This window comes from Microtus oregoni, unplaced genomic scaffold (assembly GCF_018167655.1).
Source record: "Microtus oregoni isolate MIOR12 unplaced genomic scaffold, Mior012 000017F_ref0000208, whole genome shotgun sequence".
In the NCBI taxonomy this organism is placed as follows: Eukaryota; Metazoa; Chordata; class Mammalia; order Rodentia; family Cricetidae; genus Microtus; species Microtus oregoni.
Genome location: NW_024543076.1, coordinates 23,444,400 through 24,597,832, shown reverse-complemented (window position 1 = coordinate 24,597,832; position 1,153,433 = coordinate 23,444,400). Strand labels below are relative to the sequence as shown.

Below are 1,153,433 nucleotides of genomic sequence, written 5' to 3'. Positions count from 1 at the left end.
GGGTTGTGGGATTACAGGTGTACACCACAACCTCTGTCTTAAATTTACAACTTAATGTAGACAAAATTTTTAAACTGCAAAGAAGACGATTTGGAACACTGACTACATGAGAAACTGCATCCTAGGTATTTTAATGAAGTCTGTGGTGATTAGTTTCATGAATCAACTGGGTTTTTCCACATCACCCTTCGTGTGTGTGTGTGTGTGTGTGTGTGTGTGTATACATATATGCATATATAGCAGTAATCTAGACATTGCTGTGAAGATATTTCACAGATGGGTTGACATCTACTGTCAGTCAGCCTGAGACAAGGATGCTCTTGTCACTGTTGTTGGCAACCCTCATATTATCAGCTGACACTTTCTAAACAAAGCCAACTTTTTCCCCATAAAGAAAACTTTATGTCTGAAGACTGTGCCATTCACTTTTCAACAAGTTTAGAGTCCTGCCCTGTAGACCTCAAATTTACCAGCTACAAGTGAACATTTTATTAAAAATATAAATGTTGTAAGAACAAAGATTCCTATATTACCTTGTAAAGGAATAAGAACTTTAAAATGAATATTGATAAATCAAATAGCTTTACTAATTTCTAGGAACAATCATTAAAAAACAGAGACTATAGACTTCCAAATTAACAAAGTAAGAAATGAATAATTTTATAGTTCTCAATTAAAAATAATTCCAGCACTAAGAAGGGGAAGTGGACACCAAGACCCACCTCTAACCAAGAAAATACCTACTCAAAAGAAAAAAATAAGCTTTCTCCACTGGAGTGTCACTGGGTATAACAGCCACACTCCAGAGCAGGTCGTATGCCCTATAGCAGTTGGCCAACACAGAACAGACTCCCCGGAGTTTTGTGTGCTTTTTCTTTTGTTTTATTTTGGTATTTTTTAAAAATATCATTTACTTGTTTGTTTTGATTGGGGAAGTTTGGGGTTTTGTTGTGTTTTTGAAAGAAAGAGAGAACATGAAGTTAAGAGGATAAAGAGATGGGGAAGATCTGGGGGAGGAGAAAGAAAATGATCAAACTATATCATACAAAAATTTTAATTAAAAGAATGGAACCAAAAAAGTAGAGAAAGCAGAACAAATAAATGAACTAAGCTTCTAGATCAGTAAGTTAGAGAAAGAGAAAATTAAATCTTATCTGAAGAATTAATCATGTCATGACCATAAATTATAATGCGAAAGCAAATGTACAATTGAGAAGAACCAAAAAAAATGGGTAAATTTGTAAATGATTTAAGAGACAGATGGGGGTGGGAAGAATACTAATTAGCTTTCAATTTCTTTGATAATGACTATGTCTAAAAGGAACTTGGGAGGGGAAAAGTTGGCTTGGATACTCCAACTCACTTCTTTTGAGGAACTCCAAGGCAGGAAATGAAACAGAAGTAACAGAGGAGTGCTGCTCACTGGCTTGTTCCTCTTGCTTTGCTCAGACTGCTTTAGTATACAACTCAGGACCACCAGCCCAAGGTGGCACTGCCTCCCGTAGGATGGACCCTCCTACATTGATCATTAATCAAGAAAATGCCCCCCACAGACTCACCTACAGGCCAATTTTCTAGAAACATTTTTCTTAATTAAGATTTCCTCTTCCTAGATACATTTAGTTATGTGTGATGTTGTGCAGGACGAAGCAACAGTGTCAGGGAAAGAGAAGAAAAATAAAGTGTATAAGGAGCAATAGATATAGAAATGGCTACTGATATGTCAGCAAATTAGAATCAGATGAATTTTAGAAATTATCAGAAAAAATAACTTAGAAAACTGACAAAGGATGATACAGATTCAAAACACCCTCATAAATAAACTGCAAGTTTAGATGGCTTCACCAGTAACCATTCTAAATAGATAATATGAAAACAATTCAATTCTTACAAGAAATCTTACTGAAATAAAAAAGTGCAATTTCTTGGAAAATGTTATACAATCAAAATGACCTTAGTCTAAAACTCAGCAAGGGGAAAAATAGGGTTCCAATTCATTCACAAGGGGAGACACAGTCAGATAAAATATTAGCAGATAAAGTCCTGTGATGCATAAAAAATGACACAATACAACCAACTTTGACTTGCCCTAGAAATTCAAAATTGTATTAGCATTAGAGAATCAATCAAAGTACTTTAACATATTTACTGAACATTATGATCCTCCACATAAAGGCAGAGAGGCACCTGATAAAAACCAGCCTCGTGTCAAGACAGATGTGAACGGACAACTGGAAAAATTCAAGTATATCTAATGATAAAACATTAAAATAGCTTTCTCAGCTGAGGACTTAGTGAGATCTGTGGTTCATGGAATCCATAGTCGCAAATCATACAGGTGCATAATTTTAAATTTTAAAAGGCTTGAGGCAGCAACCTCCAGAGGAGCAACTACAAGGTAGTGACCATTGAGGAAGCAGGCCTGAGTCACCTCTGATGGAGTGGGCAGAGGCAGTGACCTCCACAGGAACAGGAGCAGGCACAAAAGACCTCCAGCATTGCAGAGCAACATGTGGGAGTGTCAAACAACCTCCTGGAACACCTACAGACCTCAGGGTGACTGGAACGATGGCCCTAACTGCACCACAAGGAGCAACCTTCTGAGTTGTGGATCCACTGGCTCCTAGAAGATTGGTCACCAAAGACACAGCCCCAACTACACCAACGAGAGGAAAAATAGGTAGGCAAGATAAGAACGCACTCAACATCAAAAAGAGCAACATAACACCAACAAAAGCTAATGGCTCTACAACAACAAGATCTTAACACCCAAATATAGATGAAGCAGAAGAAAATTACCTAAAAAATAACTTTAGGAGAATGTTTGAGGCCCTTAAAGAGGAAGTGAAAAATTCCCTCAAAGAAATGAAGGAAAAGACAAACAAAAAGCTGGAAGAAATCAACAAATCCCATAAAGAAAACCAAGAAAAAGCAATCAAACAGATGAAAGAAATGACTCAAGACTTGAAAACCAAAATTGAGTCAATAAAGAAAACACAAACCAAGAAAATTCTGGAAACAGGAAACATGAGAAAATTATCAGGAACCACAAATGCAAGCATAAACAGCAGAACAACTTTCCTGAGGATATTGGCAAAACTTGTCTTCTGGCCTCAGTAAGCACACATATACTATCACACACTCATGAATAGGCACACAGATACATATATGTGCACACAAACACACATCAAAAGGCAAAAGGAATAGAAAGGAAGAAACCAAACTAACTGTTCAAATTATGTATATACAAATACATATATATATATGACATATATATATATGTCAAAAATGTTACTAGTTATTGTGATTAGCTAAGAAATGACTAGTTTTCTGTCTTTAACTCTGCCGTGTCTCTATGCACAATGTGCGGTGATCATTTGTCAAGTTGTAACTTTATATTTGTATACTCTCTTGTTAATGCCTTTGCATTACATGACCCAGAAGTATTCCTGATGGAACTCGCCAAGTTAGAGAGGGAAAGTGAAGAGAACACTTGGAGCTGGAAGGGGCAGCAGCACACTCAGCAAACCCCAATATGGCTAATTGATCCTTTGTCATAACTCCCTCTATGCTCACAATTTTGACTTAATTCTATTCCTTTATCTTAAAAAAACTCTCTTTTTTTCATTTTACATACCAATCCAAGTTCTCACCCCCTCCCCTCCTTCCACTCCCTCCACCTTCCCCCACATCCTACCCCACATCCACTCCTCAGAGAGGGTAAGTTTCCCTTGCGGAGTCAACAAAATCTAGCACATCACTTTGAGGCAGGACCAAGGCCCTCTCCTATATCTAGGCTAAACAAGCTATCCATCCAAAGATAATGGGTTCCAGAAAGCCAGTACAGGCAGTACAGATAAATTCACTGCCAGTGGCCCCACAGTCTGCCGGAGCCATACAACTGTCACCCACATTCAGAGGGACTAGTTCGGTTCTATGCTGGTTCCTTCCCTGTCCATCTGGAGTTGGTGAGCTCCCATTCGCTCAGGTAAACTATTTCAGTAGATGACTGCTTCATGGTCTTGACCTCTTTGCTCATATTCTCACTCATCCCATACACTGACTGGACTTTGGGATCTCAGCTCAGTACTCCACTGCAGGCCTCTGCATCTGCTTCCATCAATTGCTGGATGAAGGTTCTATGATGACATTTAAGATTGTCATCAATCTGACTAGAGGACAAGGCCAATTCAGGCACCCTCTTCACTATTGCTTAGGGTCTTAGCTAAGGTCATCCTCATGGATCCCTGGGAATTTCTCTAGTGCCACATTTATTGCTAGCCCCATAATAGCTCTTGTTGGCAGTTCTATTTAAGGCAATCTTGTCACTTAAAATGGACAAGCAGAAGTATAAAAGGAATCATTTTTTTCCTGTTGATGCACACTTCTCCCCCAGATGTTTCTCTTTAAAACAGAGATTGGGTTAGCATTTCTAAGCTCCTAGCTTTTCATCAAAGACATCTCTATATCTTACTTTATCCTGGATGCACTGATACACAAACCTTTCCCCCAAAGAAGGCTTTCTGAGAAGGAAAGAGTGATTTGTTAAACCATTGTTGTAAGTCAATTGTCAATAAAATGAAAAGGGTTTCCTAAAGGCAAGTTTAACAATCACTTATTATCGACTGTCAATAGACAAAAATAAGTTGGATAAAAATTTATGGGCACAAACAAGCATGACTTAATTTACTTTTTGTTAGCTGTACTGAACATTGTTAAAACCCCATCGGAAACTCAAGAGAGCCATTAGCAGAGGGTGGCAGCCTCAGCATTGCGCTGTCATTGGGCCTAAAAGCAGAACAGAAAAGCAATGTCAGACCTCATGGAGGGACATAGTTTAGAACTCTGGCAAAACTCCCGTGCTCCCTGGGTACCTGCTTCCTCTCACAAAACCCATGTGGCTTCAGTGCTGCAACACTTCTCCTCCAAAAAAAAAAAAAATAGTCCTCGCTACTGCACAGCTGTAATAGCCTATATTATATGTTCATTAGACATTAAAATCACAAATGCTGATGTGCTTTGCCTTACCTGCTAAGGCACAAGAAAGCATAAATGACTCTGTCAAATAACAAAGGGGTTTTGTTAAATATCCTCAAACGAATCTGTTATTATTCTGCCCATCAGGAGGGGGGAAATCGGAAAACACAAATTCATATCATTTTCTGTTAACCAACTAAAAATAGAGGGTAAAATGCATTTCCACCAGGAAAAAAATGAGTAAGTAGTTGAAAACCATCACACTATATAAAGGTCTAGCTTTTGGAAAGTATAACCCTGCCATTAAATTATTTCCACAAATCCATTCACACAGACATGTGCTGATTCTAAGAGCAGGAGGAAAGATCATTTTTTTCTCCAAATTTGGTATCTGGCTTTCTAAAAAAAGACAAAGGCACATTTTATCATCCTGGAAAAGTAGCTTCAGTAAAGCAGATAAAGTGTCTAATAAGGCCTAATTATCTCATGTTGTGATTCTCTTTAAATCACTTTTAACCTCAGGAAGAATTTTAATTATCTTGCATAATAAAGTCTCTCCTTATTTCACCCCCTGTAGGAGAAAAACATATTAAACCTTATTTTTGTCAAAAGATAAGAGCAATATTAACTTAAATTGATGTCATTATGAAATATTTGATATTAGGATTACAAATCTCAACCTCAGTTAATTATCCGAGTGGTCACAAAGAGGCCCAGTTCACCACCAATCCTAGCTATCAACATGCATGTGAGCCACCAGGGACACCAGGGGAGCAGCAATGTGTTCTTCTATTCCAATAGAGTCTTGTGATTCCAAGGTTAAATTATTGAAGCAGTTTGAGAGGTACTTTTTAATGTGATTTTCAAAAAGTTTTCTCCTCATTATAAACTCTTTAATAAACACTTCAAAGTTCCTGTGAGCTTCTCCATTGGGAAAAATATTAATTCATGGCTCTTCTTCCTAAACACGCACTTGGATGTCTCACTGGGATGGAAGAACTCAGGAACGAAGTGTTATGTAAGTGTCTGCACAGGAAAAGAGCAAACTTTCCTTCGTCTTTTGAACCTTTGTCCTATAAATGTGACCCTCTCCCTTTGCGCTGGTGCATAGGCTCTATCTTGCAGCACTATTCTGGCACAGAGTGCAGGGTCTTGACTCAACCAAGGCCTCTGAGTCAAGTTTCTAATCTGAACTTCTCGCGCTGAGGATCTATGTACAATCACCAACACTGTGAATGTCACCCAGGTGTCATGCATTCTGCAACACATGTACCTCATTTAGTCTCCACTGTCATTCAGTGAATTAGCTAAACTGTGCAGATGTTCCATACGCTTGAATCTGCCCCCACTTAGAGACAACACTAAACTACCAGCCCTTTGGAAAACTTTTTATTCTGAAAGAGAGGAAGGTATTGCTCTCACGTCTTATGCAAGAATATCATTTCAGTATGTATGACGCCTTAGAAAACTGCACTGCTCATGTACTTAAGATTTTACATAATTGTCCTTGATCCTTAACTAAAAGCTGGGAGCAAACTTTGAAATGGACCGCTGGCCTGTATTTTACTTTGATGCTATAGTTATCATGTGTTATAGGGTTATATTCAGAATTCGATTGTATCATGTTTTACTTCACAGAGTACAAATTCTCTGTGACTTTCTGTAATGGAAACTTCCACTTGATGCTGGTAAAATTCTATCAGTATTGCACAGGACACAGGTCAACTTCCTCCCTATAGAAGTTCAGACAGTTTTGTATTCTGGCCCCTTGCAAAGTCACTAGATTTGTCAACCTGTAGCCTAGAGCTCTGGAAAGAAAATAGTAGAGGACATCTGAACATGATTTTCTGAGGAAGAAAGAATAAAATAAGACTGAATAAATGGTTAGTGTGTCTCATTTATCTGAGGCACGTATGGATAAGCATACAAACCAAATGGGATAGTTAAAATTGGAAGACTTCACCATGAAGACCTTTAGGACATATCTTGAAATGATTTATTTTTATTAATATGATGCTTTACATCTTTTAAACTTACTAACCTGCTTAGTTTGTCTATTTAAGAAGTATCTATGATGTTACTAAAGAAAATGGATGACTTTATTTAATGAATGAGTATCTTCTAGAACAAATAAACAACTTTAATGTGAGTTAACATTTATACAGCATTCATTATAAACCGGGCACTATTCTAGGCATTTTACACATGATGACACATTTAATAAAGCAGGATTCTGTATTCCTACTGAGAAATAATGCTCTGTACACTGTGTAAATTATGCTGTGATTGGTTTAATAAGGAAGCTGACTGGCCAGTACCTGGACAGAAAAAGGTTAAGCAGGAAACCAGACTAAGGATGCTGGGATTAAGAAGGTCAGAGTCAGAGAAGTTGCCAGTGAAATAAAAAGAGAAAACAGGAGATACGAGATGAAAGAGAGGGAATGTCATGTGGCAGGATGTAGGCTAATATAAATGGATTCATTAAGTTCTAGGAGCTAGTTAGTAATAATCCTGAGCTACTAACTAAGTATTTATAAGTTCAGTCAAAGATACCAGGGCATACAGCAGGAAATACTCTAGAGAACAATGTCCACATACCCAAAATATTGCTTATGGATGTTTGTTATCATTTAAGGGGAGGGTTGGTTACAAGTTGTTATTGGTAATGGTCAGGAAAAAAAGTGAAACAAGGAAGATTAGATTCAGAATCTTGTTGTGAAAATAAAAGGGGAATATAGAAATGACAAAAAAGATGTAGATTATTGAATTTACTTTAATCCAAAAGAACAACTATTAATCTCAAAATATTTTTATATTGGTATGGATTTTGGTTTATTGATACAAATTTAAAGTTATTATACTATATGTTTCTATTCCTCTTTGGAATGTTATGCTTATGCAACTCATTTAAAATGTAATGTGTAATTAATAAATACAGATTAATAGTTATCTATAATAGTCAAACTTATAGTCATGTTAAGTATGTTCTCAAAGTCATACACAGATATATTTAAATAAGCAGATAGATCATTAGATGATAGACAGACAAATAGATAGATGATAGAGGTGCATATAGATAGGTAGATAGATAGATAGATGATAGATAGATAGATAGATAGATGTTTTTTAAATACTTCAAAAACCTCCAGAATATGGCATTTGATATATTTAATAACATAAGACTTCATGACAATAAAACATGTCTATTCCTGACAACACTCATTTACTTCAAAAGAAGATGATGGGCATCAAAGAACTTTCAAATGGAGTTTGCTTTCTTTATTGCAAAACCTAGCCATTTGGGCAAAGAAACTGTCATTTTCTCAATTGCTAACAGATTACTGTCCAAACTGAGTCAGCAGGATGCTAAAATATGCAACTGCCAAACTTTGCCAAGACAAGGTAGGACAAGTCTTTCAAATGTCCCTGAATCTCAAAAATATCTGCCAGATATACCAGAACTGAAGGCCAAAGTTGGATGCCTCAATATTACAGAAGAACCTAGGATGACTGTCCAGGCAATCAGATGTTCCTGTCATTAGAAAACATTTTGCACTTCTGGGGTCTTTGATGGAGTTAAAGACTAAATAATTAGATTTAAATTTTTTCTTAGTTATGATAAAAAGGAAAATTAGATATGAAACTTTAGACTCTCAAACATAAGATAGATAATAAAACATTTTCTCTGATTTTATCAGATAAAAATGGACTAAATAATGTGACTGTAATTCTTACTTGATAACTGTTGTGTTGCACATAATTTTATTGTGTTAAAACTAAAATCTTCCTTTTTTATTTAGACAAAAGTAGGAAATGCTGTGGAATAATTCTTCTATACACTGTGTAAATTATGTTGTGATTGGTTTAATAAAAAAAAAAAAAGTTGACTCACCAATACCTGGACATGATAAGGTTATGTGACAGGAAAATCAGACTAAGAATACTGGGAAGAAGGTCAGAGTCAGGAGAGTTGCCAGTAAGACACAAAGAGAAAACAAGAGGTGCAAGATGAAACAGAGGTAACACCATGTGGCAGAATATACACTAATATAAATACATTAGTTTAAGTTCTAAGAGCTAGTTAGTAATAAGCTTAAACTATTGGCTGAGCATTTGTAATTCATATTGTTTCTATGTTGATTATTTGGGAACTGGCAGGTGGGAAAGAAAAGTTTACCTGCAATGTCCATTTATTACTCATATGTAAATAACACTGTTTTAAACTGTTATTTTCCTTTTCTTAGAGAAGCTTAAAGCATTGCCTAGTTATTTTTTCCTTTTGTTAATCTAATGAAGAATTTTTTTTCATTCTCAGTCAACATGAAGGTTAAGCTCAGCTGGTGTGATGTACAAAACTTCCTATGTCCAGACTGTAGGACTTTCCTCTGAGAGATTGTGGTTTAATAGGTTTAAAATGAGGCCTGAGAATTTATGGTATCCCCAGGGAAACAGATGCTGTGGACATAAATATAACAAATGAATTCAGCTTGTAAAATGCGCTGAAATCCTATTTTTAAAAATAACTTGGATAACCTGGACATGTGGAGTTTGTGGAGGATGGAAGAAAATAAGTTTCAGGAATAGTTACAGTTCTGGTTTTGATAGATAACATGGGGAAAATGTCACTAGAAAATCATGTAACACAGGCCTCAACTGAACTTGTTGTATTAAGTTTGAACAGCAATACAGAAATAGGAGATAGTCTGTTTTATTATTGGACCTGGTGGAATTTTTGTGCCTTTTCTTAATAGAAAATTTTAGTGCTTTTAGGGTTGCTTTATTGTTATAGACAGCTTAATATTAAAGAAATAAGACAAAGTAATCTAACCCATAGCCAATAAATGTCCATAAGGATGAATGGAGAGAAAATCAAGAGATATGGGGATCTCTGAATGAAAATGGGAGAAGCATTTTGCCCATATACTCTTCCTAGCCTGTGTGGAACAGACACAAGCAGGATCATCATACCACCCCTCAGCTCTGCACCAAGATTTGACTGTGTAATTTGAGAACAGTATAGAACATGACATTATGATGGATGCTCTGTTTCTCTTCTGCCCCAGGTAATATTGCCTAGGATCCCTTCGGTACCAAAGTCAATTCCATAGCCTCTGCAGAACATGATTGTATCTGGGACCTTTTAAGATTCAATTGTGAGATCTGTTTGTAGGACATTTTTCTAAAATGAATTATTACATGTTCTGGTCTCTGCTTCTGAGTATCACAATCCTTGTAGACTGGCTATTTTAGAAGTTCGATGTTCATCATAAACGAGCAACCTCATAATGTATTTCATTCAGGGAAAGAGAATGTTATAGTTTTACTAAAAGCTAGTCTTCCCTATTCCTCTAAAGTTGGGTTGACTAAGGGGTGCTGAACAGATTCCCTCTTCTCTCCATTCCTTCCACCTGAAATGACCAAGGAGCTCTGACTGTATCACCAGAATCACATGACTTCAGGCACCATGGGGGCTCTTTAAGGGAAAGGAATCGCCCATTTTTCCTGAATCCTGACACTACTCAACATTTCTGTGTGAAAAGCAATAGTAGAGAGAAGACCTTTGATGGCATGGAGTCATCAGACCAGTATAGAAATCCAGTCCCTAGTAAATGACTTATTCAGGAAATGTTTATTACCAATCACTGTATATCATCTCAGTACCGGACTCTGGAGTTACACAGAAGAAAGAAGACATAGAGATTGTCCCTCATATTCTTCATATTCCAGAAGCACCCTAAACAAGGATACAGATTATTAGGATAACAAAGGAATTCATGAGGTGTGCTTAAGAGACCTGATGTGAGCACAGGGTCAAAGCAAGAATCCCTAAAAAATTGATGCTTAAGCCAAATGTGGAAAGATTTGTTTGATTTTATTTTAGGCTTACAAGACAAAAAGTCCTTAGATGAAAATGCTAAGTTATAGCATATATGGTTTCCTGAAGGAATAATTAGAAGGTGTCTGAAAAGACAATAAAAAAAGGCCTAAATGGCCAGCAAGGGTCAGGGATTCTTGTCAGTCCATGAGGGGCAAGAGTTGCTATGGTAACAAGTAAATGCAAAAAATTCTCCCAAGTCGAGGGGCTTTGTGTAAACTAATCAAAGAACCCATCTCGCCATTCACCTTCTTAAACACAAAGCATCTTATATAGGGCTCAGCAGAAGATAGTACTCAAAAAATGTAGGTCAGATAATGAGCAAATTAATCAAAACGTAAGCATGTGCAGAAAATCCATTTTTCACACGTTAGAGTGTGTGCTTTGGTTCATTTGCTGCAGTGTTGTGGGATCATGTAAGTGTCTGAGTTACTTGAATTTGAAAAGGCAGCCTAAACTAATCACTGTATTCTGAACCACCGTGCTCTCAAATTAATTCTCATGGCAGTACATGCTTGCTTATCTAGTCTTTCTGGTTTTCTGTCCAACGAAAATTAGGAATGTTATCAAAAGACATATGCAAGCATCAATACCATGCCAAGTATCTGCAATTTTTATTTGCTGTAGACAGGAGAGATAATTGTCTCAGTAAAAAACAGAAAACAGTATGTCTAAAGTTCATGTTATCTTTTTGCTTCCTTCCCCACCTCTGAGGACATTCAAAAACAACTTCAGAATTAAAGATAAATAAAGAAGTGACATTAGCACTTGAAGCTTTCTCATTCATTCAAATTGTGTTTTTATTTGTCCATTTATATATTCTAAGCTGTTGCCAACAATAAGGCACTGTTCTGAATGCAAGAGATGCAAGGGTGAAGCAATATGTGTTTACTGTCACAATGATTAGAAAGAACTTTTAGACTGCAATGTACTGGTGTTTCAGGAAGAGAAATGAGGCTTGAAGAAAATAGAAACAGCCCAAAAGAAAGAATCAGTTATACCTGTGGTAGGTAGAACTGTTGGGAAAGAGTTTTCTAGAAGGAAAGACTAAGAGAAAATCTAACACCTTTCAGAGACTTCAGAGTGTTCACTATGCAAGCAAGGGAAGCAGCAGCCCAGACAGAGGAAAGAGACCAGACCAAAAAATAAAAATAAAATAAAACAAAAACAAAAAAAACCAAATTCATAATGCTTTTAAGTGGCATGCAATGCTCAAAACACATTACATAGTTGAGTACAGCAGAGCCCAAGGTTCAAAGTAGAGCAGAAGCAAGTCCAGTCATGGACATCCTGGACTAATGAAAAGCCAGCAGCTGAGAATTCTTATGCAGGGGAATGCAAATGCTGAGAATTTCATTTTAAAAAGCTACTTGGTGTCACTTTAAAGAATGGATTGAGTGGACATTAACATTAAAGGCAAGCACTTAAGAAAAAAAGTGTTCTGGAGTCAGAACCAGTAGGGTCAAGGTGGTTTTCTGAAAAGCTACTTACAATATTAAAGGACAGTTCTCAGATTTTTATCTTGCTACCAGCACACTAATGTTAACTTCGAGGTGTAGCACAGACCTCAACTATCCTCCAAAAGTCCATGTGTTAAAAGCTTGGTCTCCATCTAAAGAAGAAACCTGGAAGTGATAGAACCTTCAGAATGAGGCTTGCTTAGTAGGCAGACATCAGATAAGTGATACTGTACTCATAAAAAAGACTACAGGACCCAGCCCTTTCCAACCTCTTTCCCTCCTGGCTTTCATGAAGTGAGTAGTTTCCTCAGCCACACGCACCTGCCATGATGTTTTGTCACCACAACATGGAACCAATCCATCAAGGACCAATGACTCTTAAATTGGGAGTCAAAAATAAACTTTTCCATCTGAAAAGTGGATCGCTGTAATAGAAAGCTGACTTGTGTCCTGTGTATAAACTTACAAAGCTAATTTGGTAGATGGCACTTAATTTAGTATCCATAGTGTCCTGAGATTTAACACCATAGATAGATATCAAGACCAACAGCACCAGATGTCCTCAGTTTGACTTACTTTTCTCTCTCCTGCCTGCTCCCCACCTCATCATGTGAGTAATGATGGGCTTTATTCGATACTAGTGCTAGATTATTATTTTTAGGACCCAGGCAATAATTCTTTATAATTAACTTCATTAGTTCACTTTATAGTCTGTGCATTCATATGTTTACATATTTCACATTTTACCAGTTTAAAATGATTGATTAAAAAAAAAAACTGCCAAGAAGGAAGAGCTGTTTGTGTAAAGCCCACTGAATTAGGGACCATGCAGAAGACAATAGCCATTAAACTTGTCACTTGAATTCATCTTCTTCTTCACTTTCAGTCACGAAAGGAGATGCTTCTGCTTTTTCCAAATGACAGACCTATGTTTGAAGCCAGAACTGCCACTCTGTAGTTGTGTCTCATCTTTGGCAGCCATTTCACCTCTGACGGTTTCACTCCAGCAAGAATCATAAAAGAACCTATCTGACAAAGGCTTTGGAAATCGTAAATGAGAGAACGAGCTAGGCTATATTTGCCTTATAGCAAATAGAGTCATGTGCTACATTATTTCGGTAATGGCATACCACAAACAGAATGGTGATCCACCTAGTAAGCAAGGAAAGTCATCATAAGAAAGTAAGCACTGAGAGTAGAAGCCTTCTATAATAGAACAGGGACAAATGTGAACATTTAGACAACAACATGAGTGTAATTTCATGAAGGAAACAATTTAACAAGTTTCAAGTAACAGACATTGGAGGCCTGGTGGAATAGAACCATAATCCCAATTACTTGGGGGGCTGGAGCAAGGAGATCACAAACTCAAAATCTATCTGAGTGCAAGGCCAGTGTGAGTAACTTAGTGATGCCCTGTGTTTTAGAGTTTCTTTTTCATTTATTGTTTGTTTGTTTATGATACTTGTGATGGAACCCAAAGCCTTCTCCATTCAAGGCAATTGCTCTATCATTGAACTATTTCCTCAATGCCCATATGACTCCATTTCAGGGTAATTTTAAAAAGATGAATTTGTTGCTAAGTAGCAAAGCATTTGCCTAGCATAACCAATGCCCTGGGTTCAATTCACAGTACCACACAAAACAGACAGACAGACAGACAGACTGATGTGGATGGCTATCTCTGGCCTGTCATTTCTAGAACTTTAAGGACAAAGTACCATAAACTCAGTGCCATCACGACTGGGAATTATCACCACAGCTTTTACAGCTCTGGAGACTGAAATCTGATGTCAAGGTCATGCTGTGGGGACAATCAAGTTTTGTGCCTCTCCCAGGGCTTTGATAGCATGCTGGTAACTTACGATGTTCCTTTGATTATACATACGTCCCTCTACTGTTTACTTCCATTTTCACGTGACATTCTCCCTCTGTGCATATCTCTGTCAAAATATTTTTTTTTTAAATCCTATCCCTACTGTAGGAAGTTAAGGCCTACCAGCCCCAAAGGAGACAACCTGGAGTCTTCTTGGCACTATCAGAGGACCTGATTGTGCCTACCCAATGAGAGGGACAACCAAGCAATGTTTCCTGAGAGCCCAACAACAGGCATTGCCAGAGGTCCTGACAGTGCCTAGCCAATGATCCAGGACAAAACCCTCAAAGGTTCTGGTAGTTTGGAGGTCAGCATTAGATGCCTTCCTCGACCACTCTCTACCTAGCTTTTAGAAACTTGCCAAATCTCAGGCTCATCATATCAGCTAGGCTAATTGGACAGCAACCCCAGGATCCTCCTTGTCACCTCAATCCCAGCCCAGCACTGGAGTTACAGGCAAACACAGCTGCAGCAGGCATTTGTATGGGTTATAGGGTTCAAATTCAGGTCCTCAAGCTTGTATAGCAAACACGTGCACCACCGAGCTATCTCCTATGCCTTCAAAGGTCATTGAGTTTCACAACTTTATATCTCTATACCCCATTCTATTTTTTATTTGTTTGAATTTTTATTAATTAAATGTATTTTTGACAGTTTCATACACTTTTATAATGCATTCTAACTACTCTCTTCATATATCCTCATTAATCTCCCTTTTTCCATAATCACACCTCTTCTCCCCCACCAGTCCTTTTCTTGACTTTGTGACTTTTGGGTTGATTTTGTGACCCATTACTTAGGATATGTATGTGAACATTGCACGAGACTACACATTGGATCCTTGTAGCATCACTATCAAGCACATAACTGAAGACAAGACTATCCCTCTCCCAGCTCTGTCAATAGTCAGCAATTAAGTAGTCTCATTCCATTCCCTTCCTAGTTCCTTTATTTATTGCAGGCGCAAGGCACCATGCTGTGCATATAGAGGTCAGAGGACAACTTGGAAAAGGTGACTCTTCCTTTTAACTATGTGGGTCTAGGGTTTTACACTCAAAATAAATCTTTTTGGCAAGTACTTTCACCCACTGAGCAATCTAATGACCCATGTCTCATTCTGTTCTTAATCCACTCAAATAACTCCTCAGTAGTTTTCCAAAAGTTAGCCATGGCTTCCTATAGGCAAGTACGAGGTTTCTTTTAGTCCTTGTTTATGTGGTCCCACAGAAGCTTTTGGTAGCATCAAACATGTTTGTCTTATTGAAATCCTCTTTTCCTCTTGGGACATAGCACCACCATGACTTCACATTTAGCTTTGTACAAATGTTTACACTTCTTTTGCAAATTAATCACCTTCCATCAGTCAATTGAAGATGGTCGCTTAAAAGAAATCCCACAATAGATCAGAATTGAAAATATGGTTATTTATTTAGGGGTACACTCACAAATCAGAATCCACTGCTGGAATGGAGATCAAAAACCAAAATCTGCAACCAGAACAGAGAGGCAGGAAAAGAGGCCAGACACATGCTCTGCATCAGCATATATAGTATAAGAGGCCACGCCCCAGTAGGCGGATTACCACTAGCTGTAAGACTTCCTAACAGCAGTCAATAAACCAGGAAATACCTGTCTGGGGGGAAATGTGGTGAATAAGAACCAACTGTCAAAGTGTCAGTTGCCAAGAGACTGAAAAAAGGAGGAGATAACAAATGGAGGGTTTCTCAAAGTGTAATGAAAACTGTTGTAGTCACTTTTCTATTACTATGAAGGAGACACCCTGACCAAGGCAATCAGATGTTTGTTCTGTTCTGTTCTTTTTTTATGATCAGTTTCTTGAGTGCTTTGTATATTTTGGAGATCTGACATCTGTCTGATGTGGGGTTAGTGAAGATCTTTTCCCATTCTGTAGGCTGTCGTTTTGTCTTATTGACTATGTCTTTTGCTTACAGAAACTTTTCAGTTTCAGGAGGTCCCATTTATTATTTATTGTTTCTCTCGGTGTCTGTGCTGCTGGGGTTATATTTAGGAAGTGGTATCCTGTGCCAATGTGTTCAAGTGTACTTCCCACTTTCTCTTCTATAAGGCTCAGTGTAGTTGGCCTTATGTTGAGGTTTTGATTCATTTGGACCTGTTTTGTGCATAGTGATAGATATGGGTCTATTTTCATTCTTCTATATATGAATATCCAATTATGCCAGCACCATTTGTTAAATATGGTTTCTTTTTACCATTTGAATTTTTTTTTTTGCTTCTTTGTCAAAAATCAGGTATTTAAAGGTGTGTGGATTAATATCCAGTTTTTCAGTTCAGTTCCATTGGTCTTCCTGTCTGTTTTTATGCCAATACCAGACTGTTTTCAGTATTGTAGCTCTGTAGTAGAGTCTGAAGTCAGGGATTGTGATGATGCCTCCAGAAGTTATTTTATTGTACAGGATTGTTTTGGCTAGCCTGGGATTTTTGCTTTTCCATTGAAGTTGAGTACCATTCTTTCAAGGTCTGTGAAGAATTTTGCTGGGATTTTGATGGGCATTGCATTGAATCTGTAGATTGCTTTTGGTAAGATTGCCATTTTTATTATGTTAATTCTACCTACCTAAAAGCATGGGAGATCTTTCCACTTTCTGGTGTCTTCTTCAATTTCTTTCTTCAAAGATTTAAAGTTCTTGTCATACAAGTCTTCCATTTGTTTGGTTAGAGTTACTCCAAGATATCTTATGCTATTTGTGGCTATTGTGAATGGGATGTTTGTTTACATTTTCAGAGTTAGTCTATGACTATCATGGCGGCAAGCATATGAGCAAGCCAGGCATACACTGGAGCAGTAGTTGATCTGATCACAAGAATGATCCTAAACCAATTGCTCATTTAGTTCCCCCTCTGAACCTTCTTGAACTTCCATTGTCCACATTGCACTCAACACTACTGGCTTTAGTGGTTCTACTTGGATTTAAGCCCCATTTACAGTATTCAGTTGCTTTTCTAGTTCAAAGTTCTTGTGTCATTCACATTCCTCCAAACAATAGCATGGTCAGTCTGGCAACAATAATATTTTAGTTCCTGGTACCACTTTAGTTATGTTTCTATTGCTATAAAGAGACACCATGACTAAGGTAATTTACTTAAAAAAATATTTAATTGGAGGCTTGTTTAGTTTTTAAGAAGGTGAGTCCATGATTATCATAGTGGGGAGCAAGGCAGCAGGCCGTAATGACTCTGGAGCAATAGCAGAGAGCTTATTTCTGATCCACAGGCTGGAGGCAGAAAGAGAAACTGGGTCTGGCATTGTGGATTTTTGAATGTAGAAACCTACCCCCAATGGCACACCTTCTCCAGCGAGGCCACACCTCCTAATCCTTCCTAAACAGTCCACCAAATAGAAACCGAACACTCCAATATACAAGCCAATAGGGTCATTTCATTCAAACCACCATAGAAATGAAATGGCAGAGCCTTTCTTGGGTAGTAGCAAGTCTTTTTTACTGAGGCTATTCACAAGCAAAACTAAGCATAAGCATAAGAATGAACCTGGGCTTGTCCAGAAACTACCAACATGGAAAAAGCATTCTGGTTCAGTGATGGTTCCAAACACTCAATGGAGTAACTTATTTTATGTGTTTCATCCTATAACACACACACAGAGATACATATATATTATCTGTATTATATGTATTATATATTATATGTATCTGTGTGTATATATGTATACATGTATATATGTATACATGCATGCATGTATATGTATCTATATAAATGTGTGCATGTGTTATAGGGTTACCTTGCAAGCAAGAATATGGTTCTCACCATGATATCTTATCAAAGGAAGCTAGATTCCTACACTGTTGATGGCTTCTATAACATCTTAGACACAAATAACTTGAAAAGTACTATCTCCAGCTCAGAACTCTCCTACATTTCTAGACCTTTAAGTAGTACAGCCCACTTGTGTCTTATTAGTAATATTAAGCTATCTTCATCCTCACGTTTCTAAAATCAAATGCATGCCCCTTCATGTCATCACCACCATTATTTAGTACAATAGTCCTGCATTCCCTACAGCACTGAACTGAAACATCCTGCAAACTTACCCACAGTACCATATGCCAAGACTGTGTCTTTAACTCCATGTTGTTTTCCGCTTATACTGGGACTAAAAGAACATATAGAGTACTGAGGGACTATATTTCACTATTCATGGTGAAAGTTGAGATCTTTGTTCCCACTTAGGAAATTGCAGCCTGATTGGAGCAGCATTTAATATAATTAAGTTGCATGCAACACTGTCTATAGTTGCTGATTTCTACGTGTACTCTGTTAAGTATATTGAAATGCTCATTAACTGTCATAAGTATTCTATGAGGTAATCTTCCCATTTATATTTTACAGATGAGGAAACTGTATCTGGAGAAGCTAATAACTCCCCCTCACAAGCACCTAACTAGCAAATCATGAAGTCTTGCTTCGTATTGAGTCAGAATCTCAGCCTTCAGTCACAAAATTGTGATGATCATCATTTGTAAGAGAAATCATTGGAGAAAGCAGAAAAGTGTATTTCTCTTTGATTTGAAGGAACCAAAGAAACTGTGGGTAGATAGAGAAATGAAGAAATAATGCTTTTTGAGCAACAAAGATTGAAATGACCCTGACATATGATGGGGACAGCAGAAATCATTCCAGGAGAGCAGAGTCTCCAGTGGGGACTATTATATAAAGGTGAAGGTACAAACTAGGGTCATGAAATGGGATTTCTTGAATGTCAGTCTGAGAAGTTAAAACTTGAAACTCTGGCCATGTGAAGTCAAGAGCAAAAACAATTTGAAAAGTGTAGAGTAAGATGGTGTTTTTATTTCCACTGTCCTTTTTGATGACATGAAGCACTCCAGTAGCTATTGTGTGTCCAGAAGTACATTAAGGCTTTAACTGTAAGAACAAAAACTTCTCCTACCTTAGTTATAGCCTGTAACTTGTGAATGAGCACAGAGATGTTATTCTAGAGGGTATGATATATGAATATATTCACGATATCAAGAAAAATATCTAGAGCATTGACTCTGCTATACAAATTATTTATGAAGTATGTTTTAACACCAGTCCTGTCTTGTTTGTATAGGAATGTAACTTTCTCTGCAAAAAAGAAAAAAATCCATACCTGAAAAGACAGCATGGATGGACACCATGGTAACATTACTCATAATTACTTATGATAACTCCTCACATTTGGCTTCCAAAATGATTTAGTCTTGACCTCATGGGATGTGTGGGCTCATTCCAATACTATGAATGCCTAAAACTAACCCTAAAGATTCCAAGGAGCTGAGGGTAAGTGAAACAAAACATATTTACTTTCGTGATGTTTCTAGAGTGTGGGGTAAGAGAGAGATACAAACTGAATTTGGGTATTTGTTGTTGTTTTGTTTTGGTCTTAGCTTTTGTTGTTATTGCTGTTGTTTTTCACTGCTGTGAAAAATGTTTGACAAAAACAATAGAGGGAAGATTTATTTCAGCCCATGCTTTCAGAGAGTGTCAATCATGCTAAGCAGCTCAGTCCATGCTGCTGGAGTGCCTATGGGCAGCTATTCTCACATGGCCAGGAAGCAGAAAATACTCATGGAAGCAGAAAATACTCATGGAAGCAGGGGTAGGCTTAACCTTCAGAGGCTTGCCCCCACCACCCACCTACTACTTCTCCCAACTCTTAAAGACTACATAGCCTTCAAAATAATACCATAAACTGTGGACCAAGTACTCAAAACATGAGCCTGTGGGGACGTTCCAGATTTAAACCATTGCACTAACTTAAGAACCACATATATAAACTCATAGTGGTGACGATGTCAAGCACAAATTCAGAGGAATTCCCTTCCATGTTGCAGGTAGATTAAATTAAAAGTCTGTTTTGTTTTTGTATGCCATCGGCCTTGAAATGAAACTCTGGAATCCTTGTGAACAAGATCTGTGTATTTGCAGCCTCAGGCAAGCTGCTTAATTTGTCCGCCTTTCAGTTTCCCCATATGTAAAAATGGGGGTGACAATACATGTGGAATGAGGATAAGTGAGATAACTTATGTGGAACACTTAGCATTGTCTCCAAAAATATTAAATATTAAAATGTGTTGGTTATTGTTAATCTTACAGCAGTGCCTCGTAGGAATCTGCATCTTTCATGCTAGAGGATACAGCATCTGATTAGTCAAATAGTTCTTAACGACAACAATGTCAACAATGTTTTGTGCTAGCAATAAATGTTTACTAAACATCTCTTGGAGGCAAATCATTGGATAATGCTCTGGAGGTAAGGGAAAAAATGTGGTTTGCAATTTAGTGAGGGAAATAGAAAGATGACTTTGGATCACTGTGATTATGGGTATACTTACAAGGATGTGAGGTGAGCATTCTGAACCTGGCTGTGTAGAAGTTGCCCAAGGTCTAGAGCAAGAGGGAAGGCTGGATGAAGGCAGAAGAGTGATCCAAGGAACATGGCAACCCCACATCTGCCCCTCAGCAACATTGTTCTGTGTACTCCAGACTAGAAAAAAAAAAAAAGGAAACAGACACTGATGTGAGAGACCTGTTCAGGACACTCTGACAGTGATCATTCTGGTTGGGGTTATCTTCAAAATACAGCAATCTCAGATATATAAGCAGTCCTGAGTCCAAAGTCTTTAAGATTTCTAGCTGTCATAGCTACTTCAAAGTCTCAGTATGGGTTGGAAAGAAAGGTAAGCTGCTGATAACACTTTCTGCTCTTCCTAAGAACTAGAAGTCAGTTCCCAGTGCCCCTGTTGAGTGGCTGTTGTGGGGGTTCCTTCAGCCAATAGCCTTTAAGATACCAGCCCACTTGGACGTGGTCTCATACACTGTAAATGCAGCCATAAAGCTTGCTCAAGCAAACTCTGTCTTCTTCCAGCTGCTGGCTTTGGTTCCTGTTTCCTGTTCATGCAAAGGATGATCTGTGAGTCCCCTAAATAAATAACCCTTTATTACACTCAATTCTGAGCTAGGGTGGGATTTTTTTTAGCGTCCATGTTCAGGTGGCTGAGGATCTGAGGCTGCAGTTACAACAGCACCAAAGCAACTCATAGCCTTTCTCACTTCTGCACTGGCCTATAGTCAGAAGTACAAAACCACGTGGAGATAAATATACATTTTAATGTTAATATAAAAACTTACATCTTTACAAAAGCCTGCACACAGGTCAGCTTATAACGGGCAAAAGGAAAAAAGCACCTGAGATGCTCCTGAGCCTATGAGTAGAGAGGAAGTAATGAATATGAGCAATAGGAGATAATGGAGGTGCAGAAATCACAAACTACAATGTTCCATAGAGGAAGAAGTCTGTGAGAAAGGGAAATTCACTATGGGCTTGCAGCTATGGGTTACTCTGAAAAAGTGGAGACAGGAAAAGAGCAGTCGTCACCAGAGTTATGGTAAGCTGGCTGAACAGATGCAACAAAAGGGATTTATTAAAGCCCTTGAAATTGCTCTTCATGATACTGCAAGAATGGACACATGTCATTCTACATTTGTCAAAACTCAGAAGGCGTGCAATACCAAATGAGAAGCTTAATGTGAATGGTGGCCTTTGGGTAATGGTGCTGGGTGGACAGCAGCGACGGATTATAATAAATGTTACACACTGGGGTGGAGTGTGGGTAGTGGGGGAGACTGGAGAAACGAGGGTATAAGTGAGTGCTCTCTGCCAAATTGATTCGTAAACCTAAACCTGCTCAAATAAATACAGTCATTTAATTTCAAAAAATAAAGTCTTATCGACTGGAAACTGAAGACGGGCATTGGGGAAAAGAAGGCTTTTCCTTATTTATCTTGTGGATTTCGCATCGCAGCACGATTACCTATTTGTGAAACAACCATTTTTAAGTGTTTAAAGGTAAATTCAGAATCAAAGGTGTTTGTCTGAAGCTTGCAAGGAATTGAACAATACTCACTGTGTGTGAAGAGAATGACCAGGAATGGAAAGACAATTTTTAATCAGGATGTCACTTTATCTCCCCGCGAGCAGAAGCAGCTGCGCCAGGGATACACTGTGCACCACATACCCTGTGCTACCTGGCGCCAAACCTCACAACCATTTGAGGAATCCTTCATCTGACAGGGAGGATATTCCTCTTTACTGTCTGTTGCTTCACAAAGCATTAAGGGTAGCAGTTCCATAGGCTGTTCTAATCCCCTACAAAGGGAAGATCAGCACACACATCATGATAAACTACAAAAGCATTGGACTGGCTCGATAGTCTGGACACCCTTACAGCCAAAACATTATAAATGACCTTTCGCTGGCTTCTGCATGGCGTCCCATCCGTATCTTTCGAGCGGGTGAAAGGCTTAAAGGGAATGTCACAAAACTCACAGCATGCAGGAGCGCAGCACAGGAGCACCCTTGCAGCAGCCGACAGTCTGAGATCCCAGACAAAGACTCGAGTAGTAGAATATGAAAGGTCAGAAACGTAAAGGAAGGCTAATGCTTATTCAGATCAATGTGTGTGATAGTGCTCTAACTATCGTTCAAGCAGTAACTCATTTAGCACACACACACACACACACACACAAACACACTCTTAAAAGAAAAATTGAGTTCTTGTTCCCATTTCGTAGATGAGAAAATGAATGCACAAGGAGGTTAGCTGCCTCAAGAGACTCATTCAGAAATCGGTTGAATCCATGAGCTACTCTGAATAAGCTACATCCACTTACGATAATGCATTTGCCTGCTCTACCTCAGTGCACTAAGATTTAAGAATAAAGTCACGTGCATTTGCAGGATTGGGCGAGCTGCTTTCAGAAAAGGCCCATGATTTCCAATCTTCCTGGGAAACAGAAGAGGGGTGTAATTCAATTTCGAAGTCCCTTTCTCACTGGCACCCGGCCTGCAGGGCAGTGTGAGCATGAAAAGCTTTCCGACTCCTAGACTCCATGGCTCAGGTCCCCATTGCACAAGGAAGCATACTGTTATCGTCATCTGTGACTGAGGGTTCCCAGGCCCAACTGTCCAAAGTCAAGGAGATTGTAGGATGCTCCCCAGAAGAGTGATTTTCCAAGCGGCTTCCCTGCCGTCAGCATCAGCATTGCTTAAGAACTTGATGGAAGTGTTTTCTGGCTCTCTCTCAGACTCGCTGCTCATAGTGCAGGCTCATGGCGGAGCCCACTATGTGTGTCTGGACAAAAACGTATGCCAGGCGACTCTGACGTAGGCCAGAATTTACGAACTCCTGCCCTGTAAGGACTCCATATTCAATCTGCCATCCCTCTTGATGCTAATATGTGACTTTCCATGAAGCTTCTGAGCTCTACGTCCGTGACACATGCACCTGCGATAGTGACTTGTGAATGGGTCAGGGAGACCTGGACCTGTGACTTCTGTTTTCTTTTCTATTTTGAAAGAAATGAAGAATGCTTTCTTCCTCTTTTCCCTCCTTCATCTTCCTCCTCCCCTTTCTTTTTATCATACCAGAGGCAAACAAAATTATTGTGGCAAATTCTGTCAAGTTTGGAAAGATGTTTCCTACTCAGACCCCAAGCTGTGGAGCAGCCATGTCTGGCACGGTGAGATGCCAGATGAATCAAATAAAAAAATAATAATAATGCCTGCCTAAACTGTCTTCAGACTCTGGCCTGGACCGCTTCCAGAATCCAGCACAGTAACCTCACGGGAACTCCACAACCTTCCCTTCGACTCAGTTCTGTACGAAGAGTGTGCTAAACAGCCATGCAAATGGTTGCTTGCATGTTCAGGTCCTCCAGTGTGCAATGCAAGATGTTGCAGGATGCAGTTTGCCGGCAAGGTTATGGTTTCTGAAGCAGATTCTAAAGAGGATTGTGTTCTTCACATCCCCTCTTGTGGCAATCTTGGGTAATGCATGCAGAAAGGTCCTCAAACCCCCTTTTTCTTCTCCATATTAAAGTTTCTTTTAGGAAATTAAATATCTAAGAATTCAATATTTGGAAAACTTATTTGTCCATAAATTATGTGTGCCTTGGGCCTAGGAGACTATTGAGCTGTACTTTTATAAAGATTGGGAGATACAAACCAGCTAATGCTGTTCTTGCAGGAAATAACAAATAAAATATTTGCCTTTTGTTCGAGGTAAACAATGAAGGGGAGTATTATGTTACAAATATACAGAAGACATCAAACTGCTCCTTCTTAAGTTGGGTTCACATGAACGAAACAAAGTATAAAAAGAGTTTATGTCAATTGTACGATTATAGAGCAATAAAAAGCAAAGTGCTCTGTGTGTGTGTGTGTGTGTGTGTGTGTGTGTGTGTGTGTGTGTTGACACGATGCATGTTTAGTGGCGCTTGCTCAGCCATCACAAATTACTTGCTACTGCTGATAGATTCTGAAAGTCAACGTTCTCCACTGGATCCTACACTGACCTGGGAAGCTGTCAGGAAACTCACTGGCTAGCCAGTGAGACTCCCCTCCCCTGAACCTTTGTTCTTCACCTGAAATGCTTTCCTTCTTCCCCATTAACCTTAGAGCCTGAACTACCCCCCCCCACCCCCGCCTTGTGTGTGAGGCCAGCAGGGCTGTTCTCCTACAGCTTCTCTTCTTCTCTTTAGTGACTACCTAAGGTTTTTCCATGCCTCATAGAAACAAGATCTAATCCGCTGTGCACTCTTGATAATCACTTCTACAAATAGATATTAATGAAAGTTTGATAATGGGAAGATTGCATGAATTATGCAGTTTTTCTAATTTTATAGAAATAAAAATGGATCAAATGAAGCTAGGCAAAAGTTTTCCAGCACAAGAAAATGCAGAGATAGGTGAGGGCGTAAGCAGCATGTGGGAATCTGGAGCAGCACGCCTTGGCTTTGACACCACTGGAGATTTGAGTTGGTCATTCCTTGCCGTGGGTTGTTTAGTGAGCTTGTGGTACCCTGAAGCAGCTATGTCTAAGTTGTGGCACTCCCAAGCACTGCAACCAGAAAGTGGAAAATTGGTAAAGGGCTTCAGACAGCAAAATCACCCCAGATGAGAGCCATGGATGGCGGACAGGGTTTCCTAGCGTAATCGTTAAACATATCAGTGGACGAACTACAAAGAAAGACAAGTTAAACATCAAATTCCAGAGCACCATGTATGAGGAAGAGCAGAGAGGATGAGTTTGTGGGTTGGCAATATCAAAGCACAAATCACATGATGTGACCCTGTGCCTCACCAATTTATACACGATTACTGCAGATGTTAAAAAGCACCAATACCAACATAATAGTGGGGGAAATAAATAGCCGTTTGATAACATTATTATTACTAGTATGTATGTTGTGTGCCAGTCAGTATTTTAAATCATTTATGAACAACATCAGTAGACGTGGAGTCTTTCCCTCACCTCCAGAAATTTCCAGAAATAAATAGCATGTCTTTGGGATTGTATCAAAGATTCCTTTGCGGCAGGTGACATGTCAGATGGGCAAAGCTCTGGCCTTGGTGCTCCCTGGGGACATTGTCTTGGGCTTTGTCCACATGGAAAAGCAGCTCAGCTTGCTTAACTGACACCAGGCAGCAAAGCAGGTAAATCCATTGAAATGCAGAAATGCCCAGAATCCCTCTTCAGTCTTTTTTTCCAACCAGAAAAATATAAATTCTCCTTTTTCATGTGTGGAATAAAATGTTCCACTTGCCTCAAAAGCAGCCTATTGGATAATTTGTAGGATATAGGTGACAGCAATGGACACTGAATCTGAAATATGCTCCTTCTCAAAATAGCGGGCGTTGTGTGTTAACTTCTCTTGATTTCTTCCATGGAAGTCTTAAAGAATTGTGTGGCAACACCTCTATTGTTCTGACTGCCTTCTGAAGCTTAATTAAGTTATTTACTTATGTCTTTTATAGATGGCTAAAATTTAAAAGATGCATTAAAACCAATTTAAAACACATGTATATTAGCAGTTATTATATTTTCATTTTAGCCATTGGAGTATACTTCCTCAGACCAGAGACATTGTTCTGAGGGCACACTGCTCTTGCAGAGGACCAAGTACCTTTGTTTGCCAGCTCTCAGTCATGTGAAACTCCAGCTTCTGAAGATCTGATTCCCTCTTCTGGTCTCCTTGGGCACCTGCACTCATGTGCACACACACACACACACACACACACACACACACACACCCTAATTGAAATTAAAACAAAATATTTTTAAATTGTATTATGTTTCCTGGAAGCTGGAGAAATTACTCAGCATCTAAGAGTACTTGCTGCTCTAACACCTACACTGAGAAATTCATTGCCACCTATAACTCTAATTCTTGATATCCAAAGACCTCTTCTGCCTCCCCAAGTATGGATGTTATGTGTATATTATGGTCTCAAAAATATTTTTAAAAACTCATGCAGGCACAAACATATACAATAAATAGATGGATGATAGATAGATGATTGACAGAAGATAGATAGATAGATGATAGATAGATAGATAGATAGATAGATAGATAGATAGATGATAGATAGATGATAGATAGATAGATAGATAGATAGATAGATAGATAATAGATAGATAGATAGATAATATATTACTTCTCACTTTCCAAAATATTCTAAGCTGCTCACATTTCTATTTTATCCTAACTTTTAAGAATTCTGGTTCTTAAAAGTAATCGCAGAGCAGGACTGAAATATCTGACTCTAAAATCTCTGTCCAGTCTTCCTGCCTACTGTCACTAATATATTTTAAGTGAAGCCATAAAAAATAATCAATGCTTGACATTTTTGACCTACAAAACATGAGTTCATGTGATTCAAACTAGAACTTGACACTCGTGGGGAACCAGTGTTGGAGCCAAGACCCTGGGACATCAGAGTCCACCTCAGCTGGGCATCTATGCAGCAACGAAATCTGATATTCTGTGAACACTGACTGATAATTTTATTCACTAATTAATCATTTCTCCTTGCCATATTCACTGCTTGGTATTTCATTTCAACTTTCAGTATCTGAAGATTTTGTTAACATAACCAAACAGTTTAGAATTATGAATAAAATGAGCAATTTGGTTCATTCCACCAACTCATGTGCTGTATGCAACATATTGGGTAAGGCACTCAACAAATACACAATCGTATCATATAGACCTTGGTTCAAATCATCCATAGCCATACTATATTAAAAATTTAAGCTCTACAATACTAAAGACGATGGTTCAGAAAGCCGAAACATGACTGAACTTGGAGTCATTTAAGAAATATATTACAGGGGGCTGGAGAGATGGCTCAGAGGTTAAGAGCACTGGCTGCTCTTCCAGAGGTCCTGAGTTCAATTCCCAGCAACCACATGGTGGCTCACAACCATCTGTACTGAGATCTGGTGCCCTCCTCTGGCGTGAGGGCATACATGGAGGCAGAATGTTGTATACATAATAAATAAAAAAAAATCACATTAAAAAAATACTGTGTGCCCAACCAGGATTTTGGAGGGTTCTAGGAGAGCTATAATGGGAAGCATTAGGGCTTTGGTGACAGTGAAGACCTTGCAGGCCTGTGAAGACAAGGGACACTTGCATATACACTCAGATGATAATTCAAACCAACACATTCATTCCTCCAACAAAAAAGATTTGGAGCGAACTTCCTGCCAGGCCTTCGCTGGCAGCTAGGGCAAAATTAAGCAGATTGACTTAGATATTGACCAATGAACTACACAGGTTAGACTCATGGCAGATTTTGTTGGAAGAATCACGGTTTGGAGAGTTCACTGAGGGCTGGAATAACTAGAGAAGTCTTCTTGTATAAGCATGGAACTTAACTTTATTCTTCCTCAAATGGTATAAAATACCACTAAGTTATTCAGTTCCCCAACACAGCAATCACCTATGAGAGAATATAGCATCCTTCCTTTCTCATTTGCTACAGAAGACATCCAAAGGAAAAATAACTACACTTTTCAATGTATGCTTTCATATGCATATCAACCTTGGCAGTGTTTGAAGATTGGTATTTCTAGTTCATTCACTGAAGAAAAGTAAAAGCAACATCAAATTTGAAAACACTCCTTACAAAGATTCTGTAAAACTACGTTAAAAAGTGAAAGCCTTGAATGATAGCTAAAACCGAGGTGTTTTCCGTTTCCGTTCAAAACTTGCATTTTCAGTCTTAGACTTTTCAATTCCAGGCAAGGGGGGGGGTGGGCACCGAGAAACCATTCTCCATTACGGTGCAAAAGGAGGGAGCAGGTAGGCCTACTTCCAGAGTATGAGTGCTGACCGTCACCTTTAAAATGATTAAGTAAGCAACCCAAAGAAAAATATACTGAGGGTAAATTGCTAAACCAATCGAGATGAAAGACCTGGTTAGGTCAAACTGTCACCCTCCCTGCTCCATTTTCTTTAATAATGGTCCATTGTGTTAGCAAGAAGCCCAGCCACCCGCCCCTCATGAAGAGCTTCCTACAATATAATTTACATGGTATTAGGGATTATCTTTTTATCTGCAAACTAAACAAGATGAAATTATGTCAGCCCAAGTCTCTACAGACAAGGTATGTCAAAAAGATAAATTACATAATTTATATTTGCATTCCTTTGCATTTTTAATATTGTTATATTCTTTGCATTTCTAATTATATTTGCATTTTAAATATTGAATTCATTTTTTAATTTCAGTGGTAAAATGACATGATATAATTAGGAATAGATGGACATGGGACATGTTCAGAGCCTTTGCTTTGCCTCCGCCACAATCAAAGACTTCTTTCCTTCCCATGATACCCAAGTACCCAGAAGAGCAGCATAATAAAGCTAAGCTTTGCTGGTTATTAATTTGGTATATCTCAGTGTTGTTTGAAATAATTCTTCTGCTCTCCCCTGTAAGCAAATTATACACCTCTACCCGTGTGATGCTTTCTTGGAGGCGGAATAGGTACTTCTGCTCCACCATTATGCCTCATTATGCTGACAGATAGAGAGGCTGTCCTCGGTCAGCATAGGCCCTTGCCACGAGAACAGCATGCCCCGGACAGGGACTGTCTCTGCAGCCGGGATCTAGAAATGAGGTAGGGCTGCAGATGGCCCACACACAGCACAAAGCAGATATTTAGCCAACTCACTGACAGCTTTGTTACCTTATGTGAGAAATAAAGAAATGTTTATACGGTAGATCAAGAAAATTATGAACTAGGAAAAGAGCAAGTTTACTGATATCAGGAATTAGTATACTATATGATCATCATATATAAGGTGGTCTAAATGAAATACTATCATTTTGTGTCAGCTACATTAGATTTACCAATACAGTTCTCTAGCGAGTGTGTGTGTGTGTGTGTGTGTGTGTGTGTGTGTGTGTGTGTGATAGAAGTAGTAGTTTATTCATTGTTAGAATCCTGCTATGGTTTGAGCACCCTCTGAATGCCAATGAGTTAAAGGCCTGGTATTCATGGCTGTGCTCTTGGGAAACATTTTTAATGTAAAGTCACCCATGGGATGTCCTTACATCACTGTGGTGTACCCTTGAGTGGCATCATCATAACTCATAAAATTTTTACAAGTGATCAATTAATTCAGCAAAGTAGTAGAATGCAAAGACAATGCAGAAAAGTCAGTTTCATTTCTATTTACTCACAGAGGAAATTAGGAAAGCAGTTCCGTTTACAGTACCTTCAAATAGAGTAAAGCACTTATTAAACCATGTAGTTGAAAGACTTGTACAATAAAAAATAACATACTATTGCCAAAAGAAGTCTGAGGTCTAAATAAAGGGAAACGCGGGCTTCCTGGATTGGAAAACTTAATATTGTTAACAGTGTTAGTCGTTCCCAAAAATTATCTACCAATTTAGTTTGGTTCATTATCAGAACCTAATTTTACAAACAACAAAACCTACCATGCGAATTCTCAAGAGATACTGAATTGCCATAAACAATCTTGAAAAAGGATAAGCAGTGTTGGTGGAGTTATACTTCTTATTTTAAACTGTATTCCAAAACTAAGTAATCAAAACAGTGAGGTATCAAACTTACATATGTATGTATGTAAGAGGGGGCTGCAGAGATGGCTCTGCAGGTAAAGGCACTTGTGGCTAAGTTTGATACCAGAACTTGGAATAAAGAAGAGTATAATCTACTCGAAAGTCATCCTTTGACCTCCACACATGGGCCATGGCATGTAGAATTGATTAATCTATGAATTGATTAATTAATCTAAACTAAAAGGCCCTCCCAAATATACTCAATCAGTTTCTAAAGAAATGCCAAAACTTGAAAACTGGAAAGATACTCGGTGGTTAAGGGTTCTGACTGCTCTTGCAGAGGATTTGCTTTCTATTCCCAGCACCCATATGGTATCTTATGACAGACTGTAATGCATGTTTCAGTGAACCAATACCCTCTTCTGACCCCTATGAAATGCGTACATACATACAGGCCAAACATTCATGTACGTAGAATAATTAAGTCTAAAAATATTTTTTAAGAGTGCAAGAATATTACTCAATGGACAAAGATCATTTTTCTAGAAAATGTTTTAAGTGTGTGTGTGTGTGTGTGTGTGTGTGTGTGTGTGTACAAATGAATGAAGTTGGACTCAACTAGCCCCATATACAAGAAGCAGCTCATAGAAAGTAAAAATATAAATAGGAGCTTAAAGCTCTAACAACTCTTGAAAGTAAGCATGCCGTAAAAGTCTCAAAACATTTTAAAATAATTTCTCAGATTTGATGCCAAAGGTGCAGAAACTGAAAGGATAACTGGAGACCCAGGATTCTAGGATAGTTTTTTAGCTTTTATTTATGCTTTAAGAACTTCATAAACAAGTACTGACTGCATTTGCACCATTCTTTCCCTGCCTCCCCTTGCCCCAGCTCTTCCTATGTGTTCCCACCCCTTCTCAAATTAGATCTGTAGATCAAAAAACATCATGAGAGTAAAGTGGCAGGTCACATGATGAGATTAAATATTTACAAATCATATATCTGATAGATTATTAATAGCCAAAAATATAAAGGACTCTTAAAAATAATAACAAAGAAACAACCCAAATTTAAAACAGATGAAGGAATTGAGTAGACATTTTTTTTTCTTTTTGGGTTTTTCAAGACAGGGCTTCGCAATGAAACAGTCCTTGCTGTCCTGGAACTCACTTTGTAGACCAGGCTGGCCTCAAACTTAAAAAAGATCCACCTGCCTCTGCCTCCCAAATGCTGAGATCAAGAGTGTGCGCCACCATCGCCCAACCTGAGTAGACATTTTTCAAACAAGTAAGTAACTAATTAGGACATGAAAAGATGCTCAAAAACATTAATCTTCAGAGAAATATACAACAAAATAAGAAGATTCCAGGTCATGCCAATTAGAATGATTGCTAAAAACAATAAAAAGTCAAAAAAAGGTAAGTATTTCACATTGTTGGGGATCTGAAATAATTGAGACCCTTGGGCCCTGAAGACAAGAATATAAACCAGTGTAACCCCAAAAGAAATAATATAACTATCCTGAAAATAAAATATCTTATAACTAAAACAATTAGTGGTCTAGCAATTCCAGTTTGGAATGTGTACCCAAAAGAATCAAGAGAAAGGACTTTAAGAGATATGAGTAAGAGTGTTCAGAGCAGCGTTACAACAGCCAAAGTACAAACACTGCCCTTTTGTTCACTAATCATAATTGGGTAAACCAAGTGAAGCACTTGCCTTGAAACAAAAATTCTGACATAGACTATACATCTATGAGACCTGATGATTGTATACTAATGAGCAAAATGCATCAGTCATGAAGAAATGTGACTCTATGTTCTATTTCAATCAGTGAGTTACTTATAATAGCAAAATCACAGAGACAGGAGGCCAATTGGGGGTTCTCAGAGTCTGGGGAGGAAATGGGAATAGGAAGTAATCCTTCAGTAGATGTATTGCTCACTTCACAAGATGAAATGTTTTCTAGGGAGCATATTGGTGAATGTGTTCATTGAGAGGATATTTAGTGCCATTTAGTGGACTAAATACTGAAAATGATTAAGATTGTAAATTACAGTAAAAGCCAAAACTTGTAAAAATAATAATGATAATAACCTGTTTCATTGAGAAGCAAGTCTTGTTATTAGACACTGACTGTGATGAGAAACCCCAGGACATGTTGAGCTGTTGGACCTCAACAAGGGAAATCTTACCGTTCATGATTCAATATTTCTTTCCAACCAAAACACCAATTGACAAGGAAGGCAAAGAGGCACAATGATTTTAAAGGCTTTAAAAGCCAAAGCCTTATTCCTACAAAGTTCTAAGTACACATTCAATCTTAAATAAGACAAGAAGTAAATAGAATAATAAAATGAAATAATACGGCCATTTTCAAAATAGAAATCTAAGGTGGTTAGCACATCTCACATTCCCATTGTTAACTCAGACATTATTATTGAGAGGCATGTGGTTTACAGTTGATTTGAACTTAGAAAAGTATTTTCTGAAAGGCATTTTTTTCTTCATTATATTAGACTTCTGTGTGCGTGTGTGTGTGTGTGTGTGTGTGTGTGTGTGTGTGTGTGTTTTGTTTTGTTTTTTCAAGACAGGGTTTCTCTGTAGCTTTGGAGCCTGTCCCTTCTTTTATACCCAAAGGACAGGATATCTTTTAAACTAATTTTAGAATATTTCCAATATTTTTATTAGATCTTTGAGAGTGCCATATAATTTGTTTGATCATATTCAACCCTTCCCCCAAATCTTCCCAGATCCACCCCACTTCCCTGCCACTCAATAGTGTCTTTTATACACACATACATACATAATACATACATACATATGCATATACATACATACATACATACTCCTTCAAGAACAATTCCTGTTGCCCAAATATTCTAGGATATATGTTCTTCCTCCAGGCAGTGGCAGGCTTACCAGGGGCCACGCTCTGAAAGAAAACTGTCTGTCCCTTGCCCTGGAGCTAACAATTGCCAACTCCGTAACCTAGGGTAGGATTATATGCTTAATTCTACTATCCATGCTCGATCTCAGTCTGGCTTGGGCTTGGCCAGGTTTTGTACATGTTGTCACAACCTCTCTAAGTTCATGTGTGCAGCTGCCTACTGTGCCCAGAAGATAATGTTTCCTTGTAGTCTAACACTCTTTCTGCCTTACGCACTTCCCTTTTCTACAATGATCCCTGAGCATTGGGGGAATGAGAAGCTATGTATGTCCTCTTTAGGGCTGATCATTCTGAAGTCTCTTATTCCCAGCACCTTGACTAGTTGTGGGTCATTGTGTTAATCACCAGCTACTGCAAACAGAAGCTTTTTAGATAGGGCTGAGAAATTTGTTAATTTATGGGTATAATTGTAAATCATGAAGAGACAGGTCATAGGCCCTAGAGGAAGATCTACTAACAATTCTTTTAACATTTAAATATAAAATTTTGTATTACTTTTCCAAACTTATCATTTTCCAAAGATTTCCAAAATTAGTGTGCAATATGACCCTTGAAAACTAATTAGTTTGAGAGTCTGTAATATGGTGGAGCAAGTATGATCATGTTCTTTGCCTAAAGACCTCAGTTCAATAGTTGGAACCCAACTCCGCAAAATTGTCCCCTGACATCTATATGCACACACATACACACTATACACACACACTACACACACAGTGATAGAATTAAATTTAAAAGAGAAAACATGAGATCAGGCACATTCAGGATGATATGGTCTAGACAAAATAGAACATAATGTTATAAAGGGATAAAGGGAAAATTAAAATAGGAAGACTAAATGGAATTGGGATCTAGGGGAAAAATAGGCCATAAAACAATACTCACAATTACTTCTTATCCTGCCAATTAACGTGATGGTAATAAGTAGTTTTCATTGGGGCTAGTTTTTTGTTTGTTTGGTTGGTTGGTTGGTTGGTTGGTTGGTTGGTTGGTTGGTTGCTCTTAGTTTTGGGTTCTTGATTTGTTTTGTTTTGTTTTGCTTTGTTTTTCAAGACAGAGTTTCTTTGGAGCCTGTCCTGGAACTAGCTTTTGTAGACCAGACTGGCCTCGAACTCAGAGAGTATTCCTCATTGTCTGCTATGTTCAGCGAGTCCGGTTTTATCCCATGCTTTTTCAGACCCAGGCCAGCTGGCCTTGGTGAGTTCCCAATAGAACATCCCCATTGTCTCAGTGTGTGAGTGCATCCCTCGCGGTCCTGAGTTCCTTGCTCATGCTCTCTCTCCTTCTGCTCCTGATTTGGACCTTGAGATTTCAGTCCGGTGCTCCAATATGGGTCTCTGTCTCTGTCTCCTTTCATTGCCTGATGAAGGTTAATATTCAGGAGGATACCTATATGTTTTTCATTTAATATAAAATTAAAATGATCATGATTCCCAAAGTGTCCTCTCATCCCCATATGTGTCACAAGCACACACACAAACAAATAAAAGCATAAAAATTTAAATAAAAGATGTAAGCTCATGGGGTCTGCATTGTCATTTAGTGAGAGCCTACAGTGGGAAAAACACAATGCAGCATATACAAACAAAGGAAAATATTTCCCTTGTGAATGCTCATATTGAGTAAAGAAAATCAATTTTTACACAAATTCTTCAAAATCCCACCAGTTATTCTATTTATAATAAACAATTTTACTTTTTTAAAAGGAGGCATTTCCAATTGGAATGGTAGAGAGGGGAGCTTTAAGGAAAGATACTTAAGTTAGGTATTAGACAGCAGCCACTCATCCACATGTACATGGTAAGAAAGGATGTGCAGTAAGAAGGTACATATGTTGACATGTTAGGAGACATGGGGTTAAACCACAGAATGAACTAATGAGTAGATGAATGAATGAATGAATGAGTAGAAAAGCCAGATTCTGGGCATACTTAGCTCATTTGAGGAAACTGAATGCAAACCTGGCCTTTGTCCCATAATTGAGGGAGATTAATATGCTCTACTGAACACAATGGTCTGACACCAGGAATAAATGCAGTGTGCAAACAGAGATGGAGATGATTAGTGCCAGAACAAAGAATTAAAAAGGTGAGAGATAGATGAAAACATCCACAAGGTCAGGTTGCTAACATTTGGTAGCTGGCTAGATATACATGTTCAGCAGAGAGAAGGCAGAGTGACTTTTCATCATTAAAAGACAGTTGACCTCTGGCCAAGAGAAATATCCCTTTCCTGTGACTCATTCTCTACCAGAAGCCTCTGATTTCCTGGAATTATTGATAAAATTTCAAAGTTTCTCAATGATGAATGCTTAGACCACAATTTTAGTAGTATCTTGATGATAGATTTTTGGGACACAAACTTCCTCCTCCAGCCCTTGAAATGCTTCAGACTCAGTTAGCTCACATTTGAGCAACCGGTCCTATTTCTAGAACCTATGAACAATTGCCAACAGTTCTGCCAAGTGACAGTGAATGGATCCCTATGAAATAGAAGTGTGTGTGTGTGTGTGTGTGTGTGTGTGTGTGCAAAAGAAAAGATCTGCCATGTCACAATATTGATTAAAAGTCTCCAACACAGGAGTAGAGGGATTGCCACCTCATTTACTTAGTTAAAAGCTCTAACCCCAGCACTGAAGGAGCTGAGACAGGAAAAGTACATACGCAGGGAAAGCCTTCGAACCTAGTGACTTCCAGACTAACCCAGCAAGGCCCTGTCTCAAAATACAAATACAATGAACAAAAATTATCAAAAGGTCTCTACATCCCAGCACTCGGGAGGCAGAGGCAGGCGGATCTCTGTGAGTTTGAGACCAGCCTGGTCTACAGAGCTAGTTCCAGGACAGGCTCCAAAGCCACAGAGAAACCCTGTCTCGAAAAACCAAAAAAAAAAAAAAAAAAAAAAAAAAGTCTCTACAGGTGAACATAACAGGCAGTTACTCATTATCCTTCAACCCAAACCTGCTTCCTTTCCTACTCCACTTGTCTAAGTCTTAGTTCCATACCTCCTTTTTAAAAGTCCATTTCCAAACAAAGCCCAGCAGAAAAGCGCTACATAGACATCCAACAGCAAACCTTCCTCTTCAGTCATTCTCCTTAGTCCTCTGGTCTGTTAGTGAGGTCTGTAATGAACACCTGCATGGAATCTCTGAGCTAGCACTACACAGCTTGCTTGGTCTCCATTCTCAGCCTTCTCACACCCACGCACTATGTTACAACTCTAGTTATTCCTCTATTATAAAAATTCAAAGAATATTATTTTACTTGAATCTTGTCACTGGGATCTACTTTTAAAATTATGTCCTAACTCTTTAGTCTCTTGTGACAGTACTCACTACATTGTATTACAACAGGCTGTTCCTTTCTGTGGGTCCTCCCACATACTAGAAACTCCTAAATGGTTTTAGGATGAAACAACAGGTTGAATAATTTTATATTACTCAACCCTTCAAGAACATTATCAATGGTTTTTTTTTTTGTCTATTTTACAGAGAAAAACATATGACTCGGGGTATGTTATCTGATTAAATACAATGACAGACGCAGGATTGAAGTATCTAACTCCAAAGCATTGTAGCTGAACATTTATTCATATTGTTTTATTTTCTGTTCATTGTTTTCTATTTTTTTTTGTTTGTTTGTTTTGTTTTGTTTGTCGAGACAAGGTTTCTCTGTAGCTTTGCAGCCTGTCCTGGAACTAGCTCTTGTAGACCAGGCTGGCCTCGAACTCACAGAGATCTGCCTGCCTCTGCCTCCCGAGTGCTGGGATTAAAGGTGTGCGCCACCACCGCCTGACTTGTTCTCTAATTTTACTAGCACTTTGTGAATCTGATTCAGGGCTCTACTGGAGAGTGTGCATATTTGGAAAAATCACTGAATAACGAGTTTCTGAAATACAAGTCATATTCACTTCCAAGATCTGGCACCTAGTACAATGCCTTTTATACAAACACACTCTCAGTTTGTTCTGAAAAATGATGTTTTGAATTAAATAAAATGTCACAATGGTGAAGTGATTTTCAAGTACCATTTAAACACTAGTACTTATGAGACATGCAAAAGATAAAGAAAAATATTGGTTAAATTCATTTATCATTTTTAGTTCATGAATTTTAACTACTAAAAGGTCTCCCTCTAAATCTGATTTAAGTAATAGCTTAATAATTTTTGAACAATTTTTTCTATTTAGATTATTAATAGGATTTTACCTTGCTTTGTAAATCCACTCATGGTTGGCTAATGTCTTTATTGAGTCTTTCATCATGAAATCTCTATAGAAAATTTTCCTTGGAGTCGTTACTTCTACCACTAATGGAAACTTCCAGAGCAGGTGAAATTGTAAAATCTAAGGCAAATGACCTCAAAAAAGCTTCCAATTTCTACTCAGATGACCTTAGTTCTACACTTACCAGCTCTGACAGAGTGAGCTTAGAGCAGCACATTTTTAAGGCAAAATTTAAATGAGTAAGAGAAGAAGAAACTGAATCATCTTAGGAATGCTTACATGTGTTGGAAGAGGCTAGCCTTGCGAGATGACTTAGTATCCAATGATGACTGGGTATGACTTATGAGATATTTGTAGAACATCCAGGTAGACCCACCTCCTCTATGCTCTTTGTGTATATATTGCTCCTTCTGGTCCACCCTTTTCCATATCCTGATAGAAAGGCCACCTTTATTCATGACTTAGCATACAGAAACAGTAGGTTTTTCTAAAATCAGACCTTGATCCCACCAGAGCAGTCACTATTCTTTGCAAGAAGTAGGGGAAAATCACAGTCTTCTATAAGAAGGGGGTATGGGATCATAGCAATCTCAGTTCTCTTCTAGAATGGGGGAGCCAGTGGAGGAGAATGCCTCTGGCTCCATAAGAGAACTCTGTACTTTTCAAAATAAATTCTTCTTCATGTTGAGACTAATAAAAGTAGAAAAATTGATATTTTCAAGCTAAAACATCCATAAAAATGCAATTGGGGTTTCTAAATATGACGGGATAATGAGGAAAAGCATTACAGGATATTATACAGTTTAATATAGGTAATATATGATATATGAAAGAACCATATAGTTGCTATAGAAGTTCATGAGTGTGTTGCTGTGTGAATGTCTTGCCCCTGAAAACTTTACAGCAGAGGCTTGTTCTTGATTGGACAAAGATGTAGTTTAGAAGAATTCTGGTTCCTAGAACTTAGATGAGATAACTTGTAAGGCTCTTTCATGTTGGGGGATATTCAGTCACACTGTGAACCCTGAGTTTTCGTTTACATTAATTTAATAAAATTAAGCTTGGATCATGAGGCTGTGTTAACAACTAATTGACAGAAACACCAGATGGGAACAGGGAGATAGACTAGGTAGACACAGGTAGTAGTAGGGTGGGGCTTTGAGTGGCGTGGCTTTTTGTGGTTTGGCAAAGTCAAAGCAGGGGTCTTCCACAGATGCCAGCAAGGAGAGAGGGTTTGCTAAGTGCCATTCGGCCTCTTTGAACTGCAGACTGTAGAATGAATTCTAATAGATCTTAATAATAAAAGCCCAGACTCAGATATAGAGGGAAAGGCTGAGAGATCAGATAAAAGGAGACAAACCACAGCCACCTTACCTACTCAACTCACCAGTGGAAAAGAGATTGAGTTCCTGTCTCCTCCCACATTATCACTTCCTCTCTCTGTCCAGCCATATCACTTCCTGTCTGCGGTACAGACCTCCAGACTTCTAGAGTTAGCTAGTGGCTTGCTCCAGCCTCTGATCTTCAGACAAGCTTTATTTGTACCAACAAGATATCACCATAGCAGGTTTCCACCCAACCTTTGAATCTTGAGTTTTATTCATAATTAGAATGATAGAGCTTAAGTTAAGGCTACCTTTAGCAGCAGTGACAGGACTGGAGCCTGCAGGAGTAGAAGTCTTGCCAGGCTGCAGCCTGAGCAGCCAGGCCACTCCTAGAGAAGCAGGCCAGTTAACTGTGGAGTTGCAATTGCCGACTGAGATAGCAGGAGATTAAGGCACAGCCATTGTGCTAAGTTAAAATAACACTCTCCAACTACGATTTCCAGGAAGTCGTTTGAGGATCCATTTTCAATCTCTTGGTCCCTTGGCACATACTTGACGTGAAATTAGGACCAACCATCAACTACTGCAGCATCTCTGCTTCCAGCCCTAATAGTTAAGCCCCAAGATTATTTTAAAATCTACTGCTTGGCATAATGGATATAGTCACTATAAATGTCAAGATGAGGGTAAGAACCAGAAAGGGGATGCTGATCTGATGTGAACAGTCTTGCAGGGGGCAGTGCTGGTAGGCGAATGAATGGGAGGGAAAGACAAAGGATAGCTGGGATAGCTATGACCCACCAGATCCGAGACAGTACATGGAGCATTACCGGCAAGCATACCAGTGGCTGGCACGTAGCAGAAGCTTAGGAAAGCCACTGGCTGAATGGATGGACAGACAGACAAAGGCTGAGTAAATGAACAAATGCTGGCGAGAGGAAGCAGGTGTGAAATTTACGAAAGAAACTATACAAGATACCTAAAGACAGAAACTAGAATTAACTGTCAGAGTTAACACAATCCCTAAGAAGAATCCACCTCTCTAAAAGTCTGGATTGTGTACTTAGGGTCTAATTTGTGATTTCGAGGTTCCTTGTGTTCACTTGGTTTCAAAAGATCCCTACTGTCTTTCTAGATGTCCAAAATAAACTATGCATCCCTTCAGCGCTACAAACACAGTTCTTCACCGTAGCTCGCAGCAACAGACTACAGAGAAACTGCTATTTCGCTGCCCTTCAACTGGAAGCAAATTCTAAGTGGGCAAGTAATCTCTGAACTAAACAAGTGGTTTGAAAACAATTCTGTTGGGTGGAGATAAGTTAAGGTGCTTAAAATGCCCATTAAAGTCAGTGAAGAGATTGAGTCATGCTGGCAACAATAGAGAAGTCAGACACTTTGGACTGTGAAATCTCTTGAGTTACATAAGTGACCTAAGAGTGCTGGGAAGAGAAGTCTCCAAGTGCCTTGTTCAGATGCCCATCTCCAGCTCAGGTGCTATGAAGATTAGTTGTTTCTCTCCAGCATTCGTTTCTCTCCTTACATCGGAAGGTCAGCCTCAGGGACTTAACTTCTTCCATCTTACTCCCCATATACCCTTGTCTTTCACCTGTCCTATTCCCTCTTACCTAGTACTGATGCTCGGAAGTCTTTTTGCTATGTGCTTCAAGCACTGAAGGCCAATTAGAGTGGGAAAAATCATTCTTCTAACCCCGGACAGGAGCATTCTAATTATGTGTTCCTGGCACTAATTTCCCATATGTTAACTCAGCTCCCTGCTCATTTTCTCCTTGACTTTTTTCCTTCAGATATTCCCTTTAAATTGTCTTAGGCCAAACAAGGAAAGATATCTTCATCTTTGATACCAGCAGGAGACAGACTGCGCCATTAGAGTGTTTGCTGCATAACAGTGAGCAAGGACAGTTTGTTTCAAGAACTGAAAGCTTCAAAAACTTCCAGCGTAGCTGTATAGCTCTCTCTACCTCAGACCTGGATGGATCTGGACTCAAACTATTTGCCTGATATCACACCTGCTTTTCCTCTTCCCATTTCACATGTACTGATGTATCTATTCCTTCATAGACAACTTTGTTCTCAGTTGAGGAACATTTTCACATGTGAACCTTTGGACTATTGCCACATGCTTTATAATAAGGTAGAAGTTCATTGCTGCTAATCACATTAACTCAGAAATCACAATGATTTCACGACACTATATTTATTTCTAGGTGAAGTCCGCCTGGGCAGATGGAACTCCAGAAGCGTCAGTGTCCATTCAGGAACACAGGCTCCTTCCATGCTGCTTCTCTGTACATGCTTTGATGTCCTCTGTATTATCATGACAACCAGTAATAACGGCAGCACATGGAGGAAGAGGCCACCCAAAGATCACATGTGGTGGTTCCATAGGCTGACCTAAGTAGTATTGTCCTTGCTTCTGCCCAGAAACCAATTCCCACACCCCAGTTTGATGGTCTCGGGTATTCCAGTGAACAGGACAGAGAATAACACTGCTCAAGAACAACAAAATGTGAAATAAAACTAGACAATCTTTGACATTCATAACACTGAAGAATAACACTGACTCGGATAATACCTAACATCCCCGGAATGCATTCTTTGTACCAACCATTGCGACAAGAACTTTAACCTTGTTGGTTCATTAATCACTAATCCTCTCAACAAAGGAACCGTGAGAGATGAGCCTCGCCATCGACTGCCCATAGATGAACAGTATGAAACTGAGGGGATAAAAATCAGAAAATGACTAAGACTGGAGCCCAGCTAGTGTTTCTGGTGCAATATGCTTCAGTATATTCAAGACTTTTGGTGTCCTCGGCCCCTGACCTCTGGACCTCCAGTATGCAGTTCCAGCTTCAGCCCCAGGACAATGATGTCCATTGCTTCCTCGGCCATTTCTTCCTGGCTGATCTTTCCAATGTAGCTCAATGAATTAATCATTTCTTCACATGAAAATGGATTTTCAGAGCTAGCAGCAGTGTTCATAGCTGATGGAAAACTCTATTGTTTTCTTCTAGTTAATAAGGCAGGTATAATACAGACATAGATGTAACCTATTAATTAATTTTGGTGGAAAGAATGCACAATCATACCACAAGGACACTTGCTCAACTATGTCCATAGCTGCTTTATTTGTAATAGCCAGAACTGGAAACAACCTAGATGCCCGTCAACTGAAGAATGGATAAAGAAAATGTACCACATTTTTATATTCACACAACGGAGCATTACTCAGCTATTTTAAAAAATGACATCATGATATCATGAAATTTGCAGGCAAATGAATGCAAGTAGAAAAAAAAATATCCTGACTGGGGCAACCCAGACCCAGAAAGGCAAGCATGATATGTACTATGTACTTACTCATAAGTAGGTATTAGTTGTAAAGTAAAGGATAACGAGGCAACAATCCACAGCCCCGGAGAGGCTAGATGATAAGGAGGGCCCAAAGAGGGATGCATGGATATCCTTGGGAAGGGGAAAAGGGGGAGATCTCCTGGGTCAACTGGGAGTGAGGCATGGGGAGGGTTGCCAATGGGAATATGAGGGAGCAGGTTGGGTAGGTTGTGGGGCAGACAGAGGGGAGAGTAATGCAAGAGAAGTCTTGATGGAGGTGTGCATTTCAGGGTCAGAGAGAAACCTGGTGCCAGGGAAACTCCCAGGAATCCAGAAGGATGACCCCAACAAAGACTCCTCACAATAATGAAGAGGGTGCCCGAACTGGCCGTCTCCTATTATCAGATTGGTGACAACCAATCCAATAAAAACAATCCTAATTTTCATCATAGAGCCTTCATCTAGTAACTGAAGGAAACAGATGCAGAGATCCACAGCCAAGCACCGGGCGAGCTCCAGGAGAGCTGCTGAAGAGAGAGAGAAAAGATTGTACGACCCAGGTGGGTCAAAGTCATCACAAGGGAACTCACAGAAACATCTAACCTGGGCTCACAGGAACTCACAGACTCGGGACCAAGAGCTAGGAAGTCTACATGGGACCGAAGTACACTCTCTGCATCTTGGTGACAGATGTGTAGCTCGGTTTATTTGTGAGACTCCTAGCAATGGGAACAGGGCCTGTCCCTGATACTTGAGTTGGCTTTTAGGAACTTATTCCTCATACTGGATTGCCTCTCAACTTGATATAGCATGCTTTGTTGATACTTATGGGAGGCCTGCTCCTTTCTGAACAGAAACAGATGAGGAGGGTATGGGGGTGCAGAGGGGAGGTAGTTGAGGGAATGGGAGGAGAGGGAAAACTACAACCTAAATGTATCATAAATGAAAAAATTAATTAATAATAAAAAATAATTTTGGTAGGAAAAATAGCTTTTGAGCTGTTAGGCAACCACAGAAATCATTCTCCATTGAACTCATACAGTCTCCTTCTTCTGGCTTTTCAGCAGAGACTACAAAGACCAGGCTTCCAGATAAATCCATATCGTCTATATCTATATCATTTATTCCTATCAATGTATATCTGCATCATCTATACCTATCTATCTTTTTTCCTTCCTCTCTCTTTTGCCACAGACAAAACCAAAACTTCCCACGAAGAGCTGGAATAATTTTTTTTTTTTTCATTCTCCGAATGCCCTAAACTTACACATCTGGATTATATCACCATACACATGAGAAATAATAAAGAAGGTAATAGGATGATATTAACTCTAACTGCTGTGACCTGGGTTTCCTGGAATGATTCTTAAGTGTTGCAGTGGGATGGAACTGAAGTTGAATAAAAAAACATTAAAGACAAAAGGGGAGGGGAGTGATTGGTTGCAGCTTTTGAACTAATTCCCAGTTTCCCATCGTCCTCCAGATAAAGACAGTGCAGCCCGAGGCCATGTGATTTCAAGCCAGCTAAGTGAGCCTGAAGCATCCTTTGCAGAGGACTGAAATTCTCAGCAGGCTCCAGAGAGCCCTTTAATGGATTCAAGTTTTAGACTCAAATGCAAAGGTGAACTCACAGAGGCTTCTCTCAACCTGAAGCTGTTAAACAGGCGAGAACAAAAGCTCACCCAGCGCCTCTTTCAAGCGGCTCTCAGCTGCAGGAAGGCTTTTTCCCTACACAGACAGGCTTTTGGAGCAGTAGACAAGGCTCTTCTGTTTAAATGCAGACAGGATTTGGGCAGGCCCCGTGTTGTGAGAAAACACAAATCTCATACAGGACATTTCTGGTGGTTTTCTTTGCACCATTAAAGAGGAAGTTGTCTGGCTTGTTGGATCAGAATTGTAGATGGATGTGTTTCGTATGAAAGCATCATAACTGTTTTAAGAGGACAACGCCATGGTAATGAGAGCAGCTGGGGTACAATTTGCTGAACAGAGCAAACTGTGAGGAAAGCAAACCTCGGGAATCTAGTTCTTCCCTGTACATCAGCCTTTGTGCACAGAAACCTCTATAGCTAGGATATCTCTAATTAATGTCTTGAGTTCACACTGCTCTAAAATTAAAGAGGTTTTGAGACCGCATGACAACACAACTGGAAAATTCCACAGCTGAGTTCACGTGAAGGGCTGCAGCCAAAACTCAGGTATACAATAAATTTACATTTAAAAAACATATAGTACAATAGAATATAGTATATTTGTGTATTAGTTGCATAAAAATGGCTTCTGGTCATGTGTATAAGGTTACATAAAGGATATAAATAAAATTTTTAATTTGGACTTTAGTCTCATCCACATGTTATCTCATTAAATATGGAAATTTTTCAAAACATGAAAAACATTAGAAATTAGAAGCACTTGTGCTCCAAAAACTTCTGATAATGCTCACTCACCCTGAATCCCAAAAAAGACTGAGGTTTTCATAAGAGAACTTAAAAGGTAAAATACTCAAATTCAAACGAACATCTAACTGAGGTGGGTTCTGTTCTTTGCACACCAAAGGAAGGGGGTCTTCTCAAAACACCTTCGAGACAGAGGAGGTACAAATAAAGAGTCAGAATCAGCTCTGCCCATCACTATCTGAATGGGTAAGTCCCTTTGCCTCGTGGTCTTGATTTGTGAAATGTTAGCTATAATATTAATTACCACTTCATGAATCTATTTTGGAAAAAACTGTGTATGTGCGGTCTGTATATGCCACTCCCTAACCAATGGAATTAGCAGCTAAGATTTGAAGGAAAATAGAAAACAGCACTGGCTGAGCTGACATGAGACTCAGTCTAGCATCCTGAAGACTAAAGAAATGTCCTCGGAATACCAGATACCACATACTGATTAAGATCTGTCTTGCAAAGGATAACCAACCTATAGTCCACAACTCCAGCGAAGCTATGTAACAAGGAGACCGCTAAGGGAAACATATATAGATACCCCTGGGAAGGGGAAATAGACAAGATCTCTTGAGAAAATTGGGAGCATGGGAATGAGGGGAGAAGTGAACGTGGTAGGGGAGGATGAGGAGAAAAAGGGAGGAGAACATGAAAGAATGGGATGGTCGAGATGGGAGAAGGACAGAGAGTAAGTGCAAGGAAAGAGATATCTAGATTGAGGGAGCCATTATAGGGATAGCAAGAAACCTGGCTCTAGGGAAATCCCCAGGAATCCACAAGGATGACCCCAGCTAAGATCCTAGACAATAATGGAGAGGATACCTGATCTGGCCTTGTTCTATAGTCAGATTGATGACTACCTTAATTGTTATCATAGAAATTTCATCAAGCAACTGATGGAAGAAGATGCATAGATCCATAGAAAAGCACTGGTCTGAGCTCCCAACGTTCAGTTGAAGGGAGGGAAGAGCGGTAATATAAGCAAATGGTTCAAGACCATGATGGGAATTCCCACTGAAACAGCTTACCTTACTCCTAATGGGAACTCACTGACTTCCAGACTGACAGCCGGGGAAACAGCATAGGACCAAACTAGTCACTCTGAATGTAGAAGATAGTTGTAAGGCTGGAGCAGACTGTGGGGGCCACTTGCAGTGGGAACAGGATTTATCCCTACTGCTTGAACTGGCTTTTTGGAGCCCATTCTCTTTGGAGGGATACCTTGCTCAGCCTAGATATAGTGGGGAGAGCCTTGGTCCAGACTCAAAGCAATGTGCTAGACTTTGTTGACTCCCTATGGAAAGCCTTACCCTCTCTGAGGAGTGGATTGGGGATGGGGTAGGAAGGTGGAAGGAGCAGAAGGAGAGGAGGGAGTGGGAACTGGGATTGGTATCTAAAATGAGAAAAGATAGCTTTTTTAAATAATAAATTAATTAAAAAAAAAAAGACTTCTGCTTTGCCAAACTGAAAGCAAACTCCTGGCATCAATGGCTTGCTTAGCTCTATATTTCTAATGCTTAGAATATACTAGAAATAATAAATGAATAGGAAATGCCCAGATATCTGAGTGAATGATGAAATCACCATCTCATACATCTTCCACCAAATTTAACTCAGTGTGCTCAGCCTCCCCCTCCGCCAGTTTACACTGCAGAATGGAAGGCGTGGAATCTCCATCTGTTGTGGTTAAAAGTGAAGCAAATCTGGGAAAAATAAATGACCAGCATATGTCTCGTATTCTGGGTCTCCTTCACAAATACTCTAGACTTCAAAAATTAGATAAAATAAAAATAACTGCCCATTTGGAGAAAGTCTATTGTCTGATGAATCTATAATGCACTTGTTAGCTAACACTTTTAGGTAAATAATGAAGAGACCACTGCTGATTAGTTAGTCCCTGTGTATCTAGCTTTCTCTCCAGCCTCCCAAGCCCCCAGGCATGCTAAGGTTGCTCTTCCCATTGTGTCCTAGAGCACAGTGAGCTGCTGAGCAGAGCTAAACTGTAAACAGGCTCCCTTTGTCAGGGCTCCTCTTCTGCACTCCAAAGCCAAGAGAGATTCCCTGCAAACACAGAGAGCTGCAATGCAGTATTTGCCTCTGCAACTTTGAAGCCATATTAAAGACTATGGATATTTAGGGTAGACTTGTTGTTTTCAGTGCTCAAAGGCAATTAAATAGCAGAACTCTCAAGGGAGGCAGCTCAGGAGCACCTTTAAAACTGGCCAATCCTAACGGTATTTTACTGAACTAAATTATTTTAGGTTCTCCTGAAAACTACGTAGCTCATCCCCAGGGAAAAAAAATCAGCTGATAATAACTGGAGTCCTACGGTACCATTATGACAAGGGAAGCTAGAGTTATTTATCAACAACAGTGTGCCTGAATCTTTCAAAACCCAGGAAGAAAATTGATATAGCATCAGTATGACATGCAGAGTCAAACTATGGAAAATTCCAAGCTACTCTCCCTCCCAGAGGTCATTTGCCTTTGATCCCATTGATACTAAACATGGGAATTCTGATTTTTCACTGGGGACTGGGGCTTTGCTCAGAGTTACCCATGGGTCCCCTCCTGCTTCTGAGCACTGTGTCTTCCACAGTCTGCACTGCTGCCTTCCACATCAGTTTCTTCTTTCTCTGTCTTGCCTGCACTCTCCTTTATATGCTGCTAAAAACTCCCTAATCTCAAAATTGTAAAAGTATGTCTGTGTCACTTAGTAGAATACACCTCAGCTCCCAACGCCAAAGTTCTGTTTTCAGATATCAGAGGACAATGGAGATGAAGGAGAAGCTCTGCAGCATCAGAGCTCAGTGTCATACGGGATTATGGAAATGCTAAAGGAAGAAAACGCAGTGTTCTTTATCCACTTACTTTCATTTAGGAGATCTTTATGGTCTGCTGTAGAGATGGAGCTTGATCCTGCACTTTGCGAAGGTAGATATCCAAGAATCCATTAACCCTTCTAACCCCTCCGTGAGATAAGCAGCCAAAAGTATAAACCCGGCCTTATAAGTGTGGAAAGGAATGCAAACAGGCTAAGAAACATAACAAACACTGCTTAGCAAATTAATGTAGGAAACATGGTGTGTGTGTGTGTGTGTGTGTGTGTGTGTGTGTGTGTGCGTGTGCTACACTGAGTCATTGTTTTATTTTTCTATTATTTTCTTTGTGTCCTCCATTGTTTTTTTTTGTTTTGTTTCTCTTTCTTGAACTCTTGAAATGATTTGAGCAAGATACAGTAGTCTATTTTTATTTACACAGATGTTTCTTGCTTTCGTCTGTTGCATGGCCTATATGGGGTGCAAATACAGAATTTTTGTAAGAACTTTGACTTACCATCAGCCTGCAATCTTAAAAAGAGCAAGAACAGTTTCAAATATGTTTTTCAGGGATAGTCAGCCTTGTATTTCTTGCTTTCTTTTTAAATATATTTCCCTCTCCTGTCAACTCACCTCCCTGTCACTAAGTCGGGTCTATGAAACTGTCACATGGTTAGTTCACATCATCTTGCACAGGGTTAAAATGTTAAAGTTTTAATTAATCTGCACCTTTCCTTGGAACAGCTAGACTCTGTCCTTCCTGAATGCTAGATAGTGACTTCTCTTTCTATGCTAGTATCTGTGCAAGTGTTAGGGTTCTGAGGGGAAGGGTATCCTACCGACCTGGAAATCATGCAATACCTGAAGCTGGGGTGCAGTGGGGGGGGGTGGTCTCCCTTCAGAATGAAGCAATCCTGCTCCTCTCTAAGAGAAAACTGGTACAGTTGAGCTCTTCTCTGTCCCCCTAAGGAAACGTCCTGGCACAGGAATCCATTTCTTCTGCTCTGCTCAGTTTCAGCCCAAGATGTTACTTTGGCTTCACTCTACTAAAGGGGAAAACTCCTGCAGAAATGTAGCAATCTCCTCAGGCTCCAGTGAAAAGAAACTTTTTCTGTTTTATTCCCAAGGGAGGTTCCCAGCAGATGTAACTATTTCTTTTGGTTTTTTGTTTTGTTTTTTGTTGTTGTTGTTTGTTTGTTTGTTTGTTTGTTTTTTCTGCTTAGATCTCTTAAAGGAAAGCCTCAGCAAAGGTTCTACTCCATGATGGCAAAAGAAGATCTTCACCCAAACCTCTTTTAGGAAAGAGATTTATTTGAGAAAGAATCGAGGAAAACGTCTGCCTCTGCCAGGGTGGGAAAGGTTCGCCCACAACTGAACAAGCAGAGGGGCTTATATAGGGCTTCTTCGGGGTAGAATTTTCCTGGGGAGAAGACTTTCTGCTCAGGGATTGGTTAGTTTTCCCACTCAGAGATTGGTTGGTTTAGTTGGTCAAGGGCAGAGTTAGCTCTGGTTTCAGGGCCAAGCTGTGTTTCTTTCACTGCCCCCCCCCCCCTTTTCAGCCTTTTTGGCTCTGTTTTCAGGGCTAAGGCATATTTCTTTCACTGGCTCTGTTTTTAGGGTCAAACTGCATTTCTTTGGCTCTGGTTTTAGAATCAGGGAATAGTTTTGTTTTGTTTTATTTTGTGTTGTTGTTGTTCTAGCATCAGGGCTAAAATGTTTCTTTCACAGGTCAAGTTTCAGAGTCAGGGTGTGTTTCTTTCACTGACTCTGGTTTCCGGGTCAGGGTGTGTTTCTTTCACTGACTCTGGTTTCCGGGTCAGGGTGTGTTTCTTTCACTGACTCTGGTTTCCCGGTCAGGGTGGCTTTCTTTCACTAGCTCCGTTTCAGGGCCATGATGGGTTTCTAGATTCAGGATGGGGCTCTAGATTCAGGGCCATAATGGCTTTCATGGACTGACCCTTTCTCCCTATAATCTGAAGACGATTTTCACAGAAAAATTTCCCAAAGCCCTTCCTAAGTGAAATTTCTGCTCTCTTTTTTGGTCAAATTGTGCTTCCATGGAGCACTTCAAATGACCTTCTCAAGTGCCATACTTGAGCTGATTCACAGGTTCTGTAAGAGCAGCCACATGCAGATGTGAGAGACCATACAGCTCTTTGGCCCAGTCATCCCATGAATTTAGCAACTGGTTAAACTAACTGGACTCTAATAACATTGGCAAGTCTATAGAGTGTGTTATGTGCAAGATAATGACTCTGAAACAGCCATCTTGACTTCTTCCTGTCCTTTAATTCTTTTAGCCTATGATTAGAAGGCAAAAGACTTTACATTTTACCCTTTGAGGTGAATGAATCATCAGTAGAGAGGCTGCAGCATAACCTGCGGTTCCCATAGGTCCTCTGTGGGAATCCTAACATATGCCCTGCTGCCACAGAGTGAAGAGAAACCAAGAATTTACAATGCCATGCATTTGAGTTCCTCAGCAGGTACCTTTAGGCTGGTATCTCCAACCTCCCATCACCTCTTCGGAGTTCTGATGCTCTGCTCTGCAATTCAGCAGTCTGTGGCTGAAAGATATGTGGCAGCTAGGGGCACTGCTTGTTGTGCAAAATAACTATCCAGTGAAGCCAGGTTTCTGGTCCCAGCCGTTCTCTCTTCCACAGAGTCTATGCTTGTGGCCCAGGAAGTCAGAACTACATCAACTGCAAGCTCCCACATCCCATCCATATCCGGTTTCATCTTCCTTGTGTATTTGTCCTGAGGAGTTACTTTAGACTTGCTGTTTCTACTGCAGGTTTAATACATCCTGATTCGTTTCTGTGCTCTTAGCATTGAGAGATTGCTTTTCTCTCTTTCTTTTGTATATCTAGTACATGTTTTGTGTATACAAGTACATATATGTGTACAGGTGAGAATATGTGTTCAGGTGGAGGCTCAAGGCTTACACCAGGTGCTGTTCTTAAGAAGCCATTCACTTTTTTTTTTTTTTGAGGAAATGACTCTAATACCCGAGGCCCACCCACTGGTAGGCTGCCTAGCCAGTGGAACTCAAACATCTTCCTATCTCCACTTCCGTAACACTGGGATTTTAAGCACATGTCACTACGCCGGGCTTTCTGCCCAGGTGATGGAGATCAAGCACATGTCTTCACAGTTGCACCTCAGTCACTTTCCCAGCTGAGCTATTGTCCCAGCTCCAGTTTTGATTTTTTTTTTTATTTTTTATTGAAAAAAAAATTTCCGTCTCCTCTCAGCCTCCCATTTCCCTCCCCCTCCTCCCACCCTTCTGCCCCTCCCCCTACTCCTCTCCCCCTCCTTCTCCAGTCTGAAGAGCAGTCAGGGTTCCCTGCCCTGTGGAAAGTCCAAGGTCCTCCCCCCTCCATCTAGGTCTAGGAAGGTGAGCTTCCACACTGGTTAGGCTCCCACAAAGCCAGAACATGAAGTAGGATCAAAACCCCGTGCCACTGTCCTTGGCTTCTCATCAGCCCTCATTGTCCGCCATGTTCAGAGAGTCCGGTTTTATCCCATGCAACAGAGCTGGAGAAATGGAGTCCACATGGTTCTCTCCTGAGCTCCAGACTCTGGACAGGAAACTGCAGTATTTGATGTTTGCTCTGATGTGTTTCAGTTTTTCTTTCATCCAATCAATTTTTTATGGACCCACACCTCCATTTTAGGACGGAAATGTTTATTCTGTGCCACTGTATGTTGGAAGCACATAATTTGTTTGGTTTGCATTATACGGGGGCTCAGAGTTAAGGATTGTCTGTATCACAGCAGTAACACTTTCAAGTTGTGTTTTTGTTTGTTTGTTTTATTTAATGTGTATATTTTGCCTGCATGTATGTTTATGTACCCCCTACATGCCTGGTGTCATGAAGGCTAGAAGAGGGCATCCAATTCATGGGAATTAGAGTTACAGATGGTTATGACCTGCCATGTTGATGCTAAGAACTTGATCCAATTCTTCTTCAAAAGCAACAAGTACTCTTAATCACTGAGCCACCCCTTTAACCCCAGCACTAACACTTTTAAACAATGTTGGAACTGTTAAAAGAGTATGGAGACTTCTGAACTTGTACTGAGTTCATTTTTGTATTATGAGATGGCCATGAGCCAAAGAGGACAAGAGGAAGAAGACAGTGTTTTACGGTGATTTGTTTGAGTGTCAGGTTGACAAAGGATAGAGCTGTAGCTAATTATAACTGTCAGGTTGATGGGCTCTAAAATCACCCAGGAGCTATATCACTGGGAATACCTTAAAAGATGATCATGATTAGGTAAATTGAAGTAGAAGACTCAAGTATAGCAGATATCAACAGCCTAGCTGGGGAAAGTGGTTCTGAAGGGGCAGCACCATGGGGTTGGGGGAAGTTTCTGAATGGGCTGCACCATTCTGGGGTGGGGGATGTTCTGGGTGGGCTGCACCATCCTGTGGGCAGGAGGTGGGGGTAAACTTAGACTTAGTAAAAAGGAAAAAAGCTGAAAGACATCAGTTCTAACAAAATCTAAGTTCTGACTGCAGATGCATGTGACTACCTCAGGATGCTGCCGGCATGACTCGCCCACAGTAGAATAAACCAAAATGAACCCTTCTTTTGGCAATTATTTGTAATAGCCCTCTCACACTTAACCAAGTATACCTCCACAACATGGTGAAATCAAGATTCAGAGAATCAAAAACACTGCTCAAGTGAGACCCAAGCCAAGCATTAAAAGCACAGAAAAAAAAAGTGTATTATAATACATTTGTATTCTTTAAAAATCATGTAACAAATTTATAAAATATATATGAGAATATAGTTATAAAAATACATGCAAAAATATGCAGGCTGGGCTTGGTGGTACATACTTGCAATAGCTGCTCTTTGAGGTATTGCAAGTCCGATGCTAACATGAAACACACCGTGAGTTCAAGACTGCTCTTGGGAGAAACATGTGAGAACCTACCTCAACATCTTAAAAATACAGAAACATAGCTAACACTAATTCTGTGATCTGAAGGAATAAATAACTCCTTAGATATAACAATTGAAACAAATATTTAATTAACTTAAAAAGTATTTGGATGGTTCTTTATAGGAGAAAATACTTTCATCTGTCTGTGAAAATGTTTTTGCTTCCCTTTGAGAGAAATAATGGTTGGTATTATAAGCTGTATGAGAAGAAAAACATGTTTCTATGGCATATTAAATATATTAAAATATGTCCCTTCATCGAAGTTCTTTAAATTGCTCCAAATCTCATTATTTCTGCTAACTTACTAAACAGAGAAAAGAAATTGCCATTTAAACAACATGTCTGCTAACACAACCACTTACTGCATAAACACAAGTGTCTATTCATTCAGTCAAATTTATCTGAGTGAATTAAACCCTATTTAGGACCGTTAATTAAAGTTTTCATTCCTTATCTCTGTTATAGCACGTGAGGAATCTTGTTTGAGACAAAACACTAGTTCAGGTGAGGAGATCTGAGGTGAGAGCGTCCTCATTTCCGGTAAGAAAAAGAAGGCCAGAGCATCCTTAATTCAGGTAATACTTCAATAGCATTGTCGTTTTTTTTTTTTTGAAGGATGCACATTAATTGAATTTTACATTTTATTCTCTGCTCACATTTATACCTTTATGTTTTTATAATAAGACCATAGACTGTGAATTAATCTATGTAAATGAAATAGTATTTCACAGAAATGAACATCCTCACAAATCCCAGAACTCCTCACAGAGATGAAAAGACTATGTTTAATAAAACAGTATTGAATTACACATCACCCGTAATTGTCCTGCTTCCCTCTGCCACTGAGAATGGTAATAAGGAAGGTCTCCTCAGACCAGTGTCCACTGTCTTTCAACATCTGGGCGGGTGTGTTGAACAGCCCTATCGATTCTCATTAAGATGACTAAATCTTGATTTAGAAAAGAGAGAGAAAAAGGTTTTAAAAATACAGCATGCTCTAATCAAATAAGAAGATAATTCAGATGTCTTTATTTTGTCCATGAAAATTACTGCCAGTTGAGACACATAAAAGCAAATTTAATCAAGTTGATATAATCTAATACGTAGGAACTGACTTGAGCTGCATAATATTAAAAGGAAGTTTTCTGTGACCCAGGCATCCAACATATAATGAATATTGTATCAACAGAATCTACACACATTACTGAAGTTCTTAATGAATGTTTCTAATTATTCTGAATTCCTTCAGCGTAGTTGTCTATATTAAGCAAATGAAACAAATAATTGTAAATTAGCACAGCAGCGACTACGTACTGGCTAGTTTTGTCAGTTCAACCCAACCAAGAGTCACCTGGGAAAAGGAATCTGAAACAGAAGAATTGCCTCCATCAGACTAGTCTGGGAGATAGACTGTCCATTGAACATTTTCATAGTTGCGCATTGGTGTAGGAGGACTTGGGCCCTGCAGACAATACATTCCCTAGCAGGTGTTTCTAGGGTACATAAAACAGCCAGCTGAGCATGAGCCTGGGAAAGAGTCAGAAAGCAAACCAGGAAGTGGCCTGTCCCTCAGGATTTCTGCTCCAAGTTCCTGCCTTTGAGCCACTGCCCAACCTCCCTCAGTGGTGGACTGTTACCTGACCATGTAACAAGTCCTTTCCTCTCCCAAGTTGTTTCGGGTCAGTGTTTTACATAACAACAGAAAGAAAGCTAGGAAAGACTACTTTTTAAGAGCCAGAGATTTGGGGATCATGCTATTGTAGAGCTCAAAATAGAGGAACCTGGGGGTACTTGGCAGCGGGGTGACACATAGCTCACCAACTGGAGGAGCCTGTTTCAATTTAAGCTAATTGTTTGTTTGATTGACTAGTTGATTGGTTGCCTATTAAATATGTGGATTTAGTGAGAACAAGGAAGAATTTGAGGGTCAGTTCTCATTTTGATCATGGCATAAATTAAGAGAATAAGAGGGAAAAAATGATGCTAGCTTGATGATACCCACCTAAGTGATGTGATGATTCCCGGGTTGGCTAATCAAGTAATCTCCTAAAGAGAGAACTTGAAAGAAGACTGAAGACCACTTGAATCTATTCATCAAGCTGATGACAGAAGCACTGCCTAGACACCGTGTGTGCCCTGACGATGAATATGAAATCATGTTGGGTACTTTTGTCAATACTATTTAACCTATTTCTAATCAACATGTAAGCAGCAAACTTATGTTCAGAGCCTTCTCCGGGGAGAGAGAGAGACTAGAAAAAATTTTACTTTTGAAGGATAAACAAAAAAAAATCACTCCTAGACGTATCATAATCAAACTTCTAGAAGCCAAAGGCAAATAAAAAGAATGTTTAGCAGCAGTGAAACGGCAACAGCAGTATAGAAAACCAAGGTCAGATTTAAAAAAAAAAGTAAGTAAATCTAGAATTAACAATGATATGGAAACATTAAAAGGAATATATCTCAAAGTAAAACTTTCAAGACCCAGATGGATTTATTTTTCAATTCAACCAGACCTATATAAAAAAGGACTAATTTCTGTTCTTCTCAAATTGTAGTATAAACTCAGAGAGGGAAGGGTGCTACAAAAGTCTACCTACAAATTCAGCATTAACCTCATATCAAAAACACATAAAAGCACAACAGAACAGAAAGTTACAGTCTCCCTGATGAAGATGAATACTAAAACATTCTCAATGCTCAATATATATTTGTATGAAATGTTTCTCTGTAAATAATACCATCTACAATGAATATACACAGTTTAAAATTAAATAGCAAATTAAGAAGCAAGTTACATGACAAGGGAAATTTCACTTTGGACCCTACTATATATTGATTTAATATAAATATATAGAAATAGATCAAATATAGATTCATTATTTGAAAATCAAAAATCATCACAGCTGTCTTGAGTAAAGCTGAATTTGAAAGGTCTATATCACATTGGAAGGAGGAAACATGGGAGGGCTAAGAAGGAGGACAGGGAATGGGGTAGTTATATAATTATATTTCAATTAAAATATATTTTTAAAAAAAGTTTATACCTATTAAAATTTTTAAGTCAAAAAATAATAAAACTTTTTCAAAAAAAGTTCTAAGCTGCAAAGTTTTATTGATAAACTCTATGTGGCATTAACAGGAAGATGAATCTGGGAGGTAGCTCAATGCTAGAGCACTTGGCTCATATGCTTGGGGCCTTAGGTCCCATGCCCAGTAAGTGTCAAACAATAAAGCAAAAACAAATAAAACTGTTAGAGGAGAAACACAATCGTGAGCACAAAAAAAAAACTGTCTAGGACACACTTCAAAGCTCTTCTTATAGGTTGCAGTTAACTCCTGATATGGGACTTCCCTCTGTGTGCTGTGATTACCATCAATGAAGAAAGAAACTGCTATGGATCTTTAGCTCGGCAGAACTTAGCTAGGTGGGGAAAACTAAACTGAATGCTGGGAGAAAGAAGGGCGGAGAGAGAAGCCATGAAGCCACTGCTGGATACAAACTTGCTGAAATTTTGCTGGTAGGCCATGACCTCATCGTGATGCGCAGATTAATAGAGATGGGTTAAATTAATATGTAAGAGTTAGCAAATAAGAAGCTAGAGCTAATGGGCCAAGCAGTGATTTAAATAATATAGTTTCTGTGTGATTATTTTGGGTCTGAGCTGCCCAGCAGCCAGAAACAAGCAAACCTTACAACAAACTCCAGCACGTTCATCAGATTGGACTCTAGCAAGGAAGCAAAGCCGTAGACCAATATTCCTCATGAACACAGATGAGTAATTTTTCTAGTTAGGTTGTAGCTGCTGTGATAAAACAAGGACAAAACCAATTTGAGGAAGAATAGGCTTACTTGTCTTGCAGGTTGCAATATGTCATGGGGAAGTCAAGGCAAGAACTTGGAGTCAGGAACTCATGCAGAGGCCATGGATGAGTGCTACATACTGCTTGCTTCCCATGGCTGGCTCAGCCTGCTTTCTTATACAGCCCATGCCCATATGCCCAGGGATGATACCCACAGTGATATGGGCCCTCTTACACCAATTAACAATTAAGAAAATGCTGCACAGATATGCCCACTTTCTGGCCAGTCTCACCAAGTTAGTTTGTGTCAAGTTGACAGAAACTTACCAGCATAGCAATTTTCCAGTTTTACAAGTGAAGCAATACATAGAAGGAATTATACATTGCTTTATACCAGACATTTTACAGAACTATAAAACTGAATTAACATTTAAAACACAATCAATAAGGTGCAGATATAGCTTGGAGATTAAAAGTACTTGCTGCTCTTCTAGATAAATTCAGTTCCTAATCCCCATATCCAGCACCTGCACTCATGGACACGTATTTCAAAATAATAAAGCAAATCTTCAAAATGGAATGAAAATGGATTCATCAACAACAGAGAGGAAAAGCATACAGTGATCCCAATACAGAGACAGAACACTTGACAGTATAAATCTGACCACCTGAACCTCATAGAATAGAAAGTGGGAAGAAGCCTTCAATAAATGGGCACAGTAGATCACTTCCTAAATATAACACCAATAGCACAGACACTGATAGCAACAATAAATAAATGGGTCCTCTAAAACTGAGAAGCTTCTGTAAAGAAAAGGACACAGTCAATAAGACCAAAAGGCAGCCTACTGAATGGGAAAAGATCTTAACCAATCCCACATCAAACAGAGGACCAATCTACAGAATATATAAAGAACTCAAGAAATTAGACATCAAAATACCAAATAATCCAATTTTAAAAATGGGGTACAGATCTAAACAGAGAATTCTTAACAGAAAAATTTCAAATGGCCAAAAGACACTTAAGGAAATTTTCAGCATCCTTAGCCATCAGGGAAATACAAATCAAAATGACTGATATACCATCTACACTAGTCAGAATGGCTAAGATCAAAAACACCAATAATAGCTTATGCTGGAGAGGATGCAGAGTAAAGGGAACACTCATCCATTGCTGGTGGGAATGCAAACTTGTACAACCACTCTGGAAATTAGTATGGCAATTTCTCAGAAAATTGGAAATCTATCTTCCTCAGAACCTAGCAATACCACTCGGGCATATACCCATAGGATGCTAAATCATACTACAAGGACATTTGTTCAACTATGTGCATAGCAGCATTATTTGTAATAGCCAGAACCTGGAAACAACCTAGATGCCCCTCAACCAAAGAATGGATAAAGAAAATGTGACACATTTACACAATGGAGTACTACTCAGTGGTTAAAAAAAAAATAACATCTTGAAATTTCCATTCAAATTAATGGAACTAAAAAAAAAAAACCATCCTGAGTGAGGTAACCCAGACCCAGAAAGATGAGCATGGTATGGACTCACTAGTAAGTGGATACTAGCTATACAGCAAAGGATAAGGAGCCTATATAACCCATGACACCAGAGAAGCTAACTAACAAGGAGAACCCTAAGAGAAACATATATAAATCCTCCTTGGAAGGGTAAATAAACAAAATCTCCTGATAAAATTGAAAGCATGGGGGTGTGGGGAAAGGGAGTGTGGAAGCATAGAAGGAGGGGAGAAGGAGATGGGGAGGAGAACTTGAGGGAATTGTATAGTAGAGATGGGGGAAGAACAGAGACAGAGAGCAAGGAAAGAAATGTCTTGATTAAGGGAGCCATTATGGGGCTAGCAAGAAACCTGGCACTAGAGAAATTTCCTAGAATCCACAAGATGACCCCAGCTAAGATCCTAAACAATAGTGGAGAGAGTGCTGGAATTGGCCTGGCCCTGTAGTCAGACTGATGAATATGTTAAATATCACCACAGAACCTACATCCAGAAACTGATGGAAGCAGAGGCAAAGAACCACAGTGGAGCACTGGGCTGAGATCCCAAAGTCCAGTTGAAGAGTGGGAGGAGTGAGAATATGAGAAAAGAGGCCAAGACCATGATGGGGACACCCACTGAAACAGTCTACCTGAGTTAGTGGAAGCTCACCAACTCCAGCCAGACAGGGAAGGAACCAGCATAGGACCAAACTAGGCCCCCTGAATGTGGGTGACAGTTGTATGGCTGGGACAGACTGTGGGGCCACTGTCAGTCAGGGATTGATCCCTACTGTTTGTACTGGCTTTTTGAAACCCATTATATTTGGAGAAATACCTTGCTCAGCTTAGATATAGTAGAGAGGGCCTTGAACTTTCCCCAAAGCAATGTGCCTTACCCTCTCTGAGTAGAGGATGGGCATGGGTTGGGAGGAAAGGGTAAAGGGAATGGGAGGAGGGGAGGAAGTAGGAACTGGGATTGGTATGTAAAATGAAAAAAAAAAGATTGTGTTTTATTTTTACTTAAAAAAATCAGCACACCCTGAAATCTCAGTTTCTCACTCACATCCCTTTGGGCATGGAGAGACATTCAATGTTTTGTGATATTCCTTGGTACTTCCATTAGTTCCATCTTGTGGTTCTACGTTCCTCACAGTTCATGGAGTTCTTATCTAGTCAGAAAGTGGGACAAGTGAGAAGATATGAATGGGTAGATTTCATCGATCAGATAAAGACTTGGGGCACTTCAGTTCTTCTCACATTCTATTAGGCAGAGCTCAATTCTATAGCACAGATAAAATGGCCTGGGAGTATAATAAATGTACCCTTCCAGAGACTGGAACATTCTATGTCTTTCCCCATCTACCCCAGATTCCATAAATTCAGTGAATTCTACCAGCACATAGGGAAATTAATATGGTTTATAATTGGGCAGAGACAAATGGTGTGTAACTCATTGACTACAATTCAGTTTCCTGGCCACATTAAATCAATCACCAGAAGCCTAAAAGTTCATATTTAGTTGAGACCCCTTGGAAGGAGATTATGTTTCTAAAAACATGCCCCTCATCACTCACAGACATCCCTTTGGCTGCCTCTATGTGGTTTGCTTTAAAGAGAGCTTTTAGCAATCGATGTTTTGAATGAGAAATTTAATGACTCATAAAGTAAAATGGTGACGATCTAAAGTAATACAGCTAACCCAAAAGCAAGTGTTGAGACTAAACTTCAGATTTCATAATAATCCATATCTACTTAACTCACTTTGATTAAATACATTCAATGTGGTTAGCTCTGCACTCAACATTTTAAAGACAGGCCTGATAGCTTCACTGAAGGAGCTTGGAATTTATTCTAAAGAAATAATACTTTTTAAAGCATATAAAACGCATACATTTAAGTAGTCTTTAGAGTAAGCAGCAGAGGTGCAACCTCTGTCCAAGTGCTTCACGACAAGAGAGATTTGTGTGAAGTGAGGCCAAGGGCACACTTCCTTCACTGACTTTAAACTCAGTGAGATACAGAGAAGGAGGGGAACTTACTAAAATGACACTGGGGCTGAGAAAAAACATGAGTGGAAACTTTTTTGGAAGACAGTAAGGAGGATGGGTGGCTCAGGAGAACTGGTATTGGCAATGGTGGCCATGTGAGAAAGTATTTGGAACTCCATCCTAAGTGATTCTGAAATCAGAAGCAGTTAGCTGCAGTGGGGACTTCAGTCAACCACAGCATGCCTATCCGAGGGTTTAACAAATATTTTTCAGGTGACAACGTGACAGTGTACTGAGCACCTTGAGCAGAGAGAATGCCTTTGAAGAAACTGAACATCAAGACACCAAGGGATTAGATTTAGTGGTACAAGAGAGCCCTTCAGAAGAGAGAATACAGGAGAGAATGACCCCCAACCACAAAATACGGCATTTATAAAACAATACATGAGAATGTCAGTGATATTATGGAAGTAATGCCCAAGCAAGTAATATAGGTCAATGTCCCAATGTGGTGGCCTGCTTGTCCACGCATCCCTGTCCTGTTTATATTTTCATTGCAAGAGAAATTATATAACCACCTAAATAAGACCCAGTGCTTTTCTTGAAAAACAATAATTTTTTTGGCAAGGACATTAAGTAAAGCCACAAGCCTATTAAGAAATGCAAGATTATGCGCATTATCTCTTACAGGCAGGCAGTGATGTTGGTAACACATTGCAGAGATATCTTCTTGAAGGAAACAGATGTTCTCAGTTGACAATAGAAATGCAAACAACAGCTTCAGAATTTTTTTCGTCATTTGGTCTATCCATCTATTTATATGTTGCCTTTGCTAAGAAAATAAATAAAATAGACAAGCTCACAGAAAGAAAATAAAGCCAGATAAGAAAAAGTAAAAATAGATGATGGAATCATGACAAAGAAAAATAAAGTAGAAAAATAATGTAGCGCAATGAGTAATATCATTGGGGCATTTGAAAAATATATGCACATACATATTACTAAACACAAAAATATGATGGCAATGCCCTAGGAATTACGTGGACATGAATGTTTCTAAAAGCAGTTTGCATAATACAGTACATTAATTGAATTATTTATTCAGAGAAGGAAAGACCATTTCTTGAGACCCCTCCCAAGTACTTTCTCTTGAAGATTTTCTACAAAATAAAAATTAAATAGTAAAATATCATTAATACTGTGTATTTCCCAGTCCTCTTTCTACTACTAGAAAACCCAACTTGGTTCTACTAACTTGAGTACTAAAAATGTGCAATCTAAAAATGAAAATGTAACAATTGAGTTATTACAGTATAGTTCCAGGCATCACCAGGCATAACAACCATGCATAGGCCATGTAGTTAGGACTCTGTCCCTCTCCCTCTGCTCTGCTTTCTGTTGTGTGCAAGGAGACTCTCCCACTTAGAAGCTTCAATGGCCACTCCAATAAGAATAGAACTAAGCCATAGCTTCCAAGACTGTAAATATTACTCTTTCTGCCTACATCACTTTCATCACTTGCACACTCCCAAGCCATCATTGTGGTCAGAGAAGGGTTATGTGTGCCCTAGAGTAGGGTACAGTCACTAGACCCAACCACACAAGCTTCGTAGTCAGGCGTGGAAATTTTTAAAGATTTTAAAGAAATCTTGGCCATAGAAAACCATGCTCATGTTCTCTACACATGCTATAAACTTTTTTAAGATGGCTTCTTGTACTTTCCCTTTAGAAGAGTAAAGGTTTTTTTGTATACAAATTTGCTGTAATTCTAGTGAGATCAATGTGGAGGTCAGACAGCTATGCAGCTATTGACGTAACTTAGTAGGGCTCTGTATGGCCAGTTTCTGATACAGATCAATATTCATTTAAGAACTTTAAATTAAAAGACTACTTAGAAAGATATGGGGGAGTAAAGATATGTATTAGACTTATTGAGGCCCCTAGGTTCTAGTGACATTAAGGAGTCCTCAAAGTCGCAGAGCAAAAAGTGTGAGTTTGGAAGTGAAGCTATGGAGGAGGGAACTCTACAGGCAGGAAGTATGAAAAATAACTATCCTGGAACCTTCTGGAACCGTCTTTCCATTCTTTTGTCTTGTCTACTATGGTTTTGATGCTGGTTCTTTCTTATTATGAGCCCCAGGTTGACACTACTTTTAAGAGACAGAGCCTGGTATGAGGGAACTTAGATCTCTGAGTATGCCTTAAAAGAGCCAGTGGGACCCCCCTTTTTTTTAACCTTTCTTTCTCTCCCTCTTTTTCACCCTTATCCCACCTCCCATCCTCATTTTTACTCCCTGGCCATGAGGTAACCATTTTGTTTTCTTTTTTTTCCTACACAAACTTGACGTGATGGGCCTTCTGGTAGCCCAGTGCTCCAAAGCCAATTAATCATGTATTGGCACCTACATCACTATAAACAAAAGATCAACTTCTCCCTTTGTGAGTTGATTAATATGAGTTTGAGTGCTGGGTTCACATATGTGCAGGGTTGCATACATATATGTGTGCAAGGAGGCCTGAGGTCAGCCTCTAGTGTCATTCCTTAAAGGCTCTCCATTTTGTTTCTGAGATAAGGGTCTCACTAAACCTGGAACAAAAACAATTTGGCTAGACTTGCTGGCCACTGAGTTGCAAGGATCCATCTGTGTCTGTCTTTCCATTACTGGATTACAGGGATACCTCATGATGAACAGCTTTTTAGCTTTTTAGGGATCAGACTCAGGTCACCATGATGACATAGCAAACACTTTCCCAATTGAGCTATCTCCTCATTTGCTAATGCAGGTATTTCCAGTACTGATGAACAGCTGACTATCATGGTGCCAGCAGAGCTGGCAAAGTGTAAACTGGTGATGGAGTCTATAGTAATAAGTTTTGTGCATCATAGAGAAGAGAAATGTAAAAAATGTTTCTAAGAGAAGAAAAAGGGGGGGTGGAAACCATCATATCAGAATTTTAGACACACGCACCCACACACAACACACCTCCTTTCTGACTGTCCTCTAGTAACCCAAGAGCAGACACCAACTGCAAGAATACAGCAAATTCTCCTTCTTGACTTTTACTCCTGAAGAAACAACCTTGAGAGTATAAGAACTGAGTGGTCATAGAGCATCTTCCCCCAGCAAAATCTCCACTGGTTCTGCCACTGGAGTCCACATTCTGCCCAAGTTCCTGCCATTCATTCCATCGGTTCCTGATCTATTTCTCCTGCAGTATGCACTCTATAGGTATTCATAAAAGAAATCTTGTTTTCAAGTTCTAACCATGGTGGTTTTCTGGCCACAATAACAAACTCTTGCTGAAATATTTGAATAGATGATATTAACTCAACCATTAAAGGGAACAGAGTGGCTCAGCATCCCTCAATGCATCTTTCTAGATTCTAATTCTTTCCAGTAAGCCTTTGACACCAGTGCTTCCATGAGATTGAACACAGACATTATGTTTCTCATTAATGCTCTGTCCTGTGCTCTTTGACACTCAATACTGTCACATCAGGTCAAAGTTGATGAGCTTAATAATCACAAGTTCCCAAACATAAAAGCACTATTTTCAAAATGAGATCATGCAAAGGAAGACCATAGCCAAAGACAGAAATACTCTCACAGAACAATTCGGGTTTAGATCAAACCAAGGAGAAATAAAAGCCAAGGCTACACTGGCTGAATTTTGAAATTATTCAAAAACTTACATTCAGCCTTTCCATTCACTTGGAAATGATTTATAAGTAATCACTTCAGCTTGTCCTGTTGGGGTTTTGCTTATTTGCCAGCAGTGGGCTGGCCTAGGTTGGCAATCTGCTTCCATCCACCTACATCAATTGCTTCCTCATCCAGTAGCCATGGGGTACAGCACTGAGATGAAGGCAGGGAACTGAGTGAAGAATGAGCAGTCCCTGGCTTCTGAGAGATAGCAGCCTAACACATTCTAAAGCCAGCCAATGGGCTTCTTGCAATAGAAGCAGAGGAGGAGGATTAAGTATGGGTGAGAAGACACAAGAAACTTCACAGGACTATGTGAAATTGGTTTTAAGCCCCGCACTTAAACCCAGGGTCATTCTAACATGAGACAACTGAGTAAGACAGTTTCAGACAGACAGACATCCTCTCAGGACTATATCCACTCACACCTTGGCATCTGTACCTTCCCTCCCTACAAACTTGAACTGCAGTGCTGATTTTTGAACTAAATAAGATGCTCAAATGTCCAAATGAGAATTCACATGGGCAATCTTGTTGAATCTTCTAGAGTTGGGCATTACTTAACTCAACCCTTATATAAAACTTGCTCTAATCAACCCATTTACTACCCTCTTAGTTTATTCTGGGAAGCATAGTCTGTGTTCTCTGTTAACAACCACAGTACCAAGTTTCCAAACAACACAACCAGAGTGTTGAAGACAGACATTAACCAAAAAAATTGCCCTTTGATACATCCCATAAGGAAAACCAACAGACATGTCTAAGGCAAGCTTTGTATGGTGGTAGCTTGAATAGGACCAGACTGTTCATGGATACTATTCAGTGCCTAGATGCCATCAAGGAGGGACATTCTCCAGGAGATATCCATCACCTCTAAATGGGAATGATACCTCATCTGAAGACCCAACACTTCTCTTCTTTCCTCCTGTCCTAGTCCTCCATCCTAGGATGTTCTTTTGGTAAGATGACCACAGTCATTGTCACAATATTAACTCTTCCAACCCACAAGAATGGGATGTGTTCCATCTTCTAGTGTCTTCCTCAATTTCTTTCTCCAGTATCTAAGTTTTTCATTGTGGAGGTTTCCATTTCCTTAGTTATGTTTACTACTAGCTTGTGTGTGTATGTGTTGTGAATAAGATTGTTTCTTAATTTTTTGTGCCCAGAAACACACATGTCGTGTGTTCTATCTTACACATGAATCCTAATCTCAAATCTTTGGTGTGAGCATCTAATGTTATCTCAGGGATTCTACTGTTGTGATAAAACACTATAACTAAAAACAACTTGGAGAGAAAATTTCAGTCCTGCGTGAAGAAAATTCAAGGCAGGCATTCAAGGTAGGAAACTTGAAGCAGAAGCCGTGGAGGAATGTTGCTTATTGGCCTATTCTTTGTGGTTTGCTCAACCTATTTTATTATAGTTCCCAGTATGAAGAGCCCAAGACTGGGCCTTCTCATATCAATCATCAATCAAGAAAATGTACCAAAAGATTGCTCGCAGACCTGACTTGTGAAAATATTTTCTCAACTGAGGCTTCCTCTTCCAGAATGTGATGTGGGATTCCCCTCTGTATGCTGTGATTACCATTAATGAGTAAATAGAACTGGCTTGGCCTGATAGGGTAGAATAGAGGTAGGCAGAGAAACCTAAGCTGAATGCTGGGAGAAAGAAGGGCAGAATCAGAGAGAAGCCATGTAGCCCCTCCAGAGACAGATGCTGGAACTTTAGCCGGTAAGCCACAGCCATGCGGCCATACACAGATTAATAAAAATGGGTTAAATTAATATGTAAAAGTTAACCATTAAGAAGCTAGAGTAAATGGGCCAACCAGTGATTTAATTAATACAGTTTTGTGTGATTATTTTGGGGCTAAAGGAACCAATAAGCGGCTCTCCCTTCCTACAAGAATCTCTCTAGCCTGTGTCAAGTTGACATAAAAAACAACCAGCACAAATAACAACAGTCAAAAACCAGCTTTATTAAATGACACTGCTGTGGATTCTAGAACAGACAGATAGCAACGGATGCTTTCTTATCCCAGAAATACGATGAAACCACATAAAGATAGAAAGCCCATGTGGTGGGGGGAGCAATTCTTTAACAATCCCAGAATATTAATCCTAAGAGTTAGAATTTAATATTAGTCACAGAAAAACAAATTATTTTTTACCTAGGTTTATGAACTATTACATTATTATGAGACATTATTGTGATATATATGTGCGTTATTTTTCTTTTATTCTCCCTAGTGTCTACTAAGTGTGAACTATAAAAATTAAACAGGATTTACAATAACCCCCGCTCCTTATAAATCTCTAATAGGCTAAATTAATACATTGAGTTCCATGTGTAGCTCCCAGGTTCCCAGCAGTCACACAAAAAAGAAAGACAATAGAGCACTATGAAACAATCTACAATGAGCAACAAGTTTAAATTTTATTTTGACGGGGGAGAAAAAGTACTTCCTTTTTGTTGGATCTCACCCAAGCACAGTTACGTAGCACTAAAGGATTTAACAGCAATGTGTGCCCATAATTGTCTTCCACCTTAGAACTTTTTGAGTGTGCCAAATTAAACAATTGTTGTCATTAAACAATCATTCTCACTTCCTTCTTCCAAGTCCCTGTCAATTGCTTTTATAATCCTTGTTCTTAATGATTAGGGTCTTCTAGATACCTTATATAAGGGAAATCACACATCTGTTCTCTGTCCTGTTATTAAACTTAGCATAATGTTTTTAAAGTATATTCATCTTGGGAAATATATATGTATATCTTGTATGTATATGTAGTGAGATATAGGTGGCATACTGCAAGATAGAAATAAATATATCCAAACCTGTTTCCTTTTAACAATGAATAATAATCTACTCTCTATACATACCATATCTTGTTTTCTCATGCATATATTAATGGTAACATAGATTCTTTCAACCCCTTGGCTATTAGGAATAAATTTGATATGTATTCCTACATATTGGAGTCCTTACTTTTCATTATTTTGAGGCTTATAAACATAACAGAAGGCAGAATCATTCTGTGTGGTGTCATGGTTTGAAAGGGAAAGCCCCCATAGGTTCATATATTTGAATGTTTGGTCCCAGTTGGTGGAATTGTTTGGGAAGGAGCAAGAGCTGTGGCCTTACTAGAGTGGGCGTGATCTTTTTGGAGGAGCTGTGTCACTTGTGACAGGTTTTGGGGTCTCAAAAGTCCACACCAGTGACAGTCTCACCCTCTGTCTGCTGCCTGTGGATAAGATGTAAAAGCTTCAGTTTCTGCTCTGGTGTCATGCTGGTCTACCTGCCTGTTACCATGTTCCTTGCCATGACATTCATGGACTAACCACCCAAAACTGTAAGCAAGCCCCCAATTAAATGCTTCCTTTTAAATAGGTTACCTTGGTCATGCCATCTCTTCGTAGCAGTAGTAACTAAGAAACATGGTAATTCAATTTTCATTTTAAAGGAATAGTCACACTATCATGCAACTATTACATTGTCTATTTTCACTAGAAACCTACAAGGGTTCCAGTTTCTACATGTAACTACCAACATATTTCCATTTTAAAAGATAGTCTGAGGTATCTCTGGTATCTTTGGGTGGAACGACATTCTGTGTTCCCTGCTGCCTTTACGGGAGGTCCAGCATGAGACTCCCCGTATCTATCATTCTCTTACCATCTCTGTATGCAGTTTTTCTAGCCTGCCCTCCAATTCCCAAATAACCGATGCAGAGGCTTAATGTGAATTATAACTGCTCAGCCAATTGCTTGTGTTTGTTCCTAGCTAATTCTTACATTTAAATTATCTCGTATTTCATATCTATGCTTTGCTGCATGCCCATCTTTCTTCTCTCTGTATCTGCTGTGACTCCTCTCTTCACCCTTCTTCCCAGCATTCTCAGTTTCGATCTTCCTTCTAACCCATCCTGTCTAACTATTGGATAGTCAGTGTCTTTATTAAACAAGAAGCAACATATATTTTCACAGTATAAAAGAGTATTCCACACATCTCCCCGCTTTCACCATTATGACAAAACAGACCAGGGAAGTCCAGAGAACAGTGGAGTTCATCTTCAGGAAATCTCAGAGTTATATTTCCTGCATACTGAGTATTTTCTCTCTGTCTCTAGCTCAATCTCTAACAGGCCATTCAGGATGGGTACATCACTCCCCTCCCACACTCTAGAAGTGTTTCTCAATCTTCCTAATATTGTGACCCTTTAATACTATTATTCATGTTGTGGTGACTCCCAACCATAGAAGTTTTTTTTTCTTTGCTACTTCATAACTATAACTTTTATGAATTGTGACAAAAAGATATAATATTTCTGATGGTGTTAGGTCACCCCTGTGAAAGGGCTGTTCAGCCACAAAGGGATCACAACCTACAGGTTGAGAACCACTGCTCTGGAAGAACCTTAAAAGTGAAAACATCAAGTACATGAGTAGGATGCAGAAGTGATGCTCAGTACAAAGGACCCAACCAAGAACCCACCATGACCTCCAACCTGATAGAAAACTTTAAGCAAGCTACTTCATCTTTCTGGGACTTTGTTTTTCAGATTTGTATCAGATGAAGTGTTTCATTGAAAAATTTGGAAGTCTCTAGTTTCACCTATGTAAATAGGTACATGTTAATGTCTGCTATGGGACAATGGCCTGTACCCTGTCAATTATATTTTATATAAACAATGATTGACCAGTAGCCAGGCAGGAAGTATAGGCGTGGTGACCAGGCAGGAAGTAGAGGCAGGGTAGTGAGAATTCTGGGAAGAGGGAAGCTCTTTCTGCAGTCCTGATCGAGACACAGAGCAAGCAAGATGTGACTGCCTCGCCAAAAAAGGTACCAAGCCACGTGGCTAACATAGACAAGAATAATGGGCTAATATAAGTTATAAGAGCTCATAAGAGGCCTGAGCTAATGGGCAAATCAGTTTACAGTTAATTTAGATCTCTCTGTTAATTTAGATTTCTTGGGACTAAATGGCTGGGGGACCTGGTGGGACAGAAAACTCAGTCAACAAACGTTCATTAATAATAAACTATGTACTCCATTTCTAAAGTCTGTGCTATCTGATATGAGAAACCTGTCACAATAAAATTTGGTGCCCATGTAGATACAAAAGAGTGTACCAGAAAACACAGGAACAGACCCATGAACACCAGCTAACTGCTGAACATCAATTGAGCCTCTGGGCACATGCAGGATATGTGCTTTGTGTATTATTGTTCTTCAGATTATCACTTAATCCCTGTAACATGGTAACTGATATAAAAGGCTAATTCATTGAGAACATAATGATGTCTGTTATTTATTTTCTCTCCTTGTTTAATACTCCTTGGAACCCAACCAAAAGCAAGCTTTACCTAGTCCCCATCAGGGGAGTCAGCAGAGCTGTATTGATAAATTCTAGTCAGAATAACAGTGATCCTAACTGTAAATGCTGCCTCCAAATGGTAAAAAGAAGAATAGATTACTTTTTAATATATAAATAAAATAACTGTTGCCAAAATTTAAAATTAGGCATGTTTTATGTTTTCTTTTCTTTTATTTTTTTTATTTTTTATTTTTTATTTATTTTTTTTTTATTTATTTATTTTTTTTTTTTGGTTTTTCGAGACAGGGTTTCTCTGTGGCTTTGGAGCCTGTCCTGGAATTAGCTCTGTAGACCAGGCTGGTCTCGAACTCAAAGAAAGATCCAACATTTTTACTTCTTTCTGGAAAACAATCACAAAAACAAACAAGAAACTGAACAGCTTGGCAGAAAAGATAGCAAGGCATACAGGAGCACCTTAGATACCCTTATCCTCTGGGAGAGCTGGACAGTGCCCACAGAGTCAATGAACACCTAACTTCTCTCCAACCTGAGTAGAGGGTAAGAACCTGTATTTCTCTTAAGCTTTCCTGGAGGAAGTGCCATACAGGGCATCCTGGATTTGACAATTGGCTCACTTGGACCTCCAGAATTCCATGATGCAAACAGTTCTTTTCTAAGAAAGTGCACTGGAGAATGGGAAAACGGTGAAAGACTCAAAAACAAGCGTAAGGCTCAATGGCCATTCTGGCAATGATAAACTGACTACTGATATACCTGGTTTGGTAACTGGAGCCTATGTAAAACACCAAAATCCTAATCTACCAATCTACTAATGCTATCATCAAAAGTTAAAGGCACCTTTAATTCATAAGCAGTTAATAGCAGTTAGCAGTACGGCATAGATAACTCCTCCTCGTAGGACCCTGGCACACTTTTGGACCTTAACTTTATAGTAATAGTTGTTAACTGTTAGGTATATTTCTTAAGATGAGCCTCTCTGCCAGTGCAAATAATTTCAATCAGACCAAATTAGGCCAAAAAGATGCCCATGTTTAAGGTCACACTCCCGGATGGCCCAAGAAAGCAAGGCAAGGGGAAGAGAGCAGGGAAGACCACATAAAACCTGGAAATCACGTGTTCCTTTTCTGGATAGCAGCCTAAATAGCCTGTGGGAGTGGTTCTCCACTTTAGCAGGCATTTTTGACCCTCCCTGGAGAGGGGTCACTGCTTGGTGGGCTTTCCCAGAGGTGGAGTCCAGACAAAGGCGACTCCCAGGGGAGGGGGCTTGAAATTGAGCTTCCTGCTCCATTCCTGCTCCATTGGAGCTCTTAGGATGAATGCCAGGGGCTGGCGGATGCTTCCAAAACAAACAGTAACCTCAGAATATACAGTCAATAAAAGTTTGTTTGAGTAGCACTGATTTCTCTTGCACTAGAAATGAGAGTCTATACTTACATGTAGTTCAATTGTGTTGAACACATAGACTTCAAAAACAGATGATCTTGCCTATTTCATATTCAGTCATAGAAAGGAAAGAATAAAATAAAGGAGGCTTGGACAACTTTCCTATGATGGTTACAGCTCAAAAATAACCCAAACAATGTTTGAGTGTAAGATCCCATTGTCTAGAATTAAGGTTCTTGCTTTGGGATGAGGGAGACAGAGAAAATACAATAACCCAAAGGAAACTTCTGTCAGTAAAGAAGAAGAATAGCAGAAAGTAAAGAAATGGTAACAACCTCTATCACACAGAACAAATCCCTGGTGCCAGTCTCTGCTGCGAAAGTCAAATGGCTTTATCCATAGTTGTTACCTATTCAGCCAGGAGCTGAGCATCATCCAAGAATGGACAGTTGGATGCTTCTTCCTAGGAAGCTAAATCTCAAGTGTTGGAGGCAAGGGTGGAAAGCAGCCTCAGAGATTATATGGTAGAGGGTTGCTGGGGAGCCCACTTGCTGCAGAAGAAGTTGCTGTGCTCCCCTCTCCACTCTGGAAACTATGGACTCCTGCAGTCCCCAACCCTGACTCAAATACTGTTGTGTGTTCTACAACCACTCTACCTCACCACCCCATTTTGGATGTCTTCCTGGTATATTTCCTCTTGCTGTTCTTGGCTATACTCCATGCTCCACTGAGGAACACTAACTTAGCTCCAGTCTGAGGAAATAAAAAGTGACTCAAAGTCAAGGGGCTGGCAAACACTGGCCTCAACCTCATGCCTAGTAGGATTGGAATCACGCCATCAATATAACCTGCTTTCAAAGACATAGGACTCACCCCAGAATTTATTACTGAATTGTAATCTTTTTTTTTTTTTTTTTTTTTTTTTTTGGCTTTTCGAGACAGGATTTCTCTGTGACTTTGGAGCCTGTCCTGGAACTAGCTCTGTAGACCAGGCTGGTCTCGAACTCACAGAGATCCGCCTGCCTCTGCCTCCCGAGTGCTGGGATTAAAGATGAATTGTAATCTTTATCTGCGTAAATTACTTACTGCCACAGAGCAAACAGTCCCAATTGCCACATTTTAGATGTCAAACATTTATTACCTCACAGAATTTGAACTAGAAATCTGTCACTCAGTTGATTGCCTGCGGTTCCTGAGGTAGACAGTCATCGGTGCCCAAGGCCATTGTCTTCACTGGATGTGCAATCAGGGAAAGGAAGTCTGTTTCCAATTTAGCCATGTGCTTGTAGGCAGCTTTGACTCTGTTAATGGCGGCCTTACTGCAGGGATGCTCATAACATGATCTTTACTTCTCCCCACCAACAGGGCAGGCGTAAGAACCCAAGACCTATGTCACCATCTTCTATAGCCCAAGTGTAAGATAGCCCCTAATTTCTATAATATCCTGTTGGTTAGACAGGACTCACTAGAGCAGAGTACAGATATATATATATATATATATATATATCTGATTCCAATATTTGGGAGACTGAGGCAAAACTTCCAGTAAGTGCCTCCTCTAAAGAATCTCAGACTTCCCTCCCACCTGTTGGAAACAGGAGATTCGATCCATCAAAGCAAAAGATCAGAAGAGAAACTATCATCAGTAGACTAGATCAAACAGAAGTAACAATATCAGGACTAGAAGAGAATGTTGAAAAAATAATGAAGCATATTCAGATTTCAGTAATGAACAGATAAGAACACAACACTTGTAACTCTGGGACAAGATCAGAGGATCAAATGTAAGCATTCATGGCACAGGAAAAGGAGCTGAGGTTTACAAAAAGAAAGAAAGAAGGAAATAAGAAAAGAAACCAAAGGCATTGCGAATCCTATTAAATTATGCCAGAACATTTCTCAAACCTTGGCAAAGTAAATAACCAAGCACAAGAGACATTTATAGCCATAAAGAGGCATGACCAAAGAAGAGCCTGTCCACACACATAGTCAAAAACCAAGAAATAATATTAAAGATTGGAAGAGGAAAGTGTCACTTCACAAATCAAACGAATCAAAACAATATCAAACCTCTCAGCAGAAGCCCAAAGTCCAAAAAAAGCATGGTATGATATATTTCAAGCCCTGAAAGTAAATAATTGCCAACTAAGGCTGCTGTAATGTATCCAGGAAAGTTATCTTTTAAAATCAAAGGAAAATACAGGCATTTCAAGCCAAACACAAGCTAAGGCAATTTATGACCATGAAACCAGCATTGCAGAAGATCTTTAAGGCAACACAACACACAGTGAAGAAGGAAAATCCCAATCATAAAACCATAGGAAAGAACACATTCCATAAGAAATACATGAGCAAAGGAGAAATAGGAAAGAATCCATCATATCTAATTTTTTAAGCACATAAACCCCTTAATGCAATGAAAAAAAGATAGGAAATATAAACAATAATCAAATAACTTGGGAAAATAGCCAACAAAAGTACAGAAATCAGAACACCTCTGTGAATAATGACACTTAGGGGGTCAAAAACAAGAGAATTATTGGAAATATAGGCGTAGCCTAGTCTATTTAATAAGTTCCAGGCAAGGCAGAGCTACATAGCAAGACTTTATCTCAAAGAAAACAAAACAAAAATCAAATTATTATGATAGTTATAGAATGAATGATTGGTTTAAAGGCTATTTATTCTGTACAAGAAGCTCACCTCATTTAGTGAGGACACATGCGGGCTGACAGTGAAAGGATGAAATCCATATACCAAAGAAATGGAAGACAAAAAAAGAAGGCAGAATCCCTTTAGGTCTGTTCCAGCAGTCTTCAAGCCAAAATTTGAAGAGATATAGGTCACTCGCATTACTAAAGAGAATAATCAGCTAAGGAGGTGAAAGACTTCTACTCTGGAAATGCTAAAATAATGAAGAAACTGAGCAAGAAGTTAGAAGGTGAAAAGACCTCTCAGGCCACTGCATTGGCAGAACTAACACTGTGAAGATGATTGCATTCCAGAAAATGATCTACGGGGTCATTTCAGTTCTGATCAAAATTCTAAATTCTATGCAGAAAAACTAAATCTGGGTATATCAAAAGGCCTAACATCGAATTATACCATAAAGTCATAGTAGCGAAAGTAGCATGCTGCTGTAGATAGATTGAGCAGAATAAAAGAACCAGAAGTAAAGCACAGCAAAGGAACCAAAACCATACAATGGAGAAAAGGCAGTCTCTGCATTGGAAAGTCCTGAAAAACTAGATACCCACATGTGGGAGAGGGGAGCGACTTTCAACACCTCTCACAGTAAAAAATCATAAAACTTGAAACTGCTAAGAGAAAACATAAGGAAATACATCAAGATGTAGGCACAGCCAATGACTGATTGAAAAGAATTCCAGAAATGATAACAGGAATTGAAAAGCAGAATTACCCAAAATTTTAAAGTTTCTACATAGCAAAGAAAATATTTAACAGGGTGAGGAAACTGCTTACAAAATGGGCAAAAATTTTGACAACAATGTATATAACAGGAAAGTCATTATTCAAATATATAAAAGAACCCAAAAATTAAAACATTAAAAAACCCAATTAATAAATTGGAAAATATGGTGACTAAATATATAAAAACAATGTTCTACTTCTTCAGCCAATGGGGAGGTATGGATCAAAACTGCTCTAAGATTTCCTCTCCCTCCAGTCAGGATGGCAGCTATTAAGAAGAGCAAACAAAAATGATGCTGAAATGTAAGAAAAATGGAACCCATATATCTTTCTGACTGGATTATTCAGCCACCATGGAACTCAGTCTGCATTTTCTTCACAAGAAAACTTAAAATATAACCATGTATGGATATAGTCTAATAGACTACTCCTGTGTGCATGCGTGTGTGTGTATGTGTGTATCAACCAGCATACCATAGATATACCATTTGTCATCGATGTTAAACTTCAGTCACATCGTCAAGATGAGGAACCAGCCTAGAGGCTCACCAACAGAAAAACACATTTACAAATGGGTATGGATATATAATGGAGTTTATTCAGCAGTGAAGAATAAAATTATGACATTTTCAGAATACTGATGGAACTGAACATCATCATGTTTAGTGAAACACTGTCTCTCATGTAGACTCTAGACCTCTCTCTGTGAGCATGTGTGTGTTGTGTGTGTGTCTGTGTGTGTGTTGTGTGTGCGTATCTATGTGTTTGTGTGTCTGTGTGTGTGGTGTGCGTATGTCTGTGTTGTGTGCGTGTTTGTGTGTCTCTGTGTGTGTCTGTGTGTTGTGTGCATGTCTGTGTGTGTTGTGTATATGTGTTGTGTGTGCATGTCTCTGTGTGTGTGTCTGTGTGTGTTGTGTGTGTCGTGTGTGTGTGATGTTAAAGCTGAAGTAATATATAGATATTAAAATGTTCTAATGGGACCCATTACTTTGTATATTAACTAAAAAATGAATTTAAAAGATTATTTTTAAACGCTACACATTGCAAGCCCATTTATTAAATGTCATCCAATGACAAATTGAAAGTATTTCTTGCAAGATCAGGAACAAGACAAAAATGTCCACACTTAGACTTTCATTCACTTGGAAATAAAAAAAAAAAGAAAGAAAGGAAAAAGAAAAGGGAAATAACTCTGGCAGAAGCAGACTTGGCTGAATTTGACTGTGGATTAAAGAGATCCGTAAGTGAGATGGTGGGGATCCCAGCCTAGCATTGAGATAAGTCAGGCAGAGGAAAACTAGTGGTGAAGCCCTTGCTTAATAAGCCCAGTGGAATGGAGGGGGCCAGTGAAGGGAAATGCAATCTCAGACTGCTTCTGGCTGCCATGAGGTGAACAGATTCCCTCTGTCATTAAACACTGTCTGACTATAGCCTGCCCATCAAGAAAACACCCATGAACAAAAATTCCAGCTCAGCTCTCCTTTGGGTTGGTTTTCTTGAGCATTTCCACACCATGATCGAAAGCGGCCTAAAGGATGGGCTATTGGAACTGACAATTTCAATGTAAACCTAAGTTTCTCAGGTTTCTGCTGTCTCTCCAAACAATTGTGTGGAGCAGACTGTTAAGGCTCCTTGTATTAAACATCAATACCAAGAACAGAATCCATGATCATAAAACTTGTCTTAGAATAAGAATAAAAAGGATTTTCTTCGTTTGACAGTAGAAATGATAACAAACAGATACCCTCAAAACCCCTCAAAATAAAACACAAAAAAAAAAAAAAACAAAAATCTTCTAGTTCTTTGGGCATGGGAGCTTGATAGAGAAGAACAGCCAGCAACAGATGATGAGGAAGGTCATGGGATCTCTCCCTGTACCACCCTCCTCCTGTCCCCAGAGGCCATGTAGCTAGAACCAAGTTGAGGGCTCTTCTTTGAGCCCACACTATGCATTGCCCGTCATTATCTCAAAAATAGCCCTGTATAAATGACTAGTTTATTGCTTCATCTCCAAAGCCACTCTCCCTTACCTGCTCTGCAAAACTGAGTCTGGGCCTCTTAGTTTTTTTCTTTACTAGGTAGCACAACGTCGAATTTTATCAGTAAAGAACTCCTGAGAGATGTCACAGGAAGAAGTGGTACTCTCTTTTGGTTGGGACATACTTTCTAGAATGATACTTGGGTAGCACAGATTAGAAGAGAATGAATCACTCAGCAGCCTAGTTCAATCCAGTTCCACCAACAAGTTCATTTTATAGGCCAAGCTTTCAGTGTTGAGCTAATTTGATTTTTGTAATTGTGCATAAACTTAGGAAGGATGGTTCAAAGTCACAGTTAAAAAAACTAACTTTTAAATAGAGTTAATACCAGATAGTTCAAAATTGCAAAGAAGAAGAAGAAGAAGAAGAAGAAGAAGAAGAAGAAGAAGAAGAGAGAAAGAAAGAAAGAAAGAAAGAGACAGAGGCGGAGCGGCGGCGGCCAGACGCACAGAGGCGGAGCGGCGGCGGCCAGACGCACAGAGGCGGAGCAGCGGCGGCCAGACGCACAGAGGCGGAGCGGCGGCGGCCAGACGCGGCGGAGCGGCGGCGGCCAGACGCACAGAGGCGGAGCGGCGGCGGCCAGACGCACAGAGGCGGAGCGGCAGCGGCCAGACGCGGCGGAGCGGCGGCGGCCAGACGCGGCAGAGCAACACCGCATACAGGAAGAGGCTTTCGGGGACCGGCGCAGAGACAGACCCAAGCGGCGGGAACAGGCGTGCAATAAGGAGAGCAGATCGCCCTACTACAATCGAATCAAAGAGGTAGGCCTTTGGTTGGCCAGGTCACTGGCACAAGGGGAGCCTGGTCCTGTCCTGAAGATCCTTCAGAGGGGTGAGAGGGTTCTTGGCCTGCAGCAGGAACCACGAAAGAGAGTGAGGGCATTTTGTAAGCGGAGCCCTTGGCCAGCAGGGAAACCTGATCCGGTTTTTAAAGGACCCATTGGATAGGATCAATAGGAGGAGATGGGCAGGCGTCAAGGCAAGAATTCTCCCAATAATCCGAAAAACAACATGAAAACATCAGAACCCAATGATCTTACAACAGAAGTATTTGAACAACCTAACACAGAAGAAATGGAAAAAATCGACTTTATGAAGATAATAGAGTCCCTTAAACAACATGTAAAAAATGCCCTTATAGAAATGGATGAGAAGTATAACAAAAAGTTTGAAGAAATGAGTAAATACGTACATGATACCCTGGGAAACCAAGAAAAAACCATCAAACAGGTAATGGAAACAGTTCAAGAATTGAAAACTGAAATGAAGGCAAAGAAGAAAATACAAACTGAGGACCAGCTGGATATGGAAAATCTAGGCCAACGAGCAGAGTCTACAGAAACAAGCATAATCAATAGAATACAAGAGCTAGAAGAAAGACTCTCAGATGCTGAGGACACCATAGAGAAAATAAAAGAACAGATCAAAGAAAACAGCAAAGCCAACAAATTCTCAACACAAAACATTCAGGAACTATGGGACACAATAAAAAAACCAAACCTAAGAATAATAGGAATAGAAGAAGGAGAAGAGTCACAGCTCAAAGGCCCAGAAAATATTTTCAACAAAATTATGGAAGAAAACTTTCCCCACTTAAAGAAAGATATTCACTTAAATATTCAAGAAGCATACAGAACACCAAACAGACTGGATCAAAGAAAAACATCTCCTCGCCATATAATAATCAAAACACAAAATATACAGGTTAAAGAAAAAATATTAAGAGCTGCAAAAGAAAAAGGGCAAGTAACTTATAAAGGTAAACCGATCAGACTTACACCTGACTTCTCGATGGAAACTATGAAAGCCAGAAGGTCCTGGATAGAGGTTCTGCAGAAGCTAAGAGACCATGGATGCAAACCCAAACTACTATACCCAGCCAAGCTATCATTCATTATCAATGGAGAAAACAAAACATTCCAGGATAAGAACAAATTTAAACAATACGTAGCCACAAATCCAGCCCTACAGAAAGTAATAGAAGGAAAATCGCAACCCAAGGAATCCAACACTGCCAACACTGCCTACAATGACCCAGGCATCTAATGACCCTTCACGAGCACATCTCAAAGAAGGGAGACAATCTCTACTACCAAAAGCAATAAGAATAACCGGAGTAAACAACCACTGGTCATTAATATCACTTAATATTAATGGGCTCAATTCACCTATAAAAAGGCACAGGCTAAAAGATTGGATACGAAAACAGGATCCAACATTCTGCTGTTTGCAAGAAACACATCTCAACCACAAAGACAGGCACCTACTCAGAGTAAAGGGTTGGGAAAAGGTGTTTCAAGCAAATGGTCCTAAGAAAAAAGCAGGTGTGGCCATACTAATTTCTAACAAAACTGACTTCAAACTAAAATCAATCAGAAGAGACCGAGACGGTCACTTTATACTCATAACAGGAACAATTCATCAGGAGGAGGTCTCAATCCTGAATATATACGCCCCCAATATAAAAGCACCTACATATGTAAAAGAAATATTACTAGAACTCAAGGCAGACATCAAACCACACACACTAGTAGTAGGAGACTTCAACACACCTCTCTCTCCAAGGGACAGGTCAATCAGACAGAAACCTAATAGAGAATTAAGAGAATTATTGGAGGTAATGAAGCAAATGGACTTAACAGACATCTATAGAACATTCCACCCAAATAGGAAAGAATATACCTTCTTCTCTGCAGCTCATGGAACCTTCTCAAAAATTGACCACATACTCGGAAACAAAGGAAACCTCCACAGATACAAAAAAATATCAGTGTCCACCTGTGTCTTATCAGATCATCACGGATTAAAATTAGAAGGCAACAACCACGCTGCCCCCAAAAAACCGACAAACTCATGGAAACTGAACAGTCAACTACTGAACCACACCTGGGTCAAGGAAGAAATCAAGAAAGAAATTAAAGTCTTCCTTGAATTTAATGAAAATAAAGGGACAACATACTCAAACCTATGGGACACAATGAAAGCAGTGCTAAGAGGAAAGTTCATAGCACTAAGTGCCCACTTAAAGAAAACGGAGAATGCATACATTGGGGACTTAACAACACACCTGAAAGCTCTAGAAAAAAAAGAAGCAGACGCGCCCAGGAGAAGTAGAAGACTGGAAATAATAAAACTGAGGGCTGAAATCAACAAAATAGAAACACAGAAAACAGTCCAAAGAATCAATGAAACAAAAAGCTGGTTCTTGGAGAAAATCAACAAGATCGACAAACCCCTATCCAAACTAATTAAACGACAGAGAGAGAACACGCAAATAAATAAGATCAGAAATGAAAAGGGGGACATAACCACAGACACAGAGGAAATTCAGAGAATCATTAGATCTTACTACAAAAGCCTGTATGCCACAAAACTGGAAAATACAAAAGAAATGGACATTTTTTTAAATAAGTACCACATACCAAAGCTAAACCAAGACCAGGTGAATGATCTAAATAGACCGGTTTCTCGCGAAGAATTAGAAATGGTTATCAAAAATCTCCCTTCGAAAAAAAGCCCAGGACCAGATGGTTTCAATGCAGAATTCTACCAGAACTTCCAAGAAGAACTAATACCTATACTCCTTAATGTATTTCACAATATAGAATCAGAAGAGTCATTGCCAAATTCCTTTTATGAAGCTACAGTTACCCTGATACCAAAACCACAAAAAGACCCAACCAAGAAAGAGAATTACAGACCGATCTCACTCATGAACATCGACGCAAAAATTTTCAATAAAATACTGGCAAACCGAATCCAAGAACACATAAGAAAAATTATCCATTATGATCAAGTAGGCTTCATCCCAGAGATGCAGGGCTGGTTCAACATACGCAAATCTATCAATGTAATCCACCATATAAATAAACTGAAAGAAAAAAACCATATGATCATTTCACTAGATGCTGAAAAAGCATTCGACAAAATTCAACACCCCTTTATGATAAAGGTCTTGGAGAGAATAGGGATACAAGGGTCCTACCTAAATATAATAAAAGCTATTTACAGCAAGCCAACAGCTAACATTAAATTAAACGGAGAAAAACTCAAAGCCATCCCACTTAAATCAGGAACACGACAAGGATGTCCACTCTCTCCATACCTCTTCAATATAGTGCTTGAAATTCTAGCAATAGCAATAAGACAACATAAGGAGATCAAGGGGATTCGTATTGGAAAGGAAGAAGTTAAGCTTTCGTTATTTGCAGATGATATGATAGTGTACATAAGCGACCCCAAAAATTCTACCAAAGAACTCCTACAGCTGATAAACAGCTTTAGTAATGTGGCAGGATACAAGATCAACTCCAAAAAATCAGTTGCCTTCCTATACACTAAGGATAAGGAAGCAGAGAGGGAAATCAGAGAAGCATCACCTTTCACGATAGCCACAAATAGCATAAAATACCTTGGGGTAACCCTGACAAGGAAGTGAAAGATCTACTTGACAAGAACTATAAGTCTTTGAAGAAAGAAATTGAAGAAGACACCAGAAAATGGAAAGACCTCCCTTGCTCTTGGATTGGGAGGATCAACATAGTAAAAATGGCAATTCTACCAAAAGCAATCTATAGATTCAATGCAATCCCCATCAAAATCCCATCAAAATTCTTCACAGATCTGGAGAAGACAATAATCAACTTTATATGGAAAAACAAAAAACCCAGAATAGCCAAAACAATCTCTTACAATAAAGGATTGTCTGGAGGCATTACCATCCCTGACTTCAAACTCTATTACAGAGCTACAGTATTGAAAACAGCTTGGTATTGGCATAAAAACAGAGAAGTCGACCAATGGAATCGAATAGAAGACCCTGACATTAACCCACAAACCTATGAACACCTGATCTTCGATAAAGGAGCTAAAAGTATACAATGGAAAAAAGAGAGCATCTTCAACAAATGGTGCTGGCAAAACTGGATGTCAATCTGTAGAAGAATGAAAATAGATCCATATCTATCACCATGCACAAAACTCAAATCCAAATGGATTAAAGACCTCAATATCAGTCCGAACACACTGAACCTGATAGAAGAGAAAGTGGGAAGTACTCTACAGCACATGGGCACAGGAGACCACTTCCTATGTATAACCCCAGCAGCACAGACACTAAGGGCATCATTGAATAAATGGGACTCCCTGAGGCTGAGAAGCTTCTGTAAAGCAAAGGACACTGTCACTAAGACAAAAAGACAACCCACTGACTGGGAGAAGATCTTCACCAACCCTGCTACTGACAAAGGTTTGATCTCCAAAATATATAAAGAACTCAAGAAACTAGACCGTAAAAGGCTAATCAACCCACTTATAAAGTGGGGCACTGATCTGAACAGAGAATTCTCAACAGAAGAACTTCAAATGGCCAAAAGACACTTAAGGTCATGCTCAACTTCCTTAGCAATCAGGGAAATGCAAATCAAGACAACTTTAAGATACCACCTTACACCTGTCAGAATGGCGAAAATAAAAAACACCAATGATAGCCTTTGCTGGAGAGGTTGTGGAGAAAGGGGTACACTCACCCATTGCTGGTGGGAATGCAAACTTGTGCAACCACTCTGGAAAGCAGTGTTTCGGTTTCTCAGGAAATTCGGGATCAACCTACCCCTGGATCCAGCAATACCACTCTTGGGAATATACCCAAGAGAGGCCCTATCATACAACAAAAGTATATGCTCAACTATGTTCATGGCAGCATTGTTTGTAATAGCCAGAACCTGGAAACAACCTAGATGCCCTTCAACGGAAGAATGGATGAAGAAAGTATGGAATATATACATATTAGAGTATTACTCAGCAGTAAAAAACAAGGACTTCTTGAATTTTGCATACAAATGGATGGAAATAGAAAACACTATCCTGAGTGAGGTAAGCCAGACCCAAAAAGAGGAACATGGGATGTACTCACTCATATTTGGTTTCTAGCCATAAATAAAGGACATTGAGCTTATAATTCATGTTCCTAGAGAAGCTAAATAAGAAGGTGAATCCAAAGACAAACACATAGGCATCCTCAGGAATATTAACCTTCATCAGGCGATGAAAGGAGACAGAGACAGAGACCCACACGGGAGCACCGGACAGAAATCTCAAGGTCCAAATCAGGAGCAGAAGGAGACGGAGCACGAGCAAGGAACTCAGGACCACGAGGGGTGCACCCACACACTAAGACAATGGGGATGTTCTATTGGGATCTCACCAAGGCCAGCTGGCCTAGGTCTGAAAAAACATGGGATAAATCCGGACTAGCTGAACATAGCGGACAATGAGGAATACTGAGAATTCAAGAACAATTGCAGTGGGTTTTTGATCCTACTGCACGTACTGGCTTTGTGGGAGCCTAGACAGTTTGGATGCTCACCTTACGAGACCTGGATAGAGGTGGGCAGTCCTTGGGCTTCCCACAGGTCAGGGAACCCTGATTGCTCTTCGAGCAGATGAGGGAGGGGGAATTGATCGGGGGAGGGGGAGGGAAATGGGAAGCGGTTGTGGGGACGAGGCAGAAATCCTTAATAAATAAATAAATTTAAAAAAAAAAAAAAAAAAAAAGAAAGAAAGAAAGAAAGAAAAAAAGAAGAAAATTTAAAATTACATCCTGAGGTAACAGACATGTTAACTGGATCAATTTAATCACTGCCAAATGCGTAGGTATGTAATATCATCTCATTGCCCTCATAAATTCATACAATTTCTTCAGCCAGTTAAAAAATTAAAAATTGAAAAACAAAACAGAAAAATAACCCAGTGGCTGATGAAGTGCAGGTACTTCTTTGCACACCTAAGTCCTTCAGGGTCTACAGCAGAGCCCTGACCACACAACAGTTTTCAGCCAGTCAGCAGCTTCCATGTTGTGTCCTCTCCAGGACAGTTTGTGATAGTCATTCTCCATTGAGATGCTTCTACATCAGCAGCTTTTCAGGACTCCCCTGCCATTCAGCGACCTCATCACCTGGTCTTCATGAAAAACTTCTCCAACCCTGGGCAGTCTGCTCCATATAGCTGCCACTCCCATACTCTTTTTGATGCCTTTATTCCTAGCCAATCTCTTGAAGTTCTAATTCTTAATAATTATTTCAACCTTCTCTGTTGAAATGTCTGTGTGCATTTTTCTCCCCAAAGGACCTAGATACATCTTCAAAGCAGGCACCTCCTAAAGAACTTCCATTAGATCAGCTATCTTGGGCATTTCCTTTTAAAACACATGAGTAGAGAACATGCAAAGATGCTGTAATTCTCTTTGTGATAGATCACTTTGTCTAAGACAAATTAATAGTATTTTTAGAAAGTTAGCTCATGATATTAAATGAATAATCTCAACCCATTTAACATTTTCTCACAAGGTTTTATTGACTCATTCCACACTTCCCATTGGTCTTTGGGGATCTCCCAAATGTGATGAGGGAATAGGTGATCTCAGAAAACCAGACACACTGCTGGGTACTCTGTCACAACGGTCGCAGTCTCACAGGTTATAGAAAGTGAGAAACACCTGAATACAAAGACACAATTAGTGGGCAGATAGGTGTGCACTCTTTCTCTCATCTGTATTAAAAATGGAAGTATGCAAACAAGAGAGAGAACAAAATACTAAGCAAATGGAAAAGAATCTGGAGGTGCCTGGATAGTTAAAAGGAAAGAAAACAAGAGTTAGTGGTCTGTGGAGTTTCGACCTCTATGATTTGTGACTCTGTTGTCCTGTTTTGTTTTAAACATTTCCACTGGCCTTTAAAACTGTCTGACAGAGAGACCCAAAGTGCATATTATCCAATCATTTGAGTTAATCTTGTGTTTGCCTTTGCCTAGAAATAAGTCCAGAGAATTCAGCACAGGTCATTTTCTGTGGCAAGTGCAATAGAATTTTGCAGCCAATGTAAGTCAACTGGCAGCTGTAATAACCCTAAACCATCTGTAGCCCTGCATTTGGTCTGCAAATGAAATAAAAGAAAGGTCTAGCGTCAGTTGTGATGTCTGAATGTCTGTCTCTCACATTGTTCACCTCTGGTCATGTTTGATTCTTTCATCCCTACCTGAAATATGTGGTTCCTGACAGTCTGTAGGTACTGACTTGACCAGCAACGACAGAGGAACCTGCTCTATTCACTTGATTTCTCATCACTTAATGTTTCACTCCTTAGTAGATTCATTTGCTTCCCCCAAAGAGCCAGAATCCACGAGCTATTTACCTCTGCATTCTACCAGCCTCCTAAGCATGATGATGATCTCAGTGTGTTTGATGACCCACTAGCCTCTACAGACTCCTAGGCTAACAACTCACACCAAAGGCTTCATCCAGTTGAGCAGAAGCCTATGGCCTCAAAACATTTTTTTAAGAAAAGATCTGTTTCCTTTTTTTCTTCTCAGTATTTATCCTAATGTGTTTTACTCATTCCTTCAACCACTTCTTTATCTAATCAATGGTATTATCTGAGAAAATTTCAGAGTATCTTTTCAAATTATTTAGGAGAATTCCTAGCATCTTTTAGGTACTCTGTGTTTGTCTCAATGCTTTCCGTGGATATAAACCGTGAGTCTTCACTGACTCTCACTGAAATTGTGGCAATTTGACTGCTGCTATCTTCTCAGGTTGTTAAATGAGCCAAGTTGCTGGTGAGAGAATGTTCACATACTGATCAGTCCTAGAATCTGGAGAAGGGCCGTATACAGCTATAGAGCTGTGGATCTATGAGCAATACCCAATCCAAAAAGACAGCTCAGTGAAAGATTATATGTTATTAACACACAGCACCCAGGAAGAAGGAGACTAAAGCCTAGTGGGGAACCCTTCTGCTATTTCCACACATCAAATAGATTCATAGTCACCACAGAAACAGCTCCCACAATACTCTTTTTGCTCAAGTTCAAACCTGCATCTAGTACAAATACATCTAATTATTAACAGACTGAAGTCACATTCCTGAACTCTAGCTTGAAGGGAACCACGGAATGTAGGTACTCGAAACTGAAGCTAGAACATTCATGAAAAGACAGGAGAACTTGTGTAACTATGACAAACTGCCAAGAGGCAAAGACTCCTGAAGTGCATTTTTAAATAATAAATAGATTTATTTATTTCTACTATTTATTTTTTAATTAGAATATAATTATTTTTATTAGCTTTAATTTTTAAATTATTAATATTTTAAAATACATAGTTAAATTATAATCATTATTCCCCCCCTCTCCTTCATTCCTGTTTTTTTAAAATTCTATCATTAATATAAGCTTTCAAGCATCATATAAGCCCTTTTAATGGCTTCCTTTCTGTCATTATATTGCATTTCTGGAAAACTGAAATACAACAAGATGTACATAAAACAAAACTGAAGCATTAGTGCTTCCCAACTTTGCTCATAAGTGTACTTTTCTTCCCTGTGTGGAGTTCTTTCTCCTTCCTGTCGTCCAGTCTTGGCCCAGGGTAAAAATTATCTACCAAAGCAAGAACTGTGACTCAGAAAGTAAAACTTACCAAGGAATTCAGCAGGATGAGAGAGAGACAGAAGGAAATGGAATAGAAACATAAGGTCACTATTGGCACCAACATAAACTGCCGGAGGACCATGTGGACCCAAATGGGGGGTTAATGATGATGCTAGGGTTTGAGGGCAGACTCCAGAAAGACTTGGCAGGACAATGTAAAACATCTTGATGTAGAATGATAGTGCCAGCTGGTACATCTTTTCAACTTTCTTCCCAAATAAAGGGAAGAACAAAACTCCATTGCTGTCTTTGTTTAAAAGCCTGTTCCTTTAGAACTCAAGCCATATACTAGCAGTCTAGGGGGACACACAGCCTACAGCCTACAGACACAATTCATTTAGCTCAAACACTGGTTTTATTGAATTAGAATTGGTTGTCAATATAAAGCAAATAATTTCATGTGACTCTAATCACTAGCTTCTGTTTAAAGCCTGGAAAATTTGCAGACTGTAAATCTACATGCTTCGGAACATCAATAAGCACAAAGTTAGAGGTAACTGCTCTTTTAAATGGACCCAGACCCCACCACTCCCTAATTCCCTGAATTCTCACCTGCTTCAGTCTTTTCTATTCACTAGCTTACCCTGTGTGAGTTTTCAATTCTTGCTTTATAAAATTGAGAGAGCCTTTGGAGGGATTATATGAAGAACCTGTACTATAGATAAATAATACAAAAATTAATCTGAACAAAATGGGTTCTGAAAGATGCCCTGCATAACTACAAGGGATGCAGAACAGTCTTTGGGTACAAGAGTAGCACAAATGCAGCCTATCTTCATGACCTTGATGCTCTGGAGATGCCATGAACTCCCTGAGATATAAAACAATTATTTGAGCCGGGCGGTGGTGGCGCACGCCTTTAATCCCAGCACTCGGGAGGCAGAGGCAGGCGGATCTCTGGGAGTTCGAGGCCAGCCTGGTCTACAAGAGCTAGTTCCAGGACAGGAACCAAAAGCTACGGAGAAACCCTGTCTCGAAAAATCAAAAAAAAAAAAAAAAATTATTTGAATTCCTTATCAGGAAACACTGACCTACACTTCAATGTCCATAGGCCAAAGAGGCACCAGACAGTTGCCAATGGAAAGGAATTAGATGCTTATCAGAAACCTATATTAACACAGTCATGTTCCAAAGGGGTTGTTAACTCCAGGAAAGGAAAAGATTGTGAAGAAAGTTTCTACAACCCTGAAAGAACATATAATGGAAATCAAAATTACCTACATGATTTTTTAAGTGCTAATACACTCTTCCATAAGTTTATAAATAATTATAAAACAACACAAAAGTGCAGAGTGCCATGGGAGTATACAGCAGGTGATTACAAGTATTCAACAAACCATCCTACCAGATGAGTGATTCCTGATGGGTAGCCCCACTAAGAAACATCCATGGAGTTACTAACTGTGGAAAACAGTTCTTTTGCCTGTATTTCCTTCATGTGTCACTTCATTTCTTCCCTAAAAACTGCATTTCTTCCCTAAGAACAGCTTTGGGTGTATTCCCACGGCTTGTGTGCTTATCTCATGTAAATATTCCATCTATTGGGCATACATATAGCTGTGGATGGCCAGGAAGATGATTCTTTTTAACCATATAATTTTGATGAATAGAGAAATAATAATGGGATTATTTTACATTACTCTGACTGACAGAGGATTCTCAACCACAAAGCCAGCCTTTTACACAGACAATTAATTTTAGACTTCAGAAAATATTCAGAGCAGACTGCTTGTCCCTGGAGACAAATATCTGGACAAATATGCGATGTCATTTTCCCAGATGCTTTGTTGAATCAAGGTCAGTCTACCACCCACTTGATAGCCATAACTTTCTCAGTAATTGACTTTTTGCATAGTACTAGTCTCAGGCTCAAGGTCCAACCCATTGTTTACTCTCTGGGAACAATCACCAATTTAGGTTATGTGCATGGCCAAGCATTACTCACTGGCAGGTAAGTGTGACTTCTCCAGCCTAAGAGAAACTACACAATTTATCTTGTGCTTTGAGTACTGATCGGGACCTAAAAATGTAACATATAATTGTCCAGAATTTGACTGTGGGAAGAGCAGTAGCAGTGTATAGAAGAATGGCTATGTGGAACTGTAAAAGAGCTATGAGAGAGAGAGAGAGAGAGAGAGAGAGAGAGAGAGAGAGGAGTGAAAGATATAATTGAGTGGGCAGAGAGTGAGTAACTAATGAGTGACTGAATGATGTAGAAGGTGTGTGTGTGTGTGTGTGTGTGTGTGTGTGCGCGCGCGCGCGCGTGTGCATGTGTGAGAGAGAGAGAGATGTGTGAAAGAGCTGCTGCCATGTAGAGGAGCCATGCTTAGAAACTGTGTAAAGTGCTGTATGGTGGGAGAGTTATACAAATGAGATGTATAGCTGTGGCTGTGTGGAGATTTGTAACTGTGTAGAGGCAAGAAAGATGAAAACTGTATAGAAAAGAAATGTAGAAGAGAAATTCATGTAAAAATAAAGCTGTGTGGCCATATGAAAATAGATGTAATTGTGTATAGAGATGCAATGTTGTGTGTGTGAGAGAGCTCTATATATGCAAAGAGAAACATATATATGTATGTGTGTGTGTGTGTGTGTGTGTATCAGTCTGTAAGAAATATGGCTGTGTGAAGATATGTGGCTATGTAGAGACAAAGAGATCCTCAGAGAGGATATTTGAGATTAAGTAAAAGAGAAATTTACCTCAGAAAGTGTGTGAGTATTTCCTTATTTTTCCCTCTCAGATAGAAAAAGTCTAGCCCTCAGAGAGACAAGAATTTTCCTTAAACATTCACCACATTCATGGATTTGGTTTTTTGCATACCCTGGGTGATGACTGCAGGCTGTCTCCCCAAGTCAGTCATAGCAAGGATCTAAAATTAACTAGTATTTACTTTGGAACATAGAAGAAGTACCTCCAGGAAAGGGCACTAACACAGTAGCATTGTGATTCACAAAACTGGCATGCATACATTTGAGCTATATTCTAGAGATTAAGATGGGGCAGGGTCTAAAAACAGAAAGGGAGCCAAGAAGCTAATCATGAAAAACAGAACAAAAAAAATGGAGTTGATTTCCAGGTAACAGAAAGAGACAGGAATCTCAATAATCCACAAGTTAGATCAGTAGGCAAAAAAATAATTAGTTCAATTTTAGACATACTGGTTTTGAGATTTCTCCAGTACATCCAAACTGCTATTCCACAGGAATATGGATGAAAAATGAGGCTTGGGATTATTATATTTAGGAAAGGTAGAAACTATTTCACCACTGTAAAGAATTGCCAGACAGCTGGCTTTAGAAATACATAGAGCTGGCTGTGCTGCAACCAGGTGAGGCTGTTGATGGTGCTATGAGGGTTGCAATCACACTAGCTGTATAAACTAAAGATCCAAGTGCAAAATGAAAATTCAAAGGTCCTTTCCCAAAAACTAGGAAGAAAGAACCACCAAAAATACTAAAATTTACTTCTGACTTCTAAGTCTCTTCATTGACTTGTTCTGGTGCTTTTATTTGCTAATTAAGTTCCACTGTCTCTGAAATGAGGACGTAGGTGAGGAAATTCCTAGGGTCTAAGATGCTGACAGCATGACTCACTTGTGTATATGTTGGTCCACCTCACTCAGAGCCAACTTCCCGTCTACACCACACATTCCAACCTAATGTAGACAGCATAGAAGGATGACACCAGTGTCTTATGTAGGGGTGGAAACTGTGGCCCAAGAAGACCCACAGGCCCATCCAGGAATTTATGCCTGGTCTCTGCTAGCAGAGGACAAGGGAAGAGGAGATAAGGGTGGAAATGGAGGGGCAGGTGCTGGGAATGGAAAGGGATTGGCACTGAATGAGTCAGACTCAAACAAAACTCCAAGGTTCATACATAGTAGTTAGTATAGTAAGTACCCACTACTTCCTCTTTAAATACTAAAGATGGGTAAGGGAAAGAGGCATGCAGACTTGTTAATGTGGAAGAGACTAAGAGACTAACAATATGGAATGAGAAGGCATATTAGTTTCCATGTATCCTTCTTGGTGTTGTTTGAATTTTTAAGCATATACATATATTTTTTCTAGTTTTGTGGTACTCCTAACAGTGAGAGTTAGTACATCTCTGACTTTTTTTTTTGCCTATTCTTGAGACTCTTTTCCTCCTATTGGGCTTTTTTGTTCAGTCTCCATACAAGAACTTTAGGCTTACTTTAGGGTTGGCAAGAGACCTGACCCTAGAGTGGCTCCCAGGTGCACAAGCCGAGGTCCCCAGTTAGTTCCTTGGGCAGCTGAGGATAGGGAACCTGAAATGACCCTATCCTAGAGCAATAATGACGAATATCTTGCATATTATCATAGAACCTTCATCTGGTGATGGATGGAGATAGAGACAGAGACCCACACTGGAGCACTGGACTGAGCTCCCAAGGTCCCAATGAGGAGCAGAAGGAGGGAGAACATGAGCAAAGAAGTCGGGACCATGAGGGGTGCACCCACCCACTGAGACAGTGGAGCTGATCTAATGGGAGCTCACCAAGGCCAGCTGGACTGTGACTGAAAAGCATGGGATAAAACTGGACTCTCTCAACATGGCGAACAATGAGGGCTGATGAGACGCAAAGGACAATGGCACAGGGTTTTGATCCTGCTTAATGTGCTGGCTTTGTGGGAGCATAGCCAGTTTGGATGTTCACCTTCCTAGATATGGACGGAGGGGGGAGGACCTAGGACTTACCACAGGGCAGAAAACCCTGATGGCTCTTTGGACTGGAGAGGGAGGGGGAAAGAAGTGGGGGGAGGGGTAGGAGGGTGGGAGGAGGCAGAGAAGGGTGGGAGGAGGGGGAGGGAAATGGGAGGCTGGGAGGAGGTGGAAACTTTTTTTTTTCTCCTTTTCTCAATAAAAAAAAAAGAAAAAATAGTTAAAAAAAAAAAAGAAGAAGAACTTTAGGCTTGTCTTGTTGTATCTTGTTTTGTCTTGTGTGTTTGTCATCTTTTGGAGGCCTGCTCTTTTCTGAAGAGGAAGCAGAGGGGAGTGATTATGAAGGAGAGAGATAGGGGGAACTAGGAGGAATGAAAGAAGGGAAAACTGTGGTTGGGATAAATTATATGAGAAAAACTATTTTCAGTTAAAACATAATAAAACAAAGCCAGGTGAGATGGCATATAGGAAGTAGTAGCAGGAAGATTGGTAAATTCCACCCTAGGCGGTAGTAAGTATCAAAGCCATGTCTAACTACATACATCAATAAATAAATTAGCCGGGCGATGGTGGCGCACTCCTTAATCCCAGCACTTGGAAGGCAGAGGCAGGCGGATCTCTGTGAGTTTGAGACCAGTCTGGTCTACAGAGCTAGTTCTAGGACAGGCTCCAAAGCCACAGAGAAACCCTGTCTCGAAAAACCAAAATAAATAAATAAATAAATAAATAAATAAATAAATAAATAAAAATGCATGTGTACCTACATACACTTTGCTAAAGAAAGAAAACAAGTGAATAGCAGTGTGAAACAAAGCCAAAGGCTCTGGATATATTTGCCATCATGTGAGTGACTGTAGGGAGTAAGATTGCAGAGATTGTTCCCATTGGCAGAATTTTACTGAATCAGTTACCAGGGGAGAGATGTGAGCATGTACAGTCTGTGATCGAGGGTAGCCCTGCAGTGCATCCAGCACACGGGAAAAACCTTGCTAGAAAATGGAAAACTGAAGTCTTCTGAGGCTTTGAGGTTGAAGGAGGGGTTCTTTGTTCGATCCTTTGCTGTTTTCTCACAAATATCAGATTACTGTGACTGTAGAGGACCTGTGGAAAGCCAGCCACTCTTGTTTCCTGTAAAGTTGATAGTGAACTGTCTTTCCAAGACAGAATGAGGAGAGCATCTATGCCCCAACACTGAAAGAAGTAGTAAAATGATTGGCCATTGGTGTGTCTAGAGCATATTGCATTTGCTTCTTTCAATTATTGTACTTTCTCCAAATTTTCTATAGATTTAAAATATAATTTAATTACACTGGTCCCACTTAGCCACAATTGGGCTTTCTGCAATTTCATTTGTAAGTTGACTGCCTTCCACAAGTGGCAATTGGAAGATTCCACAAACAAGCAAATGACAGAATGTCTATCCTCTCATACATGGGAATGATCCTCCCTAGATCTGTGTGAGTAGCATTATGTACCCAACCTACTAGTCGTGGCCATGACTCAGGTATCCATCTGCTGTTTGGGTATCATACTAATGATAAAGTCAGGTAATTCTTATTTTACTTGTGTCCCCAAAACACTGCAATATAGTAAAACAAAAAAGTCATCAGAAATAAAACCTAGAAGGGGCAGAATAATTATGATACTGTATGACGGTGACTTAGGGCACATTAGGACAGTATGTTGAGTACTTCAGTGGTAGCAGGTATACATTGCATGTCTTGGAAAGTATTCCAGGAATAAGGAGGATTTTTCAGAGTTTTAGATAAAGTGTATCAGAAATATAAATGTGACAAATATTATTTTCATTCAAGTCTTAATGTCATGCCTCTGAGTTCACACCAGGAAAAAAAATGACCAAGGCCATCTGCTGGGCAAAAAAAAATGCATAGTTCATCTCTATGCTGCCTAGTCTGGTCAACAAATTTTTATAGAGCCTTCTCCAACACCAATCAGAAAATATTCCAAAGAAAACTCACAGGGTTGAGTGTATAACTCAGTGGTAGAACACAGCAGGCAAGAGGCTGTCAATTAAGTCCTCAGCATCCCAAAATATAAGATTCCTTGCAAGCATCAGGGTCAACAGGGAAATGAATCACAAAGAGGCAAGAAAGAAAATTCAGTTCAGCCCAACTTAGTCAGTGCTGATTCAAACTTCTAGAGAGTCTGACACCACCTGATTTATTTTAAGCATATTTAAGCACATTACAATTTGGGGTAACAAAGCAACCTGGGATAATACAATCCACGGTGTATAAGGAGGCATAATTACGTCAAATCTTATTTCAAAATACATGTGACCATGAAGATGGGTCCTATAATTATGAGCCTAGATTATGGTGTTGTCTCTGACCATGACAACATAGAGGGCAGCAGACTATAAAGTACATGTGATGTCTCCCCTACAGATGGATTCTACTGACAGATAAACAAAACTAAAGACAAAGATCTAAGGAGAGTGAGTCTGGAATAAGTATTCTGGGGAATCTAGGTGAGGTCTGACTGTACAAATAGCAAAGGTAAGATAACCACATCCTTAGCAAAATCCACTGCTGCGAAACAATGGTCTGTACCCTGTCACTTACATTTTAAATAAATGCTGATTGGCCCGTAGCCAGGCAGGAAGTATAGGCATGGTGACCAGGCAAGAAGTAGAGGTGTGGCCATGAGAATTATGAGAAGAGGAAAGTTCAGTCTGCAGGAGTCATGACTTAGCCACAGAGGAAGCAAGATGTGACTGCCTCGCCAAAAAAGGTACCAAGCCACATGGCTAACATAGACAGGAAATATAATATGGGCTAATATAAGTTATAAGAATTAGTTAATAAGAAGAGCCTAAGATACTGGGCCATTTCGTTTATAAATAATGTAGACCTCTGTGTATTTCTTTGGGACTCTATGGCTGCAGGACTGGGTGGGACAGAAACCTTAGTCAACAATCCACATCCAGCCTTCTGGGTGGAAAACAGGTATTCCTTTGAAGAAACAGCCTTACATGATTAACATTCCTGGTTTCCTTGGTGATCTGCAAGCTCTCATGCCTGCTACACAAAAGTGAAAGAGACAAAAAAAAGCAAAAGGAAAAATTATGAATACAGTTGAAAGTGTGTCCTTCCACATGATACATCAGAATAGCTTCTGAAAAGAGATTTCAGTTTCTGGGAATCCAACCAATCATCTTCCACCTCCCCTGCTAGGTAACCCATAGCACCCAGGCTCCCTGGGGCTCCCCTCAATCTGGGCGAGTGCCCTCAAAGGAATCGGAGGCTGTGGGAAGAGCACCCACTTAACGGATAGCTTCCAACAAGAACACATACAGAGATACACTGAAAACGGAACAAACTTGGAAGAGCAGAAATAGTGAAAGCAGAGAGAGGACTTGCAGTCTTGGGACCTAAGCAGACAGAGCTCTGCAGAAGAACTGCTATGCAATAAATGCTTGCATTTTTAACTTTTATTATCTAATTCATATACTCAGGGAACTTTCTGTCATGTTGAGTATGTGACTTCTGTGATTATTCAGTCCTTTTGGAAGTGAACATCTTACCCCTCCAACAAAGGTGGGAAATAAGCCTCGCATTCTTCTCTAATCTCAGATACTAATTAATCTGAGTTTGTTAATTTATGTCTCAGCTCTCTGAGTCCCTACTGTAGTCACACAGTCTCTCTGTCCTATCTTAAAATCCCTTTGAAATGTTTGGACGGGATTGAAAGGCAGGGTGGCCATTCGACAATCATGCCATCTTACACCGCCTTTGCTCAGGCTCAAAACAGCAAGGAGGGCAACGGGGCTGTTGAATTTCTCCTTGAAATTGACAGCAAAAAAAAAAAAAAAAAAAAAAATTAGTAGCTATGCAGTTTAAACAAAAATAGCTTTAAAAGTTATAGACCCTTTCAAAATTGATTGAATTTTTAGAAAAATGTGTGTCTTCTTATTACCTCTGAACTCAGGGAAACTAAACTGAATAAATGCCTATATTGAACCAAGAATAGCTGTCTATTTAAACTATGTGAAATGGTGCTGATTTTCATGACTCTTAACTAAAAATTCATTTCCCTCACTCTTAAGCCTAAATCACAATCAATTCCCTTACTGTATGGAATGATTGTGACTTGAAGGCTCACATAATCTGACTTTTGCTGATGACCTGCATAGTGCTACAAAAAAAAAAAAAAAAAGCTGAGCTGCCTCTTCCCTAAGAGAATTGGCACTGAGGTTAATCCAGCTCATTCAAAGGGCTGCTAACTTCCTTCCCCATCCAGTGAGGCTTAATTCGGACCACAGTTATAAGCATTTTTATAGAACCTTTGAAGTGCGGGAGGCTTCAGAGAGCAACAAGAACAGTGGCACATTTGCTTCAGGAATTCCACATGCTGGTAAAGGAAAAATGCGTCTTCTGACAGTAAAACAAGGTGCAAAAGAATAACCTCAGGGAACCTGGAGCAAACAACTGGGTGTGGAGACAGCATGTAGGTGGACGAAGGTACTTACATTTTTGTCCAGTCTTGGAAGTTAAGTTTATGCTTTATTATTGGACTTTAAATATATTTTAAACAAAGTCAAAGAAATATTTATAGCACTATAGATGACTATATATGTGTGTATATAGTTTATATGCATATATATTCTAGCATATAAAAAATATGACAATGCAAATTCACTCTAGGACTTCTCTCAAAGAACAGTGAAAACACTTTAAAAATGCTCTGTTCTCATCCTAATGGAAAATGCTTCATTTTTAATGTTTAGGTTACAGTAACATTTTCCTTATCCATATATAAAAATGCCATATATTAGGGAATTCTCTAGTGTTCAATGTAGAATCATAAAAGATTCATAAGTAGTGTTGGTCACTGTCATAAAAAGTGTCTTCTCATAAAAACAATGCTACTTACCAGAAAAGCAGCCTGCCCCCCACCCCACCCATACTCCCTGTGTTCTCTGCATCTCCTGTTCACCCTCTCATGGGTGAAGTTCTGAGAAATCTGCTGAGCTGCTTCTCTTAGCTACTTGTGCTGTTTTTGATGCTGCCTAAACTCATAATTTCAAATACCTCCTCACTGGGAGTTTAAGCTTACATATCCAAACTGGAATTATAATCTGAATTTAAACACATGTATTTGATAACAGTCTGATGTTACTGTTGAAATATGTTATGAGACTCCCCCACCTGCCTCAGCTTCTTTAGCCAGCAAGCAGGCAAGCTTCCTGCAGATAGGCTGCTCCAACACCACCACCCTATCGATTGGACCCTGCAAGCTACAAGTCCCACTCTGTCCCCAAACTCTCCTATCTGCCACTACACCCTCCTATCCCCCATGACCTTAGAGGAACACCGAGAGGACCAAGAGGTGAGTGATCACCAACCTAGCTGAACACCCCACTCTCTATGTCTTTGGTACCAGAGGTATAACCCTGGGCCCATTCCCCACCTGTATCAGACTCTCTAGACAACCAGCAGGCAGTCCTGCAGGTAGGCTGCTCCAAATTCCAACCCCATCAATCGAACCCTGTAAGCTACAAGTCACACTCAGCCCCCAAGACCCCCTATTCACCTGCAACATAAGAGGAAATCTGAAACACAGGCTGCAACTACACAGGGAGGATCAAGAAGTGAATGATCACTCACCCAGCTAGGCACATAACTTTCTAGGCCCTCTATACCAGGGCAAAACCTGGGTCCCTCCTCCACCTACCTCAGATTCTCTCGCCAGCCATCAGGCAAGCCTCCTGCAGGTAGGCTGCTCCAACAATCCCCATCTCATCAATAGGACCCTAGAAGCTACAAGTCCCACTCTGCCTCCAAACCCTCCTATATTCCCTCTGTGACTTGAGAGGAACTCTGAAGCATAGGCTGTGACTACACAGAGAGGACCAGGAGAGCAAACTAAGAGAGCAGACCAAGAGAGACTTCATCCACTCCCTAAGACACAGACAGAGACAGTGCAGTGCATACCAAAAGCAGTTCCCAAAGACACAGACTGCACCTGTAAGGATTGGACCAAGAGGCAAAGACACTGCCGGCACCAATTGGAAGAAGAGATGGGTAGGCGCCAATGCAAGAATTCATTCAACAACCTACAGAGTAACATGGTAACACCTGAACCCAGTGGTCATACAACAAGAAGACTTGATCATCCTAATCCAAAAAGCAGAAGAAATTGATTTTAAATGTAACTCTATGCAGATGATGGAGACCTTTAGAGAGGAAATTAAAAAAAATCCCTTGAAATGGAGGAAAATACAAACAAAAAATAGGAAGAAATCAATAAATCTCTTAAAGAAACCCAAGAAAACCAAAAAAAGTCAAACAGGTGAAGCAAATAGTTCAAAAAGGTGAAGACTTGAAAACTGAAATAGAGGCAATAAAGAAAATGCAAACTGAGGTAATTCTGGAAATGGAAAATCTGGGTAAATGAATGGGAACTCCAGAGGCAAGCATATCCAACAGAATACAAGAGATGGAAGAGAGTGGTGCGGGGGAGGTCCATGTGGTGGACTAAATCCATGAAAACCTGAGAAAGCTTGAAAAGGAATTCTAGACACAGAGTTTAACACAGCTTCTTGCTGTTTGCTGGCAGTATGCCACAGCTCCCTTAAGAAAGACTTTCCTGATTCAGCCTTGACTGTTTTGAGATGCTGGCTTTCTGGGCCTTGCTGCCAGCGTGACCTCTGTCTCTTTTGGGAAATGGAGCATCTGGATGGGGTTTGTGAAAAGACTGCTGCAGCTGGCTTAATGGTCACATGGACTGGCTGTGTGCCTGAGAATGGGACAGTGTGCTTGGCTCTCAGAGGCCCTAGCAGCTCCATCATGTTGGACTGGGCAGGCAAGTAGAAAGTACCATATATACCATAGTAATGGTGCAGACAGAAAGAGATAACTATAATCCCAGATCTCCAATTCCTGACTTTTTTTTTCAGATGCATCCTCAGAACAACAAATGAATTCTCCAAGTGAGATGGGTTTGTTTCGCACAGGAGGGCCTTTCAGGTTAATATTTATAAATACAACTAGTCTATGTCCATAAAGTTAATCTTCACTATTTTCTAGGACTTTTATATCCTAAAGAGCCATAATTCTAGATATGTTCAGTACAAGTTTTCTAAATCCAAAGCATCTGGCTAGAACATTATACACATAATATTTCTTATTATACATTATAAGAAAGTCCCTTGGCTAACACAATTATAAGGCTGTTCTATGCAGTCTCTTCTCTCCTAGACATGCACTTTCTAGTTCACATAAAGGACAGAGAAAGAAATCAGAAAAAAAGAATCTTCTTTGTGGTGTTGACACCTGAGGAAATAGACAAGAAATAATAATGGCAATTCCTATAGAAACATAGTTATCAGATAGTTCTTTCGGTTTTAACCTTAGGCAAATGTAAACAAAGTATCAAACTGTTCCTTGGAATTACTACACAAGATCTTGAGAAAGAGGAACTCTTCAAAGGCAAATACCACAAGTTTTAAATAGCAATATGTTGAGCCCAGCATAGTGGTGCATGCCTTTAATCTCAGCACGTGGGAGGTAATGGTAATTGGCTTTCCATGAGTTCAAAGACAGCCTGGTCTACATAGGAAGTTCCTTAACAGTCATGACTGTGTAAAGAGACCCTGTCCCCTGAAATAGAGAGAGAGAGAGAGAGAGAGAGAGAGAGAGAGAGAGAGAGAGAAGGGAGGGAGAAAGGGAGGGAAGAGAAAGAGAGGAAGGAAAAAAGGAAGGAAGGAAGGAAGGAAGGAAGGAAAGAAGGAAGGAAAGAAGGAAGGAAGAATGAGCAGTATATCCATAAAGCATGGTGAAACATAATGTTGACAGTACCAACAATGATTTAATACTGCTATTTCTAACTATTTTATGCAGAATTATGCAGAAAACATATATTGTGCCTATCCTCTGGTTGTTTACTCAAAACGTCTTGTTGATATGGTCCAAATCTCATGACTCCTTTGAGAGTTGTTCAGCTGAATCAGGTGATTTGTCAAAACTCTTGCAATGTCAAAATTACCAAATTCCAAGCTGAATTTTTTGAAAAGCAATGCTATATTTCTGCTTTAGTGCAAGGCACACAGCATACTTTATCCGTTTTTATAAAGTTCTCTCAGGTACCATAAAAAGCAAATTAAATACACAGGCCTTTGCTCTTAAGAAAATTGCAGTTTAACAGAATCAACAAACTGAAAAATCATCAAAATGACTGCTATTGTCAAGTGTCACTCAAATGAATGGCCAGACAAGAGCTGGAGTGCTTCTGCTTGTTACTCAAGAAGACCAAAAGCCTTGCTCTGCTGGTAGCTGTGGGCTCTAGCCTGGTCTATGCCTCCTTTACTGGCTGTCAGCTTCATCATCCGTGAAACTTGTTCTGAACAACTACAACAAAATTCTAAATTCATGGGGAAAAACACAACAAAGAGAATTATTATACAATGTGTCACTAAGTTCCAAGAACTGAAACTTTCCGGTGCATATTTTGTTTGGAGAAAAAATATTTTTCCTTTCAGGTATGAGAATCATGAGTCACTGCATGGAGAAAGAACTTGAAGTATCTTAACCCTGGTGCCTCTCTATGACATAGATGCTATGGTTTGGGTATAATTTGTGCCCCAAGAGTTTGAGAACTGGATGTTTGGCTCCATAAAATTATTTTGAAATAATTTTTTGTAGGAAGGTTGTTGCCAAGGAACAGGACAGATCTTGGTGTGATGGTACACACCTGAAGAAAGAAGCGACAAAGTCGTGGCCAGCCTGAGCTACATACAGACGTAGCTACATAGCAAAAACAACAAACACGAGCAAGACTGTCCCCTTTCCTGTTCCTCTAATTAACTTCCTGCCTCATCATGGTTTCTTTCAGCACTGTGATGTCACCAATCAAGAAGTGACTCAGCCAAGAAAGTCCTCACCAGATGGCAAGCATGATGAGCCATCAGACCTCAAGCAATCGGCCTCCAAAACTATGGAGTAATTAAACTTCTTATTTTTTGTGTTGTCCAGCCTCAGGCACTTTGTTGTAGCAAGACAACATCGTCTAATTTTAAGCTTAACAGTTCAGATGGACAGGTGTCCTGGCAGTTGGGGTCAAGGAATACAAGAAAGGCACACTGTACAACAAACCTCACCCAAGAAATTTTCAGGGAGGGGAAAAAACAGGAGGCTGGGTGCCTCTGCACAGGGGAGAAACAGCAGAGAATGGAGCAAAAGGTGGGGTTTATATAGTATCTTGGGAAAGGGGGGTGGAACTTTTCAGGGTAAAGCTATCCAGGTGGGGGACTGGTGGAATTTCAAGTCCCTGAGCTTGGACATTTTACTCTGTAGGATGGGGGCTGAGTCCAGCCATTAGGGAGGCCAATTAAAGTATTCTGGGGATGGAAGCTGGCAGTTAGAGGTCCTCAGGAGAAAGACGAGAAAGACATGGCCACTCATGTGCCTAGAGTTGCTTACACTAGTAAGAATTTCTCCTGTGGTTAGGTAGAAAAGAAAAAGAGAAAAGAGATAGAAAGAAAAAAAGGGAAAGAGAAAGAAAAAAGGAAGAGAGAGGAAAGGAAGGATGAGGAGAGGGAGGATCAAGGGAGAGAGGAAGCAGGGAGGGAAAGAGAAAGGAAAAAGGGGAGAGAGGGAAGAAGGGAAGAATGAAGGGAGGAAGGAGGGAGAGAGGAGGCAGGAAGGGAAAGAGCATGGTTTTTTGCCAGAAAAGAAATACAAACCTTGACAAACTCTTTAAAAGAGGAATCCAGAATTCTCAGGGCATACATTCATGTACTCTAGTGGACAAGACATTCATGTATCCTAGTGGACACTACATTCACACATTCATGTACTCTAGTGGACACTACATTCATGTACCCTAGTGGACATGACATTCATGTATTCTAGTGGACACTACATTCACGTATCATATCCTAGGGCACACTTCCATCAGAAGCTAAGCTAACTTCATAAACCTTTGAAGGTTCATTGTCAGTATCTCACTCCTATCACAGCACACTAAAGACCAGGGACAACATGCTTCAATGACAGGAATAATCTCCCTAGCCCTGGTCACAGTAAAGAGAATATCACCAAGGAGTTAGGAAACTGGCTCAGCCTATGCTGACTGTGGAAGTTACGTAACTAGCTTTCTGACTCTAAAAATAAAGAGGGGGAAAAAATTCCAGCTTAAAAAATTTCAGCTTAAGCCTTTTTTAAAAAAAAAAAATCACTTCATAATGAAAGAAACGTTTGAATTTTTTAACTGGCGCCCAAGCACAAGGAAGAAAGCAAGATGGGTAAAGATTTAAATTCAGTCCCTTTCTTCTATTGTGTAAGATTACGGCATCAACAACTGGCAATTGAGAATAGAGATACATCATTATACTTATTTATAGCGTTAACTACTTTACATTCATCCACACAAGTGAAACTGTAAAAAAAAATGATAAAGGGAGTGTGTGGTTCTTTCATTAGCTTGTCTGTAATACTGGATCAGTCCATAAATTAATGTGTGTAAGAGGATGAGAGCAAAGAAAGAATTCAAAGTGTTACCATTGTAATTATAGCTCTTTAAATATCAAAAGGCACAAAGAAAGATTCCTTTTTGAAAAGACTACCGACTCTCTTGGCAAGACACTATTAATTACTCATATAAATCTGTAGTTTGCACAGCCAGAACTATGGGTGACATCACATTTGCCAAGCTCCGGGTCCCCGTTGGTCTCAGCGTGTTTCTTTAAACTCCTGTTTACCAAAGGATCCCTCTGTAAACTCTGGCTTTGTGCTTAGAAAAAGGGAGCAGAGAGCTCTGGGATACAGGTAGCTATGAGCGTCTCGCACAGGCTGCAAGTCATACAGTTCAATCAGAAAAACTGCAACATGGGAATTACTAAATTATGCTGGGGAGTGCCGTGAGCAATAATAATATCACAGTCTTATTTTAAAAACAATGCATCTAGCTTCCATAAACAAAGTGTTTATGAAAAAACACACAGGCGGGTAAAATATATGAAGTGGACTCCCAACCTAAATTAAGAGGGATAGCCCCAGAGGAAAGAACACTCAGAGAGTCCCAACTACATGGGAAGCATTTGCCTCTACATTTTTAGGTTTTATAAGCACACTTAATCAACACTTCTCTTTTGAGCATCCATTGTACAGAAAAGTTAATAGGATTAAAATCTGGCCTGTAGCTCTACACTTTTATAAGAAATACTGACTCTAGGGAGCATCTTCCAAGCTGCTTCAGAAAAGAGAGGGAGATTGTGTTGCTTGATAAAATAAAAGCCTAAATTCAAAGCAGCATATGTGCCCCCTGCTGTTCCCAAGCACCAATTTTTGTCTTTAAACATGCACAAGAAATTTTGAAAATTTTGTGGAAAGGAAAATGGACTTAGGACTCAAGTGAACCTGGTCATCTCCTTGGAGAAAGTATAGCAGACACTGAAGGCAGCAAAACCAAAATCCAAATTTGTAAAAGTTGCTGGAGTGAGAAGAAAATGGCCGGTGTTCTTCCCGATGTCTACCTGCTGAATGCCACGTCAGACTATTGCCAGGACTGTGTACACTGAAGACGTAAAGACTGAGCCAAGAGGGAATCCCACTCACCTACCTGGTAAACTTGATGTGACATCATTGAATAATGCATGTGTAGTAGGGCTCCTAATTATTCAATAAGCCAATTAGCTATAAGCCTTGGCAAACAGCCAAATTCTATCGGCATCAAGAAACTTGATCGTGCAACAGAGTCTGCCTGTGCTGTGAATACCCCTATCAGAGCTCAACTTTGCAGAATTAAGAGGTGAGTCCAGAATTAAGTGGGGCATCAAAGAGGTGACTAAGCCATGTCATGAGAGCTTTGTCTATGAGAATGGGCTGCACATTCATGAATGCACAAATGAGGTATCACACGAGTGGGCCCAATACAAAGCCAGTTTGTTTGTCATATGGACGCAGCCCTCTCAGTGAGTCTCTCCAGTCGCCGCCACCAAGAGGGAATGCACCAAGTGCAACCTGTCAGCCTCCAGTCATAAAGGCAGGAAAGCTCTTACACAAATTACCTACTCTGTGGTATTCAGTTACAGTAACAAACAATGAATTGAGATACTCCTCTACACAAACACAATGGACAACAGCAAGACCAAACAAAGAGTTTATTCTGGAATAGCAGAAGGTTACTGATGCGACCATGTGTTCAGTAGCAGTTTAGTCATGGGCCGACAGAGATAAAGGAAAGCAAAGGTTCTAAAATGCAAAATGAGGAGGGTCATATAAATTTTTGTAACAATTGTATTTGATTACAAAAGGTAGCAGAGATGCTCTCTACTCATGGACACTCAGTTAGTAGGCCGACATCCCTGTAGAAGGTTTCACTGCAAGATTGTAGCATCCATGCTGTGACGTTACATTTCTCCATCCATTGCTGGGAACACCGGCACCACAGGTCAAAGGCATCCTGCCATGGATTTGTCGGATTCACGAGTGACTTTGTTTGGGTACTGACAATTTTTAAAAACTCCTGTGTTCCTAGTCACGTAGATAAGCGCCGGCATGTCTTGAAGTGTGGAGACCCAGAAAAGCCTTGATTATGCATATACATGTGCCAGAAGGCAAGGCAATGTGTAGGCAGAAGAACCCAACCACAGAGCTGAAAAGGAAAACATGGACATTATCTTGTGAAGAACTTGCTGGGAGCATCCAAATGCCACCTGGAGAAACACTGCAAAAATTTTCAGCAGATCAATATTCTGTCGATATCCATAGATGAATCCTTTATTTTAATATTTTATTTTTAATTTTTAAACACCATACCCTACTTTCTGTATAGTCTATATATTAAATCACACTATAATTAAATGATTTGAAACAATTTCTAAAAGATAGAGAGAAATTTCAGATTGCAAAACTCCTCCCAGGAGAACAAATTTAGAAAAAAAAAATCTTTTTTTTCTAAGTAGGTCAATGAAACTAATGTATTCAGTGACTAATCATGTCTAATTCCTATTCCACTGATGGTTAAAAGAATTCAAAAGAGAGCCCAACTTTCACAATTACTGACTCAAAGGAGCGATGCATATTGGATTCTTTTGGTATGCAAAACTGAAACCTTTTACTCATAAGGAAATAAGTAGGGAATGTGTGTCTTACCCCTCCTGACACTCCACATCGCCCATATGATATGTTTACTTTTATGATGGGCTCTAATTTCTTTTTCTATTACATTCAAGTTTTACAAATAATTAAGACTACCAAGATGGCTTCACAGGTAAAGGTACATGTCATGAAGCCCAGTGACCTGAGTCTGAGTCCCATTCCCATGTCCCACAGTGAAGGTTGAACACCCGCTCCCATAAAGTTGTCCTGTGACCTTCACATGCATGCCATGACACTCACGCACAATCACACACACAGACACACACAAAAATTGATAATAATTTAAATGTAATTAGAAGATATTTCAATGCACTACTCTAATCGTCACCCAACCTACTCCTATACTAACCTAAACTGACTTTCTTAACTACACCTGATTAAAGAACAAAAAGACTATTTGTGGTCTAGTAAAAGAAAAGAAATTATTATGGGCCATTCAGCAGCTTTAATGTGTTGACCTTGGCTGTAGGTCAGGGTACTTGGCTTGACAACTTTCCATGACTTTAACAAAATACCTGAGATAAACAACTTGAAACGTGGCCATGTTTACCTGGGCTTGTGGTATTGGAAGTCTTGGCCCATGGCACTTTATGCACTGGTGTTAGACTTTTGGATAATCTAAGCAGATCATGACAGGAAAGCACTATACAGGGGGAGACATGCTCACCTCACAGTGCCTGGAAGAAAATGAGGTAAGGAACTGTAGCTCCAACATCTCCTTCGAGGGCATGTCCCCAATGACCTAATTTTCTTTCACTAGGTCCCATCTCCTGAATCTTCCATGCCTCTGACAGTGCCACAAGCTGGAGATTATTAGCATGTGAGCTACGGAGGACAGTGACAATCCAGACAGTACTCTTGGTTTGCACGCTGCCATGCTCTAGGGCCAGATTTATGGTAACAGAATGATGTCATTGGTTCTTCTCCTTGCACAGTTTGAATGAGAAAGGTAAATTTCTGCCAACAACCCTCTCCAAAAAAAAAATGACAGGACCTTCAGTAATCTTCCAAAGTTTGGGTCAGTCATGTCTTGTATGCAGATGAAAGTTCACACCATCACTCCAAAGCAAGCTCTTATTGGTCATCATCTTACATCTATTCCATCAGGATCTGTGCTTACTTCCTTTGTGTATACAGATTTATAGTAGACTGGTACATGGGGGCAGGTGTTAGTCACCTTAGCATTGTCTTGTTGGAAATAATGCTTAAATTTTAAAACATGTAAATAATTTTATATGCTACCTAGTATAACATTGGTTTTGATCTATTTTATTTATAAAACATAATTAGCATCTTAAGCAAATTTTTTATCTGCTCTGTACTAGATAGATTTGTGTCCGTTTGACACAAACTATAGTCACCTGAGAGGAGGAAACCTCAATTAGAAAAACACCATCATAACATTGGGTTGCGGGTCAGACTGAGTAGTTACTTAATTAGTGATCAATGGTGGAGGGCCTAGCCCATTTGTGGGTGGTACCGCCCCTGAGTTGGTGGTCCAGGGTTCAATAAGAGAAAAGGCTGAGCAAGCTATGTGAGCAAGTCGGTAAGCAGCAACCATCCAAGACTGCTGCATCAGCTCCTGCCTCCAGAATCCTGCCCTGTTTGAGTTCCTTTTCTGTCTTTCTTCAGTGATGAACAGTGCTTTGGAAGTGTAAACTGAATAAACCCTTTCCTCCCCAAGTTTCTTTGGTCATGGTGTTTCACCACAACAATTATAACATAATCATAACATAATAATCCTAAGACATATTTTTTCTCAGGCCAAGAAGATAGAGATAGTGTGTGTGTGTGTGTGTGTGTGTGTGTGTGTGTGTGTGTGAGAGAGAGAGAGAGAGAGAGAGAGAGAGAGAGAGAGAGAGAGAGAGAGACGCTGAAACACAGAGGGGAGGATATTTGATAAGTGATGTGTTAAAGAGAACAGAAAAGCAAGATAGGTGAAAGACGATGGGGTTAAGTTGGAAGAAGGCATGTCTGATGGGAAGGTTTACTAACTATAGTGACCTGTACAAGTTGGTCTTGAGGGACTCCATGAGGGAGCAATCCATGACAGTATCTGTGGGAAATAAGAGTCCACGTTCAGGGAATGGGAAGTCCAATTGCATCTATAGGAAAAACTGCCATTTCATTGTGTGTGTGTGTGCATGTGTGTGTTCTGGTTATGAAATTTTCATGAGGTTTCCTGTGAGTAAGACACACTCCTGCATATACTTGCCTGTGGTTATAAAATTTAACTCTAGGAAGAATGCATATTTTGACTTCAAATATTTCCTTCATCATGAACACTGTGTTCTAAGGGTACTATCTCTGGTCACACAGTGAGCTAGGCATCAAAACTAGAAAAAGGTCAGCCTATGCACTCCCCACTCTATCACATTCACCTGGCTTTCTTTTTGAACTTGAGCAAAATGCATTTACTTTTGATATATAAAGTCATACCCCATCAAATGTTTAAGACACAAATGCTACACAGAAAGTTTAAACTTAAAAAAAGAAGCCAGTTATGTTGATTTCATAACATTTGAAAATATTTTTAAAAAAGTATTCTGAGCCCACGGCTCAGTGGGATACATAGACAGAAGAGATTCTGCCGGTTGACTGGGGGCAGGTGAGGATGGAAACAGGAGGGAACAGGCAGGAAATTAGGAAGGAAAGAAATGGAGGGAGAAAGTACTGGGAGAGATGACTTCAACTGGGGGCCTTTGGGAAATGATGTAGAAACCCAATGCAGTAAAAACACCTTGGAATCCATTAGTGTCACCCTAGCAAAATGTCCGAGTAATGAGAGATATGGAGCCCAAATTGGTCCTCTTCTGTAAACAGTAAGGCTCCTATCAGGGGGACTGGGAAATCAATCCAGACACAAAACCTTCATCCAACAATCTGTCCTGCCTATAAGAAATGCTGGCGCAATGTTGCCGAACTTGTGTGAGTGGCCAACCCATGACTGATATGGCCCTTGCCATGAGATGGAGAGGTATTTTGGAATGATATTTTTGTACACTGTGAAGAAATGGCTCTCAGATTGGTTTAATAGAAAGTTAAACTGCCCATTATTAAGCAGGATTTTCCAGGCAGAGAAAATGCTGGGAAGAGAAAAAGCAGAGTCATGAGGAGACACCAGGGGTGCAGAGGAAGAAGCATGAGCTTTACAAAGTGAGCGTAACTAAGCCACATAAAAAAATGTAGATTAAAAGATATGGGTTAATTTGAGTTATAATAACTAGTTAGAAACAAGTCTAAGTTTTTGACTGAGCTTTCATAATTAGTAAGAAGTCTTCTTGTGGTTATTTGGGAGCTGGCAGGTGGTACAGAAAAATCTGCCTACAGTGGAGGTCATGCCTAACACTGCCTGGATGGCCAGGAACCAGAGTCAGGACAGTCCAGAGATACAGGATAGAACCAAATACAATCAGCAAAAAAAAAAAAAAGTCAAAGAAATTATTCCAAATGAGATTGGGCTATACTCACAGATCAGTGCCTAGCCCAGTTGTCATTAGAGGGGTGTCTTCCAGCAATTGATAGGAGCACATGCAGAGACTGAAGGTCAAACAAAAGACAAAGTCAGGGGAACGCCAGAGAAGAGGGAGAGGAAGGATCGTGAGAACCAAAGGGGTCAAGGACATCAGAATCAATTTAGCAAGGCTCATAGTGTCTCTGAAAGACAGAAGCAATAAACACCAGACATTTAAGGGTCTGAATTAGGTCCTCTGCATATAACTTATGGCTGTGTAGCTTGGTGTTTTTGTGGAACTCCCAACAAAGGGAGCAGGGTGCCTCTGACTCTTATCTGTGTAGGGGACCCTTTTACTCCTATTGGGTTCCCTCATTCAGCCATGATATGAAAGTATGTTAGGTCATGTTTGGAGGATATCCTTGGGAGACTGCTCTTTTATTTTTTTAAGGGAAACATGGGAGAAGTTGATCTGGGGGAGAGAGAAGGTGAGGGAAGGGACTGAGAGGAGTAGAGGGAGGTGAAACAATGGTCTGGATATAATGCATGAGAGAAGAAGAAACGTTAAAAATGGGTAAATATTGGTTTCCATCATGAATACTAAAATCTTAAAATTCATTCCTGCCTGGAACTTAATCACACATTAGACTTCTGCAGAGAAACAGAGAACACCACACTGACCAAGTCCCTCAGCACTCCTGAGGGACTACAAGTCTTAGCTCAACCTCTTGGGTTTGAGATGACTTAAGAGGGGAGGTGCCAGGCAGAAAAGGAGAATCAACAACAAAATTATTTGAAATTGTTAAACCCTAATTCTGTATATGCCAATTAGAAATAAATATATAAAATCAATAGGAGGCTGGAGCAATAGCTCAAAAGTTGAAAGCACTCAAGTTTCTTTCCCAGAAACTATGTGACAGCCTCCATCACTCCAGTTCCAGGGGACACAATCCCCTCTTCTGGTCACAAGGGGCACCAGGCACACACATGATACACATTCATACATAAAGGCATTCATTCATACACATAAAATGAACACAAATAAATCTTAGCAATAGAACATTAAAATAAAATCCTAAAACACCACCAAGCATCATTAGGTTAACCTAACGGCTAATAGTTATATGTGTTATCGGTATTCAAAAGCTTATAACCTCTTCTGAAAAGCAAGACCATAACTTTTTAACTACTGAAAGAAATAAAAAAGCAAGCTTGCTGATATGGCCTGAGAAGTGTCAGAGTTTAATTTGTTTCAGAGTGTGATAAAAGTATTAAGACGACATTAGTTAACTTACTGGCCTACAGTCACACTCCGTTATAGGGTTCTGTTGAATTTGTCGTTTAAAGTGTGAAATCCTTACATTTCCCAGAAACTGCTGATGATGTTAACTCAATCAGTACCGTTATGCTCGAACAGTCTTGAGAGTGGGTCTCTCGTCTGTCTCGGTCACCTCTGTATCTCAGGGCAGACGTAAGAAACGAGATTAAACATTGCATTTCCTTGTCTCCTGCTTCTGTCTTGCTACGTGACCTCTCCTCACAGGCCTCTGTCACTATGGAGCTCTTGGCCATAAGGCTTTTACCAGGACTGAGCAGGTAGATTCTGTGACTATACATGTGACTGAATGACTTTCTTATTTCATAATCATCCCAGCTTCAAGTATTTTATTAAAAAATACAACATGGACCAAACAACTCCCATCAACACAACTAACTGGTGGTGTTTTTTCAGTCTTTACTTTCATCTAGGTATAATTATAAAGCAGTCATTACTGTTTTCGCTGACCACGTGTGTTTCTCAGTGTTTTTGTTTCTTGGGATAACTAACCACAGGGGTTACATTTGAAAACATTCAGGTAAACATAGGAAGTGTCAAGCTATATCAAACTGAAACCACAGTATCCTGAAAGACTGCCCTTAGCATTAGCGCTATAAACCAGCTCTGATGTGAGTCTGCAAAAGCTTCCCAGACCTTTTCTAGTGACATGCGCTGGGGACTCAAGTATTAAGGAACTCTGTGGAAACAAACTCTAGCCTAGACACTGTGGGAAATGGAGGAACTGAAACAGAGACATGACTCTTCCAAGCCAATAATCCTACTGAGCCTGTGGAGTTTGAGACAGCAGAGGTTCAGTCTTCCAGGCACCTGGCATCTGGAAAGGCAGCTTAGAGGCAGCAGCAGTATTTGCAGGTACACTGCGCCCTGGATACAGCGGTATTTTGAGCTCTCTGGTGTGTAGGTGGTGTCTGAAGCTCTGCAGGTGGATATGGATTACACCTCCCAGGTAGATATGTCTCGAGATATATGCCAAATGTCCAATATAAGACTTGGCAGAGAAAAAAAAAGTACCAAGAACTTGACAAATGAAGAAATGTGAGCTTGGCACAAGAATCAAGTACACTGCCCAACACAGTGGCACATGCCTATAATAATTCTAGCACTCTGGAAGCAGAGACTAAAAGGTTGAGACCAGCCTGAACTACAGGAAAAACAATAGGGATGGAGAGATTGCTCAGAGGTTAGGAGTACTCATGGTTCTTGGAGAGGACACAGGTTCAGTTCCCAGGACCAATATCAGGTAGCTTGCACGTTCCAGCATCTACATTCACAACTGCCAGAAAGTGATTCCAAGGGAACTGACACCCTCTCCTGGGTTCCATGGGCCCATACACAAACCTACACAGACTCGGGCACACATACACACACATAAAATTAAATAAATTAAAGAGTAAAAACGTGTGGTCTTCCTTGAGAAAGTGGGGTTTCTGGGCTGTCTTCAAGCTCATTTCCTCCCTCACCTTAACGTTTAGTTCACAGGTGTTTCCCAAATTCAGAGCTCAGGAGCCTTTCCACTCATCTTTGAAATTCTGCCATTGGGGTAAAACTTTCTATGCTTTATGTAATTCTTAACTGAATAAGAAAAGTAGCTTTGATCAAGATTTAACATTCACTTTCTGAAGTCTCCACAAAATCAAATAAAATAATAAAAACAATATCAAAAATAAAAAGTCCTTCAGTAAGCCTGAAAACTCTCTTCTAAAAAGGATGGAATGTGGTGAGATGACCAAGTGGGTAAAGTCCTGAGCTCAGAATCCCAGCACACATATAAAACAGCTGGGCCTGGAAGTACATGTCAGCATCCCCAGTGCTGAGGGAGAGAGGCAGAAGAGAGACCAACAGATCACCTGGGAGCTTACTGGGCAGCCAGACCAGCCAATCAGCAAGATCTAGGTTCTTTAAGAGACTAAGGAAGCCACCTGGCATTGAACACACGTGAACACATGCATGTCCACCTGGACACATATCTACACATATGGACACATGTGCACAATACACCAAAACCAGAGAGATGATAAAGAGTATGGCTTGCTTACAGTTTGTTCTCTAAAGACTCAGGGAACCCTTCAACTATGTGGTTGTGCCTACGTGTCTGAGACAATAAACATTTTACACACCAAATACTACCTTAGTAGCTCTTTATAAACAAAGTTAAACTACATTGCATGCATATTTGTTTTTATTTTTAATGGATGCATTGAGGTTTACTCACAAAATACAGCAAAAATAATTTAGGCATAAATTTAGAGATTATTCAAAAGGTTAAAAAAACACTGGTCAAAACTTGAAGAAGAGAAAAAACTTTGCTAATATATAATTGAAATTTAAAAAACAAGATTTTTAATAGCAGAGAGACAACTGAAAAAGACCTTATTTCTTCCAGCTGACTAACCTTGGAGCCACAGCAACTGTAGCTGATTTTCACCATCTTTTCAGAAGACTTTCTGAGGTTGCCATCTGTTGGCATATAACTGATACAGCAATTCAGCAAAGCAGATAATGAAGCAAAAAAACATAGAAAATTGAGGAGACAGATGTGGAAGACACACACACTCATTTTCTTTTGCATTTCACATCTGTTCTCTCTGAAGCCTTCCCAGTAACACAAATCTAATTCCTGGATTCGGAGCCTTGAAACGTTATGCTATAGAGCAAGCAGCTCGCCTGTGACGTTCCAACACATCATTTATCTTCTTCTCAACATTGAGAGTCTTGTATTCCTAATTCAGCTGCTGTTACCATGGGAGAGTTCACACAGATCTACATATGTATGTGTGAAACTGCATTGATGAATCCATGCTCCACTTGTCTATTTTGTATTTCAAAGAATGATCAACCATACGTTAAACATGCCGCTGTAAAGTCATGAGCACATTTTACTGGCAGTGAAAATAACACAAACATTTACCTATTCCTACATGATGTATAAAGCTATTCATCTAAATAGAAAATCTCCTTTTCATATTTTGAACATTTTTGGACCATGCAATTATAGCACCTATTCAAACAATTCAGTTCAAAAAGTGTTATGAGATTGGTATTTAATTATTTTAAAAGACTTTTTTTGACCACACACTGCAGTCAAACCATTTTCTATGACTTTCCCATTGTTGAAGCAATGTCATAAAGGTCAACAATGGGCAAGTCATTATTTCCCAATTTGAGACGTATAGATTATTGGGGTCATCAGTTATATTCTTGATTGCATGAAGATTACTGGCAGGATACTTGAATTTTCCCCATCTCTAGTAGATTAATCATTTTCTGAGAACTAGAAGCATATTTTTGAATCACATGAATAAAAAAACAGATAATTTATTAGGACTGAGAAACACTGTTTTTACTCCTTAAACACAGCTTTCCAGAGCCAAACATGATGCTACATTCCTGAAATCCTAATACTTAGGAAGCTGAAGCAGAAGAATTGGAAAGGCAGGCCTAAATCAGGCTACATGGAAAGACCTTGTCTCATAAAACCAAAAAATAAAGGAAAGAAAGGGCATTAAAACAAAAGGTTCTGTTCAAAGGCTAAATTTAAGGGCCATGGTGCAGCGCTTGGCCTGACATTTGTTTTTCTGGATGTGTTGGCACCACATGGTTTTGCTTGGAAGGCTCACATAGCACCACAGGAAGTGGACTTCTATAGGAAACCTGTTTTCAGCCAGAGGAAAGCCCTCATGACATCCTAAACTTTACCACAAAAGGATTCAGGGCTCCCATGGAGAAAGATTCCAAGGGCATTGGGCTCTGACTGAAAGGGTATAGAAAACCCTGCTGATCTTGTACCCTTACATCAGCCCCACAGGGGCAGCATCTCTGCAAACATGTCTACTTGGTCTTTAGATGGCACAAACCTAACAACATTCAACACAAATAATTTGCATTCATGACATGAATACAAGGATTCTTTTTCATGCAAAGAAGCTATTTATTTATTTATTTATTTTTGCTAAAGTTCAAGAAAAATCATTCATCAATATGACAATCTTAACAGTGAGGCGCTCCAGCCTGAGCTCCGGCAGGCCCTGGCTCTTCCTGGCTGCTTGCTATAAGGTGAGATACTCGGGCCTTCTAACCCTGTGTCTTCACTGAGAATGAAGACATGATATCAAGCAATCTGGGAGCTGGTGAGGTGACTCACGGCACAGAACCTGGCTGAGAGCATGAACTCACTGTGGGTTGGCTAATTCTGTTATTCTTTACTCTTTATCATAGCATTCTGAGATCAAACTTATTGAATCCATTTTGCAGGTGAAGAAACAGATGCAAAAGGAACTGAGACTGCCACCATACCATGGCCAGGTTCGGGAACCTGCTGTCTTCCCACTAGGTGGCACTACTCTCCAAGAAGCAGCCAGGAACTCTTCCATAGATGACCCGGCTTCTGGCCATGGCCAGCAGTCCCTGCCGGAACTGCCTTTTTTTTTTTAACTTTTTTTTTTTATTGAGAAAAGGAGAAAAAAACAAACAAACAAGTTTCCACCTCCTCGCAGCCTCCCATTTCCCTCCCCTCCTCCCACCCTTCTCCCCCTCCTCCCACCCTTCTCCCCCTTCCCCCACTCCTCTCCCCCTCCCTCTCCAGTCCAAAGAGCAGTCAGGGTTCCCTGCCCTGTGGTAAGTCCTAGGTCCTCCCCTCTCCGTCCATTTCTAGGAAGGTGAACATCCAAACTGGCTAGGCTCCCACAAAGCCAGCACATTACGTAGGTTCAAAACCCTGTGCCATTGTCCTTGGCTTCTCATCAGCCCTCATTGTTCGCCATGCTCAGAGAGTCCAGTTTTATCCTATGCTTTTTCAGTCACAGTCCAGCTGGCCTTGGTGAACTCCCAATAGATCAGCTCCACTGTCTCAGTGGGTGGGCGCACCCCTCGTGGTCCCGACCTCCTTGCTCATGTTCTCCCTCCTTCTGCTCCTCATTGGGACCTTGGGAGCTCAGTCCAGTGCTCCAGTGTGGGTATCTGTCTTTATCTCCATCCATCACCAGATGAAGGTTCTATGATGATATGTAAGATATTCGTCAGTATCGCTATAGGATAGGGTCATTTCAGGTTCCCAATCCTCAGCTGCCCAAGGAACTAACTGGGGACCTTGGCTTGGGCATCTGGGAGCCACTCTAGGTTCAAGTCTCTTGCCAACTCTAAGGTGGCTCCCTTAACTAAGAATTGTGCTTCCGTGCTCCCCATCCAACCTTCCTTTATCCCAATCCTCCTTTTTCCCCAAGTTCCCCCCATTCTCCCCTTCTCCCTTTTCTCTCCCCATCTCCCCTTACCCCCATCCCACCCCACCCCCAAGATCCCAATTTTCTCCCCAGCAATTTTGTCTACTTCCCATAGCCAAGAGGACAACTATATGTTTTTCCTTTGGTTCACCTTCTTACTTAGCTTCTTTAGGATCACCAATTGTAGACTCCGTGACCCTTATTTATGGCTAGAAACCAATTATGAGTGAGTACATCCCATATTCATCTTTTTGGGTCTGGGTTACCTCACTCAGGATAGTGTTTTCTATTTCCATCCATTTGCATGCAAAATTTGACGACTTTAGGAGTCCTGTTACAACATGAGCCACAGTACAGGACAGACAGTCTCTGCCATGAGCACTCACCTGTGCTCCTGGTGATGCGTGGAGGCATAGAGACCAGGCAGGATGGTAAAGCCATGTGAGCAACCCTCGCCCTGCTGCCGTCCTCTTCCCACCCACCGTCACAGGTTCAACTTTCTTGCAGTAAAGTTACAGCTTCATAACACATTAGACCTGTGTATAACCACCCCCCTTGCTGCTTTGGGTGCTTGCTAGGGAGGATCTGGAAAAGATGCGACCTCCAAGGAGCTTGGGTCCTATTGCACCGGCCTCTGCAATACAGCATAACAGGTGTGACAGGAAGACATGGCATCTCGCTAATGCAGGGTAGCTCTGGAGGCTGGAGGGGAGGAGCATGGAGGAACAGGGAAATATGAAAGCTGAGCAGGAAGAAGAGAGACGAAAGGTAAAGCCTTAGAAGTGTGAGGATTTGATCTTCTATCTAAGGGGAAAGACGGCTGTCGTAGGTTTCTAAGGAACAGGAGTAACACAGAGACACCAGTAATTTAGAAACTCCCTTCTCGCAGTAGAAAAGAATACAAGCCACTGCTGTGACACACTCGGTAATGGTATACTGGAGGTGGAGGCAGGAAGGTCTTGGGTTCAAGGCCAGCCTGGGCTACATACATAGCAAGACCCTGTCTCCAAAGGGAAGAGCACAAAAGTGCTACAATCTGATGGTGGTGGGTCTTGTATCTTATCTGTTGCTTTCATTGGTTAACTAATAAAGAAAACTGCTTGGCCTGATAGGACAGAAAATTAGGTAGGAGGAGTAGACAGAACAGAATGCTGGGAGAAAGAAGCCGAGTCAGGCAGTCACCATGATTCTCCCACTCCAGACAGACTCAGGTTAAGATCTTTCCTGGTAAGCCAGCTCGTGGTGCTACACAGAATATTAAAAATGGGTTAGATCAATATGTAAGAGCTAGCCAATAAAAGGTTAAAACTAATGGGCCAAGCAGTATTTAAAAGAATACAGTTTCCGTGTAATTATAAAGGCCTATTGGTGTCAAAATGGAGAAGTGGGTGTCTGAATAGACTTGTTAGCACAATAACGAACAGGAATTGTCAAATGAGTGTGTGTGTGTGTGTGTGTGTGTGTGTGTGTGTGTGTGTGTTGTGTCTATAGGAAGAAAGAAAGCCAAGCCAGTCAAGGATGGCTGGGGAAGTAAAGGCTAAGCTATTCTTGCTACTGTCAAGGAGATTTAAGAAGCAGGTTAGTGAGTAGACAACAAAGTCCAATTTATCCAGAAACATGTAGATATTTCTCAGTTGTCTTTTTCTACGAACTGCTCATTTAACACCTCCTTTTAAACTGTAACATTCAATGCTTCCTAGGATACTCAGGAAAAAGCCATGGCCACCACCATTATCTAAATCCAGAGCACTTTCTTTACTGCAGAAGGAAACCTCATACCTACTAAGCAGATATGCTCCGTCCTTCACTCTTCCAGACCCTGAGAGCCAGCAATCTTTTTCTGTCTCTGAGTATTTACCGGTCATTCATATAAAAATTTAGGGAGCTACTGTATATAATAATGGTCAAACAATGACTGTTATTCAACCATGGAAATAAATAAAATACCTACAATATTATATGGGTAAACCTTAAAAACATTATGCTATATTTATCGTAGCCAGAACCTGGAAACAACCTAAATGCCCATTGACCGAAGAATGGATAAGGAAAATGTGGTGCATTTACACAGTGTGGTACTACACAGCAGAAAAAAGTAAAAATCTTGAGATTTTCAGGCAAATGGATAGATCTAGAAAACATAATATTGAGTGAGGTAACTCAAATCCAGAAAGACAAATACCATACGTACTCACTCATAAGTGGCTTTTAGTCATAAAGCAAAGAAAACCAGCCTACAATTCACAATCCCAGAGAACCTAGACAATAATGAGGACCCTAAGATAATGAGGACATGGGAAGTAGAAAAAGACAAGATCTCCTGAGTAAATTGGGAGCATGGGGACCATAGGGGAGGGTAGAAGGAGGGGAGAGAGAGGGAGGGAAGCAGAGAAAAATACAAAATAAATAAATAAATAAACACTATGCTAACTAAAATGAGCCAAGTTATTTTAGGCTGGATGTAGAGCACACACCTTTTAATCCCAGGACTGGGGAGGCAGACACAAGAGGATTTCTGCTAGTCACAGGCCATCCTGGTCTACAGGGTGTGTTCCATGTCTAAAAGAGTTACCAGATTTACAGGTTGGGGGGGGGGGAAGAGGCTGATCCCCAAAACCATATTTTTAAATATTTATTTATTTATTTATTGGTTTTTTGAGACAGGGTTTCTCTGTAGCTATGTAGCCTGTCCTGGAACTAGCTCCTGTAGACTAGATTGGCCTTGAAATCACAGAGATCTGCCTGCCTCTGCCTCCCAAGTGCTGGGATTAAAGGCATGTGCCACCACCACCTGGCAAATCATTTATTTTTAAATTTTTTTCTTTATTTTATTTTACATACCAACCACAGTTTGCCCTTCCTGTTTTTCTCCCATTCCCTCCCTGCACCTTCCTTCTGATCTCCCATCCACTCCTCCTCCATCTCCATTAAGATGGGGTAAGGTCTTTCTTCCTTGAGAATCAACAAAGCAAGGCAGTTGATCAAGTTGAGGCAGTACCAAGGTCCCCTGCATCAAGACTGAACAAGGCATCCCTCCATAAGGAATAGGTCCAAAGATCCAGCTCATGCATCAGGGACAGGTCCTGGTCCCGTTGCTAGGGGACCCACAAAAGACCAAGCTATATAACTGTCACCCAGATGCAGAGGTCAATCCCATGTCCATCCAGAGTCCGTGAGCTCCCACAAGCTCAGGTCAGCCAGCTCTGTGCGTTTTCCTATAATGATCTTGACTCCCCCCACTTGCTCATATAATCCATCCCCCTGCTCTTCAACTGGACACAGAGAGCTCGGCCAGTGCTTGACTGTGGGTCTCTGCGTCTGCTTCCATCAGGTACTGGATGAAGGCTCTATGATGACAATTAGGGTAGTCACAATCTGATTTCAGGGGAAAGCCAATTCAGACGCCTTCTCCACAACTGCTTAGTCTTAGCTGGGATCATCCTTGTGGGTTCCTTGAAGTTCCCCTGGTACCATATTTCTCCCTAACCCCATAATGACCCCCTCTGTCAAGATATCTCTTCCATTACTCTCCCTCTCTGTCCCAACTTGTCCTCCAACTTGACCATCCTGTTTTCCTCTCTCCCCATCCCCTCCTCTCTACTCCCCCCACCTCCAGTTTACAAAGGACATCTCATCTATTTCCTCTTCCCAGGGAGATCTATGGGTTCTTCTTAGGCTCTTCCTTGTTACCTAGCTTCTCTGGGGCTGAAGACTGTAGCCTGGTTATCCTTTGTTTTATATTTAATATCCATTTATGAGTGAATACATACTGTTCTTGTCTTTCTGGGTCTGAGTTATCTCACTCAGGGAGATTTTTTTTCCTAGTTTCAATTATTTACCTGTGTTCCTTTGACAAACTCATGTGTGCATGTGTGTGTGTGTGTGTGTGTGTGTGTGAGAGAGAGAGAGAGAGAGAGAGAGAGAGAGAGAGAGAGAGAGAGAGAGAGAATTCTGTTCTCTGTCAGTCTCATACTCTTCTTTTTCCTTCCCAACCCCACCCCACTGATCCCTATAAGTAAAGTCCCTTTCCAACATTCGGGGTTTTTTTTGTTTTATGACACACTGAGTTGAGCTACAGTATCTGCGTGACCATAAATTTGAAACATGGTGGGCTCATCAGTTGGTAAACAGTCCCCATGATCCACAGGTGCCCAGCCTTTTACAACCTAGAGCATCCCCTACGCAAAACAGATATCCTTCCCAGAGCATCTCCTAGGGAATCCTCTCTAAGACGCCATCATCAGAAAATGTGACCCTCTGTGGCAAGTGATAAGACAATGTGGGAACCTGGAAAGAGTCATGTCCCCAAGCATCATTAAGGAGGAAAATGTCTAAATGGTACTTCTCAGGTGTTACCTGCTTCACTCCCTGGAGCTTAAAATGCCAAATCTATAAAGGAGACAGTCTGTCACCAGTCCAGTCCTGGTGGGAGACCCCAATCTATAAAATCAAGAATGGCACTGGTAATAGCCTAAGTCATTTTCATAGTCACCAGATTCAAGAGAGTCAAGAAGGAGTCTGACATGATAAGGGGGAAGAGCAGGAGGGTTGAAGGCTTTAAGGGTTGTATAGGACACTTGCATCACCTGCTAGCCGCACGACTCAGGCCAGATTCCTGCACACCAGGGCCTACATCTGTCTACAACAAATGAAAACGATAACAACACAGAGTGATATTTATACAGTGTGCCTGACCCTGATTAAATCCATCTTCAAAACATCATGGTCTCACTTGTCCTTTGGGTCCAGGAGAGTTAATCTCATAGAAGTAGGGTCAGAGTTACTGTCTGACAGAAAATGAGATTCTGTGGCAAAGCAAGGTGAACTAGAGTAAACAAAAGGCTCTGTAGATCTCCAATCAGCTTGAGGAGAGGAAGAAAAAAATTCCAGAGAAAAGGGTTAATAGTTTAAGAAGGTGGATATGCTGATTGCTGTGGGGGTCACCCCTCACTGTGTGCAGGAACTAAAGCATCATACCACAGCTCATAAATATGTGCAGATATTAATGTGTGTCAATCAAAAATGTTAAATGCAAAATAACAATTACTCTAATAGCTTAAAAAAATATTTTTCTGGTTAAGGACGTTGGTATAATCACATGCCCAGAGTTGCTAGAATGCCTGCCCAGTCTCATCTCATGGACCCCACTCTCAGCTAACCTGGTACCAAATTCCTGCACAGGGTCACCTTGGCAAGGAACTGCTGATGAACATCAGCTCAAGAGATGGAGTCCTTCACTCTTCCCTGGACCACTGTCTCCTCAGGATGCTTTTCTGTGTTGCCTGTGTTCTCTCTACTACAGTCTTTCCTTTTGCATCCTTTAGCTTTGGGGCAGCCCACACACTGAAGCTTTCCACTGCATCTCCCTTCTCCTCAATTTCTGCTCCAGCTTTCCTCCTTGTTGTATTTATAGTTTGATGGCAAAGGGTCTCAGGGCAGAGACTTTACCGTTTAGAATAATCTTACTTACTGTGTAAAGCTATGTATTCTTCTGACTCACATATAAACTGTAAAATAAACATTACTCAAAGAATAATAACTTACATCAGTTTTGTTTCTTGAGGGGGTGTGTTAAAGCTCCTGTCCCCATCTCTGGTTCTACCCTAGGGCCTCTCTCTACTCAGGTTTTATCTCTTTCGTTCTGGGTTTGTTTTCTAGAGGGTGGGCATTGAACCAAGGGCCTTGGCCTCCCTGGCAAGCATTCATCCACTGAGCTAGAAACCCGGTGGCTCTAACTTTTGGCCTCAAACACTTTCTCAATTCTCCTACTCCTTCACCTTTTCTGGATCATATTGTCTTTCTATCAGTAACCACTGTCCTCACAAACGTCTCTCCTCTTCCTTCTGAAGCTTCCCACATAGGTGAATACATCATGAGAGGTATTTCATCTGTCACTCCCCAATGCACAGGACACCAGGTTCTGGTCTTCCACCACCCCAAGACAACTCCTTCACTTCCATATCTATGTATGTCACTAACTACAGTATGACTAGAGACTGTCCATTATTTCAGGACACCCTCCCAGTCCTCGTGACATTAAAATCTAGCTTTCATGAAGTGGTAAATGGTAAATGGTAAGTGTAAAATGTTTCTGTTCAAGTTTGTGTGTATAGGTGTGTGGGGAGGATGTATGCAGCCATGCATGTGTGTGTTGACAGCAGAGGTCTGAAATGCTCTCTCCCTTATTTTTTTGAGACAGGATCTTTCACTGAACTTGGAGCTCACTAATTCTCTAGACTGACCGGCCAATGAGCCACCTGGGGACCTGACTGTCTCTGCCTCGATCACTAGGTGTGCACGGCCATGCTTCACCTTCTATGTGGGTATATGTGACTCAATTTCTCACACTTGAACAGCAAGTGCTTTCTTAAACAGCCCTCCCAGCTCCAGATGTTTCTAATGTACTTGGAGAAATAAAATATTTGCAACTGTAAGTGAGCCCTCAGACGTTCTTAAAATGTCCACATACGCATGTCGGGGAATCATTGTTTTAGGAAAATGACTGAGAAAAGGCACCACACAAGATCAGAAGAATGAGAATTTAGATCAGGTTGCAGCACATTGACAGGTGAGGAGGAAAGGAACAGCAGGACGTGCTAGCCCATACCATGCAAGAGTCTAGAGCTCCTGATATACATGGACATGTGGACATCACCAGTTCCACACTACAGATGGTGAAAAGGAGTTGCACAACAGCTGAGAAAGTAGTGTGCAGCCATCAACCAGGAATGTGGCATGGCTGGAGACAGCAAGTGGACAAGAGTCTGCTGACATAGGAGTTGATTTCAGAGGCGGTGGGGTTAACTGTTAGGTTCCGTGACAAAATCTGCCCTATACTATGGGAAAGACAACTGCATTTTCCTGAGATAGAAGTCTGTCCAAGACAGGGCTGAAGAGTTGGCTTGGTGGTTAAGGGCACTTTTTTGTTTCAAGGGATCCAGATTTGATTCTCAGGACCCAAATAAAGGCTCACCATTTCCTTGAACACCAAGCACGCACACGTGGTACACAGAAGCACATGCAGTCAAAAAACGCATACACATAAAATAATAAAACTAAATCTAAAACATAAAGATAAAGATCAATCCAAGAGCCTCGGAGAAGAGCCTCACTGAAACCCCCCTCATAGCATAACCACACACACCTGTAGGAAGGGTCAGCTGGAAATTTCATCCCCTATCTACCACAGGTTTCTGTTGTGATCTCTGCCACATAACTTTGTTTCAAGTTATTAGGATTTGTTTCTTATCTTTCTGTTATAATGTAGCTAATGCACTCGGACAGAATAATAATGCTAGCCTGGGAGCAAGACTTGTTCTGCATTAGAAAAATAAATAAATGTTGTAGACAGTTACCTTTAGATTCTCCTGCATGGCTGACAAAGGATTGGTACACCGAGCATAAAGGTAAAGACCTCAAAGAACAAGGGAAAGAAACACTAATAATTCCACAGATGGTGGGAAACCTGGTAAGCCTTGGGTTGGACACCTGATATGGAGTTAAGTGATGTGTCATTCTTTATTGTGATTTTTAAATTGGATAACCCAAGAATGCTGTCTCTAATGTTACAAAGGCTCAGTAATGGTGGCACTGAAAGACATGCTAACTCTTGGCAGACAGACTACCCAGGTCAATCTCCTAAGGGTTGACACAGAGATAACCCTCTGTAGAATTATGTATAGGTTTACACATATGTTTTATTGGTGGTGGTGGTGGTTTTGTTTTTAATATGCTCTTTCTGTTTGTCAGGAGGGACATCTACAAAGTCATCAGAGTTTGGAGGTGAAAAGTGAGGTCACCTAGCCCAATATTGGTTTAAAAAGGAATAGAAAATGACATGGAAAATCTAACAATAAATGACAATCATAGAATGACACCTAAGTACCTGTCTCAAGTGTCCCCTTGAGACAATTATCCAAAACTATCTTTCAAATTGTCCTGTCAGGTTTAGTAGTAACAAGAAGCTGTCCATCACTAATTAGAAACTTTATAATTCAATTCATATCAATACAGTGATATTTCCACCAAAAAAGTCAGCTATGAAAGTAAAGAAAGACAGAGGAATGCTTATTAGAGTGGTACTCTAAAATCTTTCCCAACTTACATGTCAATCCGTCTACACATTTTTAACTGCAAAATGAAGCAGTCTGTGGGAAAATATTTGGATGATTCTTCAGCGCTTGTTGGAGGCGGTGTATTGTCATTACATTATTATCACAAGTATATCACTATCAAATTTGGATATAGTGTTGAAACATATAATACAATAAACACCAATTCAAACTAACCTGGAAAGAACAATCTAAATAACATACTGTGCCATGAAGATGCTTGGCAGTTGAGGCTGGAGAGAAGGCTCAGCAGTTGATGGCTGAGAACACAAGCCCAATTTGTAGACCCCACCTCAGGTGTACACAGCTGCCTGCAACTCCAGATAATCTGACACCCTTTTCTGGCCTCCCTGGTACTCTACTCAAGCGATGAAGCCCCATTCAGACACACAAAAATTCACATAACTAAAACATTACAATTAAATTGTTTTAAAGATGTATGGCAGGGACCACAAAGTTCATAATCTAGAGCAGTGGTTCTCAACCTTCCTAAGGCTGTGACCCTTTAGCACAGTTCCTCATGTTGTGGTGACCCCCAACCATAAAATAATTTCATTGTTCCTGCATGAATGTAATTTTTGATATTGTTATTAATCGTAATGTAAACACAATGTAAATATCTGATGTGCAGGATATCTGATGCGCAAATCCCAAAGGGATCATCACCTCCAGGTTGAGAATTGCTGGTCTTGTATAATGTTACTACTGCAGTCAGCTTGGGTTTCGTCTGTCTTATAACAGCATAAAAAAAAAAGATTTCTATTTGAAACATGGCTGTCACACGATATGAGTAACATGGTAAATTCTTCTCAAAATAATTTAACCAGTCTTGTAAACACATCTAGAAATGTATTAAAATCCCACTAATCCAAATCCCCAATAATTCCAAGGTTAAGTTCATTTTCTCTATGTCAACATGAAGTTCACTTTTCTTCCAAGACATGTAAAGCTATGTTTCCATAAAGGACAAGCTGAGTTAATGAAATTTAACTATATAGTTTTTGAAGAGCTAAACAGTCGAGGCTTTCAAACTCCTACATTGCTGCCATCTGGTGGTAAAATGAAGTTCTTTCTTCTCTTCAAAACTGACTATAGTTCCCAAACCATTTGAACTCTACAATAAATTCTTCTTCACATAAAACATAAAAGCAGGGAAATAAGCCATTGCTTTTAAAATGTTCACTTTTATTATATGCAGTTTAAAGACCCAAATAAATGTTCCTTTAGAACATGTTATCTTCAAATTACTTACTAATTACTGCCCAGAACAAGCTCTTAGCCTAACAAGTTAAACACAAACAATAAGGAACAGTCTTTGCTAAGCCCACCTATGCTATTAGTATAACATGGTTCTTAATATCTCATGTGTTTCAGAGCTCCACTGCCATAGGCTATCATCAGACCACAACTTATTAGAGAAGTATCTTTGGACGAATAACCTAGCTGTTCTATACTCCGTTTCCTTACCCGTGAAGTCAAATTTGTTATGAAAATTAACTATATATATATATATATGTGTGTGTGTGTGTGTAGTGTATATATATATACATATATAGTGTGTATATATACATATATAGTGTGTATATATAGTGTCTGTATATAGCATATGTAATATGTGTATATGTGTGTGTGATACTTATACTGTCATTAACAGTGGTGGTCATTTATTAGCATTCCTGCCCTAAATAGTATATCACATACAAAAGGAGTAGCTCAGCTGGTGTCTGGTTGCTAATCCCAAATGTCTACCATCCGTCTACCTAAAAATGAAATCCATCATGTTTTCTACTCTGTTCCTCCAAGCGTCAAGCGGACTTTCTTTGCCACTGCCTCAACTATGAACTTTACCTCTTGAGAGACAAGATATTTCCTGCCAGTTTCAAAGAAGCAAAGACTAGGACAACAACAACAAAAACTTCTGTTCAAGCATGGCTACAATAAGAAGCACTGGACTGATTCATCCTACGCCTTCAAAAACCTTCTTAAAGGATTAAGTGATAAAGCCCGAAGGCTTCCCTCCTATTACTTAGAGACAATGACATCATGAAACGGGGCATTCTGGGTCACCTGCTTGAGCATTCTGAAATAGAAGATGAAATAGGGCTGGCCAGTTGATGCTCACTGCTATGCCCTGTAAGAGGAAACTTGCTGGCTCCCAGGAGCTAGCACTAATCCATCAGAAACTGTTTCTACAGTCCTGTTTCTCACAGGACTTGCCTCGGGTGTTAATTCTCAGATGTTAAGCCTCAGATTCATAATTCTGAATTATCACGTTTTGTAGCAAGAAAATCACCTTAGAAGAAAACCATGTTAGCAGAATAATAATCATGGGACACCATGAGTATGCTGAGTTCCCCAATAGATCTAGTGACAAAGAGTGGCCAGAAACAACAAACCAAAACAATTCATTTTTTCAAAGTATATGATATTTAGCTGGTATGATCTCATAGTGCCAAGAGAGAAATAAATCTAAAAATTGCTTTAATATAATACAAGGGCTGCCGGGCGATGGTGGCACACGCCTTTAATTCCAGCACTCGGGAGGCAGAGGCAGGCGGATCTCTGTGAGTTCGAGACCAGCCTGGTCTACAGAGCTAGTTCCAGGACAGGCTTCAGAGCCACAGAGAAACCCTGTCTCGAAAAACCAATATATATATTAAATACAAGGGCAATTCTTTGTAACATGGGAAAGCTGAGAACAGGTGCATAGACATAGCTTCCTCTTTGAGTGTCCCTCACTCAAAATTAGCATGTCTACCTAACACATCGTACACTTCTGTCTACCACACAACTTAGCCCTAGTCTATCTCTCACAACGGGTTATCGTCATATCATTTAAAAAATACTTTGTGGATCATCAATTGTGTATATGTGGCCAATATTTCCTGAAGGCAATATTTTATCAGTTATCAATTATGTGCATGAAACAATTCTGCATAACATTTTGTGCTGTGGCACACGGACAGAAATTGCTTTATAAACTTGAGTCAATAAGCTTCCAAGCAAACTAGAATGGGATTAATGTGCATTCAGGTGCATTATAACTAACTCCCAGATGCGAGAGTCTAGACAGGCAATAATAAAGATTAACAGTCTTACCAGGATTATGAGCCAGAAAATTATTGGAAAAGATATCTTTGATTTATTATGGTCATCAAAAGAATAATTCCTGGGCTATAGAATAATATGAGTCCAGTTCCAGAGGACACAAAGACTCGATTATTAATCATAGAAATGACTTGTATTTTTGTATCTGAAAAATCATTTGAAAATACAGAAAAGAAATTAATTTTGTCTATTTATCTTGGAAAGGACATGAAACTAAGTTATTGGTCTACATTTTCAAGAACCTGAATCACACCAGGCCATATCACGTCTTTTGGACAGAACTACTGAAAGAATATAGCTTACTTAGACTTTCACAAAACCCTGGGCATTCTTTCAGTGCATATCGCTAAAAGTTCGGCATATCCACGAAGAAAGATGTCATAGCAATGGCAAAGCTGACCCTGAGAATAAATAACAGCGTTGCTGCTTACTCTCTTTCTTCCTGAGACCCAAATGCAACATAGCAATGTTTTTATATACCTCGCTCATAAATTAAAAGACCCATCTTAGATCACCCCAATTCTCAGAGCATGTGATACATCATGAAGAAGGAGAAACAGAGAGAAACTGGAAAGAAACTTCCTAACGTGCTGCAAAGAATCCAGAACAGCCAGGTTGTAACACATTGGTATTTTTTCCCAAGAGCTCATTCTCTCTCCCTTCCTTCTCCCCGCACCTTCCTCTCTCTCTCTCTCTCTCTCTCTCTCTCTCTCTCTCTCTCTCTTTCTCTCTCTCTCTCTCTCTCTCTCTCTCTCTCTCTCTCTCTCTCTCTGTAGCTGAGGCACACCACGAACTTATGAGATTTTTGCCTTTGTCTCCAGAGATGTGACAATACACATAAGGTCTCTGTTTCTGATAAAGAATTAGTATCTTAAATTGACCATCATCATGTCATATGCTAAAGGATGTGGTTGAGTCAGAAAACATTTGTTCCATCAGGCTGATATGTTTCACTGTTGATGGCACTTTAGCTATTTTATGTATTAGATGTGAGCTCTGCTAAGATAGGGGTTTTGTGTGTTTTTCCACCTGCCACTTGGCAGACTGTTCAACACAGTTGTTGAATGAATGGTAAACATGACCAATAGACTCACTGATGTAATTTGCTGGCTCTGTATGAGATACATACTTTAAACCAGTAGTTTTTCTCTGTAGCAATAATAAACACATACAAATGCAAATGGAATATACTCCATTCACAACAATGACAACTATAGTCACAATATAAGAATGGAGAAATAATTTTTAAAAACAGGAAGAAAGTAAATGATTATTATTATTGGGGACTTGGGAATAGAGCCCAGAGATAAAAAGCTTGTCAAGAATTCTTGAAGCCTTGGGTTTAATTCACAGTACTGCAATAAATATAAATAAATAAATAAATGCCAATTCTCCTAAAGTAATAAGCAAATAAATACAATTCTAATTAATGTCCCCAAAGATTCTTTTATCAATATAGTTATCTCATACATCATGTAAAAAAACAAATATCAAGAGTAGTTCCCAAAGAGTGTTTTTAAGACGTAATGATAAGCTGCTACCACCCCCACCACCCACACAGGTGCTGGGACAGTAGGTCAATCTCACCCCAGGAGTTCTCTTCCAGCACAGAGGGAACCTGCAGTCCCGCACACCCTGGGTAAGGAGCTGCTGAAGGACCCTTCTGTCAGTTTACTTGTCTGTTGTCCTCAGTCCTTTCGGTGAGACCTATCATACACAGGTCAGTCACATTTGAATGTTACAGAGTTCTCTCAGGGGACATGGGATGACTTCAAGCCCATTCATGGAATGTTTGCACAGATGTGAACTGTTGAAGAACAGCTGTTTTGTGGTCTCTCTGGGCTGCTTTCAAACCCAAACTACTGTGGCTAGTGTTGACGCATACACGGAGGGGCAGATAGATCACCTCAGAACACAGATTTGCATTTATTTGCATAGAAGTTATTCACAGATGTGAAATGTAGGTCATATGGTCCTCCCACTTCTAAACCAGGTAAAGACTTCTGAGCTAGGAAAGGTGTACTTCATTCTAGACCAGTGGGAATCTTCATACTGGAATGAGGAGCAGAGCTATGAACAGAGGAAATTCAAAGCCATAGCCTACACAGGTCCTCTACATGTTGGGTGGCCTGTCTGTAACCATCCAAGAAAGCTGGGACCAACATTTGTGGAACATAAAAGGAGAACATTATGCTGGGGCGATAACTCACTGAGTAAAAGTGTCTGCCATGCAATTCTGACCACCTGAGCTCAGTACCCAGGAGCCATGTAGTAGGTGGGCTGTTGGTAGCATACTTCTGTAATTCCTGCACTCCTACAGTGATATAAGAGGTGAAAATGGGTGAATTAGAAGCTCTTGCTTGGCTCTCTTGGAATATGCTGTGCAGCCAAAACAAGGAAGACCCTGCCTCAACAAGGTGAAAGAACTGGCCCAATAAAGTTGTCCTCAGATAATCATGTTCATGGCCGTATATGTGCTCATTCACATGTGTATGCATGCTCACGTGTTGACATATAATAATTTAAAAAAAAAGCTTTTTTAAGGAGAGGGATGAATGAAGAAAAGCATTAAAACTTGCCTGGCGCCGTATTACAAAGCTGATTGTAAATCACAAAATTTATTCTGAAAGGAACATGAGAGGTTCTGCAGATGTCAGAATGTGCCTTTGGTGACTGCAATGAATGACACTCAAAAGAGGAATACACCTGGGGACCAAGGAAGAGATGGGACATCCCTCAGATGGCCCCCATTTTGACTCCATAAAAGTCAAACTGAGCAGCAGCATTTTGAAAACAGTAGACAAGGAAAAACCTTTAGCAGAGGCCGCTCCGGAAAGGTGAGGGTTCCTAGGGACAGCATATGGTGATGTGAGTGGGAAGGGCTGTGTCAAGGGACTTTGCTGAGCTCAAAGGATGGCTCGGGTAGGAGAAATGATTTAAGGAACAGAGGAGACTGCTGGTGAAGAACCGACCCCAGCGTCTTCACCGAGCTCACTGGGAGGAGAATGCCGTCAACGTGACCAAAGTGGGACTTATTTGAACATGAAACTATACCCCAGTCACCCTCAAAGAACTCACCCCAAAAAGAAATTTGGTAAATATAATGTGTGTGGTAAAATTTCCCAGAATAAAATCTAAACCCAGTACACATCAGAAAGTGCACATGGGAGAGAAATCCTACGACCACGGTGAATGTGAGAAACCTTCACAAGCAAATCCCACTGCTCAGTGTCTCACAGAACACACAGTAGGGGGGGGGGGATCCTGAGCATGTGGTCTATGTGAGAAACCCTTCTGCCAGCCATCATTGTGCATCAGAGAAAACACACAGAGCAAATACCGCCAGGGTGAAAAATGAAGAATGCCCTTTTGCCGGAAAATACCAGAGAACACGAGAGGACTGAATGGCAGGAAGCATTTGGCCTCCAAACCCACTTTTTTCTATTACACCCACAGTTGGAGTGTTTCTCAGCTTTCTGTTGCTCTAAGAAATACCATGTAACTGAGTTCAGCCAGTGGAATGAGAAGACAAGAGAAGATGACCACTTCCCCACAACTCTCCCTGACTTCTCGGTCTGTGAGACTAAAAGGCAGACGCTGTTAGAGGGCCTTGGGATCCACAGGTAGAAGATAGATCATGACTTTCTGCTGGTTTCAGTAAGAACAGTCTCCACGGGCATATATATTTGGATGTTTGGTTCCCAGTTGGTAGAGTGTTCAGGAAAAACTAGGAAGTGTGGCCTTTTTAGAGAAGGTGTGTCATCTGGGTGGCTTTGAAGGTTTCAAAGGTCAATCCATGTCAAGCCCAGTCTGGTCCTCTTTGCCTTTAGCCTGTGGATCTGATGTGAGCTCTCAGCTGTGGCTCAGCACCATGCCTGCCTGCTGTCATACTTCCCACGATGATGATCATAAACTCATACTCTAAAACCACAAGCAAAATTCTTTTTCATAAATTGTCTTGGTTGTGGTGTCTCTCTACAGGAATAGAACAATAACTAGATACCTGAAAAGCGTCAAGTCATTCAACCTCCTCACAAAAAGGTCCCTACTTACACTCTACATGAACGAGAGATAACAATTTTATTTAAAAATTTATTACAGGGGCAAGAGACTATGAAGTCACGTAACAAAATCTAAATGGTATGGATATAGATGCAGATTAAAATAATCAATCAGCTGAGGGTGGTACTGCACGCCTTTATTTGCAGCACTTGGAAGGCAGAGGCAGGTGGGTCTCTGTGAGTTAGAGGCTAGCCTGGTCTACAGAGTGAGTTTCAGGCCAGTCAGAGTTATACAGTGAGACCTGTCTCAACTGAAATAGAATATAAATATAATAAATCAATGCAATAAAATAGAAATCCAGAAACAGATCCCAGGTGTGTGTGGCAAAGAGATATATTAATGTTCTGAGTAAGGACTTGCTAATTTAATAAAGTAACTAGCACAGTATTGAAGAGAAAGTGATGTAGAGCTTTTATTAATGCAAAACAAACTCCCGGGGTATGATTTAATTCTAAAAACAGATAAAAACAAAAGAAATTGAAAATAGGAAGAAAACAGAAGACTCTACACATAAAATCCAGATACAGAGAAAAATCTTACTAAGAAAAACCAAACTCTTAAAGAAAAAAAAAACAACAAGAAATTGGGAGTGCAAAAGAAAAGAACATAGGAGGAAATGAGGGCAGATATTAGATAATCTTTAACTAGAATGGAAGTATCACAAACAAAATTTATACACAAAATGAACTGTGCTTTGTGGAGCTCACATTGCACATTAGAATATCATCAAATTATTATTTATAAATACAAAAGGCTCTTAGGAAATAATGCCTGACACGGGCAAAGCATACAAATCGGCAATTCACAGAAGAGCAGAGTCAAGCAGCCGTCACACATGAAAAGATGCTCAGATTCATTAGTAGTCAAATAAATGCAAAAAGTAACAATGACAGATCATATTTGACAAAAAAAAATGAGAGGGAAATAAAAGCCCAACACTGACAAGAGTGTGGAGAACAAGAAACTGCTAGCTGACAGGGCAAAATGTCAAGCTAAATGGTTTAGCATCTATTACAAATTAATGCACTTCACATCCTTGGACCTAGCAGGACTACTACATCACATTGGGCATAGCATAAGAACACAGGCATCAGAACTAAATATGTATCCAAGTGTGTTTACTGCAGCATTGTAGAAAATGGTCAACACAGCAACAATTTGTTGAGTTAGTTATAGCATAAAATACTGGGCATCATTTTCAAAAAAATTTTATCTAAAAGACTTTTTTTCATTTTACATACCAACCAGAACTCTCCCTCCTTTCCCTCCTCTCACTCCCCCCACACCATCCCCCCACTCAACACTTCATCCACTCCTCAGAATGTGTAAGGCCTCCCAAGGAGAGTCTACAAAGTCTGGCATATCAAGTTGAGGCAGGACCAGGGCCCTCTCCCTGTATCTAGGTTGAGCAAGGTATCTCCTCATAGAGAATAGGCTCCAAAAAGCCAGTTCATGCACTAGGGATAAATCCTGATCACATTGTCAGTGGCCCCAAACACTGTCTAACCCACAGAACTGTCACTCACATTCAGAGGGCCTAGTTCGGTCCTCTGCAGGTTCCTCAAGTATCAGTCCAGTGTCAGTAAGCTCCCACTAGCTCCGGTCAGCTGTCTCTGTGGGTTTCCTCATCGTGATCTTGACCCTATGGCTCATATTATCTCTCCTCCCTCTCTCCAACTGCTCTTGGCCTGGTGCTTAGCTGTGGATTTCTACATCTACTTCCATCAGTTTATATTTACCCTTCATCTAGTCATTCACCCAATTAACCTCCCTCATTCTTTTCCACTTTAAGAAGAACAGCAGGCTAGCCCTGAAGTCCGCAGTTAGTAGAAATCATAGCTCCATCCAGTCCAGACCCTAGTCCACGAGAGGCACTCAGCACATTTAATTCATTTAAGCATAATAGCAAGGTAAACTGTGTCTAGACCTAGTAGTAGCTCTCCGAAAGTGAGGCTTGAGAGCTGATTTTATATACGAAAAGACCTGAGAGGGCGGCTGAAGCTTTGGTTGCTGCTGTTAAACTGACAACGCTATCACTAGCGTAGTCATCAACACCAGAGGTCTGAGAAGGATAAATGTCGCTGGAGCAAGCAGGAAATATAAACCAAGCAGCTCCCAATCTACTATAAATGACAGAGACTTGCCTGCTACCTGCAAAATCACCCTCGGTTCCTCAGTGCTATCTTGATTCTGTTGGGGGGCAGAGGTCCTGGGGCAGCATCAATCATTGGCCACCAGGCCTAGATAGGATCAAGCATATTTTTCTGTGGAGTACGAACTTGGGGAGACTGACCTACCTTGTCTAGGTAATGTAGGACAATAAACTCCCCCATGTTTGTCCACGGTGTTGACAGGGTTTTTCACCCTGTGGCAAGCTTTCCAAGTAGAGATTTTCTGTGCCCCATTCAGATCTTAGCTGATGCCAGGAGCTGCAGCTTTCTCTATTAAAGGAAGCTCTTCCTAACTTTTCCCTTCCATTAAACATGTTAAATGGCATAGTCAACAGATCTCTGAAACGTTTTAAGGATCATTATCTATTAAGTATATCTTAAACTAAACGAACTTTGCTTATTTTTAGTTGCTTACCTTGGAAAACATACACAGGAGGCATTATGTCAGTACTTAGCATGACTACAAGGATATTTCTGAACACATTAAAGAGTTTAATCATTTAGAAAGAATTTGATCACTATTAGCTTGCCTGTCTTAATTATCTTTAGTAGTTTACAGTAAGTTAGTAGCTTTCATAAAATTAGGATTTGTAGCAGCGTAAATAAATGCAGGCAGATATATTAAAAAATATATACAGCTTTAATGGTTAAATAAACTTACAGAACCGAAGTTCCTGCGTAGCACAGGAGGCTGGAAAAAGAGACCGCGCAGGCTCCACGCGCCCAATTTATCAGTCAACATTCGCTGGAGGCAAACCCGCCCCTAAGGTGCTGGCTTAACCCTACAAGGATTTTTACAGCTTTTTCCTGTTAAGTTTGAGGCTTAAGATTTGAGTTGAATTCTATGCTCGTGCTCTCTCTCCATGGAGGTGGGTGGTCCTTGGACTTCCCACGCATCAGGGAACCCTGATTGCTCTTTGAGCTGATGAGGGAGGGAGAATTGATGGGGGGAGGGGGAGGGTAATGGGAGGCGGTGGCGGGGAGGAGGCAAAAATCTTTAATAAATAAATAAATAAATTTAAAAAAATTAAAAAAAATAAAAATAAGGAAAGCCTGGAAAAAAAAAAGATTTGAGTTGAAGATTTAACTGAAGAACTTTTAGCATCAAAATAAGCCATAAAAAATCAGTACATTCTTCTCCTCTGAAACCTCTTAAGTCAGGCCCCCACAGTTCAAATCAAGCTCAGTATCACCATCTTCTATGCTCCTACTAGTATGGTCCATTCAGCAGCACTTAAAGCATTCCACTGCTTTCCTAACACCTAGTCCCAAAGTTCAAATTCCTCCAAACAAAACATGGTCAGGCCTAGAACAACAATACCCCTGGTACCAACTTCTGTCTTAGTCAGGGTTTCTAGTGTTATGAAAAGACACCATGACCACAGCAACTCTTATAAAGGAAAACATTTAATTGAGGATGGCTTCCAGGTATAGAGGTTTAGTCCATTATCATCATGGCAGCAAGCAGGAAGACAGACATGATGCAGGAGAAGGAGAGGAGAGTTCTACATCTTGATCTAGGATTCTTAAACAAGGTCACACCTCTTACTAGTGCCATTCCCTGTGGGCTACACATTCAAATATGTGAGTCTACGGGGCCATACCTTTTCTACCACTCACCCTAATCCTGAGACTTCTCAGTGAAGCCTTTCTTATGAAAGTTTCCATGTACTTCGCAGCCTCTACCAATAGAATAGAACCTTATGCTTATTCCAAAAATCCCTCCTTCTTAGGTCCTTACCCTGAGCACTGCTTATCAGCAATACATCTCAATCTTACTCTACAGGTCACAAGTGATTTGCTATCTTACTAGGGAGTTTGTATATAGTTATACCTAAAGTTTTGTTATAAATACTGTCACATGGAGATTTTTTCCCTACAGTTTAAGTGATATCAAACTCTCTAGAAGTTTTGGTCCATTCTGACTGAGCAAGTCCTGCTCTTTTGAGTTTTCACTTTCACCTCTTCGTGGTTTGTTCCCTGCCAGTGGTGATACCTGATGGACTCCACGACACTTTGCAAAGCTTTTCCTCTCTGGTAGGAATTGTCACTGGGTCCTTCTCCTCAGCCAATTTTACATGTCACTTATAGAAATATTCGTTCTTGTTTCACATGTTGATGGCTGTCTTCTGTCTTTTCCCCAGATACTGAGTCCCTTGAAGGCAACAGGATGGTATTATATCCATAGTACTGTTCCTTCATTCGCATAATTATGAGGACAAAACTGTCATTTAGAGTGTCTATTCTGATATACTAAGGAAGTGAGTGGCTTGCCTGAACTTCCAGTCAATTGTTCAGTATATCAAAAACCTGTGGGGCCCTAACCCCCTGTCTCAGATACTTTTCCCTTCTTTGGCACATCTTATCTGAGGCACTGGAGAGCAGGGCCATAGAGGACTAGTGAGCAGAGCAGTCTCCTCAGCATCTCAAGAAGCTTAGAACAATCTGAATCCAACCAGGAGCCTGAAACTGCACAAAAGTTAAAGCATTAAAAAGTTTGCAATAAAAAATTAATGGACTCTGATTTGAGGATGACTTTAATATTGTGTGTGTGTGTGTGTGTGTGCGCGCGCGCGTGTGTGTGTTCACATGCACCATGATGCACATGTGGAGATCAGAGGACAATTTGAAGAATCTATTCCTTCCTTCAACTGTGTGCCAGGGATTGAACTCAGATCATTAGTTTCAATGGCACTTTCATCCACTGAGCCATCCCACCAGCTCAAGGGTAGCTTTAATGTGACAAAAATCCTACATAGTATCTTAGAACTAAAACTATCTCCAAGGAAAGATAAGCAATGAGCCTCAAGGGTACAGCTAAGATTTCTCTGAAGAAGATGTAGTTACACCCTTCTGGACAGCAGAGAAGCTTTCTGGACCACAGTCAAAGCAAACAGGAAACAACCATATGTAGGTTGTGCTCTTCTACAAGACCTAATCCAGATCCAAGAACCCACATTAGGTAGCTCACAGCTGCCTAAAATTCAGGTCCAGGGGGTGAGGATCTGCAGTCACATGACATATTCTCACACCAACATGAACAAATAAAAATGAATCTCTCTTAAGCAGAAGCATAGCTGGGCATAGATGGTGGTGCACACTATAGCCCCAACACTAGGTATGTGGAAGCAGAAAGCCAAGCATACAAAGTTATTTTTGGCAATGTAGAGGCAATCCTGGGCTGCATGAGATTCTATCTCAAAAGAGAATTCACAAGAAAAGAAAACCCATGGCTGATTTGAAAAGCACCAAGGTAATACAAGGACAGGTAGACCATGCCATGGTCTTTCAATGATAAAATACCTAGGTCCCTATTATAGTGAGGGTTTTACTGCTCTGAAGAGACACCAGGACCATGGCCACTCTTACAAATGAAAACATTTAAATATGGCTGGCTTACAGGACAGAGGTTTAGCCTGTTATCATCATGAAAGACAGCATGGTGGCACACAGGCACACATAATGCAGGAGAGGTAGCTGAGAGCTTTACATCTGGATCCACAGGCAGTAGGAAGAGGCAGTGACCTAATGGCAAGACTCAAAGCTCACTCTATAGTGACACACTTCCTCCAATAAAGCCACACCTACTCCAACAAGGCCCCACCTCCTAGCAGTGTCACTCCCTGTAGGCCTATGCATTTCTATTCAAAACACCAAAGTCCCATAGTGTCCTCATGAACGTCTACTGTATTAGTTATTTGTTGCTATATAATTATTTCAAGACTTAGTAGCTTACTATTACCTTTATTTCTCTCTGTGTGTGAATCAGAATCTTTGAGAAGCCTCAGAGCAGCTTCAGTATCTATCACAGGCCTCCATCCAGGTACTGTCTAGGGCTAATTGTCTCACCTGAAGACCCACCTGAAAAAGGATTTGCTTCCAAGATCCCTGAGATAATTGTTGGCAGGATTAAGTCCCTTAAAACCTGTTGGACTTGAAAGAGATTATTTTGTTGTGTGATGGAGCTGCTAGTAAATTGTCCAAACTCCTGTAAATAACTCTTCCTATAAGGAATTCTAAGTAAACTCATTGGTTCACCAACAAGATGTCAAAGCAGAAAGAGAACTCTCTGGGAAAGGGAAGATATATAACGAATATGTGTTAGCAAAGTCATTTTTTTAACAAAATGAACTGTTGAATGAAGGTTAACAGTGTAACTCAAGGGCTTGCCTGGCATCTGAGGTACAAAATAGAGCCTCGGGTGGCTGGAGTTTGCCTTCAGTTCCTTTCTCCCTTAGCACGTCCTGTCTATTTTCTCAGTACACTCGCATGAGAAGACTCAAAGAAAGCACAGCAGAAATGCTAGACTTTTAGTCTGCTTCTGCCAACTCTACGGTGTCCCACTCTTTAGAAGCACAGTGATGTCTAGCACACAGCGAAGCTCACAAGGATGAGAAGAGCAGGGACTGGAACCAAGGTGAGACTGACAGCAGTCATCTGCCACAGTGGCTGGCGCTCTTCGTTTTGATCAGGAATAATACATTTTCAAAGTCAAAATTATGAAGGAAATTATTACAAAAGCAGTACCAAAAGAAGAAAAGCCCTTAAAAATTAATGCTGGATATGGAATGTTTCCTGCAATGTCTGCAAATTAATTCTACAGGCAGATATGAATAGATATTTGTGTTAGCATCTACCTGGCATCTTACAAGTTACACACATACATTCCATACAGCCCCTCCACAACTTACAGTGGTTTGATTTATAAAAATATTTGCTTTTCAATCGTATGAAGGCAATATACATCCAATAAAAGGCAAGGATCAAATTTCAAACTTTGAACTTTTCTCAGGCTAGAAATTCACAGTACAGTATTCTCTTGTTATGGCACTTCTAAGTTTCTGGAAGTGTATTATAATTATGAGCATGTTTAAAGCAGGTTGAATTATGAGTTCTGTAGCCTTGGGGCATTAAATACAATGCTGACTTATGATATAGTCAACTTAGGATGGATTTATTGGTAGATAACTATATCTGTATAATATATTCCCCAATCATATGTATTTATAAATTATTTCTCTAAATTTTATATTATGTATTTCTGGGTAACCAAAACAGTGTTGCACTACATCGCAATGATGAAAAAGTATACATTAAATATTAAGTTATGCCCACACTGCATGTAGGACTATATAAGGGTCACTCTAGTATTTCGTGTGACATAAAATTTAAGCCTGATATGACTACACATCTATGGCACCATGGCAGGACTCTATTATACCTTTTTAAAGACTTGTTTATCTTTGTGTGTATGCATGTTTTGCTTGTAAATATACATATATATATGTGTATGTGTGTGTGAGTGAGTGTAGGTGTGTGAGTGTGTGTGTACCACATGCTTGCAGTGAGTTCCTGTTGAGGCCAGAAGAGAGCATCAGATCCTTTCTCACTAGCATTACAGATGGCTGATAGCTACTAAGCACCAAGGAAGTATTGGAAATGAAAGCTAGTTTGAGCATCAAGTGCATTTAACCACTGAGCACTCTCTCCAGTCTTTGTGGTACATTTTCTTATCTATGCATGGTACCCTTCTAAGCCATTGCATGAATTTATATACTACATTATTGTTAGTTTAACATATTCTTATTAAATGCATGCTGTGTGCCAGTCTACACTTGGCACTGGAAATAGGGAATAAAGTAACAATTGAGACATCCGAACACAAGAAGTCTCTGTACTTGGATGGACAAATACATATGTAAACAGATCAACAACAGACTCAGTGATTGTGATAATTGATACAAAAAAATCAATATGGTTATGGTAAGAACAGTGGTTCTACTATGTTCAGTGTTAAAGAAGGATATTTTGGGATGAAAGGTGTATTTGCCCTGAAATCCAAAGAATGTCAATGAACTAGATTTTCAAGGAGGTAGGGGAATATACTCCAAGCAGAAGGGAAGGTAAGTCCTAAGGTAGGTGTGGTGAGTTCCAATGGAATTGGCCCCCACAAGTTCACTGAGAGTGGCACTATTAGGAGGTGTGGCTTTATCAGAGTCGGTATGACCTTGTTGGAGAAAGTACGTCAGTGTGGGGGAGGCTCTGAGGCCTTGTTTATGCCTAAGTCATACCCAGTGTCTCAGCGCACTTATTACCTTCTGATCAAGATGTAGCCCGCCACCATGCTCCCCGTCATGATGATAATGGACTAAAGCTTTGAAATTGTAAGCCACCACCTCAATTAAATGTCTTCCTTTCTAAGAGCTGTTGTGGCCATGGTGCCACTGCACAGCAACAGACACCCTGACTATGGCAGACGGGAAGAACACTCTGCAGCAAGGAGTTTGAGCGACTGAGAAATGGAAGAGGTGGTGTGCTCGGTATGTGGTGGCAAAGGAAAAAAAAAGGTGTAAAATCAGCCTGGGGATGAGGAGCAGAGATCTGAGTGTGGGGCCCAGAGCCAGAAAACAGATTTGGATTTTAGTTATAGAAATGACACGACTAATTCACATGTGCTAAGTCTCTGATTCTGTGCTATGAATGAACGAGTGTCTAAGCTCAGCAGGAACAGCAGGAACAGCGGGGAAGCTGTATGGGATAGACAGAAGCTGGGCAGTGATGGTTCCAAGCAGATCTCCAGCAGGGCCACTAGAAAGAAATGGGTGTTTTTGGCAATCATGTCTGAAGGGTTAGACATGAAGAGACAAAAAGAAGACTCTGTTTTGGAAGGCAAGCCTTTGCTAAAGCTAGGCAGAAAGGAAACAGCGCCCCATGCCGATGAGGACTTCATAGCCAATATGCGACACTTCTTATTCAGCTACGTAGTTGAACTTCAAGAAACAAAACCTGTTAAAAAATACCAGTTCTAGTGTAATCAGCAACTAGGTAGCATTGGAACCAAGAGATCAATATGGCAAAGTTGGAAATGAAGACTTAACAGTGTACAGGAATAAGCACAAGGTATTGAAGCAAATGAAGAGCAAACGGGCAAGGACAAGATGAACACGGGAGGAGGAATTGGCAGTGAAGGTTTAGTAGAAAGGAAAACCAAGTAAATGCGATGCCAGGGAGTTCAGGAGAGGAAACTCTTTGAAGAAAAGGGAACAGCATCAAATGATGCTGACCTAAGCACTGAGACATGTCCTTCTCATATGGCAGGTCAGAAGTGTTGATGACCTTGGTGTGGGTAGTTTTGAAAAAAGTACTAGAAACAGATATAGAATCTAAGTATGTCGAATGGGTAAATGCAGCTTAAGAGGGAAAAAAAAACAAATGATTTGAGAAATACTGGAATAAAGGGAAACTTCGAGTCGATAGCATTACTATCTGAGTAATTCACCCAACAGAACTCTCAAACAGTAGATAGATGTCAGTCAACACTTGTGAATGATAAGATAGATCTACTGAATGTACATTTATTAAGTTCTCTAATTAAGTAAATCACTGATTTTACTCTGCAAAGCAGAAAATGAACTGTTACAATTTCTACCATGTGACAGTCATTTGTCTCTTTAGACATAAAAGATCCAGGCCCTTCCAACACAACATAGAATATTGTAGGACAGAGACAGATACATGAACCCAGACAAAGGAAGGCTGCTCAGAGGTATAATCGCTACATGGTGGAGCCTAAAGATCAAGATTTAAGCACCTACTATATAGGCCAGACTCTCCTTCAAACACACTGCAGATACACACACATTAGTACCTGAAACAGCGAAAAAGAGGTGTCATTATCTCTATTTTACAGACCATGAAATAGAGACACATAATTTAAACCTCCCAAGACCATCTACCCACCCTCTGGACACTGCAGTCAGGATTCAGAACTGTGGGTAAGACTTCACACTACATCTTAGTCATCACATCTGAAGGTGTGATTCCAGGGCAGTGGCATTTTCATCACCTGAAAACTTGTGAGAGATGCAAATTTAGGATCTTATAAGGGCTCACCAATCTGAAATGATAGAAAGGGCTCTACAATGCCCCTTCAGTAGCCCCTTCCATTGTGATCATGCTCAAGATGGTGAGCTAATGCAGTTTTAGATAGGACCTCCTTAAGTTAGGCAACCTGACAAGCAAACTAATGTGGTTAAGACATCAAGAGGAGAGAGCAGCAGAGGGGCAAGAATGAACACAACCTATGTGACAGCTGGTAGTCATGAACTAATCCCCTTTCTGCATCCGCCTTACTTCCAGCCACTGAGCTAGCATTCAGTTCTGCCCAGCAGTGGCCTGCTTGGCACAGGTGTGGCCTGTCAATACCCTTTCTCCCCATACCTTGCATTTGCTGAAGTGGGGGTTCTCTGAAAGCTTGTTATAGGATACCCACAGAAATCACCTTGACACCCACACTGCATCTGAACCCACCACCTTCCAGCAACAGAGGAAGCAGGATGAATGTTGGCAACTCATTGAGACCTCTTTTCCATTCTCTTAGCAGGTAAGTCTGTGGTGGCATGTGTCAGGAATTGCAGTGACAAGGGAGAATGCAAACCAGGACCATGAAGGAAACAAACACTTATGGGGCACATATGAGACCTGGAGGCAACAAAGAAGCCTGGAAGCATGGTGCCAAGGACAGTAGAATTAATACTGCTGAATTCAGCTTCACGTAAGCCAGGGGACAAAACATTTCCAGCAGAGAATGCAAGCAAGATTCAAGGAAGGCAAGAAGTGCAAAGCATGGATTTAGTAACACATTACTGGTAACTGCTGACTCCGTTGGATGCAGTTTCCATTGCCAGCATGAAGGACAACCTACAGGATGCTGAGTCTTTGAAGAAATATGTCTACGGTACAGGAAGAGATAAATACGGAGGTAGCTGAAAAAAGCAGACAAGAGAAAGTTGCTGATTTCTTATCTTGGGGGAAGGTCAAAAACTTTTATGATCTATTGGGCCAAAAGGAGGCAAAGATAAAAGGCTGAAGAGGGGCAGGAGAAGTGACAGGGTAATGTCTCTTAGCAGGGAGGACCTAGAGTCCTTATGATGGAGGTCATTTAGGAGGAGAAATTCTGGTCTCATTGCCACTCAAAAACAAGAGGGAATGAGAGGAGAAGCAGCCACATATGGGTGCAGACAGGGACTGAAAAGTGCCTGGGATGGCAGCCTGGGATTTCTGTGTTCTATATGAAGCAGGAATGACTGTTGTGTGCTACTGGGAAGGGAGAGAGATTGAGCCTCAGAAGAATGTGAAGTAGGAGGTGTGAAGAGGGCCTGGGTGAAAAGATGGGATAAACTGAGAACAGTGAATCAAGTACCAGAAGAGGCCAGCCTTGAGAGGATGCTCTGCTTTAGTCAAATATATCGCTTACTGTTTCATAAGAATGAACAGAGTGAGCTTATGTAGACTTTCCCCAGATCACAGGAGAGGGAATATGTGACTGTCTCTCACTTGGTAAGGGCTCCAGGAAGGGAGGAGGGAACACACTGAGCAGCTGCAAGCCTCTCTCCTGTCACTGCCACCACTATCTGGGTTTTTCACAAAATGTTTATCTATAGTCCAGCTTCTTGCCCTACAAGACTGGCTCTTAAAGCAAGATAACATAAAGCCCATCCACAGACATGCAGCATGGGCCTCTTTCCCTGACTCCTATATGGGGGAGGGGGAGGCAGATTGGATTTTTTCTTCCTGGGTGTGATCATCTCTAGCGGGTGAGGTTGGTTGTCTTGAAGGAGAATCTAATGGATATAGTTTGGATTGTTAGCAGATGGACACACACACAGACTCGGCTCAGGGCATGCCTGGAAAAGTCAAGTAGTAAACGTGGTTTCATAAACTATGCTCAGCAGGATCTGTAAGAAAGTCTGTAGAATCCAAAATTGATATGAATAAAAATTTCTGGAAGTACGCTGCACTGGCTGTAAAGGAAACTCCTGAAAGAAGTCCTCTCTGCAGAGACTGACACTGATCAGCATTTCAGTCCTGGGAAGGGGCTGGAATATTGTAGGTCCCGAGGCTAACCACCTTAACTTGGGCTAAGTTCTGGGCCTCTGGAGCAGCCATTGCTTTGCCCCCAGGTGTCTAACTAATATCTTGACAGCAGATAAAACTCTTTTAGAATCTATTGACTTAATGCGCAATTACCTCCTACCAATCCAAAAGCTCAGAATACTGTCAGATAGCATCTTCAACCTATAGAAAAGCTTCCCTCATTTTGATTACCTGTCTCTCTGATAGACCCACTAATGTAGTGTAAGCATCTCTTGTTCTCATGCCTCAGATCTCACAGAGGTTAGAGTGGACCTGAGTGTAACACAGGTGTTGTAACTGCCCTGTACCAACAGGTTTAGTTAGGGCTCTCCTAAGCCCCTGTGGAAACAGTCCTGCAGCGCTGGGGCACCTGATCTGGGAACTGGGACTGCTCCTCTCAGCTGTGGTCTGCAGCCTTCGACGCTGGGCACAGCACTCACCCTAGCTGCTGACTAGAACTGGCAACTGTTGCTTAGATGGGGTCTGGAAACAGGGTCCTTCACTTCTGGAAAAAGAGGCTCTTCCAGTCTCCTCAGATCCCTCCATCCATTAAAAGACTCAAATTCAGCCAGGAAAGGAAACTTGTGACTCACTCATTTCAATCACAAATTTCAACCATCTTCCCATGCCCCATACTGCCCACCCCCACGTACTTTTTCTCACAATTCCTAATACCACTGTTTGTCTTCAGTGACTTATCCAACTATTTATCTGTTGATCCTTTGGCTTTTCCACCTATAACTTTGGTAGAAGAGATAAAGCTTGTTTGCTATGATCTTAGGAAATATGAAATAACATCTTTAGGGTCATGTGTTTGGAAAAATCCACATTTCAGTGCAGCAACTGACTCAGGGACTTGGCTCCCAACCTCTTTCCCTTGTTGTAGATTCTGATCTTAAATGATTTTTCCATCCATTACAAATTCATCCTTCTTTTCATAGTTGGACCATGAAGAGATTATTGCATTATCAAAAATGTAAACAGCACTCCACAGCTATACAATGATATTCCCTTCCAAATCTCAGGAGGCTGCCACCACATCTCCCTCCCAGGAGTCTGTTGACATAGATAGCTGCTGTGCACACAAAGATGATGTTTCTGCTTCCTTTGTGAAATCACTCCAGAGCTTCTGGGCTAAAGACAAGCAGGTGATGTTCTACTTACACTATTAATTTGACGTCAAAATTAATCTATCACATCCCTCAGCTAAGGGGAGACAGACTACTCCAGGATCTATGTAATTCTTCAACCACAAATAAAGCTGCACTTCTGGGTTCTAGAGCCAAGCAGGTGCAGACAAGCCCTCAGGCAGAAGTGCCTGATGTTAAAGCCCTCCCCAATGTGACCCACATGCTCATGAGAGGTTACATCCACTGTGACTCAGCTAAGCCCTTGTGTGCATGCGTGAGCCCGTCATCTGCATATGACGTAGTCAGGCAAATTCCCTGTGCGTGTGGGCCAGGCAGCTTTTAAAAAGCTGGACGCTCCCTCTCCCTCTCCTCCCTCTCTTCTCTCCTCTCCCTCTCTCTTCTCTCCTCTCCCTCTCCCCCTCCCTTCCTCCCTCCCTCCCCTCTCTACCCCCCTTTCTCTCTGCACACCAATCCCCCAGGCCTGTACACGCCCCCTCTAATAAACTCCTGAGTGGGTTTGTTGTGTGTTCTGTGTTTCCTTCTCACTCGCGCCAGGTAATTTCAATCATACTCTCGCAATAGAACCTATCCTCATGGTTAATTACATTTATGGAAAGAAAAAAGCAAAAACAACAACAAAAAACCTAAATATTCATTTGTAATCTGTTAAAAAAATATTTAAGTGTGTGCTAGGGTCCTAGACTTCATGAAAAGGGGAAGTGAGCTGAGCATCTTTCTGCTTCCTACCTTCAGATGCAGTGTGATCCACCTCCTCAGTCTTCTGCTTCCCATCACCGAGGACAATGCACTCAAACTGAGATCCAAAATTACACCCAGCTGTTTCCAAACGAGAAGCTGCTTACTGGCTTACTTACCACGGCTTTCTCAGCTGGCTCTCGTATAGCATCAGGACCACCAGTCCAGGGGTGGCAGCACCACAGTGAGCTGAACTTTCCTACGTCAATCGTCAATCGAGAAAATGTACCACAGGTCAATTTAGTGGGGACATTTTCTCAGTAAAGGCTTCCTCATCCCAACTGACTCCAGCTTGTGTCAAGTTAACCTGTAGAGTACAAGAGAAACCTGTGCTGCAGTCCCTCACAGGCCTCTCCTTAGCCTTTCTGTTGTGTCTCTGCTGATGCATTTAGGGGTGCTTGTCCATAAGTGGGTTCTCATCCTCCTTCTAGGCATGCTTACTTAGATCTTGGTTATCTGTAACAGGTTCTCTGGATGAACAGAATGGATACAATGAATATACATAAAGGGAATTTATTAGATTGGCCTACATGATATTGTCTGGGTACTCTAACAATGGCTGTCTTATAATAGGCCAAAAACTCAGCTGCTCAGTTCAAGAGGCTGGTTGTCTCAGCAGTCTCTGTCTGGTGCTGAAGGCCCAAATGATTCCTACAAAGATACTAGTCTTCAGTTGATGGAGGAAGGTCATTGGTTAATTATAATAAAGAAACTGCTTGGCCCTCATAGGTTAAAACATAGGTGGGAGGAGTAAACAGAACAAAATGCTGGGAGGAAGAGGAAGTGAGCTCAGAGGCCATGCTCCCCTCTCCCGGGCAGACGCGATCGATGAAGCTCCGACCCAGGATAGACATAGGCTAGAATCTTTCCGGTAAGCACACCTAGGGGTGCTACACACATTATTAGAAATGGGATAGTCCAGGTGCAAGAGTTAGCCAAGAAGAGGCTAGATATAATGGGCCAAGCAGTGTTTAAAAAAATACAGTGTCCGTGTAATTATTTCGGGGCATAAGCTAGCAGGCGGCCGGGGTGCTGGGGACGCAGCCCCGCCGCTCCTATTACAACATTCAGTCCACACTGATGGCCTGAAACTGCACAGGAATGCAGCAGCTGTAGTTACAGAGTAGCCGATGAACCAATCAGATATAGTGAAAACACGCAGGCAAAGAAGTTTCCCTCATTCATCATCTTCATCTGAACTGCAAGTGGAATGTGCCCCACAGACATCTGGGTGGGTCTGCCTATTTCAAACAATCTGATCAAAGAAACCATTAATAGGGCTGGAAGGTGGTTCCCACTCACATGGTGGCTCACAACCATCCAACACTCCATCTCCAGAGGATCTGATGCCTTCTTTTGCCTTCACAGGTACCAGCACATGGTATACATACACACATCCAGGCAAAATGCCATACACATAAATAAGATAAATACATCTAAAAACTTAAAACAAATAAAATCATTCACAAGCATGCCTAGTAGCTTGTCTTTTAGATGATTTCAGAACCAGTTGACAACCTACAAAAACATCACAACATCCATCCAAACAGAAGTGAACCATCAATCTACAAATACAAGAAACGTGAAAATACAAGTGGCATGACTCTTCCAAAACTGTGTAATTCTCTAGCAACGGATTCTAAGGCTACTGCAGGAGGAAAATACTTCATAATCAACGATTCTTTCCAAAGACCACCAAGTTCTGGAAAACTTCTGAAAGCCCCCAATACAGGTAATTCTTACCTATTACTGACTTGTCCTGTCCCTTTAAGAGACAAGCCGTGCCTTCCAGGCTGAGTTCTCTTCTGTCTCTCCCCCAAAGAGGTAACTTCTCCTCTCCTCTCCCCTGCCTCTCTCTCTGCTCTTCCCCCTTCTCCCTTTACCCCCTTTTCCCTCCATAACCCACTAAATAAATATGCCTAGCCATCTGTCTCTCACCTGCCACAGCTCCTTGTGGGACCAGCTGCCCCACTGATGTCTCTTACCTGCTGCCTCCCACCTGCCTGGGACCTACACCCATAGTGGGCTCCTGCTGCACTTGGGGAACTGCACCATTTTACTGAAACCATTACACTACCCCCACTAGTTACTAACCAGAGCAAGATAGGAAGATCCTAGCACTGAAGATGCCACATGCACTGGTAAGAGGACACGGAGAAATCAACCTAGAACTCAGAAATTGGCCCCCACTGTGTCCCCCATAGTATCTAATGGTGCTATGCAGGCTTCGAAAGGACAACTTAACTGCCTTACTCAGCTGTGGGCCCTGCATGGAACACTACTGACTGGCCAGTCTGGTGCAGTGGTAACATGTCTATTACAGGGGTATTACTGTGATTGAATTTGAGGCTCACTCCACAGGAGGAAAACCTTGCCTGACATTGTGCCCTGGTAAAATATCTGAGGCCACAGAGGTCATAGACGGGAGTTGGAAAGCTATTATTGTTATGATAAAAGTAAAATGCTATGGATCCCCAAGTGGCTGCAGTGGGCAGCGGACCATGAGACCACACCGCAGGTCCCCGAGTGGCAGAAGGCAGTGGGCAGTGGATCCGAGAGCAGCCAGTACCAGGCAGGGACAGCGCAGTTCCCCAAATGGCTGCAGTGGGCCACGAGGGATGAGTCTCAGGCAAGAAGCCGCAGGCCCAGCAGGTAAGACACAGACAAAAAGGCACGCCATGCAGAGTGAGGTTGTATATTTATTTATTGGGTTATAGAGGGAAAAGGGGAGAAGAGGGGAGTGGGAGAGGGAGACAGAAAGGAAGGGACTCAGGCTAGAAGCTGAAGATCAGCTTGCCTCTGCAAAAGGGAAGAGGGAGTGGGCATAGCTTATCTCTTAAAGGAACAGAATAGATCATTACAATTGTCTCTTGCTGTAGTTGATGCGTTAGTGAGAATTTATCCCATTGGTTTCCACGATATGGACTATGTAGTTCAACAGTTGCTAAGAATCTGGTAGCTGCCAAGTCTACCACAAGACTGTAGGTCTTCTTTTTCTTTCCTGTATGTAAAAGTTTGTACACAAGTTTGCAAACTGGGACTCTCCGCATATCCAACATATTGAAGTGACTGGGGAGTCCCAAGTTCAGTTGAGGTTGGGTTTTTATAGTAGCAAAGGTAGGGGTGAGGAATTTCTAAGGTTCAGGACCAATGATTGGCTAACATTTGTCTAGAGTGTCCTGGTGAAAAGTGATAGGTGTGTGCTGGGCTAGGACATTAGTTCCTGGGTGGAGCATAGATGGTCTCAGTTTGTGGTTTTTCTTAGAACTAGGTAATACCTTAGAGTTAACGGAGACTCACGCCTATCTTGATTTGTCTTAGTACAAATCTGGTGTTGAAGGCCTGGAGGATTCCTGGCACTGGCCTTCAGTTTGCATCAGAAGATCAGAGAAGCAGAGTCCTAATGTTAAAAGAAAAGCAGCGGTTGTGAAGTAACAGAGTAGCTACTGTGATTAGCAAGTAGCAAATGCCTTCAAGTGGCAGGCCACCATTTTTATTCAACTAAGTAGACATGGTGTAACCCTCAGACTGCCTTCTAAATTATTCATGTATGCCCACAGATTAGTGCTAATATCAGCTCTGGTCAGAGAAGCTTTTGTTTTGCATTGGACAGCAGTTACTGCAGAGACTTATCAAAATGCTGAGAATAAGGAACTGCTCAACCTTACACAGGACATCTAGATCACACCCTTCAAAGAGCAGAGAACATCATGGAAGAGAGGGCAGGAAGAATTTAAGAGCCAGAGAAAGAGGAGGAGGTAATGCAGGAAGCTGTCATCTGGGTAAACCACGGACCCTCAGGACCTATAATAAGCAACCTGCACAATATAATATAATGAACCATATGCCCAAGACTGGACCTACCAATTCAGAAGTTAGTGAGGTCTTTCTCCTCCTGGGGATTTAGAGGCTTAAATAGTTATTCCTAGCATTGTGGGGCGGGGGTTGGGGGGAGGACATGAGGCCCCACCCATACCTCTCTGAGAAGCTACTGGCAGTTAACTGGTTGCTGGGGAGGAGACTTCTTATTCAATGATGGATCAACATAATGTTGCCCATGCACAGTTTTGTAAATCTCCTCTCATCCATGCTCGTGTTAGCAGTCGTAATCAAAGTCACTGCTGTCCTGATGGTCCTTGACTATCAAAAGGTAAAGAACAGTCCCTTTTGCCAGGAGGTCCTGCCCACATGTATAAGGTCCTTTAATCGGTGGTTTTCACCAGACATGTGGGTCATGATGACAGACCTGACTGGTAGGGATTCACTCTAAAATCCTTTCGCCTACATGTGATAAAATGGGAATTCGCAGCCTGCCAGGTGTGATGCTGGGAGGAAGACTTCACTTCCTTTACTATAAGTTACCTCACTCATTCACAGGAATATTCATACCATTCTTGAGGGGATGTAAAGGACTATGTAGTGGGCACATGATGGAGGAAGGTCATTGGTTAAAAAATAAAGAAACTGCTTGGCCCTCATAGGTTAGAACATAGGTGGGCGGAGTAAACAGAACAGAATGCTGGGAGGAAGAGGAAGTGAGCTCAGACTCCATAGCTCCTCTCAGAGGCAGACGCCAGGTCAGACATGTTGAATCTTTCCTGGTAAGCGCACCTAGCGGTGCTACACAGATTATTAAAAATGGGCTAAATTAATACATGAGAATTAGCCTAGAAGATGCTAGATATAATGGGCCAGGCAGTGTTTAAATGAATACAGTTTGTGTGTTGTTATTTTGGGGCATAAGCTAGCCAGGCGCCGAAAACCAGGCTGTGGGAAGAGGCCCGCAGCTCTTACAACAGGCACATGCCAAGAGCTATGGCAGAAGTTCTCAAACTACAGCTGCTAGTTTCCATTTGACCAAATTCCTGCCAAGCTTTCTGACCCCAGTACCGCAGATCACCCTTTTTCTTTCATCTTATGCTAATTCTTTCCCCGAGTTGAGTCTTCCTCTTTACCATTTCTCTAAGTTCTTTCCTGTTACTGCTCATCCCAAAGCCAGATCCATGTGATGTGACCGATTACGTTTGGTTTCTATCAGGAGCAACTCAGTTTAAAGAAATGACTTCTGTGGTCCCCACATAAACCACATGTAGGGACCTAAGGAAGCAACTGTGCTATACCCTCTCACCTTTCTGTAGGCTGAGTAAACTCAGCAGGGATGTTCTGCTGTGAGGGGTTTTTTGGAAGCTGAGATGGGTGCGGTTCTATGTACGCAGTATCATGTGAGCTCAAGCATAGGACAGCCAGATTTACATATGTCCAAGAGGGTATCCGTAAATTACAAGACTGGAAGCTGACAGGCATTTTAAATCTTGGGGTCATTAGGTAAGGTTATCGCATCCACTATGTTCTTCTGGTTACACAGTCCCAAGGAAGGCCTCATTCACGTGGAAGACCATCTCTAGTTCCAAAAGTGGGAAAGCAGGCATAATAAAAGAATAATGACCATTTTTACTTATCCCAAAAGGTTTAACAAAAACACTACAGAAAGTAATTTCTACTATATTGGCATAATGACCTTCTTGGCAAAGGTTTGCCATGGTGACTTGGGAGTGAACTGATCTCTTAGCTGTGTTTCAGTCTTATTAAGGCACGCTTTCTTTGACTCCATCTTAGATATGGAGAAAAGTGGACCTTTAATTTGCTCTCAGAGACAAGTAGACAGGGTTTAAAACAGAAGATGAGATACTACCACTAGCCTGACTGCTGATAAAAAGCAAAGGGTAAGGCAGGGGGTGGGGGTGACAAAAAATATGAAAGCTAACACCAAGCCCATTTTCAGCTCCTTGCTGGGAGGAACTGCAGCAGCTGGCACTGAATTTTTACAGTATCTATTTCTGCCACGCATTTTCACTCACCTTGGGGTGGTAGTTTTTCACAGCATTGCAGGACCGGGTGCAGGAAGCAAGTCAGAAGTGAAGCATGCCAGGTCGGCTAGCTGTAGATCAAAGTGCTTCTGAAGAAGCAGGAGGAACAGCCTAACTAGATTCCTCTACATAAATGGCAACAATTAGATACTATCAGAATTGGACAAAAGCCATGGGTTGATTCATGCGTTGTTCACTCAGAAATCTTTGTTGAGAAGATTCTGAGAGTAGGCAAATGCTGCTACCAATTCAAAGCCTAAGCATGAAAAGGCAGCAGTGAGAAGTGCCTCTGCAGAGGGTGACTGCTAAACCTGCAAGACCAGTTTCCCTGAAGCAGCAGCACCTTGACTCTCTGCTGTCTTTCTCTAAGATGAATCCTCACGCCCATAAGTGGCCACAGAAAAAATAAACAAGCACATGGTTTCTGGACTGGAGAAACATCGTAGCCGGTAAAGGTTCCTGCCACCAAGCCTTAGTTCAAGTCTCAAGACTCACATGGTGGGAGAGCATGGACAAGTTGTCCTCTGAGTTCACATGTGCGCCATGTTCTCGGACAGCCAGACACATACACACACAAAACAAAGAAATACAATTGTAAAAGTTTAAAAATCCGGTTTCCTGCTAATTAGATTTAAAAAAAAATATAGTGTAAACATAAACAACCTGAATGGCTACTGCATTTTCTATAACTGTTTTCCCAACGGGATGCCTGAAGCCAACAGTTAGATTCACCTAAAACCACTAGAAGGCTCTGGGAGACATGTGAGCAGGCTACAGTATCCAGTCATAGACAGGATTGCTTATCCAAGTACTTGACAGAGAGCATGGCTCAGAGTAAATGATACAGAGAAGCTTGAAAAATGTTCTCAAAGAAAACATGATGTTTTATGATAAGTGTCAAGACCCTATGAAAGAAGCAATCACCATTATCAGTGGTTGTGTTTTTTATGGTAGTTTTAGGATCTACCTTAAAGGCTATGTTAAAAGGTGGTAGGATATGTAAACTGGGCCTAATAAGAGTTCTTAGGTCACTGGAATAAGCCCTTGAGAATGTCTTTGTTTCCTGGCCCTTACGTAAGCAATTATGTCCTACTGCATGACCCCTGAGATTACTACTCCTACCAAGCACCTCCATCAATAGTATCAGTTACTTGGTGCTGAGACAGAACAGCATGTGGTGAGACACCAGATGCCAGCCTAGGCAAGACAGGGATACCCTATCTCAACTAAATCACAACCAGGAACAATGCCAGGGAGCAGCAGACCTTCATAATCCAGATTTATGCAGTGTAATCAACTCATGGCTAAAATCTGGATAAATCTACCATTACCTTTCTGACACCAATTATAGTTACAGAAGTGATGATGATGATAACAGGGAAGATGGGAAAAAGCTTTATTTTATATATAGTTTGATAGTCTTCAAGATAAAATTTTCCTGGATATTGATAATTGAGATGAGAAAGTTAAAATCAAAACATTGGATTTTGGATAGTAAATACCTATCTATAAGTAAAGTGATTGCCTTGCAAAATGGACAGCAGAGGGAGCTGTTCATCCCTAGAACACACGATAAAGATAAAAAAACAACCAAACAAAAAAACATCACAGCATGTGGTTGTCATTCCACCACTACAAACACAAACAGATCCCTGGGGCTCCTTGACAAGCCAACCTAGAAAAAGAGGTGCGCACCAAGTCAATAAGATATTTCAAAAAATTAGGCAGATAGATTCTTGTGCAATGATACCAAAGACCTCCACACACTTTGACTTACACAGGTGCATGCACACACATCCACATGCCTATACACAAAACATAAAATTTGTAAAAGCATAATTTGAAGTAAAAACAAAAAATCCAACAAATATAAAAATGCAATCAAGACTCAATAGCTCCCTCTGCTGTCCATTTCTGTAACTGTGGCTTGATTTATCTTTTTAAAACTAGAAGCCAGATTAAGCCAATTTAAACAAAGTTCCTGCAATGCCTGCCACTTTTTTTGAAGCCTGTTCCTGTATCATTGGTTCAGTCCTTTTCCTGTATGCTAGAGTACAAACAAGGACTGGCTGGGTTCCTAACGATCAACATCTATGCTTAATTTATATAAACAAACTTGGTCATTGTTGAAGTCACTGGCTGCAATAAGAATCTGTACGGTCTACTGCAAGGGTCTATATTTTGATACAGAAAAAGAACAAACAGTAGTCAAGTTAGGGATAACAGAAGTTCTCAGAAGAGCCAGGGCTATTGCTGATCTTCAAGATGCCACCAGGAGTCATTCTTATTAATCCATTTACCAACTTTAAAATCATTCTCTGTTTTACGACACATCAGTCAACAACTGAAAATATCTTGCTATAGCTGTCTTTGAAGAGGGAGATAGAAAGTCTAGGCTTACAGTCCTGTTGTGGTCACTAGCTGGGAGATAATTGGGACCGAGGCAAACCCTGGACATGGCTGAACAGTGATCATGTATTTAAGTTCCTACTAGAATGTGTAGGTCAGGAGGCAAATTGCCAATCCAGTCTTCTTTAACCTTACAGATCGTCAAATTGCACAGAACTGCTTAGCTCCTGACATGACTCCTGACTGGAAATCTTATCCAAAACACCGTAAGCTAGAAAAATGATTTTTACTCTTTTGACCACTGGGTAGTCATTTTTGTTATCAAAGGAAAAGCAAGACTAAAGTAACATCCATATTACTCTCACAAAAGTCCCTCTCAATATACAAATCAGGACAGCAGGTGTGCACCTGTAAGTCTTTGCTCTTCTCAGAGGCTGAGCCAGGAAGATCATCTGAACCCATGAGGTCAGAATAAGTCTGAATAACATTGTACATTTCAGAATAGGAAAATCCAAAGTGCGTTTGCTTGTTAAACCTTTATGAGGTGTGAGGATGGGTGGTGAGACGGTAGGAAGGAAAAGGGAAACCAGCAACCAAAGCCGACTGCAAATCCACTGAACGGATATTCTCAGTGAGAAGTGCACGCGACTGGGTACAGCAAGATCAAGAGGAGGGGGTGTTCACTGCTACGACGGCCAGAGGGCCTGGGTGTGGTGGAACTTATCCAGTAGAACTGCCAAAGAAAATCCATCTATACTGAGAGTGGAAAGAGACCAACTTTTTCATTTTAGTATTATTTATTTTGGTTCTTTGAGACAACGTTTCTCAGTATAGCCCTGACAGTCCTGCAGCTTGCTGTGGACCAGGCTGGACTCAAACTCACACGATCCGCCACCTCTGCCTGCTCAGTCCTGGGATCAAAGAACCACCACCCAGCTTTTTTTATGTCTGGAAGCCTGGCTACTCCACATATGGGAACTGGGGATGTTGGATTTGGGGGTGCAGTCCATGATCAATGTTCTAAAAATTTAGTATGTGGGTGAGTGAATGAGAGAGACAGAGTGTGTGTGTATGTGTGTGTGTGTGTAAAGACTATGCACCACCATACCACAGAAGCAAACAGGATACATAATTAACAAAGCTCTCTAAAGGAGACCCAGTGCCAGATGGATCAGAAGGGACACACTGAGCTCCTTTACGTGTTTCCTTTCATGTGACAAGAGATGCTGCAACAGGCTGAATGCAGAAGACAACCCGGTCATTCCACTAAATGAAGCAGTGCTTTACTCTTTGTTCTGACTTACAATGTCATAGTGAATGCCAGTACCTAACCCACAGGAAGAAAACATCTTCAGGTTTGCTTGGTGTGTAGAAAGGTCTTGAGATGACCAGTTAATATTTAAGAATAATTAACTTTACATCGCCACAAATTATGTAAATTTTGTAAAATTTGACACTACTGACATTACTATTAGCAAATTATCTAAAGACTCAATTAAGAGTGAAGTCTAAGTTGAGCATCAAAGTTACTAAACTAGCAAAGGCAGTGTGACATGCTTGTCTTTTGAAACCTGAATCACTGTGCTATTCAGAATAACTTTTGTCAAAATCTCACTTTCTAACTTTGATTGTTGTGATGGCAACCCATGGTTGTCAACTTGACTGCATATGGAATTAAATAAAACCCAAATGACTAGGCACACTTGCGAGGGGCTTTGGTTCTTAATTAAATCATTTGAAGTGGTAAGACCCACTCTAATCCAGATTGGTTGAGGTGGGAAGACCTAATAGCTAACATTTGAGGGCATAAAGCCCAGGGACAGAACCAAATGCATGATGATATTTATCTCATTTAATAATTTTGAAATAAATTTTATTATCATTATTTTACTATTTGCTCTCTTAACCCACCAGAAAATAAAGACTGACTTAGGCAGGATTCTCGGATTCCAGGAACAGTTAGTTAGTTATCCACCTCCACAAAGCTCATGCTCTTGCCCATTATAATAAAATCACCACCTTTAATCTCGGGAGACAGAGGCAGGCGGATATCTGTGAGTTTGAGGCCAGCCTGGTCTACAAGAGCTAGTTCCAGGACAGGAACCAAAAGCTACGGAGAAACCCTGTCTCGAAAAATCAAAAATAAATAAATAAATAAATACATAAATAAAATCACCTTAGAATGTTCAAAAGAAGTTCATCAACATTATGGCAAGCAGAGTAAGCCAGGCACAGAAAGGCAAATACCGCATAATCTACATGACCTCTGAGAGCATAAAACAGTGGTGATTTATCAGAATCTGGGAAGAGTGGGGAAGAGAGGTGGTTTCTCTACAAATACCCCCTTGATTCTGTCATTTAGGCACTCCACTGCCTTATCACACAGTAAAGAAGCTACAACTGACAACAGTTAATGGTTAGTTAAGTCAGAATGACAGACATGACAGCTATTTTCACCTGATTGTTACATGTTATAGACAGATATCACGAACCACACAAACATGTGCAAATGCTATGTTGATTTTTAAAAGCATATAAAAAAGATTCAATTATAAAAGATGCTACACTATTTCACTTTTTCCTTTTAAAGGGAAACACCAGTCCAATTACAACAGCACACATCTCCTACCTCCGATTTTTCTCCAGCAAAAGCTGAATGATTATCACTTCCTACTCACATACAATAGCCAGAACAACCTCCCCCATGACCTAACACTTGCTTATCTTCTACCCCTTTAGTAAAATCCTTGCTTCTTCATACAATTACACTTGAAATGGGTAGAAGGCCTATGAAAATTCCTTCAAAGATCTCTGCTGTCCCCTTGAAAAGGGTAGAGGAAGTGAGGTGATGTATCTTTCTAAAGGGGAAATACTGGCATACAAGCTTTCAGCAACTGAGAGTGAATAACTAAGATTCCTATGTTTCTGCATAAAATATAGTATACCAATTCTCCACTCAAATGTGAACTGTGGCTGCCTTTGAATAGAGTAGCAGCCTGCAGGGCACTGGGATGCACAGCTGCACTCGTGGAAGGAGGCAAAGGGCAGATGATAATCTGAGGGCAGAGTGAGTCACACAAAGACCCTGTGCTTTAGTTAGACATTTTCTAATACTGTGACCAAATACCTGAGGAAACAAAACATTTCTGCTTCCTGGATTTATCATGGCAGAGGAGTGACATCACAGTGGCCAGGAAGTGGAGATGGCTACACTTCTTTGTCCTCCTCCTTTTATTACATCTGAGACCTCAAGTCTTACCTGGGAAAGTCCTCGCTCTCACAGAGGCACCCCAGGGGTGTGCTTCACAATCTTATAAGCTACTTCTCAATTCAAAAAAGCTGGTGTTCAGGGTTAGCCAACACATCCTTGTCTCACAAGACAAAGAGAAGCTAATTAGGTCAGCCATACAGTATTTTACTAGAATGTGTTAGACTCTTAGGTTTAACTTCAGGCACCATACACAAGAAACAAGTACACTGTACATAAGAAAGCTGACAAACCCATCTCAGGCAGTCAACATCAACAGCATGTTACTGTATTCAGTCTTGATATATGGAAGAAAAAGAAAAGCCCTTCACATGTGTAGTCCTCCTCCCTCAAGCTTATAAACCATATAACCAGCCAGATTCCAGAGGAGAAACATTCTACACAGTATCGATCATCATCATTAAACAGAAGCCCAAAAAAAAAATAACCACCAAGGAGATGTGAAAACTAGAAATGCCACGGTGTTCTTGGGGCGATCCTGACAAAAGGAGCATTAGGTAAAAACTAAGGAAAGTTTTAAAGTGTCATTTAGGAAGTGAAGGGTCTATACTCACAAATTTCTAAGATATCTGAAACTAGGAGAGCTGGGTACAAGGTAGTTAAGAACTCTGAGATCTTTTCACATTTTCTGTAAAACTGCTCTAACCTGATTTATGAAGAATAAAAAGATACTGTCAAATGGCAGAACAAAAAAAAAATGGACATGTTTTGGGGACATGTGTTCAATATTCTGAATACAATACAGAAAAATCGTATGGGTGGCCAAACTTACTTTCAAAGGAGAAACATTTGACATTGTTATATACTACCATAGCCTACAAATTATCAAAATTCTCTAATTATCTAAATAAATCATGCTACAAAATCTGAAAAATGCATTCCTAGCTACATTCTATTTGCACACTAATAACAGACTGGCTCAGTGTCGGGCACCAGCTAGATCAAACTCACGTGATGTATTTCTACATCCCCTAGATACAAATCTATCCTGTGTCTCAAAATGAACAGAATGTAAAAAAAAAAAAAAAAAAAAATCAAACCACCTTGATCAGTTAACCCTAAGAATATCTTAGTTCCTAGAACAGAATTTTCAAATTCAAACTGAGACGATCAGTGAAAAATAATCAGGTTCTAACTGCAGGTGAGGAATGGCTGACCTCAGTTCTATGTACAATGATGAAATACACACTTTCTCTTGGGGAGATGACCAAATCCAGGCTCCTGCTGCTACGGAGGTGGATGCACCAGACACAGGCAGTCATTTTTGTATACACACAACCAGTTTTGAGAATAAAAAACTAAAGTTTTACTTTTCTTACCTGAATAAATGGTTTTTTTTTTTTTTTTGATTTTCGAGACAGGGTTTCTCCGTAGCTTTTTTTTTTTTTTTTGGAGGGGGGGAGGGTTCCTGTCCTGGAACTAGCTCTTGTAGACCAGGCTGGCCTCAAACTCACAGAGATCCACCTGCCTCTGCCTCCCTAGTGCTGGGATTAAAGGTGTGCACCACCACCACCCGGCCTGAATAAATGTTTTAAAAAGAGCTAGGCTAATAAAAAACATACCATTCAGAATTACGATGACCACCCACATAAATTCCTTAATTCTAAAAGAAAATGTAAAAATTGTTAGAAAAGCATTCCTTGGGGCCAAGGAGATATGTTTTTAGACGGCTGCCATTACTTTCCTATTACATTTAAAGGGGAGGGGCCCCTCTCTTCCTCTTTTCTATCATTAAGTATTAAGAACATGTAAGTCAACAGTTTGCTTACATGAGATAAAGGGACATTTCTTGTCTTTAATTCACTTCATTTAAATGACCAACAAAAACGAGTAACTTACATGCAATTGCCAATCAGGGAAACTGTAATAGGCAAAAAAAAAAAAAACTTCTAGAGAGCAAGACATATTTATAAAGATAAAAAGAACACAGATATGAGTGAACAATTTTTATTGAAACCCTCAAAGATTAAAGAGGACCAAATGGTGAGTTCGGTACCATAACAAAAAAAAAAAAATCTCACCTACTGTACCATCATTCACAGGAATGAACAAACCCAAACACGACAAAATTCAAATTCTCATTGATAACTGCTACAAGTGAATGTATGAACTAATCATTTCATCATACCCTTCCTTTAATCATATGAAAAAGGGAATTTACATGGCATAACAAAAGATACGCAAAACTTAATGAAAACACAATTCTCTTAAAATCTCACAAACTTACTTTTAAAGGATGCAGAATGCACTTGAAATGATTGAATGACTTAAGCTGATTGGGTTTTTTTATTGCAAACTGTTTGAACATCAGCTTAACCCCTCATGCATGGTACTCAAAAATAACACAGCTTTTCAATTAAAAGATCACATGTTAAAATGAGGAATTAAGCACTAAAAGGCTGAGTTTTTTGTTTGTTTTTTAAAGGAATTTTCAAGTACCAATATGTATAGTGAGAGAATACTAATTTTGGTTACACTTTCCCCCTTACTGTTAAATATACAAACTATAATACCTTTAAAAATAAAATACCCACATAACTTTAATAGAATCATTCAAATGACAAATTGGAAAAATATTAAGCAAGAAATCACGGGACCAATAATGTCTTAATTTAAGATTATTCAAACATTTTATTATAAATCTACCCTTGTAGAGCCCAGGCTCTCTCCCTTTTGGTCCCCGCAGTTAAGAAACATTCCTCTGGTTGTACTCTAGAGACAACCTGTAATGATTTCATTTTATGGAAAAATAATCTTGTAATATACTGACTGACCAAGAAGGAAGAGAAGGTTGGTGCTTTGGGGAATACTTAGGTGAGAAAAACACAAAATTACCAAGTGGAAGCTTTTTTCCCAAAGGAATGCTGCACCCATTTCACTTAAGATTAGAAATTCAGGTTAAAGGCACTGGGATGTTCTTCTCACCACGAACAGACTCAGCTACACTGGCCCTGTCTGCGTCTACTGCAATAAGCCTGCTCGTTGGGTATTTCGATGACATTCCTTACATAAAACCTAATGTAAATTAAACAAGACTGAATTAGTTTATAATGTAACTAGTTTTATAAAAATATCCAGAGTTGCTAATAAAGCACCAAGAAAAAGAGAACCTCAGGGGGAGGACTCAGCTCCTTCCGACAAGGTCACCCTTTTACAGTTTTCTCTAGTAGGAGCTCCAGAATGACAGGTGTCATCTTTGAAATGTCCTACCTATACAATCTTAGGGATATAGAACATTGCTGTGCTGGCTATACCCAAATGCCAATTTTCATTATAAATAGTTAAGAGACACGTTACAAGATTTCATGGCTTAGTCTCAAAAAGGTAAAATAGGTGCAATTTTCCTTTATGAAAGTTCTCATTCTTTAATATACCATTAACATTTTGATGTTCCCTTCAGTAAACACTGACATAACCACACTGGGACTACCAAGTAACTGTGAAGTAGCTATGGTTATCTACAAATACTGTATTCTAATAAAAATACAATATTTGCACATTCTAAAACATTGTACAAAAATTATATAAATCAAAGTTTCAAAGAAATATCCATCACGAGGCTTTCAAGTTGAAGTGAGCAAAGACGAGAGCAAATGAAAATTTCTAAACACGATGTAAACATAAATGGAGTAACGCAAAACATCAAGGTATTCAAATCTACTGTATTGCTATTTTCACCTTTAACATATCATTCTACATAGCTTTCTCCTTTCAAAACAGTAAGATAAGGGGCAGGACATTATTTTCATAACCTTATGCCATCAAATCACTCAATACAGATGCACAACACATTGAATTATACAAAATCAATTTGTTTCAAGATACAAAATTAATGTTGATATGTAATTAATGAAAAAAATAGGATGTTAAAAAGGTAATTATAAGAATACCCAGTTATATGCTGTATTCCCACTTATATAGATCTGATCAATAAAACATCAACACATTCACTTAGATACTGATTTAATTCATGGATCAAGGCCATATTTTCCAAGTATTTTAAGGATGCCAGGACACTGCAAAAGCTGAAGAGTTGAGGAACAGTATATGCTTGCTAAACAAGAACTATGTTTATTTAGCTAGTTGAGTACCTAGAGTAATAAATTTTTAATTCATGATAGCAATCCGCTCGCAAACACCCAGAAACAGGATTGAAGGGTTTTAAATGTAGTTATAAAGGTCATAAAAAGTCTGATTAGACTGAGGTACATTTACTCAAAATGTTGAGATTCATTAAGTGGTAGAAACAAAATAATTAATCCCTCAAACCAATACACATTCTCAGTGTACATATAATTGGGGAGGGGTGTGCATTAATTGGTGAAGTCCACCAAGCTGCATATCAATATTCTGTTACACCAAATAGTTTGAAGACAAGGGAAATATTCTAATATAATTTTAGATTATGTTTCTTTTGGCTAAAATAGAGCATAAGGTTGCTTTGCCATATTAAAAGTTTACTACAATAATTTTTCACATAAACATTCAGACTTCAACTCCAGGACTAAATATGGCATGATTATTTTGCTTTTAATCTGTCAAATAGCTAAAAATTGACAATTTAAAAACTACAACAAAGAAAAGGTTGAAGCAGTGAGACTCTTACATCATTGAACCACTTCTAATGGTTAACTGTTAGTACTTAACAAATTCAAAGAGTTAATGAATCCTTGCATTCATTCAGTCTTCTGTGCCTTAGCTAGGATGCATAATTACAAAAGACAGCAGGTACTGGTCAAAGCTTCAGGACAGAAAGTGCTTGATGAAGTTACAGTTCTCAAGTGTGTTTGGTGAGAGTATAAGGGCAGATGCGTTGATGAAAACCATTACAAGAAGAGTCAATCTCGTGTTAAAATGTTCAAAGATGTCACCTTAAGCAGAAAGAAAGCTTTGCTAACTTAGTCTTCTCTGACGTCTTAGGCATTTCCAGAGTCTGCATCATTAGTGTTGTCGTTTAACAGGACATCTCCACACGGTGGTTATTGCTTGTTTCTAGTTCTCTCCTGAAAAAATAAATAAATAAAGATATTATAACAGAAGACAGTCATTATGCAGTGATTTTTAACTACAGGAACATATACTGCAAATCATCTCTAAGCACAGTTCTTCAATTACTAATTATTATCTCTATGTATCACAGTGAGATGAGTGTTACAAACCTTTTAAATAAGGAACTCCAAAAACAAGACTATTTCAAGGTAGTTTATATCCTCTTTACTTCCCTAATTTCCTACAAAGATTTAAAATAAGAATACTATGGGTTTTTTTTTAGTCGTTCCAATGATATTTAAATAGTGTGATATACCAATTTAAAAGCTTTTATTGACTGAGATGGAGCCAACATTGCATTAGATTAAAGGCACATTAAGAGTTCGCTATAGGACTGGAGAGATGGCTCAGTGGCTAAGAGCATTGTCTGCTCTTCCAAAGGTCCTGAGTTCAATTTCCAGCAACCACATGGTGGCTCACGACCATCTGTAATGAGGTCTGGTGCCCTCTTCTGGCCTGCAGATATACACACAGACAGAATATTGTATGCATAATAAATAAATATTTTAAAAAAAGAGTTCACTATAATTCTGAAATGAGTTTGGTTAAAAAATGTTCATCATTTATTCTCACATTCTGTACACTGTAACTTTTCACATCAAGAATAAAGAAGACCCAAGACTATCTTCCAATGGGGGCTGTTTGCTATTCTAGGGGGTGAAAGGGGGAACAGGAATGAGAGGGCTACATTAGACAGGAATGTATGATAACAGGCAATCAGTTACAATGAGAATAATGTATTATTTAAAAAGAAATAGAATGCTTCAGTTTGAAGTATAATAAACTTTTTGAAAAAGAATTTATTTATTATGCATACAGTGTTCTACCTGCATAAATGCCTGCAGGCCAGAAAAGGGTTATAGATGGCTGTGAGCCACCATGTGGTTGCTGGGAATTGAACTCAGGACCTCTAGAAGAGCAGTCAGTGCTCTTAACCCTGGGCTATTTCTCCAGCTCCTGTAATCAACTTTTAAAGATTCACCAAAATATACAGATTGCATACTTAACTCATTTCTCTTTATAAAGCTTTATAAACTTTCAATTCAGGGGACAGAAAAAGAGATAATAAAGTATAAAAGAAAAAATTCACACTAATCTAAGAGATGAGAAGACTAAAAAATCATAGATTAGAAAACAGGGTGAACATAAATATACTTACATTTTTATAACAGGAGTCACCATAAATGTACATTGATCCATGAAAATGAAAACTAAAGAATTTTTAACTCATATTACATATTTATGAGAAATAATCCAAAACACACGAACAAGGAAAAGTTAAAAAATAGCAGAAACATATTACAACATAGACCAAACAATGTCAGACAAAATATTCAATAATCCGAAATAAAGTCTACTGCTACAGATAGACATTTAAATGGTATAAACAGTACATTCAAGTTTCCAAAAGCTCTAACTATACTAAACACAACTTTATACTAAATAGAATTACAAGAAATAGATAGTAAATTCATGATAGGAGAATATAACATGTTTTTCTTAGTAAACAGACAAGTACATCAAAAGTTCAACATAAAAACCACAGAAAACTGAATTTAGACTGTGTATTCTAACTAGGACACCAAGGACCCCATGGCAGCCCAGAACGCAGAATAAAAGACTGATAATGCCAGGTGAGTTCAGAGTTGTTTTCCTCACTTTTTTTTTTTTTTTTTTTTTGGTTTTTCGAGACAGGGTTTCTCTGTGATTTTGGAGCCTGTCCTGGAACTAGCTCTTGTAGACCAGGCTGGTCTCTTTTTAAAAACCTTTGCTGTGTGTGTGTGTGGGGGGGGGGGGGCAGTCGACTTGTGAAATCACTTTCCTCCTTCTACCTTATAGGTTCCAGAGTTCAAATCAGCTCATCGCACTTGAGCAAGCACTTTCACCTACTGAGCCATTTTGCTGGCCCAAAGAATCAGTTCTGCCGGGCGGTAGTGGGGCCTGCCTTTAATCCCAGCAGTTGGGAGGCAGAGGCAGGCAGATCTCTGTGAGTTCCAGCCTGGTCTACAAGAGCTAGTTCCAGGAGAGGCTCCAAAGCCACAGAGAAACCCTGTCTCGAAAAACCAAAACAAAAACAAAAAAAAAAAACAGAAAGAATCAGTTCTATACACTCTATTTTTGAACATCAATTTCAGAAGCAAAATGGACAAGGCGAAACACACATCACACCTGAAATTTCTTACACCTCTCAAACTCTTCAAAAAATATTGATGTTAGAACATTTTACTATGAATAAATGTTAATTATAGTCCAACAAAAAGCTAAAAACTTACATGAGTGGAATTTCAAAAATCATTGAAAGCTAAGATAATAGTGTGCTGGTTACCCAACACAATAAAACAAAAATAAAAAGTTAATTTTTCCTAACAGTGAATGACTGGTTTGAAATCTGAAATAAAGCCAGTCTTGGTGGCATACCACCTATAATCTCTGCACCTGAGGAGCTGAGGCATAAAAACCATGAGCGCTAAGTGAGACAGAAATATATAGGAAATCTTGTCTCACAAACAAACAAATAAATAAATAAATAAATAATCATTAAATTGAAATAAGAGCACCAAGAATGCCAGTAAGTTGAGAAGGTTAAGACAAAATGAATAACTTTTAAAAAGGCAAAGTCAGTGAGAAACTGAACCAATATTTAAAGTGTAGACACAAGACTTAGTGATGAACTAGATTAAAAGGAAGAGAAATGTTAAACTGGCAAGGCTTCTCAGTGAAGAAAGGAGCTTGGATGAGAAGATCTGATCCACAGAACCCACCCACATAAGGAGAGAATCAATTTTTAAGTTGTCCCCCTAACCTCCACAAGCATGTTGTGAAATGCAATGTTTCCCTCCCCAATTCTTCATGCACAGGAATACAACAATTATACCTACATGATTTTTTAAAAAAAGAAACATCATAGTACCCTGTCTTCTAAAAGATAGAGAAAAAGTAAGGAGCAAGCAAAGAAATAGGGAGTATATTAGATTTAAGATGTTTTCAAATGAGAACTTCAAATAGATACTGAGATAGATGCTCCTGGATACAATAAGGATCATTCAGGATGGGAATACAATTGGAAATTACCAGTGCTTAGTAAAGTCCACCAAGAAAACTTGTCTCCCCAAAATATATAATCCATTTCTTTCAAAACAGTAATAAAGCTGAGAGATGGCTCAATGGGTAAAGTGTATGCCTCTCAGACATGAGGACCTGAGTTCTGATCCCTGTATGCACAAAAAGACAGCCAGGAAATACACATCAGTAAACCACACGAGAATTCCTGGAGGCTAGCCTAGCATTTGCACTATTAGTTAAAAACCTGAGACTGTCTCAAACAAGATACAAGGTGAAAACTGATAAGCATACACACACCTACACATGAATACACACACACAACCCATAAAAGAGCAAGTGAGACAAAAAGGGAATGAGACAGAGAGAACAAAACTTACATTTACACTACCAAAAGGTAAGGCTGTGTCTCAAAGTATATATTCACAAGAAGGTATTTGTAGGCTATCTGCTACAGGTCAGAAGATGAGACTCAGAAATGATAGGCTGCCAATGATCTCATTGACTTGTTATAAAATGAGGAGTTACCACACAATTGTTATAAAATGAGAATTTAGCACACAACTGGCATCGCAATTACATGTGCTAAAGAAAGTTGAAGGAAATATGATTTACATACAAAGGATCACCATCCAGTGCACCTATGAAAGGATTATTTATGCAGAAAGTCATTAGACACTCTTTTATGTTATAATCCAAAGTGATTCAGAAAATTAAATTTTTACTTTAATGACCGTCACTTTAAAAAATAACTTAGGGAAAAATCCTTCCCCCATTTTCCATCATTAGCAAAATACATCCAGTAAGCAGAGACACTGATATAGGAAAGCTCCTGAGTCTTTGAGGAAAACAACCATGTAGTCTAAGTGCTCTCTACCCCAAGCTAAGCCAAAAACACTGGAGAGATGAAAGAAGAGCCCAGGCCAGGACCAGAAGTATGCCTGAGGAGAGAAACCCTCAGTATCCTATTCTTTTGACAGAGCTAAGACTCCTTCTTTCCACTACCCAAAGGAGGCCCTGCAGCTTCTTTTGTATCATAGGCAAACTGCCAATTTTCCTTCTAATGATCTGAAGGCTTATCACCATTAGTATCATTTCCATAACCAGACCTAAGTCTGCAAATGAGCCACAAAGGCATTTAAGAAACCATAGCACCCAGCAAAAAAATGAACAGAAGCTCTCAGCTGAGGCAAGTGCCTGGAAAAAAAGCAAAGCAAAACACTCAAAAGTCAAATGCAGCTAACAAACATGAAATATTTTTTGTTAATTTAAGAGATCTAATTTTCACCCCAGACAGGGTCTCTATGGGTAACCCTGGCTGTCCCAGAACTCACTCTGTAGACCAGGTAGTCCTCAAACTCAGAGATTTGCTTGATTTTGCCTCCCAAGTGTAGGATTAGAAGCACAGGTCACTACTACCTCACAAAATCTAATTTTTTAATTTGATAAGAAAAGTAGCTTGTATTTAAAGTGAGTAAATGATCACTCACTTCCTAACAATAGCTGAGTTAGGAAAAAAAACCAGTAAAGTACAAAAAAAGTAAAAAATAACTTAAACTACTGGATAGATAAAAGAAACCTAAGAGACACTAACACAAACAAGTAATCCAAACTAAAATCACTAATACTAATTGATCTATGACAAATAAACACATTTTGTTACAGCCACGGCAAAATTCATAACTTTAATCTAATGAATGTCTGAAACAAACTGAAATTAAGGGACATTTAAAAAAAAAACACCTTAGCAGGTGGCTGGAGAGATGGCTCAGTGGTTAAGAACACTGGTTGATTTGATTCACAGCATACACATGCCATCCAGCAATCATACTGTAACATTCCAGGGGATTTGACAACTTCTTCTGGACTCTATCGCCAGTGCACACACATGGTGCAGTCATACATGCAGGCAAAACACTCAAACAACAACATTACCCAAAAAAAAAAAAAAACAAAAACCAAAACCCCACATAGTCAGTAATCTTTAAAAATACAAGGAGAAACAAGACAGAGAAACTGAAATAGACTGGAGGTAACTGAGACAACATTAACAAAATGCAACTCTGGTATCTAGACAGAGTTTTGAAACAGGATAGAAGAAAATACCAAGATGTAAGAAAAGTCTGTACTCATATTAAAATGGACCATGACTGAAGTTAAAATAGCTAATAGACTCAATTCTTCAGGAAATTTGCTAACTTATATGAAAAAACATTTGTAAATGCGAGAAAAATCTATGCTCCAGGGTAGAACAGGGGACAGGGCAGTGGCCCAATGGGTAAAGGAAAGTGTTGCACAAACTGTTAACAACACTCCCAGAATCCATGTGGAAGAACTGCACAAAACTGCCCTCTGACGGGCACATATGCATTATAATGTGCACCTACTCACTATACACGTGTGACACATGCATGCACGCACGTACACCACACTAAATGGTATTAAAAGAGTATGTAGGATAAGGGCAGTTAGTGGATTAAAACCCTATCCACTCAGAAGTCAGAGCGAGTGTGATAGCCTTTCATCATCTACGAAACTAACTCTAATTAGAAAGCAGAGGACAAGAGAATGTAAAGAAAACACAACAAGTCGGTAGTACACAACAAATCTAAATTATAGCGTCAATAGGAAAAGGGAAATGAGTATGCTTTGAATAAAGAGGTTGTTTGAACTTCCTTTCTATTATAATACCACCCTTGCTCTTTTTTACGCAGCCACCATATGATCTAGAACTACACTAAATCTGCACTTACAAAGTAAGTGTTTCCGTGGTTCATGAGATGGCTCACAAGTTTAAAGCACTTGCAGGACACGTGGCAACTCTCTAAGCCCACAATCCAAGATGGAAGAAAAGACAGATTCTAAAGCTATCCTGTGCACTCTGAAAACACCCCCACACTTATGTAGATATGTTTTGACTATTTCAAGACTTGAAAAACAGTCTAGTAATATATAAGCAAATAATATTTTGGCAAAGATCAAATAAACTAAATGTGTACTACAGAAACAGGAAAAATGAAGAAGTTAACAGAAAAGGTTATTTTACAAAGTGTTTCCTGAATGCTGGACAAGCATCCTACCAAGAAGGTGCTTCTTCAGCCTGGTAAAGTAGCTCATTGTCGAAAGAAAACAAGGCCCTTGGTCCAGTAAGCTTTGAACTAAATTCTGCCAAAAATGCCATGATTATAAAGCAAATCTCTCCAACCAATTGGATCTTTAGGTGAGACTCTAGGCTCAGCTTAGATTGGCACTTTGTGCCTAAATTGACACTTTGTAACAGTCTAAAGCTGAGAATGCATCCAACACTGTGCCCTGATTTCTCAGAAAAAAACTGTGCTAGGTCACTGAGTTTTATGCTATTTGGTAACCAGAGATAACTAATACAGAAAATGTTGTGATCCATGAGCAGCAAAACCCTGTGCATGGAATAGCATATATTCAGAACTGAAAGGGAAAAGAAGTCTTTCTAACTTTATTAGTATTCATTTCATGGGTTAAAATAGACAAGAAATATTCCTAATGTTTGGGGAAAAAGGCACTACTCTAAACTCAAGAAGTTTGGTTTAATACCAAGTCAATTTTTCCTGAGGAATGAATCACATGTAAATTACTTCCCATGAAATAAATACTTTGGTGATGCATGTCTTAAATCCCAGCATCTGAGAGGCAGAGGCAGGTGGATCTCTGATCCATGCCAGTTGATCTACAGACAGAGTTCTATGATAACCAGGGCTACACAAAGAATCCCTGACCCAAGACAAAAAAGAAAAAAGTCTTTGATTAAAAAAATACAACTTACATTTGTTTATTAAATTAAATGGGTTAAGGTACATTCCTATAATGCCACACTTGGAAGGCAAAAGCAGAATTAGAAATCCTAGGCAAGAAGCAACTAGGGGTGAACCAGTGACTTAAATCAACAAATCCTGTATGATCCTCAATTAGCTGAAGAAAGCAATACACATATTAATTGAAATTCTCTTCAGCTTAAATAATATGGATTCACAATTAAAGTATGAAAGAAATAGCTCCCTGAAGGTCTATGACTAATCTGAACAACCAGAGAGGCCATTAATTCCCTGAAAGCTTCCCTTTTTTTTTTTCTTTTTTGTTTTTTTCGAGACAAGGTTTCATTGTAGTTTTAGAGCCTGTCCTGGAACTAGCTCTTGTAGACCAGGCTTGTCTCAAACTCACAGAGATCCGCCCGTCTCTGCCTCCTGAGTGCTGGGGATTTTTAAGCAACACTGGAATATAACATAACCACTACAAGCTGGCAGAGGGAGGAGGGAAATCAATGCTATAAAATGTTAACCAAATATACTATCATGCCAACAAAAAAAAAAAATAGGCCAGCTATTAAAACTAAAACTTAGAGCTGGAGAGATGCCTCAGTGGTGAAGAATATGGGGACAGGGGGTCCCAAAGGATCTGAGTTCAATTCTAAGCACCCACATGGTAGCTCACAAACCATCTTTAATTCCAGTCCCAAAAAATTTTATCCCTCTTCTGGCCTCCACAGGAACTGCACATGTGGTAGACAGACACACAGGCAGAACATCTGAATCCACAAAAAACATAAGGATTAAATTAAAAAAAATACACACGCACACATAAAACCCCATACTAAATTGTCCATTGACAATAAGGATTTATAAGAGTAAAATAATATAGTATATAAAAAGTGATTCATCCAACTGAAAAAACTAAGTATTACCTAGATGCCGGGTTCTCTAGATGCAGAAAGGGAAGGGGCAGAGCCCGACCTGCTGGGCTTTCCTTGGGGCTTTCCCTGAGTGAATGACCCAGCCCTCCTAAATGGCCAACGAGGAAACACACCCATGAGTCAGGAGTCTGTCAAAGCAGGATCCCATTTAACGGTATCAGGCAGGAACTTATATAGGGTTGTGATGGGGTTGGAGAAGCTTGGAATGGGTTGAGGTGGAGCAAAGAACACAAGGGCCAAAAGTATTCTGTCACATTAGTGGTGGCTGGGCAGAGGCAGGCCTAGGTCAAGTAACTAGAGACACATCTCCAAACTCGAGCTAGGCTCAGGAAGTTACACTAGGGCTCACCAAACTCAAGTTAGGCTTAAGAAGTTACACTGGGCCTTATGAGGCCCAACACCTAGACAGTCTACTACTGTGAGGATACTAACATTTATACTAGACAAATACAGTCAGCTCTTCTTTATTTTCCTCTCATGTTCAAGGATTATATTAGCTTTACCAAAGGGGCAACATATACAAATAATTCTTCTGGAAGCAAATAAAGATAATAAAGATTCTACGCTTGGGCAAGCACTTGCCTAGAATTCAAGAGGCACGTTTCCATTTTCAGATAAGTTTACCAAAACCAGTGTTATGTATCAGGACTTTAAATAATAAGCCTAAGGCACTAGTCCTTAAATTACCATAATATTTGAATAAACTTCGAAAAGATAAAAATGGGCATGTGTCCCCCCACTCTATCTCCTAATGTTCTACCTAGAACTGAACTTCTATAACTTACCGTTTGCACAAATGGAGAAATCAAATCAACAGGCAGCACTTACTAAATACAGCAAACAACCAGTAAAAACTAGAGATTAGACCAGTAAGGAAGAAAAATTCTAAGACACTCAAACTATGAAAAGTCTTTAAAGCACTGGTTCTCAACCTGTGGGTCATGACCCTTTTAAAAGTGAAAGACCCACAGACATGCTCTATAACCATCAGAAAACAGATATTTACATTATAAATCTGTAACAGTGGCAAAAATCAGTTACAAATTAATAAGAAACATAATTTTATGGTTATGCTGTAAAGGGTCGCAGCATTGGGAAGGTTGAGAACCATTGCTTTTCAGAATTTACTCACTTGACAGTATCTTAACAAAACTGCCTTTTTGACAGTCCTACTACCTGATACTAAGAAATGAGCAGAGAGCAAACTCTGCTCCTGCCTCCTTTCAATCAGCCTCGAAACCCGTCAACAAAGATTATCAACAGGTTTTTTTTCTTCTTCCCATATCCCTTCTCTCTGCAAAGGATAGTGGTTTCCAATCATAAGCCCATTTTGTTTGCTAGGCTTAAAGACTCTTTCTGCTCTTGAGCAACAAATCTGTTTAACTGAATATATGTTCAGAATCCCTGTGAAGGGGTATTGTTCCAATATAACCAATAGTTAACAGGAATTATCAGCATTTCTTCAATTCTTTTTTTTTAATTTTGTTGAAATGTCTCTTTCAACCTTTCTTTTAAAAACTATGGAGGCAGCCAGGCAGTGGCATATGTCTTTAATCCCAGCACTAGGGAGGCTGAGGGAAGTGGATCTCTAAGAGTTGGAAGCCAGCTTGGTATACAGAGCAAGTTCCAGGACAGCCAGAGCTGTTACACAGAGAAACCCTGTTTCAAAAACAAAACAAAACAAGATCAACCCCCCACGACCCCCAAAAAACCCTATGAAGACTCAGGCTCAGTTCTTCTAAGCTTAAACTTCACTGCTTTACCGACCTGAGGGATGTAATTCTATACTCCCTCTATTGCACTCTGAAATAAGATTTCACTTTTCATTCCTAGGGTCAGAGGGGAGAGGAGACACTGTTGATTACCCTGCTTATCTTTCCTTTGCAGTATCTTTCCTGTCTTTTATCATTTCAAACTAGCCTGCTAATCATCTGGTAACCCCATTATTCCACCTGGAAACATGGGTTTAGGAAAAGTTCCCAAAATATCTTTTACACTGATTGTTTCTTCCTGCTGCTTAAAAAACAGAGACCACTTCTCTTTTCACTCTATCTTTTTCCTTTTCTATTTTCATGTCAATTGTTCTAGATTTGGTTAACTTTTCCAATTTGAACTTCTGAAACTTCAACAAGATCTAACATGGGAATATATTCACATTAATCTGCTTGCTAACCTATTTTTTTTAACTGTGATAAACATGTTCTAAATTTTCAATAAAACTTTTTAGTATTCTGCTCCAATTATGTAGGAATAGGAATCCTTCCTACAAAGCAAATTGTAACTTTTGTTTTATATGTGTATAATGTGTGTGTGTGTGTATATATGTATGCATATATGTGTACAGCTGCTTGTTTCTGAAGGATCTCTCTGTATAGCGAGAGCTGTCCTTGAAGTCACAATGTATAACAGACTGGCCCCAAATTCAGAGATCGCCTGCCTCTTCCTCTTGAGTGCTGAGATTAAAGGTGTGTACCACTACACCTGGCTCCTACATTTTAAACTATCTTTTGTTCCACGCATTATCCAATTTTTTTTATCTTGGTCCTTTCATGAAACTTCATTTTACTCAAATATAATTAAAACCGGCAGTTCAAATCTAAGAATGTGTGCACATCAATGAGTTAGTACCTATACAAATACTGATGAAAGATTTTTCTTGCAGCTTCAAGTTCCCCTGAAACTTCTCATTCTGAAATAAGAAAACCTGACATTTAAACTTATATGGCAGACAGGATATGCCAAGTTGGCTCCTCCACAGGAAATCTTGTTGCCTAGAAAAGCAAGCTGGAGAACCCTCATTGCCAAAATAATCATGAGTGGAGAAAACTCAGTAAATAAAATATATATTAGAACATCAGAAACAATAAAACCAGAACTAAATTTTCAGACTAGGTAAAAAAGAGATGTAAAAAAAAATGTACTTGGTGGCAGAAGAAAGAAAAAGCTTCTACATATTTCTTTGCCATCTTTTTCTCCTGGACAATCTTATCTCACTTCAACAGACTCAGCTACAGAAGAACAAAAAGTTCCAAGTCTGATTCCCATGTCTCTCAACTGTCTAAATCAGGAAGGTCCCTACCTGTATTTCTCAAAGATCCTAAAATAAGAATATCCCAAATGACATCTTTACCCACATCACACAGTCCACATTCCAAATTGTTCTCCTGATCCACTGTCTTATAATAGCAATTACAATCTATTACTTAACCGATAAGCTGAAAAGACACCCTAGCAACTTCTGATCCTATTTTCCTCACTTCCCACATTTAACTAGGAGAAAACTCCATTTAGCAATTCATTTAAACAGCTCCTACAAAGGTGCAAACAGCAGTCTGAATCACTCCAAAGCCAAGTTTCTAACTGTTCAGCACAGCAAGACTAGCACCAGCGTTACCTAGGTTGCTTGTCAGAAATGTAGCTAAAGTCCTTATCAAATACAAAAAGGGGTGACACTCCAATAAATACTTCTGAGTCTTATGGTTTAGAAACCATTACAGACCCTACTCAGCAGAATTAACCACTGAGTGCTCAATGTTGGCTGAAGGAGTTTGCTCTGCTCCACATATGTAAGAAGTCATATGATATTTGAGTTCATACAAAGAAATGAATCAGTGCTGTGTTTTCATGAAGACAGAAGTGTGTGCCTTAACATTAAATTTCCCACAAATATTTCCACAATGGCTAATGTTATTCTATTTCTTGCTTATTTTCAATAGAAAGTGTACTGCGCATGAAAAAAAAAAATTCATTTCCTACCCTTCCCATTCCCTTTACATTTAAAATCAGGCCTCCCAAATTGATGTTTAGTTCCGAAGAGAAAGCAACTCAAGCCTGTCTTGCCTTGGGACCACATTCCAAGCTTATACAAATATATGTAAACTCAGGGAGTCTCCCCAAGTCTCACAGAAAGTGTGCTAACAAGAGAAAATCAAATACTACAGATCAAATTCTAAAGGCCATACCCTTCTAATCTCCCACCCTAATGTCAAATTCTTGCTCTATTTTGTTATACATATGTTTTGGTTCTATAAATTATATATTATAGTTACATAACACACACACCACCTTTCTCATAAAACAAAGCATTAACAAATACTTGATAATATAGCAACATATAAGAGCAGTAACTAGAAGGGCTGCAGATAAGAGGTAGATTAGAGTTCTGTTTCTTAAGCTTTTGGTTTCATAAACTATAATATTCAGAGGTATAAATGGATGCCATTCCATGCACTCCACCCATGGGGATAAATCCTCACACAAAAAATTATTGGATTCATACTTACCCTTCGCATGGCTTCCTCCTCCTCTTGACGCTTTTCATAATGTGCAAAGTCATCAAAGATTGAGGTGGTATGCTTGAAAGTAGCAATTATTTTAAGCACTTGCTTTGCTTTCTCTAGGGGTACTTCTTGAGTGTCCCTTGAATTGGTTACTGGTTTGTTGTCATTGTTTTCTAAGCGAATATGTCGTAATTGGTTATTGGGAACATCTTTGACAAAGATCCATTTAACTTCAAATTTGCCCTTCCACTTATCCTGAGACCAGACACCAGCATATGCATTATAGTCCACAACAGACTTCATTTCAGCCACTCCACAAAAATGTCCACTGCCATTCACACTGAAGAGTAAATAGAGCGGGCCTTTCCCATTCAGGGAACGATAAGCTGCATCCAAACGCTTATTACCATGCTCAGTACTACACCAGATAGAGTACTTAATGGAACGATGTATATCATCCTCGGAATAGCTCTTAATTATAAACACACGTCCATTCTTCAGGTTCCAATCAAAGTCTTTGGGATTATAGTTGTTTATGGCCTTTAGTTTTTCCAGCACTGGATGCACCTCTACACTAGAAGGTGAAGCACTAACTGGTACAACACCTAAACCAAAGTTTTCATTGCCTGCTCCATTATTCTGGTTGAAGCCAGTTCCCCTATTCCGAGGAGCTACCCAGCGGTTCTGCAGTTGTGGCTGCTGAGGCTGCACTTGGTGAGGCTGGGCCTGTGGCTGAGGTCCTTGTTGCTGCTGTGGTTGTGGTGGCTGAGGCTGCTGTTGAGGCAGTTGGCTTTGCACCAATGGTGGTGGTTGAATTAATGGCTGAGGCTGCTGGATTATAGTTTGAGGAGGCAGAACTGGTTGGGTTGGTGGAGCCTTTACCACTGACCCTTTTTCATCCCAAGTTCCAATATTCATGTTGTGTTTTATAGGAGGTGGTGGCACAGCAGAACCCCCAATGCCCACATTGCCCTTGGGTTTAAGTTTCGGTTGAGGTTTGGCAGGCTTTCTGGCAATAGCAGCCCAAGAAGTTGGTTTAGGTGCTGCACTGCTAACAGGGGGCACATTATTGGCTGCAATGCTAGTCATACCACTGCTGCTCAAGGCTGTACCTACAGTTTTTGTCACTGCAGCCGTCAGGTCACCACCAATTTTCAGTCCAGTCATGCCTTGCTCAATACTACTAATGCCAGGCACCTTACTCAAAGTATCATTGCCAAATCCGGCCTGTCCATCAGTAATAGCTCTCCCAAGAGAACTAGGTGGATAGCCGTAACTGCTACTATAAGCAGAATTTTGTGTTGATTGTCCCTGAGATCCACTTGTCCCCCATGTAGAGAAATCAGCATTACCAGGAAAAAAGTTAAATCCATGTTGACCAAGAAATGGAGGGGTATTTCCTAATGCCCCTGGTTGACTAAAAACACCATCTGGTATATAATGATGCTCTCCATTACTCATTTGTCCATAGGGTGTCAGATACGGCACAGGCTGGTCTCCAGCCGTGGACCATGCTGCTTCCCCAAGAGAATATGGAAATCCAATGGATGGAGCATAGTAACTAGGCATATATGGATCTGACATTGGTGGATAGCTGGTATTCTGCAAAACAGAAAACCACAAATCAGTAGTGAAATGTACGCTTGAAAGAGAAAAAAGTTATCTGAAATACTGAAAGCAGTTTTAAGTGAATGAAAGAGATGTGCCTAGTCAACATAATTAAAATTTCAAATCAATATTACCAGCAGAAATACAGATGAGTACCATCGCCCTAAAGACAGTCTTGCTGCCCAGCTGTACTCAAATTCACTCTACAGAAGACTGGCGTCAATCTCACAATCCTTCTGCTTCTCCTAGGTGCTAGGATTAAGCATGTAAAACTATGTCAGTGATAATTTTAAAATATTACAAAATTATGGCGTTTTTAAGCAGAAAATGTAGGAGTAAAATAAAGATTGTGTTTCTGTCCCAATTTTAAAATACTGAGATTTTTTACAAAATGCTAATAAGCTTTACAGGTACAGAATATAATATACATACAAGATTTAAACAAATTTGGAATACTATGTCCAACAGAGGAATTAAACTGCAGTCTTTATGATGGAATCAAGTACTGCCACTTAAATTTTGTACTTAAGAAAAAAATGTAGAAATGCTGTATCTGAGAAGAAAATAAAAATCAGTATTATGCCTACAACATGAAACACAATTAACGGTTTTACTCTTCTCTATTTTAAAAACAAAATACAGTAAAATATACTCTTCATCTTATTGCTGTTCTCAGAAGACAAAGATTTTTAAAAGAAAATTCCATTGCCAATAAGGGAGACTCCAAAGGCTCTCAAAATAACAGTCTGTTGCTATAGCACTTTGGATGCCCACCAGAACTAGATGTTAAGACCCCACTACTGAAGACAACATACACTTTTAGTTATAGTAATCAAGAAGTCAAGAGGGAAATAAATTGGAAGCGTCCTCTCTTACTCTACTTGATAGCTTGCATAGTTTAAGACGACATTGGATCTTACGGGAGAAAGGCATCAAGTGTAGACCCAGCTGTAGACCTTTCGAGTTGCAAAACCAACCTGTCAGACAAGATGCCTTCAAAGGTACAACACTGGCATGACTGTTATGAGGAGTAACCAACAGCTTGCTGCAACAAAACTCCTTCAAAATCAGCCTTTCCTGCCCCGGCTCCCAGCATCCCTCCCTGGTAGATCCCACGTCTTCCCCTCTGAACCCCACACCCTACTTCACCCCAGCAGGCATCACCTGCTGACCCAAAGGCCACTCCTGCCAGGAAAGCTGACTTTCATTTTCACCTCTCCTGCTGCTCCTCCAGCTAAATCCCCCAGTCTATCTCCAGCTCAGTAACAGGACACCTGCAGCAGTTTCCCTTTTCTCCCTGCCTCCATGGCCAAGGGATCACACAGACCTACTACTCCAGCCTTCCTTACCCCAACTCATCCAATTATCCCAGCCTCTAACAACAAGCGTTTCCTGGGAATACACCAACTGAGCAGGCCAAGGAAACAGGTCCACAGAAAAACTTCCTACCAGCAATACACTGCTATCATACTCTCCTAAAATTCAAAGAGGAAACAGGAACCAAGGGAACAAACACCCATTCAACAAAGACAAAACCAGATTATTAGCACATAGATCTACAATCATCCCAATACCAAAAGTTGCTAGAAGAAAAACTCCAACCTAAGGTTAACTACAACCATGAAAAACCATAGGAAATAATATCAGACCAGCAAAATCAAAATAAAATGGAAACATTCTCTCCGTTATCTCTCTCCACTACAACCACAACAAAAACAAGAAAATAACGGGAAAAACAACGATCGTTTGTCATTAATCTCTCTCAATATCAATGAACTGAATTCCACCAATAAAAACAACAGACTAACAGAATGGACGAAAAGCAAGACACAACCTTCTGCTACATCCAAGAAACACACCTGAACACCAAGGATAGACATTACCTCAGGGTAAAGGGTTGGAAAAAGATATAACAAGAAAATGAACCTAAGAGTCAAGCTGGTAGCCATTTTAATATCTAATAAGACTTCAAACCAAAAGTAACCAAAAGAAATAAACTACATAATTTACCAAGATGATAACTGAATTTTTAAATCTATGCCCTAAATACAAGGGCACCCTAATCTGTAAAAGAAACACAATTAGAGCTAAAATCATACATTGACCCTCACACATTGATGTTGGGAGACTTTAATACCTCACTCTCATCCAGACAAAGACAAAGAAATGATGGGGCTAACAGACTTTCTAAACCAAATGAACCTAGAAGATATCTACAGTCACCCAAACACTTTTAAAAGACTACACCTTCTTTTCTGCATCTCCGGGAGCTTACTCAAAACTGACCACTGATGTGGGATTCCCCTCTGTATGCTGTGAATACCATTGGTTAATAAAGAAACTGCTTTGAGCCTATAGCAGAGCAGGGCAGAAAGAGTTAGGAGGAGAAAACTAAAAAGAATGCTGGGAGAGAGAAGGCAGAGTCAGAAAAAAGCCATGTAGCCCCTCCGGAGACAGACACCAGAACTTTACCCAAGTAAACCACAGTCTCGTGGTGATACATAGATTAACGGAGATGGGTTAGTTTAGGATATAGGAGTTAGCCAGAAATACGCTTAAACTAATGGCCAAACAGTATTATAAATAATATGGTTTCTGTTGATTACTTCGGGGCTGAGCAGACAGGAAAAAACGAGTGGCCTCATACTATAGACCACATACTCAAGACACAAAGTAAGTCTCAACAGATACAAGAAAATCAAAATGACGCCAGGCAGTGGTGGCACACACCTTTAATCCCAGCACTTGGGAGGCAGAGGCAGGCAGATCTCTGTGAGTTCGAGATCAGCCTGGTCTACAAGAGCTAGTTCCAGGACAGGCTCCAAAACCACAGAGAAACCCTGTCTCGAAAAACCAAAAAAAAAAAAAAAAAATCAAAATGACACCCTCCATCCTATCAGACCACCTTAGAGTAAAGCTAGATTTCAACAATAGAAACAGAAACCCTACAAACTCATGGAAACCGAACAACTTTCTACTCAAGGAACAATGGGCCAAAGCAGAATAAAGACTTTCAAGAATTGAATAAAAATGAATATACAAGCCACATGCCTTTAATCCCAGCACTCGGGAGGCAGAGGCTTGCGGTTCTCTGTGAGTTCAAGGTCAGCCTGGTCTATAAGAGCTAGTTCCAGGAACTGCTCCAAAGCTAGAGAAACCCTGTCACAAAAAAAAAAAAAAAGAAGAGAGAGAGAGAGCTACCCAAAAAGAGAAAATTGCAAGTTATTCCCAAACTCAGGGCTGAAATCAATAAAATAAAAACAAAGAGAAAAACACAAAGAATCAAAGAAATGAGTTGGTTCTTTGAGAAAATCAGTAAGACTGACAAACTCTTACCCAAACTAATAAAATCAGAAACAAAAAGAGAGGAGTCACAACAACAGACACCAAGGAAATCCAGAAAATCCTAAGAATACACTTCAAAAACCTGTATTCCATCCAACTGGAAAATCAAAAATAAATGAATCATCTTTTCAAAAGATACCACTTACCAGTGGTACAAGAAAAGTATTTCTGGACAGAACCCCCTTAGCACAGGCAGTAAAATCAACAATCAAGCAATAGTACCACATGAAACTAAAGCTTCTGCATAGCAAGGGACACCATCAATAGGGCAAAAATGGCTGCCTAGAGAATGAAAATTTACCAGCTCCAGAGCTGAGAGAGCACTAATGTCCAAAATATATAAAAAACTCAAGAAACTAGATCTAAAAAGCCAAAGAATTCAATTTAAAAAAATGTGGAACAGATATATACAAAGAATTCTCAATAGAGCAATCTCAAATGGTTGAGAAACACTTAAATGTCCAATATCCTTGGCCATCAGGGAAATGCAACTCAAAACTACTTTGAGAGTCCATCTCACACCTATTGGAATGGCTAAGATCACTAACGCAAATGACATCATATGCTAGAGGGTGGAGCAAGGCAAACACTCCTCCACTGTTGGTGGGAGCACAAACTTGCAGTCACCATGAAAATCAATAAGGCACCTCCTCAAAAAGTTGGGAAATGATTTACCTCAAGATTCACCATACCACTTTTGGGCATATACCCAAAGGACACTCTATCACACCACAAGGACACTGCTGCTCTATTCATAATAGCCAGAAGGTGGAGGGACCTAGATGTACTTCAACAAAAGAATGTGGTACTTTTATACAAGGGAGTATTATTCAGTTGTTAAAATGACATCATGCAATTTGCAAGCAAATGGATGGAACTAGAAAAAAAAAATCACCGAGTGAGGTAACCCATTCAGTATTGACTTTATATAGACATTAGCCAAATAAGTGATAATCAAGCTACAAACCATAGATCCAGAGTGGGCCAGTATTGATGAAGGGTTCAGAGGGGACACATAGATCTCCCGAGAGAGAGAAATAGGATGAACTTTATTGGTGAACTGGGAGGAAGGGGTGAGAGCTGAAATGGGAAGATCAGTTGGGGAACAGAAGAGAAATGGAGCTGAGGGAGGGAATGTAGGGAGAGGCAACTAGATGTAAGGGGCATTTGAGGAGCAGCAAGGAAACCTAGGACAATGAAAACTTCCTAACATATGTAGTCAATTGTAATAAATTTTCCAAATAATGAGGAAAATAGAGTCCCAACTGGCCACTTCTCACCAAGTTTGTTTCATCTAACTTTGGCATAACAGTCACATGGAAATCCCCAAACAACCCAGGTTGCTGCCAAGATAATAAGCTGCTCTCCACAAACTGCCAACAAGACCCCACTGATGACAACACCCACATAACTCACTGAAGACGGAGAATTCGAGCTGGTGTCCACAAAGAACCTTTACCCCCATGTTCTAGTGTCTTTGGTATGGGAAGATACTCTCCAGGGTACCAAGAGAAACATAATCCAGCCATAAACCAATCCAGCCAAAACTTTTACAATCTTCCTACCTAAAATATTTGCTAGGGCAATGTTGACACAAAGCTTATGGGAGTAACCAACCAATATGTGATTTGACTTAAGGCCTATTTCATGAGCTGGAACCCATACTTGACACTGCTTAGGTGACCAAGAACCAGAGACTAGACAGACAGCTCAAAGACCTAAGATAAAACCAATTACTACTAGTCTAAGCATCAACACCAAAAAGATGACTCCTGTGATATCTGCTACACTCACAGATGAGTCGTTTACTCAGCCATCATCACGGAGGCCTCCTCCTGCAGACATGGGAACAAATGCCCACAGTCAGACAAAATCCAGAGAGATTGTACAACACCTAGCTCTAATTGGTATATTGCCATCAATTCTCTCCCCTCAGAGCTCAGGGAAAGAGCAAGAAGAGTAAGTAGGGTAGGTAGTAACTGAGGACAACAGGAGAACAAGGCTTTCTAAGTCAACTGAGCAAGGATCCTATCAACTCCAAAGACTGAAGAACCAAGCACAGGGCCTACATGGGCCATGGACATATCAATTATAGCTTTCACTTTATTTTTATGGAACTCTTGAATGTGTGAATGAGTGAGTCTTTGATTCTTATGGCTTCTCTTAATGTATAAAGAAGCCAAAGTGTGATAAATATAGTTAATAACTAGTTCATTCCAAAACTGATAGCGGTGGTGTTTCAAGTGTTCACAGCATAAAAATATTATTAAAACTATTTAGGGTATAGTTTAAATTCCTTGATATAATCATTCCATGTTGTATATCCATGAATCATAACTATATAAATGTCTAACTCTAAACACTTGATTCATAAAAGAAAAAAAAATCCTCAAAATGTCCCTGGAGGTCAAGACAAATTTAAACTCAAATGCTGGTTCAGTGAAGGAGAACTAATATATGTAAGGAGAATTATAAGTCTGTGATATTTTAAGATAAATAAAAAAATTTAACAAGACATAAAATTAAATTTTAAAACAAGAGAAAGGGGTTAAACCTAAGAGTTGAGAGAGGCAGCTGTAAATGACTTTAAAAAATCCTAAGTGTCAGAGAATTAATAAAAATATTTATTAAAAAGAAAAACATTAAGAAATGGATATGCTGTTCGGGCAGTGGTAGTGCACACCTTTAATCGTAACACTCAGAAGCAGGAGTATCTCTGAGACCAGCCTAGTTTAGCAGAGTGAGTTCTGGGACAGCCAGGGGAACATGGTGAAACCCTGTCTCAGAAAACAAACACAAAGACAAAACAAAGAACCTGAAGTACTTCAGACTCCCAACTTCCAAGCCCAGAATGCTGGCATGCAAATATGAGACTAATACATGTGGAAACTGATGGGCTCAGAGCCAAAGCCAATGTGGGCTACATACATCAAAGCCAATCTCAAACAAACACACACAAACAAAAAGGGTCTCCTGATTTCAGAACCAATGGGTTAGTGATTTTTACAGTATCTATAATGATTTTATTTACTTTCTTCTATTGGTCATTGCAAAAACTGAGATTTACTCCAAAAGCACTGTCAAGGCAATAATCCCAGTACCTGGAAGACTAAGGTAGGAGTCTTAAGTTTGACAATAACACTATCAAAATACAATCATACAGATGTCATGAAAAGTGTTAAATATAATAAAATCTGTGTTTCACCAACTGCAATTCTTCACTCTGCAATCCTACCAAATAGCCTTAACACATGCACTCACTTAATACCTGTGTCATGAATCCCTTGTCCCTGCCACATACCATCACACCAGTGACTAGGAACAGTAAGATGAAGAACTCATTCTTTGTACTGGAATGCTCCACAATACAGCAACAAAAACTGACCCTCCAACTTAACTAGTATTATACTCATGTATAAAAAATAAAACAAAACACATCAGCAAAGAGCTAACTCATAAATATAAAACTTCACGGTTTAAGTTTGAAGGTTTACTTAAAAAAAAACTAAGGAGATTATTTTTGGTTTTTTGTTTTTAAGAAATCAAAAAAAAAAAAACCCTATTTTCAGAAAACGGTTGTCTTATTTCCCAAGGATGGGCATTGCTGACAAAAGATGAGATAAAGCATGTAAGTCATTTTAAATGCACTCATATTACAAATATAGCTACTTCTGTGAAACTCTAGTAGTAGTGGTTTTATGTGTGCTTTATTTTTTGTTTTAACTTTTGTGAGACAATGTTGCTATGCAGTGCAGGCTAAACTCAACCTCACTTAGGAAGTTCTAGGAGTACACCATCACATCTGGCAGGTAATTTTTTTTATTAGTATTGACAATCACAGAATCAGACTTGGATTTTGGACTGTGGAGTAATACACCAGTAGAAAAATCACATCAATAACCAGTCATTGTTAAAATACAGGGCACACAATGCCAAAACAGAATAAAACTTAAACGTAATTATTTTCTCAAGCCTCCACTGGGAAAGCATAAGGACTGGTTTAGTGTCTTAGGATTCCACTTGGTTTGTGGTATGTACATACCCCTCTGCTAATAATGTACTTACTATACACACACTCCTCTCCAATCAGTGCAGCCAGCAACCTCAGAGCCACACCCACAGAGGACATGTTTCTATTCTTCTAACAACAATCAAACTTGGAAAGTTTCTATTTAAAAGTATTCTCAATGCATTCTAGTCTGAAGATCAGAGAGATCCAGCCAGGGCTGATCTGGGGTACATGAAGAGTAAAACAAAACTGTATCCTTTTAGGAATTATACTCTTAAATCTACTTATTCCTATGTATATGACAAAATTAGATGCATATGGAAAGGAACATACACAATGGAAAAATTACTGTATGACCTAATCTATCAATCAAAACAGAGAAGCAACCAAATTACACCCTTAGCAATCAGCCCATCCTTCCTTTAGACCTTATAAAGAGAGATCCCAGACAGCAACTTGAGGCCTTGAATATTTTCACTCATGTGCCTGGCTGCTCCCTTGCAGCATATGCTAAATTTTTCTACTGCTTTGCTTTAAATAAAATTTCCTTGCTACTTTTGCAAATCAGCATGGGTTTTAATTTCAATTCTGTAAATAAATGGCCAAGAATCTGGAAACATTAAACACCAACAGTGATCAACACTGACCACAGGTAGATAACATCAGTATTCCAACTTCTTTAAATAAATGTTATTTTCAATTTACATGGCATCCTCAACAAAAGGGCAACTGAAACATGAGACCTGGACTCAATCACATTATTGTGAAGATTAACAGGGAACCAATGATCTATTTCCTTCCTCCTTTAAAAAACACTATAAAATGGAAGAAGTATGGTGTCAGATGAGTAAGACCAACATTAACACAATCCTAGAGTTAGCCGATATTAATCGGATTTAAGTGCAGAAAACAACTTAAATCACCAGATGAAATTAAAACACCTTTCCCACCAGATGATTCATCTTGGTTACTTATACTTTTTAAAATTACATGAAGGAATTAATTTTAAAAGCACAATGTGTAGAGCTGGAGAGTTGGCTCAGCAGTTCCTGCTTTTCTGGAGAAGCCATAACTTAGGGTGGACAACTCACAACTTTTAACTCCCAGGTCCCAAGGATTTAACACCCTCTTATGGCCTCTCCAGGACCACACACACACACACACATGCAACATATATTTGCACACATACACATAAAAATAAATCTTAAAAAGAATCTCATAATCTATCCATTTAACTTTAGCTAAATCAGGACTTCAAGGAACTAATTCATTAAATACTTGAACAACTTTATAAAGTTTGTCAATCATGCTTACTTGAGTTATTCCAGAAATAAACTTAGTTTCCATTAAACTAGCAATTCTCGAGTTACTTTTACAGTTCAGCTAAGAAATTCTGATTTAAAATCATATAACTTACCTTTAAGATCTTAGACAATTTTCCATTTTTTTCTATACAACAAACCTAGTTTCCCAGTTCTGTATTGCTAATGCTTTTAAATGCACGCCCTGTTAGAGGTAATCAGTTTTGGTACTGTGGAAAGACAAATGTTGACATCTTTTCTACCCCTTCCTGCCAAGCATTCACAAATTCTACCACTTGTTTCCATTCCTCCTGATTTATTCACCCCTCTCCAATACACACTAGGAATCTAAGACAGCACACAAAGGAGAGTAGATAAAGACAAATGCCCAGAGGTAGATGAGGGTGACCAAAGCCGTCACTTCTATAAGCTACAAATCAGGTCTATACATTCCACAAAGCAGAAATCTTTTGTTCAAATTGTCTAACGAATCATTCCATGAGAACACTTAGTGCCTTTTCCTCTTATGCTTTTAAAGGAATCTAGGTTAAAGTTACAGAGCACATTTTTCATATCTTTTTACAAGTGGAAGAAACGATACTAGAAATTTCATTCCAGAATATTCTCATGAACTGGTAAAGGTTGAAATTTTGTTTTCAAAATTGGATTCTACCAGTGACACAAATTTGGCAATAAACATGACAGCAAAATTTTATCAAAATATAAAATATCTTTATTTTATTGCTTCTTAGCATTTAAATTATACTTAAGAACAAATTCTCAGAAGCTACTAGGGGCTAGGCATGTAGCTTAATTGGGGTACATGACTTAGCATGTACAATATCACAGATTCAAATCCCAGAATTTTGGGGGGGGGGTACTAATGATCTATATTTAATCTCCATGTTCGCAATAAAGAAGTATTTATAAAGTCCTTAATTCTATTCTCTAATACTACCAAATTAAAAACTGCAGTAACTTAATGAAATTCAAATTTGAATATCTTAAAGAAAATATACTTAACTAAAGTTGTAAGACACAAACTAATCTATCCAGTGAAAGTTTCTAGCTAGTAAGTTTAATTTGCTTTAGTTAAAAATATGTGGCTGTAGCAGGCAATAGCAGAGCACTTCTTTAATCCCAGAACTTGGGAGGCAGAGACTGGTGGATTTCTGAGTTCAAGGCCAGCCTGTAGACCAAGTGGTGGACAGACAAGGCTACACAGAGAAATTCAGTCTTGAGAAGGGGGAGGGAGAGGAAGGGGGGGAAGAAAGGGGAAGGGAGGGGAGAGGAGCAGAGAGAAGAGAGGAGGGAAGGAAAGAGAAGGTAAGGAGAAGAGGAAAGGAAAGGGGAAAAAAGGAAAAACAAGGTTGCAATAGTAAAAGATTAAATCATGTTAATATTCAAAAATCCTAAGCATAATATATAAAAATAACACTCATCTTTAAATATTTTAGAACCCCATTCAGTTACTTATAATCCTAAACCTTCAAGTGTTTTTCACCACATGTAGGCAAATTTCACATTACATTAATCTTGTATTCAATTAGATGTCTAGTTGGGAAAAAAAAAAATCAGTAAAAACTAATAGAAGTTTAACTTCTTAAATCTGAATCTGCAGAAAACTTACCTGATTTGTCTGGCTACTTAAGTATGGCTCAAAATCATCATCATTTACAGCATCTTTTTGATGAATCGAACCATTTTGTACTGAAACTAAAAAACATATTTGTATTAGAAATGTTGTAAGCCTTATAAAATTTATAGCACAATATTAACATTTCAAACACTTTTCAAGCCAACTCTGAAAAAAAAATAGTACAGAATTTCTTGCTGTTTTGATTTAAGAACTCTCTTAAGGATAACCTTTAGAAATAATGTGTGCCAAAGAAAACCTAGAAATCCCATGATCTAAAACCCAACATTATATAAACCTTATCTATATACTCTCCTTGATCAAAATCTTAAATATCCCAATTTCAAAATTATAGTAAGCAAAGCAAGACAGAAATGTTGGGAAGGCTCCCTAAAACTGTGTATGACTTTAAAATAACTTTAAGTAATGATGTAGATAATATATTTGAGTATGTGAACTAACTTTATAAAAGTCTGTTAATCTGTTAAAGGTAAAAATGTTTTTCTTACCAAAACTGGGTCTTCTTCCTATGTTACCCAGGCTAACCCTGAATTCTCAATCATCCTACTTCAGCTTGTGAAGCAATGGGAATACAGGCATATATACAATACCAGGCTGAGCCTTCAAATAACTATTTATGACCTGAAGTTCCAGTAAAAAATTACTTAAATGTCTCCAAAGTGGTTAAAATTGATGATTATAAAAAAATCTAGAAAGGCCTAGGTCTGATGCCACACACTGGTTTCCACAGCAATTGAAAAGTAGAAGCAAAAGGAGAGAAGATAAAAACCAGTATGGACTACACAGACCGAATACGTAGCACGACCCTCTCATTAAAAAGGAAAGGCCTTATGCTGTTTTGGTTTGGTTTTTGGCAGTACTGGGGGTGCCAACCCAGGCCTCGTGTACGTTATGTAAGCACTCTAGTTAAAATTCTCTAAGACTTTGATTCTCTAATAAATGTGTGTGCACATACCTTGATTCTCAAAGATTAACAACTCACTGGTGAAATTAGCATGCACTGAAGTTTTGTGTTCAAATCTAAACACCAATAAAAAAGACTTTCACATGAAAGTAAAACTACAATTAAGACACCAAAGATGATGATGATTACTCATGAAACACATGAGAAAACAAACCAGAATGTCACACTAGTTCAAAACTACTTCATACACTGTAAAAAAGACATTATTTTGTAGTCAAGAAAAAAATACATTTGGACACTGTCCCAGTAGTGCCTGAGTATAGCATATAAAACCACCTCCTGGATTTCAATTTCAGGTCTACTACCGAGGAGGCAAGTGGTCTCCAGTAGTGATTTGAGCTCATCAACCTAATAATAACTCAGGTTATTCAGTGCCTATTTCATTTCATTTCATCTTCGTATGAGATGACCATATTTAATAATCTTTATTAATACTAAATGCTGCAATACCCCAAATAAAACTAAAAATTATTCTGAACCAGAAAAACAGACAAAGGTTACTGGGAAAGTATCTGATACAGTAGCAGTATTTGTTATTGAACATGAAATAAAAAAAAAAGGCAATTTGTGAGGGATGTCAATCTCTTAGAATTACTGCTCAAAACTACAATGTCACCAAGTATGGCCAACTAATGTGGAGTTAAGTTTACCAGAATATCAACTCTAATTTTGTCCTAAGTGTACATTACCTAAAATGTAACATTAGTGAGCAGTGGCTTATGAGCAAAGATCTATTAAATCCCTTCATTCTTCATCCAATAATGTTCAGCGATAGCTCAAAAGTAAAACTACTCTGAGCATGAAGGATTCAGAGCTGACTTCTATGGCCCAAAGATCAAATGGATCCTGACTCCACTTATAAGATTCAACAGTGTTTCATAATGACTTCACCAGAGTCAGGTTTGGCTAAATGGGCTCCAGAATTAAAATATGTAACTGTTACTACTAACAAAATAAAACGGAGGGTGTCATATGAGGGCTAAGGTTCTTCCCATTGGTTTGACTATTCCTTTATCAACAATAGTGATGCACAGTCTTTTATTTCTTGAAGGACAAAAAAAAAAGTTTCTGACTAGAATAGACTATTAAACTAGTATGAATATCAGCCTGTATTAAAAACAATTTCTATCTCTTGTATCCATTAGTTCTTGGTTATCTAGTCCTTACTGCTAACATAATCAAAAAAGTATCCATTTAAAGGCTCCTAATAAGATACTAACTAGCCCTTTAATTTCAGAAGCATACTTTCTTAAAGCAACTGTTTCATAAGATTTTAGTTGTTGATCATTACTTAAGGACAATCTAATGCCTTGGAGACTGAAAGTCACTGAACATTAATGAAATCTAAGCCACTTCTATATTGTGTAAAAGTTCTTCAGGGGAAAAAAGAACAGATGACTTACATGATTCTTCGCCTGTTTCCTCTGCCCTATGAAGCAAAGTCAAATCAAGATAGAACATGGGCCTTAGAAGCCAGGTGATTCTCTGCTCTGGTCCTGACTACATCAAGTTAGGAAAGTCAACAGATGTGTGCATCATGTTTTCCCACCTACAAAAACAGCGACAATACCATATACCCTCTATCTCCTTACAGGAATGTTGTGAGGATTAGTAAAAGTATGAAGCCAAAATAATGATAGTATGGTGTTTTGAAATCATTTATTAGGGGGGGACAGAGAGAAGATACACATAATATTGCTAAAATACACTAATTTTCTGAAACATTCAAACAACCAATTTCAACCTAATTCTTTTAAACTGCAGTTGTATAAAATGATGTACGTGTCCCTTCTACAGAAGGAATGAGGAGGAAAAAGAACCAATTTCCACGTGTTGCTTATTTATATAAACTTAAGGAACAAAAGAAAGGAAGGAGGAAGGCCTAAGAGGACATCTGGACACACAAATGAAGACACAGCAAGCAAAAGTTCTTGTTAATAAAGAAAATTATGGACCAACAAATAATTATCTTTACATTTTAACTATCTTTTGGTATTATCTTGCCAAGTATAACAAGCAGGTCTGACATTTTACACAGGAAAAAAAATTTTTAGTGAAAAAAAAATATGTAAAAATAAACCAAAAATTAGGAATTACATTTCAGAAGCATTTTGTCTTTCCAAATAGACTGACAGAACTCCTTTTCATTCTTTTAGTCCAATAAGCCTTAAGGATATGCTTAAGAACACTTTGCAGAAAAAGACACTAAAGCCAGGTGTTAGGCTAATGTCAGCTAAAGGTAATTCATAAAAGTAGCATCTCAGAGTCATATTAAGTCAACTAGTTTAAAATCTTAACTGATACCAATTTCTTAGAAACATAAGGTTCTTAAACTCTGAAATTCAAAAATTATTAACCACATCTTTACAGTTGTAAAGCAAGAAAAACAGTTACAGTTTCTGCTTAATAATAGTACACAGACTTACTATAGGATAAGTTCACTAACTTAAAAATAAGTCAGCTAAGACAGACTTTTTCTCAAACACACAAAAGCCCCTAACTGCCATTTGTTATCAGTCCTGACTTGGCTTGTAATGTATTTGTAAACTTATAATGGTTTCTATCATTTTATAATGGTTCCAACTTACATGATTTTAAGCATACCAATACTTTTGGACCAGTAGCTTTTCTTCTCTTCCTCAAAAGAGGATAAAAATAATCCAACAGATAGCATCTAGAGCAATAAGCTGTTGTGATTACAGTATCTTAACAGGATTTACAGTCACTCTTTTTTTGTTTATAGAAGAGAATTTTTTTAAAAAAAAGTGCAATGTTCTCAACAAACTTGGTAAATCAGTAGCTATATGTGGTATTGAAACCCAGGACTGTAAGAAATCCCAGCCTTCATCCTAGAATAAAACTATAAACTGAACAAAATGAGTAAAAGAAAAACAGGGAGAATAAAGGACAAGAACTATCCAAAAACCATAATGTGTATGTGTAGCTACATATCAAATCAGAAGTGACACTATCAATTAAAAATTCTCATATAAAAATGCAGTCACCAGGTGATGCAGCCTGTGGCTGGCTTCTGTCTTTGAGACAATTTATAAGTAACTGGTGTGTAACAACAGAGGTCGCTAGGCCACACCAAAGTAAAGTGATTCCTGAGTAAACCAAACTCGTGGTAATCCTGGACAAGCTTACAATACCCAATCTATATGGTGGTCTACATTTCTTATCCAAAAAGAATTTCACAGAAGTCACTTACCTTAAAATGCGTAACACAAAACACTTAGCACTTCAAATAGCCTTGCATAGTTCTAGGATAAAACAGTTTACACTAGGCAATAATGACCACAGATTTCACAGATGGTCAGATTAGCCAAAAAAGAAAAAGAAATTCCTTTTAAATTTACAAATGTTTCAGAACTATTTTTAAATTAACCTCTAATTCTGAAGTTTATAATTATAAGTAAAATTCCATAAGTTGATTCCTAAATGTTTATGTGCTGAAAGAAAACATTAATTAAAATAAAGCAGTAAGTTTGTTACCTACACACTTCAATGCGTCTGGTATATACAAATTTTTATATAAAATGCAGCATGACATGAAGGAAATTATTCTGTGAAGAGCATAATTATTTTCTAATTAACCAGCACTGCCACATAAAAACCCAGGAAAAAAATTAAAAGCATCAACAGAAACATGAAAGTTATACCTAAAGGGCTATTGCAGATCTTTATTCTCTAAGCAGTACTTGGTTACTAGGGGGAAAAAAAAACAGGAAGTATAATTGTATTTAGTGTCATTTCCAGAACTGCAAAACGTTATAACTATATAGTTCATTGGAATGTTCTTTAATTGGCACCACCCCAAGAAAGGAGTTATTGTCCTAAACTACTATCACATGACTTATGTCATAATGTTTCAATCAGCTGACTACTGAGTCCCACGGGCATAAATACAAACTACATTTATGTTTTAAATGCCTTACTTTTAATGGTAGTTTTTAAACAGTAAGTTATATAATGCTAGCAGTAACTGCACGAATAATTTCCTTCTCAGGTTTTTGTAAGATACCAGATTGAGACACACCTTGCAGTCAGGGCTATATACAATGAGATACTTGCTGTTAGGAGTTCTGTACTGCTGTTGCCTCTTTGCAAGCAACTTTTATGGATCAGTGATTAACCGTACGATTTTCATTCATGTGACACAGAACGCCATCTGAACTGCAAGTATAAATATTATCCAGACATTTTAAACAGAATGTCCACTTCAAGCACGTACTTAACTAGACACACATGTAGAAAATTGTGACCTAAGTTATATAACAAAGATAAAATAGAAAACTAAAGAAATATCTTACGTTTACTGAAATACAAGCAAGACAGCTGTTTATTCTTGCAGAACTTCGGTTTCTACAAACGTAGCTTCAAACCCAGGAACTACCTAAACGTTAGCTGGCTTAGCTGCGATGGATGTTTTTCTAACCTTTACATTCAAGAAGAAAAGCAAAAACAAAAAAGAAGCCGCTGGCGGTTTAAAAATAACATCAGGGCAACATCTGAGAGAGAGAAAAATAAAATAAAATAACCAAACTCACCTTTATTTCCTTGCCCTTTAGGTCTCTGGAGCAAGACGAAAGATGTGGTAAAGGGAGGGGGAGGGAGGAGAGGAAAGAAAAGTGTGTTAATCAGAGACATTATCGGAGACAAGTTATTCAGAACAATCCGCGTAGGAGTGAACCCCGCCAGCTCCTCCGCAGCCACTCCGCCCGTCGGCCTCCCGCCGCCCCTCCGCAGCGCCGCCAGCGCCCGCCAGCCGCCAGCTAGGGGCCACGGCGCGGCCGCCGGGACATCCGGCCCTCGGAGTGCTCCCGGGCGCCGGCCGCGGGCTCCGCCGCCAGCACGCAAGCCGGCCTGGGCGGCAGCCCCGCCGGACAACCCCCGCCGCGCCGTTACAGGGCCGCCGGCGGCTAGAGGCGCGCGAGGGTGGAGCTCTGCGGCTCGGGCCTTGGCCGAGCCCGGGCCCAGCTCCCTCACCTGATCCACGCTAGTGGCTGACATTCTTCACCGCAAGCCGAGAGGAGGAGCCGCCGCCGCCGCCGCCGCCTGGGCCTCTCCGCGAGCACTCACAGCAGTCGGCTGCCGCCCTCGCGAAGCTCTGCTCCAGCCGCCGCCGCCGCCACCGCCGCTCGCGGGGACTCCGGGAAGCGGGCTCGCGCTCGGGAATCGCCGAAGGGGCCCGAGCTCGCCGCCGGCACGCCGCTCGTCCCCGCTCGCCCTCCGCTCCTCGGGCCCACAATGGCGGACCAGCTCCCGAGCCCCACTTCCGCTCCGGGCCGCCCTGACCTTCCGCTATCCAGTCTGACGTCCACGCACACCTCGCAGTTCCTCCCCCACTCCCGCCACGGACCCTGGCTCCGCCCTCGCCGCTTACGTCATTGAGCCGGGGGCGGGGGCTGGGGAGGCGGGGGAGCTGCCGTACGCGGGACGCGTGCGTGGGACGGAGCGCGTTGGGGGCGGGCGGGAGGGTGGCGCCGGCCTTCGGGTTTTCGCAGGCGGAGCGGAGCGCAGCGCAGCGCAGCGCGGGGTGACTCAGGCACGGTTGGGTGCCGATCCCGCAAAGCCAGCGCGGTGTCGGGGACCGCGCTCGCAGCTGCCTCTTTGTTCCTCTCGGCTCGCGGTTGTTTGGGTCTTTATGAATAAAGTAGCCCTCCGAGAGAGAAACCGTTGCCAGACTTCCGTCCCCCGGAGGGGGGAAAAAAACAATGTTAAAATTCCACTAGAAACTAGTACTGTTACTTTCTTACCAGTTGGCAAACACAAAGGAGGTCGGTCATTTGAACTTTTGATATTTTTATTGGATTCCCTTCCAAGAAAGATTTCTTTAAAGGTGTAGCATGGACTCGTAGTAAAGAAACCACATGCATAACTAGTCCCATCCTTTCAAAATCACCCAGGTTAAGTGCTAACTTATTAAACAGAAAATTAGAAAAACCGTAGTTTGACAATATCTTATAAACACTGGGTTAGGTCTGCTTTTCTTGTAAATCCTCAAATGGCATTTTTTGTTTGTTTTTCGCGACAGGGTTTCTCTGTGTAACAGATCTGGCTGTCCTGAAACTAGCCCTTGTAGACCAGGCTGGCCTCAAACTCACAAAAATCCGCCTGCCTCTGCCTCCTGGGATCTAGGATTGAAGGCCTAAGCCACCACCACCGCCCGACTCTCAAATGCCATTTTTAAGGTGTGGTCAGTCCAAATCTCTACCTCTTCTGTTCTCTCCCGTTCTAATCCCAAACTGTGATTCCTTCAATGTCCCAAGGTTTCTCTTACTCTCCAATGTTGTGCCTCATTTTCCTCTTCCCAGTTTGAGTTTTCAGCGTTTATTGGTAGAGGCACTAAGGTGGGAAATTGAGACTACACAAGAGAAAGAGTAGGAAAGCTCACAGTCTTGCCTTGGGCTCCTAAGAAGCCTATCTTTGGAATCCCATGAATCTCAGTTGAATTCTTTCCTGGCAACAATTTGTTTATTGCTCCTATCTGAAAAGCTTTGGCTTTGGAATCCCATGAATTTCAGCTTGAATTTTTACCTGGTAATGATTAGTTTAAAACCTTGGAAAAGTTACAGAACCTAAACTTGGCTTCAACAAGTAGCAGTGGCACAGGTAAGCTCCCCGAAACCGTGGCCTTGTACTTACTAGTTCTTACTTCCTTTGCTGAGCGAGTCCCAGCATCAATATTGTAACTTAGTGAGTATTCATTAAATGTCAAGGCATAGTAGTTGATTAAATATTCACTGTATCTTGTGTGTTAACTCCTGTTATAAAAATTGAAGGCCAGGTGAGGTACTTAGGAGGCAAAGGCAGGCAGTCAGATCGCAGTAAGTTTGAAGATAGCCTGGTCTACAGAGTGACCGACAGCCAGGGCTATGTAAAGAGACCCTGTCTCAAAAGAAAAAAAACACACACACACACAGTAAGGTTACAAAATAAATCCAAGGCCAGAAAGGGGCAAGTAAGAGCAGTTGTAAAAAAAACTATATGAGTTCTGTACCTGGAACGGATGAGATAGATGCAGAGAGCCAACCACTCTTAAAAATTTTCCTCTGACCTCCAATGTATATCCACACACAGACAAATGAAAAATAAATAAACAAATAAATAAATACATGCATATATACACACAAATAATGGGCTAAAAAGATGGTTGGTTCATCAGTTAAGTGCAAGTACTGCTTTCACAGCGGCCTGGAGTTCAGTTCCCAGCACCTACCCCTTGTGATTCAGAAACCCCTAACTCATCTCCAGGGGTTGGGTGTTACCCTCTGGCCTTCACTGGAAGCTACACTGGTGTTCACACACCCACACAGAGACACATGCAGCATCTAGGGATATAATTAGTAACAGAAGACTTGCCTAGACTGTGAAGGTCGTGTGTTCAAGACTCAGTCCCTAGTACTGCACAAAGGAAAGAGCAGGGATCAGAAAGGGTGAGGAATATCTGATTAGTTTATGTGAGACACAATTTGAACACACGTCTAGAGTTTCTATATAGCCTTCATGTAATGCTGCCTAATAGCAGTATTCTATGAGTTTCTGTTGTCCTTCATTCCTGCCCTTCCCATCAACTCCATGTTTCCTGACCATGGCCTTTCCTCCTAACAATGAGGTCTGAACTTGACTAGAATGCTCATTTCCTGCTCATAAAATCCACTTAAATTAATGCAAAGTTTTGGCTGTTACTGGGGATAAAACTCAGCACTTTGCTTAAGCCAGGAAGTTACTCTGTCAGTGAACTTTGCTCCCAACCATTTTCAGCGCTTTGAAGTATGTTTAGAAACTAGCTAAACCCATTTCCAATGCTGCCAAGGATCTGTAGATGAACCTGGGGAAATGCTGCTGCAGAATCTAGATGATAGACAAACTACTCTCTTAGAGGACCAAGAGTCCACCAGCCCCAAGGTCTTTATAACATAGTACCCACAGCCCAGAAAGGAAGATGGTTGGCTTGGCTTCGTCATTTACTGTGTCTGACTTGGTGCTTTTATGCAGCAAAGTTCCTTTCTGTCCAACTGTTAACTTTCAGATGTTTTTTGTGTACATTCAGGTTAGGTTCAACTACAGGTGCCATCAAGTTTAAAATACCAGGAATTTAAACGGCCGTCCGTGTTTCTTTTCTGTAAATGTGATCTGAGTTTGGCCCGGACTGAATCTGCTATGGTGTCAGGTTTTTTTTTCTCTCTACTATGCAATATACTAATCAATGAAATGACAGGTTTGGTGAAGGATCAGAAAGTCAGGTGTGTAGAAAGTAACAGGCCAGTCTCAAATTCACCTCCCTAAGTACAGCATTTCGGGATATTTCTAGAAGAAGCCAGGGCATCTAAGGCACAAGGAGAAGGTGATCCTAGGTAAGGAAATGTGGCAGGTAAACCATGCATGCATGCTCTAACTCAGTGGCTCTTTATGGAGTGTAGGCTGAAAACATGATGTTAGGATGCTCTCGGGGTCACCCACCAGATGCTGCGTTAAGAAAAAAGGGTTAATGCTTAGCATTGATTTGAGCTGCTTTCATATGCTTGAAAAACTATGTAAACTGTTATTGCGTGCATAGGAAGGTTAATAGGAATTATTACTTAGTGCTGTGTATTTTTATATCCCTGTGTTGTAATACCTAGGAAAACAAAAGAGAAAGGATTTATTGTGGCTCGTGTTTTCATAGGTGTCATCCACAGCTACTTGGCTCTATTGCTCCTGTTCCTGGGGAGCATTGAACAAACCAAAATGACTCACTTCCTGCTGGGCAAGAAGCAGAAAGAAAGAAAAGGTCATGGACAGATGGATAAACTCAGCGAAGATGCAGGCACTCCCCTAGTGACCTGTTTCCCCCAGCTAAGCCCCACCCCCTCAGAGTCCATTCGACCCTGAGTGAATGAATCCCTTGTAAGGTTACAGGGCTCAGAAGACAGTCAAAAGCCCATCCACTCCCATCTGCTTTTTGACACGTGAGCCTTCAGAGGACAGTTTCGTTTCAAATCCAGAGTGGGACACAGTACCTAAATTTTGAAACAAAAGTGACAAAAAGTAACTTTTCCCCTAGGTTTCGCCTCTAGGGCACTAACACTTCCGCCAGTGCTGTGACTGCTCTGCTTCCAGCTATCATTATCACATTCCCATCTTGCAAAAAAGAAAGAAAGAAAACGTGGGGGAAAGGTAGAGCCCTGTCTAAGGGTATTTCATAGCAGTTTTATTTCCCACTTCTGTCTACCTCCTAGTAACCGCAACATTTGTTTTCTGAAAATTCTTAGTTGCACGGAAACTGGAACATGTATTGTGAAATGGAAGAAACTTAACCACCCAGGAGGAGTACCAGATGACAAGAGAGATACATAATAAGCAACGAGCTGTGTGCACAGTTCTTCCCAGGTTTCACTCTGTTCACTACTAGGATTTAAACTTTTAATTTTGCCCAACATCCACAGGAACAAGTTTAAGCACCTGCATTATGTTCAAGTCACACAGTAAGTGAACCAAGCCCAGCGAATTCGTAGGTTTGACCGCTGCATTCAAAGGTGAGATATCTAAATCCTGTACATACAAAGGTAAAACTAATAGTCAAGAACATTGAATAAGGTGAAAATAAAATAACGCTGTTTTGAAGCCTGCGTATTTCTCAAACATGCTTGTGGTTATTGCGGGGATATTTACAATGGCAAGAAAAAGAAAGAAGAAAATATGGAGCCTTTAGTTGCCTTTCAGTGATGTTTCTCAAGCGTGACTCTTATCTCTTGGACTAACTACAGCTTTTCCCAGGAATTTGTTATAAAAGCAGTCTCTAGACCTAGGCTAAATTTACTGTCAAGTTTGGAACAAAGTGTATATTTTTAGAAAGAAAAACAGGTGTCTATTTTGAAGTAATTTTAGATTTCCAGACGTGTTGCAAAGATGGTACCCACAGTTCCTACACATCTCTTACTCAGCTTCCCCTACTGTTCTTGTCTTATGCAACCACACTACAATTTAAAAAACAAGGAAATTGGCTGCTGGTTAATAGACTCAAGCTATGCATGTCACAGAGCTCCAGACCTTAGTAGGCCCTCAGACCTTAGCACAACTGACTCCATGATGGGAGTTTCATTCAGGCTGTAAAAGTCGAGACACCTAGACAGCGCCACTAGCTAAAATGGAATCAAAGACCTAATCCATCAAAGCCTCCAATGTACTTACCGTGTTTTCTGGCTTCTGTAGTTTCACTTCTGGCTGTTTGTGTTAACAATTATATCAACCCAAGACATGGGTTTTGTGTTTAAAGCCTCACACTGAGAAAGGCCCAGGGCTGCACTGGAATTCTGATCACCCAGTAAGTACAGTTGCTAGTTTATTAATAAACACTTTCTTTTGGCTTAAAGCCATGCCCAAGCAGTCTTCTCTGGTGAATACCCCATAATCCACACTGCTGAGCTTTCTCGAGTTTCCACACTCATAGTCCTTCCCTGTTCGGGAATATCACGTTACATTTCAATATCATGTTTCCTTCACTTTATCAGATCCATGACAGTTTCTTCATCTCTCCTTGTCTTGGGACAATGAGTACAATTGGTAGAAGGGCATTGATTTAAGTAAAGCTCCTTCATGGGACCCCAAAGTCTACGATAAAACTAAAAGTGCAAATGGAGCTCTAGATACTTACGTTCCTCATCACCAAACTCCTTTTCTTACTTTCAGAAGTCAGGATTAAAGAAAACAAAATTCCTTAGTCTAATTTAATTGACACAATAATGGAACTTTCCTAAACTTTAATTTTTTACAGGAATAAAACCAAGCAATATGATTTAACTGAATTTTCTTTTGAGATGCAGTCTCACCCAGGCTGAACTCCTCCAAGTAATGGTCTTCCTGCCATAGTCTCCTAAATGCTGGGATTACAAGTGTGTTCCACCACCCCAGACTTCTCTACCAGTACTGTCCATTCCCACCCCCCCCCCCCACTTCCCACTTCAGTGGTTGGGCTTAGTTCTTGCTTCTATCCAGTTTTGTATAACTAAACTGTGACGAGGACCGATGATAACGATGGTTTCCAAGCAAATCAAGCAGTCATATATTCCTCCCTGCCCTGAAGTGAAAAACTTAAACCTCCCAAAGTAGGCATATGTTTTCCTTTTCCATTCCTAAGCTTGTGACAGGAGGACATTCCCAGAAGAATGTGCGTGAAGAGCAAACAAACCGTAACAAACCAGACAGATGTTTTAGTTCTTCCTGAAGCAAACCAAAGCTACGGGCAACACCCATCTCCCAACATCCCCAACTGAGGTTGCCCACCTCCCCAGAGAGTCCAACAGCCAGTGTTCATTTCATAACCCCCTCGCCCTCAGTGCAACCACCCGCTTGATGCCTTGCTGCTGTGATCACCATACAACAAACAGCCTTTAGCTAGTCCTCAGTTTGCTGCTCTCTGTCTGACTATACAGAAGCGGCCCATCCCTGCTTCCCACTATGGGGCGTGGGAAAGGCCAGCATGAGCAGTCAAATGAATCCAGAGTGGGTTTGACTCTAGATCTACATGGCGACAGGGTCAGTCATGGTCTGTGCTGGCTATTTTTATGTCAATTTGAGACAAGCTGGAATCATCTGAGAGGAGAGAACCTCAATGAAGAAAATGTCTGTATGAGCAAACTGTAGGCAAGCCTGTGACAATTTCCTTAATTATTGGTTGATGTGGGAAGACCCAGCTTTTTATAGGTGGGGTCACCCAGCACTGATGGCCATAGGTTCTGTAACAACATCGGCTGAGCAAGCCACATGAGCGACACTCCTCCATGATCTTCGTGGTTCCTGCTGTTTGAGTTCTTGTCTCCACTTCCTTTGATAATGAACTGCGATGTGGAAATGTAAGCCAAATAAACCCTTTCCTCCCCAAGTCGCTTTGGTGATGGTGTTTCCTAACAAACATCTGATGGAGGAGGGTCATCTTTCTAATCTGTTGCTTTTATTGGTTAATTAAATAAAGAAACTGCTTTGGCCCTTTAGTAGGACAGAAAATTAGGTAGGCGGAGTAAACAAAACAGAATGCTGGGAGAAAAAAGCCGAGTCAGTCAGTTGCCATGATTCTCCCGCTCCAGACAGACGCAGGTTAAGATCTTTCCTGGTAAGCCAGCTCATGGTACTACACAGAATATTAGAAATGGGTTAGATCAATATGTAAGAGCTAGCCAATAAAAGGCTAGAACTAATGGGCCAGGCAGTGTTCAAAAGAATACAGTTTCCGTGTAATTATTTCGGGGCATAAGCTAGCCATGCGGGAGCCGGGGTGGCCCAAACGCAGCCCACCACTCCCACTACTACAATCGTCAGTCATACTAACACATGGTCAATGATAGAACCTTAAACCTCAGCAATTTGCCTCTTAAGAACTCTTCTAGGCAGCTTCTACTCCAGACAGTAGTAGGGGCAAATGCCACCTACCCCTTAGGCTTCGACTTAGCCCAGAAGCTTCTCCAATCTTCTATCCCATGTGTGTTCTCAGCAGCTCCATTTTCTAAAAGCTGGGGATCCTGTCCCTAATGAATCACCCTGGGTGGGAGCCCATAGCCCTGACCATAGGAAATGTGGCACGGAGAACTTAGGGAAAGTGCCAAAGCACAGGCCATATGACGTCGCTCGGTCTAGGCTCCCAGTCTCCACCCACTAAGTAGGATCCTTGCTGCCACTGCAGTGACTAAAGTTATTTTTATGTTATTTTGTCTCCCTGGCCCCTCCTGCCAAGGAAAGTCAAATCCCTGGAGAGAAGGGATTGGGGGAATTAGGGAGGAAACAAGATTGGTCATGAGTTAGTTATTGTTGAGCCTGGGCAAAAGCTTTCTAAGGATGAGTTATATTATTCTGTCTACTTATCTATTACAAGCTCCCAACAATAAAAATATTTTTTAAATATTTGAATTATAAAAGCAAGTGTTGCTATTCACAAGTTAGATTCTCTGTAAAGTCAACTCAAATGCTGAGTTAATTGTCATAGGACCGTGGCTCCCAGGTGTAACACAGGGTTATATTCCCTCAGGCCTCGAGTCACATTTTTATCAACAGATCATTTGCCAATGCTTGTGCTTAAAGACATCTTGTTTAATATAAACTTCTCATTAACCTAAACTCAAAGACAACAACGCAGTGACACAGGTCTGAATGAGGCTAATCCAGCACGCTTTCTCTATCTATCACAGTCTCTTGCAGGAGGTATATATACTAAATTTCAGCACTAAATGTGGCAGCCATTTTAAACAATGAAATCAGTAAGGCAAAGGTTTGAATGTGTGAAATACACTACCAAAAGGAAGCTCGTTTACAAGGTAAGATGTGAAACAAGAGGCCAGAGCATGGCCTGATTCATATCTTCTGGGACCAAACCCTTCTTCCAGCAATTCTTTTGCCACCCTGCACATCCACATGGATGTGACCAAGAATGTACTATCGGATAGGTTTGGAGCTGGTGAATACCTTAGAATTAGTAGGCATGTTATAAATACAATGTTAGCAAACATAGATATATTTAAATTGACACGTTGCGATAATTGAGTGTTCCTTCTCATTGGTGCAAACAATACTAAATTATTCGGGGTTGATTAAAGGGTTACTGCCAATTTCATACATATGCAATGTATTTTGGTCGGTTTCATCCTCCATTATTTTCTCTCATTCTCTCTCGCTCCCGCTGAACCCTTTCTTTATCCAAACAATTCCCTCTCCTGTTTTCCTGTCCTTTAACTGTTGGTTTGTTTTTGTGACTCGCAGAATTTAATTACAGTTGCTAAGAGCATAGGTGGCAGCTATTTACTGGAGCTAAGGGAACTGAATCGTGTGTACACCTGGGAACATCACCATGCCTGTATCATTGAGAAATATGACTCCCCGAAAACATTAACAGCCAGTACCTCCTCAGAGAAGGGTGGAGTCTCACGAACCCTTCCTCTATCCCTGATGGGATTTTGACCCAGTCTCATCTTGTGCTGCTAAGCAAAGCTGCTGCAGTCCTGGGTAAAGCCACGTCATGCCTAGACGGCAGCACTTTGCAGCACCATCCCAGCCTCCGCATCTCCCATTCTTTCTGACTCCTTTTCTGTGATGCTTTCTGAATTTTAGAGGACACGATCGAGATGTCCCATTCAGGGCTGATGATTCAGTAGTCACTTATTCTCGGCACTTTGAGCAGCTGCAAGGTTTGGCATTGGCAGTCACCTACTGTAAAGAGAAACTTTCCGGGCTAAGGTTGAGATCAGATTTAATCAGTAAGTGCAAACAGAAATATTTAGTAGACTATTTGGCACCATGTCTGTTTCACAAAACTACAGTAAATATTCCCTACGGGCTATGTATCACCAGTTATGAGCATTTGACCAACTTTACTATATCAAACAGAAATTCTCTCCCATGGAGCAGGCCTCAGATCCAGTCATAAGGCTCTTAGCTACCCCTGTAACAATCATACTAGTAGGTGCTCTTGCCTGATGGTTGGTAGTATCACTCACAAGGTCCCTGACTGGGTAAAACATTGGAAACTCTTCCTCCTCATTCAGCCCGTATAACTAGACAGTTTTTCAGGGTCTCCCTGACCAACAGTTCATTAAGAGGCATGGGTATTTTCATTAAAAACCTATGGCGTTTGGGAGCAGATTGTATACCCACACAGGGCACCTCCATTCAAACTTTTTTAAAAAAAAAAACATATGTAATTAACTTACAGACTAGTAATTTACTGTATAACTTCTCATATATCCTACTATAATTTCTGTCTTTTTTGCTCTTGTGATAAAATAACACAACCAATACAACTTAAAGAAGCGTTTATTTGGGACCTATAGCTCCAGAAGCATGGAGTCTATCACCATCATAGCGAGGAGTGTGATAGCAGGGAGGCATAGCACTGGAGTGGTAGCTAAGAGCGCACATCTATAAACAAGAAGCAGAGAGACACTAGGAACAGCTAAAGTCTCTTGGAACCTCAAAGCCTGTCCGCAGTGACCCATACCCTTTAACAAGACCACAGCTCCTAATTCTCCAAATCCTTCCACTAACTAGGGACCAAGTATTCAAACAGGAGTCTATGGGGTTCATTCTCATTTGAACCACTACACATCCTTAGCTTGGTTAAACCCCTTTCCCATTCCTTCCTCTCCTATATGGCCCCACTTCCATCCTCCTTCAAAGATTTCTACTCCTGGGGCTGGGGAGATGGCTCAGCAGTTAAGAACATTGGCAGCTTTTCTCGAGGTCGTGAGTTCATATTCCCAGCAACAACATGGTGGCTCACAGCCATCTATAATGGGATCTTAGCCCCTCTTCTGGCATGCAAGTGTACGTGCAGATAAAATACCATATGCATAAAATAAATACATCTTTAAAATATTATAAAAATATTTCTACTCCCAGTATTTTTCTCTCTACCTTCATATCACATGTATTTTATCATCTTTCTTCCCTGAGGGCTTCTCTCCCTTTTCTCCCAGTGACCTCTTTCTAGTTTCTGGTCCCTATATTGTCAGATAAACTGTCAGAGACCAACGCACTGATGCTCTCAAAGCCAACTAGAAAGTCTATATTGCCAGCCAGAGGCTGCATTGGGAATTTGCCCAAATTATGCAGCCCAAGCCTTACATCTCTTTTTCTTTTATGCACAAAATCCATATCCTTCTTGGTCCATGTCAATTAGCAAGAATCAAAACTACAAAAGCCAAAGAACAAAGTTAGAACATTTGGAGTATTTTTTTTTTCACTCAGAGACTTTCCTAGAACTATGGACTAGGTCTTTGTTCCAATTTGGTAGGTCTTGGGGCCTATGTGCTGGATTTTAAGGTGAGAATGGTGCCTCTAACACAGCACCGATTGTGCTTAGGTCTAGGGACCTGTTACATTCTCCACCAATTCTGTGGGCATGCGTCAAATCAAGGGCTCACCTTGAGGGAGGGGTTATAGCATCTCAGCACTAACAGTTTAATAGAATACATTCTAAGTACACATTTGAGCAAGCAGGATCCTATAGTGAGGGCTAGAAGAAAAAGGATTAATTGCCTAGCAATTGCCACAAGTAGAGTAGTTAACCAAGAGAACAAGGATAGCTACTGGCTGTCAAGTTCTTGGTGTCTCTTTTCTCCTTCATTAAGGTTATTTATGACCATAGTTAAACTTTCTCTAATTACTCTGACTGGTTGGAATAGGAGCAACAAGTTTCTCCCAGTGCTGTACAGAGGCCTTTTTATTTCAAGAAGAAGAGGTCTGAACCTCTGCAAATCTAAACAATCTCCTCTAAGGAGTCTACCTGAGCTTCCAGATGGAAAATAGAATTTCCCAGATGGCCTAGATCTTTGTCTGCTTGAGCACTGAGTTCCTTAAGGTTTTTATCCCCCACAGTTAATGCTGAAATTTCTACTACATTGGAGCCTACAGCCAGCTTCTATGAACAATAGTACAGGAACAGAGGTGCCATACAGTACACAAGGAAGCTCAGAATTTAGACTTAGGTGGGCTCTGTCCTCTTCTCCATCATAGATGAACACTGGTGTAACAAACCCCAAAGAATGGGGTATCCTCCAGTGTAAACAATTCAGAAGAAGCACACTTGGTTAAGCCAATAGTGCCAACCAGTCAGGTAGTGTCCGGGACCTGGAAATCTACTTGACTGCCATTCTGGAGTTAACCTGCTGTGTATGGTTAAAGGTACCTACATAAGAGGAAATATCTGGGGAGTATCTTTGGGACAGTAAATAAGTCTTCCAGGCCCCCCAGAATAAGCTTAGGATGGTCCCATTTACAATTGACAGGATTGGAAGCGGAGCATGTTACCTAATTAATTCTAACCCCAACATAATATGGGGGCTTGGGCCAATGGGCCAGATGACCCTAGGTGGAGGGTTTTTGGATTAGCAAATTTGGTGGGTCTCTCTCATTTACATGTAACCTGACTCCCCCAGGTTCTACCAGTTTCTCAATAATGACCTTCTGTTTCCTGCCTGGCTGTAACCCTAATAGATAAGGGATTGCATTGCCCAAGACCACAAGTAGGTTATGATGGTTTCCTTTCTAGGGCTATGAAGGAGTCAGAGTGCCTTCCGGAGGAATCAGTTTTGCAACCCCACTGAGCACAATGGTATCTACCTGGCTCTTGGCAGATGGGAGGGTGTATCAACTGGACAGGCGTAGAGAGATCAAAGCCCCCTTTTTTTCACAGCTCCAGGAAGAGATTCCTTTGTGATTTCTTTTTTCCAATTGCTTCTGAATGTAAAATTTTACAGAAATCACTCTGAAAGGTGGGTTCAGTCTTAAGGGATAGAAGGATTGGCTATGACCTTCCAGTTTTGGTCTTTCCTAATTCCCACACTGATGGTCTTGGCTTCTGGGACTTCTGGGCCTTTCCCACAGGGAGACAGAGCAGAACAATTATTGTCATCGGGTCCATGTTGGTTCTGTCTTTAGTGAGTCAGGGGAAGGACCTGGCTAAGACCCATCTATCATTGTCCTCTGTAGCCCCCTTCACCTGGGTGTGGTGGACCCACAGGGTGTACACTAGCAACCCTCACTGCTGTAGGGGTGGTGAGAACCACAGGGTATAGGACTTTCCACTTGGGCTCCAGGTTCTAGGTCTGGATCCTCTTTGCCCATATAAGGTCAGTACCCTGGAACTTGTGAGCAGGCTCAGATACTGGCAAGGGCACTGCCTCTCAAACCATCTGATGAACAGTTCTCTGGTCTTGTTTCAGGGCCTGTTAAGGACTTGGAGAGGGAACGGTTAGTAACTTCTACCTTATGAGCATCTCTTAGCTTAGGATGGAGAGGGAAAGACTTACAAACATAATTTCAAGTGGGGTGAAACCTTCTCGATGTGGGGGGAAGTAGGATAGTAGGAAGTTGGACCAATATTTTCCAGTTTCAATGATGTTTTTAGCGACTCTTTCCTTCCAGGATCCTTTCTATCTGTTCTGAGCTTTGTGGCCCATAGGCACAATGCCATTTCCAATCAACAAAAAAAAAAAAAAAAAAAAAAAAAAATCTTTGCAAGATTTAGGTAAACTTTGACCACAAAATTGAGGCCATTGTCAGACCCCAGGGAGGCAGGCAACACAAATCCAGGAACTAACTCTTGGAGGAGTTTCTTGGTGACTATTGAGGCTGTCTCTGGGTGGGTTAGGTTTCCACCCATGCAGAGAAGGTGTTTATGCAACTAACAAGTACTTATACCCAAGAGCCGTAGCTAGTTTGACCTCTGTAAAGTCCCCTTCCCAATGTTCTCCAAGGGTGCCATCTCAGGCACAGATGCCTTCTGGGAGCTTTTCTTCCTCCATCGGGGTTCACTTGTGCACAAGTGGTACATATGGATACAATGGCTTTGACAAGATTATCTAGTTGAGGGATATGATATCTGTGCCATCAGCAGTTTTAGGTGTCCCTAGATGGGTGCCTGGTGGCGTTTGGTGACCATCTGTATTATGATAGCAGCAGGGAGCACAGGTTTCACATCTGGCAAGACACACTGCTCATTTTCCTCCATTTTGGAATCTTCCCCCTTTGTTCACTTGGTTCCTTCCTGTGTGTAGCTTGAGGATCAGAGTAATTCAAGTTTGGGCAGGGTATCCAGGAACTTGAGAGGCCCCACTGATTCCTGAGCTTCCTTCTATGCAGCCAAGTCACAGTACCCTGTCCCAACACCCAGGTCATCTAGGGAAAGAGAGCAGTTTGTCTAGTTGTCCCTTCGACAACCGTCCATCAAGATGTCGCTTGTTTAAGTGGCTTCATCAGGACAGAATGGGCTGTTCCCATGTCCACCAGGAAATTTAACAGATTTGCCCCCTACCTTTAATGTTACCCTGTGCTCCTGGTGGCCCAGTGAAATGGAGTCCCGGCCTCACCAGTCCTGGCTCACATGAAGGATGGTACATTTTTCTTCTCTCTTTTGATTAGGATGGCCATTTTGCCTATAATAAGCACATTGGTCCTTGTCTAACCTCTTTCTTTCCCAACATCTCTGTTGAGAAACAGAGTCAACATCTGACTTCCACCTCAGGGACGTCTTTTATCAGTCTCCCTGAGAACTGCCATGACTGCTCAGGTCAATCTTTTGTTCTGTTTTTCTCCTACAGAATCACGATTATTGTAAACCTTTTGAGCACTCTCCAGTAACTGGGACCTATTCATGCCTCCACACTTCCTCTTCTATTTTGTTTTTTGAGACAGGGTTTCTCTATGTAGCCCTGGCTATCCTGGAAGTTGCTCTGTAGATCAGGCTGGCTGCAAACTTGGATATTCGCCTGCCTCTACCTCCCAAGTGATTCATAAACACTTCTGACTTCTGAAGTTTCTGTGTAATATCTGGGACCCTCTGCATAAGAAAAGCAATATTGATTGCTAGTTTTCCTGAATGTTTGGGTCTATAAGCCTCACAGAAGTGTTTCCAGGAACCCAGTGGATGATTCTGAGGGTTACTGTATAACCTCACTCACCATCAACAGCTTTGTGAGTTTTCCAGCATCTGCCTTCAATCCTAACATCTCCTGGCAAAAAATTGTCCAGAACATTCTTGCCTTAGTCGGTGTTCAGGTTCCAGTCTGGTTGGACAGAGGGAAAACTTGCTCTATTTAGGCTGAGTTGTCCTCAAGTGATTTTCCACCTGGCTGAGGGCACCTTTTCTATACCCACACCTCAACCATAAGGAAGGTGGCCAAGAACTATTGGCATTTATCCCAGGTCAGCTCATGGGGGTAAAAGACAGTCTTGAGGAGACTAACGAGAGACTGGTCCATCCTCAGCTCCCTGCAAAAAATAGTGGTTTCTGAGTTTTCCAGTTATACAGATCATTGGTTGAAAGGAAGCCATATATCATGAAAGGAGTAGAGGGGAAAACTTAGGGACACCAGAGCTGCCTCCTTTAGGAGGAGGGCAAGCTGCTTTCAACATTATGGAAATTCCTCCCAGAGCTCCCTTCATAGCCAGAGGCACTCCATGTCTGTGGAGGGAAGAAGGAGTCTGGGGTAGAAGAGACTACACCCACTTTCCATGAGCAGGGCAAGGGAAACTGTTTCTCCATCCCCCAGAAATGGGCACCATAGATATCCTCATTGGCAAAACCCTCATTGAAGTGTTTTAACATGCCCTTCCTGGGTCTGTTCACTTTATTTCCCATTTTAGATCTTTTCCCCCAACTAACAAAACTGGCAGAAACACAAAGAGATATATAAAGACAGGCTGACAGTAAAGACAATCAGAGGAGGCCACCACATAGACCTAAACCAGGGGCCTAGTGATTTCTCTCTCAGATACTGGGCCCTGGAAATTTAGGGCCACATCCAGTCTTTTAAAGTGTTCTTCTATTCAGAAGACACCCAAACCAGACTTATCTTCAAGATGACATATTCAGGAGACATTCTGTAATTACCCTTTTTTTTTTTTTTGGCAGAGGCATTAGGAGCCTCTGGGGCACTAGAACTAGAGGCAGGAGAAGTTATGGAGCCCTAGATCTTCTCAAGGACCTGTCTGTTTTCTGCGCTAGCCAGGACTTCTGAAGAAATCCTAATTCTTGAGTTACCTTAAACGCATTACTTGAGAGAAGTCTGTTTGCTTACTTGGCCCCTCCTTCCCAAGAAGAAACCAGATACTTAGCCAAAGAACTCTTTATCTGAGCTATGGAGTGTAACCAATCAGAAGGGAGTTGCCACCTGTTTCACCCCAGCAGTAAGGTAAGGTTGTAAGGTGCCCGTTCTCCTCCAAACCACAGCACTGCTCTCTTCACCCAGAGGCCATAGTGACCCATGGCTTCAGACATGGTGGACCTTGGAGAGAAAGAAGATCAAATACATGGGAATTAGAAAGCTAGGAGCCAGAGGGACCATGGCATGGAGTGCAGCTGCCTCTGGTGCTACAAGAGCGGCAATGTACAGGTACAGAGGAAGGCCGTCACTGGATAACTGGCAGTGTCCACAGGTGGGGACAGAGGATTGAAAACCATTGGTGGTTGTAAAAGGGCATTTAGAAACTTCTTAGCAATGCTGGTGGAAATGGACTAGGGATGACAGCTGCCACTACTCTGTAAATAATGATCTTTAATGGTCCTGAATCTTCCTCCCGGCAGTGGCAGTATGCATGAACCTGTGGGCTTGGGCAGACCTTGCTACGTCAGTGCCCTCTTTTTATCTATTCACATTTTCCCTATTTTTCTAGACCATCTTTTTTCCCCTTGAAATGCCTCCTAAGGTTTTATCCATCAAAATTTATTATCTTGTCCTTCCACCCCCTGAGTCCTTTTCAAATAATAAACTATCATATTGTTCTGACTCATAGATATGATTAATGAGTACTTGTCATATGGCAGATGTGGGTGGAGCTATTTACATATGTTAATTAATTTAGACATATTGCAAGTATGCCTTCATTTCACACATGAGACAACTGATATTTGGAAATATTTAGTAACTGGTGTAATGCCGCTTAAGTAGTCATATTAATTTGTTGCGTGTAGATAAACACTTTGGTTCATGTCTTAGCTGGGGTTTCTATTGCCATGAAAAAACACCATGACCACAGCAACTTTTATGAAGGAAAGTAATTTATTGGGGGTGGCTTACAATTTTAGAAGCTTGGTCCATTATTATTATGTTGAGAAGCATGGTGGCAAGCAGGCAGACATGGTTCTGTAGAAAGAGCTGAGCGTTGTACATCTTGATCTGCAGGCAGCAGGAGACCATGTGTCGTACTGGGCAAAGCTTGATTAGGAGTTGTGGCCTTTTTGGAGGAAGTGTGTCTCTGGGGGGTGGAATTTGAGGTACCAAAAGCCCATGCCAGACCCAAACACATTTTCTCTTTGCCTGCAATTTGCAGGTCAGATGTGAGCTCTCAGTTACTGTTCCAGCTAGGACCATGCCTGCCTACCTGCCTGCCTTACAGTCTGCTCCCTATGATGGTCATGGACCCACCCACTGAAGTTATAAACAAGTTCCCAATTAAATACTTCCTTTTCTAAGTTGCCTTGGTCATGGTATTTCATCACAGCGATGAAACAGTCACTAAGACAGTGGTTGTCATGTTCCTTGTTCTGTAATATTAAAATGTGCCAAAATGTCAAGAGGGCCAGAGTTTCACTAAGGAAGTGTGAGTTCATGTGTTCTGATGCCTTGAGGGCAATTTCCTCCCTCAACAACTTAGTTCTGGAGTTTGATCACCATTGCAGCAGCGTTGCCAGGGAGCCTAATAGGTTTGGATTTTAAAGGTATTAAAGTTATCATCTCTAGAAGTTGAGTTAGTGATCACGGAAGTTGAACCGTCTGTCTCTCTTCCACATAGAGAGAGTGGCCTTCTAATCTTCACCAGAGTTGAAGCAACCCAGGATCTTCATCTGATGCAACTTCCCAATCTTGGACGTTTATGTGCTGTATAAGCTTTTTCTCATTTATAAATTACCCACTATCTCATTTTATAATTTAAAATTTTTATTTAATATTTAAATAGATACTCAAAATTATCTCATTTTATAAATGATAAATTTATCTAAAAACGCCAACTGTTTTGTTATATAAAAGTGAACTAAGATTGTGCTAAGTTTTCCTTTGAAGTACCTGTATTCAGAGCAATAATTAAACACCCTCATTCCAATATGTTAAATTTTATAATGGAGTAAACGCATAGTTTCAGTTTTGAGGCATAAGTGAGGAATTACATCCAGAAGTACTTTGTGGGGCTGGAGAAATGGCTGGGAGTGAAGAGCACTTGCTACTCTTGCCAAGGACTGGGGTTTGATTCCCAGCACCCAGGCTGGAACTCCGTCTCCATGGCTCCCAACAGGCTCTTCTGGCTTCTGCTGTGACCTACAACCATGTGTACAAGCACACAGGCATCCCATGAGCATGAAAATAAATATAAAAGTTTAGAAACAGTACCCTGTGAGGACTGGAATTATATAGCCCAGTAGTAGGGTGCTTCTCAGTATATGTGAGGCTCTGGGTTCAATCTGTACCAACACAACCAGGCACACCAAATTTTGAAAATATTATTTTATTAATTCATTATATCAGCAATACTTATTAAGAGTCAATCTTTAAATGTTTTGAGCATCATAATAAACTATACAGCAGTAGGCATTTCTAAATCTGAAAGTGTCTAGGTAACAATGAGAAACTGACATATTTACTAATAATTTTATTAGTAAATAAATTTATAGGAACTTTCATAGGAACCCAATTCCTCAATTTATAGGAACTTAACCACTAAATGTTAGTTCATTGTTTATAAAAATAACTTTTTTGGTGATGAGAATTTAGTCTTAAGGTATCTAAAACCTTATGGGTTTAGTTGTTTCCTGCCTAATGTTGAAATCCAAGGCTGGGGCTGTAGCTCAGAAGCAATGTGCAATGCCCTGGCTTGAGTCCTCAGCAACTGGGCTCTGTGTGGGAACCTCTATGGAGGTGTAGTACTTAAAAGCTTGGCGTATCAGCTTACTAGGAAGTAGGGTTCTTACCGATATAATTACTTAAGATGCATTTATACTGGTGTATACTGGGATCTTAAGCCAATATGACTGCTGTCCATGTAAGAAGAGGAAAACAATACAGACACACATACAGGGAGACTGCCTGTAAACCAGGAAGCAATGTTATATGTGAATCACATCAACAAACCTTCGGAAACTCGGAAGGGAACAGAAGGAGCACTTCAGGTTTCAGTGGCAGCACAGCCCTGCTTAGTGGAACTGGGAGACAATATGCTCTTTTTTTGTCTTGAGACAGGGTTTCTCTGTAGCTTTTGAGCCTGTCCTAGAACTTGTTCTGTAGACCAGGCTGGCCTCGAACTCACAGAGAGCCGCCGGCCTCTACCTCCCCTGAGTGCTGGGATTAAAGGCGTGCGCCACCACTGTGCAGCAACAATATGTTTCTTATAGCTGGTTGTTATTTTCCTCATGGTGACCCACGATAGTTAATGAAACAGCTAGTGCATCTTCTTCCTGAACATCAGGCTTAGTCCAGAGCTCTACGAGAGACAGAGAAAATAGTGGAAAGACCAATGTTTCGCCTAATGTTTCTTCAGGTTCTTGCTGAGCTGCCAATATTCAACAGCTCATTGCAATTTCATTTTTTCATCCTATGATAACTGAACTGTGTGTGTGTGTGTGTGTGTGTGTGTGTATGCGCACGTGCGCATGGTTGCCATACTATGTATGATGTGTCTGTGAAGGTTGGAAGACAGCTTTTAAGAGTCGGCCTTTTGTATGTGTCTTGCATCTCACCTTAGGGAAGCTAGGAGTACAAATGAGTTCAGCTACATCAGGATTTTTTGTAGGATTGCATTACAGATGGCTTTTGCTTTTTACAGGGTGCCTCTATGTAGTCCTGGCTGTCTTGGAACTCCTTATGTAGACCAGGCTGGCCTAGACGTCACAGACATCCCCCTGCCTCTGCCTCCAGAGTGCTAGGATTAAAGAGTATAGCACCATGACTGGTCCATCACCTAAGACATCTTGCTGATCCAGTTTTCTCTTTTTAACAATGCAATCACCATGCCAACCTTGCGGGGTTGCTTAGACTCATATTTCCAATACCTGGGAACTAGTAGGAACTCATCCAGTTCCTCTGAGAACATGCCAATAGATGGTCCGTTCAGTAGCATTGTTTCACGTTCTCCCGTGAATAATATTTAAAAAAGAAACCCTCCATTCCACTGCAAGTATTTCCTTCAGTACTTGTGTTAGTTTATTGTCACTGTGATAAAATACCCAACATGAACAGAACAAAAGGAAGGATCATTTTCCTTCACAGTTTAACGTCATGCTGGTTTAGATCTGCTGCTCTGGTTCTGAAGTGAGGCCGAGACAGTGGAGAGGCCATAATAGAGTAGATAAACTTACCCCATGGCCTTGCGGGTCAGAGGGAAGCAGGAAGGGGACAGCATGGTCCCAGTGACCCTGCTTCCTCCAGCTAGTCCCTCCCTCCCACACACACACTTCTCACAGTTTCTATGGTTTTCCAGAGCTAACCTCAGCCCAGACTTCCATGAGCCTGAGAGAGACAGTTCATATTTAGACCACAAGAGTCAAATATAAGTTATTTATTTTGGATTTCGGGACAGGGTTTCTTTGTGTAGCCCTGGCTCTCCTGGAACTTACTCTGTAGACCAGGCTGGCCTCAAACTCCCCTTAGTCCTGGTATTAAAGGTATGTGCCACCCCTGCCCAGTGCAATGTTTATTTTTGGCCAAATTAATTCTTTCATTTTCATTTTTGTTATTGAGACTTTTACCATTTTGACACAAAACCCCATTCTTCTGTTTTCCCTCGGGAAAGGAATGTGGCTACAGAAAACAAGCGGAGGTTTCAGTCGGATGGGGCAATGCTCCCTTTACCTTTTCAGTTCTAGAAAGCAGAGGCCAGAAGAGAAAACACAGACACTGAGAAATAGACAGGAAAGAGAGGAGACATAAGTAACTATAAAGTTTCTACTTCCTCTATCTTTTCTCTCTTCCTCTTGTGCATCTGTTTACATTCTGCACGGAGAAGAGTCCCTCAAGACCAGGAATTCAGACTCTGGTAGGAGAAGCATGGGGAGGGAACCTGTGAAGAAGCTGAACCCGGTGAGCTGAGGGGCCTTACCTCCAAGGAGCATTCCACGGTGCAGTGAGCTCCAGGGGAAGTGCTGCATTTCTGTGTCAGGCAGGTCTGGACAACGTCATGGGAAGTTCTGAAGTAGCCCTGAAGAGGAGCAATACTGAGGATCAACTACCTTCTCTCCAATACTGTGGCTCCATGACATGGGAGGGAGAGGACAAGAATCTGACTAACCAAGTAAAGTTTCTGCTGGCCTCTACAAAGAAACCACAAAGTAGAAGTCATGTTAAAATACAGATAATGCTATACTTTTTTAAAAAAATATTTATTTATTTATTATGTATACAGTTGGCCAGAAGAGGGCACCAGACCTCATTACAGATGGTTGTGAGCCACCTCGTGGTTGCTGGGAATTGAACTCAGGACCTTTGGAAGAGCAAGCAATGCTCTTAACCATTGAGTCATCTCTCCAGCCCAATGCTATACTTCTTATACATCTGAATTTGCAAGCAGAAATTCTTGTCTCTTAGAGCTATTTATATTTTTGGTCTGTAAAGCTCAACTTATGCCAGGAGGTGTCCTTGACCTCAAGGTGCTTACCATCCATTCAGGCCGCAGGTTCTAAAAATATATCGCAAATCAAAGAAACATTGCCAAAATGCAATCACATCAGAGCATATCGATAAATTCTTCGCATTTCATGCTGTGATGGTAAACCCTCCTTGAGGAAACTAGGCTAAAGCTAAAGCCTGACGTAAGAATCATAAGAATCCTCAATGTGAAATGTCAGAGGTGGAGGAATAGCAAAGGGGAGGAAATAGAGTGGTGGCAGAGCTGCAAAGACAGGACAGCCAGGGATGGAGATCAAGGCTGAATTTCTGTGACTACAAGCTAGAAGGAAGTTCAACTTTTGAGCACTATTGTATTTAATGTTATGATATTATTTTAGATATTGGTTTTGCTTCTTTGGGTTATTTTGTTTGTTTGTTTGTTTTTACCTTTTCTTCATTTTTTTGATACAGGATTTCTCTGTGTAGCCTTGGCCATCATGGAACTCCCTCTGTAGGTGAGTGGACCTCTGACTCAGAGACCTCCCTGCCTCGGTCTCTTAAGTGCCAGGATTAACGACAATCTCATTGTCAGAAGATTACTATTTCATTTGTTTTTCAAGCATGCTGACTTGAAAATAAGATAATGTAGCACATTTAGGTCAAAAGCAGAGAGGAAAAGCAGCCATTATTTAAAATAGCATTCTGTCACAAAGCTCCAAATAGCTTGCGTGACTGAGTTTGGGAGTAAAATTATGTTCACTCCCTGTGCCTATTTCTAGGCATTGTCTGCAGCTTCACATGGTTTTCTGACAAGGTTCCTCTCAATGGTTTAGGGCTCGGTAATTATGCTGCTGTCTTTCACAGAGTTTATGGTATTTACAAGAATAAGTGAGTGTAGAACTTTAAACCAGTTCTCATTGGAATCCGTTAGTTTTCAAATGGATTAGAAGTTTCCATACACATCCATGGTATTATGGTAACAACGTGGCGTGATAATTTAGACTTGCCAGTGCATTCTCCCTTTGAACTAGTACACACAGCAGGCATAAGTCTGTACCGTTACTAAGCTGTTTATTTGGTCCTCTGCTCTTGCATGTCAACACCTCCTGGGGGATCCATCTCATTTCTTTGTTTCTGCTTTCTCTTCCATGTTTCATGTGCTGCTTTTCCAAGCCCTATCTGTTTAACTTCTGCAGCACACTCTTAGTTTCTCACTATTCTGCACCTACTGACTTTTTTCCACCCACATTTCCGGCATTGACTGAGTTCCTTGAACTGTTCTCCGCCATCAGCCACCTGATACTGAAGTTGGGAATTTTACTTTACTTCTCCCTTAAAATCTGTCATGGGTGCCTTCCATTGTCTTCAAATTTCACTAAACCTGTAATTCAAAAATAACTTTTAGCATTCATTATTATTAGGATACACACATATATACATACATATAAATATATGTACACACATTTATATATATATATATATTTGTATTATAAGAAACTTTGCTTAAATATCTTTTCTCACATAACACAGGCTGGCCTCAAAATCACTATGTAGTAGATGACCGTGACCTCCTATTCTGTCTCATCTCAAGTGCTGGGATTATAACCATACACCACTTTGCCTGGCTGCTATTAAATAGTTAAAATATAAAATAGTAAAAATACATAAAATATCATATAGTGAAAAAATTAAATCAAGAGGAACTATGTTTTACTCACCGCAGAAGACGGACATTAGGCCTCTCTATTCTATGAGCCTGTCCCCTCCCCTCCTTCCCCGGAGCCCTGCCAATTCTCATACTCATGACTCTTGCCTTCTAGTCAGGATGGATTCTATAGAAGGTTCTCATGGTACTGCCTTGCCTCCTGACTTTGTACAGGCTGTTCCCTCTGCCTGCACATAGTTTTACACTTCTATCTCCGTCACAGCCCCTTCCTTAACTAATTCACAGTTGTTCTTTATGGGGGACATGGAGGTGCTTCTGACAGAGAAGTACTAGGGGAACCATGAATGTCAAACACCCAGGGATGTCTCTTCGGACAGAGAGATGTCTAACCTGTTGTCCACTCCAAAGACTGGGTGGAAAGAACAGATGTAGTTATAACCTGGTGACCTTTTCATTATCTGTGTGGCTGAGAAATACTCCAGATCCTCTACAGGCCCTTATCATGACCTTGCTGTTTTTTTTCCAGCTAATCTACAGAACTTCTCTCTCTCTCTCTCTCTCTCTCTCTCTCTCTCTCTCTCTCTTTCTGGAGGGGGGGGTGTATTTCTACGAGTTTTGGAGTCTGTCCTGGAACTAGCTCTTGTAAACTAGGCTGGCATCGAACACACAGAGGTTTGCCTGCCTCTGCCTCCTGAGTGCTGGGATTAAATGGAATTAAAGGCGTGAGCCACCACTGCCCGGCCCTATCTTTATTCTTTATGGACAGTAACAGCTCTGTTACTTTGTACATGTGTCTGTAAATTTAATCTTTCCTTTCACGAACAAGGAAACACTGATGTTGAAAATTGGAAACACATAAGAACTAAGGTAAAAAGAGCCCATGCAAAAGAGGAAAAAATCCCTCTCAATTATTTTGCAAACTGTACTACAGTAATGGATTGCTTGGACCCTCTCAGGAGGATCATTTAAATAATTTCTCTGCTAGCCACATCTTGGCAGGTCCTGGCAGGGCAGGCTGGGTAGACTGAGTCGAGTTCCATGGAGTGGTGGTCAGGGTTCTGCGGCAGCGTGAGCCCCAGGACTTACTTGGTTGTTCACTGTTTGGTTTTCATTTTCCCTTGAGTATAGATAAACCAATTGCACGTTCAAGGAGAAATATTGCAGCAGATTTGACTTCTAGTACAAGAGCAATTGCAACAAGGACATAGAGAACCCTCAGTTAGTCCGTGGAATTGCCCTATTTCCATAATTCATAAAAAGGCTAAGGATGCATTTTGACTGTTAAATGATCTCAGGGACATAAATTTTACTACGAAGACAACATGGACCCTCCAGCCAGAGCTCCCCTCTCCTACTGTGGTTTCTTAAAGACATTGCATTATACTTGATTTAAAAGGCTGCTTTTTCTCTATACTTTTATATCCTAACCTTGGCAAGCTGAACATAAACTTAGAGACTGGGGACAGCCAGAGTCATCAAGGCACCTGACCCCCAGGAAAGTGGAAAAATCTGAGGGGCAAAAATAGGTCTTCAAAAATGAGATGCTGCTGTCTATTGAAATTTATGTGTCAGTTTATTGAATGTACTGAAGAGTAATCAGATGGAGTCTTTCAGTCATAATGGGTAGCTTTGGAGCCCCCGTCGGCACATCTTCACGTAAAATGACTACCCTAAAGGAAGACTGAGCTTCAACATTAACCAACCTCATGTATAAATTAGCACATAAAGGATAGAGATACATTGAGAACGGTAACTGGCCTAATGAGAGAGAAGAAACATTACAGAAGGGGTGTCCGTAGAGAGGGAGTAGTGAAAGGATGGAGACATCTGAGATGAGGTTCTTGAGGAGGGAAGGAAGAGTGAGAACCAGTAAGACACGAGCAGTTTGGAGATAGAAATAGAAGAAAGGCTTAGTATACCCCATCATCAGTTGGGTTTCCTTGCCTGAAAAACAGTGATCAAAAAAATAAATCCAAGCCTGCCTATCAAACCTGGCAGGCTGCTTGCAGACATTCTCCTGTCTCTGTTCTCTCAGACCCAGTCCCTGAGTCTCAGTCCTAGAGCGGCTGCAGAGCGTCAGCTGGGTTCTTTGCTCACCCCTGCCCACATCTCCTGTGGATCCCACAAACCATCCCCTCCACCTCCTTCCTCCCACTTGTTGCTTTGCCCCAGACACAACCGCCAGCAGCACCCCCTTCCACTGACCCAAAGGCTGCTCCTCCCAGGGCAACAGGCAGGCTGAAGTCCTAACCATACCTCTCTGGTGGCTGTCAGAGCCAATCCCCAAGGCTTATCTCCAGCTCTGTAGCAGAACACCTGCTGTGTCCTCCCTTTCCTTTCTGACACCATCCCTAAGGGATCACAAAGTCCATCTTCTCCGATATCCCTCCCCCACCTCACCAAGCCTCCAACACCAACATGGTCTCCCTGAGAACACAACAGCCGAACAGACCAGGAAAACAGGTAACACACAGCCTTCAAAATCTCTGAAAATTCAGGGAGGAAACAGAAACCAAGCAACAAATCATCCACCCAACAAAGGAGAACCCAGAAATCAGCACCAAGACCTTTACTCATCTCAAACCCAAATGCTGAGATGCTAGCATAAAACCACAATCAGCAACAGCCAGGACTATGTGTTCACTAGAACCCAGCTAGCCTATCACAGCAGCCATGACTATTCCAGCATAGCTGAAGCACAAGAAAATGATCCTAAAACAGTTTTTATGAATATGATAGAGGTCCTTAAAGAGGAAATGAATAAATCCCTCAAAGGAATTCGGAAAACACAAACAAATGGTGTAAGAAAATGAATAAAGTTGTTCAAGACCTGAAATTAGAAATAGAATAAAAAAACAACAACAAACTGAGGGAATTCTGGAAATGAAAATTTTAGGAATTTGACAGAAGCTATAGAGGCAAACTTCACCAACAAAATACAAGAGATGGAAGAGAATCTCAAGCACTGCAGAAATGATGAAAGAAATGATTATATTGGTCAAAGAAAATGTTAAATCTAAAAAACTCATGTTAAATATAAAAAAAAAAACAAAAAATTCAGGATATTTGGGACATTATGAAAAGACCAAATCTAAGAAAAACAGTAAAAGGAAGGATAAGAAACCCAGTTAAAAGGCCCAAAAAATATTTTCAGCATCCAGAAGAAAATCTAGAAGAAAACTTCTCAATAGCCACAAATAACATAAAATATCTTGATGTAATGCTCATCAAACAGTGGAAGACCTGTATTACAAGAACTTGAAGTCTTTGAAGAAAGAAATTGAAGAAGACACCAGAAAATGGAAAGATCTTCCATGCTCTTTGGTAGATAGAATTAACATAGTAAAAATGGCAATCTTACCAAAAGCAATTCACAGACCTTGAAAGAACAATACTCAACATCATATGGAAAGCAAAAAACCCAGGAGAGCCAAAACAATTCCGTGCAATAAAGGAACTTCTGGAGGCATCACAATCCCTGACTTCAAACTCTATTACAGAGCTACAGTACTGAAAACAGCCTGGTATTGGCATAAAAACAGACAGTAGGACCAATGGTAGTGAATCAAACACCCGGAAATCAATCCACACACCTACGAACACCTGAATTTTGACAAAAAAGCAAAAAATATAAAATGGAAAAAGAAAGCATATTCAACAAATGATGCTGGCATAACTGGATAACAACGTGCAGAAGAATAAAAACAGATCCATATCTATCGCCATGCATAAAACTCAAGTCCAAATGGATCAAAGTCCTCAATATAAAACCAGCCACACTGAGCTGGGTCATGGTGTGGCACGCTGTGGCACACATGCCCGTCTGCGCTCTATGTGCCTCCATACAGTCTGTGAACTGGGCAAGGGGCTGGAGATTGAAACACACAAAGACTCACAAGAGAGACACAGGTCATTCTTGATGCCAGAATGCCCCCAAAATGCCCTCCTTATTGTGTCCAGGGGCAGCTTATATAGAGAAAGCCATGCCCCAGCCAAATGTACCAGAAACCATTCCCCTGCCATCAGGAACTCCTGAGGGTCACATGCTCAGAGCAGCTGTAGGCACTCAGATCAGGGGAAAATAAATTATTTACAAGAAATTCAGGATCTGGGGGTTCACAGTTCCCAACAGCACACCTTTAGTCCCAGCACTCGGGAGGCAGAGGCAGGTGGATCTCTGTGAGTTTGAGGCCAACTGTGTAGGGTTAAGCCAGCCCCTTTAGGGGTCGGGTTTACTTCAGGCGTATGCATACAAATAAATCAGGCGCACAGGAGGCCGCTGGCCCTTTTCTTTCCTACCTCCTGTGCTACGCGGGAACCTTGGTTCTGTAAGTTTATTTAAACATTAAAACTGTATATATTCTTTAATTTTTGCCTTGCATTTATTTACGCCGATACACAACCTGGTCTACAAGAGCTAGTTCCAGGACAGGCTCCAAAAGCTACAGAGAAACCCTGTCTCGGGGGAGAGGGGGAACTAGCAACCAACCACACTGTACCTCATAGAAGAGAAAGTGGGAAGTACACTTGAATGCATTGGCACAGGGAACAACTTCCTAAATATAAACCCACAGACTCTGAGAGCAACAGTTAATAAATAGAACTTCCTAAAACTGAGAAGCTTCTATAAAGCAAAGGCCATGGTCAACAAGACAAACCAGCAGCCTACAGAATAGGAAAAGATCTTCATCAACCATACATCAAACAGAGGGCTGATCTCCAAAATATACAAAGAACCCAAGAGAACAAATAGTCCAATAAAAAAAATGGGGTAAACAGAGAACTCTCAACAGATGAATCTAAAATGGCACTTAGGGAAATGTTCAGCATCCTTAGCTATCAGTGAAATGCAAATCAAAGCAACTCTGAGGTTTTATCTTACACCTCTAAGAATGGTCAAAATAAAAAACAATGGTGATAATATATGCTTGAGAGGATGTGGGGTAAAGAGAACACTCTGCCTTTGCTGGTGGGAGTGAAAACTGGTACAGCCTCTTTGGATATCAGTATGGTAAATTATCAGAAAATTAGGAAACAACTTACATCAAGACCCAGCAATACCACTTCTGAGTATATACACAAACGATTCTCAATCATACCACAAGGACATGACTTAATTATGTTCATAGCAACATTATTTGTCACAACCAGAACCTGAAAAGAACCTAAACGCCCATACATATCCCTTCCTGTCTCCACCTCCTTAGTACTGAGGTTAAAGGCATATGGATCTCAAGTACTGGGATTAAAGGTGAGAACTACCACTGCCTGGCTCTGTTTCTCTCTTTAAGGCTGAATCAATCTAGTGTAGCCCAGGGTGACTTTGAACTCACAGAGATCCATCTGCTTTTGCATTGCAAGTGCTGGGATTAAAAGTGTGTGCCACCACTGCCTGGTCTCTATGGCTTACTAGTAGCTTAGTTCTGCACTCTGCTTCTCAGGCAAGTTTTAGTCATTAAATCACAAGCAAAATATCATCATATTTCCCCCTTTTGTATAAAATAAAACATAAGATTATAACTAATATAAGAAAAACTATATACAATAAGTATAGTAACTATATACAATATTTACAGGCAATGAATATATCAACAATGTCTAGTCCATAAACATTGACAAATTCAGAGAAAATACTCAATTAACTATCAGAGACCCATTTATTCTCATTATAAGGCTAAAGAACATTTTAAGCTTATAAAACATTTTATTATAATATATTTATTAATATGAAATCTTGATAAGTAGGTTACTTTAAAAACAACAAGCACCCAGCTCCTTTCTCCCAAGACTTCAGCTGCTTTGTCAACCCTTTTAATATATAAAATCAGGCCACAGGCGTTACTCTGTTGTAAATAGAAGTTTTTATTTCCCACAGACATTCAATCCCAATAAAACACACAGAGGTTTATATTCATTATGAACTGTTTGGCTTATTAGCTCAGGATTATTATTAACTAGCTCTTATAACTTAAGTTAACCCATAATTTTTGTTTGTGTTAGTCACATAGTTTGGTTCCTTTTATCAGTAAGGCAATCTCATCTTGCCTCTTCTTTTTTTTTTTAATATTTATTTATTTATTATGTATACAATATTCTGTCTGTGTGTATGCCTGCAGGCCAGAAGAGGGCACCAGACCTCATTACAGATGGTTGTGAGCCACCATGTAGTTGCTGGGAATTGAACTCAGGACCTTTGGAAGAGCAGGTAATGCTCTTAACCACTGAGCCATCTCTCCAGCCCCTATCTTGCCTCTTCTGTTTCTAGGTGGTAATGATAGATTGAGCCTTTCCTCTTTTCAGAAGTCTCCTAGTCTGGCTACCCTGCCTATATTTCTTGCCAGGCTACTGACCAATCAATGTTTTATTAAACCAATACAAGTGACAAATCTTTACAATATACAAGACCATTATCCCACAACACTTCCTTTTTTTTCTTTTCAAAACAAGAACTCTGAGTCTAATCTCCTTTGTTTAACTTTTTCCTGACGACTTGTAACCAACATTCTAAACAAAGACAAACATCCATAATCCATTTTTTGGGAATGTGGGCATAATTTTCTAGGCTACTTCCTGCTGATTGGGGGTGCTGATTATCTTACGAGAACCTAAAGGAAATTTAGGATTATAGTAAAATTTTGACTGGAGTATTGTGTGAGGCTAGATTATTTCAGCCAGCAGTCTTGAAGCTGTTCTGGATGTGGAACTAAGAAGAAACTGTATTAGAGTGCTCTGAAATGATGGATCATCTGGGCCATCTGCTCTTACTGGAGATTTTTCATAGAGTCTTCCTTGATCAAACCTGATTTTTCTTAACCAAGAATGAATCCATAGCCCCTCATTTCCTATGGGAAACAAATCAAAACCTATTCTCCAAAGCAATATATCTTTTGACTCAAGAAATTGATCATCAAAAGAACAAATAATTCAATAAAAAATGGGGAACAGACCTAAACAGAGAACTCTCAACAGATGAATCTAAAATGGCTAAAAGACACTTAACAAAATGTTCAACATCCTTAGCCATCAGGGAAATGCAAATCAAAACAGCTCTGAGATTCTATCTTATACCTGTAAGAATGGTCAAGATCAAAAACACTGATGACAACTTATGCTGGAGAGGATGTGGGGCAAATGGAACACTCTGCCATTGCTGGTGGGAGTGAAAACTTGTACAGCCCCTTTGGGTCTCAGTATGGCAATTTCTCAAAAATTAAAAAATAGCCTACCTCAAAACCCAGCAATAACACTTTTGGCTATGTACCCAAAGAATGCTCAATCATACCACAAGGTCTGTGCTTAACTATGTTTATAGCAGCATTATTTGTCACAAACAGAACCTGGAAACAACTTAGATGCCCCTCGATCAAAAAAAAAATGGATAAAGAAAATGTGCTACATTAGAACAATGGAGTACTACACAGCAGAAAAAAATAATGACATCTTTAAATTTGTGGGTTAATGGGTGGATCTAGAAAGCATCATATCGAGTGAGGTAACCCAGACCCAGAAAGATAAATATAATATGTACTCACTCATAAGTGGCTTTTAGACATAAAGCAAAGAAAAACTAGCCTACAGTCAATCCCAGAGAACCTAGACGACAAAGAGGACCCTAAGAGAGACACACATGGATCTAATTTACATGGTAAGTAGAAAAAGACAAGATCTCCTGAGTAAATTGGAAGCATGGGGATCATGGGAGAGGGTAGAAGGGGAGCGGGGAGGAAGGAAGGGAAGTGGAGAAAAGCATGTAGCTCAATTAAAGAAAAACAAAAATCAAACAAACTAACAAACAAAAAAGAAACTGGGCGGTGCATGCCTCTAATCCCAGGGGTGTGTGCCTTTAATTCAAAAACTAGAGAGGATTATAAAGCGAGTGGGGGCAGCTCTCAGTCACAGTCTCATTCTGAGGTTTCCTAGATGCAAGGTCGCCATTTTCAGACTGAGGTCGAGGGAAGAGCCAGTGACTAGCGGCTTTGCTTTTCTGGTCTTCAGGTTGAACCCCAATTTCTCTGAGTTTTTTTTTTTATTAATTGTACTTCACTCCATAGAGCTAGACAGAGTTTATTACTTTATTACCAGACTCCAAAAAAGGGTGATAAATTCAAAAATCAAATTTTAATAAAACTTTTTTTAATATGACTTTTCTAGACAGAATTTCTCTCTGAAACTTTGGAACTTATCCTGGAACTCACTCTATAGACCAGGCTGGCTTTGGACTCACAGAGATCTGCCTGCCTCTGCCTCTTGAGTGCAGGAATTAAAGGCATGCCCGCTGCTGCCTGGTTTCAATGAAACTTTTTACTATTTCTTTATTTAAAGGAACTCACTTTACAGTGACTATGAAAGATTGAATAAAAATTAAAAGGTGTAAAGTTTATTTAAGGCCTGAGAATAGAAAGCTTAAGTGGTGAGAAATGTTTTAGGGTTTAAGGAGGTGTTTTAAAATGTGCTAATTCAAGTTATACTGGTATGAAGACACAAAGGCTTGGCGTATGAGGGTCTGAGAAGGTGTTTTGAGGTAAATGGTTTCAACTTGAAGTTATAAAACGATGGCTTAAGTCTATGAGAAAGGTGTCAGATTTCTTTCCTTTGCTATGCTATTGCTATCCGAAGACTTCAGTGTTTTAGCATTTGATCAGTGGAGTTTGGAGAAGTTGTTAACCTAACTGTGGTAAAGCACTGTTACCATTCAGACACAAGCTTAAGATTTTAAATTTCCTTTGGTTATCTTCCAATTATAGACTTCTGGGCTAGAGTCATGTCTGTCCAATCTATATCTGGCCCTCTGGACAGAGAAAAAGATGTTCATTTTAACACAAAGTTAAAGCTTTTGCTAGGCCTGGAAGGCCTAAGTCTGCTTCAGCTGTTTTACAGACAGCAGTTAACTGGCTTTTCTGCAGTGTAAATTTCAGTGACAGGGCTAACGTTTCTGGAACTTCTGCCTGTCTTTGTAAACTTAAGCAAGCTCCCTGTAAGCTCCAGGGAATTGGCTTGGATCCACTCACAGGTCAAAGGGAGTCCAGATAAATATTACCAGTCAACAGCCTGTTTCCCTACCTGCCCATTCCTGGGGGTGGGAACTCTTCTCCTTTCCTGTTCTTGTGACTCACCTCACCCAGCTACCAAGATGGTCGACTTGGAGATTTCAAATGCACATCTAAGAAAAAAAAAATTCCACTAAGATTTCTTAGCTTTGTGTTCTACCCCTACAATATTTGTGTTCCACAGTTATCCAAACAATTAAAGACTACAATTTGCTCCAACTGTGGCCTGCACCCTCCTAGCCTGGAAGTTCCTACAGAGCCTGGACAGCAAGTAAAACAGCTGCTCTTCCTGGACCTGGTTAACATTCCAGGTTTTTGGGTCCCCAACTACCACGTCCTAGTGTCAACGGGAAGAAGTCATAGATAATTTCATTGTCCTTTATCTTTCACTTATCACCAGCAAAAAGACTGGGCTGTTAAATTTCAAACCCAGGACAAAAGGCTAAGGGGCCTATTAAACATATCAAAGCTGGACCTGGCCACCAGGTTCTCCAAGCATAACCTCAGTACCTCCCTGTTACAGAGTATGACTTGCATATCCCGCTCTCTACCTTGAAATACCCAGCTCAGGAGTTGAGCTGCTCTTAAAACAATGAAGTACTATTAACTGTATAAATTCTTCTCACAGTCCTTTTTATTTATAACCAGACAGCCTCCATATGTACTTTTGCAGCTAATCTTAGACAACCCTGCTATGATGATGAAATTGAAGGGCTCTATACTTCTTGACAGTAGTAAGGGGGGTTGGGGGGAAGGGAGAGGAGGGGGCAGGAACTTATATGATGTTTTATGTAAATGGACGTTGATTCTATGTAAACTAATCAAGATTGGTTGAACAAAATAGTAACACCCTCGTGAACTCTGCAACAATTTGAAGTCCCAATATGCCTCCATGACCCTGCCCCCTGCTACCCCAACCCTTCATTGCCTGGCTCTTGACCTTGAGAGACTTCATTGTACCTATCAGAGTCATCCTTGTTGCCCCATGACTTATACAGTTTCTCAAAAAGCAAGTTACTAATATAGCCAAAGTCACCACCAACCAAGCTTTGGTACACTCTCAAACTATTCGCACAGACTTTACTGACTCGTTTGACGACATGGTCCCATTCTAAAGCACAAAGCCGAGGATGTGGGCTCCCAGTTCAGATGAGTGACAGCAGAACATTGCCCATACCCGAGACACCTCTCAGAGGGCACAGGAGGAATGGAGCCGTTCCCTACCCAAATCAGGCCTGGACCCACTGAACTCCATAGAAAAGAAGACCACATCATGTTAGAGTCAGTTAAACTTCCCTTTCCTCGCCAGAGAACTGGCTCCTCAAATATCATGTGACTGGCAGTCTGCTAATCTAATGCTCAGAAAATCCCTGCCTCTGCTGCAGCACTTCCTCCTGCCTGCTTTGGTGTTTGAATTGGTCATTCATGGTTGCCTGACTTGAATCAGGTCTGCATATGCAAATTAGGTGCATTTCCTCCCTTGCTCATTTGTCCTCCCCTATCCCAATTCAAGCTATATAAGATGGTCCTGACACAGTCTCCAGGGTTGTTTATGTGCGTCATACTCACCACCGCCCTGCTGAGACCCTGCTCCCCAACTCCTCTGCACCCTGAAACCACTGGGGGACATACAGAGGGGATTGCTGGGGAACCCACAGGAGTCTAATAAAAATGCTAAGCTAACAGGAATAATATATACACAGATGATCTGGTGTAGAGCCGCATAGGCCCTGCACTTGATGCTTTTCGTCTCTGTGAGCTCTTGTGCCTCGCTTAGTTGATTTAGAGGGCTTCGCTCTCTTGGTATCCTCCACCCCTCTGGCTCTTTGAAAATGTTGCCCTGTTCTTCTGTAGGATTCCCTGAGCTCTGAGGGGAGAGATTTGATGGAGAAGTTCAACTTATACTCTCCCTCTGCATGTTTGGCTGTGGGTATTGCTAAGTTGGGAGCGTCACCCTAGCCCCCAGCATCCATCCCAGCCCCATGGCCTGGAAGTTGCATTGCTCTAGACTCCAAATCCCATCATGCCCCGGGGGAGGGTCAGGACCACACCCACAGGGCATTTATGTGGGCTCCCAGAGGAGGAACACGTGGTTCCAGGGTTTGTATGTGCTCCGCGGTTTTTTGTCTCCCCTGCCATGCTCTAAGCCACCAGAGAGCGTTGCTCTTAATAAAACATGAGCATTTTATTCGGATTAATCTGTTTTAATTGAATTTTTGCATGCCGGCGGAGTGGCTTGTCTAAGGATTTTTTCCAAACATGGAGGTCTCACTGAGGGGGTGCAGTTTTTTCTGCGGGCTCAGGCCCCAGAGCGCAGGACCCAGGGCCATACTGGAAAATGCCTTTTCAGTGCATGTGCTTCACCAGGCAAGTTCAGCTTCACTTGGTGAGTTCCCCTTTTAAACTGCATGCGGGTAGGGTTTTGGGGTGACCCATTTGCTTTTCGGGCATTTGTTGAAGTCTCAGCTGTGCCCAAAGTCTGATTCATACACGTGGCAAAGGCCAGGCCTCTTGCTGAGATTGAGAATAAAAACCACTCACATAATAGGAGAGAGTATAATGTTGTACCATGCTGAGAATTGTTTTTAGGGATTTTTATTGTCAGTTTTAGGAATGATTCCTGGAACAAAGAGAGGCCTGTATGATTAGTAAAACTACTAATATTACAGTAAAAATCTTAGCAGAAATTAACAAAGAGATGGGTGAGTTAAGAACCACAGTTTTACGAAATAGAATTACTATAGATTATTTGCTGCTCAAGTATAATCTTGATTGTCAACAATTTCCTGCCATGTGTGATGTGAATATGTCAGATTTTTCTCATATTGTCAATGGTCAAACTACTGACCTGCATAAAGAGATAAACTTTTTGCTTAACTGCCCTATAATCTAGACCCTGACTAAATCCCAGGTCACATCCCATGCCTCTCTCCCTCCCTTCCCGGAACCAGCAAGGCAGCTGGGCCCTGGTCCCACCTCTAGTGGAACTCCACTGCTCGGATGCAGTCCCAGCAGCCTGCAAGCAGGTGAGAGACCTGCCTCCAGGCTGCACCTCTACCCCTGCCACTCACTGGATTTTGTCCCTCCAAGACCCACTCTGCTGCCCAACCCTACCCAACTGAACATCCTCCCCATGGTGAGCACTGTCCTGTAGTCCCAGACTACTATACACAGCAAAACTTTGAACAATATCTATCTACAAATTCAGCACTACATACAGAAAGTACTAGAAGGAAACCTCCAACCCAAGGAACTCAGTTACATCCACAAAAACACAAGCAATAGATAATTTCACAGCAGTAAAGCCAATAAAAAGGGGGGACACGCAACACACACACACAGCAGCACCACCACCAAAACCAAGAAATAGCAGGAATTAAGAATCACTTATCAACAACATCTGTAAATATCAATTGCCAATGAAAAAACACAGGCTAATAGAATGGATATGAATCTCACCTCAACTTCAAAGACAGACATTACCTCAGAATAAGTTGTTGGAAAAAGATTTTCCAGTCAAATGGTCCTAAGAAGCAAGCCAGTGTAGCTAGCCTAATATCTAATAAAATAGAGTTCAAACTAAAATTAATAGAAAGATATGGAGAAGGACATTTCATATTCATCAAAGGAAAAATCCATCAAAAGGAAGGCTCAATTCGGAACATCTCTGCACCAAATACAAGGGTACACATATCTGCAAAAGACACATTACTAAAGCTTAAATCACACATCAAACCCCACACATTAATAGTTGGAAACTTCACTATTCCACTCCCACCTATGGACTGGTCTGCCAGAAGAAACTTAACAGAGAAACAAAGGAACTTACATGTTATGACTTCAATGGATTTAATAAACATTTACAGAACATTTCACCCACATGCAAAAGAATATACCTTCTTCTCAGTACCTCATGGAGCTTTCTCTAAAATTGACCATATTCTTGCTCATAAACCAAATCTCAACAGATATAAAAAATTAGAATAAACCTTTGTATCTTATCAGACCACCACATATTAAAGTCGTAAATAAACAACAACATAAACTACAGAAAGCCTGCAAACTCATGGAAACTGAACAACTCTCGACTGAACCACCACTGGGTCAAGGAAGAAATAAAAAAATTAAAGACTTCCTAAAATTCAATGAAAATCAATTTACAACTTATGGAACACTATGAAAGAAGAAGTGCAAAGAGGAAAGTTTGTAGCACTAAATACCCATGAAAAGAATTTGGAGAAACCTCACACTAGTGACTTAACAGCACACCTGAAAGTTCTAGAACAAAAAGAAGGAAACTCATCTGGAATGAGTACATTGCAGGAAATAATCAAACTAAGGGCAAAAATCAATAATTTTGAACAAAAAGAACAATACAAAGAATCAATGAAACAGAGTTGGTTCTTTGAGAAAATCAACAAGACAAACAAACCTATATCCAAACTAACCAAAAGGCAGAGAGAGAGAGAACATCTAAATAAGCAAAATCAGAAACAAAAAGGGGACATAACAACAGACTCTGAGGAAATACAGAGGATCATTAGGCCATATTTTTAAAATCTGTACTTGACAAAATTGGAAAATCTGAAAGAAATGGACAACTTTCTTGATAAATAACTCTCCCCAAAATTAAATCAAGACCAGATAAATAATTTAAATAGACCTATGATTCCTGAAGACATAGAAACAGTCATTAAAAGCCCTCCTCAAAAGCCCAGGGCAAGATGATGGTTTCAGCACACAATTCTATCAGAATTTCAAATAAGAGCTAAAACTAATACTTCTCAATTTATTTTATACAATAGAAACAGAAGGAAAATGGCCAAATTCTTTTTATGAGGCCTTAGTTACCCTGATACCCAAACCAAACAAACATGTAACAATGAAAGAGAATTACAGACCAGTCTTCCTCATGAACATTCATGCAAAAATACACAATAAAATATTGACAAACAGAATCCAAGAGCACATCAAAAGACCATCCATAATGATCAAATAGGTTTCATCTTAGAGATGCAGGGATAGTTCAACATATGAAAATCTGTTAATGTAATCCATCGGATGAACAAACTGAAAGAAAAAGCTGCATGATCATCACGTTAGATGCTGAAAAAGCCTTTGACAAAATCCAAAACCCCTTCATGATTAAGGTTTTTGAAAGAACAGGGAAACAAAGAACATAATTATATCTAACAAAGGCAATATAGAGCAAGCCAACTGCCAGCATCAAATTAAATGGAGAAACACTCAAAGCAATTCCACTAAAATCAGGGACAAGACAAGGCTGTATACACTCTCCATATCCATTCAATATAATACTTGAGGTTCTAGATAGAGTAATAAGGCAACAAAAGAAGATAAAGGGGAGAGCTGGGCAATGGTAGTGCACACCTTTAATCCCAGCACTTGGGAGGCAGAGGCAGGTGGATCTCTGCTCCAAAGCTACACAGAAAAACCCTGTCTTGGAAAACAAACAAAGAAGAAAGAGGAGGAGGAGGAGGAGGAGGAGGAGGAGGAGAAGAAGAAGAAGAAGAGAAAACAAACTGGAAAGGATGAAGTCAAACTTTCACTATTTGCAGATGATATAATAGTATACACAGTGACCCCAAAAATTCTACCAGGGAACTCCTATAGTTGATAAACACCTTCAATAATGTGGCTGGGTATAAAATTCACAAAAGAATCAGTAGCCCTCTTGTATACAAATGATAAATGGACTGAGAAGGAAATTGGAGAAACAATACCCTTTACAATACACACAAACAATATAAAATATCTTGGTTTAAGCCAAATCAAACAAGTGAAAGACCTATAAGAACTTTAAATCTTTGAAGAAAGAAATTGAGAAAGATATTAGAAAATGGAAAGATCTCCATGCTCATGGATTGGTAGGATTAACGTAGCAAAAATGACAATCTTACCAAAAGCAATCTACAGATTCAATGCAATCCCCATCAAATTCCCAACAGAATAAATTATTCACTGACTTCAAAAGAACAATATTCAACTTCATATGGAAAAACAAAAAAACCCAGAGAGCTAAAACATTCCTATACAATAAAGGAACTGCTGGAGGTATTAACCATCCCTGAATTCATGCTCTACTACAGAACTATAGTAATAAAAACAATTTGGTATTGGCATAAAAACTGACACATGGAACAATGGAATCAAATAAAAGACCCTGACATAAGTCCACACACTGATAAACAACTGATTTTTGACAAAGAGGTAAAAAAATATACAAAGGGGGAAAAAAAGAAAGCATCTTCAATAAATTGTGCTGGCATAACTGGATGTCAGCATGCAGAAGAATGCAAATAGACCCATATCTATTTTCTTGCACAAAACTCAACTCCAAGTCGATCAAAGACCTCAACATAAGTCCAGTTACACTGAATGTGATAGAAGAGAAAGTGCATAGTATTCTTGAATACATTGGCACAAGACACTACTTCCTGAGTATAACACCACAGACTCTGAGATCAGCAACTAATAGGTGGAACCTCCAGAAACTGAAAAGGCAAAGGACACTGTTAATAAGACAAAACTGCAGTCTACAGAATGGGTAAAAATTTTCACCAGTCCCACAGATGACATTGGAGGATAGTTGTACTAAGAGCCACCAACGTTACAGCACATCAGGCATATTAATGCAAAACATTGAGTTTGTCCTGCTTTCTACAGTATCCAAGAAAGCAGAACATTTTGTTTGGAAATCCAAGAGCGTGTCCTGTGAATTCACTAGAGGAAAATGCCGCTCCTGTGAAAGACAAATCATCACAGGCATGACAGCATTTGTCCAAGTTCATGAGGATGTACAGGAAAAAAAACAAAGAAAACAAAAACTGACAAAACAAAGGAGCAATCTCATTTCATGGGCTCCATGGCTGTTACACATATGGCAGGAAGTAGTCTTGATGATGACAGAGCAAACTTGCTAGCTTTCTTCTGATACACTTCTGACTATCTGTGTGTCTTTAACGACAACTGAATAAAGCTGGGAACCCTAGGAGTGCCTCCCCAGTTTTCAGGTCTTGAGGCCACCCTGCCATGCCTCAAGTCCTTGCCCATCTACTATAGAAAAAGTTAAAAAAAAACCTTTTGAACTGAATTTATTTACTATTTTGTTAATTATGGTTATTTGTGTGTAGGTTGGTCACGTTTGTGGGTGTTTGCATGCCACAGTGTGTATGTGTGTGTGTGAGTGTGTGTGTTTCTGCGTGCACATATGCCCGATTGCCTCCTGAGAATTCTTCACACATTTCTTGTCTGCACTCTGTAATTTTTCTAACCACATGTCTTTCTCATCTTAAACAATGCACTGGTTTTGTTTCACACTGACTCCTCCTGAAATTCCTCCCTACAGTGTAGTCTGTAATCCAGCCTTACTTGTCTGGAGTTCCACTAGGGAAGGGACCTTCTCAGGATGAGGATAACAGCTGCATTGTTTCCCTAACACTTGACACCATCAGGACTGCTGTTGGAATAGTAGTGAAATAAACACGGATGTGCACACATTTATACTGTCAAGTATACATCCTTCAATGACAGAGCTATGAGATTTACCCTAGCGAACCTTTAATGTGTTGTTGGACAAACTCGAAGCTGGTTTCATTTCTCTGCTGTTGTGAACAGAGCAGATATAAATGTGGATGTCAAGTATCTCCATGTCAGGATGTAGAATCCCTTAGATACATGCCCAGGGGTGCAACAGCTGGGTCTTTTAAAAGTTCTATTTCTTTTGAGAAACCCCCAAACTGGCTTCATCAGTTTACACTCCCTCCAGTTGTGAATAATGGCTCCCCTGTCTCCAGCTACAATGATGCTTTATTAGAAGTAGGTGAGGAGCCTATAAAATATACTGAGCAGACTTTTGGGTGAGTCCTGTTTCACTTGACATTTCGGTCTTTGCAAACTTTTTTTTTTAAATGTGGATTCTTCTAAATTCCCACTAGGTGGCGATAGAGTGAAATGCATCAACCTTCTCCCTCCCTGACACTTAGATTTTGTCTGTGTGTGTGTGTATGTGTGTGTGTGCTGTTTCAAAGGCAAGCAAAAGTGTCATTCACTGACCTTGCTCATTCTCCTCATTGTATCACTATTAATCTGAAAAATATCAATTCACTGCAAGTCTTCTGACTTAGGGCAGATTTAAGGATTGGCATCCATTAAATACCTTAGAAACTTTATTGATGTATGCTAAATGATAATTTAAGTAAACATTTTAAGTAAATATAAATATTTAAATTATACAATCTAACACCTAGGGCTGTGGGGCCCTTGGAAAAACTGAAAATATGTGGATTAGGGTTTGCGAGTCACTAATTTAAAACACAGTACTTTTACATTGAGTAATGGGTAAAGTACCATCTTTTCTTAACTTTCAAATATTCAACTACAGTAATGCAAAATTATGCACACTGAACTTACTGCCCTGAAATTACTATAAGGGAAGTTGTTATTGAGTACAAGAAAGCAGGGCAAATGATTTTCTTATTTTAGCACTGCACACGGACAGTATGGTTGGGATCAGGCTTCACACAGGAATACAATGCATGGTGTCTGTAACATGACAGTAGATCTTTAGAAAACAAACACCCAAGTGACTGAAGCATCACACAGCGGCATATTTGCAAAAATGAATGCCCTTTTAGTATAGGGAAAAGTAAATCCTGCATACATCTGTTTGTAAAGATTTGCTCATACATCTTTGAAGTTGCTTGCCTCAGAAGAGCAGGTCATGTATTTCCAAGGACCGTGAATTTGAAAAACAGAGAAACACTGTAAGACTTTTACAACAGCTGGAACTCTGCTCTAGCAATGCTCCTCACAGAAAAGTGCTCTAAGAGGAGGGGAGATTATTTACAGGAACACAGAACATAAGTCATTTACTAGTGCTGCACTTCATAAGGACATTAGGACTAAGGTGAGAATAGCGTTAGGGTTAGAACAAAAAAGGGACAGGAGAGAAGAGAGTAAGGATCTGTAAGTTCAGCAGTACAAGGTACTGTCTTCAGGAAACACACACCCAGGTGACTAAAACATCTCCCAGTGGTGTATTTGCAAAAACCAATGTACTTCTACTATAGTACAAACTCAATCCTGTTTACAATAGTTAGGAAAGAATTACCCAGACATCTCTGAAGTTGCTTGCATCAGGAGACAGAGCATGCATTGCCAGTTTTACTGAGTTCTTAAGAAACTGCAAACACTTTCATACAACATCAAGAACTTCATTGTAACAGTGCACCTCCTGCAGTAATACCCAAGGGTGTGGTCATTATTCCCAGGAAAGCACAGCACATGACTAATACAACATAATATTGGTGTAGTGCATAATGGCATTAGGGTTAGGGTGGCATTATGGTTGGGGCTAGAATAAGAAAGAAACGTGAGGGGAGAGGATGCTTGCCTTTAACTTTAGCAGCATAGTGACCTCTGTAGAAACCATAGGCACCATTGACTAAACCATCACAAGGTGGCGCATTTGCAAAACATGGTGTGCTTTCTACTGAGGTGAAAACTTGTCCTGTTTACAGCAAGGTGGATGATTTTTGTCTTGAGACTCTGAAGTTGCTGTACCAGGAGAGCGGTGAGTGCATTCCTCAGTAAAATGGGTTTGCTAGAAATAGAGGGCAAACTGTGGCACTTTGACATGAGAAAGAACTTTGTTAAAGTAGCGCCACTCTGAAAAATTCTGTAAGGGAAGTGGAGCTTTAGAGTAAGAAAGCAGGGTAAAGGAGCTGATTATTGTAGCACAACACTAGGGCATTTGAGTTGAAGTCGTGGCTGATAAAACAAGAAAGGACTGGAAGAGCCCAGAACGAGTGCCTGCAGCATTGACAGTACACAGTACCAGCTCTAGAAAACACATGCCCTAATAACTAGAACATCACACAGTGGCATATTTGAAAAACTAACGTACCTTTACTGTTACAAAACACTAGATCCCAATTGCATAGCAACATGGACGGTCTTACCCTTACGTCTCTAAAGTTGTTTGCACCCGAAGAGCAGCGTGTACACCCCTCAGTAAAGCAGGTTGGTTAAGAACACAGTAAAGAACGTGCTATGATTACCACAGAGAGTACTTTGTTCAACGAATTCCCTGCATCAAAATTACTGTAAGGGAAACTGTGATTGACTGCGATAAAGCAGGGGAAATGAAAATTTATTTATTTATTTTTCTTTTTTTAAAATTTATTTATTTATTAAAGATTTCTGCCTCCTCCCTGCCACCGCCTCCCATTTCCCTACCCCTCCCCCGATCAAGTCCCCCTCTCTCATCAGCTCGAAGAGCAGTCAGGGTTCCCTGACTTGTGGGAAGTCCAAGGACCACCCACCTCTATCCAGGTCTAGTAAGGTGAGCATCCAAACTGCCTAGGCTCCTACAAAGCCAGTACGTGCAGTAGGATCAAAAACCCATTGCCACTGTTCTTGAGTTCTCAGTAGTCCTCATTGTCCTCTATGTTCAGCAAGTCCGGTTTTATCCCATGCTTTTTCAGACCCAGGCCAGCTGGCCTTGGTGGGTTCCCGATAGAACATCCCCATCGTCTCAGTGTGTGGGTGCACCCCTCGCGGTCCTGAGTTTCTTGCTCGTGCTCCCTCTCCTTCTGCTCCTGATTTGGACCTTGAGATTTCAGTCCGGTGCTCCCATGTGGGTCTCTGTCTCTGTCTCCTTTCATCGCCTGATGAAGGTTAATATTCAGGATGCCTATATGTTTTACTGAAGCCCTACACAGGGACAGTAGGATGAGGGTCAGTGTTAGGCTTTCCACAGGGATCAAGTGCAAGAGCTGAGCATGGCTATCTGTAGCATGGTCAGTACACAGCTGCACTTTAGAGAACACACGCAGAAGTGACTGCACATCACACAGTGGTGTCTTTACAACAATTACTGTTCTACGATAAGAAAAAGTAAATCCAGTATACATCAGTTTGTAAAGATTTGCTCATATATCTTTAAATTTATTTATATACTTCGGGATAGATTTACTGGCTGAGAAATGTTGGGAATTGAACTGGAGGCCTTGCAGGTAGCAGGCAAGAACTGTACCAGTGGGATATCGCTGTAGCCCATGGAAGGAGTCTGTGAGAAGATAGGAACCCTTTTCCTGAGAGTCCTTTGCTTTACATATGAAGCATCATTAACACACATGGGGTGGTCTATCTTTTAGGGGATGCTGCAGGAGTGAATTTTCTCCAGTGTCTTTGAGGAATTGTTTCAGTGTCTTTGAAGATCTGAAGTCACGCTTTAATTAACTATATTTCTATTTTTATTTGAAGTGGGGTTGGGGCTATGAGTAACACCAGCTTTCAGAGGGAACCTCCAGCCTCCCTGAGATTTATTTCAATGATAGCAACTTTGGATGTTGTGTTACCATTCTTCCTAAGGTGGTTAAAGCCATCAACTTATTTGGAAACTCTTAGAGGATTCTAGTGACAGCAGCTTTCACTAGCATTAAGTGACCAGGGACTAATAAACGGAAGTGTTTTTCTTGATACAGCTAATAAACAAACAAACAAATAAACAGATAAATGATTTTGATGGGATGTATAAGTGGAAAGCATTCCAGCTGATCACGTCTGATACTGAGTGGAAGGGGGGAGAGTGTTCTGGAACGCAGCAGGTGACAAGACCTTGAAAAGCTGCTAGCTTGAGGAAGGGATATATCAGATCTCTGTGGTCTTTTGGGAACAAAACACACCATTCGAAAAGGCCTAGCGTTTGAATCAGGCTATAAAGTGACCTTCCAGGCTGGTTGGCTCACCCTGCATTTTTCTAGGAAGGGTCAGTTCCAGCCCTTCTTCACGGGCAGCAGAGCCTTTAGCAGTGGTAAGGAAATGATTGACGACTGGAGGAATGATTGTTATTTCTCACCAGCAGACAGGTCCACAGCGTCTGGAGAAATGATTTGGCAGTTTGCAGCTGAGAGCTGTCAGATTAAACCCAGCAGGGGGTGGTTCTGTTGGAATCCTGAGGCTGCTTTATTTCCTCTGCCCTGAATCATTGAGTGACTGTTCTTGCTGGTGTTCTCTTTCTCACTCTAAATCCTACCCTCAGCCCAAGTTCCTTTGCTATTTGCAAAGGTATTGAGACAGCAGCAGACTGAAAACTTAGGTGCTTGGGTGTTGGTCGTGGCGAGAGGACAGTGTTTCATCTGTCCTGTCAGTGTGAAAGGTACTTCCAACTTTTAAAGCTGAGATTATTCTGCTCCACTCTCATTCCTGGACAAAAACAGGCCTCTCGTCTGGATCTTTTCTTTTTAACAATTTTTATGAAAAGACTTTTATCCAGACACTGACATGACTATCAGAATACACATTTCAATGCAAGAGTGGTTTTCCCCTGTGGAAAAGAAAAGTGCTTAAAAAAAATCCATCTGCTGGGCGGTGGTGGCGCACGCCTTTAATCCCCGCACTCTGGAGGCAGAGGCAGATGGATCTCTGGGAGTTCGAGGCCAGCCTGGTCTACAAGAGCTAGTTCCGGGACAGGCACCAAAGCTACAGAGAAACCCTGTCTCGAAAAACAAAACAAAAAAAACCCTACCAAACAAACAAAAAAATCCATCTGTCCATACACAAGTTAATGCTATTACTTTCTTTCTTTTCTCCCCTCCCTTCTCTTTCTTTCTTTCCCACATTATTCCCCACTCTTTCTTCTTTCATCCCTTTCCAAGTTAAAGCCATAATCTGGTACAAGGCTTGTATGTGTCCTATGAGCTGTCACTTTCATACGTTCATTGATGGCTCTGATTAATTTAGGTTAGATCCAATGATATTGAGTAGCAAGGAAGCAAGCTTAATTTTGATCTCATGCTACTGTTGAGTTACAATAAGCTGCTACTTTGGAATCCGGGGCTCATTTCTCTGTCTCTCTGTGTGTATCGTGGATATGTGAGCAGAATGAGTAATCTGTAGATTAGAGATGCTAGACACAACAGGAGTGGCCTGTGGCATTGGTGAGCAGGAGCTCACTTTGCCTTGAGTTTATGAGGTATTAGTGGGGACTTGGGCTCATGACAGATTGCTGAGCAGTGTAAACAAAAAAGTTCTGGAGCATAGGATGAGTTTGGTAAGATTTCAATTAATGTATGGATGTGTGATTATGGAATTGGTGATATCATATTTTAGTGAGAGAAGGTTGTATCTATTAACTACTCTCTCATCGTTGCTTTCTCTTGTCTCCTGAAGTGTGGTGGTTTTATTCAAGGGGAAAGAGTGCAAGCAGTGACATCCATAGCAGCAATGGAAGAAACGGCTACTGAATGTAAGCTTTCAAGTGACCCCTTCATCTCATCTTTCTTTTCTCTTCCATGGTCATGTTGCTTACAGATACCTTGTGCCACCTCCCAAGTCCTAACTACGCTCTCACTGTTGGTTCAGATCTTCTTCCTGTTACTGAAAGTCCCCCAAATTTACCTCTAGTCTGCTTTTTAGTAGGTGTTTTATCTCATTAGGTAGAGTTTATAAGCTACCAACATCATTAGAATAGCTTTCTCTAATTTCTTTCCTTCTCTTTTGTATTTCCTCCATGTTTTGTAACTTTTCCTCCCTTTCCTATTTTAGAGGGAGAAATATTTGGTTTTATTAATGCAGTTAATAGCTATACATTTTTAAAAACTTGATTTATTCCAGGATTTTCTAAAAATTTGGTTCTACTTAGTCTCTTGACTTTTTCCTGAGCTGTCAGCTTACACTTAAAAAAAAGTACAAGTTATTTAGTTATTTACTTGGATGTACCACCTTATAAGAAATTTTAGTTTTATTTTAACAAGTAGTTTCTGAGTTCCTAAGTTCCTTACTACCGTAGATGTTTCCTAGCTCAGGTTAGTATTTTCTGAGGTTTTCTCTGCTTACTGTGAAAGTAAAAGTAAGTCAGTGATGGCCTCCCTGTTCTAACAGTTTCCATGAGGTAAGGATTAGTCATAACTCAGGAGATAGATGCTTTCTTGCTCTTGAGTGTTTGTGGCTTCCCCAAATTCTCATGCTGTAAGGCTAACCCCTAGGAGCAGGTATTTGGATGTGGCATTGTGGGAAGTGCTTGAGTCCTGGAAGTGTAAAAGGCATGCATAGGAAGGCCAATTTTAAGGCAAGGAAAGGGTTCAAAAGAGGCGCTTCCATCTTCCACCCCATGAGGGCCCAGTGAGAATCAGAAACTGTACCGAAAACTGAGTTTGCCATCTTCCAAAATGCCGAGAAGTAGATAAGTGTTGACAATCTGCCTGGTACGTAGCATTTTTTTTTTTTTTTAAATAGAGTCTGCATGGATCGAGGTGGATGCTACAGGAACCTATCTGAAATTAGCCAGGTGCCTTTAGCTTGTCTTTTCTCTTACCTCCTACTGAATGTCCAACTCTCCAAAAAAGGAAAAGAAGCTAATTTGCTGTTTTATTTTCACCATGTATATCCCTCATCATCCCTCATCATCCCTCCTGTGTGTGTGTGTGTGTGTGTGTGTGTGTATGATGAGTTCTGACTAGAATTATAACTATTTTTTTTATTGAAAATGAAGTTTTAAAGAATGTCTTACAATCTTTAGGTAATATAAAGCTTTTTCATGTGCCAGACTTAGCAGAGCCTTAACGAGTTGGTGATTGTTAGCCTATGTTTGCACAACAGGCAGGGGTGTTTTCTTTCGATTTGAAGCTAGTCACAGTTTTCAGTTGTCACTAGCCCTTGGAGGGTTATCGTTAAGTGCCATTTCCTCTTAGAGATTTAAAGACTATGAGTATGTCTTGATTTTTTAATATTGAAATGCTTTCTTTCTTTCTTTCTTTCCTTCTTTCTTTCTTTCTTTCTTTTCTTTGTTTGTCTGTATTATTGTTGTTGTTGTTTTGTTTCTTTGAGACAGGGTTTCTCTGTGTAGCCCTGGCTGCCCTTGAACCATTTCTGCAGACAAGGTTGACTTCATACTCACAGGGACTAAAAAAAGTGTGTGCACCACCACCCAGCAGAGTGTTTTCTAAAGATGAATAGGCTTTTGTTTCTTACTAGACTTTAGGTTATATAATAAACTTTTAAAAATATAATAATTATATATAATAATGGCTTTGTTATAACATTTTCGTACAGGCATATGATTTTTTTAAAATATTTATTTATTTATTATGCATACAATATTCTGTCTGTGTGTATGTCTGCAGGCCAGAAGAGGGCACCAGACCTCATTACAGATGGTTGTGAGCCACCATGTGGTTGCTGGGAATTGAACTCAGGACCTTTGGAAGAGCAGGCAATGCTCTTAACCACTGAGCCATCTCTCCAGCCCAGGCATATGATTTTTTATCTTATTTTGTTTCCTTTCTTATGCCTCTTACTTTTTATGATTTTTCCCTCTTTTTTTCCTATCTACCCTTTATCTTACATTACATTTAAAATTTTAAGGGAAGTTTGATATTGGACTATAGAGAACTAGAGCAGATACTTACCATATGCCCTCTCTACTCTCTAGTCATAACTGCTCCAGTTTTTTTTTTTTTGTGTGTGTGTGTGTGTGTGTGTGTGCGCGCGCGCGCGTGTGTGTTGGGATCAAATCCCAAACTTCAGGCATGGGGAGCAGGTGTTGGCTTGCTGAGTTACACACAGCTTCTCCCTTAGTGTTCTGTCTTGCATTCATGAGGCACTAGTTATAACTGATGGTCCAGCTTAAGTTCCTAGCGTTTGTCAGAATGTACCTTGTCCAGTGCTGCGGGTGTTGATCTGCTCAGTGCCCATCATTGTAGCACTCTGAAGAACAGCTTCTCTGACTGTAATCCCATGTTCTTCATATGTGCATACCCAATGACCTCCAACAACCAGTGTATTCGGTCTCTGTTGTTTGTTTCTTCCAGGGTGTCGTATGGGGTGAAACCTGTTACGGTGTGCACGTATGACTTTTCTGTTTGTTCTTGACTGGTTGTTTTTATTTGCATAATAATTTCATGAATGTTCCTTAGTGTGTCCATCTGTCTTGGTTGCTTCAAAGTTTTGCCCAGTGAGACCGCAAAGCCTGTATGTGTTTGTGCAGGGGTGTTTTCTATGCATTCACATTTCAAAAACCATCTTAGTGAAAATTTCACAGCATGACTGCCGAGTCCCATGGTGAGTCCATGTTCAGTTTTGCAGAAGACTGCTAAACTTCCCACAGGTGGCTCTGCTAAATCACACGAACACCCACAGTGCACCAGCTCCTTGCATCACCCCTCAAGGTCATTCTACTGCCATCCCTGGCTTTTCGGATTTCAGTCATGAAGGATTGGTATGGGCCTCCTTTCTGTCTTAACTAGAGATTCCATAATAACACCAGTGCTGTGTTCATTCTTTAATTTGCTCTCTACCTTCTTTCACGAGACATTTGTTTATGTCTTTTGCCCACTTTGTAATGGTAGTGTTCCTTTTCATTATTTTGTTCTACAATCTAGAATGTAGGTTGTCATTTAATTCTCTTTATAGTGTCTTGCAGAAAGATTTTTATTGCTTTTAGTAAATTCCAGCTTAGCAGTTTTTCTTTTCACTTTTTTTTTCTTTGAGGGATCATGCTTTTGGTGGTATTCCTGAAAAGTGGTTACTGAACCCAAGGACACCCAGATTGTCTATATGTTATCTTTTAAAATTTGATTGCTTGTTAAGAGAAATCCATATGCATCTGTTTAAGGGCTACCAAGAGATTTATTAAGATATAAAAGGGAGGAAACACACTCACAAATATAGGATATAGTAAATCTAGTTGCAGAGTCCTTGGAAAGCTGGGGACTGATTACACTTGGCTTCACGCCTGACTTGGTCTTCACCACCCAAGACAGCACGACTATCCCTACTCCTTTTTTTTTTTTTTTTTTTTTTTTTTTTTTTTTTTTTTTTAATTTATTTATTTATTAAGAATTTCTGCCTCGTCCCCACAACCGCTTCCCATTTCCCTCCCCCTTCCCCGATCAAGTCCCCCCCCCCCTCATCTGCTCGAAGAGCAATCAGGGTTCCCTGACCTGTGGGAAGCCCAAGGACTGCCCACCTCTATCCAGGTCTCCTAAGGTGAGCATTCAAACTGCCTAGGCTCCCACAAAGCCAGTACGTGCAGTAGGATCAAAAACCCACTGCAATTGTTCTTGAGTTCTCAGTATTCCTCATTGTCCGCTATGTTCAGCTAGTCTGGATTTATCCCATGCTTTTTCAGACCTAGGCCAGCTGGCCTTGTTGAGATCCCAATAGAACATCCCCATTGTCTTAGTGTGTGGGTGCACCCCTCGTGGTCCTGAGTTCCTTGCTCGTGCTCCGTCTCCTTCTGCTCCTGATTTGGACCTTGAGATTTCTGTCCGGTGCTCCCGTGTGGGTCTCTGTCTCTGTCTCCTTTCATCGCCTGATGAAGGTTAATATTCCTGAGGATGCCTATGTGTTTGTCTTTGGATTCACCTTATTTAGCTTCTCTAGGAACATGAATTATAGGCTCAATGTCCTTTATTTATGGCTAGAAACCAAATATGAGTGAGTACATCCCATGTTCCTCTTTTTGGGTCTGGCTTACCTCACTCAGGATAGTGTTTTCTATTTCCATCCATTTGTATGCAAAATTCAAGAAGTCCTTGTTTTTTACTGCTGAGTAATACTCTAATATGTATATATTCCATACTTTCTTCATCCATTCTTCCGTTGAAGGGCATCTAGGTTGTTTCCAGGTTCTGGCTATTACAAACAATGCTGCCATGAACATAGTTGAGCATATACTTTTGTTGTATGATAGGGCCTCTCTTGGGTATATTCCCAAGAGTGGTATTGCTGGATCCAGGGGTAGGTTGATCCCGAATTTCCTGAGAAACCGAAACACTGCTTTCCAGAGTGGTTGCACAAGTTTGCATTCCCACCAGCAATGGGTGAGTGTACCCCTTTCTCCACAACCTCTCCAGCAAAGGCTATCATTGGTGTTTTTGATTTTAGCCATTCTGACAGGTGTAAGGTGGTATCTTAAAGTTGTCTTGATTTGCATTTCCCTGATCGCTAAGGAAGTTGAGCATGACCTTAAGTGTCTTTTGGCCATTTGAAGTTCTTCTGTTGAGAATTCTCTGTTCAGATCAGTGCCCCATTTTATAATTGGGTTGATTAGCCTTTTACGGTCTAGTTTCTTGAGTTCTTTATATATTTTGGAGATCAAACCTTTGTCAGTTGCAGGGTTGGTGAAGATCTTCTCCCAGTCAGTGGGTTGTCTTTTTGTCTTAGTGACAGTGTCCTTTGCTTTACAGAAGCTTCTCAGCCTCAGGAAGTCCCATTTATTCAATGATGCCCTTAGTGTCTGTGCTGCTGGGGTTATACATAGGAAGTGGTCTCCTGTGCCCATGTGCTGTAGAGTACTTCCCACTTTCTCTTCTATCAGGTTCAGTGTGTTCGGACTGATATTGAGGTCTTTAATCCATTTGGATTTGAGTTTTGTGCATGGTGATAGATATGGATCTATTTTCATTCTTCTACAGATTGACATCCAGTTTTGCCAGCACCATTTGTTGAAGATGCTCTCTTTTTTCCATTGTATACTTTTAGCTCCTTTATCGAAGATCAGGTGTTCATAGGTTTGTGGGTTAATGTCAGGGTCTTCTATTCGATTCCATTGGTCGACTTCTCTGTTTTTATGCCAATACCAAGCTGTTTTCAATACTGTAGCTCTGTAATAGAGTTTGAAGTCAGGGATGGTAATGCCTCCAGACAATCCTTTATTGTATAAGATTGTTTTGGGTATCCTGGGTTTTTTGTTTTTCCATATAAAGTTGATTATTGTCTTCTCCAGATCTGTGAAGAATTTTGATGGGATTTTGATGGGGATTGCATTGAATCTATAGATTGCTTTTGGTAGAATTGCCATTTTTACTATGTTGGTCCTCCCAATCCAAGAGCAAGGGAGGTCTTTCCATTTTCTGGTGTCTTCTTCAATTTCTTTCTTCAAAGACTTATAGTTCTTGTCAAGTAGATCTTTCACTTCCTTGGTCAGGGTTACCCCAAGGTATTTTATGCTATTTGTGGCTATCGTGAAAGGTGATGCTTCTCTGATTTCCCTCTCTGCTTCCTTATCCTTGGTGTATAGGAAGGCAACTGATTTTTTGGAGTTGATCTTGTATCCTGCCACGTTACTAAAGCTGTTTATCAGCTGTAGGAGTTCTTTGGTAGAATTTTTGGGGTCGCTTATGTACACTATCATATCATCTGCAAATAACGAAAGCTTAACTTCTTCCTTTCCAATACGAATCCCCTTGATCTCCTTATGTTGTCTTATTGCTATTGCTAGAATTTCAAGCACTATATTGAAGAGGTATGGCGAGAGTGGACATCCTTGTCGTGTTCCTGATTTTAGTGGGATGGCTTTGAGTTTTTCTCCGTTCAATTTAATGTTAGCCGTTGGCTTGCTGTAAATAGCTTTTATTATATTTAGGTAGGACCCTTGTATCCCTATTCTCTCCAAGACCTTTATCATAAAGGGGTGTTGAATTTTGTCGAATGCTTTTTCAGCATCTAGTGAAATGATCATATGGTTTTTTTCTTTCAGTTTATTTATATGGTGGATTACATTGATAGATTTGCGTATGTTGAACCAGCCCTGCATCTCTGGGATGAAGCCTACTTGATCATAATGGATAATTTTTCTTATGTGTTCTTGGATTCGGTTTGCCATTATTTTATTGAAGATTTTTGCGTCGATGTTCATGAGTGAGATCGGTCTGTAATTCTCTTTCTTGGTTGGGTCTTTTTGTGGTTTTGGTATCAGGGTAACTGTAGCTTCATAAAAGGAATTTGGCAATGACTCTTCTGATTCTATATTGTGAAATACCTTAAGGAGTATAGGTATTAATTCTTCTTGGAAGTTCTGGTAGAATTCTGCATTGAAACCATCTGGTCCTGGGCTTTTTTTCGAAGGGAGATTTTTGATAACCATTTCTAATTCTTCGCGAGAAACCGGTCTATTTAGATCATTCACCTGGTCTTGGTTTAGCTTTGGTATATGATACTTATTTAAAAAAATGTCCATTTCTTTTGTATTTTCCAGTTTTGTGGCATACAGGCTTTTGTAGTAAGATCTAATGATTCTCTGAATTTCCTCTGTGTCTGTGGTTATGTCCCCCTTTTCATTTCTGATCTTATTTATTTGCGTGTTCTCTCTCTGTCGTTTAATTAGTTTGGATAGGGGTTTGTCGATCTTGTTGATTTTCTCCAAGAACCAGCTTTTTGTTTCATTGATTCTTTGGACTGTTTTCTGTGTTTCTATTTTGTTGATTTCAGCCCTCAGTTTTATTATTTCCAGTCTTCTACTTCTCCTGGGCGCGTCTGCTTCTTTTTTTTCTAGAGCTTTCAGGTGTGTTTTTAAGTCCCCAATGTATGCATTCTCCGTTTTCTTTAAGTGGGCACTTAGTGCTATGAACTTTCCTCTTAGCACTGCTTTCATTGTGTCCCATAGGTTTGAGTATGTTGTCCCTTTATTTTCATTAAATTCAAGGAAGACTTTAATTTCTTTCTTGATTTCTTCCTTGACCCAGGCGTGGTTCAGTAGTTGACTGTTCAGTTTCCATGAGTTTGTCGGTTTTTTGGGGGCAGCGTGGTTGTTGCCTTCTAACTTTAATCCGTGATGATCTGATAAGACACAGGTGGACACTGAGATTTTTTTGTATCTGTGGAGGTTTCCTTTGTTTCCGAGTATGTGGTCAATTTTTGAGAAGGTTCCATGAGCTGCAGAGAAGAAGGTATATTCTTTCCTATTTGGGTGGAATGTTCTATAGATGTCTGTTAAGTCCATTTGCTTCATTACCTCCAATAATTCTCTTAATTCTCTATTAGGTTTCTGTCTGATTGACCTGTCCCTTGGAGAGAGAGGTGTGTTGAAGTCTCCTACTACTAGTGTGTGTGGTTTGATGTCTGCCTTGAGTTCTAGTAATATTTCTTTTACATAAGTAGGTGCTTTTATATTGGGGGCGTATATATTCAGGATTGAGACGTCCTCCTGATGAATTGTTCCTGTTATGAGTATAAAGTGACCGTCTCGGTCTCTTCTGATTGATTTTAGTTTGAAGTCAGTTTTGTTAGAAATTAGTATGGCCACACCTGCTTTTTTCTTAGGACCATTTGCTTGAAACACCTTTTCCCAACCCTTTACTCTGAGTAGGTGCCTGTCTTTGTGGTTGAGATGTGTTTCTTGCAAACAGCAGAATGTTGGATCCTGTTTTCGTATCCAATCTTTTAGCCTGTGCCTTTTTATAGGTGAATTGAGCCCATTAATATTAAGTGATATTAATGACCAGTGGTTGTTTACTCCGGTTATTCTTATTGCTTTTGGTAGTAGAGATTGTGTGTCTCCTTTCTTTGAGATGTGCTCGTGAAGGGCCATTAGATGCCTGGGTTATTGTAGGCAGTGTTGGCAGTGGTGGATTCCTTGGGTTGCGATTTTCCTTCTATTACTTTCTGTAGGGCTGGATTTGTGGCTACGTATTGTTTAAATTTGTTCTTATCCTGGAATGTCTTGTTTTCTCCGTTGATAGTGAACGATAGCTTGGCTGGGTATAGTAGTTTGGGTTTGCATCCATGGTCTCTTAGCTTCTGCAGAACCTCTATCCAGGACCTTCTGGCTTTCATAGTTTCCATCGAGAAGTCAGGTGTAAGTCTGATCGGTTTACCTTTATAAGTTACTTGCCCTTTTTCTTTTGCAGCTCTTAATATTCTTTCTTTAACCTGTATATTTTGTGTTTTGATTATTATATGGCGAGGAGATGTTTTTCTTTGATCCAGTCTGTTTGGTGTTCTGTATGCTTCTTGAATATTTAAATGAATATCTTTCTTTAAGTTGGGAAAGTTTTCTTCCATAATTTTGTTGAAAATATTTTCTGAGCCTTTGAGCTGTGACTCTTCTCCTTCTTCTATTCCTATTATTCTTAGGTTTGGTTTTTTTATTGTGTCCCATAGTTCCTGAATGTTTTGTGTTGAGAATTTGTTGGCTTTGCTGTTTTCTTTGATCTGTTCGTTTATTTTCTCTATGGTGTCCTCAGCATCTGAGAGTCTTTCTTCTAGCTCTTGGATTCTATTGATTATGCTTGTTTCTGTAGACTCAGCTCGTTGGCCTAGATTTTCCATATCCAGCTGGTCCTCAGTTTGTATTTTCTTCTTTGCCTTCATTTCAGTTTTCAATTCTTGAACTGTTTCCATTACCTGTTTGATGGTTTTTTCTTGGTTTCCCAGGGTATCATGTACGTATTTACTCATTTCTTCAAACTTTTTGTTGTACTTCTCATCCATTTCTATAAGGGCATTTTTTACATGTTGTTTAAGGGACTCTATTATCTTCATAAAGTCGATTTTTTCCACTTCTTCTGTGTTAGGTTGTTCAAATACTTCTGTTGTAAGATCATTGGGTTCTGATGTTTTCATGTTGTTTTTCGGATTATTGGGTGAGTTCTTGCCTTGGCGCCTGCCCATCTCCTCCTATTGATCCTATTCAATGGATCCTTTAGAAACCGGATCAGGTTTCCCTGCTGGCCAAGGGCTCCGCTTACAAAATGCCCTCACTCTCTTTTGTGGTTCCTGCTGCAGGCCAAGAACCCTCTCACCCCTCCGAAGGATCTTCAGGACAGGACCAGGCTCCCCTTGTGCCAGTGACCTGGCCAACCAAAGGCCTACCTCTTTGATTCAATTGTAGTAGGGCGATCTGCTCTCCTTATTGCAGCCTGTCCCAGCTGCTTGGGTCTGGCCACCGCTCAGCCGCGTCTGGCGCCGCCGCCGTGCTGCCGCCGCCGCTGCGCCGCGTCTGGCGCCGCCGCCGCTGCGCCGCGTCTGGCGCCGCCGCCGCTGCGCCGCGTCTGGCGCCGCCGCCGCTGCGCCGCGTCTGGCGCCGCCGCCGCTGCGCCTCTGTGCGTCTGGCGCCGCCGCCGCTGCGCCTCTGTGCGTCTGGCGCCGCCGCCGCTGCGCCTCTGTGCGTCTGGCGCCGCCGCCGCTGCGCCTCTGTGCGTCTGGCGCCGCCGCCGCTGCGCCTCTGTGCGTCTGGCGCCGCCGCCGCTGCGCCTCTGTGCGTCTGGCGCCGCCGCCGCTGCGCCTCTGTGCGTCTGGCGCCGCCGCCGCTGCGCCTCTGTGCGTCTGGCGCCGCCGCCGCTGCGCCTCTGTGCGTCTGGCGCCGCCGCCGCTGCGCCTCTGTGCGTCTGGCGCCGCCGCCGCTGCGCCTCTGTGCGTCTGGCGCCGCCGCCGCTGCGCCTCTGTGCGTCTGGCGCCGCCGCCGCTGCGCCTCTGTGCGTCTGGCGCCGCCGCCGCTGCGCCTCTGTGCGTCTGGCGCCGCCGCCGCTGCGCCTCTGTGCGTCTGGCGCCGCCGCCGCTGCGCCTCTGTGCGTCTGGCGCCGCCGCCGCTGCGCCTCTGTGCGTCTGGCGCCGCCGCCGCTGCGCCTCTGTGCGTCTGGCGCCGCCGCCGCTGCGCCTCTGTGCGTCTGGCGCCGCCGCCGCTGCGCCTCTGTGCGTCTGGCGCCGCCGCCGCTGCGCCTCTGTGCGTCTGGCGCCGCCGCCGCTGCGCCTCTGTGCGTCTGGCGCCGCCGCCGCTGCGCCTCTGTGCCCCTACTCCTTTTTTTTTTTTTTTTTTTTTTTTTGAGACAGGGTTTCTCAGTAGGTTTTTTTGGTTCCTGTCCTGGAACTAGCTCTTGTAGACCAGGCTGGCCTTGAACTCACAGAGATCCGCCTGCCTCTGCCTCCCGAGTGCTGGGATTAAAGGCGTGAGCCACCACCGCCCGGCCCCATTCCTTTCTTAAAAGAGGTCACAGAGGTAGACAAGAAGTCCAACCTTGATTGGGCCAGGTAGCCCAAGGTCATGGGTGGAGCAAATACCCACTACAGTTGAATATATAGGGTTGTTATACCTTTGAGTTGGTTCTTTTTGTGAATAACATTATATCTGTGTATTGATGCATTATATTGTGCATAGTTATTTAGTTCTAACACTACTGAAATTACTACCCTTTTTATATTGAGTTATCTTTATTTTCCTTTCAGAGATTAGTTGACTGTGTGTGGGTGATTATGGATTCTTGTCTGTCTAGCTTTTTTTTTTTAAAAAAACAACTTTATTGAGATTTCATTAACAATGTATACAATCACCCATTTACAGTACTCAAGTTACTGATTCTGACAATACCCACAGAGTTATGGACATAACTCTCCATTTTAGCATTCTTGTTCTGTCACAGAGAAACTGCAGTCACAGCAGGCATCATATCCCATCACCTTTGCCTCCACTACCCACTAATCTTAGCCCTAAGCAAGTACTAATCTACATTGTCTCCATTAGATTTACTTATTTTGGACCTATGTAAATGGAATCTTTTACCTGGGCTGACGAGGGGGGCGGGACTTGACCGGGGGAGGGTGGGGAAATAGCTATTATTTTTTCAATATATCATATTGTTTTTTCAATATATCATATTGACTTGATTATTACGGCTTTATGGTTAGTTTTAAGGCTAAGCATCCTTCTGTTCCACACCATGACTTTCTCTTCCTTATCTGTATTTTGTTGACTGTTACATGTCTTTTTTCCTTTCCATAGAAATTTAAAAATCAACTTGTCATTACTTACTAAGTATCTTGTGTAAATGTTACAGCTGTGAAGGAAAAAGTATCCTGATAATCAGAGGCCAAGGAAAACTTATAGCTCTGAAGGGAAAGGTACTAGGTAGTCACAGGCCAAGGAATCTTCAGCTCTTAAGGGAAAGGTATCCAGGCAGTTGGAAGCCAAAGGATACCTGCAATTGTTACAGATTTAAAGGGAAAGGTATCCTCGTAGTCCAAAGTCAAGGATTATCTACAGCTCAGAAGAAAAAGGTATCCCAGCAGAAGTGTTACAGCTTTGTTGTTGAGGACCGGCTTCAACAAAAAACACTTCTTGCAAGGGTAGAGGTGTGGGAAAAATAAAAACACAAGACACTATTGGGAGGGAGTTTCAGGGATTATTCAGATACCCAAATCATCCATGTTTATTTTCCACAGCTTTTAGATGAAATGTAAACCGGGGGAGAAGGGTGTTGATCTTTGTCAAACACTTGCTTTACATCTCTTGTTAATAATCACATGTTGATCACCTGTTGATGTAAAAAATTGCATTGAGTTTTGAATGTCAGGTCTGCCCTTTTTATCTGTAATAAGTCTCACATGCTGTGGTATATAATTCATTTGATATGTATTATTAGGTTTGCATTTTGTTGAAGATTTTTATATCAATGTTCATTAGAGATATAGATTACATGTTTCCTTGTGGCTCTACTCCTTCCTCCAGATCTTTGGTGCATTGGTTCACAAGGGAGGAGGACACAGAAGTGGGGACAGGGTTTAGACAAGCTGTGGATATGACAGAGATAGCCCTCAGGGAGATGACATCAGTGAACCAGCTTAACTGTATTCCACAGTTTAGGGAATAGATAGGATTGGGAAGCCTGGGAACAAGCTCTAATTTGCAATAAGTGGCAACAAACTCTAATTTGCAATAAGGCTTAGTATGTGACAGCAGGGTCCTAGAGCAAAGTTTCTATTGTAAGTTTTAGTTACTAGATGTGCAGCAGGGGGAAGACTTCTAGCAGGAAACTGTGCCAAGGGTCACGCTAAAGATAAGTCAAGCATCCAGGTCCAGAGATAGCTTTCAGATAAAGTCAATCCTCTAGTTGTAAAGGCATTCCTCAAATAAGGGCAGGTAAAGAGCAGGAAGTCTCACTGGAGTGAGGTGGGAGGAAGGAGTTTGCCATGTTGCCAAGTTTAGAGAAAGCTGCCAGGCTATGGTAGACTGCAGCTCTGATCAGCAGGACCTCCCAACATTTCCTTTCTGCTATTATGATAATAATGCTGACTTCATAGGATGAGTTAGGAAGTAGTCCCAATGCTTTTTTTGTTCCCACAAGGATTTTGGACAATTCTAGCATATCCTCCTTAGATGTTTAGCAGACTTCATCAGCGAAACAAGTAGACTTCTGGTACATTGAAAGGTTAGTGATAACTGATTCAACTGTCTCAGTAGATAAAAGTTAATTTTCATATCAAGCTTGCTTGCATCTCTCAAGGAATTGCTCTTTGTTTGTCTAACTTATCTAATATGTGGATTTGGATTCATTCCTATTATTCTTTTGTTCTATTAATATGCACAGGCAAAGTTGCTAGGTTGCTTAGATGCTTCTCTCTTATATTTCTGCTATTTGCAACCTCTTTCTTTCCAACCCTTGAGAGGATAAGCCTGGCTAGAGAAACATCAGTTTTTTGTCTTTGTTGTTTTCATTCTCATTAATTGTTATCTGAGTATAATAATAATATTAGCTTTGTTTTGGTTAGCTGTACTTGTGTCTTACTACCCTCTCTCCCGTTGCCTTTAGGCTCCTTTCTGCCGTCAGTTCTATCGGTTCCTGCCAGTGCCCACTACTCATCTGTGCATCTGTACATTACACAACTTAAAATTAACATTCTCTTGATGAGTAATAGTCCATTTAATAGTTTCTCCATAATTTTAGTTTTTTTGGAGTTTTCTCTATTATGCACAGAGCTCATTAATATGCATGTGTAAGTATTTGTGTTGGTAGCCAGCTTAGTCAGTAAGTGAAAGTGCTGTTGTTGTTTATATGGTAAGTGATGTTTAGCTTTTTCACTATGTACCATATTGTAGTCCTAACATAAAATGTTCCGGTCTTGCTACTTTTGTGGATTGCAGACCTTTTATTTTTTTTTGGGGGGGGGGAGTCATAATTTCATTTCATTGTTTTCAAGGTCTGTCTGATCATTTATTTGTTTCTTAAAGACTAGTTTTGACTGGTCTCATACTTAGAAGCTCTCAATAAGAACAGACTACGTTTCTTGATAATCTGTTTCTGGCATTTTTCTTTGGTTTCCTTCATCTTCTTGGTCAAAAGTTTAGCATATTCTGCATCCTTCTCCTTGGTTTTCTTAGTGGACTCTTTCTTTAGTGAGCAATACATTGATATTTGGCTTGCAGGATATATGAAGTATCAGGACTCTGAATCTTCGGTTCTTTGGTCCTGGGCTTCTTACCTTCTTTGTTTAAGGACTTTCTGATAACACTTTGGAGGATATCATCATCTTTGGTGAGGTTGAAAAGCTTCTGGATTCTGCTAGTTCTTTTGGGTCCCAACCACTGAAGCACAGTATTATCTATCAGTCTAGGAATATCCTTCTCTTCCTTTCTGTAATGACCAAATAAAGAAACCTCAGATGGTTTTCCATAATGCATCTGTTAACAGACTTGGGCTTACTCTAGTTCTTCTTGGTCAAGAATGTCCCTTTTTAAACAGTAGATGCATTCTGTCATGTATCTCAAGACACGTTACTCTTTATGGAAAAACCTTGCTTGTTGTTCCACCACTGATTCAGACAACATAACCCTTCCACTCTTCACCCAGAGCACTGGCAACTCCCTACTGTGGCTAGGTGTTTCTCATAGAAAGTGTGAAGTTTGAGTTCATCATCCATGTCAATGTATTTTTGATAGCCAGTGGCCAGGAAGGATATGTGCTACTTCATCTTCAAACAACAAACTACCTAGAAGGTACCATGTGAAAAATCTGGCTATAGTTTCAGAATTACATACGAGCCAAAAAAAAGTGTAGTTGCTTCCCAAGCCCCTCTTCTCTTAGGCCAATATATTAATGAGCCACGAAACATTTGCATTTATGAAAACTTGAAGCTTAATATTTACAGAAATGTGTTAGCTAATGCTAGAACCTACTTACACTTTCTCAGTTTTTTCCACTACATCCATCATATGTTCCAGGAACCAACTGAGGACCCAGTGTTGCATGTGGTTGTCATATCTCTACAGGTTTCTTCAATCTGAGTCTATCCCTTAGTCCTTCCAAGATCTTGGTATCAGTCCATTGTTTTGGAGAACTCCTAGTTTGGATTTGTGTGAATCTCATATCAAAGTTGTATTGAGGTTCTGCATGATTAGGATGGACACAGAGTTAGTAAATGTGTCTCCGTGCATCATGTCAAGGCTACACAATAGTGGTCTGTCACCAGTCTTGATTCCTTGGTTATGTGGTATCACATATATCAGAGCTCTCTTGAGTAAAGGTATTTTCTCTTTGGAAGACTCTAAACACCTCTTGGCTGAATGCATTAGTTCTTCCTCTGTTCTGTTTTGCTTTCTTTGTTTACCGTCTGCCTGCAACACGAGCACATAATACATGGTCTTCCTGGACATGTACAATGAGTTTCCAAATCAAGTTGTATAGAATCTCCAGTGTTGTTCCTGCTGCACAAAATTGTTTTGTCTCTTGAATACACTTTATATTTCTATCTTAAAATCAATTTGTCAGTTTCTGCAAAAGTCTTTCTGAGACTCAGGTCCTTATGCTTGCTCAGTTAGCATTCTTATCCAGGGAGTCAGCTCTCTAACCCTATTTTTAATTTTTTGAGGGGTGACTTTAGGCTAGGCTAGCCTTGGAGTCTTCCTTGTCTGATTAAGGCTAGCCTTGAACTCTCCATCCTCCTGTGTCAGTCTCCCAAGCATTGAAATTACAGGGATGTGCCTTAATACCTGACTTATTAATAAGGCATGTTGTACCAGGATATAAGGAATATAATATAATATAAAAATAAAAAAATTATAGTAAAAGAAGATGCTGCTTCCTTCATCGTTTAGGAAATTACATGGGAAGTAAAGGTTTTGTGCCAGCTGCTAAATATGACCCAGTGGATATGTTCTTGTTTTTTTTTTGTTTTTATTTCTTGGTTTTATCATAATGGCATTTCAAAATAGTGTTTAGGAGTCTTTAAAAAGTCTAAGATGGTGGTGTATTTTCTTGGAAAAGTAGCATTAAAGTATATTATTTTTCCATTGCTGGGAATTGAACTCAGGCCTCACGCATGCTCAGCTTGGGCTCTACCACTGAAATGTATTCCCAACTCTCATGTTTGTTTTTCTTGAGACTTGATGCACTACTATGATGCTAGAACGTGTTAGGTCTCTGTAATCAACTTAACCTGACCTCTGCTTCATAGTAATTCTTCATGGTCGAGTCTAACTCTGCTCTCTTTTCAGAGTGTGCAGAGTGTACTTCTGACGCCCAGTTTACCAAGACCATTCCTCTTTGACAGAACCTGACTGTTATCCTGGTTTTAGTCCTTTTTTGTCTTTTTAAAAGAGAAATTTAACCACTCCTTATGCTGGCAAATAAGCTAACAAAGGAAAAAGAAAAAAAATAAAGGCTTTCACCACCGATCTTATTTTGCTCATGCTGCAAGCAGTTTTGAACCTACTCTGATGTGTTTTCACCACCTTTCTGGTCATGGCTGGTGCTTTTGGGAGATGACTTTAGTATTTTGTTCATTTTTTCTTATCTATATCTTGTGTTCACCATCTCCAGAAGGGGACATCCTTTACAGTTCCTTACCCTCACCTATGCTTAATTGAAATTTGACTGCATAATATAAAATATATTTTAAAATTTAGCATAGTAAGTGTATTTCTCCATATTAATTCAAGATATAAGTTTTCAAATAAATGGAATAGTATTTCTTGATATTTATGTTGCTTAATTTCTTTTTTGTAATATTTATTTATTTATTTTGTATATAATATTCTGTCTGTGTGTCTGCCTGCAGGCCAGAAGAGGGCACCAGACCCCATTACAGATGGTTGTGAGCCACCATCTGGATGCTGGGAATTGAACTCAGGACCTTTGGAAGATCAGGCAATGCTCTGAACCTCTGAGCCATCTCTCCAGCCCCTGTTGCTTAATTTCTTATTCTTTTTTCCTCTGAATTATTTCCTAACTAGTTGACACTTCCCATTCCTACTTCCCCCCCATTTCTATTTCTGGAATCAGAATTATTTACCACTGTATACACTACTGTTTACACTATGAGTGTAAACTTGGTCATTGCAGTTAGCCTACATACCTGCTGTAACAACAAAACCAATTTCTGGTTAGAGAACGAATAGAAATCTTAAACGTCAAGTGCAACACCTGGCTTTAAGTTAAAACTGGGAGCAGAATCTTGTGTGACTGTGTAGTTTTACACCTAGCAAGAAAACATGTCTCCAGTGCATTTGAGGAAGATTTTATGTTTCAAATGCATCCGAGCCATTCTCGCTGTCATATTTTATTAGCTCAGTTCTTTTCTTCTTATGGAAAGCCTGTACTTTGTAACATTATTTTGAAAGAATATGACACCATTAAGACAGATATTGCAATCAGTGTTTTAAAGCTATGTCTGAGCTCATGAAAAGGTCTATGAAAGAATCCCAGCAGAAAATGTGCAATAAGCAGTCAGGCAGAGTGGACGGGGGCTGCCGGTTAGCCCAGTTTGTAGTCACTCCCGACTCTCAAGGGAACAGCATACTAATTTGGTTTTCTTATTGAAACATGTTTTACTGGTTTCTTTGCTGTGTAACAGTAAAGCACTTAAGAATCACATTTATAGACAGGAAGTCCAAACTGGAAATTTCACGACTTCATTTTGATTGAACCTTACAGTCTGCCCTTTAATTTTTCATGAGATACTTGTATCAGCAGCCGTTTGTATTCTTTTATAAACTAGTCCTTATTTATAAAGCCTGGTGTTTAGGATGACTTCGTTGTCCTTTAGACTCTTCGCTATATACTTTTCACATCGAGTGGGCACTAGAGAAATGCCCCCCATGTTCTCTGATGCTTTTTCTAGCTGTCTGCCATTGTTTATCAAATTTCAACTGTTGTGGGAAGTTTGGATCATACATTTTTATTCACTTTGCTCTTTCTGTAAGGCTTTTCTTTTTTATTTATTTTTAATTAATTAATTAATTTTTTGTTAAAAATTTCCACCTCCTCCCCTTCTCCAATTACCCTTCCCCTCCTCCCTCCCCCTCCCTCTTCCTCTCCAGTTCTGTAAGGCTTTTCACAGATTGACTAAATTGCAAAGATGGTATTAGATTTTTCCATGGCTACTTTAAATTTTGGGGTAGAAGAAATTTGATCTCTGTGTGATGACATTCATCTTTCCAAGCTTATGTTTTCTGTGGGTGAGTTGGTGGGAGAAGCCTGCAGTGTTAATGAAACTATTGATAAAACAAGGAAGTATTGGATTTTGACGGACTTTTGGATGCTTGTTCTATGTCAGTCAGTGCTAGGCACTCTCTTAAGAGTCAAGTCATGAAATGAGTGAGTGATATCTTATCTTTTGAAAACAAATGTATATAGCCAAGTCTGACTTTGAAGTAATGATTCTCCTTCCCCTGCTTCTCAAGCACTATGGTTACAGGTGTGTGCTACTACGCTTGGTTTTGAACTTTGGAACCTTTGATAGAAACTTTGTATGTGGTCAAAGCTGAGCTTTGGAATCCACAGTCCTCCCAGCCTCCCTCCCAGCTTCCCTCCCAGCTTCCCTCCCAGCCTCCTTCCCTCCCTTCCTTCCCTCCCTCCCTCCCGCCCCTCTCTCTCTCTCTCTCTCTCTCTCTCTCTCTCTCTCTCTCTCTCTCTCACACACACACACACACACACACACACACACACACACACACCCAGGCTGCAGTTTCCCCTTTCTCCTCACATCCAAGCCCCTCCCCCACTCCCCTAAGGTCTCAACCTCCCAATCCACTCCTCCACTGACAGTGTTTTCTTTTCTTTTTAACTTGAACTGTTCCAGGGGATGGGAGTCAAGCACAGCATTGTAGTTCCAATTGTTTTATCATTGGAATTTTTTTTTCCATTCTGTGCAGGTCAGAGCTCATTATAACCCTTCTTTAGACACTGTGTGTTAAAATGTATATATAAGCTTTGCATTTTCAACAGGTTTCTACTATCATTTACAATGTATAATGTCACATTTACAAAGTATAATGCTATGCACATGTGCATTTTTACAGATTTACTTTGTTATCAGTAGCTTATACAGTGGGAGACTGAGTTATAATTGCAAATTTTATCATGAGAGACTTTTTCTTTCAGAAGTTGCCTTATATGCATTTGGATTCCCAATCTTTGGTCTCAGCAGCATCTTACATGGTCAATAGTATACCACTCAGCTTCGCTGGACCCCAAGGTTCATGCTTCACTGTCACGATAATTCACAAGATGTAAATTCATCCTGGTCTTTCTAGTTAGCCACAGCAAAGGTGGCACATGCTTTCTATGACAAACAGGGGTTGTCTTCTTCATTCTTTCTTCGTCAGAGAGCAGCTTGGGTGTAGTCTTGGAATTTCTTCTTGTCCTTGAATTTCTTTTTTCAGAAGCCTTTATTTGAAACAATGCCACATGAGTTCTAGTTGGAATTAATAACAAAACCCAGAGTCAGATATTAGGGGCTGAAGGCTGAAAGATCAGAGAAGCAGAGTAGCCAGCCACTAGAGGTCTTAGCTTTACGACTCTTAGCCCCCAAAGAGATGAGTTCCTCTCTCCATCCCACCTTATCACTTCCTTTGTCTGTCTGACTGTACAGACCTCCAGACCTCTGTGGTTGACTAAGGACTAGCTCCTCCCTCTGATCTTGAGGTAAGCTTTATTTGCTAGAGCACAAACAAAATATCACCATAAAACAAGGTTTAAATCCCAATATGGCTTTTTCTCACATCATTTTTCATTCAGTGTCTAGTAAGCCACGTTAGATCAGCCATATCATTTTTTAATGTAAATGTTTGAGGAAATAAAAAGAGGGTAGAGAACACGAGGAGGTTGCTGGTGGCTTGTCACACATGCAACAACTTGTTTTCAGATTTCCTTTAAGTTGGCTGTGGAAAGTTGCATGACACACACTTTACACACCACTAGAGGTCAGTGTTGTGTTGATAAACACAGGCACCTTTTGGTTCTGAGTCTCAGGTTTTGAACTCTGCATCTTACTGCTGGGAGTCTTGGGGCCTGGGACTTGCATTCTTTAATAAGCTTTCAATTAATGGTGTGTATAGGATGTTTCATAGGCAACTGACAGTGTTAATGGTGACTTCTTAGGTTCACTGCTCACATTAGGTAACATTTGCAGCTATGCTCACAACCCCCTACTGATTTCTAGTGGGTTATCCTTTAATTTCAGGGGCCAGATTGCTTTCTCAGACCTAGTCCATTCATCATCTGCTGAATTCCTGTAGTAAGCTTTGTATCTCGATTGACCCTGTGTGTTTTAGGTATCCGGACTGGGGATTCCTGCAGTGGCAAAGCACTGCTTTTCAAATTGAGAAGCACTGTTTAGTATTTTCACCTGAATATCCAACAGACTTATGGTGCTCAACTTAGTGCTTCATCATTTAGTCTATAATTTACATGGTCCCTATTGCTAGAGGTATAGCCATTGAGGCCAGAATACGTGTTCTCATTGAATGAGAGTTGTTCTCATTTCTTTTTCTCTCTATCATGTTTAGGATGCAAATCAGTTGTCTCCTGTGTGTGCCACTACCGTATTTCAGTTCTCGTCATTGTTATTTGGGGTGTCACAGTGATCTATGCTGCTTTTCCTGCCTTTAGTCTAGTTCCCCCAGTAGACCGTCCTCTGTGCCTAGATGATTTGCTGACCTTGTGACACTCTGTTCACACTCCATTGTCTCACCTTTGACCCCTTGACATTGAAGTTGCTTCGCTCTACATTCAAGTAGACATTAGAAACATGTTTGTGTGAAAGCAGTAATACAAAAAGCATCATTTTAGTCATATATAAGGAGCACTGCCTTTCTCCCCCCTTCTTCCCTCCCTCCCACGTCCTTTTCTGTTCTTGTTCTCTTTCTTTTACTTATATATTTTTAAATATATAAATCATAGACTAGCCTTGAACTTACTATAGTCATCCTATATTCATCTTCCTGGGATTGCAGGTGTACTGCTCCATGACCGGTTACAAAGACTTCCTATAGGAAAAACTTGATACTGTTTTAGAGAAAACACTGGATTCAGTCATATTATCAGGCAGAAAAATGGTCTAAGTAGGAAAGTGCAAACATCCCTAGTATTTTATGTAGGTGGACTTTTTTTGTTTTGCCAACCAACTTCCAAACAACCACACATAGACTTATTAATTATCAATGTTTGGCTGATAACTTAGGCTTGCTATGAACTCCTGTTACAACTTAAATTAGCCCATATTTTTTTATCCATGTTCTACCAGGTGGTGGTACCTTTTATCAGCATGGTAAGCTCATCTTCTGCTCACTCTATGTCTGATTGGTGACCCCGTGACTCTGCCCTCCTCCTTCCCAGTGTTCTCCCAGCCTGGCTCTCCTGCCTAACCTCTTACTGTCTATCTTTTGGCCAGTTGGCTCTTTATTAAACCAATGAGAGCAAGACATTTTCACAGTGTATAAAAGGATTCTTCCAGAGCAGCTTTAGGATGTGATCTGATATAAATGGGAGTGATATGGAACGTGTTCTATATATGTGGTCTTTTATTGATTGATGAATAAAGATGTTTTGGCCAAGAGCTTAGCAGAGTAAAGCCAGGCAGGAAATCTGTGGGCAAAAAAGGTTGGGCCAGAAGTTTAGTTGAAAAAGTAAATGAGAAATACAAGCAGAAAAGCCATGAGGAAATCTAGGCCAAAGCCTTGGACAGAGCCTGGTGAAATATCTTGGTGAAAATTCCCAGAGAAAAGCTTGGACCTAAAATGTCAGGCCAAAATTCCAGACCAAAAATGCAGGTGAACAACAGTTTGGAAAGTTCTCCTCATATTCCTTGGGAGTTGCATCCACTAGAAGAGCTGATGCCAGCTTCCTGTGCAAAGAGGGTGTAGCTGCACCTTCTTGTTAGTAGTACATATTATCACTTTTAGAAAACACAAGCCCAGGTGACTGAACCATCACACAAAGGTGTGTTGGCAAAAAACCAGTGAATTTTTACTGTATCAAAAACTAAACCCTGATGACAACATTGTGGACAGGTTTACTCTTACATCTCCGAAGTTGCTTGCATCAGGAGACAGAACAGACGTTGCAAGGTAAAGTGAGTTTTAAAAAAGGAAACTGAAAATGTTAAGACTTTTTACAACGTCAGGAACTCTGCTCTAACAACACACCTCACAGAGAAGTGCTCTAAGAGGCGGGGAGATTATTTACAGGAACACAGAACATAAGTCATTTACTAGTGCTGCACTTCATAAGGACATTAGGGCTAAGGTGAGAATAGCGTTAGGGTTAGAACAAGAAAGGGACAGGAGAGAAGAGAGTAAGGATCTGTAAGTTCAGCAGTACAAGTTACCATCTTCAGGAAACACACAGCCAGGTGACTTAACCACCACACAATGGTGTATTTGCAAAACCAATCTACTTCTACTGTAGTGAAAACTCAATCCTGTTTACAATAGTTAGGAAAGAATTACCCAGACATCTCTGAAGTTTCTTGCATCTGGAGACAGAGCATACATTGCTAGTTTTACTGAGTTCTTAAGAAACAGACTGCAAACAGTAGCACTTTCATATAACATGAAGAACTTCATTGTAACAGTGCACCTTTCGCAGAAGTACCGAAGGAAATGGTCATTATTCCCAAGAAAGCACAGCACAAGAGTGATACAGTAGAATATTGGTGCCGTGCATAATGATGTTATGGTTAGGGTGAGCCTTATGGTTAGGGCTAGAATAAAAAAGAAACATGAGGGGAGAGGATGCTTGCCTGTAACTTTAGCAACACAGTGATCTCCGTAGAAACCACAGGCACCGTTGACTAAACCACCACAAGGTGGCGCATTTGCAAAAACCAGCGTGCTTCTCCTGAGGTGAAAACAGTCTGATAATTCTTCAAAATACTTGACATGAGTTACACAATGAATAAATACAGATCACACTAATCTCAGTTAACTGAATATCTTCTTATTCCTCCCCCCTTTCTCCTGTAGTCCCTGTTAGCCCTGCAGTGACCTTAAAGAGTATGTGATATCGTACACAGGGTCCACAGACTATCCATGGCATTCACCATGGGACTCTCCTCCTGCTTCCCCTCTGTCGTCCTTCTCCCTGTTGACCCTCTGTCCTCCCCAGCTGGTCCCTATGTTCTTGCCCTCTTCTACTTATGCAGGTCTTGTGCAGGTGGCCATAGCTGCTCTGTGTTCATGATCGCAACAGCCGTGTCCTATCCAGAAGGGCATACTTCACAGCACTCCTCCCCACCCTCCAGGTCTTGACTCTTGCATACTATCTGTCCCTTTGGACTTGGAGAAGTTGGTATAAACAGCCAGGTTAGTGCTCAGCACTCAGCAGCTGCTTATTATCAACACGCTGACCTTTTATGAGTCTCCATGTTGCCAGCATTCACTGCAATAAAGAGCTTCCCTAACCAAGGCTTAAATCAGCACAGACACACATGTTAGTACTCAGAGGGCAATTCCTCTTGAAATCAATTTAGCCACATAAGCTGGGCGGTGGTGGTGCATGCCTTTAATCCCAGCACTCAGGAGGCAGAGGCAGAGGCAGGCTGACCTTTCTGTGTGTGAGGCCAGCCTGGTCTATAAGAGATAGTTCCAGGACAGGCCCCAAAGCTACAGAGAAACCCTGTTTTCAAAAACCAAAAATAAAAGAAACAAAAAAAAAAACAAAAACCAAAAAAAGTATTCAACATAATCAACTATCATGTAAATGTAAATTAAAAATACATTGAGATTCCACTCATACCAGTCAGATTGACACTCATCAAAAAAAACAAATAACAACAAATACTGAAGATGATATAGAAAAAGGAAAACACATTTAGTATTGCCGGGTAAGTAAACTGTCTAGCCACTGTGGAAATCTATATGTCTGTTTCTCAAAAAACAAAAACTATTGCATAATCGAACTATCTCCAAAAGTCTCCATATTGTATGACAGAGATACCTGTCTTTGTGACCCTACTCGCAATAACTAGGAAGTAAAAGCAGCCTAGATGTCCATCAACTAACAGGTTGGTAGTGGAAATGTGAACATAAAAGAGGGACCCGTTGGGAAGAACAAGAAGTCAACAGGGAGAGGCATAAGAGAGGGTAGTGGAGTGTGAGTATCATCGCAATACATCGAATACATAGATGGATTCGATTATTAAAAAAAAAAAGATGGCAATGGAAGAGGGATGAAACTGTCAATCTGTTTTCCCCTTTTGGGTTAGTTGTAGAGAACTTCAGCAGGAAGTCAAGGAAAATTTAAATCAAATTTATAATTTTGATTATTAAATAACACTAAATATTTTATTCTAACTTAAGGCAATGGCAACACTAAATGACAAAGGAAATTGCATTACATGAGAGGGACATGGAAAACACTTCCAATGGACAGTTGGAAGTCTGAGTGGGACATAAAAACAAATTTGATTCTTATTGATTAATTTCTGGTCCTTCCTTACCCAACATGTAGGTTACATTTGTCAAGTTTTTATGATGAATTTCTTGCTCTATATTGCAATGCTCAATGCTTTAGATGAGTCTTATTGAGGTATAATTCACACAGAGTCTAATCCACATTTACATTGTGCAGTTAGGTGGATTTAGTACTTCAGTGGTCTTTCCCTGCTGCACAGCCCTCGTACAATGTATTTTCTGATTGATGTTTAATAATCATCCCTCTTTCTTCAGGATGTAGATCCTGGTTTCTGAAGTATCTCTTCTGGCATTTCTGGACAGATGGTAGTTTTATGCTGTGCTTTCATTGTATGATGTTTGGCACATCCCTGGCCTCATGACAAATATTCCAGCTATGGAAACAAAGAACATCTTGACACATCATTAAATGTCCTCAAAGTATGAACTCGTCCCTTGTGGGGAAACCACTGAGAGCTCCACCTCTGCCCCTTCCTTTCTTGTTTTCTATCTGTGGTGTGTATTAGACACTACTCAACACATAAGTTCAGTATTGGACCCTGTTAAGCACATAACATGAAGGCATCTTTGGAACTTGGGCTCTCCCGAAACTCTTCTTGAACAGATTTAAACCATTCCAGGAAGCAATCTGATCTTTGCCCTCACAGCTGTGAGGTCAATGACTCCTGGCTGCTGGCTCCTGTCTCTACAGCATCTATGAGCAGGGATGTGCACTGCTGTTTTCCAACCAAGAATCAGACACTGATCTGCCAGATCTCCTTTGTAATAGGAGAATTTGCATCTGTTCTCTTTGCCAACTCTTTGGAGAAGAAAAAGAGAAGCCCTTACTGAGTCCTGCTGAGATAAAGTTTAAATCTCTTCTTCAGAGGCCTCCTCATTACATTGACTTCCTTTCATATCCACTTTTGGTCTTTTATACTGCAAATGAAAATTCATGAAAAGAAGCTGAAGGTAGAAATGATGGGACGCTTAACAAAAAAAAAAAGGAATCTCACACTAGCTCAGAATTAAGAAAACAGATAGGTGTTTATTAAGGGGGTAGAGTTACAAGGTCAGGATGTTCTGCTTGAACGATGGATGAAGATCAGATCCAAAGCAAACCGAACAGCCAAAACGGGGCCCAGAGGCAAACAGAGAGAGCAAGGAAGGGGGCCGGTCGCGCTTTTGCATCCAGTAAATAGTCCATGAGGCCATGCCCCAGTATTAGCTGTAACCTTACACCAGCAAGAAGCCATGTTTGCAAACACTGAATGACTAAACTGTACCGACATGGAAATGTTGGGATATTGCAGGACCAGAGCCAACTATCTTATTCTTTGCTAACTTTAGCATCCTGAATAGTAAGGCTTTGCTCACTTCTGTGTCATACTAGCATTCAGTGACTAGTAGACAAGACCCTTTGAAATCTATTAATTTGGCAGACCTCTAGCTTCTACCTAGTCCCGAAGTGAAGACTGTCATCAGATAGTGTTTGAAACCTATAGAAAAACTTCCCCAACTTGCTGCAACAACTTCTCTCGTGTTTCCTCCCAATGTATTTTACATGTGCCTTGACTTATGTTTCTCTTCATTTTATAAACCTGGAAACTGTGCCAGGTTGTGGTGGTGAACGCCTTTAATCCTATCACTCAGGAGGCAGAAGCAGGTGGATCTCTGTGAATTTGAGGTCAGCCTGGTCTACAAAGTGAGTTCTAGGACAGGCTCCAAAGATACAGAGAAACCTTGTCTTGAAAAACCAATTAAAACAAAACAAAAAAACTAGAAACTGCTTTCATGCTGCAATGTGGAATTTGTAGTAACCTAAATCTTTGTTTTGGGGCCTTGGTCACTCAAAATGCTCAAGAATAAGATGTCCCCCTTTCCCTTTCATATGAGAGCTAAGATTTTGTTGTTATTGTTGTTGTTTTGGTATTGACAATACCACACTCAGAAGTGAGTTATGAGAAAATGACTTTGATAACCCTAAGAACAATTTTCGTATAATTCAGTATGGCAATCTGGTATTTAAACACCTTGGAATGTTCCATTTTATCTTTCTGTGGCTCTTGATCAGGTTATTTTCATCTGTCAATTAAAGAATTAGAAGGTAGGAAAGAATTTCAAATGCAACAGGAAAAACTTCAAACGCGGCGGACAGAATCAGCTAGCAAAGAAAGACTATTTTAGGTTTGAGGCAAGGCGCACTCAGCCTGTGCACAGAGAAAGATCCTTTGCAAAGCAGAGAAATAACTTAGGAACCCTGAAATCCAATCTCTCCACAAAGCATGGGGCTTTTAAAGGTTCTTGAAGTGGTCTTTCCTTTCCAGGGTTGGTCAGTTTGAACAAGGATTGGGAGGCTTTAAGTCCACAGGTCTGTGCTAAACACATTATCCTATCTGGCCTTGAACTTGTTGGACCAATCCATAAGCAGAAAGTTTTCTGGAGGAAGAAAAACCCCATAAGGCCTTCTTTGAAATCTGCCAGGCCTTTGTCACAGGTCAGCTGGGTGGGGAAGACCTACTATTTGTATATGTACTTATGGACCCTCTCCCCATCAGTCAGGCAATCTGCCTCTTAGTCCTTCAAAGGGTTACATTATTTATAGTGAATTCCATTTGACATTATGTAGCCATTAAACTTTAGCATGTACAGAAATACTATCAGAATGTACTGGCTGTAGAAAAGGCCACAGCATTTCCTTGAAGTTTTAATATTGAGAATATATTTATGTCAGGCATGGTTGGTGCACACCTTTAATTTCAGAACTTGGGTTGTAGAAACAGGTGTATCTCTGTGAACTCAAGATCAGCTGTGTGTACATAGCAAATTCTGGGCTAGCCAGGACTACATAATGAACCTTGTACAAAATATTTTTTTTTGTTTTGGTTTTTCGAGACAGGGTTTCTCTGTGGTTTTGGAGCCTGTCCTGGAACTAGCTCTTGTAGACCAGGCTGGTCTCGAACTCACAGAGATCCGCCTGCCTCTGCCTCCTGAGTGCTGGGATTAAAGGCGTGCGCCACCACTGCCCCACTCAAAATAATTTTTTAAAGGAAAAGAAAATTAAAAATCTATTTCTATGCAGAAAACAAAAGAAATACATTTAGGTAATGTTTGTGACAATCTATAGAAGCTAGAATTTTTCTTTTTTGATATCTGTGTATGTTTGTATGTGTGTTTACATGTTCATGTTCACGTGAACTCCTGTGAGTGGAGATTAGAGGACAATTCAGGATCCCCATCCTTGACTTCTGCACTGACTGATGGAAGGTCTCTTCCGGTTCACTGCTGCTGTTTCTGCCAGGCTAAATGGACTGTGAGCTTCTCTAGACTCGATTGTCGCCCAGTTCACTGTAGGAGTTCTGGGATTACAGGTACCCATTACTATGTCCTGTTTTTTCTGTGTGCTCTAAAATTAATCCCTGGGTTTGCTGCCTCACATTAAACAAACAAACAAACAAGTAACATAACGCCCAAACAACAATGTTCCCTGGGTTGGTGGGGTGCCTTAAGCGAGGAAAAGCCTGATGCCCCGAGTCTGTCTTGGGGACCTACATTATGCTACAAGAGACCAATCCTTACAAGCTGTTCTTTGACCTCCTAAAGTTTGAGGGGTACACACAAATAAAGATGTAACGTTTACTTTTTAAAAGCGCTTTTCCTAAACTATATACCACATGCATGAGCTGTAAATGGAAAGTGGTCATACGTGAAAATTAAAATGAACCGAGGCTTATTCACGTGTTCCTGTTTTAAAACTCAAGTTCAGCAGACAGCCAGGAAATTTACTCTTTTTTTTTTCTCTAGAAAGCTTCTCTTGGTTTCATGGTTAAAGTCCAAACTCAGCCGGGCTACTACAGGCTGCCCGCCTTCCCGCAGGCTTTCTGCCTCTTAACACGCCCATCTGTGCCTTCTGTGCTTTAGGTATGTATCCGCTGGGAACCTTGTAAACTTCATTTCCCAGAATCCCATACCAGCTGATTTCAGGTTAGCTTTCAAAAAAGGAGAAAGATTTACTTAGTCTTTGATCCGCTAGTATTTCTGCAGCAGCATTTACAATCCCAGAAGACCTAGACAACAATGAGGACACTAAGAGAGACATACATGAATCTAATCTACATGGGAAGTAGAAAATGACAAGATCTCTTGAGTAAATTGGGAGCATGGGGACCATGGGAGGGGGTTGAAGGGAGGGGAAAGGAAGGGAGAGGAAAGAAAAAAATGTTTATCTCAATAAAATCAACTTAAAATAAGAGTGACTCTTGTTTTACAGGTTGAGGGTCAAACTGTAGGAAAGTACTTTACCACTGGGCTCCATTTCCAGCTCCTGGGAATTTTGGAGGCAGTGGCTTCTGGGTAGCTCAAGATGCTCCTTAGGTCACTGAGCAGCCAAAACTGACCTCCAATTTCTGCTCCTCCTGCCTCTGCCTGCCAAGTGCTGAGATGATAGGCATATACTACCACACTAGCCCAGAAGAGGTCTTTTTGAACTACAAGGTCACCAAGGGGCTTTACCTCCTCTTCAGTCCCAACAACAGCATACAGAGCAACTGGAGAGTCCTAGCATGATCCCAGTGGCACTTCGTGGTCTTTCATCAGATCCAGTATCATTTTAGAGGACTTCTGTGGTCCCAGCAACAGCCTAGGGGTGCTTCCTCCACAGTTCTGCTGTCTGATGACCCCTTTGCGTTATTGTCCCAGAGGCAGAGGGGTTAGGTGCTTTCTGAAGTTACTAACCCTGAATGGCTCCCCCACGCTCCTCAAAAACAAGCATCATTTATCATACTCATCACCACGCAGCAATGATTGGAGTCATACATACAATTAGTAACTTGGGAACTGTGATCAGTGTTCATAAGCCTCTTCTTTTGTTCAGTTTAGAAAAGTATCAGTTGTTTAGATGATAATTTGCATTGCTGGATTCTCTGACGTTTAAAGTTTTCAGTGTTAGTGTTCCTAGATAAAATAAACTCTGTATCCAAACTTGACTACATGATAATCTATCTACATTGTTTTTCAAAAATAGCATGGGATATTGCTAAGATGTCTGTTAAATACTTTAAAATTTGTTTAAATTTAAAACGGCTGTTAAGAATTATGTCCCACTATGTACAAGTAGAAACCAACATTTGTGACCTTGTATTCCAGTCTAGTTTCTGACACCTTATAGAGGTGCTCATTATGTTTAATGAATAAAACAGTTAAGTCAAAAAGTAGCATATTTGTTATGTCAACTGCATAGTGCAAAACTTATCATTTTCCTGCAATTCCCATATCTTTAGGTTCCCTTCTTTGTAAATCCAAACTGCACCACATATTGCTTCTACTTTTAAATCCTGGAAAAGCTCCTCCCACCCTAAAACTCCCTGGAGATGTGTATCACCTCCCCTGTCAATCAATGCAGTTCTTTTTATGCATTGCTGTTGCTGCTGTGGCTGAATAGCTACTGCTGGGCGCTACTGCTGGGCGCTACTGCTGGGCGCTACTGCTGAGTGTGAGAGTCCCATGCAGAGATACTCCACACTGGGCTTTCTCCACAGTCACAGTCCTAGACCACCCATGCTGATACAGCTTGACCAGCTCCAGCGGGAAGGTGCCTCTTGTCATATCTGCTAGGGGGTTCCCATGGGGATTTCAGGCTTTAATTGAACTTCAGATATTTAGTGAGCTGAGCAATAAACTTTCTTAAATGCAGACCTTTCTGTCAGGTGTGAGCACCTTCCCTGGGTAAGTCTCTGGGTCGAAAAGCATATCCTTGGATTCACGTCGACAGACAATCTAGATGGACACTGTTGACTTAACTCTGTGAAGATATTGGTTTCTCTCTTTTGACCAATTGTAACCTGATGCACTACAAATAACATACCACTTTATTTCTTTTGTCATGGTTCATGCAAGCTTCTTAAAGGCAAACAAACATACAATGGTATAAAAATGCCTTCTTGAAATATTTAGGAGACTCACAGACCAATTTTATGTGGTGTAAACTTACATAAATGCTATTCCAAAGGATTATTTGAACTTGGCAAAGAGGACGGAAGTTAATTTTCATAACTGGTCTCCAGAACTAACTGAAAGGGCAAGGCTGAGTAAATAAGCCCGAGTTGGTCTTCGGATATTTACAACACCAGGAAGTGTTTGAAAGGCCACTGCTGAATCAACAGAGAGCAACTGTCACATTTGTCCCCAAAACTGTGCTCAGGCTGGAATTGACAGCTGGAAACTATGACAGTCATATAAATAATGTAATTTTGTATGTGCTACATTTATAAACCTCAAAAATTGTATTAATGTATAGATGGAAGTTTCTGCCCTGCCTAGTCCTGTAGCTGTTCAGTTCCAAATAAACACACAGAGGCTTATATTAATTTAAACTGTTTGGCCTACTGCTCAGGCTTATTACTATCTCTTACAACTTAAAGTAACCCATAATACTTGTCTGTATTTAGCCATGTGGCTTGGTATCTTTTCTCATTAAGGTATTCTCATCTTACTTCCTCTGCATCTGACTGGTAACTGCATCTCTCTTTTCCTCCTCCCAGAATTCTCCTAGTCTGATTGCCCTGCTTATGCTTCATGTTTGACTACTGGCCAATCAGTATTTTATTAAACCAATACAAGTGACAAATCTTTACTGTGTACAAGGGCATTATCCCACAGAATTTCCTCTTCTAATCTCCTTTGTTTAGCTTTTTTCCCCCCTGACCATTATCCACAACAACTTGAAATCAAAACTCTAAACAAAGACAAATGTCCATAACATTTGGAAATGTGGACATAGTTTTCTAGGTTACTTCCTGTTGATTGGGGTTGCTGGTAAACTTTGGGGAACACTGTGAAAATTTATTATTATGGTCAAATCCTGACTGGAGTATTCTGTGAGGGTGGATTGCTTTAACCAGTCACCTTGAAGCTGTTCTGAATGCAGAACTTAGAGAAGACTGCAACAGAGGTCCTCTGAGATGTTGGATCATCTGGGGCATCCACTCTTATCAGAGATTTTTCCGGGAATCTTCCTTAATCAAACCTGATTTTTCTTAACCCCTAATGAATCCACAGCCTCTCATTTCCTGTAGAAATAAAAGCAGAAACTCCTTTCTAAAGTAACATATCTTTTGACTTAAATTTTGAAGTCAAGATATTTAAAAACTATATAGAATGATTTAGTCCAGCAGCATTTATAATCAAATGTCTTTTAGCAGTTGTTGCTCCTTTCTCTGCAGTCAAACAATTCAAAGATAACCCAATAAGATCCAGTATTGAATCTCTCTGTGTATTTTCCATTTTACATGGTTTTTTTATTATTCTATTTTTTAGAGGACTTTTCCTATCCCTTTTCTCTCCCAAGCTTATTTATATTTTTAAACACATGTAAACCATTTAGAGATTTTTTTCCATTGGAATCTGTCTTTACTGTATATCTCTAACTTTTTCTGACGACATGGATCTTTAAGTTGCTAAGCAACACGGCTAGAATCAAAGCTGGGGCTTTGATACCTGCCTTTGCCCCATTCCTTGGCTTACTGAGAGTCTAGCTCATTGTCAGAGGTACTGGCAGGAGCCACATTCATTGCCACAATTCTGTAGAGTTTCTAGGCCCATGCCACCACCGAGAAGCATTTTTTAAAATTTTTCAAGACAAGGTTTCTCTGTAGCTTTGGCACCTGTTCTGGAACTACTTGTAGACCAGACTGGCATTTAACTCAGAGAGATCCACCTGCCTCTGCCTCCCGAGTGCTGACATTAAAATCTTACTCCACCATCACCCAGCCGATAAACATCATTTAAATGTCTGGTAGCAGGGTCTCTTAAAAGAGCCTCACAGTTTTTGCAACCAATGCTAAGTCATGAAACCTCTCTTAAGGGAGCCGTGCATCTGCTTTCCTCTAGCAAACAGAGCCCACCTGAGAAATTGCTGCTACTAAGAAGCTGTACTTGACTCTGTTCTTTTATGTCTAGAATCCCTTCCCAAGTTCTCTCAGATTTTATGTGGATATAATTGCTGAACATTGGGTTCCATTTGTAGATGGAGGTTTCTCTCCTGCCTAATCCCACAGCTGTTCAGTTTCAAATTAAACACTCAAAGGTTTATATTAATTATAAGCTGTTTGGCCTATTGTTCAGTCTTATTACTAACTCACTCTTACAACTTAAATTAACCCTTAGCCACATGGCTTGGTACCTTCTCTCAGTAAGGCATTCTCATCTTGCTTCCTCTGCATCTGGCTTGTGACTGACTCTCTGCCTTTCCTCTTCCTAGAATTCTCCAGGTCTGATCACCCTGCCTATACTTACTCCCTGGCAACTGACCAATCAGCATTTTATTAAACCAGTATGAGTGACAAATCTCAACAGTGTCCAAAAGCATTATCCTACAACATTAAGGATAATAAGTCTCATACAAAAAGACAATACTGCTTTATTCCACTTGTATAAGGTACTCAAAATATGTAAATTCATAGAGACAGAAACTAGAATAGAAGCTATCAGGAGCTAGTGATTTCATTGTGGATGAATGGATTTTATCTCAAATATCTAGTTATTAGCTATTAAAGTGATTTTATATATATATTATATAAACTGATAATATAAATATTATGTGTTCATATTTTACTGCCAAAAGTATGAAGATTATACCATGACTTTATATCTAGCTTTACTCACATTTCCTCTGCCAACCTTTCTTCTTTCCCTTTTTCTTATTTTGTTGTTAACAAGGTATCACTATGTATCCTTAGCAGATGTGAAAATGTCTATGTAGACCAGGATGACATAGCACTCTTTAGGATCTACCTGCTCTGCTTCTCCAGCGCTAGTATTAAAGATGTGCATCACAATTCCTGATCACTCTTTTTTTTCCCCTCACTTTTTAACTGAAGCTGATCCTGAAATTCCAAGCCTGCGTTAGCCTTCCACATACTGGTGTTTGAAGGGACATGTCACTATGTCTGGCCTTCTTATGTTGGAGCAACATTCATGATGCAACACATGCGGCTGGACTGACACTAGCTGTTAAGTCCATTGACATCTGGATTGGAGAGATGGAAGGTGTGAGCAGTGTATTCCTTAGAAGCAGCGAAGTTCAAGGACTTGGAATAGACTTGCATGTTCGTAAAGCAAAGATAGAAATCAAAATAGATTTTACTAATAAATAACGAGGCAGATTCATGTAAGAACACTCATAACAAAGCAGTGCTTATGAAGCAGAAAATTTAAATTATTAGTCAAACCATCTTTAGCCATAAACCAAGTGTGAGCATTCTGGTGTGGATGCATGTATGTATCTTAAGGTAAAGCTCTTGAACAAACAGAAAAATGCAGGTTATGTAGTAAATTTGTATGTGCCTTCAGTTTAATTGATACATTCTCTTTTGTTTGGATAAAATACCAACATGAAAGAATAGGAGCAATCCCACCCAGAGAAGACACTGAGTCTCCACAGTCTTTCACCAACGAGAAGCAGAAACTGGCCTCGTATTTGGATGCTGAACAAAGGTCCTTAGGGCTTCATCACAGGAAAGATAGTATTACTAGTTTTTCTGGTGTATATGTAGTTTTTTGAGATTGGGTTCTGAGTCAGATGAGCCAAGTATGAGTACATAGATGCATTCTGGGGTTCATTTTCAGCTCCAGAATTTGGTGTAATCAATCATTCACCACACAGAGGCTGTGCTCAAACCCCTACAATGCTCTCAAGTGGCAGTGACTCACTCATGCCGGGAGCCAGTTTTAACCATCCTGTGAGGCACACAAGAACTGACTAACACAAGTTCTCTTTCATATGCATGTAATAAGTGTGTCTGTGTAAGTTTGCATGTTTATGTGTGTAGTGTTTCCAAGGACGGAGCCCCAGACCTCATTTGTACTAAGCCAGTATGCCAACATTTGGTTATACCAACAACACTCAGCCTGACACTGTGTTTCAAAGCAATAAGCATTTGAAACTTGATAGTCTCATTTCTAAACAGGGATAGTATTACCTACATCACAGCATTATGGTGAATTAAAGATAATGTATATAAAATATTCAGTATGATAGCTGGCAAAACAGTAAATATTAATAACTTTTAATATATTCAGTCAATGGTTTTAGTATTTCTCATAATGATGACAATATCTTCCTGATCAGACAATTCTATATGATAATTTGATTTCTGTAGCTTAAGTTTATATAAAAAGTATTTATAGATTTGAAGATGCATACATATTGACAAAAGGTACTGAGTCTGAAGTTTGATATTGAGGCCATGTCTCAGTTGTCAGAGTGCTGAGATTTCATGCATGAGCTCCTAGGCTTAGCTTAGATATTAATCTTAATTTGACTGATTACTAGCTGTGTGACTTGGGGAAAGCTCCTTAGCCTCGGTTCATCAGTTTCCTTTATAACATATGAGTAATAGAGTCAACTCTGTAGGACTGCAGTGAAAATGAAAGACTTGAAATTAAGCAAAGAAAACCAGCCTACAAATCACAATCCCAGAGAACCTAGACAACACTGAGGGCCCTAAAAGAGACATACATGGATCTAATCTACATGGGAAGTATAAAAAGACAAGATCTCCTGAGTAAATTGAGAGCATGGGGACCACGGAAGAGGGTTGAAGAGGAGGAGAGAGGAAATGAGGGGAACAGAGAAAAATGTAGAGCTCAATAAAATCAATACAAAAATTTGTGAATAACATATCATATTGCCAAGCATATAATGTAAGTGTGTAAGGCTTTGTTTAATGTATTTTCATATACATTATTAGCACAAGTTGCTTTCAACTAAATTACTTTTTAAAATATTTATTTTATTAATTTATTTTACCATCTGACTGCTGTTTCCCCTGCTTTTTCTCCTCCCGGTTCCTCCCCCCAACCCTCCTCTGCCCCCACCATCCCCTCCTCCTGAGTTTCTATTCAGAAAAGGGCAGGTTTCCCATGGATATCAACAAAACATGGCATATCAAGTTGAAGGCCGGACAAGGTAACACAACATGAGGAAAAGAATCCCCAAACCTGCCAGAAGAGTCAGAGACAGCCCCTGTACCCACTGTTAAAAGTCTCACATGAAGATCAAGCTACAGAACTCTAACACATAGGCAGAGAGCTTAGGTCAGTCCCATGCAGGCCCCTGGTTGTTGGTTCAGTTTTTGTGAATTCCTATGAGCCCAGATTCATTGATCCTGTGGGTTCTCTTGTAATGTCTTTGATTCCCTGGCTCCTATAATCCTCCTTCTTCTCTTCAGCAGGATTCCCTGAGCCAGGCCCAGTGTTTGCCTGTGCATATTTCCACCTATTGCTGGATGAAGCCTCTTTGATGACAGTTGAGTTAGGCACCAGTCTATGAGCATAGCAGAAAATCATTAGGAATCATTTAATCACTTTTTTTTGTCAGTTGTGTTTGATTCTATCCTAGATTTCCAGACTCTGAGTCCTGGCTCTCTAGGCAGTGTCAGGGGTGGGGTCTCTCTTGTGGCAAAGGTCTCAAACTGTCATGGGTTAGCCACTCCCAGAACTTCTCCACCATCTGTATCCCAGCACATCTTGTAGGCAGGGCACATTATAGACTGAAGGTTATGTGGCTGGGTGGGTGTCCCAGTCCCTTCACTGGAAGTCTTGTCTGGTTACAGGAGATGGCCCATTCAGACTCTGTATTGTGATGGAGGAAGGTCATTGGTAGAAAACAAACTGCCTTGGCCCATTTTGATAGGCCATCCCTTAGGTGGGTGGAGTAGGCAGAACAGAATTCTGGGAGGAAGAGGAAGTGAGCTCAGAGGCCATGCTCCCCTCTCCCGGGCAGACACAATCAATGAAGCCCCGACCCAGGATGGACATATGCTAGAATCTTCCCAGTAAGCGCACCTTGGGGTGCTACACACATTATTAGAAACGGGTTAGTCCAGGTGCGAGAGTTAGCCGAAAAGAGGCTAGATATAATGGGCCAAGCAGTGTTCAAAAGAATACAGTTTGTGTGTTGTTATTTCTGGTGTAAAGCTAGCCATGCGGGAGATGGGCGGGACAAAAAGCAGGCCCGCAGACTCCTACTACAGTATTGCTAGGAGTCTTAGCTAAGGCCACCTTCGTAGATTCCTGGGAATTTCCATTGCACTAGGTTTCTAGTTCATCCCCAAGATGCCCCCCAAATCCAGTTGCCTCTTCCAGCACTCTCTCTTCCCACTGCCCCCAAACCAATACCTCCTGTTCCCACCCCCACTGCCTGCTCCACCTGTGATGTTTGTTCTATTTTCCCTTCCCAGGTACATTCAAATGGGCCCTTGGACCCTTCTTGTTACATAGCTTCTTTGGATCTGTAGATTGTAGCATGCTTATCTTTTTTTTTTGCAACTAATATCTACTTATAAATGAGTACATACCACGCTTGTCTTTCTGGATCTGTGTTACTTGATTAAGGATAATTTTTTTCTAGTTCCATCCATTTGCCTGAAAATTTCATGATATCATCATTTTTAATAGTTGAGTACTGCTTCATTGTGTAAATATACCACAATTTCTTTATCAATTCTTGGCTTGAAGGACATTTAGGTTGTTTCCAGCTTCTGGCTTTTATGAATGATGCTGCTATGAACACAGTTGGGCAAGCGTCCTTGTGGTATGACTGAGAATACTTTGGGTACATGCCCAAAACTGATATTACTGGGTCTTGAGGTATATAGATTTCCAATTTTCTGAGAAACTGCCATATTGATTTCCAAAATAGCTGCACAAATATATACTCCCACAGGCAGTGGAGGAGTGTTCTCCTTATTCCACATCCTCTCCAACATTAGCTCTCATCAGTAGTTTTGATCTTAGCCATTTTGACAGGTGTAAGATGGTATCTCCGAGTCATTTTGATTTGCATTTTCCTGATGACCAAGGATGTTGAGCAACTCCTTAAGCGTCTTTCGGCCATTTGAGATTCTTCTGCTGAGAATTCTCTATTTAGATTTGTACCCCATTTTTTTCATTAGATTATTTGGTATTTTGTTGTCTAGTTTCTTAATTTCTCCATATATTTGGAAATCAGCCCTCTCTGTCAGATGTGGGATTGGTGAAGTTCTTTTCTCATTCTACAGTCTGTTGTTCTGTCTTGCTGACCATGTCCTTTGCCTCACAGAAACTCTTTAGTTTTAGGAAGTCTCATTTATTAAATGTCAACCTCTGAGTTTGTGCTACTGTTGTTATATTCAGGAAATAATCTCCTATGCCAATGCATTCAAGCCTACTTTTGACTTTCTCTTCTATCAGGTTTAGTGTAACTGGATTTATATTGAGGTCCTTGATCCATTTGAACTTGAGTTTTGTGCATGGCAATAGATAAGGATCTATTTGCATTCTTCTACATGTTTACATCTAGTTATATAAACACCATTTTTTGAAGATCCTTTTGTTCCTTTGTATAATTTTGGCTTCTTTGTCAAAAATTAGTGTTCACAGATGCATGGATTTTCTTCTGTGTCTTCAGTTTGATTCTATTGATCCACCCATCTGTTTTTATGTCAATAAAATGCAGTTTTTATTACTATACCTCTGTAGTAGTGCTTGAAATCAGGGATAGTGATACCTCCAGAAGTTCTTTATTACAGGATTGTTCTCAGCTATTCTGGATTTTTGTTTTTCTATATAAAGTTGAGGCCTTATTTTAAGGTATGTAAAGAATTGTGTTAGAATTTTGATGTGTTTGAATTCAATTGTGTTGAATCTGTAGATTGTCTTTAGTAAGATGGGCATTTTTACTCTGTTAATCCTATCAATCCGTGAACATGGGAGATCTTTCTGTCTTCTGTTATCATCTTCAATTCTTTCTTCAAAGACTTGAAGTTCTTGTCATATAGGTCTTTCACTTGTTTGGTTAGAGTTACACCAAATATTTTGTGATATTTATGGCTATTGTGAAGGGTGTTGTTTCCGTGATTTCATTCTCAGCACATTTATCATTTGTATATATGAAGGGTTCTGATTATTTTGAGTTAACCTTTTAAACAGCTGGCTCACTGGGAGTTTTTGTCAGCTGTAAGAATTCCATGTAGATTTTTTTGGTTTCTTATGTATATTATCATATCATCTGGGAGAATATGTTTTAACTTCTTCCTTTTTAATTTGAATCCCCTTGATCTCTTTTAGTTGTCTTATTGCTCTAGAGAGAAATTCAAGTTTTGAACAGATATGGAATAGATATGGAGACAGTGGACAGCCTTGTCTTGTTTCTGATTTTAGTGGTATTTATTTGATGTTTGTTTCAGCTTGCTATATATTGCTTTTATTATGTTTAGAAATATTCCTTGTATCCCTGATCTCTCCAAAACTTCTATCATGAAGAAGTGTTGGATTTTGTATATTTTGTTGATTTTCTCGAAGAACCAACTCTTTGTTTCATTGATTCTTTGCATTGTTTTCTTTGTTTCTATCTCATTGATTTCAGCCTCCTTTCATTTACTCCTTCTGGTGAGTTTGTTTCTTTTTGTTCTAGAGCTTTTGAGTGATTACTAATATGGGATCTCTCTAATTTCTTTATGAAGGCACTTAGCACTCTGAACTTTCCTCTTGGCACTGCTTTCATTGTGCCTCATCTCATAAGTTTTGGTATGCTATGTATTTATTTTCAGTGAATTCTGGGAGATCTATAGTTTCTTTATTTCTTCCTTGACCCAGTGGTTGGTCATTCAGTAGAGAGCTGATCAGTTTCCATGAGTTTGTGGGATTTCTATTGTTTCTATTGTTGTTGAAATCCAGTTTTAACCTGTGGTGGTTTGGAAGATAGAGGGGGTTATTTAAATTTTTTGTGTTTGTTGAGGCATGCTTAGTGACCAAGTATCTGGCCAATTTTGGAGAAGGTTCTGGGAGTTGCTGAGAAGAAGGTATATTCCTTTGTGTTTGGGTAAAATGTTCTGTAGTTACCTGTTAGGTCATTTTGAGTCATAACATCTGTTAGTTCCATTATTTCTCTGTTTAGTTTCTGTCTGGATGAACTATTCATTGGTGAAAGTGAGGTATTGAAGTCTCCCACTGTTAATGTGTGGGGTTCATGTGTGATTTAAGCTTTAGCAATGTTGGTTTTAAAAATGTGGGTGCCCTTGCATTTGGGGCATAGATATTTATAATTGAAACATCATTTTGGTGGAATTTTACTTTAATGAATATAAAGTGTCCTTCCCCATCCATTTTGATTAATTTTGGTTGGAAGTTCATTTTGTTAGATACTCAAATTACTATACCAGCTTGTTTCTTGGGTACATTTGCTTGGAAAACCTTTTTTCTAACCCTTTGTTTTGAGGTAATATCTGCCTTTTATGTTGAAGTGTGGTTCTTGTATGTAACAGAAGGATGAATCCTATTTTTGCATCCATTCTTTTAGCCTGTGTCTTTTTAATTGGAGAATTGAGTCTACTGATATTGAAAGACAGTAATGATCAATGATTATTAATTTCTGTTATTTTGTTGTTGTGTTGGAATATTCAGGGCTTATAGTAGGATAACCGGGTTCTGGTGGTGACATACTGCCTTAACTGTTGTTCCTTGTGTTCTTTTTTTTAATTTTTTTTATTGAGAAAAAAAATTTCCGCCTCCTCCCAGCCTCCCACTCCTCCCCCTCCCCCAATACTCTCCCCCGCCCCCCACTCCTCTCCCCCTCCCCCCACTCCTCTCCCCCTCCCTCTCCAGTCTGAAGAGCAATCAGGGTTCCCTGCCCTGTGGAAAGTCCAAAGTCCTCCCCCCTCCATCCTGGTCTAGGAAGAAGAACATCCAAACTGGCTAGGCTCCCACAAAGCCAGAACATGAAGTAGGATCAAAACCCAGTGCCATTGTCCTTGGCTTCTCAGCAGCCCTCATTGTTCGCCATATTCAGAGAGTCCGGTTTTATCCCATGCTTTTTCAGTCACAGTCCAGCTGGCCTTGGTGAGCTCCAATAGATCAGCCCCACTGTCTCTGTGGGTGGGTGCACCCCTTGTGGTCCCGACTTCTTTGCTCATGTTCTCCCTCCTTCTGTTCCTCATTGGGACTTTGGGAGCTCAGTCCAGTGCTCCAGTGTGGGTCTCTGTCTCTATATCCATCCATCGCCAGATGAAGGTTCTATGGTGATATGCAAAATATTCATCAGTATGGCTATAGGATTGGATCATTTCAGGTTCCCTTTCCTCAGCTGCCCCAGGAACTAACTGGGGACCTCGCCTTGGGCACCTGGAAGCCCCTCTAGGTCCAAGTCTCTTGCCAACCCTAAGATGGCTCCCTTAATTAAGATATGTGCTTCCCTGCTCCCCTATCCGACCTTCCTTTATCCCAATCATCCTGTTGCCCCAAGTTCTCCCCATCCTACCCTTCTCACTTTTCTTTCCCCAACTCCCCTTACCCCCATCCCACCCCACCCTTAAGATCCCAATTTTTGCCTGGCAATCTTGTCTACTTCCCATACCCAGGAGGATAGCTATATGATTTTCTTTGGGTTCACCTTCTTATCTAGCTTCTTTAGGATAACAAATTATAGACTCACTGACCTTTATTTATGGCAAGAACCAAATTATGAGTGAGTATATCCCTTGTTCATCTTTTTGGGTCTGGGTTACCTCACTCAGGATACTATTTTCTATTTCCATCCATTTGCATGCAAAATTTGAGAAGTCATTGTTTTTTACCGCTGAGTAGTACACTAATGTGTATATATTCCACACTTTCTTCATCCATTCTTCCATTATAGGACATCTAGGCTGTTTCCAGGTTCTGGCTATTACAAATGATGCCTCTATGAACATAGTTGAACAAATGCCCTTGTCATATGATCGGGCATCTCTTGGGTATATTCCCAAGAGTGGTATTGCTGGGTCCAGGGGAAGGTAGATCCCGAATTTCCTGAGAAACTGAAACACTGCTTTCCAAAGTGGTTGCACAAGTTTGCATTCCCACCAGCAATGGATGAGGGTACCCCTTCCTCCACAACCTCTCCAGCAGAGGCTATCATTGGTGTTTTTGATTTTAGCCAATCTGACAGGTGTAAGATGATATCTCAAAGTTGTTTTGATTTGCATTTCCCTGATCGCTAAGGAGGTTGAGCATGACCTTAAGTGTCTTTTGGCCATTTGAACTTCTTCTGTTGAGAATTGTCTGTTCAGATCAGTGCCCCATTTTTTAATTGGGTTAATTAGCATTTTAAAGTCTAGTTTCTTGAGTTCTTTATATATTTTGGAGATCAGGCCTTTGTCTGTTCCTGGGTTGGTGAAGATCTTCTCCCAGTCAGTGGGTTGCCTTTTTGTCTTAGTGACAGTGTCCTTTGCTTTACAGAAGCTTCTCAGTTTCAGTAGGTCCCATTTATTCAATGTTGCCCTTAATGTCTGTGCTGCTGGGGTTATACCTAGGAAGCGATTGCTTGTGCCCATCTGTTGTAGGGTACCTCCCAATTTCTCTTCTATCAGGTTCAGTGTGTTCGGATTGGTATTGAGGTCTTTGATCCATCTGGACTTGAGTTTTGTGCATGGTGATAGATTTGGGTCAATTTTCATTCTTCTACAGGTTGACATTCAGTTGTGCCAGCACTATTTGTTGAAGATGCCTTCTTTCTTCTATTGTATACTTTTAGCTCCTTTATCGAAAATGAGGTGTTCATAGGTTTGTGGGTTAAAGTCTGGGTCTTCTATACGATTCCATTGGTTGACTTCTCTGTTTTTATACCAATACCAAGCTGTTTTCAATACTGTAGCTCTGTAGTAGAGTTTGAAGTCAGGGATGGTAATGCCTCCAGAAGTTCCTTTATTATATAAGACTGTTTTGGCTATCCTGGGTTTTTTGTTTTTCCATATAAAGTTGATTATTGTCCTCTCAAGATCTGTGAAGAATTTTGATGGGAGTTTGATGGGGATTGCATTGAATCTATAAATTGCCTTTGGTAGAATTGCCATTTCGTGAAAGGTGATGCTTCTCTGATTTCCCTCTCTGCTTCCATATCTTTTGTGTATAGGAGGGCGACTGATTTTTTGGAGTTGATCTTGTATCCTGCCACAATACTAAAGGTGTTTATCAGCTTTAGGAGTCCTTTGGTGGAGTTCTTGGGGTCGCTTATGTACACTATCATATCATCTGCAAATAATGAAAGTTTAACCTCTTCCTTCCCAATTCGAATCCCCTTGATCCACTTATGTTGTCTTATTGCTATTGCTAAAACTTCAAGCACTATATTGAAGAGGTATGGAGAGAGTGGGCTGCCTTGCCATGTTCCTGATTTTAGTTGGATGGCTTTGAGTTTCTCTCCGTTTAGTTTGATGTTAACTGTCGGTTTGCTGTATATAGCTTTTATTATATTTAGGTATGACCCTTGTATCCCTAATCTCTCCAAGACTTTTATCATAAATGGATGTTGAATTTTGTCAAAAGCTTTTTCAGCATCTAATGAAATGATCATATGATTTTTTTCTTTCAGTTTATTTATATGATGGATTACATTGATAGATTTTCGTATGTTGAACCAGCCCTGCATCTCTGGGATGAAGCCTACTTGATCATAATGGATAATTTTTCTAATGTGTTCTTGGATACGGTTTGCCAGTATTTTGTTGAGGATTTTTACGTCGATGTTCATGAGTAAGATTGGCCTGTAATTCTCTTTCCTGGTTGAGTCTTTGAGTGGTTTTGGTATCAGAGTAATTGTGGCTTCATAAAAGGAATTTGGTAATGACCCCTCTGTTTCTATATTGTGGAGTACATTAAGGAGTATAGGTATTAGGTCTTCTTGGAAGTTCTGGTAGAATTCCGCATTGAAACCATCTGGTCCTGGGCTTTTTTTGGTAGGGAGGTTTTTGATGACAGCTTCTAATTCTTCGCGACTAACAGGTCTATTTAGATTGTTCACCTTTTCCTGGTTTAACTTTGGTATATGGTATTTATCTAAAAATGTGTCCATTTCTTTTACATTTTCCAGTTTTGTGGCATACAGGCTTTTGTAGTAAGATGGAGGAAGGTCATTGGTTAAATAAAAAGAAACTGCTTGGCCCTCATTGGTTAGAAGATAGGTGGGAGGAGTAAACAGAGCAGAATGCTGGGAGGAAGAGGAAGTGAGCTCAGACTCCACAGCTCTCCTCTAGGGAGCAGATGCCTCACAGAGACGCCATGCTCCCAGCTCCCAGGCAGACGCATGCGATGAAGCTGGGACTCAGGATGGACATAGGCTAGAATTTTCCCGGTAAGCGCACCTAGGGGCGCTACACAGATGATTAGAAATGGGCTAAATTAATATGTGAGAATTAGCCTAGAAGAGGCTAGATAGAAGTGGGCCAAGCAGTGATTAAATGTATATAGTTTATGTGTTGTTATTTCGGGCATAAGCTAGCCAGGCAGCTGGGGTGCCAGGGACGCAGCCCCGCCGCCCATATTACTACAGAATGGCTCCCGACGTGATGGACTAAGCCCACTTAAAAAACCTGAGAAGGCTTAAAAATAAGGGAGAGAGAGTTTTACACAGATTTTTGCTGTTTGTTTGTGGCGTGCTGTAGAGAGATTTCCTGATTCGGCAACAGTAGCAGAAAAAACGCTGTGTCATTTTAAAGAGCGACTTCCTGGGGCTGTGCCGCCATTGCGATCTCTGTCTGGCTCCTGCCGGAGACAGAGCTTTTGAATAGAGCATTTGGAGTAAAGTGCTACGATTTGTTTGATGGCAACCAGACTCGCTGTGTTCTCGGGTCTGCTCTGCTTGTTAGAGGCAAGCAAGCACTCTTATCTAAGAGAGGCTTCCTGACTCAGCTTTAGCTGCAAAGCTTGCAGGTCTTTTAAGAGGTCCTGCCACAAAACACTTAAACAGTGTTGATGAAAAGCTGAATGCATGTTTTTCGGTTTTCAGCCATAGATGTGCCGTTTTAAAATGCCAGCTTTCTGGGCTGTCCTGCCAGGGCAAACTCTGACACTTACTTTTGAGTCGATTTCTTCTCATTCTTCTGGAGTACGGTGCACAATTCCTTTTATTTCAGGATTCCTGGATTCTGGTGATGTCATGTTGCCTTTCAGGTTGTTGGAGGAATTCTTGCATTGGCGCCTTCCCATCTCTTCCTTCAAATGGAGCCATGAGAGGCCTGGTGTCTTGGTCCAGTCTATGCTGTGATTGACTCTCTGGGTGTATCTCTTCAGTGTAGAAGCAGGAACCGTTCCCATTCAGATGAACTCCTCAGCACCAAAACATGGACGCCCGGTAGTCCAATGACCTGAGGACAAAAGTGGGACCTTGGGGGGCAGGGTGGGGATGAGTAGAACACAGGACACCCTGCCGCACAGGCTGAAGGTGCATGTGCTCCCTTACCGGGGGTCCTTGAGGCCTACCCCTTGGGTAGGCTCTCACCGTTCTGGGTGGGTAGCCTTAGTGTAGGAGCAGAAAACTTTTCCTGAGCAAAGGACCTTGCAGAAAACGAAGACTTGGGGGGGGGGTCGTGTGTAAGAAAGACAGCCCTGCAGAAGGATCTGGGGGAGGGGGGTTTGTGCTCTCTTCTGGGACAATCCGCCCCTGGATAGCACACACTCACCCATCCAGATGGAATTCCTCAGCACCTAAACAGGGTCGCCTGGTAGCCCAATGATCCGGGGACAAAAGGATGAACGGAGCAAGGGGGGGGGGGGGGCGGTATCCAGAAGAGCACAGGAGAGCCTGGCGCAGGAGCTAAAGGTGCCCGGGCTCCCTTACAGGGGACCCTGAGGCCTGCCCGGTAGGCAAGGCACTCACCGCTCTGGGTGGGTAGCCTTAGTGTAGGAGCTTAAAACTGTTCTTGAGCACTGGTCCTAGCATACAGCAGGGCAGGGTTGGGGAGGGGTGCTAAGGGGCTGGGTCATGCGAAAGAAAGACAGCCCTACAGAAGGAGCTGGGGGAGGGGGGTTTGTGCTCTCTTCTGGGACAATCTGCCCCTGGATAGCACACACTCACCCGTCCAGATGGGATTCCTCAGCAACTGAACAGGGCCGCCCGGTAGCCCAATGATCCGGGGACAAAAGGATGAACGGAGCAGGGAGGGGCGGTATCCAGAAGAGCACAGGAGAGCCTGGCGCAGGAGCTGAAGGTGCCCGGGCTCCCTTACAGGGGACCCTGAGGCCTGCCCGGTAGGCAGGCATTTACCGCTCTGGGTGGGTAGCCTTAGTGTAGGAGCTTAAAACTGTTCTTGCGCACTGGTCCTAGCATACAGCAGGGCTGTTCCTTGTGTTCTTACACTGACTTCTAGACATCTGGGTTGAGAGTAATTAAAAGTCTAGGTATTGATTTCTCAAATTGTCTTTATTGGATGGGTGTTTTGTTCTAGGTTTCTGTTTCCTTTCTGGTCTTCTGGTCTATGTGACCTGGGCTTCTCCCCATCTGTTTGGTCTCTGGTAGTGTGGGACTCTCTGTCCCAGTTGGAGTCTGGGGAAAGGCAACAAGGAGGACATAGGACAGGTGACAGTGTGAGTGGATGTTGAGATATTGAGAGAGCGGGAGAGTTTGACCAGCAGGCAGGCACTGACTCCATTTAGCATGAGAGGCCCCTCATGATCTAGATTCAGGGCTTCAATGTGGGAGACAGCAGCATTCAGACAACACCATTTAGAGTGAAATTTTATTATTTGTTGCCTACGTGATTTTTATTGTAGAGTAACAAGATAGTGTGAAGTCTTCAAAACTGGACAAATAAATGGCCTGAATCTAGATCATGAGGGGCCTCTCATGCTAAATGGAGTCAGTGCCTTTATGGGATTTTAAGGCACATTTATGCCTTCTGTGAGGGGACAGAGCAATGGCACCAAACATTTTTATTTTATTATTTTATTTACTTTATTTATTTTATTATACATCTGAATAAATTTCTAGTCATCAAATTTTTGTATCTGTTTTTTTATTTTCTTTTTTAAATTGAAAACATTCTTTCATACAATATATTCAGACCGTGGTTCACCCATCACCCATTCCTCTCAGATCCTCCCACCTCCTCACCTCCCAACTCCATGCTGTCTTTCTCTCTCTGAAAACAAATAAAAGGCAAACAAAAAGCAAACCAAACAGAATCAAAAATAATGAAGAGAAATCACAAGAAATACAAGCACACACAAAGAGTGAGAGATATAAAAATACAAAATCAGAAATCTTAATATATGAATAAAAGTCCATTAAGACAAAAAAAATACCCAAACAAATTGATATGGGACAAAAGTCTACAAAAAATAACCATTGAGCTCATTTTGTGTTGGCCATCTATTGCTGGGCATGGGGCCTCCAGTAAATGTGGTTAATATGGCCATTGAGACCCATTGGGGAAAACTAATTTTTCCTTTGCAGATGATAATCAGTTGGAGAGAGGCTCCTGGTTAGGGAGGAAGCTTGAGTTCTCTTCCCCCTCTAGGCCCTGGGATCCCTTTAAACTTGAACCTGCGTAGGCCCTGTCTATTCTGCCACAATCTCTGTAGGTTCATCTGTGTGTCAGTCCTGTTGTATCTCGAAGGCATTGTTTTCTTGGCATCATTCATCCCTTTTGGCTCTTACAATCTTTCTGCGTCCTCTTCATGAGCCCAGAGGGAAGGGATTTGATCAAGACCTCCCCTTAAGGACTTGGCTGTTCCAACGTCTCTCCCCCTCTGTACATTTTCCAGTTGTGAGCTTGTGTGTTAGTTTGACCATATGTGAGGTGTTTTTTTTTTCTGGCTGGGAGCAAGTCAAGTCCCTTCCAGACACACCCTGCAAGAGTGACTATGGGTCACGGCAGTCTAAGAGGAACTTCAGCCATCATTAACTTCCTGCAGTTCTGTGTAGGGGTGAAATTTCCCTCTTCTGTGTTAACATGTCCATTCCTATTGGCATTGTTCCAGTCTTGTTTCTGTAGTCATTTTGAGGACAGACTGTTTCATACAAAACTTCTGGTACCCTGGCTCTTACAAGCCTTTCACCCCACATTTTTGTGATGTTCCCCAAGCCATAGATTAAGGAACTACGGTGTGGATGTATCCACTGGAGCTGGTCTCCTCATGATCAGCTGATCTCTGCTGATGTGGGATTTCCCTCTGTATGCTTGAATACCATAAATGAATAAAGAAACTGCTTTGGGCCTGTTGATAGGGCAAAACTTACTTGGGCAGGGAAGACAGAACTGAATGCTGGGAGAAAACAAGGGTGGAGTAGAGAGATGCTGGAGACAGGCACTGGGAATTTTACCCAGTATGCCACTGCCATGTGGCGATATACAAATTAATAGAAATTGGTTGAATTAAGATGTAAGAATTAGTCAATAAGAATCTAGAGCTAATGGACCAAGCAATGTTTGGATTAATACAGTTTCTGTGTGGTTATTTCGGGGCTAAACTAGCCGGGCAGCCGGGATGAACAAGTAGCCTGGCTCTCCTTGCAACACTCTTCATTATGTTCAGATGTGGTTTTCTATGATGGTTCTCATTTGCTATAAAGAGAGGCTTCTTTGATGAGGTACGGTAGCTACACTTACGTAGTAAGGATAAAATTTAGAATGTAGCAAGAAACTATACTGATTTAGCAATAGAAGATTATGTTCTAAGGTTCATGACTTCACTAGCCTTGGGAATCTGGCTAAGTTCTCAGTACCAGACATAAATTTCTTCCTTTTGACTAAGTTTTAATTTCAATTACACAACTATTGGTTGCCACTGACACATGAGTGTCACTTACTGCACTTTTATTCATATCTTGCCATGCTGATAATTATCACGGTCCTTGGTGTTACAGATAAGGAGGACAGTTTAACTGCTTCCTTCCCTTGGAAACTTGTGACCTTAATAATCTTAATAGTCCTCTATTAGTAGTTCTGGACAGATGCAGCTGGAATGATCAAATTAGATAATTAGTGTGGTTTAACAAAAGAATTGTATATAGCACCAAAAAATGTGGAATCCAAAAATCATTAATACCTACCGACCTTGTTCTAAGTCAAATACTGTTCTCCTAAGGTAATTATCTTTCCTATTATCTCAGACTCTGGATATATTTGGGAATAGGGCCTTTGCAGATGTGATTAAATTAAACTAAGGCCACACTTTGTTTAAGAGCCCTAATTCAGTATCCCTGGTAGCATGAAAGTATAAGAACAGAAAATAGTCTATAGAAGCATATATAGAGAACACAAATGCTCACAGAAATTGGTGTGATATGGCTAGCTATATGATAAGGGACATCAAATACCTTGGCAAGAAGCAAAAGACAGGAAGAGTGTAACATATCTTACCCAGAGTCTCCAAAAGAGGAGCAAGGCCCCACAACCCTTGGATTTCAGAGTCGCTTCAGGACTGCAGTGATGAATCTCTGTTTACTCACCCCTGATGGTGGTATTTTGTTACAGCAGCTCACACAAACTAATACAGTCTTGAATAGATAAAAGGTAGGTAGTTAAGAATACCTAGAAAGCAAGATCATGGCTACAAGTTAGGCACCATTATGGCATTCAGCAACCGAGTATATCCAATCTGTGAGTTCATGGTGGAAAACCAAGGGAATGATGCCAACTTCAAATTCTCCAGCTGGTACCCTCTGTTCACCAAATATAGGAGCCAGAGGTCAGAAATGCACATTGAGGAAATCAATGAAAGTCAACTTTAGGGTTGGAGAGATGGCTCAGGGTATGTTTACTAGGCAAGCGTGAACTAAGATACCCAACACTCACATAAAATGCCAGGACACCTACCTTTAACCCCAGTGGTAGGAGGCAGGGAGACAGGTGAATCCAAGGGACGCAATGCCCAGCTAGCTTTGCTAAATTGCTGAGTTCCAGGTTCAACTTGTCTAAAAAAAAATCAAATGGAGAAAAGAAAGCATATTTAACAAATGGTGCTGGAATAACTGGATATCAACATGTAGAAGAATGAAAATAGATCCATCCATATCTATCACCATGCACAAAACTCAAGTAAAGATGGATCAAAGACCTCAATATAAAGCCAGCCACAGTGAACCTTATAGAAGAGAAAGTGGGAAGTATACTTGAACGCATTGGCACAGGAGACCACTTCCTAAATATAACCCCAGTAGCACAGACACTGAGAGAAACAATTAATAAATGGGACCTCCTGAAACTGAAAAACTTCTGTAAAGCAAAGGCCATGGTAAACAAAACAAAATGACAGCCTACAGAATAGGAAAAGATCTTCATTAACCCCACATCAGACTGATCTCCAAAATATACAAAGAACTCAAGAAATTGACCATCAAAAGAAGAAATAATCCAATAAAAAATGGAGTACAGACCTAAACAGAGAACTCTCAACAGAGGAATCTAAAATGGCTGAAAGACCCTTAAGGAAATGCTCAACATCCTTAGTCATCAGAGAAATGCAATCAAAACAGCTCTGAGATTTCGTCTTACACCTGTAAGAATGGCCAACATCAAAAACACTGATGACAACTAATGCTGGAGAGGTTGTGGGCAAAAGGGAACACTTCTGCATTGCTGGTGGGAATGCAAGCTGGTACAGCCACTTTGGATGTCAGTGCGGCCATTTCTCAGAAAATTAGGAAACAACTTTCTTCAAGACCATGTAATACCTCTTTTGGGTATATATCAAAGGATGCTCAATCGGGCCACAAGGACATGTGCTCAACTATGTTCATAGCAGCATTGTTTGTCATAGCCAGAACCTGGAAACAACCTAAATGGCCCTTGACCAAAGAATGGATGAGGAAAATGTGGTACATTTATACAATGGAGTACTACACAGCAGGAAAAATGATGATATCTTGAAATTTGCAGGCAAATGGATGGAGCTAGAAAACATCATTTTCAATGAGGTAACCCAGATCTAGACAGACAAGTATCGCATGTACTCACTCATAAGTGGTTTTTGAACATAAAGCAAAGAAAACCAGTCCACAAATCACATTCCCAGAGAACCTAGACAACAAGAGAGATATACATAGATCTAATCTTCATGGGAAGTAGAAAAAGACAAGATCTCCTGAGTAAATTGGGATTATGGGGACTTTGGCAGAGGGTTGAAGAAGAGGGGAGGAGAGAGGCAAGGAGGGGAGAAGAAAAAAATGTAGAGTTCAATATAAATCAAGAATTCTTATGGAAAAAGTGTGATAGAAATCAATTAGGGGGAGATATGTGATGCTGACCTCTGGTCTCCATGGAAAGTGCACCCACACCCACGTGCTTATAAATATGTATACACACACATTTGCTCACACGCATGCCCACACACATGGCCCCATGCTGATCCTGTATATGTCTACCATGTCATATCCAAAGAAGACAGTACTGAGGGAAGGATGTATTTGAGTTGAGAGTGGGGATTCTTACACACTCCTAACACTGTTACATGTTAGTCAGTGAGATACTCCTGATTTGCTGTGCCTATTTATAAAAAAACACATGAATTTCAGAGTTGTTACCAGTGCATTTGCTTTTTCTGAAGACCCACGTTTGGTTCCCAGTAGCCACATCAAGTAGCTCACAATTGCCTATAACACTGTTTCCAGGGGATCTGATACTTCTTGTTTCCATGGACACTGAAAAAAAAACCAAACCAAAACATGAATTTCATGTTCACACTTGGATTTTATCCCTAAAATAGTTCAGATGTTTGGGTGTAATAGCAATGCCCTTGTCCTGCCAGGGACACTCTGGTGAAAGGGTTGGCACTGTGCAAAGTGGTAAAGTTTCAAGAGAGATCTTCAGGTCACTGGGGATGTGAGACAGTCTTTGGGCAACCCATTGAGTTTTCTTGAGAGTAGTACTAGACAAAGATCAAGTCTGCCACTTGATCCTCTTTCTCTTTCTGCTCCTGTTTGAGTCATAACACCTCGTTCCTACGTATATTTCTGCTTTTGTGTGGTGCCATCTGCTGCCCTCTGCTGAGGCAAAGTAAGTGGTGGTGGTTGGGGAGTCACCCATATTTAGACTTTGATCCTCAAAAACTGGGTTAAATAAACCTTCTTCTTTTGATAAGTTAGCTGCCTGCAGGATTTTTGTTGTAGTATAATTACGCAGACAAATATAGCAACAGATTTTAAATTCAAAATCCAAAACCACTTCTGATGCTACATATTTCTTAAAACCCATTTCTCACACAGCTTTTAGACTGGCAGTGTTGAAAGGGGCCCGGTATCGGAAAAGACTTAGCTGTAGATCCAGGCTCTGGCACTACTGCCCTGCTATTTGGCATTCTGACTTACTAAATGGTGTTAGAATTATGCACACATACAAAGAATTACATTGTGATTTTTTTAAAAAAAACTAACAGAAGTCAGATAAGCCCTGTCCTATTCATAACACCTTTTAATGAATGCAGCTGTTAGTCAGGTTTTCTTCCTGGGTACCTGTAGTGTTAGCTTTATGGAAAACTGAGGTAAGACAGTTACTTGAGTACAGAAGTTTAATATCAGTCTAGGTAACATAGTGAGATACATCTCAAAACAAACAAAAAAAACTGAGCACAGTGGTGCATGCTTTTAATCTTAATATAGGAAGACAGAGACAGGGGAATTATCTCAAATTAAAAGCAACAGCAAACAAACAAACCCCACACAACAAGAACAAAACCAAAACACACACACATACCAGATCCTCCTTTGTTGTTGGGACTTGTTAGAGTCAGAATACTTGGCCATAGAACAAGGAATAATTGCAGTGCTGTATTGCTTATTATCAGCTTTTCTGACCCATCAACCTATACTGTTCGTGTTGTAGCAAAATGCTGTTATGTTCTCATCCAGCAATTCTCAACCTGTCCAATGACTCTCACAAGAGTTGCCTAAGACCATTGGAAAAGGAAGATATTTACATTACAATTCATACTAGTATCAAAATTACAGTTAAAAAGTAGCAACAAAGATAATTTTATGGTTTGGGACCAGTAACAACATGAAGAACTGTATAAAAGGATCCTAGCATCAGGAAAGCTGAGAACCACCACTGTAGCCAACTGTACAACCCACACCACATATGAATGCAGCCTAAATTCTCAAGACACTCACTCCTACTGCTTTGTTATCCCTCCCATCACTCCCATCTGAGGCATCATGGAGATGCCCCTTAAGTAATTAAATGGAGGAAAGAATCACATGGCAGAGTTTCCAAGTAGGCACACACTACAACAGCGTCAGGTGGGTATGGACAATGATTGCATGAACGTCCTGTTTCAAGCTAATTTTGACAGAGTGAAGGAAAACCTACCACCAGGCATTCATTGTTCAGGAGGTAGAGCTCAGTTATCTGTCTGTTTTATACTGGAGGACTTCAGGCCTGAATGACATTTTTATTCTGACTTTCAGAAAGTGGCCAATGGTGGAGTCAAACGAGGGACTTGGAAGCAGCCATCCTGGAGAACTGAGTGTCGGGCCAATGGGTGAAAACATATGTAGCTGTACCTCTTGAATGGGCACAGGCTGAGTACTAATGGTGTTTATGTTCGTAGTGGACAGGTGAAGCTTAAAGTCCTCCAAGGGCCTTTCCTGAGATGATGCTTTCCTTTTCAGAGGGTAAAGCAACCCTTCCTAGAGTTGATTATTCTTCTTCATCTGGTCCTGCTCAATGCATCCATTACCACGTGTGAATTATGGCGGGAAAATAACATACCCATGGACTCAAAACTCAAAAACATGGGCTTTTTTCAGCAACTCGTATATGCTCTTCACCGGTTTACCCTCAATAAAAACTAGCTTTCAACCTTAATGTAGCATTGTTTCCTGGAGTCACCCCTGAACCCTTTCTCTTGGTTGCACTGAGTAGCTTTCATTTGGGAGAAGCAGTGACAGGTCCTTAAAACAGTGCTAATATGTATGTGTCTACTTTTCTAATAAGAGTAGTTTCAGAGAAACCACGATGGTCCTACAAGCAGCCCCCACAGACGCTTTGTCTTCAGTGTGGTCTCCCATACATATTTTCCCTGACTGCAAAATTTGTTTTTTAGCACAGAAGAATAGCAATGGTCCACACAAATAGGTCTGCAGTGCCTTTTCTATCCCTATAGTTACAATAGCCACTGACTCAAAAACCAGTTGTGTTGACTAATATTGAGTCAACTTGGCAGGTTCTAGACTCTCTGGGTATGCCTTTGAAGGCTTATTAGATTAGGTCAGCTCCTGAGCGTGCCTGTGAGAGACTTACTTCATTGAGTTGATTGAGGTTGGAAATCCCTTTCCGGACCTGAACCAAAGAAAAAGAAAAAGCAAGCTAAGTTTGGGAGTTCATCTCTCTGTGCTTTCTGAGCGCCACCTCAAGCTCCTGCTTTCTTACTTCCTCACTATGACGGATGGCACCCTTGGACTCTAATCCCAAATAAACCTTTCCTCCCTTCAGTGGCTTTTGTTGGGTCTTTTGTCACAGTAGCAAGAAAGGAACTCATACAGTAGCAAAAACTGAGAAAGAGCAGCCTAAGGCTTAGTTCCAGTTCTACCTGGAAGAACATTCTGTTGGTTGGTGAGTTGTCCCAAAGATCTAGAAATAATTTAAACAGGGTCAGTCACTACCTACTGCCTTAGCATCCTCCATCTACTCAGGAAGCAGCAGTGATCATGTTCCACTTGCTGTGACATCTAACCTACGACTACAGAAATGTTTCCACTTATTAAACTCTGAAGTTTTGGCTTAGAAAACGTGGAGATCTTAATTTCATAAAGGAAACACAGTAACTTAGTTATTCCAGTAAATAAACTGAAACTTCCAATAGTCAGGCAAAGCTTCTAAATAAACCATTAGAAGAGGGGAGTGATTGTTTGAAATCACCATAGGAAAGGACTTTCTGTTACACAACAGGGACAAAAGACTATGTTTGCGACCAGAAAGTTCACTCAGGAGTCCTGTGATCTGTGGCAGCAATCTATGGAAGCTCCACTCACTAACATCAGGACCACCGATGTGTCTGGATGCCTGGAGTCCATAGAAGCAAAAGTTTGGACCATCTCTTCAGGTAAAGAATTTTGTGCCACTGAAAGAGAATAAAGGGACCATGGGATGGATAACAGATGAGGTGGCTCTTAATATTAACTTAGAGAAAACTAATCCATTACCTATTATCAACACATTGCAAAACAGGCAACTTCAAGGCAAGGTTTACTGCTTGCATTTCAGAGCTCAGCCAAGGTTGGCTAACAGGCTCTGCTGATCTATCTGGCTCACTCATATGACTAAGAATCACCTGACTGAAATAGCTTCAGTTTGGAACTTGGCTTTGCTGCAGGTATCACCCTGCAATGGACACATTCTCATGATGATTTCAGAAATTCAGGTGGAGAGTCAACAGACATATTGATACTCTGCTCAGGATGGCACAGCAATCTTTCTCCTATTCTATATTGACAAGCGCAGGTATAATAAAGGGAGGATGGAGACGTGATCTGCTTACTGAGAGTAACTGATAATTCATATAGTGAAAAGTGAAGACTCAGGATAAGATGGAGAGTATGGGTTGTAGGTAGAGACAGTACCTTCCTAACAATTTGGGTCTCATTGGGTTGTACAGATATTCCTCTCCTTGTTCAAGTGAGTAGCATCAGTGATTTCCATTGTAGTGGACTCTGTTATGTCTCACGTTCCCTTGGTGATTTCTCTGCCTACATCTGTGAATTAGTTCCCTTCTCTAAGCTCCAGTCAACTGGTCCCTTTGCATGTGTTGTCTATTTCCTGTTGTGACCCTAACTGGTACAGTTTCTTGAAGATTGTCAAATGAGAGTAAGATGTTAAACGCATCCATACTGGAGGTGAAGAGATAGTTTAGCAGTTAAGAATACTAGTTGTTCTTCCAGAGGACCTGGATTCAATTCCTAGCATCTGCTTAGTGGCTCAGAAGCATCATAAAGTCAGTCCCAGGGGTCCAATGCCCTTGTCTGGCCACTGAGGACACTGCAAGCACATGGTGTAGACATATATGTAGTCAAAGCTATACTTACAAGGTAAAAATCAATATTGTTGTATTTTGTAAAAAAGTGAAGTATTTAAGTAGCTGAACAATAATCTGAAAGATGGAGATAAGAGACACTGACATACATACACCTAAAGTCTGTAACATTTTTTACCTTTTATTATTTTGTGTGCATACCTGTGTATGGGTACCTGTGTGCATGAGCCATAGTGCATATATGTAGGTTAGAGGAAAGTTCCAGCATCTGAAGTCTGTTCTGTCCTTCTACCATGTGGGTCCTGGAGTCCTATGAATTCAAGTAGTTAGGCCTGCTGGCAGGCACCCTTACTTGCTAAACCATCTTCCTGAAACAAACTGTACCTTTTGACTTCCACCTAACCTAACTGTTATCCTGCTGTTCGCTAGAAGCCTAAATAATAAGAGTTGAGTATTACATGCTTAGTATGCTGTGGTTACTATATAAGGGCAACAATATGTGGCAAATTAAACAGAGATGTATTCAAGGTCAAACAGACATATTTTAGATAAATCGGTGGTCTTCAAACACTTCAGAGCTCTACAGAATATGGCAATTTAAGGTGTTTGAATAACCTAAGGCTTTTCATGACAGTGAGACACATCTGCTCCTGGCAGCATCAAATTATTTCGTGAAAGAATGATGGGTATTGAAGCACCTCCATATGGAATTTGCTTTCTTTGTGCAGAAGTTAGCCACTGGGCAAGAAATTGCTCTTGCTTCAATTGCTGACAGTATGCTGTCCAAATCAGATGAGCAGCACACAAGAGGTGACTGACAAATTTTGTCAAGACAATGTAGGAGTTCAAAATTCCTGCTTCATAGAAAAGTGTGTCAGGTATTCTAGGCATGTAGGCCAAAGACAGATGCAGCAAATGTTGCAAAGGGACCTTGGGTAACTCTCCAGGCAGCCAGCTGTTTCTGTCATTTCTATAGTTTTAGAATCTGTTTGCTCTGTACTTCCTGTTTACTCAGGTAATATTACATCCTTTTTGTGTCTTTGATTGGGTTGAAGACTAGATAGTTAGTTTTCCTTGCTCCCAAATTCTGAAAAGAAACTCACAAAGAAGATATAAAGTATGTAAGGTTGAGAGAGACATAAAAGCTTAAATTATTTATCTAGGAAAATGTTTTGGGTCCAAAAAGGTAGCTTTGAGTTGCTAATACAAGTTACGATAGTGAATTAGGTATAACACTTTGGACTCACCAAGATAAGGTAGATAATTGAGTTGTTTCTCTGAATTTGCCGAATAGAAATGGACTGGACATTGTGAATGAAATTCTTATGAAAATTGTTCTCCTTTTTACTTAGATAAAAGGAAAAATGTAGGATATTTTTACACTGTGTGAAAATATATTGCTGTAATTGCTGCAATAAAAGTTGAATGGCCAATAGCTAGGCAGGACATGGGTGGGACTTCAGGGCGGGGAGAGAGAGAGAGAACACTGGAAAGAAGAGAGCAGATCTCCAGGCAGACATGGAGGAAGCAGCCTGAACAGTACAGAGAGATGAAGTAATAATCCATGTGACAGAACATACATTAAAATATATGGATTAGTTCAACTTATAAGAGCTAGTGGGACAAGCCAAAAGTAAGGCCAAACTTTCATAATTAATATTAAGCCTCAGTTTCAGGCCAGCCTGAACGACAAAATGAGACCTGTATCTCAAAATGCCAAAACAAACAACAGTCATAAACCTTAATGACATATGAGAATCCTGAAGTTTTTATATAGATTCAGGATTCATTATTGAAAAATCAGGATGTTTACATTTTCCATTAAGTAATTGATTTTTACTGTAAGAACCCTTCTGTGCATATTTGCTCCACTACCCTTTCTCCAACTCCTCTCTGCCCTAGCACAGTTCCTCAGGTGACTTGGTTTCCACAGTTTCCTGCCACTTTCTGGTGTATTCTGAAACCTTTGCACCTGCCCATGGGCTGCCAGTAAGCTCTGTTTATATAACCTTAATAGAATCAATAGGAATAACATTGTGCGTATAAATTTTACAGACGCATAAATAACAAACACATATAGTGAACTTTCCAAAAAGGATGCAATATTCAACATGTTTGAATACTTTACTTTCTTCCTAAGTTCCAAGAAGCAGATGCTAATACTAGGAACCATTCAGAAGGTAGTTTTGAAATGAATTGTTTCTTGAAAGAGAAGAAAAATGCTGTGTCTCTCTTGTTCTAATAGGCTTTTCTGTTGCTGTGATAGAATAATGGCCAACAGAAAATGGTTTGAGAAAGGAGTTTCTTTCATTATATGCTCCCAGGTAGGAATCTATCACTGGGAGAAGTCAGGGCAGAAACTCAGGACAGGAACCTGGAGGCAGGAACTGAAGCAGAGAACACTGAGGCGAATTGCCTATTGGCATGCATTTTGTGGCTTGTTCGGCCTGCTTTGTTCCAAAATCTAGCACCCCTGCCCTGGGTGGCTCCACCTATAATGGGTTGGCTCTTGCAGATAAGTCATTAACCAGAAAAATGTTCTATAGATGGACCCAGATACCTGATGGAGGTAATTCCTCAACTGCCCAGGTCAGCCTAATTTGTGTCATGTGGAAAAAGAAACTAACTAGCACCCTTGTTAATGTATGATTTATCTCTGTTGCTTTTACCCCCAACCCACACAAGAATGAAAACCTCTCCAAGGCAAGCAGAGTGTTGTTTTGTTCAGAGGGTGCCACCCAAGAACCACTTCATAATGACTGAAACATCTGACATTCTTGCTCCCTTCCCCTTCTGAGTTCCTTGATGGCGAGGGTCTATTTTCACCTGCAAGATCCGCCTTTTGTGAGCATGTGCTGAACATTCAAGAGGAATTAGTTTTATGGATTCTCTCTGTCTAAGTGGCAGTTCAATTCTACGATAACTTCCGATGGATGGAAGTGAAGAAAAAAGTTCTTTTATGCATTTTCAGGTTTCCGGGTCATCTGTTGGCGTGGTCTTCTTCACCAAACATCCTGATACCATCACTTACGAGTTTTGTGATGATATCTAGACACATACATTTATGATGTTTAAAAACTGCCTGCCTCCACCCTCACCCCCTTGAATTTGTATATGACTCTAACAGAGCTAGATGCCAAGATCTGGGAAGCATTTTCCTGGACAGAAGCAAGGAGTGGGAGGAGCAATAAGACTGCCAAGGCTGTTTCCTTGAATTGCAGTTTGGAACGAGTTACAATACCGGAGATGACCGGAACTCACTCAGTCTTAAGGAAAGAGTAGTGTAGAGGGGGCCTAGAGTTTCTGCCACAGGCTGTTAGATAGCTGTTTAAATGCTCTTTACAGCTTCGCAGAAAGAATCAGAGGGGGAGGGCAAAAAGGAAAGGGTGGGAAAGGTCCTCTGGCAGCCTACTCATAAACATTCCAAGTAACTTCTTGACTTTCAACACCAGGACTTTCCTTAACTGGGACTGGCTCCGGGTACTATAGAAAGCCCTAAGAACGCGATCAGCACCCGAGGGCACCACGTGGGTTCCTTTAAGAGAGTGCCGTGTCCCTTGCCCCGGCGGGGTGAGAGAGTCCAGGGCTGCCTGGGTGAGTGTGCGTGGGGCGGCGGCCACGGCGAGGGGCGGAGGGTGGCGCTGGGCCCATGCTTTTCCCCCCGCCGCCCTGGCAGCGGCGGTGGCGCGGCGGGCATGGCAGAGATGCGGTCTGGGCCAGTGGCCGGGCCACAACTCAACGCGCTGCCCGACAACTCGCCGCTGGTACAACCCGGCTTGAGGGAGCTGAGGCGCCGAGCGGAAGAGGCGGGCGTCCCGCAGACCCCACACCCGCTGACTGATGCCTTCTTGTTGCGCTTCCTGCGCGCCCGGGATTTCGATCTGGACCTGGCCTGGCGGGTAAGTGTGCACCGGGCAGGATCCACGGGAGCCAGGCTTGGAGATGTGGGTGCAGGTGCGTCCCGAGCCCCGGGTGTCCCTCCCCCCCTCCCCGCGGAAATTGGGGTCCCGACCGTCCGGTTGGACTTCTCTCCGTCCAAGACGGTCTCCAGGATTAGGCAAAGTGGAGATACGGAAACTCAGCCCTTACACTCCTTAGTAAGTAACTCCAAGAGAGGTCAGAGAAGGACAAGATGGACATCTGAAGGCATCTTGAAAAGGACTGTGCTAATAGAGCTAAGTGACAGGGCTGTCAGGCAGTTTGGCATGTTTGGAATTCAGGGCGGGAAGCGCGATTCTTTTGTGTAACAGGTATTCACAGCACACAGGGGAGGGATCCCGGTGCTGGAGAGGTGCGACCTTGAGTTTGTCCATCCCGCGTCAGAGCTCTTCTCATTTAGTAACTGTGAGGACCGGACAGTAGTTTCGAGAATTGTACGTTAACCTGTAACTGATAGAACAAGATGTGCTCAGCCCTGTGCTTGGCACAGAGTAAGTTGTCAGCGGTCAGCGGGAGATCTGACCATGACCGAGACCTTTCTCCAAGGGAAAACACTAGGGTGCTGAATTCCAACATCTCCAAATTTATTGAAACTAATTTTATTGGATAAGTGCTATGTATGGCAAAAGCAACAAAAATAATACAAAATAGTAAAAAGTGCACAGGAACTTCTAAAAAAAAAAAAAAAAAGAAGGAAAGAAAACTTCCCACCACAAACTTTAGTTAGTAGTTGAGTGCCCAGAAGTAACATTACCTGTTACTTCGCGCATGTGGTCTGTGTTCTCTCAAACAGGTGCCTGTGTTTTTATTTTTTATTTTGTCTTTTCTGGGCCACTTGTTGCATGGAATCATGTCATGTGAGCACAAGCATACACGTCTTACACTTTTTTGGACTCTATTTTCTCTTAAAATGGAGGTATTACTTTAAACATATCTAATCAGTTCCCTGTTTGTGGCTGTGGAGATTGTTACCAAGTGGTGCTAGGACCCGTGCTCACTGCTCATGCCTTCATCCAGTGATGGGGACCCCAGTGTCACCATGCTCCCTGCTCATGCCTCCATGCAGTGATAGGGACCCCAATGTCACCATGCTCCCTGCTCATGCCTTCATCCAGTGATGGGGACCCAGCACTGCCATGCTCCCTGCTCATGCCTTCATCCAGTGATGGGAACCTCAGTGTCACCATGCTCCCTGCTCATGCCTTCATCCAGTGATGGGGATGCCAGCACTGCCATGCTCCCTGCTCATGCCTTCATCCAGTGATGGGGACCCAGCACTGCCATGCTCCCTGCTCATGCCTTCATCCAGTGATGGGGACCTCAGTGTCACTGCTCCCTGCTCATGCCTTCTTCCAGTGATAAGAACCCCAGTGTCACCTTGCTCCCTGCTCATGCCTTCATCCAGTGATGGGGATGCCAGTCTCACCATGCTCCCTGCTCATGCCTTCATCCAGTGATGGGGATCCCAGTGTCACCTTGCTCCCTGCTCATGCCTTCATCCAGTGATGGGGACGCCAGTCTCACCATGTTCCCTGTTCATGCCTTCATCCAGTTATGGGGACCCCAGCTCTGCCATGCTCCCTGCTCATGCCTTCATCCAGTGATGGGGACCCCAGCTCTGCCATGCTCCCTGCTCATGCCTTCATCCAGTGATGGGGACCCCAGCTCTGCCATGCTCCCTGCTCATGCCTTCATCCAGTGATGGGGACCCAGCATTGCCATGCTCACCATTTAGCCTGTCATTTAGTGTTCCCCCCCCCTTTTTTTAATAACCTCATTCTGTCTAGCAGAACAAAAAAAAAAACGCCATTGGCAGGTCGGTGTCTCTTTACTTCTATCACTGACTTTGCATTCTAGTTTGTCTTTATACTTCATACATAAATAGGAGCTAACCTTGATGCGTCCTTATGGCACAAGTTCATCAGTTGCTAAAGTGTGCTCCTGTTTTCAGTGAAGAAACATGCAGCATCTTTGCAGGGAGCTTTCACTTTGTTTGCTACACCAATAAAATGTGCTCTGCATAATGGTGTCTTTTTCTCCATATATGTATGCTGCCTTACCAAATATGATTCATACCTCCTAGATGAGAAACAGCTTTTCATTATAACATGCATTCATTTTGTTATAATTGAGGTTAACCACATTTGAGATATCTAAAACTCATTTTTCCAGTTATCTTTTTTTTGGTTTTAGCCACTTGTTCAATTTTTTTTTTGCCTCAAAAATACCTATCTACATCAAAGAAATAAGGTCTCTGTCCTAGCTTAGAGCCTTTCTGATATTTAAACCCTGTCCTTTCTGAAAGACTAGAATGTTTAAGTATGATTAAAAGTATTGACTAGTTTTTGTTTGCTCTTGGGTTTCATTGGTGTTTTGTTCTCTGGTGACGTCAGCAGTGCATCAGAAGGAGGCTCCCAAGCTCACCGTGTCATCATCAGGACTAAGTCCTGATGTGCAGCAGCCGTAGAGCTGGGGAAACAAGCTTTCTCCACCCATCCACTGTTCCTTGTTTTTATTTATTTTTATATACATTCATTCATTTTTGAAGAGCCTTGTGATCTTGATAGACACTGACACTCCTGTAGTGAGTTGCCTTTCACAGGACCAGCATTTTCCTCTTGTGGAATTGAACTCAAGTTTTTCACAGGACAAGCACTCACTATACTATTGTATGAAACCCTTACCCTCTGTTTGGGGTACTGTAAAATTATTTTTCTTTCTTTTTTTGAGCTGGAGATTGAACCCAGGGCTATGTACATGGTAGGACAGTTATCCGTAACTGAGCTGCATCCCCAACCCTTTTATAAATGCTTCTACCAACAATTTCTTTAGAAATGGATTATGAATTGCTCTTCTTTTAATGTTGATTTCAATTTCGTGAGATTATTTTGATGTTAGGAATGAAATAACAGCTGCACCTACTAAATTAAATTACCACTTCACTTCTTTTCCTGTTCATGCGGGGTGTGAAGTTTCTGAACACCCTGATCAATGAATGCACTAGCATGCACTTGGCAGTTACTGAATATTAAAACATAGTCCCTATATTTGAAAGAAGCCCTTAAAAATACAGAGAGATATCTAATAACTAAATCTATGAACTGTTGGTCTTAGCTGCTTTTTAAACAGTCATGAATAAGCAGGTAAGGGTATAGAATCTGTCCGTAGCCTTTGCGAGAATGTGTACATTTCCTGTATTCCGTCTTTTGCTGAATGGTTTTCATTGCACAGACCCTTGATGAACTGCTTAGTAGGACTGTGTCTGAGTCCGCTGGACAGAACCCAAGTCTCTGCTTGTGACCTCTCTGTCTTGTCTGCCAACTGGAAGGAAAGAGGAGAGGGCAAATGTCTGCAACTTTCTATTTTTTTTCTGAAATGATAGGTAGTGCAATCTTTCCTCATGGTATATAAGCTCTAACACTTTGTAGGAAGAAAATTCCAAAATGCCCTCAGTTATAATGACATTTCTTATTATTCTGGTTTTCTAAGTTATGATAAATTAGTATTTTCTAGTCAATAGCTTTCAGTACTCACTGTTAAGCTGTGGCATAGTAGACTAACTAACTCATCAGTACCCACACAGCTGTAGAGTAACCCATCAGTACCCACACAGCTGTAGAGTAACCCATCAGTACTCACCCAGCTGTAGAGTAACCCATCAGTACTCACACAGCTGTAGAGTAACCTGTCAGTACTCACACAGCTATAGAGTAACCCATCAGTACTCCTATAGTTGTAGAGTAACCCGTCAGTACTCACACAGCTGTAGAGTAACCTATCAGTACTCCTATAGTAGTAGAGTAACCCGTCAGTACTCACACATCTGTAGAGTAACCCGTCAGTACTCACACAGCTGTAGAGTAACCCATCAGTACTCACAGAGCTGTAGGGTAACCCATCAGTACTCACCCAGCTGTAGAGTAACCCGTCAGTACTCACACAGCTGTAGAGTAACCCGTCAGTACTAACAGAGCTGTAGGGTAACCCAATAGTACTCACACAGCTGTAGGGTAACCCATCAGTACTCACAGAGCTGTAGGGTAACCCATCAGTACTCACACAGCTGTAGGGTAACCCATCAGTACTCACACAGCTGTACAGTAACCAGTCAGTACTCACACAGCTGTAGAGTAACCCATCAGTACTCACACAGCTGTAGAGTAACCCGTCAGTACTCACACAGCTGTAGAGTAACCCGTCAGTACTCACAGAGCTGTAGGGTAACCCATCAGTACTCACAGAGCTGTAGGGTAACCCATCAGTACTCACAGAGCTGTAGGGTAACCCATCAGTACTCACACAGCTGTAGAGTAACCCGTTAGTACTCACACAGCTGTAGGGTAACCCATCAGTACTCACAGAGCTGTAGAGTAACCCGTCAGTACTCACACAGCTGTAGGGTAACCCATCAGTACTCACACAGCTGTAGGGTAACCCATCAGTACTCACAGAGCTGTAGGGTAACCCATCAGTACTCATATAGTTGTAGAGAAACCCGTCAGTACTCATTGTTAAGCTGCAGCCCTGTAGAGTAACTCATCAGTACTCATATAGCTGTTTATCTGTGGCTCAGGGCTTTGAACTTGGTTGAAGCTCAGGAAAGCCTGTGCTACTGGATTGCTTCCCTGGATCCTTCAGGTCCGAACAGTAAGCATGAAAATCTTTACATCTGTTCTTTACATTTCTGTCTTAAACTGGAAGGATTCACAATAGAATACTGATAGTTTTTATAAGAGCAAGACAGACCATACTACAAACACGCGCTGCACACACACACACACACACACACACACACACACACACACACACGTATGTATGTTTCCTTTGAGTCGTGCCATATAATGCCTGGTATTTTTTGAGGACTCTATCAGCAAGAAGACCAACAGTGTACATGGTCCACTAGACCTTGGGCCAGAACTGTGAGCCAAAATAAACTTCATCTCTTTGTAAGTGGCATCATCTATATTGTTATACTATTAGCAACAAAATAACCCAAAACAATTTTTCTTCTTCCTGACAATTTCCATCAGACTAGCTTCTTTTTGTGAGGTTTATCATACCATATGTAAATTTCAATCTTCATTCTTCTTGGTGGATAAACATAATTTCTTAAGGTTTCATTACCTATGTAATGGGATAATGGTAGTTACTTATAAGGTAAAACTGAGAAGATGGTACTGTACTTCATAAAAGTGGCACGAATACTTTGTGTGTGTGTGTGTGTGTCTGATGTCTATGTCATGGTTTGAAAACAGACAGAAAATGTAACAGGGTACCCACCATAAACCAAACATTTAAATAGACATTTCTAATTTTTGACTGAAATAGACAGCTTTTAGTAACAATAGTAAAAAATATTTATTTGCAGCGTTTTTTTTTTTTTTGGTTACTGTTGCTATGGACTTGAGTGTGGTCTGAGAATTGCTTAGTAGCAATTTGTTTTTATTATTAACATTTATGCCAACTGTATTTGCGAATTTGTTTATCAGTGTAGAATAAATGACCAGAGATTTGGATTCTTAGCCCTTGGAAGATTGAAGTGTCAAGACACATGGCAGTAATTGTTCATATTCACAGAGATGATTCTTTTCAAGCGTGGGCACAGCTGATGGCTTCACACATTGATCTGTTTTTTTATTCAACCTGTTTTCATCTCCCGAGGCCACAATCTGAAGATATTTGCTGAATGTGCTGCCTCCATTAGAATGACCTCTCTAGCAAGACACACTTTTACATTCCCAGGACAATAAAACATTATTCTTTATGGTTACCAAGGTGTTGCTCTCAGCATTTCCACAGAATACAGATTTAAAGACTTACCTTTGTCTGAGGAAATAGTCAGAATATAACTAGGCATCATAAAACGCTATTGACACTGATTCTGATGCCACCTAGGACAGGAAGAGCAAGTATGTGGACAGAATGAATGCATCAGAGCTACAATGTGCCTCTTGTTCTTGCGGCCTTTGGAAATGTCTATTTAGGTCACCAAATATTTTTGCTGGCAAATTGAGTGATTTTCTTCTTTCTTACTTTGCTGCATTTGACTTTTAGCAAGTCTTTTGTTTAGGCTAAGGAGACTTCATTAGATGCAGAAATGACAGAGACAGACAGAAAAAGAAGATGACAACATGAGAATAGGAACAGGAAGAGGGAGGAAGGAAGGAGAGAGAAGAGAGGACCACAGAAGCTCTGTCCTGTAGGATTCCATGGTGATACTTTTCTCACAGTCCAATTGGCCCTTCTCCAGCTCAGTCCTAGCCAGGGACTCATTCCCCAGCTCAGAACTCCCCTTCTGTGTAAGCTATTATACAGGAGGATTATCTGGATTACCACTGTTTTATGGCTACAGCTATAATGTTTATGGTAACAGATTTCAGATGGGAAGTTCCTTTGATGAAGACCCTAAGTCAGTGAAGGACAAGGTTCCTATGCAGTATCTTCCTAGTATTTCCACAAAATGCTTACCATTTCTTTGCCTTTCACCTAACTGAGGTTTGACATGGCTAAGAGCACCCTTTAAGCATAAACAATTCAGTGCCAATCTAGGAAATATGACAATGCCAAAAATCAAAAGAAAAAAATGTTTGGTTGACTCGCCAATTATTATGGCACTTCTCTGGGTGGTCCAACGAGTTTCCTTTCCACTCTATTTTGCCAAGATCAGAGTTGTAGTTATATAGCTCCTTTACTTCTAATTTATCTGATCGGATTTCAGTCCTTCTTCTAAAAGTACTAGAGGCAGTATTTTAGTTATCTATTGCTAAGTAGGAAACCTCCCTTAATGTTTTTGATGTACAGCATGATTTCACACTTGCCTGTGCTCTGTGACTTGGCAAAAGCTCAGGGCAATGATGCATTTTGGTTCCTCATGGTATCCAGTGGTAATCTGACTGAAGTTAGACTATGTAGGATGGTCTCTCCACTTCCTGGGCTTCTCTCCATGTGGTCTGCTCCCATCCAGTAATCTTACATATGCCTGGGTCAAACTCAGAAGGCACCAGGCTTTTGGGTCCAGCATACTTTCATTTCCACAGCTACAATATCTGAAAAAGCTGGGTGTAAGACCAACTCACATCCAAAGCCAATTCCACGTCTTTCGGGAAGGTATACATCGGAAGGTCTGGACTTGCTGGTGACTATTTTGGGAGACTATTATGGAGGGCAACTAAAAATGACAGAGTCTTGAGTTCATGGCCAACTCTTGCGGTCTCAAATTCTTAATGAAAGGAGCTCTGTCTTTTATAATGAAAAAAACTTCCAGATTCTGATATGATAGATGACAATGTTCACACACAATATCAAGCCTTTCAACTGTTTTACAAAATGTTTACCATGTACATCATTTATGGACACATTTAATTTTATTTTTCAGTTACTGAAGAACTATTATAAATGGCGAGCAGAATGCCCAGAGTTAAGTGCAGATCTGCACCCTCGGAGCGTCATTGGACTTTTGAAGGCTGGCTACCATGGAGTGTTGAGATCCAGAGATCCCACTGGCAGTAGAGTTCTTATTTACAGAATTGGTAAGTCATATGCAGCTCGTCTCCCTCCTGTTTTGTTTTGACTTCTCCCTTTCATTACTCGCTGTTCTGGTGTTTCTTTTCGCCAATGTTTTATCTCACCAGGCTGCTATAGTACAGTCCCATAGACTGGTGGCTTAGAAACACTGAATTTTAGTTCTTGCTGCTGGAGGCTGTGAAATCCGACATTAAAGCACCAGTGATTTTGATCTGATGAGGGACCGTTTTTTGGCACACAGAGATTTTCTCATCCTATTTATACTATTTTATCACATAGTATAAAAAATATAGTAGCCCTTGGGGCATCTTAAAATGGCACTAATCTCATTCATGAGGACTCTACCTTTCTTCCCCAATCATCTTCCCAAATCTACTTCCCAAGACCATGAACTACTTTGTTAGGATGGCTTGGCAAATCAAAGTGTTTGCTACAAAAGTCTGATGGCCTGAGTACAAACTTTGGAACCCGTAACAAAAGGAAAGACACGCCTCCCTAAAATTATCCTCTGACTTCTACATTTGAACCTTGGCATACGCTCTCTCTGTCTCTGTCTGTCTGTCTGTCCGTTTGTATGTATGTATGGGTGCCTGTCTCTGTCTTATGTGTGTGTATGCGAGTGTGCATGTGTGTGTATGTGTGTCAGGGGTGCATGCAGAGCACTACCATCAACTTAGAGATAGATTTCTAGCATATGACTTTGGAGGAGACATAAAATTTCACATCCGTCACTGGTGACCTGTAATCTCTGTTGCTTCTTTAGTTCTGTGTGGTTAAAACTTCCAGTCGAGAGAAGAGACTCTCACTCTCCCAGCTCTGCCTCATGGTCCATTTAAAAGAATGCAGCTAGCTAACCAACATTTCAGGAGCAGAATTTCCTTCAAATATACTTACGAAGAACTATCTCTGTTTGCCTGCCTGCGTCAATGGAGTCTCAAACTACTGGTCATGCAGACTTTGATCTTTGAGGTCAGCTGGCTTTGAACTTCTTGGGCTCAAGCGATCATCCTGCCTCAGCCTCCTAGTACTCAGTGTGATCACAGGCAGGTACCACACCCAGTAGCTCTCTCTTTAAAGATTTAACATGCACATGTATCAGTGTTCACTGCTCATCTCTAATAAGACCTTTGCCTTTATCTCAATGGCTTGCTGCTTTGTCAGGATCAAGATACTGTTTTTAACTCTTGAACGTATGATGTAAATGAGTATCACTGGAGTCTGCATTTTTTGTACCAGATTAATGTATCACCAGCAAACACACAGTAGCGGCTTTCCTGTCCTTCTGTTGTTCCATGCATTCCAAAGGAAGCTTCTTAGGGATGGGGTGGCCAGCACATATGTTTGAATTAGCAAAGAAACTAACATATTACAAAAACTTAGGGTTTAAAACAGTAGAATTCAAATTTCAGATAAACCACAAAGAAGTTTTTAGTGTTCCCAGGACACGCTTATACTAAATCTTGTACCCAGTTTATCTGAGATCACCTTTAAGTGGTGCTTATATTTTATGCGACAACTGTGCTTAAGTCCCGAGAGCATAAAAAGTGAAACATCCTGCTGCTTTATTTTAGCCCTCTGCCCCCTTTTAAGTGTCTGGGTTTTGGAGTGCCTGGCTGGGCATTTGTTGTTGTTTGCTTTGTTTTTCTAGTTTAGATACTGAGACAAAATAGGTGAAAACAAACTTTTTATAGTGAAAAGGCCAATGTGATTTTTTTAATCACCAATATCTTAATAGCACATTAACAGGTCTATTGTATAGCCTAGGCTTCTGGAAGTATAGTTACTTAAAAGTGTGCTATTTAGGAGCTGGGATAACAGCTCAGTTGGTAAAAAGCTTGTTATGTAAGCATGAACACTTGTTTGTCCAGATTCCCGGAACCCATGTAAAAAGCTAGTGCATGCCCAAGTACGTGTCTATAATCCTGGTGATGGAGACGGGTAGTTGCCTGGGGCTTGCTGCCCATAAGTCTAGCTGAATCAGTCAGCTCAAGGCTCAAAACATAATGTAGAGAATGATAAAGACGTTCACCATTGACCTCTGACCTCCTCCATGTATAGCCACACACACACACACACACACACACACACACACACACCACACACACACACCACACACACACACACACACACACACACACACACAGAGAGAGAGAGAGAGAGAGAGAGAGAGCGCTGCTGTTAACTCAAAGATATTTAACCTCAAAGATACATAGGTTGAAGGAAGGTCAGAAAAGGAAGGTATATCATAAGCCTCCTGTGTGTTATGTTATTCTAGAATAAAAGGAAGAAACTTAGAAATATTTTATGAATAAAAGGACAGAATAAGATTTTGTAGATTTTCTCAATTGAATTGAATTGATGGAATAGCTGCATCTGTGATAAACTTTCCCCTAGAAGCCCAGTGCAGTAACTTCCCCTCTTTATTATGTTTGCACGGTAAAAGCAGTGAGAAAATGCAGAGTCCTTCCCTTGGTGTGGACTTCTATCAGCACCACAACAGAGGATGTAATTTGAAGCCTTTACTACTATCATACTATAGAAGCAAAAGCAAATTTTAGCAATGAAGATTCAGTTTCAATCATAATTGAGTTATTATGAGTTGAAGCTATGGGGCATGTTGACTTTATTGAAATCTACAAAAGGCACATAGTAAAAACTTATAAACACAGAGTTGCTGTGAGAATTACATCTTATTTTATATAGCACATGCAGGCACATATATATGTATACACACACATATAAAATGAGAACATTAACTGAGACACAATAGTTAATAAATGCTAAGTAGATCTAGGGAAGAAATAAAATTCTAATTTCTCATGTCTTTTTTTATAGTGCTTACTTAGCTAGTACCGTGCAATAGAACCCTAGTGATGCCCCTGTTTGACAGTAACTACTAGCCTGCACATAACTATAGCATATATATATATATATATATATATATATATATATATATATATATAAAAGTGGAATTGAGGCTGCTGGGCTGAGGAACTGAACTTTTAATTCATAGTCACAGGAGGTGAATACAGGGCAGAACAGGTCTGACAGGTCACTTGGCTCAGAAATGAGTCAGAAACTGTTTTATAGTCTGCAAATCCCCTTTGCAAGCTCACGTTTTGTCATCGTTGCTTTCCGTTCTGAAATTCCTTTCTGTTCTGAAATTCCTCAGGACACTGGCCTCAGCCTTCGCTTCACATGCACCTTATTTCTGAAAATTAAAAAAGTTATGTGCATTTGTGCATATCTGTAGTGTCCTAGTTTTGAGCTGAATAAATACTTCCCATATTCTTACCAAGAATCTGAGTTGCTGTAAATCAAAGGCAAATCTCATGGCCATCTCTTCCCTTTCTAGGTCTTTATCTTTTTCCTCACAGCATTCTAATACCAACTAGCATTTAGAGCTGTTAAGGCTCAGCCTCTGAAAACAAAAACGCCTCCTTGGTCCCACTCCAGCCTCCACCTGCCACCTCTGGTCTCAACTTTCCTGCCCTCAGCCAGACTCTTTGTGTTCCTGCCAGTCACCGGACATGGTTCTCAAGATTCTCATGTAAGCACTGGTCTCATTTCCCTCCCAACTCTCTGAAAGGACGTTAGGCAACTGTAGTAAGCAATCCTCTTTCCAGAAAATCTGCTCAACAGGCCAAGTTCTATTTGGCTTCTCTAGTAAGCCAGCACTTCTCTCCTGTGAACCACTGTTCTGTGTCTCTGTTACCATGCATTCAAGGAGGTTTTCCTTCATCCAGAGTGGCATTCTTTATTTCTACCACAGGAAGTACCTGCTTTCATCGGCCTTTCAGTTCTGGAATCCTCGGGACACTGGCCCCAGCCTTCACTTCACGTGTATCTTATTTCTAAAAATTAAGAAAGTTATGTGTGTTTGTGTATATCTGTAAAGAGGTATGTGCATACAAATAAAGATGGCCAGAGATACCAGAGGCAGATGGGGTCCCCTAGAGCTGAGTTATAGGAGGTTGTGAGCTGCTTGTGAGAAACGTGGGTTCCGGGAATGAAATTCAGGTCCTCTGCAAGAATAGAACACTCTTATCTGCGGAGTCATGTCTCCAGCCCATCAGTTTCTCATATGTATTTTTATCTCTCTCTCTCCTATAAAGGAGGAAAACAGATCTAGTCTAGACAGTCTCTATCATAGGTATTATATAAACACAAATGATTACCAGAACTGTGTCTTTACCATGTTTTATTCTTTGGGGATTCAGATTAATACAACTGGTTTTCTGTTCTTCCTGCATCCGGTTGGCAGTCTTCTGTTTTGCATTGTGGAATGTGTACATATGATCTTTCTACCCCCAAACACGATCTCAATAAATAGCACAGCCAACTTACTTGGAAGCCAAAGCAAGGATATTTGAATTTCTGAGCTTTTCCAATTTCTTAGTTATTAACCTTTCTTTTATTCTTCTTCCCTCTTTTCCTCCCTTCTCCCCTTCCTTTGACAAGATCTCAAAGAACCTAGACTGGCTTTGAACTCAATGTATAGCCGAAGATGACCTTGAACTCCAATTCTATGGCTTCTACCTTCCAAGAGCTGTGATTCCAGGTGTACACCACCACGCCCGACCTGAAACATTTTCTGCTTCACACACCCTTGAGGCATTCAGTGGACTCCAGTCTGAATCGCTATGCATTTTTTTCAACTAAGGAAAAAATTTTCTATCATTAATGTTCCTTTCTTGTTTCCTGCTTTTTTGTTTGTTTGTTTGTTTGTTTCTGACTTATTTGGGTTTTGAAATGTCCAGAGTCAGCTGCATTGGTCTCACTTTTTTTTGACAGTACCAGATTGTGTTCTTTCATGTGAGATTGGGAAACATTCTTCAACTTGACTTTTTAAACCATTATTCTTTCACTGATTGGTTCTCCGCTGCCACATAACCAACCCATCAACTGATGTTTTTCAGTTAATTTTTTTTTTTTTGATTTTTCGAGACAGGGTTTCTCCGTAGCTTTTTGGTTCCTGTCCTGGAACTAGCTCTTGTAGTCCAGGCTGGCCTCGAACTCACAGAGATCCGCCTGCCTCTGCCTCCCGAGTGCTGAGATTAAAGGCGTGTGCCACCACTGCCCGGCTTCAGTTAATTTTTATTTCTGAGATTTCTCTTGAATTTTTAAAAATAGCATCTCTTATAAAATAAAATATTTTATTTATTCTTTGAGAATTTCATTCATGTGAATATTTTGATCATATCTACCTTGTCAAGCTCCTCGCAGACATCACTCCACATCCCCTTTCCAAACTCCTGTCTTTTTTTAATAACCTATTAAAGTCCAATTGGTGCTGTCCATATGCAAATGAGTATACAACCATCCCCTGGAACATGGGCAGCTGAGCAGGGGTTACATCCCTGAGTACAAGAGGCTATCCCTTCCCAGAAAGGTCATCTGACAATAGCTTCTTGCCAGGATGGGGGCGCACTGAGTCCTTCCCCTGTTCACGCTGGAATGTTCACTGACTTGATCACAACTACCACTGCTGTCATGAGGTCGGGAGTTCATCAGCTTTGCCACACCCAGAGGACAGGGCTTCCCAGGAGTCTGCGCCAACTTCTACTTCTTACAATCTTTCCACTAGGTCTTCTGCGATGGTCCCTGAAGAGGGGTGTGTGTGTGTGAGTATGTGTGTGTGTGCATGCGCATGTGTGTGATAGATGTCCCATTTATGGCCGAGGAGACTACTCCACAGTCATTTAGTCTCTCCACTTTGACAGTTTGTAAATGTCAGTGTTAACTGCCATCCACTGCAAAAAGACGTTTTTCCAATGAGGACAGAGAGCTGCACTAATCTACATGTAGAAAGACAAGTATTTAGAAAGCAGTTTGATACTCTAACCATTTAGTAAAATCGTAGTGATAGGTTCCCCTACCAGGGTTATGACCTTCCTGTCTATAGACTTGTGACCAGATTTACAATACCAGGTATGTGGCAGGCCTCACATATCATTGGGAAGGAGTTGCTTGCAAAGTGGTTATGTCACTATTGCCACAATGCGCAGATCTGGCTAGATCTGTTATTACGGAACCTCTCTGGGTTCGCAGATGGGGTAAGGGTGTTGACGACTTTTATCCTGCAGTAGCATATATTACACATTGCAGCTCCATGAAAGCTAGCTAGCGATGAGGAGGCTTCCAGGTCCTGTGATGATGGAAGTGTGTGGTGTCTTCAGCAATACGGTCTTATCGCCAATAATTACCCTCTCCGAAACATTTCTTTATTTACTGTGTGTATGCTTGTGTGGATGCAGGGGTGTCACATCATGGGTGAGGTCAGAAGTCTACTTTACTATCAGGAACCAGTTCTTCCCTTCTACCACGCTGCTTCCTGGTATTGGGCTAAGCAGTCAGACTTGGTGGCAAAAGACTACGCCCACTGAACCGTCTCCCTGGCCCTATCTATCCTTACAAATGGCTTCTTCTTCATCCCTTACATCTGTGAAGCTATTCCTTCTTTTCATTCAGCTTCTTCTTTTAACTGTTTTCTTGATTTTTACTGATTTGTCTATGGAGTTTGGTTCCTGTCTTCTTGTATGTGTATCATATGACAATTTTTTAATAAGTCTTGATCATTTTTAAAGACAACCACCTTCCCTGACCCTGTCTTAAGGATGGTGGGGAGGGACAGGCTGTGTGGACAGGAACATCAGTACCTACTCTTACCGTAGGTACTGTGTTTTCTCTGGGTGTGTACAGCTGCCTTTCCAAGCCAAGCTTCCTGCCCAAGCCTGTAGGGGCATGACTGATCTGTGCTGGTCCCTGAGATCTGGCAGATGACCAGCTTGTCTCTCTGCTCTACAGGCTTTTTCTTTAGCAACCTCTTTGGTTGCTGTGTTAGTCATCTGTCCATCATTGTGACAGGGTTCCTGAGGAAATCAGTGTGAGAGGAGGAAAGATTGGCTCCAGAGGTTTAAGCCCATCATTAGTTAGCGTCATTACTGTGGGCTAGTGTTGAAGAAGAATGCCATACCAGGGAGAACGTGACGGAGGACAGCTGACAAGATTATGGTGACCAGGAGTCAACAACTGAGAACAAGAAACAAAATATCCTCTTCAAGTGCACACACATAATGACCCACTTCTTCCAACCAGGTTCTACTTCCAAATTCTCAGTACCAGCCGCCTGTCCACTAAGTTATGAATCCATAGATGCCTTAGTTCACGGATGAGCTTAGGGTCCTCTTGAGCTAGTTCCCTCTAGACAGCATGATCTCTGAACACTGATGGACATGAGCTGGTGGGTAGACTTCAGATCCAAATCACAAGCTGCTGCGATTCTTGCTGCTGATTGCAACCCAGGCTCACACTTTTTTTATTTCTGATCTTGGAGCACTGTCAGAGGCATTAAACATGTTCATTTCCAGGCACGACCCTCTCTTGAACTGATGATGTGATCTCATTTATCAATCACATTTGATCTGCATTTCTGGATATGATTCTAGGCCATGTTCTTAAAATCTATTCATATCCAGAAATTTAAGGAAGCAGGGAGAAGCAGGCAAATATTTGGACCTCAGTTCAATCTATTTATTACTTAATTCATGATTCCTTGTTTATGATTTTATTTTTACACATCCTTTAGGCCTTAAAATAATTTGTTCCCTTAAAGAATCTTTCTGGTTCTTCACACAGTGCTAAGATGCAATGTCTTTTTATTTTATTGTAGCATCCTGGGACCCAAAAGTTTTTACAGCCTATGATGTATTTCGTGTAAGTCTGATCACATCAGAGCTCATTGTACAGGAGGTGGAAACTCAACGGAATGGAGTCAAGGCTATATTTGACCTGGAAGGCTGGCAAATTTCTCATGCTTTCCAGATTACCCCATCTGTAGCCAAAAAGATTGCTGCTGTGCTTACAGTGAGTATACATTGAAACTATTAGTATATATATATATATATATGTGTGTGTGTGTGTGTGTGTGTGTATAAGTGTGTGTATACATTGTAACTGTTAAATATATAACAGTGTTTAATTGTGTTTGTACATTTTTTGAAACAAATATTATACATGATAGATATATTTAAAGAATGTCAATAGTAAATATAAGTAATTTATTAAAAATGTAACAAACCTCAAAATTAAATACTTTCAAACTAAGTAAATATAGAATGTATACATTTAAATATAAAGTGATTTTATTTTATTCTTGTCACTTAAGGTTTCTTCCTAAACTAAAATGTTGACTCAAGCCAGGTGTGGTAGAATATATCTGAAATTCTGGCATTTAGCTGGTATAAGCAGGAGGATCAGAAGGCCAGCCTGATGAGACCTGATGTCAGAACAATAATAACAACAGAATAATAATAACAAATTTTTGACTCAAAAATTGTTGTGGAATAGAATATTTGTTTAACTACATAAAGATGTGTTGCATTTGTTTATGTTGCAGAATATTTTCTAACTATGGAAAGATGTACTGTTTTTGTTCATGTTGATTTGTTTAACTATGTAAAGATGTGTTGCTTTTTCACCTTGCCTGCCTAAGGCATTTGATTGGCCTAATAAAAAGTTAAACAGCCAATAGCCAGGCAGAGGAGGGATAGGTGGGACTGGCAGGCAGAGAGAAAAGGGGAGCCATCTAGGCAGCCGGCTCAGACCAAGTCAGCCAGACACCTAGGAGACAGGACAATAGGATGGATGGTACACAGATGAGGTAAACGAGCCTCGGGGCAGCACATGGATAAATAGAAATGGGTTAATTTAAGTTCAAAAAGCTAGTAGAAACAAGCCTAAACTAAGGCTGAGCATTAATAATTAATAATAAATCTTATGTCATGGTTTGGGGGCTGGTGGTCTATAAAGCTTGCTACAAAAATATAACAATGATACAATATCACATGTCTTGCTAGCTATAAATTGATATGCCTCTCTTCAGAAATCAAACCTTTGTGTATACACCTGTGTTCGTGTGTGTATACCTACACATGCATGAATGTATGTAAAAATTCCAGAAGAAAACCTTAGGTTTCATTTCTCAGTTGTCATTTCCCCTATTTTGATACACAATCTCTCATTGGTCTTCACTGATTAGGCTGAATGGCTGGTCAATGAACCCCAGGGGCCTTCTCCATCACTCCAGTGCTAGAACTATAAGCATATACCAACATGCTCAGTTCCCCACAACTCATCAGTTTAGGGATCAAACCCAAGGCTTAATGTCTGCATGACAAGCAGATGAGTAACTAAGCCATCTTTCTAGCTCCCAAAGTCTTTTTAAAAAGCCATTATCTTTAACCCAGTAATACTACTTCTGGGACCCAGCTAATGAATTATCTTGAATACAGTAAGGGTACTGTACCTTGTAGCAATAATAGTTTACTATGTGCTAGATACTTTCCTAAGGCTTCCAAATGTTTTTATACTTAATGGCCACCCTGGCTGATGGCAGACAATGACCACTTCAAATCAGCAGTGACCTCAGGATCCTAGTGCAGGTCTGCAGAGTGTAAAAGCTGTTCTACAGTCACCTCTCTTCCTAGACACAGACAGTGCCTTGCAGCATAACATAGAAGAAAATTAGATCCAACTTACTTGCCCAAATATAAGAAAGTGAGCACTTAAACGATGACATCCATTTGATGTCATCTTAACAACGTTAAAACTCACAATGCTCACCACAAATCATATTGCAACAATGGGACAGCACAGAATGCAAGAAGGTAGTTAAATTTAAATAAAATTATACATCGAACCTGGGAAAAACCCAATTAATAATACATCTCAAAATGGCAAGAATGGGAAAAATTCTCCATAAAAGAGAAAAAAGTATGTATTAACCTCAATTACGAAACTTTTACGTAAGAAAACTGTGAATGGGTTTATTTTCTTTCAGGAATTAACCATTTAAGCTTTCTAAGCAGTGTATGACTTGGATACTAAAGATATATGCCCATGTAAACAATTTAAAATGTGTGCCTATTGTGATATTCTTTCAGTTTTCATGGATGCTTGACGTTTTTATCTAAAAATATTTTTTGGTAAAAATACTAAGTTAAAAATGTCTCAAGATGCGATTGTTTCCTTAGGAGAAGCTTTATGTGTGATTGGGGAGTAGACTTTCTGATCAAAGAGTGCAGATGGCTGTTAAATACTTGGCCTAAGCTAAGAGGATAAAGCCTTTCTACAGGTCTTTTTTGAGTCCACTAGCAGTGATAGATAAACCAGGCTTTTGTGTTGATGGAATAAACCATTTAAAAATGGAGTCACACTTTAGAGTCTGTTGTAAATGTGTGTGTCTGTATGTGTGCATGAGTACACACATATGCATAGAGGACAGAGGTTAATGTCTTTTATTGTTCTCCATTTTATTTTCTGAGACAGGGTCTTAAAATCAACCTAGAGCTCATCATTTCTTCCAGGCTGGCTAGAGAAGCAATTGCTTGCCTCTGGTCCTCTGCTCTGGGGACAGGCACAGCCATGGCAGCTGTTTATGTGACTGCCTGTGGTCTGAACTCAGGTCTCCATGCTTGCATAAAATCACTTTACCCAATGGGCCATCTTCTAGAACATTACCATAAACTTCTAATGTGTTCGTGGAAGAGACTTAATCTTTCGGAATGTAACTGCAGTATTTATGTTGTGTTATTAAGGTCGATTCTTTTTCCTTTCAAAAGGATTCCTTTCCACTGAAAGTTCGTGGCATCCATTTGATAAACGAGCCAGTCATATTCCATGCTGTCTTTTCCATGATTAAACCATTTCTGACTGAAAAGATTAAGGGCCGGGTGAGTAAAATATATTCAAGCTATTTTATCTCCTGAGAACATTCTTACTTCTTCCCATGTAAGGACAGTTTTACTATATTCCCATGTCCCTTGGCCATAAACCATTGGAAAAATATTGAAAATCTTATCAAACATGTCAAGGACTCTTATAAATTAAAATTTACTTTAAAGAAAATCTAGCATTACTGGCTGTGAGACTCTGGGGAAATTGACGTGCATTTATCACTGGAGAGTAAGATCTATTCCCTGTAGAGGGCAGTGTGGTAGTAGTTATGACACACTATGTCAACATTTTCTGGAAATTCATCAGCTAGATATAGCTGTGTACCAACAAAAACATAGACACAGAAAAAGATTAAAACCATCAAGCATTCACCGTGAGGGGGTGGTCGAAGTAACTGTGATAAATTCACACAAGACTGCAGGGTGTGTTTCAAGGTGAGATACATTTCATGCAGATCAGTGTTGATATTAGGCTACCTTTTTTTTCTGGGAAAGGGGGAGAGTAAGAACATATAATTATGTTTGCACCAAAATGTATTTTGTTAGGATAAACAGAAATATGGGTCATTTCCAAATGATCCAGTGAGGGTGGGTGAAGGCAGAGTTAGTAGCAAAATCCCTGTATGTTTTTAATCTTGTTTTGATTTCTAAGTTATGTAAACGTGTTACTTATATAAATAAGAATGTCTTAAGTATCAAACACGTGTAACTGAAGCATTTCATGCCTGGGGAATATGATTTCACATCTGACAGCTGAATCAAAAGGGTTGGCTTTCACTAACCTGTCCTGCTGAGCCTACGTAGAATTTTTTAATTCAAGTTTTGTTGTTTATAACGTTTGAAAAGTTTAAAAGTTTGTTCTTCACAACAGCAACTGCTTCCCTGCACTGATCCACAGAGGAACATTCTCACAGCTTCCATTCAGGGTACTGTTAAGCTGTCCAGCTTGTCCCTTACTTCTAGGTTCAAGTGACCCTCTTATTTCAGCTTTCTCAGCTGCTGGGGGATGCACAGGTTGCACCATTTGCCTGATACAAATGGTTCTGGAAGAACATTGTGACTTAAGCCTAAAAAATATAAGTAGTGATGGCATTTATCATGATGGTAGTAATTATAATGAGATACTTAGAAACTTTTCTTCCATCTTTAGAAAGCATAACATCTTATACCTGGTGAGAATATTATGATCGTATAGAGGTTCTTTGCAGTGTAGGTGATCCAGCTGGTATTTCTTTCTCTTTATTTTCCTTAAATTTATTTCCTTATTCATTGACAATTCTAAGCATGTATCTCATCTATTTTGCTCATTCCCCCATCCCTTACCTTTTCTCAGGCTACCCCACTGCTATTGAACTACTTCTTCCTACCCAGTCCCTCTCCTTCTTTCTTGTATTTTAATTGCTATTTGTGACTTCCAGTGGGTATTTCTGTCTTCAAAAAAAAAAAGATTTGCTCTATTCTTTAGTTATGTGTATGTCTGTGGGGAGGTATGTATCTATGAGTGCAGGTGCCCCTGCAGGTCAGGAGAGAGTGTCAGATCTCTTGGAGCTGGAGTTATGTGTGGTTGGGAACCACCTGATACAGGTTTTAGAAACTGAACTCTGGTCCTCTGGAAGAGCTTCAAGCAATTTTATCTCTCCAGGCCAATTTCTTTCTGTCTTTCAGAAAAGTCATCCCTAAATTATAAGCTCTAGTGAAGCTGGCCACTTCTGGCTACTTTGCATTTAGTGTTTTATGTAGGCTGTTTTGTTGTCCCTTCATTGTAACTTAGTAACGTTGGATACCATCTGATTAACTCTTAAAGTTCTAAAAATAAGTATATCTATTTTGGGTTATATTCTGAACAATTAAAAAAAATTGAGAATAACTAAATCTAATGAAAAGAGAGAATATAAACCAAAAAGAGAAAAACTTTAAAGGCTGAGATGTTGGGACTAAAGAAATGGCTCAGTGGGTAAGAGCAGTGCCTGCTCTTCCAAAAGTCCTGAGTTCAATTCTCAGCAACCACATGGGGGCTCACAGCCATCTATAAGTGAGAACTGGTGCCCTCTTCTGGCCTGCAGGCATACATGCAGACAGAACACTGTATACATAATAAACAAAACAAAAAACAAAAAACAAAAAAAACCCTCAGATGTTAAGTGAAGCAGCTTGGTGAAAGTTAACTCACATCAGACTTGCCAAGATGGGTAAAGAAACTCAGGCACTTTTCCTTCTCAGCCTCTTGGCAAACAATATACATGTCAATATTTCTCCTTTCCATAGAAGATAGAATTTCTTCTCCTCTAACTGATTTCATCTTAGATACTCTAAAAACAGTCAAGGGGTTGCAATCTGGAGTTACAAACTGCCCAGTGTTGGTGCTGGGAATGAAGGTTCGCTGAGTTATCTCTCCCTTCCCAACCCTCATTGTTCCTGCAGCTCTGCAGGGAAATGATCCGCAGAGAGGCAAGAATGAAACTCGGTTCAGCAATGACTTTAGTTACCCAGGCTGGCTCAAATTTCTGGAGTCTGACTCCAGGCGGTTTATCTCTTACACAGTTAAACGCAGTAAACTTTGGGGAACAAGTTTCCTCCTGACAATTGTCACAACAAAGCTTAAGGCGGTGCTACGTGGGAACTATTTTGCAAATTGTATCTCGTTTGGGAAGCACCAGTGACCCCTTCCACAAGAACGGGTTCTGTTGACTGAGACGGATAAGGATCTAGGGAGCAAAGGTTTGTAATAAGCATAACAGCAAAAAAGAAAAATAAGCCTCTTGGGGGTTGGAGAGATGACTCAGAGGTTAAGAGCACTGGCTGATCTTCTGGAGGTCCTGAGTTCAATTCCCAGCAACCACATGGTGGCTCACAACCATCTGCAATGAGATCTGGTGCCCTCTTCTGGCCTGCAGGCATACAAGCAGGCTGAACACTGTACACAATAAATAAATAAATAAATCTTTTTTTTTTTTAAAGCCTCTCTTGCAAAATACGTGGGGCTTTTTTCATAAGAATGTGTTATAGTAACTGAGAAACAACACTTAGGAGTCTGCGGTATTCAGGTGATGGCTGCTCAACAGAACAGCTAAAGGTTACCAGATTGTTAAACAACATCCACTCGAGCCTTCTGGGTGGAAAGATGTCACCCAGATGTCAATTTTGCCCATTGAAGAAAAAAGCCTGTGTGTTTAGCAGTTCTTGTTTCTCCAGTGTAAGCCTGGGGGCCTCGTGCCCTTCTACATCCCTACCTGTGGGAAAGATATTTTTTGCTTATTTTCTTTAGTAAGATCCACTTTTGATTTCTATGCCTTGATTTATTTTGCCTTTACTGTTATGCTACACTTTTTAAAATTTAAAATGAAAATTTAGGGTTCACAACTGTCATAATTTCTTGATGGTATTGTATTCATTGTCTGCAATCATATAAATTACTCCTCTTGAGCCTAATTGTGAATGTAGCTATATGCTTCTGTTTACTATGAATTAATATCAGGTAGTAAATTTTATCATCCTTTTGTAAATATACCAATGCAAATCTAAGAAAACAGTAAAATCATCATCTACATCAGCATAATCTAAATACAAGTACCATTCCTAGATAGGAAAATAATAAAGGATGCAGTATCTATATGTTCCTGCCAGGCTCAGTGTGTCCTGTTTTGTGAGGTTTGCTTTTCCATTGGAAATGCTTCTATCATGGTGAAGTCAAAGACAACACCTTCTAAAACACCGTGGCTCTTTCAGATTCACCTGCATGGGAACAATGACAAATCAAGCCTACTTCGGCACTTCCCAGACATTCTTCCTCTGGAATACGGAGGTGAGGAGTTCTCCATGGACGATGTTTGCCAGGAGTGGACAAATTTTATAATGAAGTCTGAAGATTATCTCAGCAGCATTTCTGAGACCATCCAATGAGAAGTTATTTCCTGGGAATGACTTTCTCATTATAACTTCAAGGATGGGATCCTGTCTGGTTACTGAATTCAAGAGCAAACCTTCTAAATGAATTGAAGCTTATCAGACCTTTACACATGCAACATGGATATCTGGGGAATGTTTTAACTCTACAATGCTCTGTTCCTTTTGAATTAATTAATGTTAGAAGAGATTCCTGTTTACATGCGAAGAACAAACATAGCTACACCTAAAGCACTTGTTCCCGTGTGTCTTTGTATGGTTTAGGAAATTTAATTTTAAGCAAAATTTTATGATCACATTGCTTAATACTAGATTGATGACTAGTCCACCGCAAAGATACTGTGCATATCGAGTGATGGAGAAACAAACTGTGCTCAGTTGAGTCTGGTGTCAGATTATAATTCAGATGGCAATCTGAATATAGCTTTATGCCGGCAGGATAGTTTATCTCAGGAAAATCCTATGTTAGCATATGAACAGCAGAAGAAGCCTTTGAATGTAAGTCTACATGTCGCCATATTGTATGCAATGAAATCACTATGACTGATAGAACTGATTTAAAACTTTAGAAAATATTCTGGCCACAGTTGATGCTGTCTTATGCAGTCTTGTGTTTTCAAATAAGTAGAGGCTAGAATTGTCGCTTCTGTTTATGTTCTACACAGGCTGCATATACCTGAAAAAAAAAAACAGAGCTACACAAAGAAAGAGTTTACATGATATTTAGCCATCAGCAGTTATAACCAGCACTTTTCAGATTAGTCATAAAAGAATTTGAGTTTTCCTGTTATCTCAGAATAGTATAAGTTCCATGATTCACGTTTAATTTAAACAGTCATAGGTAGGGTGTGCTCTCTGTGCCACAGTGGGGTTCATTTCTAAGACTTTCATTCATTGGGAAAGATGTAATCTTATCCCATATTCAGTTCAGTCTTAAATTCCTGACATAATTTTTGTACTCAATGTTGTCTATTAATTTTATTTTAAACTTGAAAGAATACAAAGTAGAGAGTTTATTAAATATGTGTTCAATATTAATCATATATTAGTATCTTTGTGCAAGGATAGTTTTCATTGCACAGGGTGTTTTTCTTTATAAGAAAATGAGTTTAATCAGATGAGCTGATACTTATGATTCTCTGTACATATACTTCTGACAAAATCAAAGAGGTGCAGATGTTCTTCAGAGAACGTGTTTAATTTTGATTTAGCAATTCGATGCTACTTTTACTATTAATTTTACTAAAGGAAAATCTTGTTTTTTTCTTAAAACGTTAGTCTTCTTTATTAAATCATAAAATTAAAATTGTATAAATAAAAATAGAAAATCAGTTAAAGGACTAAACAGCAATAAAACACCTCCAGCTAGTGAAACTTTTAATCTTGGAGGGAAACTCAGATGTTTCTTTATTTACATGTGGCTATTCAATCCCTTGCATGATTCTGTGGAGGAATGGCACATGCCTATAAAGGCTAATGTTGCTAATGCCCTTTTAGTGTGTGCATTAGTGATGAAATTTTTCTAAAATGCAGCAGTCCAATGAAGACCATTGATGAACAGTGTGAGTAGACAATTCTGAATGGTTCTGGGTAAATAACTGGAATTCTTTATGTGCCTTCACTGCACTTGTGCCAGAAGCATTTTCTGGAAGGTGAATTCCATAGGTGTTTACTATGTAGTAGAACTTCACAATAATTTGTTTTAATATTGTTAAAAATAAATATCTTTCTCATACACCATGGTGTCAATATTTTTATTTAAAATGTAAATGAGGCACTATTTAAAAAATGCTTTTTCTTTCAGAAAATAATGAAGACAAACTATTGCCCATTATATGAACGTTGATTCCTTTCTTTCTAAGTCTTAGGTGCAGGCTGCTTTATCCTGCTGCCGAGCTTGGTGGCCTTGGCTGTGTCAAATACCGACACTGAGCCACACACTCCAGTTCTGGCCTGGAGTTATCTGTCTTTGGAGTTCATGTGCAGTTTTACATGGAGAGTAAAAAATACCTAAAAAATAAAACCTAGTCAAGAAAAGCAAATCATTTGGTTGATACAGAAGCACGCTGATTTGTGGTTTTCAGATTTATTTTCATGTTACTTAGACTTTTAACTCAAGTGTGCATGGCTTAGCTTTCTACAATTAGCTTTGTGGCTCCTTGTATGTATATGCCTGAGGACATGGGTTCTAGTCCCAGCATTTCATAAAACGTAGATAATCCAATTTTAGAACTGTTTCCTACCAATCCAGACCATGATTTCATTGGTTAAACTAGATTTTACTGATGGAAATAGAATTAAAGTTCTTTCGAGATATTTTCTTATTACTTACATTAAAGGTATAGATCAAAAATTAAATTATAGAAAGAAACCAACTCAACATTATGCTTTCTGGAACACTCCTCACAGACTGTATATGCCGAGTTTTGCCTTTTGTTAGATGGCAGAATTGGGGGAACTGGGAGTTACAAACCTGGAACCAGAAATGAAGCTAACCATATTAAGACTGGTGGAAGCCACTGCTTAACCAAGACACAGACCTGCCTACTCCCCCACAGCCTTAGTGCTCCCCCCCCACAGCCTCAGCACCCCCCCACAGCCTCAGCACTCCCCCCACAGCCTCTGTGCTTCCCCCACAGCCTCAGGGCTCCCCCCACAGCCTTAGTGCTCCCCCCCACAGCCTCAGTGCTCCCACCCAGCCTCAACGCTCCCCCCACAGCCTTAATGCTCCCACAAGGCCTCAGTGTTTCCCCCCCCCCCCCCCCGCACACAGTCTCAGCACTCCCACCACAGCCTCAGCACTTAACTAATTGCTCTTTTCTCATCAAGTCAATCATATTGCCTACTTTTTAATTATTACTTTTATTTTCTGAGAATGGTGTTTTGCCTCCATATACTTCTCTGTACCACATATTTGCCTGGTGCCTATATAGGCCAGAAGAGGGTACCAGATCATCTGGGACTGGAGTGACAGATACCTGAGACCTACCATCTGCTAAGAATTGAACGTAGGTCCTCTGGAAAGCAGCCAGTGCTCTTCACTGCTGAGCCATCTCTCCAGCCCCACATGCCTTGTTTTTGACAGCACTATGGATTAAATTCTGTGTTGTGGCAAAAAATTAAAAAAAAATAGAAAATAAAAAATAAAAAAAATTCATGACCAAGGCAGCTCTTATAAAATAAAGCATTTAATTGGGAGCTTGCATACAGCTTCAGAGGTGGGTCCATTGACATCACGGTAGGGAGCATAGCAGCAGGTAGGCAGACTTCGTGCTGAAGCAGTAGCTGAGAGCTATATTCCTGATCCACAGACAGCAGGCAGAGAGAGGGAGACTGGGCCAGGCATGCACTTTTGCACCCTTCCTGAAATAAGGCCATACTAACCCTTCTAATCCTCACACAGTTCTATCCATGGTTCCACCAAACATTCAAACATGGGAGCCTAAGGGGGCCATTCTTATTCAAACCACCACATTTCCCTCCCTGGTCTCTGTGGGCTAGTAATCATACAAAAATGCAAAATGCATTCAGTCCAACTTTAAAAGTCCCATAGTCTTTCAGACCCAAGACTGTTTAAAAGTCCCAAAGGCAATCTCTTAACTGCAACCTCATGTCAAAACAAAAACAAAAAGCAAATCATACGCCTCCAACATAAAATGTAACCGGATATATACTACCATTCTATAAGGGATGAAAAGGAGCATAGAGGGGAAATGCTGGCCCAAAGCAAGGCCAAAAAACCAGGAGGGCAAACTCCAAATTCTGCATTTCATGTCTGATATCAAAGTGCTCTTTGAATCTCCACTTCCTTTCAGCTCTGCGGACTGCAACCCACTTCTCTCTCAAGGTCCAGTTCAAGAACCAGTGTGCAGTTCTTCTTGGCAGGAATTGCATGCCTCTGGCATCTCCCACATCTAGTGGTCTACAACATAATGCAGGCTTTACCCTCATAGTTTCACAAAGTGGTTTCTTTGGGCCTTCACGCAGAGAGACCTCGCCTAACACATACCTGGCCTCTTTGGTATTCCTTCGCTGCAGAGGGAGAGTCAAAAACCCCTTTCTTGTGTCTTCGATGTTAAAGCCAGCCCCATATGGCCATATCTGCCAAGTTCTGCTGCTTGCTCATGCTACTAGCTTTCAATTACATTTGCAACAGCTTTCTGTTGTTGATGGTTTCCTTCACTGCTTTCTTTTACTTCCTTCTTACAAGTTGGAAGTTTAGCTGGATGGGGTTTTGCCCTGAGGTTAGTATTCCCTTTAATTCTATTTAGCATCCGGTTTTTCTTTAAACTTTGTATGTCTTTGAGCACTGGACTTGCCTCAAAAATTAAAAAAAAAAATTCTTATTATTCCTTTTTTCCTCAAACTGTGTATTTTATATTTCTTTTTGCTGTGCTTGCTCTTTTTCATTTATTATGGACTTTGAGACTATGGGTAAAGACCACAGACTCAATCCAAATTATGACTGAGTTTATTATTACTGTTAGCAGAGAAACAGCCGTAGAGCCACGTTGAAGGAATGCCACCCAGAAGGAGCTACATGAGTTTTTAAAGGTGGAATTTGCAGGTGCTTGAGAAAGGGCGTCACACCTCTCAGCTGTGAGGAGTTGTCCCTCTTGCTCACTGCTACACAGTGATAAAAAAGCGGTCTCACCCTTGCTTACACAGAGATAAGCAGGTTTACAAAAGCCAGGGCAAGTGGTTACCACGCAGTAGCCACACCATTCAGGGTAGGGTGCAGGTGGCTTCAAAGGCCAACAGCTCCTAAGGAGGGTACCTGGTACAGAATAGTGCTTTCTTAGCTGTCACCCACTGTAGATCTGCCTAAGACGGAGCCCTACTAACCACATGCCAGTCAATCCTAGGCCATCTTGAAGTCTCCTCTGCCAATGGCATTAATCAAAAACTCTTCAATTCACCATCAGGTAGATTTTTAGGGCAAGGACAAAAAGCAACCACATTCTTCACCAAACTAGCACAAGAATGGTTTCCAGGTCAGCAGATAATATTCATCCCCCTCTGAAACCTTTGGATTGGGTCCTCACAATTCACATTGCCCTTAGCACCTTTACTAAACCTAAGCATGATTTCCTCTGTTCCTACTAGTATGGCTCTTGAAGCCCTGCTTCTGGTTTTCTGGTCCAAAGTCCCAGAGTCTTCCACATTCTTTAAGCAATCAGTTCGGGCAAGTCTATCACAGCAATACACTACTTCCTGGTACCAACTTTTGTCTTATTCACTGTTCTATTGCTGTGAAGAGACATTATAACTAAGGCAACTCTTGTAAAGCATTTAATTGGGGGCAAGTTTCACAGGCAAGTCTATTATCATCGTGGTGGGGAACAAGGCAGCAGCAGGTATGGAAGGCATGATGCTAAAGAAGTAGTAGGCAGGGTAGAGGGAGGGAGGGAGGGAGGGAGGAAGAGAGAGAGAGAGAGAGAGAGAGAGAGAGAGAGAGAGAGACTGAGACTTGGCCTTGCATAGACTTTTGAAATCTCAAAGTCCACCCCCAGTGACACACTTCCTCCATCAAGGTCACACTTCCTAATCCTTACAGTTTCACTCCCTGGTGACTATGGATTCAAAGATATCCATTAAAAGCATTAAGCAGATATTACTTAGGAGAGAGAAAACAGTCTACCAGAAATAGTTGGGTAACAGTACATTATATAGTAAAGGGCATCTGAGTAATTCCAACAATGGCAGCAGGAATAGCTGAGAGCTCACTTCTTGAACAGTACAAAACATAGAGCACATGAGTCTTTTGAAACCTCAAAGCCTGTCCCTAGTGACACATCTCCTACAGCACAATTGCACTACCTAATCCTTCCTAATTGGTTAGTTCTACCAACTGGGCAACAAGTATTCAAACATATGAGCCTGTGGGGCCATTTTCATTCAAGAAAAAAACAACACGGGCAAAGACAAAGAGAGGAACAAGTAGGACAATTATGAGAATAGTAAAAAGCCATGCATTGTCAAGAGGGATGGTATGAGAGAGTGGCTCAATCATCTTGGAATATGGGAGGCCTTGGATTCCAACAGCATTAAATATTAGAGATAATGCACAGTAGATTTGTAGACAATGAGTCAGTGGTAGTTCACAGTTCTGCATTATATAAGAACACTTTCATATAAGTATTTAAGGACTAAAGTATGTTTTAAGTTCAAATTATTGTGATTAAGAGATCTATAAAACAGAAATACGTCTAACCTGTAAGCCCCACTTGCCCAGGGACAGATAAATTCCTGGAATGCTGAGGGCTGTTTATGTAAGATAACAAGCCAGGTGTTTCTACTTCTATAAACAAGCTTGGTTGCCCCAACTGCACAGGATCTTGATCACACATAGGCAAGAAGTTTGTCAGGATGTATATTTGCTCCCACTGGGTGAAGTCAGGAAGAATATAGTGCCTTTAATAAGCACCTAACATAATTTGTGGCCATCCTCTGGGAATCCTGGTATGGACCTGGTTAGAGTCTTTTGTCCTGGCCAGTATTTAATTAAAGTTTGCGTCAAATTTGGTTCAAAACTTGTGATAGTGGTCATATTCTTTTTTTTTAAAGATTTTATTTATTTATTATGTACACAACATTCTGTCTCTATGTATGCCTGCAGGCCAGAAGAGGGCACCAGATCTCATTACAGATGGTTGTGAGCCACCACGTTGCTGCTGAGAATTGAACTCAGGACCTCTGGAAGAGCAGCTAGTGCTCTTAACCACTGAGCCATCTCTCCAGCCCTAATGGTCGTATTCTTGCTAGTGGGATTAACATGCCGAATGTATTCCTCATCCTATTCTTAACTCTCCCCTTTCCCCTTCTCATCTCTTAAGTTCTCTTGATTCCTTTAGAAAATTTCTACTTCATGCCCTATATACATAAATGATCTTGTATATCTTTACAAAGATTAGAAACCATACCTGAGAGAAAATATTAAATATTTGCTTTTCTGACCATCTCAACTCACTTAATATGATTATTTCTAGTTGCATCCGTTTTCCTTCAAATGACATAACTTTGCTCTTTATGGCTGAAAAAAATTCCATTGTGTATATATACCACCTCTTCAGTATCTTCTCTTTTGTTGCTCCATCTCTAGGTTGGTTACATAATGCACCTATTGTGAACAGTGCTGCAATAAACATCAATATGCAATAATCTCTGTGATATGCTGACTTGGAGTCTCCTGGGTAATACCCAGGAATGCTATAGCTAGATTTATGATAGATCTACTTTTAACCTAGTTTTAAATTAACTTTTGGGCCTGGAGGGATGGCTCAGCCGTTAAAGGCTAGGCTCACAACCAAAAATATTAAAAAAATATATAAATTAACTTTTGTTATATTTTATTTATTCTGTCTGTGTGGAGTGAGCATGCCCATGCCACAGTGCATATGTGGTCAAAAGATAACTTCAATGAGTTGATGCTCTGTTTTCATCGCGTGGGTCCTGGGAATTAAACTCAGGTCGTCACACTTGGTGATAGACCCCTTTACCCAATGAGGTTTCTTTTTTTTTTTTTTGAGACAGGGTTTCTCTGTGTAGCTTAAGAGCCTGTCCTTGCTTTTTAGGCCAGGGTGGCTTTGGACTCACAGAGATCCACCTGCCTCTGACTCCTGGGTACTGGGATTAAGGGTGTGTGCCACCACCACCCAATATCCACTGAGATTTTCAAATAGTTCCTCTTTTGTTCTTTGGAAATACTTCCATACTGATCTGTGTAGAAGATAAACTACTTTATACTTTAGTCAACAGTACCTTAGTTCCTTTTGTCCATATCTCACTTAGCATTTGTTATTTCGTTAATGTCATTAATGACTGTCATTCTGATTGAGGTGAGGGATCAATGTAGTTTTAATTCATATTTCTCTGACAGCTAGCGGGTTGAATGTTTTTTCATGTATTTATTAGTTATTTGTGTTTCATCTTTTAAGAACTATTTTATTACTCAAGTTGTTAATTAGGTTGTTTAATTTTTGCTGTTGTATATTTTTTTTTGAATTTTTAAAAATGTATTCTAGGTATTAGTCCTTGACAGATGTACAGTTGGTAAAGACTTGGTCCTACTCGGTAGACTATCTCCTCACTTGACTAACACTTTCTCATGCTTGGCAGAAGCCTTTTGATTTCCTGAGGCCTTGGAATGGTTGATCGTAACTGCCAACTTGATGGGATTTAAATCACCATGGAACCAGAAGTGGTGGCAAATGCTTTTAATCTTGGCACTTGGGAGGAAAAACTCTTTAAGTTCCAGGCAAATGACTAAATGACAACATAACAGGCCCAACAATGAGAGGATTCTCTTTAAATCCTGGACAGGTGTTTCAGTAAGAGGGAAAGCTTAATGTTAGAGAAGAGATTTTAAAAGCATGGTGACAGGGGAAGCCAGAGGAGCTTTCAGAAAAATCCACTGGACATGGGAAATACGTGGCTTTCATACTTAAAATATACATCACATGAACACACATTGCTATCTATAGCATTTCATTGTGTAACCTCAGCTGACCTTGACCTCACAGAGATCCAGCTGCCTCTGCCTCTTGAGTGCTGAGATGAAAGGTGTGCAACACACATCTGGCTTTCTTTCTTTCTTTTCTTTTTTTTTTTTTTATGAAAGATGATGGTTGGTAGGACGCTTCACATCACTTGATTTGATCCGGGATTACATATGTGACAAAGTGCACAGAGGAGCCAGGTAGTGGTTAGGAACACAGATTTGTGGCAACTTCTTGACTGCCTGTCTCAGGGAGAGAGTTGCATTGCCTGATTTCTTTAGGCTGTGAGATCTGGCTTCTTAGTGTAAACAGCATTTTTTTTTTAAATTAAATCACTGCTGGCCCATTAGCTCTAACTCTTTATTGGCTAACTCTTACATATTAATTTAACCCATTTCTATTAATCTGCACATCACCACGAGGTAGGGCCTACGAACAAAATCTCAGCACATCTATCTCTGGTAGCGGGTCCATGGCGTCTCCTGACTCTGCTTTCTTCCTCCCAGAATTCAGTTCTGTCTTCTCTGCCTACCTAAGTTCTGCTCTATTAGGCCAAGGCAGTTTCTTTATTCATTAACCAATATAAGCAACACATAGAGGGGACTCCCACATCACCTCCCCTTTTCTGTTTAAATAAAAAGGTTTTAACTAAAGGGTAGGTCTCTGTTCTCAGAGAAACTAGCATTTGTTGGTTTCAGGTGAGCCTTATGGCCAATGCCATTACAGTTTAGCAGAACACATAGGAAGTGAAGAGCTGACATGGTAGAAAAGAGGAAGCAGGAAACCCCCCAAGGGACTAGTCTTACTCCATATACATTAACACTCCACTCCAACCAGACCAGATCCACACCTCTGAGATAATATCAGTTGATTAATGAAGGTGGAGTCGGACTGACCTACTTACCTTCCATTGGGCCCTACCTTTTAAATTTTCCATGTCGGCATGGTCTCACTGAGGACAAAGCTTCAAGCATATGTGTGAGGGGAGAAGGGTGCCACACCATAGCACGGTTACACTGTAGGCACATACTTATTATCTGAGAAGTGGTAGATTACAGAATATGTGGTATCTGACATTACCTAATACCTTCCTAAAAGAGTTAAAATAACTAGCAATCTACCACTTTATCACGGACCAAACCATTCATTTTCAATAATACTTCATTGTAAATGTTTTTTTATGGTCATAAGCTGATTTTATGAACACATCTGACCATCAAAGTTATGAACACACACATATACCTATATTTACCTACCAAAGTCTAGTACTTCACCTTTCCCACTTATCACTTCTCCATCTCGAGTTGATTGTTTTGATTACTTGCAGGCAATTATTCCCCCTTTGTGAAGAGTCAATTTCTCCTCCAGCATAGATGCATACTTACAATAGATCCTTATCAACTCAATTAGGCTCAAACCTGCTTGGCATTTTCTCACTATCTTTCACCACATCCTTTAGGACTTATCACTCACCACACCCTTCTGCAGTATTCTTCCTTTGCATTTGTTTTTCTTGATGCATTCCAGAACTTTGCTGTTTTTACAGAAAGACACCATTCAATAGATCTGTTCATCTTCAATAGACTTTTTCTATTTTAATCTGGAGTCTAACTGAGCCTTGACAAATAGGAACTTCCGTGCTGCAGGTTATAAACGCATGCATTCTTCCTGTACCTTCAAAATACATTTGTCAACCTGAGCCTTTAATTGCTTAGCTATTGCTCTTGTCATTATTTTATATGATAACTAGTACTTTTCTGGGACTGGCGCTAACAAGGACGCTCATCAAGGATCACGCATCCTTTGAGTGTGGCCTGATCATGCCCTTTTGGGGTAGGTTCCAGGAGTCAGTCCTTCCCATAACCCAGTTCTAAGGCAAGGGGACCGGCGCGTGAAGGTGTCCTCTGTGGTCTGCTCTTCAGTTCCTCCAGAAGTCCGTGTGCCCAAATAAATTGAGATCAGTAGAATGTCTCCAGGAAGTCATCCCGCGTCCAAACATCGAATGCTGTCAGCATATCTGAGCCAGGGACCTATGCTTTTATGCAGCAGAGTTCTTTGGCGACTTCTAGAACCTCACAGGCCTCCGCTACTTGGTTACCACACAGGGCCAGGCGGGACCCGAGGTCGCCCTCAGGTCCGGGTCTGGTCGCCTCGGTTCTGTGGTTCGGTGTGGGTGACCTCTCCCGGAGACATAATAGTTCTCAGGGAGAACTCACAGCACGCGGAGGCCAGCGGGAGTCCACCCGCCGCGTCTCCACTCTCTCAGCAGCGGTCGCCCGGGGCGATCCTCTCGCGGGGCCGCGGGTCGCTGGTCGCGCGCAGGGCGATGGGGCGGCGCCGAGCACGCTCCCTGAGCCGCCCGACCTCGCCCCGCGGCCGCCGCACGCGCGCGCCCGGACTGCATTTCCCATAGGCCTGAGCGGCGCGGCCGTGCGCGCCCTCGAGGCTCGAGCACCGCCCAGGCCGCGGGGCTGCGCCCCTGCCCGACCCCACCAGTGCGCGCGCCGCGCCGCAGAGCCTTTGAAAGGCGGCCGGAGGCGCTGGCGGGCCAGGGGGCGATGGCGAGCCTGGGCCACCTGCTGTGCGTGCTGGCTTTGCTGCTGTGTGGGCCCCCGAGCCCCGGGCTATCCAGACCCCATCAGCGAGGCCCGAAGAAACCCATCATCGGTAAGGAGGCCCGGGACCACTCAGGGTGGGGACGGGTGTCGACGAGGGGCAGCCCACGAAGCTGTCACTGCTCCGGAGAGGTGTGCGGATCCCCGACGCCCGCTGTTTCTCATCAAAGCAGCCTGGGGCGGTCCCGTGAACTTTAGGAAGCACACAGCTCAGGCAAAGTCTGGATTTGAGGCTTCCGCTTTTGAGCGAAAAGAATTTTAGGGAGAGCGAGTTGTGAAGCCGAACTGGGATCGATCAAAAGTGTTAAGAGAGACTCTCAGTGTAAAAATGAAACACACGGGAGAGCATGGAGTCTACACAAAAGACTCCACTTCTAATGAACAAGTGGTCATTGTTCAAGAGATGTCCACAGGACCTCCCTCTTTATTCCTGTTCTCTTTTTCCATGATGAGAATTAAGATTGTAAGGAGCATGCAGAGATGTTCTGAACAGGATAAAACCAGAACTTCAAGTGGTTGAGTAGAGTAAGGGGTTAGGATATGTCTTACTGCAAATGACGTGAAACTCCTAGAAAATTAAAGGTGTACCACAGAGAAGGGAGAAACACCTTTATAAACATGAATCCACTCTTGAGTGTTAGCTGGTGGGGGGATTCAACCAGACTCCATTGTGAGGGGTACTTTTCCTGCCCTGTGTCCCCACCATTTTCCCTGCCTTTCTTATCCCAGAAATTCTGCACATGGTTAAATTTACTCACATTTCCTTGGTTGAGGACATAAATGAAGACACAATAAATAAAACAGAAAAGTGAAATAGGTAAGGAGTTAAAATGTGGCTTGGACTTTGCCGTTCTTGGCATCAAGTGGCAACGGTGGTTCTGAGGATCCGAATGCCAGTTCTATTTGAAAAGTAGAGCTTGTAATAGTTTCCAGGATATTTGCATTTCAGATGGTAAAATTGGTTTGCAATCATGTCAGACATTTGAAAAGCCACCAAGGAGAAATTTTGGTTAAAATTGGACAAATGATGTTTATGGGTAAGCATAAGTAGGATTATGCTGTTTGATTGGTGTTACAGTTGAGCACTAAACAGAAACTAGAAAATTTGTTTATGAATTTGGGAATGACCCAGTTTTCAAATGGGTTGCTCATTAACATTTGGAACCTTTCTGCCAAAGCTGTTTCTGGTGATGGTTAGGTTATTCAAGTTGAATCATGTAACATATGTAGTGAATTGTATTTGTAGGTTTAGGGAAAAGAAAGAAAAAAAAAACAATGACAGAAGATTTATTTTATTTTCTAGAGTCGAAGCAACTCTCAGTTGAGTATAGCAAAAGCATGCTTTTGGTTAACCTGATCAATTGCAATTTTTCTTTTATATTTATAGTTATTTTGCATGTGTAGTTTTTCTTTTATATTTACAGTTATCAGCTATATTGTATGCTTGTCACATGCACCTATGAAGGTCAAAAGACAGCTTTAGGAGTCAGTTCTCTCCTCTCTCCATGTGGGCCCTAGGGATTGAACTCAGGTCCTCAGGCTCAGCAACAAGTGCCTGTACCTACTGCTAAGCCATCTTGAAGCCTCCTCTACCCAATCAATTAAGATAATATAGTTGATGGAGCACATAGTCTGTGTAAGCTACTACTTTAGGAAACACAAAGGAGTCAAGGAGAAGATAGCCACAGAAGTTGTGAGATACCCTGAAGTGCACATGGCATTGGGGGCACATGTTGAGAGACAGGGCTTACAGTCTGAACTCTGCCTAAGAATGGGAGAAATGAGTGGGCTGGGGTGTGATGGTGGAATTAATTTACTGTTGCAGGCACTTGGGTTCCCACGATTCTTCATGCAGTCCTTGTAGCACCTCCCCTCCTGCTTTACATCACTCTGTCTCCCAGGGTACTTCTGTGCTCTTCTTAGTTTTCATTGTGAAGACTATCTTACCTGATGGGGAGGAGAGAAACATTCTTACTAGATACATTCGGACATTTGATATTCAGGAGCGATTCCTGTCGACTATTGTAAGACGCCAAGAATACCAATGCGATTGTCTCACTGAGACAGTTCTAGTGACAGGCTGTCTCACAGAGTCACAGATAGTCAATGTGCAGATGTGATGTTTTTTCGTTGTTTACTTTCTGGAGGCCAGGGCTGGATCCAAGACACTGTACATGTTAAGCATGCCCTGTCATTCATTGATGAATGTTGGATGTCAGTGTGCTGGACTTGGGTTTCTCTGGTAAGGGGAATTCAGAGAGATGAGAGGGACAGAGCATGAAGTCGCAGAGCTTATGAAGTTCCAGTAACCTCTGAGGAATATAATGAAGATGGTAGCCCCTATTGGCCTGCATATCTCTCTTCCATTAACAGTTGCCTTCTTGCTTTCTCTGACATATTTCCAGTCTGATGGACTTCTTGCAGAGTGACCGGCTAACTCATGACCTTGGCATGGTACTGTTCTTTGCCCTGAATTTCTCTTCTTCCACATGTGGGTGTATGGTTCATTGCACCACCCCACTGATGCTTTGGATTAAGCGGCACATTGTATCCTTCCCAGAAGGACTTGCTCCACCGCTCTGAAGACTTGTTCTGCTTTCCCAGGGAGGACTTGCCACCCTGTTTAAGGGACATTGTAAATGGAACACCTATTTCTTTGTCTTCCTTCTTGACACAAGCACCAGCCCTCATAATTGGATCTAAAAACAAATCTCTGTATTGTTTGTCTTAACCTCTTTCCTCTTCCACCCACTAGCATTAAAGCCTGCAGGGTAAAGATTTTTCTTTTCTTTTTCTTTAATTCCGGTGTCCTTAGTACCTAGTTCAGTGCCTGGCATACAGTGTGATTAAGCCATAGTGAATGGATGAGGGGACGGTGATGTCATCAGCTTTATTTCTGTGGGAAACTAAAGTTTGAGGGCTTTTTCAGAAAGGATAAAGACCTGTTAATAGTCTCAATGAGTGTGGTGAATGCTGGTTACCTAAATAGATGGAGATGAAAGGTATTTCCACCTTGACTTTGCTGACAAGTATAGAAATGTGTCTTTGTGGGGCAAGGGGTTGGCACCCTATAGACTTAGTGAGTTGTCTACGGTTGTGTGAAGAAAGCTGGGGCTATTATAAATGTACTTTGGGGACTTCTGGAACATTCCTGGTGTGGTAACAAACTGCGATCACCCTTCTCCACTGCTCTCCCAATGACTATATGTAGACTTGGAGGAGATGCAGATCTGTGAACTGAGAAACCAAAATAGTGACATATGCATTATGCCGCCATTCAGTTTTGAGGAAGAAATAAATTACATTGCTTGAAATTAATACTTTTTTTGAAATTTAGGAGTATTAATGCAAAAATGCAGTAGCAAGGAGATGAGAAACCTGGGAAAATACTACATTGCTGCATCCTATGTGAAGTACTTGGAGTCCGCAGGTGCGAGAGTTGTACCCATAAGGTATGCTTCTGGGATTTCCGCCAAGGGTGTAAAGAGTCGTCTTTTATCTCTAAAATGACTTTCCTATGATTGCATCATTAAATGGAATGATGATGCCTTTGATTTCAGTCATAAACTTATTGCCTGTAGACTCCCATTAAGTTGTTTTTAAAGTTCTGTGTGTCTATAATGTCACTGAAAGTATGCTATATGTCTGTTAGCATTGAGAAAGACATGATCGCTTCCTTCACCCCAGAAAAGACACTCCTCACAGACACCATAAAAATCATAGTAGAGGGCTGGAGAGATGGCTCAGAGGTTAAGAGCACTGGCTGCTCTTCCAGAGGTCCTGAGTTCAATTCCCTGCAACCACATGGTGGCTCACAACCATCTGTACTGAGATCTGGCGCCCTCCTCTGGCATGCAAGCATACATTGAGGCAGAATGTTGTATACATAATAAATAAATCTTTAAAAAAAAATCATAGTAGAATCTCCAGTTTAGTCAGCTTCCTGCTGACTACTAGCATAAGGGAACACTTCAGGGATGAAGGACGTATTTTAGAAGATGACTATAAATATACTTTCCCATCTGCTGAAAGTTTGTCAGTGATGACTGTATTAGTATTGCTGTAGGGTCAATGAGAGGTATTTTAGTTTTAAAGGAGTTCAGTTTGGGGTTGGAGACATACATGCCCCAGTGGTTAAGAGTACTTGATGTTCTTCCAGAGCCTCCCTGAACCTGTGTAGGGCAGCTCACAACCACTTGGAGCTTTAGCTCTGTGGATCCAACTCACATGCTTGCATACACACAAACACACACACACACACACACACACACATGCTTAAAGAAATATAGTAATAAAAACACCTTTACAAAAGTATTTATTTTATGATAATATGACTGAGAAAAATAACACAATCTTATACTTTCAGCTCAAAGGCATTGATTTAATCACTCATTTTTCACTTGAAAAAAGTTAAACAAAAATCTTGTAAGCACACTTACTTTGTCAGCTAAAATCAGTGCATGAGAATCTTGTAGAATTCTCATCTAATCTATTGTGAAAATTCATGCACAAAACACTATTGCAACCTATTGTGCAAATAATTGCAATAAGGAGTTATAATTTATATACTATTAGTATTCAAAAGGCAAATATTATGATTAGAGCAGTGGTTCTCAACATTCCTAATACTATGACCTTTTAATATAGTTCCTCGTGTTGTGGTGACCCCTCGCTATTAAATTGTTTTCTTTTGCTACTTCATAACAGTAATTTTGCTACTGTTATCTGTCCTAAAGTAAATATTTTTGGAGATAGCGGTTTACTAAAGGGGTTATGACTCACAGGTTGGAGAATCTCAGATTTAAGGTTTTATAAAAAAAAAAAAACAAACCAGTCTTTATGTTGAGATTCCTAAGGATTGTCTTGTTTCACCTTTCACATTTGACAACTGTCTTTACCCTTAAGGTTCGTGTTTAATTTGTTGGTGCTGAATCTGATCTCAGTGAAATTATTTACTCAAGTTATAGAGCTGAGTAAGAGGCCCCCGAGAGTCTCCAGCACAGTGTTTCAAAGTTTATGGAAGTTTTAAACCCCTATTTCAGAGGTTGTTGCCGATGTGGGAAAGACACTGCAGAGCCATCACAGTGGGCAGTCCTGTCCAGAGGCTGCTGAGAGTGTGGGTGAGAAATAAAAGACGGGGGTGCTGCTGAGGTTATGAGTTGATAGGTGCGTGGCCTTAAAAATCAGTAAAAATGATGACTCATCAAATACAAGGGTGCAGAGAAAGAAATAGGTGGGAGTCTTGAAACCAGATGACTTGTGGAATATTAGCAGTTATGACAAGATACTGAAAACCTGATTGGCAGCATGTGGGCTAAACTCCAGCGCTGGCACTAAAGTTGATTTTCAGACTTACTCCTTGAAATTGGGATCATGTGATCCTGTAGTAACTATAATGTATGGGGCAGAAATTCTATGTGTACAATGAAGAGAGTTTTTTGCAGCATTACTGTTAGATTGGTTGCTGGGGACACTTTCTGGTAGAGGGGAGAAGGTGGATGGGAGACCTGGGCAGAATTCTGCTGTAGGTGATGCTTGGCCTTGGTTTCAGCCTACCCTTTCTGATCACCTTTCTCAGGACTTGGTACTTTCAGGTTGCCATTCCCAACTGTGGGACTATTAGAAAAGACGGGGTCCTGAAAGGTTGAACACCACAGCCCAAGCTGGCCCATCTATTTTAGAATACACTCAGTCAGTTCACAAAGCATTTAAAATAGTTCTGAACATTTATAAATCAGAAGACTAAAGTTTTGGCTTTTGAAAATAGTTCCCTAGGTCTTCCTGTCAGTAGGAGAGCTGTTGCCGTCAGGCACTGGTGACCCCATGGCTTTCCATGCTACTGAAGCTAGACTTGTGCCATCAGTACTGGGCTCATTTTGATTGTGGAGAGAGGAAGTTATTTCTCATAACTGTTGAGAAGGTTTTTTAAAATTTCTCTGACAGTTTCATGTATGTATATCATGCATTATGATCATGCCACTCATTCCTACCCTTTTAAAAATAATAGTTCAAAGTGTCATTGAAATTTTCATACACGTATACAATGTATCCTGATCATATTCACCCCTTCCCTCTTCCAACTTCCTGTAGGACTCCCAGCCCACACCAAGTGCATTTCCCTTTCAACTTCATGTCTGTTGAAAAAATACATTTTTCAGTCAGTACATCCAATTAAGGGCTCATATTCATATCCAGTGGGGCATGGACAACCTACCAATATCTCAAAAGAAAAGTGACTCTCCTCTCCCATCAGCCACTAACTGCCATCAGCTCCTTAGCTAGGGGTGGGGCCTTGATAGCCCCTTCCCCATATCTGCTGGAACTTTTAACTGGCTTGATCTTGTGTAAGTTTCATGCCTGTAACCATAGCTACTGTGAGTTCAGCCATGGGTTTTAGCTATGTTTACAGTACCATTGATGGAAGCCCTCTTGTGGGACAGGCTTCAAATTCAAGCAAAGGAATGGTTGTTTATTCTCACAGACAGTCTCGCCACTATTGTTCCAGTGGGTGCATCTTTCTTGGCAGGTCTGTTATTTCATCATGTAGAATCTAGTGCTAGGTAAGACTGTTGGTGTCTTTCCTCTGCCAGAAGCCAGTGTAGCATCTTTCAGTGCCAGGAAAGCTAGCCAGCAGGAGAACTTCCTGCTCAGTTTAAGACTGATTTCTTTGTGTCCTACAACCAAAGTGTATGATGTTGTAAGCAGCCTTGTCTTTTACTATTTCCTCCCACCCCTGCCAACCACCCTCTCATCCCAGCCAACCCCTTCCCATCTTCACGTCTGCTTTGTTTTTGTTTTGTAACCCTCCTGGTTTAACCAGTGGACAATGTGTGGAGTTCTCCCCTGGAGCCTGTGTCAAAGTCCATCCCCAACATAAACTATCTGTCTGAGCCCACATGGAGGCATGGGAATAAAGACACAACTCACATAGCTTTATTAGGAGTGAGATTCTTAGTGAACCCTCATGAAATCCTGAGTTCACATACTGAAAATTCCTCTGCATTTATTCTCCAAACAGCCATATATATCAAAACATAAACTGAGGGGGAAATTCACTAGCATTCTGTTTCCCAGGTAACCAGGTGAATGGCTTTAGTCATGCCCACACCTTTGACCACACCTCTCTATGCCCATTTTGTCACATCTTTCTATCTTCTTGCTCTGTATGCCAGCTCTGTCACGCAGGCCGGAATCAGCATCTCTATCCCAGGACAACTGGACTTGGATGTTCTAGAATAGCAGCAAGAACTTTATACTGTTGAACCATTTCTCCAGCCCCAAAAAACTTTCAAATTTTTTGTCTTTATATAAAATGGCTGAATATTTTTAGGTTTCTTGGCTAATAGATATTACTAGTGTCCGGTGTTTGATTATATTAGCATCTACTTTAAAATATTGAATGTAATTAATCCCAGAAAAACATTAACATTTCTGATTAGCTACACAGGGTATAATCCTGTGATTTTCATAGCTTGACAAGAATACCTCTAGAGTGGAAATGCAGTATTGTCTGATATTTAGGTAAAAGTTTTGTAGCACTTGCCCTGTATGTTCAAGGCCTTGGGTTCAATCTGCAATATCTAAAAAGACTTAATTTTTTATTTAAATGTTTAAAAATTAAGGTGGTGACTTCTTTTTTCTTAGGCTTCAGAAATGATTTCCTTTATAAAACTGTTTTTTTTTTCAATTATTTTCAGGCTTGATCTTCCACTTACACAGTATACAGAACTTTTCAGATCTATCAATGGGTAAGTTGGCTTGATATTGTATCAAGTCTTAATACAGTGTGTCAGTGTGCACATATTAAAGTTTTCTGATAACTTCCCAAGTGCTTCTGTTGACTGTTTTGAAGGGAGATGTAAAGCTGCAGCGAAGAATGAGAGGTAGGACAAGACCTGAAGGCTGAAGCCTGTACTGTAATTCCAGTTCTCTGGGAGCCCGAGAGAAGAGAGCAGAAAGTTCACCAGTCTGAGAAAGAAAAAGACAAGAAGGCCGGGAGTGCAGCCCAGTGGTAGAGGACTTGCCTGGTCCTTAAGGTTCAGGGTTAGTCATAGTCCTGAGCAGGAAGCAAGTAGGAATGTGTAATTGTTACTTACGGGACCCATGATTTTTAACTTAATTTTTGTTTAAGTGCCTAAATATTTTGAAATATTCAAGTCCTATGTCTGAGATTACTGGTTGATCATCTTTCAGAGGTAATTTGAATAGTTCTTTAAAAAATTTCTCTGCTTCACCATAAAATATGTGAGTAGTTAGCCCATAAAACGGGATTTGAAATCCAATGAAAACTACTTTTCGTTGCTTTCAGCTTGAGGAGTTGTGTTAAGACACCTAGAAAGTTAAGGTACTGACATCATCCCAGAGACTGACTCCCTCTCCACAGCACAGACTCTGAAGCTGGGCATTAGATTGGTGAAAATTACACTAGACAGTTGTAATTTACTGTCTCTGAATGGAAACAGAAAAAATAAAGTATAATAATGTAAGCTCAAAAAATACTTTCCCTGAGGTAACGCGGAGTGAACTTCACACTGTCTTATGGGAGAACACATACCAGACAAAGTATGGAGCCTGTGCTCAGGGAGACTGTTATCTGGGGATGTTGGGCCAGTTCTACTGTGTAAAGAACTATAAGGTCCCATGAATTAGGTGTGGTCAGAGGCAGCTTTTAAAATCCAAGCTTAATGGGGATTGGTCTCCTCCAGTCATCCAGGGTTTCCTGCTGTGGTCTGGAGTAGTGTTTCAGCACACAGACTTAGTTTCCTGACAATGGAAACCAGTCTTGTCACAGACTGACACCAAGCCTGAATCATAGAAGAAGAATGATGTATTTCTTCAATGCAAAAATGGCCTCTGGCTGGTAAGAGGGCCTAAATGTGCTTGTCACACAAGCCTAGTGAGCTGAATTCGTCCCCACATGTGGAAAGAAAACATACATTCTGTGCTCATACGCCTCTCTCTCTAACACACACACACACACACACACACACACACACACACACACACACAGATAAATTCAAAATAAAAGACTCCAGCATAATATTACAAACTGATATTCAAATATTTTTAGAACTTTAGAACTTAATATGTTTAGTCCAACTTTTGTTGGCCAGAAAAGCCAGACCACTTTTGAATAGCCTTTGTTATCTCAAGGATATATTGAAAACTATTGTATTTTCAATATAGTGGTTATTTCAATATGTGTTAAAGAATTAAAACATTTAACATTAATCTAAAAACCTGATATAAAAGCATCATAATTTTTTTATATATTTTATTTATTTGGTTAGAATGAAAAGAAATTTAACATTTGTGACTCATCTAAGACTTCTGAGAATGACAATTGTGTGGATTGTCAAGATTTCCTAATGCAGTGTTCATTTCTTTCTTTGTGTGTGTGTGTTTTGAGACAGGGTTTCTCTGTGGCTTTGGAGCATGTCCTGGAACTAGCTCTTATAGACTAGGCTGGCCTCGAACTCACAGAGATCCGCCTGCCTCAGCCTCCCAAGTGCTGGGAATAAAGGCGTGCGCCACCACTGCCCAGCTCTGTGTTTATTTCTTAAGAAGTGTCAGGACTGTGAAGAAGCAAATTCTTGTAGACATTTAATTCTAATCAAAGTAAATGTTCTGATTATTATGTGCTTTGTAGTCTTATTCTCTCTTGGGACTTAAAATAGATGTGTATTTATAGTTGGCTTGGCCTTACTGATCACCTTAATCATAGCCAGCCACACCTGGAGATTTGCTTCTTCATCTCCACCCTCTTCAGTCTCTCTCCCTTTATTTTTTCTGCTTTTGTTTTGTTCAGATTATATTTTGTTCAACGAGCTTGTCTATTGAAGTTTTAAGAGAATATGTGCAAAATTATTAACCACAATAGTTTCTGAATGGCTAGAATTATAAATATTATATATGTATACTTGAGTATATATATGGTAATTATGTAATAGTAATAACGACATTTTTAAATGAAGCATATTTATTTACTTGGTGAATGGAGAAAAATATATCTTAATTGATTTTGTTTCAGAATCCTTTTTCCTGGAGGAAGTGCTAGCTTATCAGAGTCAGAGTATTCCAATACAGCCAGAATATTTTTCAACAAGGCCATAGAGGTAAATCTGCTATTGCTTATCACTCCAAATGGGTTGTCTCTTTTCATAAAGATGACTATCTTTCATAAAGTATATAGTCTTGCTTCCTTCACAGATACTCCAGCCTTATTCCCCTTAGCAGTCAGACATGTGCTATGCAGGAATCAAGTATCTGTTTCAGCCTGTTATTTTTGCTTCATGTAATTTAGGGATTCTAGGAGTGAGCCACACCTCGTAGCTAGTAGAGCTAGTAGCAGAGCTAGTACAGCTTGTCCCTCTCTTTGATCTGTTCTTTTATGTACCGGGTGTGATGCCTGCACTACTAACTCCCCTCTTCTTGGTTGTTCCATCCAGCTTCACCCTTCTTCAGAGCCACATGTTGACACCAGACACAGCTCATGCTAGAGAGGTTTTATTCTGAGCCAAGTACAAGTCAAAGATAAAGAGTTACAGAACAAAAGGAGTTTAAAAACTGGTTTGCCAAGTTGATGGTGACACACTACAGTAGAGCAGACAGGTCTCTTATGTGAGCTTCAGGTGCTAGCTTACAAAAGTTTTAGCTTTAGGGCTGAGGAAAGCCAGATATTTGCTATGTTCAGCATTGTATTTCAAAGACTGTAGCTAATAGTAATAAACATATCAAGTGAGGCACAGAGGTTGGTAATAAATGCCTATTAAAACAGATTAAAGATAGCTCAGGATAATTCGGGCTCTTAGTCTGCAGCATGCTGTCTTGACACAGGCACAAAGTTCTAGTTAGTCAGTCTAGACTCTGCAAGACACATGTGGCTTTATCAGAGAACGTCAGTGCACATACGTCGGGCCCTGTCTGTTAGCCATGCAGAGCCCGTAGCCACTATACATGCCTCGCCTTGGACTTGCACTTCTGCCATAGTTTCTTAGATTCCTGTTTCTCCCTTAAAATATTGTTAGCAATTTTTCATTTATTGTTTCTGGCCTCTCCTAAACATTTTCCTCAATAACAACTCTTTTGAGATACTTGCTTAATAACTTTTAATAGCTAGACTAAATAACTCATGGCCTTTAAAACTCTTTGGGTCAAGACATAATGTCCCTACAACTGCCTTTTTCCAACCTGCCTCATAGTATTTCTGAAGACAGATTAAGTGTAGCCTACTTATGAATCCCAGAAAATTCTACAGAAATCTGTGTTGCAGTAATAACAAGCAATATTGTGCATTTCTTGTTAGAGACAGACGACAGACAAAGACATACCTGCAAAGTTTGAATGAACATAGTTTTCTCTTTTATTCTCCCAAAGAGTTATGACGATGGAGACTATTTTCCTGTGTGGGGAACATGCCTTGGATTTGAGGAGCTTGCTTTTCTGGTTAGCGGAGAGAGCTTACTAACGCTTACAAACACTGTCTCGGTTCCATTGCCATTGAACTTCACTGAAGGTAAAAATATACTCCAACTCTTCTAAAAATATTTCTCAACAGCACTAGTAAACACTGAGTATCAAGTCAGAAATATTTATTAGTCTTTGAATTATTTGGCGACCAAAGCCATGAATTCACTCTGTTACTCATTTGTGGAGATGACAGGAAAGTTTGTCTTTTGATAATTAATATATTGCTTCTATTGGTCTCAGGATCATGTCATTAAGAATTCAGAAACCATCAGTTTCTCTTAGTCTCATGTCTTTTCACTGAAAAAGTTTTTACCTCTATAAATTCTTTCTGAGAATTAATCAAAATGATGATTTCCAGTTTGCATGTGTAATACTTAAAGTACAAATCTTTTAAGTAGATATTATTGTTCTCATACCAGAATTCTCTCTTTGTCTACACATGTTGTTTTGTCTTGAATGTATTATATTACAGTTTTATTCTGGTACTAAACACTTGGAATTAGCAAGACTTCACAAATTAAAGGGCTCGGTGCCCAACAAGACCATTGTGTTTGTGTGCTACCGAAAGACAAATCACCAGGCTACACACACACTCTTGCTAGTTGCTGTAACTTCACAGAACTCAGGAAGGTACTTGTATTTGCTTACCGTCTTGGAACTTCCATGAGCTTGGGTTTCTAGAGTTCCAGAATTTTTATTGACATTTTCTTTCAAAGCATGTTTGAATTATTGTTCAAATGGCTGAATTCAGTCTCCTGAACCTCTCCCATTTCCAGAGTTTGGGCTGGTTGAAAGTCCTCTAGTCACTGATTAGTCTATCTGGTAGTCAGCCCCATTCTGAAGTAATGTAAGGTTAAGTATTAATCATTTCAATAGTATAATATTACTCATGAAATTTCAGTGGTTTGAGACACGCTTAGAAATCATAAACAAATTCCATTCAAATTTTAGGTCATTTTGATTAAGTACTACCGACTATAGATATTCTCATTAAGGATTTTGGGAGGGAAGAGTAGTGATCATTCATAGAATTCATAGAATGTCCCATACATTCAAAAGTCTTATTTTCATTATTTCAATCCTTGCAAGAGTATTATGGGAAGTATATGTTTAAGGTTGGGCTTTTGGGGTTGCAAATAACAGAAGCCCAGTTTATACAGCAAAGCAATTATTCAGGGTACTTGGGTTCTCAACTGAAGCTGTTAGCAAGAATGTGAGCCTGGCTTGGCATCAGCCTTGAACACTCTAGGGCTGTGTTTTCACTCCTCTGCAGGTATTCTGATCTCTGTGCCTAACTATAGTCCCCCATGCCTCTCCCATTCCCAGAGGATGGCTACTTCAAAGTTCTCTAGTCACATGGTTAGTCTCTGGTAATCAGCCCCATTCTGAGGTGGTCCGTGGAGAAACACTGCTTCCTTTGTCTGTTTGCAGAGCAGATCTTTTCTTTGGCTTAGTTGGTGCTCCTTCCTCCTTAGTTGGTATGCTTAACCTTTCTTCAGTTGATTAAACTCGTTGTTTGTCAGTTTCGTACATGAATATAATGTATATTTATTCTCCCACACCCTCTCATCTCCCACTCCTCCCTCCTACCCATTAACTGCTCTCCTCCCTTTCCCTCATTTATGTCTTTTTGATTTTTGTTTTGTGACTCACTGATTTTAACCACGCCTCTCTGTGATCATGGGTTTTGAAAGGCATTTCACATTCCTTCTGTCTGTTGACCTTTACACCTTTTCCTCCTCCTGCTGCCATGTCCCTTGAACTGTGGAGAAGGTGGGATGAATGTCCTGTTTTGAACTGAACATTCTTCTGACCTTTACACTTTTCCGCCTCCTGCTGCCATGTTCCTTGATCTGTAGAGAAGGTGGGATGAATGTCCTGTTTAGGACTGAATATTCTTCTGACCTTTACACTTTTCCGCCTCCTGCTGCCATGTTCCTTGAACTGTGGAGAAGGTGGGATGAATGTCCTGTTTAGGACTGAACATTCTTCTGACCTTTACACTTTTCCTCCTCCTGCTGCCATGTCCCTTGAACTGTGGAGAAGGCGGGATGAATCTCCTGTTTAGGACTGAGCATTCAAGCATCACTTATTCTCATCACTTTGATGATCCACGAGTCTACATTCATTGCAAAGAGAAAATTCTTTAACTAAAGGATAGCATTTGTCTGTAGGTATAAACACAAATATTTAGATTGTGGTTTGTCATCATATCAATTTAGCTAAACAGCAGTAGTGAGTTTCCCTTTAGGGCCCATGATCTTCTCAGCATCCATGTTATACATGCATTGGGCCAACCACAGGCACTTCTCTGGAAACACTGTGTTTTGTTCACCATTTACTCATCCTGATTGTGCCTTAATAATGTCTGCTGTTTAGTTGAAGGTCAGTGACTCAGTGGATTTTATTTTTTCATGTATAAGTCATTTCTCCATACTTAAATTATTTTACATGCCTGGATTTTATAGGCCCAGGCATATATTTTCTCCTATGAAGGCAGCCTTAAATCTAATCTAAGAGAAGTTGCTTTACTGCCTTAGCAATCATGACACTTATCATACCAAGGAGCATATCTTACTTTTCAGGTTGGCACTGTAGTTTACAGGGTTCACAGCTGGGTGAAGCCATTGGTGCCTTTTCTCTCTCAACAACTTGCACGGCACTTTCTGGCACTATGCAAGCTCTCAGCAGGGAGGAAGCTTCCATCCCAGTTCCAGCTTGGTTTCATCATTTTATGTATCCAAGGGGTGTGGTATCCTCAGCAACAGGATCTTACTGTTTAGTTCTGGGGGCAACTGGGAGGAATGGAAACCGCTTATATTTCTGTAGGAGTCTCGTTTTCCTCCCTGACCAGCAATTAATGCATAAGGCTGTGTCTCACACCTACCACTGGGATTTGTAGAAGCAGCATTTCCTAGTCATGCAGGGTGTCTCTTTTTTTCTTTTTTTAAATGTATACATTTTAAAAGAAGATTTATTTTTCCCTCTTTCTCTCTCTCTCTCTGTCGTTTGTGTGTGTGTGTGTGTGTGTGTGTGTGTATGTGTGTATGTGTGTGTGTGTGTGTGTATACACCAGAAGAAGGAGTAGAATCTCCTGAAGCTGGAGTTAGAAGTGATTGTGAGCTGCTGTACATGGATGCTAGGAATTGAGCCTGAATCCTCTGCAAGAGCAGCAAGTGTTCTTTACTGCTGAGTCGTGTATCCAGCTCTGTCCCTGAAAAGTTTGAATTGGTTTACAAAGCAGTAGGTTCTCTAATGGCCTTTGGTTTTCATTAATCTGTTCTCCATGTCCTCTTCTTTTAAGTTCTCTATACTTTTGAAAATACATTGGAAATGCTACGTCCTTTTCTGGGAACACAAGCATACAGATTTGGAAATTGTTCTTATTTTTCAGAGGTTTCTGAGACCCAGAGTTAAGATTCTCTGTTCTTTCATGGCTAGCCTATTTGTAGTTATTCATATTAGAAACTTAAGACAGGGAATTCCATCTGGAGCATATCACCTTTGTATCCATGTTTGCCAGGCCTTGGCCCGACTGCACGGCTTACCATTTACTCATCTTAATTATGTCTTAATAATGGCTGCTGTTCGGCTGCAAGTAAGTGACTTAGTAGGTTTGATATGTTTATGTGTTTCAGTCATTTCTCTGTGCTTAAATTATTTTAGGTGCGTTACGGGGCAGAATGTTCCGGAATTTTCCTGCCGAGTTATTGGTGTCACTAGCATTAGAGCCTCTGACTGCAAATTTTCACAAGTGGAGCCTCTCTGTGAAGGTATCCCATGGTTACACCACCAGTAGCATCTCCTTGGGGAGAAGAACACATTTAGGAGAACTACGGAATTGACCCCTGTTCTATTCTTATATTTTAGAACTTTACAGAAAATGAAAAGTTAAAGAAGGTTTTCAATATATTAACAACAAATACAGATGGCAATATAGAATTCATTTCATCTATGGAAGGTATGTGCCACTATAGAGCATATAGACTTAAAATTTTCTCGCTTTAATTTTATAGACCTCTTTTAATTTTATAGACCTCTTTTCTTGGGAGTGAAGTTATGTGACTTTAGAGTTCAAAGACAGAATGTTCTGTCCACATTCCAAATCAGGTGAGGTTGACCTGGGGTGATGATGGAGAAGAGGAGTGAGGATCAAGGAAGGGTGAGGATGAAGAACCAGATGGAGATGACACTCTGTCATTTAAGTCAGTGCACATCTCTGTGTTCCTCATTGTGAATGGTCTTTGAAAACAACTTTGAGTTAATAAAAAAAACACACGACAAAATATATACTATATTTTTGTTTGCTTTTTAAGGCAGTCTCTCTCTGTAGTGCAGGCTAACCAGGAACTCTCTGTCCCAGGCTGGCCTCCAGCCTGTAGCGGTCTTCCTGTTTCAGCCCGCTGAGCTTTGTGGTAACAGGTGTGTGCTACCATGTTTCCTCCTAGATGGTGATATCTATTGAATTTAGTTTTCATTTCTATGATCTTTCAAAACATGATGTCAGGGCAGATCTATAACTCTTGATGGTAACTTGAAAATATTTTTCATAGAGGAGACGTACAATTATTATAATAGTTATTGCACCAAAGAGGGGATTTGCAAGTGTTGGTCACACTTGATTGTTTTAGTGTGTGTGGTGGTGAATATGGTATTTAAGAGATGTTACTTTCCTGACTTTATGTTCTGTCTCTCAGAATGTGTGATGACTGCATGGCTGTGAACTTAAATGGGACCCTCTGTGAGAAAAGGTTGATGGGGTATTTGGAGGAGCTGGAAACAGGAAAGGGACCCAGAGACAGAAGACACTTTCTCTGCTTTTGTATCATGTAGATTCTTTGATTTGGTGAGGCTGGAGAGAGCAACGTGAGAGGACAGAGTCCTAGGGAGGAGAATACCACAGTAAGGTGGGGCAGTGATTGTTACTTGGAGATTGGCCTTGCCACTGTGACTTCGTCTGTTTTATGTTGCTGTGACTGAATCTCTGAGACAGCATAATCTAAAAGGAATAGAGTTTATTAATCTCCACTTTTCTGGAGGTTAGTGGGTTCTGGAACATAGTGTTAGCATCTGGTGAGGACTTCATGACTATAAAGAGCATCACTGAGTTTCATATGGCAAATCATGAAGGGATGTCAGGGCAGTTTTCCTGCTTACAGAATCACTGATGTTATAATGGCCTCACCTGTCTAACCTGTTCTAATCCTAATTCCTACAGGTTCCATTTCTGTATACCAGTAACAAGATTTAGGAATTAACTTTCCAGCATCCAAATCTGGGGAAATACTCCTAAACCATAGCATATTTGTTAAATCAAGAGGTGGGAGAAATGTCTATTCAGGAAATCCCGAGAAATGTTGGTCAGCTCAGGGTGAAGTGAGGTTGTCATCTTTCCACCCAGTTGCTAGTATTATCACCTTCCAAACGTCTTGCAGTAGAAATCTTGAGTCCACTTTGGCTTCCCTGCCTCATTGCCGGCTTCTAAAAACTTTAAGCTGATTTCTGTTTCCCAAGTCTATCTTGTATAGACTTTCTCCTCTCTACCCAGCTTTCTCCTAACTGCCCATACCTTGCACGTAGGCATGAAATCTCACTGAGAAACAAGCCTCAAATTACTTGGTCATGTAACCCATGCTCTCTGCTGCTTTCCCTGCATACTGTGTTCCTTTGAGATTGTACATCCATTTCTGCCCTCTCCAGACAGAGCAGTGTTTCCCACCTCTCTTTCCTCCCATATTTTCTCATGTCACCCAAAGCTCCTCATGTCCCTGATGCCTTCTGGTAAGCTCTCTCCTGCCTTGAAAAACTCAAGCTAGCTATCTTATCTTTGAGAAGCCTTCATCATTTTCCTCTTCATGTCTTGGTGCTCTGTGTGTTTTCTTTGTGTTCCTTGGGCATGTTGCTCTTTACTTGTATTTGTTCAAGCTCTGTCTTTCCATTTAGACTAAGGGCCCACTGAGAACTGGAGTTTTGTCTTTGCTTTTTCTAGGGCTTTGGGGGAAAACAGAGATAATGAATGAATGGCCATTTAAAATATAAAGTTGGAAATTAGAGATTTGGGTTCCTTGGTTCTTCTGATCATGTCATCATACCAGCCTGATACTTTGATGACAGCCGTGAGTTAGGAGCCCTTGATGCTCTACTTGCATATTTTTATCTCACTTTTGATCTTGTTCTAAATTAGTGACACGGGTTATAATTTCTACAGTTGCAGAGGAATACCTTTGGGCTCTCAATAACCATTTTCTAAAGAGCAAGTCTTACTTGTTTCTGAATGTCAGCATCTATATGTCTCTGTGTGCCTGATTATCAGATAAATCCTCATTTAGACATGTTTAACCTCAGCCTTGCTTTTGACTATGAGTACTCCCAGAACAGAGACAGTGCAGCGGCATGAGAGGGAGAAGAGGCAGAGGGATGTGAGGGGTGTGTGTTTAGAGCTGTTCGCTGGCTGTGTTTGCTTCTTGTGCACTCCAGTAAGGCTGGATGTAGTGTTTACTTTCTCTCAAGCTGCTGTGCAAGTGGAGAGTCGGAGTGGGGTGTGAGAGGATGGCATTCTTTCTCTGGACGGCTGTGTTCTCCAGGTGCTTTCTGAGAGCCATCACAGTTTCCATTCTAAAGCACGGAAGGGGGAGGGGCAGACCTTGCTTTCTATTCAAACGAGGAAAGACACATGTGGATAAAGACTTTCAGAGATATATACTGTCCTAAAAACCTGAAACTGCTAAAGCATGTAGGAAAGGTGAGGAAGTGATGCATGGCATTTTCTCAGTTCTAACCAGTCAGCATGCAAGGGGCCATTCTCGTATATGACTTCCTCCCCACACAGAACTGTTTTCATCCTAATCTAAAAGTTTAAATAATTTTACTTAGCTAAGAGTATGTAAAATATCTAAGAGTTCTAAACATAATTGACCTACAATCACGCAGAGTACAGCTGTTTTTAAACTATCAAAGTTTATTTTAGCAATTGTTTCCCTAAAGCCACGAATCATCCCATAGGCTGAGACAGGTTGGTGAATATAAAAATGATGGCATGGATTGTTCTTATTTCCCTAAGTCATCATGGGATTAGGAAATGTATGAAGAGGGGCAAGGTGCAGACCTACAGTTGTGTGTCACCATCTGAGTGTGCACTCAGGCCTGAAGATAGAACTCACCGGTGAAATGTATACCTGGCGTGGGTGTGGTCCTAGATTAGATGCACAGTCAAAGAACTGGAAGGATTCCCAGGTCAGCTGTTGTACTTCACTCTCATTTCCTGGAAATACAACTCACATTCACGTTTTAAGAGGATACATACAAATCAGTGAGATGCCCTGGCCATGAGCATCTCACTTTGTGTGAGACCATATGTGCAACTTTTGGGGTTTGTGATTTTGGTGAGTTGTAATGTTTTATATAGCATTTCTATGAAACAGTATAGGAACACCATCACAAACCATTCTTTGTGCTTACTGGTGTGTGTTCTCCACCCAGGATTTACGTATCCAATATATGCTGTCCAGTGGCATCCTGAGAAAGCCCCATATGAGTGGAAGGACTTGGAAGGTATTTCCCACGCACCAAATGCTGTGAAGACTGCGTTTTACTTGGCGGATTTCCTTGTTTCTGAAGGTAATGTGTGAATGGGTGTATGATCTCTTTACTCCATTATGGCTTTGCAGGGAAACTGTGTGCCTTTCTCTTGGCTCCTGTATATTTTATATTCTTTAGCGGTTAAATAAGGTCTATAGATTTAGTTAGAAAATATTAAATAATGTGAAGACCTTGAAATTGAGATATTAGGTAGTCATTAAAAATCAGGGCAACTATATTTAACAGAGTCATCTGTGATCTAGTGGCCTGAATCCTTGTACAGTGATTTAAGAATGTGGAGTTTTTATTTCTCCTTGAATACTTTCAATTCTGATTTTTCAAAAACAATGATATAGTTATAATAACTTTGGGGGCATTATTTGTTATTTTTTCAAGACAATGATATAAATGGAAGTATATCATGTCACAGCCTGGGGTTTTATGATTGTCTGTCTGTAAGCAATGGGATACTGAGAAAAGTTACTAGCCTGGATTTTCATGCATTCTATATTTGTGGTTGAATGGAGAATTTGGGCGTAGGTATGTTGAGTGATATTGGTGAGAGCATAGAGGCAGTATGCAGGGGACAGACATCATTGAGGTGACCAGTTGAGGACTCGATGAGCCCAGTGTTCATCTTAGACCCAGCTTCCCCCTATACTTTTTGTCTACCTTCTTGCTCATATTAGAAATCTAACAAACTCTATCTGGTCTGTGTTTGGAATGATATATACTTGAATGGAGGAATTTGTGAAAAACATCCAATACGTAGTGTTGGTCCAAAGGAGCATCTTCCTCTTTGGGGGGGAGTGGACAGCCTTAGTGGGCAGAGCAGGCTTTGCTGTAGCTTAAATCTTATAGTGGTTGTTGGATCTATATCTGTCAACATGCTTTATAAAAATATCAGGACCTGTATTGACCCTGACATTATTCTCAAAGCTTAGTTCTCACCCGTCTACAGACTTCTCACTGACCTCCTTTGTTGAATAATTCTGCCTTGCTTCCTCTGCTGGCACTCACGTTAGTTTCTCCACTCCTTTAACTTGTGCACCCTCCCAGTGTAGATGTGCTATGAAGAGTCCACTCAGCTATGCTTCCTTCCCTGGTAATGGATCCATGTCCTGTCTCTACATTCATCCCAGGCCTCTATCAAGTCCTGTGCACATGTAGCCTTGTAATGAATGGTAGGCTGAATCGGGGGCGAGAGCTCTAACAACAGCGACTGTAGTTACATCGGCACAGTTGTATTGGTATTGTATGCATCTCTGAGGCATTTTTCTTCTTGCGCTTTCTTCCCCAGTGAATAGTCCTGCTCTCAGGAAGAACTATTATAGAGCAGTCTTTTGAAAATCTTGTCAACCAATCTTTTTTAAAAAATGAACATTATTTTTCTAATTTTTCTCTTGCAGCTCGGAAGAACAATCACCGCTATGAAAATGAATTTGAGGAGATGAAATCCTTGATTTATCAGTTCTCTCCAGTTTATACTGGAAATATTTCTTCATTTCAGCAATGTTACATGTTTGACTGAAAGTCTTCATTTGGTAACAAAGCAACTTGGCATAATTCAGTGTCAGGGATTTCTGTCTACAGATTGAATTGCTAAATCACTGCTCACAGCACTGTGAGAAGGCCACACAAATTCCTTTTCTGTGCCTGCTTCTGATTTACTTAATACATGATTATTTTTTATCAGATTTGATAATTTGACAATGAAAAAGATAAATAGTAATGGTGTCTTTCATAAATAACTTTTTGGTGTCTAAAGATTAGAAAAATGTAATTTTTTAAAAATATACTTTTTGTGTGATTTCTTATTGTTTTCAGGAGTAAAAGCCACCCCAAATCTACCCATCTTATTTTGACTAAAGTCTTTTCAAGTTCTACCTCCAAGTCCCTATGACTTGAATGACAGGTGTGTGTGTGTGAGCGTGTGCATGTATGTGCGTGCACCTGTGTATACATAAAGATATATAAACATTTTTCTTTCTGCTTTGCTTTAGCTCATGATTAATTTACTGAAATCAGGGTCTGTATATTTTAATTTTTATCGCCATAATACGTAACACTACATTGCCAAGAAATACCTGTGGCTACTTGTAAAATGAGAAGTTTCCCACCATGGAAAATAATTGAAAAACATTCAAACATATATTTCTGGTGTGTTCCAGTATATTTCTCTTTTGTGCTTACTCTCCTCAACTACTTCCTATCCCATATACATCCTCAAAAGTCTAAAACATAGGTATTCCTTGGGGACCTGTGAGCTGCTAGGAAATAAAGGGTTTTTTTTTAAGTTTAAAAAAAATTTAATATGTATATTTTTGTGTGTCTCTGTGTGGTGTGTGGGTATGTGTTTGTGAATGAACTATTTAGTGGTGTTGGTTCCCCTGGCGCTAGAATGACAGGTGGCTGGAAGTCACTGACATGGGTGCTTAAAATCTAACTTGGGCCCTTTCTCTGCAAGAACAGTGCATTCTCTTAACTGCCACTCCATCTCCACAGCCCCAGAAAGAGTACTTGATACATGTCTAGTAAATGGTGCCTATAATTTGTTTTCCACTCTTGTTGAAGATGATATATGGAGGTGGAATTATCCTGGAGGATGTATGAATGATTTTATGTGCAGAAAAGTAAAAATAGGTGTAAGTTGTTTTGATTTGCATTTCTCTAATGACTAAGGATGTTTATCATTTCCTTGAGTTTCTTTCAGCCATTTTAGATTCCTCTGTTGAGAGTTCTCTGTTTAGGTCTGTACTCCATTTTTTTTTTATTGGATTATTTGTTCCTTTGATGACCAATTTCTTGAGTTCTTTGTATATTTTGGATATCAGACCTCTGCTTGATGTGGGGTTGGTGAAGATCTTTTCCCATTCTGTAGGCTGCCATTTTGTGTTGTTGGCCGTGTTCTTTGCTTTACAGAAGCTTTTCAGTTTCAGGAGGTCCCATTTATTAATTGTTTCTCTCAGTGTCTGTGTTACTAGGGTTATATTTAGGAAGTAGTCTCCTGTGCCAATGTGTTCGAGTGTACTTCCCACTTTCTCTTCTATGAGGTTCATTGTGGGCTGGCTTTATGTTGAAGTCTTGAATGGCCAAGATCAAAAACACAGATGACAACTTATGCTGGAGAGGTTGTGGGGTAAAGGGAACACTCCTGCATTGCTGGTGGGAATGCAAGCTGGTACAGCCACTTTGGATGTCAGTATGGCGATATCTCAGAAAATTAGGAAACAACCTTCCTCAAGACCCAGTAATACTACTTTTGGGTATATATCCAAAGAATGCTTAATCGTGCCACAAGGACATGTGCTCAACTATGTTTATAGCAGCTTTGTTTATCATAGCCAGAACCTGGAAACAACCTAAATGCCCCTCTACCAAAGAATAGATAAGGGAAATGTGGTATATTTACACAATGGAGTATTATGCAGCAGAAAAAATAATGACATTTTGAATTTTGCAGGCAAATGGATGGAGTGAGGTAATCCAGACCCAGAAAGTCAGTTATCACATATCCTCACTCATAAGTGGTTTTTAAACATAAAACAAAGAAAACCAGCCCACAAACCATAGTCCTAGAGAACTTAGACAACAATGAGGACCCTAAGAGAGACTTACATAGATCTAATCTACGTGGGAAGTAGAAAAAGACAAGATCTTCTGAGTAACATGGGAGCATGGGGACCTTGAGAGAGGGGTGAAGGGGAAAGGAGAAGCAGGGAGGGTAGCAGAGAAAAATGCAGAGCTCAATAAAAATTTTTAAAAAAGTAAAAATAGTGATCTCAATATACTACGATAAACCACACTCTCTGGGCAGTGAGAACAAATAGAGCACAGAAATCAAAAGGGATTGCAACTTCAGTCAGCCAAACAGAGCTTTGTAGCAGTGTGGTAGGGTTGGTTTCTTTACTGAATATTATCAAATGTCCTATTCCCAGACAAATTCATGTCTCTTGCTACTAAGCGAGAGAGATGTGTATGATTTAGCATTGTAGCAGGGTGGGTCAGAACTTCATAGATCTGCTTGTCTCTGGTAGCAAGCCCTAGGAGCTTCTCCTCTCTTCTGCTTGCTCCAGAGCTGCTCACTGGTTTGTTGATGGTGACCACAGCTACATGAACATGTGAATGATCATTTTTCTGCTCATGTTAACTCTGCTAGTTTCCAACTGTGCTTTACATTAGGATCTGTTCGTTCCAAGTATAGACTCTCGTTTAAAGTTACCCTCATCTGCCTTCCTTACAGCAACACAGGAAGGCTAGGCAAGGGCTTGACAGTACGCTTGAAAAGCAGGCCCTCTCATCAGTTCAGGTGTTCTTCCATCCGGGAAGCAAGAGACAGGGCATTGGGTAGAAGAGCCTGAGGATACAGCTGAACCATGACCCTGGAAGATGGGCTCTACTCCTGGTGGCTTGCACGAAACGTGCAACATCCAGAGGGCGAGGACTGCTACGAGGAAGGGAGCATAGGCTGAAGAGAAAAGTGAGGTGGTGTGTGTAGACTATAAAAAGCAACCAGAAGAAAGTGCAGAGGAAGGTTGGTGGCCTGGGTCTGTAACGTGCAATAAACCCTGTTCTCTTAGTGGCCAGCTGATTGAGTCTTTGAAGGCTGTTTAGGAAATGTTCTGTGTATTGTTCTCTCTTGCATTTCCCTTTCTCTCATCTGTATAGAATTATATAAATATTATGTAAGTAAGTTCATAAGGAGCCATTTCTAAACTTATGTCTAGTTAAATAGATAGTTCTGTGGGCCCACTGTGATGTGGGAGTCCCCTCTGTGTGTTGCTTGTATTGGTTAATGAATAAAGAAACTGCCTTGGCCTGATAGGGCAGAACTTAAGTAGGCGGAAAAACAGAACTGAATTCTGGAAGGAAGGAAGCAGAGTCAGGGGATGCCATGGATCTGCTGCAGGAGATGGATATGCTAAATTTTACCTGGTAAGTCACTGCCACGTGGCAATATACAGATTAATAGAAATGGGTTAAATTAAGATGTAAGAGTTAGCCAGTAAGAAACTAGAGCTAATGGGCCAAGCAGTGATTTAATTAATATAGTTTCTGTGTGGTTATTTTGGGGCTAAGCTAGCTGGGCGGCCAGGACAAACAAGTGGCACCATCCCTTCCAACACCACTGTGCCAAATTTCAGGCCTGGCACAAGATGGTTCATGGAGGATGTTAAGTATGTCCCCATTCTGTACTGAAGAGTAGGGGCATTTTAACCTGTCATTGCCATGGCTCTATAGGATGTGTATACATCTTTCAAAAGCACAGAGATAACTCACGAGGAATTACTGAAGCCTGTAGCCTGGTACAGAACAGGACTTTAATTTATTTCCCACCCAAGTTAGCTTTGTCAGTCTGACACAGTCTAGAAAAATCTTAAAAGAGAGCCACCATTAAGAAGTTGTCTAGATCAGGTTGGCTGTGGTCATGTCCATGGGAATTGTCTTGATTATTAATTGATGTAGGAAGGTCCAGCCCAATGTGGCCAGTACTATCCCTAGGCAGGTGGTCCTAGGTGGAATAAGCTATATATAACTATGCATGAGCAAGTAAGCAAGATTACTCCAAGTTTCCTCCTCTGGATTTCTCTCAATGATGGGCCTGGAAGTCTAAGCTTAAAGAACCCTTCCTTCCTTTTAAGTTGCTTTTGATTATGGTGTTTGTCATAGCAATAGAGATCAAACTAAAACAGAAATTGGTACCAGGTAAGTAGGAATGTGGCTACAGCGAACCTGACCATGTGGCTTTTGTGTGTTTTGACTGTTTTGCTGGAGTGTTCTAGAGGATTTTGAGGCTTTGGGCTAGAAATTTCATCTATTGCTCATAGCTTAATGGGCTGTTGTGGAAGCTTGAACAGTAATGTTGAAAGAAGTGTGGACTGTGGACTCTGGCTTGCAGTGCTTCAGGAGGAGCGAGGACTTAACTGGAGGAGACACCATTCTTGGGATACTTTGACTAATAGTTTGTGCTGGTTGGTGATGCTGTGCCGGGGAAGCCAGGTGTGATTAACAAATTCCACACATTTTAGTGAAAGTTTTTGGACTATATCAGGACATTATAGGATGCTGGTCTCCCTGGCTTGAAAAATCACCTGTGGTTAATAAAATGTCAGCATCACTGAGGTGAAATCTGAGCATAGGAAAGTATTTCTTTAGGGTTGGCATACTGGGATCTTTGCTCCAAGGGATCCAGAGCTTCATCTCAAGCTGGCAGCTGAAGTTGGAAATGATTAATGACTTCCCACATGGTACTGGTTTTGAAGACATGAAAACTTCAGGACTGAAGAGGTTGTGGAGGGTGACTGAGGCCTGGATTTTCTCCCCTGGTATTTCTCATAGCAAGAAGGCAAACTAGAACTGTGCTTGAATATATCATCCAGAATTGCACTAGAAAATATACCGTAGGCTAATATACCCACCAAAATTGCATTAGAAAATACACTATAGGCTATTATACCCTCCAGAACTGCATTAGAAAATACACTGTAGGTTAATTTTCTTATAGGAGAAAGACTTAAGGCCAGTTCCTACCCAGTGGATATTTTAAAGCACATGAGTTGAAGACATCAAAAGATAGAGACTTCCCATGGGTATGGATTGGTAGGATGAATAGGATGAAGATGGTCATTTTATCAAAAGCGATCTGGATTCATGCAGTCCCCATCAAAATTCCAGTTCTTTACAGAAAAACAGAAAAATTTACAATTCACATGGAAACACAAAAGATCAATCCTGAACAATGAAAACATTGCTGGAGGTATCACCAGTCCTGATTTCAAATTAAACTACAGAACATAGTAAAGACATACTGTCCCAGCACACACAAAGCAGCATGACGGTTGGTAGAATAGAATAGAAGACCCAAATACAGATCCACAGACCTACAGCTACAGGATTTTTGATAGAGGCCAAAAATACATTTTGGAGAAGAAAGCATCTTTAACAAATGGTCCTGCAAAATGGAATATATACTTGTGGAAGAACTAACCTTGATCCTTACATCCCACTCGGAACAAAAAGCAATTCTGACTGGATCAAAGACCTCAGAGTTATACCTGAAACTTTAGAGGAAAGAATAGGGAATGAACCAGGATACAGGCTTGGGTAATGGCTTTCTGAGTAGGATCATGCAGGAAAGAGGTGCAATAATCAACAAGTGGCTCCCTGTGAAATTAAAGAAAAAAATCTTCTGTATTGCAAAAGAGACTTCATTGATGGAAGAGGCATCCTACAATACCCACCCCCAAACTATAAAGGGAAACAGTCTTTTTTAAAATTTATTTATTTTACATACCAGTTCTATTTCCTCCTCCCTCCTCTCCTTCTGCTTCCCCCATTATGCCCTCACCCCATGAGGAGCGGGTAGGAAAACAGTCTTTATCAGCTATATATCTGAAAGGATGAGTGTCTAGAATATACAAAGAACTAGAACATCTAGTTACCAAGAAAACACAACCCACAAAAAAAAAAACTGGGGCTTTAAACAGAATTCTCAAAAGAAGAAATACATGAGGGGAAAGTTTTATTTATTTTCACTAGTATATTGAATTAAAAAATTGTTAAGATTCAGTACTTTAAAAATGTTCTTTTATTAAAGTAGAATGACCAATTTTGAATTCAGTCTGCATTGGACACATGGCTGCAACACAGATGAAACTTCTCATCCAGTGCCCTGGCATTGATGTGGTACCCTCTCTCAAAAAATCCTGGAAGGAATTGCTCTGAAGCCCCTTTGAAAGGGCAATAATGCAGAAAGCCCACAAACAACGGCCTGTCTTCCTCCTACTCCAAATATAGATTGAAAGTCAATGGGAAATTTGCCTCCTGTGCAACTTCTACAAAGAAATCCTAGTTGATGTATCAAATACATACAGGGTTGCTCCTTTACAGAAGGCAAGAACCTACCCAGGCTCCCCAGAGGCCAGCTGCAGTGTTGCAGACTGTGAGAGTGAGCCTCCTTCTCAGTCCAACTGATGTGAAGGAAGGGACTTGGAACAGTGTAGACTGCTCAGGTAATGCTGTGACATACTGAGGCAGGATCCAGGGGTCTGGTCTGAGCCACCCTAGGGCTTCCTGGCCTTGTCCAGGTTGTTGATGTTACCCACTACTATCACTGCTCAAGACTCTGTCCCAGGAATTCTGAGAGATAGGGTTTCTATTACTTTTTGTCTGCGGGGGAGATAGTTGTCTTCCTCATTATCGTTTCTTCATTTTGTCCTGGGGCATTTGCTCATGGTAGCTTGTGGGGCCATGTTCAAGGGCAGCTAGCAGAGAGATCTGTGCTCTGATAGCCCCTTGCAGCTTGGCTCTAGCCACTCTTCAGTTAGAGGTGGCCAGAAGTGTGTACGCTTCTACCCTACCTATACCAGGGCCACTTCCAGCCCCTGTGCCCCTCTCCTGTGTTGTAGGGAGTTAAGTAATATTTTTTAAGGAGTCCAATATCCTTAATCATCAGGAAAGTGCAAATTAAAACCACTTTGAGATTTCATCTTACCCTAGTCAAAATCAAATGACAACAAATGGTTAGGATGTAGGGAAAGGGGAACCCTTCTTCACCTTTGCTGAGATGCCAAACTGGTGCAGCTATGAAGGAAATCAGTGTGGGAATTCCTCAAAAGCTAGAAATAGAGCTACTATTTAACTCAGCCACTCTTTGGCATAAACCCAGAGAGCTCTATCTGCTGCTACAGATATGCATGAACATCTGTTTTCATTGCTGCTCTATTCAGAGAAATGAGAAAATGGAAACAACCTAGATGCCCATCACATACACAATGGATTTTTATTCAGATATAAAGAAGAATGAATTTTTCAGGTCACCAGTTAAAACTGCAGCGGGAACACTGAGTGAAGCAACCCAGATCTCTCACTTATGGATCCTAGTAGTGAATCTTTAGATTTGTGTGTTTAAATTGGAGTATTGTAGAAGCCAACAAGCTAGAGAGGGGCTGTTTATTGGAAGCCAGGTGGAGCGATCTGAAGTAGTGAGGGTAGTAGAATACATGTGGTATGAAGGGGTAAAGGAGAGTCATGAGAGGCAGGTTTAAGGGGGTAGGAGGATGAAAGGGTAGGGCAGTGGGTGTGTGTGGGGGATAACTAACACTCAAGATGGTTTTTTAAAGTCTTGTGGAAACCTGCTATTTTATAAGTTTAGTTTGTGTGTCTGTGTGTGCGCGCGCGTGCGCGCGAAAGAGAGAGGGGGGGGAGAGGGAGAGGGAGAGGGAGAGGGAGGGAGAGGGAGAGGGAGAGGGAGAGGGAGAGGGAATAGAGTTACCTCTACATGGGATATAGTACTCCTAACAGAAGTCATAGATTTTCACATAAAAAGCACAGTGCCAGGTGTGGGCTACCTCCCCTCAAGTTGTTAGTTCTACTCATTCCAGAGGTTCCCAAACAATTTGATCTCTTGCTGCTGCTCTTGGTACCCCACCAGAACATAATGGTAAGATCATATGGCTAAAGATACCACACACACTGTAGTGACTCCTAAGAGCCATTGAAGACAAAAACAGAAAGTAGCCATACTGGCTAAGCAGTCTCCTTGAGTATATAGAAAATTGACCACATCTTTTCTGTAACCACCTCCTTGTTTAGAGACCTTGAAGGAAGGACAGAAGGGCTGTCATGTTGCTGCTCAGTTGATGCCAAAATGCTTATGTGAGACCTTATATTCCTCAAGTGTCCTTCCCTCCCACCACATCTGGACCATCTTTAGAATCCTACCCTAAGGTTTTGAAGTAACCAATAAAATTATGTTACTATATAAGGGAGAAAAAAGTAAAATTCATATAAGAAGCCCCATTTTACTGTATTTATTGCTTAGTTTCTATGCAAATAGTTCATTTGAGCCTATGCTTGTACATTAAAGCTGTTTTCTGAAGGAAGCCTAGGCATTATGTATTTGTTCAGAATCCTATAATACTAAAATAAGACATGAAGAAAACAAGTTGGTATTGATCTGATAGCTTCCTTCTTGCTTGCTAACTTTCAGTTGCTATACAGGTTTCTGGGGAAAAATTCACCAATGGTTTTACCTAGTTCTGAACCCTTGCAAGCCAATGTAATGACTAGCCTGAGAAGATATACCCATGCGTACAATAGTGGCATGAATGTTATGGAGGTAACCATCTGGGTTCTGATTGGATTTAAGGGCAACTCTACAGGAGGAAATCCATGCTTGGTACTGTAACTCTGGCTAAGACCTGGGAAGATCATAGGATTTAGAGGGAACCTAAATAGACATAACATCAAACTGCCTTCTAAAGATGTATTTCTACCCATAGGCTAGTGTAGCTCTAGGTCTTCATCATAGAAGTTTCTTTTTACAGTGGATGGCAGTTAATACAGAAACTCCAAACTGGCCAAAGTGTAGAGAATAAATATCTCTGGAATAATCCATTGTAAATAGGATGTTTGTATTGCATACCCTCCTCTCAAAGCTCAGGGAACTTGGAAGAGGAATGGGAAGTGCTTAAGAGTCAAAGTTAGCGAACACTGGGGTGAAGCAGTGTCTTCTGGGTGATGAGCTAACAGCAGCTGTGATTGCATCCACAAGAGCTGTACAAGACCAAATCAGTCAGCATCCCATGTCAGCTGGGGGAGGGGTGCACAATCCTTGTCCTTGTCGCTTTGCCAAAGTGGCACAGTCTAGAGTAATATGAGAAGTGAGCCTCAACTGAGGGTTTGCCCAGATGGGATTGGTCTGTGGGGAACTGCCTGGATTCTTAACTGATGCTGGTCTCATAGTGTGCTGTGCCATTCCCTGAACTGGGTGGTCATGAACTATCTAAGAAAGCTAACTCAGTATGAATCCATGAATAACTAGCTCCTTTATAGCTTCTGCAAGTTCCTGCTTGAACTATTGTCTTCATTTCTCTCAATAGACTAGTGGGGCTGGTGAGATTGCTCAGGGGTTAAGAACACTGGCTGCTCTCCCAGAAGACCCAGATTTGAGTTCCACATTCACATAGTAGCTCACAATCTTCGGTAATTCTAGCACTAAGGGATCAAATGCCCTTTTCTGGCCTCTGTGAGCCAGGCATTCATGAGGTGCAAAGACACACATGCATGCTGTCCTGAGTAGATTTTGTATCAGTTTGACACAAGCTATAGTCATCTGAAAGGATGAGCTTTTATTAACTGAGAAAATGCCTTTCATAAGATAAGGCTGTAGGCAACCCTGTAAGGAATTTTCTTAGTTATTAATGCAAGAGGGTCCAGTCCGTTGTGTGTAGGAACATCCTTGGACTGATGGATAAGAAAGCAGGCTGAGCAAATCATGGGCTGTAAGCCTGTAGACAGTGCTCCTCCATGTCCTCTGCATCAAATCCGTGTCCCTGCCCCCATTTCTCTCAGGGATGTACTGTTCCCTGGAAGTGTAACTAGAATAAACTCCAAGTTGCTTTTGGTCATGGTGTTTTATCACAGCACTCTTAACCCCAAGACACCGGCAAAACACCCATACTCATACAACACATAAAAAAATATTGTTAAACATTTTCTTCTAAAAAATGAGACTGTAGCCTGTAAACCAAAGAAATTCTTTTCTCCCTAAGTTGTTCTGGTCATCGTGTTTGTCACAGCAACAGAAAGGAAACTGGAACAAGTTTTCATCCCCAGCCAAAGAGATATTGCTAGTTGATGGCTGACTGGGGAGAGACAGTGGCTTTTGGTATGCTCCAGTGGATGGCATGATACCCATGAGTATATGATTTTACTCAGTGGATTGACAAAAGACAAAGAAGATGGGATATTGGAAGGGAGGATATGCTTGTTAGTTTTATGTCAACTTAACACAAGCTAGAGTCACTGGAGAAGAGTGATCCTCAATATCAATAAGAAAATGCCTCCATAAAATCAGGCTGCAGGCAAGACAGGATTTTTTTTGTTTCTTTCTTTTCTTTCTTTCTTTGTTTATTTTTTGTTTTCCTTCTTCCTTTCTTCCTTCCTCCCTCCCTCCCTCCTTTCCTACCTTCCTTTTTTAACTTCCCAGGATGCATTTTTTCCTCCTTATTCTCCTCCCAGTACCTCCCCCACTCTCACCATTCTGTCTATACCTAGCAATCCACACCTCCCCCATTTCTGCTTAGGAAAGGGCAGGCCTCTCATGGTTATCAACAAAGCAGGGCAAATCAAGTTGCAGTAAGAATAAGCACCTCCCCATGTATTAAGGCTGGGATAGGTGATTCAGTATGAGGGCATTGTGTTTAAATTGTTTGTCCTAAGAAGGTTCTGGGGAAGGGCTGCTTTGTTAATATTTAGTATGTGCTTACTGACATTTATTTACATGTTTTTCTAAATCCAAACAATAGTCTTGAAATCATTACTTTCTGCATTTCATTCATGTATAAAAGTACACTGAAATTTACAGCTTTAGACTGCGGTCTGCCCAGTTCCTCAGACCCCAGGTCCAGCAGACAAGATCTGCTTAGGTTGGTGGAAAAGTCGACAAGAAGGAGGGAGGGAGGGGAAAAGGGAGGGATGAGGGAAAGAAGGAAGGAAGGAAGGAAGGGAGAGAAGGAAGTAAGTCTATCCCTCTTCAGAAGCAGCACTTTGTTAACTATTCCTTGGACTTGTATTCATCTTATTGAAATTATTTTATACTGAAGAGTATACAGTGTTTATTCATATATAATTTCTTCATTGACACTAGCTTAACAGATATTTTGTAGGAATACATGAGAAACACTAGATGTCAGGAGAGAACCAAATCCTCTGGTGTTTAACCAGTTGTAGATTCGAGGAAACTGCTAGAACTCAAACAATAGCTACTGTACAGTTGTAAATATTTAACTACTTATGGCTGTATAAATGTAGGCTTACCTCTAATATCATCTGATCTATGAGGAAGCTCTGACTAAGTCAAAGACAGAAACAAAATAATTCCAACCATCTATTAAGAGACATGGCTTTTAAACATAGAAATAATTATGTAGATTATATCTAATATTCAAATTTCATCTACGCAGATGATTATACACATCTGAAATTCTAGCATCCAGGAGGCAGAAGCAGAAAGATTGCCAGCATTTCAAGGCTAGCTTTGGCTATAGAGTGAGCTCTAGGCTAACCGGGGCTCTATAACATGATGCTATTTCAAAACAATCAACCAAAGAAAGCAAAACCCCAAAATGTGTTATTTCCTCTTTCTTTCTAACTGGGCAAAATTCAGGCCCAGAAATGGTTTTCTGAGTAGTACAAACCAGCTGCTCCTGTGCAATTTGCTCCTGGAATGTGGGTGCCTGCAAGGAAGGCTCAGTCAGTCAGGGACCATGGGGATGTGGGTGCCTGCAAGGAAGGCTCAGTCAGTCAGGGACCATGGGGATGTGGGTGCCTGCAAGGAAGGCTCAGTCAGTCAGGGACCATGGGGATGTGGGTGCCTGCAAGGAAGGCTCAAGTCAGTCAAGGACCATGCCTTCAGTTCTATAAGGACATACAAGTGACACTTTAAGCAAACATGGGCACTCTCTGTTATTTCCCTGGAGGGGAAACCTTGTCAACATGTGCTGAAGAACATGTTTTGGTTTCCCTGGGTTTGTGACAAAGCTCTTACTGCCTCTTGTTCTTGGTGGGTTTGTTCTCTGCACATATAATTGGCAGGATTTTAGGCTTCCATTTTTTGACATTTGTAGTAATTCTCATCAATTTCAGCTTCACAATGAAACTGTTCTTTAGAATTCGCTCTGTCACACTAAATATCTTTGGCTGGAGTTAATTCAACCCAATCTCATCTGAAAGCTGTTTAGTAAGAAACACAGGAGGGTTAGAAAATTTCAAAATGGAAGAGAACGTTGATTATTCCAGTGAGCAGTGGGGACATTTGATCCCCACTAGTGACACCTATTAGCCACATTACCTCTGCATTATAATGAACTGTTCATAAGCTACAGGTGACAGTTTTTCTTGTCCAAGTCACGTGTTGTATCTTGTATACTTCCAGAGGGTAATAGGGAAAGAAAGTACCAGAAGCCAGGGTGGCACAGATCAGGCCCTATTTCTATCCTTGTCTTAACTGTAGTCTTAGCCTTAAAACTTTATTCTACCCTTCTTCTAAGGTCCAATGACAAGCAAAGTTCAGTTCCACTGAAGTTTATTGACCTCTGGAGCCTGGGTGAGGGGTTATGGGCAGCAGGATGGGTGACTCCAAAGCAAACACACTGGAAAATCTGTGCCTAGCATGGATGATGGCCTGTTGGATGAGTGGATGGTGTGCTCTTCCCCTAGTTCTCCCAAGTTATATACTCTAGCCCCTCCTCAAGCCTCCAAGATCCCATGCAGTTAGGGTAGAGTTATTATATACACAAGCTCAGGAACAGTGGCTGGATCCTCTGGTGAGGGTCTTTAAAAACACTCTCTCCACCACTCCTGTTAGCAGAGAATGCTAGTCAACAAGCCCAGCTGTGAGGGTGTTTTGCAAGTAGACCCAGCTGGTCTTCAGAAGATTGCAGTTATTTGACTCAGCACAGTGCTTGCTGTACAACCCCAAATAGAAATTTTTATAGTGTTTGAAAATCTGGGGAAAATATACTTTCTATAGAGTTAAACAGGAGTTTTTGTCCTGGATCAGAATAGCAATCTGACTTTTCCCATAGAAGAACCTATTATTTCTCCTCCAACTGTGAAAAGTGAGTTGAAGAGAGGAGGGTCATTTGCATTCTTTTTCTTCTGTTGTCAAAGGAATCTAAATTGCTCTTTCCTAGTCTCTAGACAAGGCAAAAAGAGCTTATGCAAATCTACTGGTAAAATTAAAGATAATGAGTGACCCCAATTTTGAGTGAAAGTAGTTGCATAAAACACATTTTTGAACTATTTTAGAATAGACATTAGAACAATACCAATACAATAATGATAATTTTTAAAATATTGAATTGAAAAATCACCTTCTGTAACTTCCCCTTGACATGTTTCCATACAGTTGTACATGAAATTTATACCCTGTTTTTTTCACTTTTACTGGATCAAAAAAGTATGTTTTGACATTGTCACAGTGCTAGCCTAGCTGTTCTTTGGGATGACGGGACACTCGAGCTACTGAGCTGTGAAGGTTGAGCTGAGCAGGTTGGGATTGGTCAGTGTAGAAAGTAGAAGGGTTCAACCAGGGCAGGGACTCTCCTTTACGTGGTCCAAAGTCAAGGAATGAGGCAGATCAAAGCACACACGTGGCATCAAAATTACAAGTGCAAAAAGACTTACTATATCTTATTTTTTTAAAAAAATCTGAGTCTTACATTTGTTTCATTGGAGATCCCCTAACATGTTTTACATTATCTGAGACTATTGTAAATGGTGTTGTTTCTTTTCCAAACTGTTTGTCATTTGTATGTAGGAGGGCAACTGATTTTTGTTAATTAATTTTTCATCTAGCTACTTTTATGAAAGTGTTATCAGCGATATGAGTATCCTGATGGAATTTGTTAGGGTTATTTGTGTATACTATCATACCATAAAAGTATCAAATAAAGATACTTTAAATTCTTTCCATCCAATTTGTATCCCCTGATCTCCTTTAATTCTCTATGGCTTTACATGGAATAGGTATGGAAAGAGTGAACAACCTGTCTAGTTCCTGATTTTAGTGAAATTGCTTTGAGTTCTCTTGATTTAAGTTGATATTGGCTATGGGCTTCCTGTAAATTGCCTTCATTATGTTGAAGAATGTCCCTTATATATCTAACCTCACTAGGACTTCTATCATGAAGTTGTGTTGGATTTTGTCAAAGGCCTTTTCTGTTTGTAATGAGATGATCATGTGGTTTTTGTCTTTCAGTTTGTTTATATGGTAGATTATATTAGTTGATTTTCATATATTGAACCATCCCTGAATCTGCACGATGAAGCTTACTTGATCATGGTGGATGATCTGTTTTGATGTGTTCCTAAATTGGCTTTGCAAGTATTATTGAGTATTTTTAGATCTATGCTCATAAGGGAACTTGGTCTGCAATTTTTCTTTGTTAGGCCTTCATGTGGTTTGGGTATCAGGGTAACTGTGGCCTCATAAAATGAATTAGACAATGTCCCTTCTGTTTCTTTTTTGTAGAATAATTTGAGGAGTACTGGAATTAATTCTTCTTTATTCCCAAGAGAATGTTGAGCACCGAAGACAGTCCACCTGGAGCCTTTCTTTTTGGCAGAACTGGCCTTTGGGCAAAGAAATGCCCATACCTCAACCACTGACAGAGATACAGAGCATGCATCAATGGATAAAACAGGACTGTCATATCCTGCCAAGACAGGGTAAGATAGTTTTGAAAAGTTGCTTGCCTTTGAAAATGGTATGTCAGTTATGTTAGGCCTTAGCCAAAGTTGGCTGCTTCAACGCTGCTAACGTGACTTTGGGTGATTGCCCAGGTAGCTAGTTGTCTCTGTGATTTGTTGCATGTTTTGGAAGTTGTTTTACTGAACTTCCTAATTACCCAGGTAACATTATTTCCCTTCTCAGATCTTCAATGGGATTGAAGACTATATAGATGTAGTTACTTTTCTCTCATGACTTGGCCAAGTTATTTATTATACAAGACCTAAGCTAGTTAGAATAGGATATTTGTACTTATTGTATATAATTTCATAGTAGGTTTACTTAAACAAAAGGGGGAGGTATTGCGGGAGGTCCTTCCCCGCCTCCAGCCTATAGCCACTGAGATACCAGCCCATTGGGGCGTGGTCTCTCTCCCTTTAAAAAAGCGGCCACTTCCCTCTCCTCGCTCTCTTCACTTCCTGCTCCGCTGGCGACTAGTCTCCCTTCCTGGTTGCGCAGAGGGCTGTTGTCTGGGACGGTGATCTGTAAGTTTTTTCCCCTTTAAATAAATACCACCCTATTAATCATAACTCCAAACTGGTGTGGTATTGTTTGTGACTTATGCCTTCAATTGGCGTGGGAGTGATTTCTTATTAATAAAGAAACTGCCTAGACCCATTTGATAGGCCAACCCTTAGGTAGGCGCAGAAAACAGAATAGAATGCTGGGAGAAAGAAGCTGAATCAGAGAGTCGCCATGATTCTCCCACTCCAGACAGACGCAGGTTAAGATCTTTCCTGGTAAGCCAGCTCGTGGAGCTACACAGATTATTAGAAATGGGTTAGATCGATATGTAAGAGCTAGCCAATAAGAAACTGGAACTAATGGGCCAGTCAGTGTTTAAAAGAATACAGTTTCCGTGTAATTATTTCGGGGCATAAGCTAGCCATGTGGGCGGCCGGGTACGGGGGACGCAGCCCCGCTGCTCCTATTACTACAACAAGACAATGTCCCTTCTATTTCTCTTTTGTAGAATAATTTGAGGAGTACTGGAATTAATTCTTCTTTTGGCACTAAAGCCATCTGGCCCCAGGCTTTTATTTTTTGGTTGATAAACATCTATGTACTGTTTTTATTTCTTTGGGATTGTAGGTCTGTTAAAAGGCTTATCTCATCTTGGCTTAACTTTGATAAGTGTTATGTATTAAGAAAATTATCCATTTCTTTTGGGTTTTCTAATTTGATGGCGTATAGGTTTTTAAAGTATGGTCTGTGGTTATCTGGATTTCTTCAGCATCTGTTGTTACTTGTCTCACTTCATCTCTACTTTTGTTATTTTGGAAATGTACTCTCGACTGTTCAGTTAATTTTGATAAGGTCTTGTCAATCTTATTGATTTTTTTTAAAGAACCAAATCTTTATCTCATTGATTTTTTGTATTATTCTTGTTTGTTTGCTTGTTTGTTTCTATTTTATTAATTTCAGCTCTAGGTTTGATTTTTTTTGGCATTACTTTGGGGTATGATTTTTTTCTTGTTCTAGTGCAATGGATCTCAACTTGCGGGTTGTGAACTTTTTTGGGAGGTGAGTACTAGATATCCTGCTTATCAGATATTACTATTAATAACAGTAACAAATTACAGTTATGAAATAACAACAAAACAATTTTATGATTGGGAGTCATGACAACATGAGGAATGATATTAAAGGCTCACAGAATTAGAAAGGCTGAGATTTCTAGTGTGCTAACTTACTAGTATGAGACCGCTCTAACATTTTTGTGTGTAGGCACTTAATGCTACGAACTTGCTTCTTATGAATACTTCTATTGTGTATTCATTTTCATTCAATTCTAGAAGTCTTTAATTTCTTTCTTAATTTGTATCTTGACCCATATTTTGTTCTGAAATAAACTGTTCAGTTTCCATGAGTTTGGCAGCTTTCTGATGTTGATACCCAGTTTTAATGCATCCATAGTGCTCAGATAGGATACAAGGTATTATTTAAATTTTCTTGTACCTTTTAAGACTTGCTTTGTGTCCAACTATGTGGCCAATTGTTGATGGAGGCTGCTTGTTCATTTCTTGGCTTCCCAGATCCAAAACAATCACACTGAAACTATACTAATCACAACACTGCTTAGCCAATGACTCTAACATATTCCTAGCTAGCTCTTACATCTTAAATTAATCCATTTCTATTAATCTGTGCGTCACCACAAGGTTGTACCCTACTGGCAAAGTTGTGGCAGGCTCCAGCAACCGTCTTTCTATTATGGCTTCTCTCTGACTTTACCTATTCTGTCTTTACATTTCTATTTGGATTTTCTGCCTGGCTTTACTCTGTTAAGCCCTTGGCCGAAAGCAGTTTCTTTATTAACTAATGGCAACAAGACATATTTACGGAATATAGAGGGGAATCCCACATCAGCCAATTTTGGAGAAAATTCCATGAGGTTCTGAGAAGTAGGTATATTCTTTTGTGTTTGTGTGAAATGTTCTGTAAATATACATTAAGCTCATTTGATTTATAACATCATTTAGCTCCAGCATTTCTCTCCTTAGATTTTTCTGGATGTCCCGTCTATTGTAGAAAGTGGAGTTTTGAACTTATCCTTTCTCAGTGTATGAGGGTCAACATGTGATTTAAACTGTAGTAGAGTTTCTTTCATGAACTTGGATGTCCTTGTGTGTGGTGCATAGGTTTTAAGAATTACAATGTCTTCTTCATGGATTTTTTTCTTTGATGATTATTTAGTGTCCTTCCGTAACTTATCTTCTGATTAGTTTTGGTTCTAAAATGTCTAAAGTCTAAAATGACCATATTAGCTTGTTTCTTAAGTCCATTTGCTCAGAATTTCTTTTTCTGTTGTTTTACCCTGAGGTGATGTCTATCCTTGATGTTATGTTGTGTTTTTGAATACAGCAGAAGGATGGATTTTGCTTTCATATCCATTTTGTTAGGTTGTGTCTTTTTATTGGATAATTGAGACACTTGCTATTGAGAGAGATCAATAAACAGTGTTGATTCCTGGTATTTTGTGGTTTTGTGGTTGTGCTCTCTCTCTCTCTCTCTCTCTCTCTCTCTCTCTCTCTCTCTCTGTGTGTGTGTGTGTGTGTGTGTGTTTCCCATCTTTTGATTGGTTTGTTTGGGATTATTTATTTCTTGTGTTCTCTTGTGTGTGTGGTTAATCTCTTTAAGTGGAGTTTACCTTTAGCATCTTCTTTAGGGCTAGAGTTACATATAGAAATTGCTTAAAAATTGGCTTTGTCTTGGAATACCTTATATTCTCTATGATGATTGAAAGTTTTGCTTGGTATAGTAGTTTGGGCTGTCATCTGTGTTCTCTTAGAATTTGTAGAACACATATCTAGACCCTTCTGTCTTCTAAAGTCTCCATTGAGAAATCAAGTGGTATTCTAATAGTCTGCCCTTGTATGTTACTTCATTTTTTTCTCTTGCACCTTTTGATATTCTTTTATCTTTCTTTATGCTTAGCATATTGATTATTGTGTGCCAAAGGGACTTTGTTTCTGGTTGTCTATTTGGTGTTCTGTATGCTTCTTTATGTTAAGGAAATTATTTTCTATGAACATTGAAAATATTTTCTGTGCCTTTGACCTGTATTTCTTCTCCTTCCTCTATTCCTATTATTCTTAGATTTGGTTTTCAGATAGAGTCTCAGATTTCCTAGAGTTTTTGTGCCAGGATATTTTTAGATTCAGCATTTTCTTTACCTAAGTTATCCAGTTCTTCTACCATGTCTTCAATGCCTGAGATTCTTCCTTCCATCTCCTGTATTCTTTTGGTGAAGCTTGCCACTGAGATTCATGTTTGAGCTAAGAATTTTTTAATTTCCATAATTCTCTCAGCTTGTGTTTCTTTATTGATTCTATTTCTACTTTCTTCTGGCCCTGCACTATTTCATTCATTTCCGTCTACTGCTTGTTTGTGTTTTCATATATTTCTTTAAGGGATTTATTTGCTGGGCGGTGGTGGTGCACGCCTTTAATCCCAGCACTCGGGAGGCAGAGGCAGGTGGATCTCTGTGAGTTCGAGGCCAGCCTGGTCTACAAGAGCTAGTTCCAGGACAGGAACCAAAAGCTACGGAGAAACCCTGTCTCGAAAAAGCCCCCCAAAAAAGGATTTATTTATTTTGTATTTAAAGACCACTACCATATTCATAAAGGCTGTTTTAAGGTCTTTTTGTTGTGCTTCAACTATGTTGACTATTATGGTAGGGTTGCTAGGCTCCAGTGGAAAATATTATACTGTTTGATATTGATTGTAGTTTTATGTTGACATCTGGGTTTGGGAAGGTTATTATTCTAGGTGCTGATATCTTGTCTTATTATTGTCTGGTGGGTGGTTTTGTTCCTTAGTATCTGTTGCCCTCTTTGATTCCTAGAAGGGTGTGGTGGATGTGTGTTGCCTGGTATGGATTCTGGTATTTTCCCTATTGTTTCTGGGTAAAAATGTGTTTCTAGGTATTGAAACTTGATACTTAAGCATGGGGGAATGGCTGAGGTGGTCCATAGGAGGGAAGAAAACAAGGTATTCCATCAGGATCATTTACTCAACTAAGAATGGGGGAAAATAGTGAGGAGAGGCCCCAACAGGTAATGAGAATGAGACTTGGGGGCTGGATATGGAGGGCAGGAGGGAGACTGAAGATCTGAAGCTAGCCCACCTGCTTTGCTGTCCTACTTGCTTCTCTGGCAGGCTTGAGTGGCAAGTTTCCAGAGAACTCCTGCTAGAGTTGGGTGCTGGGATAAAGTCATGAGTTGGGAGGATGGTTAGAAGAGATCTACCTGGAGATGGGAGCAAGGAATGGAGTGAAGCTGCAGTATCTGGTCTACTATGAAGATGGGGGTGAGACTTGGAAATTAGATTTGAAGGAGAGAAGGGAGAGGTGAAGATCTGCAGTTAGTCTGATGCACAATTAATAAAAACTCAGTATCAGAAATTGGGGTTTAACTTAACGATCTGAAAAGCAAAACAGGCAGGCACTGGCTCTTACCTCAATCTCAGTTTGAAATGGCGATCCTTCCTCCTGGAATCTCAGAATGAGCCTGTCTGTTGAAAGCTGTTTTCGCCCATTTTATAATCTTCTCTAGGGCTGGGGCTAAAGGTGTACACCACCGTCATTAAAGGCATACAAACCACCCAGTTTCTATGGCAACTAGTGGCTACTGGGATTAAAGGTGTATTTTACCATAACCTCATCTGTAAGGCTAACCAGTGGGACTGTTTTACTCTCAGATCTTCAGACAGTCTTTACTTACTAAAATACAATTGAAATGCTACCACATTTGTCTACATGTTTCCCTAGCACCAGTGTCCTTTTGATTCCCAGGGAATGCTTGCTGGGGCTGGGGACTGGAAGTAAGCCATAAGTGTGGGGGAGAAATGTTGGGGAGGGGGGCGGGGAAGGTCTGGATGATTCATTGGAGATGAGGGCAGGAAGGGAGGTGAGGCCGCAGTAGGTGTTCTGTTACAGAACTGGAGAAGTGACTAGGGATTGGATTTGGAGGACAGGAGGAAGAGGTGAGATCTGCAGTTAGCCTATCTGTTTCTCTGGCCTGGAAGGCCATGCCTATTCTATGATTTAAAGAAACTTTAGAAATTATTTGTTTCAAATAATTTTTTGAAATTATTTTTCCATATATACAAAATCTGAAACAAATAAAATCCAAGCGTTAAGGTTTCATAGGATAATAATTTACCAAAACTCATATACAAAGCTCAAAAATTATTATTTCGTGTTTTTGTTTGGGGTGTATTTTTGAGACACGGTTTTGTTATGCAGCTGTGGTTGGTCTGTCACTCACTAATATCCACCTGTCTCTGACTCCTGAGTGCTGCCATCCATGTGCATGTGCCCATACCCAGGAAAGATTTCATTTGAGGTTGTTTTTATTTCTTTTCATCATTTTTTTTATCTTTGTAGCCTCTGAAACAGATGCAACCATTTCCCTTACATGGCTTTTACATAGTTATGTTCTCAGGGAATGCCTGCTGATGTTGGAGCATGGGATAATGGGATAAGTTGGAGGAAGGAAGGTTGGGGGAGAAAGTCCATTTGACCCATTGGAGATGGGAGTCTGAGAGAAAGAGGAAGCTTTAGTATGTGTTCTTCTACAGAGTTGAGGATAAAACCCTGGTACTAGACTTGGAGGAAGGGAAGGAGAAGAGTTTTAAAGAGCAATTAAATAATGATGGTTCTTTAGTTCCTTTCTATTTGTACAGGAAGGAAGATAGAATAATGAATCTCCCTCAGAGCCTATAAGAGCAAACCACAAAAGTCTTCGATTCATCTTATCATTGTGGCTTCTGCTTAGAGCTATTCTCAAAGTGAGGTCTGTTATGAATTGCTCTCACTGCATCTTCATGGACTGAGCTACATTGCCAATCTCACAATGCCCCTAGTGCACCTGCACATGCTTTATGACTACCAGGATCTCATTTTTCTAAGGTTAACATCTTCAAGGCTTGCCCCTTTGTCTATCTTTAGAAAAGGAAACCTAACTTCCAGAGTGTCAGGCAGTACTTCTGATAATTTCATGGTGTAATGACTCATTCCTGTTCCAATTTAATGGTTTCAATCCTTTAGAGAATCCTGCTTTTGTGACCATTCAGTTGTTGAGATATAAACCGTTGAAAAGAAGCTGGACCTTACAAAATGGTAGGGCATTAGGCAAACTATTAGCAAGAGGTGAAAGTCTGAAGACCAAGTCATGTCATGGTGTTCTTGCTTGTGATTAAATAAAACAGGTGGCGCAGATGTTGCCTACTACTAGGAAATTCAACTTGCCGGTTTTCCCAGTACTGGGTGTGGAATCTAGGGCCCTGTGAATACTAAGCGAGTTCTCCACTCCTGAGCTACATCTGAGCCCTCTATTATTTATTTTCTTCAACAAATGTCTGTCCCATCTGAAGGACAAATGGCTCAGTGTTCCACTCATCTGTGTAAGCAGGCTGCTGAGAGCAAAGAATCAGAGAGAACAACAGAATGTGTGTGGGTCAAGAACCATGATTCTTGGAAAGATGAATGAATCATAGTATTAAGGGGGAAGGATACCATTTCCTAGTTCTTTCATTCAAACACCAATTCATTTGTTTTTTGAGATAGTCACACCTGATAGCTGAAATTGGCTTACTATGTAGCTCAGGATAGCCTCTAGCTTGTAGCAGTACTGCCTCTCAGTCTCTGGAGATACAGGTGTTAGTCACCACCTTTATCCCATATGGACGTTAGCTTCTCAAACTCAGCAGCTTGTGAAAAAAAAAAGGAAAAGCAGTAATGATAAAAGAACCCCAGATCTGTGTTTCATGTACAACACAATCCCTGACAGCCAGCCAGTGATGGCTATCAGGTGATCATTGGGAGGCCGAGCCTGTAGGGCTTGACACTGCAATAATGGAGCCTCAGTGCTGCTGAGCAACCTGAATGTACTTTCCAAGTCTGTGGCGGTCTCGTTGTCCTAGTAAATTTTTCCCCACTCATCCTCCAAAGTTCCAGCTACTTTTCTTTCTCTTCTTCATTTAAGAAGATCCACTTGCTCCTATAAACTCAGATGAATCAGAAAAGAAAGAAAAAACTGCCTGCAAGCTTCCATTACTCAGCCATGTCAGCTTTACCTGCACACGAGCTGTCTGCTCTCCCTGTATCTTCTTTAAGCATTCACATATTGTGTGTTACTGAATAGCAGGTCCTTCCCATTTCCCACTATTCGAGGATATCACACTAACCCACAGTTTTCCTACACCACTAGCCCTCCCCAGATCCAGAATCACTGTGGTCATCATGCTCATATATAATCTTCAATCTCGTTGATCCCATTCTCTCTATTTTGCTTTCTCAATTAACTAGTAAACCTATTGTTTGAAATTTTCTGGGTAGCCTCAGCTGTCCTCGAACTCAGTGTAGACCAGGCTGGCCTAGAGCTCATAGACATCTGCCTGTCTCTGCCTCCCGAGTGCTGGGATTAAAGGTGTGCACCACCACTACCCAGTTTGCTTCTATATTCTTGCAAAATTATTTCATTGAGCTTAGATATTTTTTACCCTCATGTCTCATTATTAAGGTTACCAATACTTTCCACAGGACTAGTATAATATCTCAAATCCCTTTTTAACTCTCCTGATACCATTTTTCCTCTTTGGAAAATACAATCTTTCCTTGGTAGTATCAAAATAAGTTAATTTTAAAAGTTTTTATAATTTGCAAATGATAATTAGATGTATTTATGGAGTGCGTGGTGATTTGGATCATAATGGCCACCATAGGCTCATATATTTAAATGTTTAGTCATCATGGAATGGCATTATTTAAAAGGTTTGGGAGGTGTGGCCTTGTTGGGGTAAGTGTGGTCTAATTGGAAGAGGTGTGTCACTGCACCTGGACTTTGAGATTTCAAGAGCCCAAGCCAGGCCCAATGGCTCTCGCTCTTCTTGCTGTCTATGGATTGAGATGTAGGACTCTTAGCTATTTCTCCAGCACCACGTCTGCTTGCATGCCAACATCCTTCCAGTCATGAGGATAATGGAATCAACCTCTGAAACTGTAAGCAATCCCTGATTAAATGTTTTGTTTAATAAGAGTTGCTGTGGTCATTATATCTCCTCATAGCAATAGCACACTAAGGCAGAAGTACAATGTGGATTTTTGATATAGGTATAAAAATATGAGAGATTAAATCAAATAAATTAATGTTATACATCTTTCATTTACTTGTCTGTCATGTGATATTGAATTTGGACTGATGAGGCATTCAACTTTGTGGACTGAACTACTGCTGGCCTCTCAGCCTTGCCCAGAAAGCAGATGGCCACTGTTGCCCTGCCAAGTCCCTATCAGTTAGCTGGAAGCCCTTCTAGTAAATCCTCTTTTATGATATACACACATTCAATCAATTCCATTCTTCTAGAGAACCTTGCCCAACACGCCATTTGTTAGACCACCACATATTTGTATTCCCGTGCCTGACTTTTACAGTTAGCGTAACACCCTGTTGGGGTATTGTTACAAGCGACAGGATTTCATGTGTTTAATGATGAAGTGTTATTCAATTTTCATATATACTGCAGTGTTGTGTATCCATTCATTTACTGATTGCTACTTGGACTGATTCCATGTGCTGGCTCTTAGCAATTGTGTTGCAATAACAGAATGAGAGCACAGAGATTTTGACACTGGTTTCAATTCTTTTGGGTAAATTCCAAGATGTACGACTGCTGACTCATGCAGTATTTTTATTTTCAATTTTTGAGAAATTTCCATATTTTTCTCCATAATGACTGAATTAACTTATGTTTGCAACAATAATCTGTGAGTTTTTTCTACATATTCCTGCCAAGATCAGAAATAATCCATGTATTTACAATCAATAAATTTTGATGAAGATGCTTAAAACGCACCATGGAAAAATGACAAATGTTTCAATAAATAACTTTGTGATGTGGGATATCCTTCTGTATGCTGAAAATACGTGAGAGTTTTTTGGTTGATGAATAAAGCAGTTTTGGCCAATGGCTTAGCAGAATAAATCCAGGTGGGGAATCTGAACACACACACACACACACACACACACACACACACACACACACATCTATCTATCTATCTATCTATCTATCTATCTATCTATCTATCGACACAGAGAGACACAGAGAGAGACACAGAGAGAGACACAGAGAGAGACACAGAGAGAGACAGAGAGGAGAGAGAGACAGAGAGAGAATAGGTAGTGTCAAGGTCGCTGTTGGGGAAGCAAGATGTGAGGTAACAAGCCACAAGCCTCATGGTAAATTATAAACTCATAGAAATGGGTTAATTTATAGTTAAAACTAGCCAGTAAAAAGCCTAAGCCATTGGTCAAACAATTGAAAGTGATATTTAGCCTCTGAGTGATTACATCATAAGTGGCTGAGGGGACCTAGGGGGTGGAGAGAAACTGGTTCAGGGGCCAGAGTGACATGCAATGCTTCTAGCTACATCTGGTGCCTGAACATTTGGGGCTAAACTAACTATGTTAGCCAACCCATGTGGCCCCCCCATCCACTTCTGATCCAGGTGCTTGTACACCTGCTTAGGGTGAGGAGGAGCCTCAATGGGTCTTCTAGGGGTGCACAGACATTTCCAGGCCTCACAATGCATTACATGGCAGATTTAGCTTTTGTTCAGAAAAAAAAAAAAGAATTTATGTGTTGCTCACTGCTTCCCAAAGTTGAGGTGATGAGCACAACTCCCACCTGGTGGTTGCAGAGCTGCCAGTGAATATACCTCCACCATCTTGAAAGGCTGAATGGAGAGAAGCAAAGCCAGAATCCAGGTGCACGTAACTATGCTGCTTACAATTTTTAAAACACTCCTGGTCAGAAAAGGATTCATATACACAATAGAATAGATTTAAAACTTAAAAACAAAATTCTAAATAGGTCACAGTGTGTTTAAAAATGTACATGGGCATTGTGTTTATGCAGCTCATTTAAAAATGTAATGTATAAGTAAGAAATACAGATTGATAGTCATCTACAATAATTTAACTTTTAGCCATGTTAGGTTTTCTAGATATACAGATATATTTCAGTTAGATATATAATCTTCAACACTTCAAAGACCTATGAAATATGGAATTTAAAATGTTTCAAGAACTTAAGCTTTTCTTTTTTCTTTCTTTTTATTTATTTATTTATTAAAGATTTCTTTTTTTTTTAAATTTATTTATTTATTAAGGATTTCTGCCTCGTCCCCACAACCGCTTCCCATTTCCCTCCCCCTCCCCCGATCAATTCCCCCTCCCTCATCTGCTCGAAGAGCAATCAGGGTTCCCTGACCTGTGGGAAGCCCAAGGACTGCCCACCTCTATCCAGGTCTCGTAAGGTGAGCATCCAAACTGCCTAGGCTCCCACAAAGCCAGTACGTGCAGTAGGATCAAAAACCCACTGCAATTGTTCTTGAATTCTCAGTATTCCTCATTGTCCGCTATGTTCAGCTAGTCCGGATTTATCCCATGTTTTTTCAGACCTAGGCCAGCTGGCCTTGGTGAGATCCCAATAGAACATCCCCATTGTCTTAGTGTGTGGGTGCACCCCTCGTGGTCCTGAGTTCCTTGCTCGTGCTCCGTCTCCTTCTGCTCCTGATTTGGACCTTGAGATTTCTGTCCGGTGCTCCCGTGTGGGTCTCTCTGTCTCCTTTCATCGCCTGATGAAGGTTAATATTCCTGAGGATGCCTATGTGTTTGTCTTTGGATTCACCTTCTTATTTAGCTTCTCTAGGAACATGAATTATAAGCTCAATGTCCTTTATTTATGGCTAGAAACCAAATATGAGTGAGTACATCCCATGTTCCTCTTTTTGGGTCTGGCTTACCTCACTCAGGATAGTGTTTTCTATTTCCATCCATTTGTATGCAAAATTCAAGAAGTCCTTGTTTTTTACTGCTGAGTAATACTCTAATATGTATATATTCCATACTTCCTTCATCCATTCTTCCGTTGAAGGGCATCTAGGTTGTTTCCAGGTTCTGGCTATTACAAACAATGCTGCCATGAACATAGTTGAGCATATACTTTTGTTGTATGATAGGGCCTCTCTTGGGTATATTCCCAAGAGTGGTATTGCTGGATCCAGGGGTAGGTTGATCCCGAATTTCCTGAGAAACCGAAACACTGCTTTCCAGAGTGGTTGCACAAGTTTGCATTCCCACCAGCAATGGGTGAGTGTACCCCTTTCTCCACAACCTCTCCAGCAAAGGCTATCATTGGTGTTTTTTATTTTCGCCATTCTGACAGGTGTAAGGTGGTATCTTAAAGTTGTCTTGATTTGCATTTCCCTGATCGCTAAGGAAGTTGAGCATGACCTTAAGTGTCTTTTGGCCATTTGAAGTTCTTCTGTTGAGAATTCTCTGTTCAGATCAGTGCCCCACTTTATAATTGGGTTGATTAGCCTTTTACGGTCTAGTTTCTTGAGTTCTTTATATATTTTGGAGATCAAACCTTTGTCAGTAGCAGGGTTGGTGAAGATCTTCTCCCAGTCAGTGGGTTGTCTTTTTGTCTTAGTGACCGTGTCCTTTGCTTTACAGAAGCTTCTCAGCCTCAGGGAGTCCCATTTATTCAATGATGCCCTTAGTGTCTGTGCTGCTGGGGTTATACATAGGAAGTGGTCTCCTGTGCCCATGTGCTGTAGAGTACTTCCCACTTTCTCTTCTATCAGGTTCAGTGTGTTCGGACTGATATTGAGGTCTTTAATCCATTTGGATTTGAGTTTTGTGCATGGTGATAGATATGGATCTATTTTCATTCTTCTACAGATTGACATCCAGTTTTGCCAGCACCATTTGTTGAAGATGCTCTCTTTTTTCCATTGTATACTTTTAGCTCCTTTATCGAAGATCAGGTGTTCATAGGTTTGTGGGTTAATGTCAGGGTCTTCTATTCGATTCCATTGGTATTTATTAAAGATTTCTGTCTCCTCCCCGCCACCGCCTCCTATTTCCCTCCCCCTCCCCCGATCAAGTCCTCCTCCCTTGTCAGCTCAAAGAGCAATCAAGGTTCTCTTCTCTGTGGGAAGTTCAAGGACCACCCACCTCCATCCAGGTCTAGTAAGGTGAGCGAGCATCCAAACTGCCTAGGCTCCCACAAAGCCAGTACGTGCAGTAGGATCAAAACCCATTGCCATTGTTCTTGAGTTCTCAGTAGTCCTCATTGTCCACTATGTTCAGCAAGTCCGGTTTTATCCTATGCTTTTTCAGACCCAGGCCAGCTGGTCTTGGTGAGTTCCCGATAGAACATCCCCATTGTCTCAGTGTGTGGGTGCACCCCTCGCGGTCCTGAGTTCCTTGCTCATGCTCATGCTCTCTCTCCATCTGCTCCTGATTTGGACCTTGAAATTTCATTCTGGTGGAGACCCACATTGGAACTTAAGCTTTTCTTGACAGTGAGACATGTCTATTTCTGATGTCACCAATCTACGTTAAGAGGATGATGGACAATGAAGAGGCTACTTATAAAGTTTGCTACCCATTTGGGTGAGAAACTGCTCTTGTCTGGATTTCTTGACTGTATGCTGTGTAAACTGGACATGCAGGACCCCCAGAACAGTACTCCTGAACTTGTCAAAAGACAAAAGGGTCCTTGAGTGTTCCTGAATCACAGAAGAAAACAACTAACCAACTTTGCCAGTAAAAGGCAGAACAGATCTCCAAATTTTTTGCTTCATGAAAAGTCTGCCAGATACTATGGGCCTTTAGACTGAAGATGGATGCTCTTATGTTACAGAAGAACTTTGGGTGACTGTTCAGGCAGCAAGATGTCTCTCCCAATTCTAGAGTTTTGGAAGTTACAATGCACTTCCTATTTACTTAGGTAATTTTATACCCTTCTGCGGGTCGTTGATGGATTTGAAGACAGATAGTTATAGTTTTCCTTAGTTATCATAAAAGAGAAATTAGTTCTAAAACTTTAGACTCACAAAGATAGACTAGATGATATTTTCCTTAATTTGTCAAATATAAGTGAACTAAATATTGTAACTATAATTTTTGCTTGATAATTTTTTGTATATGTAATTTTACTATGTTAAAAGAACAAACCAAGGACCTCATTACATGACTTTTCCTGGGAAGATGTTAAAAATATATATTTACCCCACATAGGAAAATGATGACAATTCAAGAAATAATTTTTCTAGATCCATAGTCATCACCCCCGAATAAAACTCAACTCCAGAAGTGTAAGCCAATTAAACCATCTCTTGCCCTAAGTTGCTTTGGGTCAATGCTTTTTATCAGAGCCTCAGAAAGTAATGAAGAACACCTGGTGAGTGGAGAATTCCATCAGCTCTCACCACTGTGGCCATCACTGTGAGGGGAAAGCCACCCTCGTCTTTTAGTGGAGAGAATACTGCCTTGTCTCTGCCTCCTCATCCAAACCTATCTCTACCTTTCTTCCCTAGTCTCTGGTTAGCAAAGGATCCTTCTGTCCTCTTGCTCCCTTGTCTGAACTCTGCAGCTGATTCCTAGCTTCCTCAGAGTGACATCTGATTTGTACACGGGCCTGTGAGGTCACAGGGTCCGGTCCTGACCAGCTCTTGCATCTCCCCTCCATCCAGCACATGCTTCCTCCTTCTGTACCCGAGCATCGACCTTACACACATTTCTGCTCCCTTCCTGCCTGCCTTTCCAGAGCTCTGCGGTAAGTAGCGTCTTTTCTTGGCACTGTTGCTCCCGTCTGCCACCTCATTTGTCTTCACAGTCTATAAAACTATCCAACATAATTTTATCTACTTGTTCGTATAATTATTTTCTGCCTCCTTACCTGGAATGCAATTTGCATGAAGACAAGGACTTTATTTTGTCCTATATCACTGTCTGCATATGCCTAGTGGCTCGTAAATAAAGGAAGAGCTGTGCGCTCTGTGCCAGCCACACTCTGGACTGGAATGAACATGAGAGAACAGTCATATCCCTGAGCTCTGTGCTGGAGGGCTGAATTATAGCTTCATTAAGGGAATTTTTACTACTTTTAACACTATGCACTCTCTTTACACTTAACCTCTGGGGAGACTCTAACCCCATTCTAAGATGGCATCCAGGCTGACTTGTTCATAAAATGTGTGACAAGAACCTGGTAACCTGAAGGTGTTTTAAACCTCCCGTAATATACGGTAGATAAGTGCTGAGGTCAGTGGCTCTGAATACCAGACATACTGAAAATGTCCTGGGCTCATGCTCTCAATCTTAACAACTCTGCCACAATAATACAAATCCATTAGCACTTGTAGGGGAAAATGTAAGTCTGATTTTTTTTTTTAAAAAAAAGAAAGCACCAAAGATTTATGTAGGTGTCTGGATGCTATCTTCATTTTAATTTTAAAAGGTTAAGGAGGGAGCTCTTTCATTGTGAACAATATATCAAGATTTCGTAATCTACTCCCCAAGCATTGTCCTCCCCCCTTTCCTCTACCCCTCGCCACCTCACCCATGCCACCACATAGTGCATGGGGAAGGAGGCAGGGTCAGCTTTCCTGTTCTCAGAGAGAGCTCTCCTGCGCCCCTCAAAACAGGGTCAGCTCTACTCTGTTGCCTGGGCGAGGGGCAGAGCTGACTCTCCTGAGTGTGGCAGGACAGTTCTCCCACCTGCCACGAGCAGTGAGGGGGGAGTGGGGAGGAACATATTTCTCCCTCACCCACTCCAACACATGGCAGATGAGGGGTGGGGCCAGATACTGTCTGTCTTCATAGCCTTAACTCACCCAGCCCTCACTCTGCAGCCATTTGGAATAAACTCCCAAGGAGGACGGGGGACCCACAGCTCAACTATCCACTGGGATTAAGCAAGCAACAGATGTCTGTGCCAAGCCCATCTAATTGAGCCTTAATGGTTTAAGTGAGGGGGAAGTGGGGAGGAGCCTTAATGGTTTAATCAAAGAGTTACATAGCCATCTGCTTTCCCTGGTCCTTGATGGGCTAAGCACGTGTGTAACTACTTCCCTTCAGATTGTCAAGGATGGGGATGGACTCATCTAAATGCCAGGTGTGAGAAGTTTTTCACATTCATCAAACAAACTCTTTACTGTATCCTTAGTCTGGAATGGTCTACTGGTAAAACTTCACAGAATCACTAAAGTTTCATTTCAATATTTAGACCCAGAATGACAAATTTAATGGCTTTAGTTAACCCTCCAAGGCCATTGGATTAATTTTGTATTTCACCTACTTTTGCTTTTTGTTTTTCTGAGCTGTCTTTATGTTGAAAAAGTGGTAAGAAGGCAAAGTTTGTCTGTGGAAAACGTTCTAACCTACCTCAGCTAAAGAAAAAGAAAAAACCTTCAATACCCCTTTCTAGTGAGCACCTAGGAAAGACTCCACTTGGGATAGAGGGAAGGTGGACCACAGGGCTCCCACACTTTTTTTGAATCTCTTAATGCTTATGAAATGAACATCAAAATAGGTACTCTGCTTGCTAGAATATGTTTCCAAGTTCCCTGAATTCTGTATTCGCAGCCTCTAGTCCTCGGATGCCAAATGGGTACATGTGTTGAGTGAGGCATGGGAAGCGTGTTGTCTTGTGGATGCCAGGGAAAGAAAACAAAGGGCCATTGGAGGGGTGAGGTGGGTGTGGAAACTCTGAGATTTGAGGAGGTCTTCGCCTGATATCAAGGCCTGTCTTGTCTGCTTTTCATAGATTTTTCTCTGTTTGTAATTGGTGTTGGGTTTCTATTATAGATCTATACAGAAAACTCCGACTGATAAAAACGTCAATTATTCATAATGGTGTCAATGAAACAAGTGTAGAATTCACTATTGGTGAGTCTGGAAACTAGAATAACATGGGTTAATAAAAATGATGACCACATAATGCAGAAAGCATAGATGCAGGAGGGAGGAAGTGCAGAGAAGAAAAACAAAAGATAGGAAGGAGAGCAGAGAGCAGGAGTGGGGCATGAGACGTAGTATCCCTCGCTTCTCTCTTCACTGTGCAACCTGGACTGCCATTCAAGGAAACTATTTCCCTCAGTTTTCATTCCCCAGGACACACTGTCCTTAAAGATGTATTCAATCAGAGTTCTAAAAAGGACTGCAGTAACTGGAGACACGCCATTATCTTCTATTTCTCATCAACAAAATGACAAGGCCAGAATCAAGTACTATTAATGCCAGGCTTCCTCATTAGAGACCTTTAATACAACTCTTACAGGAGATGGCAGCTTTACGGGAGAGGCATTGTGAAAGCTCACTTAATGAAGTCACTCTGACACAATCTGAAGGCAGAAATGTCTTCTGTGACTGAATTTCTCTATCGACTAATGTCAAATTCTTATGCATCACTCAGAGATAACCAAGAGTGTCCTTTGTTGTGTGTTGTGCCACTGCGTCAGTTCGGATGACTTCAGGGAGAAAGATAATTAAATTTAATTTCTGCTTTAGTAAGGGGAAGAATACAGACTCTGTGTCCTTTGTCAAGTATTCTGGTTCCTAAAGGTACATGAGGCAGGATGCCTTGGTACTGGCTTGTTTTTCCTGACCTGGGAATCCAGAAACAGGAAGATTTTAAGTTCAAGACCATCTTGAGCTGCAGATGGAAACACTGTCTTCAAAGCAAACAGACAAACAACAAATAAGCAGGCAATAAATTCAAATCTTAGCATTTACTAGTTTTCTTTTCCCCCTGAGCTAATAGGTCCTGTTGCAGGTGATCAAATGTGCCCAGGTATGGCTAAGACCTAACTCATGGTGTCAGGGAAGAGAGCTGGAATATGATGCATGTGTCATGAAAGCAGAAGAGGTCACTTTGAGAGAAGTGAACCAGTGAGTTGGGAACATGGAACATGGGAGAGACAGATAGAGCAAAGTATAAAGAACACACACGTACAAAAATGCTATAATGATACCCACTACCTTGTATGTCAATTTAAATAATAATAATAATAAACTAATTCACTCCAGTGGTTTCTGCCGAACAACCCTTGGCTTCTCACCACCTGCAAGGCTTCTGAGCTCCTGAGACCTCTTGCTTTTTCACCAGGTAGCCTCACTGTTGCTTCTTCCTCAGGTCCAAAGGTGTCTTCCAAGGTTATCTGCATTGCTGGTTGCTCAGTCTTCAGGTCTTGGCTCAGTGGTCCATTCTCAGAGGAAGGTTACGTGGCCACTCTGAATAGGAGGCCTACCCTCCATCCCACCACACGCATGGCCACTATCAATCACATCATTCAGCCCATTTTCTAAGTCATTCCCAATGAGAATTGATTTTTAAAATTAATTTATTCTTTGACTGTAATAGACTCTAGCTGCATTCAACCCTCTACCCTTCCTTACCTCGCTGTTACTGTCACAGTAACAAGTTCCTATCTCACGGTCAAGTCTTTATTTGGTTGTTGGTTTTGCCCGTCAACACTCAGTATCATGAAGACCCCATGTGGCTCCTGTGAGCTCATGAGTGCTGTGACTATGTCACACTCACATGACAGAATTTCATGGTTTTCTCTCCCTTTTCCATGATGTTTTCTGAGCCTTGGAAAGGGTGATGTGAGTGGCTTAAAGTGAATGAATTTTAATAGGCTTACTAATTTGTACCATTGACATTTTTCTTGGGATTATTTCCCATTTAACTTCTACCACATAATTCTTCTAACTTTTTGATGGCACTTATTATCATCACAATTCATTTCTATTTATTTATTTAAAACATGGAACATTCCAGGGGGACAGCATACCATTCCTACACAGGAGCCATATTAATCTTTCCTGCATTCTTCCAATTATTAAATCAGGCCGCTGAGGTGAGCGAAGAAAATTCTGTCGCCTTTACTGGTTTGTTTCAAGTTTACATTGAAAAATAACTTTGTAGCTGGTATCCCAATGTCTTACCCTCTAAGACAGAAAATCAAAAATTTTCTGTCTGAGTGACTTAAAGTGGTCCTCTAGCTCAGCACAGTGCCTGGAAGAGTCTGAAGATCCAACAACTACTTCAAAAATGTTAGATGCCCAGAAGTGCAGGTGGGCCCAGTGTTCTTAGTGAACTTGGAGAATATTAGAGAGACAGGTACCAGAAGACAAAACGAGTTATTCTAAAAATGGAAGAAAAAAAGATTTTTATAAATTATCACCTATAAATTTAGAGAAAATCCCAAGGAAGATGTTAACATATGAAATATTACAAAGTCAGTGAAAGACTTCAGAGACAGTATGACAGAACACAGTACACCTTAGACCAGACAGCTAGCATTTTCATAGCATTAATGCATTAGCTTCCGCTAGAGAGATGAGAGAGATAATGAACCCAGGCTTCAGAAGGGCCCTCCACCTAGTGCCATGTGCATCCTTATTCTAAGGACTCACTGGGTCCTTCCTGCTCTGCATTATGTGATAGTTTTATTAGCTTTTTCTGGATATAAAATTTTGAAAATTTTGCAAATGACATGAGCCTGAGCCTAATAATTGGTAAGTTGATTCTTCAGAAATTATTATTCAGGTGTTATGTATGTTCAGAATTTAGGATGATGTATTGTCTTCATCTGTTTTCACTACTATAAGAGAATGCTACAGATTATGGAATTTATAAAGTACAGGGATTTATTTCTTATAGTTCCTTGAATTATTTCTTGAGGATAGCAGCTGGTGAGACCTTGCTGTGTTGTCACGTGGTTGATCACCTGTGAGACAGAGCATGCTGGAGTAATACATATTTGAGCATTTTGTATTATCCTATATTAACTGCACAAAACAATAGGTTTCATTACAATATTTTCATATATGTGTATTTTGTCATATTCAGGGGGCCATTGTTCTCTAGTCTTGCCTTTATAATAGATCGCTTCATATTTGTGAAGGCAGACCTCTCATGACCTGACCCAATCACACAGAAGAGCCACTTCTCAATATGATGCTACAGGGATGACTTTTGAGTACATGACTCTCAGGGGACAAGTTAAGTGATTGGACCAATTATAGTCATGTAAGGATGAGAGAGGAGGGTGATGCTGGACAAAACCCAAGCAGGGACCCATGCTGGAATAGGGGAGCAGCAAGAAAGGAGGCCAATCATTCAGGCTGTGTCAGGCCATGGAAGATCTCAGACACCAAACTGAAACGCTTTAATCAAGTCCTTGTTTCTGTTTCAACATTTTAACTCTCTTGGGACTTTCCCCATCCCTTGCTGTTGAACTCAGATGACATTGAACTCGTGTTGTTCTTTCTGCCTCTTCTTCCCAGAGGCTGTGATCACAGGTGTGTGTCATCACGTTGGGCATCTACTACAGCATTTTAAGAAAACAAAGCTCAGATTTGTTATTTTAGAAACACGGCATTACTTTGCCACCTGCAGAAACATGCACCATGCACCTGTCTTCCTACCCTTTGAAGTCTGAGATGGAACATTTTCTTCTGTCAAAGAATTTAGAGCTATCCTGGGAAAACAGCGGCTCTCTCTCTTTGTGTGTGTGTATGTGATATTCATAGCAAGGCATTATGGACACTCGAGTTTCATCAGAAAAGCATTAAATGCAGAGATGATGAGACCTATAACTGAAAAAGAGGTTGTGGGGTTCGAGAGTAGGAGCTAAGAAATGAGCCATACTATCAAAGTTACTTTGACAAAGGCAGAAAATGAAGGAGTGAGAAAACTATGTGATTGATTGTGGTTTAATCCCATAGCCTCGATAGAGTATGGGAAGATATTATGTCGGTTTTTTTTTTTTTTTTTTTTTTTTTTTTTGCCAAACTAGACACAAGAATTCACATGCTAAGTCAAGGGAAACTCAGCATGATAATTTAAATTGGTCTTTGCTTTGTTTTGGAGTGGATTGGTGCTTTGAGAATAGACTGTATTTTAGTCTTTGATCAATGGAGATAGGGATATGGTATTTATGAATTTTTATATTGTTATGTTTATGCTGCTAAGGGAGCACCATTGTGTTAGTCAGCCTTCTGCTATTGTAACGACTATCTGAAAGAAGCCAGCTGATAAGGAGAGTGGGGTGGTCTGGCTCACAGTTGTGAACTCATGACTCATTAGCCTCCTTCCTCTTCCACTCCTGGTGAGACAAAACATCGTGGTGGAGAGAGAGCAGCTGGTGAAACAAAGAGCCAGGAGCTTGCAGTAAAGCAAGAAGAAAGAAGGGTCATGTTATCTCCTTCAAGGGAACAATTCCAATGACCCAAGAGCCCCCTCCCCCCAACCAGGTGACATCTCCTCCAGTCTCTGCTCCCTTGCTGTGGTGCATGGACTGCAGAATGAGCCTTTAACTCATGGATTTTGGGGGACATTTCAGATCCACTCAAGAGCATCACTAGAACAAGATTCCCCATGTTTAATAAAGTTACAGAAACCATAGAAATATCACGAAGGCAATGCAGAAAGTTCCCATGCAATGCGACTGCCCACTACCTTTTACCTGTTGTTGATGAACTAACTTAGGGTGAAGAATGGCAGTCACCGCAAGAGTAATTCAGTCTCTGTTCCTAGGGATGGCATCCCAGCCTGGGTGACTCAGGTCAGGTATTTAAAACTCTTTTACATCTGGGAGATTATGTTGGTGTTAAGGGGTTGTTGCTCCCTGGCTTGGCTTGGTGGAGGGCATTTTGCATGACTTGACTCATGAACAGTGAAGAAGTTAAAAAGAGTAGGTAACCTGGGAGCAACATGATGACAGGCAGGGGGAAGGAGGAGAGGCCTGGCCAAGAGAACTCATTATGACTCTCAGTACACTGGGCCCTGAGGCCTACTTTTAGGCATTTCTTTCCTGCGCTGCTGTGTTCTACATAGTTACATGGTTACTATCAAACTTTGGTATAATTAGTTTAAGGCTTTATGCTCACTTTGCATGGAGACTAAAATGATAGCCCTGGTTTCTGCTTCGGAACAGGTAGCACGAGTGAACGGTAGAGGCTGAGTGGATCATTGGCTGAGGAACCAGCTTAGCCATGTCTAGTGGCAAATCAGCTGAGTGGGTGCACAGTATTTCAAGTCTTCTGGGGCTTCTTGGAAAAGGAACTGGTTTTGTCTGGTCACAAAAGCCGTAGTCTTTCATCACATGTGAAATAGAAGTATAAACGCTTGATCTGAAGAACTCAGAAACACTCAGGATGCATGCTCGTCCAAGCTCACTTTTACTAATACACGAGAGAAGGAATGCACGCCTCTCTGAAATACTCGGAAGCGCAGGTCTTGAATTTTAAAATATTTATATTTTTGCAATGAAATTAAGGATAAATTCTAAAGAAAAATACAGCATTCCTTTGCTTTGGATGCCTCAGAAGGTAATTTTAACATATACAGATTACTTGACAGGTGAACCACAGTTTTATGGTTTGGAATTCTGGACCTGTGGCATCGTGCCAGTGCTCAAAAAAAGTGTTAAATTTTGGATTTGGGGATTCAGGTTGTTGAGCCATATTACAAAGAAAAGCATTAAAAGTAACATTTGCCTTTTATTTCAATGTACATCTTTATTCATGGTTGAAAATAATAGTTTATTACATCTAACTTATAAACTTATTCAGAATCAATGTGTTCAGAGAGACATAAAATGTATGTATTTTCTAGTAAATGACAATGTTCTGATGACTGTAGAATTTAATATACAGGTATATGCACAAAAATGTAAAAGGTAGTTGCCAAAACAAGACCTATTACCAGTGTGTGTAAGAAAAAGACGCATTTACTCATAGGCTACCAATATTATACACGACAGTCTTTGATCGAGTTTAGTTATTTTCCTTTAATTCACTTGGTAGCTCAAGATGAGATAGAAAAGACACTAGAATACAGTGAAGTCACTTCACAGTGTTACGTGACAGTAGAAACGCATATTAATACAAAATATCACTTGAGTTTCACATAGAGGTCCAGGGCCAAGTTTGAGAGACATCTTGGTCAGCAAGCAATCCGAGAACTATTAAAGACCGATTATTTAAAAAAAATACCCAAATATTTCTGCTGGTAAAAAATGTTGATGGTTTAAAAGCAACGAGAAGTAGGCACAGATGCTGTCATCTGTCATTTTACCAGCAGACACAGAGTGAAACGCTCTGGGTGCTTCCGTTCCTTTCCACAAGATGGCAGACTGGGTGTAGCAAAGAAGAGAGCAAATTCATTGTTGATCACAGTTACAAAAGAAGGCTTGGAGTCATTCTTCCCTTTTTAATATTGCTACCTGCACTCAGCAACAGTACTAAGAGTTCCCGGTTTGTCAGAAACTACAGCAAGGGAACAGCTGTGTGTGTGTGAACCCCCAACTATACCTGGGTTCACCGAGGACCCTCCTGCTTTGGTTCTCTTACACCTACCTGTCTCTGCTGGGTTTCTTTCATGCCCAGTCACACCAGGTCCCATGGCAGCCCTTCAAGGTCATCACAGCTAACTAGAGGGTATTTGTGTGTGGCTGAGGTAAGTGTAACTGTCCGGACTGGCAGGGGCTGCAGAGTGGCCTACTTTAATGACAACTCAGGAGTGTAGTGGGCTGCCCTTGGCTCGTGTGCTGTGGGTGACTGTGGTTCTCAGATCTGTTCTTAGGGTCCCGAAGGACAGGGCGCTTATTTTCAAACGCACGCATGCTCAGACGGGCATGTGGCTCAGACCTCAGTGTCCTGAGCATCTCAGAGTGGCAGTGATGTCTCAGAGGCTGCGCTCTGTAATGGAAGAAGTCTGCCCGAAGCTCTGATGATTCCGATAATCAACTTCTTGGGGAGAAATGGGACATTTGATGTGTTTTCATTGCTCCCCCCTGGCCTCAGGGGTTCTTTCATCAGCAGATTGATAGCAAGTGTTTCCTGAAAGAATCCCAAGGTAGCAAAGGAAGTCACATTTGAGCTGACATCATCTTTGCTCACCAGAGCTCAGAATCTGTGGGAAGGGAAGTGCCCCATACTTCCTGCCAGTGCCCAGATAGCCTAGAATGTTGTTAAATGTTTGAGGCTTTGCCGGTGAATATATCTCCTCGTGATTAGACCGTGTGCTCCCCGTGGACGACTCTGCTGCTATTTTGCTTTATTTCTCTAATACCTGAGCAGTGCCCCACACACGTGAGGGGCTCCGCCCGAGTGCTGTGAAGGAACCACAGTAGCCACTGCTTGTCAGCACAGCTTGCAGGATGTGATTCGAAGGAGTTCAAGGACTCCTGTCCCTCAGTACCAGCTGTTGCACTGAACAGTGTGCCAAGCATGGCGGTAACCTGCAATAAAATTTCCCCACCAATCGCAGTTCCTGGGTGCTCAGCTTCACACACCACAGGGCAAGTCTGACCAATGCAGGAATGAGAAGCACGCCTCAGTGCAGCTGCCAATGGATTTTCTTTTTACCGGTTATCGATAGACGAGAAAATGGGACAGGAAGCAAGGTTGTTTTTGGTGAATGTAAGCTAGAACCCTTGAATTTTAGGGAGAGCGCATGCTAGATCAGTGTGGCATGTTTTGGGGGAACCCCCTTTTTTCTGTGAAATATTCTAGGACTTTGAGAAGTCTGTGCCTGAGGAAGCTGGCTATTGCTCCAAAAGAGACAATTTGGTAACTACCAGGTAAAGAAAAATCTCTTACAGGGATAAGCCTCAGGAACTGGTTTTAGGAACTTAAATCTTGAAAATCAAATGTTTCTCCACTTCAGACACTTTCTTACCATGCTAAGGCTCTTACATGAGGCACGCAGGGGAGATGCCTGGGATATTAACTATGCCATGTTCTTAATCTAAGTGTCTTTAGCTTAAAAATATTCAGAGATGAAAGTGAGATTTACATGAACCTAACTGCATCAGAGGATACTTATAAGCATGGGGCCGCTGCCTGCTCCGGGCAAATTGTGTTGCAAACAGCAATACGACATTAAAGAAGCGTAAACAATGAGGTCTGTGTGCTCAGCAGCCAAACCTAGAGCGTTTCACTCAGATGAGGGCCCTAATGATTGTGATGCAAGACACTGAAACAGAGCTGTGCTGAGTAAGGCGTGCTCGTTCTTAGTTCACAGGGGCAGGATTTTAACTAAGATCTGGGTTTATGATCATCGAAATGAAACACTGCTTTGTGGAGCAATGCCCTGCTACATGAAGACTCCGTGACAGCAATTTTTACCCCCAAATGTGTCCATAAACCAGCGACTCAGGTCCTTTTGCTATTTTCTCCCTGCATTCTTTTAGGGGCCGTGCTCTAAACGGTTGCCAGTATTTTTCATATTTTATGAAATACCTGCTTTTTAGGTTTTCTGCTCCTAATCCTAATTATATAATTAAGATGAATATGAGTTGTGGTTCAATTAAGAGGAGTACATTCTAGGTTGGAGAGCTTCCCCATGAAGTGTTTCCGAATGTGGAATATAAAAGAACATACTGGGGGTGGCAGAGACCTTTTCGTCTGTCTTTTGCTCCTTGGCTCTGCTAGGTATGCAGGAGGTTGCTAGGCAGTGGGGCTCACTCTCCTCATCTGTAAGAAGTCTCAGAAAATCCTCTGAAGTCAGAAACCTCTCATTGTTTCCAGCCCTGGAGTTCTCAGTGGGAACTCTCACCTAGGAGTTCCTAGGAGGGGATGAGAAGCTGCTTCTTATTGGATGGCAGGCATTCTCTCTGAGAACTGATGTAGGTACTAATTCCAATTCTCTCCACTTCAGAGTCTCCCCTGAGGATCTGAAAGTGTTTTGAAGTGCTCACACCCACATTTCTCTTGAGTTATGTGAAATGGGAAAAAAATAATGTAACGTCGACATCCTTAACAGAAAACGAGACATGTTTTTATTATAATTATTACTGATGCTAATAATACTCTGGGCCTGTGGCAGCATCTGTCACATGGCAGCTCAGATCTGCAGCAGAGCTTTAACAAAAACCCCATTTTCTTAAAGGTTCTGTATAATTATTATGGAGCTCCTTAGTTATAGGTGTAGAAATGCAAGGTGTGTGTGCAAGGAAATCAAGGAAGCGGGATGGCTACAGGCTCTGAAACAAATGAGAAAAAAAGAAACATGACTAGAACCCGCTAAAACCACTGCCCAAGCCTCCTACTTCGCCAAGGATCTAGCCAAAGCAGACCCCGCAGGGCCTACAGTTACAGGGACATTTTTCAGCCAGCAGAGAGACTTTGATCTCTGGGTCTATTTCCGGTAGTTTGATATCTGTCATCAGTACTTTTCCTTGTTACATTTAAAAGTCTAACAGTCATCAACTGAGTTTTAAATCCATTATGAGAAGCAAGTGGTTTGAAAACAATACAGCGAATTAATGAGTTCTGCTTATCTTCTAGAAGCAAGTTAAATAAGCCACAAGACTTGCCCTGAGCTCTAGTCTTGCTTGCAGGCTGAGCATTGTGGCACCTGCCTATAATCCCAGCCGACTAATCAGGAGGCAGAGGCAGGTGGGTCTCAGGTGGGTCTCGGTGAGTTCCATGCCATTCAGGGCATGAGACCCCACCTCAAACAAACACAGATATGTACCTTGCTACTTCACACGGTATATTTTGCCGAAAGCACCAAGCCCAGAAAATGGTGGGATCTTAAAAGCATGGGGCTGGAGAGATGGCTCAGTGGTTAAGAGCATTGCCTGCTCTTCCAAAGGTCCTGAGTTCAATTCCCGGCAACCACATGGTGGCTCACAACCATCTGTAATGGGGTCTGGTGCCCTCTTCTGGCCTGCAGGGATACGCACAGACAGAATATTGTATACATAATAAATAAATAAATATTAAAAAAAAAGAACACACAAGGTGTACAGACATGCAGGTAAACACTCATACACATAAAAGAAATATAATTTTAAAAAAAAGCATGCTAAAGATGTCAAATGAGAACCCAAATCAATGCCTAAATATTTTGGATGAACAAATGGATTAATTGATGACAATTTATAATTATGCAAAATCTAGGCAATGCAAAGAGAAATCTGCAGGCTACAAAACAGGTGTTGATGAAGGAAAGCAATGCCTGTTTCTATCGTCAACACCTAGTTTTTTTTTTTTTTTTTTTTTTGGATTTTTCGAGACAGGGTTTCTCTGTGGTTTTGGAGCCTGTCCTGGAACTAGCTCTTGTAGACCAGGCTGGTCTCGAACTCACAGAGATCCGCCTGCCTCTGCCTCCCGAGTGCTGGGATTAAAGGCGTGCGCCAACACCGCCCAACACTTAGTTTAGTAGTGATCATTGTGATTACATGAGACGGTAGGTGGTCTTCATACACCACTGTAAAATTGTAGTGAGTTTGCTTTTCGCTTTGATAGATATGATGCCAGAAATTACCCAGAGCTTCCCTTTGAGTAACGAAGCTTATGAGGGATGAAAATGTGAAGTAGATCCAAAGTGACTTAAAGCAATTTCTTAGCACGTTCACTTCCCCAGGACCTGTCCTCCAACTGTTGCAAGTAATCTATCTACGTGCTGGCTGGTAAAACACAGTGTGCAGGGTATTTAGAGCCCACACAACTGTGCTTAAGCTACTAGTGAAGAAAGCAGGTACAGTGAGACCAAGCTGCTCTATCCTGTGGAAAGTAAAAAACAGTGACAGGTGGTCTGGGATTTCCAATTTTCCCTGAGAAGACAAACCTGAAATCAAGAAAAAACCAAAAACCCAAGAGAACACAATGTCCTCTTGCTAGTCACTCTGCTAAAAGAAAAACAGAGATGGGTCACCAACAGTAGGTAGGCTGCAACATGAACATGCAGGGTCATGCATACCCGCACCAAACATCACCACAGAACAGCTGACTGAAGAGGCTTGGTCAGTAGGGACTCTGCAGAAGAGAGCCATGGCCTGTATGCAGAAGAAACAGGCTAGACTGATTCACAGATCGAATGGGCACAAGGTGACGCCGCTGCTCTGAGGAGCCTCAGTGCCCTCCTCGGCAGGACACAAGGAGACAGCACAGGTCTTTTCAGTGCTGAGTTTAGCTGGCAGAGAAAGGACACACTTTTGTGGGGATGTGTACCTGATTGCACGGAAGGCCAAGAAAGGAAATCGGATGCTCTGGAGCTGGAATTATAGGCAGTTGCGAGCTGACCAAGGTGGATGCTGGGAACTTAACTTGGGGTCCTTTGCAAGAGCAGCAGACAAGCAGTACACACTTAACCACTGATCCATCTCTCCAGCCCCTCTTGCTTACATTTAAATGAATGAATGAATGAATGAATGAATGGTATCTTGCTGGCCTTAAATTTCTAGGGTCAAGCAAACCTTCTACCTGAGGCTTCTGAGTACCGAACTCCAGCTATCTGACACTCATGCCCAGTTCACCTAGTCATCTTTAAATCATCTGTTGCGGTGGTGGGATTTGGAGACATTTTATGCTCAGAGAGACTCTAACTGGCGCTCTTCAGTGACTGAAATCACCGAAGAGAAATCACAGAAAAATATCCCTTGCAGGTTAAGGTTCTGTTTGTTGTTAAGACAGTTAAGAATAAGTTCCTGTTTGTCCTATGCAGGTTAAAAACTTGTTCGTAGTTGAAGAGTAAGTTCCTGTGTTAAGTTCTTGCAAGTAAAAGTTTCTATTTGTAATTAAGAATAAGTTCCTGTTTCTTAGACCTGATGTAAACCGCCAAGCATGGTTTTCATCCTAGGCTTGCAACCCCATTTACATGATGTACATCGTTATCCTTGTTCCCTCCCCTTCACTGTGCGTTTCTAGCGATGTGCAACAGCTGACTCTCTTGAAAGGGGTCTTAAGAGGCCAGCAGGGGCTTACTCTTGATTCAGGGTAAGACAGCTAGCTTTGTCAGTCCTGGGTGTACTCCAAGTAAAGCTTGCTTTATTCATGCATTTGTTTTTTTTTCTCCTCACTACTCTCAGATTTTACAACATTAGGTTTGCTTTCTGACTATATAGACTAGATAAAAAAGCAAGAAGTAGAAATTTTTATGACATGGAGCTGATGAGGACATTTTTCACAATGCTGGAAAGTATATTCCTAGTTTTTATAATCTACAATAATTAAGAAATTGAGCCCTCCATTTAGCCGGGCAATGGTGGTGCCACACCTTTAATCCCAGCACTCGGGAGGCAGAGGTAGGCAGATCTCTATGAGTTTGAGGCCAACCTGGTCTACAAAAGTTAGTTCCAGGACAGGATCCAAAGCTACAGAGGAACCCTGTCTTGACCCCCCCCCCCAACCAAAAAAAAAAAAGGAAAAAGGAAATTGAGACCTACATTTCAACAAGATTGTGCTCTTGAAGTGTGTGGTAGAGACTGCTCAATATTCTTCTCTGTGTTTACTATTCTTAGTTTTAGATGGTTACAATGCATCCAGAATATAGGCTCTATATATTCTGCCCAGCTTTCTTTGCAACAACGTTTGGGGTAGAACAAACTTTGACAAATGATGTAAGTAGAAAACCTATACAGTCAGCTTCTGAGACTTGTTCTTAAGGGAAAGAAACATCATTCTGTATGATTTTACCCCCTCGTTGGCTAGAATTTAGAAAGCAAAGGCATAAGCTTCCACAGCCATTTTGAATGTTGTTATGATTTAAGAACGGTAGCCACAAAGGATGAACAAGGAGAGATCAAGATCTCTAGGAAGCTCACAAGCTACTCTCTGCTGGCTATGTCCGGAAGTTTAGAATGTGAGGAGGAACAGGCAAGGGTGTTAGCTAAGCCGTCGTCTTTTGTTGTTAGTGGTGTTGATGGTAATGGACATTTATGGTTCAACATGGTTCTCTATAAAAGCAAATTCTGTGAGGAAAACCACCTAGACTATCACTTTCTTCAGACCAGTTCTTCACCTCTGAAGAGGAAGGGGAAAGTGTGCTCCTGGTAGAAAAATAACTCATTTGTTTTTACTCAGTGAAACAAATCATTTGACCAAGAGAGCAAACGGGAGGTAAAGGCTGGCATGGTCCATACCCAGGAGAGGCATCTTTCCATTCCGATTCTTTCATCCTAGTTCTCACCCTGCTCTTTCTTTTTGTTCTTTTTCTTCCCCCTTTTCTTTTATTCTTTGAACTTATCTCTCAAGTTCAAGCCAAAGCATATTTTGGACTCTTTGAATACATCATTTTTTTAAATATTTAATAGGATTCCTGCCCTTTATATGAATTCAAGTTCAAAGAAAATGATTAATTCTCTGTGGCCCCATTCCCCCCCATCCGAGTTTTTAAGGAGATTTCTGCACTTTTCAGGCAGTTTCTCTGAACTCTTCAGGAAGGAAAGAGATGCTGCTCACAAAGGCATGATTTTCTTTTCTAGCTTTCCACTTTTGAGAGTTTTCCCCAGCCTTTTTTTTTTTTAAAAAAAAATCAATCAGTACATTCTCTTAATGTTTTAAACGTAATCACTCCCTTTCTGAATGCCACACTACTTATTCACAGAAGGAGTAATTTTTGCCATTGGTTTTGCTTTTGGTCTTAATTTGTTGTCTTATTTATAACAAATATTTAAACTCAACTTCCAGACACTTTAAAAGACACCTTAACTCGGAAATGTTACAGGCCTTTTGTATATTGAGGGAATATTTTTTTAATTTATTATTTTTTTAAACAAACTTTTTTTTAATACATACCTATCCCAGTTCCCACATATTTTCTAAGTTCCAAAATTTAAAGTTTCTACATCTTTAAGACAGGTGGGTATGTGTGAGCTCAACAATGGTGCCAGAAATTCAACAGTCACTGAAGTCAGAGTCATATCCGAAGCCAGAGTTGTCCATCCTGCTGATGGGTGCCCAGGCTAGCGAAGCCAGCTCTCAGGTCAGAGCAGCGCCACCTAGTGGTCATCTCCAAAGCCGCATGTTTTGTATCATCATTGGGCAGTAGTTTTGCTCAGTTTAGGGCTGGTTCACTACCATATTAAGGCCGCCCTTGAGTTAGTTCATTAACATATACATGCCTGTCTTGACTTGGCTGTAGCTGAGCTGCCTGTGGCCAGTCCATAACACATCAGTCATTTGTGTTTTTTCCTACTTTATTCAACCACCCCTGGAAAGGAAGCAGACACTGTTTTGATCTAAAATGTCAAGTCAGAACACTCAATTCTAATCAACTGAAAAGTTTCTCCAATTTCCTTGTTAAAGTGACTCACAAGTGGTAAATATTTGTTTTAAAAACTTCCGACCCAGGATGTTTTGCCTAGGGATACCATCTTGGGAATGTCATTTTTAAAATTAAGTACAAAATGAAGGTCGTTTAATCTCGGCAAGATTCTAATTTTTAGAGATGAAAAGTGCAATTTTGTTCTTATTTGTTACTCAGTTTAGCAGTCATGATGGTTTCCCTTGTCTTCACAACATGTATTTTATTTGAGTCTAATAGAGACAAATTTCTCTTGTCAGGAGTGCGCTGTTTGTTGGATGAGGCCGGCAGCAGTGCCTTGCCATCTCTTGTCAGGTTCAGCTACTCAAAGGTAACCCCTTCTCTTATTTAGATCTATAGGAACAGCAAGGCTTGGCTTTTTTTTTTCCCTTAAAGAATAAGAAAATGAGTTAATATTTTGCTTGAGCAAGGTGCCAAGTGGTCTTCTAAACAGCCATGTTCAAGGTTTGGAGAAGTGTGGAGACAAGTTTTTTTGCTTTGGAGATACATCTTCCTCCTTCATCCAGCAGGTGGAAGGAGGCTAAGATGCTCGAGGAGCACATTTTCTCAATTTTTCCCTGACAGGACTGCTCTATGCACAGACATGTTGTGTCTGAGAGACCTCTAATCCTTTCATCAATCTCCTGCCTAAATTTTGCTGACTTTGGAACATGTTTGGAAGGTGGAGGCATCCCAACTTTCTATGCTGCCACATAATGCAGCAGGAGACCCCAAGGAAAGATATCATTCACTCAAAAGGAGGCACAGCCTTCTTTGGTCTGTGACTGACAAGGCTTGGTGCCAAGGTGGCACAGAGACAAGACTTGGGCTCGGTGTTGTTTTTCCACTCTCTGCCACAGTCCTGGGCTCCGGCTCCCTCCGTTGTGGAATTGGTACTTGAAGGCACCATCTTTCAGGTTCCAAGAGCTTTTCATTTAGAATCAAGATTTAGTCTGTAGGATAAAACTTAGCAAGTCTTGGCGACAGTTGACTGAAAGGGCACAACCCAGGGGACATGAACTTAGAGGCATTAGGGCAAAGGTGATTGCATGAAATTCTGATCAGTAACAGACACACAGAATTTTTGTGCATAAGAGGAAGAAGGGGAAACAGAGAGGCTTCAAGAAACACAAACATTTGCTTCAGTTCAGTGCTTTATGGGAGTCTTAGAGATATGTGAGCCACATTGGTTCATCCCTGGAGCAAATAGTGAACAGACAGAACCTCACTTGTGGGAAAACTTCCTTTTCATGTGTATACCAAAGGAGCCAATTGGGTTTTCACATGGGAACTAAGGGAGAGACAGAAAAACATTGACACAAGACAAGGGCCTGCCTTACATCACGAGCAGAAAGTTGATCAGTGATGCAGTTAAACCTCAGTCATGAGAACTGACTCGGGTTTTATGTATCCTTTGGCCATGTCACTTTGTCCAGATATTTGGTGAAAACCAGATGAGATTAGCATTGAAATCAGCAGACAAACTCAGACACAGTGCAGTTCATAAAGGGATATGTACTGAGTGTAGACAATGGAAAGGGGCCCAAGGAAGTGTTTTCTCAAGTCTCAGACATGTTCTATATTTTGGTTGAAGCACTGATTATTCAGTTTGTACATTTCTCAAAATTTCTCACATTGTACCCTTAAAATCTACGCATTTCACCACGCGTGCATTTCGTCTCAATTTAAAAAAAGTCCCACAATTGTTTTATTTTTTTTCAAGATGAACCATTTTCTTCTTAGAAAATTAGGTTTCCAATGTAATTTTCTTGGTGACTGGGATGGATGGGAAAATGAAAAATTGATGTAACTCAAACATACATATTTTCTTTACAGGTCTCTACAGAGAATACCATAGGATTTGAATGTTCTCTCTGAATATCCTAAAAGTTCCAGACTACAGATCTGTGGTTGTGGTTTCTAGCCCGCAGCCTCTGAGCTGTATGCTTAGGTCTGACATCAGTGTTGGGAGTGAAACAAAGAGCAGAAACTATGAAGAAGAGGGCCAGCTAAGCTCCCTCCACAGGAGAATGACCCCCACTAATTGATTCTCTCCTTTTGTACACACAATATTAGAACACATACATAAATTTGTGTCTCAGAATATTGCAAGAACAAGATATGTTTGAATCTGGAAATTTAGGTTGCCGTAATATTGTGGAGTCTTCAGAAGTTGAGAACAAGGGACTCGATGTTTTGTCTGTGTCTGGTGCTGTTTAAACAGTGATCTGTGTTTACTGTGAAAGTTGGATCCAGTTCTTTGCAAGCTAAGGCAGGTCCACCCTTAGGTCTGGTGCCCACAGCCAATGTCTGTTCACACAAACCCGTTCGCTTAGCAGGGTTCAGCAGCACGGACGTCACACCCACCTCAGCAACAGTCTCCTTAGAAATAACTTTGAGAATATTTTCACAGATTTTTGTTTTCATTTTGCATGCCTCAAGTTAAATATTGTAAAAAAAATTAAAAACCATTTTTTTCTTTCTTCCTTTTTTCTTTTTCTTCTTTTTTTCTGTTTACAGTTTACAAGTGCTCATATGAGGAGGAGATGACTAAAAAAATACCCACCCAAGCACCCAGAACGCATCTAGCAAACAACGCTAAAGTTACACAGGCTAAGACCAAAGACCTAGCAGCTCTGCAGTCGCTGGCCCGCAGGGGTTGCAGTCCTGCTGTCTGGGAGGAAGGTGACGCTCTAGGATCCCCAGTGCCAGAGGCCAGTGGTTCTTTGTTCCCTAACTCAAGTCCAGGAGCCGCTTTTCAGAATCAATGTCATTACTTATTTCGACCTGAAAAAGAAAATATGAATAACTTTAAAGAACTGGTAAATGAATGATATGCTGATAAATTTAAAGAGCTTGCCCTTTTCTCTAGGCCGCTTGAAATGCAAAGTAGTTTCAGGTGGACCCGCTGCTGTCTGAGTAGCGAGGCAGGCAGACGGCTCAGCTCCCCGGCTTTCTGATCAGCTTGTAGCAATGGCAACGCGGATGGGGATGCGGCCTGACAGCAACAAGACTGTGGGATGAAGTGGTCTCGCTGTCTCAGAGGGGAAGGCAGTGTATACACCCCCATTCACTAGCCCCAGCCCGCTAGCCTCATTCTAACGGACTGTTAACAGGCGTCTTGGTCTGAGACAAATCATGGACCCGACTTCCTCACAAACATCCTGCCCTGGGATGTGTAACATTAGGTATCCATGTGCCTTGGCCACCGTGGCCAAATATTTGGTGGGGAAAAAAAAAAAAAGCCTGGCAGTGTCCTTAAGATGAGATTAACATCTAAATAAATAGACCGACTAGATTATATTTTGCCCCACAGTGTGGGTGAACATCATGAGATTTGTTGAAAACCTTACCACAGAGGAACAGGGGCTTGTCTCTCTCTCTCTCCAGATCACTGGCAGCATTGACTTATCCCTTCTCTTCCATCTCCCAGCCCCCTGGGCAGATTGTAATTTTCCAGGATCCATTACAATATCAACCAATTTCTTAACAACTCTCTCCTCTCTCTTTTCTCCTCTATCCCTTCTCCCCCTCCCTGCCTCACCTTCTACTTCTCCTTCTTTTTCCTCTCTCTCTCTCTCTCTCTCTCTCTCTCTCTCTTTCTCTCTCTCTCACACTCTTTCTCTCTCCAGCAGATCCCCTCCATGTCCCCAATGTCAATTTTCTCCTCTGGCAAACAGGAGCACTACACCCTTCTGTGTTGGTCATTCTGCTGCCCCCATTTGGAGCTGGCCGTGCATATCACTTCTTTTGAATGCGACGATCTAAATGATGCGTTCATGCACAAAGTCAGCTTTGGCACAGCACCTGCGTAGCCAGCACCCAATAAAAGCTAATCGGATGGGCGTGTTAGGGCTCTCCATTTCTCTCCTGTGAAGTCTTACCTCATCTAAAACATACTCTCCTTTGACAGGAGCATGGAAACTGACCTCTGAGCACTTCTACTGGTACTCAGCGTTGCTGAGGTGTATTGGGTCACAAGAACTCAGGTGTGCTCTACCATTCCCTGTGTGCAGCTCGTGGCCACTAGTGTCACTGGTGACTCTACCCTGCTTCTCTCAGTCCTGTGAGTTTTCCCTTCCAAAATCATCGTAACCATTGTAGTAGCAATTCAGGCTGTTTCAACCAATTTCACAACCCTGTCTCTTCCATTAGCTCAATTCAGTGACTGACTCTATGGCTCAGAGTGGACTTTTCAGTTATCCTTTGAAATAGTTAAAATACCTCCAACTTTCTAAGGTTTTTTTCCCTCCCCTGCACATCCCAGGAGGCCCCTGGTCCTCTGGAGTCACCCTGCAGCATTTACTTCAGACTTCTTCTTCTCTGGAGTCTGGATGGCAAGCCACTAAGTCTAATCCTTTCCCTCTGCTTTTTAACAGGGATTTCCATGGAGAGATAAAGAGATGTGATTATAAAAATGGAATTTTGTACTTTCACACAATCTTAAGTTAGCAGGAAGAGTACAGCTTCTAAAGATTGTTTCTTGTGCGCTCACGACGCTGGTCTTGGTGAGGTGGGTATGAACTACTGTATCTAGTATGTGGGCACTAAGGATGTCATTGCATTGCCCTGCCACAGTGAAACAAACCTGACACAAGGAATTAACTGGCCCAGCGACAAAGTGTGGGGGCCAGCACAACCTGCCTAACTGCAAGAATTAGTCTACCGACTTGTCTGCTTGCTTTTAGCTTGTCTCCATCACCACAGTTCTTAATAATATTTAATATAGATTTCATATCTGCATTTCTCTAATTATCTAGAAATGTTTCATTACAGTAGATTCGTTGAGATGATAATTTACATTATATTTGACCATTATGTCTTCTCGAGCTATTTAATTATTAACAATTTCTCATATTTAATTTTTTCTTACTTTATTATGCATATCCAGATTTGACTCATTATACTACAATAGTAGATCAAGGTCAGGCCTGACTTTATCAATGGGCACTTTGTAGGTGGTGGTGTGTGTTTCTCACATGGTACATCAAAGAACACAGACTATCTTTTTTAATATTATGAGTGCATTCATTTTGAATCCTTGAAATCATGCCATCCCCTCCCGCATTGAATATGTACATAAAGTTCAGCGAGGGCTTGATAAACCCTGTTCCTAAGGCAGAGCACAAGTCCATCAGAGGACGATGATGCTAGTTCAGAGTGTCACTGGCTGCATATTCTTGGAAGACTTGCAGGAATTTCTTTTTCTATTTGTTTTCTAAAATTTTTGGCAATACAGCTGGTGTGTGCATGTGTGTGTGTGTGTGTGTGTGTGTGTGTGTGTGTGTTGTGTGTGTGTGGTCTGCCCTTTCTTCAGTTCTTTTCAATGTCTTTATATATTCATTTTTTTACAGCCTTGAAAGAGTGAGGCAGGGGAGGGGGGTGTATCAAAATCCTGACTGGAAACCCACAAAGACAGTTGACCTGGACTTTGGGATCTCACGCACTCTAGACCGACAACAGGTGGGGATTTTGCATGGGACCTAACCAGGCACTCCACATCTGGGCTACAGTTTTGTAGTCTGATCTGTTTGTGGGACCCCTGACAATGAGACCAGGATCTATCCCTAGTGCATGAGCTGGCCTTTTGAAGCCCATTCCATATGGTGGGATTCCTTGCTCAGCCTTGATGGGGGCGGGGTTGGTCCTGCCTCAACTGAATGTGCTAGGCAGGTTGGGGATAGGGTAGAAGGGGAGGAAGGTAGGAAGGGGGAACTGTAGTTGGTATGTAAAATGAATGAAATGAAAATATAAAAAAAATCCATTTTGATACGGTTGGAATCCCTGTTTTGATTTACCTGTCAATAAAAATTATGCCGCTCCAGAAAAAGAGAAAGAAATAATATTTTTAATGTGAATACAAACACAGATGGTGGAAGCAGAAGAGGATCCTTACAAACTGTCTTCTCACCTCCATATGTCTGCCATATAGAACACAAACAGTGCACACACACAGGTGTGCACTCGTGTGTGCACACACATACACACACACACACACGAGAGGGGGGAGACAGACAGACGCACAGGCAAACAAATTAAATTACTTCTAAAAATAAATGATTGTGTAGCATCGTTTATAGAATTTTAAGAATGAAGAATAACTTCATTCTTGACCTAAAGTGCCTTGTAGATTAATAGAGAAGTTAAAATGACTGTGATTAGAAATCTGAATTTGTATAGTGTCGTATGGCATTATAATTACAGCAGCACAGTTATTCCTTCAGTTTGAAAGAAAATGGCCCCCCAAGGGAGTGGCACTACTACGAGGTGTGGCCTTATAGGAGAAAGTGTATCAATGTGGGGACAGGTTTTGAGGTCTCTTTTCTCAAGCTTCAATCAATGTGACAGTCAGTTGACTTTCTGTTGCTTGCAATATGTAGGACTCTCAAGTCCGGCACCACATCAGTCTGTATGCTGCTATGCTCCCTGTCATGATGATAACAGGCTGAACCTCTGAAACTGTAAAAGCCCCCTCAATTAAAAGGTTTATATATATGAGTTGCCATGGTCCTGGTGTCTCTTCACAGGAATAGAAACCCTAACTAAGCCAGGTAAGAACTGGATTTTACAAAGTTCTAGGGGCAGAGAATGAGTTTGCATTTTACAATGTCACATGAAAGCTTGAAGGAGTCCCCAGGGATAATAGGATAGTTGACTGACCTTCACTTGCAGTGACCACTTTGAACCCTTTTACATCTGCAATGTTGGTGACAACCTTCCTGTCCAGCGAGGACAGGGGTACTCAGCCTACTATAATGATGACACTTGTACATCTAAACTCAGCATCTCACACAATGGCCACGTTTTAGCATATGCTCTTACAGTAGTCCTAACATTCATATAATCAATCAGAAAGTCACCAAATGCCAGCGCTCCCAAACCAGAGAGAGCAAGGAGCTGGGATGCAGCTATCCTTGTGCGAATAAGGCATGCATACAGGGAATCCGTGGGAGTGTGCTGCAGTTGTAGCGCCCTTGAAATGGTCCCCAAAGGTTAATATCTCTCAAAGTGTCTTCTAGTTCCAAGAACTGATGGTGGCTCTCCATGAGTGTGACTTTGTGCTCAGCAGGAAGAGTCAGTCAGCCACCACTAGGAGCAGATGTCAGTTAAGAGGATTCTGTGTGTCACAGGGGACAGAGCAAGCAGATTTTACATAGCTCAACACACTCTCTTGGTAAGTATTAAACTGCGAAAACCTATCAGGAATAAACGCAGACAGCATAAGACAGTTATCATTTATTTATCTTTAGTCTATTCTAGCCATTATTGCTCAGAGTTAGCCTCTTAAAGGTTTTTTCTTTTATTATATTTTTATTACTTAAAACAATTTTAAATTTAAATGTAGTATGATCATATTCTTCCCCTCTCCCAAGTCCTGACAGATCTTCCCTCCCTCCCTACCCACCCAATTTTAAATTCTTTCTCAAACAAAAACACAATATAACAACACAACTGCCAAATCAAGAAAGCAAAATAAAACACCCCTGAAAAGAGGAAAACAACAACAACAACAACAACAACAACAACAACAAAATCCCAAACAAAACTGTAAAGAAACAAAAGCACACAAAAATCTTTGGAGTTCATTATGTGTTGATCAACGACTCCTGAACATAAAGCCTTCCCTGAAGTGGTTGACAAGCCCAGTGTCACTCCATTGGATAAAACTGATTTTCCATCTCTCAGCAGATTTAATGTCAGTTCAGTTGTTAACATTTACCATAGTGGCTAAGGTTATGCATTCATTCATTCATTTAAAATATGATAAAATAAAATATAATAAGATAAAATAAAAAACTGTCACATCGAATTTGGGCAAGATAAACCAGCAGAAAGAAAAGAGCCCAATATCAGGCACAAGAAGGAGTAACCTACTCATCAATACACTCAAAAATCTCATTAAAAACTCTAAGCTGGAAGCCACAGTATATACACAGAGAAGCTGGTACAGGTCTGTGCAGACGCTGTGAGTGTTGCTATAGTCTCCGTGAGTTCATAGAGCTTTGTTCATGTTGTGTAAAGGGTCTTGTTTTCTTGGTGTCCTCCATCCCCTCTGGCTTTTACACACTTTCTACCTCCTCTATTGCAGGGATTCCCGGAGATCTGAGGGTCTCTGTATTTGTTCCCATCTGCTGCAGGAGGCAGATTTTCTGATGATGACTGAACAAGGCACTTATCTACGAGTATAGCAGAATGTCATTTTATGGTTACTGCTTTTTTCTTAGAACAATAGTATTTGGTTTTACCCTAGGTCCCTGGAATATCTAATCTTTGGTTATTGGTGACCCAAGCATGTCAGGTATTGATAGATTCCATCTCATGGAATGGGCCTTAGGTCAAATCAGGTATTGTTTGGTCAATCCCACAAGCTTTGCTTCAATATTTCACTAGCATATCTTGCATGTAGTACACTATTCTAATGAAGGGTCTGTGGCTGGCTTGGTGTTTACATTTACCTTTTGATAGCACGCAGGGAAAGCAGGCATGAAGGTGCCACCAAGGCATGGACTGGACATCTTCATGTTTAATGAATTGTATAGGTGCTGTCCTCAATAATGGGGCATTTCTGTCAGTTTGTGGAGAGCAACCTACAGTCTTGTCAACAGCCTGGGTTGTTGGAAAGTTCCCGAGGAGTCCCTTAGGAGAACAATTCAACTAGATGTTACCCAATCCCAATACCAGAAGCTTTGTTTGGTGACAAGAGATATTCAGTTGGAGCTCTGTCTCTACTGCTATTGGCAATTTCATCTAGATTCCCTTCATATCTATATATAATTTAGGAAGTTTCTGCTCCATTAGGTTTCCATGCTACTCTTCAAATGCCCCTTAGTTTTGGCTATCTCCCCCAATACCCCCTTTCACAACTTTTTATTCCCCCTTCTCCTCCTTTTCACTTGATACTCCCATTACAGGCCTCCCTTAAACACTTACTGTCTATTATATTTCCATTTTCTAAGAAGATCAGTCTGTTCTCTCTAGTCCCTTACTGTACACCTATCCTCTCTGCATCTCTGTAGTATAGCTTGGTTAACCCTGACCTAGCAGCTAGCATCCAAGTATAAGGGGATACAATACATACTCTGTTCGTCTTTTTGGGACTGGGTTATTTTACTCAGGATAATTTTTTCTAGCCCTATCATTTAGCCCTGGAAATAGCATGATATCACTTTTTAACAGCTGAGCAATATTCCATTATGTAAATATAACTCAATTTCTTTATACATTATTCTGTTGAAAGACATCTAGGTTGTTCCAATTTCTGGCTCTTATTAATAAAGCAGCACAAACATAGTTGAGTGTCCTTGTGGTGGGAAGAGGCATCCTTTGGACATATGCCCAAGAGTGTATTCCCATCTTGCTGTGGAAGCACCACACTGATTTCCATAGTGGCTATAACAGTTTGTGTTCCCACTCACAGTGTAAGAGAGTTCCCCTTACTCCACATCCTCTCCAACATGAGTTGCTGCTTGCATTACTGATCTTAACCATTCTGACAAGTTTAAGATGGAGTCTTAAAGTCGTCTTTATTTGCATTTTTTTGATGCTTAAGGATGCTAAATATTTTTTTAAGTGTTTCTCAGGCATTTGAGTTTCCTCTATTTAGAATTCTCTGTTTAGATCTGTACCCCCTTTTCTAATTGGGTAAAAAAGTTCTAATTTCTAGTTGTTTTCTTGATATCCAGTTTTTTGGGTTCTTTACATATTTTGACTATTAGCCCTCTAATTGATATGGAGTTGGTAAACATATTTTCCCTTTCTGTACGTTACTGCTTTGTCCAAATGATGGTATCCCTTACTATGAAGACACTTTTCAGCTTCATGATGTCCATTTACTAATTGATAATCTTAGTACCTGAATTAATTGTATTCTGTTCAGAAAGAGAAGTCCTGTGCCAATGAGTTCAAGGGTATTTCCCAATTTGTCTTCTATCAAATTCAGTATATCTGGTTTTATGTTGAGGTGTTTGATATATTTGGAGTTAAGTTTTGTGCAGGTGGGTTTATTTGGATTCTTCTCCACGTAGCCATCCAGTTTGACCAGTATTATTTGTTGAAGATGCTGCCTTTTTTCAGCATCTATTTTTGGAGTCTTTATTAAATATCAGGTGTTCATTGGTATGTGGATTTATGTCTGGGTATTCAATTGCATTGATTGGTGTATCTGTTTTTGTGCCAATACCATGCTGGTTTTATTACTATACCTTTATAGTACAACTTGAAATCAAAGATGATGACTACCTCAAACAGTTCTTTTACTATTGAGAATTGTTTTAGGTATTTTTTTGGGGGGGGTATGTGAATGGGTTTTGTAGAAAGATATTGCTTAAATTTGGTTTTAACATGAGATATCTTATTTCCTTCATCTATGGTGACTAAGGTTTTGCTGGGAATAATAGTATGGGCTGACATCTGTGGTCTCTTAGAATCTGCAGGACATCCATCCAGGAACTTCTGGTGCTTAGAGTTTCCATTGAGAAGTCAGGTGTTATCCTAAGAGTTCTGTCTTTGTTACCTGTTCTCTTTCCATTGCAGTCTTTAGTATTATTTCTTTGTTCTTTACATCTAACTTGTTCGTTATTATGTGCTGAGATGACTTTTTCTTCTGGTCCGTTCTATTGGTGTTCTATTTGCTTCTTGTACTTTGACAGGCATCTTCTTCTTTAGGTCAGGGAAACTGTCTTTCAGGATTTTGTTGAAAATATTTTTCATGCCTTTACCTGTGCTTGTTTTCCTTCCTCCACTTCTGTTATTCTTAGACTTAGTTTTCACAGTGTTCCACATTAACTGGATGTTTTATACCAGGAGTATTTTAGATGGAATAGTTTCTTTGACTGATGTATTCATTTCTTCTCTCATGTCTCCAATGTCTGAGAGTCTTCCTTTCATCTCTGTATTCTCTCGGTGCAGCTTGCCTCTGAGGTTTCTGTTTGTGTTCTTAAATTTTTAATTTTCGTATTTCCCTCATTTGGGCTTTTTAAAAAATATTGGTTCTATTTCAATTTTTAGGCTTTAGATTGTTTTATTTATTTTCTTTCAGCATTTGTGTTTTTATGGATTTCTTTAAGGGATTTATTAATTTCCTCTTTAAGGGTCTTCGTCATATGTAAAAGGCTGGCTTTTATTTGTGCTTCAGTTATATTGGAATATTCAGTTGCTGCTTTGGTAGGGTTACTGGGCTCTCCCGGAGACATATTGTCCTGGTTGTTATTGATTGTGTTTTTATGCTGGCAGGTAGGCATGTGGGATTGGGAAGATTGTAATGCGAGGTGCTGATACCTGGTCTTGCTTTTGTTGGGTGGGTATTTTATTCCTTTGACTTTTGTTTCTCCTCTGGATCTTAGATGAGTGTGGGAACTGTGTGTTGACTGTAAGAAAACCTTCTGGAGTCTTGATAGGTATGGGCAGTGGAGGGTTCTAGGCATAAGTTGTTTCTGGATATTAGGACCTGAGACTTTGAAACGAGAAAGCCTATTGGGGAGGAGGGAGATCCATAAGAGAGAGGACAGCAGGGTTTCAACCAGGATCTCCCTCATCAATTCCTTTGGAATAATGGGGGCAGAGAGTGAGGAGAGGCCACAGTAGAAGGGCTGTTAGGAGCCAGAGTCGAGTCTGGCAGGTTAGACTTAGAAGAAAGGAAGGAGTGTTGAAGATCTGTATTTATCCTACTTGCTTCTCTGGTCCGAGTGGTCTTGGCCTCCCGAGGAGTATGTGCTGGAGTTGGTGGCTTGGGAACACTAATGAGTGGTAGGAGGAGGTTTAGAGGTGGAGATCTGTGTGATTCACCGGGGATAAATGTGTGCAGGGAGGGAAGTTAGGCGGCAGTACTTTCTGCTGCAGAGCTAGGGATGAGACTGGGGGATTGGACTTGGGAAAGCAGAGGGAGAGGCGAAGATTTGCAACTAGCCTGTCTGCTTCCTTGCCCAGAGGGGCCTGCAGGTTCCCAAGGGAGTTCCTGCTGGAGTTGTCGGGGGTAGGGGTGAGAAAAAGCAATGAGTCTGGGAGGGAGATGAAGAGGGGAAGATCTTTGGGATCCACTAGAGATGAGGTAGGAGGGCATCATCAGCAGTATTCTGCTGCAGAGTTGGGATGAGACCGGGGATTTGATTTGGTGGAGTAGAAGGAAAGGAGAAAGTCTGACTTTATCCTACCTGCTTCCCTGACTGGAGTGGGAACAGCTGTTTTTAAACAAGGATGTGGAAATCCACTGTTCCATTTTCTTACCCATCTACCCCACCCCAGGCAACTTATGATTGTGTACCTGACTTGATTTACTGACTATAACTCAATCAAAACTCTAAATACAAAACCATCTTGTATGGAGACAACTTACAAAAGGTACCATTACTAACAGAAAAGTGATGTTCTCAGGAAACAGCAAATAGATGTGTTCATTTGGCATCTGTTGCAAGCCATCACAGGTGAGTTTCTGAGCTTCCTATATAGCTAGGCACTCCGAAACAAACAAACAAACAATCAAACAACCAAAAAAAAAATGAAATGAAAAAAAGAAAAAAAACAGGCAAAGAATATATTAACTATATTAGCATACAGGAACATTAGACTTAGAGGCAATCATGACCACTCAATCAGTAGTGGCCACAGAACATGTAACAATTTTTGTGAAGAAAAATTAGTCTTCAGCAAAGGCAATCAGACAAGTCAAGATACTGCAGAAAAGTCAAGCTCTCATTTGGAAGTCTTAGGAGAAGATTGCTTAACAGTGGCAGGCGAGTTCGGAATCAGCGGTCTCATCAGATCTCACTAAGCTATGGCTGCAGGGTGCCTTCCTCTTGGAGCCCCTCATGGAATCTGATCTAGCGCTGCTGTGGCTCTGCAGCCCTGTTCTGGAACTTGACTGCTATCTTTTATTTGATAGACTGCCTTGGTCTAATTACTTTTATGTGAAGAATTATGGCTATGTGGGACTTAAATTCTTGCTACCCAGATGCTGCTTTTTGAATGGAAATGCATGAGTCATGATTTTGACACACTTGAATGTAGCCACTCATCATGTTCTCTGAAATCCCATCTCACAAGTGTACGTGTTTTATGCTCTGCTGTTTTCCTTCTCAAAGGTAAATTCGCTTTTGTTAGCCCTTTCTCCTTGCTTTCGTTATTGCCTGCAATGTGTAAATGTCCCTTCAAAGCCCAGCTAGCCTCTAGAACACTTGGCTTGGTGCTCTTAGGTGAAAACTTGCTCTTTGCTTTCACGGGAAGTAGAGTCCCTTGTGAGCTATGGTCAGAGAGGTCCAGGTAGAGCTCTCTCTGGGATGAGAATGCGATTGTTCCCTCACTGTCAGCTATGGCAAGACTATGTACTCCAACATAAGCCAACTCTGACCTTTGTCCCATATTGGTGGACCACACTAAGAAGACAATCATTGAAAGTATTTCATGTGTATGCATGTAATAGGCATGTGTGTATGCATTCATATGTGTGTGGGTGCTCATACACATGTGAGCATATGTTGCAGAACATTAGAGGTCAACATTATATGTCTTCCTCAAGCACCTATCATCCATCCATGTATGTATGTATGTATGTATCTATCTATCTATCTATCTATCTATCTATCTATCTATCTATCATCTATCTATGAAACAGAGTCTCACTCTGTAGCCATTGCTGGACTTGAATTCACAGAAATTTCCTCCTGTCTTTGCCTCCTTGGTGCTGGGACTAAAGGTATGTGCTACCAAATTTGACCTCTCTCTTATTTTTTAAGACGGGGTTCATTATTGAACCTGGAGTTCATAGATTTACTTAGACTGTATGATCAGGAATCTTTGGGGAACTTCCTGTCTCCACCTTCTCTTCATTAGGGTTAGGGATTGGTCATGCTTCCACGGCAGCCATTTTAAACAGGTGCTAGAGGCCAAACTCAGATATGCATGACTGCATGGCATGAACTTTAATTATTTCCACTACTGAAAGTATTTAGACATAGCTGTAGGCATGTCTAAACAGTTTAGAGAGTGGTGATAGAAAGAGTATAATGAAGGAGGTAAGGGCACAGCAATTGCTGAGCTTGCTTGAACCCTGCCAAGAACTGCCAAGATTTCTGCTCCACCAAGGCATCTAGTACCTTCTTCCTTGCAGATTTTCTCATCTTATGTGAGTAGAATGTCCGACACCAGATCAGAGAGTCATGCAGTTTTTGATCTTGCCCTCTAGAGTCCAACTTCTTACACTGCGGGTTGCCTACAGTAACTACTGGCTATTAGACTTCCTACAGCATACAGGGGCTACATACATTATGATGTGTCACTGAATTTGGGAATCATAAATAATTTGGTAAGAGTAAAAGGATTCTGAATGCACAGTGAGCAAAAGCTAATTCAACATTGAATGTGTAATGAATGTGGGGGCCTTTCTGGCAGCAATCACCTGGGTTGCATCACAAGACTCCTTATGGCTTACTTCTGAAACGTAATATGCACACTTTACACAGTGTGTATAAGCATGTTATGTAATACCAACACCTTCTGGCTGAAACATGCAGCTCAGACTATTGCAAACTATGAGTTGCTGTGCTTTTGTGGTATAAGTCTTCTGCTGTCACAGAAACACATGATTGAACTACAGACAACAGAGACTTAATATTTTCTTACTGCCATTATCTAGTATGCAAGTGTTAAATTAGCATATCTTTGATAGGCTTGTGTTTGAATGTTTAGCTTTAAAAATTGCTGTTTTAATTTCTGTTTTGCATTTTGTAAAAGGCCATAAAATGAATTTTGATTTTGGATTAGAACAGAATTTCCAGCAATTTCTGAAATGTTCCTAAGCATACTTCTACTATTTTTATTATGTATTTAATCCAATTGGTGCTATAGGGGAACAAAACTAGGCGGGGAAAAACTACAATTGGCGTCCTCTGTAAGAATGAATTATAAAATCAAAAGCAATAAACTCTGAAAGATAGTGAAGATTCTCTACAATCTGTGCACTAAATTATTCAGCAAAAATTTAATTGTAAGAATGTAAAAATAAACAAAATGTCCATCTCACTTTGCTACACAAATTTGTTCTATCTTTAATGGTAAAATGATATATGCCAAATTATCTTTTATAATTTTTTACAACTAAGTGTTTGATTTGTATATCTATCCAATGTATCTACAGACTGTGGTGTCATATGAAATTTTTATTGAGTGAAAAATGGTTGGAAGCAAAGAATGTTTAGTAAAACCCTGCTCTAAATATTTATGGGTAATCAAATCAGTTTCCATATGAGGGGCATTCTCTGGCTTCCTCATCCTTTCTTTTAGGTTCATGATAAAATTGAGAGAAAGGTCCAGAGATTTTCCATTGTTACGTGACCTTTGCCATTGTCAACTGCCATAAGAAGGTGGCTGTATTGGTTATAATTGCTAAACTTACACTGGTACATCACTGTACCCAAAGTTCATACTTCACATTGAAGTATGTTTTGTGAATTTGGAAAAAGACATATAATGTCTTGTAATGTAGTATCATTCAAAACAAGTTCTGCCACCAAAACCTTATCTAATCTCTTTCTCTCCATCCTCTGGTCTGTGCACTGTCTTCCATTAGTGAGTCTCTATGGTCATGTGTTCAGACTCAAACACTTCACAAAGCCTTTTCTGTCATCTGCCTTCTCTCACTTAACAATATACAATTACATTTTTATGAGTGATAGCCATTTCTCTTGACTGTTGAATACTATTATGCTGCCGTTATTTCTGCAGCTTATGCATCCTTTTACCTATTATAGGACATGGTGGTTTCTTCCAAGTGTGGGCCATTCTGAGTAAAGCGCCAATAAACATCATGTGCAGACTTTTGTGTGAACCAAATTTTTCCACTCTTTTGAGGAACTATCTTCAAAAATATCCTGGTAGGTCATGAGGAAGGAGTATGCTGGGTTTTGTGAGAGACTTCCAAACTGTCTTGCAAAGCAGTAGTCTTTGTTCCTTTTATAAATCCCATACCCTCCTCTCTGTGTCCCTTCCTAGGGAAGCCTTTCTCTATTAAAGAAAACATCTATTTTACTTTGGGAGAAACATTTTGTAAACAGACATTGCACTTTCGCTTCCCAGCTGCCCAGACCCGAATAATCACATAGAAACTATACTAATTACAAAACTGTTTGGCCCATGGCTCAGGTGTATTCCTAGCTAGCTCTTACATCTTAAATCAGCCCATTTCTATTAATCGATGTATTGCCATGAGGCATCTTTCTCCTTTGGCTGCTACATGGCATCTCTTTGACTATACCTACTCTCTCTATTACATATTCTTGGGGGGATATTGTTTTCAGTTCACCTTTTTAAAATGTAGGTCTCCTTTTCTGGGTGATCAGCTTTAGAGGCCAACACTCAGTTACTATTTATCTTTTTATCTCTGGCTCCCAGGGAAGTGAGTGGTTTAGAACATTGTAGTTAATCAATTAATGATTATAAATTGAATTAAACTTATTAATTAATCAGTGGGACTTGATATCATTACTGTGAATAGAAAGAGAACAAAAAGCCAACTCCATACGTAAACTACAACATCCCATCATAACTGGTCTCTGTTATATATGTTCACAAAACTGAGGAAATTGATGCTGATTCATGGAAGTGGTGTTTTCCTGTAGAGTTGTACAGTGTTACCTATGAGTGAGCTGTCAGCTTTTATCAATCCCTCTTCAATAGAAAGGCACCTGTTCATGTACACATGTCTGAGGATATGCAGGGATTCTTGATTCCCTCAATGAAGGACCTTCCTCATGACATCTGGCTTTATACTCCATGTAGACTAAAGAGGCTTAATGGAAGTTTAAAATCAACTGAGCATTCTCTCTCCTTTCACCAAGTTAGTACAGAAACCTGGCGTTTTCGCCAAGCTGGTGTGTGTGTGTGTGTGTGTGTGTGTGTGTGTGTGTGTGTATGCCTGCACACTCACACATTCTATGGTATCAATTTAGCTTTGTGCATTGCAATCTAATATAAAAGGCCTTAGTAAAGGAAATAAAACATCTGACAGATGCTCTCTGGATCAGTGCTGAAACATTGGCATACTGGGGAGGAACAGATACTGATTTTTTTCAATTGTTCTATGCACAGTGATTTCAATTCAGCTTAGTTGGATCTTCCAGATTCCCACACCCCTTCACAGATGAAAGGCACCCCATATTCACATGACGGGATAATAAGCATAATGTGTCAAAGTAGAGCCTTGTTCTGTAGCTTTCTGCAGCCTGTAATTTGTGCTGATGCTCCACTCAAGTGGTGCAGGTCCAGTAGTGAATAAGGACAGTGAGGAAACCTCCTAAGGAGAGAGAGGGCTTGATCAAAACTGGCTAGGTGATCTTAAGAGGATGTTATGTGTTCTTGATTTACAGAGATGCAGAGAACATAAAAGGAAGTCACTTGCCCCAGGACATGCCACATGCACCTTGAGAGATGAACGGGTCTTTAATAATCCATTCTTTAACGTCCCAGATAAAGGAGATTCTATTAACAACATTAATCAATTATAGTTCTTAATGACCTCCCTAAAACACTCTCTTACACAGCAGCATTTTTACACTGCAATTTCTCTGTAGAGTTATTTTTTTTATGGTAAGATGAAAGAGTCCATTAATCATCCTCTTATCTTATAAAAAACATATGAAGGTTTTCCCAGACATCACCAGGAATTGTCTTAGTTCTCTTTCCTTTTCCAGTGTACTCAACATCCTAGTAATTTTCATAACTTCTGCCAAGCTACTCAACTCACAAATACCAACTTTTGGAGGACCTCATTTGTGATGGTTTAAAAACAAATGTAATGAGAGGATGCCTGGTCTTGGGATGTTATATAGTTCCATTGGGATTTACATTAAGAACTCTAAACTTATTTAAATGCCTATCAGATGATGGGCAAAGTGCTGACTTGAATGGTGTGTGAGTTACAATTGCTTTAGCTAATTCTTTACAGGCTACTTAGGATCTCAGTCTCCAGAGGAAGTGCAGTTCTGAGAAGTAACCAATGTGCCAATACAATGTCAGTGAAGTCCTTCTATGTGTCTGCACACCAGAGGTGGCTTCATGGTGTGTATTCTCCGTTACCATGAAATTATGTAAGGTTGGGCTGAACACACAGGAAGTTCATCTGAATACATCTACTCATTCAGGCTAGGTGACCCCCTCATTACCCAGCGATGAAGCCAGCTCCTCAACTTACTAAGAATGAGACTTTGAGAAAGCTCCTTAATTCTTTATTGAGCTCAGTTTCCTTACTCATAAAATGGGAATATTAATTCATCTATATTAATATACTTTTCATGATAATTAAATGAGACAGTGCAGACAGCATAGTTAGCAAACAGCAGCTGCTATTTTATATGCTTGTCTATTTTCCCCTTAACATTTCCCAAGAGTGAAGTCACTGGGCATCTTTATTTTCTGAGTGATTTATCAATCCAATGACCAAGATTCCTTCTGAATCTGAAACTGGAAAATCCCTAAGAGGGCATTTTGTTGGTCACTTTCCCCATGTATCTTATGAATGTAGAAAATTTATTCCTGAGTTTAAAAAAATTATAAAGAGCACAGGGTATAAATAAAAATTAGAAGGACTTGTAACAGGGTCCCAGACCTTAGTAGGCCTCCAGACCTTAGCACAACCGATTCCATGATTAAAATAACATCCAAGCTGTAAAACTCATCATGTAGACAGCACCACCTGCCAAAACTAAAACAAAGGCCTAACTCATCAAAATCCATAGTTCTGGGAGTATCTATAAATGTACTAACCTTGAGTTTTGGCTTCTGGATAACTGTTCTTGTTAACTGAAGTATATTTTTTTATGCTTAAATCTCAACCTGAGAAAGGCTCAGGGCTATACTAGATTCCTAAACACACAGCATAGTTATCAGCAGGCTAATAAATTCTTTCTATTGTTTTAAAGGCATGTCCGAGCAGTCTTCTCTGGTGAAGAGCCCACAGCAACAATGACTCAAGTGAACTGTGCTTACTGAAGATGACCCCCTTCACTGATCCATCTTCCTCCCATGAAGCCACAGAAGAGATGACGTAAGTCTCAGACATGGTAAGGAAGGTACCTGGATTCTGTCACTCTGGACTCTACTCTGCTGTGCTGAACAGAGAGACTCATTCAGTCCCCACTTCTGAAGGATAAATAATCATGTTTTCCCACATGGAATCAATCCACAGCTGATAAGAAAAATTAGACAAGAACATCATTTTAGAAGCACATGCCTCATCATCTATAGCAAATCCCTTCTGGAATGAGGAATAATGACATCGGGTTACATGGGAAAGATTGTTTTAATATGAGTGAAAATTAAAGCAGTGAAGAGCCGAAGGTCCAAAGTACCCCAGGGTTGGTTAGTTTAGTCCAGGTTAGATGGGTTAATATTTCGCACACCATCACGCCTCTACTTACAGGTTTAACAGGCTTTAACTCAACATGATCCTGGCAGTGGGAGTGCGCGTCTAGTCCACCTATGAAGTCAACTGAAATACAGCAGCCCAAGTTGGATCAGTGTGTAAATGAAAATGCACGAAACACTGACTTTTAAAGTAGGCTATATACGCATAAGACCAAAAAATATCATTTCCTACAAAGTGGAAGAAGTGAATTAAAAAAAAGTGCTAAAAAAACATTAGGGAGATTTTCAGAAGCACACAAATAACCTGAGCTTTTAGGACCTGAAAAATTACAGTGCTATTGATTCTGGCAAAAAAAAACAAGTGTGGTCATCTGAAGTATTATAAGGTATGAAATAATATGTTTGTCTCCTTATAACTCGAAACACATGCTTTCTCTTTTGGGTAACAAGACTTGCTTTTCACCTTCCTTCTTAAGAACACTCGCTCCATCATTAAAACCACCCTGGGGAAGCCCGCAACCTGTCTCCATGCCTCTGTCTTAAAGCTACTCTTTTTTTTTTTTTTTTTTTTTTTTTTGGTTTTTCGAGACAGGGTTTCTCTGTGGTTTTGGAGCCTATCCTGGAACTAGCTCTTGTAGACCAGGCTGGTCTCGAACTCACAGAGATCCGCCTGCCTCTGCCTCCCGAGTGCTGGAACAAGCATTTGTCTTTTGCAAAGGACACCATAAGGCTCTGTCTGGAGTCTCTAGAGGCGTGGTGAGTTTTGTAATCACTTTTGAAATTTTTTTCTACATTACTCTCCTTTTACCGCAAATTCATGTCTTCTATTGTTTTTTTTCACTGAAAAATATTACTTTAAACCAGTGGCTTTTAACCTGTGGGTCACAAACCCTTTAGGGACTGAACATCAGATATCCTGTGTATCAGATATTTACCTTCTGATTCACAACACTAGCAGAATTACATTTATGAAGTAGCAACAAAATAACTTTATGGTTGGGGTCAGCACAACATGAGGAACTGTACTAAAGGGTTGCAGCATTAGGAAGGGCGAGAACCACTAAACTAACGTTTGGTTGTGTAGCAGTGGTTTAGTAACAGGTACAAAGACACAGAAGGGCACTGGGCTCTCAGGGACAGGAATATGAGTGTGTGTGCACATGCAGTAAGATCCACAGTATGCCAACAATATCACAGTTCAGTTCGAGACAGGCATTCTGGAGCTATGGTTGACACATAGATGGATTAGCTCAGAGGTTCTACTGAACTCTTCACTAGCTGGTAACTGGTGACTTACTCTACTTCCTCTCAGTAGCTGAAGCAAGCCCAGGACAAGCAAATTCTCATCAGCTCAACAGACAGATATGAGCCTGTGGGTGTCTAGCAACTAAATGGCAAGAAGCATCTTTAAGAAGCTCCCTGGTTGACAAGAGAGCCAGAGGCCATCTTTTTTTCTGTCAGGTCCACAGGACACCACCTTAAGGGGAGAAGTGAGGAGAGGCAGCCTGTCTGAGACCCTGAAAACTTTTTTTCTCAGAGTGTGAGAAAAGCATTGAAGTGTCAGTTTGGATTAAGCATTATGAGAAAGTTAATAAAATATTTGGCCTCATATCTTTGAATCTCTGTGTAGAATTATAGAAAGAAGAAATTATAATTAAAATTGAGTGACTGGACTTATAGGGCACTTTTCAAAAGTAAAGAGGGTATGAAAATACACAAAATTTATAAATAACTTTAATAATGTATAAATAATAAAAATAGTCTGACTTGAAAACTATATTCAAAATTGAACCATTAGATGGTATATATCTACATACATCAAAGTAAACTCAGATTTTGACATTACAATATAATATTAAAAGAGTCATTATTTTCCATATAAATCTATCATTTTAAATCTGTTCCTTAATTATCTCTGTTGTTGGTATATCATATCATTGATATTTTGAGAAAAAATTTTCAATATTAAATATGCAATTTTTATAAATCTATTTACTGTCCTCTCTAAAGTTTCTTTGTAGGATTAGTATGTTTGAATTAAAAATTAAAAACATCTTATTTATATTTTTGTATTTATTTTATATATATTCATGCGTGCATCATGTGACTGCAGGAGTCACAGAGGTAAGAAGAGCTGTCTAATCTCCTGGAGCTGGAATTACAGATGGTTGTGCGATGCTATGTAGGTGCTCTGTCCCGAACCAAGGTCCTCTGTGAGAGCAATGAGTACCCTTAACTGCTTAGCTGTGTCTCCAGTCACATTCTATTTTAAAATTTATTTATGTGTGTGTGCTAGTTTGAATAGGTAGGATCCCCAAAGACTCATGCGTTTGAATGTTTGGCCCATAAGAAGTGGCACTATTAGAAAGTATGGCCTTGTTGGAGTAGGTGTGGCCTGGTTGGAGGCAGTGTGTCACTGTAGGGGCAGGTTTTGAGCTTACATAAGCTTAAGCTACAAGCAGTGGGTTCACAGTCTCCTTATGCTTCCTGCAGACCAAGATGTGGAACTCATAGCTCCTCTACAGCCCCATGTCTGCCTGCACACCATCATGCTTCCTGTTGTGATAACAATGGATTAAACCTCTCAAATTGTAAGCCAGCCCCAACTAAATGTTTTCCTTTATAAGAGTTGCTGTGGTTATGGTGTCTCTTCACAGTAATAAAAATACATGTGCTTGGCACATGTGTAGAGGTTAGAGGACCACTGCAGGAGTTGGTCCTCTCCTACCATGTGGGTTCTGGGGATGCAACTCAGGCCATTAGGCTTGTCAGGATGCATCTTTCCCTGCTGATCCATCTCACTGGCCTAGGGTTAGTAAACTTGAAAGTAATACTGAAGTGAATCTGGAAGTCAAAATGTTTTTAGTGGGGAAATAGCCTTCTAGTACTCTGGGAAATATGTAGCAAATTGGTTAAACTGAAGATATGTGTAAGATATTTTAGTCCATCCAAACTGCCTAGGCTCCCACAAAACCAGTACGTGCAGTAGGATCAAAAACCCATTGCCATTTGTTCTTGAGTTCTCAGTAGTCCTCATTGTCTGCTATGTTCAGAGAGTCCGGTTTATCCCATGCTTTTTCAGATCCAGGCCACCTGGCTTTGGTGAGTTCCCTATAGAACATCCCCATTGTCTCAGTGTGTGGGTGCACCCCTCGCAGTCCTGAGTTCCTTGCTCGTGCTCTCTCTCCTTCTGGTCCTGATTTGGACCTTGGATGCTCACCTTACTAGACCTGGATGGAGGTGGGTGGTCCTTGGACTTCCCACAGGGCAGGGAACCCTGATTGCTCTTTGGGCTGACGAGGGAGGGGGACTTGATTGGGGGAGAGGGAGGGAAATGGGAGGCAGTGGCGGGGAAAAGACAGAAATCTTAAATAATAAATAAATAAATAAATAAATAAAAAGATATTTTCGTCCAACTTGGGTGGTGGTAGTGCATGCCTTTAATCCCAGCACTCAGGGGGCAGAGGCGGATGGATCTCTGTGAGTTCGAGGCCAGCCTGGTCTACAAGAGCTAGTTCCAGGACAGGCTCCAAATCTACAAAGAAACCATATCTCAAGAAACAGAAAAACAAAACAAAACAAAAGATATTTCAGTCCAAATACTTTTCTAGGATCTGGTTATTGTATCTTTCTCTTAGTATCATGTATATTATATTTTTCTTTGGAAAAAATTTTTAAGACAAAACCATAAATAGTATCTACTCATGATGGGTTTTATCCGGTAAATACGACACAAAATTTTAGGTCTCTGATCAATTTATGTTTATTTTGGTAAAAAATGTAAACTTGGACAACTGAAACAGGAACTTTATCAAAAGTATTTTCGAGGCAAAAATATTTCAAAGGGAAATTAAAAAATGAAAAGTCCAATCTTGTGTAACACTTGAACATTTATTAAATCTCTTTAGTTTGGCAAGGACAAAGTTTAATAGTTTCTTTTTCATAAGCCTCTATTTATTGCAATTTACTAAAATCTCCAAAAACAAATGCTTGATATTTTGTTTGTTGAATAATATACTTAAAAAGTTTAAACTAATTTTCCCTGTAATAAAATGAAAACACAGTGATTTATAAATCACTTCACAACTCTTATATGAGACAGTTTCAATTGCAAGGTAGTCCTCCAAAGTCTGGTCACTGAAGAGAAGGAAGAAGAAAACATTTATTCTTCTTATAAGAAATCAAAGAGGTAGGCCTTTGGTTGGGGAGGTCCCTGGCAAAGGAGGAGCTGGGTCATATTCCTGACGACCCTTCTGAGGGGTGAGAGGGATCTTGGCCCCCGGCAGGAACCAGGAAACAGAGCGAGGGCATTTTGTAAGAGGAGCCCCTGGCCAGCAGGGAAACCTGAACCAGTTTTAACAGACCCCTTAGATAGTATCAATAGGAGGAGATGGGCAGGCACCAAGGCAAGAATTCACCCAATAATCTGAAAAACAGCACGAAAACACCAGAAACCAATGATCTTACAACAGAAGGTCTTCAACACCCTAACACAGAAGAAGTGGAAAAAATTGACTTTATGAAAGCAATAGAGTCCCTTAAACAACATGTGAAAAATGCCCTTATAGAAATGGATGAGAAGTATAACCAAAAATTTGAAGAAATGAGTAAATACGTACATAATACCCTGGGAAACCAAGAAAGAATGATCAAACAGGTAATGGAAAAAGTTCAAGAATTGAAAACTGAAATGGAAGCAAGGAAGAAAACACAAACTGAGGACCAGCTGGATATGGAAAATCTAGATCAACGAGCAGAGCCTACAGAAAAAAGCATAATCAATAGAATACAAGAAATAGAAGAAAGAATCTCAGATTCTGAGGACACCATAGAGAAAATAAATGCAATGATCAAAGAAAATTGCAAAGCCAACAAATTCTCATCACAAAACATTTAGGAATTATGGGACACAATAAAAAGACCAAACCTAAGAATAATAGGAATAGAAGAAGGAGAAGAGTCACAGCTCAAAGGCCCAGAAAATATTTTTAACAAAATTATGGAAGAAAACTTTCCCAACATAAAGAAAGATATTCCTTTGAATATTCAAGAAGCATACAGAACACCAAACAGACTGGATCAAAGAAAAACATCCCCTCGCCATATAATAATCAAAACACAAAATATACAGGTTAAAGAAAGAATACTAAGAGCTGCAAAGGAAAAAGGCCAAGTAACTTATAAAGGTAAACCGATCAGACTTACACCTGATTTCTCTATGGAAACAATGAAAGCCAGAAGGTCCTGGATAGAAGTACTGCAGAAGCTAAGAGACCATGGATGCAAGCCCAGACTACTATACCCAGCCAAACTTTCGTTCACTATAAATGGAGAAAACAAGACATTCGGATAAGAACAAATTTAAACAATACGTAGCCACGAATCCAGCCCTACAGAAAGTAATAGAAGGAAAATCGCAACCCAAGGAATCCAACATTGCCAACACTGCCTACAATAACTGAGGCATCTATCTAGCGACCCTTCACCAGCACAACTCAAAGAAGGGAGACACACAAATTCTACTTCCAAAGACAATAAGATTATCTGGAGTAAACAACCACTGGTCATTAATATGACTTAATATTAGTGGTCTCAATTCACCTATAAAAAGGCACAGGCTAAGAGATTGGATACGAAAACAGGATCCAACATTGTGCTTTTTGCAAGAAACACATCTCAACCACAAAGACAGGCATCTACTCAGAGTAAAGGGTTGGGAAAAGGTCTTTCAAGCAAATGGACCTAAGAAAAAAAGCAGGTGTGGCCATATTAATTTCTAACAAAACTGACTTCAAACTAAAATCAATCAGAAGAGATAGAGATGGATACTTTATATTCATAACAGGAACAATTCGTCAGGATGACGTCTCAATCCTGAATATCTACGCCCCTAATATAAAAGCACCCACTTATGTAAAAGAAATATTACTAAAACTCAAGGCAGACATCAAACCACACACATTAGTAGTAGTAGACTTCAATACACCTCTCTCAGCAATGGACAGGTCAATCAGACAGAAACCTAATAGAGAAGTAAGAGAACTACTGGAGGTAATGAAGCAAATGGACTTAACAGACATCTATAGAACATTCCACCCAAATAGGAAAGAATATACCTTCTTCTCTGCAGCTCATGGAACCTTCTCGAAAATTGACCACATACTCAGAAACAAAGGAAACCTCCACAGATACAAAAAAAAAATATCAGTGTCCACCTGTGTCTTATCAGATCAATACGGATTAAAGTTAGAATTCAACAACAATCCTACCTCCAGAAAGCCAACAAACTCATGGAAACTGAACAGTCAACTACTGAACCACACCTGGGTCAAGGAAGAAATCAAGAAAGAAATTAAAGTCTTCCTTGAATTTAATGAAAATAAAGGGACAACATACTCAAACCTATGGGATACTATGAAAGCAGTGCTAAGAGGAAAGTTCATAGCACTAAGTGCCCTCTTAAAGAAAACAGAGAAAGCATACATCAGAGACTTAACAGCACACCTGAAAGCTTTAGAAAAAAAAGAAGCAGACATGCCCAGGAGGAGTAGAAGACTGGAAATAATCAAACTGAGGGTGGAAAACAACAAAATAGAAACACAGAAAACAATCCAAAGAATCAATGAAACAAAAAGTGGGTTCTTGGAGAAAATCAACAAGATCGACAAACCCCTATCCAAACTAATTAAATGACAGAGAGAGAACACGCAAATAAATAAGATCAGAAATGAAAAGGGGGACATAACCACAGACACAGAGGAAATTCAGAGACTCATTAGATCTTACTACAAAAGCCTGTATGCCACAAAACTAGAAAATGCAAAAGAAATGGACATTTTTTTAGATAAGTACCTTATACCAAAGCTAAACCAAGACCAGGTGAAGGATCTAAATAGACCTATTAGTCGCGAAGAACTAGAAACCGTTATCAAAAACCTCCCTACCAAAAAAAGCCGAGGACCAGATGGTTTCAATGCAGAATTCTACCAGAACTTCCAAGAAGAGCTAATATCTATACTCCTTAATGTATTTCACAATATAGAAACAGAAGAGTCATTACCAAATTCCTTTTATGAAGCTACAGTTACCTTGATACCAAAACCACACAAAGACCCATCCAAGAAAGAGAATTACAGGCCAATCTCACTCATGAATATCGACGCAAAAATTCTCAATAAAATATTGGCAAACCGAATCCAAGAACACATTAGAAAAATTATCCATCATGATCAAGTAGGCTTCATCCCAGGGATGCAGGGCTGGTTCAACATACACAAATCTATCAATGTAATCCACCATATAAATAAACTGAAAGAAAAAAACCATATGATCATTTCATTAGATGCTGAAAAAGCATCTGACAAATTCAACACCCCTTTATGATAAAAGTCTTGGAGAGATTAGGGATACAAGGGTCATACCTAAATATAATAAAAGCTATTTACAGCAAGCCGACAGCTAACATTAAATTAAACGGAGAAAAACTCAAAGCCATCCCACTAAAATCAGGAACATGACAAGGATGTCCACTCTCTCCATACCTCTTCAATATAGCGCTTGAAGTTCTAGCAATAGCAATAAGACAACATAAGGGGATCAAGGGGATTCGTATCGGAAAAGAAGAAGTTAAGCTCTCGTTATTTGCAGATGATATGATAGTATACATAAGCGACCCCAAAAACTCTACCAAAGAACTCCTACAACTGATAAACACCTTTAGTAATGTGGCAGGATACAAGATCAACACCAAAAAATCAGTGGCCTTCCTATACACTAAGGATAAGGAAACAGAGAGGGAAATTAGAGAAGCATCACCTTTTGCGATAGCCACAAATAGCATAAAATATCTTGGGGTAACTCTACCAAGGATGTGAAAGATCTATTTGACAAGAACTTTAAGGAATTGAAGAAAGAAATTGAAAAGGATACCAGAAAATGGAAGGATCTCCCTTGCTCTTGGATTGGGAGGATCAACATAGTAAAAATGGCAATTCTACCAAAAGCAATCTATAGATTCAATGCAATCCCCATCAAAATCCCATCAAAATTCTTCACAGATCTGGAGAAGACAATAATCAACTTTATATGGAAAAACAAAAAACCCAGGATAGCCAAAACAATCTTATACAACAAAGGATTGTCTGGAGGCATTACCATCCCTGACTTCAAACTCTACTACAGAGCTACAGTATTGAAAACAGTTTGGTATTGGCATAAAAACAGAGAAGTCGACCAATGGAATCGAATAGAAGACCCTGACATTAACCCACAAACCTATGAACACCTGATTTTTGATAAAGGAACTAAAAGTATACAATGGAAAAAAGAGAGCATCTTCAACAAATTGTGCTGGCAAAACTGGATGTCAACCTGTAGATGAATGAAAATAGATCCATATCTATCACCATGCACAATACTCAAGTCCAAATGGATTAAAGACCTCAATATCAGTCCAAACACACTGAACCTGATAGAAGAGAAAGTGGGAAGTACTCTACAACAGATGGGCACAGGAGACCACTTCCTACGTATAACCCCAGTAGCACAGACATTAAGGACCTCATTGAATAAATGGGACCTCCTGAGACTGAGAACCTTCTGTAAAGCAAAGGACACTGTCACTAAGAGAAAAAGGCAACCCACTGACTGGGAGAAGATCTTCACCAACCCCGCAACTGACAAAGGTCTGATCTCCAAAATATGTAAAGATCTCAAGAAACTAGACCGTAAAAGGCTAATCAACCCAATTATAAAATGGGGCACTGAACTGAACAGAGAATTCTCAACAGAAGAACTTCAAATGGCCAAAAGACACTTAAGGTCATGCTCAACTTCCTTAGCGATCAGGGAAATGCAAATCAAGACAACTTTAAGATACCATCTTACACCTGTCAGAATGGCTAAAATAAAAAACACCAATGATAGCCTTTGCTGGAGGGGTTGTAGAGAAAGGGGTTCCATTGCTGGTGGGAATGCAAACTTGTGCAACCACTTTGGAAAGCAGTATGGCGGTTTCTCAGGAAATTCGGGATCAACTTACCCCCTGACCCAGCAATACCACTCTTGCGAATATACCCAAGAGAGGCCTTATCATACAACAAAAGTATATGCTCTACGATGTTCATAGCAGCATTGTTTGTGATAGCCAGAACCTGGAAACAACCTAGATGCCCTTCAATGGAAGAATGGATGAAGAAAGTATGGAATATATACACATTAGAGTACTACTCAGCAGTAAAAAACAAGGGCTTCTTGAATTTTGCATGCAAATGGATGGAAATAGAAAACACTATCCTGAGTGAGGTAAGCCAGACCTAAAAAGAGGAGCTTGGGATGTACTCACTCATATTTGGTTTCTAGCCATAAACAAAGGACATTGAGCCTATAATTAGTGATCCTAGAGAAGCTAAATAAGGAGAACCCAAAGAAAAACATATAGGCATCCTCCTGAATATTAACCTTCATCAGGTGATGAAAGGAGACAGAGACAGAGACAGAGACCCACATTGGAGCACCGGACAGAAATCTCAAGGTCCAAATCAGGAGCAGAAGGAGAGAGAGCACGAGCAAGGAACTCAGGACCGCAAGGGGTGCACCCACACACTGAGACAATGGGAATGTTCTATTGGGAACTCACCAAGGCCAGCTGGCCTGGGTCTGAAAAAGCCTGGGATAAAACCGGACTCGCTGAACATAGTGGACAATGAGGACTACTGAGAACTCAAGAACAATGGCAATGGGTTTCTGATCCTACTGCACGTACTGGCTTTGTGGGAGCCTAGGCAGTTTGGATGTTCAACTTACTAGACCTGGATGGAGGTGGGGGGTTCCTTGGACTTCCTACAGGGCAGGGAACCCTGATTGCTCTTCGGGCTGAGGAGGGGGGGCCTTGATTGGGGGAGGGGGAGGGAAATGGGAGGCGGTGGCGGGGAAGAGACAAATCGTTAATAAATACATAAATTAAAAAACATAGTAGTATATTTATTTATGCAAGTATATAAAGTTTGAAAATTAAAAGTTTCTATTTTCATGGGTAAAGTACTGCAACTTTATTGTTATAAAGTTATATAGCACCAGTGAACCTTGATTCTAAATATACTTTATTTAGAATGTATATGCTTTATAATTGTTTCTTAATTTGGTGAAGAGTGCTATTTTGTGTTTTTACCTATTTATTGTGTTCTATCAGAACTATAAATTTCTATTACTTCCACACCAATAATGCATCTTTAAAATTTTAGTGCTGAGTTATTACAGCATTTAATATACCAGCACTTATCATAACAGTATTTTAGTTTACTGTGATCCAATGGATTGAATTGCCAGCCAAACAAACCCCCAAACTGGTGTGTCAACTGACATGTAAAACTGGTCTCCTTATTTCAACTCTGAGAAATTTCTTCACCAGTGTATCAAAATGGGTGTTTAAACTTCTGCACTTTCTCTTCGAAGTAAAGCTGATCTGCTGGAGTGGGCTGAAGCTTGCTAGTAGGGCCTGTGACTACTGGGCTTCTCCATTCTATCATATCCAGGGAGGGGTTGACTTTCTCCAGCCTCTCTGTTTAAGCATGTATATTTACAGTCAGCGACTAGCTTCATTATTCCTTGAAAGAAAAACTTCCAACTATTCTTTACTCTTTAAGCTCTGAAGACAGTGTTATTATTAGTTTTCTTACAGATACAGCCATGTGTTTAAAGGAGAATTCTATTTTCCATATATGCATCTCATGTCTCGATGAGATTTTGAGAGAGCTAGAGACTATGGTTCACTTTTTCTTCCAAAGACTTCAGACACAATTATTAATACTTATTCAAAAGCTTAAAAAAAATCTAAGACAAAGTTTGTGTTAGATAAGATGCCAGGCCAACAGCAAACAGGGATTTTTCAGACAAACCAGGATATATGGTTATGCAGTTTATCCAGATGGGGTACTATTCCAGAGTAATGGAAAACTTTCAAATCTCTGAAAAAAGATGTCGTAAGCCATAAATAATATATAACTAGACAAGACTATAAAGAAATCAAGCACAGAATGAGTAGGAGGTAATGAAGGTGAAAATACCAGAAATTCTTTATGGATTAGTTCCAGCAGTGTGGCTTATGTGTAGTGGCAGCCTACAGGACCACATGCTTCTGACCCATTCAAAAGTGCACAAGGCAATGAAGGGATTATAAAGGAGACTTAACAGAAGGTTTGGAGATGACTTAGTGGGAAAAGCTCCAGCTTCAGAAGAAGTTTGCAGAAAGGCTGTTGCGTTCACCTGCTAAAAATGGAAGGGAAGGATGCGTTCTCAGATGTACTTGGTGAGAGAGAATTGGAAGAACTGCAGTCTGTAGAAAGGCTGGAATGAGTTTCTGTGAAACAGAACTAGGGAAGCATGACCAGGACTCCAAAGGTATTAAACAAGGAGGGTCTGAATGCCGAAAACATTGGAAATCTGTAGCCACAACAGCGAAACGCCATCCTGGAACTGTAGGATAAAGGGTGAGCGTGGGTCGCAGGCAGCAGTCAGCCACAGCTTGCCAGGGAGCTGCAGGGCGTTGAGGCTGAATTCTGGGTACTCTGGTTATTACATCCCAGAAGTGTGACATGCACTTTAGCAATAAATTAGCACAATTAGAGTTGGCATCCACTCTCTAGAAATTCAGAGCGTCACTGTCTCTTCCATTCCCAGAAACTGATGCATTGCTATCATGGGTCTCATAGGGAGAGACCAGGACCAGGAAAGGCCCCTGTTTTCAATCCTTCAAATTCACTTCCGGTGCCAATTTTCAATCGCACAGCTAAGCGCGTTCCTGGAAGAACTAATGTTGCTTGTAATTGAATATCTTTGTGGTTACCCTGACGAGATCCTCGGCCAACTGAATGAACTCCAGCCCTTTTTCACGGAAACTTATCTCATTGTACGTGCTCACGTTTGTGCTCATGACCAGCTGTGACTTCTCGATTCATCTAAAGGGCACTTTAGGTCATGAATGAAGCTCCTATCCATGATATTAAGTGAGTCATCTTTGTTCAGCCATTGCAAGCTTCACTTACACAGAAGTGAAGAATATAAACTAGATGCCGTGCGTTACCCTCCGTGTTCAGCATAGAATATGCACAAGATATTTGGTAATGAACACAGCAGCTTAGTGTGAGCAATAATTCATTGCATGTCATCTGATAATGGAAAGCTAGTTCTTTAGGGTTATAGGAAAAGTTTCTCCTGGGCTTCTCAGAGGCCATGCAGGCTTTGATGCTTTTCATTCTTCAGGGAGAAACTTCTGGTGCTATTGATATATGTTTCTTCCTTTCTGAGCCGGAGTTCCATTTTTCATTGCATCTGTATCTCGTTGGATTTTCAAATTTCCTCTGAACCAAAAGCTTAGAATATATGTAAAAAGAGTTGGGCAACCAGGAACAAGTTTTTCTTTTATTTTCAAGATATCATGTTAATTGTATTTCTCATTTTATAAAGTATGGCAATTTGTATTTTAATTCACTTTTTATGTCTGAGTTTTCCCCTAGAAGTTTTATTGGGGGTCATAGAGGAGGGAGCCCCTTTCATCTGTGGAAGCAGTCATAGGTTCCTCAATCATTCTAGGCTTGGCCTTGGGGGTTCTTATCTGGGTGCATTGGGCAAATTGACGTTATCATGAACAGGCACTGAGTAGTTGAAGAATGTGGCCTGGTTAATCATGGCAGCACACTTGGTGCAGGGGCTGCATGAGGGTATGATTACAGTGAAGCCCGTACGGCTAGTGAGGCTCCCATGGCTACATGATCAGCACAGCTCCTTTGCTTAGGCGATCCTTGAGGAAGGTGAAGAGCCTCTTGGCCAGCTTGGTTTCCACAGCCTCATCTCTGAGTTTTAACAAAAGACATGCTTGGTTTTAACTAGGCATATTTAAGAATTTGAGAAGTTCTTTTTGTTTTCATCTTTGAAAATATATCAAAATATATATCAAATATATACGTATTTGTAAATACGTATACTTACAATGCCCAGAAAATATCAATATAAAGGAACAGATTTTTTTGTACTTCCATTATGGCAGATCTTAAAATTAAGCAGATTGTAAATATTTCATTATATTTTATTCAAATTTCTTTTGATTTTAAGAACCACAAGTCACAAAAAAGGGTAAAACTCTCACATTATCTTCATGACTTCATTTTACATATCACACTGGTCCTGGTTTGAATTCCAGCTTTGCCACTTTTCAGCTTTGGGACTATGGAGCATCATTTAGCCTCTGAGTAAAGGTACGCTCATATACTGCTGGCTGGTGGTAGTTGCATGTTAGTAAGTGATAGCATACTCTATAGGACGAGTTTAAAAACATTTGCTCATGACTGACAGCTGGGGCTCAGCAGGAAAGCTCATTTCGGATCCACTCTGTCTTAGCTAGGGGCTCTGTGCAGGGAGTCAGAGGACCAACTTCTGAGATGACTTATTCACCTGGCTGGAAAGTTGGTCCAGGATGTTGTTTTGCTTGGCTGAGCTGAGGCTGGGAAATGCATTATTTCCAACAGCATCCTCTCCTGGGCTGTCCTGAAGCATGGTAGTTGAATTCCAAGGGCTAACAACCGGAGAGAAAGAGCCCAGCAGAATCTGTGTGATTTCCCGTGATATAGCCTGAAAACTTACACGGTCATGTCTATTAAACTCTAGTCATTTAGCCTGACGAGACTTAAGGGAAGGAAAGAGAAAATTCTAGTGCTTGAGGGGCTTGTCAGATAAGGAATCCTATGCCTCTCATTTACACTCCAGCCTGAAACTGTGCTACAGCCTAGTGCTGAAACGCGCCATTTCTAGGAAGCAGTCCAGCGCTTCTTTGTGTCCCAGTTTTAAGTGTATTTACCAATAATTACTCAGAAGGAAAACATTTTATTTCAGATTGAGCCACACTGCTTGTTGCCTTGTCAGGGAATTAAGGGATGGTGAGTTCCTGTACCACTGTGTTTAGCTCAGAGAAGACAAAATTCAGGAAGTTGAGGACCAGTTACTAGGTTCATTATTATTATCCTTTGCTTTGCTTTGCTTTGCTTTGCTTTCCTTTCCTTTCCTTTTTCCCCTTTCTTTTCTTCCTTTTTTTCCCTCCCTCCCTCCCTTCCTTCCTTCCTTCCTTCCTTGCTCCTTTTCTTTCCTTCTTTCTTTCTTCCTTCCTCCCTTCCTTGTTTTTAATTAATTAATTAGCTTATTTGTTTTCTGTTTTCTTAACACAGGTTTTCTCTATGTAGCCCTGGCTGTCTTGGAACTCACTCTGTAGACCAGGCTTGCCTTGAAGTCAGAGATCTGCCTGCTTCTGCCTCCCGAATATTAGGAATATTAGGAATAAAGGTGTGTGCTACCACCATCCAGCACTATTATTCTTGTGTGTGTGTGCGTGCGTGTGTGTGTGTGATATCAAATGTAGAACTTAGAACCTTTTGCAAGCTAGGAAGGTGTTTGTCACTATGCTCTACCCCAGTCCCAAATATTTATTCTAACTTTATCTTCTGGTTCATCACTATTCCTCACTTGCATTGCAATTTTCTTGTTCTATGAGGTGAAAGAAAGATGGGCAGGAGCTTGATGCCCATTCAGTTCATGCAAAGATAATGCACAGCACCTACCAGAAAGAGGGGCTTTTAGGAGAGACCAGTTATTCCAGAGCCAGGGGCAATGTAACTCTTCTAGTGTTAGCAGGGAACACAAAACTCTACACTGTCACTAATTTGCCACTTTTTTCTGTCTGATGAATCTGAGCTTCCTAAAGGCACAACTTGCTGTGCTAACCCAAGGCTCTGGGCTTGGCAATCACAGCACTCCAAGGGCATGTGGGCACTATGCTGCTGTGTCTGCCTTGCACGGGAACTTGACAATGTCCTACAACATTGAGGATTTCACAGGCAGTGATGGGATGCTTTGCTGCCTAAAACATCGTGACCCCCCTACAAGGCTTGAGATAAGGAAATGACATAATACCATCTTCATGGCTGTTCCCATCGCTCTCGATTTGACTCCGGGAGCTTCTGGTCTTTCACTTCCCAGCAAGGACACAAAACGAAACACAGGAGCACACAGAGCTAACAAAACGTGCCACAGTGCATCAACTCTAGCTGGAATAGTGTAGGACAGGGTGCCAAAAGCTGCCCGTGTCTTGAGCCCAGTGTACAACATTATGGCTTCCTGCCACTCCCATCTCATCCCTCTCCACTTCCGGTTCTGATGTGTGCTCTGATATGGTTCAGCTGCCCTCAGTGGCAGTTTGGTGCAGAGAATCAGGTCACATCCCCACTCTGGCTGGTATTCTTAGGTTTTCCTTACACTGGGAAATGAGACAAGAGAAAGTAAGAGAGAAATGGTCTTTATAGCAGGGGAGGGAGTTCCCCTCAGGTAAATGCAGAGTCTTCTTAACAGGGCACACACACACACACACACACACACACACACACACACACACACACTGGCTTTCTGTTGCTATCACAGAGTACCTGAGACTGAATAATCAATGAGAAAGAATTTTTAGTTGACAAACCTGGATGCTTCTGCTAAGGACTTTTGTATTGCCTCACAATCCCCATACAAGAGGAAAGGCCGTGAGAAAATGAGAAAGAGAAGGTGTTAGAGGCAGAACAGGCCTGAAGAGGCTGGCTTGATCTCTAGTCATCTTCTCTTTTGACAAAGACATTCACTGTTCTTAAGACCCCGTCTCACCGGGCGGTGGTGGCGCACGCCTTTAATCCCAGCACTCGGGAGGCAGAGGCAGGTGGATCTCTGTGAGTTCGAGGCCAGCCTGGTCTACAAGAGCTAGTTCCAGGACAGGAACAAAAAGCTACGGAGAAACCCTGTTTCGAAAATAAAAAAAAAAAAAAATTAAAAAAAAAAAGACCCAGTCTCAAAGCCCTGTCTTGCAACATTACCGCAGAGGTTATCAGTGTGCTTCTTTTAATAACACACTTTTCTTCCACCATTGATTTATCATATTTTAGAAATTTTCTTTAGCTTGGGGTTACATGAGAATCTGTAAAAATCACAGCAATGCTGTCTTGTTCCTTCGGGGAAGACCGTGTCCTGATAGAACCTGCATTGAGCTTGTGGTTGGAATATTCACGTTTGGAAAGGTGGAAAATCACTTGTCAGACATGTTTTGATGCCTTCTATGAATGGCTTCATTCTGGAAATGTACACTTACTTCCCTTTAAACTCTGCTCAAGAAACGACAGGACAAAACTCAGTTGATGAATTTGTGGCCTCAGGTCACCTATGGGAGCCGTGCAGGCTCTCTGTAGGCTGTTGCTGGGGGTGGGGGTGGATGGTATGGAACTTGCCAGAGTGTCTATGACATGGCTCCATTCACCTTTCCTTTCCTTTTTGATTGGCACTGACGTTTGTCTCTGCTCTTTATCTTCCCCAGTAGCGTGAATTCTGAGGGGCTGGGCGCTCTGTTCTTCCTATTTTATGTGACTCCATGGGATGCTTTTCAGATGAATATGTCTGCTTTGTGTGACACACAGTGACTTTTTCTTAATATTTCCAGTGTTATTCCTTTAGATGCAGGGACATGCTTATTGCCGTTATTCCTGGAGGATCCCCTAGACCTTGAATGATTTAGTATGTCATCTTTGATTCTTGCATCTGGGATGCTGCTCAGGGTCCCTGTAAGCTGCTTTAATGATAGCATTTGCTATTCGCTGCCTTTGCTTGCGGCTTTGTTTTGCAAGAGCCCTCTCGTCCTTATAACGACGCCAGTAACACAGCTGCTCACATCTTCCTTATCTCAGGGCAACACACACACTTTGAGTGTTTATTTTCTAGTATTTAGAAAAGAACAATTATCGATTTCTTTTCCTTCTCTCTTTTCCTGACAAAGCTTATGTAGACCAGACTAGCCTACACAGATGAGGATTACCTTTAGGAGGTGACCCCTGCCTCTGCCTCTCAACTGCTGAGACCATAAGCAAACATTATCCCATTTACTAATAAGTTTTTTCTTCTTCTGCAACGCTCATTTTTAATGGCAATTCTGTCCTTTCTGAACTTTCTCATCTTTGAGAGCTGCACTAGTTGCGCTCTGTTTCATAAGGGTAGAAATGTCTTTATCCAGCCAATTTTCAATCAGCTGCTTAATAACCAGATGGGATGGTTGCCAATGGCAATGTGTACAGTGAGTTTTTGCATTGTGTCAGTTACTGTTTGTTCATATTTACTGTTGACCAAAGACTGGCCAGTATTAAGGGGCTCATAAGGAGCAACATTTTATTCTAGACAAAGCACAATTATAAAAAACGAAACCTACATCTCTGTTTTTGGTGCTTCCCTGCATTTTTATTGCCTGCTTTTGGCTCTTGTTCCCCTTGTGAGTTCAGTTTTCCGGAACAAAGTCTGTCTGGCATTCTTTGCTGACAGTTTCTTTCCATGTTAGAATTTCCTGAGAGTGTGTGATACTTAAATAATGGACTAATAAATTCTAGAACCTCTTTGAGGTCAATGAAGCAAAAGAGAACGGCTGAAAGGAATAAAAATAATATTCCAAAAAGTACAAAGCTTAAGACAGTCCCAAAATTTGTTCAACAACTCTAAGTGAATTCTTGCCCCATTGTAAGGTATTTTCTTACAGTTACCCTGGTTTACCCAATCCATTTTTATCATTCTTGCTTATGACTAGCCAGTGTTTTACTTTCTTCTATAAATCAAGTGACAAATACTTGCTGCCTTTGAAGTCTCTCTATAATTCCTTTTTATTGTCTGCTTCTACAATGTTAGACGTTTCTCCTTTGAAACACTATTTTTTCTTTTTTTTTTTTTATAACCAAATCATTACTTTTGGTTCTCCATTTCCCAGGACAATCTCCATCTAAAGTGCTATTTCTTTACTGAGATTTCTCTTATAAATCCTTTTCTCGGTGAATTACTTTTCCAAGAAAATTGAATCTGACCCGATCATTCTCAAGATTAAATCCCTTTACCACCTCACACCATCCAGTTGAACATCCCAGGTCGTACGGCCTGAGTGGGTGCAGTCGTGACAGAACGCTAATTCCCTCACTCTCTGACATGTCTGTGTATGCGTGGGTGTTTGTATATTTGGTACATGTGTATGTGTGTACATGTGTGTGTGCATGAATATATATGTGTGTACATTTGTTTGTATGTATGCTCTCATGTATATATGCACGTATTATGTATGTGTCTAAATGTGTTTGTGTGAATGCATGAGTTTGTAAGCATGTGTTGATTTTGTGAGAGCTGACCGTTGGGATAGATAGCAACTAGCCCTTTGGGATACCCATTTCTTACTAGGAGAAGAGTTGTTTATGCACTGGGTAATTATAATTTTTGATATTCTCTGAGTGGCAAATATGAAAAGGTTTGGAAACTGCTGGTGTCAAAAGACTTCAATGTCCCTCACAGACTGACCTATCATTGAAATGTGCTTTCTTTGTTCTTTTCCTGATGATGTGGTATCCCATGCATATTGACAAGGCACATGCCCTGCACATCCATGCTTGATTCAGTTATATCACAGCCGCTGTTCATTTCTTGGACCGCTTGATTCACTTGGTATAACATCATCTTCTCTCCACTGTTCTGTATGTGCACAGGCCTGGCTTACTTATTAGGATGCAAGACCCCCTGGGAAATGGCTAAGTTCTTCCATTCATCGCTGTATCTTGTGGCTTACCACACAGATGCCCCTAAATGTCTATTCCTTGAATGAACAGATCAATAAATCCACGAAAGATTAGCTATCTGACCTAGTTTAGACATCCCAAACTAAATAACATGTTGGGTCAGAACAATAAATGCTTTCACATCTTGGCAGATTGATGACCCCCAGGACAAGAAAAGATATTATGAGTTAAATGCAGATTAATCAAACACTGAAATATCTATAACAGTTGGCATCCTATCTGGGAAATGGAGCAATGCAGAATGCCAGTGGTATGGTTAAATGAATCAAACAGAATGCCAACCAAGTGTGGTCAAGTTAGGCTGGAAGATACTGAAGTGTTTTAAAGTGGTGGCAACTCTAAAATGAACCCCAAAGGGGATTTGAGTAGAGCAAATATGTTTGTCTCCATCTACTCAAGTCTTGGTGCTCTGGCTGTTTTGTTAGTCATAGTTGTTGCATGTGGTATGAGAATCTTTGTTTTAACAAATATGTATGCACATACATATAAACACACAGACACACATGTACACATATTATAGTACGTACACATTATTTAAATCTAGTCATAGAAGGATAGCATTCACTTGCTTTCTACCTGAATGCTCCTGATCATGAAGATATATGTCAGTTTTCATGTGCTAGAAGTTGAATCGATAGTGTCTGATCACAGAAATAGAGAGAGAGAGAGAGAGAGGTATGTGATAGCATTAGTGGTCTCCTATTAACTCTAAACTGGGATTTATATCAGCTGAGTATGCAAAATAATTGTGACTCTTAATATAACCTTACAGATTATGTACATAAGAGAGACACTCCTTTAGAGCCAGTTCATGTTTTAATTGGATTCTTTTATTTGCAATTTTAGGTTGAGTGGACTTGGAAAAATTTCAATAAATTCGAGGGATATATTTTAAACTTGAAATTTAATTTTTGTATAAGATTATTTTATTAGATTTATTTGCTAGGACAGCTTTAAAACCAACAAATAGGCAGTTTTCTTAGAAAGAATCTTTTGAAAATCCCCAACAATGATAACTATGATGACGTCAGTACAGGTTAAATGCTAAGAAACTTTTCAGTTGCAAATGAAACAGATTATGTGAATGAATCCAGACTCCAGACTTAAACAGATCAAACAAAATTGAAGACAGATGGAAAGTCGGATCATTTCTCCATAGTCCTCCTGTTCAACTCCAGTTTTGAGTTGAACCTGTACTATAACCTGTACTTTTTGAGCCATCAGCGTGGGTCACCTCTTCGAACCTACGGAGCAGTTTGTGTCTGGGGGGTATCCCTGAAGCCACACTTGGTTTGGCTGGAATCTTCTTTCAGGAAGTGATTTCCTTTGTGTCTCCAGTTTCTTCTCTCAGGAAAACTGCTTTTCCAGCTTCCTCTTGCAGTTTCATTTGATCCTTTAAGTCTTAGTTTAAAGCTGTTGCCCTAGAGGGCTCTCTGAGTCACACAGGAGAACTCTAGCGGGTTTTTGCTCAAGGATTTCCCCATTGCAATCACCCCTGGATACTTCTCAGCACCTTGGGCCTCAGAGGCATTTAATATCTCAAATACCATGGCCAACTTTACTGTAAGACCCAGGGCACTTGGGCACTAAGGCACCTCCATTTTAAATATGATGCACAAAGTATCCACGCCTGTTCATGTCCCACAGTCAAAGGAAACGAATTTGGAAAGAATCTGGAAGCAGACATTATTTAGGGGGAAGGTGTGAAATCCACTTTGTCGAAGTCAATCACTCAGCTGTGCGAGGCTAAAGCACACAATGTAGCTGTATGCCTTGGAGAAGAACAAATTGGTTTAATGGCTAGCTAGGCAGCCTCCGCTCCAGCTTGTAGAGCTATAGGAAATTTTTCACAATGGTGTTGAATGAATCACTACAAGTTTGCAACTGATTGAACTGTGGATGGGACGATGTCCTTGAAATAGACCATTAACTCTAATGTAGACTTTCTGTTCTTACGAGCAGCAAACGAACAAAAAGGGAGAGGAGGGAAAGGCACACGCATGTGTGTGTGTGTGTGTGTGTGTGTGTGTGTGTCTAGATTTCTAAGTGGGAAATATGGACAAAGTAGAGAAGCTAGTCAGCTGTGCTCTATGAGACAATTCACCTGTCTTGTGCCACTCACGCTACTTCTGTTTCTGTCTTTATGAACATGTCCTATAACCTCATTTCAGTTCCAGGTTCAAATATTGCTCCCAGAAGTGGCACTACATATTATTGCTTGTGGTCAGTAAAACACTTACTAGAAAGACATAAGCTTAGCGTTCCATATATGCCTTTTATTGCTAGTTACTTATATGGCACTTCTCAAAAGAATTAAATTAGGTCTTTATAAAATCTTAAACATTTAGCCTGAGACATTAGATTTTTTAAAACTATTATATGCCATTTTGTTATTTAAAAGGTCCAAATATCGCTTTTAATATTTGGTCTTAAAACATTTTGTTTTATTGCCTGGTTTTAACATGCATCAATACAGAGTCATGAGGATAAACCATAAACCTATGTCTGAAGGGAGGAAAATCTAGTGAACATTCTAAAAACAATGAGGACTTATCATTTCAAAAGCAGCCAGAATTGGGGAATCAAATTCTATAGGTAGTAATCCCAGGGGAAAAAAATCGCTACATTTATGAAGATTTAGAAATGACATTTAAATTGTAAAATATGTACTGTTGAGAAAGAAGAAAGGATTGCTCTGAGAAAACTCAGGAAAAAAGTATACACTGTTGAAAAAGAAAAGATTACTCTGAGAAAACTCAGGAAACAGGATTACCTAGTAAACTAGAAGAACAAAATTTCCATCGGCTAACAGTGACCATTAATTCTAAGGAACGTGGATAAAAGCTAAGAGACTCTGTCAACCAGAAGGTCTCCCTGGCCTTTGGGATAAGGTTTTCATGACAGAAATCCTGATGGCAGCTGAATGGCTGTGAAAAAGGTGGAAAAATTGGGGCTGTCAGTCTGGGAGACACAAGGAAGAGACATGAAAGACAAAGGGTGTATGCAAATAGGGCGAGGCAGCAGGTACTCCTTTCTTCTTTTTTCTTTAAAAATGTGTGCCTTCTTAACCGAGGAAGGAGGAAAAGAGGAAACAGTGATAGGGAGAGAGAAGAAAAGAAAGAATAGTAAAAAAAAAAAGCAACAGACCTTCATGTTTGGAGACATAGAGATAAAAGCCACAAAAACATCCCCTTCCCACACAGGATGGAGAGAATCTTTCTTTTCTACATCAGAGAGGTCAGAGTTATGGATAGACAGATGGTTCTGAATGCAGAGAGATCAGGGTATTTGAGGGTGGGAGCCAGCCCATGGGTTTTAAATTCTCTTTGTGACAATATTTCCATGACAGTCTTCGCATAGGTGTCATAGATGCACATGTGTGTTAGCAGGTGTGTACACCTGTGTAGAGGCCAGAGAAGGATGTTATATATGCCCTGCTGCATCACTTTCCATCTTATTCCCTTGAGGCAGGGATTGTCAATGAAAGTGGAGCTAGACTGGAGCCAGCAAGGTCCAGTGGTCCTACTGTCTACATGCACTGCCCCGCCCCTGTGCCTCAACCACTGAGAGGTGGAGTTACAGGCACAAAGGTAACCACTCTTGTCTTTACCTAGCTTTTCACATGGGTAGTGGGATCTAAATTTAGACTTTTATGCTTGCTGAGAACTCATTTCTCCCCCAGGGAGCCATCTTTCTAGCCCTCTGTGAGAGTCTTGATGATAAGGGCACTTGAAAGAACAGAAGGGACCATGAATCACATCATCGCTTTGAGTTCATCAATTTGTCTAATCATCCCTAAGCAGGGATCAGGGATTCTAATATCTCTGAAATGTAGGATTCTCTAAGGTACCAATAACTCACAATGTTGATCTGCGTGAGACCTGGGGAAGATGCTGACTAGAAACAGATGACAGAATGGCGTGACAGGTGGCTGGCTCTCGTGGGACGCCGTGAAGCTTCATCTAGGCAGCTGCTGTTGTCAGCATCACTAAGGATCTCAGGACCAACACAGAGAAAGTAGGGCTCAGTGTGCCCACAGTGTGGCTGGCGAATCTGGACTGGCAGTTACTCATCAAAGTTGAGATGGGGTCAGGATTAAGTTTTTGAAGTCAGATTTAAAAGAGAAATACAGAAATTCTGGCAGAATGTGTCACTTGCTCCAGCTAAATTTTACCACTAATAACCTTACAGTGAATTTCTGCTCATCCTGAATTCCAGGTGCCACAGGGTACGGACAACTTGTCGTTTGTACCCCATTCGCTTATGATCACATCTGAGCTGCAAAGTCCCTCATCCTCCATCCTAAACCATCTAGACTGCAGAGTCTTCTTTCTTCCTCATTAGCTTACCAAGGCTCTGCACAGCTTGACACTGTGGCTGAGCAGGAGCTCCAGGGATGCAGCTTTTAGGAACTGCCACTCCTGCTTGGGTAGGTTTTCCAGTGCTGCAGCTGCAATTGAGTCACCCATGCTCCTGTAGTAACTGCTCACTCATTTCCCTGAAAGGAACTCCAATAGCCAACAGAGGCGCTGTTTCACCAAGCTATACGTGGGTGGACTCACATCCTTAGTCCGCCATCACTACTATATGTGTAGCAAACAGTCATTTGCTCACAGTTAGCCAGAGAAAGTCACACAACTGTATGTTCTAAAGAATGCCCACTGTGCTAGGGAATTAGGTTGCCATGGTAAATACCTTGACCGTAGAAAATTAAAGTTGTGTTAAATGTTTCCAAAGAAAACACATAACGTGCCAAGAAAGCATTGGGTTTTACAGGTCCTGGCTCAGGTTGAGCTGAGGAGGAGAGCACATTGTGACTTGTATGTACACAGTCCCGGTTCGGATTGAGCTAAGGAAATCTGCACTGAATTGGGCAGCAACTGGGGATTGGCTTCACTGAAATTTTAGCCTTTACTTTGAAAATTGTTTGAGAGAAAGGTTTCCCTATCTTGACCCCATGGAAAGTCTTGCTTGGCCTGTGTGTTTTAGTGCTTGGGTGCCTATATAGAGAAAAAAAATAGTCTTATGACATATCCAGTAACTGCTGTCCTCTCTCTGCCTTTGATCTGTAGCTCAGGCCCTTCTTAAGCTGCCAGGCCTTCCCATAGGTCAATTGACTGAGTTTACCACCTGCAGATCCCTGATATTTGGCGGTTGCCATAAATCAATGTGCCAGGTGCAATTTGGAAACCAAGATGCGGATCAAGACTAGAATAGAATCCTCAGAAAGCCTGCTAGTACTCACATACACTAGTGGTTTCTTTTCAGCATAGTTTGCCTTATCTTCACACTGTCTTGAAACAAAACCTTCCCTACTGGTAGGTTCAACAAGACAATAACAAGCTGGCATGTCACTTTGGCTGGAACTCACAAAGACTTCAACAGGGTTTTATGAACATGCTGGTTTCACTGGAGGAGTATTCATTAAAACTGATAGGTGAATGAAAAAGAAGGAATGAAAAACAGAAGGGAAACAGATGTGTTGGCTTTTTCATTAGGTCAAATGTTGAAAGTCATGGACCCCACCCAGTGCTCCGTCAGCTTTTATCTCTTTGTCTTTGATCTGAAATCATCATCTTCATAAGAAACAGCAAATAAAGAGGCCGAGAGGTAACTGGGAAGGTGAGTGGTTGGAAATGAATGTTTTATCAAACGTTTACTACCTTTTAGAAACATCCATCTGAAATGGTAGCTTTCCAGACTCTGTAACCAGGGCAGAGGAGAGCAGTGAGCTGCTATTAATTTTTAAGGTGCTGGCAGCTTTCAGTCTGAGAAGAAGGCTTACCTCCATATTTTGAACAATGTGGAGATGTCATTAGTTTGAATAGGAATCAAGATAAATGATAGAGTATTGGCCAAGATACCGTGTCAGCAGGGTAGCTTTGAAGTCACCTTCCAAAATGAGCTCTCCAGAGCAATACTTAGATACATTGTAAAGTTATTAATGCTGTTTTCTTATTTAGTGTTTAAATTTTTGAAAAACACTTCAAAGAACACATGCTTCTCTTTGGATTGGCAATGTCACATTCAGAGAGTATCACTCTATTGCACCCAGAATTCTACAAATTGTTGACAGCAGTTGTCATATACTATGAGATCATGGGAATTGCCAGTAAGTTTGATGATGTGGGATTCTCTTCTATATGCTATGAATATGTTTTATTATCATTGGTTAATAAAGAAGCTGCTTTGGCCGATGGCAGGGCAGAATGTAGCTAGGTGGTGAAAACTAAACTGGATGTAGGGAGAAAGAAGGCAGAGTCAGGGAGGCACTGTGTAGTTGCCAAAAGAGAAAGATGTCAGAACCTTACCAGTAGGCCACAGTCTCATAGTAATACACAGAGTAATAGAACTGTATTAATTTAAGATGTAAAAGTAGCTAGGAATATGCCTAAACCATTGGCCAAACAGTGTTATAATTAATACAGTTTCTTTGTAATTATTTGGGTCTGGGTGGCTAGGAAATGAAAATACAGTCTCTGCTTGCAATTGTTTCCTTATTTAGTATTTACATTTTTGAAAACAATTTAGAGAGCACATGCGTCTCTTTGGGTTGGTAATGTCAAATCCAACAAACATCACTCTATTGGACTCAAAATTCTACAAAGTGTTGGCAGCAGTTGCGATATTCTATGAGATCATGGGAATTGGCAGCAAATTAGATTTTTACTCACTTCTGTTTCTGAGGACTCTGGGACAATTTAATTACACCTGTTTCTTAGGTCCTTCTTTCGGTAAAAATGTAAAATTTCTGTCTTGAAAACTTCCAGACTAAAAGGTTTGCAATTTCTTTTTCACTGCCATCCTGTCTTACATTCGATTATCATGTTATGTTGGGCATAAAGACTTTGCTTTGAACACCCCAGGCTATTTCTGACTCTAAGTATTATTGGAATTGATGGCAACATAACAATAACACCTGGATGTCACTGAGTAACTTTATGCATGGCTCCAATAGCAAGCACTAGAATTGAACCATTAATAGACTGGATTCTGAACAGCTGCCTCAATCTGAGTATGATGGCATTTTGTCAGCTGATTCAGGGATTTCCATAGAGAAGCCTCACTTAATTAACGAAATCAAAGTCAATAGGCCTACAGTATCTGTCAGTAGCAATATAGTCCCTGTCCTTTTATAGCTTGGCTCTAGAGCAGTGGTTCTCAACCTTCCCAATGCTACGACCCCCAGCCATAAAATTATTTTTTATTGCAACTTCACAAGTGTAATTTTACTAATTTTAAGAATTATTATGTAAAGATATGATATGTAACCTGTATGAAAAGGTATTTTACCTCCAAAGGATTGCGACCCACAGGTTGAGAAATACTGTTCTAAGGGCAGTTTTAGAGAAGTTTGAAAGGCTCTATCCATCCAGCCTAGGTGAGACTTTTTGAATGTCACTGTGCTTTTCCTACTTTCTCTTAAAAATCATAAGGTTTGAGGAGATGCTCTTCTATATTCATTGTATTAGACAAAAGACTAATGGCTAGAGTTTCTTTTCTCCTGCAGCGAGTCAGGACAGACTATTGGCATCTTGTGAGAGTCTCCAGAGAAATCAGTGAGGAGAAAGAAAAAAGGCCCCGTTTTTGTGGGTAATGTGTGGGTGAGTAGTCCAAAGTACTTCATCAGAAATTCATTACAGCTCAACAAATGGTGCCTGCATAACTGGATACCAACATGTAGAAGAATGAAAATAGATTCATATCTGTTGCCATGCACAAAACTCAAGTCTTAAATAGATCAAAGACCTCAACATAAAACAACCATACTGAACGTCATAGAAAAGAAAGTGTGAAGTATACTTGAATGCATTGGCACAGAAGAACACTTCCTAAATATAACTTCAGCAGAACAGACACTGAGAGCAACAATTAATAAATGGGACCTCCTAAAACTGAGAAACTTCTGTAGTAAAGGAAAGGTCAACAAGACAACATAGTAGCCTACAGAATGGGAAAAGATCTTCACCAAACCGACATCAAACAGAGGATTGATCTCCAAAATATACAAAGAAATCAAGAAATTGGTCATTAAAAGAAAAAAAATCCAATAAAAAGTGGATACAGACCTAAACAGGAATTCTCAAGAGATGAATCTAAAATGGCTGAAAGACACTTAAGGAAATTCTCAACATTCTTAGCTATCAGAAAAATGCAAATGAAAACAATATTGATATTCCACATTACACCTATAATAATGGCCAAGATCGTAAACACTGATGACAACTTATGCTGGAGAAGATGTGGAGCAAAGGGAACACTCCTTCATTGCTGGAAGGAGTACAAACTTGTACAGCCCCTTTGGAAATCAGTATGGTTATTTCTCAGAAAATTAGAAAATAATCTACCTCAAGACTAAACAACCACTTTTAGGCATATATCCAAAAGATGCTCAACCATGAGTACAAAGGCATGTGCTCAGCTATGTTCATAGCAGCATTGTTTGTCATAGGCAGAACCTGGAAACAACCAAAATGCTCCTTGACCAAAGAATTGATAAAGAAGATGGGGTACATTTACACAATGGAGTACTACAAAGTGTAAAAATAATGACATCTTGAACTTTGTGGGCAAATGGATGGATCTAGAAAACATATTGAGTGAGGTAACCTAGACCCAGAAAGGCAAACATAATATGTGCTCACTCATAAGTGACTTTTAGACATAAAGCGAAGAAAAATCAGCCTACAATTTACAATCTCAGAAAACCATTCAGACAACAAAGAGGACCCTAAGAGAGACATACATGGATATAATCTGCATGAGAAATAGAAAAAGACAAGATCCCCCAAGTAAATTGGGAGCATGGGGATCATAGGAGAAGGCAGAATGGGAGGGTGGAGGAAGGGAGAGGAGTGGAGAAAAGTATATAGCTCAATAAAAATAACAAAAAATAATTACAAAGAAAAAAAAGTGGGTCCCAACTTACTACCCAAGCTCTCTGCTTTCTGATCACTAGCCATGCCACACTTCTGTCACAGCTGTGAGTCACTCCTGTACCCATGTCTTCCCCACTATGATGGACTGTATCTTCTCAAATCAAAAGCCAAAGTCAATTCCTCTTGTGGGCTGCTTCTTGTCAGGTTTTTGGTCACAGGAGTAGAGAAAGTAACTAATATAGGATGTAATTGAAACTTTCAAAAGAAGGGCTTAGTGCAGCCATGTTAGCAGATGGGACTATGGGACACCCCCAAAATCCCTTCCTTTCTCTTTTACGTCTCAACCAAGAGTTGAGTTGAGAGGTTTTGCTCAGTAATGTGCTCCTACCATCCTGTACAGAGCCAAAGCAGCAAAGCCAACAATTATGGATGTAACAACAAAGACTGTAAACCAAAGTAGAAAAAGACGAGATGTCCTGAGTAAATTTGGAGTGTGGGGACCATGGGAGAGGGCAGAAGGGGGAGGGGGAATAAAAGGGGAATGGAGAAAAATATATAGCTCGATATAAACACTAAAAAACTGTAAACTCCCCCACAAAAGAAATTCATTATGGCAATTCAAGTATTTATTTAACCCGAATCTTAGCTTCTTTGAAAGCTCAGTGCAGGTGTTATTCATGTTCAACCAATTGTTCCTGGCTATGTGGACTTGTGTGTGTGTGCGGGGGTGGAGGAGGGTGCATGGGCCTGAATCACTGGGCTCATCTTCTGTACCTAGCTTTGTCAATGTGCAGAACCAATGAACTCCTGAAGCCATCATCCCCTAAGTTCCCCTCCAAGTGTGACAGGGTGCTAGGAATTCTTTCCTATTTAACATTAAAAGCAAAATATCCCCCAGGTGAGCTAAACCATGCTGCTAGTGTTTGCCTGCTTTCACCACCTGACACCTTTAACCTCAAAGGCTAGTAATTTGTTGAGTTAGCGGAAAGGAGATCACACTGTCATGGATTTTGGTTCAGGCATTACTCCTGCATTTGTTGGTGGGACCAACAAATTCACCTTGGAATTGGATCTTGAGGGGCCACTATAAAAGTGAGCAGTGCATCCTCATTTTGTTAAATGCCCCATTTTAAGCAATTTGGATAACAGTGGACATGGGTAGATGTGATTTTCTACAGTGATCCAACCTTGAAAACTGGTTAACATTTGCTATTGTCTTTCATGAGCACTCCTGATAGCCGTGTGGAAAGCGCTCTCTACATTTGCAGGTGCTCAATAAATGGCTTTTATTGACCTGCGCCTCTAAAACAGAACCTCGAGTCATGATACCCCTTGTATTTGATGCTAAACCATGGCTTAGTTTCTGAGCCATTCTGTGAGTCACTTTAAGTAACTTTTCATTTTTTTTTAATTTCGCATGAACGGCTGTGATTTTGTTGTTTCACAAATTTATATGATTCACATACATGTGAATCTTACAAGGCATTATATTACTGTCGTTGTTGGTCAAATTTCAAAACTTGACCAGTAGCACACTCCCAAGTGGTAATGACTAGAAAAGCATTGCTTAGCTCTATGGGGGGCCGCACTCTGATGTGACTGACTGTCCCCTCCAGGCTTCTGAGGCTCCCTCATGCTCCTGAGCAGCTCAGAGTGTGTGTGTGGGGGTCCCTGTTTACTGCTCCTAGATTGTGTGAGGCTGACTCTGTTGCCTCTGTTTTAACATCACTCTGCCAAGTGCAATCATTTTAGATTTGAAATATGGAAGATTTCCTAGCCTTGGGATGGCTTTTAGGGATAAGCATCTTACCCAGAGGGAACCCCAGGGAGGGATTACAGTACTTACAGGTATCTTCCTCTTCCATGGAAAGGCTGATCACATAACAGGCATACACAAAACCAACCAGCTGAAAGAAAAGTGAATGCTTTTAGAGTCTATACCAATATATCAATAACTTCTATGAATGTGTAATAGGATAAAAATTATACGTGTAAACAATAGCTGCTATTTAACCCTTTTTCATTGTTCAGTAACCTAAATAGCTTTCTAAAAAGTAGAAATAAATGAGAAGTAAAAACAATTTCTGGGTACCTCACTTAGACTCTCATTTAGGACACATGCACCATCATAAATTATTTCATATATATTATATTTTACTTTTTTCATATTAATAGAGCCGTTTGTACTGTGTTCATTATTCCTATAACTGTTTTAACGTTTAATAGGCAGAAAAGGACTTGAAACATGTTGCACATAAACAGCAACCATCTACTTAATAATTTAAAACGCTGTGAGAAAGTAAATTCTATTGAGTACTAAATTCTTTTGTTAATTACATCATAATAAGATACATTAACTTACTGACGATTAGTTAGTGGTGAAATACGGCAGAACGAGAGAAAATGTATATTTTAATAAGTGTCTCAAATAACAAGCGTAGCACAGAGCAGCCTTGCAGTTTCTCCTGTTTTTTCCTGCATTTCCCTGAATGATGATTTCTGGTCTATACAGTCAGGGATATAACAGTTCTCCGAGGTCAAAACTGTCAATTAATCTCCGCTAATCTAAAATTACTCGGGTTCTTCAATAGGGTTAAAAATAGCAGCCTCCTTAGCTCTTGTAATCAGCCATTTTGCCCTTTTCTGTGCGGTCAAAGCATTTTTTTTCCTCCTCCTATCCTCATTATAAAATAACACTGAAACAGAAACATTCTGAGAGCCCCAGGGTCAAAGGCTTCCTACTGCAAAGAGTACCTATGGGATATACATGTTTCCACAACGATTGCTAACACAGGTGTATAACCCTACCACAGACAAGAGAGATAAAGATCCAGGAGTCCTGAGAGGCTGAGTGGGAAGGTAGGGAGCCTGGCCTGTGAGTGCCTACAGTGCGGCTTCCTACTGGGGAAGGCGCTCAAAGAAAGAATGCTGGAACTCTGGGTTTGGAAGGGGAGTATGCGCATTAAGCAGTCAGCCAGCAAGTGGTAATGCAGAGACACAAGGATGATACAGAGAAATCCTAAAGGGGAAGCAGCCTGAGGTTCTGAGACACCCACAAGATCACTCTATGGGGAAAACAGCAGCCTGTGGAAACTGTCATATCTAGGGAGTGTCCTCTGCCAGCTTACTTGTGAGCCTGTCGTGTTCAACCCTTACTCCCTATGTCTTCCATCACTAATACTTCATCTCCAGAATTAACAAGAGAGGAGGAGTTGAGACTTAGACAGGTAGCTCTATGGTCCCCTCTGACTGAATACCTGGGTAGTGAGATGGGGCTCAAGTTGAGGAGCTTGGGGTTTTCATGAACCTGGTTGAGATAATTTAATATCTGCAAAGGAACCCAAAGAAATTGTAAATTCAACTTGAAATATGATCCAAGAGGTGAAATAAAATAATGTCTTTGGATGTGCCTGAAGTGGCAGTAAAATGAACACAGCTGCTTTTTAATCGACTTCTACCAGCTCCAGCTGATTTGTGCTGTATTTCTGTATGGAAATCAGCTCCATACAGAAAAATGGAGTGACCGATGATCACTACTACAACAGGGTGGAGAGTCCCCTCATGCTCTTGCACAGTCTCCAAGTCCCAGTCACAGTTCCATGACCATGCCAAGACTGAGTCACTCATGCCTACACAAATACGCACCATTTGAATATTACAATGTACACTATTCTATCATTGTCATTTCATTATAATTCATATTGGAATATTAATGTTTTCTATGTATTTATTCCTACTTCTATATTTTGATTCCTAAGGTAGAATATAACAGTAAAGCAACACTTTTCGTTGTTGTTATTTTTACAACTGTTGACCTGGTTTTTAGCGTGTTTGCTTCATTTCATTCAAAATCATGCCTCCTGGTGTTTTGGAATAGTCAATACAATAAAAATGTATAATTATTATGAGTCAGTGAAAAAACAATAAAATCTCTTATTCTACCTTAGTAGTAACTGACAGTACTTGCCTCGCCATGTCATTGGAAATAGAGGCTTTGTTCCTAGAAAATGCAAATTCATAAAACACCTTCTCTTGTAACAGCTTTACTTCATCTGATACACTTTGAGTTTTTATCAGCCATAGTTGTGTAAAGTATATGAAGTTTCTTTGCCTATTTAGGAATTTACATTGTTAGGAATTTGTCTTTTTAAGATTTATCTTTTATTCATGCATATATGTGTGTGTCTACATGAGTGTATGTGTACATGTGTACCATATGTGTGCAGATCCCTGTATGAGCTCGAAAAGGGCACTGACTGAGTCCCCTGTAACTGGAGGTATAGATGGTTATGAGCTACCATGTAGATATTGGGAACTGAAGCTGGGTCCTTTGCAAAGCAGTAAGTTCTCTTAACCATTGGGTAACTTTTCCATACCCCATTCTTAACTATTTTCATGCTGTTTTATGGTCTAAAATAATTGATAAATGCATTGGACTTTTTTTTTTTATTAAAGAAAGTAAAGGTGGCTTCACAACGTTGGAACAGTTTTCCTGCTAAATTATAGGCTGAGAGGTATCTGCTAATGGACAGGTAGGTGCCTAGCTCTTGTTGGTCTCTCTGCTTGAGAAGTACACACTGTCTACCCAAATATATACTTATGCTTAAACCAGGTACTCTCTTATACTTGTTTTATGTTGCAGGTGTAACAAACTGATATAAATAATGAAAAGTTGTTTTCTTTGTTGAGCCTGGAATAGGCTTCATTGAGCTACTATCACACATCAGCAGGGCTGTAGTCCGACTAGGTCTTACAAAAATCGGTTCCTTTACTGTTACAGCTTCCATAAGCCTTCTGTATTCCTTGGCTGGTGTCACTACCTCTCTTCAATGTCAGCAACACCAGGGCACAGTTTTTCTTGTGTTGCTATCATTTTTGTCTTTCCTACTCTGCTTCCTTGTCGTACTTTTCCTGGTGTGGGTCATTGCGTTGAGCCCACGTGGACACTGTTGGACAATCTCCACATTGTTAAGTCCACCTGATCATCACACCTACTTTCATCCATAAACACAAATTATTTCCCTTTGTGTTTAGTAGTTATTTCATCACAGGTTTTATCCTACAGATTGGGATGTGGAAACCCTCTCAGGATATTTATTCTACATCTGTGAACTTATGTTTTAAGCCATGGGCAGGCTTCCCACAGAACTTCAGCTCTAAGACACGGTATGAGAGAGTAATTTTCTGAGGTCTGCTTTGAGCTGGAATCATGGTATTGGATGGTTTGAACAGAGAAGTTGTGCCTTCATCAGTTCCTCTCAGTAAACTCCATTGTGTAATACTGAGATAAAGCAATTACAAGTGATGCCCATCTTTACATCTGGCTTTATGTCTTTCCAACTTTACTAAAATATGTGTCCTAAGATCAGAACCTAATTGCTTTAAACATCACCCACTTCAAGTGGTTTTACTGAGAACTTCAAATTGTGGAGGACTATCTTTCATTTTTAGGTAGCATTGCTTTTATTTTGAATTATGCCTGACAGATACCACACACATACCAAGAGAATGATGCATGTTCACTCTTATTTAACAAGATACATAATTCACAGATGTATATGTAACCAGTTTTACCTTAAAGCCACAGATTTTTGCGGAAGAAGCATTGATAACACTTGAAATTGTTGAACTTAGAATGTAATTTGTAAATGTGTTGAACTCTGCATGAATTCCAGTTAACCTCAGGTTACATGGCTGCCACAGGTTATCTGGCCACACGGTGTCTCCTGCTATGTCCCTCTCCACATACTCCAGGGTATTGCTGGAATCTCAGTGCCATATTTTACCTGATGTGTGGATCTGGTGAGGCTACCACTGGGAAACCACAAGTTAGAAGTTAACTTTTCTTAGGTTAAAGATAAAAGCGAATAAGAAAAATGATATAGCATGTTTTCCTCATGCTGCAAATGTTATTGGTGCATCCTTCAGATACAGGAATTCTGGGTTCTGACTTTGGGTATCTGTTTGGCCTGTGTGGTAGTGTGATTAAGAATGGCCCCATAGGTTTATATGTTTGAATGCTTAGACACCAGGAAGTGGGATTACTTGAAAGGATTAGAAGGATTAGGAGGTGTGGTCCTGTTGGAGGAAGTGAGTCATCAGGGATGGACTTTGGGGGTTTCAAAGAGTCTACAGCAGTCACAGCATCTCTCTCTTTCTCGTTCTCTCTCTCTCTCCCTCTCTCCCCCCTCACTCTCATCTCTCTCTCTCTTCACTGCTGCTTGTACATAAAGCTCTCAGCTCCAGGGTCACACCTGCTTGTATGCTGCCATGCTTCTTGCTATGACAGTAATGAATGGATTCTAAGAAACTGTAAGCAAGTCCCTACTTAAATGCTTTCTACGTGTTGCCTTAGTCATGATGGCCATTCATAGCAACAGGATAATAACTAAGACAACTGCTTTGGCAGCTAACATCGATGAGGGGGATTTTTGCCTGAACAATAGTTTAATGGGTTTAGGCAACCTGTGTTCAGTAACATAAACATTAATGGATTAGATTTCTTTGGAACCATAAGGGCTCGACCAAGCTGTAGCTAAACAAGCTGCAGGTTTCTTCTATGGTTGTTAAGATGACTGACACCCTGGGTCTGCTTCAGCAGTGTAGAAAAGGATGGCCCTTGACCCTGCTGGGGTAGAAACCCACCTGAACCAGTTGTGTTGTTTAATGACACACAGACAGAAAGTTGGACAACTATTTTGAGTTTTGTTATAGAGGTTGCTATATTATATGATAATTTCGTAGTTTAATTTTCATATCAAACTAAGGCTAGTTAATTCTCACACCATCACCATTTCTCATCTGGATAAGTGACAGGCAATGCTGTGGGGGCAGGTTTGGATGAGTGCATTAGGGGTCAGACTGAGTGAGACTTTTATCACAGTCATATTATGAGTATGAATTTTTATTGTTTTGCACTCCTTAAAGAAAATGGGTGGCACCTTTATTTACACCCAATTGTTGACTTAAGGTAAGGTGAATTATTATTTTCTTCCTTTTGGGTGCCTTTTGAGCAGGACGTCTAAGTATTTATTGAATTATACATTCACATGTTGCTAGTCTTTTTGACAGAGAATATATATTTTGGTGTTTTCTAATATTGTGCGTTCCATTTGGCACAGCTGGATCCATCAACATTTATTGGTAAGTCCATCAGCATTTCCTGGTTGGTCTGTGGGCATTTACTGGAAGAAAGGCCAGAGGATTGATGAGAAGGCCCCTTAGGAGCAAACAGGCTTGCTGAAACACTGCTCTCACATATCGATATGTGGAGTTAATTTGATGGAATTGAGCCTGGAGACTCAACAGGAGACCACTTTGCCTTGCGCACCCCCCCTCCTCACCCCCTGCTCCCTGACAGAGCAACAGAGCAATCTTGACACTCTGGTTTTCCTTCCAGCTGCTAGAACAGGTCTGGAAAGTATTAAGTGGCTCATTGGTAAATCATTTTGATGTACATTTATGTACTTAAAGATACAAATGTAAGTGTCCTCCAAGGGACTTTTATACCGTAAAATAAAATTTTACTTTTTGCCGGAAACTTTTATATGGTTCTAGTTCAAACCTTCTTCTAGCATCACAAAAATATATATGTTGACCAGATGGTTAACATTAAAGATTAGATGTGAGGTTTATTGCCGTTATTTCCTCATCCAAGTAAGTAAAACTGAAATTGAATAAACACTTTGGGGATGGATGGATAGCCTATGGCAGTAAACAAGTCAGGAGAAACATGGAAGTTCATTATATATGGACGTCTGTGAACGAAAAACAGCAAGCTTTGGGCTAATATTTTCAGATTACATTCAATGTAACTTGTATTTCTCCCTGATGGTTTAAGGCTATGGATTCTGAAAAAGTATTAGGTTAGCTGTATTTGATGAAAATATGTATTGTCTATGTGCTGGTCAAATGTATTTTTTTTCTTTTTCAAATATTATATCTTTTGACTGACAGAAAACATTGCCAGATATTTCATCATAGTGACAGTACACTCCTTATCTAGCAAAACAGTGTTCTTGCCAAGGAAATGTGGGAATGCACAGTCCTAAAAGAAAGGAACAATATGGACCAGCAGAGTGTTTGTCAGACCCAATTGTTCACTAATGGACCTTAATACAGCCTTGATAGATGACATAAAAGGAATTTTGGCCAGGAAATTGAAATATACAGTTCCATTAGTTAGGAACAATAAGATGAAGATTTACCATGCTAGAAACATTAGCTCACTCTCCAGGCCTTCAGACAGAATTTGCCGGTCATAATCTCAATATTATTACAAATGAATTAATTAAAAGAATTCCTTTTACTTTTGTTTATTGATAGCCATATTAATAAAATATTTATTCCAGGAATTACTCTTGCTATTGTGATTAACCAAACAGCTGTTTAATTAATAATGTTATGCTCCTGAGAGCCTGTCTAGACATCCAGTTAATCACCAAACTGTAGATGGCTGGCTTGTGAGCCTCTCAGTTTCCCAGAATATGAGTTGAAATAGTCTCTGTGGCTCTCTGCTGATCTACAAGAAATATAATGAAATTCTTACTTGCCAAGAGAAAAACACACACAAAATAAATAACACTAAGGTGACAATCCTCACTATTTCAGCCCTTTTGTTTTTGGATATTTGAGACAGGGTCCTACTCTGTAGCCCAGGCTACAGAGATACGCTGTAGCACAAACTAGCCTCAGATTCATGGACAGCCTTTGCTGCAGTCCCTGAGAATTGAAATTACAGGCAGAAACCATTAACCCAACAGAGACTTTTTCCTTGCTGTGCTGACGACTGAACCTGCTCATCAAGTGATGTGACCCTGGGCTCCAGTTCTCGCCTATGTTTGTAATTTTAGTAAAGTTTTGAAAGAGCTAACATTTTGCCTCTTCCCTTAAAGGTATCCACTACCGTACAGAATTTAAAGCTATCTTCTCTGCCAGCTTGCAGCGTCCTGTAGCTCCTCTAAGAAGACGGATGACCACAGGAGAACTTCTACCTGGAGGCTTGCTTTGGATGTGGCAAATCCATCCATACAGCAAGATTGTCTTTCACCTCATCAGCTCCCTGGACCATGACTGAACTGGACAACAGGACACTGGGGAAATCGGTCGTTCCATTCTGCCAAGACAGGTCAACCAATCCCTACCCCCTACAACAGAATCTGTCAGGCCTCCCGGGCTTAGCAGTTAAAGGTAAATACTGCTTCTGAGACTTGTGTTTGCCAAAGACCACAGAGAGACTTGGGAATTCCTGGGTAGCTGGAAAAACTGTCTGTCTCCCTTCTGCTCATTTACTTCTCCCCTCTCAGATCTGTCTGATGGCATCTGATGACTTAGGGTACTAGAAACTCATTAGTTTATTTGTTAAGTGTCCTGCAAAAAGTACAGATGGGTGTAACTCTTTCACAGGCTTCATAATCTAAAATTAACAGGTTTCAGATGTAACTTCAGAGGTTCAAAAGTTTTTAATTTCCTCTAATAGTCTTTTAAAATGTTCATGCCTTTTAATCTAAAGCCATAGTCTTTGGCTATGACACCAAGATGTTAATCTGTTCTAGTTGTTTTGCAGGTTCCAGTACAGAGTCACCCTTCCTGCCAGACTCACACCAAGTCCACCCACAGAGCGTTCTCCAGATAAGACCAGCACCTACACCAACTCCTGGGACTTCGCCATTGGTACTGTCTCTCCAGGCTCAATTGGGCACCTACTCAGCAACTGAAATCTGGTTTTAAAGGGCACATCTGCTCTTGTATCTTACTCATTCACCCTTGCCTCTCCCGTACCACCAGGGAACATCTCTGGTCCGTTCATCCTGGCAGTTGTCATCCTTTCCGTTCCTAGCCCCATTCATAGCGCCAATGATAACAACCTTTTTTTTTTTTTTTTCCTCCCAGCAACCTGACTTCTCAGCTCTTTCAAGGAAAAAACACCTGAGGTCTCCAGGATGGGATTAACTAGATGCCTCTTCACCTACACCTCCTACTGAGCATGAGCTCTCCAACTCCCAACTTCCCACATTGTCCCATGAACGCAAGAAGTAGCCAGACTTGAACCGGTAACCATATACCCAAAGAATCTGGAATGTTTGGGTGGAAGCTCCACCCCAAATCACCTTCCTTATCTCTCTCCAAACCTGCTGTATCCCAGAAAGCCTGCCAAATGATGTCTAATCCCCTAGAAATGCTCATGACCACCCCTACAGGGTATTTAAACTGACCCCCAGAAAACAAACATGTGGTTTTCCAGTCTTCCTTTCCCATCTCCTCTCTGAGGAGGCTGGAAAACCATTCAGAATCATTGTATCCATTAAACCTGGGCTTCTTCTAATTTGGTTTGATTTGGTCTGATTTGAGTTGTTGCGTCGGCAGAGAAGCTTATCAGGGTGCAGAAACTTTTCAATAATGAAACAACCCCTTTTACTATTGTAGGGCCCTGGTCTGCCCTTGTTCCTGGGGTGCATCTGGAGGACAGTTTCTGGTCAGCTAACTAAGCATCCTGTTTGTTTCTGTGTTCTTCCTGCCCCGCCTGGTGATTAGCTGCAGGGCATTGTCTCCATTGTTAATATGGTAATTTCCCACCTGCCTGGGCAGAGATCCTTGTGCAGCAGTTAGGTAGATAAGGACTCCCCCAAATCTGAATAAACAGGCATTTGGCTGATCTCCTTTCGAATGACCCTGGTCTCTTCGTGTGTTCTTTCAGTCTCCAGGCTCTCGCCCAACTTGCATACGGTACAGTGGTGCGCGAACTGTACCGAGGGTGTAACACAAAATCGGGTGTTACATACTATATTGAATAAAGACAAAAAGATTAATACTTGTTTTTTAATAGCACCTTTGGTGTAAGGGTTAATTCCTTTCCACCATTGGAAACTGATCAGAAGTTTGGTTTGATTTGATCCACAGGCTTTGTGTAAGGACTGGCAGGATTCGATTTCACACACAGAAACATAAGGATCCCAAGCATGTGTTCTAGTTGTTTCCTAGGGAACCACTTCAGGTGAAATGTATGAGTGAGACAAGCTCACCTACCCTAGCAGAAGGGAAAGGTGTTAGGGGAGAGAGCAGGTCAGCGACTTGGTCAGAAGTCAAGCAAGTCTTTCAACAGAAGAAGCTCTAGGAATATCCCCAAACTTCTATAATTCATGTGCACTTTGAGCAATGTGAAACTGCCGGGACCTTAAGATTTGAGAATATTCTCTATTTGTTGATTTTCATCCCTCAAATTCTGATTAACTCTAAAAAGTTACTGGCTAAAGATAAAAATGGGAAATGGACTGAGGCTGACAATCTGTTCCCGTGGGAAGTTATTGAATATTTATGAGTATAAAGCTTCAGTATGCAATGTATTTGTCTTACCGTATGCTGGGACGTTAAGTTGCTCATTAGAAGAAGCTCTTGGTATCACCACTGCCAGGGTTTGGTATTGCTCTTTTACTCACAAGTTAACAATCCAGCCTACCACTCTTTCAGGGATCCAGGGACAGAGACAAGGCATTGTTCCCCATAAGGATCATCCACCTTATGGGGACTGCTGTGCCCCTCAGGCTGTGAGGAGTGCTCTCACCCCAGTGAAGGTGTGCGGAAGGGGAGCTGGGAGCTTCCATCATAGGAAAGAGAAACAGACTGACTTCTTGTTTGCAAGGATAAGTGACCCAAAGTTACTTCACCACTGGAGTTTGTTTGCTGCAAATGCAACCTAGAGAAATAGCCCAGGCGGGGGACAATTGCATTTCCTGTAATTAGATGGCGGATGGTGTAGATAGTATTTAAAACCATGTGACTGAATTAGATCACTGAGTGAAGCCAGGGAAGGATCCCAGAATGAGATGTTGAGCGTTATGACATCTGGGCACTGGAAGATAGCAAAGCAGGCAAGTATGAGGACACTAATGAGGACAGCCAGCAGTATCTGATCTCTCTCAGGTCTGGACAAGGGGGACTGAATGCTGATCTCTGCACTGGGTCCTGACGTCATAGATGAGTTATTTTTGTGGGGAACGGGACACCTAATTGACTGGAGTTGAGATCATGGGAAATAGGATGCCAATAATTCTTTCAAAAATATTTCGTTGAAAAGATGAGTAGAGGCAGGGATTGTGGAGAAAGTGTGATGTCAGTGAGTTTGCTCTTCCTCAATTCCCCCCCCCCCTTCCTTTCTCCCTTCCTCTATCCTCCCGACTTCCATGGTGATACAGAGTATTTGCAGTATGATGGGAATAAAGACTTTTAAAACCATGATGTACTGTTTTAGGTATTTAAGAACAAAGATTGTCTTGCCTGTTCAATGCTCCTGCCCCTATTTCCTGCTGCCTCCCTCTGCAATCTTGACTCCACTGATTGTCAAGGTTTCTCCTGTGCATCTGTGCTCCATCTCCTGAACATGCCTTGTTCTTCGCTATGGTTCTCCCTCACCCTGTTCTCTCATCTCTTCTTGCATAAACACACTTGTCTTTTATTCCACCTGTATATATTTGACTTCTCTAGTTGGCCCAATGCCAACATAAACTGTCCCAGCCCTTTCGTTTCAACACCACAAAGCATAAGTTCCTGCTTTCTATAACAATTGTGTGCACTTGACATCTTACATTGAGTCCTGGAAGGCAGAGACTGCCCTACAAGTATCTCCAGCAGAGGTGTCTTGGTTTGATTCTCTCAGGGAGAAACTCTGTGTCTTCCTATACATTGCTTCAGACTCAGGCCCTCCACAGAGGCACCTCTAAAATGATCGTACCATCTAGTCATTTCTAGACCACTAGGCTCTACCACAGAATCTTTCTTCCTTAACTCAAGATGGGATTTCTACCACTCGGAACATGGCCTTATAAGAAGCAGGCATTCATCAAAGTTTTGAATGGGGTGAAGGAGAGGATCCTGTATGTCTACAGAAAAGTGGAGGAATCTCAGAATTCTGAAAGTGTCAGCGATGTCAGCTGCCACATCACTTGACCAGTGTAAAAGTCTCTTCCCTGTGTATACTGGGCTACTGCATTGATTCAGTAACACAAGAAACACTTTTGACCCCCTGACCCCTATTCCTGAGGAATGGGAATTGAGTTTTGTCTGATGGCTTCCCTTCAGCTTTGGGTTGGTCATCGGGTCTGTCTGTCACTTTAAGGAGTTTTATATAAAAAGAAGCAAACAAAAACCTCGGGGACTGAAGAACAGGCAGCAGGTGGACAATTTAATCTTACACTGCTTTGTGGACACATTGCTTTCTTTATTGTTCCCAGGAGGGCCTTTCTGAGGCACTGCTCCCCAGTCTACCTGCCTTCTCCCACATGCCCAGCACAACAGAGGCCTGCTGTCCGAGGAACCTCAGGGGAAGAAGTCTTGAGAATTAATGACTTGCTGTTTTTTTAGGTTGCTAGAGTTGCTGTGCATCTTTGTAATAACTAACCCACTTGTTTTTTAATCAAACAACTTGTTCTGTTTTTTCCGGGATCCACGATGAGGATTACGTCTATTTATGAAGCCCCAGCGAAGTCTGAAATCACCTAAAGACATTTGGTTCCATCCTAAAAGGCCCCCTGGCACCTGGATGCCCAATAAATCAATGAGTATGGAAATAAGATGTCCCCTCTACAATGACCATAAAAAGGGACAGAAGGGACAGCACTGAGTTCATCCAAGCCCTGAGGATTTATGCCCTTTATGTGCGTGTGGGAAGCACTCCTGTAGACAGCTTCCAAATGGAAAACAAACGATTTGTTGGCTTCCACCAAGTAAGAGCAGACTTTTAATGACCTGCTTTTGTGGTGCAGACACTGTGCAAACCAGCTTAGCAACATCACGGAGGACATAAGTGCTACTTAAACTCATAGACAATTCATCCTCGAATTGTGCCGATCAGGTACAGGTTGTTGAGTTAAGCGCAGTGTCTCATTTTCCCCCTCAACGGGTACCCATTTAAGTAGATAGCTGCATCTAGGGATTTTTGAAGATAAATGTTTCTAGCAAGAAAAATTTCATATACTCTCTACCCATTTTTACATCCTAAGTATAACTACAACAGACTTTACAACTGTGAGTTTGGGGTTAGGGAGCTGTTCCTGTAACAGTGCCAGATGAGCTTGATATTGATGAGAGTAGAGAAATCACTAAGGCCCTGAGGTCTGTTTCTTCGTATCTTTTCTACTCAAGGAGTTTGACCTAACAAGCTGGAATGAAATTTGGGTGAGGCTGGGCATGGTCACACATGTCTTCAATCCAAGCACTACATAGCAGACGGATCTTCGCTAGTTTGAAGCCAACCTGGTCTACATAGTAAGTTCCAGGCCAGCCAGGGATGGGGACCTGTGTCCATTCAGACAAACTGAAGTGATCCCAGACTTGCTGGTTGGATCTTCTGTTCCCTCTTCCAGTCTTGACCTGTTGACTTCACTCTCAGACTTCTTATACCTGGTTCTTAAGAGCTGGCTTTAGAACTGGCTCTGGATTGTGGACCAGAGAAGGAACATTGGGTCTTGGGAGAGAGCTTTGATTTCAAAACTGAGGTCCAGGTGTTAATATCCTGTTCCCAAGCAGCTTGGGGGAAGAAGTGATGATCTGAGTTGGGGTCCAAGATGGGACCCTCAGTTTATTTCTTCCTGCAGAGGAGTTATTTGTAGCCCACACCCTACTAGTGAAGGAGGTAAACATCCTGAATCCCACATGGCCTGAGAAGACAGTGTGCTTCCTCCTAGTTATTCTTCAGCCGAACCACGTGCTATCTACCTAGCCACACCTTAAAATGCTCATTTTATACTTCACATTCTTATAATGGTGTCTAAACCTTTAAAACCTTTTTTCCCTAAGCATTGGTCTACAGAGCTAGTTCCAGGACAGGCTCCAAAGCCACAGAGAAACCCTGTCTCGAAAAACCAAAAAAAAAAAAAAAAAAAAAAAGTATAACTTTTAAGTATAATGCATAAAACAGCTGCATTACGATGTTGTCTCTGATGATCCAGAGTTTTTGTACCTTCCCTTTAGTTTCACTGGGTATGTTTTCAATTTAGTGAGAACTACTACTCATCTCTCTCTTTTTTCAAAATTTATTTATTTATTTTCATACCAATTATGGTTCTTCCTCCCTCCCCTTCTCTTTCTCCCTTACCACCACCATCCCACCTCTCATCCACTTCTTCCTTGGGGAGTCAATAAAGTCTGACCTACCAAGTTGAGGCAGGACTAAGCCCCGCCCACTGCATCAAGGCTGAACAAACCCATAAGGAATGGGCTCCAAACAGCCAGTTCATGCACCTGAAATAAGTTCTGATCCCACTGCCAGGGTCCCCCAGAGAGATCAAGCCACATAACTGTCACGCACATTGAGAGGTCCTAGTTCAGTCCCATGCAGTTTCCCCAGGTGATAGTCCAGAGTCTGTGAGCTGCCACTAGCTTGGGTCAGCTATCTCTGTGGTTTTATCCATCATGATCTTGGCCCCTCTTGCTCATATGATCCCTCCTCCCTCTCTTCAACTGAAGTCCAAGAGCTCAGCCCAGTGCTTGGCTGTGGATCATTGCATTTTGCTTCTATCACTTACTAGGTGTAGGTTCTATGATGACAATTAGGGAAGTCACCAATCTGATTACAGGGGAAAGCAAATTCAGGTACCCTCTCCACGATTGCTAGTAGCCTTAGCTGGGATCATACTTGTGGATTCCTGGGAATTCCCTAGTAACAGATTTCTCCCTAACCCCATAATGGCTCCCTTTATCAAGTTATCTCTTTCATTGCTCTGCCTCTCCTTCCATCCCTTACCCCACTGGCCAATCTCAATCCCTCATGTTCCCATTCCCCAACCCTTCCCTTCTACCCCTTCCCAGTTTGCCTAGGAGACATAAACTATTTCCCCCTTTTTGGGGCCCTCCATGTGTGCCCCTCTTAAGATCCTCCTTTTTATCTAGCTTTTCATCTTAACTGGTGTGTTACCATCAGTAAGAATGCAAAATTTTCTTCTGTTTCTGATACTTACGCTCTTATTGTTGAAATTAAGAGATTTAGGATGGTTTCAGAACCAAACAGAATTATGTGGCCATATTTCCCTTCAGATAGTAGTACCAAGACAGTCCAGCAGATTCATTATAATTGAAGGTAAGTAGATTAACTCTATCTTTGGCACAAGATTTATCTAGCTACCATGTCCAAAATGAAGTGAAACCAACTCATGACTCACTTGAAGTGCCCATCTCGACTTTGAGTCTAACTCCTGTGTTGCTTATACTCCTTAAATTATGTTTTCAGTGGTTGCGGAGTGGAGAAAGAGAGACTGTTTCATAACTTCGGGAATTTATCTTTTGGGAAAATGGAACAGGTGCCTACCCCAAAGGAGGAAGCCATAAAAGCGATCTAACTTGTTCTAAAAGCCATCTGTGATTTCTGGAAGGAGAGCGACTGCCCGGCTGGATATGCGCTGCGGCGATGCTTTGAGTGGAGGCACATGGCAGTGTCTGGTCAGTGATAAGCTGTCATAGGCTCTCTGGGGAGTGGGTGCGTTCCTGTGGTGCTTGGGCTGGTTCAACATCCCTGGTGGGGTAAGACTTGGTTCCTTTAGAGGACATTTTTGATTCAAGTGGCAAATTCGTCTCAAAGAGACCATTCAAAAGGGAAGCTTGGGGATTTGATAACGTAATTTTTGAGACAGGTCTTTTTCTAACTCCCATACAGATCATAAATTAAACTAATGATCCCTTTCTCAGCCTCCCGAAATCTATGAGTTTTAAAACTATTTTTCAACTATCTTTTCGAGAATTAACATATTCTTTTACTCCACAAACCAGGGAAATGAGCTAGATAATTTCTCATTTTTGTTTAAAAATCTCCTGTCGACACATAGTATGGCTCACAAAGTTCTAAAATGTTTTGTGTGGTTCCGAGGGAAAAGCACCTCTGTTTTGACTTCATCTCTTATAAACACAAGAGCCAACCGTGGGGTTGAAAGTGGCCTTCTGGCTTCATTTCTGCCTTCTCTGTTAGATGTGGAGTGTTCAGCAGCACAGACAAGCTCGGCAGTGGGCGGGAGGGTTGGCTCAATAGTAATCAGAGACTGACTTCCTGCTAGGACTTGAAAGGCGGAAACTGTGGGGGAAGAAACTTTGGAGCTGTTTTAACTCAGTGGGAAAGAATGGCGTTCAATGAGCTTTAATGATATGAGTTCTGAAAAATGCCGTCCGGGTCCCCACAGTGTAGAACCAGCTGCTAAAAGCATGTAGTCCCTATTGATGAGCTGGCTCTCAGCTTTCCTTCGTGGCGGGAGCTGAGCTGAGAAATTGTTTATTATCAGGGCTGTAGAGAAGACCTGAAGAGCGTATGTGCATGGCTCTTGCTTCTGTCAGCAATCTGATAGTACAGGGCAGGTAACATCTCTCTATTATTATGGTGCGTGCTTGCATTTCACTATGGAAGAAGTATTTTTAATGTTGACCGGGTGGCGGGTATCACCTAGCAATTTGTCTGTTTCTTGATGATTTCGTTTGTTAGTTTGCATTCTATTCCTGTGGCAAACACAATGACCAAAAGCAACTTGGAGAGGAAAAGGGTGCGTTTTATGGTACACTCATGCATTACAGTCTGTTATTGAGAGGCGAAGGCGGGAACTCAAGGCAGAACCTGGAGGCGGGAACTGATGCAGGGACTGAAAGACTGTCTCTGACTGACTCGCTCCACGTGGCTTGCTGACCCTGCTTTCTCGTACACCTCAGGACCACTCGTCTGGGATGACATATCAACAGTGGGCTGAGCCATCAATTAAGAAAATGCCACAGCAATTAGCCCACAGGACAATCGAATGGGGGAATTTTCTCAATTGGCGTTCCCTCTTTCCAAATCACTCTAGCTTGTGTCAAACTGACAAAACAAAACAAAACAACAACATAAACCTAACCAGCAGAGTAGAAAATTCAAATTTCACATTGCATTTGTAAGGTAAATATTCTCATTTTTCTTTTCCTTTGTGAGAAAGCAGAGATCAGCTTGCATCATGCCAGCAGCTAGGGAGCAGTGGAAACAGAGCAAACACACATATTTTCTTTTCCAAAGATTTCTGTCTCTAACATAGTGTTCAGTATGTCTACATTTACCAGGCAGACCTGAGAGGATGAATTTGTATACGGGAGACTCCCGAGCACTGAGGAACTGGCAGTTCCTGCTGATTTACCTGCAGCCCTTACTGCTTTCTTCTGTCTTGCTAACTGACCACCATAGAGACCCCAACTCCCCAGCACTGAGGAACTGGCAGTTCCTGCTAGTTTTCCTGCAGCCTTTACTGCTTTCTTCTGTCCTGCTAACTGACCACCGTAGAGCCCCCAACCTTGTGTTATTTCTGCATGTGCCTTCTGTGAGCCTGTTCTGGAATCACAAAGAACAGATCTACAATGCGCAGACCTTGCAAATGATCTTTTACTGCTCAGTTGCCCTGTTGGCCCTCATCTCCATTCTCAAATTCATCCTTGGCCTCCATGCTGGCCACTGTCTGGCACTATGGCCCGAACTTGGCAAGTCCTGTCTTTGGTTCAGCTCACGGTCTTCAGGGATTCTGCCAGGTAGTGTCAAAGCCTGATGTTCACCAGACTCTCGTCCCTCAAGACAGTCTTAGGGAATCAGTGTATCCCCCTCATTTCTTCAGTGAAAAGAAAACGTGAGTAGGTTGTTTCCCCAAGCTTTTGGACTCCATGGAAACTCCTAATCTAATTCAGCAGCCTCCTTGCCTATTACTCTGTGTATCTGTGACTGCTAATGTGTGAACCTGCTGCATGCGGAGCTGGATTCTGTTTCCCCTCATTCCTTCACTCACTGTTGGGTCTGAGGAGGGAAGTCCCTCTTCACACGTGACTTTTGTCTGATATCATCCGTATTTTAGACACTCGAACAGAGTGTCCTTTGCATAGAGACTTTTTTCCTCTGCTTTTGGAAATGACCACTTCTCCCTTATCTTAAAAAAATACCACTTGATTATGTCCTGTTTCACAGCTGTTCCCTGCTACCCATGAGGGTCTGAAGTAGGCATTATCTTTCTTCTACTTGTTCGTTCTTCTGTGATTCCCTGCAGTTTGGCTTCTGGCCCTACTTTTCTGCTGAGTTTGCTCTCTTAAAGGTTAAGAACCTACATTTTGTCAAACCAAATGGCTATTTTACCATTAAAATTTACATAGTATTCGTACTTTGCCCCAAGTAGATAGCAAGCACTGTGGTTCACTATGATTCCCTAGGTCCATACCTTGGCATTGTAGACTGGTCTCCGAGGTGGTGCTTATACCGGGGTAAGAAGGCACTTAGAGGATGATGGGTCCAAACGATAGCAGTACCAGTCAGTTTTCAACTACCATAGTGAAGGTCCTGCGACAAACAACTTAAAAGCAGGAAAGCTTCATTTTGGTTTTTTGTTTCTGCCAATGATCCTTTGGCTTTGGGTCCTGCTATGAGGTAGAACTTCAAGGTGGGAGAACACACGGAGTAATGTGCTCACCATGAGACAACATAGACATTTCCAGGTCTAGTGTCTATAGTTAACTGCTTTTCCACTAGGCACTATCTCTAAAGATGCTAAAAATCCACGAAGATTTACTAGTTTATTTAGAAATAAACATCTTACTCCAGTTGGGAAAACGGTAACTGCAGCTCTTCAACTCTTTCTCCTCTTCGAATCCAAATCCAATTCCAATCCCCCTGTCTCACCTCCATCCCTGTATCAGAGCACCTGTGGTGGCTTTGGCAGCCTCTGTGCCCCAGTCCCCAGTAGATCATACAGATCTTTCCCCTCAGCTGTATCCCCATCATCTCTTTATCCCAGTCTCAGCTCCATTGGGAACTCAGTGCAGGCCGATCAAACACTGAGGACTTGAAATCAGGTAGGTTAACTGCAGATCTTCACCCCACCTGCTTCTCCTCTAACTTCAATCCCCCAATACCACCTGTACCCCCAATTTGGCAGAAGACACCTGCTGTGACCTCCTCATCTCAGCTTCTGTCTCCAGCAGATCAAGCAGTTTGCCTCTTACCTACTCATCCTGTTATCACAGCCCTGAACTACAGGAGACATCCCCTGGGGATCCACCAGCCAAGCCTACCAGATAAGTAAGCAGGCCAGTAATGGAGGTAGGCTAGCTTCAGATTTTTGCTCTCCCTTCTCTCTTCAATGTCTAACACTCCAGTCTCATCCCCAGCGCTGCAGCAGACTACCTGTTCTGGCATCTCTTCAGCCTTTGCCCCCAGTCTCAGGGGACTAAGCAGATCCTGGTAGAAGACCCCGATTTCCTCCATTCTTTGAACTCATATGCCCACTTCCTCCTAGTTCATCCCCATTTCTGAGTATCAACACTCAATACCTTGATACATATTTTGTCAGGAAACCCCAGTGGCCATACCTATCAGGATTCCAGAATTTCCTAAAAGGCAATATACTGCCATCACACTCTCCTAAGAATCAGATCAACAGAAAACAAGAACAAAACAACCACCCAAAAAAAGACAAGATCATGATATCAATACCTAGAATTACAATCTTTCCAAACCTAGATTGTTAGATCTCAGCAAAAATCTCAATCAATCAATAACAACCAGGACAGCATGTGCTCTTCTAGAGCTCAGCAATCCTACTATAGCAGGGCCTGAAGATTCCAACACAGCCGAAGAACAAGTAAAGAACCTTAAAACATCATTTGTGAGTATGATATAAGTCCTTAAAGATGAAATTAATAAATCCCTTAAAGAAATCTATAAAAAAACTACCAGTGGAAGGAAATGAATAAAATCATTTAAGACCTGAAAGTGGAAATAGAATAAATATTAAAAAAAAAGAAACTGAGGGAAATTAAAAATTTAGGAACTCAAACGGTAACTCCAGAGGCAAGGTTCACTAATAGAAATCAAGAAATGGAAGAGAAAATTGCAGGCATTGAAGACATGAGAGAAGAAATGGATATATTGGTCAAAGAAAGTGTTAAATCTAAAATACTCCTGGTATCATCCAGGAAATGTTCACCACTATGAAAGAATCTAACACTATGAAAAAAAATCCAAGAATAATAAGAATAGAGGAAGAAGAAGAAGCATAGGTCAATGACACAGAAAATATTTTCAACGAATTCGTAGAAGAAAATTTCTCTAACCTAATAAAAGAATGCCTATCAAAGTATAAGAAGCATACAGAATACCAAATAGACAGTACCAGAAAAGAAATTCTAGAGCCTGGAGATAGCCTACCACCAGGAGCTAATCAACTTGGCTACCATCTGGACCATGATCCCACACTTCTAGTTCATCCACCCCAGCATCTACTCCATCTATAAGCTTCTGGAGCCTGGGGGGAGGAGAGAGTGCTGCAGAAGGTGTGGGAGCATGTCATCACCATCAAAGATGAAAATCTTGAAGCATGACTGTGATTGAAGATGACAGTGGTTGTTGGCTCCCGATGTGGAACCACTGAGCAGCTCTAAGGAAACTGTGGGACCCATGGAGGCTCTGAGGGGAGACAAAGCAGTGAGGAGGAGTCTGTAGAGCCCAAAGCATCCCTGGAATAACTAAAAAATGGTAAGTTTTATGGAAAGATGCTTTAAAAAACTGAGCTCACGAAATTGGAAAGAAAGATGGCAGAGAAGAACTATGACGATGGGGTGGGGTGTGTGGTGGAACTACAGAGACTACAGATTTTGGCACAAAGGATTTGGTATTAATATGGGAGCAGACAAAGAACATGGGCTTTGACTAGTTTTGGTTTGAAGTCTATTTTGCCATGTCTTACAATGGCTACCCCAATTTGATACTTAAGTCTATTCACTCAGAATATCTTAGATCACATTCACTTCCCAAGGGCTCGGACAAAAAGACTGACCATTGGCCTGGAGCTTTTGAAGATCCTGCCCCTGGTTGTACTGGCTATCCTGACTAGCTGCAAGATCACTCTAACTCTGGGCAATATCAAGATATCTTAGAGGAGTCTCAGTTATGGTCCAGTATTTATGGTGCTTCAGAAAATAGAAATATTGAACCAGACCAGTCATTCATTGCTGTGAGTATTTGCATGTAAAGCTGTTTGTGGGAAAAAAAATATACTGTGTGACACACTGCAGTTTGAAATGCCACTTCTACTGCCAAACATGGTATGCAGAGGTGGGAAAGGTGGAGGAACAGAGTGGCACTTTTGCAACAGTAAGAGGTGGAACTAGATATTCGATGAAGGTGGCGACAGATGTGGGAGAAGGCTGTGGTGGACAGAGGACCATCTTGTTGCTGAGTAGAGTCAGCAGGATATCATACAGCAGCCTGGGGCTCCTGCAGGCTCTGTCCCCAAATAGGCTGCCCAGCCACATGCCCTGACTCTGAGCAACAGCAGGATGTCAGAGATGGAGAGTGGCTCATTTTCTGCCCTTCATGATCTATGCTGCCACCGAAGGTCATGTTGATGTCTGTGATCTATGCTATAGCTGGAGGATGTGCTTGTGTCTGTGGTCTGTGCTGTCATAGATGGCCATATTGTTGTCCCATGTTGATGTCTGTGGCTCACGTTACCACCCAAAGCCGTGTGGATGTCTGTAGTCTATGCTGCCACCTGAATCCATGTTGATGTCCATTGTCCATGCTGCAGCCAAGGTCCTGTTGATGTTTGTGGTCTGTGATGTTGCTGGAGGCCATGTGGATGTCTATGGCCTGTGATGTCATCCAGTACCATGATGGTGTCCACGGTCCATGAAGCAGCTGAGTACCATATTGATATCAATAGTCTGTACTGCCACTGGAAACCAGGCTAAGGCTTATGGCTAATGCTGACACCAGAGATCATGTGAAAGTCCATGATCCATGCTTCTATGTAGTTGCATTTCAGTTGTATTTTAATACATAAGGATTGCCTGAAGATCAGAGGGTAAAACAGCCCCACTGGTCAGTCTTACAGACCAGGCAGTGGTGACACATCTTTAATTTCAGTAGCCATACTAGTTGCCATAGAAACCTGGTGGTGCATGCCTTTAATCCCAATGGACAGCATAAAATGGACTTGGTATGCTTTTTCACCTTTTTATTTCTCCTTTTTTTTTTTTCCTGGAAGGAGGTCTCCAGGGTGCGGGAGTTGACATGGGAGGACTGGGAAGTGAATGTGATCTAAGATATTCTGAGCAAATAGACTTAAGTAGCAAATTGGGGTAGCCATTGTAAGACATGGCAAAATAGACTTCAAACCAAAACTAGTCAAAGGATTAGTTAAGGAAGGATACTAAATACTCATCAAAGGAAACAAGAAGACATTGGAATTCTTTTCATCTATGCACCAAACACCAGGGCTCTTGAGTTCATAAAAGAAACACTACCACAGCTTGTACCATACATTGACTATCACAAAATGATAGTGGGAGAATTCAATACTCTATTCTTACCAATAGACAAGTTATCCAAATGAAAACCAATCAGAGAAATGCTGGAGTTAAATGACATTATAAACCAAATGGACTGAAAAGATATTTACCAGAAATTTTACACAAATACCTCATTGTTGGCAGAGGTTTCTGTCTCTTTTGGTCCTACAGCCATTCAGTCCCAAAGAAACACACAGAGCCCTACATTAACCATAAACTGACTGGGCTATTAGCTCAGGCTTCTTATTAACTCTTACATCCTACATTAACCCATAATTCTTACCTGTGTCAGCCATGAGAACCTTTTATCAGCAAGGCATTCTCATCTTGCTTCCTCTGTGTCTGGATGATGGATACAGATTAAACCTTTCCTTTTCCCAGAATTTTCCTGTTCTCATCACCCTACCTCTACTTCCTGCATGGTTACCCCACCTATACTTCCTGCCTGGCTACTGACCAATCAGCATTTTATTAAAACAATACAAGTAACAGGGCACAAGACCATTATCCCACAGCACCTCATTGTTTTTTTCTCAGCATTCCATGAAAATTTCTTCAAATTTGACGACATACTATGACTCAAGTGTTGTGGAATATTATTTTAACTAGGCAAATATGCATTACATTTATTTATGCTTGTGGTGATATTTTGTGCTTTAACAAATAAAACTTGCCTGATGATCAGAGTGCAGAGCTAGGCACTAGTTAGCTGTAGTGGCCAGGCAGTGGTGGTATACACCTTTAATCCCAGCACTTGGGAGACAGATGCAGATGGATCTCTGTGAGTTCAAGACCACCCTAGGATACATGAAATTGATCCAGTCTAAGAGAGAATCAAAATCAGGTGGTGGTGGCTCACTCATTTAATCCCAGTACTTGGGAGTCACACATCTTTAATTCTAGCAGTAGGAAGGTGAAGACAGGAAGGGATATGGGTGGGCAGAGAGAGCAGTATAAGGCAGGGCAGGCAGGAGCTCATGGCATTCAGTCTAGGGATTTGTAGAGACAGCATCTTGGCTTTTCAGTCTGAGTATTCAGAGAGGTAAGAACTCTAGTGGCTGGCTGCTCTGTTTCTCTGATTTTTCAGCCTCTACCACCTAATATCTGGGTTTTTTATTTAATAAAACTAGTTAGGACTGTGTTACACATGCTATGGAATATTATTTTAACTATGTAAAAGTGTGATACATTTGTTTTTGCTGCATTTGTTTAATAATGTAAAGATGTGTTGCTGTTTTACCTTGCCTTCTTAAGGCACCTGATTGGTATTTAAAACACCTTTAGTAATGTGGCAGGATATAAGATCAACTCCAAAAAATCAGTCGTCCTCTTATACACAAAGGATATGGAAGCAGAGAGGGAAATCAGAGAAGCTTCACCTTTCATGATAGCCACAAACAGCATACAATATCTTGGGGTAACTCTAACCAAGGAAGTGAAAGTTCTATTTGACAAGAACTTTAAAGCATTGAAGAAAGAAATTGAAGAGGATACCAGAAAATGGAAGGACCTCCCTTGTTCTTGGATTGGGAGGATCAACATAGTAAAAATGGCAATTCTACCAAAGGCAATTTATAGATTCAATGCAATCCCCATCAAGGTCCTATCAAAATTGTTCACAGATCTTGAGAGGACAATAATCAACTTTATATGGAAGAACAAAAAACCCAAGATAGCCCAAACAATCTTATACAATAAAGGATCTTCTGGAGGCATTACCATCCCTGACTTCAAACTCTACTACAGAGCTACAGTAATGAAAACAGTGTGGTACTGGCATAAAAACAGAGAAGTCAACCAATGGAATCGTATAGAAGACCCGGATTTTAACCCACAAACCTATGAACACCTGATTTTCAATAAAGGAGCTAAAAGTATACAATGGAAGAAAGAAAGCATCTTTAACAAATTGTACTGGCACAACTGGATGTCAACCTGTAGAAGAATGAAAATAGACCCATATCTATCACCATGCACAAAACTCAAGTCCAAATGGATTAAAGACCTCACTATCAGTCAGAACACATTGAACCTGATAGAAGAGAAAGTGGGAAGTACCCTACAACAGATGGCCACAGGCGATCACTTCCTAGGTATAACCCCAGCAGCACAGACATTAAGAACAACATTGAATAAATGGGACCTACTAAAACTGAGAAGCTTCTGTAAAGTAAAGGACACTGTCACTAAGACAAAAAGACAACCTATTGACTGGGAGAAGATCTTCACCAACCCCGCAACAGACTAAGGTCTGATCTCTAAAACATATAGAGAACTAAAGATACTAGACGTTAAAATGCTAATTAACCCAATTAAAAAATGGGCACTGAACTGAACAGAGAATTCTCAACAGAAGAAGTTCAAATGGCCAGAAGACACTTAAGGTCATGCTCAACCTCCTTAGCAATCAGGGAAATGCAAATCAAGACAACTTTAAGATACCATCTTACAACTGTCAGAATGGCTAAAATCAAAAACACCAGTGATAGCCTTTCCTGGAGAGGTTGTGGAGAAAGGGGTACACTCATCCATTGCTGGTGGGAATGCAATCTTGTGCAACCACTTTGGAAAGCAGTGTGGCGGTTTCTCAGGAAATTCGAGATCAACCTACCCCTGGACCCAGCAATACCACTGTTGGGAATATACCCAAGAGATGCTCTATCATATGACAAAAGCATTTGTTCAACTATGTTCATAGCAGTATTATTTGTAATAGCCAGAACCTGGAAACAACCGAGATGTCCTTCAATGGAAGAATGGATGAAGAAAGTGTGGAATATATACACATTAGAGTACTACGCTGTGGTAAAAAACCAATGACTTCTCGAATTTTGCATGCAAATGGATGGAAATAGAAAACACTATCCTGAGTGAGGTAACCCAGACCCAAAAAGATGAACATGGGATGTACTCACTCATAATTGGATTCTAGCCATAAATAAAGGTCACGGAGTCTATAATTGGTGATCCTAAAGTAGCTAAATAAGAAGGTGAACCCAAAGAAAAACATATAATTATCCTCCTGGCTATGGGAAGTAGACAAAATTGCCGGGGAAAATATTGAGATCTTGGGGGTGGGGTGGGGTGGGATGGGGGTAAGGGGAGATGGGGAGAGAAAAATGAGAAGGGGAGGATGAAGGGAACTTGGGGAAACAGGATGATTGGGATAAAGGAAGGTTGGATAGGGGAGCAGGGAAGCACATATCTTAGTTAAGGCAGCCACCTTCGGGTTGGCAAGAGACTTGACCCTAGAGTGGCTCCCAGGTTCCCAAGGCGAGGTCCCCAGTTAGTTCCTTGGGCAGCTGAGGATAGGGAACCTGAAATGACCCTGTCCTATAGCAATACTGATGAATATCTTGCATATCACCATAGAACCTTCATCTGGTGATCGATGGAGATAGAGACAGAGACCCACACTGGAGCACCGGACTGAGCTCCCAAGGTCCCAATGAGGAGCAGAAGGAGGGAGAGCGTGGGCAAGGAAGTCAGGACCACGAGGGGTGCACCCACCCACTGAGACAGTGGGGCTGATCTATTGGGAGCTCACCAAGGCCAGCTGGACTGTGACTGAAAAAGCATGGGATAAAACTGGACTCTCTGAACATGGCGAACAATGAGAAGCCAAGGACAATGGCACAGGGTTTTGATCCTACTTCATGTTCTGGCTTTGTGGGAGCCTAGCCAGTTTGGATGTTTACGTTCCTAGACATGGACGGAGGGGGGAGGACCTTGGACTTTCCACAGGGCAGGGAGCCCTGACTGCTCTTTGGACTGGAGAGGGAGGAGGAGAGGAGCGAGGGGAGAAGGAGAGGGGCGGGAGGAGGGGGAGGGAAATGGGAGGCTTGGAAGAGGCGGAATTTTTTTTCTTTTTCTCAATAAAAAATTAAAAAAAAATCTGAATGGCCAATAGCTAGGCAATAGAGGGATAGGCAGGGCTGGAAGATAGAAAACATAAGGAGGAGGAAGAATCTAGGATGCAGAAGAGAGAGAAGGAGGGAGAAAGAGAGAGATGCCCATGGCCAGCCATCCAGGCAGTCACCAGCCAATAGGCATAGAATAGTACATACAAAGTGGAAAAAAAGTTAAACTCCCCAAGAGAAAATGTAGATGAAGAGAAACAGATTAATTTAAGTTATACGAGCTAGTGGGACAAGCATAATAAGATAAGGCTAGTCTCAATAACTTCCTACATCCTCTCAGACTATAGTGGATAAAATTTGAATATAAACAACAGAAAGAACAGAAATATTCCAAACTCATGGAAAGATAACAACTTACTACAGAATGAAAAAACAAAATAGGTCAATACAGAAAGAAATGACAGACTTTCTAGAACTGAATGAAAATGAACTCACAACATACTCAAACTTATGAGACACATGGAAGTAGCTCTAAGAGGCAAGTTCATAACACCAAATGTCTAAATCAAAAAAACTGAACAGATTTCACAATAGTAACTTAACAGCCTATCTGAAAGTTTCAGAACATAAAGAAGAAATGACACTCCAAAGGGGAAGACCACAAGAAATAATCAAACTCAGAGATGAAATAAATAGAAACAAACAAACAAGCACAGAAAAACAATATGAAGAATGAATAAAGCAAAGAGTTGATTCTTTTGAAAAATCAATAAGATTGACAAACCCTTATCTGAATTAACTAAAAGTTGGAGAGAGGATTTTAATAAAATTAGAAATGAAAAGGAGGACATAAAACGGATACCAAGAAAATTCAGAGAATCATAAGGATATATTGTAAAAACCTGTACTCCACCAAATTGCAAAATCTAAACAAAATAGATTATTTTCTTGAAGATAACATTTTCAAAAGTTAAATCAAGATCAGAAAAGCAATGGAAACAAACCTATAACCCCTAATGATATAGATGCAGTCATTTAGTCTCATAACCAAAAATAAAAAAACAAGCAATAGCCAAGGGCAGATAGTTTTAGTGAAGACTTCTACCAGACTTTCAAAGGAGAGTTAGTGCCAATAGTCCTCAAATTATTTCACAAAGCAGAAACAGAAGGAACACTGTCCATTTTGTTTTATGAGGCCACAGTTACCTTGATACCCAAACCACATAAAGAGCATGCAAAGAAAAAAAAAATTACAGACCAATTTTCCCCATGAACATAGGTGAAAATTTTTTCAATAAAATATCTGTAAACTCAATTAAAATAAACATCAATAATGTGTTCCACCATGATCATGTAGTCTTCACCCCAAAGATGTAGGGGTGGTTCAATAAATGTTATCAGTTAATGTTATCGACCACATAAACAAAGACAAAAACTATATGATTATCTCATGAGATGCACAAAAAGCCTTTAACTAAACCCAACGCTCCTTCATGATAAAAGTCCTGGTACAATTAAGCATACAGGAGATGAATGTCAACATAAGAGAGGCATTTTACCGACAGTAAGCCCAGAGCCAATGTCAACTTAAATGTAGAAAACTTTAAAACAATTACACTAAAATCAGGAACCAGACAAAGTTGTCCACTCTCTGTACACCCATTCAATATAGTACTTGAAGTCCTAGCTAGAACAATAAGACAACTGAAGATCAGGGGATACAAATTGGAAAAGAAGAAACTAAAGTATCTTTGATACTTTGATGATAGTATATATAAAAGGCCTAAAAAGGTTCCACTGGGAAACTTCTTCAGTTTATAAATACTTTCAACAAATAGCTGGATACAAAATCAACTCACAAAAACCAGTAGCGCTCCTATATAAAATGACAAAACAGTCCAAGAACAGAATCAGGGAAGCAATACTTTTCACGGTATCCTCAAATTACAAAGACTATTTTGGGGTGACTCTAGCCAAGCAAGTAAAAAAAAAAAACTATGTTTGTTAAAATCTTTAAAGCATTGAAGAGAGAAATTGAAGAATATATCAGAAGATGGAAAGATTTTTCATGCTTATAGTTGAGTAGGATTAATATAGTAAAAATGCCCTTCCTGTCCACAGCAATCTACAAAATTCAATGCAATCTTAATCTAAATTCCAACCCAATTCTTCACAGATCTTAAAAGGACAATTTTCAGCTTTAAATGGAGTTCTGGACAGTTTCATGTCAACTTGATATAAGCTAAAGTCATCTTAGAGGACACAATCTCAATTAAGAAAATGCTTCTGTAAGATGTGAATGTAAGTAAGCCCGTAGGGCATTTTCTATATTCGTGATTGATCGGAGAGAACCCAGGCCTTTGTGGGTGGTGCCATCCCTGGGCTGGTAGTCCTGGTTCTATAAGAAAGCAGGCTGAACAAGCGAGGGGAAGAAAGCCAGAAACCAGGACCCCTCCATGGGCTCTGCATCAGCTTTTGCCTCCAGGATCCTGCTGTGCTTGAGTTCCTGCCCTGACTTTGTTCTAAGATGAACTATGACGTGGAAATGTAAGGCAAATAATCCTCCCCAACATGCTTTCTTTTCATGGTGTTTCATTGTAGCAATAGAAACCCTAATTAAGACAAATGAACACCAGAGAAAGAGAGAGAGAAAGAGAGACAGAGAGAGACACAGAGAGAGACAGAGAAGACAGACAGAGAGAGAGAGAGAGAGAGAGAGAGAGAGAGAGAGAGAGAACAACAACAACAAAAACCCAGAATAGGTAAAAAAACAACCTGCATAATACAAGAACTATTAGAAGTATCACTACCTCTGACCTTAAATTATACTACAGTACAATAGTAATAAAAACACCAGGTTATTGGCCCAGAAATGAACAAGTCAATCAATGGAATCTAATTGAAGACACAGACATGTCAACACATCCATGGAAACCTTATGTTTAATAAAGAGGCCAGAAATTCACACTGGACAAAAGCTTCTTCAGCAAATGATGCTGGTCAAACTGGATGGTTGTATGTATAATAATTCAAAAAGGTCCATACTTATCGCCCTGCACAAAACAGAGCTTCAAATGGATCAAAGACCTCAACGTACAATCAGATATACTGAACATGATAGAAGACAAAGTGGGAATAGCCTTGAATGCATTGGGACAGGAGAAGGCTAACTGAGCAGAATACCATTAGCACAGGCATTAAGGTCAACAATTAATAAATTGGATCCCATAAAACAGAGAAACTTCTGTAAGGCAAAGGACACTGTCATTTGGACAGAATGGCAGCTGACAGAATTGAAAATAATTTTTACTAAGTACACGTCTGATCAAGATCTCATATACAAAATATATTATATATACTTGATCTATAATATATACTATATAAAATATATTATATATACTTGATATATAATATAGTCTATATAAAATATATAACTTTTTTATAAATAAAAGCATAGAAAAGTACATATAAAATAAATTACAAGGAAGCTAGATACCATGAAAACAAATAACCCATTTAAAAAAATGGGATAAAGATCTGAACAGAGTCAAAAGAGAAAACTTAAAGAAATGTTCAACATCCTTAGTCATCTGGAAAATTCAAATTAGAACTACTTTGAGGGTCCATCGTTCACATGTTCAAATGACTAATATCAATAAAACAAATGATAGCTTATGCTGGTGTGGATCTGGCATAAGGAGAACACTCATCCATTGCTGCTGGGAGTGTAAAGGACAGACACTATGGGAATCAGTGTGGTGGTTCCTCATGAAGATGTAAACTGATATACTTCAAGATCTGGCTATAGCACTCTTAAATATATATATATATATATATATATATATATATATCTCCAATATATCCTACCATATAGATACTTGCTCAACCAAGTTTATTCTACTGTTTTATTCATAATATCAAGAAATTGCAAACAATCTAGATATTCTTTATCAGATGAACAGATAAGGAAAATGTGGCACATTAACACACTGGAGTATTACTCAGCTGTTAAAAAGATAAAATTATTAATTCATAGGCAAATGGATGTGGCTAGTAAGACTAATCCTGAGAAGGTATCCTGGACACAGAAAGATAAATATGGTATGTATTTGCTTATATATGGATATTATCTGTTAGATCAATGATAACCCATAGAAATATAGAGGTTAAAAATAGAGTAAGGGACCAGGATGGGGACTCAGACAGATCTCCCTAGGAAAAGGAAACAGAGGGCTCAAAAGGATATGATGTCAGATATGATGTATCTTTTCTGAAAGATACTTACCAAACGTACAATACCACATCTAAGTGTTTACCACTGTCTGGGTTAGCACATGAGGGCGCTGTAACTCCCTAATAGGAATTAAATTTGTATTCAATGAAAACACGCACCCTACAGTATCTACAATATATAAGCCAGTGTACTACACATGAGAAGACTCCATCCTTTACTCCTTTTGTTTGCTTGCTTTTTGTTTTGTTGTTTGTCACTTCCTTGCTTCTGATTTTGTGTACTGGGGATCAAAGTCAGAACTATAGTGAAACACTCTACCACTAAGTTGTATTCACAGCATGTTCAGGGACACATACACACCCATACACTCATATATTCACACACACACACACACACATACATACAAACGCTCGCACGCACTCTTTTCAAAAACAAATACTGGTGTATTATACACTGTAGCTTCTTAAACACTTCTCACTCAAAACTCCTTTTTGCCTAAGAAACAGCTATGCAATCTCAGATACATTGATAAAACAGGCATGCAAATAAAGTATTTACTGAATAAAAGTTATAGATAAATTTATTTTAAAGCAATTGTATTGATTACTTTTAATTACGCTATTAAAGGCAGGAAAATTTGCATACTAATGAGATAATATGTTTATTTCTTTTTTCAGTTGCCACTCCCTCAATTTCGTATGTTGAATTTTCTGTTATTGAAAATATAATTTTTTTCTTGCATATTATATCCTGTTTATTGTTTTTGCTCCCTCTGCTCCATCAAGTTCCTCCCCAACTCCCTCCCATCTGAAAACACCCAGTTTCTGTCTCAAACTTAAAAACAAATAGGCAACTAAGGGATAATAAGGTAATATAAAATAATATAATGTAATATATAAGACAAAATTTAACACATCAGAATAGGACTAATAAACAAAAGGAAAAGAGCCCAAGGAAAGGTCCAAGAAGCAGATACAGATTCAGACATCCACCCATTTACACATTTAGAAATCCCCCCAAAATACTAAACTGAAAGCCATAATAAATACACAAAGGAGCAAAGGGTAAAATGCGAAAATATACATATGGACATACACATCATATAAACATACATACATAATACATACAAACATACATACATATAGATAAAAATATAAATAAGACAACATCTTTTAATAACAAAAATTCCTGGAACAACATTATGAGACAAGGAATCTCAAAAGATCTCATTGAGTTTATTTCCTGTTGGCCATCTACTGCTGGGCCTGAGTCTACCCTTTAAGGGTCGCTTGCTTCCCCAATGAGATTCCTTGGAGAAAATAAAATTTTTATTTGCAAGTGGTTATCAACTGGAGATAGCTTTGGGGTAAGAGATGGGGGCATGTGTTCACTTTCCTTCCAGTTCTAGACCCCATCTGGTACAGTCTCATGTGGGCACTGTGCATATCGACTCAGCCTCAGTGAGTTCATGTCTGCATTGATCCTGATGATTTAGAGGTCTTACTTTTTTGGTTTCCTTTATCCCCTGTAGTTCTCACACTCTTTCTACTTTCATGTCAGCAGGACTCCCTGAGCCCTGAGAGGTGAGAATGGATGGAGACATCACGTTTAGGTCTGAGTGTTCCTAGGTCTCTCACTCTCTGCATAATGTCTGTCAGTCTCTATATTTGGTCCCATCTGCTGCGTGAAGAAGCTTCTCTGATGAAGGCTGAGATAGACACTGATCTATGAACATTGCAGAACGTCATTAGGAATCATTTTATCGCTACACTTATTTTTGCTTGTTTTATCACAGAAGTATTTGGTTTCACCCTAGGACCCAAGGACATCTAGTCTCGGGTTCTAGGTGACCTAAGCAGCCAGAAAGCAACAGGACAAACCCTGATCATTCTTCGTTCAATTCAGAAACATTTTCTCACATCAGGTAATATGATGATAGTTTAGAACAATTTTCTGCTTTCTCTCTACCTAGGTGCTAATGTGACATTAATCAGAACTGGACATTCGCTCAGACCAGAGGGAGATGTTGTGAATGCCTTTCAAATTGCTAACCTGTGTCAGCCTCTGTGAAACCATGTTCATCTTCAGCAGTGGGCTGCTTCCTTCGCTTTTCATTTCTGCTCATTGTTTTCTTCCACCTCGTGGAGGGTTTTACCTTCGTAATAACCCAGAGCTGATATTCAGAAAATAATTATATGGTACATAACATAGAACTATTAAAGTACATTTAATCCTTGTTAAAATGAACAAAAGTAGCCTCAGGAATCTATTAAGATGTCTGGCTCATGAATATTCATTGGCTATGGTTTTCTGTTATTTTTATTATTGCAACCAGGGCTGTTTCAACTGTGCACAAAAAGGGCATCCAAGCCTTTCATTTATGATGGATTGTGGGTAGCTGTCAGCAGGTACTTTCCTAGAAACCTTCTCTACCCTCTTATTAAAGATATTTACTGTATGAAAATGGAAGGGGGCAACAAACAAGAGTAGATAGAGGGCAGAGAAAAAAAATGAATAATATTGTTAAAGCTAAAGCCTTACTAGTGAGTTTGGAAGGATTTTAACTATCTCTTAGAAACGACAAAAAAAATGGTAAGAGTAAAAGCTTGTCTCTGCTAGATGCTAAATAGGAATTGTATTTGAACCATTAACCTGAAGGTTTCCTGACTGTGCCTGCTCCCACCATGCCATTCTTTGCTCGCTGTCTTCAGTGAAATCCTGTGTCATCCTATACTCCCACTTTACCCCATCTGCATTTTCTAAGATGCTTTGATTTTATTAGACATTAAAATCATAGTTACCTCTTAATTCTCAAATGATGAAACATTAAAGAAAGATTTCAATGTAACAATCACAAATGGATAAAGTTTATTGAATGAGCCATTATCTGGCATATGAGAAAGGGCCATTTGGTTACGGGAAATGGTGTGGATGACAAACATCACACCTAAAAAGAGTGAAGTTGCTGGAAGTTGTGCTTCTGTGCTTGCTAAGAGACCAATGGTAAGAACGTGGACAAGCAAGCACACTTGAGTGAGGAAAAGGAAACTAACACAGAGTCTAGACTGGTAAATCTTTTATGTTCGAATACCTTTCATACCTGTGGACTCTCTAGCTACTGTATAAGCGGGAAAGGACAATGAATGACTTACCTGAGAGAGAAACTACTTTTCAATTAGTTAGGGAAACAACGTTATAAAACACAGCTAGCAAGTTCTCAGTCTGGATGGAGGGAAATGTCTGCATGATGTACCCTCTCATTATTGTTCAAATATTCAAGCAACAGGAATGGAAAGACAGAGCTGTCAATCTTACTTGCTAATGAAGAGTATGCTGATGAGCATACATGGATCTGCAATCAGAACATAACAATTTTCCACGATGATCTGTGAAGGGCAGGGTTTTAAATATTGGCCTACTATCTTTCTAGAAAGCTTATCAAAACATTTTCATTTGGCTTTAGCTCAACAGGTTCAAGAATGGTATTGCAGACTCTAAGAGCGAGATCTGTCAACAAACTTGCGGTACACTCAAGCAAAGAAATTGTTTAAGATAATCTGTATTTTACGACTCATATGTGAATTGTGAAGGTGATCATATAATATGAATTAACGTATGTTTTCTCTATGTTTCAAGAAGAATTTTGTTGAAAGAGGCTTTCAAATTTGCTCTTTATGATTCCATGACGGATTCACATTATGAGACTAGTAACATGCACTTTCTTTGTTTTTGAATGCAAAGTGGATGAGAGTCCTGCTCTCCAGCCCGGGATCTCAGTCTTTCACAATGACTATACTAACGCAGGGTAGTTGGAAACCCAGGAGGCTGATCTGAACTCTCAAGGACAGACACTTTTCCCAGCCTCTGGGATTACAGGTGTGAGCCCCCACGCACAGTCTTTTCTCAGTTTTTAAGAGCCATTAAAACCCATCTTCTCCATGAAAGAGTGATTAAAAGCCTTTGTATGTAAAAATATCTATATAATGTACTTTCTAGTGGTTAAATGGAAAGTAAAGGCTTCTTACTATGCTCAAAGACTTCAGTGTTTTAGTACTTAGTGTCTAATTCTATATTGCACTATCTTGATGACTTTTGAGGTTTCTCTTGAAACTCAGCAGGATTTAAGACAATATGTAGGCATATAATGTATGTGCTCATATGTGCAAGGCAGAGGCCAGAGGAAGTTGTCTGCTGTCATTCTTTATCACTCTCCTATTTATTTCCTTAAGACAAGTTTTCCCAGTTAATTGATAAACTCAGTAAAACTGCAATAAAATACAATCAAGAGATACTGCATATATCTACAAGATAAATGTGAAGTTTGTATGGAGAGCCATGAGTCTTGAAATGATATGTAGTGTGTGAAGGTCCTGGGGTTCACTAGTGAACTATGCTGGATATTTAGGGAGAAATGAATAATATTTGTTAAGACCTGAATTTAAGATATAGTATAAAGCTATAGTGCTAGAATATAGAACTAGCAAAAGAAAGATAGAAATAGTTACAAGCAGAATAGAGAGCACAAAAATTTATCACACAAACATACTGAACTAATTTTTTTTTCAAGATAGGATTTTTCTGAATAGCCGCTCTACTGTTCTGGAACTCGTTCTTTGACGAGGCTGACTACAGACTCAAAGAGATCCAGCTGCCTCTACCTCCCAGGTGCTGAAATTAAAGATGTACACTAGTGTTGCCACCGCGAATCTGCAACCATGACATCTGATGGGTTGGGCACCAAATGTGGATGGACACAAAAGAAATCCCACACTAGCTCGGAATTGAGAAATAGATGGTTATTTATTTAGGGGTAGACTCACAAATCAGAATCCTCTGTTTGAACGAAGATCAGAAAACGAATCCTGCAACGCAACCGAAAGGCTGGAAAAGAGGCCGGATGCATGCTCTACATCGGCATATATAGCATAAGAGGGCAGGTAACCACTAGCTGTAAGACTTCCTACAGCACACCAGCACTACCTAGCTCTGATTTTATCTTTAACTATGAAGCAAAGATAATGCAATGGAACAGAATCAATCTTTTCAAAAAACGATCTTGGGAAAATGTCACATCTGAGTGCAAAAATTAAGTATAATTCTCAAATGATTAACTCAGAATGTTTTGTGTACTTATATGTTGAACACAACACAATGAAATTCCTTTAAGATGATATCCAAAGCTAAATAAGGAGAACCCAAAGAAAAACATATAGGCATCCTCCTGAATATTAACCTTCATAAGGCGATGAAAGGAGACAGAGACAGAGACCCACATAGGAGCACCGGGCAGAAATCTCAAGGTCCAAATCAGGAGCAGAAGGAGAGAGAGCACGAGCAAGGAACTCAGGACCGTGAGGGGTGCACCCACACACTGAGACAATGGGGATGTTTTAGCGGGAACTCACCAAGGCCAGCTGGCCTGGATCTGAAAAAGCCTGGGATAAAACCGGACTCGCTGAACATAGCGGACAATGAGGACTACAGAGAACTCAAGAACAATGGCAATGGGTTTTTGATCCTACTGCATGTACTGGCTTTATGGGAGCCTAGGCAGTTTAGATGCTCACCTTACTAGACCTGGATGGAGGTGGGTGGTCCTTGGACTTCCCACAGGGCAGGGAACCCTGATTGCTCTTTGGGCTGACGAGGGAGGGGAACTTGATTGGGGGAGGGGGAGGGAAATGGGAGGCGGTGGTGGGGAAGAGACAGAAATCTTTAATAAATAAATAAATTTAAAAAAGGACAAGAAAAAACAAAACAAAACAAAAAAAGATGATATCCAAGAAAATCTAGGTGATCCTATGTATGAGAATGCTTCTCAAAATAACATCAAAGGCAACAATCTACAAAGAAATAATTGACAAGGTTGACTTTATGAAAATTAAAATGTTCTGTTCTGTCAAAGACAATTTCTAAAGAAAGAGAAGAAAGGCCCCTGCCTGGAAGAAAATATTTACAACAATCATATTTGATAAATTACTGTTATCCCTAGTATAAAAAGAACTGTTAAAATTCCGCCCTAAGAAAATGAATAGTGAAGTATAATGGCCTAAAGAGCTGAAGACATATCTTAACAAACAAGATACAAAAATAGTAAATAAGTAAATAAAAGGTATTCATAATGTTACTAGAGTATTACAAACTATAAGAATAATATAACATTAAGCATGTAGTAGAATAGCCAACTCCCATGTCTTAGTATTTCTATTGCTGTGAAGAAACATCACAACATCTCTTATAAAAGAAAACATTTAATTGGGTGGATTACAGTTCAGAGGTTTAGTCCATTATCGTCATGGTGGGAATCATGGTGGCACACAGGCAGATATGGTGCTGGAGAGGTAGCTGAGAGTTCTACACCCAAATTGGCTGGCAGAAGGAAGAGAAAGTGACACTGGATCTGAATTCTTGAAACCTGAAAGCCTACTACCTCTACCATGGCCACACCTGCTAATAGAATTGCTCCCCATGAGCCTATGGGGACCATTATTATTCAAGCCACCAAAGCTGCAGAACTATGTCAAGAGCAAATTCTGGGAAATTTTTGCTGAGCACTCTGAGTTCAACAGAAACCCCCATTCATTGCATGCGGTAAAGCAGAAAGGTACAGTGGGTTGGGAGCATAGTTTAGCAGCTACTTAGAAAATGGAACACGTTCTTTTATATGACTCACAAATCACATCTCTTGGTGTTTATATAATTTCTTAAAAAGAAACTTCTGTTTATATGAATACCCAAGTTTAATGTGTACAGCAAATTTATCCACAATTATTACAACTTAGAAGTGACCAAGGTAGAGGATAAATAAACCACGGTTTATTTGGAAGGCACATTGTTCAGCTTAAAATGAAACTGGACATAAATGTGGAAAAAATATGAGGAGTCTATAATGCATATTATTTAGGGAAAGTAAAAAGTTTAGACAGCAACACAATGCATGCGCTTCAGAGCAATGGCTATATAGCAAGGTGAAACTATGGAGTGATCCAAGCACCAGCTGTTGCCATGGGTTGGAGAGGGACACAGGGGTTTTAAGACAGTAAGGTATTCTGCATGATATTATAGTAATGGGTGTAGTCATATATTTGTTGAAAACCTATGGAATCTATAAAAATAAAAGGAAATTTAAATGCAAAGTATAGCATTTGGGTTATGGTATTCAAAATAAAACATTCAGCTATACAACAAATACCCTCCTAGTGTGAGAATTTTAATTAATATGCTTTATTCTTACAGCACTATTGGCTCCCCAGCAAAACTGAACAGAAAGTAGAGTTCTCATACAGCCAATGGTGTGGCATATTCATACACGGTGAAGGTATCCATATAAGAGAATAAAGGATATTTGGGAAATCCCTGTAATTTCTGATAAACCTTTATGTGGACCAAAATTACTTGTAAACTTAAGGTCTACTAGAAGAAAGATCATTTAAAGTGTGCAGATTAGATATACAGCTGAACTAAATATAGTTAAGATTTTTAATGTGCCTCTGAATGTGAAACTTGTAGTCTTTTCTCTGCACTGGTACTCTTAGTTATTGCTTAGCTACACCTCCTACTTCCTGTATTAAGTAGGTTTTGAGCAGTTAGTTGTCAGGTAGGAAAAGGTAAAAGAGGAGAAGAACCTTTAGTTTGATCCTGAACATCTGTGTCTGTCTTGTTCTCATCCCAACATAGGAATCTAAATGGGCTGGGGTGTGCCCAATGGTCAGTCTTCCACAACTCCTGCTTGTTGGGTTTAAAGAAATGGATAACTGTTATCTGTATTTAGGCATAAGATTGCAGAAGAAATCTTCCTCCTTAATTGTAGTCTCCTGCCTTCTGTCATCCCAAACACACACACACACACACACACACACACACACGCACGCACACACATGCACACACACACACACCACATACACACACATTCTTGATTTAGCTTCATGCTAAATGGCTTAATGCAATACTTCTGGGCCCAGGTCTGGAGTACGGATGTTTCTTTTTTGTTAAATTGATTTTTATTGAGCTCTACATTTTTCTCTTCTCCCCTCCTGCTTCTCTGCTCCCCTTAAACCCTTCTCTTGTCTTTTCCTACTTCCCATGTATATTAGATCCATGTATGTCTCTCTTAGGGTCCTCATTGTTGTCTAGGTTCTCTGGGATTGTGATTGGTAGGCTGGTATTCTTTGCTTTATGTTTAAAAACAGCTTATGAGTGAGTACATATGATATTTGTCTATCTGGGTCTGGGTTACCTCACTCAATATGATGTTTTTTACCTCCATCCATTTGCCTGCAAATTATAAGATGTCATTATTTTTTTCTACTGTGTAGTATTCCATTATATAAATGTACCACATTTTCCTTATCTATTCGTTGGTCAAGGCCCTTATCACCTTTCATGAGAAAACTAATGGGAAGAGTAATTTTTGTGAAGAGTTTTGAGTCTGCACTGCTCTTGACAGTTGTCTCCTTTTCTTGCTTAGTGCCCTGCTCTGCATCTCCTATTTCTTCATGTACCACATTCTCTTGGTTATTTCAATGCATCATATTCTGCACTGAAATGCTAATCCAGGAAAGTCACACCCTCTACATGGCCAGTCTCTGCAAGTGATCAGCAAGGTCATGGACTGTTATCCCTCCAAATATCACAAGCCACTGAGTTACTGACCCAGGTCTTGTTGTACCTTCTTCAGTTGCATCCTGGATGTTTGATGTCGTCTGCTTTAATTCTTCCAGCTGAATAGAATCTTGCTCAATGAGTTTATTAATAATTTCTCCCGCATAATGCCAAACTCTTTTTATGAGGCTACAATTACCCTGATACCCAAACCACACAAAGATATTACTAAGAAAGAGAATTATAGACCAATTTCACTCAGGAACACTGATGCAAAAACACTTAATAAAACACTGGCAATCAGAATCCAAGAACACATCAGAAAAATCATCCACCATGATTAGGTCAGATTCATTCCAGAGATGCAGGGATGATTCAGCATATGAAAATCTGTCAACTTAATCCACCATGTAAACAAACTGAAAAAACAAAACACATGATATGCTGAAAGAAGCCTTCGACAAATTAACAATATTTCTTCATGATAAAGATCTTGGAGAAAGCAGGGATACAAGGAACATACCTAAACATAATAAAGGCAATATACAGCAAGCCAACATCAAACTAAATGGAGAAAAACTCAATGTAATCCCACTGGAATCAGGAACAAGACAAGGTTGTCCACTCTCTCCATATCTATTCAATATAGTACTTGAGGTTCTAGCTAGAGCAATAAGACAACAAAAGGAGATCAAGCAGATAAAAATCAGAAAAGAAGTCAAACTCTCACTATTTGCTGATGATATTATAGCTTACGTAAGTCACCCCAAAAATTCTACCAAGGAAACTTCTACAACTGATGAACACCTTCAGTAATGTAACAGGATACAAGATTAAATCAGAAAAGACCAGTAGCCCTCCTTTACACTGGGCTAAGAAAGAAATCAGAGACACATCACCTTTCACAATAGCCACAAATAACATAAATTATCTTGGTGTAATTCTAACCAAACAAGTGGAAGACCTGTATGACAAGAACATTAAATCTTTGAAGAGAGAAATTAAAGAAGACACCAGAAAATGGAGAAATTTTATGCTCTTGGGTAAGTAGACTTCACATAGTAAAAATGGCAATCACACCAAAAATAATCCACAGATTCACTGCAATGCCCATCAAAATCCCAGCAAAATTCTTCACAGATCTCAAAAGAACAACTCTCAACTTCATATGGAAAAGCAAAAAAAAAAAAAAACCCTCAGGATAACCAAAACAATCCTATACAATAAAGAAACTTTTGAAGGCATCACAATCCCTGACTTCAAATCTACTACAGAGCTACAGTACTGAAAACAACATGGTATTGACATACAAATAGAAAGGAGGACCACCTGATTTTTGAAAAAGAAGCAAAAAATATCAAATGGAAAAAAGAAAGCATATTTAACAAGTGGTTCTGGCATAAGTACATATCAACATGTAGAAGAATGAAAATAGATCCATATCTATCACCATGCACAAAACTCAAGTCCAAATTGATCAAAGACCTCAACATAAAGCCAACAGTACTGAACCTCATAGAAGAGAAAGTGAGAAGTACTGATGACCACTTCCTATGTATAACCCCAGTATCACAGACACTGAGAGAAATAATTAGTAAATGGGACCTCCTAAAACTGAAAAGCTTCTGGAAAGCAAAGGACACAGTCAAGAAGACAAAATGGCAGCCTACAAAATAGGAAAAGATCTTTACCAACCCCACATCAGACAGAGGACTGATCTCTAACATGTACAAAGAACTCAAGAAACTGGTCATCAAAAGAACAAATAAATAATCCAGTAAAAATTGGTGTACAGACGTAAACAGAGAAATCTCAACAGATGAATCTAAAATGGATGAAAGACACTTAAAGAAATGCTTAATATCCTTAGTTATCCAAGAAATGAAAATCAAAACAACTCTAAGATTCCATCTTACAACACCTGTAAGAATGGCCAAGATCAAAAACACTGATGACAACTTATGCTGGAGAAGATGTGGGGTAACGGGAACACTCCTCCATTGCTGGTGGGAGTGCAGACTAGTACAGCCACTTTGGATATCAGTATGGCAATTTCTTAGAAAATTGGAAAAAAACCTACCTCAAGACCCAACAATACCACTTTTGGGTGTATACCCAAAGAATGCTCAATCGTGCCACAAGGACATGTGCTCAACTATGCTCATTGAAACTTTATTTACTATAGCCAGAACCTGGAAACAACCTAAATGTCCCTTGATCAAAGAATGGATAAGGAAAATGTGGAACATTTACATAATGGAGTACTACACAGCAGAAAAATAATGACATCTTGAAATTTGCGGGCAAATGGATGGATCTAGAAAACATTAAACTGAGTGAGGTAACCCAGACCCAGAAAGACAATTATCATATATACTCACTAATAAGTGACTTTTAGACATAAATCAAAGAAAAATCACAAATAATATAGCAGTATAAGTTATGAGCTGTAATCTAAAGGCTGAAAAGTGAACACAGGTCCTCTGTGAGATCAGTGAGTATCTTTAACTGCTGAGCCATCTCTCCAGCCTAGTTTCTCTTAGGAGTTGTAAGGGAAATATTAATTCTGGGGCTGTAGAGATATCTTAGCAGTTATAAGCACTGACTCCTTTTCTAGATGACTTGTATTAAATTCTCAATACCAATAACTGTAGCTCCAGTTCCAGGGGATCTGAACTCCTTACATAGACATACATACAGGCAAAAAAAAAGATTAATGCACATAAAATAAAGTAAAAAAATAATAAAGGTAATGGAAGAGGGAAGCTTGCCCTTTTCCTGCCTTCCCTCACCTTGCTGGCAAGTCAATTTTTTCACTGACATGACAGCCTACTTCTTCAGCATTCTGATGTATCCTGAAGACTAGTTAGACACTCAGCCTTGTGGATTGAACAATTACTGGATTCTTGAACTTTCTATTGAGAGACAGCCTTTGTTGCAATAGTCAGATCATAACGTGCATGCCACAACTTCTTCCACATTCTTTCAATTTTCTCTCTTTACTGTGAAGGACTGGAAACCAGTTCAGCAAATGCCTTCCTTCAGCTCTAGAAAAGTAGCTTGACATGGAGATAATACCTCTGATGTATTGAGACAGCATCTGGTGACCGTCCTTCTGGTTAACACTGGAGTACTGAGAAGCTGAGCTTACCAGGTCTTGGAAAGGATAATTGCAGGCAATTTCCACCAACTAAGCTGTTTAGAATATGCAATGTGAGCAGAGGTATTTAATAAGCACTCATGTGTATGATAATGCAGGCGCTGTCACAGCAGCCCCAAAAAACAGGTTGGACCTAGCTCAAGGCATGAATTGCAGTTATAGCACAGCACTGACATCACGTTGTGTGTGAAATCAAGTCATGGCTGTGGTTAATCCAAGCCAAAGCAATGTTATCTGGAACTTCCTGCTACTACGAGTGTGAATTGTTTCTTCTGGAGTTACTCACTGCCTCTCTGGCCTAATTCTTAAAGACCTAGCTTGCAGTAGAAACAGATGGGGGAGGGGGGAAGAGAGAGAGAGAGAGAGAGAGAGAGAGAGAGAGAGAGACAGAGACAGAGACAGAGACAGAGACAGAAACCAAAAGGGAGTAAAAGGAAAAGCTACTTAATGGCTGGGGTGATAAAATTATTTTTGCTTTCATTATTGTTTAGAGTTTTTATGTTGCACCAGAGGGTTACTTAGAGTTGGTAGAAGGCTCAAATGTTCATAATTTGACTTTTTATTCCAGTGAGCACATCTGCTTCCTTTTCTAAGAGAAATACTTCCTTTTCATTTAAAGCTATCTTTCAAACTCCAGGTGCACTGGTCTCCTAATGCATTCTAGCTCAATCTCTATATTCTTTGCAGAATGACCTGCAGTCTGGGAACGAGGCTTTCTGTCAGTTCAGTGATTTAGTTGCTGATTTGCTGATGTGTTTTAAAGTCACATATACCTACACAGTTGTGTGTTATAACTCTATTTGTATGTATTTCTCAATGTGTACAATATTTCACAGAGAAAATGAAGGCAAATATCACCAAGATAGTGTTTTTACATATGAAGATATTCTCACTTCTGCATAGTAACATAAGGCTTTCGAAATTAATTGCTTTTACCTCTCCCTTAACTTTAGGGACACATGGTATGGAGAACTGAAGTGTCTAGAATCTCCACTAACTTTGCACACATGCATATGGATTAGTGCTATTGATTGACAAAATTAATTTTCTATTCATAATATAGTTACAAGATCAGACAGCTGCCCCTCTATATTTACAGCAATAGCATGATCCGCCTTCCCATCTAGATGGCAAAACCAAATTACCATTATTATTAGAAATAAGAAACTTCCCAAGATGTGAACATGTGCAAATAGAACAATTCTAGGGAGAAAATAGTAATTTGTGAAAAACAAAACAAAAGGAGAGATGATAGATAGATAGACGGATAGATAGATAGATGATAGATACATAGATAGATAGATACATAGATAGATGATAGATAGATAGACAGACAGACAGACAGATAGATAGACAGACAGACAGACAGATAGATACATAGATAGATAGATGATAGATACACAGATAGATAGATAAATGATAGATAGACAGACAGACAGACAGATAGATAGATAGATGATAGATAGATAGATACATAGATAGATAGATAGATGATAGATAGATAGATAGATAGACAGACAGACAGACAGATAGATACATAGATAGATAGATAGATGATAGATAGATGATAGATAGATAGATACATAGATAGATAGATACATAGATAGATAGATAGATACATAGATACATAGATAGATGATAGATAGATAGATAGATAGACAGACAGAAAATTAGATAGGTGGATAGACGATAGACAGACAGATAAACATGAGAATATAGCATAGAACCAAGGGATGAGATTATAGAAATGTCACATGTACATAGGAAATTATGATTCTCTGTGGATGGGAGTGGGTGCAAATCAGAATACTTCAGTAGTTAAAATTAAAAGAGATAAAAGAAAGTAGATTTATTAAAAAAGAGGATTAGCTATATAGAGAAACCCTATCTCAAAAGTTAAAAAAGATTATTCATCTATTATTATGATCATTTGGACAATGATATTATGACAAAAATCAGGTAAATATAATATCTAATCTTGGACATGTAAATGTTTTTTTTTTTTTTTTTTTTTTTTTTTTTGGTTTTTCGAGACAGGGTTTCTCTGTGGCTTTGGAGCCTGTCCTGGAACTAGCTCTGTAGACCAGGCTGGGCTCGAACTCACAGAGATCCGTCTGCCTCTGCCTCCCGAGTGCTGGGATTAAAGGCGTGCGCCACCATCGCCCAGCTGTAAATGGTTTTTAAGTGCTTTAAATTTGTCTTTGACTAAAGAGGCGATTTAAAGGTCAGCATTTTTTTTTTCTCTTATTGAGAAGAGATTCTGTTTTCACAGAATATATCCTAAATTCTGACTCCGTGTCCTGAGATGGGATTGGGAAGAGGGAGGAGAGTCCAAAACACGGAGGTACCAGTGCATCAAGCCACCCTTGCTATGAAGTACTAAGGATCAGCCCATGTATGGAAACAGAGTAAGGGGAAGTGCTGGCCTGTTCCCTGTTCCAATGGAAACAGTGGTAGTTGCCACCTCCTAAGTTTGAGCATTGAATGAGATGATAGATAAATAGGTGTAGTGACATTTCATTTACTTTAATAAATAAAGCTTGCCTAAGGATGAGAAAAGTAAAACAGCCACACTGAGTAGCCTTATAGACCAGGCAGCAATGACATACAACTTTAATCCTAGTAGCCATACTAGCTTGCCATAGAAACCAGGTGGTGGTAGTGCACACCCTTAATACCAGAACTAGAGAGGATTACTAGAGGGGAGGAGACGGCTCTCAGTCACAGTCTCATTCTGAGATGCCCTGAGGTAGGATTACCATTTGAGTCTGAGGTAGCTGTAAAAGTCAGTGTCTGACTGTTTTGCTTTTCTGACCTTCAGGTTGAACCCCAATTTCTGTCCCTGAGTTTTTTTATTAATTGTGATTCACATAGGTACATAGACAAACATATAGATATATGTGTTATAGATGGCAGTTATTGTTGCATTAATATCTATAAAACACACATATACCCTATTAATGAATCAGGCATATTTTTCCTCCTGTCTCATATGCCAAATGTGAAAATGTTGCTAGGACAAATACAGTTATATACTGAAAAAAAAAAAGAGGGGAAAGGGGGCTGAAGGGATGGCTTAGTGGGTGTTAAGAGCACTTGTTGCTCTTGTAGAGGACTGGGGTTCAGTTCCCAGGACCCAGATGGTGGCAACTGCTTGTAACTCTTCTGGTTCCATGGTGCACATACGTATATGTAGGCAAAGCACTCAAATACATTAAATAAAAATAAACAAGTCTTCAAGATAAAGAAAAATATTGCAGTAGAAATATATCACTGAGTATCAAAAGCATCACTCTATTTCATGAATACGACACGGGAGAACCAACGAGGAAAGTTTGCATGCCAGCGCCTTCATACACATTGAGGCAAATGCTTCTTCTTGTGTGTTCATTCACTTGAGGTTATTTTATAATGTAAAAGTGAAGCTGCTGATTCAAGCACATCTACGACTGAATCATGAAATCACACATAATATCTAACAATCTAACATTAATTAAATGTCAAACTCCAAGTGACAACGGCACTATGCTTTTTCATAATGAATAGGCTAATATAATAAAAATTGCAAAATAGCGTTAGGATTGTACTGCCTGGAAGGAATGAATATACTTTTTTTTAAAAAAAAAATAAGGCACTGACGGAATTGAGTTTATTTCGAAAATACAATGAATTCTCAAAATATTTTGAAAATGACAAATATTTGAAAATTGTATCAGGTTGTTCTGATTCTGGTCTAATATATAGCTTCTTAAAGTCACATGATTAAGTGACTGGTTATGTCTGTGTCAAAAACTGGCAGCAGTACAAGGTTTCTGGGTACACCATGTCCAACAGTTAATCCATAATGCATCATGAATCTGAGGTGCTTCTGTCAGCATCCACCTGTGGTGCATCACGTGGCTTGTCCTTGATATTGTACACTTTACTCCTCTCAACCCTCAGAGTATAATTTGTCTGATGATCTCAATAAAGTTAGTTAATGCATGAGGCTTTAGTTTACCTCATTTATATATTCCATTCCCCCAGGTCTAACTACCTCTAGAATAGTAAACAATTTTAATAGTTTCTTATCTTTCACATGTCACTGATGAAGTTTTTGAGTGCTATTTTCTTGACCCACTTTTGCCCTCATAGTCCTATTAATTATCACTGTGTAGTTTTTAGGAACATACATTTTCCATTAGGGATGAATTTATGGGACATTAAGTTTATTCATCAAAATGTTTGGAGTAGATTACAAGGTAGAAAGAAATGTCTTTATGATTACATTGTGGGATTTCAGTAGAGAATATGGGCACACCATTCTTCTCAGCAACATGACTTCTCATTCCTTAGTAGCCACACAGTGAGCATGCTTTCTGTTATTTCCTGAAGAACATGGTAGAAGCCAGTGAACTCGCAAAGTAATGAAAATGCAGGTGCTGGTGATGGATAGGGAGGACTGGAGAGGAGTCTCAATGACAGTGGCACTTTGTTATACTCTAACTCTGCTTAAAGAAGTAGATGTATCCTATTAGCCTTTTCCTGTTGCCACGTGAGCTTTGCTGTGGCTCTTATCTGTTCAGGGACAAGACATGGACAGACTGCATATTTATTATCAAGCAAATGAATAGTATGGGCCTTTAGAAGTAAAAATGTAAAATGTATGTATCTGGCATTTTGACTCTGTGGCTTGAGGAGGCATTAGATCTTCTGCAAGATCATAAAAAGAACCAGTAAATACATCTGTTCTTGGCTGACCCAGTTGTTGAGGTTCTACTTGTTTGTGCTGTGGCTGATGGGAGACTTGGCTCCCACCAGAAAGGCCCACAAGTGTTTTGTGAGTTGAGGATGATGGCTTGTTGAAAAATAGCTTCCCAAGTTGCTAGACTTCAGGGAGACAATTCTAGAAATACCCATATTACTGTCTTCCCTGCTCTGTGAAGCAATAAATTTCCATTGTTTAAGCACCCATTCTATGGTATGTTGTTATAGCAACCTTAGAAAACAAATATTCCTAGTGAAATTTCCTTTTATTTTTTTTTTAAAGAGCAGAAAGTGTTCTGGAGTTATAAATATATGGAAACCAGTTCTAGTCTTATGGCCCACAAACTCTTTTTCCCGAATAATCAGCATCTTCCATTTTCCATCTTCCTACCTTTGCCCAAATTTCCACAAAGCTACTTCTAGGCCCATGTATTAGCTAGAATTACTACTGCTGTGATGAAAAAACATGACCAAAGCAATTTGTGGAGGAAGAGATTTATTTAGCTTCTGCTTCCATATCACAGTTCATCATCAATGGAGTCAGAATAGGAACTCAAGTACCTGGAGGCAAGACCTGATACAGAAGACATGGAGAAGTACTGCTCACTGGCTTGTTCCTTTATGGCTTGCTCAAGCTCCTTTCTTATTGAACCCAGAGCCACAATTAACTAATTAAAAAAATGTCCTCCAAACTATCAATAGGACAAAACAGTAACCTACAGAATGGGAAAATGTGCTTACCAACCACACATCTGAAAGAGTGTTAATTTCCAAATAAAGAACTCAAGAAACTAGGCATCCAAAAACCAAACAATCCAATTAAAAATGGGGTACAGATATAAACAGAATTCTTTTTTTTTAAAGGGTAGAATTAGTATTTTATCCTCATTTATAATCAGATGGCAGTTGGGGATAGACTCTCCACACTTCATATTTTTTTTGAAAATTAAAAAAGTTACAGGTTTTAAACAGCTGCTGGCTGGTTATGTTTCTCAGGGCATGATTACGCAAATTCAGTAATAGAGGATTCAAGCTTTTCCTTGTTTGCACCAGAGAATTCACCCACCTTTTTACCCTTTTTGTAAAACTGGAAGGTCGGCATGCATTTGACTTCACACTCTGCAGCAACGTCCTGGCAGTCATCCACATCTATTTCAAGGAACACCACACTGGAATACTTTTCAGAGAGGGAATGAAAGAAAGGCTTGATCATTTTACAAGGTCCACACCACGTGGCCGAGAAGTCCACAACCACGAGCTTGTCTCCCGCGGCATCCAGGGCCTCCTGAAAAGCTTCCTTGCTCTTGATCAGCTTCACCATTTTGGCTGTCGCGGGGAGGAACCACACGAGTTTCTGTAGAATCCGATGGGAACGGATCCGAGGCGCACGACGGAGCTTATAAACAGAATTCTTAACAGAGGGATTTCAAATGTTCAAGACTCACTTAAAGAAATGTTCAATATCCTTAGCCATCAGAGCAATGCAAATGAAAATGACTCGGAGAGTCCATCTTAAACCTGTCAGAATGGCTAAGATCAAAATTATAAGTGACAGCTCTTGCTAGTAAGGATGTAAACCAAGGGGGAACACTTCCATTGTTTGTGGGAGTTCAAAATTGTAAAGCTATTTGGGAAATCAATAAGACAGTTTCTCATAAAACTAGAAATCAATCTACCTCAAGACCCAGCTATACCTCTCTTGGGTATACCCAAAGGATGCTCCATCATACCATAAGGACACTTGCTTGACTACATAGTGACTACATAGTAGCTTTATTTATAATAGTCAGAGCCTAAAACAACCTAGATATCTCTCAATAGAAGAATGGATTTAATAAAACATGGTACATTTGCACAATTTGAGCGTTACTCAGCTGTTAGGAACAATGACATCATGAAATTTGAAGGCAAATGGACATAACTAGAAAAAAAAATCATCCTGAGCAAAGTAACCCAGAACCAGAAGGACAAACTTGGTATGTACTCAGTTATAAGTGGATATTAGCTCTAAAGTAAAGGATATTCATTCTACATTCCAAAGACTCAAAGAAGCTAAATAAAATGGATGTCTTAAGGGAGATGCTAGGATCTCCCTGGGAAGTAGAAATAGAATAGATGTTATGGGTGGACTGGAGGTAGGTAGGGATAGGAACGGGAGGGATCAGGTGGGGGGAATAGATGGGGAGAGTACGAGAAGAGAAAATTGGGGACGTGGGGCATTTCAGGGACAGGTAGAAATCATGTACAATGGAAACACCCAAGAATACACAAGGATGATCTAATATAAGACTCCTAGCAATAGGGGATACATACCCCCCAAACTGGCCGTCTCCTGTAACCAAGCAAGACTTCCAGTGGAGGGATTGGGACATCAACCAAGCTACATAACCTTGGATCTGACCACATAATGTGCTGGAGTAAAGGTGGCCCAGAAATTGTGGGAGGGGCCAACTAGTTTCTGATCCAGTCTGAGACCAATACCATAAATGCGAGCCCACCCTGACACTGTCTGGTACACCAGGACCCAGAGGTTAGATAGCCCAGAGATCTACGAGGAAATCAAATATGACTGACAAAAAAATAAAAGTAAAAATGTAATAATGCCTAATCATATTCTGCTATATTCATAGATTCCTCTCCTTAGGAGTGACATGCCATGCAATCAATCCAGAATGAACCAGAAGATGGATCATAAACAACTGATGAGCCCAGTTGTATGGAGAGAGTGTAAGAGAACCACTGGGAAAAAGATGAGGGAAATCATTAAAAAACTGTTCACAAATATAGAAAGTGAATGGGAGAAAATCAAAAGAGCTATAAGGAGGCTTCAAAAGAGATGCTTGGTTATGCAAAAAGGACAACACCAGTAGAATGGCTTACTGCAGAGATGATCAACCTGGCAGAAGAAAGACGGAAACTAAAGAGCAAATGAAGAGGCAATCTGCAGACAGCAACATACCACAACTATCTGTGCAGGGAGGTCAGAAGAAGAGCAAACAAGGATAGAAAGTTGTGTATACAAGGTATATGCAAAGAGGTCAAAGAGGCTAGACTCCAAAATAAACCACATTTTGTCTACAAAGCCATCCAATGGATAATTGCCAGACACGCTCCTAAGATTTGGGTGATTAAAGATGGGCAAGATAATTCATTAACAGAGTCAGGGGAAGTAACACAAAGTTGGAGACAATGTTTTGACACACTTTACAATGACCCTAATGCTGTCAATGTAGACTATAATGAGAAATACTTCTGCAGACACTTAAACCACAAAAGATAATAAATAAAGGTTAAATATCTCAGGAGCGAGATAGAGGAAGCTATCAAGAGAGTTAAACACAGGAAGGATGACATCATGCTGAAGGAGTTGGAAGTGGCTACAAAAAGGCTCAGAGGCTGAGACACTTCTCAGACTCTTCAGGGAGATATGGGAACATAAAATGATTCCCACAAAATAGAAGCACTCATTCATAATTCCCATACACAAGAAGAAGGACAAACTGGACTGCTCAAATTACAGGGGCATTAATTTGTTGTGTCATAACAGTAAGAATTTCTCCTCCATTATACTGCAAAAGATCAAGGGCAGAACAGAGGAAATCCTAGCAGAGGCCCAGAGTGGACTCAGCTAACAGGACAACAACTGGTCAGACGTTTACTTTGAGGCAACTGGAAGAATACGAAAAATTTGGAAAAGACTTATATGCCTGTTATATCGACTTCAGGAAGGCATTCAATAGTATTTGGAGGAAAGGACTTTGGGAAACAATGAAGTTCTACAGGTACCCAGAGAAAATCATAAGAATACTAGAAAATGCCTATGAAGATACCTTTGCATGAGTCACTGTGGAGAACTAAGTGATGAGTTTAAGACAGTCGTAGGAGTGTTGCAGAGATGTGTCCTCTCACTACTACTCTTTAATATATTCCCAGAATTAATAACAGCTAGAGCCCTGGAGGATGAGGAGATAGGTGTTTCACTGACAATATAGCATTACTTAGCAACGTGGCTAAATATAGACAAGAATTTATGAGTTAATTTAAGTTGTAAGAGATACTTAGTAATAAGTCTGAACAATAGGCCAAGCAGTTTATAATTAATATAAGCCTCTGTGTGCTTATTTGGAACTGAGCAGCTGTGGAACCAGGTGGGACAGAAACTTCTGTCTTCACTCGGGCTCATAGGAGCTCACAGAGACTGAACTGACAACCAGGGATTCTGTATGGGACTGACTTAGACCCTCTGTATATACGTATTTTAGTTATATAGGTTTGTCTTCTTGTAGGATTTCTAACCTTGGGAACAAGGGCTGTCTCTGACCCTTTTGCAGGCTTGTAGGGTCATATTCCTCATAATGGGTTGTTTGGTTCAGCCTTAATACAAGAGGAAATGCCTAGTGTTACTGAAACTTGATATTCCGTGTTTGGTCTATATTGATGGGACATCTTCCCTTTTCTAAATAGAAGTAGAGGAGGAGTAGATGCTTGGAGGGGTGCAGAGTGGTGATCGGGGGAGGGAGTGGGAAAAGAGAGAGTGGGGAAATTGCAGTTGGGATGTTAAAAATAATTTAAATAATAAATAAGAAAAAAATACCTTACAGACTTACAGCCTGATCTTACAGAGGCATTTCCTCAACTGAGGCTCCTTCCACTCTGATGACTTTAGCTTATGTCAAGTTGACATAAAACTAACCAGCACAGCTCAGGAATCCTTATTGGTCCTGAGTCACCTTTAATAGGTAAGCAGTTTCCTCCCTTACCCATTCCCCTATTTCCTCCTACCCCACCCAATTCTGTAGCCATTGCCACACCCACTGGCCTAGCTTCAGATCACGGGCCTTGAGCCTGTTTTCTTCAAGAGCCACCTTTGACTGGCGAGATGCTCCTTTCTTCTTCCATTGTTTCCCTTAGCCTGCTGCCATTTATGCTCCCACAAGTCTAGCTCCAGCTTTGGAGCCAACTTTCCTTGGTTCAATTAAGTACTTCATCCTCCAGCTTAGCCTGGCCTACCTCAGGTCACACATCTCCTCCACTGGCCCAGTCTAAGGAAGGCCAGGTTATAACATCAGACATACAACTAAAGAATGAAGTCCACACGTCCAGGTCAAACTGTAAAATCAAAAACAACATGAATGGCCAAGACAGCATCAAAACCAGTTTTCCTATAGAAGAATTCCTTAATGAGAACTGCCTAGATTAACACCAGGCCACAGAATTTAAAAGAACAATCAAAAACTTCATTAAAGAATGCAAGGAATTCAAGAAGATACAAATACTTCCTTAAACTTCAAGATGATTTTAAAAATAAATGCTTGGGTGATGTCCAAAAAAATACAAATATTTGTCTAAATGAAATGACAAAGATAATTCAGGATTTGACACACCAAATCCAATAATAAGATAGAAAGATTCAAGAGAATACAAGCTGAATTGAAGGTGGAATTGAAATACTCAATATCCCATTTAAAAATCTCAGAGGAAAATCTTACTCTTAGAAAAAAATTAGGTGGGAAATAGAATATCAATACTTGGAGATAAAGAATCTAGAATAAAAAATCTGAAAAAATTAAAAAAGGGACACATCATCCAGGAAATACAGAATATTGTCAGAGGAACAGATCTTTAAATTATAGGCAGTGATTAGTGTTAGGTCTCAAACTCACAGCAAATAGCTAAGTGAGATGCCCATTTAAAAGGGTTACCAGGTTCTCTCTTCATCACTCAGTCTCTAACTGTTGTAGGGAACTCCTGTTTGGCATACCCCACTCCTTCTGTGAACCCTCCAGTCCAGGTATTAGGCTGGGTTTCCCTTCCCTGAACTCCTCTGGCCCCTATATAAGTCACTCACTTTGGCTATGCCATTCTCTTGGCCATTCTCTTGACCAGGCCACCCCTGTTGACTGGTAGCTCCTCTCTGATTCTCCCCTCTTTTTTCCCCATTTCCTCAAATGGCCCTGCTCAGTCTGGCCAGCTTCCCTCTGGACTCTCCCAGATATCTCTGTCTCTGTCCACGCTCTCCTTTTTATCAATAATAAACCTTCTCTTTCACCATATTTAGGAGCAATTATATCCTTTCCCTTTTCTTTCTTTCTTTCTTTCTTTCTTTCTTTCTTTTTCATTGAGGAGAAGAAGAATTCCATGTTAATGACATAGTCTAGATCAATAACAAGATCATAGAAGAAAAATTACCCAAACTAAGGGGAAAAAAAATCCATACAGATACAAGAAGCACACAAACCCCCAACTAGATGAGATCAAAAAAGAAGCCCTCCACAGCATATCATAGTTAAAACACTAGATATACAAAACATAGTTAAAACACTAGATATACAAGAAAAAAATGTTGAAACTGGAAGAGGACAAATAATAGTTACATGTGTTGTAGTGAGAGTTACTGATGAAACACCACGACCAAAGGAGCGTGGAGAGAAAAGTTTGTTTGACTTAAATATGTTGAGTCATAGTCCACTGAAAAAGTCAAAGCAGGAACTCAACTTGGTGGGAATCTAGAGGCAGAAGATGATGCAGAGGCCAAGGAGGATTGGTGCTTACTATTGCAAACAATGGCTTGCTCAACCTGTCCCTTATAAAACCAGGATCACCAAACCTGAGTAGCATCATCTATAATGGGCTGGACCTTCCTTCATCAGTCACTAATTTAAAAAAAAAAAAATGCCTTACAGTCTTGCCTGTAGCTTGATCCTATGGAGGAGTTTTCTCAATTGTGGTTTCTTCCTCTCAAATGACTGTAGCCCGTGTGAAGTTCACATAAAAGTAGTCAACACAACATATAAAGGAAAATCCATCAGAATAACATCCAATTTCTCATGAAAACTCTGAAAACCACAAGACCCTAAAGCATTTCACTCTAAGTTCTAATATGAACAACTGCCAACCTAGATATTGTACTCAACAAGTGTCTGCCATAGTTGGAGAGAAAAAAGCTTTCATGTTTCAAGCAGCCTAAAGAAACTCATATTAAAAAGGGGGTGAGGGGAAACTCTAATCAGTATGTAAAATAAATGAAAAAAATATTTAATAAAAAAGATTGCTATTGACCAAGAAAAAAGTTACTAAGCAGAACTTAAGAAAGGAATATTCACAGCCAAGAGATTCTAGAAAGAAAATGAATTCATAACTCAGTGAAAAGCCATAATGTAGAATATTATGCTGCAAAAATATGAAAATATTAGCAATTTACACACATTTTCAATAATAACTCTAAACATTAATGACTTTAACTCTTCAATTAAAAGACACAGGCTAGATGAATAGATAAAGAAAACAGAATCCATCTATCTGTTGTCTGCAGCAACCTCATTTCAGCTTTATATATAGGTATCACTTGAAAAACGAAGGATAGAAAAAAGTATTATAAGCAAATGGGATAAAGAAGCAAGCATTTTTGTCATCCTTGTATCTGACAAAATAGTCTTCAAACTAAAATTAATCAGAGGAGATGAAAGGCAATTTATAGTAACCAAGAGATAAATTTAGGTACAAACACAACAAACTCTAGGACTCCAAATTTCATAAAAAGAATACTGATGGAATTAAAAACATAAATTAACACTAACTCAATAATAGTAGGTTATTTCAACACCTCACTTTCTGCAATACATAGGTCATTTGAACAATAAAATAAACAGCAAAACCTCAGAATTAAATAGCATTTTACATCAAATGGACCTAGCTGATATCTACAGAATATTCCCAAACATCAAACAATTTGCATTCTATTCAGTGGCACATGGATATTCTCTAAAAGAGGCTGTCTGCTGAGAAACAAAGCAAACCTTAACAAATACAGGAAAACAGAAGTAATCCTATATATTCTGTCTAACCATTATGCAATAAAACTTAAAACTGATATCATTCCAAACTCAAATGTACAAGCTCATTTAGATTAAACAACTAATTAATTAGTGAAGAGTGAGTTAAAAAGGAAATCAAGAAAGAAATGAAAATATTCCTGGAACTAAATAAAAACAAAACACAACAAAACCTCTAGGACACATTTAAAGCAGTTCAAAGAGGGAAGTGCCTACATTAAAAAAATCATAAACAACACAAATAAATAACTTAATGATATAACTCAAGAATTTGGAAAAAAACAGAGTAAACCAAGACCAAACCCAGAAGAAAGCAAGAATAATAAAAATCAAAACAGAAATTAATATAATGGATTCAAAGAAAACAATACAAAGAATCAATGAATTTAAGAATGGTTCATTGAGAAAATAAAAAAGATCAAGAGGTCATTCACCTAACTAGCTAAAAGAAAGAGATACCCACACTAACTGAGTCAGTCATGAACAGAAAAAGATTTTAACAGAAATCTCTGAGGGAATGTTCTAAAAACCTGTTCTCCATTAAGTTGGAAATCTATATTAAATGGTTGAATTTCTTGATTCATTCAAACTACTGAAACTAAATCAAGAAGAAGCTAATGACCTCAGCAGACTCATGACTAATGAAGAAGGAGATTGAACCAGTAATAAAAAGTCTTTTAGGCCTAGATGAATTCAGAGCATAATTCTACCAGAATTTCAAAGAACTACAACAAATCCTTAAGCTCTTGAAAAAAAAGAACCCATGAATGCAAAAGTACTCAGCAACATACTAGCAAGAAGATCATTGACCATGATCAAGTTGGCTTTATCCTGCAAACAAGGGATTGGTTCAACATATATAATAATTTAATAAATCATATAGATGGACTTAAAGACAAAAATCACATATTCATCTCAATAGGTGCAGAAATAGCCTTTGACAAACATTCAATGTGTGTTCATGATAGAAATCCTAGCAATTTACAGATTCAATGCAATACCAATAAAAATACCTCCAAGTTCTTCATAGAAGACAAAAAAAAAATCCTAAAATTCACATAGAACTAAAAAAGGCCCCATATAGACAAATTAATCTTGAGATAAAATAAAAAAGAATACTGGTGGCATTGCCATTCCAGACATCAAGATAATAAAAATAGTATTGGGCTGAACTCCCAAAGTCCAGTTGAAGAGTGGGAGGAGTGAGAGTGTGAGCAAAGACATCAAGACCATGATGGGAACACCCACTGTAAACAGTTTACCTGAGCTAATGGGAGCTCACCATCTCTGGCTGGATAGGGAAGGAACAAGCATAGGACCAAACTAGACCATCTGAATGTGGGTAACAGTTGAATGGCTGGGACAGACTGCAGGGTCACTAACAATGGCACCAGGATTTAGCCCTATTGCTCATACTGTTTTTTTTGGAACCCATTCTCTTTGGATTGATATCTTGCCAGCCTAGATATAATAGGGAGGGCCTTTGACACCTTCCTCAAAGCAATGTGCCTTACCCTCTCTGAGGAGTGAATAAGGGGTGGGGTGGGAATGAAGGTGGAGGGAATGGGAGGAGGAGAGGGAGTGGGAACTGGGATTTGTATGTAAAATAAAAATAGATAATTTGTTATCTTTTTTTAAAAATAAAAAATAATATGGTACTTTCACAAAAACACATACATTGACCAATGAAATAGAAGACCCCAAAATGAGTATTTGTAACTACAGTCACATGACATTTGACAAACAGGCAAAAATATACACTGAACAAAACCAGCACCTTTAACAAATGGTTCTGGTAAAACTGAATGTCCTTATACAGAATAATAAAATTAGATGCTAATATATCACCCTGTAGAAAATTGGATCCAAGGGTATTAAAAATCTCAATTTGGAGTCTGAAACACTAACATTGCTAGAAGAAAACACAGGCAGTTTCCTAAAAGGATATAGGTGAAGAAGACTTCAGTGGTCAAAGAATTAAGGACAACAAGTAACAAGTGGGGCCTCAAGAAACAAAAGAGCTTCTGCACAGCTAAAGGAAGCAATCAAATGAAGAAGAATCTCACCGAATGGAGAGAATCTTGGCCAGCTGTGCACCTGACAGTGGATGAATATCCAGAATATACAAAGAACTGAAATAGTCAGGACAACAAAATGACTCACTTAAAAATGGGTTAGGGATCTAAACACAGAGTTATCAATAGAAGAAATAAATTGGCTGAGCAATATCTCAAAAAGTGCCCATCATCCTTAGCAAATAGGGAAACACAAATTACTTTGCTATTTCATCTCACCCTAGTCAGAATGGCTAAAATCAATAAACAACTAATACCAAATCCTGCTGAGATGGGCGGGGAAAGAGGAAGCCTTGTTCCCTGTTGGTGGGGATGCAAGTTGGTGTAGTCACTGTGAATCCTCAAAAGACTGAGCATAAGTCCACTATATGTCCCAGCTAAGTACTCCTTGTCTTTTGTCCAAAGGACGTGCCATATTCCTCTGCAGATACTTGCTCAGCCATGTCCGTTGCTGCTCTACTCACAAGAGTTAGGAAGTGGAAAGAACTTAAATGTCCTTAACTACAAATGGATAATGAAAATGTGATACATATTATACAAAATGGGATACTATTCACCTAGAAAGAAAATCATAAAATTAGCAGGCAAATGGATGAACCTAAAAAAAAGAAAATTAGACTGAGTGAGGTAACTTAAGAAGGGCCATTTGTTCTCTCTCACAGGTGGCTATGAGTTCCAAATACTCAGATCTGAATATACAACATTGAGGAACCACAGAAACCATGAAGATATGAAGTGACTACAAGTTAGGAGGCCTGAGAGGGGGGCCGCAGGATATAGGTGATACAGACTGGGAAGTGGAATACTGATGGTTTGGGGCTCCAACTGAGCAGTAGTGAGGAAGGTCAAAACTGAACAAAGAGGGATGGAGGCAATTAACACCAAGGTTGTTTGATAAAGCCATAAGAAATCATATTATTTTATATTTGCCAAAACTATATATATTTGCCAAAACTATATATATGGGCTGAAAATGTTCCCCACCAGAAACATAAGCTAATAAGACCCTTAGTCTCCCAGGTGAGTAAAACTTCTTTTTGAATGATTGGTCAGCGTAGTCCAAGTGACTTCTGAAACAATATAGACCATCACTTAGTTGTATCTCAGAGTGTTGTAGAATATTAGTTAAATGTGCTACATTTGTTTATACTGTGGAACATTGGTTTAATGAGGTAAAGATGCATTACATTTTTTTGAAACATGTGTTTAACTCTGTGAAGCTGTATTACTTTGTCTTCCTAAAACACCTAATTGGTCTAATAAAAGCTGAATAGCCATTAACTAGGAAAGATAAAGGATTGGCAAGACTGGCAGACAGAATAAATAGAAGGAGAAAAAGAGAAGAAGAGAGGTGAGAAGAGGAGGAGGAGGAGGCCAGGGGCCAGCTCCACAGTCAGACAGTCAGACAGTCACACAGTTACACAGCCACACAGCCCCACAGCTACACAGCCACACAGCCCCACAGCCACACAGCCACACAGCGACACAGACAGCCACACAGCCACACAGCCACACAGCTACACAGCTACACAGCCACACAGCTACACAGCCACACAGCTACACAGCCACACAGCTACACAGCCACACAGCTACACAGCTACAAAGACACACAGTTACACAGTCACACAGTTACACAGTCACACAGCCACACAGCCCCACAGCCACACAGCTACACAGCCACACAGCCACACAGCTACACAGCTACACAGCTACACAGTTACACAGTCACACAGCCACACAGCCCCACAGCCACACAGCCACACAGCTACACAGCTACACAGCCACACAGTTACACAGTCACACAGTCACACAGCCACACAGCCCCACAGCCACACAGTTACACAGCCACACAGTTACACAGCCACACAGTTACACAGTCACACAGTCACAAAGCCACACAGTTACACAGCCACACAGTTACACATCACACAGCCACACAGCCCCACAGCCACACAGCCACACAGTCACACAGTCACACAGTCACACAGTCACACAGCTACACAGGCACACAGCCACACAGTCACACAGCTACACAGCTACACAGCTACACAGTCACACAGCTAGACAGCCACACAGCTACACAGCCACACAGCTACACAGCCACACAGCTACACAGCCCCACAGCCCCACAGCTACACAGCTACACAGCTACACAGCCACAGAGCCACACAGCCACACAGCCCCACAGCCACACAGCTACACAGCTACACAGCCCCAGAGCCACACAGCCACACAGCCCCACAGCTACACAGCTACACAGCCACACAGTCACAAAGTCACACAGTCACACAGTCCCACAGTCACACAACCACACAGCCACACAGACACACAGCCCCACAGCAACACAGCTACACAGCCAGCAGCCACACAGTCACACAGCTACACAGCTACACAGTCACACAGCTACACAGTCACACAGCTACACAGCCACACAGCTACACAGCTACACAGCCACACAGCTACACAGCCACACAGCTACACAGCCCCACAGCCCCACAGCCACACAGTTACACGGCCCCACAGCAACACAGCAACACAGTTACACAGTCACACAGTCACACAGTCACACAGCCACACAGCCCCACAGCCACACAGCTACACAGCCACACAGATACACAGCCACACAGCTACACAGCTACACAGCCACACAGTTACACAGTCACACAGTCACATAGTCACACAGCCACACAGCTACACAGTCACAGAGTCACACAGTCACAAAGCTACACAGCCACACAGTCACACAGCTACACAGCTACACAGTCACACAGCTACACAGTCACACAGCTACACAGCCACACAGCTACACAGCTACACAGCCACACAGCTACACAGCCACACAGCTACACAGACCCACAGCCCCACAGCTACACAGCTACACAGTCCCACAGTCACACAACCACACAGCCACACAGTTACACAGCCCCACAGCCACACAGTTACAGAGTCACACAGTTACACAGTCACACAGCCACACAGCCCCATAGCCACACAGCTACACAGCCACACGGCTACACAGCTACACAGCCACACAGTTACACAGTTACACAGTCACAGAGCCACACAGCCCCACAGCCACACAGCCACACAGCTACACAGCTACACAGCCACACAGTTACACAGTCACACAGTCACACAGTCACACAGCCACACAGCCCCACAGCCACACAGTTACACAGCCACACAGTTACACAGCCACACAGTTACACAGTCACACAGTCACAAAGCCACACAGTTACACAGCCACACAGTTACACAGTCACACAGCCACACAGCGGCACAGCCACACAGCCACACAGTCACGCAGTCACACAGTCACACAGTCACACAGCTACACAGCCACACAGCCACACAGTCACACAGCTACACAGCTACACAGCTACACAGTCACACAGCTAGACAGCCACACAGCTACACAGCCACACAGCTACACAGCCACACAGCTACACAGCCCCACAGCCCCACAGCTACACAGCTACACAGCTACACAGCCCCAGAGCCACACAGCCACACAGCCCCACAGCCACACAGCTACAAAGCTACACAGCTACACAGCCCCAGAGCCACACAGCCACACAGCCCCACAGCTACACAGCTACACAGCCACACAGTCACAAAGTCACACAGTCACACAGTCCCACAGTCACACAACCACACAGCCACACAGACACACAGCCCCACAGCAACACAGCTACACAGCCAGCAGCCACACAGTCACACAGCTACACAGCTACACAGTCACACAGCTACACAGTCACACAGCTACACAGCCACACAGCTACACAGCTACACAGCCACACAGCTACACAGCCACACAGCTACACAGCCCAACAGCCCCACAGCCACACAGTTACACGGCCCCACAGCAACACAGCAACACAGTTACACAGTCACACAGTCACACAGTCACACAGCCACACAGCCCCACAGCCACACAGCTACACAGCCACACAGATACACAGACACACAGCTACACAGCTACACAGCCACACAGTTACACAGTCACACAGTCACATAGTCACACAGCCACACAGCTACACAGCCACACAGCCACACAGTCACACAGTCACACAGTCACAAAGCTACACAGCCACACAGTCACACAGCTACACAGCTACACAGTCACACAGCTACACAGTCACACAGCTACACAGCCACACAGCTACACAGCTACACAGCCACACAGCTACACAGCCACACAGCTACACAGCCCCACAGCCCCACAGCTACACAGCTACACAGTCCCACAGTCACACAACCACACAGCCACACAGTTACACAGCCCCACAGCCACACAGTTACAGAGTCACAAAGTTACACAGTCACACAGCCACACAGCCCCATAGCCACACAGCTACACAGCCACACGGCTACACAGCTACACAGCCACACAGTTACACAGTTACACAGTCACACAGCTACACAGCCACACAGCCACACAGCTACACAGCTACACAGTTACACAGTCACACAGCCACACAGCCCCACAGCCACACAGTTACACTGCCACACAGTTACACAGTCACACAGTTACACAGTCACACAGTTACACAGCCACACAGTTACACAGTCACACAGTCACACAGTCACACAGTCACACAGCCCCACAGCCACACAGTCACACAGCTACACAGCCACACTGCCACACAGCCACACAGTCACACAGCTACACAGCTAGACAGTCACACAGCTACACAGTCACACAGCTAGACAGCCACACAGCTACACAGCTACACAGCCACACAGCTACACAGACACAGCTACACAGCCACACAGCCCCACAGCTACACAGCTACACAGCCCCACAGCCACACAGCCACCCAGCCCCACAGCCACACAGTCACACAGTCACACAGTCACACAGCCACACAGTCACACAGCTACACAGCCACACAGCCACACAGACACACAGCTACACAGCCCCACAGCTACACAGCTACACAGCCACACAGCTACACAGCCACACAGCTACACAGCTACACAGCTAAACAGCCAAACAGTTAAACAGTCACACAGCCTCACAGCCCCACAGCCACACAGCTACACAGCCACACAGCTACACAGCCACACAGTTTCACAGCCACACAGTTACACAGTCACACAGTTACACAGCCACACAGTTACACAGTCACACAGCCACACATCCCACATCCACACAGTCACACAGTCACACAGTCACACAGCCCCACAGCCACACAGTCACACAGCCACACAGCCACACAGTCACACAGCTACACAGCTACACAGCTACACAGTCACACAGCTAAACAGTCACACAGCTAGACAGCCACACAGCTACACAGCTACACAGCCACACAGCTACACAGCCACACAGCTACACAGGCCCACAGCCCCACAGCTACACAGCCCAACAGCTACACAGCTACACAGCCCCACAGTCACACACCCACACAGCCCCACAGCTACACAGCTACACAGCCACACAGCCCCACAGCCACACAGCCACACAGTCACACAGTCACACAGTCCCACAGTCACACAACCACACAGCCACACAGCCACACAGCCCCACAGCTACACAGCTACACAGCCACACAGTCACACAGTCACACAGTCACACAGCCACACAGTCACACAGCCACACAGCCACACAGCTACACAGCCACACAGCTACACAGCTACACAGCCACACAGCCACACAGCTACACAGTTACACAGCTACACAGTTACACAGTCACACAGCCACACAGCCCCACAGCCACACAGTCACACAGCCACACAGCTACACAGCCACACAGTTACACAGTCACACAGTTACACAGTCACACAGCCACACAGCCCCACAGCCACACAGCTACACAGCCACACAGCCACACAGCCACACAGCTACACAGATACACAGCTACACAGTTACACAGTCACACAGCCACACAGCCCCACAGCCACACAGCCACACAGCTACAGAGCTACACAGCCACACAGTTACACAGTCACACAGTCACACAGTCACACAGCCACACAGCCCCACAGCCACACAGTTACACAGCCACACAGTAATACAGCCACACAGTTACACAGTCACACAGTCACAAAGCCACACAGTTACACAGCCACACAGTTACACAGTCACACAGCCACACAGCCCCAAAGCCACACAGCCACACAGTCACACAGTCACACAGTCACACAGCCACACAGTCACACAGCTAAACAGCTACACAGCCACACAGTCACACAGCTACACAGCCACACAGCTACACAGCCCCACAGCCCCACAGCTACACAGCTACACAGCTACACAGCCCCAGAGCCACACAGCCCCACAGCCCCACAGCTACAAAGCTACACAGCTACACAGCCCCAGAGCCACACAGCCACACAGCCCCATAGCTACACAGCTACACAGCCACACAGTCACAAAGTCACACAGTCACACAGTCCCACAGTCACACAACCACACAGCCACACAGCCACACAGCCCCACAGCAACACAGCTACACAGCCAGCAGTCACACAGTCACACAGCTACACAGCTACACAGTCACACAGCTACACAGTCACACAGCTACACAGCCACACAGCTACACAGCTACACAGCCACACAGCTACACAGCCACACAGCTACACAGCCCCACAGCCCCACAGCCACACAGTTACACAGCCCCACAGCCACACAGTTACACAGTCACACAGTCACACAGTCACACAGCCACACAGCCCCACAGCCACACAGCCACACAGTCCCACAGCTACACAGCTACAGAGCCACACAGTCACACAGTCACACAGTCCCACAGTCACACAACCACACAGCCACACAGCCACACAGCCCCACAGCTACACAGCTACACAGCCACACAGTCACACAGTCACACAGTCACACAGTCACACAGCCACACAGTCACACAGCCACACAGCCACACAGCTACACAGCCACAAAGCTACACAGCTACACAGCCACACAGCTACACAGCTACACAGCCACACAGCCCAACAGCTACACAGTCACACAGATACACAGCCCCACAGCTACACAGCTACACAGCCACACAGTCACACAGTCACACAGTCACACAGCCACACAGCTACACAGCCACACAGCCCCACAGCCACACAGTTACACAGCCACACAGTTACACAGTCACACAGTTACACAGTCACACAGTTACACAGCCACACAGTTACACAGTCACACAGTCACTCAGTCACACAGTCACACAGCCCCACAGCCACACAGTCACACAGCTACACAGCCACACAGCCCCACAGCCACACAGCCACACAGCTACAAAGCTACACAGCCACACAGTTACACAGTCACACAGTCACACAGTCACACAGCCACACAGCCCCACAGCCACACAGTTACACAGCCACACAGTTACACAGCCACACAGTTACACAGTCACACAGTCACAAAGCCACACAGTTACACAGCCACACAGTTACACAGTCACACAGCCACACAGCCCCACAGCCACACAGCCACACAGTCACACAGTCACACAGTCACACAGCCACACAGTCACACAGCTACACAGCCACACAGCCACACAGTCATACAGCTACACAGCTACACAGTCACACAGCTAGACAGCCACACAGCTACACAGCCACACAGCTACACAGCCTCACAGCTACACAGCCGCACAGCCCCACAGCTACACAGCTAACAGCTACACAGCCCCAGAGCCACACAGCCACACAGCCCCACAGCCCCACAGCTACAAAGCTACACAGCTACACAGCCACAGAGCCACACAGCCACACAGCCCCACAGCTACACAGCTACACAGCCACACAGTCACAAAGTCACACAGTCACACAGTCCCACAGTCACACAACCACACAGCCACACAGCCACACAGCCCCACAGCAACACAGCTACACAGCCAGCAGCCACACAGTCACACAGCTACACAGCTACACAGTCACACAGCTACACAGTCACACAGCTACACAGCCACACAGCTACACAGCTACACAGCCAAACAGCTACACAGCCACACAGCTACACAGACCCACAGCCCCACAGCCACACAGTTACACAGCCCCACTGCCACACAAATACACATTCACACAGTCTCACAGTCACACAGCCACACAGCCCCACAGCCACACAGCTACAAAGCCACACAGATACACAGCCACACAGCTACACAGCTACACAGCCACACAGTTACACAGTCACACAGTCACACAGCCACACAGCTACACAGCCACACAGCCACACAGTCACACAGTCACACAGTCACACAGTCACACAGCTACACAGCCACACAGTCACACAGCTACACAGTCACACAGCTACACAGCCACACAGCTACACAGCTACACAGCCACACAGCTACACAGCCACACAGCTACACAGCCCCACAGCCCCACAGCTACACAACTACACAGTCCCAAGTCACACAACCACACAGCCACACAGTTACACAGCCCCACAGCCACACAGTTACAGGGTCACACAGTTACACAGTCACACAGCCAAACAGCCCCATAGCCACACAGCTACACAGCCACACAGCTACACAGCTACACAGCCACACAGTTACACAGTTACACAGTCACACAGCTACACAGCCACACAGCTACACAGCTACACAGCTACACAGTTACACAGTCACACAGCCACACAGCCCCACAGCCACACAGTTACACAGCCACACAGTTACACAGTCACACAGTTACACAGTCACACAGTTACACAGCCACACAGTTACACAGTCACACAGTCACACAGTCACACAGTCACACAGCCCCACAGCGACACAGTCACACAGCTACACAGCCACACAGCCACACAGCCACACAGTCACACAGCTACACAGCTAGGCAGTCACACAGCTACACAGTCACACAGATAGACAGCCACACAGCTACACAGCTACACAGCCACACAGCTACACAGCCACACAGCTACACAGCCACACAGCCCCACAGCTACACAGATACACAGCCCCACAGCCACACAGCCACACAGCCCCACAGCTACACAGCTACAGAGCCACACAGTCACACAGTCACACAGTCCCACAGTCACACTCCCACACAGCCACACAGCCACACAGCCCCACAGCTACACAGCTACACAGCCACACAGTCACACAGTCACACAGTCACACAGTCACACAGCCAGACAGTCACACAGCCACACAGCCACATAGCTACACAGCCACAAAGCTACACAGATACACAGCCACACAGCTTCACAGCTACACAGCTACACAGTTACACAGCCACACAGCTACACAGCCACACAGCCCCACAGCCACACAGTCACAGAGTCACAGAGTCACACAGTCACACAGCCACACAGTCACACAGCTACACAGAAACACAGTCACACAGACACACAGCTACACAGTCACACAGCTACACAGTCACACAGCTAGACAGCCACACAGCTACACAGCTACACAGCCACACAGCTACACAGCCACACAGCTACACAGCCCCACAGCCCCACAGCTACACAGCTATACAGCCACACAGTCACACAGTCACACAGTAACACAGTCACACAGCCACACAGTCACACAGCCACACAGCCATACAGCTACACAGCCAAACAGCTACACAGCTACATAGCCACACAGCTACACAGCTACACAGCTACACAGTTACACAGTCACACAGCCACACAGCCCCACAGCCACACAGCCACACATCCACACAGCTACACAGTTACACAGTCACACAGCCACACAGCCCCACAGCCACACAGCCACACATCCACACGCTACACAGCCACACAGCTACACAGCCACACAGCTACACAGCTACACAGCCACACAGTTGCACAGTCACACAGCCACACAGCCCCACAGCCACACAGTCACACAGTCACACAGTCACACACTCACACAGTCACACAGTCACACAGCTACACAGCCACACAGCCACACAGACACACAGCTACACAGTCACACAGCTACACAGCCACACAGTCACACAGCCACACAGCTACACAGCCAAGAGTCACACAGCTACACAGCCAAACAGCCACACAGCCACACAGCCACACAGCCACACAGCCACACAGCCACACAGCTACACAGCCACACAGCTACACAGCTACACAGCTAAACAGCCAAACAGTTACACCGTCACACAGCCACACAGCCCCACAGCCACACAGCTACACAGCCACACAGCTACACAGCCACACAGTTTCACAGCCACACAGTTACACAGTCACACAGTTACACAGCCACACAGTTACACAGTCACACAGCCACACATCCCACATCCACACAGTCACACAGTCACACAGTCACACAGTCACACAGCCCCACAGCCACACAGTCACACAGCCACACAGCCACACAGTCACACAGCTACACAGTCACACAGCTAGACAGCCACACAGCTACACAGCTACACAGCTACACAGCCACACAGCTACACAGCCACACAGCTACACAGCCCCACAGCCCCACAGCTACACAGCCCCACAGCTACACAGCTACACAGCTACACAGCCCCACAGTCACACAGCCACACAGCCCCACAGCTACACAGCTACACAGCCACACAGCCCCACAGCCACACAGCCACACAGTCACACAGTCACACAGTCCCACAGTCACACAACCACACAGCCACACAGCCACACAGCCCCACAGCTACACAGCTACACAGCCACACAGTCACACAGCCACACAGCCACACAGCTACACAGCCACACAGCCACACAGCCCCACAGCCACACAGCTACACAGCCACACAGCTACACAGCTACACAGTCACACAGTCACACAGTAACACTTTCAAACAGCCACACAGCCCCACAGCCACACAGCTACACAGCCACACAGCCCCACAGCTACACAGTCACACAGCTACACAGCCCCACAGCTACACAGCTACACAGCCACACAGTCACACAGTCACACAGTCACACAGTACACAGCCACACAGCTACACAGCCACACAGCCACAAAGTCACACAGTCACACAGTAACACAGTCACACAGTCACACAGCTACACAGCCACACAGTCACACAGCTACACAGCTACACAGTCACACAGCTACACAGTCACACAGCTACACAGCCACACAGCTACACAGCTACACAGCCACACAGCTACACAGCCACACAGCTACACAGCCACACAGCTACACAGACCCACAGCCCCACAGCTACACAGCTACACAGTCCCACATTCACACAACCACACAGCCACACAGTTACACAGTCACACAGCTACACAGCCACACAGCTACACAGCTAAAAGGCTACACAGTTACACAGTCACACAGCCACACAGCCCCACAGCCACACAGTTACACAGCCACACAGTTACACAGTCACACAGTTACACAGTCACACAGTTAAACAGCCACACAGTTACACAGTCACACAGTCACACAGTCACACAGTCACACAGCCCCACAGCCACACAGTCACACAGCCACACAGCCACACAGCCACACAGTCACACAGCTACACAGTTAGACAGTCACACATCTACACAGTCACACAGCTAGACAGCCACACAGCTACACAGCTACACAGCCACACAGCCACACAGCCACACAGCTACACAGCTACACAGCTACACAGTTACACAGTCACACAGCCACACATCCCCACAGCCACACAGCCACACAGCTACACAGCTACACAGCCACACAGTTACACAGTCACACAGTCACACAGTCACACAGCCACACAGCCCCACAGCCACACAGTTACACAGCCACACAGTTACACAGCCACACAGTTACACAGTCACACAGTCACAAAGCCACACAGTTACACAGCCACACAGTTACACAGTCACACAGCCACACAGCCCCACAGCCACACAGCCACACAGTCACACAGTCACACAGTCACACAGCCACACAGTCACACAGCTACACAGCCACACAGCCACACAGTCACACAGCTACACAGCTACATAGCTACACAGTCACACAGCTAGACAGCCACACAGCTACACAGCCACACAGCTACACAGCCACACAGCTACACAGCCCCACAGCCCCACAGCTACACAGCTACACAGCTACACAGCCCCAGAGCCACACAGCCACACAGCCCCACAGCCCCACAGCTAAAAAGCTACACAGCTACACAGCCCCAGAGCCACACAGCCACACAGCCCCACAGCTACACAGCTACACAGCCACACAGTCACAAAGTCACACAGTCACACAGTCCCACAGTCACACAACCACACAGCCACACAGCCACACAGCCCCACAGCAACACAGCTACACAGCCAGCAGCCACACAGTCACACAGCTACACAGCTACACAGTCACACAGCTACACAGTCACACAGCTACACAGCCACACAGCTACACAGCTACACAGCCACACAGCTACACAGCCACACAGCTACACAGACCCACAGCCCCATAGCCACACAGTTACACAGCCCCACAGCCACACAGTTACACAGTCACACAGTCACACAGTCACACAGCCACACAGCCCCACAGCCACACAGCTACACAGCCACACAGATACACAGCCACACAGCTACACAGCCCCACAGCCCCACAGCTACACAGCTACACAGTCCCACAGTCACACAACCACACAGCCACACAGTTACACAGCCCAAAAGCCACACAGTTACAGAGTCACACAGTTACACAGTCCCACAGTCACACAACCACACAGCCACACAGCCACACAGTTACAGAGTCACACAGTCACACAGTCCCACAGTCACACAACCACACAGCCACACAGCCACACAGCCCCACAGCTACACAGCTACACAGCTACACAGTCAAACAGTCACACAGTCACACAGCCACACAGTCACACAGCCACACAGCCACACAGCCACACAGCTACACAGCCACAAAGCTACACAGCTACACAGCCACACAGCTACACAGCTACACAGCTACACAGTTACACAGTCACACAGCCACATAGCTACACAGCCTAACAGCCCCACAGCCACACAGTCACAGAGTCACACAGTCACACAGCCACACAGTCACAAGGCTACACAGAAACACAGCCACACAGACACACAGCTACACAGTCACACAGCTACACAGTCACACAGCTAGACAGCCACACAGCTACACAGCTACACAGCCACACAGCTACACAGCCACACAGCTACACAGCCCCACAGCCCCACAGCTACACAGCTACACAGCCACACAGTCACACAGTAACACAGTCACACAGTCACACAGCCACACAGTCACACAGCCACACATCCATACAGCTACACAGCCACACAGCTACACAGCTACACAGCCACACAGCTACATAGCTACACAGTTACACAGTCACACAGCCACACAGCCCCACGGCCACACAGCCACACAGCCACACAGCTACACAGCCACACAGCTACACAGCGACACAGCTACACAGCTACACAGCCACACAGTTGCACAGTCACACAGTCACACAGCCCCACACCCACACAGTCACACAGTCACACAGTCACACAGTCACACAGTCACACAGCCACACAGTCACACAGCTACACAGCCACACAGAAACACAGAAACACAGCTACACAGTCACACAGCTACACAGCCACACAGTCACACAGCCACACAGCTACACAGCCACACAGTCACACAGCTACACAGCCACACAGCCACACAGCCACACAGCTACACAGCCACACAGTCACACAGCTACACAGCCACACAGCCACACAGCCACACAGCTACACAGCTACACAGCCACACAGCTACACAGCGACACAGCTACACAGCTACACAGCCACACAGTTGCACAGTCACACAGTCACACAGCCCCACAGCCACACAGTCACACAGTCACACAGTCACACAGTCACACAGCCACACAGTCACACAGCTACACAGCCACACAGCCACACAGACACACAGCTACACAGTCACACAGCTACACAGCCACACAGTCACACAGCCACACAGCTACACAGCCACACAGTCACACAGCTACACAGCCACACAGCCACACAGCCACAGAGCTACACAGCCACACAGCTACACAGCTACACAGCTAAACAGCAAAACAGTTACACAGTCACACAGCCACACAGCCCCATAGCCACACAGCTACACAGCCACACAGCTATACATCCACACAGTTTCACAGCCACACAGTTACACAGTCACACAGTTACACAGCCACACAGTTACACAGTCACACAGCCACACATCCCACATCCACACAGTCACACAGTCACACAGTCACACAGCCCCACAGCCACACAGTCACATAGCCACACAGCCACACAGCCACACAGCTACACAGCTACACAGCTACACAGTCACACAGCTACACAGTCACACAGCTAGACAGCCACACAGCTACACAGCTAACAGCCACACAGCTACACAGCCACACAGCTACACAGCCCCACAGCCCCACAGCTACACAGCCCCACAGCTACGCAGCTACACAGCTACACAGCCCCACAGTCACACAGCCACACAGCCCCACAGCTACACAGCTAAACAGCCACACAGCCCCACAGCCACACAGCCACACAGTCACACAGTCCCACAGTCACACAACCACACAGCCACACAGTCACACAGCCCCACAGCTACACAGCTACACAGCCACACAGTCACACAGTCACACAGTCACACAGCCACACAGTCACACAGCCACACAGCCACACAGCTACACAGCCACACAGCTACACAGCTACACAGCCACACAGCCACACAGCTACACAGCTACACAGCTACACAGTTACACAGTCACACAGCCACACAGCCCCACAGCCACACAGCTACACAGCCACACAGCTACACAGCTACACAGTCACACAGTCACACAGTCACACTTTCACACAGCCACACAGCCCCACAGCCCCACAGCTACACAGCCACACAGCCCCACAGCTACACAGTCACACAGCTACACAGCCCGACAGCTACACAGCTACACAGCCACACAGTCACACAGTCACACAGTCACACAGCCACACAGCTACACAGCCACACAGCCACACAGTCACACAGTCACACAGTCACACAGTCACACAGCTACACAGCCACACAGTCACACAGCTACACAGCTACACAGTCACACAGCTACACAGTCACACAGCTACACAGCCACACAGCTACACAGCTACACAGCCACACAGCTACACAGCCACACAGCTACACAGCCCCACAGCCCCACAGCTACAGAGCTACACAGTCCCACAGTCACACAGCCACACAGCTACACAGACCCACAGCCCCACAGCTACACAGCTACACAGTCACCCAGTCACACAGTCACACTTTCACACAGCCACACAGCCCCACAGCCACACAGCTACACAGCCACACAGCCCCACAGCTACACAGTCACACAGCTACACAGCCCCACAGCTACACAGCTACACAGCCACACAGTCACACAGTCACACAGTCACACAGTCCCAAAGTCACACAACCACACAGCCACACAGCCACACAGCCCCACAGCTACACAGCCACACAGTCACACAGTCACACAGCCACACAGTCACACAGCCCCACAGCTACACAGCTACACAGCCACACAGCCACACAGTCACACAGTCACACAGCCACACAGTCACACAGTCACACAGTCACACAGCCACACAGCTACACAGCCACACAGCCACACAGCCACACAGTCACACCGTTACACAGTTACACAGTCACACAGCTACACAGCCACACAGCCACACAGCCACACAGCTACACAGCAACACAGCCACACAGCTACACAGTTACACCGTCCCACAGTCACAGAACCACACAGCCACACAGCCCCACAGCTACACAGCTACACAGCCACACAGCCACACAGCCACACAGCTACACAGCCACACAGTTACACAGCCCCACAGCTACACAGCTACACAGCCACACAGTCACACAGTCACACAGTCACACAGTCACATAGCCACACAGCTACACAGCCACACAGCCACAAAGTCACACAGTCACACAGTCACACAGTCACACAGCTACACAGCCACACAGTCACACAGCTACACAGCTACACAGTCACACAGCTACACAGTCACACAGCTACACAGCCACACAGCTACACAGCTACACAGCCACACAGCCACACAGCCACACAGTCACACAGCTACACAGTTAGACAGTCACACAGCTACACTGTCACACAGCTAGACAGCCACACAGCTACACAGCTACACAGCCACACAGCGACACAGCCACACAGCTACACAGCTACACAGCTACACAGTTACACAGTCACACAGCCACACATCCCCACAGCCACACAGCCACACAGCTACACAGCTACACAGCCAAACAGTTACACAGTCACACAGTCACACAGTCACACAGCCACACAGCCCCACAGCCACACAGTTACACAGCCACACAGTTACACAGCCACACAGTTACAGAGTCACACAGTCACAAAGCCACACAGTTACACAGCCACACAGTTACACAGTCACACAGCCACACAGCCCCACAGCCACACAGCCACACAGTCACACAGTCACACAGTCACACAGCCACACAGTCACACAGCTACACAGCCACACAGCCACACAGTCACACAGCTACACAGCTACACAGCTACACAGTCACACAGCTAGACAGCCACACAGCTACACAGCCACACAGCTACACAGCCACACAGCTACACAGCCCCACAGACCCACAGCTACACAGCTACACAGCTACACAGCCCCAGAGCCACACAGCCACACAGCCCCACAGCCCCACAGCTACAAAGCTACACAGTTACACAGCCCCACAGCCACACAGTTACAGAGTCACACAGTTACACAGTCCCACAGTCACACAACCACACAGCCACACAGCCACACAGTTACAGAGTCACACAGTCACACAGTCCCACAGTCACACAACCACACAGCCACACAGCCACACAGCCCCACAGCTACACAGCTACACAGCTACACAGTCAAATAGTCACACAGTCACACAGCCACACAGTCACACAGCCACACAGCCACACAGCTACACAGCCACAAAGCTACACAGCTACACAGCCACACAGCTACACAGCCACACAGCTACACAGTTACACAGTCACACAGCCACATAGCTAGACAGCCACACAGCCCCACAGCCACACAGTCACAGAGTCACAGAGTCACACAGTCACACAGCCACACAGTCACACAGCTACACAGAAACACAGCCACACAGACACACAGCTACACAGTCACACAGCTACACAGTCACACAGCTAGACAGCCACACAGCTACACAGCTACACAGCCACACAGCTACACAGCCACACAGCTACACAGCCCCACAGCCCCACAGCTACACAGCTACACAGCCACACAGTCACACAGTAACACAGTCACACAGTCACACAGCCACACAGTCACACAGCCACACAGCCATACAGCTCACAGCCACACAGCTACACAGCTACACAGCCACACAGCTACACAGCTACACAGTTACACAGTCACACAGCCACACAGCCCCACGGCCACACAGCCACACAGCCACACAGCTACACAGCCACACAGCTACACAGCGACACAGCTACACAGCTACACAGCCACACAGTTGCACAGTCACACAGTCACACAGCCCCACACCCACACAGTCACACAGTCACACAGTCACACAGTCACACAGCCACACAGTCACCCAGCTACACAGCCACACAGCCACACAGAAACACAGCTACACAGTCACACAGCTACACAGCCACACAGTCACACAGCCACACAGCTACACAGCCACACAGTCACACAGCTACACAGCCACACAGCCACACAGCCACACAGCTACACAGCCACACAGTCACACAGCTACACAGCCACACAGCCACACAGCCACACAGCTACACAGCTACACAGCCACACAGCTACACAGCGACACAGCTACACAGCTACACAGCCACACAGTTGCACAGTCACACAGTCACACAGCCCCACAGCCACACAGTCACACAGTCACACAGTCACACAGTCACACAGCCACACAGTCACACAGCTACACAGCCACACAGCCACAGAGACACACAGCTACACAGTCACACAGCTACACAGCCACACAGTCACACAGCCACACAGCTACACAGCCACACAGTCACACAGCTACACAGCCACACAGCCACACAGCCACACAGCCACACAGCCACACAGCCCCACAGCCCCACAGCTAAAAAGCTACACAGCTACACAGCCCCAGAGCCACACAGCCACACAGCCCCACAGCTACACAGCTACACAGCCACACAGTCACAAAGTCACACAGTCACACAGTCCCACAGTCACACAACCACACAGCCACACAGCCACACAGCCCCACAGCAACACAGCTACACAGCCAGCAGCCACACAGTCACACAGCTACACAGCTACACAGTCACACAGCTACACAGTCACACAGCTACACAGCCACACAGCTACACAGCTACACAGCCACACAGCTACACAGCCACACAGCTACACAGACCCACAGCCCCATAGCCACACAGTTACACAGCCCCACAGCCACACAGTTACACAGTCACACAGTCACACAGTCACACAGCCACACAGCCCCACAGCCACACAGCTACACAGCCACACAGATACACAGCCACACAGCTACACAGCCCCACAGCCCCACAGCTACACAGCTACACAGTCCCACAGTCACACAACCACACAGCCACACAGTTACACAGCCCAAAAGCCACACAGTTACAGAGTCACACAGTTACACAGTCCCACAGTCACACAACCACACAGCCACACAGCCACACAGTTACAGAGTCACACAGTCACACAGTCCCACAGTCACACAACCACACAGCCACACAGCCACACAGCCCCACAGCTACACAGCTACACAGCTACACAGTCAAACAGTCACACAGTCACACAGCCACACAGTCACACAGCCACACAGCCACACAGCCACACAGCTACACAGCCACAAAGCTACACAGCTACACAGCCACACAGCTACACAGCTACACAGCTACACAGTTACACAGTCACACAGCCACATAGCTACACAGCCTAACAGCCCCACAGCCACACAGTCACAGAGTCACAGAGTCACACAGTCACACAGCCACACAGTCACAAGGCTACACAGAAACACAGCCACACAGACACACAGCTACACAGTCACACAGCTACACAGTCACACAGCTAGACAGCCACACAGCTACACAGCTACACAGCCACACAGCTACACAGCCACACAGCTACACAGCCCCACAGCCCCACAGCTACACAGCTACACAGCCACACAGTCACACAGTAACACAGTCACACAGTCACACAGCCACACAGTCACACAGCCACACATCCATACAGCTACACAGCCACACAGCTACACAGCTACACAGCCACACAGCTACATAGCTACACAGTTACACAGTCACACAGCCACACAGCCCCACGGCCACACAGCCACACAGCCACACAGCTACACAGCCACACAGCTACACAGCGACACAGCTACACAGCTACACAGCCACACAGTTGCACAGTCACACAGTCACACAGCCCCACACCCACACAGTCACACAGTCACACAGTCACACAGTCACACAGCCACACAGTCACACAGCTACACAGCCACACAGAAACACAGAAACACAGCTACACAGTCACACAGCTACACAGCCACACAGTCACACAGCCACACAGCTACACAGCCACACAGTCACACAGCTACACAGCCACACAGCCACACAGCCACACAGCTACACAGCCACACAGTCACACAGCTACACAGCCACACAGCCACACAGCCACACAGCTACACAGCTACACAGCCACACAGCTACACAGCGACACAGCTACACAGCTACACAGCCACACAGTTGCACAGTCACACAGTCACACAGCCCCACAGCCACACAGTCACACAGTCACACAGTCACACAGTCACACAGCCACACAGTCACACAGCTACACAGCCACACAGCCACACAGACACACAGCTACACAGTCACACAGCTACACAGCCACACAGTCACACAGCCACACAGCTACACAGCCACACAGTCACACAGCTACACAGCCACACAGCCACACAGCCACAGAGCTACACAGCCACACAGCTACACAGCTACACAGCTAAACAGCAAAACAGTTACACAGTCACACAGCCACACAGCCCCATAGCCACACAGCTACACAGCCACACAGCTATACAGCCACACAGTTTCACAGCCACACAGTTACACAGTCACACAGTTACACAGCCACACAGTTACACAGTCACACAGCCACACATCCCACATCCACACAGTCACACAGTCACACAGTCACACAGCCCCACAGCCACACAGTCACATAGCCACACAGCCACACAGCCACACAGCTACACAGCTACACAGCTACACAGTCACACAGCTACACAGTCACACAGCTAGACAGCCACACAGCTACACAGCTAACAGCCACACAGCTACACAGCCACACAGCTACACAGCCCCACAGCCCCACAGCTACACAGCCCCACAGCTACGCAGCTACACAGCTACACAGCCCCACAGTCACACAGCCACACAGCCCCACAGCTACACAGCTAAACAGCCACACAGCCCCACAGCCACACAGCCACACAGTCACACAGTCCCACAGTCACACAACCACACAGCCACACAGCCACACAGCCCCACAGCTACACAGCTACACAGCCACACAGTCACACAGTCACACAGTCACACAGCCACACAGTCACACAGCCACACAGCCACACAGCTACACAGCCACACAGCTACACAGCTACACAGCCACACAGCCACACAGCTACACAGCTACACAGCTACACAGTTACACAGTCACACAGCCACACAGCCCCACAGCCACACAGCTACACAGCCACACAGCTACACAGCTACACAGTCACACAGTCACACAGTCACACTTTCACACAGCCACACAGCCCCACAGCCCCACAGCTACACAGCCACACAGCCCCACAGCTACACAGTCACACAGCTACACAGCCCGACAGCTACACAGCTACACAGCCACACAGTCACACAGTCACACAGTCACACAGCCACACAGCTACACAGCCACACAGCCACACAGTCACACAGTCACACAGTCACACAGTCACACAGCTACACAGCCACACAGTCACACAGCTACACAGCTACACAGTCACACAGCTACACAGTCACACAGCTACACAGCCACACAGCTACACAGCTACACAGCCACACAGCTACACAGCCACACAGCTACACAGCCCCACAGCCCCACAGCTACAGAGCTACACAGTCCCACAGTCACACAGCCACACAGCTACACAGACCCACAGCCCCACAGCTACACAGCTACACAGTCACCCAGTCACACAGTCACACTTTCACACAGCCACACAGCCCCACAGCCACACAGCTACACAGCCACACAGCCCCACAGCTACACAGTCACACAGCTACACAGCCCCACAGCTACACAGCTACACAGCCACACAGTCACACAGTCACACAGTCACACAGTCACACAGTCCCAAAGTCACACAACCACACAGCCACACAGCCACACAGCCCCACAGCTACACAGCCACACAGTCACACAGTCACACAGCCACACAGCCACATAGCCACACAGCCCCAGAGCTACACAGCTACACAGTCACACAGTCACACAGTCCCACAGTCACACAACCACACAGCCACACAGCCCCACAGCTACACAGCTACACAGCCACACAGCCACACAGTCACACAGTCACACAGCCACACAGTCACACAGTCACACAGTCACACAGCCACACAGCTACACAGCCACACAGCCACACAGCCACACAGTCACACCGTTACACAGTTACACAGTCACACAGCTACACAGCCACACAGCCACACAGCCACACAGCTACACAGCAACACAGCCACACAGCTACACAGTTACACCGTCCCACAGTCACAGAACCACACAGCCACACAGCCCCACAGCTACACAGCTACACAGCCACACAGCCACACAGCCACACAGCTACACAGCCACACAGTTACACAGCCCCACAGCTACACAGCTACACAGCCACACAGTCACACAGTCACACAGTCACACAGTCACACAGCCACACAGCTACACAGCCACACAGCCACAAAGTCACACAGTCACACAGTCACACAGTCACACAGCTACACAGCCACACAGTCACACAGCTACACAGCTACACAGTCACACAGCTACACAGTCACACAGCTACACAGCCACACAGCTACACAGCTACACAGCCACACAGCCACACAGCCACACAGTCACACAGCTACACAGTTAGACAGTCACACAGCTACACTGTCACACAGCTAGACAGCCACACAGCTACACAGCTACACAGCCACACAGCGACACAGCCACACAGCTACACAGCTACACAGCTACACAGTTACACAGTCACACAGCCACACATCCCCACAGCCACACAGCCACACAGCTACACAGCTACACAGCCAAACAGTTACACAGTCACACAGTCACACAGTCACACAGCCACACAGCCCCACAGCCACACAGTTACACAGCCACACAGTTACACAGCCACACAGTTACAGAGTCACACAGTCACAAAGCCACACAGTTACACAGCCACACAGTTACACAGTCACACAGCCACACAGCCCCACAGCCACACAGCCACACAGTCACACAGTCACACAGTCACACAGCCACACAGTCACACAGCTACACAGCCACACAGCCACACAGTCACACAGCTACACAGCTACACAGCTACACAGTCACACAGCTAGACAGCCACACAGCTACACAGCCACACAGCTACACAGCCACACAGCTACACAGCCCCACAGCCCCACAGCTACACAGCTACACAGCTACACAGCCCCAGAGCCACACAGCCACACAGCCCCACAGCCCCACAGCTACAAAGCTACACAGTTACACAGCCCCACAGCCACACAGTTACAGAGTCACACAGTTACACAGTCCCACAGTCACACAACCACACAGCCACACAGCCACACAGTTACAGAGTCACACAGTCACACAGTCCCACAGTCACACAACCACACAGCCACACAGCCACACAGCCCCACAGCTACACAGCTACACAGCTACACAGTCAAATAGTCACACAGTCACACAGCCACACAGTCACACAGCCACACAGCCACACAGCTACACAGCCACAAAGCTACACAGCTACACAGCCACACAGCTACACAGCCACACAGCTACACAGTTACACAGTCACACAGCCACATAGCTAGACAGCCACACAGCCCCACAGCCACACAGTCACAGAGTCACAGAGTCACACAGTCACACAGCCACACAGTCACACAGCTACACAGAAACACAGCCACACAGACACACAGCTACACAGTCACACAGCTACACAGTCACACAGCTAGACAGCCACACAGCTACACAGCTACACAGCCACACAGCTACACAGCCACACAGCTACACAGCCCCACAGCCCCACAGCTACACAGCTACACAGCCACACAGTCACACAGTAACACAGTCACACAGTCACACAGCCACACAGTCACACAGCCACACAGCCATACAGCTCACAGCCACACAGCTACACAGCTACACAGCCACACAGCTACACAGCTACACAGTTACACAGTCACACAGCCACACAGCCCCACGGCCACACAGCCACACAGCCACACAGCTACACAGCCACACAGCTACACAGCGACACAGCTACACAGCTACACAGCCACACAGTTGCACAGTCACACAGTCACACAGCCCCACACCCACACAGTCACACAGTCACACAGTCACACAGTCACACAGCCACACAGTCACCCAGCTACACAGCCACACAGCCACACAGAAACACAGCTACACAGTCACACAGCTACACAGCCACACAGTCACACAGCCACACAGCTACACAGCCACACAGTCACACAGCTACACAGCCACACAGCCACACAGCCACACAGCTACACAGCCACACAGTCACACAGCTACACAGCCACACAGCCACACAGCCACACAGCTACACAGCTACACAGCCACACAGCTACACAGCGACACAGCTACACAGCTACACAGCCACACAGTTGCACAGTCACACAGTCACACAGCCCCACAGCCACACAGTCACACAGTCACACAGTCACACAGTCACACAGCCACACAGTCACACAGCTACACAGCCACACAGCCACAGAGACACACAGCTACACAGTCACACAGCTACACAGCCACACAGTCACACAGCCACACAGCTACACAGCCACACAGTCACACAGCTACACAGCCACACAGCCACACAGCCACACAGCCACACAGCCACACAGCTACACAGCCACACAGCTACACAGCTACACAGCTAAACAGCCAAACAGTTACACAGTCACACAGCCACACAGCCCCATAGCCACACAGCTACACAGCCACACTGCTACACAGCCACACAGTTTCACAGCCACACAGTTACACAGTCACACAGTTACACAGCCACACAGTTACACAGTCACACAGCCACACATCCCACATCCACACAGTCACACAGTCACACAGTCACACAGTCACACAGCCCCACAGCCACACAGTCACACAGCCACACAGCCACACAGTCACACAGCTACACAGCTACACAGCTACACAGTCACACAGCTACACAGTCACACAGCTAGACAGCCACACAGCTACACAGCTACACAGCCACACAGCTACACAGCCACACAGCTACACAGCCCCACAGCCCCACAGCTACACAGCCCCACAGCTACACAGCTACACAGCTACACAGCCCCACAGTCACACAGCCACACAGCCCCACAGCTACACAGCTACACAGCCACACAGCCCCACAGCCACACAGCCACACAGTCACACAGTCACACAGTCCCACAGTCACACAACCACACAGCCACACAGCCCCACAGCCCCACAGCTACACAGCTACACAGCCACACAGTCACACAGTCACACAGTCACACAGTCACACAGCCACACAGTCACACAGCCACACAGCCACACAGCTACACAGCCACACAGCTACACAGCTACACAGCCACACAGCCACACAGCTACACAGCTACACAGCTACACAGTTACACAGTCACACAGCCACACAGCCCCACAGCCACACAGCTACACAGCCACACAGCTACACAGCTACACAGTCACACAGTCACACAGTCACACTTTCACACAGCCACACAGCCCCACAGCCCCATAGCTACACAGCCACACAGCCCTACAGCTACACAGTCACACAGCTACACAGCCCCACAGCTACACAGCTACACAGCCACACAGTCACACAGTCACACAGTCACACAGCCACACAGCTACACAGCCACACAGCCACACAGCCACACAGTCACACAGTCACACAGTCACACAGTCACACAGCTACACAGCTACACAGCCACACAGCTACACAGCCACACAGCTACACAGCCCCACAGCCCCACAGCTACAGAGCTACACAGTCCCACAGTCACACAGCCACACAGCTACACAGACCCACAGCCCCACAGCTACACAGCTACACAGTCACACAGTCACACTTTCACACAGCCACACAGCCCCACAGCCACACAGCTACACAGCCACACAGCCCCACAGCTACACAGTCACACAGCTACACAGCCCCACAGCTACACAGCTACACAGCCACACAGTCACACAGTCCCAAAGTCACACAACCACACAGCCACACAGCCACACAGCCCCACAGCTACACAGCCACACAGTCACACAGTCACACAGCCACACAGCCACATAGCCACACAGCCCCACAGCTACACAGCTACACAGTCACACAGTCACACAGTCCCACAGTCACACAACCACACAGCCACACAGCCCCACAGCTACACAGCTACACAGCCACACAGCCACACAGTCACACAGTCACACAGCCACACAGTCACACAGTCACACAGTCACACAGCCACACAGCTACACAGCCACACAGCCACACAGCCACACAGTCACACCGTTACACAGTTACACAGTCACACAGCTACACAGCCACACAGCCACACAGCCACACAGCTACACAGCCACACAGCCACACAGCTACACAGTTACACCGTCCCACAGTCACACAACCACACAGCCACACAGCCCCACATCTACACAGCTACACAGCCACACAGCCACACAGCCACACAGCCACACAGCTACACAGCCACACAGTTACACAGCCACACAGCTACACAGCCACACAGCCATACAGCTACACAGCTACACAGCCACACAGCCACACAGTCACACAGTCACACAGCCCCACAGCTACACAGCCCCACAGCCACACAGCTACACAGCCACACACTCGGACACAAGAAGGAAATAAGAATAAGAAGGAAAGAAAAGCTATACAGAAATAGAGAAAAGTAACAGCCTATAGGCAAAAGGTAGATGGGATATTTTGTCTTGAGAAAAGCTGATTAGAAATCAGCCAACTTAAGGTAAGAATAAGCCTCTATGTATTTATTCAGGAGTTGGGTGATGGGCCCCACAAAAAGTAAAGAGTAAAATATGAATTACACCAGAGGTTAAATTTCAGTCCTTGTTGCTGAAGACACTGCACACTTTGGACACTGGACTCACAATTCAAGCTGTATCTAATCCAAAAGCCCCATTTTTCAGAGTCTAGCTTCTGTGGTTTCAGAAAATAATATGCAAGCTTTCAATGGAAGAAAGCAGTTAATAGTGCTACCCCTTGGTATGACTGGAAACCCAGCTAACTTTCCAGGCACTTAGAGCAGCCGTGGAACTTAGACAAGAATCTAGCACTACCACTTTGCTAGATTACCATAACCCCATTCTACCTCCTAAATTTAATCCTTATACTCACAGATAAGTGTAGATAATCAGAGACAATTCTCTTTACAGCAAATGAAAACAATCATAGAAAACACAACTAGATATAATGTAGAGATTAAAAATAATTGTGGGGAACCCATCCATACTAGATCCATCTACATCACATCCCCATCCTTTATGGCCTAGGGAACACCATAGGAGAGTGGGCAGAACGGTGGATAAGAGCCAGAATGCTCTTTGGACTGGAGAGGGAGGGGGAGAGGAGTAGGTGGAGGGGGAGAAGGGTGGGAGGAGGTGGAGGGAAATGGGAGGCTGGGAGGAGGCGGAAACTTGTTTTTTTTCCCTTTTCTCAATAAAAAAAAAAAGAAAAAAAAAGAAAACCCCTACAGGCTTACCTACAGCCCAATTTTATATAGGCATTTTCTCAGCTAAGACTCTGTCTGAGGGTCTCTGTTGCTGTGAAGTGACACTATGAGCATGGACAGGAAAACATTTAATTGGTCGGCTTACAGTTTCAGAGGTTTTGTCCATTATTATCATGGCAGACCATAGAGGAATGCAGGCAAACAGGGTGCTGGAGAAGGAGCTGAGGGTTCTACAACTTGATCCACAGACAACCGGAAGTGAATTGTGTCACTGAGCAGAGCTTGAGCACAGGAGACCTCAAAGTTATTCCCGCAGTGACATATTTCTTCCTACAAGGCCACACCTACTCCAACAAAGCCACACCTCTTAACAGTGTCACTCCCTTTGGAGTCCATTTTCCTTCAAACCACCATAGGTTCTCTCCTTCCAGTTACTCTAGCTCATGTTGGTTCAACATAGAAATATTAAGGACAAAGACAAATCCCCAAACTTCAAGAATCCTAAAGCCATGAGGTACCACACGAGGCATCTACGAGTGATTGTCTCTGTGGTATTTATATTAGTGGGTATGAAACCTCTTTTGACATTGACTAGAGGTTGTAGTTGTTTGGGGCACTGGGTTCATGGAAGTGTCATCCAGGTCAAGGTGTTACCTGACCTTCATACCAAACTTTTTGTGTATCTTTTTTTTTTTTTTTGAGATTTTACTTTTGCTTAATGTATGAGTATTTGCCTGAATGTACCGCTAGTATCCAGTGCTCTCATAGGCCAGAATAGAGCAACAGATCTTCTGGAACTAGCGTTATACACAGTTTGGAATGATGGCGTGCTGGGCATTGAGCCTAGATCTTCTGGAAGAGCAGACAGTGCTCTTAACCAATGGAGCATCTCTCCAGCACCATATTGTCAGTATTTTATTGGACTTGAAAGATTTCAATAAAATGAAGTTACTTCTAACCCACACCCACACTTCATAGTTGCCCTTCCCAGTCCTCATAGCAGACTCTATCATATCAAGCCTATATTCCTTATGATCCCAGAGCCCTGGGAATTATTGTATCACATCTGTGTGAGAAGTTGTGATCAATCAGTAGACAAGTTTGCCATGCATGGCAAGGTGATTTGCCTTAATCCTCTTCAGCACTCAGCATCCTGCCTTCTGCTTGCTCTGAAATGAGGCCAGACTGGCCCAGTTCCAGCGAGTTCCAGGGGGCCCCACAATGGAAAGCTGATGTGAGTGAAAATATTTAGGCTCATATATTTGCTGTACAAATTAGAAGTGGTTGATTTTTGATAACAAGCTATGCACAAGACAGAAGACATTCCATACGCCTATTGCAACCGTCACGTCTTGCAACCTAATTCAGAAATCAGGGCTCAGGCCATGCCATACTGGAAAAAAGGAGTCCATCTGATGGGGTCATGTCCCCAACTCCTGACCTTAAATATGCAGGCAAGAAAATATCGGGAAGTACTGCTGACTATTCAAATATCACCAGGATTTGAGAAATACCTAGATTAAGAGAAAGAAATAGGAAAAAGTTCTCCTTAGTGAATTAATCTTCCTTCACATCTGTTGGGTAGAGTCAGTCTTGTACACTGGCTTTGGGACTAGCTTTTCCTGACCCATTATTGTAAATGGTTTGTATTGGTAAAACCAGAAGCAAGGAAGCAAAGGCATGCTGCCACCCGGAGGCACTGGCACTCTGTATATGCAATGTGATTAATTTTCGCAACAGACCCAAGGGGTGCATGGCATAGTTTCCTTTAATAGAAGAGAAAGGTAAAGCTCAGACACTGGACCCTGTCTGAGGTCACAGGGAAGGGCGGGCATGAAATTCTGTTAGGTCTGCACAGATACTGTTCTCACTCCTATGGTATCTGCTCCTGGCACGCTGCATGCCTTGTTGAAAGGAAACAACTCCTATCATAGCACACATTTTGCCTCTATGATGTTTTCATGTGTAGTTTGTATATGTGTTCATGTGCCTATAGGTATACTAGTATGTGTCTGTAGGGCAAAGGTCTAGTTTTACTTGATGCCTGTTTTCCTCCCCCCTCCCTTCTCCCTTTTTTCTTGTTTTGTTTTCTTGAGACAGGGTTTCTCTGTGCAGCTCTGACTGTCCTGGTACTCACTTTGTAGATCAGGCTAGCCTTTAACTCAGAGATCTGCCTGCTTTTGCCTCCCAAGTGCTGAGATTGAAGAGGCATGCACCACCAGCTCATAGCTCCTTGATTTATTTCAGTTGTATTTTTTGAGATGGGATCTCTCACTGAACCTGGATCTTGTTGATTTAGCTAGATTGGCCAACAAGCTTACTGAATCTGACTGTCTCTACCTTATCAGTGTTCAAGTTACAAGCACTTGCCACCCACCACACCCTGGTCTTTTTGAATTCAGGCCCTCATGCTTGTGTGGCTGCTGAGACTGGTGTGGCTTGCATTTTACTAAGTGAACTCTCATTCCTCTCCACCCCCTTACCATTCTCAAATAGCTCATTATTATTGTTACTGGTCCCTACTTGGTAGTCAACATTGAAACAGAAAGGCCTCAACTTTTCTATCTATTTGTGCTTAAGAGTTGCCATTGGCAATAGTTTTGACATTTCTGAGGTCACCTTTCAACACAGAGACACGGGAAAATACAGTCTGGCTCTACAATTCAAAGTGAAAAAGAAAATGGAAACAAATGTCAAGTAGAAGAATGATTCTTTCAGACAGAGCACTAAGGGAGCAAAGCTATTAAAATTCCCTTCTCCCTTCCTTTCTTTTTACCTGACTGTATCCTTTTTATGTGACTGAAGTCCGCACTGTCACAAGCAATGTTTCCTGGTATCGTATAGGACACAGACACCGGAACTATAGTTGTGGATCTTCTTACAGAAGACTGTAGAACATTTGTTCAGTCCTGGGCATGGTAAAGACTGAGGAAACCCCTCAGCAGGAACAAAGAGATGAAGGTTTTTTGTTATTAAAGCAATTGAAGCTCTTGAATAATTATTTAATTTTGGGTTACGTAGGACTACCTTTTCACTTGAAGCAAAACTGCAGAACAAGGTAACTGGAAAGAGAAGACATTATTTGAAAGGAAACTGAACTGGGCTGGGATATAAGTAGTGCATATAAACTCAAAGCAAACAGAGACAGAACTGAATTTCCTTCCAGCAGGACAAAGGCAGCAAGAAAAGCATACACTCTATATGCATTTGTCACTGCTCCCGTGGAAGCATAGCAAAGTTTGCCACGTGCATAACAATACAGCATGATGTTAGTTCTAAAACATAAACCATCTTGTGATTATGAAAAAGGAAAGCCCAACCACTGGTTGCACTTCTGTTCTGATAATCTTGTCCTTGCCAGCTACACATTGCTCTCTGAGAACATTCATTCCTCAGATCTCGCGCTTCCCTGTTACAGATTCACCATCTTCTGGATGGAAAGCACGCGGCCTCCTCCCATGCCCTTCACATGTCAGGTTCCTGCTTTTGATCTTCTTTCTTCATTCTTTTCGGGTAGCTACAGGATCATGTGTGGACTCTTAAAAACTCAAGTTCTGAGGAGGAGGGCTGTTTTGCCTTGGGGGTAACTGTCAAATGTGTGAAATTTGACAGTCTGAATCTATCTTCTATCTTCTCAAGTGAACGAAGGTTTTAATACAGAGCTAAGAATTACAAAACAGATACATTTTACTAAATAATGCAAAGGAATACAGAAGTCATGGGGACTACATATTCAGAAAATTTGTATTTACTCTGGCAACACGCGGAAGATTCAGGGACTTCAGAGGATTGGTCTGAGCCAAATCTGTCTTCTCGTTTTCTGTCCTAACACATTGTCCAATCTGTGCTTGATAATGCCAGCTCCCTTCTGTTTCCTGTCCTGCCTGCCAAGAGATTTACCTCGTCAGCAGTCTGCACGTCAGCTGGCCTTACTTTGAATGACTAACATTTTATTTGTGTCTGGTTTATTTCACATGAGCTGGGATAACTGTGGTAAGTCACAGAAATGAGAGAAATGCAACATCAGTCACTGCGATGTTTTCCACGCAAATCTGACTCTTTCTTCTTCCTGGGTTTTACATCTACCCACACCCTGGTCATTACTTCTGCTATACAGAACTTATGTTCAAATCCCAAGAGATGATAAGGACAAGAGTGTTAAAGAAGCGCCAAGTCTGTTTTTATAAAATTTCTTATTTGGAAGCAATGAATAGGTGGAAGAAAGGGTAGTTATATACATATAGGCAAGAGGTAAATTCTTCTAAATTTAATATTGTTTGCTTTATGAGTTAACAATCAAATCACCGATTAATGTCAGAATAAGAAACTGAACATATGGCACTGTTAAAGCAACCTCAACGTGAACATCTGCCTTTCTATTAACATTAAAAGGGCCGGAACAGCAAAATTCTCTTCAATTTCTAATGATATCCAAAGAGAATATGGGTCTAGAACATGGTTTGATGATGATCCATAATTTTATATGTTATTTCCTGTTGGTAAAACTTGCCCCAGTTTCTCTTAAGATGTGGAGCATGAAGGCAGGTGACCCTGGAGAGCAGAGACACTGGATGACTGTCTAAGGGGTATTTCCCCTCAGGGGAACAGCGAGATGACTCATGACATGCTAGGTATGCCGAGACTCTTCTACTGTCAAAGTCTATGGCTTCTTCCTTGTCATAGTCCTAGTACTTATCGTCATCTACGAGACAACCAATGAGACAGCTAATGGAGACAGCCAATGGGGACAGACACCAAAATAAAACAAGCACCTTTCACAGCAAATTCTTCATTTTTATCGTTTGCTTCATGATTCCATTTTACTGGACTTTGGGGAAATCACATTCAATTATAATTCATCTTCATTTGTATTTATTACTATTAAAGTATCAAGGCATTTATAGTATGATCCAGCTATGAATTAAATCATAGGGAATTTAAAAACATCTTGTGATTGCAGTGGAATGAAGAGAAAAAGTTTGTTCAGCAATAACGCCTTTCCTATATTCTTTGCTAAAAATATTGTTTTAACTTGACTTTGTATTTTGTTGTAAGAACTAATCTAACGATTAAATTATCAATAATAGCAGTTGATTTGATATGTTCTGACAGGAATATATAATCCTCATCAACTTCAGAGGCAAAGAATTTTTTTTTTTTTTGAGTGGGCATGGGCACAGATGGTTAATGAATTTGAATGTGAATGTGTGATTGTAAGAGCTACTTTTACCAATACCCAACCTAGATTATAACCTAGAGTGAAGATATTTAAATTAATTTGTGACTCAGTGTAGTGAATATATTTTATAAAGTTTGCTCTTTTAATTTAAATCCCTCTTCATGTTTTACACATATAACCAATGCCATGTCATGGAAAATTAAGCCTATAAAGTATCTTTATTTATAATTTTAAAAAGCTAAAGCACCACTATTAAAGATGTGAATATATTATTTTTCTATAATTTATAAAGGACATTTGGGGATATTGAAATTCATTTGAAAAAGGCACAAGTGATCTTCCTTCCTTTATTTCACATTGTGTTGTTGTAAAAGTATATTTTAAAAAAATTCGTATGTGGAAATCAGATAGTCTATCCGACTTTCTGTATTTAAATTGGCCAATTAAACAACAATGAGATTGCACATGAATATAGAAAGTAAAACTGATGACAAATAAAGACATGCTTGCTAAGCTACTGGAAGGAGGAAGGAACTCGAATGAAATGATATGACGTAGAACAGCATCACCAGATCTGGCTGTAGTAGGGACATGGCAGTGGCTATATTAGCAAGGAATGAAATTATACCAAACAGATTCACTCTGTGTGCTTCTCAGGTGTGGAGTCAAATAATTTTTATTTCCTGGAGAAGATTCTAGTGTCTATTAAAATTTATCTCCTATTTGCACAAAGTTCTTGAAGTTAATTGAAATCATTTCCCACTATTAAAATTCCAAGCAATCCTGGTAATTTCCACAAAAAAAATTCTTTTTTTTCCCGCATTCTTGTTGAAGGACTTCCAACATGTCTATAGTTTTCTTGGATGTTGGAAACTGGCTTTTCAAATAATAAGTTCTTCTTTGTTTATGATCTTTGGTGACTCTGTGCACATTAAAACACAAATATGAAACACATATGAAATGCTGTTTCTAGCTCTGATACCCATTGATTGCATCTTACAAATGCAAAATATATCCACCTATGTAGGCAGTCACTCCTTGCCGAACAATGCTTTTGCCTTTGTCATAAGGTTGAAATTTCTCCAGCTGAGGTCTACACAGATAATATGAGACAAGAGGATGTCTCACATGTCATCCTATTTACAAAGTTTTATTTGATTGCATCTTCTTTTGCTAAGGGTCTTCTGGATCCACAAGTCTATATGTCACGCTAATGTTCCTTGGTGTGCGTGCATACATGTGTGTGTGTGTGTGTGTGTGTGTGAGAGAGAGAGAGAGAGAGAGAGAGAGAGAGAGAGCATGATTTTTTTGCCTAACTATTCCTTTTTTATGTTTTTCTGACAAGATTTTAGAATTTTAGTAGTTCAATGTAATTGCCCTCATCTTGATAATTCTCATTGACACTAGGATGTACCTTGAACATGATAGAGACTGATAAACACAGAGTGAACAACTAATCAAATTCCCACCAAGTTTGATCCCTTCTAGAAACCAATCCTCGGCTATTGCATATTCATTCCCATGACAACATTTGCTTAGGTAAGGGGTTCTGGACTGTGTTTAGTTAAGACAAATTTTCCTTGTACATTAAATTCACTTTTAGTATGAGAGACAAAATAAATTATTTAATGATCTTTTATTCTATGCTAATCTTAAAGCATTCTGGGTTTTGAAAACGTGTGAAGACATGGAAAAAGAAGAAAGCTACACAGTTTAAGTAAGATTGCTTCTTTCTGAAAAGTAGTACATTCTGGTACTGTGACATAAGACCATATATGTATGTTTATATGCTGAATACTAAAGGTAATATTAAATTTTTACTAGAATTTTTTAGCATCAAAAGTAACTCATTAATTTGACTGACAAGAATTATGGACTATCTCTTTTTGTCTCTACATAGCTGAATATCTACCTGTAAATCAATTGTGACCATTATTAAATCATTAATCACTGATTTAAAAAGAACATGAAGTGATGTTTTAATCTTAAATAGGACAGTGTTACTTTCCTAAGCTCCTAAAGGAGCATAGAATCAATTGACTTCAAGCATTTTAAATAAGTTTTTCAGGTTTGTAAGGACAGAAAGAAGATAACGCTCATTAAAAATAAATACTAGCTCATTATCTGCATTGTCGTTCACTGGGGAAGACTTGCTAATGTTTTCATAGAAAACAAATTGTAGAATTTTGAAGGAATGTTAATTAGAGAAAGGACTGGGCATTTAGTTTCTATTTTAAGTGTATGTGTCAGAAATGACACTTATTTTATTGATGAATGTATGCATAACATTTCCATTCTTAAGGCAAACTAGGTTAGAGTTTAGTAAAATGTTGTGTCACTTTTCATAGAGATGCTTGTGTTAACTCTCTGAACATTCTAAGTGCTGCCTAAGTTCCTGGGTTGACTCCCAGTTCTGTGTTTTAGAAATCTCGATAGTACTTCATACTAGGGTTATATACAATGTGGAGATGACTTCATCTTCACAAAGACCTTGTGGTCAAGTCAGAGACTGAGAAAGAAAGGGAGAGAAAGGGGGGGAAAATAGATGATTTATTTTGATGGTATTTTTTTGTTTCTGTGAAGAATGTTATGAGGATTTGTGTTGGGATTGCATTGAATCTATAAATGTCTTTTGGTAGTCATTTTTACAATACTAATTCTATCAATCCACAATCATGGGAAATCTTTCCATCTTCAAGAGTTTTCCTTGAACTCTTCATTCAGAGACTAAAGATATATTATAGAGTCATCTGTATCTCCTTTGTTAGGTTTAGTCCTAGATACTTTTTAAGACTGTTATAGATGGGGCTGATTCTATGATTTTCTCAGCATGTTTGTTATTGGTCTATAGAAAGACTACCTTTGTACCCTGTTATTTTGTTGAATGGGTTGATCATTTTTAGAAGTTTTCTGGTAGAATTTATGGCATCTCTTCTGTAAAAAATGGTGAAAATGGTGCTACTCCATTGTAAAGCCTATTAATTGATCACAACAATGACTAAATTGGAATACTAATTGCAGTAGTTTAGTACTGGCAATTTTAACTTGGTGATAGCCAACAACTGTCAAGTTGGATGTCAGGTAAATCTAATAGGAGGAAATTTATGCCTGAGATTATAAACCTAGCCAAATATCTATGTCTGCAGAGAGATCATAGTTTCTAGAGAATAACCTATTGCTGCCATTTTTCTAAACCAATATAGTTTCTAGCTCTTTTTAAAACACTTACTTTTATACTCATAGATACATGTAGTTCATACTTTTTGTCAAAGAAGCTTCTTTTACAAGAGATAGAGTCTATTACAGAAGTTCACAACTGGTTAAAATATAGAAAATAAGTGAATGTGATTGATATGTCTACAATGTAACTGCTACACCTAAAACTCAGATAAAAATTGAGGGAAAGGGCGCAAAAAGATTGAAAGAGTCAGAGGACAAGAATACCTGCTGTTATAGTGGACAAGGACACCTGCTGTTATAGTGTCTTCTATATGTATAAAAACTGTACTTATGGAACTTCAATGATATAGTCACCAAACAATACCTGATCATAAAAGACAGTGACTTGCCAGTGTGGATGGGGGAGAAGTCAGAATGCACCACCCACAGATGAACAACAATCAATGGATGCCAAAAGAAGGAGGAGTTGTTTTCTCTAGGGACCTCTAGTTTCCTGATAGATTATCTAATCTCAATTTGTTAGCTCTAAACACAGGTACATATGATCAACACTAAATGGGCTCAGTTGGTTATATAAAACCTGTACACACAAACACACACACACACACACATACACACAGGGAGAGAGAGAGAGAGAGAGAGAGAGAGAGAGAGAGAGAGAGAGAGAGCAATAATAATTAAAGAGGAGGTCATGAATTTGCGAAGGTTTGTTAGTGGACAAGGGACGAATTGAAAGGGGTTCAGACAGGAGTAGAAATGATATAAGTATTCATTTCATGTATCAAATTCTCACATATTTTAAGTGAAAAATGCCTTGTTAATCTTTTGTCTTGATGTCAAGTTAGTCTCAATTTGTTAAAAAAAATAATACGTCAATAATATGTATAATAAATAAATATCTCAGACATTTTTAAAATTGTATCTGATCTCATTATCTTTTAAAAATCTTATTGTGTTGCCTAGACTGGCTTTGAACTTGCTATGCAGCCAAGAATGGCCTTGCACTCCTGTGTCTCCTGCTCAACCTCGTGAGTAATGGTATTACCAGCAGGCACCATCTTGTCCAACCATCTCTTAATTTTTGCTTTCCATGTAGAGTGTCTCTCTGTTACAGTTGATTTTGTCTTGTAGAACAGATGTTCTGAATCTCTCCATCTGCTTTACTTGTAGCATTTTTTTTCTTCTTCTTTTCTAATTTTCTTAACCCTTACTGCTGGTGACATATGATGTCATCCCTTGGTTTAAATATTTTCCGTGACCTTTTTAAGGAGGGGCTGAAATGGTAAGAGCAAGGAAATAGGATAAACAAGAATTATGCAGGCAGTTCGTTGAAACGGAGCATCTGGATCTTCAATTCAGATGTTTCTGACTAAGGTGTGGCATGAGGTGAGGTTTTGAATTTTTAGTTTTTCTATAGCACTTGAGCCATTCTGACTCTGCTGGCAGAGATTGACATTCTGAACAACTCTGCATCAAGTCTTACTGAGCCCCTGACTCTGAGGCCTGCTTTTCCATAAAGAGCTCCTCAGTTCTCTAGTGTCCTCCATGCTGTAACATTCCTCTTTCTTTATCATCAGTCTTACGGGGGATTTCCTGTCTGTTTATGGTATCTACCTACTGTACAATATACCTCTTTAGAATTAGTAGCTAGAAACAGTCACGGAAACTTACTTTGCTCCTGAATTTTTGATTTGGCAGAGTGTAGTGTGTTGTCTAGTCTCTGACTTGGTGTGGCAATGGGGGTGGTGTCTGCCGACTGGATATCCACTAACAACATGGCTCACGCACATGGTGGGGAAGCTGGTTCTCAATGTTTCCCCGTCAGATTCTCTGTTGAGTGGCTTGGGCTTCCTTACTGAATGGCATCCTAAATGTATTCTGGTTGTCAAGATGATAAAAACCAGTGGATTTTAGCAAATAAACTACACAGGGATTTAAAATTAAGCAGACATGTTCCTCTCATTGTAGCATTTGCTGAACAAGTATTTAAAATAGTTCATGACTACCTTAAAAATCATACAATGAAACTGAATAGGAGATCCTACTAGGGTCTGCTGTGCTGCTCTTGTTTAACTTTTGCTGTTTTCCAGGACTAAGTGCAGATGAGTAGGTTCATGGAAACTGGATGTGCTCAATGTGCCTCATATGTAGAGCGATCCTAATTGGTAGAAGCCTTTTGCTGTTAATGTCAACAAATAATAAAAACTAATAATGGGTAATGATTTTAGCATAAATACAGTTCTATAACGTTCACACAAAGGGATTGGATTCATCAGAATTCAGTACATTACTAGTCGTTCTTTAAAGTCACAGACTTTAGCTTAGGCCGGCAAATTACTTGTTTGTAATTTATCATTATTGATCTATTATTTCCTTTTCAAACACTAGGACCAGTGTAATAGTGTCACTCAAACCTGCCAGATGACAAAGCGATCTCCCATCCCCACTCGTAGGCCTTGGTAGCTCATTCTAATAAGAGGAAACACATTGAAGAGAGTGATATAAAGCTGTTTTCAGACAAGTAGAGGAATCTTGCTTCAAAACAAATGACTGTAGTTTACACTGTAATTCAGCATGTCTCAGCTACTTAAGTTCTGCCAGGCTACTGTATTCCTAGCTACAGTACAAGGAGAACGATGTATTTCTAATAAATAATGTATAATTAATTAGCATTTCCAAACACATCATATCGTTCACATATAATTGTATTCTCCCTACCCAAGCAGCAGGTACTAATGAAATCAGGCTTTTGTCTTGGAGCGATCAGTGCCTGTTATTTGGTAATTATGGAGTGTTTAGGCAGTGGAACTCAATTTCTCTAGGTTTATCCACTTAAAATCAACCTTCTTACTACAGAATGGATAGATTTTTTTTTTTGCATGGGGAATCTTATTTAACAAAGTTAGAGAAAAGGGATTCTCACTCTAAGGAAATTTTGGTATGCACCACCTAAGAGAACTCAATCATCCTGAATTAAACAGAAGTCAGAGATGCAGGCTGCATTTCAGAGTAGGGTTTTGTCTGCAATTGTGATGTACACTAGGTTTACTCGGGGTAGCTTAGATAAATATGTGATTGTTTACCTGCATGGACTAGAGTTTTAGGGTTTACATACACATGCATGCTTAGTTGTTAAAAAACTATTATTTCAATACTTATTTTGTTTATGCCTTCCACATATTTTTCAGTGACCTACTGTTCTCTTAAGAAAGAGATCATTGAAGTGCCGTCACTATTACAAGCATGATCATTAAAAATGAACAGATAAAGGTTTACAGGTGGCAGCTGGGTAATGACTGAGAGAAAGGTCTGAAGAGAAGTATGGATTCTGATCTTAGTATGAAGCATTTCTTGTAACTTACGATGTGATCCATGTGCATGTAAAACATGTACTTGCAATTTCCAAAGCTCCCAGCTGCTGCCTCCCATCCTCTTACTCTAGACTTTCTTGTGACTGACATAGTTGCCTGAAGTTGAGCAGCTTCCTGGCCATAAGCCATGGGGAAACATCCCTGTTAACATTCAACAATAACGGCAATAGTGGGGCACTCATGAAAGTCCCCTTGGAGCTCTGCTTCATGCACAGCCTGTGAAACCCATGTCACATCTAGTCATGGGTTAACTTCAGGAACAGAGTCTCAGGAACCTGGGTCATTCTCATTGTCAATCAGGCTTAGCCACCTGGGTTTCAGTCAGTTTAACTGGTTTAAACTTAGCTGTGCACAAACATAACACAAAACACATACCATATGCACGAAAGGTGATTAAGCCATTGCTTCATTTAGTAGAGTGAATTTCATCTCATAGCAACACGTAGTCTCTACTGGAAGCAAAGTACATAGATTAGAGAGAGAGCAAAAATACTGTCAGTTCTCCAACAGAAGCTCAGTTGGGTAAACATAATATATTGTGGATTCTCCCTAACTACCTATTGGGTTTACAACATAGACACACATTAATGTGTGTGTTGTATGTATGTATATATATATATATATATATATATATATATATATGCATGTGTACGTATATATAATATATCTAACGTGTGTGTGTATATCTATGTGTGTGTGTGTGCGTGCGCACAGTCAGGTATACATGCTGTATTAGAGAAGAGGAATATGGTCTTGCCTCATCGCTTATGACCAGGGTATTCGAAAACTTCAGGTAGCCCTGGTAGTCATAGAGGTTTCTAGATTAAAGTAATGGAAGATATCATATTTGTCAGCCATATAGACACTTAAAATGAATAATATATAGGAATTATAACTAGTATTTTCTAAAATTGTTATTTTAGAAGAAGTAATCTACTGACCAACCTGTACTCCAGTTTTGTTAAATTTGCTAAGTCTGATTGTCATGGACTGTTTAATTGTTGCAGGAGACAATGTGAGGCAGTTGGATGGATGTTCAATGACTTGCTCTTTATCTTAAATCTTTGCTTTACTAGATGGAAGACCATAGGACAAGCTTTATTTCCCTGCTTATATCCCACACTACACTAACTGTCTATGCCTAATATGGAATTCTAAGTCAAGATCCCTGTGGGGATCTCCCTCAACTCCATTCTGATTCCTGAGTGTTATGGTGGTCCTTGTTGTAGTTACTATTTAGTGAGAGAGGCATGATGCCTGTGAAACTGTGTGTGATATTTAGAATTGAGGAGACTGCATAGTGAGACTGTCAGGGCACAAGTTACCATGATGAATGTGGATGGAGAACGGTGGGATCCAGAGTGAGAAGAAGTTCAGGATTAAACAGAGGTCCTAAAGAATGAAGGAGTGGAGATGTTTATGAAACTTAGAAGTTGAAGCCACTCATCTGCTAGAAAGTGAATGCCTGTAATAGTCACCCTACAGTGAGTATGAAGCTGGAAGAGATGGTTTTGACTGGATGCACAGCAGAAGGTGGCAAGGTAAACTGTGGCAGCTCATGAATAGCTTCATTACTCAGTCTGAGAACTTCATCTTTCCAAAGCAATGCCCTTGCTCTTTCTGAGGTCAGAGGCCCTTTGCCTGGTGTTGGGTTTTAAAATAAACTTAAACAATGATTACTTTATTATTATTATGAAAATTTGCTATTAGACTTAAACTCTCTAAAGCATATCTCTGGGTTTATTCTGTTCAACATCATATATAATTTATCTAATTTTCTACAAGAGATTCCTCCAGTACCCCCATGGACATCAAAACCTGAAAAGGGTCAAGTGTCTTCTATAAAGGGTTTTAATATTTGCATATATACTATACACATTTTCCAGTATACTTTAAGTCACTTCCAGATCACTTATAGCATCTAGTGTTACATAGTTGTTACGTGAACAGATGTTACTTAAAAAAATAATAAAAGGGTTATCAATGTTTAGTTTAGATACATTTTTCCAAATATTTTTTATTTAACCCCAGTTGAATCCACATATGCACAACCCACAGGATAAAAAAGGCTTACTCTCTTTAGCACAACAATACCAAGGAGGAAATTATCTAAGTTTTTCCTGGATTTGTATGTTTTTTGAAAGAGAAATATCTTCAACAAAGGCTGAATGCTCCTAGGGATAGTCTCTGAGATTTCCAGGCTTCACACTTAATACAAACTTCAGCATAATTTAACACCAGTCACTCCAACATCGGTGGGAAAATGAGGCAGTTAAAAATCATGGTTCAAACATAAGCCTTTCTTAGATTGATCCTACTTAAGTGCATGGACATTAATTGAGACATGTACACATTCTATCATAGTTCTTTCATACTACCAACCACAAAACATTACCATGTAAAAGTTATTTGCATAGAGTCAGATGCTAAAATAAAATGCTTTAAATTTGATTAGTATGTAATATAACTTGCATCACATTAATGTTTTTTATTGAAGAACTCTTAAAGATCTTTTTATTAAGCTACTGTTTTTTATATATTTAATAAAATGGAAGTTTCTCTTGATGCCTTTGCTTAGATCCTTCAAATAGTCTGTCCCCTATCCCAGCCAGAGGAAAGAAATTATGCCATCAAGAAGATAAAATCAGCAATAAACCAACCACTATAGATCAGCTGGTGCCTTTTCCTTTTGACAATATGCTTCATTTTGATAACAGAAGGATTTGGTCACCTTTCTCAACCCAATTCACACTCCATACAGGGTCGTAAATGAGTAATGAGAAACTGAATTTCCACAGTGGTGTCTTGAAGGAAAACCAGTGTAGCTGTGGTTATCAACCTCCAGGTAATGGATTTTCAAAGCAAGACTACAGGAACACAGCTTCAACAAGCACAGATTGTATGGCTTCCTTCTCAAGTGTGCAGAAAATATGAAACTTACTAGTTTCTCAAAACTCCTCTTTTGATAACATGCTGTTGTTTTCTAAAACTCATATGGGAATATGAACACAAGAACTTGGAGAGGTGGACTTATTAAGAATCTCTCATTTGCCTGGTTCTCCAAATGAAATGGATATGGGAGTTCAGAAAAGGCATATTTAGCAAGTTCATATATTATGTTTTATAAACTCAACTAACATTTTATTTTACCTAGACTAAAGATGTAGCTCATGGCACATGTATGTACCCTTTAGTATATGATACAAAAATTTATAGTCATTAAAATGACAATTAAAAATGACTAAGAATGTTATTATTCCGATTCTCTTTCTTTGTTCAAAAAGTTCTTATTGTTTCTTATCAGAGTACCTATTTCACTGATGAGAAATACCTGTGAACAGTCATGTCCTGTTCCCTTTCCAATGTAGAGAATTTTCACGACAGAACATTTTTCTAATGATAGGGAAAGGCATTACTGTTTTGAGTATTGCTAAACTTTGGTGTGGAGATACGACTCCAGACTTGATACATTGGAGAGAAACTGAAGTTCTCCATTTCCCATCTCTCTTATAATGGATGGTGAGTTTGTATACAGATGATCATCTGCTTGACAGTGATGTATTTGAGGATGGCTTTGCCAGGCACAAGATAAAAAGCAATATTTATTATCAATAAAGAAGTGAAAGATATTCTAGTAGAGAATAATTAGTATCATTCCAACTCTGATTTCATTTTATAGAAACCAAGAGCTCAGAGTTTATCTCTGCAAAGATAATTTAGGCTTTGAATTTTGTATGTCTCTCTTGATAAAATACAATCAGCATCAATTAACATTCTCTTGCTTATAATTATGCCTGTTATAGGTTCAGGAGAATACGAACAAGCAAGAAACAAGTACTGTGAAGACAAACAAAAATTAAAGGCTTTGTAAGCTCAGATTGCTTCGAGTTACTTAACTAACTGCACATTTGTGTTTGTGCTTGCTAGCTGTGTAATCTGCCACTCTAACATCACCATGCAGCCTGAATTCTCACCTGTTCTTTAGGCTTCTGTGTGATTCTCTCTTTTTCTCTGCTGACTGCTGGTTACTTAGTGACATTTGAATTCATATATTACTGAGTGGGTTCATTAAAGATTGACCTGGGATCTTGTTCTTGTTCCAGTATGTCCAACCTTTGTACATTATAACCCAACATCATTATGTGTAAAGTTTAAAGTTAACACTTTGGGAACACAAAATCATATTACAAAAAAACCTTAGAAATAATATCTCATATTATTTAACTAAGTTTATTGTTTGATATTAGACCACATTCACATCTCTCTGCAGCTCATGGAATGTCAGGCTATGGGCAATAAATTTACCTAACCTACAGTTCTAAGTTGCTTGGGCATGGTCTCTCCAAACTGCTTCCTGTTTTTTGTTGATTGAAGTATTTGGGGGTTCATGGAGACCATTGGGGGGGTCTTAGTCCATCAAACCACTTTAGTCTGTAAGGAATTCATAGCTTTTTATTCTCTGTGAAAACAAAAGTAGAACCTCTTTTTCAAAGTAACTTATCCTTAGACCCAAATTTTGAAGTCAAGATACCTTTAAAATACATATGTTGGTTTAGCTTAGCAGCCTGTACAATGAAACATCTCTCTGTACTTAACTCATTCACAGTCAAAAAATTCAAATAATCCAGAATAAACATAATCCAGAATCTCTATGTATATTCCATATTTATGTGGCTTATTTTTCTTACTCTATTACTTTTTCCACAAGTTTAATGTTTATTTTATTGTCTTTACTCCTTTAATCTATGATTGTCTGTATTATTATATTATAACTGTCTATATTCTTATTTTCTCTCTCTAACCTATGTACATTTATCCAACACTGTGACCCATTTAGAGGTCTTTTCCATTGGGATTTGTTGGCTCTAACCAGTCCAACATGGTGGAGGCATGTTCACTGCCTCTGAGAGCCATGCAATTGCTTCAGCAGGTCTATGTCACCATTAAGCAATTTGTAACACACTGCTCACAGACCCCACTTACGTGCTCGGCCTCCAGAAAGAGCCATGGTTGTTCATGCAATTAGCATGAACCAGGAAGCCGCCGTTTTGAAACCACATATTTTTTGCTGCTGATGCTGAATAAGAAGACCTCTCTTAAAGGAGCTGTGGTGCCCTTGTTTGCCGCCAGCAAACAGAGCCCATGTGGAAAAAAAAATGTGGCTACCAAGAAGCTGTGCTAAACTACTCTGTTTTATGTCTAGAATTTCTTCTTAAGCTCTCTCAGGTTTTATGTGGATGTAGTCAGCCCACATTGGTGACCAGGGATACACTGTCCACTAGACATCTTTTAGTAGAACACACCTCATATTCATTTCTGTCTTCCTTAAATCAACTCTAGGTTCTGTATTCTCAAACATGATTCATGATATTACTGTCAACTACTGCTATGTATTTATAATAGTGTTTTAGTCAAGAATAAATCAAATAGAAATGGTGATCCCTTAAGACTACACCAGAGCTGAAAAATTCATATCATATAGTATTGTTACTGAATCTTCTCCAAAGCTAGTCATATTTAAATGCACAAATAATTATCATTATGTCACAATGTTATATGACATGCAGGTTTGTAGCCTAGGGCCAAGAGGCAGCTCCAGCTGGCCTGGCTTATCAGGAAGCTCTAGCTTAGTATATGTATGAAATCAGTTGGCAATGTACCTTCATAACTATCTCCCAAGGTGACACAAGGCTGCAAACTGCTCACCTTTCTCCCACTTTAATGGAGCTTCCAAGTCAATCTTCTCAGACAAGGTGTTTCCTTGTATGCCGAGTGTCCAGGTATGCATAGCAATGTACATAGGGTATTTTAAAAGCTTTTTGCCTCATTTCTGTATGTTTGGTTCTTGCCACACACTCTATACTCTACACCACTATGTAAGATCTATGCACAACAAATATAAGTCTTTTGTCTTATTGCAAATGGGCCTTGGTTCTCTTAGCCTGTAAGTTTAAACAAACGAATTAGGACACATTTGCTAGGAAAAGTCCTTAGTCATGTGGTTCTAAATTAGCCTCCAGTTTCATGACCTTTCAGGTTCTTGGCTCTAGGTAATCCATGGCTTCCTTGAATTCTCCAATACTTTCCTAATATAGAGATTTTTAAATTAAAATCAGCACTGTTATTCTGATTAAAATAATTTTTTTCTTCTCTTTCAATATCAAAACTTGCTAGTTGTTGAAGTTAAAAATTGCTAAATAGAAAATAGCATTTACAATTTTCAAATTGATTTAGATTGTTAGGTATCAACAATTTAGAGTTATAATAGATTTTATAAAGGATGAAACTTTATTCACTCCACCTTTCCATGTATGGCTCAATACTAAACGGTCTTTTAAGATCATTATTACTGGACTTTTGAAGAATTTGTCCCTGAAAACAATAAAGATCTTACAGTGTTACTATTTAAAAAAAAACTTGCTATATTTTACTTAGTGTCTTAAAACATAAAACATGTAATCTAAAATAACATCATACAACACTTTTGCTAGAAAATTTCAAAATTTTACTAATATCAAAAGTGTGCACTTAATAATTTTATCCATGATAAAAATCAATCAGAAGTGGGGTTGGAGAGATGGCTCAGGAGTTAACAGCCCTTGCTGCTCCTCCAGAGAATGCTGGTTCAATTCCTAGCACCTGTATGGCAGTACAAATTATCTCTAATTCCAGTTCCAGGGGATCTGATGCCTTCTACTGGTCTCTGAGAGCATCAAGAACACACCTGATACACATACACTCATGAAGACAAAACACCCATACACATATCAAAAATATCAGCCAATAGACTAATAGTAATAATAATGAAGGCAAAATGATCTTTTCCTCAATAATTGTTCTTGAAAAATGAAGCATTCAGCTTTATGTAATTTATGAGGAAAATGTTAAGAGGCATCATAAATTATTTTTACTCATTATGTATGGTTGAAACATAATTGGAATAGAAAAAATATGATCCATATAGTAGAGGATAACATACTACTGTGATTGAAAAAAATTAACCAGCATGTTTTCTGTAACTCATAATAAATTAAAATGAAGTGTGAGCTAAAGTGGCTGAAATTAAAGTAGTGACTGAGAAATATTTTACTATATAAATTACAAACATAAACATACCATAGAAGAAATAGCCTTGATGACCTCCTGTTCACCAGCAAACTAACTTAAACACTTACTAACTTTTTGTCGATTACCATTATCTATTCCCCACATTTTAATTTTTGTGGCAAATGCCAGTTATCATGCCATTTGTGCATCCCTCAGTTTGTGCTCACGGCATAAGTATTCAGCAAAACAATATTACTAATTCAAAAATTTAAAATGTACAATGAAATTAATAATTTCTCAACCTACTATAAATGGCACTTCATATTTATTTTTATCTTTATTCTGCAATTTTATTCTTTGTTAATTCATTACTAGCCTACATCTGTATATTTTTTGGTTGTCCCATGAATGTGTTTTTCTTTCTCTTGAGGATTATTGTTTGGTCATTACAGAAGGAACCAGTGTTAATATGACCTTGAGTTCAGAATGTTGCCAGATATACCATACCTCTTATTTTGAATGAAAAATAATGCTTTCAACAAGATCAGAAGTAAATCTTTCCCAAACAGAGATGATCCTGGGATGGACATTAGTATGCTGCATTAGAGTAAATTTCTTCCAGTTGTACTCAAAATTTTAACATCACTTTTCTATGTAAGGGTAAATTCAATAGGATTCTGATACATTAAAAACATTTATTTGAAAGCAGTACAGCGAAATATTCTAGAAAGAAAGTAGTGATGATGTCTTGGAATGCATTTAGAATGCATCGACGTCCTCATGAGCATCAGGCAGAGCCACCTCTTTTGAGTTCCAACTTGAAAGGCATCACGATACTCACACTGAAATTTTCAGTCTTCTCTTCTATGTCACAGAACACACACTGCTATTTCATGTAGAAGAAAACATTTTCTAAGCATGAGTATATTGTACTTTATTCAAGTGAAGACAGCATAATGCATCTCATTGATGTGTTTCTGCGACAATTCCTCCAATTCTCAACTTCTAATTTACCACTTATTTGTTAAATGGATTAGTCTGTTTGTCCCCTAAAATCTTTTCAAATTCCGAGACACCCCTTACTTGACTGTTTATGGCATTGGTTTACTTTACACATGTGGGAGTGTTCTGTGTCTTGTGTGTGAAGGCCAGAGGAGAACTTGTGAGTGTTGGTACTCTCTTTCCACCTTGTGGGTTCTTGGGATTGAAACCAGGTTTTCAGGCTTCATGGAAAAGCACCTTTATCCACTGAAAAATGTTAGCAACATCTTACTTAACCTTTAAGGCCTAGGGTTTGTTTTTTTTCAACTCTCATATGCCATCTTGGTTCCCACAAAGTTCCTCTGCTCTGTAGTAAAAGTCCATAGAACTATCTGGAGTTTTTTTTTTATTGTTTATTGGTCTTCCTTCCTTCCTTCCTTCCTTCCTTCCTTCTTTCCTTCCTTCCTTTCTTCCTTCCTTTTTAGTTTTCATTTTTTTTGTGGATTTCACATCATGCACTCCAATCACACTCATTTTCATGTTCCTTCATTTCTTTTGCCCTTGAAACCTCCCCTCAAAAAATATTAAATACAAATAATCTCATCATGGAAGCTGCAGTGTGTCACAGTATCCTTTGGTACATTCATCTCTACTTGTGAATGTTCATTGTAGTGCATCACTGGTCTGGTTCAAGGCCTTTAGCTTTTGCTTCCTTATCGATATGGGTCTTCGGTTGTTGCCCTGTGTCATGGAAATACTGCATCTTTGGATCTACAGGAGCTTCTCCTTTATGTGATCCAGCCAGCAGTTCACAGATGGGGTGGATGTTGGGGTTGGCCAACTCATAACCCTGGATCTGGACCTGGGTGGTGGCTGAGTTCGTCAGTCTGCTAGCTAGCTTTCTCACATACTGGACAGTGCTCTCGAGCACAATCCAGGCTGGTTCATCTAGTTCACAGGCAGCAAGGGACAGGACCAGTTTTTCTCTTCTCACACCAGAGGATCACCTGTGCCACATCAATAGGGTCAGCTCTACTTAGCTGCTCAGGCTAAATACAGGGCCCACACTCCTGAGACCTGAAGCTGGTGAGGCCAAGGGTCAGCTCTCCTGTTTCTATGCCCTCCCGGTCACCCCACCAACAGGGTAAGCTCTATTGTGCTGTCCAGGCGAGGTGTATAGCCTTTTCTTCCAAGTGGTGCGGCCAGTGAGGGTGCACAGCAGGCCCAGCTCTTCTGCTCTCATGATCTCAGGGCAGGCTCACCTGTGCCCCGCTTGCAGGTCCAGCCCTACTGTACTGCTCAAGTGAGGTGCAAAGGCCCTCTCTCCTGAGTGCTGCAGCCATCAAGGGGCAGGGACAGCTCTCCCAATTGCTCCATGCAATGAGGGGCGGGATCAACTCTGTGTAGCCCTTGGATATCAATGGGGTCCCAGGTGGCAATCTAGACCATTGACCTTTGGCCTTTGGTGGTAACAGGGGACATGGACATCAACACAGACCCCTTGCTGCTGCATGTCTACAGACCCAGACATGGCTCTCAGTGACAGCACCATCCTGGACTTTGCTATGGCCTCAGGTATCTTTATAGGCTACTCATATCAGGCTTTCCTTCCGGTCCTCCAGTCTCTAGATGCCCCTCTCTGTGTAGGGCTCAAGTTGTTCCACTTTTCTTTCGCTCCCATCTTCTGCCTCATACTCACACTTCACAGTGGCTCATGCTGCAACTGGGCCATTAATAGAGTGGGTCTCTGGCTGTTTTCAAGTGTTTGTCCAATTCAAATTTAAAGGAAATAAATCTCTGGTCAAATTAGACCCAGCATGGTAAAACTATAATTCAATATAGTCTCAGGGTCGAACCGCCACCACAACCAACTAGCCGCCAGTATCATTTTATCCTCTCTCTTTCAATCAATGAAAAGACTCTTGATGACAGGAATTCTATTTACCCACGTTTGACCTGGCAGGGTCAGAGGTGGTGCTTGGCCCATAACTGGGTCTTTATAAATTTTTTTAAGTCAGTGGTTCCCAATCTTCCTAATGTTATAACCTTTTAATATAATTCTTCATGTGGTAGTGACCCCCCAACTGTAAATGATTTCCATTGTTACTTCAAAACCATAATTTTGCTGTTTTTATGAGTTGTAGTGTGAATACTTTTGGAGACAGAGGTTTGTCAACCGGGTTGCAACCCACAGGTCTAGAACCATTGTTCTGAATGACTGAATATATGAACTGTAAGACAGAAGGCATGGCTTACATAAAAGTTGACAAAAGAATGATTAGAAAAGGAGAGAGTAAAATTTAACATTTTCCAGGAATCATATAAGATCCACGTGACTTCACAGCATGTCCCATTTATTTAGTTATTTTCTTTTCTTTTTTTTTTCTGATTTGGTCTGATTTTAATTTTTTTTATTTTTTTTAATTTATTTATTTATTAAAGATTTCTGTCTCTTCCCAGCCACCGCCTCCCATTTCCCTCCCCCTCCCCTAATTAAGTCCCCCCCCACTCAGCCCGAAAAGCAATCAGGGTTCCCTGTCCTGTGGGAAGTCCAAGGAATCCCCCACCTCCATCCAGGTCTAGTAAGTTGAGCATCCAAACTGCCTAGGCTCCCACAAAGCCAGTACGTGCAGTAGGATCAGAAACCCAGTGCCATTGTTCTTGAGTTCTCAGTAGTCCTCATTGTCCGTTATGTTCAGAGAGTCCGGTTTTATCCCAGGCTTTTCCAGACCCAGGCCAGCTGGTCTTGGTGAGTTCCCAATAGAACATCCCCATTGTCTCATTGTGTGGGTGCACCCCTCATGGTCCTGAGTTCCTTGCTCGTGTTCTCTCTCCTTCTGCTCCTGATTTGGACCTTGAGAATTCAGTCCTGTGCTCCAATGTGGGTCTCTGTCTCTGTCTCCTTTCATCGCTTGCTGAAGGTTAATATTCAGGAGGATGCCTATATGTTTTTCTTTGGGTTCTCCTTATTTAGCTTCTCTAGGATCACTAATTATAGGCTCAATGTCCTTGGTTTATGGCTAGAAACCAAATATGAGTGAGTACATCCCATGTTCCTCTTTTTGTGTCTGGCTTACCTCACTCAGGATAGTGTTTTCTATTTCCATCCATTTGTATGCAAAATTCAAGAAGTCCTTGTTTCTTACTGCTGAATAATACTCTAATATGTATATATTCCATACTTTCTTCATCCATTCTTCCATTGAAGGGCATCTAGGTTGTTTCCAGGTTCTGGCTATGACAAACAATGCTGCTATGAACATAGTATTATTTACTTATTTTCAAATGCTACTTATTTCTTATAAAACACTCTTTGCACTTTCAAGTTTTACAACTTTCCCTCCTTCCTTTCTTTTTTCTCTCTTCACCTCTCTCTCTCTCTCCCTCTCTCTCTCTCTCTCCCTCTCCCTCTCCCTCTCCCTCTCTCCCCCCATCTTTGAGATGGAGTAGCCTAGCGAGACCTGGAGGCATAGACCTGTAACTCTTGATGCCACCACAGAAGTCTCTTGGCTGCTAGGATCACAGGTGTATACTATGACACATTTTCTTATACAAACTTCTTATTTTGGTTTCTAAGATTTACTTTTTAATGGCCAAAGAGATAATAGCTCAGCAGTTGAAAGCTAAGCATTGTTCTTGCAGGGAAACGTAAGATTGGTTCCTAGCACACTTGAACATCACACGAAGACCTGTAACTCGAGCCCCAGGGGGATCTGATCCCTCCAGCTTCTGTGGCACACACGTGGCATATGTACAACTGACACACTCACATAAATAAAAAATTTCAACACAAGTAAATATCTAAATATCTTAATTTTTAATTGTGTGTGTGTGTGCATGTAATTTTGAGCTGCCTAACATGGATTCTGGGGTTTAAACTCAGTTCCTCTGGAAAAGCAGCAGGTGCTCCAGCCTCTACACTTTTTAAAAAAATAATCACAGTCTTACAGGAAATTGTAAACATGGTATATTGAGTTATATAAGCCCTTCATCCAGTTTCTCCATTGATAAGAACTGTAATGTGATACAAATATCAAAAAAGTTATAATTATATTTGTAATTATTCATTTTCACAGACTACCTTGCTTTTCTCAGTTTTTGCATCAGCATATTGTGTTTGTACATATGTAGGTATAGGTTTATACAATATGCTAAATGAGTTTATATAGACCTTTGCAATTTGTTAGAACTCTAATTTTGATAGGCAGATATATATTTCAATGAAAATTATATGAATCTTAAAGTCAAATAGAAAAATGTTAGTTCTAGGACACGTTTTGGCTTAAGATATACAATTTTAATGTGAGTACATTTCTTCTGCTTCAGATATCCAGTTACAAAATATGAGAAGAGACAAAATAAAAGATTGATAGGCTCAAATAGTAAGATGAATTAAACATGAAACAAAACCAGAAGCAAGCACGAATGATTCATGAAAAGGGGTCAGGTTGGCTGTACTCTGGTGTCGCATCAAGAAGCAACTCTAAAGATTATAACCACCAGAGACAAACGCCACAAATAATGCACCCAGGTTTTCTGAAGCCCTTGTCTGCTAGGTAACTTTTGTCCCAAGCCCTGGATTTTAAGGACTTTTCAGGGATCTGGGAAAAGAGAGGATACACACTCATCTCCATGAAGGAGCTGGACCTCAGTGAGTGGTGGGAATGTATAGTCCTCAACATCTCGGAGCAGAGGTCTGACAATTGCCTTGAGACCTGGTTCATAAATGAAAGTCTGCAGGTTGTGAACAGGAGTCGCTGGAGTCCAGCTCCAGATGAGGGTAGGGTCTGAAGAGGGGTTGGATGCAAGAGCCGGGGCCAAAGGAATTAGACACAAAACACTTCTTAGTTTCATTTTAGGAGAGATGGACAGACATGAAACATATTTCGATACGGCTTATCCCACTCTTACAACTTGTATCTCTCACAGACCTTATTTATACACAAAACCATTTCCTCTTGCACAGCTTTTAGTCATCACTGATAAACTACTGCAGAATAAATTTATTATTTTCAATCATTTTTCCTCAAGTTTTGACATCATTGATATGATCATGGAGGCCCCTTTTAATTTGTTTCTGTAGAGGAGTAGCAACTTAAAGAAGCTAGGGATGCCAAAGGGTAAAGAATATAGACGAAGAGAGAAAAACAAAAGCCTCTTAAAAACACAGTATCAAATACATTTTAATACTACATGGAAAGCTCCTGCTTAGAAACGTTACCCACAAATCCAACTAGAACATGGATGTATTTCAGGTGTGAGCCAAGAGGAGTCTAGCAACAGATGGGTGTGTCCTCAACATTGTAAACAAGAGAACCAAAACACTGATTGGAGAAGGCAGGTCTATGAAGAACAGAAGTGATAGTAGAATAGTTAGGCATGAGGAACATCCTTTAGACATTTTAAACAAACAAACAAACAAACAAACAAAAGCACACACACAACTAGGGTGAAGAAATGGCTCATTCAGTAAAGTACAAACATGAGGATTTGAGATTGGACACCAGAACCTGTGTTGTGGAGATGCATGCCAGTAATCCCAGCTCTTGGGAAGCAGAGTCCAGCTGGCCTAGCTGAACTGGGAAGCTCCATCTTCAGTGAGAGATTGTGTTCCCCAAAAGTTAGGTAGAGAAGCAGTTGAGGAAGACATCTGAGGAAATTGCAAACTTTCTTTTTTATTGCGAAAACCTTGTTAAGGAAACAAATATGTCAGCTACAGACTGAGAAAAAAAATGTACATCCAAAAGAGTACTGGTATCTAGAAAATATGCAGAAATGTCAAAATGTAGCAATAATAAAATAAATAACACAATTAAAGATGGGCAATAGACATTGTTTAGCCAGCTCTTTGCTACTGTTACAGAACATCTAAGATAGTCTGCTTCCAAGAAGAAAGTCCACTTATTTTGGTTTGCAGTTTTGGAGGTTCTAGTTAGACTCAATTGTCCCATTGGTTTTAGGGCTTCAGTGAGGCAGCACACAAAAGGCAGAGCTGAGCTGTGCCCTTCGTGATTAGGAACAAAAGGGAAAAAGAGAAGAGACCACAATACTCTTTGAGGGTACGCCCTTAGAGATGTCAAACTTTCCACTGACCTTCAGTTCTGCAGTGTTTTACCATCTCCCAACAACCACTGTGACAAATGCTGTAATACACAGGCCTGAAAAACATTTCACATTCAAACTGTAGCAGACCAGGTAAGCATTGCACTGAGGAGGTCACACAAACAGCAAGAATAAGCATGCAAAACATTTTTCATCATTATGAGCTATCAGGGAAGTGGCAACTACGAACTATAACTTAAAATAGTGACAATACCAAAAGCTGGTGAAGATTTGGAAAATTAGGTCACTCGTATATTGCTTGTCAGATTGTGCAAAGGCATGACCACTTGGGAAGAAGTTTATAGTTTCTTTCACAATCACATATGCAAACTACCTTACTACCAAGCAACAGTCTTGAATGTCGCAGAAAAATAAAAAAAAATTACATCTTTTTACTCAAAACCTGGAACATAACTATTGCTAATGGCTTCATTTGTAATGGTCCCAAAACTGTAAACAACCTAGATGTTCTTCCACAGGCAATTAGTAAATCAAACTGTGGTGTTGCCTTACCAAGAGACACACCAGCCTAGAAATGAAATGGAAATGTGTCTATTCAAGCATGCGGGTGAAGCCACAGGGACTTATGCTAAATGTTTTGCAAGATATATTGCTGCCTGGAACAGTGGAGAAGGTCAATGCATTGATAATTTCCTAGAAATATAAGAAATTGACATTTTCCAGTATCAAAAAGGTTAATTTAGAAAGTAAATCTAAAATTAACAGTAGTCTCTAATGAATTGCATATGAAGTTTCCAGGTGATTAGTGAATGCACACGTATTGGCACACACACACACACACACACACACACACACACACGATCAAGAATATTGAAAACTTTATCAACTCAGAAGTCAGCAAAAGAGAAAACAAAGCAAGCACCTGTCTATATATCACAAGTACTAAGGAAAAATAATCAATAAAAAGGCCAGTTACCAAATAAATAGAAACATGTTCACTTCACACATTAGAAGACAGATGTCCAGCTTAACATTTACAAATGAGAAAACTGAAGCCTGTGGGTCTCTGTGGCTTGGAGCCACTCTCAAGACAAATTCGCCCCCACAGTGCTGACTGAAATGCAGCCCCTCTCTCGTTCCCATGCTTTCATGCTACAAATATTTTTCTCTCTCCTAGAAATGACCTCCTCCTCCAAATACATCCCATCAGACTTGCTGGCATGTCTTGAAGACTCTTCAAATTGGAAAAGAATTGTAAGGTGCATGAAAGCTGAATTACATTTTTCTTCAGAGTAAAAGCTCGTCTGTATTTCAAAGATCATTTGCTTTTCACTTTCCCCATTTCTCAGCTTCTCAACATGTGGTTGGGAACCGACCCTGAATCTAAAATTCATGAGTATGATTGCTCAAGCAAGCAGCTGCATCCACAACGTTCAGCCTCCTAGAATGGAGGGACTTCCCCAGCTCAGGGGCATATCAGGGCTGCTGTTGTGAGCTCTGAGTGAAACTTTCCCCTTGGACCTGGCAAAGTAATACTATAATCTATTATATGATTATTACATAAATGACCAAAGTCTATATATACTAATGTTGTCTTTTCCTTCAGTCATAAAAGTAAGCATAGCTAAACTTAAATATTTTTGCCCCTATAAGCAATTTAGACAAGACGTGGAATTAGAAAATCTAGTTTTCATGGCACAGATGTAATTTTTTTAAAGCAGTGTGTCACTGGTCTTCACTCTTTATCTGTGAAGTCTATAAAAATTAAAATTATTTCCTAAATTGCAGAATTCAATAGGAAAAATCTGTGAAAGCCCAGGATTGCGCTGAGAATTTAACACACTTGTCAAAGAGCTTTGGATTATGGTGCAAACTATGGTTGCGGTAGTAGAACTACATTGTTTCCTGGTATGGACTGCATGGTGACCATTGCTTCTTGACAAAGTTCCAACATTTTTATATTGCAAATCACATTTCTCCACTACCTTTTTACTTTCATTTTTAATGATTCTCAATTTTTATGCTTTTTTTTCCCTTTAAAAATTTTATGTGAACCTTGGTAAAGGACAAAAATGTGTACAACAGTAGTCTGTCTAAACAAAATAATTCTTTGGAAAAAATTCCATTCCACCGTGGAATCGGGAATTCTATTGTGTGGAGTAGGAGGGCCTTCTGTCTATGTGTTACTTTCATTGGTCAAATAAAGAAACTGCCTTGGCCTTTTGATAGGGCAGCAGCTTAGATAGGCAGAGTAGACTGAACAGAATGCTAGGAGAAAGAAAGCAGAGTCAGGCAGACGCCATGGCTCTCCTTGGATGCTGGTTAGACTCATTCCAGTAAGCTACAGTCAAGTGGCAATACAGATTATTAGAAATGGGTTGAATCAATATGTAAGAGCTAGTCAATAAGATGTTAGAACTAATGGGCCAGGCAGGGTTTAAATGAATATAGTTTCCATGTAATTATTTCAGGTGTAAACTAGCCAGGTAGCAGGGCACTGGGAACGCAGCCCACTTCTCCTTATTACTACAATTGTACCCTCCAAATTACACCAAGAACAGGAAAGTTAGAGATTTACTAGACACATCTGATCCCAAGGATAAAATGCCTACAATTCAGATGCAGAGCCCGAGGCCATGAATGACAAGAGTTCAGTTAATAAATACAGAGAGATCAGAATGGTACAGAGTAAGGCATCAGGACTTTCCCTTTTGGGAGCATTATGAAGGAAAAATGTCCATATTGTAAGACTGAGAATTTATATTATAGTGTCTGCTCCCCAGAAGTCCTATTCCAAGGTCAGGCATTTGGATAAGGAATTTCCATTCCCTTAAAAATGGAAATTACTGCTTGATAAGACAGTAATTCTTCATATCTTTCTATAAAGAGGTACTTGGAGCCCTTCCTTTGACATACTGCTGGTGCCTATTGTCAAGGTCAATGCTAGATTTCAGGGGCTTGAACCCCTGATTTCAAGCCACACCCCAGTTCAACTGCCTCCTGTCTCCCATTTAACCCTATGTGCAATGATAGAGTATAAAAAGTATAGTCTTTTTTTTTTTTTCCAGTTAAACTCTGCTGACAGCCGTCCTGGTTCACCCTCAGATCTCAAGATGGTGTCTGTCTCCTGCTTTTCCACTCCCACCCCACCAACTCCACACACCCTCTTTGGGGCCTGAATTAAATACCCAGTCAAATAGTTTTCTCATTCCTATGTGCTCCTGTGAGTACATAAGGTAGCTGTGTGGCTAGTAATAGGAGACAGCAGCTGTAGTCACCACACGACAATGTGCTGATGGAAGTTACTGTCAACCTAGAAGGGCCACTGAGACAACCACCATAAAGTAAAACAGGAAGAAAGACATCCAGGTCAATAAAGAACTATTAAAGATTTCTCAAGTTTGTTTGTTTGTTTTGTGAGAAAGCTTCTAAATTATAAGCTTCAGGATGGGATGCTGAACTCAGGGACAAAGGAACCAACAAGTGTGTGTGACACACAGGAAGAATACAGCTGAGAAAGCACTAAAGTGAAGTGGAACCCTGCTTTAATAAGTGGGTCACTGGCCAGGGTTGAGGGGGGCAGGCTTGCAGTTTTATAGATCTGTCCATTTCCTGAGGATTCCCTACTTCCTGACAGTGGTATATTGTGACTTTCTGTGGTGCTTTCCTGCCGCTCTGCCTTCCCTGAAGTGATGTACTGTGCATCTTGAAACTGGGAAGCAAAATCAACCATGATTCCCCTAAATTTTTTTCTCAGCACTTATCTGGCTAAGTAAAGCAGAAAATGAATAATACAGGTGTCAAGTTGTGTTCATTACAAATGAAGTGAACTGAAAAATTAGATAAAATCAACACAAATAAGACAGAGGTGATTGAAATTAAAGCTGTGTAGTTACTATTGCGATCAAAAGGAGATAAAAATATGAATTGAATTTAGAGTTTTAAAATAAAAAAAATATGCAGAAGTTAGAACTAATCATTGAGAGGCCAGAAAAAGATGAAATATTTTTCAAATAGCAAAAAAGAAATAAAGACAGAAAAAAATTCATCAATCTCAGAGAAATTAGGAAAGAAAAAAAGCAAGAAAAAGGCATGGGAAGTAAACACAGAAGGATTTTTGAAAATCTATATAGATTAAAATTCCATTACTAAGACAACAGGAGAGGAAGGGCATGCGTCGGCTCTAGGATAACAGCTGCCTCAGAGTAGAATGGCAAAGCATTCTCATTTGCTCAGTTAGTACATAGATACCTGGTGTACAAGCCAGGTATGCTGGGCACACCTTTAATCCCTGTAGAAAAAGTCCAATGAGCTGAGTACTCCGCACATAAAGGAATAAAAGAATAGCACAGACACACAGCTCAGTTTGGTTGCTTGCAGGATGAGTTTCAAAAGTGTTCTTACAAGATTCCAAGAGCACAAATTCTCATTTCCCAGTGACCGTTGTAATGTAAAAACACGCACACTACATTGCTACAGGGCTGTGAGAACTTTGCTGAAGACAGAGCTCCTGTGTTGCTAGTGACATAAAACAGTAGAAGAGGACAGCACAGAATTTCACCGTCTGTAGCAGGGGATTTCAATAAACACCTATGCCCCTTTACGGATTTACTGTAGTATAGCTTTTAATGTCATTTTAGAGTGTGCTTCTATTCATAAGAAATGTAAGAGAAAGGGTTAAAGGCTGTTCCACAGCCTCAGGTACTGATGCTCCTTGTTACTGAAGACCTTCCAGGGAGAAGGGGGAAGATGGTGATGAGCCTGGCATGGTACTGGCCTAGTTTAATATCTGTGTCTTTTGTAACATTTACCAAAGACATTTCAAGGGGAGAAAAAGTCATTTAAAAATTTGAAGGACACAAAAATATTAGTAGAATAACTATAAAAAGAAATAAGGTTTGAGTACAAATGCAGTCCATCTTTGAAGCTGTTAGTGGGAAAAATTCAGAAACATTAAAACGTAAAGTAATATTTAATGCATTATTTTTAAGTATGTGCATGTCTTAGCACTGGTGGCAGAGTGTGAATGAATGTGAGTGCAGTGCTGGCAGAAACTAAGAGGAGGGCATAGGCTCCCGCAGAGCTGGAGTTACTGGTGGTTCTGAGATGCCTAATCTTCGTGGTAGCAACTGCCCTCCAGTCCTCTATAGGAGCAGAGAGCACTCTTAAACACCAAACCCTCTCGCCAGCTCCTTAGACTACTACTGAAGGAAGAATTAAAAATCAAATGTGTTGCAGGATATGTTTGTAGTGTTTTAACCTATACAATCAGAGTGCAGAAACGGCCCTGGGCTACACATGCCCCCACTCACACTCATTCCCTGATCAATGCAACTGCTTCCAGGCCTGACAGTCCCTTTAATGGTCAGGGTCTCACACAGGTTTATTGTTAAAAGCAAACAAACAAATCCTGTAACCTCTGAAACCCTAAGTGAGCCCCCTCAGCCACTGTTTTCCTTCTAGGTGCTACTGTGGTCATGGTGTCTTTTCATAGCAATAAAAACCCAAAGATAACTAGACTCTCATGGTGTGCAGATAATTCTGGAAGGACAGGCTGTGCCTGTAGTAGTCTAGGCATAAAAGAGGCTGTTGGATTCTGCCTGCTGAGAATCAGGGACCTACGTGTTCTATGTATGATTTAGGACAGGGTAATCAGTGTGAATTCTGCTAATTGCCCACTCTGTATTCCATGCATTCATCTCCATGTAAACACTTGTGGTTTGAATAGGCCCGTAGGGAGTGATACTGTTAGGGGATGTGGTCTTGTTGGAGGACATGTGTCACTACGGGTTGGGGTTTGAGGTCTCTGAAGCTCAAGCCTGGCCAGTGTGTCACTGCCCCTTCTTGCTGCCTACGGATTCAGATGTAGAACTCTCAGCGACCTCTCCAGCACCATGTCTACCTGCATGTTGCCATGCTCCATTCCATGATAATAGACTAACCCCCTGAAACTGTAAACCAGCCCCAATTGCCTGTTTTCATTTATAAGAGTTGCCATGGTTATAGTATCTCTTCCCAGCGATAAAACCCTAATTCAGACATCCTTGCGTCATATAATGTAGATAACTGGGAAAAATCAAGACATTTTTCTGACTTTTACTTTTTAGACAGGGTCTTACTGTGTAGCTCATGGTGGCCTTCAACTCACAATCTTCCTGTCTCAGTCTCCTGAGTAGAGAGATTTCAAGTGTGTGGTCACCGTGCATAGATGTTTCTTTATTATTTATTTTAGAAAGAAAGGACAGCTTTATTTAAACCCATCATATTAAATCAATGGTTGGGGAAATCCCTGAAGTTGCAGACTATATTTTATGATTGACACCACAATTTTCAGTCCTATGTAATGGGATCTCCTTCTTCTAGGAATAGATGTGATATTAAAGTGCAATTCAGTTACAGCATGTAAGTGGTGAAGGGGTCGCCTTCATTATCAGTTTTCTTTCATAATCCTACAAGTCTCTGTCTTTGTACCTGTCAGAGAACCTCATGGGAATTCCATCTGTACAGCAACTGGCAGAATCCACTCTTGGCTTAGCAAACATAACAATTAAGAGCTGAAGACACAACTCAGTATGTTTAGTGTTTGCCTTATAGGCATAAGGGCCTGAGCTTGACTCCTAGAACCACACAAGAAAAACTGTCATGATGTTGCATATTTGTAACTCCATTGTTGTTGGGGGGGGGGGGTTTGGCCGAGCAGACAGATCCCTGGAGCCCACTGACCATCGTTCTGGGCTATTTGGTGAGTCCCAGGTCACTGATAGACCCTGTTTCAAACAGAGAAAGGTAGATGACCCTTGAAGAACAACACACAGGGTTGTTTTCTGACCACCACATGCACATATACAAGCACTCCATATACATGATTAGGCACATATACATTTACACACGTGCGTGTATATAAAGAGTTGTATAGTTGTATGTAAACTATAACCAGTTTAGGTAAGAAATACATCCTATGCATTAGTTACCTTTCTTTTATTGCAACAAATATCTGTGATATTTCAGTGTAGGTAATGAGACATAGATCTTAAAGCAATTTAAGTCATTGCGTGTGATAGTAAATACTTGTATACTCGGGAAGATGAGGCAGAAGGCTAATGAGTCTAAGACCAATTTGGTCTACATTGTGAGTAACGGTAGCCTGGTGTACGTATAAACATTCTGTGCCAGCCAAAAGTTGTTTTGATTTTTAATGAGGAAATATTTATTGTGACTCCTAGTTTGAGAGATTTCTATCCATGGTTGGCTAGTTAGTTTACTTTAACCTATGGTTAGGCAGCATATATGACAGGAAGGAAATGGAGAAGTAGCAGGGGGTAGGGACAGGATCTCAATATACTCTTTGTGATCATAGCCCACAGCAGTCTAACCTTCCTTTATTTGGCCATTCCTCTTAAAGTGTCTACCACTGACTAATAATAGCATTGCCAGCTAGGGAACACACACTTAACAAGTGAGCCCTTGAGAGACAGATGGGATTCAAAATCTATCTCCACGGCATTCTCCATTGGAAAGGCTCCTCATCTATATATCTCTTCTTCTTACCATAGTTACATGCCCCACCCCCACCCCCAGAATTTACACACAAACTCAAATGGTACTGGAAGTCACTATGCACCCTACCGAGGAGAAAGTTAAACACCAACCCAACTACAAATCCCTTGCTTTACAATGGTGACCTGCTTGCTTGTTATACTGCTACTCTAGGAACACAAATACTGTGGGAGTAACTCACCATTCTCTGATTAGATTTAAGGCCCACTCCGTGAGATAAAACCTGTGCCTGACATTGCTTTGGTCAAGAACCAAAGATTAGAGAGGTTATGGACCGAGGGGGATAACCAGGCACATAGCAACACAAAAAGCCCTCATGACATCCTGTTTTTACCCATACGCCACTGTCTGATGCCGCCATCATCAGAGAAACCTTCTGTAGTAGACAGAAATGAATACAGAGACCTACAGCTGAACAATGAGCAGAGAGGGAGAGACCTTGGAACACTCAGTTCGGGATGTTTTCACCAAACCCCTCCTCTTCAGGGCTCAGAGAGCTAGGTGGAAGAGGAGGCAGAAAAATCGTAAGAGCCCACAAGGGTGGACACGAAGGAAACAGTTGTTTCTGACGCAACAGGGCTGACACACAAATGAACTCTCAGACACTGCAGTGGCATGCATACGGCCTGCACAGGCCCAAGCCAGATGGGGTCCCGGCGCAGGAATGAACTCTCAGACACTTCAGTGGCATGCATATGGCCTGCACAGGCCCAAGCCAGATGGGGTCCCGGCGCAGGAATGAACTCTCAGACAGGGAAAGAAAGCGAACAGAAGCTTCCATCCTAACCTGGAAACTATCGCCATTCAACAACTACTCACAAAGGAAAATTTAGGTTTTTTTTTTTTTTTCCAATGGATTCTCACTGAATATACAAACCTCACTTAAGGAAGGGCCCATGTCCAGCAACCAAGGGCTAACACAAAACAGACTCAGTGGTATTTTTTGAGACATTTTGTTTCTTAATGCTTTGTTTGGACATTTTAACCTTATCTGTCTTTTGTTATTTATTATGATTTCCTTGTCTATTGTGTTTTTATGGTAGATATGTATGTGTGTGTATGTGTGTCCATGTTTTCCTCTCATGGTTTTTCTTAATTTTTAAACATTTGTGTTTCCATTCCGATCTCTTCTTCTCTCTTTATTGGCTTGTTTGTTTTCTAGTGAGAGGAAGGAAAGGTATGAATGAGTGCCTGTGGAGGTGATGAGGATCTGGAGGAAGTGAGGGAGAGAACACTGTAATCAGAATACACTGTGTGAAAAAGTGTTTTTTAATTTGCTTTTTTTTTTTAAAAAAAACAACCTTTTCTTATTTTAAATACCAATCCCAGTTACCACCCTTTTCCTTCCTCCAGTTCCCCCCAATTTCTCCCCACCCCACTCCCACCCACTCCTCAGAGAGGGATCACCCATTGGGAATCAACAAAGTTTGGCACAACACTTGAAGCAGGAACAAGGCTCTCCCTACTATAGCTAGACTGAGCAATGTATCCCTCCAAAGATAATGGGCTCCAAAAACTCAGTTCATGCACTAGAGATAAATACTGATCCCATTGCCAGTGGCCCCACAGACTGCCCAACCCACACAACTGTCATCCATATTCAGAGGATCTAGTTTGGTCCTATGCAGGTTCCTCAGCTGTCAGTCCAGAGTCAGTGAGCTTCCGTGAGCTCAGGTTAGCTGTTTCTGTATGTTTCCTCATCATGGTCTTGACATCTTTACTATATTACTGCTCCTTTCTCTATGCTACTGGACTCCGGGAGCTCAGCTCAGTGCTTAGTTATGAATCTCTGCATCTGCTTCCATCACTAACCTCACTTTGGACAGAGGACTTATCTCCAAAATATATATATAAAAAAACCCTCAAGAAAGTAGACAGCAAAATACCAAATATTCCAATTTAAAAAATGGCGTACATCTCTAAACAGAAAATTCTCAACAAAGGATCTCAAATGACTAAAAGACACTTAAAAAATTGTTCAGCATTCTTAGCCATCAGGGAAAGCAAATCAAAATGATTCTGAGATTCCATGTCACACCAATAAGAATGGCTAAGATCAAAAGCACCAATGACAGCCTATACTGGAGAGGATTCAGAGTAAGGGAACACTCCTCGGTTGTTTGTGGGAGTGCAAACTTGAAAAAATATTTTCAATAAAATCATCAAAATGTACAAGAAATGAAGATGGAAGAAAATGAGTTTGCAAAGCCTCTTGAGAACAAAATCTTTTGCTGACCAACTTTTGAGTTCGGTAAGTCCTTAGCTTAAGAGACACTTTACTGGGTATATGACCAACTTCAGGAAGAGTGGACAGGAGATGGAGTAGCTTCAGCATGAAGGACTACTGTTCTGGTAGCTCAGGGATGGTACTGATTTCTGCTTTTGTATGGTGACCACTTTCTTATTAATAGCATTAGTTAGTGACAGTTGAATGAGACTCTCTTGTGCTTACACACATTAGATATGTAAAAGTACTTTTCTGTGATATTTGTCTCATGCCCCATTTGCTATTTATTATAATCAGACAAGAAGCTACATATGTCAAAAATAATCACCTCATTATGGGGTCATTTATTGCTAGACAAGACACATTACTTTTTTTTTTTTAACAGAAATGGCATGCTCTATGAACTGAGACTCCTAAGAGCGACAATAGGAAAGCAGAAGACAAGATGGTAAAATGGGACAGATGCTGCCAGTGCTGGAACTCACAGGCTTGCTGGGGCCTTTGGCTTTATGAGAATCCTTTTATCTTGAAAGTCAGAGAGCAGATATTAAAGCACATCTAATTTGAGTGATTAGAAAAGCAATGACTTTCAATTATTGCTTGTATTCTCAGGAGGATTTAATCAATAATAGCTGGCATCAGGCTGTTAGGCTTAATCAGTGATTTCCCATCTCAGCCTTGTATTCCAGCACTGATATGAACTACTTAATGCAGAAATGTCAGGTTTGATGAAGTTAGTGATATTCTGGGTAATGATAATTCGAATGCATACTTTAAGTGTTCTAACAGCTACAGATGAAATAAATGTTATTGATTTGGTCTTCTTCTACCTCTAGTACCAGCTCAGGTGCTCACATTAAACTTCTGGGGTGGAGGTGGCAGCGGCCTACAGTGCTTTTCTGCTACATCCTCATCTCATGAATCGGCACCACTACTGCCACCCACGGCCATTTTATTCCTACCATCACAGATGATTTTCCTACTGGTTAGCATCAAAGTCAGAAAGGCAGCTGGTGTTTAAACTGGCTGAGTTTTGCAGCTAGGTACCAAAAACAAACAAAACAAACAACCCATAAATGAGCTGTGTGGATGTGTTCCATTCCATGCCTGTAGTTCTCAGTGGACCAAGAAGCCTGGAGGCAACGGTTAGAATTCAGAGATGTGCTGGGTGTGCCAGGAGTGCGGCAAACATTCCTGATAGGGCAGCAATGCCATGGTAAAGTGGGGGTCATTTCCACTTAACTGACAATTCAGCAGAGTCCAATGCTTGTTCTTGGAGTTCTAGGAGAGCTGTTTCTGTTTCCCCAACAAACCGTTTTGTCTGAGAGGGTAACTTTTCTCATAGGCAAATATATCCTCTTGACAAACTCATTCCCAAATGTTGTTAAAGACAAAAAGCAATGTAAGAATCCTGAGACAAAATTTGAAGTATCTGAAATTTAATATTTGAATTTTTTGACCTCCAAAAATGACAGTTTCATATGGCTAACACAGCAGTCGTTCCTTATCCTTGCAGGACACATTGCTGCTTTCTAGAAACCCTTTGGATATGCAGAGATCAAGACCATGTCTGGCTACTCTGCACCCCAGTACCTGGAAAGCACCACACACCCAGCAGCACTTAGGGAGAATGGTTCTTTTCCTTTTATGACTCTTGTTCTGAGAGTCTCAATCTTCAAACTCACAAGTAACCTTTGAGCTTCCTCTTTAAGCATTTGTAGACATTTACACACATAAACACAGAGACACCTGCTTACAGATGCACATACTCACAGGCACCAGACACACACACACAAATACATACACACACGAATATACATGCTAGATAAATGCAATACAGACAACACTCGCGCGCGCGCGCACACACACACACACAGAGCGATGCACTCACTATTCACTGACCATTTGGATTTACTTTCATACCAATATAACAAGAGAAACAAATGCAGTATTGATGGTACATATGAGAAATTCTAATAACATTTTTAAATGCCAGGATTATCATATTCTTTTGCCGAATTTCCCTTCATTCTAGTTTTGCAAAGGATGTTCCTATTTATCATGTTTAATTAGATATTCCTTAGCAGAAGCCTGAGATTTCTTTCCCTACCTTTCTCTTTTATTTTAACTACTTTATTTTATTAATAGATGCTTTAGTCTTTTTAATTTTTTCTGTTCTTGTTATTTGCTGCCTAAATCTTTTGTGGAGTAGACAAGGATGTAAAATAACCTGCAAAAGCACACATGGTATATTTTTAATATTTGCTCTTGGACACACACTGCATAAAGAATTGTCATATGCTCATTACTTGAGTTATGCCATTCCATTCAAAGAAAAGAAAATGGTTTATTTCCACAGTCAGTGTGAAGGATGAACATTAATGCAGTACATAAAGACACAAAATCGTCTCAGGGAAAGTGCTTCTTTTTCCTGCCTTCCTTGTTCTCTTCTGGTGTTCATTTTATTCTATGGGCTCATTCTACTTCTCATTCAAGATTATGTTTGCTAATCTGTGGGTTCAGGTCAGAGCAGAGAGCAGCTGTGGGCACTGTAGATCTCCAGGTGAAGCATATGCTTACCCTTACCCTCAAGAGCATGCCTTAAGCAGCTGCGGTCAGCCTGGGTGCATGTGCCAGCCCGGCCAAGCCTTTGACAAATTAAGAAGCAACCAAATCACTGTGTTTTCATACTTCACTGACACCAGGCACGTTACAGACCTTTCTCAAAGGGTAAAAGCTTTTGCCGCTTTCTTTCATTTAGCAATAAATATGTATGGGATTACCAGCCCATTGTAAATGGGCTAACCAAATGCATTCTAATGCAAAATTGCTGGCTGCTTATCTAGGAGTTTGACAAAATGCAATTACAAGACCAATTATTTTTCTCTGCCCTTTTGTTACTACTCCCTGGATCACTAGTGATGGACTCTGAAGGCTTTTTATTTTTTCTTCTTCCAGTTTTGCTAAGTAATTTGACATGCATCCTTCTCTAGTAACTGTATAGTGAAACAGAGCCTAGCCAGCCTGGGAGCAGGTGGCAATCCCTGAGGAGCACTGGGATAGGCAGGACTTGAAAGATGACACCAGCTGCCCTTCCCCAATATACAAAAGTGGAGGGTAACTTGAAAATATTGTCTTAGGTGGGAAGAGAACGGTAGTACTGTGTGAAGTACAATTATTCTCATCCCCTTATGTACCTCACAAAAATATTAATCACAACTCCAAGTTTTAATTGTAATTTCTATATCTCTGGCACGAACCTCCTGGACTGTTAGGGTACACGGCTCTCTATTCCTTGCATATACGTTTGGAGGATATAAGGGTCTTTGCTGAGTTTGAAAGCACTTGAGTTCAGTTCTCTTGTCTTTTCAGAGGCTGGTGGTAATGTGGAGACAGAAATGGAAGAGGCAGCCTGTCTACAGGGAGTACCTACTGCCTCTGATCTCAGCATCCAGCCTATGCAAATTTTGGTATGCTGTGGTATTGCTTCCGCTCAGTTCAGTTTTCTCATGGTGAAATACCATACCAGAGCCATTTCTAATGCATCAAGACTTTCCTTGTGGAGTGTTTAATGGTCTCTTGGGGAGAAATGTTCTGTAGACTCTGGGGCAGTCTATGCATCCTGCTGCTGGTGATAGAACCAAGTGGAATCACTCTCATCACCATGGCATTGGTACTGTGCTTTTATTATCAGTGTCTTAGGCTACTTTGCCTGCTGTAATCAGATACCATAACTGGGTGGTGCAACAACCCCAGAAGTGTTCTCTCATACTTCTAGACTCTGGAGTACAGGATTATGGTATCACATAATCAGATGCTTCTAAGGGCACTTGTCTGGCTTGCATACAAACTGCTGACTTACTCTCACTTCCTGCAGTACACAGGGGTAGTTAGTTCTCTGGGTGTAACATTCTTACAAAAACACTGACCCCACTCATGAGAGTAGAGTCGTGAATTACTTGCCACCCACACCTCTCCTCTTTCAATGTCTCACCTTGATTTTAGGATTTCAAAACTATGAATGAGTATTAGGTCAAAAAAAGTCTACAGTAGTCTGTTCATTTGTTTGATAAATCATTTTTGAGTGAAATATCCAACTCTATATTTTATTTTAAAATTTTATACAAAATAATATTTTATCATATTCCTTCCCTTCACCAAGTCCTTTCAGATTCTACACACTTCCATGTCTACCCAACTACCTGTTTTCATGAAGTGTTGTATTTCATATTTTGAAGACTTTTCATTTAGGTCTATATTCCATTTTAAAATCTGGGCTATTTGTTTCCTTGCTGTACATTTTTTGAGTGCTTTAGATATTCTAGATACTCTCTGTTAGATGAAAATTGATAAAGATCTTTGCTCATTCTGTAGGCTGTCACTTTGCTGGAATGATGATGTCCTTTTTTGTACAGAGAAGGTTTTTAGCTTCCAGATGTCCCATTTATTAATTATTGGTATTAATGCCTACACTATCAAAGTACTGTCCAGAAAGTCATTTGTTGTGAAATATTACTTTAACTAGGCAAATATATGCTACATTTGTTTAATGACAGAAAGATGTGTTGCTTTGCCTGACTAATGTACCTGCTTGTCTAATCAAGAGGTGAGCAGCCAATAGCTTGGCGGTAGAGGGATAAGCAGGGCCGGTGGAAAGAAAGAATAAGGAGGAGAAATCTCAGATTGAGAGAGGAGAAAGAAGAGAATGAGGGAAAAAGAGGGAAATTCCCCAGGGCCACCCAGCCAGGCAGCTGCCAAACAGACAGACTAAAAGAAGCAGGAAAAGTGGGGCGCAGAGAGTGAAAGAAAGGTAAAAGCTCCAAGGCAAAGTGTAGATGAAGAAAAATGAATTAAATTAGGCTATAAGAGCTAGTGGGACAAGGGTAAAATAAGGCGAGGAGTTCATAACTAATATTAAGTCTCCATATCATAATTTCAGAGCTGGTTTATGGCCCCCCAAAATCTGCTACAGTCCTTTCATGTGCAAAGGAATTTAAGCACATTATTATTATTATTATTATTATTATTATTATTATTATTATTATTATTTTGGTTTGGTTTTTCAAGACAGGGTTTCTCTGTGTTGCTTTGGAGCCTGTCCTGGCACTCGCTCTGTAGACCAGTCTGGCCGTGAACTCACAGAGATGTGCCTGCCTATACAAGGAAATTGTCAAATGTTGTTTTAGGACTGCAACTTACATATATAGCTTTTTATATGTTCATTTATTTTTTAATATACTCAGAAACTTTCATGTTTTTTTCCATAGTGCATGTGTCTATTTTTTAAGTTTAATTTTGTGATGTTAATATAAGATATATTAATATTGTCTTCTAAATGGAATGTTTTGTGACTTATACTGTGACCATTTACTTTTTCCAATTTGCTTTTTCTTTTCCATATGTTTTCTAAGCTTTTGTTTCTTTGTTTCTCCGTTTATCTTCTCCCGTTGAACAATATTTCCCCTCCTCCTTAGCTAGTGCACCCTCTTGTTTTCAGACAGTTCCATGTAGCCCAGGCTATTATTGTGTTTCCTATGGTTCACCCTACTCATTATTTTTGTTGTTCTACCCACATTCTTTCTGCATTAATTTCAAGTGACATTTTAAATTTATTTCTTTTGGAATATTTTAAAGATTCAATATGTATTTAAATTTTACACAGTCTACTTACTCTTCAAGCTAACACACACTTAATTCTGAAACACTGTAGACTTTTTGCCGTTTCGTCTTTTCCTTTCTTTTGTCTGATGTGATACATCCCAATATACTTCAAATCCTAACAACACATTGGAACAAATACTGTTTCTTTTACAACCTTGTATCGTTCAAGTAAATTAGAAAAAGAGAAATAATACATTCATAGAGTCTTTTACATTTATACATACTCCGATACTCTTAATTTTCCTTTTAATTCAACTTATTATCTGATGTTGATTTCTTATAGCATAGACATTTCCATTAGTATTTTAAAGATGACAGGTAGAGTAGAAACGGAGTTTTTGGGCTTTGCTTATTTTTGAATATCATTACTTCATCTTCAGATTTCATCTGTATGTTGTTAGAGAGCAGATTGTTGGTTGTCTCTCTGTTTTTTGTCTTTTTAAATGAACCTTGCATAACTTAACTGATTCGAATGGGAAGTCCTCTGTCCATTTTATTTTGATTTCCTGAGTCTCATGCCTTGACTTTCTATTGTTACTTGTGAGTTTAACCATTTGAATTTCAACCATTTGGCTATTGCATAGTGTAGATCTGACTGTCCATCACTCATCTTTCTTGAAGTACAAAAGTTCCTTGGGTCTAAGGATCATATTTCATCATTGTACTTAATAAGTTGAGGCTCATTCATTCTTTAAAAGTTTTTGACCACTCTTTTCTCACTCTACCATTATGCTTATGTTGTTGTGAGTCACTAGGTCCTTCTCCAACGTTTTAATTATTTTTACAAAATATGTGGTATTAGATAATTTATTCATTCATTTTTCTTCTGCTTGATAATTCTATCTTCTGCCATTGTAATTCAAATATTAAACCTGTTCAGTGGATTTCTCATTGAAAAATTTTTGATTTTAAAATAGCCTTACATACATATTTGATTTTAAAATAGCTATACGTACATATATACATGAATATATATATATATCTTCTAAATTAGCCACATATAAAAAATTTTTTAATAATTAAAATGAGAAATCCACTGAACAGGTTTATTAGCTGAATTATAGTGGCCAAAGAAAGAATTATCAAAAAGAAGAAAAATGAATGAATAAATAAATTACCACTTAAACCAACATAAACTTCTTGCATTCAAGGTTTCCTTGGAATGTTAAATTCCCGAATCTAGGATATACTGCCATGATCTCAGAAGGCTCTTCTATTGGGAAATAAAAGTTCTACTTTCAAACCTATTGAGTCATGTCATTGTAGATGCTGGTTATTTTGTGGGTAACACCTACCTGAGAGGAAAATCGATCTGTGAAAATGAGGGACACACAGAATAGCAGCAGGCAGGTGGAGATGATCCAGACATGCTCAAGCCAGCTGTGTCTCTGACCTTTTCCTGCACCATGTTTATATAATAGCTATGATATGTATATATCATTTATGAGATTTCCTATCACTTAAACATTGTCATATTTTCTTTTCATTATCTAAATGAGTTTTTTTTAATGTTGAATGTATTTATAGTTGCTAATCTGAATTTTTTTCTGCTAAATAAAACATTTTAGCTTGTGTAAAGAAAATTGTATAACTGCTAGGAACCTTGTCTAGTATTTTATTTAGCTGTCCCATTTCACCAACATATTTAACTTACTCTGCAAAAGATTCTTGGTAAAAATCATAGAGTCATGAAGAATGAAGGAAAAATATTTTCTTGTTTTTTCTTCTGTGCTTTTAGGACTTTCTTTCAGGCATATAGTCAGCAGCTAGCAGAGATCTTGCATCTCTTCAGTTTGCTATTACACATTTGTAGCCTCCCAGTTCTATACAATGTGAAACCATCATGGAGGGACACTACAGCATTATGCCATATAATTTATGTCTGAAAGGATGGACGTTCTCATATTTGCAATTGGTTAAAACCAACTCTGGGTGTTATCCATTCTCAAGGGGGAAGGGTTGCATTTTGCCAGGACATGAGTATTAGGTAAGTTATTGAAGGTCACCTCAAGATCATTAAACTAATAGGAAGAATTTACTGGAGGGACTGTAGTTCCTAGCTATTCTGTGGTTGAAGACCTGAAGGCATGTTTGAGAAAGTTTTCAGAGTATGACTTAATCTGTAAGCTATTTAGGGGAATTGTGTAAACACTTCATTGTCCAGCATCGTCTAGAGCCCACAGCCACAGAATCTTAGCAGTGTTTGGTCTTATGATGTGGAGAAACTCCTGGAGCTTGGAGAGAGGTACATAGGGATCAGAGAGTTACTGTACTGTAAAGGGAGCCAAATGACTTGCTGAAGTTGTCCTGTTTATAGACGATTTGAACAAACCATTATAGATTCCCTAGACTGTCCGGTCACTGTTTAAAAAAATAGCTCATCAATTCTTTGTAATAATTTTTTTTGTATTTGAACTATCTGGGTTGAGTAAATAGAATTAGCTAGATAATTTGGCATTGTATAGCTAATACTTTTATTTGTGATTGCTGATTATAATTTTAATAAGGTAATTGTGGGGTGTGAAGGACTGTAGAATCTCTTAGTGACTGTGAATGTTTTGAAATAAACTCATCACTGTACCGTTTATTCTTTCATAAGTTGTATGTCTGAATAACTGGAGGCACATTCCTATACCCAAGGTCCAGTATGCTTTAATCAGGATCTGGACTGAACTTTAGAACTTCTCTCATATGAAGTTTTACTAAATATTTCATTTGTAGTAAGATGTTTTCTCTAGTTTAGAATAAATATCGTTAGTGTACTAAAATGTAAATCCTATTGATTAATCAAGTGATTGAAGTTGCAACAAATATCAGTAGAAATAATAAGCTTTGGCCAAATGTATTTCTAGTTTCAGAGTGTGCCTTTGGTCATATTATGATATGAAAATAATTTCAGATTTTCACCTGTGAGCTCAGTGGAATGCTAGAATGCAGATTGCTATAATACTGAGGGGACCTGGGAGCTTGCTCCAATACTGAGAGGAACTGGGAGACAGTCACATAAAGGATTGGACCAAGATGCCAAGACACTGCCTGTCTCATTTGAAGGAAGACATGGGTAGGTGCCCATGAAAGAGTTCCTCCAACATCCTAAAAAACCACATGGTAACACCAGAACCCAGCAGACACACAAAAGGAAGACTTGATCATCCCATCCAAGAAGAAGTAGAAGAAAACAACTTTAAATGTAACTTTATGAAAATTATGGAGATCTTTAAAGAGGAAGTGAAAAACTCCCTTAAAGAAATGAAAGAGAAGACAAACAAAAAGTTAGAAGAAATTAATAAATCCATCAAAGAAACCCAAGAAAATCAAGAAAAAAACCCCAATAAAACAGGTGAAGGAAACAGTTCAAGACTTGAAGATTGAAATAGAGGTAATATAGAAAACACAAACCAAGAAAATTCTGGATATGGAAAAATCTGGGTAAATGAACAGGAACTACAGAGACAAGTATAACCAACAGAATACAAGAGATAGAAGAAAGAATCTCAGGCGCTGAAGTTACCATAGGAAAAATAGACTCATTGGTTAAAGAAAACAATAAATCCAACAAATTCTTAATAAAAAACATTCAGGAAATCTGGGACACCATGAAAATACCAAACCGAAGAATAATAGAGGTAGAAAAAGAAGAAGAAATCCAGCTCAAAGGCACAGAAAATATATTGAATAAAATTATATAAGAAAACATTCCCAACCTAAAGAAGGATATCCCTATAAAGGTACAAGAAGCTTATAGAACACCAAATAAATTGGTTCAAAAAAATCCCCTTGCCATATATTAATCAAAACACAAAACATACAGAAGAAAGAAAGAATACTAAGAGCTGCAACAGAAAAGGGTCAAATAACATATAAAGGATAACCTATCAGAATTATATCTGACTTCTCAATGGAAACAATGAAAGCCAAAAGGTCCTGGATAGATGTACTGCAGACACTAAGAGACCATGGATGCAAGCCCAGACTACTATACCCAGGAAAGCTTTTATTCACCATTGATGGAGAAAACAAGATATTCCATGACAAAAACAGATTTAAAAAATATGTATCCACAAACCCAGCCTTACAGAAAGTACTAGAAGGAAAACCTCAACCGAAGGAAGCTAACTACACCCACAATAACACAGATATCTGATAACCCCTACCAGCATAACCCAAAGAAGGAAAACACACAAACATGACTACTGAAAAATAACTGGAGTTAACAACCACCGGTCATTATTATAGCTTAATATCAATGGACTCAATCCACCTATAAAAAGACACAGGCTAAGAGAATGGATACGAAAACAGGATCCAGCCTTTTGCTGTTTACAAAAAAACACATCTTAACCTCAAAGACAGGCAGTTGGGGCAGACTGAGAGGCCACTGACGGTGGCACTGAGAATTGTCTCTACTGCATGTACTGGCTTTTTGGGATCTAGTTCTCTTTGGATGTATACCTTGCCCAACCTAGATGTAGTCGGGAGGGCCTTGGACTTGTCACAGGGCAGGGTGCCTTGTCCTCTCTCTGGTTTGGAGGGGGAGGGGTGGGAGGGTATGTGGAGGGAGTGGGAAGAGGGGAGGGTGGGAATTTGGATTGGTATTTTTTTAAAGAAATAATAATAATAATAATAAAATAATCTCGGTTATGTTTTTGTTTGGTGCCAGTGCCCATACCCTGAGTATGTGAATTTGTCAAATATTCAAATAGTAGTCTTTCAGTTTTATTTATTTTTGCAAGAGTTTGGAATTCTGCTTAATCATAAGAGAATGCATCTAGAGCTAGAGTCCTTATCCATTTATAATATGTGAAAGAACTAACCAGTTTTATTAAATTTCATTTGAGTGGATTTGTAAAGTAAAAAACGAATCTTTTGTCACGGGTGCTCATAATAAGGGGCAATCGCTTATCACTATCACCAACACAGTCTGTCTCAGTCCCCAATGTTGGCACAGGCTCAGAACTGCCATAGTCTTTCAATACTTGTCTTTTTGCTCAGCCAGAGGTCAATGCTATTTTCCATGAAATAACTCAAGGCAAGACACAGCATCTTTGCTAAGTGTCTGTAATGTGTCTTTCTTTCCAGCCCATATATTCTGGAATAGAGAGAACTCTCCCAGTCTCCATCTGTTCTATATTGGATGACAACTTTCCCATCACAAATCAGAAGAGCTGAATGCACATGAGAAGTAGGTTCTCTGTGAAACACAGGAGGCAGAACTAGAGGGAAGTTCCAATGTGATTAATTGCAGATCAATCAACAAGATATCATTTCATTGCTTAGAGGAATCAGTAATAGATGGGTCTGGCTAGAGGGTAAATGAGTGTATGTTTAATCAGGGATTGTATCAACATTTATCAGGGATGTTCTAGACCAGCACTGTCCAAAAGAAATGTGATGTGAGTGTGTAGATAGTTGTAAATTGTCCTTCAGAAACATTAAAAGATTTTTAAAAAGAGAATGTGAAACTAATTTTATCGAAGATTCAATTTAATCCCAGCAGATCCAAATTATTTTTATTCTGATATAGTTAATCAAGAGATAAATAATCAGAAAATTATTTTATCTCTTTCCTTTTGCATTGTTTTCAATATGTGTTCCTGTAGCACCTGCTCCATTCTATCTGCTCTAGAGAAACATGCAGCTGATACTGTAGGTGGCTGTGAATGGTATTCTGAGATGTAAGAAAATTGAACTAGATTACTTCAAATTTCCTTTAAGAATTTTAAGGCAGAATGTGTGAGGCCCTTGGTTCAATCCTCAGCAACACACACACACACACACACACACACACACTCACACATACACACACACACAAACATATAGACATAGACACACAGACAGACAGACAGACAGACACCAAAGCAAAACAACCCCTCTTTCCAAAAGTCTTCTGTTCCTAAGCGAATATAGGAATTAAGAAATTAAAAGACTGTAGGCATTCAAAAAGTCAATGAGGAAGTGGTTTTGGTAAGAGACACTGTCCCTCTAAGCAAAGTAAACAAGAAAGCATTTATTGACTCTGTTGCTGGAAAAGGCCAGAGATAAAGCTGGTTTGGGCATATGTGGATCATCTTTGCCCGCTGACTGCTGTTTCTGTGTGTCCCTCATTTTCACAGATTGATTTTTCTCTCAGGTAGGTGTTACCCACACATAACCATCATGTACAATGACATAACTCAATGGGCTTGAAAGTCAAAGTAGAACTTTTACTACCCAACAGAAGAGCCTTCTGGGGTTCTGGCAGTATATCCTAGATAAAGGGATTTAGCATTCCAAGGAAACCTTAAATGAAAGAAGATTATTTAGGTTTAAGAGAACAGAATTGAGGAGGAGCAGTCCCAGAGTATGAAGTCATGGTCAGAGTGACATCTTGCACAAGCTACTCAAATTCCCCTTTTCAATTACAGTTGCTAACATCACCTCTTAAACTGTTGTCCTCATTCATCATTTGGTTTAGACAAACAGAAACTAGGACATCTTTCTCCCGTAATGGTCAAAGAGGACTGAATATAAATTATATCTCAATAGTTACAGTGAGCTCTGAGAATCTGAAGGTTCAAAAGTCTTACTCCCGATGCTTGTTAGCTGTGTGGCCTGGGACAATCTACATAGCAATTTCTTGCCTCAGTTTCCTTATTTAGGAAATGCGACTAGTCGTAAAATTGATTCTACGATTAAATAAGTTGAAAATTCCTCAGAAGAATGTGTATACGTAACAGCTGCATAGTAATGTTGTCTTTATTTCTCTATTGTGTGGTAGTCAGTAATGACCTGTGGAGGACTGTGTCTACATGGTTTATATCTGATATAGCGAGTCACTGAATGCACCTGGTCCCATCTAGGTCAGAGCAAATGCTTAGTCATTATTTGTTGCTGATTACTGTTTCAGAAATAAAGCAAACAATGGGGAGCCTATTCTCCATAGCAAAGTAGTATTGGAGTAATTTTAACATCCATTTTGGGTTTATGTGAAAACTTAATTATGAGTTCCAATTATATGTTAAAATAATATTGAAATAAACTTACTTCAGTGCTAGTAATAATTCTACAGAATTAAGTCCTGCATTAAAATAGAAAATAAAGTATTGAATTCAATATAACACATAAAAGTATTTTACTTAATGGCACATATATGTAATTATATATTGACAGTTTATAGTTGGTGTATATTTAGAAGAGTGTGGTTTAAAGTTTATGCTCATTCTGCTAAATTTAGTAGAAAATAGAATCATCTGCAATTGCAACTGTAAGACACATCTGGAGATTGGTATAATTAAGTTCTAATTTTAAAGGTATTGAATTTTATTTCAATTTTTATTTTTATTTTTTATCTAGACACCGTTTCTCTGTGCAGCCCTGGCTGGCTAATCTGGGACTTATGCTGCAGACCAGGTTGGCCTTGAACTCAGAGATCCACCTGCCTCTGATACCCGAGTGAATGTTAAGATTAAAGATGTGTAACACCATGCCCAGCTAAGGTAACTCATCCATTCCTACATAGAGAACTTATGTAAAAACAAAGTTTTACTCAACTTTCAGGGAACGTTAGAAAGTGAATTTGGCCTGTTTACCCCAGGTAAGAAAGACTAAAAATCAAAGCACGCTTTCTGATGAGAGGCAGGCAAGTTCTGCCTAGGCAGGTCCTCGCATCTGAAAGATGCCAAGGCTAAGAATGTGCTGGGAGGTTAAGAAGAGTCCTGAAAGCAGAGACAGAGGCTACACTCTTGGTTTCTGTCCTCCTTATTTGTTCTCTAGGGACTTCAACCAGGCATGATTTCAGGTGTTCTCTTACTACAATGTATCTATGACAAAATATGTGACAGAAGCAGCTGAGGGGAGCAGGGACTTGTTTGGTGGTTGCACAGGACACACAGTCCATGGAACTTTGGTCTCCTGCACTTGAGCAAGAGATATCTTCATCATGGACAGTGTTGACTTCGTGGGTGATCAGGAAGCAGACAGTGAGCAGAAGAGGTCAGGGATGATATATCCCCAAGGACTCACCCCCAGTTACCTACTTTCTCCAGATGGGCTTCAAGCCTCACAGTTGCCCAAACTTCTCAAAATAGTGTCACCAACTGCTGGGGCACAACTGTCCCAAATATAGATTCAAGGCAGGGTACCATGTAGGAAGTACACACACACACACACACACACACACACACACACACACACACACACAAGATTTTTACTTAAAAGAATTATTTATTATTTTGAATTTCTAATATATGATTAATTTTACCAATGAGAATAATTTGGCAAATATTTTTCACTTTGAAATCTATGCAGGATAAAAAACAATCTCATATGAAAATTTTGACTTACATGATAGAGCCAAATAAACAAAATTTACAAATTGACTCCTTAAACCTTAATGTCTTTTTAAAACACACATTAATGTAAATTTATTTATATTAATTTTTGTTTCACATATTAACAAAGCATCCTCAGTGGGTATAGTAGAGAGACACAGAGATAGGACAGATCCAGGTGGGATGTCCCCTCAAACCACTGCTACTTGCTGCAGAGTTGTCCTAGCTTTGTCATAAATACATATATTTGAGATAATAAAGTCTATTTTATATGACTCTGAAGTGAGTGCATGACATCACATCAAAGGAAGATGCCAGACATATAGAATATGCTCAGTAAATGAGAGTGATGATTTGTCACTACAATACTGTCACGAAAGCCCTTTAGAGCCAAACCTTATAGCACAGCTCCCTGTTTATTTGGATTAATTTAGCTCATTAATTAAAGGCTGTTGTGTATCCCAAGATTTCAATTGGTTCATGTTCCAATGTCTGTAGGATTTACTATTTATCTTTGCAGCTAAGAAATAATTACGCACTACAAACATTTTCTTGAATTTTACATAAATCAATTTTCAATAGAGGTTATTTACATTAATCAGTTTCTTATTAGTGATTTTGCTTTCGGTCAGATATGAGTGGCTGATGCTGCAGTAATTGCTTTAAGCCATTGCAAAACGGCAATTGATTCTGATCCAATGGAATGGTGGGATTAGATAACCTGAGAAGACATACTTTCTATTTCTAGAATATACTCCTTTAAGTTTATACTAAATATAGACCACTTTTTGTATGACCTGCAACATTTTTAGTATACAAACTTACATTTCAAAATACTTTGTGTTTTTGATTTTTTAAGATGAAGAAAAGCTATAAGTACAGCCAGGCGGTGGTGGCACACGCCTTTAATCCCAGCACTTGGGAGGCAGATGCAGGTGGATCTTTGTGAGTTTGAGGCCAACCTGGTCTACAAGAGCTAGTACCAGGACAGGCTCCAAAGCTACAGAGAAACTCTGTTTCAAAAAGAAAAAAAAAGAAAAAAAGAAAAGCTACACCCTAAACCTCATCTCAGTAGCTACCAGCATCCTCTACTCTGTCACTCAAGGCCAAAGTTTCTTCCTCATGCCTCCCTTTCCTCCTTTCCTTCATACATCATTTCCTCTCTTCCCATGAGAAGACATTTCTTTTAATACAGCCACCACCACGTCAATTTCTCTCTTTTACCCTATTTTTTTTTTTTACCTTTTCCCCCTTGTCAATCCATTCTCTGAACATTTTTAAAGTCCTAAACACAGATGGTGCTTCTTTCCTGAACTCGAATTCTTCCTCTTCTGTCAGTATTCTCTTTCCTCCTCTTTCTTCTTCTAATTTTGACTCTCTGAATCAGGGTCACTCTCTACACCTTTGTCCTCATCTTTGAACACACAGTCCGAACTCAGTCTCTTCAGTGCCAATACCGCAAGGGTGCATTATAATCTGCAGACCCTGTCATTTCTTCAGGCCTGTTTCTCACTTTTGATCACTCTTTTGATTATTATCTCAAACCTAGCCACGGAAGTGAATATTTGTTTATTCTGGAATATATTTAACATTACTCATTAAATGAGTTCATTCTTGTCTCAAATAGAATGACTAACTTAAAAAAAAAAGTACCCTGAACAATCTGACAAGCATTGGCTAAAGCACTTTAGTAACCCAAGCTGTCTTTTGTCAGGGTAGTTATTTGGAAGAAACCAAGGAAAAATGGTTTCCTTTCTTATCATCTTGTTAGCATAAAGCAAACAAGTTTCAGTAGAAACTCTCTCACACATACAGAAGTTTATATCAAATAGCCTAAAGCCTGTCATGAAACCTGATCCGTAGAACCTATGAAGTTCCAGCCATGCATCCTTTTTGACAATCTGAAAAACACTCCTTTACAATAGTCTAGTAGAAAGATGGAGAGACATACATCAAATTAGAATGAAGAAACAGAATCCTAAAATATGTGCGATGGTGAGACCCATGCAGACCGCCACACTCCAGGTAGCAATACCAGGTCGGTTAGATTAGGATGTTCTGTGCTCATCTACCCTCACCTTCCAAAGTCACTTTTGGTGGTGACCATTGCACCTCTTCAGATAACACCTCAGTTTTGTAAATCTGTGCATGAATAACTGGTGAAACATATACTGGCATTCTACGTCAGTAGCAAGTCACTAAGTCATCTTTAAATTAAAAAATATCAAAGAAAAATTCATTATATTTTGTATTCTAGATAAAGATACTGGGGAAAATAGTGAAATGACAGTAAGCAATGATAGGATTTAGTAGGTGTAACATCTCACTTTGTACATGCAGCCATGTCCCTGTTTCCACAGGGCTGTTTCAGAAGTGTCATGGCCTCCCGGCACATGCATAGGTCTTTGAGTGTTAGGGACCTTTCTTTCATCATCCTCCTTAAACTCAATTTAAACATTTGCTTAGTTTTATTGGGTGATTTCTTTCTCTTCTCTTCTCTTCTCTTCTCTTCTCCTCTCTCTCTCTCTCTCATTATGTAGCTCTGGGTGACTTGGAACTCACTATATAGATCTGAGTAAACCTAGAACTCAACAGTTATCTACCTGACTCTGCCTCGAGTATGCTACCATGCCTTGCTTATGTGCTTTATTTAATCACATAAACTTAAATGAGTTAAATTAAATTTTAAGTAATATGCATTCATTATTTCCCTCTTTCCATAAAATTATTAAAATTCTATTTGTCACTTGAATTTAGATATTATATTTGAGATTTTCCTTTCAACTGCTGATTCATCTAATTATTGATCAAATCTGGTTTTGCTTCTGTTCAAAATGTCTCTTCTGTTGCATTTTACACACACCGTTAAGGGCTCTATCTGTTTGTAGGGCTGTCCTCTGAATTCCAAATTGTCTCTAAAAATAAAATTGACAAGATACATAGTTCAACTTTGATGTTGGATTCCCCCCTGTATGCTGTGATATATTGTATTTTCACTGGTTAATAAAGAATCTACTTTGGCCTATGGTAAGACAGAATAGAGCTAGGTGCGAAAGCTAAACTGAATTCAGGAAGAAAGAAGATGGAGACAGGCAGATGCCGTGTAGTTGCCAAAGGAGAAAGATGTCGGAAACTTACTGATAGACAATAGTCTCATGGTGATACACAGATTAATAGAAAGGGGTTAATTCTTGTAAAAGCTAGCTAGAATTATGCCTAAGCCATTGGCCAAAACGTGTTGTACTAATATAATTTCTGTGTGATTATTTAGGTCTGGGCAGTCGAGAAACCAAGACATAGTCTTCATTTACACAACTTTGTTAACATTTTTTTCTGCATGCCCCATGAGGAAGAAGACTGACAGTCTCTGTCTTTACTAAAAAATATAGATAAAAATTTTAAAACTCCATACAAAAGATAAACATACATATATATATATACATATATATATGTATGTATGACATATATATATGTATGTATGTATGTATATATATATATATAAAACAACTCATTTCTCAATACTTCTATGTAATTTATATAGTAAGTCATTATACTGAGTATGTTTTCAGAAAGATGAACACAGGCAGAAAAACTAAAATTTTTGAGAACAATCTTGTTACTCTAACTGACTGAAAGTTGTCATTTTTTTCTGTTATTTGTTTTGAGAATGTGTCTGACTATGAAGTAAAGAATACAATTTTGAAAAAAATCATATTAACTCTTAATTGGTTCACAGTTTGTAGAAAAAAATGAGTGTAGTATTTGTGTCTTTACCAAAAATAATGAGGTACCAGAATTTTACAATCTCTGAGGATCTCCAGGAGCAATTTTTATGTGAAGGATTTCAATATCCTTAATAAGGAAAATGTTATTATGTAAAACAATAAAATAAATTTGTGTTCCTAAAATTTCACATTTTTAATCTTGTAAATTCTTTTTGAATAAATTTGCCTGTTCTTTTCCCCTTTTCTGAGATGTTTTGGGCAATGAAGAGTCAGAGATGGGGTCAGGGAGAAGATACTAGCATCTTTTTACAGGTCACTAGTTTTATGTATATGCATGCATCTTACTGCAGGTGACTAACTGTATGTATATGCATGCACCTTAGTGCAGGGGAATATATATATATATATATATATATATATATATATATATTATATATGCACCTTACTGCTGGTGACTAACTGCATGTGTAAACACACATCTTACTGCAGGTGACTAGCTGTATGTGTATGTATATATATTATTACAGGTGATAAGTTGTATGTATATGCATGCACCTTATTGCAGGTGACAAGCTGTATGTGTATGCATGAACCTTAGTACAGGTGACTAGCTGTATGTATATGTGTTCATCTTACTGCTGGTGACTAGTTGCATGTGTATATATTCATCTTGCTGCAGGTGAATAGCTTTCTGTATATGCATGCATCTAAGATGTCAAGTGCAAAAACAAAGTGCATCTAGTGAATGGTCATTTGCTCTGGCACCCCAGTTCTTTGCCAATATCACCTACCCTGCTCTCCTTTGGCATGCAAGATAAACACTCTTTTGTTTTTTATTTCTTGCAGATTTGTTTGCAAGTCTTGAGTCGGGACCACGAGGGGAGCACCCACCCACTGAGACAGTGGAGCTGATCTATTGGGAGCTCACCAAGGCCAGCTGGACTGTGACTGGAAAAGCATGGGATAAAACTGGACTCTCTGAGCATGGCGAACAATGAGGGCTGATGAGAAGCCAAGGACAATGGCACAGGGTTTTGAACCTACGTAATGTGCTGGCTTTGTGGGAGCCTAGCCAGTTTGGATGTTCACCTTCCTAGACATGGACGGAGAGGGGAGGACCTTGGACTTTCCACAGGGCAGGGAACCCTGACTGCTCTTTGGACTGGAGAGGGAGGGGGAGAGGAGTGAGGGGAGGGGGAGAAGGGTGGGAGGAGGGGGAGGGAAATGGGAGGCTGGGAGGAGGAGGAAACTTGTTTTTTTTCTCCTTTTCTCAATAAAAAAAAACAGAAGTCATAAAAAAAAGAAAAAAGACTTTTTAGAAGTAATGTGTGCTCTACAACACAAAGTTATTGCCAATGTTTTAGAATTTCTATTTCCAGTGATACTTTATTTTTTAAAAAATATTCTATTGTTTGACAAACCATTTCTTTGAGTAAATTTTTTGGGCATTAAATTTTTTTATTATTCTAAAAATAGTTTTATGGTTAAAAAGAATATTAAGAACACTGATTGCTTTTGTAGAGGATCTGAGTTTTCTTCCCAGAACCCATCCGACAGCTCACAACGTTCAACAACTCAAGTTCTAGGGGATTCAACACATACTTTAGGCCTCCATGGGCACTGCATGCCTGCAATGTACTTACATGCATACAAGCTAGACATTCATACACATAAGAATAAATAAATCTTAATATTCTCAAGCTTTCATTTTGTAATAATTTCAGACTAACAGTAAATTTGGGAAACATAGTATCAAGGATTCCTACATATTCTGGAGCCAGATACTTTATACACCTACAGTACAATAAAAAAATAACCAGAAATTCATACTGACATAACTCTGTTTTCTAGTATACAGATATATTACAATTTTTTAAAGTTTTATTTAATGTATATTAAATGTGTATACATTTTATTTAAAATAGATTTGTATCACTTTTCCCCCCTTCCCTCCTTTAGGCTCTTCCTATGCCCATTCTCAAACAATAGCCTCTTTTTCTTTGATTATTGTTACACAAACACACACACACACACACACACACACACACACACACACACACAAATATAAAATGCAGTGTGCTGAGAGCACTTTTTTGTTTGGTTATATAAGCTTCCAGAGCTCAGCACTTTGAAGTGGATAACCAGAAAGAGGGCTCAATCCCAGGAGTGACTTCCGCTCCCGGAAGTGTTCAGCTGCCTGCAGTTCTTTGTCATAGGGGAGGACCTCTTGAATCTCCCCCTTCCATGATCACATTTCTATTGCTCCTGTCACTCTTCCACTCTTGTGTATGTGCCCATATGGAGCAGAGACTGCTTCATAGCAACATTTCTGACTCTAATAAAAATTTCAATAAAAGTCTCATTGTGGTCTGTTTTCAGTCTAGGACATAGATTCACTTTTACCTTAAATGCTTTGTGATGTCCGGTAACTTTTGTCTCCCCTAATCTAGAAGAGTTCTTCACTCTGTCTTAATTTTAGGTGACTATTTTTTTTTTCAATAGCAGGAGGTCTTAGAAGCTTTAATCCTCTGACTTGAGAGTGTATCATCTCAGTGTGAACAATACACATACACACCACCAAGGACACAACACCTCATTAGCTTGGTATTCAAACCTCCTTCATTGCAGCCACCCCTTCCTTTCAGCTTTAAGTCACTGTTCAGTCCAAGACCACCCACTTTTCTCCTAAAATGGTTTTGTTTTTTATTTTTTTCTTGTGGTATTTTTCTATGTGGAATTCGTTTACATTTATTCTTATCCAAGAGAACTTCTGGGACAAAAGATAAACATTGTAGCTTCTCTGAATGCTACTTTCTCCTGTGGTTTCTTATGGCACACAGAAATTAATTTTCTAATTAATCATGTAATGAAATCAATTAATGCTAAGTGTCTAACATTAATACTCATTTTATATCTGGAGTAATTTTATAGCTTTCATGGTCTTCTACAATAGATCAAAACATATTATAGTAAGGACAACACCAAATTCAAGTTAACACATCTCCAACCTCTTATCCCAAGGTCCCACTAAAGCATTTCGTGGAGAGTAGGGAGCTACAACTGTGTTTGAATAAATGAAACTATTTGTCATTTAGAAAGAATACAAAACGTGAAATGACAAATTTTTCTTCATGAAATTTATACAAAATTTTGTTTGCAGGTAAATGCTTTTGAAATCATTTCTCTATTATGAATAGCTGCTTTTTCAACCTAATAGTTATTCCAACAGATATAAAGATGAAAGTCTGCCAACATCCAAATGACATTAAATTACCCTAAGTAAAATGTCAGTAAAATTAAATTTCTTTTCTCTAATACCACTAAAAGCCCATAGCCACAATGTTTGTCTTGGTTAATTATTTAACAGATTTTAGATTTTCTATATTAATGGATTATGTGTCAGATAGTGTTTCTAATTAAACTTTGAATTTCTCTGATGAAACTGTATTTAAGTCTATAGAATGTCATAACTCACCATTGCATTTAACAATGTCTAGCAGATAATTTTAAAATAATAAGGTAGTAATAATTCATAAAAACTCACGAGCATGTCTAGGATACTCATGGACATTGAAGCTTAGGAAAATGAATTTCTTTGTTTGGAAATGACAAGAGAGTTTTGATGGCTCTAAGAGTTGATTAACATGCAGAATAAAATTTTATCTTGTACATTTTATTATGAATAAAATACAAAATAAATCTGATCTTTAAATATTCACATTCTTTAAATTATTAAAACACATAAATCCTATATATAATTATGGACAATATCAATATTATGCTTACAGAAGACTAGGAAGTTTCATAAAAACAAACCTGTAAATCAGATGTTTCTATAAGATGATACATATACATAGACAGGTATATGATGGATTGCTGAAATTCCACTGGGAGTTTTATCAGTGGGAAGGTGAATGCTATATAAATTTGAATTATAGTTCTGAAAATTTTACCCGATATTGTGTGTGTATATAGCAGGCATAAGAATTAAAATCAAGCATATGATAGAATATTATTCAGCAATAAAGGGAATGAGGTTATAAGCCTTGAAAGTGCTGCTAATTGAAAGAAGGCAGGGGAAAGACTTTCACTGACTTCACATCTGATAGATGACTAATATCCAAAATAAAGTCCTCAAGAAACTGGACATCAACAAACCACATAATATACTTTTTATAAATTGTGTACAGACTTAAACAGATAACTCTTATTAGAGGAACCTGAAATGGATGAGAAACAGTTAAAGAAATGTTTAACATTTTAAGTTATTAAAAATACAAATCAAAATTACTTTGAGATTCCATCTTACAACTGTCAGAAACGGTAAGACAAAAAACCCCCACAAGGTACAGTTTTTGCAGATGAGAATGTAGAGCAAGGGAACACTCCTACATTGCTGGCTGGAGTACAAACTTGCAGAGCCACTATGGAAATCAATATGGCAGTTCCACAGAATACTGAGAATAAATCTACCAGTATTGAATCAATACTCAGGATTCAGCTCTACCACTCTTGGGCATATAACTAAAGAAGGCCCCATCTTACCACAAGGATACTTGATCAACTATGTCTATAACAGGTTTATTCATAAAATCCAAAAACTGAAAACACCGTCTATGTCCCTCAGCTGAAAAAAAAAGATTAAGATATGTGGTATATTTACCTAATTGAGTATTACTCAGATGTTAGAAAAGGTGATATCATGAAAATTGTAGGCAAATGGATGGAACTAGAAAAAAAAATCACCTTAAGCTAGGCAACTCAGATCCAGAAAGAAAAACATATGTATTCACTTATAAGTGGATACAAGCTGTGTAGTAAATGATAATCACACTATAGTTACAGATCCAGAGAAGTTAGATAAAGAGGAGAGGTCTAAAGGGTATGCAAAGATCTCCCTGGGAAGGGGAAATAGAATAGATTTTGTGGGGAGGGTGGAAATGGGAACAGGAGGGATCAGGTTGGAGGAGGAATGGAGGAAGAAAAGTATGGGGAGAGACAACTGGAGAAAGTGAGCATTTAGGGGGTGATATGGAAACCTAGCATAGTGGAAACTCCCCTAAACCTACTATGGTTACCCTAGCAAAGACTTCTAGTAATGGAGGATATGAACTGGCCATCTTCTATAACTGGGACAAGTTTACAGTGGTGGCTCTGGGACACTAATGCCACAAAACCTTCGACATACAACCTGTCCTGCCTACAAGACATACTAAGATATGGTGGCTAAGAGCTTCTGGTTAACTACCAACAAGTGGTCTAACGTGAGGCCCAAGCCACTAGAGGGAGCACAGAGAGGGAAATTAAAGCTTTTGTGACTAACATAGCAATGAATCTATGGGACTGTGAATTGCAACAGCAGTCGAATACCAATCACAGAAACAAACCATATGTATGTATGTATTGTATGTATGTATGTATGTATGCATGCATATGTGTGTGTGTGTGTGTGTGTGTGTGTACTCTTACTGTTATTTTCAGTTCATGGAGCTGCCAAGTAAAATCATGATTCCGATAAGATACACCACCTTATTGCTCTGTGGGTTTAAAACTTAACTCAGCAGCTAGGCGGTGGTGGCACATGCCTTTAATCCATCACTCTGGAGGTAGAGACAGGTGGATCTCTGTGAGTTTGAGGCTAGTCTGGTATACAAAAGCAAGTTCCAGGATAGACTCCTAAGCTATAGAGAAACCCTATCTCGAAAAAACAAAGCAAAACAAAAACCAAAAACAACAACAAAAACTCAACTCAGCAATAGGCTCTGGGAACACACATGCCTTTCTTTGCCATGACATAAGGATGCTTAGTGATGTGAGTGAGAGCATGAAGTCTGGAGTCTTTCTAACTTAGTCTGAGGTTCACATTCACTCAGCAGATAGAGAACCCAGGAAAATCCCTTTATCTTTTTGTAAGTCTTATTTTCTGATGTGTAAAATGAGCATAATAACATTTACCTAATGTGCCATTTTGAGCATTGAGTTCATACTCATAAATCATTTCGTGCAGCCTCAAGCAAATGTGAGTTAGGGGAGAAGGAACAGAGGTGAAGGGAAAGGAGCAATTTTAACTGTGCTTACCTTTTTGGTGGTATATAATCAATAGAAATTTAATCCAGGGATTGGGGTTGCACTTATTTTTATACTGTTTTTGTAACTCCATAAGTACTGAGTTAGTTATAGTGCTATCTGTGACTGTCACTGTAAAACTGACTCGGAGACAGAAGAGGATGCTATCTCTAAAGCCTTTTGAAGACAGAGATTATGTGGGTAGACTAAGGTTTTTTTTTTTTACAGCTTATAGTATGCAGTTTTAATGTTTATTTAGGCTGAATGCATCTGATATGGATGTCTGAGAACAGCAACAGATGAAAATGTGCAAGAGAAAAATAACTTAAAGAATGTGGGGATAACAGAAAACTGGTTCTCAGAACTCTGCCCCCAGTTCCAACATGAAAACTTGCTTCTACGATGTGAAATGAGACTCACATCTGTGAAACCTAAGAGAAAATATCTTGACCCCAAGAACTCAAGACAATATATGCAAAATTAGTTCCAAAGAGAGTTAGAGGTGGTGAGTCTTAGAGATCTTTTCCAGGTTTGTGGGAGAAGGAAGAGAGGGATTGGATTAGTATTGTGTAATAATCTTCCTAGGAGAAGGATCGAGGGTGACAGATGGGGCAGAACCTGGCTCTAAAAGGTTCTTTTGACATTTCTGACCATCTTCCAGGTGAGGAATGAACACACGGATGTAGACTGAACAGCCAGGCTTGCCACAAGGAGCTCAGATCATCTCACATTGTAGTGTGTGTGTGTTTAGAATCTGGTCCATGACCATCTTTGCTAGCTGTTATTTTTGTCATTTCTATCAAACTTGTACAGTTTTTTTTATGTGAAAGTTTTGATTAGAGACTCCTTTCTTCTATTTCTAAGCAATAGCTTAAATGCAGAATTGTTCAGTTCACCAGCAGCGCTATATACCTTGGCAGATCATTCAAACATTTTCCTCTAATTTTGTGAAGAACAGCTGCTCTGAAATCCTTGGAGGCCCTCACCCAAACATCTAGGTGGTCTGTAATAGTATTCCTTTCCTAGGCTCTTTTAGATGGTTTTATCCATCCAGTAGGTTAAGAACATAACCTTTGATGTAGCTGAGCCTGCAGGATTCTGTCTCATATCAAAGAAGTCTCTGTTTCTTGACTACAGCCTGCTCCACACCTAACAGAGTATTAGCCAATCAGCACACAGAAGCCATTAAATTTAGAATACACAAACAATTTTGTATGATCAGATTGTAATAGTGCTCAAACTCCACCATGAGAAAAAAAAGAAACATAAAAGTCAACCTCAACCATAAAATGTAATGTAGAAAATCAGTTTCATTTTATCCATAGTTTTGATTGTCTCCAGTCAATTTTTATTTAAAACTGTTAAGTAGAATGCTCCAGAAACTAACATCTAAATATTTTTAACTGTACCTAGTTTTGAGTATTGTTGTGATGAAATCAGTCACTTTTCAACGATCCTTGGACATGAATTATCCCTCTGTCCAGTGTATCCTTGCTCTGTTCTCTACCCTTTGTCTGAGATCTTGGGTTGGTAGCCATTATATGGCACTGGCTGTGCTCCCATTTCTTTATTTTCATTAATAGCTTTCCAGAGAACAACTGCAATGGTTTTGAAAACTCAGAGAAACCAGAAAAGACATAAAGTACTTCCTGTAAATGAAAAGATGTAGGTTCTTGACTTAAAGTGAGCAAAAATGAAAAAACCAAAAAACCAAAAAACACATGCTGAGGTTGCTAAGATCTAATGTAAATTATTACTGCTAGTCTTTTACTGGGCATAATTAAATTGTATCCATAGATAAATATATATATATATATATATATATATATATATATATATATGAAGAACAATATGTTATAGGATCCAGGAATATCTGTGAATGACAGACTGTAAGCATGTTGTAGGAATGAGGAATTTGTTAGAGGTCTTTAAGTAGTTCCTATTGATGGGGAGGTCTACTATAATCCCATAGCTGTGAACAATCAGAGTACATTATATTTCAATGTAAAAAGATAAAATATTGCATATTTTGTCTTTTAAAATGCATTATACAAGAAACCTCAGAGAACAATGGCTAACCCATTTATTCCGCAAAGGCTGCATTACAACATAAGAACTATGAATGCACACTGGCAGCCTTGACTGGTCACTAAAAGAAATTAAGAGATTCATTTACAAGTAACAGGTACATTTGGGCGGCAACATACATAGCTTATTTCGAATTTCCTTTTGGGTAAGCTTTTATGAGGCAGTCCAGCTCCTTTCCAAATATCCTCACCTTGCTCTGCATTTAGCTTGGTGTTACTCTGGGGAAATGGCCTTTAGGCACCTGCATTCCGTCTTATTGTAGAACTTTGGAAAGTATGCCATCGTCTCACAAAATGGCTTAGCAATTTACTGTGAACATTTTCAAGTGAAGTTAATTTTTCCACCTATAAGGCTAGATAAGTGTTTGGATTTAAAAAAATATTAAGAAACCTTAGAATGTTATTTAAATGGAGGGTTCTTTTGTATTTTAAATGGTTAATTCTTTTGTAGTTTAAACCAAACTGAAAAATAATAAGAGAATGCTAGCCTCCAGATTTCTAAAACAAAGATTTCATCACACACATTTTACTGGTTTCACTTGAAACTACTGATTAAAGAAGGACCAGAGGCTTGCAGGACCTTGGTTCTACTGCAATTTAATGTGCCAGGTTTTGTTGACTCCCCATGGGAGGCCTTACCTTTCTGAGGAGTGAATGGGGGTGAGTTGGGGGAAAGCAGGAGAAGGGGAGTGAGGAAGTGGTACTGTGGTGGGTATATAAAATGAATAAAAATTTTAAAATAAAAAAGGACCAAAGGAAAAAAATAAAGACTCATACAATTATGTGTAAAATGGTGATATATGATACTTATAGAGCAAGGCTGTAAAGATCTAGAATAAGCTAAATTCTTGATGGAACTTTAAAAACATTTTACTGTTTTCACTTGAAACTACTGATGAAACTACTTGAAACTACTCTCACTAACAATGAGATGCCTTTTGTTGTGTCAAATAGTGGCTAGTTCGTGTGCAAAATAAAGCTGATAATGGTTATATTGTATTTTGACTCTCACTAAAATATTAACTCCTTATTGGGTCTCCAAGACATGCTGTACCTATCTGGAAGTGGTAACACAACACTTTACTCTCAGGACTTGGGAGGCAGAGGCAGGTTGGTCTGTGAGCTCAAGACCAGTCCAGAGTTCCAAGCCAGTCACGAGCAAGATTCTGTCTCAAAAAGAAAATAAACCACTGTACATTGTTCTTGATGTTACGCATTTTAAATAATTCCCCTCCATACAATGCTCAGAATATAAGCAGGCATCTCAAGCAAAGAAATTACCTAACAGAATTCCTGGTACTTAAAACTTTCTGTCGCATAATCAAGCCAATTCCTCTGTTCCTTTATGGAACTGTGTCTTAACATAAAATATTAAATGTCCCTGGTGGGACTTAAATTTTTAAGGAATAATTATTTGAAACATGGGATACATAATGATCAGCAAGCCATTGGACCTGCCTCCATCATTCCCCAGGAACAGAAGCCCATTTGAAGAATGCATTAGGAGCGCAGCTTGCAGTACTTAGTGGATAATGGACCACTTTGGGTGGTGATGATATTATTCCACTGTGTAGTGCAGGTTGTGTCTCAAAGTGGAAACCATAGTAACGACTTGGTCCTAAACAAAATGTCTATGTGAAGAAAATTAACTGGAAAAAGTCCATTTAATATGTATCATTAAAGACTCCACGATTGCCACTGTTTCTGTGGCTAATGCTTTCTGTGTGCTTATATGAGGCCTTATGTGCCAGGCTGCAGATATAAGATGTCAACAAAGAAGACTTTCTATTGGACAATAATCCAAAAGTGAGACTTACAGATAGCAGTATCTGTACAGCACTGTGGATGACCTCTAGGTACTGGAAATCGACGACACAGCCTGTGACTGAGACATAGGTGTAGTCATCCATCATGCCATGGGCCGATGGGGGCAGCACTCTCCGGACACAGCCAGGTCCATGTTCTCTCCACCACGACCGGTGTACAGAGATGTTGAAGGTCATCAGATCTGTGTCCTACATGACAGTAGACAAGAGAACAAAAGAGACAACCTCATTTACATCATATTTCTGGCTTTGACATTGGAAAGAGTTCAGGACAGGTGGAAGTGCTGAAATGATTTTAATTTCAAATGGAAAAAGAAGAAAATTCAAAGTCACAGAGGCCTGTGAATATTACATGACTACACTACTGAGTTATCATTTAACTTAGAGACTTAGTCCTTTGGGCAATATTAGCCTCATAAGGTTAGTACACATCAAAAGTCCAGCAGAAGGGTACTTTGCTTACATAGATTTTTTGATGCATTTCTTTCTGTAATATCATTGGCATCATCATCCTAAATTTATATTTACTGAGTGTTTCATTAGATGATGTTGTGCAAGAATTTCACACACTATAGCTTTTTTTGAAAAATCTCATAGGGGATTTGTTCAGAATCCTCTATAGATAACAAATGTAAATGATGCAATATTTACATATAAACTTTAGCTATTTTTACCTAAATCCAATTCATCTCTATATTTTATAATATAATGCCTAACAAAATGAAAATTCTGTGTAAGTAGTTGAGGAAATAATGAGAAAATAGTTTGAACATGTTCTGTAAAGACTCAGTTTGGTCTTACCTCACTATTTTCAATCATTGATTATTAGAATATATGCATATGAAATCCACTGGTATGAAAGTCCATCTAAGCATTATTATCAACAAAATTAGAATTTAATGAATAATTATTCCCTCTAAAATGCATGTTACATTTCTAGAATCTGTTAATTTTATTTTATATATCAGTAATCAAACCTTTTCAGACATGATTTAAAATTTATCAGAGTGTTTAGTGGAGACAATTATGGATTTTTCATCTTCAAGAGAAGACTTTTAATATAGGGTGAATATGTCGAATAGTAAAAGCATCGCCTAACTTTTTGATGTCAACAGGAAAGTATCATTGGAAGTATGACACTTGACTTTCTGTGACAGGTTTGTGTGCATTGAAAATTTTGTTACATCTTCAGGTTATGTGTATAAGGAATACATACACATACTATGTAATTATACTGGGGTCCCACACCCAAATTATCTTAGGTATACATAAATATTACAAAAAAAACCCAAGTAAATCTGAAAAATTTGCCCCAAACACTTTGGATACAGTATTCATTATCTATATTTCTACAATATCACCTGTGGAAGACTAAAATATTAACATCTAAAATTCTGGATAAGATGGTAGACAAGAAATTCCCTTTGTATGACTTGGTGAAGAGAAAGAATGAGTGAAGAAAGAAAAAGATTGTATTCCAAAGACAGAGTGATTGCTGGAACTGTACAAAGACCAATACAGAACTTCTGAAAACTGCAAAGAAAGAAGAAAGGGATACCATGAGTAGAAATAAGCCAAACACAAGACATCTCCATTTGTGTGAAAGAATAGAAAATGAGTTCTCATCCAGAAGGTAACAGGACATCCTTGTGAAAGATTTGCTTTAGACAAGCTCACATCCCTGACAAACTTCAAATCCAGTTGCGAGTTTTGACAAGACAGTGATGTCTTAGGAAATAGGTCAGTACTGGAAAGGAACCCCATTTTATCACTCTAACTGTCTCAGATAGTACCATCTTGAGAGGGAACCTATTGTTTGAAAATGAGTTAACACGTGGGGCCAGCAGATGGGGAACAATCGCTAATCTGGAGGCTCAACTTAACTAGTCCCTATATTAGGGTAACAGCTGGCCATGGTAAAGTGGCCATGATGGAGAGTAACAAACCAAACAAGCGAGAGCAGAAGAGGTTTCCGCTCAGGAAGTGAACTGTGTGTGGAAGGGCAGTTCCATCTAGGTGACATGAAACAGACCGCATCAACTGAGGGTAATTGTATACTTTGGAGTTGAGAACTGTGAGCCTGACGTCAGCATGTGGGTCAATCTCTAGAGCCACCCTTCTAACATTTACTGCTGTAGACTCTGAAAATTATGAAGCTCCAGTAGGAAAGTCAACAGGGTAATTAATACTGGAGAGATCTCCAAAGCGTAATGCCTCTTCTGCCTTTGCAGTATTGTTGCTTCCCCTAGCACATTTAGAGTACACCTCTCAGCTAGACTATCAGCACGGCAGAGGATACAATCTGAGGAGCCTTGTAAGGTGGAGGGAGCATCTGCGAGCTAAGACTGGCTGCTAGTATTAATGCCACACAGATGCACATAGAAGGGAATCTACTAATATACTAACACCTATGGTAGACACCAAATGCTTGTCCAACATGGGCTAACCCCAACATAAGTGACTGGAAAGAAGAGTCTACAAGTACAACTGACTTTCATCCTTGGTCTATGGTCTGCTGAGAGTGTGGATTCCATATCTGTTGGATGAAATATTCTGGGAATATTGGTTGAGATCACTAGACTAAATTCTACTTCAACTGAATTTTTAAATTTTTTAAAAATTTAGTTAGTATGACCTATTTAAAGTTAAGGGAACTGAAGTAAATCAAGTAAAGGTATTTGTAAAACAAACCTGGAAACCTAGGTTTGAGCACTAGATCCTTGGTAAAGGTGAAAGAAAGAACTGACTTCACAAGTGGTCCGTAAATTTCACATGTTATTCCCACCCCAGTCATCATAATACATATACACAATAGTAATAATGAACAATTTAAAAAATATGATGTGGGAGCATTAATGCTACCCACTAATATTATTTCAGGATCTGTGTGACCTCTCATGTCCATTGTGTTTGTTTTATAAAAGTGGGAGGCCCAATATTTGTTGTGCATATATTTGTAATACTTACATAACAATGATGAAGTATTCCATTTCTTAATATTTTGTGGCCTTCTTTATCTCTTTGGACTATTTTTGCTGCATGTCTATTTTTATCATATATCAGAGCAGCTATGCCTTTTTGCCTTTGTTTGCTTACTGGATTGACTTCCACTCTGCAGCAGTCTTTGCCAAACCAGAGTCATTTCTGTAGTTAATAACAGTTTAAATTTAATTTCGAACTTAGTAACATGCTCTACATCTGTATTTGTGAGCTAAGTTTTTGTCGATGGTTATTATTGAGGGACGATTACTAGCTTGTGTAATTTTGTTGGCTGTGTTTTGGTGGGATGACTCTTCCAAATTGTTCTAGTTCTTTTTGTCAACTTGAATCAAGCTAGAGTAAGAGGAACCTAATTGAGAAAATGATTCTATCAGATTGGTCTATAGGCAGGTCTTTGGGGCATTCGTTTTTGAATTATCAGTTGATGTGGGAAGACCCAACCACTGTGGTTACTGTTGTCTTGAACAGGTGGTCCTGGAAGTATAGAAAAGCTGACTATGCCAAATTGGATAAGGAAAAACCCATCCTACACAAAGAATTACAAGTAAGTGAGAAAAGCGGAGAACTAAAGAAGTGACCCTCCTCAGGGAAGAGCACCCTAACTAGTTGTCCCCTGCCAAATGGTCATCCCTGAAAACAGACATACATGTAGCAATATTCTACAACAGTTTATATTTAGCAATATATATGTATATAAAATACATATATGCATGTAATAACAACCGGTGGCAAAAAGAGGCTATGAATTTGAAGGAGAGTAGAGAAGGGTATATTAGAGAGTTCAGAGGAAGGAAAGGAAAGGAAGAAACAGTATAATTAAATTACAATATGAAATAGCCATCATAAAAAATAAGCAGACTGAGCGAGCTAGGGAAAGCAAGTTAGTATGCAGTGTTCCTCCATGGCAAATGCTTCAGTTCTTGTGTCTAGCTTTCTACCTTGAGTTCCTGCCCTAACTTCCCTTCATGATGTAAACCAAATAAACAGTAACGTAAATAAACCTTTCCTTCCCAAGTTGCTTTTTGATATGGTCTTTTTCACAGAAATAGAAATATAATCAGGATACATGTGAAGGATTTCAGTTGCCCATGTGAAGCTGGAGAGATAATGCAGGGCGGGCAGGTGGCACCCAGGCCAAGGCACTGAACAGTTACGCAGCTTGGAAAGGGAAGGGTCTCTGGGCTAGATCATTGCTTAACTGGGAATCTGGGTGAGTGGAAAGAAGTCAGACCAGGAGACTGCACAGGGGCAGCTGAGGGAGGGGTGGGTGCGCAGACTAGGGCATTGCATAGCAGGGAAGTTGGGGAGGAGAAGCAAGGTCATATTCTGTAGGCTTCAGAGCTTCCTCTCCTCCTAAGCAGATCCTGTTGTCATTCAGGCCGGAAATTTTTGCTGGAGCAGTTCCATGTATGACCAGAGGTTGTCAGGCAATTGCACATGCTAATAATTGCTCCTCTAGTTACTTTCAGTGCTGTCTGAGGACAATTTCCACTTTCCTAGCTTCGGAGAGTGGGGATTGAGACTCTGGAGAGCATATGGAAACTGGTAGGAAGGAGGAAGCTCTGGAGCTTGCAGATGGGTAACACTGAATGCCACTGGTTTTGAACTCCGTCCAGTGCAGTGGGGAAACTGAACGCTATACTCTCTTCTGCAGAGGGTGAGCAAGGAGGTCACAAAGATGCTACAGTATGTTCTTGGGAAAAACTACTTTATGTGGTTGGATTTTCCTCAACTTAAGGAATGCAAAGAACTTTTATGGGCATGCTAAAAATCATACAGTAATAAAACATCATACACACACACACACACACACACACACACATATATATATATATACATACATATATATGCATGCTTGTTGGTTTGCTATTCAATTACCTTTACAGAAATAGTGCTTTATTGACAATAAAACATTTCAGTTCATTTTTAGGGTCTGTTGATTTGCTACATGAATCATTTGCAATTACTCTCGGGGGGAAAATATTACAGAAAAATAATTGCTTTCATTGGTGAATTTGGTTTAATGCAATGAAATTTACCTGCAGGCAAACTGCAGAGATTTGCACCGACTGCTCTATTTTCTGGTCATCAGATTTAATCTCTTACAGTTGGTCCTGATTAATATAGAAGAAGCTGTGTGTTTCTTCTCGTCTTAACAGAATTCATTAGGTTCAGGATGAATTAACATGATCTCAGAATCCATAGAAATTTCTCTCTTTTTTTAAGCCCTCACATCCAGTGACCTTTGCTGTTGCGGAATATAAGTTCTTTTCAATATGACTTTGACTAAAATGTATACAAATAAAACACAAATCAATTTATGAGTCAGTCATACATATTTGTTACACTCATAAAACCTATCAGCATAGCTCTCTCTTACTCTAGAGATACAGCCACTCATAAGCCTTAGTATGTTTTTTTCACCAAGAGTATTAAAATTTGACAGTGAACATTAATACAATAAAATTATATTTAAAGTCCAGACATGAAAAGTGTGCTATGGAGTTTATTTTAGACTTGTATCTAATTTCTATGCCCTTCACTTCTGGATTTATAACACACAAAAAAATTACTAACCACATGACAACTGAATTTCCTGTACAAGAAAGATCAGACAAAAGGAATGCATAAAATGTAGTGTTTTTATATACATAAATAAATACTTGAGGCCATTTATTTTGTTGAAACTCGTAGTTACCAAGTCAAGACCTGTAGTTTTTAAACACAGGCAGGTGTATTAATCTGAAACCACAGCTATATTAAAATAATTTTGAATATTTTAATGTCATTTCTCCTTCTGATTCTGTAATTAGAATAATATATGATGATTTAAGCTCACCATGTCAAGAAAGTTGAAAACAAAGGCAACTGATGCCTTTGAGATACAGGATTAAAAATGAACTAATGGAGTTTGGATTCATGAAAATATAGGTGAGGGTAACAGAATTTGGCATCCTCAAATATGACACCTTGCCATGAGGATTACTTTGAGCTAGAGAAATTTAAAAGAAAAAAAAAGCTTTATTTTTCTTATTTGCTTAAAGCAAGGTCCTAATTTACAAATATGCACTCCTTCAATGCCTGCCAGGAGGAAGGCTAAGCTTGATCATCTAACAGGGCTCTCCTTGCTGCCAGCCCGGAGACAACATAGATGAGTCTACAAGGCAATGCTTCCTAACCACCATTGTCTATGATTTTTTTCTTACACACACTTCTGCGTATGTGTTCTGAAAACTGATATTTGAGCCTTTTCTTTGATTATCATCCATTCTGTGGGTATCTGTCATGTATACATGCCAATGCTCTTATTTCGTTCTATGTTATTGTTATTCCATTCCATCATTTGCTAGTCAGTGTCTTGGCAATGGATTTAGGATAGAAGAACAATGTTATTCTATTGGTAGAGGGTGGTTTGTAGAACAAGGAGGAAAAAATGAGAGAAGAGAAACCAGAAAAGGAAGCAAAGCAGTGTGGGGAGAGAATAGATGCAGACAGGGCCACAAAGCTGTAAGGAGAGCATGTGGTGTCTTCCTTTTGTGGTCATCAGTGAAGGCAATCAAAAAATAGAATGGTGATTTTGAGAGAGGTTAAGAAAAATAGCTGTTGATAGATCTACATTCTATGGTTAAGGCCATGTTCTTCAAATATTTGAACTACAGAAAATTGGTTCAAGAACCCTTTGAAATGTTGTTCCTTAATTACACATATAGACATGGATGCCCACATGCTATTCAAATTGTTTCCAATGTATTATTTCACATGCAAAAAATCATTATTCATTATTTATGGTATGTAATTATACAAGTTTTCATTAGCCAAAGAGTTAGAATTATTCTCTTCATTCTTTATATCACCTGCTTCTTATTGTGTGTGCTTAATTTGATTTTAGACAATATCTGTTTCTAAAAACAGATCCAACTAAACAATAATATTTATATTTATATTTAATCTTAGTTGCAGATCAAAGGGTTGTTGAATTTGCCATTATATAGACATCTGTCTTCTTGTCTTTTAACTTTGTTTTTATTAGTTGCCAGCACTACTGGACGTAAAAGTGATGACATGTTACAGAGAAGTCCATCTGTGGTTAAATAATTTGCTTATACGCCTTTAATCCCAGCACTCGGGAGGAAGAGGCAGGCGGATCTCTGTGAGTTCGAGACCAGCCTGGTCTACAGAGCTAGTTCCAGGACAGGCTCCAAAGCCACAGAGAAACCCTGTCTCAAAAAAAAAAATAATAATTTTCTTATTTTTCAATTGTTGGGTAGAATTTGTATTTATACAATAAAATCATGTGAACAAAATACTTGTGCATTTACGAATGTGAATTATAAGAGTAGTACATATCTAATGATCTTCTCTACCCTAAACATTTTAGGGAGAATGTAGATTTATATGAAACACAGAAAATCATGCTTCATGGGGGGAGGTTTAAGTACTTAGATATTTTAATACAAAGACTGGCAGAACTGGCCCAACTGGGACAGTAGAGGAGGAGGTAGGTCAGTTAATTTCAGTAAGAGGTAGGGGAGAAGTCTAGGGTTTTCATCATGAGGGAGGAAGAAACTGTGGTTGGTGGCTTGTGCATATATTAATTTTAGGTAAAGGACAATCAGTTATAACACCTGTGCTTGGACTAGAGGAAGGGTTTGCCATTCTTATGGAAGGCTTTGTCATTTTTATGGGTCTGAGAAACTGGGGTCCTTGACATGGCCATGATCATGCCAATGATACACATTTACTCAGGACTTCATTAATCCTCCACAACTTTTTATTGATTCAATAAAAATTCAATATCAATTTTATTGATATAGCAGTGATTATATATCCCTTTCCTACAATAAGAAGAGCTGCTATAGAAGGGCCTACAGAATATTCAAGCTTCCAATGGAGAAAACATGTCATTTGTTGATGCTTTTTTATGTCATTTTGCAAGTCACAACAATAAAATGTGTACCTCTGATGTTGAATATAATAGTCTGAAAGCCTAGGAGTAAAGATACACTTCTGTAATCATGGCACTCGGGAAGCTGAGGCAGGAGAATTGAGACAATTTAAGGATTCATAAAGAAACCTTGTGTCCACATACATACATACATATATACCCACACACCTAAAAACCAGTCTTCAAAGTGGGGACTGGTCATTAAGCATTTATATACTCAATTTCTCATCCTTATCGCTGTGTATTTCTGGAGTTTTTCAGTTAACTGACTGTTGGCCAGATATAACCTTTATCACTAAACTGGGGTTTGATGCCATAGTTTCAATCACTTCATGAAGAAATGAAAGCCTATCCATACATTATATGATAATATTAGCATAGCAAATATTAGCTACACTTGGGATTTAAAGAGAACATAAGAGTTCTTATCTCTTTTTATTAGGAATGTGTATTACAGAGGGAAGAGCAGGTGCCAAGGAAAATACACACATAGCAGTTACATAGTGAAGGGGTAGTTTGATATTGGTGACTAGGGTTGCTTTATGTAAGATGCCCAGGATTTGTTGTTCTGAAAGATGAGTAGATATTTATGTTAAGACCTACAGAAAGGGTGATGGAGAAATGGCTTTTTGGTTAAGTGCTCTTGCTGCTGCACAGGACCAGAGTTTGATTTCCAGAACCCACACGGTGGGTCGCAACTGCTTAGAACTACATTTCCAAGGAATCCGACATTTCTGATCTCTTTGGGCACCAAGTACGCACATGACACAAAGATATACATTTGCAAAAAAATACACATACACATAGAATAAAATACATAAAGAAATCTTAAAGAACTTTTAAAAAAATCTATTGAAGGACTAGACAAACTTAAAGAACTTTTAAAAAGATCTATTGAAGGACTAGACAAACTATTAATAGAAGTCAGTATCAGTGAAAAGAGTTTTCAGGCTAACAGATTACACAGGCAGAAGCTGTAGATGGTAAAGAAGGTTGAATATTCAGGGAAATGGCAAAGGCTCTAGGGATGGAGGTAATCTAAGATGAGGATTGGGTGGCTTAAAGAGATGTTGAATCCATAGGAGACAAAGTTCTGATAAAAAATAAAGACATACCCAAAGACTGTCTGGGCATCCAAATATTGATATCATTTATTCCGGATTTGCAGAAATTTATACAATGTATGTTATTGGGCAAAAATGAAATAAGCTCATCAAATTGTGTCTGTAGTGATAGATGTATAAGATTGCATAAGGAACAGAATGCTGTGGCATATTTCAGAATAGTCTCTTTCCCTTCCCTGATAGTGGCACATGGAGACATTGCTGAGTGTTGTGAGAAGTGTGTTGAACACGGAATGTTAAAACTGAAGGAACTAGGTGGTTCTCATGCTGCCGTTCTTGTTTCTCTGTGGCCTTTACCCCCAACACTGGACACAGAAGTCTCTGTTGTTCAATAGTTACCGAGTTTTCCTGCCAAGGTCCGATCCCACCAGGAATTTATGCTTATGGCATTCAGTTTAATTCAATGTCATTCTCTTTATCCACAGCTCTAATTTTGAGTGTCAATTCTCTCATGGTCTCACTTGCCCTATATATGTAAGAGCTGCTCACTCGTCTGTTTGTAGTTTTATACATGTTAGAAAGTGACACATTGTGAGGGTGGCACACACCTTTAATCCCAGCACTTGGGAGACAGAGGCAGCTAGCTGGATATCTGTAAGTTTGAGGCCAGGGTGGTCTACAGTGAGTTTCATGACAGACAGGACTGTTTCACAGAGAAACTCTGTCTCAAAAAGTCACAAAAAAAGAAGGGTGGTGATTTTCAAGATGTTTCCATGCTGATTTAAACACTAGAAGAATCCTCTTTTCTTCTTCCCTCCCTCTCACCCTTCCTCCCTCCCTCTCTCCCTCCTTTCGGCCCTCCCTTCCTTCTTAAGGATTTCTCCTAAGACAATAATGCTAAGTGCATTTGTAGAGAACATAACTAAATGGAGGAAGTTCCATCATCTCTGCAGAGAGGAGTAGCACAAGTCTGTGGTGTAATCAACAGGAGAGGCTTGACTATGCTGTCAAAGTCTCATGTCTTCCTTTACATAACATTGGGAAATTTCTACAAGTTAGAAGTAATCCAGGATTTTCTAATTATTCTTTATTGTCTCAATCACTTAAGTTAAATATTTAAAAACTTTTCAACTGCTGTATCTGAATCATATTTTATAGGGTGCAATGTGTATACAATGTGATATGATCATGTCAGCCTGTTAGCATTTCCCTCATCTATTCCTGTTAGAATATTCAAGGTTTTTCTTTAGCCATTTTGGAATAAGTAGTGGTTTGTTGTTCACTGTGTTGTGCCTTGGAACACTTGAATTATTCCTTCCTAACTGTATTTTGGGGCTTCATCTTGAACCTCTACTTAGTATCCCTCCATGCTACCCTTTCAGCTTTCTGCTTCCTAATGTCAGCTTCCAGCCCATGACAAAACCCCAGAGGTAATTAATTTAGAAATATTTTTGGTTCATGGTCATGGAACTTTCAATCCATAGTCACCTGGTCTATTACTTTGGTCTTTTGGCCATGTGAACAGTACGCAATAAATGAAATGGAGAAAGAAAAGTACTCATTTGACAAAGTCAAAAGCAGAGACTGACAGACAGACAGATAGATATGATCATTGGTTTCCCGCTATCCCTTGCAAGGGCATATGCATATTAACCTTTATTCCTCTCAGGAGCCTCAACTAATGTTTTTACCCTCTCCCAGTTGGTTACTGGTACTAAGCCTTTAACACACATGACTTGGAGGGCACTGTAGATTCAAAGTGTATTATGCTCAGGTAATGACTATTTTAGTTTGGTCTGTGGGATCACGTGTTTTACCTAGTCTCATAGAAGAAAAAAAGGAGGAATAAAAACATGCCACCTCTCTGTGTTTGACTCACTTTACATTAGTCTCCTTCCTGTTCTTGCAGATGAGATTTCATTCAATATTTATAGCTCAATAATCTCCTGTTGATTATTATCACACTTTCTCTGTCAGTAGACCTCTGGGGTTATTTCACATTTTGGCTGATGTGATCAGTGCTTTAGAGCCCTTCAAGGGTTGAGGAGAGCACAGTGAGGATTCATAGAACACCAGCCCTCTGCAAGAAAGCACATCAGTCTTTTAAATGCTATTATGCGTCTCCTACCAGTGATTAATTTTTACTTGGAACATTCCCATCCACATCTTTGTTTATATTGTTTCTTCTACTTTTAAGAAATACAAAATCTGTCCATATGGCAAAACCAGGATGCCTTGAATATTGTTTTCCAAAGTCTTCTAATACTTGAATACTGACACATTATGTACGTGATGTCCCAAAGAGTGTTATTAAACAGACATAAAGCAATTCATAAATATATACACTTACAATATACTTATTTTATATATGCATATGTTAATATGTTTTTCATTTAAGTTTTATTGCAATGATGTACATTTCATTTATAATCAATGAATTTTTAACATCTGTAGTTTACTTAGGTAATTACCAGCTGATGATTCAACACATCTGGCTTCTTTGTCTTTGTGTTAATCAATAATTGTTTGATTACAATATTATGCCTCTTATGCTAATTAGACTTTTGAGACCATGAAATTGTTCTACCTTTGTGCTTCATGCCGGCACTAATGTGTTATATTTATAGTTCAGTGTATTCATAAATCATGAACATATTTGCATGTCTACACACATAATACTTAATTTGCACAAAGGGAAAATTTCTATTCACGTTTGTTTTTGTTACATTTACCACCTGGAAAGAATATCCTTGCTTGTTTTTCAGTTCAAATTAAAAAAAAAATCCTTGTTAGGGAGAAAAAATGTTCTAATGTGACAGAATTCTTTAAAAGAATGAAATGTCATACAATATTTCCATTGAGGTCTTTTAGAAAGCTAATTTGGTAAATAGAATAATACTGCTACTTTTGTACTATGGATGCTGTTAAAATCTTAAGCTAGGAAAGAATATTTTCTTAATAATTTCTTTTGATCAAATAATTATGAAGTCTAGAAAGAAATCTGATTAATTATAAAATTGCCTGTGTTTAAACCCTATTCTACTGATGCTTATCTGTTACCATCTGTCTCCGTTGACTGAGTGTTCATCTTGGTTGGCTTGTAGAAGGTATCCTAAAAGATCTGGAAGCTTTTGAGACAATCAGTCAAATGCAGTTCCTTGGGGTTGATTTCTGTTGAGAGCTGAATGTATGTTAGCCTCTTCCCGAGGCTTTGATCCTCACATGTGATTTTGTATGTATTGGTTGCATTTACATTGTTATTACCAAATACCTAGCAAAAGCTTAAGGGAAGAAGGACTTATTTTGTCTCACGTTTAAGGAGGTACATGAAATTATGGCAGCGAAGGTATGGGACCAGCTCTTATCCACAACAGGTGAACCGTTGGGCTGCTTGTTCACATCTCAATGAACCAAGAAGGACAGATGGACTAGAGGCAAAGCCAGGAAGTGCTCCCAACCCAGGCACCCATTTACTCTAGTGGAGTGCCCCCTACTAAACATATTATTACTAGCTGGATACCAACTGTTGAAATGCATAATCCTACATGAGACATTTGACATTCAAATACTAATGGTGTACCCAGGGAAGAGAGGGCTATCGCTTTGCTGTAGGGGTAGGTAAGCTGAGGTTTAAAATGCTAACTTTACCATCTACTGCAGCATTCATGTTGAGAATATTTCTAACAAATGTCATTTAACTTTTGATTCACTTTAAGAGCTAGTTTGGAAATTCAGAGATTCCTTTTATTAACATTGGATGTATCCTTCATCTAGTGAAGAGGAAGTAATGACTACCTTGATAGCCTGAGAGTATACAAAGTATAAGGAGCAGCTAAAGAGCAGACATTGTTTTATTGGTACTCAATTATGTACTAAGAGAATGATAGTGTAGGACATTTTCCTGAAATATTTTTGGTATAGATCTGAGTTATGGGAATATCCTCTTTTGTCTGGAAACTGAGAGTGCTTCCAAGTCATTAATTCACTGGAAAGTGAATGATCTCATTGATGCTAACTGCCATGAACCCAGTTAGTTTTAATTTTCCTAATTCAAAGAAAACACTTTTAGCTTGTCTTAAAAATGTTAGAATTAAAGCTTTCTGAACAGTATTTGGAATCCTGTCAATCAGTATACAATGTGGTATATTTCTTTCAAGAGGCAGTGACATTTGCCTTATACATACTGACTATTCTTAAAGCCTGTGTGTTTTTTACTCGAAGCCTTCTTATCTGTAATTTTTGTAGGTATCTACATGAACATATATCTTATTATTCAAACCGGATTTGCATCTATCCACACAGACCCCTCAATCTGTGGCTCTTTCCAAGAATGGACTTCTAAGTGGAATCTAATTGACTGTGGGTAGATCACTGTGATCTTTCAAATGACTGCTGTATGACATTATCACATATGAAGATCAGTAAAAGAAGACATGGCAAGAGAGTGAACAAAAAAGTTAAACATTGAAAAGAGGAGAAAAAAGTGAACAGAAAACTCCCGGCATTACAGATTTTTGATAACTTCTTCTATGCTTCTTCTGAACCCTTCAAGGGACTCTAAAGTGCTGATCTCAATAGTTAAGACTCGGGATCACTGGCTATCTTGCCCTGTCTCCTTTGCCAAAACACAAGAGTCTTGAAACAGCATAGGTTTGCTCCTTATGAAAAAATGTCTCTATAGATAGATCATGATAAACTTAAAAGTGTCATGAGGCTACAATATCTGAATCATTGTTCTTAATTCAACACAGTGTGAAATAATTCATGTCCTAACTAGCTCTTTATAATCTAGGGTGCATAATCTATGTCAGTTAAATACATTAGAGAATACAGAATCAAAACAGCTTGATTCAGAATTGTTTATGTATCATGTGCTTTTTACAAAAATTGATATAATCTGATGATACGATGCTTAGATCATATTATCAACCAATGATAAGGCCCATTGGCATGCTATTTATTATTTAAAATAAATCAACTGGGTCTACTAAGAAACATTATAAAAGAACCCAGGTTTGAGGGGAGGGGTGAAAGTCATTAATTTAGTAAGTAGGACATGCCATTTTTTCTGAGGCTATAAGAGCCAATCTATCCTGGGCCAACTCTTTTTCTGTGAATGAGACATTCTGGAACTTTAGAATTTAATTTAGAGATTTTGAAGGAAAAGATCAAGGACAAAATGATAAACATAAAATTTTTATTTCTCCTTTTTGAAAGACAGTGTTTTCGGGTGTGTTTGGCTGAATAAGGCCTCACAGAACTCCAAGGTGGACACTGCACAGCAGGCATGGTGAATGAGATGTAGGCAGCACTTCCTTGACATTGTCACCCTATATCACCATCAGAGAAACAGTAACAGAAAGTTTCTGTGCAGCAGGTCATGGGTTGAAGTTTGTACTTTAAATAAATGGACAATTAGAATACTTGAACTTATGTCAAGTTATCAATTATCCCTCCTTATTTCCTGGATTTTTATTTTCACTAAATAAACTCTTTAGCATTATCTGGTTTCAGACTAATACCAAATCTCAGCACAGCAACTCTTGAGGCACATAGTCATTTACTTTATTCATTATGATGAAATTGTTCTATAGCTCAAATGTTCAAATAGCCTATAATAGAGTGTATCACATACAATGCATATTTATTTATTAACGGAGAAATAAGGGTGTTCTTATAATTTAATGGAGATGCATAAATGTGTTAGGGCCATCATTTCATCATAAAATACCAGGAATTATTATAGAAAACATTCTGGGTCTTTTATATAACCATTCTCATTGTTATAATAGATTCTAACTTGGGATGTATAAATTATAGCTTCATAGCTTGGTTACTCAATTTGGTTATAATTTCACATAAATTGGGTCTCCTAGTTAGTGTCTCTGTCTGAAATGTGGTTATTATATTTGGTAGCTAGTGCAATTTTTTCTTTTATATTTGTTTATTTAGTTCTATGTGTGATTATATTGCCTGCATGTATATCTGTGCACCATATGCGTGCCTGGTGCTTGTAGAATACAGAAGCATCTGATTCCCTGGAACTTGAGCTGTGGGGAGTTGAGAACCGCTATATGAGTGCTGGGAAGTGAACCAGGTCTTCTGCAAGAGCACCAAGTGTTTTTAACCACTGAGCTACTTCTCCAAACCCAAGTAAAATTCTCACATCTGATGATAATGCACACAGATGATCAGAGGAGCAGAGCGCATTTGCATCAGTGAGGGCAGAGACTTATTTGTCTGACAAAGCATGACACAGATGGAGTGTTTGCTGCTATTTTTCTGACAATCAATTGAAATAATAGTCGAGGAAATAGTAGAGGAAAGGCAAAACATGATCCCAGATGTTGCAAGGGTTCTTAGGCTAGATTGCAATCTTCAAAGCTAGTTCTTGAGAGAAACTAACCAGACTCCTGTTTGACATAAGGAGATGGCAGAAAAAAGGAAACAGCACCAGCGGAAAGGAGACTGACCTATTTTAGCAGTAGGGTTGTTGTTGAGGTTCTTAGATTTCTGATGAAGGATCTGACTTTTTATATTCTGAAGACCATCTTATGCTGAATATTTACCCATGAAATAGTCAAGATATTCTACTCTAGTCTTTGTATACTTATGAGGTAAGAGTGATTTCATCGATTCATTCTGTCCCCTAATGCATATATCTAATGTTCCGGACCTGACCTAGTCATCAACATTAATCCAGCCTTTCCTTATTAATATGCTTGCCTTTTGTCTGCTACCATGAATTCTGATTTGTTAAAATAATTATTCACCTGAATAATTAGAATCCTAGTATAGAAAGGAGCAGAACACTGGTCTATAGGGAAACTATGATCACCAGCAGAGTTGTGTTTTTTTGATTCCTGGAACCTCCTGTGTCAAACCATTACTTCTCTCTTTCTTCCCTGTCTTTCTCACTGTTGTTGCAGTTACCAAGACCCAACTTGAGTTCGTCTTTGTGTGCATGTGTATCTGGCAAGCATATAATGAGTTTCTGTTGGTGATTTTTTCTCAACTAAAGTAAATAAAATCTACATTTGCTCAAATCTACACATGCTCAAATCCATGTATTTCAAAGGCTTAATCATAAACTTTAAACTAAAATTGAACATGAGAAAACAGACATGAGCATTTAAAGGTGACACTTTATATAAAATAATCAAAAAGAAAGAAAAGAAAATGACTAAATATAGGTATGCTTGCTTCAGTTGACACTCAAATGAAGTAGGGTTGGTGTCAGAGGATAAAGTCATCTGTTCCCTCTTGTTTCATTAAGCTCCTTTGAAAAATGGTTCACAAAATCAAATATTTTCAACCACATGCTAAAATGAATAATATTCATGGTAATAGCAGCATGTTTATACAGACAAATTGGCTTATTGTATTAAGGAAAAACATTACATGGATTAAGCAAATCATATTAAAATGTGTAAAACTCAACAAATTGATTTGACTGTATTTCTTGGAATTTAGTCAATAAAGCCAGCATCCCTTTGGGATCATTCATGCCAGAGCTAAAGTACCAGGGAGCTACTTAACAGTAATTGCAGGCAGCTTCACAGCTCCAGAAGGGCATGACAAAAAAAAGGTCCTTCCATTACCACAGCTTCCTTGCTGAGGTTGCTTTAACTTAAAGTATGCGATGCTCACTGAGAAAGTCCATGACCACAACTGAATGGAACAAAGAAACAATCTACAGAAGACCAGCACTGAGAAGTTAGGGGCTATATTCTTTCATGCATAATTTTGTATCTGATTTGCTACTGTGAAGGTTTAGAGGTAAACTCTTTTGTGCAATAAATTGTAAAGGTTTGTTATTCTATTAATGAAGCTCACTTTTTTATTGATTTTTATTGAGTTCTACATTTTTCTCTGCTCCCCTCCCTGCCTCTCCTCTCCCCTTCAGCCCTATTCCCAGGTCCCCATGCTCCCAATTTACTCAGGAGATCTTGTTTTTTTCTACTTCCCAGGTAGATTAGATCCATGTATGTCTCTCGTAGGGTCCTCATTGTTGTCTAGGTTTTCTGGGATTGTGATTTGTTGGTTGGTTTTCTTTGCTTTATGTTTAAAAACATGAAGCTCACTTTTTATATTCACATAGAAACGTATTTGAAACAAATTAAAGCCATGCAACTGAATTTGTTATCATAACTTACACTTCCCATTTTGAATATGGAACTATTTTCAGCCTCGGTTAAATCTGCATTTGTGGTAAAATTCATAGTTACCTGTATATCATTTGTAATTTCACCACAGTGAGATTTGTACATTTTTCATATTATTTACATTTCACATATACATAACCTGAGCTTGGGGAATTTCATTCGCTCAGTCACCTTTCCTCCTCCCTCCTCCCCCATTGTAATCCTTCTTAACAAGCTCCTCCTACTTTGATGCTCTGTTTTGGAGCCACTGAGTTCAACTGTGGCTGCTTGTTTGAGTATGGAGGGAAGATGGAAAATTTATCAGTGGCTACTCCTGAGAAAAACTTCTCTTCTTCTTTCAGGACCCAAAACCTGCCCATAATCCTTCAGGTCTTTCATAGTAGTTTGTGGGTGCAATAGCCTTGTGATATCCTGAAGATACCGGTTCTTGGCACTCCCATCCCATTCTTTGGCACTTATATGGTTTTCCTGACTCTTCTGGGAAGTAGCTTGAGTCTTGAAGAGGGTGATATAGATGAGCTATTTTGTTGCTACATTTCTCTGGCTGCTGTGGTAATTATTACCTAGCCTTGAAACCATGGCAGTCCTCCTGCTCAGCTTCCCAAAGCTGGGTTTCTAGGTGAGAACCACTATGTAAAGTTCTTTCTACAGTAATTCTTAAGGAAGCATTGAAACCAGAATAATTCTACTGTTGCTGTGAACTCCTAATTCATTTACTCAATCAGATACATCTTTGATGGCAGGATGGTAAATTTTGGTTGGGTTTCTTGAGAAATGATTTCAAACAGCTGTTTTTCTCTGAATCCTAGTATCCAGGCCAAAGGGGGAAAGTCTCCATGTGTATATAAACATCCTGACACTGGCTCTTTAGAATAATATTAATCTCTAAGCCACAGACTCATGTATTTTTTAATCTACTTCACGAACAAAAAAAATTATAATGGCCTATTAGGAAACATTAAATCCCGATCATTTTTGTTAATGTTCTTGCTAATATGTGTTCCATAAAGTTGTTCACTTTTATATCTATGATACTGGTGTCATGGGTTAATGAGCCATGCAGCTCCTAATGCTGCACATCTGCCATTAATCCATTACCAGAAAAGGGTAATCTACCAACCCTGCAGATGGATCGGAGTCCTGGAGGGGTAAATTATCCCCATCCTGTGTTGCTATGTAGTGTCTGGTGATTGACAGAGCACTTTCACATACATTCAGATGTGGTTTCTAAAACTATTCTCTGGTAAAGGAGTATATGCAGTATGAGTCTTTCCTGCTTGTAGACCCTGGCAAGGAACCATGGTATCTGTGTGTCCTTGACCAAAGAGAACTGACAAAGTGTTTGTTTATGAGGATGGCCACTGGCTGAGTGTGCAATTCTCATAGAAACACACTGTAAATAGAGACCTAGGAAGAAGATGCCATTCAGTCAGTTTGACAAAACATCTCTGGGTAACACTGTCCCCATTTTGGGGTGAAGAAACAAGATTTTCAACCAATGGCAGCCCCACAGTAGAAAGTGTACCCAGCCTTTGGCTATATGTTGCTCCTCGGTTTTTCCATTAAACCTATGCTGACAGACTCTTTGTTATACCATATACAAGGGAGGCTGCTGAAAATCTGTCTTCTGTATGGCCCTGTGTGGACCAGGGCTTTGCTTGGAGAGGATGATGTTGCCTTCAGGTCCTTATGGAGCATCTATTGACATAAAGGCAACCCTGTTACATTATCTTATGACTATGTTAGGAGAGAACTAAACTCCTGTCATTATAACCATAGAAGAGGAAAATTTGGAATGAAAAACCAGGTTTCTTTATGTGTGTTTATCATTTATTTATTCATTTAGTACTTTTGCTGTAGTAGAGATTGAACGTAGGGCTCCAAACGCGTTAGGTAATCACCGTACCACTGAGCAATATCTTTGGCCCTCTCTTTTTGTTTTTCCTTTTTATTTTTCACCAGGATCTCACTAAGTTTTACAAACTGGCCTTGAAATTTCAACCCTTTAGCCCCAGCCTCTTAAACAGTTGAAATTGTAGGACTGTTCAACCATGCCCGGATAAATAAGCTTATTCAGATCTGTGAAAACAGCATTATTATTTCCTTCTAGATGTTGTCATGATAACATAACAACAAAGATGAGGAAGTCAGATGTAGCACTTCAAGTGGGCCAGCCCCAGTTCTTAGCTCCCCATAGAATTTAACTGGCTTAAGGCTCACAACAATCCAAAGGGACCATGCACCTCATAAGGTATGATGCTGAGTGTCCTGTGTACTGCTCTATTGCTGTGAAGAGATACTACAACCAAGGCAACTCTGATAAAAGAAAGAATTTAATTGGCATGCTTACAGTTCCAGAGGGTTCATCCATTATTATCATGGCAAGGGCCAGGTAGGATCATGACAGCACTGTAATTGCAGAAAGAGAAAGAGAGAGAGAGAGAGAGAGAGAGAGAGAGAGAGAGAGAGAGAGAGAGGAAGAAGAAGGAGGAGGAGGAGGAAGAGAAGGAGGAGACCATCATGCAATTTTACACCACTCTGTCTTTCCCAGGGTGAAAATCATCCTTCATATCTTTGTAGCCATTTTCTGCCTTCTCACAAGCCAAATGGAGGTGGGAAGCATAGGAAATGTAGCTTTAGGAACTCTGCAATTTTAGACATCCATCAGTAGCCTACACTCATAGCCTTTAAAAAAAGGAGGAGGAGGAGGAGGAAGGGAGGGAGAGAGATAGTGATAGTGAGAGGGAGAAAGAAGGAGAAGAAGAAGAAGAAGAAGAAGAAGAAGAAGAAGAAAAAGAAGAGGAGGAGGAGGCAGAGGAGGAGGAGGAGGAAAGAGAGAGAGAGAGAATATCTCGGTCTGCCGCAGCAGACTTCAAAGGCCACCCTCCATGACATACTTCCTCCACCAAGGCCACACCCACTCCAACAAGGCCGGACCTCCTATTCCTTATAATCCTTTCAAACAGTTCCACTCCTTGGTGACTATATATATATATATATATATATATATATATGCCATTTTTATTTAGACCACTACACTAAGTTATCAAAACACCAACCCTGACAAGTTTCCAGTTTTCATGTTCCTACTTGCAAACTGAGACTACAGTTTCATTGTCCCCAGTTACATTTTAATATGCTTAGCCCTCGTGAGTTTAAATAATTTGCCTTTAATAGCTTATCATCAAGTAAACCTGATTTTGAAAGGCAATCTGAGAGAGTAAGGAATGACAAGGCCTCAATGGGACACCACCATTCCTTCATGAGGATCATGAGTGAAGAAGAGGAGGTGAGACTGTAAGGTCAGAGGTTGTCGAGGACTACTGTGAATCACTATGTTCTGGATATGATAGGGCCTTCGTACACAGGAACTCACAGCAGTTGAGCCTGCGTGCACAAGACCAACATAAGATCAAACCACTCAAAAATTCCATATGAATGGGGAAATTCATGACACCCCCACACATACCCAAGGAGCTATTTCAGTCATGGCTGCTTAGGGAGGGGAATCATCATTTTTCTTTAGGGACGCTGTCCCAGGTCTGTACCCATGTTCTGGTGAATGACTCTTTACCCATGCACATGACATCAACATCAAATGAGTTCCATGCTTTAAAAAAACATATGGAGCGATGGTTTAGAGGTTAAGCACGCTTCCTGATCTTGGAGACAACCCAAGGTTAGATAGCAAAACCCACATATGGTCACAATATACTTCTACCTCTGTGTGTACCTCCGCACGTCCACATGAACATGCAGAGAGACACACACTCATATTTTTAAAGAGAAATAAAATAAATTTTAGATATCCAGCATATAGAAGGTATTTAGTAAACAACAGTTATTTTATTTCCAATTAATGAATATATACATATGATAAAAGAATCATAAAGTGCTAAATACTTACAATCAAAGAAAGGAGTCTTCTCTAGTTTTGAATTATGTATACTAGTATATTATTTTATTTAAAAAATATGTGTATATTAGGGTAGGAAAAATGACTCAGAGCAAGTAAATGGAGTTGCTTGCCAAGCCTGGTGACCTGAATTCAATACCTGGAATCTGTATGGTAGAAGGAGCATGTTGTCATACACACAAACAATGAATAAATACAAGTAATATACTTATGTACATCTGTTAAATATGCTGCTACCTTTTATGTAGACATTTGGTTTTCAATAATTCTGTCAGAATTGAAACATCATACTTTGTTTTTCATCAATGAAATACAAGTATAGTCCGTACAAATGTTTATAAAGGAATCCCCTATTTTACAAGGAATTGATTTGCTCCTAAAATGGAAAAAGGAAATATCAATGGCAAATTATATAGTTTACATATATATATAAACTATATAATTTTACTAATAATATATATATATAGTATACATATACATATATATATGCTGGTACAGATCAAATAGTTAAGTAAAAAAATATCTAATATATGACTAGGAAATACTATATTAACTAGAAAAAACTAAGTCTGATTTATTGAAATCTAGTGGCTTTAGATATAATTCTGGTTGAAAGAAACATTAATAATAGTAACCTAATTCTAGCCAAATTTCTAATACATTTTAATTAGATTCTTGCTTCCTTAGAAATCTGATAAAGTTTTCTACAGAAGTAATAAACTAAAACTACATTTGCGTTATTACATTTAAACAAAATGAGATAGTCTACATATCAAAGTTGTGTTTAATGATACACATAAGCTGCATAAATGTTTACTTCAATCCACTATTGATTTGGGAACTAACAAATCTCAACCAATAAACATTCATAAAGAAAGCATTCCTACTAAATGAATTATTTGCATTTTATAATAGGCACATTTTGTGATAAAATACAAACAATGATTATTAATAACATCGTGGTTCCTCAATTAGTATTTATTGAATAGATCAGAATATAGAATAAATACAATGCCCATCTGAATTATTGTGAACTTCATCTTCATATAGATATTATTTTAATTCACAAGACTATGTATTGCTGCATTAGCAGAGGAAGAAAGTAGCATTGAGTTTGCTAAATAAAAATGTCTGTACTATGTGATGTATGATCCATTATATATCTTTGATGTACTCAAAGCACCCATCTATTCAATACTACAAATACCAGTTTTGTGTCTGCTACATGCAGAACATTGTTAAATGCTGTGGGAGTCAAAAGTGAAAATTGTACCATACAGTGTCTTCTCAAGACAGGGCTCTGAAAACATATTCAGTAAATACTTGTAAAAGGATAGAATCCAAAGGCAATCACAAGAGGGCTCGGAGAAATGGATGGAAGAGGGCTCACAATTGTAAAAGTTAGGAACAGGTGACAGATGGAAAAGCTATGGGAAATCCAAGTTACGCTTGCAGAATCACAGAAAGCATTCTCTACTTCTAGAGAATAGAGAGGCTGCTTAGCAACCATCACACTCTGATATCCTCTTTGCTGTTCTGGCTTTCCTTCCCACAAGCCTGGAAATGTGTTCACCAGAGGAAAAAGCAAGCATTTTAAAAAGAAGATGCATACCACAATGGTTACACTGGACTATGATCAGGTCCCAAATAAATACCTAACATAAAGGCCCCAGCTTCTTCTCAGACCCTCCTGCCCCCAGATAACTCTCCCGTAGATAGAAATGGAAAGATTCTTTGCTGGGGAATTTGATCTCCCAAAAAGTAAGACAAAAATCCTGACTCTGAGATTCCCCCAGAAATTTAACAATGTAGCTCAGAGTTGCAAAGCCCCTCATGTGTACAACAAAGCCAATCAGGTTTAAAATCTCTTACTCAAAAATTAAGTTTGAATAGTGAGCTAAAGATGGAAAATCTGTGGGAGGCACTCAAGATAGAGATAGAAACAAATGAACAGGCAAAAGTAAGCAAACAGGAGGTTGTATCAGGCAGCAAGAAGAAAGCTAATAGTTATAGACTGGGCACAATGGTATAAGCTTGGAATTATAGTGCTCAGGACTCAAAGAGATATCTTTAAACACAAGGACATCTTATCCTAAATATGGGGCTTCAGATCAGCCTCAAAAATATAATGAGATGCTGTCGCCAAAAAAGAAGGACAGACAGATAGGAAGAACATAAATAAATAAATAAATAAATAGGAAGGGAAAGGGAAATAACAAGAGGGACAGAAGGTCAGGAAAGAGTTAGTAATGTGCACAAACCCAAACCATGATGTTATTAATACGAAAGATAAAACAAGGATATAAACTTGCAAATAAAAAGATCAGCAGATTTTGTTGGTATAATATTTACAAAGGTAAAAGTAGAGAAGAAAAAAGCCGTAAAAAAGTTAGAAAGCACAGGCAAGAAATTCAGAATAGTTCAGAATACGCAAGGAAATCTCATTGGAAAGCAAAGCCCATAAGTGGAGGAAAATTTGACAAAGGACTAAAGAATAATTTCCAACAAAGGCCATGGGTCTCCAGAAAGAGCGTCTGCTAATTGTTCTACACAGGATGTTTATTTCATAAAAATTCCTGTTCCTGAAAACTCAATCACCAGATCCAATGATGTCTCAAAGGGGCTCTTACAGTAAATACCTCAGTAATTGTAGCAAGTGTTTAAAGCTAGATGATTATTCAGGGTTTCTGTCTGGATTTTCTTCTCATTAACCTCCCTATGCTCCCTGAACCATGAATGAATAAATTTTAGAATTCTTTGATGATAATGCCATTGAAAAAACAATAAAGCAATATAAAGCAAACTCTTATGTGTTTTAATTTTTATTATGTTATTTGTTCATTTGAAGCAGGGGTACCAACCCTTGAGTGCATGGGAAGGTCATAAGAAAATAAATGAATGTCAGAGAACAATTTTGCATGAGTTGGTTTTCTGCTTCTACCAGGTAAGTACCAATGAGGATCAAACTCAGGCCATAAGGCATGGCAACAAGTGGTTTGTCATCCGACTAGAATATATTTAACAAAACTAAAAATAAACAGGAGGGGAAATTTGTCCAGGATATTACAGGCTTGCAGAGATTTTGGAATATTAAATCAAATTATACATCCCTTAGCATAAGGATTATTTCCATCTATAAAAGTGATGTCTCATGGCTATGAATTGTCCTAGATATTCATGGGACAAGAGTGATTCTTAAAGTGATTCATTCCACTGGACCAAATCATTGGTCTCCTCTTCAAATAAGCCTTCTCATTGGTTAAGAACCTTTGTCAGGAAGAGTAGACTTGAATTCATATTTAGACTTTCCTTTCGTAAAGGACTGGGACTGTAGTGAGTATAACCAGTATTTACCTTCTTGCATTCTTCTCATTGCCCCATTTTTTAACTTATTTTTTAAGACGCTATTTTTTCTCATTTTACATGCCAAATCCATTTCCTACTCTCTCCTGTCATCCTGATCCCTCCACCTCCCGCCTCCAAGTTCATTACTAGAGAAGCCCCTTCTTTGTTCGGCCTGTTTTTTTTTCTAAAGATTTGCAGAAAGACCATTATTACATGTACTCACTCATTAAGTGGTTTTTAAACATAAAGCAAAGAAAACCAGCCTACGAACCACAATCCTAGAGAACTTAGACAACAATGAGGACACTAAGAGAGACTTACATAGATCTAATCTACATGGGAAGTAGAAAAATACAAGATCTCTTGAGTAAATTGGGAGTATGGGGACCTTGAGGGAGGGTTGAAGGGAAAGGGAGAGACAGGGAGGGGAGCAGAAAAAACTGTAGAGCTCAATAAATCAATAAAAAAGATTTGAGAATTTCATACATGCACATATCTTTTGATCAAATTAATCCCCTTTTCTGTCTGCTCTAATTCCTCCTGTAATATATATATATATATATGTATGTGTGTGTATAATATAATGTATATATACACACACCCAAGCACATATGTGTGTGTGTATTCCTCCTCTACTATAATTCTTCTAATTCCTCTATCTACCCTACTTTCCCTCCAAACATCAAGTGCTAATTTTAAAAAACCCACTGAGTCTACTTAGTGATACCTGTATGTGCATGGGCATAGAACCATCTACCGTATCATAGTAGCCTCTCAGGGTCCAAATCCCTGAAGAAAACTGACTCTCCCCAGCAACCACCAAGTGCCAACGGATTTCAGATCATCCTGGGATTTCTGAACCCTTTCCTATCCATGCTGAGATTTTGTTGGCTTGCTTTTGTGTGCAGCCACAGCTATTCTGAATTCATGTGGTACTTTTCTTACCACAAAGACCGCTTCACTGTACACGTCTACAACTTCTGGTTCTTACATTTCTTCCATCCTCCCCTTCCACAATGATCGATCAGTCTTATAGGAGATGGAGCATGATATAGCTATCTTATTTGGAACTGAGCATTCTGAAATCCCAGAGTTTGCATGTCAGCCCGTTGTGAGTCTCTGCATTAATTGCCATACAAAAAGAAGCTTCTCTTGTGAGAGTTACGTGACATACTGTATCTATGGATATAAAATTAAGAACTTGGGACAGTTCATTATTAAGTTAATTTACATGGCTAATAGTATTAAATTGTCCCCTAGGCCTATGACCTAGCCAGGACTTTACATCCAATCAGAAAGTGGCTGGCTATTCCTGTAATATTCATGTCCATTGTACCAATGGGAAAATCTTGCCAGGCCATTATTAGTGTAGCTTGAAGAATTCACAGATGGTTAAAACTGTTATTTTTTTTCTCCTGGTATCTGATGCAGCACCTTCCAGCCTTATGAAAGCTGGCTGACAGGGCAAGAAAGTCAAGCCAAGTTTACACCCTCTGTGAAGGGAGCCATAGGACCTGGAGCACAGCAAGCATAAAAGCCTTTAGAGTGCTTCCTGCTCTTCCAGAGGACCGGAATTCTGATCCCAGCACCTACATTGGTCAGGCTCTCTAGCTCCTGGGCATCTGACACACTCTCCTCACTTCTTCTGTTGCCCACATGCATATCCCTCTGCATCTCCCCCACGTAATTAAAAATAAATCCTTTATTGAAAATTATTCCCTGAAGAGGATATTTAAGGGAAAGATCACTTTTTGTGTATCAAAATATTAACATGTAAAGAAAGCATTAATTTAGAAGTGTCAGAAAATAGAGAAATATTCCAGAAGTGGGGTTTTTTGTTGTGGTAAATATGGAAAGGGGGAGAAAAGAAGATAAGAAAATTAAAGAGACAATCAGAGAAGGTTTGTGCCCAAGTATCTCTAACTGCAAAACAGAATAAGAGGAATTATATGTCAAATTAATAAGAAAGTTATTGAGTGGGCTTATCTGAAGCTTTGCTCTCCTCCAGGTGGGACTGTTTTGGGTAGCTGTAGAACCCTATGGACATAGGGACAAGCAACTAAAGCAGCCCACAGGGGTGGGTCCTGGGGGTTACTCTCATAGTCACACACACTCTTGGCTTCTTGATATGCTTATATATCAGCCGCCTCCTCTGCATCACATGACCTTGTGCCACGGACCCGCTCTCCCCTCCATACCTTCTCCACCATGATGGATCAACATATTTAAATCTGTGAGCAAACTATAGCTTTCCTTCCTTCTGTTACTACTGTTTTTTTTTTGTCAAATTTAATGAGAAAAGTAACCAATACACTTACATAGAATTAGCAGTGAATACATATATATCTAGTATATATAGTTATTACCGTGTGTTATATATATATATATATAAATATATGATATGCACAAAGACTTATATATGCATAAGTAGATGTACTTATATATGCATAAGTATACACAAAGACTTATATATGCATAAGTAAATACCTCAAAAATACTCTTTCTGGCACACCAAGACTATATTCCATTAAACGAGGGAGTAAGTCAAGAGAGAAGGCATAGATTATGGAGATGTTTATTACAAAGGGAAGCCGGGAAAGTGACAAGTTCTTTTATAAAGGCGAGCTTCCAGGAGAGCAGGCTACATGAATTACCAGCTCTAGATTACATTTCCTCAGTTGACTTGTGGAGTAGGTCCTAGATGAATGAAATTAAAAATTAACTACTATTAACTACTTTGTGAAATTAGAATAAAATTGACTGAGTAGTTCATATATTATCTATTATCTTTAAATTATATTTGGATAGTTTGGGGGAAGTTTTGGAGTAATTTCATGATGAACACATAGAAAACTAAGCAAGCAAAATAGAATAGGTAATGTCTAAGAATCTCAAAGTTCTTTCAGAAAGAAAAATATCTATATTTATAGCACATCACAGGTACCACGGACATTTCATAGCCTTAGTAAACACTGAATAGTAAAAATGGCATAGCAACATAAAATATAAAGTCAAAGTCACCTTATTAATCCGTGAGACTATGAGTCAAATCTATATTTAATGATTCTTCTATTGAAATGTTCTGTTGACCTTCAAAGTCCAAATTAGAAAAGAATAGTTAAAATGAAAATTAGAATTTGCTTCAGAGGATAGCTAATGACAGGTGTTCAAAACATTATATATTATGAGATTAAATAACTGTATTACCTAGTTAACTGGCTTTAGGGAATATATTTTTAATAAATTAAGTAACAAACATATGTACTACTTGCAGAGTAGGGGCTATTAGATTTAGTGTTGCTGTCATGGAAGAACAACCCTGCTTCCTTGTCGCCCATAATGAGCTACTTTGGAATACATTACAGAGATAGTGTTCTTTCTTACCATGCCACAGAACAAAAGGATGAAATATTGGGGCAAATGGAGGCAATCACTAATGCCGACAGTCTGAATCAGTGCAACAAAGCTCCCGGAGAGTTTAATTCATCTGTTATTATGTAGCCTCACTGAAGTTTGCATGATTTGATGTAGGATACTAATATTTCTAAAAGAATAATCAAAGTTTAACTTGACAATCAAGATGAAATGTGAATGTGGCAAAATATCTCATAATAGAAACCTGGAAACAAAACCTTATATTATGCTTAAGTATCTTCCAGGTTCCATGACAGAACAATTTCAGTTAACTTTAAAGTGGAACCAAGCAGAAGTAATTTTGTGCATGTGTGCACAAAGGTGTGTGTGTGGGTGTGTGCGTGTGCACATGTACATGCATGTACACATGTGTGTGTGTGTGTGTGTGAGAGAGAGAGAGAGAGAGAGAGAGAGGAGTGTGGAGGCTAAATGTTGATGTCTTGTCTTCCTCAGTTCCTCTCCAGAGTCTCTCACTGATCTGAGAACTCAGTGATTAGCTATATTGGCTATACAGTAAATCCCAGCGATTTCCTGTTCCTTCCTCTCCAGTGCTTGGATTACAGGAGTGTCCTTTGGTGTCTGACTTTTCACCTTTGCTGAGGATCCTAGCTAGATCCTCATGCTGGCACAGCAAATGCTTAGTAACTAAATCATCTTCTGGGCCTCCAGAATTAAAGCAAACAAACTAAACTAAAAAGTCATGGTGGAATAACAGCATGGTGATGACATCATTTCTAAGGACCATTAAACACAGCTCTGGTTCCCTTACTCCAAGTTTCAATTGTGTATCAAAGAGAACGTCACAAAATGATGTTTGGTTTAGTCATCAGTGCTTGTCCTGGGTAACACAAACAAAACTATTAATTACACAAGGAATCAAATTTCCTAGAAAGATCTTGTCTTTCTACACACGTTATTGGCATGTGCATCTAACATTTGAGATCATAATGAGCAAACATTTTTTTGACTTTCAGTCTGCTTCCATTAAATAAAATTCCATTGTGTAGTCTGTTTAAAACTTAATGCTTTCTGAGAGGAACAGCATCACAAATCCTGGATTTGAAGTTTATCCCCAATAAGTATAGTACACAGGTACATTCTAATGCTAATGGGCATTGATAGTCACTTCAGAACTGAAAACTGCTTAATTTTATGTGATATGCCATTTATTTGACATTTACTATTTGCCTACGAATATTGAAGTGTAAATTCACCCTGACAAAAACCTATGATGTGGACACGAAGACAGACATGCAATGAACAAAACCATCAAACAAAGAAAAATTAAGACATTCCTCCCTCCCAGACACACATGCTAGCACTTAAGTCCTGTTAAGTAAATTAACAGGACTCTCCTGTGTTCGCGTTCCACACCCTGTATCTTGTGTGGGTGAGAATCCCAGGGACAAACACTTTGGCATTGTGGTTGGTAAGTCAGAGCTTTGAAACTGCATCAGCAAAGTCGGTTCCAAATGGACTCACACAAAGAAGCTTCAGGGGAGACTGTGCTTGGATGTTCAGGGGTAGCAGGTAGTTGAGAGGTTTGGAAATATAATACAGTTTTCACTCTGGCCTATTTTGAAGTGATGTTATTAAGGGTGGTTTTGAAGAAAGCTTCTGTGAACAGTCTAGATAAGACATTGTATCCTTCACACCGCTTTTCTTACTTAAACCACTTTTTCCTACTCTGCGGTATTTGACTCCAAAGAGTTTCCTTGTCCACTTCACTGTACACCACACACTGGGTTCTGCTTTTATTTCACCACAGACTGAGTACAGTAGCAATGGTCAGTCATTGGAATGCAAGGAGTCTCCTTGTCTCATATTTAACTGACTGCCATATATTTTTTAGCTTCCTGACCATTTCAAGACCTCCTTATGTTCCCAAAGCCCATAAAAATATGAAATAACCAAATCTGACATTTTTCTAATTGAGAGTTAAGAAGCATGACAAATGCATATTTTACCCCTATGCAGTTCAGGGTGCAGGCTTTACATTTTTGACAAATGGTTGGCAGCATGCATTCAAAGGTGAGCATCAGGTTCTACACAGAGCTGAGGCCTCCTCCAACATGGTTGGATGCCATGTTTTAAAATGTCCAGATGGCCAAATCCTAACATTTACTGCATTACAGTGGCAGTATTATGAATCAAACTGTGAGAAAAAAATTCTTTAGCCAAAATGGTTATTGCATGGTGATAAAAAGTTAACTATCTAAGCAATGTACAGGGATTTATAAAAAGGTAAGTCTGGTTGAATTTAATGCTGACCTTCAACAGAATCATTTTCTTTCTATCAAGTACAGGTGGGTTTATAGGAGAAAAGACTAGCTATATATAGCACTTATGGCTAACCTAAAGGATCAAAATGCAAGCATAATATTTGGAAATAATTTCTTTCCGGCTCAGGGTACCATGGGGCAGTTCAGGTTCATAAAGTAAGTGGATGGAAGGTAATAATATAAATTGTCATATTCCTCAGCTTAGAAAAAATGGTCCAGTGATGATGTGTTTGATTTTTTCATACTACAGAAGGTCTAGCTTCACACTGTGGTTATTGCACAAAACAAACAAAATTAAGTGACTTTGTTTTTTGAAAAAAAATGTGTTTCCCAAGATAAATTTATTTTTTAACTAAATAAATAAAATGTGTGCTAAAGATCATGTATTTAAGTTCTTAAAACATAGGATTTATTTTTGTGTCTCCATTTTCTTTAATAAAGTTGGTTAATAGGTGATTCAACATTCAAGTAATATATATCTTCTGAATTGATTATTCTCATGAAATCAGAGTACAAACATAAAAAAAGATTACACTTGTGGAAAGCTAAACCAGTTTCAAGGTTTAAAATATCCTTCCACATTTGAGTATAATTAGATCTGCGTAATTCTAGAAAATAGTGCTTCTTTATTTCTTTAGATAAGGAAATAGTATTGCTGAGAACTCTAACATCCTCACAGTGGAGACACAGCATATGGAACTAGTAAAATCATTTTAATGTCCAGATCATTGTTGGAGCCCACAAGACTCTACAGTGAATATACAGCTGACAGACCAATAAGAAGATCTATAGGAAGTGTATACGTACACATCCACATGGAATATCCTGTTTGGTACAACTGTGGGAACACTTGTCTTTTGGAAAAGTCACTGTTATATCTTTAGAAACCTTATGAAGCCATGATTCTTCCCTTTGAAGTGGGATTTATTCCCAAATCATCACAGCTCAAATATCACTTCTGCACAGGCAACAGAGTAACCTTGCTCCATTCCCCCTACACCAGGAGGCCTTGGAGTGACGGTATTCATTCTTTGTTCTAATAGTCAAATTTACGTAGAGTCAATTCCACAATTACCCGCTAACAGACCACATAGAAACTTCTGTGGTAGACAGGCAATGAGCAGGAAGTCAGCAGGCCCCACCTTTGCAAACAAACCAATCTGAGTGTCCTGAAAGCTGGCTACCACAAAAGAGATTAGATGAGGAGAATGGGTGAATCAGGATTCAGGGATGTTTAGTAACTTTATCTAATACTTTGGAATGTCAGGCACTTTTCTTTGAATGCCGGCTCATTCCTAGGTCAGGTCACCTGTTCTAGAGTACTGTTAGGTTTTACCTGCCCCCTTTGTGGTTTTTATATGAATATTATCATTGTCCTTGCCTATGGAATTTTCCAAATTTGTCTGTAAAAACTAGAAACCTACTGGAGATCAGCTCTTACCCTTCTTCTTCTCCTTGCTACTTCTTCTACTTCTTCCCCTTACTCTCTTTCTTCCCTATTCTTCCCCTTATTCTTATCATTCTTCTCCATGCCCTTCACTTCACTTTCTCCCCCTCACACAAAAAACAAAGAACATGCAGAGGTAAAATATTTGAGGGTTTTTTCCCCCTCAGATCCTTGCTTGCCATAGACATCCAATTCTGAGCCCTGAGGGGGTACTGAGGCTGGTACTCAAGCCCCCTGATAGATTATCACTAGCCAATTACACAAGTGAGCTCTTTGAAACAATCTTATTTAAAAATGACTGTGGTTCTGTGGTGGTTTGGATAAGAATGGCCCTCAGAGGCTCATGTATTTGAAAGTATTATAAGGATTAGGTATTGTAGAATATTTGTTTAACTATGCAAAGATGTAATGCATTTGTTTGATTATGTAAAGATGTGTTGCTGTCTTACTTTGCCTTTCTAAGGCACCTGATTGGTCTAATAAAAAGCTGAACAGCCAATGAAGGAGATAATAGGTAGACATTCCAGGCAGGGCTAGTAAGTAGGAAGAAGTATTTAGGTTGGAAAAAGAAAGAAAAAGAGACTCTAGGAAGACACAGGGGCCAAACAGACAGATAAGGAGAAAGTAGGACAGTAGAACATACAGAATAAAAGAAAGGTTTAAAATTCTGAGGCAAAATATATATGAATAGAAACAAATTAAGTTAAAAGAGCTAGTGGGACAAGCCTAAGCTAAGGTTAAGCATTCACAATTAATAATTAATAAAAGTCACCATGTTTTTATTCAGAAGCTGGTTGATGGCCCAAAGAAAATTCCAACTATAATTAGGAGGTATGATCCTGTTGGAGTGGGTGTAGTGTTATTGCAAAAAGTATGTCTTTTTCCATGTGCTTAGCACAGTGGTTGTCAACTTTCCTAATGCTTTGACCCTTTAATACAGTTCCTTATGTTGTGGTAACTCCCAACAATAAAATTATTTTGTTGCTACTTCCTAACTGTAATTTTGCTGCTGTTTTGAGTCATAATGTATCTATTTGATACATAGGATATCTGATAAGGGACCCTAAGGTTCACAACCCACAGGTTGAAGACCACTTGCCTTGAAGTGTCAGAAGTCCTTGCCAGAGACAGTCTCTCTTTCTCTGTCTACAGATAAATATGTAGAACTCTTCAGATACTTCTCCAACACCATGTCTTCCCAAGTGCCATGGCGCTGCATGCCACCATGCTCCCCACCATGATGATAATGGATTAACTTCTGATACTATAAACAAGCCCCCAATTAAATGCTTTCTTTTATAAGAGTTGCCTTGGTCATAGTGTCTTTTCGCAGCAATAGAGCCATGACTAAAACAGGCTCTAACTAATAATTAATTCAGTTACCTGAGTTTAAACCTGAGGTGGTATACATAACTTTGAGTCACATAAAACCCTATCAATTTACTTCTTGTGTTATTTTATCACAATGCACATAGTGAAATATTAATCAGACATTAATTAATTCATTAAGGATCACCAAGGTTAGAGATCTTCCTTTGATGAGACTGGGAGACAACAAAGGTTCAGTAAAACATGATGAAAGGGAGGATATTTATTCTTAGAGGTATGATTTTCCATCCTTCTCTTCTGCCAAAGGAGTGAAAAGAGAAAATGGAAGAAGAAAGGCTATTTAAAAGCATTTGGTATGCAGATTTCCCCAAGTAAGCACAGTAGTAATCATTTAATCAGATATATTTCAGAATATTGAAAGCAGCTTATTTCATTAGCGTTAATTTCATTTTGAAGGGCAATGCCATTTAAAGAAGTTCTTAATTGGTCATCATTCAGGGTTTAATATGGAGTCTCTATGTAATCGATTTAGAATTAAAAGCATAATTACAAAGAAATCTAGTAGTGTGATTTATAATCATGGAACATAGTGCACTAATTTCCTTGAACCTGTTTGACCTTTTCTAATGAGCTTTTGTGTAGTTTTTATCACATTAAATCCTCAGTTTTAAAAAATTAGGCAGAAAAATTATGCATACTTGATATGCATCTTAAAAATATTTCAGAGTATGTTCATAAGAGAAATTGTGTAACTATCTCAGAGAAGGTCATAGAAAGGCATCATTTCTAATGATAATAACATGTCAGGATTTTTTTTTTCTGTGATGGGTTTAGCAGACAGTGAGTGTAAAGAAATATTTTTCTGGTGATAGCTCTTAAATTGGCAAAAATTTGGACAATATGTTTACCTTCACATTAAAAAATCATGTAATTTCAACAACAGGTAAATGACTCAGTTACTATCTAAATCACCCTAACTCAATAACTTATTAATAACTGGAAACTAATCAGCAGGGATACTTTCAGTGGACTGCCAAAGGGTCACATCTCCTCAGCTGTCCTTCTCAGCATTTCTCCAATTAAACTTCCTAGATAATTGGAAAGTTCCCTCAAATTTGCAGTTGATTCTAGGTACTTGATTAGTGAATCTGCTGAATCCAGCTGTTCTCGGAAAAGTTGTGCATAGACTGAAATCTCCCTGCGCACTAGTTTGCAAAGTGTCAAAGTGATTGAGCTCAATGTGTAATGTGCAAGGAACTAAACTTGCCAAGGTCTGTATGGGACTAATGGATATAGCCTCCAACAGAGCAAACATGCTTAAGGCTGAGTTCAGAGAAGCAAAACTTCTGGAAGTCAGAGGATGGTAGAGCTCCTCTGGTGAAGGGAGAAAGCTGAAAGTTTTTTTCAGTTGTGGCTGTCACTCTGTGAATCTACTAAAGGAGAAATAATGTCTGGAGAAAGCTGAACTCTTAAAACGCATGGATGCTTTTGTCTTTAAGCAGCTTGTGAGAGACTAAGTCCTTGGGTAGAGCTCAATAGACTCTTTAAGTATGCACCAAATTATGTTATTCACAAGTGGAATTTAAGGAACATACTTATCTTTGAAAGTTTAAGGGTATTTATCTTTGAAAGCTATTTTCATCCTAAAATTATGTATCTTGTACTGCTGTGTGAAAAATTAAACTTTGTTCTTTTTCTTTTTACATTGTATATTTTTCAATTTATAAAATCAATTTCCCAGTTTTTATTGATGAAATTTGTTTTTATGCATCATATTTAGAGAAATTATTTTTACCACATAATGTACTCTCTCCAGAATTATTTTGAAATGTGTATTGTTTTAATAACATTAAAATGATTGAGATTCAATTAGTAACTTATTGGTATTGATATTCAGTTTTGATTCTTTTATACATTACCTCTTCACATATTATTTTGAGTCATACATCTTTAATTCAAATTAAGTATAATTTTAAACAAACTTTTAGTTATGGCAACATATTGGTTTTCTAGCTATAGAATGCTCTCCTATATAAATCATACCTCTTAGAAAAGTAAAAATATTTTTAAAAAAAGCACCCCTTAGTCATTTTCAGTCCCTTTCCCTCTAAGCAAATAAATTTTAGTTCTTTTGCCAAAACCATTTTGTTGAGACCTAATATGTTCCTGGTAATATTTTGGGTGCTAGAGATGCATCACAGAACAGAAAACACAAAGTGCTTTCCCACGAACAGCAGATGCTGCAGCAGGTGGGAGTTCCTAAAGGCTGCTGGATATAAGAACAGAAACAGGCTAAGTGAATAAGCAAATAGTGAAGTATGGCAGAGAAGAGCATACACTGCTCAATGATGCAGTTTAGAGTAAGGCAGGCATTCTACATAGGATGTTATGGGGATGCTGACAGCCATGGGTGTAATGTGAGAAAGGGAATTAGAACTTGCTAAGGCCCTGAGGCAGGAGTGTTCCCTGGAGACTGATGACAGAGAGGCAGATGTGGTTTGGAACACAGAGGGCAAAAGAGGGTGACAGACAGGGAAGGAGGGGGTTCTGTAGACCATCAAGAACCAGTGGAAAGTAGCAAGGACTTACCCGTGCTTTCTATTGGAATAGAAGCCACGCAGGGGATCGAGGAGAGGACTGTGAGAGTCTGAGATGTGGTTGAAATAAATCGGAAGAATGACAGTTTGGCAAACACACTCTGGAGAGGCAAATATGATGATTCAACTCATGCTTCCTCTATTTACTCCGTAGCAATCAGGAAGCACCTTTACTAACAGTGTGCTTTCATGCCTATTTATTCATGTGTTCTGACTTTTACTAGGAAAAAGTGTAAATGAGACTAACAGAGAAACACTGAATCACACTACTGGAAGGAACCTTGAAAATGAGCCTAGTTTACGTTGCCTGAGTAAACACCCTAACCAATGACTCAGACACACCTAGTGAAGGCTTCAAAGCTTCTTAACATCTATACTCCAATGCTTTGCAAATACTGCTTTCACAAAGTTCTCCCTTATGCCCTATTCTGTAACCTATAATTCATTCTCACTTTTTAAAACGGGAATAGAAAGCAAAGGGCATCAGATAGAGAACAAAAAAATCCAGATTTCTAATCATTTGGGGTTCTAATCAAATTGACCTACAGTATAACCCTTGTCAAATTATACTTGTCCTATAAACTATGTCATAGACGCGGACCTTCCCTTTAGCTCCTAGGAAGAAATGAGCTCTTAAGTCCAGATATAATTAGAATCACTGTTGTTACTATTCTCTTCTCATTAGAAATGGGCAGTTAATCTAGTTCCTTCCTGGGATCTTAACTCAGCAAGATAGTGCTTGTTGCCTCTAGATACGGAATCTTCAGGGAATAGTAAGTCATCAATTCTGAGTAGGGGAAACCACTCTGAACGCACCAAAGCTTTTAATCCTGATTTAGAGCCATTCCCCTCCACTATAGTGAGTGACCTTTAAGGAAACATTCCTAACCATTATTTAAAAGTAGCTGAGCAGAGCAGTTCAGCATAGTCTTCTGAATTGTACTTCAGGTGTTAAAGCACAGTAATCCAGTTAAATATTTGACTTAGAGAAAATTTACTAAAAGATATTAAAACATGAAAAAAACAACAGCCTAACTTCATAATATAAAATGTTGTATATTTATATATGTAAAAATATAAAATGCATACACCTACATAAATAATCTGTTAAAATACCTCCTTGTTAGGAGAGGTTACTAGCTCATTTCCCAACCACTCTGACTCGAAATAATCACACAGAAATTATATTATTTGCAATAATGTTTGGCCAATAGCTTAAGCATATTTCTGGCTAACTCTTATGCCTTAAATTAACACATTTCTACTAATCTGTCTAACTCCATGTGGCTATGGGCTTACCAACTAGGTTCTGATGTGTCTGTCTCCTATGGACACCACATGGTTTCTCACTGACTCTGCCTATGCTCTCTCTATATCTCTTTCAGCCTGGCTTTACTCTGTTAAGCCATTGGCTGAAAGCAGATTCTTTATTAACCAATGGCAATACAACATTCACAGCATACATCACCTCCTCTTTTCTGTCTAAATAAAAAGGAAAGTGTTAACTTTAACATAGCAAAATTACATGTAACAAAACAGGTATCAAGCAATAATTACAGTTAAAATATTTATTTCTACTTTATATTTTATCATAACTAAGGAGAACTATAACTATAACTATAAATTCTTCAACTCCATCAAAGACTCCAGAAGAATATAATATTACCTAAGTAAACAGGAAGTGCATTGAAAATAACTTCCAAAACTCTAGAACTGCCAGAGACGTCTCGCTGCCTAGACAGTAACCCAAAGTTCTTCTGTAGCATTGGGGCATCAATCTTCAGCCTACAGGCCCATAGTATTCAATAGGCTTTTCCATAAAGTTTTGAAATTGCTTACAATGCACTTCCTGTGAGCCATCTAACTGACATGAATACTAGTCTGGGGGACTGGGTTTTGGATGCAGATGCTGAGACATATGCACCAAGAATATCTGATCTTGGGTAAAGTGAGGAACTTCTCAGTGATTGCATTGCCTCAGTTATGAAACAATGATATCTAACTCTGTAATTCGCAAGGAAATCAGATGGTCTGTATGTTGAGAAAAGTGATTTCTTATGCTGCCTCTTCCAGAGTTCAATGCCAGACCCTTGAAATTTAGGGATGGTGGGCTTCCTAGGGCTCTAAGCCATACAGACAGTATGCTTTCCGAAAATTCACCAAAGCACACTTTCTTGACCATGCACATTTTTGACCAGACGAGCTTTTAGTTTCCATGTTCATGTGCTCGTTAACATGAGCTGCTTTGGAAATAAGAAAGGGCAGCAGTCACCATTAAAAAACAAAACCCAGATAAATATTCCTTTTTTAATGCGGTATAAACACTTAGATTTTGGGTGGAGATCAAGCAATGACCCAAAGATGTGATGATTTCCTCAGCTTTAAGTTGATAAGGATGTCATGGCGTCAGAAATCTTTGGAATTATGTTTATAAAATTAGGGAGTCTTTAACCCATAGCAGGTTATGAGAACATTCTCTTACTAACAATATATGAGGAAATACAACTCAGAGAACCGAAAACCAAGTCAGGAGCCAGGGAAGGGGGAAGGTGCTTGGGAGTTTTGTTGTCAGTGGCATTTTAACTAAAAGGAACAAAGAGGGCGTGGCTCGCTGTGAGATGAACTGAAGGATATGTGCCGCACGCAGGAATCAGTTAGATCAACAAGCTCAAGCTCAGGAAAGACTCTCCAAGGTTAGAGATCTGGAAGCTGTCAGAATTGCATTAGAGGAAATAACCAAGCAGGTAAGTTGACTGACAAGGAATTTCTGAATGAGGAATCAAGGCTTGTTGGAATGCCAATAAAAGAAGGCAGGGTGGGCTCTACTTAAGGGAGAAACAAACAGAGAGGTAAAACTATAAAAATAAGTACACCAGTGTTAGCGTCACTGACTTCACAGCCAGTGGGACTAAAGGTTAGTGTTACGGGTAAACATCGCTTTGCTCTAACTCTAGTTTTCTTTAACGGAACAAAGCACTGATTCTTTAGAGTGGATGGGGGGGTCTCCCAAGAAGTTTCTGTCTTAGACTCAGTCAGCCTAGCTGGTTGCACTAAAGGGTAGATAGTTGTCCCAGGGCTGGGTGAGTAGGATCTGAGCATCCTGCCAGACACTGTGTGTGCAGGCTGACTTGACTGCAGGAGTCTATGTCCTGTCTCTGTCTCTTGTCTCCTATTCTATTGTCAGTGCTCCAGGATTACAGACAAACTGCTATGGTCACATCCATGTGAGTTCTGAGGATTCCAACTCACGTCCACACACCCGCTCAGTAAGTGCTTCCCAGTGGGCTATCTCCGCAGTCTGACATCTTTGGACGGTCCATTCTGGGCTTTTTGTCACATAAAAGCCCAGAGCTAAGACAGAGTGGAAGCTCTCATGACCACTTGAAACCTAGACTCTTAATGAGGCAGCATTCTGTTGTCTATGGTGAGTTAGGAAACAAACAAGATTCAAGAACTGGATAAACAGGTTCCATTCCTTCAAGAGGGATATTCAAAGTCCTGTTGTAAGGGTATAGAAGCAGGGGTGAATGTGTGTAATCAAAGCCACACAGAGGAAAAGCAGAACCCAAGTGGCCAAGCCATGCACAAAAATATGGCCAACTAAACAAAGACACATAAAGATGAGAACTACTGTTGCATGGTATGCGTGCGTGTGTGTGTGTGTGTGTGTGTGTGTGTGTGTGTGTGTGCAGAGAGAACTGGAGGTTTATGTGAATGAGGATTAAGATAATTTCTCTAATGAATTTTTGTTCAAAATTTTAGAATCTAACATTTTCAACTACAACACATTTCTTTTCTCTCTTGGGTCAACAAAAAAAACAAAGCCAACACCAACAACACACTCCTAGCATGATGTTGAAACACTATGAGATCTTGAAACAATGAGAAATCCACACAAAGGAGCTGAGGAATCATGTTATCTAGCTCTTGCTGGCACACCACAAGGGCACCAACCATGGTACTCAGCCCCATCTTTTACCACCCTCCCAATCACAAAGCCTTTACTTAGAGGCAGTTCCCACCAGACAAAGCATCTCACTGCCTTTCTTGGGGTACATCCCCACACAGGTGCTTAACATCACCCACAGTTCTTTTCTGCCAGCCTCTCTCCAGTGTCAGAGCCACCTGCACAAAGGAGGAGATGGTGAGTGACAAAATGAAGGGACACTGTCGCTACTCAGCGTCAATGGTTTCTTACAAGAAAAACACTGAACATCACACTTGAAACGGAGGAAACCTCTAAGATACGCAAATGTTTTGTTGTCGATGGCAAGGATGATGCACCTGTTATCCCCCTGCACTCTATCAAGGGGACACATTGTCTGCATAATTTATTCGTTGGTTTCCCAAGGGATCTGGAGTGTCAGGCAACACAACGGAAACTGGCGAAGCGGTTAACACAGGCAGTGTCTTCCTCCACCTGTGCCGGAATCAGTCACAAAGGCAATCGCTCAGGCATCTCTCCCTTGTAAATGTGGCCCAGCGAGGCTCCCAGAGACTGCGTGCTTTCCCAGAGTATCGCTTATCCAGACAAACTCAAGCTGTCGTCTCAGCAGTGGGACGTTTTGCTTGTGTGAAATGTGCGCAGCTGTCAGAGGAAGCTTGATCTGTACTACAAACTGAGAAGCTGGAGAGAAGTGTCTGTCAGAATGCTCAGCTCCTATCTACCCAGCCTTGGGGCAACTGTCTGCTTTGAACTGCTGCCAGCCAGGCTGACTGAGGCTGAGGAAACAAGGCACTAATGCTGAATACCCCGTTTCTCTGTGCCGACTTTGGAGAGCTTCCCAGTTTGTGCATCTGCCTTGGCTTCAGAGCTTGTACTTCAGAGAATGACGCTTTCAAGAGAGACACTGAGAGCAACCACATCCATTCAAAGAGGGAGAGTGACATTTCTTCTTTCTTTGAGGGACAAGTGCCTACCTCGTTACTTTCTGCCCTCGACATTGTAGCTGCTGGTGAATGTGTGGAGACAGGAAACATTTCCTGGCACACAAGTCCTGTGACTAGGGCCTTTGTCCAGCTGGACTGTCCAAAGGAGGCTCTTATGACAGCGGGGAGAGGAGGCTGAGAAGGGAGATGGCGTTATGAATACAGTCAAGCTAAGGAGTCTTCTTGGGCTCCTCGCTCCTCTGTTCAACCTGTGGTACACCCACACACATGCACACACACACAAACACACATACACACACTTTGTATTTGTTTCATTTTCTGTATAGTAGAAAACACCAATGAGCTGTTTCTGGTTACAGCTGAAGAAACTGAAATATAATATAGTCTAATTTTCCTTAAGGAATGAACAGACCCCTTTGGTATTTTGCAATATCCTCTGTATCTGTGTGGTATGCCAATAATCTGAATTCATGATTAAAATATATATTATATACTAAAAAATGAAACATCCAATTTCTAGAGATTTAAGAAAGAGATGTTGATAGTGTTTAGGAGGACTCGGTGTGTGACTTGGGGTGGTGTAGTTAACAGGACTTCCAAATATTCTTTAAGATGTGCTCTTTTTACCCACAGTTTGTGTAAGAAGTCCTAAGATGCTGTTCTGTAAAGGGAAAGAGTCCCTCAGGATTACGAATGTCACAACTGAGGCTTTGAAATCTGGATTATCAGATGAATTTGGCAGATGAACAGACACATCAATGGAGCCAAGGATCTAAAATGAGCCTTTATTTGGAAAATTCTGATGGGGTCAAATCTATGTCTGCTTGAAGTGAAAACGTGAGCAGGCATTGTCCACTTGCAGATTTTTCAAATCAGAAGAAAAGGAGCAGAGAAAGGCGAACTCAGCGTGATGGATGGAGAGAGGCGAAATGAACTGTATTCTCTGTGGAGGAGCTGAGGGCCAGCTGGGCAGAATGCACGGAGCAGGCGCCCTCCCTCCATAGAAGGGATGGTTCACTGTCCTCTGGGCACTTCACTATAGCAACAAATCTGGAGACGCAACTATTTGCACACAGCCTGTCTTACCACACTCATGAAGGAATTAATGTTGGTTTTTACAGAAATAAGTAAGTTTCTTCCAAAGTGGAGTGGGTGCTGGCTTCTCCCCCACTCCCTTGTTTCCCTTCTGCCACACGATTTCTCTTTCAGACTTGCTCATGCTCCCTGAATTCCCTTGCTCTCCCATTTCTCTCACTACATGATGCTCTGTACCTTTTGGGGACGCTGCCACCAAGGACACTATCAATAGATGCAGTCTGACATTGGATGAGAACCGCGATCCAAGACAAACCCTTTCCCTTCCAAGTTAACCAGTGTGTTGTGTGATGTCCTTAACAATGAAAGGCTGGCTAAACAAAGTAAGAAGGAGCAGCTTGGAGTCTCTCTCTCTCTCTCTCTCTCTCTCTCTCTCTCTCTCTCTCCCCTTCCCTCCCCTCCCTCTCTGTGTACACTAGAAAGCAGACTTCTTGATGCCTGTCATTATGTGTGTCCTTTTACCAAATGAGTGCTTTCAAGCACAATATTTTTATGCTAGCTAAAGTTAAAGCAATTTTATATACCCAATATTTTCTTTGAGGCAATATATATATATATATATTGCTTTTTTCTTTGCTATATTATCAGAGTTTATTCCAAATTTTGGAGTAAGACTGGTATTCAATTAATATTTTATGAAAGTATTCACAAATGAGTGAGTTCGAATCATTATTGAATATTTTATTTTAGGGCACACCAAATTATCAAACACCTTTTAGGAAAATCACTGTGTATTTAAATGTATTATCTCACTTAATCTTCCGTATACTCTAAAACGTAGATTTCATCATCTCCATTTTGCAGATAAAGAAATTGAAGCTTATAGAGAGTATCTGGGCCATATCTGTCTGACATTCAGGTCTATTATTTCATGATGGAAACAGATAGATGTCTACACACTATATGAATGGACTGTCTGGGAACTGAAAGCATTTTAGAGTGCCCTTGATGAGGAAGTAAATATCTGTCACTGAATTATTGAGTTTGTTTGACCATCTGCCAGGGTCATGTAATAGAGAAGACTGGAAAAGACCTTGAATGTCTTCTCTTAAATCTTAATTTATTGGTTAGACACATGCTTAACTGCCAGAATAATGTGGCCCTTTTCTTTTTTCTTGGTATTTTTCTTGTTCTCATTTTCATTAAAGCAGATGGCTGTTCTAGTGCTGACACCCCCAGGAGAAAGACACTCTGGCTGGCAATCAGAAATCCTCCAATCTTCAACCTTTCTGCTCCAAAACATCAATGCTTTCGGGAAACTGGGAGCTAATGACATATAGACAAAATATGTGAAAGAAACTTCTAAGAAGTGAATAAGGTTTTCTGACCAAATATGAGAACACGCTGGTACTTTTGAGATCAGTGCATGAAACATGGAGGAGGAAGTATGCACCTCACTACAGACAAAGAGGTACCCTTACCATTTATGGAAGCCGTACAGAGGGAAGCTGCTTTGAAAATGAAGTGAGGGTGTTGAGAACACGTTACACATCTGTTTTCACAGAAAACCCTGGGAGGATGGATGTCTCTGCTGAGAAAGAGGCACTGCAAAGGCAGAGTGTGGGACTTCCTGACAAGGCAAAGGGTCCCACATGAACAGTATCACTGTGCTCTGTGATGAGCTTGGAGCAGGCAGGAAGAGGAGGGCACTGGCAGGAAACTGGTCTCGGTCCTGAGGGACCTGTCCCTCCAGGATATCAGCCAGCAGACGTCCTCCCACCAGGCACTGTTTCTGGAAGGAGTTGCAGTGGCGTACCACCGTGGCTTTCAAAGTGACCACTGCTTACTTTCAAGGTATAATTCTTCTCTGTTTATGGATATTGATTTAGAGTGGTCTCGTGAGTTCTGAAGATGGAAAATTGTAAAAGGGTTTAGGGAAAGAAATATGAATAAGATTTTCCTGGCCTAATTTATCTGCCAACATCAGATACTTATCCTGGCCTTGAAAGTCTTCCTGTCAGAACAAGTCACTCTGCCCCATCCCACTGTATAAAAAAATCTTAAATGTTCCCATGCAAGGTTGGTGGTACCTGTTTAAATCCCACTCATGTAAAGCTCTTGGGGCAATTATTTCAATGTCACCAATGCCATAATAGCATCTGGGCTAAAACAAAATAAAATTCAGCATTTGATGATAAGGACTGTAAAGAAAAAGGAGGTTGCTGAACTCTCTGTGAGATGAATGTTGAAAGCCTTTATGGTTCATTTGAATTGATTGTTATTGACAAATTTTCTCCCAAGATGAGAGTAGAAAGCAAGTAGGTTGGAAGTAAAAAATGTAGCTGATTAAATTCAGTTCATTTACCTGTGAGGATTAGGAAGTTAATGAAAACAAATAAAATGGGGACTATTTTACAAACCGGTGGCTGAAAATGAGGACAGAACATTTTTAATATTATTTCTTTCTAAACAAATTGCATAATAATAAGAACTAGACGTTCTCACCCAAGTCTTTGTCTGTGGATACAATTTGCTCCCCTGAGCTCTGGTGAATTTAAGTTATATATTCTCCAGACAGAGAAAATATTAACAGCTGTTCTGTCTATTGCTTTGTTGTAAACCTCTGTCAATGGGAAAGTAGGTCCCCTTGGGAGGAACACCACCATTGTGGGAACAGCCTTGTTCATAACATGCCAACAACATCTTCCAGTGCTTTAGAAGAAGACACAGGGACAGAATGGGATCTTACCCCCTACTGAATTAGCTCACTAGGGCCTCTTTAATACGCAATCTTTAGAGCTCTGGAGGCTGCCTTCCAGGATTCAGGTATAGCCCGAAGGGGTTCTTTAGAGATTTTCTCTGCTTTCAGGTCATCCACGTTCTTATTTCCCCATGCAGTGTTCCCTCTGTACTTGTCTGTCTTAGCTTTTGTAGAAAGATGTCCATCATACTACATTAGGGACCATTCAGGGTTCTCATTTAACTTTGTCTAGTGTCTCCACCTCTAAATACAGTTATAGCTATGACTTCTTCATTTATGTGTGTGTATTCACATGAGTGTACATTTGTGTGTATGTGTGTAGCTCTAAGAACTTCTGGTGCCATCCCTCAAGTGCTCTCTACTTTTTCAGTCATTGCCTTTCACTGGCCTGAGGCTCGCCACACAGGTTAGACTGGCCAGCCAGTGAGCCTCTGTCTGAGCCTTCCCAGCACTGCGGTTACAGGTGTGAGTTGATACAGCCATGTTCCAGCTGTGCTATAAATCAGCACTGAGTGTGGGAAACATTGGTCTCTAACAGTGAACTGCATTTTAATTGGGGATGACAGATACTAATGAAAAGCTATCATTCTTGGCTTTCTTGTGTCTTGTCCCTGATGGGAACTCTAAAAGTCACGTCCACGGAGAATTCACAAGAGCCATTGGGTCCTTCATTACACGGCATTTTAAAACTCGTAAAACTTATTTCAGGCCTCAGCTGTTAGGGGGAAATGGTTCTGGAGCACCCAGAAACTAGAAAGAACCCAAGGACAGCTGGTCAATTTAGTATCACAATATCACAATATCACCCTGTATCACAATAAACAAAAAGAGGGCCAAAGATGTTGTTCAGTAGTGGAGTTGCCTAGCATGCACAGGATTAATTCTGTGTTTAGTAAAAAACAAGAAAGAGTGAAAAACCTCCCTGTATAGTACTAGTTCTCATTGGACCACCTGCCCAGAACTTAGGACACTGAGACTTATTATTAATTATGAAAGTTTGACCTTTAGCTTAAGTCAGTTGTCCTCAACTGACTCCTATAGTTTAAATGACCTCATTTATATTAATCTATGTTCTATCAAGTGGTGTTATTGCTCTTCTATCTTACACCTCCTGTTTCCACACCATATCTCCTGTCTCCGCACCATATCTCCTGTCTTCTCCTGTGTGCCTTTCTCCTGCCCTGTCCAGAAGTCCTGCCTCACCTCTTCCTACCTAGCTATTGGCCATTCAGCTCTTCATTAAACCAGTCACAGTGACACATCATCACACAGTGTATAAAGATCCCACAACATCTCCGGAAGAAGATGATTTTTTAAAATTCTCATCCCCACCTAAATTCTCGAGGACGGGGACAAGCGTGGACAACAATGTGGTCTTGAGTCTGACATTTGGTTGAGAGAACAATTGTGTGTGTTACCAACCTAACATCAGAGTGTCCTTGAAGAGTTACATCCACCACTTAGTAATCTCTCCTTACTTCCCTTCTCTACTGAGTTTTCTAAAACATTGTAGTTTTGTGGTTTATGAGTCCTCTAATTTTGGTGTTACTTGTCATTTGTAGATAAAAATTGGACCACTCAGTGGGTAAAGTATTTGATGAACAAGCAAGGACGTGACTTCCTATCTCAGAACGCAAATCATGCCAGATGTGATAGTGAGTATTTTAATTCCAGCACTCATACGCTGATATGGGAGTTGGCCAAAGGATAATCCTTGGAAGCACCTGGGCCTGCTAACCTGTTGGATACAGTAGTGAGGAACAATATTACAGCACCTTAGGTTTTCTTTGGTGCATCCAAATTTCAATATCAACATCCTGTTATTCTCTGAGATAACTATTAAGTAATAAATGCTTAGAAACATTGCAGTAACATGGTATTTGCTCTGACAGCTGTGATCTGATGAAACAAGGGACAAGGCCATTTCACAACACAATACACTCGATGGTGGAAGAAAGTTGGCATGAGATTTAGCTACACTTTTCAGGACAGGGCCCAGCTTAAAGATGATGAATTTTTTGTGGATGTTTTGCTCTTTTTGGACCTCAGCTGGTGAGAGGTAGGGAAAGCATAGACTGTGAGCCTGCATGAGGGGAAGGAGGGTGGCTCTACACGTCAACTGCTTGTCTGAAGTGCTTTTTCAATGTCACTTCATCTTGCGTGATTCTTAGAGGGAATGATGAGTCAGGTACCATGATGTAGAGTGACAGTCTTCGTTTTAAAGATCAAGGTAAGCTTAAATAACTTCTCAAGATGATAAATTACTGGCCATTACAACCAAGATTAAATGTGATAACAGAAAGTTGACCGAGTATCATATTCCCTTAATATAGAACGAGATTAGATCAACTTTCCCTTTGGTGATATATGAGTAAGGCTATTAATAGAACAAATACATAACAATGCATGACTTCACTCTATTGCATTTTGAAAATTCATCTCCCTATTACTTTGAATCAAGTGAAAAAAATGTCTATGCAGTACATTTTCCCTTCCATCATCCCAAGCACCTTTAATGATTGATTGTAATTGAGAAGCTAAGTGTGAAAGTCAGTGTTTAAGAAGGGAATATGCCAGGATCCCTGCACATTGATCTTCATACCCATAGAAACAAACCACACCCCCACAAGCTAAAGCAACAAATGATAGCAATGCAACTACAAACACAATGTGAAATCATAGGCACTTTATCCACTTTTAAAACTGTCATTCAGATGAAGCATTATCATTGCTGGAAATAGTTTACTAGTACTTAAACTGTTCTTCTTATTAAGTAAGATAATTCAGATGAGAAATGTCAAGCTTCCAGGCTGAGCAGATAAGTAGTTATCAAGAAAGCTTTTCCCCTTTTCTGAAATTATTCTAATTTTAACTGCATATAAATAAAATTATGCTAGTTGCCACTATTTCAAAAAGCTTGGAGAGCGTGTGTGTGTGTGTGTGTGTGTGTGTGTGTGTGTGTATTTACTTCAGTTCACTCAAAACATTTACTTATTATTACAACTTTCTTCTAAAGTCCAAATTACTATAATTTGAGGCTAAATTAGTTGTAATTGATGACAATTGTCAAGGAAATTTTATGCAATTAAACAGACATTTATTAACCAAAAATAGTTTAATGTAGAAACTTAGTGCCCTGTTTTTTGGTTTGGTTTTGTAAAGGGACATTAAACTGTGTGTACCTACCGACTCATGCCCCCCCCCCACACACACATGGAGAAACACATATTTTATTGAATTTTTGGGTTCATAATATTGGAAAAGAGATTGTTTCAGAGTTCTTCAATGAAAGTTCCAGGAGATCACCAAGGCCATCCTGCCTCCTCTCTGATTGAGATATTCTGAATTCTCCAGTATTGTGAGAATGTAGTATCTTTTCAGCAGTGAAGAAGGGAAAGTGAAAGGGCAGCAACCAAAACTCTCGTTAAGATATCCATGTGTCCACAATTACAGGTTTGCTTCCAATACAAGCCTCCTACATTTGCTAAAACAAATTGCTGCAATTTGAGTGACTTAAAAGAGACATTTATTATCCCACAGTTCTGCGTGTCAGAGGAACTGGGATTCTGCTAGACTCACATGGCATAGCAGCTGGGCCTGCCTCTAAGATGAAGTTCAGATGGAACCTGATTCTGCTTCTAGTGGCAGGTCTGGCTGCTGGACAGATCTAGTTTTCAGCTTCTACAGGATCTACCTCCTAATGTGCGGCCGTCTTCAGCTTCAGATTCAGGAATGGAGGTTAAATTGCTCTCATGTGTTAACTCACTTGACAATTGACTTTCTCTGCTTCAGTTAGGAAGCTCTCCAAGCAGAGGGCAATCTCTGCTTTTAAAGTAGTGGTTCTTAACCTGTGAATTATGAATCCTTTGGGGGTCACATATCATGTGTCCTGAGTACCAGATATGAACATTAATATCTATAGGAGTAGCAAAATTACCAAGTAGCAATGAACTAATTTTATTATTGGGGGTCACCACAACATGTGGAAATGTATTAAAGGGTTACAGCTTTAGAAAGGTTGAAAACCAGTGCTTTGAACGTTCATGTGGTTAAGCAGAGTTCACCTGAGTAATTCCAGACAACCTGAGTTGCCTATTTTAAAGTTTCTCATCTTTGTTACAAAGGCATGCTAATATCGTCACAAGTCCCTGGGATTAGAGAGTTGTGGTCTGTGGGGAAATCCACCTGCTTACAACATGATTAAAAGCTAGGAATGTTTTTGTCTGATTACCTATTACCTGCACCAGGTACCTCCCTCCACCTCCACTTGCAAATTCTGAGCATTGTTTGCTTCAGAATGGGGGGTAAATGCAGGTACCTGTCAGTAATGTCCTTCTCCTTCCCAATTTCCAAGTGTTCCATTCTTAGTATCCTCTCAGGTTCTGACTCTGCTGCCCTGCAATCCTGACTGGTGTCTTCTGTAGGGCTCAGTCTGGCACGTGACTCTCCGATGTGCTCTCTGCAGGTCCCGTACAGACTCATCATCACGGTTTCTAAACTTGTCAATTTCAACCAAGCACCTCCAAATGTGCCTTTTGGGAAGTTCTCTAGGCTTTCTGTAGCTTCTCTAGGCTTTCTGTAGCTTCTCTAGGCTTTCTGTAGCTTCCCTCTGGTTCTGGTTTGAGTAATCATCCTTTAGCACAAGGCTCTGCTGCCCTCCTGTCTTGTATTTGTCAAGAGTTTCCACTTGGTATGGAATAGTATGAAAATGCCCTGTGTTCAAGTAATACTTATCAGATGCAGGACATTCTCGTCAACTGACTTGAATCCATATATGATGTGATGAAGCATAGCTAAATAAGAACTTTTTTTTTGAAATTATATATGCCTCAGTTAATAGAAAAAAAACTAGATAGCTAGATCAACAGTTTTCGATAAACTATTCAAGAGTGGTATATTATGGTAATGGAATTAATGGACTTGAAATGACAAGGTTCTAAGATATTCACTTTAGTAATTAGATAATTTTAATAAGTGAGATATATTGATGAACTATATTAATATTAAAATATGATCAGCTATTTGGGGCTAGTTGTAGGGATGAGGTGGGGTAACCGTGGGCACCGGGTAGACACTGTCAAAGCTCATAGAGTCCTCAAATACTATGATGCCATAAGCTAAATTTATAAATAATTATTTAGTACTTACTGGCTTCAGTTCACTTCAAGGCAAATAAGATGCGTTTGGATTCCTCCTTCAAGGCATGAACAACCTTTTAGATGAGGTAGCAGATAAATGAATATCTGGGCTTTAAGGAAGGAATAATGTCTGCTACAGCAAAGACTCACATAAAACACGGAAGGAATAAAACGAAGAAGGTAATTCCACTACTGAGAATCACACACAGTATTTTGTGTAGACACCTTGTAAATGTTATTGACACTGTTGAGCCCCTCACTTGTGTTGAATCTTCATATATACTAGCATCAACAAAAGAGTGCTTTCAAATGGAGAAATAGGAATGGTGTCTCAGGAGCAGCCCAGCTTGCCTGCCTGATACCTTTGCTTCCTGTTGGGCTCACACACTGTTCATCCTGTCATTTCCTGAGCATAGAATCCTATCCATCATTAAAATTTCTCCTGGCGCAATCTATCAAGTTCCCACCGTGTTCAGTCTCGAAGTTACAATTATCCGCATTTGGCACATTTTAAGTTTGTTATAACCTTTCCCTACACTACATTTGATGTTCTCTCAGTTAATAAAGTTAAAACCAGATTTTTTGAAGGGTAAGTACATGATGCCTCATTTTATGTCATCAAGATGGTTGAGAAGAAGTAAAGGGCCAGTCATGGTTTAATGAGTAGATGGGTGTCTCAGTCAATGTTATATTCTTGTAAAGGGACAGTGTGGCCACAGCAATTCATATAAAAAAAGAATTTAATTGGGACTTGCTTAAAGTTTCAGAGGTATAGTTCATTATTGCCATCGTGAGAAGAATGATGGCATACAGACAGGCATGGTGCTGGAGAAATAGCTGCCTATCCACAGGCAGCAGGAAGAGAAAGACAGAGCCACTGGCCTGGCTTAGGCTTCTGAAACCTCAAAGCCCACCCCCAGTGACACATTTCCTCCACCACAGCCACACCTACCCCAACATGGCCACATCTCCTAATTTTCTCAGTAGTGCCACTCTCTGAAGACTAAGCTGTTAAATATGTGAGCCTGTGGGGGTCATTCTTAAGCAAACCATCACAATGAGTGTAATTGGTCCTTCCTTGGCAAAATGTTTATTTATTGTTTGATATTTTTCTAATTGATTGGTTTGTGGAAGAGAATTTATCAACATACTCTCTCATTTTCTTCTGTAATGCTCAACAATAATACGTTCCTCTGTGGTAGAGAATTCACTGAGACATTTCCAGTATGGCAGAGTACATTTAGTATCTGGAGGAAATAGTGAAGTCTATAATGGTTATTCATTGTCCACTAGAAGGTGGGCACAGATTATGTCTTAGTGTTCTGTCCAGATTCAGTGTTGGAGACATACCTCTGAGTGAAGTGCAATGGCCTAAGGAGGGGACTATGTGTTCAGAGAGGCTCATCTGTGGCCCCCTAGGTATAGGTGCAGAAGCATTGGGCAAAGGTGAGAAGACTTCAGAATGGGGAGTTAGTTAGTACTCATGTGGCTTCCTGGCTACACAGCACATCAACCTTCCTTTTATAATCGATGGCGAGGTTTTGAGGGCTATCACATGCCAATTAAATTTGTTTCATGAGTCCGGTGAAGTCTGAGGACACATGAGGAGCCTGCAGTGCAAGCTTCTCTGAACCAGCTTAGGTTCTCTGTTCTGTCTCTCTTGGGCAAGGCACTGTGAGGTGAGTTCTGTTCTAAGACCTTTCCTATGTGGAATAATACAATGTCCCTATGGTTACACCCCGTTGACAATATGCTGCTCTATGAGGGAGAACAAGGGCCCAGCTTCCTGTTCTGATGGGTGACAGTAAAGGTCTTAGACTGCTTAAGGGTTCCTTTAAGGGTGATACAGGCATCTACTGCAAGTCTGTCACCTCTCAAAGGAACTTCTGCTAACCCTGATGCCATCCTCTTTTTATAGGGATACATCTCAGAAGTCCTTTATCATGCAGTATCTATCCTCAAGATTGTCTCTTTGTGAATCTGACTTACTGAGTATCTGAAAAAGACTAAAACAAGCAAATAAAACAGGATCTCCCAAAGTGTAAAGCCCAAACAGCCTCATGATTTGTCTGGCTGTACAACACGTTCAAGGACAGTTATCCCACAGTTGGCTTATAAATATATGAAACAAAGCAACTCAGCTACAAAGTCAGATTTTTTTTAAGTTTGTAGAGCCAGTGAGTATTTAACAAGACTTCCAAGACAGTGAATTTTCAACCTGTGTTCTGATTTAAGTTACTAACCATGCTACAGACTTGTATATAAATTTGTGTATCTTCCACAATTTAGCTCCTCTGATCTCCTATAATAGGAGACTAATGTTCCTTAACACTCTCAAGGTGATTATAACTATTAAACGAATTATACTCCGCAGAGAAAACCTGCTTAGCATGGAAAAGCATCCAGGCATGTTAACTTCCTGTTCATTCACCACAGGCTGTCCCAAACCCTTCTCTTTTCCTTATAATCGTCCTCAGAGAAAAATTGTGGAAGAACAGGAAATATGTTTTTTCTATGTGTTTACCTTTAAATAAATAAAGATACTACATGGAAAAACAGTATCAAAATGAATTCCTTTCTTCTAATTTAAAATCAGATTCAAAAGCCGGGCAGTGGTGGCACATGTCTTTAATCCCAGAACTCAGGAGGAAGAATGAAGCAGAGCTCTGAGTTTGAGGCCAACCTGTTCTATAGAGATAGTTCCAGGACAGCTAGGATTGTCATACAGAAAAGCCTGTCTCAAAACAAAACAAAAAACTAGACTCAAAATACAAAGGTCAATATGTGTTTTCTAGAAAGGACAGCTGGTCTGTGTGTAGCCTTTACATTATCCAGGGGGACCTGATGAGTAAAAATGGCATATACCTACCTGATCCCATGGTCCTAAGAGTGCAGCCTGTAATGTTGGATGAGGCAGAAAGGAGTAAATGGATGTTTTTTGATACAGGGTTCCCTTCCTTCTTAGTCCATGTTTCAATCTTAGAACTCATGATCTTCAGTGACCAGCACAAAACTTCCATAGTTTCTGTCTGGAAGCCCTTTGGTCTAGGTGCTTATAACATGGCTGCTCCTCCACACTATAAGGGAGGAGAACTAGCCTCCTTTTGCTACTTTTAGTTGCTTGCATAAGTTGGGCTATCATAAATTATAGATGAATTTTTCACTCTTTAGAAGAAAATATGTATATGCCTTGCTAGAATAGAAAGGTCATAAGAAAAAAATATTAACTTTGATTTGCTATAAATTATTTAATTACTTTATTGAATACGCATTGGTATGATTTGAAAAGAGGAATGTGAGAGTTGATAGTTCACAGAGACTAAAATTTAATAAAAGTGACACAATATAGAAGTCTCAATATAGGTAGGAAAAATCCTCCCTTTTTAATTTTACGCCATGTTGAAGTTTACAAAACTCTTTTGCATATATTAATGGGAATGATAATCCTTTGAGAGGTAGGTTACATATCCATAACCTCATTTTGCAAATGATCAAACTGAAATTCAGAAGCATTAATATGAAAAATAATTAACTGTTGTGTTTCCAGACAAAAGCTATGCCATCCCACCCTGTTTTTCCACATTTAGAAAAGGCCTGTGCAAAAGCTGTGTGTGACAATCATATACATTGGAGCACATCCTAGGATTAGTTGCGGAATATCCAGGGCAGGACCAGATACCTAAGCTGTATTCCCCTCCTCCACTATTGTCGCTATCTAGACCTTAATTGGCCACAGATGTCATGGCAAGGATACCCAATTTGTTCTGTGAAGTTAAAGCACTAAAGGATGCTCACAGCCTTTCTCTGCTTATCAGTCTCTCAAAGAGATGTCTTCCCGTACAGGGATTTCCAAGCATCTCCACCTCCTTGTGTGATTGGTGGTACTAAGATGTAATCTTAACAAATAGTAGTATTGCTTCTCCCCATATTAAGCTAATTGATAACAGAGCCCAAGTCACATAATTTCATTTAAACTGTCAATTCCTTGATTGTCTATAGGCAAACACATAATCACTTTGAAGAAAGACATTTTTCATTTCATTGGGGAAAACGGGGGCTTTGTTGGGTTATACAGCAATTTATGGAGTCTAGTATAGAGTAGTGTTTCTTAGTTCACTTCTAAGACATTCATAAACATAGCAATCTAAGACATTCAGATTCAGGCTACATTAAACAGTTTATTCCATCTTGAAGTACAGTTACATTGCGTCACATGTGAAAGACTTCTTACAATGAGTTGGGTGAACTTGCATCTTCCAGCTGCAACTCACAATGGCTACTCAGTGAGGGTGTATGTTACTGGGCACATGAGCATTGCCTGTATGGTGTCATTTTCTTCCTTTTCTTTACCTCAAAGACTTCTTTTCAGAATTTATGTGGTTTTGGAAAAGCTGAGTCTACCATAATTTCATCAATGAGACAAATGATTTACAGAGAGCAGGCAACACACCCCATAACCCAATGACTTATGATAGGCATATTATCCATTTTAACAGCCAGACTGAGATCCAGAGTGTCTTAGAATAGTGAAAATGTGAGATACCATTCTCTAACTAATTTATAGGTATGACTGCCACACTTTGGATATCTGAAGCCTTTCTTCTGTTTGTTTTGTTTTGTTCTTGTTTTTTGTTGTCTGTTTTCTGCTACCACGAAATCTATGCAAAAAAAAAGTATCTTGGCCATGGGGAATAGAAAAAGTATAATGAAGCAGGTACAGACCTTAATATCATTATCTTAAGAATTAATTGCCTCTGAAGTCCAAGCCATGTATGCAAATAGATTAGGTTAGTAGAGTTGAGATTTCATGTTGCTTATAAAATTAAAGTTTCATATATAAAATATTACCCCATAGCATCATTATAATTTTGACTTTCTCATTTGAAAGAGAATGAATAGCCTTGAAAGAAAAACATAAAGGTATAGACTATGTACTTTCTCAGAACAATTTATGTCAGAATTTCCACTTTTATTCTTTCAAGAGGATCTACAAATTAAGCACCTTCCTGATGTTATAAGGCACATGGGTAGGGTGTCTATAGTGAGAGCAAGTCTCTGTTCTCACAGTATCAAATGTCTATTTTCAGGAACACTTGAAAGACAACAGGACATTCTTGGTATGGGTGTTTTTTGTAGTGATGAACTGCGGGCAGGCCTGCTTTTAATTCTGCCCAGCTCCCGCATGGCTAGCATAGCCCTGGAAATAACAACACACAAATTGTATTCTTTTAAACACTGCTTGGCCCATTAGTTTTAGCCTCTTATTGGCTAACTCTCGCATCTTGCTTTAACCCATATTTAGTAATCTGTGTAACACCATGAGGTGGTGGCTTACTGGGAAGGCTCTTAACCTGCATCTATCTTGAAGAGGAGAGCTATGGCATCTGCTTGATTCAGCTTTCTTTCTCCCAGAATTCTGTTCTGTCTTCCTCGCCTACCTATGGTCTCACTTATCAGGCCAAGCAGTTTTCTTTATTAATTAACCAATGAAATAACAGATAGACAGATGACCCATTTCCATCAGTTTTTAAAGCTTAAAAGCTGCAGGGTAGCTTCTCTAAACTCGCAACTTTTCAAGGGAAGCAGGATGAGGGGGTAGCCTGTCTTCATCCTCCTGATTCATCTTTCAGAGAGACGGAAATATTTCAAGTGTGTGAGAATGAAGAAAAAACATATAACTTAAAAGCAACAGGAGCCTACAAGAGCAGATGCACATATGAGAAGCTACTAGACACAGTGTACATAAGAAGCAAAAAAGACTAAATACTTGAGGACTCAGATGAAGATTTCACCTGGATTTTCTCCTTTGCTTTCTGTAATACATAACATTATTAGTCATATACCAATTTATGATATGATTTCATACACCAATATAATAGCAATACTTAGTTTTAAGCAAGAGAAAGCAACTCCTATTTGATGAGTAAATATAGATATATTTGAAGAAAGGTGGCACATATGAATGCTTATGAGATGCATCATATAGGCGCTAGGTTGGAAATATTGTTTTAGAAAGATTAGAAATGAAAGAAGCTATAGAGTAGCAGTAACAAAGCAAGATGAAACAGAAGCCAATGTCTATCGAAGACTCCACCAGCATTGTTGAAGTTAAAAGATAATGTGTATTGTTGTGGAATGATCCTTTTGTATACTGTGAATATGTATTACTCTCATTGGTTAATAAAGAAGCTGACTCACCAAGAGCTGAAGAGGATAAGGTTAGGTTAGAGAGCCAAATTGAGAACACTGGGAGGAAGAAAGGCAAGTCTGGATTTACTACAAGATTCCGAGAAAAGTAAGATGAGCATGCTGTACTAAGAAAAGGTACCAAGCCATGTTGTAAAGCATAGATAAGAAATATTGGTTAATTAAAATGTAAGAGTTAGCTAGTAAAAAGCCTGAGTGATTGGCCAAGCATTTATAATTCATATTAAGTTCCTAAGTGATTATTTGGAAGCAGTTAATGGCATAGAGAGCTCCAACTACAGTGTAACATTGTTACTTTCAAGGTTCAAGCTGATTGTTCTAAATCACCAGAAGAGAATTCTGTTAAACAAAGACTTATGGGTAGCCCTTAACTTCTATTGTCAACAGTTGTCCCCAAAGTTGTTTTCTAAAGAGGATCATATGCATTACTGGGGTAGGCTACTTCTCAAAGGAATCTGTTCATTCCATAGGGTTTACTCCTTTAAAAAAAACCAAAACAAACAAACAAACAAAAAAATAACCACTCACATTTATACAGCAATAACCGAAGATCAATGAAACCTGACTCTGATTCCTGCCTGTTTAAATAGGGAAGAATGTCAACCAAGTTAACTGTAAGAGTTAGAACAAAGCAAAACAAAATAAAAAACAAGTTTCTCATCAAGATAACAGAATTTCTATCATGAGTGGAGGACTAGCACTCAAATTCCTGGCCAAGGAAACATCCCTAGAAAGGCTGACTCACCTTAAGCTATACTAAAAGGATGAGAAAAACCTACTTGTCTTTAAAAGATATTCCCTTTGTAAGTATGATTTCCTTTTCACTTTATGTTTCCTTCATATTTTCAGATTCCTTACTGTGGTGGTTTGAATAGATATGGCCCCCATAGACTCAAGTATTTGAATACTTGACCAATAGAGAGTGGCACTTATTGGAGTAGGTGTGGCCTTGTTGGAGGAGGTGTGTCACTGTGGGGTTACGCTTTGAGGTCTCATGTGCTCAAGCTGCACCCAGTGTGGGAACACAGCTCACTTCTTGTTGCCTGAGGATCAAGATGTAGAACTCTCAGTACCATGCTGTCATGCTTTTCATGACAATGATAACAGATAAAACCTCTGAAATTAATTATAAGCCCAGCTCCAATTAAATGTTTTTCTTTTTAAAAGTTGCCTTTTAAGACATAGTCTCTTTTCACAGTAAAGAAACCCTAAAACATCCACTCATTCTCCACATCCTCCACATACATTTCCATGCCATGTTCTTGTGTGTCTACCATGTGTCCAACATATGGCAGTTTAGATACTATGGCTTTTTTTCCTTTTCTCCTTCATTCTCCTTTGAGCAATTGTTAACTTTAAAGGCTGCCTGCCCATTTTTTTTAACACCAATAGACTTGCCCTTGACCTTTCATTTAGGTCCATTCTTCAGGGTTTTTTTGTTTGTTTGTTTGTTTGTTTGTTTTTTATTCATGAGATCAAGAATCCCAAGAGCAAACCCTGACGTTCCTGTATCAATAGTCTGGCAACTGGTTTTTGCATTGTGTCAGAAAGTTAAACGTATAAGTCTAGTAAGATACATCTCAAGGAGAAAGTGTCAATATTCTGCCTGGTTTGAGTCAGTACAAGCATTTCTCAAAAGCAATGTCTGTCCAAGATGCTCTTCACACAGCAGGGCCATGCCTGAGGATATCAGACTTGGCCCTTTTTAAAAGAGAAAGAAATCCTGTTTTTATGTGTTCACTCTGTCTTTCTTCAAGGGCAGTAATTTTTGCTGCTGTTCATGTTATAGATTTGATTCCAAGAATTAACTTTCCTAATTTGGATTATATAAGTTCAGCTCAAAAACATACACTTAATTCTTAGATGAAATTTTTTTGTACATAGAAACTTTGCTTCCATCATAGTTTAGCAGTACAAAGCTATAGAAGAAAGGACAATCCACTGTTGTTTTTCAGAGAAAATTATTTCTTAGTTACTGATTCCCTTAACATGCAGAACACACAGAATAAGGGACAATCACGCTTTCCAGCAGTAGAGCTATTTGTAAATGTAATGCACTAATGCAATATCTAAATACTCAGTAGGTTTCTGACAGTTCCATCTATCACAATGCAGTGATCACCATGTCAGGGCCCAGATGAATGGATACAAAGGCAATGTCATTCTAATGAACTGAGCCAAGGAGAAGAAAGGTGAATAGACTCCAAAGCACAGTGGTCATTGGAATAATTTTGCAATGAGTGTCCTTTGTACCTTAACTTGTATTTCTTTTATTTTTTCCTGTAGATATAATTATGCACTACAGCATGATTGTACAGTAAGCAGAAAGTCACTTGATGAAATACATTTCTCCCCCCAAATGAAAGAATGAAAAGAGTTTAGAAAATTGGCCATTTTAATTCTCTTGGAAACAGATTCTGAGACAATGTTAGGAGGGCAAGAGTAATGGCTAGTGTTTGTGTGGATGGTGGATCGGGAAAGGCTTCAAACTGAAATTCTCGACTTATAAAAATTCAGATTAAGTGAATCAACTCTGGAGGAAATCAGTGGTACATAGGGTAGACATAGAATGGCCTGTTCAGTGAGGAGCACTGTTACATTTAACGTTACTGAAATAACAGTAACATTAATACTGTTACTGTTACATTATTGAAATACTGTTACATTTTCTTTAGGCCAAATCCTTTAGTCTAATGACTACTTGATATGCTCTGAATAAATGGAAAGCTATAAGGGAGCTTCGGGCTTGTAGATAGAAATTTTAGCCAAGAATCTCTAACAATGTTAAAGAGGAACAAGAGAAATATCATCCAATCTCTTCAAGGGTATTAAGATTGGAATGTTTTGAGCTAGAGAGATGGCTCAGTCAGTGGAAGCATTTGTCAGAAAAACGTGAGGATGTATTTTTGATCCCTTGCACCCAAACAAAATGCCAGGTGGAGAGAATTTTGTAGCAGAGTGCTCAAGGTGATGAGACAGGCTGATCCCAGATCTCACTGGCCAGTCACTCTAACTAAAGCCATAAGCTCCAGGTTCACTAAGAGATCCTAGCTCAAGATAAATAAATAAATAGATAGATAGATGGATGGATAGATAGATAGATAAACAAACCAAACCAAAGCTCCAGGTTCGTTAAGAGATTCCCAGCTCAAAATAAATAAATAAATAATAAATAAATAAATAAGCCAAACCAGCCAACAAACAAAACAAGTAAAATTACAGTGGACGAAGAATGAGGAAGACCACCCAACATTAACCTTTGTTTCCCACGTGCACATAAACATACCTACACACATGTGCACACACAAACATGCATATATACATCCAGCTCTAACACATATATACACAGGAGCATAAAAAAGTTTGAAATGTTTTATTCTAGTGCATGTCAAGCCTACTTGAGCACGTAAATTTCTTGGGAATCTTGTAAGAATCCTGATTCTGATTTAGTTTTGAGGCAAGCCTTGAAATTCTGCATTTCTAACATGCTTCTAGGTGTTGCCAGAGTTGACCTGACTCATGGGCACTCATGGGCCTATGCACAAAGGACTCTAAATCTTATCACAGATAGTTGTACATCCACATCGATTGCTGCACTCCTTGTAACAGCTGAGAAATGGAACCAATTTACATGCCTATCAACATATGAATGCATATAGAAAATGTGATTCACATACACAACAGAGTTTTAATCAGCTGTGGAAGAAAATGAAATTGTGACACTTTCAGAAAAAAATGGGTAAAACTGGAGTTTATGATACATGGAATAATCCAGATTCAGAAAGATAAATACTGTATGTTTTCTTACACATGACAACCCTGGATTTGAACACACACACACACACACATATGTATATATATATATACATTCTGTAAATATAAGTCACAAAATTAGAAAGAGGAATGTGAAATAAGAAGGGGAGCAGGAAATTTTTTGGGAAACGAAAGAGACTAAAGCACAAATGTGTAGGAGCACAATGGATGGGAGAGGTGAGTGAGGGAAGAGGATCACGCAGAATGCAGTACAATGAAAATATTCTAAAGAAAGGCATTTCTTTAAATGATAATTAATAAGCTAATAAAATTAATTTAAAAGGCACCATGTCACAGAAATAAACCAATTTTGAATTGATTTATATTTTCACTTGTCTGTGGGGTACATGGGTGTAGGTGCATGCCTATGTGTGAAGATGCGCATGAACATGTGTGTGTACTCCTATGGAAGCCCCTGGTTGATACTTACATGTCTTCTTTCACCGTTCCCCATTTCCATATTGAGATAGAGTCAGTCCTTCATTTGGACCCAGAACTTGACAACACTGCTAGCAGCTATTCTGATTTACCAACTAGCTCTGGGTATCTGGTACCTCTGCTTTCTAAGAGTGCTCAAATTACAGATGGGGCTGGGGGACATGGTTTCTAGGCACCTAAGGATCCTATCTCCAGTTCTCCCTCTTCCGTTAAAAGTCCTTTAACCACGGAACTGTCTCTCCAGCCTGCCACAATATTTTAAAATTATTTCAGGGCCCATGGGATTACTCATCCTCATCTCCTATAGAGGATGGTGCCTATCAGTCACTGCATATGGACAGGGAATGCTGCATCCCTGAATTCCTTGGGGCTTTAGAGGTTCATGCTCCAGGGAGCTTTGTCTGAGAAAGGCAGATAGGAGAAATAATTCTTTTCCAATGAAGAAGACACTTGCAGCAGTGCTTACTAAATTTGATCACCAGAATCCATGGGAGGGAGAGATGGAGGGAGGGAGGGCGGGAGAGAGAGAAGAGAGAGAGAGAGAGAGAGAGAGAGAGACTCTCCCAAGTGTTGCCTCAGAACTTCACATGTCCACACATGCACTGTATCATGAACACTCCCAACACAAAGATACCTCTCACTCATACACACAACAACAACAATTAAAATCAGGTAACTCAAATAAAGATTACAAACGTCACGAGAACCTAGTGGAGATAATGGGTTAAGAGAAGATTTTGGGACTATCATCAGCACAAGAACATCTGCATTGCAAAGTTAGTTATAGATGAGCAAAGGGTAAGAGCTGAACTTCAGGCGACACTGAAAATTCCAGCGGCCCCTTTCATCTGAACTCCCTAACACCACCTACCAGCCACTCCAGATGAACAGGGAATGTGACATCCTGGATTCCTTTGAGCCTTAGCTTATGCTCTGGGGAACTTTGCCTGAGAAAGGCTGGAAGGAAGAGATGACTCATCACAGTATCCTGGTAGTTACTGGCTAGGATGCTGGAGGAATGTTAAAGCTTAGATCTCCATGGAGAAACAGACTAAGAATGAAAAGGGAGGGAGCCATAGGCATAGATAAGAGGTCAAAGAAATTGAGACAGGTTTCATGATTGTCCCTTCCTCCTACAAGGCCATCACAAGAGAAGTGTCTGAGGAGAGCAGGAAAGTAGAGTTTGAGAGAGGTCATAGGTAGAGTAAAATATATTACTCAGCAAGTAGCATCACCCTCTAAAAATTGAATGGAGAAATGGGATCTGGATGGATTTTAAACAGGAGAGTTTGTAAGTATTTGGTCATTGGATAAAACAAATTTTTGATATTAATCAAAAATGTTCCAGCAGAGAAGACTATCCAATAATTCAGATTTGAAAGGATGTAATCTTTAAAGTTCTAACCAGAAGATAGATGATCCACTAAGCTAATTATGACCCAGTAGGATAATTCAGGAAGCAAAGAAGATGAATGATCTTAAAGAAGATATTGTTGATTAACTCACTCTAACAAGTAACAAAGTTTATACTTTGAATCAGTGACTCCTTACTGTTTTCTAAATCATGGGCCAGTTTTCTTGAAAGTGGCCATTTAAAGAAACTTTAAATATATGGGCTCAGGTATATGGCCCAGGCATCTAATGAAGATGGTGCAAATATAAGACAAGGAAGGTATTGTCACTTTCTGCTGCATTCTTTACTCCATCAGTGAAGGTCTTGTAACCCATATCCTCTTGCTTAACTTAAATGCATCCATTCAGCAAATGCTCACACAGGAAAATCTGGTAGGAAATACTTTACATCTGTGATTGGATTCATCCACTGGTTGTTGAAAATTCGAAAGTAAAATCCACAGCACCAGTTAAGAACAAGATGAAATTACCTGGGTTCTGATATCATTATCTTGGCATCAAGATGAAGATGGATAGCCTTGGAACTTTCAGGCCTGATTTAGCCGACACATCCAGTATTGGGCAGGAATACATGAAGTAGTTCAATTTGTTATAGTTGAATGACTTGTGATATCTCTTTGCTCAAGCACATGGCTCTCCCAGACATCCTAGCTGGAAAAACACCTGAACACACTGGACCTTCCTCAGCTGCTTACTAAATTAACACACTTATAGTGATGTTTCTTAAATATTTTCTTTTTTTTGCCTATTCCTGACTCTCATAGCTTACTCTTTGAATTATTGAAGAAATGACTGTCATATTGATACTCTGAAGCAGCAATTTCTTACTCTGTATGTTAACCAACAGTCTCCTGGAAAGTTGCCATTTATAGAAACTCCAAACTCATTATGGTATTTCTTTACTGCCAGTCTAAGATTTTCCAATTCATTCACATCTTTAATGCTCGAAACTATCTTTTCCTGGAGCTACATATGGGTACTTGGCCCTGCATGACTGACTTCACTTCCTAGGCCCCAACTTGTTTCTTCATTATTTCTATATTGCTTATTCACATTTGAAACACAATATAAGTTTATCTTGGCTCATATTTCAAGAATTCATCCTTAATTCTGTCTTCTACACAAAGCCCTTTTGAATGTTTCAAGTAAGAATGAACAGTCATTATTTCTGAATCTCCATATGAGTTAAATTATATAGCCATTACAGTACTCACATCCATTTTGTGCAGTAGATAATGTGTGTTTTCCTACCTGATTATACACTTCCTGTATAATAGAAAGAGATGATATTTACTCACCATTGCATTATCTCCCTAACACATTGGCATAATGTCTTCTCGAGTGCTTTGTCCAAAGAATTTGTAATGAGTTTATCAACCAACCATTAAGTAACTCATAAAAGGTGACAAAGAAAGTTAGGAGTCATTTACTAGATCATAAGTTGTACAAGACAGAAAGTTTTATCAACTTCCGAAAAACAGAGAATGTGTTGGTTTGAATATGATATGCTCCCACCAAACTAACGACATGGCTGAATCCTTTAATGGAACAGTTGAGAGGTGGGTTCAGTGAAAGATGTCTGCATCATTCAGCAGGAACGTTCAAGAATGGGTTAGCTTTTCCCCTCACTATTAAGTGAGTTCTCACTCCCAAGGGCCTGGAGTGGCAGCCTTAGTAGACCGTCATAAAGCAAGGGTTTTTTTTTTTTGTGTGTGTGTGTGTGTTTGGATGTTTCTGCACACATCTGCTACTTCCTGCTTCCTTCCATAAAGTGAAGCAGGACAAGACCACCACAAAACACATTAGTTCAATACGGAAAGTCCATATTCCCATAAATCTGCACTCCTCCTTATAAAGCACCTGGGTTATTCCAATATAACAGTAGATAAAGAATCAAGATAAAACAAAAAGAACAAGGTAAACTCAGTATTAATTGCATAAATGTTGGTCCGCAGCTTTTCTGAAATGTCTTGGGGGAGACTAAGAAACAAGGTAGTGACTTTACAGATCATCATGAGTGACATGGTGGCTTCTCATTCCTTCGCAGGAATTACCAGGGGTCATGAGAGATGGAAAGTTTAAAAAGAATCTATTTGAAAAAGCAACTAATGAGGAAAGAAGGAGAGTACAGAAAGGGAGGAATAGCTCTTTTAGAAGGGGAGTCTTCATCCTCGAGCCATTGCCCCATAGAAATTGCCTGATCCATTTGGACTTGAGTTTTGTGCATGGTGATAGATATGGATATCCTACTGCACGGACTGGCTTTGTGGGAGCCTAGGCAGTTTGGATGTTCAACTTACTAGACCTGGATGGAGGTGGGGGTTCCTTGGACTTCCCACAGGACAGGGAACCCTGATTGCTTTTCGGGCTGGGGGGGGGACTTAATTGGGAGAGGGGGAGGGAAATGGGAGGCGGTGGCAGGGAAGAGACAGAAATCTTTAATAAATAAATAAAGTAAAAAAAAAAGAAATTGCCTGATCCAAAATAATTAGGAGATGACCAAGTACACACCATTTCCTCATTGCTTCTGCCCTAGTGAAGCAAGGGCTAGTATAGGCGGATATATCACCAATAGAAAAAAAAAGAGGAAATTCTTAAATTTTAATGAACCCAGTCTTTTAAAATCACCAAGAGTTGATTCAAGAGTTTGTGTGGCAAGTGAGGAGCTAAGTGGTACCTGTAGCTCATACATGCAAGGGTATCACTATCCTTGGGGCCTAAGGAGTGCTTGTTTAGTGGTAGAGGGTAGAGAGCAGCCAGAGCAGAAGCTTGACCCAGGCAGTGGATCTATCTAGTCAGAAAGAATTGCACAGAGGCCCCCATGTTTCAACTAACTGAACATCGTATACTTCTATAGTATTCCCCACGCTGCTCTCATGCAAATCTGAAAATGCACTAAAACCTTGTAAAGATACTTTGTGTAGATAAATCCCTTTACTCTACTGCAGGCAGTCTGCATCAGATGGAGCTGGGTGATAAGAGCTGGAAGTCCCCTGGTACCCTGGGGAGACCAGTGGATTGATCCAGTGGACCCACAGTCCACATTTCATTTTCTCAGCTGCTCAAGGTCCATTTCTAGTCATCTTTTGTTTAGCTGAGAGTTGTAGACATGGAAAGGAATATGGAATCTTGACCATATGAATTCTCAGAGATTTTAGTGTTTGATTTTACCTTAACAACATGTCTATATCCAAAATTGGTTTACAACCCTAAATATCACCTATAACCACCTTTGACCAGGCTTCTTTATTTATTATTCAAAATCAGTCTTTCTTTGTGAAGTCTCTGACTGTCTGATCACTTTTAATCATTTCTCCAGTTAAGACCACCATATGGCAGAGGCAGGCGGATCTCTGTGAGTTCGAGACCAGCCTGGTCTACAAGAGCTAGTTCCAGGACAGGCTCCAAAACCACAGAGAAACCCTGTCTCAAAAAACCAAAAAAAAAAAAGGACCACCATATGTATTTCTCCCATAACATAATCCAGTGGGATTTTCCAAGTCACCATCTCTACTGATATGAGCTGGAGTATAGCTGAATTCTTTACTCTTCATAGAGAGGGAAAAAATAAGGTTTAGTTTTTGAATTAACTTCTAATATAGATACCTCTGCACTATGTAGACTTAATTATAGATGATTGAACTAATTGTGTGCTCTGTAGAGTCTCTTTTGAATGTGCTTTAATTGTATTCTACTCTTCTTCATTACATCTTTGTGAGGTATGACCACAAGATCAATTATTTTCCTTTAATAGAAAGAAGAGGAGGAAAGTGGTTTCCCCAAGGTCACTTACTAAATAATCCCTGGACCCAGGTGGCGGAAAGATCAGCTCTCAGAAAGAGCAAGAATCTGTTTCAGTTTTCAATCCAGGAAATCCTGTTGCCTCCCAAACCATGGCATGATCTCAGGGGTGATTTCATATCTGCTTAGCAGCCAGGCCTCCTGCTGAGTTGTTCGGTTAGCCAGAAAGGATGCAACAAAATGTGTAGACAGAGCTCTTCCTCTCCCCTGAGGAGAACACAGCACACATGTCTGATTGGACCGCAAGAGATGGAAGGCCATCATGGTTCATTCATTAACGGAATGAACCATGCTAGAGAAGCTGAATTTTATATATACCTCCTTTTCTGTCACAATGACATTAAAAGCAGAGGTATTTTGTCTGTATTCATCACAATCTACTAAAGAACAAACACCCCCAAAGAAAGCAGAGACTTTTGTATTTCTTATGCGTTATCACTTTTTGATAAACATCACGAGCTTCCTATAATAATCTTAACACAAATCTGGTAAGAGCCAGAGCTGAGTTCTGAATCCAAGGCTGCCTCATTCCCATTTTTCTTGATATAAGACACTGAATGAAGGTGGGACTTTATAGAATAGATTGTTGTTCCGCAGGGGATGAGAGAGACAGACTTGAGTAAATCACTTTTGTAGGCCAGCTTGGTAGAACATGAAAATGAAGTGGAATAAATGCCTTATGGGCTGTGGTACTAATTTAGCTTTGTTTTCTTGGGATGGTCAAGCCATAACAGAGAAATTATATAGAGCTAAAAAACAACAACTGATTGTTGTGGACACTTAAAGCATACAAAGCGTTGACTTTCCATATGGAAGTAGGCACTAGGTACATGTGCTTCCACTGGATTGGACCTCTCTCTTTCTCCTGTCACTTCATCCTCCTCATCATTGCTTTATCTTAGCAGCCTTAATAATCTCTACACTCCAGATATATACTGCTGTGTAAATATGCAGAACATTCTGACACTTAAAAAAATATGTCCAGAGCAAACTAGGAGGGGTGAGAATTACAGTGTAGCCTGCAGGCATAAGGGAGAGAAATGAGTAGGTAATACTTTACTTTCCAAAGGTTCAGGAGTAGTTTTCCAACCAACTGATAAACAGGGGGATGAAATTATTAACCAAACCGACAAATACACAGGCTAGCAAACAAATAAATTATTTCAGCAGTATTTTAAAAACCATGTTTCATTCATGATAAATCACCAAGTGCAAAGGAAGCTATAAATTATATACTTATTTTAAAGACTCAGTATCTTGATGGTATGATACTATTTATTCAAAAGTGAGCCATAATATATGAGTGGGTCATCACAAATATATATGATATAATGAAGAGTGATCAATGTTAATTATGAACAGCGACTGCCTCAATTTGCCAATGATAAACTAAATTAATTTCTGCAAATGGGTAATAAAAATAACCATTCCCAATGTGAAATGAAGACTCCCACACTGAGCCCTTATTAGAAAATTGGATTTTTACTAAGGGATAAAATACTCTGATTTTGATGCTGCCCTCGTAGATGACAGAGGGCTGAGAAAGCATCTTCACTGAATGAGAAAACTAAGATGATCATAAGTTTTCCCCAAAGCCAGGCTTCAGATGGAGCTGAACCTTCAGACTGTGATTTCAGGGTTTGTAAATCCAAAACTAAGCAGAAGTGCTAGGGTGTTTCATGTCTCAGCTGTCGATATTGATGCAAATGATTAAAAAACCCCAGAGAAACAGAGATACATGGAGGGCTGAGGTCAACACAGAGGTCTGATTATTTACATCTACTGCTTCTCCTTGGGTGAGTTTTTTTGTGTGGATATACACAGAGTTTTCATAATAGACTCACTTAGTGTTTACAGAGAATACAGGACAGGTAATTTTATTCTCATTTTCCACAGCAAGGTTTCCCCACGATGGAACAAAAGCTGTTTGGAGTGCTTTTGCTCAAAGGGCCACAAATCCCAGGTTAGGATTCTTTCTGCTAAGTTGTCACCAAGGCAAATTTTACAGGAAGCCATGGAGTACTCAATTTAGCAAGCATGATGTCTACTCAACAGTATTCAAGGTTCAGAAAGTAAAATGATGAACAAGACAATGACTTTGCCTTCTTGATACTCTGGGGTTGATAACACACAAGGCAAGTCACTCAGTTTTAGTTGATTTTTTTTCTGATTTGTAGTGATAGGAAAAATTAATAGCAATGGCAGAATTCACTTTGAACATAAAAGATGACAAAAAAAAGTAGCTTTGTAAGAGTCCCGGTTTCCTGTTATTGACATTGGCAGTAGGCATACAACAGGATGTAATTTGCTTTCTGTATAATACTATGTAAGATGGATCCAAATGGAGGTAATTAAGTGTAGAATATTGACTAACCAATCCACTCAAGTGAATATTATTGAATAAATATAATCATGGATTATTACAATTTCTAATAGATTCTGACATTTAGAACATTTTCATTGTGTGCTTATGAAATATTTATAAGATTGTCCAGATAAGCTAATAAATAATAAGACATTTAAAATATGCTTTAATAGCTACTTCGAAAGAAAAAAATTCATATGAGTCTGATGTTTAAATCATATGAAAGTTGAAATTGTTCAAATACTGCTTTTTTTTCCAGTACAAACAGCATAACTACACTGAAGACAGTTATAAACAGGAAGAAATAACACTGCCTCATCTACTGGAAATTGATCTTTCTAAAGTTTCAGTTTAGAAAGCACAGAAGAACTTTTTTATTTTAAAGGGATTCACTTCACACAAACGGATTTTTAATAAAATCTTCAATTATTTGCTACCATGTGGATTTACTGGTCACTTCATTTTTCTTGTCTTGTTTATTGGTTTCTTTATCTCCCCTGAACAGTCTTAGCTGGAGGCAACCATGGAATTGCAGAGCACCAAATAAGAAGAAAATGGAAGAGGTGAAGTCTGTAGAGGAGTTGCTGGGGAGAATGAGAATTTTGCTTAGTGGGGACAATGGGATGACTGGGCCTACACAGAAAGAAACCATAAACACATTCATTCAAATTCACAAATTAGAGACTGAATTAACTCAGGTTTTAGAAACATATAATTGTAAAATATAATTATAGTCTATAAAGTGAGGCTTAATTTGTGACACCCATTGATTGCATAAAACTACCAAAGAACCCCAAGCAGGACTTTATAATTCTGTGCGACTGTTTTTCACTCCTTTAATTTGCCAAAAGTTTCATGATATATGAAAGAACAGCCATTGGAGGTATCAGGACCCGTATGTCACTAGCCTACCTGACATCTCTGCCACTCTGCCATTCTCTTTACACTCCCTGTTTCCCAGTTTAGATAATGTCATTCAGTACCGAGTTCCAATGTTAACCATAAAATTTGGGACATTGGCTTTTAAGCAGGAGAATAATTGCAGTAGTTTCTGAAATTCCAATGGCTGTTCTATACTGCCATGAAGCTGTCGTTCTGCCCATTTTAGGAGAAAAACACTTGAGATTTTTCCACGGGAGAGGACTTTTGTTTGACTTTATTTGTATATTTGAAGGAAATGCGATTATGCAGTCTCTACCCCGACCCTCCCAAAGCTTCAGTTATTCGGTGTTTACACCAAGAGTTTGCGTATGAGATGCTACACTATCACTCCACATTGTTCTCCCTGTTTTATTCTTTCTTTATAGGTGACCTCCTTTGTACTTAATTTGCTTAGGATGCCAAAAATACACACATCTCTCCCTCCAAAATGACAAACCACATCTCCCTAGGAATGATCTGTCACACAATACTAAATAAGTCTGTATTTTTTGGGGGGATGTGGAGTGTCTGGAATACCCATGACTGGGCTTTGTATTTGACCATCTATTTCTGAGAGGAGAATTATTTCTTATTTATGGTAACTTCAGTTAAATTCTTCCATATAAACACAAACACACTCACACATGCACACACATACGTGCACATACATGCACATGTACACACACACACACTCACACACTTCCATGTTGCCTTTCAAACATTCTTAGTGTTAGTTATCATTCCGTCTAGCTCTTTGGTCCTACCATCCTTCCCTCTTCTCATCTATTCATTTTTCCCCTAATATATCTCCTGTGTTCTACTAACATCCTCCTGTTTTGTCATATCCATGTAAAATATGTCAGAAGCAGGGCTTGCTCTTGAAGTACAGGAAGAGGTGGCCCCCTCAGGCTCATTGTGCTGCACCCTTATGTCATCTACAAACAGCTGCCTTGTCATCAGAACTCTGTCTCTGTAACCTCTTAGCGGGGCACGAATTGTCTTTTCCTACCCCAACACTGGCACCTTGTATTTTGGACTTGATCTGAATTACAAAGTGTGCATATGACATCCTTGCTTTGTTTGATCATAGACTGTCATCCTCCCCCGATTTGTGCATGCCTATGCATAGCAATACTCCTGGCATCTTATCTCTCTGTAACTGTGAAGGTTCCTATCATTTACCTCCTGTTTGACAGCTTCTATGTCTCTTGACTTCCTCTTGCTTATTCAGTGTCACTCCTGTGTCAGTGTGTGTGAATGTGGGTGGTAAACTTCAGAAGATCTGTGTTTGAAAACGTTTTTATTATATCTCTACTACACTGATAATTTGGCTTAAACTACATTTTAAATGGGAAATCATTTTCTTATTAACTTTTAGCTTTGAGACTTTGCAACATTATCTTTTGGATATGATGTATGAAATAATTCTTAAGTATTAAGTGACCTTATTGACCTATCATCAAAGGTGTCAAGCATATGCCTCCCAAATTGCCAACTGAATATTTGGCCCTCTTTCTCCTTGTGGCCCAAACTTACATGCTAAAATCTCAAATCCCATGCTGATGATGGCTTAGGGGGCAAGCCCTTTGGGAAGTCTTCATCCTTAGACTTGGTTATATCTTGGTCCTGGACTTTCCAACCACCATGGCTATGAGAAATTAATACGTTCTCTGTGTAAACCTCCCAGTTCATGATATTTCACTATAGCAGCCCGAATAGACTAAGATATATCTTCCCACACCCTTGTGGGCGCTTATTTGCCAATAAGATTAAAGAGAATGATTACTAAAGAATTACGCAAATTGCACTATGAGAGTTGACAATTGTTCCTCCCCTGATTCCTTGGGCGTTTCTCTTGAGCAGTTCAGATCATAAAGAGGTGCTTTTAAAAGGATGCAGAACCCCTTCTTCATGCATATATAAATATAAAATGTGAATAACAATTTAATCATGAATTTGAAGGGAAAAAGGCAGGGAATGTTATTGTGAAAAAAAAGAAAAAAAATCTGAATCAGAGTGGCAGAGAGTTTGCTGTGATGTTGTGCCTCCCACAAATGTTAGTGAAGCTACATCCATAAAAATCTCACCAACATGGTTCCCTAAACAGGAACTTAAGAAGAAGGATGCCAATAGACATGCTAATATGGAGGAGGGAAGGTCATGAGGCCTGAACTCTAGACAAAGAGCTACAGGCAGTGAAGGACAGGTCTGAGGGGGTGGTGTAAATGGGGAGGGTTGAGAAGGAAGAAAGGAAGGGGACATGATGTAACCATAATCTCAAAAATATTTTAGAAAATCTGTTACTCTTGAAGGGAAAATATATTGTGAATTCATTGTTTTTCATTTGGAAAATGTTATCTTTTCTTATTTTTCTTAGGAACTGGTGGGAAATTAAAATTACAATCAGTTGAAGGTATGTTTAAATTTCAAAACAATTCATGTAAAAGATTAGAATATACCAGTGGCAAAATTTCTTGAAGTGTAGATTTATATATACAGTTTTGGTCAATGTAAAATCTTTTGTTATTTTTTATAACAACTTCAGCAGTGTTTACACTATGCTCAAAAACATGTCAAGAATGTGTCACCAACATTGATAATGACCTCCATTTTCACCTCTTCTACAAAGTAATGAGACAAATAAGCAAAGCAAGGACCATAGGCTCCCATCTGATATATACCAGGCGTGGGCTCTCATGTGGTGCTATTCACAAATGTAGAACTCCGTATCTCTATGTTCAGCATGCTGTATGTAATCAGTTATGCAAGGCATCTCTATTTCATTTTCCTTAACCCCAAGAGAAGACCAACTGAAAAACAGCTTTCATGGTGTGACTACAACTTGTGCCCTTTAAAAATGACATTGAATCTTGATTGCTATTGTGGTGGCAATGGTGGGGAGTCGGGAAGAATGCCTGTCTGGAAGGAGTTCTAGCTCTCAGGAGCTCTATTAGGTGCTGTGAGAAGAGGCTCGCATGAATGTTCTGTTTGCATTATAGTCCCAATTTTTTCTACCACTGGCTACTGACCAAGCATAGCCTTTATCATGCCCACTGGCAGGAGAACTCTGCAATCCCTAGCCTCCAGGCCCCATTAGACTGCAACCTGGGAAATTCTGTGACCTCCAAATGGCTATCTGAAGAGCTAATTTCTAGAAGTGATGAAAGCCAAACTGTGCTCATTAGGAGGCACAATTTTGAAGGGAGCAGAAGATAACAGAGTACACACATTTCCACAGTCAGACCCATTGGGGAACAGTTCTGTAGGGTCATCATGGGGAGTCAAGAAGAACCTCACAACACTGAGAGCTGGCTATGCTTCCTGTGAAGCTGTCTAGATAGTGCAGCACTGGAGACCACCTCTCCTGCCTCTCCAAGTCAGTCCAGCATTTACCGTCATTTGTCTTCAGTGATCTGCCATAGCACCCTCCACTTCATGAAGTGTGAGGATGGAGCTTTGCTTTATAATGAGTGTTCACTGAGACCAGGGCCATTATTATTATTATTATTATTATTATTTTACTGTTTGTCACACCTATGATGCCCTTAGGGTTTCTCCTAGGTTACCTGTCTTGTTACCCATTCACCATTTTAGTAATTGGTTGCAATTATAATCTGATGACTCCTTGAACTCTGTCTCCATACCTGCCTTCGGCCCTGAGATCAAGGTTATAGTATCCTGCTTTTACTGAGTAATCACCATGCAGAGAACGGACAGCTATCTTCAACCCAACTTTCTCCAACTAGACTCAACTATGTTGACATGCTAAAGCAAGCTGCTGTAGTCCTGCTCTCATTTTTCATAGTAACTGGTACCACCATGAAGAAGTCTCCTAAACTGGGAACCTGAAAATCATCTTAAGGCATTTCTATCTCTTACTCCCAATCTGCTCATCCGTTCTCTCAGCAAACCTTGAAAATTCTGCCTCTAAGCTCATAAACTCCATTCCCTCTCTATTGACATTTCTTCCTAGTCACCCTCTGAACTGCCATAATCCTCAGTTCATTCTGTACAGAGTATCCCTTTGAAAGAACGATCTCAGCGTGTTTTGTTGTTGATTTTGTCTTAAGTAAATTTTTAGTAGAATTAGGCTGGATCATTATCTACTAATTTTCACTTTTAGATAAATGCCTCCCAACTCAATGTCCCTTCGACACCCGTCCCATATCTTTATCCCCAAGTCTGTTTTTTGTCCTCAGGTGATTCAAGGGAGTAAGACTTCAGACTTAGTAGATTTTAATTTCCCTACAAATACCTTTTCTGTTCCATACCTCAGTCTTTCAACACTCTATTTCCTTTGTCTCACATAGCTTTAGTTTGCCAAAATCTGCTTCACCTTTATAAGCATCTCCCCAGGAAGGCCGACCAGATCCCCTCTTCATTTCTCCTCTCAGGTCAATGGTTCCTGCCACAGCAGCCTCTCCACCTGTGTCATTTGATCCCTTCCACCAACACCACTCAGTCAGGCTTATTGCTAAAACTCCTAGGGATCAACCCTAACCTGGCCTGCTTATAATTTGGTTCCTCAGAAGTTGGCCCAGTGACTGGTCTAAAATTCTCACAATTTGATTTGCTTTTCTCTGATGGCTAAGGATGTTGAGCATTTCCTTAAGTGTCTTTCAGCCATTTTAGATTCCTCTGTTGAGATTTTTCCATTTAGGTCTTTACTCCATTTTTTTTAATTGGATTATTTGTTCTTTTGACCAATTTCTTGAGTTCTTTGTATATTTTGGAGATCAGACCTCTGTCTTATGTGCGGTTTGTGAAGATCTTTTCCCATTCTGGAGGTTGCTGTTTTGTCTTTTTGACCGGTGTCCTTTGCTTTACAGAAGCTTTTCAGTTTCAGGAGGTCCCATTTATTAATTGTTTCTCTCAGTGTCTGTGCTATTGGGGTTATATTTAGGAAGCAGTCTCCTATGCCAATGCGTTTAAGTGTATTTCCCACTTTCTCTTCTATGAGGTTCAGTGTGTCTGGCTTTATGTTGATGTCTTTGATCAATTTGGACTGAGATTCCATCTTACACCTGTAAGAACGGCCACGATCAAAAAGTCAATGATGACAACTTCTGCTGGAGAGGTTGTGGGGTAAAGGGAACACTCCTGCATTGCTGGCAAGAGTGCAAGTTGATATAGTCCCTTTAGATATCACTATGGCAATTTCTCAGGAAATTAGAAAACAACCTTCCTCAAGACCCAGTAATACCACTTTTGAGTATATACCCAAAGGATGCTAAATAGTACCACAAGAACATGTGCTCAACTATGTTTATAGCAGCATTGTTTGTCATAGCCAGAATCTGGAAACAACCGTCGACCGAAGAATGGATAAGAAAAATGTGGTACATTTACACAATGAAGTACTACACAGTATAAAAAAATTAATGACATCTTGAAATTTGCGTTCGAAAGGATGGAACTAGAAAACATCATTTTGAGTGAAGGAACCCAGACCCAGAAAGACAATTATTTTTATTTATCTCAATGAGTTTTCTAAAGTTGGAAGGGTTCATGGAAAAGCTCCACAGGTTTTGATTCAATAGAACTCTTTGTAGGGTTAATGTCTTAGTGTGAAGTCCTGGTATATCATCAATAGGGTTGAATGAAGTCTCTTGCTAATTCACATTATCAGCCTTATTTATAGCTGTACATTGTGTTTGGTGGTGGGTGGTTGGAAGAATGAAAATATTCCATAGACCTGCAAGTGAAAATGTAGCAGTGAACATGTAAGCACATAATTCTCCAGATGATTTCTGTCTTAGTGTTCTAGTGCTGTGAAGAGACATTATAATCAAGGGAACACTGATAAGAGAAAGCATTTAATTGCAGGTTTGCTTGCAGATTCAGAGGTTTAGTCCATTATGATCATGGAAGGAATCATGCCATCATACAGGCATAGCACTGGACTAGTAGCTGAGAAATAAATTCTGATTTGTAAGTGTGTGGTCAGGGGAGAGACTTGGGCTTGGCATGAGCTTTTGAAACATTAAAGCACACTTCCAGTGACATACTTCCTTCAACAAGGCCATACCTCCTAATCCTTTTAATCCTTTCAAATATCGTGACTACATGGTGACTAAGCATTCAAATATATGAGCCTAGGGGAGCCATCCTTACTCAAACCACCACAACAAGAAAGTGACACTTTATGTCACTCTACTATTATCAATCTTATAACATGTACTTCATAGCCAAAGTTTTTATCACATATTCCAACACAATTAATACAACTATTGATTACAAGCTAGCAGATAGCTTTTGAAAACAGCAATATTTTGAGATGTATAAAGTAATACTTTCATGCATATGAGTCATTAGATTGACTAGACAATATTTGTAAATATTACTGTCTGTTGACTAATGAATGAAAAATGAGACCCTTAGATGATCTGAGATATAGATCTAGAATAATGATGGGAATAGTAACAGAGAGTGGAAGTCCATTCCAAATTTTTCTTTAGAAAAAATATGTCTTCTAGATTTTAGAGAATTTGTCTTTTCTTATAAATTAGATAATTAAGAAAAACTTAAATCTAGTATGATATTAATTTATGTGTGTGGATATGCACATGCATGAATTTGAGAGTGTGGGTACACTCTGCTGTGTATGTGGAGGTCAGAGATCAGCTATGAGTGTCTTCTACTGCTGCTCATGTATTTTTTGAAACAATCTCACTGAACATAGATCTTATTGTCTTGGGTAGACTAGATGGCCAGCAAGTCCTGAGAATCTGCCTGTTTCTACTCCCCAGCACTGGGTTACAAATATATGCAACCTCATTTAATTTAATGTAGATGCTAGGGTTCTAAACTCTGATTCTTATATTTGTATGGTTAAGAGTTTATCCACTGACCCATCTCCTTTGCCTCCGTGACTTTAAAAGAGGATTGCTGGAAGTTGTACATATTTAGGATTGTATAGGTAATGTCATTTCTTCCTAATTACTTTTTCAAATGTCCTTATTTATTTTTATGTAGAACCTCAGCAAAATTGAGTTCACCCTGCCAATCTTATCCTCTCTGCTTACTATTATCTTTTTTTTTTTCGAGACAGGGTTTCTCTGTGGCTTTGGAGCCTGTCCTGGAACTAGCTCTTGTAGACCAGGCTGGCCTCGAACTCACAGAGATCCGCCTGCCTCTGCCTCCCGAGTGCTGGGATTAAAGGCATGCGCCACCACTGCCTGGCTTGTTATCTTTTTCTTAAAGCCCCTGTTTTATTACATGTTATCAATAAGATGCTGGATCAGTTCCCAATTCCCTTTCTTATAAAACACACACACACACATGCATACACACTGGTAACATTTTTCTTTCCTTAAAAACTTCAAACAGGGATTAATGGAAAGTTTTGTATAAAGTATGAATATGCAATATCTTAAAGAATGGAAACTCAGCTCTTCTTTAGAATACCTTCTTCCACTCTGTTCTGTGATCTGAACCCATTAAGGATAGAGTTCGTTGAGTTCATTATTAAAGAGTTATCCAAATCTCTTCTCACATCCCTTTGCTTCTCCTGCCCAGCTGGTTCTTAATTAGTGCTGTAATCAGAGCATCAAGAGATTTCTATGATTCCAGTCAGGTGAGTGATAACCTAATCAAGCAAAGTTAAAGACTCTTCTTACAAGGAATATTTACTGTATAATTTCCCTCTGGGTTTCAGTTTAATCTATGTAATAAGAAAATGCAACATGGTTCACATTTTCTGGAGATAATGTGACTATAGAAGGCCTGTGTGCATTCAGAGCTACAGAGCAAATGTAGGTAACTACATTAGCAATTAATTATGCAAGCATCTTCATCAGCCAACAACTATTACTCATTTGGTGTTTGTTGACATTGTTCTAGCTTATGCTGACAACAGAGAACAAAGGCCTTTACATTATATTAATTAAGTTCCTGTTGGAGTGTTGGGATCCCCCTGGTGACTTATTCTTGCTAGGTGAATCCTCAATGAAAAAGCTAAACCTCATCCATGCATTAATTTCTGAGATAGGTATCATTCAAAAACTAATAAGCAAAAGTAATAAAGTATCAATAAAATTAATACTTATAATCATTATGTAGACATTGCTGTTTAAAGCGACAACAAAAGCAACTATCCATAACTCCTCCCACAAATTTCATTATATCTTTATGTGATAAAAAAGCTTCAAAATCTTAAATCTGAATTTTTTGGAAATTTGTGGGAGATGTATAGATTGCTCATATAAAAAAATAGACGCTTATTCTTTGCATAGTTAAACATGTCATTTTGAAGCATTTCTGCTGTGTTCTTTAGTCAGAATGCTCATCCTGGTGTGTTTCTATCTGTGCTGCCAATGGGAAGAACGAGGCATGCAGTTCAGATATTCTTAATTTACAAAGGCAATGTTAACAAAAACAGTGAAAAGATCTAGAAGACTATGAATGTTTTCATGAGAGGTATCTTCCATAGTCTCAGTCGTTTGAATACTTTCTCTCCAGTTGGTGGTGCTGCTTGGGGAATTTTAGGTGGTACAACCTTGCTAGAGGACTGGCAGTGAGTTTGAGGTTAAAATGCATCCCTTACACCGAGGTTGCTTTCTCTACCCCCTTCTCTGCATCTGTCTTCAACCTCCATACCTGGAACTACTGTCAATCTGTCTCCACCATCATTGACTCTAATCCTCTGGAACCATGAATCGAAATAAATTATTCTCTAAGATGTCTTGGTAATGCTGTTTTTCTTTTCAATAACAGAAAAGCAAGTAATATAAAGGGTTTTATAGGATGGTACAGGAAGCATCTGTCATCAAGAAAGGCAGCCAAGAAGAGGAAAGGTTAAGGGAGGATGAGTCATGCAGACCAATGATATGATGTCAGTAGCCCATCGGCCTAGTGTTACTGTACAGTCCCTTTCTTTCATAACTTACTGGCCCTTCTCATTTGCTAAAACCAACTGGAAACCAGAGGACATAGGATTACATCAATGGAATCCATCGGAATATAGTCTGAACACTTATGGGAAAGAAAAGTACAAAATAAAATGAGAGCTATCTAGCCAATTTTTGTGCATCACTATGACAACTACAGTAGAATAAGAGGTCTAACAGGCATAGCAGCAGAAGCATTTCTCAGCTAATACTAATCCCACTTATATATGCTTGCTGTGCTGATTAGAAACCTGTAGGTAGATATTGAGTCACAAAAGAGAAGAACAAATCACCACACACCAAGGCCTCCTGAAGCAGTGCTAAATTGAGGAACAATTGTGCGATCTCTTCAGTCCAGTGCTTTCTGGACAGCACATGGGAATCTGTAAAATTCTTATATGTAGGGAGAGCGTCTGGCTAGCGATTTGGTGTTAGTAAGGTTTGTAACTGCAGCATCACCCACTCCTCTCTATCAGGACTGGAGGCAGGGCCACAGCTGAAAATCACTTGGTACACTTTTGGCCCAGTTCATGTTCCTGTGAGGACCGGTTGACAGCATATAACCAGCTCCTCATCCTGGCGGGGAGGGGGGGCAGCCTGAGGAAATTTAGTGTTGCCTAAGATAACCTTCACTCACAGAGGGTACCATTTTGTCACATTCTATTCCCTCTTTTAATATTTAACTCATAGAGTAATAGTAAATGTACAAGGGGTTAATAAATTCTACCTGTAAATTAACCTCTCTAACTTAATGAACTTGGTAAAGATATTTCCTTGTTTTGCTGCAAAATGCCTGAAGCAATGAAGGGCTGGGTAAGAGAAACTTCAATAAATTCTCTCATCAAGAGACTTTTTTGGTCATTTGTACTGACTTTTAGGACATCAAGAAAATGTCCTCAAAGCTATACAAAAAAGAAAACATTGAAGGTGATTTTTCTGTGCTTAATAATATGTCAATTCTAATGGGCCATGGTAGCTCACAGTTCTGGAGAGGCAGATAGTCTTGAGCACCAGTTCAAGGGTAGCATAAGAAACATAGTGAGGTCTAGGCCAACCAAGGCTACATAAGTAGACCCTTAGCCTACAAAAGTCCATAAATAAAATAAAAAAAATCAATGTATCAACTTCAGAAAGTGCCAAGAAAGTTATTTGATCCAGACTCACTTTTCCAGAAAATGAATGCCATTTTAATATTCACCAATAAACCTTTCTGCTTATCCACTGCTCCCATATGAACTAAATGAGAAAATGGTAACACAGGTTTCTACATTTGTTTCAGGGTGGGGAGATATAAAACAGGTAGGGAAAGCCATGCCTGCTGACTGCATTTTAGTATATGATCTCTACTTAACAACTTTTGTACAGAATAGAAAAAAAATAACTGTTTTTCAGATGGGAAAGGATTAAGAGGATTGCTATTCAAGGAAAGAAATGAACATGACCTTTTTTTGTAGAAAACCATTACGATGAACAGTCACTGGAATATATTTACTTTGGCACATGCACACATATACATACACACTCCAAAAATATGTACTAACTATCTCATTAATTTTTTGAAAACAATGCCATTATGTTGTCTGGGAATGTGACAACAGGCCAGGAAATAGGAAACAGATCATCCTAACAAAATAGTACAGCAGTTAGAATTCAGCACCCACATCACTAACTTCAACTAGCTGCTCGGCGCCTGTGAGACTGTGTGCTACTAACAGCAGATCACAGGGCTCTTGGTGAAGAACTATATGGCATTATTGTTTTCTGTGATCAAGTGCCCGAGGGAAGCAATGTGAGGAGAGAGTGGGTTTCTTCAGTTCGCCATCCTGGGGATACAGACTACTGGGCAGGAAGCAAAGCTGCGAGAGCAGACCATTTTATGGTGGCAGGTGTGTGCAGCTGAACTGCAGTCTCCGCACATCCCTGTGGACCAGGACATGGCTAGACAAGAAGTAGAGGGCCCGATGTCCTCATCGCTAAAAAATCCTCCGCCTAACAAAACAGTGCCACCAGCTAGGGATCAGCCAGCTTCTCAAACACATGAACTTATGGGGACATTTTCCAGTTCGACCTTTGTAGTCTACCGAAACGTACTGCCTTGAGAGATGCAGTTGTCTGACAGGTCTCAGTTTGGGTTCTTTGTTGCTGTGCAACATGTCATGTATTGGGGTACTGAGTTCTTTAGGGATACACTGGTTATCTCTGGAGTGGATAAATATAGGAACATTTTTTCCAATTATTTTATTAGTTTCTGAACTCTCAACAAAAGACATTGCTCTTTTTTTTAAAATGTATTTTTGTTGCTTTTCTGGAGTCCTGCTTTTAGAAAGTGTAATCTGCTTTTCTGGAGTAGCAGATTCCACTTTCTAAAAGTAGTCTGATTTGGTTTATGCGTCTCCCCTGGAGTTCCTTAGCCAGAAGGAAGCATGGAGCTCATGAGACCCAGGGAGCTGGTACAACTTACAAGGCTGGGTCGCTCAGAAAATTACAGGTGCTTCAACCTCTTCCGAAGGTTATAAAATCAGTAGATAGTTGCTGGTAGAGGAGCCTGCACGATCAGCCGCCTGCCGGGAAACTGGGCGAGGCACTCAAGGAACACAGCTTTCCAGGGCAGTCATCCACGCTGGGATGGAGTTGCGCCTTAGTCATCCATATTCCTGTACGGAACCTCAGAATCTTACTGGCTGCTGAGCTAGCCTTGGGTGGAGGAACAGATGTTTGTTCTCATCTCCTCAGAAAAGTCCCAGGTTACTTCACAGTATTCATTCTAACGTGCTCAGAACGCCTTATCTGGTGACTCATACTCCTCTCACCAATAAGGTCAATTTGGCCAGTAAGAGCCTCATCTATGGCTGCTATTCACTTCTATGTGACAACAAAAACACATTTTGAATTTTTAAAATTGATTTTAACTAAATATATGATAGTATTGAACAGATAGTAATGCTTTGGTAGATGTTCAAAGGACATAATACTTCAAAGTACACAAAGCAAGTTGTATCTAAATTTCTCTTCCATTTTATTATTATCTTATACAATAGCTCCTTTCTGAGCTTGCATCTTACCTCAGCAGTGTAGCGTGTAAGTTGTTAAGCAGTATTTTAACCAAGAAATAAATCCCTGTTTAGGAGGTTTGAGGCGGCTATGGATTACCGTTTTGAATATGCTCTGTTGGGCTGGAGAGATGGCTCAGCGGTTAAGAGCACTGACTGTTCTTCCAGAGGACCCGAGTTCAAGTCCCAGGAACCACATGGTGGCTCACAACCATCTGTACTTTCTATACATAATAAATAAATAAAATCTTTTTTTTAAAAAAAAAGAATATGCTCTGTTTACTGCTTAGAACCCCAGTTGTCTTTCATGACTCAGAAGTCTACAGAGAGCAAACTGGATACAGAGTGTTACTGGATTACTGAGCCCGTGGTGATTCTGTAATCAGAAGTTTCATCACTATATGGAAGTGTCAACCGCCATTAAACAGAGCTCAGCTCTCCTCACAGTGAATGCTTTTTCTGTTTGTTTTTGTTTTTTGTTTTTGTTCTTTGTTGGCTTAGTTGCTTTGTTAGCAACTGTGTGTTGTCTGTTGTTCATGAACAAAAATCAAAGCAGTATCATATATTTCTTAAGGGGTTCTTTTAGCATGATTAGATGACCTTATTTATAAAGCATTCCTAGTGCCTAGCATACTGATTGAGTCTTGGTGGCCTGCAAATCATTACCTCTGCATCTTGTTAAACGGCAGATTTACGTGCGATGACTATGGAGTGGAGCCATGTGCCTTTAGCTGTTTTCTTTAAAGGATATTTTCATTATTAACAGCAGATTATAAGTATATGTTTGAAAATACTATTCTTTATTTAATAAGCTCCTAGGTAATGTTGACATTGAAACAAGTGTCTGAAAGAGTGAGTGACAATTTTTTTTTCTGTATCTATGTCTGTTGCTACCATAACACTCAAGAGTAGAAATTATTGATGAAGATGAATTTGAGTAACAAAATTATCTGAAATGGAACTGGCCTGCCTGTTGATTTTTCAGCAAAAGGAAAAGATATTTTAGCAACAAAACATGCATACAGTGAGCCACCAGGTTAGCAAAAGATCATACTAGTAAGAGACCAGATTCAAGGAACAGAAGTGAGATCTACATGGTTGGGAAGTTGACTCCACATCCAGAGTATGAAGAGGCTTTTTCCTGAATCCCAAAGCCTAGATCTACAGCGAGGTACGTGTAAAGGAAAGACAGCAACAACAACTATGAGCATCTGTTAAATAGTTACAGAGAAATGTTTGTCTTGCGCATAATGTGCAATTCAACCAATGGTATTCAATTATTTGAATATTTATGTGGTGTCTGACTCACAGAGCACTAAATTATGACCTGGAATAAGATGCAATGTAGTATATGCATCATATTCTCCCTTTGAAAAACATATAAACAAGTTAGAAAGTAATATTTTCATTTCAAAATGTTATAAAAAACAAAGGGGTATAATAGAGTCAGAGGAGAGTTCTAATATGCTATAGAGAGTTAATAATCTAGCTAGCTTATTAATCAAGTATTTCTATATAGCCAGTAAGAGACTTTTGAATGTTTTCAGTACAAAGAAATTGAAATTGTGTGTCTCAGGTGATGTGCATACTTACTGTCCTGATTTACAAACTGTCATGTGGGTTGAAATGGCACAGTACATTGCATAATGTAGTAATTACTATATGTCAATCAAGATATGTATAAATAAACACAATGCTCACAAATATGACATAGTATACTCTAGATAGAAGATCAGATTTGGTTGGGTAGTAGGTTAGGACTTTTACTGCCATCCCACATTCCCCCTATTCCCCATTCTTCAAGATGTTTACTGATTTTTTTCTTTTTCCCGGTGTCTTTTTCATCATTTTCAGCTGTCTTTCTTCTTATCCTGTTTATTAAAACTCAACTCATTTGAAAAACCTCTTCAATACCACCCATCACCAAATCAGCTCACACTGTGACTCACAACACCCCACCCTCCCTTTCCTCTTCTTTCTCCATTCTGTTCACAGGCGACAATTTTTCTTTCTTTCTTTCTTTCTTTCTTTCTTTCTTTCTTTCTTTCTTTCTTCTTTCTTCTCTCTCTCTCTCTCTCTCTCTCTCTCTCTCTCTCATCACATCTAGTTTACTGTCAGATGCTTCTGGGGTTTTTGTAATTTCTTCTCTGTCCTTTATAAGACCAACTTACTCCTCTTAGGTCTCTCAGCAGGTACTTACAAACACACTTTGGTACTGTCTAGACTTCTTTTCCAAAAGAGAAATACCTTTTGATGTGCATGCCCACAAACCACTGTCTGATGCCTTAGCAACATAAATCTTCAATTCAGGTCACTTGCATCTCACCCATACTGTACCAAGGTCTGTCTATTCTGGCCACAGTCGGTGAAACATTCATTTCTTACCCACCTATCAGCATGGAGTTGATTTTGACAAATCAGATGGTCCATTTTCTAACCTCATCTCACAGTAACTTCCTGTAGCATGTGACCTGGTGATCACCTCGACTCTCTAAGAAGCCCTATTTTCTTGGCCTCCTTACCAATATGTTTATGTGTTCCCTGAAGAATCACTGAAGCTTCTTACTAGTGAAACCTCTGAATTTTGTAGCTCCCAGGGCTCAAACCTCATCCCCTTTCTCCTCTCTGTTCCTTTCCAATTCAGCTTCCAGAGTTTCACTTGATTCACATATTTTCAATCAACTCAAAGTCAGACTTGGCAGCCCAAGTTACTTGGGAGTGTGGGGCAGGAAGACTGGAAGTTTAAGGCTGGCCTGGAATAGAGAAACAGTACCAGGCCACATAGTGAGATCTTGCCCCAAATAACATGTCAAAAGGGGAAAGGGATAGATCTTTGTGGGCTGTTTGCCCAAATGACACAAAGTTCTCAATTTGGTTCTTTATATTATTACATGAAAGAATGACTGAATGGATGAACGAATAAATAAACTTAATTTGCATTCTGTGAGCCTTTGAGAATTTCTGTGATTATGAAGTATGAGAAGATTCCTGATTTAGGACATTGTATAGGACATAGCGGCAAAAGTCTCCAAGGCGATTTATTTTTATCAAATCTTAGAGCTAAATAGTCAGAACTATGGCAGTTTTATCATAACAAAGAATAGGGTTGAATATATCTGTGGGAAGAACACAGAGCACAAGGGTCGCCCAACACCCTCTGGGCATATTTTGCATATGAAAGCTGGGTGGGTTGGAGATGAGGGAACAAAGAGATGACATCTAGTTATGGGATGAGGGTTGAATCTGTAGCATTAGAAATGATTGCCTTTATTAAGAAAATTGAATTGGGGTGTCTCGATCAAAGAAACAGTAGTAGTGATTTGGCTAGGTATTGCCATTTGCGGGATTTAGAATAAGGAAGACCCGGGTGTATTCTAGTTCTGTACTTGTCAAATTCTGCTTGTTAAATCAGTCTGTCACAGCATGTAAATTGTAGATCTGAAGCTTAGCTCAGCCATTTAGAAGATGTCCAACCTAGCTATGGGGGATTTGAAGGGAAGATGCCTGCAGCATCAAAGGTCTAACATAATCTGACTCAAGCTTCATTTGCCTCTTTGCTTCTACCCTAATTTCTACAACAAAACTTCGTTGTGGAAGAATTAGTATACGACCAAGAACTAATAAGAATTGACTAAATTGTTCCATTAAGACAACTTTGATCTTATTATTACTTCTTTGACAAACACTGGCGTGCATGGGAATGCACATACACACGTGTACATGTTTGTGCACATAAGTGGAGGGCAGAGACATTAGATATCTTTCTCTTTATATCTCTTTATATATATATATATATATATATATATATATATATATATATATTATATGTAGTGTCTTTACTGAACCTGGAACTTACTTACTGGCTATACTGAGCTGGACAGCAAGCTTCAGCTTTTGGGATCTGCCTATATCTGATTCTTGAAAGCACTGAGGTAATATGTCAGCAGTCTATCTTGGCTTTTTATGTCAGTACTGGGAATCAGTATTCAGTTCTCATGATTGCATGAAAGGTAATTACTTACTAAGCTATTGCACTTGTTCTTTATTAAAACTTTCCAAGTAGCTTGATAAAGGATCTTATGGTAAGATAAGTCAAACACTTTTCCTTCATTCCTTCATTCCCTTCTTCCTTTACTTCTTTTGGCAGAATTTTGGGTCAGGTGTCAAATTTTCTGCAGAGTTAATTGTGGAGAATTCATATTCAAGACTTACATATTTCCACAAGGCAGAATGCTTTAGGAATCCTCTGAAAGCTATCGTACTGTATCTTAAAGCCCTCGACTCTCCCGATGATTCTTTTTGGAAAGAATGAAAAGCTGTGATAAGTGTAATTAAGGAGCAGGATAACTGAAATACTAGTAACATACCGGGAAAACTCTGTGTTATTGAGTTTTCTGTTCCTTTGGCCAGAATACTTGAGAGAATAATGTTAAGGTAAAATTCATTTCAGCTCAGTTTAAAAGGCTTCATTGTTCTGAGTTTGTGGTAAAGTAGAACATCATGACAATGAGAACATGTGGCGTAGGTGGATGGGAACAGAAAGTGATGGAAGGTCATCAAGGACAGGACTGAACCCCTACCAAAAATGTGGCCCCAGTGCTCTACTTCCTATAGCTTTGCCTGTCTCCTTAGTTCCTAGAATCATCCAGAACAACACAGATGAGGGTGAACCTTTCTATCTGAGACATTTTATGTCCAAACCAGAGCACTTTCCCAAACTGTCACAGAAATGACGCCTAACCTGTCCAAGATATTTTTTGTAATGGACCAGGAGGAAAAGGGTCACCAGAAAAGCATAAACTGTCTGAACCTCACAGAAACCCAATCCTTACATTTTCTTGTATGTTCTTGCTCCTTCTCTCCCCTTTGGATTCCATTGTTTAGTGTAGGACAGGTGGGTCTAGCTCCAGAGTCTCCTGTGCTGTCTTATTTGTATTATTTTGTTGACTCTTCACAATGAATTAATGACAGTGCCTAGGATTCATAGTACTCCCTCAAAGTTAGACAGCATAGCCCCGGGAGTCAATTTAGGCTCTTTTACTAGTGCTTTTAAAGGCTGAGGACTGCAGTTGGTAGAAGATTGAATACACTTACATTTTTGTTTGTGACCCTACCCTTTAATAACCCTGCTATCTATGAGCCTGAACTGGCCATATTCTCTAACCAGGCAAGACTTCCCCTTGTGGGACTGGAACCGGAACACCAACCTAGCCACAAAACCTTCAGCCTACAACTTGTCCTGCCTGCAAGATGTGTTTAGGCATTGGTGGCTCAGAGCTTGTGGTAGGGGCCAACTAATGACTGGTCTAACCTGAGCTACAAGTCACTAGAGCCCATGCCCAATACATTCTGGATGGCCAGGAACATGATGCTTGATGGCTCAGAGACCTAGGGTAGAACCAAGTATGACAGGATAAAAAAAAAAAAGAAAAAAAAATCAATGAAATGATTCCAAATGATGTTCTGCTATACTCTTAGATTAGTATCTAGCCCAACCATCATCAGAGAGGCTTCCTCAAGAAACAGATGGGAGCAAATGGGATCTACAGCAAACTAGGCAGAACTTGGGGAATCTTGAGGAAAAGGTGGAGGGGGAGTAAGAATTGTTGGAGTCAGGGGGGTTGAGGACTTAAAGAGAACATAGACCACTGAATCAATTAAACAGGGCTCATAGAAGCTCACAGAGACAGAAGTAGCAGTCACAGAGCCTGTATGGGCACACACTAGGTCCTCTGCCTACATGCTGCGTTTGGGAGGCTGTGGTTGGGATATATTGAATGAGAGAAGAATTTAAAAATTAGAATATTTTATACAGATGGAAAGAACATCGTCCACTCACTGCTTGGATTCACTAATTTTGTTTCCAATGTAGGAAATTCCAGGTAGAAGAGCATCCCATGAGGGAAGAATAAAAACTCGTTGTCCCCACAGGCTCCTGTGCACACACATCTTTTTGCTCTTTCCCCCCCATTTCTTTCACAACTTGCTAATGCAAGCGAATGTTGCTCTGGGCTCTTAGAGCAGCCTCCAAGGTGCTCTTTGAAGATGCAAGGCAGACTAAGTGGTGAGATCTTTTGGATGAACACTAAACTTTGTGAGTGAGAGGAAAACAGATGTCTTTCTGACGCAAATAGATTGTTTCTTTAAAGTGTCCCACTCATAAGCCTGAAACCATATTTTACCAAAACAATTGGATTCACACCTAAGATGAATCTGATTCTTGCATAATCTTTTAAAAAATGAGCTAAGACGAGGAAGTAAACTCTCTCCAATAAAGAAAGACTTCAATTTTAAATAATAAGCGTGAGAGCATATTAAAGTCATAATGAAATCAGATTAGCTAGTTTTTGTATATTTTCATGTACCAATTTACCATTGCTGATGACTGTCATAGAGTAATATGAACCTAAGATCTACAGCGATTTCAGAGTCCTCTAGTGAGATCTTTGAGGCAATATTTATATCATGAACATAATTTCCATGTGTTAAAATGGAGTATGAGTTAAAATAAAAAAAATTATTTGCATGAGTAATGTCTTGACTTCAAATAGAGGTTTCACCCTGAAAACCATCCTGGTGTCCCCAGAAAAAACACTCTCCTAGAGTTCATAGGATGCACCAGTGCAAGGTCAGCTGTAGAGCACTTTCCATTTGGATTGGTACCTTTTTCATATTTGAGGGGCTTAAACCTACCATAGGCATGGAATTTCAGAATTAGCATTGGTCAGAAATATGTTTTTTAAAATATAGTAATTTTTCTGCATTGATGTAATTATAATGGAGCTGTTGGTATGTCTAACATATGCAATAAATTGTGTGTGTGTGTGTGTGTGTGAGAGAGAGAGAGAGAGAGAGACAGAGAGAGAGACAGAGAGAGAGACAGAGACAGAGAGAGAGAGAGAGAGAGAGAGAGAGAGAGAGAGAGAGAGAGAGAGAACAGCATAGCTCCAATTTTTGGAAGGTGCAAAAAAGGGAAAATGTCTCCTCCTTGAAATTTATCATAAAGCTCTTACATAGAATATCTTGATGCCTTTTTCGGTTGGGAAATGGGTCTTATAAATAAATTAAGCACCGCTAGGTTAGAGATTTTGCCTTCTCAGACAATGGTTCTCCACTTATTTCTGAACCCACATTATGGAACTCAGCCATGGGTATTTTCGTACTTGCCTGCTACAATTGTCCTGAGCCTGCACCCGTATGATTAGAGATCCTTATCCTGTGTCTTCATTCTGAGCCTCGTAAAACCCTTCTTATGTGGCCTGAACTGGTGGTTGTTTGTGTATTCTGCGCAGACAATGTAGAGTCAGCATGTAGGTATTTTCTCTTCCCTTTCCCCCACATCATGGTGTGGCTTCTGCTAGCAGTCTATCACTGATTGCTACCATTATAAGATGGTGATGGGAAAATACACAGGGATTTTCATTCTCTGTCTTCTCAGGATACTGGTAAAACTTGCTGTAGCCCAGGGCAGTGTGGCTTATAACCAGCAGAAACCCATTCCTCATTATTCCAGAACCAGATGACTCATTTGGTCTTATGTAAGGGTCCAGTTCCTGATTCACAGGTGGCTCCCCACATTGTGACATTCTGTGGTGGAAAGGGCAAGAGGGAACTCTCCTCCAGGGCTCACAGTCTCTCAAGGTCCTCACTTCCCAGTGCCCCATTCTGAGGTTAGGATGAAAACACACTGACCTGGAGGAGTGTGAGCATCCTGATCACATTGCTTCCCTAAGGAGTTCCCACGTAGTAATCCCGTGCATGGCTGTGCAGTTGGGGAGGAAGACCCTTCTACAAACTTACCTTCTCAGAATCTTTTAATGTACTACATATCACAATTTATGAGAACCTCAGGATAGAAGAGCATACAACGAGAGAAGCCATAAAAGAAATTTCTGATTTCTTTTAAAAGAACAATCTCAGGCAAGGTGTTGGGTATATAAAGTTGTTAGCATTTGTTTGTTTTGTTTTGTTGGGTTGTTATTGGAGGCAAAATTTTCCCTTTTCTGCTTTACTGTTCTATTTGATTTTTAGTTTATTTATTCTTCATAATTCCAATACAATCTGACCCCTCTGGCAATGCTCATTCCCTCAAGTTCCTGCACAAGTTCTCATTCACTTGTCTGTCCTAGCTCTCATGCCCACACTCTCCTTGTTGAGAGCCACCTGACCTACTAGGTAAATTAGAATTCCTGATTCTCAGTTTTCTCTGTTAGGGCGTGACTTCTGCATTTTTTCTTTCTTTTCTCAGAACTGAGACTCCTATTTAAAACAGCATTGTGAGTTTTTCATTTATCCCTTCCATTTATTCTCTCCTTTCCCATCTTCCTTCATTTCTTTCTTTTCCTTTTCCTTCTATCTAAAGTAGTGATCTAATGCCACTTAGAGCATCCCTTCTATTCTTGTTTGGTTTATTTTAAATAAGTAAGTCCATTTATGAACACATCCCCCTTTTCCCTCTATCTATAAATGAAAGTGTATAGATATTCTTCCCTCCCTCTTTCCTTCCCCCTCTCCTCCCTCCCTTCCTCCTTCCCTCCATTACGTTCCTCCTTTCTTATTTCTCATAAATCTACACTGGTACGTCTTTGCATGCTCATAGCTCTGCTGTCTTTTCCCTCTAAGATCCTCCTGGCAACTGTACTAGCAGCTGCCCACTCCTAGCTCTGTGTTTGTTCTTGCCCAAAAGGTTGAGAAATGATTCAGTCTCTGATAGGCACAGCCACTATTTTCTTGAGTCATACCTACACAGGGAAAATCAAAACCAAACAAAAACTACTATTGCATGTAATTATATTTGTAATTTCTTGGTTTCAAATGTACTAGATTCATAGTCTGCATGTTAACTCTGTATTGGTCCTTTGTATTCAGAGAGTACAGATCCTACCCAATAAATGCTAAAAATTCTGTTGCTGTTTGCATTTTTTAACACTTGGCCAGATAGAGAATAGAGATAGGAATAGAGCAATGGGAATGTAGTCTTGAATACTTCTTATAAAGTGCCTCTTAGAGGAGGTGTACACCGGCTCTAGGTGTAGATCCCACCAGTGTTAAGTGATAAGCTCTGGTTCTGGGCCACAAGGATCCAGCTCTACTTAAAGTGTGAAGTGGGACATGCCTTTCTTTCCTCTTCTCTCATGTCCCCAAGAAGACAACGCTAGAAACGACTGGAGACTGTAAGAGCAAAATGACCAGTTACATGAATTTTCTGTTTTCCATTGCAAGAAATGGGAGCCATATTTGAGAAGCTAGGACTACAGAAAGCTCTCGTCAAGAACCGAAAGTTATTGAGAGTAACTTTTGTAATGATCAGGTAGTTCTGATTATATTTGGTAGGATATAAGGTTTGCAAAAAACTGTTGGATAGGGAACTCTATAATCAGAGATACATTTATTATATATACTTTAAAATTTCACTTTTATTATGAAGTTATTATGTTGACATCGGCATTGTGAGTTTCGAATTAAGTTTACCTTAATTTACAAAAGGAGAACACGATTCTCTGAGAGCGTGGGTTAGTTGTTTAGCTCATAGCTGAGAGGCCTAAAGGAAGGTGAAATCAAGACTCCCTCCATGACGCTCATTCAGTGCCTCACAGCCTCCTTATCTCCAGCACCAGAAGGTCCTTAAGATGATGGCTTCAGGGTTAGTCACACTTACTGATTTTCCAGATGAGCAGAGTTCCATTCCCAGCACCCACTCCCATATCAGATGGCTCCTAACTGCCTGTAATTTTGGCTACAGGAGATCCCACACTATCTTCTGGCCACATGAATACTCATAGATATGGGGGAAAGACAGAGACATACATATATACAAATAAATGGCAAGTAAAATTAAATCTTTTTTTTATTGAAAAAAATTTTCTGCCTTCTCCCAGCCTCCCATTTCCCTCCCCCTCCCCCCACTCCTCTCCCTCAGCTCCTCTCCCCCTCCCTCTCCAGTCCAAGGAGCAGTCAGGGTTCCCAGCCCTGTGGAAAGTCCAAGGTCCTCCCCACTACAACAGAGAATATTTTTTATTTTTAAAAGGTATCTTGATTCAACTCTGCTTTCCTCTGTAGCTACCTGCCTCTTTGTCTCCATCACTAGGCATCTATTAACCATTTAACCATGCCAGAAGAAGAAGAGCCGGGCCTCTGACAGAGCACTCTCAGCAGTGACAAAGTTGGGGTACATCTTTATTATATAACCTCTCCTACTGTACAGTGCACATGCCTTCAGCGGTTGTTTAATGTAACTCTTTCTTTTAATTTTTTTTTTTGACAGGGTTTCTCAGTGTAACAGTCCTAGCTGTCCTGGAATTAGCTCTTGTAGCCCAGGCTGGCTTTGAACACAGAAAGATCCTCCTAGCTCTACCTCCCGAGTGTTAGGATTAAAGGCATGTGCCACCACTGCCTGGATGCAGATCTTAATTAAAGACCTTTGTCAATAAGCTCTTAGAACTTTACTATTCAATTGCTTTTCTGAATTAAAATTTACAGTGTTTCGCCTGGAATGGAAAGAAGCAAACAGTCTAATGTTTGCGTCAACAGTTGCAGATTGTATCTGATATTTTATACTCTAGTCAGCATGATCACTAAAGTACACTTGGACACATTGGCACAAGAGACCACTTCCTAAATATAACCCCAGTAGCACAGACACTGAGAACAACAATTAATAAATGGGACCTCCTGAAACTGAGAAGCTTCTGTAAAGCAAAGGACACGGTCAACACGACAAAATGGCAGCCTACAGAATGGGAAAAGATCTTCACTAACCCCACATCAGACAGAGGTTTGATCTTCAAAAGATGCAAAGAACTCAAGAAACTTGACATCAAAAGAGCAAATAATCCAATAAAAAATGGGGTACAGTCTGAAACAGAAAACTCTTAGCGAATGATTCTAAAATAGCTCAAAGACATCCGAGGAAATGATCAGCATCCTTAGCCATCAGAGAAATGCAAATCAAAACAACTGTGAGATTCCATCTTACATCTGTGAGAATGGTCCAGATCAAAAATACTGATGACAGCTTATGCTGGAGAGGATGTGGGGTAAAGGGAACCCTCTTCCATTGTTGGTGGGAGTACAATCTTGTATAGCCACTTGAGAAATCAGTATGGCGATTTCTCAGAAAATTTAGGAATCTACTTTAAGACCCAGAAATACCACTTTTGGGTATAAACCCAAAGGCAGAGCATTGGCATCACAAGGACATGTGCTCAACTATGTTCATGGCAATATTATTTTTAATAGCCCAAACCTAGAAAAAAACAGATATCCCTCAGCCGAAGAATGGATATAGAAAATGTCATACATTTTCACAATGGAGTACTACTGAGTGGTAACAAAATAATGACATCTTGAAATTTGTGAGCAAATGAATGGATCTAGAAAAAAGATTGATTTTGGTAAGTGATATTTATCCTGAAAGTTTTCCGTTTCCTTTAACTTTTCCAATTTTGTGGAAAACAGGTTCTCAAAATATGACCTGATGAATCTCTGTATTCCCTCTGTGTCTGTGATTATGTCCTCCCCTTTCATTTCTGATTTTGTTAATTTGTATATCCTCTCTTTGCCTTTTAGATAAACGTTTGTCTATTTTGTTGATTTTCTCAAAGAATGAACTCTTTGTCTCATTGATTCTTTGAGATTAGATCTTACATCTGTAAAAATGGCCAAGATCAAAAACACTGATGACAACTTATGCTGGAGAGGTTGTGGGGAAAAGGGAACACTTCTGCATTGCTGGTGGGAATGAAAGCTGGTATAGCCCCTTTGGATGTCAGTGTGGTGATTTCTCAAAAAATTGGAAAACATCCCGTATGCAGATGGAAGCCTGTGGAAGACTCCAAGCTACAGTCTGCTTGGAACAGATAGAATGAAAACCACCTGTATGGGAAGTTTGAGAAGAGAGGAAGCAGAAAATTTAGCAAAGATCCTTCCATAAGGGTCTCTAGGAGAACTTGTTAAGTATCTTGGCTCTTCTTTTGAAAGCTGTTAGGAACCATTGAAGTATTAAAAATAGAGGATTGACCATATATTTTTTAAAATATTTATTTATTTATTTATTATGTATACAACATTCTGTCTGTGTGTGCCTGCAGGCCAGAAGAGGGCACCAGACCTCATTACAGATGGTTGTGAGCCACCATGTAGTTGCTGGGAATTGAACTCAGGACCTTTGGAAGAGCAGGCAATGCTCTTAATCTCTGAGCCATCTTTCCAGCCCCCCATATATTTTTTCAATTTTAGGAAAAATGTGGCAATGGAGGAAGTGGAGGGTGGAAAACGCATAGATCGATTCTTTATTTATTTTTAGACTGTGAATGAAGATGACCGACAAATGACCAAGATAGGGAGAAGGGATGGAAAAGCAAACCTCTGACATGTTATGAGGCCATCGTGGAGATACTGATGAGGAAATGCCCAGGAGGCTGGAGTGGAGGCTAAGAACCATCATTTCTTCTGAGAACATGCATTCTGAGAATGTAGTAAAAACTTCCAGTGCTCCAGAAATTCCAATTAAAAAGACACTGCTAAGTGTATAATTGGTGGGTTGAGCTGGCAAGATGTCACTGGTGACTATATAAATTTGTCCCTTTGGAGAGTGAGGGGACTCTTCTCTTTGGGGAGCAAATTGGAAGCTGGGAAATGCAGGCAACTGGAATAAGGTTGTCCTTCTGGAAATGTGATAACTAAGAGAGGGATCCAGGGCAGGAGCTAAAATAAAGACGATCTTTTTCTAATATTCAAGGGGATCAGATCTCCTGTTAGCCTGTAAGAAGCAAATGTCCTTCAATGATCACATGGTTATGAAGGGCAACTTTTCAGGATAGTCTTGGTTTCCCAGTACTAATTAGGTCAAATAATATTGTAATGGTTTTCTCTGTGGTTTCCATCTCCATTTCTTGCATCATTGGTATTCAACACTCCATCCTACAATATCCCTATATCCAGACTACCTCTTCTCAAACAACTGTTTAATGAAACTGCATAAAATTCTTAATTAACACCTTTAAAAAGATCCAAGAGCAGTTACACTATTGACTCACAGTTTATATATAAGCTCCAAAATTGCAAATAAAATGAATTAATTTAAAGTATGCTATTTAATATTTCTCCAGCCTAAAACAGCTTGTGTTGTGGCAAAAGTTTTGGACCCTTCACATTCCAATATGTAGAATACTTTTACTGCCCATAAATTATTTACATTGAACTATTTGTTTTTCACTTTTTCCATAGTAAATATAAAACACTGATTTGTTATTTCTGTGTGTATCTCTGTAGACTAGTTGGGTATGTCAACATTTCTCTTGATTATTTTGCTAGTAAACTTGACTTGCTGTCACCATGAGTTTGTATCCATGTATTTAAGCAACAACAGACTGATAAAATTTGAAATAAAAATTTTGTCCATGTTGACAATGGACTTTAACTTGCAGTATCATTTCGTAAAGAATGTAGTTTAAAAGCTATTTACATAGTGTTTACAATGCACTAGACACCATAAATAATCTAGAGATGATTAAAAGACTATAGGATAGTGTATGCAAATTATATGCAAATGCTACTCATTTCATAAAAGGGGCTTAGACATCCATAGACTTTTGTGTCTTTGGGATGTACAAGAATTAATGCCTTAAATGATAAAAAACAGCTCTACTATTTATTTAATACTCCCATCATCAGCACAAGGAGGAACCACAGTAGATATAAAACCACAGGATAATGTGTGTTCCCTTTTGTGTTCACTGCATATTACCACTGTCTGGCATAAAGCAGACTTTCATTCAATAACTAAAACCCTCAGATGAGAAAACAAAGCATAGAGGAGATAAATAATTTTCCTTTTACTTGGGATAGAATCATCAAGTAGATAAAGAGGTAAGGCAGTGGTCAGGATGAATCTGTGTATGTGAGCTGTTGTGTCAAGATCTGATAGAAAATCACCCTATATACGTGACTGACAAAATTACCAGAACTACATTTTACCTTTGTGTCTCCCTTTATGTGTAGGCAAGACCTATTCTTTTTCTACTGTCAAACCCTAGGACAGTGTCTTATATATAGGACAGTATACAACTAGGTTGAGAAGGAGAAAGTGTTGTCAAATAGAGAAAATGCTTTCAAATATAAAATTTTGGGAGCCTAATATATTCATTGTTTGAGTATGACTAAAATGAATTGAACCCATGTATTATCCATTAAAAATATGTGACAAAGAGAATTATATCCCACACAGTCCACAGGAGTTAAGAATATAATGTGTTAAAAGGTTAAAATGAACATTACTGTCTTTAATCGAAGATGGTATCAAGGAATGAACATAGAAGTCCATTCCGTATCCAAAAGAAGTATCTCTGCTTTTTTTTTTTTGCAGGAGAAAGAAGTTGTCAGAAACCATGAATTATATATGAGAAATCCATAAAACTTTCTTGACAAAGAAGAACACAAAGTGTAACCATGATTAAAAGCATGCATTACATGAAGACATTAAAAATACTGCATATGTATAGATTTTAGAGAAATGAAATGGAGAGGAAAGAAAACTACTGATTAACATGTGGAAAGGCGGTAACAGAGAATTACTTACAGTGATTTATCAGTGTTTAATAAGAACTAACATTATATACCTCAACAAAATGATACATTTATTTAGATTGGAAATAGGAAAAAAATTGGTTAGGATTTCGACATTTAGATTGGAAATAGGAAAATAAAGTTGGTTAGCTAATGGTACAATTCATCAAGAAACGTTCTAATTTCAAATACAGGTGATGGCAAAATGTGAAAATCTTGCTATACAAACAGAGGATTAGCCCAGCAGGAAACCATTAGCAAAACAATAATGTATCTTCTTGTGCAGCAACATGTATAAGCACTTCGTTCTGCTTTGAGATAATAACTTTTTAGCATCTGACGAACATAAACTTCCATTTGAGGGTCATTCTCCTTGCAGACCTTTGACTTTTGAGAACTTCAGTGTCTCCGACTGTTGTGGTCTATAGCTGTAGGAGGTATGATGGAGGATTTTAAAGTCATAGGTAAGTTCTAGGGGAATCAGGAATGTTAAACACTCATGGGTGTCTCCTCAGTAGAGGAAATACAATCCCTGCTTTTCACCCAGAAATCTGGGAATGGAATTTGTTAGTGACCTGTTAACCTTTGCTATCTGTAGAGCTAGGCCTCACCCAAATCCTTCAGAATGTTTATCTCAGACCTTCCGTCATTATACCTTTATAGAAGCCATCCTGAGGGGAGAGGTCACACGTACTCCATGGCCTGCTGACCTCCATACTGTCTCAGTCAGAAACCACACGAGATCCTAGAACCTTAAGCTATAGAACCCATCTTCATGGTCACATGTACTTTTCAAAGGAGTTTCCATGTAGCCATGCCTTATGCTTTACTGTGTACATGGAATTGGAATGAGAACTGTCTGGCATCAGACACCCAAAGCTTGATCTAGCCTGATTAAATCAAGCTGAAGCAAGTTCTCATTCTCACCCTTTGCAGTCCATTTTGCTACCAGCCTTTTGATTGCAGGGGATCTTGCATATAATTGTGTAAGTCCACATGAATGGAAGCACTACTAATATTTAACATGTCCCATCAAGCTTCCACATGTGTGTGTGTACATGCGCATAAGCACACACACACGTGTGCATGTGTGTTAGTGTACATCTGTTCATGCGCATGTGCACTGGGAGGTCAAAGGTTGTATTGGCTAATTTTATGCTAACTATGTTAACTTGACACAAGCTAGAGTCATTTGTTGGTGTAGGAAGACCTTCTGTATATGTGTTGTTTTTATTGGTTAATAATAAAGAAGCTCCTTAGGCCTGTGACAGGGCAGAATAGAGCTAGGTGTGGCAAACTAAACTGGATGTTGGGAGAAAATAGGCAGGGTCAGAGAGATGCCATGTTGCTGCCAAAGAAGACAGACACACACCCTGGAAACTTACCAGTAAAGAACAAGGCTTGTGGTAAAATACAAAATAATAGAAATAGTAAGAGTTAGTTAGAAATATGCATGAGCTAATTGGCTATGGAGTGTTGCAATTAATATAGTTTCTGTGTGATTATCTCAGGACTGGTTGTTTGGGAAACGAATGTGCAGCCTCTGCCAACAAGTTGAGAAAAGGAAAACTCACTTGAAAACAATGCCTCTACCGGACTGGTAGGTGGGTAAGACTTTTGGGCATTTTTTTTTTTTAAATTACTGATTGATGGGGGAGGACACAGCCATTACTGAGAAAGTAGTCTCGGATGCTGTAAGAAAGTAGGCTAAGCAAGTCAAGAGGAACAAGCCAATAGGCAATACTCCTATATAAGAGAACATATAACTGAAATGCTAAAGTCAAAAATGTAACACTCTCAGGACAAGACAAATAAGGCAAGTTAAAAATGTCTATTGAAGACTTAGATACTGGATTAATGAAAGAATAACACCTATGCCCAAGAGTATGACTGTTGCAGCATCCAGTTAACTTGAGGATTTCAATTATCACTGATAAAATGTCCTGGTTTGGAAACAAAACAACAAAAAAATGTGATGTGTTTTGTTTTCTTTTTTTGTGTGTGTGCTGAGTTCTATTTTCTATGTTTTACATAGCAAATGATACTGGTGACTATTCTAAAGTAGACTGCGATTTTTATAAGAATTGTATGGATGATAACACAGAGGCACAGTTTAGTGACTTGCCCAAGCGCTGGCAGGTGAGGCTGGGATGCACATCCTAACAGTATTTGCCAAAGTACCTGACTTCTGGAATACCACCACTTACCTTCCAAGGGTTTCCTAATTCATTCTGTGGAGCACTGGGGAACCTGGTACTCATGAGGAGGGTAATGAATGCCTAATAGTCTAAAGACAATCATACCTTCACACCTGCAAAACTTTCTAACCTGTGCTCAATGCACCATATAATGTGTTTGTTCAGTAAGAATCTGCTATGTATTTATTGATTTAAATTTAATCTCCCCACTCATGGGACTCATCCAGTTCAAACTGAAATCAAAGTCTATTAAAGAAAAAGGCAAATCATTCTTTGACTCCCAATTTTTCTTTATAGAAATCATTGATCATTGAGCACCTTATGAGGGAACGTCTACTATGTGTTAGTAGGAGAAGCCCTGGTGGAACTATTAGGAGTCCTTCCTGTATATTGTGGTACAGGAAGAAACTCTCTATGGTTCTCTCCTTCCATACTGGAACTAATGGATAGAAGGCCACCACAAGGACCAGAAAACTGAAAAACAGAATGTAATGTGAAGAAACTGCATGAACTACTATTAGAATCAAACCAGGCATGGTGACATAGCTTTTAATCCCAGCACTTGGGAGCTGGAGAAAGGCAGATCTCTATGAATTGGAGAGGCAGGGATGGTCCACTTAGTGAGTTTCAGGTCAGCTAGGGCTACACCATGAGAATTAAAGCCAAAGTCATATTAATTTATTTAAAAATGAATCCTTCTATATTTCCTCCATCCCCCTCATACAAATGTGCTCTTTCTACATATATTTATTCATTCATGTATATGTATTTTATAAAGGAGATAATTGACAATAAAGAATCAAAGGAAAAGTTAGGAATATTTCTCTTTTTCTTTTATGGGTATTAGAGTTTGTTTGAAATGTACGTCTGTATAGTATAAGCATGCAGTGCCCACACCCTTGTGAAACAGAAAAGTTTCTGTAAGGTAAAGGACAAGTTCAATAGCCTAAAATGGCAGCCTACAGAATGGAAGAAGATGTTCATCAACTTCACATTAGACAGAGGGCTAATATCTAAAATATTTAAAGAACTTAAGAAAGTTGATATCAGCAAACTAATCCAATCTCAGTGCTAGGAGCCTTACAAACAGACCAAGCTATACAACTGTCACACTCAAGTAGAGAGTGTAAGTCAGTCCCATGCAGGATCCTTAACTGTTATCTCAATGTCCATAAGCTCCCACTAACTCAGGTCAGCTGTTTCTATGGGTTCCCCATCATGAGTTTGACCACCCTAGCTCCTACAATCCCTCCTCTCTTTCTTCAGTATAACTCCTGGACCTTGGCCCGGTGCTTGGCTCTGAATCTCTGCATCTGCTTTCATCAGTTACTTGATAAAGGCTCTTTGATGACAATAGGGTTGTCACCAATCTGATTACAGTAGATGGCCAGTTCAGGATTATTGCTACAAGTTTTAGCTGGGGTCATCCTTATATATTTTTGGGGGTTTCTCTGGCAACAGATTTCTCCCTAAGCCCAAAATTCTGCAGGCATCAGAGACACATGGTGTACATACATGCATGCTGGCAAACACACACATAAAATAAAAATAAATAAGCATTTATTTTTAAATTTATTTTGTTTTAATGATTTTATTTTATTTAGAAAAAAAATAATTGTTATCTAGAACACAAAAAGAACTCCTTAAACTTAAGAGTAAGAGAGAACAACTCCCAAATTTAAAATTGTCAAAATAGATGAATAACATTTCCTGTAGAAAAGATGTGCAGATGGAAAGTAAATATATGAGAAAGAGATCAACACGTCACTAGAAATTGTAAGTTAAAGCTTCGTAGACACCAGAATCTACTGGAATGAGCTAAACCCTGAAGGATGACAGCATAAATAATACATGCTAGCAAGGATGAAGAGCAAGAGGAATACTTATTTGTTACTGATGGGAATTCAAATGGCAGAATATGTTGGAAGACAACAATTTCTTACAAAACTAATCATAATCGCACCATTGATCACAAGATCATAACCCCTTGTGAGTTTCCTTCATACTTGCTCAAACAACTTGAAAATTTATGTCTATATGAAGAGCTGCCCATAAATGTCTATTGTGGCATTTTTAAAGCCATCACAATTTAGAAACAAGAGGTCATTCAGAGTGAATGAGTAAATAGACAAATACATCCATTAAGTATAATGTTATTCAAGATTAAAACAAAATGAGCTATCAACTCATGAAAAACAGACAAGAGACTCAACTGTGACTCATAGGTAAGAAAGAACAAATCAACTGAAAGGTCTATGATCTAAAAAAGTTACAGTTTTGATACGACACTGTGGAAAGGGCAAAACTATAATGATGAGAGGATTAGTGGTTCTCAGGAGGTGAAGGAGGTGTGGGCATGGAGGATTAAAAGGAGAAACATGGAGGATTTTTGAGCAAGAAATCTATTTTTCTTGCTACTGTAATGGCATTATATCCTTGTAAAATCCATGCAATGTTGAACACCAAGAGTGAATTCTAGTGCAAACTGATTAGAATGAATTCTAACATAAAGGAAAACAATTAGAATGAACTCTAACTAGAAAGTAATATAATATGAACCATGATAATTGGGTACAATGATGTGCTAATGTAGGTTTGTCCCTTGTGACAAACACACCCTTATAGTGAAGGCTTTAATAATGGGGCAGACAGCACACTCTTATTGGCAGAATACATGCAAATTCTGCAATTTCTACATAGGTTTGCCACTTATTGAAATATTCTCTAAAGTTTATTCACAAAATTATGAGAAAAGTGCTTGCCCACAATCAGTAGGAACCTAATTTGTGAGCCCAACTTTTATTAGAAATAACTGCCACTCACAATGCCCAATACCCAGAATCCCATGACAACTGCTAAACAAAATAATGGATGCATGAACAAGACATGATGGATGAACTTGTGCTGAAAGTAGCATGCTTTGAAATATACCAAAACAATGCTGATAGCAGTTTTTAAAAATCATGATCTGTGGTATCGTTGCAGTGGAATATATTCTATCCTGAACATTCTGTGCATGAAGCAATGCTTATAGGAGAAATTACAACAGCATAAATGTTGCAAACATATAAATGTTATAAATACAAATAAATAAACTAATACTAAGTAAAACTTGTCATATAAAAGTTGGACATGGGAACCCAACAGACAGAAAAGAGTCCCATGAGATGGCTCAACTCACAACCAAAAATAAAACTATAAATTTTATAATGGCTGTGTAAACCAATAGCTTAGTACTTAAAATAACTTGAACTGTATAATGCATTCACTAATTATAGTATTGATTTGATCTTACAATGCACTATATAGAAACTCCTAGTGTTACTATACTGAAGAATCTAACAAAAATATTTATTCCCCAGGACATTTTCTTTCTTAACATTGTTTTTATAATATCATCTAATTATTTGTGATATATTGATCATCCATTTATATATTTAAGATAATTTACATTATTTCCTCTGACATCACTGCTCTTATAGAACAAATGGGTGAGTAACCGGACAAATTATGACACAAGCAGAACATAGGATACCATGTGGCAATAATACGAAATGAAGTATTGATACATGTAACACCTTAGACAGGTCATCAGAGAATTGGGCTCAATGAAATGAGTTAAAATATGTAAGCTATACACTATGGTATTCCAGTTACAAAACATTTTGGTAATGATAAAAACATGGAAAGCAGACATGGTTTCCAGGGGAACATAAACAGCTGGATGAGAAATATGGGAAGTTATAAAGGGCTAGCTAGAGGATCTCCTCATGATATACATCCCTCCTTCCTCTCTCTCTCTCTCTCTCTCTCTCTCTCTCTCTGTCTCTCTCTGTCTCTGTCTCTCTCTCTCTATACACACACACACACACACACACACACACACACACACACACCCCTAATTATTGTTGTGTTATGGCTGGGAAATGCACTAGATTTTGTAAGATGTCATCATTGAGGAAACTGGGTAAAGACTATATTGGACATCCTTGTTTAATTTATTATAACAATTTACAAATAAGAATCTTAAAAAAATGTTTTACAAAAACATTATCTTAAAAGTGTTTGTCACATAAAAACATTCTTATTATGATGTTTTGAACAATGACAAGTTTAAGTAGACTATACCTAGTTGGTTTAACAGAAGTATTTCAATATATATTAATGAATTTAGAAATATAAGTGACAATAATAACTAAGGAAAAAGAGGTCATGACTTTGAAAAACACTATCCTGAGTGAGGTGTCCCAGACCCAAAAAGATGAATATGGGATGTACTCACTCATAATTGGTTTCTAGCCATAAATAAGGACCACGGAGTCTACAATAGGTGAACCTAAAGAAGCTAAGGAAGAAGGTGAACCGAAGGAAAAACATATAGTTGTCCTCTTCGCTAAGGGAAGTAGACCAAATTTCCGGGGAGAAAATGGGATCTTGGGGGGGGGGTGTGATGGGGGTAAGGGGAGATGGGGAGAGAAAAGGTAGAAGGGAAGGAGGGGGGACCTGGGAAACGGGAGAATTGGGATAAAGGAAAGGTGGATAGGGGAGCACGGAACCACAATTCTTAGTTAAGGGAGCCACTTTAGGGTGGGCAAGCGACTTGACCCTAGAGGGGCTCCCTAGTGCCCAAGATGAGGTTCCCAGTTAGTTCCTTGGGCAGCTGAGGATTGGGAACCTGAAATGACCCTATCCTAGAGCAATACTGACGAATATCTTGCATATCATCATAGAATCTTCATCTGGTGATGGATAGAGATCGAGACAGTGACCCACACAGGAGCACTGGACTGAGCTCCCAAGGTCCCAAGGAGGAGCAGAAGGAGGGAGAACATGAGCAAAGAATTCGGGACCACGAGGCGTGCATCCACCCACTGAGACAGAGGAGCTGATCTACGGGAGCTCACCAAGGCCAGCTGGACTGTGACCGAAAAAGCATGGGATAAAACCGGACTCTCTCAACATGGCGAACAATGAGGGCTGATGAGACACCAAGGAGGCAGGGGGTTTTGATCCTACTTAATGTGCTGGCTTTGTGGGAGCCTAGCCAGTTTGGATATTCACCTTCCTAGATATGGACGGAGAGGACCTAGGACTTAACACAGGGCAGGGAACCCGGACTGCTCTGTGGACTGGAGAGGGAGGGGGAGAGGAGTGGGTGGAGGGGGAGAAGGGTGGGAGGAGGGGGAGAAGGGTGGGAGGAGGGGGAGAAGGGTGGGAGGAGGGGGAGAAGGGTGGGAGGAGGGAAAGGGAAATGGGAGGCTGGGAGGAGGTGGAAACTTGTTTTTTGTTTATGTTTTTTTTTCTTCTTTTCGCAATAAAAAAAAATAAAAAAAAATAAAAAAAAAGTGAGGAGTGAGGGCATGAAAGGGCTTGGAGGAAGGAGAGGGAAAAGGAATTGATATACTCATACTTTAATTAAGATTATATTTTTAAAAATTAAGCTGCCCCCCAAAAGAATAACTATTAAAAAGCTGGCTTATCTTTGAGTGGCAGATGGGAAAAAACAGATTCTGACTCCCAGAAACATTCTAATATATTTCTCAAGTTCTAGAATATATTTATATACTGCATTTAAAATCAGTGGCAACAAAACAGATCTGCTTAGGTCATAATCATCCATTTGGCCGGAACCTCAAACTTGAAAACTTTCCAGTAGGATGGCAGAAGAAGGGCCTTAATGGATACCTGGTTCTGATATTAAATAAATGATCATTTCCTTCTCTTCTGAAAGAAGGTTGTTATAATTAATGGGCTAATTTAACGACACATCTTCAAGGCAGTAATATTAATTAAGAAGAAGGCATGTAAATGACCTTCTGAAAAGGACTTATCTCTTAATTTGCCCACAAATGAGCACTTGCAATGTCTTCTTAATCGATATCAGGAAGCTGGCAAGAATTAATGCTGGGGTTCTTAATTTCAACCACTCCAAAGAGCTCTCTGGTTTCCCACAATCAGACTAACCCACTATCATCCTTTAATTTACCTGGCCTTTCAGGCAGAAGTGAATTTAAGGCATTTATGGTTTTGACCTAACTATCTGACAATTTTCATTACTTTAGTCCTTGACCAAAAAGCTTTGGAAAATGTCAGCCTTTCTTAGGCCATTGTTGAATATGTTAATTATATCATTAACATCTTGCTTAGCAGAGAAAAGGACTCTGCATATGGAAAGTGGTATGAGACTAGAGTAGAGGGATTGAAGATAATCATACCTTTTTTTTTTAGTTTTTTTAAATTTATTTATTTATTAAAGATTTCTGTCTCTTCCCCGCCACTGCCTCCCATTTCCCTCCCCGTCTCCCTCCCCCAATCAAGTCCCCCTTCCTCCTCAGCCCGAAGAGCCATCAGGGTTCCCTGCCCTGTGGAAAGTCCAAGGAACCCCCACCTCCATCCAGTTCTAGTAAGGTGAGCATCCAAACTGCCTAGGCCCCTACAAAGCCAGTATGTGCAGTAGGATCAAAAACCCACTGCCATTGTTCTTGAGTTCTCAGTAGTCCTCATTGTCTGCTATGTTCAGCGAGTCTGGTTTTATCCCAGGCTTTTTCTGACCCAGGCCAGCTGGCCTTGGTGAGTTCCCAATAGAACATCCCCATTGTCTCAGTGTGTGGGAGCACCCCTTGCAGTCCTGAGTTCCTTGCTCGTGCTCTCTCTCCTTCTGCTCCTGATTTGGACCTTGAGATTTCTGTCCGGTGCTCCAATGTGGGTCTCTCTGTCTCTTTCTCCTTTCATCGCCTGATGAAGGTTAATATTCAGGAGGATGCCTATATGTTTTTCTTTGGGTTCTCCTTCTTATTTAGCTTCTCTAGGATCATTAACTATAGGCTCAATGTGAGAGAAAAAAAATGGCTGAAATTCTGAAAGCAGCCTGAGGACTTATCATCTGTAGAAAGACCTAACAATTTGTTAAATGATCTTGACTAGGGGCTGAGAAAATGGTGTTTAGGGACCATTCCTTGACCAGACTACTTAGTTATGTATACCTTTTGTTTTCTACTTAAACCTTTCATCATGTCATGACCCCAAATAAAGAATAAGGGAGGATATTTTTGTCCTTCCTTGCCAACATGGCTAAGTTGATAAAATGTCCTTTATGTACTTTTTACTATTAGTTTAGTTCTTCCAAATGACTTATTGGGGTCAGGTGGCTAAAGTTTTTGGGGTGCGGACTTTAACTCCTATGTCTGATAATACAATGAGGAATGAACTTAGTTAGGTTGGGCATATCTGTGGGGAACTGTTTGAATGAAGTTAACTAATGCGTGCATTCTAAGCCCTCTGTGGGTGGCATCATCCCCTATACATGATAGCTCTTCAGATTTGATGGTGCCTGGTGGGTGTAGGGTTGGGGAAAGACTCAGTTTTCTTTAAAAGGCTGGACACTGGGAGTTTCACCATGCTCCACTGGGCAGCACAAATTGGACTGGACTTTTTTTTCCTGTTCTTTTTCTTGGGGGAGGTCACAAGGGTCAGTGGGTGGCGAACTTGGGAGGATGGGGAAGAGAATATGATAGAGGTCACTACGTGAAACTCATAATGATCAATAAATATATATTTTTAATTAATTAATTAATTTATTATGTATACAATGTTCGGCCTGCCTGTATGCGTTCAGGCCAGAAGAGGAAACCAGATCTTATGATGGTTGTGAGCCACCATGTGATTGCTGGGAATTGAACTCAGGTTCTTTGGAAGAGCAGCAAGTGCTCTTAACCGCTGAGCCATCTCTCCAGCTCAGATCAAAAAAAAAAATCTTATGTTGAAAAAATGAATACTAAAAACATCAACCAAACAAACAAACACAAAAAGTAGAGAAATTTAGTTGAGTGAGCATCAACTGTGCATGTATGTACTCAGCTTTCTTTGCTTCTTACTGTGGATGTGATGAAACTTGCTACTTTAAGTTTCTCTCACCTTGACATACATGCTATGATGGACTTGGAATTTTAGGTCAAATAAATCCTTTTTTCTGTAAGCTGCTTTTGGTCTGAATATCACAACAACAGAAATAAAACTGGAACACTGGCTTTGCTATGCAACCCCTCCCTCCATCATTAGCATTACATCCTACTCCTAGGTCCTTTCTCTATGACTAAAAACTCGTCATCAAACACAGACCTAACTATTTCTTCAGGTCTTTGTTTTCTGACAAAGTTAAACTAAATGCATTTGTATGCTTGTCTCTTAATAAGCTTTCATTGCAGGAGTTCCAGCTAACGAACCAAAACTGAACAGAAGGAAAAGTTGTTTTGTCTTTCCCACAATATTTATCATATCCCCACACCTTCAAATCCGGTCCCTAGTTTATTAATTTTACATTTCAAGGATGCACCTTGCTACTTTTTTGGCCATATTAGCAAGATTTACACTAAGAGCTAACAAGACTGCTTAAAGTAAAACTTCTCTTCACAACTTCTTTCAGCTGCATGCCTGTCTCACGCTTGAACACTTCTATTTCACCGTTAAAGAAAGCAACTCCACTTGGAAATTGTCAAGTTAAATCCAGTAAATGTAAACAAATAGATGTGTCATGCAGCTGCACAATGAGAAGTAGGCAAGGACCAGTCTCTTCCTCTGCCGGGACGTCATCACCTTCAGAGTACTAGTTATATTAGACAGATATTTCTACAAGTTGGAGCCTGGCATCCATCAAACATCACAGCCAAAGTGGAATGAGAATGCTGAGCTCAACAATGGAAACAATGGAGACACCTTCCTTCCTTCCTTCCTTCCTTCCTTCCTTCCTCCCTTCCTTCTCTCCTTTCCTTTTTCCTTCCCTTCCTCCCTCCCTCCGTTTTTCGTTCCTTCCTTTCTTTCTTCCTTCCTTCCTTCTCTCCTTTCCTTTTTCCTTCCCTTCCTCCCTCCCTCCCTTTTTCGTTCGTTCCTTCCTTCTACCTATACTTCCTCTCTCTTTTTCATTCTAATTATTTCCCAACCTCCCTCAGAAAACAAAGCAAAATAACAAAAATGAGGAAAAGAAAAAGTGACCACAATTTATTGTTTTATATATGGGGAGTAATCATATAGAATAACAGTGATTGATAATCAGAACTTCATAATACAGCAGCATTAAACTGCTTTAAAATTAGGACTTGTCTCCTCCTAACTGGCCCTCTGACTTCTATGGGATGCATTTGGATTCTGATAAATCAGTTAGATTCTTCTAACCCTGAATTGGCATCGCATCTCTGAAACATCCACATTCTTGGGTGTGTACATTTAGGGTTAGACTACCTTTTTAGTCATCATCTTTTATATCTTTACTGAGAAGTTCAATTTTCTCAAGTGCAATTCATTCAGATGCAGAGTGAAATGAAATGAGTTGGCTAGGACAAAACGAGAAAAAGTGGGGGGAGCTACAGTAAATTGAAGATTCCATGGAAGATTTTGTGCTATGGATGATTAGTGAGTACAGCAAGTGGAGTGGCCAGCATTTCAAAATCTAGTCCCCAAGCTAGGCCAAAGACTTTATGAATTCTGGAACCGGAGTGATGATTTACCACAGCCCCCAGTGCTTGAATTCACAGGGTGACTATGCTAAGTCTTCCTACCATCTTTTGTTATGTAGCCTTGGTGCCACGCAGTGAAACAAACTTCTGTTTATTCATAAATCTCTGATATATGAAGCTTTTCTATTGCTTATAGAAGACAGAAAGCCACTTTTGGGAAGGAGAGAAATGTATAAAACAGTAAAATATCTGTCTGGTTCTGCTTTTTTTCTTTGCATGTTGTGTCTCTCTTATGTAGTAGTTGTTAATAATGGAAATGATCTTAGCCTTGGAGAGATCAGTCCAGATTGAACAATGAATTTTTCAAGTATCATTTGTGTGACCATTGAAAATTGTTTATCTTCTGCAATATTCTATTTACTTACTTATGTAATAGGCAAACACTTTTTATGCAAGAGTGAGGGTACTGGAAAATGAGTTCCTGAGGCAAACCTGCTTGGCAACCAATAGGTCTTCAATGGCCCAACTTCTGTCTTCCTACTTGAGTCTAAGTTCTTTGCATCTAAAGATGGTCTCATTCTGATTTAACCTCAACATATGCTGTCAAGGCGCACTAGTAATTAAAGATGATATGATTAGTGTGGTATAATTAAAGAGTGTGTATTTATTTGGTATATTATCCCATCCTAGGACAGAGCTTCTAAGACCCCATGGATCTTCTGAGTGGCAGTAATTTTTGTTTGTTTGTTTTGGGTTTTTTTTGTGCTGTTAATATGGAGCTCCTTTAAATTATAATTGATTTTGTTACTAAAATGACTTTTGGAAGTAGGGTGGGGTTACAAAGCTTCATAAAAAGAACTCGTTGTCAGAATAACAAACTACATAACTAGAAAGCTGGACCTGTCAGTCCACACTTGTTAGAGAATAAATTCAGCCACTGAAGGTGATTGATTTAACCAACCTTGACTACATAGCAAAACCGAGGATTAATGCCTACAATATTCAAAGAATTTTAAAATCTCAGTTAAGAAATCAATGAAATGAATATACAGGCTAGTAAATTTAACAAGAACTTCTCAAAAGAAGAAACACAAATGATCAATAAACAAAAAAATGTTTATTCTTCAAGGGAACGCCAATCAAAATTGCTTCAGATTTACACCTTACCCCAATCAGAAGAAAGGCAGTCACTAATAAAACACTACCAAATGTTGGTGAGAATATAGACAAATGAACATTCTTGTACAACTGGTTTAAACCATTCCAGCTGTAATGGAAGTTGGCACAGAGATATTTCAAGAAAATGAAAGCAGATTTGCTATGTGACTCACATGTACTATTCCTATGTATGTAAGCAAAGAACTCCAAGTCAACGTGCATTTTGTTTATGACAGACTATTCACGATAGCTAAGTTATAGAACCAAGCCAGCTGTCCACCCATAGAAGAAGGGGTAAAGAAAATGTGAGGATTTTTTTCAGCTGTAAAGAAGAATGAAATAATAGCATCTACAAGAAAATGTATGCAGCTAATGTTTAAATAGATAACCTAAAATTATACATGTACTGGAGAAACTTCTAAAATATTTGAAAAACTCTTGAATAATTTAATTCTGGGAACATGTTATATGTAAAAATGTTAGACTGGCAAGGACATGGAGACCTCCTCTCTCCCCATCTATCTTTCACATGGTTGTTTCTGCTTTGTATCCCTTATGACAAACTCCAAGTCATTACGGTGGTTCTAAATCTTCCTAATACTGCAACCCTTTAATATAATCCCTCATGTTGTGATGACCCCTAACTATAATATTATTTTTATTGCTACTTTATAACTGTAATTTTGCTACTGTTATGAATTGTAATATAAACATCTGTCTTCCTAAGGTCTTAGGAGACACCTGGGAAAGGTTCATTTGACTCCCAAAAAGATTGGTACCCATAGGTTGAAAAGCACTGTCTTAAAGTGACTAACTAATCTCTTGTCCTACATTGTTTTCTTGCCAGCACTTTATAATACATTATATTGTGATTAATTATTTGCATCTCTTCCATCAAAATAAGAGCAAATTCTTTTTATCCCCAAGTTATATTGTTAGTATGTACAATATCACTATAAGAATAACAAATAGAAACTGGGCAGACATGGATCTCAAATCAGAAGCTACAGTTCAGGATCTTGTCCTTGGCTATAAGTTGTACAGTCCTTGATTCTGTCCTGGTCTGTGACTTATAGTGCCAGAAATGTTTGAGGTCTTGGGTTTCTACTCTGGCTTCTTGCTCTTTCGTTTCCTATTATACAGGCTGAGCAGCACTTCCTGGAAGTTGAATGTGAGGAAGACTGAAATTGAGGGGCATGAACACCTTAGGAATTGCTCAACTGCAGCTCATCTTCCCAGGCAGCAACCAAGTAAGGCCTTAGAAACTGTAGATGGGAAGCTTCCAACCATCTCTCAGGACCTGCTCCTGATTTCTTGAAAGTTCTCATCTGTGAAACTGTAACTGAATTCTTTTCTAAAAGCATGCTCTCCTTTGTCTGTGAAATTTATTATTTGGGTTCAATAGCCAGAAACCACTGGCTCAGGAGACTTTTGTAGCTCTTTATTTTTTTTTCAGAACACGGGCTCCTTACCCTATCCCTGAGCAATGGGGCATCTGAGGTGAAATAGTCTTTCTTATTCTCAAGGAAGCCTTCTTTTCTTTAGTAACACCAGTGTTATTAGAACTAAATGTTCAATAAATGGGTTGGACAACTGTTTGGTTTGGAAACTAAAAAAAGAAATGTTTAAGAGAGTTGGAACTCATGTAAAATAAAAATTCTAAAATGATTTTCTGTAAACAGCATATAGAAAGTGAACATTTTCCAGCAAACAGCACGCCTTTGGCACATCTACAACGCCATGATTTCTTTCCTCACATACCTGACAAAGTGTTCTGATTGCTGCTGTCACGTTCTGAAAAACACCTAGAGCTACTGGAAGGAAAATACAATATAAATGCAAACTAATAATACATGGCCTCTGTTTGATGCCCCTAATAAAGTATGTGGAGTTTTCCACGACCCAGTGAAAAATGAAATAGGGGGCTGTAAGGGTAAAAGCTAGATCAAGTTGAAATCATTCCAGGCTGACCCAAGCAGCCAGACAGCTTAGAATGCAAATCTCTCTTGACTTTAGCCATAGAAATTATTTCCTGATGCTTTCAAGCTTTCTTTCTGAAACAATTAGGAAAATATTTGTTATTTTTATAATAAGGCTTAAAGTAATGAATCTCATTCTTCCAGGTGGTAGTTACAAATGCCCAATACTACATAAAGAACAACATTTAGATTCAAAAGAAGTTGCTTATTGATATTCCAAAGCAACACTTCCAAAATTATCAGGTAAAATAATTTGTACCTGACTGATGTTGGAATAATATTGTGTACCCAACAAGCAAATCCTAAAGACAGCCAAGCCACTCTGGATCTGTCACTCTTCAACTTAATGACCTCAAGGTGCTCCATTCATGGAAACTTTTATTGCATTAATATTTATAATATAATGACAAACTTGTGAATTAAGCAAGAATCATAATCTAATACTAAATGTGATTTATTAAGCAGTTCAATGCTTGTCCATTATGATGAATTAATAAACATTTACATTTTGCATTTAATATTTGACCTGAGACAGAAATAATTAAACAAATGGTCTTTTTGCCCTCTTCCCCGCCCTCAGTTTTGAGAACAAAATTTTGCCAGGCAATCAGTGCCAACAAACAAGAGAGTGACCACCAATTTGGAAAGGATCTCCTAGACCCAACTGATAAGTCAAAGACAAAGTAAGAGTGGGCACTTTGTTCTAAATGATAACAAGAGACAATTGTGGAATCGGTAGAAAGAAGCTGATTTGGATTACCGTTCAGAGAAGCCTTATTGGTAGATTAAAGAATGAAGGGCGCAGGCAACCAGGATGGGTACCAAAGAAAAAGGTTCTTCAGTCCCGAAACAAAAAGGGCATCTCTTGCTGTTTTAATTTCTGGAGCATGTGGGAGGTGTTTCAAGACATGAATTCGGAGATGCCAAACTCACAGATGCAAGAAGTGAAGCCATCCTTGGGTCTGGGTATCAGGGTATCTGGCTTGCTCAGGGCTCTCAGGGGAAGAGAAGGTAGGTCTGCAAAGCCACAACATGGACATGCTTTCCCTCCCAACTCTACAGGGGAGCCGCCTGATTTCAGAGAGAGATTCTACAGCTAGAGGATCTTAACTTAACTAGTATGTCTCAGGTTTCAGATTCATTTAATTGGTAAAAATGACACATGCTCGAGTTTCTCATAGAAAACTCAATTCAGTGTTTTTAAAGGACATTGGCACAGGCGATTTTAGATTATGAAGAGCAATCACAACTCAGATTTGCAAGATATAAGCTTGCTAAAATTCACCAGAAAAAAATAATTGAAATCAATGTAAACACTGAGAATAAATTTCAAAGTATATCAAAAGCTCCTTTTTGGTAAGCTCCAAAAATGATTCACTATGGGCCACACTTTGTTGTGTGTAAATTATGACGTGCTGCAGCTCATGAATATTCATCCACCAGCAATCGTCCTTCCCCATCCCCAGGATTACAAATTCTCTGGAGGGTTGAACCTATTTTCAAGCATGAAGCAATTCAATATGAAGAAATTATTTTTACTGACTTAACACCAATGGGGAGAATAAGTGGAAAGAAATTACACTAATAAAAAGGGGATTTTCCTTTAATCATTTTCTTATGAAGAACTGCCAAGTAGGCTCGTGATGGGAGGTGCAAGCAATGATATCCCCCACGATGGCGCAGGACTGAAGAAATATGGACAGTGATTTCTTTTCCAAGAAATAAAAGCTTAACACCTCCCCCTCATAAATGCAGTGCATTAGAACACCTAGGCTGCGAAGGTGCTTAATGGTTGCGAGAGAGAATACATCACCCTTCTGTGACAACGCTCATCTGCATACACGAGCTAGGCTCACCAGGGGATGTGGGCTCAGGGGCCTCCCACGTAGAAATATAGGCATTCTCAGGGAAAAGCAGTTCCTCGATAAACTTTATAACCTCATTCCCAACTCCAGCTGTCAGTTTACAGCTTTCCAGATTGACGTCTTAAATCAAGAAAATGCCACACGCATACAGTAACTGGCCTAATCTTTTCTGTAAATTGCTGCCTGTGGTTTTCAAAAAACATAGTAAATTGCCAGCAATTGACAATGCTTCGCTCTGTGCAGCCAACTTCACTCCTGGAGTTAACAAGTCAGTGTCAATTATTCATACACATCACCCAATGTCTAGGCTCTTTCTGACATCCATTGATTTCAGACATCAGGAAGCCGCCTTTCATACTGAACTGAAATCCATATTGTGCCCTCCGCATGCAAAATTGGATGCAAGGATAATAACCCCAGTTATTATTATGCCTCAGTATCTCAGTTAATGGTGAGCACAGCTCACTGGACATCTGGTGCTTCTGATGCTGTTCCAAATCAGGGCAGAATCATTTCTCAAATATCGGGACAGCCTCAGTGCCCTAATATTTCAAATACTCGGGAGAAATGTCTTCTTTATTAATTTTATAATTAGAGGACAAAAAGAAATGATGAATTGTATCTACTAAGCAAAGCTTCGGATGGCCCCTTTAGAACTATGTTTTCAAATGGCTGCACTTTGTTCTAGAAAGAGAGTCAATTCCTGTCATAAGAATTTGCTCAAGCAAATTGAATCTTCATTGCTAAAATGAATGTAGAAAGAGGGTGCTTGTTCTTAAAGGATTTCTCCATGGCATTTTTGCTTGCATCGTCGTGCTTCCTTAAGGGGATTCTGTGGGAAGCACATTTACCTGTCTTTGAAATAGTGTTTGAGTCATTACTGGCTCTGAGCTAAACAGTGGACAGTACGATGAAGAGTCTTATTTTGGAGGAGTACACTTGTCTCTCTACGCTCAGGAAAATGAACCCCAGCAACATCAAGAGGATCCTGTAGACACAATTGCCCCTTTTGTATCAGAAGGCATTTTTAGGTCACTGACAGGCACAGCACGTAACTTGAGACCTGTATTTTGAACGTATCTCAGCACAATCACCTCTGCAGAACAGTGACCCCAGTTCTGACCCCTCAAATCCCATGGAGTTCTCTCTGCAGGGCACGCTGACCAAAGGAGAGTGTGAAAAAGGAGTGTGTGCTGAGGTGCAGTGTTTGAAAAAGTCATTAGAGAAAAAAATTAAAAGTGGAACCTCAATGCGCTTTTCTGAAGGATAGTAGGTCCATGCTAACCTCTCTGTGAAGGTCAGACAGTCACTTGAAATGCTTTTCTTTACACCTAAGCTCATGTTCTCTGGGAAAGCAGCTGCTGATCCCGGGAAAGACTATGCTCCCTGCCCGGGTTTACAGTTTGTCCTCTTTCCATTATCACCTACCCACTTGATACATCCTCTTGTTAGTACTCATTGAATGTTTGCCTGTTCTGTTATCCACAGCTTCTAAATGGCACTGCTTACTTATTTTCCCCCTAACTTTACAAGAGTGTCAAAACTATATAGACTCAGAAGACTTGGTACACTTTGAGTGTTTGCCCTTATTCTAGTGATACAAAATTAACTTTGTCTGTCAGATAAGTATCCCTGAAGCATCTAAATGAACTAACTGGGAACTAAGGATTGAAATGCCTGTGATGGCGAGGACATCTTGTTCAAACCACCACACAATTTAATAAAAGCATAAGCTGAGGATACCGTACGCTGAACACATTAGGAGGCTAACACTTGTAAATAGCCAGTTCTTTGGGCATGGTGCTTAGGAGCCAGTAATCAAGATAAGAGGAACTGTTCACTTCTGCTTGACTGTTGAGATGATGTTTTTGGCATCATATTGCAAATTCTAAAACAATGGCTTATGTATATATTTTAATAGAAAAAAGAACACAGAGGGTTCAATTAATTGTGATCCAGTGTCTAATGCACTGTTGACATTTTCAAGGTCATCACAGAACCAACATGATTACCATTTCTGTAGCAGCAAACTAGTGGTCACTTTATTTCCTCATCTTTAGAACAGGTCAGTGCTCTTTTACATGAAGCAATTTTGCAAATGTGATTGAAACAAGGTTTGTCAGATAGAGGGATTACCCTGTACAACCAGCTGAACCCAGTTTTAATTCCAGGAGTCCTTAAAAGTAGAGGATAATATCTAGATGCAGAAAATTGGAGATTTCCTTTTGAGAAGCTCATGACCAACACTTTTGGCTTTGGAGATGAAGGAGTTCATCACTAATCATGTGGCCATTTTGAAGGTATATAGATCATTTTCTCTCCAGTCACTAGAAAGAAATACAGTACAGCCCTACAGACACCTTGATTTTGGCCCTTGGAGACCTATGTATTTCTAACCTACAAAAATAAAGGTGGTAAATCCGAATTAGTTGACTAAGTGTAGACCTGTTTTTAATAACTCTTGAACAGCAATTCCACTGTATTCCACAATATCTCAGCTGCCAGAATTCTCCCTGTGTGTGTGTGTGTGTGTGTGTGTGTGTGTGTGTGTGAGAGAGAGAGAGAGAGAGAGAGAGAGAGAGAGAGAGAGAGAGAACTGCAACTTCAGATAAAAGCAGGATTTTCTTAGATTCCTAACCAGCAAGGGGACTGGGTACTAACAGGTGAGCAGAAGCCTTTTCCACCATGGTTAATGAAAGGACGATTAAATGGATGTGGGCATCTAGGAACAGGAAAAATGGAAATCTACTGTTTATATTTGTAATTTAATATAAAGGGACATTTTCATTTGAATTTTATTAAATTTTAGTCATTTGCCTCGTCTGATATAGTTCAAATATTCAGGTTCCTTTAAAAAGCTGTCAACAACTAGGAGAGTAAAGTAGATTACTTTTAAGGTCTCTATTCATACAATAAAAGTAATCCTTATATAGCTTTATCAGTCTCTCCTCTTCTCACCTCTCTGTACTCCTCTACCTTCAATGACCATTGTCCCACTCTACTTCTTTGTGGTCAGCATATTTTAGTTCATACATTTGAGAGATAGCATTTGGAATTTGTCTTCTGGCATTTGCTTTGCTTCATTTCATATTAGGTTTCACAGTGACATCCATACAGACACAAATGACATGAGTTAATTATTTTTTTAAATAAGAGTATTAGTCCATTGTATATATGCTACATTCTCTTTATCCATTCACCCGTTACAGAGTCCATCAGTTGATTTCATATCATGGTTATTTTGAATAGCACTGCAATGAGCACATGCGTTCAGGTATCTTTTTAGTAGTCTGAGTTCATTTGTTTGGATATATGCCCAGTGGTGGGTTTTTGTGCTGATTTTGACCTGCACACACACTGCAATTATTCTTAAGACAAATGCATGCTGAATGACTCCTATATTGTTTCTATTACTGAGTCAGGAAGCAGGGAAAGGTGAGTCAATGATGAGGTCCTCCAAAGGGCAGAGAGACATCAACTCAATCCTGACATTGCACACCTCAGTAAATCCTTTATTGCCTTTTTGTCTCAACTTCTGGCCTCCATGCCACACTCTGACTGAGTCAGGTCAGCTAATTCTGCCAAATCAGAATAATCTTCACATTAGGTGATTCTTCTCCTTCCTCCTCTGGCTATATACAAGTGCTGCCTTCCTAATGTGTTCAGTGTACAGTGTTCACAACTTATGCTTTTATCAAATTGTGTGGTAGTTTGAACAAGATGTCCCCACCATCACAGGCATTTCAATCCTTAGTTCCAGTAGGTTGCACTGTTCGGGATGGGTACAAGAGGACTAGAATCTTTTATGTTTCCTCACCCTTTTCCTGGGTATGTCCATGATATAGCTGGCACACCATATTGTCCCTCTTGTAGGCAGACACTGGCGTGTTAGGATCATTTCAACGACTTATGGGTTGTCCTTATGCTAACACCACTTTGAGTCAACAAGTCAACAGCAAGAAACCCATCTTCCTGTTCCATCCTCATATTTGACACTACGCTTCTTTGCTAAGTCATTTACCACACTCTTCCCAATATATATGTTTGGTTCCCTCATCATTCTGCTCTTCTTACATTCATACACTTATCCTTCCTCAACCAGGGATCCACAGTTCTTGTGCTAGAACAGCATGTTGGGAAATATTGGACCCTCAGTGGCGGCTGTCATCAGACAATTAGCCAATCAGGTGCCCAGGTACTTTCAGAGGCATCTGTGTTCATGACACTGGTCCAATTTAGTCTCAAGTCTCAGACCAATAATTTTGCATGGTGTCACAACACCTGCTCATAGATTTGCTGTAAAAAAACCAATTTAGTAGAGATTATTATTATCTATGATTTTATCTCATCAGGCCATAGAGGAAAAAAAATGATAAAAGCCTTGAAATGATTTGTGATCTGTATCTGCAGCATTCCTCGGAGGGGTGTTGTTGAGTGATTGTCAACATGGGTTCCCCTCTCAAGTACAGGGTCATTCTACACACTTCATTCAGCAGAAGACTATATGTATAATTTTATCTTATAAGTCCGCCAGTAGTATACACCGTCATTTGTGCTTAGGGAAATTAGTAAATGTATCTAAATATGTTTATAAGATTTTTTTCTTTGCAATGTAACCACAGAAAATGTCACCTGAAAATCATTGCCATGATTTACTCCTAATTGATGCTTAACAGCAAAGAGATTGTGCTCTCTAAACAAACTAATTACCAGCATAAGAAAATCCCTAATCTTAACGGCAATTACATGTGTTGTGTTTGTTTTACACGTTGTTCTTCCAAAGCAATCTCATGTTCAATTGACTGCATCACAAACTCTACACTAGCATCCTTAAATTGCCTTTCAAAGGCAGCAAAGCCTTTGAATACAAGCTGCAAAAGTGAGCTCTTGGCAGTACCCAAATATCCAGATCATAATGCTTATACAGAATTCATCATCTGAGGTCTACATCAGTGTGGCCTAGGGTTATTTAATAGGGTTTTTTTTTTACCGAAATAATTGCAGATTTTCAAATAGCTGCTTATTGAATATGGTCAGATATTTTATCAAATTTAGATGTACATCAAGGCAGGTCACTTCATGGGTGGGACAGAGCCATAACTGCCTGAAATAAGGATCGCTTGAAACTCCTAGTATCAATTTAAAACTGGCTTTGTAAAATACCGACTACTTCCCAATTTCTTTTTCAAGGTGAAAAGTGGGAAGGGGGAGGGAAATATGTCTATATGCATTAGTTCTTTGTGCATTACTGAGAACAAAACTCTTGATATTAACAACTAAATGGAAGATGATTTATTTTGTCTCACGGTTTCAGAGGTGTTGACCCATTCTGATGGAAAGGCCAAGAGAAAAGATCCACATGGTGACCAACAAGTCTATAGAAGGAGAATAGTATCATAATAGGAGCAGGGTATTGTGACCCTTATCTATAATTCCAACACACAGGAGGATCAGGAGTTCAGGGCCTGGTCTACATGAGATGTTGTCTCAAAATCAAACAATAACAAAGCAAACAAAACAAAACAGGAAAGCAAATATGAGCAGAACTATGGCAAGAAAGGTGTATAGGTACATAACGCAGCCAAGACCATGCCTCAGTGGTCTATTCTTCTAAGCAGATTCCACTTACCATAGATCCATCAGTCTTTCAGATGCTATAAACATTTGAATCAATGCATGGATTAAGTCATCATTCTATGAAAGCCATGATGACCTAATGGAATCTCGACATGTCACTGCAGACACAGTCAGAGTTGTGTTTCACTCATTTCCTAGGTGAATCTTTATCCACTCAGGTTCAGATTTAACCTCTGAAAAAGTCTCAAGAGGTTGGCTTAGGTGAATACTTGAAGACGATGTGAAAGAACAGATTTAAATCTCTTGTTGCAAAGATGCTAATTTTTCATGTCCCTCACTGTTACTCATTTTATTACCCAATTTATTAAATAATGGGATGGAGATTTGAGACAGGATTTGATCACTTATTTAATCAGCAAAACAAAAACCATTTCATGATTTGAACATGATTTTTAAACAAAATCATGATACATACATATCATTCTTTAAAGTTTTATCTCAGTTATATTTTTAGTAAAAAAAAACAAGAAACAATAAAATACAAAGAGCAGAGCTTCAGCAATTCTAGGTAAATTTTCAGAGTTGTGATGCCTCATATCTATAATCCTATATGGGAGTTGAATCAGGAGGATAAGTACATAGGCCTTTTCAATGTAGTGTCTCTAATCATAAAACATGACCACCAGTTATTAATAAAGACATATTTGAACTTCAACAGAAACACATGAGATTATCACATAAAATTCTAATTTACATCTCCTGATATTACTTGGGATTGCTGTAATCATGTGGTAGTTTGTGGTTTCTGCGTGTTCTTGTAATACAAACAGCATTAAGTTGATCTTTTAGTGTAAAGATCACAATAATGTTGGTATTTGATGAAGTTTATAAAAGTGCAAGATGACAACTGGGTGGTGGCGGCACACACCTTTAATCTCAGCACTTGGGAGACAGAAACAGGTGGATTTCTGTGAATATGAGGCCATCCTGGCCTACAGAGTGAGTTCCAGGACAGCCAGGATTACTTTCTGCTTCACAGAGAAACTCTGTCTTAAAAGAAAAATTACAAGACTATGTTCAATCTTGCTTTACTGAAGAAAAGCTCCAGGAAGAATCAGCCCCTCCATGAACACAGGTGCTGGGACTTTGTCTTTAGGCATTCCAGGCACTAACTCCCACACCAAAGGAAAGGGTGTGGTTTAAAAATCTTTGGAATAAGGTACACATAGCTTCCTTTATGTTGGCTTTCTACTTTAAAAGAACAATTTTTGCTTTGCCAGAGATAGAAATGAACATCTTTATAACTCAGATTTATTGTCTGAGAACATGCTGTCATATTTTTCTTTAATAGCTGGACAGACACACTAACAACCCCAGATGAAGATTAATGATGAAAAATTTTCTTTAAGAGGGGCATGGTTCGTGTGCACTAATATATTAATTCAGAACCAAAGTGCTTTGTTATCATAGAGAATGAGCATTCTTACAATGTCTGTTGTCCTGCATACCCCACTTTTGTCAAGAAACAGTAAATAAATTGTTTTGCTAAGAGTCTAGGATTTTATTCTGAGTTATTTGCCACATACATTGTTTTTGAACAAGATATTTAGCATCCAACCTCTAACCCTTTATGAATATGACATTTTAAGATACTTTCAGCAAATTTTGAGATAGGATTAGCTCATTAAAAGAAAAGGTAAATCTGAGTTATAATAAAATCTGTAAGTTGTGTATTTGTAAGTAGAAAAGGAAATACACTGTACAGTCCTGATTTACCTTGAAATTGTCATCAGAAAAAGAAGTCTATTAGGCCAAAGGAAATGAATAAATCTCAGAAACTGTAAAGCACTAAAACTGACTGCGAGTCGTTTGCCATGCAATGCTTTGTGTGTAGAGATCAGACTTCATTGTCTGATTGTCTTGATTCGTTGTCTCTGCCCAAAGACAAGATTGCTGGAAGAATTTGACCTTGAAGGGAAACAAATATTGACCAAGAAAAATAATTTACTAAGTAATTACACAGACAAATCTCCTGATGACAATACGCCTTGAAAAGAATGACTTCACTGGGGCTGCCAGGCTGCTAGCCAGGACGGTGTACACGAAGATTCCACAGAGGACTCTCCCGAGCAGCCTTGTCAGTTTATGGAAAATGAGACACATGGAAGGCTATTTTTGCCTTTGAGAAATAAATGGCTTACATTTCTTTAAGAGCTAAAAAACCTACAAGCAGAAAATGTGGGTGGAACAGGACAGAGAAAACAAATGTTTGGGTTATTTTTGGCGAGTGGGGGGGATGCAATGTGGTGTGATGGGAGTCATCAGGCCTGACATTCCATTATTGCCCACATGCCTTGAGCAAGGCAGCTTCTCCTCTTTGATGCTCCTTATCTTTAAAATGAAGATGATAATATCTACTCTGGAGTAATGAACAAAATAGCAAAGGCAAAACATAGTACCTGTATGAAGGCCGCGATGAGTTAGCTCAGTCCTCCTCTTGCAGTGTTTAAGAAGGCTTTTGGTCAAAGTTCATAATTAAGATTGGATAAATTTTCATAGAACTGACTTCTTCTTATGAAAAATTGATGTTCATATAAAGGAATACACATTCAGAATTCTATGAAAATGTGATGCATTTGACATTCTCTAAGGTCACTAATATACAGGTTTTACAGATACTTCAAGAAAACTCAATAAGAATAAATATTAGGCTAGTGTTTCTACCATTAACAAAAAACTTAAAAAGATGTTATTAAGATAGCTTTCTAATTTTTTTAGAATGAAAAAATATAACTCAAGTTCTCACTGTAACTTACAACTTTCAGTATTTCTAGAGGATGAAAACTACAAGGGATGAGTGAGATCCTGAGCAAATACTTGTTATCACAGGAACAGAAATGTCAAAGACCTCAAATCCCCAGTCTCATGGGAATGGCAAGGCTTTCCCAAGGAGAGGCTCAGAGGCATTGCAAAGCCTTCCTCTGGTTCATCTGTGGAGATTAAGAGATATGTTTTGATCAGAGAGGACAGAGAGATTTTCTGATGTATCTGTACTTTCTTTATTCCTTTGCTATTACTAGTCTGGGTTCAAGTGAAACAAGAATTTGTAGAAAATAAGAGTTTTTGCATTTATGTTCTGAATATATTCCTCAGGAGAACTTAAATTCCAAAGAAGTGGCATTAGGTTATTAATTGTGTCCCTATTGAGCTTTTTAAAATGACATTAAAAAAGACAGAGGCTGTCCAAGATGCTTGAAATATTTCTAACAGGAGCAGCAAGGATACACAAAGAACCTATCTGCTCGTGTAGATTAAGGAGTTGTTTACATGCTGAAGGGAAGAATTTAAGGAACAGCATTGCAGTTAGGAAGTTAATGTGCAGAGCTGAGATCCTGTCAGAAGGGACTGCTTCACACTTCTCTAAACCACTGAGTCCTACAAATCTCCATTATGCAGCTCTTGCATGCTAAAAAACATATGCCCTCATGCTATGCCAATGAACTTTCTAATCCCTGCACTTGTATTATCTCATTCAGTTCTGCCAACAATTCTGTAACATGGTTGCTTTGGTTTTCCTGGTTTTGCAGAAAAGGGAGCTGCAACTCGAGAAGATGACATTATTTTGGCACTTTTGGTTACCCACATACAGTCATCTGCAAAAACAATTCACCCATCCCCTTCAAGTGCTAGAAGATGTGGGAATAATCAATGTATGCAAGATTATAGGGGCAGACACTTGCTGCATGGCTAGGTAGCACATGAGATAAATGCAAAGGGAACATCTTAAAGCTGCCACCAAAGGCCTCGTAAGAATTTAACTGGGTTTCAAATCATTCGTGAGAGTGTGCACTATCCATTAATAAAAATGATCAGGCTGAGCTCTGAGATGACCTCAGTTGTCCCTGACTCTTGAGGCTGCAACTAGTCCTTTCTGAAAAGACCTGGCTTTGTGCAATCAGTTAGACCTCCAGTCCAGACCCTGTTCTGCTTGGCAAAGCAGCAGATGGTGGCTCCAGATGGGACAATCATATCCTCTCCCATCACACCTTAGTCATGTAAAGCAGATGAACAACAGCTGGGCCCTCTTTCCAGTTTAGCAGTAGCTTTCTGAAAAGACTGTCACTGCTACTGGGCCTCTGAATGTTTCTAAACCCCATTCTGTAGCCTCTTGGTTATCTGAGCCTCTGTCTTTGCTTCCTTCTCTGCATGGGTGGGGCTTATTAAGAAGCCTTCTGTCCAATGACACCCAGGAATCCAGAAATACTGTGAATAGTAAAGGCTAATTCACAGGGGAGCTTAGTTTTGAAGCAAAGCATACATTTTTTCAGCCCATTTTTTTTTATTTTCATCCAGTTTGATTTCCTACCAGTTACTGATTCTGTTACTAAAGATTGCTTTCTTTACTAATACAAGTTTTCCCTCATGCATTCTAAAATAATTAAAAATTTAATACAATAAGTAAAAAATGAGATATATGTGGGTGTATTTGTATGTTTGAAACACATTTGTTCAAATATACCCCTACAAAGGTAGCCCTATAAATGTATATGGTCAAATTACAGAGCAAGCAGATATTGGTTTGTAGATAGGGAATACCTACTACAAAAAGTAATAAACAAACAATATAAATTTAACAGCAGTGTGGCAAACATGATAGTATTATAGAAACAGGTCCTATAACATTTATTACTTCATAAAAGACACCATAAATCAGTGTCAAGTCTATTCAGTAAACACCATTTGTACCATGGTCAAACTAGGGAAGGTATTGGTTAGATCATCACCTTGCACAATTCAGAAAAATTAAGCTGCACAGGACTAAAGACCAAAACATCATGTGGTAGCACAAATGTAAAAGACACAAATTATAACAAAAAGAGTAAAAGAAGTTGGTACCTTATTTTAGTTACGGTTTTTATTGCTGTGAAGAGACACCATGACCATGGCAACTCTTATAAATGAAAACATTTAACTGAGGTGCTCACTTGAAGTTTCAGAGGTTCAGTCCATTATTATCATGGTGGAGAATATGACAGGGTGCAAGCAGACATGGTGCTGAAGCTGAGAGTCCTACATCTTGACTCAGAGGCAACAGGAAGTTGACTGTCACAGTGAGTGAAACTTGAAAAAAGGACCTTCAAGACTGCCCCCACAGTGACACACTTCCTCCATCAAGACCATATCTCTTACTAGTATCACTCCCTTTGGGGGACCTTTTCTTTCAAAACACCACATACCTTATCACATTGAACGACATTTAATATTTAAGAAATATTAAAAAATTAAACAAGATAAATTAAGTTCTTTTCATTTGCAGTTAGTAACAGTCCTCCAGATACACACACAAAGAGGAAAGGAACCTAGTTTATGTTTCATTTGCTGGCTAGTTTTATGTCAATTTGACATAAGTTAGAGTCATCAGAGAGGAGGGAGTTGCAATTAAGACATTTTTTCTGTAAGATCAGACTGTAAGATATTTTCTAAATTAAGGATTGGTGTGGGAGCAACCAGTGCATTGTGGGTGGGGGCACTTCTGGACTGATGGTTTTGTGTTTTATAAGAAAGCAGAGAAACAAGACAGTAAACAGCACTCTTCCACGGGCTCATCAACAGCCTTGTCTCTAGGTTTCTGCTCTGTCTTGACTTCTCCAACAATAAGTAGTGATGTGGAAGCATATACCCAATAAACTGTCTCCTCCTCAATTTACTGTGACCATAATATCTCATTACAGTAACAACAGTAACCCTAATTACAACATTCATAAGAGAAAACAATAGGCATGAAAACTATATACACTTATATACTACATAATACCATCTAAAAATTTGAAGTTAATAAGAATTTAGTGACAACATTGAGACGGATGTCATTAAGTTAAATAGCTTTAAAAGCACCCACAATGCAGACTAACTTTACAGTATCACTTTTTCTGTGGAGACACCCAAGTGTTGTTAGGATTTCAGTGACAACACAGCTCTCATATAATATATAATACCAGAATGATGTCAGATCAGAAATCTATGTTGAAAATATTGATTTATCTTTCATTGTCTAAAAAGCAGGTTAAGATTAGCATGGCTTCTTCTTGTTGTGCTTGCTTCCGTGTGGGTTTGAGGGTGTTTTTTTAATGTTAATTTTTCTTTGGCTATTTTTTCTCTATTTTTGGCTATGTTAATTTTGCTTTCATTGTGTTAAGGAACCCAGTGTTTTCCTGCTAAAGTCTAAAGTTATTGGTGTTTTTCTATGTCTATATCATCTCTACCATCTTTAATAACAATGGGAATTTGAGTTGCTCTTTCCTCTATCTCAGAATTAGTTGTCTTTGTACTAATCTAAAACAAAACGTGTGGAGTCATATAAAATAGTTCAATTGCTTTCTTTTGATCTCCAGATGTCAGGTTGCAAAATTTTACAATCTTTCCATTTTAGCAATATTTGGTTGAGTGTATAAATTCTGAGCCCTGCTTGGGGTCACCTATAAATAAACTGCTTCTTCACTATGCTCTGCAAAATTATTTTAAACTTACCTTAAATTTATACCATGACTTGTAGAATATTTCAAATTGTCTGCCTTGATTTTCAAACATTAAAAGATTTTCTAAATATTTTAACTATTGTAGATTCCAAGTCACTGTTTTATTTGTGGCAGAGTGCTCTGCAAAATTTCTGCTATTGGTATTTAGAGAGACTTTTTTGTGACCCAGAAAACAGTTTTGGTCATCATTTCACAGACATTTTAAGAAAACATACACTTTGTTTTTCTGACTGTAATTTAGTATAGTCATTGGTAACATATTGGTAATCATTGGTTGCTTGTGTTGTGTAAACATTTTACTTCTATTGAATTGTTTCTATGTTTTTTATTAATACTTATACTTAAGTATTATTATATTTATATTAATATTATATTATTATATTATATATTATTATATTATTATATAATATTATATAATATTATATTAATATTTATACTTAAGTATAAAGGTATTGTTAAGTTTTAACGTTTATTTCATGTTCCCAATTTCTCTCTTTGTTTTATGTAATTGAACAATTTGAGCTTTGGTATATTTTAGGATTATTGTATCTGAATGATGAATTAATATTTTTATTCCTATAGAACCTTTCTTTTCATCTGTATGATAATACTAACTAGGAGGTTACTTTTTGATATTAATATGACCAGAAAGATTTTCTATTTGTGTTTTCATATCCTATTCCTTACATCTTTTAATGTCCTTGAATGTATACATTTAAATATATTTTATATCAATAACATTGAGTCCTCCTTTTTAGAAGTCCAACACTCTAGCACCTATCTTTTACTATCAGGCTTAGTCTATTTATATTTCACATATATTATTGGCATATTTGGTTTTTAAGCCACTGAACTGACCTGTTTATTTTGTTTATATCAAGTGTTTCTTACCTTCCTATTTGTTCTCATTGTATCATTACTTCTTTACTAGTACCAACTAATCACTCATATACCATGGTGAACTGACTCCTAGATTCATAGACACACAGTGTCATTACTCGGGTGTTTGCAGGAAGATTCTATTCTATATCTGTGTCATAGGGAGAGAAACATTCTTTCTTGAAGGGAACAGGGAGACTGAAGAGGCTCATGAAAGTTGTAAGAACAGGAAACTCAGCACGCTTACAGGACTCACATAACTCATGCTAGAATTACCCAAATAGCATGCAATTGCTTGAGGGAAAAAACACCATAAGGTAGATAACTGCTTTAGACTCATATAGGGAGTTCCAGTGATGCAGTTGTGTGAATAGTCACTCATGCTGGGGTAAGACCTCTTAGTTGTGAAGCAACCATTGTCTTACCTGTCCCCTGTGATCAATTCCCATAAGGTCATTATTTCTTTCATGGTCAATCTTGTCAACTTTGTTGGATCTGGAGTCACTACAAGACACATATCTGTAATTTATTAGGGTATTTTTTTTGAAGGATTAATTTTTGGAGAGACCCTCCCTTGGAATGAGCAATGTTTTCTACCAGCAGCTCAGCCTGAAGGACAAGCTGTTGATTTTTACCTTCCCGCCTGTGTTCTTGCCTTGCTGACAAGTGCGTCTCCTTTGTGACTGCCACTACAGCTGTTGGCCTTTGCTGAGATTGGCATCTGACTGCTTTGGCTTGTTGAGAACTACTGCAGACCAGTGACTCTCAAGAGTGGGACTAAGGCACTCTTTCTTATAGACAGAGCAATTACCAGGTTCTCAACCCCTTCGGCTGGCAGACAGCCATTGTTAGGTTGCCCAACCTGAACAGTGTCAGCCAATATAATAAATCCCTTCTGTAGTATATGCCCACCCTAGCCATTCTGTTTATCAGGAAACCCCCGCTGACACAAATTGATTAAGCTGGACTTAGACAGAACTGTTTCTTTAGTTAATTGTTGCACTCTCTCTCTGGTATGAATAAACCTTACTGTACATTTGCTCAGGAAAAAGAGCGCCACAGGTTCTTTGTTCCATAATGCATGTCTGGGTGAAACTCACAGTGCAGGGTAGCTTCTGTTAATCCACTAAAGTGGCTAATTACAGGAAATGCTTTATGAAGTAGCAGGAGATGGAGAACTCTCTCCAATAAGTTCAGTGCATAAGCTATCACACATGGATGTGTGAGTTCTTGAAAAACAGAATCCAGCTGGAAGCTTGGCAAGGGTATTTGTTTGTCAAGGGTCCTTAACTTTACTCTATCAGAGTAGTTTCCTGGAGGCTCCATTTGAGATTAAACTGTGGTGAGCCAGAAAGGCTATAATAAACGATCAACAGAAAATAGGAAGAGTGTTCTTTTTGGAGTCAAGCATTTTTTTAACCAAAAATACATGTTGACAGTTTAATGGATTTTGAATGGGATAAAAATGAATAACCAAGATGACAAGTTCATAAAACTGTTGGACTCAACATGGTTCTGGCTTCATACATGTTTTTCTAATGATGCTATTCTTACAAGGAATTCAGCATGAGCACTGATGCAAATGCAGCCACAGAGAGGCGTAAGTGAAGGTCTCTTGGCACTCCTAAACACGTGTATCTGCCCCAGTCCCATACGTCCTAAACATATGGATCTGCCCAGCTCCCATTCCTCCTAAACAGATTCCATCCTGGTCAAGTCTTGTCTCATACCCTGACATCTACTGTCCAATAAAAGGGGACCAAAACAAAAGAAAAAAGAAAAATCCTTTGACATACACATTGAGGCTGGAAAAACAGTAACAAAGAACAGCCCATAAACTAATCTGGAGCAATAGGTAACTAGACTTGTGCAGAGCAAATGCCTGCTGATACTTATCTTTATTGTCCCACAGGGTTGTTTTGAAGCTTACGTAGTTACCACATATGATAAGCATAAATGGTGCCATACAGTAAACCAACATTTACTATCACCATTACTAACAAAGCTGGCCCTATTACGATGTTTTCAACAGGCTCTGGTGTGGAAGTGATTGGTTCACAACCCACACTAAATGTGAAAGTTGAAGCCTGAAGAAAATACTAATTATTGGAACGCAGTATTCCATAGGCTAGCTTATTCCAAATCAATTCATGAGGAAGACAATATAAGACAATTTTCACTCAGAGGAATGAATAAAACCCATGAATTCAAGTTACAATTCAAGCCACCAGATAGAAAATTAGGGGCTGAATATTGTGTTTAACTTTAACTCATGATGCTTTTATTCATCAGACTTGCATTTTAAAATGCCCAGCTATCTGCATTTACAGGCTTCACTACCTAGATGCAGAGCTGAGTCAAACTTCATATCCTATAAATTAGTGATGATGAACAATCAGCAATGAAAATCATCAAGGAAGCAGCGAGTGCAATGGTTCTCAACCTTCCTAACATTGTGACCCTTTAGATAGATCCTGGGGTGGTGCTGACCCCAGCCATAAAATTAGTGCATTGCTACTTCACAACTGTAATTTTGCTAGTTATGAATCATAATGTAAATATCTGATATGCAGCATATCTGATATGAGATCCCCATGGGAGTCACAACCCACAGATTGAGAACCACTCTGCTAGAACTTGTTTGGGAACCTCAGTAGCAGAAATGTCATTTCAGGCCTCTGAGCACTCCGATGGGACAAATGATGACAAGATCCAATTTTGAAATCATCATAGTATAGGAAAAGTAAACAAACCACTTCTGCATGCTCTACTAGAAACCCCTCATAATATCTACAATAATATCTACATCAACAATATTCAAATCAGACATGCTTCTTTCGCTATGTACTTCAGTAGAGTTCAAGAGTTTTAGGACCTGTGGCTTCATCGTAGAATTTTAAGACCGGGACCCTCCATGCAGGTCGAGGGCTATATGCTGTGTACAACTTCAGATCATCAGAAAACAACAGAAAGATGGATTCAAATTTATTTAACCATAAAATATCTAAAATTAAAAACTTCCATACACAATAATAAGCTTCCATACACAACTCTCGGAATTATACTGCAACGTTTCTTTTTCTTTTTTTTCAGTGAAAACCCTGCCAAATAACAGTATTTTCAAGAATAATAATAAGAAATTTAACAAACTTTTATATTTTAGTAACACTCAAAAGACATGTTTTCAGGAATCCAGATAAAAATAACAGCTGTAAAGAGTGAGAAATAACATCTGTACCATCTTAAGAGGAAAGAACCTTCTGTGTGATGGGAACCTCAGGACAGAAATCACCACACACATGTGCTTACATGTTGGTAAATGAGGCTCCGCTGTGATCTACAGAGTTTCCGTTGTTCTTTCCGACCACTCTCTACAGTAAGCACGAATGCCCAAAGCCCCTTTTACATTAATATAAGTACTGATGTCCATTGTGATATCATGCATTAATCAATGGGCAAGAGAATTAACTAGAAGATTAAGTTCAACTTTGGTATAACAAAGAGAAATTTGAAATTCCTTTATATTAGTATGCATTCCTCCAAGCTTATTTTCTCACAAATAGAATATAGACAGTATTTTTTTAAGGTAAGGTCTCATATAGCTGACTCTGCATTTACTATGCAGCTAAGTATAACCTTGAAATTATCCTCATATCTCAACCTCCCAAGTGTTGAGATTACAGACACATGACTCATGCCAACTTGGACTATTTTTGATTAGTACTATGGCTAACTAATCTATATTTCTTTACTTAACTATAATAATACAAATGTATATCATAGTTAATTCATAACTGTCCCGTTTTATAGTGTATTTTAAAGGCATGGTAAACTCACCTTAGAGAGGCCACCTACTTCCAAATAAAAGCAGATGATGAACACATTCCAGGTGACCCAGAGGGCGGTCCACACTGTATACTGGATAGCAAAGAGTTGAGAGAAAGAGAGAAAAGAAGTAGAGATGAAAACCACATATTTGAAATAAATCAGTAATAGAAATGTCAGTAAATATGTCCTTTGTGGGAAAAGAGGGTACAGTAAAAAAACCATCTTTTTATGAGGTACCCTAAGATTTAAAATTTGAAGTCCAGTTACTCCTACTGTTTTCAGTGTATGTCTAGAAGCTTAGACTTCTAAAACTCTTTTCTATCTTAAAGGTCCAACTTAACTCTGAGTGCTCATGTGATTTCTGTTTTCTGTGCATTACCTTTTCAAAAGAAGACAATGTGCAGTGTTCTGTGAGCCATCAGTATGCCTATACCTGTCTATGTATCTAGGTACTACCATAATCTTTACCTGCTATCTATCTACATCAGTATATCTAACTCTTCAGATAGATTAGACAGACAAATTTCCAGTTCATCATCATACATTGCCTAATTTTAGCGATTTAGAGACAATAGAACCTCCATATCTCTGCATGAAGACTGTGAGAATGGATATGTGTTGTAAAGTTTTCTAACTCTCCTCTGTTGTGTTATTTTATTAAAAATAAAGCTCATGCTCCTGTAATCAAATGGTGAATGTTTAACCATGTGAAATATCTTTAACCTCTCCTTGCTGTTTAGCCCGTATGGACCTGAGTGTGATTCTCTTCTACTTTACAGGTAATATCCACTTAAATGAATTAATAGAGGAGGAATTAAGAGGGGGTGCAAGAATTTCCCCAGAAAGAATTAATAGAATAGATTTCGAGGGGTGTGCTGGGGGGCAGTTGGGGTTAAGAACAGCAGGGATCAAGGAGGGGACAGAGGAGAAAATACTGGGAGATATGACTGGAATTGGGGGGCATTTTGCGCAATGGAAACCCCACTGAATCTATGAGAGTAACCTTAGCAATGACTCCTAGTAACAGGGGACACAAAACCTGAATATGGCATCTTCTGTAACTAGGCACGGCCTCAAGTGGAGGGATTGGGACACCATCCCAGCCACAAAACAACCTTCAACCTACAGTTTGGTCTGCCTGTTCTGAAACAGTAGTCTAGTATTATCATCATCAAAGAGACCAGAGCGACTTCATCCAGTCACTGATGGGAGCAGGTGCAGAGTCCCACAGCCAAACATTAGGCAGAGTTCGGGAAGTCCCGTGGAGGAGGGGAGGAAGGATTGGAGGAACAAGAAGGGTCAGGAACATCAAGAGAATATGTTCCATAGGATCAACTGACTGGAACTCATGGGGGCTCACAGAGATAAGGGAGCTGTAGGGGTGTGGCCTAGGTCCTCAGCATATATATTTTGCCTGAGTAGCTTAATGTTCTCATGGGATGCCTAACAGTGGGAGTGGGGGTGTCTATAACTCTTGTCTGCATTTGGAACCTTTTCCCCCCTACTGGTTAACCTCATCTTGCCTTAATATGGTATTATCTGCCTGGCATTATTGTAACATATTATGGCATGTATGGTTGATTTCCCTGGGAGGCTTTCTATTTTCTGAGGGGAGACAGTGAGAGACTCTGGGAGGCGGGAAAGGAGGGAATGTGGGCAGGATGTAATGTATGTGAGTAGAATAAAAAAATAATGAATAAAAATGTCTCTAAAAATCTCAGAAATTAATAACTAAGAGAATAAGCAAATAAATAGCAGATTTCTATTATGAAAAATACCTTTCATTCACATCCTGCTGGGAAAGGTCAGAAACAACCTCAGTAAGAGCATTAGTCAAACTGATTTCATATACTGGAGATTAGACGCCTCCATGGAGATGCAGGGTCCTAGATAACCGGAGGTTGTGTGTGTTGTAAGCACAGCTGACTGGTTAAATTCAATAGTTTGCAAGCTCATCTTAGTGTACTGGAAAAATCTATGAATTCTTGAAATAGGCATGTAAGTCAAATCATTCTTCTCTATGAGTGATTTCAACCATTGCAGCCTGTTCTTAAAACAACATTTTGAATTTATTTCCCTTATATTATCTTATCTGGGTCAAATGACCGAAATATGAACTTTGGGTACTACATTAAATACTATGATTTTATCAAATGTTTACTAAAAGTGTTTATAAGATTCAAGTTACAGTGCATTTGTAGTGATGATTTTAAAGGGATTACAAATGATCTCATGCAGATGTCTAGACTGTGTGAATATATTTGACATAACATTATTCTTTTCTGGGAGTGTTTTGCCTTTTGAAAAAAAAAGATAATAAAATAATGTAGGGCTCCATAGTCACTGTGATTTTATATTAGATCATGTTATAGAGGTCACATACATAGTGATAAGTTGTAATGGTTTAGGTATTTGTAGCTGTTACCAAAGGCATTCAAACACATTTTTCTGAGCCATGCACTATCCCCATGGATACTGAAAGGAGCTTATCTACATCCTTAATGGGATAAATTTATACATCACAACTACAGAAATAAAGATGCTCTGCTAATCAGAGGGCAGCTAGCATGATGATGCACACTCCAAATTAATTAAGTGTCTCAGAGTAGGCCAGCAATGCTGAATATCAAGTCGGGAGGACACATCAGTGAAAACGGATAAGGAAACACTTCAGCTGAGGCCAAGACTGATCCACAACAGATGGTTTTTTTTGTTTGTTTGTTTGTTTTTCCTATACTGGGAACTAAAGCAGGCCCTTGAAGATTCTAGGCAAGCTCTCTATCATGGGACCACATCCCATGAAAAACCATCATTCTTCATCATTACACCCCAATTCTAAATCCCTAAGTATTGAGAATGTCCACAGTGTAACTAAGGTAAAATAAAACAAACCATTTTCAAAAATCCCAGCACAAACAGCACCTGAAGGGAACTGAGTATCTCCTGTAAATTGTATTATAGATTCTGATTCTGACCTTTTACAGACACCGGTGGTAACTGTCTAGTTCTACACATTTGGCTGCAACAAATGCCATTATGACACTTCCTGTGTTCCTAGTTCCAAGTGGCATATCATTTAAGTTCTTGTATTAAACCCCTGAAGAATGGGTCATCCTTTGATACCCTATAGAGTGTCAGGGTTGTCCCATGAAACCTGGCAGTCTGCTCCAGAATCAGCATGCTTAATTTGCTAGTCTTTATTGCAAACCATCTTAGCAAAAGGACTCTATAAATTGACCCTTCTCTAAAGTTTTCACTTCATTGGATGACAAATGAATCAAATGCCCATTTTAATAAAATTTCGTTCATTTATATAAATTCTCTAACAATGTTTTATAATTTGTAGTTGATATGTCACATGTGGTAGGAACATGACAGGTTTTTGTTGGGGGAATGGAAAGTTCCATCTATGCTGCTGGTTGAAAGTGATGACCGCATTAGTGAATTTTGGTTTGCATGAAATTATAAATGACACACTTCAATATAAGAGACTGCATGGATCACAGACATGCAAATGTTAACCTTAGTGAGACCAATCCATGGATGGGCATTTTCCCTGTCAGAAAAAGTAAGTTGTCACCTTCGAGACTGACTATCCATTTTGCCTTGTCACGGAAGTGGGTTATTTTAATTAACAATTCAGTTGTTATGATATTTATAGAGCAATATGACCTATTTTTGGCAAATACCTTTTGGTTAGTATAGAGCATGGCAACAGACTTGTATATGTATGTGGGTTAGATAGAAGTATAAATGACTTGGTTTCTTCATGTTAAAATTAACTGCATAATCTCCCCCCCCTTTTGTTTCCTTAAACTGAGTATACATATTTTAAGTCCTATTCCCACAGACAATGAGTGCATGGGGTTATGTGATTTCCTAAACATTTCCTCATCTGATGAGGATATGTTAGCATTTGGTAATTGAAATAAACACTTTATAAATTTTCCAGTCTGCATCTCCACCATTGAGCATTAGTCTTTAAAATGAATGATTTTTACTAAAGCAACATTTGCTCACAATATGCCATGAAACAAATGGGATAAGCTCTTTGCTTCTCCATTCTTCTGCTCTCTCCTAGCAATTAGCACTTTTTTTCTGAGAAAAAAAAGGGAAACCTACCATCCTGGTACCTTATTAGTAAGGAAGGCAGAGTGAAGGAAAAATAAAATAATTAATAGTTACAGTTAATCATGTATCAAGAATCAGTCTAGGCTAGGCCAGATCAATCCTGCCACGTATATTCTGACTACTCAAACCAATCTATGAATTGGGTTGTATAAAGGAGGTAAATATGACAATTATAAATCAAATCAATGTTCCAGTGCTTCACAGACAGGAACATATGGAATAAAGTCACTTCATCTAAAAACCTTAAATTCGTTTACTATTTCTTCATCAAACATCAAGACTGAGGTAGAATACGGCAGTAGGGGTGGGGTGCAACAGTTCTGCACATGCTGATACAGTGTGAAAAACAGAGGCTGTGCTCATTATGTCGGGGAAATCAGGAAGTGACCAGAATCTGTGCTAATAGCCAGGACTAGGCACTTAGTCCTGACTAGGTAAATAGTATAGGACAAGCTTTTACTAAGGGACAGTTGAGCTAAGGGAAGATTCAAAATGTGCCCCTGAGGAAGCAAAGGAGCATGTGGCCCATAGAACTCACCAGAGGTAATTGAGAGGAGGGCAAAATTCACAGAAAAGCAAAGAAACAATTTTCTCCAGTTTAAATTCATGCTGTATATGATGATAGATGCCGGAGAGCTTCTTCTACATAGTCATTTAGCTAAACCGTTTTTATAAGGGTGATTAATTCTTTGAGGTCAAGTACAGCAACCCCCATCTGTTGTGAGAAATGGCAGTAACTTAATCCGTGTTGCTATACATTGAGCTCCATTAAACTCTTGCAGCAGCAGACACCATATTTTATTAGTTTCTGAGTAAGCACTTGGCACATACCTGGTGCTCCAAAGCATTTGTTAGTTTGAAGTGGATTAAGTGTAATTGGCGCATGAAAGGAAGGAGACACAAAGGATTGTAGATGCGACTTCGAGATAAAACCTCTTGCAATCTAAATGTTAAAGTGTCACTGTGGTACAACTATGGAATATGATAAAAATGAAGGACCGCAGTGTGTTCTGAGATGTCTGACGAGGGACTGGAAGAGGCAGGCTCTCTGCAGAAGCCCCTGGGCACTGAGACCTCCTCTGCGAATCCTTAGACCTGCTGTGTGAATGCTGAGGCAAGAAGGAGTTGAGAGGATTGCTGGGCTGGAATCACCAGAACACCTACAAGTCCAAAGCTGTAGCTGTCATTCATTCTTTAAATACACAGAAAATACTGTGCTCCAGTGAGGCTAGGTGATGAGATATGAAATATACTAGACATATAAAAGCACTCCATCTTTCCAGGAGCTCCCCACCAAAGGAAGGAGGCTGGGGGATTAGGTTCCCGGGGTTCCAGAGGTGAAATGCGGTGAACTTGGAATGAGAGCAGCTGGGCAGTGGCCGGGCAGATATTTAAGCGAGGGGTAGAGACTTGGAATAGCCAGTGATTGGGCATCTTACCTCAAGTGCCCTCGGCTCCTGCCCACCTCTCCAGCCTCTGCCCCTCTGCCTGGTATTTGTGGCCCAGCTCCCCGTTTCCTTGGGCACATATCTTTCTATACAGTTTAATGAATAATGGCTCTGCTCCTTTGTTTCTGTGTCATGAGCATAATTAATACTTTGTTCACATGCAAATCTTATTTGTTAGGCAGAACCTTTGAGAACACTGAGGGCAATGGAGCGTCTGTGCACACGTTTCCATCTTCTCACTCTTACACCACGTCAGCTCACAAGGTCCCCTTGGAAATTACTGGCATTACTTCTCTTTCTGCTTCTTTGCGTTTGCTTTCTTCCTCCCTTCTAACTTTCATGTAAGGAAAATCTTTAAAGACAAACCCCTACAAGACAAGAACTTCATATTTTTGTTCTTACCATTGTCTTTTTTAATGTGTTGTGTCATGTTTTTTTCCATTTTATTTACAGTTTTCCAAGAATCTCAGGAAGAGGAAGAAAGAAACAAGAAATTGATGGGAAAGCAAGACCCCCATGACAAATGCTTCATTTTACTTAGTTTTTCCCAGAACCCTGGGAGATCTGTTTTAGTATCACTAATTTATAGCTGAGGAGGGGCTCATTAGGTAGTTAAGGGACTTGGTCAGAAAAACCAGTCTGGAACAGGAGAACCAGATGCGTACTGGTTCTACCCTCTTATTGGCTTCATGAAGTTTCCTTACCAGATCCCAAACCTTAAATGTCCTCAGTGTATGTGCTGACCTTGGAACGAGTTCTGCTCTCTTTCCCCAACAATCACACTGGCTGTGATGGAACCCAAATTCCAATATGACTACAAATTGCCAGTGATAGCAAGTTTTAACTGTCAACTTGGCATAATATAGAATTAACTGGGAATAGAGTTTCAGTGGAGGATTGTCTACATTAGCCTAGCCAAAAGCCATGTCTGTTGGTGGCTGTCTCAATTATAGAAATTGATGTGAAAAGACTCAGTCTAAAAGTGGCTGGCCCCATGCCTGTATTTAATACTAGACTGTATAAAAAGAAAAAAAGTGGGATGAGCCTATGTCTGTCGTAACTGAATGTTCCCATCTCTAGACAACAGATATTACTACTTCTGGTTCTTGTCAGCTTGACTTTCCAGCAATAATGGATTGTAACATGGAATCATGAGCTCAAATAAACTCACCATCCCCTAAAGTTCTTTTGTCAGTGTATTTTGCCACAGGTAAAGAATCACAAGCAGAAGATGTCTGTTTAGAAAGGTTCCTTCTTGCAGAGTGCAGGTTACTGCTGAGGAAGATCACTGCACTACTGAAACTGTGCTAATTTTCCTTTGTTTAATGACACACAACCGCTTCTAAGTTTGTTTGCTTATTTATTTATTTATTTTGATGGATAATTTTCTTTGACCCTACAGTTAGTAATCTGAAATTAATTATAGTGCTTTTTAAAAAAGATAAAAAGTGGCTGTTATAAACCACAGAAGTGACTCAACAACTTTTTAGTGGCAGCAGGAGGAGACCTAAATCTGGAAACTAATGATAACTCCATTCTGAATTTCAGGAAGAAAAAAATCAAGACCATGATGCTCATGCTGCAGACATAACAAAATATCTGAAACGAAAGACAGCTTCTGGACCATGAGAGGAAGGGAAGCCAAGACTGTGTTATTATGCTTCACATGTAAGATGAAGTCAGACTTTTAGCTGAAAGTAAATGGCAGACATTTTGAATGAATGGCTGAATAAATAAAAGAATGAAAGAAGATAGGAGAGAAGGGTAGAAAGAAGGAAGGAGGAGGAAAGAAAAGGGGAAAGAAGAGAAGAGGGGAGTAGTTGTGAGATAGCAAGGAGATTCTTGATCTTATCCTTCTAAGGAGTTTATGACAGATTTAGTTAACAGTTTAGGAAAGCACAAACAAATCCCAGGGAAAGACAAAGGCTGGAGGACGCAGGAAACTCCATGTATAGAGGAAAGACAGAAGAAACTTCAGCCAAGCACATGCTGTGGGAAAAAGCATCGTACTAACATTTAGAGGATACAAATCACCAGAATTAGATAATGTCTACAACACAGCCTCATTCTATACATACTTTTGACTTTGTAACAATCTGGTAATTGAAGCCTTAGAAGAATAACAATAGCAAAAAGATAAAGTCACTTGAGACTACTTCTATTTAAAGTTCAATAATAACCTAATATTATGAAGACATTAAGGGAACTTAGCCATATTCCATTTCTAGGGCATCTCATTCTAATCATCATATGGTAGCTCAAATGATCGCCAAAAGAAGAACAGGAATTGCTTAGGATTAGACATCAACTACTCCTCACTACTAAAATCTTACAAAATATTTCATATTTATAGGCCTGATGGCCATCTTATAGGATTTACTCCTATTTATAACAACATACATTATTATAACACATTACTTCCCATAAGTCTCCTATACAAGTAGCCTGTATTTCTGTTTTATTTTTATAGAAAAGACAAGCAAATACTGTGAGTGCCATCAGTGTAGACTACTGTGTGCACTTCAAGTGCTCTACAATAGAATCGGTTGACCATGCATGGCACACCTTGCAAGATGGACATGTGTTTAAAGTGTCAGGTCTTGACAAATGAGATACATTCAATTTTAACAATCAGGAAACAAAAATATGAGAATATACTAAACACTATATATTGTGTTAATTCAGTTATGATGCCCAATGTTAATTAAAATTTTGTTATTGTATTCAGTAATCAAATCATTGTGTCGGATAGTTTTGCTTTCTAAGGTTAGTGGGGTTTCACTGAAGGTTAAGGGTACCTGAATACAAGGACAGACTATGCATGTGCACTGCATCTCATCATAGCATCATGTGTATCATCCTGTCTTCTACTCTAACCAAACCTGTCTTAAATCATCTTGTAAACTTCAAAGTCAAATAAGCCATGAATGACCCTGTCGTCTCAGACTTAGGGACATGACTTTGCTCTGGGTGAACATTTTATTGCACATTTGAGCATGTCAGAGTTATAATAACAATACCATCTCACATCAGAAGAGCTTACAAAGTATTGCATTTGTTTTTTTATTGAAAAATCATAATGTTTATATGAAGAGATGTTACAATAACACTTACCACCATGATGTAACGTGGTCTATACTGAATGGTTCCAAATAAACCCAATATGACAACTATTATATGCAGGAAATTTCCAAGAATGGGTGCCCACTGGAAGCCGAGGAAGTCGAAGATCTGCCTCTCCAGGGCTGAAATCTGTAACCAAACAAATGTAGTTTATTAGTGCTACCTGTACTCCATTGCATCTTCATCATGTACTCCCAGTTACAGAAATCTATCTGCATATTCAATTCTAATCATTCTTGTAGAATTTATCATTTCAACCTTTATTTCTTCCTTTCTTAATTTCTCTCCCCCTTTCTTTCTCTTCCTCCCCCTCCTTCTTTTCTCTCTTCCTTCTTCCCTTCTTTCTTTTATGCGATCCTGGTGATCAAGCTGAAATGGTCATGGGTTATAGAATAAAATATTTCTTGTCTATGTAAAGATGTGTCCAGTTTGTTTTGCAGAACAATTGTTTACCTATGAAAGACATATTGTGCTTGTTTAACGCTACATTTGTTTAATTATGTAAAGGTGTGTTGTTTTCATTTATGCTGTATTTGTTTAACATGGAGGAAGCAGCAAAGCAGGAGAGAGAGTACATAGAGGAGGTAAATGAGCCTCAGGGTAGCACATATGTTAGCAGAAATGGGTTAATTTCAGTTACACACACACAAAAGAACTAGCTAGATATAAGCCTAAGTTAAGACTGGGCATTCATAATTAATAATCAGTCTCTGTGACATGATTTTGGAGCTGGTGATCCAAGAAAGCCTGCTGTAATTACATATGCTAGACAAGAACTCTATGACTGGTCTACATCATCATCAGACTTCTTCACTAGGAACTATTTAATGAACTGCGTAATGTAGTTTTCCTCAGAAAATGTAAAATAACATTGAACATTCTGACTTCAAGTATAGATTTTGAACCTATCTCACCTCATGATCTAGATGTACGTATTTCTAAAGTCATTGTCTTCATAAAAAATCCCAGGCATAGAATATGCCTTAAATAATTTACTGTTTATGACAACTGCACAGAGAAGACCAAGAGGTGAGTGACCAGCTCTTCAGTTGGACAGCCCAGTCTCTATGTCTTAGGCAGCTTCACTAGCCTGCTGGAAGGCAAGCCACCTCCAGGCAGATAGCACTAACACCCCCATATAGATCAGACCCTGCAATCTACAAGTCCTACTCCACCTTCAAAGCCACGCATTCCATGCAACCTCAGTAGCTTTCTGAGGCACAGACTACAACTGTACAGAGTGGGCCAAGAGGTGAAAGACCAACTCCTCAGCTGGACAGCCCAGTCTTTAGACCCTAGGCCCCAGGGCAAAATTCCAGGCCCCTCACCCACCTACCTCAGGTTCACTAGCTGGCCAGCAGCCAGCCTCCTATAAGCAAGCTGCTCCAACTTCTTCTCAATGATCAGATCCTGTAATCAACAAGTCTCATTTCAGCCCCAAACACATCCATTCCTAGAGACCTCAGCAGCTCCCTGAGATACAGACAGTGATTGAACAGAGTGGTCCAAGACCAGCTCCCTAAGAAACAGACAACTACTGCAATGATTGGTCCTAGAGAGAATCCCTGAGCCACAGACACCGACTGCAAGGATTAGACAAAGATGCAAAGAAGCTACCTGCACCAATTGGAAGAAGAGACAGGTAGGCACCATTGCAAGAATACATTCAACCATCTGAAAAGAAACATGGCAACACCAAACCCCAGTGGTCCTGAATATCCTAACCCAAAAGAAGCATAAGAAAACAACCTTAAATATAATTTTATGAAGATGATAGAGGCCCTTAAAGAGAAAATAAAAATTCCCTTAAAGAAATGGAGGAAAAATCAAACAAAAAATTGGGAAAAAAATCAATAAATCTTTTAAAGGAAATCTAGAAAAAAATCAAAAAGGTGAAAAAAAATAGTTCAAACAGTTCATGATTTAAAAACTGAAAGAGAAGCAATAAAGAAAACACAAAGGAGGAAACTCTGGATAAGGAAAATTTGGGTAAATAAACAGAACTAGAAATGCAAGCATAACCAACAGATTACAATACATGGAAGAAAGAATCTCAGGGGTTGAAGATAGATTCATAGGTCAAATAAACTGTTAAACAAATTATTAAAAAAAAGTTTCAAGGAAATCTGGGATAGCATGAAAACACCAAATCTAAGAATAATAATGAGAGCTCCATCTCAAAGTCACAAAACATATATTCAACAAAATTATAGAAGAAAATTTCTCAACCTAACATAGGATATGACTATAAAGGTACAAGAAGCTTACAGAACACCAAAGAAACTGGACTGAAAAAAATTCCCTTAAAATATATAGCAGACAGAGGATTGACCTCCAAAATAAAGAACTCAATAATTTAGACATCAAAATACCAAACAATCCAATTAAAAGTGGGGTACAGATCTAAATAGAAAATTCTAAACAGAAGAATCTCAAATGACTGAAAGACACTTAAGGAATTGCTCAATATCTTTAGTCATCAAGGAAATGCAAACCAAATTATACCAAATTATACCAGTCAGAATGTCTAAGACCAAAAACATCAATAATAGCTTAAGTTGTGGCATTCTGTAGAGAGATTTCCTGATTCGGCATCAGCAGCAGAAAAAACGCTGTGTCATTTTAAAGCGCAGCTTCTTGGGGCTGTGCTGCCAGAGTGAACTCTGGCTTTAAAGCATTTCAATGGCTTTTATGGGACTGGATGTTTGTGTTCCAGCTTGGGATCGGAAGGAGAGTTCTCTGAGACCTTGCTGATGGCTCAGCGCTCCCCAACTGCACCTGGGCAGAGGGCCAAATCAGGCTTAGGCAGGCGGGAGAGCATGGCGGAAGAGATGTGTTTTCAGACTGCGCAGTCAGTGCTCTGCATGTCAGATTTGGTTGTAACTTGGATAAAAAGAGTTTCTGTGCTGCACGCTCAGTCTCAAAATTAAACCACTGAGTGAGGCTCCAATATGGACTTGCTGTGTGCCTGGAACTGTTCTCAGCTCAGGGGCACCAATGGATCTGGGGCAGGAGCAGCTGCCATGCTGAACTGTGCTGGTCTCAGGCATGAACTACCATAATTACCATAAAAGCAGCGCAGTTAAGGTTTCAACTGGGCAGGACACAGGGGGTACCGTATTACCTGTACATGGCGCAACTTAAGTTTTTAAGAACTGCTTAACATTTTAAAAAATGCTCCTGGATAGTAAAAAAATGTTACAGATTCACAATAAAACAGATTCAGACATAAAAGACCACACTGTTGGATGAATGTACATAGGCTTGAGAGAGAGAAGAAAAAAAATATAGAGAATAAAGTTAATGGTTTAAAAAAAAAGGTAAAGTCTTTAAAGAGACAGAGTACAGATAGTTAAGAGATTAAAAGAAATAAAGAAAAATAAGCCACGTAAAAATGGAAAATTCACAGAGAGTCTGGATTATGTACATTGTGTTTTCTTTAAAATTTTTGACTGTGAAGGAGCTAAGTACAGAGAGACATTTCATTACATGGGCTGCCAAGCTAAACCAGAATGGATATAAGGGTATTATGATTTCAAAATTTGGGTCTAAGGATATGATGCTTTGGAGAGGGTCTTCGTTTGTTTTCACAGAGGACCAGACCCTGTGGATTTCTTCTATCCCGATATGGTATGATAGACCACGACCTCCCGAAAGTTCCTGTGAACACCCTTAAAAAATTACTTCGCTCAACTGCCTACTGAGATGACCCTGGCACACAGGTTATACCATAAAAGACCTAATTAACGACGCCCCCATTCAGCAGGAAGCAGTTTGGAGAGAAAAAACTGTGCCCATGTTCCCAAAATATTGTTTATAAATGTTCTTTTACATTTAAAGGGGGAAATGATATAGGTATGAATAATTTACATTGATATGGATTTTAAGGTCAATTTTGTTATAGGTATATATGTTTCTGATCTTGATTAAGGTATTGTGATTGTGTAGTTCATTTAAAATGTAATGTATAATAGGAAATATAGGTTGTTGATGGATAATCATAAAAAATAGTCAAGTTTGTAGTCATGTTACTTAGATTTTCTAGATATATAGAGATATATTTCAGATAGGCATTCTTCATATCTCTCAAAGGCTGCAGAATATGGCATTTAAAATATTTTAATAACTTAGGACTTTTCATGACAATGAGACATATCTGCTCCTGGCGGCACCAATCTACTTCGAGAGGAAGATGGGCATCGAAGAGGATCCTTATGGAGTTTGATAGCCATTTGGGTAAGAAACTGCTCTTGCCTGGACTGTTGCATAAAATGGACAAAGAGAGCCCACAGAGAGAGGACTGCTGAACTTGCCTAATGGTGAGATGGTCTTTCGGGTTTCCTGACTCATGAAACAGTCTACGAGACATTCTGCAGGACACAGCAGAAAGTGACTGAACTGTCTTTGGAATTTCCTGCTTGATGAAAATGTCTACTGGATACTATGGGCCTGAAGGCTGAAGATGGATGCCCCAACGGTACAAAAGAACTTTGGGTGACTGTCCAGGCAGCAAGATGTCTCTGTCATTTCTAGAGTTTTCTTATTTCTTGTTTGCTTAGGTAATATTATATCCTTCTGGAGTCTTTGATGGAGTTGAAGAATGAATAGATAGTTATAGTTTTCCTTAGTTATGATAAAAGATAAAATAGATATAAATATTGTAACTGTAATTCTTGCTTGATAACTTTTTGTTATATGTAATTTTACTATGTTAAAGTTAAAGCCTTTCTTTTTTGTTTAAACAGAAAAAGGGGAAGTGATGTGGGAGTGTCATATATCAATCTGTTGATTTCATTGATTAAGCAATAAATAAACTGCTAGGCCCATTTGATAGGCCCACCCTTAGGTGGGTGGAGTAAACAGAACAGAATGCTGGGAGAAAGAAGCTGAGTCAGGGAGTCGCCATGATTCTCACACTCCAGACAGACGCAGGTTAAGATCATTCCTGGTAAGCCAGCTCGTGGGCTACAGCAGATTATTAGAAATGGGCTAGTCCAGGTGCGAGAGCTAGCCTAGAAGAGGCTAGATAGAAATGGGCCAAGTGGTGTTTAAATGAATACAGTGTGTGTGTTGTTATTTCGGGTAAAGCTAGCCGTGCAGACGGCCGGGTGCCAGGGACGCAGCCCTGCCGCTCTTATTACAACAAAGTTGGAGAGGAAGTTTAGGAAGGGAAACAGTCCTCCATTGCTGGTGGGAGTGAAAACTTGTATAGCCATTTTGGAAATCAGTATGGAAGTTTCTCAGAAAATTGGGGATCTACCTACCTCAAGACCCAGCAATACCATTCCTGGGTATATATACAAAGGATGCTCAATCATACAAGTACACTGCTCAACTATGTTCATAGCAGCATTATTTGTAATACCAGAACTGGAAACAACCTAAGTGCCCCTCAACTGAAGTATGGATAAGGAAAATGAGGTACATTTACACAATGGAGCAGTAAAAATCATTGACATCTTGAAATTAGCATGCAAATGGATAGAACTTGAAAAAAACTATCCTGTGTAAAATAACCCAGACCCAGAAGGACAAACATGGTATGTACTTACTCATAAGTAGATAATATATGTAAAGTAAAGGATAACCAGAATATAGTCCACTACCCAAGAGAAGTTAGGTAAGAAGGAGAATCCTAAGACAGACATTCATGGATCTTCCTGAGAAGGGAAAATAGACAAGATCTCCTGAGAAAATTGGGAATTAGTGGATTAGGGGAGAAGGAATTACAGAAGGAGAGGAGGAGGGGATAAAGGGAAGCCACAGGGATGACCCCACCTAAACAATAGTGAAGAGGATGCCTAAACTGGCCTTCACCTGTAATCAGATTGTCATCATAGAACCTACCTTAATTGTCATCATAGAACCTTCATCCAACCACTGATGGAAGCAGATGCTGATACCCACAGTGAAGCACTGAACTGAGTTCCCAAAATCCAGTTGAAGAGAGTGAGGAGTGATAATATGAGCAAAGGGTTTATACCATTATGGGGATACCCACTGAAATAGCTAACCTAAGCTAATGCAAGCTCACTGCCTCTGGAGTGACAGTGGGGGAACCAGCATAGAACCAAACTAGCTCCTCTGAATGTGGGTAAAAGTTGTGTGTGTGGCTTGGGCATTTTGTAGCGCCACTGACAATGGGACCACCGTTAATCCCTAGTGCTTGAACTGGCTTTTTGGAGCTCATTCTTTTAGGAGGGATACCTTGCTCAGCCTAGATATAGGGGGTAGGGCCTTGATCCTGCCTCAGAGTGATATGCTAGACTTTTTTGACTCCCTGTGGGAAGCCTTACCCTGTCTGAGGAGTGGGTGTGGGGTAAAATATGGGAAAGGGAAGAAACAGGATGGGGGAGTGAAAAATGGGATTAGCATGTAAAATGTGAAAAGATATTTTTAGAAAAATAAATAACTTTTAAATAATGACTATTTTCCAACAAGTTATTAGCTTAGCACAACATACTTAAGAACAGTAACAGTAGCTTCAGGTTTGCAATAAAATAACTACTACTGAATTGGAACAAAGAAAAGCAAACCCTTACCTTCCTATATGAATTATATGTAAGCAATCTTCTATATGAAGAATTGCTCCAAAGATAATGTGTTGAAAACTTGGTGCCCATTCAACAGTGTCAGGGGTAGGACAATTAGGAGGTGATGGTCCCTCACCTCAGCAGTGGACTAATTTCATGACACTGGATTCTTTGGCAAATAAAAGGGTGAATTCCTGCTATAGCAAGTAAGTTGTTAGGAGTTATAATTTTGAAATATACATTTTATCCTTATTTATTCTTCCTCTTTGGTTCTTGGCTGTCTTGATGTGATCAGCTTTATTCTAGCATATATTCCCTCCCCTAGTGCTCAGCCTCATCAAAGGCCTGAGAAAGCAGAACCAATTGGCCATGGACTACAACATGCAAAGTTATAAGCAAAATAAAGGCTTCTTCCTCTTGTTGATTTTTTCAGGCCTTTTATCATGATGGCAGAAAGCTAGCTAATATATTATGTTGAATCTATATGCTTTCTTTTACCTTCACTGGACTGCCAGTAGTAATGCCAGCTAAATACTTTCTCAATATGATACCTAGTTATTTAGTTATGCTAAGACTATGATCCTAAAGTAAAACTGGAATAAAATAGTTCCTCTAAATCTTTGTGAAACCACATACTAACGCTCAGACTAGGTAAAATCCTTTTTGAATACTCTAATAAAAATTATGTCACCATAACAATTTTAGAAATACCATTGAAAATTATATTTGCATTATATATAATTACATTTTAAATTGATTCTCCAATGAGTCAAACTATATACTTAAACGATTTATGATTAAACAATGAATTTCAGAGAGTCCAGTGAACACTGGGAATGTCATTATCATGTACAAATGGTTTCTTGTATTTTAAATCTAGAAATTTTATAGTCCCACCTGCCATGTTTGAACACTAATCTTACACAATTGAGGTCTTTTTCTAGATATCCTTTGATAAAAAGTAATTATAATAAAATGATCCAGCAATTAGCCATATTGATAGCAGTAGAAACTGAATCTTTAAAATGCAAATGGCACCCCAGGTGTTTTTCTACTTCTGCAGCAGGTGTATGCCTGAATAAGTTTAATTTCCTAGTACATAAAGAAAAGTCCTCTGTTCAGTAAGTGAAATTTGAGCTGTGGAGGAAGAGAGAGAGAGGTGATGCTGAAAGACAATCCTACCAGCCACAAGGATGTCACAGGTGCATCCTAACTGTGATATGTGCTGTCACCACTTCCTGCATGCACAAATGTGTGGAAGTGCCCAAGAACAGAATAAACGGAGCAATGAAAGATGCTGAAATGTATTTTCAATCTCGGCTTTTCTCTGCTACTGACTCTAATTAGTTCCCTGGAAACTTCCCCTAAAGGAAGCAAGATTTTATTTATTGGCCTATCAGAGATATAAATATGCACTGTTTTTATGTTCAAATAGGACAAATCAGCTCAGAAGAAAGCAACCCTGAAAAGCAGCCACAGGCAATGCATTCAGAAATGGAAGCCCTATTTTAAAGCTGTCATGCATCACAGAAACCTTTAAAGTGAACTTTTCAAACAAAGAAAAACTCGTTTCTCTGCTGATAACACATGATTACCATTCCCTTTTATAATATAAAAAAACATAATGAAGGCAGAAAAATTAATGATAATTATTAGAAATATGCTGTCTTCATTCAAGACACTCTATCTCTTTTAGCATTTATTTTCTGAGCACTTAACTAATGGATTTGAGATGAGTTGAAATAAAAGTACAAGCAAAATCCATCAAAAAATAGGCAGAGGCTGATGTGGCAGTGCACATCTGCATTTCTATCATTTAGAAGATTGAGGCTGGAGGGTTGCAAGCTCGAGATAAGCTTTGGCTACATAGTAAGACCTTGTCTCAAAATACTCAAGTGGACAATCAAAAAGTAGGGGCAGGGTTGTATCAAGAACAAAAGACAGGACTTCTGTGGCAGCTATGTTTACTGTAAAATTGAGATTTGTGTGTATTTAAAATCAATAAGTGTAGCAACAACAGAAAGTACTTTAAAGACAAAATAACCCGATTTTTCTACTTCTAACTACTATCTTTACTATCTAGTTATTTAGTTCACCATCAAAAATTTTCTCTCTGAATGCCATAATCTCTTCAAGTAATAAGGATATGGGAGTAGTGATTTGCAGTTACCAAATAAAATAAAATAATAGGAAGTCATTTTATTATCTTGGCAAAGTATGAATATGCTCTAGAAGTGGAACTTTCAGTGTGATAATAAAGCCCAAGACATGGGAATATGAACCACATTAATCTCTTGCCAATCTGAAGTCACTCAACTCCTGATCAAATTTGGAATTTGGTGTTCACCAGGAAGGGAATATTTACAAAATGGAAATTGTACAATGCTGCCTACAACCAGGGCTCCTTTCATGTTTTGAGAAACTAATGTTGAACATTTACATGCATATCATCATCATGTTAAAACAGCACTTTGGTCTTGACCAATTTGCTCATATTCTCACTCCTCCCACTCTTCAACTGGACTGGGCGAGCTCAGTCTAGTGCACTGGTATGGGTCTCTGCCTCTGTTTTCATCAGTTGCTAGATGAAGTTTATATGATGATATTTAAGATATATTTAAGTCTGACAACAGGGCAATGCCAGTTCGGTACCCTCTCCTCTATTTCTTAGGGTCTTAGCTGGGGTCATCCTTGTGGATTCCTGGGAATTTCTCTAGAGCCAAGTTTCTTGCTAACCCCATAATGGCTCCCTCAATAAAGATATCTCTTTTCTTGCTCTCATATCTGTTCTTCTTCCATCTCGACTATTTCATTCCCTCAAGTTCTCTTCCTCTCTCCCCCTCTCCCCTCCTCTTCCCATTCTACTCTCTCTTCTCCTCCCACCCCTATGTTCCCAATTTTATCAGAGGATATTGTCTATTTTGACTTTCCAGGCAGATCTATATACATTTTTCTTAGTGTTCACCTTGTTACTTAGCTTCTCTAGGATCATTAATTATAGGCTCAATGTCCTTTGTTTATGGCTAGTATCCACTAATGAGTGAGTACATACCATATTCATCTTTTTGGGTCTGGATTATTTCACTCAGGATAGTGTTTTCTCCTTCCATCATTTGCATGAAAAATTCAAGATGTAACCTTTTTTTACCATTGAGTAGTACTCTAATGTGGAAATATACCACGTTTTCTTTATGCCTTCTTCGGTTGAGGGGCATCTAGGTAGTTTCCAGGTTCTGTCTATTACAAATAATGCTGCTATGAAAAAAGTTGAACAAATGTCTTTTAGTATGTTTGGGTATATGCCCAAGAGAGGTCCTCAGGTAGGTTGATTCTCAATTTTCCTAGAAACCGCAATACTGACTTCCAAAGTAGTTGTACAAGTTTGCATTCTTACCAGCAGACCATGATGGGGACACCCACTGAAACAATCTACCTTAGCTAATAGGAGCTCACCAACACTAGTTGGACTGGGAAGGAATAAGCATAGGATGAAACTAGTCCCTCTGAATGAGGTTGACAGTAGCATGTCTGGGGCAGACTGTGGGGCCACGGGCAGTGCACCAGGATTTATCCCTACTGCATGTACTCGCTTTTTGAAAACATATTCTCTTTGGATGAATACCTTCCTCAGCCTAGATATGGTAGGGAGGGCCTTGGACCTTCCCCAAGGCCATGTGCTTTACCCTCTCCAAGGAGTAGATTGGGGGTGGGGTAAGTGGAAGGAAAGGGAGGAGGAAGGGAGGGAGTGGGAACTTGGATTGGGTATATATAATGAAAAAAAAGATAGTTTGTTTTCTTTTGAAAAAAATTTAAAAAATGAATGAAGGAAAGATCTATGTAAAGGAGATGTGCTCAGTTACATGTAAACTATTCTTTTGTACAGTTCTCTAAAACATTCATGATTGTTAAAAATCAGGTGTCTTAAAAAAGAAAAAAAAAAACGTCACTTTGGAAACTGCTGTTGTATCTCAGTGGAGCAAGGACAGCTAGCCAGCACTTTGTGAAGTACCATGAACAAAAGCAACCCAGTCCACAGGAGAGCAGCAGGATAAAGGGTAGGAGCAGCAGGAGGTAGGGGGTGGTTAGGATGCTCTGAAAGGTCTAAAACTGCAGCAAAGAAGAGAGGGACTGAGACACACGAAAGAAGGGAGACTAAAGTAATGGGAAGAAATTAAGGAAGCATAAAGGCAGTAAGACCCTTCAGGAAAGCAAAGACAAGTACTACTCAAGCTGAAATAAAGGAGTAACTGCTAGCCCTTGCCAAAATGAACAAAAAACCCAAGTGAATCATTTTTAAGTTAAAGTTACAGTACGCAGTAACAAGGGAGCTGAATAGAGTATGATTAAAAGTGGGAATGCTTCTTTCCCTAATCAGTTAAAAATTAAAAGCAATCCAAATTTTAATAAAAAACACCAAGTTCTAGTGTCTTACAGATTCACACATTGCCATTAATCCTTCACCTGGTATCTTAAATAATTTCTTACAATTTTGTTCATAATCATGGCAATTAATTACATTCAGATAAAAGGTTGTGAAATCTCCAGAATACCAGCAGGCTTCTGGGCATTTTTTCTAAGGCTGTGTCTTTACGATAAGCATCCAGCAAAAGCACAGAGGAAGCTTCTTCTTTGCTTCATTCACTCATTCATTCATGTTTTCTTTTTCTTTCTTCCCTCCCTTTCTTTTTTTTTAATTAAAGAAGACCCTTGAGGACTATAAAATCAAGTTGAAGTTATATTTGACTTGTTTATTTTTTTATCTCATCTTGTTGAATTTAATTGTACCTGTCTAAATGTTAGTTAACATTTTAAAAAATCTGGCAGCATAGGTGAATGGGTTTCAGAAGAGAGAGGGGCTTTTATGCCCACTCTCTTTGAAGAGTTCCCCTGTTCACTATAGGCAGATTCGATTGAAAGGCTAAAATAGGGTCCCACTTGCCACAGAGTCACAAGAAAACACTGAACTAACCATAGATCACAAAAGACTGAATTTAAAGCACATTCTACAGATGCTACAAAGCAGGGAGGGAACTTTTCCCTTAAGAATTCATGGGGTAAGTATTCTGTAACCACAAAAGGATAAAATAGGATTAAATCATCTCTTAAAGAGATTCAATACCTACAATTAACATCTATATTAGTATAATCCTATCTCTTAGACTGTGTCAAAGAAGCTATCTATTACTAAAGAATGTCTCTTGATACATGCCAAGTCTCTGACACCCCAGTTTCACTAATATGTTCTTTGCTTGAAAATTGTCTATCCACAAATCATCCAAGAGAATTTCAAGCTCTTTAAGGGTGACTCACAGCTTCTGTGCTCGTATAAATGGCTTATTCAGTTTGTGGTCACATGTGATATGCTAGAATTTAGAGACGTTTTTCATGTTTATAAAATTATCAATAACATTTGCACTGATATTACTTCTTAGTGCTGAGTTTTAACTTTTATTATTTCTTTTAGCATGTGGGTTCTGGGAACCAAACCCAGGTTATCAGGCATGGTCATAAATAGCTTGCCACTGAGATATATTTCCAGTTCTTGGTGCTTTTTTATTTTTATGGTCATATCTTGTAGGCCAGAAGTGTTTGTTTGCAATAGCTAGGTGGGGAGGAAGTAGGAGGCTCAGAGAGAATGTTCCTTGAGATGTGTAGTTTTCTGCATTGTTCTTGAACTGGCACTAGTAGGGGAAATATGTGACTCTAGTCCACTTGCAAAGGTTCCTTGGGTTTCAAGTCCCTTTTTCTCAGGAAAGGGAATTGGTTTTTCATACTCATATGAAGGAGCAGGGGCTGCTTGTTCATCCTGGTTGCCTGGCTAGCTTAGCCACTAAATAACCACATAGAAACTGTATTAATTAAATCACTGCTTGGGCCATTAGCTCTAACTTCTTACTGGCTAACTCTTAAATATTAGTTTAACCCATTTCTATTAATCTGGATATCACCAAGAGCTCGTGGTCTACCAGCAAAGTCTACCATCTCTCTGACTCTGCTTTTTTCCTCCCAGAATTCAGTTTTGTATTCTCTGCCTACCTATGTTCTGCCTTATCATGGGCCAAAGTAGTTTCTTTATTAACCAATGAAAGCAACACCAAGACAGAAGGCTCCTATACTACTCTTATATTTCCATAATGAAGGATTATGTTTCAAGTAAACAATATAGTATCTCCCAAAGAGCAAATTTCTTGACTGTCGTTTTTGTTGTTTGTTTTATTTTGTTATTTTTATTTTCTTTTAGAACAGGGTCTTATTATGTTGTCTTGGCTGGCTTAAAACTCACAACGTAGACTCAGCTGGTCTTGAACTCACAGAAATATTCCTACCTCTGCCTCCTTAGTACTGTGATTAAAGACGTTTGCAACCATGCCCTGTACACTAATTTTGTTTTTTTTTTCTTCTTTAAAGAAATATAAAAAACTCAAACTATAATATCAAGAAACTTTTCCATGAAAGGTGTACCCACCTACTTAGACGGTGGGGCTGATCTAATGGGAGCTCACCAAAGCAAGGTGGACTGGGACTGATGGAGCATGTGATCAAACCAGACTCTCTGAACGTGGCGGACAAGGAGGGCTGACTGAGAAGCCAAGGGCAATGGCACTGGGTTTTGATCCTACTGCATGTACTGGCTTTGTAGGAACCTAGTCTGTTTGGATGTTCACCTTCCTAGACCTGGATGGAGGGGGGAGGACCTTGGACTTCACACAAGGCAGGGAACCCTGACTGCTCTTTGGATTGGAGAAAGAGGAGGAAAGAAATGGGGGGAAGGGAAGGGAAATGGGAGGAGGTGAGGAGGTGAAAATTTTTAAGTAAAAAAAAAAGGGGAAAAAAAAGAAAGTTCATTTCTTTTGAAAGAATCACATGGGCATTTCTCAATAAAGCTTCTAAAGAAGTAAAAAAATTAAATAAAAGAGAAATAGATTCTATCCTGTAGATAGACAAGTTCATGAAGGCAGATGGCAGAAAGCCTGTGAGTGGAATTTGTACATCAGAAATTCACTTAGAAAACTTCTGTGTATGTGTTGTACATTGATGCAATGTCTGAGCTGTCGGAGGACAACTGTTTAGCCAGTTTCTCAATATGTTAATAAGCCAATGGATTAGAGAAATGACCCAAGCCTGAAAACACCAATTTTCTATATATGACGTGGTTCAACACTCATTTTATCCAAATTTGTTAATCTACAGTGCTAATAAATGTAGTACAGATAGATCTTTTCTATAAGGTTTTTAAAAAATGAACATTCAACTAAGTTACATCAAAACTGAGAGTAGTTTCCATCCCCCACCATCTGTACCACTATGAAATCATGGAGTAAATTGGTTAGCAAGGTTAGATCAGATGACTGCAGAATCAGTACAGGAAGTATCGTGGTATTTCAGAGTTTAATACTCTTCCTTCTCCTCATTTAGTTCCAGAAGGGCTCTTATTTCACTCTTCCTCTTTCAAGAGAGGGAACTATCTTTCAGAAACACCATCTGTGCTAGTTGACCAACCATCAGTTTCTTCATCAAAATAAATCCTAGAAGCCTAGAATTTGTCTCAACAGGCTAAGGTCAGAGTATTGGTGGGGCTGCATTCTTGTGGGTGGCTTCACAATGCATCGCCTTTCTTTGGCTTTCTCATATCCTAGGAAGATCTTATCCTCCATCTTCAAGGCAGCCACAGTGTGGAAAGTCTTTGTGTAGTCATGCCTTTCTTCCTTTCTCAGCCTTTCCTCTCTTATCCACACAATGACATTTATAAACAACTTGGCCTCTCCATTGAAAGGTAATGCTCCTCCCTACTGAAAGATCAACTAAATACTTATTTCTACCTATTGTGTTAATTTCCTTTTCTCATTTTAGATTGAATCCATGTATTCTAGCCATTTGTATGTAGGCTATTTTGAGGCACTGATATTCTGTCACACAGGTTATATTTCTGCTCTTTGGTGAGGGCTTTCTGGGGGACAATATATTATCTTCTAGTATAGATATATCCATGAAAATTCTAGAGCTTTGCTTTACTTTCTTTCAGTTCTTAAAAAAAACTGTGATAAGGACATGTCAATACAGCTATTGCTATAATCAATGACTTTACTGAAGTGATTAGGCCTTCTTCCAGATCACCCCTTACTCAACTGAAATTTGGTTTTTAGAAAAAAAAAATAAAGTTAATATCAGCATTCCATAGGCAGAGGCAGACATATCTCTATATCTTTGAGATAAGTCTGTGTACATAGCAAGTTCCAGACCAGCCAGGACTACACAGTGAGACCTTGTCTGAAAAAAAAAAAATCAGTTGATATCAGGTTACTTCTATAATGCCTCTTGTTCTAGTTTTATTTTAGAATGTGGAAACTGATGTATACTAAATACTACATAATTATAGTACTGATGAGTATAATGTGGAAAGATTGAGAGGTAAACATAAAGTATTTAAAACTTACTTTGAATACAACAATTATACTATAATTAGATATTTATTTCCAGACTGGTTTTCATGAACTTAAAATCATGAACATATTTTCCTTGTTTATTCATTAATTCAGTGGTGCCATTGACCACTTGCTATAGAGCTACATATGAGAATGGCAGAGCTATCAGCCTTAAGTAGCTAATTCTCAGTCTCTAGTGGGGAGGAAAGATACAGATGGAGTAGTTATAATACAACATTGCAAACACTACAACAGAGGAGGGCTTAGAACACATCGAATCCAAGAACACATTAGGAAAATTATCCATTATGATCAAGTAGGCTTCATCCCAGGGATGCAGGGCTGGTTCAACATACGCAAATCTATCAATGTAATCCAGCATATAAATAAACTGAAAGAAAAAAACCATATGATCATTTCATTAGATGCTGAAAAAGCATTTGACAAAATTCAACACCCCTTTATGATAAAAGTATTGGAGAGATTAGGGATACAAGGGTCATACCTAAATATAATAAAAGCTATATACAGCAAGCCGACAGCAAACATTAAATTAAATGGAGAGAAACTTAAAGCCATCCCACTAAACTCAGGAACACGACAAGGCTGTCCACTCTCGCCATACCTCTTCAATATAGTACTTGAAGTTCTAGCAATAGCAATAAGACAACATAAGGGGATCAAAGGGATTCGAATTGGAAAGGAAGAAGTTAAACTTTCGTTATTTGCAGATGATATGATAGTGTACATAAGCGACCCCAAAAACTCCACCAAAGAACTTTTACAGCTGATAAACACCTTTAGTAATGTGGCAGGATACAAGATAAACTCCAAAAAATCAGTCGCCCTCTTATACACAAAGGATATGGAAGCAGAGAGGGAAATCAGAGAAGCTTCACCATTCACAATAGCCACAAACAGCATAAAATATCTTGGGGTAACTCTAACCAAGGAAGTGAAAGATCTATTTCACAAGAACTTTAAGGCATTGAAGAAAGAAATTGAGGAGTATACCAGAAAATGGAAGGACCTTCCTTGCTCTTGGATTGGGAGGATCAACATAGTAAAAATGGCAATTCTACCAAAGGCAATTTATAGATTCAATGCAATCCCCATCAGGGTCCCATCAAAATTCTTCACAGATCTTGAGAGGACAATAATCAACTTTATATGGAAAAACAAAAACCCAGGACAGCCAAAACAATCCTATACAATAAAGGATTGTCTGGAGGCATTACCATCCCTGACTTCAAACTCTATTACACAGCTACAGTGATGAAAACAGTGTGGTACTGGCATAAAAACAGAGAAGTTGACCAATGGAATCGTATAGAAGACCCGAATTTTAACCCACAAACCTATGAACACCTCATTTTTGATAAAGGAGCCAAAAGTATACAATGGAAGAAAGAAAGCATTTTTAACAAATGGTGCTGGCATAACTGGATGTCAACCTGTAGAAGAATGAAAATAGACCCATATCTCTCACCATGCACCAAACTCAAGTCCAAATGGATTAAAGACCTCACTATCAGTCAGAACACAGTGAACCTGATAGAAGAGAAAGTGGGAAGTACCCTACAGGAGATGGGCACAGGAGATCGCTTCCTATGTGTAACCCCAACAGCACAGACTTTAAGGGCAACACTGAATAAATGGGACCTACTAAAACTGAGAAGCTTCTGTAAAGCAAAGGACACTGTCACCAAGACAAATAGGCAACCTACTGACTGGGAGAAGATCTTCACCAACCCTGCAACAGACAAAGGTCTGATCTCCAAAATATATAGAGAACTCAGGAAACTAGACTTTAAAATGCTAATTAACCCAATTAAAAAATGGGGCACTGAACTGAACAGAGAATTCTCAGCAGAGGAAGTTCAAATGGCCAAAAGACACTTAAGGTCATGCTCAACCTCCTTAGCAATCAGGGAAATGCAAATCAAAACAACATTGAGATATCATCTTACACCTGTCAGAATGGCTAAAATAAAAAACTCCAATGATAGCCTTTGCTGGAGAGGCTGTGGAGGAAGGGGAACACTCATCCATTGCTGGTGGGAATGCAATCTTGTGCAACCACTTTGGAGATCGGTGTTTCGGTTTCTCAGGAAATTCGGGATCAACTTACCCCTGGACCCAGCAATACCACTCCTGGGAATATACCCAAGAGATGCCCTATCACATGACAAGAGCATTTGTTCAACTATGTTCATAGCAGTATTATTTGTAATAGCCAGAACCTGGAAACAACCTAGATGCCCTTCAATGGAAGAATGGATGAAGAAAGTGTGGAATATCTACACATTAGAGTACTATGCTGCGTTAAAAAACAATGACTTCTCAAATTTTGCATGCAAATGGATGGAAATAGAAAACACTATCCTGAGTGAGGTATCCCAGACCCCAAAAGATGAACATGGGATGTACTCACTCATAATTGGTTTCTAGCCATAAACAAGGGTCACGGAGTCTACACTTGGTGATCCCAAAGAAGCTAAGTAAGAAGGTGAACCAAAGGAAAAGCATATAGTTGCCCTCTTGGCTATGGGAAGTAGACAAAATTGCTGGGGAGAAAATTGGGATCTTGGGGGTGGGGTGGGATGGGGGTAAGGGGAGATGGGGAGAGAGGGGGGAGAGGGGGAGAATGGGGGGGAGCTTGGGGAAGTGGGAGGATTGGGATGAAGGAAGGTTGGATGGGGGAGCACGGAAGCACGGTTCTTAGTTAAGGGAGCCACCTTAGGGTTGGCAAGAGACTTGAACCTAGAGTGGCTCACAGATACCCAAGCCGAGGTCCCCAGTTAGTTCCTTGGGCAGCTGAGGATGGGGAACCTGAATTGACCCTATCCTAGAGCAATAATGACGAATATCTTGCATATCATCATAGAACCTTCATCTGGTGATGGATGGAGACAGAGACAGAGACCCACACTGGAGCACTGGAGTGAGCTCCCAAGGTCCCGATGAGGAGCAGAAGGAGGGAGAACATGAGCAAAGAAGTCGGGACCACGAGGGGAGCACCCACCCACTGAGACAGTGGAGCTGATCTATTGGGAGCTCACCAAGGCCAGCTGAACTGTGACGGAAAAAGCATGGGATAAAACTGGACTCTCTGAGCATGGCGAACAATGAGGGTTGATGAGAACCCAAGGACAATGGCACGGGGTTTTGAACCTACGTAATGTGCTGGCTTTGTGGGAGCCTAGCCAGTTTGGATGTTCACCTTCCTAGAAATGCACCGAGGGGGGAGGACCTAGGACTTACCACAGGGCAGGGAAATCTGACTGCTCTTTGGGCTGGAGAGGGAGGGGGAGAGGAGTGGGGGGAGGGTGAGAAGGGTGGGAGGAGGGGGAGGGAAATGGGAGGCTGGAGGAGGAGGAAATTTGTTTTTTTTTTTTTTCTTTTCTCAATAAAAAAAAAGTTTAAAAAAAAAGAAGTTCACATACTGTGGAAAGTTGCTCATCAAGGAAAACTTGAGGGAATCTAGCTATGTTTGGCTAAAGATGTTGGGATTTTTCACTGCAGGTATTGTGAAACTATAAGAGGATCCAATTCTTGGGCACTGGAGGTTCATAGCAAAACTGTGCTTTAGGAAATACCTCTGGAGTATGGAGGTGTTCTGATCTTACTTGTGATGGCAGGAGGAGCTAAGGCTGATGAAGAAAGACTTGGACTGAAGAAGGTAACACTGTGAGCATCATTACAGTCCTCAGGTAAGAGAAGACGGAACCTAAGCTGTTGTGGGATATTTGTATACCATGTGAATGTGTATTTGCTGTGATTAGTTTAATAAAGAGCTGACTGGCCAATAGCTAGACAGGAATTGGCTAGGTGGGAGCTCTAGGGACAGATAGGAGGAGTCTGACAAGAAGAAAGGTAGAGTCGCCATGAGTCACATAAGAAGCAGGACAGGTGGTATTTGACAGAACATAGACTAATAGAAGTGGGTTAGTTTAAGCTGTAAGAGCTAGTTAAAAACAAGCCTAAGTTAAGGACAAGCTTTCATAATTAATAGTAAGTCAGTAAGAGCTGACTGGTGGAACAGAGAACGTTTTTTTTTTTGTTTGTTTTACAATAAGCTACAACTGCAGCCAAGGTAGTTTAAAATGTGGACAATGTAGAAATATTAAAACAAAAAGTCCTGAAATCTAAATGAGAATTACCTGTGAGAAGTGAAGTATAAATCAGGTTAGATCAGCTTGTATCTTCATTCTCCACAAAGCAAGCTAACAGGTAGATTCTGCCGACTCACAGAAGGCAGGAGGAAACTTGTAGCTTTGAAGCTAATGTGCTTGTCTCTCTTATTAAAGATTCTATACAGCACTAGATTCCAAATTCCAACTGAGCTGTCCTTATCCTTTGATTAAAGTCAAGTTAAAACCAAGTGTTGATGATTGACCTGTAGTTTCCACACTTGGAGGGGGCCTTAAGGCAAGCAGCTTTGAACTTTCCCTTTAAGTTGAATACTCTGCCTCCAAATCCTCTCCTCCCTGTCTACTAGCAAGCCACAGCAAAGGCAAGTGGTTTACATGGGAGTTAAGTAAATGTAATATGAGTAGCTTCAGCAGGCAAGAGTGGGCCACTAAATATTCTATAAAGAAACCTAAAGCCTCATAAACTAACTTTTGGGTTATTCGTAACCAGGGATTCTTTTCCTCCCAAATTCTCTGTTACCTATCCAGTTAGCTTAATTAAAAACACGGGGCTTCAAGCTGTTTTATACTAAAGGAGGTTCTTACAATTAAGCTAGCACTAACGTTCTTCCATTTTATAGGTAGGTTGAGGGAATGGTTTTGATACTTGTTTTCTAAGAACAATGAAGTTATAAAACAGGCATAAAACAAAGCATGCCATTAAAACCTAAGGTAGGAAGTCTCCCACCCTGGGTCCCCTGCTAATCAATAGCCTGGATAAGACTACTTCCAAATTAATTCATTTCTTAATGCTTGCCCAACGAAAGTCAGTTGGTCTCTAAAGATGGTCATTTGTAACATTTGACTCAGCTTCCAAGAACAGTGTCTCTGCTGCAAAATATCCCACATTCTAAATCTTTCAACTTGAACCCTAATGTCCACACAAAAGTTGTTGACCTTAAGAAATGCAGCGATTGCACACGAATAGCACAAGTCAGAAATAGGGGAACTATTTCCGCAAAAGCCCAATGCGGCAATTTGTTATAGAACAGTGATCGAAGATTGAATTTCCACTCTTCAGTGGAACCATAATGGACTCGAGAGTACTAACGTTAAACCCCTGGGCTGGCTGACCTATACAATCCTACAAACAGCTGGCAGGACATGCCTACCACGGCATTTAAGACTCCCACGACTGTGTTACATAAATGGCAACCCAGCATGAGCTGGATGAGAGGCTTATGGGCCAAAAGTTTCTTAAAAAGCCCTTTTCTTGTTTTTGTTTATAGGCAAGACTACTTGCAAGAATTCTCTAACCATCACCTTTATTGTCTGCAGTTTCTGAAGAGCTATACCCTGCTCTAGAATGAAATTACATTTCCTCTTCAAATACAATATAGAAAAATGAAAATTTTGATTATGTCCAAATACTTTGCTATAGAGAGGTAATTCTTTTTTTTTTTCTAAGTTTATTTGAACAACCAGATCACTGTTTCCCTTCCCTCTTCTCTTCCCATTCCAGGCCCCCATTTCCCCTCTGCCCCACCCCAATCCACACCTCCTCCCTTTCTGTTCAAAGAAGGGCAGGCCTCCCAAGGGTATCAACAAAACAAGGCATATGAAGTTGTACTAAGACTAAGCACCTCCCCTTGTATTAAGGCTGGGCAAGTGATTAGAATTTATTCTAATTTTAAAATATAATGTATGATATTTTTATCATTTAAGCAATGAAGAATTGATGATGTTAAAGTGGGCTAATGATATCAGTAGTTTACTTTTCTTTAGTTTTTCTGTCCTTTTTATTGCTACTTTAAGGCTCCTGTTTCAATATCTTATGTGTGCTCATATAATAGAGGGAAGGTAAGCTTCTAGCAGTTATGTTAAACCACTAACATTAACAACAAACACACTATGTTCCTGGTTGAAGAACTAGTAGAAACTTCAGAAAACATTTGGGGTGTTTCTTAGGTTACCTTGTATTTTACCTTTTTCTTTACATTCCTTGTTAAGTAATGACCAGCTTCGGTGCTATAATCCTCATCACTTAGACCTGGGTGCCTCTGCTCTCTAAGCCTTAAAGGAAACACTGACTCCATCTGTCTCATCATGATGATATGTTGGGGCCAGTAAATTGTTTTTCAAACAACCAGGAAAGCTTGATAAAATTCTTAGCTTTCAGGTCTCTCGATTACAGGTATAGAAATAAGATAAATAAGAAAAAAACGCTATTGTATTTTCTATCTTCTAGATTCTCTTCTAATGACAGGAGGCCAAGGGTAGCTGACATTAATTTAATCTATTGTTGGATAAGTTCATATATGTGTACATTTAAAAAATCAAATCCAATCTATTCTCTCTCCTTCAACGATTCCAATAAACTACCCTCACTTCACGTTCCCCCTCTTTAAAAACCACAATGAGTTCATTTGTCTAGTATGTGTGGGAAGTCAAATATGCTGGAAGAAAATTGACTCTCCTTCCCAATAGTTCCATGGCTGTAGGTGGGACTTCATGAACCTCTACCCTATTTACACTAGAATTTTTAGTAACTTTATTTAGTGCTGATTTTGTTCATTTAACCCTGGCCTTTGGTAGTACACGTGTGCAACAGCTCTGCCATGTCCTAAAACCAATGCTTTGCATCATTCCTTTGTAACCTGTCTCAAACAGTCTCTCTGACCTGTCTCCTGACATGACTCCTAAGTCTTCAGAGGAAAGCATGTCATATGGACGTCCCGTCTAGAGTTGAGCACCCCACGATATCTTATTCTCTGCACTCTGACCAGGTATGTTTCAGTATTTTTGCCATCCCTAATATTTCTCTGTTGTGGGCCGAGAGCTGCACTAATCTATGTGTATAAAGACAAGCATTTAGAGAACAGTGATTTACTGTGCATTTAGCAAAATAATGGTAGTTGTTTCTCACACGCAGCATTATTACCTAGTCAGCCATGGGCTCGTGGCCCAATTAACAGTACTAATACAAGTTCCATCTTGCAAAGTAGAACCAAATCTAATCAGAAAATTATTGGCTACTGCCATAATATTCATTACACGATTGAACTAAAGGGCATATCCTTCCTGGCTAGTTATTGTAATTCTCGAGTTCACTTTTGGGTAAGGCTGTTGATTACCTTACACTTCCTAAATTATGTATGTTGAGGGTATAAAAAAAGAGTTTCAATAGAGTTACTTTATATAGAAGGATAAAGTATCAATTTCTTTAACCCTGATGTACCTATGTTGGTCATAGGATAGACACTCTCCATAACCTGAGTTTGCATCTCCTGTACTATTTTTGGAAAAATAGTAAGCATTAAGAGTTTAATCAAGGGTAACTAATTAACTAGAAAATATTGATTATAACCTCAAGTCAAAATCTTTTATGAAATCTTTTACACTTAAGCATGTACTAGAAGACACCATTTTCTTGCATCATTGATGAAGTTGTCAATCCATCTAAAACTTGATATTTTGCAGTGTTATTTTATTTTTCTGTAAGAGGTTTTGACATCTTTCCCCCTTACCCTATTTAGCCACGTTCATGCATATCTGGGCAGCTTTAGCCCTGATCTGTCCACTGAAAATTTTCTTTACACCAGGCCTTTGCTAAAACAATTCTGCATTAGTCTCCATTCCATTGGTATAACCCAATGATGGCAATGATGGCTACCTTATATTACATAGCAGAAAAATTAATTAGTATTCATTTTTGAAGGTTAAAATTTTGTGGCTGTTTGGCACAATTTGAGTGATTTGTAAAATCCTTTACAAGGACAACGACTCTTTACAACTTTATGGACAATGAGAGTTCTTCCTTGCTCTTCAATGTTTCATCCCAAACAAGTTTTTATATTATAGTAACATATATTCATGATACTATGATACATTTTTGACTTTCATGTTTGGAAATAAAGAATGATTTTGCAAGTATGCTTCCATTTCTGGTAAAGGTAGAAGAAAAAGTGAGAGCTACTCTTTCCCCACCATCTGTTTTGTGGTGCACTAGCATTGTGAATGATAGATACCTCATTAGTACTTGGAAACTTATGAAGTTGGCATTTTATGTGATTTTTACAGATATGCACAATTAGCAAAAATTGGAAGTGGCATGGGAGTCAACCTTAGTTAAAACTCTACAACCAGATCATTTAGAAAACTGTATGACCTTTTCCTGAAGGCTAAGATTAATTTCCTATCCACTATACATTAGTAAAAATAGAAATTTGAAAATGTATAACTGACAGGATATCAGGAAAAGAAAATACAAGATAAAAGTAAAAACCAACAAAAAATGTCAAAAAATTTGACTTAGCCTTAATGAAAGAAGAATAATATTAGGTGTAAATGATCTATATGCTAATTAACAGAAATTAGCATTTGCTTAAAAACACGACCATTGTGTATGCCACTAACAAAAAATTCACTTCAAATGATGTAAGAGATTGAAATAAAAGGATAAGAATAATTGTACTATATAATCATTGATCAAAAGAAGGCATAATGAACATATTAGGATCAAATAAACTATATTATAGCTCAAGGAAGATGACTAGAGACACAGAGAGATAGTATGTAATTACAAAAGTGTTAGGTCACAAAGAAGATACATAACTAAAATCAAGAGTAGAAAATAAATGAAAGAAAACATGATAATTTTGAATGAGACACTTTAACATCCTTTCTTTCATCAAATATAATCATCAGAAATATACACAAAATTTGTAAGAATGATGATGAAAATCAATACTGTAAAGAACAATGGGATTGAGTTAATCCTTACAGGACACTGGACCCAGAAACAGCAAGGTCTTCAATCTTTGCAATTTACTATTGAGCAAATCCCCAGATAAATCACATATGGGGTCACAACTAAAGCTCAGTGAATTAAAAGTGAATTGAAATTATTGGAATCAAGTTATATTCTTTCTTTAAGGTTGTATTCTTTCCATTTGTATTCAGTGAAAATTAAGCTAGAAATTAGTAACAGAAAGATAAGCTCTCTCAAAACTGGGAAACTATAAATTGCCAGCTTTCATTTTCTGTCTTCAGAACAAATAATACTTTCTACTATATTTTCTGCCTTTTTTCAAGTATTTATTTCAAGTATTTATTTTCTTTAAATAGTTATTCAAGATACCATAACAATTGTACAGAAATTATCAATCCCTAAAGTTGTTATTGTTGTTTTTCCTAAATAATACAGTACTCTTGGACTACTACACTCTCCAAAATAGGTAGTTCCATTCATGAAATTATATTGGCATTAGTGTTTCTATTTATATAAGTTTTTTGCATCTAATTTATATACATATTTGACACTTTCTTGCTTATCATTTTTTCTTGTCTCTTAGGTCATTTTTCTGGGTAGGCTTTTTTCCTCTAAAATTTTACTTTTAAATTTATTAAAATGGGTTCCTTATCAAGCTCACATACTCACCTCACCTCACAGAGCCCAGTTTGAACCTGGAGGATATTGTTCTAAGTGAATTGAACAAACCAGAGGAAAATGCTGCATAATCACATTTAGATGTTACAACTAAATAAATAGACAAAATCAAAACCAGAAACAGAGTAAATGGTGGGTGGCTATCAAACGTAAGGGAGGAGAAGACAGAGAGGTAGAGCACGGAATGTACAAAGTTGCCATTGTGTCAAGGTCCCATCAAAATTCTTCACAGATCTTGAGAGGACAGTAATCAACTTTATATGGTAAAACGAAAAAACCCAGGATAGCCAAAACAATCTTATACAATAAAGAAATTTCTGGAGGCATTACCATCCCTGACTTCAAACTCTATTACAGAGCTACAGTATTGAAAACAGCTTGGTATTGGCATAAAAAAGAGAAGTCGACCAAGGGAATCAAATAGAAGACCTAAATTTTAACCCTCAATCCTAAGAACACCTGATTTTCAATTAAGGAGCTAAAAGTTTACAATGGAAGAAAGAAAGCATCTTCAACAAATGGTGCTGGCACAACTAGATGTCAACATGTAGAAGAATGAAAATAGAACCATATCTATCACCGTGCACAAAACTCAAGTCCAAATGGATCAAAGACCGCAATATCAATCTGAACACACTGAACCTGATAGAAGAGGAAGTGGGAAGTACTCTACAGCACACGGGCACAGGAGACCACTTCCTACGTATAACCCCAGCAGCACAGACATTAAGGGCAACATTGAATAAATGGGACCTCCTAAAACTGAGAAGCTTCTGTAAAGCAAAGGACACTGTCACTAAGACAAAAAGGCAACCCACTGACTGGGAGAAGATCTTCACCAACCCTTTAACAGACAGAGGTCTGATCTCCAATATATATAAAGAACTCAAGAAACTAGACTTTAAAATGCTAATTAACCCAATTAAAAAATGGGGCACTGAACTCAACAGAGAATTCTCAACAGAAGAAGTTCAAATGGCCAAGAAAGACTTAAGGTCATGCTCAACCTCCTTAGCGAACAGGGAAATGCAAATTAAAACAACTTTGAGATACCATCTTACACCTGTCAGAATGGCTAAAGTCAAAAACACCAATGATAGCCTTTGCTGGAGAGGCTGTGGAGGAAGGGGTACACTCATCCATTGCTGGTGGGAATGCAATCTTGTGCAACCACTGTGGAAGTCAGTGTGGCAGTTTCTCAGGAAATTTGGGATCAACCTACCCCTGGACCCAGCAATACCACTCTTGGGAATATACCCAAGAGAGGCCCTATCATATGACAAAAGCATTTGTTCAACTATGTTCATAGCAGTATCATTTGTAATAGCCAGAACCTGGAAACAACCTAGATGCCCTTCAATGGAAGAATGGATGAAGAAAGCTTGGAATATACATATTAGAGTACTACTCAACAGTAAAAAACAATGACATCTTGAATTTTGCATACAAATGGATGGAAATAGAAAACACTATCCTGAGTGAGGTAAGCCAGACCCAAAAAGATGAACATGGGATGTACTCACTCATATTTGGTTTCGTGCCATAAATAAAGGACATTGAGCCTATAATTTGTGATCCTAGAGAAGCTAAATGAGAAGGTGAACCCAAAGAAAAACATATAGTCATCTGCCTGGATATTGGAAGTAGACAAGATTGCAGTGCAAAAATTGGGAACTTGGGGGTGGGGTGGGATGGGAGTTATGGGAAATGGGGAGAGAAAAGTGAGAAGGGTCGGATGGGGGGAGTTTGGGGGAATGAGATGGTTGGGATAAAGGAAGGGTGGAAATGGGAGCAAGGAAGTATATATCCTAATTAAGGGAGCCATCTTAGGGTTGGCAAGAGACTTGACTCTAAAGGGGCTCACAGGTGTCCAGGGAGATGTCCCCAGCTAGTTCCTTGGGCAACTGAGGAGAGGGAACCTGAAATGACCCTATCCTATAGCCATACTGATGAATATCTTGCATATCACCATAGAACCTTCATCTTGTGATGGATGGAGACAGAGACAGAGACCCACATTGGAGCACCGGACTGGGCTCCCAAATGAGGAGCAGAAGGAGGGAGAACATGAGCAAAGAAGTCAGGACTGCGAGGGGTGCACCCACACACTGTGATAGTGGGGCTGACCTATTGAGAGCTCACCAAGGCCAGCTGGACTCTGACTGAAAAAGCATGGAATAAAACTGGACTCTCTGAACATGGCCGACAATGAGGGCTGATGAGAAGCCAAGGACAATGGCACTGGGTTTTGATCCTACTGCATGTACTGGCTTTGTGGGAGCCTAGCCTGTTTGAATGCTCACCTTCCTGGACCTGGATGGAGGGGGGAGGACTTTGGACTTCCCACAGGGCAGGGACTGCTCTTCAGACTGGAGAGGGAGGGGGAATGGAGTGGGGAGGTGGGTAGAGTAGTGGGGGGAGGGGGAGAGGAGTGGGGGGAGGAGGAGTGAAATGGGAGGCGGGGAGGAGGCGGAAATTTTTTCAATAAAAAAAAAAACAACAAAATTGCCATTGTGTAGCAGGAGGGTGGAGATCTCACATACAGCATGCCAGAGTTCGTGATAGCTTTCAGGATTTTGGTAATTTATTGTGAAGTTAAAAAATCTTCAGGGTTAAACGTTCTTATTCTTGTTATTTTATTTATACTCTGCTTCTGAATGTTCATGTGTCGTTGTCAGCTACCTGGAAATAGTAATACTCAGCACCATTTTTTGTTGTTTTGTTTTGATTTTCAAAACAGGATTTCTCTGTGGCTTTGGTGCCTGTCCTGGAACTTGGTCTTATAGACCAGGGTAGCCTCGAACTCACAGAGATTTGCCTGCCTCTGCCTCCTGAGTGCTGGGATTAAGGGCATGCACCTCCACCACTCAGTAGCCCAGCACCATTTTTAAACATCAAAGTAGGATAAATTAATTTACATATTCATATGAAATGAAATATTTGTGAATATTAATGCTGAACATTTTCCTCTATCATATGGTTTAGGACATACGGCTGGTCTTTTGTTATCCAAGAGTTTTAGAAAGTGAAGTTCAAACTCAGAACCACTTAGTTCCTTGTTAATTCATTACACCAACTTTCAAAGTTAATGCTCATAGGGTTTAGTGGATGTTCAGGGGTTTATTCTATGATGCTTCCAAAGAAATATTCAAAGAAACTATTCCAAATTTTATAAACAAGCAAATTATTGGCTCTATTTTATATCCCTGTGACACAATTACCAAGAAATCTTTCTGTTTTCAAGGAAGCCAGGTTTTTATTCTGTGGCTTATCAGGAAATAAGCATAAATCTCCTCTATACTTGCAGTTGAACTTGGCAATTATCCCTCTTTAGTTTCCTGTAAAATAATAATGTTGCTTAATGATAAACAGTGGGACAAATAAAAACAGACACTCCCTATAACAGCAGTGATTAAAATCTGCCTGTTCATTAATGAGTTACAATACTAGTAAGTTGTAGATTAGAGTGTGTTAACTAGAAAAAGAAATACAACTTGCTCATTTGACCATGTAAATACCAGAAAATACAACTGCTTACTGCCTAAGAAACATGGTTTTAAAAATCTAGAACCCAGATCAGCTGATATGTTTAATGACAGCATTTATTTAGTGTGGTAACAATGGTACTTACGGTATGACTGTACAATGTATATCTACTCTATGATACTTTTCTTCCAACAGAGAAGATAATTTTAAGAGAGCTGGTAACAAAAATATTTTGTGGGAAATGTTGTTTGAAATTATGATTAATTTTTTAAATAAGTAGGCACTTAGGTGAGCTTTATTAAATGCAGGAATGGTTGGTAAGTGATATAAAAGAGTAAACTCTGAACTTGTAGAAAGCAGAAGAAAAATATGGTGATTTTACTAAGATGCTTCTAAAATAATGTGCAAAATATTAGCCCTAGACTTCTATGGACCCACACACCCTTCTTTCTTGAATAGTTTAATTTCATACAATTTTTGCATGAAAGGAGATTTGGGTGTTTTATTTCATGTCTCCATCATCACCATCATGACCATCATCACACATTTCTTCTTGTGACTGTCTCTCCATGGCAATACATACTGATTTATTATCAGCACAATTGCAATTGTATGGCCAACTTCTGTCACCCTGGCCAATCAGCCTGAAATCCAGCAATTTTCTATTTTTACTTCTGGCACCTTGTTTACTTCAGAACCACCTTCTACTGGTTTTATTGACACGTTTGGGCACAGCAGCCAGTGGGGGCTTTGAAGGTTTTAAATGAAAGGTACCTCTTTATCACAGCAGCCATCTCAAGGCCAGGACTTTCCTAGCAGTTCTTTTGTGCAACTTAAGACCTGTTTGGCACCCAACAGTGTGTGTGCTTGGCAATAGAATTAGCTGAGATGGCAACATATCAGAATAGACAAAAGCAAAGCCAGGGAACTGGCAGCAAGCTTCGAAATTATTCCTTCCCTTTATGTTTGTTTCAAACAGTGGCAACACTCATAAGGCATTTAATTAAAACTAGCTCAGTTGTGAATAGCAACACCGTAACAATGGAAGGTGTGCATGCATTGCCCATCAAGGCTGGCCTTCATGCATCTTAATGGTTGAAATGAGCTTGGAAATGTGGCATTATGACACAATATTCATGTGAATCAATTAATAATCTCTCCACCAACAAGAGATTATAGTAAGTCATGTTGTGACTAGCCTGCTAAAATTAGCTAGTATGTTTGTCTAAATATTTTGTAGTGGTATAAGAGTATCCAAGGTGTTCAAAACATCATCTCTCTTTTATCATGAATTTTGCATCACTGACCATATAAAACATGGCTTGGGTGACAGTTCACTGATGCATGAAACCTTAAATTCAGTCACCAACACTGCAAAACAAACAAGCAAGCAGAAAGCAAAAAATAATGCCACAGTAGCCATGCTCAGTAATGCATGTCTATATATCTACATTTATGCACTTCAATATATTTGTGTTTATTATGTAAATATATGCCATATATTTTTGAATATATAAATGAAATTTCTAAATTTTTGGAATAAAAGGATTTCCATGAAATTTTCCTAGTAGTGCAGATCATTTACCAGAGAGGAAAATGTATAAGTTAGGGACAGATAAAAGGGCAGCGGAAGACTGAGGCAAAGAAATGAAATGAATTTCTACCCAGAGGAAAGATGACAATGGTCAATAAGGAGCCATGTTGTCGAATTGTTGACCAGAAATTTTATTTATGTGATGAAAATATAGAATATGAGAGGTATTATCAGCTACAAAGTAGTTTTATATGGTAAAATATTCAGATATATTAGTTACAGACAGAAAGATAAAGGCTTTTTGTATGATTTACTGATTTTAGGTCACAAGTCTAGATTTTTCACATCATAACAGAAAGCTTTTTAATTATAAAAAATAATCCGACTAAACAATGAAAGAGCTGAACTGAAAGTAATTCAGTGGAGAGTTAACGACTGTGGTGTTTCATTACTTTGCCTCAGATGAGGAGTGCATCTGAGAAACAATTCCTTATTTTGTATAGTGAATGCATGAAGATAAGATATAATGCATGAGAAATCCTGCTTTCTGTCAGGGCCCTGTGAGCTTTGCTAAATTTCAGGAATACTCTAATATTTAAAAGTATTAAATATTTAAAACATTTATAAGTAAAATAATGCGAATAAACACTTAAAAATTCATTTATTTATCACTTTGCTAAGTGTTGTAAAAAAACTATCTTTTATTTCTCAAAAGACTTGTAGAGAAAGTTGCTACAGTTAGGCAGAAGCAAGAACAGTCGCTGACGGCTTTAATTCATTATCTGCTATAGAGATTTGCATTGGTATGGATTTTGGTATACTGACACAAATTTAAGGTCAATTTTGTTGTATGTATATTTCTGATCATTATTAAGCTATTGTATTTGTGTAACTCACTTAGAAATATGATGGATAATTGAGAAATACAAGTTAATAGATAATCATCTATAATAGTCAAGTTCGTAGTCATGTTAGGCAGGTTTCCTAGATGTACAGAGATGTATCTCAGATAGATAGATATTCTTAAGATCTTTCAAAGATGACAGAATATGGAATTTAAAATGTTTTAAAAACTTAGAACTTTTCATGACAATGAGACACTCTGCTCATGGCAGCACCGATCTACTTCAAGAGGATGATGGGCATCAAAGAGGATCCTTATGGAGTTTGTTAGACATTTGGGCAAGAAACTGCTCTTGCCTGAACTGCTTGACTGGACTTGCAGGCCCCACAGAAAAATGACTATAGGAGCTGCCTAAAGAAGGTGAGACAGTGCTTCGGGGTTCTTGCTTCATGAAAGAGTCTGGAAGACATTCTGCACGACACAGAAGAAAGTGAATGACAAACCGCTAATATAGGTGGAACTCTCTTTGAAATTTCCTGCTTTATGGAAAGTCTGTCAGATACTATGGGCCTGTAGGCTGAATATGGATGCATACCATGTTACAGAAGAACTTTGGTTGACTGTCCAGACAGTAAGATGTCTCTGTCAATTCCAGAGTTTTGGAAGTTGCTTACAATAATGTACTTCCTGTTTATTTAGATAATATTATATACTTCTGGAGTCTTGGATGGAGTTGACGAATAAATAGTTATAGTTACAGTTTTCCTTATGGATGATAAAAGATAAAGTAGATATAAATATTGTAACTATAATTTTTGCTTGATACCTTTTTTGTTATATGTAATCTTGCTATGTTAAAGTTAAAAACTTTCTTTTTATTTAGACAGAAAAGGGGAGGTGATGTGGGAAGTGATATATGCTGTGAATATGTTTTATTGCCATTGGTTAATAAAAAAGCTGCTTTCAACTAATGGCTTAATAGAGTAAAACCAGGCTGAAAGAGATATATAGAGAGAGTAGGTGGAGTCAGGAAGAAGCTTTGTAGCCACTACCAGACACAAATGCCTCCGCTGGAGCCTGTAACTTCACGATGATGCACAGATTAATGGTGATGTGTTAGTTTATAATGTAAGAGCTAGCTAGAAACATATTTAAGCTATTGGCCAAATAGTATTGCAAATAATGTAGTTTCTGTGTGGTTATTTTGGGTCTAAGCTGGCAGGAATGAACAAGCAGCCTCCTGACAACAATTATCCATTGTAGTTTTTGTTTTTTTAAGTTTAAAACTATAATGAATAAAAGATTATTTGTAAGAAGATGCTAAACCATGCACAATGTATAATTTTCTTAGCCACCTCTGTTTTTATTTATACCTATACTATATACCTATATAATCATATATAACTGTTAACACAAAATATATAGATATATTTCACTTATTATACATTTTTGAAATTTCTATTGTTGGTATGTGTCTTAGTTACTTTTTTATTGTTCTGATAAAACACTATGATTAGGAAACACATAAACACGCCAGGCAGTGGTGGCATATGCTTTTAATCCCAGTACTAAGGAGGCAGAGGCAGGCAGATCTCTGTGACTTCAAGGTGAGACTGGTCTATGGAGCTTGTGCTATAGGTTACAAAGCTATAAGAGAAACTCTGTCTTGAAAAACTAGAAAAAGAAAAAAAAAGAACACCCCAAAAAAGAAAGAAAGAAAGATAACATTTAATTTGGGGCTCACAATTTAGAGAGTTAGAGTCCAAGATGACAGAGAGAAGTCTTGGTGAAAGGAACGACTGAAAGCTTGCATCTTGATCCAAGAGTTGGAGGCAGAGAGAGGGAGAGAAGAAATGACATAAGTCTTTTGAGACCCACCTATAGTGACACATCTCCCCCAACAAGGCCACATCTCCTTATCCCAAAACAGTTTCACCAACTGGAGACCATAAGTATTCAAATATATGAGTGTATGAGGGCTGTTGTCATTCAGACGACCAGTGTGTGTGTGTGTGTGTGTGTGTGTGTGTGTGTGTGTGTGTGTGTGCATGAAGGGGCATATGCCATAGCACACATGTGGAAGTCAGATAATAATGTTGTGACATTTTATTCCATCCTTCCATGAATTCTATGGATCATACTCAGGTTACTAGGACTGCATAAAAAATGCCTCTTCATGCTGAGCCATCTCACTAGCACCAACAATATAAATATTTTTAGCGACTGTTTTTACAATTGTTATTTTCTTGGGTATGTGTGATTCTAATAAGTTGAAATGCCATGATTTTATTTATTTATCTCTTTATTTTAATAAAGATGTCTTTTTTTTTACCATAAGAACACTTATAGATTACGTGTATTCTGATGCTACATATGACTGGGTGGCATTTGAGTTGTCTTTCAGAGCAGGGAGATGTCCACACACTCAGGAGGAACCCTGGAGCTATGAGAGTACTAAGCCCTGGCTCAAGGAAGAGATGAACTGAGTTCTGGCAGGGCAATAACATTTTGAAAACATTCCAACCCAGTTGGCCACTATGTCTTAAACACTACTAGTCCTACCAAATCTTCTAGGTATTGCACAATGTGGAATGTTTCAAACAATAAAATACTGAATGTTGCTTCATTTATTAATATTCAGATTTAGCTCAATTTGCTTTGTGAAGTCATAAGTAATAAAGTGATCATCAAAAATAAAGCAGCAATCACCCTTATTCCATTGTAGAAACAAAATTTCTTTCATTGGTATTTGGGTAAGAGACCAGGTGGGCCTTGAGTGCACAGAGCTGATGCAGAGGATCCAAAATCAACAGAGCTGTGTTTCTACCTCTAGCTGCAAAGTTCTCATTTAGAACATAAAGTTTTACATACTCAAAGTTTAGCTTGTGGTTTAACAAACAGAATCACCTGGAAACAGATGATCAATGCAGAATCTTGAACACGCCATCTCAGTCTGTGTTCAGCATGGTCCTCAGATGATTAAACACACATGCAGTCTTGATTCCTAGAAGATGACCTGATTTTAATGAAGAGCTACATGCATCCATGGCAGTGGCAATGGGATCTCTCTTTTCCTTATGTCCAGTAGTCACCGACCTCCTCACTTCATGTTACTTTCTGGGAACCATTGGAACAAACATATCATCTTGAGATGAGCAAAGAGATCAGGACCAATCTGCATTTTATTTTGTTTTATGTTTGAGGCATAAGTTAATGTGGAGCAGAGGTTCTTTAGAACGTGCTATGTAGCCCTGTCTGGCTTAGAACTTGCAGATTTTTCTGCCTCAGCAGCTGAGTGAAGAGATTATGGGCCTGTTCTCCTATGCCAGGCACCAGTGATGATGCTAAATAATGAGGTTTACACTCTAGTGTTTTAAAAACAGATTCAGACAATGAAAAATTGAAGATGCACTGGTGTCGAGACTTTTATTTTTTCACCGTCATATTATGTACTTCTGAATATGTCACTGATAGCAGCTGGAAATAATGCATTATAATCAAGGATTCTCCTCTTTCAATGAGTGTTCTTTTATTTTCATTTGTTTATGACAAAGATGTCCAAGAGACGTGAATGCCTGAGGGATGGAGAGGAGACAGGGTACTTCACTTACATATGCTCCCGAACTAAAAAGGAGCAAGAGCCAGCCAATGGATACCTTTGTGGCACAGGGATGAAGTCACTATGCTGCTAATGTAAGAACATCCTGGCAGCTCTGATAAAACTCAGATCACTAAGGAGACTATCAAGTCATTAAAATGTATTTGATGGTGACAATTGCTGCCTTTAGGGGCACAGTTCTAATTCATTAACAATCCAATATTAGCATGCCTCCCTCCAGCTAGTTCTTTATTCCTGTTTCAGACACTAGACAATGATAATGAAAAGATTGTCTCTGCTGTAGGCTCAGCTGCACCAGGTCCTCACAAATCCACTCTCCTCCCTGGGGTTACACAGAGATGATAGAATATTCATTGTTCACGTAAAGCCATATGCTACGTTGGCACAGGTCCCATTGTTCAATATTTAAAGCACTGCTGAGTCTTCTGGCACCCTCTGTCAGAATCCCCAGGACAGCACACTAAGTGTATGGCAAGCTTTAAACCTCTACAGTTGTGTTTCCCTTTTAAAGCCATTTCATTTAAAGCTTATGTTTAAATAGAAGTGAAATTATATCGAATATTTTATTTAGAAGCAGTCAAGACACTGTGGTTTAAAATACTGTCTGGCTCTTCTTCAGGACATAGATTTTCCAAATTCGTATAATTATAATGATGAAGACATCAAATGTGAAAATTCTCAGTTGGACTATCTGAAAGAAACAACCATGGATACAACAGAAACACCACAATTGCACACCTGGATTTTGTTACTTTGAAACCAAAACAAGATGGTAGTTCTGAATACAGGTACGAGCATGACAGCCATTCTTGTCCGTTCAGGATCTCATGATGTGCTCTTGAGATCAGAAATGGTTCACAGCAACCCTGGAACCACTGGACTTTTAGGTAACCAATGAACTTCCTCAGCTTCACCTATCACAGTGACTTCCTACTATCCAACCTTACTAGGACTTCCAGAAAAGGAAAGGGACTGCAATAAAACCATCTGGTGAAGGACTCCTAAATTTCACCCATGAATTCTGGAAGAAAAAAAAAAGTCAATGAGGCACTGCTCTAGTCTGTTGTAGACAGTCAGAGAAAACCCTGGAAGCAATGCATGTTGGGGTATGTGGTTTTCATCTGCTCTATAGGATGTGAGTGTGTGAAGTAAGTTACCCATCAGCAACAGATCGAGGATCTTTCTAGAAATAATCAAACTCAAGAATTTAAAGAAGAAAGCACTTTGTTCCTTTCAGATTAGTAAACTAATACCAGAATATTTGGTATTAGTGAGGATATGAAGAAATAGTCATGCTTATGTATTTTGGGCTTAACTTACACTGACTTTTTGGAAAGAAACCCGATTTTCATCAGTATTAAATATTTCTATGTACCTTGATTAAATGTTTCTATTTCTAGAAACGTATGTGAAAAACCAGACAATTTACATGCACATGCAAATTGATTTGTGCATGAAGATGCACCCAACTTCATATTGTGTGGTCACAAAAAGGGGGAAACAACATGGCTATCAACTGGTGAGCTTTCACATGAATTATTGATCATTAATTTTATTCTATTATTAGAAAGATTAGATAGATTTATATCTTCTGATTCATAAGTGTTCATTTTAATGACCACTTTCAGAACCAAGTTTCAGAGTAAGATATATGTTTGAACTTTAATTATGTAAGTGATTTTGATGATTGGTCTGTTCAGCCAGTTATTTTATTCTACATTATAGGATAACAGTAGCTCTGGATATTAGAAGGGATCTGTTTACAGGAATATTGTGAATGAACAGAAAGTGGTTTAGAAAAAAGACAAAAGAAGCTTTAAAGAGTATGGGCTTTGGGGGTTCTAGAAGAATTTGTTTTTTCATCATTACTAAATTACATGTGTGTCTGTGTGTATGTGTAGGTAGGTGCAGGTGTCCATGGAAAACAGAAGGATCAGATTTCTTGGCGTTGGTGGTAGAAGTGGTTGTTGGTTGCCTGATGTAAACCCAAATTGAAGATCTCTTAATCACTGACAATCACTCCAGCACCTCTATTTATATTGTTACATGGCAATTGCTTAATTCTGTAATTTAAAGCAAAGGCCTTATCTGAAAAAATATACAAGATTTTAGAACAGTTATATTCTTTACATTAAAAAAGTCAACGCATGGGCCACATAGAAAATCGCAAGTATATAAAATACTTTGTTAGTCTTCTCTTTCTTTTTTCTTTTTGAGTCAGGGTCTCACTGGGTAGCTGTTGCTGGCTGGAACTCTCTGTGTAGACCAGGTTGGCTTTGGGCCTCTGCCACTGGGTGTTGGGATTAAAGGTGTGTACTACCACACCAAGCTAAAATGATATTTTCTGGAGAGATCCTTTTGTTTTCTGTTTGTTTTGTTTTTTATGTTTAGCATTTTAATTATTTAGAGTATCTTATTACTGGTGTTTTAGAGTAAACTAATTTTTCTGTATTTCTTTTTAAGCTGTGTGCAAATGTGTATATCCTTTTTGGATTTACACTCAATGTAGCAGAAACTGTTCTTTTCACACTGTATTAGTTCTTACGTTACAATATTTATATTGTTTGAAATAAATATAACAATCTGTAATGCAAAAAAAATACTTTGAGCATATCCATCACCTTGTCCTCTCCTGTCTTCATCCTTACCATCTTTCTTTCGTTCCTGCAGGCAATTTTGCTTCTACTTTATGTTCTTTGAACATAAATGATCATATGAACCTATAAAGTCAAGGCTTCTGGGTTTAAATTTCATGTACATTTGTCTATTTTCCAAATTTTCATTATTGAACCCATGTTGCTATAATTTGAAAAGCATATTTTTCAATTTAGCATGCCAAATTTGTTTCTGTCATCACAGAAATAATGCAAAATAGCTTGAGAACAGTATACATGTATCACACTTGTTAAAGTTACTTTAAATAATTCTTTAATGTTTTTATTTATTTTATTTTATTGTTTTTATATATTTTATATATAATATTTTTGATATAATATTTCACCAAGAAAAGATGAAATGGATGATAAGTTGAAAATCTTCATAGTTGTGGGGGATTCTAGGTAAGCATCTGTGCATTTCCTAACATGTAAAACAGAAGGAATGCTGAAAATGCAAAATAATTAAATTAAAAACTGCTCTGTGACTTCCCTCTTGGTATGCACCAAAGATTCTATATATTGGTAAATATTTTACCCTATAGTCAAATAAATGAACCTGTATACAGTATATGATGATTAGAATGTCTGCGGGTTAAGCGTGTCATGTTTATAAGGTGTTACATTCTAGTCTAAGATAACCAACAGTATAGGTCATTGTCTATTGACATGGTAGGTCCTTCCCATGCATGTGCATCCCCAGAAATGTACAATGTAATTGATCACGTCTTTTATGAGATCCTCTAATGTGTCACATCAAAGCCACCGAGCATCTTCAAAGGCACAATTTCTAATGCACTTAAAAGTTCTGTAAATACTGAATAAATGGCCCACAAGAGTGAGGTTTACATGATTCTCTCACATTACTTTAGGATGGACATGAAAAGAAAACAATGGTTTCTATGGATATGAGATGGGACATCTTTGAGCATAGTCAACCAATGAAATGTTACTTACAAGGTTAAAGTCCAGAGAGTGACAAACTGGCCCAAAGCATATCATGAGTGTGAAGCTGGCTCTCCTAAAGCAAGGCTAATGACATTCTTGTGCAGTAAAAGGGCTTTCCTACATTGACTAAGGTATGATTTCTGCTAAAACATTTGCCCTTTAATATAATTTATCTCATTGATTGAATGTTGGAAAGGAAGATCTTATACCACCTAGTAACATGTAAAATGCTACAGATTGCTTAGGTGTATGCAACTGTGGTGAAAGTAAATAGAAAAAAAAAGGAAAGAAAATAAGAGCAAATACAAGAAATATTATATTTGGTTTTTGATACAAGAGTACACAATGTATCACTTTAATATGTTTCTATGTACTTTAACTATAGGAGAATTACAGAGTTAAGCAATGTGACCTTAGATGCCTGTCGGTCTCAGTCTGTGTAGTTCAATGGTTACCTCTTTTAGTTCTACCAGGGAATAGAATATTTCTTCCCTGGATACTGTAGCTCAGAGAGAACTTAGACTTTGTAACACAAAGCTTAAATAGCACTGTAATATTCATAATGAGAACTGGAATATCTCCTCCAAGTCTACAGACCCACATTTTCTAGGATCCTTTCTCAAGAGGGATTTTAGAGCACTTGAACCAAACCAATCTCTGGCTTTCTGTTCAGAGCAACAACACCACCAACAACAACAAAAAAAAAAACCTACTCTGGGGCATCTTGACAAGATCAAGAGAAAACACATGGCCATCATGTCATTCAGGTCTTCCAGAGAATTAGCCTAGCCTGACAGGAAAAATCATAATCAGCAAAGAACGTATGTTGGAAACTCCATGATGGCTCATTTTTAAACTTCAAAACTCAACTATCACCACATCACACCTTTAAAATGAAAGATGTGAAAATTCACAAAGCAGTAGAGAAGAAACGTAGGACAAGAAGAAGAAAATGAAACAACAGCAGCGTGGAAAAACACAGAGCCCATCATTTTTGTTCATGAGGAGAAAAAGAGCAGTCATGTTTGTGAAGCAAGAACAGGAAACCACCACCTTCAACCCAACGCTAAAGGATTCACAGCTGGAGTGACACTGGGATTTTTTTCTGTTGTTGTTTTTCACTTTTATTGATTGTGGGTTTCACATCATGTATTCCAATCCCACTTCCCCCCCTCCCTGAAAAACTTTCCTCTGCCCTCACAATGTCACCCCAAAACAGAACCAAATTTAAAATAATAACCAAAATACAAACATAAGAAAGAAACATAACAAAAAAACAAGAACAACAATAACAAAAACAATCTTGCTGTGGAAGTTGTGTGGGCTATGGAGACACACAGTTTAACCTTTAGTCCATTCATTTTAACTTGCAAGTGTTCAATACTATGAGTCATTTTTCTGGTTTGAGACCTCTGTTTTTTTCTATATCACCAATAATGGGCTCTGAATGGAACTCCTCTTGGACATCCTGTTGTCCAGAGTCATGGAGATCCTGCTGTTTGGGATCTGTAGGTTCGTCCCCTTCATATGCTTTGTCAGATCATATATTTGGTGGATGTTGGGGTGGGCTCACTCATAGTCCTGGTTCTGGAACTGGGAGGTAATTGTGTTGGTCAATTAGCTAGCTTTCTCTCATCATCCGTACCCAAATGAACTCTCCAGTACTGCTTTGGACACCTTACCCAATGTAGCATACAGCAAGGAGCAGGGCCAGTTCTCCTGCTCTAAGGCCTCAGATCTGGGTCCCCCTCACTCATATCATCAGGACCAACTCCACTGTTTTGCTCAGGCAAGGTTCAGGGTCCTCTCTGCTGATTGTTGTACAGACGATATGAGGGGTGGCCAGGTTAGCTCTTTTGCTCTTATACCTTCAGGGTTAGCTTACCTATGGCCCAACAACGGAGTCAGCTCTAGTGTGCTGCTCAAGCAGAGTGCAGAGACCTATTCTGTTCTGTGTGCTGTAGCTGATGTAGGACAGGACTGGTTCTCTCACCCTTGTGACCCTGAAGCAACTCTTTTGCCCACCACAGACAGCAAGGGGCAGAAGTTATGGCAGTGAGTGATGGAAGCAGGGTCATCTCTCCTATTTTCATGCCCTCAGGGATGACTCAACAGTATCCCCAACCAGAGGGTCAGCTCTAGTGTTCTTCCCAGATGAGGTGCACTCCTATGATGGGGGTTGGAGCCATCTTTCTCAAGTGTGTGTAGAGAAAAAAGTAAGCTCTCCCCTGAGGGGTAGAACCAACTTGCCTGCTGCAATATTCAGTAAGGGGCAGGACCAGCCATCCCAGGGCTAGTGAAGCATGGGGCTGTCTCAGAAGAGCATGCTTCCAATGATGCCCATGCTAACACTGGCCATGGACATCACCATAGTCCCCAGCCTCCATGGGCCATGAACCCAGACTTGCCCTTATGAAGATATTCCTTATTGTGGAATATTTGTTTAACTGTACAAAGATGCATTGCATTTGTTTAAGTGTGTAAAGATGTGGTGCATTTGTTTATGTTATAGAATATTTATTTAACTATGTAAAGATATGTTACATTTGTGTAATTATATAAAGATGTGTTGCTGTTTTATTTTGCCTGCCTAAGGCACCTGATTGGTTTAATAAAACACTGAATGGCCAATAGGAAGGGAGAAATTATAAGTGGGATTTCTGGGCAGGAAGAATAAATAGGCTCAGGGTAAAAATAAAAGGAGACACCAAGTAGACACCAGGGCCCAGACAGACAGACACAGAGGATGCAAGAAAGTAGGACATACAGAATGAAAGAAAGGTAAAACACAGATGAATAGAAACAGGTTAAATTAAGTTTAAAAAGGAAGTGTTTCACACTGAAGTTAAGGCCTAGTATTTATATTTAAGAAGTCTCTGTATCTTTATTTGGGAGCTGGCTTGTGGCCCAAAGAAAATTCCAACGACAGGCTCATGGCTCACACATCTCCATGACTCCAGGTGGCAGCACTGGCCACCCAGATCAGCATGGCCCCGGGGACAGTACGGTCATCAGATATCAGACCCAGACTCTCTGCATGGCAGAGGACATGACATCAATACAAGCCCTGGCTCTGGTAGGACCACAGACCTAGTCATGGTCCTAAGCAGCAGCCCAGAACAGGAAGCTATCATGACAAGGTGGCAGTACAGGCCAACTGGACCAGCACTGCTTCCAGCATAGCATAACCCTTAGATAACAACATGGCCCCAGGTAGCAGCCTAGATTCCTGGCATCAGCATGGTCTTTGATGGTTTCAGGAGCCACAAACATCAACACAGACCCTGGATATGGCAGGGTCATGGGTTCAGACATGGTCCTCAGCCATAGCCCTGGTCCAGATGATATCATGAGCTCAGCTGACATCCCTAGCCACTGAAATCAACCTGGCCCCAGCAGCATCATAATCCTTGACACCAACATGGTCACAGGTTATGGTCCAGACACTGGGCATCCATGTGGTCCCTGGCAGCAACATGGGCCAGGGACATCAACACAGACCCCAGCTATGGCAGGACCATGGACCCAGACATGGTCCTCAGCAACAGCCCTAGTTGGGTTATTACCATGATCTAATGTGACTTGATAGAACCACCCAGATTAGCCTGGCCCCTGTGACAATATGGTCCTCAGACATCAACATGGCCCAATCACAGACACAGTTCCCAGTAATGACAGGAGTCACAGACATCAATTTAGGCTCCTTAGCTACTCCATGGCCCCATTGGTCAGAGTCCAGGTTAGATATCTGCCTGTGTTGCAAGGAGGAGGCCGCTTGTTCATCCTGGCCAACCAGAACCTAAATAACCACACAGATACTGTATTAATTAAATCACTGCTTGGCCTATTAGCTCTAACTTCTTATTGGCTAACTCTTACATCTTAGCCATTTCTGTTAATCTGTATATTATCACGAGATCGTGGCCTACTAGGAAAGTTTTAGCATGACTATTTCTGGCAGCTCCATGGCATCTCCCTGACTTCACCCTTCGCACACAGAGGGGACTCCTACATCATCCCTGGACTTGGGTGATTGGCTGGTCATTCACATGAGCCAGCTCCTTACCACCCTCACCTCTCTGTATCTGCCTCTCTTCCCAGTCCACAAATCATTCCAACTCTATTCTTCCTCCTCCTCATCCTGTACTTTCTCACCACAATGGTGCCCAACCACCCAGTGCCAATACTCAATTGGATCACAGGTGGCACTTGGTTGAACACTGATCACCCCCACCATAAGGGACAGTATGAAGCTGTTGCCTTTCCCCTCTCCCCTGCCTGGGCCTAGAGGCTTTGGGCAGTACTTGGTACAATGGTATCTGATTGCCTGGCACCTCCTGGCACCAGGGAGACTTCTGGGTGATTGTGGCCCACGCAGTTCCAAAAATCTGGGGAGGGCACCATCTGTGTTCATCGCAGATTCATGCTTAAGTAGAGTTGGTCACTCTAGACAGATAGGACAGAAAGTAGTAACGTGGGGTGAAGGATCTTGCGCCTTTTGGAGGAAGGAACAGAGCAGGTGGAAGAGGACTCTGCTTTCTCATTCTTTGGGTTCTCACCCCAGAATCTGATTCCTGAAGTTTTAATGATACAGAACAATTAGAATAATGCTTCACACTATAATGTAGAAGTGTAAGTCAAATAAACTTTTTCCCTTCTAGCTGGTGTTTGGTGTTTCATCACAATAACAACTAAATAAGACAGGACCTTTTTAAGCCCTAGTAATCCCAACCTGAGGGCAACTGTTTAAGATTTAACACCTAATTTTAAATGATAATATAGTCATAAAAATAAAGCAGAATTATACTGGTGAAAAATAGACAAAGAGTAGTACATAAAGTCTATAAATAAACTCACATAGTTACAAACAACCTATTTTTGATAAATGTGTCAAAAACAGGCAATGATTAGAAACAGTCTTCAAAAAGTCTATAACAGATATTTCCATGTAGAATAACAAAGCAAAATCTCCACATCTCAATTTGTAAAACACAATTCAAATTAGATTCACCATGGGCCTGGATTTAAGATCTGAAACTGAAATCACTAGAGAAACCACTTGAGGAAAACACTTCAAGGTAAGTGTATGGGCAGGAGATTTCTGAAAAGGACAAATAGTTTGGAAAACAACTGAAAGAATTGCAAATAGATTCCTACAAAATTTAAAATCTCTGCACAGTCAAGTGTCATCAGCAGATGTGAAGAAGAGTGTCAAGAGTTAGAAAAAAATATTTCCCAACTGGATATTTGGCAAGTGCCTGATATGAAGAATTTGTAAAGAAGCTCCAAAATTAAACATTAACACCTTCCAAGTCATCCTATAATCAAATGGGCAAATGAATTGTGCAGACTGTTCTCAAAAGAATAAATATAAACAATCAAAACTGCATTTAATATGTTCAACACACTTATCATTAGGGAGCTATAAATTAAAATTACATCACGATTCCATCTGGGCCCAATAAAAGTAGCTATTATCGAAGAGACAAATAATAAATGTTAGTGAGAATTCAGGGAAAGAAAATCCAGTATTCACTGATGCTGAGTATTTAAACTGGTGCAGTCAATATAGAAATCAATATAATATTTTCTGAAAAAAATAACAAAAATTGAAACAATCCTATAATCTTCTTGTTCCACTCCGGCTATAAACTCAAGTGAGTCTATGTCAGCACACATAGAGATATGTGTGAATCTGTCTACTGCAGCATTTTCAGAATAGCCAAACATGGAAATGGCTTAGATACTCATAAACAGAAAATACGTATGTGTGTATGTATAAAATAGAGTTTTATTTAGTTTTAAAGAAGAGTGAAACTATATTATGTATAAGAACATGGATGGAACTTAAAATCTTTTTGGAAAAAATAGCTTGAACTCAGAAAGACAAACACAGAATGCTTTCTCCCATACGCAGAATTTACATTTAAATATTAAATTCACTCTATGTGTCTGTATGTATCATCACAGCTGAAAAGAAGGCATGAGGGGGTGGAAATGCACCAAATTGGGAGGAATGGGGACCAAATGTATGGTAATTCTGGGGGGAAAAAAGGCACATATCACATTTTCTCTCACAGGCAGATTCTAAATTGAATAGATTTAACCGCAGTCAATGTACAAACATGCAGACACCATGAATGCTGAAGAGGACCTATCTGAATGGAATAAAAGTAACAGAAAGAAGAAGAGAGGGGAGAAATAGAGCTGATGAAGGGGAATATAAGCAAAGAAAACTGGAATGTATTTATGAGACTGTTACAACGAAATCCATTGTTTTATACAGTGACTAAAAGGTTCATTTGAAATGCAGGAAGGGAAGGAAAAGAACAAAGATAAATTTGGGGAGAAAGGAAAACTTACACACCACTGGTGAGAATCTACATTAGTCTAGCCACCACAGAAAGCAGTGTGGAGATTTTTTAAAAATCTAAACTAGAATTCCCCTATTACCTACTCTGTCATGTCTGGAACATACCTGAAGGAATCATCCATCATGCAGTAGAATGGGTCAGAGCGTTACACTTATTGTAGCACAATTCAGAAAGTCCAACATACTAAATCAGCCTGGGTGCCACCAGTGGGTGAGTGGTTTAAGAAAAATGACATGTATTTACATAATAAAATATTACTCAACTTCATCACCAACAAAACATGTCATTTTAAAGGAAGTGGAAGGAAATGGAGAAACAAGCTTGTCTTCATCAGTGTTCTATTGCTGTGAAGAAACACCATGACCACAGCAGCTTTTATAAAAGAGAGGATTTAACTGGGGATCGCTTAGAGTTTCAGATGTTTGGCCCATAACTATCATGCTGAAAAGCTTGTTGGTAGGCAGTCAGACATGCTGCTGGAAAAGTACCAGGGAGTTCTACAGCAGGATCACAGATAGCCACAGGAGAGAGATAGTGGGTTTGTCTTGGGATTTTTTAAACCCCAAACCTGTCTCCCATAACACTTTTCCTTCAACAAGAACACATTTCCTAATCCTTCTCAAGTAGTGTAACTCTCTGATGATTGTGAGCTTATGGGGATCATTCTTATTCAAGCCTTAGATAGATATCACATTTTTCTCACATGTTAAAATCTAGGAAGAAAAGATTTTAAAAGAAAAGACAAAGCAAACAGTCGGCTATTTGTTGGGAAAGATGACTCCGTTCAATTTAGGCATTAGAGAAGGGAATGGGAAAATACACCCACATGCGTTCTATGCAGTCTTAAGAATACAACCACACCATTTTATTTTGTACAGTTAATAATCTTGCAATAAAATGACCAAATTAAAAAAAATGTAACACGTCATGTCTCGAAGATTTTTCTTGCTATCTCCAAGTCCGTTGTGCATACAATAAGATTGTCACTTGCTTCAAGTAGCATTTGCTTTCTGGGAGTGCTAACGCGCTATAACAAGTATTTGTAAAACTACATATTAATGCTGAAGTTGAGCATTAGTATCATGATTGAAAGGTGTTGGATGACTAATGTAGAAACACAAGGGGAACAGACAGAGCATTATGAGATCCAACCAGGTGCAGTTAGAGAAGTGGCTCGTCTTATTGGGAAACTAAGAAAAGAGAACATTTCTGATGAGTAAGAAAGGAAAAGAATTTACTCTTAATGCAAACGATTTTGCTCTTCAGATGCCATTCAAGCATGTTGAACACTGTTCAACAGTGTTAGCAGCACAAGGGAAATGCCAAGATTCCCCAATAACATGTAATCAAGGAAGGCATTTCAAATTCTGCTGGTATTCTCAGTAACATCCAGCAATCACAGCTTTATCTTATTTCTAACTATACTGCTGTCTCTGGGCCACACTCATACAGAAAGTATTGTGGAGCCTCTCTGTAGTTAGTCACTGATCATTTTTTTAAAACAGTGGTTTATATGTTTAGCCACTAGGTCAGTTAGACATTTGTCTTTATGAAGACTCAGAACTATTTCCCCCAAAAAATTGTGTTGTTTTTACCATGTGGCTCGGTACCTTATTCAGCAAGGCAGTCACATCGTGCTTTTTCTGTGGCCAGATCAGGACTGCACAAACAGCTTTCCTCTTCCCAGAATTCTCCTGTTCTCATTGACCTGTCTCTACTTCCTTCCTGGTTGTTCCACCTATACTGGTCCTACTGGCCAATCAGCGTTTATTTAAAAATATAATTGACAGAATACAGACCATTGTCCCATACCATCTTAGTTACTGTTCTATTGCTATGGCGATAACCAAGGCAACTTATCAAAGAAAATATTTAACTTGGGTCTTACTTTCAGTTTCAGATTAGTCCATGACCATTACAGTGAGAGCATGGCAACAGGAAGGCAGGCAGCAGGCAGGTAGACATGGTGCTGGGGCAGTATTTGAGAGCTCACATTTGATAAATAAGTTATAGACAGTGAGGAAGACAGTAGGGGTAGGCCTGACATAAACTTCTGAAAACTCAAAGTCCATCCTCAGTGGATAACTTCCTCCAACGAGGTCACATCTCCTAATCTTTCCTAAGCAAGTCAACAACTGGGATCCAAACAGTCCAATAGATGAGCCTGTAGGGGCCATTCTTTCTCAAACCACCACACCCCTTATAAACATTTCACTCTACTCATGCTTCCTAAGTCAATGTTGCCATCTCATGGGGATAAGTTTTACAATAAAGACAAGGCTAATAAACTGCTTTCCCACTTAATCTATAAAATAAATTCTTAAAGAATTTATCATATATAACAATTATGGAAACCTATGATGTGTATACTAGATGTACATTTCCCTATGATAGTAATGTGTGTTCTTTCTTTCAAGGGGTAAGAGGCTCCCCTCTGAGTAAAATCACTGAGTGGAATTTCTTTGGGTGCTGTACAGCAGAGTATTCTTTTGTACCCTGGTCAGTATTTGTACTAGGAGGCCACCTGTTCATGCCTGTCTACCCAGACCTTGAAATAATCACACAGAAATCATACTATTAGCAATACTGTTTGGCCAATAGCCTAAGCGTATTTCTGGCTAAACCTTATATCATAAACTGGCCCATCTCCATTTATCTGTGTATTGCCATGTGATTGTGGCTTACCAGGTAAGGTAATAACCAGTGTCTGTCTCCCATGGGGCTACATGGCTTCTCACTGACTCTGTCTATTCTGTCATTATATCTCTGTATATTCTGCCTGGTTTTACTCTGTTAAGTCACTGTCTGAAAGCATCTTCCTTATTAACCAATGGCAATAAAACATATTCACAGCATATATCACCTCCCACATCAAGTATATTTAAGAACACTGTGATGAAAACCCAAAGAAACAAATTCTGTGCCCATGATGGGTCTATGAGAGAACCTCTGAAGTGCTCTTGAAACATTTGCTGCCTTTTCTTGACTCTTGGGTTAAAATTTATGACAAAATGCGTTACTGAAAGTAAGACCCAAGTTAAATATTTTCTTTGATAAGTTGCCTTGGTTATCGCCATAGCAATAGAACAGTAACTAAGATGGTGTGGGACAATGGTCTGTATTCTGTCAATTATATTTTTAAATAAACGCTGATTGGCCAGTAGGACCAGTATAGGTGGGACAACCAGGAAGGAAGTAGAGACAGGTCAATGAGAACAGGAGAATTCTGGGAAGAGGAAAGCTGTTTGTGCAGTCCTGATCTGGCCACAGAAAAAGCAAGATGTGACTGCCTTGCTGAATAAGGTACCGAGCCACATGGTAAAAACAACACATTGACATATGCTGTGAGTACTGCCATAAGACAAACAGTGTATGAATTCCATCCCATGCTCATTTGTTAGCTTGGCCAATTTTGAATGCAAAGAACCACTTAGTGTTGAGCTGAATGGCAGAAATCTCTCCATAAAGACAGTCCAATTCCAGGCTTTATAAATAATACTACTCACAAGGAAAGCAAGTATACAAATCAATTTAAATTCTAATTATACATCTGTTGTAGTTAGAGTGTTATTTGTCTAGCTATGTTTTGCAAAAAGCTGATTATGAACACTTTCTTGGGGACCATTCTAGTCACTTTGAAAGAGTCAGAAATGCATCAGAAAGAAAAATAATACATGTGATGTTATTATATTCCTACAATAAGAAATGATGCACTTCTCTGACAGGGAGGAACACCATGCAAAGAGGCATCTGGTGGACCAGTCATTCTGAAATGTGGCCCAGGAGCACAGACAAATTCCAGTTCTTCTCTACTCTGTTAGGAATACGAATGCCTCTTTTCCCAGCTCACAGAAGGGAAAGCTGGCACTGAGGATAGCATTCTGGTGCTGTAAGCCCTTCAGGGAATTCTGTTATGAGCTATATACAGAAGTCACGGTGCTCATTTCCTCATGATAAGGAAAACCTGGTGAGTTATACAGTTTACAAGTAAGACTCATCCTACATTAGCTTAAGGGGAGTCAAATTACTGTTTAATTATGACTGAGGTTACATAATTTCCAATTAATAAATGATGCGTGGGTGGATATGACTTGATGGTTTTACCAAATCAGCACTGCAAGAGAAAAGCTGCCCTCCAGAGTCAGTCCAGCAAGTGAGTTGTTCTGTTTCCTGGCAATCTTGTCACCTGGCATTCTTTTAGATAGGTCTACCTATTTCATCCCACCAAGTGAGGTGGTCATTAATCTTCCTAAGAAGTCACTCACCTCTGCCTGCCCATGGCCACTGTTTCACTGTGACTCAAGCCTCATGTGCATTCTTACTGGACACAATGAATCAGTTTAGAAAGTAGAAGAACTTTTAATGAATGACTATAGGACTTCATGACAACTGTAGATCCAAGGTATATATTATCAGAGAATAGAGAATGACCCAGAAAACTTAGAAGCTGGGTGAAGCTCAACCTGTCTCTTGCTTCATGAATTGGTGATAATGTGACTCATGTCAGGGATAATTAGGGCAGGCTTGAGGTATTTAGTGCTTCAGGTTTTCATCCCAGTATTCCATCTTTATTTCATGACCAACAACACAAGTAAACATTATTATGATTTTGCTTCATATTCAGAGTGGGAAGCATTTTAAAATTCCAGGCACATTTTTCCTTTCTGTGAATGCAATTGTACACTTGAACTATTAATTTATACACATGAATTTTATCTTTCTAAGGAACTAATGATCAAGAATGCTAGGAAAGACTATAACAATTTTGCAAGTGAAAGAGACTTGAAAAATATCTACAAAGCACAAGCAAAAGTACAGGAAAAGGATAACCTTTCCCGGAACTTCAAAGTAGAAAGAAACTCAGCCTCCAAATTGTAACTTACACTCCTTGAAGGTATTTCTTCTCACTGAAGCATCTGCAACTCCCAGGGAGGAACAGAGGATGACTATATATGGGTTAAGTCTGTACAAGGGCAAAGTACAGAGTGGAAGAATCTTTTCTCATGTTCCTGTGGAGTTTCAGTCTCATTCCCATAATTGCAGAATTACATATTTTATGCAATTGGTTTATTTTTTGTTAATTTTTCTCCTCTTAGGATGTTAGAAAGTTTTGCTGGTCAACTCTTGTTACACAGAGCACACACTTGTTCCGTGATATTTTTCCACAGATTACAACATATGACTAAAGTGTCATAATACAAACAGTAATGATGTTATTATATGCATTAATAACAACAATAAAGACCTCAACTATGGAATCAACATCCACATCAATAGAAAACAATTTTCTAGAATTCCAGAAATGGTCTATATTTTGAATGTTTCCCCACGGCATGAAGGTGGTTCAATCGCCAACACGTCATGCCATTTGGAGGTGACAGAGCCCTCAGAACTTGCTCTTTTAGGAGGAAGTTGGGTCATTGGGGGCATTCCATTGAACTGGATTTTAGCACTTCAGTGTCTTCCTTTTGCTCTTTCCTGAGTAGCTTTGGTCCACCACACCACAAAATTGTTAGTGTTGATTTTTCTCAAGTGTTTTGCCACAGAAACAGAGAGATGACTGAGAATACATTCACATGTTTGTTACATGAATGAAAACAAAAGAATGTTCTGTAATGTAATATTGTCTAGGTCTAAATCAATGACAAACCAGTACTTGACCGCAAAGTGCCAAAGTCAAGAATGGTATGGAAAGTGGTCTGGAATTTTTCATTCTAGTACAGCAAATATCACTACTACAGTCAATTTGTAAACTTAGCCTAGCATGAGGAAAAGAATTCAGAAGCTGTTGAGGAAGATATTATAGCCTTACATAACATTAGTAACCTTTCTCATGGGGTGAAACTGAAAAGCAGAGCCTATCCATAAATGATTCTAACAATATGAGCTTCTAATCAGACTAAAACAGGAAAAGAGTTACAATGTGGTGTGCATGCAAATATTGCCAAAATGCTGACATACACACATTGCATGGCCATGTATCATCACAAAGCAAATGCAAAATGCTGAGCCTGTCTGCCAGGGACACTAATTCTTAAAGAGATTAGCTTTGTAGCTCTGTGAAAACATGGATAATTATAGCATCATGTTTATTATGCTGTTGCTTACAAAGCATGCATTTATTGTAATGCAGTTTTCTCCCATAGGGCCATCACTACAAATATAGATATTATACTTTGCATTAAATGGTGAAGGTGCAAAGCCTTGGCCCTGAGGACTGAATAGAGGGATACTGCTCCAGCTTGCATCATGCCATAGGCAAACGGCTTTATTTCCTTGTCAGGCCTATGTGTTTTCTACCTTGGGGACTATCGGTTTTCTCCTAACATTTAGAGAGCAGTCCTACTTAGTGTGATGACAAGATACGTGAAAAATAGTCCCTTCAGTTCTCATGGGCACCACTGACAAAGAACTGTGTAATGAAGCCCTCGGACCCAAATAGGTTGTGGTCAAGAACTCAGGCATTAGATTAGCAGCTTTTACCAACATAAATGCCAAAGTTAGTCAGACAAACATGACTGTAGGGGCTCACAGAAATCCTAAGTGTCAGGGCACTTTTCCAGGCACGCAGAGGTGATGCACATTAAGCCTGTACTTCATTACTATCACCCCAGGGAAGCAGCAGTCACAGTAACACTTAATGGGAAGCTGAATACAAGGACATTGTCCAGATTTCCTGTTGCCCAGGAGAGAGAGAGAGAGAGAGAGAGAGAGAGAGAGAGAGAGAGAGAGAGAGATTGATTTTGAGCAGCTGTGAGTTGGCCTCCATGCCAGGAGGGTAGGTGACCATGTGGCTACTCAACAGGATAGGGTCTAGTGGTTTCATTTAATCTGTCTGTTTATCTCTAATTGAACCAAACTCCATCTGAACATGAAGTGAGGTCAAATAATCTATGATCAATTATTTACTTTACCCCACCTCCATATCACTGTAAAATAAGTTATGTGTTAAGCTAGTCTCTTTACTAAACAAAGTATCTACAAGTCATTAGTCGGCTCTAAATGAAAAAGAAATGTTACTTGTATTCCTGAAACTGCTTGGGGAAAAGATGACATGCGACAAATTCCTTCCAATCTTCCAGCGAGGCTGCTGCACTTGCTGTTAAGTAAAAGAGGAAAGAAAGACTGACTGAGAGACACACAGTAAAGCCTTACAACAAAGGCTGTATGTGCTGCAATAACCACTAGATAAGAAGAGCAAAGAGAAAGACATCAAGCAATGAGTCCTCATAGTAAAGATTTTGTGTTTTGAATAAAAGAGGAGGGAGGAAGGGAGGGAAAGAGATAGATGGAGTAGCGTGCAGGGTAAACAGGAAGTACACAGAAGGCACAACTAATTACATCTAACTCTTACGCTAGCTATAAAAGCATATAGCTTATGGAACAAGCAGCATTCACATTACATTTTCAGGACAGAGAAGTAAATCAGCTCTGACCCACAAGGCATGTTAAGGAAAGGAAGAAGAATATGTGTGGTGTGTTTATTATCAATGGAATGGAAAGAAGAAGCAGCTATGTGTTCGTTGTCATGTACAACTAATGACTTGGAAGACATGAGGCACCCTTAGGTCTTCATAGAATTAGAGACATACCAGTAGTATTTGCTATTGTATCCCGAAGAGGTTGCACTCAAGTGTGTCAGGGCCCATGACATTTTGCTTCGGGTCTCTAATTCTGGTCCTTAGAACTACACCACCAGAGAGAAAAGATGTTTTAGCAGAGACAGGAAGAATATATGAACAAGATGGAAAACATGAATCTTTGAGAAGTCCCCTTCCTTTGTAAGAGAATAGACTGTTGTTAGAAACTGATGTTTTAAGTAAAATAAACAGACAGAGCAACAAACAAAATTAGAGCAAAGGAATATAGAGAAAAGCAGCGTTCAGTATTATTCACATTTCCCTTATTTTTAAGAGGAATTTATTTATAGAGGAAAACAATCAATTTGAAGAGGTCTTTTGACACTTTATTTTTTCCTACTCTAGACTCATTAGTAACCACAGCAGTGAGGATAAATATGGCCTGTCCGAATTCGTGCGATTCCAGAAACAACTACTGAGGGATGATTTCAAGGAGAAAGGATAAAGATCTCATTTTCAAATTTTTTTTTCACTGTGCCAGACTATTTAATTGAAATTACGTAGAAAATACATACATTACAGCCGCCTGATAGTGATCCGGGGACCGTGAGATAGAAACAGCAAACGCATAGCAATGTTTGAGTTACCTTTTAGGTCAACCTCATCCTAAAGTCCCAGGACTCTGGCTTACTAATAAAGCCCTTTTAGCCTTGCTCCTGCCAGATTTTTAACTTTACTGCTGCTTCATTTCTCTTTGTTCTTTTTTCTAATTTTATTTTTAAAACAATCTTATTTTACATACCAATCCTAGTTCCCTCTCCCTCCTGTTCCCACTTTCCCAGTCTTCTGCCCACCCCACCCACCATCCACTCCTCAGAAAGAGTAAGGCCTTCCATGTGGATTCATCAAAGTCTGCCACATCACTTGAGGCAGGACCAAGGTCCTCCCCACTGTATCAAGACTGAGCAAGGTGTCCCTCCATAGGGAATAGGTTCCAAAGAGCTAGTTCACACAGTAGGGATACATCCTGGTACCACGACCAGTGGCCCAATGAACTGCCCAATCCACACAACGTCACCCACATTCAGAGGACCTAGTTCGGTCTTACATGGGTCCCCCTCAATTGTCATCACAGAAACTTCATCCAGTATCTGATGGAAGAAGATGCAGCGATTCACAGCTAAGCACTGGGCCGAACCCCTGGAGAGCAGTCATACAGAGGGAGGAGTGATCTTACAGGCAAAAGGGACAAGACTATGACAGGGAAACCCACAGAAACAGCTGACCCGAGCTGCGCCATTTCTTAGCAGATACATTCTATGACTTTATTTATTGAAGCTGCTTCTAACCCTGTTTCATATAACAATTATATTCAAACCAAAGTGAATCTACTCCTTGCAAAGTAACAAAATCAGGCCTAACAGCAAAGTCTGTTGAAAGTTGAAGTCCTTCAAAGCCTACTTTTGATGATAGTGTAGCGTATTTCCTGTCTGAGAAAAACAGCTCCACCTGATATAATTGCCCCTCTTACCCACTATACGGATCATGAATCCTTATGCCTCCAACATATCACGAATGTACAAACAGATACTTTATGGGGGTGATCTTGTGTTCTTTTAAAAGATTTGTGTTCTTTTAAAAGACTATGATAGACTGGTGGCTTATGAACAACCTATATTTTCTTTCTCATATTTCTGAAGGTTAAGAATACTGGAATCCAGTTGTTGGTACACTTATTGCCTGGTGAGGGCTGTTTCTTGGTTCAGAGATATTATCTTCTCATTATATCCTTGCACACTGGAAGGGGCTAACTAGATCTCTAGGCTCTATTTAGAAAATTTCCAAAATTAATCTGTAAGATTTTCTACTCTCATAGCTTAATTACCTCCTCCAAACCCACCTACTGATGTTCTCATGTGGTTCATAGGTTTAATATCTGGATATTGGTGGAAGAAAGACATTTAACCTATAAAATACATAGTGAAGGGCAAAAACGTGCAGGTGTCAGTACGATTTGTCAGAAATTATTTTATGTTAGTCTACATCAGGTCTCAACAAAATACCTTTTTGCCTGGGAAATTAAAGAAATGTCAAGGTTATCCTATAAGACTGACATTCCATTTGTAATTTTGTCTGTTTTCTGAAGGAGTAGATAAACAGGTTTAGTTATTGGTAGAGACAAGAAATTATACTTATATCCATTTCATGTATTCTCATGGGAATGTGTTTTTAAGTGTATATCTTCTGCTATGAATAATAAAGAAAAGATAGGTTAAGAACTGCTGGTCCAACAGAATGAAAATGGATTTCCTTTTTGGCAGACCTGATTATAATTCTATTTCTGTCACTATGGCTTCAGACAAGTTACTTAACTACCCTTAGCCTCAGTTTTCTTATACGTATAATTGGAAAAGGCATTTCTACCACTTACAAAGATAAAAAATGTGGATCTTTGATATTTTACGTTGTTCTCATTCTTTCCCCAAGCTTCATAAACAGTGATTACATAGTTTAGCAAGCTTTTTATAAGAAGAATTAAAAATGGCATTGACTGTGACATGCATTGGTCAGAGAAATGAGCAGTTATGAAGGGTAAGCATTGGGGATGTTGCATCTGCTGTCTCGTATGGGTCAGCAAGATGCTTGTCTGTCAACTCTGCTTTCAACAAAGGTTGGTGGCCTGTGTCCAACACAGGGGAATATGGCAGTCTGTGGTTCTCAGGACTAGAGAGGAAGATGATTACTGAAAGTGTAAATTGATAATATCTTTCAATCAGTATAGTTTCCACAGATTTAGTAGCAGATTAGACTAGATACTGCCAGGGAGAATTTAAGGTATACAATGACACACTGGTACTTTACAGGTTTTCTTAAGACAAAATTTTATGTTCCTTTGTTGTTGTGGCTATTGAAACCTTTTCTAACTACCTGTCTGAGTCTAGAAAGGATTTATCTCTTTGGCTGAATTGAGTGAAGCATGAATCAGGGGCCAGTCACTTTGATAGTCATGTTACTTCCTGGTCTGGAATCCATAACTTTTTATAGGATTGCTACAACAGTTATGATGAAAAAGCAGCTAGCTGTACTTTCCTCCTAATGTCACATGCATACAGCTGTGTGAGAGTAAACAGCCTTTTCCAGTTCCTTCCTAACAAACAGTTGCTTACTGTTATTAAGTCTCAAGACAGATCTAGCAAGAATCCTTAGAATTCAGTATTTTTTGACATTTCAGACACTTTTATAAATGAAGTATGAATATTTCTGATTAGTGTTGACTATTGGATCCTGATTGGATTTCATAAGAAGTATAAATACTAATATATTTCCAAGCCTTTGGTTCTTAACCTGTTCATCAATTATACTAAAGGAAAAATGCCATTTACATTTTACATATGACAAAGTAAACTGATGTTTTGGACATGTTAAATAACATATAATCATACTGAATGGTGAGACCTATACTTTTAGCATAATCTTGGGTCAAACTATAAAAATTTCCATCATCAGATCATTGAATAATCTTCAAATATTCTTATTTTTATTATGCATTTTTTTATATTATTATAAATAGACTCTCCAGCCATTCTCTTTCTCATTCTACTCCTTTAGCCATTCTTTATAGTTCCTGGATCTTTCATCCTACAGCTTGCCCCAAGTGTGAATTAGCAATGCCTTTCATAAAATGTGCCAGACACATGTCCCCTGATCGAGTCTGGCTCCTATCAGCTAAGTATGAATCCAAATATCAAAGCACAGAAGTAGGTTGTATGATGTCCGTCCCTTGCATAGACGTGGTGTATCTTTCAACCTTTACAAACCCTAAGCCTCTAAAGAAATCACAGCTTGCTTCCAAGCTAAATGTTCAATGAGAGACACATGTTGCACTGCCTATATATAACTAGCATGTCCTCATCATGTGACTGTTCCATGAATATCCCAGAATCCACAAGAAAAAAATACGACTCAGTGTTCTCAAATAACTAACTCAGAATTTTGCAAGTCTAGTCAGAAAGGTCAAAAGCAACAATGTGGTCAAAAACCACAAAAGTTTTAACATACCTTAGTAACTTTGAATGTTTTCTATTGAAGCTGATTAAACTCTCTTGGGAATATGCAACTAACTCTAAATACGAATGCTTAAAGGGATAATTTTTATTATTCATGTCCTACATTTTTTCTGTTTTTATTTTGTGAATTATCTCAAAGATAATGTGCTGAATGCTGCATTACTATCAGAGTACCTATTTACTGATTTCTTTTTGTTCATGAATATGTGTGAACATCTATGTGAGCGAGTTTTGTGTATATGGGAATGCCTGAGGAAGTGAGAAAACTGTCACATCCTCTGGAGTTGGAGTTACGGGAGGTTATCAGCTACCTAACATAGGTGCTAGGAGCAAACTCCAGTCTACTGCAAGAGTAGTAAACACTCATCATCACTGAGCCTTTTCTTTAGTTCCCTGCTTATTTTTTGAAGCATAAGGCATTGTGGACTCAGCTGACATCCAACTCACAGTGCCTCCTGCTTGTGCTCTGCAGAGGCAGGCATGACTTAAAGCTGGAGTTCACCATTGCCGAGCTTTCTGTCACTACATATGTTAATGAATGCAAACTCCCCATCATGATTTTTCTTCTATTTCTGATTATATATACACTTATGTATATATGTAAATTTACATATATGCATATATATTGCTGTGCTGTGTATATTTCCCCTTTTTCTTTAAAGTTATGTTTCTAATTCTGCTCATGCCAATATATGTATACCTGGATAATCACCCATTAAGTAAATCTGTGACAAATTGTTCGACAATTATCAGTTTAGTAGCAAACCTTTTGTAGAAAGGTCACTTGATTACATGTGCTGTCCCCCTGCTGCAGTAATGCTGTAATTAACAGTTCATCATCATAGTACATGTGGGAGTTCTCATAGCATCTATCCTACAGGGTGGATTAGCTGTGTCAGGGCAGAGGCCATGTAACACACTCAGCACTGCTAGGTTTTTAAAAAAAAATGTTTCTGAAAATATCTGCTCAGAAAATATTTTATATAAAAATAAGAACAAAATGATTCTCTGGTTGAGAAAAAATGTAAAATATCTAGAATTTTCAACAACCTTATGTATCAAGATAAGAAATGGTCAGTAGATATAGTTTTAAAAGATAAACACACACTCTAAGCCTGTTGTGAAATGTTCTCATTGAGAGAGATTATGAGAAGAGTGTTATGAAATGCTCCACTGTCCTTCCTAGTGCAGGGGGAAATGGTGATGTATAGTTGTTCATGGTATGATATAATACAATATTTCTTTAAGGTCCTATTGGGAATGTCCCATTCTGCAGGTGGTAGGAAAGCTGTACTTCTTGATATCCTGGTGCATTTCGCGTTATACACTTATTTAAACTTTATAATTGTTGGTTCCTCTTTGCTTTGACCACATAATGAAATATGTCACTGCTATGATGCAAACTGAATGGCAGACTCAAACAGTGTTTGCCCCTAGTTGGTTTCCAGCTCATGTTCTCTTGCCAACCCACTTCTTCAGCTGATGTGTTTCATCTTAGTACTTTCCCAAGGTGCTTATAGTCAGTCCCTTTGGAACAAACCGAGGTATATTATGATAAACCAATGAAGGATCAAACAAGTGCCAATGAAAATATACTTAAAATGCAGAGAACAGCTGTGGGAGCTCAACCCCAGTTGTTACATCCACAGTGCATTCCAACACCAAAGGCTCAGGAACTATTGTAGAAAAGGGGATAAAGAGATTATAGGCTAGAGCTCAGGAAGTTTGCTGTGGGATTGTGTCTTCTTGTTAGAGCAGGGAAGCTAATACTCATAGAGTCTCAACAATATGCCTGTCAAAACAAGGCTTGAACAATGATAATGCTAGATCACATGCCAACTGTATAGGGGGTATCTCTCGAGGTCCACCTTTAGATAAAGTGCTTCAGATAATAAATGACTACTGACAGAGAGAGACAATTATTTCTTCCTAGGGATGAGCTGCCCCCATTGTTTATCTAATACTAAGAGGTCAATCCTAAAACAATATATGCGCAAGCAACACTAAGCATACTAAACTGATATTATTTACATAATTATTTACATAAATACATATATACATACATATATGTACATATGCATAACAATAGTAAATAAAGAATAAGAGACAATGGATATTAAGAGGGAGGAAGGCCATGAGCAGAAAACAACTAACTATAAGCATTATTTCTAGTGTCTGAATATGACATACTCCCTTTACTTATTGCTGGTGATACAAAAGAAGTAAGTACAACTCCTACTGTTTTTGTTTTATGATTTTGTGTGTTTATTCAAAAGAGGGTGATTCTAGGCACAGGGGTGTACACATTTACTCTCAACCCTGGGGAAGAGAAGGATCTGAGTTCAAGGTCTGTCTAACTATACAGCAAGTTTGAGACGTGAATAAATGATAAAATATATTCTGGAAGGTAATGTTAGGTTGGCTAAATTTTAAAATGTAAGGCATGGTGGAAACCTTGAGTGAGTAAAGTCTTGAGTTGATATGCATTATTGACATGGACTCTGCGATGTCAAGGACACCAGCCCCATAAATATGGTAATATCTTACTTGGGCAGACCTAAGAGAAATAATAAAGCTTCCTCCAGGATCTGAGTGTGTACAAAAACAAGCAATTCTAGCTTCTTCCTCCTCTGGATGTTTACTGCCTAAGACTGCTTGCCTACAGAGACCTCCTATGGAAATAGCTGCTCCACACCCCCTACAGCCTGCCTGTGCTTATAAAACAGTAAGGGTCTGATGGAGGAAGGTCATTGGCTAATAAAGGCACTGCCCTGGCCCATTTTATTGGTTAGAGGATAGGTGGGAGGAGTAAACAGAACAAAATGCTGGGAGGAAGAGGAAGTGAGGTCAGAGACTCCACAGCTCTCCTCTCTGGAGCAGATGCCTGGGAGAGATGCGATGCCCCGCTCAAGGCATGAAGCTCCAACCCAGGATGGACTAGGCTAGAATCTTCCGGGTAAGACCGATTCTCACAGATTATTAGAGATGGGTTGATCGGGATGTGAGAGTTAGCCTGTAAGTGCTAGAGCTAAAGGGCCAAGCAGTGCTTAAAAGAATACAGTGTCTGTGTAATTATTTTGGGGCATAAGCTAGCCATGTGGGCGGCCGGGTGTGGGGAACGCAGCCCTGCCGCCCCATATTACTACATATGGCGCCCACGTGGACAACTGCTTCCACATAAAGCCTGAGACAGCTTGGGAAGTAATTCTAGAACAAAATGAAAGCATTGTGCCTGGTTTCTTGGTAGCAGCAATTTCTCGGTTCTACTCTGCTTGCTAGAGGCAAGCAAGGGCCTCATCTAAGAGAGGCTTCCTGACTCAGCTTTAGCTGCAAAGCCTGCAGCTCATTAAGAGGTCCTGCCACGAAACACTTAAATGGTGTTGATGAAAAGCTGAACGCATGCTTTTCGGTTTTCAGCCGTAGCAGGAAAAAAGCTGCACCGTTTAAAAATGCCGGCTTTCTGGGCTGTCCTGCCAGGGCAAACTCTGACTGTTTGAGGCAGGAGGGCCGGCTACCGAGAGAGGACTTGAGTGTTGTCTGTTGTAGCTCACTTGCTGGCAGGGACCTTGAAATGCCATACAGTTGTTGCAGTAAACATGGCTACCGCCTGTATATCCGCCATGAGGCTGGAAAGCTAAGGAATGGACTGGGTCTAGCTGGCAAAGCCACGCCTTTAATCCTACTGATATTGCTTGGTAAATTAAAGACTCGTGTGGTCAGAAAAAGAGAGATATACAGTAAAGAGAGATTCAAAGACAGAGAAAATTTCTGAATGGTTTACAGTGTGTTAAAAATATATGCAGACTAAAATTTAAAGTTCTTAAAGTAACAAAAAAAAAAAAAGGAAGAAAGTTGTGTGTGTGGTAGCACACGCCTTTAATCCCAGTGCCTAGAAGGCAGAGACAAACAGATCTCTGTGAGTTCAAGGTGTAGTAGTGTACACCTTTAATCCCGAATGCCTGGGAGGCAGAGACAGGCGGATCTCTGAGAGTTCAAAGACAGCCTGGTTTACAGAGTTACTTCAGGTCAAAGATACAGAGAACCTGTCTCAAAAAGCAAAGAGTTAAAAGTAAAAATAAACTAAATAGAGGTTAAAACAAAGCTGCACAAAGATAGAAAATACACAGAGACTTTTGATACTGTATGCTATTATGCTCTCTTTGAATTATTTGAATGCTGAGGAAAGAGCAAAAGCTGCTAAAAGATATTTATTTATAAATACTGCTGAACTAATCCAACATAGATATTTTGAATTTGTATCTAAGGATATGATACTTTGGAAAGGAGTTTCTTATTTTGTTTTCACAGAGGATGAGACCCTGTTCATTTCTTCTATTCCGATTTGGTATGATGGACCACGCCCTCCTGAAGGGTTGCAGTGAACATCTTCAGAAAATTTACTTCGCTCAACTGCCAACTGAGATGAAACTAGCACACAGGTTATACCATGAAAGACCTAATTAACGACGCCCCCATTCAGCAGGAAGCAGTTTGGAGAGAAATAACTGCGCCCATGTTCCCAAATATGGTTTATAAACGTTCTTTTACATTTAAAGGGGGATATGATATAGGTATGAATAATTTGCATTAGTATAGATTTTGCTTTATTGATAGAGATTTAAGGTCAATTTTGTTATATGTATAAGTGTTTCTGATTTTGATTAAGGTATTGTGATTGTGTAGTTCATTTAAATATGTACTGTATAATTAAGAAATATAGGTTGTTAATGGATAATCATCGATAATAGTAAAGATTATAGTCATGTTAGTTAGATTTTCTAGATATATAGAGATATATTTTAGATAGACATTCTTCATGTCTTTCAAAGATTACAGAATAGGACATTTAATGTTTTAATAACTGAGGACTTTTCATGACAATGAGACACGTCTGCTCCTGGCAGCACCAATCTACTTCAAGAGGATGATGGGCATCGAAGAGGCTCGTTATGGAGATTGATAGCCATTTGGGCAAGAAACTGCTCTTGCCTGGACTATTGCATAAACTGGACGCAGAGAACCCGCAGAGAGAGGACTACTGAACTTGCCTTAGGTGAGATGATCTTTCGGGGTTCCTGATTCATTTTGAAAGAGTCTGCGAGACATTCTGCAGGACACAACAGATAGTGACTGAACTGACTTTGAATTTTCCTGCTTTATGGAAATGTCTGCTGGATACCATGGGCCTGAAGGCTTGAAGATGGATGCCCCAACGGTACAAAAGAACTTTGGGTGACTGTCCAGGCAGCGAGATTTCTTTGTCATTTCTAGAGTTTGAAGTTTCTTAGTTCTTGTTTACTTAGGTAATATATCTTTCTGGAGTCTTTGATGGAGTTAAGAATAGTTAGTTGTAGTTTTCCTTAGTTATGATAAAGATTATTGTAACTTTTACTTGATAACTGTTTTGTTATATGTAATTTTGCTATGTTAAAGCCTTTTTTTTTTGTTTAAACCGAAAAAGGGGAAATGATGGAGGAAGGTCATTGGCTAATAAAGGCACTGCCCTGGCCCATTTTATTGGTTAGAGGATAGGTGGGAGGAGTAAACAGAACAAAATGCTGGGAGGAAGAGGAAGTGAGGTCAGAGACTCCACAGCTCTCCTCTCTGGAGCAGATGCCTGGGAGAGATGCGATGCCCCGCTCAAGGCATGAAGCTCCAACCCAGGATGGACTAGGCTAGAATCTTCCGGGTAAGACCGATTCTCACAGATTATTAGAGATGGGTTGATCGGGATGTGAGAGTTAGCCTGTAAGTGCTAGAGCTAAAGGGCCAAGCAGTGCTTAAAAGAATACAGTGTCTGTGTAATTATTTTGGGGCATAAGCTAGCCATGTGGGCGGCCGGGTGTGGGGAACGCAGCCCTGCCGCCCCATATTACTACAAGGGTCAGTAGTAGGTGTACGTCTGTCAGAGCCCACTAATCCTACCAGACCTCAGTTCTCCTGCACTGAGTCTATGTCAGTCATGACTGTGTCAGTCCTTTTTCCGCTCCTTCACAGCCCCTACTCAGAGTTCTCAGACCAAAGCCTCATTCATGCGTTGGTGTAATAAAGAAAAATTTAGCTCCTATTCTAGATACAGTAGTTCAAACTAATGCATAAGCATCTATCAGATCATAGGAGGACTCTTATAAGTAAGTCACCTCAGTGGTTAAACAAAAGAAAATAAATGGCTGAATTGAGAAGGGCATATGTGAAAAACTCAGGGAGTGGAGGTGCCAGATCTGCGTCACCACAACCCGTCCTTGTGGTTACTAGTTTAGTCCCACTAAAATGAGAACTCCCTGCCTGGGGGAAAGCCCCAATCCCTTTGAAAGACCTACACACTCTTTAAATGTACCAAACACAAACACAAATTAGGAATTTCAGTCTTGACATGATCTCTTGGAGAAGCACACTGTATCCACGCTTTCCACCTGCCTTTAAGAAATGTAAGCAATGCTATGATCATCTTCCTTTCTGTCTTCACTTACCTTATATACATAACTGCCTAATGTAATCTTGTCCTTCTACATTCTTATCTTCATTGTCTTCTTTCTTACATTCATATATAGTTAACAGTGCTCACAATTATTTTGTACTAAGAGAAATATATCTAGTGTAAAAAATAGAAGAGAAGGAAGATATTCTCACATGTCTCTGTGCCTTGGCATATTCACCAGAAACAGGGGCTGCATCAGATACTCTCCTTTGGTTATGGAATGATAGCTTCATCTACCACCATCACCTCCAATGCAGTTAGTATTAGTTTATTTTGAAATGCCAATTTTGAAAAGGTCAAAATTCACTCTTTAGTATGTATTTGTGCAATCATTTGAGAAAAAACTCAAACAGCTCTCATTATTGTTTTTGTTCGCAGGATTGCTACACAGTTACATTGTTAAAAATACCATTTGTGAGTGTACTAGATTGCTGACATAAGGAAAAATGAGAGCTATTGCTAAGAAATTTATAAGGAGCCATTTACCTTTTGATGATCATTCCATATTAGCTCTTATTATATGTAGCCTTTGTGAGGACCTAAATGATAGAGCAATGGATGGTTATGTGTAGGTCCTTAAGAAAGAATACATTGGCAACATCAATTCCTATGTGCAATTAATACATCTTTAATATAATAATACACAACACCAAAGTAAAGCAGCTATTAAACTAGAGTACTTCAAGAATTCACTGGAGACATGCATTCATTTTTAAAATGTTAAGACGCACTCAAATGAGTAAGCAAATAACCAAAACGGATGGACAAAGTGCTCTTAAAAATTAAGAGTGGAAACATCACAGCTGTTCAGTATAAAACCTTTGCAAGAAAAGCAAAACAAATTTGAGATATTCTAGACCCTGCCTTGGAAGGATGGAGAGTGCCCGGATAGATCACATAATTGAGGAATGTCATGAGGGTTAATTGATGTCAGTGGAGCCAAGGCTGAGGAAAGCACTCACTGCAGGTGGAAGGTGAATAATTGGCTCTGTCCAGGGCTATTTTCTGAGTGACCTATGCTGATTCCTATCAGCAGGCAGAATTAGTTATCACTGCCAGAGTGTCCCCTCAGGGTCTGCTCATTTTTCATTGCCCTGCCGTTCAGTTGAGTTATTCCCTAAATGAATCAATCACTAATTTGTAATCAGATCCAATGCTGCCATTAGATCTACAGTCAAAAACTTTGCAGATGACAACATGAACTGTGGGACAAATAAGAACTATTGCCTGTTTGTTTCTCATAAAGGCAATTGAATCTTGAGTTGCTTAAACTGATTGTTCACCAAAATATTATTCATCTTTCTTTGTCTTCCATATATATATATATGCAGCTGATTTTCTAAATTTGTGGATTTATCAACAGCATTGACAGCCAGTCTTGTCTTCTGCTTCCTATAGTAACTACTAAGAATGTAAGATCAGATCACTATCCTTCAGAACCAAAACTAAAGAGTAGGAATTTTATGAATTTCTTTCCACTATTATGTAATGGAATATAGAAGATAAAGGTAGAGAAGCAAGCTGAGTTACAGCTGTAATCTTTCTCTCTATAAAACTTTAAGGCCCTTGACTCCCACATAGTGCTATTAGCATCATAGTCAGACCTTCCTGCGTCCCTTCTTTGGTCCACTGTACATCCGCAAGTAGATAAGGTTGTGCACAGAAGAGAGAACCCGACTTGCTACTGATGCCTTACTTCCTTGCCCTCTGACAGTATTCAGAGACCTGGTACCTTTGTGGTCATAAGACTTCCAAGAAAGTCTCCCAACTGTGGTAAATCATGAGGCTCAAAATATTCTTTAGCATATTCCCAGTAGTACGAAACTTTTCATTCCCTGCTTTTGCAACAGCTATTAAATTACCCAGTCCTAACATATTAATTTCTAATATACAATAAAAAGTATCTAATTAATTACTCTCAGATAACATTGCCTAATACTTCCTCTTTCACTGAGTTTCAATAATATTTTACACCCAATGGTAAATCATTAAAGAACTTGAGAAAGACCGTCACCATTGAGAAACTTTCCCAGTGCAGCATGATACCCCAAGGGCCAAGATTCACCAGCATTTAATCATCTAGCATAGAATTAAAGAGCAAATGATTAATGTCTAAATAAGATGTGATCGAATCTGAGATTTCTAGCATATTCCCTGTCCTCTTAGCCTCTTTTCTGTCTGTGCACTCTCAGGGGAGTTTGGTACCTGGATGGTCATAGCTACCAGGTCTAAGAAATCCGTGCCTAGTCTCAAATATCACAGCAACAACTACTAGTGCCCTATTTAAAATGTTTAAAAAAGGCACTTATAGTATGTAAGAAGCCAGATTTCTCAACACTAGTAAACAAAAGAAGCTAGACAAGAGCTTAACTAAATTTTACTCAAGAAAAGATTTTTACAGCAGCTGCAGAAATGTTTTCTGATATCAAGAGTCACTGTTTTGCCAAATTGACAGCCCCAAAGAATTTATCACTAATGAGTCTTTTGAGTCAAATTATACATGATCTCCAGGAAAACTGGATATTGCAATCTAGTTATGAGATGTCCTCTTCTTTCATGATGCAGGGGCATTGTGAACAACCAAAGCAATCCAAGGGAATCACCTGGGAATCTAGTCATGGGCCCACATATGAACTTAGTTCAACATGAACATGACTTTTGCAACAGTAGCCTTTTGTTGATCATTTATGTGAGGGGTATGAATTTCTCAAAGACAGCTGTGGGATTCTCTGCCTATTGATCACCCTTAGGGGCACAGAAAGTACTTTAAATCATTCCAGTGCTTTTTCAGAGTTCACAGCTAAGTAATACCTCAGTTACCAACTTAGTTCATCTCAGGGAAACAAACATTAAAAATCTCTATATAAATAATTATACAATCAAAAAGATCAATTGCTCTCCCAGCATTTTAAAAACAACTGGAGATGTGGATAATTTACCCACAGGTGATCATTAGAATCACAAGCTCAGAGCAGGAAGAGACGTTGGTATGTTCATGGATGCAGTCCAGGAAGGCCTGCATCTAAATCACCCCGGCAGAGTCACATTTACCCTAATTTTAAAAGCTACAGGGATAGAGCTCTTGGGACTTCTTACTGTGAACAGAGAGAAATTCTTTCTCAAATTTTAATAATCTCTCCCATTAATGACCAAATCCATTCATCTTTGCCTGGCTGAGACAGAGGAAAGCTTCTCTTCGGCGGTCACACGCACTTTCCACACAGACCGAAGTAGGCTTCTTCTTTGAGAATCATATTTTCCCTAGAATTTCAAAGATATTTAAAAATAGATTTTATGGCATTTACTTTGTTTCTTAACTTTATCTCATTTTTCTTAGTTCTCAAGCCTATACCTGTCTATTCATTTCGAGTAGATGAGAGACGCTCTCCAGGTGTCCTGGATGGTGTGTCCTTGCCATAGAGCTCCTTGAAAGGGACTAGAGGGATCAACAAAACAAATTTTAAAAAAATTAAATGTTTACTTGATTTGAATTTATATCTAAAATCAATCCTTCTGTATTAGTAGGGCTTTAAATAGGTTTGGAAGAATTTTTAAATCGTCCCTTTCAATTGTAATTATTTAACATAGATAACATTCAGGTATCATTGCTGGAAATATAACACATGATTGGAGAATGCCTTAGTATAAAGTACACACAGGGTTTTGGAGTTTTAGCTTGACACAGAGAATTTAGATACATTAGTATTTTAATGTTGATTATATGCAAAAATGGTGGTATTTGGGGGTTATGAAAATATTATTTTGCACTATTTTTTATGTTACTAGTCATAAGTTCAGTGGAATAATTACTAAAAGAATCATCCAGTGGAAGCATTACTAGCTCATGATAGTTCCGCCTATGAGTTTAAAATGCAAAGGGTTTGAAGGTTAAAGGAAGAATGAAAGAAATGAGCAGAGCAGGTTTCAAATGGTGTGCCAAAAGTCATGCTTGAAACACTCCAAGAGACACCAAACACTCTTCAGTCCCAGTGACCATTTATTAACAAATATAATGTAAAGGGGCATATACACAGCCTACACAAACAGGTTGGTTCTAAAGTTGTGTTCAGTTTTCTTTGTTTGCTTGTATATGAGAACTAGGCAGTGGAATCACATAAGAAAAAAAAAAATTGGACCGGGAGTGATGCTGAGTCAGGAATGCTGTAAACATTGTGTGGTATGAGTCTGAGGTCCTCCCAGACCACTATAGGTAACAGGAAACAAACACTGACAAAAGTACGCAACTCATACTGAAATTAAAGCGGCATTATAGGAAGTAATTTTCATTGTTAATGAAAATTTTCATTTCAGGTAATGAAAATTAAGTTAAATTTATTTCCATTGGACTTTCAAAACTTAGAAAACTGAAGATGTCAGAAACAGAAGGCTTCATGTACACTGTATAAGAATATATTTTAATATGGTCATTCCGGAAGGCAATTAGACAACTCTTGTTCAACTGATCATTATTAAGACCTTTGATGCCAGATTCAAACATGTATATGCTTATATACGCTATGTTACTTATTCTAAATACAATTGTCTTACAGACATAGCAGAATGCACAATAAACTTATTGATGCATTATTTGCAGCATGGGAATAACGGTATTATAGGTAGAGCAATAAAATGTGTTATTTATGCTCTAAAACTCCAAGCAGGCATGAGAATTAACATCAAAAGGCATACATATCTCAAATAAATCATGTTCCATCATTAGTAGATGCTAATTTTTTCAATTAAAATATTATGAATTATGTATAGCAAAATAAAAAATTGAAAAATTTTTGGGCAGAAAACTACTAAAAATAAGCCTTTAACACAATTTTCTTTTCCTTAAATATGTCATGATTTTGTGTACTTTGAAATGCACATAAAATATTATTTTGTTATATGAATACTCAAGGAAATCTTCCAGTTTATTATGATAGGGTCCTGGAAGTGAGGAGGAACAAGGTAGTTGTGCTCAGGAATGATTGGGAAGGGACGTTTAAATAAATTTCATGACCTAGTGTTACAGCTGTCTTACCAATTAATCACATATTCCCACAAATCAATAGAGATACTTTTGGGATGTTAAGGAAGAGGAAGACAGAAGAGAAAGTGAAATTGAAGTGGAATTTAAAAATATGATGTGAAATGTTGCTTCACGTATGAAGGGTGGTAGGCAAGAGGAGATGGAGGCTGGTGGTCCAGGTATTCCATCTTTAATGGACTGGTCTATCTAATAACATTGATGAAATAAAAGTTTGTCTATAGTGTTGAATGAGTTGGCATCTCTTAAATCACAGACCTAAAGGGCGGGTAGTCATGGGGCATTTGAGTCACTCTACTGTGACTGACTTACTTTTTATTGCATTTGGGCCACAATCACCTCATTTATTTCAATACATGATGTTAGTGGTAAGGAAATTATGCTCCTAAAGAAATCTCATACTCATTCTCCTTTTAAATCATAAAATATCTGTGAAAAGTGAGAAAATATAATGGTGTTTTATGATTATTAAGTTCAAGTATTTCATTTATTATCTCCCTAATGATATATAATTTCATCTAATAGTGGAGTATTTCTTGGTTCTGTTTTTATAAATTTTCATTCTAATATACATCTCATAAGAATATGGGGTGAATTATAGAGATACAGAACTGATAGAATTATATAAAAGAATTAAGAAAGCAAAAAAACTTCACTAAAATTAGCAGGGAGAACAAGTTTACACTTGATAAACAGGTTTTAAGAGAATAAAAGAGGATGAACACTAATATAGGTGAATTCAAGTATAATTCACAATCCAATATATTTATAAAAATTAGCCAAATGTTCAGAATTGACCATTCTTTATCAATATTGAGCATTTTTATAAAGGCATTTAATCCCACAGCAACTGAATTCTTAACTTCATGGCCATACAAAGATAAACTAAAGTCAAATCCTTCTTGGAAAATTGCCCCAATTCATGGATTTATTATGAAAAAAGAAACTAAGGTTTACAAACAGTAAATCTTTGGGCAGTGATATAATCAACTCCACACAAACACATCCCCATGCACAAATAAAATTTGACTGAATTACAGAGTATGCATGTTCTATGGTTTGACTGTGTCTCCCAACATTCATTTGCTGAACACAGTACCCTCATACAACAGTACTGAGATACTAGTTAGGCATTTAAGTGTTGCTTCCATTATGAATCATCTGCCTGCATATATTGTTTAGTATCTATCTATTTGAGATCCTTGTTGCAGGAATGGCTTAATTATCCTGGGAGTAGATTCTGGATAAAGGGATGATGCTTATCTCTCCTTTTCACCCTCCTATTGTCTCTTCTGCGATGAGATATAAGACATCTACCAAAGGCAAACCCTTTGGCCTTGGTCTTAACAACTTTAAGAAACAAATTTCTATTCTTTACCAATTACTCAGTCTCAAATATTTTGTTACTGGAACACAAAACAAAGTCTGTGTAACAGTATATATATATATATATATATATATATATATATATATATGCGTGTGTGTATGCAATGAAAACATTTTAGTTTGATAATACATACTGAAAAAAATGTACTGACAAGTCTGTACTGTTGCGTAGTGTGTCTTATATTTAGAAATTCTCGATGAGCAGTTTATGATGAGTATGTGTTAATATGATTGATAAGGCCTTGCAGATATGTGATCTGGACACTTTGTCACATTTATTTGCAGTTATTGGCCTTGTTCTATACCTCCCCACAGGTATGAAATATTTAGTTATTACAATTCAGAGCAGCACCTTACAGAAGGCCAAACAGGTCTGCTGTCTTCTAGTATACCAATTTAAAACCAAAAAAATATTTATCTTCCCAATAATTGGGTTCCCAGGTAAGTATATATGATGGCGAGCGGACAAATTCTGTTTCTTTTGACTTTCTCTTTTCCTGAGGCAGATGCTCTGGTCACAGTTGGAAAACTATGTGCTGGACTCATTTACTCCAAGGGTTTCCACACCCTCCATTGCTGTCCTATCGATCATTAATTGCATTTGTTTCCAAGCACTTCCTGGGAAGAGAACAATTTGTCACTTGCTGATGATGGACCGTCTGTTCACAGACAATGAAAGTCATGAATAAAGAAAGTTCTCCTGGGGAGAAAGGAGAGCATGTTTGAGAGGAAACCAGAACTTTACACCAATGTCAGCATGGGCTCGCATACACAGGCTTCCCAGACAGAGGGCATGGCTCTCAGCAGGAACAACAGCTTAGAGACAGTTTGACTAACTGCTTCAGGAATTTTCCCTGACTGCTGGGAACCAACATCTATTCAACCCATTCAGGGCTCCAAATGTAATGCTTCCTCCCAAGTCTAGCTGTGAGAACTGATGAATTTAATTATTTGGTTTACTTGCAGAAGCTTTGGTAAGGGGTTTCACTTACAGAGGCATAGGTGACACCAAAACCACCGAGTCATTTAAAATTCCAGTCCTAGCGTGGATGTCAGCTTCTGCAGATCTATACCACTGGAGTCTCAATTCCAGCTGTGTGCTTTCGACCCTTTATATGCTTTATCATCTCTCTAAGCAGCCCGTACCTGGGGAAGGCTTACTAACACCTGGCCAAGAGGCTCAAGAGGGAGTGGTTTGAACTTCGGGTGAGTGTCTAAAAACAAAACCAATTCTTTCCCTGTACAAATGGTTGTCAAGAGGCCTGATCTTGCGAGTTGCTTTCAATTAATAATTTATTTTACATCCCAACAGTAGCCTTTCCTCCTTCCTCTCCTCTCACTCCCCCTGCACTCCTCTAGCCTCCTCATAATAGCTCAGAAAGGGGCAGGCCTCCAAAAGGCGTCAGCATAGCATGGCATATCAAGCTGCCATAAAACCAAATGCTCCCCTCACCTCCCCGGTATTCCAGCTTGGCAAGGCAATCCAGCATGAGGAATAGGTTCCCAATAGCCAGTCCAATCATGTTGGGCAGCCTCAGTTCCCATTGCTCAGAGTTTCATATAGAACAAGCTACAGATCCTTTATTAAACATTGGACCATTGCGCTCCGGGAATCCTCCTGAGGAGAGGGAGGAGGAACTGTACGAATTGGGTCAGGAACATCTCAGGAAAACCCACAGAAACCACTAACCTGGCTCATGTGAACTTTAATTTGAACTAACAACCAAGGAGCCTGAATAGGACCGATGTAGGCCCTCTGCATATATGTGCCCACTGAGTAACTTGATTTACATGTAGGAGTTTCTTATGGATAATCACAGCCGCTCTGATGAAGATGGTAATGGCTGTTATGCTGGGGGTCTGAGTTCCACAACCTCAACACACAGTGTTCACTGCCCACTGAGCATTTCCCAGCAGCACCAAGTGTAGCATCAACACAGCACTTTCGGGGTTGAGTCTTTGGGAAGCCAGTCAAGTGCCTGTTCCCCCAAGCAGCTTTCATGAAAAAGACCCAGGAAGGGTTGCATTGGAGTTCAAGATCAAGACAGGCATTTTAGAAGACCTTTCAAAAGCAAAGCAAATAGAAGCCTAAAGCAGAACTGACTACAAAGTAGAGGAGGAGGGTAGGAAATAAACAAGTCTTTAAAACATGCTCACACATTGGAGGCATTTGGGTTCTTTAGCCTGAGCTTAGGAAGTGAAAGTGAGCATATGTTCCAGGGTCTTCATCAATTATTTAGAGGGGAAGACATGGGTAAAAGGAGGATTTAAGAGAACCCAACAGAAAGGTAAAAAGGAAAGTACCAGAAAATAATGAAAGCCTTAAGCCTTTCACTAACATAGTCATCCATCAGTAGTTACAAGTTCATCGGTCTCATAAATCACCCATTACTTCAGCCTGACATGATCACACATTAATTCAATCAGTTATGCATTCATAATTTTAGTAATTGCCATGGATAAGAAGTTTTTTGAAGTCCTCTCAGCAAGACTGTGTTCTCTAAGGGTTTAGGCTATATAATAGAAAGTAAATGAATTCTTAATAAAGGTGGTACCCTTATTAAGCATTGACTACATGCTAGAAAATATGCAAGGGACTGAGACTACTAGAGAGAAAAACAGATATTAATCTAACAGGGACAAAACTTAGTGATTGTCAGGGATTAGTGACTGGAACCTGAATGGGGCTGAATGAAGACAGAGAATGGAAGTTACCAAAATACAGCTAGATTGGAGGAATAAGTGTAAATCCTATAAGGCATAATGGGGTGAGGATACGATAGACTTACTCTAGTATCACAAATGGCTTAAAGGGAAAATTTGAAAGTCTCCAACACAGAAAAATAGTAACTGTTTCAGTGGGAAAAATGGTAATTAGACTGATATGATCATCATACATTGTGTATACATATTGAAGTATACATATATATTTATACAATACATTGTGTCCCATTATAAACAAATTAAAGGATGTGAAAGTGAAGAATTGCTTTAAGCTGAGCCAAGGTGATGAGAATGACAGAGTGAAAGAGAAAGATCAGTCCTTGACAACTCACCTGTCTCTGAAGAAAAATGGGTCAAAGTCTCTAGGCTTGTGAGAAAAGCCCTGCACTGTGGATGGCCATTTTTTGCTGAGCCTTTTCCTGTGGTGTGCTGGCGGTTTCTTTTGTTTAAAAGAAATCCTTCCTCATATAAACTCCTTTTCCCTCTGCATTTTATCCCATATTATTCTGACTTTACTGCCAGGTTACCCTCTTCCACTATTCACATGGCCACAAACAACTCAATCTTCAAGGATATTTGAAGTGTCATTTGCTTTAAGATAAACTCGATCTTCTAATCTGAAGGAATTACTCTTAATCCCACTGCTCAGTATCCACATTAATGTCTAAAAATCCTTTTGTACATTTAAAATCTATAATTCAGACACCCCATGCCCCACTACAGGCTATGCCTGCTAGAACACACAGACCTCAGCTCTGGACTTTCCCCATGCTCTAGGTTCCTGCAATGAAACATTTCCTACTACCACCTACTACCACCTACAACCACAGACCATGCTTTTTCTGACTAACTTCTCCACTGTTTCTGCTTCCTCAGGCAGATACCCCTGCCCAACGACAGGCCACACCTGCTAAACAAGGCAAGCCTCCACCTGTGGACCTTCCCCACTCTCTAGGTTCCCTATAGCAAATTCTCCTATACAACTACAGGCCCTGACTCCCACAAGAAAAAGACCCAGCTTTCTAGATTACCAGATAGGTCACACAGCCTGTCCCCAGTTCCCTCTCCTCTCCTCATCACCATATCCCAGAAAGCTCACAAGGAACTCCCTGCTGGACTAGACTCCACAAAGGCCACCAGAATTTAAGACTCTAACCTAGACAGAGACTTCCTTGTTGGATGAGAAACCAAGCAGCCATCCAGAACTTGTGCCTTCAACTCAGTTGGAGACCTCTTACTTGACAAGAGACTATGCCATCTACCAGAAATCCAGTTCCCACACAGTAATAGTGAGAGACTTCAACACCCCACTCTCACCACTGGAAAGGTCTGTCAGACAGAAAATTAATAGAGAAATATGGGAACTAATAGATGTTATGACTCAAATGACTTAACAGACATCTACAGAACATTTTATCCAAACATAAAAGAATGTAATCTCTTCTCAGCACCTCATGGAACCTTCTAAAAAACTGACCACATACTGGGTAACAAAACAAGCCTCAAGAGATACAAAACAAAGTTGGAATAACCCCATGTATCTTATTGGATCATCGTGGCTTAAAATTAGAATTCAACAGCAATACTAATTTCAGAAAGCCCACAAACACGTGGAAATTAAACAATGTTCTCCTGAATCCTCAATGAGGCAAGAAAGAAATAAAAGAAATTTGACCACACAGCATACTCAAATTTATTGGACACAATGAAAGCAGTGCTAAGAGCAAAGTTCATAGCACCAAATGCCTACATAAAGAAGCTGGAAAAATCCCACACTAGTGAGTAACACCTGAAAACTCTAGAACAAAAAGAAGCAAACTCACCCAGGATGACTAGACAGCAGGAACTAATCAAACTGAGAGCTGAAATAAAAAAAATAGGCACAAACAAACAAACAAAAACAATACAAAGAATCAATGAGACAAAGAGTTGGTTCTGCAAAACAATCAACAAAATAGACAAACCTTTATCCAATCTAACCAAAAGGCAGAGAGAGAATATCCAAATTAACAAAATCAGGAATGAAAAAGGGAACATAAAAACAGACACAGAGGAATAAATTCTTAACATCTATGCCCAGAACACAAGGGTACCAATGTTCAAAAAGTTTGTAAAAGAAACACTCTTAAGTTTAAACGACATATTGACCCTCACATATCAACAGGGGTAAACTTCAGTACCCACTCTTACCAATGGACAAGCATCCAAAAGCTAAAGAGAAAAAACACTTTAGCAAACAGATGTTATAAACCAAATGGAAGTAACAGATACAGAGGATTTCACCCAAATCCAAAAGAATGTATCTTCTCAGCATCTCATGGATGTTTTTCCAAAATTGACTAGATACTCAGTCACAATGCAAATCTCAGCAGATTTGGGAAAGTTGAAATAACCTCCAGCATCCTCAAAGGTCACCATGGGTTAAAACTGAACTTCAACAACAGAAACAGCACACCTATGAGTCTACAAACTCATGGAAACTGAAAATTTTTTTACTAAATGAATACTGGGTTAAGACATAAGTAAAGAAATTAAAGACTTCATAAAATTCAATGAAAATGATTGCACAGCAAACTCATACTTTAATGAAAACAATGCTAGGAGGAAAGTCTATAGCCCTAAGTGCCTTCATAAAAAAATGGCAAGATCTCTTACTGGCAACATAACATACCTTAAAGCCCTAGAAGTTAGCAAACCCAAGGAGAGTAGAAGGTGGGAAATAATCAAAGGGTAACAAAGTCATAAATGAAAAGGCAGACATAACAGCAAACACTAAGGAAACCCAAAGAATCATTAGGTCATATTTTAAAAACCTGTACTATACAAAATTGGAAAATCTAAAACAAAAATGGATAATTTTCTTGTCAGATACTTCTTACAAATGTTGAATCAAGATCAGATAAGTAATTAAATCAACCTATAAAACTTAAGGAAATAGAAACAGTCGCGAAAAATCTCCAAGCCAAGAAAGAAAGAAAGGAAGGAAGAAAAAAGTCAAGAGTCAGATGATTTTAGTGCAGAACTCTACTAGGCCTTCAAAGAAGAGCTAATACCAATACTATTCAAATAATTTCACAAGATAGAAACAGTAGGATCATTGCCAAATTCATTTTATGAGACTATCCTTATCCTGGTACCAAAACCACAGAACGATTCAACAAAGAAAGAGAATTACAGGCCAGTTTCCCTAATGAACATAGATGAGAAGATAATCAACAAACTATTTGAAAACCTAAATCAAGAACACATCACAAGGTTCATCCATTATGATCAGGTAGGCTTCATTCCAGTGATGCAGGGATGGTTCAACATAAAAATAAATCAGTAAATGTATTCTACCATATAAATAAACTGAAAAAAAATCTCACATGGTCATCTCATCAGATACTGAAAAGGCATTTGACCAAATCCAACACCCTTTAGGGACATGTAAGTCAAAAGGACTTTAAGATTGCATCTCAGCTTGTCAGCATTACCTAAGATCAACAACACAACCGATGGCTCATGCTGGTGAGGATGTGGAGCAATAGGAACACTCCCCCATCGCTGCTGAGTGTGAAAACTCCTACAGGCACTATGAAAATAAATATGGTGGTTCCTTAGAAAACTAGAAATTGATCTACTCAAAATCCAGCTGTATCACTCTTTGACATAAACCCAAAATAGAGCCCATCATACCTCAAGGACATTTGCTCAACTATGTTCATAGAGGCTTTAATTGTAATAGCCAAAAACTGGAAACAACCTAGATGTCCCTCAACTGAAGAATGGATAAAGAAATGTGATATATTTACACAATAGAGTATTTCTCAGCTGTTTAGCAAATGATGACATCATGAAATTTCAGGAAAATGGGTTGAACTAAAATATATATATATATATATATATATATATATATATATATATATATATCCCAAGTGAGGCAATCCAGACCCAGAAAGACAAACATGATGCGTACTCACTTATAAGTGGATATTAGCTGTTAAGTAAAGGATAATCACACTGAAATTCACAGACCTGGAGAAGCTAGATAAAATGGAGAGGTTTTGGGGGGATACATGGGTCGCCATGGGAAGGGGAAATAGGTATTGTGGTTGGACTGAAGGTGAGTAGAGATGGGAACAGAAAAGATCAGGTGGGTAGGCAGGAAGGAATGAGAAAATAAGGGATATCAATAAAATAGGTGGGCATTAAAGGAGTGATAATGCAACCTGGTGCAATTGAAACTTCCAGGAACCCCGAGGGCCTCTAGTAATAGAGAATATGGAGCCTGAACCAGCCATCTTCTGTAACCAAGATAGGTTCTCAGCGTTGGGACTGGGACTCCTACCCAACCTCAAAATCTATGACTTACTATCTGTCCTGCATGCTAGATGTGCTGGGGCAATGATGATTCAGAGCTTGTGGGTGTGGCTAAGCAAAGACTCGTCTAACCTGAAGAACGTGTCAGGAGAGAGAGCCCATTTTGGATGCTGAGCCAGGATCCAGAGATCAGACTGACAGAAAGAAAAAAGTCAATGAAATAATTTCTAATAAAATTTTACTTTACTCATAGGGTCAGTGCCTAGCCCAATAGTCATCAACAATTAATAAGAATAAAATCTATATATCTTCATCTTTTGGTATAACTTTATTTTCTCAAGAACAAGACCCATGCCACAAATTGTCTTCTTTTCACATTGTCAACAACTTTACCTGTGAGAGGTGCTCTGTTATAATAATTGTTGCTGGACAGAACAATGAAAGGATATGCGAAAAAGCAACTCCATTTGAATAAGACTAGTACTAAAATGTGTTTCTGAGAATAATAAGAAAGAAAATCATCAGAAGTACCAAAGACAGAGAAAAGAATACATAGCAATTTTAGACACCTCTTATGGAAAATGGTGTATTTTGGATTTATGGCTTGTGTTTCATGGCAATTTAGTTACCATATAATGTCCTGACACTTGAATGCTTTGGTGTTTAGAGATAAGGAGGCAACCACTATTGCATTTTATTGTTCATAGATCACCAATGACAAACACAAGGCTGCTTTTGTGAAGTCAGGGATACTCAATGTGTACAGGAAAATAAAGGAAGAGAACATGTAGAGGAGAGTCATAAGAAAGGCTGCAGATAACAGGAGACAAGAACAGAGCCACAAATGCCACCAATAAATCACCCCTGCCACCCGTGTGTTCATAGACTATTAGATGTTTGGTTATTGTAAGGCGGCAAAGTAGGTTCTAGGATGTGAATTGGAAAGGGAGTGGAAAGTAAATGACTTCCTCTGACTTGACCAAAGCTTGACTTGGTAATGCAATTCCACATTATCATCTTCTGCTCTGATTGACATCTGGATTTCTGAATTCATGCTGTCCTTGTAGACACAGGAACAGTTTTTTCACTGTGCATCATTTGTATTGAGAAATTTTGATCTTTCAACATCGAAGGCTAAGCATAAAAAAGAAGTACTAAAGATAAAAAGAGGAAAAACTAAAGCAGACATATTTGTTCATACATTGAAGGAATAACAAATTCTTATTGAGGGAAGTCACTGGTTTCCAAAATGACCAATATTCAAAACACTTGTTGGCTCTTAAGAGCCAGATGTGAGAATCAGAGTATTAATGACAGGAAGGTTGTATTTCCTGATCTGTGCTTCTTTGATATGGGGCATAGACTTTGTGAAAACTTCTGTCACTATGTGGGGATTTTTATATATCTCTGTATTACATGCTGGTAAATTGTAACTTAATAAAATGTCCTGAAAAACTCATATTGCAATATGTCTAGTCTGAAAGAAAACTTATTAGGAAGTTCACACAAACACAAGGATTTGGTGGGGGATGACCTAAATCACCATGTGGAGGTACCTGTAGTATATGTGTATGTGTTCTTGTGAATGTATGTGTAAATATGTGTGCATACATATAGAGGTCAAAAATTGACTTCAAGTGTCTTCCACAATTGCTTTTCCCTTTGCTCTTTTGAGACAGGATCTCTCGTTGAACCTAGAGTAGGCTAATTAGGCCAGAGCAGCTGGCAGACAACCTCTAGGGATCCATCTGTTTCCACCTTCTCAGCTTTCTCATATAAAAATGAACTTCATAATTTGGCTCTATGTGGTTGCTTGAGATCCAAGCTCAGATCTTCATGTCCGTTCAGAAAGCACATTTGTGAAGGAGCCACCTTCCTAGCTTCCAAATGCCATTTTACAGAAATTCTTCTCATTGATTTAATTGAAATTTTCCCTAAGGACACATTTATTAAAAGCACGTTCCTCTGTGCTGTGTCCCTGAAGGGAATATTGCTTTCTTCATCCCTTGCCACTCTTTTTTATCCCAGCTATGAGCTGAATGCTTTTGTGCCTTTCTATGTTCCTTTTATGATACATTGAATTGCCTAAAAACAATCCCAGCACTCGGGAGGCAGAGGCAGGCGGATCTCTGTGAGTTCGAGACCAGCCTGGTCTACAGAGCTAGTTCCAGGACAGGCTCCAAAACCACAGAGAAACCTTGTCTCGAAAAAACAAAACAAACAAACAAAAAAAAAAACAATAGAGCTAACTAGTTGTGGACTAGAACCTATAAAACTTCAAGCCAAAACTAACATCTCCTGTATTTTACACAATAATATGACATATTGGAAGAATGCTTTGCACCTGGACAGCCAAGCCAACATAAACTACAGATGGCCTTGGATTTGCAGTGGTTCAGCTTTTAGCTTTGTGATGATATGGAAGCTACTTGTATTCAATAGAAAGTGAGCTACACAGAAGCCTGGTTTCTTTCCAACATAGTGATAAAAAAATTTCTTGAGATGCTCAACTACAAGGTAAATGTAAATGTTGTGAGTAAATTTAAGGTAAGTGAGAGGTTGGAGAGATGATTATATATACTAAATGAAATTTAGATGTACAATATTTTCAAATTAAAATGAAGTTTTCTAAATATAACAATATTGCAACTAGAAGTGCAACCACATTTTATGGAGTCATCCCAGCAAGCCAAATAATTGCATCTAACTGATCCACAGCAAATGGAGTTACGTCTGACTTCCCCTGGTACTACAGGAAACACAGAACTCAAAGTGACAATTGACAGGGTTATTGTTATACACAGGAAAAGGAGAGTACTGATTGATGCTTAGTTTGAGTGAAAGGCAAAATGAATATAAAAAGAGATCCAATTTTGATCACTGTACCAAACTACCTAACTAAAGCAGCATAAGCTTAGATTGGTTCATGATTTCAGGGGATTTCAGGCATGATGATAATGAATGGCCAGGTGCAGGTGTCTCTCTGCCAATAAGACCCCATTTTTCCTAAAATTTCTACAACTTTCTCAAATTACAGGGACATTGAAGGCTCATACCACAACAAAAATTCAAAAAGGATCAAATTAGATAGAAGGGAGTAGAAAAAATAATGGGTTTGTTGCATATAAATATGCAACATATATATGTATATATACACATATATGTACATACACTATATCTATATATCTATATCTATCTATCTATCTATCTATCTATCTATCTATCTATCTATCTAAGGAGAAAAGTACTTAGATATTGGAAGCTTTGTTCAGATGGCTCAGAATAATCTGGGTCTCTCTTGCCAGGGATTCCTACTTTATTTTTGTTCAACCTTTTTACATTTAGAGGGAAGCCTCATTTTTTTCCTCCTGTAAGATTCTTCATGGAATCATACCTTCTTTCTGCCTGGACAAGTGCATTGCTTTCAATTGGTGACTATGGAATGTCTCACTAGGAATGATATTCTATAAATAACAGTGTGATGTGAGATTCCCCTCTGTATGCTATGAATACCATTAATGAATAAAGAAAACTGGCTTGGCTTGATAGGGTAAAACAGAGCTAGCCAGGGAAAACTGAACTGAATACTGGGAGAAAGGAGGTGGAGTCAGAGAAGCCATGGAGCCATTGGAGAGACAGATGCTGAACCTTGCCAGTAAAGTGACAGCCATGTGGAGATACACAGATTAATGGAACTGGGTTAAATTAAGATCTAAGAGTTAGCAAATAAGAAGCTAGAGCTAATGGGCTAAGCAGTGATTTAAATAATATAGTTTCTGTGTGATTATTTTGGGAGTCTGGGCAGCTGGGAAATGAATTAGTGGCCTCCTACAACAATAGTGTATTAAGAAGTAAAATTACTAACTTATACTAAGACTATAAAACATCACAGTAAGATGTGGGTTAGCACTTTTTAGTACTGAGGAACTGAAATATGGTACCTTCAGGCCCCACTGTATGAGCTTGTAGAATCTCTCTGAAGGCTGCACCATGTAGTATCAGCCTGTCCCATTTCTCACATCCTTCCCTCAAGCCTTCAGTGTACATCTGGCCCTTGCAGTAAGCCAGCAAGATGCAAGCATCATTTCTTTCTACAGATCCCATAAGGAAAGGCTTTTAATCCACTGAATAATTTGTAGACAGGCAAGCACTTTGGAGCAGGAAAGAAATGAGAATTATATTCATAATGTCTCCATCTACCATGAGACTTTATTTTTAATAGAGAATAGGAAAAATAATTTCAAAAGACAGAGGGTGGAAATGAAATGGCAGGAGTTTTGTGGTTTTCCGCTAGTAATGAATAATTACAGTGTGCCCAGGAAGGCAGTAAAACCTAGCAGAAAGTCTAAATTGCTATTAAAAAGAAGAGTCTGGAAGTGGACTAACTTTTGGAATGAGGAAGGTGGATAATTACAGGATGAGGCTCTATACTGTCACATTTACCATATTTGCTTGATTCAAATTAGATTGAGAAGAAAGAATACAATCAGGCTACTATTGACTAGGAAGAAAAAAACTAAACATGATCCTCTTGTAGAAAATTAAGCATTTATTGAATGCTTGCTCTGTATAGAAGTATACTCAGCTCTGTATGCTGAGGTACTGATTATGTTAGTCTTAAATCTCAGAGAAAAACATTCAAGCACATTTTCTTTTGTTTCTCCCACATCCTAGACTCAAATGGACAATCTTCATCAATCTGGCTGCAATCACAATATCTAAAATTATTTCAGTTTTATACAGTGAAACTGATAGATGCATAACATTTTTGTCTAACCACACTACTTATGTACTTTGGAAACAATTGGACATTATTCACATAGTGAAATTGTATCCTTTTTTCAGAAGATCATGTCAGCACTATGCTTATAATCAAAAGCATTTTACATTCTCAATAAACTCTAATCATTTAGGAAAGCACTTACCAGGGTTGGGAGGGTGGTTTTGGTTTGTTTGTTGGTTGTTTTTGCTTCTATTCTTCTTTTTTGGCCTCATTTGCTTATAGTCAAAGAAACTAAAAGCTGCTTTTTTTAAAAAAAATAAATGTTTAATTCTATATTGAGAGAAATGAACAGCCCTCTCCTAGAAAGGGAGGGGTCCTCTCTGTTCTTGTGGAGGTTGCAGGATTGAGCTGATTATTCTACACATTCCTTCCTAACTCCAAATGTTATTTATAAAAAGCAGAAGAAACTTCACATGTCCTAAATCATGCACATACATATATAATACAATTATTTCTATATTTTGTGAAAACATAACTTTAATTTCAATTTGATCCTTGAAGCAGATATTTTTGCATTCATAATCATTACTATAAAATTGACTGTATAGGAAGATTATGATGAAGGTAGACTCTTTGCCCAGAAATGTCCTCATACTGTCTCCTATAACCTGTGAATACATGGTCTTGTATACTAAAAAATAAAATTTCACATATGATCTTGGTATGGGGTGGTCATCCTTGATTATTCACATGTATCTAATCTTTAGAAGGAGAGGATTACTAGCTGCTTTTAGAGAGAGAAATAACAAAGGGATAATAATCAAAGAAGGGAGTCTTATGCTCTGTATTTTAAAATGGAGAAGAGGCCATAATCCAGGAAAGGACCATGTCTGCTAAGGTTAGAAAAGGCCAGGAAACAGATTCTTCCCAAGTAACCCTATAAATGCTACTTTCTAGATTTTAATCCAGTTAGAACTATGTTGGACTTCCAGCCTAATAAATGTCAGATAATGAAGTTGATTATTTTATGTCATTAATTTTATATTAATACTTATAACAGCAATGGGAGACTAATTCATGTAGGCTAGATGGTAAGAGATAATTTGCATTAGTATCTCAAATATATGATCCAAGATATTTTATTTAGATGTTAATGATACTGTCTCTGACATTATTCACAAAAGACTGTCAAATTTATAATAGAGTTCATATATAGTACTCTCCAGTCATTCTTCATATGTAAAGACATTTTACATTACAATTGTCCCACACAAAAATCTCAGTGAAAAATTATGGGGTAGCAGCTAAACTATTGAGTAAACTATTTCCAATAACTTGGTCAGAGCTCAGTTTGCTTTAGGGCCCCAGTAGTTGTCCTCATCACGTTGACCTGATTGTTGGAAAAAATTACTTTTCTTATTTATTTGACTATCTTAACTGTGTTTTCACTAGCTTTACTCTGTGTACCTTTATTTCTCTCAAAGAACTTGGTATATGTGGAATAGAATACTTGATATAAAAATCTATATAATGCAGAATGCAAAAAAATATCACTAAACAGAGGTTCACTCAATGTCCCTGGAACCAAAAGGAAGTTTGCATGTTGTTTAGGTAGAAAGGGTACTCCAAAGAGAAAGGATGTCATTGACTTGAGGAGCCTCTTTAGATGACACACACTACTCTAGTATTGCTAGAATAAAGTGTTTATGAAAGAAGTTGTAGAGATGCACAGAGGCGGGGCGGCGGCGGCACCAGACGTGGTGGAGCGGCAGCGCCAGACGCATACAGGAAGAAACTTTCGGGGACCAGCACAGAGGCAGACCCAAGCGGCGGGGACAGGCGTGCAATAAGGAGAGCAGATCGCCCTACTACAATTGAATCAAAGAGGTAGGCCTTTGGATGGCCAGGTCACTGGCACAAGGGGAGCCTGGTCCTGTCCTGAAGATCCTTCGGAGGGGTGAGAGGGTTCTTGGCCTGCAGCAGGAACCACCAAAGAGAGTGAGGGCATTTTGTAAGCGGAGCCCTTGGCCAGCAGGGAAACCTGATCTGGTTTCTAAAGGACCCATTGGATAGGATCAATAGGAGGAGATGGGTAGGCGCCAAGGCAAGAACTCACCCAATAATCTGAAAAACAACATGAAAACATCAGAACCCAATGATCTTACAACAGAAGTATTTGAACAACCTAACACAGAAGAAGTGGAAAAAATCGACTTTATGAAGATAATAGAGTCCCTTAAACAACATGTAAAAAATGCCCTTATAGAAATGGATGAGAAGTATAACAAAAAGTTTGAAGAAATGAGTAAATACGTACATGATACCCTGGGAAACCAAGAAAAAACCATCAAACAGGTAATGGAAACAGTTCAAGAATTGAAAACTGAAATGAAGGCAAAGAAGAAAATACAAACTGAGGACCAGCTGGATATGGAAAATCTAGGCCAATGAGCAGAGTCTACAGAAATAAGCATAATCAATAGAATACAAGAGCTAGAAGAAAGACTCTCAGATGCTGAGGACACCATAGAGAAAATAAACGAACAGATCAAAGAAAACAGCAAAGCCAACAAATTCTCAACACAAAACATTCAGGAACTATGGGACACAATAAAAAAACCAAACCTAAGAATAATAGGAATAGAAGAAGGAGAAGAGTCACAGCTCAAAGGCCCAGAAAATATTTTCAACAAAATTATGGAAGAAAACTTTCCCAACTTAAAGAAAGATATTCATTTAAATATTCAAGAAGCATACAGAACACCAAACAGACTGGATCAAAGAAAAACATCTCCTCGCCATATAATAATCAAAACACAAAATATACAGGTTAAAGAAAGAATATTAAGAGCTGCAAAAGAAAAAGGGCAAGTAACTTATAAAGGTAAACCGATCAGACTTACACCTGACTTCTCGATGGAAACTATGAAAGCCAGAAGGTCCTGGATAGAGGTTCTGCAGAAGCTAAGAGACCATGGATGCAAACCCAAACTACTATACCCAGCCAAGCTATCGTTCACTATCAACGGAGAAAACAAGACATTCCAGGATAAGAACAAATTTAAACAATACGTAGCCACAAATCCAGCCCTACAGAAAGTAATAGAAGGAAAATCGCAACCCAAGGAATCCAACACTGCCAACACTGCCTACAATAACCCAGGCATCTAATGACCCTTCACGAGCACATCTCAAAGAAGGGAGACAATCTCTACTACCAAAAGCAATAAGAATAACCGGAGTAAACAACCACTGGTCATTAATATCACTTAATATTAATGGGCTCAATTCACCTATAAAAAGGCACAGGCTAAAAGATTGGATACGAAAACAGATTCCAACATTCTGCTGTTTGCAGGAAACACATCTCAACCACAAAGACAGGCACCTACTCAGAGTAAAGGGTTGGGAAAAGGTGTTTCAAGCAAATGGTCCTAAGAAAAAAGCAGGTGTGGCCATACTAATTTCTAACAAAACTGACTTCAAACTAAAATCAATCAGAAGAGACCGAGAAGGTCACTTTATACTCATAACAGGAACATTTCATCAGGAGGAGGTCTCAATCCTGAATATATACGCCCCCAATATAAAAGCACCTACTTATGTAAAAGAAATATTACTAGAACTCAAGGCAGACATCAAACCACACACACTAGTAGTAGGAGACTTCAACACACCTCTCTCTCCAAGGGACAGGTCAATCAGACAGAAACCTAATAGAGAATTAAGAGAATTATTGGAGGTAATGAAGCAAATGGACTTAACAGACATCTATAGAACATTCCACCCAAATAGGAAAGAATATACCTTCTTCTCTGCAGCTCATGGAACCTTCTCAAAAATTGACCACATACTCGGAAACAAAGGAAACCTCCACAGATACAAAAAAATATCAGTGTCCACCTGTGTCTTATCAGATCATCACGGATTAAAGTTAGAAGGCAACAACCACGCTGCCCCCAAAAAACCGACAAACTCATGGAAACTGAACAGTCAACTACTGAACCACACCTGGGTCAAGGAAGAAATCAAGAAAGAAATTAAAGTCTTCCTTGAATTTAATGAAAATAAAGGGACAACATACTCAAACCTATGGGACACAATGAAAGCAGTGCTAAGAGGAAAGTTCATAGCACTAAGTGCCCACTTAAAGAAAACGGAGAATGCATACATTGGGGACTTAAAAACACACCTGAAAGCTCTAGAAAAAAAAGAAGCAGACACGCCCAGGAGAAGTAGAAGACTGGAAATAATAAAACTGAGGGCTGAAATCAACAAAATAGAAACACAGAAAACAGTCCAAAGAATCAATGAAACAAAAAGCTGGTTCTTGGAGAAAATCAACAAGATCGACAAACCCCTATCCAAACTAATTAAACGACAGAGAGAGAACACGCAAATAAATAAGATCAGAAATGAAAAGGGGGACATAACCACAGACACAGAGGAAATTCAGAGAATCATTAGATCTTACTACAAAAGCCTGTATGCCACAAAACTGGAAAATACAAAAGAAATGGACATTTTTTTAAATAAGTATTATATACCAAAGCTAAACCAAGACCAGGTGAATGATCTAAATAGACCGGTTTCTCGCGAAGAATTAGAAATGGTTATCAAAAATCTCCCTTCGAAAAAAAGCCCAGGACCAGATGGTTTCAATGCAGAATTCTACCAGAACTTCCAAGAAGAACTAATACCTATACTCCTTAATGTATTTCACAATATAGAATCAGAAGAGTCATTGCCAAATTCCTTTTATGAAGCTACAGTTACCCTGATACCAAAACCACAAAAAGACCCAACCAAGAAAGAGAATTATAGACCGATCTCACTCATGAACATCGACGCAAAAATTTTCAATAAAATACTGGCAAACCGAATCCAAGAACACATAAGAAAAATTATCCATTATGATCAAGTAGGCTTCATCCCAGAGATGCAGGGCTGGTTCAACATACGCAAATCTATCAATGTAATCCACCATATAAATAAACTGAAAGAAAAAAACCATATGATCATTTCACTAGATGCGGAAAAAGCATTCGACAAAATTCAACACCCCTTTATGATAAAGGTCTTGGAGAGAATAGGGATACAAGGGTCCTACCTAAATATAATAAAAGCTATTTAAAGCAAGCCAACAGCTAACATTAAATTAAATGGAGAAAAACTCAAAGCCATCCCACTAAAATCAGGAACACGACAAGGATGTCCACTCTCTCCATACCTCTTCAATATAGTGCTTGAAATTCTAGCAATAGCAATAAGACAACATAAGGGGATCAAGGGGATTCGTATTGGAAAGGAAGAAGTTAAGCTTTCGTTATTTGCAGATGATATGATAGTGTACATAAGCGACCCCAAAAATTCTACCAAAGAACTCCTACAGCGGATAAACAGCTTTAGTAACGTGGCAGGATACAAGATCAACTCCAAAAAATCAGTTGCCTTCCTATACACCAAGGATAAGGAAGCAGAGAGGGAAATCAGAGAAGCATCACCTTTCACGATAGCCACAAATAGCATAAAATACCTTGGGGTAACCCTGACCAAGGAAGTGAAAGATCTACTTGACAAGAACTATAAATCTTTGAAGAAAGAAATTGAAGAAGACACCAGAAAATGGAAAGACCTCCCTTGCTCTTGGATTGGGAGGACCAACATAGTAAAAATGGCAATTCTACCAAAAGCAATCTATAGATTCAATGCAATCCCCATCAAAATCCCATCATAATTCTTCACAGATCTGGAGAAGACAATAATCAACTTTATATGGAAAAACAAAAAACCCAGGATAGCCAAAACAATCTTATACAATAAAGGATTGTCTGGAGGCATTACCATCCCTGACTTCAAACTCTATTACAGAGCTACAGTATTGAAAACAGCTTGGTATTGGCATAAAAACAGAGAAGTCGACCAATGGAATCGAATAGAAGACCCTGACATTAACCCAGAAACCTATGAACACCTGATCTTCGATAAAGGAGCTAAAAGTATACAATGGAAAAAAGAGAGCATCTTCCACAAATGGTGCTGGCAAAACTGGATGTCAATCTGTAGAAGAATGAAATTAGATCCATATCTATCACCATGCACAAAACTCAAATCCAAATGGATTAAAGACCTCAATATCAGTCCGAACACACTGAACCTGATAGAAGAGAAAGTGGGAAGTACTCTACAGCACATGGGCACAGGAGACCACTTCCTATGTATAACCCTAGCAGCACAGACACTAAGGGCATCATTGAATAAATGGGACTTCCTGAGGCTGAGAAGCTTCTGTAAAGCAAAGGACACTGTCACTAAGACAAAAAGACAACCCACTGACTGGGAGAAGATCTTCACCAACCCTGCAACTGACAAAGGTTTGATCTCCAAAATATATAAAGAACTCAAGAAACTGGACCGTAAAAGGCTAATCAACCCAATTATAAAATGGGGCACTGATCTGAACAGAGAATTCTCAACAGAAGAACTTCAAATGGCCAAAAGACACTTAAGGTCATGCTCAACTTCCTTAGCGATCAGGGAAATGCAAATCAAGACAACTTTAAGATACCACCTTACACCTGTCAGAATGGCTAAAATAAAAAACACCAATGATAGCCTTTGCTGGAGAGGTTGTGGAGAAAGGGGTACACTCACCCATTGCTGGTGGGAATGCAAACTTGTGCAACCACTCTGGAAAGCAGTGTTTCGGTTTCTCAGGAAATTCGGGATCAACCTACCCCTGGATCCAGCAATACCACTCTTGGGAATATACCCAAGAGAGGCCCTATCATACAACAAAAGTATATGCTCAACTATGTTCATGGCAGCATTGTTTGTAATAGCCAGAACCTGGAAACAACCTAGATGCCCTTCAACGGAAGAATGGATGAAGAAAGTATGGAATATATACATATTAGAGTATTACTCAGCAGTAAAAAACAAGGACTTCTTGAATTTTGCATACAAATGGATGGAAATAGAAAACACTATCCTGAGTGAGGTAAGCCAGACCTAAAAAGAGGAACATGGGATGTACTCACTCATATTTGGTTTCTAGCCATAAATAAAGGACATTGAGCCTATAATTCATGTTCCTAGAGAAGCTAAATAAGGTGAATCCAAAGACAAACACATAGGCATCCTCAGGAATATTAACCTTCATCAGGCGATGAAAGGACACAGAGACAGAGACCCACACGGGAGCACCGGACAGAAATCTCAAGGTCCAAATCAGGAGCAGAAGGAGACGGAGCACGAGCAAGGAACTCAGGACCATGAGGGGTGCACCCACACACTAAGACAATGGGGATATTCTATTGGGATCTCACCAAGGCCAGCTGGCCTAGGTCTGAAAAAGTATGGGATAAATCCGGACTAGCTGAACATAGCGGACAAAGAGGAATACTGAGAATTCAAGAACAATTGCAGTGGGTTTTTGATCCTACTGCACGTACTGGCTTTGTGGGAGCCTAGGCAGTTTGAATGCTCACCTTACGAGACCTGGATAGAGGTGGGCAGTCCTTGGGCTTCCCACAGGTCAGGGAAACCTGATTGCTCTTCGAGCAGATGAGGGGTGGGGGACTTAATCGGGGTATGGGGAGGGAAATGGAAAGCGGTTGTGGGGACGAGGCAGAAATCCTTAATAAATAAATAAATTTAAAAAAAAAAGAAAGAAGTTGTAGGGAAGATATGGCACCTAGAAAAGAAGTAGGAATGCAATAAAATGAGCAACGGCATTTAAGATTATCAATGATACTTGGTATTCTAAGCAACAAGGGCATACTGCAATGTCTGAGGAAGACTAACTCAGCTACTGATGAATTTCAGAAAAACAAGATTCAGAGAAAAGCTTTGATGATGTTTGGAGAAATCAGAGGCTACAAATAGAGAAATTAACTTATTAAAACAGCAACGCACATGACAAATGTTGAAAAATAATAAATCGACATTTGGCAAAGGATTGAATAAAATCTAAGAAGTAGAATTAATACAACATAAACAGTTATTGGGTGTGAAAATGGAATGGAGAGAGAAGGAAATGACCGCGGCATGATGGTGTGACAAAGAGCAAGAGACTGCAGTGGAAAGGACAGGCATTGAGAAAGAAATCAACAAAACAGTCCATGGACCAAATGATAACTATCTGCCACATCTCATTTCAGGTCATTCATATTCACATTTTTACCTCAGGATAGGGTTTTTCACCTTCATTTTATAAGTGCATAGAAAATGGAATGATCTTCTACAAGGTCCTGTAATAAGTGAGAGCCATAAATCTACCATTTCTCAGGAGAGTATGGAGGTCAGAAACTTCACATTATCCCTTATATATCCTTATTTCATTTGGTTCATGGGTTTATGTGGGTTGAACTATCCACACCTAGCAAGAAATTGTATTTGTTGTTGGGGAGAATAAATGATGTATATACCATAGAGAATTCACATGGCACATAGGATTTGTGGCTTGAAAGTGTCTGAGACTTTCATGAAAGCATGAGAGCACATGAAAGAAAAGTCACGAATGAAAACTAAGAAGGATACTAAAAATTAAGAAATGAGCAAGAATGAAGCTTCACAGAAGTTGGAGAACAGTGTGACAGGAAGTGAGTAACCTATTGGAATAGACCCTGAAAGTTTATTTGAGGGTAAGGAGTCACCGAGCTTCCACCAAGACATTCTTTATGTCACCAAGACAGCATTATGTCAATGTTCAGGCAGAGGTAGACAACAGGACAGTAAGACAAAGGATGATCACTAGTGAAGATATGAAGCCTCTTCTTTAAGATGCTTAGCAATGAAAGAAAAGGAGACAGGAATGAGCAACCCGGGGCAGGGAAGACCCAGGTAGACATTGGCTTCTGTACATATCAATGTCTGTAGGAAGGTTTGGTTGGGTAGAAAGAGGAAGTGCAAAAGGAAGGCCACAAAAGTATGAGAAAGGCACAACTTTTCTGATTTTGTAGATGTGCTCATCACTTTTCTCACTGCTGTTACAAAAGACATAATTCAGAGAAAAATGATTTATCTTCCCTCATGGTTGGAGTGATACTAGTTCATATAATGGGGGAAAGTATGGTGTTGGGAACTTGCTAACACTGGTAGTTCAGGAAGCACAAAAAAACTGTCACCTGATACAGGCCTGAAAGATTTAACCCATAAAGCTCTACCCAACATTAACTTTCATTTGATGTGGAATTCCCCTCTGAATGCTGTGAAAATGCTTTATTACCATTGGTTAATAAAGAAGTTGTTCCAGCCAATGATTTAACAGAGTAAAGCTACTCAGGAAATCCAAACAAAGATAGAGAAAGTAGGTGGAGTCAGAGAGACACCATGTAGCTGCCAAAGGAGAAAGACACCCGGAAAGTTTCTGGTAGGCCACCATTTCATGGTAATACACTGAGTAATACAAATAGGCGAATTTAAGGTGTAAGAGCTAGCTAGGAATATGCCTAAGCTATAGGTCAAACATTTTTTGCAATTAATATAGTTTCTGTGTTATTATTGTGTCTGGGAAGAATGGAAATTAACAAGTAGTTTCCATTTACATTTATGCTTCAGTAAGACCCTATGTCCTGAAGGTTCCACAATTTCCCCTAATCAGCATCACCTGCTAAAGACCCAGTTTCGAAATGCATGAACCACATGAGACATTTTAAATCTACACTACCCAGGTTTTTTGGTGGCACTGTAAACTGACCCACTTTGCCCATGTGATATCTGTGACATGATGGGCTGTGGAGTGCTCTGTGCAGCTCTCTGTTACATCTAGAAAATGTATTTGGTAATCTTCTGTTACTATAGATGACTGGCACAAACCTCTTAAAAGAAGAACCAATTTATTGTGACTCATGATTTCAGTCCATTGTCCTTTTTCTTGTGTCATATTTTATGGGTGTGTGTTGAGGAGAAGTCTGTGGCAAAGACCATGGCAAGAACATGTAAATGAGGAGGCCTGCTCATCTCAAAGGGCCTTGGAAGCCAAAAGAAGAAAAAACATGGGACTGGAGTATCAACATCCCTTGCTTTGGCATTTCTTTATAATAGATATCACGTTTGATGGTTCCATAAAGCTACAGTATGGGGCCATTCCATTAACATGTGTTCTTGGGAGGGCACTCTACATCTGAAATGTCAGAGTGGAGACCAAATAACCCTCTATAATCCGAGCAGAATATCCAGTTGGGTTCTGTAGGTATTTGTAGGCATCCATTAACAAAAAAATGCTGTATTCTAGAAATGACTCATCACATAGCTTTTTTATACTGTTAGTAAATACCAAAGATTGCCATGCAAACTTGTGATTTCATTTTGCATGCATAAAGCAGTTTAGATTTAAATACTTACACACAAGTTCGGTGGCTTATGTTGGCTACCAAAATGTAGTTCCAATTTAAGTAAGCAATTACAGAAAAAAAACATGTAGGACAGCAGTGAGAGAGTATTTATGAAGGTTGTGGATTGTTTAGTCTAGTACATGCTGTACAGAATTTGCAATAGCAATAACATACGTTTTACATAATGGCTAGACACAGAGGCTGAAAAATAGAATATAGCTTGTTTCCATAAAAAGAGCAATAGAAACACTAAGAGCTTTGGAAACTGTTAACAGATACAAGAATATGAGGAATGGGGTAAAATAGAAACTCACAAGTAAATATAGAGAGAGTTGAGAAAGCAATGAAAGATGCGGACAAAGAATAGTGGTTCCAAGGAGAAGGAAACAAACTGAATAATCTGTCCTACATTATTTTGTCCCTGTAAGACAATTTACAAAGCAAAGAGAAGAGACAGGTACCAGAGGACTTAGAAGGGTTATGAGCATTGGGTTGGGATGGGACTTCCAATGGTTACATCAGGGAAAATACTATATGATTTGTTCCTCTATCTTTCAATCTTTCATATACTCACTGCATGTTTATACTGTATTTGTAAAACAAGATTAGTAGACATGGGGATAATTTAGTTATAACTCATTTTTACTTTCCACAATTCACAATTCAATCTTGTTAGAACTATTTAAAATGATAATGATAATACATAACTAGAGAAGAAGACATATATTAGAATATGTACATGTGACTGTAACAAACATATGCACAGATAGTATACATATACTGAATTTCTTTTTTTGAGAAGATGAAATGTTTTGCTTTACAGTAAAAATAGGCACAGCAAACTCCAGGATTCCCCCAGGAACAGTTTGTCAATGATTTCTGCAGAACCCTGGATGAACACTGATCCAACTATGATTCCCTTCTGGTGCTTTTTAGCTTCATACCCTCTCTTATTCTTTATGACAAGCTCCCTTTCCCTCCCAGAAATCCCTTGCACTCACTGCATAGAGAGATGTTCCTTCACACTGACATCAGAAAAAGTCTATTCTTTATGGTCTATTCCTTGATGGTATTCTTTTTTCCTGCCGATATGTGACATGGAAGACAAATCTCGGTGTTTTCTCTCCTTCTCCTTTCAATATTTCTCTCCCACTTTTCTCCATCATTTCTCTCATTCCCTTTCTTTGTCTAGAAAAAGTTTTGATATTTCCTTTTGATATGTAACATCCCACACAGCACTGTCATTGGATAAAGAATACATGCTGTATCATTATACAAAGATTCTATCTTCAGAAATAAATCTCTGACTAAAAAGCTAACTGGATCCAAAGAGCAGAGGTTAGAGGTAGAATGGGTTCAAATCCAAGGTAGTCCACCAGATTCCAGTGTTCTCTAGCACAATAGACTTCTTCAGTCCTCAGTGATGCACACATTCTCACCCATACTCAGGAAGTGGAACACTGAAGTTGGTGCCAACCTTGGAATGTCAGGCCTCATTTTGTTCTTGAAATAAATCTCCAGGGTTCCCTGTCTGTTAAAGACATGCTTCAACCATGACAATACATAATAGAAAGGAAGAGTAATTGTTGAACTGGAAAATTCTTACAGTGACAAGGACAAGTGAGATAAAAGAAAAAATGAAGAGAAGGGAAAAGTGAAAGGGAGGGAAGAGAAAATAAAGGAAAAATATGAGAGAGAAAAAATCCTGGCTACTATATTCTTTTGCAATCTCTGTTTAGCTCAAATATCAGGGTTTTACAGTATCATAACCAGGTTCTGTCCTTAAAAGTCTATTGCCTAATCTATAAATAAAGGGGAATTTATGAGTCCCATTTGTGTTACTGAGTAGCTTTGATTAAAGCTATGTAGTATGACTTTCAACTACTTAGGAGACCTGACATTGAATCCTCCATTCTTTATTTCTTTTAACTCACAGGAATACAATTTAATTCCACATGGAGACCTTCAACAAAACACCCCTGTAATAAATTTGCAAGACCATGGAGTATTGTGGCGTTGGTTTTGAGACTGAACTTATTCAATGTCATTCCCTCCTCAGCAGGCACTGAAAAACAAAAAGACAATTTCTGTGTGGAAAGTATGTGACCATCACAGTTACCATTACCAAGTCTCTCCATGGGCCACAGATGTCTTTCTATTATACAGTCATGAATTTTGGTGTCTAGTAAAGTGTAGGTGCCATTAAGATCTCCATCTTCATTAAATTTGGACCAACCTAGAGTACATATACTGATAAAAGTGAGAGAACATGGATTAAAAGGGATTAAAGTCAGAAAGCAATTTACTGTAAAAGGTGGTATTGAGTGTATTTTGATGCAATTTTAGATACAAAATTACTGGAATTGTGGAGAAAGGCACCCCAGAAGAAAATAAAGTGATAAGAAAGAACAGAGAAGGAAGACTGTGGAGCAGTACTGGGTAAGTAAAGTGCTGAGTGATGTCAAGAACTCAAATGCCTCAGTACCACTGGGGTGACCAAACCTTCCTCAGGTGAGGCTCAGGTTTGGTAATGGCTTTTTCAGTTTTCTGAGCATTAACATCGACATTGCACACGATGTACACCATTCCTCTTCTTTCTCCACACTGATATTTATGGCCTGACTGATTCCCTAGAGAGACTTCTATAGAGATTAGCTAAACCTGCTCTCTTGATTCTGTGGTACACCACAAATCCTGCCTCTTTATTCAGCTGCATACAATAATTGAATATTCCTGTTTAACTGTATATAATAAACATACTGAGCTTCCAAGGTGCCTCACTTCTGTATTAGAAAGCTTAAGTCACCCAATCCTAGGTTTTCTGTCCTTGTATATGTGTGTCTATCCTTTCTTTATTCCTTCACAGTCCAAGTCAAGTCTAGTTCCTGCAGCCTGTCTGGAAAACACAACAGAAGTCCTTATCACTAGTGCAATATTTCTGGCTAGGTGTTCAATGGCTCCCTCAGTGTGGCACTAGGGAAATTCCCAGGAATCCATAAGTATGACCCAGCTAAGACTCTAAGCTACAGTGGATAGGATGCTTAAACTGGCCTTCTTTTATAATCAGATTAATGATTACGTTAATTATCATCATAGAACCTTCAACCAACAACTGATGGAAGCAGATGCAGAGATCTACAGAGAAGTACTGGACCGAGCTACCAAAGCCCAGTGCAAGGGAGGGAGGAGCAATAATATGGGCAAAGGAGTCAAGACCATGATGGTGATACCCACAGACACAGCTGACCTGAGAGCTAGCAAGAGCTCACTTACTCTGCACTGATAACAGGGGGAACCTGCATAGGACCAAATTAGACCCACTGAATGTGAGGAACAGTTTTGAGGCTTGGGTAATCTGTAGTGCCACTGGCAGTGGGGCCAGAATTTATCCCTAGTGCTTGAACTGGCTTCTAGAAGTACCTTCTCTTTAGAGGGACACCTTACTCAGCTAGACATAGGGAGGAGGGCCTTGCACTTGCCTAGAAGCGAAGTGTCGGACTTTGTTGACTCTCCATGGGAAGCTTTACCATTTCTGAGTAATGGAGGGTGGAGGGAAGATGAGAGGAGGGCAGGGAGTAGAAACAGGGATAATTATGTGTAAAATGAGAAAAGATTGCATTAAAAATCTTTTAATAATAAAAAGAAAGAGCTGGGCAGTGGTGGCACATGCCTTTATTCCCAGCACCTGGGAGGCAGAGGCAGGTGGACCTCTGTGAGTTCAAGGCCAGTATATTTTACAAAGTGAGTTCCCAGGACAGCCAGGGCTGTTACACAGAAAAACAAACAATCACAAAATATCTTTATCCAAGTGGTAGTGGTACCTGCTTTTAATCCCATCACTCAGGAGGCAGAAGCAGGTGGATCTTTGTGAATTTGATGCCAGCCTAGTCCACAAAAGCTAGTTCCAGAATAGGCTCCAAAGCTACAGAGAAACCCTGTCTCGAAAACCTAAATAAATAAATAATAAAAGAAAAAAAAGAAAAAGGCTTTCACAGCAATCACCACATTTATAACTGTAACTGTGTTCAATTTTTGTGAGGTTTCTTTTTCCCATTTTAAAACTCAAGGGACTTGAGACTATTCTGCACCTTCCCAGTAAAAGCGAGTACAATGTGGATCATGAAAGCTTTGAAAGCTATTACATAGAGAGGGCCTGTAAGAAGAAACAACACAAAGCTGGGTGCGTCTGAAAGTAGAAAGTTAAAAGTAGGTAATAAGGTGAGGAAAAAGTAGTTAACAAATAGTCTTAATAATAAAATACAATAATTTACATTTCAATAGGGAATTTAAGGAGAAAACAATGTCTATTGAATAATCTAAACCAGAAACCACACACACGCACGTACACACACAATTACGTGGTATTCCCACATATATATCATGTTCAATCTTTTCACTATAAAGGTGGGATAGGTTGTTAAAATTCTTTCCTTGTGATAACAGTGTACAGACACAATCTAGGTGTACTTGTACCCAAATTTGGCATGTGCCAAATGTTCTAAAACAAAACCCAGGCAAACAAACAAAAAGACACTAAACAATAAAAGAGACCTAAATTTATAAATGCAATGGTGGAAGGTCCACCCCACTTCTCTTTGCCTACTGAGCCCCTTCACTAGAAGGTGTTCTCGGTCTTACTGATAATAATCATGAGTTTTCTAGCTACTCCTCTCATGCTGAAATGAGTAAACTTATTTCTTAAGGCAGGGATCTCCAACAAAGATAATTACACAAGATCATAGGGGTCATAGAATGTACAGTGTAGTATTGTTCTTTAATTGTAGACTCAAACTCAATGGGCAGTGAGGCTTATGTATGAGATGATTTGGGTTCTGTTAAATATGTAGGGTCTGCTCCTAACTGGAACTGATCTGATAAAATGATAAAAAAAATACAGGATGAAAATTTTTGATACACTTCCATTTAAATGTAGCCTATAACCAAACTGGAACTGGTAGGCAAAAGAGATACAAAATAAAGACCAAAGGAAAGCAAATGATTTGTTTTACCACGAAGTAGAAGCTTATTCTAAAGGGAACTGTTTGCAACGCTATGCACACATGCGAGCTTATGGAGAAAATGGAAGGTAGTCCTAGAACTCAGTGCTATAGATCAAACTCCACCAAACACTGTTTGGGTAACCAGTGTTCCATCTATTGCTACAACAATCTCTACTCACTTTTCTGCTTTGAAACAGAGACACTACTATACTTTTCAATAACTTTCATATTTTCTTTGCCCAGAATAATATATTTCTATAACTGGAAACTACTGAATTACTTATTTGGGTCTTTTTTTAAAAAAGAGCAATCCAAAGAGTTTAGTCAAGGTAAAACTGCAGATTTTATCCTTTAAACAGAAGAAGTAACTTGTCTTCCAGTTTATTGACACTTTTATGGCAGTTCTATCATTTAGAAAATGTCTTTCCCTTTTTTTTTTTCCAGGAAAGACTTTGAAGTCTCTGTTTTCCTATTGGTGAAATCCCTTGTGTGTTCAGAAATGACATTGTTCTCCAGAGCTCATAGCCATTAAGCAGATCAAGCATTGCAATTATTAAGATATCAGAGAATCAGTGCATCAAGAAGAAGACAGCAAAATGCAAACACATAGACCAAAATTAAAGCACCCACTCCCTAAGAAATGCATCCCACAGAAAAAGCAGGCGACTGAGACTTTGGCTCCCCAAAAAGAGATCTAAAGACTGCCTGATCTGTTCTCATGTGACCCAACATTCTCAGTTGTTTCTTTGTAAGAATCATTTAGCAGCCTTTTGAAACTCTCCAAACGCTCTGATGCTTCATTGTATAATATATGTCATGCAGTCTGCTGAATAAATGGATGGCTAAATAAATGAAGGTAGGTATGACTTCAGTCTGTGAGCAAAAACTCAAAGCAATTCCCTACTGCACCATTATAGCAACTTTAGGTGATGATAGGAATCAGGGAAGAAGATAGAAAGGAACAGAATCACTTTTTCTGAAACTCTACAATTGTCTTAGGAGCTCTGACAGTCTTTGAGAACCAGCAAAAAAAAAAAAAAAAAAAAAAAACACCCTGAACAAACCCCAGAGAACTAGTGCTTTTAACATCTTATGCAAGGATTTGGTGCAGATAGAAATGCATAGATGTTTGCCCATGCAGTAAAGTTCTGGTAAAAATAGAACTATATTAGTTTTCCTATGGTTTGAAAGCTATAGAATGGGAGCCTCATTAGTAGTCGTGTTTAAGTTGATAACTTTTTCTTGGGACAATCATAGTTATCTGCTTTTATTCTATTTAGATATTATAAATACAGACAAAGCATTGAAAGTTATTCAATTACTAGGGCTTGAGGAAGTCAACAAAAGTATCTAGGTGTGAATTTATTTCTCAGTTATTGGAATTAATGCTCCTTACTCATATCAAATACAGCGGCACCAATGAAAGGACCGAGGTGATGGAGCCCCAATGTGCTGTGGGGTGAAAATTGCGCTGAAGCCAGAAGCTAGGCTATTCGTTCATAGAGCTGTTTGCATACTGAAATAATGAATGTGACTTATTATTAAAATTCAAAAATGACAGTTAAAAGCATCTTTATTTCATATGTTCATTCTCTAGAATTCTACTTGCACCATTTTTCACTTATTATAAACTTTTAATAGTCTTAGTCCCCAATAATATTACTGTACATCATTTTAAATATATCTCTGTCATACTCTTTTCCAGGAGCAGACAGAAACTCTGCTCTTGTATCCTTCATAATACTTGCACCATTCACCTGACAGAGTTCTTGAAAAGAGCCAATATTAACCTAGAGAGATATTGGCAAAACTGATTCCATAATTTTCAACTACAGTGCTTTTTAAAAAATTAAATTCAATATTCTCTCCTCATTAATTTATTTCTAGTTCTCAACTGTAGGTTTCCATTCCTTTTACCTGGTATCCACTTTTGCAACTTTAACCATAGTTTTATTCTAATCATACTGATCCCATATTCAAATTTAGTCTTAATTTTTAGTGCAAATATGTTTAATACAAGTTCAGATAACTGCTACTTAATTGGAACTGACATATTTATACTAGAACTGGTGCATAGAAAGTAGGATGTTTTAATTACCACTGGTGTGGTCAGATATCACAAGGGACAGTGAGAGAGAGGAAGCACTCAAAGAACCCCGTGCACCAGACAAAGGATGGGATGATTTCAACACGGTGCTTACCCCAGAATCTGTTCTTTCCTTTAATACCACCACTTACTAATTTGCTGATAGTATTCTCTGTTATTCACATGCAGCAATAAAGACCATAATTACAAAATCGATGTGAATTGTATTTCTGACATTTTTACAGACTTGGGAAATAAAAAGTAAGGATATGTGAATTATGATTCAGTAGATCAATCGCTGAAATATATGCATTTAAAAGAAGTAGAATAATACCTTGCAATTCGTATTATAGCTGTGATATAAGACTAAAACAATCTAATTTGGTAGGACTCAAATAATATATACAGTATCTGGTAAGATGGGAAGGAAAGCAAAACAAAAGCAAACTCATTTTGTACCTCAGTCACTCACTAGTTCTGTACAAATGGTGCTTTGAGCATCTCTTGTTTCAATTTCATAGATCAATCTTGTGGTCAAGGAAGTGGTCTCAAATCTCAGGATGATAGCTGCTAAGTACATACTGAAGTCCTTAAGAAAGAAGCTGCTGCTTCATATGTTTCATTGAACACCTCCATAAAGTAATAAGGCTCACTCATATTCTTTTTTTTTTTGAGGTATGACCAGAGATTTATTATAGAAAAAAAGAAAAAAAATTGAAATCATTTATTCATATAACAGATTGATATAAGTACTATGTAGTATACCAGGCAAAGTATAAAACAATTTTCTTCACTAAAATACATTTATACAAAAATTTTGCTATTTGGTAGCAGTGTACAGAAGAAATTGAGATCATTAGATCATAAAATTTTTTTTCTTTTTTTATTGAGAAAAGGAGAAAAGAAAAAAAACAAGTTTCCACCTCCTCCCAGCCTCCCATTTCCCTCCCCCTCCTCCCCCCTACGCCCCCTCCTCCCACCCTTCTCCCCCTCCCCCCACTCCTTTCCCCCTCCCTCTCCAGTCCAAAGAGCAGTCAGGGTTTTCTGCCCTGTGGTAAGACCTAGGACCTCCCACCTCCGTCCATATCTAGGAAGGTGAACATCCAAACTGGCTGGGCTCCCACAAAGCCATCACATTACTTAGGATCAAACCCCCGTGCCATTGTCCTTGGCTTCTCATCAGCCCTCATTGTTCGCCATGTTCAGAGAGTCCAGTTTTATCCCATGCTTTTTCAGTCACAGTCCAGCCGGTCTTGGTGAGCTCTCAATAGATCAGCTCCACTGTCTCAGTGGGTGGGTGCACCTCTCGTGCTCCTGACTTCCATGCTCATGTTCTCCCTCCTTCTGCTCCTCATTGGGACTTTGGGAGCTCAGTCCAGTGTTCCAGTGTGGGTCTCTGTCTCTATCTCCATCCATCACCAGATGAAGGTTCTATGATGATATGCAAGATATTCGTCAGTATTGCTCAAGGATAGGGTCATTTCAGGTTCCCTATTCTCAACTGCCCAAGGAACTAACTGTATCCTCTTGGCCAAGGGAAGTAGACAAAATTGCCGGGGAGAAAATTGGGATCTTGGGGTGGGGTGGGTTGGGGGTAAGGGGAGATGGGGAGAGAAAAGTTAGAAGGGAAGGAGGTCAGGCCTTGGGAAAGCAGGAGGATTGGAATAAAGGAAGGTTGGACAGGGGAGCACGGAACCACAATTCTTAGTTAAGGGAACCACTTTAGGGTTGGCAAGAGACCTGACCCTAGAGGGGCTCCCAGGTGCCCAAGCTGAGGTCCCCAGTTAGTTCCTTGGGCAGTTGAGAATAGGGAACCTGAAATGACTCACTCGTATTCTTGGCACATTCCTCTCTTTATTCTTTCTATCTTTTTTTTTCAACAGTTAAATTTTTTTTATTGAGAAAAGGAAAAAAAAAAACAAGTTTCCGCCTCCTCCCAGCCTCCCATTTCCCTCCTCCTCCTCCTCTCACACTTCTCCTGGTCCTCCCACCCTTCTCCCCCTCCCCCCACTCCTCTCCCCCTCCCTCTCCAGTCCAAAGAGCAGTCAGGGTTCCCTGCCCTGTGGTAAGTCCTAGGTCCTCCCCTCTCCATCCATTTCTAGGAAGGTGAACATCCAAACTGGCTAGGCTCCCACAAAGCCAGCACATTACGTAGGTTCAAAACCCCGTGCCATTGTCCTTGGATTCTCATCAGCCCTCATTGTTCACCATGTTCAGAGAGTCCAGTTTTAACCCATGCTTTTTCAGTCACAGTCCAGCTGGCCTTGGTGAGCTCCCAATAGATCAGCTCCACTGTCTCAGAGGGTGGGTGCACCCCTCGTGGTCCCGACTTCCTTGCTCATGTTCTCCCTCCTTCTGCTCCTCATTGGGACCTTGGGAGCTCAGTCCAGTGCTCCAGTGTGGGTCTCTGTCTCTATCTCCATCCATCACCAGATGAAGGTTCTATGATGATATGCAAGATATTCGTCAGTATTGCTATAGGATAGGGTCATTTCCGGTTCCCTATCCTCAGCTGCCCAAGGAACTAACTGGGGACATCGCCTTGGGCTCCTGGGAGCCACTCTAGGTTCGTCTCTTGCCAACCCCAGGGTGGCTCCCTTAACTAAGAATTGTGCTTCCATGCTCCCCTATCCAACCTTCCTTTATCCCAATCCTCCTTTTTCCCCAAGTTCCCCCCATCCTCCCCTTCTCCCTTTTCTCTCCCCTTCTCCCCTTACCCCCATCCCACCCCACCACCAAGATCCCAATTTTCTCCCCGGCAATTTTGTCTACTTCCCATAGCCAAGAGTATAACTATATGTTTTTCCTTGGGTTCACCTTCTTACTTAGCTTCTTTAGGTTCACCAATTGTCGACGCCGTGACCCTTATTTATGGCTAGAAACCAATTTTGAGTGAGTACATCCCATGTTCATCTTTTTGGGTCTGGGTTACCTCACTCAGTATAGTGTTTTCTATTTCCATCCATTTGCATGCAAAATTCGAGAAGTCATTGTTTTTTACCGCAGCGTAGTACTCTACTGTGTATATATTCCACACTTTCTTAATCCATTCTTCCATTGAAGGGCATCTAGGCTGTTTCCAGGTTCTGGCTATTACAAATAATACTGCTATGAACATAGTTGAACAAATGCTCTTGTCATATGATAGGGCATCTCTTGGGTATATTCCCAGGAGTGGTATTGCTGGGTCCTAGAACCTCTTGGAAAAGGGTTGCTACTATTTGTGGTGTCCCTGCTTACCACTGTTACAGATTCAAGCTATTGCAATCTGGAACCTGTACTCAGGCACCACTGAAAACAGTCTCATTATGGCCAATGGTACTGTCTTGATGGATAATCTAGCAGGTAATTTTAGTTATAATTTTCTTCATGTATGTTTTCAATGTGAATTGGCATTACTACCATTACCTGGTTCCAAACACTCACATACTCCATCTTCTCTTTTGACATTCTTTTTAGATATTTGCAGATTAATTTTTAGCATTCTCCAAAGAAGCAGGCCTGTTCTCTTCTCATCCTAGATATTAAGCAAGAGTATGCTGATTTTGCTCAGAAATGCTTTCTAACCTAGGCTTTTCCTTCCTACAGCGAGACAAATGAGACACAACTCTGCTCAGCATGGAGTTATCTCAATTACCCTTAAACTCTTCTAGCATGACACCTTTTCTGTTTCCTCTAATTCTATGCTTTTATGATTCTTTAACTTTATCTTGGCTTCAGTGAATGCTAATGCCTGTGAATGCCAGTGCACATCCAAAAGATGACATTCTTCTTTGCCTCTGTCAGAAATAAGGAAAGTAGAAGAAGGTAGGGTGAAAATATAGAAATTCTCTTAAATAGCAATCCATATGCAGCAATTTCAGAGAGTTTTCACACTCAGAGTCTCCCAAAATGACTCAGTTTATTAAAAAATTGGAGTAAAATCAATGTATGCAAAAGAGCAGAACTCACATGAAGAAAGTTAGGATAACCACTGATCATTGGCTTATAGGAGCTATTTATAATACACCTGCAATTTATGGTGTCTGTTAATGATATAAGAAGAACCATAGAGGTACTTAGGGGATCATTTCTAGGGAGAAAGTTTAATTAAATTTATAAGCAATATTTATACAGAAATTGGGAAGTTTTGTTGTAGTTGGAGCGGCGGGGCTGCGTCCCCGGCACCCGGCCGCCCACATGGCTAGCTCTAGGTTATGCCCTGAAATAATTACACGGAAATTGTATTCTTTTAAACACCGCTTGGCCCATTTCTATCTAGCCTCTTCTAGGCTATCTCTCACATCTGGACTATCCCATTTCTAATAATCTGCTGTAGCCCACGAGCTGGCTTACCAGGAATGATCTTAACGTGCTTCTGCCTGAAGTGGGAGAATCATGGCGACTCTCTGACTCAGCTTCTTTCTCCCAGCCTTCTGTTCTGTTTACTCCACCCACCTAAGGGTGGGCCTATCAAATGGGCCTAGCAGTTTCTTTATTGCTTAACCAATGAAATCAACAGATTGATATATGACACTCCCATATCAAAGTTTGATATAATGACATAATTATTATCTGGACATTAACTATTGTTCCTTGGTTGTGGAATAATGGATAGGAAAGTGTATCATAGACACTCTATAGTTAGTAGAGATGATTGCTCATTGATTCTGATTCTAACAAAGACATTCAAGAAATAGGAATTGGTAGGCAGTTGAAATCTACACTTTCATTGGACATCTATTAGCTTCTTCTCCTCCTTCTCCTCCTCCTCCTCCTCCTCCTCCTCCTTCTTCCTTCTCCTCCTCCTCTTCTTCTCTTTCTTCTTTGTATAATTATTAACTTTGAGACAAGATTTATGTAGTCCTGGATCTTCTAGAACTTACTGTGTAGTACAGGCAAGTTTTGAACTCTTAGAGATCTATCTATTTCTGCCTCTGTTTTCAGGGATTAAAGTTGTGCACTAACACATCTACATTAATTATTTTTGAGATTTATTTGTTTTTATTTAATGTGTATGCGTGTGTTATTTGTCCATACTGCACTACATATGTGCAGTACCCACAGTGTCCAAAAGAGGGCACTGGAATCTCTGGAAGTGGAGTTATATAAATGGTTGGTTGCAAACAACAGCCTAGGTGTTAGGAACTGAACACACTCTGCCAAAGCTGAAAGAGCTCTTACCCACCAAGCCATCTCACCAGGTTTGCTTTTTTTTTTTTATTATGGGAGATAATAAAAAAATACTGAGTATATAGGAAATCTGAAGTTTATATTGAAAGCTTCAAGGCAGGCCAATTTAGAATCCAGGGCCAGAGAACTTTAAAGTCTTTCAGTTGGCTGAATCAGGGTCAGGTAGATTGAAATAAAATGGTTATAGACTTCTATAATGTTCAAATGGTCTATAACTTCAAAAATGTTGCAGCAGTGTTCATGCTGAATAGTTATGTACATGACAACACACATAAAACTGACACATCAAATGAGCTTTTATGGATACTATTTCTATTTTAATAAGAATATAAACATGACAAAATATTTTATTTTAAAACCTACCCAAAAGGTTGGATATGCATTATTACTATTTAATAAACCTAAAATAAAATCAAAATTTATTTTTTACTTAGGGCCATTTCTAAGACAACAGAGTTGGGTTTGAAAACAGTCTTGTGGTTCTGGCACACTCTTCACAGTACACTTCCAGAGGAGTTGTTACTCCCTTTTTTTTTGAAATCAGAGTCTCTAGACAATATCTATCTTCAACTAGCAAGGTCACAAAGTTCTGTCTGAGACAAGTTTTTGGCTTATATTAAACTCCACATATTAAGCACTTGGTTTATTGATTGTCTCATTGATATTTGTTATGATTGAAGAACATAATTAAAATAAAGGGCAAACGCAGCTCTTTTAAATGTGCTGTGTTTCTGAGCCAGAAAGCTGACTCAGCAGTTAAGCGTACTCACTGCTTTTGCAGAGGACCTGGGATCCATTCGCAGCACCCACGTGGTGTATGTATATGCTCTGCTCTGTCATCATTTTTAAAATGTGTTATTCCTTAGAGCACACCTACAGTAGAATTTGACTTTGAAAAGCTCTATTATCCAGACAGAAACAAGGTGCAGCTGTAGACTCCTGCACTCCAAAGGTTACCAGGGACTCTTAGAGTTTTCATTCATTTCCAGACACATTTCTGTAAAGCAGTTGATACAGTCAATATTACCTATAATTTAATTATATATATTTTAACAAACTCAATCTAAAATGTTTATTGAATGGGTATGAATGAATAAATCACTCTCCAACATCCCATTGTGCCTTGTGCAGGCACATGCATAGCTTTGAAAATCAAAGAAAGAAGTAATCATCATATCATAAACAGAATAAAAAGAAGAGCAAGTGCTTATTGAACATGCAGAAGTGCTCATTTGAATAGAAGACTTGATAGAAATTTTCTTGATCCAAGTAAATTTATGTGGGACCCACAGCTGTAAAAGAGGCTGTAGGCACAGGCTGCTAAGAAGGAGAGCCCCAATGTGAGCTAAGAACTGCTTCCAGGCTCTTAGCTCTCAGTGTCACTAGAGAGCTACCTACCTCATATTAGGGCAGCTAATTCTTCTAAGTTATTCTTCTAAGACTCAGACTTTGCAAGTTTGTTTGTTTTGTCATGTTCATTCTAACGCCCCTTTACTTTTATTGGGTAGATGCTCTTCGGGCATCTGTACTATTTCTACTGATACCATTCTACTGACTTCTATGGTACATTTTCCAGGGAATGTAAAGTAGAACAGAACGTTCATTAGGCAGTTTGACACATTACTCAGTATCCCCCATATTAAGTCATTCATGACAGATTGATGGTGAGGAGATGAAGATGAAAAAAGAAATAATTTTAGCTTCCAAAGAACTTGCTCCATGTTGGAATTAGGAAGCTAAAACAATTGCATAAAAGCAGTAGGGCAAATATAATAATAAAAGATACACATGTTATTAAATCAAGGCTCAGAATTAGAAAAGGATAAAGAAATATCTTCATGTCACAAGTTCAGAAAACTTTCGAGAGAGCATCAAAATGAAGGTGGAGACAGGAGTGTTGCAGAACACTGAGATTTTCACTGTGCATGAATGAAGAAAAGTGTGTAAAGAAGTTGTGTACTTGAGATGTTAGAAGGCTAAGTAAAAACTTTTCTTGTCAATTGAGTATGTGACATTCTCTGCAGCCAAAATGATCTAATTTAATAGGGTTTCTGCTTAACAATGCAATGTTTATCTCATAAAAATAGAGATCAGATTTTAAGGTAAAAGATGGCCAACAATGAAACAGTCCGATGACATCCCTCCATGACTCAGTTGCTTTCTGAGAGCTATCAAAGTGAGGTTCTCACATTCACGGAGACCATCACAGAACCTGGAGGGATTTACTTTTTCATTTTAATGATGAGCTGCCCCAAAGTCTATTCCCATTTATACGCTGTAGGCAGCAATAAAACTGGCTTACATGAAGCTGTCACCAACAATGGCGATGCTAAGACATCAAGTGCATGTGTTAGATTCACCAGACATGGGATAGTCACTGGACTGAATAACATGCCTATTAAAAGCTTTTGACAAGTCCACTTCAAACTGGTTATAATTCATTTGGTTATCACACACAATTTGTGATTACATTTGACAATACAAATGTGATACTTGAAGAGAATAAAATTTTAGAAGCAAGAGTCATTCAAATCTTAAAGCAGTATCATAGCTATGGCGTCACTGTGGAATTCAACCATGGCTATTTTGTCATTACTTCTGTGTTGAGTGTGGCATTACTCAGTGCTGTCTTCACATACTTAAAAAAAAGTAAAGTAAAGAAAAAAGAGTGTGTTGCCATTTTAGGACCATGCTCAGGAACGTCAATGTCTACCTTCTCTTTCTCCTTCCCTCGGTGTACAGTCTTTCCCAAGAGAATTCCTCCTGGCACCATCCAGAAGCAGGGCTGTTCTGCTTCAGCGGGCAGTTCCTTGATGACAAAGGAAGCACACATCACTGCAGCTCCTCGGCATACTAATTCCAGTCTGTGACACATGGCGTCTGTCTGATTAGATGTTTCCAAACTCTTGGTACCTTGTTCAAAGGACTGGAAACGATGCACATGGGAAGCAATGTAGCAGAAAGTTTTACTTAGAGCAAAACAAAAGTGCAAGTTATATGTACCCTGCCACAATAGACAGCAGGCTGTGACCAAGAGGGTATTCAGAGGCTTGGGTTACTACTTAGGGTTCTCTTTGGGAGGGTCAAAAGAAGGAGAAGCTGGAGGCTTTAAGCATAGTTTGTGTATTCCACTGTTTTGATTGACAGATAAATTATGCAAATTTTTCTCTGTTCCATGTACCTTTCTACGATTCATATGTTTTTTTTTCCAGATGTATGTCCAATTATATACAGGCATAGATGGTAAATAGTGCATTCCCTCTAATATTTCCTACAAAGTACACAGTCTATGGTACACCAAATGCACCCAAAACTAGTCCTGGCCAGACTGGCCCTCTGTTTCAAAACCCTAGACACATTTTTGATTGTATTTGAATGGCAATGGTATAGAAGTTGCTAAGGGAATAATATATTTGTGTTGTTTAAGGCAAAGCAGTAAGTACATAGGCTTTTAGATGCAGGTGATAGGGGTAGGAGCTAGTTCGACAACAGGTTACTAAGTGCATTGCTAAGAAAGGAATGTGTTGTTCCTGATTTTAGTGGAATCGCTTTGAGTTTCTCTCCATTTAATTTGATGTTAGCTGTCAGCTTGCTGTATATTGCTTTTATTATATTTAATATGATCCTTGTATCCCTAATCTCTCCAAGACCTTTATCATGAAGGGTTGTTGAATTTTGTCAAATGCTTTTTCAGCATGGATGATTTTTTGATGTGTTCTTGGATTCAGTTTGCCAGTATTTTATTGAGAATTTTTGCAACAATGTTCATGAGTGAGATTGGCCTATAATTCTCTTTCTTGGTTGTCTTTGTGTGGTTTTGACATCAGGGTAACTGTAGCTTCATAAAAAGAGTTTGGCAACGACTCTTCTGTTTCTATTATGTGGTGTTCCATACCATTAAGGAGTATAGGTATTAGCTCTTCTTGGAAGTTCAGGTAGAATTCTGCACGAAAACCATCTGGCCCTGGGCTTTTTTGGGTTGGGAGGTTTTTGATGACAGCTTGATAATAGCACTGGGATTTGTCTCTACTGCATGTACTGGCTTTTGGGGACCCTAGTCTATTTGGATTCACACCTTCCTAAGCCTGGATGTAGTGGGGGAGGGCCTTGGACTTCCCACAGGGTAGGGTAACTTGCCCTCTCTTAGGACTGGAAGGATTTGGGGGAAGGATGTGTGGGGGAGCAAGAGGGAAGTGGGAGGAGGGGAAGAAGTGGAAATTTTAATTGGTATTATTTATAAAGTAATAAAAATGAAATAAAAAAAGAAATGTAATTAGTGCCCAAGCCAAGCAGATTCCCTACTTACTAAATTATTCCCTATGCTTACCTGCCTCGGTTTTAAAATTTCTACCCAGTAACCCTGCTGAGCCCTCACTACTTCACATATACTAACACCAGTGACTTTTTGAACTGTGCAGGAAGCCAGATCGTTTGTGCAATGAGGATAACTAATGCCCTTTGGGGCAATTTAAATGTTTCGACTTTTGTTTTGATTTGTATGGATTCTGATTAAAGTGCTTAATCACAGTGAAAGGGCTCATTGAAACAAAGAAAACAAAAATGTGAAAAAATGCCTATGCTTGTGGGGCAAACTTCGTCTGCATGAGATGATCAGTTGTCAGTGTGCTCATTCCCCTTCCCTTCCACTCTGAGATATTTAAGCAGCACTGGTGCAAATGTACCGGTGCCTATCATCTTTGTTTTAAGTGTCCTATCTCCCCATTTTCTGCCTTTATTTTTAAGTCTCCCATTAGAACAATAAGAAACAACAAAGGATGCAGAATGAAACTCTTGCCAGTTTTTGTTAGAAACCCTTAAAACAGCTGCCACCAGTACTATGGAAAACTGCCCTAGGAAGATTAATAACGGTGTTCTCACTCTTCCAATCCACAGGGAGTGTTACACGTTCTCTCTATGTGTATTTAGGAAACTGCAATAAAGATGATTGCTTTTTCCCATTGCCTTAGGTCAAGAACTCAGTGCTGAGAATCAAAGGCGTGTGAGGAAGATGATGATCTATTCACCAGTGATTGCTGTACTAGAGATGAAACTGTCTGTCTTCCAAGATGAATTTGGGCACCCTTTGAAATGCCATGGGAGAATATTACGGTTTCCTAACCAAATTCACTATTTGAATACAAAATATTTAGATAAAAGAAGCATTTTCATTTCAAAACCAATTGATGTGGCTATGAGGTAAACATATAGTGAATTAATCAGTTTGTTGTGACTTCTCGTCTTTGATCTGAACAAGTCACATGCATTGAGCTCTTTCTCCTTGATCTGATGTGTACTTCCCATCCCTAACCTCTCTGAGAATGGCCCACCCCACCTCTCTGAATCTCCCCTTACCCTACTCACTCAATCTCCTTCACTGGCTCCTTTTATTTTGCCTCTTAAATGTTGGGATGCCATCCTTTTCCCGTATACTTTTCCTTTCTGTTTGATTTTCCTCAGACACCTTTACCTCTGATTAAAGGTTTAATAAGTCACCAACAGTTTCACAAATTGTTTTTCATCTCGAGCCATGATTCTACACCTAAAATAACACTTCAATTTGTGCTGCATGGTCTCAACCCAGAGCCCACCGCTATTTTCCCATTAACATGGACGAACTGTCATCTCTCAGACCAGCCACACCCATATCTCATACAGCAGTTAATGCATTCACAATCCTCAGGGCACTCAAGCTAAAACACTTGCTTCAACTGTCATTCGATCTCTCAAGTTGACCTCTGGAATTACTCGCATTTCTTTCTCCCTCTTACCAGGATAATTAGACTGTTTAGATGCAAGTATCTTCTCTTGAAAGGAATCTATCGTCTTTTGGCTTTCTTCCTTCTTCCCTCCCCCACCCTCTGGACTGCCGCATGTATCACCTCTGGGATACACCTGTCCTCTGCACTCTGAGGAACCACACTTTCAAAAATTCCTAACTTTGAGTGCATAATATGCAGGGTTTTTTTTTGATTGTTTGTTTGTTTTTTGTTTTTTCTGAAACAGGGTTTCTCTGTACTTTGGAGCCTGTCCTGGAACTAGCGTCCTGTAGACCAGGATGATCTCAATCCCACAGAGATCCATCTGCCTCTGCCTCCCCAATGCTGGGATTAAAGGTGTGCACCACCACCGCCCAGCCTATGCAGAGTTTCTGGTCTAATACCCCTTTTTAAATGCAGAAAGATTCCTAAACATAGTGGACTCACAACAAACACCTGCTGAATGAAGAAGTGAATAGTTAGCTTTTTGCATGTTTTAGCAACATCTATGTCATAAAATGTTCTTTTCTTCTCAACATGCTTAGAATAAATGAAAATCATCTTACACATTTATTCTGAAATTAAACAGAACTCACGTGTCTTCTAAAGCCTGCCAAAAATAGAAATGACAAACACATTTTCTATGAGCCACATAGATTTTCACTTCACAATTACAAATGATTCTTTTTATTTCATTCACCTGTTACAGGGAAGGGTAATAAAACTATTAATTCTGCAGTATGGTTTGTGTTGAGAAAACTACATGAAAAATAAAGGAAAGGAAAGGATGCGACCAAGTTTTGTACACACTGTGATGGAAGAACTAATTTTGGAATAGTCCTAACCATTCTCTCCTGCCCCTTGGACTGGCATCTGGGCTTTCAATTCATGGCCAGTACTTGATTAGTCAAAAGAAATGTAGAATTGGTGTGTAAGACGGTAGAGTTGGTCACAATGGTACACAGAAGTTTCTTTGTCTTGGGTGGATGAGAAAGGCTTTTGCCACTATGTCTACAGTTCATATCTGGATGCATACCTGTAAGAACACTGATGCTGCCATACAAGGTACACACATAATATTTGTTGTGACAGTCTGTGTCTGACAGACAGAGCTGTGGGATCCACTGATACAAAAGTTATGGCTGGGGACCTACATTTCCCTCATTCTAGATTCTTTATATAACAAAGTGGAGAGAATAAAGCAGTCAAAATGACAAGGAAGGTAATAGACTCGTGTTTAAACTGAGGGAATTATCTGGAGTTCATTTCCCATTTGCTATATAAGTGATGCAAGATCCTTTCCCTTTTAGTTAACCAATTAATACTATATCAGAACGTTTGTGAGTGGAGATTTATGGTTTGAACCCAGAAATTCTACCTCAAAGTTTGCATTTTAAAGTATGACGCTGTGCTTTCTTTGTCTTTCTGACACAAATGTTGCTTAGGACAGGATCTGCATAATGTACATGGAGAGGAGGAAGAAAGAAACTGTAAATTGGGTGACTTTTTCTCTAATGTTTTTCTCTGCCCAGTACATGAAATTCAAATTATCCCAACACTTGTATGTAAATAGTCTTTAAGACTTTTTCCATAGGTCATAATCACTACCATTATCCACTCCACGTACACAAAGAAAGACATTAAAAAAAGTACAGCTCACATGCAAACATTTTTAAATCATCTTAGTAAAGGTCTACGTAAAGCTGATTAACTAGACAAACCCAGATGTTTGTGTATCCGGTTGAACTTCAGTGTGGCCCAGCTTAAAATCAAACTAAGTAATAAAGGGCTCTGCTGACCCAAGAGCCAGGGGACAATGTGCACTTACATGCTGGAATTTGCATCAAAACTGTTCCAGAGTTACCACACAAACATCAAAGCCAAAATGTCTATTGGGTCTTCCAAGCTTATATGACATCAAACTTTATGTGAATGTATCACACACTTTCCTATCCCTCCTCAGGATGTGGTACCTAACAGTTCTACTTGCACACAGGGTATCTCTGGGCTCGACTCAGCTTACTTAGACCCCCACTGTCTCCTTCCTTGAGGAAACTGCACGGCTGAGAGTCTTATGACCATCCAACTCTCTAGCTTTGGACTTGGCCCTGGTTGAAAAAAGCTCCATATGAAGCTCATTTAATGATGGCTTTCAAATATGCCTTATATTGTTCAACTGCCTTTCTATATAAAACATAGAACATAGGTATCAGAACGTTTTAAAGCACAGAAATGAGTAAGAGGCAATGAAAAAGGTCACAGACATCTATGTTCAATTAAAGAAAATCTCTGCATAGGATCAGAAATTGTCAGTCCAAAGGCAGACACAGGGAGTTGGGGACTCTTAAAAGGACTTCCCAGCCCTTAGTATATCTGAGTACAGAGAACCAGCAACGATATTTTCTCTAGGGAGAGAAGCTGAACTCCATTAGGTGTTACAGAAGATTTATTGAGCTGATAGGGTAGTGTGAATGCAAAACCACCACTCATAAAGCAAATCTATTCTGTAAATATCTATTCTGTGGTTTAAATAAATGGGGATTTCAGCTGAATGGAACACAGCACAAATGTACAAATTAGGAGATATTTATAATAGATGATTTCGTCACATCAAGCATCAATCTCAAAGGTACAGTGGTTTTTGGATTAGCTGACAGGTTGATACATGTTTTGTAGTCAGAGGAACTAATGGTAGAGTTATGTTTAAGACTTGGTCATTTGTACTGATGTGTAGACAGCTTTTTAAAGGCTTTCCTGTAAAATTTCCTATTTTTAATCAAAAATTAAATCAATAGATATTTACTCAATGATGCCTTGTAACTTTCTCCATTCCAGTCTATGAGGTATAAATATAAGTATAATCTAGCTCCAACCACCAAGTAAGTTACATATCTAGTTAGTCTCACAGAAATAGTCAGTGTGTGATATGGAAGTTCAATGAACTAGAGATTTTATTTCTGTACTAGATGTATCTGAAAAAGTTGAAGACTTCTCAATCAAAGCTGCACATAAAAGATGTCTTAAAACATAAATTAGAAACCTAGACAAGAAGGAGTCAGAGACAGAGGGTGGAGTGCCCACTGCATCCAAATATTCTGGGCTCAATGGAGTTAAGGAACAGATTTAAAAAAATTTAGAAGTGATTTGATCAGTACTGCACATGTATGAGTTTTCCTATCACTATTCCCTGAAGAGTTCCATGTAGCATACACACACACACACACACACACACACACACACACACACACATATATATATATATATATATATATATATATATATATATATATATACCACTATATTACATTAGGCATGAAGATACTTAGAGATGGCACAAAGGCTCATTTGAATAAAATAGGTCTTATTAAAGAGGGAAATCATGTAAACTTAACCACCACTTAGGTGGCTGTCCATTCTAAGGAAATATCACACGGGAGACAATCTGTCAAAAACTTCCTGGCAGATTATGCATCTCCTCATGGCAGGGCTAGTAGTGATACAAAAACACAAACCAAAACATCAACATTTTTAAGACCTTCATGTATTTGGTTCACATGGTTATCTACACTGCTTATGCTTACCAGCAGGCTTTGATATTCTAATCCTTTCCAGAATCTGATCTAATAATCTCTGCACCATTAATTTACTTACGTGAATGAGTGAAACATGGACATTTCTTTTTTCTACATGTCAAGATGCTTTCAAATCTTGTGTTTGATTTGTTTCTTCTCTTAGCACCAATTTCTTCCTTTGATCTTGCCATGGGAACTTGTCACATGGGGTTTTTTGCTTTCCCCAAATTTACTATTTTTGAGCTGCTTTTCAAATTCTCTGTTTTTCTCCCTAAGGAATAACGTTGTTTTAAGCCTCCTGAACATCTGCAGCATCAGACAGGCTACTCACAAAACTTGGTTATTTCCCTCTTTCTCTCTGTTCCCTTATTATAGAACACACAGCAACAAAACACAAGACATCCCTTTTCACCATATCTGTCAATTTCCATATTTTCTTGGTTCTGTGAGAAGATACTGCTAGGGATTTTTAGCACTTTTTTTGTCGGGGGGGGGGATATTTGCCTCCATTAGGGCCTTTATATATGTATACATTGCAGGATATATATGTATCTCCTCAGCCATGATCCTAGGATGTCATCTTTTTTTCTCAATCTCTGGGCTGTGTCCACAAGCACAATTGCTTGCTGATGTGATTTCAGTGGGAGTCACAACAATAGCCTTCATTTCTTGCTAGTTTCTCTTTTCCTATTTTTTCTCTATGTTACATTTTAGGTTCTGAAATACATGCCTCCCTGAAGCTCCCTTCATATAATAAAGCAAGCACTCTCATCTAGAAATCCTATATCTGTCAATCAAGGAGACATAATATAAGCAAGTATAAAGAAGAGAGTCATACAAGAGTGATCCATAAGAATCCCTCTTGTGAGGGAATTGTTTCTTGGGATTTGTATAGCCAAAGAGCATGCACCAGGAGCTTTTGAGAATCCTGAATCAATAAACAAGTAACCTCTGTGAGTTGGTCCCAGAGGATGAGTCCACAACTGCCCATTCACCCTATTCACCAGGTTACCATTTCTCACTCCCTGTGGGGGAAAAATATGTTTCTGTCCTTAGGAAAAGATGCTATAAGACAGAAGCTTGTGTGTGCTTTCACAGACCTGCACAAATATGTGGATATAGGTAAACATGTCAATGTAAGACTATACTCGTCCGTACTCAGTCATGGTAAGGTCACCACACCCTCACCTGCTTAGCACCACGGCTGCTCCCCTTTCTGACTAACGTTCCTCCTGCTTCCTCTATTTCCCTCTGCAGGAACATTTCCTCTTCTCTGGAGACCCCTAAGGTTCCCCTGAGTGCTCCTGTACCTTCCCTGTGTTTTCTTCATCAAAGCTGCATCTGCATCTGTAGTCAAAACACATCTCTTTCTATCCCGAAGTCACAGCATTCTCCCTTGCCACTCATTCCCCCGTCTAAGTGTAGCAATGCACTTTAAATTTTTTGTAACCCTTTTACATTGTCAAAGTAAAGCAGCATATTATTTGTGTGACAAAAGGCAGGGACAAAAAGACAGAAAATGATAACAAATCCCCCACAGAGGTTGCGTGTGTGAAGATCACAGCGCTGTGAATTACGATAAAAACGAGCACTAATAAGGAGACTGCACATGTGTGCTAGTGATATTCCTGAACAGCGAACAACGCTCGCTTGTGCCTATTGATCCTATGATAATAGTTTAAAAACTAAGCAGACTCAACTTTTCTAAATTCAATTTGCTTATAATGAACAATTTACTATCCTGCCACTTCCCAAGGTACATTCATACATCCATTTCCCAAGGTGCATTCATACATCCATTTCCCAAGGTACATTCATACATCCATTTCCAAAGGTACATTCATATATCCATTTCCCAAGGTACATTCATACATCCATTTCCCAAGGTACATTCATACATTCATTTCCAATGGTACATTCATACATCCACTTCCCAAGGTACATTCATACATCCATTTCCCAAGGTGCATTCATACATCCATTTCCCAAGGTACATTCATACATCCATTTCCCAAGGTACATCCATACATGCACTCCCCCAAGGTACATTCATACATCCCTTCCCACTAGCAATTTTCTCTCAAAACAAATGTACTGGCTGCAAAACTTAATCTTTCTTACTCTATGATGGAACAGACCAACAGATTGCTTCAAATTGTTCCTCACACTACTCTAACATTAAATTCCTTCCTATGAAGTATGAACTGACATGGCAAAAGAATAGAGGTGAATATGATCAAAATTCATTGTAAAAATTATCGAAAGTTAATTAAATGTTAGAGCATTAGAAAGAAGAATGGATACATATTGAGTACTTACTATGTGCAATTTTTCAGATAATTCACACAGTTTGTTCACTTTGTTTTCAATACCACCTCCGGAAGAATGTTGTTTCCAAGAGGGACACTGAGCTCCCGAATTTGTAGCAATTTTCCTGAGTTTACAGGAGCAGAAAGCTAGTTTGCTCCACATATTGGTGTAGTTTTGTTTTAACCCATCACTCTCTCTGCTTTTTATTAATTAGATTAAGTGGGCCATGGATTTAAAGAAGTGTATGAGGGGTATATAGGAGGGTTCAGAGGGAATAAGGGGAAGATAGAAATATAAATGAATACAATCTCAAAATAAACAAAAATGTATGTGTAATCTTTAGGAAGTATTTGCCATCTTGAATCACCTGTGTCCATGATGGGCTCTTACAATACAAGAGGAAGTCCACTGAAAACATGTGTTCTGGAGTCCACAGCAAGCATGTCCTCTGAGGTCAGCAGAAGTCCAGGTATACTATTAATTTCAATGGACTTATTCCTAGCTCTGCATAATAAAATCCTAATAAACTTCCAAGATCTATTGAAGAGGCAGGTGAGCCAGGTTGGATGGGAGTACAGCATGATTACTGGGTAGTTTTCAAATGCTAGAGTCCTTCAAAACACCTATCAGAGCTAGTTATACGCTTGCCTGGCCAAGTGCCAGTGCTCAGCAGCTTTTATTCTTTCTATTTAGTGCATGTAACTTGATGTACATAATCCTTTAGAAGCATTTGAGTAAGCTGGAGCTTTTGTATCCTATGTGATTCTAGATAACTGGATTCCATGAGTTAGGAGTGGATTTTAAGAAACGAAATTAAATAAAAATGCCTCACTGGTGTACGCTTCTTTAAGGAAAATCAAATATTCTAAAAGAAGGTGATGACAATGGCTCAAAATTCCCTACATATCCTAAAATGTACTGGATTAGTTGGTGCCTTTAAATGGGTTAAATACGTGCAGTAGGATCAAAAACCCATTGCCATTGTTCTTGAGTTCTCAGTATTCCTCATTGTCCGCTATGTTCAGCTAGTCCAGATTTATCACATGCTTTTTCAGACCTAGGCCAGCTGGCCTTGGTGAGTTCCCGATAGAACATCCCCATTGTCTCAGTGTGTGGGTGCACCCCTCGTGGTCCTGAGTTCCTTGTGTGGGCTTCCCACAGGTCAGGGAACCCTGATTACTCTTCAAGCAGATGAGGGAGGGGGACTTGATCAGGGGAGGGGGAGGGAAATGGGAAGCGGTTGCGGGGAGGAGGCAGAAATCCTTAATAAATAAATAAATTAAAAAAATAAAATAAAATAAATGGGTTAAATACCTGGCACGTTAGTTGTACTTCTTACAAAGAAACAACACAAACACAATGAGCACAAGGCAGAGCCAAGCAAGGCTGAAGACTCAAAGAGGCCAGAAGAGGGATGACAGCTGTAACCAGGAATTACTGCTTTTCCCATTCATTGTTTAAAGCAAAATAGTTTATCATAAAATGTTCTACTGAGATATATATTATGTGATGATTACTATTGATCATCACCTTGACAGAACCTGGAATCACTTAGGAAACAAGACTCCCAACAAACCTGTGATGACGTAGGAAGATTAGACTTAATTGTGGGTGACACTGTTATATGGATGGGGTTCCTGAACCGAATAAAAGCAGAAGGCATGCCAAACACTGGCATCCATTGCTGTTTTCTAAGCCGTGCTCTCCTCTTTGATCCTTTTGGTTCTTTGTTCCTTTTCCCTCATTTCTCCATACTATAGCGTTCTTTATCTGGGCCTAATGAAAATATGTTCGAACACGAAATGATTGCCATTCAAGCAATGATTCATTATTTCATGCTCATTGCTATAGGATTTCAATAGACATCCTTAACATGTCATGTTCCATATTGAGTCAATATGTATCTTCATATAATACTAGAAAATTTTTCATACATATTGCTTTCTCTATGGTTTCAATGATGTCATATCCTTTCCCTTTTGGTACTGGATATCTTACTTTTTCTAGCTACCAGCTTCTGAGGCATTTATACCTCTCCAGTGAACTCTACTTCCTTAATGAATTCTGCCTAGAGAAAGGATTTATAACCAAATATTATGAAGACTGTCTCGTGAGCAACCTGAAATCAGACACAGGAATCGGTCTGTCTCCTTTATATCAGCTGGTCTGCCTTAAGATTTCTTTGTGCCTATAACTCGTCAATGTCTGTCAGGAGAATTTTGCTTTTATATTTGTTTGTATATCTGCCTGGTGGCTCATATTTTTAATACAGCAATGAAGATATCTCTGCCCTGCTTCCTCCTGAGAAGAATCCTGGAAACACTTTAATTGTTTCCATGAGAAATGGCACAACAGTAGTCAGATGTTAGGTACAAGTAAATGATGAAGACAGTAATTTTAAGAAAGACGAAGAGTTGTCAGATAAAATACATCACCCAGTAAGCCTGTACTTTCAATACATAAGTAGTACATTTTTTTGTAATAATCCATCCCAGATATTGCATGATGTGACATCTTCTGTTACTCTAATAAATCCATGAGATGAGCCAACTGATAAAATAATCTAGAAACTTTATGTTCATAGTTAAACTTAATACTTTGGAACTAGTTAGAATGAAGCATATTATGGTAAAGAGTGCACAACGGAGCAAAGAAAACATTCACTTCCTGGTAGAAAGGAAGGAAAAGAGAAAACAAGAAAAAGATGAGACTCACAATTCTCCTCAAACACACACCCCAATGACCTAAAGACCTCCTGCATCCTAAAGGTTCCACCATCTCCCAAGGTACCATAAAGTACAATTAAACTTTAACATATGGCCTTTGAGGGACACTTGAGCATGTATAATATACTTAAAATAAAATAACTTGTTCATATGTATAGTATGGAGGAGCGGGCTGCATCCTGCCACCCAGCTAGCTTAACCCCCGAAATAACCACACAGAAATTGTATTAATTAAATTACAGCCTGGCCCATTAGCTCTATCCTCTTATTGCCTAACTCTAAAATCTTGATTAACCCATTTCTATTAAATCTGTGTATCACCACGTGACTGTGGCTTACCGGCAAGATTCTAACATATGTCCCTCTCAGGCGGGAGATTCATGGCATCTGTCACACTGTCCTTCTTCCCAGAATTCTGTTCTGTCTACTCTGCCTACCTAAGATGCTGCTCTATCAAAAGACAAAGGCAGTTTTCTTTAATAACCAATGAAAATAATACAAACACAGAAGAACCTCCTACACCACATTTGAAATATGCATTTAGCTGATTATCCTGTATTTTTATTTGCTGAACTGTGCCTAACAGGAAGAGACCGATAACAGGGTATGGCTAGCTCAAGAGGAATGCAAAGATTGAGTTCCTTCTTATGGAGGAATATGAATGTGTAAAGATTACAAATCATGTATATGCAGGTTGTTAGCAAGAGAAATAGTCAGAGGGACATCTGAAGCTCAAAATCTCCAAGGATTCGAAGCAGCAATTGCAGAAGAACCAACTTTGTGTTGTTGGGGAAGAGGAATAGGAAAGACTCTTTGAAAGTCACTCATTTCAACCCCTTTAAAGGTAACGTAGCAGTAAGAATCAATTTTATGGTTTAGGTCTTCCACAGAGAAGCCCTTTTCAGATTTTATAGGGCTTTTTGCTTCAATAAGATCCCATTTTCCTTTTTATGTTTTTCTTTGGGTTTTTATAGCTCTCCTTTGTTCAGGATAAAAATGATGATGGCTCTAACTTAGGAATGTGCAAGGAATCAGGTTTTCTATTACTGACAAATAAATGAAAACATAGATGGTGTAGAAACTGACAAAGGCCAAACAACAGAGTCTTAGTCATATTGCTCTGAAGCAACTTGCTATATTTCAGTACAGATTACAAGTCATCCTCCCGAGCCCTGCTGAAGCTCAGGCCTGCCAAGAGCTAGTTAGCTGCGCTGACATCGGGAGGATGAGCAACAGAAGGCTCAGTTTTGAAATGATTATGAGGTATTTAATTTGAATAAAGGGAGCATCGGAGAGCAGCAGTGAGCAGGAGTAGCAGCCAGCCAGAGAGTGCACTTGTGCATGCTCATTTGGTGTCAGACCCTCCATGGCAAACGTATACTGGCATAAATGTGTCAGAGTCGAGGACAGCTTCCTGAAGCAATAGCAGAAGCAGGTGGCTACTACAGTTGTGTGGAGACCGCTTTCCGTGCAGTGATTGTATTGTGCTTTGGTCCTTAAATGTGTTTCTGCACATGTGATCAGTGTTCAGGGCATGATGGGGAATGCTTGGTGCTCAAGGTTATGAATGATTGAATACCGAGCTAACAGACTTTCACTGATATGCCAAACACTTCCTTATGCTACTTCATTGAACGCTCTTACAACTGTCACTACGATAATGCTACTCTCATTTTTGACATCAAGAAGACTGAGTATCTTGCCCATTACTCCCACTCAGCTGTGTTGATTCCTCTCTGACTTCCCAAAGTCTGAGAACACAACAGTGCCTGCATCTTCAGCTCTGGCTTTCTGTGTGGCTTATCCTCACCTCCATTCTCATATGAAATTTCAAAAGCCCGTACTTTCATTCTCACCCGAGGGTTGAATTCTTTATCCGCCTGAGTTGGTAAAACACCTGGATGCAGACCGGGTTGGCCTGTCCTGTTTCACATGGGTCACCTACCTGAACGAATATTCTTCACCACTGACCTCAGTGAGTCGGGTAGAAAGCACTGTTTACGTGGGAATCTGCTGCTATATGGAGAATTGCTTTTTCTTCTTTTCAAAGCCGATTTTTTTAATTAATTTATTTATTAAGGATTTCTGCCTCCTCCCCGCCACCGCCTCCCATTTCCCTCCCCCTCCCTCATCAGCTCAAAGAGCAATCAGGGTTCCCTGCCCTGTGGGAAGTCCATGGACCAACCACCTCCATCCAGGTCTAGTAAGGTGAGCATCCAAACTGCCTAGGCTCCCCCAAAGCCAGTACGTGCAGTAGGATCAAAAACCCACTGCCCTGGCACCACCACGCAGGTACAGGGGCCGTGCTGTAGAGGCAGCTCGAGTGTAGAACCAGTTCTCATCATAGGGGGCAAGCTCTTTATGTTTGGCCAGCTCGACTGTGTCCACCCATTCGGGGACTTTCAGCTTCCCGGACTTTTTGAGGAAGGCTGCCAGAGCTCTGACGAACTCCTGCTGGTTAACGTCTTTTACAGTAACCCCAGGCATCCTGCGGCCTCCGCGCTGCTAGCCAGGGGTGCGTGGTGGTGCCGGGGTTGGCTCCATGACCAAGATCTATGGAGGACGGCAGAGAAACGGTGTCAGGCCCAGCCACTTCAGCAGAGGCTCCAAGAGTGTGGCCCACCGCGTTCTCCAAGCCCTGGAGGGACTGAAAATGGTGGAAAAGGACCAGGACGGGGGCTGCAAGCTAACACCTCAGGGACAGAGAGATCTGGACAGGATTGCCGGACAGGTGGCAGCTGCCAACAAGAAGCATTAGGACAAAGGATGCTGGGTTAATAAATTGCCTCATTCATAAAAACAAAAACAAAAACAAACAAAAAAAAAAACAAAAAAAAAAAAACCATTGCCATTGTTCTTGAGTTCTCAGTAGTCCTCATTGTCCGCTATTCAGCAAGTCCGGTTTTATCCCATGCTTTTTCAGACCCAGGCCAGCTGGCCTTGGTGAGTTCCCAATGGAACATCCCCATTGTCTCAGTGTGTGGGTGCACCCCTCGCGGTCCTGAGTTCCTTGCTCGTGCTCCCTCTCCTTCTGCTCCTGATTTGGACCTTGAGATTTCTGTCCAGTGCTCCAATGTGGGTCTCTGTCTCTGTCTTCTTTCATCGCCTGATGAAGGTTAATATTCTAGTCATAAATAAAGGACATTGAGCTTATAATTCGCGATCCTAGAGGAGCTAAATAAGAAGGTGAATCCAAAGACAAACATATAGGCATCCTTCTGAATATTAACCGTCAAAGCTGATTTTTAAAAACCAAACAGAACTTCTTCTACAAGAGATGTATACATCTTTAAGGTTTTTTTTTTTTAAAGCATATGTTTATGCTTCTCTTGTAGAAGAAGTTCTATTTGGGTACATCGAGTATTTTTTGTAGAACATACAAGAATTTCCCTTTAAAAACAGCACCCGGGCATCTCTTGGGTATATTCCCAGGAGTGGTATTGCTGGGTCCAGGGGTAGGTTGATCCCGAATTTCCTGAGAAACTGAAACACCGATTTCCAAAGTGGTTGCACAAGATTGCATTCCCACCAGCAATGGATGAGGGTACCCCTTCCTCCACAGCCTCTCCAGCCAAGGCTATCATTGGAGTTTTTTTATTTTAGCCATTCTGGCAGGTGTAAGTTGTTTTGATTTGCATTTCTCTGATCACTAAGGAGGTTGAGCATGACCTTAAGTGTCTCTTGGCCATTTGAACTTCCTCTGCTGAGAATTCTCTGTTCAGTTCAGTGCCCCATTTTTTAATTGGGTTAATTAGCATTTTAAAGTCTAGTTTCCTGAGTTCTCTATATATTTTGGAGATCAGACCTTTGTCTGTTGCGGGGTTGGTGAAGATCTTCTCCCAGTCAGTAGGTTGCCTTTTTGTCTTGGTGACAGTGTCCTTTGCTTTACAGAAGCTTCTCAGTTTTAGTAGGTCCCATTTATTCAATGTTGCCCTTAATGTCTGTGCTGTTGGGGTTACACATAGGAAGCGATCTCCTGTGCCCATCTGCTGTAGGGTACTTCCCACTTTCTCTTCTATCAGGTTCAATGTGTTCTGACTGATAGTAAGGTCTTTAATCCATTTGGACTTGAGTTTTGTACATGGTGATAGATATGGGTCTATTTTCATTCTTCTACAGGTTGAATCCAGTTATGCCAGCACCATTTGTTGAGGATGCTTTCTTTCTTCCATTGTATACTTTTGGCTCCTTTATCAAAAATGAGGTGTTCATAGGTTTGTGGGTTAAAATCCGGGTCTTCTATACGATTCCATTGGTCAACTTCTCTGTTTTTATGCCAGTACCACACTGTTTTCCTCACTGTAGCTTTGTAATAGAGTTTGAAGTCAGGGATGGTAATGCCTCCAGAAGATCCTTTATTGTATAGGATTGTTTTGGCTATCCTGCGTTTTTGTTTTTCCATATAAAGTTGATTATTGTCCTCTCAAGATCTGTGAAGAATTTTGATGGGACCTTGATGGGGATTGCATTGAATCTATAAATTGCCTTTGGTAGAATTGCCATTTTTACTATGTTGATCCTCCCAATCCAAGAGCAAGGGAGGTCCTTCCATTTTCTGGTATACTCCTCAGTTTCTTTCTTCAATGCCTTAAAGTTCTTGTCAAATAGATCTTTCACTTCCTTGGTTAGAGTTACCTTAAGATATTTTATGCTGTTTGTGGCTATCGTGAAAGGTGATGCTTCTCTGATTTCCCTCTCTGCTTCCTTATCCTTAGTGTATAGGAAGGCAACTGATTTTTTGGAGTTGATCTTGTATCCTGCCACATTACTAAAGCTGTTTATCAGCTGTAAAAGTTCTTTGGTGGAGTTTTGGGGGTCGCTTATGTACACTATCATATCATCTGCAAATAACGAAAGTTTAACTTCTTCCTTTCCAATTCGAATCCCCTTGATCCCCTTATGTTGTCTTATTGCTATTGCTAGAACTTCAAGCACTATATTGAAGAGGTATGGCGAGAGTGGACAGCCTTGTCGTGTTCCTGAGTTTAGTGGGATGGCTTTAAGTTTCTCTCCATTTAATTTGATGTTAGCTGTCGGCTTGCTGTATATAGCTTTTATTATATTTAGGTATGACCCTTGTATCCCTAATCTCTCCAATACTTTTATCATAAAGGGATGTTGAATTTTGTCAAATGCCTTTTCAGCATCTAATTGAAATGATCATATGGTTTTTTTTCTTTCAGTTTATTTATATGATGGATTACATTGATAGATTTTCGTATGTTGAACCACCCCTGCATCCCTGGGATGAAGCCTACTTGATCATAATGGATCACATTTTTCTAATGTGTTCTTGGATACGGTTTGCAAGTATTTTGTTGAGGATTTTTGCATCGATGTTCATGAGTGAGATTGGCCTGTAATACTCTTTCTTGGTTGAGTCTTTGTGTGGTTTTGGTATCAGTGTGACAGTAGCTTCATAAAAGGAATTTGGCAATGCCTCTTCTGTTTCTATATTGTGAAATACATTGAGGAGTATAGGTATTAGGTCTTCTTGGAAGTTCTGGTAGAATTCTGCATTGAAACCATCTGGTCCTGGGCTTTTTTTGGTAGGGAGGTTTTTGATAACCTCTTCTAATTCTTCGCGACTAACAGGTCTATTTAGATTGTTCACCTGGTCCTGGTTTAACTTTGGCATATGGTATTTATCTAAAAAAGTGTCCATTTCCTTTACATTTTCCAGTTTTGTGGCATATAGGCTTTTGTAGTAAGATCTAATGATTCTCTGAATTTCCTCTGTGTCTGTGGTTATGTCCCCCTTTTCATTTCTGATCTTATTAATTTGCAAATTCTCTCTCTGCCGTTTGATTAGTTTGGATAGGGGTTTGCCAATCTTGTAAACACTATCCTGAGTGAGGTAACCTAGACCCAAAAAGATGAATATGGGATGTACTCACTCATATTTGGTTTCTAGCCATAAACAAGGGTCACAGAGTCTACAATTGGTGATCCCAAAGAAGCTAAGTAAGAAGGTGAACCCAAGGAAAAACATATAGTTGTCCTCTTGGCTATGGGAAGTAGACAAAATGGCCGGGGAGAAAATTGAGATCATGGGGGTGGGGTGGGATGGGGGTAAGGGGAGATGGGGAGAGAAAAGGGAGAAGGGGAGGATGGGGGGAACTTGGGGAAAAAGGAGGATTGGGATAAAGGAAGGTTGGATAGGGGAGCACGGAAGCACAATTCTTAGTGAAGGGAGCCACCTTAGAGTTGGCAAGAGACTTGAACCTAGAGTGGCTCCCAGATGCCCAAGCCAAGGTCCCCAGTTAGTTCCTTGGGCAGCTGAGGATAGGGAACCTGAAATGACCCTATCCTATAGCAATTCTGACGAATATCTTGCATATCATCATAGAACCTTCATCTGGTGATGGGTGGAGATAGAGACAGAGACCCACACTGGAGCACTGGACTGAGCTCCCAAGGTCCCAATGAGGAGCAGAAGGAGGGAGAACATGAGCAAAGAAGTCGGCACCACGAGGGGAGCACCCACCCACTGAGACAGTGGAGCTGATCTATTGGGAGCTCACCAAGGCCAGCTGGACTGTGACTGAAAAAGCATGGGATAAAACTGGACTCTCTGAGCATGGCGAACAATGAGGGCTGATGAGAAGCCAAGGACAATGGCACGGGGTTTTGAACCTACGTAATGTGCTGGCTTTGTGGGAGCCTAGCCAGTTTGGATGTTCACCTTCCTAGAAATGGACGGAGAGGGGAGGACCTAGGACTTACCACAGGGCAGGGAACCCTGACTGCTCTTTGGACTGGAGAGGGAGAGGGAGAGGAATGGGGGGAGGGGGAGAAGGGTGGGAGGAGGGGGAGGGAAACGGGAGGCTGGGAGGAGGTGGAAACATGTTTTTTTTTTCTTCTCCTTTTCTCAATAAAAAAATGGAAAAAAAATAAAAAATAAAAACAGCACCCGATAACTTCCAATATAGCTTATGAGACATTTCAAGTGTGATGTGATATATCGAGGAGAAGGGAAGTCTTTTTAATTATCACCAAGGTGGCACAGATGTTAATACATTGCCATTTGGTACAGATGATTTGTTAGAAGAAATAGAATGTAATATATGTTGCTAGGTTGCAATTCTATCTCTTACCCAGCCTTTTCTCACCATACACTCTGTTGTAGGTGGTGTGAACTATTCCTATGCTTGTTGTGAAGCGTCTGTGTTCCACCATTGACAATGCTGTCAAGTTTTAGAGGTTAGTATAGCTAAAATCCCATCACACACCTTTTATAGTATGCTTTTCACCAAATATTCTAGATGGCTATGTGGAAGAAGGATGAGCACAGGATATAGGTATGAGTGTTCACTGAGTGACTGAGCTTTCCAGTAAACAAAGGCATTGATAACAACCCAATTGTGCCATGTTCTCACCATTTGATTTATTCATTTAATGTAATCCCATCAATACTATCTAGCCGTAAAAATAAATCAACAAGAGCCGCTCATAGCTATGGAATTTAAACCATTTTAAAGGTACATAGGCCAAAGAAAACAATGAATATAAAGTGGATTTCGTATGAGTGTGACAGTAGCTTTTCTGTTTGATTTAAAGAAAGATTAATCAAACTATTGAATGATTCAGTCCATAAATTTCTTAGTGTTCTTATTCAGGGAGTAAAGCAATATTGTGGGATAATGTATATTTTATCTCACCTCTTCTCTACCTTCAGTTTATATGTTGAATTCAACAATGCTTTAATGAGAAGATGCAGAGTTTAATTAGATAATAAATTACACCAACTCATCTGCAAACTATCAGTGAACTTGCTAAAATGCTCCGGAGAAAGGACAGTATACCCACCTTCAATTTCTGTAGCATGGTTTCCATCTTCCAGTCTTGGGTATGTTATTAGATCTGGAGTGCCTCTCTGAATCTTGCTTTTTCTTATTCTTTTGTTGCATCAAGTTAATTCTAAAAAGACTGGATAGCTCATCTGTATGCAAACTTGAGTTTCCAAATTGGCAGCTCTACCTACCATAACACTTGAACTGTCATCTATAGATGACAGTAAATTACTTTCTATATTACCTTCAAGCTATTAAAGCTACAGTGCACTGGAATAATACATGGGCCCATATTGCTACCGTCAGTAGGTACTCAATCAATAAAACAAGATTGGTCAGTATTTCAGAAAAGTACAAGTCTCATAAGGTAATGGTAGCATGAAATATGTTAATAAATTAACTCAGTAAAGCCTTTACTAGTGAAAAAGACATTGCTATGAATTGGAGTTGTTAGCATCCCAAGACCTGGGTTCCTCAACGATTATATTCTAAAGAAATTGTTGCTGTTGAACCTAGAGAGGAAGTTATATACAAGTCAGATAAAAAAGGCTGAGCGACTGATAGCTGGGAAACCTGCAAAGGATCGAACTAGGCCCTCTGAAGAGGGGGACAGTTCTGAGGCTTGGGTAGTCCGTGGGACTGCTGACAGTGGGACTAGGGTTTATCTCCAGTGCATGAACTGACTTCTTGGGGTCCATTCCCTATGAGAGGATACTTTCCTCGGCCACAGTACACTGGTGGGGGAAGGGAGGGGACTTGATCATGGTAACTGCCAAAAAAAAAAAAAAATGCTGAGCTACTTAATTGTGTTGATGAGCAAAACAACCTTTTTCTTATCTTCCAGAATTGGTGAGAATACCCCTCATTTGCTTTTGTGGTATATTGCAGACTCTTGGTGGAGCTTGTCAAAACTCTCATTATGCAATTTTTGTAAATATTTTATCAAAGTTTATTTGATCTGCTAGTCTTTAAATTATAGACAGACTAAACCTGTTTCATCACATTTTTTTTTCAGGGCAAAGAAAATCCTTCTACACAATTTTAAATTGTGTCCCTTTTGAGTAGCTTGGTGAAATTTTGTAAGCTCCACTCTGTCCCAATTATGACGTGATTAAACTTTGTCCAGTGTGTTCATGCTGTATGCTGCCCCCACCCACTGATCACTGGGAAGCCATTTAGTTAACAGATCCACTATCGTGATAGCACACTGCTTCCTTTACATAACGCTTTTTTGTTACTTAACAACAGCCATAAAGTACAAATTAGTGATAACAATGCTTTGGATAGAAAAATAAGAAGCCACAAAGTGCTCTTTTGAGTTCTAAACAGAAGGAGTGATTAATATCGTATGTTGAGTTGGCAATAGCTACAGTTAGAAAAACAAACATGGTAAGAACTGTGGTCCCTGTAGTTTTAGACATATACCTTAAATTAATCTCCTTGAATATAAGAAAGACAATTATAATAGAAAAATAGGAAAGTAGAAACATTATTTTTGTGTCTCTGTCTCACCTATGGCCAGTCTGACAGAAGAAAGCAAGCTAGTCTGTTGAGTGCAAAGTGGATAACACAGGTTCAAGTGGGACCACTAGGGTCATACTCAAGTCTATTGCTTACCTAGTAGGAGACCAGGGAATTTATTCAAATTTCCTAAGCTTTTGTTATTCCAAAACCAAAATAAAAATCAGCTGTGAACTATTTTAACAAATGAGGTATTGTATGAAAAATTTTTGTTCAGTACCTGTCTTCTACTATTACTATTATTATTCAAGATTAAAACAGATGCTGGTGGAATTTGCTGAGTTGACAAAAATCATAGGCACAACACTAAGCTCCAGCTATTAGTTTGGGTTAGGAAGGGTTTTCATTTCAGATATGGGAAGTCTCGGAAGGGATCATTAGCTTAACTTAGAAAATAACCTGGCTCATGATCCATGCTCAATAAGGTGAAGTGTCTAGAGAGGTTGTTGATATTTGAGGTATTCAGGACATGAGCTGGAAAACTAATAGACTACTGTTATAGATGAGAATAACTTTCACTCTTAGGAATAACAGAGAAATCTAATAAATCTTTACTAGGTGCTGACACAAGGACCATTTTATTTAGAATGAGTTGATGCAATTTTAAAAAGCTAGCAATGAGGGAAGAAATAAGCTGTAGACTGAAAAGTCCATTCTGTTGGTACCTATTACTTTCTGAGAGTTTATGCAGAAACATAAGAGTGACAATCAAAATAAAACTCTGAAAGCCATTGGAAATGGGGCTTGGCAGACACACAGGTATGATATGTCTACTGAAATTAAATAACCTCAAAGCAGAAACTTCATACATTACAGAGCTTGGAGTGAGGAACTGTGTGCAATCAGTGAAGATTTAATCTCTGCAATCAGGTACAAGAAATGTCACAGCATACCTGTTGCCATTGTTGAATCATATTCTTAGCAGACTTGAGGGCAAAACCTTTCTTTTCCCCTTGAAAGTTCATATGCAACCTCAAGATGGTTCTCAATACAGAGCACCCTCTTCTAAAAAGCCATTGTCTCCAGAGATGTGCTCATCATCCCTTACATGGACTAAATCCCTTGGTATTTAGGTAAGAAAAACAGATTCTTACTGAGACAAAGACACTTTCAACTTCAAATCCTAAAGTCAGTTGTTACATGTCCTCTATCAACTTCACTTAGGCAAAGTATAAGACTGTAAGTATATACAGAAGTCAAGGAAATGACCTATCTTAAAGTTATATAGATACCCCTTCAATGAAGGAAACATTTATTGAACATATCAGTGATTCTTTTTTAGTATAAATAAAGTTGTCTGCAGAAGAGGACATGTCAGAAGATTTTTGAGTGAGATCTAAAGTTACCAAATTATCTTAATTTCAAGTGCTATAAGTTCAAAACTATAAAAAAAACTTCAAAGCCTTTTCAGCTTCTATAAAGACTAAAAATAAATTTGCAATCAAGACAATCATATTTTGAATCAAGAACTTTTTGCATCTATAGTACACTGGTCAAAGAGAAACACTAAATCATTTCACAATTATCTAAATTGGTTGTAGGAGATGAGGCTGGCTTTGGCTTTCTTTTATCATAAGGGTGGTTTCATTGATTAAAAGGCATTTGGTGTGAATTTCTCGAACTTCTTTCCTAAGAGTATACTACCTTTTTATTGTAACCAAGATTCCCAGAAATACATAGAAATAATATGAACGAAACTGAATGTGGAAACTGATTTGGGTCAAGTGTAGGATGTGAGAGTAAGGGCGGCTTTCCAAATAGAAGTTAGTAAGAACAATGGGACCAGAATGCTAGGTGACATTTAGGAGGAACATAGCTTTCCTGCGGCTGTTGCTCTTTAGAATAGGAGAGCAAAGGGAGGGTGGGATGGAAGAAGGAATCAAGTCATTTGTAGTCTCAAAGCCCTTGTTGGGAGTTACCTTTGAGTTAAAGCTCATTGGGAAGTCATCTGTGAAATTTAGACAGATATATGAATGATGCACTTAACCTTTGAAAATGAGGGTATTTACTATTTTGGAGTTAGTGTTAGTCGAATCAAGAGCCAGACTCAAGACTTATATGGAATGCTTCATTGCTTACTCTCTGGCATTGTTGACTTCATAACAAAAACTAAGTGCTACTGAATGACAGAGATATTGACTGTGCTGCTGAAGGAAGGAGTTCTGAATTCTGAATCCCCTGTTCATAGAACTCAAGAGACACACTGAAACATGTCTAGATACATCAAAAGTCTGCATAGAGAAGAGGTCTTAAAATTGCAATTGGTATTTATAGCCAGGGCTGTAATTAGCCCCCAAACATATTCTCTTTTCAAAAGTTTGTTTATTCTTTGGTTCTGTGAAAATTCCTACCTTATTTAACTATTTTTCTTCTGATACTCATGCATATATGTAACCAGGGTAATTAAGTCAAATTATATTAATTTAAAGAGGCAAATTACCAGTAATTATATATTTCCAATATATAATTATATGTAAATCTGATAATGGTTTATTATTTACAATGTATACAACAACAGTAATCCAAAAACGTTGGCATCGATTTAGGGCTTTAGATGCTATTAAACAACCCATTCAGTTCATTTGAAAAACTGTCCATTCAAACAGACTGTCATGAGGATAACAGCATAGGAAACAAGGTCTTGTGATGCTAAAGTACATTAAAGTAGTGATTTTTTACAACATAATAAGGATAGTAAATTCAGAAAAAAAATCAAATTTTTATTTTCTCTATGGTTTCACTGTGTATTGGTCATGTCTCCATTACATTAACAAATACTTAATACATAAGGAAAAAGGGTTCCTTTTGACTTACTGTTCCGGGGTTTTGGTCCACTCTTACAGTACCTCACTGTAAACCAAGTGTTTTGCACACAGATCTTTGAATGATATTTTAGACACAAACTATGGGACATAGATAATTTATAGCTTATATTTATATCAAGGTGCAATAACTAAATAATATATTTATGTATTTGAAATGTCATTGTTATTAAAATACTTGTCAGAGTCTGGTGTAACTGGAAGGTTCACTGGGCAATGGACAAAAATTTTGCTTTCTAAAAGTATCAATGTATGAAAATCTTCTTGCTCTATCATAGAAGACAATTTTTCAATGCAGGTCTACCTTCAGCTCCTAATCTGCTAGCTCTAGCTCTAAACTATACCCCATCTCTATTGATTTTTAAATATTAGAATAATTTGAATATTATAGATATGTTCACTTGTATTGGATCTAGTGCTTAGGATAAAGAATATCTTTATACTTCTAAGATACTAAAATATAGCTTAAAAGTAATAAAAATTTCACACTCATTTTTTAAAATTGACTTCTTGTATCTAATACAATTAATGTCTTCTTTTCTAACATGCTTCTATATGAATCCAAGGATAAACTTGACTGGATTTGTGATTGAAAATTCTCTTATCAAAAATAATTACAGGGATGAATGGTTTCCTCAGAGGGTAAAGGCAGTTGCCACACAAACTTAAATATCTAAGTTCAATTCTAAAACTCACAAAAAAATGAAAGGACAGAAAAAAACTCCACAACATTGTATGCAAACCTTCACATATGCACTGTGGCATATGTGCCCATTCATGCACCATGCATACACATACATAAGCAATAATAATAATGGTCATAATCAATGAATTTTTTTCAAACAGCAATTACATTACCCTATGATCTTCAGAGACTTCTGCATGTACCAAATTTCCAAGTATTAATTTGATAACACTCTAAACATTGCACCAACTTCCATTTGCTGTTTAATAAACTTAACTTGGTCACATAAATACATTTGATGAAGTGTTGCATGGACAGGACCAACAGTCCTCATATACTATAACCTAAATTGTCTTTATTTTAACATCTTTTATTATCATATAGTATTCAAAATAAGAAACCACTAACTCGTTCTTCAAAATTAAACTTCACATTTTTATATAATTAGTTTTTCTCATAACCTTCTATTTCTATTCTGGTATATATGCAATTTTTAATTAGAAATGTACATAAAATTATATATGTCAATGGAATTCGCATATAAGTTCTTAGGGACAAAGCAAAGGCTTCAGAGACAGAGATCCAGTAAAGCAGTAGGAGTTGGGTTAATTTCTAAAGCTGTGACATGGTTTTATATACCACACACCAAAATCCAAAGTGACAAGTTTTTATACCAAGTTAGCATTTAACAGTCCTTTGGGTTTCTGTGTCAGGAATCAGAAAACCACATGATGTAATATAATGTAGAGAATGATGGAAAATTTGCATATCTCAAATTATTAACACAAGCTAAGTTCCTGTGCATTTCATAATGGTTGAACTCTTGACTTTCAACACATTAGTAATTACCTGTATTTATTGTTACAAAGCACTGTACTGTGCCTAAAATCCCTAGTTTACTAGTCTCTTCAACTAAGTCATAATAGATTTGGCTCATCCACTTTATATTTTTGTTGTTTCTATCAATACAGAAACAGTAGTAACTTAGTGGAATTAGAAAAATGAATTAAAATGTTGGCCATAGGCCTACGGTGATGGCTGAGTGGTTTAGAGCATATACTGTTCTTCCAAAGGGCTAGAGTTTTTTTTCAAGTACCTACATCAGTTAGCTCACACCTGTGAGCTGTAAGTTCACCTCCAGAGAATCTGATTGATGCTCTCTTATGGGTTCTGCATATTTGTGTGTGCCTGTATGTGTGTGTATGTTTGTGTATGTGTTTGTGTTCACATGTGCAAATAAATAAAAAATTAAATTAAAATATTAAATAAGCCTCACTTTAAGGTGCTCAGAATCTAAATGGAGAGACAGAAAAATAATGCAAGTCTTACAACTAGGTTAATATGAGAATTGGCATAAGGCTTGAGATATTGAGAAAACATAGCTAGGAGGAAGAAGTAAGATTTAGGGGTACTCAGTACCATGGGAGCAAAACACTCATTCTAGGAAGCAAAGATGGTATGTATCAGGTTTGGCAGAGCCAGCAGATGGAGGCATGTGGCCTGTAAAGAAGCCAATTGCTCTTCAGTGCCAGATACTTGGTTTCCAACTGGTTCACTTAATCATCTATTCCTCTGAAACTACAGATTAGACACATATATTTTCAATTTAAAAGCCTCTTGATTGTTGAGTATTTCTTTCAGTGTTGTGAGAATAAAAAATATAACCCCTGGACCAGGCTGCCCTATGATCCCAGTTTGTAACTTCTGATCATTTAAAGATAATAAATGTACCCAACGAGAGGAAGCAGAACAGTATTTAAAAAAATGTTTAATATAATGTGACAGAGGATTAATATTCCAACAGTAGGATCAGTGAACCACAGGAATTTTGCCTAAAGTGCTGACATTCTAAGATATGAAATTGTAAATGAATGTAAAACTCTCAGTATCAGTCACCAAATTATTAGCACAAAGAGAAAGCCAGTAATCACATGCTATGCATTGCTAATGCCAGTGAAAAGCATCTGTATTTTAAGTTGTATGCCTTAACCCCTGTACTGATTGACTTTGCACAGTAACTGCTAATCAAGTTTCTATCTCCATTCTTTCTAAATAGTTCTTTGTCATACTTTATGTTGATAGTATTGTTTCTAACATAGACTAGGATTTCCATGGGTTCTTATCACCCAACAACCATCATTCCTGCACCTCTACTTCCTTCTTTTACAACGGACTGTGTATCTATACAAGATCATCTCTCAAGCTTCTCTAGCCAGCCAGCTGGCAAGCTTTCTGCAGGTAAGATGCTTCAGCATCTCCACCCTATCCATCAAACCCTGCAAGTTACTAGTCTCACTCTGGCTCCAAAATCCCTTCTATGACCCGCAATTTCATAAGAACTCTAAAGCACAGGCTGTAACACAGAAATGATCAAGAAAAGAACTCTGAAGGACAGGCTGTGGCTGAACAGACTGAAGAGAGTGAGCCAAAATAGAAGACCAAGAGAATGGAGCAAGTGAGCATGCCAAGAGAGATCTCAGCAGCTCCAGAGAAACAGGCAGAGACAGTACACACCAGACCAATAACAGTTTCTAAAGACACAGTCAGCAACTGCAAGTATTGAACCAAGAGGCAAAGACATAGGTGATACCTTCTGTTGTATAAAAACAAACAAACAAACAAACAAAAACACCCTCAACCTCAAAGAGAGACATTACCCAGAGTAAAGGATTGGGAAAAGATTTTCCAATCGAATGTACCTAATAACCAAGCTGGTGTAGCTATCCTAATATCTAATGAAATAGACTTTAAACTGAAATCAATAAGAAGAGATGGAGAAGGACACTTTATACTCATCACAGGAATAATCCATTAAGATTAAGCCTCAATCCTGAACATCGATGTACCAAATACAAGAACACCCCATATGTAAAAGAAACATTACTAAAGCTTAAATAACACATCAAATACCACACACCAATAGTAGGAAATTTCACCACACAACTCTCCAAAATGGACATGTCAACCAGACAGAAACTTAACAGAGAAATAAGAGAACTAACAGGTGTCATGACTCAAATGGACTTAACAGACATCTACAGAACATTTCACCCAAACACAAAAGAATATACCTTCTTCTCAGCACCCCATGGAACCTTCTCTAAAACTGACACATATTTGGTAACAAAGCAAACCTCTACATATACAAAAAGTTTGGAATAACACCCTGTATCTTATAACTGACCATGTTTTAAAGTTAAAATTTAACAACAACAACACTAATTGCAGAAAGCCTACAAACTCAAGAAAACTGAACAGTGCTCAATTGGGCCATGCTGGGTGAAGGAAGAAATAAAGAAGGAAATTAAAGACTTCTTAGAATTCAACTAAGAATTAAATGAAGGCATAATGTACCCAAGCCTATGGGACACTATGAAAGCAATGCTAAGAGGAAAGCTCATAGCACTAAGTGTCTACATAGTGAGGACTACTGAGAACTCAAGAACAATGGCAATGGGTTTTTGTTCCTACTGCACTTACTGGCTTTGTGGGAGCCTAGGCAGTTTGGATGCTCACCTTACTGGATGGAGGTGGGTGGCCCTTGAACTTCCCACAGGGCAGGGAACCCTGATTGCTCTTTGGGCTGACGAGGGAGGGGACTTGATTGGTGGAGGGGGAGGGAAATGGGAGGCGGTGGCGGAGAAGAGACTGAATCTTTAATAAATAAATAAATTAAAAAAACGAAAGTAGAGAAATTTCACACTAGCAACTTAACAGAACACCTAAAATCTCTAGAACAAAATGAAGCATATCACCCAGGAGGAGCAGACAAGAGGAAATAATAACCAAATTGAGGGCCAAATTCAATAGAATAGAAACAAAGAAAACAATACAAAGAATCAATGAAACAAAGAGCTGGTACTTTGAGAAAATCAACAAGATAAACAAACCCTTATCCAAACTAATCAAAAGGCAGAGAAAGAATATCCGAATTACAGAATTTAGAAATGAAATGGGGAACATAACCACAGACACCTAGGAAATCCAGAGAATCATTACGTCATACTACAAAAACCTGTACTCCACATCAATGGACAATGTAAAAGAAATGGATAATTTCCTGGGTAGGTACCACACACCAAAATTAAACCAAGATAGGGTGAATAATTTAAACAGACCTATAACCTGCAAGGAAATAGAAGCAGTCATCAAAAGCCTCCCAACCTGTTGGGGAAAACCTTGTTAGCCAATTTTAAGAGGTGGAGTCCAGGTAAGGCATGTTTTTTTTTTTTCAACACCCACATAAATAAGTCTAGCATCGTATGGTTTCAGTGCAGAATTCTACCAGAACTTCAAAGAAGAGCTAATACCTACACTCCTCAAAGTATTCCACATAATAGAAATGGAAGGAACATTGCCAAACTTTTTATGAGGCTATAGTTATAATAAGGGATTCCCCTCTGTAGGCTATGAACATATTATATTACCATTGGTTATTAAAGAAACTGTTTAAATATAGCTTAATAGGGTCTGAAAAAGCATGGGATAAAACTGGACTCGCTGAACATAGCAGACAATGAGGCCTACTGAGAACTCAGGAACAATGGCAATGGGTTTTGATCCTACTGCACGTACTAACTTTGTGGGAGCCTAGGCAGTTTGGATGCTCACCTTACTAGACCTGGATGGAGGTGGGTGGTCCTTGGACTTCCCACAGGGCAGGGAACCCTGATTGCTCTTTGGGCTGATGAGGGAGGGTGACTTGATCGGGGGAAGGGGAGGGAAATGGGAGGCGTTGGCAGGGAGGAGGCAAAAATCTTTAATAAATAAATAAATGAGTAAAGTCAGGTAGGAAATCTGAGCAGAGCTATAGAGGGAAAGTAGGCAGAGTCAGAAAGAGGCAGAGTCAGCCAGAGCCTTACCAATAGGCCACAGCCTAATGGCAATACACAAATTAGTAGAAATGGGTTAAGATGTAGGAGTTAGCTAGAAATACGCTTAAGTTATTGCCCAAATAATCTTGAAATTAATATAGTTTTTTGTGATTATTTAAAGTCTGGGCAGCCGGGAAATGAACGAGCAGTCTCTGTCTACAAAATTACCCTGATACAGAGACCACACACTCAACCAAGAAAAGTCCCATTTACTCATTGTTACTTTCAGTGTCTGTGCTACTAGTGTTATATTTAGGAAGTGGTCTCCTGTGCCAATAATTTGAAGGCTACTTCCCACTTTCTTATCTGTAAGGTTCAGTGTGGTTGGATTTTCCTTGAGGTCTTTAGCCTATTTGGAGTTGAGATTTGTGCTTGAGAAAATATATGGATCTATTTTCAATTTTCTACATGTCAGCATCGAGTTATACCAGCACCATTTGTTGAAGATGCTTTCTTTTCTCCATTATATAATTTTAATTTCTTTGTAAAATATCAGGTGATCACAGGTGTGTGGATTAATATCTGGGTCTTCAATTTGATTCCATTGGTCAATCTGTCTATTTTTATGCCAAAACCAAGCCCTTTTTTATTATTGTAGCTCTATGATAGAGCTTGATGTCAGCGATGGTGATGCCTCCAGAAGTTCTTTTATTGTATAGGACTGTTTTGGCTATCCTGTTTTTTTTTTGATTGTTTGTTTGTTTGTTGTGCATGGGGTGGTAGAGATAAGTGGGAGAGAATGGAAGGAGGGAAGGGAGTGAGGGAGTGAGAACTGGGATTGATATGTAAAATGAAAAAAAGATAGTTTGTTTTCCTGTTTTTTTAAAAAAATAATTATCATCTTTCTTTCTTCTTCCAACATTCTTTAGTGTTCCCTTCTTTAATAAACAAGTAAATTTTATGTCAAATTTTGACATGTTATACTTAAAGAAAAATTACAATGTTATAGGCTACTTCTACACAGGAAAATAGGAACTACAGTGGAAAAATGAGATATATATTGTCTTATACGATTATTCATTTTTCTTTCCTTCTGTGGCAAGTGTAGTTAAGTCTACTCATTTAAAAGTTCTAACTCATCACACCTTCATCCCCTAGGTACTCCCTTCCTTGTGCTGAAACTATGCTCTGGTACTTCTTTAACTTTTCTTCTTTGTAACACCTGCTGACTTATAGAACTGCTCTCTTCCAGGATTCCCCAGTGGCCACACTATGCTGGGACTAAATAGGTCGTATTTATTGTCCTTCCTGTCCTCAATTCTGGTCTCTCTGGACTTCCTACTAGTCCCACTGAAGAGTGCTTGAGAGAGCTTCTCCTATTGTCCCATCTCCATACACTAGGGACTTCACCTCTTTGTGAGAGTGCAGGGTCCACCTAATTCTTTCTCAATGACCATGTAGACTGTCCTTCTCTTCCATGTCTATTTATTTGTGATACCCACCAACCAGCAGAAACACTCTCCACAAGAGACCCCACAACTACCTACTACACTGGTCAAGGAGCCATAGTGAATAAGACACAGAGTAACCACCCAACAAAGACAAGAACAGATATTATAACACGAATGAGTTGAAATATCATAATTCTAGATGCCTAGATTCCACTGCCAATATACAATCATAAACAATAAAGACAATGTGCCTTCTCTAGAAGGAAACCCTATGGTAATAGGCCCTGAGAAAAGCAATTTAGCTGAAGCATAAAGTAAGAACTTAAGAATGGCACTTACTAATATAATCCAAGCACCCTAAGGATGATATAAATTAAAACCTTAGTGAAAACTTAAAGAATTGAGTGAAATAATGAAGTCACTCACAAATATAACAAAGAAATAGACTAAATAAAAATACCCAAACAGAAATAGAATTGGAAATAAAAAAATAGGATGTCAAATGAAACCAAAGAACTAAGCCTCATCAACAGAATAAAAGACATGGAAGACAGACTTGGGTTTTGAAGACAAGGTAAAATAAATGGATACCACAGTCAAATAAAATGCTAATCTAAAAAGTTCCGGGACCCAAACACACAAGGAAATAATACACACTATTAGAAGACCAAACTGGTGAATAATAATTATATAAGGAGAGGAAAACCAAGTCAAAAACATAAAAAAAAATTAACCAATTTACAAAAGAAAATTTCCTCAGTTTAAAGAAATAGATACCTACCAAGTTCCAAAATTAAAAAAATAGATACCATCAAATAGGATCAGGAAACAAAATTCTCATGATTTATAATAATAAAAGCACTAAATGTATAGAAAAAGAATAAATATTAAAAGCTTCAAGGTAGAAAGACAAAAGGGCATCCTCATTAGACTATCACTGGACTGCTGAGTGGAGACACTGAAAGACAGAAGGTACTTGAATGGATGTTCTACAAGCTCTGAGAGGCCATAAATGCCAGCCAAGAATACTATATCCTGTATAACTATCAGTGACAACTGACAAAGAAAGAAAATATTTAGGCAATATCTGATCATCAGTCCACTTCTGCATAAGGTAATGCAATGAAAACCTGAGTCTGCAGAGAAGTTTACACATAAGAGTACATGAGCAATCATAACTCCAGAACAATAAATCAAATATGGAGGGGAGACTCACAACACAAAAGCAAAATAATAGGAAACCATAAACATTTCAATTCTAATTAGTAACTCTCAATATCAATGTCTCAATTACTCCTATTTAATAAAACATAGGCTAACAAATTATATTTACAAAGTAGATCTAGGGGCTGGAGAGATGGCTCAGTGGTTAAGAGTATTGTCTGCTCCTCCAAAGGTCCTGAGTTCAATTCCCAGCAACCACATGGTGGCTCACAACCATCTGTAATGAGGTCTGGTACCCTCTTCTGACCTGCATACACACACACACACACACAGACAGAATATTGTATGCATAATATATAATATATATAAAAGAAAAGTAGATCTATCTTTTGTTCCATTAAAGAAAAATACCTTACTATCAAGGACAGAAATCACCTCAGAGGAAAAGTATGAAAAGAGGCATCCTAAGCAAATGGACCCAAGTAACAAGGAAAGATAGCAATTTTACTATGTGACAAAATAGACTTCAACTCAATTAGTCAGGAATGATAGGGAAGGACACTGTATACTTACTTAAAAATATAAGCAACAGAAAGAGCAGGAAGTTTGCAAACTCATGGAAGACGAACAACTTATCACTGGATGAAGAGTGGGTCAAGACAGAACTCAAGAAGTAGATCTAAAAGTTTTAAGAATTAAATGAAAATAAAAATGCAGCCTACTCCAAGCTATGAACACAATGAAGGGAGTTCTAAGAGGCAATTCATAGCACTAAGAACAACAACAGCAGAACAAAACCACAGCACAAATCAATACAAGGTATCATTAAAATGAAGAGGTTGTTCTTTGAGGAAATCAACAAAATAGAAAACCCATAGCCAAATTAGCTAACATTCAGAGAGAAAAGACACAAATTAATAAAATTAGAGATGGAATGAAAGACTTTACACCAGTCATCAATGAAACTTAGAGAATAGTGCAGGTATAAATTTAAATATGCATTCCACCAAAAACTGGAAAACCTAAAATAATTAGGATGGATTTTGTGAGATGCATATTATGTAAAAAGTTAAACCAAGATGAAATAAACATTTTAAATAGACCAATTACCCTAATAGAATAGAAGGAGCAATTCAAAGTATCTTACTCCCAAAACAACCCACAAAAACTAAAACAATAAACAAAACAATAACAACAACAAAAACCTTTTAGACTAGATGGATTGCCACACAGAATTCTACCAGAAATTCGAAAAACTTACTTCAATATCTGAAACAATTTTTCTGATACCATATCACTCAATTTTCTGCTTCATTAAAACCCTTTATTGCAGTTATCATCAACTGACATTTTTTATTCACTCAGTATCTTCTTCTTTCACTAAAATGTAAACTGTAAAAGAATAATGAATATTTCGCATTTCATCCACAGAGTTTAGAACAGCACCTAAACAGCATTTAAACAGGTACTTATTATATAAATTATTCTTGTCTTGGGTGGAGTAGTGGTCCTCTTCAGACTAACATAACCTGCCTTAGAATTATTTTTATTTGCAAAACCTTCAGAAATTTCAACAGCACTGGGGTGAGCCAGATTTTACCTACAATAAACACAGTCATTAATTCATATGTCCAGATAACCATGGCGGCTCAAGGTGCCAGCAACTTTCAGGACATAGTTTACCAAGGATATCAACACCAGTTTGAATTTATAGACCAAATGGCAAGGGAAGCTCTAATTTGAATTTGAAACTTTCAAGATACATCAAGTGGCTTCATGATAGAGTCCTGAAGAAGATGAGTCCTAAGTTGGAATCCAGATGCTCAAATGTCGTAGACTTTGACAAACTACCTCTTCTCATGTCACTGAGTCAGAAAACTGACCTTTCCCCTCATCTGCATGTCTGCTGCTAGAGAATCTGAAAGCAGTGTGGTTCTGCTTCTGCTGACTTAATCCTGCCATGTCCTTCTTCTCAGAAGGGGCACTGTGAACCAGGGAACTGGGTGTTTTCCAGCCTTAGACTGTCAAATGTATACACACATGTTTTAAGAACATCCCAAAGACTTTCCAGGCAACAAATAAATTTTGTTCTATTAAGGCAAACTCTTACAAGTTTGCCTCAGCTGCCTAAATTTGTCCAAATCAAGACGACTAACAAGGCATGCTTTCTTGCAGTTCTTCACATTAATGGATGATTCAGAGCCAGGCATTATTTTACTACAGGCCATTATTCATTGACATTGTTGTAAATTTGGATGATTTGCCTCTCACCCAATGGCACATCAGTCTGCAGTATTGGCTGTGAAGCAGACATGTTTATAATCTTAGAGTGGCTCTTTCCTTTTATGTGAATATTAGTCCACTTAACATGATGTTTCCATGTGGTCTCTGTGACATTTTTTCACTCTGTAGGTTTGGTAAGTAGGTTCTTGTAGAGATAGCACTGGAAGGGAGGAATGCAGTAAGCAGGCAAAGATTTATGACATTAGCTCTTTTGGAAGCAGCAGCTAAAGAAGAGAGAATTAACTCCAATAGTCAGGCATGCTGATGCTTAGACAGGAAGCCAATGATACACTTAAAGTCGTCTAAAATAATGCTATTATTTTTGTTTCATGTAGAACTAAAATAAAGCACTAGAAGACAAGATAAAGCTGAATGATACATTACTTAGTACCCTCATGACCCATTGATAGACAGAACACAAACAAAAGTGACAGCAAATCTATAGGTAATCAATAGTGGGACAGTTAGTTTAGAGGCTCAAATAGCTGTAGCCATAAGATTATTTGACCAATGTGAAAAAGATTTAGATAGACCTCCATGAATAAAAAATTAATAGAGTCCAAGCAAATGCTAGTGACCATGGTCAGATAAAATGATTTAAAATATATGGCAGAAACAGATTGTTGCTGATTATATGCACATGTGCCACATTTAGAGTAAAAGAACTCTGTGTGCATTTGAATCTGTGGTAAGCTTAAATCATGAATTTAGTGAGTGATTTTTGATAGTAAGCATCATACTAGGAAAATAAACTAAAAGGTTAAAAGAATGCAAAAATGGCATTATGCTTTTTAAAAGGGAAGATACAAGCTAGAGATCAGAAATGGAAGTCTTTGTGGTCTCAATTACTGAAAATCACACATTTTTTTTTTTTTTACTTGGCGTAGACTTCATGTTTATATGCCTATCCTCTAACATACCCAACGGATCAGTTCTGTCACCCACCTCTGCTAGAGGATTGTCTGATATCTATTTGACACTTGGTTTTAGAGAGCATGAACCAGACAACAGAGTACTGTGTGCTCATGTGTGAACAATCTAATTTATGCTTAAATCTTCCAGAATCAAATCATTATCAGGAGTTTTAACTCAGTCACCAATTGTGTACCCCCCTCCCACAGCAGAATAACCTAATTAAAAAAGATTGCCTTTTATGTTAGTCTATTAATTTTCTTTTAATTATTTGCAGATGTGTTTCATATTCCTTCCTGCCATGGTATTTTCCTTTTATAGTTCTCAACCAATAACGTGAATTTCCTATGTGCATTTTCCAAATTATTCATGAGTTTAAGGTCTAGGTTTGTTCACACAATAAATACTAAGCCTCAGGATATACTGATAAATAGAAAGATTCAGTACTTGTATTAACATATACTGAGACAACAAATACTTTAAGCTAGATTATTTAAGATGCAATGAGTACAATGAAGGGTAACATTATGAACTTTTATTTTATTTTAATTTATTTTCTTAATTTCATTTTACATTCCATCCACAGTTCTCCCCCCTCTTCCCAGCCCCCATCCTACCCTGCCTCAGGCCACCCATCATCCACTCATACCATCCATGGGTAAGGGCTCCCATGGAAACTATGGCACATTGAATTAGGCAGGACCAAGACTCTCCCCACTGCATTAAGGCTGATCAAGGCATTGCACCATAGGGAATGAGCTCCAACAAACTAGCTCATGCACCAGGGATAGATCCTAGTCAATTTTTTTAAGTGACATTTATAAAAGATAGTGCCTGGAACCATTAACAAAACCTCCAAACCTTCAATTTTTTATTGAAGACAATAAGAATTATTTATCAAATTAGATCCATCATGATTCTTCCCCCCAACATGTTTGTGTGTGTATGTGTCTGTGTGTGTGTGTGTGTGTGTACTGACCACCAAAATAAGTGTCTCATGCCTATAAAGAAATCAGTCTATATGATCTCATGTTCCTTCCAACTTGTCTAAATATACAAATTCTGAAGTAACACTACAGACTACAGTAGGGAATGGTTGTATTAAGGCTAAGAACAGCTGCAAAGTCTATGTACATTTAACTCATCTACTTTCTCCTAAACCAATGTTACTACTGTGGATAAAACTGAAAGCTAACCCCAGAAGAAATCCTAAGAAACCTCATAGCTCAATGAGACACTGATCAAGTCACATAAGCAACATCTATAGGGTTTGCCAGAATACCTAAACAAGCCTTTCAGTTCTTCATAAAACATCAATTTTTTGTATAATATTTTCAATTAAGGTGATATACTTTGATCATATTCACTCAGAATTTTATTTTTATGAATTTCTTGAGAATCCCATACAGTATATCTGATCATATTCAGACCTCTCTCCATTGCTCCCAGCTTCAACTTCTCCTTCCTTACTCACTCAACTAGATGCCCTATTTTCTTAGTTTTAAATTCACTAAGTACAATCAGTGCTATCAATATGCTCTTAAGTGTGTGGCCCTCCATGAAAGCATGGTCAAAACATAAGTCTTCTTTTTTTAAATTAAATTGATTTTTAAAACAATCTTTTCTTATTTTACATACCAAACCCAGTTTCCACTCCCTCCCATCCTTCTGCTCCCCCAGGTTTTTTCCACCCCAGCCCACTATCCACTTCTCAGAGAGGGAAAAACTTCTCAAGTAGAGTCAGCAATGCCTGACACATCACTTTGAGGCAGGAGGGGGCCCTCCTCCCATATCTAGGCTGAGCAAGGTATCCCTCCAAAAATGATGGGTTCCAAAATGCCAGTTCAAGCACTAGGGATAAATCAGGTCCCACTGATCACAGACTGCCCAAGCCACACAACTGTCACCCACATTCAGTGGACCGAGGAAGGTCCTATGCAACTTTACCCACTGTCAGTCTAGAGTTAGTGAGCTCTCATTAACTCAGTTCAGCTGTTTCAGTGGGCATCACAATGATACCATCAGTGGGTATCATGACCCCTTTGCTCCTCCTTCTCTTGGACTGATCTCCAGAAGCTCGATTTAGTGTTTAGCTGTGGAAATCTGCATCTGCTTCCATAAGTTGTTGGATGAAGGTTCTCTGATGATAATTAAGGTAGTCATCAATCTGATTACAGGGGAAGGTCATTCAGGCATACTCTGAACTACTGCTTAGGGTCTTAGATGAGATCATTCTTCTGGATTCCTGAGAATTTCCCTAGTACTAGGTTTCTTTTTTTTTTTTTAATTTATTTATTTATTAAGGATTTCTGCCTCGTCCCCACAACCGCTTCCCATTTCCCTCCCCCTCCCCCGATCAAGTCCCCCCCCCCCTCATCTGCTCGAAGAGCAATCAGGGTTCCCTGACCTGTGGGAAGCCCAAGGACTGCCCACCTCTATCCAGGTCTCGTAAGGTGAGCATTCAAACTGCCTAGGCTCCCACAAAGCCAGTACGTGCAGTAGGATCAAAAACCCACTGCAATTGTTCTTGAGTTCTCAGTATTCCTCATTGTCCGCTATGTTCAGCTAGTCCGGATTTATCCCATGCTTTTTCAGACCTAGGCCAGCTGGCCTTGGTGAGATCCCAATAGAACATCCCCATTGTCTTAGTGTGTGGGTGCACCCCTCGTGGTCCTGAGTTCCATGCTCGTGCTCCGTCTCCTTCTGCTCCTGATTTGGACCTTGAGATTGGAGTACTAGGTTTCTTGCTAGACCTATAATGGTTCCCTCAATCAAGATATCTCTTTCCTTGCTCTCCCTCTCTGTCCTTCCAGCATCTTAACCATCCCATTCCCTCATGTCCTCCTCCTCCTTTTTCTCGCATCCACCTTCCCTTTCACCTCCCTTCTCTGTCCCCACTCTCATTTTCCTCAGGAGATCTTTTCTAATTCCCCTTTCTAGAAGGATCTATGTATGTCTCTCTTAAGGTTTTCCTTGTTACCTAGCTTCTCTGGGGTCATGGATTATAGGCTGGTTATCATTTGATTTATGTCTAATATCCAATTATGTGTGAGTTCATACCCTGTTCATCTTTCTGGGTCTGGGTTACCTCACTCAGCATGGTTTATTCTAGTTTCAGCCATTTTCATGTAAATTTTGAGATGTCATTATTTTTTATTATTGAAGAGTATTTCATTGTGTAAATATACCACATTTTATTTATCCATTCTTCGGTTGAGGGGCATCTAGGTTGTTTCCAGGTTCTGGTTATGCCTTGTGGTATGAGTGTGCATCTTTTGGGTATATGCCCATGAGTGGTATTGCTGGGTCTTGAGGTAGATTGATTCCCAATTTTCTAAGAATCTGTCATACTGATTTCCAAAGTGGCTGTACAAGTTTGCACTCCTACCAGCAATAAAGGAGTGTCCCTTACTCTGTGACTCCTCCAGCATAAGCTATCCTTAGTGTTATTGATTTTAGCTATTCTGATAGGTGTAAGATGGTATCTCAGAGTCGTTTGATTTGCATTTCCTTGATGGCTAAGGATGGTAAGCAATTTCTTAAGTGTCTTTCGGCCATTTGCAATTCTTCTGTTGAGGATTCTCTGTTTGGATCTGTACCCCGTTTTTGGATTTGATTATTTGATATTTTGATGTCTAATTTCTTGACTTATATTAAGTTGTAGGACAAAAAACTTTGTGCCCAATATTGCTGTTGCCTCAAATTTGCATTTCACTATAACTGAATATCTCAACTTCATTTTCGTCATTCATTTTGCTTTTTGCAGAGGCGTGACTGTTGCTTGCATTAACCCATCTCTGGATTGCATGAAGTCTAACTAGAATGCATAACTTCTTAACTTTTGCTTCTATTCTTTAATCATGACACTTGGTCTTCTATGTCAGAAGTTGTGTTCTAATGTTTTCCATGTTCTCTAGGTGTTTCTTTATTTTTTCTTTAAATGATACAAGATGTTCTTGAAATTTATTCTTCTCTTATATATTACATCCCACCTGTGGGTTTCCCTCCCTCTGCTCCTCTGTGGACCCACCCACATATTTCTCCTTTCCACTCCCCCAGATCCACTCCTCCTCCAGTTAGAAAGGGTACACACATTATGTACACTGCAGAAATTTACCATTAATTATTGTGGGTATAAATTCTGCTTTAATTTACTAGTTTTATTCCTTCCTATATTTGATAATAAAAATGTACAAGCAACAGTTGTGAAGTTCTCTCAAACTTACCACCTTCCTAACTCAGTATATCATTCAAAATGTCTATGTTATGGGAAAAACCTACAGTACTGCATTTTATGGATGTTTATTTAGAATGCATCAGCTAAATAACTTTGAGTATACTCAATATCTCTAGTATTAAGTATTTATGTATGTTACATGATATATAAAATAGTAATTTTGAAATGTTTTTAAATTAAGTTTTAGAGACTTAATTTTTAAAAAAGAAATTGTAATGTCTTTACTTGAATTATAGTAGTGTTTCTAAAATGAAAAAGTATGTGATTTGAACTGTTTTTAGTTATCATAGGCAACTAAAACTTAAAGATTTATTAGTTTTATAGTTTATTGACTTGTATTTTAAGCAATCTTGAATTATTCTTTATTACACACAAGTAAACATAAACAAAAATGATTTGTACTCAGTTTTGAAATGTCATTCCTGGTATGATTCAATACAGATACTCATGAGAAAAGATAGTGCTACATGATTTGTCCAAACTTAACTTCAGAGTACTTTATCATTACCCTGTTATACCAAGAGAAACTTCTTCCATAAAGTAAAACACAAAATGAAGATCCACACATTTCCAAGTTTCTAATTATGAGTTTTAGACTATTTCAAGGCTACAACAAGTTTGTTAATTTATTTCATTTAATTTCCTAAACCAATGCTGAGGGCCAGGGGAAGTCTCAGTTAGCAATATGCTTACTAAACCTTTATCTGATGTCCAGGACCCACATGCTAAAGAAGATAATGAATTACTGTCATTGGTTCTTGTATATGGTATTCTCCTCTGAATGCTATGAATATGTTTTATTACCATTGGTTTATAAAGAATAAGCTGCTTTGGTCTATGGCAGATCAGAATATAGGTAGGTGGGAAAACTAAATTGAATGCAGGGAGAAAGAAGGGGGAGTCAGGCAGACATCATATATCTGTCCAAGAACCAAGATAGGAGATAACAAACCATGAGCTTTGTGGTAAAATATATAATAACAGAAATGGGTTAATCTAAGATGCAGGAGCTAGCAAATACTAAACTCAGGACTTTTGTTAGCTCACTCACTTACTACAGCAACAAGAAGACCTTTGTTGAGACTGAAAGTTGTAATGCCACTGATAACACAAAGCCATCTTGCTAGTCACACTTATGAAGACAGTGAACACAGATTTAGTGGAATTTTTAAAGTACAATTTGGTACATGGCATAATATTTGTAATTTGATAATAAGTTTTAACCTAACATTGTTATTTGCAATACTTCAACATTCTCCACTATACAAGTTAACAAATAATTAAGATAAATTCTGAAAGTATTCAGTTATTAAAAGTATGATAAAATTTTAATATTTTACCTTCAAAACTGTGATAAACATTAAAGAAAACTCATCCTCAATAGTAACCCACCAATATACATTGAGATTAAAGCATAAATTTTACTTATTACTGAGTCTGTGGTCTTTGATATTATGCATATGGTTTTTCTAAGACAAATTCTGTCAAAGTCATTTCATAACCGATCTTAATTTATATCAATGAACATTGGAAAGCCTTTATTTTATGTGGTGGCTCTCCTTTTGACCCTTCCAAATGTAATATGTTTAATGTGGCTGATTATATTACAATAAGAACAACTACTGATAACTCAATGAGAGGAATTCATCAGGAAGTAAAGGGTAAAATGAAGAACATGTGGTTCCTCTCCCTCTAAATCATAAAAAAGACCTTTTAGCATTTCAACACTAAAACCTAACTATCTTTCTCAGTCAAGAACTGATGGAGGAAGGTCATTGGTTAAAAAATAAAGAAATTGCTTGGCCCTCATAGGTTAAAACATAGGTGGGAGGAGTAAACAGAACAGAATGCTGGGAGGAAGAGGAAGTGAGCTCAGAGGCCATGCTCCCCTCTCCCAGGTAGATGCAATGAAACTCCAACCCATGGTGGACGTAGGCTAGAATCTTCCTGGTAAGAGGACCTTGGGGTGCTACACACATTATTAGAAATGGGCTAGTCCGGGTGTGAGAATTAGCCAGTAAGGGCTAGAGCTAATGGGCCAAACAGTGTTTAAAAGAATACAGTTTGTGTGTTGTTATTTCGGGTAAAGCTAGTCAGTGGCTGGGAGCTGGGTGGTAGGAACGCAGCCCGCAGCTCCCACAACAAAGAACATGTGATCCAAAGGCTATAAAAAAAAAGAAAAAAAGAAACATAACTTCAAATGCATTTCAACGTTTGTTAGATTTACAATATAGCCAAATGAAGTATAAGACAGCAGGAATAGCAGCTATATTTGATAGAAATAGGAAAATCTCTTTTAAAAGCCCTAGTATATGGCTACAAAATAGATCACTTTTGACAGTCCTGAATGCTTCCTGGGCTTTAAATATTTTATGCCTTCCTATTTGTTAATGCTTACAGTCAAATACCAAGATAGAGTAGAATGGATCAGGTTGATGGCCTAAGTCATCAGATATAGATTTGCCAGACTATGGAGAGGACCTGGCTTGTAAACAGGTTTCCTTTTCTTCAGCCTTTGAAAACCAAAGTGTAGACAGTTTTAGAGAAGTTCTCACAAGACAGCATAACTTTGGGGAACTGTGTTGTTGTACACTCCAGTGAAGCTTGTCTCATCATAAATAAGAAAAGCATGTTGAGGTTTCTGGTGCACTTTATTTTTATTTATTTATTTATTTATTTATTTTGGTTTTTTGAGACAGGGTTTCTCTGTGGCTTTGGAGCCTGTCGTGGAACTAGCTCTCTAGACCAGGCTGGTCTCGAACTCACAGAGATCCGCCTACCTCTGCCTCCCGAGTGCTGGGATTAAAGGCATGTGCCACCATCGCCCGGCTCTGGTGTACTTTAGTCAGTGTTTCTTTCCAAGATCACACAGCAGCCTTCTTCACATAGTAATCTATTGAGTTTGCAATACATTACACTATAGAAGGAAAGAGAATTGCTGCATCTTAGGGATTCTAAAACAACTTTTCTTGTTCAGTGGATGCCAGAAAAGGCAATGTACACTAACTGAGGGCTGTGATCTCAGTGTCAACCCCACTATTCCACAAAGCTGGAAACATAGCAACAGATGGAGTGGAGAATTTTGTGTACATCTAAACCACTACACTACAACAATAAGGCTTATCATGTTCAACATTGGTCTAGACTTAAATCCTTTGAATTTGAAGTGTCCTCCAAGATACTTAACAGCAGCAGCCTTCAACCCACCCTTGTACTGGCTTTCGGGCGTGCTTACGGTATTTCAGCTTCCTTCTCATTGTCTTTCTAAAGGGTCTGTTTCAAATGCTGCCATCAGAATATTGAAGTTTATGAAGTAATGGGATGAAATAACAATCAGACTTTTTGTATAAACTAACTCTGTGAGGTAAACAAGAAGCAAATAGAAGACTGTCTTAGTCTATCTATTGCTGTGACCAGATCAGTTTAACTCTAAAAATAAAGCATTGAATTAGGGACTTGCTTGTAGTTTTAGAGGGTTAGTCCATGAATATTGTGCTAGGAAGCAGACAGACAGGGCACTGGAGCAGTAACTGAAAGCTTTACACCCTGATCTACAGGCAACAAGAAGCAATAGAGATAAACAACGGGTTAGGATTGGGCTTTTGAAACCTCAAAGCTTACCCCCAGTGACACACTTCCTCTAACAAGGCCACACCTACCCCCAAAAGACTACACTTCCTATTCCTTTCCAAACAGTTCTAATAAATGGGGACAAAACACTCTAACATATGAGCCTCTGGTAACCATGTTCAAACTACTACAGAAGTATTCTCTTGAGTATGCTTGGTTTTCCTTTCTTGTATTTTTTTACATTTTCTGAGCAAAAATGTACTGGTATTATTTTTTCATTTTATACATAGATACTATTACATGTCTTGAGTCCATTACCATCGTCTGTGTCTAAAATCCCTAAAGTATATAATTTTGATATCTCTTCCCGTGCCAGACTTGGAAGTAAGCTATTGTTCTTTTTGGCTCTCTTGAGAATATCTTCCTGCGCAGAAATGCCAGCGTGTTTGCATGTATTTGTTCTGTCACTGGCCCCATTGGGGTTCTTACAATGTCTGTGGCAAATACATCATGTTGTATTTCTAAAACTTGAAACTGTCTCAATTCTGGAATTAATCTCAGTCAAATATCGGATCAAGCATTGGAAATATATAGTAATTCTTTTAAAATAAAGCATTCCCTGAGGATATAATACTACACATGATCTGATTACAGTGTAATTCCATAGATAGAATAAATTCTTTATGCCATGATAAATCTTTACCTGCAGCCTAGCTCTCTGCTCCCTGTATGATCAAGATGTGAACAAGCTGCAAGCTTGCATTAAAAGGAACAAAGCTGCTCTAGCCTCTCTAACTATCCTGTCTTCTCTCACTCTCCCTCCTGATACGCTCTGAAATAGGAGCCAAAAATAATAATCTTTCCCTTAAGCTTCTTTTGCCAGATATTTATCATGGTTAAGAGAGAAGTAATGAATATAGTGGTAATGTTCAGAATGGTAAAACTATTGATCCTGGAAGTAATCGGGAATACCTCAATTATAACAATTATTTCTAATTCCTGTAATCACAGGTATACTTAATGTTTTGTCTTAATGTTTTGTTTTTATGGTACATTAAAAGTAGCTTTTTGTTTTCTTTTTTAGTCTACTTTTATAGTTTTGACATTTTTAAGTGTTATTTAGAAAGTGAAAGCCTATTGCATGTTTGTAGGCACACTTACATAAATATATATGTACTTTAAACATACATATATTTATTTTTATATATGATATGTATATATCAAGCACATGCATACATAAAGAAAACTAAAGAGTTCACTATCTAATTTATTAAAATGAGGTTCTGAGTATATACAAATTGAGGGGGACCTTTACACAATATACATCTTCATGAATTCACAGGGAAATTTATTTCATAAGGAATATATTGGATATTAGGTCGAACATCACTTAGGCAAACTATAGAATGAAATTAGTAATACTGTATTTGTTCCACTAAGGGGTGGGTGTGTCTTCTTGATTAACACTAGGACAAATGTCACTTAAGTCAGGTTGTTTCAAATGAGATACTGTTGAAATTCCTTTCTAATATGTGAAGCAGAGTAGGATACAAAGTGTCCTTTGCCTGTTTAAGGTGACAGAAACACATTGGATATAAATGTAGCAAGTGTAAAAGTAGCATATCTCTGGGTGCTGTGGTTTGGATGTAGCCTGACCCCTAAAGACTTATGTATTGAGTGAAGGCTTCATCTGCAAAGTTGTGTTCGCAGGTGGAGCTTTTGGGGAAAGCAATTGGATCATCAACATTCTGACTTAACATCCCCGATTAATCTTTTGTTTTGTTTTGGATTTTTCAAGACAAGGTTTCTCTGCAGCTTTTAGCAATCAAAATTTAATGACCTTATTGGAAGGTGGTGAAAATTAGGGTCTAGATGCCGAGACTACATAACTGGAGATATACTCTTGAAGGGTAGACACTGTCCGTGTCCTTCCTCTAGCTCTCACATTCTCTCTCCCTCCCTTTATCTATCTCTCTAGCTCTCTTGCTGTTGAACTCGATACCTCTTCTTTTCTTTTCCTTTCTCATTCCCTCTCCTTCATCATGCATGCACGTCCTGAAAGTATAAGATGGAAAAAAGATTTCCCTCCTAGGAGTTTTTCTTTTGTGCATATTATCACAGCAGCAAGACTCACTAATAGACGGGTTTTACGTCTCCCGTTCTAAGCTGTCCATGTAAGATTCATCAAATAGAAGTACTCATCTCCATGTCATTCTGGAGGACACTTACTGTATGGTTCTTTGGTTCTATCTATGTGAAGTCCCAACGGAGCAAAACCTTGGACACTGGAATAGTGGTGATCAGGGATGGTAGGGGAGGGAATGGAGTGCTACCGGTACAATGTTTTAGTGATAATGGGAAACTTCTAGTTATAGACAAAAAAAATAGTTTAAACAATCATGCCAATGAATTTAGTGTCATGAAAGTGTACATTAAAATTATTTTGATGGAAAATATTATGTTCTGCATGTTTTGTCACAATAGAAGTCATGTGTTTATAATCAGCCTTTAAAGATTTATAATCAATTTCAACATATATTTTAATTATAGATTGTGGCTATGCACCCTGAGAGTAGTAAGCACCTGCCTAGACCCTACAAGGGCTTTAACTGGACTACTTCTGCCTCCAGTATCACTATGATGTCTGTTCACAGAGGCTTCAAATCTCCTCTGGTTGGTGTTATTATAATCTAGGAAAGCTCCAGAAATGCTTAACATAAATTTAGTCAACTGAACTGCCAAATGCAGACAGAATTTTTACTTTCATTTACATTTACTTACATTACAGTTCTATTCTGAAGTTAGTAAAGTGTAAATATGTGGGGATTTTGACGCTGGCTCCAACAGAAAACATTTTGGTATATTTAACTGTTAATATCACTAAAAAGTTAGTAATTGCTTTTGCTTTGAATTGCCAGTCTGAACTGCAGTCACAAAATCTCTTGTGTTCATTTATTTTCATAATTTTTTAATCTATGATTTTCAGGGTTTGTTGATCAGGCACAAATCTTTCTTGTGCTCTCAGTATTATAGAGTCTGTGAATTTTCTCCCATGCTGTTTCTTATCATTAGATACCACTTAAGTTATAGCCCACCAAAACCAACACTTTCCTATGAGCAAGATTTTTAGATCTGTGGGCCACATTTAATGGACTGGGGGAAACATTTATGGAAAAATCAGGCTCCTGGGGAAGAAGAAAACAAATGATGAGGTCAGTATAAATAGAGGTTCCTGATGGCCAACCACAGCGCTTCTCATGGGGAACTGGCACTTGACTCCCAGGTCTGTGGGGTTTTTTGTTTGTTTGTTTGTTTGATTGATTGGTTTGCTTTGTTTTGGTTGAACTTTTTGTACCTCTCCTAATTTTGGCTTTTCTACCCTCCTTTGTGTAATTATAATACAAGAAATAAAACAGAATCACCACAAGTTACACTTGGGAATCAGAATGTTTAGGTTAAAATTCTAGCCTTAGCATTGACTGTGTAAACTTGCACAACTTCCTGAACCTTATGGAAACTCAACTTCCTTATTTTAAAAATGGGTATAATAGCACACCCACTTCAAAGGGTAGAATGTGTGGAATACATACAATGCTTAGGATAATGACAAGCATATTAGGAAAATGTAATGCTATGAACTATCATTATGAATGTAATTCCATCTTCTCTAAGGCTCTCAGTCTTTATGAGATATCAGAACTCTTTCAAACAACCCAGTTAACTTGATTGCTTTTCATCTTTCCATCATTCAATTTACCTGTATATGTTCACTGAAAAGGATTCATCTTTATTGTATTTCTTGATAGTGTTAGTGGGGTCATAATGCAGAAATGCAAATTCTAGTTAATGTGAGTGTATAGTTTAACCCAATAAAAGACAATTCCCTAATTGGGAATATGGGAATATAGCCAACACCTATGTAGTGATGTATATTAAAATAATTAGTTCAATGTTTATTAAACAGTGCATCAAGAAGTAACATACATAAGTGTCAGATATTAAGACAGAAAACAATTCTTTGTGTACAAAGGAGAAATAGGAGGTCCAGAAACAATAATCTTTAGAAACATTATCAAGGACTAAAGAGAAAAGAGTGGTAACATCTACAATTAGACAATGATTTAAAAGAACCTATTGAATATGTGAAGTATGAAAATGTAATGGTTAAAAAATGACCTTATTTGATAGTTGATAGCTTAAGATGAATACAATAGAAATAGTCAGATTTTCTAAAAAGAACTGGAGCCAGGAAAGACAGTAGAACAGAGTGATGATACAGCCTTCAGAGGTAATAAAATATTTGCTAATTCTTCATCTAGCAAAGTATCAATATTCAGAATATACAAATAATCAAAAAAAATTCTAATTGTCAATGGGGGAATATTTAGATGTTACATTATAACACTGAAAAGTGTACAATAACGACTGATAAAAATATCTAAAGCAGATATAACCAAATACAACATAAAATAGAAAAACATTATTCACGCCAGGAAAAAGATAATATATCTAGAACTTATTAAAATCATGCAAATAATTATAAAGTTCTAGAGTTTTTAGCCTTATTTGATCTATTTATAATAATAAAAGACTCAAATGGATAGTTAGACCATATTTGCTGGGAAACAAACTGTATATGCTTTACTTCTCAAAGGATTTTATAGCGAAGAGTTTGGAGAAGAAACACAGCCATATTTCAAGACACAATGAAGAAAAAGAAAGAATTTAAATGCCTCCAGAGTTAATGGTGAAAATAAAATGGAGATGAATCATTACCAACAATACTATGTGCTACTATGTCAAAAATAATGGAAAGGAAATAATTCAAGACTGTAGAAGCTATAGCTATGGATGTACAAAGCTCCAAGCTCAGTCCCAGGAATACACAAAATAAAAGCAAATAAACCTATTTTAAAAGAAAAAAACTAGAGAGGCAATAAAAAACAAGATATTAAAAATAGAGAAATCAATGCAAACCAAGATGAGAGCAAACTGCTACCAAAGGGAGCCTTCAGAATGGGGCAGGAAGAACAGCAACAACTGGTAGGAGTGGTACTTTTAGGATGAATTTGACAGGACAAATGTAAAAAGTCATGACAGTTGACACATCTGGACATTTGGAACAATAGTTGCTGTGAATAAGAATTTTCATATTGCCTCACACTTTATAAATCTTGCAAGAACCGAAGCACTAGTCTGCTTGCCTCTATACTCTATGATGAACATTAAAATAATGAAAACAAAATAACTTGCATTCATGTCCCTATTTAAGTCATTTCCTTATTGTTTGCAATCTTTACCTTCCTTCTGGGTCTTCTATGGTATACGCTAGGTTAGAGTAGGCTGTCATCAGCCCGCACTAGATGATACACTGGAACTTGTTGCTACCTGGCATTTGATACTCGCCTTCCATTCTCACTTTAGCTCCAATATTCTTTTCCCTTTTTACTTTGCTGGAATTTATATTCTGTTTTCCTATTTTGGGGAGGGGTGAGAAAGGATATTTTCTTTTCTGTGGCTCGATTATTTCACTTAGCCTAGTGCCCTCTAATTGTACCCACGTAGCAGAATTCATTCTTTTGATACTTGAAAAATGGTCCTCACTACAGAAATATTTCCACTATTCATCCATCAATTAATATTATAGATTATTTAATCATTTTACAAATGAGATTTATTGGTTATCATGTCCACCTTTGATGTGAATATTTTGTCTCATCTTATTATATTTTATGTTGTCATGTTTGGTTGTTATCTCTGAGCATCTTGTTCCTTTCTAATGAGAGACAGATGGAGAGTGGATCCAGGTGGAAGGAGAGACAGGAACTTGGAGGAGCAGATGGAGGGGAAACTATAATTAGGATATATTTTATGAAAAAAGAATTTATTTTCAATAAAAAAGAAAACTCATGCCATTTTTTTTTTTGCCTATTGTGACTAGTGCTATTCTGAACACAGGTGAACCTGTGATGAGCTTTGATGAGCTATGTCTAGTTAGGGGTTTTTATTGCTGTTAAGAGATATCTTGGTCAGAGCACTTCTTATGAACAATAATGTTAAATTGAGGATGTTTGCTTATAGTTTCAAAGGTTCAGTCCATTATCTTCAGTATGGGGAGCATAGTGGCCTTCAGGCAGTTGTGGTGCTGGAGCTGAGAGTCCTACAACCTGGCTCAGAAGCAACAGGAAGTCAATTTACATACTGTGTAGTATCCTAAGCATTGGAAACCTCAAAGCCCACCCCAACAGTGACATACTTCCTCCAGCAAGGTCATACCAACTCCAACAAAGCTGCACTAAATAGTGCCACTCCCTATGAGATTATGGGGGCCAATTTCATTCAAAATATCACGAGTTTTTTTTTCATTTGATTTAGATATAAACACAATAATAGGGTAAGTGGATCATATGCACATATGTTTTTAATTATCTAAGGAGGCTACATATTTCCTATAGTAGCTATACTGATTTACATTCTCACAGAGTATATTATAGTATTTTCCCTCTGCATTATCACAAACAGTTGTTAGTTTTGAAAATCTTATTGATAGCAATTGTCTGTTGTCCTGCTTGGATTTAATTTTGTATTGTGCTTTTAGTTTACAGTTCCCCAATGGCTAGTGATATTGTATACTCTTTCATGTACTTCAAAATTTTTGAAATGTCTATTTCAGTCACTCACCAATTTTACATTTAATGGTTAGGCTTTTATTATTTGTTTATTCTGAATGGTGACACTTTGTGGAATGAAGACTTTGTAAGTATTTTATCACCTCTAAAGGCAGCTTCATAACTCTTTAACTTCGCTGTATGGAGGCCGCTTAGTTCACATAATCTTTTTGTATATTTTAACTCTTGTTATCTGATGTGGGATTCCCCTCTGTATGCTGTGAATACCATTGGTGAATAAGGAAACTTCCTTGGCCTGTTGATAGGGCAGAACTTAGCTAGGCAGAGAAAACTAAACTGAATGCTGGGAGAAAAAAAGGTAGAGTCAGGGAGAAGTCATGTATCCTAGCCAGAGATAGATACCAGGAGTTTACCTGGTAAATCACAGCCACGTGGCGATACATAGATTAATGAAAATGTGTTAAATTAAGATGTAAGAGTTAGCCAGACATATGCTTAAGCTATTGGCCAAAGAGTATTGCAAATAATATATTTTCTGTGTGATTATTTCTGGAGTCTGGGCAGCTGGGAAACAAACAAGCGGCCTCCTCCAACAGTTGTCTATGCGTTTGAGCTAAAAAAATAATCACTATGCCAATCTCTCAAAGTGTTGCCTTTATCCTTTTTTCTAGAAGTTTCATTGCTTTAGATCTTACCTTAAAGTAGTTGGATCATTTTGAGTCAACATTTGTCTAGAAAGAGAGAAAGGGATCTAGGTTCAATCCTCTGTGTGTGAATATCCAGCTTTTATGACACCATTTACTAAACTCAGTAGCATTTTATATACCAGTTATGAGCTTGCCAAGTAGATTCAATGAATAAGTAAGTAAATATAGACAGCATCTATGAATAATAAATTTAGTATACATATTTCTGTAAGGAACATTTAACAACACTAATAAAGGAATCTAAGAAGAAAGAAAAACTACAAAGGAAGGGCAACTGATGTTCACGAATTGGAAGAATTAATGCATAGTGTCCATCCTGGATAAAGTAATTTTAATCTTCAACGCAATTACTATAAAAATATCAAAAGGCATATTATAAAGAAATAAAAAGAAAATGGAAGTCATATGGAAACAAGAAAGTTCCAAACAGGCAAAGTAATATTGAGATGAATATACTAAAGCTAGAGGCATCAAGACACCTGTCTCAAGCATGCATAATACTATAGTAACAAAGATACCTTGGCACTGGCATAGATATCAACAGAAATGGGGAAGAATGAGTGTTCAATAAATAAATCTGCACCTACAAGCAGCTAATTGTTAGGAAGTTTCTAAAACCAAACATTTGAGAAAGAGTAAACTCTGGGATCTTTTCTTATTACTCACAAAGCAGGAAAATCACGTACAAAAGCTTTGAAGAACTGGGAATGCTTGTTGTTTTCCTTATTAAGACTTGAGCATGAAATTAGCAAGGGCAAGAGCTTGAATAAAGAAGAGTGATGACAACAAGAGAAGAGACAGAGTTAAGCTGAAAACAGTGATGCAGGTCAGAGAAGTGGCCCTTATTTTCTAAGGCCATGTGGGTGAAAATGATTCTTCTGACATCTGAACAAGAACAAAGGTTCAAAAGAAAATCCTATTATGAACATAGTTGGGTTGGTTGGAGACTGGGTATTTTTCTTATGAGTCCTCTTTCTGTTCTGCTTTCAATGATAATAAAAAGTAAGACAAATCACTATTAGAGATAATGGTATTTTTCTAATCTAGCAGCTACCATGACCTTGGAATGACATGGGACAGTAAATAAAATATACCTATTGGAGGAGCAAGTCTTGGTTAAAAGAACGAAGCCGATCACAATGAAAAGGTGGTTGCACGATAGCTTTCCATTAATGTCTACACCTAGAGTTGCAAATGAGCAAACCTTTTGCACATACTAAAATCAGCTTCTCTACAGATTGAAGAAGCCAATGCTATAAACCCCAATCATTCTTACAGCAATAGTTATTCCAGTGGAGAAAAAGGGAAAGCTCCTGTAAACCAAGCACATTCACAAAACTCACGAACAAACAAAAGCCTCTATCTGCTTGACTCACCTCATGTTCAGTTGCAATGGCTGTTCTATGCAAATTATCTAAGAAAAAAAAGAGAGAGAGCATCTTTGACAACATCTGCCCGCAAAGGTTCAGAACACTTGGCATTTGAATCCATGTGGCTAAGTACAAATGTTAATGACTCCGAATTAGATTGGATGGAGTGTGGAGAGTGCCAAGCGTGACACAGAGATCCACATGAGGAGAACAATCTGTGTGCTGGACACATTTCTTACTCCGGATGAATGCTAAAGTGCTGAGACACTTCAAGGAAATACACGCATTAGCCAAAATGATGCTGGGATTTTTAATTTGCTTTCTTGCTTCCAGGATCAAACACCTGCTAAATTTGTTCTTTTTAGGAGCTAAAAAGCATGGATTGGCTAACACAGAAATTGGAGCTAGATGACAACCGTCTTAAGAGTCTCTTCATATGTGACACCTCCCTGACAAGGGGGAAAGTGTGGCTTGTGCTGAACACGGTTTTCTCTGTTTCCGTGGAGAGGAACCTCAGTTGGGCTTTCACCCCGTTCTATCTCCTTTCGGCTGCTTCCGTGTGTACTTATGAAAAACTGCTCACTCTTCACATCAGTGGTTGTCACTCTTTTTTTTTTTTTTTTTTTTTTTGCTTGATGCCCTTAAGAACTACCTCAGAGACACTTGGATAAAACTAAGCATCCTTAATGTATTGGGTGCTAACCTACTTACCTCTTCATTCCAAGTGTGTACCATGCTCAGCTTGCCTGCCATTGTCTCCATTGGTCTCTTTCACTTTCCCCACTCCTTATGCCCCACTACCTTCAGAGCACAGCTCTGAGAAAGAATAAGGAGGCCTGGATCAGATACGGCATTTTTGTGATACCCACTGCTGACACTGCCATCCAGAGCAGATTTACCAAGTGGTAGCCAGAGTAGAAGAGAAAGAATTTGGTAAGTGACCGAAAGTGTTTCTAGGTGACAAGCTGAGTACTGGGCTCAGAGATTTCTATGTACAGAGCCTATTTGCAATAAGGTATGAATAAAAATGCCACCTGACTTGTGAACACAGGTGACACTTGATTCGAGTAAAATGACTTCTCAAATAGTTATAAGAAGAGAAAATAATGGGTCATCATTGTAGATTCCTGGGAATTTCTCTAGTGCCAGATTTATTGTTAGCCTCATAATGGCTCCCTCAATCAAAATATCTCTTTCCTTGCTCTCATCTCTGTCCTTCCTCCATCTCGATTATCCTGTTGCCTCAAGTTCTCCTCCCCCTTCCCTTTTTCCTCCCTCTTCCCCTTCCCTCCACCCTTCTCTCCCCACCTCCATGCTTCCAATTTTGTCCAGTGATCTTTTCAATTTCCCCTTTCCAGGTGGATCTGTGTATGTTTTTCTTAGGGTTCACTTGGTCCTTAGTTTCTCTATATCCTTTGTTTTAAAGCTAGTATCCACTTATGAGGGAGTACATGCCATGTTCATCTTTCTGGGTCTGGGTTACATTACTCAGGACGATTTCTTTCTAGTTCCATCCATTTGCATGCAAATTTTAAGATGTCATTGTTCTTTATTGCTGAGTAGTACTCCAATGTGTAAATGTGTCACATTTTCTTTATCCATTCTTCAGTTTAGGGGAATCTATATTATTTCCAGTTTCTGGCTATTATAAATAATGCTTCTATGAACATAGTTTAACAGGTAACAAAGCTGAGGTTTCTGAGGAAGCGGTTGTTCTCCAGGCTCAAAAATCATCACTTTGTCATCTACAAAGCAGACTTCAAAAGGAAGGAAGCAGCCAACAGTCCTGCCCAGCTTTTAAAACTATAATCTGAAACAATGAACAACAAGTTATGAAAAATCTAAGGGTACAGTAGTTGCACCTAAACCTTGGTAGCAACCAAGACCTCTGTAATTAGATTTAAATCTCTCTCAACAAGAGGGAAATCATGCCTGGCACCATAAATGTAGACGAATATCCAGGGAGGGTAAACTCATGAATTTTGGAGAACCTACAGGAGCCATTTTACTAAACCAGCACAATCACTACCTACATTCCAAATATTTGTTCATATACTGACAGATAGGTCTACTAGTCATCACCTTTCATCAATAAAACTTCTTTTTGCACCATATAGAGACTACAATAGAAAAATACAACCAACCATAATGCAGAGTTGTGGATCTTAATACTAAGGAATACCTCTACAAAACACAACTGCCACTCATAAGGCTCAGGAATCACTGGGTAGGAGGGGGCAGAACAATTCTAACAGCCAGATAAAACTTGAACAGGAAGTTTGCGCAGAAATTGTGCCTCCCAAGAGGGTCAGAAGCTACACACATAACATGACCTGAACAAGGACAACAACAACAAACATGCTAATATGTTTGGGCAAAAGGCCAAGAGGCTTCAGTCCTACACACAGAGCTACATAGAGCTGAGGGATACCGAGGGCTGGAGAAATAGTCTCGCCTAAAGATCAGTACCTCAACTGGTTATATAATACCAAATGATAATCGCTGAAAACACCATAAAATAATATTGCACAGACTGAAGAAATTGTACTTATGTATTTAGGAGTACACACACACACACACACACACACACACCACACAAATGTAACAATAATTAATAAAAAAGAAGCCATAAATTTGAAAAATAGAAAGGGGGATTGGTGGACCATTTGGAGTGATGAAAGGGGAGAGGGAAATGATGCATTATTTTATAAAATCAAAATTTAAATAAATGATTTTTAAATTATGGAAAGTGTGTCAAGTGATAATTACATAAAATTCCTGCATTAATTAATCTAATGTTCACAGATGCTGACAACAAAGAATGTGATGGCTTTATAATGCCTCCTTCAAACTCTGTATTAAATATTGCTTGGTAAATGTAAGATATATGAATAGTTTGTAAAAAAGTTATTTTTATATGAAATTCTCTGCCATGAACTTAATTGCACTCAACAGCTAGCAATATTTCACTCATCAGGTTACCTGGATATGTTTGGATATATAAAATAAAAAAAAATTAAAAAAAACTTTATAAGAAGATACTTTTACAATCTTAATAAATTAGTAAAGATGTGGACATACTTTGTCATCCACAAACTTGCTTATGGCCCTGTAAGACACAAAATACCTTAAGGCATCTAAGCAATTCACTGTATTATAGTTTTTCAAGTGTTCATAGAGTGTGGTCTAGAAAGTTACTTTATAAGTTTGGGAAATTTATCTTGAGAAAACAAAAGATCTAAGAAAAGACAAGCTATATACATAGACAGTTATTCACTCAAGCACTTACCTATGACATTAATATACTGAGAAACAAGAGAAAGACCAATTATAAATATTGAAGAGTTATAGTTTACAAATACAGAGACCGGGAGCATAGAAAAAACAACGATGACAGAAAGTATTGCCATTGTATTTTTGGATAAGGAAGACTAACAATTCTTTGCTTTATGACATAAAATTTGAAAAACCACATATTTGCTTTAAGTGCTAGTCTGGCTTTTGTACAATTTCATTATGGGAATTCTGCTAACGATGTTTCAAGTATAGAGACAGAAAGTAGGGAGAAAAGAGGCAATCTTTTTCATTTCTTTCCCAAAATTGTGTATTTTGGGATCCTGAATATTCTTTAGATAAATTTTGATCTGTAAAGTCTATAACCAGTCCTCCTAAGATCAAGGAAGACAATTATCCTATCATCAGATCAACTCAGCCCTAATAGCCTGGACTCCTTCCTAGCTGCCCATAGCATCGCTGCACTCAGGAACTCCTCCCTGTCTGCTCGAAATCTCACCCTATACTGTTGCTCACTTTTCTCCCTATGTTTCATGTTCTCTTTCTCACCATGTGAAGCTGGAGAGCAGGAAATTTCACTGATTTAGTCTTATAGCATTCAGTGTTCTGAAAAAAGAGTCTGTCTTACTGTGAATTCATCAGTCACTATTGTTGGTGCAGCCGTTATGAAAGTCGGTGATGTGGATGTTCCTCAAAAAGTATATCGACCACATTATCCAGCTATACCGCTTTTGGGTATATATCCCTTACTCTATAGATACCTGCTAATTCATGTTCAGTGATGCTTATTCACAATAACCATGAATCGACAGTAGAAACAATGGAAAATAAGTGTGGAACTTCTAGGACTCAGTGATTACAGCAGACCTAGTCCTGCTGAACTCTGAAACTCAGTTCACATGCCACTTTCTAATGTTCATCGTCACTGACCTTTCCTGCTTCGTTTTGTGAGTTACTCTGTGTGTATGGTGTTGCGGTGTGGAGGAGAACCTTGTTAAGCCGCTTATGCTGGCCTTGAGCTTTGAACCTGCTGCAGCTTCTGACTTTTCTCAGAAGAATGAAGCTTCCCTGATATATAGAAAGAAACCTACTCTGGGCTTATTTCAAGTTGCCAAAGGTTTATTTTATGTGAATTTCTTCATTAGATCTTGTCTTATGCATGTCTGAAAGTTGAGAATTGAGCTCACACAGACCATAAAGTCCCTGCAAACAGACAGGCATTCTCCTTGCTTCCACCCGTGCCTGCGCAATGATCACAAACTGTAAGAAAATAGAGATCTTCTGGATGAAAGCAGGGAAGGCTGGGGAAATACTGAAAAAACTGATTATACGTCCTGCTGAATTTAATATTCACAGGTTAAAGGCTTCCAAACCGAGGAATCAGACAGAAGACTCAGTGGTTAGGAAAGCACACTGCTCCTGCACCCTAAGTTCAGTCTCAGCACACACAAACCTTGCAGTTCATAATCAGCTGTAACCGTAGACCAGGAAACATTATGCCTTCTTCATGCCCTCAAGGTCACCTGTATTCATGGGGCTGTCCCTCTTCTCTAAATATACATAGTTAAAAATAATAAAAGACATTTTAAAAAGGACTTCTAATGGACATGTAGTAGGCTTTTTCAGACTGCCAGCACCCAAATCATGGCACGGTGACTTATTATAAGCTAGAAATGCTTGGCCTTGTCTTATGTCTGCCTCACTAACTCTTAATACCTATTTTAACCTGTTTCTCTTCATCTACATTTTGCCTCAGGGAGTTTTACCTTTCTTTCATTCTGTACATCCTATTTTTCTTGCTTGTTCTGTGTCTGGCTTGCTGGTGGCTGCCTGGCTGGCTGGTCCAGGCTGTCTCCCTTTCTTTCTGCCTTATTCTCTCCTCTTGCCTCATTCTTGCTTTCTGAGCCTCGATTGCTCCTACTGCTTATATTTCCACCCTGCTAGCCCTGCCTATCTTTCTCCTTCCTGGGTATTGGCAACTCAGTTTTTATTTTTTTATTAGACTGATCAGGTACCTTAGGCAGGCAAAGAAACACGTTTACATCATTAAACAAATGCAGTATAAACAGATGTAACACATCTTTGCCGGATTAAAATAATATTTCACATCACAGACTAGCTTTTAACTCCTCTTAATTCAACTAATTTAATTAATTCAATTTGCTATTAGAGAAATTTAAGGTAAAAAGAAATACAAATGCAGGACTTGCTTCAGTAAGAATCCCATCATCTGATAAAATCAGATGGGAAATCAAAAGTTCCATTTCTGTTTGTCCATCTTACCATTGTTTCATCAGTTAAAGCAATTGAATAGAGATGATCTGAGATTGAAAGTCCAGCATGGCTCTAGGCATGGCTTGTGAGCTTCTGTGTGCCTTATAGTGAGTGTCAGATTCAAGGCAAGGACTCAGATACATCTCAGCGCTAATCCCACAGGAAACTCTGCTTTGGGATCAGCAGTACTGAGCTAGTGTGAAATGCATTTTGATCTTACTCAGTGGTCAGACATCACGGGACAAAATAGTCTCTGTTCTTAGACTCACTATTCCACACCCAGGTCAAAAAATACAAATGCTCAGAACAAATATGAATCATGCATTCAGCCTTCAGTTTACCTGCGCTAAGGGGTCTAACCTTGACTGTATCTTCATTGCCACGGTACATTCCACTTTAACTAGGCTATTTTCCCATGGCACGACCCAAGGAAAGATCAGAGACAGTCGTGAAGGAAGCTAACGCGCAGTCTTACGACAGGAACCAAGTATCACGCCAATGTACACGTCACAGCTTAATTTGATGCATAAACCCTAGAGTCACATCGCTATGACAGGGAGTCACCTGAGTCGCCACGCTTAATCATTCTTCAGCCTCCTCTGCATTCACACAAGTCTTTCATTTACTTATTCTGTAGTTTCAAGGACATTGTTTGACTAGAAGAAGGTTGTCTCGGCTTCTTGAAGTTCCTCCAGGCATTAGAGCTCCAAGGCTAAAGAAAGGCAGCAGTCAGCTGGAAGGTGAAATAAAGCAACTTCGGCAGGATTCAGAATCTCAGGTCATTTCAAACCTAAGAACACCCATCCTAAGATTTCCCTTAATAATTTTTTCAAAAATATCTCTGTCCACTTTTATGAATGAGCTTAAGAGATTTGTGTATCTTTAAAGAGATGAAAATTGAAGAGACTATGAAGAAGAATGGCCATATTAGGAGTTTAGAGGTTAAAACACATATTTACCTACTGGATTGCTTATTATGCTGCAGTTATTTATTATGTTTCACTAGTAATGATATTTACATGTCTATATAACATGACAATGAATGAGCCATAGAGAAATGGGGCAAATGCTGGTTCAGCACAGACTATGCTTTTTCTATTATAATCCTCTCTGTGGTCATTCTTAGACCATATCAGATAATTAAGTGACTTTCATAGTCATTTTTGTATTGATTAGTAATACGACATAGCAGAAAAATAAATCATTTATTTTCAAGTTTCCTTAAAAATTTTAAATCCTTTGTTATTTTAGGACAGAAAAAAAGCCAATGACTATGGCTATGATATTTTTAATGTACAAGTCCTAAGTAATAACAAACACAGTAGCGTTGTTTCCTGCTATTATACTTGGACTTGGTTTATCTATCAAAAGGACCCTTTACCTGAGATTACAACTGTTTCCCCTTGACTCGCTCTCTATATTTATGATTTCAAATATAGTATTGGTACACATTTGATTGCAGATATTTGTCAATTTCCTATAAATTGGTTCTTCCAGAACTCTGGGCAAATAACAATATTATTGACATAGTAATTATAAATATGAGGAAACTCACCTAACAAAGAGGAAAATGTTTCCCAATGATAATGATATTGAAAGACCCCCGTGGTAGGCAGTCTTTCAGACTGGGGAGACCCTCCCAAGGAACAGCGAGACCACTCTCCGGATGCAAACAGCAAGAGGCTTTTATTCAGTACACAGGTACCTGGGGCGTCTTAGTCTCTCGGGAGACTAGCGCGCTTTTAGGCTGGAGAAGTAGGCTTTTTATAGGTTTGGGGAGCAGAAAGCATGGCTACAGAAGCGAGATGCATAGTTACAATGTTCTGATTGGACAATTCAAATAAGGCCAGGTTCAACTCAAGGACAATTGCGGGGATTCTCAAGTAATCAGCTCAGTTTCCCCTTTTCTAGTTGGTTCCTTACTCAGTTTCCCCCTTTTCAAGTTGGTTCCTCATAACAGGGGCTAGGTAGCCGACCGCAGATATCAGATATCCTGCCTGGCCCTCCACCCTTGTCTTGTGGTTGAGCTTCCCTGTCCTAGTTTAACTTACGAATTTTAAGTTCAAGCCTTGCAAAAATTGCGTTACTGCTGCTTAGCTTTTGGGTGGGGGTCTTTCAATATAAATGCAGGACAACATATTTCTAAATCTGTAAGTTTGTTGCCACCCTTCCTTTATAACCAACTTCCTCTTAAGTTCCCACTTGAATTCTTTCACACACTAGGTGTATGTATGGTGCTTTCTGGCATTTCAGAGTCTGCAAGAATGCTTCCAAATATTCCCTGCTTATCAACATCGGCTTCCAAACCCTCCATAGATGCTTCGTCAGTGGCTCTTCCCAAAGAAAGTCTGTTCGGCAGCCACACAATTTACAGATCTTGCTTCCATTGGAGAAGGTGGAGCTTTCTTTTTCTGCAATGTTTATTACTTATCTCGTTGGTATTCCTCGTTCATTATTCAAAATTGTCAGTTTAAGCCATTTTAGCCCCATAGCCTAAAATACCTCATATGTGTATGCATATATGAATTTTTTTTCTTGGCTACCTTTAAAGATTCACTATAGTAGATCTACAGGGAGGTGACAAGATTGGGACTGTGTGCAATGTTACAGTCACACTTAGAAATAAATTATTCATCCTCCAAGGATTAAAAGAAGAATATATGACCAAGAAGTACTACTTCTAGGTATATTACCAAAAGACTTTAAAGCAGCTCCTAAAAGGGATTTATGTTTGTAGAAAAATTAATCCTAAATGTTGCAAGTCCAAAATCCTGGGCTCCAGTGACATAGGATCAGAATAGCCAAATATAAGTATAGCAATAGAACAAGATAAGATCTACTAAAACGAAGACATTCTAAAACATACCCTAAAGTGAAGGAACATTGTAAAAATTCGAGCAGTGAAACTAGGTAAGATCAAAAAGGGAAAAGAAGCTACATTATTATACATATAAAACATACTTAAAATTACAGAAAAAGGATTGGTGATATTGCTGATTTTTATTCATGGAATGGGTTTAGGGTTATGGGCACCTTAATGGGTGTAGTGCTTCAGTTTTCTCAGACTTATAAAAGTGGGTGATATACTATGTAACACATTTAACACTGAACTATACACTTTAAGGGCCAGGATAGGAGCTGCAGAGATGTCTCAGTAGATACAGCATGTGCCCCCATAAGCAAGGAAATTGGAGTTTGCATTATCGTCATCACATAAAAATGGCAAAGGGTTGCAGTCCCCTATAATCCTGTCTCTGTCTAAAAGATAAAGGCAACGATTCTTGGAGCAATTTGGCTAGCTAGACCAGTTGAATAAAAGAGCTTTGGAAACATTTATAGACCCTTCTTCAGTAAGTGGATTAGAGAGAATTTGAGGAAGACATCTGACATTAACCTCTGACCTCATTCATATGCTCACACTGTGCACTCATAAATACACATATATTTCCCACATACATGTACACACACATACAATATACACTGCACAAAATAGTTAATACAATAAAATGTATAATAAAAATATGTATATATATATTAAATATATACTTAAAGGTAAAAATAGGTGCATATTATAAGCTAAAATCATGATGGCTTACAAAGACATGCTACAGCCAGAGATTCATGGAGCCAGAATAAAGGGTCCACATCACAGCCTTAGTCTTTATTCACTAGCATTTATACTATTCAGTTGATCTTCCAGGTTTGGAGAGGAGAGCCCTGAGCATATGGAGAGTGCCAGCAAATTTCAAGCTTTTGAGATCTTAAAAGAACAGAGTAACAATGCCGGTTAGGTTTCAAAAACTTGTGAAATACTTACACTTCTATCTACAATATTAATAATTTTATGTTAAAGCAATCTCATTTGCATATAATACCAAAAGTATGTATTTGGTACAGAGACCGGCATCCAGACATCACGCAGAGAATGAGAGACCTCAGAACACTCAGCACTAATCAAGATGTCTACATCAAGTCCCTCCCCTAAGGGCTCAGGGAACCCTGTGGAGGAGAATTGGGAAAGAGTGTAAGATCCAGAGAGAATGGAGGACAGAAAGTAAACAAGGCCATCTAAATCAACATGACCAAAGTGCATATGAATTCACAGAGACAGAATCAGCATGAACATAGGTTAACATGGTCTGCAGCAGGAAGCAGCATGCACACAGGTCAGCATGGGTCTGCAACAGGAAGCAGCATGCACACAGGTTAGCATGGGTCTCCAGCAGGAAGCAGCATGCATATAGGTCAGCATAGACCTGGAGCAGAAAGCAGCATGCACACAGGTCAGCATAGACCTGGAGCAGAAAGCAGCATGCACACAGGTCAGCATGGGTCTGCAGCAGAAAGCAGCATGCACACAGGTCAGCATAGGTCTGCAGCAGAAAACAGCATGCACACAGGTCAGCAGAGACCTGCAGCAGAAAGCAGCATGCACACAGGTCAGCATGGGTCTGCAGCAGAAAACAGCATGCACACAGGTCAGCATAGGTCTGCAGCAGAAAGCAGCATGGACACAGGTCAGCATAGACCTGCAGCAGAAAGCAGCATGCACACAGGTCAGCATGGGTCTGCAGCAGAAAACAGCATGCACACAGGTCAGCATAGACCTGGAGCAGAAAGCAGCATGCACACAGGTCAGCATAGACCTGCAGCAGAAAACAGCATGCACACAGGTCAGCATAGACCTGGAGCAGAAAGCAGCATGCACACAGGTCAGCATGGGTCTCCAGCAGAAAGCAGCATGCACACAGGTCAGCATGGGTCTCCAGCAGGAAGCAGCATGCAAACAGGTCTGCATGGGTCTGCAGCAGGTCTTCTGCACATATATTATGGCTTCCAGCTTAGTGTTTTAGGGAATTTCTGAGGAAGAAACAAGGGGTATCTGTTTCTTATGCCTTCTTTTGGGCTCTTTTCTTTATGTTTGTTTCTAATTCTGATATGATAGTTGTTGTTTTATATTATTTTATTTTACTTTTTTATTATTCCTTAGAAATTTGTTTGTTTTTTAGTGAGAGACAGAAAGGAGTACTTTCATATGCAAGGGAAAAGGGGAAGTAATTGGGAAAAGTAGAGGTAGGGGAAACCATAATCAGGTTATACTAGGAGAGAAAAAAAATCCATTTTCAAAAAATTTACATACACAAAACAAGTCTGTATTGGAGTCATTCCTTCCCTGAGAAAGGATGCAAACTTCCTTCTTCTAACATCAGCTTTGCTATCAGTAACCTGCAAGCAGCTTCAAACACAGACAAAGTGCTTCTGTAAGTGTGCTACTTGTACACAAATTTCATATAAGATAGGCACGACAATGCATCCCATCATCATACACTAAAAGGCTAAAGCTGGAGGATGATGAGTTCCAGTCCCCCTGAGCTACATTGTGAGATTCAGTCTCTCTCTGTCGCTCTCTCTATCCATCCCTCTCCTTCTAGCTCTCTCTCTCCTGCCTCACACACATACACACAAGTCTAATTATGAGAGGATGTTTGAGATATACAAATGTTTACAGTATGATATGTGTGTTTCTTATTTATATATCTGAGCTAATAGATAGGAAAGACATAATTGCTTCTTGCCAGTTATTAGATTCTGAGATAGAATCTTAATGTGAATAAATGTTAAAAAGAAGAAACCTGCCAAACAAAATGAAAAGCTGGTCAAAATAAACTAAAGTTCAACAATGTTCTGTGATACATTTCTGTGCCAAGTTAATGGCAAGCTTTTTCACTGACAGCTCCTAATCAAGAAGTATGTTCTATCCAACCACATAAAACAAGCAAAGGGGAAATAGAGTACATTTGTGAAAGCATGGCAGATACACAAAATCCCTCAGTAGTAAATTTGTTAGCAGAAGGGCTGCATTGCAAGATAAATGTGTTTTCAAATATAACATTTCTACAATTTTAATTATTTCCATCTCCATGGCAACAGGTACCAACTATTACTGATATTCCATAAACAAGTCATTGATTTAAGATGTTGTTTGATCCACCAAAATAAAAGTTCTAAATTTGCATTAAACAGTAAATTACAAAGGATACGTAAGTTTGTTGTGGGGGTGCTTGAGAGGATAATAGCAGAATGCAAGTGATATGAAGCTGTAAATTAAAAAAATAATGAAGAGGAGCCTTCAACTCAGGTTAGGGGAGAGAGTCCAATATAGAAAGAGAAAGAGGGATAATGGACAAAGAATGTTAAGGTTGTTTTATAAACTTCAAGAAATCATATTATCATATTTACCTATAATTATATACAATACATATATGTCTTAAGGAAGGTTATACCACTTAGATTGACAAGGCTTCAGACAAGAACCACAGAGTAACAGAAACCCAGGACAAGGCAAAGGAAGGCTCCTTTGAACTGTTGGTCAGGGTAGCCCAAGTGACTCTCAAGCCAGTGTCTTCCAGTTGCTGTCAAGGCTCCAGGGTAGGCCTCTGTTGTAGAAGACACTGTATATGCACACTTAAGACACGGGACTCAGCTGATCTTTCCTTCAGTCTAGCTTCCATGGTACCAGAAAATGCTCTATGGGATACCAATGAACGGAGGGGATCAGTTAACCGCTGTGACACCTTTTAACCACAACTCTAACCAGCATGACAATAGATCCATAAAGTAGTAATAAGCAGCACTCATATGCTGGCAACCAGCTGGTATCAACTTGGAAACCAGACCTACTTAACAAGAGGAAAATCATAACTGGTACTGGAAATCTAGTCAACTATCAGAGTCAAAAAGGTCATGGATCTTACAAAATAATCTACTACCACCACACTGCTAGATCAGTTTAATTTCTTACTTCATTCTAAATCTAATCCTTATACACACATATAAGTGTAGTTATCATCCCCCATCAAAGAAAAGACCCTTTACATCAAGTGAAGTCCATCAAAGAAAATAACAGAACACAATGTAGAGACAACATACCATGGATAAACCAATCCCTGCGGATGCATCTACTTTATAACTCCTTTATCTACACTTTAGGGAACATGTTAGAATAGAGCACTAGGAAAATGTAAAGCCAGAATACTAGGAAGTCTGCTATAAAACACTCTTCTAGTAATGATGGCTTAACAAAGATATGGACAATTGCAATACCACTAGACATGTTAATGTGAAAGGGAGAATTTTGCACAGGGTCCTAGCCCTAGACAAAGAAAGAGTTCGCCTCTCTCAGGGATGGCCCAGTAATACAGAGTGGTCAGTCTTGAAATGTAAAACCATGTACATACAAACAACAAAAATAAAGGCAGAAAGTTGTATTTATGTGCACATATCCATGGAACAATAATCATCAAAGAAAAAGAAGCTAACAATTTAAGAGTAGGTGGAACATGGGAGAGGTTGGAGGAAAGGAACCTGGGAGGGACTGGAGGGAGGAAAGGGAATGAGGTAACTGATGTAATCCTATTTTAATTAAACATGTATAAAATATGTTTGGATAGAAAAAGCATTAAAAATATATAATTAAACATCTTGCCAATGATGACGAGAGACTTTGCTGATAAGACTCATTGTGGAGTGTGAAGACTTTTGGTAAAATAACCATTGCTAAAAGTTTTATGTTTCTTTTAGACTCTTGAAATTAGAAAATGGCACAGGTAAATCACTGAGTGTGACCATTTGTACATATTCATTTATTCTTTCAATATCTGCTTGTGAATGACAAGACTTTTGCTCTTGTCTTTAGTGTCTTAAAATTATTGTCATGACATTTCTATAAAATGCTTGTTATTGATCTTGAAAATACAGGTAAAAATTTTCAACATTGTGAAACTCTTTTGTATACCTGTGCAATCATTCATGTATGTTATATTTAGACAGATAATTTTATCATAAAATTAAATATCTTACTACTTGATACATTTATAAAAATGTCATATTGCTAGATGATATTGAATATTTTAGACGGACATGAGGCTTTGAGGTAGTGGGTACTAGAGTAAAGAAAAATGACTCAATTACTCAGTAAAGGATATGTCCAAAACACTTCCATTTTGAAGAATGTAAGCATTCATTTAAAAATACCTATGATCTTTATTTGTCAGTTTCCCAAATAATTTTTCTATATTTAATAAACCTGGTTAAATAAAGTAGAATGTAGAGAAACCAGTGATAATATGGACACAGAAAAGTAATGATGAATAGGTATATCTACTATAACAAAAAGAAGTGCATAACTTCTTGTAAATATGAGAAAGATGGATAATAGGCATATTTATATGTGTATGCCATTTATAAATATATAATATTACTATCACATTTCATAGGTATATAAATGGTCATAGAATTTTTTTAAATGGGAAAACTATGGGAGATGGAGAACTTGGCAACAATCATAGATATGGGTAAAGTTTTTATTAGAAGATAAATATCATGAGTAAAGGGATGACATCTTCATGCAGAATTAGCTGGATAGTCATTGAAATACCAGGCTGCCTTTCCTCATATTTAACATAAGAAGAATTTCAGACAGTGACTATATTCCTTGCTCCCCTTGGATTATTGAAGTAGATTTACCCAGTGGCTTTTCTGGCCTAACATCTATAAAGTGAATAATCTGTATCAAATCCATGTTGACTCAGTAGTCTTGGTCATGGTAGAGGCACTGTAGGAATGATCAGCTCTCTCAAATCAATCCTTGAATAACAGCTGCACCTTGTGAGCACCTCATTCTAATATCTGCAAAGAACTTCACACCAATGACAAATTTATCTATTAAATTATTGAGACTGCAGGACTATTTTTATCACAGTCTATCAAGTATTATCCTAGCTTTACAACTGTTCAATTCCCATTGCTCAGGACAGACGTAAAATACATTATCAATCAGATATTTCCTTTTAAGTTATGTGCTTAAGGTGGCAGAGATGTTAATGAACTTAAGTCATACATGGAAAATCAATACAAACTTCTTTACTTACCAATTAAGTACTAGGCAATTAAGTGTATCTTCTAAAAACCTTGTCTTGAGTGTATTCTGAGACAGCATGTAGTTTTTTGTGGCCAACACTCTAAGGCAGGCCAGTGTTGACCCACACTATTGTGAAATAAGGGTGATGGGGACATGTGTGACTCATTGCCACTTGTGATTTTCTAAGTCTCCCAAGTAAGATACTTACAGTCAAATTAAATCATTCATTAAGTATCAACCAACTGGAAAGTGGGTGTTTGGCTCTCAGACTCTCCGGGGAGTCACTGGCAACTGAATTTTATTATTTTTATAATCCAGAATATTTTCCATTACAATTTTCTTAGTGTTTTGTGACTGTAACAAGGTAAAATTCACAATCTTGATGGTTAATTAAAATTTCCATTTGAACCAAATTATCTTCCTAGGATAGATAAAATAATGTTAGCAAAGAATTTTGTTAATAGAATTTAAAAATTTATTAGTCGTTTTAGTGTTTGATAATGTATTGCATCCAATATCAAAATAAAAACGATGCATAACTTTATAATGTTTCTTCTCCTCCAAATAATCTAACAGATTTCCTATATAAGACAAAAGATTTAATACTTTCTACATATTTTCACATGAGATGAATAAAGTGATCATCACACTCTTAGTATGTTGCCAGTCCTCTAAAATGATGGGATCCAAATCCCTACACAATCTGGCATTTCTGCCGACCACTGTCGGGTGGTAAAGTGGAAGCTCTGACACTTGAACTAGAATCACAGCTTCCCAGCCCATGGAACCCTATGACTTTATGATGTTCAGACATTTAATCAATCTATATCTAAAGACACCCCCAATATAAAACATAGTCCAACTGTCTCATATTCCAAGGCTCCAATGTGGGTTTTAATGTAATGGTATAAAGTATAATCAAATCATTAATTGCAATTCACTTCTCAACAGTGAAGTACTATGTCCTGGTATCCTTTAAAGCTTTGATCTACAGAGAACTGAAAAGCGAGCGGATGCTACAGACAGCCATATCCCTTTGAGATGATACAGAACAATGAGCTCCACCCCAGGCAGATGGTATGTTCATGTCTCCAAATAGGTTACTTCCCCTGCAAGCCGAGTCATGGAGCAAGATTCTTCTCTTGCACTACGAAAGCACACACTAACTGATACCTTCATTGAGGAATTCCATATCAGAGAAGGTACCAGGAAATAGGAATTCTCAGAAACTGTCAACAGTAGCAAATTTTGGTGTAAACTCTCTGATACACATTTAGGGCCTGACTATACAATGGCAGTGACAAGAGTTTTGAACAATTTATCTCATACTAACAAAACAATATTCTCCTACCAACTCTACCTGGTTGTCTGGAAGCCTGAGGTTAAGAATTGAACAGATGTGCCACCATGTGTAGAACCAGATAGCTGAGGAGATGGATTTGATAGAATTATTTTAAACACGCTAAATTCATTTTTCATGTGATTTCCACATCTAATCATATGCTTAAGGCCAGTGGAATCAGAAAGCAATATAAAATGTTTACTAAGAAAATAACTTTAAGCCTAGGCTCATTACTCTGATCCTTATACATGACATGAGCAACAGTGAAATGTCAATTACATTTTTTTTAATTTTTTAATTGAAAAAAAAATTCTGCCTCCTCCCAGCCTCCCATTTCCCTCCCCCTCCTCCCACTCTTCTCTTCCACCTCCCACTCCTCTCCCCCTCCCTCCCCAGTCTGAAGAGCAGTCAGGGTTCCCTGCCCTGTGGAAAGTCCAAAGTCCTCCCCCTTCCATCCTGGTCTAGGAAAGTGAACATCCAAACTGGCTAGGCACCACAAAGCCAGAACATGAAGTAGGATCAAAACCCAGTGCCATTGTCCTTGGCTTCTCAGCAGCCCTCATTGTCCGCCACATTCAGAGAGTCCGGTTTTATCCCATGCTTTGTCAGTCACAGTTCCGCTGGTCTTGGTTGGATAGGGGAGCAGGGAAGCACATATCTTAATTAAAGGAGCCATCTTAGGGTTGGCAAGAGACTTGGACCTAGAGGGGCTCCCAGGTGCCCAGGGCGATGTCCCCAGTTAGTTTCTGGGGCACTGGAGGATAGGGAACCTGAAATGACCCTATCCTATAGCTACACTGATGAATATCTTGCATATCACCATTGAACCTTCATCTGGCGATGGATGAAGATAGAGACAGAGACCCACACTGGAGCACCGGACTGAGCTCCCAAGGTCCCAATGAGGAGCAGAAGGAGGGAGAAGATGAGCAAGGAAGTCAGGACCACAAGGGGTGCGCCCACCCACGGAGACAGTGGGGCTGATCTATTGGGAGCTCACCAATGTCAATTACATTTTATAGATGAATTCTTGACTGTGAAACATAAATTAATTATACAATCTGATCGACCTTAATAAGTCATATGTAACTAGATACTGTGACTCAAGTTTACAATGGCAAAACGTGACCCTTTGCTTAGCAAGATTTATCTGTCTGGCAACTAGGCTTCTTTGGATTCAAAATAAATTAGTTACCAAATCCCATAAAACCTACTTAATTAGGCAAGTTACTTCTTTCTTCTTACAAAAATGACTGATCAGACACCCTACAACAAAACCACAGTAAAGAAAGAACTCTGACTTGGCTTAATGATGCTACCCACGTGCTATCTGGAAGATAACTGGTGTCACCTGATAGCTGTACTAGCATGAACTGTTCATGAACTTTAAGCCTGTTCATTTACTTCATACGTAAGTGAAAGAGTCATTGATCATAGAAATGCATATTCTCTTGGCCGGTTAGACACAGAGTTGTAAACAACTGAAAATAGATTGTGTCTGGATTTATGGACTTGTACTAAAAGCATTTTTATCTTTCTGACATATACTAGTGTTCATTGGGAAATACCTTCCATTGTGAGATCTGAACATGAAAGTGAGAAGAAAAATTACTAGATGACTGCATGCCATAATTTCATTTTGATTATCCCAGGGCTACTGTACCTACTGAGCAGGACAGTCATGATGTCAGATACAATGATTGTGAATACACTCACCACTGACTATCTGTAGGACTCATGAATTTTAATCACCACTGAATCTTAGTCTATCAGTGGCACATGCATTCACTAAGTCTTTGCTGTGACTTAAGGATATGAGTTGGTCATTTCTAGATAACTAATTTATATCAGAACTTCTGCACTCTGTAGAATGCTATTTTCCTCCAACTAGAGGTGATAATTTCTGCAGATAGTATATCTTTCTAAGATGTGCCTGAGCTATTCATTTGGTGCTATGTGCATTGGCTCACTACCTGTGGCAAAGAAAATGTAGAAATCATGACCTCAGCATGGGATTATCAAAACCAGTATCCAGAAGGAGCCATCTTAAGAATAGAAGAATGGCTACTACAGTTCTAGGCAAATTACAAGCTGAAATCCTGTCTGATGATTGATTTTTGTACAGATACTCAATAGCTGAACTTAAAATCCTATGTATTTGTTACCTAGAGCTTTAATTCCAGAAACCAAGGATGGAAAAGTAAAGCTTATCCCTTTTAGCATCACTCAGTGAATATTCAACAAAATACATTCCTTTATCCCTTAAACTTAGGTAGTAAAGTCTTATACTAGGCAAAATAATAACATTCCTATTCAACCTGGAGCTGTAGTGCTTCTTCGTTCACAGTGTATCTTAGAAACATAGAGCAGGGAGTTTCTGACCCGGGGGCGCCAGCCCAGGACAGGGAACTCAGAAGTTCCTCAAACCCCTATCCTTCTTGGGCTCTCTGCAGGGCCTCTACTCCCTGCATACTGCCTCTTTCTTCCTATCCCACCCAGCATGCATCCAGAAACCTCCCCACTTTGGCCCCACTGCCCTCTTTTGACACATAACATCACCCAGCCCAGCCTGTCTGGGCACTGGGTCCGAATCCTCAGGGCAACCAAGCAGGCGGGAGTTCCTTTGTTTCTATAGCCTGCCTGCACCAAGCAAGGTAGGCACTTTGTTTACGAGCTACCCTACCAGCACGGAGACCTGATCTGGGTTTCAGGAGAGCCAGCATTGGGGAGCGCCATCATTGAGCACAGAGATCTGATGATCTCAGCACCAGGAGAGCCATCACTGGGAAGGTACATCAGTAGGCAAGGAGACCTGATCCAGTAAAAGAAGATCCATAAGGGAGCATTTGGAAGAAGAGATGGGCAGACGCCAATGCAAGAATTCACCCAACAAGCTGAAAAGCAACATGAAGACAACAGAAACCAGCGACCTCACAACGGGAGGACATGAACACCTTAATCAAGAAGAAGTAGAAAAGATTGACTTCATGAAAGTGATTGACCCCTTAAACAGCATGTAAAAAACACCCTTATAGAAATGAATGAGAAATATAACAGAAAGTTTGAAGAATTGAATAAATCAGTGAACGATACCCTAGAAAACCAAGGAAAAACAATCAAACAGATAATGGAAACAGTTCAAGACTTGAAAACTGAAATGGAGGCAAAGAAGAAAACACAAACAGAGGGCCAGCTGGACATGGAAAATTTAAGTAAACAAACAGAGTCTACAGAAACAAGCATAACCAACAGAATACAAGAGTTAGAAGAAAGAATCTCAGATTCTGAATATACCATAGAGAAAATAAACACACTGATCAAAGAAAACAGCAAGTCCAACAAACTCTCATCACAAAACATTCAGGAAATCTGGGACAGAATAAAAAGACCAAACCTAAGAATAATAGGAGTAGAAGTAGGAGAAGAAGTGCAGCTCAATGGTCCAGAAAATATATTTAATAAAATTATAGAAGAAAACTTTCCCAACCTAAAGAAAGATATACCTATGAAGGTTCAAGAAGCATACAGAACACCGAATAGGCTGGATCAAAAAAAAAATTCCCCGCCATATAATAATCAAAACAAAAAGCATACAGAATAAGGAAAGAATTTTAAGAGCTGCAAAAGAAAAAGGCCAAGTCACTTTTAAAGGTAAACCTATCAGACTTACACCTGACTTCTCCATGGAAACCATGAAAGCCAGAAGGTCCTGGATAGATGTACTGCAGAAACTAAGAGACAATGAATGCAAGCCCAGACTACTATTCCCAGCCCAGCTTTCATTCACTATAAATGGAGAAAATAAAATTTTCCAGGATAAAAACAAATTTAAACAATACACAGCCACAAATCCAGCCTTAAAGAAAGTAATAGAAGGAAAACCACTAACCAAGGAGTCCAATAATGACCCCAATAACTCAGACATCTAGAGACCCTTCACCAGCGCAACTCAAAGAAGGGAAACACACAAACTCTACGACTAAAAAAGTGACCAGAGTTAACAACCACTGGTCATTAATATCACTTAATGTCAATGGGCTCAACTCACCTATAAAAAGGCACAGGCTAAGAGATTCGATAAGAAAACAGGATCCAACATTCTGCTGTCTACAAGAAACACACCTCAATCACAAAGACAGGCACCTACTCAGAGTAATGGGCTGCGAAAAGGCTTATTAAGCAAATGGACCTAAGAAACAAGCAGGTGTGGCCATACTAATTTCTAACAAAGTTGACTTCAAACTTAAATCAATCAGAAGAGATGGAGAGGGGCATTTTATACTCAATAACAGGAACAGTTCATCAGGATGAAGTCTCAATCCTGAACATCTATGCCCCAAATATAAAAGCACCCACGTTCATAAAAGAAACATTGCTAAAACTCAAGGCAGCCATCAAACCACACACACTAATAGTAGGAGACTTCAACACTCCTCTCTCACCAATGGACAGGTCAATCAGACAGAAATAAGAGAATTAATGGAGGTAATGAAGCAAATGGACTTAACAGACATCTATAAAACATTCTACAAAAACAGGAAAGAATATACCTTTTTCTCTACAGCTCATGGAACCTTCTAGAAAATAGACCATATAGTCGGTAACAAAGCAAACATCCACAGTTACAAAAAAATATTAGTAACCACCTGTGTCTTATCAGATCACCATGGATTAAAGTTAGAATTCAACAACAATGCTACCCCCAAAAAGCCTACAAATTCATGGAAACTGAACAGTCAACTACTGAACCATATCTGGATTAAGGAAGAAATAAAGAAAGAAATTAAAGTCTTCCAGGAATTCAATGAAAATGAAGAAACAACATACTCAAACTTATGGGACACTATGAAAGCAGTCCTAAGAGGAAAGTTCATAGCACTAAGTGCCCACTTAAAGAAAACAGAGAAAGCTGACATTGGAGACTTAACATCCCACCTGAAAGCTCTTGAAAAAAGAAGAAGCAGACTCACTTAGGAGGAGTAGAAGACTGGAAATAATCAAACTGAGGGCTGAAATCAACAAAATAGACACACAGAAACAATCCAAAGAATCAATGAAACAAAAAGCTGGTTCCTGGAGAAAATCAACAAGATTGACAAACCCCTATCCAAACTAATCAAACGGCAGAAAGAGAATTTGCAAATCAATAAGATCAGAAATGAAAAGGGAGACATAACCACAGACACAGAGGAAATTCAGAGATTATTAGATCTTACTACAAAAGCCCATATGCCACAAAACTGGAAAATGTAAAAGAAATGTACACTTTTTCAGATAAATACCATAAACCAAAGTTAAACCAGGACCAGGTGAACAATCTAAATAGACCTGTTAGTCGCGAAGAATTAGAAGCGGTTATCAAAAACCTCCCTACCAAAAGAAGCCCAGGACAAGATGGTTTCAATGCAGAATTCTACCAGAACTTCCAAGAAGACCTAATACCTATACTCCTTAATGTATTTCACAATATAGAAACAGAAGAGGCATTGCCAAATTCCTTTTATGAAGCTACAGTCACTCTGATACCAAAACCGCACAAAGACTCAACCAAGAAAGAGAATTATAGGCCAATCTCACTCATGAACATTGACGCAAAAATCCTCAACAAAATACTGGCAAACTGAATCCAAGAACACATTAAAAAAATTATCCATTATGATCAAGTAGGCTTCATCCCAGGGATGCAGGGCTGGTTCAACATACAAAAATCTATCAATGTAATCCATCATATAAATAAATTGAAGAAAAAAACCATATGATCATTTCATTGGATGCTGAAAAAGCATTTGACAAAATTCAACATCCCTTTATGATAAAAGTATTGGAGAGTTAGGGATACAAGGGTCATACCTAAATATAATAAAAGCTATATACAGCAAGCCGACAGCTAACATCAAATTAAATGGAGAGAAACTCAAAGCCATCCCACTAAACTCAGGAACACGACAAGGCTGTCCACTCTCGCCATACCTCTTCAATATAGTGCTTGAAGTTCTAGCAATAGCAATAAGACAACATAAGGGGATCAAGGGGATTCGAATTGGAAAGGAAGAAGTGAAACTTTTGTTATTTGCAGATGATATGATAGTGTACATAAGCGACTCCCAAAACTCCACCAAAGAACTTTTACAGCTGATAAACACCTTTAGTAATGTGGCAGGATACAAGATCAACTCCAAAAAATCAGTCGCCCTCTTATACACAAAGGATATGGAAGCAGAGAGGGAAATCAGAGAAGCTTCACCTTTCACAACAGCCACAAACAGCATAAAATATCTTGGGGTAACTCTGACCAAGGAAGTGAAAGATCTATTTGACAAGAACTTTAAGGCATTGAAGAAAGAAATTGAGGAGGATACCAGAAAATGGAAGGACCTCCCTTGCTCTTGGATTGGGAGGATCAACATATTAAAAATGGCAGTTCTACCAAAGGCAATTTATAGATTCAGTGCAATCCCCATCAAGGTCCCATCAAAATTCTTCACAGATCTTGAGAGGACAATAATCAACTTTATATGGAAAAACAAAAAAACCCAGGATAGCCAAAACAATCCTATACAATAAAGGTTCTTCTGGAGGCATTACCATCCCTGACTTCAAACTCTATTACAGACCTACAGTGATGAAAACAGTGTGGTACTGGCATAAAAACAGAGAAGTTGACCAATGGAATCGTATAGAAGACCTGAATTTTAACCCACAAACCTACGAACACCTCATTTTCGATAAAGGAGCTAAAAGTATACAATGGAAGAAAGAAAACATCTTCAACAAATGGTGCTGGCATAACTGGATGTCAACCTGTAGAAGAATGAAAATAGACTCATATCTATCTCCATGCACAAAACTCAAGTCCAAATGGATTTAAGAACTCAATATCAGTCAGAACACATTGAACCTGATAGAAGAGAAAGTGGGAAGCACCCTACAGCAGATGGGCACAGGAGATCGCTTCCTATGTGTAACCCCAGCAGCACAGACATTAAGGGCAACATTGAATAAATGGGACCTACTAAAACTGAGAAGCTTCTGTAAAGCAAAGGACACTGTCACTAAGACAAAAAGGCAACTTACTGACTGGGAGAGGATCTTCACAAACCCTGCAACAGACAAAGGTCTGATCTCCAAAATATATAGAGAACTCAGGAAACTAGACCGTAAAAGGCTAATTAACCCAATTAAAAACTGGGGCACTGAACTGAACAGAGAATTCTCAACAGAAGAGGTTCAAATGGCCAAAAGACACTTAAGGTCATGCTCAACCTCCTTAGCAATCAGGGAAATGCAAATCAAAACAACTTTGAGATATCATCTTACACCTGTCAGAATGGCTAAAATAAAAAACTCCAATGATAGCCTTTTCTCGAGAGGCTGTGGAGGAAGGGGTACCCTCTTCCATTGCTGGTGGGAATGCAATCTTGTGCAACCACTTTGGAAATCAGTGTTTCAGTTTCTCAGGAAATTCGGGATCAACTTACCCCTGGACCCAGCAATACCACTCCTGGGAATATACCCAAGAGGTGCCCTATCATATGACAAGAGCATTTGTTCAACTATGTTCATAGCAGTATTATTTGTAATAGCCAGAACCTGGAAACAACCTAGATGCCCTTCAATGGAAGAATGGATGAAGAAAGTGTGGAATATATTCACATTAGAGTACTATGCTGCGGTAAAAAACAATGACTTCTCGAATTTTGCATGCAAATGGATGGAAATAGAAAACACTATCCTGAGTGAGGTAACCCAGACCCAAAAAGATGAACATGGGATGTACTCACTCATAATTGGTTTCTAGCCATAAATAAGGGTCACAGAGTCTACAATTGGTGAACCTAAAGAAGCTAAGTAAGAAGGTGAACCCAAGGAAAAACATATAGTTTTCCTCTTGGCTATGGGAAGTAGACAAAATTGCCGGGGAGAAAATTGGGATCTTGGGGGTGGGGTGGGATTGGGGTAAGGGGAGATGGGGAGAGAAATGGGAGAAGGGGAGGATGGGGGGAACTTGGGGAAAAAAGATGACTGGGATAAAGGAAGGTTGGATAGGGGAGCACAGAAGCACAATTCTTAGTTAAGGGAGCCACCTTAGGGTTGGGAAGAGACTTGAACCTAGAGTGGCTCACAGGAGCTTAAGGCGATGTCCCTAGTTAGTTCCTTGGGCAACTGAGGATAGGGAACCTGAAATGACCCTATCCTATAGCAATACTGACGAATATCTTGCATATCACCATAGAACCTTCATCTGGTGATGGATGGAGATTTAGACAGAGACCCACACTGGAGCACTGGACTGAGCTCCCAAGGTCCCAATGAGGAGCAGAAGGAGGGAGAAGATGAGCAAGGAAGTCAGGACCACGAGGGGTGCACCCACCCACTGAGACAGTGGAGCTGATCTATTGGGAGCTCACCAAGGCCAGCTGGACTGTGACTGAAATACATGGGATAAAACCGGACTATCTGAACATGGCGAACAATGAGGGCTGATGAGAAGCCAAGGACAATGGCACGGGGTTTTGATCCTACTTAATGTCCTGGCTTTGTGGGAGCCTAGCCTGTTTGGATGTTCACCTTTCTAGATATCGTCGGAGGGGGGAGGACTTAGGACTTACCACAGGGCAGGGAACCCTGACTGCTCTTTGGACTGGAGAGGGAGGGGGAGAGGTGTGGGGGGAGGGGTAGGAGGGTGGGAGGAGGGGGAGAAGGTGGGAGGAGGGGGAGGGAAATGGGAGGTGGGAGGAGGCAGAAACTTGTTTTTTTTCTTTTCTCAATAAAAAAGAACCCCCCCCCCAAAAGAAACATAGAGCAGTTCAATGTTGATTGAAGTAAACATTTATCATGTCAATAAATAGTCAACATAGCTCCGAAACTGATGCAAACAAGAATACGTTTGATATTCAAGAGATCCCACAGGTTATCACTCAGTGCTTCCATACCTAGTTCTGAGAGTAATGTAGGAAACACAGAATATAACCACCAAACACAAAAGATACTAAATATTATATAACAGTGAACATAACATTTACATCTATAAACTACGTAAGTCACTTGGCCCAATCATATATTTGCTGTAAGATGAGGGAAATTTGGAAGAAATAGTGTAGAAAGGAGGTTCCAAATTATGATGGCTGTCTCATGACCAACTACAGTCATTGAGACATAGATGACTTAGTTGTGTCTCTTAAATGAAGCTTTCCAAGGAGTGAAGGAGCCTGCATTTTAAAGAAAATTCTCTAATATGCTTTATTTATTTTATCATTTACAGAAGAATCTTTTTTTGTTTTTTTGTTTGAATAGGTACATAAAATAGGGGATCCTAAACCTGTTTAGAAAAATTAACTTCGGTGGTGAAAAGAAAATGAAATAGAAGGCAAGAGAGAATAATGTTGTACAAAGAAAGCATGTATGTCCCCTTCATCTTGACAAAACTAGATAGAAGTAGACTTTGAAAGTGTGTTAAGCATAAATATCTGGAAGGCAAGGAGTAATGCAGGTGTCTTCAAGAGTCCCAGAACATGCCATGAAAATTTAAAAACACCTCCTAACATCAGGGCATAAGAACTGGAAGCAAAAAGTGACCAAAAAAGTTATTCATTTCTTAAGTATAGAGGTAATAATTCTTAATAAAATAAGAATCCTGTGTCATCAAATGAAAAAATGTTCTATAGTTAGATTTATAGCATAGAATAATATTTCCTTGAGGAATAGTTGATAGTATCAACAAGTGCCTCAATCCAAAGCTGAACCTTGACTTACTTCTAAGATACATCTTATGACAAAAATCAGTAACATGCAGAGCAAAAAATATATACGAAATTAATATTACCATATTTTGTCATTAAAATATTTTTTAAGAGTTATAAGCTGAGATATTCAGATCCTTAACAATTTTTTCATGGTTGATGATGATAATATTGACCACAATGAGGAAAGTTGGTACTGCAATGGTACCTTTGTACATTCTCACCTCCTAAAACTCACATCTACTCTAAGAGCAGCACATATTTTATTTCACTAAGAAACTTAGCTTAGACCAAATTTCCTGATTCAAATTTTAGACTCTCTTTCAATGTGTTAAATTACTTCAGTAAACAAATTTGGCATTGGGCTCTAACTAGTTGAATTTGGTTAAAATATATTAAATAAATGAAGTTGTGAGTGATGTGAACTGTTACCATACTCTGTATTTGCAAGATACTTATTCGCTGAGCAATACTAAGACCAAAGGAAAATGAAAGTCTGGGACTCAGAGAGAAAACAAAGAACGGACTTACAAGGAACAATCAAAACAGATCAAGTTATCTAGCATTTGTCCCAAACATTCAAAATGCTTAGGAGAACTCTCTGTACTCCAGCCATATGATGGCACAGCCCCTGAGAGGACAAGAAAATAAAAGCCAGCATCTTTAAAGATGCTGGAATATAAAATGAAGGACCCAGAGTATTATAAATGTCAATGTAATATAAAAGTATATAAATATTTAATACATTTGTGAACAAATGTATAAACAGTTTATTACAAAATACATATGAAATTGGCTATTTCTTTTCTTAGAATTAGCACACAAAAAGAATACATAGAAATCCATCCAGGCAAAACAGTATTTGAAGAAAAATCTAAAAAGATATTTAAATTATAGTATGACATATTCATGAACACTAACTGATGAATAGAAATTTATTTTAAATATAAGAAATATAAGAAAAATACATAGAAATTCATTTTAAGTATAAAAAAACTAAAAACATATATAATCAAATATATTTGAAATATAAGAATTTCTGTGTGGCAAAATCATCATAAGCCTTCAAGCCATCATTCTACTTCCCCACAATCATTAATTCTTTGTTGTCAGCTACTTCAAGAAGAGCATGGTCCACCCCAACACTAATAAACAAAAACATGCGGTAATCTTTATCTCTCTTGCAGTTGGCTTCAGGTAAGTGTATAAGTTCTGATTGTTGCGATATGAATAGAGGGGCTTTTTTTGAAAACTTAAAAAGCTTTAGAACATTAATTCTGCAGCTCCCTCATAGAAGGATTTGCTTTGTTTTACTTTGCATGATGCTGTCTCAAGGGTGAATAATGTCTTAGACCACAAAGATAGATAAAAATAAATGCTGTAAGGGGGGTTGGAGCAGAAAGCAAGGTACTTGGTGAGCTTTGTGGAGAAAAATATTACTGCTGGGCATATTCGCCATTGTTCAACTCTAAACCTTTATATTACTGGTAAATAACAGGGGCATTCTGAATCTGTGGGTTCAACACACACGGATTTCATCTCTGCAAAGCGCCGTCAATAAACATATATGAAAGCAGGTTCACTTGTTATTGCTACCCAATTAAATACTGTGGCATAAAAATGCATATATGTCATTTGAATGTAATATGCACTAAAAGTATCTGGGGATGATTAAAAACACAAGAAAGGATATCTGTCAGCTAAATGCTTCATGAGTTCACAATAAGAAGTGGAGCACCTGTGGGTTAAGGTACCCATGAAAGTCCTTCATGAGAAAAGATAGGACTTCATCTTGCTCTTGCCACAATTTTTGGGGAGTATAAAATTCAGTTGAGTGAATCAGTTATTAAAACTTTCATAATTTTAGTAATTCTAAAGTGATTATATTGACAGTGTCTTTTATTTTTTTTTTTGACTTTTAAAAACAAATTTTGAAAGTACCCATAAGGACTCTTAGGAGACAATCATTCTAGCAGAAACTTACTGAGATATTATAGCAAAACAATATTACAACTTTGCCTTCCAATTTTCATCACCTAACATTTAATAATAGAAACCATGAGAGAATATAAAAGAAAAAAGTAGATTATACACAAATGTAACAGCTAAGTACTAACATATTTTTGAAAAGTATCTATTCTATTATTGAATTCAGTGCATGTTTATTTTTTAAATCAATAAATATTTATGCCACCACTGTGGTGGCTTGAATGAGTATGCTCCCATATGTTCAATATTTGAGAAATTAGTTTGTAATTGGTGGAATAGTTTGGGAAGGATTAAACAGTGTGACTTTGTTGGAGAAGGAGTGTCACGGGGGGGTGGTATTTCAGGTTTCAAAAGTCTACCCATTGCCAGTTAGCTTTTATCTCTCTGCCTGCCACTTGTGGATCAGAGATAAGCTCCCAGCTACTGAGTCAGTGGCTGCCTGTCTGTTGCCACACACCCCACCATGAGAGTCATGGACTCACCCGTGGAAACAATAAGCCCTCGTTAAATATTTTCTTCTACAAGTCACTATTCCCCTGGTGTTTTGTCATGGTAATAGAAGGGGAAGCACGACAACCATAATCCTAAAATTCTTCTTGAGAAAGAAAGAATTATGTGAGTGCATGTTCACATATAATAGATTAGAGGATAATGAAAAATATTAATGTTTACCTATAAATTATGTGTTCTATTATTTCTTCTTTTTATTATATAAGGAATGTATATTACTCTTAAAGTCAGTTAAAACAATGATTTAAACACATTGGTCCTTGGGATCTGAATTACTACAAAAGTTTTATATTACAATGTCAAGGTTGTCTTTGGAGTCAATCTCGTTCTGTGGTTACTATACAGGCAGTATGAAGAAGAAGATTAGAAAGGAAATATATATTTTATTCATGACTAAACTTATTCTAAGTAGATATTGTTTATTAGTTTTCTGACAAAACTATATGTAAAAAAGAAAAGATGTCCATTTTGATTTATTTCTCATAGTCACATAGATGTCTGATAAAGCTTTAATTTGCCTTCCCAGAATATAATTAGACTAACTTATATAAAAGTGAATGTTCTGATATGTTTATTGTGCTTAAAGGCATTAATCTAATATAATGAAACTTAATTAAAATGGCTAAGTTCCAAATAAAAATGGAATGAATGATCTCCCCCTCTATATATACACACATATATATGTATAATTGATAGATATAGATGTACATATATATGTGTGTATACACACATCGTCTTAATTTCTTAAGGATTTCTTACATTTATATCATGAAATGTGATCATATATATGACCTTTTTCCTCCCTAATCCCCCAATAAAAATAAATTACAACATGCCAAGCCTCCTCTTAACTTCATGACACACATATTTGACACATATATATGTGAGATATACTTTATGAAATCTATATGTATCTCACTATATACATATATAGATAAGTGCATATATAACACTAAGTAAAATCAGTGTTGCCCATATGTGCACAGGTATAGGGCCCTCCACTGACTCATGGAAACTTCTCAGTGGCCACACCTTCAGAAAATAATGATTCCTCATTTCCAGCAACCCTTTCCTCTGACTAGCCCCTGAGTAAGGGGATGAGTCTGAGATCATATACTCAACTGCTGCTGGGATTTTGGCTGGCCCTATCTTCTAGATGTCACATGAACTTAAGCACAACTGCTGCGGGAGCATGCTGGTGATTTCCATGTCATGTACAGAAGACATTTCATGCCATTCTTCCATATCCACCAGCCCTTACATTCTTGCAACCTTTTAGTATACTTTAAAATTGTAGTTATCAGTCTTTCTTGAAGTCAATGCTAACACAGCTTTGAAATTCAAATTTATACCATTTTAAAATAGCAGTGACTTAAAAGTGTTCTACTTCTCTCATTTTGTTTATGTTTTTCAAGACAAAGCTTTCCTGTAGCTTTGGAGCCTATCCTAGAATTAGGCCTTGTAGACCAGGCTGGACTCAAACTCACAGAAATCCACCTGCTTCTGCATCCCGAGTGCTGGGATTAAAGGCATGTGCCACCACCACCTGGCTTACTTTTTTTTTTTATAGGAAGGAGATCTTTAGACCTACACTTCTTTTTTTTTTTTTTTTTTTTTTTTTTTTGGTTTTTCGAGACAGGGTTTCTCTGTGGCTTTGGAGCCTGTCCTTGAAATAGCTCTGTAGACCAGGCTGGTCTCAAACTCACAGAGATCCACCTGCCTCTGCCTCCCAAGTGCTGGGATTAAAGGCAGGCATGCGCCACCACCGCCTGGCTTAGACCTACACCTTGAGCAATATATAATTCTATTTTCCTATACCAAGGAAAGAAATCTTGAGTGTCACATAAATTGTATTTGTTAAAATTACATAAAATCATTCACTTTGAATTCAAATACATAATTCATATATCACCACAGGTACAAATATTCCACTGAGGTATAGATTTATCATCTAAAGATAGTGAAAAGTGATGCAAAGAAATGACATATATGACCTAAATATTTATCAGTTTTGATCATATCAGGTCAATAAGCATTTGCTGAACACACTTGTGTATACTCAAATACTAGCTAACTGATAGAAGAAAATGATTGTGCATCACAATTTCCCTAAAAAAATTCATAACAAGATTTTGCTAATTGGGGTAAATATGAACACTTCCACATTGTTACAGAACTGGCAGTCTTAGAAAGGATAACATAAATAAGTTGGATATTGGTTCAGTATAATTATCAGCCACCTATTCAATAAGTAAGTACAATTGCTTCTTAGTTTAGTAGTCAAAAAATGGGCTTGGACCTTCCCCAAAGCAATGTGTCTTACCCTCTCTGAAGATTGGCTGGGGGATGGGGATAAGGAAAAGTGGAGGGATGGGAGGAGGGGAGGGAGTGGGAACTGGGATTGGTGTGTAAAATGAGAAAAATAGTTTGTTTTTCATTTTTAAAGAAATAAAATAAAGAAGAAAAGGAAAGACACGAGTTAGCATATGAAGAAAGCTGTGTCACAAATAATGTGCAGTTTAGGCTTAAGACACGAGCAAAATTGTGGTGGAGTAAATTGGTGGGGCTAGCACCCAGAGAAAAATCATAAGAATATGTCTGTACAATAAGTAGCCATGACACATGGACAAAGAAGCTAGGTTTGGAAGCTTCATAATCTAGAATTACAAAAGGAAGAGTGTGGCCACCCCAAGAGGTTACATTTTGTGCCAATGTCCTAGGTAAATATATATTAGTAATTTGGTGTAGCCAAAGAAATGAGTCAAATCTGAGCAAATAGCTAGGACTATAGCAGACATAAAACATATGTGAACAAAAATATATAACATGGTTTCTGAGTCTTTTTAAGGAAGAGAAAATGTTGGAAATTTCACACAAGTCTCCTGTGACCAAACAGAAATTATTTAAAAGATTATCGTAATAATTAGATTCAAAGATCATTGCCTGGTGGTTTTCATAAGGTCTGCCTTTGGTAGGCCTGGACTGCTTTCTGACTGAAGGTTGCCTATAATCAATGGAGTATATAATAGTACTGGGACGTCAAATCTGTGGCTGTGATGCACAAACCCGTGACTCTTCTCTTACACGAGACTTTTCTTGCTGGTTTTGATGAACCGAGCAGTCAGGCAGGGCAACTCTGAGCAGATAGCTAGAAACTGCTTCCTTTAGGGGAACAGCTCTGAAGAACTGAAGCTTCCAAAGCCGCACCAGGAGGATGCAGACCAAAGAATGAGACCATAATCCTGGTAACGCTGCAGTTAAAGTCCTGTGAGATGCGGTAAAAGCAAAACTTCAGCCATCTGCTGAAATTCAGAATAGCGTGGGTTGAGTACATTGCTGTTTAATGTTTGTCAACAACACAAACCAGATAGATCTAGGAGGAAGAATCTCAGCTGAGAAATTGTCTCTACCAGATTGCCCTGCGAATGTGCCTGCAGGGTACTTTCTTGATTACTCATTGATGTGAGAGCCTTCTGCCCTCTCTAGGCAGAGCTGCCCAGGGGCAGGCAGTTCTGGACTGTGTGGGAAAGGAGACTGGGCAAGTCATGTAGGGAAAACAAGCAAGCAGAGTTCTTTAGTGGTGTGTGCTCCAGTTCCATCCTCTAGGTTCCTAACCTTAGTTCCTACTCTGCTTCTCTCTGTGATGGACAGTAACCTGCAAGTTGAAACAAAGCCTTTCCTCCACAAACTGTTTCTTAGCCGCTGTTTAATGACAGCAATTGGAAAGCAAACTGAAAGTAGGAGTGGGAAATCTTTTATTAATTGAGAGTCAGGTTATAGTGACATTTAAGAAAAAGTCTCCCATCTGTGACTTCTATTGCTCACTCTGGGATGTATGTGTAGACATAAGAATGACAATGCAGGTAGCTCTTGGGGTACCAATGTCATGTAAAAAAAGATGCTACTCATCGCGATTAGAAAAGATCCTTCTCAGGGGCTCACAACACAGTTCTATACGAAGTAGACCAGAAGGAAATAACGGACAGTTTTAGATGCTTATTTCATGCCAATTCTGTTAGCACTTTACAAATACTAACTCATTTGATTACCTTTATACTGTATAAATATTTATTTACATTTTATAGATGAGAAAAAGATAATAAATAACTTTCCCAAGCTTAGAAAGGAACTAAAGTGACCAACCAGGAGATAAGCCATGGCAGCTGATTTTAAAGCCATAATTTTTGCTCATTACAAATGAATATTGTGATTTGTGGACTGGTTTTCTTTGCTTTATGTTTAAAAACCACTTATGAGTTAGTACATGTGATAATTGTCTTTCTAGGTCTGGGTTACCTCACTCAAAATAATGTTTTCTAGCTCCATCCATCTGCCTATAGATCACAATCCCAGAGAACCTTAGACAACAATGAGGACCCTAAGAGAGACCTACATTTATCTAATCTACATGGGAAGTAGAAAAAGATAAGATCTCCTGGGTAAATTGGGAGCATGGGGACCTTGGAAGAGGGTTGAAGGAGAGGGGAGAGGCAGGAAGGGAAGCAGAGAAAAATGTAGAGCTCAATAAAAAATAATTAAAAAAAGAAAAAAAAAGAAAAAAAGAGAAATGAATATTGACTAGCTGATGGTAAACAAGAATTGCTCACAGGAAGAGGTTTTCACTGGTAAATATGATCAAACTTGTTCAGTGTGATTGAAAGTTTGATGTATCAGCTGATCCCCTATAACAGCATTGTGTCAAACAGCATCTCTGCATGATTTTTTTGAGATTGAACATAGTCTCTCTCTCTCTCTCTCTCTCTCTCTCTCTCTCTCTCTCTCTCTGTGTGTGTGTGTGTGTGTGTGTGTGTGTGCATCTGCATAATGCTATATGTAGGGATATTTTTAGTTTGAATACCATTTGGTATTCAATAACTAATTGTTGTGTTCTTCCTTGGGCAAGTCTATTTCTCCTGCTCACAGCTCTTCTCGATCCTTTGGAGGTCTTTGTATAGGGTTGAAGCCTCATTGGGTTTTCTCATCCACTTTGGCAAGTTTATTAGTTTATTTAGTGCTGTCCTTATTCAGCTCATGTTCAGTTAGTCATCATCATGAGACTTTATGGTTGTACCTTCTGACATTCCTAGCAGACACGATCTCATAGCAAACAATCTTTCTAGCCCCATAAAGCCTCAACCTACAAATAACTACAGAAACTGAAGAACGCTGAGCGTGGGTAAAATAGTTGTCTTTCTTGGGGAAAAATACAGCAACTGAATATTAAATACCAGTCCTAGAAGAATATATAAATAGCAATATACAGATTGAAAAGGTTATATTTATAAACACACACCTATATAATCTGAAAAATAAAAAGTAAATATAATTTTAAAATGTATTAATATGAACAAATAGTTAAATATAAGACATAAAACTGAAATTTCTACAAGTAAGGCTCAGGGGAAATCCTTAAAACATCAATACTGAGGATGATTTTTTGATATAATGTCAAAAGCACAGATAACAAAAGCCAAATAGACACGTGGGATTTTATTAAAGAAAGCACTGCATGACAAAGGAGAAAATTAAAGAGAGACATCACATAGAATGGGTAAAATATTTGTGTTTTCATCTTCTGTTCTGCAGATTACTATGACAGTGGTGTGCATGTGTTAGAGATAAGTGCTCACTCACAAGCTCATCCACTTCAAGCCAGAAATGTCATCTTGTGGTGGTGCATTTTCAGCATGTTTCACAGTGCCTGGTACATGGTAGAATCATTAAATATTTACTGACTATAGTAATATGAGATAAGATTGACACTGGTCTATTAAATTTTACTGTTTGCAATTTATTCAAATGTCTGTGAGATTCAGCAGTGCAATCTGATTCCATATTTATGAAGCTCATGAAGCTCAGTAATATGCAATACTTGTAAATGCCACTTTTCTGTTATTTCCCTTTTAGAGCTATATTCTATTTAATTTGTTTTTTATCTCTCTTATACCGATAATTCCCCAGTGACCTGCTTTTGAAAAACAAAGATGTCCTTGTTTGTACATGAATAATTTATTCATGCTTTGTTCCACCCACCAGTTTTATTGACATTGAAATGTGGCATAATCAAGCATATTTTCATTAATATTAAAACTATGTAAAACTGGGACAGAAATCTGTTTTGCATTAATAAATGTCCTTATCAATGCAAAATATTTTCACATAAAAATTAGCATTGAAAAAAATGTAAATGTGGTTCTCCAAGTGTTCAAAACCTCACTTTCTCTGGAAGGTAGATATTCTTGGGACGCCTATAAGGCTTTGGTTGAATTATACTGCTGTGGTAAGTTTATAAATTTGAAGAAGTCACTCTATTTCTGTGATAACAGATGTGAGAATTAGTTAATTTATACTAAAAATATGAAAAATGTTTATAATTTCTCTTCCTTCAATTCTCTGAGTAAAAATAAAAACAGCTGGAATCTATGTATTCCAGTAACATATCATATAATTATTAAGAATAAAGTAACCCAAAGTGCTTTTAATATTAGTATTTGGGTTGATTTTCAAAAGGATCGTAGATAATGATGCATTCCGGGTTCCAATATATTACTCAGGGTTTCTGTGAAAGATCATTTCTTTCCATATAAATAGCACTATCAGTGGAAATTCTCTAAACTATTATCTCAAACTTTCAATTATGTCATTCTCTTAGTATTGGATACCTAGTAGTTCACATGGAATTTGTTAACAGAGCACCAGAAGGACAATATATTCACACAAGTCTGAAAACATCTATTTCACCATTTCAATATTTGCCGAGTTTGTGATATAAATTTTCTTCACTATGGATGTATTTTTGATTATGGAAAATTAATTGTAAATATGGAAATCCAGAGCTGGAGAGAACCAGTGAGTGTCTTAGTTAGGGTTTCTATTGCTGTGAAGAGACACCACAACCATGGCAAATGTTGTAAAATAAAGCATATAATTGGGGCTGGCTTACAGTTTCAGAGGTTTCGACCATTGCCATCATGGTGGGAAGCATTGCAGCATACAGATTGACATTGTGTCAGAGAGGTAGCTGAAAATCTGCATCTTGATCAGTAGGCATCAGGAAGTGAACTGTGTCTCATACTGGGCATAGCTTGAACCTATGAGACCCCAAAGTCTACACCCACAGAGATACATTTCTTTCAACAAGGCTACCCTATTCCAAAAAGACCACACCTTCTAATAATGCCACTTCCTGTTGGCCAAACATTCAAACACATGAGTCCTTGGGGATCATATCTATTCAAAGCACCAGAATGGTAACATACCTGTCACATAAGCATGAAGGCCTGACTCCAAATCTCTAAGATCCGTGTAAAAACTATGGATCACAGTGAAATATGCAGCCACAGTGCTAAGGACTCAAATGAAGAGATACAGAATTATTTGGGCTTGCTGGTTAACCATTGTTGGTGACTGAATAATAAATAAAGCAGACAAAATTCTAGGTGGATACCTGATCTTGACCAATGGTCTCAAAGTACACACATGTGCATTTTCATATCCACACACAGTGGCACACATACATTCACTCACTCACACTCACAAACCCAATGAAGAAATGAATCAAAAGTCTCATTTATCTGCACAAAAGACAGCACAATATTGACCACATAACTGTAACTGTCATTCAGCTCCCAATGCATATGTTTTCAAGCTTTTCTCTGCTTTCCTCTTAATGTTTCTTTATATTTTTTCTACAGTATCAACAAATCAGTAGGCACAAAGAATTCTGCAGTCACTTACAATTTAATGGAGAAAAATAAAACAAGTATAAACTAACAACTTTATAAATTCATTATAAACTGTGGATAAGGGAGAGTTAATTATTTATCAAATTTATCATCAGTTTTCCAAAGACAATGGAGCATGTAATTCAGTTCACAGAGCTAATTTGGAATCAATCAAGAGATCTAGATCCCATCCTTTTGTTATCCAGTTTCCAAATATTGTGAACAATGTGTGTAATCCATGGATACAGAGCTAACAGGGAGTCAAGAGACCCAGATTCCAACCTAGCTCCATGAATAACCCCATTTCAAATGTATGTCCTATTACTTGGATACAGTAATTATTGCCTACAGCTCTTTGGAATTCAAAAGATCTAAATGAGTGTACAAGTTTCAAGTGGCTGGTACTCCAGATCAAAAAGAAGTGCGTTCATCACGGCAGATATGCACTACAAACAACTTCAGTACATTGCAATACAGCAAAAGGAATTTCTGAATTGTTGGGTGTGTTTCCATTTCTTTTCTTTGAAAAACTATGCAACAAAAGGCACAGATGTAATCACAAAGTTTCTGTTTCTATTCAAATTATATAACAGGACTGTAGCAAGGGTCAATGTTTTCACAGCAGTAAGGAAGCCAATAGCATCAGAATAAATGCTACATCTTAGCGACCAGAGGCAGATTTCACTGATAACAGACATGCCAGACTTTACATGCTTCATCTACAATGTGCCAAAGAACAGCCCAAATTACCTGTAGCTAATATCTAATAATATGGACACCATAAAATTGCTAAACGTTATATTATTTAATTTTCTATTCAGGAGAATTCGTGTCTTTCTCTTAATGATACATGCAGGGAGGACAGTTAAGCTTCCAAGTCACATAGCACAGCAATGTCCCATCAGTCAGCATAATGCGATGCCCTGAAACAAAGTAACACTGAGACAATATATATGAACTCAGAGATGGGGCCATTTTCCCAAAGGTGCTCAACATATCACAAGAGCAAAATGAGGGAAAGTCTTGCCCTGGAGTAAAGTGTAAACAAATTTGATTGAGATTCTGTGAAATAGGCACCATTAAGTAGAGGCTGGATGATTAGAGTAAAGAATGTTACACATATCAAATTCATTCTTCTGGAAATTAGGAGGACTTCTATAACAAAGGGAAATAAACAAAACTGTCACTCCGAGCATGTTAGCACTTTAATCAAAGGTGTATTCAGAAAATCACCTCATCCTTTAAATAAAAGGGATGTCTGAAAACACATTCATTTTAAAGATTGCCTCTTAAATTACATGAATATTTTCATTTGTGTGAGGTATATACATGTAAGTTTAGATACTTGTGGAGACCAGAGGCAAAGATACCTGTTACAACTGAAGATGCAGGCAGTTAGGAGATATGCAGTTGCTGGGAATCAAACTTGGGTCTTCTCTAGCTCTTAAAATGTGGTTATTTGCCAGGTGCTGGTGGCACACACCTTTAATCCCAGCACTCAAAATGGCAGAGGCAGGCAGATATCTGTGAGATCAATGCCAGCCTGGTCTACAAGAGCTAGTTCCAGGACAGGTACCAAAGTGACATAGAGAAACCCTGTCTTGAAAAACCAAAACAGAAAAAAAAATATTAATTTTAAGTTCACTTTCATTGCCTTTTGGGGAAAAAAGATTTTTATCGAATAACTGCCTCGTAAAACATGATACAATAATGAGAGAATGGGTTTGGACACCAGATCAGAAGTCCCATGTTTAAGAATGGACTTCTAGTCGTTTGGTTTTGGGAGGAGGGTCTTGGGTCATCACCCGCAAGCATGAAGATATGAGTTCAGACTCATGAAAATGACACAGCAGTACACATCTGTAGTTCCAGGGCCATACATGATGGAAGGCAAAGACAAAAACTTGGTTCCTGGCCTGGTGCTCACAATAGTGAAGAAAAGAGTAGAAGCTGAAGACCAACAAATAATATTCTTTTTGGCCCTCCATGCTTTCCTACAGTCATCAATATGTACATCACACATGAGTGTGGGCGCACACATACACACACATGAGATGGAGAGACAAAGAAGTGATATATAGAGAGAGACAGAGACAGAGAAAGACAGTCAGAGATCCACTCACATGCATATAAAATTTACTATATTATAGTGATGATTATTAACATTTTTCCTATCAGCACAATTTTCTACTGGTATGTGATTAAAATGACACAATAAAAATTTAAATTTATTTCATTTCTTCAAAAGAAAGTACAATTCTCTAAATCTCAGGACTTAAGATCCATGTGCAAGTACTAAATCCATTTTTATATACTAGCAATAAACTACTAGAATATAAAAATAAAAAATGATTGGAAACACCAAACACCATTGTCAGTCCAATGCATAGGAATTAAGAAAGATGTGCAATGAATGTAGAATGAATATTATGAAATATTGTTGAAAGAAAATTAAGGTCTATCTGAATCGAGGTATTTATTGTTTTGTAAATTTTATAATGAGGTCAAATTTCCCAAAACTGACAATATATTCATTGCAAACAGTATCAGCGTTGTAACTCTCCTATGGAAGTGTTTGGTCACTTAATGTTAGCATTTGAGCAGGAAGGAAAACAGCTAGGAATAAAATTTTAGTAAAGAGCAATCAGATTAGTTGTTGCTTTAGACACCATCAAACCATGCTAATTAAGGAGAATGGGGGTAGGCAAGGCATCAGGGTGAACTCATCAAGTAATGGAGAAGGGCTGTGAGATTACAAACACACAATTGCTGCATTGTAAATCAATTTTCACCATAAATGCCAAGAAAGGACAAGGGGGCAAAGGCTGTGATTTCAATGAATAATCAGAATATAGTAGCTGTGTATGTGTTGGCAAATAAATTGCTTTGTCCCTTGTTTCAAACCACACACACATACAAATACAAATTGTGTCATTAACCTAAGTACACGATGGGAGAGTCCAAATTTTAGAAGAAAACTTAGGAGGCAATCTTCATGAACTTTTCCAGAAACTATCTTGGAATATTAATTCATAGCATATTAAAACACATTGGTCCTTAAGGAAAAAAGTGAGCACACATCATTTTGGTGACCTTTCCTACCTGACAACCCTTAACCAACACTTTACAGGAACTGTGAAGGTACAACCGAAGCATCACCTGGGATCCTTGCCGCCTATCTTCTTTAATCTCTCTCACAAGAATTCCAGTGTTCTGCATTTGTCACTGTGTAGATTTGGCCTGTGGTTCTAGTTCAGGGATTTGTGAATATGGATTTCAAATATAAAGTATGTTTTTACTTTTCAGTTGCATTTTCTTTTTCCAGTTTATATATAATCTTCTGCTCTGAAAGATTAATTGTGATGATGAAAATAGTTGCTTCTTTGGTCATCCTGTTGCTCAGATACAGCCCTCAAACAGGTAATCAGGGTTTTAATCTTCTTCCCTCCTATCTACTAGCTTCAGTGGTGTACTGTACTACTATTTAATGGTTCAATGGCAATAACATACTTTCAAATTTTCATAACAACATGACCAAATAAGCAAGATAACTTCCTGCAGTTAACCAGAGGCTTCCAAAACAATGCAATATATTGACTTTCAATTCCTAGTAATAATAAGACACATTTACATTCTTCCATTAAACTTAGAAACTGGCTCTAAGTTGACTTTGCTTCTCTACAAGTGGTATCTTCATAATCACAAATATTATTAATTATTTATACTTTGCACAGTAGTCTTTATAATGGTACAGTATTTTGCCTATAATGCAGGGTTATTTAGTTTTAAACTATTGTGGACTCAAGTAACAACTCCTCTGTTTAGAAAATAGTTAATACTAAGAATTTTCAGTGCTATACATACTCCAAAATTTCTTAGTTTTAATTATATTACATAATTGAAATAATTTTATTTACTAAATTCTGATCATGGATTTCACGAGAATATTCACAAATTGACTGAATGTTTTGTTATCATGTCTGAAAGAAACAGATAGATACCCCAAAAAGAAATTACTACAGGTTGGACAAAATAATCAAAGCAACAAGTCACTGTGTGACTCCTGAGGACAAGTCTGTGGTTACAGTTATGAGTACTTGTTAGAGAACCCAGGATCTGTGTACATTCACATAACCAACTTCACATCATATTATGTGGGACTTTAAAGATTTACCTATCACTTCATGTTGTCAGTCATCTTCTCTGAATTATAACTTAAGTATTGACATCAACCCTTACTCTGATCATTGTCCTATTTTCTCTAAAATCTATTTTCTAACATATTTTGAGTGCATCTTTTGACTTTAAGAATTCATTATTTTCTTAACTTATGTCATGCCTGTGTATATTTTCTCTTTTGCCTTTATTATGTCCAAATATCACTTTCTTATTTATATGCTACCTTCCCTTGTCCTTAGCGCTTGTCTTTCATCTACCATGTTGTCTTTCATCTAGTTTCTTATTCCTGGCATAATTTCAATAACTCTTCCCTTTTTATTTAATGTTGTCTCATGATATTAACCTTATTTCACAGGATGTTTGTTCTCATCAACCAAATTAATGCCCTTTCTTGTAAATGTGATTTCTGAAGCCCTATTTCTAACAGACACAGCCCTTGTCCACAAAACCTACCTGAAATATTTTGCTCCACAGAGCACTTCAACAAAGCTCTCAGAGGCTAAAGGAAGAAGTTGAACTAATGCACAGGAGACTGCTGCTCCCAGGAGTGCCAGTCCCTGATGAAGCAGGAGAGATAAATCCCACTCTTCTTCCATTGACCAGAGTGTCCTTTATTCTCAAATGCTAACTTATAAGCAACTAAAAACTCTGAAAACAGCAATAACCCCACCTTAAAATAGAGCAACCCAGACATTTTCCTCAATTGTCCTTCTATGGCCAGACGAGGATATATCTGTTTATCCTCATTTCCCAACTTAACTTATGTGTAGTGTGTGTGTGTGTGTGTGTGTGTGTGTGTGTGTGTGTGTGTGTGTGAATGTATATGCATTTGTGTAAGTGAATGTATGTATATATGAGTATGTTGTTATTTGGTTTTTCAGGAGTCAATCACTTCTATTTTGGGACAGGGTATCTCAACTCTTTCTGAGACTTGGGTCTTGCCAATTAGGCTAGTTTCCCAAGTCAGTTAGTTCCGGGGATCATTCTGTTTCTGGTTCCACAGAACTGGTGCTACAAACCATTTCCGCCATCCCTGGCTTTTTACCTGTGTGTCACAGATCAAATTTCTGTCCTCATGATTACACATCAATAACTTTATACAGCTGAACTATCTTCCTAGCATCACCAACTTGAGTTTACTAAACCAGCCTTTTCTGTCAGCATTATTCCCTAGAAAAGTGCTAAGAAAGCCATGTCTACCCAATTATTCTTCTCCACATGATAGAAATCAGATGTCAGGTGATAATCCAGTGTGCTATGTGTCATGTCTCTTCATCAGCTGAAATCAAGGTGTGTAAGAACAATCTGTCTAGTGTCTCCATTTCTTTGTTACCACCACCATTTCATAACAACTACAAGAAAAAATTAAATTATCTCAATTGAAAAAAAGAAAAATAAAAAAGCTGGGCAATGGTGACATATACTTTTGATCCCAGTTCTCCGGGAGGTAGGGGCAGGTGGAGTTCTGTGACTTCGAGGCCAGCCTGGTCTACAGAATGAGTTCTAGGAAAATCAGAGATACACAGAGAAAAACCTGTCTCAAAAAACCTCCCAAAATATTTGAGTTGATAAATATGTTTATTCATTTGATTCATACATATACAGTGAGATATATGCATGTATATACAAATAAATATTTTGCATTGTACTCCACAGGCATGTGTTTGTGTATAAATATGATATATAAATAATATAAAGTGTCTACTGTGACACTATAGCTTCTAATAATTATCCTATAGATAAAATTCACTCTGATTTGGGGCTTTCAGTTTCCAATTTCCAACTGGCTACCTTCTTCCCTGGCTGTCAAACCAGCTGTTTGTCATGGTTACTATCCTGGATAATAAGCAGATGGAAAATCTGTGATTTCTCCTCTGATCCTCACAGTTCATCTGAAAAACTTTATTCTGGAATTGTTGTTCTGCTCCGTGAATAAAGGGAACAGGTGATGTTGAGTTGACTAGAGTAATTTCAATAACTAAAAGAGTTTGTGTACTGGGAACAACTAACACCCTTAGAATTGATGCACTGATGTTTACAATACCTTGCAACATCTGGAGTCCATGAAGCAACCCCAGATGGCTTTACTTCTCATTTGGAGTCAAAGAATTTAAGAAAGTTCTATCATCTCAATAAACTCTGGGCTCTTAATTTTAAAATTAATATAATATAACCTTGATTTGCTTAAAATAATTAATATAGACTTATGGCTGTCAAATACAGAAAGCAGTGTGTGGTATGCAATATGGTAATAGGGTATAAAATTATGTATGAAATAGTTATCACACTGATGCTATAAAATTTCTCTCAATCCCCAGGTTTGTTTGTAACCAAATATTGTATCAGTTAGCAGCTAAATATGTAGACTGCTTGTTTGCTTTCCAGCCACCCAGACCCCCCCAAAATCACATAGAACCTGTATTAATTACAACATTGGTCGGCCTATTAGCTCAGGCTTCTTATTAACTAACTCTTACATCTTAAATTAACCCATTTCTATTAATCTGTGTATTGACACGAAGCTGTAGCTTACTGGCATGTATCTGGTGTCTGTCTCCTTTGGTAGCAACATGGCATCTCTTTGACTCCACCTACTCTTTCTCTCTATCTCTGTTCTGATTTCCCACCTGGCTTTATTTTCCTAAGCCATTGGCACTAACAGATTTATTCATCAACCAATAAAAGTAACATCATCACCTTTTTTCTTTCTAAATAAAAAAGGTTTTAACTTTAACATAATAACATGACATATACAAAACAGGTATTAAGCAAGAATTACACTTACAATATTTAGTCTATTTGTATCTAGAAAGTTTCATATCTAATTTATTGTTTATCATAACTAAGGAAAACTATAATTATAGCTGTCTTCAACTCTTCAAAGACCCCAGAATGATATAATATTACCTATGTAGACAGGAAGTACACTGTAAGCAACTTCCAATGTTCAGAATTGTCAGAAAAATTGTGCTGCCTGGAGAGTCACCCAAAGTTCTCCTGTAACATTGGGGTATCCATCTTCAGCCTAGAGTCCCATAATATCTGGTAGACTTTTCCATGAAGCAGGAAATTTGGAGATCTGTTCTGCCTTGTAATGGCAAAGTTCATCAGATGCTTTCTTCTGTGTCCTGCCGAATGTCTTGCAGTTTCTTCTGTGAAGCAAGAACCATAAAGGGACATCTTGCTTTTTGGAAAGTTTGGCAGTCACTTTTCTGTAGGTCCTGCATATCCAGTTTATATAGCATGCCATAAAGCAGTCCAGGCAAGAGCAGTCTCTTGGCCAAATGGCTAGTTTTGTCACACTGAAGGCAAATTCCATAACAAGTTTCTTCAATGCCCATTAACCTCTCTTAAGTAATTGTTGCTGCCAGAAGCAGACATGTTTCATGTCAAGAAAAGTCTAAGCTCTTAAAGCATTTTAAATGCCATATTCTGTAGGTCTTTGAAAGGCTTGAAGATTATCTATATAACTAAAATATATCTCTATATATCTAGAAAATCTAATCAACACGATAACAAGTTTAACATTATAAATGTTTATTAATCTGTTATCTTTATATACTATATTTTAAAATAATCTGTATAAACATAATGCCTTAAACTAGATAAGAAACACATATAACAAAATTGACCATATTTTTATGTAGTAATAAGAGCGGCGGGGCTGCATCCCCGGCACCGGGCCGCCCCCACGGCTAGCTTTACCCAAAATAATTACACGGACACTGTATTCTTTTAAACACTGCTTGGCCCTTTAGCTCTAGCACTTACAGGCTAATTCTCACATCCCGATCAACCCATCTCTAATAATCTGTGAGAATCGGTCTTACCGGGAAGATTTTAGCCTAGTCCATCCTGGGTCGGAGCTTCATGGCGTGTGTCTGCCCAGGAGCAGGGCATGGCATCTCTCTGAGGCATCTGCTCCCAAGAGGAGAGCCGTGGAGTCTGAGCTCACTTCCTCTTCCTCCCAGCATTCTGTTCTGTTTACTCCTCCCACCTATCTTCTAACCAATAAAATGGGCCAAGGCAGTTCCTTTATTAGCTAATGACCTTCCTCCATCATATTTACATCAATAAACCAAGATACTTACTAAAGCAAAGAACTCATCTCTATATTATATCACCCATTAAATAAAAACAAACATTTATAAACAATTATTCTGAAAATTTGGGCATAATTTTCTCCAAACTGCTTCCAGTTTTTTGTTGGGTAAAGTAATTTTAGGGTTAATGGAGAACTTTGTGGGGTCTTGTTCTATCAAACCACATTAGCCTGAAAGGAATCAAATGTTCTCTTCTTCTGTGGAAACAGAAGCAGAACCTCTTTTCCAAAGCAAAATATATTTAGACCCAAATTTTGAAGTCAAGATACCTTTATGTTGGTTCAGTTTAGCAGACTCCAGAATCAAATATCTCTCTGCAGTCAATGAAATTCAAAGAAAATGCAATAATACAGATAATCCATATTCTCTGTGTGTATTCCAACTTTATGTGGCTTATTTTTCTTTACTCCTTTAATCTATGACTGTCTTATGCTTTTCTATTACTTTTACTGTCTCTTTAAAGACTTCATGTTTTTAATTGTCTATATTCTTTTTCTTCTCTCTTCCAAGCCTATGTACATTTATCCTACACTTTGACACATTCAGGGGTTTACTTCTTTCTGAATCTGTCTTTATTGTGTATTTGTAATCATTTTCTGACCAGGAATGCTTTTAAAATGATACACAGTTTGGTTGCAGTGGCCCTGAATGCTGACTCTACCTCTCTTGGCCTTTCAATATGGCAGAAGTATGTTTACTGCCAACTCTGTGATACATGTTCACTGCCCCAGGTCCAGGGACACAACAGATCCATGTCACCATTAATCAGCTTGTAGCACTCTGATCACAAACCCCATTCAAGTGTTCCATAGCCTGACCTCCCAAAAGAGCCAGAGTCATTTGTTTGTGCTTCCATACAAACCAGGAAGCTGGGTTTTTCTTTTTTGTTTTGACTTTTTATTGATTTTTATTGAGCTCTACATTTTTCTCTGCTCCCTTCCCTGCCTCTCCTCTCCCCTTCAATCCTCTCCCAAGGTCCCCATGCTCCCAATTTACTCAGGTGATCTTTTCTTTTTCTACATCCCATGTATTTAGATATATGTATGTCTCTCTTAGGAAGCTGTTTCTTAAAGAGGCCTCACCACCACTCACTGCCGACAAACAGAGCCTATCTGAAAAAAAAATATGACTACCAAGAAACCATGTCTTACTCTGTTCTTTTGTGTTTAGAATTTCTTCCCAAGATTTCTCAGGTTTTATGTGGATGCAGTTGGCTCATCATGTTGGCATACCATTTATAAACAGAGACTGCACATTTGTTTCCTGTCCACCCAGACCCGAAAAATCACACAGAACCTGGATTAATTACAACACTATTCAGCCTATTAGCTCAGGCTTCTTATTAACTTACACCTACAACTTTAATTAGCCAATTTCTATTAGTCTGTATGTCAACACAAGGCTGTTGTTTACTGGTATGGGTCTGGCGTCTGTCTCCTTTGGCAGCTACATGGCATGCCTGTGACTCTGCCTATTCTCTCTCTCTCTCTCTCTCTCTCTCTCTCTCTCTCTCTCATATTTATTATCAGATTAGTAAATGAAAACCTAAGACAAGTTAGTGTGAAATATATTTTAATTATTTAAAGATGTTTGGAAGCTGTTTTCTATAGCAGTAACTTACTGGGATGCCCCACAATGTCATTAATACCTGTGAGGTCAGCTGCAGAAGACACAGATCACAGATGAGAAAACCCAGGTAGGTTAGAGAACAAGCACAAGGCCTCGGTCAGTTCTGGAGCTGGTGATGAAAGTCTAGTCTGAGACCAAATATCTTTTATCTAAATTAGACAATACATATTCAATAAGGATTTAACCTTCCCATAAGTTCCGTAGATCAGAGTCCATCATAAACTCACGCGGGCATTTACCATTATTTTTCTTGTTCTTACAATTTATTTAAAAATGAAATACAAAAAATTAATTAACCTAAGATCATATTTTGCCCATGTTTGACAATCAGAAACTAGCATTCTTAATGAGAGAAAATCATGCTTTCCCAGTTTCCTAATCTTCTTGCTTCCAGATATTCCAATGATAATGATAACTGCAACTTATCAAAAGGTATGCCTGCTTAGAACCTATCCATTAAAATAGAATAAGTTTCAAAATAGTAAGTTTAGATAGATACAATATTATTGGAATCTTACAGAGGCTCAGATGAGAGTAGAAAGTAATAAGTAAGTTGTCTGACTTTTGAAACTAGCAATGTGACTTTGTCTTTCCAGAAGTGAAGCCTGTTATCACCTCCTAACTCTGTCTGGAAGAACTCACTCTTTACTCCACAGAACAGTAGGAAATTAGGTGGAAGAAGAGCATGAAATATCATCATGCAGGCAAGAGGGAAGACCCAGGACAAAGCACCTTCCCAGCCAGACCCTTGAGGAAGCTGAGCCCTATGTGGAGGAGAGGTCACTTAGAGGAAAAGAGATGAGCCTCTCTGGTCATTTACTCTAGGAAGAGTATTATCCCAGACTGTTGAATTGGTAAAATTACAGTAGCTAGTATGAACCTCACATATATTATGATGTGTGAAAGCAAACAGTGCAAAACTCTCAGCACTTTAGATTCTATTTTACTGGGTCACTCTGGAAAAGGCAGAAGGGCAGGTGTAAGAAAAACGTTAGTAGATACTGGAGGCTGGGGCTATACTGACTACAGAAAGACACTGTGGGAGAGTTCGTAGTGCAGTGAGACCAGTCTATATATTGATTGCTACTGTGGTTACAGAGTACATGTTAGCCAAATCCATACAGCTATAACAAGGAAATATGAGTGTTATTGAACTCAATTTTAAAAGTGCTTCCTTATCCCACATGCTCACTTTGGAATTCTTTAAAGTGATTGGAGCTGACAATAGAAAGTTCTGAATCATTTGAATTCTTGATCCTTTTTTTTTACCACTGGAATGATTAAATAGCTATAGTAATTTTTCTAAGTCTTAGTATATAAATAAAGACAACTCAACTCACCTTAGTTTTTCCTGTCTTCATACATAACATTAGAGAATACTCTAAAGTCGATATACAGAGTAAAGTGAAATGTAACCACTCAATATGAAAAAATAACAGTGTCGATGATTTTGGTCATCTCCACAAGAGGGACATTATTCACATTTGTGCCTTCAGAGATGTACTTTTGGATTGGGATCATATATTTTCCCCCAAAAGCCTCATTTTACGGGTGATCACATTTTAATAATTAAACATTTCCAGAATGAATGAATTCATCATTTAGTATAAGTATCTATAATGTACAGAATAACACCAAATAGATGTCCTATATCATCCTTTAAATAATAATTTCTTGAAAGCATTTTATATCTATAATGATAACTGGTGTACTGTTGACATTTTGCTTGATATGGGATATCCATTCTTAGTCTTCTTGCTATCTCTGAGATCTGTGTGACAGTCCTAAAGGATGATAGAATTTCAATGTATAGCTATCAATTTTATGGGTGAAAGTCTTTTTTTTTACCGTATTTTACTTATGTTTTGTATGTCAGATTATTCACATCAAGAAAGTCATTTGTACAGAATTATTTTTGGTGGTTATGGATGAAGCTACTAATATAAAGTAATAGATCAGATACATTCAATGCAAGCCCTAATGTAGACGGAACACCTTCACTAGAGGGAACAAAGGGGGGTCATTGAAAACAGACGTTTCTCTGTCCCACCCAATCCTGGAACCACATCCAAATAATTATTCAGAGGCTTATATTAATTATTAATGCTCTACTAATAACTCAGGATTATTACTAGCTAACTCACAGTCTTAAATTAACTCATATTTCTATCTATGTTTTGCCACTTGGCTCATGGCTTCATACCTCATTTTCTATATATTCAACTTGTTTGGCAGCTGGCTGGCATCATCTGAGTTCTCAGTTTGATAGTTCTGCCTAACCTTATCCTTCCTGGCTATTGGTCAAACAGGTTTTATTATTAACCAATGAGAGGAATCTGTATTCAAAGCACATAGAATGACCATCTCACAGCAGGCTTTGATACTCTACAGTCAGAGTCATAGACAAGTGGTTCAATTCAATCCAGCTGTTTAGGTAACTATTTTTCCTACTTGGGGAAGTCATAAAGAAATGAATGTACATTCGTATTGTTAAATATTACTTCCATTGCTTGTTCTATGTTACATTAGAGGTGTTAATTTTGTTGAAAGCACTAGCTGGTAAAGTACTTTTAATGTTCAGGAATTAAATGTTTGACTATTGAGGCTTAAACAGAAAACAGGAAAATTACATTCTTGTATAAACTGGCTTATGCATAAGTGATGCTCTGGGCTAAAAATAAATTTTCAGTTTGAATTTGATTGACAAGATAACAATGTCTTAGTGAATTGCCAAGAACAAAGATTGTCCACATTTTCAAAGTTGCTCATACACAGGAATAATGTTTGACTACAGGAGAAAAGGTCAGTGCCAAGGGAAAAGAAAAGCAAGCTAATTAAAAGCTCCACACATTCAGAAATAATAAAGGGTCTGGGGAAGGGTGGAAATGCACTTTATTCATCCGTATGGTTCTAGAAAAGTAATATGGAACAAAGCATTGTTAATTTATGATTTTAATTGTATAACTAAGCCATCAATATTTTTTAAAATGAGTATATCTCCATGGGTTTTGTTCAATAGGCCCCATAAGAAGTAAATTAGGAAGTCCACATTTGTGCCTCACAAGAGAACACTCCATTACATTTGCTCTTTATTGGCATAATAGTTCTTCAGAGCAGCATACCACCCAGCTTATATTTCACACAGGAAATCTGATTGACTTCGCCTGTTGTGATCTGCCTTAAGTGCCCGCATTTTCAGTCACAGCAGCAGGCTGCCAGATCGGAGGCTTTTACGATGTTTGAAACTAATGCAGAGAGCTTTTCTTTCTTTTCTTTTTTTCGTTTTCTTTGTCACACTTGAATGTTAAAGAGAAATTATTTAAGTTTGAACTAAGGATTGACAATCCGTGTTCTCTTATCTAAGAAATTCAATGAGGGCAGTTTCATCTTCACTTCCCTGTAACAAGGCTTGCCTCAGCATCAGTATGGGAGGCCACCTAGCCCTGCTCACTGTCACATTGGCTGACACCTTAGCATATGCATGTACTTAGTAGCTGCAGTGACTATGCTACAGGTGCTCCTCACCAGTGCTCGCTGTGGGCTTGTTTAATAAATCAGGAGACAATGGTATCTAAGAATGTGACACCTGATAGGAGAAGGGGACGGGAAAGCCCATGAAATAAAAACAGCTTTCTATCCAGAGGAGTAAAGACATCTGTACTTACTGCAAAAGAAAGTATCCAGAGGCCCAAGTGGTTATCTTAGCTATCCTGAAACATCACACCAATGTGTCATTTATCTTCTGCAAGCACAAAATATTTACAAGCAAAAAAAAAAAAATTTCTCATGACCTCCTACTCATTAAAACTATGCAAATATTTTTGATCCTTTAGGCAGAATTCTACATAAGCTCCTTCAAGCAAAATTTTAATTTTATGTATATGTGTCTATGTGTGACTTGGTGCTCATGAATGTGGTTGTTCACAGAAGCCGGAAGAGAGAGTGTCTGATCCTCTGGAACTGGAGCTGGAATTGCATGTGGCTGTAAGCCACCCAACCTGGGTACTGGAAATGGAACTTGGGCCTTCTGCAGGTGTAGTACCTACTCTCAACCACTGTGCCATGTCTTCAGTCCCAGGAAAGACATCTAGCCCATGATACACATGTTAAAGTATTACCCACTTAATCTTGCCGCTCAACCAGTTTCCTTGTAGACAATTTTCTCTACATATACTAGCTTGCTTCTGACAGAGGTGATCTACCCAAACTCGATCACAGCTCTGTGGCCTGTGAGTTTGGCCTAAGTGTTGTTTTCCTTATCTGTAATATGTCCATGTAAATAATGTCTGGCACCTAGTAAGTTTGAGAATATATATATATATGTCTCAGACTTTTGAAAATGAAACACCTCATATCAGCCATATCCTTCCCATTCCTCCTTGCTTCATATGTAGGTTCAGAGTCCACTAAAGCAAGCCTAAAATTAAGGAAAAAATTTCAAGATAGAGCTAACATTCTGAGGGTGATTCTGAGTAAAGAGTCATTTAACAAACAAGCCCTTTGCTATTCTTAAAGTCCTAAGTAAAGAATTTGGGGCACTTTGTCCCACAGGAAAAATGAAGGAGAATGGAGCATAGACATGTTTAAGTGTATGAATGCATCCTGGGTGTGTGTGTGCCTATGTGTATAAAACAATAGACACTTTAAAGACTGTATATTTTCCAAGAATCAATAATTTTCATACTTAAAATAAAAGTTCTGTGGTAATTAAATGCTAATTAGATAGTAAAGTGCATTTTAACTCTGTTAATTTTCCATTACATTAACCTTCTCATCAAAGCATGTTTATATACTAAGGCTTTCTAACAATTGAACTTCATGAAAAAGGGTTTAGAGTGCTTTTCATAAGATGCAGGACTTCCAACAGAGCTATTATTCTTTGTACTATAGAAAAATTTTAAAATGCACATAAAATAAGTATAGAAGTAGCTTTTGTGACTTAAGTGTTTTCCAAAGAGGCTTGATTCTAGATAGGTTAAATAAAAAAAAAAATGGATAGAAAATTACCAGTCTCCACAGAATCATATTTTTGTCTTCCTTCTAAATTGGGTACAACAGAATTAAAAATTAATGTTTACCTAAAGAAAAAAAGTCTAAACATATTAGCACTTCAAAGTCCTTTAAGAAGATCCCTCTTATTCTCCAAGTACAATGTCAGCCTTTCTGCAAACTTCTGAGGAAGGTGGGTTTTGGCATGCCTGTCCTCCAGTGTTATTCACCATTCTCCATGACAATGCCTCTTTTCCCACCAACATTTATTCCATGGAGGTGGACAACCAGAAAGCCCTCTTCTTGTTTCTTCTACCCACTTTGTCTGAATCTTCTTTAAGGATCAACACATTCATCACCTTCATAAATCTTCCCGTTAGAACCTCTTGCTCATACTCCTGCATTCCCTTCATCACCCTAGCTATATGTGGGTGCGTACTGCCACAGACAGAGCAAGAAAGTCAGAATTGCACTGTGCTGTCTTTCAGCATGAATTCTACACTGGATATCTGTGTAGGAGCAAGAACAACCCTTCAGCTGTTACCATAGTTTTTCCAAAATGTAAGTCTATATCCAGATAAGTCTTTAGGAAAATAGAGAAAAAGTCAGAAAAAGCATAACAGATTGGCCAAGGTGCAAGGGACAGGTACTCTTTTCATTGGAAAGGAGGTGTGGCTTAGAGGTACCCATCACATTACTGTGGTTTTCAAGGATGAGGCTATAGTGCCAGGAAACACTGGTAGCCTAGAAATGATGTGGGATTCCCCTCTGTATGCTGTGAATACCATTGGATAATAAAGAAACTGTCATGGGCCTGCGCAGAGCAGAATAGTGGTAGGCAGGGAAAACTAAACTGAATTCTGGGAGAAAAAAGGCAGGGTCAAGGAGATGCAATGTAGCTGCTAGAGGGGAAAAACATGAGTTGCCAGTTGGAACCTTGCTTGTAGGCCATGAGCTTCATGGTAAAATATAAAATAATAAGCTGGGCGGTGGTGGCACACACCTTTAATCCCAGCACTCGGGATGCAGAGGCAGGCAGATCTCTGTGAGTTCCAGGCCAGCCTGGTCTACAAGAGCTAGCTCCAAGAGAAAAACGCTATCTTGAAAAACCGAATATATATATATATATATATATATATATTAGAAAAGGGTTAATTTAATATGTAAGAGCTTGCTAGGAATATGCTATAGTGATTTGTCCCATAGTGAATTAATAAAGTTTCTGTGTGATTATTTTGGGGCTGAGCAACTGGGAATGAATGAGCAGGCTCATACAACAGAGAGATTATGTTGTGACAATCGCAGAACTATTGGTGTAAAGGTACAATCAGAGCCCACATCCTTTGAGAGTCGTCATTTAAGGAATAAAGTACAGGCTATAGCAAAGAGGGTATCCTGGAAAGCTTTCCTGCAAAAACAACCATTTTTTTATTTCATTTTAGATATTAGCAATCAAAATCCCATTTATATCTTCTAGTACCGTTCATGCATACAGCATCTATGTTGGATCATAATGTACAGACTCAAGGGGTTCAGAGTAGAATGGGAAGAGCTCCCTGTCCCTGGGTGAGAGAATATTCTCACAGCCTTGCATCATCTTCTGTCAAAACAATCAACCTGGATGTATTCTGCATTTTATCGCTTCACTGCAGTGATTTGTGACAGTGGCTTAATGTGAGAAACATTCAGGCAAAGGTGATGTCTCCTCTCCTTTTTTTTTTTTTTGTAAGTTCCAGCATCTGCCATCATGCTCATCAGAAAGAAGAGAAAACAAAGGAAAAAAAGGAAAGGCAAGGAAAGAAAAGGAAAGGAAAGAAGAGGAAAGGGGAGAGGAGAGGCCAGAGGGAAGGGAAGGAAAAGGAAAGGAAGGAAAGGGAAGGGAAGAGAAGGGAAGGGAAGGAAAAGAAAGGAAAGGAAAGGAAAGGAAAGGAAAGGAAAGAAAAGGAAAGAAAAGGAAAGGAAAGGATGGGTCAGAGCAGTCATGAGTAACATGATGACCCAGAGTAGCAACAGCAAGACACATCAACCAAAACTTTGGCAAAGAAAATTTGAAAAGGCATTATCATTAAACACTTTCTTTCAATTCAAATTGTAGGTACTTGTGAGTTCAACATTTTCAGATTTGTTAAATCTCTGTCTGCAATCTGTTGAACTTTGTGCCAAGCTGTCCACCAGGATAATAGGGTGAGTTCTGTCACCTTACTTGGAAAATTCCACCTTTCATCTCTGATCAATAAATTAAGCATTTAGATTGGTATTTGACAGTCCTTTATTTATCTTTATAGATCAAAACCCTAACTGATGTTCCAAATAACTTAATAAATGGCAGTTCACCTCATGGCCAAGATGCCTGCACAATGTTGAAATCAGCCATATGACTTTCCAAACCTAAGCATTTCGTACAGCACATGGCCCAGAAAGCATACCATGCCCTACGGCTTGCAGTTAGTAATTTTCTGGGCAGACCAGGGGCAGGCTTTAAATGTGCTTTCAAAGGTAAATCCTGCAGTGTTTATCAATATTGACACATGGCATCTGCCCTGCACTTCAGCCTGTATAGCCTTCCATAATGGTATTCACATTATGTGAAGAAAACCTTCCTGACCACATTAGTCACACATTATAGGAACCAGATTTGAATCCCTGAGTCTAAATAGCGTGCTTACAATCCTGCAGCTGGTGGGCGAGAGAGCCAATCATATTCACGCCGAACCTATCAGGTTGACTGTGAATGACACAAAGAGCCGTCCATTTGCTTCAATAATGCACCTCCACTAAAGGAGTGATTTAATTTCTGTTGGGAATACAGAGCATTTACACAAAAGAACCACTCAAACTGGAATACTAAAAGGTTAGCAAACTCCTTATTAGGAGGGAAACCTTGGCAGCTATTAGTCTGTATATTTGAGTTTTAATTGTGATTACTTTTCTTGCCATTCCGTTTCTCATGTACAAATCACTCACTTTATTTCAGACCATGGTCTGGGCAGATGACATGTAGCAACAGTGCACACTGGTGCACAACTGTACACACTGGTCAGCTTAGAAGAGCTACCTGCCTGTTTGCTGAGTTTCCACTGACTTCAGCTATGTCATGCCCATATCAAACCCTCTCTCCCCAATATTCTGGATGTTGCAGGATTTCCTTTGGAAGGTAAAAATCATGAGCCTATGAGGAAATAAAACCATGAAAATCAATGTGGAATTTGCCATTAAGAAACCCTCATATTGTGATCCACAGTCACACTTGAAAATGACAGTATTTTAGGAAAAATCTGTTTTCTTGTTTCCTTAAAGTGGCAAATCCTTCATCTAAACCAGACTCCTAAGTCCTCTAGCACCTGATATAGAATATCACTCCTGGGAAATCCGGTCCATAGTTTTACCCACTTTTCCAGTTTTGATTAACTAGACTTAGCATGCAATTTCCAGAAACCATCAACATACTTATTCTCAGTAATATAACATATCTAGTCTCAGTAGAAAGCCTAAATATAATAAAGAAAATAATTTATATACCATTGCAGTGAAAATCACTAGCCAAGAATGATTTCATGCTGAAGATGACCACTGATATTGGTGTTTTGAGAACTGTATTTGCATGATAACTTTCTGATGTAAGGGAATATTCTACTGCCAGCACCCAGCTCAAGTTGATAATTATTGCAGAGGCAGTGAATGCTCCTCTGATAAGAAAGTGCCTTAGTGATGGACTGCTGCAATTAACTGCAATTCATTTCCTCTGTAAAATAAAAATGAAAATTAAATCTCCATTTAGGAATGTTTTGTACTTACTCTGTTGCCTTCCAGCCTTCCATCAAAGGAAGGGCCTTCTATTTAGACTGTAAAGGTGCTACATGGCAACCCAACTGTAAATCTGAAATAATTTATCCCCAAAAGCCTTGGCTTAGAGGAATAGTAAATTTCCAAACTGATAGAACACACTAAGATTTGGGAACAAAGAATATCAATATAATCCCAGATCTCTTAGTAAAAAAAGGGTGACCCTAACATGCTAGTGGGCTGACAAGATCTCAAATGTTGGCTCATGTGACCTTCTCCACATTTATGAAATTGTATTAAATTTTAAAATAACATTTGAGGAATTTCAACATAGAATATTCCCATCCCATATATGTTTGAAATAATTATATAAAATATATATGACATGATTCAAATGAGAATGGTCTCCAGAGGCTCGTGGTCCCAGTTGTCCAGTTGTTACCAATGTTTTGTAAGGATTAGGAAATTATACAAAGAACTCAAGAAACTAGTGATCAAAATACAAAACAATACAATTTTAAAATGGGGTAGAGACATATACAGAGAATTCTCAACAGAGGAATCTCAAGTGGCAGAAAGGCACTAATGGGATTGTTCAACATCCTTAGCCATCAGGGAAATGCAAACCGAAACCACTATGAGATGCCATCTTACACTTCTCAGAATGGCTGAGATCAAAAACACTGACAACTTATGCAGGCAAGGATTCAGAGTGAAAGGAATGCTCCCACATTGCTGGTAGGATTACAAACTTGTACAGCCACTTTGGAAATCAGTATGCCAGTTTCTCAAAGAATTGGAAATCAATATACCACGGCACTTAGCAATACCACTCTGGGGCATATTCCCAAAGGAGCAACACTCTTACCACAAGGACATTTGATCAACTATGTTCACAGCAGCATTATTTGTAATAGCCAGAACCTGGAAACAACCTAGATGCCAATCAATCAAAGAATGGATAAAAAGTGGTACATTTACACAATGGAGTACTTACTACTCAGTGGTAAAAAGCAATGATATCTTGAAATGTTCAGGCAAATAAATGGAACTAGAAAAAAATCATCCTGAGTGAGATAACCCAGACCCAGAAAGACAAGAACAGTCTGTACTCACTCATAAGTGGATATTAGACATAAAACAAAGGATAACCAGCCTAAAGTCTACAACTCCAGAGAAGACAGGAAACAAGGAGGCTCCAAAGAGAGACATCCATGGATTTTCCTGGGAAATGGAAATAGATAAAATCTTCTGAGTAAAGTAGGAGTGTGGGGGAGGAGAGAAGTGGAGTGAGGAGGGGCAGGAGAACATGAGGGATTGGGAAGGTCAAGTTTGGGGAAAGCACAAAGAGGGAGAGCAAGGAAAGAGATATCTTACTAGAGGGAGCCATTATGGGGTTAGTGAGAAACATGGCACTAGGGTTTTCCCAGGAATCAACAAGGATAACCCTAGCTAAGAATGTAAGTGATAGTGGAGAGGGTGCCTTAACCGCCTTTCCCCTGTAATCAAATTAATTACTACCTTAGTTGTTGTCATAGAACCTTTATCCACTAATCGATGGAAGCAGATGCAGAGATCCACAACTAAATACTGGGCTGAGCTCCTGGAGTCCAGTCATAGAGATAAAGGACTGATAGAAGTAAATGGATCAATACCGTGATGAATAAACCCACAAAATGGCTAACCAAAGCTAATTGGAGCTCACTGACTCTGGACTGACTGGTGAGGAACCTGCATAGGACCAAACTAGGCTCTCTGAATGTGACTGACAGTTGTGTGGCTTGGGCATTTTGTGGAGCCACTGGCTGTGGAACCAGTATTTATACCTAGAGCATGAACTGGCTTTTTGGAGCCCATTCCCTATGGATGGATATATTGCTCAGCTGAGATACAGAGAGGAGGGCCGTTGTCCTGCCTCAAGTGATGTGTGGCACCCAACATGGGTCTCTTTTGGCTGGGCAGTTGAGTAGGTGAGATGGTTGTGGTTTGGTTCCTTTTTCTCTCTTACCTCTCAGCATTTTCTCTTATATCTAATTTGGTGTGTGTGTGTGTGTGTGTGTGTGTGTGTGTGTGTGTGTGTTTATTAAGAACTATTAGAACTCATGCTATAGATGTGACAGTCTTCATTGACTCTCCACGGGAGGTCTTAACCACTCTGAGGAATGCATGGAGATTGAGGTAGAGGGGAGGTGGTATTTGAGAACAAGATGATGGGGGATCAAATTAATTGTCTAGAAGCAAAATTTTTGATGCAAAACAAATTCACAAATTATGCAATTAAAAATTATTTCATAAGCTTCTTTCTGAAGTGTATTTGTCTTACCAATAGATAGAAAATAATTGGCAAAACCAAAAATGTTTATTTGGTTTTAAAATTACTACAAAGATGAAAAACAAAAATTTTAAAAGAATTATTATAAGATTAAATTGTAAGGCAGACTAAAGACAGAGATAAAACAAAAGCCCACATTCCCTTTATTTTTCTGTTTCTATCATTTTTGAAAATGTTTTAATTATAAAGAAAGCCAAGGTGATCCATATCATAAAGATAAAATTTCTATCAAATGGACTAAATTTAGTTAAACTACAATATTACTTAATGCACTGATGTTAACAGAATTTTCAAGTGATATATGACTAACAAAAAACTTTTGATGTTTTTATAAACATGAAAGACAACCGACGGTTTCATGAAGATATACTGTTAGATCCATCTCCGATTGACTTGTGGGAGAAAAACAAATGAAGAAAACTAGAAGAAAGAAGAGGAGAATATCTACAGTGTGGTTCACTGTCCTGAGCAATGCCAGGAGCTGAATCATCTCTGCAGGTGTTGATGACTTCAGAGTAACTTTTTAAGTCTAATTAGGAATAAAAGGACACACCCTCCAGCATGGCTCTGTGGTCTGTCCATGTTGAGACTATGCTCCTAAGATACAGGCTTTTGCATTGGTTGAAATGGGGGAGCTCCCACAAGCTTTTGTATTTACTCAACACTTTAAGTCACATTGGGAAGGCAAACACTTTTCAAGCAGGTGTCATGGGCAATAGAACCCAAGTGAGAAGGAAATTTTAGACCAGCAGCTTTGGAGATTCAGAACTTTTAATGACCAAATAACATGATATCTCGAAGGCCAGATCAAATCAGTGGCCACTTAACCCTTCTTCTCAATAAGTAGTTCTGGCCCTGTTTCTAATTTCTTTCATGTAGCCACTGGGGAGATTCTATTTGTCTTGTCTTCCAAAGTTTATATGGAATCACGGATAAAATAAATTTAAGCCATAGCATTTATTTAATATTATACAATCTAATTCATCAAGAAAAACTTTGTTAAAATCCATTTTTAAATCAATATTAATAACAAAGCAACAGATACAGTAAATTTATATTCTCTTTCATTTTTGCATTGGCCCTTTCCTTGCTTTGAAATTCCTTTAAACACATACTTTCCATTAAAAAATTAAGACATAAATACAACAACAAAATCTGCCAATTTTAGCAAATAGTTCCTTGAGTAGTGGTAGATGTAGACACTCAGATAACCTTAATCAGAATCAAGATGTTGAGTACATCTTGTTTCCCCAATTCTCTTCCCTTCAGCACTTGATAAACAATGTATCTACAATGTTTCTTTTTACAGAATACCATGGAAATAGAATAATGAAATACTTATTCAACCTTGGTGCCCAGCTTCTTTTAATAGGCACAGTTCATTTGAGATTCATACATGTCATTGCTTACATCAGTTCTTTATTTGTACTGCTGAATAGTGCTCAAGTGTGTAGACATACCATTTATCCATTTGAAGGCATTTTCATTATAAAATTATATTTTCATGCTCTTTTTCATGTACAAAGGATATTTGTAGCAGTCATGGACGTGCATATATGGAATCCCAATAGTTGGGAGATAAAAACAGAGGGATCCGGAGTACTAGGTGGGTTTTAGCTACTGAGCAAGACTTAGCCTCAAAAATTACAATATCAGCAAAGGAGCAGAGAAAACTGTATAGTTCAATAAAATCAATAAAAAAAACTAACGAGGACATGGGCTTCTTCAAAAAAAATAAAATACCAATAAATAAATAAAAATTTAAAATACAATTGCATCAACAAATTTGTCTTTTTCAGTCAGTTTTTAAACCTCTTGTCTTCAGATTGTATTCATGCTTTACTTTGAATTTCTTAATCTTATGTTATCATTTTTTCCATTCTTTTATTATTAAGAAATGTAAAGTAGATAATAAAGCTATTCAACTTTTTTTAAGTTGTCATCTACATTTCAAAGCAATATTTAATCAAATGAACACACAAATTTCCAATAGCAGAGCATGTCTGAATCTATTATTACCTTATTAAATGAATCAAGGACCAGGAAATGGGGGGCTCTTTGACATCATGGACATGGGTCCATGCAGTATGTGGAAGTCTTTCCTCAATAGGGAAGAAAACAGTTATTTTTCTCTGAACTTACCACTAAAGTTGTTCTTGGGCCATGATTAGAGTAATACTTGAAATTTAATGACTTGAAATTTAAATATTTGCACAAATTGGATTTAATAAAATATTAGAATAGCATAATATTGAATCTATTACAAAGAGAAGCCTATCTGTGCCCTTATGTGTGTTGCTTTAGTAAGTACTTCACAAAATTGTGACTTTATAAAGTTAGTATTGGTTACCGTAATTTTCATAAAATGGCCTGGAAACATAAAAAGGAATTGAAAACAATACTATTCTAAAATTGAAGACAGTATGCAAATAAACATAAAATTCAAATTCTATTTATCAAAAGAATAAACAGGCATAGCCCTTTTAAACAACTTTTAAATTTCCAATTGTTTATGATATAAAATACACAATGAGAATATCTAAAAGCAAAGAATTCCAAATATTTGCATTTTGCTGATGGTTTTTGCCTCCATTGAAAAGATAATTGCATATTTTGTCAGAAACACAAAAAGTAATATGCTAATGCAACAGTTCAGAAAATTTAATAAGCTAAACCTCATAAAAATGAAGAGAAAAAGTTTTAAGGAAAAAATAATGATATATGGACTCATGTAGCCCAGGCTAGCTTTACACTTTGTTTGTAGCCTAAAATGATTTTCAACTTTTGAACTTCCTGCTTTGACTGTCTAAGTGTTGGAATTATATAACTATACTACTATGCCTGATTTGTTTTAAAAAATTAGATACATCTATTAATAAGAGTATATTAAGTAAAGCTTAAAGAAAAAATAGTATCAATTAGCAATATGACTCATGTACATAAATATTTAAAATATAAAGGTCTATATAATATAATGTATTCTATTTTTAAGTGAACTCTCAAAAAAAGGCAGATAAAACTCACATGAGTATATACAGGTTGATAAAATTCCTATTCTACTCTTTTGATTATCTGCCAATCTCAGCAAATCTAATCAGAGTGGAATCCATTCTACATTGATTAGTTGAAGCAGTACTAAGATGTAGATATATAATCAATATCCTTATCATCAAATATTAGAAAATATTAGAAAAGTGTGACATTTTGACAATTCCTCAGGAAAGAAAAATGAAGGTTTTAAGAAATGACATAAGGGTGAGAGATAAATAAATCAGTGTAGAAGAAAGGAGACTTTAGTAACTTGCTTTACATATTCTTTATGCTGAGAAGAAGAAAGGGATAAACTAAGAGCAGCACTATATAGTGATACAGAATATATAAAATAAGAAATCAAAAATTCTCTCAGAATTCAATAGGAAAGCCAAAGATACAGCAGTACAAAACCTACTGGATGTACATAGGGCAGAATATCATCATCCATCCCAAGAAGGAAGAATGCTCTTGTACACTGTAAAGACTTGTCACTTGCATTTGTTTAATAAGATGCGGATTGGCCAGCAGCCAGGCAGGAAGTATAGATGAAACAACCAGACTAGGAGAATTCTGGGAAGAGGAAAGACAGAGACACAGTCACCAACCTAATGTAGAGGAAGCAAAATGAGAATGCCGTACTGAGAAAAGGTACTAAGCCATGTGGCTAAACATAGAACAGAATTATGAGTTAATTTAAGGTGTAAGGGCTAATAAATAACAAGTCTGAGCTAAAAGGCCAAACAGTTTGTAATTAATATAAGCCTCTGTGTGTTTTCTTGGGGGACTGATGGCTACTGGCCCAGGCAGGTCAGAAATTTCTGCCTACAATCCCCAACAAAAACAAAGAAAATATTAAAAATTATATATATATATATATATATATATATATATATATATATATATATACAATCTTAAAAATAAAATAAGGAAAAAGAAGAAATAAAGGAAGTAGTGATGAGGTGAGCAGGACAGTAGAGAGAGAGAGAGATTGATGGTGAGACCAGGTAGGTAATGTGCAAAGGGAAAAGGCAGAAAAAGAATAAATTTAAAAATAACCACATTTGAATAACAGCAAGAGTAGATGTCTTTCCTGGATTTGACTTTACAGGGATGCAAGGCAGGGTTCTGAGAACACAATGGTAACTATGATGATCCTTCAGGACAATTACCATCATAGAACTGAGGTGACTCAGACTGGGAGACATAAAGACACATGTGTGTCATGCAGATGCGCATCAAGGAGTGACTCCAGCCAAGGAGTTCAGTAATCAGGTGGATGGGATGCTGCATTCTGTGGACAGTCAGATTCTTGTTATTGCTCAATTGGCCCATGAACAAGTCATCACAGTAGCAAAGATGGAGGCTATGCATGTTCTTGACAAGATGGGCTTCCATGTACCCATAAGATGGGCTTCTTATGCTGCCGAGGACAAATGTACAAGAAGCAATGGCCATTACTATACCCCCAATATAGTACTATCCACCAGGTGACCAGCCAGTGACTATGACAATCTTAGTGATCCACTATGAAATGTTTTCCTTCCTTCCTGTCCCATGATGTTATGCTCTGCTGGTTTAGAAGGGTTTTTTTTTTTTTAGACCTTTTATTTTTAGCACCAGTGAGTTTCTTTGTGTTTCTGGTCTAGTCCCTTAAAGTATAAAATGAGTCTTTTGAATCATTGTCAGTATTGATGGTGATTATTCTTTAACATATTTTCTGTACATAAACAGCAGTTCCTTATTGAAACTGGCCTAATTTCTTTTTTTATTACATTTTTTAACGAAAAATTTCTGCCTCCTCCCCACCTCCTTTCCCCTCCCCCCCCACTCCCCACACCCCACTCCCCTCCCCGTACCTCTCCAGTCCAAAGAGCAGTCAGGTTCCCTGCCCTGTGGGCAGTCCAAGGTCCTCCCCGCTCCATCCAGGTCTAGGAAGGTGAGCATCCATACCGGCTAGGCTCCCACTAAGCCAGTACAAGTAGTAGGGTCAAAACTGAGTGCCATTGTCCTTGGCTTCTCAGCAGCCCTCACTGTCCACCATATCCAGTGAGTCCAGTTTTATCCCATACATTTTCAGTCCCAGTCCAGCTGGCCTTGGTGATCTCCTAATAGATCAGCCCCACTGTCTCAGTGGGTGGGTACCTCCCACATGGTCTTGACTTCATTGCTCATGTTCTCCCTCCTTCTGTTCCTCATTTGGACCTTGGGAGCTCAGTCCATTGCTCCAATATGGGTCTCTATCTCTATCTCCATCCCTCGCCAGATCAAGGTTCTATGGTGATATGCAAGATATTCATTAGTATGGCTATAGGATCAGGCCATTCAGGATCTCTCTCCTCAGCTGCCCAATATAGTGCTTGAAGTTCTAGCAATAGCAATAAGACAACATAAGGGGATCAAGGGGATTCAAATTGGACAGGAAGAAGTTAAACTGTCGTTATTTGCAGATGATATGATAGTATACATAAGTGACCCCAAAAACTCTACCAAAGAACTCTTACAGCTGATAAACTCCTTTAGTGATGTGGCAGGATACAAGATCAACTCCAAAAAATCAGTTGCCTTCCTATACACTAAGGATAAGGATGCAGAGGGGGAATTCAGAGAAGCATCACCTTTCACGATAGCCACAAGTTGCATAAAATATCTTGGGGTAACTCTGACCAAGGAAGTGAAAGATCTATTTGACAAGAACTTTAAGTCTTTAAAGAAAGAAATTGAAGAGGATACCAGAAAATGGAAGGATCTCCCTTGCTCTTGGATTGGGAGGATCAACATAGTAAAAATGGCAATTCTCCCAAAAGCAATCCCCATCAAAATTCTTCACAGACCTTGAGATGACAATAATCAACTTTATATGGAAAAACAAAAAACCCAGGATAGCCAAAACAATCTTATACAATAAAGGAACGTCTGCAGGCACTATCATCCCTGACTGCAAACTCTATTACAGAGCTTCAGTATTGAAAACAGCTTGGTACTGGCATAAAGACAGAGAAGTTGACCAATGGAATTGAGTAGAAGACCAGGATTTTAGTCCACAAACCTATGAACACCTGATTTTTGATAAAGGAGCTAAAAGTATACAATGGAAGAAAGAGAGCATCTTCAACACATGGTGCTGGCAGGACTGGTTGTCAACCTGTAGAAGAATGAAAATAGATCCATATCTATCACCATGTACAAAACTCAAGTCTAAATGGATTAAAGACCTCAATATCGGTTTAGAAGTTTTATGTCTAGAGTGAGGAATGGTCCTACCAAAAGAACAATAAACATTCCATTGATCTGAAAGCTAAGAAGCACCCTGGCTATCTTGGACCTCTGATGTCCTAAAAGTCAACAGAAATAATAGTGTTCAGAGGGGTTATTTATGTAGGCCACCTGGAAGCAATTGGACTGTTTATCCACAGTGGAGTTACAGAAGATCAAATTATGTCTGAAGTGCTGGAGATTATTTAGGGAATCTCTTGATGCTATCATGTCCTGAAATTAAGGTTAATGGAAAACTATACCAATCCAATTATAAAAGAACGACAAAGAGCCCAGATTCTTCAGAATTGAAGGAAAGGGTCATCCCTCCAGAGAAATAACAAAGACTCACTGAGGTGCTTGCTGACGGTGGAGGAAAGACAAAATAGGCAGTAAAGGAAAGTGATTATAAATATCTGCTAAGGTCATGTGACAAGTCCAGAAATGAGCACTGTAACAGTAAAGGTATCTTTGTCTTATTTTATTAAGAATAGTTTTGTGCATAAGTAAATATATATTGTGTGGATAGCTGAGTTTTATTTTATTTATTTCTGTATCACATAATTGGGCAATTGGCATAATATTAGTTTTGTAGGATATTTTCTAAGCTATTATAATATACCATTATCACATATAATTACAGATTCATAATTATATAATTTATAGTGGTGGTGGTTGGTTGGTTATGCTAAAGATTGCCTTGACTGAAAATTCTCTCTCACAGGAGAAAAAAATTCTCATGTGTGTAAAAGGCAAAATGTATAGAATGGTTCACTGCATTATTTATATTAATAAAAATTAGAAATGACAGGAATGTCCATTTTCCCACATAGAATACTGGATAAAACCAAAATCTGAGTGTAGTAAGCCATGTGGACTGTTGGTTAGATCTTTTTATACTGGAAGTCTATCATACAAATTAAAAGTCAGGTCAAATTGAAATTCCGGTACAAGTCCATATCTGAAGTTACAGGGAGCTCTATGTCACGCCAATTCAGTAGTGAATGAGACCCTTGGTTTTGATTAATTCATCAGAATCAAATTCCAAGATTATACATACTAAGTTAAACAAGGGGGATTATTTCTACAAAAGTTTCACAATCACCTTTGAGGCATTGCTATAAATCTTGATTTGGTAATTGACTTTTCATATTTTAATAGTCTTGGGTCAATTAACAGACACTTTAAGTAGTGCCCTGATTTGTTTCACTGCTTTCATTTAATAGAAATTCAACAGAACATATACAGAAAGCTCATTAGCATGGCTAATAAAAATTCACTTTTCCTTATATGCCAATGGATTCTTAGAGAAAAAGACACATGAGAAAAATTAAACTCACATAGATCTCTACACGGAGAAAATTAAATGAAAAATGGCCTTTGGGTACCTATTTCTCATTATTAGAGAACAGCACAATATCCTACATAGGTTTTCCTTTTATTTCTAATCTTTCTGAAAAAGAGAAATGGAATCGCTAAGTAAACATTTTCTACTTCCAAACCAGTGTGTCATGTCTTCTGCCTAAAATGCTGAAGCTACATCAGTCTTTCAAGCAGAATGAGCTACTGCTATAACAGAGGTCCCAACAACTTTGGATAAACATTGACCTGCTGAGAAGTTAACTTATCGGACACACACAAATCATTACAAATTACCCTGGTGTAAAAGTAATTTTCCATCGATGATATCTAAGTCACTGTGATACAGAGTTTGAATTTGTAATTTTAGAATAATGTATTAATCTACCCCAATAATCATCACTTACAATTTCCTGCCACATTAGCCCATGCTATCACAGAGTCAATGACAGGGGCGTTAGAAAGGAGAACAGCAGACTGGTCTAAATCTTCATGAAAAGCCCCCAAGAGAAGCCTTAAGTCAGCGCAGTTAGGGTTCTAGTCACTGCAAAAGAGCTGCCTGCTGTTTTCCTCAGAGTCTCGAGTAGTAAGAAATCTAAGTTACGAATTGTAAAGAGGAAGATACCTTGCCGAAAGAAAGCTTCAGTAACAGGACCCTGGCTATCACTACATCAGTTCATGATTAAGAGAACACAAACTGCCAGAGGATTTTCAAGGGTGCAGAGAAGCATATGTGTGGTGATGGCATCATCATGGCATCACAGGGGACTTTTCTGATGTCTGCAGAATACAGTTCAAGCCTACTTGTTTTGCAAGTTTCACTACAGTCTCCAAAACCTTATCTTTTTCTACAGAGATATATTGCTGAGTCCTTAGGGTACTATCTTCCACATGGTCATTGTCGTCCATGCACTAAAAGGTTGTCTTTCTATTATGCATGTGCTCATCTTTACCATTCCTCTCATTTCCCCCCATTTGCGAGACTCTCCCTGGATTTGGCTAGACTTACAGTGCTCTAGCTGTCGCCACTGCTTCTCCACTGGTTTGTCACTAAACATTTTCCTTAGTGTTATGATCCGTTCTCCTTTGCTACCACAATTGCAAGTGAAGATTCATAATTACCTAGCATTATTAGACAGGCAGAGCTAAGTTCTTAAAAGCGAGTAGCCTCATGATAACTGAGTTATACAAGACAGTCTGAGTTTATTCTGATTCTAGCATCCTGGTCTATTCTGGTTTCCTAATACAGGTCCTGTTGAGAACAAATCTCAGAGCATGCCCACTTGTTTAAGCCTTGATGCTCCTTCATTCAGTCTTCCATTAATTCAGTGTTTATTAAAATGATTTGTTATGGCTCTCCAACCGGGGTTAAAGAAATTCATCACTGTTTGGGTGAGTGGACCAATGGTTGCAGTGTATCATAAAAGTAACTGGAGCAGGTAACTCAGAAAGTATGTTATGCCCATCCTAGGGAAGGAACCTTGATGAAAGACATGGAAGTAGAATTACATAACAAATGGGAACTAGCCAAATGAAGGGGAAAGAAACGCACGCCAACAGCAGGGGAAACTGGATACATCAATTCCAGAGCCAAAGTGAAGCCAGCACAATCTGGACCTTGCCGAAATTGCTAGGAAGGATGGAAAGTTTCACTTTTCAGCACTTAAGTCTTCACAGATCACCTTACACCAATTGGCAAAAAATAAGTCATTAACCACACACTTGCACAGAGTATGAGTCACTGAGTATATTTAATTTAAATAAATCGTAGACCAATGAGGATTTGCAAGAATTAATTTATCTCATCTCCTTAAATACTTTGAGTTATTAATAGTTTTTTTCTGCTTCACAGTATGTAATAAGATAACAGCCTAAGTAAACAATATTTTTAACTTCATTAATTCATTTAATAATTACACAAATATTTAACACAGTCATGCTATTCCTAACCACGTCTTTCATGGTGCTTATTCCACGAATGAAGAAAGTCAGTGCCAACACTAAAATAAGCAAACCGTTAAATCAATTATACAGCACTTCACATAAAATCATCAGAGGCAAAGCAGAGTCAGTGATCCATAAAACTAAGGCCAAGCCCCATAAAACGTTCATTTAGTAAAAATATTTTTTTTCAGAATCAAATCAAACACTAATGTTTTCTTCTAACAAATGACATTGGTTATATTCCCATTTACAACTCCCTAAATAACTGCAAGTCACAGATTAATGGTCTTAAATCGGGCAGTTTGTTAGAGATAACTGGAGGATCCATGACATCTATCGGAACCAGTGCCGTGCCTGAGCTGTGTGATCTGACCATCAAGAGGCCAGACCTTCTCATCCTCTTGCTAGGATTTCAGTCAGTTGTTCAAACTTCTAAGAACACCACTGCCTCATTCTTAAAAAAAGAAGAAAATGGTAATAACAACAAGTGCCAAATACAAGCTACATTGGAATTCCCAATGCTTTGGATTCACTCTAATCTAGTTAATTAACATTGGGCTCTTAGGACAGTGCACTATACTTTCGAAATACACTAGCTATTTGCATTTCACTTCATTAGCAAAAAAAAAAAAGAGCCTTGTTCAGAACCACTATAAGTTTTATGTACTGGCTCTGCTTTCTTATACTCTCAACAGCTGTAATAAAAGGGCTATTTATTACTATGCTACATGGGTTTCAAATAGCAAAGAAAGTTTATTTCTTTGCAAATGACCCACATAAGAAGAGTATCAACACTCTTCTTATATTCTGATTACAAATTTCTTTAATATAAAATAATCATACCAGCATTCTCATGAAGAATTATGGCTGTCAGCAAACTCAATTTTTAGGACAGATACAGCTTTCCCTCTTCTTTCCCAGTACACCTTCTTGGTGGCTTCCATCTGAGAACTTGAATAGAGCTTCCCAGGACCCATGTATATGGACTGAAATTGCTATATGCTCAAGAGAGTATCCTGATGTGGTTCAATGATTGGGTTAGGAGCCAACATAAGGGCTGGTCTGCCTCTGTCTCTTCAACCAGGAATTCTAGCAGCAAGCTCCACTGAACTTCTATACAACAAAACAAGACATACATTTGTATATTCATGCTTTTTTTGAGACAATACAGGACAGTGACAACTACGCTTACTAGTGTACACTGTGAGTAACCCTATCAAAGCCTTCATGTGTTACTCAAAACAGATTTAATAAGAGTTCATGAAAATAAGCAATAATGGTGTCCCACATCTGTTTTCCAGAAAAGACTTGATCTGGCTTTTGCTTCCTCCATAGGGCTCTCCACGGAGAAGGAATGAGTAACTTTTTGGTGGATAACAGACACTGTCCTTTCTTTTGGGTAGAATATAGAAGATTTTGCTTCATCTGTCTTCCTTTCCTGAACCAAGGACAAGAAGGAAATGTCTTTGTTATACTGGGTCTTCTCTTTGGAGTATTGGTTCACACTCTAGTCTGGGAATCACAAAGTGTGAGTTTGTCCATCTCTCAAGCATTAGAATCATTGAAATGCACTGCCACATCTTATTTATGTGAAACTGGGACATGAATCCAAGGCAGTATAAACATACTAGGCAAGCATTCTACCGAGTGAGCTTCACCACCAGTTCTATATGTGACGAAAAATGAATGACTATTTCCATAAGTTCATTTCCACGTGTCAATCGTTTCTAAACTAAGTAGGTAAAATGAATGGTTTCTTGATATCTTCCAGTATCAACACTCAGTTGTTCGAGACAAAGTTACTTTAAGAGGTAAAGAGTTATCTAAGATAGTACTTTGTCAACGATGCTAAAATCGCCTTTAAGGAAATAGAATCCCCACCAGAATTTACCCTTTCCACTAGTATTTTTTATGGCTTATAAGATTTGTTGACCTATGTAAGTCTACAATCTATAGTCTTGTGTAAATAAGACAACAGATAATAATAGATATAGGCAAGTTATTCTTTTGTATTTAGAAGTAAACATGAAAACATAATGACAGATGCTATATTGAAAACTGACTTTACAATTTCGAGTATGATTTTTTAGGTTTCCCAGTACTGAAAGTGTCTTTCCCAAATATCAATTAACAGTCTATTGTATTTAAGGAGCCTAAGGTGAAGATATGCTGGCTGCTGGACCCATTTTCACATATTGTGCTTTCTGTTACTCATATCTAAGAGGAAGTGTCAAATATTTGGAATGAATACCTGAGTATATAAATTGGAACTCATTTATATCCAGAGTTAACATATACTGAATTAAAACTTTTTCATTTAACTTACATAGCATTTTCCACTTTATCAGCTACCATTAAAATGCATTAAATGATTCTCATAATGATGAGCGATTGATACTTCAGCTCTCCACATCATGTATAATGAAAATGAAAACAGCAAAATCATTAAACTACTAATCTCAGGTCTTTTGAGAATATTAATGTGCACATACACACACACAAAGACATAAATTTTATTAGCTTCAACTCAGTCTTACAGATGTGCATGCCACCCACTGAAAGCATTAATGGCATGAGTCATGTTTTGGCTTTATCCATTTCTTCAGGATATGAACAAATCCCAGTCTTGATAAGTCACATACATCTTATACTACTTTTTCACCCCTTATCTTCAGTGTACGAATTACATCAGAGTGAAATCACTATAGTGATTTTAAACACCTTACTGCCAAATACCAATTGGTGTTTAATTTAATCTTACAAAAGATAAATGCTATCCTCAAAGAACAAAAGACTTGATAATGTCCACATGTGTTGCAGAAAAATAGTAAGTGCAATATTGTTATTATCTAAACAAATGTAATAATGAATTTAAATGACAACATTACATTTATTACACCTTTAAATATGGAAGGGATTACATATCACTTCTGGAGGAACTTCTACCTCTTTCTTGCTTAGCCATATTTTCAGTCCCAACCTTAAGAATTTTGAATATAATATTCTATAGAATTTTAAATTTTCTTTTAATTGGATGCTTTATTAAGAAAAAACTTAGAATTTGACCCTGCATAATGTATTTTGGGTGTGCTTAAGGAAAGGGGAGCCAGGTGGAACCTACACTAGAGTAATGACACTGTTAAATTCTGATTATTGATAGGCATTCTAAATATCATGGGAAAGATGCTATCATGGGAACTATGGAGTTTGTCAAGACTAGATGAGAAAGTTCAGAACAGGACAAGAGGATTTAGGAGAGGGAGCTCTGATTTTGTTGTCAACTTTACTGAATCAGAATTCAACTTAAACACAAGCTGCTGGATACTTCCTTGAGAAATTTTTTTGATTTAATCATTTGAAGTAGAAAGACACATTGCAAATTATGGTGGTGCTTTCTGGTGGCAGTCCAGATAAAAGGACATGAAAGAAGGAATCACTGCTTTTGACTTCTTGTCTTTAGTCTTTCTGGCAAGCTTATCTTCTGTTTCTGCAACATTCCTCCACTGATGTTTGAACCAGCATCTTCTGGCTTACAATATAGACTGAAGACCAGTAGCACTCCAGGAATTTTCCAAGCTTCCAGCACCAGATTGATTGTGATGAACCATCCGGGCACATGAACCAAGCAGCAATTCAATTCCTAGCTTCTCCAGTGAGACTGCCTCTCTTGGACTACCTGGACCATATTGGATAATCCAGTCTAATAAGTTCTCTTTTAGTATATCTACACATTCTACCAGTTCTACTCCTTTAGATAATCCTGATCAGTATAGGGCCATAGGATGGGGATATACTGAGAGACCAAAATGACACAGTAGAACTTGGTAGTTTGTTTATTAGAAGTATAGATGAAAGAAGCCGTCCATATGAAATGTTTAAGTGATGATGAAGGTTAATGCCAACTATAAAGAGAGAAGGGTAAGAAGGAAATAACTTAAGTAAATATATAAACACACACAAATTAAAATTCTTTTAATATTCCCAATAACTCTGAGGTTTTGGCTTAATGTATATTTTTGTTTGTTTAAATGATAAGGAAATAAATAAATAAGGAAATAAAATGGGAAAATTCTCGTATAAAATAAGTTATTGAAGCTAGGCTAATATTATGTGCATAATCATGTGATTCTTCTCTCTTCCCATAGAAAATATCTCATGGTAGCCCAAGATACAATATAACTTTCTTTTGAAAAGACTGGCTGCATCTCCCATTTCTTCCAAATGACTAGATTCAGGATCCAGCAGAATGAACTGACCAAAATAAAGGCCCAGAAATGAAAGCTTGCCTTTAGAGTTAGGCTTAGGTCAACATCCCTGCCATAATTTGTGTCATGTAATTCAAAATTTTATCTGGAAAAACTACGGTCACTTCTAACTAGTTCTGACCTACACTTACATGCTACAGCACCATATATGGATGTGCATGTATGTATATATATATATACATATACAAAATTAACATATAACTTTAAGATATAAGTGTAATGCTAAAATTTTAAGAAAATCAATGTGAAGATTGAGCAACAAAGACCCCAAGGCCAACTTCTATCCTCTTCTCATACCTGTATCCACATGTGAACATACCCACACAAATACACACACACACATACAGGCACACACACACAAATACACACCACAGGCACACACAAACTTTACTAACTTAGATTATCAAAAAAACTAGTCCTCTGATATGGGATCCCCCCCATGCTATGAATATGTCTTATTGTCATTGGTTAATAAAGAAGCTGCTTTCAGCCAATGGCTTAACAGAGTATAGCCAGGCTGGAAAAGATATAGAGAGAGAGTAGAAGGAGTCGAAGAGATGCCATGTAGCCATGGGAGAAGAAAGACATGAGCCTCCAGCTAGAACCTTCCCCATAAACCACAAGCCTCATGGTAAAATATAAAATAGAAATGGGTTAATTGAAGATGTAAGACTTAGTTAATAAGAAACCTAAGCTAATAGGTCAAGCAGTGTTTTAATTAATACAGTCCCTATGTGATTATTTCAGGTCTGGGTGGCCGGGAATGAACAAGCAGCCTCCATCTACAGTCTTTATTAAGAAAATGGAGGATTAATTTATTTGGACACATTTTAACTTGTCAGATACTTTCATGCATATAACTCGGTCACTTACATGATTCCCAAGAACGTGGTTGTATAAGAAAGACACCAACTGTTTACATCCTGTCCTGAACGTTTTATATTTACTTCTCCACTTAGAGGGATCAAGATTAAGTACTGAGAAGAAATGTTATTTAATGCTTTCTATGTTTATGGAAAAATAACATGGCAGTCTGAAAGAGCCCTTGGCTTTCAGGACCTTCCACAAGTGACATTCTACTGCGAGAATTCTCTGTAGACTCTCATACTCTATAAGTCTTGGCAGCGACGTGCCATTACCCTTTGTTTCTTTGTTTTCTAAGCTGTTTTAACAGCCAATAGTCCAAGAAGACAAAGACAGTAGTTCTCTCTAGAGAAACAGACTGACATGTTTATTCTGGCGCATAGTAACTTACTATCTCCCAGCAAGGGAGAAAGCAGACTTGCCGTTTCACTCATTGGAAAAGGTCCAAGTCCTTAAGTTCTAGATCAATTCAGTGTCCCACTGCCTCTGCATATGCCAGATGCCCAATCCATTTTATTTCCTCTAGGAACTGAGACTTGGAGGCAATGTGTTTAAATGCCAACAAAGTGACCACTAAAATCCCAGTGAGCTGTGAACTCTCTTTCACCTCTTACCCGGGAGCCTCATTTCTTCTGCTAGTATTGATGAAACTGTGACAAGCTAACTTTCTACGTTGCAACTAGTGGTAAAAATCTCAGACTTTGCACATCTCCAGTATAATTATAATAATAATAATAATTATTATTATTATTATTAGTTGCTCATACAATATATCCCAGCAGCAGCCTTCACTCCCTCTACCCCTCCCAGGCCCCACATTCTCCTCTCATCTCTCCAGATCCATTGCTGCTCTATTTACTTTTAGGAAAGAGCAGGAAGACCTCACAGAAATATTAAAAAAAATGTCATAACAAGATGCAGTAAGGCTAGGCACAAATATTTACATCGAGGCTGAAAGAGGCAACCCAGTAAGAAGAAAAGAGTCCCACAAGCAAGTGAAAGAGTCAGAGACACCCCCATTCCACTGTTATGGACCCCACAAAACCCCAAGCTAAACAACCATGCATGTATGCAGAGGACCAAACTCAGACCATGCAGGTTCGATGATTTACACTTCAGTCTTTGTGAGCCCCCATGAGCCCTGCTTAGTTGATTCTCTCTGGACCATGTTTTCCTGGTGTCCTTGACCACTCTGGCTCCTACAATCCTTTCCTTGTCTCTTTTACCCTGCACAGTTCTTAAAAATTATTTCATACCTCCCTTTCCTCAATATCATTTGTTGCCTCCCTGGCTGGATCACTGCACATAAATCGTATTAAGGACTATCAGCAGCCATAGCAGGCACAGATCTTTCCTGTGTGACAGTGTAGCTGCTCTTAAAGTTGTGTTTCCTAAATACCTCTACCTTTCCCTGATTCTCTTTAAGAAGGAGAACCCAAAGAAAAACATATAGGCATCCTCTTGAATATTAACCTTCATCAGGCGACGAAAGGAGACAGAGACAGAGACCCACATTGGAGCACCGGACAGAAATCTCAAGGTCCAAATCAGGAGCAGAAGGAGAGAGAGCACAAGCAAGGAACTCAGGACCGCGAGGGGTGCACCCACACACTGAGACAATGGGGATGTTCTACTGGGAACTCACCAAGGCCAGCTGGCCTGGGTCTGAAAAAGCCTGGGATAAAACCGGACTCGCTGAACATAGCGGACAATGAGGACTACTGAGAACTCAAGAACAATGGCAATGGGTTTTTGATCCTACTGCACGCCTAGGCAGTTTGGATGCTCACCTTACTAGACCTGGATGGAGGTGGGTGGTCCTTGGACTTTCCACAGGGCAGGGAACCCTGATTGCTCTTTGGGCTGATAAAGGAGATTGACTTGATTGGGGGAGGGGGAGGGAAATGGGAGGCGGTGGCTGGGAAGAGACAGAAATCTTTAATAAATAAATAAATAATTTTAAAAAAAAGATAATGACCTGCTTACATTTCAACACACAACCTGCTCTATACAGAGCCCCCTCCCAAGCATCCCCAGAAGAACTATAATAGCTTCAAACCTCTGCAAGCCTCCAATGATAACTTGGTTCTTTTGAAAACTTCTATCAGATATAGCTTTAGTTTTGAAATTTTACCAATGCATAAAAATGTCTATTAACATTGTAGCTGTGAACTCTCAAAATAGTTTATCTGTTTTATCTTCAAATTGTGTTTCTGCTCCTGTTTCATTTCTTACAATATTCTATACAAGAAAACACTAAAACACTACTAGCCCCAGCTAATAAAAAAATTACTCACATTCACAAAAATTTTCTGAATAGAAATTTATTCATTACAAAATATTTATTGAGTTCCTACTGTGAACTAGAAAGCAATACGTTTTATAATACAAAATTAACACATTTTTGATAAAATGTTCAATGATATAGAAGTCTAAAATCTAATGGCATATCTTTTATAGTCTCTATTTCCTTAGAAACTAATAATATACAATTTTTACACTAATAAAATGCTTTGAATGATAGCTGAATAGATGAATAATCAATGAGTAAATTCAAATATGCAAGCAGAGAAGATAACAACTTCTCTACCAAGAGTATGTTTGGGAGGCCTGAGGATTTCTGGAATCATTTCAGATTAGTGATGTCAATGAAAACTCATTTCTTTGTAGAACGTAGGATTTAAATTCTAATTGCACTAAAATCCTGCGGCTATTGCTATTATGAAGAATGCACATGCAAACTCTTAAATTACACTTAAACTAGCTGTTAAGATGGACAATTTTGCCTTATTTCACGAAGCATGCAAATGTTCATCTGGCTGTATGTATTCACTCCTGGGTATCAGTAAGCAATTGGTTTAAGGACCCGCTCAGATATGAAAGTCTATGGATGATGTATATAAAATAGCATCTTTGAATTGCTTACAATACTTCATGCATTGTGAATAGGATATGAATTGTTATACTGCATTGTTTAGAGAAATACAAGAAAAATACTGTGTGCTTGTTCAGTGCACACAGTGGTCACATTCAAATGACTGTACACAACGGAGACCGAAGAGGAGTAATGCTCAAGCAGTGGGTGCGGGACAGGGACTCATGGTCTGTCTATTCACTGGCAGGAAGCTAGAGCAGGGCATGCTATATTCACTTCATCTAAAAGGATTTACTATGATAATGCATAATGACTTTTTGCTTTGGTTTTGGAATTTTCTGTCATTTCCCTTGCTCCAACTTTTTAAAAGTACATTGATTTACCAAGAATGATGCATTTTAGAATTAACATATTTCTCCAAAGCCAACTTCTCAGTTCTTTCCCAACATTTTAAATAAACAGTTGATTGACTAATGGTTGTAGAAGCCAGGTAGTCACACCCGTGTCACAGACGTGTTTCTCAGTTTCCTTTACAGAAGTCACAGGTCTTCCTGGTACTGGGATGCACACTCAGGCTTTGTGGTTTGGGGCTTTTAAGGCACATATTACCCTCTATTAGGGAGTGTGGACTCTTGGTTTCATTGGCTGTTAATCTGACATGCAGACAGGTTGAGGACAATTCTTCCTCTAATACCAACACTCAAGAATGTCTTACTCTACCAAAAGCAACACATGGGCCTTCAAGTTAGAGAAGTCTCTGTTATGTGGTGGAGTTGTTGAGCTTTACATCATTGTTAACACTATAACTGCCATAGTGTACACCCTAGGAAGAGTTGTGGGAGACACCCAGAGATGGACAGCTTGGTGAGCCTAAGACTCTGGTGCGGGGAAGGACGAGTGATGTTCTCTTGTGGGTAGGACCTCCTGTGAATTTTAGCCACTTCGGGATGACGTGATTACATGAGATAACAAGCAGTCATTTTCTTTATTCTTCCTCTTCTAGATTAAGTGTTTCTTTAAGATCAGCAGAGCTGGAGAAAATGTACTCAGCTTAGTTCTTTTCTCACTGAGAATCTTCCAAAACCTTAGTGGCTCAAGCACTCCATGGCTGGATGCTAAATGTTGGTTTTTGACTTGACTGTATCTATACTCAACTAGTAGGTATGCAACTGAGCACACCTCTGAGGCATGTTCCTCTTCAGTGTAACTGAAGTGGGAAGATCCAATCTAAAGGTGAGCCTCGAATTTGACAGCAGATCAGGTAAAGAGAATTCTGAAGAGGAAAGTGTTTATGGTTTTGCCTGTTTGCTTTCACATGGTGCTGGCAAGCTCATCTACTCTGTCAGCATCTTGCTGCTGCCGCAGCTGCCATGGCTGTTGCAGTTATTTGCTAGCAGAGATGTGCCAATGTCTGTTTGTGCTTCTGCTTTTCATGGTTACGTGTATATACTCAGAAGTGAGACTGCTACATCACATAGTAATTTTGTTGGGCTTTCCTGGGAACTGCACTGTATTTTCCATAGCAGCTGCACCATTTTGCTTTCCCACAAGCCATGGACAGGAGCTTGTGAACCCTACAGAGTCAGTCACAAATATTATTTTTTCCAGACAAGTGGGTGTCTCTCCAGATACAACTTCACATCTCAGAGTAGCAAGGATGTTGTAGGTGAGTCCTTAGGTCCATAGAAAAGGAAGAAGGCTTCCCCTGGAGAAGATCATGTTGAGTCTGCTTTATCCTCTGGAACTAGAAAGCCTGAAAGTTTACCTGCTGGCTAGAACGAGTCTGGCAGACCACACTCTCTTCCTTGCTTAGACCGACCTTGTGGGACTTGTCACTGGTCCTGGCTTTTTTCTTCCTTCAGATGAACCCAGATCAGTTTTCTGTATGCTGGATTCTCTTGAGTCTCTGACCCATGACTAACGTCTGATTAGCTTCAATGTTTCTGTCCAGGGCAATTTCAACCTCCTCTCAAATCATCCTTTTTCGAAAGTTTTATCTCTTTCACAACTTTATGTAAATGTTGTGTTTGGAGCCAGTGCTAATCACCAAAAGCAGCTAAACCACAATCTGTCTCTCTTCCATATTGTATCTAGTCTTTATGTGGTTCACTTGGTTTCTGCTTCTAAGATACCTAAATCCATTCGCTGTTTCAAATCTGTCAATCCGAAACTCTGGTCCTGATGGAACTTAGTGGTTAATGACAGCATTCCCTTGCAGAGTGAAGGAGTAAAGAGCCCCACTGTTACGCTTGCACACAAGGCAACGGGGGAGATGAGTCTGTTGTTCACACAGCTTCAGCAAAGGAAATTCTGGCAGTTTGAAGGTAATCGGCCCCCATAAGCTCACAGGGAGTGGCACTATTAGGTGATGTGCCTTTTTGGGGTAGGGATGGCCTTGATGGAGAAGTGTGCCAGTGTGGGGATGGCTTTATGGTCTCACATATGTTCAGACGACACCCAGTGTCTCAGGCAACTTCCTGTTGCCTGTAGTTCAAGACATAAGAACTCTCAGCTCCTTCTCCAGCATGGTCTCTGCGTGCATGCTGCCTTGCTTCCCACCATGATGACAATGGACTAAACCTCTGTACTATAAGTACACCATCAAATTAAATGTTTTCCTTTATAAGAGTTATTGTGGTTGTGGTGTCTTCTCACACTATAGAAACTCTAACTTAAAAGATGTAGAGTAGTCTAGATAAGGTATCCAAGATGTTAAATAGTTAGATTTTGTTGTCTGTCACAAAGGTACCTTTTATATGACTACCATGAGGACTGCATACTGTAGACCAAGGTACGTTTGAATAACTCCTGCTTCAAGACATGTAGCCTGAAAACAAAAGAAGCCATCACCTCCACTAAATTAAAACTGGAAACTTAAAGTGGGCCTGTCAAAGAAAGAGATTGTCTTGTTCAGTGGGACACATGGGCTTTTAGTCTGTTTTCCATGTTTCTTTCTTTATAAAACTGAAATTAAAATATAAGTATATAATTTTTCTCTTTCCTTTTCATCCCTCCAAACCCTTGCACACAGGCCCATTTTATACTCTCTCAAGTTTATAGCCTCTGGCCTCCTTTTCATTACTTGTTGAAAACATAGGCAAGTATAATGCAATATATATTAATTATTTCTAATTATAGTAATACAAAATGCTCAGTTCATATAATGGTGTGTGTGTGTGTGTGTGTGTGTGTGTGTGTGTTTCCAGTTTCTACTTGGTATTGGATTCCCACCTTGAGGACTCTTTTCTGGAGAAAACTATAATTTCCTCCTTTCAGTTTTTTCTTCCCACACTTTTGTGGTTGTTGCTTTATTTGCTTGGTTTGGTGTGGTTTATTTTTGTTCTGGTTTTGATTTTTAATTTGAGCTGTGACTCAAATTATTATTTTTTGCATTTTAATATGCTTAATACTTTCCAAGTTAGTGTTCCCAACAGTTTCAATCTAACACCTTGGTTTTCAGTAACCTAAGATAAGAATATGTTTATCAACCCATCTTACAACTCACATTCCAGGAAGATGGGATGCTCACAATGAGAACTTCTCTGTGGAAAAGTTCTGCTCCTCTCAGATCTGCCTGCTCAGAGCATCTTTAGGTGTTATGCACTCTTATTATTAGGCCATGTATATGCTGAGCTATCTTTGAGCTCTCGGTTGGTTTCCGATGAATGTTATTACTAAACAGTCCTCTATCCTGTGTATGATACGTCAGTTTCACAAAGTATAAATTATCTCATCTACTTGTTTTCATCATGGAGATATATACATATATATTCACAATGTATTTCAGTAAGGTCATTAAATTTATCTTCAACTCTTTAAAGACTAACTCCTGCTTCAAGACATGTAGCCTGAAAACAAAAGAAGCCATCTAATAACTGTTTGCTTTGTGTTACTAGCAATCCACTGGGAAGGAGAAATTTGTTCAAGTTGGATGTTTCAAAAACGTTATTGAGCTTGTGAGGCCTTTGAGAATGACAAAATGATTCTCATGGTGTGTGTATTCTGTTTACTAACACTTGCCAGGGTTTAATAAGCATCATAATTAATTTCTGACTTGTTCATTTGTTCCTCAATTATGGAAAGTGGCATCAAGCTTGCTTACTTCTGGCGGTCTACCCCACTTAGGAACAAAGAGATTTCTTTTATAAAACAGTTATTCACATTGACTCAAAATTTATCTTCAAACTTGTGCAAAAACTAACAATTCTCCTGTTTGATGTTTGGATTATTTAACATCATGTACACTCTTACTTTCTAATCCTCTATCTGAATAATGAAGCTGCCTCAAATTAAAGTGCATTCTCTTTCTCAGATTAAATGCGTGAGTGGGTGAACATGCCGTTCTTGCTATTTGTAAATTCACCCTTTGACTTGTTCCTGTTTTAACAAGATTGCAAACACATTCCTTAATTGATTAATCTTAAAATAAAACCCATACACAGTACTGTTCTAGGCATTGTTCTGGCATTGTTTATCTATGTTTGCTTGTATTTTCAGTCTTTTTGAGAAGACATGCCCACTCCCTTTGATACTTTATCTACTACTACCTCGTGAAAGGTTGATTCATTAAAGAACTCCTTAGATCCCATAGAAATGGTTCTTTCTGGTCTTCATCAAGATCATCTGTAGCCAGCATTTGCTTTTCAAATCTTTCTATTTCAGATAACCTCTCTTTTTATACTTCTGGGGAAAAGAAGATATTTATTTATTTATTTATTTATTTATTTACAAAACTCTCCTGATGCTTTCTTTAAAAGCATTATGATAAAACAAACAATGTAGACATCTGTAAAGTCATACAGAGAGAGCATAAATGCAAAATATGTTCATAAATATATAACATACAGGTACTATAGGTAGCATTTACATCATCTGTTCCAGAAAGAAGTCACAGAGATTAGACTCCTTGACATCTGATGTTGCTAAACACTTGTGTATCATGGACATATGAAAAACACATTACATTTAGAATTCAAACCAACCGTTCCAAATGGAAGTTATGAACTTGCTGCTACTTGACAACTAATGAACCTATAGACAATTGCGTGTTTTTAATTGTGAAATAAGCATGGATAAGACAAAAATGTAAAGTTTTGGGGGGGGCAAAATAGTTCATAGCTTCCCACACTAAGTCATAAAGAAAAACTTATAAAATATAGAAAAGGTATAAGATATAAGATAGAGGAAATGTACCTTTGTCTGTGGAAACCCTGTGGATTTTACTAGTCTCAAATCTGTCATATATTTTTTTTCTCTTTTCAAATACAACTTTCTTAGTATTGAAGTAGCAAAATCCATAAAACACATAGATACATGAAGAAATTAATAGAAACAAAAACAAGATATTCCACGACAAAACCAGATTTAAACAATATCTATCCACAATTACAGCCTTACAGAAAGTTCTCCCAAGGAAAAACCCCCAAGGAAGTTAGCTTCACCCACAAAAACACAGGCAACAGACAACCTCACACTTCATGCAAGCAAATGCCAAAAAAGAGACAAACACATAAACACTACCACTGAAAAACTAGAATTAACATAATTGGCCATTAATATATTTTAATATCAATGGACTCGATTCACGTATAAAAAGATACATGTTAATAGAATGGATTTGAAAATAGGAGCCATCCTTCTGCTGCATACAAAAAGCACATCTTAACCTCAAAGAGAAATTACCTCGGAATGAAAGGCTGGAAAAGAATTTGCAATAAAAAGGAAATAAGAACCAAAATGGTGTAGTTATCCTAATATCTAACAAAATAGACTTCAAATTGAAATAAGTACACTTAATACTCATCACAGGAAAAGTCCACCAATACGAAGTCTTAATTCTGAAAATCTATGCATCAAATACAAGAACACCCACATAGATAAATGAAACATTACTAAAGCTCAAATCTCATATCAAACCCCATACACTAATAGTAGGAGACTTTAAAACCATACTCTCACCAATAGACAGGTCTGCCAGACTAAAAGTTAACAGAGAAATAAAGGAAATAACAGAAGTCATGACTCAAATGGACTTAATAGACATCAGTAGAACATTCCCCCAAACACAAAAGAATATACCTTCTTCTCAGCACCTCACAGAATCTTCTCTAAAATTGACCATATACTCAGTAAGAAAGCAAACCTCAACAAATACAGAAAAATTGGAGCAACTCCCTGTATCTTATCAGATCACATATAGTTAGAAGTCAATAATAACATTAACTATTGCTAATTAATTTGTCTACAAACTTATAAAGATTGAACAAGGCTCAACTCAATCACCCCTGGGTCAAGGAAGAAATAAATAAAAAAAGAAATTAAAGACTAGAATTCAGTGAAAGTGAATGTACAACATACCCAAACCTATCATACACAGTGTCCTTCCCCCATTTCAACCAGTCCATTTTCTCACGTTCTCCTCCTCACTCCCCTTCTCCCCTCTCCTCTATTGCCCTCCATTCTCCCTCCTCCACTCTCCCAATTTTCTCAGGAGATTTTGTCTATTTCCCCTTCCAAGGGGAATTCAGGTAAGTCTCTCTTAATGTTCTCCTTTTTACCTAGCTTCTGTGGGGTCATGAATAATATCCTTTGCTTTACATCTAATATCCACTTATGATTGAGTACATACCATGTTTTTCTTTCTTGGTCTCAGTTACCTCAGGATGTTTTTTTTTTTCTAATTCCATCCATTTACAAATTTCAAGGTGTCTTTTTTTATTGTTTTGTTTTTTTGTGCTGCATTGTGTAAATATACCACATTTTCTTTATCCATTCTTTGGTTGAGGGACATCTAGACTGTTTCTAGATTCTGGCTATTACAAATAACGCTGCGATGAACACAGGTGAGCATGGTTCTTTTGTGTATAGCCTAAAGATGGTATTGCTGGATCTTGAAGTAGAATGATTCCCAATTTTCAGAGAACCTGACACACTGATTTCCAAAGTGGCTGTGCAAGTTTGCAGTCCCACCAGCAATGCCGGAGTGTTTCCCTTACTCTGCCTCCTCTTTAGCATAAACTATCATCCATGTTTTTGATCTTAGCCATTCTGCAAGGTGTAAGATATCTCAGAGTTGTTTTGACTTGCATTTCCCTCATAGTTAAGAATATTGAGCAGTTCCTAAGTGTCTTTTGGTCATTTGAGATTTTTTTTGTTGAAGATTCTCTGTTTACTTCTATATCCCATTTCTAATTGGATTATTTGGCATTTTAATGTCTAGCTTTTTTTAGTTCTTTATGTATTTTGTAGATCAATCCCCTGTGTGATGTAGGATTGGTGAAGATCTTTTACCATTCTCTAGGCTGTGTTTTATCTTATTAACTGTGTCCTTTGCCTTACAGAAGCTTCTCAGTTTCAGGAGGTCCCATTTATATAATTGTTGTTCTCCATGTCTGTACTATGGTGTTATATTTAGGAAGCGGTCTCCTGTGTCATTGCATTCAAGACCGCTTCCCACTTTCTCTTCTATGGAATTCAGTGTGGTTGCATTTGTGTTGACGTCTTTGAACCATTTGGACTTGAGTTTTGTGCATGGCGATAGATATGGTTCTATATTTATTCTACATGTTGACATCCAGTTATACCAGCACCATTTGTTGAAAAGGTTTTCTTTTTTCCATTGTTTAATTTTGGGCTTCTTTGTTAAAATTCAGGTGTTCATAGGTGTGTAGATTAGTATCAGGGTTTTTTTATTTGATCCTGTTGGTCCTTCTGTCTGTTTTTATGCCAATATCAAGCTGTTGTCATTACTGTAGTTCTACAGGAGAGCTTGAAGCCGTCAGTGATGGTGATGCCTCTGGAAGTTCCTTTATTGTACAGGGGTTGTTTTGACTATCCTGGGCTTTTTGTTTTTACATATGAAGTTGAGTATCATTCTTTCGATGTCTGTGAAGAATTGTGCTGTGATTTTGATGGGGATAGCATTGAAGCTGTAGATTCCTTTTGGTAAGGTTGTCATTTTCATTATGTTGATTGTACCCATCCAAGATCATGGGAGATCTTTTCATTTTCTGATATCTTCTTCAATTTCTTTCTTCAAAGCCTTAAAGTTCTTTTTGTACAGGTCTTTCACTTGTTTGGTTAGCATTGTCCCAAAACATTTTATGATATTTGTGGTTATTGTAAAGGGTAATGATTCTTTGATTTCTGTCTCAGCCCATTTATCATTTAAATATAGGAGAGCTACCAAATTTTTGAGTTGATCTTGTATCCTGCCAGATTACTGAAGGTGATTATCATCTGTAGGAATTCCCTGGTAGAATTTCTGGAGACATGCGTTTCTGTCATTTCTATATTTTTATCTTTGTGCTGTCGTGTGGCTTATGGCTGTTACCTCCCCTCCTGTATGTCTCATTTGTTCCCTGTCTCCTGGTGTCTCTCTTGACGCCAGGAGATTCCTCTGCTTACTTCCTCGCTCTCTCTGCCTGAAGTCCCTTCTATACTTACTGCCTAGCTATTGGCCATTCGGCTCTTTAGTAAACCAATCACAACAATGTATCTTCACACAGTGTACAAATATTCCACAACAGTAACCTACTTCCAAATTTCCTGAAGATAACAGAGAAAAAACATGAGCCTACGTCCCCCTCATTTTCCTTTAGCTTGTTGATCAAAAAAATAAACCCTTCAAGTTTTAAAATTTGACTCAAATTACAGAGACAAACCTTTATCTTCACATAAATATTTTTGTACAATCTCAGAAATCCTTTTCCCCCTCTAGGGATACATTGTCAAGCATGTGAACACGTTTCTAGTTAGGATAGAGTGAACTGAAATTTGTACTGTAAGCCATCAGAGTTTTAGTGTGTTCTGTCAGTGCATTTGTGTCTGAATGAGTTACAACTCCATAGCTCTATAACAGCATCTGAATAGCGGTTTGTAAAATATAAACATAAAAGAACATAGAGAGTTAAGTGGGATATCAGGAACAATCTAGAGAATAAATGGGTTAACTTCCATAGTCCTTCTTCAGATGACACTACAGGTATCGGACACAGTGAGCATAGGAGATAAGTCAATCTCAAGAGTATGCCCACAGCTAACAGAAAACCTGTCAAGTCCTCCTCAGAGACAAGAGTCTGCTTTTGCTTTGTTTTCTGAAAAAAAAAATGCAGAAACTATAAATGAAGGCTAAAGGTATTTGAATTGTTCTTGAACAAAGGTAATATTTTGGGGGAGTTAATCCACTCTGTTCAAGTAAGTTGCTTTTGATGTTCTAAACTGACAGAATGACATCTTAGTAGCAGTGTGACTTATGTCATAGTAATTATGTCACCTTTTAGGCCATAATATAAGGGTTTTGATTAGTTGAACTTCAAATTTCTTCTAACTCCAAAGCTGTGTCAGCTTTAGGATGAACCTAAGAGTTTTCTATAGTACTGAGAAAACTGTGTTCAATTCATAAGGCCAGATGGTCATATACCATAGCAAAACAACACTGTGGTCCAGACCTATCACATAAGTAGTAGTGACCCCTAAGATTGTCAAAGCACTGAAAATAACAAGATTTATATGCAATAGTGGCCCCTGAAATCATATAACTGAAAAATTTCTGCTTCCTAGTGGAGTCATAGCATCACCACCATGTTATAGTGTGTTTTTATTAAATGTCTACATCGCTTGTGGTTGATGTAAACCTACTGTGATGTCAGACATATAAATATAGCATAGGTCACTATGTAAAGCACAAGACTTTACATTATAACATGTGGCTATCCCACTGTCTTATGTGTTATTTACATTCTACTTTTATTGGTATTTTATAGTTAGCTTCTTATATAATTAAGAAAATGTTGCCTGTAAACACAGAGGTCCTGGTTGTCCATGCCTCACCATGCCATCCATGCCTTCTGTATCACTTGATGATACCTGTTTACTGACTGAGACCATTTGGGTTTGTGCAACTACACTCTATGATATTTGCACAACAAAATCATCTAACGACATATTTTTCAAAACAGGCCCCATTGTTATGTGATTATTGACTCAGTATAAATATTTCAAAGTTCCCATTGCCAGTTTAGTTCTTCAAATGGTTCAGATTAATGGCTAGCAAATCTCTGTACATTCTGTAAATTTTAAAATAAACTACAGAGAAGCCTTGCCATAGATGGGAGTAGCTCCAAAGGATATAGTTGTAATTTCTAGACAAATAAAAAATGTAAGTACTTTAATAGGTAGCACATAAAATATAACCATCAATCTATCATGCTTCATGGCAGCTGTATCGCAAGTCTCTTTTAAAGGATGACGGCAGAATGGCGAACTGCCTTTGACCAAACTTTCCTCAGGCTCCTATGGTCACTTCTTAAAAAATCTTCACCTTGGTCCTATCCAAATTCCAGTCTTCTCATTCCTATTGTATACTCTGCTTAGCAAAATCCTGCCCAGATCTCACCCTACTCTATTATTGTGCTGCTCTGTTGTCTAATTTGACTTCCTATTGCTGTAACAAATAACTGAGGTAAAGTAATTCAAAGGAAGAAGATTAATTTTGACTCTGCATTTCAGAGATTGTAGGTATGCTCAGCTAGTGCTGTTAATTTCAGAACAGGGTGTAGAAGACCCTTGAGGTAGTATAGCATAGAAGAACAAAGTTCTTTATGACATGCTGGCCAGAAAACACAGACACAAAGAAAGTCAAAGGGACAGGATATCACTGTAAGGTATAACTCCATTGTCCCACTTCCTTCAAATAGGCCCTGTCTTCTAAAGTACCTACAATGTCCCAAAATGGTCCCACCATCCAGGGCCTAACCTTTCAACATGATTCTGCGGAGGACATTCCACATTCAAAATAAAACTGCTATTCATGACAAAAATTCTGTCACATCCATTCAGCAAGCTTCTCCCAGTCTCCTTCCTGATTTCTGTCAATTTCCCTGTAACCTGTTCCCTAGCTATTGCTAGGACTCAGAACATGATGTCCCAGAATGCATTGTTTTGCCAGGAATTCAAGGAAACTGATGGACCTCTGAAGTCTTAAGTAGCTTCCTGAGTAAGGAGCTCATGAAATTCTCTCTGACCTCTCAGGCCCTCTTTCTCTTTCCCCTACTTCCTTCAAGGAAGGACTACAAAGTAGAACTCCCCTCCCCCAAATAAGTCATAACAGTCTAGAAATAACACTTTTGACTTCATCTTTCTCTGCAGCAGATTTTCAGATGGCAGTGGTCTCAACTGTATCTGGAGGCAGGATTGAAACACAAAGAAGGAAAAATACTTGAGACATAGAACTTTCAGGGTTCCTCTGTTATGTTTCTTGCCTCTAGGGAACACCCTTTCTTATATAATCACATCTCTACATGACCATCCAATCTTAATCTACTTAAATGAAAAACCAGTTTTGCCCTGATCTTCGGTGTGAAAACTCCCATATCATGCAAAACTTTATAAAATAAAGTTCTCTATGCTTCCTCTTCCTAATCTCTGAATTCAGGAGACTCAGCCATGACTTTAAGTGAAAAGAAAGTGCATCTATGCTATACTTTCAACTTGTATTTGAGTGTATTCAGTGTTAAAGCCCACTTAATTCTTTTGCTTTTCTCAATACCTATAAAAAGAATCATGAATATAATTTTCCTAACAGGGTCATGGGCTATATAAGAAAATACCCATAAACCAAGCACAAGAAACCTCTTTTCAAATTGTTGGTTAGGGGCATTCAGGATATTCTCCAAAAACAACATAGGGAATTGCAATTGCCTTTGGTTTTGTCTCCCATAATTTGAAAGTAGATTATAATTTCTTGAAGATACCACATGCTTCAGACACAGGATTGGTAGAATTGAACTGGAACTCACCTGGATGCCTCTTCCTTAAGGACCATCCTTAGAATACAAAGACACAATGCAAGTTGCCAAGGGAAAAAAGAAAATCAATACTCCAATGCAGATGTGACAATTTCAAACTACAACAATGACCAGTTCAACAAGATTTCCACAAAAGTGACGTAGTGAGACTTATACCATTGCAATAACATACATCTGTCTAATTGGATTTAATCCCCACTCACTAGAAAGGAATTCTCCCCTGTTACTGTAAACTCAGCCAACCAGTTTTGGCTGTAAATGCCATGAAGCCTGGAGGAGAAACTGCTACTGCAATGGCTACAGTTAAGGGATTCTCTCTTTAGAACACTGTTTATTCACCTGAGCTGTACAGAACACAGACACATAACACTGCTGTGACCTGAATGTAAAATGCTATTCATAGGCTTGTGTATTAGAGTATTTGTTTCCTTACTCTGACAACTGTATCTCCTTAAATCATAAGCCAAATAAGTTCTTTTCTGTCAGACATTTAGTAGTAGCAATGAGAAAAGTGACAAATACATACTCTTAGGCCACTTACAAAATAATATGATTTATACAATGAACTATATTTATATTCATGATTTTTCTTTAAAAATGAAGTGGTTATATATTTTTCCCCAAACTGGTCATCTTTATGGAGTTAATTATACCCAATTAACATTTTAATTTTCAGGAGAAAAACTTCTCAAAGGCAAGTGTTGCTCCCAGACCAGATTTTCTTCCACTTCAGGTCCATCTCTGCATAGTTACTCAGTTGAGCTTTTTAAAAACATAAGCTGGACCTTATCTATGGAACAAAAACTCACACATAGCTTCTTCTGGGTTCAGAAATAAAGAAAAAAAAAGAAACTTCAAACTCCACCGTGGAACGGAAGGCCCTGTCAGATGTGCTCCTGTCCACTCCTGTGGTCTCTGCCAATTACTTCATTTCCTGCCATCCCCACTAGGCTTCACTAACCCTGGGGTTTTAGCCCTGCAAAGACAGAAGCCACCTTCTGGCCACAGAACCTTTCACTGTTCTATACCCTGTCTCTGGAATGTTCTTTCTGTGCCCCAGTCACAGGCTTCTCAGTATGTCTCATTCTATGCATGAATACCCTGCTGTGTCTGATTATCCTATATCAAGGACTTGACTGACCTATGTAGCCTCCCTTCTTTTCTGTTTGTTCTTTGCTAATACCAATTACATCCTATATTCACTTCATTTGACTTTCTTTCTCTTATATATCCTTAAAGAATGTAAGTTCTTTGATGGAAACCTCTTGTTGACTTACTCTTGGTTGCATTCCAAGCATTCAGCTCAGTCCATGGATTCTAAAGATGGTTCTACATCTTATAGTAATATTACAAGCAAATTTACTCCATCTATTTTCCAATGTTTTGTTTTGTTTTTTCCTATTTCAAATCTTCAGCATAAGTTCGCAGTTTGGGAATACCCACTGAAATAGCTTACCTGATCTAATGGGAGCTAACCAGCTGCTCACCAGCTCTGGCCGGACAGGTAAGGAACCAAACTAGACTCTCAGAATGTGAGTGACAGTTGTCTGGCTCGGGCAGTGAGACCAGGATTTATATTTACTGATTGTACTGGCTTTTTGGAACCCATTCTCTTTGGAAGAATACATTGCTCAGCCTAGATATAGTAGGGAGTGCTTTGGGCCTTTCTCAAAGCAAAGTGCTTTACCCTCTCTGAAGAGTAGATGAGGGGTGGGATGGGGGAAGAGAGAGGAAAAGGAAGGAGGGGAGGGAGTGGAAACTGGGATTGGTATGTAAAATAAAAAAGATAGAGATAGTTTTTGTGTTTTAAAATAAAAATGAATAAATGCATTTTATCAAAAATTATGGCAACTTCTAACAGCATAATAGTTTATTCATGATCCATCGATGTTAATAAGGTTTCATGGTTACATTAAAGTACTGTGATATCAAAGAGTAACAGAAACATTGATTGTAACATGTCAAATAACACATACCAAAAAAAGAAAGGCCAAACTTCATTGCTTTGCCCAATGTTGGCATAGGCTGCTTGTTCGTTTCCCAACCACACAGACCCAAAATAATCACACAAAAACTGTATTATTACAACTCTGCTTGGCCTATTAGCTCATGCTTCTTATTGGCTAACTATTATATCTTAAATTAAGCCATTTATATTATTTTGTATTTTACCACAAGGCTTGTAGTTTACCGGCAAGGTTCTGGCTCTCTGTTCATGTCTTTCTCCTCTAGTGTTTATATGGTGTCTCTTTGACTCTGTCTACTGTTGTGGGAGCTGCGGGTTGCATTCCGCCACCCAGCTCCTGCCACCGGCTAGCTTTACCTGAAATAACAACACACAAATTGTATTCTTTTAAACACTGCTTGGCCCATTATATCTAGCCTCTTCTCGGCTAACTCTCACACCTGGACTAGCCCATTTCTAATAATGTGTGTAGCACCCCAAGGTGCACTTACTGGGAAGATTCTAGCCTACGTCCATCCTGGGTCAGAGCTTCATTGCGTGCACCCCCAAGAGCTGAGCTATGGCGTCTGTCTGAGGCATCTTACCTCATTTCCTCTTCCTCCCAGCATTCTGTTCTGTTTATTCCTCCCACCTATGTTTTAACCTATGAGGACAAGCAGTTTCTTTATTACTTAACCAATGACCTTCCTCCATCAGTCTACTCTCTCTCTCTCTCTCTCTCTCTCTCTCTCTATATATATATATATATATATATATATATATATATATATATATCTTTTCCAATCTAGCTATTTTCTGTTAAACTATTGTGACCCCAAAGCAACTTCTTTATTAACCAGTGGCAATAAAACATATTCATAGCATACATAGGGGAATTCCTCATCATTCCTAGAGTCATTAGGCAAAGAAATGGTGTGAAAGTTTTTTTATATTTCCATGATGAATCTATCACCAGAACATCACTACACAATTGTGACTCAAAGGGCCCATGTCTTCTGTTTCTTCCAAAGCATTTAGTTCTCACTCTTTAGGTAATGGAATGAAATTGCATTTTGAAAGCAATTTGGTAGCCTTTCCGGAATTTTTAGAATTAAAGACAATGGGAAGAATGGAAAATAGCAAACAATGTTGCATGGGTTGATTTGAAGAGCATCGTTTAGTTATATATTTGACTGGGTGTATGTGTAAGTATGCATGTTTTATACACATGTATACAGTTTTGCTCATGTACATGTATATTCATGTTTTGTGTTATGTACTTCTGTTCTATGTCACAATGTAAGTCATGGGATGTACAAAAACTGAAATCCATTGCATTTGGTGAGGAAAGGAGATAGAAGCAGGTGCTAGCAGTTACATTTTAAATACAAGCATGAGCCCAAATTCACCCATTATTGTAAGAGTACTCACATATTAAATCTGTATCTGTCTGTGACACACTCCATTCTGTCTTGTATGTCACCAATTTTATATGTCTGTTTTCATACTATAACATAAGCTCTTCAAAATTTAAACATCATACTCTATCAGATATGGTATTCCTTAAAATAAAGATGACCTTTCCATGAACAGTGTTCACAAAATTCCATCTATCTTCCCTTTCAACCTAAAAGAAGGATTCTATGATTGGATTGATTACTGAAAATGGCAGAAGTATTGAGGTCTGAATTTTCTATCTGACCCTCAGGGTGCTGGTAACTCACACATTCTGCATCTTGATAATGATTCTTTGAGCTTGAGTTTCCGTGTATGAAATTGGGCTCCTTTGATAGAGAAAAAGACAGGGAGGCCCTTAAATTATCTAAAAACAGAACAAAGGCCCCTTGAGCCCACCTGGCTGTCTCCATAAAGGTGAATATGAAATATAGAGACTTCTCTGGTCCTATGGACTAGGCACTGACTGATGATTCACAGGGCAGCCACCTATTTCTGTCAATCAACTCAATGGCCAGAACTTATTGACTGTGTCAAACAGTATAGAGCACAAAATCTAGAATACTTACTGCACAGTCACTCATAAATAAGTTTCCTGACCTCTGCTCTCATAGTGGTGGACTCTTCTCTGTGGAGGCCCAGAAATGCAGGCCCATTCCCACCTTGTCTGATAGTCACAGAGTTTGGGGACTTAAAGGTTTTATTGCACCTTCTAACTCAAGAGGTGGTTACCTGGTCCTTTTGAAGTTCAGATAGCTCGCTGCCATCCTGAGGGTGGGTGGTCAGAATATGCAGATGTGCTTCTGTGCCTTTCTTCTGTAACTATGAGGTCTCCTAGGGAATGGCTGTCTTCAGTGTACCTGACCTAGAGTATGTGACTTGGGGCATCTTGTTACCTAGACAACAGAATGCTAATGACTGGATGTCTCAGAGTTGACTGTGTGAGTTAACCTTGTGCATCATGCTAATGAAATCTTTTATTACCTTCTCCTCCAGTTTACACTGGGTGTAAAAGCTGCGGAAAAATAAACAAGGGTGATTTCAGAGTTTGAGTAATCCCTAAAATACCCTCCAGATACTGTCTTATGGTTTCTGTCTTGTTATTTTTATGTGTCTTTATATTTCTTACTTATATTTCTTTAATTCTCTCACCCCTACCCTGGCAAAAGTACTTTTATCGAGGCCCATCCTCAACACTTTCCCAGCTACCCCTTGTGACCACAGTGGGCAGTATTCAGAGTAATACTCTCTCAGGCAAGCTCAGACTATAATTTTAGCCCACATAAATTATAAAATGGAATAAGTGATTCATGTAGGCTAATATGCAACAATAAAAACTAGACATAATCACTGGAAGTGTGTCACTTCTCACCATCTGTAACATCAGTTCCTGACTCTAGAAACAACAGAAGATGGCAAGTGGAAAAGGCTCTTCGAGCCTCAATGGAAAGGAGGACATCACAAAGACCTGGAAGAAAAGGCCTGACACCAACTGAACTGTTGTAATGTCTTTCAGGACATGAACACATGCTACTGGAAGATAAAGATACAGGATGCTTCATGTGTACTGGCAAAAGTTCTGTCTTGTTTTTGCAAGAAAGAACAGAGAAGAGTAGACAGGAACCTAATGAATTCATAAATCCATCAAGGATGATTAACTAGCAGGATAGAGAAAATAACAATTGGCTTCAGCTGTCTAGGTGAAATATGAGATGAGAGATAAAAATGGAATTCCTGAGATGAGTTTGTGAACAGAACTTGGAGGAAATATGAGGATGCCAAGCTAGGCTAAGTATGAAAAAATTAATGGTTCCATTTCCTGTCTTGTCCAGAAATTGACCTGTAAGGTCAGAAATTGTTATACTCAGCCCACTGTAGATAGGCTGCTAGCTGTCTAATCAAATTAAGTGACTAAGAGTTTCAAGGTGTTTCTATTTAGGAGTCCTAATGATATGCCTCTATAAATCTTAAGAGCAAACGTGTTGATCCCTTTCAAAAATAATAGTTCTTTATCTTGTGTTCCCATCATACCCTGAGTCTCACCTCAAGAGATGACAGAAGTCATGTCAGGAGAGAATGTCTATGATGCTATTCTTTGATGGACGTGATTATCATCTGATCCCTAGGAGTACCATAAAGAATTTTTAATGAGAAATGAGGATGATTTCAAAAATAGAGTTAAGAATCTTCACAATCGCTGGGTGGTGGTGCACGCCTTTAATCCCAGCACTTGGGAGGCAGAGGCCTCTGTGAGTTTGAGTCTAGCCTGGTCTACAAGAGCTAGTTCCAGGACAGGCTCCAAAGTTACAGAGAAACCCTGTCTCAAAAAACAAACAAACAAAAAAGAATCCTCACGATCATTCTTGGGGCATAGGAATGGACTCTATTCAATAAGCTAGTAACTATCTCTGGTTAGATTTAAAATTATAGAAACAGATGTACTCCCAACCCTCAGCCAGCTTCTTCTTCTTCTTGGAGAAGAATGTTTGTCTAGCTTCTGTCTCACCACAGCATATCACATTGAGTGAAGATAAATTGTTCCTTTTCATTGCAGGTCTTTAGATGAAGCACAAGCATACTAAAGAGTCTCATGTGTATATTGAGTTGATTTGCAACACCAGAACCTCAATTTCAAGACAATTTTTAAATAGAGTGAGGTTTGAGAATATGAAAAAAAAAAACATGTAAGTGAACTATAACCAAAAGCTGGAAACAGTTCCTCATAGGGAGTGTTTTACTTCTCCCCTTAAGTCTGAGGGTGCTCTGTGGCTCCACTGATCAAAGAAGAAAGTTATGACTATACTGTCCATATTGTGGGGCTCCCCTCCTATGAGACTAGACGTCACTGATTCCTATCTCTTTCCAGGCTTATTCTTGCAGCATTCAATTGCCAAGTAAGAATTCCTTTAGAGTCATGAAGATAGGTATCCAGCCCACAAAGGGTGAAGGACTATGCAAATTTAATCTGGCAGGGACTGGAGCTATTTCTACTCTTCAGCAGAATCTTTGACAGAATACAGTATATATGTCACAGGAAAGGAATTGTATGGCCAGACCTGGACAAAATATGGACCAAGAAAATCCCAAGATAGATGAGGTACTGTTGTTTGGTGATAATTTGTTCAGTAGCAATATATTACAAACACATGTCATATTGACATTGCATAACGTTACATTTTTAATATCATCAATTTCAAAGCCTTTGAGTTAGGCAATGTATATCTCTGTTGAATCACGAAAAGGGTCTTTGCAGGTAAATTAAGGAAAAATCATACTAATTGTGATGGATCCTGTTCCAAGAATTAGCATCTTTACATGGGTAGCAGGAAATGTAAACACAAACACACAGGGAAAGCAACTGTGCAAATGAGAACAGAGATGGTAGACAAGGGGCATAAGCAGTCACTGTCAGAAACAGGAGGAATCTTTCACCTGTGCCTATAGAAGAGACTCACCCTGTGATATTTGAGTTTGGATGCTAGGCCTTAGAAATATCCACCCACTGAGGCAGTGTGCCTGAGCTAATGGGAGCTCACCAACTCCAGCTGGACTGGAACTGAATGAGCATGGGATCAAACTGGACCCTCTGAAGGTAGCTGACAGTTGGGCAGACTGAGAAGCCAATGATAATGGCACTGGGATTTGTATCTACTGCATGTACTGGCTTTTTTGGGATCCTAGTCTATTTGGAAGCATACCTTCTTAAGCCTGGATGGAGGGGGGAGCACCTTGGACTTCCCACAGGGCAGGGTACCCCTTTCCTCTCTTATGACTGGAGAAGGTGGGGTAGGGGGTGAGAGGAGTGGGAGGGAAATGGGAGGAGAGGAGGAAGTGGAAATTTTGATTGGTATTACTTATAAAGAAATAAAAAAATATGAAACAGTATAAGTCACTGTTTCCAGTAAAAGAATTTTGTTAGAAAGTATGTCTCCTCAGCAGGGAGTGGATTGCAGAATGTATCTTTATTATTAATGTGGCTGACATCATGCTATTAATCCTGGGGAACAATCTTGACATGATCAACATTACCGACTCCAAATGTGTAGGCTACATCTTCAGTGTTATCAAAGTTCGCTTATGTAATGATGCTATAGACATTCTTGGTTTCCAGTCCTCCTGGTACTTCACCTCCATGTAATAGAAAATTGACTTTACAGAGGAGGGACAGGTAGAGTCATTAAAAAAATGGACAAAACCCAGTGAGTAAAAATCATTACTCACCAGTCATTTGGTGACCGATAACTGTAATCATTCTTTAAAATGAGATTTGGAAACTACCTAAGGCATTAGTTATTCATTAAAAAAATCAGATAATGACACTTTGGGCCAAGAGCCATGATAAAGCATTAATGGTACATATTTATTTTTTCATAAATGTGTAATATTCTAAAAACAGGACACCTTGTGCAGCTTAAGTTTAGGGAAAGATAATACACATCTCTAAGTGATAAATCATATCAACACTTAGTAGGTCTTCCTCTGAAGGGTGGGGGTACACCTGCTTCATGAAATGACTGTATAAATGTGACTTCTATGGTGTTCCATCAGGGATTTTTCAGTATTGTTTTTGATACTAAGTCTCACTTAAGAAATATCTGGTTTCCCTACACAGAGTCCATAACAATTCATTTATCAATATTAAAAATGTCTGCCTTATTTCAAAATGGTATTCATTTGACCAATGGGACATATGCTGTAACAAACCAGTAACAGATTCATCTGAGCTATAAAAATAACTAATAACTACATGATAATTTTTGGATGTACAGAATCATTTAATCCTAGAGTCATTGAAGGTGAAATGAAGCACAACCATAAAATGCCTGTGAGTATTCAAGAAATAACCTTTAGAGGTCAGTTGCTATAGCTTTTCACTCAATGGAAAATGTTAATTCCACTGATGAAAATTCATAATTTTAGCAATTTCTTTATGTAGCATTGATAATGAAAAATCGGAAATGATACCAAAATAGTTTCATATATTTTTCTCTAAACCCTTCTAGAAATAAATTCTTAAACAAAAACAAAACCAGATCTAATGTGGTACACACCCATAAAGTATTAGCACTTGGGCAGTAGAGGCAGGAGGATAAAAATTTTAAAACTATATTTAGTTATGTAGCAAGTTTAAGGTTAGAGGTAAATAATAGGTAGATAGACAGACAGAAAGACAGACAGACAAATATTGGATGACAAATAGTTATTGTACAGCATGGTGTTATATCACAGTGCTTATGATCATGAATTCACAGAATTTCTTTTTTCACTTTACCTTCTCAGGTGATAGTCTCCATATGTATGGGCCAAAAATCACTTCAAAATTACTTCAAAAGCATGGCATGGGTGTTATATCATTTATTAGAATAATTGAAAAAAAAGTCATCCCAAGTTCCTATAGGCTTTTACATGTATTTTCTATACTTTAAGGTTTTTGAACTTAGGTTGTATTTGGTTTGTCCTTATTGTTTTATAGTGATGAACTTTATTTTAATCAGAATATAAACAGATGTATTCCAAAGCCATGGTTTATAAGCAGTGGATATTGAGGGTCTGAATAGCAGGCTTTTGGAGTCAGGTCCATATGCATCCGAGACAGTCTTACTTATCTTTAGCAATGTCTGCTATTCAGGTTAAGAGTGTAAAGCTAGAGAAGCAGCTTCTTCCCTGTGAAGTAGTTATGATTTCACACTTCTCCTTTTCAAAGCCTTTTTAGATGCTCTGACATATGGCCCATTGAAGTTTCAGCAGGAGTGTAGATAGGTTGAAGGACACACAAGTAGAAAGGTTTGCTATGAGAATCAAGATGGAAATAAATCATTAATCATTCTCTTCACATTCAGATGCAGGTCATTCGGTTCATGTTGCTACCCAGGCTATCCAGCTGGGGAGGTGCCCCTAGCTTCAAAGAATTCTCCTCTGAGAAAAGGCATCACTCGAATCATATCTAACAGCAAGGTTAAGCATAACAAAATGGGATTTTCAAAAATATATTTTAAAGTGCTATTACAAAGCACTCTTTAATTTCTCTTGCTTAGAAAAGCACAAAGACACACAATAATCTATTGTTCCTGGTTGGTGCAAATTACTTGTCTTCTGTTCAGGTGGGAGATATTTGCCTGATAAGTCACTTTCCAGTTGATTCAGGATAAAATCAAATTCCTTTCTATTGCTCATGAGAAGCAATTACTTCTTTTCCAGATATCAAAGGTAAAGAATTCTTAATCTCAGGACTTTCTTCTTTGTATTATATGCTTCTGTGGGGAAAAGGTGAGATTTTCTAATGCTCTGTTCAAAAACTATCCATACTCATGTGGTAACTCTTTTGTGCCAGAAATTGTGCTGACAAGACCAGGCACAAGAGAAATGGCTGTTGCCTCACGAAGTTGAAACTGAGGATGACCTTCATGTGACTCAAAATGGAAAATAATGAGATGAGAGCAAGGTGAGACGAGAATCCCAGACAACCGCACCTGGGATCAAGACAAGGCAACAAATAAGCTATCTCCAAAGACAAAAGCAGTTGCCTGGGGAAGCGGGCATCAACACAGTGCAAGAGTCTACTGAAGGTGCAAAACAGATGACAGCTGTATTTGATATGACTTCCAACAGGAATCCGAGGGGAAAGGAAGGGGAAGAAGAGGGAAAGAAGAAGAAATGGAGGGAAGAAAAAACAGAGGGAAGGGAAGAACAGAAGGCAGGGGACAACAAAGGCTTTAGGAAACTGATCTGCATCCAAACCAAAATGTTCTTTGTTTCCTCAGTGACACAAGACTAGGCAATATCACAAGGTAAGTGAACAGGCAACTCTCATTCAAGAATTCATGCATGTGTTTGTTTTCAGTGGGTCTTCTATAGTCACAGAGTGTGACGGTATCTGTGATGCACACCACACAAACGCGGGAGAGAAGTGCCTAAGAGTTTGTTTGGCCTGGAAAGGAAAGGAGAGAGAATGAAGCTGGAGTATTTTAGACACTTGGCAAAAATAATAAACAGAGTGGTAAGTGAAAGTGAAGCATGTTTCAACTCCAGATAGGAAATTTACTGCAAAGCATGGTCAGGAAAACAGCATTAGAGTATAAACACCAGTGGGTCATGTCTAGGTGCCAAAAGAATGCTTTGCTGAGATTACCAGTGAGTAACAGTAGTCTGTAAATGAAGCTGGAAAACAGAAATCCACAAGAAAGCAAAGGACACTGGGCCTTTATCCATACCATTCAGAACAAATTTCCAGAACTGGATCAACCCCCCCCCCAAAAAAAAATAAACCCACAGTGCAAAATTTTTACACCCTCAGCAATGATTCCTTGCCTACAATATCAAAGGCACGCACTACACACATGCAAAATAAAAGATTTGGACATCTTAATGTTTTAAACATTCTATACTTCAAAGGAACACATCAGCAGAATGAGTATACAACTAAGAGAATGACAGAAAATACTTGAAAAATATTTATTGGATAAGGAGTTAATATTCAGAAAATATATAGCACACCCAAGCTCAATAACAATTATCAAGATTAACAATCTGGCAAAAGACTTGAGTAGAAACAAATGCCAATATGCATGGCTGGACAGTGGTGGTGCACGCCTTTAATCTCAGCACTCAGGAGGCAGAGACAGGTGGATCTCTGTGAGTTCAAGATCGGCCTGGTCTACAAGAGCTAGTTCCAGGACAGGCTCCAAAGCTACAGAGAAACCCTGTCTCAAAAATCAAAAAAAAATTCCAATATGCACATGGATAGCATTTGTAGCATTATAATTCCCAGGAAAACACAAGTTAAAGGCACAAGGAGGTGCCAGATCATGATCATTACATTAGGATGGTTTCCACTTTGAAGTGTCTCAGAAAATAATAACTAATGAGCATTAGAAGCCTTATGCTTGCTGATGGGAACATAAATGGTGCAGTCACTGTGGGAAGCAGTATTCAACAGTTTTCTAAGAAAATAGACAGTATTAGTATATGACTTGGCAGTTACTCTCCTTGCATACATACCCAAAAGAACTCAAATAACATCCATCTTTTTCTCATCCTTATCTCAAATGTAGAAGACAGAAGGAATAGCATGGTGTAAACCCTGTTTTAGGAAAACTAAATATAAACAGTTTTCTTCATTTAAACAACTCCATCAGAACTCATTTCTACAGGAGAGTTCTGATACTCATACCATCACATTTTAATTTAATTTATTACATTTTAATAACTCATGTGGAAGACAAAACATTAGCAAAGATGCAACTACAGCATTACATATAGATCAATAAAAACAATAAAAAAATTAAAAAAAAACAGTTTACCTTAAACACTTAAAACAGCAGCTGGAGAGATGTTCCAGCAGTTAAGAGCATATACTGCTCTTACAGAGCACTGGAGTTTAGTTCCCAGCACCCAGACGGGGTGACTCACAACTGCCTGAAAGTCTGTCTAGCTCCAGGGGACTCAACACCCCCTTCTGAGTTTGTGGGAATCATGCTCAAGTACACATACCTACACATAGGCACGCGCGCGCACACACACACACACACACACACACACACACGAGCTTATGCATGCACATACATGGGCAATTTAAAACAAATATTTTTAAAAGGAAACAAAGACAACAAAATAACTGGGAGGTAAGGAACTGTAAGATGACATTTCTTTTCATACTGTATCTTTTCTTCAACATCAGAAAGGGCATGAAAGTCCAATAATTCCATACCCACAGACAAAAGATAGAACACTTTACCACTTTGGGATAATCAACAAACTAGAAAGTTGCCTTTCATTCTCTAGGGTAGGATACCGAGACCTACAAAACTATTATTCTCAAGGATTCCACTGTCCCTACTAGGGAACAGTCAGCACACATTATGTGTGCCTTGTTCTGATGGCATTTCTGGAATTACTGCCTTCTTCTGCTTTTCAACTGAGAAAGTACCTACCTTTATACTTAAGGCCACTAAAAAAAAAAAAAAAAAAAAAAAAAAAAAAAACTGGTGGCTCAAGTTTTAGCCACCTTTTATAAGGAATAATTCTTTATAAATAATGTCTATGCAAAAAGTTGCTAAAATAGCCTTTCACAAAAATAAGTTATTAAATCAGGATATTGTTACAACTTTAAAATCAAATAAGTCTGGACTTCAAAATACTACTAAAAAGGTTAATTGGATTGGAAGAGATTATGACACAGAAAATAATTAATATAGTTTTGATACTAACAAATATATTTTTAGCTTATAATCTTATTTACATGTTTTTCTTAAATATTTTTAATGGTCCTGCTTAATGAAGGTTTATACTCCATTTCAACAAACTATTTTGTTAAAGAATTTTAAGGTTACAGAAATATAACTGTATGGAAAGTTTCTTTTTCTTTTTTAAATTTTGTTTTTATTCATCTCTTATACATTACATCCTGACTTCAGTTTCCCTTCCCTTCCCTCCCCAGAGTCTCTCCCACCACCTACCCTTTCTCCCAGATCCTCCCACCCACCCATCCTCATGTATTTTTTAGAAAAGAGCAGGCCTCCTAGGGACATCATCCAAACAATAAGACCAGAAGGAGACAAAAGAGTCAGAGACTGCCCCAGGTTCCACTGTTAGGAACCCACAAGAACACCAATCTACTCAGTCATAATATATATGCAGGGACCCGAGGTTGGGCCAACACAGACTCCCTGAAATCTGCAAGCTCCCATAAGTCTTGGTCGTATGATTCTGTGGACTATGGTTTCTTGTTGTCCCTGATAACTCTGGTACCTCTGATCCTTCTTCCCCCTCCTCTGTAGGACTCCTCAATATTTGTCTAATGTTTGGCTGTGGGAATCTGCATCTGCTCTCATCAGTTGTTGATTTAATTCTCTCTGGTCTCTTTGATGACTCTGCTAGGCTCCTGTCCCAGAAAACTCTGTAGGCAGGAAAAACTGTAAGTTTTGTGACTGGGTTAATGTCCTAATCCCTCCACCTAAGGCTTTGCTATATAAAGTCAAACTTATTAGAATAAAACTCTACTTCTCAACAGAGACTCTACAAGCTGGAAGGGCCTGGGTAGATGTTCTGTAGATTCTAAGTGACCACAGATGCCAACACAGTCTACTAAACCCAGCAAAATTTTCCATCACTATAGATGGAGAAAACACGATATTCCATGATAAAGTCAAACTTAAACAGCATCTATCCACAAACCCAGCCTACAAAAGGTACTAGAAAGAAAATTACAAACCAAGGAGGTTCACTACACCCAAGAAAACATAGGAATTAAATAATCTCAGTTCAGCAAAATCAAAAGAAGGGAAACACACACACTCTACTACTGCTACAAGCAACAACAACAAAACAATAGGAATTGGCAATCACTGGTTATTAATATCTCTCAATGTCAATGGACTTGATTCCCCAAGAAAAAGACACAGACACACAGAATGGATAGAAAAACAGGATCCATCCTTCTGTTGAATACAAAAAACACACCTCAACATCAAAGAAAGACATTACCTCAAAAAGAGCTGTTGGAAAAGATTTTCCAAATGAATATATCCAAGAAGCAAGCGTGTATAGTCATTCTAATATCTAATAAAATAGACTGCAAACCAACATTAATAAAAAGAGATGGAGAAAGACATTTCATACGTATCAAAGGAAAAACCCACCGAGATGATGCTTCAATTCTTTCCATCTTCACCCAAATGAAAGTTTCTAGACACAATTCCCACCTCCACCCTCAGATTTCACTGTTATTGACATTAGGCAATACTGTGGTATATCTGCTAATCCAGTTTTGACTTTTGGGGAAAGACAGAGTATCGAATCATATGACCTGTGGCCTTTAGAGGTTAGCACCACACATTTATGCTTCCTCCATGTCCTTCCTTGTCTCTTTATTGTAGAAGAATATCCCATTACTTGAATGTACCCAAGTTTATTGCACATATCAATGGAAATTTTGTTGGTTGCTAAGTATGGGCAACATAAATAAAACTATTTCCAGCACTGCATAATTTTATTGTAGATACAAGTTTCATCTAAGGAAATACAGAAGGAATATGGAGCAAAGCCCATGCTCTGATGTCCTGATAGCCTTATTACAGACTGTCAGATTGTCTTCCAAAGAGAATGTAGCATTTTTGCATACCCACCATCAGTACAGGAGCATTCCTGCTGTGCCCCATTCTCATCATCTCCGGGAATGGCCAAAGTATCTTGCAGCAATGTTTTACTACTGTTTACTTCGCATTTCCTAGTAGTATAAGAAGTGAGGCATCCTTTCCTATTCTTGCTGGCAACCTCTACATACTTGAAGGAGTTACATGTTCTGGTCTTTTTTCTTCTAATACGTAAAAGTTTGTGATATGTTTCAGAAACTAATTGTCTCTGAGCTATATTCTTTAGGGGGGTATTTTTCTGCCTCTATAGCATGGTAAGGTCTTTTTCTCACCCTACTTTACCATGCTGTGTTTTTAACTTAGTTTTAAACAAATGAAACTGAATCTCCATAAAAATGCATACTGCCTGAGGAGAAAAATCCAAATGGTTCCATACATGTAGAAAATGAATAAAAGTTCTAATAGTAAAGCTTTATTTATGCCTGAGATTTTGCATTATCTTTTTTTTAAAAAATAAATTGTCTTAGAACACCAAGTCCTGTTATAGTTAATTTTAAGATGCATAATGTTACACATCTAAAGCTCTTCTAGAATACATGAGTTGAAGTAGGGCTCCTGCCTCAATTTCCTGAGTGATCCTTTTAAAAAATATTTCCATAAGTTCTCTCTTTTCATCTTAACTGATTTTTTTCCACATAATGTATTATTATTATGGTTATTTCAACTCTTCCGAGATCTTCCCCACTTCCCCATCCACCCAAATCCACATTTTGTTTCTCTTTTTCATTAGGATACAAACAGGCATATAATAATAATGATAGATAAAATAAAACAAACATAAGAAAAAGAGCCAAAGAAAAAGCTCAAGAAACATACAGTTGCAGAGAAACAGACATTCACCCAATAATCCCCAATATCCCATAAGACACAAAACCAGAAATCATAATATACATGAAAAGTACCTAAAAGGAAAAAAAATTCTGGCAAAATATTCTGATATATTGTGAAACAGAACCTCTGAAAATACTATTGAGTAGTTTGTTTGTATGTGTGTATGTTTGTCATCTATCTTTGACCATTAATTCTCTTTTAACCTGTTCATGACTGTCAAAAGTTAGAACAATGCCACAATAGTGCTTACATAGCACATGTTTAAAGATGTCTATTTCATGTGCTTTCCCTTTCTAGTACAAAAACATTTGTCTGTGGTAGGGGTATTTCTTCCATCATCATAAACAATAAATAAGCATACATCAAAATTTTAGTACTTGAACCAATCCAGAAAGTTGATAAACATATACCAATTTCAAAATGTTTAGAACTACTAATCAATTTCCAAAGAATTACCTGGATTTTAGAAGAGAAAACTCATATTTTTTTCTGACACTCACATAGTAAAGAGAATTATGTTCTAATCTTGCTGCATCAACCATGATTGCCACAGCCAATGTCTGCCTTTCTTACCTCTCTGTACCTGCTACTTTCTTTCTTACACCTTAGATACTGAAGCAGGGCTGCACTTTCATCCAAATGGTCCAAAGAGAGCAGCTCAATAGACTCTCCTGTTTAACCAACTTTACTGAGGAAATACAACCAAAATGATCACCCAGATAGAGATTTGGAAAGATCTTATCACAATGTGTGCATTGAATTCCTGCAGGTATCCAAGAAATTAGGGTGAAGACATTTGATAGCTGGTTCCTGGGCTGGAAATATAAGCACGAAAATGAACAAAATAAGCACAGGCAATAGTGCCACTCATGACATTGGCTTTGCTTGGCAATTTGGGAAACTGACTGTGTAAGAGGTTTTATGAGTTCCATTTGAGATAATCATTTCGATTGCAGTTTCTTCCTAAATAACTGTAATATACAGTGAAGTAACGACTGCTGCTTAGATACGATGTCTTTAGCACATTTGGACAGATTTGTTATCCTGTCCCATGATGTCGCTGTCTTAACTTTAATCTATAGAAAACCTTTTTATACAATGAATTATAGCAAGCACTAGGCTCTTCTAGCTCCCCCAGTGAACGCCTCCCTTCACACTAAGTATACTTTTGTATACCAGCAAGCTTTTAACTCCTGAAAGTTGGAGATTTCAAGATTTAGTTACTTGAAACAAAGGTGTTATTTTTCATCAAGGAAGAACATTGTAAGATCTGCAGGATGAGAGAGTTTGCTTTGAGATTGCATCTCCAAGTAATAACAGAATCGATACTGATAAAGTCTCACTAAGATGATTATCAAATATGTCCTGAACAAGGATGAACATGCCAACTAGACAGAGAAATTCCCATGAGCCCGCAACCCTACACAAAGAATTATAAGCAACCAATGGATGCCAAGAACGGGAGAAGTGGCCTTCTTCAGGGAAAGCACACCAATTGGTTGCCCAATTCTAAAAGATACTTCCTGAAAACACACATATATTTAACACTCCATTGACAGAAGAGGTTAAACTGAGGAACATAAGTGTAAATGCATATATTATATGTGATAACAAGTAATGAAAAAAGAGGCCACCACTTTGAAAGAGGAGGTATTATATGGGAGGGCATGGAGCAAGAAAATGGGAAGAAAAATATAATTAAATTATAATAGCAAAAATTAAGATAAGTAAACAAGCAAGAAAAAAGAGTTCTGAGTTATGTTCATAATCTCTGTTATGTTGAGGTTGTCAGCTTTAGATAAAGTTTAAAACATATAATGCACATATCCACTGACAAATAAGTTTGTTTTGATTATTGACAAATAATACTTAGCAAGACACAACCTTATTAATGGTCAATCCCCAACTGAACAGGTGTAGTAGAAGGCTGCTTGTTGGTTCCTGGTCACCCAGACTCCCAAATAACCACACAGAAACTTTATTAATTAAATCACTGCTTGGCCTATTAGCTCTAACTTTTTATTGGCCAGCTTTTACATCTTAATTTAGCCCATTTCCATTATTTTATATTTTACCATGAGGCTAGTGGCCTACTGAAAAGGTTCCAGCATTATCTGTCTCCAGAGCAGGCTCCATGGTTTTTCTCCTGACTCTGCCTTCCTTCTCCCAGCATTCAGTTTTGTTTTTTCTGCCTAGCTATGTTCTACCCTATCAGGCCAGGCAGTTTCATTATTAATCAATGGTATTCACACCATATAGAGGAGAATTACACATCAAACAGGAGTCTCTCCAACTAAAGATACCTCTTCAGAAAAAAATCAGACTCCCAACTCAACACAAGTAAGGGAACTAATTCTCAGGCTCAGCTTTTGCCAGGGGTCTGTGATGTGTGGCAGGTAATGACAGCTGACAAGCCAGTCCCTTCCACATGAAAAGATCCAGTTACATCCATACAGTTAAGCTGTTCTTCAGAGAAACTGATCTGAGATCAAGACAGTTTTGTATCTCTCTCATAACAGATTCAAGGACATTTGCTTTGTGCAGTTGGAATGGGCAAAGTAAATACTAGTCAGAAACCTGACTACGGAACATTAAAATTGTAGTCTCCGGAGTAAGTCAGCAGAGTGACAGATGTAGGGTAGGTGTTCTTAGATATTGAAAGAGTCAAAATCTACCCAGTAACTGAATGATTTAAATTTTTCACCCTGTGTGTGTTGTAAATTTAATTAAACATTGTAATAACTAAACAATATGTTAACTCATCCCTTAGCAAAGACGTAATTCAGATTTTCTGCAAAGAAATTCAAGAGATAATTACCCAACGGCTGTTGAGATGGGTCAGTGGGTGGTAGAAGCATTTGCTTCCAAACCTGATAACCTGAATTTGAACCTTGTGATCCATACAATAGAAAGAATCAACTTCTACAAGCTATTCTCTGATTTCCACATGTACACCATGGCAGGTATAAATACACACACACACACACACACACACACATATATACACATACATACATATATACACACACATAAACATGGATGCATATAAAGTAAGTGAAATAACATTTTTGAAGAGATAATTACTCAGAGGATAGAATCACCTACAAGGATATACTTATACTGAATCTAATGTGGGGATTTACAGACATGATAATTTTAAAACTACACTTGTAGATTGCTTCTACTTCCAATCTTCCTCTGGACACAGATGAGATTCACATTATTTGTAGTAATATCTGCAGTTCTTTATACACAAAAGATACTTAATAAATACTATAGAATGGACAAATAACTGTGTGGAAAATATGGAGCATTCAGGGTACAAATATCTTTGGTGTGAATATGGACTTGCGGCATCATGAACGACTGTGCTAATGAATTATATTTATTATAAAAATATTGAAATACTTGCAATATTTTATGTAATATGAAAAGTGGTGGTCATGTCTTTTGGTACATGTGAATGAAATATTTAGAAATTTCTCAACATAGAACCAACCAGTTTTAGGCATTTCCTCCTCTGTCTATTATTCATGACAGTAATGTCTACTTTCCCCCCCTCAAGTCTTTGGTGATGAACAGCAGCTCCTTCAAATTGCTCATACTTTCACCCTTGAGCCTTGACTTGCTAGAGAAACAATCTGATGTACATCCTAGGGAGATTTATGAAACATATGTATCAATCCTCACATAATTATACTTTCTGCAGCTTCCCAGATGGATAGAAAGAAAAGTATGAAATTTCATATATAGTTTTGTAAAAAAATTAATGTATTGTTATATAAGGACATAACTTCCTTTTGTAAATGGCTTACAGCAGTGACTTCACTCCATTCAGTCTGCAGAAATTGGTTTAAAAGGAAATTCTATTGATCTGTTTGATCAATAGCAGAGAATGTTTGAATAAAATAGTCTACACAAGACAATGTTAGGCAGCGATTTCTGCAATTCAAGTCACAGATGCAGGACTACTTTGTAACAGGGATATAAAAAGTCAATAGCCTTTGCTTCTTTTCTGGAAATAAGATAAAATATTGTGATGAAGACTAAAGCTGCTAACTAAAGGTCTATATTTCTCTATGCATCTATTAGTCTGATGTTCATTTGCATATGTTCCTCCTCCTGACAACCATCTACTTTACTCCCCACTTGAAAACAGGAGTTTGAAATATACATGGCAGTTTATTAAGAAGGAAGTTTGGACATTCAGCCTCAAATATAGTCTTCTTTGCAGTAATCCCTTGAAATTTACAGTCTTTAGTTTATAATCCCAGAACATGTCAATAATCCAAAGCATTTTTTTAATTTTAACTAAAACCGTGAATGTACATTGAGACTAGAAATGGAGACACTCTTATACGTTTTTCCTTTCTTCACTTACCAACCCTCGTCCTTTGTAGATTGGTGGTAAAGAAGGTGCCATTCAACTCAGAAGTACCAGAAATGATATTACCTAGCAATATGTTTGCTACATGCTCATACCCTTTGTTATAGTTAGGGTATGAAATGTACCTCCAAATATTACATAGTCAAGATTTAGTTTTTAATGCAGCAATGTGAATAGGAATGTAGTGGCATATTATTTGTATGTTAATAAATTAAGCTTGCATGAAAATCAGACAACAACATAGCCATACTAGTCAGCCATACAGGCCAGGCAGTGGTAGCACAAACCTTTAATCCTAGAATGGGAAAGAGAGGTAAACATATCTCTGTGAGTTCAAGGTCACCCTGGGTTATACAAGACTGAATCTGTCTTAAACAGAAATAGAGCTCATAAAAAGGTGATACCAATCCTCCTTTTCCCCCAAGTTCCCCCCATTCTTCCCTTCTCCCTTTTCTCTCCCCATATCCCCTTGCCCCCATCCCACCCCACCCCCAAGATCTCAATTTTCTCCCCGGCAATTTTGTCTACTTCCCATAGCCAAGAGGACAACTATATGTTTTTCCTTTGTTCACCTTCTTACTTAGCTTCTTTGGGATCACCAATTGTAGATTCTGTGACCCTTGTTTATGGCTAGAAACCAATTATGAGTGAGTACATCCCATATTCATCTAGGGGAGCACGGAAGCACAATTCTTAGTTAAGGGAGCCACCTTAGGGTTGGCAAGAGACTTGAACCTAGAGTGGCTCCCAGATGCCCAAGCCGAGGTCCCCAGTTAGTTCCTTGGGCAGCTGAGGATAGGGAACCTGAAATGACCATATCCTATAGCAATACTGACGAATATCTTGCATATCATCATAGAACCTTCATCTGGTGATGGATGGAGATAGAGACAGAGACCCACACTGGAGCACTGGTCTGAGCTCTCAAGGTCCCAATGAGGAGCAGAAGGAGGGAGAACATGAGCAAAGAAGTCGGGACCACGAGGGGAGCACCCACCCACTGAGACAGTGGAGCTGATCTATTGGGAGCTCACCAAGGCCAGCTGGACTGTGACTGAAAAAGCATGGGATAAAAATGGACTCTCTGAGCATGGCGAACAATGAGGGCTGATGAGAAGCCAACGACAATGGCACGGGGTTTTGAACCTACGTAATGTGCTGGCTTTGTGGGAGCCTAACCAGTTTGGATGTTCACCTTCCTAGAAATGGACGGAGGGGGGAGGACCTAGGACTTACCACAGGGCAGGGAACCCTGACTGCTCTATGGACTGGAGAGGGAGAAGGGTGGGAGGAGGGGGAGAAGGGTGGGAGGAGGGGGAGGGAAATGGAAGGCTGGGAGGAGGAGGAAACTTGTTTTTTTCTCTCCTTTTCTCAATAAAAAAAAAGTTATAATAAAAATTAAAAAAAGGGGGGGGATACCAGCAGTTGGGATCACACACCTTTAATCCCTGCACTAGGGAGGTGGAGACAAGAGTTATATGGCTGGGTAGAGAGAGGAATATAAAGGGGAAGAGACAGGAACTCAGTGGAGTGTGGAGCCTGAGGTTGATAGAGAACATTGCAGGATCACCCCTTTGTTTGTCTGAGCTTTAGTAGAGGTAAGATCTCTGTAGTGGCTGGGCTGCTTTGCTTTTCTGATTTTCACCTTGAACACCAATATCTGTCTCTGGGTTTTTATTAGTCATGCTACAAAGAGGTGAGATTAGAAGGAAGTAATCAAATCATGAGGTTTCTGACCTTATTAGTGGAGAGGTCTGTTAATGGAGTCATAACTTGATGAGCTCTGGAGAAGTGACAGCACATTTGGAAGGTGGGAAAATTCGGAGAAAATTATTCACTGATAATATGTTGTAGGAAGATATATTTTGTTTAGGTCCTTTTCTCTTGCTCTACTTCCTGATTGTCATAAGATGAGGAAGGAATGTTGCTCCCCACCATGATGTCATCCTCAGCAGAGGCCCAAATTAACAGAGGCCAAGTGATCATGAACAGAAATTTCCAAAACTGTGACTTTACAGAATTATTTTTTACATTTGTCAGGTACTTTTTAAAAATCATAGTCAGGCAAAGTTAACTATTGACCCCTTTATTTACTTCTTCCCAAACCCTCACATAATTTTATATAATTGGCATCTAAAAGATTAAGCAATTACAAAAGGTGATGTCTGCATTATCCAACAGAGTCTAAATTCGTCCATCAATAGATATAGTAAATCAAATATCATCTAACTCCAAAAAATATGATCAAGTACTATTATTAAGTGTCGAAAGTCTTAAGTACTCTTGCTCTCCTTGAATGACCTTGAATACTTCCTTCCCCATAGTGTTTTATTCTCTATAAATTTTTATTTCAAAATTTTTCTTTATTCTCAATACTTCTTCAATCAATTTGTCTTTAATTAAGTTTTTTTTCTGTCATTGTGAACTACTTATCTTCCAAATTATAAAATATTCTCTTGGAAAGTTCTCTTGCCTTGACTTTGACTTCTCAAAAGACCATAATATTGTGGAATTATTAGTGGGCCAGAGGTAAGCCTTTATTTCTCAGGGGAAAAGAATGAAATTTAGAATTCAATGTGGGAAAAGAAGCATACTTCAAAACAAAAGTATATTTTAAACATAACGCTATATAAAAGATAGTATGAATATCAAGAACTTCATAAACATAAAGCAAAGAAAACCAGCCCATAAATCACAATCCTAGAGAACCTTGACAACAATGAGGACCCTAAGAGAGATATACATAGATAATCTACATTGGAAGTAGAAAAAGACAAGATATCCTGAGTAAATTGGGAGCATTTGTACCTTGGGAGAGGGTTAAAGGGGAGGGAAAAGGCAGAGACGGGAACATAGAAAAATGGAGAGTTCAGTAAAAATCAATAAAAAAAAAACTCATACCAATCTCCTGATGTCTTCATACACAGCAAAGCCGTAAGTGATCTCTATAAGCTAGTTGCAGAGCAGAAACTCCAATCTGAAATCTACCCTGTTCAAGGCTTGCTACTACCAAGAATCAAACACAACCTTCAGTGACTTTGCAAAAGTTCTCACCAGCCATAAGTTCTCAAGAAAGCCTGGGGATGAGGTCATATGTCCCTTCTTCTTGTTCTTTATTAAACAAAGCCTTGGGAACTAAGGTCCCATGGAGCATGCAGTTAAACAAACATGAGTCAGATAACCTATGTCTCTGCGACTGAATTTCATCAACTTATAATTGTTGATAATAATGTCTGCCTTTGTTAGGCTTAACTAAAAAACATTCTTGACCTGTCTATCATGCTTCACATTATGCTTCTTTTGACCCTTTTCTATCTTCCTCCTTCATCCAGTAAGCCAACATCTCCTTCCATATTTATCACATTAAGTGTGTGTGTGTGTGTGTGTGTGTGTGTGTGTGTGTGTGTTTGTGTGTGTGTCACTGGGCATATATGGCAGATGGTTATAGGGCCCTCGGTAGATACGAAACTCACTGATGTCTGGTCCTTATAACAACCTGTATAATGTTTACATATAGCCTACACACTTTAAGTAATCTCTAGGTTATTATATCCATTACTTCAATATAACTGCCAGGTAAATTAATATTAGATTGAATTATTTGGGGAATTATAACAAGCAAAGACTATACAGATCAGACTCATCCTTTACAAATACTTTTAATATGCAAAATTTGCTTATGTAAGATCATGGATAGTCATACTTTTAAAAAGATTTATTTTTCTCTTAAAATAATATCAAATGATGCACTTTGCATGTGTCCATATTTCCTCCCTCCCTCCCTCCCTTCCTCCCTTCCTTGCTTTCTTTCTTCTTTTTTTTGCACTTTAAATAAACTTTCTAGGTCTGCATCTAAGGAATGATCCTTCCAAGGATGAGATTTCAGTTATAACCCAGTAGTGAGATGAGTCTGAGAGCTGTGTTACGTTTTTCACTCTTTATTTTCCTCTTCTTTTAATCCACTCCCCCTCCATTTCCTTTCAGGAAAGAGAAAGCCTCCAAAAGACAACAAGCAAACATGACAAAACAAGATACAAGAAGACAAGGCAAAAGCTCCCATATAGAGGCTGGACAACTCCATAGGAGGAGAGTCCCAAGAACAGGCAAAAGAATCAGAGACACACCCACTTCCAAGGTTAAAAGTCCCACAAAAACACCAAACTAAAAGCCAAAATATATACACAGACGACCTGGTTCAAGCCCTATGCTTGTTGCTACAGTCTCTGAGTCCATATGAACCCTTCTTAGTTGTTCAGTGGGCCGTGTTTTCCCAGTGTCCTCCACACCTTCTGACTCCTACCATCTTTCCTCTTTCCTCCCCATTTTTCATGGGGTTCCACATTCTCTGAAAGGAGGGACGTTATAGAGACTTCAAATTTAGACTCTCTATTCTCTTAATGTCTGGCTGCAGGTCAGAGGAAGCCTCTGTGATGATGACTGGACAAGGAACAGATGCTAGGTCTCTTAGCACATTCTGCTTGTCAGATTCTCTGAGTATGACTCTGGATTACCTCAACAGTCCTAAAGAGAGGAGTTATGAATGTCAGTATCCACATTCACCCTGTTCTCTCTTCCAAGACTGCCACAGCACTTCATAGAAAAGGGTTCTTTTCCACGATGTGCGAATTAATGTCTGCAATGTTCTTTGTAAGGTTTTAAGCACAGTCACCTCTCACATCCTGGCTTCTCTTCCCAACAGCGATTACCTCCCAGTGATCATTCCCTGAGATATAATACTTCAAAAAATCCTGATTTTGCTTGCATGGAAATTAGTTCAACTATATTTCCTATTTTTTTAAGTTTTAAAGCAACTTTCTTTCCAGAAAATATCACTTACATACTGAAACATGCCTGTAATCTCAGCACTGAAGCAGTTATAAAGAGGAAGGTGGAGAGTTTAAAGTTATTCTTGGCTAGATAGAAAGAATATAAAAAATCATATCCTTTCCATTTATCATGTAGCTTCTCTCACATTGCAGCATTTTTTAAGTATCAGTGGAAAGAAGACAATATCAAAGTAAATGACAGCAAATATTATTTTATGAAAGCAACAAACTGCCAGGTCATCAGGCCAACATAGTATCATTAACCATTCTACTTCATGAAAAATGTCCTGGCTTTGCATACCTGTATACAGGATACGAGTTTTCACTCAACACTTTGGAATTTTCTTCATAAATCATAGTTTGTGAAATTAGTTTTTGGTTGTATTAGAAAGTAAATATATGTGTTATGTAAAACATATTTTTAAGTAAAGGCATGCATCTATTTCTATGTAGAATTATGAGAAATAGACAAGTTTCAGGGACATTCTGTCATATCTATTTTATGGTAAACAGTATACAGATTCTCTGGAACTTTTGGAGATATATTGGTATCAAAAAGTTTGATTACACCTATTCTTCCTAGAGGTGAAGTATAAAAATGACACGTGATCTCATTGAAGCTGAAAGGAGAGTGGTGGCTGCCATAAGAGGAAAGACTAGGGCATTGGCATGCAGAGCTAGTAGTACTGCTACTATTACATAGGAACAAAATAGTGTAGTGTGATACCGCATAGTCAGTTGAAACAAAAAAAAAAGAGAAGAAAGGATATCAAGTGTTTTCATCATGAAGAAAAAATGGTACTGTTAAGAATAAATGTCAGAGAGCATAGATATCATCTAAGCATTATACAATGTTCTCATGCATAGAATTTCATAAGTTGTACAGCTTTAAGTTTGGTATCAATTAAAAATAAGATTTGATTTAAATGTAACAATTTCACTATAAACTAACATGTCTATTTTAAACATTTAGAGTCCTTTCTTGCCGACCAAATTATAACAAAGAAACCTATTTGAACTTAAGAATGTTGTATGCCTACATTATCTTTTTACTTCTAGGCCTACCTAAGCCTATTCACCTTGTACACAGCCTAACTGGATGAGTGACCCCAATACTTGATCTCCTGTGCAGTCTCCATCCTTGCAGAGAGTTCAGCTCAGACTGTGCAACTCATTCAAAATCTTAGCTTGTTGATATCCTCAGAACACCTAATACATTTCTATTTCAATTAAAACAGAAGGTCTGGACAATCTCAGTTATGGATATATAGATAATGTTTTTCCAAATTTGTATGGCATGGGTTCAAAGTCTTACAGTAGTCATGTGTTCTCTAGGACAGCCACCTAAGTTTGCGGTCTCCATGCACAATTATCAACTAAGTCCTCTTCTTTTCTCTTCACCTATAAACTTGGAAACATTTCCTCTTCCGAGATGTTCCCAGACTGAAGTGAAGGATTAGTTCTGTGTTTCATCATGGATTAGAATCTAGAGACTTCCGTACCTCTGTGCTTTGCAAATGTATCTGAATGGGACCCGCGCACATTATCTGAAAAGGAAATGTTCCAGCAAGACATTTTTTCTTCTCTGTAAACACAAGATGCTTCTTACAAGCATATGTGACTTAGGAATTCAGAAGAAAATCTATTTGGACAAATTTTTCATGCTATGCTAGAAGATTTTTTTGAATTGTGACTGAACAATCTTGTTTCCATTTGAACATGTAACAGATGGGCAAATAGTACTACTTTTTTAAAATTCATTTTCACACATGAAAATGAACACTACTTTTGAGAGGGAAGCTTGTGTTTGAGTAAAGCTTCATAATATGTGGTTATTTGAAATTATGTTTTGTATAACTCACTGTGCTATGGGACAATGGTCTTTTATCCTGTCACTTGCATTATTTTTAATAAAATGTCGATTGACCAGTAGCCAGGCAGGAAGTATAGGTGGGGTGACCAGGCAAAAAGTAGAGGCAGATTGACAAGAACAGGAGAATTCTGGAGAGAGGAAAACTCAGTCTTCAGTCAACACAGAGGAAGCCAGAACGAGCAGATGAGAATGCCTCACTGATATAGGTACTAAGACATGTGGATAACATAGACAAGAATTATGGGCTAATATAATATGTAAGAGTTAACAAGTAGCCTGGGCTAATAGGCCAACCACTTTATAATTAATATAACCCTCTGTGTGTTTATTTGGGACTAAAAGGCTAAGGAACCAGATAGGACAGAAACCCATGTCAACCAATGGTACCCACTGTGGGGCAATTACATTCTTATAAAGCCTGAGAGAGCTTGGGAAGACAGAAAAAATAGAGTTAAGCCTGGATTATTGATAGCAGTACTTTCTCCAGTGGGCTCTGTTAGCTAGTTGCAAGCGCTCTCATTTAAGAGAGGCTTCTTGACTCAGCTTTAGCTACAAAACCTTGCAGTTCTCTCAAGAGGCCCTGGCACCAAACGTTTAAATGGTGTTCATGAATTGCCAAAAGCATGCTTCTTGGTGGTGTCCGGGACCTTGAAACGCCATAGGGTTGTGGCAATAAACATGGCTCTGGCCAGTACCTCGCCATGAGACTAGACTCTCAGAAAGCTAACGAATGAGCTGGATCTAACTGTCAAAGCCAAGGCTTTAATCCTAGCTATATCACTTAGCAAATTAAAGACTCATATTGTCAGAAAAAGAGAGATACAGTAAAAATAGTTTCAGAAGAAAAAGCTTCTAAACAGTTTACACTGTGTTTAAAAATATATGTAGGTTTGAGAGAAAAAAGAAAAAGGATAGAGTCCATAAAATAATAAAAGAAAGAAAGAGAGTAGTTGGGCGTGGTGACACACACCATTAATCCCAACACTTGGGAGGTAGTGGCAGGTGGATCTCTGTGAGTTCAAGGTGTGGTGGGACACACCTTTAATCCCAACTATTGGGAAGCAGAGCAGACAGATGTCTGTGAATTCAAAGACAATCTGCTACTCCTCCCCAAACTGTTCCATAAACTGGAGAACAAGCATTCAAATGTATAAACCTATAGGGGCCATTCCCACTCAAACTGGCATAACCACCATGCTCCATGACATGCCTTAAAGTCTTCCCACTTCTGTATTAACTAACTTCTCATTTTTTAAGCTGTAAACTGCTTTCACGGATCCCTTCATATAGATTCAGGTCTTCTAACCTGCCCACCAACATGCGTGATCTCATGTTCCTCTGTACTGACAAGTTCTGAATTTAACTTATACTCTTTCTAGGTTGGGAGTAAGGCAAGAAGGTGTACATGACTAAGGACTCTGGGAGATGAATAAACTCTGAGGTATAGGTAGCTCACCAGAACACTGGAGGCCATCTTCACACACACACACACACACACACACACACACACACACACGCACACACAGCAACACACACCATCCTGTAAAATTAGTCAGTTAGTAAGATCTTCCTACAGTAATTGGGGGGGGGGGGGACTGCATTTCAGTTTAGCTCTCCCACTAAGCCAACTCTACCAACACTGTAGATCAAGTTCCAAACTTGCTGTGCTCTCTTAACTACAGAGTCTGTGTCTGTAGGAAACCTAAGTCCTGGTGTCTCGGTCACATCCCATCACTTCTGTCACATGCCTATACAAACGTGCCTTCACTCTGTCCCTAGATCTGACTTTCACATTCATTCAGTTCTTCAGTCAGTCAGTCAGCTCTTTCCTCCACAGCCTGCAACCACTTACCAGACCCAAGGGTACATTACCTAAATGTACTATTGCCTCTTGTCTGCACAGCATGTTGCATAATTCAAACATGACTTTTCACGCTCTGCACAGAAGTTTCTCCTCTCATAGTTCCTGAACGTTTAATATCACTTCCTAGGACATAAACAACTGTGCTTCAAGCCTTATGTAATTTTCAATTCAAAACAAAACAAACAGAAAACCCAACGATAAAATAGTGCCTGAGCAGAAGAGATGGAGGGAAATGTTATGCTTTGGGAATTGAACTAGAGTAATGCTGCAAACCAAAAGTATATTGATGTTTCTTCCGAAGCTTTGTTTTGTTATGAAACAGTTTCACTGTACAACCCAGGCTGCCTAGAATTTTCTGTGTACTGAAGGCTGTCCATGGACTTATAATCATCCTGCTTCAGTGTCCTAAGTACTGGGGGAGTATAATGCCTTGCCACCCCATTTAAGTTTATTTCTTCCAGAAAGATTACAAGGATTTTATATTCCCATTACTCTATAAAATGTCTGGTACACAAAAGTGTGAGTATGTACACATGCATAAACACACACACACCACAAAGATAGGTAGAGAGAAGACAAGTAAATAAGAAAGGCACATGACAAAGGCATGGGATGGGAGAATAAAAGAAGGGAGAAGAGAAGATGAGAGGGGAGGAGGAAGAGGTGAAGGGCAAGGAAAAGGAACAGGAAAGAAGTAGAGGAGAAAGCTAGTGGAAGTAAAGGAGAAGAGGAGGAAGGAAGATGAGGTGAATATGTTTCATATCATTTTTTGACTTAGTGATCTCCAATGACTTTCAGGAGAAAGAGTCTATTTGTACATAATGTTTATAAGCAGAGAATGAATTAAATTATGAGCAAAAGAAATGATGGTTTTCTATAGTTAAGTTGGCATTTCAGATAGAATCAACTGTGGAGCATTAATGTGTTGCACAAAGCCTGTTCCAAGTAAGCCCAAGTGTCCCAGGACAGCAGCAGGCTGTCAGAATCAGTTCCTTGGTTCCATAAGCGTGGGAACATGTTGCTACAATGAGAGACTTCTCTGGAGGATTTACAAAGGCCCAAACTCTCACAAATCAAAGTGACAGACTCCGTACATGTGCACTGAAGACTGACAAAGCCTTGCACAGCTGTGCCCTTGTGGATATATCCCTCATGATTTCAGACATGAGGGCCAGTGGTGTTTGGTAAGTAAAGAACTCAGGATCTGGGAATCTTGTTCCATGCCTTCAAAGGGCAATGGCAAAAGGCTAAGATGATCTGTGTATCTCTCCACTCAGTAATGATTCTGTAATCTTAATCTTTGAATATAACTATATATATATATAACTATAGTTATATATATATATATATATATATATATATATATATAATGGCTATGATTCTACTAAAAATGTCAGTGGGCCTGACTTGTCGTCCTAAATGTCCCACTCATGATTTAGGTCTATATCCCTCTTTACTTGCTTCCCTTCCTCCATACAGAGAGCCTTCTCTTGACACAATAATTTTAATCTTATGATTATATTCATCCAGTTACTTATATGGCCCTAAAAACAGTCTTATTCAAATATTTACACCTTTTCTCTTATTCCATTTCATTTTAATATGGTCTATTCTTTGCAGTGTTTTATTTCCAATAATTCTAAATTTTGGGGACATAGCACATTAGTGCTTATACATCTTCTATATGCAATAAAAATATCAGTGTCCTCATTTTAATAAATCTTTAAAAGTTATAAACTTTTGTTTTTCCATAAGAGTAAAACATTACAGAAAGTAACATAAAGCATACAAAATTTATAGAGTAATACTGAAAACAATAAGAAAATTGGCAATGGTGTTTAAGTATGGAATTTAATAAACAGTAAGAAAAATGTAGCAGCATTGAACTTATGGATGCAATAAATTGAATTGTTGACCTTTAAAAGATGAAGAGATAGTTCAATAGTTTCTGATACAGGAAGTGGTTGGTCCTTCAGGAAACAGAATTTCATGGAAAATGGCAGATTATGAGGCACTTCCTTCCTCTGCCAAATTCCTTGGTGCTCCTCTGAGCACTGTTCAATCTGACTATTTTAGGTCTCAAGGAAGTTCAAGTTATAGGGAGCAATACAGAAAGCTCATGGCTGTGTTGGACAAGATCTCTATTTTCCAATGACTTGACTAGAATTGAGTCAATGTTTTCAACCTTCATCTTTTATCCAAGGATGGGAAGTATTTATAAATCAAGGAGAATGCAGTTTGAGATTGGCCCTACATTTTATTCCATCCATAGCTGCAGTGAATCCCATTGTCAAAAAGACTACATAGTACTACAACACTTATATCTCTAGAAGACTTACAGGATCTTGGACAAACACCTTTAAATAACACAGTAACAGAAGAGTGACTTCCACAACCTTTAGAAAGGAAGGCCAACACTGCTTTATAAGGTAGTGCTTCCTGAAAGTAGTTTTTCTCTTCAGTGAAAAGCCAAGAGTCAGTGAGTACTAAAGAAATGCATGAGACCTTGTGTGTTCAAAAACGTTTACAAACGTTTGCAATGAGATGAGTTTTTAAAGCTGTTGTGGTTTTTTTTTTTCAACAGTTTCTTTTCAAATTTCAGTCTGCATACATTATTGAATTCTCTGACTCAATTTTTCTTTTTTCTATTTAAAACTCACTTTCTACCAGGATGATTAGTAATAAATTAGTAAGAAAATCTTTAAAGTAACATTTACTAGAAATGTGTTTTATATAATTAAGAGTTAAGTGATATATTAGTGAACACAACTAATGATTAAAGAAGGCCACTGTGTTCCTATTTCATTTCCACGGGGCCCCATGGCTGCCTTCCCATTTTGTATAAGATATTTAGCTGACCCAGTATCTCAGAGCTATGAGGATTAAGACAGATTTGGTCACATTTTAGCTCCATGTATCTCGTTCTTCCAATATAATAAAGGCTTTCCTAAAAAACAAAATAGAAAAAGAAAAAAGTTTCCTTTTTAATTTTGTTTTGGCCATGCTTAGGTTTGAAAGCAGCGTCTCTCACCTGTAAGGCAAAAGCTGTACTACTGAGCTATAACAGTAGTCCTACATCTTCCCATGTTGGTGTTAAAGCAGCTTTTGCTGACTTTTGAACTTTGAGCTAAATATTCACATACCATGGGCATAACCCCAGGAGGACAATGCAATTCACATGAAGTCAGAATAGGAGCTAGCATGTTTGCTAAGTTATCCAGTGGTGTTTGAACTTCAGGCTTATGAACATTTTAAATCATAGACTTTAGACCTCACGGTTTCAGTAATTGTGCTTAAACACCTGGCTGGCCAGCAAGAGTTTGAGACTACACATGCTGTCTCTCTAGTCCTTTCTGTCTTATTCCATGTGCCTATTGCTGTGGCGTAAATGACCTCTCCCAAATTCCTGCTGAAATTCAACTGCCACAGTACTGAGGGAGAATCTGAGACCCTATGAGACTGTGAGAGCCCTGTCATCATGAATGGATTAGAGCCTTTTTCATGGAATCAGGCTAGTTATTGATAAAATAGAATAAACAATTTCTCCTCTGTACCTCACTTGCTTGCTTCTCTCCTACCATGTTACAGTATAGCACCAGCCTTTTCCAGTTCTACTACCATGCTATAGGACCTCCCAACCTCAGGAACATTAAGTCACAGACTCCTAATTTCTTCCTGAGGTACAGTCTGTGGTATCCTGTTACAGCAGCAGATAATTGGAGTAAGATACATAATTCTATCTCAATAGTCATGTGGAAATATTTACCTTGACCTAGGATAATTGTAGAAGATTGAATTATTGTTCATTGAAAAATACTTGTTTTGGAACACAGTACAAACATAAAGCAAAGTGGAGTACCACAAAGAAATAAGAATATTTCTGTCATGATGAAATCAGAGGCCTTCCAGTGGCCTCTGACTGGGGCCAATTGGTCATGACAGTCTCCAGCATCATCTGTCTTCCTGCTGGACAGGTCCATCCTGGTGGGACTCAGCAACCACACATTTGGCAAAGTATTTTCACTCCATCCCTTACAAGGTCTTCCTGTGGTTGGCTAGGCCTGTCTTATTTCACGTTGTCTAGGACCTTTAGGTCTTCAGGGAAAAGATAAAGTTTAGTTACATTGTCTGCTTCCTTAATCCTCGCAACATTATTTTTGTTTTTGCTTTTATCTATCTTTCATGCACTACATCCAAACAACAGCTTCTCCGTCCTCCCAATGTCCACCTACACAACTTTTCTCTTCCCCAAAGTCTCTCCTCCTTCATTTCCCTTCAAAAAAGAGCAGGCCTCCCAGACATATCAGCCAAACATGGCATAACAAGTTACAATAAGATGAGACCCAATCGCTCTTCTCAAGACTGGATGAGGCAACACAGAAGGAGAAGCTAGGTCCCACGCACAGGCAAAAGAATCCGCACTTCCACTGTTTGGAGTCCCATAAAATCACCCAGCTGCACAATGATAACATATATTCATAGGATCTGGCTCAGACCCACCATACAGGGTCCATGTTTGTTCCTTCAGTCTCTGTTATCCCCTATGAACCCTGAGTAGTTGATTCTCTGGGCCATATTCTCATGGTGTCCTTGACTCCTTTGGCTCCTACAATCCTTACTCCCCCCCCCCCCCTTTTCTATGTGGTTTCCTGAGCTCCAATTAGTGTTTGGCTGTGGGAATTTGCATGTTCCCATCAGTTGCTAGATTACACTTCTCTGATTACAATACTAGGCACTCATTTGTGAATATAGCAGAATATCTTTAGGAATTATTTTATTTGCTTTCTTCCAGTTGTGTTTTGCTTCATCTTAGAACTCTGGGCTACCAATCTCAGGTTCCTGGCCCTCCAGGCAGTGTCAGGCATGGGCTCCTTCACTTGGCATGGATCTCAAGTTAAACCTGTCGTTGGTTGACCACTCCCACAAGTTCTGTGCCACCATCACCCCAGCCCATCTAGCAGGCAGGAAAATTAAAGGTTGAAGATTTTGTGCCTGGGTTGACGTCCCAGCCCTGGTTATAGAAGCCTTGCCTGGTTATAGAAGATGGCCAGTTCAGGCTCTAAATCCCCCATTATTGAGTCTTCTCTAGGGTCACCCTCATTTTAGGGAGTTTCCACTATCCTAGGTTCCCATATTGTTCTCCAAGTTGCAACCAGTTTCAGTAATTTCTTCCAGTACTCTCTTCCACCACATCCCATGCCTGATTCCTTCTGGTTGGGAAGCATCTAAGTTGTTTCCAGTTTTTGGCAATATGAATAACTTCTATGAACACACTTGATCAAGTGTTCTTGTGGTATGACAGAGTTTCCTTTGGGTATTTCCCAAGAATGGTATACCTGGATCTTGAGGTAGATTGATTCCCAGTTTGATGAGGAATTTCCATATTGATTCCTAGGTAGCTGTACAAGTTTGCATTCCCATGAGCAATGGAGGAGTTTTCCCTTGCTCCACACCCTCATCACCATGGCCCTGATGTTTCTGATTTCAGCTATTCTGACAAGTGTAGAATGTAATCTCAAAGTAATTTTGATTTTATTTGCATTTCTTTGAAGGCTAAGGATGTTGGACATTTCTTTAAGTGTTTCTCCACCATTTGAGATTGTTCTGTTTTGGATTCTCTGTTTATACCTATAACCCATTTGGTTTTTTAAAGTCTAATTTTTTGAGTTCTCTTTATGTTTTGAATATTAGCCGTCTCTCTGATGTAAAGTTGGTAAAAATCTTTTCCCAATCTGTGGGTTGCCATTTTGTCCTCTTGATAGTGTCCTTTGACTTACAGAAGTTTTTCAGTTTCATGAGAATCCATTTATTAATTATCTTAGTGCCTCTGCCATTGGTGTTCTGATCAGAAAGTTATCTCCTGCATCAATGCTATTTCCCTTTTTCTCTTCTATTAGGTTTAGTGTGTCTGATTTTATAATGAGGTCTTTTATCCACTTGAAATTGAGTTTTTGGCAGGGTGATAAATATGTTTTCATTCTTCTATATTCAGATATCTAATTAGACCCACACCATTTGTTAAAAATACAATCTTTATTTACATTATGTATTGCTAGCTTCTTTATCAAAATACAGTTATCCATAGATATGTGAAATTGACATCTGGGTCATAGATTCAATTCCATTGGTCAATCTGTCTATTTTTATACCAATACCATGCAGTTTTTATTACTATAGTTCTATAGTACAGCTTGAAATCAGGGGTGATGATAACATCAGAACTTCTTTTCTTGTTTAAAAGAAAGTTCTAATATTGTTTTGAAAAGAATTGAAATTTGAAATAGTAGATTAAAAATTCCCTTGGAAATTAAATCTATAGATTATAGCAATTTTAGCAATATGAACCACTTATTTTTATTTTATGCATTTAAGATATTATAACACTAAAAATAAAACATTTGATTGTAAGTTTTTGTACTCCTTTTGTAAACTGGGCAATAATTTCAGTATGTGCTTTAGTTATAAAATTGTAGAAATTTTCTGGTGTCAAAGTGATCCTATTTTCCAAGTTAAAGTTTTCAAAAAGGATGTTTTATATATTATTTTTTAAATATTTTATGGTCTATTTAACTTTATTTTATATGCATTGGTGTGAAGGTGTCAGATCCCCTGCAACTGGATCTTCAGACAATTGTGAGCTGCCATGTGGGTTCTGGGAACTAAACCCAGGTCCTCTGGAAGAGCAGTCAGTGCTCTTAATCAGTGATCCATCTCTCCAGCTCTTATATATATTATTCTTAACTAAGATGTTTCATGTCCTCTTTGAGACAAAAGAAAGTTTAGTACTCGGTGGTGCTACTTCCTGATACCTTCATACAGCATTCAAATTACATATGCAAATTCTTTTGGCTTATTAACCTATAATTCCAAAGAGAGTCCTCATTTTAAGGCCATCTCTCTGCAATTATCATGATCTGATTTGGCAAAAGGCCACTTGGGTTCAATGAAGTACAGCAAAATGCTGTCAGCAATCAACTTTTGGGAGGAAAAAAAGCTATTAAAAACACCAGAGGTAAGCAATGCCTGGACTGGTAAATTGGATCTTCAGTCTTCAGCGGCTTTTCAAGGGCTAGGTGAGAAGCTTGAGCAAATTAGAATGGGAGCTTTATTCCCATGGTGGAGCATTTCCAAAGTGCTTAGGCATACCAAGGATCACGCTGCAGTTTCAGGCATTTCATTTTAATTGTCACAGAATTAGTATCCAAAGAGCACAACTGTTACAAAAAGAAACAGTAAATCATCCACAGGAGAGCACACTTCCCAATTCTTCCTAATCATTTGCATTCTAAACCTCACTTTGAATAGTGGCAAAGAATCCAAAGCCATGACAGGAAAAGGAAGGCTCTTAACGATATACCCCTCCACACCAAGCAGTCAGGAAGCTCCTTAGGAGATCTGCCACATGGACACTACAAACAACACATCACCAAGTGTTTGAGTGACACAATGCAGGGAATATTAACTTCCCAAATCTCTGGAAAACAACACGCACAGGTGGTGAGCAAACAGCAAACATGCATCTTCTGACAAATACACGCTAAGTCCTGTTCTGCTGATCACTTGAAGCCCTCCCATCACGTGTGTGTGTGTTTGTTTATCAAGAAGAGATCAACTTTTACCATTTGCTCTGAATATCAGCTATACGCCACGAACTGTGGAGCAAGGTGGAAAACAGGATTTTTTATGTGTATGCAATTCATAGCCATAGAGTGCACTCCATGAGCCTGGCATTAGAACAAATGCCAGGCATAATTTTAAGACCTCCAACTCCTATTGTAATGTACCTTATGGTCAATGACTTGTCCTAGTCTAACTCCAACAGACCATAAGGTTAGTCAAAATGATATTTTTAATTAAACTTCCTTTTCTTAAATTACTAGGGTTTTTTTTGTTTGTTTGTTTGTTTGTTTTGATTTTTCGAGACAGGGTTTCTCCGTTTTTTTAATTACTTCCCTTTTTATTAAGTCTGCATCTGAAGAAAATCTAAAGGGGGAAAACTTTTTGTATAATTAAGCATGAATTATTGTCTTGAATAGCCCCTAGAAAAGGGGTTTTACCCTTGAAATTGAGCTATTTCCATGTCCATGGATGAAAGGTTTTACTAGAGATGTTTGGAACCCATCAGAGGTAAGAGGGAAAACTGTCTTTCTTTGGTATTGTTTATGGAAATAGAAGAGATTAATGAGCAAGTACGGAGACATTCTTTCTTCCTAATGACCCGTAACACACGTGCAGGTTCTGGTTTGCCCATATAGCAAAGCTGAAATAGAAACAAAGTCCAGTCTCAATCTGGGAAATCTGAGCATGGAAGAGGCAGCATGCAAAGAACATGTCCGTGCTTTTCAGATGAGATTCAGAGTGGTTTGGCCTCAGATGAAGGAGGATGTTTTTACTCACCTCCAGTCTTTGTAGGATGTACAGAAGTGAGGATGCTTACTTTGCTAAGCATGATATTTGAGTTCATTGTAGTAAAGCTTGTGGTAACCACTGACCTAAACCAAGAATGGCCAAGAGATACTTTTTAGGGTTTCTTGAGACGGGGCCTGAAGGGAGAGGCCATATTGAGATTTCTATTTGATTTCATCTTTGATTATACAGAGCGAGCATAACACAACTGCTGTATTTCTTTGTTCACACTACAAAAAGAGTGATTAGTTCATAATGCAAAATCTACTAGGTTTTCAAGTGGTAGTGTTGTTTGAGTAAAGGTCAGAAGCAGTTAAGTGTGTGTGTGTGTGTGTGTGTGATTTGAGTGTGCATGCAAATATGTATGAGTGTGTGTATGAGATAGAGAAGGATACACAAAATATAAAACAATAAATAGAGACAGAAAAACAAAATTTGAAAAAAATAAAACTTTTGAATATGTTCACATTTTCTCCTTTCAGGTTTGCCAGCGTAAGTTCAAATGTGACTTGGTTCTATTAGGGACTATTGATGTGATAAAACCCTAAATATGCTCTGATTTTCCATGTACCCTTACTGGGAACTTACCAGAAGGTCAGGCCTTAGGTTGCATGAGACCCAGACCTGGGGAAAAGCTGTGCAAGCAGCTATTAGACTTCAGGGATGTGCCCCTTTTCTAAGGGCAGGATTCATTCTGTTCCTAATTTGTCTCTGGTAGGTGGACAAATATCCAGCCTCCAGAAGAAGGAACGAGACAGAGAGTACTAACAGCATGGAACACTTCTCAGCATTCCAGAGAGCCTTTCACACAGAGGCTGGCATCTCTGCCATTCTGCCAGGAGAAAACTGGAGTTACATGTCCTCACTGTGATGCTCTTTGGGTTTATTCACTGCAGGATAAGAAACTGAATCATAATGCTGAAGCTGCTTGCTTTTTCCCCCTTGAATGTGCACTCTAGCACATTGGGTTACACAGTAGAAAATGTGTGGGCTCTAGACCTGTGAAGCATCACATGGAAAATGTCAAATGTCCACTAACTAAAGGATTCTTGCTTGCTCAAACCATCCACATTTCCCTCCACTGAAGCTTCCTTCTCCTTTTGCTCTCTTCTATCTGAAAATGAGTATTAAAAGATGTTTACCTTTGCAAAAGCTCATTGCTTGGCCTGTTTTGTTTCACACATGACACAAACATTTTACAGAAGGAAAGACAGAGGGAGGGAGGGGAGGAGAGAAGGAAGAAGGAAAGGAGGAGGGCAAAAACAAAGATTGAATGCTCTGATACTGAAGGGCGAGCGAAAATGAGGAATGAACAGCAGTGTCAGTGTCAGCAAAAATGTATGCCGAGTCTATTGAGTCAGTTCCCCACACTGTGTGTTTCCACCTTGGCATCACGGGCCTTGCAATATGGGACTGTGTACTTCTCTGTGTTTATAAAATGAAGTTTTAGAATGGACATTACCAGAACATCTCGTATGGAAGATACTATATGTGCAAAGAATTTTGTCTGAAAGAGACTCAAGAATGATGGAAAAGAAATGAACTATGACAGGGTAAACCTGCTTTGTGTCTCACACTCTGTGGTCAAGCGAGCACCATATTATTCCTTTGGGACTCTTAATGACTTCATCCAAATGGCAAGGCTAGAGAGTCTGAGTGTATTGATCCACTAAATCATTTTTACAAGGGGAAAGCTTAAAACCAAGTTCTTTGCAGAAAACAATCACAAGGCACTTAACCATGAATCACACTTCAGAAATGGCTCTTTAGGAATATTTGTAGCATGTGCTTCTTCACACTCATTTTTTTCATATGCAAAGTCACCTACAATAGATAAACATTGCATAGCTCTCGTGTGGCTTGAAATGAGATTCATATGTGTATTCATTGATTTATTACTCTTATCCAGTTTGTGAGGCAGAACACCAAGGACAAGCATTACCACAAAGAGAAGGCCAAGTCTATCTTCAGTGAGATCTTGTGGGAGAAAAAGACACAGATTTATCACTAATAAACCATAGTTTATAACATGTGGTTGGTTGTTGGTGTTTGTGGATATCTCCTATGATTTCTGCCTTCCTCTTCATCTAGCAAATCCCTTTGCATCTTTCAGGACTCAGCATGAGCATCACCACCATAAGGACCCTTACCATCCTCTACACCTCTGCACAGTGCTCTGGCTTCCTCTTATTTAAAAAGCCCACTTATTTCTCCTTTCTCCACGTCTCTGGAGTCAGTCTGCAGCACACACAAAAAGTTTCCATGGAGTTTGATTCCACATTGCCTGGCATGTGACGACAACTGTTCCATCAATGCTAGTAAACACATTTCAGGGGCTGGAAGTCAACTCTCATGGAAACAGTATTATGTAAAACTGAGAAAATGCAAAGAAAACTGAGAAATGCTCTATAAAATTCAAACAAGGTCAAAGTTTAAAAAAGATATATTTTTTAAAAATCTATGTCACAGTTAGAAAAAAAAATCTGTGCTAAGGCCTAAAGAAAAAGGATCATGGAAGCAAGAGAAGACAAAGTCTATTTGATAAGCAAGTTGACATTGAGAAATTAAGTTGACAAAGACAGATTTTAAAAAAACACAGATAAAGTCCAAGGAAAAAGACAAGAGGAAAAGAGATAGAATGTAGATAAAACAGACATATTTAAGAAAGTAAACACGGAGGCCATGTGTGGAAATCAATACTTGAAGCATTCTAAATGTCAAAGAATTTGTCTATAATTTATAAAGTACTCCCAATAATCAATTATATATATCCAACAGAAAATCGACAACGGTGCTGATCAACCCTCATCTGATACAGAAAATTCATAGAGTCAGTAAGTAAGACTATAAGACAATCAGGCATGCTAATAATCAAGGAAAACCATGTTAAAGACACCATTAGGTACCCTGACATCCTTGAAGAAAAGAAGGCAAAAGACATACAGATGGTAATTTATTAACAGGGTAAGAGTGAAGAGTGGACAATCCAACGTGAACATCAATGACAGATGAACTTAAAGTGATCTGTCATGATTTGCCCCAGGCCATGAAATATATTCTATGTAACAGGAAAATAACATTCCTAAAACTCTTAAACACCTAGTCAAACTTTCAGACAATGGAATAAGACAATGTAATTATAAGACAATGCTATTTTTATTACACCATTTAAACCTTCAATGCAGATGGATGATTGCATTCACTCAAGGGTAGGAAACTGCTGAGCATCTACAGAAGTTGTTAAGGGGATTGAAGCCATTTACATAAAAATAGTTAAAATTTTGTTTGATTTAAAGCCAACCCCACAAGATGTATAAGTAACAAGATACCTAACACTGCTTGAGTGGCCAAGAACTTGAGACTAGATAGGCCATGCGCCTAGAAGAAAACAAAATAACATTTTTTTTCTGCTGAAGGAACATAGCCATTAAATGACTCCAATTATATTCCTATATACTCATAAATCAGTGCCTCACCCAGCCATCATCACAGAACCTTCATTTTACAGTAGATGGGAACTAAAACAAAGATCTACAGCCGGACAATGTGAAGAAAATTAAAGGTTTTGGAGCATTCAGTCCTATATGGGCTGTCTCCATCAAACCCTTCTCCTATAAGGAATCAAGGAATTATTTACAACACTCAGTCCTAAATGGGATATCTCCATCAAAACCTTCTTCTGTAAGGTCAGGAGCTGAGAAGAAAAGGAGATAAAAATAAGAGTGTAAGATCCAGAGAAGATGGATGCCCCCAAAGAAACAGTGTTTTCCAAACACAACAGGATTGGTATTCATATGAGCCCACAGAGATGGTGACCACATACACAGGTTCAAGCCAGATGGTGAACCAGGACTAAGATGGGTATTTAGACATGAGCTGATATTCCTAAACAAGTAGTTATCTCCAATCAACAACTGCTTCCAAAGTAAAAACAAACAGTTTCCTCCAATAGAGTCTCACTGGGTATATTAATCACACTTAATGGTAGACTCCATGCCGAGCAGTACACCAAACCCAATGGTGTTTTTTGTTGTAAAAGGGGCGGCGGGCCGCTTCCTGCCACCCGGCTAGCTTTACCCGAAATAATTACACGGAAACTGTATTCTTTTAAACACTGCCTAGCCCATTAGTTCCAGCCTCTTATTGGCTAGCTCTTACATATCGATCTAACCCCTTTCTAGTATCCCAGTAACACCACGAGGTGTCTTACCAGGGAAGATCTTAACCTGCATCTGTGTCTGGTAGAAGAATCATGGCAACTCCTTGACTCAGCTTCTTTCTCCCAGCATTCTGTTCTGTTTACTCCACCTACCTAATTTTATGTCCTATTAAAGGGCCAAGGCAGTTTCTTTATTTAACCAATGAAACAACAGATAGAAGATGACCCTCCTCCATCAGTTTTTGTGGACTTTTTTTGTCTCATAATGGTTTGCTTGAGGTTTTCTTTCCTTCTTATTGAACTTTTCGTTTTAGGTGGTAATAATTTTGGGGTGTGTGTGTGTGTGTGCATATGCATGTGCTTTGTTCTTTTTTCTTGCTTTTTTAATAGTTTGTTAGCCTTTTTGTTTCCTGTTTACTTTTGAGAGGGGCATGGAATTATGTGGATTGGGATCTGGGAAGAGTTGTGAGGGGGGAAGCCATGATTAGAGTATATTGTATAAAAACCCCTGCGAGGTGGATCCTATGAATAACATTAGAAGTTTTTAAAATCATCAGCAAGCTACATTTCTGGCAAAGGCCATTAAACCAAGCTGTGCTGGCTCCATTGTGTGTGAAACATCCATGATACTGCCTTCATCTGACTTCGATCACCAGAGAGCACTGGTCCACAGCAAAAAAGAAGCAGTTCTAGCAGCATGGGAAAGAGGAGAGACCTTTATCTTCTTTGCAAATGTGCAAAAACATTTTCTTTACAAGAGATAAATAACAAGCCAAAACATTCTGCCTTATCCATAGCTCCATGTTAGTGCATAAACACTGGCACTTTACAGATATGAGAGAATAATCATTTCCATACTATAGGATAACCTTAGAAATAAAATGTAAATATCTCATTTCCAAACTTTCATTCATACACTCATTTATTTATCAAACTCATCTACTTCCAGGAACTGTGAAAAACTACAAAGGGAACAGGGAAAGACTCCCTGGGATTTGAACATGAGCTAATACATAGGTACAAGTTATGCTAGATGTGGGGAGAGGATAAAGTCTTGCATAAATGTATATTTTGGGCATGAGCAAGGCCATGTCAAGGATCACACTTCCTCAGACTAATGAAATTAGTAAGGCCTTTCCCTGGTCAAGCTTACAGAAGGGGTGAAATCTTCCCCTAGTCTAAGTACGGGTGTTGCCAGTGTGTGCACTGTCCACCTAAGGTCCCTCCTCCTGAATAACTGCAGACTGCTCTCCTACAGAGACATGCTACAGAGATTTTCTAAGCAACCTTCTCTTTCAGTAGTATATACTAAACCTGCCTTATCATTCAGCTGAAGATCAAGCATGCTGATTTTATGGGTTGCTGATGTATCTCCATTAGAGGACATGACACATCTGATTCTTTTTTCTATATGCATGTCTGTCATTTCTTCAATCCCTGTTTACTCAGTCAATAAGGCAATCTTTAAACCATGAATGTCTTGGCTTAAAAATTAAGGGTTTGAACTGGTGCCACAATTTCAAGCTAGAAATAATCTCTTTTTCAGAATGCTAGTACACTCATCCTTAAAAGAAAGGCAGGGAGCCCAGTACAGTCAACCTAGGAGAAATAGCATGTGGGAAGGATCAAGGAAGAAAGAACATGGGGAACTGTGGGGGACAGAGAGAAGGTCAGTACAGCTTCAATACACTAGACAATAGGAGATGAAGTACACAATAGGAGAGGGACACAGAGCACAGACTCCACAGTAAACTGAAAAGCAAGCATTATAGTCATTGTAGGGGGCAGATATTGTCAGAACAGGGAATGCAGTACACTGAAATCAGACCTAAAGTAAGTGGGGCAGTCTACCTGCCAGGTGATGTCAAATATACACCAAAAGGCATTTGCTATAGCAGGCTGCCACAGGGGAGATGGATGAACTCAATCCATTAGAGAACTATTTGGAGATAAGGGCTAAAGAATGTGGAGATGCGTCTGGGAAAAATGATGAGGAAGACAAGGTAGCTAGATTTCTGTTATAAATGCCTGGGTGGATAGAGGTATTACAAGTGAAAAAAAATGTGAATTACTAATATACATGGAAGGAAGAGAAAGCCAAGAGTGTACTCCAGGAAGCTTATCTGAGAGAAACCAAGGATGAAGCAGTAACTGGACACTTAGAACTGGAAGTTAGGAGGAAGTCTGGAACACAGAGAAACTGATAAATAAGTGGACACCAAAGGGACATAATCATTTTCTTCCTTCCTGATGTGAATGAGTAAGATTAACTCTTTTTACAGTAGTTTCACAGTTAAACTGAAAAATTAAGGTGATGTTTTGAAGATACTAATTATAGTAACCATAAAATATAGGATTTTTTTTAGATTCCAGAAGCCAGGCAATGCCATGATTATGAGATCATGCATTCAGAGATTTTCTTTCAGATGTTAAGTCAGATACTTCTTCAAAATAATTATCAGAGTAGAATTTTCAATTTCTACCACATTCAACTTCTTTATAAACTAGCAAACATGTTTTCAAGTCAGCCTTGCAAGCCAGCAGGAGTTCCCTCTAACCTCTAGTCATATTCCAACAAAAACGAACAGAAACATCCTAACATTCATTACTTCAGTTTCTCCATGAACAAGTACTCCTTGTGTAGCTATAATTTATTTTTCTGTTCTCCAAGCACAACAAAGAGTTGTAGCTGTGAGTGGAACTGCATGGATCATAGCAAGCATGAAGAAAGGGTAAATTGACCTAGTGAAAGCCCAAAATGTTATTTGAAATGATTTAAAAATATGCTTGAAGATCAAACAAAATGCATATTAAATTAATTCTCTGATATTCACATTGGCCTGGGCTAAAGTGGAATGCTTACACTGTCATGTGAGTACATAGAATTATGATGGTTGTCTTAGTCTGTTTTCTGTTGCTTTAATCAAATGCTACAGAAGGGTAAATAAATTTACACTTTTATAGAAAAATAAATGTCTATTCAGATCATAGTACTAGAGGCTGGCAGGCCCCTGATTGAATAGAAACATTGTATAAAAAATTTTTTTCTTGTTGTTAGGGATTCTACAAAGTCCAAAGGAAGCCAGGAATATGTCTCAGTGAAAGGAGAACACTGAGGGAACAGAAATGTATGTCCCACGAAAATACATGGAAGCTAATCTAGCATTGTTCAATTAAACAGAAAGATGTAAGCAAATGTCATGAAAACATCTGCTTTTTCCATAATATCCTCCATCTGAGAACAACTTAAACATCTATCAATGGAAAGAAGATATATAAGTTGTGTTATTCCTCACTAAAAAGAATAAGTTGCAAATAGGATAATACTTCATTGAGAGAAAGAAGCCATATAGAAACTTGTAGAAGAAAATACTGGGATTCTTGTTGTGTAATATATTTACATGAACTTTCAGAAAACACTTCATTTTGGCGGTTCCTTATGAGTGGAAGATTGTGACTAATGTATCCCTAAAGCAGGACAATGGGGAAGGACAGGATTCATGACAACCCAGGGTCCACATCATGCAAACAGATTATCTCATTTCAACCTCAAGAAGATTCAAGGCCTTCCTTCCTCATGCAATTCATATCTTTGTTCCATTACTGTTTTAATGGAGGATTTAAGATTGTCATATTTCATTCACTCATTTGTCTTGCTTTGGGATGTGTATTCACTAAGCCTTCTTTGAAAAGAAGCACAGCACTACAGAAACAATATAAAACTCATTTTATAAAGTGAAATCAAACTGCAACAGAATGTATGTTTCTAAATGTAGTCTAAATATGGATAAATACCACAAGGTGATTTCCATTAGCTCTTTGGTGCACCCCTGTAGCTCAATCTTGTAAAATGAACTTGAGTTATTCTGTCGAGAGAACATCACAGATCATGTCCTAAGCCATCCACCCTTAGGGATCAATTCTGACTCTCCATATTAAGATTTGAAAGTAAGAAATTATTTCTTCAACCAGGAATGACTTCCTGTGACACAAGCACCCACTAAGAAACCACAATGTGACACGGCAAACATGTCAAAAACACTCGTACTGGGAAGTGATGTTTGTCAGGATCCCACTCGTTTAAATTGTTTAAAGCCTTTTGTGCTAAAGCACAACACCAGCAGGAAAGTCCTACACAAGATTCACAGAAAATTCTATGGACAAAATACAGTTCCGGTTCATGTCTGCTAGCTTGGAGTGCAGCATTAGAAAACTGATTCATTAAAACAAAATTCCCAAATCTCACTTTATACAAATAAAAGTGGCCAAGATATTCACCACTGTATAATTCTTTTTCTTTCTTTCGGGTTAGGTAAGATAAATTGTATGTTCATTAATCTCCAAGGTAATGCTGGTATATTCTGTTCTGTCAGAAATCAAATATTGAACAGTTTGTTACAAAGTGAATAGTGTGGTAAGCTTCAGAGCTCAGAGCGAGACTGAGGAGCCAGCTGCAATCTGTCATCATCTGATGTCCAGTGTTGTGGCTTCTTTCCCATACATCATTGTTGGTCTAATTTAAATTTGATTTGATTTGACAAACGTATTAGGTGTTTACAATATAGCAAACACTTGATCAGCCATTTGAATTACAGACACAAGTTCTTATATTGTATTTGAAAATAATTATATAAGCCAGTGTAAGAGATATATCTAATAAATATACCCACATTCATACCATACAAGATCAGTTGTCTGTGAGAAAGTTCTGCCTAATTTAAGCTTTTTTCTAATACAGATGGAGATAAGATTGAATTGGTAGATCCTGTAAGATTTTTAAGGAATACTGGTGCTGTTTTCAAGCCTTCTTATCCTAATTTACAATTATAGGTTAACAGTACTGGACATATTAAGTACCAGACTTATATATCCTTATAAGTACTATAGACTATTAAGTACCAGGTTTCATCTAGACTTTAGGAGATTAGTTATATCAAAAGTGAATGGTAATATAAGAAGTCATATTTGCATAGAGAACCCTGAAGGCCACTTTAATGGGGGCAGTAGAAGGCCTAAATCAGAGCCATATTATTAGTCAAGGTCCTCTAGAATAGTTAAATTTATAGAATTAGTCTTTCTGTCTGAAAGACAAAGACAGAATAGGTAGGTAGGTAGATAGATAGATAGATAGAGAGAGAGAGAGATAGAGAGATAGATAAATAGATATGGATCTAATAAATCATATATATGTATATATATATATATATATATATATATATATATATATATATATATATGTCAGGGATGTTGTGGTCCACCTAATCCAACAATAGCTACCTATGAATGTAAGGTCCAAAAATCTAGTAGTAGTTGTTCAGTTCATGAGGCTGTGTGTCTCAGCTAGACTTTTGTATTCTTTGGAATCCCAAAGAAGTAGTCTCTAATGCCAGTGAAGGAATGAGCTAAAGAGTAAGCAGGTAAAGAGAGTGGCTCCCTTCTTCCATGTCTTCTACATAGGCTTCCAGCAGAAGGTTTAGCTCAGATTAGAGGTGGGTCTTCCTACCACAAAAGATCTGGATTAAAGATGGATTAAAGATCTTCCAACCTGAAAGATTTAAATTAGAAGTGAATCTTCCCACTCCAAATAATTGAATTATGAGAAATCCCTCACAGGTATGCTCAGCCATTTTTAGGTTTCAGTTAATTGCAATTGTAGTCAAGTAGACATCCAAAATAGCCATCAAAGACTGCCAGGAAGAAATACCGAAAAGGACATCCCAGGAACCAGAGCTCAGAGTCTCTCTTGCGGCCACCCTTCATCATCTGCTCTAGCCGCAGTTTCTGGTTCAGCTTTTCATACTTTGGTTCTCATGACAAGGATCCCTATAAAGAATATTTTCACTTCTGATTACATACATCATGTTAGAATTTTCCACAACAATCAGATTCTCTCTTTTTAGGTGAGCACATGATCTCTCAATTTTTCTCCATCATGAAATTCACAATTCAGTAGGAGAATTATTTCACCAAGAGTATATAGCTGGAAACTCCAGATCAATGGTTAAGAGGGCATCCATTCTCAGTTTTACAGTGACTCTTTCTTGTCTAATGGAAGTTATACTGTGGGGTAGAGGGCTAGCGATTATGAAACCCGAGATACATCAGGGAAAAGATTGAGGGAGAGTTTTTATGATGAGCACAGAAGGACCCAAAGACAGGGCCTCTTCATTTTCGAGAAATAGCAATATACTTGAGATAAAATTATAGTCATCTAGTGCACTCCTGAACCTGCACTTTCAGATGTAGCTGTGAGAGCTGATGTTTGGCTCCCCACCAGCATACTCACAGATCATACTGGGGTCACTGAACCCTTGATGACACTGGCCGGCCATTCACATAACCTGAATCTAGGAAGCCCTACTGACTTCCTATAATAACCACTGGTCATTTGCATGGGAGAGATGCTCCAGGCCTAGAGTTAATTTATGCAACTTATTTAAAGCACATTTCTTTTTTACTCAGTTCTTTCCTTAATGATCATTTTGTACTGGCTCTCCTCCATTGCTGCTGAGTGTCAAATGAGCTTCACACACCCCAAAAGCTAAGCACCACGGTCTTCTAGCTTCCTCATAAAGATGAGGTCAACACTAATTAAAATGAGGGTACTAAGGCCACCACTGTCACAACTGTCTTTATCCAAGTAGCACCCACAGAAGTGTATTAGTTACTTATCTCATAGCTGTAACAAAATACTTGACAAAAGCAATTTAAGGAAGGAATAATTTATTTTGGCTCACAATTTAAGGGTAAAATTTATCGTGTCAAGAAATCACAACAGCATAAACTTTGAAGCAGTTGGTCACATTGACTCTGCAGTAAGAAAACAGACAGAGATGAATTCTAATGTTTTGCAGTTCAAGACCCCATGGTACCATTCATATTTAATGTGGGTCTTTGCATCTCCATCAGCTTATTCTAGGTAAACCCTCTCTGGCATGACCAAATACTTGTAGCTTGGTGATCTCATGGGATTCCAAGCAGTGGGAACAGGGGCTGTCTCTGACTCTTTTGCCTACTTGTGTGACATTTCTCCTCCTGCTGAGCTGCTTTGTCCAGCATTGATGTAATAGTATGTGCCTGGTCTTATGATTGCTCGTTACGTGGTGTTTGGTGGAATGCTCCTGAGAGGTTTGCTCTCTTCAGAGAGGAGGTAAAGAGGGTAAGGGAGAGAAGGGAAGGGAGAGAGAGGAGAGGAGGGAAGGGGTACCTCAGTCACGATATGATACATAAAAGAAGAAAAAGTTATTTTTTAAATAAAATTAAAGTATCAATGCAAAAAATTCTACCATAACACAATGGTTACCAAAGAGCAGAATGACCAAACACAGGCAAGAGTAACACAAACGTACTATTCAGCATCCAGGGCTCTGTTTGTCTATCATATTTATGTATTCTTTTTTTTTTTGAACCCCAATGTCTTGGAGACAACATATCCACATAGCTTTCTGGACTGCAAGAAAAATAGAGGAGGTTCATAAAAGACAAAATACGGACCTTAGTTCAGTGTACACAAACAATATTTCTGAGCTAGTTTCAACCTTATACTTTCCTGGTCCCATTTAAAAATTATTTATTAAATCAACACATTATTAAAAAAAATAGAATCAGGTATGGTGGAGATCACCTTAATCTCAGAACTGGGAAGGGAGAGGCAAGTAGATCTCTGTGAGTTCAAGGTCTGGTTTATGTAGTAAGTCCCAGATCAGCAATGGCTGCACAGTTAGATTGTGTCTCAAAATAAATAAATAAATATGTAATCAAAGAATTCCTGTGTCTTAGTTTTCCTTTTACAATACATAAAATATAAAAGTTATAAAATAAGCACTTTAAATGTCATCAAAATAATCATAAGGACTATACTTTGGGTAGCAGTGACAATAAATGAATATAAAATTATCAATATTTTTAGTTTATAAATTTGTAGCACTTACAAAAGACAAGGGAATTTTCTGACATATTATTAGATTCGAGATGAAAAACACATTATGCTTCAATATTCAGTGCATAGAAAATATAATGCTAAGCAGACAGGATATTCAGATTCAAACACTGGACAGGACAGCCCAAGGATCTAGAGAGCTGCCACAGTCAAGGATCCCAATGGGAGATGTGGTTCTGCTGATAAGAAAAAAAATCCAGTTTAAATTTTCTTTTTGTTCTATTTTCTTGTTACCCTTGATAATAAACTAGCACACATACCCCTGTCTCCATGACAACCTCAGGAAACTGAAGGATAGTTCTGTGCCCATGGCTAAAGCTAATATATTTAGGGGATGCCACCCAGGAGAGAGGCCACAGTCAGTCAAGGCTAACCTGCAGGATGTTTTAGGACAAGTGGCAATGACAGAATGAGGGACATGGCAGAGGGAGCTTGTTTCTTATTTTGCCCCTTCAAGCTATGGCATTTGTCGTGAGAATTCAGAAAGTGGGAATGTGCTGCCTTTGATTTGAATATATGCTTCACATTAAAATGTAATGGAATCTCAGAATGCAAAGTGTCTGGATTACACATGCTCATCATTTATATACATATCGATCACACAAAAGTAGTATGACTAAACACCAATTATATTATAAAGTCAAAGCAATCTAGCCTCTTAACTGGTTTGTCACAATGGATAAGTCTTTTCCTATCTTTATTTTCCAAATTCTCAAGAAATCTGTTATTTTTGTTATTAAAATGAGATTTTTAAAAATAAGAAATATTTGGGGCTTTCAATCAAACAAATTACTTTCCAGGAAGTCTCCTTTGATCCTTTGTGAATTAGTTTCTGCCTCCCCCCCCCCAATAGCACTTTTCATAGCATGCTAAGATACCATATCTTTAGGTAGATATTTTTCTTTATAACCTGATTGCAGAAACCATACTTAGTTTGTAGTTCTCAACAGAACACATAATTTTATACAATGGCCTAATACTTGCTGGATTTAAATACTTTGAGTCATGACTTCAAATTAAGGATTTTGCACCCATTGTCATCTTTACCAGTACTAAACATGAATGCCAGCAATTTTTTTAGAAAATTAAGTAGACAGCATACAGATAACCCATAGCTGTGATTCCTGCGATGTCATTTTGTTTTCCATCCCAAGATCTGATGTTATTAGAATCTGTTGTCACTGATACTCTTAAGCATATTTATGTCACAACTTGTCTGCCAAACAGTTAACAGTACTAGGCATTTGGAATTCCCCTAGGGGATATATGTGTTTGTTCCCTGAAACAATAAATCTCAGAAAAAAAGAAAATGAAAATCAAACCTGGAAGAGAGTAACCTATCTTAGTCCCTGCTGTATTATTATAAAGAAGCACCAGGACCAAGGCCACTCATATATAACAAAACAAAACAAAAAGATTTAATTGGGGACTTGATTACAGTTTCGGAGGTTTAGTCCATTATCATTATGGCAGGAATAAGCATGGTGGTGTGCAGGCAGATGCTGGAGCAGTAGTTGAGTGCTACATCCTGCCTCATAGGCTGAGATTGATAGATTTGAGAAACCTCAAAGCCCAGCCACCAGTATCATACTTCCCTCAACAAGGCCACATCTCCCAATTCTTCTAATCTTTTCAAATAGTTGCATGCCCTGCTGTCTAAGCATCCAAATGTTGAGGGAGCTGTGGTGGGCTGTGTTCCCACCCAGCTCCTCACGGCTAGCTTTACTCGAAATAATTACACTGAAACTGTATTCTTTTAAACACCGCTTGGCCCATTTCTATCTAGCCTCTTCTAGGCTAGCTCTCACACCTGGACTAGCCCATTTCTGATAATCTGTGTAGCCCACGAGCTGGCTGACCAGGAATGATCTTAACCTGCATCTGGCTGGAGTGGGAGAACCATGGCGACTCTCTGATTCAGCTTCTTTCTCCCAGCATTCTGCTCTGTTTACTCCTCCCACCTATGTTTTAGCCTATGAGGACCAAGCAGTTTCGTTATTGCTTAACCAATGAAATCAACAGATTGATATATGACACTCCCACATCATCCAAATATAGGAACTATGGGGCCATTCTTTTTAAAAACACCATTGAGTCTAGTCACCTATTTTACAACAGTCCAAATGCGCAGAATGGTTAATAAAATAGAGGAAATGCTCTCTTCACGACGAAGCCGCCCAATGGAAGGAGAAGGTGCAGAGTGATGAGTGTGGCCATCAGGGTGAGCAGCTAGGGAAGGTAATCAGCACATTAAACCTCAAAGATTTCACTTTCACGCCACCACGGTGTGTATAGAAGTGGCTATTTATATGCTTTTGATTGAGGGAAGATTCATACCCAAGTGAGACATCAAGGTCTCCCATGATGCTGTGAGTGTGTATAAGTCATTCGTACACTCATCAGCTACCAAGAAAACTGAAGCAGGGAATTCGTTCAGCCTTTGCCACCAGAAACTATGAAAACGTTGTGGGCCCTGAAAGTATACAGCCATATATCACACACTAAGAATTCCCGTGTTTTCTTCAACAGGGTTATGTCTGGTTTCTCTCTTCAATGAAGTATTATGTTATCTGTAATTTATTCCTTTCAGTGAGGGATGACACAATTTGTATGTCACCTTCCCACTGATAGATATTTAAGTTGTTCTCAGATGGAGGATGTTATGGATAAAGCATTATAAAATTGTATATAATAGTGTAACATTATTTAGCTGTCTAAAAAGCAGTGCTAGTACTGCAAGTTACAACATGACTGAGCCTGGAAGATTTTAAGTGAAATAAACCAGTTGCAAAAAGACAAATATGTATGAACTCATTAACATGTTGACACTAGAAATATTGAACTCATGAGTAGGTTGGAGGAAACTTGTTGGGAAATGCTGGTCACAGCACACAAAATTCCCATTAGAAGGCAGCTCAACAGATGCAACTGTACAACATGGTGACTGCAGACAATAACTCTCTACCATTTTATCCTTGAAAATTGCTGAGAGTAGATTTTTAAATGCTCTTATCACAGAAAATAAGGGAAATAGTGCATATTCTAATTATCTATATTTAGCGATTATGCAAACGTGTACACATTTTTAAAACATGTTGAACATAACAAGTCAATGTGTTTTAAACTCCTCCGTCTGAAAATTTTTAAAATATAAAACTGTAAGCATTTTTATATTGACTCATTTGCTTTTATTATATAAATACCTGATAGTATAATTATACATAACAGAATTAATATTTGTTTAAATTGCTAAGAAACGGGCCACTATTCTCAATGGCTGTACCATTACTTACTCTCCCAACAACAGTAGTGTACTATTGCTCCGGAATCTCACTACTGCATGCCACGGTCCTTCAGTGTTGGATTCTCCTGAGCACGTAGTGTTTCAGTTATTTCTGCCAGCATTTCCTGGGACGCAATAACTGTAAGAATACTTTCCTATGCTTACTGCCGCTCCTGTGTGTCTTCAACCCAGATATATTAACTGGCCTACTTACCTTTCAATCATTAGTTCTTGAAGTCAGTTAAACACAAGTCCTTTATCAGGGAGCTGGAAGGTGTAATTATTTTCTTCTCTGATGCTGAGACTCAAACCCAGCACTTAGTACATGGAGAAGATTCTCTACCAGGCAGTTATGTCCAGAACCAAGAAGATCTTTGATGATGAACACAGTTTTAAACTTTCGTAATTATCTCTTACTTTGATTTTATCCTACACAGTTTGCACTGTATGGGGACCTACAGAACCTGGATCCTGGTGCTCCTTTTTCAAGGACATTAGGGATTATTCTGCCAGACAGTTACACTAATGACAGGACAGCCGGGTTGGGAAACAGAAACAGGGTCAGTTTTATGTTTTATAGGGTAGAGCCATTTGCCTTCATTACTCAGTGCTGGCATGTGACCATGGCTCTCAGGTGTAATGACCCCCTCTCAGCATTGAGGGCATTGTTTCCTTTGTTCCACAGAAAACCAGGACTCCTAGGACCACAGGGCCCATACCTCTCTGGCGGTACACTTACTGAGTTAGGGCTCATGAAGTTTTATTTTAAGCAATATGGTCCTTTTCTCCATAGAAGAACTCTATTGTTCTGAGTGACTCCTGCTCTCCATTACCTATATAGATTCTGTCTTTACTTCTTCCACCCACTTCCTGATATCAGAATGACAGCAAATCTCTTCTCACAGTCCAGATCTCTGATACACACTGAAAAGACACCTGTAGAGTCTCCCTTCTTTCAAGTTCAGAGTCCCATATTGTCCAAGTCCACACTAAAAACTGCCTCTTGGTTTGTTTCCTACCCTAGAATTGAATTTTGTTAAATAAAATTCATCCTCAGATAGTTAATTCATCCTTGCCAGAAGCATAAGCCTAGAGGCCATTAAAGAGGTATTTTAAAAATGGATAAAGTGAACTTTATTCAACAATAAACCCTGAACTCATGTTAACTTGTCTTAATCCTTCTCATAACAGGAAATATTTAAATTTCTTTTTATTTTTTTGGAATTTCTAACTAGAAAATGACTTTGTGTGAGAGAACATTTTTCACACATAAGAATACCAGACTATTAGACAGTTTTAGCGGAGATGATAAATGTCCTGTCACAGCATTGATGCTCATAACAGATAACGAGTCATGCCTCATCCCAACGAGAGGCAGTAACTATCAAGGCAGAGCAGACATGCCTGCAAAAACACTGGTCAGCTCAGGAGGTTGGAGGGTGGGAGAGAGTTGCCAACAGTCCTCCACATCTCCACAGGTCTACCCAGGCAGACATCTAGTTTTTAAGACCAGGTGCTCAGAGATGCATACCTGCCTCTGTCCAGTTACAAACTAGAAACTATATGGATTCCTTGGATGCTTTCATTTTCAAGTGTGTCTAAAATACTCTAGCTTTATCATAACGAACATCTATTCATTTCTAAGGAATTTGTCCTCAATTTTCAATTAGAATACACAAAAATATATAATTTGTGACATCACTAAAACTGAACTCTAATGCCAATTAAACTGTTTATTTACTAAAAATTAATCAAATAATACATATCAAAAGAAAAATACACAAAGTTCAAATGCATAGGATGTAGTAAAAATACTGATTACTGAAAAATTAAAATTTAGAAAAAGTATCCATTTCACTTTCATTGAAAATAAACCATAAAAACAGTTCAATAAAATAAATCAAAATGACTTTAAAGTCCTGACTGACATAAACAATTGAAACCACTCCCACTGAAAATAGCATTGAACATCACCATTCTCATAAATCAAAGCCCAGCTGCCAGTAATTAAAATTCTTGGCTTTTGAAATGTGATCTTTCATTGCACAGTACTAAATATTGCCTGCCTCTATCATCAAAGGAAGAGATATGCTAATAATACATAAACTTTCCAGGCTAATTAGAAAAATTATTTCAATTGTCAAAGCTCAAATATGCAGAAAATTCACACTTAACCTGAAGTACTTGGACAGTTCAGGGCACCCCCATCTCAGTTGCCATGATTGGCACAGGACAGAAGTTAGGGTGATCTCAGGCACCAGGGCTGCTTTATTTCCAGTTCCTCTCTGAAGTCCAATGACATCACCTACCAGTGCACTGATGTTTGTCTTGTAGATTTTCAGTTTGTTAGTTTGTTTATTCAGTTGTTTCTATTCTTTGGTTTTAAGTTATTTTTGTTTTGTTGTTGTTTTTCCTGATTTTTTTTTGAGGGAGATAGAGAATATGAAGTTAATTTCAGATAGATTAGGAGGTAGAGAGAACCTGTAAGAAGTTGGGGAAGGAGAAAGTACATGATCAAAATATATTGTATGAAAAAAATTTAAATGATAAAAATAAAAAAACTACCTTGATGTAATTATCAATTAAAATATAAGAAGCAGGACTCACATAATTGACTACACAAGTAACCAGTTAAGCCTTCATATCTATTTTTTCTAATGACACAACACTATTCTAAGGTCTTATTCCTTAGTTTTAGCCTGAGAGAAACAGAATCTGAACTTTTTCACAGCTACATTATTAGACCTAATAAGGTCATTTTATTTCAACATCTGAGAAATTCTAAGAAAAAAATGAATGGCAGGCTTCAAATTTGAATGAGTAAATATTACCCAATATATTACAAACATTTAAAAATAATTAAGATTCACATTATGTAATAATATTAAAATAATTCTGCCCATAGTATTTTATTACAAAAATACAATATTCAAGTTTTATATTTTGATAAATTATACTAAATAACCTGAAATACTTAAATCATTATAGTAAGTAATTTAAATTATAAAATTTAAAATACCTTCAGGCCATTGGTCTAGCTCTGTGGTGGAGCATCTGACTTACATTCAGTAGACACTAGCTTTAATATCCACCACCAAAAATAATTACTAATAATTTTTCTACCTCCTTAGAAATAGAAATTCTTTATTATGTTTCATAGTACTCTGTTAGTTTCTTATCAATTTGTTCTACAGCTGAAAAAGACAGTCTGATGAGTATGTTTTAACGAAACAACAAATATTTGGGATGGATATGAGGGGAGAGAGAGGAAGGGAGGAAGGGAGAGGAAGTATGTCTGTGCAAATGGAAGTAATACTCTTACAATCTGGTAAAAAATGAGAGAGAAAAATTAGAATTACACATTTTATTTCATTTTTAAATCCCAAAATGCTATAACTGATGCATTAAAGGTGGAATTGGATTCTAGAAATCAGTAAAGTCTATTAATGACAGTTTTATTTAGAGTAGGCAATAAAAAATATTCTGTAAAAGAATTTATAGATATTTTCTTCTTAGAATAATCAGTTACTCATTCTCCTTGAATAGTTAGTTATGAGGTCAGGTGGAGGTCAGTATGTCCCAGAATTTCCTGGACACCGAGGTGCCATTGGACAAACAGAGGGTCTCAGAACCAGGCAGGCATTTGATGAGTGATGCTACAATCTCATAGATAGACACCGTCACAAATATCTTAACAAAGAGAAATAGTGTAAATCTAAAGAGATTTATATCTCTTCTCAGCAAGCTGTAAAAATACTTGAACAGACAGATGATGAAATAAAAACCTACTTTATATGACCATTATTGCATGTGTTGGCTTGACTATAAAGGCAAAGGCAAGACAGGAGCTTGTGATAGACATCAGTCAAGTTCAGGAAAACAACTCTTGTGATGGAAAAATTATTCTGTGTATGCTAGGAGCTTGAGGCCTTGTCATAAATGAATTGATGTTAAGCAAAAACATGTTTATCAAATTATACCACTGATCATTTCTATCTAAAAACTAAGAAAGAAGTACAGGGTCTTTTAACGTATTATATGTACTTATGTTAAAAGATTATATGATTATATGGATTATATGTTTATAAAGAGTATATGGATTATAAAGTATTACATGTTGTTTATGAAGAAAGCTCTATTTATTTTCCTAGATAATAGAAGAATAAGTAGAAGCCAGAAGGTTCTCGGAGGTGGGAATTGTTGGCTGAAATCAACAAACTAATATAAACAGTCATAATAACCAAAAATTACACTTGAATTTTAATCCAATAAGTTTGTACATAGACTAGCCAAATATTTTTCTTGAGCCAAATCTATTTACTATATACACTTATAAATATAGCCTATGGTAAACACACATGCATTCACTTTTGTTTGTGTGTGGCCACATTCATGTTTGTAAGAATAGTTGATGGCTTGGAAGATATCTTAGTGGGTAAAGTACCTATTAAGAAAGCCCTGAGTTCAAATCCCCAGCACACATGTTGGCATAGCAGGACATTCCTATAACAGCAGTGGAAAGAGTCAAAGATCCTGGATCCCTGGAGTTCCCTGTCCATTAGTCTATTACAAACAGCAAGTTCTAGGTTCAGTGACGACTCAGTCTCTAGAACTGTGTGTACTTCTGGCCTCCACAAGCAAGCACATCCACATATGTGAACACACATGCCAACAAACACCAGAAATGGTTACAAATTACAGTTATAGAATGACAGAAACTTTGGTCATCTATAGTTCATGTGAAAAAGATTTGGAGTTGTAACTGATAAGCTGATAACAATTTAGAAATCTTAGAGGACATTAATAAAACAATAGGAGCTAGTCATTCTGAAGTGCTCCCTCTCCTGTGGCCTGTGAAATCATAACTGGGGACTAGTTCAAGTTACACCTCTGCTCACATGAAGACAACCTGGATCAGAAGGGAGTAAGATGCGGAAGGTCAGTGGATACCTACAGGAGTAACATGACTACAGTTGACACTCAGTTGACCAGTGTCAGTTCCCTTGGAGGGCAAAGATAGGACTATAGGTATTAATAGGATTTCTGAGCTTCTGACTAACTACAGGGAAGTCTTTTTTCTGCATTATATGCCTAACAAGATACTCAGTCATGTGATAACATTGCTTTGAAGACTGAACTTTACAGAATCCAGACAGAGCCTTGCTGCTTCTCAGTAGACTGTTCTCTGGTATCTTAGCCAGGAACCTCTCACTGTATTGGAATTCCTATTCATCAGGGCTACACAGTGTTATCATCCCTTTGAAAACCTGAGTGCCAGGAGCATATCATGATCTGTGGAATCACATCACTGTAATGAACAAAATACCCATGGGGGTCCAGATGTCTTCAGTGTACAGAGTTCCAACACCAAATGGCTTAAAAATCAAATAGGGATGATCTGATATTGGAATCCAAAAGGAAAAGAGGTGAATGACCAAACCAAGAACTTCAACTAACACAATCAACATATGTCAAGTACCATGTGCCTGAGACACATGAATCCACAGTTCATCTACTTTCTCTATTGCTTATCCACCAATGTACATCTCTTTTTGACCTCCCACGTAAGAAGTGTTTCCATCTCCAAAGCCTGCCCAAACCAACACAGACGAGACCTATGCTCTGGCTCCTTGGGAAATTTGCTTTAGTGTATGTGTGTGTGTGTGTGTGTGTTAGTGAAGAATAAAAATGAGGATTCAAGTATTTCAAGATTCTATAGAACCATTTGAAGGGTCGTTGATACAAAATCCACTCATATGCATTGTGTGTGGGCATTCTTGTGTGTAGGGGTGTTATTTGCTTGTTTGTTTTTGAGAAAAATTTTCATTCTATACCCTAGGCTGACCTGAAAGTTCCTATGTAGCCCCCAGACAGTCTGAAACTATAACAAACCTCCTTCAAGCTCCATAATTTATCTGTTACTTCAACAAATCTGAATAGAAGAAAATGACTCTTTTTCTGGCGATCATGCCAATAAAACCCTCAGATTCAGACAGAATTAGAAGAACTTACCCTGGCATTGTAACTCTTGGCACCCTTTATTACAAGGACAATACAGCAGGAAGAAAGAAACAGTATACTTCTTGGATATATTGTAACTGATATGCTCAGTTTACATGACTTATAGACTTCCTAACACTGTCATTGCAGAATAGGGATTGGTTTCTGTTGCTCAGCCCCCTTTTTTATTAAATGTATACATTTATAATATATGATAACTGCAGTTTTCCCTCCTTCCTCTCCTCCCATTCCCTCGGCCACATCCTCTCCATCCCCCACCCCTAGTTCACTCTTCCTCTGTTTCTGTTCAGAAAGCGCCAACCTCCCATGGGTATCAACAAAGCATGGAATATCAAGTTGAAGTAGGACTAAGTCCTTGCCCCCCCCCCCTTATAGTAAGGCTGGACAAGATGACTCAGTATGAGAAATAGGTTCCCAAAAGCCAACCAAAGCATTAGGGACAATCCCTGCTGCCACTGCCACAAGTAGAGTAAGCTACACAACTGTCACATATATGTAGAGGGCATAGGTTGATCCCATGCAGGCTCCCTGGCTGGCAGTCTAGACTCTGTGAGCTACTATGAGCCAAGGTTAGTTATTTCATTGGGTTCCTGTGTGATGTTCTTGACCCACTGACTGTTCCAATCTCTCCTCCCTTTCTTCATCAGGATTCTCTGAGCTCAGTCAAATGCTTGGCTGTGGGTCTCTGTATCTGTTTCCATCAGTTACTGGATGAAGGCCCTCTTATGACAATTGGGGTAGTCAACAATCTATGACTAAAAGAGAATATCATCAAGCATCATTACATTGAATTTTTTCCCCTTCAATGATGATTGGTTCTATCCTAGGTCTCTGGGCCATCTAGGCTCTGTGCCCTGGCACTCCAGGCAGTGTCAAGGGTGGGCTAATTTTTTGGTATGGATATAAGGCTGGACCAGTCATTATGTGACCACTCCCACAATTTCTATGCCATCCTTACCCACTCTCCTCTTATTGCATATCCCATAGGCAGGGCAGAGTGTAAGATGAAGGTTATGTAGCTGGGTTGGTGTCCCAGTCCCTCCACTGGTTATAGGTGATGACCAGTATAGGCTATGTACCCACCATTTCTAGGAGTCTTAGCTAAAATAATTATTGTAGATTTCTGTGAGTGTCTTTTGTACCGGGTTTCTAATTGGCCCCCAAATGCCTCCGATTTCCAACCCTCTCTTTCAGTACTCTCCCACCCTATTCTAACCCTGACTTGATCCTTTATGTCCCCATGCCCACCAGTCCCCAGTTCACCCACAAGATCTCTTCTATTTCCCTTTCCTTGGGAGAGCCATGAGTTCCCCACCTTGGGCCCTTCTTGTCACCTAGTCTCTCTGGGCCTGTCAATTGTAGCATAGTTATCATTTCCTTTAAATAGCTAATATTCACTTATAAGTGAGAACATAGCATGTTTGTCTTTCTTTGTCTCAGTTACCTCACTCAGGATGATTTTTTTCTAGTTATATCCATTTGCTTTCAAATTTTATGATGTCATTGTTTTTAACAGCTTTGTATCTCATCTTTTTAAGCATACATTGATAATTTTTTTTTAAAAAAGATACTTTCAATTCTATTTCTTTCTTCTTAAAATTTTTAATATCTGGGGCTTATCACAAATCTTAGTTCCAAAGCTAGCATTAAGAATAGAGCTTATTGCTTTAAACTCTTGTTTATGGTCCTGTCTTACTTTTTAAACTCTTGTTCAAAGATCTGGTTATAGTCAACCATATGCATATTGTACTGCAGTCTTGGCACAAAAAGATGCCCTTAATGGAAAATCCTGAACCATCCCAACGGAAACTGAAGCATCTTGTGAACACTTCAAAGAATACTCAGAAAGATAGCTCTGTCTTTTCCTTTAATTAAATGTGAGGAATGTGTATGTTTAATGAGTGATATCTAAAATATATTAGTTGTATTTGTAAAAGCAATTTTAATCTTCCAGAAATTTTGTAAAGAAGAGGAAAAATATATTACTTCTCAGGTCCACCTAAAATTCACCATTACTATTCTTTTCAAATATAGCAAAGTTGATAAAGCAGTATATTTGCTGTATAAAACCTGTAAGTTTTGGGTGATAATATTGTGGGAAGCTCTGCACATTCATTAATGAGCATTATCAAAGGTTGCACAAATCAGAGTTGCTGTCCTGAGATAACATACAGATGAAAATGATTGGTAACATGTGACTACAAGAGGAATAACATACTTTGAGGTAGACCAAGGCTTGACAAGTGATAAAATTCTTTGAAATACCACATGAACTCTGCATATGTAGGCACCAAAAATCTATATTGTCGGAGTGATTTTTCACTACCCTATCAAGTTGCTACCCAGCATGCCTTAGCTAGAATTGAACATCATCAGTAAATAATAAATAAATAAACATGACTGGGGGGTGGGGAGGTAAAAAAATGACTGAAAATAATTAGGATCCTGTGCCTAGCACAGTAGAGGAATGATAAAAAGCACTTGTCAATAGATAGATCATCAACCCAATCACAAAGGCAATTTTCTAGAGAACTAAAGTATGAGAAACTAAGTGATAAACAGCAAATTCAGCACAGGGGATGTTTACCAAAAAGTTATTACAAAGAAATATGTATCAGAAAATTGGTGACTCAGTACTCTTAGTGGTTAAAGACAAAAAAAAAAATCCAGTGTAAGGCTCAGCAGTGCTGGTAAATAGTCTTTCCATCAAAGTTGGGGATGTACAGGTGATGCATATTCATGATGACATGGAGTTTCATGGCACAATTCTTCTATATTCCAGCATTACAGAAAAGATATCACTTTCACACTGAGTCCTACTCTCTGACAAAGGAAAACATTTGATTGCTGGAGAAACAATGGCAAATACTATATAGGATCCCAATTCCATGAATTAAAAGGATCTATGAGCCAGAAACACAGTATTTTTTTTTATTTCAGTGTTAAGATTTTTCTTATTTCCTATGAATAAAATTTATGTTTCAAGCCAGTTTCTCTAGGACAAATGTTCTCAGGTTTCTGACACCGTATATACAAGTATCACCTGACCAGATCACATCAGCAACCAATCTTTGCGACAAAGGAAAGAGAATATGAACCTACATATTCTTGGGGCTGATTAAAAATTCCACTCCAGCTCTGCTTACCTAATGGTGTGCCTTCGGACAAGAGAAGGTGCTAACCTTTTCCGTGTCTCCCTTGGTATAAAGGAGAAAACACTGGAAATACTTATTGAAGCTATTGGAAATACAAATAAAAACATGAAACGCCTATTATGGATAGTTATTGCTCAGTGACTGCATTTTCTGAAGCGTTATGTGAACTTCAGACACAATAGAACTTCAGAGGATTGCAGAACAGCCATTCTTCAGGGGATTTTGCTGACAGAACTCTGCAGTAGCGATGCTCCAGGGACTTGGGCATGACAGTGTTGCAGGGATCGTGCAGGACAGAGCAAAGAAAACAGTCTACATCAATCACACAGAGACATGTGGGAAGTGTTTTCTTTACAGATGAAGAGACAGACAGGAGAGGTGAGGCTCTTTTGCATCTGTTCATTTCTTTCTTAAGCTGAATATTTTCATGAGAAAATGTGAGCTTGGAAGTACAGAAGATACACTGAAATGAGTCAGAAGACCAGAACAACCCCAGAAAGGCTAATGAGGCACTAATATTGCTCAGCATCATTGAATCTCAAACCAGCAACTTTTTCCTTATTGATTTCTTGTGATTTTATTAATGAATACGAAGTGTCTAAAATCATGCTACCCAAGCAATCTGTATTATAAAAATATGTTGTTTAACCAGGCAGTGGTGGTGCATGCCTTTACTCCCAGCTCTTGGGAGGCAGAAGCAGGCAGATTTCTGTAAATTCATCACTGAGTTCTAGGATAGTCATTGATAGACACACACACACACACACACACACACACAAATAACTCTTCACAAAGGAAGAAATGCCAAAAATAAAAACAGTGGCATAAACAAATACATATTAATGCTGTAGTAATCACCCCCAAAAGCAAAAATGAGGAAAATCATGAGCAGCTGATGATATTTGACCAAAAATTAATGAGATTTCAATAAAGTTCACTGATTTTTTTAATAGTCTACTAAAATTAGGGTGTAAGTGATTAAGTTTTCTGTATATGAAAAAACATTTTGCATAAAAAATCAACTAAGTAGCCTGTTCTCCCACACCAATTCTGAACCGTATCTGCTGACAATTTCACTGTGAAAAAACAATGTCTATTTTCTGTAACCCAGAGACAAGTTATTATGCTTCTGAAAATACAATGTACTGTAAATGTGCTTGCTTGGAATATGTTTGTACAATAAAGAATGGAGTTTTCTTTCTTTAACTCTTTCTTGGAGTTTAAACTGTAATTATTGAGATTTTCCTACCACTTTCCTAAGCCAGTGTCATCCCTAACTTCACTTTGAATGTGTGTCTTATAAGTACAGATAAGTGAGGGCCTTATCCTTCATCAAGGAATCTTCTCTGTGCAAAAGACAGAGATGACCTCGGAAAGCCACACCAATGAAAACGTAGAGTCATGGAGCCCAGTCCCAGGTGATTCATCGCCAATTCAAGTCCTTCGCCTCAGGTTTAGGGACCATTATGTAAGAGGCACAGAAAAAAAATTAAGAGTCAGAGTATCAGGGAGTTTGTTAGATTGTGTCTCCTAGGAACATTAGAAGCTATACCCATAGTCTCAGCAACATGACTGCCTAAACATGAATAGAACAAGGACAACAGACATCTTAACATGGATGAGAAGAAGCCCAGGAGGCTTCAACCCATATACAAAGAAATAAAAAAAAAAAAAACTTCTTTTTTTTTTGGAATCAAATTTCACCTATTTTTTTTCTCAGCAACACTCAAAAGATTTATTGTTTCAGATGGTGCATGGTGGCACACGCCTGTAGCCCATCACTTAGATGGTAGAGAAAAGATGAATGCCATGAGTTCAAGGCCATCCTGAGCTACACAGCTGGTAAAACAAACAAAATCCCCAAGACTTTACCATTTGAGCAAAAAGCTATTTACAGTACATCCATGCAATGGGAAGATGTTCGGAAATAGTCCTAAATTATTATTATCTTTTTTCATTTTCTGAAATCAGTTGGGAGCCTAGCCAGTTTGGATGTTCACCTTCCTAGGAATGGATGGAGAGGGGAGGACCTAGGACTTACCACAGGGCAGGGAACCCTGACTGCTCTTTGGACTGGAGAGGGAGGGGGAGAGGAGTGGGGGGAGGGGGAGAAGGGTGGGAGGAGGGGGAGAAGGGTGGGAGTAGGGGGAGGGAAATGGGAGGCTGGGAGGAGGTGGAAACTTTTTTTTCTCCTTTTCTCAATAAAAAAAATGAAAAAAAAATAAAGTTAATGTCTTAAAAAAAACAAAAAAAATAACAAACTTCTAAATGCAGAGAATGGGGAAACATGCAAATTCACTATGGTTATACAATAAGAAATGGTCAGCCCTAAGAACACATATATAAGTAATATCATAAAAATTGAGTAGGTTGTACTTATGTATTTAGAAATATATATTTATGTATCAACAATTAACAGGAAGAGAGGCAATGAATTTGAAGAAAGGCGGGAGTAGCTTTTGAATGGAATTGGCCCTAATAATTTCAGAGGAACTGATATTTTTTGGAGGTATGACTTTGTTGGAGTGGGTATGGCCATTTTGGAGGAATTGTGTCACTGTGGGGGTGGGATTTGAGGTTTCCTATGCTCAGAATACTGCCCAGTGTCTCAGTCAACTTCCTGTTGCCTGAAAGACGTAGGACTCTCAGCTGTTCCTACAACACCTCATTTGCCTGCATACTACCATGCTCCCACACCCTGACAATAATGGGCTAAACCTCTGAAACTATAAGGGGGTCCCCTCAGTTAAATGTTTTATTTTCTAAGAGTTGCCATGATCATGGTTTCTCTTCAGAGCAATAAAAACCCTAAGACAGAAGTTAGTATCAGGGACTGTGATAGGAATGACCATACTTCTGTTTGGGTGAATTTGGACTTTGGTACTTTAGGTTATGAAAGCAGTAAAATGCTTTAAGCATTTATTAATGGGCTATACTAGTAGGAGCATGGAAGACAAGCATGCTAAGAACTACTTGAAATGTTCAGGACTCACTCAAGAGGTTTCGGGGGAATTTTAATATGTTGCCTAGAGCTCATTCTTGTGATATTTTGGTGAAGAAAGTAGCTGGCTTTTGCCCATGTCCCAGGAGTGTGCCTGACACTAAAGTGAATAGTTTTAGATTATTTATGTTGGCAGAATAAATCTCAAAATAGCCTAGTATAGACTTTATAATATGGTTACTAGAGTACATGATTTAAAAAGGTTTACAGTTAAAAGGCTGAAGCTGAGCAGGGAAAATTACAAAGTGTAAATTTTGAGAAGAAAAAGAGCACCAGGAAGGGGAATGTAGCTATCTAGCTAAATTCTGTGTTCCAGAAGATAAATTAAGGAATGGAATACAGGGAGTGGTAACCTCAGGGCAAGATCCCACTCAGCTAAATTTCCAACCCGTGAAAAGGAACTAAAAAAAATCATAGAACTGAGTATGATGAAGAAAATCTTTAGTCCCAGCACTAGGAAGGCAGAGGCTGGCAGGTCTCTGAGTGTGAGGCCAGACTAGTGTACAGAGCAAGTTTCAGAACAGCCAAGCTCAGGCAGTGAAAAACAGAAAGCTGGTGGTGATGTCATTGAATGAGGGGGGGTTGTTCCAGCTCCAGTAAGCAGCAGAAATTGGAAACTTCAACTTTGTGGTTCTAGTTTTAGAGGTAAGGATAGAAAAAATGGGTTATGGAATTTGACTCCAGGCCTAAAGAAAGTCATTGAGGCCAGGCATGTGCACAAGGTGTCCCTGTACAAAAGCCTAGAAAGGCCATTGCCTGAAGCTGTGAGGCTGAATCCTGAATTACTTTGGAAAACCCAAGATGATAGAGATGTCAGAGTCATGGGATACCGGCCAAGTATAGCTCATAACAGAGACCAGCACAAGAGAAAGAAGTGTGTTGCAGAAAAAAAAAAAAAAAAAAAAAAAGCTGAACAGAGTTAGAGATCTAAAGAGAATTTGACGTTAGACATGAAGGTAGAATTTGGAGATTGTCCAGTTGGTTTTTGGTCTTGATTTGGTTCAGTATTTATTCACTATGCTTCCTTCCCTACATTTTGATGTGGTAATTTATATCCTGTGCCATTATATGTTGGAAGTATTTCATCTGATTTTTCATCTTTCTTTTTTTTTTTTAACGTATGTGTTTTATTAAGATATACGCTGAGTATATTGCCCAGGGATGGTGGAGAATACCTGTAAGACTAGCTACGGACAGAAGACTCATTGTAAGTCTGAGAAAAGCTTATCTATACACACGTTCTAGGCTAGCCTTGTCTACATAGAGAAACACTGCCCTCACTAAAAAAAAAAAAAAACTCAAAACCAAAACCTTAAAAACAAAACTAAAGAAAGAATCAAAAAATAGAACAGAAACTTTGTATTTTTTCTAGGCAGTTTAATTATGACAAGGTTTAGGAAATGAAATATTCTCAGTAAAATGATGTTTTTCTCTAATTTATTCTTTTTTTCATAATAACTTTAAGACTCAGGCATGTTTGCAATGATTTGAGGAAATGCTTGCGAGGCGGGTGGTCTAATGTGCTCCCGCTCTGCTTATGTCATTTAGGTTTTCTCTTTGCTGATGTTGGAACTACCAGTTAGTAACAAAACTCTATGAAAACTTACTAACATTTCATTCATTAGAAAAGCTACACCTAATTCATCAGCAACTTCAAAGCATGTCATCCTCTATTTCACTTCATGCTTTCTGGCTCCACCATTTACTACCCTAAGATAAGCCAAGCATTGACTTCTTTTTTTTTTTTTAAATAGTATATGTTTATTGTAGCGATTCAATACATAAATATTTTTTCATTTAATTTCAAACTTTTTTTTATTGTGAAAAGAAGAAAAAAAACATAAACAAAAAACAAGTTTCCACCTCCTCCCAGCCTCCCATTTCCCTTCCCCTCCTCCCATCCTTCTCCCCCTCCTCCCACCCTTCTCCCCCTCCTCCCACCCTTCTCCCCCTCCCCCCACTCCTCTCCCCCTCCCTCTCCAGTCCACAGAGCAGTCCGGGTTCCCTACCCTGTGTTAAGTCCTAGGTCCTCCCCCCTCCGTCCATATCTAGGAAGGTGAACATCCAAACTGGCTAGGCTCCCACAAAGCCAGCACATTAAGTAGGATCAAAACCCCCTGCCATTGTCCTTGGTGTCTCATCAGCCCTCATTGTTCGCCATGTTCAGAGAGTCCGGTTTTATCCCATGCTTCATCTTAATTTTGCAGGGGATTACAGCTACAAGATTGCCACAAGACTCAGAAGAGACTTGGGACTTTGAAACAAGTTTGAGACTGTTATACCCTTGGGAACTTTTAAACTAGACTAAATACATTTTGCATTATGATATTGTTACAAACTTATGGGAGCCACGGTGTGGAATGTAGTAGTTTGAATGTAATTAGCTCTGATAATGTCATAGGGAGTGCCTCTATTATGAAGTGTGGCTTTGTTGGAGGAAGTGTTTCATTGTCTGGGCAGGTTTTGAGGTTTCCTATGCCCAAGATACTGCCCAGTATCTCAGTCAACTTCCTGTTATCTACAAGATGTAATACTCACAGCTCTAGTATCATATTTGCCTACACATCGCCATGCTCCCCACCATGTTGATAGTAGACTGATCCTCTGAAACTGTAAGAGAGCCTCCTCAATTACATATTTTACTTTCTAAAAGTTTTTCATGGCCATGGTGTCTCTTCACAGCTTAAAAAAAAAACATAAAAACACAAAGGGGAAAATAATGTAATCATATTATAATCCCCAAAATAAAAGAACTAAAAAAACACATTATACAAACTGGTATTATAATTTCAACATATCAGTAAAGGTTTTGATAATGCCTATCTAAAATCCAATTTTAATTTCATATATGTGCTTGTATATAAAGATATTTTAGATCACATCAAGTTATACAAGAAGCAATTTAATTTTTTTTAAGTTGAGAAATTCCTATAAAGTTTATAACATGTCACTTCACACCAAATAGTAGTTTTAAAATTCTTGTCCACACTAAGTTCATTTTCCAAATTAATTTCTACATAGAGTTCCATGTCTTGTGAAACATACTTTTTCTTTCTTTTCCAGCTTTTTTTTGGTTGTCATGTGTGTATTTATGTGTGAGTATGATGTAAGTATGTTTTCTGTATGCGTGATGGTGCATGAGCCTGTGTGGGTACATGCATGCATGCCAATCTCTCTGTTTGTGGAGATCACAGAAGGGCATCAAGATCCTCTTCTATCACTTTCCACTTACTCCTTTGAGACAGGGTCTCTCACTGACGGTAACACTAAACTGACAGTCAGTGACCACAGTGCTCTCCTCTGTCTCTGCCTCACCCAATGCTGGGGTTACGAGCACTCCCCAAACCTGTTACCTTATTATATGCCTGTTGGGTTCTCCATGCTTAAATCACAAACATTCCTTTTACTACAAAAACTATTCATTATTTATATTCTACCTATGTATATGTGTGTGGACCTACATTAAAGTACATCAGAAGCTTGCTGCTGTGCACAGAGGTAGGAAGAGGCATCAGATCCCCTGGAATCAGAGTTGCAGATGGTTATGAACCACTAGTTATGAGTTCTGAGAGACCTTCTACAAAAGCAGTAAGTATCTCTTCAGCCTGGAAATGCAGAATATTAACTCACCTGTTTACAATGCATCGAGCCTCGGGTTTTTGTTTGTTTCGTTTTGTTTTACAGAAAAAGTCACAAATGGAATTCTGGAGCTCTGTCTCTGGGTCCTCTTCTTTTCTCCTCTCAGGAGCTGAGGACCCTTGATGGGACTCTAAGATTAAGTGAAAGTAGAGTGGACAGAGAAGAAATGGACCAAGAAAAAAAGCACCCAAGAGAGCTGCTCACTCTGAAGCAAAGCAGAGCTACATTTTAATCAGTCCTTGAGTCATGGAATATCTTGAGAACTATGCCTGGGAGTTGGGGGTGTGCCGCCTTCTACATAAATTCACCAACACCCAGCATTTAAATTCACAAACTCTCAGTGGAAACTGGGGAGGAGATGGACAACGTTACAAGCTGACTTGTTCCATAGCTACATAGTGGATAAATCTCACGTCCTTTGATGAGAATATCAACACCCAACATTCATCTAAAATGTGCACTGAACAACAACTCTAGGAGTTCACTGTACAGTTTCCCAGATGCTCCACCCCTAGCTGAAAACTTACAGTAACAAAGTAACTGACTTATATGCATAAATAAAGCATAAAATAGATTTGATTTCACATTTGAATGCAAATAGTTATTCAAATTTACTGTATCAATGAGTAAACATCAAGTGTTTGATTTACAAATAGGAGGAGCACTTGTAGGTCTATGCATGCTTATTTCATGCTGTCACCAATACCAACTGTTTCTCTTTTCCAGGACAAGCAGATCCATTCTATTTTACTTTTTAGATAACCCTAGAAATAGTTTCCCAAATCTTCCAGAAGCTACAGAACACATCTTGCTCAGAAGGAAGTATTCATAGAATTTCATCATTCCTGTCATTTTGTGGAAAAGCATAATTACAAAGCAGTCACCACAATGGATTTACAAGGAGAGAAAAATCAATGGAGTTAGAGAGTGGTGCATTTATCAACTCCCGAGCCCCAGGTAGCAATTTTAAATAATTAGATGGGAGGTAGACAATTAATAGGTGATCACTTACACACTGAATTAATGTCAGACTCTTTTTCTATGATGGCACCTTTTATGCACCTGTGTAATCTGTGACACTCACCATAAGGTATTGGTTTCTGATGCCACTTGTTCTCAAAATTGTCTTTACTAGAAATTTCTCAGCCATATGGGGAGAAAACGATGGATTATAAAACATTGCTCCAGAAAGCCCTTGAGAGTTTCCATTAGAATGCCATGTTAGTGTGTGTGTGTGTGTGTGTGTGTGTGTGTGTGTGTGTGTGTGTGATAACTTTGGGGAGACACAGCCAGACTGCTACCATGGGAGCCATAGAGTTCATGCCATGAATATCAGTGGACAAGTGGACATATCAAGTCACAGCTAGCAGCTGCTGGACAATAACCTAGTGTACCTAATATCAGAATGGGCACTTGTGTGTCTTCTTCATTCTTAGCAGGAAAACACTATTCAGAGATCAGCAGGGCAGGCAGAGCTAATTTAGCTTCTGATGTGCCTAACTACCCATCTATCCACACAGTCCTCTAGCATAGAAAGGAATCACTGCTTACTAGCTATCAAGCCTTGGGAGCAGCTAGGAAAACTTGGAAACCATCATAGTAGAGTGAAAAGGGGCCTTAGTTTCTTAGTAAGCTCTCTGCTCTTATTATTCTTCATTCTTCCTGCTTCTAAAGAAAGGACTTAAGTATATTATTTACAGTCTCAACAGAGTCAGTTGTGGTGACAGTGAGGTGCTCACTTTCACCTCAAAGCAAGTGCAAACCAGACAAAAGGTCTTTTGTGTATAGATCATGAGTTTAAAACCTTGCAGTCAAGTATAAGTTCAGGGACCCAGATGTCCAACCAAGGTTAGTAGGAAAAGCATGCCAATTCTTTAATAGTCAATCTACTTGGGATCTGTGTCTCAAAATTGTCGTGGGGCACTGTGCCTACCCCAAATTGCAGTTTTGTTCCTATGGCCTTTGACCCTTGTGTTGCCACGGTAAATCACTTAGCCTAAGAATGTGCTTCTGACCAATGAGAGCTATTCTTGTAGCTTCTTTTTTTGCTCCAAGCTTCCAGGGGAAGAGAGATTTTGGAAAGACTAGAATAGAAGAAGAAGAAGCTAGGAGAAAACACACACCAAACGAATGGATAAAATGAAGAGTAAGGTTATTCAAAAAGAATTTGATAAAGATTTCAAAATAATGAAAAAAACAAAACAAACTAAAGTTAGAAATAAATTCAACATAGCAAATAAAAAGCACAGTAGAAAAATCTCACTAACACAATTGATCACATAGGAGATAGATTATCACTATGGAAAACAGTGCAGAAGAATTGGAATATTTAATCTAATAAAAAAGATAACTGTAAAAAAAGTTGAAGAACTAAAGACAACAGATATATGCCCTTGGTTCTGGAAAAACTGGCTTATCAAATGGGTTGAGTCAGAACTCACAGCATGGGACAGTGGTTCCAGGAGAGAAGAAAACAGAGATGAAAAGAGGTGAGGGGAATGTTTTCTTGAGCGTTCTGACACATTTGCTTGAAATTTTAATAATTCATTATTAACCAATGTTTGAATTCCTTCATTTCCCTTCTCAACTACATGTGTTTCCAAACTACTTTTCTGATGAAGTTTGAACATATATATTTCAAAATACTTCACTGTAAGAACTAGAAAGTCACCACTCCTTTTTAAGAACTCCCTGCTAATTGCTACATAGGATGCTGACAAATTTGGGATCTAATATTTGTTGCTTAAAATGCTATATAATTGACTCATCTTTTGTCTGTAATTTGTTACTATTCAATCATCATATCTAGGATACTCTTGTAAAATATCGCCACTAACCACACTGGAGTTTATATATGAATACATAACGGAATCCAACCCCAAACATCATTTTTCCCAATTACTTGAGAGGCACAGAAATCAGGAAATCTAAATACCAGGGACTTCTACAAATGTTCAATGGCTGTATTCCTTGGGGATGCAGATGAGGCATATTAAATTTGTCCTACTTCACTGCACTCTTTTCATTCATATTTAGTTCATCCAGACAACCTATTTCTAATGTCAATCTGTTTCTATTATGATATGCCTGCTCCTAACAGTGATATCACATTCAGATCTGGGCTCTGCTTGTTTAACTTGCAGCACAGTGCTATATATTGCCTGCCCATCACAAAGGCAGCTTCTGTTGAGCAGGTTGAAGAGTTTGGCTCTCATCAGTTGACCATCCCTCAGGGTAATTCTTAGGCCTATAGAAAAGAAGTGTCTCATTGGTTTCTCTCTTTTTTTTTTTCATCTCAGAGAAAGCATCTGATCACTCTAAATCTATATTTAGATCACCTCTTAATTGAAAATTATTCTGAAGTCCAAAGAATGAAGTTTTATTTACATAAGCCAGTCTTCTGAAGGCACTTGAAACTTTTTATCAGTAAAATAACAACTAATTTATATTGTGTAGTCAAATTTTTATGTGACAATCAAAAACTAAAGATGCAAAGTTTATACATCTGAAATATATTTAAATGTAAGAATCTCTTTAATCTTGGTACAACCTTCCATATGTGAAAATGACCTAAATGTACTGTGACTAAATTATCTGAAATAAAATTTATCCTAATTTTTTTCAAATGCCAAGATAGTTCATCTTCATTATAGAAAGATACACTAAGAAAATCAGTATTCTATACTTTTGGTAGTTATAAGAGAAAAAGGGAGCTACTCAATCATGATATTTCTTATACTGAAGTCCCCAAAACTCTGCCTTCTAACAAAATTACCACTAGTAGTGAAGGAGTTAAAAATAGTGTGTTAAGACACTCCTGGTCCAGCCAAACAAACACATGAATAATAGATGACCAAGGATCTTCCGTATGATGTAGGGACTGTGAAATGTTATAAAACATTCAGTCTCCTACTTGTGAAATGACTCAACAAGGCTTACATGTGAGGGATCCCTGAGGACAGCTCCATCTGCTTGCTTCCAACCACAGCTCTCTGTGAGATGAAAAGGCTGTTAGAGGATCTTGGCAGGCCCTTAATGGTTGCAAGCCTTCGTCTAATGCTGCTTTCTAAGAGGCCCCGCATTTAAGCCATCAATTCAATGATGTGGTTATAACATTCCGATTTTTAGCATGTGAGTACTCCAAGGCCAAGTAAGAGTTTCTTGTCAGATAGCAAGAAGGATTAGTGACTGCAACTCTACAGAAGAGAAGACACTTGTGAGTACAGATCCCAGTGGGATTAACAGGTTATATCGGGCAGCAAGAAAGCTTGTCAGAAGTGGTTCATCTGCTAGAGAAAATGGAGCATGCAAAAAGCACAGATAGCTTGTGTATCAATCTTTTGTTTCAAATGCAACAGGGTACCTCCTGAGGGACCCTAAAAATAGATATCACTAATGAGAAAAGCTACTTTCTACTGAAATTGCAAACAAAACAAAAGCTGTTTCCAAGAGTCCAACATATCTAGTTGGGACTCAAGTCATCTACATCACACTTTAAAAGTCACATTTCCTGTGATGAAATGGCTTGCTAAAATAATTACACTTTGTAACATCTTTGGCATTAGCCCATTTATTTTAAAACAGCCATAACATTCCACGGAGTTCTTTTACCACATTTTCTACATATTATGATATAACTGAAAGCATTATATGCCTTCATGCATTCAAGATGTACAAATAAGAAAAATATATCACTTCAATACACTCCTTAATTTTTCACATTTCTGCTTTTTCATCTATAAATGATAATATGATAATACCTGCCTCCTGAAGACATTTTAAAGAATGAAGCAAACAAATTCTTGATGTAAGTGGATTGGGTCCATGTTGTATCAATGACTTCTTTTTAAAATATCAGATATTAAATATTATATACTAAATACCTTTTAGTGTATGCTTACTACTTCTTGGGATCTCCTTTAAAGTTAAATGTTTACTACTATTTAATGTGGAGACAATGGAAAATAGAAGTTCTTTCCAGGCTGAAGAGCCAGATGTGGGTATAAAAAAACATTTGAATCCTTTTGATGTTGATTCTTTGACATCCTCATGGGAAGAACTAATTAGGACCAATAATACAGACAGCTCACTGCGTATTGGAGTTAGCCCTTGCTCGTGGGACCCAGTCAATACAAAATAAGTAGAAATGAGTCTCTCATGGGGAAGGATTCTTGTTTTAGCCATTTGCCGAGGAATATGTCATTTTTTAATTCCTGACTTACTTATACATCAGCAAAATATATGAACATTTTAGAGAAAGATGAACATGATTATTCAAAAGTCAATACCATGATTTTTTAAATATATGCAGGAGTTAGTACAGCAACTTTTAAAATAAAATCTTGTCCATTATGTCTCAATAATTTTACAGATGCACTCAAAGAAATAATCAAAATATCTAAATTATACATTATGCTTTCATCGCATGAATTAGTTAATGCATAAATTAATTGTATAAAGAATTAATCAAAGGCTTTTTAATAAGTTACCATTGATAGACAGAAAACTAGCCCTCTGATGAAAGACTTCGCCTGTTGGTGAGTTAGTAAATGTTTAATGATGGGCTCTATGAGACAGCAGAGTGGCCTGACATTTGTATACTTGCATATGGAAATACATCTTCCATAATAGAATTTTTGCTACCAATTTGATGGCACTAGTTGCAAAACTTGGATGAAATGTTCAGTAAACTGCACACTTTCGTATGAAAGTTATACCCAACAGTATTGTAAATGTAAACCATGCCCAGATGGTAAATATGTTGACTTCTGAATATGCATTACTTTTGTTTCTAAATAATTTAATTATAGCTTATATAGTTAATCTTTAATAAAACTTTGTTTAACAATTGGCTCACAAAATTTCTGAAAACCTTATAGTAAACTCTTCCCAGCTGGGACAAGCTGGCTCTAGTGCCCAAGTGCCTTAGCTCACTGTTGGCCAGCTAGAAATAAAGCTAAGGTGGAGCAGAAAGTAAAAACTGAGGCAAAACTTCCATTCTAAAGGATGTTTAGGACAGAGATTTCAATGCTGAAAGGGCATATGCATTTCTGTCTTGTAACTAAATACAAATCTAAAGTATGATCTTCTTATAAAACACAGTTTGAAAGATTTCCTTCATTAGAAATTTAGGCTTTAGGAACTCAGTGCATACTTACAATTCCAATACTCATGAGGCAGAAGGATCATCACAAATTTGAAGCCAGCCTGGACTACATAAGGCTCTATCTGAAAGTGTGTGTGTGTGTGTGTGTGTGTGTGTGCTGTGTATTGTAGTTATGTTAATGTCTATAACTAGGCAAGCATTTCGATGACAGGACATTCAAAGCCCAGCTCCCGTTTTATTTGAGAATCTTTGCAAAATATGCCAAAATTAGAACATATATTAGATTGTTTTATGAGGCATATTTGTGTTACCTTAGCATTCACTTCAATCATTGATAAAAAATGATCCTTGAGCCGAGCAATGGTGACAAGCCTTTAATCCCAAGCACTCAGGAGGCAGAGGCAGGTGGGTTGCAGTGAGTATGAGGCCAGACATATCAACAGAATGAGTTCCAGGAAAGTCAGGGATACATGGTGAAATCATATCTTGAAAAACGAAAACAAAACAAAAAAAAATAAAAGAATCATCCTTAAGGGGAAAGATGATAGTCTATTGTGGATGCATGTGTTTTTTAACAGTTTAATCTAAGATTACAACATTTACTTTTACAAGGAAAGCTCCCTAAACAGGAAGGTAAAAAACTCAAAACAGTTTCAGAAGTCCCTGAAACTGATCTGATTCAATCGGCCTTTCCCTGCCAGAGTAAACAATAAAAGCTGAATGTCCCTCTCCCAGGAAGTGAAGCTAAACTTTAAGGAGGATTCTCAGAAGAGCAGTGTTGAAAAGCCAGAGGAGAAAAACTTCAATGACTCTGAGCCCAAAACAACTGGAAGAAAGAGGTTAGACCAACCGAGGCACCTGGAAAGGACCATCTCCAACCTGATCAGCTGCCTGAAGGCTGTGCTGTATGCTACAGGCTCCCAGTGTTATCTGCTGTCACCCATGCTGTGATGGGTTTTGGTGATACTGCTGTCTCTGAACCATTTCTGTACCTATAAGTAAACTCTCACCAGTATTTATGTAAGTAACCTCAACAAAATATGTTGGTTCACCAAACTGGACTTTGGTAGTGTCCATAATTTGGTCTACTTGGGTTCCTTATCTAGGTTGATTAGCTGTATGTGTTGTATCTCCCCAGAAAAAGCATAGAGATTTGTAGGCATTAACACAAATTCATGTTAAGAGGATTAAAAGCAGGAATCTTTGTTGCACCTAAAAAAAAAAATGTTTTTTAACCTGTAAGTTTATAAAATATTCATCAACGAGTATCCCTAAAATTGAAATTCAAAACATGGTTTGAAGGGACACTAGCCCACTCGAACATATGGCCCTTTTCCCTCTCTCTACTATTCCCTCTGCCTTGCTGAAAATCATTAGATTACTTTCCTAACACTTGCCACCACCATCCTTATTTGGCCATTTCCTTCTCCTGAGGCTGACTACCAAGGTCAAGCTATAAAAGTATTAAAGTCCAGCAATCAGTCTCCCTTTGGCTACCCTAATTAACACACCCAATTATAATTAAACGCCTTGTCCTGACACATGGCTTTCTCCTTTACCTTTATAAACTGTCATTTGCCTATGTGCCAAGTCTGTCTCTTCACTATCCAGAAGCAATCCTTTGTCCCTCTTAGACAAATACCCCTTCCTACATTTTCTTTGCCCCCTTTATCTTCTCCTTTGCCTCCTATCCCCTTTACCACTGCATCCTAGCCCATTCTAACACAGACCCTACCTCCCCTTCTCCTCTTAAAAATTACACCTGCAAGGTCATTTGCTGTCCAAGCTCCCACATTTTTCACTCACAGCTATCTTTAGGGAACATTCTAAAATTCTCCTCTGAAACCTTTAGACCCAGGTCCCACAGTTCAGGCCAACTCAGTACCACTGTCTTCCATGTTCCTACTAGTATAGTCAATTAATCAAGGCTCAAAGTATGCCACTGCTTTCCTAACCCAAACTCCCAAAAGTCCAAATTACTCCAAACAAAAGCATGGTCTGACCTATCGCAGCAATACCTCATCCCTTGCCCCAACTTTTGCTATAGTTAGGGTTGTTTCTATTGCTGTGAAGAGACACCATGACCACAGCAACTCTTTTAAAGTAAAAGCATCTAATTGGGGTGGCTTCTATTTTCAGAGGTTTAGTCCACTATCATCATGGCATGACATGGGGCATATAGGCAGACATGGTGCCTAAGAAGCAGCTGTGAGCCCTACATCTTGACTCACAAGCAACAGGAAGTAATCTGAGTGTAACACTGAGTGAAACTTGAGCAAAAAAGACCTCGGAGTCCACCCCCACAGTGACACAGTTCCTCCAAAGAGGCCACAACTATTCCAACAAAATCACACTTCCTAATAGTGCTACTCCCTATGAGCTTATGGGGGCAAATTACATTCAAACTACTACACCAACCATTCCAAAATACTCTTTAGGAATCCATCAAATTGACTCTATGGCTTGATAGCCAGTAAGCCTCAAAAAAAAAAAAAAAAGCAACGCATATGCAAAGCTTATAGAGACAACACATTCAGTGACCCTGTCAGCCTAGGAGACCCAGCTCCTTTCCCTTTCCCTTTCCATTCAGAAATAAAGCATCTATCTCCTTGGTAGTTTTAAGGAAAGTCCAGAGTCTTTCTAAGTTTTCCCAACCCAAATAACTTTTCTCACTTGAGTGCTAGTCCATCCAAACCTTGTGCTATTCAGAATATGCTATCATATTGTCTCTCATACATCCCATGTGTCATTCTGATATCCAGGTCCAACACCCCCATGAAGGAGCCACCTGATACAGCACCTCAAGCCCAATCTGCCATAAGAAAGCTTAAAAAAAAATAAACTTACAGTCTTACAGTTCAGACAGACCAAAGTACATGACTAAGTGTTCAGCAGAGTCAAGGTCCAGTAGGGAGCATTATGCCTCTTTCTAGCTCCTGGTGGTTTGCCTGCAGTTTCTGAATTTTCTGGCCTGGGGCGGCTCACTGTCATCCTATTCTTCATTAGCATTCTCTGGGAAACATCCCTTCACCTTCCTCTGTGCTTGCACATGTTTTTGTACAAATTTCCCTTTTACAGAGACATTAGCCATACTGGCCTACGATCTATATTAATTGTTTTATTTAATTACCTTAATAAAGACAACATCTTCCGATTAGATCCTAACATCAGGTACATCAACCTGTCATTTGTAGAAGGCATAACTCATCTCAGAGAATTCCCATCTGTTTTCTACTAGTAGGATTGTCTCTTTACTAGCCTGCATAAAAACAAGCTGCCATGTAACTTTATTGGTGATTAAGCAAAGACACAAAGCTCAGCTTAGTGCTATGCTAAATCAATAAAATTATTAATAATTCCCATGAGATAAAGTATCTCTATTGCTAAATCATGAAATATGACCCAGAAGCCTTTTCATAAAGACTATGATATGAAGTGACTTGGTCTCCAGGAAAAGAACCCAAAGTATCAGTATTCATATGTGCGTGTGTGTTTGTGTGTGTGCATGTATGTATATCACATATAATAGTAATATGTTCTGTGATGGCTAATCTTGGTTATTAAGTCTACTGCTGCCTGAACTTGAACCAAAAGTGAGGTCATTTATATGGGAAGATTTCTGAGTGCTTGTGGGAAAATTCCAAGAAACAGTCAAGAGTCTTGTCACCTCAGTTTCTTCAAAAACATGAAACTCTTCTTGGATTATGTTTTTGACCTTCTCCACCTCATCCTGTAGCTCTATATTTTGTAACAGCACAGCTCATTCTTCTGTATATGATGTATAGGTCAACCCTCAGCCTTGGCTAATACAAGGTGATTTTCAGAGCAGACAAAATCTCACCATCAGCCAAAAATTAATTTTCTTAACCTTTTTTAAGTTTCATAGGATGGAACAGAATATTGAAATAAAGGCAAAGAAGTAAGAATTACATTGCAAGACTGAAGAGATGGCTCAGCAGTTAAGAGCACAGAATATTCTTCCAGTGGACAAGGGTTTAATTCTCAACACCCTTGGGGCAACTCAAAACCTTCTTTAACTCCAGTTTTAGGAAGTTGGATGCCCTCTTCCAGTCTCAGCAGGCATTGTACAAATGAGGTGCACAGATAGTCATACAGACAGAACACCAATATGCCTAAAATAACATAATCCTTAAAGGGGAATTATAATGCACAGAATAAAGAGAGCTATTTAAATTAAACTATGTAAATAAATAACATCTATGTTACAAATTAAAAATGTTTCCATACTGTCCAGTATTTCTGGGAGGAGAGCAGTATATTTCACAGGATTTAATTCAGAACTCAGCACAGATAAGCACCATCATTAATGCACCAACACACTTATGTGAGCCTTCGAATATCGCAGGTGCTCTGCTCACAATATGGCTGGAAGTTAGAATAGAAAGTCTTGAAACTTTGCTTTCACTGACAGCAAGTAAATGCTAATTTTCCTTAACTGGGGAGATTGCTCTCTAAAACAAAACATACAGCCCATCTATATGTTAATAGCTGCTTGTTTAGGCAAATCGCTTAGGGGTTTCGTGACTATAAACATGTCATCTTACTTTTGACTTTTAATGGGCTGATTACTAGCTCTGACAAGAAATACGACTCTCGTGGCAAAAGAATACAAAATTTAATAAGTTCTCCAAGTAATGGCATGCCTAGTGTTACTGAGGCTGATGTTGTGATGCTGAAGATGACTAATACTTTGTCGGAACCATGCCTGCAGTGGTGTGTTCAACACTTTCCTGAGGCAGCTCAGAGAAAATGTTTCTGAAATGCCATGTGGCAGGGATGGAAGAATTTAAAACACACAATTAAGATTCATTTAAATACGGTGAGTAAAGCTGATTTAGCATACGTATGACTGGGTGTTCATTTTTGCTCTAGACCCTACACACCTGATAGTAGACTACTTGCTATTAGACAAACAAGCAGCACCAAGAGCGTCCTTGCATAAGATGTATTTAAAAGTTCTTTATTTTTTGGCTTCTTTTTTATTGATTTTCATTGAGCTCTATATTTTTCTCTGCTCCCCTCCCTGCCTCTCCTCTCACCTTCAACCCTCTCCCAAGGTCCCCATGCTCCCAATTTATTACTCAGGAGATCTTGTAATTTTCTACTTCCCATGTAGATTAGATCTACATATGCCTCTCTTAGAGTCCTCATTGTTGAGGACCCTAAAAGTTCTTTGGTGACTTGAGAGATGAGTGAACTGGAAACAAATCACTTTTCCTAGGGAGAATCACTTTACAAAGTTTCCTATGCCCCTGTCTTTATTCTTTCCATCTTCTCTTGAATCTGGTCTCGCAAAGTCAGAACATAAATGTGAATTGCGGGGCAAGCACGTAGCGCATACATTTGCATGGATGAAAGGCAATAAATGAATACTAGGGCAGAAGTAGCGAGGTAGAAAGCAGAGTTCACAAATTGAAGTTCATCAACATTAGCCATGTAAAAATGGTAAGTTCTGGCTAGTTAGATTTCCCATGCTGGTGCTTTTCACGCAAAAGGAAAACCCAATGGAGTTCGAATGAGACGGATTGAGGTCACAGAAAAGCCCCCATTTCTTTGTCTTTCAGGAGGAGCTCTTGGGCTATCCAGGTATGATGTGTAGCTGACTCTTACTGTTACTATATGAAGTCACTGCATCATGTCTGAGCAATAAAGGGCATTCTCTCTTCATCCCAGTGCTTGTTAAGGTTTCATAACCCCCATCTTCCAAGAGTTGGAGGGTGTAAGGGACAGGGGAGAACTGTATTCAGTGGGAAATGTGCCAGGCCTGGGAAGCTAGGGTCCTTTCACAAGGCATTCTGGAACAGACCAACATGGGCTCAGAGAGTTTATTTCTTAAATTCTCAAGATTTCTGTGAGACAGTTATCAAATATAATTATTATTGTAAATTGAATTATACACATTCAAATAAATCATAATCAAAACAGAAGTGCTAAATATCTGAAGTGTTGGGAAGCTCCACCCAGCCCAGTTACTCTCTTTTCAGGCCTAGCCCTTGAGAAAGCTCATTCCAGAGGGCATTAAAAGGCCCCTCCCCATGGTTTCTCTTAGTGGTTTTCTCCTCTTCCCCTGGGACCATCCAAAAATGTTTTGCACAGATTCAACCTGAATTTATTAATTTGGTTCAACTGGCTTATTACATCAATAAAGGTGGATATCCAATAACCAAGGATTCAAAACTTATCATAAAGTTCATTCGTTTATAATTATTTTGACACATCCTTCTTTATCTGTGCTTTTAAAGATTTTTGTGTCTCTTACTTTATCTGGATAGTCAAAATATTATGCAAATGTTTGCTATAAGTAGCTGAAGTGGGAATACTAAAGCAAAGACATTGGAAACGTTACAAATTGGGGTGTGACTTATTGTACATTGAGCAATGGTCTTAACAAATTTGTGAGTAAACATATTTCAGTAATGCATGCTGAAACTACAATATGTACTGTCTGTAACCACTGTATTCTCAAACAAAATTCATAAATTATCTTTCAGTGCCTGAAAATTATTATACAGTTCAGAAAAATAAATCTGGTCATAATGGTGATGAAATTCCAATATTGTTTCAGTGTCTTTTTTCTCCTTAAAGCAAATACAAATATTAACCAATATTCATGTCAAAACTATTAATTCAACTATCCACTATAAACCCTTTATATAAATAATGTGAGCATGTGTGGTATAATAAAGCAATAGAAAAAAGTATGCTAGCTGACGTTTTGTTTTTCTTGTCAACTTAACACAAGCTGTCATCATTTCAGAAGAGGAAACCTCAGGTGAGAGAATAACCCTACCAGATTGGCCTGGACATTTTCTTAATTGATGATTGATGTGGGAGTCCCACTCACTCTCGCTGGTATCACTTCTGGCATGGTGGTACTGAGTGTGCATGAAAAAGCAGCTTGAGCAAACCTCGGGGAGAACCCCAAGAAGCTTCATTCCTCATGGCTTCTGCTTCGGTTTCTGCTCCTAGGTCCTGCCTGGAGTTCCCACCCTAATGCTGATCATGGACTGTGATATGGATTGGTAGATGTCTTATCATAGCAATAGAAACTCTCTCTGAGACAACACATTTGCTTTCTTTAGTGTGGGATCTAGTTCTCACATGCTTATAATCAGCCTTCTGCTTTTACCATAGAGCAACAACTTACTTTGGGGGTTGGAGTTTAATTTTATGAGTTCCCCTTAGGCAAATTAGTGAAATGGGTATCTCCCAGAGAGTAATTTCAGGAGTCAAAAGAGATGTTTGTGGAGAAACGCTATATAGACAGAATGTAGGCATTGTCATAAATTCAGCAACTATGTTCCCGCTTCTGGGTGCTAAACATTTGTAGTGTTTACAAAGAATGACTTTTGATCCTAACTTCATATTGCTTACAATGATTAGACAATCACAGATGTTTCTGTGCATATATAAAAATCAAGGGTTGACCGAATATACTCAGTTTTCTAATTTAAAAGTCAAGTTCATTTCTAAAAATCACTGGGTAAGTTATCCATTGATTTTTTCCCTAAGGTTGAAGAAAAAAAGCTCACGTGCAGTTTTATATATTTCAAGAAAACACAATAAATACGTTTGGTGCGTGTTTCTCATAGTGCAGCATAGGTTGTCCAACAGGCTTACGAATTTATCTCTTTTGCGTGGATTAAAGAACAATGAGCACGTACAAGATGAAGCTTTAGGGGAAAACTGGCAAAACTGGAAAAATAAAAACGTACAAAAGCCTTCAGGAACAAAGACTAACTCATTACGTCGCCGGATTAATGAGCCCTGCTAGAGTTACAGCCGGTAAAGTTCGCGCAAAGCTTCTCCGCTGGCTTGACTAAATACCCTAGTTACACCTCTGAGATTTGCGGCAAAGCAAACGCAATGCATTGCAGAGGGCAAATTAATCTCACTCACAAAAGTCTGGCTCCAGAGGTTACAGCCTTGACTTCTGGTGACCATGAGACAGACCAGTGTCAGCCCCGATAACAAAAGGATAGCGAGGATTTGCCTAGAGCCAGAAAGGTCTTTTTCTTTCCACCCTGGTTTCCAACTTCCAATTCCACCCATCCCATGGGCAAGGCGCCAAACCGAAGAGAAGCCCTGTCCACTCCCCCAAGATTGCTCTCGGTCGGTAGCAGCTCGAACATGCAACATTTCAAGATAATCAAAAGCAGAAACGAAATGGCAGAAGCTCAACTTGTGCTTCCCAAGCACATCCGAATCCAGTCCTGGACTCCTCAACTATCACCTTCCAACTGCTGGAAGAACCACCAGAAAACTGAGGCTCCTGCTGTCTCAGAAGCGCCAGCTTCTAATTAAACATTCTGTCTCCTGAAAACCGTCCAGATAAGATCGAGCCCTGAACCCCGCTATAACTTCAGCGGGTTTGCAGAGGGTGCACGCGCCAGGTGTCCGACAGGGGGGTGGGGAAATCACTCTCCCGGAGCGCCACCCCAGCTGCCCTAGGACCGCGTGGCGGCGACGCAGCGCACCGGACCAGAAGTAAGACCGCGCCCTCCTGCGGGCAAGAGCTAAGGGGCTGAAGGCACAGACGTCCTGGATGGGACAGCGAGGGTGGGAATCCCTCCAGTGCTTTCAGCGGGCTCACGGGTCCTTAGCCCTGAGCTGCGGATCCAAGGAGAGACCTCCACAAGCCGGTTCGGGAGGAAGGACTGCTCCCAGAACCCGGACTCAACGGGGCACTTACCAGCTGCAGCGCGCAGAGACAGATGAGCGAGCAGCGCCCGGTGCAGCAGCCCATGGTGTGGCCGGCGTCCCAGCAGCGCGGCTTGAGAGAGATCTGTGAGCTCAGACACCGGTGCCCGTGACTTCTGATCACCCCGCGCTGCGCGCTCGCCGCCTGAGCAGCCTCTGGGCCCCGTGGCCAGCTTTTGGCTCGCTGCAGTCGGGTCGGGCTGGGGCTCGCTGCCGCCTTTGTTAATCTGCACGCAGGGCAGGCGGAGGTCAGTGCGGAGCTCCCGAGCCGCTGCTTTGCCGGGGGTCCCTGCCTCCTAGCGCGCGGGTCTGCTTCTTGGGGAGGGTGAGCCGGACGGGAGGGCGGGGGACCAAAGAGGCTACAGCTGATGAGTGGGTGAATGCCTTTTAGGGGAGGGGAGTGTGCTGGAGGTGGGCGTCTGGAAAGTGTGGTGGGCTGTCTGAGTAGGCGTGTGAGCTTGTGTGCCTGCGACTGACTGAGTCTCTCTCTCTCTCTCTCTCTCTCTCTCTCTCTCTCTCTCTCTCTCTCTGTCTGCCTCGGGGTGTGTGTGTGTGTGTGTGTGTGTGTGTGTGTGTGTGTGTGTGTGTAAGAGAGAGGATCGCCTTGTCTTGTTAGGAGTCTGGGGAAAGAGAAAGAGATTGTGACTGAGAGAAAGCGAATGAATATGAATGAGTGACAATCTGGGAAGCCCCTGGGGATTTGCGTCTGTGGTGCTAGGAACAATCTCAGGGTCGCAGGCCTTGGGGTTTTCCCTTTGGGTGTGAAGAGTGGGTTGGAAGCCTCTGCTAAACAGGGAGCTAGGTTTAACCAAGAGGCCTCGAGGAGGTACAAGTTCAGTTTGGTGGTGTATGGAGAAGAATGGCCCAGAGGCTTGAAGGTGAGAATGAACGCGCTCTACACAACACAAGGCAAGATCCAGACAGTGGATGCAGCCACCGTGGAAGGAGGGAAGAGGCTGTGGGCATGACCATAAGAGGAGGCTCTCTAAGGGTTCTGGCACACAGCTCTGGGTTCAGGTCATGGTCACTATTTTCGCGCAGGGCGCCCCTGCTGGAATCTTGTAGAAAAAGTTGACTAGGATCGCAGCAGAGAATAATGTTCCCCCAGGAGCTCAGAGACCAGAGACACTGAAAATTATCTTAGGGATCTAATTCAGAGTGCCCTAGGATTCTTCACTGAGACATCCATTGACAAGGGGAAGGCGAGGGCCGTGCATGGCCTTTTAATAATAATGAGGTAGTCCTAGAATAAACGCAAATGTGAGGTTGTGCAAAGAGAAATAAACTGAGAAAAGTCTGAGAATAAAACCTTATTCTAGTTAGTTAAGGTACCAGACAAACTCCATGAATTCTAAAGAAATTCTCAGATTCCTCTGCCCACCAACAGAAGGGAGCCTGGGAGTTCTGACTTTAATTTCCGCAGGGCTCAGCACAAGTAGCTGAAATAACTCTCTATGAGAACCAGGAATAAAACCCTGACCAATTGCGTTTAAAGAGGCCGATTTCAGAGTAAGACTCCAAACACTGTTTACCCCACTGCTGCCCTCCTAGTAGGTTCTTGATTTATAGATTAAGAAAAGGTGAAAGCTAGGTGGTGTCTCAGGCCTGCTGTTTCAACACCCTGGAGGCGCAAGTCAGCTGGTCTCTTTGAGCAGAAGGTCAGCCTGGTGTGTAAAGACAGGACAGGTGAGGAATTTTCATGGTACCTTTGCTCCTTATTTGTAGATTTTCCCAATCCATTCAGGCATAAAAGATATTTGGTTTTTGTTTATCTTGTAATTAAGTGTCCTGTTCTTTCAATTTTTCCAACAGCATTCATTGTTTTTCTAATTTAGCAATATTGTTTCAAAGAAAAATCTACTTATGATATCCCTGGAATTGTACTAAGAACAGACAAGTTATCTCAAATTGCTGTCTAAAAAAGTCAAGAGGGTTTATTGTTGAAAGTCCAATTTTTGTTCATTCTTGTGAGAAGGAAGACGGGTAGTCAGAAGTCTTTTTATTTATTTCTTAACCTAACTTTAAGACATCCCTGTTCAAGGACCATGAGGGAGTGCTGGTTTTATACACACAGAACATATTCATGGCCATCATTGCAGAGTGAGAGCAGTAAAGTGATAGACACTGGCAAACAAAAAGTTTAATGTATGGGGAAAGACTTGCAGAATGTCTTAGCACTGACTACTCTAGTGACTGAAGGAAAAGGTTGCAGAAGAGGGAACAGATAAGTCTGCCTACGTCTTACATAAACTGTAGCCACCACTTCATATCCTGAGGCTGTGATGAACCATGAGAATGAGACCAGTGGTCCTTCTCTTGAGCTCACCCACAATGGATTTTACTTGGGATTTAATTCATCTATTCAGGAAGCGCTATACAATAGTTAACCTGCTCCCAAGGCTTGTCAAGTGCCAGGCAGCAGCCGCTGTGCCTATTCATTCATTTGATCCCCACAATAACCCCACTGAAGTAGATGCATAGACAAGCTGTGGGTACGGACAGAGAAAGTTCCCTGATGACCACATGGAGGCACAGGGATACAGAGGCAAGTCAATCTGATTTGAAAGCCTCTGGGCATCATCTCACCTTGCTGTCACTAAAACCTAGGGCACAGAAACACTCACCTACTGGCCAGGGCATGTAGGGACATGCTGGGGGAGGGTGCTCTCCTAGAGGAAGCTGTGGTGATTTGTACTGGCCACTCCCCAGAAGCAGTGTTAACAGGTGAGATGGTTTTAAAAAACCTGAAGCCCGCTTATGCTTCTGCCTCATCTCCCAAGAGAGCCAGATTGGAATTTTGTCGTTGTATAATTCAAACAGTTGAAAATGCATTGGTTTGTTTTAAATGTATCTTTTTAAAAAGGCAACTTTAATAGCAATTTTAGAGGTTTATGAAGCTTTGCTTTTTGTTGGTTGCATCCTTTATGATTTATCTTTAAATGGTACTAGAAATCCCGAGCTGCCGACATACCTGTTATTAAACATATTAGTGCATTGCAGGGCATTTTGTTGCTGTTCCTTTGTTTCTTTGTTTCTTCCCCCCTCTTGTATCTTATTTATTTATTTATTTGATAAATCTCCTTTAATAATCTTTCTTCCCTAATACTCTGAGATTTACAAATGAAAAGGCCTATAAGGGGAAGAAAACACACCTAAAATATCAGATCTGAAAGTGCAGATTTCTGGATGTCTTAGTTGAGTTGTACTTATTCAAGGAACTTGGGATCACAGGTATTTTGGAATCTTTTCATAAACACAACAAGATACTTAAGGGATAGGACCCAAGCTTAACCATGAGATTCTCTTCTCTTTGCTATGCATCTAGTCTAAATGAATTTTCACACATGCTTGAACCTTGACAACAACATTTTCACAGGTGAAGTCTCATTCATGCCTGCGGCATCATTCTGAATTTTCAGAATTTAGAGTGTCTCCTTTGAGCAACTGGTTTCCTGTTTCTCCTTAAATAAAGACTCAGTCTGGAAGTTTCTTTCTGATTATTTTGTGGACTTCATATTTCTTTTGCAGTTTTTCTTGGGGTCTGAAATATGTAACTAATGCAAAATAATAATGTATATTATCATTTTGTGTGTGTATCGAAGGCTTTTACAATTCAAAATCTATTGCTTATGAAAATCATTTTAATTATTGTCTTAGTTACTGTTCTATGGCAGGAAAACGACACCATGACCAAGGCAACTCTTACAGAATAAAGCGTTTAATCAGCGAGCTTACTTGGATTTTCAGAGGATGAGTCCCTGGTCATCATGGCAGGGAGCATGGCAGCACAAAGGCAGGCATGACCCTGGAGCAGTATATACCCTGAAATATACAGAGAGCTTTATACCCTGGTCCACAGGATATGCGAAAGGAAGAGAGAGTCACCAGGCCTGGCCATGGGCTTTTGAAATCTCCAGGTTCACTCCTAGTGACACACCAGCTCTTCCTCCTTCCCCAAACGTTTACAAATTGGGTGCTAAGCATGCCAATACATGAGGCTATGGGAACATTTTCATTCAAACCACCGCAGTTCTCCATTTTTCCCTAGTATTTTAGCATGCACATAAAATCCTGAAGAAATACACAACTACACAAAACACACTATTATCTTATTTAAAGGAAACATTAAGCTAAACTTACAGTTCAAAATGAATGCTGTTTTAGTTTTTTCCTGTGTGTTTAAGTGTTTGCTTTCCTGATGTGGCATAAGAGGCAGAACACAGGGCCTTGCTCTAGCTCCGTCCATAGTACTTGCTCTGTCCATGATCTGAATCACTCACTGTCCCATCGGGCATTTTCATTCAAGTAATTGAGATGAGGTTTAAATGACCATTAAAATAGCAAAAAAAATGCATACCATCCAATAAATTAGTAACAAGAGAATGAACAATCATTTCTTTAATCTGTACTGTGATATATAACTAATGACTCCAGAGAGAGTAAGAATCAGCCTCTCCCAGAGATGAGCCCCTAATTGGTCATCTAATACCAAATGGCCAGCCCTGAAACCACACACACACACACACACACACACGCACACACACGCACAGGGTAGTGTTCATCACATTATCTAATACAAAATGGTCATCCCTGAAATCACATACACACGCACACATACACATACACACACACACACACACACACACACACACACACACACACACACAGTAGTGTTTATCTGATCAGGGTAAATTTATTTCACTGTGTATTATTATACACATAGGTACATATACAGATACATAAGCTGACATACATATGTAAAAACAATCAAAGAAAAAGAGGCTATCAGTTTGAGAATGAGGTTGCATGGAAGGAATTGGAGAATTTGGAAGGGGCTGGAGAGAGGAAAGTGAAGAAGAAAGTGATGTAATTATGTTTTATTTAAAAATGTATAAAAATTTCACCCAAGGTAATCCAAAGTTCACAGGAGTCAAAAGAAAACCTCTTTATGAAGGTACTTTTTTATCCTATGTAGCCTTTTGCAAACATAAAGCTTGTTTGGATATTTCAAAAAATATATTTCTGGGAATGAGAAGTAGCATTTGAAGCTGAACTGTATCTACCAGCTCTTTTTGTATTTGGAGTCTATATGTGTCCTCAGTAATGCCGTAGGTTCATCAAAAAGAAGTCTAACTCACCATGAGAGAGCATGTTTCTAATGTGTTTATTTTTTACCAGTGGACTTTCTGTAATGTGCCTATGCTAAGAGGAAATGAGGAATGGAATTTTTTTAACTTTTTTTTTATTGAGAAAAGAAAAAAAAAACAAATTTCCTCCTCCTCCCAGCCTCCCATTTCCCTCCCCCTCTTCCCACCCTTTTCCCCCTCTCCCCCTCCCTCTCCAGCCCAAAGAGCAGTCAGATTTCCCTGCCCTGTGGTAAGTCCTAGGTCCTTCCCCCTCCGTGCATTTCTAGGAAGGTGAACATCCAAACTGGCTAGGCTCCCACAAAGCCATCACATTACGTAGGTTCAAAACCCCATGCCATTGTCCTTGGGTTCTCATCAGCACTCATTGTTCGCCATGCTCAGAGAGTCCATTTTTATCCCATGCTTTTTCAGTCACAGTCCAGCTGGCCTTGGTGAGCTCCCAATAGATGAGCTCCACTGTCTCAGTGGGTGGGTGCTCCCCTCGTGGTCCCGACTTCTTTGCTCATGTTCTCCCTCCTTCTGCTCCTCATCGGGACCTTGGGAGCTCAGTCCAGTGCTCCAGTGTGGGTCTGTGTCTCTGTCTCCATCCATCACCAGATGAAGGTTCTATGATGATATGCAAGATATTCGTCAGTATTGCCCTAGGATATGGTCATTTCAGGTTCCCCATCCTCAGCTGCCCAAGGAACTAACTGGGGACCTCGGCTTGGGCATCTGGGAGCCACTCTAGGTTCAAGTCTCTTGCCAACCCTAAGGTGGCTCCCTTAACTAAGAACCATGTTTCCGTGCTCCCCCATCCAACCTTCCTTCATCCCAATCCTACCCCTTCCCAAAACTCCCCCCATTTTCCCCCTCTCCCCCCTCTCTCCCCATCTCCCCTTACCCCCATCCCACCCCACCCCCAAGATCTCAATTTTCTCCCGGGCAATTTTGTCTACTTCCCATAGCCAAGAGGACAAGTATATGCTTTACCTTTGGTTCACCTTCTTACTTAGCTTCTTTGGGATCACCAAGTGTAGACTCCGTGACCCTTGTTTATGGCTAGAAACCAATTATGAGTGAGTACATCCCATGTTCATCTTTTTGGGTCTGGGATACCTTACTCAGGATAGTGTTTTCTATTTCCATCCATTTGCATGCAAAATTTGAGAAGTCATTGTTTATTAACGCAGCATAGTACTCTGATGTGAATATATTCCACACTTTCTTCATCCATTCTTCCATTGAAGGGCATCTAGGTTGTTTCCAGGTTCTGGCTATTACAAATAATATTGCTATGAACATAGTTGAACAAATGCTCTTGTCATGTGATAGGGCATCTCTTGGGTATATTCCCAGGAGTGGTATTGCTGGGTCCAGGGGTAAGTTGATCCCAAATTTCCTGAGAAACCGAAACACCGATTTCCAAAGTGGTTGCACAAGATTGCATTCCCACCAGCAATGGATGAGTGTTCCCCTTCCTCCACAGCCTCTCCAGCAAAGGCTATCATTGGAGTTTTTTATTTTAGCCATTCTGACAGGTGTAAGATGATATCTCAAAGTTGTTTTGATTTGCATTTCCCTGATTGCTAAGGAGGTTGAGCATGACCTTAAGTGTCTCTTGGCCATTTGAACTTCCTCTGCTGAGAATTCTCTGTTCAGTTCAGTGCCCCATTTTTTAATTGGGTTAATTAGCATTTTAAAGTCTAGTTTCCTGAGTTCTCTATATATTTTGGAGATCAGGCCTTTGTCTGTTGTGGGGTTGGTGAAGATCTTCTCCCAGTCAGTAGGTTGCCTATTTGTCTTGGAGACAGTGTCCTTTGCTTTACAGAAGCTTCTCAGTTTTAGTAGGTCCCATTTATTCAATGTTGCCCTTAAAGTCTGTGCTGTTGGGGTTACACATAGGAAGCGATCTCCTGTGCCCATCTCCTGTAGGGTACTTCCCACTTTCTCTTCTATCAGGTTCACTGTGTTCTGACTGATAGTGAGGTCTTTAATCCATTTGGACTTGAGTTTTGTGCATGGTGATAGATATGGGTCTATTTTCATTCTTCTACAGGTTGACATCCAGTTATGCCAGCACCATTTGTTAAAAATGCTTTCTTTCTTCCATTGTATACTTTTGGCTCCTTTATCAAAAATGAGGTGTTCATAGGTTTGTGGGTTAAAATTCGGGTCTTCTATACAATTCCATTGGTCAACTTCTCTGTTTTTATGCCAGTACCACACTGTTTTCATCACTGTAGCTCTGTAATAGAGTTTGAAGTCAGGGATGGTAATGCCTCCAGACAATCCTTTATTGTATAGGATTGTTTTGGCTATCCTTGGTTTTTTGTTTTTCCATATAAAGTTGATTATTGTCCTCTCAAGATCTGTGAAGAATTTTGATGGGACCCTGATGGGGATTGCAGTGAATCTATAAATTGCCTTTGGTAGAATTGCCATTTTTACTATGTTGATCCTCCCAATCCAAGAGCAAGGAAGGTCCTTCCATTTTCTGGTATCCTCCTCAATTTCTTTCTTCAATGCCTTAAAGTTCTTGTCAAATAGATCTTTCACTTCCTTGGTTAGAGTTACCCCAAGATATTTTATGCTGTTTGTGGTTATTGTGAAAGGTGAAGCTTCTCTGCTCCCATATCCTCTGTGTATAAGAGGGTGACTGATTTTTTGGAGTTGATCTTGTATCCTGCCACATTACTAAAGGTGTTTATCAGCTGTAAAAGTTCTTTGGTGGAGTTTTTGGGGTCGCTTATGTACACTATCATATCATCTGCAAATAACAAAACTTTAACTTCTTCCTTTCCAATTTGAATCCCTTTGATCCCCTTATGTTGTCTTATTGCTATTGCTAGAACTTCAAGTACTATATTGAAGAGGTATGGCGAGAGTGGACAGCCTTGTCGTGTTCCTGAGTTTAGTGGGATGGCTTTAAGTTTCTCTCCATTTAATTTAATGTTAGCTGTCGGCTTGCTGTATATAGCTTTTATTATATTTAGGTATGACCCTTGTATCCCTAATCTCTCCAATACTTTTATCATAAAGGGGTGTTGAATTTTGTCAAATGTTTTTCAGCATCTAATGAAATGATCATATGGTTTTTTTTCTTTCAGTTTATTTATATGCTGGATTACATTGATAGATTTTCGTATGTTGAACCAGCCCTGCATCCCTGGGATGAAGCCTACTTGATCATAATGGATAATTTTCCTAATGTGTTCTTGGATTCGGTTTGCCAGTATTTTGTTGAGGATTTTTGCATCGATGTTCATGAGTGAGATTGGTCTATAATTTTCTTTCTTGGTTGAGTCTTTGTGCGGTTTTGGTATCAGAGTAACTGTAACTTCATAAAAGGAATGGCAATGATTCTTCTGTTTCTATATTGTGAAATACATTAAGGAGTATAGGTATTAGGTCTTCTTGGAAGTTCTGGTAGAATTCCGCATTGAAACCATCTGGTCCTGGGCTTTTTTTGGTAGGGAGGTTTTTGATAACCTCTTCTAAGTCTTCGCGACTAACAGGTCTATTTAGATTGTTCACCTGGTCCTGGTTTAACTTTGGTATATGGTATTTATCTAAAAAAGTGTCCATTTCCTTTACATTTTCCAGTTTTGTGGCATATAGGCTTTTGTAGTAAGATCTAATGATTCTCTGAATTTCCTCTGTGTCTGTGGTTATGTCCCCCTTTTCATTTCTGATCTTATTAATTTGCAAATTCTCTTTCTGCCGTTTGATTAGTTTGGATAGGGGTTTGTCAATCTTGTTGATTTTCTCCAGGAACCAGCTTTTTGTTTCATTGATTCTTTGGATTGTTTTCTGTGTTTCTATTTTGTTGATTTCAGCCCTCAGTTTGATTATTTCCAGTCTTCTACTCCTCCTAGGTGAGTCTGCTTCTTTTTTTTCTAGAGCTTTCAGTTGGGCTGTTAAGTCTCCAATGTGAGCTTTCTCTGTTTTCTTTAAGTTGGCACTTAGTGCTATGAACTTTCCTCTTAGGACTGCTTTCATAGTGTCCCATAAGTTTGAGTATGTTGTTTCTTTATTTTCATTGAATTCCAGGAAGACTTTAATTTCTTTCTTAATTTCTTCCTTAATCCAGGTATGGTTCAGTAGTTGACTGTTCAGGTTCCATGAGTTTGTAGGCTTTTTGGGGGTAGCATTGTTGTTGAATTCTAACTTTAATCCATGGTGATCTGATAAGACACAGGTGGTTACTAATATTTTTTTGTAACTGTGGATGTTTGCTTTGTTACCGACTATGTGGTCGATTTTTGAGAAGGTTCCATGAGCTGAAGAGAAGAAGGTATATTCTTTCCTATTTGGGTGGAATGTTCTATAGATGTCGGTTAAGTCCATTTGATTCATTACCTCCATTAATTCTCTTATTTCTCTGTTAGGTTTCTGTCTGATTGACCTGTCCATTGGTGAGAGAGGAGTGTTGAAGTCTCCTACTATTAGTGTGTGCGGTTTGATGGCTGCCTTGAGTTTTAGCAATGTTTCTTTTATGTACGTGGGTGCTTTTAAATTAGGGGCATAGATGTTCAGAATTGAGACTTCATCCTGCTGAACTGTTCCTGTTATGAGTATAAAATGCCCCTCTCCATCTCTTCTGATTGATTTAAGTTTGAAGTCAACTTTGTTAGAGATTAGTATGGCCACACCTGCTTGTTTCTTAGGTCCATTTGCTTGATAAGCCTTTTCCCAGCCCTTTACTCTGAGTAGGTGCCTGTCTTTGTGGTTGAGGTGTGTTTCTTGTAAACAGCAGAATGTTGGATCCTGTTTTCGTATCCAATCTCTTAGCCTGTGCCTTTTAATAGGTGAGTTGAGTCCATTGACATTAAGTGATATTAATGACCAGTGGATGTTAACTCCGGTCATTTTTTTAGTCGTAGAGTTTGTGTGTTTCCCTTCTTTGATTTGTGTTCGTGAAGGGTCTCTAGATGTCTGAGTTATTGTGGTCATTGTTGAACTCCTTGATTAGTGATTTTCCTTCTATTACTTTCTGTAAGGCTGGATTTGTGGCTGCGTATTGTTTAAATTTGTTTTTATCCTGGAAAATTTTATTTTCTCCATTTATAGTGAACGAAAGCTTGGCTGGGTATACTAATCTGGGCTTGCATCCATGGTCTCTTAGTTTCTGAAGTACATCTATCCAGGACCTTCTGGCTTTCATGGTTTCCATGGAGAAGTCAGGTGTAATTCTGATAGGTTTACCTTTATAAGTAATTTGGCCTTTTTCCTTTGCAGCTCTTAATATTCTTTCCTTATTCTGTATGCTTTGTGTTTTGATAATTATATGGCGAGGGGATGTTCTTTTTTGATCCAGCCTATTCGGTGTTCTGTATGCTTCTTGAACCTTCATAGGTATATCTTTCTTTAGGTTGGGAAAGTTTTCTTCTATCATTTTATTAAATATATTTTCTGGACCATTGAGCTGCACTTCTTCTCCTTCTTCTACTCCTATTATTCTTAGGTTTGGTCTTTTTATTCTGTCCCAGATTTCCTGAATATTTTGTGATGAGAGTTTGTTGGACTTGCTGTTTTCTTTGATCAGAGTGTTTATTTTCTCTATGGTATCTTCAGAATCTGAGATTCTTTCTTCTATCTCTTGTATTCTGTTGGTTATGCTTGTTTCTGTAGACTCTGTTTGTTTACTTAAATTTTCCATGTCCAGCCGGCCCTCTGTTTGTGTTTTCTTCTTTGCCTCCATTTCAGTTTTCAAGTCTTGCACCGTTTCCATTATCTGTTTGATTGTTTTTCCTTGGTTTTCTAGGGTATCATTCACTGATTTATTCAGTTCTTCAAACTTTCTGTTATATTTCTCATCCATTTCTATAAGGGCATTTTTTACATGCTGTTTAAGGGCGTCAATCACTTTCATGAAGTCAACCTTTTCTACTTCTTCTTGATTAAGGTGTTCATGTCCTCCCGTTGTGAGGTCGCTGGTTTCTGGTGGCTTCATGTTGCTTTTCAGCTTGTTGGGCGAATTCTTGCCTTGGCGTCTACCCATCTCTTCTTCCAAATGCTCCCTTATGGATCTTCTTTTCCTGATCAGGTCTCCTTGCCTACCCAATGCTGGATCTCCCCAACGTTGTCTCTCCCCAATGCTGGGTCTCCCCAAGGCTGGGTCTCCTGGCGCCTAGAGATCAGGCCTCCGTGCTGATGGGCAGGTGGCAAACAAAGCACCTACCCTGCTTGGTGCAGGCAGGCCAAAGAAACAAAGGAACTCCCGCCTGCTTGGGTGCCCCGAGGATTCGGACCCAGTGCCCAGACAGGCTGGGCTGGGTGATGTTATGTGCAGAAAGAGGGCGGTGGGGCAAAGTGGGGAGGGTTCTGGATGGAAGCTGGGTGGGCTAGGAAGAAAGAGGAGGTATGCAGGGAGTGGGGGCCCTGCCGAGAGCTCAAGAAGGATAGGGGGCCAAGGAACCTCTGAACTCCCTTTCCCAGGCTGGCGCCGCGGGGCCAGAAACTCACCCCAATGCTGGGTCTCCTGGCGCCTAGAGATCAGGCCTCCGTGCTGGTGGGCAGGTCGCAAACAAAGCGCCTACCCTGCTTGGTGCAGGCAGGCCATAGAAACAAAGAGACTCCGGCCCGCTTGGGTGCCCCGAGGATTCGGACCCAGTGCCCAGACAGGCTGGGCTGGGTGATGTTATGTGCAGAAAGAGGGCGGTGGGGCAAATTGGGGAGGGTTCTGGATGGAAGCTGGGTGGGCTAGGAAGAAAGAGGAGGTATGCAGGGAGTGGGGGCCCTGCCGAGAGCTCAAGAAGGATAGGGGGCCAAGGAACCTCTGAACTCCCCTTCCCGGGCTGGCGCCGCAGGGTCAGAAACTCACCCCAACGCTGGGTCTCCTGGCGCCTAGAGCGAGGAATGTATTTTTGAGAGTAAAAGAAAGAAACACAGCTTGTTTTTTTTTAATTCTAATTCAGTACAAAGATGTATTTATCAAAATAAAATAAAAAGCAAAATTGTACCCAAAACCACTGTCCGGTTACAAAATCACACAGACACTTTCATATAAGTACTCAGGTATGGTCAGACTTCTGCTACTGTAATAGAGAAGAAAACACACAAATTCAAATCACCAAACAACAAATCCAGTCAAAGCAACTCTTTAAGGACTGGGGCAAGTAGTCTTGGGAACAGGAGGGAAAGAGTTCTGGGAGAGATAACTAGAGATGAAGAGGAAGGAGCTCACCTCATCTGTGGTTAAGCTTTGGGAAGGATCAAACGTATAAAAATACACTTCGAAAAATATAGCTAGGGCTGGAGAAATGGCTCAGAGTTTAAGAGCACTGACTGCTCTTCCAACAGTCCTGAGTTCAATTCCCAGCAATCACATAGTGGTTCAAAGCCATCTATAATGAGATCTGGTGCCCTCTTCTGGCGTGTCTATGTACATGCAGTCAGAACAGTGTGTATTAAAACATTTTTTAAATAGAAAATTATTACTAGAGGAAAAGGATCTGTGATTCATGCGGATCATAAGTGACTGCTCTTGGCTGCCAGTATGTGGATTCCGAATTCTTCTCTCAATCTGTGTACGTTGGAGGTTCACAGTAAGACTTTGCCCAGATACATGGTTCTAGCATGCTATCATATGTTTTAGTCCAATGAGTCCCCAAATCACCCCACACTCCAGAGGTTTAGAACAAGTAACCAACACATTACTGGTAATCTCTATTTCTTTTCCTAACTCCATCTGCCCCTCCCTTTCTTCTCCCATCACCACCTCATAGCAGTCATTAATCAGCAAACACATATAAAAATTAAGGAAAGTAGTCTTATCAGGTAAAATAAATATCCTGAATTATAGTGGCTAAAACTGTGAAAATTTATATCTTAGTTATACGAACATTCTTAGTTGATAAGGACTTTCCATCTGGCATGCCAGTGAATTACATCTGTGATCTGTATGAACTGTAGCTCTACCCTTCTCATGATGCGCTGAGGTGGGAGATAAAGTAATAAAATGTTGCACATGAGTTTTTGAAGACTAGATATTAAAGAAAATATATCTGGTCTGGAGTTACAATCACCACCTGACCACAGGATATTGCAAGGAGACTAGAAAATCTGATTCAGCCATGAATAAGAGGAAAGAGAGTGGATTTCAAGGACAGGTGGATCTATCTATCTATCTATCTATCTAGATATACATATATGTATATCTACTAAACTCATTTTTCCTGTAGTCTCCTTTGCTTAACCTACCCACCCAGAGAAAGCATTTCCAATCAGGGTCTCCAAGTTCGCATGCTGAAAGACTCCACATAGACTGTTTTCCTTGTTTCATTTCCACTTCAATTGTACTTATTTTATTGAGTTAACGAACTGTAATGGCATCTCTAATATAGCTAGGGTGATATGTTTTGCTGAATCAGAAAGTATTTGTTGAGCTTCTCAAAGAAGATAATTCTTCATTCTTCTGCTAAGACAAATTCTCAAGTGGCACCAAGATGATAATCTTACAAAGAGTAGAGCAGCACCTGGATTGCTACACCCAGCACTTGTCCCCACCTGGTCATGTCTCCTTTCTTGCCTTGGGGACACAATATACCTCTCGCCCATACTGACCTTAGGTTGTCTGTGTGGCTTAGCTTGGCTCCAGAAATGTGGGCAGATAGATGCTGTGGGTTTGTATAAGTTGTACTGTTTCCTTTTCTCATCACTTCTGTAACCAAATATCTCAGAGAAACAATGGGGAGGATACATTTGCTTCGGCTTATATTGAGAGGGTAAATCCATCATGAAGAGGAAGACATTATATCTGGGCAGGGCTAATCATGCTGCTTCGCTTTAATAGTATATATATATATATATATATATATATATATATATATATACACACACACACAACTTTTTTCCAGGAAACTGTGTCAGCTGACCAACTTAGAAATCCTGGAGTAGTATGCAGAAGCCAGACGAGCACATAGGTGGTCCCGCTGAGGGTCAGATCAGCAGATGCTGTAAGGGAGAACAGAAACATAAGGATGGAACAGCTATGTAGCTCAGAGTAAGAGGGGGGGCAGAGAGAACAGATCCATTGTATAAAGAATCCCAGCATGACCAGATCACATGCCAGGAATGAGAGAGAGAAGTGTAGAGATGCAGACAAACAGCAAATGCAAGAGAAGCATGGGGAGGGGTTGGGTGGAGAAGGTTGGGAGCAGAGTATCCAGAAACTGTGCATATGGGGGTTTTGTTACTTGTCCCATACACCAGCAAAAATTTTTAGATGCTAAGGATGTGTCAGATGGCCCCAATTTTAAAAATATTTTATAATAGGCAGCCCAAGGCTATTTGGGGATCTGTCTTGAATTGCAGGTGACCATTTTGGGACCCAAAGCCTAGTGCAATGAGTCCACTGTGGTAGACTTTGGTAAAAAAAAAAAAAAACAAAAAAAAACAAAAACAAAAAAACAGAAGGGTATAAGAAATTCCCTTGAACTAAACATGTTCTGAAAAAAGATCCCACAGGACAAAGCAGGTCCTTGTCCCAGTAACAGGCTGGGAGTCAATGAAAGCAACGTCTCTGGAAGGACAACCTGAAAATCGCAGGAGTCCCTGGGCCTCTAAAACAATGATTTGGAAAGGTCAACTTACCCAGTTGAAAGTCAATCTTAGCCTGGTGAAGAGCAGGTACAGGATAGAAAGGTGTTTTCCCACCATGTGGTCCTGGGCTGGTGAGAAAAACAGCGCCTTAATGAAATTTCCAGATAAAAGTTTCTGCGCCCTGATAAGCCTCTCTGCTATGCAATCCAAATCAGACCAAATCAAACCGAATTAGAAAAGCTCAGGTTTAATGAATACCAATGCTCCCAAATGACTTTCCAGCCCCCCAGAGAGGAGACAGTAAAGGAAGACCAGAAAATCAAGTGTTTGCTTTCTGGGGGGCAGTTTAAATACCCTATGGGAGTGGTCCCAACCATCTCTAGAAAGGGGTCATCTTTTGTCAGGCTTTCTTAGGGCAGAATCTGGACTGAGGCAACTCCCAGGGGAGGGGGATTGGAGTGGAACTTCTACATGAACACTTACCATTGCCTATAAACATGGACATTTATTTAACAAACATTTATTGAAGCCCTATATATACTACAAACTGTGCTCAGAGTAGGGCAGATATGTAATATGAGCCAATACTGACTGTACAGGAACTATAAAGGAATCCTGGTGTCTTCTGATATAACATGGATGTCCTTTTGATTACAGCTCTGTATTTAAAATGAAGATTATTATCCATTGTTTACAAATGAAAGAATTTTAGTCTCCCAATGTGGATAGGTACAACAAATTTCTTGGTGTTCTTACACCTCTCCTCCTTTTTTTCCCAGTGGCAAATTGAAACACATTTATCCCCTCCATACCTTCTCTACTACAAAAAAGAAATAGTACACTTCTAGGGTTTTTTTTTTTGTCTCTCCTTATACTGTTACACATAGGAGCAGTCATGAGTCAGGACTTTTATTATCTACTACAAGTCTTCAAGTGTTGTTCAGACCCAGAGTACATATGTTACTGGAGAATTTGTCACGCATCAGCAATGCTGAAAACAGGAGATGAGAAAAATCACTCGAGGTGCCTAATACAAATTTTGATCTCATAATATTTTTGTGTTTTGTCTTTGGTAAAGCAAACATTGCTCCAGCATTTTGAGACTAGAAATAGCTAGAAATTAGGATTATATGCACCAGAAATATAGGGGCAAGTTCAAAAGTATAAGCACATAGACTAATAATTGTGCTTCCATACTGAGCTATTATGCTCATTTCTATGGACTAAATAGTTGAGCTAATTATTTTATCATTTTCTTATATTACTTCTGAATTAAGAGATTTAACTCTTCTAATAAGACCCATTTAATTCTGTAATAGAATAATGAATTTGGGGTTGGACAGATAGCTCAGTGATTGAGAGCACTGGCTCTAGAGGACCGATGTTCAATTCTCAGCACTCAAATTATGGGTGGCCCGGATGGTTTGTAGCTCCAGTTCCAGGGGATCCAAAGGCCCCTTCTGGCCTCTCTTGTCACTGCCCAGACATGGTAGACATACATGTGCAGGCAAATCACCTACATATATAAAATAATAAAAATAGGATTTAAAATGAAGCAATGAATTTAAATGAAAGGTAAAAATACATTAACATATATCCTGCATATAGATAAATACAGTGGTATTGCCCAAACTAAGATAGGAGGGTTTCATCATTTCTTAAACCAAGGCTTTGTTTCCTTCCCAACCTCCTACTGTTTCTGGGTCCATGTTTGTCTGCCACTTGACAATCACTGGGACGCCAAAATATTCCATGTGTTTTGGAGTCCTGCCTCGACAGGTTTATATGTTCTAGAGTAGGGGTGTATGGATTAGAAATGTTAGGCAGAATGAACAGAGATACAAAAGAAATAGACAGAGACATAGGACAGAGTTGGCAAGGCAATCCAGTGAATGCTGAATCTACCGTTTATTTTTTCACAGGCTTTATGTACCCCAATCAAAGAGGAGGGGGGCAACAAAAGACCTTTTTTACCAAAATGCAAGGGACAAAAAGTGATTATCTTCTCAAATACCCAAAGCTGTGAGCTGTTGCTGTGGTATTGCAGTTTTTTTTGCAAATAATGCATTTCATTTGTATACTGACAGTCATTACATTTTAAAAGTTCTTCAGGTTGTAGAAACTACACCCTGCGTATGAACTAATGATAGTCAGTTTAAAATACTGTTCCAGAAAATTTAAGATGCTATTTATCAAAGAAAATCACCATGCTTTGTGGGTCATATTAGGGCACATTCAAATCTTCCTGGTCCATTGACTGAAGGTAATGCCTTAGCTGATGACTTTATCTCAAGTCAAGCTTGCTCAGTGGTCATGTGCTTTACATCACAGAAGTTTAAGAAAACAATTTTGGATTAACAAGAAAAATTGCTCGTCAGTTTGATAAACATAAATGTGATATATGTCCACAAGATTTACCTGTACCTCATCTTGGAGTCAATCCTCAAGGCCTGCTTCCTAATCATTTATGGCAAATGGACGTTACTCATATTATAGAATATCCAAAGCTCAATCATGCCACAAGAACATATGCTCAATTATGTTCATAGCAGCATTGTTTGTCATGGCCAGAACCTGGAAACAACCTAAATGTCCTTCAACCAAAGAATGGATGAGGAAAATGTGATAATTTATACAATGGAGTACTATACAACAGAAAAAAATAACTACATGTTGAATTTTGCAGGCAAATGGATGGAGCTAGAAAACATCACGTTGAGTGAGGTAACCCAGACCCAGAAAGACAATTATAACATGTACTCACTCATAAGTGGTTTTTAAACATAAAGCAAAGAAAAACAGCCTACAAAACATAATTTATGTAGGTTCTGGAGAGCTGTATTCAGGCCTTCACAATTCCACAGCAAGTGTTTTGCTCCCACTAAACAATCCCTTAGTTTGTCTTATTATGTTCACGGGAATAAGAAAATAACTGATACAAAATGTAAACACAAGAACTAGTCTGTTACCATATCACACTGTTTTAAGCATGACCATGATTGATTAGCCACAAAAAAGAAATACAAATGGCTTCTTTTTTACAATCAGAAGCATAGGACATGCTAAGTTTAACCTGGAAAGGCAAAGTATACCTTTAAGATACTGCAAGAATCAAAGCAAACAAAAGGCCTCAATCATTTGTCTTCATCTTCTAATGCCTGGATCAGAAGTCTAAGGATCCTATGGGCTCTAAAACTGGTAGAAGAAGGCACTGCGCGTCCCTGACAGCTGAACTTTGGTTTAAACCTTGGGTTTTAGTCCTTTGTTTAAAGTTGCCATGTAGTTCTCAGAACTAGAACACTGCTGGATGACAAGGTACATAAAAATCTCACCAGTCAAGGCCTGGTTGAATTCTGTCTTCTCTACAGGAAATCAGTAATCACACTATCATTAGGTCATGTTTTGGGACCCAAGACCAATTACAGACTGGGCTAAGGGCACTTGTTGAAATACTGCTCACATTTTTGTCAATATAATCCAGAGATACTTCAGTAAAGGGACAAAGCTTCCCATTCTCTGAAGACACAGCAAAAATTCACCTTCTATTGAAATCAATCTGCAATTCTCAAATAAGTACTTACAAAATTTTATAATCATATGCATATGTATACACAACAAGAAAAATTTTGAGAATATGATGTATACCCGTTCACTCAAATCAAACAAGGGGATGCCTTACCTTTTCAGTTAATAGGATATGTAGCTATACATATGACTTAATGTTCTGATATGCATGTACATTAGACAATGATTGAATTAAGTTAAATCAATCCTGACATTCTATCTTGTCAAAACACCATTTTCTCTCTCAGAAAGTTTCATGTGTATAATTAAGTATAATTACTCTGCTGTGCACTTGCTCTCCAAAATTCATCCTCCTTTTGTAATTGATACTCTGCTCTACTTGACCAGCATCCCTTTGCTCAATCCTTTTTCCTTGGCCTCTGGAATACATGTTACTTTATGTTTCTCTAGTTCTGAATCTTTAAACTATATCTCTCTTATTATAATACTTTACATGTACTTGAGATCATACATGATTTGGTTTCCTGTGCCTCCCTTCTTTCACATTGCACAGTGCCCCTTAGGTTCTTTCATTTTTAAAAAAAAAAAAAATAAATAAAAGGTTTTCCTTTCCTTTCAAAGTAAACTAGTATTCCATGGTATACAATAGCATACATATTTTTCCTACACGTTCATTCCTTAATATACAGTTGTGCTAAGTTCATGCCTTGGTAATTGTGATGACTAATCTTGTGACAAGACCCAGAATTATCTAGGGACATACTCTGAGCATGTCTCTGAGTGGGTTTCCAGAAAGCATTAGCTGAAGAGAGGAAGCTGTTTTCTCATGATTTTTTCCAGTATTGTTTTTTTTTTGTTTGTTTGGGAACCTTAATCCATAACAAACTGATTTTTATGGTATGAGATAAAGATGCAATTTTGTTCCTGTGTGCATCTAGCATTTCTGCCATCCCCAGGGTGGGTGGAGCCTCCAGGCAGGGACCCAGTGTAAGGAAGTGTGAAGACAAAGCACCGCTGTTGCATCTGCAGTCCTCTACTGACACTGAAATTTAACTTTTTTTAGCTTGTCAATATGGGCTACCATGGGCTCTTCAGGAACCTTCCGTCCCAGACTGGGACCGTGGAAGCATCTAACCATGAAAACAATACAACTGACCTCCACACTGGGTTTTCTTGAACCATTTTTAGCATTGTTTTATAATTTTAGTGTTTAAGTAGTTCTATTTGTTTCTATGTATTAACTGTACTGTAGGTGTAAGTAGAATTCTTTTTTGAGATAGGGTCTCCCTATGTAGCCACGGCATTATTTACTCAGTGCCTTTAGCAACAGTTTGTTGATGGTGTAAAGAAAAATCACTGTTGCTTGTGTGTTGATTTTGCATTCTCCAGCTTCACTTAATTGGTCTGTTGCTTTAGGTTTTGCTTTGAATATTGGTATTTGTAATATATAGGATCATATTATCTGCAAAGATGCTGCAAATTCCTACTTTGTGTTCCTTTTACTTTTTAACTGCCCAAATTGCTTTGACTATCACTTCCTCTATTAATGTAAAAAAAAAAATAGTGACAAGATGGATGCTTTGCTGTATTCCAACTTAAAATAGATAAACATTAAAAAAACAATGGGGCACTGAACTGAACAGAGAATTCTCAGCAGAGGAAGTTCAAATGGCCAAAAGACACTAAAGGTCATGCTCAACCTCCTTAGCAATCAGGGAAATGCAAATCAAAACAACTTTGAGATATCATCTTACACCTGTCAGAATGGCTAAAATAAAAAACTCCAATGATAGCCTTTGCTGGAGAGGCTGTGGAAGAAGGGGTACCCTCATCCATTGCTGGTGGGAATGTAATCTTGTGCAACCACTTTGGAAATCAGTGTTTCGGTTTCTCAGGAAATTCGGGATCAACCTACCCCTGGACCCAGCAATACCACTCCTGAGAATATACCCAAGAGATGCCCGATCATATGACAAGAGCATTTGTTCAACTATGTTCATAGCAATATTATTTGTAATAGCCAGAACCTGGAAACAACCTAGATGCCCTTCAATGGAAGAATGGATGAAGAAAGTGTGGAATATCTACACATTAGAGTACTACGCTGCGGTAAAAAACAATGACTTCTCAAATTTTGCATGCAAATGGATGGAAATAGAAAACACTATCCTGAGTGAGGTAACCCAGACCCAAAAAGATGAATATGGGATGTACTCACTCATAATTGGTTTTTAGCCATAAACAAGGGTCACAGAGACTACAATTGGTGATCCCAAAGAAGCTAAGTAAGAAGGTGAACCAAAGGAAAAACATATAGTTGTCCTCTTGGCTATGGGAAGTAGACAAAATTGCCGGGGAGAAAATTGAGATCTTGGGGGTGGGGTGGGATGGGGGTAAGGGGAGATGGGGAGAGAAAAGGGAGAAGGGGAGAATGGGGGGGGGGAACTTGGGGAAAAAGGAGGATTGGGATAAAGGAAGGTTGGATAGGGGAGCACGGAGGCACAATTCTTAGTTAAGGGAGCCACCTTAGAGTTGGCAAGAGACTTGAACCTAGAGTGGCTCCCAGATGCCCAAGCCAAGGTCCACAGTTAGTTCCTTGGGCAGCTGAGGATAGGGAACCTGAAATGACCCTATCCTATAGCAATTCTGACGAATATCTTGCATATCATCATAGAACCTTCATCTGGTGATGGATGGAGATAGAGACACAGACCCACACTGGAGCACTGGACTGAGTTCCCAAGGTCCCGATGAGGAGCAGAAGGAGGGAGAACATGAGCAAAGAAGTCGGGACCACGAGGGGTGCACCCACCCACTGAGACAGTGGAGCTGATCTATTGGGAGCTCACCAAGGCCAGCTGGACTGTGACTGAAAAAGCATGGGATAAAACTGGACTCTCTGAGCATGGCGAACAATGAGGGCTGATGAGAAGCCAACGACAATGGCACGGGGTTTTGAACCTACGTAATGTGCTGGCTTTGTGGGAGCCTAGCCAGTTTGGATGTTCACCTTCCTAGAAATGGACGGAGAGGGAAGGACCTAGGACTTACCACAGGGCAGGGAACCCTGACTGCTCTTTGGACTGGAGAGGGAGGGGGAGAGGAGTGGGGGGAAGGGGAGAAGGGTGGGAGGAGGGGGAGAAGGGTGGGAGGAGGGGGAGGGAAATGGGAGGCTGGGAGGTGGTGGAAACTTGTTTTTTTTTTCTCCTTTTCTCAATAACAAAATGGAAAAAAAATTTACATATGAAATTGCAAAAAAAAACCAATAGTCATATAACCACTAATTTATACACAATATCAAAATTAGTAAGTTATATGAGCACAAGGTGGGACTGCATAACAAAATTATAGAATGTTTGCCTATGATGGCTAAAACTTTATATATATATATATATATATATATATATATATATACATATATATATGCATGCTTTCATTTTCATTGAAAATAATTTTATACAAGATATTCTGATGAGAGTTTCATATTCCCCAACTCCCCTGAGCCCTCACCACTTTCCATATACCCAAAGCTACACCTTTTCTTTCTCTCATATTATAATACAAACAAGCATCTAAAAACAATAATATAAAGGAAAACAAACAAGAATATGGCAAAACGAACAAAATAAGTAAAAAAGAGCCAAAGAAAAAAGCACAAGAAACACATATTGACATAATCACACATATTCACACATGCAATAAAGCACTAAAAACAAAATTGGAAATCATATTATATAAAAAATATCTGTAAAGGAAGAAAAGGGGAGGGCAAACAAGGTATTATGAAACAACAAAAAGAACTTCAAAAGAATGGTTAAGTTCGTTTTGTGTCGGCCATTTTCTGCTGGACATGGATCTGGCCTTAAGTGTGTGTTATATATTCATTGAAACTCCCTTGAAGAAAACTAATATTTCAGTGCAAACCACTCACAACTGGAGAGAGCTTCTGGGTGTGGGGTGGAGCTTGTGCCTACTTCTTTCAGCCCTGGAACCCCATCTGGCTTAGACCTGTGCAGCTTTTCTGCATGCGCAATAGTCTCTGTGACAAGATCATATGCCCATCAGCTCCATCGTGTTTAGAAGGTCCTGTTTCTTTGATGTCTTCCATCCCAAAGGCTCTAAGAAACTTTCTGCCTCCTCTTCTGCAGAATTCCCTGAGTCCTGAGTGGAGGGAGGGGCTTAAGAAGCACACCCCACCTGTAACGGGGTTTTCCAAAATTGTCTTTTGTTTCTGAGACAGTGTCTCACTACATAGCTATAACCAGCCCAGAACTGTCCATATCAACTTGGCTGATCCTGAACTCATAGAAATCTGTCTGTCTTTGTCTCCCAAGTGCTGAGATTAAAGATGTGTGCCACTATGACCAGCCTGTAGAATTTTATATATAAATACCTGCAAATATTCTCTGTAATCCTCTGTGGAACCATTGACTTCATAGAATATATCACAAGTAAATGGGATAGAATAAATATACATGTTCACGTTAGCATAGCAAAAATGTTATATCCTGTTTTGAAATGAAAAACGTTATATCATTTTCCCCATTCCCTTTCCTTCTCTAACCCTTCCCCTGAACCCTAACTACCCTCTTTCAAATTCATAGCCTCTCTTTGGTTTTTATTTCATACACACACACACACACACACACACACACACACACACGAGGATGAGTAGTAATTGTTTAGAAATGCTTGAGGTGAATTGCTCATGATACAAAAACAGACAATAATAACAGGTGGAAACTATCACCCACTTTAGAGTGTGTCTGTGCTCTTGTAGTGAGGGATATGGTAGGATAAGGAAAATATAGAGCTTGTTTACAAATGATGCTCTAGTCCAGTGGGCACTGGGTATATATAGTATGAGGAGAAAGAGCAAACAGTACCTGAGATGAGTCCACGGAGAAGCAGAGCCATAGAAAGTGACCAAAAGACACTACTTCTGGTTAGGGACGCAGACAATTACCAAGAGGAAAGGAATGCAAATTTACCAGCCTAGATAAGATTTTTTGTGTAATAGATTATTTTAATACTGGAATTGGAGGAAGATATAAGACATCATCAGAGCCCGGTGGATCAGAACTTCCTTCTGTGTAGTACTCTGGTTTTCTTTTCACCTTTATTTTTCTCTTACTATTTCTCGCTCTTTCAACTGTGCCCATTATGACAGACAAGCAGCCCCTGCTTCACCGTCTCATTCAGACCATATGGACAGTAAATCCTGGCAGCTGTTCAGAAGAAGCTGCACAGTGAAATGTGTTTTGTGCTGTAGCAGAACCTGACTCATTTCTTCTCCTAGCAGCGCCTGGTTTTAAGACTTGATGTCTATTTATTAGTTAGCAGTCTGCTGAGGACAGCGTTTTGTGGCTTCGTTTCCTGGAAATGTAACTAGCTCAACACTCACCAATCCATCATAGCTTCACAAAAGAGGCAATGAAAAGCAGGCCTGTCTCCTGCACTTAAAATTGAGATTAGCCTGATTGGAATGCACAAGAATCTTCTGGAACCAGCCTTGGTTGGTTTCAATGGACCCATATTTGTTCTGCTTGGGCACTTTTTCCCTTATTGGTCTTTTGCTTGTTTATTTTAATTTCCTGTTTTGTTTTTGTGTCCATGTGTGCATATTTACTGTTTACTTATTTTTCAGAGTGTGAGAGAAAAAAACATAAGTTGAGTAAGTAGGGATGTGGAGAGGATTTGAGAGGCTAATTAGGGGAGGAGAAAAAAAACATGATCTTAATATACTGTAGGAAAATAATATTTCAGTAAAAAATACTACACATACTTCAGAGTCTATATAAAAAATACCAATAACACAAAACTATAAATGCTTTTTAAATGAGAAGTGTTATAGAAGAATTCAGCAATTATTGTATTTATTTGATCAAACTCTGTTATTCCATAGCTACCAATGGTTTGAATATTTCTACTGATTATCTTCCTGCAACATCATGTAGTAATGAGTAAAGAAATAAGATGATATTCCTGAAATTTTGCTAGTCATTGGCCCTTTACATTAGTCCTAACACTAGCAATGTGTGAAGGCTGGGCCAGGTGCCATAGTAGGGTAGTATGAGCAAGGAACTGGGATGCAGGGCACAGGAAATCAGTGAGAAGGAACAGCAGCCATTTCCAGCCACCTGAGTTAGTGCTGCCAGGCCAGCTCTGAAGAATATTAAGAAACTATTGAAAATGGCATGGGAGGTGGTATTTATTTGTATGCTTATTTTTATTTCTTGTCTGTGAATGTTTTACCTGTATAGTAAGTGTATGCCATGTCCATACCTGGTACCCATGGAGGCGCAATGAGAATGACAGATTCCCAGTTGCTAGCCATAGGGTGGATGTTGGGGACTGAGCTTGGGTCCTCTCCAAGAGCAGCCAGTGCTCTTGGCTTCCGAGCCATCTCTGATTGTATGTGATGTGTTCCAAGTTTCCACAGTTATGATTAGCTTAAGCCCTTAAAGCACAGTGAGGACTAACAAAACAATGAGCAAGTTTATCCTAGAAACCATGGCCAGTACCTCTGCTAAGCAGCCTGTTTTATAGTTAGCCCTCTAAGGAATGATTTTGAGCTTCTTGTGTTGGTTTTAGTTTATTTCTGTTCTTCTACCACAATACATCTGCCAACCTGGAAGTAGTCTAGCACAGTGCGGTTCCATAAATAGCACTCGGCAATATGAGCATCAAGGTTTGCAAACTGATCACCATAGATACATTCTTCTTCTTTTTCCATCTGCTTCCCCTGCTCCTGCTCTCTATCCAACTCCTCCTTTCCCTATAGAAAACAGACAACAGTTAATATTGTTTGATATTCATGCATTTATTTGTATATTGTATTTATTAAGCTGGAGAAAATAGCTGAAAGTAAGGTCTGTTGATATCAGAATTTAGTTCTTTTTCTTTTCTTTTCATTTCATTTCCCCGGGGGACTGGAGCTCAGTGATACAAGGCAAAGGTGCTATCATGGATCTAGCACCCAAAGTCTTTCCTTATTTCCAACATGTTGCCTCCAAGTAAAGCAAGTTCCTCCTCTTCCCCTTGTTTTCCTTCTCCTCCTTCTCCTCTTCTTCCTCCTCCTTCTCTCTCCCCCTCTCTCCCTCACTCTTTCTTTGCTTCTGAAACCAGGGCATGTGCCTTCTAGGCAAGCACTTCCAATCAGCTACAGCTACATCTCCGGACCTAAAAATTTCTTTTTTTATTTTATTCCGTGAGTAATTCTAACAATTTGTCACTCACTTGAACACTGTGAAACAAAGAGAAAATGAGAAATCCATACTAATATCAACCTAAATCCAACAAACTCTGGGACTTCCTTACACAAAGTCAGAAACAACAAACAAAACACCAAGCCAAACAAAGCCAAAGCATAACCATGAGACTGGAGAAAGGCCAAGAGGGTGTGATAACCAAGGGAAACAGGGGAAGATCAGAGAAAATAGTTACATCTGCATCTACAAAATGCAAAGGAATGTTAAGGAATCACATGAGTGCTGATTATAAAATTGCTTTTAGGATGTTAAGGACAATCAGATAGTAGTGGGCTGAGTGTGAGTTCAAGAACTAAGAAAGTGAGTCAGTGAGAAAGAACACAGATTGCCATATTTATGTAAAGAAATCCATCCATTTGTGACAAAAAGACATCTCCAAACTATGAAGAACACTCCAGGGAATTTTCCTTTTCCTCTATAACACTTGGAATCAGAGAGCTCATCCTGTGCTCCACGGTACCCCAACTGCACAGTTTTAGAAAGACTCATTCCTCCTTGCTTACATCTAGACCAACTATCTCTTCCAGTAGATTTATGATTATTTAATATTATTTTTATTACTTTATATTTTATATTATTATTTTATATTAATTATTTTAGTAGTTATGATTTTTTAGTGGATTTATTATTTAGTCACTAGATTTATGAGTATGAAATGATAAATTTTTGTTCCAGGGATGGAATTTTGTAAAGCAATTGTCCAACTTCCACTTTAACCATTTACCAAACATCCTTTCCTGGAAAGCAAAACATGTAAACCAAGAAAATCAAAATTTACAAGGCAGAGAAGACAATTCTACAAGTTTCATGCTAAATATAACATTGAGAAGAATCATTTCCACCACTTGATTTTCAGACTTATGTTTCTTGATTATTACATTAATCATATAATGCAATGGTTACTAATTCAAAGTATAACATATGCCATAAGACAGAATCATAGCCTGGAAGTGTGTTGGTTACTAATCGTTTATTAACATTTTCTAATATACATAATTCTATTCTTTCATTTAAGGTTCTTCTGGGAAAAAAAGTACAGTAAATTTCCTAACTATATATATATAGGTGTTCACAGCCATATCTTAAGCTCTATGATTTAAACATTTTAGTAAAAACAATAATGCATTATGAGATGCTGCAATGATGAATGTCAATTTGTAGGTTCATTCATCGTAGTTCTGACAAAATGATTGCAAATTCAGAAGATGAATAATATTCAGATTAAGTACCCATTTCATTGAGGACAAAGTCTGTGGTCTGTAAACTTGCAATTATCTGTAATTGCCTGAGTAGTTACTTTAAAGAAATTGTCCTATTGATACAAGTAACCTTACATTGATCCAGATATAACTTGTTCTGAATAACCTCTGTTCTATCACACAATGTCACCTTGGCTGTGATCTCATTAAGCAAGATCTAGGTGACTAAGAACTGTGGCACAAGCAACTTGTGCATCTGATTCCTGAGACTATTCTGCAGTGGGCTTCTTTTGGGAAAAAAAATGTATTTGGGGCACAAATGTCTTTTATATCTACTTAAGAGTTATATTCATTTCTCTTCTATGCTTCAGTCTCATCCAGTCTTGTGCTTTTCAACTATAATTATATACCCTAATCTCTCTCTCTCTCTCTCTCTCTCTCTCTCTCTCTCTCTCTCTCTCTCACACACACACACACACACACACACACACACACACACACACACAGAGGGGAGAGGGGAAGGAGAGGGAAAGGGTGATGCTAAGATACTAGATATATCAAAATCACACCAAAATTGGGAAATTTCTAAGACTCTGTGTAAGTGGTGTGGTTACACAAATGGTTCACTGGGGCGATTGTGTGATGATTCCTGAGTGACACTATCATGTGATGACCATAAGCTGAAATTTGTCTAACTTTTGTAAAAACGTTAAAGAAAAACTCAAATAATCATAAAAGCAACAGTATAGCTATTCTCCACATACTCTATACAGCATGAAAAAAGAATGCATGAACTCACATTTTGAACTGAGGAATCAGAAAATATTACTGTCTCCACATGTTCAGGGTCTAGGCAACCCCAGAAGTTCAGGTAGTTATTTTCTCCATAGCAGAACATAGTGTGTACCTCTGTTTATCCTGTAGAGATACTCTTTTGTTTTCTATATCATTCTTAGCATACAAGTAGGATAGATGAGTTGTATACTTTAGAAGTCTCTATTCCTGGTTCCATCTGCATACAGGAAATGAATGTTAGGGGACTGGAAGACAATGAGAGAGAATAGTATATGCCTATCCCAAATCTTCTCTCCTCTATAGGGACACTACAGGTTGCTGAATGCTCGTCTGATGCTTTCCCTTCAAAGTCAAAGTGCCTCTGGGTTCACTGGAGGCAAAAATCAATGATTCATTGCTACAAGGCCAGACGAGTGCTTCTTCTAGTTTATCTGTGCCTGATACCCTGTATTGTAAATTGTCCTTTTGTTAAAATATGATATAATTTGCAATTCCATATAGATAAATAGGTGGTCACCAATCTTGTATGTTCTTAGAATCTATTAGCTTTCCTCGAAGATCACTGAGAGTCAAATGTCCCATTGGCTCTGACATTAGTTATTAGAATTGGTTTTCAAAAATTATAATGAAAAAAAACATAATGAAAAAGGAAATACAAAATTATTTTGTAAAATAATGTCTTGGCAAGCATTAAAATTTATTATAATTGAAATACTTTAAAATAGTTAAACTTTGTGAAACGTTAACAAGCCAATCCAGTGAAAAAACATGTGTTCAACATTAAGGACAAAATCTATTGCTGGGCTATGGTGGCCATAATCACATTACTCAGGAGCCAGAGGCAGGCAGATCTCTGTGAGTTCAAGGCTAGCCTGGTCTATAAGAGCTAGTTCCAGGACAACTAGGACTGTAACCCAGGGAAATCCAGTCTCAATCCCTCCCTCAAAAAGAACAAGATCCATAAATAAGCAGAACTTGTTGGCCTATAATTAAAGATAAACAATGATGAATCAGTAGAAAAACCTTCCTGTTCACTAAAAGAAACTAGAATGACACTCTACACAAAAATTAATGTTTAATTTATGCTATGTCACAAATCCTCTCATCTATTTCAATTAAAGACAAATATTAAGATTAAAATTTTAGAATATTTAAAAGCACCTATAGGAAATTAGTAACTTGTTTAATGAATGATTTAATAAGAACATAAACAAAAATACAAAAACAGTTTCTCATACAATAATTTAAACATTTGCATTATGAGTGATGAAGATTAAGTACAAACAAAAAACTGGGTGAAATGCAATTGCAAAATATTTAATTGAAAGATAGATTATCCATGAGAAATTGACACCTCCTAATCATAAAGATAAAAATTTAATAGAAAAGAGTAAAAATCTTAGACAATATTCATCTAATCTGACACAAAGCTCAGCTGATGTAAAAATACAGTTTTAAAACAGCAAGACACTGTTTAACGATTTACTGTAAGATTTGTTTATTTACTTGTTTGGGGTTTTCAAGACAGGGTTTCTCTGTGTAACCATTCTTGCTGTCCTGAAACTAGTTCTGTAGACCATGCTGACCTCAAACTCACAATGTCTCCTGAATACTGTGATTAAAGGTGTGTGTCACTAATTATAGGCTCAATGTCCTTTATTTATGGCTAGAAACCAATTATGAGTGAGTACATCCCATGTTCATCTTTTTGGGTCTGGGTTACCTCACTCAGGAAAGTGTTTTTTATTTCCATCCATTTGCATGCAAAATTCAAGATGTAATTGTTTTTTACCGCTGAGTAGTACTCTAATATGTATATATTGAACACTTTCTTCATCCATTCTTCCATTGAAGGGCATCTAGGTTGTTTCCAGGTTCTGGCTATTACAAATAATGCTGCTATGAACATAGTTGAACAAATGCTTTTGTAATATGAAAGGCCATCTCTTGGGTATATTCCCAAGAGTGGTATTGCTGGGTCCTGGGGTAGGTTGATCCAGAATTTCCTGAGAAATCACCACACTGCTTTCCAAAGTGTTTGCACAAGTTTGCATTCCCACCAGCAATGGATGAGTGTACCCCTTACTCCACAACCTCTCTAGCAAAGGCTGTCATTGGACTGGGACTGAATAAGCATGGGATAAAACAGGACTCTCTGAACATGGCAGACAATGAGTGCTGATGAGAAGCCAAGGACAATGGCACTGGGTTTTGATCCTACTGCATGAACTGGCTTTGTGGGAGCCTAACCTGTTTGGATGCTCACCTTCCTAGACCTGGATGAAACGGGGTGTTGCGGGAGGTCCTCCTGCTCCTCCAGCCTATAGCTGCTGAGATACCAGCCCATAGGGGCGTGGTCTCTCTCCCTTTAAAAAAGCAGCCACTTCCCTCTCCTCTCTCTCTCTTCACTTCCTGCTCCTCCAGCGACTAGACTCCCTTCCTGGTTGCATAGAGGGCTGTTGCCTGGGACAGTGATCTGTAAGTTTTTTCCCCTTTAAATAACTACCACCCTATTAATCATAATTCCAAACTGGTGTGGCATTGTTTGTGACTTACGCCTTCAGTTGGCACCAAACGTGGGGATACAGAATGATGCCCAGATGTGTGGGTAACTGAGTCCACAGAAAGCCAGAGAAAGCTTGGAAAAAATAGAGTAAAGCATGTTTCTTGTGGCAATTTCTCGGGTCTACTCTGCTTGCTAGAGGCAAGCAAGCGTTCTCATCTAAGAGAGGCTTTCCTGACTCAGCTTTAGCTCCAAAACCCCGCAGCTCATTAAGAGGTCCTGCCACAAAACACTTAAACAGTGTTGATGAAAAGCTGAATGCATGCTTTAAGGTTTTTAGCCGTAGCAGGAAAAAAGCTGCGCCATTTAATAATGCCAGTTTTCTGGGCTGTCCTGCCAGGGGAAACTCTGACTCTTTTACACAGGCGGTTCGTGCAGTTTGCAAGCACAGGCTGCTGAAGCTCACTTGCTGGCAGGGACCTTGAAATGCCAAAGAGTTGTGGCAGTAAACATGGCTACAGCCTGTATCTCCGCCATGAGGCTGGAAAGCTAAGGAATGGACTGGATCTAGCTGGCAAAGCCACAGCTTTAGTCCTACTGATATTGCTTGGTAAATTAAAGACTCATGTGGTCAGAAAAAGAGAGATATACAGTAAAGAGAGATTCAAAGACAAAGCAAATTTCTAAATGGTTTACAGTGTGTTAAAAATATATGCAAGCTAAAAGTTGAAGTTCTTAAAGTAAAAAAAAAAGAAGAGAGTTGTTGTGTGTGGTAGTACACACCTTTAATCCCAACACTTGGAAGGCAGAGGGAGATTGACCTCTGTGACTTCAAGGTGTGGTGGCACACGCCTTTAATCCCAGTGCCTAGAAGGCAGAGACAAACAGATCTCTGTGAGTTCAAGGTGTAGTAGCCTACACCTTTAATCCCAATGCCTGGGAGGCAGAGACAGGCGGATCTCTGAGAGTTCAAGAACAGCCTGGTCTATAGAGTTATTCTAGGTCAAAGATACAGAGAACCTGTCTCAAAAAGCAAAAAGTTAAAAGTAAAAATAAACGAAATAGAGGTTAAAAACAAAGCTGCACAAAGATGGAAAATACAAAGAGAATCTTGATACTGTATGCTATTATGCTCTCTTTGAATTATTTGAATGCTGAGGAAAGAGCAAAAGCTATTAAAAGATATTTGTTTATAAATGCTGCTGAACTAATCCAACATAGATACTTTGAAAATGCCTTGACTTTGAAATTTGGATCTAAGGACATGATGTTTTGGAAAGGAGTTTCTGATTTTGTTTTCACAGAGGATGAGACCCTGTTCATTTCTTCTATTCCGATATGGTATGATGGACCACGTCCTCCTGAAGGGTTGCTGTGAACATCTTCAGAAATTTGCTTCGCTCAACTGCCAACTGAGATGAAACTAGCACACAGGTTATACCATGAAAGACCTAATTAACGACGCCCCCATTCAGCAGGAAGCAGTTTGGAGAGAAAAAACTGTGCCCATGTTCCCAAATATGGTTTATAAACGTTCTTTTACATTTAAAGGGGGATGTGATAGAGATATGAATAATTTACATTGATATGGATTTTGTTTCAGTGATTTAAATTTAAGGTAAATTTTGTTATATGTATATGTGTTTCTGATCTTGATTAAGGTACTGTGATTGTGTAGTTCATTTAAAAATGTAATGTATAATTAGAAATATAGATTGTTAATAAATAATCATAGTCAAGTTTGTAGTCATGTTAGTTAAGGTTTTCTAGATGTACATAGATATATTTTAGATAGGCATTCTTCATATTTTCAAAGATTATAGAATATGGGATTTTAAATGTTTTAATAATTTAGGGCTTTTCATGACAATGAGACACGTCTGCTCCTGGCAGCACCAATCTACTTCAAGAAGAAGATGGGCATCGAAGAGGCACCTTATGGAGTTTTGATAGCCATTTGGGCAAGAAACTGCTCTTGCCTGGACTATTGCATAAACTGGACACAGAGAACCTGCAGAGAGAGGACTACTGAACTTGCCTAAAGGTGAGATGATCTTTTGGAGTTCCTGATTCATGAAAGCGTCTGCAAGACATTCTTCAGGACATAACAGATAGTGACTGAACTGACTTTGAAATGTCCTGTTTCATGGAAATGTCTCTGGATACCATGGGCCTGTAGGCCGAAGATGGATGCCCCAACGGTACAGAGGAACTTTGGGTGACTGTCCAGGCAGCAAAATGTCTCTGTCATTTCTAGAGTTTGAAAGTTGTTTATTTCTTGTTTGCTTAGGTAATATTATATCCTTCTGGAGTCTTTGATGGAGTTAAAGAATATATAGATAGTGATAGTTTTCCTTAGTTATGAAAAAAGATAAAATAGATGTAAATATTGTAACTTTTAGTTGATAACTGTTTTGTTATATGTAATTTTGCTATGTTTAAGTTAAAGCCTTCCTTTCTTTTTGTTTAAACAGAAAAAGGGGAAGTGATGGAGGAAGGTCATTGTTTAAAAAAGAAAGAAACTGCTTGGCTGGCCCTCATAGGTTAAAACATAGGTGGGTGAAGTGAACAGAACAGAATGCTGGGAGGAAGAGGAAGTGAGCTCAGACTCGACAGCTCTCCTCTCGGGAGCAGACGCCTCAGAAGAGATGCCATGCCCCGCTCCCGGGCAGACACACGTGATGAAGCTCCGACCCAGGATGGACATAGGCTAGAATCTTCCCGGTAAGACCGGTGCTCACAGATTATTAGAGATGGGTTGATCCGGATATCAGAATTAGCCAGTAAGGGCTAGAGCTAAAGGGCCAAGCAGTGCTTAAAAGAATACAGTGTCTGTGTAATTATTTCGGGGCATAAGCTAGCCAGGCGGCCGGGGTGCTGGGGATGGAGCCCCTCCACTCTTATTACTACAGGGGAATATTTTTTATATTTTATTTTATTTTTTTAATTTATTTATTAAGAATTTCTGCCTCCTCCCCGCCACCGCCTCCCATTTCCCTCCTCCTCCCCCGATCAAGTCCCCCTTCCTCATCAGCTCGAAGAGCAATCAGGGTTCCCGGACCTGTGGAAAGTCCAAGGAACACCCACCTCCATCCAGGTCTAGTAAGGTGAGCATCCAAACTGCCTAGGCTCCCACAAAGCCAGTACGTGCAGTAGGATCAAAAACCCATTGCCATTGTTCTTGAGTTCTCAGTAGTCCTCATTGTCAGCTATGTTCAGCAAGTCCGGTTTTAGCCCATGCTTTTTCAGACCCAGGCCAGCTGGCCTTGGTGAGGACTTCTTGAGTTTTGCATACAAATGGATGGAAATAGAAAACACTCTCCTGAGTGAGGTAAGCCAGACCCAAAACGTGGAACATGGGATGTACTCACTCATATTTGGTTTCTAGCCATAAATAAAGGACATTGAGCTTATAATTCGCGATCCTAGAGAAGCTAAATAAGAAGGTGAACCCAAAGAAAAACATATAGGCATCCTCCTGAATATTAACCTTCATCAGGCGATGAAAGGAGACAGAGACCCACATGGGAGCACCGGACAGAAATCTCAAGGTCCAAATCAGGAGCAGAAGGAGAGGGAGCACGAGCAAGGAACTCAGGACCGTGAGGGGTACACCTACACACTGAGACAATGGGGATGTTCTATCCGGAAATTTTTTCAATAAAAAAAAATGGTGTCTGACTGCTCTTTGGACTGGAGAGGGAGGGGGAAAGGAGTGGGGGGATTGGGAGAGGGTGGGAGGAGGGGGAGGGAAATGGGAGGCTGGGAGGAGGCAGAAACTTTTTTTTTCTTTTTCTCAATAAAAATTTTTTTAAAAAAATAGACAAATAATTAATTATCACAGGAATTTACCAAAGCTGCTGTAAGTGAGAAGTTCTCTTTCTATTTTTTTTTTTAAATTTGTGATATTAGGGATCAAATCCAGAGTCTCACATGCTACACCAAGCTACACCCTGAATCCCTAAATTTTTAAATATTTGATTAACAAATAAAGATCATATATGCAACATGATAGCAATGACTACACCAATCAAATGAATTAACACACCTGTTACCACCTTAGCTATCAGAACTTACTGGATTTACAAGTGAAGGTGTGCGCCTTAGTCAACTCTCTCTTTTCTCTCTACTGATGTGATTCCCTTCTTCAAAAGATCAACCACCTTCTACTTCCTGCTCCACTGTCCTTCAGAGGCCCAAGTAGCTGTCTTTGTTTTTCTATTTCATATAGAGTTTTGTTTTATAGAACTATATAGGTTGTTTTGCTTTGTTTGAGGTTGACTTCAAGCTGGTAATCCTCCTGCCTTAGCCTCCATGGTGCTGAGATTACAAACATGTAGGACATAGAGAGTTTATGTTTACATCTTATCCAGAGTATAGTTTATTTTGTTCTTATATCTAGATGAATACACCAGGAGCTTACTCAGCTATCCTAGATAGAGGGTGAGCCACTATTTCCAGCCCTCTGCCTTCTGCGCATGTGGGTGAATCATGCTTTCTATCCCCCTTAAGGGTGGGATGGCAACATATGAGATATGAGAGAAAGTTTGCCAAACCAAAATATTAAAATATTAAAACATTGCAATCTGGGACCTGAATGGACAGACACCTCAATTGATCTTTGTTTTCAGTGTATTCTGAACAATTAACAAATCATTTTTTTTATTGAAGCTACTAACATTAGGGAGTTATATGTTACTATAGCTTCTTCATCTGATCTATCCAGGCCTCATTTTGTATTAGTTTCTGGGGCGGCTGGGACAATTCAGCTTTAGTGAATTAAAAATAAAAAAAATATCTAAAAATAAAAAATAAAAAAAGGTGTGTGCCACTGCCTGGCTAAAATTTTTGGTATTTTTAAATATGAAAATACAAGATTCTTAAAAAGACTTTAGGAACCAGTAATTCACATTGCTGCACAAGCCTTGAATCTGTTACATTAGAGAGTACTTAGGAATGTGTATGACTAAGTCCGATAATATGCAGTAATCTATGTACATATTTATAACAAATTGTCACCAAGTAAATCTTCTTTGAGAAACACATCTGGATAAAAAAAAGACATGAGTGGGATGTTTGCGAGGTCGCTATTGGTTATTACTGGTAAATATTGGGAATGGAGAATGGTGAAATGGAAAATTAAATTAAGGTTTGTGCATAGACTTGGAAAACTTATAGCAATAAAAATTGATGATCTGAGTGTAGCAGATCAACTTGGATATATCTAGAAAGTAAGCTGAGTGAAGCTACAAAATAGAAAAATGCAAAATATAATTTTGTGGATGAAAAAAACACATATTGCAACACAGACTGCTTCTGGCTGCACAGAATGTGGATACAGAAAAACTGAAATATGTCAGGAATTGGATGGAAATAAAGACTTTAATTATATATATGTATAAACTTTACTTTTGTGTAAAAAATATGCCAAACCAAAATATTAAATATTTACATTAGAAGAGGTAGGACTCACTTGGCTATTTTACTTTTGGGTTTGTTTTTTCTGAGTCCTAATTTCTTGTTTTGATATCAGCATCTATGATTTTCTATAATTTGCGATCCTAGAGAAGCTAAATAAGAAGGTGAACCCAAAGAAAAATACATAGGCATCCTCCTGAATATTAACCTTCATCAGGCGATGAAAGGAGACAGAGACAGAGACCCACATTGGAGCACCGGACTGAAATCTCAAGGTCCAAATCAGGAGCAGAAGGAGAGGGAACACGAGCAAGGAACTCAGGACTGTGAGGGGTGTACCCACACACTGAGACAATGGGGATGTTCTATTGGGAACTCACCAAGGCCAGCTGGCCTGGGTCTGAAAAAGCCTGGGATAAAACTGGACTTGCTGGCCGGGCGGTGGTGGCGCACGCCTTTAATCCCAGCACTCGGGAGGCAGAGGCAGGCGGATCTCTGTGAGTTCGAGACCAGCCTGGTCTACAAGAGCTAGTTCCAGGACAGACTCCAAAACCACAGAGAAACCCTGTCTCGAAAAACCAAAAAAAAAAAAAAAAAAAAAAAAAAAAACTGGACTTGCTGAACATAGCGGACAATGAGGACTGCTGAGAACTCAAGAACAATGGCAATGAGTTTTTGATCCTACTGCACGTACTGGCTTTGTAGGAGCCTAGGCAGTTTGGATGCTCACCTTACTAGACCTGGATGGAGGTGGGTGGTCCTTGGACTTCCCACAGGTCCGGGAACCCTGATTGCTCTTAGGGCTGATGAGGGAGAGGGACTTGATCGGGGGAGAGGGAGGGAAATGGGAGGCGGTGGCGGGGAGGAGGCAGAAATCTTTAATAAATAAATAAATTATAAAACAAAAGGAAGTTGTAACGTAGAATATTGACACAATCAGATTTTTTCTTAGTATTCAGCTTCCTTCTTGTTTATTTGGATCTGGACTTTAAGATTTAAATGATTATTATGAACAAACTCGACTGCTTACCAGAATCTCATGTACAGAAACAATCTTTCTATAATGGAAAGTTGAGAAAGACCTTAGACACTCTTTGGCACTTCTTCTGATTGTCCTGACTCTCTTTTAAGGGCGCCCAGCATTCAAGAATAGCCAAAAAAAAAAAATAGAGATATGAAGTTCTGCCATTGTTCATGCCTACCCATTCTGCAGTGAGTTGATGAATTTTGTATTTATTTCAACTTATTTTTTTCTCATTTTACATGCAAATTTATTTCCCAACCCCCTTCTACTGCTCCATCCACCTTCCCACTGACCCCATCCTACCCCCCATCCACTCTTCAGATGTGAATCCAAGCTTCCCATAAGGAGCAATGAAGTCTATCCCATTGCTTTGAGGCAGGACCAAGACTCTCCCCCACTATATCTAGGCTGAGAAAGGTATCCCTCCAGAAAGAATGGCTTCCAAAAAGCCAGAACAAGCAGTAAGGATAAGTCCTGGTCTCACTACCAGTGACAGTCTGCCCCAACCGTACAACTGTCACCTGCTTTCAGAGAGCCTAGTTTGGTCCTGTGTTGGGTCTGTTGCTGTCAGGTGGAGTTGGAAGGCGTCCATTAGCTCAGGTAAGCTGTTTCAGCGGGTGTCCCCATTATGATCTTGACCTCTGCTCATATTCTCACTCCTCTCTTTCTTTGATTGGACTTTGAGAGCTCAGCCCAATGCCTGCTGTGGGTCTCTGCATCTACTTCCATGAGTTATGGATGTAGGTTCTATGATGACATTAAAGACACTAATCAATCTGACTACAAGGGAAGGCCAGTTCGAACACCCTCTCCATTTTTGTTTAGGGTCTTAGACGAGGTCATCCTTATGGATTCCTGCAAATTTCTCTAGTGTTAGATTTCTTGCTAGACCCATAATGGCTCCCTTAATCAAGATCAATTAGGTTACATTTCTTTCTTCCATCCATAGGTTATAAATTTGCTGGAGTCTACCTCATGATTTTCCACTGCATATCACAACTGGATGTTCACACATACTCACACACACATAAACATAGATACACACATTCAAACATACACACAATCAAGGTAATACTCTTATATTTCTGTATACACTCAAAAAGCTTGCCTTCCCCTTCTCTAGCGTGGAAAACTGGAAAGTTAAATATGCTTCAGCTGACATACTAATGAAGTTGTCTAAACTCACTCATAAAACTTTAACTCCCTGTTGGGATTTTCTGCCATGGACTCTACCGGCAATGTAATGATGTTTACTTTAACATAACCACTACTAATTGGAATTGCATGAGGATTTGTTTATTCTTATTGCATAGTTCTGAGAACTCAGGCTCAGGTTGACTAAGTGACATGCCCAGTGTAGCACAGTGAGATCGGGAAGAAACATTTCTCCTTATTTAAAATATTACTTACTTTTGAGAGACCAAGCAGATGGCTAGGAGTCCAGATAGGTAGCCTGCTCACCAAACTCCCCCACTCTCTAGCTCTCTTGATGTCTGCCCACACCACCACCAGTCCCAGATCCTCCTTGTCTCTGTCCCTGCCTCCAACCAGAGTAGAGACTCCCTGCTCTACCAGACATCACTCCTTATGCCAAAGATCAGCTCTCAGCTAGAATAAAGATTCACTGTTCTACTGCAGGCTTCCATGACCAGAAGACCAGAGAGGAAACAGAAACTAAGGATCAAAACATCCCTTCAACAAGAATGGAACCTCATAAATCAGCAATTAGATTTAAATGAATAACCACCCTAAACCTAGATGCCTAGAGGCCATCGCAAGAACACAGTCAACAACTTCCAAGGTAATATGTGGCCTCCAGAATCCAGCTATTCTAGCATGACAAACCTTGAGAATTCCAACACAGCAAAAGTACAAGAAAAAGACCTTAAAACTAATTTTATGAAGATGGTTGATGTCCTTATCAAAGAAATGAATACACCCCTTAAAAAAATTAGGAAAATGCAAGTCACTAGAGGAAATGAATGAATCCCTTAAAGAAAGTCAAGAAAAATTTAACAAGCATTTTAAGGAAAGAAATACAGCTATTAAAAACCTAAAAATGAAAATAAAAATAATAAGGAAAACAGAAACAGATGGATTTCTTGAAATGAAAAATTTAGGTAAGTGAACAGAAACTATAGACACAAGCATCACCAATAGAATAGAAGAGATGGAAAAGAGAATTCAAATACTGAGATAATATAGAAGAAAGAAATACATGAGTCAAAGACAATATTAATTCTAAAAATTTATGACACAAACCATCCAGGAAATTTGGGACCATATGAAAAGGCCAAGCATAAGAATAAAAGGAATAAAAGAAGTAGAAGAATTGCAGCTCAAAGGTACAGAAAATATTTCCAATGTAATCACAGAAGAAAATTTTTCTAACCTAAAGAAGGAGATTCCTACAGTTTGACATCCAGTTGTGCCAGCACCATTTGTTGGAGATACTTTCTTTCTTCCATTGTATACTTTTAGCTCCTTTATCGAAAATGAGGTGTTCATAGGTTTGTGGATTAAAATCCGGGTCTTCTATCCGATTCCATTGGTCGACTTCTCTGTCTTTATGCCAGTACCACACTGTTTTCATTACTGTAGCTCTATAATAGAGTTTGAAGTCAGGGATGGTAATGCCTCCAGAAGATCCTTTATTGTATAGGATTGTTTTGGCTATCCTGGGTTTTTGTTTTTCCATATAAAGTTGATTATGGTCCTCTCAAGATCTGTGAAGAATTTTGAAGGGACCTTGATGGGGATTGCATTGAATCTATAAATTGCCTTTGGTAGAATTGCCATTTTTACTATGTTGATCCTCCCAATCCAAGAGCAAGGAAGGTCCTTCCATTTTCTGGTATCCTCCTCAATTTCTTTCTTCAATGCCTTAAAGTTCTTGTCAAATAGACCTTTCACTTCCTTGGTTAGAGTTACCCCAAGATATTTTATGCTGTTTGTGGCTATCGTGAAAGGTGAAGCTTCTCTGATTTCCCTCTTTGTTTCCATATCCTTTGTGTATAAGAGGGTGACTGATTTTTTGGAGTTGATCTTGTATCCTGCCACATTACTAAAGCTGTTTATCAGCTGTAGGAGTTCTTTGGTGGAGTTTTTGGGGTCGCTTATGTACACTATCATATCATCTGCAAATAACAAAACTTTAACTTCTTCCTTTCCAATTCGAATCCCCTTGATCCCATTATGTTGTCTTATTGCTATTGCTAGAACTTCAAGCACTATATTGAAGAGGTATGGCGAGAGTGGACAGCCTTGTCGTGTTCCTGAGTTTAGTGGGATGGCTTTGAGTTTCTCTCCATTTAATTTGATGTTAGCTGTCGGCTTGCTGTATATAGCTTTTATTATATTTAGGTATGACCCTTGTATCCTTAATCTTTCCAAGACTTTTACCATAAAGGGATGTTGAATTTTGTCAAATGCTTTTTCAGCATCTAATGAAATGATCATATGGTTTTTTTCTTTCAGTTTATTTATATGCTGGATTACATTGATAGATTTTCGTATGTTGAACCAGCCCTGCATCTCTGGGATGAAGCCTACTTGATCATAATGGATAATTTTCCTAATGTGTTCTTGGATATGGTTTGCCAGTATTTTGTTGAGGATTTTTGTGTCCATATTCATGAATGAGATTGGCCTGTAATTCTCTTTCTTGGTTGAATCTTTGTGTGGTTTTGGTATCAGAGTGACTGTACCTTCATAAAAGGAATTTGGCAATGACTCTTCTGTTTCTATATTGTGAAATACATTAAGGAGTATAGGTATTAGCTCTTCTTGGAAGTTCTGGTAGAATTCCGCATTGAAACCATCTGGTCCTGGGCTTTTTTTGGTATGAGGTTTTTGATAACAGCTTCTAATTCTTTGCGACTCACAGGTCTATTTAGATTGTTCACCTGGTCCTGGTTTAACTTTGGTATATGGTATTTATCTAAAAAAGTGTCCATTTCTTTTACATTTTCCAGTTTTGTGGCATAAAGGCTTTTGTAGTAAGATCTAACGATTCTCTGAATTTCCTCTGTGTCTGTGGTTATGTCCCCCTTTTCATTTCTGATCTTATTAATTTGCAAATTCTCTCTCTGCCGTTTGATTAGATTGGATAGGGGTTTATCAATCTTGTTGATTTTCTCCAGGAACCAGCTTTTTGTTTCATTGATTCTTTGGATTGTTTTTTGTCTTTCTATTTTGTTGATTTCAGCCCTCAGTTTGATTATTTCCAGTCTTCTACTCCTCCTAGGAGAGTCTGCTTCTTTTTTTTCTAGAGCTTTCAGGTGGGCTGTTAAGTCTCCAATGTGTGCTTTCTCTGTTTAAGTGGGCACTTAGTGCTATGAACTGAAGTGTTTAAGTGGGCACTTAGTGCTATGAACTGTCCTCTCAGGACTGCTTTCATAGTGTCCCATAAGTTTGAGTAGGTTGTTTCTTTATTTTCATTGAATTCAAGGAAGACTTTAATTTCTTTCCTTTTTCTTCCTTGATCCAGGTGTGGTTCAGTAGTTGACTGTTCAGTTTCCATGAGTTTGTAGGCTTTCTGGGGGTAGCATTGGTCCAAGAAGCTTAGAGAATGCTAAATAGATTGGATTAGAAAAAAGTCTCCTCACCACTTCATAATCAAAACACTAAAGTTAAGAACAAAAAAGTGAATATTACAAGCTGCAAGGGGAAAAGACCAATTAACACATAAAGGCAGACCTATTAGAATCATACCTGACTTCTCAACAGAACCCAAAAGCCAGAAGGGCCTAGACAGATGTGCTACACATTTTATGAGACCACAGTTTCCAACCCAGACTATTAAACCCATGAAAACTTTCAACCACCACACATGTTGAAAACAAGATATTCTATGATAAAAATTTGAACAATATCTATCTACAAATCTGGCCCTACATAAGGTTACCAGAATGAAAAATCCAACCCAAGGAGGTTAACTGCACCCATGAAAGCACAGGAAACACAGGAGTTACAGAGGTTCAGGATACCAGGAGTACATGGGCCACCAAATCAACTAAGTAGGACTCATTGGTGCTCATGGAGACTGAAGTAATAATCATGGAGCCTACAGGGGTCTGTGCTAGGTCCTCTGCATGTGTTCTTGTAGGACCCCTAATAGTAGGGATGGAAGTGTCTCTGACTTTTGTTTGCTCTTAGGACCATTTTGTTCCTTTTGGAGTACTTCACCAAGCCTTGATATGAGCGTTTATGCCTAGTCTTATTGTGTCTTTTGTGAATTGGGGAGCAAAGGGTTTATATAGCTTACATTTCCATATTGCTGCTCATTACTGAATGAAATTAGATCAGGAATTCAAACAGTGTAGGATCCTGGAGGCAAGGGCTGATGAAGAGGCCATGGAGGTGAGCTGCTTACTGGCTTTTTTCCCCTGGCTTCATCAATGTGCTTTCTTATAGAATCCAAGGCCAGCAGCCCAGTGATTGCACCACCTTCCATGGGCTGGGTCCTCTACCATTAATCGCTAACTAAGAAAATGCCTTACAACTGAATCTCATGGAGGCATTTCCTCAAATGAGGCTCCTTCCTTTCTGGTGGTGACTCTATTTTCTGTCAGGTTGACATAAAACAAGCCAGGACAGCATACATATTCTCAAAACTTGCGTTATTTCTTCATGTTATAAAAATTTTTAATTCTGTTTTTTTTTTTTTAAATAAGCAGAAGATACTATTGTTGTAAGTTGGTCCATAGCAATGAGATTCAGGGAGAAGGCAAGCTATGTTCTGGAGTTCTATTGCTCATAGGAAGATTTTTTTATAGCCCCATCTTCAAGCCTTCTACAGCTTGGAAGCCTACACCACCCTCCAGTACTAACCTAAAACCACAGCCATGGTCTGATCCCAGAATCATTTTGTCAGACAAAGCTATCAGTTAGATGGTTGGAAAAGTGTCAGCTTCATGAATTCTGAAAGACACTTCTTGATCAGTTTATCAGTGTTTTATTAAATACTTAAAGCACTAGAAAGGGCTACAAATTTAAGAGAATCATGAACAACTATAGAGTAAAACCTTTTGCTAATGTTTCATTGAATGGATGTATGTTTTTTCAATGGTTAAACCACAAATGCTTTAAATGGAAGAAAGACCAAAAGGCCCATGTGAAAGGGATTCACCCCAAGTCCTCATCTGGACTCATCTTTTTGTTGTTCTTGTTTTATTTTTTTTAAGGCTAGCTGCTATTTAACGTAGGCTCATTGTATTCACGTCAGGTCCACATCCCTTGAGACCTGTTAGTGTCTTTATAACCCCATCAATAATTAGCCAGAGGAAATGCAACATCTGAAGCAAATTTTCTAGAGAATAACCTTATTCTTGGAAGACAATTAGCTGCCCAAAAGATTTGGATGCCCCTTCTTTATATTTTAAAACTATCAAAGTTATTCTCAAGTAAAATATAATGAAATAAAATTATATGATTCAAGAAAAAGAATGCTCCCATAAGCCCTTTCCAATAAAGATAATTTCCTACTCTGTTTGAAGTCAAAACTCACATACAAGGTTTCTATGAACAAAAGTTAAATAATAGCAAGCAGTTAAGGGGACACTCTGAAAGAGTAGTGTTTCAAAGGGGCTATATGGTAATAATTTCTACTTATTAACCAGAATCTTGTAGATTTTTACAAATTCAATTCTTTGAGGAAACAGGATGTTCTGTTCATATAGAAAAAAGAGTTAAATGAAACAAATGAATTTAGTTCCTCTTTCTAAATAAAAATAATGACCAGTGATATGCATGATTAAATGCACAGGAGAAATAGGAAGGCAAATTCTTGCTTTCTTAGTGTATAATTTTCCCCCTTGAGATGATAAGATGTTCGAGCACAATGGATTACTGATTCTAATTTTGATGAGCAAAAAGAAAGAATTGAAGGCAGACGTTTCTCAGTTAGCCTATGTGTGTGTTCTTAGTCCAGAAGCTCCCACATCCTTACTCCTTAGCATATGAGTGAGTCTCAGCATTCACCTTGCCCTGGTGTTTCCACACAGTTTTCCCTAGCACTATCCAAGCAGCTAGAATTCAACCCAACACAGAAAGCTCTGACCTCTTGCTGTCTACCAGAGAGGTGTCATAAACTAACGACCTGATATTTTATAAAATACACACAAGTCCCTCTCTTATTCTGCATGTATTGCATGTTCTAAGGCTTGTATTTTTAATAGTAGAAGCTTTCTACATTATTCAAAGCATTTAGCTCAATCAAGATAATTGGTCAATTTAAAAAACTGTAATTGATCCCCTCTCTTCATCTCACTCTCTTAACTTTTCCTCCCTCCATCTCTCCTTCTTTCCCTTCCATATAAATGTTAGTCAGTATTTCTAATACTAAGTGAATAAAAATACTGAATGAAAATAAAGATATTAGTGGCTAATTTTTCATAGTTAAGAGTCTATAGGAGTATAATAAATCTAAGCAAACAGTCTATAACAAAGACCTGAAAATTTCTTTGAATTTATGTGTAAATATAATATAGGCTTTTCTGAAGCTAACTGCTTACAATGCCCAGCATTATTCTCCACATCTTCTCTTGTCCAAAATTTCTTAGCTTTTGAAATTGTTTCTTCCAATACTTTTTTTGCAATGCTGGAGTTTTGCTGGAAACTAACTTCCATTTAAAAAGTAAACTCTTTTATTTCTGATACATGTGTTGAAGTCACAGCTCACTCTTGCTACTAACACCTACAAATGAGGAATAAATTCCTGGGAGTAGAGCTGACTTATTCCTGACATCACAGTAGGTAATGGTGGCTACAATCAGTGTGAGCAGTGGTGCCAGAAGTGGTTTCTCCTTTTTCAATTCTTTGGAAGCCTTGTCAGCGCACCTAGGATTCCCTTTCTCACTTCTTAGGGCAGGTCCCTCAGTACAGAGAGCATCTCCTCATTCATCTCTATTGTCAACTGCCCTAAAGCAGATGTGTCCTGGACAAATCTGTACATAATTGAGAACTTCCTGTCTTCCAGCTCTGACCTTCATGCTTCCCACTCCCTGTACCACAGCTGGATCCTGACCAGCACTTGGAATAAAAGTCTTGTCATTAATGTTCTGTATCAGTTAAGAGAACCGAGTGACACATCATGATTGTTTCCTGAATGTTGCAATTTAGTGTTTAATCTACTGGAAGGGATTACATCAGTGATATGTGCCCTGTCTGAAGCATTATTACAATTCTTGTTTCCAAACTAGCAAATTTATTTTATAGCAAGTGGAAGAGAGAGTAAATGCCCACAAATAAATTCTGATTGTTGTCTCTTTTGTTGCGAACTTTTTAAAAAAAAATAAAATAAAATCTCCCCGCCTCAAAAGTCCTTTCCCTGTAGCTGCTTGATCTGGCTTGTGTGACATCAGAATTTTGCATAGATTATTAAAATCTGTTCCTGGTTTCAGCTATAGTGCATTGAGACTATCATCTTAAAAATAACTCAAAGATATTTTAACTTTCAAGAGTAAAATCATCACGAAAAATTAAAACTCACTTCACTACATAAAAGGAGACATTAAAAACTAGCACTAAGACAAACAGGAGAATCCAAGGTAACAGAAACCTTTTCCATCCCTACTATGGACCTTGTAAGCCTGGTTTATGGTGGGACTGAAATCAACAGCAATCAATAATAAATCTAGTAGTGTGGCCCTATTTCTGCAAAACTATGTCCATAAATTTTCACTTAATGGAATTGAATAGAAAGCGGTTTAAAAGCATTCACGGTACACTCTCTGTCATGTAGGGACACAGTGAAAGAAGCCTTCCTAATCACAAGATCTCAAGGTTAGGGAGACAAGGGAAACTCTCTGCCTTTGTGTTTCTGCTGGTCCTAAAAGCTAGCACTGTGCTACACAGATACTCAAGGAAAAGTGAAAAACAAGGGTAGAAACCAGCAAAGGTTGCCTCCAGGAACAGCAGACAGAGCATATAATTGGAGCAAACCCAAAATGTGTTTAAGAGAAAAAGAATAGGCCTTTTCTCTTGCTTGAAATAAATAGAATGAAACAACAAAATAAGAGTATGCACACAATGACTCTTGCTCAGTAATGTTTCTCTTATTACCCCCATAGTCCTTTGCTGACTTTGATTCTGTATTCCAGGAAATTGGTTTCAATTAAAAACGGTAGGATATACATAGGAAGCGATCTCCTGTGCCCATCTCCTGTAGGGTACTTCCCACTTTCTCTTCTATCAGGTTCACTGTGTTCTGACTGATAGTGAGGTCTTTAATCCATTTGGACTTGAGTTTTGTGCATGGTGAGAGATATGGGTCTATTTTCATTCTTCTACAGGTTGACATCCAGTTATGCCAGCACCATTTGTTAAAAATGCTTTCTTTCTTCCATTGTATACTTTTGGCTCCTTTATCAAAAATGAGGTGTTCATAGGTTTGTGGGTTAAAATTCGGGTCTTCTATCCGATTCCATTGGTCAACTTCTCTGTTTTTATGCCAGTACCACACTGTTTTCATCACTGTAGGTCTGTAATAGAGTTTGAAGTCAGGGATGGTAATGCCTCCAGACAATCCTTTATTGTATAGGATTGTTTTGGCTATCCTGGGTTTTCTGTTTTTCCATATAAAGTTGATTATTGTCCTCTCAAGATCTGTGAAGAATTTTGATGGGACCCTGATGGGGATTGCATTGAATCTATAAATTGCTTTTGGTAGAATTGCCATTTTTACTATGTTGATCCTCCCAATCCAAGAGCAAGGAAGGTCCTTCCATTTTCTGGTATCCTCCTCAATTTCTTTCTTCAATGCCTTAAAGTTCTTGTCAAATAGATCTTTCACTTCCTTGGTTAGAGTTACCCCAAGATATTTTATGCTGTTTGTGGCTATTGTGAAAGGTGAAGCTTCTCTGATTTCCCTCTCTGCTTCCATATCCTTTGTGTATAAGAGGGCGACTGATTTTTTGGAGTTTATCTTGTATCCTGCCACATTACTAAAGGTGTTTATCAGCTGTAAAAGTTCTTTGGTGGAGTTTTTGGGGTCGCTTATGTACACTATCATATCATCTGCAAATAACGAAAGTTTAACTTCTTCCTTTCCAATTCGAATCCCTTTGATCCCCTTATGTTGTCTTATTGCTATTGCTAGAACTTCAAGTACTATATTGAAGAGGTATGGCGAGAGTGGACAGCCTTGTCGTGTTCCTGAGTTTAGTGGGATGGCTTTAAGTTTCTCTCCATTTAATTTAATGTTAGCTATCGGCTTGCTGTATATAGCTTTTATTATATTTAGGTATGACCCTTGTATCCCTAATCTGGGACCTACTAAAACTGAGAAGCTTCTGTAAAGCAAAGGACACTGTCACCAAGACAAATAGGCAACCTACTGACTGGGAGAAGATCTTCACCAACCCCGCAACAGACAAAGATCTGATCTCCAAAATATATAGAGAACTCAGGAAACTAGACTTTAAAATGCTAATTAACCCAATTAAAAAATGGGGCACTGAACTGAACAGAGAATTCTCAGCAGAGGAAGTTCAAATGGCCAAAAGACACTTAAGGTCATGCTCAACCTCCTTAGCAATCAGGGAAATGCAAATCAAAACAACTTTGAGATATCATCTTACACCTGTCAGAATGGCTAAAATAAAAAACTCCAATGATAGCCTTTGCTGGAGAGGCTGTGGAGGAAGGGGAACACTCATCCATTGCTGGTGGGAATGCAATCTTGTGCAACCACTTTGGAAATCGGTGTTTCGGTTTCTCAGGAAATTCGGGATCAACTTACCCCTGGACCCAGCAATACCACTCCTGGGAATATACCCAAAAGATGCCATATCACATGACAAGAGCATTTGTTCAACTATGTTCATAGCAGTATTATTTGTAATAGCCAGAACCTGGAAACAACCTAGATGCCCTTCAATGGAAGAATGGATGAAGAAAGTGTGGAATATCTACACATTAGAGTACTATGCTGCGTTAAAAAACAATGACTTCTCAAATTTTGCATGCAAATGGATGGAAATAGAAAACACTATCCTGAGTGAGGTATCCCAGACCCAAAAAGATGAACATGGGATGTACTCACTCATAATTGGTTTCTAGCCATAAACAAGGGTCACGGAGTCTACACTTGTTGATCCCAAAGAAGCTAAGTAAGAAGAACCTTCATCTGGTGATGGATGGAGACAGAGACAGAGACCCACACTGGAGCACTGGACTGAGCTCCCAAGGTCCCGATGAGGAGCAGAAGGAGGGAGAACATGAGCAAAAAAGTCGGGACCACGAGGGGTGCACCCACCCACTGAGACAGTGGAGCTGATCTATTGGGAGCTCACCAAGGCCAGCTGAACTGTGACTGAAAAAGCATGGGATAAAACTGGACTCTCTGAGCATGGCGAACAATGAGGGCTGATGAGAAGCCAAGGACAATGGCACGGGGTTTTGAACCTACGTAATGTGCTGGCTTTGTGGGAGCCCAGCCAGTTTGGATGTTCACCTTCCTAGAAATGCACGGAGGGGGGAGGACCTAGGACTTACCACAGTGCAGGGAAATCTGACTGCTCTTTGGGCTGGAGAGGGAGAGGGAGAGTAGTGGGGGGAGGGGGAGAAGGGTGGGAGGAGGGGGAGGGAAATGGGAGGTTGGGAGGTGGAGGAAATTTGTAAAAAATATTAAAAATAAAAAAAATAAAATAAGTAGAAAAAAATATTAAAAGAAAAAAAATAAAAACGGTAGGATAAAAAAAGAAAGTAAAGGGTCATATTAAGCAGGCTGATACAAACACTAGACGGAAAAGGTGCCAATGCTTATGTTATATTACCACCGGAGATCTCTGAAGACAGTCCCTCCATGATCCTCACAAAAGTGATGTGGTACACTGAACTGTTTTCTGTGATGTGCTCACAAGCTTAAGTAATGACGATGCTGAGAAGGCATATAATGCCAGGGGAAGAAGTGCCGTTTCCAGAGCAGATCTGGGCTTTATCTGGTGACATCTCCTGTTGACAGTTTGCCTGACAATCTCTAAGGAGTATTCTTATACCTGAACTTCAGGGGAACTCAGAGAAGAGTCACCCTTCAAGGCTGTGAGCTGCTTATCACCCCATCTTCTTTCACTTCATACCTGCCACTCTTGGCTTTCTGGGGAGATAAAATCAAGAGACAACTGTGCATGCCCACACCAAAACCTGACTTAGATACCTAGCCCCCTTCACGTGGAAGAGCAAACCTGAGGCATTCAATTTGTCATGGTGCAGAATGTTGAAAGATAAACGCTGTCTGGTTCTCAGTTATCACCCAAAAAAGATAAATTGCAACTGACTGATGCAGGAGTGTCAGAAGTCTCAAACATGCTGGGCTGCTTATATTCTCTGCAATGTTCTTAACAGTAAATTAGAAAAGATACTGTACAGCATTACAACTGACAGAGCATAGAAACCGGTATCAATAAAATGACTTGGAAATCGAAGAAAGACCCAGCTTTAAACATCGAATCCAAATTGATCTGTAGACAGAGAAAGACTCCTTCCTAGAGAAATAAAATACAGCCAAAAGCTCATCGATACAGACAAAAGATGAACTTGGCAAACTCATTACAGGGTCTGTGAAGCTGTCTGATAAACTGCAGGACGGACACAAAGCTTTTTGTTAAAAGAGCAGTGGGAGATCTTACACTCCGTCTGCCAGTTACTGTCTACAAGAACATCTTTTAGGAAGACATGCGCAAGGCATGAGGAACTGAAAGAGTGGGTTAGTGTATGAGACAGACAACTTTAGATCGCTCAAAGGCATCGCCTGGAATGTCTCCAATCTGTCTTCTGCTAACTCCCAACGATGGGGCAAATATCTTCAATCAATGGTTATGAAAAGATCAACATTTGGTAGAATCAAAACTTAGCTAACCAAAGATCACCTGAGAAAATTGGGAGTGCAGGGACCATGGGAGAGGGTAGAAGGGGAGGGGGAAGGGAAGAAGTGGAGGAAAATATATAGTTCAATAAAAACAATTTAAAAATTGTCATTCATATCTCTGAATGACAGTTGTAGAGGCATTGCATTTGTATTTTAATAAATAAAACTTACCTGAGGATCAGAAATGTAAAAAAAGCCACACTGGTTATAGACCAGGCATAGGTAACGCACACCTTTAATCCCAGTAGCCTCATTAGTTGCCATAGAAACCGGATATGCCTTTAATTCCAGTGGTGTTTGCCTTTAATCCCAGCCCTAGAGAGCATTATAAAATGGGAGGAGACAGTTCTCAGACACAGTCTCTTTCTGAGATTCCAAGAAGCAGGATCTTTGTTTTCCAACTGAGGTTGAGTTAAGAGCAGCGGTAACTGCTTTGCTTTTCGGTGATTTAGGTTGAACCCTGATTTCTCTCTCTGAGTTTTTAGTAATTGCACTTCAGTTAGGTCTGAATGGGCCAAGCCAGTGTCAATGATATTGCTCATTGATTGTCAGAACAGAAATCTCTTCCTGGTTGGCTCAAAGATACCTTGAATATTTTGCCTCCTTCGGAGCATTTGGGTCTGTATGTGTGATCAAAATATTCAGGTTTATAGATTTAGCACTATCTTAGTTAGGGTTTCTATTTCTATGAAAAGACACCATTACCACGCCAACTCTTATAAAGGAAAACATTTAATCAGGGCTGGTTTACAGTTTCAGGGGTTCAGTCTACTATCATCATGGCAGGAAACACGGTGGCCTGATGGCTAAGTGCTGGTGCAGTGGCAGAGCTCTACATCCAGATCACAAGCAGCAGGAAGAAGACTGTCAGCTGGTTTTGACTTTTGACATCTCAAAGCCCACCCCCTAGTGAAACACGTCCTCCAACATGTCAACACCTCTAACAATGCCACTTTCTATGAGTCTATGGGGGTCATTTTTATTCTCACCACCACACGCTCTAAAATGATCCCAAACCTTCTAGTTTAGAAAGATTCACCTCAAACTATTTACAATGTTGGAGCTGGAAATTACATGCTCAGTTATTCCAAATGGAATAGCTACTTTGAAAAAGAGAGAGATCTGTAGCCATGGGGATGCTCTGACATCTCCATCATGAGGATGCCAGGTGAGGACAAGCAGCCTGCAGCCGAGTTCTCTTTAGCTACTTGTTGCCACAGTGCGAGTGAATAACAGAGCACTAAAGACCTCACACAGGAAGTAAAGAGGAATATTTTCCTGTGGCATTCCTGTCTACCTGGCGATGCTTTCAGAATTGTAATATAATACGAGCCCCTTCCTTACTCCCAGACCCCCTGCAGCAGAGCCATTCTAAGCAACTATCCTTGTATTCTCCAATATCTACAAGATATTCAAGTTGTCTTTCAAATTATAGTAACTTCCTGCTTCAGCTGTGATAACCAGCATTTGCCACATATCTGGCTCCCTCTTCCTCTTAAAGGACCATGTCGATATTAGAAATTTAAAGCTCTTCTTTCCTACTCATGGCTCCTTCATCTTTATCTTAGGGCATCACTCCATTAAATATCTTGCACATCAAAAGTTTCCTTGATAATAACATCTTTAGGGAACTGAGGTAGCAAGAACATATATCCAAAAATTAAAAATGACTGTCAGGCTTTGATTTGACTATCTAGAACCACTAATGAAAAAGTAGGGAGTGCTTTATCAAAATGTTGGAGATGAGTTAATAACACATAGCAGAGCATTCTGGTTTTTAAGCCATGAGAGATTTCAGTAATTTTTATATTTCCACTGGGTCCTAAGTAGAAGGTAAAACTCATTGTATTTCCTTGAGGCATCTAATAATGTCACAGGGGAATCTGTTTTGGTCCATGCATGTTACTGGACCCTGATGAGGGACAGCAAAGGATATTCAGAAGGATGTATGGGAAATGTGTATTATGTGGAGTTGGAGAAGACTGGGCAAAGGCCCAGATGGGTAAAGCACGTGGGATACTTACAAATTATTGGCTTTGCACCAGCAATGAATAAAGCACATTAAACACAGTATGCATATAAATACAAAACCAAGATGTAATCCATCTGACAAGTCTGCAAAAGAGATGACATTCCTCTTGCCAAGCATGAAATAGCCTAAGCTTGGACTGTTGGCTTAATTTGACAAGTACTGTAGATTTTAAAGAGCCAGCATCTAAATGAAGTTCTGTCATTCACCAAGCTCTTGGAAAACTGCAACCCGCATTTTTTTGTCCTTGGAGAATGATACCAAATTTCATTGTTAAGTTTCAATAAGCAATATGAGTAGAGAGACACAGGTTCCTTCTGTAATGTAAATCACTATTTTCCCAATCAGTCTCAGTCATAGCTTGATACCCAAGAATGAAGAAGCAAAAGGGCATGGTTTGTTGCCTGTTTTCCAGCACCTCCACAAAAGCCTTGTTAAGAGGTTGTTTGTGGGCAGACCAAACAGCAGGATAGTGGAGGTAGGTCGAGTGAAGAGATCACATCTCCCCCGAAACACTGCATCTCAGAAGACAAGGGCACACTCTCCTCAGCACAGTGTGAACTGGTCTTGATTTCAGTTCTAACTGTAGTGTCAGTACCAATGAAATGTAGAAGACTTTTTGTGTTGCCAGAATTCTAACTAATCAAAAACTGTAGACTTTTGACATTCTTTACAAAACGTTAACTAATGTGGCAAGATCTCAAATCAGGTTTTTGCTCATTCATAGCCTAGGCATTCAAAATAGCAAGTCCATTAAGAGAAGCACAGCCAGTAGATATTTCTGGGAGAATTCTTTCTGCTTTAACAGCCCTGGAATAATTGTGCTACTGCTCCCTATAAAAGCACCATTGCCAATTTTCCTTTTATGTTATATTTATGCCTCTTTGTCTTAATTTTCCATTTCTTTCTTTTCTTGTGAACCTATCTCCCTTTGAAATAGCTTCATTGTAGTCTCTATCATAGGTTTTCCTCTCAGAACACAGACTATGGTACTTGGTGTAACAAATAAGCCAAGAAAATACTTGTGATGGTATTCTAGAAATAAATCTCTCAAGGGCGTTTAATGTCAGTTAATGTCTCTGATATGCCCAGAATCTCAACTACCACAACATATTTGGAGAATACAGGGGTAATAGAAAGGAAAGAAGGGTGAAAATTAGGTCACCCTGGAGTACTGAAACCTAAACAGTGTGGGTCAGTGGTAACTGTGAAGACTTTGAAATTCACTGGATTTTGCAAACTGTATTGGAAGCATTAAACAAAACAAAACTACTACTAACCCAGGACTCTAACATCCCATAAACTTTCATGGTAATATTCAAACATCCCCTATAGTCTTAGGGCAAAGAATTAAATAAAAGATAGGCTAGAATTGGATCACAAAGACAAGAGGTATATGGAGAATCAATATGCAATTTGAAAATGCATTATTTACTAGACCAAGGTCTCTTATAAGAATTAATGGCTTTTGGAGATTGGGGATAGAAGAATATAACTGTCTCCTTAAGGAACAGAGGTACAAGCAAAATTTCCTTTTGACCTATCGTTTCCAGGACCATACCCCCAGAAGATGTGTGATATAGATATTAGGCTCACTGCACTGGAGAGAAAAGCAGAGGCAGTCTTTTACCAAGGCATCTTCTACTAAAACAGGGGCTGGGTTACTGCAAGAAAATGGAATTCTGATTGTAAACACTGTTCTAGATGCCCTCTAGGGCTAAGAGGAGAGTATGCCTGCAGTGCTCAGATCATGGGGTGTTCTTTGGTAATGCTGTGCCTGATGATTACTGTGAATGGAAAATTATAGTAGCAATAGACCAACAGTGCAAAGCAAGTAAGAAGAGAGACTCGGATATGAAGGTCTGTGATGTGGGAAGTCCTTCTGTATATGTGCTGCTTTTATTGGTTAATGAATAAATCTGCTTTGGCCTATGGCATGGCAGAATATAGCCAGGCTAGAGGAGATAGAGTAGGCAGAGTCAAAGAGATGTGATGTAGCTGCCTAAGGAGAAAGACACCAGAAGAGAACCTTACTAGGTTAGCCATAGCCTTGGAGTGATACATAGATGAATAGAAATGGGTCAATTTAAGATGTAAGAGTTAGTTAATAAGAAGCCTAAACCATAATATATTTTCTGTGTGAATATTTGGGTCTGGATGGCTTGGAAATCAATGAGCAATCACCCTTTACAGGTCTGGGATACTCACTTGGTGAGCAGCTTTGCTTTGCAGAATTATTGAATGAGCAGGAGAAATTTAACAGCACTAGATGAAGAGGGGGGTAATAGAGGCTACTTAAGGTTTTGACAGCATGTATGCGAATGCTTATTTCACTAATTCCCCTTAAATAAGCTTTGGGATAAGAACTGCACCGTCTTCACTTTGAAAACGTAGTTACAAAATGGATTCAGTGAAGAAGCTTAAACAAACAACCTGTGTTGGGGCAGATGCCACTTGGCATATGCCATCTTCAGCCTCACCCTTGGTGACAGGTGATTTCAGACATGTAAAATTCATCCCTGCTTGCTGTACCACATATAAGCACAGCTTGTGTCAATACCAGTGCTTTATAGCTTTCACAGAGGCCAACAAGAATGGCTGTGTTCATCTGCACAAACAGCCTGAAACAAACACCCTTGGTGGTGACCTTGAACCAGCAGGAGTAGTGTCAGTGAGAAAGAAACCCCGAAGTCACGATGGCATTGCTGGGATGGACTCTGTTCATCTCCCAGCAGTTCTGGATGAACTGAGCTCAACAGCCTTTAGCAGGGGAAGCAATCATGTTCACTTATATTGGCTTCTCTCTTTTCTTGGTCCTTTCCTCCCTCTCTAATTTCTGACTTTCAAGATCATCTCTCAGACAAACTTCCTGCCCTGGAGCCTCTTTGCAGGCTCCACTTTTAGTAGAAACTAAACTAAAACACATAAAATGAAAATTTCACCTTCTTCCTTCCAACTTACCGCCTTGACAAACTTGCTCACTCCTGCTGGAAGGGTAGGCAGGTAACACTGAAGAGAAAGGATATTTATTATTTAGAGCACCTGAGGTATATGTCTCGTTAGTTGCCAAATTGCAGATGTCTATGGATTATCAGAATGTTTACCATAACCTATGCCAAAAAAATCAACCATCACAGTCAGACAAGTCATTGCTATGGGAATTTTTAACGTGCACACAGATAACAACAACAACAAAAAATCTACCCATGAGCAAAATTAAAATCCTTGAAGGAAGTGTATATCACAGACGTATAAATTTTCACCTTTCAGAGACCTATACCCATCTCTTGCCATAATTAATACCACTTTTGGAGCATCCCAAGTTGTTCCTGGTGAGCTGTCTGTTGCTAATTTTAATCACCACATTTTAAGAAATATAACGTACAAGAGTGTGTAAAGGCTTAGATCAATGACTCACGAAAAAGCTAAATGGCATGCCTAGACTCCAGGGCCTGGTGCAGCATGGGGAACATTGATAGGTACTCTCTTCTTATTGTGTTTAAGTTCAAAAGATTCAAGCTGCAATGCCTCTCACAAAGTTGTTCTTTTCCCCTTTACATGACTGCTTTCTGGGCACTACATGCAAATGGTGTCAGTGACTTCTTTGAATGGGTGATTTGTCCCTACACTGGTGGGAGTCCTAATCCGTGTCTCTGAGGTTACCAAAACCTCTAAAGAGTATTTGCCAATCCTTGTTTAAAATAGAGGAAAGTGAAGGTGTCGACCAGAAATGAGTTGGCAGAAATAGAATAGAACTGCCAACTTATTCCGTGTCTGTGGTAATCTACAATGAAGGTGCCGGTCTTTCTGTGAGTTTAGATTCTCATTTACACAAATTTCCAAAGACTAGTTTTGAGGACTACTGTGAGTTATCAACTTGACAACATCTGGAATTAACAAAAGTCCAAAACTGGAGGGTTCACTTGTAAGGAATTTTTGCTTAATTTGAAATAGGAAGATCACTTCTAATCTGGATCTTTGAGGTAGGAAGATCTTTTGAGTTGGTAAAAGACATGCCTTTAACCTGGATCATACAGGAAGACACACAGCTTTAATCCATATTTTGAATCAGAAAGACACACCATTTGTCTGTACCACACCTCCTGCTGGTAACTGATATACAGACATGGAAGGGAAGAAGGAAGCTTTGGCTCACTTTCCTAATAATTTCATTCCTTCAATGGAATTGGAGCCTACACTTCAGGATTGCAGTGTCTACTGAAGACAAGCTGAGACATCCAGCCTTGTGGACTGAGCAACTTCTGTGTTCTTGGACTTTCAAATCATAACTCTCCATTCTTGGATTATCTGAACTACAGCCTGTAGGTTATTCTAACAAATCCCATTTATGAATATATAATTTCACATGTATAAAATTATAGAGTGCTTATATATTTTCTTTCTAGATATATAATATATAATTATATATGCATATATTAATTCTATAAGTTCTGTTACTCTATATACTTCTGATGAAAATAGGAATGTAAGGAATTCATTCTTTATGTGCTACAAAAATTCCCACAAAATGTGTTGAAAAGTGACTATGTGATTACATTATATTTTCACATAGACATAATTCTAAGAATTTTAGGTACACCTGTACCCCTGGATAGAGTTTCTTAAATGAGATTGATTAGTGAAGAACTGAGAAGTTTAAAATAAAAGAACCATAATAATGTGTATAAATTTCCAAAATTTTTAAACAAAATACTTACATAGCTGACTTAAATAGAGCAATCAAAAACAAAAGTAAAACCTTGAAATACATTTTTTTATCATTTATGTTCTTTTCTTTTTTAATATTTATTTATTTTGTATACAATATTCTGTCTGTCTATACGCCTGCAGACCAGAAGAGGGCACCAGACCTCTTTACAGATGGTTGTGAGCCACCATGTGGTTGCTGGGAATTGAACTCAGGACCTTTGGAAGAGCAGGCAATGCTCTCAACCGCTGAGCCATCTCTCCAGCTTTTAAAAATACAGATTTCAAGATCTCACTACCAATGTCAGAATCAAAATGTTTTAAAATAAACACCCAAGGTTGATGTTTTCAAAGGAACTCCCTCTTCCTATCCATTGGTTATATCAGGTTATTTAGGAGCTAAGTTATAAGACTTTAAGAAAGAAAACTACATGTTGTATTTTTGGTCCATATATGCTTAGAGTAGCAACTTTCGGAACATCACAAGGTGACTTGTTATGGAGAAATCTAGGATCTAGGTAATGGCTCAGAAGGTAAATTACTTGCCAGTTAAATGTGAGAACTGGAGTTGGCATCTCCAGTACTCTAGTGCAGATAAACACAGTGATGTGTTTGTAATCTCAAAACTTTGGTGGCCAAAATACAGTATCCATGGAGCAAGCTTGTTACATAGAGTGACTGAATTGACAAGCTTTTGGTCCAATGAGAGAGCTTGACTCATAAAGTGGAGAATGATTGAGGGAGACTGTGCAAAACCTATGGTGTGCGTGTGTGTGTTTGTGCATACATGCACACACCTACACACACACACACATTCTTTTTTTTTTTTTTTGGATTTTTTGAGACAGGGTTTCTCTGTAGCTTTTGGTTCCTGCCCTGGAACTAGCTCCTGTAGACCAGGCTGGCCTCGAACTCACAGAGATCCACCTGCCTCTGCCTCCCGAGTGCTGGGATTAATGGAGTGCGCGCCCGGCTCACACACACAAATTCACGTACATTACACATGTGTACACATGCAAAAAAAATCCCGAAAGTAGGAAGTCAATAGCTTCTTGATTCTAAGCCATGTGTCTATGTATCCTTTCTATGTATCCTATGTACCTCTTTCTCACAATTGCTTCCTAGTTAATACTTAAAACCTTGATGTTCTCAAAAAATACATCCCCTGTCATATGGGGATATCTAAAGTCTAAAGTAGCCTTAAAATTGTTTTATATCTCTTCTACCAGCCTTTTTCCTGAGCTTTAAACCTTGGATGCTACTTTCTATGATTGCATGGTGAGAGCCTAGAGGGATACCTCTTAGATCCCTGTTGGGGAATTTTCTTCCTCAACATGTAGAGAGTCATCACAAACGTTTTCCTTACTTTAGTTTTCTTTGTTGACAGCTAATCTTCAGTCTTCTTCCTGTGGTAAGAGGCTGCTTCTTTGTTTCTGGCTGCTCATCCCCACAATAACCACACAGAAACTATATTATTTAAATCACTGTTTGACCTATTAGCTCTAGCTTCTTATTGGCTAACTCTTACATCTTAATTTAACCCATTTCTAGTATCCTGTGTATCACCACAAGGCTGTGGATTACTGGGTAAAATTTTGGCATCTGTCTCCAACAGGGCTACATGGCATCTCACTGACTTTGCCTTCTTTCTCCCAGCATTTAGTTTAGTTTTCCCTGCCTAGCTAAGTTCTGCTTTGCTATAGGCCGAAGACAGTTTCTTTATTCATTAACCAATAAAAGCAAAACATAGAGAGAAGAACCTCCCCCATACCATCCTTCTCTTTTATATACTTAACAACCTCTTTTCAAACCTTCCCCTTGAAGTCATTATTATATTTAAAGTATAAATCCAGGATTGACTATCTGAGTACACAGGGATAAAGAACTAGAATGTCTGAACTTTCTGTTATGATTCTTTCCTGATGAGCAGGGTATATAACCTTCTATTTACCTGGGCTCGGGCATTGACCACCTTGTGTTGGAGTGACATTTCTGAATGGTAAGGAGGATGTTGGCTGAGGTCAGCAGATTCAGGTCATAACAGCATGAAAGTGACATATTATAGAGAATCTTCTGGATTTATGGCTGCATTGTTTATGGAGAGACACTGTGCTATGAGGAAATACTTGTACAGGAAGTGAGGTCTTACATCTAAGGTTCCTTTGGAAATACATTCTGCAAACTATATCTGGGTAAAAACTAAAACCCTGGCAGCTTGCTTCTCCTGATAAGATGCCATCATCCATGACTGAAAACTATAGGGAAACTATCTTAATTAGGAGTTCTACTGATTAGAAGAGACATTATGACCACATCAACTCTTAATAACAAAATCCTTTCATTGGGGCTGGCTTACATTTTTAAAGGTTTAGTTCATTTTCTTCACGGCAGAAAGCATGGCAGTACACTCGCAGAGATGGTGCTAGGAAAGGAACTAAGAGTTCTACATTTGGATCAGCAGGCAGCATGAAGAAACAGTGACATTGGACCTGGCTTGAGCTTCTGAGCCTTCAAAGTGTACTCCCAGTGACACTCTGATTCCAAGACCACAGCTACTCCAACAAGGCTACACTTCCAATAATAGCACTCCCTATGAGTCTGTGGAGGTCATTTTCATTCAAACCATCACAGAGACAGTCCTTCATCCTTGACCACATTAGAATGAAGCAGCAATGATGTACTCTCAAGTCAGGCCTTGGGATAAGATGGCTATGACCAAGTATAGCCAAGGGTGCTGTAAGCAATGTTCAGTAAAGTTTTCTGTCTCTATTTTCTGTGTGTTTTTCATATGACTGACAAAAATCTTTAATAAATTCAGTGATTGCTCACCACTTCTGACTACCTTTGTGGGGATGAGGTATCAGGAGCTCCCTACATTGCTCTGGACGCCATTTCTTTTCATGATTTTTAAGAACTTTAATCATACTGGAGTTCTGTAACTCAAGCCACAAACACTTTCCCCAAGCTGTCATTTGCCATTTGTATATCACTTTGTGGGAGTGTTATATTGCCATTTAATATAAAGTTTAAAGTGTGTGTAACTTAACTAAACATTTTCCATTAACCTTTGAAGTTTGAGTTTCATTTGGGCGGAGGATTGGGAAAGTACTTTTACTGGTTAGTTTTTGTCAACCTGACAGAGGCTAGAGTCAGGTGGGAAGAAGGAACCTCAAGTGAAGCATTAAAGCCATCTGACTGCCCTGTCGGAATATCTTCTTCACTGCCAAGTGCTGCAGGAAGGCACAGGCCATCATTGAATAGGTGGCTTTGTGCTATATAGGATCAAGTAGGTAGCTGAACATGTGGGGGAAAGCAAACCAATAAGCAGCAATCCTCCTTGGTCTTTGTTTCAGTTCTTGCCTTGAACTCTAGCCTTGGTTGGTTTTTTTTTTTTGATAATGGATTATAAAGGGAAATATGAAATAAACTCTTTCTTCCCCAAGTGGGTTTTGGTCATGTAGTAGTTTGAATGTAACTGGCCCAAATACGCTCATAAGGAGTGGCACTATTGGGAAGTGTGGCATTACTGAAGTAGGTGTGGCCTCATAAGTGTGTCACTGTAGGAAAAGGTTTTGAGGTTTCCGCTGCTCAAGTTAGGCCTTGTTCAGTTCACTTCCTTTTGCCTGAGGGACAAGATGTAGGACTCTCAGTTTCTTCTCCAGCACCATGTCTGCCTGCATGCCACAATGTCACACCATGATAATAATGAACTAAACCTCTAAAAATGTAATCCAGTCCCAATAAAATGTTTTTATTTATAAGAGTTTCTGTGTTCATGGTGCCTCTTCACAGCAATAAAACCCTAATGAAGACACTGACTGCCTTAGTTTGGGTTTCTATTACTGTGAAAAGACACCATGAATACAACAGTTCTTAAAAAGGAAAAGCATTTCATTGGGGTTGGTTTACAATTCAGAGATTTATTCCACTATCAACATGGTGGGAATCATGATAGGGTGCATACAGACAAGGTGCTAGAGAAAGAGTTGAGAGTTTTAAGTCTGGATTGGCATGTATCAGGAAGACAAGATGACACTAGCCCTGATTTGAGTATCTGAAATCTCAAAGTCCAACCCCAGTGACATACTTCCTCCAGCAAGACCACATCAATTCTAACAAGACACACCTCCTAATAGTACCATTCTCTACTAGCCTATGGGGGCCATTTTCATTCAAATGACTATATTTTGCTCCTTGGCCCTATAAACTTGTAGTCATATCATAATGCATAAATGCATTTAGTCCAACTTCAAAAATCCCCATAGTCTATCAGTCTGAACATGTTTACATGTACGAAGTTCAGTCCCTTCTGGGACTCATGCAATCTCTTAACTGTAATCTGCTGTGAAATCAAAATCAAAAGGCAGATCATGTATTCACAACATAAAATGACACAGAATATGTATTACTGTTCCAAAAGGGAGAAGAGGGACCACACTAGAGAAATCTGTAAATCAGCTGAACAAACTCCAAACTCTGTATCTCCAAGTCTGATGTCACAGCACTCGTCAGATCTATACTCCTTTCCATTTGTTAACCACAACACATTTCTTTCTCTTGTGCTGGTACCACTCCCCATTAGCAGTTATCAGTAGGTATCCCATGCTCAGCCATGTCCAAAATTGTGAGCTCTCTAAGACAATCCAGGATTCAGTGTTTGATCACAGTAACAGAAAGCAAACTAGGAAAGTTATTTTGGGAAAGCATCCATTGCTCTTATGCTATAACATAAATTATTCAATTTCCCTAGTGATTATGTGTATTACTTTTTAGATATCAGTTTTAATTTATTAAAGTGGATAAAATGTGAGATATGATTGCCAAATTATTTTGCTTTGAATTGTTATTTAGGTACATAAGATTAACAATTTAAATTCCATATTTTCCTTGGGAATTTAAGTTTGCAACTTTATCATGTGAATTTTTCCACATATGTGTTTTGTGCTTTCTGACTCTGTTCTGTTTGATTGTCAATCAAGAAGACAGAGTGTATGTGCATGGGTGTGTGTATGTGCATGTGTGTGTGTTTGTGTGCATGTGTATGCATTTCAACTCTATTGATTACATTTTCCAGTGTACCCAGGATAAATTTTATGGATACATTTTCTTAATATTAACTTTAAAATTACATGATATAACTTCAGACTAATAAAACACAACAATATAGTTAAATTTAATGGTGGGCATCACATTAAATACATACATTAACTTGAATAGCTATGACTGAGTTTTTCCACCCAAACTTTTTCCAAAATTTTATTGACCCTATTTTCCCATTTTCCTCATTTAGACTTTTCATGTATATTGCCAGAATAATTTTTAGATATGTGATTGTTATTGCTGTTATGAATGATGTTTTTGTCTCCCAAAGTATTTCTTATCATATTCTTGTATATAAAAATATTAATTTTTACATTTTAGTTGTTGTGGAAGAATTGTCTGGAATGGCGCCCACGTGGATAACTACATCCACAAAAAGCCTTAAAAGCTTAAAAAGACTAGAGTATAGCATTTCGGTTTTCAGCTGTAGCAGGAAAAAAAAAACTGCGCTGTTTTAAAATCACGTTTTCTGGGCCCTCCTGCCAGGGAAAACTCTCTTTTAAGCAGGTGGTCAGACTAGGGAGCTATGGATATACTGTTGCTGCTAGCTTCCTGGCAAAGACCTTGAAATGACATAGGAGCTTTTGAGTGTTGTTTAGGAACACACTGTTGCAGCTTGCTTCCTGGCAAGAATCTTTAAATACCATACCAATGACTTATGACAATAAATATGGCTCTGGCCAGTACCTCAGCCATGATTGCTTACTAAATTAAAGGCTCATGTGGTCAAAAAGAGAGAGAGATACAGTAAAGAGAGATTTAAAGAGAAAAAAAAAACCTCTAAATGGTTTACAATGTGTTAAAAATATATACAGGCTTAAAAAAAGGTTTAAAGCCTTAAAATAAAAAAAAGAGAGTAGTTGGGTGTGGTGGTACACACCTATAATCCCAGCACTGGGGAGGCAGAGACAGACAGATCTCTGTGAGTTCAAGGATAGCTTGGCTTACAAAGGGGATTCCAGGACAAAGATACACAGAGGACCTGTCTCAAAAATTCAAAAGTTAAAAGTAAAAATAAAAGAAATAGAGGTTAAAATAAAGCCATGTAAAGATGGAAAATACAAAGAGAATCTTGATACTGTATGCTATTATGTTCTCTTTAAGTTGTTTACATGCTGAGGAAGTAGCAACAGCTGCTAAAAGATATCTGTTTATAAATGCTGTTGAATTAATCCAAGGTAGGTATTTTGAAAATACCTTGGCTTCAAAATTGAAGTCAAAAGGTATGTTACTTTGGAGAAGAGGATTTGCTTTTGTTTCCATAGAAAATGAGAGGCTGTGTATTCATTCTGAGATAAGAAAAATCCAGTTTGATCAAGGAAGACCACCGAGAAGTCTCCAGTAGGAACAGATGGCCCAGATGTCTGAGTTCTTCATCCAGAACAGGTTCAAGACTGCTGCCTGAGATGATCAAGACTCACAGGATACTTCAGTCAAAACTTGATCATAACTCTAAATTTTCTTTAGGTCCCCTCCCAATAAAATTATCAATGCCCCCAACCAGTTGGAAGTAGCCTGGTATACTATGCCCACATTCCAAAAAAATGGACTATGGATATTTTCCTTTGTTTTTTTTTTTTAAAAAAAAGAGGGGGAAGTTGCAGGAGAATTGTCTGTATTCTGTCAATCATGTTATAAATAAGCACTGATTAGCCAGACAGGAAGTATAGACAGGAAAACCAGATAGGAAGTAAAAATGATGCAAAGAGAACAGGAGAATTCTGGGAAGGAGGAAGTTGATTCCCCCCATTCCTGCCTAGACCACCAAAGCAGCAGGATGTGATCTGCCCCACTGAAAAAGGTACTGAGCCACATGGCTAACATGGATCAGAAAAATGGGTTAATCAAGATATGAGAGTTAGCCAGTGGGAGGTTAGAGCTAATGGGCCAATCAGCTTATAATTTATGGAGACCTATGTGTGATTTTCTTTGGGGCTAAACAGTTGTGGCATAAAGGGTGGGACAGAAACCCCAACAAACAAGCCAGCCCTCATGTTACAAATTGTAAATTGCTAACTTACTGATCTTGGTGTTTCTAGTTTCTTACTTATTAACTTTAATGTTAACCTACTCTACCACATAATCTATGAAAAGATTCATTCTCTTCCTTTTAACTTATATTTCTCAGATTGCTGATTCTTTTTCAGAGGGACTTCCTGCTTTCTCTACTACAATATTAATGAAGCTGTAGTTATTTTTGCTTTTTTTTTCACAGTTTTACTGGCATAGAAAATACGCTTCCTCCTTAATTAAAATTCTGGTGTTGATCTGTCTCTATGTCCCTGAGATAAATCCTACTTAATCATTTTGCATCTTTTAAAATGAATATCTGACTTAGTTTGCTAATGGCGTCTTTATAGCTTTACATGAATATCTGTGAGTGGGATTAAGCTGTGATTTAGTCATTCAGATGTTTGTAATTGTTGCAATAATCACCTGCTTTGAGATCAATTTTATATTAACCATTGTGAAATCCATCTCAAAGACATTCTCATTTACAAACTCTAGAATGGCTTAAACAGTGATAGCATGCTTTTTTAATAACGATGCCATTGCTTTGTTGTATGTTAAATTTTCAGAGTATACTCTGGCACACAACAGATGTAATAAAATTGTTTAGAATAAAACATATTTTAAGGAATAAAGTACTATGGGAAAGGAATACAATGTGACTTCCTTCTAATTAAGACATGCGGGCTATGTTTCTTGTCTTCAAAATATTTTGAAAGTTGTTGCTTTGAGGTGAAACTTGTACTCTCTGATGAAATAAAAACATGATGGTGATTCATTCCTTTTGGATAAGTGTGTGTTCACACAATCTTCCTGACCAGAAATAAAAAGGTCAAATTATCAAGAAAGAACACCCTTAATGATAGCAAGTGAGGGCACAGTAAAGCCACGGAATTAAAAGCCAGGCTGCTCCATGGGTAGAAAGAAAATTTACTAGGGGGACAAATTGCATGTCTACTTCCAAGAATAGAGGACAGTCACTTGGTGGTAAAGCAAGCAGATTTTATGTGATATTCAGTAGGGTGTAATCCTTGAGCTGATTCAGGCTGTTCAGATTAGAAACTAGATACCCTTTCCCAAGGTAGTTGACCACTAGGTTGAGTAAGGGAAGTAGTTGTTTTCCAGAAAAACAAAGTTACCTGAGGAATGTTGAGTTTAGGCTTCTCTTTGCTCAATCAGTTTGATTACCCAGTCAGAGTCCTTTTGTTTAGGGAAGTGTTACTGGCATTGTCATTTGAGGGAGAGGAGCTGATTCAGACCTAACAATGATCACTGGCAGTTTTAAAGTGATCTGGGAGTTCCTAACTTCTCATTGAAGGTTCAGTGATCAAAATAGTTGACTTCCCACAACAAAAGCATTTTCACTGACAAATCCTTTGTCTAACGAAGCAATTGTGACAGGGATATTTTTCTAAGTCATTTGCCGCAGTGAAACCAGGATGTGTGAGTCATAGAAATAATAAAATGACAACTGAGTTTCAACTGTTTCCTCCCTGTAAAGAGCTCAAAGTTTTAAATAGCCATCTACAAAAATCTATAGGAGTTTGTCCCACAGTGTTCAAAATGTGTGTACCTTGGGTATTTGCAAGAGTATCTTTTATTCTTTGAAACTTTAAAATGATTCCTGGGAAAATGTCTGAATTATGTCCTTCTACTCATGTAGTGCCTTTGCATTGTCTGTTTAAGCAATGCTGTAGGTCAAACACAGGACAGAATCAGGTATGCTGGACAGGAATTCTTTCCTGATCAAGACATCAGACTCTCATGAAGCCGTGTACATGGTTGTCTATTCCTGTCAAAGGACATTGAAAATCAAAAATTTCTGCTTCCCTCGACCGCTCTGGAAAATTCATGTCAAGACATTTACATTGGGGACCTGTCCTGAACCAATGACCTGAGTGAGAGCAGGCCCAAGCCAGCAACCTCTGCAGGACCAGGCTCCAGCCAGTAACCTCCACTGGAGCAGGCCCGAGCCAATAACCTCTGCTGGAGCAGGTATGTGCAAGTGACCTCAGCAGGAACAGTCCTAAGCCAGTGACCCCTGCCAGAGCAGGAATGAACAAGTGATCCCTGAGGGAGCAGGCTATTGCCAGCAAACACCGCAGAACCAGGCACAACTCAGCTACCTCCACTGAACCAGTCCTAAGCCAGTGACTTCCTCAGGACCAGCACCAAGCAAGTGACCTCAATGTGAACAGGCACAAAGGACCTCTAGGATTGCCGAGCGACCTACAGGATGCCAAGTATCCTTCAGAGTGACTAGAACCATGGCCCTAACTCCAGCACAAGGAGAAAGTATCTGAGCCTTGAATCCACTGGCACCTGGAAGAGTGATCACCAAAGACACACCACAAGTACACAAATCAGAGGAAAAGATGGGTAGAGAAGATAAGAACATACTCAACACAACAAAAAGCAATATGGCACCACCAAAAACTAGTGGCTTTAAAAGAACAACATTGAACACCCCAATACAGATGAATCAGAAGAAAATAACATAAAAATAACTTTAGGTGAATGTTTGAAGTCCTTAAAGAGGAAATAAAAAATTCTCTCAAAGAAATGGGAAAGACAAACAGAAAAATGGAAGAAATCAACAAATCCCTTGAGTAAAACCAAGAAAAAGCAATCAAACGGGGGAAAGAAATGATTAAAGACTTGAAATAGAGGAAATAAGAAAAACACAAATTAAAAGACTTCTGAAAACAGAAACCACGATCAGGAACCACACAGGAAAGCATAAACAACAGAATACAAGAGATGGAAGAGAGAATTTCAGGCATTGCAGATAGATTCACTGGTCAAAGAAAACATTAAATCTAACAAAAATCTAACATAAAGCATCCAGGAAATATGGGACAGCATTAAAAAGACCCCTAAGAATAATAGGGATAGAAGAAAGAGAATTCCATCTAAAATCACAGAAAATATATTCAACAAAATTATAGAGGAGAACTTTTCCAACATAAAAAGGTATGTATATGAAAATACAAGAAGCTTACAGAATAGCTTACAAATAGACTGGGCTAAAAAAAAACCCTTCAGCACATAATAATCAAAACAATAAACATACAGAATAAATAAAGAATATTAAGAGCTGCGAAAGAAAAGGCCACGTAAAATGTAAAGGCAGACCTATCAGAATTACACCTGACATCTCAATGGAGACAATGAAAGCCAGAAGGTCCTGGTCAAGTGTTATGCAAACATTAAGAGACCACAGATGCCAACCCACACTACTATACCTAGCAAAACTTTCAATCATCATAGAAGGTGTTAGTAAGATATTCCATGACAGAAACAGATTTAACCAATACCTAACCACAAACCCAACCAAACACAATGTATTAGAAGGAAAATTCCAACCAAAGGAAGTTAGCTACATCCACAAAAATAAAGACAATAGATGATCTCATCAGAGCAATTCCCAAAGAAGGGAAAAACACACACAATAACATCATCAACAATGAAAACTAAAATAACAGGAACTAGCAATCACTGATCATTAGTGTCCCTTAATATAAATCAAATCCTGTTGCCTATAAAAAGATACAGGCTACCAGATTGGATTACAAAACAGAATCCATCCTTCTGCTGCACACAAAAAACACATCACAACCTCAAAGTCAGACATCGCCTCGGAGTAAAGGGTTGGGAGAAAATTTTCCAATCAAATGGACCTAAGCAAGAAGCTGGTGTAGCTATCCTAATATCTAACAAAATATACTTCAAACTGAAATCAATCAAAAGAGACAAAGAAGGACATTTTATATTAGTCACAAGAGAAATCCATCAAGAGGAAATCTCAATACTGAACATCTATGCCCCAAATTCAGAGGTACTCTCATATGTAAAAGAAATATTACTAAAACTTAAACCTCAATTAAGCCCCACACACTAATATTGGGAAACTTCAACACCCCACTCTCACCATTGGACAGGTCTGCCAAACAGAAACTTAAGAGAAATAAGGGAACTAACAGATGTTATGACTCAAATAGACTTAATAGACATCTATAGAACATGCCATTCAAACATAAAAGAATATATCTTTTTCTCAGTACCCCATAAACCTTCTCAAAAATTTACCACATACTAGGTAACAAAGGAAACCTTAACAGTTACAAATATTGGAATAAGCCCATGTATCTTATTCATCACCATTGCTTAAATTTAGAATTCAATAGTAACACTAATTTCCAAAAGCCCACAAACACATGGAAATAAAACAATGCTCACATGAATCATCAATGGGTCAGGAAGAAATAAAGAAAGAAATTAAAGATTTCCTAAAATTTAAAGAAAATAACGACACAACACAGCCAAATTTAAAGGACACAATGAAAGTTATGTTAAGAAGAAAGTTCATAGCTGGAAAAATCACACACTAGTGAGTTAACAGAACACCTGAAAACTCTGGAACAACAACAACATAAAAAACTTACTCAGGAGGACTAAGGAAATAATAAAATTGAAAGCTGAAATCAACAAAATAAAAATAAAAAACAGTACACATAATCAATGAGATTAAAAGTTGGTTCTTTGAGAAAATCAAGAAAATAGACAAATCTTTACTCAAATTAACCACAAGGCAGAAATAGAAACAGAGTATCCAAATTAATAAAATCGGAAATAAAATGGGGAATAAACAACAGAGACAGAAATTCCAGAGAATTAATAGGTCATACTTCCAAAACTGTAGTTTATAAAATTGGAAAACTTAATGGAAATGGTTAATTTATGCATAAATATCACTTAACAAAGTTAAATCAAGACCAGATAAACAAATTAAACAGACATATAATTGCTAAAGAAATAGAAGCAATCATCAGAAGTCTCCCAACCAAAAAAAAAAAAAAAAAGGCCCCAGATCAGATGGTTTCAGTGCAGAGTTCTACAAGGAGAAAATCAACAAGATTGATAAACCCCTATCCAAACTAATCAAACGGCAGAGAGAGAATACGCAAATTAATAAGATCAGAAATGAAAAGGGGGACATAACCACAGACACAGAGGAAATTCAGAGAATCATCAGATCATATTACAAAACTCTGTATAACACAAAACTGGAAAATGTAAAAGAAATGGACACTTTTTTAGATAAATACCATATACCAAAGTTACACCAGGACCAGGTGAACAATCTAAACAGACCTGTTGGTCGCGAAGAATTAGAAGCTGTTATCAAAAACCTCCCTACCAAAAAAAGCCCAGGAACAGATGGTTTCAATGCGGAATTCTACCAGAACTTCCAAGAAGAGCTAATACCCATACTCCTTAATGTATTCCACAATATAGAAACAGAAGGGTCATTACCTAATTCCTTTTATGAAGCTACAGTTACTCTGATACCAAAACCACACAAAGACTCAACCAGGAAAGAGAATTACAGGCCAATCTCACTCATGAACATCGACGCAAAAATCCTCAACAAAATACTGGCAAACCGAATCCAAGAACACATTAGGAAAATTATCCATTATGATCAAGTAGGCTTCATTCCTGAGATGCAGGGCTGGTTCAACATACGAAAATCTATCAATGTAATCCAGCATATAAATAAACTGAAGGAAAATAACCATATGATCATCTCATTAGATGCTGAAAAAGCATTCGACAAAATTCAACATCCATTTATGTTAAAAGTCTTGGAGAGATTAGGGATACAAGGGTCATACCTAAATATAATAAAAGCTATATAGAGCAAGCCGACAGCTAACATCAAATTAAACGGAGAGAAACTCAAAGCCATCCCGCTTAACTCAGGAACACGACAAGGATGTCCACTCTCTCCATACCTCTTCAATATAGTACTTGAAGGTTTTCAAAGAAGAATTAATACCAATACTCCACAAACGGTTCCATGTGATAGAAACAGAAGGAACATTTCCAAACTCTTTTTATGAGGCTAAAATTACCCCGATACCCAAACCACACAAAGCAAAGACAGTAGTAATAAACATAATTGCAGACTAATATTACTCATGAAAATTGATGCAAAAATACTCAGTAAAATTCTGTTAAATCAAAATTAGGGAAATATTACTTTTATTTGATTATGTCAACAACAAAAAAACTATCCAAACACATAGAAAAGCTGGTAATAAAAGTTTGGCAGATGCACTCATTACACAGTATAGAAGGTAAAAAGAATAGTTATACTAGGAAGTTTATAAATTTGCTAGGTTGTGAGACTGGGTAAGTCTAGCTACTTCAATAAAATGTTTCAGTTTGAGAAAGAGAATGTGAGTGTTTTGATATTAAGAATGCAGCTGTCTGATAGGCTATTTAATTCCAAGAAATCAACCTTAAACACTTACACATGTGAGAAACACTAAATGGACTTACAGTTTGTATTTGTATGCATGTATAAAGCAATAATGAAGAAGTTATAATTTGGAAGAGAACTGGGGGAGGGAGGGACACAGCAATTCCAGGGGAGAATGTGGTTGAAGTGTTATAAATACAGTACCTACATGTGAAGTTCTCGAACGATAATAAATAAAAAAGCGTGGGAGAGGCAAAGAAAATAAAGGTATGTTGCCCCTTCTGCTTTGTTTTATTCTGGTAATTATTGATATATACCTTGGATGTCTATGGAAATGCAACCACTATAGTTAGATTACTGAATCAGATACTTGAAATTACAGTTCAGTGGTGAGTCTGGGTTCCGTATAACTGTTAGTTTTACTGCTACAAGCAATAAATGACTTAAGAATTCAGGCAAGTGAGAAGATGAACATGGAGGACATCGTTGAACTCAGATGAGAGACAGGAAGCTGCAGAAAGAAAGCACCACAGCCTCACAGCTGTGGAGAGCAATGCTTCTTTTCTGTCTTCCATGAAGCCTAACGCAATGCTTGCTGGTAAGAGAAATGCATAAATTTTAGTTGAATAACAAAGACAGTCCTGCACGCAAAATAAAGTATTATTGCCTTCTTTAAAAAGCTGCAAGATTGTACATTAAACATTTGAACACATTTGACTAACTGATTATTTTTTACTTTTATGTTTTGTGTGTTTGTTGAAAGAGAGAGAGCATAAAGTTTGTTAGGTAGGAGGTGACAAAAACCTGTAAGAACTTGGGGGAGATGAAAATTTTGATCAAAATATATGAAAAAATCAGGACAAAAAACAGATTGAGAGATTCTTGAAAAATTCATACATAAAATAATAAACATTTCAGCTGGTTTTATTTAACTGTCCAACAACATATGCAGATAAGGAAACATAACACGTAACTCATAGATTTTTTTTACAAAACATGCATCTGCCCCTCCTCTGTTCTATCTGTTGGCAAGAGAACAGGAGAGACTGGTTTTGTTTCTTAGGAGGAAAACAAACATCCAGATTCCCTTACTGTGTCTTTTGACTATAGATAGAATGTAAACATTAGAAACAAGGTATTAATACAACTCTGTCTGTCACATAATCTTCCACTGTAAATGTATTTCTTCTTCACTGTAGTTACCACTGTGTTGTTCTCCATTTTTCTGTCCTCTACCTTAGTTCCTAAGCATCTCTTGCAGCCTTCCCTCGTCATTGTATAAATTGCTCCATTGTTTCAAATGAACCCAGTGAGAGTTCTATAGCAAGATGCTATGGAAGTAGGAAGTATGCCAGACTATCTCTTTTTTTTTTTTTTTTAGTTATAATCTGACTGGCCCATTAGTTCAAGCTTTTTATTAACTCTTACAACTTATATTAGCCCATTATTCTTATCTTTGCTAGCCACATGGCTCAGTACCTTGTTCAGCAGGGAAGTCACATCTTGCTTCTTCTGTGTCTAGGCAGGACTCCAAAGGAATGGGCTTCCCTCTCCCCAGAATTCTGTTCTCATTTCCCTGCCTCTACTTCCTGTCTGGTTGTCCTGCCTATACTTCCTACCTGGCTACTGGCCAATCAGTGTTTATTTAAAACATAATTGACAGAATACAGAACTGTCCATACCACATCAGGGAATACCCACTTAAAAACAAAATTCAGAAAAGGGGGGAAAAACATGGCTCAATTAAGAATACTACTTGCTTTTCTAGCACCTGAATTCAATATCCCGCACCCACATGGCATCTTACAACCATCTGTAACTCCAGTCCCAAGGGATCTGATGCCTTTTTTTTTTTTTATTGCGAAAAGAAGAAAAAAAAAACATAAACAAAAAACAAGTTTCCACCTCCTCCCAGCCTCCCATTTCCCTTCCCCTCCTCCCACCCTTCTCCCCCTCCTCCCACCCTTCTCCCCCTCCCCCCACTCCTCTCCCCCTCCCTCTCCAGTCCACAGAGCAGTCCGGGTTCCCTGCCCTGTGCCTAGACTGATTCCTATCATTGACTGAAATTTCCCCCTATGACCATCATCCCACCATCTACACTGAAGTCCTGGTAGCAGTCACAACACAAGAAATCATGCAAAATTTGCTTGAATGATTTTGCTTAGGGTAATATTTTCCAACCTCATTCATGGAGTTACAAAGGAAAATATTTTCTTGCAATTCAGTTGCCAGGAACTGCTGGAAAGTCCCATTGATCCGTAGGCATCCTTCCTTTTATTTTTTAATGTTAATGTTTTTGGTTTAAACAGAATTGTATCAATTTTCTTCTCCCTTTACCCACTCTAGCCCCTCTCAGCTACCCATTGAATTTCTCCCATGCTCCCTGCCTCAAGTTATGTGTATGTAACAATAATAATCAAAGTGGAAGAGACTTTCTGTTTTTAAGTGCTTTTAGGTCTGCCCACTGATTTTATAATAAAGTCATTTACTTCAGCCGGACAGTTAAAAAAAAAAAAGCTGCAAGATTTAGGATAGCACAAAAACAAACTTTTATTGTTTCTCAATGTTTCAGAAAGTATGGAAGTGAGATCCCCAAATCTGAGACACCAGACACATGTTGGTTTAGAATGGGGAAATGGTATCATAAAAAATTAATATTTAATTCAGCAATGATGAAGCATTAATGATGGCCTGCCAGACTGATATTACTTTTCAAGGAAATCACACTGTGGTAGGGATTAGAATTAAGATGGTATCAGAGAAGTCTGTGTGAATCTCTGATTTCTCTCATGTGAAGTGAATTAAATACAGGACAATAAGTAAGTTTCTATACACACTTTGTAAGTTATTTTCATGTCAAAATCATAAGAGGAGACACTAAACTGTGCATCACCGCTAGGTGAGTATAGGTGTTATAGTCAGAACAGCTCCAAAGAGGGTCTTCCAAGGACCGCTGATCACTTCATACAGTATTTATCTCCAGCGTTATCTCCTAGGGCTAAGAGCTATTTGAGTTAGTGTTCAGAGGAGAGTCTTTCCCTCTACTATTTCACAGTGAACCAGAACATTTAGGGGAAAAATTTCAAAAACAAACTAAAACAAAAAGACCTAACCGATCTGGCATTTCTGGGGTCATTTGCTTGCCTACTAGATGGTGTACATAAATACAATGCTGGATTCTTCCAGGAAGAGGAAAGTCATTGCCCTGGAGCTTTATCAGAAATTTATTTTCATTACTAAGTTTGTGTTTGCACAAGATGATTTTAGTCCAAACACACTATACCATGTAATTGAGCAACACCTGTAAATATCAACATATTAAAGCAATACCATTAGAGACTATTCTTTTTGTTTTGTTTTGTTTTGTTTTTTGTTTTTGTTTTTTAGAGACAGGGTTTCTCTGTGGTTTTGGAGCCTGTCATGGAACTAGCTCTTGTAGACCAGGCTGGTCTCGAACTCCCAGAGATCTGCCTGCCTCTGCCTCCCAAGTGCTGGGATTAAAGGCGTGTGCCACCACTGCCCGGCTTAGAGACTATTCTTCAAAACATACTTACCAAAAGCCTACAGTAATTCATAAATATAAGAATTCCTTGACATATTTGATAATTAAATTTTAGTAATCTTTTCATAGAAAAAAATTAATCTGCTTATGATACACATTACATATTGGAGCTAAGAAATCATTTTGTTTATTCTTTATTTTATTGATTAGAACACTGAATCTAGGCTATAAAGAGAAACGTCCCACACAAACAATTTGGATTTTATACTGCTGTGGGTAAGAATTAAAGTGTAGACTTATTTTCACTAACTGCACATGAGGAAATGATGGTTTCTGCTTGTGTCATTGGTTATAAACATACTAAGGTATTTATAACACACTGTTAGAGGCAACTGAGTGGTATCTCTCAGTGTCAGTATTACATAAAAGAGCAGAAACTGATATTACCACTAGACTGCTGTTTTAATCAATGCTCGAAACTTTATAACAATACTCAGGTTTTTTTTTTATAAAAAGGGTTCTAACAACAGATAAGATTACCAAAGGATAAGATACATAAAGAAACAGAATAGAAAGATTGTTTCATAAATTAAAAAAACACCATGCATTATCTTATTTAAAGGTATATTGATAAAAATCTGAATTGACTTCTTTTTCATCAGGCTTAGAGAAATGTTGAAATCCCCCTGGGAAATTTCCTGTGCTTTCCCCAAAGATGAAGAATACAGTTTTCATATAGATTAATAATCCTAGCATTCTATCTTCAAAGAAATGTTTAATAGCCTGGCGGATTGTGGTGCAGAGCAAATGACTTCTATGAAGTGGTCTTTTAGTTGTTTTCAGCACAGCAGAAAAGGACCTGGTGTATTTTTACTCTCCTGTCCTCAGGGTAGCTTCCATTACTCCCCGAGTTTATCAGGAAGAAGAATGATGCCTTGATTAAAAAAGGAACATTATTGCTGCTATAGTCAGGGCTCACCAAGGGCAGATCTGCACATTTTTCTTTCACTCGCTTCTCCACGAATGTGACAGAAAGCAAAGGGAAAATGCATCAGATGACGACAGTTGTGCCAATGCTGTTGTATTCCGTTCCTCACGGAGCATTTCTAACTAGTGCCGTGAAGAAACCCTTTCATCTTTAGTTTTCTTATTTGAAAAAATAGAACAACATGTTGAAGGACACAGCTCTACCAACCTTTAGCTCATTAGCCTGGAGTGGATGGTTCTTTAGCATGATTCTAGGCTTTAAGTAGAGGGCAAATAAGAGTGTTCATGTATTCCATCGTTGCTTGCTCACTATTCATCCAGAGCTGCTTTGGCTCTACCTAGTTTTTATTACTGGACCTCCAATTGATTTGCCTGCTTCTCTGTCTTACCTTCAAAATGGTTCTTCACACCATTACAAATGTCAAGCACAGGCTCTCTCCATACCTTCCAAGAGGTTGGCATTCTTTTTGTGTAGTTGTGACCAAAATTTTGAAAAAACACCTAAAGTGGTTTTGCCCAGTTTCAGAGATGTCAATCAGAGTGTATGGTTCTTGAATCTACTGTGTCTGTATTCACAATGAAGCAGAACATTGTAGCACCAGGACTATGACTAACAGGAAGCAGAAAGTGAAGACAAACCAAGGATGAAATAGAACCTCAAAGACATGTTTCTATGATCCACTTCTTCCAGCCAAGCCAACTGCACATCAACTTTCAGAAAGAACCATACACTTGCAAGCAAAAGTTTAATACATGAAATATTGAGGACATGGGACAGCCCTGTCCTGCTCATCTGTCAGTTTCAGCCAATGAGATGTGTCCTTCCTCAGTCATTCAACTTCCAGTTAACTTTCTTGATCTTTTCTCCGAGATTGCTTGCATTTGGACAGATTCGTCTTCTCTTCAGCTTTGACTCTAGGCTTCATGATGTTTCCCATGCACATTTGTGATTTAATGAGATTTCCTCAAAACTGAAATTTGGTGAGTTTCCAGCTGGTTCAATTCATGCTGTAGAAATTCCACATAAACCTCTACATGAAACTACTGGAATTTCCCCTTGCCTTGCTTGTTAATGGTATTTTCCTACATTATCCAAATGAAATAATTTCTACTCTCTTTTTTTATTTTAGTTATGTTAAGTGTATAAAACCTAATTTGATGATTACATGGTACAGTAGGAAAACTTTTGAACACTGGAAGCATTCTCCAATTGTCATGAATCTTTCATTTTATATAACATTAGTATAAAATATTAGGAATATTGTCTGTGCATACAGTTCCATATGTGGCCTAAGAGATAGTATGCATGCAGTATTAGTTACATGGGCATGCCACTAATAGCATATATGTGAAAACAGTCTCAGAATGATGTAATATATCATTTTGTTATTGGGTAAAACAATGGGATTTTATAAATCTATTAATATCATTGGCAGCAATTTTACAATTCAAACTGTAGAAAAAACTGAATCTCAGTACAAATAAGTTTTGGCATCTTTCTGCAATTTTATTTCACCAAAGTAAAATTTTGAATGCCTTTGAGATGAAGTCTATTAACATTTATATTCACTCTATGGAATTAATTAAAATATCTACTACGCCCTAAAGCAAACTCCATACTAGAAAATATCTGCATACTATCATTTAGGCAACCACTGTGATCAAAACAGTTTTCTAAATACAAAATTTTTCACGTTTTACACAAGTGAAAACACTGCATAAGTTTCTACTACAATGAAACCCACCCCACCTGGAGGCACTGAGCAAAATTCCGTAAGCATTCACATGGCATTAGTGAAACTCATGTGTATTCACCTAGGCAGAAGAACTTTTATAAATGATTTCATTCTAAAACAAACCTATGTTTGCAACCAGATCAATCAATGAGAAATACATTTTTTATGAGAAATACAGATGCAAGCCTGTGTGTCTGTGGTATTAATGGAAAAATATTAAAAAGCCACTGCTTTTAGAGAACTTACAGAATATTTATAGCTTTGCTAGATTATACTGATAGGGCTGGATTAGTGTTACAATATTGAATTTCTTCCCTCACTCATTAAATGGCCATAGCCTGAAGCCTTCCAAGGACTTGCCCCCTAGTGTTTACTGATACTAGATCTCTGGTATTTCCTTTGTGTTCACTCTATAGCCAGCAACTAAGGCAAAAATATCTTACTCCAAAGCTCATCTATGAGTGATGGCTGCTATCTATGTGAAGCCGGTATGTGTACCACTTGTCAAATCACAAGGAATGGGTTGGCAGAATAACTCAGTGGTACAGCACTTGCCTGGTATGTGTGAAACCCTACATTAAATATTCAGCATCAGAGCAAATAAATAAATGAATACACGAATAAATAATAATTTACAAAGCAGTCAAGTTTCTCTTTGCAGTAGACCCAGAGAGTTTTGACAGGGTGGAGAAAGATTGGGGGAGTTGAAGTGTGAGTGTCATTTTTGCTTCCACTTTTATGGGTCAGAGGTTTGAGAAAAGAGAAAGCCAAGCATCTGTTACTCATAAGTTTACTTTGTGCTGTTCCAAATCAGACAACTTGGACTCAGGAGTGGGAAGAGTCAGGAAGAGCCTGCTTCATGATTTCTTAGCATGGCTTCAGTGATGCCGTTCATTGTTGTGCCTCATTTGTGGGACATTCCATGTGTCCTCTTTCCTAAGCTGTTTCTAATGCATGTTCTGTATTGATATAGCAATACAGGGTGAGAGACAAGAACTTGACAAAAAGTTGTTGTTTAAACAATAATTTCTCTGACCAAATTCTAACTTCAATGCTAAATACTTCTTTTTCATTTCAAAATGAGCACAATAATTTTCACTTGATTACAGAAATTTTGTAAAAACTGAGATAAAATGTATTGATAATCTAAGCACATAAGACTGCATTTTTATTTTATGTGTTATGGACGTTTTGTCTGAAGACAGGTAAGAGTGCTACATGTATGCGTGGTGCCCATGGAAGCAAGAAGAGGGATCCTGAAAACAAATGGAATCACAGAAGGTGGTGAGCCACCATGTGCTTGCTGGAAATAGAACCCAGGTTTTCTGAAAAGATAGCCAGTGCTTTCAACTGCCGAGCCATCTCTCCAGACCCAATTTGATAAAAAATGATATTCCGTGGTTTTCTTCTCTTTATCAGGACAGATGCATGTGTCAGTGGATGCACTGATTAACCTTCACCCTGTCTTTTGGTCCAGATGTTAGGTCAATGGCCTCAGCAAATATTAATTGGCATTGCCTCTCTCTCTCTCTCTCTCTTTCTCATAACTCCTTATTTTAGGTTTGATTAATGTTGATTTATCAATAAAATAATGTGCATCTATTGAGTACAAAATGGTGTTTTTAAATGTATATTCATTATAGAAGGATTAAATCAAGCTAATCAAAATATTTCTTAATTAGGACTCTTATTGAACTCCCCTCTGTGCTAATGAATCCTGAGAAACATTACCATGCAGTGAATGAAAACCTGAGTTCTAGAATATGCTCATCTTTATTTACTTTTCTACTTATTGTAAAACTAAACATTACTAAAATGAAATTTAGATACAACACAATTCACTCATGTGAAGTGATCGTTACAGTTATCTGGAGCTATGCATCCTTCACTGTTAACAAGTCCAAAACATTGTCTCATTTTTGAAATAATCTTACTGAGATACCAAGGACAATGTGCACTGTGTTTTATTTGATGTTTTGACACGATATATTTAGCTAACTAATCTGCCTATTACTTCTACATAATCTACACTTTTCATACATGGAAAACATATTTAACCTTTTCATCCCATGTTTCACAAAATTTCTAGAACGCACAAATTAAAAGAAAAATTCTAGCTGCGTCTATTAGCACCACTATACATTAGGCTTCTATAGAATAATGCAAGGTTTCATAATATTTAATGTTCAGACTCTGGCTTCTTACTTCTCTCTGCTTCTATGAGTTTAACTAGTTTACATTCTACCCCTCCTCTTGGGGGTGATGTTTTATATTGTATTGTTATTCACTTGTCAAACTTCTTGTTCCAACCATCTGATAAAAAGAAAAAGTATTATTTCTTCTTGTACTTAATATTATTTCTCTATTTCTCAAAAATTTAAATATGTCTTAACTAATCAAAGATTATTTAAGCAATGTATATATATATATATATATATATATATATGTCTTGGCTATTGTGAATAATGCTACAATAAATATTACAGTTGATATATTTCTTCAGGGTTCTGTTTTCATTTTAGTTATCTGTATTTTCAGTAATGAGATAACTGAATTAGCAAAAACCACACATGGTTGCTTTCTCTTTGTATTCTTGCCAATATGTTATACCTTGTCCTTTTGATAATCCGTTCTAAAGCTGCATGCTTTCATAGTTGAAAAAAATAAATCCTGTGTTTCCTACAAAATATAAACTTCGTCATAGCTAAGGAATGGCCGGAAAAGCCTGTGGCATCAGAGTGCCACTTGGCATGTTGACTAGGAAGCAGAGATCAGGACAGAAAGGAAGACACAGTTATAAAAGAAAAATACTGTCCCCAGTGACCCAATTCCTAATGGCTTCAAAACCGTCTGAAAACTCACTTAAGTCTAATTTCGCAGGTGTAGATATCATGTAGAGGAGGTTTGAGCACAAGAGGTCCGATGGAGGTCAGTCTGTCCATCCCAGACCTCCATGTGATCTGCATGAAAGGGAAACTATGGGTGCCTTCTGGGAAAGTCCAGCTGAACACCACTGAGCAACAGCAGACAATTTCAAGTACAGAAAATCTCCCAGTGAAGGTCAAGTTTCCATAAACAATAGCACAAACTTTGATTAAATGCATGTGGTCTGAAGCTGCCCTGCTTTCAGATCATTCGTTTTTTCAGCAAGAGATAATCAGTGCAGACCCTAAGAAACGACATTGACAAGAACTGAATATTATTTTTATATTTACATCAGGGGAAGCAATAGATGAGTAAAAACATGGTATTTTGGGGGGTTTTGGGGGGGAAGATAGGGAATAAGCACAAATTATAACCAAAGGGGAAAGAAATAATTCCTAGTCTCTGTTTTTGTTTGTTTGTTTGTTTGTTTTGAGACAGGGTTTCTCTGTAGCTTTGGGGCCTGTCCTGAACCAGGCTGGCCTCGAACTCAGAGATCTCTCTGCCTCTGTCTCCTAAGTGCTAGGATTAAAGGTGTGAGTCACCACTACCAGGCTCCTATTTCTTATTCTATGTAAACAAATAGCTGATAATTGGGAAGTCTCTGACTGCTTGTGTAATAAATATCAGCACCTGCAACCTATGTACTTTTCCATCCCCAGAAAAACCTTGGAAGTAATGATCACTCTGGATAAATTCAGGGAATGGATTTGGGGATAAATTAGCACCTCAGGGGTTGATGGTGAGCCTGTGAGATTGTTCAATGTGCTAAAGTTCCTTGACTACAACCATGCAAACAAAGATACTTATGGCATCATCAATGTATAAAAGTTAAACGTCAATGATGTTGCAAATTCAAACAAGTAACTATGTCAAGGGATTTATAATGGAATGGAACAGAAGGATGGAAGTAACTTTCATTCATAAAATGAGGTAACAGTGTTTAGCACTTGGAGAAGGTCAGCTGACTCTAGGTTTGAAATACCTAGTCAAGGAACTCCCTAAGTTTAAGATGAGAGAAATCAGCCACCAAATGTCCTAGGGCACCAGACAAAGACTAAGGAATAAATCAGATTCAATTCCACCAAACAATTCAGTGCATCTATGATTTCACACTAAGGCTGTGTTGTCCTGAGTCTAAGTCAGTTCAATAAGCTCTTAGACCCAAAGGTAACTGGAAATTTATATGTGGGAGGAAAAGCAAAGACCTCAAAATGATCCCAACAGAAGAGCAGACACTAAAATCAGTAATACCAAGTTAGGTATCTGCAAACTCACAGAGATGTAACTACTCAAGGTTACAACGAGGTCTGTTGGATAGAATGTATCCATGGTCTGATCAGGAGGGAATTGTGGTTAGCCCCACTGTTCAGATGCCACCCCACTTGGTCTCTTTTTCCCCTCTAACAAATGGACTTTTATCACTAAATTCAAGTAAGGACGTCACTTATACGTCTTTCAGCTTTCCCAGCTCCAGCTGTATTCAGGCTCTGTAATACAAAATCATTGAAAAGAACTTTTTACTGCACATTACTATGAAAAGAGTATCTTGCAGATGGTAGTTGTCATAAATATTTGTTACTAAAGAAATATGGAAAATTTCCTCAAGCTAGTCAGCGGAAACAGTTTGTTTTCTTCAGGAAAATATTTTCTTAAATTGCCCCCTTTCTTTCTACCTCGGATGCTGATAAGAAATCTTCGTTGCAGCAGCCTTCTTGCAACAAGTAAGAGTCATGAAGATGAACTGGGCACACACGAAACAGAAAAATTCATGTCACTGCTGGTATCCAGTTTTCGTATTAATCACGTGTTTCTTTAATAAGAGCATACTAAGTCTGTTTAATGAGGTCACAGTTGAGCAGGTCTTCTGAGTGCTGTGGAAGAATTTTCATTATAACTAAGTTCCACTAAATACATAATGCAGTCATCTGGACTCTATCTCATTATTCACTGTAGCTGTGTGGAAGGCAATGGCCTTCAAGTTATACATCATAAAAGTATCATGTGTCATTTAGTTTAATATTTATTATTAAAATCTTTCTAACGTTTAAAATAATGTCCAGGCTTGGTGGCACATGAGTATAAATCTTAGCACCCAGGAGGCTGAGAAAGAAGGATTGTAGGCTTCCTTGGCTACAGAGTGTGACAATGTCTCAAAAATAAATTTAAAATTTCCACATATTCTGTTTGTAAATGGATTCGAAATTGGTTTAAAAGATTTGTTAGTGTGCCATTAAACTTTATAACCAAAATACTAACTTGTGAGTAATTTTATAATTGATTATCTCCAATTTTCTTGATTCTTCTACATCTTTTCTAGTATCCATATGATGCAGCATTCCTTAAGCCCATTCATAAAGCATGCAATCCCAATGTGGCTCTTGATATTTTTTGGATATCAATTTTTATAACTTCATTTTGAAAATGTTGCTAAATACATGGTATTAGCAACATCCTCCAGTTTTTCTCCAAGATAGGAAAGAGGTGTAGATTTATTTCCCTTTGGGTTTTCTTCAAAGTCGCTGTCATTCAGTCTGAAAGGCTGTGCTTGGTGGTAGCTGATAATTACACATCTTGTGCAATTTATACGATCAGTTAAGATAGACATCTTTCCACCAGCAAAGGGAAAAGCCACTGAAATGGATATGAAATACATTTTTCTTATGTCTGGTGTTACAGAAGCCAACCCTACAATGAAGAAATTGATTATGGGAGAGCTTACAGAAGAAGGGCAAGGAGTGGTAAGATGTGCTCTCAGAAGGGCATTATTTGATAAGGTATTGGCATAGGAGAAGAAAACCTAACTACAGAGTCTCCATTAGATACCAAATCAAGTTTGGACAGAGAATTTTGGGTTTAATGTGCCAGAGTTAGTTCCATTTGGGCAAGAAGAGAATAATTGCTCTTCAACATTTGATGTTTTTGACTGAGACTACTATAGAAAGTACAGAGTGTGTGGATCCTATGAGGTGAGGCATGTTTGGCCAAACATATTAAAGAATGTGGTCACTGCTTGAATGTGCCAATCACTTGAACATTGAGAATGGCCTGCCTTTCTCAGAATGTAAACATGGAAAAGGCACCTAAAGAATCCAACAGTCTATACATTTAACAACCCAGATCCCATTTTCTTTATGTGAAGTTCACTCTATCTAAGCACCGTTTCTCCATGATTCTGGCTGGTCATAATTTTGGGGGAAGCTAGTAGTAAGAAGCTTAGTGGGGCAAACCATGGCACTGTAGACGTGGTTGATCAGGAGGATACCACTGATATCTGGCATCATCTCTCTTCACCAGCAGCTGTTGCCTTCCCTCTTGTCATTCAGTAGTGCCTAGGTAAGGGTAGTTTATTTATTGTTGTGGCTTGAGCTGATGCACCTGTTTGGTTGGAAACAAGGTTTCCACATTGTTCTGTGACCATACTTAAATCTATTTGCAAAAATTTGGGCCACACTGAGCTTTCAAGTGCTACACAGTTTATTCATTAAAGTACTGATCATCTACCCTTTTGCCCTTTTCTTATAGATCATGAGCCTTCCTGTAATGATGAGTGTCACTTACACATATTCCATTGTGTTCTCCTGTCAAAAATAGGAAAACCAAGCTTAGTTATTTTTACAATGAATAGAAATATGACAATTTATTCTTTTGCAAACCAGGATATTCAGGAATGTTCAGCCTAATGCTGTGATATAATTTCATCAAATGGGTTCATCACTCTAATTAATGGTTACTGTCCCATTATTGTTTTCAAACTACTGTAGTCTCTGTGTAGACAATGTACCACATAATGATCACTGATTGAAAATTTCTACCTTCCATTGTACAAATGCCATGTCAAAACTGATACCTCAATTGAAACGTGAAAAAAAGTGTTAGGGTGTATTAAGCAGTTTCTCAATATTTTAAACCCAGGAGATGACATAATTTCAGAAATATCACTGATACCCTCTCTGTTGGAAACTGGGTCCTTAGGTCTTAATAACATCATGTAGCATGTCACGTTAGAATTAAGGCATTCTTAAAACCTTCAATAGTTGTGTTACTTAAGAAACTTCAGGCAAAAAAAAAGCATATCTAAATCTAGAGTAAATGTCACTTCAATAAGAATGAAAATTACTTGCTAAATTATGGATTATACTTAGCATTTTATCTTGACAATTGTGCTTGTGACTAGAAGGTGGAATATTTAGCAAAGGCAACAGCTTTCTACTTTGTAAAAGGAGCAAACACAGCTAGCACATTTATAACATCTATCTTATACCAAAGTGGTGACTCTATTGGAGAATTGTTGCTCAAGTCTGGAGCTATCTGGTCACAAAGACAGCTTTGGATGTGCTGGATGCGTCATTCTATTCATTTGAATGTTTAGCATCTTCTGTACTAGATGCTCTCGGGTATACACTACTTTGTGCAATAATTTCATTTCCAATAGCTCCAGCCAACAGACAATGTCAAAAATATTCTACATACCCATAGAGGCTCCATACACGATCTGGTTTTCTGACAATTTTCTTTTTGATTTAAATTCTCCAGAAACTCAAACACATCATGTCTTATAGACACACATAGATGATGAGGTTTCTTTTGTCTTTTGTATAGATTAGGAAATTTAACTGAGCACTTGCTTACTGTCTTTTGGGATATTTGGTTTTGGTATTTTTTTTAACTTTGTTAGCAAATGGTCATGTCAGAGGTCTAGGCAATTTTGAATGAAGAGTATAAACTGTCAAGTCCTACCTCTAATCATGTCATTATAGAGCCAAGTACTCTGATCTTAGGAAATAATTATGTTAGTTGACATGCTGTAGATGATGTCATAGAAGGATAACTTCTTGTAAAAGCAAGTGACTGAGTAATTTTGGGTGGAGAACCAATAGAGTACTAATTGAGTTGTTTCACAGTCAAAATGGAAAAGCTATATAATGTGTAGTTAGCTATGTGAATGCCATGGTCATTAACTAGGAATAAGATTCTCCTAAATATTTGCTCTGTTATTACTAGAGAGGAAGGAGCAAAGGCTTTACATATTCCTGTTCTCCTTCTCAGATATAGGAGTCTTTAGAGAGAAAAAATACTAGAGTCCCCTTCAAAATAGAACTACATTTTTATTGTTAACCCCTGGGAATCTTTTTTACCAGACAATACCCATCAACTGCTGCAAGAAGATTGAAAAGTCAAACAATGTAACTATGGCTTTACATACATCATGGCTTATTGGAAGAGGCAGGCCAAATGCACAGTACAGTAGCGCTTGATCACCCTGACTTTTCCTGGAGGAAAAAGTCCTCTACCCTCTTCACTAGATTTAGAGGTGTATGGCAAACAGAGAATAAATCCAGCTGTGGGGAATAATCACATATATAAGCTGTGTGCAAATGATAATGAACTATTCTGATAATTAGGATCCCATAGTCCTGTAAGGGTAGGAATTGGCAACAGCAATTATATTGTTAAGAAGATAGAGAAAGCTAATGTGGGTGATTTGCAACAGAGAAAGGAAGGATACTTTTCTTGTTAATCAATGATGTGTTACTGGGACATTTTCTGTGTGCATGGTAAATAATTATTTCAGACGACAAGTCGTGCTTATACTCATAAGCAAAACTATTCAAGAAACTACTTTTCTTTTAGGAGAGATGAGGGCTAAAGTAGAAGATGATACCATACTACATAAGCTGCTTTTTTTTTCATAGTTTTTTTTCTTTTGTTAGGCCATTCCATGGAAAATAATTTATCCCAAATGACAAGACAAAAAAAGATTAATCCTAGCCAACCTCTCCTGAGCATACTAGAATCTAAAACAATGTATTTCTAGGATTTTGTGATTATAGTAACTCAGGAAGGACCAAATGTAGATGTCCTTTGCCATCAGGACTTTCAGCTGTAGTAATAAGAGCGGCGGGGCTGCGTCCCCAACACCTCAGCCGCCTCCCCGGCTAGCTTATGCCCCGAAATAATTACACGGACACTGTATTCTTTTTAACACTGCTTGGCCCATTCTCTTCTAGGCTAATTCTCACATATTAATTTAGCCCATTTCGAATCATCTGTGTGTAGCACCCCAAGGTGCGCTTACCGGGAAGATTCCTTCCTTGGTCCATCCTTGGTCGGAGCTTCATGCTGTGAGTGGGGCATGGCGTCTCTCTCAGGCGTCTGCTCCTGAGAGGAGAGCTGTCATGTCTGACCTCACTTCCTCTTCCTCCCAGCGTTCTGTTCTGTTTACACCTCCCACCTATCTTCTAACCAATAAAATGGGCCAAGGCAGTTCCTTTATTAGCCAATGACCTTCCTCCATCATTTCCCCTTTTGCAGTTTAAACAAAAAAAAAGGCTTTAACTTTAACATAGCAGAATTACATATAACAAAGCAGTTATCAAGTAAAAGTTACAATAATCTTTATCATAACTAAGGAAAACTATAACTATAACTAACTATTCTTAACTCCATCAAAGACTCCAGAAAGATACTACCTAAGCAAACAGGAAAAAAGCAACTTTTAAAACTCTAGAAATGACAGAGACATCTCGCTGCCTGGACAGTCACCCAAAGTTCCTCTGTACCGTTGGGGCATCCATCTTCAGCCTTCAGGCCCACGGTATCCAGCAGACATTTCCATAAAGCAGGAAAATTCAAAGTCAGTTCAGTCACTATCTGTTGTGTCCTGCAGAATGTCTCGCAGACTCTTTCATGAATCAGGAACCCCGAAAGATCATCTCACCTTAGGCAAGTTCAATGGTCCTCTCTCTGCCGGTTCTCTGTGTCCAATTTATGCAATAGTCCAGGCAAGAGCAGTTTCTTGCCCAAATGGCTATCAAACTCCATAAGGTACCTCTTCGATGCCCATCTTCCTCTTGAAGTAGATTGGTAATGCCAGGAGCAGAGTGTCTCATTGTCATGAAAAGTCCTAAGTTATTAAAACATTTAAATGTCCTATTCTGTAATCTTTGAAAGACATGAAGAATGTCTATCTAAAATATATCTCTATATATCTAGAAAATCTTAACTAACATGACTACAAGCTTTACTATTATCGATGATTATCCATTAACAACCTATATTTCTTAATTATACAGTACATATTTAAATGAACTACACAATCACAATACCTTAATCAAAATCAGAAACACTTATATATATATAACAAAATTGACCTTAAATCTCTATCAATAAAGCAAAATCTATACTAATGTAAATTATTCAAATCTATATCATATCTCCCTTTAAATGTAAAAGGATGTTTATAAACCATATTTGGGAACATGGGCACAGTTTTTTTTTTCTCTCCAAACTGCTTCCTGCTGAATGGGGGCGTCGTTAATTAGGTCTTTCATGGTATAACCTGTGTGCTAGTTTCATCTCAGTTGGCAGTTGAGCGAAGCAATTTTCTGAAAATGTTCACTGCAACCCTTCAGGAGGGTGTGGTCCATCATACCAAATCGGAATAGTAGAAATGAACAGTGTCTCATCCTCTGTGAAAACAAAAGAAGAATCTCTTTTCCAAAGTATCATATCCTTAGATCCAAATTCAAAATATCTATGTTGGATTAGTTCAGCAGTATTTATAAACAAATATCTTTTAGTAGCTTTTGCTCTTTCCTCAGCAGTCAAACAATTCAAAGAGAGCATAATAGCATACAGTATCAAAATTCTCTGTGTATTTTCATCTTTGTGCAGCTTTGTTTTAACCTCTATTTTGTTTATTTTTACTGTTAACTCTTTGCTTTTTGAGACAGGTTCTCTGTATCTTTGACCTGAAGTAACTCTGTAGACCAGGCTGTCTTTGAACTCTCAGAGATCTGCCTGTCTCTGCCTCCCAGGCATTCGGGATTAAAGGTGTATACTACTGCACCTTGAACTCACAGAGATCTGTTTGCCTCTGCCTTATAGGCACTGGGATTAAAGGCGTGTGCTACCACACACAACAACTCTCTTCCTTTTTTTGTTTTTTACTTTAAGAACATTGACTTTTAGTCTGAATATATTTTTAACACGCTGTAAATCATTTAGAAATTTTCTCTGTCTTTGAATCTCTCTTTACTGTATATCTCTCTTTTTCTGACCACACGAGTCTTTAATTTACCAAGCAATATCAGTAGGATTAAAGGTGTGGCTTTGCCGGGTGGATCCAGCCCATTCCTTAGCTTCCCAGCCTCATGGCTGAGGTACTGGCTGTAGCCAGCAAGCGAGCTTCAGCAGCCTGTGCTTGCAAACCGCACAAACCGCCTGTGTAAAAGAGTCAGAGTTTGTCCTGGCAGGACAGCCCAGAAAGCCAGCATTTTTAAACAGTGCAGCTTTTATCCTGTTACGGCTGAATACCGAAAAGCATGCCTTCGGCTTTTCGTCAACACCGTTTAAGTGTTTCATGGCAGGACCTCTTAATGAGCTGCAGGCTTTGCAGCTAAAGCTGAGTCAGGAAGCCTCTCTTAGATGAAAGCACATGCTTGCCTCTAACAAGCAGAGCAGACCCGAGAACACAGCGAGTCTAGTTGCCATCAAACAAATCATAGCACTTTACTCCAAATGCTCTATTCAAAAGCTCTGTCTCCCGCAGGAGCCAGACAGAGATCACAATGGTGGCACAGCCCCAGGAAGTCGTGCTTTAAAATGACACAGCGTTTTTTCTGCTACTGTTGCCGAATCAGGAAATCTCTCTACAGCACACCACCAACAAATAGCAAAAATCTGTGTTAAACTCTCTCTCCCTTATTTTTAAGCCTTCTCAGGTTTTTTAAGTGGGTTTAGCCCATCACGTGGGGAGCCAACTGTAGTAATAAGAGCGGCGGTGCTGCGTCCCCAGCACCCCAGCCACCCGCACTGCTAGCTTATGCCCCGAAATAATTACACGGACACTCTATTCTTTTAAACACTGCTTGGCCCATTCTCTTCTAGGCTAATTCTCACATATTAATTTAGCCCATTTCGAATCATCTGTGTGTAGCACCCCAAGGTGCGCTTACCGGGAAGATTCTAGCCTATGTCCATCCTGGGTCGGAGCTTCATGCTGTGAGTGGGGCATGGCGTCTCTCTCAGGCGTCTGCTCCTGAGAGGAGAGCTGTCACGTCTGACCTCACTTCCTCTTCCTCCCAGCGTTCTGTTCTGTTTACACCTCCCACCTATCTTCTAACCAATAAAATGGGCCAAGGCAGTTCCTTTATTAGCCAATGACCTTCCTCCATCATTCAGCCCATAAATAATGACAGAGACATGTTATTAATTATGAAATCTTGGCCTTAGCTTAGTCTTGTGCCACTAGCTCTCACAACTTAGATTAACTACCTTCTATTAATCTACATTTTACCATGTGACTTGCTACCTTTCTTTCATTCTGTATGTCTAACTCCCTTCATGTCTCACTGGCCTCTCATTGGCATAATTCACATGTTTATATTCCCCTCCTCTTCCTCTTTCTGCCCAGAAATTCTACCTATCGTCCATGCCTAACTATTGGCCATTCAGCTCTTTATTATACCAATCATTGCAATACATTTTCACAGAGGTGATATGGGTTTCCCTCTGTATGCTGTGAATATGTTCTATTACCATTGGTTAATAATTGGGCTTGTGGCAGGGTAAAATAGAAGTAGACAAGTTAACTAAACTGGATTCTGGGAGAAAGAAGGCAAAGTCAGAGAAATGACATATAGCTCTTGAAAGAGACAGATGCTGGAGGACCTTACTGGTAAACCATGAGCCTCATGGTAAAATATACACTAATAGAAATGTATTAATTTAAGATGTAAGAACTAGCTAGAATTATGCATAAGCTACTGTTCAAAGAGTACTGCAATTAGTATAGTTTCTGTGTTATTATTTCAGGTCTGGGCAGCCAGGAAACAAATGAGTAGTCTCTGTCAACACAGAGTGTACAAATATCCCACAATAATTGACCTTCCTTCAGCAAAATTTTTGTACAACTATTCTATTCTGCTGAGAAGTCCTATACCTCATGGCCTGCTGCATGACTCCTGATTGTGCAGGCCATTAGTTGGATTTAAGATTGCATATTTTGCTATAAAAGGAATATGAAAAACCACAAATCTTTATGGGCTGATTGAGAGAATAAGCACACTAAAACTAGGTTACACTATTTAAATAGCACTTCTAATATATAATTCTAAGCAAGAAAAACTAAAAGTAACTTAGTAAAAATAAAAAAGCATAAGAAAAAGTAAAGACTATAAGAATTAAAGTGATATAAAATGAAGTTAAATATTCAGAAGAACTAGATATTTTGAAATAGGCACAAAAAGTAAAAGACAGATAAAGGGCAATGACTATACACTAAGGTTTAATGCCACAGTATGGCTATCCTTGTAACAGAAAACCAATGCCCAGATTATAAAATACTTTGCATTGCATGCATAGGGCCTAGTAAAGTATGCATCAGTTTCTCTGCTTATACATTTTGGCTTCTTATTTAGTGATTTTATAGAATACCTGAGTGTGCAAACATTTGGGTCTCTATTATGTCTTCACTTTTTTCTCTTTTTCTTCTGATTGTTTTTCTTGTTTACTCTTTTAATTCCAGCACTCAGTGATAGTTTTTGTTTTATTTTATCATATTTCATTTTGTTACATTTTATGATCATTATGCCTTAGAAGTCTGCTTTCCAAGAATGCTAAAACAGAGAAAAAAGTAAAAAAAAAAAAAAAGAAAAACAAGGAAAAATGGGTAAGGGAATGAACACACAATTGGCAAGGGGAGTTTGTGATGTGACCCTTACTTTTACATCTCCGTATTTATTTGTTTGTTTATCTATTTATTTGAAGCAGGAATTCTCTGTGATACCCTGAATGTCCTGGAACTCACTCTGTATGCCAAGCTGGCCCTAAACTCACAGAGATCTACCTGCCTCTGCCTCTTGAGCGCTGTAATTAAAAGAGTGGGTCACCACCCAGTCTCATTTTTATTTGTAATGCAGGAATGAAAACATATCCATAGTGATCTCTTTTGCAGCTGTGGAAGTGGTAAAAACTAGAGAGGCTGCATTGTTCAGGAATTGAGGAAATGTATAGGGGAAAGAAAAAAAGGACTAAATGAAAGATGGTCAAAATCTTCGTGGACCAACCACAACTAATGGCCAATGGCAAAGACTTTCAACTGTTGAAAAACCAGTTTCTGTACCATTCTTGCAAATTCTGTAGGTTTTAAATTATTCTAAAATATTTTAAGTAATAACTCTTAAAACTGAATGAGCTTATTAAACTGAAGGAACTTATTAAAAATTAGGTCTGTGGGATGAAAACACATGTAGAGTCATTCAAGGACTTTATAAAAATATAATACAGGATGTAATTTTCAAAGCATAATTATATTTATGTTGGCAATAATTCAGCTAGGTTTAAAAATGATTAAAAATAGTTTTGCTAGCTGTAACATTTTGGGGTCACTTTTGCTTTTTGTCTTTTTGTTCTAACTCCAAATTAGCATAAATTAACATGTTCTGCTCTTCTAAGAAAACTTCTTAAGAATTACACAGGTGTCCTTCATGGCACCCTTCTCCTTGGCTTAAGTATGTGTACTTGGAATAGCAGGTGAAGTCACCATAGAAATTTTTTTCTACAGAGAAACAGCTACCATCAACTTCTAGAAGATGTGTCTCTTGAACCAGAGAGAACATAGTTGAACATTCTTGTCAGAATTTTTTTGAACCTCCAGCTCCAAAATAATGGAACAGGATATATTTATCATATTGCATTATATATTTCTACCTTTGATTAAGATATTTATACATTGTTTACATTTTGATGTCACTGTCTTCCTTTACTGGACAGTTGTTTAAAGATTGTTTAATATTTTGATATGAAGTCTTAATCTTTAACTTATATAGGTATTAAGTATTATAGGTCAATAGACATTCATATTTGTTATACTTTTAGTCAGATTAATTAGGTTCTTTAGATACATAGAGATTGTATTCTGCATAGATAGGTAACTGTCAACCACTTCAAAGATCTGTAGAACACGACATTTAAATAATTTAGGATTCTGTTGATGTGAGACAGGGTTGCTACTGGCAGCACCAATCTATTTCCAAGAGTGTTGAGCACCAAAGACACTTCACTCGGAGTTTGTCTTCTTCTTGGCACAACTGGCCTTTGGGCAAGAAATTGTCCATGCCTCAACCAATGAGAAAGTGCACAATGTCCAGACTGGACAAGCAGGATACAAGAAAAAAAGCAGTCAAATATTGCCAAGACAAGCTAAGATAGTTCTGAAAAAATTTCCTGCCTCTGAAAATGGTCTGTCAGTTACTCTAGGCCTTAGCTGAAGTTGGTTGCTTCAACATTGCAAATGAGACTTTGGATGATTGCTCAGACAACTAGTTGTCTCTGTCATCCACTGAACATTTTGAAAGCTACTTGATTGCACTTCCTTCATACTCAAGTAATATTGTCCCCATTCTCAGGCCTTCAATGGAATTGAAGATTAGATAGTTGTAGTTACTATCCTCTTATGATCTAGCCAATCCATTTCCAATATAAGACTTAGACTCATTAGAATAGAATATTTATTAAAACATCTAGCATACATTCCTTGCTTAATATTGTTTATGCTGGTTGTAATTCTAATCTTATATTTGATAACTATTCCTAGTGAATATAGTTTTGTATTGGGTTTGGAACTCTGTTATTTAAACAAAAAGGGAAGGTGCTTTGATGGTGTCTTTAAGATACCACTTGGGCATGGTCTCTTATACTATAAATGCAGCTGTAAAGCCTGTGCTCGTCTCTTTCTTCTGGTTTTCACTTCCCATTGCTAGACTCAGTTCTTGTTCCCTGTTCGTGTAGAGGATTGTGATCTAGGACAGTGATCTGTAAGTCTCTTCTAGATAAATGACCCTTTAAATGTAATTCTGAACTTGTGTGGGATTATTTTATATCTTCTGACATTAATACAGTCTGTTTTAGATTATACTGAGATTTGACTATGTAAAGAGTGTGTTGAATTTACTTTTCTTAATAATGCATTTGGATTGTGAAAAAATGGTACAAATTATTTGCTGTTTCCAAAATACTGAAAATCAGTCCTGTTATGTAAGTGTGTAACAGTGAGAGAAAATAATGTTTTTGGTGCTACTATCTGCTTCTTTTTAGAGCTTCAGAATGGCATAATTAGTTTCTTTTACTTAGGGCACCATGACCCAGGCTTTCTGATTTAGAGAAGCACATAACTTTCCTGTGGTTTAAACCCCTGGGTAGATGGTGGTAAGTACGGGATACCTCTCTATGAGCCATGTGAGCTGCTGCTCAGGAAAGATTTAAAAGCAATAATACATATGTTAGTATTAATTTATATACAATATATTCAGTACAGTCAATTTGCCCACCAGAAGTAGATGGTACAGTACCAATCCTAAATGCTGAAGAAACCACATACTTGACATAGAATGACTCTATCTTATGTCAAGTTGACATAAAACTATCCAGCACAACACAAGAGGATACTATGAAACACTGTCTTCTGGATGTGTCATCCTTACAATCATAAACATATGGCATCTACAGATAAATGCAAAAGACTCGTGCATGCAAACAGCACTCATACACTGAGTGGTGGGAGGGTGATCAACAGACAGATGGGCAGACCACATACACATAAAGCATGAGGGATACTGACTGGGAAGAAAAGTGTTGGTAAAAGTGGGAGGAGAATAGAACCGAGTAATGGGAGGTGATTACCACAAACTAGTGTGTGGGGGACAAGGTATGTAATTGTCAAATTAAAATAATAATTTTAAAAAACATAACCCCAAATAATCTTTGTCTAAGATTTGCTTTTGTCTGGTATTTGTTACAGTGATGAAAGAATGAATGGCCCATCATGCAGTGACTTATTTATAATTTCATAAAGACTTTTCCGTTAGGAGGTGCAAATCCAAAATTTCCAGTCTTATAGAGGTTAAAATAAAAGGCTTCTCTGTGAATATCTGCATGTATATGAACTGAACAAATAAAAATAGACAATGATTTGTCTATTCCTTAATTTACTTACTTCTCAAGGCTATACATATGTTTCCAATGTGAGAATTTTTTATCTGTTTGTATTTTCCTGAGAATCCAATTCTAATTAAAATGGCCCTTAAGGTCTCTGCTTAATGTCTCATTTTCTGAGATTATAATACATCTCCTTACCTTTCTACTTTTACACTTAATTTTTTTGCAATTTCTGTTTGAGAGACTTTATGTTTCTTTGCAAATCAGGACTAAGTTTATGTGTATGTGCACTTGTATGTGAGATTGGTGATGTATAGGGCACACCTAAACTATTGATAAGTTACAAACATATGCATGAGCACTCATCTACTTAAGCTTCAAATGATACTTTAAATTTAGATTTTAATTAATGTTTTTAATTAATTTGCAGTGGTATTTTAGATGTGTGGTAAAAAGCTGTGGCCTTGCTCATAGAATTTCTATTTCTGAAGGACAGAAATATGTAGAAGAATGATAAAGTCAGGAAAATGCATGCAATAATGCATGTGATAATAAAGGAAAATAAATGAAAGTTGCTAGTAACTTTGCAAAGAGTCTAGTAAAATTTTAATATAAAACTTTAAAGTATGCTCTCATTTTAGCTTTCCGGGGGGATCTCTTATCTAATCATCTTTGTGGCTGAAAAGGTGCAAGTGAGGAATCAAGACAGTTAGTGGAAATTCACTAGAGCTAACTAGAGTTTCTGATGTGGAAACAGGCTATCCTAAGCCTGACCCCTAGTGTTAACAGCAAATAAATATGGATTCTGGCCGTATTTTTTTTTTTTTTTGAAGTTAAGAGTTGTAGATAACAATTACTTTTCTTAATAAAAATAATTTGCCTCTTGAGTCATGCACTGCACGCAGGAGCATGGACCCAGAGGCTGTGCAAAGATCATTTCATTCCTTCACTAAGCACATAGAACATCTGAGTCAGTGTTTAGAAATGTACGATTATTCTGAATCGACTAATTAAGGCCCACTTCAGACCTTCTCTACTGGCCTTAGCACTGTTCTATGACAAGATCTTTCATTTTCTAACCTTGTCATTTCCACACTTTGAGCACTATGATTGGATGCTTTTGTGTTCAGACAGATTCAAGTTATGCAACAAGGAGCCAGAGAAACCACCTGTGTTTTGTTAATGTAAACTGAGTTTAGAGATGTCTGAATTGGCTCCAATCAACTGAAGCTGTCTCTGGAATAATCCCTACTCACATATAAGATGCTTTTAAGTAGCTTCTTATAATGAAAGTAACTCTAGGCCAGGTGGTGGTGGTCCACGCCTTTAATCTCAGCAGGCAGATCTCTGTGACTTTGAGACTAGCCTGGTCTACAAGAGCTAGTTCCAGGACAGGCTCCAAAGCTACAGAGAAACCATGTCTCGACAAAAAAAAAAAAAAAAAGTAACTCTAACTTTGGTCTGGTCTTACAACAGAAGCTTTATGTGTTTTTCTCGAATGCATACACTGGGATGTCATCTGCCAGTGGTTACCTTCCACTCAGATCTTCAGCTCTTTCATCCTCAGTAGATTTAGAAAGGACAAGTTCTGAATTTGTTTGGTGTGTGTGTGTGTGTGTGTGTGTGTGTGTGTGTGTGAATCAATACAGTCTGGCTCTTTTGATCTCCTTTGCCCTTACATTTCTCCCGCATGTGTCTTTTGCTGTTGTTTGTGTTGCTTGCTTTATTAGGTCATTGTTGTTGCATTTGTAGCTTTTGCTTGTTTTTTGTGTTTTTTGTTTGTTTTGTTGGGGTCACAAACATGCTTGCTTCTGACATGTATGAACATGTGAAGGCCAAAGGTTGTGATCAGATGTCTTCCTTCCCTCTCCAGACCACTTTTGACATCATCTATTACTAAATATGGAACTCACAGTTTCAGCAGACTGACTGCCAGTAAGCTACCAGGGTCTGCATATCTTGAACCTCACCCACTTAGTCCTGGGCTTAAACCATCCTTCCCAGCTTTATACCTGAGTACTGGGAATCTGAATTCGGGCCCTTATGTTTGTGGACTTACCTACTAAGTCTTCTCTCTAGTCCTGATACCCTCATTTTGATTCACTAAATCTATATTCTAAAAGATTTGCAAACCATTACTCTTCTTTTAAATAGGATTTTATTTTTATTACATTACTTAAAGCAAATTACATTTCACAGTTCCTTCTTTCCTCCCTTCAGCTGCTCCCATATTTTCTCCCTCCTTCCTTCTGTTTCCCTCACTCTCAAATTGAGAGTATTTTTATCTATCATCTATCGATCGATCTATCTATCCACATCCATAAATACAACATGCCAGTGCTGTTTTTATATTTGTGTTTATTCTTTTTTTGATCCATTTTCAGTTGACTTCTAAGTTTCCTGATGATGAATGCCCAGCTTTAAATATTGCATAAATCAATTTTGTTTTTCATTATTATTAAATTAATAAAGGCATTTGCTTCCTAAATAGGAAGTTATGCTCATGGTGCTCCAGATACCTATAACATGAAGCCTACAAGTTTATTTTCAGCAGAAGTCTAAGTAGTTAGTGTTCCAATCACCACTCACTTTCCTACTTTGTGTACATCAAGTGGCTGAAGGAGTTCTTGCTTACAGGCAAACAAATTGTAATTAGTTTCAAATGAACACAATTATCTTTCTTCTTAATCTCTTGGTGTACTCATGGAAACATTTGATCTAAAAACAGAAGTTCTCCTTATAAATGTTGCTAAAACATACTTACAATAAAAGTTTGTGAATCTTTGATGGCACAATTACCAGTGAATCATATTATGTGTACATGTATTTTCTTTCTGTTTAACTATTTGCCAAGATTAAAGAAAGACACAGCATACATGGCATAAATAATGTACCCTATCTCCTATCACTTATTTTATCCAACTTTCTCATTCCAATGTGTGTTTCAAATATGAGATCCACCAATTTAGTGTTTTATAGTTTATTCAGTTGTATATCACCCTCATGTAAGTTTAGTTTCTGCTTTTACATCCACAACTTCTAACTGACCCAGGTTGACAAAAGTAAACAACAACCTTGCAGAAGATGCAACTGTTCCCAAGCTGGGTAAGTCAGATGGCGATATTAGTTCCCAGCCATGATCCCAGGGGGGTTAGTGACACATTTCATGGAGCCTAGTGAATTGATTAGCTACTTAAATAACCATCTCCCCATCCCAAATCAAGGTCCTATGTATGAAAGGGATTTGGGATATCCTACTGTTCCTGACATATAAAAAGGAGAAGCTGTTATAGACCACAAAGTGTCAAATGTCAATCCTTCATAACCTCTAAAGTAAATATGTCTGACATAGACTACTTAGGTCTGGTACAGTAAGCATAATATTTTGATTCATAGTACTGTCATGGTAAATTGAGTGTGAATTTTCTGAAAGCAAATAAAGTTGCTATGCATACTATTGGAAGAGACAAACAATCGGCAATCTTATCCAGCTGTGAATGCTAAAAGCTAAAATAATGACCAATCTGACATGATATACCCACTGGTAAAATAGTGGATAAACCTTATGAGTAACCAATCTTCTGTAGATTTTTATTGGATTTAAATCACATTCCATAAAGTAGAACCCATCCTTGGTAATATTAACTGGACAAAGAACCTGTGAGAGAAATTCATAGCATGGTTCTGTTGAATGGATTTAGTAACAAGCCGTCTCTAAAGTTCTCATTTTATGTCCAGAGATTAGGGCATCTCTCAACCTTCATCAGAAAAGCTTTTTTTACAGTGGATGAGAATTAATGAGTGACTACTCAACACACAAAACATAAGATACTATGGAATGATCAGCTCTAAATGGGACAACTACATATACCACTCTTCTCTCCAAGGCTTCTGGATCATTGAAGAAAAAAGAGATAGAAATATAGTAGGAGCAAATCATCTGAGGATGATGAGGTCATGGACTGTAGAAGAAAACTGACTCTTGTCACTTTCCCAATGAATATACTTCCCAACTACAATTTTTTAAATATGTATCTTTATATCTGCAGGTAAATGTAGGTTCCACTCCTCACTAATGAAGCTTCTTTTTGCATAAGATAGAGAAATCACAGAAATCCACACTAGTCAAAATGCAGAGGATAGTTGATCAAGGGACTCCCAATTATAAATGGTATATCTACAGCACAATTCTTATACTGAAAATCCAAGGATAACTTCAGAAGAGGGGACAGAAGGATTTTAAGATTCAGAATAATATGATGTCAGTTATTAGATAGTATCTTCTATACATGAAATGGAATGGCATTCAAAAATATTAACAAATGTTTGCTTAAGCAAGACCTTATCAATGACAATACCAGTTGATGTGGAAATATGGACACGAAAAATTTCACATGGCCCACCCCTAAATGAAAATCTACAGAAAAATATTTGCTTGTGAAAGTGAGAGAAATAAGTCTTCTCTAGGTTATCCAATCCCAAATGCTCATCCAAAAACAGAAATGGCTTCAGCAAGTGGTGTGTGTGTGTGTGTGTGTGTGTGTGTTTGTGTGTGTGTGTGTGTGTGAAGCGAAAACAAAGAAGAGGCCATAAATTTGAGAAGCAGTGAGAGGGACACAGGAGGAGTTGGAGGGGGAAAAGAATGTGACAGAAATGATGTAAATATACTACTCATTTATGAAATTATCAAAAATGTAAAAGTAAACAAACAGGAAGTTAAGATTGTTTAAGAAATATGGGTTTGTACATAAAGAAGCAAGTTTTTAGTACAGATATATTGATGAATTGTTTATTTCCTTCTATCTGAAGCTTAAAATTCTTCTATAGTCACTTTCTTGGGGTGATAGCATTTATCCAAATTCCTAAGGTTTTTTGTTTTTGTTTTTTTTTTTAAAAAAAAAACTTCACATTTGCCCATTTTCCTATCACTGTGACTTTGCTTGGTTGCACGTCTTCTCTCTCTGTCTGGCCTTCTCCAGCTAATAGTTTAGTTGGATGGTCAGCTTTGTGTCTGACATTCATAGGAAACTCTTCCCTGTGACTCTACCATAGTTACATATTCTTCAAGGATAGGAACATGTTCTCATAAAAATACGTTCTGGTGTGATTTCATAGTTTCATGCTCTGATTTCACGATGGCTACACCAAAAAGACATAGGGTCTCTTTTCCATATGTTTCTCAGCCTATATGATACATCAGTAGAACATTAATCCGTCTTCGAGGTCACATGACAATTTAGGGCTTGAGTCCTGTGACAGAGTGTGTCTCAGTTTCAGGCTATATGTTTGGACATTCAGTCAGCTCCATTGCAGTCTTATAGAGCCATATTTCTGTATGAAGTCTATTGCTGATGAAACATCACTGCCAGGACACATTGAACCTGCATTGCTTCTCTGTATTTTACACAGTTTAACCCATGTGGACACATCTCTTTCCCATTTGCCTTCACAATGTGTGCAGGGTGCTTTATATCCAGGAAAGTGATACAGATAACACTTCTGTATAGGAAGATTTAAAACAAGATAGTAGAGGCAAAAAAAGTAGCTGTTGACACTAGATGTACTAACATTAGGTTGTATTATTTTGACCAGACTCTAGTTCTTGACTCCATTTCTTGCTCTGATTTCCCTCAATGATTTACTATAACTGGAACATATACAAAAGTCTTTCCTCTCCCAGCTTGCTTTTGAGTCATGGTCCTTATTACACCAACAGAAACTTAACTAGAGTCCTCTGAGTATAGGAATATGTGAGCTACTAAAATAATGGCATTTGTGATCAAGTTCACAATGGTTGTGGCTAAAATATAAGAAATAGAGAAGAACAAAAGCAAAGAACCAGATTCTCTCTGGCATCTTTGAATTGTGCTCTCTATAGAAGATACATAAAAGCCATCATTGTCTAAACCTCATTTAGAAATAATGTGCACTATAGTTACAAGTCAACCTGAGGTCATCCTGAAGCCAAAGGACCAAAAAGATCAAGATGACCACAGCCATTTTAAGGGGACTAGCATGTGAAAATGGACACACAGGCAGAATACTATGTGAGGTCAAAGCAGGGATTAACGTGAGAGAATTGCAAAGACAAGATAGCTAAACTTCTCAGGGTACTATCAGAAGCCAGAAGAAAGGAATCTTTCAGTTTCAGAAAAGGCGTGATACTACTCATGCTCAGTCCCCAGCTTGCAACCCTGTTCCCCAGGCCTCACCTCCCCACTTTCACCATCCATCACAGTAGTCAGTTCTTGTATTCTTTCAGAGCCAAAAGTAATTGATAGCTTCTTAGGTGATTAAACAAAGAGGCCATTTTTAACAAACTGACAATCAAGGATTTATCTTCAGCTTAGCAAACCGTTGACTTGATCTTAACTAGTTTTCTATTACTGTGATAAACAACTATGACTAAAAACTCGGAAAGAAAGAATTTGACTACATTTCCACATCATGGTCTATCACTGAATGAAGTCAGGGCAGGAACTCAAGGTAGGAATCTGGAGGCAGGAACTGAAGCAGATGTCAGACAGAAGGTCTGCTTCCTGTTTGTTCCTTTTGACTTGCTAAACCACTTTCCTTTTTAAATTAATTAATTCATTTATTCTTCTCTTATATATTACATACCAACTGCAGTTTTCTCTCCTTCCTCTCCTCCCAGTCCACGCTCCCCCTTATCCATTTCTCTTTTGATTCCTTTCATAAAATAGTGGGCCTCCCAAAGATATCAACCAAACATGACCTAACAAGTTACAATGAGACTATGCACCTCATTTTAAGACTGAACAAGGAAACTCAGTAGGAGGAACATTGTCCCAAAATTAGGCAAAAGAGTCAGAGACACCTTCAGACCCCACTTTTATAACAACAAGTTATACATACACATAGAGTACCTACATCAAACTTATGTAGGTAGGCTCTGTAATTGCTGCTTCAGTCTTTGTAAGTCCCTATGAACTCTGGTTAGTTGATTCTGTGGGCTATGTTCAGATGGTGTCCTTGACCCCTCTGGCTCCCATCCTCAATCCTACCCCTTTTCCTCAGGATTCTCCAAACTCCAACTAATGTTTTCTGTGGGTCTCTCAGTCTGCCCCTCAGTTCATTTTCTTATATACCCCAGGACTACCTGCCCAGTGATGGTACAACCCAAAGTGGGCTGGAACTTTCCTGCATCAATCATGAATCAAGAAAATGCCTTATAAACTTGCCCATAGGCCATTCTGATGGGAGCATTTTCTTAGATGAGGTTTCTTCTCCCCAAATGACCCTAGCTTGTGTCAAACTGACAAAAAGCTAGCCAGAGCACTCTTCATTTTGAGTGTTAATATTTCAGATAAGGATGATAAATGACTACAAGGTAACAAACTGTGTAGATTCACTTCATGTTGTTAGGCTCTAAGTTTTAGATATCAGATGAATACAAGTAGATCTGATAAGGAGGAGAAGCAGATAGAGGAAGAAGAAAAGAGGAGGGGGAAGAAGAGAGAAAGAGGAGGAAGTATACCTGAGAAAGCAACTAGAATTCCAGCTTAGCTGACACAGAATTTTGAATCTCCTGCCTGGGATTGAGTGGTCCCTACATAACAGTTTGATGATAATTACAGGCAAATGAAACATTAGTTAAGATGTTGTAAAGCTGAAGGAAGCAGAGGAGAAAAATACTCATAATAATCTTCCATTAGAGGCTCAGCAAATTTTGATTATTTTTCAGCTTCGAAGCTAAATCTCTTGGGAAATAGTAGGAGTTGCTTAAACAGCATTTCTGTGTACCTTCTGCGGGAATTATTCCAAAATGTCCTGTTCTGTTTACTCGCAATCCACATGTGCTTGGTAAACCATGGATGCTTGCTTGAAAAAGAAGCACTACCCTAGATTCTAAAGTAACTAAATTATTTTTATGAGAAAAAAAATGTTATTCCTACAAAGTGAAATGGAAAGCCTGGTGAAGGCAGTTTGAGATCTTTTAAATTATTCTTTTCCTCACAGTACAGAAAAAGAATTTTTGGCTCAAAGAGACTATTTTAAAATGATGCTAAAATATAGTTAATTTTTAAGAATAATGGCTCACTCCAAATTCCAATTATTAATTCAGAAGGGTTTATTAACTTGAGAAAGTACAATGTATTCTCTGGGGGCTATAGGAAATACATACAGATCTGTGATGTAAAAAGCTTTTTCAGGCAATAAAAATTAAAGGTAAATTATTTGCAGAGTCATATTTTTCTCTTAAAACCATATGGACATCAGGGTTGATAATTATACAAATGTGTATGGCATATTTATATCTACTAGTTTATTTTATTACAGATTATTAGTATTCTCATAATTCACCTGTGTATTATAGTACATAGATTGAAAGAATAATATAAATTATCAAGAGAACCAAAAGTAAGCAGATCTTATAGTCAGTGGAAGAGCCATGGTTTATGGTGCTCAGAACTCTGGGTTCAACCCTTAGCCTGTCCCATCCTCGAAAAATAACTAAATATACTGTAGTTGTGTTCATAGTGTTTTCACTGTTAGAAAGTTGGAGATGGTCAGGTCACAAAGAAAAGTTTTGTATTGGGCCACGGTGTTAGAGATTTCAAAGATTAATGATTGCCCTCATTGTCACGTGCAAAGATGGTGGAAAGTGCATAACAGAACAAAGATATTTATCTTATGACCAGGATCCAAAAGTACGTAAAAGGGGCTGTGGTCCCACATTCCCCTCAAGGACATACCAGACTCTACTGCTTCACTGTTACAGCACTTCCATATAACATCAAGCTGTAACCACATTTTTAGTGCATGGATCCTTGAAAAGCGTTCTTGATCCAATGATAGTGAAGTCTTCTATGATGAATGAATGTGATATTTTCTATTAACACGTGCTATAGATAGATGGCGACTTGACCCTTGTACCTTGATATCTTAAACTCTGAATTTTAGTTTTAGAAAGAATACTTTTTTTAACTTTAGAAAATGTGTTTTGACAATGATGAATAAACGCAGTAGTCACTTAGAAATTTCACAGTGAACATCAAATTATTTTAAGCAATATGTAGTTTTGCAGCAACCAAGCCCATAAAATTATAATTCATTGCTTCTATGAGTAAAGAATAATTACAAAATGATCATTTATAAATATCACATGGAAAATCTTCAAAACATGGATTATGTGGAGATTAGACTTAATTATATAACCATGCTCATACTTCTCATATTCTTTCAAACATGTTATGTATTTCTATTTTTGTGTGTATGGTGGCCCAGTAGGTACATTATATCATGGTTACATCTGAAAGTCAGAGGATAACTTCGTGGAGTTCATTCTTTCCTTTTAGGCTTACAAGGGTTTCCCAGGAATGCACACAGGTTTCAGGCAGCAAACACATTTATTTACTGCACTAGCTTGATAGTCCTCGTATTCCCAATACTTAGCCTTTAGAATCATTACTAAGTAGAATTATTAAAGTTCATAGATTTATTTAATCCAGATTCTAAATTACCTCCTAATATAAGTATGATTTATAACCAGTAATTGCATCAACATTGATCCAAAAATTTTATTAACGTATTAAATTCTAATTACACATGTTTTTAAGGGAAGGCATATATTTGTATAAACAAGAGAAGTCACAGATTATCCTTCTTTATAGGATCTTCCTGAGAATTGAATAAAAATATTAGGTAGCCCATGAATGGCATGACAAATGCCTGTGTTTCTTTTCTAGACCAGGTGACAGAGGTAGAATCTCACCCAGGGTTTCCCTAGAGCACAGTGGTTAAGGAAAGAAGGAGATAGGAAGTTTCGTCTTTCCAATTTGTCATTGTTGCCACAACATAAGCCTTACTATCGCAGAAGGACAGTCAACATGGCAGTCTGAAACTTGAGGAGGGTATTGTAGGGTAGTGTGTGTGTGTGTGTGTGTGTAGATTACATTTAACAATTAGTTTTCATCAATGTGTATTAACTGTATAATAGTGGTGTTCAGTGTGATTATTTCCACACATGCGTCCACCATACATTGATCAAATCCAGTCCATCTTTATTCACCTCCCTGAATACCTATCCTTCCCATTTCTTATTTATCACTCTTTTATAAGCAAGTAGATGCTTTTTCTCAGATTCTACATATGAGAGTAAATAGCATTTTGTTTCACAATGTCTGCTTTTTTTTCGCTCAACATAATGTTCGATAACACTGTCCATTTAAATAAAACACATAGGCCTGCATCTTACTCATAGCTGAGTAATACATCATTTTATATGTATACCACATTTTTATTTATTAATCAGTTCATGGGTACTCTACCTTTGCTATTGTGAATAGTATCACAAAGAACATGTGCACTTAGGCGATATTTGTATGCTGATTCCATTTGCTATGGATACATTCCTAGCAATAGTGTTTCTCAATTATATGGTAGTTTTACTTTTAGTTGTTTTGGGAAAGGTGCCTTATTTTTTTCTCCATACTGGCAATCCTAATGTACATTTCTACTTATAATATATGGCATTATTTTATGTTTTATACATTACTTATTGTATTGTGTAAAATGGCATTTTTCTCAAAATCCTCACCAGTATTAGGCTTTTTGTGGAGTTTTAATGCCAGTCATTTAGCTAGGATGAGATATAATTCCAGTGTACTATTGCCCTAGTTACTAACCTTGACCTTTGCTCCCTGACATGTTGCTAAATTGATCTAACTGAATTACAAAAAAATTTTAATAAATAAGATATTTAGTAAAAAAAATTATTTACTATTTTAATCTGAAAAATTGGCCTTTACAGAACTGGTATAACTTTCAAACTAAATTATCCATTCCTCCTGAGCAAATGACAGTAGCAAGTCAGAAAGAACTCGGTACTCAGAATCATCATTATGTGCTATTTGCAATGTCCTTTTGCCAGCCAAATGTATGCAAACACAAAGAAAAAGAAAATGTATTAGTACATGGGAAAGTGGTGTGGTTATTTGATTGAAAATGGGTCTCAGAGGCTTAGATATTTGAACATTTGTTTCCCTTGTATTGAAATTTTTGGAAAGGATTAGGAGGTATGGCATTGTTGGAAAGTGTTATCACTGGAGGTAGGTCTTGAGGTTTCAAATCCCAGGCCAAGTCCTCCCCCACCTCACCAACTACCTGTGTGTCAGGATGTAAGCCTCACACCAACTGCTTCAACACCAGCCCTCTGCCTCCCACTGTGATGACCACGGGCTAACCCTCTAAAACTGTAATTAAGCCTCCAATTAAATGCTGCTTTTTACAAGTTTCATTGTTGACGGTGTCTCTTCACAGCAATAGAACAGTAACTAAGAGAAATGGGATGGAGAGATGTCAGCAAAAGTTGTCTGTGAGGGGATCCAAATGTTGAACTTCTCAGAATGACGTTAAATTATACATTATAAATATTGGCAGACACTAACCAAAGTCATTATTGAAGTAAAGAAACATAAGCAAACAGTTTCAGCTGGGGCTTTGTGATGCCTACTCTCAAAAATCAAAAGAAAATGTCAGTAAAGATATAGAAATTATTTAAAAAAACAAATGTAAATTTTGGACTTGGTTGCACATCAATGCACTCCTAATGCCATCAGGAGTCTGGGGCAGGACAATCAGGAGTCCAAGGCTTAGTAGGCTGTGTAATGATAATTTGATTCACAACACCAAAAAAGATAAAGGAAAGAAGGGAGGAGAGAGGAATTAAACAAAACATTTTTTATAGAGATT

General features: G+C 39.4%; 6 protein-coding genes across 7 annotated transcripts; 3 read left to right on the top strand and 3 right to left on the bottom strand.

Annotated features, from left to right (window-relative positions):
- Window positions 1-155,347: 155,347 nt before the first annotated feature.
- Window positions 155,348-188,760, bottom strand: Ythdf3 (YTH N6-methyladenosine RNA binding protein 3). Of its 2 annotated transcripts, XM_041667464.1 has the most exons (6): window positions 188,400-188,760; window positions 187,961-187,985; window positions 184,814-184,959; window positions 182,420-182,505; window positions 170,530-172,128; window positions 155,348-158,417 (listed from the first exon to the last, which is right to left on the bottom strand). In XM_041667464.1, exons 3-6 carry the CDS (start codon window positions 184,869-184,871, stop codon window positions 158,394-158,396), a joined length of 1,767 nt encoding a protein of 588 aa, XP_041523398.1. In that variant the 5' UTR covers window positions 184,872-184,959; window positions 187,961-187,985; window positions 188,400-188,760; the 3' UTR covers window positions 155,348-158,393. The 2 variants fall into 2 exon arrangements, with proteins under 2 accessions (XP_041523398.1, XP_041523400.1); XM_041667466.1 differs by lacking the exon at window positions 184,814-184,959.
- Window positions 188,761-291,752: 102,992 nt separating this feature from the next.
- Ttpa (alpha tocopherol transfer protein) lies at window positions 291,753-315,968 on the top strand. Its single transcript, XM_041667830.1, has 5 exons — window positions 291,753-292,030; window positions 299,446-299,599; window positions 307,267-307,460; window positions 310,217-310,327; window positions 314,057-315,968. The coding sequence occupies exons 1-5, from the start codon at window positions 291,827-291,829 to the stop codon at window positions 314,228-314,230; spliced, it is 837 nt and encodes a 278-aa protein (XP_041523764.1). The 5' UTR covers window positions 291,753-291,826; the 3' UTR covers window positions 314,231-315,968.
- Window positions 315,969-325,182: 9,214 nt separating this feature from the next.
- On the top strand, window positions 325,183-346,701 carry Ggh (gamma-glutamyl hydrolase). The gene is made up of 9 exons (XM_041667557.1): window positions 325,183-325,398; window positions 328,684-328,798; window positions 333,044-333,094; window positions 335,377-335,461; window positions 336,723-336,861; window positions 340,482-340,588; window positions 340,686-340,776; window positions 344,295-344,432; window positions 345,803-346,701. The coding sequence occupies exons 1-9, from the start codon at window positions 325,290-325,292 to the stop codon at window positions 345,922-345,924; spliced, it is 957 nt and encodes a 318-aa protein (XP_041523491.1). The 5' UTR covers window positions 325,183-325,289; the 3' UTR covers window positions 345,925-346,701.
- A 45,667-nt stretch (window positions 346,702-392,368) lies between these two features.
- Window positions 392,369-1,049,661, bottom strand: Nkain3 (sodium/potassium transporting ATPase interacting 3). Its single transcript, XM_041667306.1, has 6 exons — window positions 1,049,234-1,049,661; window positions 723,056-723,193; window positions 714,372-714,452; window positions 586,096-586,293; window positions 439,836-439,896; window positions 392,369-393,882 (listed from the first exon to the last, which is right to left on the bottom strand). Exons 1-6 carry the CDS (start codon window positions 1,049,285-1,049,287, stop codon window positions 393,869-393,871), a joined length of 546 nt encoding a protein of 181 aa, XP_041523240.1. The 5' UTR covers window positions 1,049,288-1,049,661; the 3' UTR covers window positions 392,369-393,868.
- LOC121458200 (thioredoxin-like) lies at window positions 486,785-487,288 on the bottom strand. Its single transcript, XM_041667307.1, has one exon. The coding sequence runs from the start codon at window positions 487,228-487,230 to the stop codon at window positions 486,913-486,915; it is 318 nt and encodes a 105-aa protein (XP_041523241.1). The 5' UTR covers window positions 487,231-487,288; the 3' UTR covers window positions 486,785-486,912.
- LOC121458224 (40S ribosomal protein S19-like) lies at window positions 842,828-843,115 on the top strand (the record flags this gene model as incomplete). Its single annotated transcript, XM_041667332.1, has 1 exon — window positions 842,828-843,115. A coding segment is annotated over one exon (246 nt), but the record flags the coding sequence as incomplete, so codon positions are not given.
- Window positions 1,049,662-1,153,433: the final 103,772 nt, after the last annotated feature.

What these genes read in the sequence shown, in the direction of transcription:
- Ythdf3 (XM_041667464.1), bottom strand. Translation starts at nt 184,871, where the DNA reads ATGTTCTATCTTGATTTGACTTTGCTTCATAGGGCAGAGGAAACAGGC. An exon ending in GGAAACAGGCGAAGAATCAT is followed by an intron (nt 182,506 to 184,813) that starts GTAAGTCATCTG and finishes TATGTTTTTTAG; the next exon opens with TTTCAGTACAAAATGGTTCG. An exon ending in AGGAGGAAGCCATGCGAAGG is followed by an intron (nt 158,418 to 170,529) that starts GTAAGTATGAAT and finishes TTATTTTTTCAG; the next exon opens with GAGAGAACTAGAAACAAGCA.
- Ttpa (XM_041667830.1), top strand. Translation starts at nt 291,827, where the DNA reads ATGGCAGAGATGCGGTCTGGGCCAGTGGCCGGGCCACAACTCAACGCG. An exon ending in ATCTGGACCTGGCCTGGCGG is followed by an intron (nt 292,031 to 299,445) that starts GTAAGTGTGCAC and finishes TTTATTTTTCAG; the next exon opens with TTACTGAAGAACTATTATAA. An exon ending in AGATTGCTGCTGTGCTTACA is followed by an intron (nt 307,461 to 310,216) that starts GTGAGTATACAT and finishes TCCTTTCAAAAG; the next exon opens with GATTCCTTTCCACTGAAAGT.
- Ggh (XM_041667557.1), top strand. Translation starts at nt 325,290, where the DNA reads ATGGCGAGCCTGGGCCACCTGCTGTGCGTGCTGGCTTTGCTGCTGTGT. An exon ending in CTTTTCAGATCTATCAATGG is followed by an intron (nt 333,095 to 335,376) that starts GTAAGTTGGCTT and finishes ATTTTGTTTCAG; the next exon opens with AATCCTTTTTCCTGGAGGAA. An exon ending in TTTTCAACAAGGCCATAGAG is followed by an intron (nt 335,462 to 336,722) that starts GTAAATCTGCTA and finishes ATTCTCCCAAAG; the next exon opens with AGTTATGACGATGGAGACTA.
- LOC121458200 (XM_041667307.1), bottom strand. Translation starts at nt 487,230, where the DNA reads ATGGTGAAGCTGATCAAGAGCAAGGAAGCTTTTCAGGAGGCCCTGGAT.
- Nkain3 (XM_041667306.1), bottom strand. Translation starts at nt 1,049,287, where the DNA reads ATGGGCTGCTGCACCGGGCGCTGCTCGCTCATCTGTCTCTGCGCGCTG. An exon ending in GTCTCTGCGCGCTGCAGCTG is followed by an intron (nt 723,194 to 1,049,233) that starts GTAAGTGCCCCG and finishes GTTTGGTTACAG; the next exon opens with ATTTCAGCCCTGGAGAGGCA. An exon ending in AAGTAGGTGGCCTCTCTAAG is followed by an intron (nt 586,294 to 714,371) that starts GTGAGTTTACCA and finishes ACTGTCATGTAG; the next exon opens with GACACAGATCTGATGACCTT.